Here is a 990481-nt window from a genome sequence, read left to right as displayed (position 1 = left end):
AAACTAGACAAGTTAAATAGTATAGTTTTGTTGTATAGTTCTATTATTTGTTTCTGATCTTTTATTTCCTTTAGAGCATAAAATTTATTATTATAAAGCTATGTATGCTAATCTCTTATAATTTTCTTGATTTCTTCTCCGTTGATGATCACCTTTCTTTTGTTTTAGATTCATCTTTTCCTTTTTTAAAAAAAACTAGATTTTTTAATTATTAAAATAATTTTTTCCAATTTTCAAAATAATTCCTGGGCTTACTTATCTTTTAAATCATTTAGTTATTGAAAATTATATCTAGTTGTTGATAATTTTGTCTGTTTTCTTTGCTTTTGTTCTTTTTTATAAATTTTTAAAGTACAGATCCATTTTATTTTCTTCTCTTATTGTATAAGCAATCAAGATTATGCATTCACCTCTGAATATTGTTTTGGCAACTTTCTATAGATTCTGATGTGAAGTTTCTGTGCTGATATTATCTTTGATGTAAATTGATTTGATGCTAGCTATGTCAACCTAGTCATTCCGTGAAATGGACCTTCCTCCACCACAGACTCTATACCTCTTTTTTTATATTGAATCATTTGTAGCTAGGATTAGTGAATAGAATCTTTTTCTTTTTCATGTTTGCCTAAATCTTTATTTTTGGCCCAGATCACCATGGAAAAAGAGCCTTGGTGCTCTTGCACAATGGATTCAGGCTTGGAAATTTTATAATAATTATTTCTGTATGCCCTGTGACCACACTTGGAGTTTCCTTCAAACATTCTCATTTTTAAAGATACTTCTTTAAATATCTTTAGCTCCTATTCAAGCACTCAAGGAAAGAGGACATCAGTTATGGGAAAGAGATCTAGTTTTAGAGTCAGAAGACTTGAGTTTGAATTTCAGCTATTACACAGTATGAATGAAGGGCAAAAGTCAAATTTGCTTCTTTTCCTCATAGTTATGAATCATATTGTTCTCTGGTTACAGTTCTGGTAGCTTCTGTCTTGAATCCTTTGCTTGATTCAGAAATTAATTTTTTGGGGGCTGCCAGGGACCCTTCTGTTAAATCTCACTAAAAGGTCAACACTCAGCATCTGTCTCTGTATGGTGCCATCCCTAACTCATTCTTCTCTCTAGGAAAGTGAAACTATGACTATCTTTGATTTCCTTACATTTCTTATTGGTCTCCTCTCATTCTAGCCCTCAAATGTGCTTGAAGAATATTAAATCTCTTTATGAATGCTGACAATTATCGTCATCATCCACATGAAACTCCCCTTTAAAGGCCAAGATAATGGTTTAGTATACTTGTAGGTCATTAGATCTCTAGTCATTTCACATCTTGTCAAACATGCAAGATAGATGAGGTGAATTTCAGGGGACATGTCTGAGGACTCACATAAAATCAATTTTTAAAATTTCTAGGGACAATGGGAAAAAGTATAACTTTGTTTTTCTTATTTAGTTCTTTCTAAGTATCTATTAGATCTAATTTTTTAATACTCAATTTTTATTTGCCTTTGTGATTATCTTTTATTTATATTTTTTGTTAATTTCATTTTTTGTTTATGTAATATCAAAATCTCCTAAAGAATCTATTTATTCACTTATAATTGTGAAGTTTTCTTGCCACATGATTATCAGATACACACACGTATATATACTTGATTCATACACTCTCATTTTGTAAAATGAGCATAAAACAATGTCCATAATAATCTTATACTGCCTAGTTTGCATTCAACTCACCAATTCAAGATATTAGTATTATGATTTACCATTTACATGGTAAATTTTAGATCAACTTTTATTTGATCATTTTTAGATCTTTTTGGATTTTATGTGCTCCCTATATAGTTCTCTTTTGATTTTTAATTAATTTTTAAATGAAAAATCTCTCTATTATTATGAACTCAACAGTTATTACAAAGCACACATATTTCAATGTGCAGAATTTTCATTTTACTGGGGAGTTAAACATCTTGCCATGAATTTCTAGTTGTGTGACCTTGAACAAGTCATTAGCCCTATTTATTTTGATTTCCTTATTTGTAAAATGAACTGGAGAAGAAAATGACAAACCACTCCAGAATCTTTTTCCAAGAATACTCCAAATGGGGTCACAAAGAGTTGAATTTGACTTAAAAATGACTAAATAACAAAAGGTTCTGGCCACCTAATTCAACTTCAACTTGGAAGCTTAAGAGAGCCACCAACTTCAACTTCCTCCTGAATTTGAGGAAAACTAATTTCAAACTGAGAGAAATGGTAATTTCTCTCATGTTAATTATCAATTACTGAAATAGGATCAAGATTTTTTCAGAAATCTTTAAGATTGTTCAGTCTCTAGTAATCAATAATCCAGGGATTACAATTGTATGCCACCAAATCTGATAGAAGAGTGTGTCATGCATAAATAAAATACATGGGTTTACAAACAATACCAATTATATCAAAATATAGTCATCAAAATACTAAAAAGTTCACAGAACACAGATAAATAACTCCTGAACTCATCAGTTAATGAACCGGGGATCACCCTGGAGATGGTGCTTAGGAATTAAGTTGGATTTTTTAGAAAAGATGAGGTCTTCCAAAGTGTCTCTGGATCAGTTTAGCACATCAAGTGTATCATGTAAAGGAACTTTACATTATCTCACATTTTAAAAAGTTGAGAACAAAACTGAACAAAGTTTTAAATCCCCTTCATTGTAGTACATCAAGATGTCTTCTTTCTTTGTGAGAAGGGAAAGGTTAAGGTAGTCCCATTATTTGTGACCTTTGGCAAGTTCCAACTTTCCAAATTTACATAGAATAAAACAGATTAACCTACAAATGTTGTTCTTTACCCTCCTTATTTGCCAGCTCTCTGAAGGGAACAGTGCTAAACAGACTTCTGGCTCCCCAAATTACTAAGACAGCTTTCTATTTAGAGACCCTAGTGATTGGGGGGTGTGGTTTAAGAGTAACAAAAGCTCCTTACTCCCTTAAAAATCCTGTCTCCCCAAATTTTTCCCACCTTGCTCATGATTTCCTTAACAGGGTCAAAGCTAATTATAATTTAAAATTTGTTCCCAAGTGTTAACCACTGAAAAAAAGTGTCAACATGCAAGTCAGAACCTCTGGATTCTAGTTTTGGTTGTGAAAATTTAGGAGTGTCACTTAGTTTGTCTTGTATAAAAAGTTTAAGAGACATAATTTCTGGGTTATTAATGATTTTATTAATCATGCTAACAGGTAATAAGTAAAAGGGGACAGAGGCTAAAGATCTTGAATGCCAAAGATCCCTCATGGAATTCATTTATATGACCTTGGAAAAGTGGGTATTCTTGAGAGTGGCAATTCTAATTGATTAATAAGTAATGAGAGAATGAATCATAAATTGAGAGGTGGATCTATTCTAATGAGGGGCTGGGGTGGGTACATCATTCATGGACAAAGAGAGATTATCTCTAGCCTGACCACCCCTAGCTTCGATCAATACAGCTCACTTGAACAGAACACAATGGACCTTAGTTTAACACAATTCACCTTAGTTTAAATTCTTTGTAAGGATCTAGTAGAGTGGCATCTCCCACCCAGGATTAAAAGATACTTATGCTGGGAATTTGGCCAAACTCATCCATCAATAATTTTTTTTAGAGACTGAACAATCTATAGTTTCTGGAAAAAATCCTGGTCCTAATTCAGTAATTGATAATTAATGTGAGAGAAATAAGAATTTCTCTCAGTTTGAAGCTAGTTTTCCTCAAAGTCAGGAACTTGGATTCGAGATATTGTGAAGTCTCCTCAGTTTCTAAATTCTATGAAACTATAATGCTACTGACCTGTCAATACAGCATGAACTGTAAACTTTTTCTAGTAATGATATAATGGAATGGTTGTGCCAAGTGGAATCATAATGTAGCATAATAGAAGGAAGATAGACATGAAATCTGTACAGACTTGGGTTTCAATTTTATTTCTAATATTTAATAGTTATTCAACCATAAGAAAGTCATTTATTATCTCTCATCCTTAGATTTCTCATCTCTAAAATGAGGACAATAGTATCTGAAGATCTCATAGGATTGTTGTTGTAAGAATCAATTGAGATAAGGTCTGAGATAATATATGTCTAAAAATCGAAAACTTTTCAGTGCCATATAAATGTTAATGATTATTGTCCCAATGTTCTTTCCAATGATTTCTCAAAACCAGTTATAACTATTTGCAAGATAATTGAACTAAGTTAATGATTGTTACTTTGATGGACCTGTGATCTTAGTGATTTGGATACTTCCTCCAATGCCCAAGATCATAACCCATCTATGCTCATCCAACTCATGCAACTGCTGTCCAAGTCTTCTCATTAAAATATCAAATAGGTCTCCTCTGAGTATTGAAAGTCTTCCTTTAGATTTTTTACTTTTTAATGGATAATAATATCATGAACGCTTTTGTCCATCATTTATACTTTTTTTTAAGCCAAGTTACTGACTCATCCTTTTTCTCCTGTTATATATTTCTTGGGATTGGAGACAGGAACAGGACACACATTTTTAAGTTTCTACTATGTTTCAGACACCGTGCTAAGCACCGTACAAATATTATTTCATTTGATTCTTATAACAAGATTCTAAAGTGGGGGGCTATTATAATCCTCCTTTTACAGTTGAGAACACTGATAGTCACTGTTGTGACTTGCCTTCAGTCCCATGGTTAACTAGTATCTGAGGACAGTTTTTGAACTCAGATCTTCTTGACTTCAGGCCTAGTGCTCTATTCACTCTGCCACCTACCTAATATCCTTTACACTGTTTTTTTTGCAAAGAAATGGGGTTAAGTGGCTTGCCCAAGGCCACACAGCTATGTAATTATTAAGTGTCTGAGGTTGGATTTGAAATCAGGTACTCCTGACTTCAGGGCCGGAGCTCTATCCACTTCACCACCTAGCTGCCCCCTACACTATTTTTTTCCTTTGAAATTTCTTGTTAATTTTGATTGGATTGGGGTACTTTCCATGGAGCTGGACATTTGTAGTTTAGTTTAGTGGGGAGAGACATATATGCTTTAGTTTCTTACTAAAAGGCATGCCCATCTGGAGATTCCTGATTTTATTCTTTGGTTCCTTTGATATAGGTTATATAAAACTGGAGACTTATCTAGTTAGTAGACTTTAAAAGAAGAGTCCAAAGTCTCAGGCTCTGTCACTTTGTTTCTCTTTTGAATTAGTTACTTAGAAATCTGCCAGTTGTTGCTTGAATTTTCGGATCTTGAGGATCTCTCCTCTCTGGCACTGCAGTAGTACTTATGGCAACTACCCAAATATGGTAGCTACCCTCAAATGGAAGTGAGAATATATGCATGCTAAGGCGAGACTAATACTGGATTTCAAATCCATGGTTGTTTCTTTTCTTTTGTGTTATTTTCCCTGAGCATGAGTCACCAAAAGCAACCCCTAGTAATGGATTTTTCTAGCTGTGGTGGTGATCTTGTGGGTTTGAGAGATCCAGAGTTCTTGAGTGCTGACTAGCAGCAAGAGATGCTTCCTATAATAAGGTGCTCCTCAGATGAGAGTTCAAAGAGTAGTTTGATCATCCTGGGACCCGAATGCCCAAGCCATGACCTGACTGGCTAGAAGATTTGGACCTTGAATTGTTATTCAGTGCAGACTGAAGTGAAAGTGGAATCTGTTTAGGAGTCTCCCAGATCATCTGAGAGTTTTGACAATATGTGTTTATGAGTCTTTTATTTTAAGCATTTCCTTCAACATTCAGTTCAAATCCTATTACTTCTTCTCCTGCCTACCCAATGACATTATTTCCCATTTTTACTGGGTTTATCTCGTATGTGTGTAGTTGCTTATATGTTATCTTCCGTAAAGTCATCCCTATTATATCATCAAATGAGATAATGGTAAAATGTTTAGTATAATACCTGTCATACAGTAGATGCTTAATAAATTCTTACTCCTTTCCTATTAATTAGAATGTGCCTCAATGGCAGACACTTTCCTTTCTTTATATCTTCAATATCTAGCATTGTTCTGGACAAATAGTAAGTGCTTAATAAATCCTTATTGACAGACTTCTATAGAGGAGGGAATTGATAACTTTCTCCTACTTAATTTCTACTACTATGTAAACTGAATAACTTTTATTTCTCTTCCTTTCTCCCTCTCCTCAGATATAGAGCAGCTATGAAACCACAAAAGAAATGCTTAAAAAACAAAAACCCTCATAAGTGAAGATTAACATGTACTTAAAAATATGAACCCATCTCATTATACCATATTATATTCTCCTTGGAAATTGAGATTTAAAACATAACACATTTTGTAGGACTGATGAACAGCTACCTCTGAATTGTATTTGTCTGATCAATTCACAAAATCTGGATCTCCTGTCCAAGCCATGATCTGATCTGCGGATTCTTAGCTCTTTAATCTGTAGTATACCCTGACAGAGATCATCTTCTCCTCTGAGATGTTATAGAGATCTGTTCTGTTGGACAACCAGCCTTCAGGATCTTGAACTCATGGAGTTGCATCCAAGATTGGAAAAAGCCATCTCAGAGTTGCTGTTTAGACATCCATGCTCAGGAAATCAAGCACAGAACAGAAAAGGCAACCAGGGACTTAAAATCCAATCTCAGATTTACTTAGGCAAACATATGCTATCAATGCCATGTTTGAGCATCATAGTTGCTAAGGATAGAAGGGAGAAATTTTTCCTATTATTCTCTCACACATACATTAAAATCTATGGGAGAGCTTGAAAAATCCTTATGTGATTGCAGATGGAAAGGAAAAGAAAGTTCACCATTCCTTTTAGGGGAGATATTGTACATAAGACATACCTAAAATTTATATAACAGATTTTCTCCAGCATTCCATCTTGATCAAAGGGAGTATGGGAGTATTATAATCCTTTCTCTTCAGGTTTCAGACTACCCAAGATTGAACACAATCCATATGAATCCACAGTCAAATTTCTTTTTGTGAGAAGTGACAAGTAAGATTGCTGATGTGTTACATCTTTAGGCAATCCCTCCTCATTAGATCTCTGCTATTGGACATCATTCAAAGCAGTGGTAAATAACTTTAATTAGCATTAATCTCCTTTTTATGCCTAAATTTAGATTAACAATCAGGAGTTGTTGAGAGCAGCTAGGTAGCCCAGTGGATAGAGCACCAGTCCTGGAATCAGGAGGACCTGAGTTCAAATCCATCCCCAGATACTTCATACTTAGCAAATCTGTGACCTTGGGCAAGTCACTTAACCCCATTGCCTTGCAAAAGCCAATGATACTACTACTACTACTACTACTGCTGCTGCTGCTGCTGCTGCTGCTGCTGCTACTACTACTACTACTACTACTACTACTAATGATAATAATAATTAGGGGTTGTCAAATAAGGTTTATATTTTTAAAGACTCTTATATGGTTTTGATGCCACTTCCCATCTTATCTCCTCCTTGCCATTCTGGACAAACTTCTGCCCAGGGTTCCTGCCATCTTAACTGGTAAAATCTCTCCTGGACCTCTATTTCTTTTTTCTCAAATGATAATTTATTTTATTTTTCCAATTACATGTTATGAAAGTTTTTCAACATTCATCCACATTCATATGCTTATTTTTAATTTACATGAGTTTCTTCCACCATCCCTTCCTACTCCTTGCCTCATGGGGGAGCAGTCAGGTGAATATTGTATATACACATTTCTGTTTAACATGTTTAATAATTAGTAATTTTCCAAATGAAGAATTAGGACTAAGGGATAAGAAAGAGAATCATGAGATAAGAAAGAAAAACAAAGAGAAATTTTTAAAAAGTGAATGTAGTGTTCAGTTATTTCCCAATTGATGGGCATCCCCTCAATTTTTATTTCTTTGCCAGTACAAAAAGAGGTGCTATGAATATTCTGGAATATGTGGAACTTTTCCCATTTTTTAGAAATTTCTTCTGGATATAGGCTAGTATTGGTATCATTGGGTCAAAGGGTATAGTTACATATTGCTCTCTAGAATGTTTGAATCAGTTCCCAACTCCACCAACAATGCATTAATCTGGACCACTATTTCTGGAAAGTCCTAGTCATCATACCTCACTTTGTTCTCCATTTTTAAGTTATTTTCTTGTCAACCACTTTGCCACTTTTAAAATACTACTTAAATTCAGTTCTCTCAAGAAATGTTATCATAATCATTTTTCTCTATCCTCTCTTCATTCATAGTAATTAACAATCTCCCAGGACTCTCAGTCTCTTTGAAGACTGCCCATAGACTGGCCTTTAAACTGAAAATTTAATGATTCTATTGCTTTTCAAGATACAGAAACAGTAGCCCCTGGTGGAGAGACTATTGAAAACTGATGTTGCATAAAGATAATATTACAAATTTTGTACATTGTATATTTGTATTTTGAATATTGTACATTTGTAAGTCTAGTCAGAGGCAATGGGTAGAGGAAGAGGCCTTTATTTCTCCTTCCTCTAAACCACAGCATAGAAAAAGATATTAATAACCATAGTAACATAAACCTTCATACCTATATAGAAGGTAAATTTTCCCTACCTAAATTTTCCTTATGATCTAAAAACACATTGAATTTCCCCCCTCTTCTTTGACATCTAACATTATTGTACTGTATTAAATAAATGAGCCATTTTAGTTCAAATAGAGGTTCTGGGTTGGGAGAAATAGCTTTTGAATGGTGCATATAAAGAGCTTGAAAAGTGGAAAGTTAGTGTCATTGTTATGTTTTCCACAATCATCCTGTTTGAAGCATCTGATATATTGCTGGGTTTAATGCTGCTGAAAAAGCACCTTAAGCTCAAAATCTATTTATTTAAGACTATTTGCATAAATGAAAGATAAAGAGTGAGAATAAAAAAATGAAGGGATTATAGGAGAAATATATAACTATCAGAGGAAGGAATTAAAAATCTCCCCAAAAGCAAACAATCTCTGTACTCTGCCAGAAGGTTTAGGAGGATTTGATACTCTCCCTTACAATTCCTTCTAGATCTGCTCTGCTATAGCCAGATAATATAAAGAAATTGGACAGGAATTGTTATAGCAAGCAAAATAGAAGAATGAGGGAAAAAAGCCAAGGAATTCTATCTGAATTCCATGGCACTTGAAGCAAACTATATAGTGCTTATCTAAAGGAAAACTATTTTTTCTCAGCTTGTTTATACTATCAAACAAAATATTATGCCCTAATAAGTTGTTTTGAAGAGTAGTGGTTTATTTTTTGTTTCTTTGTTTAAAATGGTTGTTTTGGTTATACTATCCAATATGGCTGGGGAAACCTTGTTATTTTGTTCGTTTCTTTGGTTGCAACTTCAGTATTATATTCAACTTGAAGACCTGATAGCTATGAGAATAATGCACTCAAAGAAAATGATTGCTTAGGACCACAGACTTTGAAGTTTGCAATCTGTGGACATTCTGGCTCTATTCTCAGGGATATTAAATTCTTTGCTTCCTTCCTTAATGCTGGTAGGAAAACATGACAATTTGTTCAAAAAGTACAATTTTTGTAATTCAGTTTACCAATGTTAACTTAGATAGTTAATGTCATCAAAAAATGAGACTGGGAAAATAGAGACATCAATCAAACCATGATCATGGTTTAGATACTATTGTTCAGACTTTAAAGGGTACTCAGAAACCTATTCATGTCCAAAGACTCAAAAGTATCCTCAAATAATAGCCTGACAGAAGGGATATCAAGCAAGCTCTGCTTGGCACATTTCTAATTACTTCACAGACACTCTAAATAATTTCAATAACTCCAGAATCTTACTGCTTTGAGATACTTGTGAGACTGAAATTCAACCACACTATTCATTCTGTGTGATTCATGCAAGTCTCTCAATATATTTACCTTAAAAAATGTACTCAATATACTCAAGATCTTCCTTTGGTCTTTTAATTATTTCAGAGATCTATTGTACTAGTCCTCCCACCTCCATTCTGGAGCACTCCTCAACTTGCAGTTGAAAGTTGGATTACCTGAGGGGTTGACTACTCTAGGTCAAAGTAATTGTGCATTCATACTCTAAAACTTCATAAACCTGCCCCTCACTATGGGTTTTTCTTCAGTGGACATCCACTTAGCCAAATTAGCCTAAAGCAAAGGTATTTCCCTAAATGGTGTATTATTCCTCATTCTATCCACTCCCTTTTCTGATTATATGTGTCTTTAATGATGTTTCTATGCTATTTGTGCCAGCCCTCACTGGCAACATGCTGCACTCTGCTAACATCTAAAATACATATTCCTATCACTTTTGAGTCAACTTTTATTCTTTTGAGAGTATAATATTACATGATTTAGTGTCATACAGCAACACATGAAGAATATTAATAAAAAAAGAGATGGAATCTGATGCTAGAAGGTACAAAGTAGTATCACTGTGTAGTTTCCCAGATATATATATATATATATATATATATATATATATATATATATATATATATATACTAGTGGAACAATTCAATCAATGCGTGTCCAACAGCATCTCATAATTTAGACTAAATGTGTGTTCCTTACACTTATCTGTGCTTTTTTCCCCTTTGTATGAATTATTATACCAGATTATTTGGAGTCAGAAGGCTGTTCCCTGTTCCAGGGACAGATGAAAAGGATAACTAAATATCAGAGGATATATAAGATGATGATTTGTTAAAAAATTAGAACTTATATATCCAATTGAACTTTTTCTCTTTCAGAGTAGTCATCATAAGAGGCTATATACTTAAGTAATGTGCACATTGAACTAAATGTTTGAAAATTCTGTGTTTGATTAGATTTTGAAGGTCATCTTGTCCTACCACTACTTCACACATGATTCCTGTCTAAAACATCCAATTTTTCTTAGACATTTTCAAAAATGGAGACCTCTCCTTCTTCTTCTTTCTCCTCCTCCTCCTCTTCCTCCTCCTTCTTCTTCTTCCTCTTCTCTTCTCTTCTCTTCTCTTCTCTTCTCTTCTCTTCTCTTCTCTTCTCTTCTCTTCTCTTCTCTTCTCTTCTCTTCTCTTCTCTTCTCTTCTCTTCTCTTCTCTCTCTCTCTCTCTCTCTCTCTCTCTCTCTCTCTCTCTCTCTCTCTCTCTCTCTCTCTGTCTTATTGAATGTCTTTTCTTCTGTCAAATCACTTCCCAAGTTATACCCCACTCCCAGAAGGAGACCCCTCCCTTGAAACAGGTAAGTACAATCAAACAAAATAAATCAAGTCTTTGACCATGTCTGAAAATATATGCTTCATTCAGGACCTATTGTTCACTACCTTTCCTGCAAAGAAGCAGGAGGCATTGTTCACTGTCAGTCCTCTGAAGTCATGATTGCTTACTGCATTGATCAGGGCACAGAAGCTTTTCAATGTTGTAGTCTATTACATTATTGTGTCACCATATAAATTGTTCTCCTAGTTCTGCTTACTTGACTCTGTCCACATTGGGCCATACAAATTTTCTCAAGCATAACATGAGACATTCTCATCTCTGAACTCTGCTTCCTGGCTCCAGGCAACCATATGGGAACTGAGGCCAGCTTCATTACTGAGGAAAAGGTTTGCAGTTGGAGATCATAAAGAGTCCTCTAAATTGTGGCAGAGTTAGAGTAACTGATGACTCAGTAGGTACACAAAAGATGTTGATTGACCCCTTTGCCCTTTTCTTCTTTTTCTGAGTATCATACAAGACTACTTTTGATCTGTATCTGAAGAATCGTATCAGGAAGGGATGATTAACTCATTACCTTACTCCAACCTCCAATGCAGCTATTATATGGTAGCTAAAATAAACCTCACCTATCTTGAGCCAGAGTTTGGGCTACCTCTTTCATATTTCCTGAATAGATGATCAAGCAGAAACCTCAGGATGGCTACATTCAAGGCATGACCTTATAAATTTGAAAGGTACACAAGCCTGCAAGTGCAGTGGCAGTAGAGTCCACTGGATAGTATTACAATTGTGGCCTTTCTTTGCTCACTGCCCTGATCATGGAAAGAATCAGACCAGGAAATTATTGATTGTGCCTGGGATGCTGCTGAGAAATGGTGAATTTCTCCACTAAACACTTCTTTTTATTCTATTGCTACCTGATGGGCATTGTTACTCTTAAGTGATTTTTGTGCTCATAAAATGCTTACTTGTTTGAGTAGCATTTTTAAATTTACTTGCTCTATATTAAAATTAAAAAATAAAATTTTGAGTGCATATCTTTGTGTATAGAAATCATGGATGGAGGAAGACAGTGATTATTGAATATACAAATTTTTATAAGTTGGAGATCCTGATTTCTGGTCTGTCAATTAGAGTTCACTCTTGTCTGAGGATTTTGAGTATTTATGATTTTTAATGAAAATATGAATTTTTAAAAATAGCCTCTAATTTTACAAGAAAAGAACCTATGTGGATTTCAGCATGAATCTGTCCTTGGGAGGGGGGTGCTAAGCAAATATAAGAAAAGCAGTTGTTTTGAATATGGGTCTGGGTAATATCTACCCTATAATAGAAGAGAAGCAGAAAGAAATGTCCAAAGACAAATACAGGAATAAAAATGGTCTAAGAGGGTTTAGTTCCAACTCCAAAAGGGATTGGGAAAATTCCTCCTCATCCTAACTACTGCACTGACTTGCTTTTTGAGCAAGTTTCACTAAATTCCTCTCGTGCCATTTTGTATGATGCTCTAATATTACACCCACACATAACAAATTTACTCAGCAGTTCTCCAATCTATAAACACTCACTTTCCTTCTAGGTCTTTACTATTACAAAACAAAATATTGTTATAAATATTTTTGCTTATATGGTACTTTTTCCTCTTTCTTTAGCCTCCTTTGGGTATATCCCCTAATAATGGTATCATTGGATCAAAGAAAATTTAGAGTTTAGTGGGTTTTTAAAAGTGTAATCCCAAATTGACTTTTAGGAAGGCAGGACCATTTAGACCTCCTTCAACAGTACCTCCTTTTTTTTAGGATTTTTGCAAGGCAATAGGGTTAAGTGGCTTGCCCAAGGCTACACAGCTAGGTAATTATTGTCTGAGGTCAGATTTGAACTAAGGTACTCCTGACTCCAGGGCTGATGCTCTATCCACTGTGCCACTTAGCCACCCCAGAGCCTTTCTTTCTACAGCTCCTTTCCTCTAATCCTTCACTTTTTCATTTTTTTGGTAATCCTTACTAATCTGAGGGATATGAGGGAATCTTATTTCCAACATACTATTCCATTTTTCAATAGTTTTGAGAATTCTTTCTTACACTCTGAAATCTGTCTCCAGGATCTTTTCCCTATTGATACTGAATTATTACTATATCTCAGGCCAAGAAGAATAAAATCTGCTTCTTCCACATGGCAAGCCTTCAAACAGTTGAAGAAAGTGATTGTAACTACTCTTAATCTCTTGTCTGAGCTAAACTAGTCCCAATTTCCTCTAATGAAGGTTTTTAGATTTCTTACTACCTTGGTTGCATTTCTCTGGATATATTGCAGCTTGGTAATGTCTCTCCTAAAATTAATTAATTAAAAAAACCTTTTTAGATGAAGTCTGGCAACAGGAGTGCTCCATATCTTATTTTCTGAACACTATTCTTTTATTGCAGTTAAGACTGAATTAAGATTTGTGTTGGCTTTTTTTTGTCTGTTGGTTTTTGGATGTCATTTCACATTATTGATAAAACTTAAGGTTTAATAAGCTTTCAGTTATTAAAGTACCCAGGACTTTTTGCCTATTGTCTTTCTGTACTTCTGCCATGGATCTTTCAGTCCTAAAGGCAGGAAGCTTGAGTTATCCTATTACATAGAGTGTCTCAAAAGTATAATAGAAAGCATAGTTTAGAGCTACATTAAATCTTTTGGGATAGTTTAGTTTTAATTCAGTTTGACTGTTTGAAGTATTTCTGTTTTTTTTAATCCTGATCTTGTTCTGTGTTGTGTTTGGTATACTTACAAATTTGGTGTCACCAGAATATTTGACAAAAATGTCATCTATGCCCTCCTTTAAGTCACAGATAAAAATCTGAAACAGAATAGGCCAAGGCAGAGCCCTATTGCACAGCACTAGAAATTTACCTCCAGGCTGGCATCAATAAATTAATCAACATTCCTTAATTGAGATCCTGATCTAAAAAAAACCTGATGTATCATTGGATCCCATGGAAGACCTACATTTGAATCATAAAATCTATACAAGAATCATAACATGATAAAAAAAAAAGAAGTTTACTTAGAAATGATAAAGAGCAGAGATTAAATAGCTGAATTCATTCTATTAGCTGGGAAAAGCCTAGGTAAAATCTTGTAAAATTACTTTAGAGACTTTGGCTTATGGAATAGAGGCTTCAAATAGCCTAATTAGGTTAGGTGTCTGAAATATGTAGATTGACTATGGACCTACAAGTCAGAGGTCACTGGGACCTCTAAGTGGTCATTAAAGACTGGAGAGGGTTCAAGCCACTCTCTGTTCAGGGTTGAGCAGGTGCTGAAAGCTTTTCAGTTGTTAACACTACAGTAAAACACTTACACATGCAAACATACAGAACCTTTTGCTTTTTTATGTATATAATCTTTTGCAAATTCCCCATCTCCTGCAGTCTTTCATTGCAATATCTCTTCATTTTATGCACAAGGATGGCATAAGAGATTTTTCTCAAATCCTTTGGTAAAAGAGAAAGATACTATATATGTCACAGTGTTTCCATATACTAATTTGATCATAATAAACTTCTGGGCTTGAGATATGCTATCAGAGTTCATAAATTATTTCCCACTCCCACCCTTTACCCCCCCCCCCCCACGTACACTATTGGATCTATTTACTAGAAACTTTTTGTATTTTATATATATATATATATATATATATATATATAATATATATATATATATACATGTAAAGAAATTGGTTCTTTTAAAGTTCAAGAAGTGGTGATGAATGTTTAACAAATAACTCTCCAAAGAACAGGTTCTATGATGCACTTCATTAATCTTCATTATTAACATTTTTCTCCAGGACTTTCTTAAGACTAGAGACAATCAGCAAAACAATAAATCAACCTGTGACTTATAGTATTCACTTATTTCTGAGGTGTGACTATTTAACAATAGGTTCTCTAGAGTGGGCTATTGATAATTATCAATGAAGAAGGCTAATATTAAAGATGGGAAAATTCTCACAAAGCTCAGAAGCATTTGTAATCCTTTCACACTGTAATTCTTTAGTGTTTGCTGGAGACTACATTTCCTAAGCTCTGCTAAGAAAGTTATCTTTCTATTATTCTTTTCAAGGTCTGAATAATAATCAGTTAAGAATCACTGGCTAGTGTTGTTGTGGAAGTAGATGCATTTCAATGAAAAACAACAGATAATGTTAGCACATGTTGGCTACTTACACTGGTAGCTAGAAAGGGAAGAAGTGACTAAGAGGCAGAAAGGTTTATTGGCCCCCTGATTGGTAGCATCTGGGTCAAATGGCAGATAAGAAGGGAAAAGTCATGTTCCATTAATGAGTATGAAGGACTCTCTCATTACTTCAGTAGTCCTAGGTCATTTGGTTTGTTCCTTTTGCTTTTACCTTCAAAAACAGACCTTGATTTGAAGTTCTCCCTTCACTTGGTCATTGTTTTATTTTAAGCTGTCTTGTCCATCAACTTATGAAGAGTCAACTCATCTTCCCCAGGCTGCCATCATCAGCTCTTTCCAACATCATAGACCAAGTTCCCTGGACTTAGAAAAAGGAATCCTACACCCAACATAATTAGGCTATTTGAACCCTCTATTCCATGAGTCAAAGACATTGGTCTCTAAAGTAATTTTTCATGATTTTACCTAGGCTTTCCCCAGCTGCTAGAATGATGAATCCATCCAGTTAATCTCTGATCTTTATCATTTCTAATGAACAGGCAAATGTCCATAGTTCTCTTGTGCCTCAGTTTTCCCTTTGAAAGATGTAGCCTGGATGGAATTACACACACATACATACATACACATTTATGGATAGTTATAATAATAATCAAGGCTTCCTCCCTCCCTTTTTGGAATCTTTGTTTGTTAGAAGTTTATATTACTGTAGCTTATGGAATCTGATTTGGCATTGATTTGTAGCAATGCAGTGGAAAAGGCTTTATCAAAGGGCCTTTGATTTCTCTGGAGAGAACAAATCAAAACCACCCCTTGGCAATATATTGCCTGGCAATTTAGAAGCAGAATTCCCTGGAAATAATTGTGTCCAAAATAGTTGGCTATTATCTCGAATACTGATACAGTTTTCATTGCTTCTCGCCCTCTTTTTGCTTTTATCATTAAAGAAACACAGCTGAAAAGCTCTTATACAATCTCTCCTGCCTAGAACTCATAAATTTAATAGCTCTCAATCAAATTTATGCAGTAAGTGGCCCTAATTTCACTTTTCAGTGAATATATCATAATTCATCTTTTTTATGAGAATTTTTCTCCAATAATTAAATGCTAATTGATTATTTGTGACTAATTGGAGTTTACAAATTGGGAACTATTTATGAAGAACTTATGATGTTGAGACTGTAGTTATAGTCTGAATCACTTTTATAAAAATGATTCAAGGTTGGGCGGGGAATGGAATATATTCAGACAAATATAGTACATGTTGTCAAATTAAATATTATAACTAACTTAATTAAATTCACAAATGCTGCTGTTTCCTCACAGAACCCTAACATTCATTGAATGGAATTGTTCTCATAGGGAAATGCTGTTAAAGCAATCAGTTTATTTCATCTACGAGTTCAATAGGGTCTTACAATTTCTGTCATTAAATGTACATTGCATGTACCAAAGCTTGCATCATACATCCTACATCATAAGGGACATAGACATGGCTAACTTTATGTCACAGAATCATAACTGTCCTATTCTTGTGTTACAGGGTCTATCTTAAGACCTTAAACAATTTGGAGTAGAGCTCAGGGTAAACTTTTCTAAAGGAAGCAAAATAAAAAGAAGCACAAGCCCAAATATACATGGTAAGTCACTTAGTTAATCAGCCTCTAGGACTGCATGTACAGTTGATACATAAAACTCTTCCTTGGCTGGCTTTCTCCCTCTCTCCTGGCAACCTGAATGATGACCATTTTAGAAGTCTGAGTTCAGAAATCTACTTAAATAGAGGACCAATAAGAAGGAAAACAGGTGATATCCATAAGAGTTACTAATAACAATCTTTACTTTTTTGCTCCAAAGCTCAATTAAATAGTCTTCCTGACTTTGGGAAACATGGCTTAGAAATACTTTTTAAGACGGAGATATGGTTAGTGTAGCACAACTTATTAATAGTTTCTCATGGTGATGAATTTCCCCCTTTGCAAGTACACATAAAGTCATCAACAAATCAAGATAATAAGCTCTTATTAAGTGTCCACTACATACAAGACTGGTCATTGGAAAGACAAAAACTGAAGCTTAAATGCTTTAGCCACATAATGAGAAGATAGGATTCATTACAAAAGATCTTGATATTGGGACAAGAAGAAGAAGAAGAAGAAGAAGAAGAAGAAGAAGAAGAAGAAGAAGAAGAAGAAGAAGAAGGGGATGGCAAAGGATGAGAGGGATAGTATCATAGAAGCAAAAATCTAACTATAAAATAAACAAGAAGGAAGTAGTTAAGGAGGTAAATAGATTGTTAGAAAACCTAGATATGATAGACTTATGGAAGAAATTGAATGGGGAAGGAATATATACTTTCTTTTCTGCAGTACATGACACTTACACAAAAATTGGTCATACACTAGGGCATAAAAACCTAATAATCAATTGCAGAAAGGCAGAAATAGTGAATACATCATTCTAAGATCATAATGCAATAAAAATCATATGCAATACTGGGCCAGGGAGTTGGAAACTGAATAACCTCATTTTAAAGAATGAGTGGATCAAACAACAAATTATAGAAAGAATTATTTTATGCTAGATAATGACATAATGAAACAACATACCAAAACTTATGGAATACACTCAAGATGGCCATCAGGGGATATATTATATCCTTAAATGTTTATATGAAAAAATTAGGGAAAGAGTAAATTGATGAACTAAATATGCAACTAAAAAAATTAGAGAAAGAACAAATTAAAAACCCCCCAATTAAATACCAAATTAGAAATTCTAAAAATTAAAGGAGAAATTAATAAAATTGAAAGCAAGAAAACCATTGAACTAATAAATAAAACCAAGAGCTGGTTTTTAAAAAACCAATAAAATTGATAATCCTCTGGTCAATTTGGTTAAAAAAAGAAGAAAAGCAAATTACTAGTATCATAAATGAAAAAAGTTGAACTCACCGCCAATGAGAAGGAAATTAAAGTAATAATTCAGAATTATTTTGCCCAACTCTATGCCAATAAATTTGACAATCTAAATGAAATGGATGAATATTAACAGAAATATAAGTTGCCAAGGTTAAATGAAGAGGAAATTAAATACCTAAATAACCCTATCTCAGAAAAATAAATTCAACAACCCATTATTGAACTCCCTAAGAAAAAATCTCCAGGGCCAGATGGATTCATAAGTTAATTCTATCAAACATTCAAGGAACAACTAGTTCCAATTCTATATAAACTCTTTGGGAAAAATAGGTGAAGATGGAACTCTGTTTAACTCTATGACACTGATATAAGAGTTAAAACAGAGAAAGAAAATGATAGGCCTATCTCCCTGATGAATATAGATATAAAAATCTCAAATAAAATCTTAGCAAAGTGACTATAACAAGTTATCAATAGGCTAATACATTATGAACAAGTAGGATTTATCCCAGGAATGCAGGGTTGGTTCAATATTAGGAAAAACTGTCAGTATAATTAAATATATCAATAAAAAACCTATCAGAAATTATATGATTATATCAATAGGTGCTGAAAAGGTTTGGACAAAATACAGCACCCATTCCTACTAAAAACATTAGAGAGCATAGGAATAAATGGATTGTTCCTTAGAATAATAAACAGCATCTATCTGAAACCATCAACAAACATTATATGCAATGGGACTAGAGGCATTCCCAATAAAATCAGGGTGAAACAAGTATGCCCACTATCACCACTACTATTCAATATTCTTTTAGAAATGTTAGCTTTAGTAATAAGAGAAGAAAAAGTAATTGAAGGGATTAGAATTGGGAAGGAAGAGACAAAACTCTCACTCTTTGCAGATGACATGGATATATATATATATATATATATATATATATATATATATATATACACACACACACACATATATATATATATATATATATATGTACCTAGAGAATCCCCAAAAAATCATCTAAAAACTACTAGAAATAATTAGCAACTTTAGCAAAGTCACAGGATATAAAATACACTCACAAATCCTCAGCATTTCTGTATGTGACTAGCAAGATGGAGCAGAACGAACTAGAAAGAGAAATCCCATTCAAAGTAACTTCAGACAATATAAAATATCTGGGAGTCTACTTGTCAAGGCAGACTCAAAAACTTCTTGAAAACAATTACAAAACACTTCTCTCACAAATAAATCAGTCTTAAATAACTGGGCAAATATCAGCTGCTCATGGATAAGCAGAGCAAATATAATAAAAATGACAATTCTACCAAAATTAAACTACTTGTTTAGTGCCCTACCAATCAAAATTCCAAAAATTACTTTAGTGAGTTAGAAAAATTGTAGGTAAATTCATATGGAGAAATAAAAAGTCAAGAATTTCCATGGATTTAATGAAAAAAAGTACAAAAGAAGGTGACAGACCTACCAGATCTAAAATTATATTATAAAGCATCAGTCATCAAAACTATCTAGTATTGGTTAAGAAAATAGAGTGGTGGATCAGTGGAATAGAGTAGGTGCAATAGCAGGAAATGATTATAGTAAATACTGTTTGATAAACCCAAAGAGTCCAGCTATTGGGATAAAAACTCTCTCTTTGATAAAAAATGTTGGGAAAATTGGAAGTTAGTATGGAAGAAACTTGGATTAGACCAACACCTTACACCCTATACCAAGATAACATCAAAATGGATGCATGATTTAGACATAAAAAATAATATTATAAGCAAACTAGGAGAACAAGGAATAGCTTACCTGTCAGATCTATGGAACAGGAAGCAATTTACGACCAAGGAAGAGATGGAGAACACTATTAGAAATAAACTAGATAATTTTGATTACATTAAAAAGCTTTTGCACAGACAAAACCACTGTAACCAAGATCAAAAGAAATTTAGTAAATTGGGAAACAATTTTTATGACTAGTGTTTCTAACAAAGGACTCATCTCTAAAATATACATTTAAAAAAAATACAAGCCATTCCCCAATTGACAAATGGTCAAAGATTTGCAAAGGCAATTGACAGATGAGGAAATCAAACTAATCCATAGTCACATGAAAAATGCTCTAAATCATTAATTATTAGAGAAATGCAAATTAAAACATCTCTGAGGTTCCACCTCACACCTCTCAGACTGGCCAACATGACCAGAAATGACAGTGATCAATGTTGAAGGGATGCAGGAAATCTGGGACACTAATGCATTGTTGGTGGAACTGTGAACTCACTCAGTCTTTCTGGAGAGTAATTTGGAATTATGCCCAAAAGGCAACAAAAATGTGCATACCCTTTGATCCAGCAATACCACTACTTAGTCTGAAGAGATCATGAAAATGGGTAAAAACATCACCTGTACAAAAATGTTCATAGCAGCTCTGTTTGCAGTGGCAAAGAAATGGAAACTGAGGGAATGTCCTTCAATTGGGAAATGGCTTAATAAGCTATAGTATATGTATGTGATGGAACACCATTGTTTTATTAGAAAGCAGGAGGAATGGTAATTCAGGAAAGCCTGGAACAATTTGCATGAACTGATGCTGAGCAAGATGAGCAGAACCAGAAGACTATTGTACACCCTAATGTTGAGTACTTTTCTGGACTCCCTCAATCTTCCCCAGGCAAGTATTGGAGGGGTGGGAGACAAGGAGACAAGTTTTCCCTATACACCAAGATCTCCATTTACTGAACCAGTAAATTACCAGTGCTTAAATATGCTTCCCCAGTCCCTTAATCCACTCCCACTCCAGTGGCACTTAGTAAAACAAGGCTCTGATGCTCAAGGACACCAGGTGAAGATAATTTACAGTGCTCCCACACACAACAATCCCTAACGACCTAACAGCAACATGGGAGTGATGATCAACCTTAATGGATTTGCTCATACCAACAGGGCAACAATCAGGCACAATTTTGGGATATCTGTGATGGAGAATGCCATCTGTATCCTGAGAAATAATTGTGGAGTTTGAACAAAGACTAAAGACTATTACCTTTAATTTAAATAAAATGTTCTCTTATTAATGTAATTCTGTTATATCTAATACTATATGTTTATTCCTTAAGGATATGATTTCTCTCATCACATTCAACCAATGCATACTATGGGAATGATGTAAGGACTAACAAACTGCCTTCTGTGGGGTTGGGAGGAGGGAAGCAAGATTGGGGAGAAAATTGTAAAACTCTAAATAAAACCTTTCTAAAATTAAAAAAAAAAGAAATATGAGCAGAAACAGACTTTGGCAGATGATGGAGGATAGAATAATCTGGTGTGCTATGGTCTAGGGGTCATGAAGAGTCAGACATGACTGAAAAATAAATATGCCAGAAAAATCTGTTAAATAATCTCATCTATAGTTTATTAGGAAGAAACACTAAGCTCAATTGCTCATTATTTTTCAATTATGTACAGCTTTTCATGAACCCATTTGAGATTTCTTTGATAAAGTTACTTTACTGCTTTGCCATTTTCTTTTCTAGCTCATTTTACTGATGATGAACTGAGACAAACAGGTCTAAGTGACTTTCCCAGGTAGATACAGCTTGTGAGTGTTTGAGGCTAGATGAATCTTCCTGACTCCAGGTCTGTGCCTCCAAGCAGTCCCTAAACACCAAATGCAGTACTTATCAAATGCAGGATTCCTTTTTTTCTAAAAACAGGGACATTTTCCAGGCTACAATTCTATAACATCTATCTTGTTCTCTATGGCTATTCAGAGATCACCAATAGATATTGTTCAGCAATCAAATTCCCTTTGGCATTGCCTTCAAGATCTCATGGCACATTCTTTTTAATATCTTATGTGGTGGCAAATTTTCATTCTTTTTAGGTAGATTTCATTATTGGGAAATGCCAAGTTATTAAAAAACCAAGCCTAGTGAATAATCTCATCGGTGTTTCATCCCCCCTCCCAAAATAAATACAAAAACACACAAAACAAAATAAAATTGGGATGTAAGTAGCTAAATTCTATTATACATGAGCTAATTCTGAAGGAAATTTTATAAAGTAGATGGAGTAAAGATAGCATCACTGGAATAAGTGTTTAACTTTCCAGGATAAACTCTTCAATAAATAGGATTCTTTTGGATGTGTGTGTTCAGCCAAGTTAGGAAAATTAGCATTATTAATTTTGAAGACTTAGTATTCTTGTTTCAACATTCTGTGCCATTAGATTAATATGAGATACTTGTCCTAGATAGAATTATTTCTCTTACAGAAACTTATTTTGGAAGATTTTAATATATGCCCCAAAATAATATATATAAATGAACTAATAAAAATAATTTGCCAAACATTTACTATATGGAAAGCAGTGCGCTGCACCCTGATAATACAGATACAATACCAGTTGATCCTAGCCTTCCACAAACTTACATTCTAATGGGGGAGAAACACATCAAGAGAATAAGTGATAAGAGATTAGATTTTTCAACTGGTTAAGTCAATAAAATGGTGAGTGGAGCAATAGGGCAATGAATTGACTGCTTTCTATGAAAACCTACATAGCTTGAAAAGTGACTAATCATTTAAATTTTTTTTCCTAAATAGTAATCTTTGTTGTTGTTTTTGCAAGGCAATAGGATTAAGTGACTTTCCCAAAGTCATACAACTAGGTAATTATTAAGTGTCTGAGATCAGATTTGAACTCAGTTCCTCCTGACTTCAGGAGGACTTCAGTGTTCTATCTATCCACGGTGTCAACTAGATGCCCCTTCCTTAATTGTGTTTTATTTTCTTCAAATTACAAGTAAAGGTAGTTTTCAACATTTACTCTTTTTCAATACTTTTTTTTTTGTTTTGGGTTTTTTTTGGCAAGGCAATGGGGTTAAGTGACTTGACCAAGGTCACACAGCTAGGTAATTATTAAGTGTCTGATCTGGATTTGAACTCAGGTCTTCCTGACTACAGGGGTGGTATTCTATCCACTGCACCCCCAGCTGCCCCTCAACACTTATTTTTATAAGATATTGAGCTCCAAATTTTTCTCTCTCCCTTCCTCCCCAAGACAGCATATATGCAATTTATTCTGTATAATTATATTATTCATATTTCCACATTACTCATGTTGCAAAAGAAAAATTGAAACAAAAAACCAAGAGGAAAAAACAAACAGTAACAAAACAATAACAAAAATGAAAATAGTATGCTTTGATCTACATTCAGATACCATAATTCTTTCTCTGTATTATGATGATGGCATTTTCCACCAATGAGTCTTTTGGAAATTTCTTGGATCATTTTATTGCTGAAAGTAACTGTGTATCATAATTGATCATTGCACAATGTTGTTGTTATTGTGTTTAATATTCTCTTATTTCTGCTCACTTCACTCAGCATCAGCTCATGCAAGTCTGTACAGTTTTTCTGAAGTCTACTTATTCATCATTTCTTTTGGAATAATAGTATTTCATTATATTCATATACCACAACTTTTTCAGCCATTCCCCAATTGATGGTCATCCCTCAATTTTGAATTCTTTGCTGCCACAAAAAGAGCCACTATAAATATTTCTTGATGTGTGGGCCATTCCCCCTTTTTTTATGATCTCTTTGTGATATAGACCTAGTAGTGCTAGCTGGATAATTTTATAGCCCTTTGGACACAGTTACAAATTGCTCTCTAGAATGTTTGGATCAATTAAAAATTCACCAACAGTGCATTAATGTTCCAATTTTTTTTACAACTTCTCCAACATTTTTCATTTTCCTTTTCTGTCATATTCACCATTATAATAGGTGTGAGGTGGTATCTCAGATTGTTTTAACTTGTACTTCTCTAATAAATAATGACTTAGAGCATTTTATATGACTATATAGCTTTAATATCTTCATCTGAAAACTGCCTGTCCATTAAACAATTGGGGAATGAATCATTCAGTTTTCTTGGTCTTCCAATTAGTAAAAATTTATTGAGCATCTACTATGTTTCCAACATTGTTTGAGGTGTTTAACAGTACACAAAATAATTTTAAGATCTATTCTTTATCATCTAGAAGAATGAAACATGGTAGAGAAGACAAGGCCAAACATACATGTGACAATTATACATCTTAAATTATTTGATATAGTATTTGATACTGTCATATCTAAGTACTTAAGAAATTCAAAGAAAGGACAGATCACTGTTGACTAGAGAAATAGACTTAAGGGAAGAGCTTGAACTGAATTTTGTCATATAATCTAAATTGTATTTCGATTGAGTATATATTTTTCTATGGATTCCACAGAGAATTTTCTCCTGTCCCTATCATAAGAAAATAAATATTAGAAAACATGTGAGATAAGGTTTAAACTGTCTTGTTGCTTATCTTATAAGCTGTCTATTTCTGTAGAAAAAGAAAGAACACACTGGACATTTGGATAGAAAATATTGTACTACTGTGTATCAGAGATGATTTCTGACGATTTTGTTGTTATTGTTGTTTCAGTCATGCCTGACTCTCTGTGATCCCATTTTGGATTTTCTTGTGAAAATCCTAGAGTGGTTTACCATTTTCTTCTCCAGTTCTTCTCCTGTTCAATGTACAGGAAACTGAGGGAAACAGGTTTAACTGACTTGTCCACGGTCACCCAGCTAATTAGTTTCTGAGGTCATATTTGAACTCAGCAGAGAATTCTGACTCCAGGTCTACCACTCAACTTGCCCTTCTAGGTGATTTATGAAGAATTAATAATATGCTGTACCTTCTCCTTTAAAGAATCATTCACACAGAAGAAAAAATTCATAAAAAATAGCTAACAACATGTATTCAACAGTCTCTCCCAGAATAAGAGCGAGAAAATGTATTTGCTCTGAGATAAAACAAGTTTAGTTTCCCAAATAAGATAAATGAATCTGTGATTTCTCTGATGCAGACACTCCTTCCCCAGAGCAAACTACAACTTTGATTCCACAGAGATTGTGATATTCTGAAATTTGCAATTATGTGGCAAGACTACATGAACATTTGTGTTGAAAATAGGAGGGCTTGTGCCATAGAGCAACTTGGGATCATTAAAATCATTTCTCAAAATTCCAAAAGCAATTCAGTCTGCTCTCTTCTCCTATTCCATTTTGGGTCCAAATCCCAAATCATTTGAGATGACTTTTTTCCAAATATATTTTTAAAAATATATTGGTTAATCAAATAGTTTCATATCACAGACCAGACAAGGGGCATTTTAAAATTCTCTTTTAAAAGGTATAGATTGTTAAAGTTATCTCCCTTTGGCTGTCATTGAAGAAGCCCTGTAATGTTTTGGTTATGTATGATCAATGTCTATGATGCAGTATGTATGATGCAATAAACTCATTATACTCTGTAATCAGGAGTATTGAGGACCTCTTGCATTTAGACCCTGTAGGAGACATTCTCTATGACAATGGTGAACATTTTTGATAAACATACATCTCCTTGTTTAACATCTCTGTTGTACCCCCTCTGAATATCTTACCCAATTTGTACTAGAGTATAGAAGTTGGAACTAAGAATCTACCCTGAGGTGTTGGTGGGGAGGGGGTGGTGGTGGTGAAAAGAAAAGTTGCTAGACACATACATGCTGATTGAGAAGATTATACAGATTTTGCTAAGTATGAAAGATACTGATGAATGAACTGATTCTCATATATATGAACCAGTACCAAAAAAATACAATTATGTGAAGTTATCTGAGAGATAGAGGTATAATTGGATTTGAAATATCAAGGATGGGACTTAATTTCAACTATATTAGGCTCTTTGACTTTTGACAAATTATTTAACCTTTCCAGACTCAGTTTCCTGATCTGTAAAGATGAATGTATTTACTCTAGAAGATCTCTAGAATTATTCCTGGTTCCAAACTCTTTTAGTCATGTGTTTGAAGAGACAAATATCTAAGACATAGATAAAAGAAAAACACTACACAAATCCTATCTTTGTGCTTAAATAAGGTTAATTTGGATTTAATAACAATTTACAAGTGCATAGATTCTCTATCTATATCTAATTGACATTTTAGAGATATCCTTGTAATACAGAAAAGCAACTTTGTAGTCTAAAAGCTAACAGGGAGTAATATAGAAACTTTAACACCTTGAAACTGTCCTAAATTTTTTGGAACACCTGCTTTATTGAGTTTTGTGCCACACTTTAGCAATACGTTTTCAGTCAGCATTCGAAATGTTATCTTAAAATACAAGACCATTGTATATATAATACTGACTGCCATTACAAGTCACTAACAATTTGACAAAATGCTTTCTCTGTTACAATTGTTAAACAAATGAAAAACTGAAAAATAATAAATTTTGGATACAAGTTAAATGCAACTAACCACTTTAGGCATTATATTTATTTTAAGTACATTTATAAATTTTGTTTTGACGCAACAGCAACTACTTCAAAATAATCCTGGACAAAATACATTTCCCTCATGAAATACCTAGTTTATCTAATGTTAAAGGAAAGGATTTGTGTTCTTTAAATTTTATGATATTTTGACTAAAGTTTTTTTAGTATTTCCATGCTGATTTTGTTTATAGTCATGTATGCTGTTCTCCATGATCTTTCATTTTTTGTTCAGCATCATTTCATGTTTCCCCATGTTTTTCTAAATTATTCATAGTAATCATTCCTTGTATCATAATAAAATACAATTAAATTCATATGCTTTTACTAGCTTTGTGATCCCAGCAAGTGCCTTTGTTTTGCCCTAAGCTTCAGTTTCTTCATCATTAAAATGGAAATAAGAATAGCACTTGGCACAGTCTGATCTCTTTTCTGGGTTTTTGTGGTACTGCTATTTCTTGTCTATCCTACCTTTCTGGTTACTCCTTCTCAGACTGATCCAGTCTCTTTTCCTTGATGATTTTCCTTGATGGGTTGCTGTGTGCTATTTCTATCCCAGTTACAAGGTGGCTATTTCAAATCCTCTCTTCTCCCCTTAAACTCCATCCTTCCCCCCAGTCCATTCTCCACTCATGAAGTTAAGGACCTCATTTCATCCTCTATGAAGCCAATAGAGACCTTAGGCTTGAATTCTCTTTTCATCACTTTTCTGTGGTTCACACATTTCCTCATCCTTTACTCCAGTGCCTCTTCTCAACAAGGCCAATATTTCTACATGTGTCTCTCATTCCTTCTCCTCAACATGTCTTCTCTAGCATCTAGTGCCCACTTTTATCCCTTCACGCTCTCTTATCCTGAATCTTCCTCTGTCTATTGGTTTTTTTCTGTGCTGCCTACAAATACATACAAGACTTTTTCATTCTTCAAAAGCTTCTTTGGTGGACAGTTAGGTGGTGTGCTGCATAGAGCACCAATCTGGAAATCAGGAGGACCTGAATTCAAATTTGACCTCAAACACTTGTGATTTGTGTGACCCTGGGCAAGTCAATTCCAATTCCCTCACCAAAGAAGCCCCTTTTTGATTCTGCCATTCCTTCAAACTATCATCCTATATGTTTTCTCCCTTTTTGTTTTGTTTTTTAAGACTAAACTCTTGACGCTACTTCCTCTCTTCTCAACTATTTGTAATCTGACTTTTGATCTCATTTCTCAACTGAAAGTATTCTTTCTAAAATTATCAAGAACTCTTAATTGGAAAATTTGATCGTCTTTTCTTAAACCTCACTCTTTTTTGACTTCTTTGCAGCACTTGGCATAGTCTGATCTCTTTTCTGGGTTTTTGTGGCATTGTTATTTCTTGGTTATCCTACCTTTCTGGTTACTCCTTCTCAGACTGATCCAGTCTCTTTCCCTTGATTACTATCCATATTTTACATATAAATGCAATGTATAGGTATAAATATACCAGCATTCTCTTTCCTAGACCTTCTCTCTTTTTCCTCCTCTTCTTCTAGTCCTTCTTTTCTCTTCTTTTTTCAGTCCTTTTCTCCTGCTTTTTCTCTCTTCTTTTTAATTCATCTCTATCTCTGTCTCTGTCTCTTCCTTTCTCTCCCTCCCCATTTATTTACCAGTTTGCATAGATTTAAGTATCATTTCCATGTAAATGCTTAGATCTATAGATGCTTTCCTGAACTCTATTCACACATTACAAACTATTAGGTATCTTGAATTGTATGTCCTGGAGATATCATATATATATATATATATATATATATATATATATATATATATATATATATATATATGTATGTATATATATATACATATATATATGTATGTATATATCCTCTTTCAAATATTCCTATTTCTTTTTACAGCAAAACTAACTTTCCAGTCACCTAAGATTACAACCTCTACTTCATTCTATATTTTTCATTCTCTCTTGACCCACATAACCTATCAGTTGCCAAATCTTGTGTCTGTTATATCATCTCTCACATTCATCCTCTTCTGTTCACTCATATAACCACTGTCCTTGTTTAGGCCCCCATAACCTTTTCCCTAGAGTTTTGTAACAATTTCTTAATTGGTCTCCTTCCCTCAAGGGGAATAAATTACTGCAAAAATGATTTTCCTAAAGCACTGTACTAAACATGTCACTCAAAAACTGTTAAATGCTTATTGATTGATATGTGACAAAGCTTGCAAAACCTCAAAATACTATATAAATGAGATATAGAGCATAAATTTTTCAGCTATTCCTCAAATGTTGGTTTCATATTTTGTTTCAAGCTTTTTTTGTTTTCACAAATTATACTACTAGGCACAGTTTTGTACATGTGGGCATTTTCTAGTTATCATTATCTTCCTTGGTAAATAAGAAAAGTAGTGGAATCTTGGGGTCAAAGGATATGAAAAATTTTGCAACTTTTCTTGCACAATTCTAGTTTGATTTATAGAGTAGTTGACAAAGTCAAATTCTACAGTAATGCATTAAAAGTATCCTCTAAAATTAATTTCTTTTAGTATCTATACTAGTACCTATATTGTTGGGTGCAAAGTGATACTTGATATTGTTTTAATTAGCATTTTTTCAACTATTAATGATTCTAACTATCTTTTCAGGTGACATGCATTTCTGATTTTGAAAACTACTGGTTCCTACCCTGTAAACTACTTGTCTATAAGAGACTGGCTCAAATTTATATGATTGTTTAAATTATCCATAAATTTACAGCTAGAAGATTGTACTTACTATTTTTAATGCAATTTTTTTCATAATATGTATTTTTCTCTTTATTCTAACTGATGTAATTTTTACTTCCATGTAACAAAAATTGTCTATTTTGCTTTTTAGGTTCCCTTCTGCAATATACCTCTTTATGAATTTTCCCTTATCCAGAACTGTGAATCTTTATAATTTTCTATCCTCCTTTCATTTGTTTATGAAATGACTTTTATATTTTATTTATTTATGCATTTGGAATGAATTAAGAAATAAGGTGTTCTGATCTATATCTATTCTTCTCTAGATTGTTTTATAGCTTTCTCAGCGCAGTTCTTGTTAAATAAAAAATTCCTTTTCCCCCAATTTGTGTTCTGAGATTTATCAAACATGGCCTTATTATATTTGCTCACTTATATATATATATATATCTTACTTTCCTAGTTTGTTCTACTGATCTCTTTTTAACAGCCAGTTCTAGATCATTTTACATGTCTATGTCTTTATAATATACATTATTACATTTGATATACTTGATTTTTTTATGTTTTTAGTCATCCCTTTTGTCATTTGATATGTATGAGAGAAATTAATTGTGTATAGTAATTTTCTTCTGCTAGTATTGCCCAAAACTCACATTGAATAGCTCTCCAATTATTTGTATTTTTGTTTCTTTATTTATTTTGTAATTATATTTATAAAAGTCCTATGTATTTTGGTAGATTAATTTCCATATATTAAATGCATTATTATATCTCTTTATATACTTGACCTTTAATTTCTTTAATTATCTCTTTGGTAATTTGATCGATGTGGTGGCAATTCTGTAGTGAGAATAGTAAAGACATTTTTTTCTATACTGGTACAACCCAGTTATGAATAGTGAATATCTCTCCAATTTTTTGATAGTCTTATTTATGAAGAATTTTATTTTGTAGTTGGAGTTACGTACAATGTGACTTGGTAGGTTAATTTCTAGATACTTAATGAATTAATCTTCTTTTCCTATCTCTCTCTGAACATTGACTGTCTCTTCAATTATTCAGGTATATTTTTAATTTAATTTAATTAGTTTTAACTTTTTATGCTTCAATAAATTTTATTTTTTAAAATGTCATTGATGAATTTTCTTTTAGCATAATAATCACTTTCTTTTTTTAGGTTTTTTTTGGCAAGGCAATGGAGTTAAGTGACTTGCCCAAGATCAGACAACTAGGTAATTATTAAGTATCTGAGGTCAGATTTGAATTCAGGTCCTCTTGAGTGCTCTGACCACTGCCTCCCATCATAACAATCCCTTTCAAATAAATCATTGCCCTTCAGAGAATCTTATTATAATCATTGTATATATTGCTCTCCTGTTTCTGTTTTCTTCACACTGTGTTAATTCATAGAAATCTTCACATTTCTGAATATAATACTGGACTGGCCAATGAGATCTTAGTTCTGAGAGCATACCCTATGGACTTGCATGGACATTTGATGAAGAAACTTTTAGTCAACAACAATGGAGATTCTGGCTACAACTTCGTGAGTTTTGAAAAGGTCAAGAAAGATATCTTTGTCCAATGACAGGAGTTAGCGAAGACCCAACCTAGTGAAGAATATAACCCCAAGTAGACTGCTTGATCCAGTACAGAATAGAATTAATGGCTGTCAAGAAATTATTTTCTCCTGAAACAAAATAATATACTAATCAGAAGAAATTTGGTCTTATCAGTCTCTAAGATTGTAAGCTCTGAAATTCTGACTTCTCTGATGTGTCAGACTTCAAGGGTGTCCTTGGTCATTTAAATGTTTGCATTCGTGATCTTACCTTTGCTCTATGCTCTTCCAATCTGGGATATGGCCTTCTCTGCCCTACCTCTTATTACAAAACCATGCCAAAGCTGAGGTGGCTTATGGTAAGAAGGGGAAACAATATGATAGATAGTAAGGAACCAATGACTATTAATAATGAGTGAATGAATACTGAAGATTGGGAAGTATAGTAATGATTTAAAGAAGTTGCTCAATAAGCTAGATCATTTCAATACTCTGATTTCAAACTGAGCACTGAATTCTTTACTTTTTGTTGAATGCATGTACCTTGTTAGTCATCGGGGCTGGATTAGTATACAAAATTCTGAAAAAAATGACATTCTCATTTTAGACAAATTCATGTAATAGTGATAGACACTATAGACATTTTCAATCTAAAAAAAGCAAGGTCATTCTGAAAAAATAAAAAAAGAACAACAAATAGAAAAATGGAAATGACTTACTAAGATGTTTATATTAAAATAAATAATTTAATTAATTAAATTTAATTTGTTAATGATTCTCTACACCTAGACTCTTAACAGTCTGAGACATGTTCATACAATTGGATTAAATAAGTTTACTTACATATATGTTGGATATTGAACAATTATGAAAGTTCTGAGGAATTAATTCACAGGGTATTTGAGGGGGGGAAGAAATAGAAAAATCCAAGATATTAATAATATTGAGAAAATATTAAATATAAACCTGAACATTTACTTTTCTATCTATATGCAATTTTCATGAAAATAATCTATACAGACATCTAGGGCATCTTTGATGAGTTCCCTTCTAACAGGATGTCACTCATGCACACATAAGAAGTAGGAAAGAACTCCATGAAAGATAGCTTAAGAAAGATGACTCTTTAGCATCCCTCTGTTCATTAATATAACAAATATAAATGGAGCTGTATGCTTATCATTTTTTTAACACTGTGTTTGAGGAATATAGTATAGAGTTCAAATTTAAGCGGGATTCCTTACAGATGGTGAGGTCTTCTAATGCTGGTCATTAAACTCTGGGCCACTAAAAAGAATCCTAAATGGAATCTGAAACCATTCAAAAGAGGAATTAATTTTTCACATAGGAAAAATCAAGCACATGAAAAATGCTTATTGTCTAGACTAGTGCTCTTCAAATATGGTATTTAAATCAACCCATTGGGGTGCATTTTTTAGGACCAAGCAATCTGAAGATCTTATCCTCTTCATGACAGTATCTTGTGGGAAATATTTCAACTATAACCCCATTCTCTCTTTATGAGGGCACTGTGATACATACGAGCAAAGGGTGTGCATAAACTGGGGTATATGGAGGGAGATTTTTCCCAATAAAATTTGATCAATTACTATTGGTATCTGGATCACAGTTATATAATTACCCCCAAGAGACCCCCTACCTTCCCTACTGCTTTTCTTCTCTATCACAAGTTACTTAAGTTTACTTATTATTCTTACCTTTCTTTCATCTTCTTATCTATGTATCTGCATATCTTACTGCCTTTAGTATGATTCAGAATCTTCCTTAATCACTTTTTCCTTACCATTTCAAATTCTTGAGTAAAAATTAATGGTATCCTTTTCCAAGAAATCTTCATTTATTTCTTCTTCTTGTTTATTTTTCTATTCTAATATCCAGTCTTTTAAACATGCAATTGAATCTGTTGAAATAAATAGAATATAAAGGAATAAGAAAGGAAAGATCCAAGATCATTGCTTTCCACTTATCCAGATAATATTTTTAATCTTAAGGATTAAATTGTTTTTCAACATTAAAAACCAAAGTAATACATTTCCATACAAAGAGAATGCAAAAATGGATTCTATTTGAAAACATGATTCACCATATCAAATCATTTTTCTTTTTTAAGCATGTTATATACTCTACACATTACTTTCAAAACTGTGAAATTTTAAATTGTGAATTTTAAAAATTATTTCAGTAATCCACTTGTTTTTATTTCTTTCTCTCCTTTTATGCCCTAACCCCTTGAATTAATCAAGAGAGAAAGAAAATTATTTTAAAAAATAGAATAGACACAAAACCAATCCTATGGAAACCTAGTTGATTATTGCATTGATCAGTTTTTAAGTCTTTAAAAAAAATTTAAAAGCAGTATTACTGGCTTTATATAGACGGTTTCTCTGGTTTATTCTGTGTCACTTCATATTACTTAGAAACTTTTGAAACTGTAGCTTTCATCGTTTATTAGGACAAAATTACATTTTATCACATCTATAAATCAGTTTGTTCAGTTATTACTTTAGAGTTCTATTTTTGACCAGTGAAAAAAATATTGTTTTTCCTTGAATGAGAAGTTGAGTTTTGGTCTTTGGATCATAATTTAAATTCTTTATCTTCTTTTCCTGACTCTTTTATCTACATTAATTTATTAGCCCTTTAAATCTTTTTGTTTCTTGATCATTGCTCTGTTCTCTTTTTGTGTTTCCATCAAGGTAAGGATTTTCTCAAACAATAGCATTGGGAGTTTATTAGTTTAGACATTTATTTTTAATTTTACTTATTAATCTTGTATTTCTTAGTGTTGCATGGCAATCCCCCCCCCTTCAACTTGTTGGACTCTTTACCACATGCCCCAAAACATATATTTCAAACTTTCTCTTCTTGTCAAACTATGAACACTTCTGCCTTTAGTAAATGACCTGACTTCATACTGAAAAATTGAGACTATTCATTAAGAGCTCCCCATTCTTGTCAATTTATCACAAATTCCCTCAAAATCACCCCCCTCTTATTCTAACCTCTTTAGTTCTTTCAGTGAGTCTTTGACAAGGTAGGACTGAAAACAGTGGATAATTATCTAATCCCTTTGAACTATTCACACTTATTTTCCACAATTAAATTTCTCTGCTCTTATTTCATTTAAAATATGCTACTCATTCTGTTTTCCCAGAAAGAATATTTAGAAGGTATAAATTAGTTTCCAATTTCATTTTCCCCTTGTAGAATTATGTTCATTTTTGCATAGTAAGTCATTCTTGGTTCAAATTCTTTTCATTTGCTTTTCCATATTCAAACAGTTCTTACTTTATATATATATTTATTTAATTTGACTCCTCTACCCAGGCTGCAGCATGGTAAACAGTATCAATAACATTGGTGCAACTCCCTCCCCACTCAGATTGTCCTTCCTTTCTTTAGGTTCTATGGTTATGAGATCCCAGATTGCCAACTAAAGAACTACAGAAGAGGTGGGGCCATGAGCCTTGACAATGGGGAAGTCTATTGAACACATGTTAAGCAAGAACTGACTAGATTATAATTTTCAGATTTTTTTTTAATTTTGTCATGAGTAGTCTTGTATGATTTTTGCTACAATTTCATTTGTATAGAATCCTTCCCCCACCCCCACCCCTTATCCACTTGAAATATTTTCTCTTTGATTTAGGAGTTCTAGAACTTCTCAATCACATTTCTGAATGAATTAAACTTCTTATGTCATCTATCATCTGTACTTTGCCCTTAGGTTCCAGGAAATTTTTATCTATGAGACCTTAAAAGGTAGTATTAATTTTTAAGTTAATTACATATTGGGAAAACATGAAAATTCTAAATTTATTTCTCTGTTCTTTGGTTTCTGGGTTAGTTATTTTGTTTTAGCTATTTCATCTGTTCTTATGCTGTCTTTTGTTCAATTTTTTTATTTTATGCCATCGAATTTTTGACTTATCTCATCCATTCTGTTTTTCAGAATGTTTACTTCTTTACCAAGCTGTTTCAGCTTCTATTCTAAGCCACAGATTCTCATTTCATATTTTTCACTGAACTTTAAATCTTATCCATTTTTTCATTAGATCTTCCATCCACTTAAACATTACTTTGTTGCTATTCAAGCCATCTATGATCTAGTTGCAATTATTGAAGAATCAATTTCTTCTGGTAAAATTCTTGATGTCTGTTCTCTTACTCTATAATATTTCTTAATTGCATTAGAAATTTTTCCTTACTTGCTTATTTTCTCAGTTTTATTGCTGAACTTTTTCTTATTGTTTTTTTTGTAAGAATTTCTCTATTTTCCTTTATAGAAGGCCTTTTCTAGACACTACCTCCCTCCCACCCCATCCCCAGCCCTAGTGTATTCTCATTCCTTCAAATAACATTGTATTTACTTTCTTTTTTTACATTCTAGAGTATTTTTCTTTTTCCTTTTTATCATTTAATAGTATTATATTTTTTCCAATTATATGTACTGATAGTTTTCATTTCAGCAATCATTTTTTGTAAGATTTCGATTTTCAAATTGTTCTCCCTTGTGCTTTCCCTCTCCCCTCCTCCAAACAGCAAGTAATCTTATTTGATTATACACAAATTTACTTTCAGTCAGTGCTAATGCTTCTAAAGTTTAATTCCACATGTTGCTTCTTCCTAATTGTTAAGGATTCAATCAGGCATGTGCAAACACTAAGAACTTAATAGCCTGTGGAAACTTTGTAAAATGCTGCTTGAAGATATGTATATTTGCTGTTTTCCTCAATACAATCTAAGTCCCTTGAGGAAGCAATGGTTTTATTTTTGTCTTTAAATTCCCAGGATCCAATGTAATGTCTGGTACATAGTAGGAACTTCATAAATGATTGCTGATTTATTGTTGCTGCATTTCTAGTTGTTTTGAGGTGAAGAGGTAAATCTCAGTTTATATATAACCTTAAAAAGGTTTGTGAACAGGAGAATGTCATAGTCAGAACTGTACATTAAGAAAGGTTAATTTGGCACCTATAGATTAGGATATTTGGATAGAGGGGAAGAGACTTTAGCCTGGGAGATCACTTAGTAGTCTATTACATTTGCATGGGTGGGTGTGAAATGAAAAGACTCTAAACCTTTTTGGTGTTAGTGTGAATTTTTTGTTCATCCTTAAATTTGGAGGAGGATCAATGACATCAATAGGGTGATATCTTGAATTTTAAGAGAAATAGATTTTAGTGAAGCAGAACTCTCTCCTACAGAGTCATCAGAGTCTGTCCAGTGGCGAGACTGGAGGTGACCCTGGATGCCCTGTTCTTTTTAAGCTAAGGTCTTTCCCAAGGTCTCAGGTGTCAATGTGAGTAGAGAAGAAGAGAAAGATATGACTAGTATTATAGAGACAGAATTATAAGACTTGTTAAATGACCAGATCAAGCTCTTTTTTAAAGGTAGCATAAAAGCAATGGGCAAAAATACCATCCTTGGAGGCAGAAAAGACCTTGGTTCAAATTCTGGATCTTCCACTTAATTGTAGCATAACCTTGGCAAATGAATTAATCAAGGTTCATCTACTACATCTACAAAATGGATGTGAATGTACTTACATCAGTTACTTCACTAGGATATTGAGAAGGAAGTTGCAGATATTAAAAGGATTAAATGTGAATTGGTATTACTATCAAAAATACACTTGGCACTTGGAGCCTGCAGAGTTTGCAAAACTCATCAGACCTTTGATTATTTTAAACCCTTTAGAAGTATTATGGCTTGCTGGATGCATTTCCTAAAGAAACTTGTTTCAAAGGACTCCTAAATTTCTCTGGCCTATATCTCTAAAGGTTAAATGTTTCAAAACAACATAAGTTCAAGACAGTTTTAGATAATAATGATGAAGAACTAAAATTTTAGTTAATTTTCCCTCAAAATAAACTATTTAAGATCTTTTAAAAATTACTAGACAGCTAAATTTAATTGGAAAAAAGGACAGTCCTGAGTTGCGATTAGCCTACCACATCTGAGGACACTGTTTCTTCTTTGTTTTTTTTAAAGTAGCATATATTTGGAGGTTATGATCTAACCTATAAAAACATTGGTGTCATTCATTAAGCATGAAGAACCTTTATAAATCTTGAAGAATTCTGTTAAACTATTTAAATCGATGTTTTCTCAGCATGTATTTCCTGTATGTTAGATTTTCTCACAAAATCTTCCATATTTGCCATATCTTTTTTTTTTGCTTGGTAGATTAGTTTCTTTCTATCACTGACCATTTGACATGGACCTAAGCTATCACTTTTCTAGTAGCAATGTATGACTATGAGAGTTGGACTATAAGGAAAGTTGAGAGCTGTAGAATTGAGACTTTCACATTGTGGGGCTAGAGAAGACTTTTGAGCAAGGACAGCAAGGAGTCAATCAATACTTTAATCAGTCAATACTTTAAAGAAATTAATTCACTGGAAGATTAAATACTAGAGCTGAAGCTGAAATACTTCGGCCAGTCAGAAGATAGGGCTCACTGAAAAAGTTGGGAAATACTGAAGGCAAAAGGAAAAGAGGATGACTGAAAATAAGCTGGATAGATAATATCATGAATAAAACAAAATTGAATATTGATCTTAAATAAATCTTAAATAAAATTTTAGCAATGAGATCTACAGCAAGTTATTACTAGGATAATACTCCATGGTCAGGTAGGATTTATTTCAAGTAAGCAGGGATGAGTCAATATTAGGAAAATACTCAACATAATTGAATATATCAACAGCAAAAACAAAGAAATCATATGATTATCTCAATAGATGCTGAAAAAAAGCCTTTGATAAAATACAACATCCATCCTTATTAAAAACCACTAAAAAAGTTTAGGAATAAATAGAGTTTTCCTTAAAATAATAAATAGTATCTATCTAAAACCATCAACAAATATTTTATGTAATGCTAATAAACTCAGAGAATTTCCAATAAAATCAGGAGTGAAACAAGGATGCCCATAATCACCATTACTAACCAATATAGTATTAGAAATGCAAGCTGTAGCAATAAGAGAAGAAAGAGAAATTGTTGGAATCAGTTTTGGTAATGAGGAAGCAAAGCTTTCACTCTGCAGATGATATAAAGGTATGTAAACTTAAAGAACCCAAGAAAATTATCTAAAAACTCCTTGAAACAATTAACAAATTCAGCAAAGTAGCAGTATATAAAATAAACCCACACAAATATTAAGCATTTATATATATATATATATATATATATATATATATATATATATGAAAAACCAAGCCCAAGAGCAAGAGATAGAAAAATTCCATTTAAAGTAACTATAGACAACATTAAATACTTGAGAATCTACCTCCCAAGACAAAACCAGAACACAATTATGAAGCACAATTATTGTATGAACACAATTATAAAGCACTTCTCACCCAAATAAAGTCAGATCTAAATAATTGGAAAAATAATTGGAAAAAATTACTCATGGTTATGTCGAGCTAATATAATTAAAATGATAATTCTACCCAAATTAAATTACTCATTCAATGCCATACCAATCAAACTACCAAATAACTATTTTACAAAGCTAGAAAAATAGTAACAAACTTCATCTGGAGCAGCAAAAGGTCAAAAATAGCAAGGCAACTGATGAAAAAAATGTAAAGGAAGGTGGCCTAACTCTACCAGATCTAAAATTATACTATTAAGCAGCAGTCATCAAAACTGCCTGGTACTGGTTAAGAAATAGAGTTCATTGGATTAGAATAGCTTCAAAAGAAGCTGCAACAAATGACTACAGCAATCCACTGTTTGACAAACCCAAAGACTTCAGCTTCTGGGATGAGAGCTCACTATTTGACAAAAATTATTGGGAAAACTGGAAAACAGTATGGCAAAAACTCGGCATAAATAGTATGGCAAAAACTTGGCATAGACCCACATCTTACTCCCTAAACCAAAGGTCAAAATGGGTATAAGATTTAGACATAAAGGGCAACACCATAAATAAATAGACCAAGAAATACTCTATCCTTCAGATCTATGGAAAAGAGATAAATTTATGATCAAACAAGAATTAGAGTACATTATAAACTGCAAAAATGAATGATTTGGGGTGGCTAGGTGGCACAGTGGATAAAGCACCGGCCCTGGAGTCAGGAGTACTTGGCTTCAAATCCAGTCTCAGACACGTAATAATTACCTAGCTGTGTGGCCTTGGGCAAGCCACTTAACCCCATTTACCTAGCAAAAACCTAAAAAAAAAGAATGATTTTAACTATATTAAGTAAAAAAACATTTTGTACTTTTAAAATCAATGCTGCCAAAATCAGAAGGAAAGCAGAAACTGGGGAACAATCTTCACAACTAAGAGTTCTGATAAAGGTCTCAGTTCTAAAATATATAAAGAATTGCATCAAATTTATAAAGTTTCAAGTCATGTTGATAAATGGTCAAAGGATATTAATGGACAGTTTTCAAATGAAGAAACTAAGGCTATATAACATATGAAAAAATGCTCCAAATCATCATTGATTACAGAAATGCAAATTAAAACAACTAGAAGGTATCAACTCACACCTATCAGATTGGCCAAGATGAGAAAAAGGGAAAATGATCAATGCTGGAGAGGTTGTGGGAGGATTGGGACATCAATGCATTGCTGGTGGAGTTGTGAATGGATTCAACCATTCTGGAACTATGCCCAAAGAGCAATAAAAATGTTCATTTCCTTTGACTCAGCAATTCTAATTCTAGACCTATAATCTAGAAGAAATAAAAAATAGGAAAAGTCCCACATATTCCAAAATATTCATAACAGCTCTTTGTGTAGTGGTAAACAATTGGAAATTGAGGGAATGCCTATCAATTGGGGAATGTCTAAATAAGTTATGGTACATGAATACTGTGGAATATTATTGTTCCTTAAGAAACCATAATGGGGGCGGCTAAGTGGCGCAGTGGATAGAGCATTGGCCTTGGAGTCAGGAGTACTTGAGTTCAAATCTGGTCCCAGACACTTAATAATTACCTAGCTGTGTGCCCTTGGGCAAGCCACTTAACCCCATTGCCTTGCAAAAAAAAAAGGCAAACCTATAAATGGTCAGACTCTAGAGAAGCATGGAATGAGTTACAGGATCTTAAGCTGAGCAAAGGAAGCAGAATCAAGAGAACAATCTACACATTAACAACAACATTGTGAGATGAACAGCCTTGATGGAAGCATCTCTTCTCAGCAGTTCAGAGCTAGGACAATTGTATTAGACCAGTTATGGACAATGTTATTTCCATCCCAAGGAAGAAAAACAAAACAAAATAACACAATCCTTCAGAATCTGATAAATGCTTTATAAAAATTATCTCTTTCCCTTAATCCTAATTCCTCATACCAAAAGTGACTAATCTATAAACATGTTTATCAAATATATGCATATACAGTGCTAACCTGACTGTTCATTGCTGAAGGGAGGGAGGGAGGTGGGAAGGGAATTTGGAAGGAAATTTTGTAACTTAAAAATATACATGTACATATGGATGAAAAAATAAAAATAAATAAAAACCCACAAGCATGAACTTGGATGGACTTCAACAGATAGTGGAGGATAAAAGGGCCTGTCCATGGGGATCCTGAAGATTTGGACACAAATGAACAACAAAAACAGTATGTTCTACCATGTACCATAGTTTTTGCTATTGTCATTTTCACCCCTGTCAGGAAGTAATGTGAATGTTGCCTAAACTAATAATTCATGATTTAGAGAATGAAGTATAAAATAAGTAACTGTAATCAGATTAAAACAATTAGCTGGGAATTGGGTCATTCACCCCTAGGGAACCCTAATCCAGCTGGAACCCTACAAATTCAGTTTCTAATGTCTTAACCAGCCAGTTCAAAAATCAAATCTCATTATATATGCATGCAAATAATGTTCTTATGATTCTAGGAGCTCCCTCTCCCACCAAGGACCCTAACTCTAGAGTTTCATATATTTGGACCTCAATGAGAGGGGATCAGAGTTATGTCCTCATCTTCAAGACTCAGGTAAAAATATCTCTCAAATAAAATTGACTAGCATTTAGAGTCTCCTCAAAAGGGATTAGCAAATTCCCTTCTACAAATAGTACTCAATGGGCAAAATAAGTATTATATATATATATATATATATATATATATATACATATACATGTATATAATATATTTCCTCCACCAGAAAAGAAATATTTAAGATGCAAAAGATTGCTTTAATAAAAGTATGGATACTTTGTAATCGATTCAGCAGTGCCACAACTCTCTCCTATCTGTTAGAAGAGAATAACAGAAATGACTAATAACTTTTGCATATTTTAAGTATCTGTTATTTATACTTTAAGTATCTATATCTTTTGTGGATTTTTTGTGTTTTCATTTCAGCTTTCATTGTCTCTATAGTTTTTTAAGGTACAGATATTCTGATCAGTCCAGGCAAGGCATGATATTTTAGGTGCCAAGATGATTTTTTTCAGGAGTCATCACCTCCTCTGAGAAGCAGCACAATTCCAGGAAGCACCTCCCACTACCAATCAGTATCCAAGAAGTCTCAAATTATCATACTCATGGGTTGGGTGCCAGGGCTGGGAAATGTGCATCTCTCAAGTTCACTTTTCAATCACTTGAACTCAGGGAAAGAAACACAAAACAGAAGAGGCAGCCAAGGATTGAGGTCTTATCTCATGCTCTTGCTACTGGGGTATTTCACTTCCATTACTGGTTTTAGAAAGGTGGAAGGGACAGAAAGATCATTTCTCTTTTTACTGGCCAAAATAGAACTCTAAAAGACTCAAATACCATGCTTAAAAGAAAAGAAGAGACAAAGAAGTGGAGAATTAGTCCTTTTAGAATACACTGCATTACTGAATGGATAACTTCTTGACTCAGTTGGCAATTTACTGTCACACCCCAATCCAAGACATGGCAACCAAGTAACCTATCAGAAGCTGCTGTCACCTATATATTTTAGAAAGTATGTGTGACTTACCAGAAAGGTCAGAAAATCAGCTCTTTTCAATATATGCTCCATGTACTGGCCACCACCACATTCTATCCTCAATTAAATGTTTGCTGACCCCAGCAAATTAACTATGGTACTTTTAGCATATTTCTCAATATTCCCACTTCTGGATAATTCTGTGTAGACCTGGAAAATTTCAAGCATTGTCTTTTTGAATGTCTCCCCCCAGTGCTGTGTACAAAAAAATAGTCTCAGAACATCCACGTGGCACTACTTTTAATCATCTTCTGATTGCTAGACAATGAATCCCAGCAGTCCATTAAGCACAGTTCTTAGACAATCCCCAAATTTACAATCTTTTGTCAGATCCCAAGCCTACCCTAGCTGGTGGATTTAGAAATTACAATTATCTCCAAATGTAGGGTTATACAAATTCAACAAGCAAGCAACATTTTACAAGGCTGTCAAAAGCTACCATCTGCCTGGCACTTGGAAATGCCTGTTCAAACCCTCCAACCCAAAGCAATTTGGAAAGAAAAAACTTAGAACTAAAGCAAACAAGACTACAAAAATTTAAAGGGAAGGAAATAAAATCAATGTTCTCCTTCAGATCAAAGACTAGTCCCAGTTGAGCTCCGAAAATAAATACTAAAATAAAGACTAAAGACTGGATAGGGGATTAGGAAGTGACTGAAGTCACATTTTCATTCTTCTAGTAAGAAACTGAACTTTGCCAGAAGACACTTTCTACCATGAATCTCTTCAACTCATAAATACTCATACCTTTCAACAATAGCTCCTTTCCAATTCATGAGACATCTAGATAGAAATCTAGACATGATTTCTTTGAGTTTGTAACTCTTTTCGACAATATATCTCTACAAAATCATAGAGCATTCCACATGAATTTCCAACCTCATCTGACAGTTAGACCAGAAGTCTAAGTAAAAAAGAAATTAAATTCAAATGAACCACAAATGTGGTTGTAGCACATGGGGTGATTTGGAATCAATCCTTCAAAACCTGGACAAACTTCCAGGATGTTACTGGCAGCTCAACAAAGTGCTCCAGATTCAAGTTGACCCAGGTCCAGTCCAGGGAGACCCTGTCCTATTAAAAAAAACTAATAAGCTTTCTTTTCCCTCATGCTCCCTGGTTCATTATGATCCTTGCAGTTCCAGGAAAAATATCTTAAGCAAAGTTTAAATATGCTCATATCTAAGGTCTCCCCTAAAAGGTTTTAACAGGGTAATTTCTTGAAAACTATAATCAGTGTACAAATATTAGGTACAGGGTAGCTATTTATCTTTCCCTTCCTTGATTTTTTCCTTCTTTTCTTCCTTTCTTCTTTTCTTCTCACCTTCTTTCCTTCCTTCCTTTTTCTTTCTTGCCTTCTTTCTTTCCCTCTCTTCCTTCTTTCTTTTCTTCCTTCTCCTTTTTTCCCCTCCCTCCTCCTCTTCTTCCTCCTCATTTCCCTGACTACAAGTGCAGCAACCACTCACAAGTCCAATCCCAATGCATATTAGCTTAGATGCTTTGATCCATTCCCTTTTTCCAATCAGGATTGGTTCACCCAGTCTGTTGGCCTTCCATTTCCTGAGGTTCACCAGGATTGTACCAGAGAATGTGGCCACTTGATTGGTGTTAGCCTCTCAGTGGCTTAGAACTCTCAAATTTCAGTGATCCACTAGCATAATTCTCTTCTACTAGGAGAGATTTCAGGCATGTGTTACCATGCCAAGCTATTTATTCCCTCTACCACAAAAGAAATGCCACAAATGACTTTATCATAAATTTAAAATATATAAAATATGGAAGACTTTATGGACATTACTTTCACCTTTGATCTGTACTGCCTGTGCAAAATATGCATCCAAGCCTATTAGTATGCAATACAAGGCTTGCATTTTAGTCTTTCCTTTGCAAAATCCATCAACTGGTGGTGTTTTTCTCCCCTGAGAAGTACTGAAGTTGTTGGAATCATCTCTGGATGGCAATTCATACACTTGATTCTGGAGCTCCTGAAATTTCAAGTTCATCATGACTGGGAAACATCCTTCTACATATTAGTGCTTAAACAGTGAGAGAGAGAGAGAGAGAGAGAGAGAGAGAGAGAGAGAGAGAGAGAGAGAGAGAGAGAAGAGAAGAGAAGAGAAGAGAAGAGAAGAGAAGAGAAGAGAAGAGAAGAGAAGAGAAGAGAAGAGAAGAGAAAGAGAGAGAGAGAGAGAGAGAGAGAGAGAGAGAGAGAGAGAGAGAGAGAGAGAGACTTTTTAAGCACTGGGAGATACAAATATAATCCATTAAGGTAGTCCCTGTCCTCAAGGAGTTTACAATCATATGGAGGAAGACAACACATAAAAGAGAACAGGAAGAAGCAGAGGTGTACCTTTGAGATGGCATGGATGCAGTTCAGAGAAAAGCAAAGATGGTTTATCAAAGCCATAGTGATTTCAAAAGAAACACAAAATAAAGAAAAAGAACAAAAACAAAAACAAACAAAACAGCCAGAGACCTTAGTCCTTAGTCTTGGGTTGACTAAAAGTCCTCATTTCCATAAATGAAATTGCCATGGCTACCCTTGGGAAAGGGAGGAAAATCCTTCCCTCCTACATACCAGAAGTCCTAGGGAAAGTTCTCATGAGTACTAAAATTAGCACAAGTTTTTTAGCTCTGAGTCCACTGATCACAAGGATGAAGGAGAAGTCTTGTATGCTTAAGCAAAGGCTAAGAACATGTGTTCTAATAGGAGGAGCCAGAACAAAAATCCACCTCCACACACATGGAGGATAGTTACTGCTGCTACTTAAGAAAAGTCTTATGTAAGTTCATTTCCATCCAGATCTCTGGAAGTTTGTCCAATTCATCCTTTCTTCCTTCTCTTATTCATTTTTGTTTTTAAGAATAAATTTTTTAGGGGCAGCTAGGTGGTACAGTGGATAGAGCACCAGCCCTGTAGTCATGAGGACCTGAGTTCAAATCCGGACTCAGACACTTAATAATTACCTAGCTGTGTGACCTTGGGCAAGCCATTTAACCCCACTTGCCTTGCAAAATCCTAAATAAAAAAAAGAATAGATTTTTTATTGCTATGTGTAACATTGTCAGGGTTTCCCATTCATTTTCCATCTCTTATTCTCTATTGGCTCTCACTTCACTGCCTACAAACATGAAGAGGTCACCTCCATCTTTTAAAAAACTCTAAAGTGACAATCTATTTTTCTTCTCCCTTTCATTGTCTAATGACTGATAAGCTATCCATTGTCTATATCTACTCACCACTTCTCAATTCCTTGAAATCTGGATTGATTCTACCACTCTACTGAAATTGTTCTCTCAAAGATTAACAAAAGTTTACTTTAATTTAGAAACTATGTGTTTCTATGTGCAAGTTTTAATCATTGATGCTATTAATTTTTTTTATTTATTTAAGGCAATGGGGTTAAGAATAACTTGCCCAAGGTCATACAGCTTGGCATTTTTAAGTGTCTGAGGTTGGATTTGAACTCAGGTCCTACTGACTCCCAGGCCAGTGCTTTAGCCACTGTGCCAACTAGCTACCTCCTGGATCTATTAACTTTTAAACACAAAGACCTTCCCTCAGTCCAAATATTCTCCGACTTCCATTTTACACATATCATTCCATCCTCCCTTGGTTTTCAAGTCGGTGCTTTTTCCTTATTTTCATGCTCTCCATATTGTCACTCTTTCTCAATATATGTTGCTGAATTCTTATCCATCTATTGTTCTCTAAACATGGGAATTACTGAAAGCCATATTCCCTTCTCTCTCCTCTATTTATTTAATTCACTCTTATAGTTTCAATTATCATCTCTACAAAGATGACTCCAATATCTATATATCTAACTTTTATCTCATTTTTTCTCCTGAATTCCAGGCCCACATGATCAAGTGCCTGCTAGTCATTTCTATCTCAATCTTCTATCAGAACCTTAAAGAAAGGTTTCAAATAAAACTCAACTTGTAAATATACCCTTCCTTAAAATTTTTATATTTCTTCCCTATGTACATCACCTTCCCAATCCCCAAGGTTAATTACCTGAGAGTAACCTTTAATTCTTCTCTTTCTCCTATACCTTTGCCTAATAAATTTCTAAACTCTATAGATCCTTCCTCCATCACATTTTTATTCCTGTCCCATCCTCTCCATTCAAATTGCCAATGCTGTAGTCTCTTTCCTGAACAATTGAAATTGCCATCTAATTGATCTTCCCTTTTGGCACTCTCTTCTTCAATCTACTGGTTATACAGATGCCAAAACAACCTTATTTAGCTATATATCTGAACTATTGATTTCCTATTATTGCCTCTAGAATAAAATCAAATTTCTTTAGTTTCTCACAAAATCACAGGAGTTTAGAGTTCTAAGAGACTTCAGTGGTCATTTAGCCCAAACTATGCCAAAAAAGGAAACCACACTACCACATACTAAACAAATAAATATAATGCCCCTGTTTTAGACCTCCAATGATGGGGAGACAACTCCCTCTCAAGACAGACCCTTCCACTTTTGAATAGCTCTAATTTTTCCCAACATCAAACCTAAATTGACCATTTTGAATTTTCCTAGAAGTCTATGAAATAATTTAACACATGATGCCCCTTCCCAATAGTTTTTATCTTTTCCAGGTTGAAAATCCCAAATCCTTTAAATTTATTCTCAGGTGATAATGATTTTAGATCATTTACTCTCTTAGTTGCCCATATTAAGATATTCTCCAAGTTTTCATTCCTATGATATGTTATATATAGATTATGGTATAGATAGAACTGACCACGGTAACTGTGCATCACAAGTTTGCATTAGTCTTTTTGACTCCCATTTCACACTATTTTTTCACATTGAGTTTGCAGTTCACTAAACTTCTCAGAGCTTTTTCAAATAAATTACTTTCTAACTATGCCTTCTCCATCTTCTCTTTCTATAGATCATATAGAGTAAGATTTTACATTTATCCTATTAAATTTCATTTATGAGGTTCCCTCTCATCTTTTAGATTAAGATCTTTCAGTACCCTGATTCTGTGTTAATTTACCGCTACCAACTTTGTGCCAGCTGCAAATTTGATAAGCATGCTATCCAGCTTATTTGCAAAATGCCTTTACTTTCATTGATAAAAATGTCGAACAAAACAGGGTCAAACACAGATTTTAGAGTACTCTTCTGGAAACCTGCCAAATTGACAGCAAACCATTCACTCTGAGTTTGACCCATTCAACTAGCTCTGAATCCATCTAATCATGTTATCATTCAGCCTATATATATGTTTTTTCTGTAAGAATAGCATTAGATACTAGGTAAATACATCTAGGTAAATTATATCTAAAAGTAGTATTTCCTTGGCATACTGGGCTAGAAACCCTGTAAAAAAAAGAAATGAGGTTAGTCTGGCATGACCTGTTCTTGATCATTGCCTCTTTTTTTAGATATTTGCCATTAGATGTTTTCTAGATTTTTTTCTAGATTATTATCTAAGAATACTTTATAGAAATCTGCATAGAATTTACATCAAACTCATTTGATTATGTTTTTTCTTTCAGCTTTTGAAAACTTGGATAACTTCATTCCTGTGATACCTCTCCTGTCCTCTGATATTTTTTAGGGTTTTTTTGCAAGGCAAACGGGGTTAAGTGGCTTGCCCAAGGCCACACAGCTAGGTAATTATTAAGTGTCTGAGACCGGATTTGAACTCAGGTACTCCTGACTTCAGGGCTGGTGCTTTATCCACTATGCCACCTAGCTGCCCTGTCTATGATCTTTTAAACACTATTGACAAAGGCTTAGTGATTATATAATTTCAATTCTGTTGTTTAAAGCTCTCCACAATCTGTTTCCAATAAGTTTCCAGTCTTTGTCTATAGTGCTCCCATTAATACAAACTATATTCTAGCCAAACTGGACCACCAGCTGTCTTCCAAAGTCCGCATTCCTTCTCTGAATCACAAACTGTGCCCCATGTCTTCCGCCCCAGCAGCTTTTCTTTTAAGAATCTTCTTTCAAAGCTCCCCTGAGATGCTATGGCCTATGTGAAGTCTTCTTTAATCCTACTGCCCCACCCCCCACTTCTGTCCACCCTTTAGGGCTCTTTCCTAAACCTCACATTTTCCTACAGCACTTTGTATGAGTTCTCCTTTGTCCTTTTCATACCCCAGCTTGTATTTATTTGAGTTTGTTTCATCTGACCACTACCTACAACATACTGTACTTCACATACAGACACTGAAATAACTGGTCTCAACTGAGATTAGTCAAATGATCTGGAAGGCTGCAATCCAGGAGTCATATTTCCCACCCTCATCTATTTGTACATTATCTCCCTCCTAAGAATGTAAACTTTTTGAAGGCAAGAACATTGTTTTCCTTAGAGCTTAATACAAGACCTGGAACATAGTAAAATCTTAATAAATACTTGGTGACTAAGTGCTCCAGGAAAGGCGTAAATTACTACAAAATAAAATAAAAGCATTTTCAGAAATTTTCATTTGTCACCAAAGCTACTTTTAAAATAAACAAATTTGTCTTGATTTACTGAGAGGTATTATTGTTTTGCTTTTTTTAAAAAATGGAGATCTATCATAAATTTGAGAGGAAGGGGAGAGAGAGGGAGAGAGAGAGAGAGAGAGAGAGAGAGAGAGAGAGAGAGAGAGAGAGAGAGAGAGAGAGAGAGAGAGAGAGAGAGTAGGAAGATGATAACAGATGATTCTTGATTTTTGGTAGTTTATCTTTTCTCAAGTTGACTGATAAAGTTGTAACTAAAAATTCTTTAACCCGAGACAAAAACAACAGAATGGTGTGATTTCTGCTCCTGGAAAGAAAGGACCATCTAAAAGAGTCTAGCCTCATCACCATCTCTCCCCTTCTTCTTCCAAGGAGGTTGAAGGGAAAGAAGAGATTGGGAGAGGGAGCCTTGGAAATGGCACATGTACAAACTGCAAATAGGAGCCTGGGGTGGCAACTGCAGAGATAAGGGTTTCAGGACCCTAAGGATTAAGCAGTTCAGTGTAGGACTATGATATAAGGAATAGAGTCAGGAAGGAACATGGAATGGAAGCATGCAACCCTGGGAAAGAAGTGTTCTTCCTCTAAAACAAGATACCTTGGAACAAAAGCCCATTCACTCTGTGGTAGTTAAGGATTAGAAGCTAGACCAAGATCATAGAATCAAAGTATTTTTACAGCAGACATCTAACTCAACAGTCTCATTTTACAAATAGAGAACTGAAGGTTGTAAGGGTCATAAGCCTGAGTTCAACCTAGGATGAACTCCAAATACATTCCCAAGAAGAGATTGTTTTTGCTCTCCACCTCTCAGCAATGTAGAAAATATGAGACTATTTCTTCGTATTTGTATTAAAAATATATACCCATCTCGATGCAGTTGCATGCTTCCTCATGCCTCTGTTGTCTTTGTTTTCTTTGACTCTAAATGTTTGACTCACAGTTATATGACAAGAATTATGATTTAGTGAATGGCACCACATAAATCCCAGATTCCATTTTTACTTCTTCACTGATTAACTATGGAACTACTTTGTAACTCAGCTTCTTCTTTTGTAGTGAGGATAATATTCCTCACAGAGACATTGTGAAGAATGTTTAGATAATGGTATATAGTTGATCAGGTCAATACAAAGTATTCTAATTGTTTTTAAAAATATTGTCCAGTCTCTGGAGATATGAAGTAGTTTATTATGAGATATGAAATAGTTTTACAGTTGTTTAAAATATAATAATACACATCAATCAATGAAACAAAATCAATTTATTTAGTACCTACTATGTGTCTATCACTATGCTAATCACTGATATGTATATGTATGTATGCATACATATGCCTAGATGGGTATAATTTCATTGTTGTAGAGAACTTTCAATGAGGAAACTTATTGTACCAATGAAGGTGGCTATCTCCTCCACAACTTACATTTTAGAGGTGTCTTGTCTTACAGTGGTCACTAAGAGGCTAAGGGCCTTGCCTAGGGTTACACAGGGTTACAGTGTGACAGGAAGAATCTAGTTCTTCCTGAGACTCAGGTCAGCTGTTTTTTTCTTTCTTTCTTTTTTCTTTTACTATTACATAATCCCACTCAGGACATGAGGATTCAAAGACAAGGAATGAAACTGTCCTTACTCTGAAGGAGCTTATATTCTCAAAGGGGAATGAATATAAAGGAAATTCTTTCATTCAGTAGTGGAGAAGAGAACCTAATAAATATTCCAATATATTCCAAAAGCATTGCAATACAGTCAGAATTATTCTTAGTCATTAAAAGGGAATAGAAAAGCATCAACATTTGCCCTTAATTTTTCAGTTTCAGGGCTGAAAGGGAATTTAAAGAGCATCCATTCCAACCCCTCATTTTTAGATAGAAGGAAATTGAAGTCCAGTGGAAGACATTGGTTTCCCAAGGTCACCCAGTAAGTTGGGGATAAGACAGGGGCCAAAATTCGTTTTGACTCTGAATCAAGGGCTCTTTCCATTATGCCAGTGACCAGTTGTCTCATTTTAAAAACTAAAACAAAAGTGCTGGAACTGCTTGATCTCCTCTCCCTACTCCCTACTTCCAGAAGTCCAGATTCCTATTAATCACCTATTAACTGAAATACTTTTTTTTAAAGCAATTAGTCATTTATTTTCTCTCTCACACACTTTCTCTATCCCCATTGGAAAAAGAAAAACAAAATCTTTGCAACAAATATACATAATTTGTCCTATTCGATGAATCCTTTGAGGGCAGGGACCTTATGCTTTTTTTTTATTTGTCCGTTTGTTTTTTTAGTTTGATTCTTTCTTTGAATCCCCATCCCTTAGCAGGGTACCTGGAAGTTGGGGAGAGTTGGATAAATGCTTGTAGACTGACAGGACTAAGTGATGCTAAAGAAAGTAAGCAGAAGTAGAATCCTTTTTACATAATCACTCCACTGTAAAAAGTAAACAGGTTTGAAAGATTTGAAAACGACAATGATTTTCACATTCCTCATTCTTCTCAGTCTCTTTTCCCCAATGCCTAGGATCTCTTTACAAGAAAACCCCCCTCACTGTCTACTGCAGCAGATTCTCTCTCTCTCTCTCTCTCTCTCTCTCTCTCTCTCTGTGTGTGTGTGTGTGTGTGTGTGTGTCTCTGTCTCTGTCTCTGTCTCTGTCTCTCTCTGTCTGTCTCTCTCTGTCTCTCTGTCTCTCTCGCACTCACACAGACACACAAACACAGACATAGACACACACACACACGCACACACAGCCTCCCATTCCCCCATTGCATATCCGAGGCAGCACACTCTGCCCGGGGGCTCCTAGGACCCCCACTGGCTCCTGAGCGTAAGCCGCTCCGGGTTCCCCACACATGCGCTGCGTCCCTCTCGTTGGCAGTTCGCTATCCCCCTCGATTCCCCCCTCTCCTCCGGGCTCCCTGTGGCATTTGGAGGCTCCCACCGCCGGCTCCAAATGTTTTCCATATTTGTTCAGCCTCCGTGATTCAAATACCGGGAGCGGCTCGGCCTGCGCCCAGCCCAGTGAGCTCCCGGGGGCCCCGCAGCCCACCCACCCACCGGCCATGGGTCAGGACGAGAAGCCATCAGCCCCCAACGCTCCCCAAGGCAAACCGAGGCAAGGGCCACCGGCGCCCACCGGGGAGCGAGGCACCGCCTCAGGGGCCCAGAGCCACCCGGGCCCGAAGAAAGGCAAAGGGGACCCCAAAGCGTGCCGAGAGGAGGAAGCCCGGACTTGCTGTGGCTGCCGTTTCCCTCTGCTGCTCGCCCTGTTGCAGCTGGCCTTAGGCATCGCTGTGACAGCTGTGGGCTTTGTTATGGCAGGCGTCAGCTCTTCCTTGCTAGTCAGAGATACTCCATTTTGGGCTGGGATCATTGTAAGCATAAAGTCTGTTTTCCCTAAGTGCGTTTGCCACCCATGAATGCAGACTTGCATGGTACATTTCAGACTAACCCAAACTTGCATGTTGCCGCTGCCCCAGCTCTGAGCTGCTCTAACTCGCATCCTGCTTGGTGATTTGGTCCTGACTGACTTTTTCGGTGGGAAGCTGCTGGGGGGCCACACTCTGCCTAGTTTCCTTAAGTGTCAACAAGATGCCTGAATAGACTGCCGGGAAGCTGGGCGTGGAACTGGCATCCAATGGGGCATATCGATTGATCACCCTGAACCTTCTCAACAGCTAAAGCAAGTTGGTTTGGGGTTCTCCTTTCCCCTCTCCATAATAGTGGCAAAGGAGGGAGATCACGGCGGCAAAAACAAGAATTCTAATAAGAACATTTAGTAGAGGAAGGTCCAGAGAAGGAATGTACTCTGATCTTCCACAGTGGGTAGCAATTCAATTTTTTTTTAAAAAGCCTCCAACTTGAGAAGTTACCTCAAGTTAGCTTGCTAAAAATCTTGTCAGTCCAAGCCAAAGTATGCTGTAGCCCAGAGGAAGAAAGTCACCTTTCATTGAGGGACCTGAGGATGAATCATGGGTGGAATTACTGACAACAATATATTTGGAACTTTGTATGTATGTTATGCATGTGTATTGAGCTAAATACTACACAGCCATTATCAGAGAATTGTCTTGCTTAAATTCACATGCCTGGCATGACTAAATTATGTCTTCATTTCTAACTTCATAGTCCTGTCTAATCACATTTTTCAATCTATTTTTTAAACCAATAGTTAAGATTAAATGGATAAATTAATTTTTTGTATGTCATAAGTCTGAAAAGTCTTAATAAACCAGATCAGGGAAACATGACTCATTTGGAGACCTAAAAGTGATCTATTAGGTACAGATTAAATATCTAGATGATTCAAATCATCACTGCTTTGAAGCTGATTTGAATTCATAAATTGCTAGTTTCTTTATTAAATAATCTACCACTGGCTGGGTGCTAATAGTTCCTACAAACAACTGTTAAAAATGAGACTTTGTATTAATATGCATGGTAGATCCAATTCATTACTTATTTAAAATACTAAGAAAAAAGGTGTTTGCTATAGGATTTTGGAAGCATATAAAAATATTATACACGAGACTGCAAATAGAGGTATGAACTCTACTTTTGGTTCTGTCACTAAATTTGTAACTTTTGGCAAGTCATCTGTCCTCTGTGGAACTCAGTTTCTTTATTTTAAAATAAGGAGTTGACATCATATGATTTCTAAGGTTCTTTTTAGGTCTCAGGTTGAGTCCCCCTTTCCCCCCTGAGCAATACCTAAGAACAAGCTCAGACCTCAAAAACTGGAAAAAAAGAATTAGAAAGGATATCTAGTATCATATTCAAGTCATACTGTTTAAAAGTTACATTAAAGCATTCTAAGATTTAGGTAATTTTCTTAAACAATATTGTCATAATTTAAAAAAAATCATTTATTTAGCTATTAATTGCATGGGATTATAATGGATGTGGTAAAATATTTTTTTTAACTTTGGTTCTTTCAAAATGTGTGTCTCTAGTGATATTCTTTAAATGGCATACTTTCAAAAGAATAAGCAGAATATTATAATCGTTATACTCATTCTCTGGTGAAGAAGGTTGTTTTAAAGGTATTTTAGCAAGAAATATAGCATGACTCTGGGATGGAATACTGTTAGTTACCTCAAAACAAATATGCTTGTAACAGACCTTGCAGCATTATCTTTTCCTTATGCTCATGCAGATACGACTCCTCAATTTCCAGGAAGGAAGAAGGTGGAAAGTTATTAGTACACTTTTCCTAGGAGTCAGGTTCTAAGAGTGAGTTATTACTAAACAAATTGTAAGTGGCATCACCTGATACCTGGTCCATGGAAGTCATTAGACTTCCTCTATTCCTAAGATTGGTCTGAATCAGAGGAAAATCTCCACCATCCCTACTTTATTTTCAAGTGAAACTTTATTTTACTATTAGCTAAAATGTGAGGGAGAATGTCAGACAGGTTATTGGTGTTGTTATTCAGTTGTTCAGTCGTGTCTGATTCTTTGGGACCCCATGTACCCCAGCACACCAGGTCCTCTACTGTTCATGGGATTTTCTTGGCAAAGATGGTGGAGTGATTTGTCATTTCCTTCTGCAGTGGATTTTACCTTTTGTCAGAACTCTCTACTATGATCTGAAGGTTTGGGTAGCTCTGAATAATTTCATTGAGCATTGCAAGCCCCTCTGTCACAAGAGAGTGAACTATTCTGGGGTGATACAGCACGAATTGAGGAGAGTCATCCAAATCATCTTTACCAACTTAGGAAAATGAGCTCACACAAATTTCTAGGAAATATAAGTATATTCCAGACCAGTGCTAGCCAAACTTAAAGAGCTAAGACAGAACTAAAATCATTCTCAAGAAATCCGTTTTTGATCTGTCAGCTTAATGCATCTCTAAGCCCCAAATTTTGGTTTCTTGTGGCTTATCTATTGGCTTCAGTGTACCCATTTTGTATTTTGCTGCCAGTAGTTTACCATGTCTCTACTGATATCCTTATATGACATTTTGATAATGGACTAGTCTCTTCAGGTGTTTGATTGTAGCTGTGTGGGAAATTAATTCCAATGGTGCAAATCAGTAATTCATTTGAACTTTGTAGTCTCTGTGCATATCTATGGTTTGAAGTGACTTGTGCTCACATAGCCAGGATGTTTCAGAAACAGAATATGAACCTAGGTCTTCCTGATTCCAATGCCAACCTTCCCTCCATTATGCCATGTTGCCTCCCACATATTGTGTATCATTCAATATTTAATTTCAGTTGATTTAAGTCATTGGAGAACTAAGTGTGCAACCATTTAAATATGTATGTCTGTGTATGTGTTTGTGTGATGACTACATCAGATCTTTGTAAGGTGAAATTAGAGATGCAAATATAGAATGGAACATGAAGGAGCATCTTGTGTATTAGTCTCTATTGACAGTTATAGAAAATGGCTATTTTTTGAATAAACAATATAGACAACTATTCCTCACTCCCAATTTATACAATCTTATCATTGAGATAAAAGAAACTATTTGACTTCACAATTTCTAAAATGTGCCTTTAAGATACCAGAACTTGGAAAAGAATAAAAGCTGTGCAGGAAAATAGAATATGCCTTTTAAAAGCTTTTGTTTGATAATCTTTATTCACTATCCATTTTGTGGGTTAAAACCTCATTCATATGGATTCTGATTCAGATCATGATGACAATGTAAATCAAAGATAAACTTGATGCAATCAGAAAATTAGAAGAAATCAAAATTTTTCTCAGTGTTTCATTCTATTAATAAATTAAGGGACTGAGTGTAACAGAATGTTCACGGAAGTTCACTCACCTCAGAATTTGTTGGATAAAATGTGAATTGTGCTCTTTTATGACAGTTTGACCCAAAGTTAAAAGAATTGGGAATTCCAAGAATTTTGAAATTTTTATTTCTCATTCTAAGTTCAATGTTTAAGGATAGACCTTTCAGGAGGCTTCTATTAGTGTTTTAAAATAGAATCATAGAACTGGAAAAGAACATAAAAGATACCATCAGTCTTCTTTAGTTATATGTCCTTATCATGTCTGTCAGGTGTGAATACTTCTGATTAGATATTTTCATCTATAAAATATTTTTTAAAACCCATTTACCTTTCATAATAACTTAAATGAAGCATTTTCTTTGGTTATCTCTACATGAAATTATTTTAAGAGCACACTTGTATTTTTTAACCCCAGGCTAAAAATGATGGTGAATTTTTAGTGCATGTCAATCTTTTGAACTAAATAGTGAACTTTGTTGAGAAAAAAAAGACATTCCTTAAGCCTAAGGTGAAATTCCTTAGGTAAATATCTTTTTCATCCTCCCAAAACCACATCATATACTATATATTTCTTCTTTATAGCATTCCTTCAGCATATCTGTCAATAAAATTTAGAAGTCTGTTATAATTTTTTTCATATAGCAACATCCTATATTTCCAGAAGATATAGCCTCCTAAAGAGAAGACCAAATATGTGAAATCTGAATTTAAGGAATCACTATTCTCTTTATTAAAAATCACCAAAGATAATTTTAAGTAGCAACCTTCCTTTAATTAAATCAATTAAAATGATTTATAAAATTAAATATTTACAGTTATACTTTTTATTCATGAAACAAGTTTCTATGCAGGCCACATGATCTGGCTAAGGCTGGGTCACGTAAATTCTAATTTTGGAGAGACTAAATCATATTTCATGATTAAGTAACTTGTTTAGGGCCAGCAAGAGTAGGAGAAACAGGAAAGGACTTCATGGGAGTTGGGGGTCGGTCCTTTGGCAAGTCAATAACCCATTCTAAAGAATCAAGACTGGCCCCCTTCTACTGAGAGAAGACCCCCAAGAAGGCCCGTGCCTTCCTGGAATAATTTTGGTGCCCTAGCCAGAATTAGGGAAGTTTCCAGAAAAGGCAGGTTTTGAGGGAAGATAATGAATGTTGCTTTGTGCATGCTAAATTTAAGATATCTGTTGTGCATCTAGGAAAAGATATGCAATAAACAGTTGTCAATGCAGTTCTGTAGTTCAGGAACTGCAGTTAAGGTTGGACATATAGAATAAGAATCATGCAAATAAAGATCATATTTGAATCCATGTAAATTGATGAGAGCTTCCTAAGGGCTCTTTCTTTTGAGTGAATATAAAAAGACAAAGAAAGAGAGTACAAAACAAAGGTCTAGAGAACACTCACATATAGAATATTGGAAATGAACAATGCACAAAGTATATTAAGAAATACTTAGGAGAGCTAGGATAATGTAAAATCATGGAAAGCAAGAGTGAGGAAAAGGCACTCGATAATATTGTACAAGGTCATGGGGGCTAACAGGTTTTTTTTTTAAAGATCATCATATTGACCAGTTAAATTGTTGGTAACCTCTGAAAAAACTGTTTCAATAGCCAGATTTCACAAAAATGAGAAGTGAGGGGTGGAAAGGAAATTAAGGCAGCAAAGGAGGATGATAGCTTGAGGAGGTAGCAGAGTCAAGTAAGGTTTTTTCCTTAATAATATGATAAAAAAAGGCAGAAGGAAAAAAAAACCTGAACTTATGAAGCAATGCAAAGATGAGAGAGAAAGGATATCTTGAAGGAAATGGGAGGGAATGGGATCAAAAACACAGGAAGATTGGTCTTGGCAAAAAAGACTTCCCTTTCTCAGTCACAGAAACAGTGGAGTAATGGGTGGTTGAATATTGAAAGGATTTTTTTAAAGAAAGGCATAGAAAAGAGAGAGTTTAAGACAGAGCTTCTATATTTTCAGTAAAGTAGGAAGGAAAAATTTCTACTGAGAGAAACTGAAATGAAGAAGGCATCAGGGGCTTGAAAAGAAAAGAGAAGGTTTGAAACAATTACTTTACAAAATGTGACAAGGTCTAGTGTGAATATGATTCTTGCTGTGCAGCAGTAAGGACCCAATTAAATTAGACAACATGAATTTTTAGTGGACCCAATAGACATGATGTTGTAACTTCCTGTAGTCATACCCAGAATCATGGGAATAGGAAAAGAGAATCAACAAGTCATTTATTTAATTGATCAATAAAGATTTTTAAATGCCTAGTAAGGGTTAAACACCAGGAATGCAAAAACAATATCCTCTCTGGGAGCTTTCAAGATAGTGTAGAGGAGAAGTTAATACAGAGTTCAGGATTGGGTAGGTATGAATGGTGATGGGATAAACAGGTAAGGATATAAGCTTGGAGCAAAGTGCATAGTTGAAATAATGAACTATAGAGTCAAGATTGGGAAGAGAAGAGATGTAAGAGCAGAAGGGCTTGATTGATTAGAATAAAGAGGAATGGAGGGGTTGAATATTATAGTAAGAGAAATGAATAGGTTTTGAAGGAGTGAGGCAGAGGGAGAAGTAGAAAGGGAGATTATCATGGTCAGAGTTAGAACTTCTAAGTTCAGAATCATAGAAGTGATATAGTTACGGGTGATAGCCAGATATAAGATATGGCTGTGCCTAGTAACTGATGTGGGGCTTGAGGGCTGAAGAACAATAATACTGAATTGACTTCTAAGATTTTTTTTTGATGGTAAACTTCTGTTTGGGCAAAATAAGAGTAAACTGAAATAGTTTATGAAAATGTGCAAAACACTTGAGAGTTGTATGGGAGGGGTTGTCAAAATGAATTACTTGAAAATATTTTTTTTCAAATGAAAATGGTCTGTTTAGAGGATTTAGACATTTTTTTCCATGTGTGGCCTCTAAAGAAATCAAGGCAGTACTTATGTAATGAGGAGATTCATTCTAATATTCTCCTTGGCCCTTTTTCATGATATTTCTCTACTAATTTTTTTTAACCGTATAAGGAAGCAGTATATGTTAGAGGACAGAGATTCAGATAAGAAGTCAGGAAAATACGGGTTCAAGTATCTATCTGACACACACACACATATACACATACACACACATATGCACACACAAACACACACACAAACAGATTGTGAGGTCCTGATAATATCATTTAACTTAGTGATTTGGACCACTTTAAAAGTCTATCACTTACAGGCAAGGCAATGGGGTTAGGTGGCTTGCCCAAGGCCAAACAGGTCATTACTAAGTGTCTGAGGTCAGTTGAACTCAGGAACTCCTGATTCCAGGGGCAGTGCTCTATCCACAGCACCACCTTGCCGCCCTCAAGTGCCACCTAGCCGCCCTAATTTTCATAAATTGAGATAATTTTATTCCTAGAAATTTTTCTTTATGAATTAAATCACAAGTTTAGTCCTTAGTCTCAATGTAGATATCTGAAATTTCAGAACTTAATTTGAGAAACTGATCTTTAAAATTTTTGAGATTTTTATGCAGAATTTTTTATTTTATATTAAAAATACTAATACACAGAATTGGGAGGTGGGTAAAATTATGCATAATGTTGTGTACCTCCAAAACATAATTGTAAACCTACTTACACATTCCAGTATTGTTTTATAGCTCCCATCAAAATGATTATGTCCTATATGATGGTTTTTTTGAGAAATAAAGTCAACTGTATCTTAAGTTAATTGAAAATGCTTTGAAACATCCCTTTTGTTGTATCTCCAATATTTTATTAACCAATTGGACATTTGATGTAAGTAATTTCCATTAATATTTAGAGAACATGATTGCATTATGTGGAGATTGTTTTCTGATTATAAAGTGGAAGACTTCCGCTAAAATTCTACTGATACATCAGTGTAACAGAGGAGAATTTTGATTCTCAAAGTTTATGTTAGTAGAGTGCAAACTCTGACAGGTCCTACCAAGCTACCAAAAAATTCAAGTGCAGGAGTTAGAATGGATTGAGATTCAAAAGACAAGTATAGCTGAGTGCAGAGGGGCTCATCACCAAAAAAATAGGCCAACAGGTGGTGAATTTCTTTTTAAAAAGTTTTTAAAGCCCTTAGCACACTGTGTGCTATACAGCAAGCACTGAATAAATGCTTGCACCCCCCTCCCCTTTTTGAAGGTCATCACAATGCATAAGCAAATAATTTTATGAGGTTGTGGAGAGTTTGCATTGAGAGTTAGTTGGTAAAAGAAATATTCACATAGATGTGCTCATAAGTGTTTTGTAGTATTGAGAATTAAACATGGGTTGTTCCCCAAAGTGACTTCAGGGAAAAAGAAAGCAAGATATTTTGAGTTTATTTGCTTTTACCCAATTAAGGTCTTCTGAGGTGCTTGTGGATTAACAACTGGGTCAAATAGGTGACAACTTTTTCTCCCTCTGCAATGACCAAAAGAAACTGCCTTTCCTTTAGTCCAGCAGTACTTGGGACTATCAGAACTGTGACTGTTTTAAATTTGGTCTCAGGAAAACAATTACATAATGTGGTGGTACTGTGGATAGAGAGTAGAACTGGAATTAGGAAGACCTGAATTCAAATCCTGTACCAGATACTTTCTTAGCCATGGGGTCCTAGTCAAGTCACTCACTACTTCTAAGTCTCCATTTCCTCCTCTGTAAATTAAAGGGGTCAGACACAGTGCCATGATTCTAGATTTAGAGTTTAGAGTTTTCTTACCCTTAGTTTTGACAGGATGCTTTCTGATAGCAGTATTTGTTATCTGGCTACTTCATATAATTTAGGGTTAGAATCAATAGTGAAGAGATCCAAATGAGAAATCAGACTCAACATTTCTACAGAAAAGAAATAGACACTAGTAATTAAACTTTAACAAGTGTCATTTCATTTTGAAACGAAGTTCATTTTTAGATGGGGTGCTTGACAAACTGAAAGAATTTTGGCCATAAGAGTTCATTGTAAACTTTTACTTCAAAATGTGTCTTAGCTTATTAATTCTCATTGGGAATAGTAACAGTTGAGAGGATTGAGTTTTGTCACATATTTAATCATCATAGAAAAGGAGATTTTCTTCAAACAAAACTTCATATCAGAAGTAGATTTGTAGCATATAAAATATCCAAGTCTGTTGCAGAGACACACCCTATTTCAGCTGGTTGGAGGAAGGTTCATTTCTCTGGGGACTGAGATTAAACTTGGCAATGGCAACTGTCAGATGCCTAAAAGAAACAGTTCAGTGGCTTGCAATGGATAATTTTAAAGTATGATATTTGCTTATAGGATTTATGTGCAAGAGTTTACCTACATTAATGGAAATATCTAATTTTTTCCTTTTGTTTGAAAGGAATGAATATGGAAAAACTTCATTTTTCCCCAAATCTTTTATCTACCATGTTTGTTAAAGTATTAGAAACTTTGGTGAGCAACATAAGCAAGCTAAAAGTCTCCTCTTCTTTAATCTAGTACTAGCTTACTCTTAAGCTGGGAAGTGGACATATTAAAGTATTGTTGTTCAATCATTTTTCTGTCATGTCTGACTCTCCATGACCTCATTTGGATTTTCTTTTTTTTTCTTTTTAGGTTTTTTTTGCAAGGCAAATGGGGTGAAGTGGCTTGCCCAAGGCCACACAGCTAGGTAATTATTAAGTGTCTGAGACCGGATTTGAACCCAGGTACTCCTGACTCCAGGGCCGGTGCTTTATCCACTGCGTGACCTAGCTGCCCCATCATTTGGATTTTCTTGACAAAGATTCTGAAGTAGTTTGCCATCTCCTTTTCTCCAACATATTTTACAGATGAGAAAACCGAAGATTAAGGGACTTGTCCAGTAGACAGATAATAAGTCTCTGAGAGTTAAACTCATAAAGGAGAGTCTTCCAGACACTTTATCCACTGTGCCACATTGTCCCATAACAAGTTATAATGGGGGGGGGGGGGCTAGGTGGCGGCTAGGTGGCGTAGTGGATAAAGCACCGGCCCTGGAGTCAGGAGTACCTGGGTTCAAATCCGGTCTCAGACACTTAATAATTACCTAGCTGTGTGGCCTTGGGCAAGCCACTTCACCCCATTTGCCTTGCAAAAAAAAAAAAAACCAAGTTATAATGGAGTGTTAAAGTTCAAAGTTAGTATCTGTAATAAAATATTGTTTATTCCATTTATAATTATAGAATGGCCAAATTTATATAATATTTACTACAGCTGATTGTTATAGCTTAAATTTTGTAAAGCACTTTAATATATTATGTTATTTGAACATTACAATTCTGTAACAGAGGTGCAATTACTATTCTTGCTATAGATAAGGAAACTGAATCTGTGAGAGGTTGTGACTTGTCTAGACTCACATAGCTCACAAGTGTGTGAGGTAGGATTCAAACTCAGGTCTGACTTCAATTCCAACACTAAAATTGCTTTGCATTAATTAGATTTTTTTAAACTGAGTCAGATACACCATAATAGTAGCTTAGGTATATTAACAAAGGCAGAAAATCTTTAAGATATCATTAGTGACTTTAAATTGTTGATCCAGTTAAAAATTGTTGATTCAGTTAAAAATTAGACTATACAAAAATGGAAAGGATAACGTTGTGTTCTCCTGCATTTTGGGTCTTTAACTAAAGGTTATATGACTATGGTTTAGGTATGTTAGAGCCCTTGGAGATCCTTTTCCAAGTGTAGATTATACTGAAGACCTTTGTAGCTTAAAAGGAATGGTTTTGCCTTGAAAGACCATCTAGAAGGTTAATCATAGTGCAATTTAGAAAGGACGTTGTGAAGCAGAATAATGATGATGACACCATTGGTATCTGGTGATGAACTTGAATGGTAATAACTATATCTCAAAGAGAGATAGTTGCTTTACCTACCTCTAGAAGGAAGGAGTTGTTCCTTGTTAGAGTTATTGTGAATAATTAAAGGTCATTTTTGTTCTGTTATGTTTGGGGAGTAGTGATCTCTGAGATCTCTTCCTCTTAGATCCTGTGAACTGTTCTCTCAGCTTCTTAGGAAAGGAGAAAGGATGGCTGAATCATAAAATCATGGAATTTTAGAGTTTGGAGGGATACAAGTATCCTTCTAGTCTTACTCACATGCAAAAATGAATCTCTATTATAGTTTATACAACATATAGTCAACTAACATCTGTCTGAAGACCACCAATGAGGAGAATACCCATTACTTCCCAAGAAAGAGAGCTCTAATTATCAGAAAGTTAGTTATGCCTAAATCCAAATTGACCTTTTTACAACCTCCGTCCACTACTCCTAGTTCTCCCATCAGAGGTCAAAAAGGACAAGGCTACCCCTAAATTTCTCATGTCAACCCTTCAAATACTTGAACACAGCTATAATGTTTCTCTCCCCCTACCCCACCCCCCAGTTTTCCAGGTTAAAAATGTCTATTTCTTTCACTTGATGCTTAAGTGACAAGGACTCAAGGATCTCTACCATTTTAGTTGCTCTCTCCTGGATAGTTTCTGGTGTAACAATTTCTTCATTAAACTATGGTGCCCAGACCAAATGAAATAGTCCAGATATGGTCTGATTGAGTACATAGGTAGCAAGGGGATATGAGAACCTGGCCTGGACTCAGATAGACTCATCTTTGTGAATTCAAATATGACTCAGATACTTACTAGCTATGTGACCCTGGGTGAGTCACTAAACCCTGTTTGCCTCAGTTCCTTATCTGTAAAATGACTTAGAGAAGGAAATGGTTAAACCATTCCATTATCTTTGCCAAGAAAATTTCCAAATGGAGTCACAAAGAGTCAATCATGACTGAAAAACAACCCAACAACAACAAAATGTCTATTATCATCTTATTTCTGTTATCTCTCAATGCAGTGGCAGTCAAAGGTTTTTGTGGTTGTCATTTCATAGTATTGACTTATATTGAGTTTGCAATCTACTAAAATCCCCAGATCTTTTTAGACAAACTGCTTTTTCCCTCGTGCCTCCACTGACTTTGAGGTTCCTTTCAAATCTAGATTTATAATTTTATGATTTCATAGTTATGGAGTTGATTTTTTTGAATTTCATAATCATCATCAGATGTATTCTATCATTCACTGTGTTAACTTCCTTTCCCGGATTTGTGTCATTTGAAAATTTGATTAATGGAACAGGTTATTTTAAGTCCTTGATAAAAATGTTAAGCAGCACATGGTCAAATAGATCTCTAGGGTATTCTATACAGACTTCCTGCTATGTTGACACCAGACCATTAGGGACCAGTCATTTTTTTGAATAAGTTTTTTGTAGAATTCTCATTAAGAAGTTGGATAATAAATTCTTTCTTTTGCGGCTTAAGACAATGTCTTGAAGAGCAGTGACCTCTTCACCCAGAGTATTTTTGAAGTTCAGGGGAATCCACTTTCTGTGATTTCTTTGTGATCCATGGTCATAATATTTTCATTTTTTGTAATGATTCTAAGTGTCAGGTTATTAGTTATACTAAGAAATGGATTTGGATAAAATCATTGAATCAACTGTTCCATGCCTGTTACATTTTCCCTCTAATTTATAACTCTCCCTAAAATTACTTAGTAACTAGTACTAAGCAGATTTTCTTCATCTACAGAATGAATCATCTAAATAGTAAGTTGGTGTCTCCTTTCTCTTTTTACCAGTTTTTGAACAAATTTGAAATACTGGAAGGTGAGGGTGAGAATTGAATAAAAAAAGAATTAAAAATAATTCCTATTCTCTGTACTAGTTAGATTCAGTTCCCCATGAATATCATGGGGGAGAACATTCTACTCTTAAAAGTAAATTGGGATGCATATATTAGGGCTACTGTAATATTTCCATGTAAGCTTTAGGACATATTTATTTAGGTTAGATATTCTCTGAGCCAAACAGTGCTAAAAACACAGGAACTGGACATCTGTCCTCCTTCTCCTAGTATAATTAGGCTAAAAAAAGGATAATATATTCTAGGACTGAGTTTCACGTAGACTGGCAAAAAGCCACTAAGATGACTAGACTCTAGACCAATGACCCAAAGATGATGTATCCTTGTTCACAAATAAACCTGCCCACTTTCTTTTGTGGAAAATCCATGGGGACTGTATCAGCCTAGAAATAAGCATTTCCTTACTTGGTTGTCAATGCAACCCTACTGAAAGAGATGGAATGCAAGACTGCCAGGATTCTTGTTTCAGTCACATCCCACTCAAATATTGCTTTTAAAGGGTTTGATTCAGCACTCATTGTAATGAATAGCTTAAAGAACTTTAAGATACTTTATTATAAAAGAAGCCTTTCTGTTATGTGAAAGATAATAATAGGCGGCAAGGAAAGAAGAAAAATGACTAATGTTCTAACTAGACCTTTACTGGTGACAGAATTTTAGTTGTATTACTAGAAAAACTATCCCACCCATCATTTTGTGATAGTCAGGTGTATTACATTAGATTCAGCAGAGAGGCTTTATCGCACAGCAAACTCTGCCAGAAAAGCTGTGTCAGGATCTCTTCCAAGGCAAAATAGTATTTTCTTCATTCTCATTTCAGTTGGGTGGGTACTTTCCTTTAGGGAAAGATCAAATTTACTTCTATAGCTCACTAGACAAGAAAAGTCCTAGCCCAGTGACATGTACTCAATGGGGCATCCATAAATACTTTGATGATGACAGTCATCAAAAGCTAAAAATCATCAAAGCTAAAAACAATTTTCTTCCCGCCCCCAATCCAAAACTTTGAATCAGAACATTATATTTTACAGATTAGGCATTCGGATATATTTTTACACATTTCTCTCATGTCCCTACTCAGCCAAGCTCTGAGGCAAAAGCAGTCTATTAGTTGAAACATACCAAACCTTCTCAAGTTGCCTTGTTCTTTTCATTAAAGTATGGGGCTGATTTTCAGGGTTTATGTGGCTTATAATTTTAAATGATATTTTGAAAAATGAAGATATGATTATAGTAATTTTGTTGTTTTATATAGCCCCACACAAATTGCTCTGTGTAAATCATTTAATTAAATTCAACAGCCATGTATTAACTGTGAAGAAGACAGTTCTATATTCTGGGTGTGACACAATGTACAAGATAAGAATTTGAATCTAGATACCAAGTCTAAAGAAGAAAATGTACCTTACCTTGTGGAACACAAATACTAGTGGGAGGTTAAATATGGAACACAAATTCTAGTGGGAGGTTATAGTTAGGAATAGATATAGGGAGCTCATGAGATGAAGAGATTCCACTTAACCAATGCAGGTTGGCATCTTCTCTGCAACTCATAGAGAAGGTTTCCTAGGACACAAAGAGGGGATGTGAAACTGGTCTAGATCTTACTACCTATATGTGTTAGAAACAGTACTTAAATTCAGTTCTTCAGAGTTCCAAGGCCAGTTATCTATCCACTATTCCTTACTGCTAAAATTAATCTGAACTGTGGTACAAATATAGTATCAAATAAAGTTTAAGTGGAGAGGGGAATGATGTAATGCTTTGTTAAAGAGGCACCATATGAATTAAACTTTAAAGTATGGGTAAGAATTCCACAAAGGAAGGGGGAAAGTATTCTTGGAATAGGGAAGATGGTGAGCAAAATTTAGGGTATATACAAGGGACTCCAGTTTGATTGAGATTTAGAGTATATAGAGCAGAATAGTAAGAGAGAAAGCTAGAAAACTAGGGTGGTTCTGGATTTTCTATCAAAGGACTCCTGACTCTACTCAAGTCCCAATTCATTATTTACTTCTCCTTCTGTACTTGTGTCCAATTACAAATATCATAAAAATCAGAATATCTAGTCCAGATTGTCATGAAAACAAGGAGTACCAGGTTATAAAGTTCCTACCTCTGGACCTTGTCCTTTTCTCTGATATTCATCCATGAGAAATCTACAGGCTCTATGTCTCCCTTCCACATTGTCTTCCCCTTCCAATATGCCAGATGGAAACATCATTTTATTGTTTTGAAATGCCCTTCATGACCTGCCTCCACATCACACTTCTTCCATTTTCTTATAATTAAGAGAAATTCTTTTATCCTAGAAAGCATTTCATTTCAGGTCACCCTTCCTGTAACTGATGTACCATCCATTATTCTCTCAGACTTAGGAAGGGTTCCCCTACCATGTGCATTCAATGATCAATCCCCCTTTAAGGTTCACTTCGTTCAGACAGATTTATTATCCTATTAGATCCTGAGGCTCTTTTCTTTCTCCTTCCTCAAAAAGTTCAAAATACTCACACTATTCCTTTCCATCCCAAACGCTTTTTTATTAGTAAACTAATTTTCAAGTGATCCCCTTCAATAACTTTGTATCCTAATTAATCAATCTCAACTCTCAAGATCTGCATTCCCCCCCCACCTCAGCCACAGACAGGGCTGATCAAAAACCTGACATCATTTATGAATGTTCCACTTCCATAGGTCATAACTATGAAACAAAAACCTCGAATTCTATCTTCATAGCCTTTTTTTTTAGTTTTTGCAAGGCAATGGGGGGTTAAGTGGCTTGCCCAAGGCCACACAGCTAGGTAATTATTAAGTGTCTGAGGTTGGATTTGAACTCAGGTACTCCTGACTCCAGGGCCGGTGCTCTATCCACTACACCAACTAACCACCCCCCTCCACAGCCTTCTTAAACCCAGTTTTCATCTTCTCCATAACTCCTAGTCACTTAATCCTTCCTGGTTTGCTTAGACTATCCTTCCTGCTTGGGATTGATTCATTTTACGCTTAAAAAATCTTGATCTCAATAGTTAACTAGTACAACTTCACATTGTCTCTACTCTTGAATTCCTTAATCCATTGTCTTATTGCCATGTATTCTTTAAAAATCTCAGCTCTAGATTATTCTTACTATCTGCAACCAGGTTGCTGAATTTTGATGGAAGAAGTTATAAAATCTTGCTGAGTCCACTCAAAGTCCTTTCTTAACCAGTACCTCATAGTTATGTGCTAGTGCTTGTATCTTCAGTGACTTTCACATTCTCTACATATTCAGCAGTTTTAAGCCTTCTTTTCTTTACTCATGCCAACTATAATACTACTCTTCCTTTTCTCACTAATAGAGAAGTTAGCCTTAACTGAAACCAAATAAAACAACTAAGATCATACCTTGAAATTTCTTTGTCTTCCTAATTCCATACTTTAAATCATTTCAGTATCAGCCCCCTTTCTCTCTTTCATTCAAGTTTTGGAGGCTAGAGTGCACTCTCTTGCCAATGCCAATGCCAATGCCAATGCTTTCTTGCCTTATCTTGTGTACTCAAGTAGTTTATCTCTTTAACAACTAATTTTGTAATCTAACTTTTTGCTTACACCTAAAAAGTTTCATAGTTATTTTGTAGTTCACCTCTCTCTCTCTCTCTCTCTCTCTCTCTCTCTCTCTCTCTCTCCAATTTTTCAATACCTCTGTGCTGTCCCCAAACCAAATGTATTTAGATTTCTGTTTTAAAAATCCTTAAATACCATACCTTAAATTATTTTCCTATATCACCTTCATTTGCTAATTTAAATTTTTTCCTAATTGCATGCAAAAGAGTTTTCAACCTTAATCATTTTGCAAGGTTTTGAATTCCACATTTTTCTACCACCTTCCCTTTCTTCCCCCCTCCCCATGGTAGTGAGCAGTCTAGTATAGGTTGCACATGTACAAACAAGAATTAGAACTAAGGGGAGGAAACCATGAGAAAGAAAAAATACATATAAGAAGATTTAAAAATCAAACATAGTATGCTTTGTTCCTGTATTCATAGTCCATAATTTTTTCTCTGTATATGGATGACATTTCTCATAATAGGTCTTTTAGGAACTGCTGAGAGGTGCTGCTTTCATCATAGTTGATCATCTCACAATGTTGTTGATAATGTGTATAATGTTCTCCTGGTTCTGCTCAGTTTATTCAGCATCAATTCATGTAAGTCTTTCCAGGTTTTTCCTGAAGTCCAGTCATTCATTATTTCTTATTTTTTGTTTTGTTTTTGTGGGGCAATGGGGTGAAGTGACTTTGCCCAAGGTCACACAACTAGTAGTTATCAAGTGTCTGAAGCCAAATTTGGTTTTTTTTTAGGGTTTTTTTGTAAGGCAAATGGGGTTAAGTGGCTTGCCCAAGGCCATGCAGCTAGGTAATTATTAAGTGTCTGAGATCAGATTTGAACCCAGGTACTCCTGACTCCAGGGCCGGTGCTTTATCCACTAAGCCACCTAGCCGCCCCCTGAAGCCAAATTTGTATAGTTACTTCTGACTCTGGGGCCAATGCTCCTTCCACTGGGCCACCTAGCTGCCCCCACTTATTTCTTATAGAACAATAGTACTCCATCACATTCATATACATTATTTGTTCAGCTATTCCACAATTGATAGGTGTTCCCTCAATTTCCAATTCTTTGCCTTTACAATAGAGATGCTATAAATATTTTTACACATATGGTTCTTTCCCCCTTGTTTATGATCTCTTTGGGAGAGTTAGTAGTAATATTGCTGGATCAAAAAGTATGCACAGTTTTATTGCCCTTTGGGTGTAGCTCCAAATTGTTCTCTGGAAAACTTTGATCAATTTACAACTCCAAAAATGCATTAGAATCCCAGTTTTCCCACATTCCCTCCATCATTGAGAGTTTTCTTTTTTTTTTTGTCATATTGGTCAATCTGATAGGCATTAGGTGATACCTCAGAATTGTTTTGATTTGCATTTCTGTAATCAATAATGATTTAGAGCATTTTTTAACTTCATCTAAGAACTGTCATGTTCTCATATTGTTCATCTCTTTTGGCCATTTATCAATTGTGCAATGACCTGTATTCTTTTTTTTAGTTTTTTGCAAGGCAAATGGGGTTAAGTGGCTTGCCCAAGGCCACACAGCTACGTAATTATTAAGTGCCTGAGGCTGAATTTGAACTCAGGTACCCCTGACTCCAGGGCTGGTGCTTTATCCACTGTGCCACCTAGACACCCCAATGACCCGTATTCTTATAAATTTGATTCAATTCTCTATATATTTTAGAAATGAGTCTTTTATCAGAAAAACTAACTATAAAAATTATTTCCCAATTTACTGCATTCCTTTTAATCTTGGTTGCATTGATTATATTTGTTTAAAATTTAATCTAATCAAAATTATCCATATTTCATTTTATAAAGTTCTCTTTTTCTTGATTGGTTTCTTGATTCTGTCTATGATATCACCATTCATGTCTAAATCCTATACCCATTTTGACCTTATTTTGATAGAGGGTGTGAAATGTTAGTCTTTGCCTAGTTTCTGTCATATTATTTTCCAGTTTTTCCAGGAGTTTTAGTTAAAGAGTAAGTTCCTATCCCAGGAGTTGCAGTATTTGGGTTTCTCAAAAAGTAGATTACTATTTCTTTTGTACCTACTCTATTCACTGATCCACCAATCTATTTCTTAGCCAGTACCAAACAGTGTTGATGATTGCTACTTTATAATATAATTTTAGATCTGGTTATGGCTAGGTTATGTACATTTGCATTTTTTGCATTAATTCTCTTGATATATTTTACTTTTTGTCCTTTCATGTGAATTTTGTTACAATTTTTTCAAACTCAATAAAATAAATGTTTGGTAGTTTAACTGGTAAGGCACTTAATTAGCAATTTAATTTAGGTGGAATTGTCATTTTTATTATATTGGCTCATCATAGTTGATCATCTCACAATATTATTTTATTTTAAATGTGTACAATATTACCTTGCTTCTGCTCACTTCATTTTGTATCATTTCATGTAAATCTTTTCAGGGTTTTCTTTTTTTCAAATTTTAACATTTTATTTGTTTTCCTATTATATAAAATAATAATATATATCCATATCCATTTTTTGCAAGGCTCTGAATTCTTCAGTTCTCCCCCCCCCCACAGAAGGCTGTCTGATGGTCTCTACATTGTTTCCATGCCATGCATTGACATAAATTGAATGTGGTTATAAGAGTAAACATAAGCAAACATAAATCCCCTACCCCCCAAGAAGATGAGAAACCTCAAGAATAGAGAGAGAAAGATAATTGTACTTCAATCTGTGATCAGATTTCAATGTCTCTGTCTCTGGGGTGAGTTGCTTTCTTTATCATAAATCCACCAGAGAAGTTGCTTCAATATTTTTTCCCACAGTTGCTGTTACTAGCTGTACCTCCACTCTATTTCTCCCCACTCTCATTTATTCTATTCTCTCTCTCTCTCCTTTCATCCTTGTCCTGTCTGAAAGTGTGTTGAATATGAGTACCCTCTCCCCTGATCTTCCCTCTCTTCTATTACCTATTCCCCCATTTCCTCCCTCCATTCCCCCTTATCCCATCCCTTTCTTCTTATTTTTCTCTAGAGAAAGATAGATTTCTATACCCTATTAAGTATGTATATTTTTCCTCTCTGAGTTATTTCTGATGAGAATGAAGGCTCACTCATTCCTCCCTTGCCTAGCCCCTTTCCACTCCATTGAAAAAAGCTTTTTCTTGACTCTTATGTGAAATTTCTTAGCTTCTTCTTCTTCATCTCCTTTTCCTTCCTCCCAGTATTTTCCTTTATCACCCACTGACTCCATTATTTTACTGTATTATACCATTATATTCTGCTCCTTCTAACAGCTCTTATAAATGAGAAAGTTCATATGAGTTATCAATATCTTCTTCCCATGCAGGAATACAAATAGTTTAACATCATTAAGTTCCTCATAGTTAGTCCTTCTCATTCACCTGTACTTGGAGATCAAACTTTCTGTTCAGTTCTCATTGTTTCAATAGGAAAGTTTGAAAGTCCCCTGTTTCATTGAAAGTCCATCTTTTCCCCTGAAAGAGGATGTTCAGTTTTTCTGGGTAGTTGATTCTTAGTTGTAGACCAAGATTTTTTGCCTTCCAGAATATCATATTCCAATCCCTATGAACCCTTAATGTAGATGCTGGCAGATACTGTGTAATCCTATGGAGCCTCAGTAGTTGAATTGTTTGTTTCTGGCAGCTTTTAGAATTTTCTCTTTGATTTGGGAATTTTGAAATTTGGCTATAATATTCCTGGAAGTTTTTCTTTTGGGATCTCTTTCAGTAGGTGATGGGTGAATTCTCTTGATTTCTATTTTACCCTTTGCTTCTAGGATCTCAGGGCAATTTTTCTGTATTATTTCTTGAAAAATGAAGTCTAGGCTCTTCTCCTGGTCATGGCTTTCAGATAGCCCAATAATTTTTAACTTATTTCTTCTGGATCTGTTTTCAAGGTCAGTTATTTTTCCAATGAGATATTTCACATTTTCTTCTAATTTTTGGCTTTTTTTGAAGAGTTCTATTTCTTCCTGTTTTCTTGCAAAGTCATCAGCTTCCTTTAGTTCCATTTTGCATTTGAAGGAGTTGTTTTCTTCAAAGAGCTTTTTTATCTCCTTTTCCAGCTGGCCAATTCTGCTTTTTAAGGCATCCTTCTCCTCATTTTCCTTTTGTTTTGCTTTTTCCATTAGGCCTAAACTGGTTTTTAACATATTATTTTCTTCAGTATTTTTTTTATATCTTTCACCAAGTTTTTGATTTGTTTTTCACGATTTTTCTGCATCGCTCTCATTTCTCCTCCCAATTTTTCCTCCATCTCCCTTAATTGCTTTTCAAAGTCTTTTTTGAGCTCATCCATAGTCTGAGCCCATTTTCTATTTCTCTTGGAGGTTTTGGATATGTAAGCTTCGATGTTTGTCATCATCTGAGTATGTGTTTTGATTTTCCATGGGACTAAAGTAATTTTCTATGGTCAGATTCTTCTTTTTCTGTTGTTTACTCATTTCCTCAGTCCAAGACAGCACTTCCAAAGCTTTGGGGTTTTTGGAGGGGGGACACCCCACTGGGACCTTTATTCCTCAAAGGTCTTATGCTCCCTTGCCTATGCTTTGATATGTAGATGCCCCACTTCCCTCTGCCCTGGATCTATAAGGAAGAATCCTGCTATCTTAGTAGGGAAGCCCAAACTGCAATATCTGAGTGTAGGCAAACAGCAAAGTTCTACCCCAGGGAGAGCAGAGAAATTTCAGCAGATTTCCCTTACTGTCTCTGGGGGGGGGGTGCAGGCTGCTTTCTCCCAATTCTTGCTGCAGGTTCTGCGACTGGTACTCCTCACTCCACACTCATTCTGCTGGAGCACAGTTCTCTTCTTACCCCTTCAAGCTGTTGCTGGTGATCTCTGGGCTGGGCTGGGCTGGGCTGGGCTGGGCTGGGCTGGGCTGGGCTGGGTTGGGTTGGGCTGGATTGGACTGTGCTGGGGCTGGGGCTTTTTTTCCAATCCTTGATCCTGGTGAAACACACCTTTCCCACAGAACTTTTAAGTTCTCTTGGACTGGGAAAATGTATCACTCAGTCTTTTTTTTTTAGGCTTTTGCAAGGCAAATGGGGTTAAGTGGCTTGCCCAGGGCCACACAGCTAGGTAATTATTAAGTGTCTGAGACCAGATTTGAACCCAGGTACTCCTGACTCCAAGGCCGGTGCTTTATCCACTACGCCACCTAGCCGCCCCTATCACTCAGTCTTTCTGTTGGTTCTGCCCCTCTAAATTTTGGCTAAAGCCATCATTTGTTGGTTTTTTGGTACTTTGGGGGAAAGGAGTTCCCAGGAAATGCTGCCTTCACAACAACATCTTGACTCTGCCCCCCTTTTCAGATTTTTCTTAAACCATCTTGCTCATCATTTCTTAGACCATATATTCTTATACCACAACTTATTTAACCATTCCCAAATGATGGGCATCTCCTCAATTTCCAATTCTTTGCCACTATAAATATTTTTCTATTTGTGGGTCTCTTCCCATCTTTAAGATCTCTTTGGAGTATCACATGCAAAACCTTAAAAGGAACAAACTTCAGTATTTACTTTTCCAACAATTCAAAACTCTAATTGCCCATTGTACAGTAACATCTGAATGTCCTATAGGTATGTCAGATTCCATCTGACATACTCTATCCAAAACTGAACTTGTTATCTTCTCTCCAGTATACAGCCTTCTTTCTAGGTTCCTTAATAATGCTGAGACCACCATTCTTTCTGTCATCTAGATTTTCAATTTACTATTTGCTCTGACTCTCCATTCTCATGTCCCACATCCAATCAGCTTTTTGTATCTACATTTACCCCACCATGCAATAACCACCATATAGATTTCAAATCGATATTCTTAAAGTATAAGCCTAACCATTTCACTTCCCTTTACAAGAAATTTTAGTGAATCCCTATAATTCTTAGTATAATTTACAAACTACTACATTTGACATTTAGAGTCCTTCACAATCTGGCTCTAGTCAACCTTTTCAGGTTAATTATACATTATTTATCTTCATGTACCCTCTAGTTTAATCAAACTGACTGTTTTGCTATTCTCTTCACATCCTTCACTTATGTTCCTTCACAAGGGTTTTTCCTTTATGATTAAAATTCTCTCCTTCATCTCTATATCTTTGGACTTCTAACTTTCTTCAGAACTCATCTTAAATGCCAACTCCTTAGAAAATCTTTCTTGATTCACCCGGTTTTGTCTTCTTATCCCCCACCCATAAAATTTCATAGTTATTTTGTAAATATCTTTTATGAACTTGCCTGTGAATATGATGTATCCTCCTAGTAGATTATTGACTCCTTGAAGATACACTGTATTTCTTTTTTTCTCTATTCCCAGTGCCCAACACATAATATTTGATTAATTGTGATAGGACTGGAAAGGTAGGATGGTGATAGGTTATAGGGGTTTGTGTATTTTTCCTCCTGGGCAAATACTTTTTTCTCTCAATGCCCAAAGACCCATAACAATGAGTATTTGTTATTTTAATTATTTTCTTTGGAGATTTGTGATTGATTGAAATTTCAACAATGATAAAATAAATTAGTAACTACTCATTACTCCATTTAGGAAATTGGTAAAATAAGGATAGAAATTAAATGATTTTCCCAATGTCAGAGAACATGTAAATCTTTTGATTTTACACTTGTCTACTAAGTTAGCCTGTCTCAGCATTAGAATGTAAGACCTATAAGACACCTTAGAGATTATCTGGTTCTGTGTTTTCCAAGTTTTCCCCCCTTTCACATCACTGTACTTCACTGAAATTTTAAGCTAGCCACCACAGTTTCTAAGAGAATCCTCCACTTCTCCTTGTATTCTGCCTTTCTTTCCTTCTCCAATATTCAAAGTGGAAGCAGAGGGGATCTCAACTGTTTGGATAGAGTTCCCATTGGAACTTTGCAACATCAATCCAGGGAGAGTGGGCAGCAATCTGAAGCTGGGTTGAGAAGCTAAGGATATGAAGAAGAGGCACAGCTAGGTGCCACAGTGTATAGAGCACTGGCCCTGGACTGAGGAGGATCTGAGTTCAATGTGGCCTCAGATACTTAATAATTACCTAGTTCTGTGACCTTGGGCAAGCCACTTAACCCCATTGCCTTAAATAAATTAAAAAAGAAGAATATTGTGTACACAAATGAGTCACTGTACAGCCTTTGTAAACCACTGTTGTAGTTTAATGCTTTCAGTGTTATAGATAAGGAAACTAAGACACAGAGATGTAAAATGATTTGCCCATGGTCACACAGTCTGTAATTCAAAATCTGGGAGTCAAACCTAGGCCTTCTAACTACAAGTCTGGGATTCTTTGTACTTTATCACCCTCTCTTGAAATATATTATCAGTGAAGACCAGTCTAGTTTTCACATTTAAGAGGTACCTTATTTCTTGGATTGATTCACACAATCTTGAAGATTTTGAGGGTAAGTTTACCAATGAATACAAGGCACTATGCAGAGAGAATGAAAAGATCTTAGTGGAAACGAACTTTCTTTTTGAATGGAATCAGGATAGTAGTTAATAATGCCACCTGATTGGTTAAAATAAATGTTATAAAATTTTATTAAAAACACTTCTATGAATTGCATTGCAGAATTTACAGTAGCTTCTCTAAAACAGTGTCACCATCAGTGTTGATCTCATCAAAGAAACACGAAATTAGATTATATTAAAATCCCAAATTGATACTGTAACTAGATTGTATCTAAATCACCCCTTTCAGAACACATAGGTTAACAGCAGGACTTTTTGTGTTAAAAACTTATACATAAATTAATGAAATGCTCAACCTCAAGATGTCAGTTTAGAATGATCTTCTGGTTATCTGAATAATTTCAGTATGTTTTTCATATTACTTAGTACAATGCTTTGTTGTCATCCCTCTTTTGGATATTCCTTTGTTTCCTATTCCATTTCTATTAAATTCTGAAAGGAACATCAGGGAAGTAATAGCAAGATTTAAGAGTTGAAGTATTCAAATATCCCTTATGCTGTTATCACTGTCTCCTAAATTTCAATTTATTTTTCTCACTGTCATCTAGATAGTGTTTCTAAATGTCTTTAAACAGTAACCTGTAAAGATGCGAGTGAGTATCTCCAAAGCACAATGTGTGCTGAGGAGCAGAATAATCCCTTAACTGGCACTTTCCTATTGCCATTTATTTCTGTGGTTTTGCAACCCATTTGGCTAAGCTACACAGCAATGCAAATTATAAAGCCACATTGAAACTGTCTTTTCAACTAGTTAATGATTTCTATTCATGATAGAAATCTAATAGTTTAAGTCACAAAAAGTGAGATGTAACTATACCAAATACCTCAGATCAGCACAGGAGGGTAGTATAAAGGTGTAAGAAAAATGTTTTGTAAACATTAAAGGCTATAAATATAATGCTATTTATTATGTCATATATAATTCATTAATATAATATGATAAATATGAATCTAACATTTTAATAACACATACAAGTTTTGTAAGAACACATATAATTAAAATTGGAAGGATCAGTAGGTGCCATCTAGTGCAACCTGCACCAACCTGAATATTTTTTCCATTATACAAATTCCTATGTTTGATTGCTTCTGGATCTTGCTTAGTTTTTTATACTAATAAACCTTTCTCTCTGTGTGAGTGTGGTTTTTTTTACCAGTAGTAAAGAGGGTTTTTTTTAATTTCTTCATTATATATGTATATATGTACAAATATGTATATGTGAAAAGAGAGATCATCATTACTACTCTCATAATTTCCCTTGAGATATCTGAAATATTTTCCAAATATATTTAGTTCTTCTTTTGCAAATCCAATGATTTACTCCTCTCTGCCCAGGAAACCTTTCCTTGCAACAAATGAATATAATAAGCAAATTGATAATTTCTGAAAATTGTCATTATTCACCTGTTGTTCACCATCTCTTGGTTGATAGACTAGAGGCAAATGTGGTTAAATGGCTTGCCCAAGGTCACACAGTTAGGTAATTATTAAGTGTCTGAGGCCGGATTTGAACTCAGGAACTCTTGACTCCAGGGTCAATGTTATATCCACTATGCCACCTAGCTGCCCCACCATCACTTCTGAAGACATTATTAGTCATTGTATTGATCAGAGTTGTGAAGTCTTACAATGTCTTTATGTATTCTGTAGTATTTTAAATGCAATGTTTTCCTTTCTTTTTCTGATGGATTTCCTTAATAAGAAACATAAAGGTTTATGATTTTGTGGGGATTTTTATGACTTGTTTTTTTTATTGAAGTTACTAATTGTTTTATTTTTCATTTGATTTTTATATAAAGCAAATCTTTATATTCCCTATACAGTAATAACATCTATAAATAGAAAAAATTACCTCATATTTGCCTATATTTATTTTCTCAATTTCTTTTTCTTGTCTTATTTCTATAGGTAGAATTCTTGGAGTAGAGATAATAGTAAAACCTGTAATTTTATTGTTATAGGGAACTCCTGGATAAGGAAATTCATTCTACCAAAGTAGGTTGTTAACCACTCTACAACTCATTGGTTTAGATGGCTATCTAGACTCAAGAGCAATAAGAGATTCAGGGACAAACTCAGGGTCAAACAACTGGGATATGTATGAGGTCTTTCTTACTCTCAGGCCCACTCTCTATCCCTATTAGGTTTCATCTTGTCAAAATTGGCCACATAGTCTAACATTGACAGTATATTTTTGTATCTTGATTCTGTCATTTGGTTTGCTAGTTCTTATTAGCTGTTATCTTTGTATTATAATTAAACATGTGCTTTATACAAGTCATTGATAAATGTGCAAAACAGCCTTCCAAGTTGACATTCCAACCAGTTTTGAGTCTATATATTCAAAGAGTTCTTTTTCTTAATTTTTGGTTTTTGCAAGACAGTGGGGTTAAGTGCTTGCCCAAGGTCACACAGTGAGGTAATTATTAAGTATCTGAGTCCAAATTTGAACTCAGGTCCTCCTGACTACAGGGCTGGTGCTCTATCCATGGTGCCACCTAACTGCCCTCAAGTAGTTCTTGTTAATAAGAGTAGAATGAGACATTTTGTCAAATATTTTGGAGAAAATTGAGTTAAACTGTCTGTCTGTCTGCCTGTCAATCTATCTATCTATCTATCTATCTATCTGTCTATCTACCTATCTGTCTACCTATCCAGCTATTCATTTCATCCCCTGATATAGCAGTCTAATAACGCTGTTAAAAATAAAATGAAGGTAACTATTCATGGCTAGTTTTTTAGAAGTCGTACTCTTTCAGTCAGCTACTCATAAAAATAAGCTCTTTTGTTACACTGAGTAACCCTATACTATAGAAGGCCATCATTTGCATCATTTGACACAGATATGTATGTGCAACTTTATAGTAATAGATATATATATATATATATATATATATATATATATATCAGTTTTTTCTATGGAGGTGGTTAACATCTTTCTTCATAGAACCTCTGTAGTTGATTTGAATATTCATATAATTCAGAACAGCTTAGTCATTCTCATTTACTCTCTGAACAATATTTCTATTAATGCATACAACATATTCATGGTTCTGCTCATTTTACTCTTCATTATTTCATATGCCTTTCCATATTTTCCTAAAATCAACCTGCTCAACATTTCTTATAGCAAAGTAATATTCTGTCACAACCATATATCAGAATTCATTTAGCCATTCCCCAATTGGTGGACATCCCCTCAATTTCCAGTTCTTTCTCACCACAAAGACACTCAAACTTTGCCATGAATTGAGGTCAAGTTCACAGGCCTCTAATTTTCAAACTCCAATCTTTTCACCTTGATGAAAATATGTATGCACTTTTTTAGTACTTTTCTCCCTCTCCAAATCTTCACCATCTTAAAAATAATTGACAGTAGTTTAGCCATAGAACTTGCCTTTTCCTTTAGTAATCTGAGATATAATATTTCTGGACCTGTTGACTTGAACCCATCAAGAATGCCCAGATACTATCGTATGATCATCTAAATGGGATATTGGAGAGATGATAGAGTTTTAACTCCCTGTGAACCATTTATGGTGTTCTTCTATTCCAAACTGAAGTAAAATAAAAGTTGAATAGTTTTGCTTTCTTTCCATTATTCATTACTATTATCTCATTCATACCAACAAACCATCTTTTTGATTCTTTGATCTTTCTCCAATATAGCTTAAAAACAGTTTTTCTTATTCTTAGACTTAGGTCATCCTCATTTTTATATCCCTGATATTGCATCACACTTACTTTAGTATCTCTAGAGTTAGAGAATCTGGATTAAAATTCTCATACAAATCACCTAACCTTTCTTGTCCTCAGTTTCCCATTCTTTAAAATGAGAATATTTAATAGTTAAACAATATGCCCTACAGGATTGTTGTGAGAATCAAATGAGAAACTGTCTGAAGTACTGTAAAGTATAACTTGTTTTCCCACATATGAATATAACCATTGTTGCTTCAAAAATCTCAAGAGTTCTAGGACTTCAAATTTGTGGATACTTCCCTCACTAAAGCAGATCAAAGTCCTTCCAGGACTTGGTAGATTGTCATTAGGAGTTGTTCTGGGGAAGAGATGATCAAATAGTGATCCATCTTTTGGTTATCAAAAGCATTTTTTAACCATTATTTGGTGCCTATGATGTATCAGGAATTAGCAAGAATATTTGATTAAGTTGAAACTCAGCACTTGAAAAATCTCTTTGATGTAATATTTAAGTAGAAAACATTAACAACAATTACTCTGATGTTCAAGTATGAAGTAGTGTTTTACTAGAAAACCATCTAAGACTTTGAATAAAGTCCATAAAGTCAATTAGAAAATGGTTTCAACACATTTCTAATTAACAATTTTAATGAGAGGGAAACACATTTGTGTTTTTATTTTCTTGACATCAATTTTTCAGCAAATGACTTGTCAAATAAAATCTTTTTAAAGAATTTTACTCCTTGATTTAATTAATTTCAGTGTCTACTATGAATGAAACATTAAGCTGAGGATACAAGCTAGTTCTTCCTTCAGACAACTTACATTGAGGGAGGGAACAGAAAATAATAAAATGTTTATAGGTGAGTAAATTTAAAGAAATTTTTAGAAGGAGAGGGCAACAATTAAAAGGATTGGTGAAGACTTTGCAGAAGAGGTTGATATATAATCTAAATCTTTAAGGAATATAGAGATTCTGAAAAACAAAGATTACAGAGAAGTGCTTTCAGAGAAGGAGATGAATTTCTGAGTTTTGGGACTGAAATTTGTAGAAAATCGGAGCAATTTGTAGAAACATTGGAGCAAAGCACCAATTTGGCAAGGCTAGAAAGACTGAACAGAATCATATTGTGGAAGATCTCAAATGAAATGATGAAAAATTTTTATTTTAATCTAACAAAACTTTTAAAGCAACTTTTGATCAGAGGAGTGACAATGTTTGAACTTTTACCCTAGGGAGATTATTTTAGCAGTTGAGAAGAAGAGTGGATAGGAAAGAGGCCAGAGATAGGCATTGTCATAGACAAATGAGATGAAGAAAACATCTGTACTAGGATGGTGTAAGTAGAGAGGAGAAGAGAGATATGAAAGATGTTATGGAAGTAGAATTGACAAGACATGATCACTAACTGAATGTGGGAGATGAGGGTGAAGATGGAATTAAGGTTGAGTTTGTGGTTGTGAATAGAGTAAGTGAAAACTACAAGTGTTAGTAGATGAAATAGGGAAGTTAAGGTTAGTTTAGGGTTTAAGATGATGAATAATATTGATCAGGAACACATTGAGATACTGATGGAACACTTAGCTTGATATGTCTAGAAAGCTGTTAAAGGACTTGAGCTCAGAAGAGATTGAACCTGAAATGGAAATTTGGTAATCATTTCTTGAACTGTGGTTCCCATCAAGGATAGAGATTAAAAAATAAAAAGAGGGGCGGCTAGGTGGTGTAGTGGATAAAGCACCGGCCTTGGAGTCAGGAGTACCTGGGTTCAAATCCGGTCTCAGACACTTAATAATTGCCTAGCTGTGTGGCCTTGGGCAAGCCACTTAACCCCGTTTGCCTTGCAAAAAAAACCCTAAAAAAATAAAATAAGAATAAAAATAAAATAAAAAGAGAAGGTGAAGAATAGAAACATTATAGACATTCTGGCAGAAATGACTAAGGTTAGTGATGCAATAATAAGACTAAAAGGAATGCATTTCTTTTCCATAGCTCTAGAGGAATTCATTAATATTTGTACTCCAAAACAATTCACGATTTTTTCTAACATTAATTTTTGGATCTGTAGAAGCAAGATGATATTTTAAACTGAGCATTAGCTTTTAAAAACTAAATTATTGTCTTTGAAATACTTCAATAACTTAAACAGAGGAACAGTGTGGCTACACAATTTGCATCTCCTAGGTAGTAAATAATAAAGTAACTTTAGAATGATTTTTTTTTTAAAGAAAAGCATTAGTGATATAATTCTTGGATTTTTTTTTAGATTTTTTTTCAAGGCAATGGGGTAAAGTGGCTTGCCCAAGGCCACACAGCTAGGTAATTATTAAGTGTCTGAGGTTGGATTTGAACCCAGGTACTCCTGACTCCAGGGCCAGTGCTCTATCCACTGCACCACCTAGCTGCCCCAATTCTTGGATTTTTTAAAAAATGTTTGTTCCAACTACTACTCTTATAGAGAAATCAGACATCTCTCCCTCAGGGTCTGAGGGTACCAGAGAGAAGTTGGGAATGCCTTTCTCTAATTTCATCAGTTTAGGTCCTCCATGGGATGCTTCTCCCTCAGATTATCAGTTGAGGATCATTAGCCAGTCTTAAGTAGGTTTTAGAAAGTATTTTTACTAAGGGACTAAAATAAGAACATTTGGTCTAAAGCAGCTTCCCCAGGGCTGTGATACACTCTTTCATGAACACATAAAGAGTTTTAGAAAATGTAGGCTTGAGCATAGAGACCACATAGGGCAAAGAGACACAGCTCCTGTTTGCCAGAAATCCTATTGCTCTATCTATGGAGTTCCCCTTAAATGTGATGAAATTGTCTGGTGACCTTGGTTACCAATGCAGACTTGACCATTACCTAATCTGGGGATGTTGCTAGAATACCAGTGGGAGGAATTCTCTGAATTCAACCTGCCAATTTGAAAAGAAGTTGGGAAATGATACTATTATTTCTTGTTCTTCTTTTCTTCTCTTTCTTTTGCTTTTCCTCCTTCTCCTTCTTCTCAATAAATAATAAACATAGACAAATACAAATTTCCTGATCTTTCAGTCAGTTCTTTGATTAAAAACATGTAGTCTACCTTAGCATATTATTCATATTTTCAACAAATGACCTTGATACATATATAGTTAGTTACAAAGATTTTGTAAGGATTAGAAAGTAGACAGAGGGTTCATTGTTCTTAATCACCTTTTTTCAGTAGTATATCATCTACAGTTTCCCCCTTCTTTTATTATCCTCCCTCCCCCTTCCATATGTGTTATAAAATTACTATGTAATGCTTTGAAGGATTGTGTTATCTCTTGTACAAATTTTCCCTCTTTTAATCTGATCCAGTCATTCCCCTTGACTCCATCTTTTGTAATACTATTTCTATTTCTTTATGAGGGATCACAATGTTGAGGTTCCATTGCCATTGATAATGAAATTTGCTATGGAAATACTGACATATCTGTACCACTTTCCTTTTATTTGTTGTCTTGGCATTTTAAGAATGTTATTATTCAAAGATGAACCATACCTTGCCTTTCTTCATTTAAAGATGAATTTAATATGGTTTCATATAAAATTATACATTTGGATTTTTAAAATTGCGTAAGTATAGGATGGAAGAGATATAGGTATACAACATTTCATGTGAAAAAGATATGTTATAGGGGACTGCTAAGCAGCACAATGAATGGGTCCTGGAGTGAATTCAAATCAAGCTGCAGACACTTGGCATTTATTAATTGGGTGACCCTAGGCAAGTCACTTAACCCTTATTACCTCACAAAGAAAAGGATCTGTTAGCTTTTATGAGGTAATAATGTGTCATGGCAGTGAAAAAATTAATGTGACCTTAGATAGCATTACTAGATATTTGGAGTCTGGAAAAATGGAGCTGATAGTTGCCCTGTACTCCATTCTAGTCATTCCACATCTGCAATATTGTTTTCAGTTCTAGGTGACACAGCACTATCCCACCTTTCAGATTAAAGTTTCCAGTACTCTGAGGGGACTAAAAATTGTATCATATCAGAGTCAATTAAAGGAACTCATGATGTTTAATTTAGTGACTTGAGGGTGGAGGATGAGATCCTTGATTTTAGCTCTTTAAAATTTATCATGTCAAGACTTCTACTTTAAGTAGAGCAGAACCAATAGGTAAAAGACATAGGAAATCAGGAAAAATGGCAGGGATTATGATGATAGTGATGTCAATTTGTACAGTACTCATACATTAGAGCACTCAAAAAATCACACATAGCTTCCAAACTATCAGTTAACTATGATGACCCTATTTATGTCTTTTTTATTAGACCTATCACTAATTGTAATAAAGGAAAATGCCCATTTTAAATGGGTGAAATTTAAACTGACAAAAAAAAGAGTAAATTTCTATTTAGTGTGGCTGTTGGAACTAAGACAGCTAATATAAGAAAATTTGGGTACAAACTACATAACTCATGTCTTTAATAGCTGAAGCAATTCTTCTGTAGGAAGATTTTTTGAGTACAGTTTAACCATCTGAACCCATCCTTTGGGCTAAACTAAGCAACATTTCAGGGTACATCCTGGCCTTTGGAGTAATACTGCATTAAAAACTATAAGACCCCATGGATATGGCAATAAGAACCCAAGAAACCTGGTTATATCACACTGTTATTTTCCCTGAATACTACCAGAATCTTGAAAATTAGATTAAATCCAGTTGTATATATATTTTGCTTTGTTTTCTTCTTGAAGTACCAATGAAATGTATTATAGCATATCTAAACTCCAAGCAAACACTATGTGCAAAATACCCTTCTCAGTGACTGCACTGCATTTAAAAAGTACAGAATATTTAATTTATCATTTGTTAGTAAAGAATACATAATTTTCCATGGAAATCCAGTTAAACAGATGAGAGTTCAGAGAAATTTTTGAAAATTATCATCCAACAAAACAGACATAGGTCTGTTCTTACTCTTGTTGGGCAGTTTGTCTTAAAGATGTAATGTGATAGTCACAAAATAAGACTATGTTTATTGAATTAAAGAATTTTGGACCTTGAACATGGGAACAAGTTATAAAACTTCCAGAAGAAAATGCACATTAGGGACATATAAATACAAAGAGTGGGAAAATAAAAGGAGAGGGGTGACATGGTGGGGAAGGAATGTTAATATTTGTCAGGAGAAGGTTGTTTTCTCCATAGAGCCCCATCAGATACTCCTCTTTACTCTCTTCCCTTCAAAAAAAGAAAAGAAAACAAATAAATTGGAGGCTGTATGTATGTAAGAGCACCAGAATATTAATGCCTACAGAATGGAAAGATGTATTTACTAAAAAAAGACATTTTTTCCAAAATGTTTGAAAGCAGGAATATCTTTACATATTGCTAAAATTAAAAGGGACAAAGTATTGAAGAAGTCAATTGTTCTGAATATTCCTAACTCAGCAAGAAGGCATTTACATTTTCTTTTGGATACTGATAGAGAGAGAGAGAGAGAGAGAGAGAGAGAGAGAGAGAGAGAGAGAGAAGCTGAGATGGACAGGTCAAAGAATAGAAATAAAGACTCACAATACAGAGAGAGTGACAGCACCAGTATAATCAGAACTAAATGTAATGTCTGGAAAAGAATGGGACAGGACTTTCTAACTAAATCTGTATTTCTCACTGAGGGAGAGAGACAGACAGACTGACAGAAACAGAGACAGAGAAGTAGAGCACAAAAAAGACAAGAAAAATATGTCTACCCATTGACAAAAAAATAGAACTTAAATATTCCTACTGTTTGTTGTACTTGCTGAGTTATGTGCAGGGAATCATAGAAACCTAGAACTATCTTAATGTCATCACAGCAATTATTCCCTTCATAATATACATAGCAACTCATCCTGTGTGATTTTTGTCAATGTCCTTCTGTAAGTTTAACACAAGGGGTCTATCCTGTATGCTAGGATCTAAGAACAACAATGGAATTGCTATCCTTGTTATGATCACATAACCAGTTCATCTTTTTGTTTTCCTTGTGAAGATTCTTTCATTATGTTCTTGAATTTTTTTGCTATATATTAAAGCTTGTTCATCACCAACTTGCATCTCTCTGGTACTCTTTGAATGTTGTTCATTTTCAGGTCTTTGGAGATTTTTATGTTAGATGACTTATAGTCATAACACACTAGAAGAACAGTAGTGTTAAAAAGTTGGGATTTTGTTTCAAAGAGGAGTTTGATGTCATAGTAAATTTACACTTTCCTTTAGGCAATCCAGCATACCTTTCTCCTATTTAATTTAGGGGTTAACACATTGTCTATTTGTGTTGTAAGGGATATGGAAAAAATCATTACTTTTACTGATACACAGGAAACTATCAGATGAAAAATCTTCCAATGAATGATATCATTCCCTTTCTCTGTAAATTATACTCTTAGATGCAAAGAGCATTGATATGTATATGTGTGTATCTCATATAACTTCTTTTCTATTCCATAGACATGCCAGTATCCAGTTTTATTCAGAATGGGCTTGAATAGCTTGGGAACAAGTAAAACAAATGTACAAATTTGACCTAAATTTATATCTTAGCTAATGTACATTATGTAGAATGCATATATAGTTATAGACATAAAAATGATTGATGAGTTCTATAAGTCTCCCATCAAACTATACATCTTAATTTGGACAAAAGACTTTCTTTATCCACTTGGCTTTCCTGGGGAGGTGATTGAACCAAAGACTTTTGAATGGTTATGGATTTCTTCCAGAAAGTTTTGCAATCATCACTTTGTCATCTGCAAATAGGTACATCTGTAGGATCTCATCATTCATAGAAAATCCTCCTTCAACTTGGATTTTTTGTTGGATCAATTCTTTCATGAAACAAAATACCCTTGGAGATTATACCTCTCCCCATTTTAATGTCTCATCTGATATTTCTGATGAGAACATTAGTGAACAAGTTTCTCTCTACTATTATATCCTTCCAGAAATTTTGAATGATTTTGATTTATTGACAGGAAACTCCTAGTTGGAAGAGAAAATTTAAGATAGAAATCTGATCTATTAAATCAAGAGTTTTTTTTAAAAAAAAAATAATCAATAGATAATAAGCACAGTAAGATTTTTTTGTATTCTCTCTTTCAGTCAATTTTCTATTAAAATGTGCTCTACTATGAAATATTGTGAAAGTCTGCATGTTGCCTGAAAATATCTTCATCTCTTAATGTGAATGTAGATGATTCTTCTCATTTTTAAAATGCATCATAAAGTAGATTTATAGGTCTTTAGAGGTTGATGGCTTCCTTTGTGGGGGAGGGGTATAAATAAATTCTGAGACTTTTTTCCCCCGCATATTTTTTCTTTGACATCTTCTTCAAAAGATTAATCCCTCAGTGTCCTAGCACTAATATCACCTGAAGTACAAATCTTCTCCTCATACACTTGACCTAATCCAGGTGCTTTCTCTACCTTTGCTGAAGTAATGAGACAGATTATGTCAGATTCCATGTGTAGTTCTATTTTCTTTGATGATGAAAAACATTTTTCTTTTGTTTATTGTCCTATCACTTTCTTCTTTAATTGCTTTCAGAATAATTTTACTTAGTTGAATCTCTTGCCAGGTTTTCCTTAAACAAGCTTTACTCATTACTGCTTCCTTTATGTTGTAACATTGCTTATAATCTTCCATCATGTTTCTCTGTAAATTGTTTACAAACAAATTTATACTTTTAACCAATATTTGACTCCCATCTTTCCAAGCTAGACTAGTGGATGAAATCTTTTCTGTCTAAGATGTTTTTTAGGTTCTTTTTAATGGTCTCCTTTTCATAGTAATTGATTTAAATCACTTAAAATTCTATATAATATAATTGACAACAATAATTTTTTTTGCAAGGCAGTGGGGTTAAGTAGCTTGCTCAAGGCCACACAGCTAGGTAATTATTAAGTGTCTGAGGCCAGATTTGAACTCAGGTACTCCTGACTCCAGGGCTGGTGCTCTATCCACTGCACCACCTAGCTGCCCCTTTATTTTTCTTTTTTTCATTACCGATTTTATTATGAATAACTTGTTTGTATAGGTTAGGATTGAACTATTTAAGTTTTATGTCCTTGTTTAAAATTTTTCTTTCAACTAACTTTATTCTAATTTTGATCTTTGCTCTAACAAGTCAGTGGAATGCAGCTGATTCATGGATAACTCCTAAATTGGTAATGTTATTTCTTATATGTAAAAATATAATAAATTTCATTTTTGTGATGCTATTTAGTACTAGTCAGGTCTGACACCTATTAATTCTTTTCTGTAAAAATCTTCATCATATAGAAGTGGGAATTTTCTGTGTAAGCTACGAGTCATTGGCCAATGTCTTTTCTTATTTCTGAACCATATTTTTGCTATTGTTTCTTGTCATTTTCACTTATTTCCCTTTGCATTGAAATCATCAAGTATCAAAATGTATAATGATTTAATTTGAAGAATCTTATTGTATTCTTCACAAATTTTCTCTACCTCTTCATAATTTGAAGCAGATTTTGGTAAATAAATGTCAATCATTTTCATGGTAGTCTTTTTTCCAATTCTTTCCATGACCACTGTCATACAAAATGAATAAATATTTCATGAAATGATGTTTCTTATTGTACACAATAAAATCAACCCCACCAAGTCCACTACTTGACTCCAAGTAGTATCTGTGAACCATTCTTTCATTTAGTTACAACTTCTTTCTTGGGATTGTATTGATGGCAAATATATTAAGATAGATCCTATTCCTTTATGGGAAATTGGGCAAGTACATGCTTTTTAGAATACTGTTTTTAGAATTAAAGAAGGAAGTGATAGGACAATAAACAAAAGAAAAATGGAAAAATGTTTTCTATCATCAAATATATGCTAAAGTTGATCGTTAGTCCATAAAAAATTGTAATTCTTTATATACTCTGCTTTTCTGAATCCTGGATGGTCCTTTGCTTCTACATTAATATTAATAGTAATAAAAACAATCTTGGATGATTCTTTGCTTCTACATTAATATTAATAGTAATAAGAACAAAGTAGCTATGGAGATCGTCTTTCATTAGATATTTTTCATTATCAATATCTTTAAATAGATCAAGATTGAATTGTTCTAATAGTATACCCTTTTTATAATTTTCATTCTTTCTTTTATACTTGTATTAATTTTGATTTTTGTTTTAAGAAGTCAGTGTAAAAACCTTTTAAATAAAAAATATTACTTGCAAAAAAGAAAAAAAGTAACTTTTTTGAAATACAAAAATAAAATTTAAAAATTTTTTTTAAAAAGTAGTGATCTGGTCATATATGACCATCATAGAAGTTTTTCTCACATTAATACCAAATCATTTCCTATTCATTAATATAACATTAATCAACTTCATAAGATAGAATGAATTTTAAATGGTGTACAAACTACTTTGTCAAAAAATTTGGAATAAATATGCCATGCCAATTTTAGAAAATCTCTAGATTCCATCAAAATGCCCAGGCAATATTTTAAGCAATTAACTCAAGTAATATATTCATTGGGGACCTGAGTTCAAATTCAGCCTCAGACACTTATCTAGCTGTGTGACCTTGGGCAAGTTACTTAACCTCATTGACTTAAATAAATAAAATTTTTAAAAATTAAAAACAATAAGTATCATTTTAATCTGAATTTCCTCTCAGTGCATGAATTCAATCATATATTTGGATGGATGAATATGTATATATATATATACATATGCACATATATATATATATATTTCAATTCTATATTTTCTAATGCAACATATTTCTTACTTAAATTCATGTCCTGGTTCCTGGTCAAATAAATGACTCCTTGTAAGCATCACATAACTCCTTTGTTCCAGTTTCAGAGGCCTCACCTCACCATATCTAAAAGGAGCACTCACCCAAACTCTAGGAATTCTGATGGAGATAGACTTGGCAGGTCTTATTGCTGATTAGAATAAGCTCTTTCCTTCCCCTACTGGGAAGTCAGAAGACCATGTCTTCCTGGCGCTCTTATGTCTTGCCAACTTGGGAAATGAGACACTTAGTCTGGCATCTGAATTCTGGTTTCCTCCCTGTGGTCAGAAAGCCATTCCCATTTCCAAATCCGTAATAATATAAATACAACTCAACTATGCTTACACTTGGGAGCAATGAAGGGTTCAATAATAAAATAGTGCTATAATATGCCATGCCAATTTTACAAAATCTCCAGATTCCATCAAAATGCCCAGGCAACAAATATTTTAAACATTTAACTCAAGAAATATATTTATTGGGGGCATCTAGGTGGTGCAGTGGATTGAGCACCATCACTGGAGTCAGGAAGACCCTGCATTCAAATCTGGCCTCAGACATTTAATAATTACCTAGTTGTGTGACTTTGGACAAGTCATGTAACCCCATTGCCTTGCAAAAACCAAAAAAAAGTTATATAGACATAGATATATAGATAGATATATAAACACTGCTATCTATGATCTATAATAAATAAACTCATCCCCTTTTACTTACTCTATTGTATCTATATTTTGTTGCTGTTGTTGTTCAGTCATTTCAATCATGTCTCTGTAGCTCATGCTTAAAACTTTTCTAGTCAATTCTATTGTCTTCCCTCTTCACTAGTAGTTTTCTATGGAATATTTACTCAGTTATGGTAAAACTTGACCTTTTTTTATAAATGCTTCTTCTATCTCCTGGCTCTAAATCAAATCAAATCTGATTTTCCCCTTTCATTGATGGTTCTGAACTCTCCAGTGAAGGTTGCTCTTTTTCCCCACTCACTCACTCAACTTGCAATAAGAGAAGTGGTTGACTTGAGCCTGATGCCCCAAATGACTCTTCTAGATCATTACTTTACCTTTAGCATTTGACAACCTCTCTTAAAAAATTTCTCATTATCTGCCTATGTTCCAATTCCCCATCCTTTTCATTGTTCAATCTTCTGACCTCAATGACAATCATACAAGTTTCTTAATAATTTCAGAACCTGGCTATTAGTTCTTTCCATTTTATCTTCTAATGTAATTCTTGATAATTTCAATATCGACCTCAATGATCTATCTAATGTCTTGTAATCCCAGGTCTCTCATGCTCTCACGTCTAGTATCTTTCAATTCTACTCTATTTGAGTCACTTAATCAGTCAGCAAGAATTTAATAAGCACTTTCTGTGTGCCAGACCTAACTCCTAATATCTCCATCTCTAGAATATCAATATCTAAAATTCTCTCTTTAGCTGCAAAGTGTATATTTTTCTACCCATACCATGCCTTCACTCAGTTAAAATTTGCTCTTTGCTTTCATTGAAATGTACAGTCACTTAGCCTCTTAAATATTCTTAACTATTAGCTTGAACTAGGGAATAAAGAGGCCATTTCAATATAGTTTCATAGTTAAGTTAAAATTCTTCTGGGGCAGCTAGGTGGCACAGTGGATAGAGCACCAGCCTTGGTATCAGGAGTACCTGAGTTCAAATCCAGCCTCAGACACTTAATAATTGACTAGAAAAGGTTTAAGGATGAGCTACAGAGACATGGCTGAAATGACTGAACAACAACAACAAAATATAGATACTTTAGAATAGGTAATAGGGGATGAGTTTATTTATGATAGATTATAGATTGTGACCTTGGGCAAGTCACTTAACTCTGTTGCCTTAAATAACAAGAATAAAAAAACTCTTCTGACTTCATTTGTCTCCTTAACTACCATAATGAACTATTTTATAATTGGCATTTTAGAATATCTCCTCCCTTTGCTCAACACCTTATCTTGGATGTATTTTGTCAACCTCTATTATCTACATTTTCTGCTTTAATTTCTAACCTGACAAGAGTTGCTAGAGAAAGTTGCAAAGCCATGCTGAAGATGGCTTCACTACATATAGTTATCATTTAATTCATCTGTTCCTTAAGTTCTGTTTAACAAAGTCTTTTTTCATCTTTTGTTGATTCTCAATCATACACGCAGTGAAAGTTTCTAGTCCTTCCTACTCTCCCTAGCTCTAGTCCCAAACCCCACACACTCAATAGATGTCTTTACTGTCTATTTTATTACAAAGATGGAGGCAATCTGAGTTAGGCTTTCTAATGTCTCTCCAACCTACCCACCCACAAACCTAAAAACTTCTTTTTACTTTACTCTTATCTTAGAAGGAAAATTCTTGCTATCACTTGACCCACCACATTGTCCTAAATGCATCCTTTCCTAAATTGCTCCATTATTTTTTCACTTTTATTATATAATTATTTCATTTGTTTTCCAATTATTATATATTAGTAGTTTCTACCTATCATTTTTTGGTAAGTTTTTGAATTTTACACTTTCTCCCCCCCCATCCTCCCTTCCCACCCCTGTCCCCCTCACAGAAGGTAATCTGATAATCTTTACATTGTTTCTATGCTATGCATTGATCAAAATTGAATGTGTTGAGAAGGAAAAGACATATCCTTGAGGAAAAAATAAAATATTAGAGATAGCAAAATTATGTAGTGCATAAGACAACATTTTTTATAACAGAAAGATTTTATTTATTTTGAATTTTACAATTTTCCCCCTAATCTTGCTTCCCTCCCCCACCACACACACACAAGGCAGTCTGTTAGTATTTACATTGTTTCCATAGTTTACAAAGATCTAAATTGAATGTGATGAGAGAGAATTCAAATCCTTGAGGAAGAAAAATAAAGTATAAAAGATAGCAAAATTACATAATAAGATAATGGTTTTTTTTAATTAAAGGTAATAGTCTTTGGTCTTTGTTCAAATTCCACAATTCTTTCTCTGGATACAGATGGTATTCTCCATCGCAGATACCCCAAAATTGTGCCTGATTGTTGCACTGATGAAATGAGCAAGTTCATTAAGGGTTGATCATCACCCCCCATGTTGCTGTTAGAATGTACAGTGTTCTTCTGGTTTTGCTCATCTCACTCAGCATCAGTTCAAGCAAATCCTTCCAGGCTTCCATGAATTCTTATTCCCTCCTAGTTTCTAATAGTGTTACATCACATACATTTGCCACAGTTTATTAAGCCATTCCCCAACTTGATGAAGATCCACTTAATTTCCAATTCTTTGCCACCAAGCAAGGCTACTATGAATAGTTTTGTACAAGTGATGTTTTTACCCTTTTTCATAATCTCTTCAGGGTATAGACCCAGTAGTGGTATTGCTGGATCAAAGGTATGTACATTGTTGATGCCTCTTGGGCATAATTTCAAATTTCTCTCCACAAAGATTGGATGAGTTCACAGCTCCACCAACAATGCATTAGTGTCCCAGATTTCCCACATCCCTTCCAACATTGATCATTGTCCTTTCTGGTCATATATTGGCCAGTCTGAGAGGTATGAGGTGGTACCTCAGAGATGCTTTAATTTTCATTTCTCTCATTAAGTAGTGATTTAGAGCAATTTTTCATATGATTATGGATTGCTTTGATTTCTTCTGTAAATTGCCATTGCATATCCTTTGACCATTTGTCATTTTGGGAATGACTTGTTTTTTTAAATTTGACTCATTTCTCTGTATATTAAATAAATGAGTCCTTTGTCAATAATACTAGTTGTAAAAATTGTTTCCCAATTTTTACATTTCTTTTAATCTTGATTAGAGTGGCTTTGTCTGTGCAAAAGCTTTTTAGTTTAATATAATCAAAATTATCTAGCTTATTTTTAATGGTGTTCTCCATCTCTTCCTTGGTAATAAACTGCTTCTCTTTCCATAGATCTGACAGGTAAACTATTCCTTGATCTCCTAGTTTGCTTATCATATTTTTATGTCTAATTCAAGGATCCATTTTGATCTTATTTTGGTATAGAGTGTGAGGTGTTGGTCTAATCCAAGTTTCTGCCACACTAACTTCCAATTTTCCCAACAGTTTTTACCAAAGAGAGAGTTTTTATCCCAATAGCTGGACTCTTTGGGTTTATCAAAGAGCAGATTACTATAATCATTTCCTGCTATTGCACCTAGTCTATTCTATTGATCCACCACTCTGTTTCTTGACCAATACCAGACAGTTTTGATGTCTGATGCTCTATAATATAATTTTAGATCTGGAAGGCCTAAGCAACCTCCTTTAGCACTTTTTTTCATTAAATCCCTGGAAATTCTTAACTTTTTATTTCTCCATATGAATTTACTTACAATTTTTTTCTAACTCATAAAAGTAATTTTTTGGAATTTTGATTGGTAGACCACTAAACAAGTAGTTTAATTTTGGTAGAATTGTCATTTTTATTATATTAGCTCAGCCTATCCATGAGAAGTTGATATTTGCTCAGTTATTTAAATCTGATTTTATTTGTGTGAAAAGTGTTTTGTAATTGTTTTCAAAAATTTTCCAAGTCTGCCTTGACAAATAGACTCCCAGTTATTTTATATTGTTTGATGTTACTTTGAATGGGATTTCTCTTTCTGGCTCTTCTTGCTGTATCTTGCTAGTTATATATATAGAAAAGTTGAGGATTTATGAGGGATTATTTTAAATCCTGCAACTTTGCTAAAGTTGCTAATTGTTTCCAGTAGTTTTTTAGATGATTTCTTGGAATTCTCTAGGTATACCATTGTGTCATCTGCAAAGAGTAAGATCTTTGTCTCTTCCTTCCCAATTCTAATTCCTTCAATTTCTTTTTCTTCTCTTATTCCTGAAGCTAATATTTAAAATACAATATTGAATAGTAGTGATGATAATGGGTATCCTTGTTTCAGCCTTGACCTTATTGGGAATGCCTCTAGCCAATCCCCATTGCATATAATGCTTGTTTCAGATAGATACTGCTTATTATTCTAAGGAATAATCCATTTATTCCTACACTCTCTAGTGTATTCAGTAGGAATGGATGCTATATTTTGTCAAAGGCTTTTTCAGCATCTATTGATATAATCATGTGATTGCTGATAGGTTTGTTATTGATTGATATAATTAATTTACACTGACAGTTTTCCTAATATTGAACCAACTCTGAATTCCTGAGACAAATCCTACTTGGTCATAATGTATTATCCTAGCAATAACTTGTAATAATTTTGTTATGATTTTATTTAAGATTTTTGCATCTATATTTATCAGGGAGATAAGTCTATAATTTTCTTTCTCTGTTTTAACTCTTCCTGGTTTAGGTATCAGCAACATATTGGTGTCATAGAAAGAGTTAGGCAGAGTTCCATGCTCACTTATTTTTTCAGAGTTTATATAGAATTGGAATCAATTGTTCCTTAAATGTTTGATAGAATTCACTTGTAAATCCATCTGGCCCTGCAGATTTTTTCTTAGGGAATTCAATAGTGGCTTGTTGAATTTCTTTTTCTGAGATAGGGTTATTTATGTATTTAATTTCTTTTTCATTTAAACTAGGAAACTTATATTTTTATAAATATTCATCCATTTCACTTCAAGCATCAAATTTATTGGCATAGAGTTGGGCAAAATAATTCCTAATTATTATTTTAATTTCCTCCTCACTGGAGGTGAGTTCACATTTTTCATTTATGATACTAGCAATTTGGTTTTCTTCTTTCTTTTTTTAAAATGAAATTAACCAGAGGTTTATCAATTTTATTGGTATCCTCATAAAACCAACTCTTGGTTTTATTTATTAGTTCAATAGGTTTCTTCATTTCACTTTTATTAATTTCTCCTTTAATTTTTAGAATTTCTAATTTGGTATTTAATTGGTGGTTTTTAATTTGTTCTTTCTCTATTTTTTAGTTGCATATTTGGTTCATTGATTTCCTCTTTCCCTAATTTATTCATATAAGCATTTAAAGATATAATATGCCCCTTGACAGCTGCCTTGAATGTATCCCATAGGTTTCAGTATGTTGTTTCATTATTGTCATTACCTAGGATAAAATAATTAATTCTTTCAATAATGTGTTGTTTGATCAATTCATTCTTTAAAATGTAGTTATTCAATTTTGAATTAGTTTTGGTTCTATATCTCCCTAGCTCAATATTGCATATGATTTTTATTGCATTATTATCTAAGAAAGATGCAGGGGTGGCTAGGTGGTGCAGTGGATAGAGCACTGGCCTTGGAGTCAGGAGTACCTGGCTTCAAATCCAACCTCAGACACTTAATAATTACCTAGCCGTGTGGCCTTGGGCAAGCCACTTAACCCCATTGCCTTGCAAAATCTAAAAAAAAAAAGATGCATTTATTTTCTGCCTTTCTGCAATTGATTATTAGGTTTTTATGCCCTAGTACATGGTCAATTTTTGTGTGAGTGCCATGTACTACAGAAAAGAAAGTATATTCCTTTCTATCCCCATTCAATTTCCACTGTAAGTCTATCATGTCTAGGTTTTAACAATTTTTTTTTACTTCCTTAACTTCCTTCTTGTTTATTTTATGGTTAGATTTATCTAAGTCTGAGAGTGGAAGGTTGAGGTCTCCCACTAGTAGAGTTTTACTGTCCTGTACTTTCTTGAACTTCTCCTCTAAGAATTTGGATACTATACCATTGGGTGCATACATATTTAGTACCGAAATTACTTTACTATCTATGGTACCTTTTAGGAGGATATCGTTTCCTTCCTTATCTCTTTTAACAATATCTATTTTTGCAGCTGCTTTGTCTGAGATATGGATTGCTACCCCTGCTTTTTTCATTTCAGCTGAAGCAAAATATATTTTGGTCCAACTTTTTATCTTTACTCAATATGTATCTCTCTCTTTCAAATGAGTTTCTTGTAAGCAGCATTTTGTAGGATTCTAGTTTTTAATCCACTCTACTAATCACTTTCATTTTAAGGGAGAGCTCATCCCATTCACATTCAACATTATAATTACTAACTCTTTATGCCCTCCATGATATTTTCCCTCTATTTGTATTTTCCCTTTTTTTTCACTTTATCCATATTCCCCAGTATTTTGTTTCTGAATGCCACCACCTTCAGTGTGTTTGTCCTCCTATATCCAACCCCCTTCCCCTTTCTTTCCCCTTTCCCTTTGCCCTTTCTTTCTTCCCTTGCTTCTTTTAGTTCCCCTTTTAATACTTGAAAGGTAAGATAAGTTTCCTAACTTGACTGAGTGTATATACGTAAGATAAGTTTCCTAACTTGACTGAGTGTATATACGTATATATATATATATATATATATATATATGTATATGTATATTATATATGTATAAAATGTTAACTTTAAGCCAAATCTGATTAAGAATTTCTGGCTAAGTATATTCTCTTCTAATAGACTTGCAATTCTCAAGAGTTATCTTTCTCCCTGGTGGGGATACAGCCAGTTTCATCTTATTGCATGCAGTTTTTTCTTTACTCCCCCCCCCCTTTTTTTAACCTTTTCATGTGTCTTTTGAGTCTCCTGTTTGATGTCCAAATTTTCTATTTAGTTCTGGTGTTTTCATTGGGAAATGTTGGAAGTCTCCCAGTTTCTTAAATGTCCATCTTTTACCCTTGGAAGAGAAGGCTCAGTTTTGCCAGATAGTGGATTTTTGGTTGCATTCCAAGCTCCCTTGATATTCAGAATATCATTCCAGGCCCTTCAATCTCTTAATGTTGATGCTGCCAGGTCCTGTGTAATCTTTACTGTGACTCTTTGGTATCTAAATTGTTTCTTTCTGGCTGTTTGCAGGATTTTCTCTTTTATTTAATAGTTCTGGAGTTTGGCCACAACAATCCTTGGTATTTTCATTTTAGGATTCCTTTCTGGAGGTGATTGATGTATCCTTTTAATAACTATTTTGTCCTCTGGTTCCATGATATCAGGGCAGTTTTCCATCACTAAATTCTTAAGTCCAGGCTTTTTTTTTTGTCAATGTTTTCAGAAATCAATAATACTTAGGTTGTCTCTCCTCAATCTATTCTCAAGGTCAGTGGTTTTACTGATGAGGTAGTTTACATTTTCCTTTTTTTTTTGGATCTTTTTATTTTGTTTAACCGAATATTGTCTCACGAAGTCATTAGTTTCCACAAATTCCATTCTTTTTTTAGAGAAGAATTTTCTTCATTTACCTTTTCCACTCCTTTTCCAATTGGTCAATTCTATTTCTGAAGTTTTCCATTTGCCCAAGTGTAGTTTTGAGAGAATTATTTCCTTTTGGCATTTGCCCAGTTGAGGATTTGAGAGAATTGTTTCCTTTTTGTATTTGTCCAATTGAGGATCTGAGAGAATTATTGTCAATTTGTATTTGTCCAATTGTATTTCCTAAGGATTTGTTTTCTTTTTTGCAAGATGTTAATTTTCTCTTACAAGGTATTAATTTTCTCTTGACTTTCTTTTCCCAATTTTTCCAATTGATTTTTAAATTCCTTCCTGATTTCTTCAAGGAAATCTTTCTGGGTTGGAGACCAATTCATATTCTCTTCAGAATTTCTAGATCTCTCTGGGTTAGGATCTGTGTATTCAAAGTGATTCTCAATGGGCCCCATTTTTCATTTGCCTTTCTTAATTTTCATGGGATCTTGTGTTGGGGGAGGGGCTTGCTCTCAGAGGTTTGCTTTTGAAAACCCTAGAGACTTTGTTCACTTGGCTTAGTAACTCCAAGTGCTCTGGCCAGTAGGGTGTGCTGGTTGTTTTCTCTGGAGTGTTTGAAGTCCTCTGCCCAGGCCTGGAGGGGGTGAGGGGTGGTAGCAAGGTCTTAATTATCCTTGAGCAATGTGGGCTGGGCCCTGAGGGAGGGTTAATCTCCCTTTCAACTGAGGGAGCTCTGCTGCCCATGCCTGAGCCTGAGGGGTTGTGGGGTAGGCTGCTACTGTTTGTTCTGGGAAGAGGGCTCCACTAAAAGTAGTAAACTCAGGCTCCCTGAGCCCAGCAGGTTGATGTCAAGCCATGCTCTGCAACTCCGTACTGAAACTCTCCCTCCAGCACAGCTGGGACTCACCAGACCTCCATTCCCTCAGTCATAGATTCCACGGCTAAAGCTGGTCCTCAGACCCACCACTCACCAAAGCCTCCACGGCTAAGGCTGGTCTGTCTGGTTCACCCATGGTCCCTTGAGACAGACCTTTTGGTAGGTGTTCTTCTAGTTTCTTTTTCTGGGTTTTGTCGATTGGATTTCTGTTAAGAGGTTTCTTTCATGTTATTTTTGAAGGAAAACCAAGAGAATTTAGCACAGTTCCTGTCTTCTTGCCACTAGAAGTCAAGACTTTTTTTTAAATAATTGAAGATTTTTGTTTAAACTCCACAGTTCTTTCTCTGGATACAGATGGTATTCTCTGTTGCAGATACCCTAAAATTGTCCCTAATTATTGCGCTTATGGAATGAGCAAGTCCATTAAGTTTGATCATCACCCCCATGTTGCTGTCAGGGTATACAATGTTCTTTTGGTTCTGCTCATCTTGCTCATCATCAGTTCATGAAAATCCTTCCAGACTTCTCTGAAATCCCGGCCCTCCTGGTTCCTAATAGAACAATAGTGTTCCATCATATACATATGCCACAATTTGTTCAGCCATTCCTCAATTGATAAGACATCCCTTTGATTTCCAATTCATCACTTTTTTTCCCCTTAACTCCCATGTCTATATTTATTTTTGTTGCTGCTCAGTTATTTTCAATAATGTCTGACTTTTTATGACTCCTATTTGGGATTTCCTTGGTTAATATACTGGCATTCCCTTTTTCTGTTTCATTTTACAGGTGAGAAAACTGTAGCAAACAGAGTTAGATGACTCCTAATATTTATCCTTAATGAGAAAAATAATTATTTCTTTTATATAGTAATAAGCAATTATTGAATTAGGATCAAGAGTTTTCCCTTTTCTACTTCCTCATTTGGAAACCAACTAGAGTGAGAAATCTTAGTCAAAGACTTACCCAAGCTTAAATCTAATCAAAGATAGTAAAGAAATTCTAAGTTTACGTAAATTGATAGATTCCTGCTTATTATTGTTTACTCAGAGAGGTCTGGGAAAACATTGATTCTTCCTTTTTTCAGATGGGTGATGTGGAAATTGATAAATGTCTTTGACCAAGATTTGGGTGTTCATTATCATGTGCTCCAAGACCATCACTGGAATAAGCCCACCTCCCATAATATTTATTCTCTTTTACTACTTATTAATCAATCAGAATCAATTGCCACCATCAGGAGCACCCTTAGCATTTGAAAGTGTCATTGACCTTCTAATTAATAAAGTGCTAGGTTGATTAATAAAATGATTAATTGCCCAGAAGCTATGTCTCTTGAAATTTTTAAATATCACTCTAACCCACATCTTTCAGTGAATTCCAGACTTTCTAGATTCCACTGAATTCAACTTTCATGAAGTTTCACCTAAATGTTTTTCTTGTGCAAAATATACTAAACAGAACCCATCATCCTTCCCCCACAGTCTTCTGCTAATAATGACTTCCCTATTTTTATTATTAGCACCACCATTCTCTCAGTCACTCGTGCTGGACACCTCATAGTCATCTTTGATTCCTCTTTTGTCATTGCTCCTCAACTTAATTCTTGGATTATCTCCTCACTATCTTTGGAACTACTTCCCTAATTTCCATGACCTCTGCAAAAATCTTATTTTAGACTCTATAATCTTATTTTAGACTCTAATTACATCTCATCTGAAGCATTGTGGTCTCCCTTTCTCCACTTTCCCTTCCAATCTATCACTATGATCTTCTTTATTTATGTTACTCCTCTACTCAAATAACTTGAATGACTCTCAACAGCAAATAAAGGTCAAATAAAGACAAAATTCTTTAGATTATACTTTACAACCCTCTTCGGTCTGACTTCAACTTACCTTTCTAGATTTCTCTCATATTACACTCTTTCACCTGGAATTCTGCCAAATCTCTCTCTCCACAAACATGTACTATTCTCTCTTACCTTCAAACATTTACTTATGACACCCTGATAGCTACAATTTTCCTCACCCTGATCGATCTACCTATTTTCAGCTAAAATGCCTCCTTCATGTCATTTTTCCTGAACCTTCCAGTCACCTGTTATTCACTTATCTCACTTCACACTATTTTGTACAGTAATTTGTTCACATTTTTATGAGCTCCAAGTAGACAGAATCATCTTTCTCTTTGATTTCATTGAGTTCTAAGTATTTGACTAATTCACAGTCCTTCATAAAAGCACCAGAGAAACATAACTAATATATATTTTTTTGCTTTTTTTTAGGTTTTTTTTTTTCAAGGCAAATGGGGTTAAGTGGCTTGCCCAAGGCCACACAACTAGGTAATTATTAAGTGTCTGAGGCTGGATTTGAACAGGTACTCCTGACTCTAGGGCTGGTGCTCTATCTACTTCGCCACCTAGCTGCCCCCTAACATAACTAATATTTGCTGAATGAATGATGCTATACAATAAATGTTTATTAAGTACCTACTAAGTATCAGCCATTGTATCAAGAGCTGAGTACACACACAAAAAAGCAAAAAATGAAATACAGTTCTTGTCCTCAAGGAGTTTACAATTTAATGGAAGAAGTCACAGAAAGAAGTCCAAAAGGTGTTTGGGGAGTGTGCAGGTTTGGTGGGGGGGGGCAGTATCTAGCATATGGGCAAAATGAAGATGATGATGTAGCTGATACCAAGTAGAGAAGCAGGTAGCAAATGAAGGGATGACTAGGATTTTGAGTCCTCTTTAAAGGGAGATTATGGGAGAATTTTTTTTGCACAATACTTCAGTTCTCTAATCATAGAGGAAGAAACAATTGAGGATTTTGATTAAGTGTGAGTAGCAAAGTTGAAGCAGACTCTATGATGATGAGTTTCCTGGTGATGAGTCTATCTGGTGATAAACTATCTTCATTATAGAATAAATCTGAGGTAGCAAGAAAAGTTACTAAAATTTCACAATTTTTGCATGAGTCAGCATGTATAAAACAATAGTATTATATTTCTATATATTTGATTTGTGTAAAATCAATTTTGAGAGAGAGAAAAACTGTCTGCCTTTACACTCAAATGCATATACAATAAAATGAGTGTGAGATGGAAGAGGCAAATTTATTATTCCCTCAGTCTCAGTTAGAATATCTCCCCACACAGTAGTGTGAGTCTAGAATCTCCTCCTCAATACATCTACAATCTATTCATTCTCTTTAAAGAACTGATTGACCTTAATTAGTGTATCTATTGATTGGTCTAATTTAGCCTTCCTAGCACTGCTGATCAGCTCATTGAACTCTGGTGTGTTAGTTGGTACAGTGGATGGAGCACTGGCCTTGGAGCCAGTTGAATGGGAGTTTGAATCTAACCTCAGACACTTGAGTCTTACTAACTGTGTGACTTTGGATAAGTCACTTAACTCTGCCTCAAATCCAGGATCATCTCCAGTCATCCTGATTCATATCTGGCCATTGTATCCAGATAGTTCAGGAGGAGAAAGTGAGGTTGGTGACTTAACACAGCACCTCTCACTCAAATCCATTTCATGTGCTTCTCATGGCATCATCTCTCTGATGTCGTGGTCTTCTTCAAAAATGAAGGACAAACATTAGTAAAGCAGGTAAAGCAAAGATTATGAGTGGCTATTATCATCACACTTAGATATGCAGTCCTTTCAAGTATATTTCCCCCCTCATCAACAGTTTCCCGGCCACCTAAGTCTTTATCTATTTTTTGCTTTCCTCTTTTTTAGTAGAAGTCCTGGTTTCCTCTTTGTTGATTAATAGCTTACATGAAATCTGAAAATAAAATTTACAGTCAATTGTTTGCAGATCTGTCTGCTCTGTGATTCAGACTTATTTTTTTAAGAGTCCCTAGTCCCTTTACAATAATTTCAGTTTAAAGATACTACATGGGGGTGGCTAGGTGGCACAGTGGATAGAGCACCAGCCCTGGAGTCAGGAGGACCTGAGTTCAAATCCAGAATCAGACACTTAATAATTACCTAGCTGTGTGGCCTTGGGCAAGCCACTTAACCCCATTGCCTTGCAAAAACCTAAAAAATAAAAATAAAAATAAAGATATTTTGTGGGTGATTCAAGAAATTTTTTCACCCTGAGTTTAGAAGGTAATCAGTGTAGGATGCATTGAACAACCATCATATCTGGAACAAAATTGAACCTACTATAGAAATTTCAAGTAAAGTTTCCTTGGAACATTGCCAAAGGCAGACATGTTCACATAAAATTTCTTTTTAGTGAAAAAAAATCAGTTATAAATATGCTATAGAAGATTACACAAGAGAAAGATTTATTCAAGTGAAGGTACAAATCAGATTGATAAGGTGCCACCAATTATACTGATTATTGAAATGTGACCTGACAAAGGCAAAATAAAAGTTTCCACTAGCAATGCATTAGCATACCAGTTTTCCTACATCCCCTCCAACATTGATCATTTTCCTTTTTAATAATATTGGTCAATCTGATAGGAGTGAATTGGTACCTCAGAGTCGTTTAATTTGAATTTCTCTAATCAAAAATGATGTAGAGGAATTTTTCGTATGGATATAGAGAGTTTTAATTTCTTTACCTGAGTCTTGCCTTTCCATATTTTTTCACCATTTATCAATTGGGGGAATGACTTTTTTTCTAATGAATTTGACTCAGTTCTCTGTATATTTTAGAAATGAATCCTTTGTCAGAAACACTAGTTGTAAAAATTGTTTCCTAACTCCTTTTAATCTTGGTTGCATTGGTTTGTTTGTGCAAAACCTTTTTAATTTAACGTAATTAAAATCATCAATTTTGTCTTTTATAATAGTCTCCATCTCTTCTTTGGTCACAATCTGCTCCTCTTTCCATAGATCTGACAGAAAAACTATTCCCTGCTCTAATTGGTTTATGATATTGCCTTTTAAGTCTAATTTCTGTACCCATTTGAAACTTTCCTTGATCTAAGGTGTGAGAAACTTGTTGGTCTATACCTAGTTTCTGCTATACTGTCTTCCAGTTTTCCCCTAGTCTTTTTTTTCCAAAGATGAGTTCAATCCTCTTTCTGAAGTTGATCATGTGCTTTAGTTGCAAAGGTTAGGGCACCCTTCAAATATTGTAATAAATGTCACATTGTAATAAAATGTCACATTGCTTGTACTTTAGGGATCTTTTTAATAGACCTGTTAACCTAATAGAAATTAAGGTTTAGGTCTGAAAAATAGTCCCAGAATAAGAAATTCTGAATATTATTAATTGAGATGCTGAATGATTTGCTAGATAACTGTAGACAATTCATCCAAAATCTTTCTTTTGGTAATGTATTTGTCACAGAAGGCAGTTCTGTTGTTTATTTTTTCCTACTATAAAACTAGCTTTCATAATCACTTTTTAGCAGGGTGGAGGGGAGTGAAATGTGGTGTAGAAGACAGAAAGTTGGCCTTAGAGTCAGGAATATCTGGGATCAACCTGAATTCAATCATTAAGACAGACATGATTCTTAATATTTCCAAAATCTCACATGGATAGATGTGCTTTCTTTATAATTTCAAAGGTCTTCAAAATGCAATGGAAAGAATTGCCAGATGTTTACAAATCATAGGATCATGCATTTGGAGTTGAAAAGGACCTCAAAGATTATTGTGTCCAACTTCTCACTTTATAAATGAGGAAACTGGGGCAATAGAAAGATTAAGGAATTTTCCTAGGGTCATACAATTAATTAATTTCTGAACAGGATTTGAACCCATAAGTTATTGACTCTAAATCCATTATAACTTCCTCTCCCTTTGAAGTTGAAGTTGAAGTCAACTGTTTCTAAATCAGTTTTCCAAAGTCAAACTGAAGGAAAACACAGTACAGATCACTAAATGAGGCAAATAGTTCAATTATAAATATACTTTAAATGAAAAACATCCAGATATATATCACGGGGAAACATGACTTAACAATGTTTCTTTTCTATGTACTTCATTGCAGGTTTGTGTAGTATCCTATCTTGGTTTGTTTATGCTCTGTGTCTCATACCAAGTTGATGAACGGACATGCATCCAGTTTGCTATGAAAGTAAGTTACAGTTATTTTTTCCCCTTCATATCATTGCTTGGAAGGAAGCACATGAGTGGTTCCTTGTGCAACAAAAATATCTGCCACAAATTGCATTTTCCAGCAGCCACTAAGCTAAAGAAATGCTTTGGGAGAGCAGAGTTACATTTAGATCTAGTCTCCAACAAGTTAAGGCTGGCTACCCAATCAATCAACATGCTCACAGCAAAAATTAACAAAGAAACACAAACTAATCTGAGATGTGATTAAAATTATTAATAATTTCCAACAACTAGGTTGATATGAAAACAACTAGTCTTACTAAAAACAGTGCTAATGTGCCTTCCTTTTTCTTCCTAGAAATAGACTGGGAAGGGAATATTGCATGCTATGTGAGAAAAGGCTAATGTGTCATCTATGTGGAACTGCTCTGAAGTTCTTTGTTAGATCACTGGATATGATGAAAGATACATTTAGAAACAAAGGTGATGCATGTTAAAACAAAAGGTTCCAATAAGAAAGGAGAGGAACATGGAAATCCACAGACTTTTTATCCCTGGTACAACATATCTGATTGTTGTACTGATCAAAGACCTTTTCTGAATTTTATATATGTGTGTTCATAGTTACATATACACACATGTATATACATGCACACACACATAGGCATGTAGCTATATACACACCCAAATACATAAATATTTAATATGCACTCTAGATTTCCACATATATGTTAAATGGAAAAAATTACACAAATCTCCTCTTATGAGAGGGCTCATAGAGATTATTTTAAAAATATATTGTGTACATCTACAGTAGCTTATTCTAAAAGGGGGATGAGGAGAGGAACATGCAAGTTTTGGCAGCCAGATGTATTTTCATCAGCTGCGGATATTTTTCTTCTGTTGTGGACAGTGCATTTGATTGGAGCCAAATCAAGTCCATGGCATTTCCATTGCATAGTAGAATCTGTTCCAAAGGGTGATGCAGACACACCCTTCAAAAGGACTTAAGGGAACAGATACACAGCACTCAAAGTAAGTAAAAATCAGATTCCAATATTTCCTCTGCTTCTTTAGCAGTGGAAAACAAAAAGGTTTTTTTTTTTGTACTGTTGTTTTTCTCCTTTCATATTGTTCATTCTTCTGCTCTCAGAAAAACAAGTATAAAAATACTGTTTGTTTTTTTAAAATCAAGAAAATATCATAAATACCTAATTTGAAAATGTTAGAATTTGAGAAAACAAAACGTACTAATATATTTAAACAAATTACAGTTGATCATGTGAGATGAAAGATGTTGAACTATCATAACTAGATTTTTAAATTTTACTTTTCCTCTATACCAGGGATCTTTTTGGTGCCGATAGATTAGATTACAAGGGATTTCTGAACTTGGATGGAAAAAAAAATCTTTATTTTTCACTAACCTCTATCTTAAATTTAGCCTTTCCTCAATTATTAAAAATGTTATGCCAAGAAATGGTCCATAAACTTCACCAGATAGCCAGAGAGGTCTATGACACTAAAAAATGTCAAGAATGTATGGGTTTATACCATGATTCCATCCCTCAAGAGTAGGAACCCAGAGCAGAGATTTTCCAGTAGCTCATAGTTTAGAAGGGGCCTGAGATATCATCTAATTCAATTCCTTCATTTTATAGATGAGGAATTGCAGGCCCATCAGAGCTAAGATTACAAACCAGGTTTGAAATCCAAGTCTTTTGACTCTCATTGCTGTAGTCTTTTCATTACAGACAATGCTGTAGCAACAGTTTTTGTTCCTTATTTTATTTTGTTTTTCTTTAGTTTTTCAGACATGTCCAACTCACTCTGATTCCATTTGTAGTTTTCTTGGCAAAGATGTTGGAGTAGTTTGCCATTTCCTTCTCCAGTTCATTTTACAGATGTGGAAACTGAAGCAAATAAGGTCAAATGACTTGCCCAGGGTCACACTGTTAGTTTTTAAAGCCAGATTTGAATTCAGAAAGAAAAAAAATCTTCCTGATTCCTGACTTGACACTCTATCCAATGCATCACCTAACTGCCCCCTTACTTTACCAGAAACGTCATGGATCCCTAGAAGAGATACACTAGAGCAGTGTTTCTCAAAATGGTGGAATCTGAAAGCAACCTATGGTTGTTGCATCTTTTTTTTTAATGAACTTTGTGTTGGTTTTTAATATTTATTAAAAATAATCATTTCAGAGAATTTGACTTTCAAAGTTTATGCCAAAGTTTTGTTTAAACTCAAGGGTTCTACTATTATGGAGTAGCTTATTGAAATGAACTGAAATCAATTTCAAAAAAAGGTCTTACCTAAGGTATCAGTCAGCCCACTCAGTAGGGAAGTCTATCAAATTACAGATACCCTCTTCCCCAAGGTGTACATGATAGACTGGTTTCACAATGGACTTCTAATGGTCTCACCATGAAAAGCAGAAACACTAGCAGAACCTAAGAAAAGCATTCTGACATTTGTGCAGTATTTGAAAGTAAGAAGTGAGGGGAGGCGGGGCAGGGAAAGTCCTCCAGTGTCAGTCAGGTGGAGAATTCCACACTAGGAAAAACTCATTAGCTAACATTTTTCATTTATGACAGGCATTGACAAATACTGAGGCTGCATTGCTCCACTCTGCAATGTGACTTTTAGTGACTCTCTACCAGTTGCCTAAAATGCACACTGTATTAACTTTAAGTTTAAAATAAAATAGGGGAAATCCCTGAGTTTGAAGAAGTCCAACCAAATCCCAGACGGCTTCTTTTATGTCTGTACTCCTATGGTATAGAGGCTTTAAGTAAAAAAGGGCATCTTTTTCCCAAGATATTTCCCATTTGTTAGTTACAGAGTAGACTGGTATTGAATAGTTTGAATACTTTTCTTCCTTTCCATTTCAAATAGTTGTTCTTTGGGTTGGGAGACTTCTTTGGGTTGGTGACTTCTTGTGGCATCCAATTAGAATTTATCATTTTCCTCTCCTCATTCCACTCTCTTCATTTTGGGGGGTTGCTTTTGTGATCTTTCTCTCAAATTTTAGGGAAAAAATCTTTTCCAGGGGGTACATTTTGGCTTCTTGGCAGCCTTTACATACCACCACCAGGTTTGTCCTTTGCCAAGCTGTCTCCAGGGCTGTCATGGGATTTGTCTGCTGATGTCAGACCTGCCTTGAGTTTCCAAGACTTATTCTTTCTGGATTCCCTCCTTGGTTTTAAGAAATACATTCATTTTCATGTGGCTTGCAGACACATTCCCAGCAAATTCCTCAGGAGGGTATTTATGAGCAAATTAGCCTGTGCCCACATTTGGGAGATATTTTAGTAGCTCTGTACTGGCTGAGGCTGAATCCTCAGTTATGCTTTGGAATAGATTGAGGAAATCCCTTTACTATCCTAGGCAGAGGGGAAGGTAATAAAATTTAAATAGTACCACCTTTATTCTGAAGTCACCCTAGTTGTACCGTTGCAGTCAGAGTCTAATTAAATTCTGGGGGAACCCTGGCTTTTAAAAAGAGATGTACATTCTAAATTTCCTTTATCACTACAGGAGGAGAGGAAGTCACCATTATTTTCTAATTCTCTAATAGGCCTTGCTTTTCTTCTATCCACATCCCCTCCCCACTTCTACCCAGTTGACATGTAAATTGAAAGATTGATGTTTCTTAACAGTTCCAAGACAAAGATATCCTGAGTTTGGATTTTTATCAAGATATATTTTCCTGCCTTCCCAAGGTCATCAGAAACACTTTTATTGATAGTTTACCCATGTTGCATAGGTAAAACAAGAAGCTTGATTTAAAATTGCAGATTCTAACCCAGCAGCTTGTTGCTGTCAGATAAGTTAAAAAGCCAAAAGATAAATGTTCAAATACCCTAGAATATAGGCCACAGGCTTATTTTGATCAACTTAATATTTTTATTTTAACAGTTTGATTTTGTGGCTCCTATGTGCATGCAAATCCTTATGTATAAGAATCAGATTCAATATATGCATGAATATAAATAAATTAGTTTTTAAGGATTTTATAGCACATTGCACATTGAGGATATTTACTACAAATTAAGCAATCAAGGATTTTATGCAACCACATTATTTCACATCATTTCTGTAAAATGAAATATGTATGGTTACTTCACAATTCATAAACACTTGAACAAAACAAAGACAGTGTGGGTTAGAAGGAAGAAAAATGATGTTGAGAACCCAGAGGTTATTTCTAAACACTGTGTGGTCTTAATCTCAACCTCTCTGAGTTAAAATGTCTTCATTTAAAAAGAAAAAAAGAAGGCCATGCCTATTTCCTTCCTAACAGAGATATATAATGGGCTGATTATAAGAAAATACTATGTGTAAAAATGCTGAATTATTTGCAGATTGGGCATTAGAGATAATTATCATTATAAATTGCTGTAGGATATGGTCCAGATGTACATTTTAAGAAATTTATATGTAAGGCAGGGGAGTGAGAGAAAAGCATAACTTTTTAAAAATTTTAGCTGCACCTAAGTGTGGAAAATGAAAATGGTTGGAAAGAGGTAATTATGGCCAGAGACCTACCTAGGAATTCTGACACCTGGGGCAAATTCAGCCTAGTTTGTTTGGCAACAGTCTAAGATGTTACTCTTGAGTTTGGGATTGTGGTAAATTGGAAATCAAGGTTGAGGGTATTGAGAAGGTAGAGATAGTAAAATTTCAGGATATTTGAAGGGGAATCAGAAGTCTATGAGGCAGTTACAGAACTAATTGGGAGTTAAAAGGGTGATCCAGGTAACAAAGACATGTTGGATTATGGAATGACCTTTAATGGAAGAGAAGTAGTTATCAAATGCTAATGGATGGGGGGGGGGGGGGTCTGACAGTGAAAGGAGGATCGAGGATTATAGGAGCTCCTCTTCCAGCCTTTCATGTTAATGAATGTGAAAGAAGGAGCAGTTAGACTGAGAAAAGTCTCTAAGAGACATATCTTCAGGAGAAATGTAGGCTTCAGTGAAGATAAGAAGATGGAAAGATCTGGGACTATATATCACGGATCATGTATTAAGACTTGAAAGAGACTTAGAGATAATCTTTTCTAATCCTTTTACTTGACAGATGAGGTTAAAGGTCACAGGCACAGTGACAGCATGTGACATTTGAACCTAGAATATCTGAATCTAAATCTATTGTACTAAAGAAAGTATAAAGTATAAATTTCAGAGAGAGAGAGAGAGAAGTGGAAATGTAAGGCTGAGAAGGATGGTGACTGGGAAAATGTTAAAGCTGAATTTACTGTTGTGAAGTGAATGGAAGCTAAAGAATCATCAGTTAACTCTTCCTTGTTGATCTTATACCCTTGGTTCTAGGAATCATGAATAGTAAAGAGTCTCCAGGCTAGGCAGGGAGCATCTTTGTAACTCCACTGGGAAGTGATTATAGATCACTGTGGGGACAGTAGCCAAGATGATCAGTCTCTGATTCCTTTTTACCACGCAAGGAAGCATATGAGGACAAGAGAAGATGATTATCTGATCTGAATCTTAATTGCTACTACTTCCATCAACACTCTTGACTTTTCAGAGAAGCATATGGGTAAAATTCATGTTCACATGTAGACAGCATAATTATTTATATTCTTGGTGTCAAGAATTCATGGGGTTAGAGCAACATGTTGTTTTCAACCTGACATCACAAAAATAATATTTTGCATTTTAGCATCTTAACATCAACCGCTTTGTATTTCTTTAATATAACTTTAAGCACTCCATAATATAAGTAAACTTTGCTCCATTTTGAACAAACAAAAAAGAATGTTTAGCAGGTTGTTTTATGAAAAAGGTGACTTGGACTGTGTGCAGATGGGAACCTCAAAATGTTTAGAAAATTAAACGTGATGGAGATAGTGATTCTGTGGTCATTAAGATGCCTCAGTTTTGATCTTAGATGAATATACAAATTCCTGTATTTTCCAGCCTCACTAAGTCCACCAAACTAGAATCTGAAAATATCATACCTTCCCCCTTTCCCCACACACTCAGGTCTGCTACCTGATTACCTTATTGGTACTGACCAATAAAGGAGATAATACAGATGTAAATACAAACCCACCAGGACAAACTAAGGAGCAATTGGGAGTGATGCACATCTCAACTCCAGTTGCATTTCAGTTTCAGTTTTCCCAGATGCTGTCTCAGGTGCATCACTTATTTAGATATTAGATATTAGAGAAATGGGACAAGTGAATAAAGTGGTAAAGTAGATGAGTCTAGCACACAAAAACAACAAAAAAAATTTGTTTTTTTGTTTATTGTTGCCACCTTTTCATAGAAGAGGAAAGTGAGACTCCAAAAGTGTACATGACTTGTTTGTATAATTAACAGGAATGGCATTTTTTATGCCTCACCATTGCTGCTGCTTACCCCCTTAAACTTCCATTATTTTCCAGTGCCAAAACTATGACCAGAGTCAAATTGTTTTATTTTGTTTTGTTTTTTTCCAAATTCAGAGCCAGCATTCTTTTCTCTAGGCTCATGGTTTTCAAATTTTTAGTGAAGAATGCTTGCTCATTTATCTTTTGCACTCCCAGATTTGAGAATTCTATTGAGATGAAACCCCAGTGGCAGAGGGCAGACATAAATTAAGCATGTTTGCTAGTAACATGTACTAAACCAAGCCTAGTAAAATTGATGTGAAACTAATGATCCTAATTACCATTACTTCTGTCTGATGTTCTGTTAGACCTGCAGAAACCACTACTGTATTTCCTGGTCTTGTTTCAACCTTAATATCTGGGGTTCCTCAGATTGGAAGGATACTTTTACCCCTGAGAGAGACAATATCTGCCGTTAAGGGTAGCCAACTTGTTTAATGCTTGCCCTTCACAACAACTGCAACATTCATAGGTGAACAGCCTTGTCACAAATTAAAACTATTCATGAAATGCATCAACCTCTATCAATGAAATACAGATGTGCTCCAGGTCACAGATAATAACTAACATTTATATGGCAGATGAAGGTCTGTAAGGACTTTACCTATGTTATTTTATTAGATCTATGCTTAGCTTTTTTGGAGCATTTTTATATTTTGAATATTATGATTTCAGAGATACTAAGGCATCATAGGATTGTAAAATTCGAAGTAGGATTAGGCTATAGAATAGTCAGACTGTCCAGTGGCTCAGTGGACAGGGCAGGAAGACTCTTCTTAATGCAGTCAAACATGACCTCAGATACTTACTAGCTGTGAGACCCTGGGCAAGTCATTTCACTCAATTTGCCTCAGTTTCCTCTTGTGTAAAATGACCTGGAAAAGGGGAATGCCAAAAAAATCTTCCATAAAGAATTGGACACAAATGGAAAAAATTGAACAGCAAATAGAATAGCCAACAAGTCCAACTCCTTCATTTTACAGATAAGGAAATGAAGTTCCTCCTCTCAGAGAACTTCTGGGAGGAGAAAGTGGGGTTCATGTTTTGTATGTAGGATGAATTGTCCTCTTTAACAGGAGCTCTTTTCCCTTTTTTCTTGCAGCTGTTCTACTTTCTGCTGAGTGCTCTAAGCTTGATCGTCTGCGTGCTGGCAGTGGCCTTTGCTGCCCATCACTACTCCCAGCTCACACAGCTGATCTGCAAAAACACCCTCGATTCCTGCCAATGCAAAATGCCCACCTCAGATCCACTCAGCAGGGCCTTTGTTTACCATGATGTCAGTGACTGTACCAGCATCACAAGCACTTTCAAAATCTTCCTACTCATCCAGATGGTCCTCAACTTGCTCTGCGCTATGGTGTGCTTGCTGGCATGTTTCATGATGTGGAAACACAGATACCAAGTCTTTTATGTGGGCGTCCGCTTGTGCTCCTTAACTGCTTCTGAAGGCCAACAGCAGAAAGTCTAATTTTTTTCATTAAAGATGGGGGGAGGGTGGAAACAACAGTTTGCCAATATTCTGGGCAACCTGAAGACCTAAGAGTTAAAAACAGCAGCAACAACATTTTTGACACTAATGTGCATAGGATGTCAATGAATATATTTTTATATATTTCAGCTATACTATTTCTAGCACAGAAAATTTTGTTATGGGGAAAATCTAGAAAATAATGGGATAATAAAAGTATAGCTCAAACGAATATCCAATAAAGCTAATTCCTGATTGTCCACACTGGAGAAGGATAATAGCAATCATGATCATTGAATTCTGAATATGGACCCTTAATGTAATTTTATTCATTAGTTTTAGACTTCTTGGGCAGCTAGATGGCAGAGTGGATAAAGGGCTAGAAATGACGTCAGGAAAGTTCATCTTCCTGAGTTCAAATCTGAACTCAGACACTTACCAGCTGTGTGACCCTGGACAAGTCACTTACCCCTGTTTGCCTCAGTTCCTCATCTGTAAAATGAACTGAAAACTACTCCAGTATCTTTGCCAAGAAAACCCTAAATGGAATTATGAAGAGCTGGCCATAAATGAAACAACTGAACAACAAGAAAATTGATATTCTGAACCTAATACTAGATATTGCAGAGATCCACTCTCCAATTCTCAGAAATACCATCAATATGCACCCTCAAGAGTGCCTTCTTTTCCTGGTTTCCCCCAAGGACCAGGAGCTGTTTGGGCAGTGCTACACTGTTCCCTACAGATACACTCATTTGATTTTCATCTCCTATCACCTAGTAGTGAAATAGATTCAAAAATGGGTCTCAGAAGGGAGGGCAGGCAATAAGAGACCTGAATAAACATTGATGACATTATAGTATTGGTGAAGACTTACTATGAATTGAAACTTAAGCAGGTATGTGCTTATTTCAAGGTGACTGGTGACTAGATCCTGGTCAATTGAAAGGGGACAACAGAACTATTTTTAACAACTAGAAGTTATTTTTAATATTTGCACTTGCCATCCATTGCACAAATATTTACGGCCTTTTTTAAAGTAAATTGTTACCTATAATTGTGTTCAGAAATCTACTTAATTAATCCTGGGTGCAATTATTGGCATTATTAGTATTCCTGTGAATTGCACTCATAAACAAAGAGGCCAGAAAGAGCTATTTTTCCTAAGAGTCAAATTTTTTAAGGGAAGATTTATAAAAAACTCAAGTTTAAAATATATATTTAAATACAAATAGGGAGGAATTACAATGAGAAATATTAGTATCATACATCAGCAAAGTACTATTTTCCTAAAGAATGAGGAATGCCAACATGTTCATAAAATACTTAATATATAATCCTATTATCCATGTACTGTGTTTCCTAAATATCTTAGTGAAGTTTTAAGCTTAACTTTAGCAGCTTTAGTAGTTTAAAACTGCACTCAATCTTTTGAGAGATCCTCTATATTCAGTCACTTCTAGGAATCTGGGCAACATTTTAAAGTCCTTACTCAAGTCCATTTATATATTAATAAGAGCTACATTTAGATTTCTGTGCTCTTGCATACTATCAGTACTGCATAAACGCATTCATTTATCCAAAAAGCATTTATTTAACACTTTCTGTTTGCAAAGTGGTATTAACATTCTGCAAGTTTCATATATAAAACCACTTTAAAAATTGGATTCCATTCACTACTACAGTGTCATCATTTTCAAGAAGGTGGTAAATGGGGAGTAAAGAGGCATAGCTATAAAAGAACAGTCCCCATTTAACACTTAAGTTTGTTAATATGAAAGCACACATTCAGGTTTTTCCTTCAGTAATCTCCACATACTTTTCCTGCTAATATTCTCAGCCAGCTATAAAATGGCAAAACTCCCACAAAATCTTTTGTGACTTGGAAGACCAAGAAATAATTCCAATATGATTGTGAAAATGAAGTTTCTTTCTATGTAATGCCAAATGTCTGGATGAAATATGAAAATTTCTTTCAATTTCCCAGATGTGTGCAAATATCTAGATTATTTTATCTGACAACACAATTACTTTTTTTTACTTTTTCATCTATATATTTTGACATTGTGTAGATAGAACTGAGATGCAAAAGTTAAATTGAAGGGTTGCTGGGAGAGAGAGAGATCAGAAAAAATGAGAAAAGTTTTCTAAAGATGGAAATTTGACAACTAAGACTATGTCTACACTATCCCAAGCTTCCCCACAATTAGCTGAAAAACAACTCACATGTATGTATGTAGCACAATGCTTTGAAAATGTTTTCTTCCCGACAATCTTGAGAGGAAAAAACAAAGTATTATTTTCTATATTTTGCTAAAGAGAAAACTGAGACCTAGCATTATTCAACAAAGACCAACCTCAATCTGAAAAACAAATCCCCTCTAAAACATGTCAAATCCAAACAGTTCTTTGTTTGAAAATCTTGAGTAGGGCAGAGGTAGGAGTCAAGACTCTTTAAGGTAGTCCTTTCCATTAGGAAAATATTTAAATGACTTCCTCCCAATTGCTTTTGAAAAACTGAAGAAACAATCCAATCTTTACAATTGATTAGTACAGACATAATAAATGGGTCAAGGGTTCCTCACTGAACCCAAAGACGCTGAATACCGAGTGGAACAGATTTTTTTTTTGTATTACAATTAATAAAATAAAACCAATTAATAGAAAGCAAACAATTAACCAGGATACAACATTAGGTAATCTGATTTCTAATTGAAGGAAAGACTAGGGATTTTCCATGGGGGGGGGGGGAGTGAACAGGTGCAGTTCAGGAAAAGGAGTGTTCCATTCCCCCTCCCATAATGTCTGTATTCAATCAGAAAAAGATGTATGGGTTACTTGAGATGCATAATTATGAGAAAGATTTTTGCATCAGTCTTTGGACCTGACTGATTTTTTTGGTCAGCATAACCTAGGGTCCTTAGTTAAGGGTCTCTGAGCACCAAGTAGGACTACTCATGCAGGACTGGATTTAAATCATGCAATAAAGTTTTCTCATAAGACAGAAATTGGACTAGACCCATAATTGAATAAAAAGGGAACTGAAGACAATCCCAAAGGACTAACGATGTAGCAAACTATGTGCCTCCAGAGAAAAAAACTGATAATGTTTGAAAAGACTAAAGCATGCTATTTCTCACTTTGTTTCATTTTTTTTCTTTTATTCAAACTTTCTTGCATAAAATTACTAATATGGAAACACTTTGCATAAAAAAGGGAATTGAGCAAGTTCTAGAACTGAGTCACAAGATGGAGTCAGAATTCATTCAATTCTCATACAACTTCCATCTATTGGTCCTATTTCTGTCCTCTTGGATCAAACTGAAGAAATTTAATCATTCTTTGATATGACAGCACTTCTAACTTGAAAGACAACTATCATGTCCCTCCTTCCCCATCTCTACCTCCCCCCCCCAATACCTACCCTCCTTAAGACTAGCTATCCCCACTTCTTTCAGGTGAGCCTCATACAGCATGAATATGAGTCCCTTTACTGTACTCTTTGTCACCCCCTGAGCACTTTCTAGCTTATCAATGTCTCCCCTAAAATGTGATACCCAGTATTGAATACAATACTGCAGATATATTGACCAGGAGAGAGCCCCAACATTATACCTCCTTTGTGAAAACTAAGATTGGAAGCTAGATATAATGTAGGTGAATATTGAGTTTGTATTCCACTAAATCCTCCCTATTTTTTTTTTCAAAGAAACTGTTGTCTAGCTGTACCTCCCCTCCTCTCCAAGCATTTTATCCTTGTGAAGTTTTTTTTGAATACAACTACATGAAACTTAATATTTATCACTATTCAATTCTATCATTATATTCTGCTTAATGTTCTAGGCCTGTCAAGATCTTTCTGAATCCTTACTCTGTTATCCATTATATTAGTTTCCCTCCCAGCTTTGGGTCATTGGCAGATTAGCTAAGTATGACATCTTTGTTATTATCTAATACCATTAAGACAATGCTAAATAGCCCCAGACCAAATCCAAATGCTCAGGGCCTCTTCTCATGCTGACAGAAAATCATCAATAACTACTCTTTGTGTCTGGCCATTCAGTTAGTTCCAAATCCACTTATATTATTTTCTAGCCCATATTTCCATCTGTTTCATGGGAATAATGTTTTGCTGCAATCTAAAGAAGCTATATCCATAGCATTCCCTTGCTTTAACAAACTAGTAATTCTCTCAGAAATGGAACAGAAATCAGTCTGGTATGACTTGAAAACCCTTAACTGACTCATCCTCTCCTTTTTAAATGTTCTCTCACCATTACTTTAAGAAGGTTAGGTACTGGTAAGGGAGTTCTTGCATGAGGAATTACCTCTACCAATACAGGTTAATGTCTTCTCTATTATTTGTCATCTTAGAGAGTTTCCTAGAGTATTAAGAGGAGGTTAAGAGACTTTCCAAGGTCAAACAGCTGGTGGTCTAGTTCTAACTTCCATGTTGCAACTTTCCCCATTGCAATTTTGACATATTACACGTTGGCATAAGAAATTAATATAGGGCTTTTGGGGGAGTTTTGTGAAAGCTGCAGATGATAACAAAGGTCAGCGGACAATAGAGAATCTATGACCAAATACTTGACCCAAATTTGACAATAAAGTACTGTAAACACCCAATAAAAGAAATGAAAAATTTCAGACTTTTTCTCTGGTGTTAAGGGAGGGCCAAAAACTTTTACATGGATTTTTCAGATCCCAGAGGCATCATGCCCTTAATGCCTGTGATGTAGAAGGGACAGTGTACTTGAACCCAAGTCTTCCAGGCCCTAAAACCTGATGCCTCTTTTTATTGATCTTTTAGAATCTTTTTTGGTGTTCCCCCATCAAGGCCCCCACTGATGTAAGTATTTGTCTCTGATGAATAAAATCAATCTGAAAACTCCAAGGTAGTGAAAGAAGAGAAATATTTCTGTGTTTGAAATCCTCTGTATATTGATAAATTTAAAAATCATGTTGTATGAGTAACAAACTGCTTTGGTCTGTCTTTGAGGTATTTTGATGTTGTGTTTTGAAAATATTGAAGTTATAATAATGGCAACAGAAAAGGAACAGATACACAGCTTATACTAAGCAAAATGTCACATTTTAAAATCTGGCAACAGGCCGAGATGGTGACTGTCTTTTCAAAGTCCTGTGATGTTAAGATTTGCACAGTCCTCCTCCTCCTCCCCTTCCACCTCCTTCAAGAGCATTAAATGAAACAAGACTCTGGAAAAAGAGGAACAGCCAGGACCTGGCACTGACTGAGATAGGAGAAATACAGCAGCCTAGATCTCCAGACTTTGTAAGTGAGCCCACTCGTTCAGACCGTGCCTTTTCACGTGATTACCATCTGTGCCTCCCCAGCTCCTTCCAACTCTGTGTAGGCAGCTACTTGGATTCATGCCTGAAAACATAGCTCTACCAGGGCCCTGGAAACTATAGTCAAATAACAGGCCTAACTTCTATTCCCACCAGTGGATTAAAAAAAAATGGAGATGATCTATTCTGAGAGAAGATTCCAGTAACAGAAATCAGAGTGCTTCTTGGACCAAGAGAAACCTTTATCAACTATTCTCCATTCTTGTACATGCCAATATTTTCCTATGTTTCCCTATAGATCATAAATTTGGAGCCTTAAGGAAACTTAAAAGTTGTTAGTTCAATCTCACTTTCAGATAGGGAAACTGAGGCTCCAGAGAGGTCAAGTGATTTACCTATGTTCATTTGACTGTGAATTTAACACAATCTTCTATATGCATTAGAGATTTTAGCAAAGGACCTGGGCAGCAAAAATTCTAGGGAAACATAGCTAAGTGGTTTTTATGGATATTCAACAAAGAGCTTAAGGCACATCTTAAGAAACTATCATTTCTATGGCAAAATATGTTCTGACTCTTCTTATGATAGTGTGATAGTCTCTTTGAATTCCATCAACACAATGCCTGAGATCATGACCACCCAGGTGTGTCATGTGAGATCCAGGAAACCTTTTGAAGAAAAGGGAAGGGGGAGGGAAGAAAAGATGTAACTCCACCGATTGTATCAGTTCACTTGAGAGATGCTCATTTGGAAGTATCCTGGTATTGCACCCATGCAATGAATACCTTAATCATTTTCTTTTGCTTTTCCAGTACCTTATTATCTCAATTGCTTAGCTCCACTTTAGTCTGCTATTTAAATATTGTAGAGGCACTTTCATGCTCTAAGTTTATACTTTTGGAATAGAAGGAATGGTTAATAGAAATTCAAGCTCTTCCTACTTGTTTAAGGGGGCTGTTTTTAAAGGAGACATGTGTAATACATATTTCCTTCGTTAATAAAACACTTTTCATATTCTTTGAAGATATCTATGTCTGAGCAAAGCTATTAAACTGTGCTTAAAGTGACTGTGCACAGGACATGAATTGATGCATATAAAACTCAAATTAATTTCTTCAAAATCTGAATCCTGAGTATACAAGAATTAATGCTCATTTCCACTCCTTTATTCTAGCTGCTATCTCTCTTTTGACACATATTTCCAAGGCTTATAAGAAGGAGTCTTCCAAAGACACCTTGAATACCAGTTTTTCATTTAAAAGTCTCTAGGTGAGTTAGAAATCTGCATAGGTGGCAATTGGGGAAAGAAGTGCATTGTATCTAAGGTACTCTATAATGGAAATAGTCCTAAATTAAAGTTGGGAGGCCTGAGTTCTAGCTTTTAGTTAGAGCTTAACCTCTCCAGGCCTCAGTTTTCTCATCTGTAGAGGGAAGGAAAGAAAGAAGAAAAGAAGGAGGGAAGGGAGGGAGGAGGGAAGGAAGGAGGGAGAGAGGGAGGAAGGAAGGAAACTAGTATTTATTAAGTTCCTACCATGTGTTAAGCACTGAGCTAAATTCTTTACTGATATTATTTTGGTTGATCCTCACAACAATCTTAGGAAGTAGTTTCCATAACTATCCCCAATTTGCAATTGAGGAAACTGAGGCAAACACAGGTTGAGTTACCTAAGGTCTCCTAGCTAGTAAGTATTTGAATCCAAATTTGAACTCATATCTTCCTTACTTCAGTTGGAAGTTGAAATAAATGATATCTATATGTCCTTGAAAGCTCTAGAATTCTCTGCTTCTCAATCATGGAGAAAAGACACCTAAAGCTGTAGACCCAAAGATGAATGTCACAATATAGAACCATATTAAAAATAAAATAAACACTTTATATGTTTATAGCACTTGGTAGTTTATACAACTCACTTTCACATGATCATTTGATTATCACACCAATTCTGTAATGAAGGTAAACCAAAGATGATGAATAGATGAGGAAAACAGTCTGAAAGAGATTAAGAAATGGAAGACAATCTTCTGATGTCTTTCTACCATGTCAACTCTTTAATGATATAGAAAAATCTTAATGACTTGGTTCTTAGTTCATTTTCATTTTACCTTCTGTGTTGAAATGCTATTATCAACATTCTTCGAAATAAATAATTTGTTATACAATTTTTTTTTCAAATTTAGCTAGAGGAAACAAGATGGAAAGTAAAGTTTTGCATAAAGGGAGAGACAAATTGAAAGGGTAAAAATTTCTGATAGAAGTCAAATTTACTTACATTGGCAAATGGGTTACCTGTCTTTCTTTGGTCAACAGGACCCATAGTCAAGTGGGTATGCTCCTTGAAACTTCTTTTCTGAAAGCCACAACTTTTATATTTAAAAGTAGTTAAATTTTGATAGTTCTTTTCTGCAATTTTTAAATCATGGCAACTCCAACAAAAATAATATATGAGAAATAATACAAAATAATCCTCAAATTAGAAACATTCCTTTTAAAATGGAGAAAGGAAAGCAGAATGGTTTGTGTAGGCATCACTTTCTGCAAATGGAAAACCAAAGACTAGAAGAACTAGAGGAAACCTTAGACATCATCTGGGCCAGGATCTTCAACCTTTTTTCTGTTTGCTTGTTTTGCAGCTCTTGGCAGTCTGGCAAAACCCATGTACCCCTTCTCAGAATAATGTGTTTTTAAAATGCATAAAAATACACAGAATTACAGAAGAAGCCAATTATATTGAAATATAATTATCAAAATATTTTTTTAAAAATCAAAGTCACAAAACACAGATTAAGAACCTCTAAATTCCAAACCATCCCCTTCATTTTTTTCAGAGAAAAAACAAACACAGAGAGGTGATCTTCCCAAGCTTGCACGGCTGGTCAGTGGCATGAGTAAGATCTTTTCCCACTATTACATAGTTCAAGAACAGTATAACTTCATTTATTCAGCTCCTGCTTTTTCAAATTTTTTTTTAATGAGTTACTTCCCTCTTCTTTGATCAGGCAACATGCCTGTCCTGTTGAAACTGCATGCGAAAACATTTCAGTAACCTAATTAACACCATGGGATGTCTCCCCTTTTGAAAGAACTTCTTTGCCCTTCTCCCAAACCAAGGAATATTCCTCAGACATCACTATGTCAGCCCGTTTATTTATTCAAATTTTCATACGTTGGAACATATTTGGCCCCAAACCAATTTTTTTTTTGTGTGTGTGTGTGTGTGTGTGTGTGTGTGTGTGTGTGCATGATTGTATATTGGGCTATAACATATCATATCTCATTCTTCTTCATGAATTCAAAACGAATTCCTTTTAAATGTTAAGTTGATTTTCAGTCTGTAAATTGAAAGTGAAAAGAAGACAAATCTCTAAATTGTGCCAATTTTAAGCATTAAAAATTAGTAAAGAATTTAACATTACTTTTATCTTTTTAAGTTTCCCCACCCATGTACCTTGGCAAATTTAAAGTTTTCATTCCATATTGAGTGACATAGAATGAAAAAAATCATTGATTTTGGTCAGAAATTACTTTTCTATTTCCAAACTTGATTTGAGGCTATAAGTCCAAAGTTTCTTCTTTTTTCCCAATCCCATAGCTCTAATTAGCTCAACATCATTCTCTATAATCTCCCTCTTTGCTATCATTTTGGAAGATGAGGTTTTCCTTTATTTTGCAACATCATTCTTCCTATTAGCATCCTGGAGCCCATCTCCTCTGATTTCCTCCTTCCTTCCTTTTCAACTCCTCTTTATTCAAAGTTCCTTTCCTCCTACTTACTTTTCCTAATCCTTAATAAAGACAACAAGAAAAAAATCTAACTTTACCATACCACTCCCTCAATATCTCTTCTTCCCTTCAAAATCAAACTTCTATAGAAATCTGGCCTCACATCGTTTTCTTGGTTAATTCTATTGGACTCTCTCTCTCTCTCTCTCTCTCTCTCTCTCTCTCTCTCTCTCTCTCAAAAAAAAAAATTGTTAAAAGAGAATTTCCTGGGTAGGAGAGGAGAGAGCTTTGAATTTGTTATGAAGAAACAAAGGTGATTCAAAAGCAAAAGACATCAACAAACTACCTTTAAAAAGACCAATATTCCCCCCAAAAGAAAAAAATCTACCTACATTTATTATCTTGATTTTCTCATTCATTTCTCAACCCCTTGAAATATGGCTTCCTTCCCACCCACCACTTAATAGAAACTATTCTTTGAAAAACCCTGAATGATCTTTTTGTTGTTAAATCCAGTAGCCTTCTTTTAATCCTCAACCTTCTCGATCATTCTTGATACTGTTGACTACATCCTTCTTCAGTGTATTCTTTACTCCCTGAATGTTCATAGTATTCTTCTGTCACTTATTTCCTTTTATCTGCTTGACCTTTCTCTATATTATTTTCAGTATCATCAATCACAACCCACCTCTATGTGTGAGTTTATGCCATGATTCTATTGGACCTTCTCTTCCAAAGATTTTGTCCAAGATCTTATCAGCTCTCAAGAGTTCAACTATGATAAAAAAAAAGTCCAATTCTGCATATCTAGATCTCACTTCTTTTTTTTCAACTTTCCTCTTGAATCTCCAATATCCTGCTGACCAGCTATCTAAACCAATATGCCAAAGTTGATTTTTCCCATTAAACCCTCTCTTCCTCTTAACTTCCTTATTTCTATAGAAGGAACTATTCTCCCAAACACCCATTTTTCAAGCTAGAAATCATCCTTGATAATTATCCATCCAATATATCCAAACAAGAATACCTCCCATATGTTCCCCTTTCTTCTACTTACATCATAAACATTGTAGGCCAGGCCTTCATTACCTCTTACTTGAACTATTACAAAAATCTCCTAACAAGTTTCTCTGCATCAAGCCTCTGTCTTTTCCAATTCACCTTCTTCATTTCACCAAATGATATTCCTAAAACACAAGTCTAACCCCTTTTACCCCTCTGCTCAATAAGTTTCGGTGTCTTTATAGAAGCAATAGCTTCTATAAATTCCTCCAGCATACCTTTCCTGATTTACTGTGCATCACTCTTCTTCCTAGACTCTATATTTAGTCAAATTTACTCTTTCTATACCTCATACATTAAATTTCATACTTTTTACCTATATGCCTGTGCATTAACTGTATTCCTGTAATATTCGTTTTCCTTGCATAAATCTCTTGAAGTTCACTTAAGAGCCACCTCCAAGAGATTTCTCTTGATTCTTCTAGGTGGTGAGTACATTCCATCACAAAACTATTTTCTATTTATTTTGCAACCTATCTTTTATCTACTTGTAAACAATAGCATATGCCTGACAGTATAGGGACAGTCTTAATTTGAGATTTTTATTCCCAATGCCTTGTCTAGTATTTGTCACTTAATAAACATGCTATTTGATAAATGAGTTGATTTAACATATTTCTACAAATTAGGAGAAAAATTATTCCTGTGATACTTTTAATCAAATGAGACATTTGTTTTAAGGTAATTTATTGCTAAGTTGTTTTGTTTTTATTTTTGTTTTTTTTTTACAGGTTATGGTAAGTAGTCACAAATTTGTCAAATGATAAGAGAACTCAGAAAATTCATACTATTAATTAGGCAAGTGACTTAGAATGATTTTATTTTTATACTATCTGATTTTAAAACATATTCTCAGAAAGGGGGAAAAAAGGGAAAACACATTTAATAAGTGGCATTAGCCACTGTGCTAAATTCTTTAGAGATTTTATTTCATTTATTCCTCACAACAACCCTGTGATTTAGGTGTTGTTATTATTATTATTATTATTATTATTATTATTATTATTATTATTATTATTCCCATTTTACAGTTGAAGAATCCAGGGCCCAGCATTACACAGCTAGGATCCACTTAGTCTGGATTTGAGTCAGGTTTTAGAGGCTTATGTAGTGAAAGAATAAGGCAATCCTTGTCTTATAGACTAGATAGAGACATTTTCTTGAGTTTAAAAAAAAGTGGTTTCCTACTTGCCTTGGACAAGGGACAGGACAACTTTACATACCTCTAAGTCCAGGCTCTTAATTCATTTGTCTCATGGTGAAAGTCCAGGATCTAATCCAGAAAAGGGGCCAAAATGGGATGTTAAACTAACTGAAACTAAATATCAGTCATACAGTTGATTCCTTTATGAGGTGTTAACAAGTCCCTTGAGTGAGTTAGAAGAAGATAGGATGAACAATGATTGGTCACACCCTCAGATGACATTTCAGATCCCTCAGATTGAATAAGACAGAAATCAGTCTTGAAGCAGAACCCAGTATGCCACTAGAGAGAAAGGGAGACTTAAAGAAAGCTATGTGAAACAGAGAATGTAATCTCTAGGAGAAGCTCTTGACCCCAAGGAAAGGGGCAGTATTCAGCAGGAGGGTACAAGGGATGTCAAGAGAGATCCTGAACTGAAACACTAGCCCAGACTATGGACCCTGAAATGATAATCCTGTATCTCCTTTCTTCCTTTATACCACCTCCTAGACCTTCCTTTAAACCACTCCTTCTGGGCCCTGTGCAAGAGTATTTACCTCTCTAATTTAAACATGTGCTTTATAAATAGTGTTTACCACAGACATTTGATACTCAGGGTGTACCTATTCAAAATTAAGTTGACTTTATACAATTGAGAGGGGAGTATTCCCAAAGAAGAGAAAGAAAAAAATTTATCATCAAGGAGTTTTACCTGAGTGATTTTTCTAGCTGAGGGTTCAGAGTTTAGATAGACAGATAGATGATAGATAGATTGATAGATAGATATAGATGAATAGATGATAGATAGATATAGATGAATAGATGATAGATATAGATGAATAGATGATAGATATAGATGATAGATAGATATAGATGAATAGATGATAGATAGATAGATAGATAGATAGATAGATAGATAGATAGATGGATGGATAGATGGATGGATGGATAGATAGATAGATAGATAGATAGTAGTAACTTCATCTAGGCAATGAATTGTAGGGTAAGGGGAAAAGGTAGGAACAGATGAACAACTCTACTCATTGCACTGTACCACCCCTTCTAGGGCAACTAGGTGGTGTAATGATAGAACCTTGGAGGATAAGAGTTTGAATCCAGCCTCAGACACTTGACTCTTTTTTTAAGGTTCTTGCAAGGCAATAGGGTTAAGTGGCTTGTGCAAGGTAGCACAGCTAGGTAATAATTAAGTGTCTGAGGCCAGACTTGAACTCAGGTACTCCTGACTCCAGGGCTGGTGCTCTATCCACTGTACCACCTAGTTGTCCCACACATTTGACTCTTAATTGCTGTGTGACCCTGGGCAAGTCATTTAACCTGACTGCCTCACATCCAGAGTCATGTCTTCCTGATTCATATCTGGTCACTGGACCCACCACTAGACCCAGATGACTCTAGAGGAGAAAGTGAGACTGGTGACTTAGCACAGCTTCCTCACTTAGCACAGTACACCCTCATTCAAATTCAATTCACATGCTTGTCATGGCAACACCTCCATGATATCATGGTATTCTTCAAAAATGGTCAAAACAAAAAACCACCTCCTTCTCCATTATCAAAAGTTATTCTACCTTCCTACCCTCAAAAACACATACCACCCAACATCTGCATATATTCTGAAATGACTCAATCTAAAGGCAGACCAAAATAGTATGAAGTTTGTTTTTGGTGAGAAGAGGAAGTTTGGTGTAATGGAAGAAATGTGAGTGTGAAACAACAGAACTGAGTTTAAATGTAGGCTCTGATATTTACTAGCAATGTGACTATGGACTTGAGACATCCCATCTCTGAGGCTCATTTTCATGATCTACAAAATTAGGGATAATAAAACTTGTACTTTATAGATTTTTGTGACTAAAATGTTAATTAAGGTTGTAGCTGTTAGTTGTTGATATTTGATTCTTCTCCATTTTCCCTTTTATTCTCTTTCTTGCTTGAACTTTCATCACTTTCCCAAGAACCACCACTTTTCTTCCTTCCTCATTCTCAATCCAATATATTCCTATTAAGCCCTGAAAAGAAATTAATCCCTGCTAAGGATCCTTGGAAACTTTATATTTTTGATTCTATGGAATTAAATTTAATTCAACTAGAAAAATATTTATTCTTTGTGTATCTGGTAAGTATAGAGCACTGTGCAAATTCAGAGAAAAATGAAAAGTTTAGAAAAAACTTAATTCCTGCCCTCATGGAGTTTACTGTACAGTAATTTAGGAGTCAGTAAGGAAGAGCAGGTGGTTTGTTAGACATGCTGTCAAGAATCTCTGAATTCAGTACTCCCTTGGATACTTTCTAGCTATGTGACTGAGTAAGTGTTTTAGTTTCTTAAAGCCTCAATGTCTTCATTTGTAAATGGGGAAAACAATAATGTTTATCTCCCAAGGATGTTAGGAGGATCAAATGTAAATCTTCAAGTGCTATGTAAATCTAAATTATTATTAGTAGGATACAACACATACAAAAACAACTAATAACATATAATGTATACCTTCTGTTGGCCCACTTCTACATCTTAAGGAACAAAAACAGTCATACTCACTTCTAAACTAACTATGGAGTTTATTAATAATATACAAACCACTGAATGAATATTTTTCTCATTACAAAAGGATTTAAGAAAACACACCTCACCACTATCATTGGGTCCTAGTCTTGGCTTGGTTCTAGCAAATGAAACTTCACCAATTAACTGTAAGTACAGGTATCTCAGAGGTCTAGGAGAGAATGGGAAAAGTATGCTCCATGGAGTTCCACAATATGATAGATGCAAAGGTTAATAGCAGTTAGACCTCAATATATGAATGAAGAGTAGTTCATATTAGGAAAAAACCATTGTGTTAGATCCAAGCCTGAGTTTCATTCTTGCCCAGTAGAACCCCATTGATTATCCCTTCCTATGGATGTGACTCCCAACTTCCTCAGAAACTCCAAAAAATGCCCGATCTCTGTATACTTGATAATGTAGTCAAAAACCTCCTACAAATTCAAGATCAACTGGATTCCCTAGCCACTATAACCTTTACAAAACAGAAGGAACTTGGCCCAACTAACTGCCAAGAAGGGAGGCCTCTGTTTGTTCCTAGATGAAGAATGCTGTTTCTATGTTGATCAGTGGCTTGGTTCAGGATGCTGCTAAAAAACTGATTGATAGGGCCTTGAGTACAAGGGAAAAATCAGCTGACACCTGGTCCAGTTGGTTTCAGTCTTCCTACATACTCCCTTTGGCTCCTTCCCATATTAACCCCACTGATCACAGTCTTTTTGGCACTGTTCTTAGGTCCTCATCTTTTTCTGGATGCTTACATCCTTTAAACAAAAAATAGTGAACACTGCAATATCTCAGATGACCAAAAATCCATGATGCTACCTACTTCTCTTCCAAGGATTCCAACAGTTCTGCCCTTTACCCTTTACTGTGCCTGATGACATCATCACCCCCACTCAGCTAGAAGCAGCTCCAAAAGAACTGGCCTCTGACCCCAAATCCCCTTAGTAAATTAAAACAAAAAAAGCTGGAATGTTGGATTCAGGTCTGAGTTTCATTCTTGCCTAGCAGAACCCCATTGATTATCCCTTCCTAAGGACATGAATGCTAATCTCCATAGAAACTCCAAACAATGTTCAATATCATCTTTGTGGACCCCCCCAAAACAAAACACATCCTCCATGGAGACCTCAATGGCTCCCAGTCCCTAAAGAAACAAAACCACCCTGCCTCCTATATCTAATATCCTATACAAAGACTTGTACTCCCCACTAACCACTGCTGCAGTCTATTTGGCCCCAGCCCACTGCACTTTCTCTTAATAAACAGTTTTGCATTCACTTCCATTTATAGTGCCATCTTCCTTTTTTCTGAGTGTTTTGACCTTTCACATTGGTTGACAGTATCCATTACATATATTTTCAGCCACTGGGGCTCCACTGATGGTCCTTCCATCAGGTTTCACATAATATACTTATTCTTACAAATAAGCCTAAACTCCAAACAAACAATCTCTCTATTATTTTTAGCAGCTATCAGAAGACCTTCAGGGAAGTCTTGATGTTAAAGCCAAGAGCCTCCTACAAATTCAAAATCAACCAGATTCCCTAGCTGCAGTAACTGTACAAAACATAAGGGACCTGGAGGTCTCATCATACTCATGAAATTCAAAATGTAAGCATAGAAAATATGCTAGAGATAACAGAGTAAAATGACTTTTTTATATACAGGAAATGTTTCCAACCAGAAGAGTCTAAAGTTGTTGTCTAGTCCAGTCATTGATATTTTTTTACTACTAATCATGACTATTAATATCTGCCACTTATGGAGAGTAGTGCTACCAAGGGAGAAAGGTTACATCCAACTGACTGGTTCAACAGGGAAGTGCCAATGGATATCCTTTCACTCAGTCGTTTGTTGATTGAACGATTGCTGTTGTTAGATTATTTGTTATTGTTGTTGTTATTTTGTACTCTGGGTTGCTCATGCTTCTTAGAATGTCTATTGAAAAAAGAAAGGCATGGTCTGGGAAGCATTTGTCCTTTCACAATCCTATAGTGAAAGTCTGCATATGGCCAAACCTTGCCTTACAGCAACAGTTACTGGTTACATAAATATTTATATGAATATATAAGAATCTGAGGGTCTTGAGGGGAAAGATTATTTTCTTTATATTCTCTTAGCACATAGTAAATGGTTAATAAATGATTGTTATTTGATTGATTTGGAAAGGAAGAACTTGATCAACGATCAACTATGACATTTCATTGGGAAAATCCATTTCTGCTTATGCTGGATGGGACTTACTCAGACCCACCTGTGGTAGCTTAGATTCAATATCAAAACAAAATGAAACATTGGAAAATAATTCAATAGTCAAGAAAAGAATAAAAATAATTTGTCCATTTTTTTACAGTAGAATAAAGTCACAATTTTATTCCCTCTTTATAGACAAATACGTTTTATACAATTTAAAGCAATGACCCCCAACTGTTCTTTTCTTGCACTTTTATTGTGTTAAGTAGTAAAAAGGAAGAAAATGGATCTGTTCTCCCCACCAGCTTCTAAGAGGAGGGCAGGGCATGGAACCAACCAAAGTTCTCATGGTGAAGCTCTGGTTAAGCCTGGTACATATAACACTACGGCTGTCACAGCTACCAGAGCTGCCAACATGGGCATCTAAGGCCAGTGTCTCTTTCTCTACCACAATGGACCATAACACCAAAACAAAAAAAGCCAGGAATAGGCTGATGAAAATGGCTGGGACAAATTGGAATATGGACAAATTATTTCCTTTTTCTTGTAGATGCTTCAGGTTGTCGTGACATTGTCTGAGCTCATTGGTGATGGATTGTTTTTCCTGCTTGATCCTTTCAAACTTCAGCTCCAGCTCTGAGAGTTGAGTCTGTGTCCTTTAATACTCTTTCTGAACATCTTTTGCTTCATTCTCAGCTTTATCGAAAAGGGTGTTCCAACTTGCAGAATCCCGAAGATGCTGCTCCTTCAAGGATCCCACTTGATTCTCCAGCTCTTTCTGGATCATTTCAAGGAATGCTTGTCCATTTTTGAAGAAGACTATGACATCAGGGAGGTGATGCCATAACAAGCATATGAATTGGATTTGAGTGAGGGGGGCTGCTAAGTCACTTTCTCCTCCAGAGCCATCTAGATTCAGTGGCCAGATATGGATCAAGATGACTGGAGACAGTCCTGGATGCGTGGCAATCAGAATTAAGTGACTTGCCCAAGGACACACAGATAATAAGTGACAAGCATCTGAAGCCAGATTCAGACACTTGTCCTCCCGAACCCAAGGCCAGTGTTCTATCCACTGTCCCACTTAGCTGCCTCTAATTAAGGAAATAAGATTTAGTAGGATAGGAATATTCAACAAGACTAGGCATTAAAGACACCTAGGGTTGATTCAATTGAGTGAATCTTCCTAGCCTGAATTAGCCATTGTTTTTCATCAAAGCATTGTCTCTGATGAGATATCTGAAAATTTTTGTGCTTTTTTTATCCTTAGGCATCGGGAAGTGTAATTCGTAACCTAAACTTTAGTTTACTGAACCACCCAAGTCTCAGAGATGATCTTAATATCTTTAAGGAAATATTAGCTTAATTTTCAAAGGAGTGAGGGTTAGGATATTGTTGATGCCATATTATTCAAAATCTTTAATGATATAATTTTTCAAGTAGACAAAGTCAAAATTAACATAAATATCAATTAATGTGAGAACATCATTTAAACCTGACTGTAGGGTCTACTAAAATCATCTCTCTATGAAGTGAAAGGGAGAGCTCCCATCCATAAACCCTGGTCTTCACCATTACAAGACTGAATGTCCAGCAAGGCATGAGCAAGAGGTGCTCTATCACAACCTCAGTCTTACTGGCAGCATCTGACAGGTTCTTAGCCTCAGGGCTGTTTTATATATTTACCAATTGGCTGGAGGTTTTTCTAAACTTGAAAAAGCATAATATGTTTCAAACAGCAAGAAACAGAAAAATCATCCTTCAAACAAGGATAAGAAAAATATGAACAAGTGAATAATACTAATAGCTTATAATAATAAAACACTGAAAGTATTAAAAATGCCTTCCACTCAGTCTTCAAAACAAAGCTATGGTGTAGGAATCATAGGCAGCATTATCTTAATTTTTTAGGAGAGGAAATAGAGGGACAGGGACATGAAATAGTTTGCCCATCATTATGTTGATAGGAAGTAGCAGTCAGAATTCAAGATTGAGTCTTCTGACTTAGAACAAAAAGTTTTTTGTCAGGCTCTTGGGGGACCTGCACATCTGGAATATTGTAGACACCCAGTAAAATGTTTGTGGAATTTGGATTACAAATGCTATTTAATGTAAGTTATTATTTTATGCAAATTCCACTGGGCCTTTATCACTACACAGGAGTTTATTCATTTCTGATGGACTCCTGTTCCTAATCCTTCTCTCCTGTTCTGGAGACTTTTTATATCTTTTCTTCAGTATCTTTTCTCTTTGCCTAGACCAATCTTTCCACTAAAGTTGATGTCTTTCCTTCTCTCCTTACTACCTCTTTTCTTCTCTATATCTTTTCTGTCTCCCTCTTCCCTTCTCTCTTTCCAAATCTCTGTCTTGTTCTCTTTCTCTGCTTCCTTTATTATTGATGATTATCTATATCTATGTCTTCCTTTGTCTCTCTCTTTGTGTCTGCCTCTATATCTGGTTCTTTGTGTCTACTTCTGTTTGCCTGTGTCAGCTCTTTCCTTGCCTGTCTCTCTGTCTCTGTCTCTCTCTGTCCCTCTGTCTCTCTGTCTCTCTCTGTCTCTCTGTCTCTCTGTCTCTCTGTCTCTCTGTCTCTCTCTCTCTGTCTCTCTCTCTCTCTCTCTGTTTCTTCTTTCTTTACACCTTTATTTTCTTTGTGTGGTAGGAGCAAGATTATAACCCCTGAGCATCATGCAAATTGGAATTGTTTTTCTTTAATTATCCTCAAAACTGATTCAGTACTCAAACTGTTGACATTACTTCCAGGTCGGTATACTCTCTGATGATTGACTGGGAGTGGTGGACCATGGTGGCCAACACAAGCAAGAGAACTTTACTCAGCTGGATTAAGTCAAGAAGTTCTCAATAGCTATCCTTGTTAATTATTCTTCTCCTATGATTAAGTAAGTCTTCTTTAGTTAACTGTTAAATGACAGTATCAAACAGTAATTACCAAGAAAATTACCTGTGTCAGCTTGAACCTAGAAAACAGTTCTCTCCCACCTCTCCCTTACTGGGACTTTTCCACTTGCTACAAAATTCTCTCATATTTTTAAGCAAAAATAAATGCTTGTTGCAAAAATCATTTAAATCCAAAATTCCAATTATATAACTGGATCTCTTAAAATACTTTTCATCCAGAAGAGAACCACTATTCAATGTGATACAGTTAAGTGACCCAAGTTGGGATCTCATTAATAGCAAAATATGAAAATTGCTATCAGGTAAACTCCTAGAAAACCTTCAGGATTGCATGTACTTGCATGTACTGTATTTTATTTTTGCTTTTGGATCAGAAGATCACAGAGATGGAAGGGAGCTTAAAAGTCACTGAACCCAACTCCTTTATTTCATATATACATATGGAAATTGAGTCACAGAAAAGTTATATGACATGTTTGGAGTGAGGTTTAAACTCAGATCTTTCTGACTTCACTATTAAGTGTTTGTAGTGAGATTTGAATTCATGTCTTTTTGGTTCCACTATTAAGTGTTTAGAGTAAGATTTGAACTCAGATCTTTCTGACCCCTGCCTATGACAAAAGAAGCAGGATATTCTTTTCTATCAGATAATATTTCTTATCAGATTGAAGTTTGGCTATTTTACTGACTTTATTCACTTCTTGTCTATAAAGGGAAGAACCCAGTCCTTTTCCAGCTCTCCCATCCACTTGACTACTACACTGTTTCAGTATATTGACATAAATTTTTACTTCCCTGGCATTATTCCTTTTTCTTTCTATGTTTCATTTGTTGCTTTAGTTGAAGGATTCAGCATCAGACAATGGTGAACTTAAGCAGGCTCCAACATGATATGAAAAAAAGAATTATGAAGGGAAAATGATTGCAATGATGTTAACAAATAAATGTATGAGTTCATCAGGTTTCTTGAGTAGGCATGAGTAAATGAATATCTTACATTCTCTACTGTTTTCTCCCGGTATCAGGAGAATGCTGGATGAACTCTTTTTGTCAATCTTATAAGAGAATATGGATAAAAATTTCATAGGATAGTCAGGCATAGATATTTTGTGGTCAACATTTTTGGAGAAAATATGCTTCAGTGACATTTCAGGTTCACTGGAACATTTTCCAATTAACTGCAACCACTAAATTCACATTCCATAGAATCATGTATGAAAAAATTAAAAATAACATAATCAAAATGCAAATAAGAAATGATTCAGATATCTTCTAATTCCCATGTAAAAAAGTTATACACAAGCTGATTGTATTTTGTAATTAAAATTCAGGTACTATAGAATCACAGTCAAGAAGACACAAGATTTAGCAGCTACCACAATATAAAATGTAGACTTGGAATATGATTGTCTAGAAGGTAAGAGATCTAGGATTGTAACTAAGAATAATCTATCTAGCAAGGCAGAATATAATCTTATGTAGGGGAAAACATGGATTTTATTGAAATAGAAGATTTTGAAGCATTCCGGATGAAAAGACCAGAGTTCAATAGAAAATTTAACATTCAAACTCAGGACTCAAGGGAAGGAAGCATAAGAAAACAAACATGAGGGAGAAATCATAATGGACTGAACAAGGTTAAATTATTTACATTATTATATGGCAAGAGGATACACATAACTTTTCAGACTACTCAACTTTTAGAGAAAGTCTAATTATACAGAGTCTGGATGTGATTCTATTATGTTGGGATGATCTTAAAATAATAATGAAAGGGTGGAAGAGATGAATATACTAAGAGAAGGGGAATAGGAAAGAATGAATGGGGAGAATTATCTCACATAAATGGGGCATGCATTGAAGAGTATATAAAATGGAGAGAGCAGTTATAAGTGGGGAAGTAGACAATACTTGGACCTCATGTTTTCATTTCACTGGTTCAAAGAAAGAATAAAACACACACACATATACACTCATACACACAGCTGACTACAGAAAGTCACATTTTTGAACAGGGAAATAGAAGGGAAAGTGTCTAAGAGAAAGGGTGGGGAGGACAGCAAGAGAAAGAGTAGATTAAAGAATTCTGTGGTCAGAAGCAAAACAGATGCAAAGAGGGAGCTGGGTAAAAAAAAGAAAGATAAGTATAAAGTAGGGAAATATATAGTAATCAAAACTGTCTTCACCATGTACAGTTGAGAGGTAGATATATTCCTTTCTATTCCTATTCAGTAATGTCCATAGATCTATCCTATCTAACTTTTCTCAGATTCTATTCATATCCTTAGTTTCATCCATAAAGCAGAAGAGGCTAGAAAGCAGAATCTGATAATATGTTCTGTTTCTTGAAACAGAAATATACACGAGTTTAAAAAAAAAAAGAACTGGAGCAGAATCTGTTATGTTTCAGCTTAAGTTTAAAAAAAGGCATGGGTGGCAAGGATGATCAGGGAAAAAAAACAAAAATAAACATAACTAAACAAAACTGATCATGTATTAGGACACTAAAAACTTCACAAATGCAAATGAACTGAAATATTAGGTATATATTTTTCTGACTATAATGCAATAAAAAATTAAATTGAATAAATGGTCTTTGAGGCATGGTCTTAAACCTTAATTGGACACTAAATAATCTAATGTTAAAGCATGAGTGGATCAAAGAATAAATCATGGAAACTATTAATAATTTCATTAAAAATAATACCAACAATGAGAAAATATAACAAAATTTATGAGGGGAACAATATATATAAAACATTATATCACTAAAAGAGAAAGAACAGTTCAACAAATTGAACAAACTATGAAAATAACTAGGACAACAAAAATTTTTGAACCCTTATTTAGATAAGAAATATAGAAATCCTTGGCTAATTAATAAAACTAAGAACTTTTTTGGAGGTGGGCTGAGAATAAAATAAATAAATCATTGACTACTTTGATTAAAGCATTGTAAATGCTTAATGTGCAAATCTTTATTAAAATATAAAAAAGGTAAATTTGCAACCAATAAAGAGAAAATAAAAGCAATAATTAGGAGCTAGTTTGCCCAACTATATGCCAATAAAACTGATAATCTAAATAAAATGGAAGAATATTTACAAAAATAAAATTATTGTATTAACAAAATAGGAAATACAATATTTTTTAAAACCCTAGGAAAAAATTGAACTAGCCATAATGAGCTTTTAAAGAAAAATGTTCAGAATCAGTTGACTTTACAAGTCAATTTTACCAAGATGTAAACAATTAATTCCAGTATTTTATAAACTGAAAAAATAGGTAAATGAGTCTTATCAATCAGTTTCCTTCTATGACAAAAAATAGTTTTGATACCTAAACCATGGTGAGAATAGAGAAAGAAAATAGAGAAAGAAAATGATAAACTAATTTCCCAAATGTATTTTGATGCAAAAAAATTTCTTTTAGGTTTTTTCCAAGGTAAATGGGGTTAAGTGGCTTGACCAGGGTCACACAGTTAGGTAATTATTAACCAGCTGAGGTCACATTTGAACTCGGGTACTCCTGACTCCAGGGCTGGTGCTCTATCCATTGTGCCACCTAGCTGCCCCGAAGCAAAATTTTTAAATAAAATACTAACTAAAAGATTATATAAACACATCATAGAGATTCAACAGTATGACCAGGTTGGATTTATACCAGAAATACAAAGTAAGTTCAATATTAGGAAAACTATGAGTATAATTGAGTTTATAAATGACAAAAACATAAAAAATCATATGATTATATCAATAGATACAGAAAAAACTTTTGACAAAATATAATACCTATTCCCTTAAAAAAGAAAAGAAAAGAAATGAAAGTTTCCTTAAAGTGATAAGTAATATAGATCTAAAACAAAAAAGTTGCATTATAGATAAAAGTCAGAAGTCTTTCCATTAAGATCAGAGGTGAAGTAAGGATGTCCATTATGACTATTCTTATTTAATACTGTACTAGAAATGCAAGCTATAAAAGAAAATTTAAAAAAAAGAAATTGAAGGAATAAGCATAGGCCACAAGCACAGATAATATGTTGCAGTTTTTCACAAATAAGATGATTTACCTAGAAAACCCTAAAGAGCCAACTAATCAAAATAATTAACTTGAATAAAGTTGCAGTATATAAAATAAATCCACACAGATCCTTAGTATTTCCATATATTACCAACAAAGCCTTAGGAGATAGAAAATTTCATTTAAAATAACTAAAGACAATATAAAACATTTAGGAATACCTGTGAAGACAGAAACAGTAACTATGTAAATGTTCTCCATATAAATAAAGACAGATTTAAATAATTGTAGAAATATTAATCATTCATAGGTCGGTTAAGTTGATATAATAAAAAATGATGATACTACTTAAATTAATTTACTTATTCAATGCTATGTCAATCAAAGTAACAAAGAATTACTTTATGGGGCTAGAAGAAAAATAACAAAATTCATCTGGAAAACCAAAAAGTCAGGAATATAATAAATTAATTTTTTAAAAAGCAAATGACAAGGACCTAGGAGTACCAGATCACATACTATGCTACAAAGCTATAATCATCTATAGAATTTCATTTTAGATAAGAAATAAAGAGTTTGATCAGTGGAACAGATTAAGTTCACAATATTTAGAAGCCAACGAGTTCAGTAGCATAGTGTTTGAAAATCTTAAGATCTTAACTATTTGGACAAGAACTCACTATGTGACAAAAACTTTTGAGAAAACTGGAAAGTATACTGGTAGAAACTAGGCACAGAACAATATCTCACAACATAGCTCAGGATAAGGTCAAAATCAGGTACACTGATATGTACATGACTTGAACATAAAGAGTGATCAGAAGCAAATTAATGGAATAAGGAAGAAAGTATCTGTCATATATAGGGTTAGGTTTTGTTGTTTGTTTGGGGTGGGGTTTGCCTTCTTACTGCATAGGAAATGAAGTATGGGAGGGAAAGATTTTAGAACTAAAAAAAATAATTAAAATGTCTCTTGGAATAAATATAAAAGTTATATAAAGATTCAGCAAGCAAAAAGGGGCCATAATAACAAAGGATAAAAGGTTACTAGTGGCATAAAGGTAATAAAGTATTGAACATGTTTAAAGGATCATGAATAATCCAATCTGGCTAAATTGGAGTGTATGAAGTAAAACTGAAACAGAAAGGGTTGTCATATTGTAAAGGGTCTTAAATGCCAGGCAAAGGGGTTTGTGCTTTACAAATTTATCAATAAAGAATCCCTAAAAACTTTTTTCCTATTGATATTTTATTTTATTTTTCCAATTACATGTTATGAATGTTTTTCAAGTCATCCATATGCATGTGCATATTTTTAGTTTCATAATTTCCTTCCCCTCCCTTCCCACTTTCCCTCCCCTCAGCAGCTAACAATCTGGTGAATATTAGACAAACACATTTGTGTTTATCATGTCTACAGATTAGTCGATTTTTGTGTAAGGAATTAGGATTAAAAGAAAAGAAAGAAAACCATGAGATAGGAAAGAAATGCATAAGAGAAAATTTTAAAAAGTAAATGTAGGGAGGCTAGGTGGCATAGTGGATAAAGCACCAGCCTTGGAGTCAGGAGTACCTGGGTTCAAACCCGGTCTCAGACACTTAATAATTACCTAGCTGTGTGGCCTTGGGCAAGCCACTTAACCCCATTTGCCTTGCAAAAAAAAAAAAACATAAAAAAAATGTAAATGTAATTTCTGTCGGATTCTTTAGGAATTCTGTAGGATTTTTTTATTTTGTTTTTCTTTCCTCTGAGTGGGTATAGCAATGTTCTTAATCAGTCTTCAAGAGTTATCCTAGCTCTCTGAACTTCTGAGAAGAATTGCATCCATCAGGGTTGATTAATTCAAAAGCTGTTGCTAACATGTAAAATGTTCTCTTGGTTCTACTCCCTTTGCTCAGTATCAGGTCCTGTAATTCGTTTCATGCTTTTCTAGAGTCTATTCATGGTTTCTTATAGAACAACAGTACTCCCTTACATTCATATACTGTAACTTGTTCAGTCATTCCCCAATTGATGAGCATCCCCTCAGTTTCCAATTCTTTGCCAATACAAAAAAAAAAAAGCTACTATGAATATTTTGGAACATGTGGGACTTTTCCCATTTTTTGGTGATTTCTTCTGGATATAGGTCTAGTGTTGGTATAACTGGATCAAAGGATATGATCAGTTTTATTGCCCTTTGGGCATAGTTCTTATTGCTCTCCAGAATGGTTGGATCAGTTCACAACTCCACCAACAATGCATTAATGTTCCAAATCTCCCACAACCTCTTCAACATCAATTGTTTTCCCTTTTTGTCATTTTAGCCAATCTGATAGGTATGAAGTGGAACCTCATAGTTATTTTAATTTGGATTTCTCTAATCAGTAATCATTTGGAGCATTAATTTCTTCATTTGAAAAATGTCTGTTCATATCCTTTGACCATTTATCAATTGAAGAATGACTTGTAATCTTATAAATTTGATGCAATTATTTATATATTTTAGAAATGAGACATTTATCAGAACCCCTAGCTGTGAAAATTGTTTCCAAATTTTCTGTTTTTCTTCTAATTTTGACAGAATTGATTTTATTAGTGTAAAACTGTTTTAACTTAATATAGTCAAAATCATCTATTTTGCAATTTATATAATGTACTCTAGTTCTTGTTTAGTCATAATTTTCTCCCTTTTCTATAGATGTGATAGAGAGAGTATTTCTTGGTCTATTAATTAATCTATGTTAATTAATCTATGTCTAAATCCTAATTCTAACCTTTTCTTGGTATAGAGAGTGAAATGTGGTTCCATACTTAGATTTTTTCCATAATATTTTCCAGTTTTCCCCACAATTTTTATCAAATAGCGAGTTCTTATCCCAGTGTCTTTAGATTACAATAGTCATTTACTACTGTTGCTTTTGAATCTATCCTAATCCACTGATCCATACACTCTATTCTTAACCAGTACCAGGAAGTTTTGATAACTGTCACTTTATAATATAGCTTTAGATTTGGTAGGCCACTTTCCTTTATATTTTTCATCAGTTCCCTTGATATTCTTGACCTTTTATTGCTCCAGATGAATTATGTTACTATTTTTTTCTTGCTCTTTAAAATAGTTATTTGGTAATTTGATTGGTATGGCACTGAATAAGTAATTTAATTTGTTTAGAATTGTCATTTTTATTATATTAGTTTGACCTATGAGCAATTGACATTTTTCCAGTAGTTTAGATCTGACTTTATTCCTGTGATAAGTGCTTTTTAATTGTGTTCTTACAGTATCTGGGTTTGTCTTGGGAAGTATATTCCTAAGTATTTAATATTGTCTGTAGATACTTTAAATGGAATTTCTCTTTCTATCTCTTGTTCTTGGGCTTTGTTGTTCATATATAGAAATGCTGATGATTTATGTGGGTTTATTTTATATCCTGATACTTTGCTGAATTTGTTAATTGTTTCAAATAGTTTTTTAAGAAGATTTTCTTGGGTTCATTAAGTATACTATCTGTATTTTTGTAAATATTCACCCATTTCACTCAGGATATTAAATTTATTGGATACAGTTAAGCAAAGTAGCTCTGAAATATCTCTTTAATTTCCTCCTCATTGGTGGTCATTTTTGATTTTAGTAATTTGTTTTCTCTTATTTCTCCTCACCAAGTTTTGCTCCCCTTTTCTCCTTTAACTTTTCTTTTAAATTTTAACTTTGTTTTCACTTATTCTTTCATCTTCCTTTTTACTGATCCCTTCTTCTCTTCCCCCATCCCTTCCCCATAGAGGATGATATATTTTCAAACTCAAGTGGAAATGTATCTTATTCCTTCTCTGGGCCAAATCTTTGGAACAGGGTTTACTTAGTGTTCATATCCTCCCTTCTTTCCTTCTACTATAATAGGTCTTTGTGCCTTACCACCTAGTATTAATTATACACTCATACCTAACCTTCTCCTTTTTATGTTTTTACTGTTTTAACCCAGTCTTGTACTTGTATTCCTTTTATCAAATTATATCCTTTTTTCTGACCTGATAGTACGGTCAATCAAGATGACATCAATCAAAGACTGATTGATTGCTTGAATGAATGATAAGCCGCATTGCCTCATAATCACTAAGTATCCTTCCCTCTTCTGTCTCATTAGAAATACATTTCTCAGGAGTTATGAAATCACATCAAATTATAATCTCTTTATACCTTATCCCTGTTTCAAGTACTGTCCATGGACACATAAACCTCATGACCAAGGCATCAGGAAAAACCAAATCATTTCAGGAACCATTTGTATCCCCCACCCATGCATACTCTCTCCCACACCCCCTCCCTTCAGCTCCCCAATCATGGTATTTAAACTCTTGTTAACTAAAGTATGGATTAATATAAGATTACTTTTTAATCTTTTATGTCCAACCCTTCTAAGTAGGTTCTCATTCTCTGCCCACAATGTACTACAAACTTTTAAATATCTAGTTAAGTAAAATCACTCTTGATTTAATTAATTGTAGAGTCTCTAAGTGTTCTAAATACTTGGACACTCTGAAGATCTCTTAAGAACTTTACAATTGAATGTAAAGTATAGGAGACACTGGCAGCTCAGGACTGCCTAGAATACAATGTCCTCATCAGAAAAAGTGCTAAACTCTAGGAGACAGAATTAAAGTAGGTCAAAGGAAACAAGACATATAAGTTTAGAGTAAACACCCCAGCTTATCATCAGGGCTATTTATCTCAAACATAGTGATATCATCTTGGTCCTTTTCATTGGAAAGACAGGAATCAATCATACCCATATCCTCTAAATCCAATCTTGTTATCTATATTTAACCCTTTAACTCTCCTAAGAGAAATACCATTCTCAAGGGTTGGCAAGTGTTATATCTTTCCTTGTTAGGCTCTATACAATTTAATGTTTTTGACTAACATTTATTTTGTTTTGTTTTCTCCTCTCCATTTATCTTTTTTTTTAAAATATTTTAATTATTTTGAGTTTTACAATTTTTCCCCTAATCTTTACTTCCTTCCCCCCATCACCCACAGAAGGCAATTTCTTAAGGAAGAAATCTAAAGTAAAAGAGATAGCAAGAAAGGAAAATGGGGCGGCTAGGTGGCGTAGTGGATAAAGCACCGACCTTGGAGTCAGGAGTACCTGGGTTCAAATCCGGTCTCAGACACTTAATAATTACCTAGCCGTGTGGCCTTGGGCAAGCCACTTAACCCCATTTGTCTTGCAAAAACCTAAAAAAAAAAAGAACAGACAATAAGAAATCAGTTTTTTTTCCCCCTAAATTAAAGGTAACTCCACAGTTCTTTCTCTGGATACAGATGGTATTCTCCATTGCAGACAGCTCAAAATTGTCCCTGATTGGTGCACTGATGGAATGAACAAGTCCATCAAGTTTGATCATCATCCCCATGTTGTTGTATGGATGTACAATGTTTTTCTGGTTCTGCTCATCTCACTCAGCATCAGTTCATGCAAATCCCTCCAGGCTTCCCTGAATTCCCATCCCTTCTGGTTTCTAATAGAATAATAGTGTCCCATGACATACATATACCACAGGTTTGCTAAGCCCTTCCCCAATTGAAGGACATTTACTTTCTTTCCAATTCTTTGCCACCACAAACAGGGCTGCTATGAATTTTTTTTTTACAAGTGATGTTTTTATCCTTTTTCTTATTCAGGGTATAGGCCCAGTGGTGGTATTGCTGGATGAAAAGGTATGCACACTTTTGTTGCCCTTTGGGCATAGTTCCAGACTATTCTCCAGAAAAGTTGGATGAGTTCACAGCTCTACCAACAATGTATTAGTGTCCCAGATTTCCCACAACCTTTCCAACAATGATCATTGTCCTTTCTGGTCATATTGGCTAGTCTGAGAGTTGTGAGGTGGTACCTCAGAGATGCTTTAATTTGCATTTCTCTAAGAAGTAATGATTTAGAGTAATTTTTCAAATGACTATGGATAGCTTTGGTTTCTTCATCTGTAAATTGCCTTTGCATATCCTTTGACCATTTGTCAATTGGGGAATGGCTTTTTTTAAAAAATCTGACTCAGTTCTCTGTATATTTTAGAAATGAGTCCTTTGTCAGAAATACTAGCTGTAAAAATTGTTTTCTAATATTACATTTCTTTTGATCTTGGTTACAGTGGTTTTGTCTATGCAAAAGCTTTTAAATTTAATGTAATCAAAATCATCTAGCTTGTTTTTAGTTTTTCTATCTCTTCCTGAGTCATAAACTGTTTCCTGTTACATAGATCTGACTGGTAAACTACTCCTTGATCTCCTAGTTTGCTTATAGTATTGTTTTTTATGTCTAAATCCTGTATCCATTTTGATCTTATCTTGGTATAGGGTGTGAGGTATTGGTCTAATCTAATTTCCAATTTTCCCAGAAGTTTTTATTGAAGATAGTTTTTATCCCAATAGCTGGACTCTTTGGGTTTATCAAACAACAAATTACTATAATCACTTCCTGCTATTGTACCTAGTCTATTTCTACTGATTCACCACTCTATTTCTTAGCCAGCACCAGACAGTTTTGATGACTGATGCTTTATAATATAATTTTAGATCTGGTATGGCTAAGCCACCTTCTTTTGCACTTTTTTTCATTGAATCTCTGGAAATTCTTGGCTTTTTATTTCTCTGTGTGAATTTACTTACCACTTTTTCTAACCCATTAAAGTAATTTTTTGGAATTTTGATTGGTGGGGCACTAAACAGGTAGTTTGGTTTTAGTAGAATTGTCATTTTTATTATATTACCTCAACCCGTCCATGAGTAGTTGATGTTGGTCCAGTTATTTAAATCAGATTTTATTTGTGTGAAAAGTGTTTTCAAAAAGTAATTGTTTTCAAAAAGTTTCTGAGTCTGCCTTGTCAAATAGACTCCCATGCATTTTATATTGTCTGAAGTTACTTTGAATGGGATTTCTCTTTCTAGCTCTTCCTGCTGAATCTTGTTAGTCATCTATAGAAGTGTTGAGGATTTATGAGGGATTATTTTATATCCTGCAAATTAGCTAAAGTTGCTAATTGTTTCCAGTAATTTTTTTAGATGATTTTTTGGGATTCTCTAGGTATACCATCATGTCATCTGCAAAGAGTGAGATCTTTATTTCTTCCTTCCCAGTTCTAATTCCTTCAATTTCTTTTTCTTCTCTTATTACTGAAGCTAACATTTATAATACCATATTGAATAGTAGTGGTGATAATAGGCATCCTTGTTTCTTACTGGGAATGCCTCTAGCCTCCCTCCATTGCATATAATGTTTTTTGATGGTTTCAGATAGGTACTTATTATTATTCTAAGGAACAGTCCATTCTTTCCAACACTCTCTAGTATTTTTAGTAGGAATAGGTGCTGTATTTTGTTAAAAGCTTTTCCAGCATCTATTGATATAATCATATAATTTCTAATAGGTTTGTTGTTGATATAATTAATTATACTAACCGTTTTCCTAATATTGAACCAACCCTGCATTCCTGGGATAAATCCTACTTGGTCATAATATAGTATCCTAGTGATAACTTGGTATAATCATTTTGCTAAGATTTTATTTATAATTTTTGCATCTATATTCACCAGGGAGATAGATCTATAGTTTTCTTTCTCTGTTTTAGCTCTTTCTGGTTTAGGTATCAGGACCAATTGGTTTCATAGAAAGAGTTAGGCAGAGTTCCGTCTTCCCCTATTTGTCCAAAGAGTTTATAGAGAATTGGAACCAACTTTACCTTAAATATTTGATAGAATTCATTTGTGAATCCACCAGGCCCTGGGGATTTTTTCTTAGGGAGTTCAATGATGGCTTGTTTAATTTATTTTACTGAGATAGGGTCGTTTAAGTACTTAAAATCCTCTTCATTTAACCTGGGCAACTTATATGTTTGTAAATATTTGTCCATTTCACTCAGATTGTCAAATTTATTGGCATAGAGTTGGGCAAAATAATTCTGAATTATTACTTTAATTTCCTCCTCTTGGTGGCGAGTTCACCTTTTTCATTTATAATACTAGCAATTTGGTTTTCTTCTTTCTTTTTTTTAACAAACTGACCAGAGGTTTATCAATTCATTGGTTTTTTCATGAAGCCTACTCTTGCTTTTATTTATTAACTCAATATTTTTTTTGCTTTTGCTTTTATTAATTTCTCATTTAATTTTTAGAACTTCTAATTTGGTATTTAATTGGGGGTTTTTAATTTGTTCTTTCTCTAATTTTTTTAGTTGCATATTTAGTTCATTGATTTCTTCTTTATCTAATTTATTCATGTAAGCACTTAAAGATATAATTTATCTCCTGACAGTCACTTTGAGTGAATCCCATAAATTTTGGTATGTTTTTTCATTATTGTCATTGTCTAGGATAAAATATTTAATTCTTTCTATAATTTGTTGTTTGATGCACTCATTCTTTAAAATAAAGTTATTCAGTTTCCAATTAGTTCTGTGTTTATATCTCCCTGGTCCAATATTGCATATGATTTTTATTGCATTATAATCTGAGAAAGATGTATTCACTATGTCTGCCTTTCTGTAATTGATTATTAGGTTTTTATGCCTAGTACATGGTCAGTTTTTGTGTGTGCCATGTACTGCAGAGAAAAAGGTATATTCCTTTCTATCCCCATTCAATTTCCTCCATAGGTCTATCATATCTAGGTTTTCTAGCAATCTATTTACCTCCTTAACTTCCATCTTGTTTATTTTATGATTCGATTTGTGTAAATCTGAGAGTGGAAGGTTGAGGTCTCCCACTAGCAGAGTTTTGCTGTCTGTGTCTTCCTGTAGTTCTTTCAGCTTCTCCTCAAAGAATTTGGATGCTATCCCATTTGGTGCATACATATTCAGTATTGAAATCACTTTATTGTCTTTGGTACCTTTTGGGAGGATGTAGTTTCCTTCCTTATCTCTTTTAAGGCTATCTATTTTTTCAACTGCTTTGTCTGAGATAAGCATTGCTACCCCTGCTCTTTTTTTACTTCAGCTGAAGCAAAATATATTTTGCCCCAACCCTTTGCCTTTACTCTATATGTATCTCTCTCCTTCAAATGAGTTTCTTGTAAGCAGCATATTCTGGTTTTTAATCCAGTCTGCTATTCGCTTATGTATTAAGGGAGAGTTCATCCCATTCACATTCAAAATTATAATTACTAACTCTTTATTGTCATCCATGCTTTCTTCCCTCTATTCCTATCCCCCCCTTTTTTCCTTTATCCATATTCCCCAGTATTTTATTTCTGAATACCGCCCCCTTCAGTGTGTTGCACTCCTATATCCACACCTTCCCCTTTCTTTCCCCTTTCCCTTTTTCACTTTTCCCTTCCCTTCCTTCTGTTAGCTCCATTTTTTCTCCCCCTCCCTGTCTCCATCCCCACTCCCCTTTTCCCCTTTTAAAACTTGAAAGGTAAGATTTTTTTTTAGGTTAACTGAGTGTGTGTGTAAGTTAATTTTAAGCCAAGTCTGATGAAAGGAAGAGTCAGATGTTTCTCATCTCCTCCCTTCTTCCCCTCTTTTACAATAGGTCTTTTATTCCTCTTAATGTAATGAGATTTACCCCATTCAATCCCCTCCCTCCTCCTATCTCCTTCCTATTCCCCTTTTTAAGGAGGAAATGTTTTCAAATCATTCTTTCTAAGTCATAGAAAATCCTGAGTAACCATCATTTCTGGTTAAGTATATTCTCTCTAATAGAGTTACAGTTCTTGAGTTATTAGAGTCTTTCTCCCAAGTAGGAATATAGCCAGTTTCATCCCATTGGGTAGCTGTCTCATGGCTAAGTATATTCTCTCTGATAGAGTTACAATTCTCAAGAGTTATAATAATCTTTTTCCCATGCTGGGATATAGCCAGTTTGATCTTATTGGATAGCAGTTTTTTTCTTCCCCTCTCTTTTTTTTTAACTTTTTTATTTGTCTCTTGAACCTCCCATTCAATATCCACATTTTCTATTTAGCTCTGGTTTTTTCATCAGGAATTGTTGGAAGTCTCCCATTTCTTTAAATATCCATCTTTTCCCCTGAAAGTAAAGGCTCAACTTCACTGGATAGTGAATTCTTGGCTGCATTCCAAGTTCCCTTGCTCTTTGGAATATCTCATTACAGGCCCTCTGATCCCTTAATGTTGATGCAGCCAGGTCCTGCAAAATACTTACTGTGGCTCCTTGTTTCTTTCTGGCTGCTTGCAGGATTTTCTCTTTTATCTGATAGTTCTGAAATTTGGCCACAACATTCCTTGGTGTTTTCATTTTAGGATCTCTTTCCAGAGGAGATCAGTGTATTCTTTCAATAACTATTTTGCCCTCTGGTTCCATGATATCAGGACAATTTTCCATCACTAAATTCTGTAGTATTAAGTCTGGGCTTTTTTTTTCTCTTCAATATTTTCAGGAAGATCTATAATTCTCAGGTTGTCCCTTCTCAATCTATTCAAGAGGTCAGTGGTTTTGCTGATGAGGTATTTTACATTTTCTTCTATTTTTTCTATTGTTTGATTTTGTTTAACAGATTCTTGCTGTCTCTTGAAGTCATTAATTTCCACAGACTCCTTTCTTTTTTTTAAGAGAAAAATTTTCTTCATTTACCTTTTGCAACTCCTTTTCCAATTGGTCAATTCTATTTTTGAAAGAGTTTTCCATTTGACCAATTGAGGTTTTGAGAGAAGTATTTTTCTTTTTGCATTTGCCCAATTGAGGATCTGAGAGAATTATTCTCATTTTGCATTTGTCCAATTGTATTTTTCCAATGATTTGTTTTCTTGTTGCAAGGTGTCAATTTTCTCTCCCAAATTTTCCAATTGATTTTTAAACTCCTTCCTTATTTCTTCAAGGAAGTCTTTCTGTGCTGGAGAGCAGGTCATATTCTCCTCAGAGGTTCTAGGTCTCTCTGAGTTAGTGTCTTTTCCTTCCAAGAATTTTTCTATAGACCCTCTTTTGCAATGGCCTTTCTTCATTATCCTAAAACCTTGTGTTGGGGAGGGGCTGGTTCACAGGGGGTTTGGTGTCAGGATCCCTAGTGAAATATTTCCAGCTGGCCAGTAGGTTGTGCTAGGGGTTTTGCTCACTGAGTGCAATATCTCCAGCTGGCCAGTAGGGTTGCTTTCTCTGGAGTGTCTGTGACCTTGATTGAGGCCCTCTCCCTTGAACTAGGAGGAGTGGTTGAAGCTGTTAAATACTTTTGCCATTGATCAATAGTGGGCTATACTCTGGGGTGAGGTGATCACTCTCCCTATTGTCAGCTAAGGTGGCTCTGTTGCTTGTCCTTAGCCTGGGGCAGAGGTAGTCTGTAATTGTGTTTGTTCTGGCGAGAGGCTTCAGCTGAAGTAGAGGTGTGGTCTCTGAGTTCCTCCTGATTAGAGGGGCTCAGGGATTGTCCCTGCAACTGTCCTACTCAGGAACTCTCCCTCCAGCCCTGCAGGCAACCTCCAGAGTGTCAGCCCCACCACTGATGCCTCTGCTCCCTAGTTGACCCTAGCCCCAGTGGTCAACCAGGCTCAAGCCCCAACACTGCTCAAACTGGTCCAGTTCTCGGGCCCTTAGGCTCCCGGGCTCCAGCCCCCTCCTCTAATCAGACTAATCCTCTGCTGACCCAGGCTCCCAAGCTCTCACTGGTCCTGTGCTCCTGGCAGAATCAGCCCTGAGTCCACCCTCTGTACCCAGACTCACCAATGATCTTGAAAGACAGATCCTGAGGTGGATGTTCTTCTCCTAGCTTTTCTTTCTGGGTTTTGTTGATTGGAGTTCTGCTAAGAGGTTTGTTTCATATTATTTATAAGGGAAGATCAGGAGATTAGTACTGTGCCTGTCTTCTCTCTGCCATCTTGTACAGAAGTCCTCCATTTATCTTTTTTATGGATCTCTTTAGTGTTATATTTGGAGATTGAATTCTCTGGTCATTTCTGGTCTTTTTATCAAGAAATTTTGGAAGTCCTCTATTTTATTGAACATCCAACTTTCCCCCTAACTGAATATGCTGAATTTTGCAGGATAGTAAATTCTTGGTTGTAATCTACAGTTCTTTGCTCTCCAATACATGGTATTTATTCCAGGTCCTCTGGTCCTTCACTGTTGAAGCTGATAAGTTCTGTATCAGTCTGATTGTGTTTCCTTTGTATTTAAATTGATTCTTTCTTGATTCTTGCAGTATATTTTTCTTTATTTTGAGAATTTTGGAATTTAGCTATAATACACTTTGGAGTTTTTATCCTGGGGGCTCTTTTTGGAAGAGTTCTGTGTATTCTTTTAAGGGCTTTTTTGTCTTCTTAGTCTGATATATTTGGACAGTTTTCCCTATTGATTTTCTGAAAGATAATTTACAGACTATTTTTTTATCTAGACTTTCTGGTAATCCAATAATTCATAAATTATTTCTCCTGGATCAATTTTCCAGGTTGTTTGGTTTTCCTAAATGATATTTTACATTTTCTTTAATTTTTTCAAGCTTTTTATTTTGTTTGATGGAATCTTGTAGTCTCATAGATTCTTTGGTTTCTATTCATCCAATTATGATTATTATAGTTTTATTTTCATTTAGCTTTTGTGTTTCCTTTCCTTTCCTTTTTTATTTATTTAAGGTAGTGAGTTTAAGTGATTTGCCCAAGATCACACAGCTAGATCCACCTAGATTAAGTGATCTTGCCAAGATCACACAATTATTAAGTGTCTGAAGTCAGATTTGAACTCAGATCCTCCTGACTCTAGGGCTGGTGCTCTATCCACTGTACCACCTAGCTACTCTATGTTTCCTTTTTTAACTGGTTAATTTTACTTTGTGCCGAGTTGTATTCCCCTTCCAGTTGGTCAATTTGAGTTTTAGATAAATTGTATTCCTTTTCCAGTCAGCCAATTTTATTTTTTGAAGTATTACATTCTTTTTCCATTTGGTTATTTTTACTTTTAAAGAAGTTGATTTCTTTGGTCAATTTTTCATAATTTTTCTGCATGAATTTCATTTTTTTATCCACATTTCTTCTTTCGTTTTTAAATTCTTTTTAAGGCTTTCTATGAGCTTTTGTATTTTAGTACAATTCATAGATTCCTTTTCAACTTCCACTGTAGGTAATTTTTCCACTGCTTTCTTCTTGTGAGGTGGCATTGTTATCATCTTTATCTTCATAGTAGCTCTCTATGGTTAGTCCTTTTTTTAGTTTTTTTGTTCATTTTGATTGTTAGAGCTCTGCTCCTGGGGTATGGGGAGTATAGACTCAAACTTTTTATGCTAAGGCTGGAGTCTGATCCTTGGCTTGTCTTTGGCCAAGGTGTTGCCTATGCATTCCAGGTATTGCCTTTGCAGAGGTTTGTTTCCTCCTTTATGTTCAGGTTCTGTGTAAGCGGTGGTTTGGTCACAACCTAGTCCTGTCTTTTGCCCCATTGCTCCCAGGGTTTAGACTTTGGGTTGGGAGCTCTTCAATTGTGAGCTCCTTGAGGGTAAGGAAAGCTTTTTGTCTTTCTTTGAATTCCTAATGGTTAGCACAATCCCTGGGAAATAGTAACCATTTAATAAATACTTATTGACTGACTATTATGCTAAACTAATTTTTCAAAGATCACCAAAAATCAAATCCATTTTGTTCTCTTTGTTCTCATCCTCAATGTCCCTATATAGCATTTGGTACTGATAAGTATTGACTTCCTGGGTAGTCCTTCCTTTCTCAGTTTTGGAGTCACCATAATCTCCTGAATTTCCCTCCTACCTCTCTAACTGTTCCCACTCTGTCATTATTGCTCCTTATCTCCTTCACAACACCTTGAGTTTGTTTCTCTTTGGGGTAATGCCCTTCTTCCTTTCTTTCTCCTCTTCTTTCTCTTTCTACCCTTCTTTTCTTACATTTTTAAGTATTTCTTTTATGCAAATGACTTCAAAATCTGTATCTCTAGCCCGGCACTTTTGAGTTCAAGATACATCTCCAATTCTCTAGCTGGATGTCCCTCTATTATATAAAACATGACAAAAGTGAACTTCCTTTCTTCCTTCTAAATTTTCTTCTTCCTTTGACTTCAATAATTCTGTTTTACCCAATGCTCCTCATTTGAATATTGGAGTTAGCTTTACCTTTCATGTCCAATAATGTACTAACTTCTATCAACTCCATCTCTGGAATATCTCTTGAATCCATCCTCTTTCTCTCTCTTCCAATGCAGTGAGAAGAGTACCAGGACAGAAGTCAGGAAGACCTAAGTTTAAATTTGGACTTAGATACTTAAAGATTGTGTGACCCTTGACAATTCAGCTAACTTGTTTGCCTCATTTCCCTCAACTGCAAAACAGGTATAATAATAGCATCTAACTTCTAGTATTGCTGTGAAGACCAGATAAGATAATAACTTTAAAGCACTTAGCCCAACATTTCGCAAATGATATTATTACTATTACTATTATTATTGCTATTACTATTATTATTGTTATTCTCAGTGCCATTGCCCTGTTACATATGTCTTCAATTCCAATCATATAGAGACTACTTGTAATAACTCTGAATAATCTTTTTGTCTCCATTATCCTTGATCCATTTTTATACCACTGACAAACTTCTCTTTGTGCTGTGACCATAGATTATTACATCACTATTTTACTTTTAAAAATTTAGGGGACTTCCCAGGATGGAGCCAAGATGGCAGCATGAAGCTAGCATGCTCTCAGAGCCTTTCCTACACAACACTAAATGAAACCTCTACACAGACATTAAAGTTACAGATCCCACCAAAAAAGAGATAACAAAACAAGTTTTAGATTGTAGACATCATGGAAGATATTCAGAGAAAGTTTGTCTCTTTGTGGGGGAAAGGGGAAGTAAAGTCCAGTTGGGGGGGGAAAGCAGAAAAGCCAGTGCAGTCTAGCACAGCTTGACAATGACAAAGGTCCTGGCAACTAGATAGCAAATCAGCAGGAGTCTATAAGCAAACAAATATGGAAAATAAAGCTATGTATCAGGTAAATATAAAGTAACCAACAGAAAACAGGCACTAAAAGTGTGAGGGAAAGGAAAACACTTCCTTAGAAGGTAGGATTTTAGTTGAAATTTGAAGGAGGAAGAGTATTCTAGGAATAGGGTAAAACCAGAGAAAATCCCAAACTGAGAGCTGCCTTGTCCTATAGATGGAAGCATATGGAATTGTTCCTTGATTAAAGAGTATGGAGTTGGGGAGGGGAGAACTTCTAACAAGAAGAATGGAAAAGTGATGTGGTGACATTATATTATAAAAGGATTTGAGGCAAAATAGAGGGTTTTCAATTTTGATCCAAGAGGTGATAGATTTAGTATGAGGGTGATATAGTCTGATCTGTATTTTAGGAAAATTACTGTGGTAATGAAGTATGGATTGGATTGGTGGCAGCAGATCTTAGTCCAGACATAAAAAATGAGGGCCTGCACAAAGAGGGTGGTAGTAAAGAAAAGGAGAAAATACAGAAGACTCCTAAAGATACACTCACAACGGTCATAGTTTCTTATACTCTTGTTAAAGACATGAAGTCCTTACTGTTCTCCACTTTCCATCTCCTAACTCTGTAACTTTTTCACTGCTGTCCTCAATGCCCAGACTACTCTTTTTCCCTCAACTACACCTCCTGGTTTCCCTAGCATCTTTCAAGTTCAAATAATACCTTTTTTGCAGGAAGCCCTAATTAGTATTCCCAAATATCAACACCTCTCCAGTGTTAGCTTTTGTTTATACTGTATAGATTTTGTTTCTGAAAAACACTGTTTACATATTGTCTTCCTAATTAGAACATAGACAGAATTTTTCACTCTTTTTTTATCCCTTTACACTAACTTCATTTTCAGAGACATAATAAAACATTAATAAATTGTTGTTGACTTGACTTACCTCAGCTTTTAGCTCTCTGGGAAGTTGACTCAAGAACCATATCTTCTAGGAATCCAGGTTATGGATTGAGCTAATTTTATCATTTTCTCTTTTGATAATTTCTTTCAGAAATCTCTTCCTGCTGGGTAACCAACCAACACTAGAACATGAAGATTCTTGAAAGCCTGTTGAATAAACTAGAAACATTAATCTCAAAATTGCTCTTTGGTTACTTCTGTTCAGGGAACCATAAAGTAAAAGAAGTATTTGAGATTCAGTCTCATGCTCACCTAGATAAATGGAAGCTTTCTCTGCCTTGTGGACAAGGCCTGCTCTCTGCTCCACAAATTAGCCTCTATTTACCCTAGAAAAATTCTAGAAAAAAATTCAAAGCAATAAAACTTTAATGGTATCATGGTAAGCAGAAGAACATTTTGAGGACAGAGCACCTCACTTTTGTATCACAAAATTATGCTGATAACCATCACCTCTATATCTAAGACTGGCTATGCCTTCAATGGGCGGCCAGGTGGCGCAGTGAATTCAGGATAGAGCCAGGAGGCAGGAAGTCCTGAGTTCAAATTCAACTTCAGACACTTACTAGCTTCTTCAGCTATAAAGTGAACTGGAAAAGGAAATAGCAAGGCATTCCACTCCAGTACTCTGCTAAGAAAACTCCAAATGGGGTCACAAGGAATAGGACACAACTGAGCTGTAATATGACTTCAACAATGGCTCAAGAATTTGTCTGATTTATTAGTTCTAGAGGTCAAAGAAAATGATTGCACTGAAAGACTTCCAAATATTGCAAAAGGAAAGGATTTCCCCCTCTGCCTCCTATTTCTACTATAACTATACACTCCCAAGGGTAGTAGGTAAAACTGGGTAGAACTAGTAATAAAAATGAACAATTCAAACAGTCCTAAAATCTCCACCAGTGCCAGGCCACTGAGATTTACTTGTGACAACTCACCAAGGATGACTAACTTCTTCTAGATCCCCAGGTCTATTCATTTTCAACTGAGTAATTTCAGACATTGAGTTCACTTCTTGTTATGATCAGATGAAGAAGTATCTACCAATAAGAAGGAAAATGGTTCACTTCAGTTTGAAAAACTCCAAAATGGTAATCTGTGTTGTTTTTTTTTTTCCTTTCACAAAACTTGTTCTTTCCCCCAGAGCCCATTATTGTGGACTTGTGGTTTTTTGTCTTTTTTTTTCTCCTTAGATTTCATAGCCTAACTTGCCTAAAGCCAAGAGACTTGGCTTGAGGCCCCCCACTGAGTCAGAGTCTGGACTGGGAAGTCTAAACCAGAAAACTCCTGGCTCTCAAGTCTTTTACTTTAACTTCCAGACCACACAGTGGCCTGTGTTCAATGCATTGGCTGAAAGTCCTCCCCCCTCCCCCCATTTGTTTGGAAAGAGACATTGTCTTGCATAACTAGACAACCTACTAAATAGTCCATTGTCTTCCATTTTGGGGAAGCTCAAAATAACTTGTTAGTGTCTTATGACTGATTACAGAGCTGTCATTTATTAGGTTCTATAGCCACAGTGCATGGAAATGTCTGGTCTGATTGGCAAAGCCAATCAATATCCATGAAAAGAATTAACAGTGTCTACTTTTTTATCCTAAGTTCAATTTGAGGTGTGGGATATACTAAGAATAATTCATCCATAGCTCACAGGCCTTTATGCAAACAGCATGACAGCTATTTGTTATTCAAATAAGAAACCAAGAGCAACCAATTATAGAACAAGTTATTTTTTTAATCAATCAGATTTTGATAAACAGCTAATGAAAATGAAAGGTGTGGTCATCAGAGGAAACATAAACATGCATGAGATCTCAGTATCTTTTATCCTCCCAAGTAGAGAATTATTGTTTTGCTCCTATGGGTGAGTCATGAAATCAGAAAAACAGTAAAAGGTACCCTGATCTCCAACAAGCCAGATGAGCAGAGATTAATAGCCAAGTCACTCTTGTCCACCTTTGTTTTCTATGAATCTCTGATGAGTTCAATTGGGAATTTAAGCTTAGCGCCTCTAAAAGAATATACATACCTCTTAGGATTCAATTAAAAACTTAAGCAACCTTGCTCAGTGTTGCCAAGGAACTCTCACACTCCGAGGCAGGCTGTGCTGCCTAGTATGAATAAAACACATTCTGTATTCAGTGACATTTCCATCTGGTTCAAGTGAAGTAGCAGCCGTGGGGAGAGAGCCAGAGGGAGAGAGGGAACAGCCTGCTCCAGCCTGCTTCCTCCTCCCTGTAGACCATGGCATCATTCAAGGGGTCCCTCAAGACCCACTGGCATTCCTTCCTGAGAAGGCTTTTTTTTCTTATCAAGACACTAACTACATGACTTAATTGGGTATGGGGCTAAATTTGGTTTGTAAAACAGAAGGCACAGGTAGACACTTTGAATGCCCCAGCAAAAAAAAAAAAAAAATAGAAACTATTCTGTGTCCCTCTGGTAATTGCAAAAGAAACATTTCCAGACAACTTGCTATTCAGAGCCTTTGGGGGAGTATATTTATAGAGAGAGAAGGAGGCACCTGGCAAATGCTATCTCTTACCTCTTTACTTCATTCATGCAGTTCGGAACAACATGACCAATTAACCTTCACCAATCTCAGTTAACTGATCCAGGGCTGGTGACTTCCTCTTGCAAATTTAAAAGATTTAGTTCAAGTGTACTTCTATTAGTTTCAAAGATGTTAGGAACTATATCAATGATTTTACCAGTAGAGGAAATTCTTAATTGAATTTCTTTTCACAAAAGCAGATCAACATCTCCTGTGCAAATTCTAAAAAGGTACCTAGGTCATGAGAAATTAAATTACTTATCCAGAGTCACATAGGCTTTAAACAGGACTGGAAGCCAGCTCTCCCTGACTCCAAGGCCAGTTTTCTATCTGCTATACTCCACTGCTTTTCAGTACAGTTCTTTAGGTCTTCAAAGAACTTTCCATACATGATCTCATTTGTCCTAACAAAAGCACTGTAAGCTACTTATTAATATCCTCATTTTACTAATGAGACACTTGTAGATCAAAGATTTATCCACAGTCATACAGTTATTGAATGCCAAATGCAGGCTTCAATCTCAGGTTTGAACAACTCCAAGATCAACCCTTTTCCCACAACACCACACACTTTCTTGAATCTATTCAATTCTAAGCCCCTTTAAAATGACCATTTTAAAAAGTCCCCCAAACAATAAACATTTTAAAAAAGACAGTGGAACATTAAAAGTGAGATTCATTAAGCTAGCAAGAGGCAATGTTGAACCTAAGATCTACTCCTTTAAAAGGATCAGTTCTCCTAATATGAAAATATGGCAGAATCTTGGAATGTTTGGTCTTAAAAGAAATAAAACTCCCTAGTAATTTCAGGGAGAAATTATAACTTCTCTGAGGGCACAGATTTCAGAATATAGTCAGTTCCATTCACTGTGTGGCTTGTTATCATGGCATATTCACATGAACAAGACCAGTGTTAATCCTAGTGGGATGGTGAACCTAGGAGTAAACCTTCTTTTATACTTTTTATATAGAAATGAAATCAGAAATAACCTGAACAACAAAATATCCTAGAGGATAGCCTGAGAGCCTGAGAAGTGTGTGTGTGTGTGTGTGTGTGTGTGTGTGTGTGTGTGTGTGTGTGTGTGTGTGTGTTAGGGGGGACAGGGTCAGTCTCAATTCACTTTGGTGCCAGATGACAGGATTTGTTTTAAAAGGATGATTGCATGCATAAAAGTTGCTGATCTTCTCCAGGGTCAAGTGAAAAAAAAAAATGTTTCATCTTCTTCTCCTTGTTGTTGCTTTCTTGAGTCATTCATTGCTCAGGGTCAGCAGTATCAAACTTTCCCAAAGCTGGAGATTTAATTTAACTAGCTTAAGGTTGCTTCTTGTCAGAACCTAATAATGCCAATTTCCTTTATATGATACTAATGTTATCTGAAAAATTCAATGTTTCAGTGCATAGAACATTGGCCCTGGAGTCAGGAGTACCTGAGTTCAAATCCGGCCTCAGACATATAATAATTACCTAGCTGTGTGGCCTTGGGAAAGCCACTTAACCCCATTGCCTTGCAAAAACAACAACAAAAAAAAGAACTCAATGTTCTGAATTTTATAGCTTTGTGTTTTCCTTTGTTTCCCCAACCTCACCACTATCACTAATTTTTAACAATTAATTAAGTAAACTTTCATTAATTGCCCAGAACCAGGCACTACACCAGCAGCTAGAAATATATATTGTAGTTGTTTTTCAATTATTTCGGTCCCCTTTGGGGGTTTTCTTGGCAAAGATATTGGAGTGGTTGTCATTTCCATCTTTGGCTCCTTTTACAGATAAGGAAACTGAGACAGTTAAGTGACTTGTCCAGGGTCACACAACAAGCAAGTTTCTGAGGCCAAGTTTGAACTCAAGATGAGTCTTCCTGACTCCAGGTCTGGTGTTCTATCCACTGTACCACCAATTGTCCACAGGAATTCAAATACAAAAAAAAAATCAAACTCTCTACTCTCAAGGCACTTACATTCTCCTGGGTAAGGCAACAAAAACATCTATAAGAATCAAGAAAAGATAAATAAGTAAATACTCAAATCTTAAATACAGAGATACTCTGAACAGGAGGGTCCTAACATTTGAGGGTGAATAGAAAAAAGGGTAGAAGATGAAGTTTAAGCTGTCTATTGAAGGAAGAGAGATTCTATGAGGCAGAGGTAATGGAGTGCTGTTGATTCATTTTTGGAGTTGTGAACTGATCCAACCATTTGGGAGAGCAATCTGGATTTATGCCCATAGAGTCATTAAATTGTCCATATGCTTTGATCCAGCATTATCACCATTATTTGGAAAAAGGAAAAGAACTGATATTTCTGAAATGTTATAGCAGCTCTTTGTGTTAATAAAGAACTGGAAATTGCGGGGATATTCATCAGTTGGGGAATGGTCGATCAAGCTGTGGTGTATCTTTGTGATAGAGCACTACTGTGCCATAAGGAATGTTGAACTCAGTGATCTTAGGAAGAACATGGAAAGAATTGCAGGTAATAATATAGAGCAAAATCAACAGAATATATACAGTAACAGCAATGTTGTTTTTAAGACTGAGAAAATAATTAATTTTGAATATTGTAAATACCTAGATTAACTATAAAGGAAATAAGAAAAAAGTTCTTTATCTGACCTTGTATCTAATGATAGCCATCAACAGATCCTCAAATGGGAAATGGAGTGTTATGTATGATGGATGGGGGTGAAACACAGTCTGGTTAAATCTCAGAGTGAAGTAGGAGGAAATGATGTCCAAAGATACTGAAAAGATAAATTGAGACCGGGTTGTTAAAAAAGACTTTAAAATCAAAGCAGAGTTTATCATTTATCCTAGAAGCAGCAGGAAGTCAGCTACTGGAGCAACAGTAACTTGTTCTAATAGGAAAGATTGTCATTGTTATAAGTACATCGCATAACCATGTTTTAATCCAGTTTGGAGTTGATTTGGACCTTTGCTTTAACAAGTCGGCCTATTTGATTATAGACAGACAATTGATTCAGAAATAACTCCTATTTTTGACTCACCAGTCATTTCTTGACTGTCATGCTCTCAATTTTAATCACATCTGAAGTTGCAAATCTATTATGTACAACTTGCTATTCCTTTTAAATATATAATATAGTTATATGACTATGTCTTTGTTTTCTTCCCTCTCCACCACCTAGAGATGACTGCCATTAGTCACAGATATATAAATGTAAAATTATTCTATACATAATTTTATTTATCAGTTCCTTCTCTTGATGTAGATAGTATCTTTCTTCATGTTTCCTTTAAAGTTAATTTGGATATTTACAATAGTCAAACTTAGTTATTCATTCAACACAATTCTTAAAAACATTATTGTAATTGTATACAACATTCTCTTGCTTTGCTCATTTTGCTCTTTATTTCCTGCAAGTCGTTCCATATTTTCTAAGATCATTGAGCTCATCATTTCTTATGGCACAGTAGAATTCCATCACAATAATACACCACAACTTGTTCAACCATTCATCAACTGATGAGTATCCCCACAATTTCCAGTTCTTTGCTACCACAGAGAGCTGCTATAAACATTTTAGAAATAAAGATTCTTTTCCTTTTTCCATAATAATCTTTGGAAATAGACCTAATAGTGGTAATGCTGGGTCAAAGCATATGATTAGTTTAATGACTTTTTGGGCATATTTCCAAATTGTTCTCCCAAATGGTTGCTTTAGTTCACAGTTCCACTAACAATGAATTAGTATTCCATCTTTTTCGCATCCCCTCCAACATTTGTTACTTTTGCCTTCAATCACTTTAGCCAACCTCACAGGCATAAGATGAAATCTTAAGGCTGTTCATTTATTCTTATCATGTGACTGGCTTGCCTCATTTTCTGATCATACCTTTGTAAATAATAGTAAGATCTTTTGTCTTCCTAAAACATGTATCTTAAGACATGATAAAGAACTCCTAAAACTTGTCTAAAAATGGATGACTTCCATCATTTTCTGGTAGATCACATAGGTACAAATGATATTGCCAGGAATCTAAAAAAAGCTTGTATAAAATGGAGGCTCCCAATCAATGATGAAGTTGCCTAAGTGAGTTACAAATGAGGATAATATTGTGCTAATAGTATTAAGTCTCAAAACATTACAGAACCTCATAAATGAGATCCTCAGACATTTGGAAGATTTCAGTCTCATTTAGCAAGCAAGAAAAATCAAGTGGATAAGGAATACCTGTATATATGATGATACATAGTCTATATAACTAGACCATCAAGACATAGATCTTGTACAGATGCTACAGCTGAAATATGAACTAGGCTCAGAATTTAATAGAGAAGGAATTTATGCAGTAATTTTTTAATGAATCCAAGATTCTCTCTAGAACAAAGGCCCACTTTTTTAAAAACACCAATATTCTTCTGGTGAGACTACATGGCTATTAATCATGGAATGCCACAGTCTCTGGAGAATGAAAGTTGTGGTAACACAAATGGCAGTGGAGAAATGCCTATTTGGCATGAATACTTTGCCATCACCAAGAAGATTTGTACATCAGAAGGCACATAAATGATGTCAACAAAGGGATACATGAACAGAAAAGAAGGCCATTATTTAGTGACCTGCACCACATCAAAAGATCTAGAGGAAGGCCCCCTCAGTATGATATGTGTACCTCCCTATGAAGGCAACAACGTGGCACAGTAGATAGATGCTGAGTCTGGAGTCAGGAAGACCTGAATTCAGAATCTGCTTCAGACACTTGCTTAACTGTGAGAACCTGGGAAAGTCACTGACTTCTTTTTGTCTCAGTTTCCTCCTCTGTAAAATAAAGATAATAGTAGCAATTATATTGCAGTGTTGTTGTGAGGAACAAAAGAGATAATAATAATTGTACAGCATTTAGCACAATGCCTAGGCATATAGTCAGTGACATATAAAATGATAGCTATTGTTTTATTATTATTTATAGGAGGAAAAGGAGAAGAGTCACATGGGATGAATGGGTATCAATTAGTGCCTGGGTCTTCCTTTTGTGAGAATAACTACATCAGTGAGATCACAGATCCATCAAAATTATTATCATAGTAATGTTAAGTGAACATTTGCAAATGTATGCAGTGGTCACTGAGCCAGCATGGTTTTGTTAAGATCAGGTTATATCTGATTAACCTCATTTCCTTTTTTGGCAAAGCAGATGCAGATCTGTCTACATATAATAGATGCATTTGACAAAAATCTCTCATGTAATTTTTGTGGCCAATATAGTGGAACCCAGACAATATACTTAGGTAATTCATTTTTAGTTAAATGATTAGACCTAAAAATAATTGTTATTGATTCAATGTCACCTTGAAAGGAGATATTTTAAGGGGTGACCCAGGAATCTGAAGAAATCATTGAGCTGCTTTGTATTCAGTTAGTTCATTTCAACAAATATTTATTGGGCTCTTATACATACCAGGAAATGGGTGAAATGCCAGGAAATTGGTGAAATTCCAGGGATGAAAGGACAAAAAGAAAACAATTCTGACCATCAAGGAGCTTACATTCTTATGAGAATTAAATAAGCAATATGTATACTGATAAGTAGATATGAAAGATATACACTGGAGTTGCAAAGTAATTTTTTTTGAAGAAGAAAGCAAAATATTTTACTTTTTTAGGGTTTTTTTTACAAGGCAAATGGGGTTAAGTGGCTTGCCCAAGGCCACATAGTTAAGTAATTGTTAAGTGTCTGAGGTCACATTTGAACTCGGGTACTCCTAACTCCAGGATTGGAGCTCTATCCACTGCGCCACCTAGCCGCCCCAACAAAAGATTTAATAAATCTTGCTGATTGATTGAAGTCTTCTAGGTGTCATAATCTAATTCGATTATGATATAAAATTTCCACAGAGACTTTTGTCATTGTCATAGACACTCTCCAGCAGAGTTTCCAAATGGAAAAATTATTTTCCTTAGAGATATATAGATCAGTTAGATGGCACAGTGAATACAACACTGACACTGGAATCAGGATGACCTGAGATCAAATCCAGGCTCAGACCCTTGACACCTACTAGCTGTATGACCTTAGGCAAGTCACTTAACCCTGACTACCTCACATCTAGGGCCATCTCCTGATTCATATCTGGTCACTGAACCCATTTGACTCAGGAGGAGAAAGTGAAGCTGTGACTTAGCATAGCAGCCCCTCACTCAAATCCAGTTCATATGCTTGTCATGGCATCACCTCACTGATATCATGTTCTTCATCAAAAACAAAGAACAGATATCATCAGCAGCAAAAGCAGCAGCATTTAATAAACAATTAATAAAGATTGATGACTGACTGAATGACAGTCTTCTGAATAGCATAAATAAAGTAGGTATAGAACTTTCATAAGTATGCCATTGCCACAGACACTCTTTAGCACAGATTCCAAATGGAAAAATTATTTCCTATATAGATATATAGATCAGAAGTTCTTAATTTAGGATCTGTGAACTTTTAAACAAATATCTTGGTAACTATTATTTTGGTAATTAGTTTCTTTTGCAATCCCACATATTTTATGAATTTAAAAAACATCATTCTAATACATAAGCTAAAGGGCCCCAAGATACAAAAAAAATTAAGAATTACTATAGATGGCAATATCCTCCAGAAGTGTGCAAGCATGCAAGAATTCAAGCATGTACTTAACCCCCTTTGCCTTGCAAAAACCTAAAAAAAAATGCAAGCGTGCACACACATGTGTGTGTGTGTGTGTGTGTGTGTATCTATATCATGGACAGACAATGAAGATTAACAATGATATTGTCCCAGAACTGAAGGAGAATAACAGGCTGGATTGTCGGGAAATTTTACAACATTTAATGATCTCATTTTGCTCCTTGAAACAAATATTCATATTTTAACACCAAATAGTATTTTGATTAGAGACAGATAGAGCACTGGACTTGCTTACTGCAGGTTTGCGTGAATTAATTCACTGATACTCAGTTATTTCATTTGTATAATGGGCACAGTATTAGTACCTACTACATGGCTATTGTGAGAATCAAATGAAATGTTTATAAAGTTACAAACTTTAAAACACTATATAAATATGGGCTATTATTATTATCATGAAAAATTACAATCTTTGATCCTATGATCCACCTCCTGGAATTTACCTATGTGCCAAAATCATCATCATCATCATCATCATCATCATCTTATATTTCCCAAGTCATAGCAATCATGGATTTAGACATAGTAGGGAACATAAGATCCTCTAGTCTAATCCTTTCATTTTAGAAATGAAAAAACTGAAATCCAGAGATAATAGAAGATTTACCAAAGTTACGCAGAATGGAGATTCTAAATTCTGAGATCCTACCACAGCACTAAGCTTTCTATAAATATAGATAGCCCAAAGACCAGGTCTAAGTAGACTGCTCCTGATGATGTTTGTCCTTTATACTTGAAGAAGACCCTGACATTGGTAGATGATGCCATAGCATGCCCATAGATTGGATTTGAGTGAGGGGATGCTGAACAGAACAACTGGAGAAGGCCCTAGATGTGAGAGGCAATGAGAGTTAAGAAACATACTCAAGGTCACTCAGCTAGTAAGGGTCAAAGAATCTGAGGCTGGATTTAAATTCAGATCTTCCTAACTCCAGGGCTAGTGCTCTATCCACTGTACCACCTAGCTGCCCCACATTACTCAGAGCATATTTTCAACAATGATACCTTTGAATGGCATAAAATACATTAAACAGGAGAATAATGGTTGAGAATTATGGTTGAGACGTGGACTGGTAAGGACTAAAAAGGACTCCTGTAATGTTAAAAAAAATAATAAAACCCAGGTGAATATCTCCTACATGGGGTATGAACTCAGAGTGTCTCTGGGTCATAGAGAAATGTATAATAGGAATTGAAATCCATAGATGGTTTGTGATCACAGGACTAACTCTTCTTAGGGAAGAGACTAGAGGTGCCTGGGATTGGTTTGTGGATGATGATGATGTTGTTTTCTGGTTCTTTCAGGTGGAAGGTTCAGTTTTTCTTCGAGAAGCAAAAAGAGAATATATGCATATGCTCAGTGCAAACTGTATTATGGTAGTCACATAGAACAAGCAGGCATGGCTAATTTGCAATTCATGCCATGGGAGAAGCCTCTGCATGATGAAATTATGAATCTATTGGAGCATTAAAATGTCTACTTTGTAGCAACAATATAAGGACAAACAACTTTGAAAGTTGTAAGACTTTTGATTTATACAATAACTTCATTGTTCCAGAAGACCAATGATGCAACATGCTATCTACTATAGAAAAGTGAAAGGGGTTAGAGTATAGAATGAATCATATAGGTTTTTGAGAACAGTCACTGGGGGAATTTGTTTGACTTGATTTTGCAAATTTGATACAGGAAATTGATTTTTTTTAATAGAGCAGGAGAGAAGGAAAAAAGATTTCTGTTCATTTTTTTTAGACATGGAAAGTTGAAAGATACTAAAGATGCAAACTGTTATGCTTACATGAGACCTTTCAGGAAGTAGAAATAATCTTTAAAATATCTGTAATGTTTAAAAAACACACATCAGAAGATGGCGACATGAAGGGATCGAGTCTTAGGAGCTCTCTGATAAAAACTCATAAACTAAGGACTCTAACTAAACTTTCGAGACACAGAACCCACAAAGGGACCCAGTGAGGCAGTTCTCCTACTCAAGGTAACCTGGAGAAGAGCAGAAGGGCTCTGCTCCCCCGGGCTGGAGGGGCGGCCCGCCAGAGGGGTGGCCCCCCAGAGCCAAAGAACTTCAGCCTCCCGGAGGCAGCCCCAGGGCGCTGGGAGCCGAGGCTCACAGCAGCAGCGGGGGAGTCTCCTGAGCTGCACCCCGGGGAGCACTGGCACAAAGTGGGGGAACAGCGGGGGACCTCTGCCAGAGTGAGCACATGGAGCCCAGCCCTCAGGGCACACAGCCAGCAGCCTGGTCTTTCTGCAGCCTAGACCGGGAAACAGAAGCACGTGGAGCCAGTAAGCAGGAGCCCCCAGGGCATGAGCACATTGAGCTGAGGGAGGGGAGTGAAGAGAAACTGCAGAGCTCTGTCCTCTGCCCCTGGAACAGGACTCTGGAGCTCTGACAACATTCAAATCCTGATCGCAGTCTAGGCCCCCACATAGAACAGCAGGGCCCCCCCCACCTCAGCCCCATGGCAGAGGGGGGCGCTTATGGTCATTCACAGACCAGGAGGGAGGACAGAACCTCACACACTGAGACCCTTGTGGGAGTGTCCCAAAAGCTCAGGAAGCACCCCCAAAAAACAGGCTTAGGCTGGGAAAATGAACAAAGAAACAAGAGGAAGACCATTGAGAAATATTTTGCAAATGAGCCCAAGAAGGATCAAAATACTCAGTCTGAAGATGAGGAAGCACAAGCTCCTGCATCTAAAGACTCCAAGAAAAACAGAAATTGGGCTCAGGCTATGATAGAGCTCAAAAAAGACTTTGAAAATCAAATGAGGGAGTTAGAAGAAAAACTGGGAAAAGAAAGGAGAGAGATGCAGGAAAAACATGAAAATGAAGTCAGCAGCCTAGTCAAGGAAATCCAAAAAAATGCTGAAGAAAATAGCATGCTAAAAAACAGCTTAGGTCAAATGGATAAAATAGTTCAAAAAAGTTATGGAGGAGAAGAATGCTTTAAAAAGCAAAATTGGCCAGATGGAAAAAGAGATAAGAAAACTCTCTGAGGAGAATAAATCCTTCAAAGAATAGAATTCAGGGAGATTGATGAATTTACCAGAAATCAGGAATCAATACTTCAAAACCAAAAAAAAAATGAAAAATTAGAAGAAAACGTGAAATATCTCATTGAAAAAACAACTGATATGGAAAACAGACTTAGGAAAGATAATTTGAAAATTATTGGAATACCTGAAAGTCATGATCAGGAAAAGAGCCTTGACATAATTTTCAAAGAATTACTACAGTAAAATTGCCTTGATATTCTAGAAGCAGAGGGCAAAATAGAAATGGAGAGAATCCACCAATCCCCCAGAGAAAGAGATCCCAAAAAACCAACCCCTAGGAATACTATAGCCAAGTTCCAGAACTCCCAAGTCAAAGAGAAAATATTACAAGCAGCCAGAAAGACACAGTTCAAATATCATGTTGCTTCAGTCAGGATCACACAGGACTTAGCAGCAACTACATTGGAAGCTCGTAGGGCTTGGAATACAATATACCGGAAGGCTAAAGAGCTTAGAATGCAGCCAAGAATGAACTACCCAGCAAGGCTGAATGTCCTCTTCCAGGGAAAAAGATGGACTTTCAATGAACCAGGGGAATTTCAGAGGTTCCTTTTGGAATGGCCAGAGCTGAACAGAAGGTTTGATCTTCAGATACAGGACTCAGGTGAAGCATGGAGATTGGAGGAGAGGGGGGAAATATGAGGGACTTAATGAGGATGAACTGCATGTATAGACAAATGATACAGATAATATTCATATGAACCATCTCAGTTAATAGAGCAGGTAGAGGGAGCTTTTATAGTTGAAGCACAGGAGAAAGCTGAATTCGAAGATAAAATATGGTGTAAAAATGGAGTCAATAAGAAAAAAAAGGAAATGGAATGGGAGAAAGAAAAAGGAGAGGGGGAATAGTCAAGCTATTTCACGTAATAAGATTTATTTTTATTACAATGAGCTATTGCAATGATATGGAAGGGGGGAGGCAAGGGGGAATGAGGGAACCTTTGCTCTCATCAGAGATGGCTAGGAGAGGAAACAGCAAATATACTCAATGGGGTATAGACAACTGGAGTAAGAAGGAGGGGGGAGCAGGGGGAAGGGGTGGGGATGTGAATAAAGCAGGAGAGGATGGACCATGGGAGGACAGTGGTCAGATATAACACATTTTCTTTTTTTACTTCTTGCAAGGGGCTGGGATTGGATGGCCTGCCCAGGACCATAGGGCCAGGTGGATTCTGGGACTAAGGGGTGGTATGGGGGCTCAGGGCTTCTTGGCCCCAGGACCAGGGATCTGTCTGCTGGGCCACTCAGCAACCCTACAGCAGAGTCAGAGTGAAAGGAGAGAGAAAATATAGTACATGGTAGTGGAGAAATAAGAAAGAAGGGAGTTGCGATCAGCAATGGCAACGTTGGAAAAATATGGAATTAACTTTTGTGATGGACTTATCATAAAGAATGTGATCCACTCACAACAGAGTTGATGGTGTTGGAACAAAGACTGAAACACATTTTTTGTTATTATTATTTGGGGGAGGGTGCAGGGCAAGTCGGGCTGGGTGGCCTGCCTGGGGCCACATAGCAGGGTGATCATTGGGTGTCTGGGGCCGGATTCGGACCCAGGTGCTCCTGGCTCAAGGGCCAATGCTCTGTCTGCCACCCAGCCACCCCTACTATTATTACTATTTTATTTTATTTTGGGTCCTTTTTTTCTTCTTTTTGGTTTTTGCAGGGCAGTGGGGATCGGGTGGCTTGCATGTCACATGGCTGGGTGATTATTGGGTTTACAAGGCTGGATATGGGCTTGGATGCTTGTGGCTCCAGGGCTGGTGCTTCATCCATTGCACCACCTGGCCATACCTACAATTATTATATTATTTTTTTTATTTTAATTTTTTTCTCCCCCCTTTACTTTTTTGCCCAAGCAAGTCTATCTATATTCATGGGGGGAGGGGTATTTTGTTTACTTGTAAACAAGTATATTTTATTAATGTAAAGAAAAACATTTGTACAAAATGAGAATAAAAAATAAATAAAAAAACACACATCAATAAAATGGGTTAGATTGAGTCAATGAAGAAGTTTGACAAAATCTTCTTACTTTTTTCCCCCAAGAAAAATAGCAAGATGGGAAGAGTAATGAAATGAAAATCAGAAACCAATTAAGGGAAGGGGAAGAGGTAGGGGACAAACACTAAAGTACTTACTATATGTCTGGCACTCTGCTAATTGCTTTACAAATGGTTTATTATTTATTCCTCAAAATAACTCTGAAAAGTAGGTGGTATTATTATTATTTCCTTTACAGATGAGGAAACTTAGGCAAACAGAAGTAAAGTGACCTGACCAGGGTCACACACTAATAAGTGTCTGGGGTGGGATATAAACTCAGGTCATCCTGACAAGTTATCAACGCTCTATTTATTATGCCATGTAGCTGCTAATCACGTGTCAAACATGCTAGGAATATAAAGACAAAGAAAGAAATGGACACTGTTCTCAAGGAGCTTCCACATTCTGTATGTATCAAATTGTGTAATTGATTTTCATCCCAGGGTCTTCATTTCCTTCTATAAAATGTGGGGTTTGGTCTAGGTGACCTGTAAGATTCCTTTTAGCTGTCAAACCCTACAAAACTTTGCACGCTCTCCCTCGTTGCTTATACATTAAATGAATGAATATATTTAGGTGATCTAAATCTAGGAGAATGCCTGATGATATTTGTCCTTTGATCTTGAAGGTCAAGCTATCAAGGAGTGATGCCATGACATGCTTGTGAATTGGATTTGTTGGGGGAGAGGGGGTGTGCTATGCTAAGTCACCAACCTCACTTTTTTCCTCCAGAGTTATCCAGGTCTGGTGACCAGATATGATCAGGACAACTGAATACAGCAATGGGTGTGTGTGGCAATCAGGGTCAAGTGACTTGCCCAAGGTCATGCAACTAGTAAGACAGACCCCTATGATCTATCTAATATGCCACTAATCTGTCCCTACCTGGAATATAGTAGGTGCAAAATAAATGCTTGTTGATTTAAAGTAATCTAATAAAATGAATGGAGGCAAAGTATAAAGATGGCAGTAGGTCTGAGCAGCATGACAACACCAATTAATGGATGTGATAACACATCAGTGGGTGAAGACCAAGCTAGATTACTGATTCATTCTTCTCTGATCAAGATAAGTAACAATAAATAAATAAATAAGCCTTTATTAAGCACCCACTTAGCCTAAAAATGTAGCAAAAATTTTATCACAACTACTATAATCTCTGATTCCTTAGATGGACAAGGGAATAGATTGCACTAGGTCTAAAAGCACTGGGAAGATCTGAGTTCAAATTTTATCTCAGATATTTACTAGCTATGCTGAACAATTCACTTAATCTCTGTTTTCTTCAGTTTCTTCATTTGTAAAGTACCCCTACCTCTTGAGATTGTTGTAAGGGTCAAACGAAATATTAATTGTAAAGAGCTTAGCACAGTGCCTAATATTTAATAAGTACTATAAGTATTATTAATAATTATTATTATCACCTAATGCTTCTCATGTAATCTTAGAGATGAATGGTTTCTGTGGAAGAGTTGTTTCCTTCTTCCAATAATGGAAGACATTTATTTTAACCCCTCATTTTTTTAGATGATAGAAATTAAGCCTAGAAAAAAAAAGGTAATTTACCTAAAATCACATAGCTTCTTCCTAGTCCCTCTCTTTCTTCTTCTTTGTCTTGTCTCCTTAATGTGATGACTGTAAACCAGTAAGAATTTTTTGTGTTCCCATTTGCTTGATAGACTAATGTGTTTACACATATTATATGATATATATCCATATTTTACTAGCTAGGATTTATATAGAATTTTCAAATTTGCAAAGTATTTTACCTCTTATTCTATTTGATCACCAAAGCAACTTATTGAGATAAGTTCATTTGGTAGTCTTCATTTTTAAGATAAACTGAAGCTAAGAGTAAAGTTATCCAGCTAGGAAATGTCCTAGGTAGGATGTGAACTCAGGTTTTCCTGAATCTAACTTCATCATTCTAGCTGCTATGTAATCTAATTGCCTATGTATGTGTGTGTCTTTCTCTGTGTGTATACATATATGTGTGTGTTTATACATAAACATACACACATACATATATGCATATGCATATATATGCATGTATACATATTTGTGTAAATGCTATTGGAATCTGGCTATTTGAGAAGACCATAAAAATTTTAACAAATGTTCTGTGATTTCAACAAGTGTGTAAAATTTTATTATAGATAACTCAAAATAAGTGGCAGACTTATTTTTCTCAATTTTGTAAAATCTTCAGACCAGCAGGAAATAAATTCCCATGCTTTCCATTTTTTTTAAATTCAAGGTTTTTTTATTAAAAATATTAATAGAACTTTCTTCTGCCCTGGGAAGGCCAGGCATCCTTCATATTCATATAGAATGATACTGACTATGCCCAGTAATTTAGAGAGAATGGCTGCTCAAGGTTTTGCCTCAGGAAGTTGGAAATTCCCTGTCAGTAGAGGCATTAAGCAGCAGGTAAGTAGAAACATGTCAAGGGAATTTACAAAAAGGATCCATGTGTTCATGTCAGAGATTGGATTTGGTGTTTTTTAACCACTGCCCTTCATCTTTAGGGTTCTATGACTCACCCTTGTGAAATTGGAATCACTAAAGTGTTGATCCTTTGTACTCTGTTGTGGCTACACAATGATGCCATTACCAGTCATGTTAAAATGAATGCTTCTTTGAGGAGCAGTTGATATTCATGTTTCCCTTCCCTTGCTTCAAATTTTTGAGCCCCTAGAAAAAGAGGAAAAGAAATTTGTCTCTTTATTTGTTCCAGAGGGTTGATCAGGATAAAGTATTATTCGTTTGAACTGAGAATGAGAAATTTCATGTCCTAAATTTAGGGCCCTGTAATGTCCACCAAGTATTACCTCCTGGCAGCGAGTATTCAAATTAGAATTATTTGTAGAAAAAATTTTCTAAAGCAACTGTGTGTCTCTCAGAGAAATCTTTGGTAGGTCTCATTTAATATCTTCTAGACTAAAAATGTTAAATGCAATTTACCATGAAAAAAATCTCACTTTCCAATTTACACATATAAGGAGGTAGTAGAGGTTGCTCATGGAACAAAATATGTCACCAGTGCAATGGATTTTTCTTCTGACAGATATATAAAGGAAGTGATGTGGAATGAAGTATGTCAAGAGCAATGACCTTGCCTCCTTAGCTTGCTTTTTGTTCTAGCTTAAATTCATTTATATACTTAAAGAAGACAGGCTCTTGAAATGTCTAATCTTATGTGCAATAATTATCTGGAAGAAAAGGATGTGACAATGGGTTGAAAAGAAAAACTGATATACAAATGTCAATGCCCAGAAGAGAATACTCACCCAACAGATATCACAAGACTATTGGAGGCCAGTGAACAGTACTCATCAAATACCAATAGTTTCAGAAGGTCAAAAGAGTAATATTCCTGATGGAGTATTTTGATGGGGAGTGTGCAGGAGGGAGGGAAGTCCAGGAAGAGCATCTCAATATCACCAAAAGATATAGATGATCTCCTTAGAATCAGAGGAATGCTTTGTTTCACTGTCTATGTGCTGGTCATGCATATTTTTTGTGTTATCCCCTATACATATTCTCTAAGCATGCCTACTCTATCCTTTTTAATAATGTTTATATTTTGGGAGAGTATACCATCAAATTTCAGTTTTCTTGTGACATTTTTGTCATGTTATTTCATTAAAAGTCTTTGCTTTGAACTAATTGTGTACTCCGGTTGACTAGAGAAAGACAGAAACACAACAGTAGGGGCTCATTTGTATTTTTGTTCAATTGTTCCAGTTGTGTCCAATTCTCCATGACACCATTTGGAATTTTCTTGGCAAAAATACTGGAATGATTTGCAATTTCCTTCTCCAACTCATTTTCAGATGAGGAAACTGAGAAAAAGGGTTAAGTGATAGGTTCAAATGGCTAAGTTTCTGAGGCCAAATTTGAATTCAAGAAGAGGAGTCTTCCTGAGTCCAGGTCCACCTAGCTAAGCTTTTGAGTGGGGATGGTTCCACAGAGTACCTTCAATTTGGAATAGTCATTCAAGGACCCCCCCCCCCGCCATGTTTGATAAGATGCCTCAGAGACCAAAAATGCACTCTATTTTCACCCACAAAACTAACCTGGCACAAGCCTACATTTCAGGGTCTTTCACCTGATTATTCTATTAACTAATACTGCAAATGCTTGCATAATTATTAGCTGTTTTTCTGTCTGCCTTCCTTTGTCCTTTCCAAGCTTGACCACCCTATCTAGGGAGGTACGGTCATGTATTATTAAGGATCTCAAGGGGAGTGAAACTATAAATATAAATAATAACTCCTATCTATATACCACTTTCAGCTTTGTATAGTACTTTCTCACAACCCTGAAAATTGTACAGTGCAAGTTGTTTTATAGCTAAGTAAATAAAAGCACAGAGAAGTAGAGTTACCTTTCCAGGGTCATACAGGTGACCTGATATTGAAGCTCAAACCACAAATTATGTCCTCTGACTTGAAGATGATTGCTCTGTTGCTCACACCTCATCATCTCTGATTTGAGGACACTCATTGGTTCTGTCCTAAGGGAAAAGGTTCTGTCCTAAGTAATGAGATGCTTCTATTCTTGATCAGAACCCTAAAGCTTCTGACACGATCATTTCATTTACTGAGATTTCACCAGATTTGTCAAGTAGCATCATATAAATTACTGAAGAAAACTATCAGTATGTTACAAGGGTATTTTTCAATTGCTTCTAATTGTCCTGACATGTAAACTTCAACAGAACTAATCTATGCTAGGAAGAAAAATGAATTCTAGGCTTTTATGACAACAATGTGTGCAGAGATATACTAAATAGAAGAATCTCTGTCTGCTTCTGCCCTCTGCTTCTGTCTTAATATTTGTCTCTTTGCCCTTTCTCTATCTCTCTCCTTTCTGTCTCTCTCTCCATTCTCTCTCAGTCTCTCTGTCTCTGCCTCTGTCTCTCAAATACACATCTCTCTCCTCTCTTTTTCTGTGTCTCAATGTCTCTCTGTCTCTGTTTTTCTTCTCTCTCTCTCTCTGCTGTTCATCTATATCCCTCTGTCTCTGTTTCCTCTTTCTCTTCTTTTTCCCTTGCCTCTCTCTCTCTTTCTCTGTCTTTGTATCTCTCCATCTATTCAAACAAAGGTGCCACATTAAAAACACAAGACCCTAAAAGAACAAACAAGCTACCCTTTCTCCCTACGCCTTCAGTTAGAGTCAAATACATGTTTGGAAACTCAAAAACCATTGGATTTTGAACCAATAGGCAAACCAGAAATAAACACCCTCATTAAGTCATAGTGCTAGAGCAGACAAAGGCATTCATAGGTTTCCTGACTTAAAAAAGCCCCCAACTTCCACTTCTCAGTTGTAGAATAAGTAACAATATTAAGGCAAGAGTGGGGAAGCTTTCCATAGTTTCCAAACCCAACTCCTCCATTCTGTGCAGGCTTTCTGGCAACATCCAAGAGGAAGCAGGGAAAGGCAAGGGTGGAGGAAAATGATAAGATAGCCTGAAACATGACACAGCTGCTGAACTTTCTTTTCATTAACTCTAAATTTTATCTATCGCTGGTCTTTTCATTGCATGGTAAGAGGAGGAAAAGAGAACACAAGGACAATCTGTCTGCTTTTCATTTGATTCCAGATTAGCAACAATGGAATCAATTTTTTCCCCAGTCCCAAAGCAAGGAAGTAGACATACCCCTGAACCCTTGCCCACTCTGCTTCCATTTCTGTCTCACTGGCCTTTCCATTCCAGCTTTCTCTGAGTTAAGTGATGGGCATTACCTGAGAGTGAGCCTGCCTTTTCTGCATTGACTTACCCATCTTTCACTAGGGTGACTCACCAGATCATAACACTCAAAACTAAATTAGGGAGGATTGGGGAGGGGAATGACTGACCTAATGTTCTTAGTCTTTTTTTTTTTTTTTTTTTTTTTTAGTTTTTACAAGGCACTTAAGTGGGACTTAAGTGGCTTACCCAAGGCCACACAGCTAGGTAATTGTTAAGTGACTGAGGCCAGATTTGAACTCAGGTACTCCTGACTCCAGGGCTGGTGCTCTATCCACTGCACCACCTAGCCACCCCCTAATGTTCTTAATCTTTCTGGCAATTTGGTTCACACTATTCTCAAAGTGCATTCAACAGAAACTACCACAGGTATTTGGTTCATTAAATTGATATTTAGCACATATCCCCAAATGGAGGTCAGTATGATTAGTAGTTAATGGAAAGTTTTAGACTTGTAGTCAGATATTAGAAACCTGTTTGCTTAAGTATCCTAGACAGTATTATAACTTTTCATCAAAACTTCCTTACATAACTCTATCTTAGAAAAAGAAATTGAACAAGTCATAAATGAACTCCCTAAGAAACAACCAGATAGATTAACAAGTGAATTCTATCAAACTGTTTAAGAAAAAAATAATCCCAATACCATAAAAACTGTTTGAAAAAATACATAAGGAGTCCTACCAAATTCCTTCTAGGACACAAATATGGGAGAGTAAAAAAAGAGAAAGAAAACTATAGACCAATTTTCCTAATGAATATCAATGCAAAAAATTTTAAATAAAAAATAGCAAGGAAATCCTAGCAAGATGTTACAAACATCAATTATTTTGACCAGGCTGAGTTCATACCAGGAATGCAGGGCCAGTTCAATACTAGAAAAACTATAACTACAAATTATCTCAATAACAAAAAACACAAAAAGCATATGATTATATCAACTACATACAGAAAAAAAGCTTTTGACACTAGAAAGACTTTTTTTTGCAAAACAATAATTAGTATCAATCTAAAATGAAGAGCAAACATTATCTGTGATGTGAATAAACTAGAAGGCCTTCTGATAATAGCAGGGGTGATACAAGAGTCTTCATTGTCACCATAATTATTTAATATTGTATTAGAAATGCTAACTATAGCAATGAGACAAGAAGAAAAAATTGAAGGAATAAGAAGTCCATGAGAAAACAAAACTATCACTCTTTGCAGATGATTTATTTAGAGAAAGCTAGAGAATCAACTAAAAACTAATCGAAAACTCAACTTGAGCAATGTAGCAGGATATAAAATTACCCAAGACAAATCATTAGCAATTCTTTGCATTACCCACAAAACCAGAAGAGTAAAAATTATTTCAGAAAATAAAAATTACTTTGAAATCTAATTGCCAAGACACACATAGGGACATGTGAACACAGTTACAAAGTTCCCTTCACATAAAGACAGATTTAAATAATTAGAGAATTATTAATTGCTAATGGGTGGGTTGAGCAATATAATAAAAATGACAACACCATCTAAATAAATTTACTTATTCAGTTGCATACCAATCAAATAGACAAAGAATAATTTTATAGAAGTAGAAAAAATAACAAGAAAATTCATCTGGAGGAACAAAACATCAAAAATACAAAGAGAATAAAAAAAATAAAGAAAATGGCCCAGTAGTGCCAAATCTCATCTATATTACAAACCAAATGGAAAAGTTTTGAATACTGTGGATAAGTTCACTTAACTTTGACAGCATACTTTCCAGGGAGGTATACATTAATAAAAAAAAGTTGATACAAGCATTGCCAGAACTAATTCAATATTTGGGAGGCCCCAAAAGAAAGCATGGGAGAAAAGAAGTATTAGACTGGTCATCAAACTGAAATGCTACAAAGCTTTTCTGCTGACCTCATTGTTGTATGCCTGTGAAAACTGGACAGTCAGGGGCGGCTAGGTGGCGCAGTGAATAGAGCACCACCCTTGGAGTCAGGAGTACCTGGGTTCAAATCCGACCTCAGACACTTAATTACCTAGCCGTGTGGCCTTGGGCAAGCCACTTAACCCCATTGCCTTGAAAAAAAAATCTAAAAAAGAAAGAAAAGAAAAAAGAAAACTGGACAGTCTATTGAAACTATGTCAGGAAACTGAATTGCTTCCATTTAAATTGTCTTAGGACAATTCCAAAGATCACCTGGTAGATTAAGATGCCAAGAACTGAGGTCCTTTCTTGAGCTAAACTACCAAGCATTCAAACATCACTACAGAGAGTGCAACTCCAATGGTCTGGTCTCATTGTTCAAATGCCAAACATATGCCTGCCAAAATGACTATTTTATGGAGATTTCACAAAGAGCAAGGGCTCACAGTGGGTTCAGAAACAAACAATACCAGGATTCTCTCAAGGTCTCTCTTAGGAACTTTGGAATTGATCATTCAATGGGAGACACACACACACACACACACACACACACACACACACACACACACATACAGATAGGACCATAGAGCATGCCTTACCCTCATCAGAGAGGTGCTGTGCTCTATGAGCAAGACAGAATTGAAATAACTCAAAAAAAAAAAAACCCATGATAGATGCTCAAGTTTAAAAAAGCCAACCCAGGTGTTCACATAGACTATTATGCCTTCTGAGCATTCTGAGTTCATATTGGTCTGATCAGCCACAGTCAAACACACTGTAACTTATCTCTAATATAGTGATTCTCTACAGTAATGAAGGACAAGACTAATAAAAAACAATCTGGTACTGACTAAGAAATAGGGTGGTGGATCAATGGAATACATTAAGTATACGATATACAGGAAAAAAATGATCATGATAACATAGTGTTTGATAAATCTAAAGATCTAAGTTTTAGGATCAGGAATTCACTACAAAACCTATGGAGATGGGGGCGGCTAGGTGGCGTAGTGGATAATGAATCGAGGGGAGATAGCCTAGGATGGTTCACATGCAAGTGAGGTCATGCTAGGTTCTACCTAAGTCATTGTCTTCAACAGAAATACACCAGCTTTCAGTTCCCAATAAATTTATATTAAAAGTATCTGTTCCAGGACAACCCTAAGAGAACAGTTAAGGGAAATTCCATTCACATCCAAAGAAAAAACTTTGGATTCTGAATGCAGAGCAAAGCATGCTATGTTCACTTTTTAAAACTTCTTTTATGTTTTTATTTTCTTTTCATGTTTTTCCCCTCAGTTTTAAATCTTCTTTCACAATATGACTAATATGGAAGTTTGTTAAACACAATTGTACATGTACAACATATCAGATTGTTTGCTGCCATGGGGAGGGGAATGGAAAGGGAGGAAAGTAGAAAAAGATTGAACTCAAAAGTTGACAAAAGGATGAATGTTGAAAATTATCTGCATGTAATTGGGGCGGAAATGTTTGGAGTGATTATAAAAGAAAAGTAAATGTTTTAAAAAAGAATCTGTTCTGTTTTATGAATCCAAGATTAGAATCCTTTGGTATCTTATTGCTTTTTAAAACTTAAAGTTTTGTACAAATGTCAGGGGAGCAGGGATGAGGAGATCTGAGGATGTGATGAGGTACTTCTTGATTAGAAAGCTCCAGGACACTAAGACATTCTGTTCCTATCTCTACCCAAAGTGTAACACATATCAGCTATTTTACTCTCAATCTTGCACTAATCTTCTGACTTGAAAAGACTTATATTTTCCTGGTCTCCTGTCCATACCACACAACCCATTATCATAAATTTGCTTTTCTGCATTTCCTGTCACAGAGAAGGAAAAATATATAAGAATCTGGGCTCCCCCCCACCCCCAACTATTTGCAAGGAACTTAGGAAACATCAAAGGAACAAACTAAGCAAGGAACTAAATTCTGATATCAAAATATTTATGCTTTTTCACTGATGTCTATCAGCATCCTGTCTGTAACTTCTAAACATAGTTACCTAGGGCACAAATGCTTATAATCACCTAGCCAGCAGGTCAAAGACAGAATTGAATCCAAGTCTCCCTTCCCTCTAGTTGACTCTTTAGACATTATGCCACACGACCATTCAAGCATTTATAAAGAGGATTAAATTTTGGTGTCATTTCAACACTTTAGATGAATATTTAAAAGGCTTGCATGGGTTTTTTTTTTAGACCTAAATTCTCTTAAATATTCGAATATAAGTAGAATAACTAGGAGAAAATAATCATCATGTGCCACAACTGAGAAGGGAAAGCAAAAGATCCCTTGCTGAATTCACATTCTATTATTCAAAGTATCACATTTAAATCTCAGAAATTACCTTATAAAAGAACTACAAGTTACTTAAAGTACAAAGCCACAACTCCCAGCAAGATCCAAACAAAAACTTCTGTGTCCATATGGTCTCTTTTTTTTTTACCAATGTACTAGAAGATTTGTATGTTATTAAAATGTCACAAAAAATAAAATTTTTCAAAAGTTAATGGTGACTGAAGGTTTTTATATGTAAAATATGAATTCAAATTATTCTTTTCCTCTGGATCTATTTGAACAGCACTATTTCAGTAAAAAGTAAGCTGCCTAAGAGTTACCTACATTTAATTCTTGTGCTTATAGCCCCACTGACTAGCATAGTGACTTAGAGTGCTTGTTGTCTTTTATTTTATCAAAGAGACTCCTTTAACTTTTTGGTAGAGTTGATTGGAATACTGAGAGGGAAAAATAACACACCACTGATTAAACAGACAGCATGTCAGCAGTGGAACTTTAACTAGGGTCTTCTTTACTCAAGGCTATCTCTCTACCCATTAGGCAATCCTATCTCTCACCTTTGTATATATTTGTTGATTTTAATTGATTTGAGAAATATGCAAAATATATATATATATTTCATTCATATAGGTACATAAAATATAAGCAAAAGAAAATATTTCACTTTAAAAATTAAAATATGAGGAATGAAGAAGATAAAACTTTATCCTAAGTTAGCTAAAATGATATATAATATATCCTCAAAGTCTTAGTGCATTAATGTTTTTTTGGACACCTGATATAGATGATTGCCTTGGTAGAAAAAATGGAAGTTTTTAGCAAGGTCTAAAAGTAATCAATACCAATAATATTCACAGAATTCCCTGGATAAAACAAAAATGCAAAAAAGAAAACAAATAGTATATATATATATATATATATATATATATATACATATTTTTTTAAAACTTACCTCTAGTTTCTATATTCATTAGCTGCAGAGAAACACATCAGGTTTGAAAAAAATGTAGACTAACAGGAATGAATAAAAACCACAAGGAATTGACTACAGTGTAAGGTGACTCTATAACACACAGGGTTGCCAAAACATACAGATAAGATACAGTTATAATTTCAAATTTTATTCTAAATATTGCCTCCAGTAAAACATGAATTTTGATAAATTCAGTGGGAAGCAATTGTGGGGGAGAAAGTGAAGAAGGAATTAAGTCTTTCCATAACAAATACTATGTGTCTGATACTGTGCTAAGTGATTTACAAATATTATTTCATTTGATCAATTTTTTAAATGTCCTCATTCTTATGAATGGTTACATTCATACTTACTGACAACTGAAATGAAAATATATTAATTGCAGAACACAAAAATAAAAAAATTAGATCAAATGAGGTAACATTGCAAAGTATTCTCTTATTCAAAGTTGTGGGAGCAGAATAAAGAATAGGGAGAGATGGTCAATATGACCAAAAATATTCTAACATTTAAAGCATTCTTTAAATAGAGTGACTGTTCTACCCTTGGCTCATGGACCACATGCGACCCTCAAAGTCCATTCATGGATAATATAGGCTACATTGTAGTCATAATAAATATTAAATTCTATTTGCGGCCCTTAACAAGTTTTTGTTGGGCGATGTGGCTCAGAAGAGCTAAAAGTATGGACACCTATGCCCCACAGGTAGTAAACTCTTATCATTAGAGTTCCTGGTAGAGGATGGATAAACATTTGATATATATATATATGTATATTCAGTTACCTGTCAGATCATTGGAGAAAGGACCCATTAATTACCAATTCATATGGAAGATATAAGTTTAGAACTTATATTTTCAAATGTGATTTAGGGACTTGCCTGAATTAGAAATAAATTTTACCTTTAGCCTACAAATTTTAGCTTTGATTGGAATCCTTGGCTTTTAATGACAAGTCTTTCTTATGAAAAGAATGAAGTAATACATACTCTTTCGGTCTAAAAGCAAGGGTCTTTTCTATAACTCTTCTAGAATAATAGCTGCTCTTGGTTTAACAATAAGATCAATATTAGTCTTAGAGGGAAAAATTGAATGGAAATTTGACCTTTATTTTCTTTACACTGAGTCTTGTCTATTTCTTTCCATTTTCAAGTAGAAAGCATTTCCTCTCTAGTAAGAGATTATATCCTAGAAATTAAGCTCATTAGGGCCCAGAGTAGCATGCTTCCAGCTACCTGATGCCTTGAATTGTGATATTTTCTTTGGTCCTTACTTCCTAGTATAGAATCTTGAGTATTTTTTAGAACTTTTGATGAACATCATTTAATTTCTGAATGCTAGACTGTTTATCCACATAAGGGATTTTACTTAATAAAATATCTTTGGGGTTTGGGGTTCCTCTCTACTATGTAGATGATTGGTTAGTTATCCCTTCCTCTCTATTATATAGATGAGTGGTTAGTTATAGTGATAGAGGGAGACATAAAAAAAGCTAAGCCCAAGGGGAAAGGTCAGTCTTCCTATACTTTTCTAGATATATTCTTGGTTCTTTTCTACATAGACATGATCAAACCAAGATTAAAAAGCATTTGAACTCATCCTTTATCTAGAAAGAAATAGATTTTTAAGACATAGTTATCTCTTCCAACCACTCCCCTCAATCTTTCATATCATATATTACGTCCAGAAAAGCAATAACTTTGACTATATATTTGTCATCAAAGTGATGTCTCTGCTTTTCAATATATTATTCACATATGCCCTAACTTTCAGTTTCTCTAAATTTCATTACTGCAATCACCATCTGAAGTAATCTTTGAGTCCAAGAATATAAAATCTGACACTACTTTCATTTCTTCTCCCTCTATTTTTGGGGAAGTAATTGGCCCAAGATCTTAGTTTGTTAAGGTTTTTTTTTTTTAATATTCAGCTTCAAATCAACTTTTACACTCTTCTCTTTCACCTCCATCAAGAAGTTTCTTAATTCTTCTTCACTTTCTGTCATCAGAATAGTACCATCTGCACATCTGAGATTATTGATATTTCTCCCAGTGATCTTAATTCTGGGTTTTGATTCAACTAGCCTAGCATTTCACATAATGTACACCACATGTAAGTTAAATAAATAATACTCTTTCCAATCTTAAAGCAATCAGTTGAACTGTGTTTGGTTTTAACTATTGCTTCTAGTTCCATATACAGGTTTCTCAGGAGACAAGATGATCTGGTAATCTCATCTCTTTTTTTTAGGACTTGTCAAATTTTGTTGCAATCCAAACAAAGGCTCTCATATAATCAATGAAGCACAAATGGATATGTTTGGGGTTTTGTTTTTTCCTAGAACTCCTTTGCTTTCTCCATAACCTAGTGAATGTTGGCAATTTGGTCTATAGTTCCTCTGCTTCATTGAAAAATAACCTACTCTCCTAGTAATTCTCGGTTCACATATTGTTAGAGCCTAGCTTGCAGAATATTAAACATTATCGTCCTGGCATGTGAAATGAATGTAACTGTTTGCTAATTTGAACATTCATTGGAATTGACCTTCTGGGACATAAACTGATCTTTTTCAATTCACTGACCACTGTTGAGTTTTCCAAATTTGCTTATGTATTGTGTGCAGAACTTCAATAACACTTTTTTTTTAGGATTTTAAACAGCTCAGCTGAAATTTCATCACCTCCACTAGCCTTATATTAGTAATGCATCCTAAAGCCTACTTACTTGGCTTCATTCTCCAAGATGAAGGGCTCTAGATAAATAATCATACCATTATGTTTATCAGGATCATTCTGTTAAATACCTACTTTTTTTTGTCTTTTATCTTGCCCAATTTTTACATGAATCATTAATATCTCCAGTTTTCCTGGTGATCTCTTGTCTTTTCCATTCTACTATTTTCTTCTATTACTTTTGCATTGCTAATTTAAGGGAGTCTTTTTCTCTCCCAGCTATCCTCTTGAATTCTGCATTGTTATCTTTCCCTTTCTCCCTTATCTTTCACTTTTCTTTCCCCCTCCCCCATCTATTTGTCAAATCTCATCAGACAGCTATTTTGCTTTCTTACCCTTCTTTTGAAAAAAAGAAATTGTGACTGCCGCCTGTAAAATATTACAAACTGCTATCCATAGTTCTTCAGACACTGTCTAGCAGATCTAATTCCTTAAATCTATTCATCACTTCTATTCCATATTCATAGGGATATTATTTAAATTATACATATATGGTCAAATGGTTATCCCTACTTTCTTCAGTTTAAGCATGAATTTTGCAATTATGATCTGAACTCATGATCTGAGCCATAATCAGCTCCAGGTTTTGTTTTAAAGCTGTTTAGAGCTTCTCCACCTTTAGCTGCTACTATTACTTCACAATAAAGAAAGCACTTTGGAAGCCAGAAAGCACTATATAAGAAAGCACTATTATCACTATTTCTTACTAATTATTAGTAGGATTGTATTATGTATATTATGTATATAATATGTATTACGTATCTTAATAATTTTTAACAATTAGTATGATAATAATAAATCAGAAAAACTCAAAAAAATCATATTTTTAAGAGTTGGGAGAAATGACCATAGTTAATAATATAACTCTCCTAAAGAGTAATCCAATTTTAAAATGAAATGCCTAGAATGAATTTCTACATTACAGTTAGATTCTATTAAAAAAGGTTTGTTGATTTGTTTTATATTTATTAGACAACTACAATTTCCCAAGTCCTAGATAGAACATAATAAAAATAAACATCTTGCTCACTAACAACTTTCCTCCCACCCAATCCAGACCTGTGATTTCATCAATATAGAGAATTCTCAGAGAAACTCCTTGTACCCAAGGTAGATTTGCAACTGCTCCCCAGTTTATAATCTTAGAATATTGCCTGGGGTCCTGAGAAGTTAAGTAGATTGTTCAGGATCATCAAAACCAGTATTCTAGTGGTAGGGCTTGAAGGAGGAAAAAGATGAAAGAAGAAATTTTCCTGCAAGCAGCTGCAGAGATGCCATTCTTATTGAAAGGACCATGAGAAGTAGTTGGGATTTTTTCACCAAGGAGAATGAGAAATGTAAATTCTGCTGAAAATCTATAGATCAAAGCAAGGAGATGAAACATTCTGGCTGTGGGAAAGCTGGTGAACTGGAACCCAGTGGAAGCCCACAGGGAGGCAACCTGTTTGTTTCATGCAAAAGGAAAATGAACAAGGGGACTCGATAATTCTGAACATAGACTTGACCCCTTCACTGAATACTTCAACCCACAAACTCATCGAAGCAAATGTCTGACAACAGAAGGATGTCCAAACCATCATCCTTCACTATGGAAGATGTGAGGGAAAAGATTCAACTTCTAGATCACTCTGAAGAAAATCAAAGAAAATTGTACTAATTCAATATGTTTTTATGCTTAATTATTTTTTTCTGATTAAATCTTTTTCTATTTCAAATCTGTTAGCAGATGATCAAACAAATACCTACAGCTGAATTAACTACCTAATTTCCCAGTTTTTCCCTTTGGGTGAAGGTAAGCAAAGCAAGATATGTAAATGACTATTAATTGTCTTCATGATTCGAACACAAATCCAAGGAGATTTACAAAAGGCACTCCATGATCTATACTATGACTTCTTTTTCATGAAGTGAAAGAAATCAAATCATGTTCCATAGCAAAGGAATAATCAGGCTAAAAAATTTTGGAAAACTAAATTCATAATGTTATTTCATTCAGTACACACTATTATTCCACACATAAAAAAAAATGCAATCCAATAATCAGGATTATAGAACCCCATAAGAGAATCAATATAAATTACCTGCCTGTAACATAAAATTCATCTGTACACAGATAAAGAAACTATGTTAGAAATTTTGTTCCACTTATTCAGTTATTTCGATCAGGTTTGGCTTTCCATGACCCCATTTGGGATTTTCTTGATAAACAACACAAACACAAAGCGTTTTGTCATTTCCCTCTCCAGCTCACTTTACAAATAAGAAAAGTGAGGCAAACAGTGTTAAGTGACTTATCCAAGGTCCCACAGCTAGTAAGTATCTGAGGTCAAATTTGAACTCAAGTCTTCCTGATTTCAGGCCTGGCACTCTATTCATTGTCCATTTATTTAGTTACCTATTATAAATAGTGTAATAAATATGTTTGTTAAATAATACTATGAATGGGGGGGGAGGATCCAGGACAACCTACAAAAGCTTTTGCACTCATTAGCTAAGTTTTGTCAGCATTAAATTCTGCAAATATGTACGTGTGTATGTCTGTATGTTTGTACACATATATGTATTTATATACTTTATTTTTCTGGGTCTTAAAGAGCAGAGTTGATAGGGAAAGGTTAAAGAAGGCCTTCTAATCAGGTCAATTTAGTAATTGTAAAGGGTGCTTTGGGTAAGCTTCCTCAATTGTAAATAGAACAAAGGCTTGCCTTATTAATCACATCAGGCTTTGTCCATACTTTGAAGGTCTTTAGCATAATGTTAAGGCACTTCTTTTACTGCGATTTCTGATGTCCTTAGTTTTCTTTAGTTCTCATACACATTCATATGGGTCCCTTTTCTTTTTTGCTTTTAATTTCTTTTGAAATCCAGACCTCATAGTGGTATTGCTAGGTCAAAGGGTATACATGGTTTTATAGCCCTTTAAATAGAGTTCCAAATTACTTTACAGAATGGTTGAATCAGTTCACAACTCTATCAACAATGCATTGATGTCTTATTTTTCCCATACCCCTCCATCATTTGGAATTTTACCTTTTCTATCAACAAATTCATTAGGTATGAGGTAATAACTCAGAATTGTTTTAATTTGCATTTCTCTAATCAATAGTGAGGTTTTTAAATATGGTTATGGATGGCTTTGTTTATTTCATCTGGAAACTATTTCTATTGGGAGATGGCTCTTATTTTTACAAATCTGACTTGGTTCTCTTCATTTGAGAAATGAGACCTTTATAAGAAAAACTTAATTCAAAATATTTTTCATAGTATTGCTATTTCCTTCCATCCTCTTTTTCCCTTTGCCCTGTCCCTCCTCCAGTGTTTTGCTCCTGATTATACCCTCCCCCAGTCTTCTTTCCCTTCCTTTCCCTTCTCCTCCTATTTTCCTGTAGGGTAAGATAGGTTTCTATACCTGATTGAGTCCATTTTGATGATAGCTGGGTTCACACTACCTCTTACACACCCCCCCCTTCTCCCTATACTGTAAAATCTTTTTCTTCCTTCTTTTTGTGAGATATTTACTCCACTTTACCTCTCCCTTTCTCTTTCTTCTAGTACATTCTTCTTTTTTACCCTTTAATTTTATTTTTAAAATATCATCCCTTCATATTCAACTCATTCCTATGCCTCTCTATTTATTTTCTTTTTTAATTTTAGAAAGGTTTCATTCATTTTTGAGTTTTACAATTTTTCCCCTAATCTGGCTTCCCTCCTCCCAACCCCCACCCCCACAGAAGGCAGTTTGCTAGTCTTTACATAATTCTCGTAGAATGGATTGATCTAAGTTGAATGTGATGAGAGAAAAATCATATTCTTAAGGAAGAAACATATAGTATGACATATAGCAGAATTACATAATAAAGACAACTTTTTTTTTTAATTAAAGGTAATAGTCTTTGGTCTTTGCTCAAACTCTTTCTAACTGCTCTAATAATGAGAAAATTCTTGTGAGTTACCAGTATCATCTTCCTATGCAGTAATGTAAACAGTTTAACTTTATTAAGTCCCTTATGATTCCTCTTTCCTGATTAATTTTCTATGTTTCTCTTGAGTCTTGTATTTGAAGATCAATTTTTCTGTTCAGTTCTGGTCTTTTGATCAGGAAAATTTGAAATTTCCCTATTTCATTGAATGCTCACCTTTTCCCCCCAAAAGAATATGCTGTTTTTCTATTTAGGTGATTCTTGTTGTAATTTCAAGCTCTTTTTGCCTTCTAGAAAATCATATTCCAAGCCCTACAAGCCTTTAATGCAGAAGTTGTTAAATCTTGTATAATCCTAACTGTGGCCTCCATAGTATTTGAGTTGTTTCCTTTTTGGCTGCATGTAATAATTTCTCCTTGATCTGGGAGTTCTAGAGTTAATTCTAGGATCTTTTTCAGGAGGTGATTGGTGGATTCTTTCAATTTCGATATTACCTATGGGTTCTAGAATATTAGGTCAGTTTTCATTGATAATTTCTTAAAAGATAATGTCAAGGCTCTTTTTTTAAAAATCATGATTTTCAGTTGGTCCAATAATTTTAAAATTATCTCTCTTGGATCTATTTGCATGCCAGTTGTTTTTCCAATTAAATATTTCACATTGTTTTCTAATTTTCATTCAATTGATTTTGTTTGATCATTTCTTGTTTTTGTTCTTTTTGCAAGGCAATTGATTAAGTGACTTGCCCAAGGCCACACAGATAAGCAATTATTAAGTGTCTGAAGCCAAATTTGACCTCAGGTTCTCCTGACTCCAGGGCCAATGATCTAAGCCATAACTGCCCCGTTTGATTGATTTTTAATTTCTTATAGTCATTAGCTTCCATTTGCTCTATTCTAATTTTTTTTTATTTTTTAGGTTTTTGCAAGGCAAATGGGGTTAAGTGGCTTGCCCAAGGCCACACAGCTAGGTAATTATTAAGTGTCTGAAGCCAGATTTGAACCCAGGTACTCCTCACTCTGAGGCTGGTGCTCTATCCACTGTGCCACCTAGCTGCCCCTCTATTCTAATTTTTAAGGAATTATTTTCTTCAATTGAGTTCTTGTATCTCCTATTCCATTTGGTCAGTACTACTTTTTAAGACAATCATCTCCTCATTAACTTTTTGTACCTCTTTCACCATTTTGTTTAGTTTGTTTTTAAGAGTGTTATTTTTTTCAGTATTTTTTGGTATGTCTCCCTTTCCAAGCTGTTAATTCGTTTTTTCATGATTTTTTTGCATCACTCTCATTTATTTTCTCATTTTTTTCCTCTACTTCTCTTAATTTGATTATCAAAATATTTTTTGAACTCTTCCATGGCCTGAATCAATTTTTGTTTTTCTTGGAGGCTTTGGAAAAAAGAGTTGTGACTTTACTATCTTCTAAGTGTGTGTTTTGATCTTTCTTATCACCATAGTAACTTTCTAGTCAGATTTTTTTTTGTTTGCTTATTTTCCCAGTCTATTACGGTTTTAAATCTTTGTTAAAATAGAGCATTTTTAGTGCAGGACACACTTTCTCAAACCTCAGGGGTACTGTGCAACTATTTTCAGAGATACTTCTAGGGACCTTTAAATTTTCAGTTCTTCCAAGGTGGAAGGTATATCTATCTACTCTACTCTTGGCTTTGCTCTGGTCCATGAGTGACCAGAGTTTTTCTGTCCTGGTACTGTGAGAAGGGTCTTTTCTCCATTACAGCAGCAAACTGTGCTGGTGTTCCTCCTCATATTGGACCTGCGATCCAGGATTGTGACCCAGATCTAACTACTTACAAAGCAGCAGTATCTTGCCCCAGTGATATCAGAGACCCCTACAGAGAAGTAGTCCTTCTGACTACTTGTTTGACTCCCTTACTGTCTGTTGGCTGAGAGCTTTGGAAGTAACTATTATTGTTGAGGATTCAGTGACTCCCATCCCTGCTCCTGATTTGCTGGGGCCTGGGCTATATTGGTGTGGCTACTAGATTGCACTCCTCTTTTCTTGCTGAACTTCTTTGGCTGGAAAATTGTTTCACTCGGTCTTTTTGTGGGGTTTTGCTGCTCTAGAATTTGTTTAGAGTCATTATTTAAAAATATTTGGAGGGGTTTGGGGGAGGGTTCAGGGAAGTTCCTGCCTTTACTGTGCCATCTTGACTCTGCATCTTAAATTTTCTTTTCTTTTCTTTTAAAAACATAAGATTTTATTTGTCCTTCTTTCAGATATAATATGCATATCATGTAAATATATATGTATATCTATGTATATTCTCTTTTGCTATACTTATATTTATTGGCCATGATTGAATTCTCTTCAGCAGGCAAATAGAAAAGTAAAGGCATGGAAAGAAGAGGAGGAGAACAATAGAAATATTTTCCTGAGGGAATTAGGACATTGTAGAAAGAGTGGGAAAGGAGGAAGAGGCTTCAAGAAGAAATCTATGTAGGGCATATTGCAAAGCATGCTCCAGGAGATTTTAGTGTCTTCTTCAAAAGGTCTGAATTCCCCCATTCTCATGAAGCCTTTGTTGTGACACAAACTAAAATTCATGTAGTGTACTCTCATTTGTGTTAAGGGGCTATACAGAGAATAGAGATACTTGCACATGTGAGCAGCCTCTCCAGGGAAAATATATTTCCTCTAGAGAGGAGATACCAGTATTAGATGAAAACACAAATCAACAAAGAGATGCAAACCAATGGAAAAGTAGAAATGTCAGAGGAGATAAGGAGATGTTTCCAGACAGAGAGGAAAATGGGAAAGGGGAAAATTATAGTAGGGATCTGTTAACATAGAGGAATAATCCAGAATAATCCTTTGATTGGTACTGTGATTCATGTGTACTTTGGGGTCTTGAGAGAAAGTGAGATTTACTGAGTTCCATTTGAACATGATCCTATATAATGAAGTATTTTAAGTCAGGAAGAATGGATTGATTTCTGAAAAATGAGGTCCACTGAAATAAGGTGTTGATGCCCAGTTCTTGACATGGAATTCTTTCTGTTAATGACAAGGGGGCACCCATGCATCCTGGAGAATTGCCCAAGTTCCTGGAAGACTTAGAAATCAACTACTTGATTTTACCTGATCTCCTCTGGAAACCATATCCTTCCACCCCTCTGCAATTCTAACCATCAGAAAGGTAATAAAAGGCAAACAAAAGCACACTCTATCATTTCCTTCCATTATTGTTCATACTTTGTTTTTGAGGACCAATGATATCATGAGGGTCATGTTTTGACCTGCACATTAATTGGATTTAAGTGAGGCAGAACTGTTCATAGTTGTCAGTTTTAGTCCCTTCTAGAGACATCAAAGTCTAATGGTGAGACAAGTATCAAAATGACTGTCAATAGTCTGGGACTCAGTGGATGACTTTGGCAGCTTTGATATTTGACCAGACTCTATGGAGCAGCTAGGTAGCGCAGTGGATAAAGCACCAGCCCTTGAGTCAGGAGTACCTCGGTTCAAATCTGGTCTCAGACATTTAATAATGACCCAGCTGTGTGACCTTGGGCAAACCACTTAACCCCATTTGCCTTGGAAAAAACCTAAAAAAAATATATAAAGATATTTGGCCAGACTCTAACCACTCCACAGTGCCTGCTTCAATCACCTTCTTGGCCATTCTTCCAGGAAAAGTCTTCATATGCTTGGGGTACATATCTACATAACTGATATCTCTTCCATTATACTATGGCTAAAAACATTCCACAGATTTGTTCAGATTCTCTATGTGACAATGGCTGCTAACTTCCTTTGATTCCCTTGTTCTGTCCTCTCTAAGATTGGAAATAACTTCCTGGTGCAACTTAGTGAAAGCATATAACATGAGACAGCAGAAGTAGCTAAGGGTTGCCCCAGTCCAAAAGGTTTACTACCAATGAAAGAAGGGGGAGAAAAGAAAGAAGAAAAAAGATCAAAAGAATGGAAAAATATTAACTAGGCTTGCTTTGCAACTCTTTCACAGCTTCTAGTAAGATACTAGAAGATATAGTGGAGTGGAGGGTAGCATGACTAGGTTGTTCCTGAAATAGTATCTAGGAGAAGCAGTCACCAACAAACTTTAGCAATTGTATTTGAGACCATAGCCACCTCACTTAAGGGTTGCTCAGCCATTTTATTTGTCTTTGACTACTGTTATCTTAAAAAAACAAACCTAAATACAAAAGATTAAAATTGGAATCGAATCACATAAAGAACTCAGACCATAAGACTGCAAACACCATTCAGTCAAATCAATAGACATTTATCTATAAAGTGCTTAATGTGTATCAGACGTGGTATTCAAAACTGAGGATGGAAAGATGGAAAAAAGTTGCAATTAACAGGGGAATAAGTATGGGATAGAGAAGTTTGGGGGCTAATAGGTGGCCTAGGAAATGGGGATTATCTGACCTAGAGTCAGCAAGACCTGAGTTTAAATCTGCTCTTACATACTTACTAGTTGTGTGACCTTGGGCAAGTCATTTAACCCTGGTTGTCTCAATTTCCTCACTTGTATATTAGCTGGAGAAGGAAATGGCAGGCATTGTAGTACCTTTGACAAGAAGCCCCAAGTAGTGTCAGAAAGAGTAAGACACAACTGAACAAAATCAAAAGGATGGGGAAAAGTGGCTAGGAATAAAGGAGAGATCTGGATAAGATTTAAGAAAGGTGGAATGAGAATCAGATAAGTGTTCAAGAAAAAGTAGCTGCCGAACTGAACCTTGTAGAAAAAACAGGTGTCTATAAAGAGGGAATGCATCAAGGGCAGGCTGAGGCAAAGGGTTGGAGGGAAAAGAGTGCAGGAGGGGAAAAAGATTAGAGAGCAATGAAGAAAAGGAACCCAAGATAAAGCTGGAAAGGCAGATTTCATGTCCTGTAGCATGTGTAGTATAAAAAGTTTGTATTTTATACTTTAAGCAAGAGGAAGTCACTGAAGATTTTTATTTTCAGAACTGAGTGTTAGATTATTTTGGTGAATGTGAAAAAGATGGATGCAACAAGAAAGAGGTTTGTTGGTAGGACACTGAGAAGACTACTTCAATAATTAAGATAAAAGGTAATAAGACTAAGCTAGAGTGGTAGAAATGGGGGTTCAGAAAATGGACTCTAGAAATGAGTTTTGGAGTGGATGTGGATTTGTCAGAATTCAGTGCCTGCAGAGATTGAGTGAGAAGGAAGAGGCAAAGACCATTTCAAGGTTTCGAGTCTAGATGACCTTAGAGATGGATGCTACCATCAACAGAAATTGGGAATAAGGAAGTTTGGGCTATGTGGGGTTGAAGTGGCTGTTTGACAATGAAGTATATATGCCCAGCAAACAGCTGGAGATAGGAGATTGGAATCTGAAGAACTGGTTGACCTAGCTCTATAGGTTTAGCTTTTCCTGTGTTGGAGCCAACTCAGACTGACTCATGAGGGTCAATTGTCAAATTTTCTATTTAAATGTTTACACTTAAGAAATTGGCAAATGTTCAAATCAGGAATTGATTTCCTGCATTGTTGATTATTTAGACTTAAGAAAGTTATGGAAACAATGTTAGTAATGGGGTTTAAGTATGTCTTAAATGTATTTTTTGTGGGGGGAGAGCACATGTCTAGAAGTTATACATATTGGGTGAAGAAACTCACTCTACTGATATAGATTAGCATCTCACTGTATTTTACAAACTTTGAGATTGGACTTGAACTCTGTTCTTTCTGACTCCAAAGACAGTCTTCTGTCCTTCTAAATCTTGGGAGTATATTCACCAAAGATTGGAGCTCATATAAGGCAGCTCCAATTATAGAAGATCAAAAGAGAAATATTTCTCCAGTTGTAGTCTTAAACTCTGACAACCAAGATTCTAATGACTTTGTCTTGTATGTGAAGTGTAAGGTCTACTATACTACTCTTGCAAATGAGAATCTGGCAAAGCTAATCTAGTCAAATGACTATGGCTTTACATTACTACCTTAGCTGTGTCTGAGTTAGACAGTAGATCCTACACAGGATGCCAGTCATAATGACATATGTCTTTTATAAACAAGAATGGATTTAGGTAATTGTCTCCTGGCTCCTTTCTTGAGGGTTGGCCATTTCCTTCTATTCTTCCCCACAGTCATTTATTGAGCTTCTTCAATGTTTTCTTTTTCTTCTTGCCTGAAAAAACTGCTGGTATCCTTTATTCACACTAATATTTAAACTACAGAGTGAAATCTGAAATTCTTGCCCCTCCCAAGGGATTTGTTTATCAAACTAGTGAGAAGATTTAAGTAATTAGAATAAAGAAAAAGCATTTGAGACTTAAACCTAGTTGTTTTTTTTCCCCTAGAGTTCTTACCTTACCAAAAAAAACTGAATTAGGGATTAGACTAGATTATTTCTGTGATCACCTATAGCACTCAAATCTGCTACCAACACAAATATCAAGCTAAGTTCACTATGTATTTTATACCATAGAAAATGCAGGTCCTTTGAAGATTTTTGAGAGATGTAAGACATTTTATCTCTCCTATCCAGGTCTCAGTTTTCTCATTTGTGCCATAAGTGGGCCAAATTAGATGATGTCAAAGTTTCCTACCAGCTCTAATATTCCACCTGAATACAAGGCCATTTACAACTAGACTTAGCCTGGTTTCCATTCAATGTTCTGTTTCACACTTACTCCTCCCAAAATTTGTCTCAGAAAGGAAAAGGGACAAAAAAATGCCTTTTCCACATATATATATATATATATATATATATATATATATATATATATATATATATATATATATATGTATATATATTTATATATATATATATATAGAGAGAGAGAGAAATATATATATATATATATATATATATATATATATATATATATATATATATATATATATATATCTCTTTCCCTTCTCCTAGTTCTTCAGTTTTGATGCTGAGAACAAATAAATACCCTATCCCCTCCTCTCTTGACAGCCTAGAACTTGGGAATATCACTTAGATCCCCAAGGTCTCAGTTTTCTCATCTATAAATGAGGTAGTTGAACTCCAATTATAGATATTTGATCTTGGGAATCTAAAAACACCCACTAACAGACCTTGTTTGCCTATTACCTATTCTTCTCAGATTCTTTGAGAACAAATTCCCATAAAATGGGTGTTCTATCCCAGAGTAAACTGAAGCCAGTCTGAGAACTGACTATTAACTCTTCAATATGAACATTTGCACCTGGGAAGTTGACAAATGCTACAAATTATGATTGATTTTTTTAATTGTCAGATTATATTTCATATTATCCTGTAATTCAGATTAAATTTGGAATGTATACTGCATATTCATTCCCCCCTTACTAGTTTACCTTTGGTATGTCTCTAAAAACTGAAGCAAATGGACAAAAAAATTTTATACCCCTATCCCGCCCACCATGAAATATAATGTTCAATGAGCATTAAGTAAGCAAGCAATCATTTCATTTCATTTAGTGCAACATGTTTCTTAGTCCCTGCCTTCCATAGGCTGAAAAATGGGAGAATAGTAGCAGAAGAGATGTTATGGTACATAGACCTAATTTTTTTTTCATAATTCCCCATGAAACAGCAAACATCCTGACACTGTTTTAAGTCAGGGAGTTTCCAGGATTGCAACTGAACTCCCTGGCTCCAAGCCACAGTTCTAAATAGCATGAGTGGGTGAGAACTGGATGCTAAGACTTATGTTGATATTTCTAAGTTTATGATATATTTATTATATTAGGGTTCAGGATTGTATCTAAGGTATTTAATATGTTTTAAAATGTCCTCATTTGCAAAATACTCTAGCCTTGACTTTTATTGTCTTTAAAATGTCTAGGTTTGGCATAATAGAAAGAAAACTGGCCTCAAAGACCTGGGTTCAAGTCTTTTTGATGCATCATGATTAGATAACCCTAGGCAAGTCATTTAACCTTTCAGTGATCTAGCTTCCATGTCATCAAACCAATTTCAAACTGAAAGTCAGGAGCCAGAGTTCAAGGTCTGATTTTGCTACTGTATGTGTGACCTGAAACAAATCTCTTCATCTCTCTGGGTCTGAACTTCTTTCTTTGCAAGAGCAGGGTGTTGAATTCAGTGACCTTCAAGGTCCTTGCCATATCTAAAATCCTAGGAGACTTTTTTGGGGGGTGTTTATTTCATTGTTATTTTCTGCTCTAATTAATACATTAGACAGACAACTGTTTTCAGCCATCCACCCACACCTGAAAGCCCTAGGTGAGGACAAACACAAGGGGAACATCTCCCCTGAACTTTGTGTTAGGAACAGTTAGTGCTGTCAGAAGTTGGCTGGAAGTTCTTTATTGTATGCAGCAAACACTCAGTCCCTGCCTGCAGCAGAAGGGAAAGAAATCAAAGACAACTTTGAAAAGCAACTCAAATGTAGACACTCCACCCTGCACTGTCTACAGCCAGCAGCAGCAACAGATGTTCCTTCCTTATTTCACTTTGCTTAGCCAAACTCAAAAGAGAAAAGAAAAGAGAAAAACAAAGAAAGTAAGAGAGAGAAAGAGAGAAAGGAGGAAGGAAGGAGAGGAAGGAGGAAGGGAGGGAGGGAGGGAAAGAGGAAGGAAGGAAGTGAGTGAAGGAGGGAGGCAAGAGAGACAGAGAGAGAGAGAGAAAGAGAGAGAGAGAGAGAGAGAGAGAGAGAGAGAGAGAGAGAGAGAGAGAGACAACTTAGATCAGGCTATTAGTCTGTGGTTCTATTTGTCTATCTTTTCCTAGTTTAGTGTATGTTTCCTGATGCTTCATTATTTTTTAAAAAAGCATAAAATAAGCCTTTGAATTGACTTCAACTAAATGTATAATGAAATACATGGAGATTCCTTCCTGAAGTTGAGAGATTTCTAAGTCTAAGATCAATTATTGTAGTAATGAGGATTTAAAATGAACATCATTCTTTTTAACCCCTTCCCCCCTCCCAATATCTTTGACACTTATATGATTATTCCTGAACTGAGAGATGGTTGGGGTCCAGATAACTGGGAGAATCTTGAGATCAGAAGGCAGAATGTGACTGGACAGAGCTGTGGATGTGTCTGTTTTACCAAGACTGCAATCAGACCCAGAAAGGTCAACTTTATCCATTGTGTGACTCTGGACAAGTCATTTCTCTTCAGGAGCATATATCATCTGCTTCCACAGATTGGTCAGTGCTTGTTGATCCTTTCATCCAATTTAGCCATTCTGAAAGATTATTTTTCTGTTTTAATTCTTTCCTTGGGGAATTTAGGGCATTTAAGGATAAAAGGAAAGAGTAAATGACTCCATCCCTCTTCTTTTCCCTAACAGATATTTGCTGCAGAGCATTCCCAAATGGGGTGGGATTCAGATAATGATGCAGATACAGACTATGACTAATTCACATTGAGTGGTTGTCCTTAATTCTGTGCCTTCTGGTGTCCAGGCTTACTCCTTACTTCATTTTCAGGCTTAGCTTTTGTGTGCTTGCTGGTATCCAAGCTTGTCTGATTTTTAGCAGCTATTAGTCTTAGTCTATCCCTGGAAAGCTTCAGCTCCTTATAACAATTCTTCTCATCTCTAAACCATGGCCCTGCTAACCGCTACTGTTTGTTAAATCAACCTTCTTCCTCACTGTCTTCCTTTTTTTACATTTTTACTTTTTTTCTTTAGAACTTTAAAATTCCCAACTAACATAAACATTTAAATTCAAAGGACAAGGAGGAGGATTGCATTTAAGAAACTCCAAACTATTGCTACCTATGTTTTCTTTTGTTTTTTAAGAAGTATACTTAGAGGGAAGGATAGAGACATAGACAATTAAATACAAAAACATAGAAATAGATGATATGGATATAAATATGTAGCAGCCCCCTGGGAATGCAAGATGAAAGGGCCATTCCAGTTGGACCATGTTGTTGCTATTGCTCAATTGTTTCCGTTGCATCTGACTCTTTGTGACCTCATTTGCGGTTTTCTTGGCAAAGATACTGGAGTGGTTTGCCATTTCTTTCTCTAAGTCATTCTACAGATAAAGACCTGAGGCAAACAATGTTTTAAGTGGTGTATTCTAGGTCACAGCTAGTAAGTATCTGAGGTCAAATTTGAACTCAGATCTTCCTGATTTCCTAGATGGACTGCATCACTTAGCAGTATTCACTGAACTGTCTATCTGCAACTCTTTAGACCCTGAGGACTCATGTAATTGTCTCCTGAGTTAGAACTCTGTGAGTGTGTGTAATGGGCAATTTCTCCCACCAACCCACCACACCATCTCTCTCTCCTCAGATCTCAACTAATGCCTTACTTGGTTCTGCCAAGCATTTCTACCATTGGATCTTCTCACTAGAGGTTCTTCTGACCTTTGAAACATGACTGCACCACTATCTCAAAACCAATTCACCAAAGAGTGAGAAATTATGAGCACTAAACAAGAAAGAAATCGAGTGACCATGTGTTCTTGGCTACAAGTACAAATTGGGTGTGATGAGTAGGCCCCTGGAGCTACTTTTCTTCCCTCTCAGAAGCTTACCTTGATCACCAACAGGAAAGAGAGATGTTCTTTCTCCATTGGATCTTTTTGTACAGTCTCAACTCTAGTTCAGCAGTTAAGATTCTGCTTTCAGATTCTTACTGGCTGTATAAACTTGGGCATGTCACTCTGGATGCCTCAATTTCCTTATCTGTAAAATGGAAATAATAATAATAATACTCTTTCCCAAGTAATTATGAGGATAAAGTGAGATATTTCTAAAGTGGTTTGCAAACCTTAAAGAACTATATAAAAGTTTCTTCTTCTTCTTCTTATTATTATTATTATTACTTCTATTCACCTTGTAGAAAGTAGGTAGAAAAGTCACAGAATAATTGAGCATTCTCTGAATCAGAGGTAGAACCCCTCAATTTTATATCCTCAAACTTTCAGAAGTAATTTCATCAAACTCTCTCTGGGGAGTTTGGCAGGTTCTGGGAATTGAATCCCCTTTGCCTAATACTTCCATTACATGTATGTTAAATTTAACACAGGAACAAAACTGTTCCATTAATTTTGTGCTCTTATTTTTCATAAGTATTTAAAAATTAACATTTTATTGATGCCCTTTTTAACAAAAAAAAATTACTACCCATCAATCTACTTTGCCCTACTCCCTTATAAGCTCTTCCTTTTAACAAATATTGGAGATCTCCTTTGTGAGCTTACACCCCTTTGGGGTCTAATTGGTTGTGAAGCTGTAGATCAGTTTATTCTCTCATCAGTGATGCCTTTCCTGGTCCATCCCAACTCACTGCAATATAGGCAATGCAGAAGGTAAAAGTGACTGTGAAACTGCCCACAGAATCAGGTCCCCAGCTGGTGTATGTATCCAGAACAAAATGATAAGAAGGTTCTTTCCCTTTCAAGCTTTTTTTTGCAAGATTCCTGTGGAATTTTCCAGCCTGATTTCTTCTTTGTCTAAAATAGGCTCTTCAATAGTTTGATGGATATGTGGGTCCACCAAAGTGCACAGGTCTTTTCCTCAGTGGAGGGTGCAACTCTTCCATGCCTTCTTTTCCTGAGTGATTCTCACAGCCCATGAAATTGGCCCAGAAATAGAAATTAAAACTTACCTTACAAAGCTTGTCCTAGAAGAAGAGAAAAGGAAATCAATCTCCCTTCTTTGAAAAGAAGGGGAATTGTGTATCTGGAAATTGCATATTTTATCAATCCAAGTTAAAGTGTTGGATATTTTTGTTGAATTGTTTCTTCCCCCCCCTTCTTTTTAAAATTTTGTTGTTGTTGCTGCTGTTGTTATAAGGTATAGATTGCCAGGGAGGGGTAAGGGGCAGGGTTATAATTGTAAAGAAAGTGATATAAAACAATGAAAAATTTTGAAAAGACCTTCTCTTTGATTCTTTCTGTTTCTTGGAAGTGATTTCTTTGGAAACGAGGAACTGGAATGTCTGGATTTGAGGTTATGACAAGAGGTCATGTGGTCTAGACCCTACCTCCTCCCAAGAATAATTTTAAAATTATGACCCCTTCTCCTCAAATGACAGATAAACAATAGTCTTTCTTTCCCTTTGGCCCTACAACTCTACTCTTTGTCTACAATTTCCAATTGGCAAAATGATTTTTTTTTAAATTGTCGGTCCTGTGTGGTCCTCCTTGGGTGGGTCCCTGGGCATATAAATCCCATGCCATGTTTCCTTGTCTGGCAAAGAACACTGGGAAAGTCCTGCTTCCCGAAGCTTAACTCAGGCCCAGTAATAGATAAGATCAGAAATGTTACAGCAGGGCCCCATTCTAACAAGGCAGAAAATACAAGGTATTCTAAACACAGGCCTCCTGTGCAAAAACCCAAGCCCAACAGCACACCCTCTCTGTTGGGTCTCTCCTCCTGCCAGGGTTTCTCCCCTTGTAAAGATTGGTATCATGGGGTGAAGAGTCATATCTCTCCAGGCAGGTCTTTCCAGCAGTAATGTTCTCTGACTTTCAATTATCCAGGCCAGCTGTAAACCTTACGTAACACAGCCATTTGCCTCCTCCTTTGGAGGAGGATATGGAATCATTTGGTGAGCTTAATCATGAGTCACCACCAGATTTAGGGAGCAGACACAGTAAACTGCTTGCAATATTTCAGCAGGAACTTCTAGTAAAGGATGCTGACGAGTGAAGCAAAGCCTCGGGAGGTGGTGAGCCAAAAACAAAAAAAAACAGTTTTGTTCAGAGGAGGGAAACCACAGAAACCTCCAAAGTAAGGATCCCAAAAAGTGCCCCCACATCCAGACGTTCAGTGGTATGTACCTCGGAGGCATAGGAAACTCAGTCAGATACCCTAAGAAGGGGTGGTCCACTGCTCCTTCCTGCTTCTCAGGGTAGGAGGCCCTCCTTCCTTCCACTCTTTAGCCCTTTCCCCTCCCCCCTCTCAGCCTGGATCCAGGATACTGTGGTGAAGACTGGAGCTGGAGAATGACTTGAATATTTTTTCTGCAAATTTCTCGAAGAATAACTTCAACCTCCTTATAGTTTAAGGAGAAAGAAAAGTGGACAAGGGGCGAGACTGGGGATTTTTTCCCATTCTGACTCATTAAGTGACTTAAGTTCACACAGCCTGTTTGCATCACAGTTGGGACTTTCACCCAGACCTTTTTCACTCTAAGGCCTGCTCTGCATGGGGTGTCCTTCAAGGTTAGAGAGACAAACAACTATAACGAATGTATGTCAAACACATGTCTTCTCTACAAATCCCTGAGGAATCCCTGAGAGCTTTGCATAAATTTTAAAATATCTACAACAAGGATAGCAAGAAAAATTCACTGACTGATTTCAGTTCTTATAAATAATCACAATTTTAATCAAGATCTCTTCCTCAGTGCCAGTAGGACTTGCTTTAATTGCTATAGAAATGAAAAAAAAATGTTAAGCTAGGAGAGACTTTTTGCTGTTGTTAGTGGTCAGTTGTGTCCGATTCTTCATAAAAACCTCTCCAGCTTTGCAACCAATTAGACCCCAAAGGGGTGTAAGCTCACAAAGGAGATCTCCAATATTTGTTACAAGGAAGAGCTTATAAGGGTTTTTCAAGGTAAAGATACCAGAGTGGTTTATCATTGCTTTCTGCATTTCATTTGATAGATAAGAAAGCTGAGGCAAATAGAGTTAAATGACTTGCCCAGGGTCACAAAGCTAGTAAGTACCAGGGGCCAGATTTGAACTCACAAAAATAAGTCTTGATTCTAGTCCAAGAACTCTATCCACTGCAATTAGTACACCAAAGTCATTTCACAGGCAATGATAATAGTTAGCATTTGTTTTTTATTGAAGGCTGGAGATATACTTTTCACATGTTAATTTATTTGATCCTTCCAACCACTCTGTGAGGTAGGTTTCATTTTACAAATGAGGAAACTGCGGCAGAGAGGCATTAGATCATGTGAAGCAGGATTCAAATTCAGGTTTCCCTGACTCCTAGTCTCACATCTATTCCTTGAACCACCTAGTTGCCTAAGTGAGGAAAGGGAGGCTTTCAGAGAGGTGATTTTGCCTAAGGTCACACAGCTAATCATTTAGCTAGTCATTTCCTAGTAGGAAAAAAAACACTATATTTTTATCCAAGAGATCTAAGTTTGAATCACAGTTTGGCTTCTTAGAAAGAATACTGAATTTGAAATCAGAAGACACGGGGTTTGAATTTTGCTATCTTTGTGACCACTTTAAAGTCACTTTAGATTTCTCTATGTCTTCATATGTAAAATAAGAGGGTTGGACTAGAGGATGAAGGAACCAAAGTCTCTTCTGCTTCTACTCATGTAGCACAGCACCTTCTCTGATGAGGAAACACCATTCTAAATTCTATGATCTGATCTAGCTCTTTTGTAATCTATTTCTGTGTCCCCTTGGGTATGACTGCCTATATGAGGTAATAGCCTAGAGCTCTGATTGGCTTTCTCTTGTCTCCTCTCTCTATAGACTTTTTCTTGAGGATCTCATCAACTCATACAGATTCATCGATGAACTCCACACAGACAACATACAAAGTATCAGATCTAGCCTTCAATTCTCTCCCAGGTTACATATCTAACTATCCTAAATTTCTTTTTGTTGAATATTTCTACTTATATAATCTATAGGCATTTTATATTCATGTCAAAAATAATATTCATTATGATCTTATGAGCTTTTCCCCTCCATTCCTCCATTCTCTCTTCTAACTTCCTTATTTTTGTTGAGGTGCCATCATTCTTTATCTTCCACGTTCAAACATGGGAATCATTCTTGTTATCACTCTCACTCACATCTCATAAATAGTCATTTGTCAATTAGCTTGTTGTTTCTGGTGTCACAACATTTCTCTCTCTTCTATCCCCTTCTCTAGACTCACATAATTACTATTCTAATTTAATCCTTTACCACAAGCCAATTATATATGCGTATAAATGCATATATATATATATATATATATATATATATATATATATATATAGAGAGAGAGAGAGAGAGAGAGAGAGAGAGAGATGTTTCATTTCCCCCCAATAGCACAATAAAACAATTAGGCTTTTCTTTTAAAGTTTTAGTTCCAAATTTTATCCCTTTTTCCTTTCTCTGAGATAGTAACAATCAGATATAGTTTAGCTATATGCAATGATGTAAAATGTGCATTAACCTTTTAATTGGCATTCCTGTAGTCTGCCTCTTCCTAATTGATATTCTTAAATCACAGATCTGATTGTGACACTCCCAATGCTCAAGAAGCTCTATGGCTCCCTATTTCCCTTAGTGTAAAATACAAACTCCCCTGTTTAGCATTTAAAATACTTCATGATCACCCTCTAACCTATCTTTTCAGACAATATTCCCATCTGCCATCATTCTGCCTATGCATAGAAAGCCTCTCCTGTCTAGAAACTTCATTCTCCTTAACTCTTCTTCTTTAAACACTTACTAATAGTAAATGGCTGACATTCATAAAGTATTTAATATGTGCTTAGCACTTTCTAGTTATTATCTTATTTGATCTTCTTAAGAACCCTGAGAGGTAAATTTTAGCCCATTTTATAGAAGAGGAAATTGAGGCAAACAGAAGTCAAATGACTTGCCTAGGATACGCAGTTAGTGTCTAAGCCTGAATTTGTACTCTATTTTATTTTTTACTACTCACTGTACCATCTAACTCCATTAATAACATCCAAGGTTCAGTTCAAATACTGTTTCTTACCAGAAGCCTTCCTTGATTTCCTCCCACTATTAATAAACTTCAAATCACTTTTTAATCTACTTCTACTTCATATACTTTGTATTTATTATCTGGAAAAAATGTTTTTTTTTTCTTCAATAGCAAGTAGGGTCCCTGAAGTTAAACATAGTTTCATTTTTGTCTAGAAATCTCCTATATGTAGCACAATACCTCACATATGGTAAATTCTGAAGTGCCTTCTTAAGTAGGTTGGTTGTTTTGTTGTCATTGGTTTTGGAAGAGAATCAAAATGATATCATATTAGAGTCAATTTACAGTATGTCTGTCTGTGACTAATCAGACATCAATATAAGCTCTACCACAGGTCCGGCACAAATAAGGCTATGTGAATATTTGGGTTGAATTCTCTAAATTTGCTCATTTTTTTTTTAGCTAATTCATTTCTGTTTTATTCATGTAGCACAGCAACTGTGATAAGGGAACACCATCCTGGGCAGTCCTGTGCCAGGGTCTCCCATGTCACACAGTCAATTCCAAAGTTCTTGAGAAACCTTGAAAGTATCCTTATAAAATAGCTTTTTTTCTGATCTCCATGTGAAGGCTTGCCCTGTATGAGTTCTCCATAAAATAGTGTTTTGGCAAATGTACATTTGGCATTTGAACAATGTGGCCAGCTCATCAGAGCTGTGATTTCTGAAGCAGAGTTTGAATACTTGGCAATTTAGATTGAGAAAGGACTACATTGTCTAGGTGTTTTATCCTGCCAGGTGATCTTCAGAATCTTTCTAAGACAATTTAAATGGAAGCAGTTTCCTAACATAATGTGTTCAATCATGTTGTCAAAAATCTTCAATGAGGATGGCATCATGGTCAGTCATTACCCTGATAGTAAATTCTTCAACTTGGAAAAGGCTATAAGCCAAGACTAAAGTGGAGGGAGTGCTGGTTCATGATTTTTTGTTTGCAGATGATTGTACAGTCAGTCAATGCAGCCCCTAAAGCTGAGATGCAGCCAAGTATGCTGCTACTTGAGTTAATTTTGGCTTAACAATTAACATAAAAAAACACAGGGTTTTTTTTTTTTTATGTTACATACAGCCACTACACTATCCATATGTGTAACCTTTGCTTTCAACAAATGGAGAAGTTTTGAAGACTGTGGATAAGTTTACTAACTTTGACAATATGCTTTCCAAGGATAATACACATTGATAATGAGCCCTACTGACAGGTGAGGAGTAAGGAAAGAGAAGGAGAAACTAAGTGATCAGAGCTAGCTTCGTGTTTGTGGGACTCCAAAGGAAGGTATGGGAAAGAAGAGGTATTAGGCTGCTTGACAAATAGAAAATCTACATTGCTCTGACTTCATTGTTTTATACCTATGAAATCTGGACAGTATACCAGCACCATGCCAGGAAGTGAAATTGCTTCCATTTGAACTGTCTTAGGAAGACTCTGAAAATACAAGTAGAAACTTAAATGCTCATTGACATTTTCATCAAGGTCAGAGCTTCTGAAGAATTTATTCTCTTCTCTCTCATCTTCTTTCACAATACACACACACACACACACACACACACACACACACACACACACACATTAATACATTAATGCCAGGAATAGTGCTTTTTTTCCCCACATGGCCCAAAGGTCTATTCTCAGCTTTGAATGCATTTTTGGAAACCCAGCTCTCATAAATCCTAGTCCAGTCCCATCTACAATTAGGCTTGCATAAGAAAAAGAAGATTGAGAGTCAAGACAATTATTTCATATAGGGAGAAAATGAATCAAATTCCTAATTTAGAAGATAAAGAAGGCTTCCAGGGCTGCTTTTATCCCCTTCACTGGGTAATTGCCTGGCTCCACATTCCCCTCAATCTGCATAGATATAAACTCAGTTTCACATCAAAAGTCAATGTAGCATCTCCCTTTGAAAGTGGATCTTTGCTATCAAACTTCATTAGGATTCCCTTCTGTAGAAGCCATCACCAGGAACATCTGGGTTATCTCTGTTAGGGTGAGAAATTTTCTAAGTTTTCTTTGAACTGGTCACTTAAGTCACTCCTTCTCTTTCTTTACTGTTCACCTATTAGTAGGGCTCAGTGGACTGAAAGGGGGAAAAGACCAGTAGCAGAGGGGCTAATTAAGAGAATATTGCAGGGTGGCTAGGTGGCACAGTGGATAGAGCACCAGTCCTGGAGTCAGGAGTACCTGAGTTCAAATCTGGCCTCAGATGCTTAATAATGACCTAGCAGTGTGGCCTTGGGCAAGCCACTTAACCCCAAAAACTTTAAAAAAAAGAGCATTGCAATAGACAATCTAAGGTGGTGGGCACAGAGAAAAGGGGGGGGAAGGAATGTTATGGCCTGAGAATCAGGAAAATTGGCATTTGATTTTTGATTAGGTATGAATGAGAATGAAGACAAAGCTAAATACCACAAGATTCTTGATTTTTTAATTGAGAATCTATAATATAGACTTTCTAGATGAGCTATCCTTAGGAAGCTCATGAAGGTTAGGCAATTATTTTGCCTTTTTGGCAAAGCCTTTGTGATTAGTCAGATCTATTGGTATAACAGATACAAAGCACTTTTTTGTTCTCCAGAAAAGAATTCAGTAAGATCTACACAGTTTGGTGGGGTTTCATTTCAAAAGGGTCTTTCCACCCCAGTCAAAAAAAAGGTTGAATGTATTCCAAAGGAGAAATTAAGCATGGAGTTGAACTTTTTGACCCTAAATCAGAGTAAGGCACTTGACAATGAAATTGCCCTCAAAGACCAGGAAGACAAATGGAAAAAAAAATATTTAAACTTGAGATACTAATGATCTGTGTCCCAAAAAAATTGACCACAGGAGTGAGGAATCTCCTTCTGTAAAGGAAATACTTCTTCCAGTCAAGGTTCATAGAAATAAACTTTCTTACTAGAGAAAACCAAAGGAGGCTTTCCCCCCTTGTCTTATGACTCAGTATGTTATTTCTACTTTTCTAAGAGAAATTTAACTTCCATGCATTAAAACTAAAAGAGCAGCAGCAGAGCCCATTCCTCCTCTTCTGAGGGAAAGATAGCACCTCACCTGAGTCTTCTAGCTGAAGCCTAATGTTAGAAGCAAAGATGTGTACAACCTTGCACCCAATAGATCCATAACTTGTAGTGATCATGAAACCAATGAAACAACGTTGAGCAGAGTAACATAAGACCAGCAAAACATGGTTGAGAGTATGTTGTGTGCACTAGAATCTACACTTAATGTCACATGTGGAAGAGATGAGATGTCTGGCTTAAAGTATGTCATATTAAAAACAGAGGAAAAAGCCCATGGGGAACAATATGATCAATCATCAGAATATATTGACTGAGTCACAACAGTAGTGATGTGAATGTTCATGTGCTCTATTCATATGTATTTCCAGCATGAAAATGCCATAGCCACACACATCTTCTACATGTGTTTCCTTCAACATACCTGCCCTGGTCATGTGTATTCCCTATGTGTCTTCCCTTTCATTTGTGTTTGCTACATACTCATTCCATTGATAGGTATGTGTGGGACAGTGTGATATATATATATATATATATATATATATATATATATATATATATTTACTTTTCTTACTATCCTATTTCATTAAATGTCCTTACTTTGAATGAACTGTGTCAAAGAAAAAAATAACATTGCTGGGGACTCATGAGCACTGGCTTTTTACAAGTATTCAGATACACAACCCCAGAGTTCCTTAAGATTTGTGTTCTGGATTAAATATGTGAGTTGGGGCATTCTTTTCATGTGCCAAGGTCATGTTGCATCAGTGACCCAGACTAAACGCCCATTCCCTACATATTCTCTGTTATTCTTGTTCTAAGACTGTCAAGCAGTTCTTAGTGCAACTAGGAGACAAGGGCAGATCTGATGGCTTAGATGGGTTTCTTTTCTTGAAACAACCTTAATTTGTCCAGTTTTGTGGCTTTTTCTATGGAACAACATTAGCTCATCCAACTCTGTGGTTTATTTGAAAATGAAATTCCGGTAAATTTTTCACACTATCTGGCAATGTAGTGATTGGCTGGGGGGAAGCCACTGCATACACAAGAAAACAAAGAAAAAATAACCCACTCAAAGCAAAAAGACTCCCTATAAGTCTACAACCTCTGCAAACTGACCAATTTCTCTTCAGGGAAGGCACTGTCTGAACAAGAACTAACCTGTTACTTCCACAGAATGCCAATTTTTCTTAAGAGCTAAAAGCACAGAGCTGTCTCTGAATCTTCCAGCCTTTCTATAGGAATAGTTTTCCAAGAGGATCTCTGATCTATTCAGATTTTTGGAGTAAAGTTTCAACCATCAGATAAAATGGGAGATCTTTGGGTAAAATGGGAAATTGGAAAATTTTGAATTCAGTGATTGAAGCAAACAGGGTCACACTAAAATGATATTGGTGAAAATATTGTTAATAGTTATTTGTATATTTTTAAATTTCTATCATTATTTTGTATAACATATTATATAATAATATTGTATGCAAGATGTATATTGTATTGTAGATCCAAAGTACAAAGAAGTCATCTGATCTAACCTTTTCATTTTATAGATGAGGAAACTGAGATCCAGAAGAGATAAATGACTTGCTTAAGGTCAAGAAGTAGTATTAAGTATTCAGACTAGTAAGCATCAGAAACAAAATCTGAACCCTGGCCTCTGACTGTAGAACCATCACTATATCATTCCTGCATTTTCAACTTATGCAGAAAAGTTCATTTGTTTTCATGATACAGATCCTAGGAAGTATGTTGCTCAGTCCTATTTGAGACATGGCCTTGAGTTTCCAAAAAATACTGGTTTTAGGCAACTGTTACATTCCCTGAAATTTGGCCTTCAAAAATATCTGGCATTAATTCACAAAATTTCTACCCAGGCCACAGTGTTGGCAGCTAGATCCCACAGTAGATAGAGGGCTGGATTTGGAGAGCAAGACTTGAATGCAAATCTTGTTTCAGACACTTACTAGCTGTGTGACCCTGAGCAATGTTTCTGTGCCTCAATTTTCTCAACTGTAAAATAGGGACAATAGCATTTACTTCATAGGGTTGGGAAAAACAAATGAGGCAATATAAGTAAACCTGTGTAAAACATAAAATACTTTATGAATGTTAACTATTATTATTATGACAAATAATAGCACATAGTTCCTTAGTTCTTTATGGTTAACTAAGACCTCTTCCTAAAAAGCTACCTGGTGAATCCAGTAGCACAAGGACTTTCATCCTACTTTTGTAGATAGAACCCCACAGTGTCTTATTCCAGTGTCTTAGTATGGTGTAGAGGGGACCAAGGTTTCTTAAAGACTATCCCAAGGTACAAGAGCTAGAAGATTCTGCCATACAGAAAAGGCTTTGACTATGATCCTGGCAACAAATAATATCTCCTGTCCAATGACTAGCTTAGTTAAGTGCAGAAAGGCTCTTCATTTGATTGGACATATGTCAATTAATTCTTGGGTCACAACAACTCATAAAATAAAGAAAAACACTAAAATCCTTATTCCTGTGTGACTAACTTCAGCTCCTGCAGTGATGGGGCAGTTTGGGAAAGGGGATAGAGGGTGCTAAGCATCATTTGGTTTTGAGCAAGACTATCAACATCAGCTTAATGGTTGTAATTGTATATGTGAGAACCTCATCTAGTGACCAAAGGGAGCAAATCATAATAATATCTACATTTTTACCACAAATAAAATCAGAAATTAGAGAGATGGTATAATTTAACCCTTCTCTTTGGCAAGGAAAGGAGCTAGAGAAACAGGTTTTTTTTTATGCTTCTTGTTCAATTCACCTTGCTTTAATTTTGAAGAATATTTGCAAAACAGTTTACCATGGAAACAATTGCAGTTTATCACCAATATCTGTTGCAAAGGACAGAAAAATAAAGAAATTCTATGAGGAACTCAGCAATAAAATCCTCCAAATAAAATTATTAATTTTAGATATATGGATAATTTTGAATATGTGATGGACGAAATATAAATAGGCAAGAATTCTGAAAAATATTCTGGAAAATTTGGCTCAGAAGTAAGAAATGAAAGAGGTCAAAGGTTCAGAGATTACAAAGAGGCTTTGTGCACACAGTACATCATGAACATTTTCTTCAAAGAAGAAACTGGAGGGATTTGGACAATGTGAACAACAAGATCACAAGAAAAGAAATACACTTCCCTCCTCCTCCCCAAAGCATCTTATTTATTTTATTATTTATTAATATCTGGCATCGTGCTTTTACATTGTCTTCATTTTTTAATATATCACTCTTTCAAAGTCATACCTTGCAACAAAGAATTTTTTAAAAAGTGAACAGGAGTCAAGCCAAACCAACAAAGTTAGTGGTGTCTGACAAACAGATGGAATATTCCATACCCACAGTCCTCCACCTCCACATTTTCTCACCTCTTCCAGGGCCAACCTTGATCATCACAACTTGGCCCTAACCTACTTCTCCAGTCTTATATGTTATTCCTCTTCCCACACTCTACAATCCCAAACTAACTTTATTGCTGTTCTTCAAACATGTAATCTCCCAACTCCATGTACTGGAGGTAAACTCTAATCCTGCAATATAGTCCCATTTCTCTGTCTCTCTTAGAATCTTTCATCAAGCAGTTCTTATACATGAAGCCTTTTCTGATTCTCATTCAGTGGCAAATCCCTCCCCACCCCCATTTATTTTGTATCTATTTTGTGTATATCTTGTATACATTTATTTACTAGTATATAGTAATTACTCATATATCTCTTCTGATTAATACATAAGATCCTTGAGGGCAGGGATGATTTCATTACTATTTTGCCTTCTAGCATTCAAACAGCACCTGACAGAACATAGTGTTTTGTTGGATGATTGACAGCTAATTATACCATACTCATTTTGGGGTTTTTTTGTCTTTTCATTTGTATATTGTAATGATTATTATTCATATTTCCATGTTCTGTTTACTACTCTTTGTATCCTCTCAGGTTTCACCAAAATCTCATAATTTTTTGCAATGTAGAAACATTCCATTATATTCATGTACCATAATTTCCTTAGCTTCTTATAAATAATGGGCATTTACTTTATTTAGATTATAGCTTAATAGACAGAAAATTCTTGATTACTAATATGAATCATTTTTAAATTACTTTTCTGTAGAGCAAAGATCAAAATTAATATGAAATGAGAACATATGATATATGATTATAACAAATCTAACCTGACTTATTTAAATAAACTGTTGATGCTGAAAAGGGGGGAAAAGAACAGACCTCATCAGACTATCACCATTTCTTCAGGACATTTATTTGATGCAGATCCATCACCACAGAAAGATCAAAAGAGCCTAGAAATAACCTTCACCAATAAACACTTGATTCCCTTTCCAAGCAGAGAGAGATGTGGCAGCCAAAGGTAATACCAGTTGAGAATATAAACTCATTTGCAAAATGTTATGGAAAAAGATGATGAAAGATTATAAGCCAATATCAGCCTCATAAACTAGATTCCCAGATGGGCCAAGTTTATAGGAAGCTTGCCCAAAGGCCAAATTAAGCCAGATAGATAATCAGATCATTTAATAGGAAATTGAAAGAAGGAAAACAAATAGATGACAAAATGGAACAGATCTGTCACAATTACCGTAATAAATTGCTTTTTTTTACTAATGATAGCAGTATATTCATATTTGAACATTAATATCACAGTACCCAATGTGCTTCATGATGATGAAAAATGGCATTAAAGAAAACAAAAAGCAGCTGAACGTACCAATTACATATAATGGAGGTTTGTATCAGAGGGGATTAATTTTCAGATTGGTGAGAGGGATCTATTGTTAAGGTATTTGAAAGGAGAGGATGCTAAATGCTTGGGGTAAAAAACACAGATGATATTTCTGTGAAAAAATTAATTAAGAAAATAATAGCAATAAATATGCCTACTTTCCCATTTCCAAAAAACTTTCTGAGAATTAATCTAAATATGTGTCATGGGTATATATGTGCTATGTGTATTTGTTGGTGTTCAGTCATTTCAGTCATGTCCAACTCCTCATGACCCCATTTGAGGTTTTCTTGAGAAAGATATCAGAATAGTTTGCCATTTCCTTCTCCAAATCATTTTGCAGAGAAGGAAATTGAGTCAAAAAAGGTTAAATGATTTGCCCAGTGTCACATAGTTATTCTCTGAGGCTGGATTTAAAATCAGGAAAATGAGTCTTCCTAACGCCAGGTCTGACATTCTATCAACTGTGCCACCTAGGTCCTCAGCATATATGTCCATATGCAAATTATATGTGCATCATGTATATATGTGTATGTGTATGAAAGAAAGAGAATTAGCAGGCTTCCACAAATGATATTCTAAGCAAATCACTTATTTACAGTGGATAGAGCACTGGCCCTGGAGTCAGGAGGACCTGAGTTCAAATCCAGCCTCTGACACTTAATAATTGCCTAACTGTGTGACCTTCAGCAAGTCATTTAACCCTATTGCTTTGCAAAAAATTTTAAAAAAGTATGACAAGAAAAAATTTAGATGAACTTAAAAGTAGAGAAACTAGTTAACTGGTTATTCTAATAGCCCCAACAAGTGGTCACAAGGGTTTCAACAAGATTGGTGGCAGGATGAGGGGAGTGAAAAGGGAACAAGGAGAAGAGAACTCATAGGTTTGGCATATGTTTGAAATTTAGATTCAGGAAGAAAGAAGATTCAAAGATGATTCTGAGGTTTTGAGGATGGGCCAGGGAGGTAAATGGTATCATTAAAAAAAGGGGAAGGGGCAGCTAGGTGGCACAGTGGATAGAGCATTGGCCCTGGAGTCAGGAGGACCTGAGTTCAATTCTGGCCTCAATCACTTAATAATTACCTAGTTGTGTGACCTTGGCAAGTCACTTAATCCCATTGTCTTGCAACCCCCCCTCAAAAAAAAAGGAATGGAGAATCTCAAAAGAGGAGCAGATATGAAGGAAAGATATGGTATTGCTTCACTGGGCCAAATGTGTTTGTTAAAGATATTCAAGTACTGAGCCTGGAGTAGGTGGAAGGAGGGGGGGGGAAAGTAGAAATTAAATCATATCAATAAATATCAGAACCATCTAAAAAGGGTGTTTAATTAAATCTATGTCTGGGAGATCATAAAGGGAGGAAATAAACCCAAGAGGATAGGGGAAAGAAAGTATAGTATATCAGTCAGAAACCAGATTGCAAGGAGCTGAGGACTGAGGTAAGGAAGTGAAAGCAGTAAGTGTAGACTACATTTTCATGGAGTTTAACAGATAGAGGACAGATCTGGGTTGATAGCTGGAAAGAATACAAACCTCAAGGAAATTCTGTTCTTGTTGATTTAAAAATGGGAGACATCTGAGCATATTTTTAAGGCACAGGAGAGTGATCTATGGATAGGAAGAAAATTAAAATGAAAGAGGGAAGAGATGAGAGAGGATGGAATGGGAATTAAGGCACAAGAAAAAGGTTTACATTGGCAAGAAGGATCATCTCATTGCCCAGGTGGAAGTAAAATAAGAAGGAAGGTTGTTTTGAGGAGAAGAGAAGAGGAAATGTGATTGGTCTAAATTTTCTTTGTAAAATAAAGTAATAAAGTAAATAAAATAATAATAAATAAAATAATAAAATAAAGTAATCTGCTGAGACACAGCAGATAGGAACAATATCGTGGGCTTGAAGAGAAGGGGGTAAGTTTTGAAATAGTTACCATAGGGGGAGAGAGACAGGGAGTCAATTTTCTTTATGAGATTTTCAATCTGGAGCCAGAGGAACTGAGTTCAAATCTCAGCTCTACCAGTTACTAATCTGCCTTAAGCAAATAATTTAACCTTTTTTAGTATAACATATATATATATATATATATATATATATATATATATATATATATATAATGAGATAGATAACCTTCAAGGATTCTTCTAGCATTACACCTGTAATTCTATGATTTTTCCATTTCTGTAAAGCAGTTAGGGCCCAGTTGCTTAAAGAATTTTCACACAGAAATGAAACTTAGCAGGCCATGAAGAATATAAGAACAAAGAAAGAAAAGATTCAAGAACAGAAAGAGGTGCTTTGTGGAACTAATAAAAGGATCGAGACTGTAAAGAAATGACCTGAGGCTAGAACAGAGTAACAGTGGTGATGAGTTGGACAGGTTCTGAAGAGAACAGTAGTGAGAGTTAGATGATAAAAATAATAGAGGGGAATTTCCACAACTGATATATTTGAAATGATGTTTTGGGTGATGGTAGTTTAGAACCATACCTGTAAGTGGCTGAAGTCAAGTAGAGATAGAAGTCATGGAAACTGAGAAAATTTGATGAAGTCAGAGTATTTGAAGGATCATGTATACCAAAGCCACCAAGGATGAAGGTAAGAGTTGAGACAAGAAAGATTTTGAGATAGCAAGTTGTTGTTAGTCCTTCATTTTTGAAAGAAACCAATAACATCATGGGAGGAAGTCTTGACTTGTTTGCATGAATTAGATTTAAAGGAGGCAGAGTTGCACAGAGCCATCAGCTCCACCCTCTCTTTCATTCATCAAAGACCAATGGCAGGACAAAATGACTGGCAATAATCCAGGATGCAGCGGATGATCTTGGCATTTTTGATACTCAACCAAACTCTAAGTATTCCACAATGATCGCTTTAGCCACCTTCATGACCATTAGAACAAATTGTTCCTATTTGCCCATTCCACCTAGGGAAGTCTTCACTTACTTAGGGTAGATATTTCCCTAATTTAAGTACTGAATATATTGAAAAAAGGAGAGAAAATGACTTAGAGGTCAGAATATGACAGCAACAAAATCTGGGCAAGCTGGTAAGTGAATGAGTGAGTGACTGACTGAGTGACTGAGTGACTGAATGAAAAGTTATTTATTAAGCTCTTACTATGTGGCTGTGACTGTATGAAGTGTTGAAAATACAAATACAAAAATAGTTCCTGCTCTTGTTTACAATCTAATAGACAAATCTAGTTTACAAATGGGAAGTGGAGATTAGGGAGAGCTGTTTTGGCCCTGGGAAGTCACAAGAATAGTGTGGTTGGAGACACAGGACAATTAATCTATATTTCCTTTCCAAGAATGGAAAGTATTGATTAGATTATGACTCAGAGAACTAGAATAAGAAAAATACAGTGGTGAACACTGAATGAAGACCATAGAAGAACTGCACAGTGGCTCTGGGTCTTGTATAAAGTTGAAGAATTCTCACCAATCAGGAATCCAGAGATATCAGGTGGAAACCAGAGTGCAAGGTTAGAGTGGAGGTTGGAGTGAGGACTAGAAAAATGATAGGAGAGCAGTGAATTGCAGAAGAGGAAAGATAATTACATGATACTGGCAAAGGGAGGGTCTGGAAATGGTAGTGGGATTGGCATGGGAGAAGATAAAGTCAAACACCAGAGAATGTAGCAAGGGATATAGTATTTTCAGGAGGAAATTATCAAACATTTATTTATATCTCTCTTACAACTTCTTCCTTCTCCTCTGCTAAAAAATATCTTGCAACAAATATTCACAATCAAGCAAATCAAATTCTTATATTGGCCATATCCAGAAATGTGTTATTTTGTATAGTCAATCAAATACCTCTCTTTAGCTTACTTCATTATGGAAGTATGGAATCCTATGTATGTATGGAATCATCATTGATCCCTGAGGCAAAGTTCTGTAAATCTTTCAAAGCTGTGTGCCTTTACATTGTTATTATAAATTATTATGTTTTTCTGGTTCTGCTCACTTTTCTCTGAATCAGTTCATACAAATCTTTCCAGATTTCTTTCAAATCATCCCTTTTAGTAAAGAGCACTAGTGTTTGTTGGGGTGGGGGTGGAGGGAGGATCTGGTAAAAAAAAAAGACCTCTAGTGTTAATTGACAATGTTAATTGCATATCAGAATTTTTTTTTTAAATGGAGACCTCAAGATTCCATTTCCCAGTTGAAACTTTTTCAATTGATTGCTGAAAAAGGCTCAGCTTATGGGACCTGAACTTCAAGGATGAGCTTAAGTACAGCCTGGATTCGGGACTCAAATTCAGTCTCTGATGATTACTAGCAGTGTGACTTCAAGAAAGTCACCCACAGACATGGGTCTTCATTTCTTCATTTGTAAAGTGAGGATGTTGGATTATATATCCTCTGGAGACCCTTCTAGCTCTAGGTTTATGATCCTATCATGGATCATGGAAGGAAGGAAGGAAGGAAGGAAGGAAGGAAGGAAGGAAGGAAGGAAGGAAGGAAAGATCAATCAACAAACATTAGTGCCTTATGCTATACAAGGTTCTGGGGACTTAATCATCTTAACACAACACCCTATAGACTCATCAAATATTGAATTTAGCTTGTGGTTTGAGTCAATTCTGGTTAATATTCAATGAACATGTATTCCCTGAGCAACTGTTGGATTTAGTAGGACCACCAGATGACCAAACACAAGGATTTATAAGGACCAAACATAGGGTTGTTTTAAAAAAGTCAGGAGATAGGAGTCCCAGTTTCTATTTCCAATTCAGCTGTTGGTACCTTCTTTGTGCATGGCCAAATCATCCAAGCCCTCTACCCTTGATCTTTTACTCTCCTCTAACTACACTCTCTTTTTCTAGTTATTCTATCAGCTTCTGGCTTCAGTCATAATCTCTCTACAGATGATTTTCAAATCTACATTTCCTTTCTCAGCACTTTAGTCTCGGGCTTCAACATCCTAATGGATATGGGTACCTGGATATCCCATTTTACACTTAACATGACCCAAACAGAATTAATTGTCTTTCCTTAATTTCTCAGCCCATTTTACAACTTCCCTATTTCTGTAGAGGTTACCACCATTTTTTCAATCACCCAGGCACAAACCTAGGTCTTCCTTCATTATTCATTATACCCTCATGCCCAGAAAATTGACAAGCCTTCCTGATTATTTTCCTTAATATCTGTACCTGGGAGTCTATTTGCCAAGGCAGACTCAGAAATTTTTTGAAAACAATTACAAAACACTTCTCACACAAATGAAATCAGATTTAAATAACTGGACAAACATCAATTGCTCATGGATAGGTCAAGTTGATATAATAAAAATGACAATTCTACTAAAACTAAACTTCCTGTTTTGTGTCCTACCAATCAAAATTCCAAAGAAAAATACTTTAATGAGTTAGAAAAAGTTGCAAGTAAATTCATATGGAGAAAAAAAGTCAAGAATTTCCAGAGATTCAATGGGAAAAAAATGCAAAAGAAGGTGGCTTAGCCCTACCAGATCTAAAATTATATTATAAAGCATCAGTCATCAAAACTGTTTGGCATTAGCTAAGAAATAGAATGGTGAACAGTGGAATAGACTAGGTGCAATAACAGGAAATGATTGTAATAATCTGCTGTTTGATAAACCCAAAGAGTCCAACTATTGGGATAAAAATTCTCTCTTCAATAATAACTGATGGGAAAATTGGAAGTTAATATGGAAGAAACTTGGATTAGACCAACACCTCACACCCTATAGCAAGATAAGATCCAAATGGATGCAGGATATAGATATAAAAAACAATATCTGGGACATTGATACATTGTTGGTGGAGCTGTGAACTCATCCAGCCTTTCTGGAGAGCAATTTGGAATTACATCCAAAGGGTAACAAAAATGTGCATACCCTTTGATCCAGCAATACCACTACTGGGTCTATACCCTGAAGAGATGATGAAAAAGGGTAAAAGCATCACTTATACAAAAATATTCATAGCAATCCTGTTTGTGGTGACAAAGAATTGGAAATCAAGTAAATGTCCTTCAATTGGGGAATGGCTTAGCAAACTGTGGTATATATATGGAACACTATTGTTCTATTAGAAACCAGGAGAGATGGGAATTCAGGGAAGCCTGGAGGGATTTTCATGAACTGATGCTGAGCGAAATGAGAAGAACAAGAAAAATATTGTACAACTTAACAGCAAAATGGGGGTAATGATCATCCTTGATGGACTTGCTCATTCCATCAGTGCAACAATCAGGGACAATTCAGGGCTATCTGTGATGGAGAATACCATCTGTATCCAGAGAAAGAGCTGTGGAGTTTGAACAAAGACCAAGGACTATTACCTTTAATTTAGGGGAAAAAACTGATATCTTATTTTGTAATCTTGCTATCTCTCATACTTTATTTTTCTTCCTTAAGTATATGATTTCTCTCTCATCACATTCAATTTGGATCAATGTATACCATGGAAACAATGTAAAGACTGGCAAAATTGCCTTCTGTGGGGGATGGGGGGAGAGAAGTAAGATTAGGGGGGAAAATTGTAAAACTCAAATAAAATCTTTAAAATGAAAAAACAATCTGTTTCCTTTTCTTCACTCACACCCCAACCACACTAGTATAAGCTCTTATCACCTTTCATCTGGGCTATTACAGTAGCTCTCTTATTGATCTCACTGCCTCTAGTCTCTTTCCTTTCCAATCTACCCTCCACACATCTGCCAAATTGATCTTCCAACTTCATGACTCTGATGTAGAAACATACCTGAAGTAGCTCCCCCTGGCCTTTAGTTTAAATTCAAACACCTCCATTTGTTATTTAAAGCCCATCATATTCTGGCTGTAGCTCAGGGGCAATGAAGATCTAGTCTGTGGGTCCTAATAAAGCCAGTGAAATTATTTGGTGTAGTGCTGGCAAGGCAACCACAGGCAGGATTCAAAATTCAATAACTCTGTGAGCTTTTCAGGGTTCGAATTTTTAAGTGGATAATTTTGTATGACCTGTTAGAGATGTTATAAATATCCAAATGGCCCTTGGCAGAAAAAAGATTTCCCCATCCCTGCTCTAGATGATTTTGTCAGTATAGTACATATTACTGCCCTTCATACTCTAAACTCCAACAAAACTGACCTACTTGATCCCCAAACATGATATTCAATCTCCTGTCACCATGTTTTTTTCACAAACCATCCGCCATACCTGGAATCCTCTCCCTCCCCACCTCTGCAGTTTGAAATCTCTAGATAATCTTCACCTTGGATGCCATATGGCTCAAGAGACTCCTCCATCAGTGTATGTATTTTGTTATTAGTGCCTCCTCCATCAGTGTTTGTATGTATCCTGTATTTACTTATAAAATAGAAGTTCCTTGAGAGTAAAGAGTATTTCAAGTATCACATTTGTATCCCCAGTACTTAGATAGAATCAGGCTTAGAGTTGGCATTTAGTATTTGTTGATTAACTTTTGTTCTAGAAGGATAAAGTTAATCTTTCCTTCCTCTCTTTTTTCCTTCCTTCCTCCCTCTCTTTCATCCTTCCTTCCTTCCTTCCTTCCTTCCTTCCTTCCTTCCTTCCTTCCTTCCTTCCTTCCTTCCTTCCTTCCTTCCTTCCTCCTTCCATTCCTCTCTTCATTCTTTCTTTCTTTTCTTCCTTCTATCTTCCTTCTTCCTTTTCTTCCTTCCTTCCTCCTTCCCTTCCTCTCTCTTCATTCTTTCCTTTTCTTCTTTTCTTTCTCTGCCCCCCCCATTTTTTATTTTTGGTTTGTATTCATGTAGGGAATCCTCCAAAATGTGGATCAACAACTCCTCTGTAATGTATAAACTCAGAGAATTGTTTGGAGACTTTGACAAGTTAAGTGAATTGCCCAGAGTCACACAGCTTGAATGTGGCATGGTAAAGTGAACTTGGACCCATATCTTCTGATTCTCTCTCTTCTCCAAGCACTGCTCCATACTGTCACTTTAAGTTACAAGGAAAACATTTCTTAAGAGACTTTTCCATTTTTGAAGACCTGATAGAACTGCGAACATAAAGGATCTCTTTGACAATCTGTTGAGTGCTGGCTTCATCACCCAGAGAAGCTTGTCAACAGTTCTTGTGGGAGTTATTCAGGAAAGTTTTTCAAGGGACTCATAACAAAACCTCTATGATACAAAATGTAACTCAGGGGAGGAGGGCATTCAGATGTTTTGCTTTCAAGCTCTTTGAGGCAATGGAAATCCAGACTTGGTAATGTTGTTGCATTACTTTGGTCAGCTTAGTCAGAATGAAAGTCCACAATTTACAAAAGGCACCATTTCTCTTAGTGCTCTGATCCTAAAAATACAAGACATAGAGTTTGAGAAAGTCTGGACCATGGCTATATGAAGATTTTTTTTTTTTCTATTGGGACCCAGAAATAACAACCACCAAAATAAGTATTTATTAAGTGTCTGCCATTTACTGAATACTGCTTTAGAACACAGATGTTTTAAATCTAAAGTTGGAAAAGACCTCAAGGGTCATTTCATACACCAGTCTTACTTTACAGATGAAACTTCAAGAGATTAAATTATGTTCTCACAACAGCAAAGAGGTAGAAGCTGGTAACAGTGGGGAGAGGGAATAGACCTTTTAAGAGAGGTGCCATAACAATGGAGCATAAGGTATATAATTTGAAAATAGGTAGGGGAGTGAAGCCCAGATGAAGAAAGGAGGGGAATAAGCATGAATTAAACACCTATTATTTTATAGTGTAAGACACTATGCTAAGTACTTTCCAGTTATTCTCTCATTTGATTCACATAACAACCCTGAGAGGTAAGTACTGTTATAGAAACTGAGGAAGTCAGAGTTTAAATATATGAGTCAGGAGTTAAATTCCAATCTTCCCAACTCCAAGTCCAGAACTGTATACACTACAATACTTGATTTCCTTAGGGATCAGTGCTTGACCCTATGCTACTGAACATTTTTACAAATGATAGATAACATGAATAGCATGTTTGTCAAATTCATGAATAACATAAAGCTAGGTTGGAAACAAAAATTACTCGTGATATAATCATGATATAGAGGTTAGAATGTTGGGCCACAGCTAATAAATGAATATTAATTTGTTTGCTCATTTGATTTTTTACTGGACTTGTGATTTTAGCAGTGGGTTGCCCATGAGCAATTTCCTCTACCAATGCAGAGAAGCACCTCTCAGACTCTTATTGCCTTTTCATCTTGAAGACTTGTCTAGGGCACTGAGATTTTAAACCATTTACACAGGCCCACACAGATGGTATGTGTCTGGGGAGGGATTTGGACCTGGTTTCTCCAACTTCAAGGTCAGTCCTATCCACTAAGCCTTGCTACTTCTGATAAAACTGAGAAGAGATAAATGTAAACTCTTTCTGTTAGTAAAAATAAGCTTCATAAATACAAGAGGAGAATGACTTAGTTAAAAAAGGCAATCTGAAAAATAGCTGGGGTTTAGCTGAGAACCCTTGCAGAGGTCAATAGTGGGATATGGCAGCAAAAAAAGCCAATACAACTTAGGTTAAGCTGCTATTGCTGTTATTGTTCTCACCTATGATTTCCTCAATTTAGGTAGGTTCTTGTACCAATGAACATCAGCAACTATCCTGAAAATTATTGACTTAGAAGGCTACCTAAATCATTAGAAGGTGAAGTGACTTGGTCAGGGTCACATGGTCATGAATCAAAGGACTAGAATCTAAGTCTCCCTGACCCCAAGACCGACTCTCCATCCATTAGAATAATTTGCCTCACTAGGTTCTATTAATAGAGGTATAAAGTCAGTCCCTCTTCTTGCCCTGATCACACACCTTGAGTATTGTGTTGAATTCTAAGGATTGCCTCTTAGAGAAAAAAGTTCACTAGCTGGCATCTAGTCAGAGAAAGTCAAGAGGATCAACAGGAGGATGAAGAGCCTTGATTTGATGCTTTTTTTTGAGGACTGGGGGAATGCTTATCACTGTATAGAGAACACTATAGCCTCTCTAAGTATTTGGAGCATTTGAAAGACTATCAAAAGGAAAGATGATTAGACTTCTTCTCTTTGGTTCTAGAGGGTAGAACCAAGAACAAGGTTGGATATTGCATTTGAGGCTTCATGTAAGGAAAATTTTTTCACAATTAGCATTATTCAAAAGTAGAATTGGTTACTTTGGGAAGGTGTGGATTCTCTGTCACTTGAGATTAATGTATCCCTTGTTTCGTCTGTTAAGGGATGAGAGGTATATGAGTGGCAGCAGGGTGGTAGTAGGAAGTGGGCAGGAGGCAGGGGTGGCAGTAGATTTAGACATAAAGTTCCTGGTTTCAAATCTGGTTCTGTACTTTGCTACCTGTAGCTCTGGGCAAGTCACAACCTCTCATAGCCTTAGTTTTCTCGTCTGCAAAATGAGGAAGCAAATGACAAGTTCTAACAACAACAATAACAAAAACACTATGATGCTATTGTTGAGATTTTGTGTGTTTGTGTGTGTGTGTATGTGTTTATTGGTGTAAATGAGTACTCAAAAGACTTTAAGAGTGGGGAACTCTATTAATTAAAGCTGCAACCAGGCTATGATTTAGTAGGGAGTTGCCTAAGGGTTAGGAAGGAGCTATTTGTCAGTGATGAGATTTGAATATAAATATACTTGACTGCAGTTCCAGTACTCTATCTACTTTTCTGGGCCATCTTATGATGAGATGAAGAAGACCTTGAAATCAGGGAGATGATACCATGACATTGACATGAATTGGATTTGAGTGAGAAGGCATTGTGTTTAGGGGCGACCAGGTGGCATAGTGGATAGAACACCAGCCCTGTAGTCAGGAGTACCTGAGTTCAAATCCAGCCTCAAACCCTTAATAATTTCCTAGCTGTGTGATGACATTGAACGAGTCACTTAATCCCATTACATTGGAGAGAGAGAGAGAGAGAGAGAGAGAGAGAGAGAGAGAGAGAGAGAAGGTATTTTGCTAAGTCAACAGCCTCATTTTCTCCCCCAAAGTCATCTGGGTCCAGTGATCAGATATGAATCAGGACAACTAGAGATGGCCTTGGATGTGAAAGGCAATTAGAGTTAAGTGACTTGCCCAAGGTCACATAGCTAGTGAGTATCAAGTGTCTCATATTCACTTACGGGATATATTTCTGTATGTCTGAATGTGAATTCAAGGGAGTGTTATTTTGGAAACTAAACTGAAACTTTCATGAATAAAGTCATCTCCTTTTAGTTTTTATCCCTCATCTCCACCAAAATGTTGGTAGCCAGTCACAAATACAAATGTATCTTCACTGGAGTCTGGGAGCATTGAGAGAGCTGAGAGATAGTCCTGGGTAGCTCCAGGCATATTCTCCTCTTTAATCCTTCTCAGGAAGGATTCATCCAGGGTAAAATTCTGGTAATTACTTGATCCAGGGGTCATTAGCAGATTTGATGTCTCCTATCCCTATCTAAGGTCAATTATCCTACCTACAAGTGGGCAGATTTTTTTTGAGAGAGGGCAAAGAGTTGAAGATAAGAAGGTCAAATACAGGAAGGTAGTATATAATGTGGGTAGAAGCATCCCTGGGAAGACTTCTGGCTGATGATGGTTCTGTTTGGAGGCTGCCTGAAAGGACAGCAGATGGAAGAAGGATGATTGCCTAGGAATCTCTGCAGGTGATGCCTAGAGCACCTGGGAATGCTGCCTACCTCCTAACACTAGCAGGAATAGATGTCAAATGATTGATACCTAGCCTTTGCCCTTCCCAGTCCCTGAAGAAGACCTATACAGAGTGTCCCAAAACTCTTAGGGCAGTTTTCTGATGCTGCTAAGGCTTAAAACTGCCCTGAGATATTGGGGATAAACAGGAAAGGAGAAGGGAATATTCATTTTTACTTTACCATGTATCTCAGTACCATTATTGTTCACAATGCCAAGCATACTGTCTCCCCCTTCTTTTGTCCTTCCAGACAATTCTGGCCTGCTCTTCATTTAGCAAGGATGGGTGAGCAGAGATCTCTAACCATATGCTGGATCTACTATCAGCCTCATGGCTCATGCAAATCTGCTTGCCTCCTCTATCACTGTCATCAGGACTAAATAGGAGAACTCAGCATGGGCAGAGGGCAGTAATATGACAGAGAAGAACAAATCTTGGGAGCCATAATACTTGTTCAAATACTATTTTAGCAATTTCCTAATAGTGTGACCTTGGGAAAGTCACCAGTTAACTTGTGCCGGTCTCAATTTTCTTACTCATAAAATGAATGGGTTTGGATTTCTCAGGGGAGGCAGTGTGATGCCCATAGAAAGTGTTGCTTTTGTACTTTTGTATTGTTACTTGTAACCTAAATGACAAAGACAGCTGATGGTTCAGTGGACAGAGTGCCTGGACTTGAAGTCATTAAGTCCTGAGTTCAAATACAGTCTTGAATACCAGCTGTGTAACCCTAAGCAAGTCATTTAACCAGTTTGTCTCAGTTTCCTCAGTGATAAACTGGGAATAGTAAGAATGCCATTCTCCTACATTGTGAAGATCAAATGAGGCAAGATTTTAAAAATACTCATAGCAGATGTTTTCGAAATGCCAGTGTACATCCTTTAGAGGTTCCCTATGTGACAAGCCATAGCACTAGATACTTGGCTATATTCTCCATGCCCTAAAACTTGATCATCTCTGATACCTTCTCCCTCTGCCTTCCTTCTACTCTGATCAAGGAAACACTCCCGAAGTTGTTTGTCCCTCTCATGTGATTTCCAGTCACATCCGTGATACTGAAACCAGTACTGTTGTCCCAAGCCTGGCCGTGCAGTCTGTTGTATCTAATTAGGCTTTACCACAGCAGGGAGGAGGAACAGCTACCCAAACCCAGCATGTGACTCACATGTGCCCTGAATGGGGAGGACTGATGATGCGCTCGTAGGACACTTTCCTGAGCAAATGAGCCCATCAAGTTGCATTTGTGGCAGTGGTGAATTCTCTCCAAACCACCCCCTCCTTCCACATGGCTCCCTTGGAAACGTGTACACTCTGTATGACCAGAATGAAACTGCAGTCAAGGAAGTGTCTACTGATTCTTTCCAAACTGTAATTGAGGGGGAAGTTCATTTGCCATCCTAGAGACTGATATAATCAATTATATCACAGAGCAATCCTCTGGAATATTTGATATCTAGCTCAGAACTGATGCTGTTCATCAACAACATTTTGCTTTTTGTCTCAAATTTCTTGTCAAAGACTAACTTCTTGTTTGGAGTGGTCAGACCCTAACAATTCATTTCTTCCCAGTGCAGCTAAATATCCTGTATTGTATCTATCTACATGGGTAAAGTCAGAGAGACTCTCTCAGTAGAGGACCATGGAAAGAGAGTAAGATATGGCAATAGAGGACCTGGGTTCAAATCTCAGTCCTACCACTTACAAATCACATTGCTTATGGGGACTCATTTAACTGCTCTGGGCCTTGGTTTCCTCATCTGAATAGAAATGAACTAAAAGCTATATTAGAGCTTATGTGAAAGGCCAGACACAGGACTAGGGAGGGTGAAATGATAAATGATCTTTACTGTAGTCTTAGCTTTATTTCTGCCTTTTCCTCCCACTCACTTATGTATACAAGAAAAGTAGAAGTGATTTGGAAAAGAGCAAACTGGGAACCAGCCCTGAGACCCAGAACTTTGTTAATTGTTAGGTTAAAAGTCCATTCTTGATGGTGTATTAGCCTTCAAAGATTATAATTGGGAGGAATGCTTATGAAAAACTAGGATGGAATCTCCAAAAAATAGTTTGTGTCCTGGACTAGAGAGTTTAGTCCAAAGAAATATTAAGCCTGAAGGAATGAGGTATCTTGCAGTAGATCACCTGGGACAAGCTTTTCCGTCAGAGGTGAAATATAACTTTTAACCAGGACTGCTGACCTCCAAGAGGTCATAGAGAGCATATTAAAAATTATAATCTTAAAAATCATAAAAGAGAAAAGTGTCCAGCAAAGATCAAAGAAGAGCCAGGACTAACTCAGAAGAATCACTAGACAAAATCAGTAACTCTACAGTATCAGAGGTATGAGTTCCCCTCTTTCTATTTATACCCTAGACACACATTTCCCCTCCATACAAGCACCCTGGCTTTATGTGCTGTGCATGTGTGTGCCTCTTCAAGTATGTTCACTATGTAGGTCTACTCTTCCCACTGAGTGTGTGTACATTTGTGGAAGGATATGTCCTAGGTTTATAGGGAAAATACTTTATTGTTACTTTTCTTACAATATTATTTCATTGACTAACTTCTCAAAGTAGTCATACTGATGAGTGCATATGAACTATGATTTAGTGAAGCTGGGGGCTTTTCCTCCAACCTGGCCAGTTGTATGAAAGGGAAAGTATTTCTAAGCCCTATGTCTGTAAAATGAAGGGATTCAGCTGGCTGGCCCTAAGGACCCTTTTAGCTCTAAGTATAAAATGATCCTCTGATCCCTATGGTTTGGAATGGCATTTTTCCTTCCCCAGAGAAGGGGTTCTCTGTACAAGCTAAGTTGGCAGCATTCAAGTTTACTTGAGGTTGGCACATAGGCCATCAGAAATCATCTGAATACCAACCTGCCAAGCTAAGGCAGTCCTGTGGTTCAGGGATTTATTGCTAACAGAAGAAAGAAAAGAGAAACTATTTCTTAACCCATAAGATGCCAGTCATAAAGGAAGCAGACATTCATCTGGAGATTCTGGGTCACTGCCCCTCCTAATCTGCTGCCTAATTCCTCCTGCTCCCTGGGACTGGGCAGCACAACCCCATCAACTATCAGGAACAGGTGCCAAATTTGGGTTTGAAATTTCCCAGTCCAGTCTTGGGGTCTAACATTGCCATGGTAGCTGCAGTAGGGAAAGGGAATAACCACTTAGTTGCAGTTTCAGTAAAGAGAGAAGGACCCGTCTTGGCCTCAACTTTCTCAGGGACTAGGCCATCCATCTCCTGGGAAATGGAGTTTTCTGCTATAGCCCTGGAGGAAAATTTTATGGTGGGTGACCCAGTGCCCCAAGCTGCTGCTGTTCTCTTGGTTGTGGGAACAGCTTGGAATCTTTCCCAAATGCTTTCTGCCCTAATCCTGTAGCTCCAAGCATGAGCTGCATTTGTAATGAATCCAATAAGTAACCAGAATGATAGGACTGGGAAAGGGCCAAGTAAGTTGCTGGATGCTGTTGTTTCCAAATGGCCATATTTGTTGAACATTGATTCCACACTCTAAGCTTGGGGAAGTATCCTGAACAGATATTCTGATGCAGAAACAGATTTTATAGCATTAATTTCGATACAAGCCATGGCCCTAAAGGCACTGGTGGACTTCAAGAAAAGGCAGGAAAGCAAGATGGTGGATTTACACCAGTTGCCATGTCCTTGGACGTCACTGTACTGTACATCATAACCCTGACTTCACTGATGATTGCAGATGCTTTTGGCTGGAGCTTGGTCATATGACTCATTCTCTCTTGCTGCCCCCATCTATTCCTTTACCTTCTCAGCTTCTTTCTATTACAGAGGATCACTGAATCTGTAATTCCTGGTCCCTTAAAAAAGAATCATTTTTTAAAATAATTTTTCAAATTTATTTATTTATTTATTTTGAATTTTACAATTTTCCCCCTAATCTCAATTCCCTTCCCCCACCCACCACAGAAGGCAGTCTGTCTTTACATTGTTTCCATGATATATATTGATCTAAGTTGAATGTGATGAGAGAAAATCATATAGTTAAGGGAAAATAAAAAGTATAAGAGATAGAAAAATTACATAAGATAATGGAATTTTTTTTAAAAAAATTAAATAGTCTTTGGTCTTTGTTCAAACTCCACAATTCTTTCTCTGGATACAGATGGTATTCTCCAAAATTGTGCCTGATTGTTGCACTGATGGAATGAGCAAGTCCATTAATGTTGATCATCACCCCCATGTTGCTGTCAGGGTGTACAATGTTCTTCTGGTTCTGCTCATCTCACTCAGTATCAGTTCATGCAAATCCTTCTAGGCTTCCCTGAATTCCCATCCCTCTTGGTTTCTAATAGAACAATAGTTTTGCATTACATACATATGCCACAGTTTATTAAGCCATTCCCCTATTGTTGGACATTCACTCATTTTCTTTGCCACCACAAACAGGGTTGATATGAATATTTTTGTACGAGTGATGTTTTTGCCCTTTTTTTATAATCTCTTCAAGGTATAGACCCAGTAGTGCTATTGTTGGATCAAAGGGTGTGCACGTTTTTGTTGCCCTTTGGATGTAATTCCAAATTGCTCTCCAGAAAGGCTGGATGAGTTCATAACTTCACCAACAATGTATTAGTGTCCCAGATATCCCACATCCCTTCCAGCATTGATCATTGTTTTTCTGCTCATATTGGCCAGACTGATAGGTGTGAGGTGGTACCTCAGAGATGCTTTAATTTGCATTTCTCTAGTAAATAGTGATTTAGAGCAACTTTTAATATGACTATGAATCTCTTTGATTTCCTAATCTGTAAATTGCCTTTGCATATCCTTTGACCATTTGTCAATTGGGGAATGGCTTGTTTATTTAAAAATTTGGCTCAGTTCTCTGTATATTTCAGAAATGAATTCTTTGTCAGAAATACTAGCTGTAAAAATTGTTTCCCAATTTATTAGATTTCTTCTGATCTTGGTTACAGTGGTTTTGTCTGTGCAAAAGCTTTTTAACTTAATGTAATCAAAATTATCTATTTGTTTTTAATGATGTTCTCCATCTCTTCCTTAGTCATAAACTGCTTCCCTTTCCATTGATCTGACAGGTAAACTATTCCTTGATCTCCTAGTTTGCTTATAATATTGTTTTTTATGTCTAAATCCTATATCCATTTGGATCTTATCTTGGTATAGGGTGTGAAGTGTTGGTCTAATCCAAGTTTCTTCCATACTAACTTCCAATTTTCCTAGCAGTTTTTATTGAAGAGAGAGTTTTTATTCCAATAGCTGGACTCTTTGGGTTTATCAAACAGTATTTACTATAATCATTTCCTTTTATTGCACTTAGTCTATTCCACTAGTCCACCACTCTATTTCTTAGCTAATACCAAACAGTTTTGATGACTGATGCTTTATAATATAATTTTAGATCTGGTAGGGCTAAGCCACCTTCCTTTGCACTTTTTTTCATTAAATCCCTGGAAATTCTTGACTTTTTGTTTCTCTCCATGAATTTACTTACAATTTTTTCTAACTCATTAAAGTAATTTGTATTTGCAGGGCAACAAATAAATAGTTTAATTTTAGTAGAATTGTCATTTTTATTATATTAACTCGGCCTAACCATGAGCAGTTGATATTCACCCAGTTATTTAAATTTGATTTTATTTGCATGAAAAGTATTTTGTAATTGTTTTCAAAAAGTTTGTATTTCATATTGTCTAAAGTTGCTTTGAATGAGATTTCACTTTCTAGCTCTTTCTGCTGCATCTTGCTAGTCATATATACAAAAGATGAGGATTTATGAGGGTTTATTTTATATCCTGCAACTTTTCTAAAGTTGCTCATTATTTCTAGTAGTTTTTAGATTATTTTTGGGGGATTCTCTAGGTATACCATCATGTCTTCTGCAAAGGGTGAGAGTTTTATCTCTTCCTTCCCAATTCTAATTCCTTCAATTTCTTTTCCTTCTCTTATTTTTTTTTTTTAGGTTTTTGTAAGGCAAACGGGGTTAAGTGGCTTGCCCAAGGCCACACAGCTAGGTAATTATTAAGTGTCTGAGACCGGATTTGAACCCAGGTACCCCTGACTTCAGGGCTGGTGCTTTATCCACTACGCCACCTAGCCACCCCAACTACACCACCTAGCCTCCCCCCTTCTCTTATTACTGAAGCCAACATTGCTAATACAATATTGAATAGTAGTGGTGATATTGGTAATCCTTCTTTCACCCTGATCTTATTGGGAATGTCTCTAGCCTATCCCTATTGCATATAATGCTTGTTGATGGTTTCAGATAGATACTGCTTTTTATTCTAAGGAATAATCCATTTCTTCCTTCACTCTCTAGTGTTTTTAGTAGGAATAGGTACTGCATTTTATCAAAAGCTTTTTCAGTATCTATTGATATAATCATATGATTTCTGATAGGTTTGTTATTGATATAATTAATTATAGTAACAGTTTTCCTAATATTGAACCAATCCTGCATTTCTGGGATAAATTCTACTTGATCATAGTGTATTATCCTAGTAATAACTTGTAATCATTTTGCTAAGACTTCATTTAAGATTTTTGCATGTATATTCATCAGGGAGATAGGTCTATAATTTTCTTTCTCTGTTTTAACTCTTCCTGGTTTAGGTATTAGCACCATATTAGTGCTATAGAAAGAGTTAGGCAGAGTTTCATCTTAACCTAAGAATCACTTTTAAAAATATTTCTTTCTCTCTCCTCTCGTTTTACCTCCCTTAACCATTAGTCCTCTTCCCCTGTCCTCTCTCCTCTCCCTCTCTGCTCCTTTTTTCTCTCTTTTCATCTCTCCTACCCTCCCTTTCTCCTCCCCTTCCTTCCTTTCTCCTCCCCTCCCCTCTTCTCCCCTCCTATTCTCCTCTCCTCCCCTCCTTTTTCCTCTCCTCTCTTCAGCATTCACAGGATAGTATCAGAAGAGAGGGCATCCCTCAGAGTTTGGATTTCATTCCCACAGTGATTGAGAGAATGATGGGGGAAGCCAGAAGACACTTTGAGGTATCACTCTGGGAAAGTTTCTCTATGCAGAGGTTTGTGAAGAACTATAAGGCAAGATACAAGCATGATGATTGCCTTGGGGGGGGAGCTTCCCCAACCCCCCCCAATAGGGAAGTGCCCTCCTCCAGATTATGTCAGTGCCCTGGGGGAAAACCTTTTTATTTCATTGCTATTTTAGCAGTGTTAGCAATCATGTATTGAACCCTGAAATAGTATTGATATAGAATGGAAAAATTGAGAAAAAACAGTATTTGAATGTGAAAATAAGATTACTCTCACAAATACTTCTGTCTTCCTGGGTGACTTTGGGGATATCATTTTCTGAGTTCTGGGAACACAAGGCATTAGGCATCTACTTAAGTCTTTACTGCCTCTGACACTGTGCTAAGCACTAAGTTTATAAATACAAGCCAAAAGAAAGACAGTCCTTGTCCTCAAGGAGCTTACATTCTAATAGGCAAAGGTCAAACTCAAAAGGGAGCTGAGAAGAGTGATGACAAAGATAAAGGTACAGGATGGGCTCTTAGTGTTAAAAGGTCTGGAAAGTCAGCACAGTTGGGATGGGAATGAAGGTTGGTCAACATGACCCCCTTTCCTAAAATGGAAGTCCCAGAAGAAATTCATCAGTAGGACAAGGGGGTTGGCAATGTTGATGGAAGCCTAGAGGTGAGGATTCCCCTGATGCTTTGGAAAGTTCTAGGATGTGGTGACAACAGAGGCAGGTGTTCAAATCCAAAAGGTATTTTCATCTATAAAATGGGAAGGTTGGAAATGCATCTAATTCAATTTTTTTTTATCTTATGGACCTTATGTTTAGAGATAAAACCAAGAGCAGATTTAGAGATTAAATATCCCAGCTCTCACCAAAGTAAAATACCCCAAGTTAAAAAGATTGAGACTACACAATTCCTTACAGCTCTCAATCTAGACTTACTTGATAGTACCAGCCTCTTGTTGATATTTACAATCTGGGCTGATGTCATAGAGAAAATAAGGAATAATTACTAGAGAGCATAGCATCTTCATGATGTCAAGAAAACAGAGAGATCACATCCTGTGAATGAACTCATGGAAGGATATAGACAGTTATTTAGGATGAGAAGGTATGGAATGGGTTGTAGGTTTCATCATGGATAGGAATACCCACGTGGATGAGATCACACCTCACCTGTTTAACAGTCATGTTCATCTCTATAGAGTCTCAGTTTTCTTATTTGTAAGAAAAAAGGGGTTGAAGAAAATCTTTGTATACCATCCACACTATTGTGATTCAATGTAGTATATACTTATATAAAGCTTGACTTCTCCACTTGATTGTGAGTTCTCTGAGCACAAGGACTCTTATCTTACATGCATTTTTATCATCCATAGTATTTCCCTAAAATTCCTTTCTCCATTTTCAGTAGTGTCTGATTTTTCATGACTCCATTTGGGGGCTTTCTTATCAAAAAATACTGGTTTGCCATTTCAAATGATCATTTAATCATTTTACACATGAGGAAACTGAGGCAAACAGGATTAAGTGGCTCATTGATGACCATACAGCTAATAAGTATCTATGAAAAAATTTGAGGTAGGCATTCTATCCATGTGCCACCTATGTACAAAAGAAATTCAAGCAAAGTAAAAAAAAATGGGGGTAATGCCCTAGATATGAGGGAAGAATAAGGCAGATCAGGAATTATTTTAAGCAAGAATCAAAAATCAATAAGCATTATTTAGTGCCTTCTATGCTATGTGCTGGGAATTCCAAATGAAACAAAAGGCAGTACTTGCTTTCAAGGGGTTCATAATCTGAGTTTTAAAGCAACTCAGGGATTCTAAAGGAAAGAGAGGAGAGAGTTCATTCACCTTAGTTGGGTGGAGCATCAATACAAAGATGGAGAAATGAGACGTGGTGATTTTTTCATGTAGGAAGAACACAAGAAGGGCAATATTTATTGTTCATTTTTTTTCAGATTTTTGCAAGGCAATGGAGTGATTTTCCCAAAGTCACACAGATAAATAAGAAGAAGGGCAATGTTGATGGAAAAGGAAAGATAAGAATTCTGTACTGAAACTCCTCCTGTCTGTTCTAGGGACTGTATAGTATCAACTTGTCTTGAATTAACCTTATTTGCAACATTCTACTGTGCTTCTCTCAGGTCATACTGAAGCTATAAGGATTTCATATCTACAAGTGCAGACAGAATGGAATATTATGTTCTGGAACAGAAGGGCCATGCTATCAAATAGTCAGTGTATTGTGAAAGTTCTGCCAAAGGAAGGAAGATAGGACACAAGTATTTATTAAATGCTTTTTGTATTGTTGTTTAGATGTGTCCAATTCTTTGTGAGTGTGTGGACTATACTATCCATGAAGTTTTCTTGGCAAGGATACTGGGGTGGTTTGCCACTTCCTTCTCTAATGAACTGAGATAAGCCGAGGTCAAATGACATGCCCAGGGTTACACAACTACTAGGTAAGTAACAACAAGGTCACATTTGAACTCAAGATTTTTTTGACTTCAGATCCAGTGCTCTATCCACTGAGACACCTAGATATTCCTATTAAGTGCATATAATATGCTAATTACTGGATTTAGCACTTTGGAGATATTATCTAATTTGATCCTCACAAAAATTTTGGGAAATGGGACTATTACAGTTGAAGAAACTGAGGTAGACAGAATAGTTAATGTCACATAGTTAGAAAGTGTCTGAAATTGGACTTGAACTCATTTTTTTAATTCACACTCAGAACACTATCCACTGTGCTAGTTAGTTGTCTCAAAAGGGTTATCTGATCTACCAACTCTGAGTTTTAGACTTTGTTATGGCAACTAAAGAACTTGGTCCTTTAGAGAAGAAACTGTCGTAGACATATCACCCCTCTTTGATGATAACAACTGTCAACCTCAGAATTTTACCTAAGAAAGTCAAACAAAATTATTTTGTATGTGTGCTTTATTTTTTTCAAGCTGGAGGATTACATACAGTTTCAGTAAGAAGTGAGCTCATTTTGGCGTTAGGCTGCAGAGTACCAAAGCAAAAACTGCAAAGCTTAGATAGGAATGACCTTGCCATGACCCAATCAGATACTGCCATCATACCTCAGGTTTTTGGATTCCTATTTCCCAGAGAAGGGGGCATCCTTCAGAAGTCATGAGACACTTTGGTACAGGGAACAAGGAAGAGGGTCTGCTTGGAAAGTACCAGAGTTCTAGTGTGGTGGGTGGATCTAGAAGGTGAAAGGACTCCCTTGTGCATTGCTCCTTGGGGCAATAGAGACCAGGTTTGACCTTAAGGCACTGTTCAGAGAAGACAAGGTTTAAAGGGGCACAGACTTATTCTTTCTCAGAGAATGAAAAGGTTAGTTCTAGTAGCCTTTGCATGTTTGGCTAGGGATCTTACAATGAGGGGATTCACTACGAGAATCATTCACTCTAGATTTCTTGTTTGTCCTTCTTTCTTGTTCTTCAGTTCTTGTTCCCAAAGAGGACCATGACAACAGGGATGTGATGCCATGACATGCAAGTAAATTGGATCTATGTATAGCAAGTTTGTGCTGGATTGGCTCCAGTGGCTAGAAATGGATCAAGATGACTGAAGATGACCCTAGATGCAGTGGGAACCTGTTTAAGTCCAAATCTTTTAACAGGTCTCAGTTTGACTAACATAACATCTATTCAGGCTAGGTAAGAAAGATATAAAGCAAAGCCAAAAAAAATTCATTCTAAGAGGGACAGACCCTCTGGTTTTCTGGTCAAAACAGAAACAATTGCTATTTACATTTACTCTGAGCCAGTCTGGGAATGGAAGAAACTCTATAGTCTAGAGTCAAAGTGTCACAGTATATTTGTATTGGACTTAGAAATCAAAGACCTGAGTTCCAATTCTGATTCTTATACTTGCTACCTATATAGCCAATCTGGTCTTAGCTTCCATATATGTGGGGTTGGACTAGATTAGGGTGGAGTACCTTTTTTCTGCCAAGGGCCATTTGGATACTTATAACATCATGTAAAATTATCAACTTAAAAATTAGCCTGTTTTATTTGGTCAAAATTTCATTAATTCACCCCTAAAAAGCTCCTAGATTTATTGAATTTCAAATTCTGCCAGCTGTTGCTTTGGCAACACCAGACCAAATGATTTTGCTAATCTTAGATACCACAGGCTGGATGTTCTGACCCCTGGAATAGATGATCTCTAAGTTCCTTTTTATTGCAAATCTGTGTTCAAATGATCCTCTTATAGGGAAGTGATTTAACTCACTTCCTGCATCTCTAAAGTGGTAATAAATAATCCTATCATACTTTTCCTATTTGTTTAACACTTTTTCCTAACAGACTGGGCTGGTGAATGTTATTAACAAAGAGAATAGAAGTTGGGGCAAGGTGGAGGTCTTTTTAAAGAAGGTTTCTGAATGTGTCAGACCTCATCTACTAAATTTATTAATGAGTCATTTTCCTAGACCAGCAGGCACTGTGGGAGAAAGTGAAAGAGGAAGTCACAAGCCAAGGTCTGGGTTGTTTTGGGTTGGGATTTTTTTTTTAATGTGTCTTGACTGTCTATGCTCCAGAGTGGAGTTCGATGAGTATGACTTTAGACAGATCTCTGATATCAGGAATTTTCTTCTGATTTCTCCCTGTTAGAGAAGTTTCTGGGAATCTGGAGTCTAAATTTCATCTTATTCAGTTTTCAGATTCTAAACTCTTAGGATCCTGTTTTATGCAGGATCTATTTTTTGCATACTTATTGAAGGTGATGCTAATTCACCTCACAGTCCCTACCCTATTTCTTGATGGCAATCACCTTCATTTCCACACTGGACCAGTTTGCAATGGTATTCCCTGGCCCTAGTTAGCAAATGCCATTGCTACATTGCCTAGATCTTATTGGCAACTGTATCTTCTTGACTATTTGTTCTCTCTTTCTCACTCTGTTTCTGGGGCTCTCTCTCTGTGTCTCTGTTTCTGGGTCTGTCTCTCTCAGAGACTCTCTCTCTCTGTCTCTGTCACACACACACACACACACAGTGTCAGGTTCCAAGACTCTCTTTTTACTCCTCTCTTTTTGTCATTAGGAGACACCCTGTTTTCCAGAGCTAAGACCCAGCAAACTGTCCTTTGAATTTGGCTTATCAACAGTCCTTTGCATTAGTACTTTCTGGATGAATTTCGCTGCCACTAAATCTGGAGCTGATGGTCCCTTAGCTCAGGCAAGCCCTAACAGGCTCAGACATGAATCCCTGCTATGAATGGACTTTTTTGTCACTAGACAACTTTACCTTACTGTGGCTGTTGTACCTCACAACTGTTGCTACATTACACTGTTTGATTCTTTGTCTATCAGAAATATATAAATCAAGGTTTAGCCTCACTGTCTTGGGGTCTCCTACTAGAGGAGACCCCAACACATGTGTCTAATTCCTCTACCCCAATAGAATAAGGAAAAAGTTTTGCTTTTACCTTTTCTGAGCTCTTTGATATTTTTTGGAGTTAAGTGGATGCAAAACCTCTGAAACTTTTGGTTATTTGTTACCAGAGTTGACAAAAGACACAAACATAACCCTTGTTCTCTTTAATCACCTAGGCTACCACCAGTTTCCTCTAATCATTCATTCAGTTAGTCAATTAGCATTTATTAAGTGCTGACTATATGACAGGCATTTTGCTAAATGTTAGACATGGTCAGAAATAAAAAAAAATACTCCTTGCCCTCAAGGAGCTTACATTCTAATAGAGGAGTCAACTTGAAATATATGCATATCTATATGAAAATAGTTAACTAAAGGGAGACTCCAGACCCAAAAAGAGAGACCCTAAAATGAAGCAGACCCTGATCAAAAATTACGAAGTATTTATTGTCTGAGAAGGAGAAAGCAAGGGAGAGAGGAAGCAGAGAAGAGAGTTCTATGCTGCTCAAAGAAGAAAGGAAAGGGGGTCAGATAATAGAGACTTTCAAGCAGGAAGCAGGGGTTAAGGGGAGGGTGATATTTGTAGACACAATAAACCAGAATGTTTAGAAAATCCCGAACAAGAAGAGGTCTTGAGGTTGCAGCTGCTGTTGCTCAAGGTTGCCCTTGAGCTGGTTGGTTTCTGGCAGCTATAGGCATCTCTGAAAAAATTGGCTAGAGTTCACTCACAAAGGATCACTGGTATGCCAAGCAGCTCCCAGTCTCAGAAATCCTTCTAATTGGCTGGTTTTTGTGTCACTCCATTATCTTACTCCCCTGTGAAAATGGGAAGTATTTAGTATGTCATTGCAGAGCCTATGTTCTCTGTCTGTGTGTGTCTCTCTCTTGTCCATTCAACTTGTCATGATGTTCTGTCAATTCCCAATTCTGCATCTTTTTTCTTTCCTAACTTACTTGGGGACAATCAGAAGAACAAAACCAAATAATAAAGATCAGGTTTACTACAAATTAAAGTTTATTCAACTTCCACTTAGCCCTAGACTTTCCTCAACGTGCTTTTATTCATTTCTCATTTTCTAACTAATCTACTACCCTTATCTATCCTCTTTTTCTAATCTCAAACCATACCCCTCACACTCTCTTTCCTTCTTCCTTCCTAATTAAATTTATTTAAAAATTAAGACCGAGAATTAGAGATAGAAAAATGAAACTACACATCCTCTCTCCCTTCAAGAAACTTATTATTTAGTAAAGGGGATCATAGAGTTATCAAACTATAATATAAGTGTATTAAATAGGTCCAGGTGATAAAAACACAACAAAAAGAGTTTGATTCAGTGAGGAGAGTACTGACTCTGAAGTTAGAAGATCTGGATTCAAATTCTACCTGTGTGACTTTGGGCTAATGACTTAACCTCCCAGAACTTCAACTTCCAGCATCTGTAAAATAAAGGAATTATATTAGTGGTTTTAAACTTTATAATCTGTGATCCTGTGACCTGTAGTTGAGAGCCATGTGGCAAGTGGGGGATTGGAATTGAGGAAGACTTTATAGAGAAAGTACCTTGAACTAACCTTGAAAAAACATGGCTAACAATGTGCATCTCCAGAGTGTCTGCCTCCTGAAATAGAAATGATCCTATCAATAATATGAGCACTAAGCTTGATAATCAATCCCAAAAGAGAATGAAAAAGAACAAACTTGATGGCCCCTGGAATGTCTGAGAAGTGCTAATTTCTACTCTATTGAACAGTAAAGTGTGTCTGATAACTCCCCAAAATCGAAGCAAAAACATCTCAAGACATCAAAACAGCTCCTGTTGATTCTCATGAACATAAGTGATATTGATACAAGGAATCCAGAAAACATTGTTGTGAATGATAAATATAGATCTGAAAGGGAACTTAGAAATCATTGAGGCCAACTTCATTGTTTGGTTATTAGAAAACTGAGGTACAAAGAGTCTAAGAGACATATTCCATGCATTCTAGCAGTTTGGGGCTTTAGAGAAGGCTCTTTGTAGCAATAAACGCTTGATATTGTTCATTTTAACTTTCATAAAGGTAGGCTCAAACACTGAAATGAGAGGCACTGGGGCAAGTATATGAAGAAATAGAGATTAAGGAATATGGCTTCAGGTTAAAGGCTATATCCAAGTCTTAATTGACAGAGGTGAGTCATGAGTTTTATGGAAAGAAAGTAGAGTTTTACTCAAGTGCATCAGATCAGATTCCTCTTTTGATGTCATAATCAGTGATATGCAAATGACTGGCAGCAAACTAAATAGGAAACACTAGCAATGGGTAAAGAAGTGTCTAGCATAGAGAACGGTAGTTTCTGGAAAGGAAGACAATAATGGCTCCAGGTTGGAAAAAGGAGGTGTGTGTGTGTGTGTGTGTGTGTGTGTGTGTGTGTGTGTGTGTCTGTGTCTGTGTGTCTGTGTGTGTAATATATATAACATATGTTGTGGATATATTATAAATGAAGATTATATAAAACACCATAAGGTAAGTCATTCCAAAAGTGATGTCAAGCTCTCAGAATAAAATTCTTAAGACAATATTCTGAAGAATAGGAAAAGGGGAAGTTGTCTATAGAAACTGGCCTCTTTGAGCCTTGGTTTCTTCATCTGTAAATGGAGGAATCTGAGCTAGATGCCCTCAAGGCCTATCTTTTAAACCTAAATCTATGATTCTTTGATCTGACCAACTCAGCTTTTTTAAAAGACATAAGCAGAAGCAGGATGTGAGGGTGGGCAACAAAGCATGACTGTGAATGAATGGTGTGGTCCTCTAAGAATAGTGTCTGGAGGGTTAAAGCTCAGAGTAATCTGAGACTGATGAAGAAAGGTAAGAATAACAGAAAGTGGTGTGTGTGTGTGTGTGTGTGTGTGTGTGTGTGTGTGTGTGTGTGTTATTTTAATTGACAAATGAGAGAAGGTAGAGCTACTCAAAATTTATTTATTTCTATTTTCTCTGCCAAGGAGAATAATCTGTGGATTGGAAAAGATAGAACAAAAATAGCTAATAGTGAATTGATTCTGAAGACAAGAAATAAACAGTAAAAGAGCATCTTGCTCACCTTGATCTTTTCAAATCAGCAGGCCCAGATAAATTATATTTCAAAATACTGAAAGAAATGGAGATATGTTTGCTCAACCACTGTCAAATGATCATGGAGAAAGGGAGAGGTAAAACAGGTTTGAAGAAAAAGCTGTCTCAACTTTTAGGAAAGAGAAGAGCTGAGCATACCAATTCTCAGTCAGTTAGCATGACATATTCCTGGAGAAATTATAGTGCAATATATGTGTGTACATATAATATTATTAAAAGAATGATTAGTGTATATCTAGAAAAGGAAATTAGTAAAAAAAAAAAAAAAGAACCTACATCAAAAATAGTTCATGGCAGATTAACTTCATCTGATTTTTTAACTAGACAAACAAGCATGTAACAAAGTCTTTAATTTACTCTTTTAGCTAGATGGACAAATGTGTGCTCAATAATAGTTGGATTAAGAACTATATACCAATAAGTTACAAAGTGTCCAGGAGAGGGTCTAAAATTGATGCCTTCAATTTATGAGTTGAAGAAATTGGGGATGTTTGATCTGGAGAAGAAAAGACTTGAAAGAACATAATAGCTTCCAGAGGAGCTATCACTTGGAAGAGAGATTAGACTCATTCTATTTGGGCTTAGAGGATAAGTTTCATGTGATAAGTATAAATTTCAGAGTAGAAAGTTTAGATTTAATAGGAAAAATTTTCACAAGAATTAAAATTATCAACATCTTTTCTCCTGCAGATTTTAGCAGAGTAGAAATTCTAGAAAAACAATTGAGGTGTCTTGGAGATCATTTGGTCCAACTCTCTCCTTTTTAGAGATGAGGAAAGTGGGATAGAGAGAAGTGAAATGATTTGTCCAAGATCACACAATTAAAAAATGAGGAAACAAATGAATCATCAAATTCCTTGAAACAAAATTTCAAGGTTCGTTTTCTGATTGCTGTACTTTTTTAAAATTTGGTCTCCCTATCTTACCCAGGTTGGAGGCAGTGACTACTCACAAGTCTGATGCTACTTCTGATCAGCAAAAAACTGTTATCTATTCCATTTCTGAACAGGTCCTGTTTGCCCCAATTTAGGCAGTCAAGTGGCACTTCTCCCTAAAGCCCTGATTTCAGGGGGTCACTATCTTGGGGCCAAATTTTCAAACAGTACAGACACCCAGAGGCTCAGTCTAAGGCATCTTGAAACTCCTGATTTCAAGGTATCTATCAGCTTCAACCTCCTCTATTAGCATGGATTATTAACCTGTGCCAATCACCTCAGATTGAAAAACGTTTTATTGATTTTTTTCAAACATCACTGTCACTTCCTAAAGACTGCTTCCCCTGGCTAAGAATCAAATTTCTAGAGTCGTCAGCTTAGATGTACTTGTTGCTTAGTCACTTTCAGTCACGTACAACTATTTGTGATCTCATTTGGGGCTTCCTTGGCAAAGATATTGGAGTGATTTGCCATTTCCTTCTCCAGTTCATTGTATAGATGAGGAATCTGAGACAAACAGCATTGAATGACTTGCCCAGAGTCACACAATTACTAAGTGACTGAAACCAAATTCGAACTCAGAAAGATGAGTCTTTCTGATTCCATGAATAGTTCTCAATCCATGTTACCCCTAACCACTTTTGTAAAAGTTACAACATTTCCATGTTGGTGGTTTTTGACAGCCAAAATTTACTACCTCTTTGTGATTCTTTGGCCATTTTCAATAAATCTTTCTGAATTCTTCATCTTTGTCATTTCTTATGGCACAATAATATTCCATTGCATTCACTGGCCATAGTTTGTTTAGCTTTGCCTCCTAGTTTTCACTACTGAAAAAAACATGTTTTTATAAACATTTTGTACACATATGGAATCTTTCCCTTTGTCTTTTAACTTTTTATATAATACTATTATATTACCATAAGATCTCAACATGTGTAGAGTTTTCATAAATCAAAAAGCATTTTTAAAATGCTGAATAGTTCCAAATTGTTTTCTGGAATGCTTGGGCCAATTCCTAGCTCCACCAACAGTCTCATATTCTCTTTTTCCCCAGGTACTCCATGCCCATATGTTCCTCTAGATACTCAGGACCCTCTGTTACAGTATTACTTCAGTAGAAATTATGTTGATTTGGATTCAGGTGAATCATTAGCAACATACAGTTGCTAATGATGATGATGATGATACCTATAATTTATAAAGGGTTTTATAGTTTGAAAAGTTATTTATAAATGTTATCTCATTTTATTTTCATAACAATCCTGAGAATTAGGAACCATTATTATCTTCATTTTACTTCTGAGGAAACCAAAACAGAAAGAGGTTAAGTGATTTGCGTAGAGAAATATAGCTTGATTTAAGTCTGAATTTGACCTCAGGTCTTCTCAACTCTTAAGTCCAGCCCTCTATCCAATGTACCTCTGTGGGTCTCAGTTTCTCCACCTGCAAAAAAAAAAAGAGTTGAACAAGATGACCTCTAAGGTCCCTTCCATTTCTAAATCTATCATCTTAGAGGCCTATGATCTATAAAGTCCCATAAAGGTCTAAGTCTTACTAATCCAACATGATGGTCAATCATAGTTTAATATGTTACTAGTCTTGGAGAGTATTTACATTTTAATAACAAAATATTCAAAGTCTTAAATCCCAAAAGAGTGTTTAACAGTAGCCTTTTAGAAATCATGGAGAATTGATCAGAATAAGATTTCTTTTTTTTTGTAGAGACTGCTGTGGGAAAGAAGGAGGAAGAGGCAGCTTTCAAATGTGCTTCATATCAACCCTGTAAAATACAGGGTCAATATACTTCCACTTAAAGAAGACCCTGAGGGGTCTCTTGTGACTTGGGGTTTACCCTGAAAGAGTGAAGGGGCCTATGTGTTTCTAATGCAACTTCTGGCAAGGACAGAAGCCAAACTCTGCTGAGATTCTTCAGAGACCAGCAAGCTTGTTTTCTAGCATTCCTTTTTTAATACTTTGATAATTAATCTAGTGTTCAGATTATCAACAAGATCATTCCTTTTCCAGGAGATAAACATTCAGCAATCACACCATTAGTCACATGAGACCTGATTCCTGGGACAATGCAGGTTTTAACTCCTCATCTTCCAACAAAAGAAGAATTAGCAGAAAACAAGAAGAATTCTGAGTGCCCTTCTTAAGAATGTAACTATACCAGAACATGTAAAAAGTGAGAAATATGCTAATCTATCATCTTTGGAAAAAAATAAATTCATTGCTCTGGAATGCCTTGTCTCAGCTCTCATTCAGTCATCTTAATTTTTAATTACCTGCCTTGTAGCTAAATTCTTGATCTGTGTTTATTGTCATGTATATTCTATCTGCATCTGACTTACTGACTGAGGGAAATTGAGGTACTATATAAATGCTAATTATTATTATTACTATATTATATATTACATATATTATCAGGATATGTAATATATTTATATATGTAATTATTTTCCTATTTACCTCAGAGATTGTTGTAAGCATCAAATGAAAGACTTTCATAAAGTATGTTGTGTTTAAAATATGTTTTTCATGCTTCACTTTCAAAAAGTATGTTTCATACAGTGCCTTATAAATGCCAATTATATTTAACAATAATAAGGGCAGTTAGGTAGCATAGTGTATAGAATACCAAGTCTGGAATCAGGAAGACTCATCTTCCTGAGTTCAAATCCAGCAGTCAGTCAGTAAAATTAAGATTAATTATGCACATGCAGATATATTGTTAATCTAGATATACATATCCATGTACTATAATCCTTTTGTAGTTAATATGTTTTTCTTCAGGCATGTTTGACTCTTTGTGGCCACATTTGGAATTTTCTTGGCAAAGTTACTAGAGTGGTTTGCCATTTCCTTTTCCAGCTCATTTTAAATGAGAAAACAGAGGCAACAGGATTGTGACTTAATCAAGACAGAAGGATTATAGTGCATGGATAGATAGATAGATAGATAGATAGATAGATAGATAGATAGATAGATTAACAATATATCTGCATGTTCATACTTTCTATGGGAGAGAGCATGATATAGAGTAGAAGTGTCACACTCATAGCCCTCCAGGAAAACCATCTACTATTTCTGAATTGGATTAAGCTGTAATTGGGAAATATTTAATAAAACAAATAAAAATACAATGTAACATAGGTAGTATTAATTGTGGTTTTCTAAGTTAATATGCAGCCCCTTTCTGTTTGAATTTTACATCACTTACATAAAAGACAAAGAATATAGTGGGTTCTTATCAATATTTGTTGGTTGATTACCTGATTATTGATCAGTGAGTCAAAAAACCCGATTTCAAGTAGTTCCTCAAACTGGGCAAGTAACAACTTCTAAAAGTTGTTACTATTATGTCTCTTTGAAAATGAAGGATGAACAACAAAACAAGCTATAGCTATGCTTTTTTTAAAAAAATACATAAGAATATGTATACAGGGGCAGCTAGGTGGTATAGTGCGTAGAACACCCGCCCTGGAGTCAGGAGGTCCTGAGGTCAAATCTGATCTCAGACACTTAATAATTGCCTAGCTGTGTGGCCTTGGGCAAACCACTTAACCCCATTGCCCCTTAAACAAAAATTCTAAGAAAAAATGTATACAGTCAGGAAGTTTTTAAATAAAAACTTGAAAATGCACTGGATATCTATCATTCAAGGGTCAGCCTATTTAAGTGTTGAAGGGCTCCTTACTGGAATGATGACGAATTAACATTTCATGATAACTGCCAAAAGGAATAGGCACACCAGTATAATCATGGATCTTTGAAAGTATTGAAGCTAAACAAGGCATGCAGGTTCTTCATCAATAAGACATCTCACAAATGTATTTATTTAGGTTATGTTCCTTGAGAAATGCAACAACTGTGATAGATTTGCTTCATGGCTTTCTCATTTGTTATTATTATCAAGCATTGCATGACACCAGAGTATATTCCTCACCAAAGGTTGGTATCACTGACTTCTGTGTTAGAGTTGTGTAATTCAGGGTACAAGATTTAAAAAAAAAAAGGATTCCCATTAGATGATAAGGGATGTCCTTCAGATCCCTTTTTTTTAAGATGCCACTGTGTTAATTACTTAAAGACTTAGAATACTGAAGAGTCTACTAAAAGAAATCTATGAGCACTTAAAAAACTTTGGCATACCTGTCTTCATAGAAAAAAACAAAACAGATGGTTAGCTATTTTATAGACCATGACATGCCATTGAATAAAAACCCTATTGTACAAATACATATACTTTTCATGACACTATATGGCTGTTGTGGTTCCCCTCAAAAGACAATAGGAAGATATATTCACCAAAAGAGGGATATAATATAACATCAACAAGATATATAACTGAAAAAGGAAGTGGGCTGGTCATTTAGTGAAAGTTAAAGATAATGAACAGTCCATGTGCCGCATTGGAACTTTGTATATCAAGATCTTAAAAGAAGAAAAGAAGCATTAATTAAGTGACTAATCTATGACATTGTGCTGAATCACTTTACAAATACTATCTTATTTGAACCTCACCTCAACTCTGGGTAGTAATATTATTCCCATTTTACAGTTAAGGAAAATGAGGCACTTAGCTGACTTGTCCAGGGTCATACAGTAGGTGTCTGAAGCTGAATTTTAACTCAGGTCTTCTTGATTGCAAGTCCAATGCTCTATCTACTGTACTATCTAGCTACCTTAGACTCTAGAAGCATTGGGTCAACCCTACTAGGAAAAAAATAAAGATAGGATATGATCAATTCTCCTAGGATAAGAAGGAATGGATAGTTTGACATGTGGAAGAAGCACTCATATTAGTATAATCAGAGATCAATCAATTAATAAGCAAACATTTATCATTGTCTGGGTTTTTTTAAATTAAATTAAATTTTTTTCAAGCTAACAAAAATCTTTAGTCCATCTCTTCTCTCCCTTCTTGGATGAAAAGAGAAAAGGAAAAATAGAACCCTTGTAACATATATATTATCAAGCAAAACAAATTCCTTCATTGATCATGTCTCAAAAAATAGATGTCTCAATCTCAATTTCAATCTCAATCTCCATCACTTTTCTATCAGGAGATAAAAAGTAGCATGCTTCAACATTTTTCCTCTGGAACTGTGAATGCTAATTGCATTATAGATTTATTTATCTTTCAAAATTGTTTGTATTTGAAATACTATTATTATTTTATAATTTTTTTTCTCCTGGTTCTACTTATTTCATTGTCAATTACAAACTTTTCCAGGTTTCACTGAAACTCTCATTATTTCTAACAGCATAAGAATATTGCATTATTTTCATAAACCACAATCTGTTCAGTCTTTCTCTAAGTCATGGGTATTCCCATAGCTTCCAATTATTCGCAATTACAGAAAGAATTGATATACATGTATGTACATATGGCATATGGATTCTTTTTCTCTTTCATTGATCTCTTTGGAGTATAGGCCTTATAGGTATTTCTGAGACAAAAGTTATGTATAGTTTAGTAAATTTGGGAACATAATTTTATGCTTTTAAAATGACTAGCAATTCCCAGATCTTACAACATTGCATATTATTGTCTGTTTTTCATCAACTCCTCTAATATTATCATTTTTTGTCAATTTAATTAATCTGATGTGAATTACAGAAATACTTTAACTTGCATTTTTGTAATTATTGGTATTTACTACTATTGATCATATGATTTCTTTTTTTTTGAAAATTGCCTTTCATATGCTATAGCCATTTGAACAGTTAGGGAATGGCTTCCATAAATTTGAGTCAGTTCCTTATTTATCTTGAAATGAAATCCCTATCATACTACAAAAAAAGTTTTCTCATTTATCTGTTTTTCTTCTAGTTTTAATTTCAGTGGTTTATTTATGCAAACATTTTTTAAACATTTTAGAGTCAAAGTTGTCCATTTTATTTTCTATAACCCTCTGTATCACTTGTTTGATATAAACTCTTCTTCAATCCACAGATCTGAAAGCTAATTCCTTCCATGAACCACTGATTTGTTTATAATACTTTATGTATAATTCATGTATCATTTTAGATTTGAACTAAAAAATAAGACATTGACTTATAAGTCATTTCTGCTGGACTGCTTTTCAGATTCTCAAATAGCAAGTTCTTAACCCAGTAGCTGGTGTCTTCAAACTTATTAAGCACTAGGTTTCTGTACTCCTTTGCTTCTCAGTGTTGTGTTTATTGTAGTAAATGACCTCTTTATTTCTTAACACTTTGATGATTATTGTTTTGTAACATATTCACGAATAATGAATATTTCACCAGCTATTTGTTCTGTCTTTATTTCTAGAGTGGGCTTTGTAGCTATCTTCATATAATTCCTTTGAGTAACTAGGAAGGAAAACATGTATTTTATTCAATCTGCTGTTATTCTAAATGAAATTTCTTTTTCTGCTGGATTTTGTTGCTAATATACAGAAATGGTGGTGATTTATATGGATTTTACATCCTATAATTCTGTAGCAATTACAATATTTTAAATTAAATTTCAGTTGGCCTTTTATGGTTTTCTAAGTAAATTTGCTAAGTAAGCAAAAAGTAATAATTTTTTTCTTTCCCTAGGATTATTCTCTCAATTTCTTTTCTTGATTTTTCTGCTATAACTACCCTTTCTAGAACTATATCAATAGAAATAGTGATAATGTACATCCTTATTTTACCTCTTATATTGGAAAGATCACTAGTTAATCTCCATTTCATGAAATATTAGCTCATAGTTTTAGATAGATGCTATTTATGTTAAGGAAAACTTCATTTATTCTGATGTTTTCTAAGTAGTTTATTTAAACATATATATGTATTGCATATTGTCAAAAAGTTTTTTAATGTATTTATTGATATTATTATTTCACTTTTGTTATTTTCATAATATGCATTACTATGTTAATAGTTTTCCTAATATTGACTAAATTTAATATTCCTGGAATAAATCCATCCTGGTTATAACATATAAAATCTGTGGCATATTGGCTAATTTGCTCTTTGAAAAGACTAACAAAACTGATAAACCTCTAACTAAATTGATTAAAAATAAGGGAGTAGAAGATTAAATAAACAGAAAACAATGAGCAAGGTGAAATCACAGAAAAACTAGAAGAAATAAAAAGAATAATCAGGACATTTATGCATGGTTTTATGATAAAAGAATGAAAAACATAAGAGAAATCAAATAATACCCTTAAAATATAAAATATCCAAATTAACAGAAGAATAGTTAAGAGAATTTCCAATAATCCAATCACAGAAAAGGAAACAGATGTAGCTATAAAGGAACCGCTAAAGGAGAAGTTCCTAATCCTGATAGTTTCACAGGAGAATTCTATCAAGAATTTTATGAATAATATTAAATAACAATTAATACCAGAATTACAATTAGTACAAATTATTCTCAAAAATTGTGAAAGCATCCTACCAAAGTCCTTTTATGAGATAAACTCCTCATACCTAATCTAGGGAAAAATAAAACACAGAAATAAAAGTATAGGTCAATATCAGTAATGAATATTGTTTAAAAATTTCTTAAACAAAATCCTGTCAAACAGTAATTCATTCAAGAAATCATTCATTGTAACCAAGTGAGGTTTTTATTAAAGATGCAAGGAGGGCTCAACATTAGAAAAACAATCAACATAATTAATCCTAATAAAAAACTAAAAGCATCCCAAATCATATGATTATCTCAATAAATGTAGAAAAAGTCTTTGAAAAAGTACACAACTCAACTATGTTTTCATTCAAGGATAGACTTAGAGGGACCTTTAAGCAAGTATAATATTCAATGACTATACACTAAAACCTTTTACAATAAATACAAATGAAGAAAGGATGTCAACTCTCCCCATTGCTATTTAGTATAGATCTGGAAATGATTGAAACAGTAATAATATGATAGAAAGCAATTAAATCCACCCCCCCCCAGATAAGCAGGAGATAAAACTGATTCTATTTTTCTGATGATGTGATGATAGAGAATCGGCAAAAATATCCATTGAAAATAGCTTCAGGAAAATTTGCAAATAAGCCCTCAAAGATCACCAGCATTTCTAGAGAATAATAAAAAAGTCTATGAAATAATAATAAAAAGGGAAAGCCTATTCTAAATAACTAAGTAATGCATAAAATATCCAGAGGTCAATCTACCAAGGCTTACAAAACACTTGTATTGATTCAATTACAAAGTGTTCTTTAAATAAAGAACAAGTCGGTGGTCATGACTAGGTCATGCCAATAAAACAAAAATTATGAAATTACCCAAATTGATTTACATTTAATGTTACTTAAATCAAATTACCAAAGGGATGTTAAAAGAATTTAATAAAATGATAATAAAATTTAATTTGAAAAGCAAAATATCTAGAATATCAAGGGAAATAATGAAAAGAAAAATAAAGCTAAAGGGAGAATAGCACTTCTAGACAGCAATCTATTTTATAATACAACAGTCATCAAAAATGATCTGGATTAGTTAAAAATTAGAGAGATAGACAAGGGAGATGAGAAACAATGGAACTCAACACTTTGATCATGTAGAAAACATCAATTACTTAGAAAAACTAATTTATTTGATAAAATATTGCTCAGGAAAATGGAAAGTAGTAGAGCAGAAATTAGGCTTAAATCAACCCATAATACTGTATTCCATAATACATTCTAAATTAACATGCAGACTTAACAGTAAAGGTCATATTATTTTTAAAAAAAACTAGAAGAGAGCCATATTATATATCTCTCACATCTATGGGTAAGAGATATATTCCTAAATAAACAAGAGATAGAGGAAATTATAGGAGAAAATTATGAGATAAAAAGAGGAAAAATTATAAAAAATAAAAAAGGAAGTGGTCAAATAAAAATATTTGCATAAAATTTTTCTGATAAAGTTTTGGCATCTAAAATATACAAATAATGAATAAATATAAGTTTAATATCCATTTCTCAATAGATTAATGGTCAAAATATATGAACAGACAAACCCCAAAGGAAAAAAATTGCACATATTTACAACCATACGAAAGGATACTTCAAAAATTACTAAAAAGAGAGAAGATTAAAACAACCCTGAGGTTTCACTTCACACCTTGAAAATTGGAAAAGATGGCAAGAAATAGCAATAGTCAATATTAGAAGGGTTGTGCAATGATAGGTACCCTAATGCCTTATACCTTCATGTGCTAGTATCCCAAATTAAGGTACTAGAGGCTAGATCTGGCATTTTATTTGTCCCAAGGTAGTTTACCACCTGGTTCTGACACCTCATAGTCATTCTCTACTCTTCTCCTCACCTTGACTCTTTTGGTTAACCAATTCTATATTAGACTGTCCTCCTAACTCCCTTATCATATCATCAATCAAGTGATTCCATATAAACAAATTTCCACCTCTTCATCATTTAATTGAATAACAATACACCATAAAGAATTAGATTCAGTAAACTTTATGAACTAGTCCAATCTGCCTGCAGTCTAAGTAACTAGTTTCTGAGTCTCTGGAAAGAACCAAATTTTCCCTTCACAGTACTATAATTTTTTAAAATTATACTTTTGAAATGCTTTGTGAATTATTAGCTGAAAGTTACATAAATGAAAAAAGGTCAGGACTCTGCCTCTCTTGATGTCTACTCTCACCAGTAACCCATGGGGAATCCCTATAAGCCAACTGTCTCTAGAATTTAATATTCATATATTTCATATACAAGATTCCAACATAATGGAATTGTAAAAAAAGGTGCTCCCTGAGAGCTGGGACATGGCATCTAGACCAAGTTCAGGAGACTGAGTGATTTTGATGATGATGATGATGATGATACTAGCTATAAGACTCTAAGGAAACCACCTGACTTTTCTATAACTTGTTGGTTCAACTGAAGAACTGGATAAAAAGAAAGGAGTTCAGTGAAGTACAAAAATGACAGGATCCGAGCTCCTTTTGTCTCATCAGTAGGACAGATCATGCCAATTACAGAATTCATCTGATGATTCAAAATCATACTAAGAATTATATTTAGATTGTTCCTTTTGAAGCCAACCTAAATATATACATATAGTAAGAAAGACTATGCTATATCTATGAGTTGAAATTTAATCAATTCTATAGTACCTTAAAGATCTTGGGGACTGATGGGGGGGGAGTGGAGAGTGTGTGTGTGTGTGTGTGTGTGTGTGTGTGTGTGTGTGTGTGTGTGTGTGTGTTTGAGAGAGAGAGAGAGAGAGAGAGAGAGAGAGAGAGAGAAGAGGGAGTCAGAACAGAGATAAATACAGACACAGAGATGGGGTGGAATGGTTTTCTTGGGAATAATACCATTTCTTATTCTTTTTGAACCCTAGTAACCACACCAGAATGATGTTTTGGAATAGGTATTTGCATAAACTATGATTGCATAATAATCCAATTGTATATTTGCCATCATTTAGGGAAGCAGCTTCTATGGAAAGGAGACCAGTTATTTCCACCAACTGTCAGCCAACTGCTCCTCACATGGGAAGTGATCCTCCCTGGCATTGCAGATTCTTTCCCTGTGGAAATGACAGGAGGCAAATGTGCCATGAAAACTGAACCACCACTTCCACCTTGACCACTATCTGCCTTCAGACTCTAATGCAGACAGCCAGGACCCAGAGAGCCAAAGTCTTTGGAAGAACAATTTTTAGTCTAATCTCTGAAAGCCATCATCCCTGAAAGCAACCCCTGTGGAGATGATGCCTGGCACTTTCTACTGCAGGTGTTACAGACATACCTACTAAAAAAAGCTCTTGTCACCCAAGTTCTTGGCATGATCAAATGGTTCAGTATCAAAAACTTTTATGATTTTTATCTGTGGCAGTGATAAAGGAAAGGTGTTTCTGCCTCTTTTACCACTGCAACCTAAATGCCTTGGGACCTTCCCATCTGCCTTAAAGCTGACACCTTTCATATGTGTTACCTGGTCCCATTAGAATGTGAGTATCTAAAGAGCAGGCAGGGATTGTCTTCCTCTTCTTTTTGTCTTTACATAAAAATGCTAGCAATAAAAAGCATTTAATAATTTCAGTTATTCATTCACTCATATGTTAATAACATGGAAAAAATAATACTTAACCATACTTACTTAAAATCATGGCTCTAGAATTGAAGAGATCATCTATTCTCACCCCTTCATTTTACAGATGAAATTGAAGCCCTTTGAAATGAAGTGATTTGTCCACAATCACTTAGAAAATGTGAGGTAGTATTTTGAACACCACCTCTCTCCTGACTAGAAACAATGTTTTTTTCCTACCATGCCACAATGCTTTCCAACAGGGCAATTGGGAGGGAAAGTTTCTTGTAATTTTTAAAATAAAATACTACATACATATATATATATATATATATATGTATATGTATATGTATATACATATATATAATTGAGTTGCTGTTGACACTAATAATCATAATGATCATAATAATAACAATAATAATAATAAAATGTTTTTGAGATATAGATTTGGGAATTATTTGCATAGAGTTAATAATGGGGTCCTTGGGAGCTGGTGAGCTTACTGATAGCATATAGAGAGAAGATGGAGACCTGTATGTTCCTTGAGAATTGGGATGATGTCTTATTTAAAGAAAGTAATATGGTGGTAAGAATAATAAACTTGGAGTCCAGAGACTTAGCTTAATAATAATCCCAAAGACATCAAGGGAAGAAAAAGGATTTTAGAGATAATAATGATATAATGCATTTTTTTTCCCAAGTAAACAACATAGTAATCCTAGGTCAAGATCCCTTAATCTTGTAAGCCCATAGTGAGCTCACATCCTGAATTAGACTATCCAATAATTAAAAGAAAAGTTTAAACTGTCCTGTGACACCAGTATAAGTTGTGTATGCCTTAGATTAGTTTTCCATTGGGTGTGCTTATAGAAGTTCTTTTGCCGCAGTTTTTAAGTTTACCAGAAAGCAGGGTATCATTTTGCTAAATAACTAGAAAATATAATATTTGTACCAGGTAGTGCAATATTCAGCCACCAGTGCAGTTGCCTCATCAAAGTCTGTCTGAGACAAGAATACATGATCTCTCCATCTCCTTTGCTGGATTAAAAAAATGCTTTGATTTTAAAAAATTAACAAAGAAAATACCTCTGTTGGCCAGATTTAAAAATGATATGATTTGGTACATGTCTTCTCTTCTACCCCAGTCCTCATCCCATTGAATACTTTGGCCTCCTAACTTCTCCTACTTTAACTCCCATGAACTTCCCTCTAGTCTCCCTCAACCGCATGACTCCAAAAATGACTAAAAGTCAGAAAATCTGTTACTAGCTAAACCCCAACCTTCACATTCATAAAGCTCAGATAAGTAACATTCTGTGACCACTTAATTTACTATGCATAAAAAGAAATGGAAAAGAAAGAAATCAGGTACTCCTGCCTGGAATATCTGTCAGACTTGTCATTTCTATCAGCTCTCATTACTACCCTCAGGTAGGAAGAGAGTTAAGGAAGGAGCTATGTATGTGAGTCCTGGACCTCAATCCTATTTAGATGTTAAGGTTTAAATAGAAAGGTAAATGCAGCAAAGCACAAGGGTGGAATTGACGGTGTGAGGGCACTTTTGTTCCCTGGGTAACATCCAAAAGCAGGTCCATTTCAACTCTACATCTACATTACTAGATCCTATGTCTTCCATCTTCTGGTACTCCATGAAATCCAGCTTTTTCCTTAAAGACAACTTTTCTTGGTGTCTTCAACCCTCTCCAAGGTTGGCTGCCACACAAAGCCAGGAAGGGAGACTAGCACACTCTTTGCTTCCCTGGTCACATCCAGGCTCTCTGTGACCTTCATTGATAGTTGTCCTTATTAATCCCTTGTTCCTGAAAAAGAACAATGGCATTAGGAGGGCGTTGTCTTGACTTGCATATGAATTGGATTTAAGTGAGATAGAGCTGGGCAAAATCATCAGCCTTTCCTTCAGAGTCATCAGAGCCCAGTGACAAGATGCAGATCAAGATGACTGGCAATGGTCCCAGATGCAGTCAGAAATCTTAGCCTTTTTAAGCTAAGGTTTTTCCCAGTCTGAGTTTGTTTGAGTTGAATCATCCTTTCAGCAATTAAAGGCTAGGTCAGAATCTTTGAATAGTAAAACTTGCACCCCTGGGGACCCAACTGACTATTTTGAGTTGGGCAATTCTATTGTTTCCTTCTCCTCTTCTTTCTCCTCCTCTCCCTCTGCAAGAGTATGACTGTGGGGGTCATAACCTTACATATGGGTACTCTGTCTAAAGAAATATAAATTTTGATTATTTTTACTTTATAAGGCACCTTGGTGTTGGGACCTAGACTTTTTTTCTTTTCTATTTACTTATTTTATTTTTTCCACCAGAAAAACTGAGACAATTCTTTTGTCTCTTGTAATTTTTATTTTAATTTCTTGAAACATAGTTCTGAAAACCTGGGTTTTATTAAAGCCCATTAGGATCCAAAAAGAACTACTTGATTATAACTTTAAACCCAAATCATTTTGGCTTTTACTGATTGAACAATATTAGGTAATAGTTCAAGTCTCACTTGCTTATTGTTTGGTCTGATGGTTCAGAATGAGTGTAAATAGCAATTGTTTTTGTTCTGGCCAGTTATTCTGAGATCCTTCCCATCCCAAATTGATTCTTTCATGAAGGAAAAGTAGAGCATTTTAATTCCAACCTAGTCTTTAATTACTGAAAGGACATTGATTGCCTCAGACAAACTGAGACCTGGTAAAGACCTTAGGTTAAAAAAGCATCCAATGCCAAGGCCAATCATCTTTCCACCGAACTTCAATGACTCTGGAGGAGAGAGTGAGGCTGATAACTTTGTCCAGTTCCGCCTCACTTAAATCCAATTCATTTGCAGGACAAGACATCATCATCCTCCTGATGTCACTGATCCTCTTGAAGAATGAAGGACAAACAACCATCATTTAGCAACCATTTTCCCTCCCTTAAACTTCACTACATCTATGGACTTTGAAGTCATTTACCCTCTTCCCTAATAAATTCAACATCTAATTCACAGTCTGCTTTCTACTCTAGCTCCCATCTTGTTGAATATCTTGGCCTCCTAGTTTCTCAATCTTCTCAATTCCCACAACTTTTACCCCCAGTCTACCTCAACCACAAGCAGGATCATACTTTAGATTCCTTCCTCCTTTCAAATTATTCTTTTTTTTTAGTGTTTTTGGCAAGGCAATGGGGTTAAGTGGCTTGCCCAAGGCCATACGGCTAGGTCATTATTAAGTATCTGAGGCTGGATTTGAACTCAGTACTCCTGACTCCAGGGCGGGTGCTCTATCCACTGTGCCATCCAGCTGTCCCCCTTTCAAATTATTCTTTCCCCTCAACTCAACTAAATTTACCTGAGGTGTCAGAATTTCTCATTACATTTTTGATAACAAGGATAAAGTTACAAGTCTAGATTTCCATGAAAAAACTTCCCTGAGCATAAACCAACTGATGGCATTAAAGTACTAATCCTTGAAAGCATGCTAGATGATAGAGAGGGAAGGAGTTTACAAAAAAAAGTAAATACAAATGACTTATTAAATTTGAGTTTTAAAGTATACAACACAGGAATAAATGAAAACAGTTGATAACTCAAGCTCCACAATATCCCTGTTAAGTAGAGTTCCAGGAGCTCTGAAGGAAAAGAAGTAATTTTATCCCCATTTTTATCTGAGAAATTAAGTGACCCATCTGTTATCAAAGAGTGCCTGTGGGAAGCAAAAAAAAAAAAAAAAAAAAGCAAAAACTATTTCCCATTCTTCTCTGAACTAACATACAAGTCATACAACCACCATATAGGATTGAGCCATAATGAATATGTTGTGGCTGCTAATATCAAGTGAATGAAAAATGGATCCTTCATCCTAGAACATGAGCTAGAGGTCAAGTTTGCTGTTTTTGGAGAAAGAAAAATTCCTTCCTGTAGGTACCTTCTGCTCTAGGAGTTTAATTCTCCAAACTTTCTAGTTTCAATTTTGGTTCAAAATAGTTAGGACCAGGGGGCGGCTAGGTGGCGCAGTGAATAGAGCACCGGCCTTGGAGTCAGGAGTACCTGGGTTCTAATCCAACCTCAGACACTTAATAATTACCTAGCCGTGTGGCCTTGGGCAAGCCACTTAACCCCACTGCCTTGAAAAATCTAAAAAAAAAATAGGACTAAGAATTTTAAAAATTCCCAAAAAAAACTAAAAAAAAAATTTTTTAAATTGGCTTAGTACCACAACCAAAATATACATTGCATGGTACTTGGACCATGTCTACTCTGGCCATATAAATCACTTGTTGCTTAACAGAAAGTAATTTATTTACTCGACATGTACATGGTCCATCTGCTTTATTTTTAAATACAGTATATCAAATAGCTTGCCACAGCTGCCCCTGCTTTTAATAGGTCAGACACATCCTATCTCAATAGCTCAATGAAAATGACATGTCAGAAAATGGAGGGCAGATGAGACGTCAGGACTGAGAGAGGAGAGAATGAATTAAGGGGAAAAAATTTGTGAGGTAGGATTCAAGAAGAAATCTAAACTTCTAGTGTCTGCAAGGGATCTTATTAGTACTTCTCAATCAGAGGACCAGAAATAAATTTCCAATGATTAGTGGAAGGAGACCTAAAACTGAATCTTTGTCTCTGAAGGGTAGGTATTCTTGGTTTTCCCTTCATTTATTTGTCCAACTCCTAGCAGTGTGGCTATAGGTCACAAAGAAGATGCTTAATATATGTTTGCTGATTTATTCCATGAAAATTTTTGCACAAGAAGAATCTGGAAAGTATTCAAGGATAACCTGTTTATGGAATAGTATGGGTGGCTTCTCAGAAGGCAACAAAGAACCAAAAACTAGGTATTCTGCTCTTATTGTTTCTCAATGTATTTTCTAGTGCCAACATTCAGAAAACAACTTTGCATTGAAAATGAAATATAATACAGTATATCCTTGTATTTGAAGATATTGTATCATATAATATAGAAGTAAGGAAACATGGATGTTAAATTCTGGAGCAGGTATAGTTTCCCCTTCCCCAGCTATCCTTATCTGATGCCCTTCTGCTTACCACCTGTCTAGCATGACAGCCAGTCTTAGGTTTTACCAGCTAAACACTTATTACATAAAGGAAGGCCAGGATCCCTGTATCTTAATTTTATTTCTATGCTTCCTAGTCATGTTGCATGGACAAGTTTCCTCATCTATTAAATGGGGATAATAAAATTTGTACCATCTATCTCATAGGATAGATAGCTTATTTATAAATATTTAAGTATTATATTAGTATGAAATATTGTTAATATTTATTATTATTATTAATCAACAGCAATTAACAGGCACCATAGCTATGATTATTATCTCCAACTATACCTTATACTTTATTGAATACTGTTAGAGACAGGCTTTCTATTCCTTCCAAGTTGGCAATTAGTTAATCTGATCTACCCATCAATACTTAAATTCTAATTATATACAGTTATGCCTTCCACATAGCAGAGTTAAGTATGTGGTCCCACTGTGAACTAGAAAATCTGCATAAAATTTTTGATCCTCCCTTTGTATCAGAGAAGTCTGAATTTTTTCTTTTTTCTTTTATGGGGTATTTACAGTACCTTATTGTAAAATTTTGGTTAAGTATTTGGCTATAGGCTCTTTGCTTTCTTCTGAGCTTTGGGTGTGTCATCTGAGACTTCCACAATACAAAACAATTCCATTTAAATTTTAATACTGCACCATGGTATATTAAAACCTCGATGGGGAAGTGGAAGGAATAATTGTAATGCTAGAGGTAGAAGCAAACAGTGAACCCAAGGATAAAAACTTTAACCCTAATCCCCCAAAGTCTTCCCATTCTTTCCATTGCTATATTTTATATATGCACAACTTACTTTTAGTTAAAAATGTATTATTTACAATTTCACCATCACTTTATTAAGTATAGACAATCAAGGAAATAAATCACGTCCTGATTTGTAGCACTTGCTACTTTCTGAAGTGCCAGTTCCTGTGAGTCAGGCCAAGTCAGCTCTGCCACACCACTGGTTTTATGTCTATTTTGCTATTATCATAAGCAGTCAGTGCTTCCGCCTAGTTGAGGGGATAACACATTCCCAAAGGAAAGACTCTGGATGGTCGTCTGGCCAGATAGAGGAGGACACTAGTACTAAATCAGGTCAGTGAATGTGATGTTTTCTGGAAAAGCCTCAATGTGCCTTTTGAATTGGTTTGTGCCGGTAGCTACTAAACTTCTGATAAATAGGGGCAGTGCTGAGTTTACACAAGGTCTGACAATAAAGCATTGAAATGTGTTCCACCCAGGGAGGCACCCTCAGGGTTTAGAGTTCAATCATAAGCATATTTTGTAGGTGTGCACATACAAGATCATGCTATATTAATAAATTAGAATCACAGAATCTCAAGAGTTATAAGAGATTTCAGGAGTCACCCAGCCCAAACCATTATAAGAATCTCTTTTAAAAATAATATTACTATTAGTTAAAATATTGATATGATATATCTATATGATATAATAAAAGTGATGATCATTTATATAAAATGCTTTGAGTTTTGCAAAACACTTAAACCTGTATTATGCCATTTCAATTATTTTGTTACTATTTCATAAAATCCTATTAGGTAGATGCTATTATTATTATTATCTATACTCATTTGACAGATGAGCAAACAGGTTGGGAGAAGTTAAGTGATTTGCCTAGGATCATACAGCTAGTCATTACCTGAGAAAGGATTCAAACTCCGTTCTTCCTGAATCCAAGGGCAGCACTCCAACCACTGTACCACTTGGCTGCCTCTACAATATTACCCAAAAAGTAATCATCCAGACTTTGCACAGCTATATGTTAGATAGATGGATAGAGCACCAGGCCAACAATTTATAAGGCCCCTACAATACACTTCAATATCTTTCTCCCCTATCCTCTTCACTCAATTCACACAGCCATGGCCAGACTCGCTCTCATCATTTCTCATCTGGATTACTCTAGTAACCTCCTATGTTCATGCAGTTTCAGTTTTACCCAGTCCCATCTAATCTACACATAACTGCCAAAATGATTTTCCAAAAGTGTGAGAATGTTGATCTTCTTTCCTCACTCCCTCAGCTTGGGAGAGTCTTAACCTAAATTTTAGATTTTAAAAGAAGACAAAGGGTTACTGGGGTCTGATTGGTTTCTACTCCCCAGACACAGTTTCCTGTGGGGGGGGGCTTAAAAAGTCCCATATATATGGAGTCTGGGTCTCTCAGATTTGTTGGGTGTCTAAGACCACATAAGTCATTATGGGCTAATATTTGTTGACTTCAAAAGCAGGAGAGGAGGCATCATATGAAGTTGCTACCTTGTGGCATGTTTTTTTTTATATTTTTTTAAATTTATTTTAAGACAATAAGCTTTAGAGTGATTTACCCAAGGTCACACAGTTAGGCAATTATTAAGTGTCTGAGATCAGGTTTGAACTCAGGTCCCCTTGACTCCAGGGCCAGTGATCTATCCACTGTGCCACCTAGTTGCCTTTTTGTGGCTACTGAGTACCTCCTTGTATTCCAGCATCAAACCTGAACAAAGAGGACCAGCATTCAAATTGTGGGTGGGTGAGTTGGGGGGGAACACAGTCTGGTTCCCCACCTCCAGAACCCTCCTAATGTTATGTGGGTATCCCTCCTTGTAGAGGCATTGAACAGGGTTCCACTAAGGCCAGTGCATTAGCTTTATGGGTACCAGAGGAGACTGTCTAGGAAAGGAAAGAAAACACCAAGGCCAGCTTTCCCTGAATGTTGTTCTGTGTATATTGGTCTGCCAGCATCATAGACTGAAAATAAATTGGGACTGCAACCTCAGCAGCCAGAGACTGATCTCTCAGGTTTCAGGGACCAAGCAACAAAAGCTGAAGGACAGCCCATCTAGTCTCAGCCTTATAATCTCTAACCCAAAAGTCCCACGTCCAGTTGAGATAGAAGAGAGCAGACCTGGAATAGAGATAGGGAATTCTTACAAAGGCTAAAAAGGCTTCACGCTAATTACAGCATAGCTCCCAGAGGAGTCGGTCTGTAGGTTGGACCTCCAAGACCACCAAAGCCTCCAAGGTGGTTTGTGAGGACTTCAAACCAAAACCAGAGAAGTCCCTGGATCAATCGCTTCTGAGGGCATGGTCTACTCCAGGTTTTCTGCTCTTTGATTTATTTCCATAGCCTAGGGAAACTCTTTAGACTAGAGTCTACTTTTACAAAGCCAACTAAATTCATTAAAAACTCCTAAAGAAGTATGCTCTTCCATTCCTTTTGAAGTTGCTAAATGGGGAATGATTTGTACCTAGCTTTATAAAGATGAATTCCCCTTGCAGTCAGTTTTCAGAGGGGGCTTTGCCAGGGAAGGAGTGAAGTTCCTAAAGGAAAGGAATTTGATGGACAGGATTCATATGCACTGTTGGGGGAAGTGGGTAATAGCCTGCCAAGATCTATGCCCAGCCTGTCTCCAGGGCAATTAGATTCCTGCCTTCTGGGAGGAGTCCCACCTAAATAGCTTCATATTTTAGCTATGGGTCTATCCAAACCACACACCCAAACAAGTGCAAGCTGCTCAATTGGTGAAATTGGAGCAGGTGGTTAGGACTGCTGTGGCTTGGGCAAATTGTACTGTCAGTGTAAATAGACACTTTGAGAATAGGAGGAGAAGCCACAGAATTGCTGTGCCCTGCTAGGTGGTCAGGGGGAGGTGATATGATCCCCAGGAGGGAATTTTAGGTGTGGTTTCTAAAACCAGGGATGATAAGAAAGTAATTGATGGTTGGTCCACAGGGTGTTAAGTGCTAGTAAAACTGAATAGGGACATTTAATACAGGACATTAGGGGCGCTTTAGCCTCAATAAAGTCTCAGATATCTGCTAAAGCTTCTGTCCCATGTGAATATTCAGGAGAGACTACAAAAGACACATTAGTATCTGAGCAGAAACTTTCAGGCTTGCTACTACTGGGGGTAGACTTAATAGAAACTATCTGAGTTACCTCAACATATTATTAACATTATACAAAATCTAGTCCTCAGGAAGGGTGAAAGAGATTCCTTCTCTGGTAAAGGAGAAGGAAGCTGGAATACCTCATTAGATCAGCTCCCTTTACAACAACCCTGTGTTACCTGGGAGGAAGGGCAATGATGCCTGGGACCTGAGCTAAGTCATAAGCCTGTCTTACAGTTGTTCTTTATCTCATCATTGCTGAGGACTAAGGTGGGTGATAAGGGACTAGTAACATTGCCAGTAGTTTTTATTTTGTTGTTTTTTTCTCCCCTCTGCTATCCTTCCCCAGGGCTATTTGAACCCTCCTTTATACTTCTACCTTATAGTAGAATGTCTTGGTCTTTTCTTTACCCTTTACAATCTGACTTCTGACTTATTCCACTGAAACTGCTCTCTCCAAAGTTACCTGTGATGACTTAGCTGCAAAATCCACTGGCCTTTTCTAACTCCTCTTCCTTGACTTCTCTGCATGCTTCCTTCAATACTGTTGACTGCACTCTTTCTGATATTCTCTTCTCTCCAGGCTTTCAGGATATTATTCTTCCTTGTTTCTCCTCCTACCTATCTGACCAATTCTTCTCAGGATTTTAACCATAGCTATCCCACAGGGTTTTGTCCTGGACCCTCTGGTCTTTTTCCTCTTTACTACTTTACCTGGTGACCTCATTAGCTCCCATGGATTTAATTACATTTCTGAGCTGATGATTTTCAATTCTATCCATCCTGTCCCAATTTCTCTACTGACCTCTATTCTCACATCTCCAATTGTCTTTCAAATATCTTGAACTTAAATGTCTTAAGGTTGACATGTGCAAAATGGAATTCATTAATCTTCCCTCTAAATCCTCTCTTCCTCCTACTTTCCCTATTATTATAGAGGGCAATGCCATCCTCTAGTCTTACAACCTGAGGGTCATTCTCACATCTTTACTAACTCTCACCCATCATATTTACTCTTTCACCAGAGCTTGTTGATGTCATTGTTTCATCATCTTTTATTTATGTTCCTTTCTCTTCTCTCACATTGCCATCACTCTGATCCAGGTCATTATTGCCTTATAACTATTGCAATAGCCTGTTGGTGGATCTCTAAGTTTTAAGTTACTTATCACTCCAATGTATTTTCTATTCAGCCACCAAAGTGATTTTTCTAAAGTAAAGGATTTAGACAATGTCACCTACCCTGCTCAATAAACTTCAGTCACTACCTATTGACTCCAGGATCAAATACAATATCCTTTGTTTGGCATTCAAAACATTTCATAATCTAGTTCCCTCCTTGTCAGTCTTCTTAGGCCTTATTTTCCTGAATTTCCCATCCAATCACACTGACCTCCTTTCTATTTCATGAGCAAGATACTCCATCTCTCAGGTCTGGTATTTTTTCTGGTTATCCCTCATGTCTGGAATGGCTTTTTTCCTCATCTCCTACTCACTCGCTTCCCTGGTCTCAAGTTCCAACTACAATCCCATCTTCTATAGAAAGTCTTCCTCAATGCCTCTTAATTCCAGAACTTTGGCTTTCTTTATAACCTGTTTATATGTAAAAATTTATTTGCTTTCTTTCTCCCCCTCCTTATATTGTCAACCTCTTGAGGGAAGGGACTGTCTTTGCCTCTTTTTATACAGTGCCTAGTACAAAGTACTTAAATATTTGTTGACTGATTTATGCAGAGAGTTAAAAGGGACTCCCTGAGGACACAATTGAATACCACTAGATTAATGGCATAATATTGACTGGGTTAGAGGAGGCCATAGGAGCAGAACCCCTAAATCAGACAGTATTCCATATGAAGGACAAGGGGTGAGAAATCAATCCTAAGAATATTCACTCTAGGCCTGTTAAACAAGTTTTGAGGAATACAGTATGGCCCTACTGGCATGGGCCACTTCATGCTCTGTGAATTGATGGGGCCTCTCTGGCCAGACAAATCATACAGCAAGACTTTTAGCTGATAAACTTGTCCCTGTACTGACTAGCCAGGTACCTCAACATGTGCCCAGTGGCCCAACTGGGAGACCTGCAGCTAGAACATGAACTAGTTTTATGTTGGCTTCCTCCCCACTGAAGTGTTGAGGTTCATGAAGACTTCATCCTACCTATCTTACTAATCTCTCTCAGTCCTTTAGTGTATAATCATCCAGCTCACGAATCTAACCATAAGTGTTCCACAGAGTTTTGTCCTGGACCCTTTTGTCTTCTTCCTTTCTACTGCCTTGAACACCTCCTTGAGTTTGAGGAGGGAGTTCTGAAGGGCTCCCACTATTTCTCCTGGACACCTGCTGGCCCTACTCCTTCTGCCTATGGAGGCATTTCCTCAAATGGAGCCAAACCCTCCTGCTGGGGGATTGGTTTGTTACCTGAAGCTATTGGCCATGTCTCAGCTCTCCTGGGACCCCAAATCCACTCCATGTTGTCTTCAGGAAAGCGGAAGAAAGGCAACATACAAAGATAAGCATGTATCATCTACTGTTAAGACAACTGGCCTCTAGGTATAATGCAAAGTCATGTGTACAAGATTGGAACTCAGTGGAATGGATATCTCATCCACACCATGAAATTCTGATTCCTGTGCTGGGTGGAAGACTGTCCACAGTGAACCCCATCTTGGAGATATTTAGGTTCTGCTACCCTTCCCCAGAGGGAAATGGTGCTGATTCACCCTGAGGGTGACAATTATACCCTGGTGCAGAAGCAGTTTCTCTCTCCATGATGACCATATTCAGCATCTAAGGTCCTTTGTCAAAGGTAGAAATACTTGTTTGAGGGGAGTGCAGTGAGGTGGGGCAGAGGTAGCAATGGGAAGTATCTTGTCCTAGGTAACTGGTATTTTCTACACATGGACACAATGATCTTGATTATTTTATTACTTTACCAGAACTTGATGCTCCACCCTCTGATAGTACCTGCAATTTGAGAGGAGTCCTCATTGTAGGAAGCCTGAGTGTTTTAGAAGAACTACCCAGCTCTGTGGTGGTTGAAACCAATCTCTAATGGATTCTGTTAGGAAAGGATGGAAGACTAGTCTCCCTTCACCCATGGTATTCTACAGATCATGTATTTGAGAGTGGTGGGAGGGGTCTAGATTCATTCCTTCCCTATTCTTGGAGTGAGCATAATTGATTTGATCAAGAAACTGAACTTTGATTACAATATTGACATAACCTATGTCCCATAGCCTCTAATGCTACACAACTACACTAGTATCTTTTGACCAGAAAAGCATCAACTTCTTGGAAGGGATGGGAACTCCTTTTCCTTGGAATCTACCGAATCACTATGGTCATCACTTCTTTGAGGCCTAGGTAATGATAGCTATTGAGTAGATTGAACTAGTATGAAATTTTCAAAATTAGGAATCTAATTTTCTTCCATCTCCTGAAATGGTGGATGTGAATTTTCTCTAAGCTTTTCCCTAAGAGAAATAGACCAGCTATTGGTCCTTTGTGCAGGAAATCAAAGATAGGGTGTATAAGGGATATCAAAAGGCAAGACCAAAAAGGAGAACATGGAAACATATTTGGGGTTGTTGGTGGATATACAGCTACCATGTAAGATAACCAATTTAGCTTCATTATTTTTTTTACTTTACTTTTCCCCTTGTCTGTTTCAGTTTATTCATCTTTCAAGTTATATTGACCTTTAGCCTTAATAATGGCAAATGCTTCAATTTGCCAAGTCACCTACAGCTTTACAGCTTTTAAATGGGATTCAGAATAGGTTACATCTCTAGATGTCAAGAAGGTTTTTCAGTAGTTTCTCCCATAGGGCCTTTATGATTCTGCAAGACGTATGTTTCTGGAGGACTCAATCAATAATGTCCTGGCTTAGTGGAGCCTTTGGAAAACACTTAGGGGTAGCCAGAATAAACCATTATTAGTTGTCTGGCACTCCAAGTTCCCAGAAGAGCCTCATGCCAAAATGATTTTGAAAAGCAATTGCTTGCCTCTTACTAGGTTCTAGTTGTTACTGATAATGATAATGACAGAGTCTGGATTCTTTGACAAGAGTTAATATTTTGGTTAGATGATATAAGATGGTTCTTTAAGATGAGTTGAGCATTGATGGCTTCTATGCTAAATGAAAAGGGTACATTAGAAATCACATTAACTATATTCCTTTGCTTTCCCTAAACAGGTGGCTCCTATGCCAGAGACTGGGGTCTTCAATACAGATTCTGGAACCTTGGATCCTCTGCTGATCCAATGGGTTCCAACCTATAAGGACTGGCTCCTAAACCATTTTGTTTGATTAACTGACAAGAGAGGCATATGTGGCTGCAATTCAACTGCCACTAATTTGGGTAGAGGAGATACCCTTGGGAGTAGAATCCCTGGCATATTATTCTAATTGGCTAAGCTCCAGAATTCATGGCTGGAATGAAAGAACCTAGAGGGGATAGAGAAGATCTTCATCTGTACTAGATCCTGGGTGATGGTCATTGGTCTAGTTAAATGGTGTGGGGCTGGAGAGAATAGAATTAGATAATCAAAAGTTTTGGGGTCAGGACCAATAGTGGAATTTTGCTTATGCCTCCCGCTGCATATGATTGCTTTGGGGGCATGCCAGCACCCATCAGAGATATTGTATGCTAAAAAACCAGGTTGAAGCTTGTTAAATGAAAACAAAAGTTGGAAATATAAATTTGGACATTTAGATGGTAATAACATGCTCAGCTGGACATGGGATCACTTGATTCACTTAAGTGCAAGACAACTATTTTAAACTAAGTGGCTGCTAAGCTGGAAAAATGATACTCTCCCATATCAGGGCAAGAGTTTTATCCCTGCTGATAAACAGTGTTTCTTTAAGCATCTGATTTTCCATTTAAGGTGTGCAGCCTTCTAAAAATCATATCTTATGACAAATCATATCCTGGAAGGGCTTCCTTATCCAGTGGTTTCTTAGATCCAATCTTACCTGAATTTTTTTGGTGGTTTTTGCAAGGCATTGGGGTTAAGTGATTGCCCAAAGTCACACAGCTAGGTAATTATTAAGTGTCTGTGGTCGAATTTGAGCTCAGGTCCTCCTAATTCCAGGGCCAGTGCTCTATTCACCATGCCACCTAACTACCCCACTGCACCACACTGCCCCCTGAATTTTTTTTACATGGCCTATTTTTAGATATAGTTTTGACTCTCTCCAGCCCTTGTTCTTTCTCAGTACAGAGTTGCCTTTGTCTTAAGGTCCTTGCCTCTTCATAAGGTTCCTTCTCTGAGATGGTTCTGGGAACTCCTTCCCAGAAAAGTTTTAACCCTGATGTTTCAAGAGTTGTTCCTATTCCTCATCACCACTTTATATCAGGAGAAAAGAAAAATCTGTGACTACATTCAAGATACCATCATCTGAACTATGGTTCTGATGTTGTTGCTGCTCTGATCATGATTCACATCCTGCATTAGGAGACATTACATGAAAAGCACAGATTTGGTATCATCTACAACATGGACCAGTAAGACTTGGTCCTTCCACAGTGAAGGAGGAAAAAGTCTAGGATTTCTAGATTGTTCTCCACCATGGTTTTTTTATTTGTTTCTGCTTCATCTTTTCCCTTAGTACTGTTCATAAAAGGAGGACTGTCCAGTAAAAGTCTTATAAACATTTAGATGATAGAAGATCCTCTAGAATAGAGTGTCACACTTCCAAATGTTGCCAAATTAAAGTATTTAATAAAATAAATAAAAACAATAAAACAAATAATATGGTTTTCTAAGTCATATATGCTTGAAGAAATCCTTACTTAAGGTTTAGTTGATTATTTTGTACTTGAGTTTGACACCATTCCTCCAGAAGTTACTCAGAACCTTGCTACCCAAAGATGGCATGTGATATGAAAAATGTTTACCTAATATTTCTATCTATCCACTCATAAACTGGGAAGACAACCTGAAAGATGACAAAACACTTCTAAGGCCTAATTGACAGTAACTTACAAAATGTAGTTTTCTTCCTTGCACTCTCCCTGTCACCCCCCATGAGATAGGCAACATGAGATAGACTCAGGAGAAAGCTATCCCTGGGAAATGATTGGTCATGGATTTTTGACACAGTTTCCTGATAAACTAATGCTTAAAAAAATCCAGTCACAAGGAGTCTGAACTTCTCAGATTTGATGGAGACCTTAAGACTTCAAGTCACTATTCTCTGATGAATAACTGATCAGTTGAAGAAAAGCAGTCTGTAAGCAGAAAAGCTACAGTATTTCCCCATGTATAAGATGCTCCCATGTATAAGACACACTTTAATTTTGGGGTCCAAAATTTGAAATAAAAAGGTATTACCTAACATTATTGAATTCAAGTTTTAGTAATCATAAAATTCATTTAACTCCTCATCTCTGTCAAAACTCTGTTCCATGAGTTTGTCCTCATCTGTGTTTGATGACGAATCACCAGAGGCTCTACTGCTCTTCTGCTTGTGCTCTGGTTGACCACAAGCTCTCCCTAGGCAAGTCTGTTGCATGGACGCATGCTTAGTCCATTCAATTTCATGAAGCTGAACCACTAATTATGTCCTCCTTTGAAATCAGTCACTTCTTTTTCATCAGCAAAACCATCTTTGTGGACACAGAAATTCTTCAGTCCACCTCTTCAATTCCCTCTCTAACTCAGGCCATTTGGCTGCCTTGCCTTTCATGGCCTTCTTCTGCAGGGGCATTTTCAGTCAGGTTTCTTCTTCCTGTAGCCTGTTTCAGATTGTTTTCTCAGGAGGATGAGAACCAAACCACAGCACGATTTCCATCCTCTTTTGTGAACTGGATCACTTTTAACTTGAATTCGGCATTGTATGAAAATCTTTTCTGAGCTATTTCTGGACATCATGTCACCTAATATACTAGTAACAAATGCAAAACAATGAGCACAAAGACAACATGCACAAAAAGTAGGAAATGCAAGAAACTGCAACAATGAGCACAAAAACAAGAGCAAAAAAAGTGGAAAATGCAAATAAAAACAATCTACAATCACTACATAAGATGTTCCCAATTTTTAGACCCCAAATTTTTTGAAAAAGGGTGCATCTTATATATGGGAAAATATAGCAAATGCCACCTTTACCTTGTTGCATATTCTTGCTGAATAGGTGGGGTAAATCTCCTTTTTAAATGTTCACTATCTTCTTAGATCAATGCCTCACATCATGTAAGTATCAAACCTGAACTAAGAGGATATTGGCATTAGTTGTACCTCTAACAATAGGTCTGATCAGGTCTCCACCCGTTACTCAATGAACTCCAGTAATTCCCTTATTTTGAGGATCAAACATCTCTTCAAAACTTGACCCCTTTATATTTTTAGTTTTATAAAGGAGTGCCTTCCATGAACTCTATACTCCAGGCATAATAACCTATTTACTCTTGCTCACACATAACTTCCCAGCATCCAATTCCTGACCACTACCTCCAAAACATGTCAACATGGAACGACCATACTAAATTCATGAGTTGAACATCAATTGTGAATTGTCTCATTTTGTCCACATTCCTTTACCAGTTCATGAAAAATGGCAAGAGGGAGAGGGAAGCAGATGAACCAAACTTTCTAAATTTTCAAGAGCTTTGGGAACTGAGCAACCAATATACCATTTGGAAACTGGAACTGAAAGAACTGTAAGGGTATCATTGGATAATAGATAATTTGTTATTTATTGTTTGTTGTTTTTATTGATTCTATGGCAAGAGTAGAGTATTATGTACAACTGTATTTTGTTGTTTTTGTAGGAACTACTTCTATCATCCCAATATCATAGTGACTTAACACAGTCACTGTGTTATTGTCTGGCTGATATGTCTAGGGCTCAGTGAAAAATGGTTAAGGGAGGAATCAGATTTTTGTAGTACAATGAACACTGGGTTAATGCAGATTAGATAAATTAATATTAGCTATATGTGCAATAATGGCATTCAGAGGTAGATCTTGGGAGCTTGATGATTTCTGTGAGTCTAGCCCTTCCTCCATACTCAGGATAGTGGGGCATCCTAACCTCCAGGCTGAGTATGAGACTTACCCAAAACCAGATCTTCTTTTTGAATAGGATCAGCAAAATGGCTAGCTTTGCCACCTACTCAGCCAGTAAGACAGACAAAACCTAGAAGTTAAAAGACATAATACAAAGAAAGCACTGATTTTTATGTATTGACCACTAGATCATAACTCATGAAGTGGAGCCAGTCTCAAAGGGCACCTAGTCTAATCCCCTAATTTTATAAATGAGGAAACTCAGGCTCTGGGAAGTCAGGTGACTTGCCTAAGGTCTTGCAGATTGTTAAGAGAAGGGGGTGGTAGTGAATTTGAACCCTAACTCCAGAGCCAGCATTCTTTCCAAACAAACAAATGATCATTTCATAAAACATCTGAAATTTGGAAAGTAACCATGATTCAGAGAAAAAATGTATTCCAAGTGCTTCATCTCCTTTCCTGGAACTTATTTGTGTTTTTCTGTACCTATTCCTATTAAGTTAATCGAATGATCTGCTTTTTTATTAAACAAGAATTGATCCAGTCTGTTGATCAGGATTTACCCCATCGGATTTTTAGAGTATCAGTTCTTTTCAATGTTTTTTTTTGGGGGGGGAGGGGTAGAGGGCCCTGGATGAAAGATTTCATCTGTAAAGGGAAATGCTCATGGAGAAGGAAACCATGGCAAACCACTCCAGTATCTTTTCAAGAAAACCCAAATGGTATCATGAAAAATTAAGACTAAACATACTCAACAACAAAGAGAATTCCCTGTACAGATATATATGGGCACATGTTCTGTAATGTTTATTTTAGAAAATTGTTTGGAGCAATAAGAAGTCATCACTAGGGTTATAGAGCCAACCAATATATGCCAGAAGTCATAAATGAAAGGGGCAGGAGGAATCTTTCTGCCTGTGTCCTATACCACAGCTACCTCTCTTATAATCTTATACTTTCTAAAGCATTCTTAAATTCACACTTGATGATTAAATGTGATTTGCAACATTTAATTCTAGTCTCTAACAACCTACTTATATTCAAGCACATACACAGGAACCATGTCAACCTCTCTTACCTCCTGATTACTTCACAGCACAAGTTCCATCCACATCTACTCCCTTACACAATTATTCTATGTCATAGGGATGTAACTCTGGGCTCTTTGCTTTAAGGCAAGAACTGCAAATCAAGGAAGTGGTACAGACTCTGATTAGTCAGCTGATAACATGGCAAGGAGGAGATCAATTACTTTTGACTTGAATAAACAATCTTTTACTAGAAACTAGATTCTGACCATCAATTGAATAGATTTTGGTGCTCTAGGGGAAAAAAAATTTCTTCATTTAAAAATATTACAAATCTTATTGGGCATGTGATTAATTTATTATAATATTATAGTCCCTCATACAATAGAAAACACTAACTCAACTAATAACATTTTAATTAAGAAATATATTTGTGTGAAGTTCTTGAGCCTTGAAATGGAGCAAAGGAATAGAAGTTAAGCAAAATAGTCAAACTGTTTATTGAAAAATTACATTCATCAATCCATGATGTTTTAAAAAACTAACATGGGTTTTAATAGTCAAATATTAGATTTTTTTAAGCTGTTAAGTTCAAAAATGCTTATTTTATTTTAACTTTACATTAATATGAAGCATATAGCTCACTCATAGACATATCAGCTGCATCAAGGTATGCTTACAAATGTAAAGCAGTTATTTACACACACACACACACCAATTATCATCTAAAACTGACATCAATATCTTGATAATTTATTTGTCTTAGAGGACCTAGGATTCCATTAGCATTTGGAGGAGGAGGAGGAAGTCATAGCTAGCAGAACTGAATATAAACATACATTGTGCAAATGATAGTCCTATTGATAGCAAGATCTCTTTTGGATGTTAAAAATTGAAACAAACACTGTGGGTAAGTGTTACCTGGTAGTAGGTGTTGGTTTTGATATCTTAGGTATTTCCAAATAGCAATCTTCCACAACATCTTTTCTCAAAAAAAGAATTGTTAAAAAGCAGGAATGGGAGGGAATGTTTAACAATTGAAAAATTAGTTGAGGGTTAGTAGTTCACATCAGTGCAAATGAATAAAGTTGTTCTTTCTTTCCATTCAGATAATACAAAGCTTCATCTTATGCAGGAATGACATTGGTTTCCTTAGTTGTATTCAAGAGAATCTGCAATGTAGCTATAGTATAGTGAGCAGAAATCACTCTGAACTTGTAGTCACAGAAACTGCGTTTGAATGTAGGCTCTGTTTTCAATTTATGGTGGACTTGGATCAAATCACAAAACTGGAATTCTCTGGAATTTGGTTTTCTCATCTAAAAGGTGAGGGACTAGGGTCATGTGATCTCTTTAAAAAACTAAAAATCTCTAAAAATCATAGTGTGATGATAATCTCACCTTTTTTTTCATCTTGTCCCACCCTCCCCCACCCAAGACTAAGTTTTCCTTCTTTAATTAAATAATTTCACAATACTTTGATTAGCAGGCATTTTTCTAATACTGTTTATTATCACCACTGGCTAGAATTACTATCCTATAAAATAATTGGGTATGGTATGATTTAAAATTTTAGTCAAGATTAAGGAGCAGTTGAATCAATAGCAATAGTGTAGTACCTCAAAGCTTGAAAAGTGAACCTCTATTCTATCAGGATAAGGAGCACTTGTCTGGAAGGGGCATATCAGAGATGTTCAGAGATTTGATTCTCTCTCTCTCTCTCTCTCTCTCTCACACACACACACACACACACACACACACACACACACACACACAATCTTGCCCAGGTGCTATCAACAGCATCTCATTGTGATCAGGAGCAAAGTTGATTTTTCATTTATTATTTTTTTCCTGTGTGAAGTGGATTTTAACTTTTATTAGAAATTAATGAGTTTTGAAATTGTCTATAACAGTGGTGTCAAACTCTTAGCAATGGATCCCAACAGTGCACTGCATATTGACTTGAAAACCACAAATTAACATTATCTATTTTGTATTTTTATTTATTCTATTAAACAATTCCCAATTACATTTTGAGTCCTCTCAGTAGTTTTGCAAGCTGAGTATAGAACTGCTGCATAGTAGTTTCATGGACATCTGAAAGAATTTGAAATTCAGTTTCTATAACTCTGTCCACTAAAGTCCTGTCTTGATATCTTATGGTAAGATGATCTTGAGTCCCTTAAGATTATATTAACAGAGCTGTACAAGGTCCTAGGAGATCTTTCCAAGAGGGCAGAGCTTTGAGTACGGACAAGCAACTGATTCTCAGCTATCAGAAGAAAAGCCTAGCTAAGTTTGGTAAGGCTCATCAAAAGTAATGATGATGACGGTGATTATTATAAAGATGAGTTACCAAATCATTCAAAAGAGTTTAGCTTATATTACCCAGACTTGAATCACCAAGCCAATGAAGAAGTTATTATTTAATATGCTATTCAGTTAGATGACCAGTAGAAGACAGTATGGTCCAGTGGAAAAACATTGGCTTTGTAGTCATTAATTTGAATCAAATTCCAGCCCTTCCACTTTACTACCCATAGAACTTGAGGTCTAGGTTCATTTCCTCATCTATAAAATTAAGGATGAGAAAACCTCTCTTCTAATCCATGGTTATGTGACCCAATGAGTTTATCTATCAGTATATATTCCTCACACAGACATTACAGATGAAGAAGGCCCTGTATTCTGAATTTAACAGGAATAGAGCAGGACAGAGTACATTTGGTAAAGTGTGCAATGCTCATGATTCCTTTTAATGGAAAAGGAAGTTTTGAAAAAGTTCATCAATATTCTTCTAATGATGCTATATATCTGTGAAACACAGGATAGAACATTCTCCCATGAATGAAAGTTATGGGTTATCAAAAGGATGGTTGAGTGTGGCCTCTGAAAGAATTCGAAATTTACTTTTTATAACTGAGCCTACTAAAGTCCTACTTTGATATCTCATGGAGATAGCAAATGGAGATATGGTGATATCTAATGAATAGTAATGGACAAAGATACAGGATGTTATGAAAAAGTATTGTGCCAAAAAAAGGCAACAAAACAGATATTATCAAAGGACTATTGGACTGGGAAAATGAAATGAGCTGATCATCCTAGTAAGAGTGAGATAAATCTGATGGATTGCCTATGTGTTTCACATATTATCAAGAGATTTAAGAATTTTTCCATATACTGGAGATTGATTCCCTTTGTGAAATATATAAAGACATGGAAAAGGTCACATAAAATGAGGTGGGTTTAAGTATTCACAATTGGAAAGGGATACTCCTATGTCAGTGGGAGTAGAGAACCATCAAAGTCATGTATTAGCTTATGTCTATGTGGCATAGAAAAGTTGGGATTTGCTTTAGTAATAGTAGGAGTAGAAGAGTTACCTATAACAATGAGATCATGAATTCTTTGACATCCTAGAGTACTCTATAATTATATTTTTATCTATATATATATATATGTATGTATGTACATATGTATCGAACCAAAATGTTAAATCATACAAGATCATCAAGCTCTCAACTCTGTAATATTGCTCTTATTTTTCTAAGGTTTTATTATCTCTATCTTGCCCTAATTTTCTAAACATGAAATTGACAAAAATGACCCTGTAGAATGAAGGAGGGCAGATGAAAAAAATTTTAGTTTTCTCATTTACCTAGTTAATTTAAATAATCTTTTATAATTTGATATGAAAATTATTTTGCTTTAGAAAGGAGTTAGACATCTTTGATATATATTCTCTCTGATTGACAGTTAAAATTTCAATTGAAACTAATATTTTATCTCATTTTCCTAAACTTCTTGGCCTCTTTTTTCAACTGAAGGATAAGCATAAATAAGACTGCTGATTTCCTTAAGTACTGCATGCACAAATCAATTTGTTTCTGCCATGTTCCAATAAAATATAATGCTACCATTATAAGTCCCTCAAAACTTACTAACATCTTTAGGTCTTTTTTCATTTTTCAATTTCAATATGAGTTTTAATAGCACATATATATTCAAAAATCTTTTTATGAGACTTACTTTGGGGTTTTTCCTCTATCTTTTAAAATTTTAGATGATAGTTAAGAAACATGTTTCAACAAAAATTTCCATTTGTAGCCACATTAATAGAAAGCATTTGAATCCCCCAAGAAAAGAAAGAAAGAACTCACTTTCCAGTTTTGTTGTCAGTGTAATGTGCATAAACTCCAAAGGATTAAATTCACTCTGCTGTAAATCCATTGTGCTTCATGTTATAAATAAGAAAATTACCTTGTGACAACTAAAATTCAGTAGCTTTAACAATTTTTCAACTCTCATTTTTTCTACACTAGTAGAAATTAACTCATAGCAACATTAATTCCTGTGTCTCCAACTTATTTATTAAAATTAACAGAGTATTACAAATGCTGTAACCATGACAGACATTCCAATATAGAGAATGAGGCAAACATGATTCCTATTAATTTCTATCTGCCTTACTTTTCATCCTTACTCTGTTCTCCCCAAACATTCTCTTCAATTGAAGATGTCTCAGGTTGCTTGAAGACTGTGTAACATGTACCCCAAAGAACTCTTTGTAGCTATTATATTTTCATTTGTGGTCTTCTCAACCATGAAAAACAGTTGTAAATTGTTCCCAGAGCAAAACCACTTAACATCTTGGCACTTGGTTGTTTTTAAGTTTGTAACAATAGGCACTGTTCACTCCCCTCCATCGCAGTTCTTTATTCTGGAATCAAGCAGGGATACTGATGAAAGGCTAGTCACGGCTTCCCCCCATGGTATCAGTGCAGTGGCATGTGATGATTCACATGGGGTGTGTTTGATCCAAGAAAGCCTAGTCTCTGCTTATTTTTCCTTTGTTCTGTCATCTGTGGTGGGAGGGGGAAGGGGAAAGGAAACAGAGGGAGAAAGAGAGATAAGCTGATTTCCTCAACCATTAACGAATACTCAAGCTATGATAGACATGGTTTAATTTTTTAATATCCATACATTGCTAGACACACACACACACACACACACACACACACACACATATATATATATATGTACACACACACACACACACACACACATATATGCTTGATTAACCTTAAGGAGTATATCTACCAAGATTCTAGCCTGAAGCTAGGAAACAGGAGACAATAATTCCTTTAATAAATAGTTATGTTATGTCTCATGAAATTATAAGAAAAATAATAGAGATGGGACCACATTGAAGATTACATTGTTCTGGGGGAACTCCCTATACCAGTAAGAATTAATATCTTTTCCAGAACTTGCAGTCTTGTAGTACTGAGAAGTTAAAAAGGACTAAGAGCTGTCATTCTCACCCATAATATATGGCATATGTATCAGTTTTTCCTAGACCTGAGGACAACTTAATGTCTTCTAAGTCTACATGCTTCACTGTAATATGGTATATTAAGAAAATAGGAATATTAAGAATAATGATAACAGTTGCTATTAGTAATATAGCTATTTAGTAATATGGGTACCATGCAAGAAGAGATTAACTTGTATGAGCAAAACATAACCAATGCTTTCTTGGCTGAGAAAATGTTATCCATTAAGACTCAAGCTGGGATATTTAGTATCACTTTTTTCCAACTTTCAAAAGTCACTCACTGAGGGTAAAGTGCTCAATATTATTGTAGAGCTGCAAGTAGTATGAAGCACCTGGGTCTAGGTCCCATCCTTGGGATGCAATTTCAACTCCAGAGAAGTGCACATCCTACCTCTCCTCTCCAACCCATCCCAGTGTCAGCAACCTGGTCTAGATCGAGGGGATCTGTGTAACTTTGGCTAAGTCACTTCAACTCTCTGAGATTCAGGTCTGTCATATGAAAAATAAGGGGATTAAATAAGATGATCTCTAAGGTCCCTTCTAGCTCTAAATCTATAATTTTCAAATCCTAGATCTCTTCTAAGCTGCTTTCCATCTTCTGATATACTCACAAAATCAAGCTTTCTTTTGAAGAAATCACATCTTCTGGTACCCTCTCTAACACTGGATGCTCCTTTCATACTCCCTAACACCCAGAGTCAGATGAAAGTTCCCCTTGCCATTTTCAGATCATTCTACTTTGATGGGATGTGGTATCAACCAATAAGATGGCAACTACCTCTTCTCTCTCTTTTTTTTTAAGATTATTCAAGGCAATGGGTTTAAGTGGATTGCCCAAGGCCACACGGCTAGGTAATTATTAAGTGTCTGAGTCGGATTTGAACCCAGGTACTCCTGACTCCAAGGCTGGTGCTCTATTCACTGCGCCACTTAGCCACCCCTACCTATTCTCTTTTAAAGCTGATGGCCTCATGTTCAAACTCACTGTTGACATTTATGGACCAGGTCACTCTTCCTCCTCTGGTGTGTACTCTTTTCCTTTACCCCAGAATATGGCCTCTAAGGTTCCAAACTATCTCAATTCCCATGACTTCTGTCTCTAGATTACCTCAGCCATGCAGAGTAGTGGTCATTCCTTGGATTACCCTTTCACCTCTTCACTATACCCCAACTCCTTGTCCTAGCTCAACTTAATTTCTTTCATGTCCTCAAATTCTCTCATGTTATTAAATTTCCTTTAAGTCCTTCATGTCCTTACAGGGCTTTGTATTTCTCTCTTAAAATATGTGATCTTCAGATGGAGTCTTGTGTTACTAATCAATGAGAAAAATCTTAATCAGATCTAATTTTGTTTCATCAATTGTACTTCAAGAAATCAAAACTTCTTTTGATAAAGTTTTCTTTGCAAGAATCTCCTGGTCTCCATGTCAGGTACATTCAATGTACTTTTGTGCACATTTACCTGTTCCTTGAGCTCAGCTAGCTGACCAGACAGCTGTTTGACCAGACTCATGGTTGATTCTAATTTCTCTTGCAGATTTCTAATTTCATTTTGCTCGCTGTCACTTTCATTGCTAACTAGAGACATGGCTCGCATCCGAGGAAACCAGTCCAAGTTCTTCTCCTAGAAACACATATTCAAAATAAAGCAAATAAGACTGTGTCAATGGGAAGAGAGCATTCGATTTTTAGAAGCAAAAAAAAAAAAGATTGACAATTTCTACTCATTGCAGTGAACCTTAAGACTAAAGTTTTCTCACAGTGTCAAAGTTGAAGTGTAAAGTATTTGGTCTGATACTGATCCTGTCATTGCCAAGCAGACAGATTGTTGGGGATTAAGTAAAGCTCCCTATAAGGTAGTTGGGGAGGAAGCAGGTGAAACATTCAGTACAATGCCACGAACCCTGAGGCTCCCTGTGAATCTTAATTGGAAGATGATGATGTAGGGTCTAGTCTGGAGGCTGAGAAAGGAGATCCAAGAGTGTGTGTGGGTACTGTATGAGTTGTTTCCTGCCCCTGGCAATGGGAATAAAGGCAGGAGCGTAGGATGGGGGAAATAAAGGAGCGGCAATACAAATATCTCAACTTTAGCCAGCCACCCACCCAATTCCACCCCCTACTGGAGTAGTTCTGTTTCTGAGCCCAGCTAGTGGAAGAGAAAAGTGGCAGGGCATGGCCTCAGGTTACTCAAACACTTGACTGCTTCATTTAGCAACATTTCATTACAGCCTGGCAAGTTTCTGAGTTCAACTTCCCCAGAACACAAGGAGACTTTTTTTGGGGGAAGTCTAATTTTTTCCAAGGTGGGGGCAGGTGGGGAGAAGCTGGTTCAGTGGTGACTCATTACCACTCCAACTTCTTCTCACTAGAACTCAGCTTATCTATTTATGGAAACGATTGACCTCGGGGATAATTTATCTATTGACTTAGCCTCTGAGGAAAAACATACTTTTCTTTCCCTCCACAGATTTCACTTCTGTTTGGATCTTACTTTCTGGTGGCAGGAAATACTGCTGCTGTGGCCAATTGTCCTTCATCTACAGGTAATTTAGAGAAATCAGAAACTTGAGCTGGCCCCACATGAAAAAGATAGGCCTAGATTCATGATTTTATTGGCAAGACTTCTGGGGAAGAAATTTTCTCTACCAGTTTAGGAAGGCACCCTCACTGCAGATCAGAATCTAGAGCCCTGCCTAAAGTCACTCTGCATAAAAGGTGCTGAACCAGCTTCTTTGTGGCCTCTAAACCATCTTTCTCTCTACTATACCATACTACTTCCTAAAATCATTCATAAACCGAGTGCAGTAAACTGCATTACTTTTATCCATGAAACTCCCCATGTTGGCTATATTAGTATAGATCCTTTTCAGCCTAGATAGTCCCCGAGACACTAACCACCACCTGAATGCCTGCCTTTGACTCTTCATCTCATCGACACTATTGCTATACCCTGACACTTCTGACCCAGTGTCAATCGTCTCTCCTCCTCCACATTCACACTGTTACTTAGTATTTTGCTCCTACCAGATCCCAAAGTCATACCTTCTTGCTGACCGCCCAGTCTCCTCCTCTGCCCCCCCCCCATCTCGTAATACTTACTCTCCTGGTCCCTGTCTCTTTGATTCTTTGGCTCTTTCAAGAATCAACTAAAATCCCACTTTCAGCATGGAACATTTCAGCTCCCATTCTCAACCTCCCCGCCCTTCCCGAACCTTCCCTCTGAGATCACCTTCCACTAATTGGGGCAGGGAGAGAGAGGGGAGCCACTCAGATAAGGGAACAAGCATTTATATGGTGCCTCAACACAATTCTATTAGATATATACTCTATAGAAATGCTACATCATCACCATTGTTCAATTAGGAAAATTTGAGATGACATCAAGTGACTTGTCCAGGGACTCAAAACTTGTCCAGGTCTAATTTGCACTTAGGTCTTCCTAAGTACAAGCCCAGTACTTTATCTCCCATATCACCAAGTATTTACCTGCCTCTCTGTCTCTGTCTCTCTTTGTCTCTCTCATATATATCTACTATCTATATCTATCTATATCTTCTATCTATCTATCTATCTATCTATCTATCTATCATCTATCTATCTATCTATTTTCTCAATTAAATAATCAGTCAATAAGCATTTATATTTTACCAGTCACTATGTACTCATAATTCCCCAGAGGTTCCCTGATGCCCACCTACCTTTTTCTATCACTCAAGGCATTTTCCATTGGCTCACCATACTGTTCCCTTCGATATAACTACTTGAGGTCTTTTTAAAATGAAACCATTGTCTGTTCTTTGAATATGCCTGTCTCTGTGCCTCTGCTTATCACCTATTATTGGAATGAATTCCTTTCCTTTCTTCATTTATTATACTTAGTATTTGTTGAACTGAACTAAATTAAAACTGCAGAAACATTCCCCTTCTTTCAGAACTGACTTTGCAAATCTGCTCTTTCTTTGGGGTAGCCTTTACTTTTTAAATCTTCTAGACACTTTATAAAAAAGAATGGGAATTCCCAAAACAGTAAGCTGCCATCAGCAAGCTTACTGGTCTGTCCAGCCAGAGTTCTTTAAGGAAAATATAAGTATTAACAACTATCCTTCTCTGATAAAAGTACTGGAGGCATGTAGTAATTAAAAAAGAAATCTGGTTTTAAAAAAAGGAGAGAACTCAGAAAAACAATAAATTAACAGTATTTAAAGAAACATGCTGTACAGAGTTTAAGGCACAGTATCCTAAAGCATACTGAATTTTCCTAGTTAAACCTTAACCTCTCTCACTTTCTAATGTTTTACTGGGGGATTTTAAATTTGTCAGGATCCCCTTCCTTCCTTCTCCCCATTCCTTTGGAAGAGAAACCTCTTACAAATTGTATATGTCCTAATCTTCATTCCCAAAAAATATATTTCACTTTCTAAGTACGAAGGAAAGATTTGAATAAAATCCATTTTGAAAATTTATAGCAAAACATGGACAAGGATGAAAAAAGCAAGAGAAACAAGCTCATGCTGTGTAAGAAGTATCTAGCCACATAGCACTTATATTTCATTCCATATGTAGCAGGTAACTACTGAGGGTTTTGAGAAGGGAAATGAATGGTCAAACCTGTTAATTAGTAAGGTTATTTTAGAAAACATGTGAAGGACTGGAGAAAAGTGAGACTGATGACAGAGAAATGAGGTAGAAGGCCATCACAATAATTCAGCTAAGAAGTGAAAAGATAGGGCAGTTGGTGGTGCAGTACATACCAATCCTAGAGTCAGGAGGACCTGAGTTCAAATTTGGCCTTAATACTTAATAATTACTTAGACTTGGACAAGTTAACCACCCTTTGATTTGCAAAAAATAAAAAATAAAGAAGCAAAAAAGAGTTGAACTAAGGTTATAGTGGTATTGGTAGAGAAAAAGGGGCCAGAAGTAGCACCTGGTGGGGAGATTTAAGAATGCATTCTTGGGGCAGCTAGGTGGCACAGTGGAAAGAGCATCAGCCCTGGAGTCAGGAGTGCTGGAATTCAAATCCGGCCTCAGACACTTAATAATTACCTAGCTGTGTGGCCTTGGGCAAGTGACTTGAATCCATTTTCCTTGAAAAAAAAACCTAAATAAAAAAGAATGGGAATACTTGCACATGTTTTAGGCAGCAGGGAAGGTAACAGTAGATAAGGAGATAACAGATTAGAGAAAGTGCAAATAATAATAATGGGTCAATTTGTTGAAGAAAATAGCATGAAATATGTATATGTGCTGGTCTTGATAAAGAGAATGGCAATTCTCTATCAGAGACTGAAGTAAAGAAGAGAATGAATGGCATCTGTTTTTCTCTGCAAAAATTCCTTTTCTCTGAAAGTCTTCAAAGGCATGTTGATGTTAGCCAATCAGTGAGACATTTTGAGGAAAGAAAAGGTTTGGAAAAGCTTCGATGGTAAATATGATAGGGAATCAATTAAGAAGAAGAGGATCCAGGTGTGATTAGATCATTATTAGGAATAATTAGAAATATTAGATAATGAATTATATAATTAGAAATAAATAGAGATAATGAACATTAGTAGTCCAGCATGGTTACTGGAATGTTATGTGGTACATTGCAATTTTTTTGTACATAGGATTTAACATTTGTTTTGGATATTTGTTTCATCTGCAGTCTTAGGTATTTAAATTTTTTTTCTTTGATATGTCAAGTTTGAATGCATTTCTTGGACACCTAAAACTCCCCTTCCTTTTAACTTCTTTATTTTTATTTTTAAAAATATATTTTAATACTTATTATTAAAACTACATGCAAAAGCAGTTCTTTTTTAGGTTTTTTTTGGAAGGCAAATGGGGTTAAGTGGCTTGGCCAAGGCCACACAGCTAGGTAATTATTAAGTGTCTGAGACCGGATTTGAACCCAGGTACTCCTGACTCCAGGGTCAGTGCTTTATCCACTGCAAAAGCAGTTTTTATCACTCATTTTTTGCAAGGTTTTGAGTTTTACATTTTTTTCCTCCCTCCCTTCCCTGGTCCCCCCCCAATAGAAAGCAATCTGTTATGGGCTCTACATTTATAACCATACCAAACATCAATCTATATTGTTCATGTTATAAGAAAAGAATCAGTTCCAAACAGAAGAAAGAAAACATTAGAGAGAAAAAAATGACAATATAGAAGACAACATTTAAAAATTAAAGATGATAAGTTTTAGTCTTCATTTAGACTTCATAGTTCCTTCTCTGGATATGGGTGGTATTTTTCATCCCAAGTTTTTTGAAACTGTTCTTGATTATTGTATTGCTGAAATGAACAACTCTTTCAAGGGTGGGTGATCATCACCCCATGTTGTTATTGTGTATAATGTTTTTCTGGTTCTGCTCAATTAACTCAGCATCAATTCCTGCACGTCTTTACTTTTGCTTTTTGTTTGGTTAGTTTTTATTTTGCAAGGCAATGGGGTTATGTGGCTTGCCTCACACAGCTAGGTAATTATTAAGTGTCTGAGGCTGGATTTGAACTTCTGACTCCAGGGCTGATGCTCTATCCATTGAACCATCTATCTGTACCCTTGCAAGTCTTTCTAGGCTTTTCTGAAATCCCATCCTTCAAGATTTCTTATAGAATAATAGTGTTCCAACACATAAACATACCACAATTTTTTTAATCATTCCTCACTTAATGGACAGCCTTTCAATTTCCATTTCTTTGCCAATACAAAAAGTGCTTCTCTAAATATTTTTGTTCATGTGAAATTTTTACCCTCTTTCATGATCTCTTCAGTATACAGACCCAGTAGCGGTATTGCTGGATCAAGGAGTATGCACAATTTTATTGCCCTTTGGGCATAATTCCAAATTGCTCTCCAGAAAGGGTGGATCAATTTACAACTCCATCAACAATGCAATAAGGGGGGCAGAGCCAAGATGGCGGCAGGAGAAGAGTCTCTCTTAGGTGCTCTCTCCAAAATATTTCAAAAACTTTAAAACCCAAAATATTTCAAAAACTTTAAAACCCACAGAAAGATCCAGTGAGGCAATTTTCTAGTCCAAGGTAGCCTGGAAAATAGTGGGAAGACTTGGTTCCACAGAGTTGGAAGGGCAGTACCATGCTTCAGTGAAGGAACTTCAGCCTCCTGGGAACAGGAGCACCTGGGAGCCTTGGTTCCCAGCAGCAGAAGCAGTTTCCTGACCTGCACACCAGGGAGCACCAAACACGAATTGGAAGATCAGCAGGGAGACCTCTGCCAGATAGAACATGAAGCCCAGGCCTCCATGCAGCCACAGAACTCAGCACAACCCAGATCCCAGGAAATGGAAGCAAGCCTGTGGAGCTGCATAGAAGGAAGTCTCCAGACAGTTGTGCACTGAATGCTCAGTCCAGGGAAGGTAAGGGAGTAGAGGGAGAGTGCCTTTATCCTCTGTTCCTGGAACAGGACTGTGGGGCTTTGACCACATTCAGACCCTGGTCACAGTCTAGAACACCCCCCCCCCACAGCCTCTGGGGCAGAGGGGCGAACTTGTGGTCATTCACAGACCAGGAGAGCAGTCAGAGCCTCACACACTGAGGTCCTTGTCAAGGGGGGTATCCCAATAATACTCTAAAGCTCAGGAAGCACCCCAAAACCAGGCACAGGCTGAGGAAAAGAGTAAATAGAAAAAAAGGAACTTGACAATAGACAATTACTTTAGTCCCATGGAAGACCAAATCACACAATCAGAAGATGAGAAAGTCCAAGCTTCTGCATCTGAAGACTCTAAGATATATAGAAGTTGGGCTCAGGCTAGAGCTCAAAAATGATTTTGAAAATCAAGTAAAGGAGACAGAAGGAAAAATTGGGAAAAGAAATGAGAGATGCAGGGAAAAAAAACATGAAAATAAAGTCAGCAGCTTAGTCAAGGAGATCCAAAAAAATTAAGGAAATATCATGTTAGAAACCAGCTTAGGTCAAATGGATAACATTTCAAATTACTGAAGAGAAGAATGCTTTAAAAAGCAGAACTGGCAAGATGGAAAAAGAGATAAGAAAGCTCTCTTAGGAAAAACAAATCCTTCAGATGTAGAATGGAGTTCAAGGAAGCTAATTACTTTGCAAGAAATCAAGACACAATAATTCAACAACAAAAGAATGAAAAATTAGAAGAAAATTAAATATCTCATTGAAATAACAACTGATCTGGGGGAAAAAAGATTCAGAAAAGAGAATTTAAAAATTATTGGGTAACCTGTAAGTCATGATCAGGAAAAGAGCCTTGACCTCATTTTTAAAGAATTCCAACAGGAAAAATTGTTCTGATATCCTAGAAGCAGAGGGCAAAATAGAAACTGAGAGAATCCACTGATCTGTCCCAGAAAGAGATCCAAAAAAAAACCTCCCAGGAATATTATAGCCAAGTTCCAGAACTTCCAAGTCAAAGAGCAAATATTACAAGTAGCCAGAAGAACACAATTCAAATATCATGGAGCTGTAGTCAGGATCATACATGACTTAGCAGTAACTACAATAAGTTTTCATAGGGCTTAGAATATAATATTCTGGAAGGCAAAAGAGCTTGGAATGCAACTGAGAATCAACTACCCAGCAAAACTGAACATCCTCTTCCAGGGGAAAAGATGGACTTCCAATGAAACAGGGGAATTTCAAATGTTCCTGTTGAAGCAACCAGAGCTGAACAGAAAGTTTGATCTTCAAGTACAGGACTCAGGTGAAGCATAGAGAGTGGAAGAGAAGGGTAAATTATGAGAGACTTAATGATGAAGAACTGCATGTATTTCTGCATGGAAAGATGATACTGATAATACTCATATGAACCTTCTCTTTTAATAGAGCAGGTAGAAGGAGCTTTTATTGGAAATCCAGTAAATGTCCTTCAATTGGGGAATGGCTTAGCAAACTGTGGTATATGTATGCCATGGAACACTATTGTTTTATTAGCAACCAGAAGGGATGGGAATTCAGGGAAACCTGAATGAAACTGATGAAATGATGAAACCTGAATGAAACCTGCATGAACTGATGCTGAGAGAGATAAGAAGAACCAGAAAAACATTGTACAACCTAACAGCAACATGGGGGCGATAAACTTGATGGACTCACTCATTCCATCAGTACAACAATCAGGGACAATCTGGGACTGTCTGCAATAGAGAATAGTATCTGTATCCACAGAAAGAACTGTGGAGTTTGAACAAAGACCAAGGACTATTACCTTTAATTTAGGAAAAAAACTGATATCTTATTGTCTGATCTTGCTATCTCTTATACTTTATGTTTCTTCCTTAAGGATATGATTTCTCTCACATCACATTCAATTTGGATCAATGTATACCATGGAAACAATGTAAAGACTGGCAAATTGCCTTATGGGGGTAGGGGGAGGGGAGTAAGATTGGAGGAAAAATTGTAAAACTCAAAATAAATAAAATCTTATAAGAAGGAGATTTTATAGATGAGGCACAGGAGAGAGCTGAATTTAAAGATATATATTGTAAAAATAGAATCAATGGGTGAAATTGATATGTCCTGGGAATAAGAGAATAGGGAGGTAGAATAGGCTAAGATATTTCATGTAAAAGATATTTCATCTAGTTTTTTGCAATGATATGGAAGGGAGAAGGCAAGGGGGGATGAGGGAGCCTTCATTCTCATTGGAAATGGCTCAGAGAGGAAACAGCAATACACATTCAATAGAGCATAGAAATCTAGAAGAAAAGGGAGAGAAGGGGGACAGGGGAGGGGATGTAGGTGATAAAGGAGAGGGTAGATCATAGGAAAGTCAGATATAATACATTTTCTTTTTTACTTTTTGTAAGGTGCAAGGATTGGGTGGTCTGTCTGGGACCACAGAACCAGGTGGTTGCTGGATCTCTGAGGTGGGATGTGGGCTTGAGGCCTCTTGGCCCCAGGGCTGGTGCTTATTGTCCACTGCACCGCTCAGTTGCTCCATAGCACATTTTAGATAAGGACAGAGTGAAAGGAGAGAGAAAATATATTAAATAGTAGTAGAGAGCAATGGATAGAGGGAATTACAATCAGCAACAGCAACTGTGGAAAAATATGGAAGTAACTTCTATGATGTACTTATGATAAAGAAAGTGATCCACACAAGACAGAATTGATGGTATCAGAACACAGATTGAAACACATTTTTTCCTCTTTCTTTTACTTTATTTCTCATGAGGTTTTATTTTTTGTGGGGGGAGGGGTATTATGTTTACACTTAAACAAGAATATTTTAGTAATGTGAAATGAATTAAAGAAAAATTTTTAAAAATCAATGCAATAATTGTCCCAGTTTTCCCACATCCCCTCCAACATTGATCATTTTCCTTTCTAGTCATATTGGTCAATCTGAGAGGTGTGAGGTGGTATCTCAGAGATATTTTAAGTTGCAATTCTCTAATCAATAATGATTTGGAGCAGTTTTTCATAGAACTATAGATAGCTTTGATTTCTTTGTCTGAGAATTATTTTTCCATATCCTTTGACTATTTATCAATTGGGAATGACTTTTTTATTTATAAATTTGACTCAGTTCTCTATATTTCTCTTGATAATACAACTAAGTACCTGATATCTTTACTTGGAACCTAAGAGTCTTTGATCCTTCATTCTCCCTTACACTAAATCAATTGCTAAGTCCTTTGGTTTCAGGCTCTTCACTGTCACCTTTCAGGCTTCCATCTGTCACCTTTGCTCTCTCCCACTGAAATCATATTTGCTCAGGTTTTTATTCCCTCCAACATAGACAATTGTAAGAACTGATCTTCCTATTTCTAATCAGTCAGTCTCTCTCTCTCTCTCTCTCTCTCTCTCTCTCTCTCTCTCTCTCCAAATTCATCCTATATGAACTCTCTCTTTTTATATGTCAAAGATACCACCATTCTTCTAGCTCCCAAGTTGATAATGTTGGCATTCCTCAGTTTCTTATCCCTTCTTACACCACTTATCTAATCATTTGCCAAAACTTTGCTGTTACTACCTCCAAAATGTCTTTTATATTCAAAATCTCTCTACTTTCACAGCTACAACTAAGACTTCAGAGTCTTATCTTCTGCATTACACAAAAAAGAGAAGTAGTGTGCCATCTATTATTATAGTTTTTGCTTTGAAAGACATCTTAAACTGTTTTGTAAAACCCCAGAATGACTCAAAAACCAGTTTGAGAAACAAAGTAGAAAAGAAAGAGTTCATACTAGGGTATTTTAGTTAAACTATTTCTGTGGAAACTAAAAGATTCAACCACAGAAGAAATTTGCCTAGTCTAAAGGACATCATTGATCATACCATGTTGATATTTAAATCTGTATGCTTATCATAAGAGTTCAGTTTGTTATCTGGCTTCTCAGTGAACACATGTGCAACATGTCTCAGGATTATGCACATGATTTTTAATGGTGAAGTATTTATTTTGGTTAGCACAAACTCATTTCCTCATTTCATGGAGGATGGAAATATCTGATTACAGGATGACTATGAAATGAAGTTTTAGAAAATTAACTATTTTGTTTAGAGTCATAACTTTGATTCCCAATAGCACTAAGAATTGGAGATTCAAAGTTCTTTAAATGCAAAAGCAAGAGATATCTTAGGCTAACTAGTCACGTCTGGGTAGAACTCCTTGACGGAACAAAAAACAATCTTGGATCTCTCACTTTAAAAGAAAAATAGAATCATCCTAATGTATTTTTATGTACATATTTATCTCCCCTGATAGAATATAATCTCATAGAGAGTAGGAATTGTTTCCCTCTTTGTATATCCAGTGCCTAGCAAAATACATTTACTGACTGATTCTAGAGAACAAAAAGACTACCACATTTTAATTGAAAAAATTTTTGAAAAAAACTTTTGAAAATGGATTTTCTATAAAATAACTAAAATTACAGTTTTCTTTGTTTTTTTTTGTTTGCTTGTTATTACAGTTTTCCAAAAGTAGGAGGGCCTGCCTTGGGAGAAAGTATATTCTGCATTAGACTGAGCAAAAGTTAAATAACCATTTTTCCAGTGTACTATAAAGGAATATTATCCAGATGTTGGTTGAATTAAGTGGTTTTAAGAGATCCCTTATAACTTTGAAATTCTGTGACTTCATTTTATATTCAACTTTAGATTTATTTAAAATCTGTTATATTTTAATAATTAAATTATATCATTTGGACTAGCACTTTAAATGAGGTTCATATACATGATTACCTGTCATATGTATCATTTAGAGAAAGCAAAAGAAATTATAAAATCCTGAGAACACAATAAAGATCTGGAGCTAGAAAAATTCAAGGGAGAAAATTCACTATCTTTTGATTCTGAGATAATACTCAATATAGACCTTCTTGAAAATGTTACCATTACAATACAATACAGAAATACATTATCTCAAATAAATAAGACTCACCCCCTTAGTTCTCAATCATTTTTACTTATAAAATTTTGAGCCTATGAATCTCATTTCTCTTTATACTTTCTGAGGTTTGTTTTGCCAATCCTTTTAGTTAGGCAGAGAAATTTACAAGAGAGATCAATTCCCCCAGAAACTAAACATTTTGCATTTTCATCTCTTTTTTTTTTGGACATTGAATCCCAGTAACCCAAGTTACAATTAGTAGATTTTGGTATAAGATTGGAAATATTATCATTATTAAATTATAATTTATTATTAATGTTATTAAATTATTAGAATATTATAACCATTAGTACTATTAAATAATGTTTACACTATCGAAGCTTACACTATTAAGCAAATAGTGTTTATACTATTAAAATATAATTTCTGAGGGACAGAGACAAGATGGCAGAGTGAAGGTAGCATTTACCAGAAACAGGGGTTAGGGAAAAAAGCTTGTGGCTCCAGCGCAGCCCAGCCCAGCCCAGCCCAGCCCAGCCTAGGGATCACTGACAGCAGCTTGAAGGAACTATGAGAAAACTCTGCTACACCAGAATGAATGTGGAGTGAGGAGCACCGGCTGCAGAACCTGCAGTGAGAATCAAGAGAAACCAGCCTGCACCTCCACAGCACACCCACAGATGGTAAGGGGGTCAGGGGAGACTGCATAAATCTCTCTGGGGCAGGACTCTGCTGTTTTCCCACACTCAGATCCAGGTTGCAGTTTGACCTTCCATACTAAGATAGAAGCACTCCCCCTCACAGCTCCAGAGTAGAGTGCCTGTGGTCGTCTGTATATCAAAGCACAGGCAAGAGAGCATAAAACCTTGGAGGAATAAAGGTCCCAATGGTGTCCCCAAAAAAACCCCTAAAGCGGGTGTCCCAATAATACTCAAAAGCTCAGGAAGCACCCCAAAACCAGGCACAGGTTGGAGAAATGAGTAAAGAGAAAAATTGAGAAAATCTTTATCTATGATCCCAAGAATCCTCCTCAATTTGAAGATGAAGAAGTACAAGCTTCTGCATCTAAAGACTCCATGAAAAATGGAAGTTAGGATCAGGCTATGACAGAACTCAAAAAAGATTTTGAAAATCAAGTAAGGGAGATAGAAGAAAAATTCAGAAAAGAAATGAGAGAGATGCAGCAAAAACATGAAAAAAGAGGTCAGCAGCTTAGTCTAAGGAGATCAAAAAAAATGCTGAAGAAAATAACATGTTAAAAACAAGCACAGGTCAAATGGATAAAACAGTTCAAAAAGTTATTGAGAAGAAGAATGCTTTAAAAAGCATAATTGGCCAGATGGAAAAGGAGATAAGAAAGCTCTCTGAGGAAAACAAATTCTTCAGATGTAGAGTGGAGCTAAAGAAAACTAATGACTTTACAAGAAGTCAAGACATAATACTTCAACAACAAAAGAATGAAAAATTCACTGAAGAAAATGTGAAACATCTCACTGAAAAAAACAACTGATCTGGAAAATAGATTCAGGAAAGATAATTTAAAAATTATTGGGATACCTGAAAGCCATGGATAGGAAAAGAGGCTTGACCTCATTATTAAAGAAATCCTACAGGAAAATTGCCCTGATATTCTAGAAGCAGAAGGCAAAATAGAAATTGAGAGAATCCACCAATCTCCCCTGGAAAGAGATCCATAAAAACAACCCCCAGGAATATTATAGCCAAGTTCCAGAACTCCCAAGTCAAAAAGAAAATATTACAAGCAGTCTGAAGGACACAATTCAAATATCGTGGAGCTACAGTCAGGATGACACAGGACTTAGTAGCAACTACATTAAGGGCTCATAGGGCTTGGAATATAATATTCTGGAAGGCAAAAGAGCCTGGAATGCAACTGAGAATTGACCACCCAGAAAAACTGAACATCCTCAACCAGGGGAATTTCAAATATTCCTGTTGAAATGATCAGAGCTGAACAGGAAGTTTGATCTTCAAATACAGGACTCAGGTGAAGCATAGAGAGCAGAGGAGAAGGGTAAAATATGAGGGACTTAATGATGATGAACTGCATGAATTCCTGCATAGAAAAATGATGCTGATGATACTTATATGAAACTTCTCATTTGACAGAGCAGGTAGAAGGAGATTTTATGGATGAAGCACAGGAGAGAGCTGAATTTGAAGATATAATATATTATAAAGATGGAGTCAATGGCTAAAAGGGAAATGCACTGGGAGTAAGGGAAAGGAGAGGTGGAATAGGCTAAGATATTTCATATAAATTTTTTTTTTTACAATGAACTTTTGCAATGATATGGAAGGGGAGGAGTCGAGGAGGAATGAGGGAACCCTCACTCTCATCAGAAATGTCTCAGAGATGAAACAGTATACATACTCAATTAGAGTACAGATATCTAGAGCAAAAAGGGGGGGAGGAAGCGGGAAGGGTGGGGATATGGGTGATAGAGAGGATAGATCATAGGAGAGAAAAGTCAGATATAACAAATTTTCTTTTTTACTTCTTGTAAAGGGATGGGATTGGGTGGCCTATCCGGAACCACGGGGCTGGATGATTGCTGCATCTCAGGGGTGGTATGTGGGCTAGGGGCCTCTTGGCCCCAGGGCCAGTGATCAGTCTGCTGTGCTGCTCAGTTACCCTACAGCATATTTTAGAAAAGGGACAAAGTTAAAGGAGAGAGAAAATATAATATATGGTAGTGGGGAGAAATGGATGGAGGGAATTACAATCAGCAACAGCAACAGTACAAAAATATGGAAGTAACTTTTATGATGGACTTATCATAAAGAATGTGATCCACCCAAGACAGAGCTGATGGTATCAGAACATAGAATGAAACACATTTTTTTCTTTCCTTTACTTTATTTCTCATGAGGGTCTATATTTTTTGGAGGGAGGAGGTACTATGTTTACTCTTAAACAAGAATATTTTAGTAGTGTAAAAAAAAATCACTTGTACAAAAATATTCATAGCAGCTCTGTTTGTGGTGGCAGAGAATTGGAAATTAATGTAAATGTCCTTCAATTGGGGAATGGCTTAACAAAATGTGGTATATGTATATCATGGAATACTATTGTTCTATTAGAAGCCAGGAGGGATGGGAATTCAGGGAAGCCCAGAAAGATTTGCATGGACTGATGCTCAGCGAAATGAACAGAACCAGAGGAACATTGTGCATTCTAGCAGCAACATGGGGGTGATGACCAACCCTGATGGACTTGCTCATTCCATTAGTGCAACAATCAGGCACAATACTTTATTTTTCTTCGTTGGTGATTTCTTTCTCATCACATTCAACTTGGATCAATGTATACCATGGAAACAATGTAAAGACTGACAAAATTGCCTTCTGTGGGGGATGGGGGGAGGGAAGTAAGATTAGGGGGAAAATTGTAAAAAATTCAAAATAAAAAATAAAATTAATACATAAAATTTTGAAAAAGATAATTTCTGCTATAATGATAATTTTATGGTATGCTAAGCAACTTATTAGAAAAAGGAAAGATACTTGTAGAAAACAGTTACTTTGATTGTCCTATGTAAATGCAGGGGAAGAAAGAGATGCCTTCCTGCACAGCATCTAAATCACAGTTTTACTTGGTGAAATTCAGAGTAAACTTTTCACTGTTTCATTAACTGTTGAGATCACGACTACAATTTAGCATGTTAAAGCAATAACCAAGGGAAGAAAAACACACCAGTGTCAGATTTAAAAGTACCTGTACCCCACTGATGTTCAACAAATATTAATTAAAGATAAGGAAGACAATGGAAGTCAGTTTTTACTTTTTAGGATATTCAGATTTAAGACTATTTTTCCGGGGGCAGCTAGGTGGCACAGTGGATAGAGCACCGGCCCTGGAGTCAGGAGTACCTGAGTTTAAATCCGGCCTCAGACACTTAATAATTACCTAACTGTGTGGCCTTGGGCAAGCCACTTAACCCCACTGCCTTGAAAAAAAAAGAAAAAGAAAAAGACTATTTTTCCTAGACAAAAGTTGTATGAACTATGAAATGTGGTCTTAGTTGAAAAAGATGAAAGGTAGAAGGTACAGGAGAAAAGATCAGGTTATATCCTTTAAAAATTAAATTTCTATTCAATTGTCAGAGTAAATCAGTTATTGGGAAATAAAAATTTTAATTATTTTTAAAATAAGTTTTTATTCCCTCTGTATACCTCCTTTTACTCCTCCAAAGAAACATCCCATATAATAATATAATATTTTAAAGACAAAAAGAAAAGAAAAAAACAACTGGTCATTTGGTTGAAAAAGTCTGTTTTATATGTAACATTTGTGGACCTCTCACCTCTGAAAAGGGGTGGGAGGTTCTACTGTTTTTTTTAGTTATATTTGTCTATTGTAATATTGCAACCATACACTTTTGATTTTTTTGTGAATTTTCCTTCCATTTACATTGATGTATTCTTTGTATTATTCTGTTGCCTCTGCTTACTTTGCATCAATTCATGTAGATCTTTCCATGCTTTCCTTTATTCATCACAGACATCATTTCTTTAACATGGTAATAATCTATTGCATGTATACACCTCAATTTGTTTCATCATTCTTGTTTCCAATTTGTTGCTATTACAAAAAGTATTGCTATAGCTATTTTTTTGTTATTGTGGTATATAGCTTCTTACCAATAGCTTCCTTGGGCAATGGATTTTAGAAAATGGGCAAAAGACAATAGTTAATCCTGCAGTAATGTCTATATCATATTGGGTCACTACATCAATCCAAAAATGCCTCAATGACTCCTCATTAATCATTAAAGTCTAAATTCCTTAGCATAGTATTCAAAACCCTCTTCTTATCCTAGGTTTCACTCCAATGTACCTTTAGCTTGTATTTCCTCCCTTTGCATATTACATGGTAGAATAAAACTGTATAGTTTTTCTATACCTCAAATATGTCCTATATTTTTTCAGCTCCATAAGTTTCATTGCCTACTGTATTTCTTCATCTCCATCTAGTTCTACTGAAATCCTATCTCTTGTTCAGGGCTCAGCTCAAATGCTATGTCTTCATTTGGTATATTAGCTGGATAGTTTTATTGAATCAGATAGTATGCAAAGGGAGGTATAGTTAACATATAGAGTGACAGATTCAAGATTAAAAATATTTTGGAACAATGGGTCAAATCTAGTAAGATTAAATGTAAGTACTGCACTTAATCTATTAACAAATATCTATTGAGTACCTATCATGTAACAGGAACTGGGATTCAAGGACAAAAGGAAAATGATCATTGCCCTCAAAAAGTTTACATTTCACCTAGAGAAATTCAACAAGCAAATATATGGGTAGATGCAAAACATATACAAGGAAGATACAGGATAATCTTGGTAGAGAAGCAACTAGTACCTGGAGAAATCAGGAAAAACATCAATTACATAAGTTCAGGATAATGTTGAAGCTAGGTGACACAGTGGATAGAGTTCTAGGCCTGAAGTCAGGACTTAAAACAATTAAACAAAAAGAATAAGGAAGAGGCATCTAGAATGCAGGTTACATAAAAACGACAGGGGTAAACAGTATGATTCAACAATGTAAAATGGCTTCTAAAACACCATGTTATTTCCATATATTTCTTTAAGTATAGTGCACAAAGCACTCAATAATAGGAATATCTATCATGGACTATAATAGTGGAAAGCATACTTGAGACACAGGTCATGAGACATATAATCTACAGTCACACAATCCTATTACTCTCATTGGATATAGTTTGTTCAAACAGATACTTAATGACCATTTGTTAGGGATGCTGTTGAGGGAATTTCTGCTTTGAAATAGCAGCTGGATTAGATGACGTCTGGGGACTCTGCCCTCTTTACAATTCTAAGATTTTGTTTTGTCCCTAACTAATATAAAATAATCTGCCCAAGTTTTCCACAACTGTTTGGAAATATCCAGGTGTCTTTGCCCTAAGTACTCTTAAAAATGGAATTTTGGTGATTTAAATTGTACTATGATTCAGATGACACAATGCAATAACTGTTTTGTGATTTAATCATAAAGAATAATTTTGCCTAGTGCAGATTCAGCTAAGCCACAATTTGATAAAATTCACCCTAAACTACAAACTAAAATAGCTTTTTCACAAATCTGGTTTGACACCTTAATATCAAGATCATGTATGATAACCAGGTATGATAACCAACCTCCATTGTGTATAAATATAAGGAAGGGAGTTAGGAAATGGGATGCATCCATGTGTAACTAGATGCATAACTCAAGAAAAATAAAAAGTTGATAGCAATTACAGATAAATATTTATGTGGAAAAGAACATTAAAATACTGCCCATGTTAGATTGAAAAATCAATATCTTTGCAGATAGTAACCACCAGAAATCTTTTTACCACAAGGCCAAGACTGGAATTGAAAGTCAGCCTTAGAACCTATATTTAATAACCACATTTATTCTATTACTGCTGCTGTTGCTGTTTGAACTTAATTGATTTGAAGGTTATAGAGTAGGGCTTGATTTACATAATATAAGAGAGAATTGGGAAAATTTATCAAAATACTATGAATTCATTGTTAAGAGTGCAGTTTTTAATTAGAAGACAAACATGAGTACTATTAATAACCACTATGCTTTAAAATGCCTATAATGCATCAGTAAAAGATAGCCTCCATTTATTATCACATAATTTTATGTTGTGATGTTATACTTTTAGTTTGTCAATTCCCTGATGAATTTTTTTTAATTCATCTGATTTTCTTACATTTTATTTAACTATCCTCTCCATTGCTTGAGATAAATCTGATCCTTCATCTTTCTCAGAATTTGTGCTGACCAAGAGGAAGATAACATGGATGACCCAAATAGTGACAGCTTATTGATTATATCATTGTTCTTCTGGTGCCTCTGGTATATATATATATATATATATATAGTCATCAAACATATATATATGTTTGATGACTATAGTTGTGAGAAGTGTTGCGTGTTAGATTAACTAATACCATTCAAATACTGTTCAAATAAGTGCTGTTATCATTATCCAATTTGGCATACAAATCACCTAGTGGGAGAATACAGATACAAACAAGGTAAATGGTTATATTTTTTTCACAAAGTTGGATTGGAAAATCCCCAAAGAAGTAGCAAAGTGAATCAGTGAGTGAATCTTTGAAATATTGTCTTTCAGGGATTCAATAGGAGGATGACCTAATAACTGTCTTCAAGTAGTTATCATTGGGAAGAGGAACAATTTTTTTTCCTACTTGATCCTGAAAGTAAAATCTCAGAGTAATGGGCAGAAGTTGCGGCAAATTTAGGTTGAATATTAGGAAAAACTTCCTAACAAACAGGATGCCTTCATTAGAGATTTCCTAGCAAAGGGCAGCTGACCATTTGTACCTGGATTGTTAGGGAAGTAATTTTCTTTTAAATATGGCTTGGACTCGATGGCCATGGAGGTGCCTTCAAATGCTAAAGTTCTGTGATCCTATGAAAATGTTACCAAAATATCTTGTTAAAGAAATATATCTATTAATATTAATTAATAGCTGCTACCTCCATTTGCTCATGATTTCCCCTTGCTAATCCATTGATTTCTGATCTCACTACTACCAAGGCACTATTCTTTGTTCACCGTTGAACTCCTTACACTTTGATTTTTATGGGAAATCCAACTAAATATATTATGAATGACTATAAAAATTCTAAAAATAATTATCAAGTAGCTAATATATAGATAACTGAAGTCTAAAAGTATTTATTCAGGAAGATATGCACAAGTCTGAATGACTTTGCCCATAGTTCAGAGTGGTAGACTAACTTTCTAAAGATTGTGGAACTTGAACATTCTATTGATTAAATTAAATTAAATAGGGGCGGCTAGGTGGCACAGTGGATAGAGCACTGGCCTTGGAGTCAGGAGTACCTGAGTTCAAATCCAGCCTCAGACACTTAATAATTACCTAGCCCTGTGGCCTTAGGCAAGCCACTTAACCCCATTGCCTTGAAAAATCTAAAAAAAACAAAAACAAAAACAAAAGTTAAATGTATATTGACTGTATTTAAGTACTATGTCCAGAGAATACTGTAGTAGATGCTGAAGCTGGGGACAATAAAAATATTAAATAAGATACCACCCTAGCATGCAGTCTCAAGAGTCTACAAATTAGGAGACAGATATAAAAATATGCAAATGGCTACATTAAAAAATACAACCTAATTATATACTAGTAGTAAACCAAAATTACTATTCAAAATTCACAGCAGGAAAGCCACCCAACTTCTAAAGCCATTTCATCAGTGTAACCTATGAACTGCCCTCAACAGTTGTCAAGATAAGGATTAATGCTGATGTGTTCTTGAACATAGTAACCCTAGCAGTTATGCTTGATGAAACATAACTCTGGTGGGCAGAACCCCAAGCAGCTGCAGTCCTGAGAGTGGAAATGGGAAAATTTCAAGAAGAGTAAACTATAGAAACTCTAAGAGACACTGAAATCTCAAGTGTTTAGACAGAGTTTTGAACTGCTGCAAATGCTACTGCAGAAGGAATGACAGCCTGATGGCCAGTGAGAAGTTGGGAGATTCTTTTTTGAAAAAAAAAATCCTCAACAATCACAAATTGAAGAGGATGAACTCCAAACATCACTAGGCTCTGTAAATAGCAATTATAGTAAAAAAAAAAAAACCTTCTTTATATGTTTTCAGTATGGAAAGGATTGCTGATAATGCAGTTTTTCATTTATATACCCATTTTTATATCACTCAGCAATGATTTACTTTTCTTTTTTTATGGCAAGTCCTTAAAATATAAGGATTTTCATTCATCACAGAAATGGAAGCAATTCTAAAAAATAAAATTCAGTATAAAATTCCAAAGAAGGTAGAAGCTTCCAGAGAGAACTCCACAGAGTGCTGTAACTGGTGGATAGAGAATTCTGTTTGGTGTTTTCATCTTGACTAAAGACCTCCACTAGCCCAATCTTATTCTACTGTGACATGGACAAGACCCTGGCTCATAACCAGTGTAGTACAGACTTTGATAAATCTTACCAAGTTGCAAAGTCTTCTTTCTATGAGGCAGCTAGATGATAGCAGCACTGGTCTGGAGTTAAAAGACAAGCCCAAATCCAGTCTTAGACATTTACTATCTGGGGGACCCTTAGGAAAATCTCTTTACCTCTGAAGTTTGCCTCAATTTCCTCATCTGCAAAATAGAGGTTTTAATAGCACCTATCTCCTAGGATTGTTATAAGGATCAAATTTCATAATAATTATAAAACGTTTAGCACAGTGACTATACATAACAAGTACTATATTAATATTTATTATTATTATTATTATTATTATTATTATTATTATTATTGATTCACCATTGGAATTCATAATCTGTTCTACTAAGATGAGCCTCACAAAGTTTGAAAGGATTCATTACCAAATTGTCCATAGGAAGCTGAATTTCTTTGGTCATAACAATTCTCAAAGACTACTTATTAAGTCAGAAGGGGTCATGAATTGTACTCGAGAAATCATAGATCCTTAAAGAAGTGAAGAAATAGCTTGTGTCAGCCCTACTCTCTAATGAGCTCAAGTCCTGCATCATTAATTGCCTTCTTGAACATCTTGAACTAAACATCCTGTAGGTATCTCAAACTTATGTCAAACTCATTTTTCCTTTCAAACCCTCCCTTCTTTTGAACTTTCCTATTACTCAACAAAGGTACCATCATCTTCCTGGTTACCCAGGTTTTCAGTGTTACCCTTGACTCCTCATTCCCTCTCACCCCTACTATATTCACTCTATTGTCAAACCTGGTCATTTCCACTATATCCTATATATTACAGTCTCTTTAATCATTTTAGAAAGCAATTTAGAATTGTGTTAACAGCATGACTAAAATGTCTATGACTTTTAACCTGGAGATTGAACTGCTGGACCAAGAAGGTAAAAGACAAAAAACAAAAAGGAATCCATACACCAAAAACATTCATAGCAGCACTTTTCATGGTAGTAAAGGTGAAGTTAGAATAGGGTTTTTATCTCCCTTTCCCTCTGCCTCTACCTTAGACCCAAAATAACAGTTCAATTTCTGCCTTGCAATCCTGAGGTACTGATTCTAAATAATTATTGATCTTGATTAGTTCACACTTTTATTTCATTTTCTTTCTCACTTTAGTGTTTGTTTAATAGACATTTTAGTCATGCTCTTTGAGATCCTGGGCAAGTCAAATCACTTCTTGGGCCTACTGTTTCCTCATCTATAAATGGAAAGGGCTGATCAAGAAAATCTCTAAAGTCTTTTTTCCATCTTAAGACCTATAAGAATGTTATTTCGTTGAACTAAAAACTAGATGGTATTCATTAGGATTGACACCCACTTGGAAAACTTCCTGTCATTTGACCAATAATTCTTTAACTGTAGGTAGCTTGTAAATGCCTAAATTAGGCAGCATTGAGTTAAGTTTGAGAGACCATGAGGTGATTAGGGAAAAAATTGGGGGTATAGAGGACTGGTGTTTAGCAACTTGACAGAGTATTCAAAGACTGACATCCATAAAACTAGTGGAAAGTCAAATAAAAAAGAGCAATTATCTTAAAAAGAAATGCCTATTCATTCCCTTCCCAACCCCATCCCACAGTCCCATAGAAACCTTGGGATTACCATGGTAGTAGTTCATACTTTACAAAGTGTGCAACTTACAAGATGTTTCCTGTAAAACAACCCTATCTGATGAGTAGAACAAGTATTTTCTTCTTGTATATTATTTGATAGATGATGAAAATGAAGTTCAAAATAGTTAAATGACTTCTGACCCTACCATTATTTTTCTTTCTGATTTGATATCTTCTCAAACTCTCACTCTCACTCTAACTTAGTTATCCACAGAGATGACCAAACTTTAAATCCTATTATCCCTCATGATCACTGTGCAACTTTCTCACTGACTATAGTCTTCAATCCTTTCCTTCTTTCACTCTACCCTACTTTCTAAACCTAGCCTTCATCATCAGTTAGGCCTTCAGTTCTCTCCATCCCTTTTTATTCTTCCAATCCATTACCATTTCTCTGACTTTGTTTTTCCCTCAACATGGTGCCTACATCTTTATTTTTTTAAGATTTTATTTATTTTGAGTTTTACAGTTTTTCTCTAATCTTGCTTCCCTCCCCCCAACCCCACGCAGGAAGCAGTCTGTTAGTCCCTACATTGTGTCCATGGTATACATTGATCCAAATTGAATGTGATGAGAGAGAAATCATATTCTTAAGGAAGAAAAATGAAGTATAAGAGATAGCAAAATTACATAATAAGATAATGTATTTTTTTTAATTAAAGGTAATAGTCTTTGGTCTTTGTTCAAACTCCACAATTCTTTCTCTGGACACAGATGGTATTGTCCATCACAAATAACCCCAAATTGTCCCTGATTGTTGCACTGATGGAATGAGTAAGTCCATTAAGGTTGATGATCATGTTGCTGTTAGGGTGTACAATGTTTTTCTAGTTCTGCTCATCTCGGTCAGCATCAGTTCATGCCAATCCTTCCAGGCTCCCCTGAATTTCCAACCCTCCTGGTTTCTAATAGAACAATAGTGTTCCATGGCATATATATACCACAGTTTGTTAAGCCATTCCACAATTGAAGGACATGCATTTAATTTCCAATTCTTTGCCACCACAAACAGGCCTGCTATGAATATTTTTGTACAAGTGATGTTTTTACCCTTTTTTCATTCTCTCTTCAGGGTATAGACCAAGTAGTGGTATTGTTGAATCAAAGGGGATGCACATTTTTTTTGCCCTTTGGGCAGAATTCCAAATTTTTCTCCAGAAAGGTTGGATGAGTTCACAGTTTGACCAACAATGTATTAATGTCCCAAATATCCCACATCCCTTCCAACATTGATCATTGTCCTTACTGGTCATATTGGTGAGTCTGATAGGTGTGAGGTGATACTTCAGAGATGCTTTAATTTGCATTTCTCTAATAAGTAGAGATTTAGAACAATTTTTCATGATTATGGATAGCTTTGGTTTCTTCATCTGTAAATTGCCTCTGCATATCCTTTGACCATTTGTCAAATGGGGAATGACTTATTTTTTTAAGAATTTGACTCAGTTCTCTGTATATTTCAGAAATGAGTCCTTTGTCAGAAATACTAGTTGTAAAATTGTCTCCCAATTTACTACATTTCTTTTGATATTGGTTACAGTGGTTCTGTCTGTGCAAAAGCTTTTTAATTTAATGTAATCAAAATTATCTAGTTTTTTTTTTAATGATGTTCTCCATCTCTTGCTTGGTCATAAACTGCTTCCCTTTCCATTGATCTGACAGGTAAACTATTCCTTGATCTCTTAGTTTGCTTATAATATTTTTTTTTATGTTTAAATCCTGTATTCATTTTGATCTTATCTTGGTATAAGATGTGAGGTGTTGGTCTTATCCAATTTTCCACCAATTTTCCCAACACTTTTTCTCGGAGAGAATTTTTATCCCAATAGCTGGACTCTTTAGGTTTATCAAGCAGCAGATTACTATAATAATTTTCTGCTATTGCACCTAGTCTATTCCACTGATCCACCACTCTATATCTTAGCTAATACCAGACAGTTTTGATGACTGATACTTTATAATATAATTTTAGATATGGTATGCTAAGCCACTTTCTTTTGCACTTTTTTCATTGAATCCCTGGAAATTCTTGACTTTTTATTTCTTATATGAATTTACTTATAATTTTTTGTAACTCATTAAAGTAATTGTTTGGAATTTTTATTGGTAGGGCACTAAACAAGTAGTTTAGTTTTGGTAAAATTGTCATTTTTATTATATTAATTCTACCTATCCATGAGGATTTAATGTTTGCCCAGTTATTTAAATCTTATTTTATTTATGTTAGAAGTGTTTTGGTTTTGTAATTGTTTTCAAAAAGTTTCTGAGTCTGCTTCCAGTTATTTTATATTGTCTGAGGTTACTTTGAATGAGATTTCTCTTTCTAGCTCTTTCTGTTGCATCTTGCTAGTCATATATATATATATATATATATATATGTATATATATACATATATATATATATATATAAACGTTGAGGATTTATGAGGGTTTATTTTATATCCTGCGACTTTGTTAAAGTTGCTAATTATTTCTAGTAGTTTTTTAGATGAATTTTTGGGATTCTCTAGGTATACCATCATCTCATCTGCAAAGAGTGAGAGTTTTGTCTGTTCCTTCCCATTTCTAATTCCTTTAGTTCCTTTAATTATATTCTTTTGCAAAAATTTTTAAAAGATTTTAAATTTTTTTAAAATTTTCAACTTTCATTTTTATAAGATTTTGAGTTACAGTTTTTTCTCCCTTCCTCCATTCCCTCCATCCCCTCCAAGATAGCAAGCAATCTGATATATTATACATGTACAATCATGTTACTATAGTTCCACATTAGTGATGTTGTGAAAGAAGAATCAGAAAAAAGTGGGGGGAAACCAAAGAAATAAAACCAAAAAACGTGAAAGTAGTATATTTCAATCTGCATTCAGACTCCATAGTTCTTTCTCTGGATATGGATAGAATTTTCCATCATGAGTTTTTTTGGAATTGTCTTGAATCATTGTTTTAATGAGAAGAGCCAAGTCAATCATAGTTAGTCGTTGCTGCTACTGTGTACAATGGTCTAGTACTGTTCACTTCAGCATCATATGGCCATCAGTTCATTTATGTCTTTCCAATTTTTCTGAAATCAAACTGCTCCTCATTTCTTAGAGCACATTTATTATATTCCTGATCCTGTTGCTAACAAATTCAATTATATACTATCCTTTCTCCTTGAATTCCTCCTCTAAATATCCCAATTTTCACTGAGGGGATGATCATCCTTCTAGTTATACAGGTTTTAAAACATAGAGAAATGTTGACCTCTTTAATTCTCATATCTTTGGTTAATCCTTGATGATTATCCTTCCACATCACCTTTCTCACATTATCAGTAGTTTTTTCCCTAATACCACTGCCACCATTCTAGTTCAGTCCTCAATCAAATCCAGAATAATTTCTCTACCTCAAATCTAACATATTGCCAAATCATTATTTTACTGCTGCCAAAACAGTCTTCCTATAGCATATCTTTGATCATGTCACTCCCCTGACATTTAATGCCCTCTACAATATTTTTAAATAAATATTTATTAAGCACCTAGTATGTTCTAGTGTTTTATGAATATCTCTTTACATTTGATCTAATCTTGGAATTGGGGTGCTATATTACCCTTATTTTACATAAGAGAGATAATAGTTAATTGACTTTTCCAAGGTCACACCACTAGAAAGTACCAAAGGCTAGATCTGAATTCAGGTCTTTTAATTCTAAGTCCAGAGCTTTATCAACTTTGCCACCTACTTGTTTCTAATCTGATTACAAACTGACTTTGCAAACTTTTTCATAAATTACAGCCCTTCTACATACCTCATCTGCCAACCAATTTAGCTCTTTGACTCTTTTCCAAACTAAAAGTTATGTCTCCTTTCCAAGTGTTTGCATAATCTGTGCATCATACCCAGAATTCACTCCCTGATTACCTATGGTCCTTAGAAGCAAAACTTCTACTCCCTTCAAAGCTCAGGTTAGTTTTCTCCTCCTAGTCAAAGAATTTCCCGATTTTCCTCCTACTTCCCACCCGTTAGTGTTCTCTATAGCCTCAAACAGTCCAGAATTTATTGATGTATTAATATTATACCCCCTCCCCCCCAGAAAAATAGAATTGAGCTTCCTGAGGAAAATGATTATTTAATTTTTGCCTTTTTTCCCCAAGGCTTTGTGTGCCTCATAGACAGTAAGTGTTTAATAATGCATATTCAGGTAAACTGAATGTGGTCTATCTAAAGATTAAATTTTAGTAAAAATACTCTGATTCTCAGGAAATATTTTTGTCCTTTAAAGCCAAAAATCAGAATGTCTCTAATAGTTAGCACTTTGCTACTTTGAACAAAGTCATATAGTGTCACAAATAGATTCAAACAAAAAAATTCTGTCTAGTCCTATTTTCTAAAAGATATAATTATTTAGTGACTCATGTATCAGCACTGTGCTAGGCTCTAGGGATTCAAATATAAAGAATTAATCCCTACCTGCAAAGACTTATATTCTAATGGAGCAGATTAACAAATAATATGAGTATGCACAGAATAAATATAAAGTAAATAATAAAAATGATTACAAAGTGGTTAAATACAAAGTGATTTGGGAAGAAAGACTCTAACAACTGAAAGAATCAAGAAAAGTTTATGTAAAAGGTGGATCTTGGGGCAGCTAGGTGGTGCAGTGGATAGAGCACTGGCCCTGGAGTCAGGAGTACCTGAGTTCAAATCTGGCCTCAGACATAATAATTACCCAACTGTGTGACCTTGGGCAAGCCACTTAACCTCATTGCCTTGCAAAAACCTAAAAAAAAAAAAAGAGATGGATCTCTCACTTGAGAAGTACTATTTGAGGGGGATCAATTAGGAAACTGTTCTAATAGTTTAGATGAGAAATCATGAGGGATTTAACTCATTTGTGAGTAGGAGAAAAAAAAGGACTGAATGAGAGAGGTGTTGTAAGAGGTAGCAATGCCAAGATTTGGTAACTGAGACTTGAGTCAAGGATAATATTGAGATTAGAACCTTTAAAAATAGAAATATAATGGTACCTTCAACAAAAACAGGAAAGTCCAGAAGAGGAAGTAAAGATGAGTTCATTTTTAGACATGTTGAGTTTCAGACTTCTAATCATCCAGTTAAAAAAGAGCTAGAAGGCAATTGGTCATGTGGGCTGAAGCTCAGAGGAAAGACTAAGGCTGGATATATAGATAACAGTAGAAGACTAAGAAAATCAGTTCTACACAGTAGGTCCTGATCTATTGCCTTAAGGTCCCACCCTTCAACTAAATAGCACAGCCAAAAATAGTTAAGCTCCTGTGACATTATGGCTTATAGCCACTGAGTTAAAATTGACCTTTAGTTTAATCTAAGTCAAAATTCCTAGTATTGCCTTGAGTTGGAATGAAATAAGCATACACTTATTGAGAACTACTTTTGGTTTGACTATGACTTTATCTTGAAAATTAGACTATAACTGGAGCCTGCACTTTGCCCCATTTTGTGTTTTCCAGATATAGCCAGTTAAATGTTCGCCTGTTTAGCTGAAAACCGACCATACTTTTTTAATGCTCAATAAACAGGATTTATTTTGATTTAAAATTCATTGCTAGGAATGGAAAACTGATGGAATTGCCAGTGTTGGTGAACAGGATTTCCAGAGCTCCTGCTAACCCAGACTCATCACTTACTCTTTAATAATAGTTTGCTATGTCTTGTAAATTCCATCCAGACAATATTAATATATTCCTTTCTGACTGCTGCAGTGAAGAATCTAGTGATGTTTTGATTGTTTCTTTGTGTAGAGTAATAAATGTTTTTTATCAGACATTTTGCTGGCTCACCCCAAAGTTTAATGCTTATTTGGAATTGCAACACATTTAGTGTTTTTATTGTCACTGATATTCTCACATTAGGGGAGCCCTTTAAATTGAGAAAATGGTTTGAAGTTATATTAGCCACCAGAATGATAATAGCATCCATGCTACATTATTTGAAGGATATGGTACTGATTTATATCTCTTGTCATATTTTATGCTTCTCATAACATTTAATAGAATTTCCTGTGATCTCTGATGCTCAGAATTTGTTACCCATGCTCCTCCTAACAACAAGTCTCTACTCAGGAAAAACTCTCTGATACTTGCAGGAAGATGGGAGTAAATTGGAATCATAGCAGCAAATTTGTTTTCATTGCTTATGTTGATTTAGAATGCTAAATGATCAATAAGTACTTGAGGTAAACCAAATATAAATGTTATAGTAAGATATAGTAAGATACAAGTATCTTTAAATGGAACTAATATATAAAAATATCCACTTTTTAAAGAATAAGTTAGCAGACAATTGCTCACTTTACCAAGGACAGAAAAGAGTCATCGTACAATCTCATTTTGGGGGAAGTCCAGACCTAACTTTATCAGTGTAGGGAGCTTTTCTGTGAGGAAAACTGCTTCAAATAATGCTTTTTCATCACTTATCCGGGAAGTTACCATAATTCCCCATGTATAAGATATACCCTCTTTCGAAAAATTTGAGGTCTAAAAACTGGAAGTCTTATACAGTGGTTGTAGATTTTACTTGCACTTCTTGCTTTTTTGTGCCTGCTGTCTTTGCACTCATTGTTTCACATTTGTTACCAGTATATTAGGTACAAGGCTGTCTATGGGAAGAAGAAACCCTACTGAAAACACCCCAGTGGAAGAAGGCCATGAGAGACAGGGCAGCAAAATGGTCTGAGAGAGAGAGAGAGAGAGAGAGAGAGAGAGAGAGAGAGAGAGAGAGAGAGAGAGAGAGAATAGAAGAGATGGATTGAAGAGCAAAGGGCAACTGGAATTCCTGTGTACACAAAGCTGGTTCAGCAGGAAGCAAGAAGAATTGCTGATGAAAAAGAAGCAACTGATAGGGGCTTCAGGTGCATGAAAGAGAATGGACTAAGCATGTGTACATGCACCTAACATCCAGAAAATGCCTGAAAGCTATGAGCAAAAGGTCCTTGAATTTCATGATGAATAAAACTTGAGTTCAATAACTTTATGTAAGATTTTTTTTTCAAATTTCGGGCCACAAAATTTAGGTGTGTTTTATACATGGGATGTTTTATATATGGGGAAATACAGTATACAGTTTTAGAGAGTTGCTTTTGGAATTAAAAAAGTTGAAAGTCACATAGCCAGTATTCATCAGAAGCAGATTCTGATCCTTAAGTCTTTTCTCTATACATTGTTATTTATCATGTTTAAAATGATATTACAAAAAGTATATTTTAATACATCTCTATACTCTTATATTTTGGTGATTAATGTTGAGTTCACTAATTCAATTCCCTCATGATGGTAACTGTGCTCTCAAAAGCTATGCCAGAACCTGCCATTTGTGAGACAGGTATTGAGTAGGGACTTGGGACAAAATGAGTTTGTACTATCCAAGCACTTGCCTAGCTAAGTGTGCAAATACTCATAATCAGAGAGTGAAGGTATTTGGCCATTGTAATACAGAAAAACTATTTACTAAGTTATATTGGAGCTTATGGTATATGTCAGATAGGAAGAGTTTGAAGAAATTGAATTATAATATCTTGAAATAATTCATAATCATCCCTAAGTTTATCAAAGTACTTTCTCCAGAATATTAATTAAGAGTTTTATGGACTCAAAGTGGACTAAAAACTGCATTTTCAAACATTACTTAATTACAAAAGAGCACTTTACTTGTTAGAACACAATGAAGCCTTATTAAGGGCTTTCTTCCAAAAGAGAATCTTTCTTTCATATATTAATATCATAGAAGAGTCCTTAATATATACAAATCCAGAAATAATTCTATTCAATAACTCCCTTCCCTTTTTTAATGTATTATTAAAACATCAACATTGAACACCAATACAACCAAGTTCAAGGTAGTAAATATGATATTTAAATTTATTTTCCTGCATAAAAAACATCATCAGAATTTTTCATTCCCCATAATGAGTCTTCTGTTCATTTATTCTCATTCATTTTTCCCTCTCACATTTCTGTAGTTATTATACACACCACTCTTTTGCTTCTGCTTTTTTGCTTTCCTGTTTTTAATTTGTATTTCCCCATATTTGTTAGTCTAAATTTTATTATGGTATTCTATTATATTAAAATAATAATTTGACTTGACTAAATGGTTTATTAAGATGTCCAACATCTGTTTGTTTTTTCTAGTAATTTGTGTTCCAATATATGAAATTCTCCACCCTGTAGTTTTGGTCATCAGATTTAACAACTGAACAATAAAATCCTTATACAACTTGCAAGCCAACAGTAGTTTCTTAGTCTACTTGTTATTGTTTTATTAAGTCAGAGATTACTATAAATATCAAAAAGAAACATGATAAAATGTATTCATGAGCTTCTGGACCTTGGAGTTCACATTTCCTATTGGTAAAGCCCTAAAATGTTGATACCTCTAGACCTACAGTTTGAATGCACTTCTTCACAAAGTTAAATCTAACTTCATTTCTGGCCAATAATGGCAGGAAGAGAATAAATTGATTCCTTTCCATCCACTGCTTCAAGACATAATTTTCTATTTACTTCCGAGAAAACTTGTAATGTAATGATTCTATGTCAAAGCAGATTCGTTTGTCAACTGAACTTGTCTTTCTTCAGATACAAGATTTTAATTTAAACATCTCTGGCAAACTAGTGACAAGACCATTCACTTTTCCATTGGATTTCATCTCTGAAATACTCATTGTGAATGTTTTTCTCCCCTTTTTATTCATTACTCTATTGTTAGATATGTAAGATGCTTCAAATTTTGCATTTAATTGTAATTTCTGCCATGAAAATTTTTGGACAGAGAACTCTTTTTCCCCCTCTCTATTTGATTATACTTTTAGAGTATATTCAATGATGTAAGTGACCCTCAAATTGCTAACCATCTCAAAGGCATAAAGGCATAAAGCTGGGAGTTATGTCATAAAAATATCAGATTTGGGAGTGCCTAGTATTACTACACCTGAATAAGGATTCCTCCTAAAAGATAAGTAACAAGTGGTCAACCAATCTTTGCTTGAAGATTTCCATTAAGGAAGAAATCAAAACCTCACAAACCAATCTATTTTACTTTTTTCTATTGAATTATAAAGATTTCATTTGAGTTTTAAATTTATCCCCTAATCTTATTTCCCTCCCCCACCCCCCACATAAGGCAATTTGTCAGTCTTTACATTGTTTCCATGGTATACATTGATCCAAATTGAATGTGGTAAGAGAGAAATCATATCCTTAAGGAAGAAACATAAAGTATAAGAGATAGCAAGATCAGACGATATTTTTTTTTTCTAAATTAAAGGTAATAGTCCTTGGTTTTTGTTCAAACTCCACAGTTCTTTCTCTGGATACAGATGGTATTCTCCATTGCAGACAGCCCCAAATTGTCCCTGAGTGTTGCACTGGTGGAATAAGCAAGTCCATCAAAGTTGATCGTCACCCCCATGTTGCTGTTAGGGTGTACAATGTTTTTCTAGTTCTGCTCATCTCACTTAGCATCAGTTCATGCAAATCCCTCCAGATTTCCCTGAATTCCCTCCTGGTTTCTAATAGAACAATAGTGAGTGTTCCATGACATACATATACCACAGTTTGCTAAGCCATCCCCCAAATGAAGGACATTTACTTGATTTCCAATTCTTTGCCACCACAAACAAGGGCTGCTATGAATATTTTTGTACAAGTGATATTTTTACTCTTTTTCATCATCTCTATTTTACTTTTAAATAGGTATAGTTGGAAAGTTTTTCTTCATGTCATATCTAATTTGCCCTGTCTATAAATTGCATATACTGCTCCTAGTTCTGATTTTTAGAACCAAGCAAGTCTTTAGTTCCTTTTCCCTGTCATAGCCCTTGAAATGAGTAACAGTTGTCATTTTCCTTCTAAGTCTTTGCCTCATTAGGGAAATTCTACCATGTTTTTAGTGATCACCAATTCCAAAAAACACACCATCAATTTACTACTGATGATACTGTATTGATTTGAAATTTTGACAATATCTGAGTTTCTAAAACTAAGATAACCCAAAGAAAACAGAAAAATAGCCAGTGGGGGCAAGTAGAACATAATGTTTTCCTCCCCCTCTCCTCCAACCCCAATAATATCCATGCTCAAGAAATAGCATAAAGGCTATTATCAAAGAAGGGTATGATCAGAAAAAGAAGTGAACTGACTATGCAAGCAAAAGCAAGGAACAACTTTAGCATTCTGATGATACCCTCACAATTTAAAAAGAGGAAAGTCTCTAGCATAGAAAATCTCTGAAAGAATTGGGACAAGAATTGTACAAGACAAGAATGCATAAATGGGTTGCTACCTGAACTGATTAAGGACACACACCTTACTGAGGTCAAAGATGCATTGAAGTATTAACCAATGTACAAGCTTATCTATTGTTTTAAAACTTTAAATTTGTTGTTCTACAACATCATGCATATAGGACAAAAAAGGCTGACTTTCTAGAAAATAAATGCTGCTTATAATATTCATGAAATATAAGTTTTCAATTAAAAAGTAGTACCTTTCCTTTTGGAAATGTTAAGGGATTCTTATATAATAATTTTGTCTAAACGCTTAAAACATTAAAATAATATGACATTCTTTATGTCTATAATGTGACAACTTCATAGTTAATGTCATTCTCCGGTAAAAAAAATAATCACATGAATAACAGTAAAAGGATTAGTAATATTGTTCCCTATATTTCATTGCTTCCTTCATTCAAGAGGTATAGCAATGCTCCTTACTATGTGCAATGTACTTAATGCTAGTCCTGTGTTTGCTGATAGATTTCATGTGTATGCAAGAAATGCTCATATTTCTCTTTGCTTCTTCATGCATTAATCCAGCCTTTTTTAATTTGCTTTTTGATACCCAATCCCATCTTGATTTAGAAAATACTTCTCTGATACCACATTGTGGCCTAGTTCTTAAAGATCTTGACAAAAGGTCATAAACTTTGCTATGTTCTTTTATTGGAATAGTTTTAAGCATGGTTATGGCAATCTAGAATTTGCAGAATGTGAGGATGGATTTTGATCTTTGCTGATGAGATTGGAATATTCACATCAATTAAATCACATATATGTTTAAGTATTCCTACCACTCCACTGTTTCTTTTTTTTTAAATCACTCCTTAATAATAAGGTACCTTTAACAAGTTTAAAGGCTAATTATATTACATGGGAAAAACACCTCAAAAAGCAGTAATTATCTATACAAAGTTTAACTAAAGTTATCACATTCTATACAGCTCTATTGGTTAACCTAAAGATGTTATAGTGATCAATGCATTATAGAAAATGTCCCCAGACTATATTTGTATTTTTCATTAGTAGATCTGTAATGATCAGCGATCAAAATGACTAAAGTGTTTTCTCTCATTTTTATTCCATGTAAAATGTGAACCTATACCAGATGTTGCTTTTTTATTCACTATTTCATGGAAAGCCCCCTACTCTATTCCTCTACCAATTATGTAGTCAGCAATCCTACTGCTTTAATAGCTTGTTAGTGGTACAAAGAATGAAAAGGGTAAGCATCTTTAATCAACAACACTGCTGATACACAGCTTTGGCAATAGAGTATTATGAGATTATAATCTGTTTGCACCAGGTGGTGGTAGTAGTATCAGAGGAGTGAAGGAGATGGATGCAAGGATTGCTATAAAGGCCCATAAAATAGATCTAGGCAACACTGGTTATGGGGTGGGGGGAGTGTGAGAGAGAGTGATGATGGAGGACGATACCTAGTTTGTAAGCCTAGGGGACTGTGAGGAGGCTGGTGCCCTTGACAGTAATAGTTTGGAAGGGTTAGAGTTAGAGTTTAGGGGGAAAGACAATGAGCTCAGTTTTGATTTGTTGAATTGTTTCAAGTCAAGAAGATCTGATTTCAAATCCTTCCTCATAAACTTATAGCATCCCTTCCAGATCTGTGATCATGATTCTATGAATCAAGGTTCTTCATAAAATTATACATTATAAACTGAAAAGGGAGCTTAGAGATCATCTTTTTCAACTTCATGTAGTATTTATGAAAACTAAAACTTAAAGAGGTGAATTGCATCCCATTGTTTGACTGAAGTTTAATGAGTTGCTCCCTTGAGCAACTCTCTCCTTTTCTAGATTGGAAAGTTTTGACCTCTGTCCAAGGTTTACCAGGAGTCAACCATCACTTAAACTCACTTTCACTACTCTTAACACTCTTCTCATATCTGTTGTTGCTCTTCAGATTCATATGTAGAAATCTACTTTCTCAGCTAATTGACCCCATTTCATCTTGGCCTTTTATTAGTCATTCTTGCTCAGGGCAGGCATATATTCACAGGTCTGGTATATACTACATCTATACTTCTGGAAATAGGTGTAGCCTACAGCCTGGGTAGCTCCTAATAGGTAATCATTCTAAGTATCTAAGGAGACCCAACTCCTTTTTTCCATTAACATTTTTTACAATTATTGTATTTATTGTTTCAGCTTACTTCATTTTTCATGTTTCTTTGTTTCTCTGTTTTTCTCATATTCATTGTTTCTTATAGCACAGTAATACCACTTTTATACCATTTTAGCTATTCCTCAAATTATGGACATCTAATTTATTTCCAGTTCTTTCTATCCCTAAAAGTATTGCTGAATCATAGCTCTTCTACAAAACTCATTAAAATAGTCCAATTTTGTTCAAAATCATTTAGTGTCATTAAAAAGTATAAGAACACAGAAAATGTTTCACCTATTCTGTTTCTCATTTAGGCAACTGTGGAGAGTACACTTTGATGAAATATTACTTCAAAGGAGAAAATATAGTTGACATTTTTCTCTAGGTTTTCTATATAATTTAAAGGTTGTCTATACAATTTAAAGAATTAAAACAATTCCATTTTGGTAAAATAGATGAAGTTGCTCTCTTTCAAAGAGTGGAAAAATATTCTAGAGACAAAAATTTGTCTGACCTTATTAAGCCAGAATTACAAATTCTCTATATTCTTCAACAAGAAAAGAGAATAGCCAAAGATAATTAAGTAATCATATGTAAATTCAAATAATTGCTATTGAACTATAGATGATTAAATACAATGAGAGCTAACTGTTACTTTTGGAGATTTTTCTTAACCCAAATTTTCCAAGTTATCCAACCATAATACAATTCCTGATCTATTGAATTTTGTGTAGTGGTTTCTATTATATATAAATTGGATGCATCCAATTTACAATATTTGAAATACATTTTTTATCTCCAAAAGCTCTTTGAGGCAATTGTGCAAAGTAGTATATCAACGATTGTTGCTAGAAATATGGCAAGATTTCATGGTGTTAAAAATACATCAATGTCATTTAAATTGAACAAAATGGTTCCTAATTTTCTATATGGCACTTTCAACCATCCTCTCAACAAATTTGCTCAATAAATACTGTATAAAACAAATATTTTGTACTTTGTCCCATAGATGCAATTTGCCAACTTGATTGATTTCTTTTTCCTGCAACTAATCTGATTTCTATATGCTCTGATTTTTTTTCTTTATTAAAGATGACATAATCTCAGTTTCTATTCTGTGTGTATATCTATCTATCTATCTATCTATCTATCTATCTATCTATCTATCTATCTATCTACCTATCTAAATATATGTACATATGTGTGATTCTCCCTAGAAAAAGTGATACAAAGTGATACAAAGGAAAAGATGAGGAAAGATAAGATTTCATGAACCAGCTTTACAACCAAATATAAAAATATGACAAAAACCCACCAAATAGAGAGGAAAGATAAATGGAGCCATTTAATAAAATAAAAAGAAATCTGTAAGCTGATTCTAGTTGGATCTGAAGAATACTTGAATTTTCTACTTCAAACAGAAATATTTAGAATAACCTGTAAAAAGTGGAATTAACATCCATGGAAAGGCTTTATTTATAGCATTTTACTTATATTACATTTATTTATATCTTACTTACATATTAACTAAATCAGTTATACTCAATTGTTTCTACCATTGTTCCTGCTTTTCTTATGCCAAAATAGAGCTATAACCAGGGGTCAATGGATCAGGTGCAGCTGAATCTAATGGGAATAAAATTGGCACAGTGGTTGTAAAAGGAGGTGCTAGCTGACCCACCATTCAGGGGAGAGTGAAAATGGGCAGAGCTCAGTAACACTCTGCTTTTTCAAAGAATGTACTCAAGGAAGCTCAGATGTTTACTCCTCCTTTACCTTGTATAGCTCCAACATCTCAGATATCCCATCCATCCCCAAGCTAGAGTGAGGGTGAGTAAATCTTAATCTTTAAACTTAAAACATAATGAACTGGGTAGGTGCACATAGGGCAATGATAATGCCACTCTATTTTCTAAGCAGAAGGCTAGGATAGGAGATAGGACCAAAACTAGGAACACCAGAAGCAAAAGGATCTGGGTCCTAAATAACCATCATAGAGAAGCCGGAGTGGGTAAGAGAGGGCATTCAATTAGCATTGGAAACCTCTCCCCTTCCGATAAACTCATTATCTTTTCCCAAAAACTCTTTCCTCTTCCAAACTTCTCTATTATTTTAGATAAAGCAATAAATACACAAATGTTCAATGAATTGTCCCCTGATTAGGTAGTTCACAGTTTTATGTCTAGAAACTGTTTTCTAACTCCTATAATTCATACTCTTTGCAAGAGGGAGAATATCAGATCATCTAGTCCTTACTAAAAGGTGACCTCATTTGAACATGATCTGAAAAAAAATGAGATATTTAAGGTGATTTTTTAAAAAAGTCTTATTAGCCATTGTTAGCCTAACCTAATCAGAGCAAGCACAACAGATTCCTTTCTGTTGGTTATAACACTTACATACTTACATACAATAAATCTAAGATCTTTCACTGTAGTTTTACTAGTAGAAATTAACTTAAAAATAGCAACACAAGAGCAAAACCTGTCATACCACAAGTTTGCAAATCTGAGTCTTGTGTGATCAAATCTTGAACTGTACTCCCATCACTTTCAACAGCTTTTGTGGATATTCTACTACTACTTCAATCTTAATATGAATATAACAAAATATTCACCTCCCCTTTACTAAACTGACTCCTAGTCATGACTTCAAAATTTTCATGACTGCAAATGGTACCACAATTATCTCTTAAACTTATGCTCCAAATTTGAGTTAACTTGCCTTATTCTTCTCCTTCTCAAGCACTATGTCCCCAATTTTTTTGAATAATGTCTCTTACATCTATCTCTTCTTTTCCATTTCCACTGCTATCACCATAGTCCAGGGCCTTATAATGTAGATTTTTATTACAGTTGCCTATTTGATCTCCTTAAATTAGATTTTTCTCCACCTAATCATGTATCTCATACATTGGCTGTCAGGTCAATATTTCTAAAATACCACATTCTTCTTCCAACTACCACACTCAAAAACATTTTCTTTACTGATTCCCTACATGGAGAGGTCTAAACTCCATAATCTGGTCATGTAATTCCAATCTGCAAGGCTGACTTTTTTTTTAGTATTCCATGTTCCTCTCTTTCAGGCTAGAAGCTATATTGAAAGTCTGCCAAACACATATAGGTATTTCAAACTGAAATCAAAATTCCAAAAACATTGTATTAAGCACTTGCTTAACTATTAAGACACTATGCTAGGTAGTAAGATTTAAAAGATAAAAAATACTGGGAGTCTTTTACATTAATTAATTCATGATCAAGTAAGAGGAAATGTACATAAATAATATTAATAAAATTTGAACTGTGATAAATGAATATAATGATCACAAAATTAGTAAAGGATGATGAGAAATGAAGGGACAAAGGGATTTTAATCTAATTGGTATTAGGGGAAATCAGTTGAGTCTTCATGGAAGATTGCGAATAAAGTATGAGTACATTCAAGACATAGAAATGTGTGTAGATGGAAAATGTGCTCCCTTTAAATCCCTCAGATTTATGTCAAAGATTGCAACCATGCACCCTTTATATACTTGTACCAAATAAGGAACTGTGAAAAATGTGTCAGATGACATGATTAGATGGACTCAATAGAAAAATTATTTTGGTAATAGTGTGAAGAATGTTTTAGAGAAGGATAGATTCAGGGAAGCTAGTTATAAGGCTTCTAAAATATTCTAGATGAGAATGAGATGCTAGTTGTAGAATGATAAAATCATATATATAATGATTTATATATAACATTAAATATAAGTTTATTTAGAAGATAGTACAGAAAAAGAAAAGAAGATTGAGGACTTACTGTTGTACTTCATCAAAGGATGATGTCTTGACTTGAGGGTGAAATAGATTTAAGTGAAGCAGTATTGTGCAAAGTCATCTACTTCACTTTCTTTTCTAGTCATTAAACTCTAATGGCAAGACAAAAGTCAAGATGACTGGAGATGGCCCAGGGTACATGAATGACCTTGGAGCCTTTGATATCTGCCCAAGCTCTAAGCACTCCACAGTGTCAGCTTCATCTGCCTTCATGACCATTGGAATAAATTGTTCTTAGCTACCCATTTCACTGGGACAAATCTTCACATATTTGGGGACAACACCTTCAGTTCACTGAGAAATTTGTGATCAATCTGATTTAACCCATTTGCTAAAATAGTTTACCAGTGTGGCTGCTGCACATGCTACAGCTTATTGGAACCACAGATGGATAACAAATATGTTAACATTCTGGTCCCAAATACAGTTTCAAAGAAGGTTGAAGAAGGAAAGGGGATCAATGACAGAAGAATGAGAGTGTTGGGAAGAGAATCAGAAAAGATCAGTATTATAAAAGTATTGGTCAATGTAGTACATATGAAGATGGGCCTAATTGCTGAGGAAAGGCAATGGTACATGAAGAATTTTTAAAAAGACCATTGGACACTAAAAGGTTGCTTAAAGAACAGTTTCAGTCAAATAGTAGGAAGAGAAGTCAGATTGGTAGGGATTAAGGAATGAGGGGAAAAAATAAGAAAATGGAAGTAGTAAAAGTACAAATTTGCTAAGATTATTCATCTCCCCACTCCTAAAAATGCTATATGAACCATCTCTTCTCATTCTGTATAGGCTACCATGTATTTATTTGTTTTCATGTCCCCCCACCATTAGATTGTAAGCTTTTGGAGGGTAGGTGCTATCTTTTTACTGCTTTTTGTATGCCCATTACTTACCCTAGTACTTGGAACAAAGTAAGTACTTAATAAATATTGACTGATTGAACTATGTCCATCTAAAACTTGATGCTTAAAGTTGTACTGTCTTTTATTATTATCCTATGTGAATGTCCTTCCATATTGCAAACATCTTTCCTATACTTCTTTATATTCCTCCCAGCACCTATTATTACCAATGAATAACTATTCATCAGATTAATTCCAATGAATAATCTTGGAACCCAAGAACAGAGAATGAAGTACATATGACTCTGAGTAAAGGAATGGAAAACTACTGATTAGGAATGCTGTATATGCAATCATATATGTCTACTTCCTAAGTTGACTCTGCTCAATAATCCTTTTTTAATACAAGATAGTTTATTGTGAGCAGAAAGTGACATATTAGGAAATAATTGTGATATACCTCCTAAAATGGCATTGCCTTAAAATTTGAGTAAATTTTGGCACAATTTAATTTCTGTACCTCTATGATGAACATTACATATACATATCCAAATATGAGCACACAAAGATACATTTATTCACTATCAATATTACTTTTAGCTTGTTCCTTACTGTTTTCTTATTACATTTTAATTTTTGTTATCAAAGATGAGTCCAGGTATTTTAATTCTTAAGCAGAAAGAAAACATAGGTGCTCTCAAAATTGATGTGATTTTCTGGCCCCAGATATAGTGATCTAATTATATATCTGTCATCACTATGTCTTTTCCATTTAAATTTATATTTTTTCTAACTGAATTGAGTGCCATTGAAACCTGCTCTACCAGCAGTTCTGGAAACAGAAATTCTCCAGAGCTTCAAAAACAGGGAGAGCCCAAAAGCAGTAGAAAATTTCCTTCCAAAATAGGGAGAGTCAAAATTTAAACTCCGTTTAGTTGAGAAAGCCAATGAGTTATAATCATATAGAAAACAAGTAGGTCAGTGAAATTTAGAAATCCTATTCAAACAAAAGTAATTTTATACAGCACATTTTGTTGAAAATGTGAAAAAATTTAAAATATGAATATTAATTTTTGTGGGTATTTTAATGAATGGGGACATCATATCTAGTAATTCATTAATTAGTATATTTACTAAAAGTAAAAATGATTATCTTATTATTTTATACTGAATTGTCCTAATATTAATAATATTCAATATATATCCATAAAAGACCAGGTAAGACTGATATTATTATCCCTATGTTACAAATGAGGAGGAAATTGAAGTTGTGTCTATGGTTATATGATTAAGTTCTGGAGGTAAGATTCGAACCCACATCTTTTTCACTCCAAATTCAGGTCTCTCTTTATTATTCCACATTATTTTCCTTTCATTTAAAAAATATTCTTACTGCAATAGTAAACTTTATACAATGAAGACATAGCATAATGGCCCTTAAATCAGAAAAACTTGATTTAACTCCTGGCTCTGCTACTTATTACCTGTGTTACCATGGGCATATGCTTTAGTTTCTCAACTACAAAATAAGGGAAATATTAGGCATGACACTAATCTTAATAAGTTGTTGTGAAATAAGTTCTTTATGTTATAAAATTTTGATAAATGCGAGCATTCTTATTATAGATATGCTTTCTGTACCTATATCATGTTGTAAACAGAATCTTGTTTAAAACAAAGAAAAAGGAATTCACCGTAAGGTGAATCAATTCCCTTTCTGGGTGTTCACAAACCAGTTATTAAAGTATATACTCTAGGATTTACCTCAACTAACATTAACTAGTGGCATGCTCTTGGGAAAATCACTTCATCAATTTCCTCATTTGTAAAAGAGTAGTGTTGAACTGTCCTGTCCTGCTCTTAATTAGAGTGAATGCAGTTTGTTTAAGTATTTATTATACTTCTTTTTCTTCTTCAATTTCACAGTAAGAACTTTTGTTTTAGACATTTTTATATCATACTTAGAACAAAAATGTTTCCCCTTCCTCAGTGGATCCAACATCATTTTGTTCAGGAAGCACCATATAATATATATATATATATATATATATATATATATATATATATATATATATATATATATATATGAATATATACATATATTTACATATTATATATACTGAATTTTCTCTCAAGAGAAATGATTATTAATAATCTGTGATTTGAGGAGATTCAGAGCTTCTCTACTTTTTCTGAAATCCTGATTTTAAAAAATTCAGTCTCTTGAAGGACATTGCTGATGACAAGATTGGACTTTCTTGTTCATAACCCAGACAGGTGTAGTGGCCATTATGTTCTGCTCAAATTTAGTAGGAGCATGAATTCTTTAAATGAATTGTTCAGGGCTGAGGGAAACAAAAATGAATGCTATAATCAAAGTTCAAGCCCAGCCTCTCGTTGTAATATTCATTATCTCATTAATTATTAACAAATCCCACCCTGGGGAAAATCTACTCTTCAAAGTGTATATAAACTGTGAACCCACCACCATCAGGGTGTTTGATCTAAAAGAGATGGCCCAAAAGAGATCATAAAAAAGGGAAAAGGACCATAGCAGCTCTTTCTGTGGGTGGCAAAGAATTGGAAATTGAGGGGATGCCCATCAATTGGGGAATGGCTAAACAAGTTATGGTATATGAATGTAATGGAACAATATTGTTCTATAAGAATTGATGAGCATGAAGATTTCAGAAAAACCTGGAAAGCCTGATGCTGAGTTGTGAGAGGAACCAAGAGAACACAAGACAACTTCAAAAGACTTGTGATGGAAAATGCTATTCATGGAGAGAAAGAACTGAATGCAGTTTGAAGTCTGGATGTAGACTAAAGCATACTCTTTTTGTGTTTATCTTTTTATTTCCTCATGTTTTTTCCCTTTTGTTCTGATTCTTTTTTTCACAAAATGACCAATGTGAAATTATGTTTAATATGATTGTACATATATAACACTTATCAGATTACCTGTTGTCTTGAGGGAGGGAGGAAAAAAGAAAAAAAATTAGAACTCAAAATCTTACAAAGATGAATGTTGAAAACTATCTTTACATGTAATTGAAAAACTAAAATACAATTGCAAAAAATAAAATAAAAATAAAAAGAGAGATGACAAAATAACTAATCTTTTATTAATAAATATGTTGGCTGTATTTGTAAAATAAAAGAAACTACATCTCTCAAACATTTTTAATTGTCAGGACTGTCACTCTAAGGAGCTGCAGGCTCATGGAGGCACTGATGAATATATGCACCAGGGTAAGTTAGAGGTAAGGACAGAACAGATCAACTTGGGAGACAGAAATGGCTGGAGAAGGACTTGGAATACTTGGCTACTCTCAAGAATGATATGTATACCAGACAGGACCCCTAAATCTCATTTGTGTGTGTATGTGTGTGTGTATATATATACATACATATATATATATATATGTATATATATACACAATATATTGTACAATATAGATTATATTATATATAAATATGCAATAAAATATAATTATATGTTGGGTGCTTTCCAGTTCCTTACTGCAGTGACTGACAGGACGGCTTTAAATCAAAACTCCAGAATTCTATCTCTTTAAACTCTTGACCTATACATCAAAAAAAAAAAAAAAAAAAAAAAAAGGTTCTGGGCTCCTGGATCTGGAAGGAGATCAGCCCAGCCCATAGGAAAAGTTATCTGTCAGGGAGTTTGAGTTTTATTCTGCTTGTTTGTATGATTGTCAGTGTTTCATTGAAACTCAGCAGTGAAGGAAATTATGTGGAATTTTCTCCTATTGGATGGGAATATAAATCAAAACAATTAAGTTGAATAAATCTATATTACATCCCAAGATTAATCACATAAACCTGACCTCTTTACTTTTCCCAATCCCCCATAAAATGGGTAAAGTATCCAAGACATAGCCAGCTCTATGAGAATCTGAGAGAGCTTAGTATTTTACCAAGGTGACCTCTAGAATTGAATGGGAACACACACACACACACACACACACACACACACACACACACACACACACACCAGAGTGAACATAGGATTGTCAGCTGGTAGTTTTCAACATTATTGGACTAAATTGTTAGTGGTTGGACAAATTTGGTTAGAGCTAAATATAATCTTAGAGATTGTTTCATGAGAAAACTGAGTCTGAGAGAGGCTGCCCAAGGTGATACAGGAGATTAAATTGCACCGTTGAAGTTTGAACCCAGGTCTTTTGATTCCATATTCATTATTCTTTCCTCTGTACCATGATGCTCCTGCAAATTTATCTTTATATTTCCAAGGAAATTAGCCTGTCAGCAGGACCTATGATCTTACTTAATAAAATATTGTTATTTCATTGTAATTATTCTTTAAACTAATTACTCATAATGAGATATGGGTTCTGTCAGTCTTTTAAAAATCATTAAATAAAAGTTATATGGCTTTACGGGATATACTACTTCTTCCCACAACTTGCATTTTGATAGCATCTGTTATCCTTTGGAAGAAAGCCAAACTTTCAGAGTAAATGTATCAGTCTTAACAATGTGAATATTATTATTCCAGAAAGCCAACTGAGATTTGAACAAGATCTTACCGTAATGATCAGAACTGGGAAACAAATTTTTCCTTATAGCAGGAGGATAAATTCTTTTTTTTATTAAGGTTATGAGAATCACAGATATGAATATCTCTTTATAAATTTAAAATAAATGTCTTAAGATGAATCTTAGCTTCTAAGAGACTACAACATACACAGCAGAAGAAATTTCATCTAGCCCAGAATATTGTGATAGGAAAGATGGATCAGAATAATCCTGTGCTACCCTATAGTGTTACATTCACATGATTCAATTTTATTTAACAATGTTGAGTTTGGAAATGACTATATCCAATATACACATACTTCCACATATGACAGATACCTGGTACCTTTCAGAGATGGTAAACTTACTGATGAGAGCAAGTTTTTTTTTCCCACTTCAGCATCCCCAGATGAGACACCATTTTTTTTCTTTATAATTACTTTCTTTGGTGGTAAAAGCTATAGGAACACAAATCTTTGACTGTGATTTGTTTTAAGATAGACAGCATGGGACAATGGAAAGAGTTATCTCTCTCTCTCTCTGGAATCAGAGAACCTAGGTATATAGGTCTCATTTCTTAAACCCCAGTTGAAGATGGGATATAGCAACTGCTTATGAAACTGAGAAGGACTCTGTCTCTCTGGAATTAGAGTTACAAAAGGATTAGGGGGGGAAAAAAAGTTCTTGACACCAAACTCCTTTGGTACAGTCAATGGTTCAAATTCAGTAACAATAAGATTTTTTTCAGTAAAAGTATTGCAAATTTGCATTATTATCTGATTTTTCACCATACCCTAAGAACCATGGAGCCTTTCAATCTGATTTTCCAGTGACACCTCATATATGTGTGGTCTTTCTCATTAGAGTATGAGCCAATCAAGAATGGGGGTTGTCATTCTTTTATATTTATATTTATATTTACAGTATATAATAAATGCTTAAAAATCTATCAATAAGGGTCTTAAATGTTGGACACATGCTAGGCTCTGGAGGATACAAATACAAAGAATGAAACAACCCCTTTTCCCAAGGAGCTTACATCTAACAGGTAGGACGGGTACATACAGAAATGCATATGGTATAAACATAAGATGAATAAATAGAAATTTAGATAACGTAGTTAAATATAAGATCATTTGGAAGGAACGACACTATGAGGGGGATCAGGAAAAGATTCCTAAAGAAGATGGCACCTAAGCTTCATCATAAAAGAAGAGCAGGACACTGTGAGGTAAGTTGAGGAGGGAATGCATCTTGGGCTTGCAGCAGAGAGGGAAGATAAAGTATTGTGAATGAGGAAACAGAGAGGAACTAGCTGAATGAATAGCCAAGTGAGGGATGGGGTGTAATATATGATGAGGTTGGAAAGATAGGTTGGAGGTATGCTTTATAGAACTTTAAAAGTTAAATAAAGGAATTTTATCCTAGAGTCAATATGAAGTCACTGGAGTTGGTTGAGGAGAGAAGTTACACGGTTAGATGTGCTTTTAAGAAAAATTGCTTTGGCAGCATTAGATAGTAAAGAGTTTAGTGGTGAAAGACTTGGGGCAGGGAAATCAATTAAGAGGCTATTGCCATAAGCTAGGCTAGATCAGAGAGATGTGAAGATAGTATTGGGAAGATTTTGGTAAATTTTGTCTATGGAGTGAAAGAAATGCTGAGATTATAAACTCAAGGCACTAGAAGTATGGTGTTTTCATACTTACAGGTTAAAGGTATGATCTTAGACAAAAACAGTGAAGTTTTAAAGAGAAAGATAATAAGCTCAGTTTTAGACTTACTGAGTTTATGATGTTAAGATATTCAGTTTTAAATGCCCCATGGAAAATTCGTGATGCTTATCAATTATTTCTTTGCTACTACCAGCATCAGTTAAACTTCTTGGACCTTAGTTTCCTCAACTGTAATTGCAAGAGATTGGAATAGATGACCTCTAATATCTCTTCCAGTTCTAGATTTATGATTATATGAGGTACTCAAGTATTCCAAGGGAGCTCTGAAAAAAAAAAAAACTTATGCAACCACAACATGCTGGAAACATGATTTTTAGCTTGAGCTTTGTTTCCTACTGTTTTTTTAATGTAAAGCAGCTGGAAAAAGTGTCTTTATATCATAGAAGAAAATATGCCTTTCAAAACCAGTATCATTCAGTAGTTTAAAAGTTCAAGTCCTTAAAAAAGATAACAAAAACAAAACTTTACTATGTTTATTTCCTTCCAAAGAATGTTTCCCTACATTTTTACCTTAATTTCTAAGGAACTATCTCATTACTAGATAGGCCTCTTCATTATAATTTACTGATTCCCTTTCTGAAATCAGGTTTAGACTTTTTCTGGAGACATTATAAAGGTTGATTTTTACTTTCTGACTCTATTTTGAAAACAGAAGGAGTATTGGACTAATTTTAATCCTTGGGAGAAAATTCATGTGCATCTCTGCCATTTAAGGAAATTTCTGTCCTTCCTGACATCCTAAGGTGATCACCTTTCTGCTTATTGAATCACCAGGAAAGCAGGAATGAACATCTTTACCTTGATTATAGAATGGGCTTTTGAAGGACCCATTCCTAAAAACACACAGTGCATACAACTTGTTGATTTTTTATTTCTATAGAACTAGCTATTTAAGGGGCAGACATGCCAGGGATTTCCTGGGTTTTAATAAATTAATCCTAATGCCTAATTGTTGGGGATAAGGAAACTAAGGCTCTTAAAGTTGCAGTGTCTTATTTAACATTAAGATTTTTGAGGGGCAGCTAGGTGGCGTAGTGGATAAAGCACTGGCCTTGGAGTCAGGAGTACTTGGGTTCAAATCCAGTCTCAGACACTGAATGATTATCTAGCTGTGTGGCCTTGGGCAAGCCACTTAACCCCATTTGCCTTGCAAAAACCTAAAAAAAATCCCCAAGATTTTTAATCTAAACTGAGGTTTTCTTGACATCTTTCAGATGGCAAACTTTATGCCATTTTTGACAGGAGAGCTAATTAACTCTTTAGTTTTCACTTCTATTTTATCTTTTCTTTGCCACATGAATTTTAAAAATATAACTTTGGAAAATCTTTTGCTCTCATACTAAAAGAAATTATAGTTTAATGGCATTATTACTAGAATAGAAGGTAGGAGACAAAGTGCTTCTCTCCCTTAATCATCATTTCTCAAACAAAAAATTATGTTAGAAAGTTGGCATGTGTTTGCATGAAACAATGTGGTAATATATACATTTAACATACATGAAAATTAGAGATAAAGGTAAAAAATTCTGGCAACAGATTAAGCAGTGAAGTCTCTAGCTAAAGGCTCAAGGATCTCCCAACATATTGGCATTCAAAATGTGGGAAGTGATAGATTGATTTCTCAATCCAACTTTAAATCAATATGTTCTTAAAATGTAAAGAAGTTTTTAAAATCTCAGGAAGTTCTTAGTTCTTTAAATTGGATTTTAGTGAAAGCTTGGGCAGTTATATAATTTTACCCAATTATATAATTAGTATAAATTATAAAATAGAATAAGAACACTTAATTTCATGATTGTGACACACAATACTGAAGAAATTATCATAGCAAATGGTGATAATCGGTGCTGCATGTGCAGTACAGATCTCTGAAGACTTTATATCTTTGATGAGCCAAAATATTTTCCTCTCCAATAGTTATGACCTGAAAATATGGTTTAAGTAAACAAAATTGCTTTGAGGTTGCAGAATGACAAAAGAACATCTGGAAAATTGTTGATTCTTTTTACTCCTTATGTAATTGAGGATAAAGGGAATAGGTAAATGGATCTCTTTTCAATTTAATTAAACCAGAAATTGCCCTCAGTATATGAGGTCCTGAATAACATTGATAATGTGGTGTTCATCCTCAAAAAGACAGTAGAGTTCAAGCTTTTCATAGTATAATTTAGAAAATGAGCTCAGGAGTAGTATGGTGACTTGCTCAGAGACAAGGAGTTAGGAATTTGGAAGGTTAGGACTTTACCACTAAGGTTCTCTAATTCCAAACCCAATTTCCTTTCCAATTTCAAGGACATTTTCTTATTCATTTGTTCATGTAACAAATGCCTAGAGAACACTCTCCTAAATGGAAAAGAAGATACAAATTAGCATAATTAAAATGGTCCCTGCACTCGGGATTGTACAATCTAGTACAGAAGATGTATGTACATAGTATATTATATACATACATAGGTGCATGATTAGACAGCTTCTTGTCTGTAAAAAGATCTGGAAATTTCATTGAACAGCAGGTTCAAGAAGAGCTAGCTGCATAGTATGATTCCCCCCAAAAGCTAACATGATCTTGGGTTGCATTAAGGGAATCATCACTTCCAGGGATAGAAAGGGTCTCACTGTACCATGCCCTAATTATATCATCTCAGTACTATGTTCAATTCTAGGTACCACCTTTTAGGAAGGACTTGGATAAACTGAGGAGTAAATAGAAAAAAGTATGCAGGATAGAAAGGAAAGGGCTTTGACTCTATATTATATAATGATTGAAAGAACTAAAATTGTTTAGCCTAGAAAAAAAGATAACATGATAGATATTCAAATGACTGTCCTGTAAAAGAGAATTAATCTTTTTTTTTTTGACCCCTGGAGGTAGAATCTAAGAGCAATGGGTAGAAATTACAGAGACATGTTTAAGCTTTTGTTAAGGAAAAGCTTCATTGCAACTAGAATCAATTTAAAGTAGCTATCTTGAAATTCAGTGGGTTCCCACACATTGAAGGCAGTTTGAAGACTAGCTTTTTATTTTTTAATTATGGGTTAGAATAGGTAGTCTCTGAGGTCCTTCACACTTGCATGGCAATAACTTAAGTAAAATGAGTCAATTAGCAGCACAAAACAATACTGTGTTGATGTCATGAAATACTAAACATAAGATTAGCTTTAATTGGAAGAAAAGTCAGATTATAAGGATTGAGGGGAGTGGAGAGTGAGAACATAGGGACATCTGCTATAGACATTGCCCAAAGAATTGTATCAGTGAGAGGAGAAAAAAAATGGGACAGGAGGTAGATGGATTAGAATTAATCAATCAATAAGGCAATTAAGTGCTTACTATGTGCCATTCCCAATGTTGATGTTGAGGATTCAAATACAAAAATGAAACAATCCCTATTCTAAGAAGCTAGTAGGGATTTTTTTTGGTGAAGCTATTATCTTGCTACAAGGCAGATGGGAAGGAGCCAGATTAAATATATTAAAATGCATAAATGAGAAAGGATGACTGTTGGAGCAAAATTCTAAAGGTAGAAGGAAGGAATGATATCAGAGTCATTAGCAATATTAGCCTAAATGAAGAAGAGTAATTCCTTTTCTCATCTCATAGGCAAGGTAAGGGAAGAAAGGATGCTACTGCATATAGGGGATTACAAAAGAAAAACTAAGGAAGCTCACATAAAATAATTTTAATCTTATTAGTAAAGGAGGCTAAGAAAAAAACCCCAAATAATTCTAAGCTTCTGTATCCCTAGTCTTAAAAGATATTCTATCTTAATTTTAGTTAATAGATCAGAGATATTTAGATATAGTGGATTTGAGATTGAAGACAAAAACAAAAAACAAAAAACTATGCTTTGAATATTTGGTTAATTTTTTAGATCCTATAGTTCAGAGTTCTCATCATTAGGACTAATGTAAAATGCATTAGTGTATTTTATCAGAAAACTCCAGTTCCTAGAGCCAAAAAATTGATATATTTTCCATGAATATTAATGTGCATGCTGGTATAAATATTCATAGTTATAGACTCATATTGTTGAGTTAGAAGGAATCCTAGAGATGAATTTATACAATCTCCTCATTTCGTAGATGAAGAAACTGAGGCACTAAGGGACTAAAAGACTTGGTCAAGATCAAACACTAAAGCAATGGCAGGATGGAGACTAAAACCCAAAATCTCCTGAATTTCTACCTTAGTTTTACAAAAGCAAAGCACTAAATTCAATCGGTTGAGGAAACAATTTGGAGAGGGGAAGGCATGGAATTCCTTGGCAAGTCCTTGCTTTTCTGACTTTTCTAATATAAGCAGTACCATTTTCTAAGAACTATTTAAGAGTTCTTGTTTTCCTTTATGTAACTCCTTGGAAGTTGTATCAGATGATCTAGTTTTAAGTTTTCATTCTTACCTCCACTTACAACAAAAGTCTACTTGTTAGCAAATTAAGGTGCGACCTTCCAAAATTAGATAGATATAGATATATAGATATAGATAAATAGATATAGATATAGATATAGGTATAGGTATAGATGATATAGATAGAGATAGAGATAGATAGATTAGATAGAGGTAGAGGCAGAGGTAGAGATAGAGATAGATAGATTAGATAGATTAGAAAGAGATAGAGATAGGGATAGAGATAGAGATGATAGATATAGATACAGATATAGATATAAGATATATAGATATATATATAATCTCCTAGACTCAAGACTCAAGCTCACTTACCTAAGACTTTCCTCTGATTTTCTACCTGTCATCTCCTTTAATAGAATGAAGAATTAATTTTCTGAAGAATTAAAAATGAGTAACACAGACAGCAATGGGAAAGCTCAGAGGCAGGCAATATCATATGAGAAATGGACAAAAGGATGTTATCGAGGAAATATATCCTGGAAACATAAGATGAATTATTCCTATGTCCAAATAAGGAAAAATCAATGGATAATACTAGGACTATATTAATAACCCTGAAATGTTGGGAGAGAGTGTGGAAGGTGCCTGGCATATTTAGTAGATCCTCTTTAGTGAACCTGGAGAGATATGAGCTACACAAAAAAAGGCAGACATGTGTAAACTATGATTTGTATCATGGAAGGAAATATCGAAATTGATGAGCCCATTCACCTCTTGGTATCTGAACAATAGTAATCACCAAGCACTTTTCAATCTTGGGAATTTATTATGCTGCTGATACAGATACTTTCTTCATTGGTACAGATAGCAACCACATTAAATGAGAGACCTATTTATTGTGAGATGTTTAAACATGTGTGTGTCTATTGATCAATCTATCTAACTATGAACTATTATTTTATAAGTATGGGAAACTTCTGGTATAGAAACTCCCTTCAACAATGGCAGCTCAGTTATAATTTATCTTCTTAGAAAATTTCCAGACAGAGGCACTTGAGAAGATCAAAAGATTTGAACAACAGCCAGATATTCAACTGTTTTAGGTCAGAATCAGGACTTGCATGGAGGTCTTTATGGTATTGGGGTAGGCCTTCTATTCATTGAATCATGTTGCCTCTTGTTTATATATATAGCATGGTATGGTACCTAATGAGCCAACATTGGAATCAGGATGACCTGGGTTTCAGACATACTCTCAGATCATTTTTCCTGGGCAACTAACTCATTTAACTTCTCAATGTTTTAGTACAACTGTCCAACTTTAATTTATCTTAAGGCAGCAATAAAATATAATAATTATTTGAGGGCCACACTCAGAATAAAAATACAATATACAACTATAATAGTTAATTTGTAGTCTAAACTTAGGTTTAGGAATCACTATGAAAAGTCATGGCACTTTTAACTTCTTAGAAAGTGGGGGAATGTACGTCATCAACACGAAAGGCAAAGGTCAAAGTACAAAAGCAAACACAAAATAACAAAGTGACAACACAATCGTATAAAGGTAGGTGCATACTGACTGGTTTGCATTGTATAGATGGAACACATCCTACAGATAAACTGAAATTTCAGCAATATATTTCATCCCTAATACTAATTAAAAACACTAAAGAAAATTAACATCAGTGAGATTATTTATTAGTGATGGAATTAAAAAATCTAATATGGGGGCAGCTAGGTGACGCAGTAGATAGAGCACCAGCCCTGGAATCAGGGGTACCTGAATTCAAATCTGGCCTTAGACACTTAATAATTACCTAGTTGTGTGGCCTTGGGCAAGCCACTTAACCCCATTGCCTTGCAAAAACCTAAAAAAGAAAAATCTAATATGCATTCCATATAAATTATTATTATTTTATTTTTTCACTCATAAAAATTAAAGACCATGGCTGGGCTGCATAAAATCTCACTGCAGCCCACATGCAGCCCATGGGCCATATTTTGGACAGCCCTGCTCTAGGAACCTCTAATATAATATACATGACAGAAGTTGCCAGTCTACACCAAGACATTTTCCTCTCTAAACCAAAGTAACTACAGACCCAGTCCCTATCCCATTACTATTGCAAATAAATATCTTTCTTTCAAGAGAATATCAGTTTCTGGAGGACAGGGACTGTTTATTTTTTTCAACTCTGTCTCCCAAGTACAAACATAGCAATATGTACTTAATAAAAACTTGTCAATTGATAAATATATAAATAACCAGTACAAGTGTTTCTTATGTATTAGCAGTCCCGATTCATGCTTTTCAGTGACCATTCCTTCCATGTTGAAGATGAGAGTAAGTAAAACCTGAAATAAGTATAAAGCAAAATAGATCTACTAATATTCAACATTAAAGTTTTGGATAACTTACTGCAATCATTTGAGCTACATAACTCTCAGGTCCAGTGTATTCAGTTGGGTCTTTAACTTTCACCAGAACAATGAAGTACAAATAATGCCACATATTGTGTTCAGACTTAATGTGCTCCTCAAATGATACAGTTTTATTATCAAATTTGTCTCTCTCGAGTCCTGAAAAATACAAAACACAAAAAATGAATAATCTGCAATTTAAGCAACATAGATCTTATAAATAAAAATTATGAAATATATATATAAATTTAATTAAAATTAAAAGCAATATAATCAGTTTGCATTCATTTAGCACTTTAAGGTTTACAGCTTTAGAGTAAGTGCTTCAAATGACCTCCAGAGGATAGAAACTTGTGAATCTTAATCGGACTTTTTCCCCCCATGGGCTTTTTTTTTGTCAGCATTTATAATTTCTACTAAGAGCAAACTATCTTCAAAAGGAGTATGCGCCTCTTGGAGGTAATTTTTAGACTATAATTATATAAAAAATGGCACACTGAAAATAAGTTTAAGATATATCAATATGAGCAAACATTGTTCTTTTTTTCTTGATTAGGAAAAGTCATGATATTATATATTTTTGGCTTAGCTGAAAATTTGTTCCTCTGGGGAATAGAAAGTAGGTATCTAAGAGGGGGAAATGTAAACTATTTGTAGATAATAATGAAATATATTACAAAGATCTGAGTTTCAACTATAAAGGGAATTAGAAATGTATCCAGCATCCTGGAATATTATTCTCTGGCATTTTCAATAAGAGTTGTATGATTTTCAGGGTACATTTATAGGTCCTAGAAGGATACTAAGATTTTTTTAAAAAGTTCAACACTGGAGAGGAGTGAAGGAAGCTAAATATATATATATATATATATATATATATATATATATATATATATATATATACATATATATATATGTGTGTGTGTGTGTGTGTGTGTATGTGTGTGTACATAAAAAGATTGAGTTTCCAAAGAAAATGGAATTTTGACATTCATTGTGATTTTCAATTTGAATACTGGGGACACATCCAAGCAAATGATTGTATTCTTCATTCTACTATTTAGTTTTCTATATAGAGAAAAATTGTTGTTTCTATGGTTTCATATGTCTTATTAGGAAAAAAAGAGACTAAAACACTTCCTAGTCATATAAAAGACTCATTAAATACTAAATGAACAGCATTATAAAGATTTAAAAAGGAAAATGATCAATGGGGATGTAGGAAAACTGGGACCCTAATGCATTTTTATGGAAGTTGTGAACTGATTTAACCTTTCTGCAGAGCAATTTGGAATTATGCCCAAAGGGCAATGAAACTGTGCAGACCCTCCATTCCAGCAATACCACTAACTTAGTCTGTACTCCAAAGAGATCATAAAAAAGGGTAAAAAATCCATACATAATGATAAAGAATTAGAAATTGATGGGAATTGATGGGATTCTCTTACTACAGTTTGATAATATTTCTAGAATCATCTAAGGGATCATCATACATTTCATTCCTCCTTTGCATAGGCTTATTCCTGGTCTCTATCCTGGGCCATCTTCTCTAACAAATGACTCTCAGATTTTTGTATTGAGTCCTAATCTTCCTAGTGAGTCCAAGTCCTGACTTTCCAATTGCCTTCTAGACACGTGCCGATGGGTATCATACTAAGTTTCTCAAACTCAATAGGCCTAATTAGATCTCTTTACCTATCTCTAAACCTGCCAATCTTCCTAATGTCTCTGTCTGTATTTAGGATACCACCATTTCTCTAATCATTACTTAGGAATCAAACTTTGCTCTTTGACAGAAAAGCTGTCACCTCTTATATACAAGCAAGTTGCCAAATCTTGAAAATTCTACCTCTTCAATATTTCTTTCTTTTGCCTCTTTTCTATCCACACAAATACCAACCTAATTAAAGCTTTTTTTAACCATTCAGCTGAACAATCATAATAACTTCTTAATTAACATCCCTGCATTCAGCCCCTCCTCTCTTCAAAGCAGCCAAATTGATATCCATAAAGCAAAGGTTTTACAAAATCATCCACCTTCTCAAAATGCTTTCATAGCTCTCTAATGTCTCATGGATAAAACAGAAAGTCTGCTGCTTCATATTCAAGACCCTTCACAATATGGATCATACCTTTCTTTTGAAGTTTATTATATATTGTTGGCCCTTAAGCATTTTAAATTCTTGTCGAACTAGTCCCCTTACTATTGCCTATGACACTCTATGTCCTATTGTAGTACCTGCAATGCCCTCATTCTTCTGCCTTCTAGAAAGAACCTTGAATTCCTTTCATGCCCTGTGCTACATGAGGTCTGCCCTGATACTTGGCATTTTTAGTCATCCCCTCCTGAAATTGCTTTATTATCCATTTTTATATTTACTTGTCTATGTCCAGGTTGTCTTCTTCCAACAAAATACAAGCATTCCTGGGGCAGGAATTGGTTCATTTTTGGCTTTTTACTCCAGGATCTATCCAATGTGCCTGCATATGGTAGGTTCTTAGTAAATGCCTCTGGAGTTGAATTGAATCCTCACACAAAAATCTGAGTGTAGATATAGTCTACATATGTGTAATGAATGCATATATAAACATATATACATAAACATACTTAGTGTACTGCATGTATCCAATATAAGTATATATAACCATACATATGTGACTGTATATGTGTTCTTGTGTGTATATATAAAATATATACTATATATATATACATATATATATGACTAAGACACTTATATTTGGACTTTTCCTTACACAGGAATCATAGGATTTTAGATCAGGATCAAAGAGATCATCTAGCTCTCTAAGAGATAAGTAAACTGAAGTTCAGATGTTAAGTGCTTAGCAGATCATCATTTGGTGACAAATGACAGGGCCAGGGTTTAATCTATGCTGTTTAAATATAAATTCAGTGTTCATTTCTTAAGATCACACTGCTTCTAAGAGATGTTCATAGATTACTGCTACAAGAGCCAGTAAATGCCATATAAATGTTACCTGCCAGGTGATAGAAGGGTTCCAAAGAAGAGTTCACAACCTAATTGAATGATTAGAGAAGAGTTTCTGAAAGATATATGTTAGAACTTAGGAACAGGTAAAATTTGGATAAACTCATAGGTTAATGGAGATAATCCTAAACTAAATTCTAAGCTGAAAGAATGGTATATGCAATGGCAAAGGAGTAACACATTGATAAATTCTGAAGCAGAATTAGTATGTGACAACAGAAGTAATTTAGAGCATAGGAAGTTATTGAGTTTATTCCCTTTATCTTCTCAATTAAAAAAAGAAAGTAAGATTGAAGAAGATATAAAAGGGTATTGGGAACTTAAAGAAAATGTTGTTGTTGTTGATTAGTTGTATTCAAGCCTTCATGACCCCATTTGGTGTTTTCTTGATAAAGATACCGGAGTGGTTCTCCAGTCCTTTCTTCAGTTCATTTTACAAATGAAGAAACTAAGGCAAACAGAGTTAAATGGCTTGCCTAGAGTTACACAGCTATTAAGTGCCAGAGTCAGATTCTAACTCAGGAAGATGATGACTCTTTCTGATTCCAATCCCAGTGCTCTATTCATTGCACCACCTAGCTGCTTTGAATAAGATAGAAAAAAGATTAAATATATTGGGGGGGAGTGGAGAATGTGATAGGGATTAAAAGAGATGAGTAAAAGAATTGTTGATATTATACAATATGAATTTTTAGTAGATTCATAGATTTAGTAGATTCATAGTTAGAGGGTTAACCTTGAAGCTAGGAAAATCTGGGTTCAAGACTTATCTCTGATGTATCCTGGCAGGGTGACCCTGAGAAAGTAAACTCTCTACTCTAGACAATCCTCTAAGACTAGATGTTGAACTGCAATAGGGCATGGAGTTCACAAAACTAATGGAATCATAGGTTCAATCCCTGTCCCAAATGCCATTGCTTCTAGCTTTCTCTAGAAATTTTTGGCATCATGAAATATGGATAATAACAACCATGACATCAAAAAATATCAAAATTTGGTAAAGAGTTCTAAAATGTTAGAGAACACAAATGAAATTTCTGTCCATAGCATCCAGAATGAGAATGGAAAGAAGTAAAACCCACAGGAGACTGATTTATAGAAAGTATAGATAGATGACAAGAAACTAATGGTCATGATGAAAGGGAAGGACAGGTTTAGTAACAGTGAGGTTGTGAAGGAGGTGAAGGTAAGGCAAGTAATGATGAGAGACTGAGAACCCTATATTTGATATCTTGAAAACCAAATGTCATTGGGGTGGGGCTTAAATCTAATTAAATGTGCACTGACTAAATGTAAAATTACTCAGGTCATTTTAACTGATATATTAATGCATTAAAACTTTTCATACTTGTCATTAATGAATTATACCCCATACATAGTCAAAGAATCACACAAATTGTACAATACAACTCTACTAATAGGGGGATGTGAGTTCATTCCTATTTATGAAAGATAAAATTTTCAGGCGTAGTTACCTAAACTCTGACAAAATATAAAGTCATTTTTTCAAATCAGCATGATAAATGATCCATTACTCAATCCAGTCTTTCCTAGTGGCTTCTTCATCTAATATTTTTGTATCTTGTAAAAACATACCACAGATGAAGCAGGTTGTCTTTAGAATTTCTTCCTTTTTCTGTTTTTCACTTCTGAGATCAGCAAATGTATCAATGATGACACCAAAAATCAAATTCAGGACAATAATGATGACAATGAAATAAAAAAGAAGGTCATAAACCACTCTAGCAGCAAACAAGGGTTCCTGAAAAAAAAGATCATATTTTCAAGGTAAGGGATTATTGGTCAAGTCAAGGTTCCAAGCTGTACATGAAATACATGGAAAATTTGGATGTACTGCTTTGTTTTATTTATATTATAAATATACATTATAAATATATAAATATATATATATATAATAAAATAAAACATTTTATTATGTGTATTTATTTTATTTGGATTTATTTTATACTCCCTAAAGATAATGGAAAATTCTTCAGATCTTTCTATATGTTATTTTTTTTTAAACTTATAGCTTTATTCATTCCAATGAAGTGATTCTCTTTTCATAGACTCAGTTAAGTCCCTGACTCCTTTAACTCCTTTAACTATGGTTGCAGCTGATGCTTACTTTTCAGAGACAGAATGGAAAGCAATTATCAGGCTCAAATGTCAGCATCAAATGAAAGAGAATTTCTCAGTATTTTAAAATAGATCTGATTCCCTGTAAATCTCTAGATCATAGACTGCTTTCTTATCCTAATATTACATGAAGGCATAACCTAACTTCAGGATTATTTCTAATAGGAGGAGAGAATTTTTCTCCATGTCCAAATGTATTCTCACCCCCAAAGCAGCATTTTATCTACTAAAAGAGACAGAGGGGGAAAAAAACAGTGATATAAAACCAACACTGAGTCTTGATAAGACTTGACTGATAATACTCTAGTTCCTAACTTCTTCAAAGAATTAGATGGAGGAATATATTTCCTCATAGTTTTTGGAGTTTAAAGTTAAATATAATTGGAAAAAATTTAATTTTATAATAACCAAATCAAATAAAGAACTATAAAATGCTAAAACTTGATCTCTCAGAGATAATACAGTTCAACCAAACCTCCCCCCCCCACACACACACACAGAGGTTTAGACAGAAGCGGTGTTGCATAGTGGACATTTGTTCTATTGAAGAACAAAAACTATCAGTCAAAACTTCCTAACTATAATATATAAATCTTACAAGGAAACCTTTCTCAAATCTTACTTTAAAATGGTCGAACGAATCTTTTAAGATTTTAGAAGATCAATTCTTTGCAGCATTTTCCAGAAAAATTTTTAAAAATTATTATATAAATTGACTTTTATTTGCCTTTCAGTTAATCACTCAAATTTATATGAAGTTTAGGGCTTACAAAATATCTTATCATAACCAATGAGGTAGGTATATCACTGGCATTTTCATTATCATCAATATTCTTTCCACTTCACAGAATAAGAATCTGAGACTCAGATCTTAAATGACTTGCAGAGCTGGCATTAGAACTGACACATTGCATTTCCTTTTGTTTAAATAAATCTAACAGTATGTCTTCATAAGGTTTTATGAGATTTAACTTTATACTAAATTAAACAATCAAATCTGACAATGAAGATCAGTCAGCTGACATACAATATTGTTTTTGTTCAACTGACTGGTTATTTTAATTAAGTAAATTAACTTGCTTATTTTGTTGGTCATGTAGGTAGACCTACTTCAAACATCTTTGATGAATTCCTCTCTATCCACTTTTTTATAGAACAATGAAAACTATTTTTCCCTTGTAAGAAGTTTCTATACATAATGTGACTGACTTCAGACAGAAAAAAAATCCCACAATAGTTAAAAAGTATTTTCTATGTATTGTAGAAATTAATATCAGCAATCATGAGGTTAACATGATTCACTATGTACTTTACCATACACCTACATCTTTAGAAGGCTTCCTCAGGACATCTCCTACACCACCACCGTTCCTCAGACCCTGGTTTAATACAGTAACAATGCACATCAGTAGGGTGTCACAGGTCCGTTCTATCCCATCTTCATCATTTTCCTCACCTACAAAAGCAAACACATTCAACACTGAAAATAAAACACTTTCAATATATCATCTACATGTTTCTAAGAACTATAATTTTTAAAATTTCAATATATCATCTACATGTTTATAAGAACTATAGTTTTTAAAATTTCAGTGGTACTGTTGCATTTTAGATCTCATGCATCCTTAATTTCAGCAATCATCACAGGCACTTTGCATCTGGACAGCCAGAGCATGCTGGTCACTTCGCAAATACACAATATTTAAAAGGTTTTCTAACCCCTCCCCTTCCAGGGGAAATTATCAGATGATAGGAAAAATTAATTGTAATAAAGTACATGATGCAAAGAGGGTAAGAATCAGGCTGTATAATTAAGTACTGACTGAGAGTGAATTCTCTAACATTACCTGCTCATTTGTATCTTCTTGTCTAATTAGCTGAATTTCTTAGCTATTTACTTTGCCAATTGGTTCTCAATTACCTGGCATTCAGTTTTGACTTATAAGTGTAATTCATTATCCTGTAGATTCTAGGTAGATAGGTGGAGGAAAGAACAATATGCACCATGACAGAAATATCACAAGGTTCCAAAATTTTAAAAATGAAAAGAAAACAATCATATTTTATACCATGATTTATATATTCATGTTTGTGATTTAGATTTACAAATGGGTATCATGTGTGAAAACTATTCTTTCCTTTTTGAAATAAAGATAAAAGCTAAGTAGTTTTTTTGAAATTATGTAGCAAGAGACCCATGAGTTTAGAACAGAACTTCTTAATTTGGGTCCAACAAAGCAATTTATAAAAATGTTTTGATTAACTATATTTCAATATTTTTAGTCTCTAATCTGAGGTATAACCTCACACCTATCAGAAAAAGAAAATGATAATGTTGGAGGAGATGTGGGAAAACTGGGACATTAGCACACTTTTGGTGGAGTTGTGAATTGATTCAAACATTCTGGAGAATAATTTGGGACTATGTCCAAATGGATCTAAAATGACATATCTTTGAATCAGTAATATCACTACTAGGTCTAAATCCCAAAAAGATCATAAAAAAGGGAAAAGATCCAACATTTACAAAAATAATTAAATCATTTAATTTTGTGGTGGCAAAGAATTTGAAACTTTAGAGGAAGCCCATCATTTGGGGAACAATTGAACAAGTTATAGTATATGAATGTGTTAGAATGTTACTGTTCTGTAAGAAATCATGAGTAAGAAGATTTCAGAAAAACTTGGAAAGATTTACATGAATTGATGATGAGGTAAGTGAGCAGAACCAGGAGAAAAGTGTACACATTAACAGCAGTATTGTATATCAACTATGTTAGACTTAGCCCCTCCCAATAATCTTTTGACCAAAGACAAATCCAAAGGATTTGTGATGTAAAATGCCATCCACATCCAGGGAAAGAACTATGGAATCTAATCAAAGCATACAATTTTCACTTTTTAAATTTTGTTTTTCTTACTCATGATTTTCCTCCCTTTGTCTGATTTTTCTTTTACAACTTGACTAATATGGAACTATGTTTAACATACTTGTACATGTATTGCCCATATCAGATTACTTGCTGTTTTAAGAAAGGCGGGAAGGAAATAAGGGAGCAAAAAATGTGGAATTCAAAATCCTACAAATCCTACAAAAAATGAATGACATGTAAACATTACATGTAATTGGAAAAAAATAAAATACAAAAAAAAATTGGTTTCTTTGTAATCCATGTGTTTTATTTTATGCTTTTAAGAATACTATCTGGGGCGGCTAGGTGGCGCAGTGGATAAAGCACTGGCTCTGGAGTCAGGAGTACCTGGGTTCAAATCCAGTCTCATACACTTAATGATTACCTAGCTGTGTGGCCTTGGGCAAGCCACTTAACCCCATTGCCTTGCAAAAAAAAAAAAAAACTAAATAAAAAAATAAAAAAGAAAGAATACTATTCTGAAACTGGATTCATAGATTACACCAACTGAGAAAGGGGTCAAGCTCTCAAAATAGGTTTTCCTGCTCCATGTAAAGCCTTCGAATCATCTGCAGTTCTCATTTTCAATTCTATTCCCATCTCATTGTTTGTGAATAGAATATGTATTGATATCCCTTTTTTCAGGGTTATGTATTCAACTGGATGTCATAATTTAGATCAGGGCTGTCCAAAATGCAGCCCTGGGTTGCATGCAACCCACAGGGTGATTTTATGTGACCTGCTTGTGGCTTTACTAAATGCTTTAGTAAAGGAAGCCGAGCTACCACAGAGCTCTCACTAAAATGGCAAATCAAAATATATTGTCCATTGTTTCAATAAAAACTTTTAAAAGTAAGGTCAGATGGCCCTGATCTAAATAATAAACATTTTTCATCTGTTTCATTTTTCATGTGTAGGGTTATGTCAAACTCTGATTAGGGTTCTCATTTAAGATATTGTGCAATATTTTGCAACTAAATACTCAGTAAAATGCCATTTTCAAAAGAAGTATTTGGAAGATTTCACCTTCTATAGGGAATCACTTCTATTTGATGAACATCCTCAATGATAACTGCAAACACCACCAGCAGACATCTCTGTTTCTCATCCTCCCCAACTGCTAGTGACCTCCTTTCCAAAGCATCTTGCATTTCTTTTGCATATATTGATAATACATATAGATTTTCTATACCCCTATTTTCTCTTCCAAAAGAATGTGAGCATTAGCAGTAGGTAATGTACCCAGTGCCTAATATAATGCTTGACACATAGTAGATGCTTAGAAAAACTTACTGATTGTTTCTATGCCTCACCAGATGTTAGTAATCAGAGGGTCATTGTAACAGTTTCCTGTCATTACATTTTAAGAGATCTCAAATGATTTTGACATATAAATATATATATTTAAACATTAATACATATATACATATATGAATGTTTAGTTGGAGAAACTTTAAAGAAATGTTTGGTTTTAGAAATTAAAAAACTTCAAAATATTTTATTGAAATATTTTATTTATATTCACCTACATTTTGACATATTATCCTCCTCTGTCTCCTATCCAGAGTAATCCCTTGCTCAAACAAACACATAAATAATTGATAATTCAGTAAAATCAGCTATGACAAGAATTATATCTACAATATATACAAAATGTCAGACTTATAAGTGTGAAAAGAAGACACGAATTGCATTTTCTCATTTATTTTCTGGGGTTAAGCTTATTAGCATTCATTGTTGCTTTTTTTGTTTTTGTTCCACTCGTGTTGTTTTAGTCATTGCATATATTGTTTTCCTAGTTCTGTCTATTTCACTCTGGATCAATTAATACGCCTTCCCATGCTTCTTTGAATTCTTCATAGTCACCATGAAAGGTACCAATATTTAACTATTCCCCAGTACATGAACATCTAGCTTGTTTACAATTCTTTGCTACCACATAAAAGTGCTGCTCTGAATATTTTTACTGTAAATGGAAAATTTCTTTCTTTTTATCATCTTGGGATGGCACTGGTATTTCTGACTCAAAGGGTAAAGGCATTTTAATCATTTAAAAATATTCCAAAATGTTTTCTAGAATGGTTGAATCAATTTAGAGCACTACTAACAGTGCATTAGTGAATAAAAGTAAACACTAAGAAAGTTAAAAACATTTATGTGGCAACAAAAAAAAAATGGAAACCTCAATGATGAATCACCTAAACAAATTGTGTTACATAAATGTTATTGCATAATTAGAAATAATGAATAAGAAAAAATCAGAATGTGGAAAAGACTTGAATTTATGCAGATTGAAATAAATAGAATCATGATAACAACATTCATGATGATAAAAAGAAAGAAAAACACTAACAGACATTAGTACATCAATGCAATCACTAGTTTTAATTATAGAACTGTTGCTTTTCTAATTCTTCATGTTTCACTCTGTATCATGTTTCTCTGAATTCTTCATATTATTCATTTCTTTCATTCCATAAAACTTTTCTTTTTTAGTAAAAAATATTGGACTACAGGTACAGAATGAGGTATTTTTAAAAGGGATTTCATGTTCTCTATAATTTTAAATCAATTATAACAAAAAATATGTGAAATGCTATAGAACTTCTGCAAAGCCTACTTAGTAGTTCCCTTTTCCTTCACAAACCTTCATCTGGTATATCTTCCTTAAGTATATAATTTCCTTTTAATTTAGCAGATATGGAAAAGTAGATCTATGGAGTCAGTAATTACTAATACTTTCTCAATTACTGGGTTTTTTTGGCAATAATTATACCTGAAATTTCAGGTCTTTGGTATTATTTACTCTTTCAGACATCCCAATAATCAATTAATTTAAAAAATCATTTACTCATTAAGCACCTTATTAAGCATTTTCACAAAAGTGAAAGTCCTAACCCTCAAGAACCTAAATGTCTAGCTGAGGCAACATAAGGAACATATGCAAAATCAATATAAGATAACTGGCAGAAGGGGTAGACTCTAGCAGCTGGAAGAGTAAGGAAAAACTTCCTGTAGGTGATTCTTAAGTTAAACTTTGAAGAAAACTAGGAATTTTAAGAGATGGAAGGGAGGAAGGAATGCATTCCAGGGATGGGAGACAGTGCAAAGAGACAAGAAGGAATATGAGAGCCCTATGAATGAAAAACAATAAGACAATTTGAATTGACCCGACTCCCCAAGAATGTACTGCTTACCCTTATTTGAATGCTCCTTAATTTATCAATGTTTTGCTCACAGCTATTTCAGATGAAGTTCATTCACCTAGCTATCACCCTGTCACTTCTTGCCTGAATTATGGCAATAACCTTCTAATTGATCTCACAGCCTCAAGTCTTTCTTTATGCCAATCTATCCTCCACACAGCTGTCACCATTTTCCTAACAGGTCTATGCCACCCCTATCAATAAACTTCAGTGGTCTTCTTGCCTAGTGGAAAATAGAATTTTTAAAAAATATTTAAGTATCTTTACAACCTAGCACATTCCTACCTTTCCAGTAGTGTCATACTCTGCTTCTCTCTGTGTTGGAGAATAATTCAGCAATTCTAGCCAATATGCTATTTCTTGCACCTGACATTACATCTCCCATCTCTATAACTTTGCCCAAGCTGTGCCCATGCCTGAAATACTTTCCCTCTTCATCTCTGATGCTTGACATACCTGGTTACTTTCAAGACTTAGCTCAAATGCTCCTTTCTGTAGAGGTCTTCTTGGGACCTCAGCCACTTGAGCCTTCTAGTTTGTATCCTTCAGGTATATGTTGTTTCACTCTCCCTTCCCCTCATCCTCCCAATCAAAAGTATGTAAGATCCTGGAGAAGAGAGACTGTTTTTGCCTTTCTTGGTATCCCTAGTGCTTGGCAGTGTCTTATACATAATAAGCATTTCATAAATGTTTGTTGATTTTTTTTGATTAATTGACTTGTTATACTCTGGATGAAAAATTAGGAACAATAGATAGAAATAACAAAGAAGTAAATGTGTGCTTCTTAACAATTACAGCTATTCAAATGAAGTAGACTACCTTAGGAGGTAACAGGTTCTCTCTCTCCAGCAGAGGTATTCATAAAAAGCCAGATGACTGTTGGATGCACTGTAGTGGCGATTCCTTTTGGAAATATCAGTTGGATCAGATGGCAGTTTATGCCCCTTCCAAATCTAAAATTCTATTATTTTGTGATTCTGTATTCCTTATTGCAATTGATTTCCACCCATCACATTTCTGGAGGGAATGTGATTATTGAAATTGATGTCTCTTTTATTCATTTCCAAAATAGTTGAACTAAAATAGCAAAAATAGTTGAACTAAATAGATCAAGCTCAAGGTGACTTTTTCCACCATATTTGCATTTTTGTTATTTCTTCTATTATAGTATTGATTTTTACCTTTGCTTTAACAAGTCAACATCTTCATCTTACTACACAAATAACTGATTCAGAAATGACTCACATATCAGCGTTCAGTTGTTTCTTATCTGCTAAAAATTAGTGATTTTCAGGCAAATTTCATTTCTAATGCTATTTAGTCTTTCCATGTCTACTTCTTCCTGACTTTTCTCCAAATATTTAGGATATATAATCGTGAGGTTTCTGTACACTCTAGAAGTCCTTTATCTCCCCCCCCTACTTCTTATTCATGTAAGGAGTAAGTTTTCCAACATGTATTTTTAGTCTTCTAACATCTGTACTTAAGTCACTGGGCACTAAATTATATCATTATTTAATTTGGAGGGACTTATCAAATATTCTGCAGAATTATTTTACCCATTAATACTCTGAAATGTATTGGCACTTAAGTGGAAATTAATTTCATGGTAGTCTTTCCATAAATATTTATCAGATAATGACATGACCAGGCTCCCCATGTAATGATTTTTCTTTTTGCCTTTATGCTTGATGAAACCAGCTACTCCAATTTCTTTATTTATGTCTCCAAGGGGAAACTGTAAATTGTAATGCCACTTAGCAGCAACATCCTTATAAATTCTCCTTTTATTTACAGTGACTATGTCAAGATTTATATAGATCTTTTTCCTGCAATATATTGTATTCTTTTGTCACTGGACAAGAACACCATATTCAGAGTCCCAATATCATGACTTTTAGTTTCCTCTGGCCTCTTTTCTGCCACTGTCACTGCAAGAAGCTAAGAGGCAGATGGGATTCAGAGAGGTTTAATTTTTTCTCTTTTGACTTTTAGGTTGCCATAGTGAAAGATTTCATCATTGAATATCCATACTGCTAATTAGCTTCTTTGAACTTTATTAAGCTGTATCCAATAAGTCTTTGTTGGGTCCATATATGATTTTGATAAGACTTATTTATACATTCCTCAAAGACATCCTTTATGAAAAGTGAGAACTGTCATTCATTTCAAAATGATACTCTTCTATTAAGACTACATTTGATAGACCAAGAACTGACTAAAAGGTAGAGAATATAAAATCTTATTGTGAAATTGTTGACTATTAATAGTTTTTATTTAATAAAACATGTCACTATAAAGGATCTCCATCATATCCCCTTTGATACAATAATTTGATAAAAGATCCTTTGATAGGGTATACAATCTTTGGTAATTCTCTAGCTATTAATATCAAGCAAGACATAAAACAAGGAACCATATTAAACATAGATAACTGTCACTCTCATGGCGAATGTCTAGTGCAGTTTCAAAAACGTAAGAAGTATATTTTAGTATTAATGAAAATCTGATGCATATTATTTGCATATGATATTGTGATGATTGATTTGAGACTGGAATACTATAAACTTCCTCAATGAGAACCAAAATCACTAAAAAGAGTTTGGTCTTACAGTGAAAGAGGAAAGAGGAAAACTTATATGAATACCTATTGTTCAAACTATGATGTACAGTTAGATAAAGAACTCATATCACTGATCCATCAATATAAATATCTTGACCAGTTATTGAAGATGAATAGTGACTGGAGTCAAAATTGAAAAGGAGGATTAATTTGAGAAGTTATGTAGCACTTTTGATGACAATGATGTCTCCCTGAAACAAACAAAATTTTCTTTTTAATGACAATATTCTTCTTGTGATGATATACATCATGGGATATTAATATTGTTAATAATATTAATATTCATGGAATACTATAATATTCAAAAAAGAAAATTGAAACATCCAAAGGGCACCACAAAGATGAGTTGTGAACTTAAATAGGCTCACATATATCAATGGAGTACTGCATAGAAGAAGCCATATAAAAGATGGTATCAGTAAACACAAGATTTGTCATATAATGATGATGATGTTTGTCTTTTGTCTGGAAGATGATCATGACATCAGAGAGGTGATGACATGACAAGCACATAAACTGGAGTTGAGTGAGAGAGTTGTTATGCTAAGTCACCAGCCTCACTTCTTCATCCTGGGTCAAGATATGATTCAGTACTGGATGCAAGGCAATCAAGGTAAAGTGATTTGCCCAAGGTCACACAATTGGTAAGTGGCAAGTATCTGAGGTTGGATTCAAATTCCTGACTCCAAGGTCAGTGCATATACAACTAGCTGCTCTTTTTTTCATGTAATATATACACAACATATATAGGACATATATCACAAATATCAAAAGACTTAAGAGGAAAGCCTCCAGAAATCCTCCTATGAAGGATTTAAAGAAGGACATGAATAAGAGTTACACAGAATGAGAAGGTATGAATGTTTTTCAAGATATTTTCTCTAAAACTACTCATTTAAATGGTAAACTAAGACAATGAGTTACATTTCAAAAGGACATCCAGTACTCAATGCCACACATATATCAAGTACAGTCACAATTGCCACCTACTAGGAGTATCCTCATAATATATGCTTCAGGTTCCCTCAAAATGTAAGTCAATCTTGCAATCCCAATATGTATTAAAATACAGGGAAGTGTGTGATTTGATAATGTAGAAGGGGTTGAAAAAGAAAGAGATCTAGCATTTTGGTAAGAGCTAGAGTCATTATTAAAAAAAACTCAGTTTGCCACATGCCATCCAATTAAGCAACTATAGAGGAAACAATTATAAATTTTCAAAAAAAATGTTCGTTCTCTCTCTCTCTCTCTCTCTCTCTCTCTCTCTCTCTCTCTCTCTCTCTCTCTCTCTCTCTCTCTCTCTGGCTCTCCCTGGAAGCCAAGAGCAAAGAGAACAGTAAGAAGGGGTTTGTAAAAATTGTTAAATTCACCAAGATGAGAACTGAGAAAAGATCCCTCTATTTGATGATTAAAAAGTCATTAATGATCTCTGAGAACATAATTTCCATGATATAGAAGGGACAGAAAAGATATTATAAGGGGGATTGAGGAGTGAGAGAATGGTGAAAAATAGGAGGCAGAAATTAAATATTCTTTTTTGTTTAAGTATAAATCTGACATCAGGGGATAACAGGGGATAATACTAATAATAGCATCTACCTCCCAGATTATTTGTGAAAGTAAAATGATTGATTTTTCAAGTATTTTGCAAAATTTAAAGCACCATATTAATGCTAGTTACTATCATCACCATCATCCTTAATAATAATAATAATAGAGCATAATTGAAAGAAAGGGAAACAGCTGACATACTTTTGGTTTTCTTTGGATTGGGGAAACTTGAATGTGTTTTTAGGCAGAGGGAAGAAGGCAGCGGAACACAGAAGAGACGGAATTTGGAAAATGATCCTGCAGATGCTGCAGCCTCCACTTCCTCAGAAAAGACCTTGGCTATTATCAATACTTTTTTCTTGGGGGGAGGGAGGGAAACAATGTTGCTAAGTGACTTGTCAAGGTCATAGAGCTAGTAAGTGTCTGGGGATGGATTTGAACTCAGATTATCCTGATCCCAGGGCCATTGATCTATCCATTTGGTCATCTAACTCTCCATTAATACATCTTTAAAAGAGAAAGAACAGAAATTTCATGAGTGACAATTTGCTGCTATCTGTAAAGAAATCATCATGAGGAGAATCTTAAGACTTTAAACTGTTACCTGAAAGATTTGAATTGTTAAACTGTATTTTAGAGGAATCTAACTAATTCTTTTTAAAAGAGACTTGCACAGTTAGCTATCATTGAAGAATAAGTTTGTCAGAGACTACTGAAAATTATTGTGGCTTTTAAGATAATCTAGAGATACAACATGGGAGAACAGTTTAATTCTTATTTTGTGTGTAGAAGATAGTCTTGAGCCTTTAAATTGTTATCCTGAAAGACATGAATTGTTAAACTGTGTTTCAGAGGAGTCTACCACTAAAGTTCATTGTTTGTTGTGATTCTGGTTGTGGATTTTCTCACAACTGATGTTGAAATATTAATTTCTATTTGTGTGTTCTTTATTACTATCAATAAATTATACAGCTAGTAAAATTGATGTTTGTTTAAGCATATGGAGCTATCCTGAGATTGTTGTATCCAGCTTGTGATCTTGTGCCATTTATGCTTTGGAATGAACCCTAGACTACCAATACTGGGGTAGATGATCCCTGGCAGAAGCCCAACTGCTGAACTGGCTACCAAAATACATGAACTTGGAGGGATAAATCTGAACAGTGCAGAGATAAGGTAAAAATGAGATGCTGTTTTCAACAGTTTCCAGAAATGTTTCCTATTATGATGTCTTAAATATTAAGATCTTAGAAAAATGTTCTAAGTTATAAGACACATTCCTGCTTGTTTAAGTATTTGTTAAATGTGACTTTGTTACATCCTTGTGTTAAATATTTCTTTGGTGTCAAAGAAATAAACAGATTTCCTATACCTGATTTATATTACACATTGAATAATTTTTCACTCCCTTTTGGGGAGGTCTAAGACATGAAATAATACTAACTTTAAGATAATTTCCCCACATTCAACCCCAGGATAGAAGTGTAATTGAATCCTTTAAGACAGACAGAATTAAGATAAGTCAAAAAGCAAGCTAACAGGGGCAGCTAGATGGTACAGTGGATAGAGTCAGGACAACCTGAGTTCAAACCCAGCCTCAGACAATAATAATTACCTAGCTGTGTGACCTTAGGCAAATCACTTAACTCCATCACCTTGCAAAAAGCAATATATATATATATATATATATATATATATATATATATATATATATATATATATATATATATGAGAACACTCAGCAGATGGGGAGGAGGTTAGATGTATTTTTGAAAATGATGGTGGGGGTAAGATCCTGAGTTCAAATCTTACCACAGACACTTACCTAGCTGTGTGACCTTGGGCAAGTCACTTAATCCCTGCTTTGCAAAAAAAACAAACAAAAAAGAAAAGATAAAATGATTGTGATTGTGATCTGATAACCAAAAGATAAAGATAATAAAGTGTAGGGTATATTCAGGGGATAGAAAGTGTACACAGAGAAGTAACAGATTGTAAATAAAAGAGTGAGCAGTAATAGAGAAACAAAAAAAGCATCAATGAAATATATATTTTAATGTATAGAAAAAAGTAGGAGACCTAGCTATTTTGTAACCACCTTGTCAAACTTTTCTCAAAAAAAAAAAACCCAATACCCAAGACAGAAGTTCAGTTTCTTTTATATAATTTTCTTTCTTTATAAGATCACTGATTTAGGGTAGAAAGGACCATAGAAACCATTAATTAAACTCCCTAAATTTATATATGAGAAACTAGCACCAAAGAGTTTAATTTGTTTGTCTAGAGTATACAGCTATTAAGCAACAGAGGCAGAATTTGGATTCAGAACTTCCTGTCTCCAATTACAGCACTCTGCCCACTAGATCAAGATGAAATTGCTAAACTCATCACCACACTGCTTGATTGTCACTACCTACCTTAGTCTCCTCTCCCCTCTGTTTGATGGGCTGGAGGCAAAAGGAACAAACTCTTTTTGGTGCCTTCCTTTGTAGAGAGGGCAGAAACTGGACTCTCTAATCATGCTATTTTACATCTGCTGCCATGCCTGGGTTCAACTTCACAGAACATGATGCCTTATACCAAGTATTCCCTGGTGTCCCATCCTTCTACCCCTTACCTGCATCCTTTTGTATGCTCTCTCGCCCCCTTTAGACTATAAGTTCCTTAAGAGCAGGGGGGCATCTTTCTTTTATTAAATGTATCCACAGTGCTGAGTGAAGTGCAAAGTGTACATAGCAGGTATTTAATAAATGTTTATTGGAAATTGGAATGGAAATGTTTAAATACATTGATGATTGTTGTTACAATAATTTTTTTCTTTAAAATGTATATTTTAGGACAATGCAGTAAGTTTTAAAAATAATTTTGCTTTTCTTATTTTAATAAATTCTTTTTAACCATAAAAACAGTAAATACTTTATTGTTGCCAGATTCAGTACTACTTTTAATGAAGAGGCTTATTACATATCTTTTAATTCACACATTAATACATGTAATTTTTTCTAATTTATAATAACAGAAATTTAGAGAGCTTTCAGTATTGTAAAATACATTATAAAAATTATCTTGTTTTTATCTTCCACCAGCCCTATTATCTCATTTTTTTTACAAGAAACTGAAGCACTGAGAAATTAAGTGACTTGATCATTGATTGACAACTTCTAAGTTCCAGGGGAAGGTTTTGAACCTGGCTATGACTACAAACTCAAGCATTCTTTCCATGTTTCCTCTCTATGATAAACTATAATAATAAGTAGGAATAAGATGTATCATGCAAGGCAGGAATAAATAATAAAATGTAGCAACTATGGAATTTTTTTTTCTAACTTAAGACTTCTAGGAGGGGCGGCTAGGTGGCTTAGTGGAAAAAACACTGGCCCTGGAGTCAGGAGTACCTGGGTTCAAATCCAGTCTCAGACACTTAATAATTACCTAGCCATGTGGCCTTGGGCAAGCCACTTAACCTCATTTGCCTTGCAAAAAAAAAACAACTAAAAAAAAAAAGACTTCTAGGAAACTTAAACATTGACCACCAAAAATAATAGCATTTAATAAAAAACCAATTCCATGAGTATGTGATTAGCTAACATAGTCAGATTTTAAAGAAGCCCAGAAAACAATTGTCATTAACATACTATAACAGCATGAATGGAATTGTAAATTCCATCTTTGGTAGTCTGAAACTTTCGCTAGAAGCAATTCATTATAGAATTGATTCAAATCATTTATAACCACAAGAAAAGGAAATCACTGGACACCTGGTAGGAAATCAAAATGAATAATGGTGTTAATCTTAGATGATTTTTTGTATTTTTTCAATCTTTTCTATCAAAGCAAAACACTAAAACATTAATGCATTTTTGTGTTCCCTTCTTCTTTATACTCAATTTGTTTTCAAGCTGAAAATTATCTTGATGATGGCCAATTCTTCCACAGCTTTGAAAACTTCCTCAGAAGTAGACTTTGTTCTTTTTCCAAGAAAAAAAAATATTTTTCTTTTGTAGGCCAAGAAGAAAGAATGAACAATAGCAAAAGACATAAAATTCATGTTTTACTTCACAGATGTTTATTGATTACAGTGCAAATTTTCTGACTATAAATTTAACTTTAACCCACAGAAATCATCCTTAGAAGCTGATGGTTCAGTCTCTATATCAATACAAGTTTGTGCCTTTCTTCAAAAATTCTGAATATTTATATTTGTGTGTGTGTGTGTGTGTGTGAAGTGATTTTATGATATGCCTCCATGTCTACAAACTAACAAACTAGGGCCTTCACAGTAGTTCACAAGGTTTCACAAATTAAATTTTAATTTATATATCTTATATATATAATATAAAGATATTTTATATCTCATATAAGATACATGTGTATATATAATATAAAGATATCTTATATCTTATATAAAGACACTTCTGAGGCAGAGTGAAATATTTTACAAAAGATTTTAGCTTTCATTGTGCTTTTAAACCAATGACAGAAACTATAGATGGCAAAAACCTAACAAATTGGGTCCTTCTATTTATGAGTTTTCATTAAAGTGAATTTTATTGATACTATATCAAATACCAAAATGAACACTAGAGAAAAAGTGATTTTCCAAACAACAAGCCACTCAAGTTCTCCAATCCCCCCCCCCCAGCTGTTTGAAATATCATAGCTACCCACGAAAGTCATTGTCCTCATGCTGCTGTTTCTCTTGCCAGGGAATCTGTCCCTTTGAAGACACGGGATTACTTACCTTGGAAGTAAGATGTAAGTGCTTTCATCACTAAGATATAAAGTGACCCAGAGTAGGGGAAAGGAATCTGTTGCTACTGCTCCTATTATTTGTATTACATTTGACAGAGAAAAATGAGCAATTAGGTTCTATAAGGCTTTTGAGTACTATATTTTATGGGTATTATGTGTTAAATAGACTTTCCTGGCCTGACCTAAGAACACAGTATTCATTTTAACAGTCCATTATACATCATGTAATTTATCCCAGAGATAAGAAAACTGCAACTTAGAAGGATTAAATGATGTATCTAAAATCACACATCTGTTTTCCAAGAGAGGACTGGCTGGGTGTTTGTGATACATGAGACACAAGGGAATAGCAAGCTATATTGCCTGTTGCTCCTGCTGTTGACCCATGCCAGCAACAAAATTATTCATTTCAATCCATTCTATATCAGCTAAAATTATGAGAATGAATAAATACGAACAGGAATGCATTCTACTTTTAGTGAAGGAGTACTGAGAATCAACTAAACTGTTCTGCCAGCTATATACATATAACTATTGGTAAAGCTGTAGTTTCCAATGCTGTTCCTGTGTGTGTGATCCCATTGCTTGTTTCTGATACCTATAGACCTGTTCTCTGCATATTTCTAATTATTAGAGGAAGAAGGTATTTGAAACTCTATTAAATAAATAATGATCTAGGATCTTATAGTTTACAAAGCAGACTCAAGTAAATCACCTAATTTGCACATCACAGTATGTAAGCAGAGTAGGCATTATACACCTCTTATAGATTAATTCATTGAGCCTGAAGGATAATAAATTCCTTGATGGTTATCTAGCTAGTAAATGGTTAAACAGACTGGATTGTAAATATCTAAACAGTGATAGAAAAATGGTTGGCTAAATGTCTGAATCCTCACCTTTACTCTAAATCTTGCCATGAAATGCCCAAAGTCACTCATCTTTTTATTTTCTTAGTTGTTGAAGTACCCTTTGTATACCTAAACATTTATTAGTATCTACTTAATAAAACTGAAAATATGTCTCAGGTAAATTATTGGTTAAATCAACTTTTGTAAGTTAACCAATAACCATCATTTGTTCAGCTCCTACATTTAAAAAACTGCTACTTTTTCCCCTGGGGCCAAGAGGAAAGAGTCAAACGTTTCTCCTTTCTGAGAGCCTTTCATTTGCTGGAAAATGTTTAAAATGTACTGACTTATACTTCTCCCCACTTCCTCCACTTTAAAACATCATAAAATGACTATAATATCACTCTATAAGAGTTAATAATATTCATCATGTGAATACAAATTCAGAGATACCAAGTTCTTTTTTTGTAACAATGCTCCCTTTTACTACTAACCTGTATTTGAAATTGGTATTGTGGGTGAGCAGTTCTCCTTAGCACACGCGCCCATGATCGAAGTTAGGGTCATTGTAGGAACTTCAGTACTACCTGTCAAAAGAGAAACAGAAAATGGTATAGAGACAAAAGTGACAAATGATATCTAACTCATATATGGATACTGGTGTATATCTAGAACAGATATCATCTCTCCCTCAAAACTTATCACTGTTCTGAACCTCAGTATTATTTCTATCTTCAAATATCTTTCCCTTAGTCCTCTTTTCTCCAATCATCCCCCCCCATACAAGACAGGCATTCATTACCTCTCATTTGGACTAAGTAAAAACTTTCTAATTGTTGTCCTTGCTTCAAGCCTCTCCCCATTCCAATCCATTTTCAAATATACTTGATCAAGTAATTTTCCAAATGTAGAGGTCTAATGATTCAATTAGACAAAAAACACTTTGCTTAGAACATTAAACTCTAGTGGCTTCCTATTATCTCCATGATCAAATAGAAAGTGCTTTCTTTAGTTTAAGTTCTTCATACCATGGCCTCTTCCTACTTTTCCAATCTCCTTATACTTTTCTTCACATACTCAACCATCAAACTAAACTGGCTAGTTTATCACTCCTTCTACAAGAGGCTCCATTGTCCATATTCCTCTCATTGTTTCAGCTGTCTTCCATACCTAGAATGCTCTCTCCCCTCCCCTCTGCCTCTCAGAATCTTGCATTTCCTTCAGAACAAAACCAATGCCACCTTCTGCAGGAAGTCTCTCTGAGACCACCTAACTGATAAGCTTACCTTCCATTAACTTGGCATGTGGATATGTATGCACGTATATACATATCTATGTGATATATAAAATCTATACATAGAAAATTCTCAGTAAATCAGAATGGTTTTTGTCTCTTATTTATGCTCATGCTTCTAATATATTTCACTAATCTCATTTTATCACTTTTCATTTTGAAAATTATCAAACAATAGTATGAAAGGGGAAGGAGAGATTCTTACTCTACTGTATTTAAAAGTAAAGTTTTTACTATTTTCTCACTGCAAATCATGCTAGCTATGGGTATTACAAACAAACACACACACATACACACATATACATGCACACATATTTATACATTGACATAAAATAATCTCTCTCTATATATGTGTATATGTGTATATGATATATCTATATCTATACATACACCTATTCCTTTATATGCTGTCTTTTCCCATTAGAATGTAGGATCCTTGAGGGAAGAGGTTGTTTTTACTTCTTTTGCTCTACCCTCAGTGCTGAGTATGTCTGGCACAATGTAAATGCTTGATATTAATAAATATTAATTGAATGGTTAGTACAACTTAAGAGCACAAAACATTGACCAAGGCTGTTTATTTCTTGAAGTTTAATTTAAAACAAAAGATATGTATATATAAATATATATATATATATATATATATTTGACAGATTAAATAAACAAACAAATCTAACGAAAAATGAAATAATTTCACATATAATCTTAGAGGTAATAAAGACTTAGAAGTCACTGACTGTCATTGAATTCCATTTATAAGATCTTTAACTTGCAGCATTTATTTTAAATGCTTCCAATGAGAGGGAATCAAAAATCTCATGAAGTAGCTGAAGTAGTTGTTTTTATGATGTCCTTCCATACATTAATGATTACTGTTATATATCATAATTTTATTTCTGAAAGTACTACTCTCCATTCCCATATTTCCCCACTATTTCCCTTAGTATTCTAAACTTTTTAGTTTCTCTAAATGAATTTTGTTAGTTTTTCTAATTCTATAAAACTTGCCAATGATGATCTGAGAAGAATATAACTCTATAACTTAATTTAGGCAATATTGTAATTTTCATGTCCTTCCACAAATATTGACTATCCAACCAATTATTTAACTTTATTTTTTAAAAGAGTGTTTTATAATTGCTGTTGTTGAGTTATTTCAGTCATATCCATCTCTTCATGATCTGAGGTTTTCTTGGCAAAGATTCTAGAGTAGTTTGCCATTTCCTTTTACCACTCATTTTATAGATGAGAAAACTGAGACAAACAGGGTAAAGTGACTTACCCAGGGTCACACAGTTTGTAAGTTTTAGGGGCCAGATTTGAAGTCTGGAAGATGAGTCTTCTTGGCTTCAGACTTGGCACCCAATTGCCTTGCTAAAAATAGCATTAATTATTCTTTAAAAGTTTGATGGGATTCATCTCTAAATCTATGTTATGTTTTCTTACACTGATCCAAAATCCTTATAATTTTCACATATTGTTCTTAATTCTACTTTTTTAGAGCTACCTAGAAAAATCTATGCAATTACCCACATGAAACCCATTTCTTCAAATATTTAAAGATTTTTCATATCCCTTTTAAATCCCTTATTCTCCAGGTTAACCACTTAAATCATTTTTTTTACATAATAACAGTTCTAAAATTCCTGATCACTTCTCTAAGCTCCAATTTGTCAAAGTTTCTTTTAAACTGAAATTAGAACTAAGTAAAATAGTTCAGATACACTCTGATCATTAAAAAGTACAACTGGACAGTTTTTTCTCCTCTAAAACATAAGTGTAATGATGCAGCTTAAGATCTAATTATCATTGTTTTGTTAATCATGTTGAATCATAATAAGTTTGAAAGCAACTTGTTCTATTAAATCTTTTTCTCAGATAAGTTACTGTCAAACCAAGGTTTTTCCCCCATCTATATGTAAGTGATAGCATTTGTGTGCCCAGAATAATAGACAGGAAAGAAGAGAGGAGGGCAAGGGTTTCAAAGCAGAAATCCACTTTCAATCTCATTCAAGAATTATTTTTTTTGTGTCTTCCTTGGGCAAGGTACAGTGCCATACAATGGGGATATTACGACTAAATAAAAAAAAACACTATACACACATACACAACAATTGGAGAAAATAGATGGTCTAACTAGAGGGATAAGGAAAAGCTACCCATATCAAGAGCTGAAGGCAGAAACAAACTTCAAAAAAGCTTGAAGAAGCTAGTGAGGAAGATGTGCTTGGAATTCATTTATCATAGCAAGAAGAGATACCTTACTTGAAAAGAAAATACAGGAAAAGGTTAATACAGGGAAAAAATATGTATTTATATATGAGATATCTAAAGATAGATGAACCTATGATTTATATAATATATATCTAAATCTATAAAATTTGACCATAAATTTTTGAATCACCATCAATATTAATTTTTCACCAATTTTTCACCCAGATTTATAACAGCCTCTTGTTCTACAACCCTTAATCAATGCTTACCATTATTTTAAAAAGAGTGGGCAAATCAACAGCCTTACTATTATACATATAGTATTAGAATATAAACTTCTTGAGGATGGGATAGTATCTGTATTTTGTATTTGCATCTGCAGTTTTAGGTACCAAATAGATGGGGGGGTTTCCCATTCAATCAGTCATCCTGTCGTAGTGGTGAACACCTTTGGCAAATATAACTCTTCCAAGCTTCACCTGACACAATAGATAAAACTTTTTAAAAAATCACTTAAAAATATCAGGAATATAAAATTGATGTTGACTTTCTTCAACTGACAAGGCAAAACAAAAATGGAACAATTCATTAAGTTAGAAATAAAATTCTTGGTGTTTAAAAGATAAATTATGGAGTTATCTGATATTGAGGCAATAAAACCTACTTCTCAGTATAAAAACATACTGGGAAAAAACTCTGAAGACTTATCTTACTGAAATTGCTGAGGGACAAAAGTAATATTATTAATAGCCTTCACTGAGTCATAAATTTGGTAGACCTCAAAGAACCCTTCTAATTCTAAAATTCTGTGATTCTAAGTGTCTCAGTTATTTCTCAATAGTTTAGACATTGGCCAGACATGAACTTATATCAGACCAAGTTCTTGACCTACTATCCTAGCTGGAGGTTCAATGTAGAAGATGACCTGAAGTACAAAAAAATCATCCTAAGGAACCCCCTTCACTTTGAATCTTGCATGTTTTCCATGTGGCCAGCCAAGAGTGAGCAGCAGAGAGATCTTATCTTCTGCAGTAGAGAGCAGGAACAGGTGCCAATTGGAAGCTGTTGCTCACCACCTGGTACTGAATCATAGATCCTGAAGAGACAGAGGAGGGGGACTTGCACTTAAGGGTGGTTTTCAAAGGTAATCAGCCATTGGAAGCCTTAGGATATGTACTGAACAAGGAGAAAGTACAGAAGTCCACAGCAGCTGTTTGCTCTAACCAACAGAGTGGGGGGGAGAAGAGGGAGAAGAAGGGGTATCTGCCAATATCAGCCCTCAGGCCAGTCTCAAGCCTGCAGTAGAACAATCAAGTCAGAAATTCCAGACCAAGGGGAATCCCACAATCTTTTCATTCTGACCCCTGAAAGTTTTTCAGGTGACTAGTTTCATCAGTAGACTACTGAATTTTTTCCTCTTGCATAATTTCTGATTCTGTCCCCTCTGTTTGTGTTTTTGAGTGCTGGATTTCAAGGCATCATCTTTTCCTTCTATACTGGACAATTCAGGTTTCACCACCCAAAGTCTCTGACCCAAGTAATTTTTAGGTAGACAGAACTGACCCCAGCTGGCTGTAGAGCTCTTCTCCTCTTAGTGGAAAGTTGCATGCTATATCCCCACCCCCCAACCCACCCAGGACTGTCTACTGCCGGTGGAGCTACAGACCCCCAATGTGCTTTTTTTTTTTTTTTTTTAGCAAAGCAAATGGGGTTAAGTGGCTTGCCCAAGGCCACACAGCTAGATAATTATTAAGTGTCTGTCTGAGACCGGATTTGAACCCAGGTACTCCTGACTCCAAGGCCGGTGCTTTATCCACTACGCCACCTAGCCGCCCCTAATGTGCTTTTGCTCTTAAAGGGCTGAAGGGGCATTGACTATCTCAGAGCAAATTTCTTCAGTTCAGAGTTAGGTGACTGGCAACGAGAAAGGGGCAGGGTTGGTGCAAGCCCTCAGATCCTTGAGTATACTAAACAACCTCAATACAGGAAGCAACAGCATGGGAGGTAGGGGGGAGGAGGGGAGAGAGTTTGGGGTCAGTGAGTTTTCATTTATGAATTTTTTTGTTTTATTTTTTAACTTCTTTTATATACTTTGAATCCTAGACCATGAAGATAGTCAAAGTCGCTTTATTTTTGGTGTATAATTTATATTTTGGAGAGGAATGGAGAAACTGTCTAGTCTTCCACTTTGTTATTCATGTAACAAAAAAGTATTTTTCTTCCTTTCTAACTAGACCTTTATCCTTCATTTTCTGTCCAGTTATTTGAAACACACTAAATTATGCATGATAGTATTCAATATTCTAAATAAAATATCTATGCTTCCTTGTTCTATTGCTGTGTATTTCCAAACTGGATTATTCACATCATCTGTATTCTCTGTTCCCATGAACAAAATGCAGAATAGAGCTGCAGGAATTTTATAATCATGTTCATTGGTAACGTTACAAATCAATATCATCTGACCTCAACTATGCCTTCATTGTTGCAAGGCATTCCATTTTTCTCTAATTGATTCACTACTTCATTCCCCACCTTCCAAACTTTCTCTTCCTTCTTCAGTCCCCCACATTCCTGTTCACTTTTAATGACCACCTCCCTTCCTAGCTAGAGTCTTTGCCTCTTATTTTACTAAGAAAATTGAGCTCATTAAACATGAGATCCTCCTTCTCATATTCTTTATCTCAAAACCCCATGATATCTACAACTCAATGTCCCTTATTTGATTCAGCCCTTCTACATGTCTACCTGATCCCTCCCTTACCTCTTTACCTTCTCCAAAAGAATTCACTCAATATTCCACTTTCTTAAATCTTCAGTCTTTCCCTATCCATTTTAAATATTTTGTCTTTTAAAAAACCTACTTTACTAGATCCTACCATACCTGAAAATTATCATCTTCGATCTCTCCTATCTTTCTCAGACAAATTATTTGAAAAAGCTATATACATTGATAGCCTTCTCCTCTTCCTCCTCAACCCTTTGCAATCTGGCTTCTGACTTAATTACTCAACTGAAATTACTCTCTCCAAAGTTAATAATGAATGATTCTTTAATTTCCATTGAGTTTGGTAATTGTTGTTGTTTTCCTGCAAGTTTCATCCTTCTCTACCTAAATACTACATTATAACACTGTTGACCATGATCATCTAGATAGGCATTCCTTTCTGGTTTTTCATGACACTACTGTCTTCTAGTACTCTTCTAAATATCTTACTGCTACTTCCCAGTCTCTTTTGTTGACTCTTTATCCATGTCATGACTCCTAAAAATGGAAGTTTCTCAAGGATTTTTCCTAGACACTCTTGTCTTCTCTTTCTATGATGACTCTTAGTAATCTAAACCATTACTTAACAGTATAATTATTTCTATGTGAATGATTCACAAATCTATATATTCATCCTCAGTCTTGGACCAGAGTTTCAGTTCCACATTATAATTGCCTTTTAGATGTGTTCAAATTAGATGGCCCAGAAATACTTTAAACTCACATCCAAAACTAAAATAGCTTTTCTAAATCTCTCGCTTCCAAACATCCCTATTTCTGGTTAAGATACCATCACCCTTCCAGAATCCCAGATTCTGGCATTACCATTGGTTCCTCACTTTCCTTCAGCCCACATATCCAATTAGTTGCCAAATCTATTTCTACTTCCACAAATTCTCTTAAATCTAATTCCTTCTGTATACTCACACAGCATATAACTACCACATTATTTAAGGTAGCCCTCTAACAATTCTTGCTGTCTGTCTCTCCCTACTCCAGTCCTTCCTACACAGCTTCTCATTTTCTTTTTCTTAAGAATAGTTCCAACCATGTCACTCCTCTACTCAATCAACTCTTTCCAAACTCATTTGACACTATAATGATGTTTTCTACCTCATCTCACCCCCACACATAACCTTGTCTCCACATATTAATATAAGCTCCTTGCACACAGGAATTACTTCATTATTTTTGTAGCTTACCACAGTGCCTAAATGTAAGTGCTTTATTTATTGAATAATTAAAGTCTGAAAATTATTATATACATTCTGAGTTAATACTTTTAATATGTCTAAGCTGAACTATTGTTATAAATCAATATCATCTTGGTCTCACATATGCTTTGGTACAAATTTTCTCATTTCATTTAATAATAATGGCTTAGCTATTCAAGCTATTTGCATCTATTTTTCATTACCACCACTCAGTAAAAATTCATAAGTGATTTTGTAAACAAACTTGATTTTTTTCTTTCAATTGTATCATTTCATACCATACAATTACTAGATGATATTTTTATTCCTATAAAATTGTTCATATTCATAATCCATGCAAATACTTAAGTGGAGATGAGATGTCATTGATGTGAATACTCTACAAAGTTGCATATCAATCAACCATCTTGTCCTATGTGACTCTTGTACTTCCATTCAGTTCAGTATATTAGGAGAGGTTCCATTCAACATGCCAAGAAGCTTCTCCATTTCCTATTGATATCATGAGGGTATCTTGGCAACTTGTTTCTTTCTTTTTCTTCCTTCCTTTTCTCCATCTTTCTCTCCTCTTCTTTCTTTCCCTTCTTCCCTTTCTTCTTCACCTCCCTATGTCCTTCCTTCCTTTTTTTCCTTCTTTCTTCTTTTCCAATTATGTAAGGGTCCAGAGAAATTCTTGGTCCAGGCTACCAAAGAGGTTCATGAAACAAAAATGGTTTAAAAAACCCTTGGTCTAATTGTATGTCATATTCCTGACAATAAGCATTTTCCACTTAGTTATTTGTATATGTATGGTTAAACCAAATTCTTTTGATTGATTCTGGATCTTTTCCAGGAAATTCTGCAAAGTTCCAGGGCTTGATACAATCAACAAGATGTTGTGTCATCCACAAACTAAAAACACTAGGAGGGCCTCATCAACTATAAGCAATCCTTCCTCTATTTCAATTCTACACTGTCTCTCCTACATAATAGCAGTAAATAGCTTTGGCAAGCATATACCTCACCTGATATTAATGATCATGAAACAAGGCTATTTCCTTTCTAGAACAGAAGAATGAAGTCTGTTTAAAAATCCTGTCACATTCACACAAAAAGCATAGACATTTTAAATGTACCCTATCTGTATTTCTCAACCTCCTCCCACCTGAACTACTATAACTACTTATTCTGACAAGCAAGTGTTCCTCTTATCTGGCCCAGAGTCAGGCTTCCACATTCCTTCTGAGTCATTTCCAAACCATGCTACCATACTCATCCTCCCACATCCCCAACCTTCCTTATGCTTTATCTGCCTCCATTAGAATGTAACATTATTGGGAGTAAAGAGTACCATTAAATTCTTAATAAATGGTTTATCTATCACTCACTTATTCATTCATTCATTCATTCATTCATTCATTCAGCAGACCCTACATTGAATATGTAGACTTGATTAAGCTATAAATCTAAGAAGTTATTTGCATTTCCATTATTCTAGAGACCTTTAAGTAAATTTTAATTCATTGTTAGATTTAAAAAATACCATTTCTTCAGATCTAAACCATTGGAAAAATGTCACTTGCTCATGGTTAGGAGGAGCTTATATAATAAAAATGACAATTCTACTCAAATTAAATTATTTATTCACTGTCATACCTATTAAACTACCAAATAATTATTTTACCAAGCTAGAAAAAGGAGTAAAAAATTTCATCTGAAACAAATAAAAGGTCAAGGGAAAGGATGGGAAAAAAACATAGGAAGTTGGCCTAGCTCTACCAGATCTAAAACTATTCTATAAAGTAGAGTCATCAAAACTGCCTGGTAGTGGTTAAGAAATAAGAGTAATGGACCTCTGGATTAGGATAGGTTCAAAAGAAATAGTAGTAAATGACTAAGTAATCTACTGTTTGACAAACCCAAAGACATCCGTTTATGAGAGAAGAACTCACTATTTATAAACATTGTTGGGAAAACTGGAAAATAGTATGGCAAAAACTAGACAAAGACCCACATCTCACACCCTATACCAAATTAAGATCAAAATGGGTACAGGATTTAGACATAAAGTGTCACATCATAGATAAATTAATAGACTAAGAAATACTCTATCAGATCTATGGAAAGGGAAGAAATTTATGACAAAGCAAGGAATACAATATAAATTGCAAAATGGATGATTTTTGCTAAATTAAATTTAAAATTTTTTGCAATAATAAAATCAATGATACCAAAATTAGGAGGAAAAACAGAAAGCTGGGAAACAATTTTCACAGTTAGGGATTCTGATAAAGGTATCATTTACAAAATATATAGAGAATTGCATCAAATTAATAAGGTTACAACTCATTCCCCAATTGATAAATGGTAAAAGAATATGAAGACACAGTTTTCAAATGAAGAGATTAAAACTATATATAATCATATAAAAAATGCTCCAAATCATTATTGATGCAAACTAAAAACATCTATGACATATCACCTCACATCTATCAGATTGGCTAAAATGACAAAAAGAGAAAATGATCAATGTTGGAGAGGTGTGGGAGGATTCGAACACTAATGTATTGCTAGTGGAGTTGTGAAGTGATCCTGGAGAGAAATATAGAACTATACCCAAAGAACAATAAAACTGATCATACCCTTTGACCCAGCAATTCCAATACTAGACCCATATCCAGAAGAAATCATAAAAAATGAGAAAAGTCCTACATGTCCTAAAATATTCATAATAGCTCTCATTGTAGTGATAAAGAATTAGAAATTGAGGGGATGTTCATCCACTGTGGAATGGTTGAAGAAGTTATGGTATATGAATATTATGGAATACTATTGTTCTATAAGAAACCATACATAAATGGTCAGACTAGAGAAGTGTGGAAGGAATTACAGGATCTGATGTTAAAGGAAGGGAGTAGAACCAAGAAAACAATGATGGATGCAGCTTCTCTCAGCAGTTCTAAGAGCTAGGACAACCCTATTAGACCAACCATGGATAATGTTATCCCCATTCAGAGGAAGAAAAACAAAACAAAACCAAAAAGGAAAAAATCCTTTAGAATCCAATGAACAGTACACTCGCTTTTTTAAAAAATTTCTCTTATTTATTTCTTTTCCGTAATCCTAATTCCTCTTTTCAAAAAAATGACTAATCTGTAAACATTTATAATTTTACAAATGCATATGTACAATATTCACTTGCTTGTTTGTCTCTGAGAGTCGGGGGTGGGAAGGAAGGGCAGAAGGAAATTATATAACTTAAAAAATGCAAATGCATATGGATGAATGTTGAAAAACTTTTATAACATGCATCTGGAAATATAAAATATCAATTAAAAAAGTCTTTTAGGTCAATTTTTTTCTTCAAATAAATGCAGGAGATTTGGAAGGCAATAGTCAACCAGTCATTAATTTAATAAACATTTATTATTGTGTATGTGTTAGGCCCTATGCCAGGTACAAGGGATACAGAGACAAAAATAACAACAAAAATTACCTCATTCCTCCTTCTTAGGATCTTTTATTGGTTCTTATCCACATTAAGCTCACCAACCAGAAATGTTCCAAAAGTCTCTGATTCCGCTTCTTCATTACTATTTTACTTGGTGATTTCCCATGCATAAACTTATTATCTTTATTTAGATGATTCCCTAATCCTTATACTGAATTCAAATCTAGTATCTCCAACTGCCTATTTAGACATCTTCCTCCTCTTCCTCATCATCATAATTAACTTTAAGGTTTGCAGAAAACTTTACATATATTAACCTACCTGAGCCCCACAACAACCCAATGAGGTAGTTGATATATCCATCTTTTGCAGATGAGGAAAATCAAGTCATAAAGAGATTAATTGGCTGCCCAGGGTCACATAGCTAACAAATAACTAAGACACTTACTAGATAAACTCACTCTGTCCAAAATAAAACTAATCATCCTTTCTCCCAAACCTTCTTCTCTTCCCTACTTCCTTATTGAGGATACCACCATTCTCCCAGTCACTGAGATACAACTCTCAATGTCATCCTTGACATCTCTCTCACACTCATTTCTCACACTAATAAAATACTCAGTTGTATTGTCAAGTTTTTCTACTTTCACAATATTAGGTTCTCACATTTGGCCTACAGCAATAACCTTCCCTATCTCATCCCTCCCCACTCCAAACCCACTCTCTACTGAGTTGCCAATGTAATTTTCCCTATATGTAAGTCTGACCACATCACCAATGGTTCCTTTCCTATTACTTTCAGTTAACAATATGAAATGCTTTGCTTGACATTAAAATCCCTTCACAACATTGCCTCTTCCTGCTTTTCTAATCTTCTTATACATCATTCTCTTGGTTGAAGATGATTCAGCAACACTAGCTTTGGTACTATTCCTTGAATATGACCCTTACTCAAAACTTCTGAAGCTGAGGCAGCTTTACTTCTTCTGGACTCAAAGTCTAGGACCCCAGCCTCAGTGTCCTCTACCTACATCTGCCTTCTCTCCATTTCTCTCATTTTCCCTGTCTCTCTGACTCTCTCGGTTTCTCCCTCACTTTTTTCCACCTTCTTTCTCTCTCTGTCTTTCACTTTCCTCCTCTCTCTCATTATGTTCATACAGAGAGGCAGAGTCTCTCATGTCAGCAGTCTTTTAGCAGTGAATAGATCCATGTTTCCAGAGAAATAAAAAACAAAAATTTGCCCATTAGCTTTTACTACAGAGGAGTAATATTCTTCCATCAAAACAGTGATTTAGTGGTAAAAGAAATACCTGTAATAGGTGTTCTGTTTTTCAGCCTATCCACCTCCATAATAAAGTCATCTTTCAAAAACAGGAATCCAATAATGGAGAACAAGTAGACGAGGATGAGAGCGAGGACTGCAGTCAGAATAATGGAGCGACCATTTCGGGTGACACTCTTTATAACATTGAGTAAAGTCTCCTCTCTGTACACCAAATCAAAAAGCTAAAAATGTAGTAGAATAAGAGAGGAATAAATAAACATGAGAACAGCAAACAAATAGTAGGTGGAAATCATCCTAGTTAATCAAAGAAAAAATATTGATCCAAAATATCTTATATATGAAAGAGTATAAGAAATTTTAATATTTCCCTTAAGAATAAATCTAATAAAACTCAAGATAATATACTATATTGTCTGATAAACAATCTAGTAAACTGAGAAAGAACATACAAACTCTAATAATCCCAATTTTGAATTTAATTAAATAATACCTAAGCAAAAGATTATTCTTAAATGTTATTATGTATACTTATGTTTTATAAAGGAGAGAGTGCATGCCAGAGTATATAGAAATTAAAGATAATTAGCAAGTTCATTCATTATGATTTTGTAAATTTTCTACCAGTTTTTAAAATGATATCTTCATGGTTATTCAAAAACTTTAGACAAAGATTCAAGTTAGTTTGTAAAATACAAATAATCTTCCTTTCAAAGTTCTATATCTTTTGTTCTATCATAGAATTCCTTTAAATGAAAAAGAGAATATGAATTTGGCATTAAATTCAATTCAAACAATTATTTAGCACATACTGTAAATCACTGTGCTAATGCAATTGAATACAAAGACAAATCACGCATCAGATAAATTCAGCACAGAAAGATAAACTACTTTATTGCTTTTTAGAATAGTTGCAATTTATACAGAAGAAAAAGACCTTATTGATAATAAGAGTTCCTATTTTTGTTCTATAAGTTTCCATTATTTGGATGAACTGATAGACCCCTTCAAGAAAATAGAAAAAGAAATTGATAACTATATGTACATGAAATATATATATATATATATATATATATATATATATATATATGGAGATAGGCATGCTTCTATATACATCTATATCATATGCACAAATATAAGAAAGAGAGAGTATTACTGTCTTTTTTTTTACAGAGCTACTCACCAAGAAACTGTAGAAAAACTCATGAACAAAAAGTCCCAGCATGCAGACCAAAACATATGCTACATGGTAGAGAAAGGCCATGTCCATGATAACTGCTCGGTACCCACGAGTGAATGTTCCACGATTTCCAACAAAACTCACCAGAAATACTATTTTATTACAAAGCTAAAAGGGAGAAAAAAAGTAAGATCCATTGCATTCTAATACAACTTCACATAAATAGAAGGATATTGCCAAAAGTAATTCATCATTTAATTATGCTATCATTTTATTTTCTTATTTCTCATCATATGACTTCTTAAACAATGCTTACAACATAACTCTATTGACACATACTATATATTTGTATATTGGGCTTGCAATAAACTCCAAGGAATTGCCTAATTTTTTATTCTAGAATTTTATTATACTGAAAGTTGTTTTCAATAAATAAGTACAATAGTACATTATTTGGAACTTTAAAAATCCATGTACTTGTATACCAGAGGTATTAAATAAAGGTTCATTGACAGACAGTTCTAGTGCCCTACAAAACAGTAAAATACCTATTCATTGAATGATTACAGAATAAATACAGAATATTAGTGAAATTTATGGAAAAGATTGTCTTCTCCTTGAAAACTTCTTTGATCCTTTCAGATAGAAATCATTTCTCCCTCCTTGTGTTTGATTTAGCTCTTTCTTTAAATACATATCCTTTTATTAACATATACATCTCCAACTCCCTCCCACCCCTATTATATGCCAAGCTACTTAGAAGAAAGAAGTGTATTGGTTTTCATCTTTGAATAATAAAAAATAGCATTTCTAGAATAATTTATCATTTTTGAATCACCTTATAGATATTATCTCATTCTATCTTCACAACAATTCTGGGAGGTAGGTGCTGTTATTATCTCCATTGAAATGAGAAAATTGTGGCGGAAGATAGCAGTAAAGTAACTTGCTCAACATACTTGCCAAGAAGTACCTGGAGACGAGATCCAATGCTATCCATTGCCTAAATCTTTTGTTACCAATCAACAAACATGGGACAAGCACTGTACTAAGTAATAGGGATGCAAAGATAGAAAGGAAATTGCCCCATGCTCCAGGAGTTTATGTTCTAACAGGGGAAACAACATATAAAGATTCAGTTAAACATCATTTAACCCAATTCAATTTAACATTCATTAAATACCTACCATGTGCAATGAGAGAGGCAGAGTGAATAGAAGACAAGGCTTTGGAGTCAGAAAAGCTTTTCTTGGCTTCTGTGTCTGACACTCACTAGCTTAAATTCTAAGGAACTCAAACAGTCTTCTGAGATTATTAATTACAGATGAGTTATCAATCTTTATTAGTTGAGAAAGTTTCCAAACTGAATGTTTCACATATATAAATCAAAGTTCTGAACCCCCACTTCTCTAACTCCCAAGTCCCACAGAAAAATAGACAAGGTGGAGTGACTAATACTTTCTAGAAGTGGTTAAATTTTGAATACTTTTGTTAACAGTAATATGTAGTTGATCTTTGTGATCCTATGCCATTTCCTCCCTCAGTGGATTAAAGCAAACAGAGGTTAAGTGACTTGCTCAGGGTCATATAGCTAGTAAGTGTCTGAATCCACATTTGAACTCAGGTCTTCCTGACCCCTGGCCTAGAACTCTATTCAATAAGCTACTAGCTGCTCTGTTAACACTATATTGCTATATAATTATTGGTATCACCAGCACTACTATTATTGATATTAAGTGTAATACCTATTATTCATTTCCCAGTGCCCATTTCTCAGGAATCATTTGCAATAGGAAGGCCAAAATATTTTTAGAACAGCAATAATAGTCATTTCTACAAACTGACATGATAGTTCACAAACATCTCTTCCATGACCAGGGCAAAGAAGTATAACTCCCTCTTTTCCTACCTCTCTTATACAACTATTCCTTCAAGATTTCTTTTGGTATTTTGTTGGGGTTTTTTTGCAAGGAAATGGGGTTAAGTGATTTGCCCAAGGTCACACAGCTAAGAAAGTATTAAGAGTCTGAGGCCAGATTTGAACTCAGGGCTCATGGGCTGGTACTCTATCCACTGTGCCACCTAGCTGCCCCCATTTTGGTATTTTTGTCACAAGCATGAACTAAGGAGAGAAAGTCAAGGTGAAACAAAATTTTTATAAAATTCCAAAAACTCTTCTAAATCAAGGGACAAAAATTGCTAATTAAATTTTCTTATAATCAATAAATTAGTTTTATTGGATTAATTATATATTTGAGATAAGTTTTATTATTTTGAAGTCCTTTGCAAGGTGTTTAGTACATTTTTTTGTCAATTTATAGGATTCATAAAAGAAATAGTAGTGGAAATAATAATGAAATGAGAATGAGGAGATTTAGTTTCTAATTCCAGCTTTGTTTCTCGGGTATATGTTTCTTTTAATAAGTTGATTGAGTTTCCTGAGCCTTTTTACTGTTCTCTACAAAATAATGAGGACTATAATTTTTAAGGTTTCTAACAGGGTCTAAATTCATCTTTTTTTCTATGGCATGTTCAGCAATGGCAGGAAATTTTGAAGTTTCTTAAGGGTATAATGCTATTTTCTCAGTAGACATTCTTTGAGCAATCTGTATTAAGAGTAAGAACCTAAATTAATGAGTATATCTGTATAAGGAGGAATCACTGAAGTATTTCTTTTCACTATTCAGTACGTTGAGATTTAGACAAATATTCAGAGAGAAATCACAAAATATGTATTAATTCCTCAACCAAGTTTATACAAACAACAAAAGCTGGAGAAAATAAAAGCTCTGTATATAACTTGTGAAATATGAGATCCTACAAAAGATGAAGAATAGTTGTTTTTAATCAGCAATGCAAGTAAATCAGTATATGAGTCTTTGAACAAATAACTACATGCATTACTCTAATCCTCTCCTAGGGTCCTCCAGTGTCCTTGTGGCCTGGAGGTTAGCCCTATATACAATTCACAAATAAAGCAACAGTGAAGACCTCAGCTTTCTAGACATCTACTGTAACTTTCTTTGTGAAAAGCTAACAAAGATCTGACAATACTTTTATGTCATTTTAGTCTTTAAACAGTGAGAGAAACTACCAATCTGGACCAGAATTTAAATAATATTAAGGACAAATCTACTGGGATAGAAATGATCATACCATCTTAAAACCTGTGATAAAGAAGTGAGGAGGAAAACTGGTATAATATGACATTTGCTCTGAATTCAAGGAAAGTGTTCAAATAATTAAAAGAAAAGATAGATAGGACTCAAAAGGCCTAAAATTATACAATGGAGCCTTCCTCAAGTTGCCTAGTTATATTTACAAAAACAAAATTCTGAACACATAAATAATTTAATCTTTGGAAAAAGAACAAGTTGTGGCAAAAAAATTTTTAAATAAAAAACACACGAAAGATGGAGGTATGGACAGATAACTGATGATGATTAAAAAAAGAATGTCATGGTCCTGATAAGATTAATGTAAGAATGATAAAGCCTACAATGAGCTAAAATTGGTGATGAATACAAAAGATAACAAAAAAGGAGGCTTTTAAAACATGTTAAGGATTTAATTATGTGAGAATGTCTTCTAGTTTCATATGGACCTAAAATAAAGCTATTTTCTTCATAAATTTTTGCATTTAAATCAATGGATATTATTTAGTCAAGTCTCTTGAAATTACTCATATAAAATTTTAGAATTTTTTTAAAAGGAAGAGAATTTCTAATTATAAGTCTTATGGGAGGTAGGGTCAAGGGGGGAATAATATTTCAGAAGGTTAACATGAAAATAAAAAATAATAATTTGGGCAGCTAGGTGATGCAGTGGATAGACCACCAGTCCTGGAGTCAGTAGGACCTGAGTTCAAAACCAACTTCAGACACTTAATAATTGCCTAGCTGTGTAACCTTGGGCAAATCATTTAACCCCATTGCCTTAAAATAAAATTTTAAAAAAATTTAAAAAAGAAAATTAAAGGTAATAATAAAACATCAATGCAGCAATAAAACTAAAAAAACTGACTTGCAGAGTAAGAAATAAAAAGAATTTCATGGTTGACCATTTTAAACCACTATATACCTCTTGGATTCCACATTCAATGATAATAGTATGTAAGTCAACCATTTAACTTTCAGAAGTCTGTAAAGAAGATAGCAATAAAAGAAGCATCAGAAGAGAAGCAATTGCTGATAGGGCTAGTTTAGAGATGGGACCAACTAAACAACTTCAAATGCCAAAAATTATAGCCTTGGTATGCTTTATTTACCTTCTCTTCAGCTCCTTTTCTAAAAAAAAAAATGTGACTGTATGGATTTTGTTTGACACTATGGCTATTTCAGGGCTTTATTAATTCAATCATATTAGGCTCATAAAATTCGATTGTTCTCTTTATTATAAAATTAATAATTTTATTTTATATCTATGTAACAATTCACAATTTTTCCAAGTATTCTGATATCTCACCTTCTTAATCTTTACAACAGCTCATTATATAGGCAGGGCAAATATTATTATCCCCAATTTGTAGATAAGGGAACTAAATTTTCTTATTTCAAGAAAGGAGAAATGATTTACCTAATGTCAATTAGTAAGTTTGCAGGCAATAGAGATCAGATATTATAATTGCCTGTTCAATGTTTTTTTCCAATTACAATATATTATGATATTTCTAGTCTGCTATTGAAAACTTCTCACATTTATTCTTCTTTTCATAAACTAGCAAAAATTATACAATGATGTTAAACTCTTAAAATTTATTAGCCTATAGTTTCATTTACAAGAAATAATAGCAAATTTTTAATTTATACTTTTATATATCATATATCAATAAAATAATTTTATGACTAAATTACAGCTTTAAGGCTATAAGAGAACTAAAAAAATATAAGCATTATACATACAATTTTCCTAAAATTTCACATTTTCCCTGCCTCCCCATGGAAAAGTATTTTCCATGACTAGAAAGTTGTCAGTAATATAACATTTTTTAATTTAACAAGGTCTTACTCTAACTGTTTAATAGTTAATGTTAGGGGCGGCTAGGTGGCGCAGTGGATAAAGCACCAGCCCTGGAGTCAGGAGTACCTGGGTTCAAATCTGATCTCAGACACTTAATAATTACCTAGCTGTGTGGCCTTGGGCAAGCCACTTAACCCCATTTGCCTTGCAAAAAAAAAAAACAACTAAAAAAATAGTTAATGTTAGAAATCTGAAAATTATCTTTAACACTTGCCTTTCCCCTGTTTGTAGTATTTAGTGACCAATCCCTGTATATCCTGTCTCTCCCTTATTGCCCTTCTATCTATTTCCATCAACACTGACCATCCAAGGGGACCTCAGTCTGCAGCAATTTTAATAATCAGGATTTCATTCTTTATTTCTCCTCTATCCACTTCTGTCTTTTAAATGGCTGCTAGAGCAACTTCCTCATGCAGTTATCTTATCATACCACATCACTACTCAAAATTAAGTTATTCTCTATCAAATAAAATTGAAATTTCTTTTGTCAATGCTCAATGCCTTCCAGAACATGCTATTCTTCTAGCCTTACCTTATTAATTTTCTGGATCACTCTTCAGTCCTATGGAACTGAACCACCTTTGACTTTCTAAACAGGTTCTCCTACCTTTGTGCATTTGCTTAGCTTCTAATGTGTTAATTCCTCATTTTTGCATACAAAGTTATTATGAATTCTTCAAAGCCCAACTCATATACTATAGCTCTTCATAAATCTTCCATGATCCCTTTGTTTGATAAAGACCATGTCCTATCAGACCACATGTAGTATTTTGTCCTCAAAATTTCCAATGCATTTATTATATAATATTGAATATCACAATTATCTAATTTTGTCTTATGTTTATATATGATGAACAAAGGTAAAAGTCATTTTTTCATCTAAAATTCAAATCTTCCCCAGAATCTAAAACAGTTTTAGACTTCCTGGATATTTTTAAATGTATGAAAAATAGTAGTAGAGTGAAACCTGAAAAGAATCACCATTAATTATTATTTCCCTTTTCCTAAGTGGGAAAATGTATTTCTAATTTTGAAAAGCAAATGAACAAGCAAACTAAATCATAAAGTAAAATACCTATTAGAGCTTTAAACATGTGCTAAGACTTTTGGGTCATCCTATACATTAATATTCATTAAACTCATCCTTTAAATTAGTGTAACTTATAAAAAGTGATAATAGTCCAGTAATGACCATGATCAACCTTGATGACTGATATCAAAAACCCCAAGCTAGTTTCAGAAATAATTTACTCCTACTTAGTTCTAAAAAATGCTACTCAGGATAAGATCTCTATGTTGTAAAAGTCTAGATGACAAAATGAAAAGCTCTTCCAAAAGGCTAGCAGTGGAATGAGATCAAAGATGGATTATGTTGTACCAAAGGATGGGTCACATAGCATGAATGATAGATAACAGCTAAAATGAGACCTCATGGAAACACAAACTACTGGGGATGCCAAAAGTTTGGTCCAGTTCTTCACGTAGAGATAGTTAGCATGGGATTATTGGTGGTATAGTAGATAAAGCAGTAAATCTAGAGTTTCAGATACTTACTAGCAAGTGTGACTTTGGGCTAGTCACTTAATCTCTAATTTGCCTTGATTTCCTTAAGTGCAAAATGAGGATAATAACAGCACTTATCTCATGCAGTTGTTGTGAACAATTGAGCTACTATTTGTAAAAAGTCTTAGAAAAGTGCCTGTCAAATGTAGGTGCCATAATGTGTTTATTCCCTTAATCCTCTCTTCTGTTATTAGGTAATTTTATGCTTGAATAATACTGAATTACACTAACCTAAGTGAATGATGATATATTAATTAATACTGTATAAAGTCTTTATCACTAAGAAATGGAGAATAAATTATTCTGATGATGGATTAAATGTTCTCGTTAAGTATGAGATATACCATACAAGATACATTATGTCTGTGCTTATAGACCAAAAATTAATAGAGAATTGGGAACCACTTTATAGAGTTAGGACCATGGGTCATTCAGTCCAGGCCTTGGTAACCAAAAATAACCACAAAGGACTTGTTTTGAGAATACAAGGGAATTTCTCTTAGATATTTTAGATACGAATGCCAATACTCTGGAAGAGTTCCAGAAGTTTGTTTCCCATTATGCAAAGCAGTTAGAAATTCATCTTCTCAAATTTCATCTTCAGTTTTCCTAGAGAATTCTAAACCACATAATTTGTAAATTAATTTATAATTAGTTAAATTATAACCTTTTCTTACCATACAGTAAAATATAATAATATCAAACCCTAAAACTAGAATGCAAATAATTGAATGTTTTTTTTAAAACTTTTTCTTTCCAGTTCTATGGGTTACAGATGAATAGAAGTTCATCCTATGTATACATACCAAAGCATATGTTTGCATTTTTACAACAATACTTGCTTAATTTAGAACATTGTAAGTTTAAGTACTTACATTAGCAGCCCCAAGAAGTATCAACGTAGGCCCAAGTCCTATGGTATATATAGATCTGAGCATTATGGACACAAGAAATGGTCTAATACCAAAAGGTTTGGGGAAGAAAAAGAGCGTAGAGGTACAAACTGCAACTGCTATCCAGAGGAGGATGGAGAACAAGGGAGAAAGTGTACCTGTAGGATAGAAAATGCTTCTTTAAACAAAGAAACAAGATGATACTATTTCATTTACTGTCCCATTTTTAATAAATCAGGTTGAATCAAACCCTAGAACACTTTCATAATAATTTCAATCAATATTCTATATTAAAAAATAAACTTTTTAAAGAACAATTCCCATTCTTAAATTTATAAGAAAACATAATTAATTCCATGCTGCTAACATTCATTGGTTAATGAAGTTTCTCTTAGGTCTAAGAATTGCTCAAATGAGACATTTTGATTCTCTATAAGAATGATTTGCTAAATCTTCCTGCTAGGAGTATCTCATTAGAAGGTTTAATTTCAATCTCATGATTGTATGTAATCCATCTGATATGTGCTATTATGATCATATCTTTTTTCTCTAACTATGAAACATAATTACAGGTGGCAAAGGAGGACCCACAGGACAGAATCTGTGAGGAGGATCTAATATTGGTGAATACACCTGATCCAATTTAAGCCCTGACAGAACAATGAGATATTTTACCAAGAAGACTAAAAGACTCAGCTAATTTAAAAAAAAAATGCCACAAACTAATTTTATATTGTTAGTGTCTTTCCTAAATAGTATTTGGTATATATTTTTCCTTTGAAATCAGTGTAATCAGTTTAAAAAAGTTTGAGTATATGAAATACATTGATGTATTAATGCAAGAGAACTCCCTCTGATTGCAGAAATCCATTAAGGAACAACATTTATACTTCAGATGTATGACTATAAGTTGCGAAAATCAATTGAAAACAAGAAATTTGAATCCTTGTGCTTGTTTTTTTCCCTTTGGCAAAGGTCTTATCACCATTCTAATCTCTCTTGGCTATGCCTCTGCTTAGGTTTTAAAATCCTTGTTTCTACAAAGCTAAGTGCTGTAAACGTTTGTACTGTCATTGAAATCTCGGCATTATCAGGGTTTCTGACACCAATTTGGAAGTGAATTTTGACACTTCCAGGTGGTAAGAAGAACTTTGTTGATTATAAAATAATACAATGAATTAACAGCAGCAGTTTTGATTTTTAAAGTTATGTTTTAAATTATTTTAGTTATGTAAGGAAACAGAATAACTTCCTGGGACTTGAATCTCTCTAATGCATTCCACAGAACAGATGCAAGATGGGACGAGGGAGCTGTCTTTCCCAAAAAACTATAATGTGATATGATTCCTGGCGGTTTGGAGTGGGGGGTTGGTATCATAACTATGTTTAATCCCCTGCCACTCTGATAATATGAAAGGTGCCAATTCATGTTAATTATGAATTTTTAGTTTCTTTATATGTACATTTAAAGTAAGTTATAAACTGTGATCAGCAATTCAAATTAACATTCATTGAGTTTATTGAGTATCCAGACTTTTACTACTGTGAGCTGCCTCAGGAGGTTATGAGGTTTTTGTCACTAGAGGTCCTCAAGCACAGATTGGATGACACTTAAACCCCAGGAATGTTATGGGTCTTTATGACAAAGATGGATTAGATTAGATGACCAAGCAATTTCATTGGTAGAATGGCAATTCAGTATCATAAAGATCAGAATGATTATGATACATTTTTGTCAAAGAAAAACTACTACAAGGTCTTTGGGTTCTAGTCAGCTGACTGCCTCAGTTTACAGACATGAATCTGGGGTGTGTTTGCTGTCTCTGTTTGTGTTTCTGCAATTTCAGGCAGTGCTAACATCTAAATCTTAGATACCCTTGATTCTAGTCTTCCCAATATTTGCTGTGGGGAGACGGAAAAATCAACTTCTAAACTCTTGAATTAAGTAGTTTTCTCTACCTTCCCCTGAGCAGGTGAGTTTAACAGTGTAACCTGAACGTTTAGTTGTTCAAGTTCCAGAATCCTCCCCATCAAATGTTGTGGAGGAATTTTTATAAAGTGTGGGTTGAACCAGAAGACCTCTGAGGTTTCTTCCAAATCTGAGATTTTGTGACTTTGAGTTTAAGACGAGGTGATCTGGTCTTTCAGTAACAAACCCTTAAAAAGTCTAGTTTCTCTCTCAAGAAGCTTTAATTTGGCACCATTTTTGACTCTTTTGAATCTTTTAAAATAATTGTAATTCAAAAGACATAACTACTTATTCCATAATTTGGCATTATTGTTATATACATACATAAATATATATCTTCTCCAAAACATTCCAATTAAAAATTATACTTAAGAACTATAGAAGAGATGCCCCTTTGAAGAAACTGTTTTTACTAGAATTTTAAAAATTGAGAGCAAAATAAATTTTCTGTTTTCCCAAAAATTTTAAAATTTTAAAATAATATAATAGTTTGGAATACTTGTTTTCCCCAGGCCTAGATTATATTTGTGTGATCATACTAGCACCCCATTATTTCATCCTTACTGACATGTAGCAACATCTAGCAACTAAAAACGCATACATACACTCTTTTGCATATGTACTACAGATAGATCAGGCAGAACTTGTATAATATGCACTATTACACAGGGATATTCTTAAAGTGCAGGTCCAATCACCTCTTTCTCTCTCTCTTTCCCTTCCCCCCCTCAAACACACAGACACATAGACACACACACACACACACACACACACACACACACACACACACACACGTCCCACCCCCCATTAAATAAACTTCAGTGGTTTACTATTGCCTCTTGGATCAAAAACAAAATGCTCTGTCATTCAAAGCCCTTCATAACCTAGCCCCCTCCTTCCTTTCTAGTTTTCTTATACCTTATTCCCCAAAATATATTCAGCAATCCAGTGATACAGGCTTCCTGATTGTTCTGTAAATAATACACTATGTTTCTCAACTACAGATATTTTCTCTGACTGTCCTCTCCCTCTTTTGTTCCATCTACTGTTCTCCCTGACTTTCTTTAAGTCCTAACTAAAATCCCATCTTTTATAGGAAGCCTTCCCCAAGCCCTCTTAATCCTAGAGTCTATAGTTCCTCTTTATCCTGTGTGGTTTGCTTTGAGTAAGTTTATTGGTAGGTTGTCTCCACATTAGACTGGAAATTCCTTGAAGATAGTCACTTTCTGTCTCCCCAGAGAAAGCTTAACTCAGCATCTGCAATATAATAGGAATTTAACAAATCTACTGATTGATGTTTCCAAAGGTGACTTCTGTAACTGCACTCTGCCTGGCCTAGTAACAATTACTGCTTCAGTGGCTTCCATACTATCAGTTCTGCCTCATTACTTTCTCCATTCACTATCTTCCATCTTTGAGTAACACATCAATCTCATTCAGCCTTCTACCTCTTCATCTCCCGAGACTTCTCTGCTTTATGTCTCTTAGCTCCTAGGGTTCCCACCTTCTCTAGAAGCATTTGCTAGGTTAGTTGGTACTTCAGTCAAAGAATCCTTTCATAACTTTCCTATTTATACAAACACCCACTGTTTTCATTTCTCCTTCCATTCTATGCAAAGAAATAGAATAAAGAAAGATAGATTCAACCCAAAGAAATTGTGGTGGACAGGTAAGTGGTAGGTTTGAGAAAGGGGGCATATATATCTATCTGGTATTTATTGTGCCTAAGCATTTGTGTTTCCTTTTAGGAACTAACACACACATACACATACATACACACACACAATGATGTATATATGTATGGAATATTAAATTTCAATCAATAAACAACAAAAATGTTAACAACTTTTTTCAGAGTTGAAAAACATTTACTATTTAAAGAAATATAAATACGTGCCTTCATCTCCATCATCTCCAAATGGGTAGAACAGAGCAACTGCTAGATTGATAAATACAGCCAAATTGAATGAAATACTTCCCCAGAGAGATATGTGTCTAGAGAACCAGAACAGCGCATGATTATCTAGAAGAAGAAAAATTATTGTTACAAAAGAAATCTGCTACTTGGGTGGAGAGTGAGCTGGGAGAAACATGGGAGATAGTAATAGTGGTATAAAGAAAAATAGAAAACGCTGTCAATCAAACATAAAAAAAATTCACACATTGACAATTAGAGGGAAGATCAAAAGGCTACATAGACACCAACAAGCAGTGAATTTCAATACTATTCATGTTAAATTTAATTTATACTTTATATAATAGAAGCTCTTAGTTTCACAAATAATCTTCTTTTATGATTTTTGTATTTTGAAATATTTCCTATTAAATTTCCTATTAAAAATAAAATTCAAATGAAAAAAGAAAGGTAGCATGTATACATGTTACCTACCACAATCTTCTCTATCATCATTATTCTCATGTTCACTGAAATTTAGATAGTCATAGTCCTAAGGACAAGTCACTATCTAACCATTCTTTTTTATGTTTAATGCCTACAAACTATTACACATAGAAAAGAATGAGTTTTAATTGGTCATAAGTATTGTTTTAGAAATTCTTCTTCTATCATGGAAACAATGTAAAGACTGACAAAGACTGTGGGGGAGGGGAGAGGGAAGTAAGATTAGTGGGAAAATTGTAAAACTCAAGTTAATAAAATCTTTAATTAAGAAATTCTTCTGTAGATAAGTCACTAAAACATCTTCAGGACAAACACTACTAGCAAACAGAAAAATGGCAATAAATTTGTACTTCAATCTTGTGTGATTTTGATTCCTTCTCATAGCTTTGTTTCTGAGGGCTTTTAATTTTATATAGATACAGAATTAGGAAGACACAAGTTTAACCCAGTCTCAGACACTTACTAGCCATGTGATCCTGAACAAGATAAACGTGTTTATCACAGTTTCTTCAATTATAAAATGCCAATAACAATATTACTTACCTCATAGGGTTTTGTGAAAATAAAATGAGAACCTATTTAAAGCAACTAACCCCTATATATTACCAATTATAATATAAATATTTGGAATTAAATGTTAAAATTTAACAGATTTGACAAAAATTTGTATAATACAGATAAAACATAGGGCCCATAACACTAAGGAAACTATAGAAAAGTGAACAGTTGCATGCCTAGAGGAAAAGAAGAGGAATTCATAAACATTCTGATAGTACCAAGGGGAAGGGAGTAAGCATTTATTAAGCTCCTACAGATGCTGGGCACTGCACTGGGAACTTTACAAAATTTCATTTTATCCTCACAATAACCCTATGAAGGAGGTAATATAATTATTCACATTTTACAGTTGAGGGAACTGTGCAAAATTGGTGAGGTGACCTGCTCAGGATCACTCAGTTAGTAGATATCTGAAGCTGCATTTGAACTCACATCTTCCCAACTCCAGGTCCAGCATCACTCTATGAAGTTGCCTAATTTTAACAAGCCAAAGACCTGGAATAATTTTGGAATAAATTTACATCGCTGAGCAATAATAAAGACTTATGATAAATTCAAGCCATTGTATTTGTCAAATGTTACTTCCCTCTAGATAAAGTCTTTGAGAGCACGAAGGTCTAACAAGAGGATAGAGAGATTCTCTGGGAGTGACATCCATCACATAAATTTAGGCCCCAACACATTGACAAAGAAGAATGGAATAAATGTCTGAGTTATGCAGATTTGTTTGTGGGAATGAAGGGTTTTATAGTGGCAATTCTACAAGTCATTGCTGTTAGGTGCTACAGAAGTTATCCTTAAAGCTCTCAGACTTAGTGATCAAATAAAACTGTGAGAGAAAAAGCTAGAGATAGTGCAATGAATCACAGCAGGCTGTGCATATTTATTGCCTTCTATATTTGAATACCTAGCAAAACATTATCTAGTGATTCAAATTTTACAGCAAAGCTTACTCTCTTTCATAGACAAGTCACCTTTTAGACCTCAAAAATAATATGAATAATTCAATTATTTAAACTTTAAGAATGTTATCACAAAGTTTATTGGTACCCATTGTCATCCAGAAAAATATTAATTCATTAGAATTAGAAAATTAGAAAACAATGTTTTAAATAAATATTACCATCCCTTAGTACTCATAATCCCCAATCTACATGAAACAAAAACTTTTCAAATGACAGGTCAACAACATTTATTAAATTCCTATTGTCAGGCACTATGCTAAATATTGAAGATATACAGAAAGACAAAAAAGCAAAACAAAACAAAATGAAAATACCAGTCCCTGTTTTCATGAAATGCACAGTCTACTGGAGGGGAAAAGGGGGAGGTTTTTCATGCAAACAATTATGCACAAACACATGATTTAAGATCAACTGAAAATAATCTCTGAGGGAAGGGACTAGGATTAAAAAGGACTGGTAAAGACTTCTGGAAGAATGTGAGACCATAGCTGAGACTTGAAGGAAGCCAAGAAAGCTAGGAGTTGAAGGATGAGGAAGGAAAGAGTTCCAAGAATGAGAGTACAAATTATAGAGTCATAACTGAGGATATAAAAATAATGTGGTAATTGGCTAAAATGCATATCCCACTTGTTTTCTTGTCTGTTACTAGAGTTGTGATAAGATAGCTTGCAGGGAACCCACACAGAATGAGCTCATTACATCCGAAAACTTAAAAAAAATTAAAAACAGTATTTTTAAACCATTTGTGTTAATTATTTTAAAAAATGATTGAAAGATATACACACACATATTTATATAGGAGTTCTATATCACGATTATTTTTATCTGAAACCCATCAAAACAATGAGAACCAGGTAATAATGATAATAATAGCCTTGGATGTGATTTATGAAATAACTAAGATCCAAAAGTGGAACAAAAAGATCATTACCAACATATGGATGAACTCAGGCAACAATTTGTCGATAAACATTGAATAATACTATGGATGAGTCATATGACCATGTTTACAAAAATTGAATGGGTTTATTATTCTGATGTAAGACAAGTCTTAAATACCTGAAATTATAGAAAAAGCCTAAACTTATTGACCAGGGAGATATTTTTAATGAAATGATATTGTACTATATATTTCTGAAGGCTAAAAAATCTACTACATACTCAGCATCTAGAAAAATCAAATGAATCAATCAGAATGATACATAAGAATTATACTTCATAGACTAAAAATGATGATCAGCAATTTGATAAAATACAAACTCTATGGTATCCCTGAAAAATTATCAAACTATACCAGAATCAGAATATCAGCACAGACAAAACTGTTACCTTCAATTGATTTCACATAAAACTGATCCATCAAAATTTTAAAATTAATTTTAGCAGTGTCCAGCACATATTAGATGCTTAACAAAAGCTTCCCTTTCTCTTCCTTTTAGTCTTATACAATAAAGATGTCTGTGAATCTTTTTTTCTTTTTGTTTTTCTAGAGTTTCCTTAGTGCTGTGGATCTTGTTTTGTTAATAATGTAAAAGTTTTTGCCAAGTCTCTTAAAGCTTACATGAGTCAATGCACTGCATGTAGTAGATACATAATAAATATTTGATTCATTCATTCAACAAAAATTTATTCAGCTCTTATCATCTGCAGAGCATTGTGTTCAATAAACAAAGGAAGATAAAACATTTAGATAAGACATTATTCTTGCCCTCAAGGAGTTTACAATCTAAAAAAAAAAGAAACAAATACTCCAATCTTCCCAAAAATACTGCTAAGAAATAAATAAGAAAATTTATATATTATGTTGTGAATCTCTAAGAAATGTTACATTATATATAAGTTTCATTATTTAAAGTAAGTACATAATGTTCTAATCTTTGTAAAACATAAACTAAGGCAGTGATATATACTATGACCTCATTAATCTTGACCTTCCTAATTTGGAGTCTATTAATTCAGGCAGGGACTGAGCTAAAGCTCTTAGAATGTACATGTGCTATGCAGATAATTGGTGAAATGATTTAAAATGATTGATGAAAACAAAATTTCAGGGTCATTTTTCATACTCCTAAAGATAGAGGAGTTCTTCAGAAATGACAGAGGAACTTTTGGTGAACTAAAAGCAACAATTTGACAGTGATAAATAGTCACACATTTAACTTCAAAAAACAATTATGCAAGAATAAGACTGGAGATAATTGATTTGGCATCAAATTCATGTGAAAAAACTTCAGAGTTTTAGGTGACCATAAACTCTGTATTTGCTAAAAAACATCATAATCAGTCTGCATCAACAAAACTCTACTGAGTGATTTCACAAAAAATAATGAATCTACTATACCTAAGACATCTGAAATTATGAGATTTCTTCATCATAAGATATTAACAAACTAGATGACATAAGGAGGTAAGTGACCAGAATGAGGGAGAAGTCTCAAAATCATATCATATGAATAATGCTTGAAGGAGTGAAGTTGTTTAGCATGAAACATGATAAAGGGGAAAGATATTAAAAATCTTCCAATACTTAAGGGTTAATGAGAGTTGACATTTTATATAAAGTTTTGGCTAACAAATATAGGACCAATGGAGGACAATTTCAGAGAGGCAAGTTTCTCTCCAGTATAAATAAATTTCTAATAACTATAGCAGTCCAAAAATGAAATGCTGCAAGTAGGGAATTCCTTATCACTAGAAGCATTCAAGCAGTATTTGGACAAAAGTGTCAGGGATTGCTGTACTGAGTTGCAGGTTGGAATTCTAAGGTGTCTTATAAGTCAAAAAGTTAAATTTAGATTCTTAGATTCTATTATCTGTAGTCAAAAAAGTGATGTGATAATTGCTTTTTCAATAAATTCACTATAGAAGGTCTATATTCATCTCTAGAATGTAAGCAATATTTTCAAACAAACAAGTCACATTTGTGTCCAAGGAAACCATTTTTTAGAATTTTTAATATAGCATTTAATTGGTTCAAAATAATTATCCTTCAGATAGGCTATACAAAGATATAAACATTAATTAAGTTGAGAAAGTATTATACATTGAACAAGATGATCCCTTGTATCCTAACTCTGAGAGTGTGTGTGTGTGTGAATCTTTGCATTTTGGGTATGACATAAAGCCAACTGGACACTATTTTTATGAAGATAAAAACTTTCTCTTTTTGCAATATCAGATGAAAACAATTTTCATTAACTGGAGCTTGGAATGCAAAAAAAAACCTATATTTTTCTGAATCATGAACTTTTTCAATGAAGATACATCCCAAATTCTAACTTTCTTGCCATGGGATGACAGGCAAGCTATGCCTCTTTTCCTGGAACTTTGCTAGCAAAGCATAAATGATCCCAAGTATGACCAAAGAAAATGGCAATAATGTATAAATAGAATTAATAAACGTTCCTTTTTTCATCTTTTTGAGTCCACTTGTGAAAAAAGCACTGCATTGGGACACAGAAGTCTTGGTTGTCACATAACTGAGTTAGATTTAATGATCTCTTAATACATTCCACTTCTCAGTCTACCAATTTATCATGCCTGGTATCACATACATAAAATAACCAGTGAAATTAATAAGTGTCAGGATAAAAATTAAGAATAATAAATATCTGTTGCTATCTTCACTTTTGTCTGATTAGCTTTGCTAACTGATGTCACAATGATATGTTTCTCACAGCATATCTTATATCTGTCTATATTCACTCTATGTCTTTGTTACTTCTACCTTTAAATGTCTGCCAACATGAAGGTGGAAAAGGATGGAGTTGATATTGGATGTTGGAAAATGGAAATAGTTCAGTTATTCCAAGTTAAATTGTCTCAAAATATTGTTTCTTTCATTCTGCATATTTACTAGTAAAATTCTCAAATTCTTAATTTAATAAGCTTCTTTCACTACTTGATTAATGTTTTCATTAATTATAATGCCTCCCTTAAATATAATTGCCCTGCCATTGTTTTCTTGGAAAACTTTTCTAGTTGATAAAATTAAGAGTTAGGAAAAAAATAAAATCCTCAATTATTAAAAGTATATATTATTATAAACCATATATATATATATAGATCAATCTCACAGAATTTTCTAGTTTATGCATAAGCTAAATCATTTAATACTGTTAGTACCCTAGAAATATTTGAGGATGGTCTAAAATTGAAAATAAAATTGTTTCTATTAGAGTTATCCTCAGTCAAGAAACAATAATACATTACTTCAATTTGTGCTGTATGATTAGCATAATATTTCAAAGCTTCATCTCCTTCTTCGGGATCAGATCCAGGTTTAAGCATCTGCTGTAATGCTTTATTATGACGAGCCAGCTAAGAAAAATGAAAAAAAATTAAGTTTATTTCTTCAGACATAGTGGTAATTGTTGAAGTATATATTTTTTTAAAATTGTTGTCTGTTGTTATGTCATGACAATCTCTATAAATCCACCTCTCCCTACAAAAGATAAACAAATTTCAAAACAACTACACTTAAACACTTAATGTGATCATGAAATATATGGATATTTCATTAACTGTTTTCCATTACCATCACTGAGATTTTCAGTTACTAATGTAAGCAATCTTTTCTTTCATGATTCATTTTTATTACCATCATTGTGTTCACTCTTCTCTCGGTTTTGCTATTTCACTTTGCTTCATTGAAACTTTCCCAAATTTTTTAAATTTTTCTTCCTCTAATTTTACTAAAAAAGTAATATTCTATTACATCCATATGCCACAATTCATTCATTCAGCCATTTTTGTATTGTTGGACATTCAACTCTTTACAGATCTTTTTTATTAATATTTTGGTAGATACTTAATTGGGTCCGTATTCCTGTCATAGATCTCCTTGATATATATTCCCAGGAAGGGGATCATAGGATAATGAAGCACAACTTTAAGGTTATATTTTATTTTTTAATTTAATTTTTTCCCAATTACATGCAAAGGTAGTTTTTAACTTTCTTCCTTTTGCAAGCTTTTGAGTTCTGCCTTTTACTATAATTCTCCCTTCCCTCCCTCCTCATAGTAGTAAAACAATCTGATAATGGTTATACATGTACAATCTTGTTTAACATATTTCTATTATAACTCATGTTGCAAAAGAAGGGGGAGAAACCATGAGAAACAAAGAAAAAACAAAAAAGAAATTTTAAATAGTGAAATATACTTTGCTCTGCATTCAGATCCCATAGTTTTGTTGTGGGTTTGGTTTTTTATCCTGGATGTGATCGGCATTTTCTATAGCAGGCCCCTTAAGATTGTCCTTGATCACTTAAACTGCTAAGATCATGGTTGATCATTTCAGAACACTGCTATTAATGTGTATAATGTTCTCCTGTTTCTGCTCACTTCACTCAGCATCATTCATGCAAGTCTTTCCAGATTTTTCTAAAGGCTTATCACACATGATTTCTTACAGAACAATAATTATTCTATCATATTCATATACCATAACTTGTTCAACCATTCCCCAAATAATAGACATCCATTCAATTTCCAATTCTTTTCCACTGCAAAAAGAGCTGCTATAAATATTTGTGTACATGTGGATGTTTTTCCCTTTTTTATGACCTTTTTGAAATACAGGCCAAGTAGTGGTACTACTGCTGGATCAAAGGGTATGCAGATTGTCCTTTGGGTATAGTTCCAGATTACTCTCCATGATGATTGGACCACCAACAGTGTATTAGTGTCCCAGTTTTCCCACATCCCCTCCAACATTGATCCTTTTTTGTCATTTTAGCTAATTTAATAGGTGTGAGGTAGAAACTCAGCATAGTTTTAATCTGCATTTCTCTAATCAATAATGATTTGGAGCACTTTTTCATATGACTTTAGAGAATTTAAATTTCTTCACCTGAAAACTATCTTAATATCTTTAGATCATTTATCAATTGGAAAATGACTTGTATTCTTACAAATTTGACTCAATTCTCTGTATATTTTAGGAATGAGTCCTATATCGGAAACACTGGCTAGGAAAATTGTTTCCCAGCTTTCTGTCTTCTTTCTAATCTTGATTGTATTTGTTTTGTTTGTGTAAAAACTTTTTAATTTAATGTGGAAATTTTTAATTTTGCAATTTCTAATGCTCTCTATCCCTTGTTTGGTCATAAACTTCTCCCCACTTCAATAGATATGATAAATTATTCCTTGTTCTCCTAATTGGCTTATGGTATCACACTTTATGTCCATATCCCATATCCATTTCAAACTTATTTTGGTATATAACATGAGAGATATTGGTCTATGTCTAGTTTTTGCCATTCTATTTTTCAGTTTTCCCCAGCAATTTTTGTCAAGTAGTGACATTTTATCCCAGAAGCTAGTCTTTGTACCTAATATATTTCATTTATCTACTTCTCTATTTCCTAGCCAGTACCTGATAGTTTTGATGATTGCTGTTTTATGATATATAGCTTTACATTTGATATAACTAGGCTACTTTCCTTCGTATTTTTTTTTTCATTAATTCCCTTGGTATTCTTGACCTTTTGTTGCTCCAGATGAATTTTGTTAGTATTTTTCCTAGCTTGGTAAAATAGTTTTAGGTAGTTTTGTATGGTGCCAAATAAGCAATTTAATTTAGGTAGAATTATCATTTTTATTTTATTACTCAGTCTTTCCATGAGCAATTGACATTTTTCTAAATGTTTAGCTCTAACTTTGTTTATGTGAAAAGTATTTTGTAATTGTGTTCATAGAATTCCTGGATTTATCTTGGGAGGTAGATTCCAGAGTATTTTAGTCGTGTACAGTTATTTTAAACGGATTTTCTCTTTCTACCTCTTACTGCTATGCTTTCATGGTAATATATAGAAATGCTTATGATTTATCTGGGTTTATTTTAATATCCTGTTACTCTGCTGAAATTGTTTAAAGAAATTTTTTAGTTGATTTTCTAGGGTTCTCTAAGTTTACCATCATATCATCTGCTAAGAATGAAAGTTTTTGTTTCCTCATTGCCTATTCTAATCCCTTCAATTTCTTTTTCTTTTCTTATTGCCAAAGCTAACATTTCTAGTACAATACTGAATAGTAGTGGTAATAATGGACATCCTTGTCTTACCCCTGATTTTATTAGGAATGCTTCTAGTTTATCCCATTACATATAATGTTTGTTTCTAGATTTAAATAGATATTGCTTATCATTTTAAGGAAAACTCCATTTATGCCTATGTTTTCTGGTATTTTTGTAATAGGAAAAGGTGCTGTATTTTGTCAAAGACTTTTTTAGCATCAAATGAAATAATACTATGATTTCTGTTACTTTTATTATTGATATGGCCAATTATGCACATTGTTTCTCTAATACTGAACCATCCCTGCATTCCTGGTATAAATCCTACCCGATCAAAGTGTAAATTGCTGAAATCTCTTTGCTAAAATTTTATTTTAAAATTTTGCATCAATACTCATTAGGGAAATTGGTCTATAATTTTCTTTCTCTGTTTTGACTATTCCTGATTTAGTTATCAACACTATATTGATGTCATAAAAGGAATTGGGCAGGACTCCTTCACCTATTTTTTCAAATAGCTTATAAAGAATTAGATTAATTGTTCTTTAAATATTTGGTAGAATTCACTTGTAAATCCATTGGGTCCTGGAGATTTTCTCTTAGGGAATTTATTGATGGTTTATTCAATTTCTTGTTCTGAGTTTAAATTTAAAATTTAGTTATTTTATTTCCTCTTCTGTTAATCTGAACAGTTTCTATTTATATAGATAAACATCCATTTGACTTAGCTTGTCAGATTTTTTTGGCATACAGTTCGGCAAAATAGCTCCCAATTATTACTTCAATTTTTTCTTCATTGGTGGTGAGTTCATTCTTTCCATTTTTGCTTCTAAAAATTTAGGTTTTCTTCTTTCTTTTTTTAATCAGATTAATCAAATGTTTATTTTATTGAGAGTTTTTTCCCACATAAAACCAATGCTAAGTTTTATTTTCAGTTCAATAGTTTTCCTACTTTCAATTTTATTAATTTCTACATTCAGATTTTTCAGAATTTCTAATCTGGCATTTAATTGGGAACATTTAATGTGGTTTTTCCCCTAGTCTTTTAAGTTGCATGCTCAATTCACTGATCTCTCCTTTCTCTATTTTATTCATGAAAGTATTTATAGATATAAAATTTCACCTAATAACTGCTCTGACTGCATCCCATAAGTTTTGGGATGATGTCTCATCAGTGCATTGTCTTAAATGAAATGGTTGATTATTTCTATGATTTGTTATTTTATCAATTCAGTCTTTAAAACTGGGTTATATAGTGTCCATTAATTTTTTTAATTTATCTTTCTATGTTCCTTTATTATATCTAATTTTCACTGGATTGTGATCTAAAAAAAATAGATTTAAAATTTCAGCTTTTCTGCATTTGATTATGAGGTCAATTTTTTTATATAGGAGCCATGTGTCACAGAGAAAAAAAGTATTCTCCTTTCTACTCTCATTCAATTTTCTCTAGAGGTCTATCATATCTAACTTTTCTAAAATTCTATTCACCTTAACTTCTATCTTGTTTATTTTGTGGTTAGATTTACCTAATTCTGAGAGAGGGAAGTTGAAGTCTCCCATTCATAGCATCTTCTCTAAGTTTGGAAGCTGCACCACTTGGTGAACATATGTTCAGTATTGATATTACTTTATTACCTATAATTCATTAAATCATATTTAATTCCTCATAATTAAATCCATTGTAATTAAATCTAGTTTTGTAATTAAATTTTCCTTGTAATTAAATCTATTTATGCATTTGCTTTGAATAAGATCAAGATTGATACCCCTGCTTTTTTTTTTACTTAAGCTGGAGAATAATATATTCTGCTAGTTTTTGCCTTTACCCTGTATGTATCTCCCTGCTTCAAATGTGTTTCTTGTAAACAAGATAGTGTAGTATTGCCGTTTTTAATTCACTCTGCTATCTGCTTCCATTTTATAGGAGAGTTCATCCCAGTCACATTCACCAGACTATATTTTCAAATTAACTTTCCAACTTGTACATGTATCCACATAGTTCTGGGGCTTAATATCATTTAATTATGGTTCTAATAAATTTATCATATAATATTTGTGGGGCTTTTTGCTGGGGCAACTAGGTGGTATAGTGGATAGAGAGTACCAGGCCTAGAGTCAGGAAGACTTCCTGAGATCAAAACTGGCCTCAAATACTTTGTGATCCTAGGCAGTTCCTCATGTATAAAATGTACCAGAGAAGAAAATGGCAAACCACTCCATTATCTTTGCCAAGAAAACTCCAAATTGTTCACAAGAGTCAGACATGACTTAAAAATGATTGAATAAAAAAATTATAGTTATAACAAACTCATCATGCTTTTTTTGGTAGAACAAAAATATACTTCTGAAACATGCAAATAATGAGATCTTAATAACTATATAGTTTAAATAAATGAATCTTCCATCCATGGAAACATGCTTCTACTCACCAGAAGAAGAAAAAATGTAAGGATATTTATTTCTTTTGTTGGTGTAATGAAAAAAAAAGCAAAGGAAGGTGGCCTAGTACCAGATCTAAAACTATATTATAAAGTGGCAGTCATTAAAACTCTGATACTGGCTAAGAAATATAGAAGTGGATCAGTAGATCAGTGGAAAAGATTAGGTGCAAAGAAACAGTAGTAAATAATTATAGTAATCTGCTGTTTGATAAACTCAAAGATGAGGGTAAATTTGAGTTAGCCTTTCAGACAAAAGATCCTTGTTACCCATGCTAATTTGGGCCAAACTCTTTAATGAGATGATTTCTTCTAAGTATTACAAGCTCCTAAGATTATAAACCACTTTAACTATCCACAGATAAATAGAAATAGAATCCCCTACTAAGCATCCTTTTTCTTTCAAGAAGCATAAGGATAAGGCACTAAGACTCATATAAAATCAAATGGTTGAATTTGAAAAAGACTCATCTTCATGCAAACAAATTATGGAGAAGACTTCTCAAAATGGAATGAGGAAGTCTCTGGTTCTGTTGCAAGCAGTTTGGTTTAGTGTTTTGATTATCATGCTTAAAGTCAAGGAAACTTGAGTTTGAATCATGCCTCAAACATTTACTAAGCTGTATGACTCTGAATAAGTTATCTCTGCTTCAATTTTCTTATGTGTAAAATGGAAATTGTTGAGGGCCAGCTCCTGGGAGTGATTTACATATATCCTTGGTGACCTTTCCATCAGAGATATGTATGTATTCTTGCTCATTATATGAATTTGTTGGCTCTCTAGTGAACCCTCACCTGGGACAATCTGTGGTTCTGGAGGTGGTTGTAAAAGGCTTTTCTGATAAAGAAGTATGCACATTGCTAAGAACAAATATTGTAAATTTACCCAGGAAATTATGAAACTGGGTCTCCTTTAACCAGTCATTCCTAAGGTAAGTTTTTCTTATAAAAAGTCTGAGTTTCCAAAAATAAAACTAGTAGATTTTTGTATCATGATTTGTGTGTGTGCGTTTCTACTCGATCTGACTCTCATAAGTCAATGCCCAAATACACACCAGAGCTATTGCAAGCGGTAGGAAATAAAAGCTCTTCATGGGGCTGTTGTGAGGACCAAATGAGATAACAACATGAAAGTGCTTTGGAAACCTTAAGCACCAAATGTTACCTAATAGCTATCTGTGGAACCCAATAACATTTCCCAATTATAACTTGCTATAAGTGATCAAAGCAAGTAGCCAGTTTAGATCAATAGTATTAAGCTATGCTAACTATTTATCTATATAGTCTATTTAGCATTGAAGAAGATAGGAAATTACAAATATATGTATATATGTAAATATTTCATATATACATATACATATGTAATTGACCATTATTCATGGCATATTCTACAAAAGTATGTGAATTGTTCATCCAGCAATTAATTTCAGTCCATCTGTTAAATACGTATTTACCTCTCATCCAGGATGTCCACTTGTATATTTACAAATACTTAATTATCATTTAATTATCATTTATTTTAAAAATTAATGTCAATAATATTAATTCATATTTAATTATATATTAATATTATTATTTTATAATTCAATACATGTTATGTGTTGCAATGGACATACTAAATGCATCCATCTGACTGATGATCTTAAGTGGGACTTATTTTGGGGGTAGAATTTACATTATAAACATCATAATACATCTTATTTTCAGGGATATTTCACACATATACACATACACATGTACACATGCATCAAGAGAGGCCTTCTTGGGGGGGGGGCAGGCAGCTAGATGACAAAGTGGATAGAGCACCAGCCTTGGAGTCAGGAGGACCTGAGTTCAGATATGAGCTCAGACATAATAATTACCTAGCTGTGTGACCTTGGGCAAGTCACTTAGCCCCATTGCCTTGTAAAAACCAAAGAGAGAGAGAGAGAGAGAGAGAGAGAGAGAGAGAGAGAGAGAGAGACCTTCTCAAAATAATGTCTTTAAGTGCATAAAATACAGAAAATTACAAAGGAAGTATATCGTTTTGAAATATACTATGAGGACTTCTGGTCAAGATGGGTGGAGAGAAGACAGGCACTGTGCTAAGGTCTCCTGGTTTCTCTCAAAAACAACATGAAAGAAACCTCTTAACAGAAATTCGACCAACAAAACCCAGAAAGAGAAGCTAGGAAAAGAACGCCTACCAAAAGGTCTGTCTCAAGGGATCATGGGTGAACTGAGATCAGAGAGCTAGTGCAGGGACAGTAGTGGGGTGAAGCCAGAGGACCAGCCTTAGGCACAGAGGCTTGCTGAGTGGCAGATCCAAGGATCAACGTTAGCTGTGGAATCTCTGGCTGGGGGAGCAGAGGTCTGGGGAGTCCCAGCCAGCCTGGAGGATGAGTTCCAGCACAGAGAGTTAGAGATCATGACTGAACATTGAGTCACTGGGCTCAGGGCCCTGAGCTCCATACTTTTAGTGGAGCACTCCTCCCAAACAGTAACTGTCCCTCTACCCTCTCAGGCTCAGGTGTGGGCAGCAGAGCACACTCAGCTGAAAGGGAGATTACCTCTCCCCTGTTAACTCCCTCCAGGCCTAGGGAGAGAGCCTCAAACACTGCAAAGAAAGCAACCAGCACACCCTACAGGCTGGCCCACTTGGAGTTACTAAGCCAAGTGAACAAAGTTTCTAGGGTTTTCAAAAGCAAACCACTGAGAACCATCCACTCCCCCAACACAAGAACCTAGGGAAATGAAGAAAGGCCAGCAAAAGGGGGGGGGTCATTGAGAAATATCTAGAAGTAACAGATCCTAACCCAGAGAGATCTAGAACTTCCGAGGAGAATATGAATTGGTCTCCAGTTCAGAAAGACTTCCTTGATAAAATCAGGAAGGAGTTTAAAAATCAACTGGAAAAAGTGGGGAAAGAAACTCAAGAGAAAATTAACGTCTCGAAATAAGAAAACAAATGCTTGGAAAATACAATTGGACAAATACAAAATGAAAACAACTCTCTCAGATCCTCAAGTGGGCGAATACAAAATAGAAAATAATTCTCTCAAAACTACACTAGGGGGAAATGGAAAACTCCTTCAGAACTAGAACTGACTGATTGGAAAAGGAGTTGCAAAAGGTAAATGAAAATTCTTCTCTAAAAAATAGAACAGAATCTGTGGAAACTAATGATTTAATGAGACAACAAGATTCTGTTAAACAATACCAAAAGATCGAAAAAGTAAAAGAAAATATAAAATACCTCTTCAGCAAGACCACTAACCTCAAGAATAGATCAAGAAGAGATAACTTAAGAATTATTAGTCTTCCTGAAAACAGTGAAGAGTAAAAGAACCTAGACTTAAGGATTTAGTGATGGAAAACTGCCCTGATATCATGGAACCAGAGGGTAAAAACAGTTTTGTTTTGTTTTTTAGGTTTTTTTGCAAGGCAATGGGGTTAAGTGGCTTGCCCAAGGTCTCACAGCTAGGTAATTAGTAAGTGTCTGAGGCCAGATTTGAACTCGGGTACTTCCGAGTCCAGGGACTGTTCTCTATCTACTGCACCTAGCTGCCCAGGTAAAATAGTTCTTGAAAGAATACATGGATCACCTCCAGAAAGGGATCCTAAAATGAAAACACCAAGGAATGTTGTGTCCAAATTCCAGAATTATCAAATAAAAGAGAAAATCCTGCAAGCAGCCAGAAAGAAACAATTTAGATATCAAGGAGCCATAGGAAGGATTACACAGGACCTGGCTACATCAACATTAAAGGATTGAGGGCCTGGAATGAGATATTCTGAAAAGCAAGGGAGCTTGGAATACAGCCAAAAATCCACTATTCAGAAAAACTGAGCCTTCTCTTCCAGTGGAAAAGATGGTCATTTAACAAAATGGGAGACTTCCAACATTTCCTGATGAAAAGACCAAAGCTAAATAGAAAATCTGGACATCAAACAGGACACTCAAGAGACACATAAAAAGGGTTAAGGGGGAAAAAAAACCTACTACTATCCAATAAGATGAAACTGGTTCTATCCCCACCTGGAAGAAAGATTATCATAACTCTTGAGAATTGTAACTCTATTAGAGAGAATATACTTAGCCAGAAGAGATGGACACTCATGACTTATTTGTGAAACTGCTATCCAATAAGATAAAACTGGCCATATCACTACCTGGGAGAAAGACTCTAATAAATGTCAAGCATTGTAACTCTATAGAAAATATACTTAGCTAGAAGTGATGGACACTCATGACTTTTCTGTGACTCAGATAGAATGACATAAAAACAATAACTCCTTTAAAAGGGGGGCAGTAAGGGGCGGCTAGGTGGCACAGTGGATAGAGCTCTGGCCCTGGAGTCAGGAGCACCTGAGTTCAATCCAGCCTCAGACATTTAATAATTACCTAGCTGTGTGGCCTTAGACAAGCCACTTAACCCACTGCCTTGCAAAAAACAAAAAATGGGGGGGGGTAGTAAGGAAACAGGAGGGTGAAGGAGATTGAATGAGATAAATCTCATTACATTAAGAGGTACAAAGGTCCTATTGCAATAGAGGGGAAGAAGGGAAGAAGTGAGAACAGACGGAAACTTATTCTCATCAGATTTGGCTTAAAGTTAACATATAAACATTCAGTTAACTTAAGAAACTTATCTTACCTTTCAAGTTTTAAAAGGGGAAATGGGAAAGGGGTAGGAAAAGTGGAACTAACAGAAGCAAGGGAGGGAAGAAGGGGCAAAGGGAAAGGGGAGAGAAAGGGGAGGGGGGTTGGATATAGGAGGGCAAACACAGATGATGGTATTCAGAAACAAAATACTGGGGAATATAGATACAGTGGAAAAAGGGGAAAAATACAAACAGAGAGAAGATAGCATAGGGGTGATAAAGAGTTATTAATTATAAGAATGTGAATGGGATGAACTCTCCCTTAAAATGTAAGTGAACAGCAGAATAGATTAAAAACAAGAATCCTACAATGTGCTACTTACAAGGAACTGGTTAGAAGCAGAACAATACATACTGAGTAAAGGTAAAAGGTTGGAGCAAAATATTTTTTGGTTCAGCAGAAGTGAAAAAAGCAGGGGTAGCAATCCTTATCTCAGACAAAGCAGGTGCAAGAATAGATATCCTTAAAAGAAATAAGGAAGGAAAATATATCCTAAAATGTACCATAAACAGGAGTTACAGGAATAGATAGACAGCAAAACTCTACTAGTGGGATCTCAACCTCCTGCTCTCAGATTTCGATAAATCTAACCACAAAATAAACAAGAAGGAAGTAAAGGAGGTAAATAAATTGTTAGAAAACCTGAACATGACAGACTTATGGAAGAAATTGAATGGGGACAGAAAGGATATTCTTTCTTTTCTGCAGTTCATGGCATTTACACAAAAATTGACCATTTACTAGGGTATAAAAACTAATAATCAATTGCAGAAAGGCAGAAATAGTGAATACATCTTTCTCAGATCATAATGCAATAAAAATCACATGCAATACTGAGCTGCCAGATATAGACCCAAAACTAACTGGAAACTAAATTACCTCAATTTAAAGAATGAATGGATTAAACAAAAATTATAGAAAGAATTAATTATTTCATCCTAGATAATGACAATAATGAAACAACATACCAAAACCTATGGGATATACTCAAGGTGGAGGTCAGAAGATATATCTTTAAAGGTTTCCATGAATAAATTAGATCAAGAGGAAATCAATGAACGAAGTATGCAACTAAAAAAATTAAAGAACAATAAAAAGCCCAATCAAATAATGAATTAGAAATTCTAAAAATTAAAGGAGAAATTAATAAAATCAAAAGCAAGGAAACTATTGATCAGTAACCAAGAGTTGGTTTTATGAAAAAAAAACAATAAAATTGATAAACCTCTAGTCAATTTGATTTTTAAAAAAAGAGAGCAGAAAACCAAATTGCTAGTATCATAAATGAAAAAGGTGAACTCACCACCAATGAGGAGGAAATTAAAGTAATAACTCAGAATTATTTTGCCCAACTCTATACCAATAAATTTGACAATCTAAGTGAAATGGGTGAATATTTACAAAAATATAAGTAGTCCAGATTAAAAGAGGAGATTACGAATCTAAATAACCCTATCTCATAAAAAGAAATTCACCAAGCCATTATTGAACTCCCTAGGGAAAAAATCTCCAGGGCCAGATGGATTCACAAGTAAATTCCATCAAACATTTAAGGAATAATTGGTTCCAATTCTATATATTTTCTTCAGCATTTTTTTGGATTTCCTTGACTAAGCTGCTGACTTCATTTTCATGTTTTTCCTGCATCTCTCTCCTTTCTTTTCCCAGTTTTTCTTCCAACTCCCTCATTTGATTTTCAAAGTCTTTTTTGAGCTCTATCATAGCCTGAGCCCAATTTCTGTTTTTTCTTGGAGTCTTTAGATGCAGGAGCTTGTGCTTCCTCATCTTCAGACTGAGTATTTTGATCCTTCTTGGGCTCATTTGCAAAATATTTCTCAATGGTCTTCCTCTTATTTCTTTGCTTGTTCATTTTCCCAGCCTAAGCCTGTTTTTTGGGGGTGCGTCCCGAGCTTTTGGGACACTCCCACAAGGGTCTCAGTGTGTGAGGTTCTGTCCTCCCTCCTGATCTGTGAATGAACATAAGCGCCCCCCTCTGCCATGGGGCCGAGGTGGGGGGGCCCTGTTGTTCTATGGGGGGGCCTAGACTGGGATCAGGATCTGAATGTGGTCAGAGCCCCAAAGTCCTGTTCCTGGGGCAGAGGACAGAGCTGAGCAGTCTCTCTCTCTCTTCACTCCCCTCCCTCAGCTCAATGGGCTCATGCCCTGGGGGCTCCTGCTTACCTGCTCTGCCTGCTTCTGTTTCTGGATCTGGGCTGCCTAAAGACCAAGCTGCTGGCTGTGTGCCCTGAGGGCTGGGCTCCACGTGCTCGCTCTGGCAGAGGTCCCCCGCTGTTCCCCCACTTTGTGCCAGTGCTCCCCGGGGTGCATTCAGGAGACGCTGCTGTGAGCCTTGGCTCCCAGCGCCCTGGGGCTGCCTCTGGGAGACTGAAGTTCTTTGGCTCTGGTGGGCCACCCCTCTGGTGGGCCACCCCTCCAACCCAGGGAGCAGAGCCTTTCTGCTCTTTTCTAGGTTACCTTGAGTAGGAGAACTGCCTCACTGGGTCCCTCTGTGGTTTCTGTCTCTCGAAAGCTTAGTTAGAGTCCTTAGGTTATGAGTTTTATCAGAGAGCTCCTAAGACTCGATCCCTTTATGTCGCCATCTTGGCTCCGCCCCCCTCCAATTCTATATAAATTCTTTGGAAAAATAGGTGAAGATGGAACTCAGCCTAAATCTTTCTATGACACCAATATGGTGCTGATACCTAAACCATGAAGAGTTAAAACAGAAATAAAATCATAGAACTCTCTCCCCAATGAATACAGATGTAAAAATCTTAAATAAAATCTTAACAAACAATTACAAGTGATCACTAGGATAATACATTATGACTAAGTAGGATTTATTCCAGGAATTCAGGGTTGGTTCAATATTAGGAAAAATATTGGCATAATTAATTATATAAATAACAAACCTATCAGAAATCATATGACTATAGCAATAGATGCTGAAAAAGCTTTTGACAAAATACAGCACCCAACACTAGAGAGAATAGGAATAAATGGATTGTTCCTTTGAATAATAAGCAGTACCTATCTGAAACCATCAACAAGCATTATATGCAATGGGGATAGGCTAGAGGTATTTCCAATAAGATCAGGGGTGAAAAAAGGATGCCCATTAACACCACTATTATCCAATATTGTATTAGAAATGTTAGCTTCAACAATATGAGAAGAAAAAGAAATGAAAGGAAGTAGAATTGGGAAAGAAGAGAAAAAACTCTCACTCTTCACAGATGACATGATGGCATACTTAGAGAATCCCAAAAAATCATCTAAAAAAACTACTAGAAATAATTAGCAACTTTAGCAACATTGCAGGATATAAAATAAACCCTCATGAATCCTCAGTATTCCTATATATTAATAGCAGGATGCAGCAGAAAGAGCTAGAAAGAGAAATTCCATTCAAAGTAACTTCAGACAGTATAAAATACCTTGGAGTCTACCTGCCAAGGCAGACTAAGAAACTTTTTGAAAACAATTATAAAACACTTCTCACACAAATAAATTCATATTTAAATAACTGGGAAACTATCAACTGCTCACAGATAGGATGAATTAATATAATAATAATGACAATTCCACCAAAATTAAACTACTTATTTAGTGCCCTACCAATCAAAATTCCAAAAAAATTACTTTAATGAGTTAGAAAAAATTGTAAGTAAATTTATATGGAGAAATAAAAAGTTGAGAATTTTCAGGCATTAAATGAAAAAAAGTACACAAGAAGGTGACTTGGCCCTGCCAGATCTAAAATTATATTATAAAGCGTCGGTCATCAAAACTGTCTGGTATTCGCTAAGAAATAGAGTGGTGGATCAGTGGAATAGACTAGGTACAATAGGAGGAAATGATTACAGTAACCTGCTATTTGATAAACCCAAAGAGTCCAGCTTTGGGGATAAAACCTCTGTCTTTGATAAAAAAAAAACTGTTGAGAAAATTAGAAGTTAGTATGGCAGAAATTTGGATTAGACCAACTCCTCACACCCTATAGCAAGAAAAGATCAAAATGGATATAGGATTTTGACATAAAAAACAATATTATAAGCAAACTACATCAAGAAATAGTTTTCCTGTCAGATCTATGGAAAGGGAAGCAGTTTATGACCAAGGAAGAGATGGAGAACATCATTAAAATAAACTAGACAATTTTGATTACATTAAATTAAAAAGCTTTTGCACAGCCAAAACCACTGTAACCAAGATCAAAAGAAATGTGTAAATTGGGAAACAATTTTTACAACTAGTATTTCTGACAAAGGACTCATTTCTAAAATATACAGAGAACTGAGTCAAATTAAAAAAAAAACCAAGACATTCCCCAATTGACAAATGGTCTAAGGATATGCAAAGGCAATTTACAGATGAGGAAATCAAAGCAACACATAGTCATATGAAAAACTGCTCTAAATAACTACTTATTAGATAAATGCAAATTAAAATAGCTCTGAGGTACCACCTCACACCTCTCAAAGTTGCCAATATGACCAGAAAGGACAATGATCAATGTTGAAAGGGATGCAGGAAATCTGGGACACTAATACATTGTTAGTGGAGCTGTGAACTCATCCAGCCTTTCTAGAGAGCAATATGTTGCCTAAAGGGCAAGAAAAATGTGCATACCCTATGATCCAGCAATACTATTACTGGGTCCATACCCTGAAGAGATTATGAAAAAAGGTAAAAACATCACTTGTACAAAAACATTCATAGCAGTCCTGTTTGTGGTGGCAAAGAATTGGAAATTAAGTGAATGTCCTTCAATTAGGGAATGGCTTAACAAACTGTGGTATGTGTATGTGATGGAACATTATTGTGCTATTAGAAACCAGGAGGGATGGGAATTCAGGGAAGCCTGGAAGGATTTGCATGAACTGATACTGAGAGAGATGAGAAGAACCAGAAGAACGCTGTACACCCTAACAGCAACATGAGGGTGATGATGAACCCTAATGGACTTGCTCATCCCATCAGTGCAATAATCAGGCATAATTTTGGAGCAACTGTGATGGAGAATACCATCTGTATCCAGAGAAAGAATTGTGGAGTTCGAACAAAGACCAAAGACTATTACCTTTAATTTTTAAAAAGATCCATTACCTTATTATGCCATTATCTCTAGTGTCTTTTAAGGTTCAGGTGCCATATACTTTCACTTCCCAACCGATTTGGAAAATGCTCTCTTCCTCCTCCAATATTATATATTACATATTCTAATCCTGCATCAAAACATTGACTCCTTGGATGAAGAGGACTGTTTTCCATTTTGCTTTTCTATCCCCAGTACCTAGAACCATGCTTTGCAAATAAGACACTCCCAACAGAAGCACTACTGAAGACATTCAAAAGAATGAGCACATGGTTTTATTTTAAGTGTTATTGATGACTTTGTGTTTTTTACACCACAGATACTTCCCAATTATTCACCACCCCCTCCCCCAGAACATTTTCTTATGTAAACATAAGTTATGTAAAACCAATTAACAACAGATTGCATCTGACAGCATATATGACACTCCGTACCCACAAGTCTGCCACCTCTTTAGCAAGAGGAGGGAAGGGTGTTTCCTCATATGTCCTTTATAAAAAGTGCTGGCCATTGTATTTAGCCTAAGTTCAGTGCCTTTTAGTGTTTTGATTTTTGTTTTGCAATTATCTTCTTTGCTGTTTTCTTGGTTCTGTTCTCTTCACTCAAGCAAATAGTGCTTAAAATAATTTCAAAAGATGTATTTCAAAATGAATGTAATTGGAATATGGATTAGTTTGTTGTGGTGATATGTGATTTCATCAACACAGAGAACTGCCAATGAAGAAACCATCTACCAATGCTGATTAGCCATTATTCTGTAACATGGTCTTAATTTTTTAAGTTCTGAGAAGTTAAGGGAATTGCTCATGGTAAGAGAGCTAGTATGTGTCATGATGAACACAAGTATTCTTGTTTCAGAAGCTGTCAATTCATTAGTCCATGCTGTCACTCAAAATATACACATAGTCTCTCATGTCTGAAGTTTTTCATTTATTATTATTCCATACTATCTCAAAATATACTCATGGTCTTCTAAATGTAAAAAAAAGATCACATTAATCTGAATACTGTCTTGTATTTTTTTAGAAAATAAGATTAATTATCTTATAGCAATGTACTATGTCAGTAAAAATCATGCAATGTTGATATTTGGGCTGCTTATAATTTGCTTTATTTAGGGTATAAGTGAGTTTAATCAAGTCATTTAATCTGGATACTTTTCTGTCTTTTCAGTTCTTTGAAGAGAGAAAAACCAGATAAGTGTGGTTTAAATATAAGGTAATTGAAATAATCCAGCTATCACTGAAAAATTAAACATCTCTCACAACTTTGCAAGGCAAGGTATAAATAATATTGGTGTTTTATACATGAAGCACAAAACAACTTGCTCCTTGGGAATCTGGAAATCAAGGTGATTGAGTATCAAACTAATTGTTCCATGTTCTAACTAGTCTTGTACATTCCTATACAGATAGCTCTAATTTTCAAGTATGCATGTTAGATAGCATATAATATTTAAAACTTCAAAGAGTAATTGTCCACATAGAATATTTCAGTTAAAATGACTTAGTCATTTTATATTAAAGGAAAACATGCAGTTTCTTAGGAAGAAATCTTTGATATTCACACTTTTCATCTGTAAATTCTCATATGTCTTTCCTTATACTACCCTATGCAATAAATAAACAAATAAACAAACAAACAAACAAATAAATAAATAAGTGACAATAATACTTAAGAAAATAGTAGCAAAAAAAAAAAGAAAGAAAGAAGTAGTAATAGGATTAGTCTACTCTTTGGAATTCAAAGTTGAAACCATTTGGCAAGTTAAAGTAATGCAGAAATCACAATGTCAGGGAGAAAGTCCAGAGTGAGAAATCCAATTTAAACCCTAATTAAAAACTGACAAGCAGCTAATGAAGATACTCAATGATAGGCATCCTATGAAACCTAACCCTATTACTTAAAATGACCCTAATAACTGTACTTGGAATTAATGGCATGCACTTCAAGACATGGTCTGAAGACTAACCAAGAAAAAGTTTCAAAAATCAATTTTAGCAGTAATGAGGGACTGAACTAAGAACACAATCCCATATGATAAAAATAAGAAATGGAAAAATTTTAAATCTTAGAAAATCTCAACATCTCTACTCATATCATCATTATAATCTGTATTATAAAAAAGTAAAATCAAGTCAATAAACATTTAATGAAACCTTATTATATGCCAAACACTGTGTAAAAGTCAGGAGATACAAAGAAAGATAAAAACAATTCCTACCTAAAAGGAAAGGACTTAAATTTGAATAAGGGAGGCAACATGGAAATGAACCTTGCATGCACGTGTGATTGCATGAATGCATGATTGCATGCATGACAAGATAAATTGAAGGCAATCTCAGAGGGGAGACTCCAAGTCAAGACTTCTTGGAGAAGGTAAAATTTTAGCTAAGACTTGAAAGTAGTCAGGAAAGCCAGGAGAAAAAGATAAAAGGAAAACATTCCAAGAAATGAAAAGCTTCCTATAAAAATTGTGAATCACATGGAAGATAATAGTAAATACAGATGGGAGTAAAATTATAAAAGTGCAGGTGGAAGGGGGATAGGTTTTAATATCTGATCCTGGAGGTAAGGGGGATTCATTGAAATATGTGGAATAAAGGAGTGACATGATCAGTTATCCATTTTTGGATGATTACAATGACAGTTGAGAGAAAGAAAACTGGAGTGATGAGAAACTTGAGACAGAACAAGCAGAAAGCTATTACAACAAAGAAAGTATGAAATGATGAGGACCATCACTAGGGTGATGGTCATTTCAGAGAGGAGGTGTGTATATATATATATATATATATATATATGTATATATATATATGTACATACATACATATATATATAATATGTATATGGGATTTTACAATGGTAGAATTGACAAGACTTGGCAACAAATTGAATATAGTTGGATAAGAGTGAGCAATTTAGAATGACATCTAAATTTCAAGCTAGGAACCTTGGGGGTATGGAAATGCCCTTGGTAATAAAATAAAATGTAAGTTATGAAAAGGGAAGGTTAAGGGGAATAGATAATTGTATTTTGAACATGAAGAATTTAATATGTCTATTGCATATCCAGTTTTTGATGTAAAATAGGCATATAAAATATAAGAATGGAGGTCAGGGTAGAGATTAGAGCTAGATAAATAGATCTGAGAGCCATCTACAAAGAGATTAAGATTGAATAAAGACAACTAGGTATTACAGTGGATATAGTGCTGGGGCTAGAGTCAGAAAGAACTGAGTTCAAATTCAACTGAAGTTGCTTCCTGTTTGTTTAACTGTGGGTAAGATATTTTACCCTTTTCTGCCACAGTTTCCTTAATTGTAAAATGGAGATCATAATAGCACCTACCTCACAGGGTTGTTGTGAAAATCAAATAAGATAATATTAGCAAAGCTCTTAGCATAGTGCCTGGCAAGAAGTCGGAACTTATAAATATTTTTTCTCTATCCCCTTCTTTTAATCCATGGAAGATAATGAGATCACCAAGCAAGATAGCAAAGATAGAAAAAGGAATAGTGCCCAGGACAGAACTTTGGAAGACAGCTATAGTTAAATGGTATAATCTGGGTGAAGAATCACAAAGGGGACTGAAAAAAAGTGTTCAGATAAGGAGGAGAACTGGGAGAAAGCAATGCTAGTATAACCTAGAAATATATATTAATAATAACATTTAGGGGCAGCTAGGTGGCGCAGTGGATAGACCACCGGCCCTGGAGTCAGGAGGACCTGAGTTCAAATCCAGCCTCAGACACTTAATAATTACCTAGCTGTGTGGCCTTGGGAAAGCCACTTAACCACATTGCCTTGCAAAAATCTTAAAAAAATAATAACATTTATATTTTACATTAAGATTTTCAAAGAGTTCTGTGTATGTTAACTCATTTTTAATAACTTATTATACATATTTTACAGATGAGGAAACTTAAGCACTGAGCAGTTAATTGACTTACCTAGAATCACAGAGCTAAGTGAGTATCTGAGGCAGGACTACATTTAATAGATTCTAATTCTATTCACTGAGAGGAAAGTATTACCCTCATATCAATTCAATAGCTCATATGCAAAAAGCCTGCTACATGAAAGGCATCATGCTAGGCAATTAGTTTATACAGACAAAAAATTAAATATACCTTGTTCTCAAAGGCATTAAATTTTATTGATTTTTACATATCTTTTACATATTTGCACAAAGGCAGCATAGTAGTTAAAGATCTGGCCACAGATTCACAAAGAACTGGGGCAAAGTAATGACATATTATCTGTGTGACCCTGGGTAAATCACTTAATTGCTCAGTATCCCAGGCAAATCTTTAAGATTTTTATTTTCTTTTCAACACAATACATTTTATCAATATAGTGTTCTTCCATCATCAAAATTTCTCCCAATATGCTGTCTTTAAACATTAATTGAAAGAATTGGACCATATTAATATTTATGTCATTATAAATGAAACCAGAAGACATAAAGAAGTTCCAAGTAAATGAAATAATGCCTTTTTTTGAAGAGGCAAATAAGGGAATTAAAAAAGTTATGCCTAAAGGTAATAAGCCAAGAGAATTTCCAGGTTAGAGTGCAAACTAATTTCTTTTTAAAAATTTTTTTTTTATTTATTTATGGCTAATGGGATTTGAGTGAATTGCATAGGGTCACACAGTTACGCAATTATTAAGTATCTGAGGCTGGATTTGAACTCTGGTCCTCTGACTCTAGGGCAGGTGCTCTATCAATTGTGCTACCTAACTGCCCTTAAAAATTAATTTCTTAAACATTATGAAGGAATAAAATCAAATCACAATCAGACAGTAGAGAGGGAAATGAAATGAAGAAAGCATATTGTGAGGTCAAATTATTCTAAATCATCCCAAGTACCTTTTCAATAGATGAAACTGGAAGAAAGATAACAGATAACTGAAAATTAAAATTCTTATTAAGCAAAACAAATTGCATAATCACTGGCTTTAGGTCTAATATTATATGGATTCTAATATCTCATTTGCTAAAGCTTCTCTATGAAGGAACAAAAGAAAAGTATTAAATTAATAGGAAGCTAAGTTACAAGTATTAAATCAATAAAAAGCTAAGTAACAAGAAGAAATCCATGCTAGAAGTGACACAATTTTGAAAGCATTGATAAGGTTCATGATATTTCAAGGAGGATAAATACCAAATAATAGGAGAAAATTCCAGATATATCAAAAATAAGATTAAGAGGACATCAATGACAGATGTTTTGTAATACAATATAAGTAATGTTAATTTGTGACTTTAAAAGTCAATATGCAGCCCACAGGGATCCATTTCTATTTGAGTTTAACACCACTCATACAGTGTATATAAATCTGGCTCACTGACCCTGGAGAAGCCTCAATGTTCTAGGCCTGTGGCTTCAAACTCAAATATTTAATAGAAAACTGCTAATTATTACTATGTTAATTGAACTTTTATTTGTTTTGTTAAACATTCTTCAATTACCTTTTAATCTTATTCCAGGAGCACTAGGGAGTTTTTGTAGCCCCAGTCAGTCTCCAGTTTGTAACCTTTGCTCTAGGCAACTCCTTAAGATTATAAATTAAAGAGAAAATGCCAACCTGCATAGATAGAGGAAATTCCTTACCTTGAGCTCCCTATATCAATGAAAGCATATCTTTAACCTTTCAATGGATCCAACAATCACAAGCTGCTCTTGAACAGAAAACAATATATTTTAAACAACCACTTTTTCAGAGTAATGGTGCAAAACTATGAATCATGGCAGCATCTCAAACTCTGAAGAATTAAATTTGTGATTGACCCAAAGGGTTATATTGGTGATCTAAGAAATATTTTCTGGAATAAGTAGGCATATTACCTCTATATCAGTATTAAAAAATTGTTTGAGAAATATATCATATTAAAAAAGAGGTGGACTTGTTACATAATGAGAGAAAATGCCCACAAAATTGTCCAAGTGCTAAAGAAAATCTTTCAGTAAGCATTCTGGATAGATCTTCTATGGAGGATTTATCAGATGTGAACAAAAAGGGTAAATGGTGAAATGATACAGGTGGTTTCAATTTGGGTCATTGGAGCAAATACCCTACCTGATGAGATGAGTGATATATTTGGTATAACGTAAGAGTATAATCAATGCCTTTTGAATCAAATAAAGTAAAAAGAATTTCTTTCATTTTGCACTAGGCTGCACTCCAGAGTTCCTCTATTATTCCTTAGCTCTCCATCCTCAAGTCTCATTTTAGCCCTGGAATTCACATACTAGAAGTAGCCTCCACTCCTGCAGCCTTTTCCTCTGATTGGAAAGGAAAGAAAGGGGAAATTGTACCTACTATGTTCCAGATATTGGTCTAAGGGAATATTTTATCACTTGATCTTTACAACAACTCTATAATACAGGTGGTGTTATGATCCTCATTTTATAGCTAAGGAAACTGAGGCAGACCAAGGTTAAATGACTTGCCTAGGACCACATATCACTTAAGCATCTGAGGTCAGGTTTGAACTCAGGTCTTCCTAATTTCAGGTCCAACACTCTCCACTGCAACACTTTACTCTTCCTAAGACTTCTATTTAAAGAAATCTCCCAGACTGTATCTCATTCCTCTTTAGGCTGCACTCAGTACGTCCTCTTCCTCTATCAAAGTCTCTCAATTTCTCAATTCGCTCTCCCCTCCCCTCCCCTCCCCTCTTCTCTCTCATCTTTCCCCTTTTCAGCTTCCTTGTGTATATTGTCTTCTACCATTAGAATTAGTTGGCATTGTGTATATTTATACATATATGTATAAACATATATACAAAAATATGTGAATATATATGTATTCATACATACATGAAAATACTAACTATATCATTGATACACATTCATGTTAAACAGATAAATATTTCTAAATGCTGTACATGATACATGTATAATATGCAAACAAAGAGATTTCACAGTCTTGGAACCTCCCAGTGTGAAACTTTCCCTAGCCATATAAATCCCCCAAATCCCCCAAGTACTCTGTAACTTATAGTCTTAAAGAGTTGCCTGGACTACTAGAAGGTTAAGTAACTATCCAGAGTCATTTTATATATATATGTATGTATGTATATAGCAGTGATGAAATTTGAAATATCACATCTTTCTAACTCTTTATCTGCTTCCTCACTCTGCCTCTTTAAGTGGGCATCTCTAATCTATGTCAATCTGCATCTAAGCAGATGGGATGGTGGGAAGAGACTTAAATCCAATAGTCAGAAAGACATAGGTTCAAATTCTATCTGTGGCATATATTGACTCTGTGATACTGTAAAACCCCTCAATGTCTAGGGCAATTCTCTGAGATTCAGAACTGATGTCAACTTTCTTTGCAGAGGGATAAACTTGAATAGAGAACTTATCCTGGAGTCAAGAACACCTGAGTTCAAATATGTTCTACGTCAATTAATAGTTGTGAGATCTTGGAAAAGTTCCCCTACTCTTGCTACCCTTAGAAGAGAGAATATGTTACCACTTCCAGATCATCAAGAATACCTTCCTTCTTCCATTTTTGTTCCCCTTACAATTCCTCCTCTGTTTGTCAAAATAATCTATTTTATTCATAGATCCGATTATACTTCTCTCATGCTTAAAACAGAAACAAGTATATTTACATTTGTTCAGCCAATCAGGACCAAAACAATGATCAAGTAAGGCCTGGCCTGGGACCAAGCCAGAGTGATTCTGTTTTGGTAAGAAATCATGAGGGTCTTTCCCCTCTCCGATTGATTTTTTTTTTGATGAGGTTAAAGAGGTCATTCTCTAACTCATTTCTTTCTTACCTAGCCTTAATCACTGAATGAACTTTGCTTCAGTTAAACTGATAGCTGCAAAACCTTAGTTTAAAAAGATCAACCTCTCACTGTATCCAGAGCTATCCCTAGTTCATCCTGATCAAATCTAGCTACTGGACTCAGATGGCTCTGCAGGGGAAAGTGAGGGTAGTGATTTCACACAACTCTCCCTCACTTTCAAGAGCAAAGGACACACAGCAACAACAAGCTTCTGCTCAAAATTATTCATTAGTTCTCCATTGTCTATTTAGTAAACTCTTTTCTTAGCATTCAAGATTACTCACAATTTGGTAATATTCCGTATTTTTAATTATATTCCAAACTAGTCTTTCCCAGGTTTTCTATGCTCCAGATAAATTTAATTACTCACTGACCTCAAATACTTTCCTGCTTCCATGCCTTTTCTAATGTTGTTCCCAAATGACCTCTAAGCTCCGGAATTCTTCCTTGCTCATAGACTACCTCTTTTATCGTATCTTCACCTGATTCTCACCCTAATCTTCCAGTTGTCAATGACTATACCCCAAAATATCATATTTTAATACAATTTTGTGAATTATTTTCATATTATAGTTACTTGTGAATGGGAAAGGAATAAGAATTTCTATAGAACCTAATATGGGCCAGGCACTTTGCTAAGATTTCATTTAATCTACACAAAAACTCTGGGAGGTAGGTGCTGTTTATTGACCCATTTTACAATTCAGAAAACCAAGGCAAATAGAATTTAAGTCACTTGCTCAGAGTCATAGAGCTAGTTAAGAGTCTGAGGGCATATTTGAACTGAGGTTTTCCTGACTTTAGGTCCAAAACTCTAATGTGTCATCTAACTGCTCTCTCCCTACTAAATTCAAGTTTCATGAGGTCAGGGATCCTGTCTTATCATACTTTGGAAGTTCTGTATCTAGTACAGTGTTCTGAAATCAATAAAGACTTAAATATTTATAAACCTGACTTCTACTTTCAGGTTACCAGTCCTCATATCACTAGGGATGGCATGAAAATGTTAGAAGTAGGGGATGCAACCTAGAACCTAAGCAAGCTCAGGTACAGCTTTTTTTTTTTAGGCTTTTTTTTTGCAAGGCAAATGGGGTTAAGTGGCTTGCCCAAGGCCACACAGCTAGGTAATTATTAAGTGTCTGAGACTGGATTTGAACCCAGGTACTCCTGACTCCAGGGCTGGTGCTTTATCCACTGCGCCACCTAGCTGCCCCTCAAGTACAGACTTCTAAAGTAGATTCCAATGACTCAAAACTCTAATGAATCCTACCTTAGAAGTGATACATTTTCAGGGAAAAGATTACCTGTGAAGTAGTCAAGTGTATGAACTGAAATGAATCTTAGAATCCCTCTGAAGGAATCTTGAACAGACTAGTTGTCACTAGAGAAAATTGAGAACAAACCACAGGAGCTCGTTTCAGAGAGAAAATAAAAATACTTATAAACCAGTGGATTTGTATGAATGAATAAGTATCTGCAAAGTGCTTTCCATGTGTCAGACACTGTCTTGTGAGTTGGGGATACAAATGCAAAAGTGAAGTCCATTCCCTCAAAGGGCTCACATGGCAGGATGCTACATTAGAAGAAGCAGGTCAGAAAATTAATGCTATATTAATTCAGATTTTCTGATTAAATATTTTCTCAATATCAGTTTGTTAACTTAAATGTTCTACTCCCCTGTCTATCCCAATGACTAACTCATTGGACATTATTCATTTGGCATTTCTTTAAGACTTGTTTAGAATTATAGAGCTTATTTCTCTTAACATTTCCAAGATGGACATCCTGCCAAGATGGTAGCAGGAGAACAGCCTTTCTTAGGAGCTCTCGCCAAAATATTTCCAAAATCTTAAATTATGACTCTTAACTAAATTTTTGAAAGAACCCACAGAAAGATCCAGTAAGGCAATTCTCCAGTCCAAGGTAACCTGGAAGATCATGGGAAGGCTCTATTCCACAGGGTTGGAGGGGGTGGCAGTGTGCTGGAGCGAAGGAGCTTCACCCTTCCAGGAACAGTCCCAGGGCACCTAGGTCCCTGGGAGCCTCAGATCCTGGCAGCAGAAGCAGTTTCCTAGCCTGCCACACCAGGGACCACCAAGTACAACTTGGAAGATCAGCAGGAAGAACTCTGCCAGAGTGAGCATGAAGCCCAGGCCAGCATGGCCCTCCTCAGCACAGCTGTGACCCTCAGCACAGCCCAGATCCAAGGAAATGGAAGCAGGCCCACAGAACCTTCCAGTAGGAGCTGCCCAGCAACTTTGAGTCCTCAACCCATGGAAGGTAAGAGAGTGGAGGAAGATTGTCAATGTCTCTCCTTTGTCCCTGGGATAGGACTCTGAGACTTTGACCATATTCATACCCTGGTCGCAGTCTGGGACCCCCATATAGCAGGGACCTTCCTCACACCCCATGACAGGGGGGTGAGCTTGTGGTCACTCACAGACCAGGAGAGCAGTCAGAGGCTCCCATAAGACCTTGAAGAAACTGAGGTCCTTGCAGGGGTATCCCAATAATACTCAAAAGTTCTGGAAGCACCCCAAAACCAGGCACAGGATAAGGAAATGAGTAAATAGAAAAAAAAAGAATCTAACCATAGACAATTACTTTGGTCCCATGGAGGACCAAAACACAATCAGAAGATGAGAAAGTCAAAGCTTCTGCATCTAAAGACTTCAAAAAATATATATAAGTTGGGCTCAGACTACAACAGCAAAAAATATTTTGAAAAAGTAAGAAAGGTAGAAGGAAAAATTGGGAAGAAAAATGAGAGAATGCAGGAAAAACATGAAAATGAGGTCAGTAGCTTAGTCAGGGTGATCCAAAAAAAATGCTGAAGAAAATAGCATATTAAAAATCAGTTTAGGTCAAATTGATAAGACAAGTCAAAAAGTTAAAGAGGAGAAGAATGCTTTATAAAGCAGAATTGGCCAGATGGAAAAGGTGATAAGAAAACTCTCTGAGGAAAACAAATCCTTCAAATATAAATGGAGCTAAAGGAAGCTGAGGAATTTTATGAGAAATTAAGACACAATTCAACACCAAAAGAATGAAAAACTAGAAGAAAATGTGAAATATCTCATTGAAAAAACAATTGATCTGGAAAACAGATCCAGGAAAGATAATTTAAAAATTATTGGGCTACTTGAAAGTCATGATCAGGAAAAGAGCCTTGACCTCATTTTTAACGAATTCCTACAGGAAAATTGCCCTGATATCCTAGAAGCAGAGGGTAAAATAGAAATTGAGAGAATCTACCAATCTCCCCAGGAAAGATATCCAAAAAAAAGCAACCCCCAGGAATAATATAGCCAAGTTCCAGAAGTCTCAAGTCAAAGAGAAAAATATTACAAGCAGCCAGAAGGACACAATTCAAATATCATGGAGCTACAATCAGGATTACACAGGATTTAGCAGCATCTATATTAAGGGTTTGTAGGGCTTGGAATATAATATTCCAGAAGGCAAAAAAGTTTGGAATGAAACTGAGAATCAACTACCCAGAAAAACTGAACATCCTCTTTCAAGGGAAAAAAGGAGAATTTCAAATGTTCCTGTTGAAACGACCAGAGCTGAACAGAAAGGTTAATCTTCAAGTTACAGGACTCAGATAAAGCACAGAGAGGGTGGATAAGAAGGGTAAACTGTGAAGGACTTAATGATGATGAACAGTGTGTATTCCTGTATGGAAAGATGATAATGATAATACTTATATGAACCTTCTCATTTAATAGAGCAGGCAGAAGGAACCTTTATAGATGAGGCTCAGGAGAGAGCCAAATTTAAAGATATAATATATTATAAAAATGGAGTCAATAGATGAAAGGTAAATGTAAGAAATTTCATGTAAAAGAGTCAAGAAATAGCTTCTGCAATGGTATGGAAGGGGGAAGGTGAAGGGGAATGAAGGAGCCTTCATTCTCATTGGAAATGGCTCAGAGAGGAAACAGCATACACACTCAATAGAGTATATAAATCTAGAAGAAAAAGGAGAGAAGAGGGAGGGGATGTAGGGGGCATGTAGGTGCTAGATAGAGGAGAGGGTAGATAATAGGAGAAGATAGTCACATATGATACATTTTCTTTTTTAGTTTTTGCAAGATGGTGGGATTTGGGTGGTCCAGGACCACCCAAAACACGGGGCCAGTTGGTTGCTGGGTCTCTGGGGTGTGATGTAGAATTGGGGCCCCTTGGCCTCAGGGCCAGTACTCTGTCTCCTCCGCCACTTGGCTTCCCCACAGCAGATTTTAGAATAAGGACAGAGTGAAAAGAGAAAGAAAATATAATAGATGGTAGTGGGGAGGAATGGATGAAGGGAATCACAATCAGCAACAGCAACTGTAGAAAAATATGGAAGTAACTTTTATGATGGACTTATGATAAAGAATGTGATCCACCCAAGACAGAGCTGATGGTATCAGAACACAGACTGAAACATTTTTTTCTCTTTCTTTCACTTTATTTTTCATGAGGTTTTATATCTTTGTGGAATGATGGGGCATTATGTTTACTCTTGCAACAATAATATTTTAGTAATGTATAAATAAATTAAAGAAAAATTTAAAAAACAAATAAATACTTTAAAAAAAGAATTTATTTCAAATACCACCTCATAGGTTCTAATGTAATGTAGTCTTGTAGTAAACACAACAAATAATTTTCCTGGCCACTAATAGTATTTGAATAACGAGAATGTTAAACGCTCTTCTGTCTTTCCTAGACCAGGTTAAATAAGAAGGAATAGCATACATGAGAACCTTCTGGCTGTTCCATTAGTCAGATGACAAACAAATGTTCTGGTAAGCAACTTCTCTTCACCAGAAAAGAATGCAGTAGTTTGAAGAGAACAGTTTTTTAAAATGCTTCCGGAAATAGCAGCAAACTGGTTCTGGCCTGTGGCACTGCAGTCAACAATCATTTGCAGTCATTCATTCCTTGCCAACCATTTATTTGCCCCAGCATCTGGCTGTCACAGCAGTAGGCCTCTTGTAAATGAAAAACAAAATGAAATGTAGAAGCTCAGAGTTGAAAAGAGACCTCAGAGGTCATCAGGGCCAATGCAAAGCATGAATCCTGTCCTAAAACAACATTCCTAACAAGTATTCATCCAGTTTCTGTTTGAAAACATCCAGTGATAGAGCAGATCATTGACACACAATTGTAATTACTATAGTTTTTCCTTACTTTGAGCAGCAAAGTGCCATTACTGACTTATACTGTACTAGATTGTAGAATTGAATAATAGCTAGAAAGCCAATGATCTTAGTTTCAAAACTAAGAAGAATACATATAATTATCCTTCCAGATGACAGAGCTCCAAATATTTCAGGATAACTATCACAATTCCCCTTACCAATCCCTATGTGCATCCTTATCTAGTTTCATTACAATTGGTTTATTCAAAAGGATGGAAAGATCTGCTTGCTCCTGACTAGTCAATTTGAAAAAAACTTCATGTCCCTTTTCCCTTCTATGTACAATGTTGCATCAAATCCTGGAGCCATTTGGGAATCTGATAGTCCTATTAGGTAGGATTGATTTGGTTTTGCTTTGACCTGCAGATACCACATGAAGCTCCTCAGTTTCAGCAACTAAAACTTAGGTGCAGAGGATGATGAGTACATGAAAGCCTTCAGTCTTTTTATTGGGCATATTACCAATGGTTTGTAAATTAAAAGTAAACACTATAGTTAAATTTAAGAAGCATGAGGTGGTGTCTGTTCCTTCCTGGGGACTTAGAACCAGACTAACCATGTGTGCAGCATTTCCTTAGCTATCAGGCTAGTTACATTATCAAAAAAAAAAAAAAAAGAAAGAAAGAAAAAGAAATGAGGATAGGCTGGCCTGACCTGTTCTTAAGTGAAATCATTCTAGCTCATAGGGATGACCTCTTATTGAACATACATAAATAGTCCATATTCTGGATTGGTATTAGCTGAGATGCCCTCTGAGGTCCCTTAGTAATTTTTAGCTTCTATGATTTCTTTTGTTTTACATTTTACAAAAAGTCCCTTGCTATCACAACTATCACCTTGCCAGTACAGTATTTCCTTATGCCCTTGTTGAGAGAGATCTTCCTCCATTGGACTTCACATAATACTTTGTTTTGTCATTCACTAATACACTTACATAACATTTTATAACTATCTATCTTATCCTATTAAAACCTTGAAAGCAAGGATCTTGTATTATCTAAACTTTGTCCTCATCCTGGTACCAGAAAATGCAAATAATTTGTATTATTATTTATATTGATGCTACTGAAGTCAAATAATCAGAAGGTTTTGGAATTCACTAGTCACTATTTTGGGATTTGGGATTATGTGACTTCTGTAGGGAATGGAGATCTTAACTAAGACTCTTAGCAGTTATTTTTGGATTTCTCATTTACCTTCAATGAAAGATGGATTTTACTTAATATTTTTCAGTATTTTTCAGTATCTGCAAAAATATAATTACCATTAACAATGAAAATGCAAAGAGAAAAGTTCCTAAAATAACTTGAGATCTTGAACTGGAAAAAAACTGATTCAAGGATGAAGTATTGATGGTTTTCCATTGGACTATATTTTCATATACAATATTAATATGCTTCATTTATTTTTATTTTGCTCATATTCCTAAATAAATTATAAAGAGGACAAAATGTTTGGAATTATACTGATTATTTCATAACTTTGTTAACTTCATGTATTGTCACTGTACTAGAAAATTCAATATGAAATACATAGATGACTGAAATTTTTTAAAAAAGGAATAGAGGTGAGACGAAAGCACTGTGATGATTTTCAAGAACTTTAAGATCCACTATTTGAAAGCATTTTTAATTTCAGGCTTCTATTTTTGGAAATAGTAGCCTGGAAGCAACAAGTTTTGGGGGCTTTATCTGTAACAATTTAATTAATAGCTTCAATAAAGAAAAAAGAAAAATAATTTTGTAAATTTTTTTAGTTTGTTAATTTTTTAAATTCCCAACCAAAGAAAATAACTCATAAAAATTTCAGTCTTTCACAGAAAAATCTAATGAAAAAGGAAATAAAAGGACAAAGCAAATTTTATCACTTCCTAAGTCAGGTCCTTGATCATATATAAAAAATAATTTTAGTTTAACCAAACTGAAAAGGAGACAGTGAGTTCTGTGCAGGAAACTTTTATTACTTGGTTTTCTGAAGCCAGGTATAAAGAGAGGAACTATCACTATTTTCCTCAAAGCATAGTAATTTAAAGACTGTGCATAAATAGATATATGGATAGAGGACTGGCCTTGGTGTCAGAAAGACCTAGGTTTGAGTCTTGCCTACAGCAAGACCTGGCAAGGGTTTTAACAAAGATGACCATGCCTCATACTGTGTCCCCAACATTGTAGGTACTCAATAAATATTTACAGAATCCCCTTAGGAAACCCATAATCATTTTCAGGCACCATACACAATAAGATTCCTTTTACATTCCAGATTTTGTATCATCATTATCTATTGCAAGACACAGAGGTGTTATCAATAGAACCAAGTATATATATGGAAGTACTAGAACAAGGCATATGGGGAATAAGATAGAAACTGGATAGGAGGAAGAATACTTCCATTAGAAACTTATCAGGAGGGGCAGCTGTGGATAGAACACCAACCCTGGAATCAAAAGGACCTGAGCTCAAATCCAGACTCAGACACTTCATAATTACCTAGTTGTGTGACCTTGGGCAATCACTTAATCCCATTATCTTGCAAAAACCAAACCAAACAAACAAAAGAAACATCAGTAAATTTCAAGTATAAGCAAACATTTACATTTACTATTTTTATAGTTTATTCATGGGACCACATAACATTCTCTGGTAATGCAGTATCTAAACAATGATGATACCTGAGGCTGAAGTAACATTTCAATCTAATAAGTATAAGAAGGGAACTATGACCTTTGCCAATCTGAGGAAAAAAGATTCCACAGCAACTTCTGAACCCAATGAGGCATTGTTCCTGTGATCTTTATATGTATATATATACATATACATATGTGTGTGAGTATGTGTGTGTGTGTGTGTGTGTGTGTGTGTGAGAGAGATTTAAGGCAATGGGGTTAAGTGGCTTGCCCAAGGCCACACGGCTAGGTAATTATGAAGTGTCTGCAGCTGCATTTGAACTCAGGTCCTCCTGACTCCAGGGCCCGTATTCTATCCACTGCGCCACCTAGCTGCCCCTTTTTGATATATTTTAAAAGAATGATAATCATTTAAAAATAAAGAATTTTAAGTTCTACAAAAATCACCAGTCTATCAGATAAAAGACCTAAGTTTTCTTAAGAGCTTAGACCCTCAGATTGCTCTGTAGAGTATAGTAGAGAATGTGGTAGACTTGGAGACAACAAGCCCTTCTCTCAGGTTCATTTTCTTCACTTGAAAAATTTAAATAATATGTAAAATGTTTTTTAAATCTTAAAGTTTCTATAAATGATAGCTATTGGGGCGGCTAGGTAGCACAGTGAATAGAGCACCAGCCTTGGAGTCAGGAGTACCTGGGTTCAAATCCGACCTCAGACACTTCATAATTACCTAGCCGTGTGGCCTTGGGCAAGCCACTTAACCCCATTGCCTTGAAAAATCTAAATAAATGAATGAATGAATGAATGAATGAATGAATGATAGCTATTACTATAAATGTTATAGGGCTAAGAGGACAACAGCTGCTCTGAACAACTCTGCCCAATGTTAGATAATTTAAAGACTCTGCATAAATTGCATAAAGGATTGGCATAAGTAGAGTAAGACAATAGTGACTCCAAGTCTCAATGGGAATGAGAGAATCAGGAATGTGTGCTAGAAAGAGAGAGAGATGTCATGGAAACTTGGAGATCTGGAAATAGAAGCAGAAGAGAGATAGAGTGCCAAGAGGACTGAGATTGGTGTAGATCAAGTCTCAAAAGAATAATAGGGAAAGGCTAAATTTTTTTTTTAGTTTTTTTGCAAGGCAAATGGGGTTAAGTGGCTTGCCCAAGGCCACACGGCTAGGTAATTATGAAGTGTCTGAAACCGGATTTGAACCCAGGTACTCCTGACTCCAAGGCCCGGTGCTTTATCCACTACATCACCTAGCTGCCCCAAGGCTAAATATTTTTAAGGAGGATGATACAATCAGATGTATATAAAAATAAAGAAGACCATATTGGCAGTGATGTGAAGGATCATTTGGAAAAGAAAGACACTGGAAACCACAGAATTATAATTGATGAGGAATACCAGTACTATAGCTCAGGGTATAAAAAAATTAGTGTTGACAATCCTTACTATCCTTCATAGCTTCAGCAGAAGGACTAGAGTTTAGCCCTTACTTAGTTAAAATGGAAAGTTAACAGATGACTATCTGGCCCAGTCCAGTTCCCACTTTCTGGATTCCATGCCCTCCGATGACATGGTTCTTAGCACTTTATCATATTCTGTGCTACTTGCCACAATGCAAAAACTGTCAGTTATGCTTATGGGAGGCAAGGAAATCAATCATTCATCACAAGAATCCATTAAAATGATAAAGAGAAGCTGAAGTGGTGACATGACAAAATGAGTCAAGAGGAGGAAGTAAATACAAGAAGATACTGTAGAAAATGAAATGGATATTATTTTGAAAACTCATAGGGTCAGAATGAGGAGGGGAGTGGTGAGGTAAAAGGTAGAATCAAAAATGAAACTTTAATCCTGGGTGGGATTACAGGAAGGTTACTAGAAGGTTACATAGAGAAAAGAAAGTTGGAAAAAATGACAAGTTTTGAAGGGTTTTAGTAGTCATTCTTTGGACCAAAGAAGCATCATGGTCTGGAATCAAGGGACTTTGTCTTAAATGGTGCAATAGAAAGTGCACTGGATCTGAAGTCAAAAGACACTGGCTCAAATCCTTCCTCTATCAAAATCTCCACTTTTTATGTTTGAGGAAGCTAAAGCTCAGAGAAGTGGATTTAGGGTTCCCTCAACCACAAAAAGAGAAGGTTATACTTTATACAATTGGTACCTATTGGTACCATAGAAATTGTTTGAATTAATATTCAAAATGATAGCTTGAGTCCTGACAAGGGACTTGTCAAATGGACTTCTTCCATGAGGCATAGGTATATTATCACATGCTTTCAATAGGAGAAGGGCTTTTATTTTGTTTTTCATTGTCAGATTTTAGATTAACTTGAGGTCTAACTTGAGTTCAGTAGTTTGTCCTCAAGCAACTATTGTCTCACAGTGTTTGTCTCACTTATATTAACTATATTTTTTAATATTTCTATAAGTAATTTTGAAACTAATGTTCTGCACATATAGTAGGTGCTTAATCCATGTTTGATGAATTGAACTGAAACTCGAGTATCCAGTATGCTTTGTTCATTATCATAGATAGATATAATGAGATGCCAAAAAGAATGGCACAGGCAATAAGGGGTACCATGGGAATAGGAATAGCAATGTTATCTGGAAATTGAAGTAGTAGGATTTAAATAAGCAGAGATGGGGGAAAAGGAAATCCTTTCCCTCTCCTGCCCTTACCAGCAACTTTTAGAGGCATGAGATTTGAAGATAGAGAAACTGGGTTCAAATCTTGACTGTGACATTACCTGAGTGCCCTTAGCCAAGTCACTTAATTTGTATAGATGTTAGTCAGTTCTCTAAAATGAGGAATTTGAACTAGATGATTTCTGAAGTCTCTTCCAATTCTAAATTTATCCAGCCCCTAGTACAATGCTTGCATATTGTATGCTAAATAATTGTTTAATAAAAGCATATTGAATGCCAGTCTGGCATTCTGAAGACAAGAAAAGCAAAGCAATCTTATTTATCTTGTACCTTATTATATACATTTTCCATAATGCTTGCACTCATTTTCCCAGTCATTAAATCAGGAAAGACTATTTCCATCCATCACCTTAACATTCTCCCTTGGATCTATTGAATAAAAAATATTAGTTGAATCCTTGTGCATACCACTACAAATCATATGTTTATACTCTATGAATACAAATAAAGTGTCAGTTATATGGGTGACCTTTGCTCATTTAGAATTGAGCTGGAAAACAAGTTATTCAAACAGCACTCCAGGTATACATATGCAGACCCAAATACAAAATGTAGTCCTGAGGTGCTCTGGCTGTTTTGATATAAAAATTATATGCTGACTTTTTTCCCCTCTAGGCTTATCTTTTATTTTATCATATGTTTGCTTAAACTGATTTATGTTTATCTAATTCCTTAATTATTACCAAGATTTCAAATGAATATAAAGGCAATTATAAAGAAATTCTTCTAACTTTATAATAGTGTACATAGTGAAAAGAACTGATGTGACAGGACCTTGGTTTCATTCCTAATGTGTTTAAAACCCAATGGGTCATTTCCTCGTCCTTAAAATGTTGGATTTGGGCTAGATTATCTGTACCATCACTTGTAATTATAAAACCTATATTCAATATCCAGGCAGCTCTTGGGAGAAGACTAGAATATTGATTGTATTTTCAACTGGCTACTATGCTATTGGTGTAATTGTGTTTACCAATTTTTCTTACATCAATTTATAGCTGACAATAATATATTAAGGTTTAAAAACAAACTGGAAATCTTTTGTTTTTGTAAGGCATTAGGGTTAAGTGACTTGCCCAAGGATACACAGCAGGTAATTATTAAGTGTCTGAAGCTGGATTTGAACACAGATCCTGCTGGCTCCAGGACTGGTGCTCTATCCACTGCACCACCCAGCTGCCCCAAATTGAAGATGTTTACACAATCGAAATTCCATAATTATCTAGCAAGTTGTCTCCTGGAATTCATAACAATAAATGATTCAATATAATATACATCTAAAATAGTTACCCTACAAGCTGGGCTCCTCACTGTCCTTTCAACCAATATTAGTCATTCCTCCCTTTTTTGCTTTTGTTTTGGCTGTTCCTCCAAAAAAATTCAATTGAAATATCATTTATTTAGTACTTGTTATATCAGGGATACTGAGCTAAAATAGATATGATATATATGAAAATGGTTCAGTTTTAAAGGAGTTTGAATCTAATGTAAGGAAGACCAGATAGATAAACAACCATCATAGTCAGAAGAATAACACAGGATTTCCCCAAATTCTTGAGAAACGTAAAGTACAAAGGATCCATTTGGGAAACTATTATGAGATAATAATAGACTGGCATTTAATATACTTTTATCAAACAATTATTTAACATACAATATACAAGCATTGTACTAGGGGCTGGATAAATTTAGAACTGGAAGAGACTTCAAAAGTCATCTAGTTCAAATTCTTCATTTTAGAGAATTGACTAACATTTATACAGATTAAGTGACTTGGCTAAGGGCACTCAGGTAATGTCACAGTCAAGATTTGAACCCAGTTTCTCTATCTTCAAATCTCATGCCTCTAAAAATTGTTGGTAAGGGCAGGAGAGAGAAAGGATTTTCTTTTTCTCCCTCTCTGCCTATTTAAATCTTACTACTTCAATTTCCAGATAACATTGCTATTCCTATTCCCATGGTACCCCTTATTGCCTGTGCCATTCTTTTTTTGGCATCTCATTATATCCATCTATGATAATGAACAAAGCATACTGGATTTTAAATGAAAGAATTAGGGTATGGATCCTATCTCTGATACTTCCTATCCAAGTGTCCTTGGGCAAATAATTTAACCTCTTGAGATTTTAATTCTCTCATTTATATGTAACAGCATGATAGGGAGAAATCATGTTCATACTGAGGAGTCCTCTAATCAGCTTGATTAGGCTATAAGAATTTGTGGAAAGGGACATCCCTATAGAATCCCCACTGAATTAATTGGAGGCTTCTTGCATTAATAGCACCTTGCTGTTACAACAGAAGGAAACTCTGACTGATCTCTAATGACTGTGGTTGCCTTGAAGATGACTGATGACTAAGGAAGGGAGAGGGAATAGAATCTGTAGTCTTTAAGAGAAAGGTATGAAAATATAATTTTAAGAGACTTTCGGTTCTAGCTGCCTTATTTTTTCTGTTTCCTTTTCTGAGTACAGTTCAATGACTGGTGATCCTGAGAAATGGATATTTCTAGCCTTAGGAGTTACTTCTTTACTTGAATAATTAATTTGAGAGTTCCTGAATGAAGTCCTAGCCACATAAAGGGAAAAGATTTCCTAAATAACAGACTTTTCAGAAGAGAAGGAGACTACCAGCAAGGTCATCCTATAGGTAAAGGACATGGTGTATCATGTTTGGCCAGGAGTTCTGGACCTTTTCAACTCTTCATTGTAATTGCTGTGAGTTGTTCTGACAACTCAAGTCTAAGGTAAAATTTAAATATTTATTTATCAGTAACATATAGAGTATTTAATCCCAAGGAAGAAAAAAAATTTGCAATGTAATGGACAATGTGAGTAGTTTATATTTCCCATATTTGTCAATTAGTGATGGAAATCCTTTGCATTTTATTCAGTTTCTGAGGAGAAAATAAAACAATATCTAAGACTTGAAAGCCATAGTAAACATTGAATACCTTTGTAGGAGAGAGCCCTATTATATTTGAGTAGAACAAAACCATAAGCTTTACCTTAACTTTCTTTAATACTTGCCTGGAATTTTATTCTGTTGTTACGGCCTTAAAGTCAACCAGACAAGAAGAACATGACTTTTAGAAGTCAGGCCTCTATTACTAAATCTGATTCATGTGAGTCTTTTTTTTTAAGGGATTTTTACTTGCAAGGCAATGGGATTAAGTGGCTTGCCCAAGGACAAACAGCTAGGTAATTATTAAGTGTCTGAGGCCAGATTTGAACTCAGGCATTCCTGACTCCAGGGCCAGTGCTCTATGTGAGTCTTTAAAGTTCCTTGTATGAAGTTCTTGGGCTCATAATTTAAAAGGAAGGGTCAAGCTATATAGATTCTGAGATTTCTTTCAGTTGTAAATTCATGAGTCATATGATTCATTTTTATAATTTTGTGAATTGGAGTTTCAGGGTTTAACATATAGTGTCTGGCTCACAGCACTTAAAAGGGTAAGAAAAGTAATTAGGAGTATAATCCCCAAAATGACAGAATGATATCTGTTAGCATCCAAGGCAAACTGTTCAACCTCATAGTACAAATACAAATACAAATATATAATAATACAATAATACAAAAAGGCAAAAGTTGTTCAATCCTATGAAGATCTACAATATCTTGAAAAAAGAAAGCCCAAAATTTCACATTCATTATAAGAGTTTGGAATACTATAAGAGAAAATCAAAAGATAATTGAAATAACAAACAAATTTGGCCTTGGAGTACAAAATAAAGCAGGGCAGAGACTAGTTGAGTTTTCTTAAGAAAACTCACTGGTCAAAAATGCTAAGACCTAAAAGGTGACTCTACTAATGGACATCACTAGATATTCAACATTGGAATAAGTTAAATTATATACTCTGTAACCAAAAGTGGAAAAGTTCTATAGAGCCAGTTAAAACAGGAGCCAGTGTTAACTGTGGTTCAGATCAGGAGCAGCTTAATACAAAATTTATACAAACTGAAAAAAGTAGGAAAACTCATCAGACTACATAGGTTTGATCTAAATAATATCCCTTCTGAATATGAAGTAGAAGTGATGAAAAGTTTTAAGAGATCAGATCAGGTAGATAGAGTGCATGAAAAATTATGGACAGAAGTTTGCTATATCGTCCAACTGGACAGAGGCAACAACAAAAAACATCCCAAAGAAAAATAAGAGCAAGAAAGCAAAATGCCTATCTGATGAGGCTTTACAAATAACTGAAGAAAGAAGGAAAGGAAAGGGGAAAATATGTCTAACTAACTGGAATAGAAAGGAGAGATAAGTAGATTTTCTTAAAGGAATAATACAAAGAAATAGAGTAGGGGTTTAGAGAATATCATTTAAAATCCCTGATTCAAGAATTTCATATACAAAGTGAAATTACTAGCCACTTCAGAGTGTCATTGTTGCATTTGGGTTTCTGACTTTATTACTCAAATGAAACTTCTCTCACAAAAGTTAATAAGAATATATTAACTGAAAAATATGACATTCTCCCCTGCCTCAGTCCTTAATCTTTTCAAGCTATTTGCTGTATCACATACAAGCTCTCCTTCTACAAACTTCCTACACTCTGAGCTTTCATGACACTGCTGTCTCCTGGTTCTTCTCCTGCCTGTCTTATTACCTTTGTGGATTCATCATCTACAATGAGATGTTGCTCAAGGCTATATCCTGGATACTTTTCTTTTTCTCACCCCGTAGTCTCTTACTTGATGACCTCATCAGCTCCAATCTTAATTACTATCTTCTTGCAGGTAACATACAGAACTATATATATGGAATATATATATATGTATATATATATATATATATATATATATATATATATATATATATATATATATATACTTATGTATGTATATATTGTCTCAGTTACTCCCCTGATCTTTAGTTCTATGTCATCAAATGCCTATTGGACATTTTGAACCAGATGTCCTTGAGACATATCAAACCTAATAGGTCCAAAAGGAAGAAAGTTCACAAAGCAATCAGTGCATATATCATAAATCTGATCTCAATAATTGAGAAGTAAATTCTTCTACCAAAATAATTTATGAGGGAGATATGATCCCGATACCTAAATTTTTACCCACTGCTCTTGTTTTGCTTCCAAACCATTGCCATGCTTATTATTTCCATACCTTTTTCTCACATTAATGCTGTGCGATAAATTTATTCTTCTTATATATCACTCCTCCCCCTTTTAATATGATATAATTCCTCTTAACAATATATTATATAGTTCAGCAATATTCATGAGGTTTCCTATATGAATTAAGGGAAAAAATGATCTTTCCTTTCTTCTATATTCATACAGTATTATACACTCACTAAATATTATATAGTATTACTATTGAAGAGGCAACTGGTAGTGCAATAAAGATCTAGGCCTGGGAGCAGCTAGGTGGCATAGTAGATAAAGCACCGGCCTTGGAGTCAGGAGTACCTGAGTTCAAATCCGGCCTCAGACACTTAATAATTACTTAGCTGTGTGGCCTTGGGCAAGCCACTTAACCCCATTTGCCTTGCAAAAACCTAAAAAAAAAAAGATCTAGGCCTAGAGTCAAAAAGACCTGAATTCAAATCTAATCCTGATCTAGCTGTATGACCCTGGGCAAATCACTTAACCTCTATTTGCCTGTTTTCCTCAACTGTAAAATGGAAATCATAATAGCACCTACCTCTCAGGGCTTTTGTGAAAAATCAAGAAATATTTGCAAAATTTCAGTGCCTGGGACTTATAAATCCTTCCTTCCTTTCTTCCTTTTTTTCTTCCATTGAGTGATAAAGTAAGGAGTCAGATTGCAAAAACTTGAAAACAGAACTTCTAATTTAAATTTTGGTTTTGTTCAAGAAATAAATTACAAGAGTAACAATGATTTTTTAAACTAATAGCCAGTCTTTCACTTCCTGGTAGTTTGTTTGTATGTGTATTTCCAAGTGATATAATAATGTTGACTTTTAATGCTTGCATTGTTGTTTCCTCTGACTTTTCCTTATTTCCTTCCCAAACTTAACTCTAGGACAAGGGTCTTCCATTTAGAAAATTATGGCTTTAGACAGTCCTACTTTATGCAACTACCAATAATCTTTCTCAAAAGATAAAGCAGGGGGGAACAGTAGCAGTGAAACTAGTAGTAACTTTATCATTAATGAAGAACTTTATCATTAATGAAGTTTCACAGATTCACTGATTATTGAAGAGAATTTTTTTCTGAGATGCAATCATATTATATTTATCTTAAAAGGCATGGTTATGAATCACTGTAAACAAATACCTAGTTTTTCCTTTATGTTGAAATAAAGCAATAAAGTTGTTGTCTGATTATTGCTCAGTTGTTTTCAGTCAAATCTTGCTCTTTGTGACCTATTTGGAGTTTTCTTAGCAAAAAAGTACCATTTCCTTCTCTGGCTCAATTTACAGATGAGGATACTAAGTCAAACAGAGTTAAATAACTTGCCCAGTAAGTTTTTAGGCCTGATTTGAACTCAGGAAGTTGAGTCTTTCTGACTCCAAGTCCAGCGCTCTATCCACCACATCACCTATCAACCCTAATACAATAAAGTAATAATCTCAAACTATTTAAAATATTTTCATTAGAAACATATTCTGTGCTTCACTTCTTTAGGGATTCTATTGTGCTAATTTGCTGAAATCAGTACTGCTTCATTTACTTCATTTGTAAAAGCAACAAGATGGGTTTGTAATTATCTGTAAATGAGTTATGATTACTTTATAGTATCTTTATTACTGCTCATACTATAAGAAACAGGAAATATAACTGAACTTTTCATGTGTTAAGAGATATTTTTGGTACTTTTGGGAGATAGCATACTGAGTATCATAAGTCTTGGGCAGTATTCTACGACCTGCATCCTTGTTTTCTGAGTTCTATCAGTCCATCAATGAACATTATTAAACAACTATTATAGGCCTGGCACTGTACTAATTCAAATTTGAGGAATTCAAATTTTTAAAAAAGTCCTCAAGAAGTTTACAATCGAAAGTAGGGAAACTATGTAGAAGGAAGCTGAAAAATCTAGGTGAAAGGGTAGGAATTGAGAAAGGAAGTGAAGGTACATGGGTAGACTCCTGGGAAATGAGGAGAGGGAGTTTTACATTTTCACTTCACACGATTTTTAAAATGGGGTCATTCAGGGGTGGCTAGGTGGCGCAGTGGATAGAGCACCGGCCCTGGAGTCAGGAGTACCTGAGTTCAAATCTGACCTCAGACACTTAATAATTACCTAGCTGTGTGGCCTTCGGCAAGCCACTTCAACCCATTGCCTTGCAAAAAAACCTAAAAAAAGATGGGGTCATTCAATACTGGAGGAAGTAAAATATTTAAATACCCAGCTAATGCAGCAGTGAGTGGTTCAAACTCTCTGACTAGATATTTGTAATTTTTCCAAAACAAGACTAATCTATAACTTATTCATACTCTGTGACAAAGCAATCATACTACTGGACATAAAATCTAATAAGATCAAAAACAAGAAAATGCACACACACACACACACACACACACACACACACACACACAAACACACATATATAATCATAACACCACTATGGAGGAAAAGGACTATTGCAACCAAAATTAGTATAGGTTTTCAGAATGAGTGATCAAAAATTTTTGCATAAATTTTTGTGATGAAAAATGATTCAATTTCGAGGTGGAAGAAAGGAAACTATACTTAAAATTGACTATGACATAAAAATAAATGGTCTCAATCAAGCTTATTTTTTACAAATAAAATTAATTAATCTGACTCAAAAACCAAAGTGCTCTAATCATAGAATCTATATTTTATTAAGTCACATTAAGTTGTCAATAAGCAGAGTTTCAAGAGAAAAAATAGCTTTATTCACAAAAAATACTACATGACTATCTGTAAAAATAAAGTGAGAGATAAAAAAAGAGACAGAAGTTCTATGTGAAAGAAAATGAAGAAAAATAAATAGCTTTAGAAACTACCCCCCCAAAAAAATGAACTCCCTGAAACCCAGAATAGGACAAATAGAAATCAATGACTCTATGACATAGTAAGAAACACTGGAGCAAAATCAACAAACTATAAAAACAGATGAAAATGTAAAATATCAAAAACAACTAAGTAGAAGATGTCTTATGAAACATGATTTAATAATCTTTAGACTTCCTGATAACATAATTAAAAACAATAACTTGAGACAATCTTTGAAGAAATCATGAATGAAAACTCCCTAGCTCTATCAATGTAACAGAGGGCAAAAATAAAGATTGAAAGAATATAGCAATCACCTCCTAAAGGGAACCCCCAAAGGAAAATATCATTGTATTTCATAAGCCAAAATCCAGCACTACTACATCAAATTAAAAAATGCTACAGGCATCCAAAAGAAGCAGTACCAACTAAATATAGTCAGGCTCATATAAGATCTGATAGTGAATGACAAAGTATATGAGAGGAGATCCTCAAATACAATATTCCAAAAGGAAAAAGAGATAGGCTTATAACCAAAAATTACTTGTCTTGAGAAGGTAAGTGCAATCTTACAGGGAGGGGAAATGGACCATTGATGGCTTCCATTTATTTCTGATGCAAAGATCAGAACTTTTGAAACATTAACATGAGTCAGGAGAAAGTATAAAAGGCAAATTTATATGAGTAACTGGAAGATTTAAGAAGATGTAGTACTAATAGGGAAAGAGGAAATAAGTATCACTTCAGCATACAAATGCTATAAAAGTATTGAGGGAGCAAAATAAGGAAAAAGCACAGGAGAGTAAAAGGAATACACTAGTGAAGGAAAAGGGAGGTAGAACTTGCTATTTCTCCTAGTTGGGGTCCATGAGAAAAAGATTATACACATATGGGTGAAGAGGTAGGAGAAATGAACCATATTTATTTGACAAAGGGGGGTCAAAAACATATATATGCACTTATATACTTTGATATAGAAATATATTAAATGACAGGGAAACAAATGGGAATGGTAAAGTTAGTGGTAAGAAAGATAATTATAATGGGGAGGGGAAGCTATAAGCAAAATAGTTTCTGAAAAGGAATTAAGGCTCAAAAGAAGGAGCTATAATCTAAAAAGATGTCTTAGGTAGCTAGGTTTTACAATTGAGTGCTGAACCTAAAGTTAGAAAGACCTCGATTGAAATCTGGTCTCAGACACTTAATAGTTGTGTAACCTTGGGCAAGTCACTCAATGTCTATTTGCCTGTTTCCTCAATTGTATAAAAAAAAAAAAGGAAACAATAATAATAGCAAAGTTGTGAATATTAAATGAGATATTTGTATAAGTATTTAGCACAGGGTCTCCCAAATAATAGATGTCATATAAATAATTAATTTTCTTCTTTCTCTCCTTTAGATTATCCTTTACACAACTGTGAAATAGCTGAAAAATAGAAGAATATTACTGTGCCATAAGAAATGATGAAAGAGACTATTTCAGAGAATACTGAGTAGAATGAACTGAAGCAGAGGCAAATGAGTATACAAAGACAATGAGATTGAAAGACTTATGAACCCTGATTAATGACCAACTATATCCCCAAAAGATCTATCATGAAGCATGTTACCAATTCCTGACAAAGAGATGAAGGACAAAAAGTGCAAAAAAAAATTTTTTGAACAAAGTCACAAACCTGATGTTGCTAATTTGTTATATGGATTTGTTTTTCCTTCTTTGGGCTTTTAAATTCAGGGAAGCAGATTCAGGAGGCTTTGCAACAGAAAAGGAGGGCCACTGTATATTTTTAAATGCACCAAAAAAAGATCAGAATTCAGTTCAGAATGAAGAATAGATAAGCATCAACAGTTTTGAAAGTAATATATAGAATTTATTATATACTTCTTGAAGCAAATTATATTAAGTGGAGACTTATGATTTCAGAGATCTCTCTTTTTTTTCTTCTGTGTATGAAAATGTCATTTTTGTGTGTGTTTAAGTTAAAATAAAAAAAAAGATTGTTGAAAAATCATGGGCACAAGGATGTAGCATAGTATGCAGAACTTTGAAGCAGAAAGATGTAGATTTAAATCTAATACTTATTGGTTATATAACCATAGGCAAATAATTTAACTGCAATTTTCTCAGCTGAAAACTGAATTAAGATATTTGTAGTGCTCTCCTTATTTGTACACATAGATTTGTCATGAGGCTTAAATAGTATAATTCTTTAAAAGCACTTTGCAAATATTAAAACAAATAATAATAATAAAAATAATAACAAATGTGTCACTGCAAAGATATCTCCAATAAGTAGCCTCCTTTCATACTTTCTATAAAGGATATCTTTGATAAGGGCAGTTAGGTGACTCAATAGATAGAGCACTGGTTTTAGAGTCAGGAGAATGGGAGCTTGAATACAACCTCACACACTTGCCACTTATTAGTTGTGTGACCTTGGGCAAATGACTTAAACCTGATTGCTTCGAATCCAAGGTCATCTCTAATCCCCCTGATTCATTTCTGGTCATTAAACCCAGATGGTTCTGAAGGAGAAAGGGAGGCTTGCAACTTAGCTCAGCTACCCCTCACTCAAATCCAGTTCAAGTGCTTGTCATGGTACCACCTCCCTGATGTCATGGTCTTTTATGAGAATGAAGGATTCTGATTGTTCTGATTGTTGTGAAGATTTTTCTCATAAAGTCTGTGTAACAATAACTTTAAGATCAGAAGAACAAAACTTCATATTTACTGAACACTCCTAGATTAGAAGAAAAAAATCTTTACTGAAAGGACAAGAAGGAAGATAGAAGAGATAGAGAAAAAAGTTGAATTGATGAAGTAAAGGTAAGAAGGGGAAGAAAAAAAAGGAAAGGTAGAAAAAAAGACAATAAGGCATAAAAAAGCAAGAGGATATATATAACATCCTATGTTTTGAGGAATTTCTCTAGCTCACATTGCAATAGCAGTACTTTAAACTTCCCTTGTGGCTCACTAATAGTCTTAGACACATTGAACCAGACACTTATAAGAAGCATTATTTGTTTCTGGTAAGATCACTCACAGGAAGAGTAGAAAAGGATGTAGTGGTAGAAAAATGCAGAACTCTCTCACTGTCATTTAAAAAGTAACAACAAAAATCGAAAGCCTTAGTATACCAGAATAAACTGTCTGTAAAAAGTTCATTTTTTCTTAAAGAGAGGAAGTTAAATCTAGATTTTGGAATTAGTGAACTGTGCAAGGCCAAGAGCTATGTGATCAACTGCAAGTCAGGATGGAAAAGGTTCAATACACATTCTATATATAATGAACCTTCTCTTCACTATATTAATATTTCTACCCATAATGATTTCAGACCATTCAATAAAGCATATAACCACAATTCATTGCTTCCATCCTGTAGAGTTAAAGTCCTTAAATAAAAGTAACAATAAAAGAACTAGGCAGTGATGAACCTGCTCCACCCAACAAAGAGAAATGAAAAAGTCAAATTAAAATAGCACAAAATGATAAATTTTCATGAAATTCATCCCATAAAAATGAAGTCTTCCTTAAAATAATAAGCAGTATATATCTAAAATGATAAAAATATATATAATGAGGATAAACTAGGAGTGTTTCCAGTAAAATCAGGGGTGAAATAAGGATGCCCATTACTATTCAATATAGTATTAGAAATGTTAACTTTAGCAATAAGAGAAGAAAAAGAAATTAAAGAATCAGAATTGACAATGAGGAAGCAAAGCTTTCACTCTTTGCAGATGATATGATGGCATACTTAGAGAACCAGAGGAAATCATCTGAAAAAACATTTGAAACAATTAAATTCAGTAAAGTAGCAGGACATAAAATAAACCCACATAAATCATCAGCATTTCTACATATGAACAACAAAGTCCAAGAGAAAGAGATAGAGAAATTCCATTTAGAGTAACTACAGACAATATTAAATATATGGGAATCTACCTCCTAAAATAAACCCAGAAACTGTATGAACACAATTACAAAGCACTCTGCACACAAATAAAGTCAGATCTAAATAATTGAAAAAATGTCAATTGCCCATGGTTAGGTCAAACTAAAATAATAAAAATGACAATTCCATCCAAATTAAATTACTATTTTGGTGCCATACCAATCAAACTACCATATAACCATTTTACCGAACCAAAAGAAAAAAGTAACAAAATTAATCCGGAGCAACAAAAGATCAAGAATATAAAGAAAACTGAGGAAAAAATATAAAGGAAGGTGGCCTAGCTCTCCCAGGTCTAAAACTATACTATAAAGTAGCAGTCATCAAAATGGCCTGGTACTGGTTAAAAAACAGAGCAACTGATCAGTGGATTAGGAAAGGTTCAAAACAAACAGTAGTAAATGACTACAGTCATCTACTATTTGACAAACTCAAAGACATTAGTTTCTGGGATAAGAACTCACTACTTGACAAAAATTGTTGGGAAAACTGTAAAATAGTATGGCAAACACTAGACATAGACCCACATCTCACATCCTATACCAAATAAAGTCAAAATGAGTACAGAATTTAGACATAAAGTGCAATATCATAGAGCATTTAATAAACCAAGAAAGACTCTGTCAGATCTATAGAAAGGGGGAGAAATTTATGACCGAGCAAGAATATATTATAAATTGCAAAATAGATGATGATTTTAACTATATTAAATCAAAAAAGTTTTGTACTAATAAAACCAATGCTGCCAAAATTAGGAGGAAAATAGCTGAGAAACAATTTTCACAGCTAAGGATTCTGATAAAGGTCTCATTTATAAATTATACAGAGAATTGCAAGTCATTCCTCAATTGATAAATGATTAAAGGAAATGAAAAGTTTTCAAACAAAGAAATTAAAGCTACATATAATCATAAGAAAAAATGTTCCAAGTCATTACTAATTAGAGAAATGCAAATTAAAACAAATATGAGATTCTACCTCACACCTTACAGAGTGGCTAAGATGACTGTTGACAAGGTTGTGGGAGAATTGGAACATGAATGCATTGTCAGAGCTGTGAACTGATCCAACCATTCTGGAGAGCAATATGGAACTATGTTCAAAGAGCAATAAAACTGTTCATGCCCTTTGACTTAACAATATCAACACTAGGCCTATATTGAAAAGAAATCATATAAAATGGGAAAAGTTACACATCTTTTAAAATATTCATAGCAGCTCTTCGTGTAGTGGCAAAGAATTGGAAATTGAAGGAATGCCCATTAATTGGGGAATGACTGAACAAGTTATGCTTAAATGAATATCATGGAGTACTATTTTTCTATAAGAAACCACACATAAATGGTCAGATTCTAGAGAAGCATGGAATGAATTACAGGATCTAAGCAGAGGAAGTAGAACCACGAGCACATTCTACTCATTAGCAACAACATCATGAGTTGATCAGCCTTGATGGATGCAGCTTCTCTCAGCAGTTCAGAGAGCTTGGACAACCCTAGGAGACCTGCTATGGGCAATGTATCCACATCCAGAGGAAGAAAAAAATAAAACAACAAAAAAGTCTGTAGTGTCTAAATGAACACTACATTCACTTTTTAAAATTTTCTCTGTTCTACCAAAACTGCTGTCCCCAAGTTTTTCTTTCCTGTCTCATATGTTTTCTCTTATGTTTTTCTTTCTCTTCCCTTAACCCAAATTCCTCATATAGAAAATGACTAATTTGTAAAATGTTAAACACAAATGTGTATGTACAATATTGACCAGAGCTGTCATTGCTGAGGGGAGGGGAGGGGGCTGAGAAGGAAGGGTGGAAGGAAATTATATAACTTAAAAACTTGCATATGCATATGGATGAGTTGAAAAACTAATAATATATAATTTTAAAAATGAAATCTTAGTTACAAAATTAAATTAAATTTTTAAAAATCAAAAAGGACAGTCACTTTTCATTTTCTTTCTTGTTCACTACATCATCTATCATGTTTCTGGTAAGTATTTTATTCTCTTTAAAATAATTCTTCTTTAATTGTTTAAAGTAGTAATTCTTTTATTGTCTCTCATTCAATATTCTCACATCCTATCTATCAACAATATTGCTTTATCTGCCCCATTCTTTGTAATTTTCCATTCAATAATACTAGCAACCAAAAATTATCTTTTAATATTTATTTTGCCCCTTTTTAAATATACACACATATATCTTTTAAATGACTGTTTAAAATTATCTATGTAATTTGAAAAAATAAAATGTTATTTTAAACAATAAATTAAAATAAAGCAGTTGTAATAATTTCTAAGGTCCCAAATATTAAATAAATCAAACATTAATTATTGAGTATCTATCTGTGTCATCATAAAGCAAGTAAAATCCAAACAGTCGCTCAAAGAACTTATAAATTATTAACTCAAAAGCAAAGGCCAGAGCTTGAACATTTTAAAGTAAATCACAAAAAATGAATATATAATTATCATTTCGCTAATTACACCCTGCCAAGTCGCAGCCTTAGATCACTTTTGTCAACCCATCATATTTGCTCCTACACACATACTGCTGAATGAAGATGGGAAAAAAAACCAAGAAATCATTTTTATTAGGTCTATTATAAATTTATGTTACACAACCATGACCAGGCTCTCACTGCTGCTAGGTAATCCTTTTATACCTCCTTTATCAACTCACTACTCCACTCTCCCCAGTGGCTCTTCTAAAACTTTTCATCCCTCCTCAAACTTCTTGGGACTTCTCTACTCCCCAACCTCTCAGCTGAGAAACTTGCCTCATATTTTTCAGAAAAAATTGAAGCCATTCACCATGAAATCCCTCTTCTTCAATTCATATCACTCATTTGTCTTCTGGTACTATCTCTTCCTTCACTTCTCTCACATGATATGGGTGATCTTACTCTTTACCAAGGATAATCCCTACACCTACTCAAATAATCCTATTTTATCCTGTCTCCTCCAACAGATTGTCCCCGATCATCCCTACTCTTTCATTTCTATTCAAACTCTTTCTACTGGTTCATTCACTACTGCCTGCTAACATGTCCATGTCTCTTCAATTCTCAAAAATCTTTCACTTGTTCCTTCTGTCCCTGATAATTCTTATCCTTTATCTCTTCTGCCATTTGTAGCTAATTTCCTTAAAAAGGTCATCTACAATATAGATTCTTCCATTTTCTCTCCCCTTATTCTCTTCATAAATCTTTGCAATCCAGTTTCTGACCTCACTGTTCTATCAAAACTGTTGTCCCCAAGTTACCAATGATCTTTTAGTCACTAAATCCAATGTCTTTTTCTCAATCCTCATTCTCTTTGACCTCTCTGTAGCCTTTGAACCTACTGATCATTCTCTTCTTGATGCTCTCTAGGTTTTTAGAATATTGCTCTCTCCTAGTTCTCCTTCCACCTACCTACCTGCTCCTTCTTAGTATCCTTTGATGGATCCTATCTAGATCACAATCTCTAATCAAAGGTGTTTCACAAAATTTTGTCCTAGGCCCTCTTTTCTTCTCCCTCTATAGTACTTCACTTGGTGATCTCATCATCTTCCAGGGATTTGACTACTTTCTCTATGTTGATGATTCTTAAATCAATCAATTTTGCATTGGTGCATCTTCAGTTGCCTTTTAGATATCTCAAACTATATATCTAGTAGACATTTTAAACTCAACATCTTCAAAGTTGAGCTTAATCTTTCCCCCTAAACCCTTCTTACCCACTTTCCCTATTATGGAGGACAACACCAATTTCCCAGTCCTTCAAGTTCCCAACCCTGGTGACATTCTTGTCTTCTTGCTATCACCCTCCAAATTCAATTTGCTGCTAAGGCTTGTCATTTTCATTTTTGAAACATATTTTGAATACTCTTTTTTTTTTATTTTTTGCAAGACAATGAGGTTAAGTGGCTTGCCCAAGGCCACACACTAGGTAATTATTAAGTGTCTGAGGTCGGATTTGAACTCAGGTACTCCTGACTCCAGGGCCAGTGCTCTATCCACTATACCACCTAGCCACCCCATACTCCCTTCTTCTATTGATTTTTATTGACTATAAAGAAATCCCAGAAAAAATAGTTACCTGATGAGCCAGAATATATATATTATGTCCAACATCTTTTGGTGAAATGCCATCATCTCCACGATCATCTTCGTGGTTATATTCTACACTCTGGTTATAGGCATTCTTCATAACATCCACCTTTCAAGGAAATCAATATTGTGAATAAATATAGTGGAAAGTACTGTAAAATTTATTTTAAATTGCTTACAAGGAGAAATCCAAATTAAAACGCAGAAAGTTTGAGGTTCAAAAAAATAAAAAGAATCTAATATGAAAATTTATCATTCAGACAACATTTGTTTAAATAATGTACCTTATCATACAGTTTTCCTTCTTTTTTATTTAAAAATTTTCCCTGACTTTGGGTTTCAATAGTAGACAAAATTCCAAAAACAAAACCAAAAGCACAAATAAAGAGAATTTGAAGCCTAATTTCTATTCTTCTCCAGGGTCCATTCTTGACTCTCTAGACTTTTTCTATGTTATAGAATCCTCCTCATCCTTAAGTTTACTCTACCTCTGGATTTCTTACAATGGAAGTTCTAGTGGCTTCTTTGTCTGATTCACTACTTCCTCCTCAAGTCTCTTTTTAGGCAAACATTCAAGTCAGCCATGTCTTCATTCTTCTCCAAGTTCTCCTCTAGACTGTGGACTTTCTTTACCTAGTCTCACACAGTAGAGGAAGATCCCTTCTATCCTCTCTTCTTTCAGCTTCTTTTTTTTTTGTATCATCTTCTACCATTAGAATATAAGTTCCTTGAGAACAGGAACTATCTTTAATGCTTATAATAGTCCAAAGTGCTTAATAAATGTTGGTTGGCTTGACTTGAGTGACATAGAAACAAGCCCCAACTCTATCTGCTCACATAAGTCACTAAAACTATTTTTAAACTGTAGGGAAGGAATCAATATAGAAGGAAACAGTGGCTATTGCTCAAATCGTCTCGTTAGTGAAAGGTTCTTTTTGACTATAAATGGGTTCAAATTTCTTAAGAGGGAAAGGAAAGGAATAGTATTAATATATTACCTATCTATAGGCGCCTATCTATAGATGCCACCCACTGTGGTAAGTACTTTTTTTTTAACAGATATTATATCATTTGATGCTCACAACACCCCAGTAAAGTAGGTTATTTCATTATTTCTTTTTCCATTGAGCTAACTGTGACAAACAGTGACTTGCTCAAGGTCACATAGTTAGTAAGTAGGTTAAGTTAGGTTTGAACTCCAGTCTTTCTAAATCCAGGCTTAGCCTGGAGACCGAGTATGATACCCAGTGGCACTTAAGATAGTTGGTACCACTAAATTCTAATGACTTCAATAACATTTTTCATGCAGGAAGTCCATTTAATATATCATTTAGAAATATTCTCTTTTAATAATTCAGAGGAGAGATCCTCTTTCAACAATTAAAAAAAAACCCCAAGACCATTTGACCTGTATAATTGTTCAAGGATACCTGTAATTAGTTAAGTTCCATTCAACAAATACTTATTAAATATCTACATGTATAAAACATTGTTCTAGAAATTAGAAATACAAGAAGAAATAAGACAATTTTCCCTCAAGGAGTATATAATCTAGGAGGAAAAGATAATCTGTACACATATGTTTCTAATACCTTTTCAAAAGATATAGTATAGATACCTGCAACTCCCTAATTACAGATTGTTACTTTTCCATTGTTTTAGTAAAAAGTTTTGGATTAAATTCTCTTAGATTGTTCCCCAAAGACAAAACACAATCATTGGATGTTTTCTAGAATGGTAATATATACCAGGATTTGAGATAGGTTGGAATAAATTATGAGAATTAGGCTGCCCAAATGATGCACTTTAATTCTTCTTTTAGTCAAGAATTTCATAATACTTAACTATTGAAATGGATCTTCTTTTTTCATTTTTTCACAAAGATGATGTAAATATATGAGTACAAACATTTCTGATACTCTCAAAAACATTGCTACAAAAACAGATGCAAATTTTTTTCTGACAAAAAAGAATTAGAAGGTAAGCAGCATGTGATAATTTAGTTAGAAAACTATTATAGAAAAATACATAAAATGAATAAAAATAATGAAGTCATAAAGGCTGATGTCATGATGTGTGCCTTTAAAGTGCTTTGCATGACTTAGTAGTCTCTTGTCATTATAGCACTGAACCCCAACAGCATCATTAAACTAAGTAAGCAATCCTTCCAAAACCTTTTATTTGTTTGTTTTTAAAGTCACCCCAGTCAAGATTATCATAGACTTGCAAAAATTTTCTTACCAGTTCCCTTGGTCTCATATTAAAAAGAATTCTTTCAGCATTCTCACTGTCATGTCTGCTTTCCATAATCGCCAGCAAAAGCTTAGAGGCATTGTTCTAGAGATACAGACCAAGTGAATGCAAATTTTAAAATTATTTCATGGATTGATGATTCTTTGCAATTGTTTTAAATGAGAATTTTTTTTATCTAAAAGAATGTTAAAATGCCCATTCTTTTGTCTTGCTAGTATTTTTAAAAATATGTGACATTTGATGTTTCAGTTCAGACCTCCTAATAGACACTATTATTTAAGTCAGATCACACACACTCTGCTGATATGCTTTCTTTTGTCCTTGATTTGAACAAACTAGGAAGTTTACACATATTTATTTAGAAAAGACCAAACTCAGTCAAGACCTTTTTTGGGGAGATCCATCTTTCACACTATAATTATATGTACTTATAACATATGTTTTGCATATAATATATATTGTATATTCCTTAGTCTTTTAAGTCATCCTGAATTCATGGAGTAGAAAATAAAACAAATCGTGATTGTTAACATTATGCTTATCTCCAGGAGTTGTCATAGATACTACAAAAATCATTTTGGCGCTTCAGTTAAAATAGTTAAACAATGAGTTTGCTTAATAAGACACTGAGATAGCATTTATATTTCTTTTTATTTTATATGGATATCTTGTGAATCAAATATTCTGGAAATTTCAGAAAAGGAAATCATAGCTCCCTGAAAAATAACTGGGAAAAATAAAACATTGGGAAATTAGGGGAAATAGCAAAAATGTATGAGCATGCATTTCCCTAAATCTCCAAATTTCCTTTTTTCCCTCATTTTGTATGCCAGTCTTTCCATGCTGCCAGGAAGTCATGGATGGTCACTTTTTGTTCACTATTTACTGCCCACTGTTGCATATCCCGAGTAGGAAATATCCAAAAACAAGACAGAACAGATCCTGGAAAACTGTATTGTCTGGGAAGCAGTGCAGAACTCACATTTCCAAAACGAGACAGGTCACAGTTTTCAGTGATGCAAAAGAAACCAGACCACTGGTGGCAGTAAGACTTCAGCTGATAGTGACACCAGCTGAAAGACCAATCCAAACCACCTGAGGCTTTTCCTCTTCTTCCCTGATTGTTTATAGAGTTGCTGCTGCTTAGTAAACCCAGGATTCTTCCTCCTAATCGTTTACTCACCCAGGAAAAGTTGTTGGGAAGGAGTGATTTGGCAAAGAAATCTCTTAAGTTTAGTTATGCAAGAATTTAAATTTATTTTTCTGTGCTTTTTAATAAATCCTGTATCCATTAAGAAGTCAGTCACCTATGTCTCACAAATGAGACAAGTCTAAGAAGAGTAAGAGATTTCCCAAGTGTGGGGAGGGAGCAGAACAAAAGAGAAAGTCAAACAGAAATATTTCTTAATTCTCATATTTCAGACTAACATTTCATTTCTTTTTCCCCTAAAGTTTTAAGTCCAATAACAAAGGGAATTAAACTGACCAAGCTGTATTTGTAGGAGGAAAGGGCATAGCTAGGACTTGCAGAGAGCACCCTCTGGTGAGCTATGGGAGAAAAGCAGACTTTGGGAAAACATGGACATGCACACATTAAGATAGTCTCAGATAAAACTTGACTGATGATATATATGCAGTGCCTCCAGGTGGACAAATTAAATATTATATTCCCTTACCAATTAATTGATGGCCTATTCTGCAGCAGCAGAAAACAAGGCTACAAGTGAAAGCTGATAATGTAACACCTCAAGTGCCAGCTGGGACATCTCCCACAAAGTGCACAAATAAGTAGTTCACATCACTGTGATCAAAAAGCTCAGAATTATAAATAGATATTATAACTATATATATATATATATATATAATTATCTGTTATTCCATTTATTGCATATATAGAATTATATATTGTGCAATATTTATGTATATATGTATATATTATGCAATAAGGAGAGGCTAAATATTTTAATATTTCAGGCAGGGAAACTTTTCAAGAAAACTAACTATTTTTATACAATATTAAAATTGTAAATGAAGACAAGTTAGGAAAATATTTCTATGAAAGATTTATAAGTGATGTAAATGTTCCTTCCTATGTACAATCTTGATTGGAAGTTGAGGGAAATGAGTTTAAATTGCCTTTAAACTATCTGTATAAAAATACTAAAACCATTTTAAAGATGAAAATAATTTTCAGTCCATTTTATACAATACAAATTTACTTTCTACTAGCCATTCCCATATCCCTGAAATAAAGATTTTTTTTACTTAAAACTGTTTCATTTTTAACATACTACATTTACAATTTATAAAACACAATTTTTTACATAAGCAACATTTGAAAAGTCTTTTAAAGTTATACATTTTATATTTGCCAAGATGAAAGAGATGTGAGGTAAAAAGTGTTTAATACATGATTGGTATTTACAAATGTTTATTGTTTCACAAGCAATCATTTTATAATACCCTTAAATAGTAGCAATGCTATATGTTGTTAAGATGACCCAAAATTTTTGCCTATTATTACTTGAGGTTCTTAATCAATACTACCTATTTTTAATATAAGCACAAATCTAAGAGGGATTGAAGTATATTATATTTTCTCTTTGCTTTATGATAATTAAAATATTTAAAGGCATGGAGTAATTGAATTATAGATTATGATAGGGAATTATAAAACCAGTGTCTTTGATTTTTTAATATACTTAATTTTAAAGTAAAATGTAAAGCTTCTACTAGGAAGCTAAATTGAGTTGCATGTTACAAAGTTAAACACTGTCATTTAATTAAATCAAGGTGCTAATCAAGTCAAGGATTTGAATTCAGTCGTTGTATGAGTCATCTTCAACCCATTCCCTAATCACAGGAAAAAAAAATTTAATCTAAACACTTCATTAGTCACAAAACAAAATTAAGGCTAAGAAAGGTTAAATGCTTTTCTCAAATTCTAAGAACTTGAATTCAAGTCCAAATCTAACTGCAAATTCATTATTCTTTATACAATATATACTCTACTTACTTACAGAGGATGGTCAGTTATTAGAGTTTAAAGGTATATTAAAATTTCTTAATTTTACAGATGCAGAAGTAAAGTGAAGGAACTTTCCAAAATAAGAACAAGTTAGTGGCCTCAACATGATCTCAGATGTATATTCAAACTGAGCCTTCCCTGGTACTCTTTCAACCATGTCTTAGTTAAATTATAAAAGTGTGTGTTTTTGTTGTTCAGTCATTTTCAGTTGTTCTTCATGATCCCATTTTGAGGTTTCCTTGGCAAAGATACTGCAATGGTTTCTCCAACTCATTTTACAGATGAGGAAACTATGGCAAATAGGGTTAAATGACTTGTCCAATGTCCCTCATCTAGTAAGTGGCAGAGGCCAAGTCTCCTGTCTCCAGGCCTAACACTTTACCTTATTATAAATTCATCCCTCTTATTAAAAGGAAAAAATTCCTTCCTACACTAGTGTTAGTAAAATTTTTATATATGAAAAATTATACATGTGGGTCATTTGAGGATTTATTCTGTTTTATGTAAGCTCCCACATATGAGTACAAGGCTTCTTGTGCATATTCATTTATATAATTCCAACAATAAGACAAAGAAAAATATTATTTGCTCTTCTGCTTGAATCATGATAGATCCTACTGCTGACAAGTGTTTTAATGGTTTGCTTTAAAGACATCATTGAAAAGTTAATATGTAAAATTACAAATGGTATTTGGGAAGAATGTGATCTAAAACTGAAAGACAGTAACTTGTTAGGAAGTAGAGAGTGATTAAAATAAAGTACTTTTATAACTTCTAATTAGTGATGATGTTGATATTAGACTTGACAGAAGTGAAAAGGTTAAAGGATCAGTTAATGTTGGGACAGTTTCCCATTCTTTACTACAAAAAAATTAGTTATATCTGGTATCAGTGATAAAGGAAATATATTTCTGTATCTCATCTCCTGAAAGTATAAACTAATAAGGGAATCTTACAGCTCTACCAATACTTTAGTGTAATTGTGTGCCATCATTCTTTATTATATAGATATTTATATCTTTTATCTTTGCCAATGTGCTAGAGGAGGTACAAGTTCAGAGATATTCTAACTTGCAGTTCTCTTATTATTTGTGATTTGTAATAATTTTTTTCATATGTAATGTTTTGTAATCTTTCTTTTGAAAATTGATTGTTAATTTATTTTAACCATTCATCTATTAAAAATGGTTTTTTCCCCTCAACCTTTCATGATAATTTATACTTAGAATTCTTTTTTCTTTACTTAAGAAGATTTTAGGGGTGACTAGGAGGTGCAGTGGATAGTGCACTGGCCCTGGAGTCAGGAGTACCTGAGTCCAAATCCGGCCTCAGACACTTAATAATTACCTAGCTGTGTGGCCTTGGGCAAACCACTTAATACCATTGCCTTGCAAAAAAACAAAAAAATAAAAAAAAATAAAAATTAACAAGAATACATACCTTTAGCTGAAGCACTAAATCCATGCGATATTTACCAAGAGGGTTTATGTCATTCAGTATCAGTGCAATGATGATATCAATGCCATTAGACTCATGGGTAGCTATACAAGTCTAGGAAAAAAAATGTTTAAGAAAAAAAAACATTTACTTTTCAATATAATGATACTATACTAAGCATTGTATAATACAGAATCTCGACAGAGGCAGTATGGTATAGTGGATTAAAAAACTAGCTTTTGAGCCAGGAAGATCTGGCACATACTCTGTGCAAGTCACTTTACTTTGCAAACTTTTAGGCAAATCTTTTAAGATTATGAATACCAGAAAAGATACTTACCTTCTTTGGTATAGAAAATTTGTGAGTTTTCTACATCACTGAAATTGCAGGTACAGTTCCTATGAAATCTAAAAACTGGTTTACTCCATGTTCTATGAATACCATTTCTTTAGTAAACTAAAGTAATTTCAAAGTTGAAGAGTTAAGTTATTCATTCAATGAATATTTTAAGTTACTATATTAAGGTTATATGGACTTAATTTTATTCCCCAGAACTTGTGGAAAGTTAGACATAAGGAGTACTCAGTTAAAAGAGAAGTATGACAGATATTTTAGTTCTGCTATGTTTGACATTTTCTATTGAAAGAAAAAGAACTATCTAAATAGGCACACGGTCTGATCCACCATACAACTAACCAATGATATTATGCATATTTTCACACTGTAATTTTTTGTGAAATTTAAAATATATAGTATTCTTCAATTCTTTGCTTTTGGGTTTAATTTTGGGTTTGGGGTCGGGTTTTTTTATTTGTTTTTTGTTATTAGTATCAGAACATTAAACTTAGAGAAATACCAGGCAAAGTTCCCAGCCTTCTTTTGTAGTTGTATATACACATCATAGATAAAGATTTACCCAGAATATGTATGTATGTATGTGTATATACGTATATATGTATATATACAACAGTGATTGATATATTAAAGTTCTTTGTATTTATTCATCTATTTCAAGTATTAAAGTTTGCTCTTATAAGTTCCTCTTGTAATTTTGGTTCATTGTTATTGTAACTCTCAAGTACTTAAGTATATCTTGAAATCTCTGGGTATATGCCCAGTGTCATGAGATCATTCTATCCCCTTTTCTTTCCTTCCTCTGACTATACCTTCTGTACTCTCACAGTGAATCCTTGATCTCTGACTAGAGAGCTGAATCAGGGCTAGTCATTTTGGAAGAAAGACTAAAGTTTGCCTTGGAGGAACACTGTAGGATACTTGAAGTGTCTAATTCAAAGAGTCAAAAATATCCTGTTCCAAATGTTTGAAAAAGAATTTTTCAAAGTCAAATTTTAATAATAATATGGTAAAGCATTTATTTGTCTATGATTCAGTATTTTTAAGTTTAAATAAGAAAGGAACAAGGGAAAGAAAAATCACTTTTGAATGCACACAAATAATTGATTCATCTCAGAAACTTACTTCTTTAGTTCCTAGTCAATCATAAATTCTTTTAATCTTAGGGCTATGTTTTATAGTTACCTGATTTTCATGGCATGGTCCTTGGCAATATTCAGTTAAACTCTCCAGGGTCTGGTTGACTAGAGCTACATTCCTCTCATTGATATACAATCCCAACAGACCCAGACCTCCAGTTGTACTTCCACAAATACAGTCTAAGAACTGAAGAGTCTCACAGACAAGGTTATAATTTGTTTTGTTATTTTGATTCCTCAAGAAGTTCTGAAATCAAAGTAATACAAATAAGTAAAAAGAATCATTGTCACATTTAGTTTCATTTCTCCATATTCTATTTGTCTCAAAAAAGCAACAACATAGGAGAGTTGTATCAAATGGCTAATAATTCAGGAATGTCCAAATATATTGGATTTCTATAAAGTCTTGCCTCAAATGTTGTTTGATTTTATTACTACTCCTAGAATAAACATTTCTAAATGTCACTATTTCCAAAATTTACAAAGAACATGATTTGAAAGAGTCAGAATTTCTCAATGTTCTGCCTGATTTTTCTATGAGAAAAATGTTAGCAATATTTTTCTCTCTAAAATATTAAATAAAAATTATCTATTAAAAGATATATCTATTACATAGCATTTACTGGTACAAAACAGGTTTAGTTTCATCTATTTTGCTCTTAAATTTCCTTGGCCCCCTCTTTATATTAGAAGATATTAAATACCTCCAGATTTCCTTCAGCTTGAATTTTAAGGGTTCTACCAAAATATTTGAAATTCTTAAATATTCTATGGTCAAATTAGTTCTGACCTAGGTTAAAGAAAAGGAAGTACACTATAGATAACTGTTTTTACTAATTCATTAAAAAATTCTTATTTTTAGATCCCTTCTCTTGATCCCCAACTAAAGGAACACCACTCACACTGGCTTAAGAAAACTCTCTTGTCTCAACAAGCAAGATGAGGTTCTTTGAACATTTAGATCATTTTCCGTTTTTAACTCACATTAAATTACTAAAAAACTGTATATTCTAGTCTAAGATTTTAAAAGAAAAAAAATCCATTTATTGGTTCAGATCATGGGATATCTAACCTGTAGTTCTCGGTTGTGATTTTCACAAAGTAATTGAAGAAATCTCAGGATCGGTTGCATGATTGCAATAGTGGGGGTCATTGTTACTTCATCAGCAGACTTTTCATCTGAATTTCCAGCATCTGTTCCTGTGCACATGAGATCTATTTCTGGATCCATTTCTCTTCGATATACACAGTATGCTTTGGATGTTGCTGAAGATGCTTCTGTTAACTGCCCTTTCATTCCTTCTTTTAAATGCAAAGATGGGTCTCTTACTGAAAACAAAATAATTCTCTTATTCTTACTGGGATAATTTCATCTTCCATATTGGAAACAGAAAAAATGTTAAAAACAAAGAAATTATCATGGCACCCAAGTCTTCTTTTAAAATAAAAATCAATTGAAATTCAAATGGAATACAAAATATAATCATAAATTATAGATTATTCAAGTTGAAAAAGGCTCAATAATTATTCCTACACATGTCATATGTGTTAGTAGATACACATACACTTACATACACACACACACACACACACAAATTAATGGAAAAATAAAATGTACAAACGTCAAAACAGGAATTGTTTTTGTTTTTTTTTTTTTTTGCTTTTGTTTTTGTTTTTGTAAGGCAATGGGGTTAAGTGGCTTACCCAAGGCCACACAGCTAGGTAATTATTAAGTGTCTGAGACTGAATTTGAACTCAGGTACTCCTGACTACAGGGCTGGTGCTGTATCCACTGCGCCACCTAGCCGCCCCCATTTTTGTTTTTAATATCATTTCTTTCTTCCATGTCACCTCAAATAGCAAAAAGTTTTTAGCAGTGTAGAAATTATAATCAGTTTCCAAAAAGCAGAAATTCTGACTTTCACAACCAACTTTATTAATAGGATATACAAATTTGAGTTGATTAAAAATGATTATTTATAATGTCATACATTATTTATATTTCAATATGTTACATAATGTTCCCATTACTGGTATCTATAAATGATGGCTCCTTTTCTCAAATTTAGGCCCATAGAACTAATTAAAATAGGTATTTCAGGAGTATAATGATTGTGGAAATGTTTTGCAAGATATGGCCAATGAGTAGGTAGTTTAAAAGCTCATACTGTCTTTCCTCTCTTAGATTCAATTACTCCCTTCTCTTGTTACACACACACAAACACAAACACAAACACACACACACACACACACAAACAAACATAGACATAGGCATACACACACTCTATATTGAAACCTGTCTTTACCTCTCATTCTTGGACTAGATGTTATTAGATCACTATCATCATCCTTCTTCTTGCTGCCTAAGTCTATAGTATTCACTGTCACAGTAGAACGTATCTCTTTCTGGGCAGCCTTCATGCGGTCATATAAGACTTTAAAGAACTTTTCAGATTTTTTTTGTTCATGTAATTGCTGGTATGAAGAATACTGCCAGGAAAAAAAAAGACTTTAGGAGAAATACTTAGTGTTTCATACCTATAACAAAAGAGAAAACTATATATAAGATACATATCAATGACTATATTACAAAGTGGCATGCTGTTGCCTGTGTAAATACTATTAATATCTTATACTTATTTGCTAATTATGTTGCTAATCATGTATTATATTACATTATATTGCTATCTAATTTCTATCCAATTATATTACTAGTAGTTATATTATTACTAATAATATAGTTTTCCTTTTATTTTTATTTATAGTCATAAATTTATATTTAAAAAATATCAAGGTTATCATTCTAAATCAAACACAATAAACATGATTCACATCCTATAAAATGCAGCATTATGTTTTCCTCATTATCTTAACCAAAAAGAACATAATTATTTATTATACACTTAAGTCTTATTATCATGCCAAACCTAGGATTTAAGTATAAATAATTCCTCTTTCTGAAAAGGTTCTTTCAAAGTTCTGGTGTTAAGAGAGATACAAATTTTTGATACAATATGGTACAAGAAAAGAGCAAAGAAAATTATGAGAGCATTAAATATACATGGCAAAAGTACAGTATGTCTGAGGGGAAATACAGTGCCCACAGAGTGGTATCTGAATACCAATACATACTTAAATGCAAGTCATTAAACACTTTGCATGAAACTTACACTGGAGATATGAAAACAAACAAAAAGAACAATAGTCTTTGACCTTGAAGAGTTTACATTCTAATGGGGGATGACTATGGGGAAGGGGAGTGGGGGGTGAAGAGTGAAGGTCCATGGCAAGGACATAGTTTTGATGTCTAGAAGCCAGGGATAGTACTGAGAAGGGAATGAATGCCAACTTGGGCTCCTCCACAAAACAGAGACTTTAGGAGGAATTTACCAAAGGGAAGAGGCATGTTTGTAGTGGAGTGCTTCCAGAGAAATCTTCTAAATGGAAAGGCTGTAGGAGTCATCAATTGTTACAGGGAAAGGAGGGCTCAAATTCTGAAGAAATTTCCAGGAAGAGACAAGACCCAGAGTGTAGAAACTGATGAACTTCCAACTTTGCTTTTTGGTGAATGTCATAGATTCTAATTAATCTCTTTATAAGTCATATAAATTTTGGAAATAGAAGATAGATAGATAGATAGATAGATAGATAGATAGATAGATAGATAGATAGATAAATAGATGATAGATAGAAAGAAAGAAGAAATTCAAGAACATCTACTTCAAAATTTCCCTGATTGATTTCCCTAAATAATGTTTCCTGGAACCTTTTAACATTTGGCAAAAGATGGGAGGAAAAGAAATGTTTTTGCTCAGCCTATGCTATTCTATGCTATTGAAGTAGCTATTATTAAAAAAGGAAATTAGCTAAAGGACTTGAAGCAGCTATTATAAAAAAGGAAATCAGCTAAAGAACTTGAATTCTGAAGAAGTAAGATGAATTCTAGACAAATCACGGACTTGAATTCTGAAGAAGTGAGATGACTTCTAGACAAATCACTTCTATTGCAGTCCATGATACACAGAAGTTAGTAATGAGATTCATTTAGGCTTTTTTTTCTCTCCTTCACTTCGAGACACTGAAAAGACCTAAGAGGTGGGAGTCAGAAAGGGGGAAAGAATGATAAGAACCCCATGACATGCACCCTACATGACCTTGGGCAAATGACAAACTCAGTTTCTTTATCTATAAAATGAGGGTTGAATTCAGTGATCGCTAGGTGTCCCTTCCAATTAACTCTGTAATCCTAGGAAAGCGTATGGGAAAGAAGTTTTTCTGGTTTATAAGTAAGGGCAGAACCTTAGAATTAATGAATGAATGAATGAATTTAAGTCATAGCACATTTTTAGTCATTTATAAGGAAAAAGTAGAATAAACCCCCTTAACTTCTAACTCAATGTAAAAGAATTATTATGGTAATGAGTCAAGTAGCAGGCTGTAGGTATATTTGTTGGGTGTATTTGTCACTGAGACAATGTAAGGTATTACTCTCACTTTGTCTCACACCAGCTTTTATATGCTCATCCATGAGATTACTTCAGATGGGAAATTATTCCCATTAAATAGTGTGGAATCTCATACCTGTTTCATATGAAATATGGCATAAGACTTTATATATATATATATACATATATGTATGTATATATATATATATATATATATATATATATATATTAATAGGAATAAGGAAAAGTCATCTTTTGGGGGCGGGAATGGTTAAGGTTATTTTTTCCTATGTCATTAGTATTTTCTTCTCTTTTGGATACCTTGAGAATTAATCCTTCAATATCCTCACATATAGCATAGACCTCCATTCTATCCAATTGTTCTATTTTAGCTGATTTTCCCAATTCTTCATTTCTTCCCCAATTCTACCATTTCTATCTTCTCTATAAACATATCTAGAACTGTGACATTACTGTACTTGGTGATGAAAAATCTTGCAACTCTTTTGTCCTTTTTTTAAATCTTCTCTTGGTTTCTTCTTTAAATACTCTCAGGATGACTTTGCAGAGTTGGGTTCTTGCCAAGTTATCTTTAAACTGGTTTTATCCTTGGCTGCTTCCCTTTGTTTTTATGAGACCAATACTACTTATAATCCTCCATAATCTTTCTCTATGAGATTTCATAGATAATTTTATGTTTGAAATCAACATTCTCCTGACTTTCATATCTCTCTACTTGGTAGGAAAGTTAAATGTATGCTTACTAGAACAGTTTTTAAATTCTTTGGTTTCCTAATTATAGCAACTGATTTATATCATGTGAAATTCTTATAATTGGTGTTTCTACTCTTTTTATTCAACTATATCATATTTTTGTCATAAGTAACTCAATAAGTTGGATTTGTTTTTAATTGCATTCCATATCTTTTCCTCATTTCAAACCTTCTAGCTTGTTATGAACTTTTATCTTTGCTCTAATAAATTGGTGGTATAATTGCATATAGATAGCTAGTTAAATAATAACTGATTTCCTGATAATTAAAATGTTTTATTTTAGTACTTATCATGTTCAAAACTTCCTGTTGGTTTTTTTTTCCTTGAAGAAAGTATTCATGACTCCCGTGGATAAGGCTATGTATACTATTAAATCTTTGGATTCTCTAATTCTTTATTCCTGATTCATGTTTTCTAGTTTATTTTCACTGTCCTTACTTCTTCCCACCATCATATTGAAGTAACCAGGTATTAAAGTGTATGTTGAGTTAATTTTTTAGTCAGTTTTATCAACTTCTTCAAAGGATTTCTCTACTTCTTCTTCCTCTCCAAAGAATGTGAGGCACACAAACTGCAATTATCACAACTGCATTATGAGATGAGCAAACATCCCATGAAATGATTTTTCTTTTCACCTTTGGATAAAAATCACTGTATAAGTTCCTTTATTTTTTCCTTTAAGTAAAACCTACAAGATATCATTTCACTTAGCCACTATTTCCTTCAGCCTTTGAGGCACATTTAAGAACATTTCAAGATTGATATAACTCAGTTCCTCTAGTATGGTTCCATTTGTTGGTCACTGACTAAGGAGATCACATTTAGAATATTAACAGTAAAGTTAATATTCATTGATAATCTTAAAGCTGTCCTCTGCCTTTTCTGATCATTCTGAAACTATCACAAAAACATAGGATTGATATCATCAGAGGTAGGGAGAAGGATCAGTTTCACAAGTTATCATAACCAAAGAATTTTAACTCAAGTTAAAGGCTGAACTTTGAAGCATATGATATTTTGGGCTGTGCCATCCAGTGCCTTTTATTTTGGATTATGTCATTATATTCTATTCTCTAATTTATTATGACTATAGAGAAGTTGCTTTAAAATTTAAATGTCAAGGGTCCAAGGCCAGATTTGAGCCCAGGGCTTCCTAACTCCAGGGCTGGTGCTCTATCTACTATACCATCCAGGTGCCTCTTAGACACTTAACCCTGATTCTCTGGCATCCTGGGCCATCTCCAGTTAACTTGTTTCATATTTGGTATTGGACCCAGATGACTGTGGAAGAAAAAGTGAGGCTGGTGACGTAACACAAACCCCCTCTCACTGAAACTGAATTCATGTGCTTGTCATGGCATCACCTCACTGTTACTATAAGTCTTCTTATAGAAGCAAGAACAAACATCATCATTATCATAACTAAAATACTTTCTCTTTTCTCCTGTATGGCTACAAAATTCATTGTTTGGCATTGAAAAGCTGAAATTTAATCGATAAATGCCTTGGAGTTTTGAAAGACAGAGACAGAGACAGAGACAGAGACAGAGACAGAGAGAGAGAGAGAGAGAGAGAGAGAGACAAAGAGAAACAGAGAGAGAGACAGGAGAGAGAGAGAGACAGAGAGACCGAGAGACAGAGACACAGAGACAGAGAGACAAAGAGAAACAGAGAGAGAGAGAGAGACAGGAGAGAGAGAGAGAGAGAATATGTGTTTGTGTGTGTGTGTGTGTGTGTGTGTGTGTGTGTGTGTGTGTGTGTGTGTTTCCTGGCAGCACCCTATGAATTCAATAAAACAATATTTCATTCTTTAATTAAAAAGTTCTGAAAAATTTTCTTCTATTTATTTCTTTTTCTTTCTTCTATTTCATTCTAAGTTTCTTTCTACTTGATGAATTCAGGTTTTAAATCTGCCAGGTTTTTTCTTGGAGGTCTACAATACTCAAGTTCATTAATCAATACTTCAAGGTAAACCTGGATGTCCCTATTAAGTTGTTTTGTTTTGCTTTGTCAAATTTTCAAACACTTGCATATTTTTGAGTTCCAAATCTGTCACTATATTTACTACTTTGCAGAGAATCATCATCATAGATATATGTGATATCCTCATTGGTTCTGCTTTGTCCTAATTTCCATCCTACTTTTAAGTTTTATTTATATTTTGAAGTAATTTGTAGTTGTTCTATGATTTCAGAGGAATCTACAGATTTATCTTTTTCATTAGGAAATTTGGCTCAGACTAATTGAATAATGAATGGACTGAGGTCTTTAAAATTTTTTTATTAATTTTTTCTTTTGTTTTTATGAGAGTCTCTTCTCTCTCTCTCTCTCTCTCTCTCTCTCTCTCTCTCTCTCTCTCTCTCTCTCTCTCTCTCTCTCTCTGACTTAATCTGTTTGGGGAATTCTTTTTTTTCCTTAGGTTTTTGCAAGGCAAATGGGGTTAAGTGGCTTGCCCAAGGACACACAGCTAAGTAATTATTAAGTTCGAGAAACCGCATTTGAACCCAGGTACTCCTGACTCCAGGGCCGGTGCTCTATCCAGTGTGCCACCTAGCTGCCCCTGTTTGGGGAATTCTTAAAGAGCTACCTATATCATTGAAGATGAGGAACCATTCTATAATTTATAGTCATAGAGAGTAGTAAGGGGCAGTGCGAAATTAAATGAATTTCCCAAGGTTATAAAGTCAATTAAGAGGTAGGACTTGAATCCAATTCAAACATATGGCAAAATTAGCTCTCTACCCACTCTACTACAACACTGGCTAGCTTAAGGAATGTTTAATCTTTTAGTGTCAGTTTCTCTCCATTTTTTTTATATTTTGTTTTATATCCCTTTGGCAGTTTGGTGAATCCTATGAACCTCTTGGAATAAAACTTTAAATGCATTAAATAAACATAATTACAAAAGAAATAAATTTTATTGAATTAAAGATGCATTTTTTCCCATGCAAGTTCACAAATTCTACATAATCTATGAAGAGTTCCCTTGTGGGTCCATTTACCCCAGAGGAAGAACTTTTCGTTTTTGGACTTTTGTCTTTTCAGTCTTTTTTGAATATCCCCATTAAATTGTTCAGCCTTTTCTCTTTAATCTACTATCATATCATACTCTTTTTCTCCTGTAGAGATACCCAAGGTAGGGTATCCTCAGTCTCTACAAGTAGTTGAAAGTAGAACTTGATTTGTTTTCTTCATAGAGTAAAGTCCATTAGGAAGATTGATGTCTGCCACATTTCTGGTTCCATTAAGAGCAACCTATGTTCATACAGTAGGTCCCTAGTAGAATGTAATTTTCTTAAGGGAAGGAACCAAATAGTCCAATAAGCTGCACATTGTTAAAAACTAAACAAATGTTTAATTAACTACTGAAAATGAACCTCTTCATACTTAATTAAGCTAATCCTTAGAAAATAGGCAGGCTATTTTCCAAACCATTCTATTCTAACTTTAAAAAATGTTTTTTATCATGTTGTAGTTTTTCATTTTAAAAATATTATACTATATACCGTAATTTGAAATATAACAGGGGCATCCTGTCATAAGATTTTATACAGTTGAGTTAGAGTTGAGAGGAACCCTAAAGATCATTTAGTATATCTTCATTTTATAGAAAAGGAAATTGAAGCCCAAAGAGGTTAGGTGACTTGCCCAGTGTCACACAGTTAAAGAGTGTCCTAGCCATAAGTTGAAATAAGGTCTTCTAATTAAAAATCCAATGTGTTTTCCTGTAAAGTGCCCTGCTCCCTCTGTGGACACTTTCATACCATATATTTAATCAGTTACCAAATCTTGTCAATTCTACTTGTACATTATCTTTCACATTGGCCTCAATTCACATTATCACTACTCCAGTTGAGACTCCTAGACTATTTTCATGGTGTTTCAATGGATCTTCTTGTTTCCAGTCTCTCCTCTCCATTACCAACACTACCAAAACCATCTTCCTAAAGTACAGATCTAATGTCACTTTATTATTCTAAAGACGTCAGTGGCTACCTCAAAAAGTATAAAAGGCAAATTCCTTCAACTTCTCCCCAATCTGACATTTTTATCAATTGCACTGCACATCATTCCTCCTGCCTCCTTCATATATTCTATATACCAGACAAGCTTGCTGGCCCCTTTGTGTATAGCCTGTCTAGAAATGCATCTCTCATCATCACTACTTCTCAGAAACTTTCTCATCATTCAAGACTCAATTCAAATAGCAATTTCTATATAAAATCTTTCAGAATCATCTCATTATATCTCGTCCTCAAATTACTTTGTGTTGATTGTCTCAAATTACCTAAGAGCAACCTATGTTCATACAGTAGGTCCCTAGTGGAATGTAATTTTCTTAAGGGAAGGAACCAAATAGTCCAATATGCTGCACATTGTTAAAAACTAAATAAATGTTTACTTAAATTATCAAAAAGGTATCATAGAAAAATGTAAATGGGACTAGAACTTGGTATTGATAATTCTAAGCAAAGTAAATTAAGCTCTTTCAAAGGTACACACAAATTTTCCAAATAATTTCTAGACTTCAGGTGATATTATTTGTTTTCAGATTACAAACATTTACAAATTTTTTGAAAAATTTTAAAAAAATCTCACTTTGTGAGAGGTCTTTTGTCACAAAGTAGTTAAGTAAAACTAATAATACAGTGTTCTTATCTGGAAGGGAATGAAACTGTTTCTTTAAATTAACAGAAATCTCTTTCTTTCCCTCCCATCCCATCTTCATTGAAAGAAAAAGAAAATCAAACTTCTTATAACAAATATGTATAGTCAATCAAAACAGATTCTCTCATTAGCAATATAAAAGTAGATATATATATATATATATATATATACACACACACATATATATATATATATATGTATATGTCTCATTCTATCACCCCTCTATAATAAATAGGATGTTTCATCATTAGTACTTTGAGATCAAGAATGGTCATTGTATTAATCAAAGTTCCTACACTTTTCAAAAGGTGTTTTTTTTTAACAGAATAACTTATTATATATTATTATATAAGTTGTTCTGGTTCTGTTCATTTAATTCTATACATGTAAAATTCCTCAAAGTTACTCATTTTTATAATATTACTCTTATAGAATAAATCATTCTTCTGATTCTCCTTCCTTCTCCCTGATTTAGTTCATACAAATGTTTCTGTGACTTTTCAAAAACATCTATTTTTTCATTTCAATTTTTATCCATCATATTCACTTGCCACAATTAATTCAGTCACGATATAAAACCCTGCAAGGTAAGTGCTTTTATCATTCCCAGTTTAGATTTGATGAAACTGAGGCAAAAAGGACCAAGTGACTTGCCTAGGATTACCCAATTAGTGTGTCTGAGATTATATTTGAAGTCACATCTTCCAATTTCTACGTCTAATATTCTATTTATTGCAACACTGAGGAACTGTTGGGTCTCATTTTTTGTTTCTATTTCTTTTCATTAGTTCTCCTGAGATTCTTGACATTTTGTTCCCCATATAAATGTTATTATTTTTCTACTTTTATAAATTGAATGTTTGTTACTTAATTGGTTTGGCAGTACCTAAATTAATTTAGGTAAATCTAGTCATTTTTATTATATCTACTCATTCTTACTATAAGCAGTTAATATTTTACAATTACTTAGTTATGCATTTATTTCTGTAAACAACTGTTCATGGATATATTTATTTAGTTCTTGTGTGTACCTTGGAATGTAGACTCGCAAGTATGCATACACTCTGTAGTTAATTTTAAGTGGAATTTCTCTATTTCTTCCTACTCAGTTTATAGGTTATTTTATGGAAATGCTGGTGATTTTGTAGATTTATTTTATATTCCACAATTTTCTGAAATTGTTATTAAATTATTTTCTTAGCTCTTTGGGACTGAATATGTACATCATGTCACCAGCAAAAATGTCACTTTTCTTTCTTCTTTACCTGTGGTTATTTCCTTATTTCTTTTTCTTGTCCAATTACAATAGCCAGAATTTCTAACACTAGGTCAAATAGAAGTGATGGCAAAGACATCCTTATTCCCCGCCCCGAAATTTATTGGGGGGGGGGGGAAGCTAAGTGGTGCACTGGATAGAGCACCCCCCAGGAGTCAGAGGGTCTGAGGAGGACCTCAGACACTAGGTGTGTGACCTTAGGCAAGTTACTTAATCCCATTGTCTTAAATTAAAAAAAAAAGAAATTTATTGCAAAGGATTTCAGTTTATTTCTTTTATAAATAATGGCAGTTTTGGTTTTAGATACATACTATTTTATATTACAAGGAAAGGGCCATTTCTTCCTGTGTTTTCTAGTATTTTAACAGAAATTGGAGTTATATTTTACCAAAAGCTTTTTTAAATAAAATTCAAAATCAATTGTCTCCAGTTACATCTCTAAACACAATTAAAAGAAGCACCAAAGAGAAATACTTCTATTTAGGACTAATCAGAGCTCTTTTTGCCCCTGAAAAAAATGTCCAACTTGTGCTTAGACAATGCCTTTGGAAAGAATCAGGCTGAATATCTAAAGACAGAAAGTTGGTAGCTGAACTAATTTAAATTAACAGAAATCTTTTTCTTTCCCTCTCATCCTAACTACATTGAAAGAAAAGGAAAAGAAAATCAAATTTGGATAATAAAGGACTTGGTGAATAACCCACCCACTTTCACAGCACAAACTTTACTTGGTGGACTCTTTTGCTTCTACACCAATTATTTGAAAATATTGTTTTTTAATTAGAAAGCAGTGACAGGGGTGACTAGGTGGCGTAGTGGATAAAGAACTGGCCTTGGAGTTAGGAGTACCTGGGTTCAAATCCAGTCTCAGACACTTAATAATTACCTAGCTGAGTGGCCTTGGGCAAGCCACTTAACCCCATTTGTCTTGCAAAAACCTAAAAAAAAAAAAGCAGTGATAGTTTGCCTTTTATATTCTCCAAGGCAATGACCAGATGTAGTATTGCTGAATAACTGTAATAAAAGTTAGCTCTCTCCATAATAATTCTTCATCATGGTAAGAATGAAAGATTTGGAATAAGAGGATTTGTATTCAAAACTAAGATTCTGCTGCCTACTCTCTGTGTGACCTTTGGCAAGTAATTTGACCTCTATGGACTTTTAATCATCTGTAAAATGAGAAGCTTAGATCAGATGGTCTCTATGTTCCCTTGTAGGTCTAAATCCATATTTAATGACACAATAGAGACTCTGAAGAGCAATGGAAGAAAGAAACCTTGAATATTATGATTCAGAGACAGAATTAGGATCTGAGGTTCTTAGATTTATAGATGAAAGAGATTTAAGAGGTCATCTGGTTCACTCTACCCATTTTACAGATGAGTAAACTGAGCTTTAGAAAAGTTAGATAATTTGACCACAGCTACACAGACACAAAACATCAGCAAGAGTTGAACAAATTCTTTACCTCCTAACACATCATTCTTTCTACTGCCTCAAGCTGCATTTTACTAGTTTGATAAAAATAAATTCAAGGCAACAAATTCCTTAACCATATCCACAATATGACCTTCAAACTAAAGCTATCATGAATGATGCGAGACAGCTTAACGTAGTCCACCAAGTACCAGATTTGGAGGTATTCATGATGGATTGGAATCCTGACGCTGCAACATGGGGCTCAGTACCACTTGTTCTCAACAGCCTGGAGCAAGAAGTGAAACTTGTTTGAAATTTACTTTTCATATATAAAATGCAAGAATTGGATTAGATGACTTTCAAAGTCCCTTCCAATTCTATATATATATTATGATTCTATGAAGGAAAGAACTATTGTAGAACTTTCTTGATTCTCCTGAAGGTACAAGTCAAATACAAGCAAATCAACAACAATTTAGTTCAACAAAAATTTTATAAGTACCTAATTAATGCCATGTGCAAAGCATTTTATATAACACTAAAGATACCAAGATGGGTCCTAGGAAGAGAGGAAACAGAGAGGAAAAGTGGCAATATTCTGTGTACATTAATAAACAAAAAAAAAAACATGGCTGGAAGGCAGGGGAGGGTTAGGCAAAATATTCTAGGAAAATTTAAAGAAGAGATTATTTTCAGCTGGAGAGACTAAGAAAAGATTCATAATACCTTTTTGTGCCTTGAGAAAAAAGGAAGTTTCAAGAGGCAAGGAATTGTAGAAAGTACATCTCCCTATATAGGACAACTGGTATTAATATATAGAATAAAATTAGGAAAAAACTAGCGAGTCTGGTTGGTTAAAATGAAGAGTATTTGAAAATGAATAATATAAAATAAGAATCTTAGTCAATTGCTGAAATTACCAAGTTCCACTTTTCAGCACATCTAACTGAATGTGAATATCATTGTTCTTAAAATATTTTTAATATATTGTTGCTTTTTAAATATATTGTTAAATATATGTTTCAGAGGAAGAGATTCTATAATGGCCATGTGTCTGCCAACCTGAATAAAATGCTCTAATGGGGTGTGGTGGGAAGGGGGTGAGGAAAAGAAAGAGTCAAACATCATCCTGGGCAGGATTTGTGTGTTTAGAAAGAAGCCTCGGTTGTTTTCCCAGAAGCCACCTGGATCCCTGAAATGGAAAGTACAGTTTCTGGAATCAAATCAGCAGATTCCTCTGTTAGAGATGGGCAAAAGCCAAGCTGCAGTGGGGAATCTGGCAGGAGGATGGAAGATTACTGAACTTTTTTATGGCACTGAAACAACCTCCTTTGCTTAAGAGTCAATCAAGCTGATGTTATTTTCCAAAATTACAGTTCCACAAGTGGAAAATTATAAAACATAGCAACATAAATAATAATAATAAAAATATCCTTATTTCTAGGCAGAGAACCTAAATAAATCCATTCTTTAACTTAATACAATTTAATTTTAATAATAAAGTATTTAAGTTGCATATCAAATTACTCAATCCATTTTTAACATAAAGATAACATTTTTTAGGGTTGGAATGAACTTGAGAGTCCATCTAGTTCAACCCCCTAATTTAACAGATGAAGAAACTGAGCAGGAGAATGATCTGTCTAAGGTCACATAGATAAGTGTGAAAGATGGGATTTGAACTCTTTCCATTGACCTGAAGGCAGTCATTGATCTGCAAAGATATCAAAATAACTATAAAATTGAACTCATTGATTTTTGGGGTGCTTACAGAAATTATTGTTTCATACATGAGATTAAATTTAACTGAGCGTGAAAGAAAAAAAGACAAATTTGTATTATTTTATAAGAAATCTAGCCATGTTCCAAAATGATGAATTAATAGTGGTCCAATATTTAGAAAGAAAATATCTAAATCTTTAATGAATGATGTATATAACATTATGAAAGTAAATCAAGCACACTAAGAATAAAAATAACAAGTTATTTACCTAGAAGAAAATAATAGAACTGAAAGAAAAATGACAATATATCTTTTTACCATAACCATTAGATTAGAAATGCAAATACAATAATGGAAATGAGGAGTACCTGTGTTTGAGTATTTCCTCCTTCAAGCAATGCAATGCCAAGCAAAATTCCTTCAGAAAAAATCTTGTCATTTTTGGTGTTCACTATAACATCTATGACAAGTTCAGATGCACCTTCTGAATCCAGAAGACACTGAATATCATATACTGATATTCCCATCTTTTCTGAATCTTGTCCAGAAAAGTTTCCTGTGTGCAGATCAAATGCAGATTTCAGAAGCCAGTAATTGTAACTCTCCAAAATCTTTTTAAAAAAACTATGAATTTTTAACATTTAGAAAATAGAAAATCAGGCTAAAATCAAATTTCAAAAATAAAACTTTATATTCATGACCTAAATCCAATAACTAAAAGTAGTTTCACAGAGAAAAATTATTCATCATAAAAATCCTTCTGAATAATAATGAAACTGGTAGTTTTCATTTTACAGATTAAGAAATTTTGGCATGGAGAATTAAGCTCCTTCATTGCTCAAGGGCATAAAGTATTTGAGTTAAAATCATATTTAATCCCTGATCATTCAAACTGTTACATGTAGAATAATTAGAGAAGTAAAATTTAACTTCCTTAAAACTAATCATAATATTGCATTTCTAAAAAATACTAAAAGTAATAAAAATTCATCAATCTGTATGAGCAGTTCTGATTACTTAATTAATACACAATTCAACAGGATTTTTTTTGGTTGTTGACACTCTGTATATATTCCTTGTGGTATTTGCTTTGATAAAAATAATCAATGATAATATTCTAGAATAGCAATAACATTAAGATACACCTCAAAGTTTCTGAAAGGAGAAATTTAAGAAATTCTTGAATTATCTCTTAGTTCTAATTTTTTTTTTATTTTACCTTGCCCAGTTTTGCTGTAGGTCCCTGACAGGTGTCCATTCACACCAGTCCCATAATCACCTTTAAAATAACGATTTAACAGTATTTTCCTTAAGGTGTTCCCCTAAAAAAGAGACAGAAAGATATTATATTTATTGATTTCTTTTAAATAATAAAAGTAAGAAATGTAAGCATATTAATTCTTTAAACAATAGGAGAAAGAAAAATCTGATTTTCAGTTTTATTTCTGAAATTTATTTACTGTATGGGCAAGTCACTTAAGCCCTCAGTACCCTAGACAGTTCCTTTTAAAATTATACATTATAAAGTAATCTTATGTGTGTGTGACATGCAAATGTGTTATTTGTACACATGTAAATATATAACAATTTAGATAGACAAATAGGTGCATATGAGGAGAAGAAAGGAGGGAAGAGTGAGGCAAGGAGGAGAAAGAAGAGGAGAGAAGGTCTAGGTATATTAATTTTATGTAGCAGGTTCTATGAATACAAATTCTACAGCTGCTTTTCTATAAATCAGAAAATTATTCTATTCTCCCCAAGATAAAGTTTATATTATTTAAAGTTCATATTATTGATTCTGAAAAAAGTTAAATAATATGAGATTTAAAACATCATGTTCTCTGTCAATATAAGATGTAGTACAAGAAATGAGCACTGGCCATAGTGATAGCTCTTAGAGATGGTAGCATCTGTAAAGGAAAATTGAAAGTTATTAGTGCAATAAGAATTGTGTAGTAGTAAGCCTAGTTAATAGTGCTGTATTAGGCAACAGAAGCACAGAATCATAGATTTAAAGCTGGAAGAGACTTTTGAGGCCATCTAAATAAACACCCATTTTACAGAGGCAAGATCACATAGATAGTAAGCAGAAGAGTTAATATCCAACCTGACTTCCTATAACTTTAAATCTAGTATTATTTTCACTGTTCCATGTATACCCAGTAAAAAACTCTTCAACTGGTTGATTATGAGACGTATGACAGTCCTTTCTTTCTATTCTTTTTGATGATGTTATGCCCAAGAAGGAGTCTGATTCCATTGCCTGAGGCTGAGCACAGTAAAGAAAGAGGTAGGATACCAGAAAGTCACACTGTGGAAGCTTCAGCAAAGAGAGAATTAAGATGGTGAGCAGATCCAAGGGTGGTCAGATAGAACAAAGATGAGAAGCAAGGACAGAACTGAAATAAACCAGCAGTTGCTGTGTGTAATCTTATTAGCTGGTGAGATTATAGCAGAGTCAGATCCCCACAATCAGCATTTTCCCATTCTTTCTCTATTACATGCAAAGTCAGTCCTAAAGAATTCCTAACATGCAATTAATTCCTTCTCCTGATCTTTCGTACTTCTTCAGATAGAAAAGGAATAGAGTAATGGGTAACATTTGACTTTTTAAGTATGTTTTAATAAATTATATGACCATAAAAGTCAAATATCAGAGTCTTGGAAATAAGACTGGGAAATGGCAAATTTCCCTTTTACCAGTGATAAGGACTCTAGATCTGTATAGGATACTCTTTCTTTTTCGTTGAAATGATATTTCACCTCCATTCCCCTAGATCACTGGCAGTCTGGAGCTAGTGATATAAAGACAGATGTAACTTCAAGAAGGTAAAAGAGGGGAGAACTTTGTGGTGTGAGTTCTCTCTAGTAGGGAGTGAACTTTTGATCTAGGCACACATTTACACAAAATCACTTTACTTCAGTGTAAATCTTTCCTCATTGATAATGAAGACATTTATCATTATCATCATAGTCATCTTCTTCATCATCATGATCAAAAAGAAAAGTGGGGGCAGCTAGGTGGCAGGGGCAGCTAGGTGGCGTAGTGGATAAAGTACTGGCCCTGGAGTCAGGAGTACCTGAGTCCAAATCTGGTCTCAGACACTTAATAATTACCTAGCTGTGTGGCCTTGGGCAAGCCACTTAACCCCATTTGCCTTGCAAAATCCTAAAAAAAAAAGTGATGGTAATATATACCTTTCATAAAAAAGGTTATGAGTTGATCTAGCCATTCTGACAACCATAAAACTCTGGAACTATGCCAAGAATCTCCACACTCTTTGACTCAGCATTACCACTACTAATTTTATACCCCAAGGAAATCAAAGAAAGAAAAAAAGGATCTCTATAAACAAAAATATTTGTAGAAAGTCTTAGAATCAGCTAAACAAAATTGTAATAAAATCGTGAAATGGAATACCTTTGCAACATAAGAAATTATGAAATGAGCAATATCAGAAAAAACTGGTAAGACCCTTAAAACTGATGCAAAGTAAATTGAGAACTAGGAGAACAATTTTTACAATGATCATAACATTATAAAAAATAATTTTGAAAGACTTTAAAACTCTGTCAATACAAAGTTTATCCACAAATTCAAAAACACAACAATGAAACATATTCAACTCCTTGAAGAGGGATAAACTCAAAATTCAGGGAAAAAAAATCCTCATTTTCAGATAGAATGAGGTTAGGGATTCTAAGAAGAAGAGGGTTAGTAGTTAGATGGTATAATAGGGCACTGGACTTTAATGTGGGCATTTGTTTTGCTAAACTTATTTAGATTTGCATTGAGGAATTTTTTAACATTTGATCAGTTTGAGGGGAGGTAGTGGAATGAAAAGATTCCTTTTCAAAAATTTTTGTTATTTGAAAAACAATTTTAAAGTAAACGTAAATCCTTTGTAAAACAAAAGAGAAAGAAAAAAAACATTTAAGAGGCAATGCCAACAAACTAATCACAAATAACATTCTTCAAATGGTCCCAAGTGATATAATACCATCCTGGTCATATTAACTGGCATCTTTTTTCAGTCATCATCACTAAAGAAACAATACCAATTGCTTGACATTTTAAGGTTTCTACCTCTATTACTTATTAATTTAGTAGAGTGGGAAGTAAATGGTTCACAGCTGCCTAATGCTTATCACAACCAGAATGGATTTTGAAGAAACAATGATGCATAGCAAAATTACTGTGACCAACGAGTACCATTAGACTTTGCCTTAAAAATTCTTCCGGGGGGGGGGGGGGGTGGGGGTGGGGGGCTAGGTGGAACAGTAGATAAAGCACCAGCCCTGGAGTCAGGAGTACCTGAGTTCAAATCTGGCCTCAGACACTTAATAATTACCTAGCTGTGTGGCCTTGAGCAAACCACTTAACCCCATTGCCTTGCAAAACCCTAAAAAAAAAAAAATTCTTCCAAGGACATAAAGAGGGAGGACAAAAGGAAGTAAAAACAGATTTTTGAGTTTTCTTAAAAGAAACTAGTCTGAAAGGTCAAAGCATTGATCTTTCCAAAAATTAAAACATATATTCAGAGTCAAGTAAACACAAATTTCACTGTTAATTTCATTTATAGAAGATTATATTACAACAAACATAAAGTATAGAGTTGATTATTTGTCTGACAAAGCACAATTTAAAAGATCAAAATACTTTTTTGTTGTATTAATAATAATTTGCTACTTACTAAGTATATCATAACCATATATAAGTGGGGAAAAGCAGGCCATATAGAATTTAAATCCACATAAATGTTATTAAATAAGATTAATTCCATTAAAGGTTTACCATAGCCACATTATACTATATGCTAAGGAAATAATGGCAAAATGAAATAATTCCTACTCCTCAAGAAATATATATTCTGCTAATACAGGTTTGCTGACAAATAAAAATAATTTTAAGCAATAGGGAAGCACTAACAACTGAAAGAATCAAGATTGCTTTTTTTTAGGTTTTTGCAAGGCAATGGGGTTAAGTGGCTTGCCCAAGGCCACACAGCTAATTATTAAGTGTCTGAGACCAGATTTGAAACCAGGTACTCCTGACTCCAGGGCCGGTGTTTTATCCACTGAGCCACCTAGCCGACCCCAAAATTGCTTCTTAAAAGAGATATCACTTAGGCTGAGTTTTGCTCCAATGGAGTTAGGGATTCTAAGAGGGAGAGGGTTAGTAGTTAGAGGATATAATAGGCACTGGACTTTAAATCATGAAGGACTGAATTCAAATTGCAACTCAGTTTAATTAGTCAAATGACCTTGGGTAAGTTATTTTATCTCTATGCCACATAGTTTCCTTATCATTAAAATGAGGTGGATTGAACTGGACAAAAGGCACCTTCCAAATCTCAGTCTATGATTCTGGGAACAATCAAGGAATAGAGGACAGTCTATACAAAGGCATAGAAGTAAGCATGTCATCTACAAGAAACAAGTAGACCACTAGTTGAATCATAGATTGTATTAGGAGAAATAAATTATGCAAAATAATTCTAAAAGAATATGTCTAAATCAGACGCTGAAGGATTTTTAAGTAATTTAATAGAGTAATCACTGAGGCATTTTGAAAAGGGAAGTAATATGGTAAGTTAGTAATATGATATCCATTTGTTGGCAGTGTGAAGGATTGATTAAAGAAGAGAGAAATTGGAAGCAAGGAGACAAATCAGGAGGCTATTGCAATAGTCCAAGAGAGAGGGAATGAGAGTCTAATTTGGAGCGGTGGGCCATGGTGACTGGAGAGAAGAATAAGATGTAAGAAACACTATAGAAATAGATTCAACAAGGCTTGGCAATTGATTGAAAATGAAGGCTGAAGTATAGTCAAAAATAATTTTTTTAGGCTTTTTTTTTGCAAGGCAATGGGGTTAAGTGGCTTGCCCAAGGCCACACAGCCAGGTAATTATTAAGAGGCCAGAATTGAACTCAGGTACTCCTGATTCCAGGGCCGGTGCTCTATCCACTGCACCACCTAGCCGCCCCTAAAAATAATTTTAATGTTAAAAACTTGGCTGACCAAACTAAAAATTTCAAAAGAAATAATTAGAAAATTCTATCTATATATTTGGTCCAGAAAGATGATTTCAGTGGTATAAGGAATTCCACATCAGAAGACTTCCTTTCCAATTCAACTGTTCTATAACTTAAAGCTTTACACTTGCCTGAGGTACTAAAAAAATTAAGTGACTTAATCTGGGTCATGTTATCAGTGTGTGAGAGGGAGAATGTTAAGTTCCTGCTGGCTAGCTTATCCCTAACCCAAGTGATCACTGAAGAGGCGGGAGACAAGGATGAAAAGTTCTCCAAGTTCTCCGTTTATTTTCTAGAATACAAGTGCCTAAATATCCTCCCCACTCCCTTGTCCACCCTCACTCCTGTGGCACTCTCCAATCAACCAGTAAAGCAACACTCTGGTGTCAGAGGATACCAGGTGATAAAAGTTTACAGTACTCCCACACACAGGAGAACAGCTAGCTCTCAATAGATCCATCTCTAGACCTTTATTTTCTGTTTTTTATTAAATATTCCCCCATAGATTCATGTTCATCAGTAACTAAATTCTTATGATAGATCCTGACTCATTGTCTGAAAAGAGGTATAATTTCATTGACAAAGTGGTCATATATAAAAAAATTACTTCTGAATGTACTGGGAGAAAAGGAAAGGAAAGGTAGAATGGACTAAGATATCTCATGTAAAAGAAGCAAGAAAAAAGCTTTTGCAATGGAGTAGAAGGGGGGATGGGGGGGTGAGTAAACTTTCATTCTCATCAGAAGTGACTCAGAGAGGAAATAACAAACATTCAATAGGGTATAGAAATCTGTCTTACCCTAGAGGAAAAAAAGGAAAGGAAAGGGATGGGAAAATTGGGAAAGGAGGAGGGGAAGAGGGTATAGACGATAAAGGAGAGGGAAGATCATGGGACAGAGCAGTCAGATACAACATACTTTTGAGAAGACACAGGGTGAAAGGAGAGAGAGAACAGAATAAATGGGGGTGGGGAGAAATAGAATGGAGGGAAATACATTAGCAATAGCAACTGTGGGGAAAAAATATTGACGTAACTTCTCTGATGGACTTATGATAAAGAAAACAATTCATCCCAGAGACAGAGCTGATGATATCTGAACACAGACTGAAGTATATTTTCTCTCTATTTTCTTGAGGTTTTTCTATCTTTGTGGGGGGGAGGGACAATTATGTTTACTATTACAACAAAACTAGTAATAAAAAATGAATTAAATAATTTTTAAAATAAAATTTAAAACAGAAATGAACAGAAGAAAATGAAGACAAAACAACAAGAAAATAACCTTTCTTCTATCATGGGGCCTAAGTGTAGAAAAGAATATTTTTTACAAGATATAAGTTGTCCAAGGACAACTATGAAATTAAATTTTAAGTTTGAACTCTAACCCCATGATTACTATATGATATAGATCTTGGAAGAAGAAATTTGATAAGAAACTCATAACCTGGGACAACTAGGTAGCACAGTGGATAGAGCACCAGCCCTGGAGTCAAGAGGACCTGAGTTCAAATCCGGCCTTAATAATTGCCTAGCTGTGTGATCTTGGGCAAGTCACTTAACCCTACTGCCCCTTAAATAAAAAAAAAATAATAATAAGAAACTCTTAACCTATATAAGTATGGGAGACTATTTTCTATTTACAAGGAAAACCAAAGATTCAGCTTCAGGTTAACACATTTATTAATGTTTAAAGTGATGGGGATCAGCAGCAGGCCTGAAGCTAGAGTCCCCATATATATGTCTGGTAGAATGCCAGCAAAACTGGAAATCCCCTGGGGTTCCTCAGCAAGTTACAGTCTTTCTTACTTGAAATATAAACCAATCAGAGACCCTAAAATTTCTTCCCAATAAATTTTCCTTCAAATATGTAAATTTTATGCAAGGATTGTTTTTTATTTTGTGATATGGTCAATGACTGTCCACAAAAGGTATTCATTTGAAAAGCATTTGTTGCTACAAGTAAAATCCCTGAAAGCAAGTATTATCTAAATCTTTTATTTGTATTCCCAAGGCTTGTTATGGTGCTTTGTCCACAGTAAGCATTTAATAAATGCTTTATTCATTCATTCTTCATAATGTTTTATAGAATGGAGCCAAGAGTCACTCTTTCTAGATCTTCAGCACTGATGTACAGATGAACTAATTAGCCATGATAAATTGTCATTCTTTTGATATTAAAGGTAATCAGAAGCAATTTTTAAAAAAAAATTTAGAAAAGTCCTTTGGTGCTCAAACTATCAAACTACACATTCTTTTGCCCCTATGTTCAAAACTTTTTATTGCCTTAAAGATTCCACAAAATTACACAATTCAACAATGCCCTAAAAATCTCATGCTACATGTTTTAGAATACGAGCCAGAAGCACAGTTAATTGGCACAGTAGACAGAGCACTGAGTTCAAATTCAACCTCAAAAACTTACTAACTACACAAGCAAGTCATTAAATCCCAATTGCCTCTAAAAAAATAGAATAACAGCCAAATTTGGGGGGTTGGCAGGGGAAGAAAGGCCATACTAATGGAGATGACATAGGAATCAATATATAAGAAGAATCAACAAAAATGGAAAAAGTAACCTAGAAAACATTTTTTTATCTCTTTTAGGAAGCATGGATAGTGAAAATTACCATTTAAAATTTTTTTAAATCTTTGAATGTCTTATGGAAGTTCAACTCTGAAGGCATGTCACTTCATCTGAATTTTTTTCTGCTAAACGATTACTTTTGATACACAATTCTTGCACTTATTTTGTGAGTATGGGAAACACGTATTATGATGGCAAATGTTTTGAATGTTACATCTGTTAGTAAAATATAGAGAGGCCCAAACTGCTAATTAAGTATGATATTGTATGTGTCTAATAGGAACCAGTTCCTTCTTAAAACTGCCTGATTTTCAAAGCACAATAAATTGAGTTGGTTTCTGGGAATAGTTGTGTCCTGACCTGTGTGGGAAGGCAAACCATTGCACATTGCACTGAATATAGACCAAACAGTTTCCATGGATACCTCACACTACTTGAGGTGTATAAACTAAATATCATAAACAACTTCATGGAAATTAGAGTACAAGTTTCATAAACATGTTTTAAAAAATAATTATCATCCTAGAGAAAGATATTGCAATTTGCTTTTTCATATGTGAATGGTATTTTGAGGAATGAAATAAAAAGTTTAAAAGTTTCTATAAAGAGAGTTTCAAAGTATCATCAACAAACTCCTTCTTGAATCTCTTATGATTTAAGTTGATTGACATGTGCAAGCACTAATGGCATTAAATTAACCAAACCAAATTTCATTATCTTGGTCATGGCACTTTCTATTTTTCCTAAATGAATGTTCAGTGTGATGAAAGATACATCACCCTGTTCCATTATTTTCATTCTTCATTCATAGGAAAATACAGCTTCCAGATGAAGTTTAAAATCCAGTTTTATTACTATATTGGATTACACTAAATAAAGCTTCATGATGCCACTCCAAATCTTCCTAAAGTCAGGGGACAACCATACTTCCAATATACAAGCATTTCATTTGAATCAAGTGAGATTATTGATAGAAAAGTAGGAAGAATCACAAGTCTTTTCAATCATCATATCTTTTGTTTGCTAAGGGAAAAATTATTGCCAGTATTGATTCTGAGGATAATTGTCGACTATCAAACTACACCTGAGTCAGTTTATTCATAGGTTATATGTAATATCATGAGAAATAGAGAATTGCACTGATCATTTCAAATAAAGCTATAATGAATCAAAGGTAAATTATAACCAAAGTTAGCTTTTTTTTACACTCCTGTCATGAATCCTTGTATCAACTATCTTTTTTGCCAAAGATAGCATACTGTAGCAAAAATTTTATTAACCTTGAAGTCAGAAAAGCCCAAGTTATTGGGTTCTCCTTTTGATGACTATGAATGCAGGCATGTTCTGAGCCTGTTCTTCCATCTAGAAGTAGCAGTGGACAGAGATAAAAGCAATGGATTTGGTGTCAAAAACCTGGCTCCAGATGTTGGCTCTGTCTCTTATGTTGGAGTTAAGATATAACCTTGGTCGGGTCATTTAACCCTACTTGGAGTCTATTCCCTTATCTGTAAAATGACAGGACTGGCTAGATGCCTCTAAAATCCCTTCAAGCTTTAAATCTATGATCCTAGGATCTTTAAATCTATGATCCTAGGATCCATCTGAAAGGGGTTAATCATACTTGTACTTCCTGCCTAGGTTATGAAAATCAAAGGGTAATATGGAGGTTTAGTGGGAACTGGAGGGGTGGAGAGAAGTGGTGAGTTTCGTCCTATGATTTCAGTGGTATAGGGAACTCCTGAGTGAGGAACCTCTAGCTACCAAAGAGGATTAGCAACTGTTCCATAATCTTAGATAGTAGTCAACTGATAGGAGCGGTTATATAATTTTTCCATGGCCACAAACATGGGAAATATGTAAGATGTAGAGTTTGAAAGTCCACCTCCCAAACTTTGAGACTGGCTCTCTCTACCCACTAAGTCCACTAATTAACATAAAATGTACTAAGGACATCATGGAGGTGAGCTGGGTGACAAGTAGTGGATAGTGTCAGATCTAGAATCAGGAAGACTTATCTTTCTGAGTTCAAATCTGACCTCAGACACTTACTAGCTGAGCCTCAACAAATCACTTAACTTTGCCTGCTTTGCCTCAACTGTAAAATGAACTGGAGAGAGAATTATATATAAATCAAACACTTGGGTTATGGACCCATGAAGCATGGGTTCATGTTCATGAGGCCTGGTGTGAAATTGAACTACCATTCATTTTTTGAAATAGGATATTATTTCATTTGTTTTTCTTTCTATATTTATTGAAGTAATCCTTTATGTCCACCATTACCATTTTAAAAATAAGGCAAATAAAGCCAAGTAGGATTAAGTGGTTTGTCTAAAGCTACACCAACAGCATCTAGAATAACAATTATCAAAACTCTGAAAGAATAATTATCAAATTCTGAAAGTACTCAAATATTCCTAAATTGAAAGTACTTGTAGGCATGTTTTATTTCTTACTTTTGGTATTAAGATGCAAGGTTTTTTCCTTCCAGTGTGTGCACATGTCAAGCAAAAAATATGAGCCAAATTCCTAAATTTCATCAGTTGATGCCACAAGTTTTCCATTAACTGCAATATTCAAAGGTTTACATTTAATTAAACCTAGTCTTGAATTGGATTTCTTGCTTCTTTAAAGAGACACATTAAAGGACTAAATAGTTAATACTGGTCTTTCTAATAAAATCAAGCCCAATAATTTATAAGATTTCTCAGAGCAGTACTTATGTTCCTGGACTTTTAAAAATATGCCTCAAGAATTGGAAACTGAGGGGATGCCCATAAATTAGGGAATGGATAAACAAGTTATGAGATAAGAATATAATGAAGTACTATTGTTCTATAAGAAACCATGAATGGTTGGGATGCTGCAGAAGCATGGAGCTAATTACATTAACTGGTGCTGAGTGAAGGGAGAAGAACTAAGAGAACCTTGTACACATTAACAACAATATTGTAAGTTGATCAACCTTGCTGTATGCAGCTCCTCTCAGCAATTCAGAGAACCAGGACAACCCTGTTAGATTGGGTATGGACAATACTATTCATATCCAGGAGAAGGAAAAACAAGACAAAGCAAAACAAAAAGACCTACGGAATCTGAATGAACACTATATTCACTTTTTAAAAATTTCTTTCATATTTTTTTTTTCCTATCTCATGGTTTTCTTTCTTTTCCCTTTGTCCTAATTCATCATATAGAAAATATAATTTGTAAACTTGTTAAACACAAATGTATATGTGCAATATTAACCAGAAGGTTCACTGCTGAGAGGAAGGGCGTGGGAAGGGAGGGATGGAAGGAAATTATGTAACTTAAAAATATGCATTTGCATGTGGATGAATGTTGAAAAACTTTCATAACACGTAGCTGAAAAAAGAAAATATCAATTGGGAAAAAATAAAGAGTCAGTAGATATAAAAATGAAATAAAATAAAAATATGCCTCTGAGAATTGTATCAGTTTGCAGTCTTGGTAGAAATGTAAACAATTATCAAAGGATAAATTGTTAAAATTTCATTGGACTGTCTATTGTCCTGACACATACTTTCACAAGCATGACTGGAAAGAATACCACATCAAACCATTTTGGGCATCTTATATAACAAGTTACAGTAATTTGAAACCTGTCGGCTCCAGTGACTTGCTACTGTTATGTGCAGTTCTATACCCAGAATATAGACTTCAATTTATTTTTTTCAACCTGCTGCCAGGAATGGTTTTAAAGAGAAAATTAATTTTGGAGCTTCATTTTTATATCAATTTTTAAAACTATCTCAACAGTAATCAAAATAAAAGTGAGATTGAAATAAGGACTTATGTTAAAGTGTCTCATGTGAATATTATTTTCCAGTTAAAACATGGATAAAAGTTATGCTGAAATCTAAGCAAAACTTCATGATATTTTCTCCTTGGATTTTCAGCAAAAGATTTTCAAAGGAGTTATCTATCTTTTTTCATTAGTTTTAAATAAGAGATTGTTAATTAAATGTAAAACTATACATATATATATTATATCAGGCCAAGAATGATATTATGATATTCAAATTAATTTCTGCCTCAGTAATCATTTGTATATTTTCCATTGTCAAAAGGAAATTGATAACTATTAGGAAAAAGAAACACACTAACAAGATAACTTATTATGTAATTTTGCTATCTCTTATACTTTATTTTTTCCTTAAAGATATGATTTCTCTCTCAACACATTCAATTTTGATCAATGTATAGCATGGAAACAATGTAAAGACTATCAGACTGCCTTCTGTGGGGATGGGGGAGGGAAGCAGGATTGGGGGAAAAATTATAAAATTCAAAAAAACAATAAAGAAACACACTAACAGTAAAATATTCCTCATACTACATGTTACAGAGAAAAGTAAAAAGATAGATCTACTGTTTGAGATGCAAAGCACTAAAAGGCGAAAAACGATAATTGTTACTCAAGAGATTTCTCCTCTAACTGAAATCACACCAATATAAAGCTGCAAAGTTAAAACATCAAAGAGCAAGGGAATGGAGAAAGAGCTTCTCTCACACTTTCTGCATTCATCAAATGGAAATTATTTTTTAAAATTCTACATACTATTTTTAAAAGTTGTCTAATGAATTATGTAATTTTGCTATCTCTAATTTTTTCTTTCTTCCTTTTGGATTTGATTCTTCTCTCATAACACATTCAATTTTGATCAATGCATATCTTAGATGCAAATGTAAAGACTATGTCAATTACCTTCTGTTGGGGGAAGAGGAAGGGACGGAGGGACAAAAAAATGTAAAACTCAAAACCTAGGGGAAAAAATGATTGGTAGAAACTACTATTGTTTGTAATTGGAAAACAAATAAAATATTTATATAATAATTTTTAAAAATCCATATACTTCAGCCACATTTAAGGGCAATTTGATGTAGAGGATAGAGCTCTGTACTTGGAGTCACAAATATCTGAGTTCAAATTCCACCTTAGATATTGGGCATATCACTAACTCTCTGGTCCTATTTCCTCATCTGCAAAATGAAAAAGTTAGATTCAATGTATTCTGAGACCTATTCTAGTTCTCAATCTACATCTCCTATAAACTACTTTATTCAGATGTTAATCATGATTCAGAAAATCAGTCATAGTCTAATGCTTCATGCAAATGTGTATGATATATAATGCATTTTCCTACCTTTTTAAAAGCATAGAATTATCTTCATTTCTATTTAAAAAAACATTCATGAGTGTGTGGATCTAGAAAAATAACAATATCAGCAATAATACTTATTCATTTAGTGACTTAAGGCTGACAAAATGCATGCCTCCAAATAATCTTATGAATATATAGAACAAGTACTATGCCAATCTTCTAGGAGAAAGAATTGAGGCATACAGTAAGTTAATGTCTGAAGCAGAAATCAAATCTAGGTTTCTTAGACTCCAAGGCCAGTATACTCTTTGCTATTCCATTTTGCTTCTTTATTCATTAGTATCTTGGAGAATCATAAGATATGGAGCCCTTTCTCTGATTGATGTTTGTGGTCCAGATTACCATTTCATGAGGTTCCCAGGCACTGTGCACTTCATTTTTGATTCCATTCCTCATTCATTGAACTTTTCTACCTCCATACAGTAGTTCTCTCACCATGGAGATACCTTTGCCCTTTGGTCCTCTCTTTTGATTGGTGAGTCCCTGACTCAGATCACCATTCCATGAGAGGTCATGTTTAATTTACTCCCACATTCTCTAGACTTCTCTGCTATATCACCAGAAGCCTTACCTAGACAGATATCTTCTCTTTTTCTTCCTCCCAACTTTCCTTTAATGCGCTATCTTCCTCTATTAGAATGTAAGTTTTTTTGGGGTAGTGATTATCAGCTTTTTACTTGTATTTATTTTCACAAAACGTATAAATGCATTGCACCTGTCACATAGTAAGCCTTATGCTCTATCTAAAATTTTTTCACAAAATTATAATTTTACAACTTTTAGTTAATTTTGTGATAAAAATTATAAAACAATAATGTCACTTTACAGTAAAATGTACTTAAGTGGATTATATTTAAAGTGATTAAATTTTGTGATACAAATCCTAAAAAATAACTTCCCATAAGAAGTTATACCTGTAAAATGTTGATCTCATATATTACAAAATATAAGAAGGCATTTTGAGGGGCTGCCAAATTTTCAACACTGATATTCAAGTCTGATATGAATCTGAAGTTTATTTCCAAGGAGTAATGTAAACTTAATAATATTAAGAAAACAGTAAAACATCACATCCTGGTGGCAAGGATGATTTTTTTTATTTTTCCTTTATGTATAACAATTAAACAACTCATCATCTACTACTTCTTAATGGATAATACAAATGGTATAATTTGAGTATAAAAACCATATTATATACAGTCATCATACTGTGACTGCTAAACCAATAGTATGTATTTTAAAAGCACAAACTTTTCAGAGTTGCTATTATTAAACCTGCAACTGTCAAAATTTCTCACATAGATTATATATCTTTAGCATTTTCATATTCAATGCTGTGCACATCAGTGTGAGATGCCTATAGCTTTATAAAGCCATTGTTAGTCATATGAGTCAGGAGAGATTTTGAAAATAAAAAAAAAAACAATTTCAGAAGATGTCCAGAGGATCCATCACAGTGATAGGTCATACATCATCATTCAAAGATGTAGACAGGAAAAGAACTGAACTCAAGTACTGAAAATAGGGAATGAGCTAATTCTTCCCCTTCCCATTTTTCAGCAGTCGGTAATTCAATTAATGAGTTATTCTTCTCTCACCAATTCATTAAATCAATTCTGAATGTACTCATTAACAAAGTTAATTTATCTCACATCAAATTTATCTCACATCTTCCAATGCCATTTTAAAAAATCTTATTCTGATTATATTATTTTGACTACTAGACAATAAAGCTTCATACCCAAAGTGTTTTAATCTAATGAAGTTATTTCACAATAAATACTAGGGGGGGAAAAATCACTGGACTTGGAGTCATAAAATAGAATTTCAAATTCCACCTAAGCTGCCTAATACATATGTGATATTCATTGTATCATTTAATCTCTCTGAACCTCAGTTTCCTTATCTATAAAATAAGCAAGTTTAGACAAGATGGCTTCTAAAGGTCATTTTCAGATCTAAATCTATCTTCTTACCATTTAATGAACAGAGAATATACCAATTACAAAAGCAATATTTCACTATACTACAATAAAGTCATATATAAAATAAATAAAAGTTTATTACTCCTGACACAAGCATTATAGATTTAGAACTGAAAGTTTTTGTAAAGAAATCTGATTGAACTCCCACATTTTAGAAATGATTAAACTGAGGTTAAGTGACATGGCAATCATGACACAAGCAATATCAGAGGTAGAGATAACCTAGAAATAGAAGTAAAACTATGGGTATATATGTGTCTGTTGTAGTACATGGATTCAGCTTAAAAGAAAGCAATTCAAAAGTCTGGCATTTTGATATTAGTAAATAACTAAAATGGTACAAATAAAGGCTTAGCTAAATAAACCCTGTAAATCACTATATAATGACTTTATTAAATTGAATATAATATAATATATAGTTATATTTAGAAAATAGCAAGTTTTTGGAAAATAATAAAAAGAACAGTTGAAAAAGAAGTGTGGAGTTTGAATACCAGCTCTGTCACCCACTATCTGTGTGACCTTGGCCAAATCACTCATCCTTTCTAGGCCTCTATTTCTTTAACACTAAAGTAAGAGTCTGGATGACCTCTAAGGCTCCTTCCAGTTGCAGTTCTATGATCTCATGATCCTATGAAAGCTTTCTATAAGAAGAAAAAATAACTGCAGTTCTGCTATACTACAGGATGGCTTTACCGCAAATCCTAAATGAAATACATGTATTATTTCTCTTTATACACAAAAATAGAAGCACACTATTTAACATTTCAGTTCTCTCAGTATCCTCAGTACTTAGGCAGCTCTATTACTTTTTCAAAAGGTCAGAAAAGGAACATCAACTTCTCTCCAGGGCTCCTTGTTGAAATCTCCAGTCCCATTTGGAAGAGGCTGAGAGGGAAAGCAAAATGCCTAGCATCGATCTTGGTCACATCCCAGCTGTTCTTCAAGTTTGTATTAGTAAAATAAGGCCTTGTCTTCTTTCCTGAGATTCATTTTTTAAGATAGTATTTACCCCTTTTATCTTTTCCATTTTAAAAATATTTGTTATTTTAAGCTATTAACTTCTAATAAAAGCTACTAATTATTTTAAACCACTAAATATCATCTAAAACAGAAAATAATTTTTAAAAATATCAATAAGACATCTACATATACAATTTTAATTCCTCTATACTAATGCTCATTATAAAAATGATCAACATAATGATTTCTTTATTTTCAATTATGAGCCAGGCCATGACAAGAACATTTTCTCAGTCTGCAAAAAAGCTATTAAAATATTGTGTTAAAATACAGTAAGACTGAAATCTTATTGCTGTGGGAAACAAAATGTTTTATTCTCCAGCTCTGAGATTTTTTTTTTTACCCCTCATTGGGCCAAGTTACATAATGCTTAATTTTAGCTCTTTAGTGCCACAATGATATATAAGCAATGCAAATATTCATGTTGGAATTACAACAGCAATTTATCAATTCATGTACTACTAATCAACCCATTTGCTTTCTAGTGTATAACAGTAAAAACTTATCTCATGCAGACTCACGCATCATTCAAATCAATCTAATTGAATTTCAAGGCCAAGAGCATTGCACAACACGTGATGTGTCTCCACTGGAGCACAGTGCCAGACACTGCAGGCATTACATAATCACACGCTGTTGTTGGCTGGGAAGGACGGCACTCTCTGCCGCCTCATCGACTTGGCAGTTGGTGTCTACTCCAATCATGCCCTGCAGCTTTAATCTGCACACAATACTCACATGTACAGTCACATGTTTTGAGACCTTCACAGTAGCAGATGAGACTGGAACTACTTTGCTATTAGTAAAAACTGTTCCTTAAAATCACTCATTAGGCAAAGAAAATTTTATCATATTAAAGCATATATATGATGTTAAAGTTTTTAAAAAAGCATATACAAAAATGTACATAGTTAATATTCTTTCCTTTAAAACTATTGCTATACAAAATCATGATTTTCCTTTAAAGTTTGACTTTAGAATCACAAATAAGGGGTCAATTTGGGATGCAATAATATATTTTCTAATATTATACTTGTGCCCCTTTGGTTCTAACTTTGGCTGGTTATTGTTTAATATTGGACAGAAGGAACATTGTCAATCTTTTACTTTAAGATATAATGTTTATTTAACTGGTCAGTTAGGAAAAATATAATTAGTAAATATCAACTACACAGTCCCCAAGGTTTTCTTTCTTTCTAAAACTGAACATGGATACATATATACATGTTAATATTTAAATACATATAGATAGATCTTTTTCCATCTCTCATACATAGCCCAAAACATAAATTTTACAAACTATAACTTATTAGTTAAGAAGAGGCAAAGAAAAACATATGAATATTTTTTAAGATTCTATCTTGATTCCATTTTTGCTTTCAGTCAGTTTATTTTTAAAATTGCAAAGTACAGGGTTCTAGATCCCAGATCAGGTTAATATCCATAACTTTGATCAAGGACACAAATAGTTCAACCTACATAGTACTATTCTTAGTGGATAAATTTCTGAATCTAATATTAATAAAGAAAGAGTTTTTTTAAAATATTAAATAAGTTCATTAAAATTTTGGTAAGTTTTCCCCCTCCAAACTAAAATCAAGTTTGGATAATTTATATTGATAATCAAAAGACAAATTCACTTTCAAGTGGTACTTCGAAGCCTTTCTACCATGTTTCAATGATTGTTTTATTCAGTCATGGAATTTTTGATCTGACTATATTTCAAAATATAAACTCTGCCACAATCAGCTGACCTACCAAGTTTCCAAACTGCCAAGAGAGAAATGTAACTCTCAGTACTAGGTGGCACCAAAAAATTTTATTCTGCCCAATGGGAAGAATAGAAAAATGTTTTCTTGCTGGTAAGCAATTACCTCTCTGATGTATAATGAACAATATTAATTCTATGCATTTTAGATTACTTCACAATGCCAGAATAGGGACAAATGTCCATGATTCAAAATAAAGGGAATTAGGATGGAAAAGTATACTGCAGGTTCAATAGGTATACATTTCTTTGAACTACATAAATGAGTAAAATATTACAGTAAAACTTTCCAAAGTTGTGAATTTAAAGCAAAAGACCACTATCTAATAGAAGTAAAGAAAAAAAACCTTTCATTTACACATAGGAGTTCTTATTAGGTTGTACACTATTATAATATTAAAAAATATATATTTTATTTCAATATATAGCTGCCAAATACTAATCCTGTGCTATATTAAGGCATAATAGGAATGAACTACTGTAAGAAAATGAAATTCTACCTCATATTATTTCTTTACAACCTTTACAAAAAAGGAGAAATACATAGGAAAAAAAAACAAGGTAGACGACTTTAAAATGCATTGTTTATAGAATCTGTTTCCTTGTTTTTTTTTAAGGAGATCAAAATGTAAAGAGGCAGAATTGCTAAATTTGTAGAAAAGGATCATGGGAGATCTATGGATTACTGAAAAGATTTTTTTCTCACATTCTCTATTTCCAGATTCATAGATCAGGTTCATAACACCTCCTCCTGAAATTTTAGAAACTCTCCTAACTGATCTTCCTATATCTAATTTATCATATATACTATTACCAAATAAATCTATGTAAAAACACTTTAACCCTCATTAGAACCTTCAACAGTTATTCCATAGTATATTTAAATTAAAGCCTCCCCAATTTGGCCACATTCTGCATCTCCAATTTCTCTCTTCTTGCGAGATACACTTAAAGGCTCTGTTCAAGTCAAACTGGTATATGCTTTGTCCTATTTATGTAATAATCTACTAAGACAGTATTATCATCTCTAGGCTTTCAGTCATGATATTTCACTTTGTTAAATTCCCTACCACCACCACCACCACCCTTCTCTCTGTTTATTTAAGTCCTACCCTTCATTTGAAGCCTAAGTTAAGTCTCACTTCACAATATAATATAATCATGCAAATTTGGAACTAGAAAAGACCTCAGAGCTCCATCGTTCATAATATGTCCTTGAAAAAGAATTCCACTACAACATTCCAGATAAGTAATCATCCAGGCTGTGCTTAGAGAATTCCAATAAGGCCTCTATGAATGATATAACATTTTGTTAGCTCTAATTATTCAGGAAGTTTCAAATGACACCAAGTCTAAATTTCTCCCTTTGCAACTCCCAACATTTACTCCACATTCTACTTTCTAGGGACAAAAATGATGTCTTCCATAAGATAGGCCTTTAAAGTTATCATGTCAACCCCTGACCCTTTTCTTCTTTGAGTTAAACATACTCATTTCTTTCAATATATAGAAAAATTCTCAATGTTTTATCATTTTGGTTACCATCTTTTAAATACTCTCCAGCTTATCAAAGTTCTTCCCAAACTATGGCATCCAGATCTGAACACAATATTCCAGATATTCTCTAACCAGTTCTCCTAGCACAATGCTATGATCATATATTTATTCCTTCCTTAATGAAACTCAAAATCACACCAATTTTTTGGCTATCATTTTATTGATTCGTATTTTGCTTGTAGTTCACTAAAGCCTTCAGAACTTTTTCAAACTACTGTCTAACTACATGTCTTCCATCTTGCCCTGTTGAACAGCAATTTATTTATTCCTATTCAACTCTTATCTTAACATAAACATCCCAGTGTTTCCAATAGATGACCCTATCATTTAGTGTGCTAGCTTTCCCTCTCAAATTTGTGTCATTTGCAAAGTTTATAATCACATTCTCTATATCTTTATCCAAGTCACTGATTAAAAAAAAATATCTTAATACAGCATCAAACCCATATCACTGGGTTACACCAATAGAGGCCTTCTGCCAAGCTGATACTAAATAATTAATGAGTACTTTTTGAGAATAAAGACATAAATTTGATTTAATTAACTCCAAATCCATTTAATTGTGTTTTAATAATAATAGTTAACATTCATATAGAGTGTTTTAAAGTTTGTGAAATATTTTGCATGTTAAAAGGAGAAGGATGAGGAGAACTATACAAAAATGAGTAGCACCTAGATTTGGTTAGCAAACCATAGCTTGCTAACCCTTTAAACTGAAAGCCGAAATTCTTAAGGAACAAAGAAAAAAATGATGAAGAAAAATCAAAGTTGTCTGATGAGACCAACTATTTTTAAACAAATCTTATTTTAAAAATATAAAAATCATTCTTAGCACACTGATCACAAAAAATAGACAGACTGCAAACACAGGTTGTAGTTTGCTAGCCCCTGATTTAGTCCAAGGATGTCTACCTATCATTCCTCTAAGCTCTTTGAAATCTGTTCTCCACAAATGTAGAGTGCATGTCAAATCTATCTATATCTCTTCTTAGCTATTACAACTTCTAAAAGACACTGATCACTTTTCTCCTAAGGTTCCTGTCATTTATACCTCAAAAATCATTTTCTTCCTTTTAGTAAGACTCAGGTTCAGTCAGAATTTCACCTTCTTGGTTCCTCCAACATTTTAAGAGTGACAATAACATTAAGATAAGTCAAGATATTATTATCTGAGCGGCTAGGTGGTACAGTGAATTAGAGCACCAGCCCTGGAGTCAGGAGGACCTGAGTCCAAATCTGGCTTCAGACACTTAATAATTACCTAGCTGCCTTGGGCAATCCCATTGTCTTGCAAAAAAAAAACCTAAAAAATATTATTATTATTATTATTATTATTATTATTATTATCTTCCCTCTGCTTGTGACAGGGCTCCATCAAAGTTTACTAAAACTGAAGCCCCATGTTACAGTTATAATAATGATTCTTTATGCTCTGCTCAAATTTCTCATCTATACTCAGATGACAAAATTATTTATGCATCTTCCTCCACCAAAAATCACTCAAAAGTTCTCTAGCATGCCTCCTTTTTCTGGATATTTTATTTGATTGCATAAGTGTATCTTTTTTAATAAGCATCAATATCTCACCCCTTGTCCTCTATTTTTTTAAAAATAAGTTAAACTTCTAGAGAAACATTCAAGAATTTCATTACATCAAATCTCTCAGATATCTGTAATGTCAAAATTGATTCCTTCCATTAGAATTTCTGGATTATCTTATTCTTTGTCAAATTGCCATCCCTAAATACATACCAGTCTAATTATCTTTCTCAACTATATCTTCATTTATTACCTGTTTTAATTGTTTGGTACTCAAACTATATAGACTTATATTGCATTGTGCATATGGCCTATCTGTCCAAATGAACTGGAAGCTTAATGAAAGCAAGGGAAAAAGTTTAATGTCTTTATTCTCCTACCTCATAACTCAGTGCCTTTCTTGCTCCTGATAACAAGAGTGCTTGGAAAGCAATAGAACTTTATCAAGTTCTGAAAATACTACATTAACAATCAAGAGGCAAAAAAGTTTCTGATATTACACAACAGCCTACATATCTAGAATCTGGTATGCATCTTCATATCATTCAATTTAGTCTATTATTCTCTTATCACTAATTTAATTGAAGTCATTGGGAACACAGGATTCACAATATAGAAATTTGCTTCACATTTAATTTTCACAAGATTCTAGCTAACATTACTAACTTTCTAAAAAATTAATTTAATGTATATCATAAAAAGGTAGATTTCTCTAAATTGACTTACAATGGTGCCAAAATACTACTGACTGAGGGAGGTACTAATCTATCATATCTTTATAACAAATCAATGTCAGTTCTAGCAGAATATTATTTAATTATTAAGAGAGCACAAAATTCTGAGAAACAACACAAGAATTATAATATTAAAAACTTTGGGATTGAAGCCTAGCCCTGTATAAATTTTCCCATCCGAAAGGAATGTTTTTTCACATTAACTTAAAAAGTAATTGTTCCTATTCAAGAACATGCAAGATACATGACTATAATATTGTTTCCTCCCCTAGTGGTTCTATGGCTGCCTGTCTAATATATACTAAAAAGGAAGAGAACTGGATTCATATGCATGATTAGCGGCGGCTGATAGAACACTGAACCTAGAATCAAACTTTACTAGCTATGTTACTCTAGGCAAGTCACATAATCTGTTCACTTTCACTTCCTTCACTAAAAAATGAGAATAATAATGAAAGATGTCTTTGTTGCTTACATCTGACATGTAATTGGTGATAAATAAATGCTTATTCCTTTCCCTTCCCTTTATATTGGACTCAACCTTTTTTTAAATTTTCCCACTGCTAGAATGAATTCTGTTTCTCTTAATTCATAGAATCATATATCTAAGAGAAGTAAATATGATAGATTGTCTGACCATATTTGTCTTGAGGAAGGTAAGGTATCATAATCCTCTTTTTTTACAGATGAGAAAATTAAGCCAAAAAAGTTAAAAAAAAAAGTTTGATTAAAGCCATATTAACTAGAAAATATTAGAACCAAGTTCTATCTCTGTGTTATCTTTTATCTTTGTATTATTGGCTCCTGACACAATGTTGGTTAAAACTAAATGAGATTTTGAGTGCTCTTTATTGTTGGCCTCATCAGCTTTCATGGATTCAACTATAATTACTATGTTAAGGACTCCCAGGTTTAAATTTCATTAACTAGTCTCTCTTCTGAATTTCAGTCCTGTATCACTGACTACCTATTGGACATTTACAAATGGATGTCTTGCAGACTGCTCAAATATAATACAACCAAATCAGAACTTTTTGTCTTTCTCCTCAATCCTTCTCTCCTTCCTAACTTTTGAATTTTTATTAAGAATATCATTCTTCCATATATCCTGGTTGGCAGTGGTGAAGTTATCCTCCTACCACTGAAATACAATCAGACACCAAGTATTTTTTATTTTAGTTCCAAAATATATTTTTTATTTATTAACTTCTGTCTACTCACACAGTGATGATTCTAGTTTTTAGTCCTTTTTCCTTCTTTCCTAAAGAAAGCATCGTAATAGCCCTAATTTGACACCATACTCTAAAGTCTCTCCCCTTTCCAGCCCAATCTCTCTATATATAGTTAACAGATTGATATTCATAAAGCACTAGTCTAACCACATCATTGTCCTGCTCAAAAAACCCCAGTGATTGTTTCTCTCTCTCTTACCTCTAAGATAGAATTTAGACTCCTCTTTGGATTTTACAGCCTTTATAAGCTGTTGCACATCTCTTGCCTTCATGACTTCTGTGTACTCACTCAACTGGTCTTCTGAATATTTCTATCTAGAATATCCAATTTCCCAACTCCAGTAACTACACAGAATGTCCCTTATATCATGAATGCCCACCCTCCTTTATGTCTTCTGGTTCATTCAAAGCTTATTTAAATGGTCATTTGAGACTTAAAACATATCCTGGCATGTTACCCACACCTAGCTGCGAGTATCCTCATCAGAAATTAATTAGTAGAGAGTTTATATTTAATTTCCTATAACTATTTCTAGAAATAGAATATAGAGACCTTGAGAGACCTTTTGTCTTTGTGTTCCCAGTACCTAACACAGTATCAGGTACTTATTAAGTATGTAATAAATACACACATGTTTTATTAAATTGAATTGAATCACTAATTCTGCTGTCTAAAGCATGACATCAGAGAAAAAAGAATTGATAGTCAAAGGCAAAAACAAATCTTTTCAGATTGAAATTTTCCCTGATCAAGTCTATAATTTAACTGTTAAGTTATAAACATTTTAAAGTTCAGATAAAACTGTTGAGTCTTATTTTTTATAAAATACAACAATTAGAATGAATTGTTTCTATTTTAAATTTCATTAAAATAATGGTAAAAGATAATAGTTTTAATTGTGCCAAGTTAGTTTTATTTCTGCTTGTAACTTCCTTGGACTACAATAAATATTAATTGGTCTTTGCTAATATAACTCATTATATTCTGCAAACAACTATCTGATGCAACTATGAAATACAAACATAGCATATTAAATTTGTAAATGATATTTTAATAAATGTCCTTAAAGTAATGATAGTCAAGAATAAAATTTTCTGGGCTGGGGGAAAAGAGTCTATTTTCAACCCTCTCTGTGCCATATAGACATCCATCCACTGTCATACATATATACATATGTCAAATTCAGGGTAAAAAAAAAAGGTAACCTAAATAAACCAGGACTAGAAAAAGCTCCTACAGCTAAGAAAATTCTTATTTGTTTCATTTCTCAAATTTTTCATCATAATTTTAACATTGTTATTATAATTATTCTTTTACTGAAAAACAAATGGAATTTGTTTTGTTTGACTATGCCTATATTACACAAAAATAAAATGTTTTTTCTCTTTTCTTTTTTTTGATTATGGAGGTGAGATAAAAGAAAGATAAATGGTGAAAAATAAATTTTAATTTACAAAAAAGTACAAGATTAAATATGAATTTACAAAGTAAAGAAAAAAGTTAAACAGGCTCTGGACAAGCAGTTCAAACTATCTACATTGCTATTCTAATAGGTATGATTTCTAACGTATATCTATAATTTTCCATAATTATTTTTTATAGTTGAAAATGTTTGGTTCTGATCTGTCTTTGACTCTTTCTAAATATATACAACTTAGAATCATGCACCTTTACATAAACACAGAAACAGTTCTAGAATTTATCAAATCTCATATATGCATATATACATACACACACACACACACACACACACACACACACACAAACATTATCTTTTCCTATCTAAGCTACTCGAGGAGTGCCTTTTTTTAACGTTTGTCTCTACAGATGTAGCAGTGTTTGGCACATAATAAGCACTTAGTAAATGTCTTTTCTTTCCTATTTTCATTTATTAAACTACCCTAAGGAAAGAAAGTATCCTATGGAAAAAATAAATAAATGAATGAATGAATGAATGAATATGAAATAAATTTTAAAAAAAAAGAAAAAATCCTATGGGACAGCTCTTTCTATAAATGAAGGGATGAATGAAACATTAATTAGTGCTTAATATGTACCAAAAATTGTATTGTTCTGAGTTTACAACAAAAAGTGAGCTCTCAAGGAGCTCACACTATAAATGGAGGAGATAACACATAATTGAAAATTCAACTAGCTGCAGGTTAGACAGAAAGGTCAAGAAGCCCTAAGGTGCAACACAATCTGGATGGCAAGACTGAAGGTTCTAAAGCTACATCAGAAAGTCAGATGCCAATGTTGAGGGTCTGCAGTGTATAGAAGCAGGGAAGATGCTAAAGTCTAGTGGTCTTCAAACTCACTAGAAGGAATTGGCTTACTTCCATAACCATCCAAGGTGTGTGAGAAGTCAAGCAGGACACATTGGTTCTAGGAAGGTTTAAGCCAAGAGTGAGAGAGAAAAGGAAAGGCCAGGGGGTCAGGAACCGCTGGCAATGGCAACTCTTGTGATCAGCCTATCCTAGATGCATTCTGGGATAGCCCAGGGTCTGGAGAAGGGGAGATGATAGCAGCTCATAGGATTACCTCCAAATTTCTGTTTAAAATTTAAAGCCCTTCACAACTTTACACTCCACCCCACTTTCCTTCTTTCCTTGAAACACACATACACACACACACACACGACACAAACAATCTAAGGCAGCATGATATAACATAGACAAGCAGAGTGGTCTATCTGTACTAGATGTATACATTGATATTAGAAAAAGTTTCCATTTTGAGAATTCTTTACGCAGTTGAATGGTACAGTGGATTGAGCTCTGGACCCGGAGTCAGGAAGACAAATTCAAATCTAGCCTCAGACACTCCAAAGCTTTGTGACTCTGAGACAGATAGACAGATACTTGAACTCTGCTTATGTCCCTTTCCTCAATTGAAAAATGAGGATAATATTCATACCTCTTCACAAGGTCGTTATGAGGATCAAATGAAACAATATTTGCAAAGCCCTCAGCACAGTACCTGGTTCAGTTGTTTCGCTTCTGTTGACTCTTAATGATTCCATTTGGGGTTTTCTTGGCAAAAATATTGGAGTGGTTTGCCATTTCCTAATCCAGCTCATTTTACAGATGAGGAAACTGAGGCAAACAGAGTTAAGTGATTTGTCTGGGATCACACAGTTAATAGGTGTCTGAGGCTGGATTTGAATTCTTCATGTCTTCCTAACTTCAGGTCCTGGCCTTCCTCGCTACCTAGCTACCTTGGTAGGTGAACAATACAGGCTTGGTTTTTCCCTCCTTTTTCTTCCCTTCCCATCCTTGCAGAGTTAAATCATAGGCTTAGACTGATAAACAATAATAATACTTATGTGAGACTGATAAATAATAATAATAATTATGATTTTAAACACATAATTTTATAGTTACAGAATGTTTTTAATCAAACAAAATCAATCAATATTTTTCTAAATGATTATTACCCTTAGACTGTGCTAAAGATATCAGAAATCAGAATATATAAAATAAATACAGAGCAGAGGGAAATAGTCTTAAAATGGAAGGTATTAGCAATTGGGGAATTGACAAAGGCCTCCTTCAGGAGGTGTAACTTGAACTGAGTGTTAAAAAAGCCAGAGGTGCTAAAAGACAGAAATGAGGCAAGACAGAATCCTAGCAATCAGGGACAGTTAATGTAAAGGTAAGGAAAATGGAAAATGGATCAATGTGTGTGTGTGTGAAGACCAGCAAGAAAGACAGTATAGCTGGAACACAGACTTTGTGGAAGAGTTGAGGTGACAATTCTAGAAACTACAGTGCTGGCTACGTGAGTAGAAAAAAGTACATATTTGAGAAATGTTGTAGTAAAATAATTTGCAATATAGATGTTTGGAAAGTAGGAATAAAGAGAAGGTGAGGAACGCACCAATTTTGGGAACATGATAAACAAAATTGGCTGACGAAAAGCCCTAAATCTTTTTGCTGTACGTCAATCAAAACCAAATTATATTTTGATCAGATTTAGTTTGATTCATGAGAGACAATAATTTCATTGCCAAGAATGTAAATGAGCATTTTTCCTATTCTTTCAATGTCATTTTAATACTTACAATAGAACAGTTAGGCAATGAAACAAGGAACTTTTAGAAAATAAAGAACAAAACTAGACTATATATTTGGTAAAAGGTAAAAATGAAATCATTAATCAAATGCAATGTAGGGGGAAAAAGCAGCTTGAAGAGGTTTAGATCTTGAAGCAGGATGAACAGGTATTCTATCTATAAGAAGTGGTAAGATACTGCATTCCAAACCAAAGACAAATACAAAAAAAATAACTTAAAGAATTTTGTTGAGGGGACATAAAAGCACATAACTTTCTGATATTTGGTTCATTATTCACAGAGAAAGAAATGCTTTTCGGTCACTGCAAAAAAAAAAAGAAATAAAACAAAAAATGATGCCAAAATACTACTGATTATCATGTGCATTAGTAGAATAAATTGGGTTGATATTATATATGCTTGATATTCATTGTGTGTGATATTTGAGACTAAACAACATCCCAAATAAAGAGAACTGATGTGCATCTATGTGTGTGTGTGTGTGTGTGTGTGTGTGTGTGTGTGTGTTAAAGATGATATTTATGGTTCTTAAGAGACAATGGAAATCTAGAGATTTTTTTCCATCTTTAAAAGACAAACCTTGAAAGACAATGTGAATGCTGCATTTCCTGTGAGACTTTGATATGTGCATTGTATTTCCTTCAGATTCTTTCCAATTACTCTCTCAAAAGAAAATGGTGAATTTAAAGTAGAAATGGCATCTGACAAGAACAAAATATTGTAAGTATCTTTTGGTGATCTGTACCCCAAATCTCCTCAATAACTGACCACCACTTAAGTTGTCTAGACTCATACAAATTAGTAGCTATCTTGGGGGTTGATCCAAAAAGGTCATTTCCTCAGAAGTTAAAATGGAAAATTTCTAAACATAGCTAATAATTTAGTACATGAGTCATAATTTTTTTTCTCTTCTCAATTCCTCATACTAGGGAACTTTAATACATATTGACTCTCCCTCAAACATGCTAACCACTCATTTCCTCAACCAATTCATTTACAATGAACTAATCCTCCACCCTACCCAGTTCCACACAAAGATGGCCATAACTTTAATCTTGACATCATCTTAATACAAAAGTACCACCTCCATATTCTGGAATTCCTAAATCCCCTTACACAACCATAATTTATTGATTTTCCATCTCTCCTTCAATCTTCCCCCTACCAAACTCAAGTCTTTTTCCACAATATGACATCTAGCTCCTTGACCCTTCAATTGTTTCCCAGGCCATCTAGCTCTCTTGCCCTAGCCATTCTCTCCTCTTCTTTCCATCATGACACTCAGGTGAATCAATTCCACTATATAATGTACTCATTTCTTGAGTCACTCATCCCTTTATGATTTTGCCCATTCTGCTCTTTCAAGCCTTATTTTTAATTTACTTCCACCATCTACCATCTTTTCTCCTACACACAAACCACTTAAGTTCTTAGCTATCTTTAGAGAAACCCATCTATTATCTTCTCAACAAGGGGTCAATTACTATATCTATACAGGAAATGGAATGCTCTCAAAATGCTGATCACTCCTCCTAGACAAATACAGACATACATAAATACATCATACACACACACACACACCAGTGGTAAACTACTTCATACCTCAGACATTAAATCAGTTCTTCTAAATGAAGTGGTCAGAGTTATCTAGGCTAGATCTGGGCTTTTAAGTAGATGGATAAGACTGAATCTAAGTAGGGAAGACACAACTAGGCAAATTTTGTACAAGCATTTCCTCCCAGGTATTTACCCAGCAGAATGATATGAATAAGAATTTTAAAATGAATTATTCAGATGAAAAAGAAAAGTCTTTGTTTTCAAATTAAAATTCTTAGAATACTTTTAACCTGAAATTTTCACGCACTTTACTATTTTCCAGTTTCATCATCACACACTGCCTTCAGGATGGTACAATGTGTACAAGAAAAAGGAATGAAATTCCAAAAGAACAACTCATGTATCTGTCAGTCAAGATTCAGAGCTTCATATTTATGAAAACAATTGGCAAACAACTTTACATGTTCCAAGAAAGAAAAATGTTGGAGCAGATGTCTTGTCAATAGGCTACAGACTGCACACTTTCATCCATATGTTTTATCAGCCTTGAGAAAGATATGTTCAATCATTTTTCCTTTAAATCCTCAAAAATGCAAAATGTGCACATGTCAACAGTGTAGTGAGAGGAATTATTTTTAATGCAATGGTGAACTGGGATTAAGGGTATCATTTACAAAAGGGTAACATCTTTAAATATAACTCGTGTGTGTGTGTGTATGTGTGTGTGTGTGTGTATGTGTGTGTAAAACTCCCAAATGCCCTTTTATATATATATATATATTAATGAAATTGAATTTTATACCTCCATAAAAAAAGGCATGGTGAAGGAAGGTGAAGCAAATGAGGAACTGATAGAATATGTAAAAAACTGGAAATCCATCTTATTTCCTAACTTTTGAATGACAACAATATAGAACAGAACCCAAATTCTACCAGTCTTTTAAGTATAGAGTTCCAGTATAAAAAACAGAACCATTTCTACCTTAATGAAGTTAGACAGGTTAGTATCAATTCTCCTATGCTAGTATATCACTATTATATATCAAGATAGAGAATATTGAAGTCAAGACTCACAAATGCCAGAACACTTATTAAAGGGGAAAAGGAAGTGTTTAATAAATATGTACTAAGGGACAGATAGTGTGATAAAGTCATTCTAAACATCATCCTAGAGGTGATAAACTCATTACAAATATCATCCTAGAGGTGGAGAATATACAGGGACTCCCCAGATCTCTCCTAAATTCACCTTCACAGACACTTAATAATTACCTAGCTGTGTAGCCTTGGGCAAGCCAATTAACCCCATTTGCCTTGCAAAAAATAAAACTAAATTCAACTTCAAATAATGAAATAATGCCTCAAAATGAAATCTGGAGTGGCAGAACCCACAAAAAAGTGGGGGGGGTTGATTTTTCTAGTCCAAGTCAATCTAGCTAGTTATCAGGAAAGGCCTGCTGCACTACAGGGTGAGGATAAGCCATAAGCCAGCAAGAGGCCTTGGACATGATGTAATGTTCAGCAACTTTGATTTTTGGAGTGTTAGTCTGTCACAGTTGGTAAGGACAACTAGTCAGGGGTCCCTCTACCGGCACTGGGTACAGGACTGAATCCTCCATATGTGATTTCAAGTTGCAGTCCTTATGTGCAGCAAGGAACACTAACACAAGAGAGCTTTTGGGAGCAGGGGAGTAGGGAACCTGGTCATAGTTCCAAAGTAAAAGAGTACTTCTGGCTACTCATGGACCAGACCACACCTCTCTTTAGATCATACTACATTGGAAGAACTGAAAATTTACAGACCCTCAGAGCTAGATCTGAAAAAAACCTGCACAAAAAATCTGAAATTGGGACAGTGCCTACTCCATCCTATGAATAGAACCCAACTTTAACATAAAGTTAAAAGTCAAGAAACGGCCTGGAAAAATGAGAAAGAATAAAAAAAAAATCTGACCATAGAAAGTGACTGTAATGACAAGGAAAATCAAAACACAAACTCAGAAGACAACAAAGTGAAAACTCTCCATCCAAAGCCTCAAATGAAAATGTGAATTGGTCTCAGACCCCCCCCCAAAAAAAAGAATTCCTGTAATAAAAGAATTGGAAAAATAAGAGAAATATAGTAATAAATGACCATAATAATCTACTATTGATAAACCCAGATAAGAACTCACTTTTTTGACAAAAACTGCTGGGAGAACTTGAAAATACAATGACAGAAATTAGGCATAGCCCATAATCTCAAACCTTATACCAAAATAAGATCAAAGTGGGTACATGATTAAGACATAAATAAATAAATAAGCAAATCAAGAGAGCAAAAAATAATTTACCTGTCAGATCTATAGAAAAGGGAAGAATTTATGAAAAAACAAGAGAGAGAATATTATGAAAGGTAAAATGGATAATTTTGATTATATTAATTTAAAAAATTTTGTACAAATAAAACCAATGCAACCAAGATTAGTAGGAAAGTAGAAAGCTGGGAAACAATTTTTATAGCCTCATTTCTAAACTATTTAGAATCAAATTTATAAAAATAAAAATAATTTCTCCATTGATAAATGGTCAAAGAATATGAACAGGCAGTTTTCAGATGAAGGAATTAAAGCTATCTATAGTCATATGGAAAAATATTCTAAATCACAATTGATTAGAGAAATTCAAATTAAAAACAACTTTGAAGTACCCCCTCACAACACTAATGCCCTGTTGTGAAGTTGTCAATTGATCCAACCATTCTGGAGAACAATTTAGAACTATGACCAAAGGACAGTAAAACTGCATACTATTTCATCCAATAATATCACTACTAGGTCTATGTCTCGAAGAAATCATAAAAAAAGGAAAAACCCACATGTACAAGACTATTCAAAACAGCTCCTTTTGTGGTGGCAAAGAATTGGACATTGAAGTGTTGCCTACCAATTAGGGAATGGCTGAACAACTTGTGGTATATGAATGTAAGAAATATTATTGGTCTATAAGAAATGCTGAGCAGGCAGATTTCAGAAAAACCTGGGAAGACTTACATGAATTGATACTGAATGAAGTAAGCAAAATCAGGAGAACATTGTATATAGCACCAGTAATATTGTACAATGATCAACTACAATAGTCAATTATTTTCAGCAATACAATGATCAAAGAAAATTCTAAAAGACTTGTGATGGAAATGAATAGAGAAAGAACTATGGAATCTGAATGCAGAACAAAACATACTCTTTTCACTTTTAAATTGCTTTTTGCTTTTTTTTCTCATGGTTTTTCCCTTTTGTTTTGATTCTTCTTTCACAGCATGACTAATATAGAAATATATGTATCATGATTGTACAAGTAAAACCTATATGAGATTGCTTGCTTTTTTAAGGTGGGGGGAGGGAAAGCTGGGAGGGGAAAACTTTACAAAATGAATGTTGAAAATTACTTTTACAGGGTGGCTAGGTGGCGTAGTGGATAAAGCACCAGCCCTGGAGTCAGCAGTACCTGGGTTCAAATCCGGTCTCAGACACTTAATAATTACCTAGCTGTGTGGCCTTAGGCAAGCCACTTAACCCCATTTGCCTTACAAAAACCTAAAAAAAAAATTATTATTACATATAATTTGAAAAAATAAATAAATTGGAATAAAAAAAATATGGTAAAAGTGTTCACATTTCCATATGTAAAGATGGTACCTGTAATTTCTAAAACTTTTATCATTATTAGGGTAGTTAGAAGGAATATACATAGACAAAGGTCGTGGATGTGAGTTGAAAATGATGGAATGATATCTTAAAAATAAAATTAAGAATTGAGAAAAAGGGAATGTACTAAAAGAAAGGGGAAATGAGAGGTAGAATGAGGTAATTATCTTACATCAAAAGGTGCAAGAGAAATTTTACAGTGGAGGGGAATATTGGGGGAGGTATTGTGGGAAGTACTTGAGACCTACTCTTTTTGAAATTGGCTCAAAAAGGAAATAACATACATATTCAGTTGGGTATAGAAATCTATCTTATCCTATAGAAAAGTAGGAGAGGAAAGGGTATGAGGGAAGGACAGGAGAGGTGATAGAAAGGAGGACAAATTAGGAAAGGGCGTATTCAGAAGCAAAATATTTTTGAGGATAGACAGAATGAAAGGAGAGAGCAGGATAAATGAGGAGGGCAAATAGAATAGAGGGAAATAAAAGTAATCCTAACTGTGAAAAGATGTTTACAAAACATCTTTCTGGTAAAGGCTTCATTTCCCAAATATATAGAGACCCAAGTCAAATTCATAGGAATATAATCATTCCCAAATTGAAAAATTATCAAAGTATATGAATAGTCAGTTTTTATAAGAAGTAATGGAAGCTATTTATAGTAATATAGTCTAACATTATTGATTAGAAAAAAGCATAAATTAAAAGAACTCTGAGATACCCCTTACCTATTAAATTAACTAATATGACATTAATGTACTATATGTGGAGCTGTGAATTTGTTCAACCATTCTGGAAAGCAATTTGGAATTATGCCCAAAGAGCTACAAAACTATGTACACATGCCCTTTGACCCAGAAATACCACTATTGGGCCTGTAACCCAAAGAGATAAAAAAAATAAAAAGGAAAAGAACTTGTATAAACAAAAATATTATGAAGCTTTTATTGCTGCTATAAGAAGCTCTTTTTGTTGGGGCAGCTGGGTGGTGCAGTGGATAGAGCACCAGCCCTGGAGTCAGGAGTACCTGAGTTCAAATCCGACCTCAGACACTTAATAATTACCTAGCTGTGTGGCCTTGGGCAAGCTGCTTAACTCCATTGCCCTGCAAAAACCTTTAAAAAAAAAAAAGAAGCTCTTCTTGTTGTGGTGGCCAAAAATTTAAAACTGAAGGATACCCTTCAATTGGGGAAATGGCTAAACAAAATGTGGTACATAATTGTAATGTAATATTGTATTATAAGAAATGAAGAGCAGGTTGCTCTCAAAAAAATGTTGGAATAAAGAGAGAACGAGGAGAACATTGTACACAGTTACAGAGATATTATACAATGATCAACTGTGAATGACTTAGCTATTCTCAGCAATACAAGGATTCAAGGCAATTCCAAAGGACTTATGATGAAAAATGCCTCCAGAGAAAGAAGTGGTGGAATCTTAATGCGGATCAAAACATAGTTCTTTTGACTTTATTTTTCATGTGTTTTTTTTATAGCATGAATAATATGAAAATCTTTTGTATGACTATACATTTATAACCTGTATCAGATTTCTTGCCTTCTAAGTGAAGCGGGATGAGTGAAGAGAGAATTTGGAATTCAAATTTTTTTAATTTTATTTACTTATTTAAGGCAATGGGTTAAGTTATTTACCCAAGGTCACATAGTTAGGCAATTATTAAGTGTTCTGAGGTTGGTTTTGAATCCAGGCCCTCCTGACTTTAGGACCAGTGCTCTATCTACTATACCACCTAGCTGCTCTGGAGCTCAAATTTTTAAAAAACAAATGCTAAATTGCTTTTATATATTTTCCATGTGAAGGAATAATATGTTGAATAAATAAATATAAATAGATATCATTCAGTTTGAGAATCACCCAACTCAGGGAAGTAGGTGTCATTATTATCCCTGTTGAGACAGCTGAGGAAAAAAGAAGCTAAGTGATTTGTCTAAGGTCACTGGGCTAGTACGTGTCTGAGGCTGGTTATGAACACAGTGCCTCCTTAGAACAAAATTTCTAATGTTAACCTCACTTTCAAAGACTTTGGGAACATATTCCTTGGCAATTAACAAAATTCAAGGTGTTTTATTTTGTCCTTTTTTTTTTGTTTGTTTGTTTTGCAAGGCAGTGGGGTTAAGTGGTTTGCCCAAGGCCACACAGCTAGGTAATTATTGTCTGAGGTCAGATCTGAACTCAGGTCCTCCTAACCCCAGGGCCAGTGCTCTATCTACTGTGCCACCTAAGTGCCCCTGTTTTGTCCTTTTAAAAGGAAAAAATTTTCTTTCATGTCTCCTAATTGTTGAACAATTTTTAAAGCAATAAATTAAGTTATAATTGCAAAAAAAAATGTACAGTCTAATATAAGCATACATTGGAAGTGGATGGCATAAAGCCTAAAATCATGCATAACAATATAATTAGACATGATATTATGATACAATTAAATAACACATACCTCTGGCAAATCACTGTCTAGATTCTAAAAAACAAATGTAAATTATTTAGATTTTTGGTTTCAGATTTCAGGTTTCAAGGGTACAGGTCCAATAAACATCACCCCATTTATCTGTTATTTGTCATGAGCTCTTCAATGTATCTGAATTGTGATTAAGTTGTCATATGATTGTTTCACCTAAATGTCCATGTTATTTTTATTTATAAATCATAAAGCATGTATTATTCTTGTTGTTATGCAATCCATGAGTGCAAAAAGACCAAAAAATTAAGTACTAAGGAATAAAGACTGAGTGATCTATATAAAATTCAAAATGAATATATGATGGAGTTTTTTTAAATTAGTAAAAATACTCATCTATGAAGAAACTACTAGTAATGACAATAAAGATTCATTAAATGGTTAACAGTAAAAATAAAAAATTAAACAAAAAGAAAAATATCTCCTGTTTATGATTCAAAAGGCATACTGAGTATTTAAGACAAGAGAAAAGTCACTTTGACTATTATTTCTGAGGCTCTTAAACATACCCCTAAAGTAAAAGGTGCCCTTTCAATTCTTTTTTATTGATTTCACAGATTACTCTCTACCTGGATCATCATAGAATCACAGATTTGTACTTCCATTGAATCGACCACAACTCTGAAGGATGAGAAGGCTATATTCTAAACATAGCCACAAAGTGAGATGCCTGGGGGAAGAGGAAATGGACACCCCACAACCTGCTCAATCTCCACTTCCTCCATTGGCCATCATCCTAGTGGGTCAACACACAGATGAACACACATACACACAAACCACTCTTGAAAACCAAGACTCAGTAACTTACAAACTACACCTTTCCTCATTTGCTGTAGTCTTGCCTGAAGCAATTCATTTTTTATTTATAAATTAAATCTGAATGAAGCTTATATAATAGCAATTATTACATCCAATTGTAGGATCATAGGATATTACAAATTATCTTGTTGAACCAACCCTATCTCCCTGATGAATATTGATGCAAAACTCTTAAATAAAATCTTAGCAAAACGATTACAGCAAGTTATCACTGGGGTAATATATTATGACCAAGTGGGATTTATACCAGGAATGCAGGGTTGGTTCAATATTAGGAAAACTGTTAGTATAATAAATTATATCAACAAAAAAACCTATCAGAAATTTTATGATCATATCAATAGATTCTGAAAAATCTTTTGACAAAATAGAGCACTCATTCCTACTAAAAACACTAGAGAGTGTAGGAATAAATGGACTATTCCTTAGAAAAATAAGCAGTATCTAACTGAAACCATCAACAAGCATTATATTCAAAGGGGAGAGGCTTGAGGCATTCCCAATAAAATCAGGGGTGAAACAGGGATGCCCATTATCACCACTACTATTCAATATTGTATTAGAAATGTTAGCTTCAGCGATTAAAGAAGAAAAAGAAATTGAAGGAATCAGAATTGGAAAGTAAGAGACAAAACTCTCACTCTATGCAGATGACATGATGGTATACCTAGAGAATTCCAAGAAATCATCCAAAAAACTACTGGAAACAATTAGCAATTTTAGCAAAGTTCCAGGATATAAAATAAACCCTCATTAATCCTCAACTTTTCTATATATGCCTTACAAGATACAGCAGGAAGAGCTAGAAAGGGAAATCCCATTCAAAGTAACTTCAGGTAATACGAAATACTTGGGAGTCTATTTACCAAGGCAGACTCAGAAACTTTTTGAAAACAATTATAAAACACTTCTCACACCAATTAAATTAGATTTAAATAACTGGGCAAATATCAATTACTCATGGATAGGTAGAGCTAATATAATAAAAATGACAATTCTACCAAAACTAAACTACATGTTTAATGCCCTACCAATCAAAATTCCAAAAAAATACTTTAATGAGTTGGGAAAAATTGTAAGTAAATTTATATGCAGAAATGAAAAGTCAAGAATTTCCAGGGATTTAATGAAAAAAAGTGCAAAAGAAGGGAGCTTAGTCCTACCAGATCTAAAATTATATTATAAAGCATCAGTCATCAAAACTATCTGGTATTTGCTAAGAAACAGTGTTGGAACAGTGGAATAGACTAGGTGCAACAGCAGGAAACAATTATAGTAATCTGCTGTTTGATAAACCCAAAGAATCCAGCTATGGGGAAAAAAACTCTCTCTGATAAAAACTCCTGAGAAAATTGGAAGTTATTATGGAAGAAACTTAGATTAGACCAACACCTCACAACCTTTACCAATATAAGATCGAAATGGATACAGGATTTAGACATAAAACAACAATACTAGAAGCAAATTAGAAGATCAAGGACTAGTTTACCTGTCAGATCTATGGAAAGGGGAGCAGTTTATGACTAAGGAAGAGATGGAGAACATCACTAAAAACAAACTAGATGATTTTGATTACATTAAATTAAAAAGCCTTTGCACAAATAAAACCACTGTAACCAAGATCAAAAGAAATGTAGTAAACTGGGAAATAATCTTTACAACCAATGTTTCAGACAAAGGACTCATTTCTGAAATTTACAGGGAACTGAGTCATATTTAAAAAAAAAGCCATTCCCCAGTTGACAAATGGTCAAAGGATATGGAAAGGCAACTTACAGATGAGATCAAAGCAATCCATACTCATATGAAAAATTGCTCTAAATCATTACCTATTAGAGAAATGCAAATTAAAGCTTCTCTGAGGTACCACCTCACACCTCTCAGACTGGCCAATATGGCCAGAAAGGATAATGATTATTGTTGGAAGGGTTGTGAGAAACCTGGGACACTATTACACTGTTGGTGAACTCATCCAACCTTTCTGGAGAGCAATTTGGAACTACGCCCAAAGGACAACAAAAATGTGCATACCCTTTGATCCAGCAATAGCACTGCTGGAGCTATACCCTGAAGAGATGATGAAAATGGGTAAAAACATCACTTGTACAAAAATATTCATAGCAGCCCTGTTTGTGGCGGCAAAGAATTGGAAATCAAGTAAATGTCCTTCAGTTGCAGAATGGCTTAGCAAACTGTGGTATATGTATGCATTGGAACACTATTGTTCTATTACAAACCAGGAGGGACGGGAATTCAGGGAAGCCTGGAGGGATTTCCATGAACTGATGCTGAGTGAGATGAACAGAACCAGAAAAACACTGTACGCCCTAACAGCAACATGTGGGCAATGATCACCCTTGATGGACTTGCTCATTCCATCAGTGCAGCAGAGACATTTTTGGGCTGTCTGCAATGGAGAATATCATCTGTATACAAATAAAGAACCATGGAGTTTGAACAAAGTTCAAGGACTATTCCCTTTAATTTAGAAAAAAAAAACTGATATCTTATTTTCTGATCTTATTATCCCATATATTTTATGTTTCTTCCTTAAGGATATGATTTCTCTCTCATCACATTCAATTTGTATTAATGTACAACATGGAAACAATGTAAAGACTGACAAATTGCTTTCTGTGAGGGGGTGGGGGGAGGGAAGTAAGATTGGGGGAAAATTGTAAAACTCAAATAAAATCTTTAATTAAAAAAAAGAATATGAGGCTGTTTTATTTCTTTGTCCCATCACTTAATAAGTGCCTAAAAATACTGGTTGATAATGATGATATCACCAGAAATGATAAGCTTTTTCTATTCTCTTTAGTGTCTAAGCAAAACACTTCCTTTATATTTTGGAACTGCAGACAATTACTCTCAAGGAAATTTTTGTTACTAATCAATCTTACTTGGTTCTTCCAGATTTCTCTGGTTATTATACTAATAGTATCAATATCTTTAAAATCCCAATCCCCCCTTACTTCAAACTCAATCTTACCCATTCAGGAAAATGGCCAAGGTCTCTGATAAAATCTCCTAACCAATCCAGAATAATGAAAATTATCTATTAATTTCTAACTATGGTTCTATGAACTACATCCATCCCAATATATCAAATTAATAACACTCCCCTGGTGAAAAAATATGCTCAGCTCAGTTTTTCTTTCTTCAGGATTCAATTTTTCCTGGCTTGGATGCAACTAGCATTAGTGCAAATCATAACCCATCTAAAAGTTAACAGATGGATAAAACTAAATGTAAAACACTAGTCAAGTCAGGACCTGAGCCACTCTGACTCTACCAAGATGATGCTTTAACAACAGACATATATTTCACCAGGCCTATGCTCAAAAATTTTCCCTCTATTATTCATTATTTAATCAAGCATTTAATAAATAACTTGTATTGCAAAACACTGTGCTAGGGCTACAAATGCAAAATAAAAAGGACATCCTGTCCTCAAGGAGATGAAATTTAAACTCATAAATAAATATAATAGAATTTGAGGAGAGTGTTATATGATGAAAAATCTTTACAGAAGAACCAAAGAACAGAAGGAAGGGAGTAGAGCACATATCTAAATATGAAACAAAGCTCTACCACATACCATGCTGTCCCCCATTCCAAGGTCTAAAAAGAGCCAAACTATAGAAATCAACTCCATGGTTTCAGCATGGTGGATCCATGAGTATCCAGTGTTGGGCCATTGAACTGAAGAACTGAAGGAGGAAGATAAGGCATGAGGACAGAGAATTAATAAATGTATAAGCCTGAAGAAAAGAGTTCAAAATTTAATTGCAGCAGGTTGTGTCCACCCCAAAAGTCACTTGTGACAGAAATTGAGGCTGTTGAACCCTGAATTGCCAGTGTCAGAGGAGTCTGACTCACTGAGATTCAGCCCTCAAAGAAACCACTATCAGAGGAGACAGAAGAAAATTCAATAGGGTTCAATTCACAAAAAACAAAAAAACCCTGAAATTACCAAAGATGATGGTAGAAGAAAATTCAAAAACCTTGAATATAAACAGATAGATAACCAGGTAAAATATTAACAACAGAAGAAAATCAATCCTCTAGATCTAAGAAATTAGTTCAGATATCTAAAAATAAAAACTGCAAAACAAAGTAAAGTGACCCAATACTTGATGAGTCTGTGGAATTTTAAGAGCACATGGAACTACAATACATTGGTCCTGAGTGGTTTAAAAGAGAAATGATAATTGTGAGAGCAGAATTTATGACCTGCATAACAAAAATAATTGGTAGAATAGAAAAACTGGAATCTTTGATAGCAAGTGTCACTTAAGAAACAATAGAGATTAATAATAAATGGGGATGGAGCAGCTAGAAGGCACAGTTGATAGAGCACTGGCCCTGAAGTCAGGAGGACCCGAGTTCAAATCCAGCCTCAAACCCAATAATTACCTAGTTTTGTGACCTTGCAAAAAAACAAAAACAAAAAAATTAATAATAGATGGAGAATGCAAAAACAAAGGACAATCTAGAAGAAAAGCAAAAACCAATAACAAGGAAAAGATACTGATCTTGAAGACATGATTACTAGAGATAACATAAGGATCAGAGATCTTCCAGAAGAACACAAGACAAAGAAAAAGTACCAAAATGCTGGAAATAATACAAGAACACTACACAGAATTTCTAGATAGAAATTTTTTAAATATTTGAAAGAATTGATGGTCTCCAGAAAGTAGAGGATACAAAAATCTACATACACCTGTATTCTGGGAGCCTGAAAATACCCTACTCATCTTTCCTACAACCTGAATGCATAGATCTAAACCCTTGTTCTCCAGCTCCTTCTTTATAAATGTGAATATGATACTTACCTTTCTATCCAGATGATCATTGAACTAGACTATCAGATCTTTTAATTTGGTCAGATCAGCGAGAACCAAACTCCTTGCCAACCAATACTTTATAATTCACTTAAAATTTTATTTATATTTCAAGCAAAAGAGGTAGTTAGGTGGTACAGTGGATATAGTACCAACCCTGGAGTAGGGAGGATGTGGGAATAATTATGTAGTTATGTGACTGTGGGGAAATCACTTAACCTCATTGCCTTGCCAAATGTGCGCGCGCACACACACACACACACACACACACACACACAATTGGTATTTGCAAAATACCAATCCAATGAATCAGACCTCAAAGATATTGAAATGCATTGATACTTATAATTAATTTTTTTAAAAAATTCTGACATTGAGACTACTGTTTCCTGTTTATGAATTGAATCTAAATTAAAGAAATTTACTCATTCTGCCTCTGAAAATTTCTCTGAAAATTGGGAAAATTACTTAATCTTGCTGGGCCTCCTTTTTTCTTCTCTACAACACTAGAGATTAAAACTTGAAAGCCGGGGCAGCTAGGTGGCATAGTGGATAAAGCACCGGCCCTGGAGTCAGGAGTACCTGGGTTCAAATCTGGCTTCAGACACTTAATAATTACCTAGCTGTGTGGCCTTGGGCAAGCCACTTAACCCCGTTTGCCTTGCAAAAAAAAAAACAAAACTTGAAAGCCTCTGATATCCTTTCTACATCTAGATCTATGATATTATGGAATGATTACAAATTTCAGAGAAGCATTTTGGTGGAGTCAGGGCTCTGCTAAATTTCTTACTATATCCCTCCTTCCTTCCACCCATTGTCATGTGGAGGATACAACCTATTAAAGAGGCTGACAGCAACAAGATCAATAAATTCCACAGAAATAAACAAGGTTAAATAGGGCCAAGTGAGAAGAGGTATATAATGCTATGAACAACTAAAATTGAATCTACATTGTTTGGCAGGATGAGTAAAATTAATGTACTGATGTTCAGGAAAAATCAAGCTAGAGTAAAAAAGGTATGAGGATACACCCAACATCATCTCATGTATGGAACTCAGAAGCTGGGCAAGAGACCTGGTTATCTAAAAGTGAAAGCAGTTCACAAGGCAGGTCAGAGAAGAACAGTGCCTAGAAATGTTCTCCTTAGATATGTAAAAGGTTTGGAAACCAAAGATCATGATTATCTGCTGCAAGGACACCAGCACTTTAAGAGACAAAGCTATCCTCTCCTACAAATGAGGATTAGATGGTCATCTGTATGTTAGAAACATTGAGTATGCAAAGGTAGTTTTAATTCAATAAAGCTGATGCCCAAAGAACTGGCACCATGGAATATGTACAGAAACAAGAAAAGTGCTCTATGTAGTGAAGATGTTAATATTGAACTCATTAGCAAGGGGTTCATTCTACATGAATTAAAAAAACTTCCTTGGGAAGTAACCAAGTAAATTGAAACAACACAGGGTATTTTTCTGCACTGAAAAAATGGATGTTTTGGTATACAATGCATCACATAATTGTATTCAATTCATTCTAGGAACAATATTTGAGGGGGAAAATGCTTTTATGGCCTAAGACTCTGTGGATTCTAGGATAATAGATTTAAAACTGGGACCTTAGAAATTATCAAGGCCATTTTGAAGATGAGGAAACTGAGGTCCTAAAAAGGGAACGTTTTGGCAAGATCGCAAAAGGTGTATGAAAGTTAGTCAGAATTTGAATCCAGGACCTCAAATCTCAGATCCAGAGCTCTTTTCCATTATGTCTTGTAAGATGTATGGACTCAGTAGTGAGGACTGTCCAAAACTGTGCTATATCAGTGATCCTCAAGTTCACTAAGGAAATCACTGGAGTCGAGAGTGTAGGCACATTTGTTCTGTTATTAACTGGATATCTATCTTTTAAAGTACTGACATTGTTTGGAATGGACTTCAACATTTTCAAGGTTTAACCAAATACTGCAAGCAGTAATCTGGGACTCAATATCTAAAGACTGGCTATGTATCCTTTTATAGAAATTTATACAACAATTGGAGCAAGAGAACAATCCAAGAATAGGGTTCTTTCAATTTAGGAGGAGATTTTTAAAAGTCTGATTTAGCTGACTCTCCAAAGTCTGAAAAATAGAGGGGCAGAAAAAGGATACCTGGAAGGTAGATGTGTTCTCATTGTACATGTAGAATATGGGGTGTATCTAAAGAACAAACTATAAAATGCACTCATTCACTTGCTACCTGTTCAATAGCAACCTCAGAAAACTGCCCTTTACATTGAGAAAAATCTCAAAAACCATCAGAAAGGACTATTGGTTATCATCCCAGAGTCTAGGAGTCTTTAAAAGTCACTATTAGACTGTGATCTCCTTAAGAGCAGGTATAATATTTTGCCTCTCTTTATATCTACAGTGCATAGCCCAGTCACTGGCAAAGTATGTATATTGACTGTTAACTGACTGGTACAGGTAAAGAAGGCAAAGATCTAGACATGAATGGGTTAAAGAATTAGAACTAAAGAATTAAGTACAACATGCCAAAGAACCAGTATAACATGACAAAAGTATATGTCAGAATTGTTTGCTAGGCAGCTTATGAACTTCCGGTATTATTGGATATATATATATATATATATATATATGTATATATATGCATATATGTATACACATGCACACATATATTAACACACATATATATATATATATATACACACACAAATGGCAAAGACAAAGAGCAGAGAGTCATCTATCCAACATAAAGTTATCAGATTCCAAAGACAAAGAAAGTAGTCTTTACGCAACATAAAGTATCAGATTCCAAAGGCAAAGAAAGACAAAGAGCAGACTCTTCATCTATCCAACATCATTCTACCACTCTGAGACTATGCCAAAAGACATCTTAGGAGAAAGTTACCCTTTCAAAATCTTATGGTTGGAGACATGACCTAGGCTGTGAGATCCTTGAGAGCTGGGACTATCCCCAGTGCTAAGCATATCCTCATCACTACTAGAAGTTATTAACTTTTTAACTGACTGACTGGATATGTTAATATAGCTAGATAATCTCATTGCTTTTAGGAAGACTTTGGAAGTACATGAAGAAGACTAATAACAATGTTGAATTTATTGGAAAAATTGGTCTGAAGCTTATGAATATAGGTAAGGTAAAGTCTTTTGTGCAATACAGATACAGTCTGTATAGTAGGAACAACAAAATACTTTAGAGACAATAATATCATAGAGACACTTGGTTCTATAATGCTGAGAGCTGCTTGAGAAGTCTGGAAAAGGTCAGCTATGACTAAATTCTGGCCTTATGTCACCCTCAGGCAAAAGGCTTTCTATAGAACTCTGCTGTGTTAACATAACTGCATCAATGCATGACTTCATTTATGTGATAGGCCTTGTACCCAGATTTTCTGAACAAGATTACATTCTGTGCAAGTTTGAGAAACGTCATTTACTTGTTTTTTTCTTGTATGCTACTGTTGTGGTTTTCTGCTATTAAAAAACTGTCTGATACTGTGAATGAATGGCTCTGCTAGTTGTCCTTCTAGCAACCCCACCTGTGTGTTCCCATCTCATTTCTCTCCTGAGCCGAATTAATACCCCCTGCTGGTCAGGAGGTTCTAATATTATAGCAGGGGCAGGGAACATCTGGCCTGTGGACTGTGTAAGGTCCATGAAATCATTTGGTCTCATGCTACCACAACAACCACAGGAAAGACTCAAAAATACAATAAATCTAGGAGCTTTTGAGGGGTGAATTAATTAAATGCTTGACTAAATATAGCAAGCTAATTTTTAAACTGATAATTTTGCATGGCCTCCTTAATAATATAAAGATCCCAAATGGCCTTGTCAGAAAAAAGTTTTGCCACCCCTTTTCAATAGGAACCAAAATTAAAAAGGTCCATAAGAAGACTGATTGTCAAGAGTTGCCACTGGATCTCAAAGTATAAAGTCACATTAACACTGTTCATCTGATTTACATATTGAATGATCAAACAAATGTCATTATAATGGGATTACAGAAAAGTATGACTGACACATGTTATTAGTAATACAATTGAGAAGCAGCATTGATCAAGATGCTTATTTTTAAATATGGCTCAGAAGTGATTACATCAGCTTGGGCAACTTCTGGGGTTGAAATTCCTTCCTTCTATAAATGCAGATCAGTGAATCATAAATAATTTATATTCTCAGAGAACTGGCTAGGGCACAGACAATTTCAGTTACTAGTCCATGATTTGAGAGCAATTATGTGTCAGAGGTAGAGCTTGAATACAGGTCTCTTTGACTCTAAGAATTACCTTTTATCTGCTATATTATATTGTCTCTGTATTTTTAATCCTACTCATCAAATTCTTCTGTTACAAAATAATATTCTGAACTACTATCAAAATATATATTCAAAAGAAAATATCACAAGGTACAAAAAATGTAAATACCAAATAAGAACCATTCCCCAAATGTCTTAGAACTGAGGTTAAGATCTAACACTATATCCAAGATTTTCATAGATTACAAAACATAATACATGCTAAGTCAGAGAACTGAACATCCATGCTGTATTTTTAATGTACAAAAAAACATCATGATGCGTAGTAGTTGGTGGGGGGGGGGGGGTCATTCAAAGCTTATATTGTTTTTAAATTCAAATTAGGGCCAACTAATTTATGAATAACATAAGAATTAGTATTCAAAATATCTGGTCTGAAAAAAACTAATTATTACATAATTGGCTAATGGTAATTCAAGGGTTGTCACTTTATTTTTCATTACTAAGAAGGTAGGCATACCTCTTCCACAAAGCTGTCTTTCTTCTCTAACATTTCTCGTAATGTCTGAAGAATTTTAATGCAGAGTTTTTCTTCTTTCTCCATAAGCTTCTTTGTATGATTGATCAACCTTAAAAGTAAAATAATAATAACTTTTAAATTAGACTATATTCTTTCTAACTTCATAAAAATATCAAAGAACAAATTACAGTCATATTAATACTTGAGAAAAAAATCTACTATTTTTAAAAGTTGTGAAACTACCCTCCAGGTAACTCAAATTTCTAACATTTAGGTAATAAACTGTATTTTTATCCTAAAACATACTATTTCACCATTAGTTCATACTCCTCAATTTCAAATTTAGTATTTATGATGGGATGTTTCTTTTCTATTTTGACTTTGCAAAATTAATCTTTAAAATTATCTTCCCATTTTTATGGGTAGAAAAACTGACCTGTAATGCAACAAGGTGATTTACTGAAAATGATTTGACTATACACACCTTCAAGCTGCAATATTAAAACAAAATTACCTTACACCAATGGTGAAAGTGATTCAATCAAAGAACATGATATTTTACACCCTTGGATGTCAATCAAAGAACATGATATTTTACATCCTTGGACCCTTTATAGTACTTTGTTTTGCAGCTCTCCCCTTTTGTAACTCTCACCCCTATAAGTACAAGGTCAGGGATTGTCATATAAACTTTGTATCCACCATAACCCCCTCTGAAAGAGCTCTGCATAAATCAAGTATCATATAAATTTTTTAAAGTTATTTTCCTTCATATCATTAAAAATGTAAAATTTTAGAGTAAAATACATAGACAACATATAAGTATATCCTGAAATTCATAATAAAATGAACAAATGCATAAAGCTATGGATAATAGGTTAATAACATGCAATATGACTTTAAATAAGGAAAATTTTAAAGGCCAAATGACATGATCACAGTGGAATTAATCAAGATAGTCACTTTGCATACTTCAATTCAGCTTCAGAACAAACATTTATGATGTACATTCCAGTAAATTTTAGTTTAAAAAGCATTTCTACCTGATCTTTTCCTCACAATTTAGTTTCATACTCACCTAATTAATAATTTGGAAGTAAAAGTTAAAGTAGTGTGGTATAGTTGATAGAGAATCAGCCTCAAGTCATGAAGACTTGGAATTAATTCAAGGCTCTGACACACCCTGGCTATGTAGCTCTGGTTAAGTCATTTAAACTCTCCATGCTTCAGGAAATTCTCTAAGTCTTTAAGTTTCAGAGCAAGCATCAAAGTACACAATGGAAGAAGTTTTTACATGGGGACTTCTTTATAACAATAAATCAGAGGACTTGTCTAAGGAAAAAAGTTATAATATAAAAATTTTTAAGTATGTTAAACATTTTTAATCTTACTCATTATATGAAATACAAAGTAAAAATAGAAACCTGGGAAATATTTTTCCAAATAATAATATTCAACCTAAAAAAAACAGACCAAATAATAATATTCAAAGCTTAGAATGCAGTAAATATATTAACAAAATCCCAGATCTCTTCACTTACTTGGACATGAAAGCACCACATCTTATTCTTGCATCACTTCCCTCAGGAAACAGACGTTCTGGTCTATAGAGCACATCAACCAACACTGAGAATTCAGCCTGCATCATTGGGCTAAACTGCTGCTCTAAAGATCCCACTACATCCTAAGGAATGAAGAAGAAGAAAACGTGGTGAAACTTCAGGTTTCCTTTCCATTCATTGAGATATAGAATATATATTGGAAATGGGCAGTCCCAAAAGCAGGTATCAGTATCACACACACTGTGGTCAAGAATTATATTCAGATTTTTATCATTTAAATCACTTTATGAATTTAAGTTTTGTTTCCCCATCTAGAAAATAAGCTCACTGAGAAGAGGTTATCAAGACTGTTCCATAACACTAGGTTACTGAACTTAAGTGCATCTGACTCTTCTGCTCCTGATAATTATTTTGCTATTTTTTAACTAATATCAAATACCATAGTTTTCATTACTACTGCTTCATACTTGCAGTTTAATGTCTGGAAATACTTCTCTTTCTTTCTTATTACTTTTTAGTGTTCCCTTCAGATTCTAGACATTTTTATGCTTCATAAGAATTCATTTTTTTCTACGTACACATGTGTTTGTGTGTAAAACAATCTCTTGGAAATTATATTGGTATAGCAATAGCAATAAATCTATAAATAATCTAAGTGGTATCATATTGACATAATATCAGACATGATAAAGTCCTTAAATTATTTGTCTTTCAAAAAAGTAGAACTTCTTAAAAATTAAACTTTTATAAATCCTGAATGTGACTTTAAAGAATGATTCCCAGATATTTAACATATTTTATGGTTATTTTGAATGGGGTTTCTTTTTCTATGATTTAATTCTAGTTTTGTTATAGCTATATGGAAATGTTAGTTATTTTAGGGGATTCATGTTGTATCCTGCTATTTTGCTGGAGCTATTAATCTGTTATTACCCTTGATTATGATATGAATAATTTCTGAATAGCATTATAAATATTGATAATTTCATCTGCTCTTTTCTCAGGTTTAAGCCTTTAGCTTTTTTCTTATTGCCATAGCTAGCATTCCTAAAACTATGTAAAATCAATAGTAGATATCACCCATTATAAATAATGATACCTTTTGGTTCAAATATACAACTTTTATCGTATCACATATAGTCTTTCAAGGTTTATGCTAAATTTTAGTGTTTTTAGCACAAAAGGGGATAAGCACCAATTTTGCCTCAAGAGAAATTTTTAAAAACCAATAATGAGGAGGAATACTGTTCCAAATTTCAAACTGAATCTTCAAACAAATCTTCCAAATGATTTGGTATTAGTTTAAACGAAGAAATAAAGAAAAGTTGATCAATGAAGGAAACTAGACATCAAAAACATCACCAAAGTATTCAATGAATAATGATGTTCATGAACTTATGGTAACCTATTGCCCTTCTCACAGCATCATATTCTATTTCTTGCTGCTCCCCACCACCATCACCATTGCCATCACCACTGCCACCACCACCACACTCTACATGCTGGCTGCTTATATATTAAACACATAATAAAAGCCTGCTGACTGAGTGATGTAGGAAAAAAAACAGGTAAATGTTTGCAATGTGATGCTAAAAACATTTTAAGTATTATATTTGATGTTTCATATTGATATTTTTAAGGATTTAGAGCTGCATACTGTATTGGACAGTTTGCTGGGAACAAAGCAAGGAAGATCTGGGTTTATATTCCACTTCAGACACAAACAAGAAGCTTTAGCAGGTCACCAAACCACTTTGTGCCACTTCCCACTTCCCTAGGGCTAATTTATTATGTTATAAATAGATTGAAATCTGCCATCTACATCAATTCAAGGACACAAGAAAAAATTATTTGGGTATTCATATATTCTTGAACAGCATGTCTGTAGTTTTCTTTTTCAGGCTTATCTTCAGTCTAAAGATAAATATTTTACACATAGAAGAAATTGTATAATATATCATCTATATATCATTAAATAGTTGATATAGTATGTTGCTTTTTAAAATAATTATATGGCTTTTCAATTTCTCTTTGAAAGTTTTGTAGTTTGATTTCATCTTTTGTCAAATACCAAGGCCACTCCCATCTGTTGAGATTTGGTACTATAATAAATTTTGAATTACTCTTTCAGTTTCAATCAAATTAAATTTTTCTAGGTTAAATATCTTCTCATGTAAACTTAATTTAAATTCATATTATAATTATTTATTTTAAAATTTAGGCAATTCATTTACATATAACATTCTTAATATTAGAATTTCCATTCTTCAAACATTCTATTTGCAGTCTTGTTCTTATTTCTCATGTTAATGTAAAAAAGAGTATCCTAAGTAAAATTAATGACATATTAATAACTAAATGGACTTTTTTAATCTGGACTTCATAATTTTGATTTGCTATTTTTTTTTGCTATAACTTTGATTTGCTATTTTTTTCTTCCTCAAAACCCCTCTCATTTTTATTTCTTTTTTTCTGTTTTTCTAAAACATTCTGCTGAATCTCTTGGTGATTTAGATAATACAGTACTCTGAAGATTCTCTTTTATTGCTAATAACCCTTATCTTAACTTGAGATAATGGAATTATTTGAAATATTTATCTTTCTTGACTGTAAGGCTTATTATTGTTCAAAGAATTTCATTAGTAATGGAGTTTAACTGAGTTAAAGAAAGATGAATTTCAGTTTTTCTTCCTTGTTTAGATACTATGGCTTCTTCCAATTTGCATTGTTGGGTTTTTTTAATCATTCCTGAAAGTCTTCTTTAATAAGTATCCTTGAACATATTATGTAGACTCTTATTTTTCAAAATTTTCTTGGATCTCTATCATCCTAAGATGGCTGCACCATTAGTTTGTTGCTTAAATCTATTTTTTTCTCCTTATTCTTCAAATAATTTAGAGATTTCTGGGACTTTTTCCTACTAATTAGTGTTTTATACATATTATTTCACATTATAGAATGTCTGTTGTTGGTTGTTTTTAATTTCTTTGAGTTTTTCTATTACATCTTTCATATTGGTCATTCTAAAAGTGTGAAAACAGGTAGGAGGACTTAAAAAAACAGTGTCCATGAAAACCTAGAGAAAAGAGAAAATTCAAAAGAAAAAGATTAGAAAAAAGTTTTAATGTTGTATGGAATTCAATAAAGATGAGGACTGTATCACTTCCCTGCTAAAAGTTTTCAGCAGTCTACACTGCTTAACAATAAGCTCATTTTATGCACCCTTGCATACCATGATACCAAGCATCAAGGGAGGATGTTATCTCACTGCAAAATATAAATTTTGAAATATTTACCTGCAACTTTTCAATTATGTTCCTATAATCCCATGCAGGCCCTCCAAGTACTTCTTTGAAGCGTGGTCCACTACGAGCTGACATTCTCCATCCCATGGCTGCTCTCTGTACCATATTAGAATGGCTCTTCATGAACAGAGTATTGACTTGGCTGTCCAAATCCACTGGAATTGCAATGCCACGATTCTTTGCTAAAGAAGGAAAAAATATGAGTCCTTTCTCTCTTAATCAGTGGAAGGTTTTTTTTTAATACATTATCAAAACAAACCAATAACCTTATGCTAGCAAAAAAGGAAAAAATGCCAAAAAAAAGCAAATAAAAGTCAATTTTAAAATGCATTCCAAAAAAAAGCACAAAAACAGCATAGAGCTGTTGGATAATTCATTTTTTTGTCCATTAAAATATGCATTTCAACATTTCCTCTAAATTCATTCTAGTAAACAAAAAAACAGTATTGAATAATCCTGTGAAGTACTTGGAACTAACAACTGTGTTGTTGTTTAAATAGTAGGTCTCAATTATAACTTATTAAAAATGTTCAATTAATTAAAACTACCACCTGATAAAAAATAAAATAGAATCACTCTTCTGTTCAAATCTTGTTTGATTCCTTTACAGTTTGAAAGATTTTAATGTCTCATGTCATACTCATTAATGTAAAATTAGAAAACATATGTAAATATTTTTAAACTGAACATCAAATTGTCAGCATAAATATTTACTTTTTACTCAGTTGGGATCAATATGTGAAAATACTGTATAAGGTATGAATTTCTTTCTACAATACTAAATCATGACATTTAATTTGGCAAATTCCATCCTCCAAAAACCATTAATTTGCAAACTATGTTAAAATATTTTAAGATGAGGAAGTCACCAAATTTAAATTTTTAATCCCCTGTAGGTAAATTGCTCCATAAAATTGGCAAATGTTTTTAGCCTGAGAGTACCTTGAGTTTTCAAGACTAAAGTCTAATCATCAAAAATTCAAAAAAGTATTTGGTGACTTGATGTTCCATGTTTTAAAAGCCCTTCACAGTGCATCAATATAAAAACACTTAGAAAACCAACCAAATTATCAACAAACATTCAGTTTAAAAAAAATACGTTAACTTTTATGAAACACTTATCAACTGCATCTTTCTTAGAAAGCTTTATTTTACTTTCTCATAAAAATCTAACTTTGTGGGGAAATACGTTTATTTGATTATAGTCACATAGTATCTCAAAAAAGGAAAGAACCCAGAGGTCATTTAGTCTTAACCCTATCTGTAATAAAATTTTAGTATGCAATCAAATAACTGACAAGTTATCTTTCTAACTATATTTGAAGATTCCAATTCACTTCTGCATAATTCTAATACAAAAATTCTCATTATATTGCATTACATTATATCCCTTTGCTTTCTCTACCCATTTGTCAATCCTTTTAGTCCCTTCAGATATAGTTCATCTGGGTCAAGTGATCTGAGCTCATCAGGTGCAGGTAGGTATATTTCTATATCCTGACTCAAGTATCAACTGCCTAATGACCAATTTTATTCTATTCTATCTCGTCATAGAAGGAAGATTAGAGGTAAACAACATTACTTTCTCTATGTTCAACGATACAAGGATGAATAAGATGTTTCATGGAAACCAGAGAAGAAAAGTAGGAATGGATGCAAAATGAAGTGAACAGTATCAAAAGGAAAATGTATACAAATAAGTAATCACAATTCAAGAGGATGACTCATAATGAAGTATGCTATCCACTCCAGACAGAAAGGAGAAGCACTCACAGGGCAAGTAGAAACATATCTTTTTTGGTTTTTCTTCTGTTTGTTCTTTACATGACCAAAATAGAAATCTTTTTGTCTTTAATATGTTTGTAACAGATTTTGTTTTTCATGTTTTCTTAGAGGAGGGGGAGTAGGAAAAAGATTATTTGAAACCTGAATTGAAAAAAAGAAATTAGATTAAAAAATTCTTCTCACTCACATAAGCTGGGCTAATATTTTTTTGTTTTACTGTGTTTTATTAACATTATACTATATTAAAATATGTTTGCAGCTTACTTGATAAATCTCTACCCAGCGAGTCTAATTATGTTTATTCTAGTCTACAGCTGGCAGTTCTGAAGACAAGACTTGGGGATAGGGTGCAGAGAAAGGGGGAACAGAGTCTAAGATACTGATAGCATTACATGTAGGGATCTTTGGTTTGAGCTTATTCCAAGTATCATAACCTCCCTGTAATACCCCATTCTGAAAGTCATGTTACTTATAGACTGTATCAATATCCATTTTTTATTTAGTTGTCCAAAATTCATAGGAATGAATAGGTCAATTAAGATTTTCCCTCAACAAATTGGAAAAGTTAATGTTGTTGGGGCAGTTATAGAAAGACAGGCAAATTAATGCATCGTTGAGGGAGGTATGAATTAGTACAGCTGAAAAACAATTTGGAATTATGTAAATAAAGGAAACATGCATTTCAAAATGGCAATACTCTTTAATTCCACTGCTAATCATATAGTGCAAGATAGTAATTGACCAAAAGAAAGGTTCTATAAAAACCAAAATATTTATAGTACCACAATATACAGGGGCAGCTAGGTGGCATGGTTGGATAGAGCACTGGCCCTGGAGTCAGGAGGACCTGAGTTCAAATGTGACCTCAGATACTTTATAATTGCCTAGCTGTGTGACCTTGGGCAAGTCACTTAATTCCATTGTCTTAAATTTAAAAAAAAGAAAACAACATACACATAACAAATGAAAATGAAAATTTCAAGATTACAAAGAACAAGATAGACTCAAAAAAGAGATGTGAGAACAGACCTACATCTACTCCTTTGCAGAGGTTGGGGGCAGGAGTGAGAAGATATTCAAAGGTGTGAAACTGCATAAAATGCCAGGTGTTTTTATTAATTAATCACTTTTGCTGAATAATTTCCCCTTTTTCATTATTTAAAAATCTATTTCTTATAAAGAATGGCTTTCTTGAAAGGGGGAAGAAAAATCATATGGGAAAACTTAGGAAATGTTAAAACAAAAGATGTCTTAAAAATACAGTGGTTCAAAAAAATAAAAAAATAAAAAAAATTCAATGGTTCACAAGAATTCAAAAGGCTAATGATAAAAAAAAATGTTATCTACCTCCTGAGAGAGAATTTATGAACTCTGAGTGGAGACTGAGGTATATAGTTTTTCAAGATATTTTTCTTTCTTTTCTTACCTTTTTTTTTGCAACATGGCGAATATGGAAATGTGTTTTGCATGTCTTCATATATATATATAATGAATATCATATTGCTTGCCTTCTCAATGGATGAGGAGGGGTTAGAAGAAAGGAGAGAATTTAGACCTCAAAATTTTAAATATTAATATTAAAAATAAATAAACATAATTTAAAAGAAAAAAAGAATGAGTCAATGTTTATGCCCCACATAAGCTCTGAGAGGAAAATCCTCTATTGGATTACATAGTGACATCAGGAAAAGAGAAGATAATTCTAGAGCTGAATGGCTCTGTGTGCAGCTGCTCTACTTAGATGTAGTATCATTCTTTTAGCATATGTTTAAGCATCTACCATGTACAAAGTGTACATAGGCACTAGGGATGCAAATTTTTTTTTAAGTCCTATAGTGCCTCTCCTTTAAAGCCCTTACAATCTGGTTCCAACCTGCCTTTCTAGGCTTATGCATTACTTCTTTTTACAGTCAGTACAGACAATCTAGCCTATTTGCTGCTTCTCATCCATTAAATCCATTTCTTGGGTCCTCACCTTGGGATAGAAAGTCCCCTGAATGAAATCTCTCCTCTTGTCTACCTCTTAAAATTCAAGTATGAATTCAAAGGTCACCTCTAACAAGATCTCTTTCTCAATGCCTCCTTCATCCCACAAAATTATCTTGAATTTACTTCGTATGATTTTTTTATGTTTTCTAATCTGTGAACAATGCTTCTTACACTAAAGAATCTGTGTTCCCTGATAGAAGATACTATTTCATTCTTTACTTTGTATTCCCAGGGTCATTTACATAGCCTGGAACTCAGACAGTGATTAAGAAATATGATTGTGTTTACTGACATCAATTATATATTTGTTAAGTATTTTAAAAAAACTTTTTCCACCACATTAACCTCTCCTGATTAATCATAAATTTGTGTTCAATAGAGAACATTTGTAACTTGATAATAAGAAACATGCTGCACTAACAGTCCTGCATTTAAACCCCCAAAGACATGCTATTCCATGATGTAAGACATGATTTTACCATACAATGTGAATGCACTACTAAAGCCAGGGATCTCAAGTATGATTCAGTGTTCTTCATTTCCCACTTTTTAAGGACTGCTGATGATCAGCATGTACTCCATGTAGTGTTTAAGACCATATGGTGGATTTATTTCCACCACTGAATTCAGCTCATTAAGGGCTAAAAAAAAAAAAAAAAAAAAAAAAGATACGGTGTACTATCATTAAAGTGTAAAATACAAGGTTCCATTTGCCAGGTAATCTGTTTGTATTTCTAGAACTATCTATGGATTAAATACCATTATAACTTGACAATTTATACTATAATTCAGAGCTGCTTTTTAAAAAAAATACTTAAATTGGTTTAAAGAAAAAACAGTTTGTGGCAAACAGCACATTGATTTCAAACTCAACTAGTTTCTAGTATGATATCAAGGTTAATTATTTTGCCATGTCATTAGCTTAAGTGTTGGCAGCCTGAAACATGAGTGTGGAAGATGTCAGATTTAATATTTTAAGTATCACATGAACAGGTTGCTGTTTTGCTGCCACATCTCTTCTCCTACTTTTTTAGAAGTACTGCCACCAGCTTTGAAAGTTTGCAATCCTGTCCCCTTTGTAAGTCAGGAGAAATAGCCTGACTCTTAATCAACAATTTCTTTTCAGTTCTTTCCAGTTAGTGAAGAACTAAAAGAAGAAGCAAAAAATACAAAAAAAAAAAAAAACTGACTGGCTTCATCCAAGAATAGGTCATGCTGGACTAATCTTGTTTCCCTTTTTGACGGGGTTATTATTACTAAAACAAATGCTGAAGATAGAGTTTGCCTAGATTTCAAGAAAGTGTTTGATAAAATATTTCTGGCTATTTGTGTAGAAAAATATAAATGAATGTGGGCTAGATGATAGAACATTTTAATGAATTTGAATAGGATTGGGTAGCTAAATTCAGAGAAGAAATTATTAGTCTAATGACAATTTGGAAGGAAGTTGCAAGTGAAGATTCTCAGAGATCTGGTATTGGTCCTGTACTGTCTAGTGTTTTTATCAATTTCTTGGATAAGGGTTTAGATGGCTATAACAATTTAGATGGATTATAACAATAATGTCACCAGGTCTAGAGGGATAGCTAACACATAGAATGACAGAGTACAGAACTAAAAAACCCAAAAAGCAACAAGATAAAATTTAAATAAGAATAAACGTAAAGTCTCACACTTAGATTAAAGAAATGCATTAGTAAAAGTTAGGAAAGACATGGTACACAAAAGTTCGTTTGAAAAAATCTATAGGTATTAATGGACTGCAAATTGAATATCACTAAATAAATTCAACAGAAGCTAACAAAGTCATAAGACAAAAGTCAGGATGACTGGTGATGACCTAGGATGCAGTGGAAGACCTTGGCAAATGTCTGACCAATCTTTAAACACTATGGCACCTTCTTCAGCTGTCTTTCATGAGCATTGAACAAATTGTTCTCATCTGCCCAGGGGAAATCTTCACGTGCTTGTGGTAGATATACCCCTCATCCACCAACAAGTTTGAAACCTGTTGTCTACTCTCAACCTGGTTAATCCATCTGCTGAGACTGTTTACATGAGTGTGGCCACTTGCCCACTATACCTTCTAGGAGCCACATGTGAGAATTTGGTCCTTAAAACACCTCAGCAAATCCTCATACCAGAGGTTCTAGCCCTCTCTGAATACCCCATACACCCCAAGACATAGAACTAGTTTAAGGAAGTAATAATGTTTATCCTGTGGAAGAAAAGATTCACGAGAGACTTGATAGATAACTTCAAGCATATTAAGGGTTGTCATGTGCATAAGGAATTAATTTGTTGCAGAACTGAAAATTTAGATTTGATGTAAGGAAAAATTTCCTTCTAGTTTTCCTTCTTTAACTCTTGAGTTATTCAAAATTGTAATGAGTATCTTTAGGAGGAAATGAGTCAAATTCAGTGGAAGAGAAGACTAGATTACCATTTATCAAATAGCCTGAATTGATGGCTCTTTGTTGGATGCAGGATGGACTAGAAGGTTGCTGAGGTCCCATTCAACTAAAAATCTATGATATAAGGAACATCTATCATAGGATAAGAGCATTTCAGGTTTTGAAGTAGAAAGAAATTTATAGGCTAATTAATCCAATCCCTTGTTTTACAAAGAAGGGAATTATCCTAATATCCCACCCAGAGCATAATTTTGGGTTGATAAATCCCTGGAACAGAACCTAAGATCCTCAAGGTCAGGAAGCCTACCTTCCACATCTAACTCATCAATTTCCTAGCATGCATAAGACTCTCAATAAATGTTACTCATTAGAAACAAAATACAAAAACTAAAAAAATTTTTAAAAGTCTACTGAAAGATAGAAGTTTAATTAGGTAAATTTGCCCAATAGAAAAAACAATTCCTTTGCAAATTTTAAGAAAAAAGCCAAGCTATTCTCCATAAAAGCTTAATGAGATATTTTGGATTAAGGTGATAAAAGAGAGAATTACAATTAATATTAAATCTCAATGTACAAAAAAAAGAGCAATATTCTCCTCCTGACCCAAAGAGGGTTTTTTTAACTATAATTCATTTTCATAAAGCTAAAGCTACTAGCAAAAAAAAAAAGCTACAAAGTGGAAAAGCTGTTTTTGCTGCCCATTAGCTCCAACTAGAGCCACCTTAAATATATAGATAGATAGATAGATAGATAGATAGATAGATAGATAGATAGATAGATAGATAGATATGTAAGAATAAGAAAAACTTGATACTTTAACATACCCACTTCAGCCAGTGTTTTGATACATGACTCCACAGAGGCTTTCTGTACCGGGTTTAACCAGGTACAGTTGTAAATTCTAAAGGCAGACTGAAGCAGTTGAATAAAAACTGGTTGATGAGTCTAAAATAGAAGGCAAAATGCATAAAAATGTAAATGAACCTTTCAAATATTAGGCATAGTAGCTTAAATTTTTGAAACCTTCATCAAAATGTAATTAATTCTTAACTTTGTGCTATTACCATAAATTAAAAATAGGAAATATATCATTTTCCTTAAAATTAGATATACAGACTGAAAAAATAGGATGTGTGTGTATATTTGTATATGCACACATATATAAACTTGACAGAAATCTCAAAATATCTGTTATAAGTACAAATTATTTTCTTTATGAATAGAAATGTTTTTCACATAATGGGAAAGCAGAAAAGATAGAATGGAAGTTTTACTTAATAAATTACCTCTAAAAACAAATTTTAAATGATACATGCATGATTGTGCCTGTTGATTTATAGGATATCATTAATATTATCTTTTAGCAAACAGACTAAATATGAACCCTTAATTTAAACAAAAGCCTTGCAAGGACTTCTGCTTGACTTACCTGAAGGCTTGTGCTGTTGTCTGAGAAGGGAGAATTAAAGAAACCACTAACAATATTCATGATTGGCTCTGTTACACACTTTTCTAAGAAAATGTCTGCATGTTTCCTATCTGTAGTTGTATTGCAAACCTACACAGGAAAATAAAAACAATCCATGTTTGCACAAAATACTTTAAGAACAAATAAACATTTTATAATACAAAACATATGCCATTAAAATATGTTAACTATAAATATTTTTGTTATGACATTTAATATTGATATTTTACTTTAAGATTCCAACCTCCCAGACCTTTCCTTTTTCTGCATTGTCTTTAAACAATTAGCATTTGAAATAAATCTCTTATACACCATTGAGCTATTCCTTTCTCACCAATATCTTTCAGCTTGTTTAATTCTTACTCACCCTGCACCCCACTAATTAAATTTGTATTTCTAGAAACATCTTTTTCCTTCTACATTTCAATGTTTCAAATTTGCCTCTACTAACATAGATCACAATTCTTCTAGACTCGAGTCAACCTTTTTTTGAGTTCTTTTGATAGGAAAATTCACTTTCTTGCAGTCAAGCTGACACTAAGTCTCCCCAAACATAGAAGAGACAGACTGGTCCTCTAACACCAGATTCATACTCAAAAACTTTCCAGAGTGTGCTCTGCTAGCATGGTCTTCTCCCTCCACTTCTAATCCCCTCTGTATGTTGTCTCCTAGTATTAGAATGAAAGCTCCTTGAGGACAAGGATATTTTGCAAGTTTATATCTATATCCACAGTACTTAGCACAGTGTCTGGCACATAGTAAGTACTTAATAAATGTGTTTTCACTCTTTTTTTCATTCAAGGCTGCCTTCATATGAATAATAAGATATAAAGGATTTACCACCAGAAATGAGGACATACCAAAATAACTATGAATAAAATGATACAAGAATAAAAAAGATGTAAAAAAGACAGTATAATGAAATTAAATATGATTAATCCCTACTTTAAATTGTCTTCAAGTTCAGCAAAAACATCTAGACTATAGTAATAAAAGAAAGGATTCAATTAACCAAGGAAGAGACTATTAGAGATTTTTTTTAATTCTGAATTTTCACTCAAAATAAATTTAGTAGTACCTACTATTTATAAAATATTATTCTAATGGGCTAAGATATTTCACGCAAAAGAGTCAAGAAAAAGCTTGTGCAATGGAATGGAAGATGGGGAAGATGAGCCTTCATTCTCATCAGAAGTGGCCCAGAGAGGAAATAACAAACATACTCAATAGAGTACAGAACTCTATATTTTACCCTAGAGGAAAAAGGAAAGGAAAGGGATGGGAGAAAGGGGAAGAAGGGATGGGAAGGGGGTATGTGACAGATGAGAGGGAAGTTTATGGGACAGAGTAGTGAGATACAACTTTTGAGGAGGGACAAAGTAAAAGGGGAGAGAGAATTGAATAAATGGGAGTGCGGATAAATAGAATGGAAGGAAATACAGTGAGCAATAGCAACTGTGGGGGGAAAAATATTGCAACAACTGACTTATCCCAGGGACAAAGTTAATGGTATTTGAATACAGCCTGAAACACATTTTTCCCTTTTTTTCCTTTTTCTCTCACTTTATTTTTCCTAAGGTTTACCTATCTTTAAGGGTGAAGGATGATTATGGTTTCTTTTACAACAGGACTATTGTAGTAATATGAAAATAAATAAATATATTTTTTAAAAAGAATATTATTCTAAGCTCCAGGGTAGAAGTGAAAAGGGACTGATAGAGATTTAAACATAAATAAGAAATGATCCCTGTGCTCTGAACTAGTATGTCCTATGAGTCTAGTATGATGCATACAACACAAATGTTGAACTGAGCAAAGGTAGGGAAGCAGGAAAGCATAGTATTGTTCAGAGAAGAGAAAACTGAGACCCAGTTCACAGTACTGAGAATAGGAAGAGCTTGAAAACCATGAGACAAATTTGTACTGTGGAAGAGAGTAAAAGAAAGTGATGATCATGTTTCTGTATAATGAAAGATTTTGTCTTAACTATTAAAAACACTAGAGAGTGTATGAATAAATGGACTGTTCCTTAAAATAATTAGCAGTATCTATCTGAAACCATCAATAAACATTATATTCAATGGGGAGAGGCTAGAGGCATTCCCAATAAGATCAGGGGTGAAACAAGGGTGCCCATTATCACCACTACTATTCAATATTGTATTAGAAATGTTAGCATCAGCAATTATAGAAGAAAAAGAAATTGAAGGAATTAGAATTGGGAAGGAAGAGACAAAACTCTCACTCTTTGCAGATGACATGATGGTCTACCTAGAGGATCCCAAGAAATCATCCAAAAAACTACTGGAAACAATTAGCAAATTTAGCAAAGTTGCAGGTTATAAAATAAACCCTCACAAATCCTCAACTTTTCTTTATATGTCGTCTAGCAAGATACAGCAGGAAGAGCTAGAAAGAGAAATCCCATTCAAAGTAACCTCAGACAATATAAAATACTTGGAAGTCTATTTGCCAAGACAGACTCAGAAACTTTTTGAAAACAATTATAAAACACTTCTCACACAAATTAAATCAGATTTAAATAACTGGGCAAATATCAACTGCTTATGGGTAGGTACAGCTAATATAATAAAAATGACAATTCTACCAAAACTAAACTATCTGTTTAGTGCCCTACCAATCAAAATTCCAAAAAATTACTTTAATGAGTTAGAAAAATTGTAAGTAAATTCATATGGAGAAATAAAAAAGTCAAGAATGGCCAGGAGCTTAATGAAAAAAAGTAAAAGAAGGTGGCTTAGCCCTACCTGATCTAAAATTATATTATAAAGCATCAGTCATCAAAACTGTTTGGTATTGGCTAAGAAATAGAGTGGTGAACCAGTGGAATAGACTAGGCATAAAAGCAGGAGATGATTACAGTAATCTGCTGTTTGATAAACCCAAAGAGTCCAGCCATTGGGATAAAAACTCCCTCTTTGATAAAAACGGCTGGGATAATTGGAAGTTAGTATGGAAGAAACTTAGATTACACCAACACCTCACACCCTTTACCAAGATAAGATTCAAATGGTTACAGGACATAGACATAAAAAACAATACTATAAGCAAATTAGAAGATCAAGGATTAGTTTACTTGTCATATCTATGGAAAGGGGAGCAGTTTATGACTAAGGAAGAGTTGGAGAACCTCACCAAAACCAATTAGATGATTTTGATTACATTAAATTAAAAAGCTTTTGCACAGATAAAATCAATGTAACCAAGATCAAAAGAAATGTAGTAAACTGGGAAACAATCTTTACAACTAATGATTCTGACAAAGGACTCATTTCTAAAATATACAGAGAACTGAGTCATGTTTTTAAAACAAAAAGCCATTCCCCAATTGACAAATGGTCAAAGGATATGCAAAGACAATTTACAGATGAGGAGATCAAAGCAATCCATAGCCATCTGAAAAAATGCTCTAAATTATTAATTATTAGAGAAATGCAAATTAAAGCTTCTCTGAGGTACCACCTCACACCACTCAGATTGACCAATATGACCAGGAAGGATAATGATCATTGTTGGAAGGGTTGTGGGAAATCTGAGACACTATTACACTGTTGGTGGAGCTGTGAACTCATCCAACCCTTCTGTTGCCCAAAGGGCAACAAAAATGTGCATACCCTTTGACCCAGCAATACCACTACTGGGTCTATACCCTGAAGAGATGAGGAAAAAGGGTAAAAACATTACTTGTACAAAAATATTCATAGCAGCCCTGTTTGTGGTGGCAAAGAATTGGAAATCAAGTAAATGTCCTTCAATTGGGGAATGGCTTAGCAAATTGTGGTATATGTATGTCATGGAATACTATTATTCTATTAGAAACCAGGAGGGATGGGATTTCAGGAAAGCCTGGAGGGATTTTCATGAACTGATGCTGAGTGAGATGAGCAGAACCAGAAAAACACTGTACACCCTAACAGCAACATGGGAGTGATGTTCAACCTTGAAGGACTCGCTCATTGCATCAGTGCAACAATCAGGAACAATTTTGGGCTGTCTGCAAAGGAGAGTGCCAGCTCTATCCAGATAAGGAGCTGTGGAGTTTGAACAAAGTTCAAGTACTATTCCCTTTAATTTAGAAAAAAAAACAGATATCTTATTGTCTGATCTTGTCACCTCTTAGACTTCTCTTATCTTCTTTATTGTAAAACTCAAATAATATCTTTAATAAAAATAAATTAATAAAAAGAATACTGCCCATAGTGTATTGATGTGCTGTAATAATAAAGCTCACAGCACCAGACTTATCTACAACCACAATTATAACAGCCCAAAGGAATTCATTTCCCACCCTCAAAACACTTTTTAGGTATACAGAAACATTGAAGATCAAAAGGTACTGTGCAAATGATCTGGAAGTTACTTAACATCTTTTTAGGGACTCATATAAATATAGTAAATTATCTAAATTTGAACTATCAAATAAATAATTCACTAGCAAGCATGGTGGGAAGCAGGGGGAAGAAAATGATAAAAAAAGGGAAACAGAGGCTAGTATATAAAAAAGACAGAAAGACAGAGAGAGAGACAGAGACAGAGACAGAGACAGAGACAGAGACAGAGATGCTAGGAGCTTATAAACAAAATGAGTATGCTTTTTCTAAACTTCTGTCATCAGTGCCTAACACAGTGTTATATACGCAGTATATAAGATTATAGTTATATAGCTGGAAAAGATTTCAGAGGCCAATACTTTAATTTTTATAGCCAAGGAAACTGAGATCCAAGGTGAAATAATTTTCCCAAGAGTACATGATATCTTGCTGACTAAATGCTTGTTATTATTGATCCTGAGTTTGGCTTTAGAATGGGTAAAATTCAACATTTAATTATATTTTTAGCAAGCCTATATGTTTTCATGTAAAGATTATCAGACTGCCTTCTGTAGGGGTGGAGGGATTGTAAAATTCAAAACCTTACAAAAAATGCACAAAAACAAATAGAATATTTTTAAGAAATAAAAAAATAAATTTTAAAAAAGACTATATATATATATATATATATATATATATATATATATATATAGTTTTCCAAATCTTCATTTAGACCTAGATTCAGAAAGCATGAGGCATTTAACAGGCTATATAACTCTGGGCAAACTTTCTGAATCACTTTCCTCATCTGTAAAATGGGGGAGGAGTGATAATGACAATATTCCTTAGGTGGTTGTGAGAATAAAATTAGATATTTATAAAATATTTCACAAATTTTAAAGCATGATCTTTGACAAGTCCCTTCCCCTCTTGCTGCTACACCTATGATATGAGAATATTGGGCTACAGTTGTCTTCTAACTCTAAAATCATGTGGATCTATGACTCACATATACATAATATAAACAAATATACTACATCAACACATATAGATAATACACACACACACACACACACACACACAATATAGGCATTTATATGCACTTTGTGTAGAAAAAAAACAAAGACAGTTAAGTTCTTCAAGCCTAAAGATGTTGCTATCAACAGTGTATTATCCATGTGGTATTGTCACTGAAAAGACCCAAAGTCCTTTTCACATTTACTCCATATTGAGATTCTTCTCATGTTTATGGCTGTGGAGAGTCCCACTGTTTACAAGGACTATTAGCTATTTACAGCTCTGCTGACTGAACAACTAGGACCACAATGTTGATTAATAGCTCTGTGCTAAGAAGAGTACCAAAAGTTTCTGCCCTTGATTCTGTCCTGTTTTAACATTTTTATCAATTTCTGAAGGAACAAAGCTGGAAGAGATAAATATTCAATGTAATAAAACAGAGATTCAAAGAGATCTCAATAGACTGAAACACTGGCCTAAAATCAAGATGATGAAATTTAATAGAAATAAGAACTCAGTACAGAAATATTAAATGAGTGTTGTGGTGTTGACCTGAAAACAATTCATGTGAAAAAAAAAAACTGCACTTTCACAATATCTCAGCACAAGAAGGGATCTCAGAGTCATTCAGAAATGACACTAACTGCACACAAATCTGCTCTACAACACTTAAAATATTCATTCAGACTTTGAAGTAAAGGAATATCTACTATCTTCTAAGGCAACTCATAACACTTTGGAAAACCTCTAATTCTTAAGAAAATGTCTTTACAGAAAGTCTAATTTTCTTCTTTATAATTTCTACCCCTTATTCCTACTTTTTTTCCACTTGAGGTATAAGGAACAGCTGTCTTCTATATGACAGTCTTTTGAAGACAGCAACTATATTCTTTCCAGACTAATGACCTTCTTTCAATGACCTTCCTACAGCAAAAACATAAAAGCCTTTACCATTCTGGTTTCCTTATTCTGGATTCTTTATAGATCATCACTGCTTATCCATGTACTCTGTAGGTATTTTGTATATACCTCTTTATTTACATGTTGTCTCTCCACATAGAATGTAAGCTTCTTGAGGGCAAAAGCATTTATTTTTCTTTAATTCCTAGAACTTAGGACAGCAGACATATAAAAATCACTTAAATACTTGATGCCTGAATGTCTTCCTAAAATATGACCTACAAAGAACTGATCACAATTCTCCAGATGTAGTTTGACTAAAGTATAGTAAGACTATCACTTCTATCATCCTTTATACTAGACCTCACTCTTAAAACATCCTGGCTTGGATTTTCATAGTTTGACTCATACTAAACCATAATATGAGGTCTGACTCAAACTTGGTATAAGCCAACAATCAAATTTCTTGCCTTCTCAATGAAAGGAAAGGGGAGGAAAGGAGAGAATTTGGAACACAAAATGTAAAAAAAATGTTTAAAATTATTTTATACATAATTAATGAAAATAAAATATTAAAAATTATTTAGCCTTTAAAAAATAGGAAAATTAAAATAAAACAGACTATATTGTAGAAGGCAATAATCCCAATATATTTTGACCATATTATCCTTTGCCCAATACAAATTCTTCTCCCAGAACCCATCTCTGCTGCTGGACTACTCTCATATCTTAAATATCACATGTCCTGCCTAACTGTCCTTCAGATCTCTGGCACTATCATCTGATCTGAGGTAACTCAAGGCATCCTACACTTCACATTCCTTTAGTACTCATAGACCTTGGAATCAGCCCTACAGCTCTTCTTTTGAATGTTGTCTCCATCAGTTCAGATGTTGACTTCAGTAAGGACAGAGACTGTCTCAACTTATCCCTATCTCTAGCATTTAGCACTAAGAGATATGAATCCTTAACTAGTGCTTTCGTATAGTAAGTGCTTAATAAATGCTTTTGATCCATTCATTCCTGCAATTGTTAGCACATGCAAGTTTTCAACCTCATTTTGTGAACCATGAGACTGCTTCCTTTTCATCTACGAGAATTCCATTGCTATCACAATTGTTTTCAATTGAATTTAATTCTTCATGGCCCCATTTGGGTACCCCATTCTTGGCAAAGATAGATAGAAGAGTTTCCCATTTCCTTTTCAATTTCATTTCGCAATGCAGCAAACAAAGTTAAGTGACTCCTTGTTCAAGGTTATTCAGCTACTAAGGATTTGAGGCTGAATTTGAGTTCAGGTTTCCCAGACTCCAGAATATGCTAGTCATCATGTTAAGCAATAGGAATACAAAGAAAGGTAAATGAGATATATCCTTTATCAAAATGATGAATATCTCTTCTGATTGCTGCAAGTCACAATAGCTTACTAATAGATCATTCTAGTATTCTATAACTCTTGTCACAAGTGAAATCAATAGATCTTACAGGAACATATTTAACTCACTCATTGATGGGTTGTTTCATTTGAGCATTACTTTATTGCTGCTAGCCTAAGTGTTAATTCAGACCATGCAATCAGACTGTAAGGTACAGTGACAGGGTCTGTCTGTCTCAGATCCAGGAAGACTTGATTTAAGTCCTTGCTATGACACAGTGATTGTGTGCCCACAAGTAAATTGCTGAAGCTCTCAGTGCTCTGGGAACTTTCTGTGACTGTTTTAGATGATGATGATCTGCAATGATAGAGTGAGTATGATAGATGATATGATAGATGACTAACCCAATTTAATAAGCTTTCAACTTTCTACAGAGTTTAAGTTACAGTAATGAATATATCTATCTTCCAGCTTTCATATGGAGGCTTTTATATACAAAGATTTTAAAAATCTGCATACTGTCATTTATTTAAACTGTTTATTCAATAATATATATATGTGTGTGTGTGTGTGTGTGTGTGTGTGTGTGTGTGTGTGTGTGTGTGAAAATTTGAGTTATACTCTTCAAGAGAACTTTTTCAGGGTCTCTGATTAAAGTCAAACATTAAGGAGACACTATAATAAATTGAGATTGCTTTTCTTTCTCTACCACAGAAGAGAGGAAGTGAAAATTTTGTCTGTATCCTCATGCTGCCAATTCAAACTCCATTAATTTCTACTTTTGAAACTCTATCAGTGGTGAATTCACTATTCTCAAAATGTCATAATATAAGACATCAGATAATACATTTTATTAAGTTAAACAATAATTACATTTTTAGTTTATCAAAATAACTAAAATGAAGATGCCTTAAATATTTATCAGAACAAGACAAAGAATGGTAATTTGGAACAATAAGTGGCAAATATCAAATAGAAGATTCCAAGAAAAATCTTTAGTTGTGTGTCCTATTTTCTGAGTAGAAATCTTTTTACAATTTATTTTCCAATTCATACCAATGACTCACTCTGCAAATCACTCTGTAATCTGTTTAATATCTTCTTGCAAATCAAGAGCACAGTCATTAGGATGTATCAGTTCCATATTTCTGCCTCAAGGGTCTTTTAGGATTTTTATAGTTAGTTAAATAGAAACACCTCTATGAAGGCAATGAAGTGTTTTGGGGGCTACATATTGGATTCGTTTCTATTTATTTTACTTTATATAATGGGAGTCAATATTCCTCAGGACAATTAAAAGTTACTTCATTATTAAACAAAATAGATTGAATAAAACTCCAATTTTTTAAGTATTTTATGGAACTCACATACTAATAACAAAACTATAAATAATGGTAAAAATCTAAGTGGAATGGCATTATTGACACTCAATTAAATTCTGCAAATCTTTTTAAGTACTTACTATGGGAAAGACATTGCATTAAGCACAGGGAATGACATGAAAATAACTGGGATTAACAACATAATTCACATTTAACAGTGAGTTATAGTGCACATGAATAAATAAGATGCTAAGGAAGATATAAAAAGTTTAAGACAAAAATCTTAGTAAAGTTATATGGAAAATCTGAAGAAAGAGAATTACATCCTGGGAAGGAAGAAAAGGTAAATGATTTCTTGAAGGAAACAATATCTAAGTTAGGTCCTGAAAAGAAAATATTCAACAGAAATTCTAGACATGAAAATAAGCAAAAGTACAGAAATAAGACAAGGTCAGAAAAAATGGGCAATAAAGGCTATGCAAAAAAGAATAAGAAATTTTTTTGAATTATGCCCCAAAATATATTAAAGACTTTGAGAGTGGACAGCTAGGGGGCACAGTGGATAAAGCACTGGTCTTGAAATTAGGAAAGTTCTTTCCTGAGTTCAAATGTGGCCTCAGACACTTAATAGCTATGTGACCCTGGGAAAGTCATTTAAACATTGGCATCAGTTTTCTCATCTATCAAATGAACTGGAGAAGGAAATGGCAAACCACTCCAGTATCTTTGCCAAGAAAAATCTCAGATGAGATCCCAAAGAGATGGACATGACTGAAATGACCAAACACAATACCCTTTGACAGAGTAATAATGCTACTAGGGTATGTCTGTATTTGAAAAGATATCAAAAAAATGAAAATAACAAATATGTAAAAAAAAATTTATAGCATCTCTATCTGTGTTGGTAAAGAATTGGAAATTGATAAGATAGTCATCAATTAAGGCACAGTTGAACAAGGTAACATATATTAATGTGATAGAATATTATTGTGTTGAAAGAAATTATAAAGGGGATGATTTCAGAGAAACCTTTAAATACTTTTATGAACTGATGCAAAGTGAAGTGAGCAAAAGCAGAAAAAAATATATAATAATAATCAACATTTTAAAGACAAACAACTTTGAAAGATTTTGGAACTCTGATCAACATAATGACCCACCACAATTCCAGAAGATTCATGATGAAACACTCCATCCACCTCCAGATAGAGAGATAGATTCAAAGTGCAATTTGGACATTGCTGTTGTTACACATGACCAATGAAGGAATTTCTTTTGTTTTACTGAAATTTGTTTTTCTTGCTTTCTCAATGGAGGAAATAGGAAAGACTATGGGAAAGAAAGAAAGTGTACTTTCATTTTTTAAAAATACAATTTTTTTTTAATGACTGAGAACAAGATCAGGGATAATTGGTAGGATGGTCATGTCATGTATAGAGTAGGAAAAGCTATGATGAGGGTTAAGTTTTATAAAGATTAAACTTAGCAAAGTAGAAAAAGTTAATAAGAAAGTTCAAATAAGGATTCTTCCATCTATACAATAAAGTAAGAGGCTAATTTAAGAAATATGCCAAAAGTGACAGAAGAGTGGTGGAACTGAATGAAACAGAAGTAGCTTCTACTGAGAGAAAATAGTTTCAAAATTCACAATATTAGTGGTAGAATAGTAAAAACCACCAAGTGATAATAAAGCTTCCAAAGTGAAAAGTCTCTCAGATGACTGAAATGTAGTGAAGGTAGAAGTCAAAGGAATTGGGAGGATAAACAAAATATGAACTACTGATACCACTCCTTAGGAAAGGATAAAATGATCTGAATATGCTAGGGAGAAATCTTTCCATGTTTAGCATTGATCAGATCTAGTCTTAACTATGGAATTTTTAAAAAGAGAAACAAAGAAAGAAGTGCCAGTCTGCACTATTATAAGAAGTTTGTTCATCCATTAATTTCTCTTTATCAATGAAATCACAGGTCTAGTTCCTATCCCTACAAATAGATTGAATAAAAATCATTGTAAATTAGAAAAAGAATATGTCCATTAGACCTTTTCTCCAATATATCTTAAATGATCATAAATACTATATATAAAAAATATCAAACATCCACATGAGAAATGGAAAATGTAAATAATCAACCAGATAATTTGCTGTAGTCTATTTTACAAATAGAATTGATTATACTTATCATTTTAAATTCAGATGATTAATGTTTTGTAGACATAATTTTAAATTATAAAAGAATAAAAAATAACCATAACAATTATTAATTATTTTCATTTGTTCTTGGTGAAGCATAATTAAATGCTAATGCTTTTTAAAGATGGTTCAAATTCTATTGCTAGTTCAATTATCTTAATTAAATTTCAAAAATTTGTCAGAATACTTACCCTTGCCATATCAACAAGAAAATTCTCAAATAATTTCCAAATGTGGTTACTAGTATAGATTTCTTTCATTTCCACTTCAGTATCCACATAACAGTGATTAACAAAATTCACATATGCGATCTTAACCTGTAGATGTATCAAATAAACACAGTCAATAAGTTGTCCTTTTCTTACTCATAGTCAAAAAAATAATGTAACAGAAGGGCAATTAAATGTTCTTACATATTCAGTAATTGTTTCTCAAACATATTTCAACAATTGTTTCTCAGAAGAAATACATTTTGAAAAAAGGGGGTTGTTTTTATTATTTGAAAAGATAACAAATGCGACAAATACATTTAAGCTATTGTCAAAAAGCATCAGAGGCATGAGTCTAAAAGTGTTTTCAACATATCTCAAGTCTTTATGGAATAGAAGGCAGTATTTCAAGCCCTCAGTGTCTACTCAACTTTTACAGTGATAATGTTATATTTTTCAAGGTATCTACACAAGAGAATTGAGAAACAAAGTCTCTTCTCTAGAGGGGATTAGGCTACTGAAATCATTATACTTTTTTTCCACATACACTTTTTAAATTGCATGACCATGTTCTGAATCAACCTATTCTGGCCCACCAGCTGGCTTACTACATGACTAACACAGACAGCAACTATACTTTTTCCAGGAATCGAATAAATACTTTAAAGTTCATTCCTACACAAGGCTGCTAAAATTGCTACTAGTAATTTTGAATTATCAAAATTGGAAAAAATTTAGTTTTATGTTGTAGATACTATATAAGATGGTAATTTGCTTACCACATATTTGCTATGATAGTAGTATATTAAAATGCCTAAATCAATTTTTGGTCTCATATATGCAGACCTTCCTTTTTAAAAGTCCAAATTACAACCCAGTTATACCTGCCCAATTCTCTGTGAATCTTTTCCATGCTTCACTTTAAGAAATCCACAGAAAGTTCTGAATGATTTCCTGGCTCTTCCTCCTGAAACCAAGAAGGGTAGCACTGTAGTGCCCTCAGGCTATCCATAGCTTATGTCACTTTGGCATTTCTTTGATTTTTCTATAGTTTTTATTCATGGTTCCTTATTTATTATATGTTATAACCTGAATTAACTATAATCTTTCATTAATCCACTTCTGCAAATGATAGGAGTCTATTCTAATATTATAAAAATGATCTTATTTTAAAATAGTCCTATATTTCTATCTGACAAGTATGGTAGATGACTTTAGTGGTTATAAGGATTTTTTTGTTCTCCTTAGTTTACTAATTGATCACAGGATTACTGTGCTTAGAAATATTTAAAAAAAGGAAATGATTTCAATATATACTTTGGAAACTTTCAGATTAATGCCACTGGTCTAGCAAATGAGCAGCTTTGATGAACACATAATGAAGTCATTGTCTATCTACACTGTCATTAGTCAAATCAAAATTATAGAGTATTGACAATAAAACTCTAAGAGAAGATAAAAATAGTTGGATAGCAACTAATTATTCCATATTTTTAGAGATATATCAGTGCCATAAAACAAAATATGATGATAATAGTGAGCATATATTACATATATATGTATATATATGTATATATATATGTATATATGTATATATATATGTGTACTTTGCTATGTGATTCTACTATAATATGATGTTATTAGGTATTTATTGAGTAACTGCTATGTTCTCAGAACTCCAAGAAAAGGAAAATAAAACTGTCAGAGATGGAAGTTCATTTATAAGATACGTGGGAAACTAATATTTAAATTCAAGGAATAATTATCAGCAAATACTCATAAAATATAAATTTCCCTTAGGAAATTAGTCTACCTGCAGGTTAAAAAAAAAGAAATTCTTTTTTTTTCCTTTTCCCATGATGATAAACTTTTTTTGTTTCCATCACTAGTTTAATCTTGAAGTTCTCAATAATGTGTCCACTTATTCCTAGCTTTCATTCTCTTTCCTCCTTTTTAATCTCATGAACAACCAGTGGGAAAAAAAATACTCATAATGGGATCAACACTGAGTTTGTCATTCTAAGGAAATGGAAAAATGACATGGTACTATCTCATAAGGAGTTATCTTGTTGGGAAAATGACTATTATAAAATTATCAAAGACTATATAATAGTCTATAATGATAAACTAAATTATGTGTAATAGATTATATATGTTATATTTCAGAGAATATCAATTAAGACTAGAATTTTATGGAAGAGATAGAGTTGAGCTGAGACTTAAAATATATAGAAGATATTCTAATCAGTATTAGATTAAAAAAAAGCCAAAACTTAAAATTTAAAAGTTGACTTCAGAAAAAAACAAAAAAATCTGTTTGTCACTTTAATTACCACAAGGTTGGACATGGGGGTGATAATTTTTTTTTGTCCACAACTCAAAACACTATACTAATGAGTGGAAGGATAAAGATCTCTATTAGCAGAAGGAATGACCTCACTGATTTAAATCACAACTTTTCTAATATATGGTCCTTAAAGTTAAAGTTACATAACCCATATATACATATATATATATGAACAAAGATAAAAATATTCAAAAGAATAGCACAAATTCATTCTGCTTGTAGAATAATTTTTGAAATCTATTTACACAGTTTAAAACTCTCTAAGACTTTTAAACTCGGATGCCATATCATAAATATTGGATTTTTTTATATGATGACAAGAAATGACATGCACATAATAGCATCTATTTTGTGTTTCTTAAGTTTTAATTCTACAAAAAAAATGTGGGTTTAATAAGTGCAGAATTTCTGCCCATGTTGTATTAAATAACCTTTAAAAATGAATAGACTTAATAGCATAATGTTTAAAAGTATAGTCACTATTACACATATCCATCATGACTAACTATAGTACTGAATAGAAACTTTTTGAAATGATCTTTAATCATGTCACTATAGAAAAAGCACAATATAGTTAAGAACCAATGTCCTGAGTGACTTTATTCTTCTAAAAATATTCATATATCTTCTAAAAGTATTATTTTATTAATAATAATTCATAAATATTCTTCATAATAATGCTTACCTCAGGAATGCAGTCATCATGGGCTACTACTCTCACTATATCATCCAGAGGCAAAAGAGAATTGCACTTGATTTCAGTATATACATTTTTTCCCTCAGTACAGGCTGCCAACAATTCCACAAGTGTTACATGGTAGGCCAAGGGTCCACTATCATCTCCTCGGTCTCTCTCAGAACACATCATTTGAAGAAGGATGGGAAATGATGCTCTATCATTGTAAAATATCAGTACATCTTCACCTCCATTTATTAGCTGAAATAAAAAGAAAGTCCACTTAGCTGCATATGCATTCAATCATGTATTTACTTTTTTAATAACTTGATATTCTCTGAAGTAGGCAAAACTATTTGAAGCAAACATAGGTACCATCATATAAGTTTTAATGAACTAGAAAACAAATATAAAGACAAATGTTATGAAAAAATACATTCTCATGCAAAATAATAATGCAAATTCAATTGAAAACAAGAAAATCATTAACCAATAAATAAAACTAGGAATTGATTTTATTTTAAAAAGCAATAAGATAAACTATTGGTTAATTTTATTTTTAAAAAAGAAAGAGGAAAACCAAATTATCAGGATCAAAAATGAAAAGGATGACTTCACCACCAATGAAGTGGAAAGTAAAGTAATAAAGGAGCTATTTTGCCCAATTGAATGCCAATATAAGTCTGACACTAAGTGAAATGGATGAAATTTTCAAAGATATAAATTTCCTAAATTAACAGAAGAGGAAATAGAATACAAAATAACTGCATCTTAAAAAAAGAAATTGAACTCCCTAAGGAAAAAATCACCTGGGAATTCTACCAACATTTAAAGAATAATTCACTCCAACATATAAACCATTTGGGAAAATAGGCAAAGAAGGGATTTCTATCAAATTCCTTTTATGACACAAATAATGGTGCTAATACCTATAGAAGGAAGAGCCAAAACAGAGAAAATTATAGACCAATTTCCTAATGAATATGATGTAAAAAATTTTAAAATAAAATATTAGCAAGGAGAGTATAGCAATATATCACAAGGATCATGCTCTATGACCAGAAGAGATTTATACCAGGAATGTAGGGTTGGTTCAATATCAGGAAAACTATCAGCATAATTGACCATATAAATATAAAAACCAATAGACATCATATGATTTTCTCAATAGATGCAAAAAAGCTTTTAACAAAATATAATACCCATTCCGATTTAAAAAAAACTAGAAAACATAAGAAGAAATGGAACTTTCCTTAAAATAAGAAGTATTATCTATCTAAAAATATCAGCAAGCATTATCTGTAATAGGAATAAACTAGAAGTGCCCAATAAGATCAGGGGTAAAGTAAGGAAATTCATTATCACTACCATTATTTAATATTGTACTAGAAATATTAGCTATAGATATAGCAAAAAGAAAAGGAAATTGAAGAAATTAGAATACACAATAAGGAAAGATCTTTGAAATCTGAAAAATGCTCCACAATCACTCTTAATTAGAGAAATGTAAATGAAAACATCTCTGATATACCACCTCAAACCTTTTAGATTAGATAATATGACAGAAAAGGAAAATAAATACTGAAGGAGATGGAGAAAGTTGAGACATTAATGCACTATTGGTAGAATTGTGAACTGATCAACTATTTTGGAGAGCAATTTGGAACTATGACCAGAGGGCTATCAAAGCAAGCATATCCTTTGATCCAAAAATACCACAATTAGGTCTGTATCCCAAAGAGATTTTTTTAAGAAAGAGAAAAGGATTTATTTGTATAAAAATTTTTATATCAGCTCTTTTTATAGAGGCGAAAAATTAGAAATTAAGGGAATGATCAATAATTAAGGAATAGCTGAATAAAGTATAGTATATGATTGCAATGGAATATTACTATGCTACAAAAAATGATGAGCAGGTGGACTTATATGAACTTATGCAAAGTGAAGAAAGCAGAACCAGGAGAAATTTGAACAAAGTAACATGATGATCCACTGTGAATGACTTGGCTATTCGAGCAATATCCAAGATAATTCCAAAGAACTCAAGTTGAAAAATGTTATCTACCTCCAAAGAACTGATGGCATCTGAATGCAGATTGAAGCATATTAGTTTTCACTTGCATATTTCTTTGTGTGTGTGTTATCCCTATGGGTCTGTGTCTTCTTTCACAACATAACCAATATGGCAATATGTTTTGTATGACTGAAAGTGTATAATCTATATCAAATTACTTACATTCTCAGGGATTAGGGTGGGGAGGAGAGAGAAAATTTGAAACTCAAAAGTTAGTATTAAATATTTTTAAAAATCTTATATGTAACTTGGGGGGGAGGGGAATATTTTTTTAAAAGTTGACTACTGAGAGGCAGCTAGGTGACACAGCCCTGGAATCAGGAGGACCTGAGTTCAAATTTGATCTCACATTACCTCACTGTGTGACCTTGGGCAAGTCACTTAACCCCATTGTCTTGCAGAAAAACAAAAAGTTGACTACTGATTAAAGTGTCTCACTTGTCAGCCCTGGAATGCAGCTTGAATCTGGCTCAGTGTATAGTACAGGCCAAAAATTTTTTTAGTATAGATGAAAAGGAAAAATTTCAGTGAATAATTATCATTTATCACAGTTTAACCCTTGATTTTAACAAGTATCTTTGAAGAGCATGAAGAAAAAAAACTAGTATATAACTCTTAAATTATTGATGGCATTTAATTTGCCTGATTCATATTTTTTTAAATTATATCTTTTTACAACCAACACTAAACAAAAACTATTTTTTCCAAGGGAAGAATTATAATACTTGAAAAATTAGGGAAAAAAACAGTTCAAAGTATGATACTGTTTTTATTGCCATCAATGAAAAAACTACACTAAAGAAATTGTTTGGACTTCTAATCTAGCCCCCTAAAGATTTACAGTGTTTTACAATATAAAAAATGTAATGAACAAAGAACAATCACTTTCATAGAATGTAGAAAACCAATCTAAAACATATTATCCTACATGGTTGTTGCTGTTTATTTTTTTTGTTTTGGAAGCAGATCATGACATCCTATATTAAATTTTTTTGTTTGTTTGTTTTTTGTTTTGTTTTTTAGGTTTTTGCAAGGCAAATGGGGTTAAGTGGCTTGCCCAAGGCCACACAGCTAGGTAATTAGTAAGTTTCTGAGACCGGATTTGAACCCAGGTACTCCTGACTCCAAGGCCGGTGCTTTATCCACTATGTCACCTAGCTGCCCCAATCCTACATTAAATTAATGGCAAATACATATCATAATGTATTTGCCATTTTGAGATAATTCTATTTTATGTCAATGGAACAATATTTTCCTGTGTTATCAAATTCAACACATTAAAGATTGTATAAAGCTGACTAACTATAAATAGTGAAACATACCTCAGTCATTACCATATCCTGGCATTTTTTTACATATTTGCCATCTGCTTTTACAATCGTTTGCAAAAACCTTAGGTATTCGACATGACGACCATGTGTCTCAATAGAATGTACAAAGTGCTGCACAACTCTCTCACTAATCTCATTGCACAGATGGTAATTGTTCATGAAGATGTGTCGCATTGTTTCTGCTTCAAGAAGCTAAAAGGCAAGAAAAAAGGACTAGTAATTCTGACATGATGATAAACATAACATGCATTTATATGGTGCTAGACTTCCATCATCTCATTGAATCCTCATGATCATTCCCATTTTATATATAAGCTCTTTTGATGAGCTGAAATTCAAGTTCACAGAACCTTTTGAAGTGACAGAGCTAGCACTCAAAATTATTTCATTTAACAGTGGGATCCTTCTACTATACTGCTTCTCAGTCTTCATTTCTAAACTTACTCCTTTCCCTCTTTATGTGACCAATCTTTGTTACTTAATTGGACGGACTTGTGATCTCATCAATATGAATACTTTCTCCAACAGTCCAGTTCACTATTCATGCTCCTCCTACGCCAGGTTTCTACCTAAAGTTCTGAGGTCTTTCTTTTTTGCTGAAATTATACTGTATTGGTTCTGTTTAGCATACAGGCTAGACATTTATTAGCCTCTTCTCTCATCCTATGACTGGCCCACTTATTTCTCAGGTCATATATCAACTTAATGATCTCTTCTTCATTATGTCCACCAGGCCTATTTCCATTGTACTTTGAATAATCCATAATCATTTTTTTTAAATTGTGGCATCCCATGATTTGTAAAGGAACAACATTAGAGTTCAAAAGATGAGTTTTTGTCTTGGGGAAAAACTTGAGGTCATTAAACATGCTGATCAGTTTCTCAAATACTATTCAGTTCATCTCTTATTTCTATTTAATTCTCTATTCATTAACTGCCTACAGTTTCTATCACAGACACACACACACACACACACACACACACACACACACACACACACGTATATATGAATATATGTGTGTATATACACATTCACATTCCCAGACTAATTCTAAAAGTTATCCACTCACATATTTATCATAGTTTGAACAATAGGACCTCATCGATTTTTTGTTTTTCTCATATGAGTAGTTAGGTCAAGCTATTTTGACTAATTTTAAGTTTTACTTAGGTGAATCTAAGCCTTGAAACAATCAGCAAAATGTCTTCCATAAACAAGAGCATCTGGAGTACCTCACCATCTATATGGAGCCCCTCCTTCTAAACAGTGGTAAACACCTTTGGTGAGCATATCTCTTTGTTTTATGGTTGCTTGTTCTTTATACAAAATTACACTAATTTTCCAGGCAGGTCTGTACAATTCAACAAGATTGCTAGCCATAAAAGACTTGAATACATAAAGTAATTTGGAGGAAATAGCACTGCCTGACAGAAACAGCTGGTTTAACAACATAAAACTTGCAAGCTGACTACTCTATTATTGAGATTCATTTAGCTTCCTATATTACAAATTTAGTTTCTGTTTTCCTAATGGTCAGTGAACATACTTACAGATTAAATAAATCTGATATTACTTGTACCTCTTCTATATCAATTTTATTTATAGCAATCTGGGGCAAATTTTTTATTATGGCATAACCTTTTATAGAAGCAACAAATTCCGTACATATGAATGAGATTGCACATGGACAGGTAAAATTCATGCTATTTTTCTAATCTTTTACATTATCTCTTGCAACAATATGAATGGAGCTCACATTTAAAGTTGAGGGTTTACAGAAGACCTACAAAGTTAAGTCCAAATTGAGAGATGATAAAATTAATAGATTTAAAATAAAGGCAGGTAATGTTTTTTCTCTTATTCCTCTATGATTTTTTCCTTGAATGGTATTAAGTATTTCAGTGCTATTTCAAGAAGTATATTTTACTAATTCAAGTTGGACTTGAAATGAGGGAACTGAATTAAAACTGTGAATAAATACTAAATGATCTGAAATTATGATTCCAAATATATTAAGATTACATTATTTTGGGGCAGTTGGGTGGAGCACTGGATAGAGTACCAGCCCTAGAAATCACTTAACCCCATTGCCTTGCAAAAAAAAATTATATTATTTTACTACCTGAGATCAAATGACTAACCTTTTCTAGGTCTCATTAGTTTTTTGAGTCTAGACCAGTCTCAAACATATAGTTCTATATTCTGAAGGCTTTATAATCTTGAATATAGTGTAGCATGGTACAACAGAAAACAGATTGGAATTTTGATTCTGATTACTTACAGTCAGATATTGGTTCTGGAATTCACTATAATGCTAGCATGGTTATTTTATCTTTCCAGGTTTCAGTTTTTTCATATGTAAAATGAAGGGACTAGACTAGATGACCTCTAAAGTCCTCTGTGACTCTAAAGCCAATATCCTGAAAACACACTGTTACCTTCACTAGTTGTTAAACTACTTACACCAGGAGTTAAAAACAAATTGAGATGTTTGTGGAGAAGAACTTGATTCTGAGGATTTCCCCGACAGAAATTCTGAAGAAATGTATGGGCTAAATTCATCACTTCATTCATTTTTTCATCAGACTGTAGATTAAAAGGTTGAAATATAAGGAAATAAATAGTATTAATATATAAGGAATCAAATAAGGAAATATAATAAAGAAAGCAGTATTTAATTATATTTATAAACTATTCAATAATTAATCAAGCAATTAATCAACAATTATTTATTAAGTCCCCCAACTAAGTGCTATGGCTATAAATACAAAGAAAAGAAATAATCCCCTCTTGCATTGAGCTTATATTCTAATAGGGGAGGTAACAAGTACCTATAAAAATATAAATTGCATATTTATAAAGTTAGTAAGTACAAATATATGCAAAATAGTTAAAAGCAAGGAAGTTCATGGGATGAAGGCAACGCTGGAAGATCAGGGAAGGCTTCACGCAGATGATGCCTAAGCTACATCTTAAATTCCAGTGACTCCCTATCACATCTAGGATAAAATATGGAATCATCATGTGGCATTTAAAGCCCCATGAATTTCCCCCTACCTTTCTACTGTTCTTATACTTTATACCCACCCTCCCTATCCCATTCCCACACATAAACTTTTCAATCCAGAAACACTGGCCTCCTTGTTATTCCTCATACAAAACCCTCTATCTTCTGATTCTGGGCATTTTCACTGACTATCCCTCATAAACTGTCCTTCTTTATCCATACCTCCTAACTACCTGTGCTGTTATTGTTCAGTCATTTTTCAGTTGTGTCCAACTCTTTGAGACACCATTGGGGGTTATCTTAGCAAAGTTACCAGAGTGGTTCATCATTTCCTTCTCCAGTTCAATTTACAGATGAGGAAATTGAAGCAAGTAGGGCAAAGTGATTTGCCCAAGGTCACACAGCTGTATGTGTTAGACCCTAAATTTGAATTCACAAAGAGGAGTCTTCCTGACTCCAGGACTGGTACTATAATCTACTGCATCATCTAAGCTATGAAAATTCATAGCTTAGTAGAAGGCGTTCTTCTACTAAGCTATGAAAATTCATGGAAACTGAAAAATAGGAAGTTAACTGACATTAAATGATTCACCCAAGGTGACAAAGCTATTAAGTTCCAGAGGTGGGAATTTAATTCATGTCTTCCTAACTCCAAACCTTGCAGCTATACACTACTCTGTCTCAAATTAATCTAAAAATCAATAAGCAGGGGCAACTAGGTGACAGTGTATGGAGCACCGGCCCTGGAGTTAGGAGTACCTGAGTTCAAGTCCAGCCTCAATCACTTAATAATTACCTAGCTGTGTGGAGTTGGGCAAGCCACTTAACCCCATTTGCCTGGCAAAAAAAAAAAATCAATAAGTAGGGGTGGCTAGGTGGCACATTGCCTTGCAAAAAAAAAACCTAAAAAATCAATAAGTAACAACAATTCAACAGTAGAAACTAAGAAAATTTTAAAGCAAAAGGCATTAGAGGAGTGAGAAATACTATAGTTGACATTATAAGAGATTGTTTCATATGTCAATCCTTTTACATTACTTTATTCAGACTTAAAATGGCATCCAGGATAAACATGGGCTAATTTTTTTATTTTCTTTTAGAAATGTTTTCACCATAATGTTTTAGCTTAATTATCATGTGATCCCTTTGGGAGTAAGACATACAAACATGCTCATACATGTTGCTATAAATAACTAAAAACTAACCTTTTCATAGGGTATCTGTAGAAGGTCCAGCACCACTGAATGAGCCCCCATATTTTTAAGCAAACGTTGATGCTGATTCCGACACTTTTTATTCTGCACACAGAGTTTACTTAATCTGATTAAAATCTAGGACAAAAGAAAACAATAAATAAAATGAAAATCAAAAATACAAATGAGAACTGTGAGCTCTTACCAAAATGTGATAACCAATGTGGAAAATACTTCATATCTACAAACCTCCTTTACAATCTTGTAATTGTTGCTCTTATTACTGTCAATCTGAGGTTTCTTGGTCCCATCTTGCACTGGACTTAAAATATTTGATTCCTAGAATAAACAAAAAATAAATATTTTTCAACGAAATGTTCAAGATTCATGATAACTTGTGCTTCTCTTTTACTTCATTCAGCGCATACACACACACACACTGCTCTGGCTTAATCAAATTAGCACGCTTGAGTTCCCAAAAAAATTATAAAATTTCTACTGAGGAATAAAAAGAAAATATTATTCAAAGCATTATTAGCAAACTTCTTTATGCTACTGATAAGTGCATAATTGTTTTTCAAACTATGAATGAATTAAGATCTACCAAAATTTTTAAGCCAATTAAAAATGTTGAGGTGGGTTTCAAATTTTTTCTTAATCTGATGCAAAACAAAATAGAAACAGAGTAAAGAAGCACGTAGAAATAATTCAAAAAGTCCAAGAAAGGAGAAAACTACAACTTAACCTAAGGATTCTGTCATGTTGCCATGACACCCTAAAGTATCATGACTTCCAAAGAAATAGCAACAACATTTATAGAACATCAAAAATATAGAAGAATATTTTTAAATGCTATAGGCTTAAAAATATAGAAATCTTCAAATTTTAATTATTTAAAAATACTAAAAATTAAATGAATAATTAAAAAAGTAATGATAGACACAAAAAATAAGAGCATCATACCTATTTCAAATGTCAAAAGGTTTACTTTAAAACAATTAAGAAAGAATATAAACCCAGAACTAGAAGTCTTAGGCTTTTAGTGTCATCTCTGCTGCTAACCACATGACCTTGAACAAGTCACAATCCTGCATTTCACATGAGTTGGGCATTACCTCTGGCCCTTTGTAAAAGGAATTCATGACCCAGCACCACCTTTGAATAACAAAGCATTATGGATTTAAAGAATACTGTATATTAAAAAAAACTAAATAAAAGAATGTATGACAGACCAAAATGTACTAAGCAGGACCTTTAAAACGTTTTGAGTCCATGACTAGAGATTCAGTTAAATTAATCTACTAAAGATTTGACTCAGATATTGTCTGTCAAAATTTTTTTCATCTAGAATTAGATACTCCTTCCCATCCCTTATCCTATACAAGAGTGGCATCAGGTTCAAATAGAAATGGGGCCAACTAATCTCCAACATAAGAATCCCCTCCCCCATTTCCCCATTGCCACATATTGATTTATTTTTAAATATAACACAACCTCTATTTTATTGCATTTTTAAGTTGTTAACCATTTTCCAATTACATTTTAATCTGGTTCTGGCCAGTGTTTCACAATTCTATTCTATATCATCGCTTTCGGCCCTTCTCTAGTATTGAAAACTTATTATTAGATAATTATACATTCTCCAAAACTCATTCTACGGTCTAGAAGAGATCAATGAAAATAGTTCTCCTTGGAAATCAAAAGATCATTGTTCTGGAGTCATAAATAAGGGACCTCAAAGGCCATCATGCCAAACCTCCACATTTTAAAGATAACAAACTGAGATATAGGCTGGACAAGGAATTTGACAAAGATCAAGTTAGAAAAACAAGAATTTCTGGCTTCCAAATCCAGCACTCTTTCTACTGTACTATGCTGGTTCCCTGTGGCTTCATGTTTATAAGAAACTAATTAAAACCATACATTTTCTCGAAACATTTCTCTGAGGCAATATAGTTCTTATTCCCCTCCTCCCACGTTTCCAGTCTAATAACACCTTACATTGTTTCTGCCCTACTCCCAACCCTCCACTACTCTATAATCCAAGTGACACTGGCAATGCTTGCTGATCTTCAAGCAAGACACTCCATCTCCCAGTTCCTAGCATTTTCCCCAATCCTATGAATATAAGGTTTTCCCTTCTCATCTCTGTCTCCTGACTTCTTTGCCTTCCTTCATGTTCCAGCTAAAATCCCACCTCCCACAAGAAGCCTTTCTTGAGCACCTCTAGCATTAGCTAATGGTACCTTCTATCTGTTGATTATCTCCAGTTTATCCCACATATGGCATATTTGTGTGCATAATTGTGTGCATGTTGTCCTCTATATCAGGCTGTGAGGGGGAATTTAGGGAATTTATTAATAAATATAACTATTGTTTTTTATATAAAAACTTTAACCCAAGTATTTCTTTCTCTAAGTATTATACATATTTGGAATTCCTAGAAAGGAATAAAGGATAAAGAAGAAAATAGTCATTTTTAATAATGAGTATTTTGACTCTTTACTAAGGACACTGAAAAATACTAAGCATTATACTCAGTCACAAGAGATTATGTAAAAAAAAAATCAAGAGTTTAAAAAACAGATGGGCAGAGCCAAGATGGGGACAAGAACAGGATGTGTCTTAGGCACTCTCATAAAACTTATAAGCTAAGGACTCTAACTAAATTTTCAAGAGACAGAACCCACAGAAGGACCCAGTGAAGCAGTTCTCCTACTACAGGTAACCTGGAAAAGAGCAAAAAGGCTCTGCTACCCGGGGTCAGAGGGGCAGCCCGCCAGAGCAAAAGAACTTCAGCATCCCGGAGGCAGCCCCAGGGCGCTGGGAGCAGGGGCTCACAGCAGCGGAAGAGTCTCCTGAGCTACGCCCCAGGGAGCACCGGGCACAAAGTGGGGGAACAGCAGGGGACCTCTGCCAGAGCAAGCACATGAAGTCCAGCCCTCAGGGCACACAGCTAGCAGCAAGGCCAGCCAAGTTCCAGGAAACAGAAGCAGGTGGAGCCAGTAAGCAGGATCCCCCAGGGCATGAGCCCATTGAACCTAGGGAAGGGAGTGAAAAGAGAGAGACTGCCAAGCTCTGTCCTCTGCCCCTGGAACAGGCCTCTGGGAATCTGACCACATTCAGATCCTAATCACAGTCTAGGCCCCCCCATAGAACAGAAGCCCCCCCCCACCTCAGCCCTGTGGCAGAGGTGGGGTGCTTATGGTCATTTACAGACCAGGAAGGAGGACAGAGCCTCACACACTGAGACTCTTGTGGGAGTGTCCCAAAAGCTCAGGAAGCACCCCAAAACCAGACTCAGGCTGGGAAAATGAGCAAGCAGAGAAACAAGAGGAAGACCATTGAGAAATATTTTGCAAATGAGCCCAAGAAGGATCAAAACACTCAGTCTGAAGATGAGGAAGCACAAGCTCCTGCATCTAAAGACTCCAAGAAAAAACAGAAATTGGGCTCAGGCTATGACAGAGCTCAAAAAAGACTTTGAAAATCAAATGAGGGAGTTGGAAGAAAAACTGGGAAAAGAAAGGAGAGAGATGCGGAAAAACATGAAAATGAGGTCAGCAGCCTAGTCAAGGAAATCCAAAAAAATGCTGAAGAAAATAGCATGCTAAAAACCAGCTTAGGTCAAAAGGATAAAACAGTTCAAAAAGTTATTGAGGAGAAGAATGCTTTAAAAAGCAAAATTGGCCAGATGGAAAAAGAGATAAGAAAACTCTCTGAAAAGAACAAATCCTTCAGACAAAGAATAGATCTCAGGGAGATTGATAAATTAACGAGAAACCAGGAAACTTCAAAGACTTCAAAACCAAAAAAAATGAAAAAATGAAAAATTAGAAGAAAATGTGAAACATCTCATTGAAAAAACAACTGATATGGAAAATAGACTTAGGAAAGATAATTCGAAAATTATTGGAATACCTGAAAGTCATGATCAGGAAAAGAGCCTTGACATCATTTTCAAAGAATTACTACAGGAAAATTGCCCTGATATTCTAGAAGCAGGGGGCAAAAGAGAAATGGAGAGAATCCACAGATTCCCCCCCCCCCGAGAAAGAGATCCCAAAAAACCAACCCCTAAGAATATTATAGCCAAATTCCAGAACTCCCAAGTCAAAGAGAAAATATTACAAGCAGCCAGAAGGACACAATTCAAATACCGTGGAGCTGCAATCAGGATCTCACAGGACTTAGCAGCAACTACATTAAAAGCTCATAGGGCTTGGAATATAATATACTGGAAGGCAAAAGAGCTTAGAATGCAGGCAAGAATCAACTACCCAGCAAGGCTGAATGTCCTCTTCCAGGGAAAAAGATGGACTTTCAATGAACCAGGGGAATTTCAAATGTTCCTGTTGGAATGACCAGAACTGAACAGAAGGTTTGATCTTCAGATACAGGACTCAGGTGAAGCATGGAGATTGGAGGAGAAGGGGAAAATATGAGAGACTTGATGATGATGAACTGCATGTATTCCTGCATAAAAAAATGACACTGATAATACTCATATGAACCTTCTCAGTTAATAGAGCAGGTAGAGGGAGCTTTTATAGTTGAAGCACAGGAGAAAGCTGAATTTGAAAATAAAATATGGTATAATAATGGAGTCAATAGAAAAAAAGGGGGATGTAATGGGAGAAAGAAAAAGGAGAGGGTAAATAGGCCAAGATATTTTATATAATAAGATTTTTCTTTATTACAATGAGCTATTGCAATGATATTGAAGGGGGAATGATGGAATCTTCGCTCTCATCAGAGGTGGTTAGGAGAGGAAACAGCATATAAGCTCAATGGGGTACAGACATCTGGAGTAAGAAGGGGGGGCAGGGGAAGGGGGATGATGTGAGTGATGGAGGAGAGGATGGGCCATGGGGGGAGAGTGGTCAGATATAATACATTTTAGAATAGAATAAAAGAAAGCACTTCAGGAAATTTGCCTAATCCTCCTACTTATCCAGTTCAAATAAGCTCCACCTAGAAGGATAACCTTAAATGGTGATGAGAGTTATATTTTTCTGGCACTGTAATTAAAGTCAAAAGGAACATTTGGCAAGAGATAAATAGGCAAGGTCAATATAAACTCTTCACTGTGTAGACAAGTAGAGAAAAAAAAAGATTTCAAGAATCTTTTTTTGGAAAAATTTGTCTGACTTAATTTTCTTCTTACTCTGTTAATTCATAGATGACAACCAATGAAGTAAATAAGCAGTCAGTTTAAAAGTATTTATTAAGCATTTCCTTATGCTGGGGGGGGGCAATAAGCACTGGGAACAAAAAAAAAGGTAAAAATGGCACTTATAATAGATAGAAGGTAAACTGAAAGGAGAAGATACTTGCAGCTGGAGGGAAATCTTCCTTTAGAATGTCAGTATTCTTGTCCTACTGCCAGTCTCAAAGAACTATCAGGTCAATAAATCCAATAAATCCAACTCCCTCTTATAAATAAGGACACTGAAGTCTGCAAATGGTAAATGACTTTCCCAAAGTCACACAGGTAGAAGCAACAGTGAAAAGAACTGAATCTGACCTAAAGCCCTGCCTCCAGATGAAGGGATCTTTCCATTGCTCTACTCAAGAAAGAGTAAGAGTAGGTGACTTCTGTTGGCTACAGCGATTTGAATAAAGCCAGTCTATTTTTCCTTTTTAAAATTATGCTGAATGAATAGATTTGGACCATAATGACAAGTCAGTATAACAAGATTTCTGGAGTTACTCTCGCCTTTTTCCATTAAGAAGTTGACAAGTATTCCAACTTGATGAATTAGTAATTGTCCTCTGTGCTACTGATACAATATCCACTTGTCATATGCTGGCCTTTGAGTTTTAAATCTCTTAACACTGGTATAATTTCATGATGCCTTGAAAGATCAGTTTAATAAAGAGAAATGCTATAAATATAACAGGTAATATAAAAGCTGGGGCTACTGAAAACCTTTTAACAAGCAACTCCTTTTTCCTTATAGACAGAGGGTAAATCAAGTTCAACATGAGGAAGATGTGATCTCTGGTTTTAAACTAGTTTCTGGGATCTAAAGGTATCAATCAATAAATGTACTTTCACCCTTACTTTTATTTCCCACCCTAGACTGACCACTGAGAACAAATCAGTTTTTATATTATTGGAAGCATTTTCCTTAGGGCTAAAATAAGGAATTACATTAATTCTTTCTGTAGCCCTTTGGTTTCTAGTCAAGCACAAAGCTTGACCATTATGTTTAAAAACAATATCAACAGTGTTGGGGGGTATGGTGTATTTGCAATGGTTTGTTAACAAAACAAAGGATTGTTATTTTGTAGATCTGTTAGTATGCAAGATGTCTGCTTCTTTTTGTTTCTATCCATGTCAGATATTTTTGTCCTTTTGGCAAAAGATACTGTTTGCTACTGGATCATTAGTCAATAAATATTATTTTATCACAACTTAAAATGTTGGAGTCACCATAGGTTCTTCCCTAAAATTCATTTGCTATAAACATTACTAAATAACATTTTCCTAACTATCTCTCTTTTCTAATCTAGTCCCAAAATATCACTTTTATCATATCATCCCACTCATTCAAGAATCTATACATCCTTTCTATTGCCTATCATACCAATTACCTATCCATTTTTATTTCTTTTCATTGGTGACATTTGAGAGTTTTTTGGTACCATAATTATTTCCAGATATCGATCTCTCTCAACTTCCAATGAAAGAAAAAAATCCCAGTCAATTTGGTGAGAGTGTAGTGAAAACTTCAAGGCTGTTTATATAGATGTTTCCCTAAGCCAACTTAGGAATGTACCTTTCCAAAGGAATTAAACTCTTTAAAAACAAAGAACAAGCTATTTTTGACTTTGTGTTACAAGGACCTAGTATGGTATAGATGCTTCATATACTTTGGCACGGTATAGATGTGTAATTAGTGTCTGTTTTGAGAGGTCATTCATGATTATATAATACCTCAAAGGTATGCAAAGTGCTCTTACAAGTATCATCTTGGGGCGGCTAGGTGGCACAGTGGATAAAGCACCAGTCTTGGAGTCAGGAGTACCTGGGTTCAAATCCAGTCTCAGACACTTAATAATTACCTAGGTGTGTGGCCTTAGGCAAGCCACTTAGCCCCGTTTGCCTTACAAAAAAAAAAAGTATCATCTTGTTCATAGCAATATAAAGCAATCATTTATTTGGGGGTATCTACCTACTATGGAGGTACATGGGGGTACAATGCTAGACATTGTGGTAGATACAAAGGAACATTAAAACATGCTTTCGGGGGGCGGCTAGGTGGCGTAGTGGATAAAGCACCAGCCTTGGAGTCAGGAGTACCTGGGTTCAAATCTGGTCTCAGACACTTAATAATTACCTAGCTGTGTGGCCTTGGGCAAGCCACTTAACCCCATTGCCTTGCAAAAAAAAACCCAAAAAAACAAAAAAAAAACATGCTTTCATAGGGGTGGCTATGGATAGAGCACTGGCCCTGGAGTCAGGAGGATTTGAGTTCAAATCCAGACTCAGACACTTAATAATTACCTAGCTGTGTGGCCTTGGGCAAGCCACTTAATCCCATTGCCTTGCAAAAAAAAATGCTTTCATAGTTTAATTCCTTTAGAAGGATACATACCTATGTTGGCTAAGGGAGAAAACAAAGTAAACTAGGAAAATCTGGAAACACCTGGATACATAGCATATACCCCCATTTCAGATATTGTCTATACATACTGAAGACAGAGAACTGTGCTATTTACTGAATAACAGCTATCTTGTTACGTAGCACAAACTTCTTCAAAAGAAAGACTGAATTTTTCTTATGGTTCAGGGATGTTCTATATTTAGTGAGGATTGAAACTTTTTCAGAAACAAGATCAATTATTATCACTTTAAACTTATAAAATATGTCTTATAAGTAGGTTTCTGAAATAAAATCTATTGACAATCCAATAAGCAATATAAATAACAGATCACCACACAACTCTAACATCATATAAGGTCATAACAACAATCAGATTCTTTTAGTCGGATCTGTAATTTTTTTACTGATATTTTATTGCAATTTCTGAAGCGAAAAAAAATTTTCCCCCCACCCATGCAGGCCAGCAACTTATAGTCTCAGAGTTATCTGAATTCTGAGAGATCAAATGACTTAGCCAAGTTCACCAAGCTAACATTTGTTTGAAGTGGAATTTGACTAGACTCCCTTGTAGTAAAGAGGATCTTCCTATATTCATTGTATTACTTTATTCACAAAGAAATGGCTGCCTTTCCATTAGAATAGTACATATAGATATATTTAGCTCCTCAAAGATTGGACATAAAGCAAATTTCACATTTTGAATTCTACCACTAATCCCTGCTTGAAAAGAGAGCGAGTTGATATCATCTTCATTTTCCCACACCTACAGCACAGTGTCTTGTGTCTAAAAAATGATAACAAAATTATATTTCTGTGAAATAATAAATTATGTTTTTATTAGACTGCCAGTTCACTGAGAACAGGGATTGTATCATATTTCTTTATATCTTCCTTATCTTATATCTTTTGTGAGTATTCTTGATTGAACTAATTGAATATTATTCTCCTATAAATTTCCATTTTAAAACCAAAAATGCATTTATTACAACAGAAAAAAATTTCATTGATTAATTAAACTGAAAATTTGTTTAGAGATTATCTGGTGCTCAAACCTATAACAGACCATAAAATTTATTACACCAGTAGTATAACATTTTTAAAACCTTTGTTGTGTTTTTCCTTATTTTGTAACTGTTATTAACTTTCTAAGAACAACACATGGGGTGGCTAGGTGGCACAGTGGATAAAGCACTGGCCCTGGAGTCAGGAGTACCTGGGTTCAAATCCAGTCTCAGACACTTAATAATTACCTAGCTGTGTGGCCTTGGGCAAGCCAGTTAACCCCATTTGCCTTGCAAAAAAAAAAAAAAGAACCTAAAAAAAAAGAACAACACATGGTTTTATTTGATTTTGTGAAATATATGGCAATCTTATGATTTTATGTTACATGACTTAGAACTTTGCTTTTTAAAATCTGGGTTCTAAAATAGTTAATACAGTTGGCTTACAATATCTCTCTTTGTCCATTAACTCTGAAAGATGCAATGTACACATGTTCTTGTAACAAAATAAGTTCAAAGTTTGAAATTATATAAGTTTGCTTCCTAGACAATCAATAGGTATTATTACATAGAGACCATCAGGCCAAACCACCCATTTTACAAAGTAAACTAGAGGGCTAAAGAGGACATGCTCAAGGTCACAAAGATACTAAGGATGTAAACTTATGTCTTCAGACTCCAATACCAGTTCCCTCAAACTTGCTGATCTTCTCACTTGCAAAATGGAGATAAATATCTTACTGAATGATATTGTGAGGATCAAATGAGTTACTATATTTAAAGCACTTAAACTTTATTTAAAGTGATATAAAACTGTGTAATAATATTTAAATTCTAACTATGAAATATTAAACTAAACTAAAACTAATAAATTCTCTCCTTATCCTGTACATAGTTTGCTATATACATATGTTTGTTTGCATGTTGTCTCCTCCACCAGATTGTAAGCTTCTTGAGTAGCATTGCCTCTATTTTTTGAATCTCCAAAACTTGGCACAGTGTCTGCTGCATAATAGGCACTTAATGTCTATTGATTGATTGATTGATTAGTGTCCAGACCTCTGGCTCCTGCCTGTGCAGGATAGTGATAGGTAAATGAAGAAAAGCAAAATAAAGAAGACAAGTTAAAAGATTTAGCAGCAATCGTGAGTGTCAGGTCTCCCCCATCCCCAGACAAGTCTTTCTTAGAAAGCTCCAACTCTTCCTCATGTTATATGCCACTGAATGCTCTCAATAAGAGATTTTAATTACAATCACAAGGTAATAAAAATATACACATAAATACCAAGGAATCATTATCTTAAATTCACTTTAATCGAATGTCAATGGGAAAAAAATAAAGAAAATTATTTTTTCACAGATAGGTTTTGAAATCAGAGAAACCAAGTTTTGCTGCACCAAAATGTATTAACCGGGTTGCTATTAAGAATTGGTTAAGCTTTAAAATAGCTTCATATGCCACATGAGAGCTTGGGCCATCATTCTATTGAGAAGCTATTCCTTGAAGGCATTTTTTACATTTTCCTTATTAGTAATAAAAAATTTATATGAAAACAAGATCACATTAGGCCTTAGGTAAATATCTGTTCCTAATGCACATCCATTATTTGAAATTACAATTTTCTTTAAATTCTCATAACAATAATTTTAGGTGAAGAAACAATAGCTATGACAATCAAACTCTAATACAACAAATTCCTTTCTTTCAGATATTATGATGATGATAGCTAGCATTTATATATTGCTTTAATGTTGCAAGTCACTTTATAAATATCTCATGTTATTCTTACAATAAACCTGGGAGATAAGTAGAATTATTAACCCTATTTTATAGAAGAGAAAACTGAGGTAGATTTGTTAAGAAACTTGACTAGCCACACAGTTAGTAAGTGCCTTAAGGGACAGAAAAAATATTTAAAAGCACAAGGGAAAACATAATAAAAAACATAAATGATACATGAGATAAATTAGCTCTCAAAAGGAATTTCAAAAAATTTTCTTTTTTGCTTTAACTGGGAACTTGAATTTGAGATAGTTATCCATTCATGAATTCTGAAATACTTCTTTTTTTATTCTTAGGTTTTTTGCAAGGCAGTGGGGTTAAGTGGCTTGCCCAATGCTACACAGCTAAGTAATTATTAAGTGTCTGAGGCCAAATTTGAACTCAGGTACTCCTGACTCCAGGGCCGGTGCTCTATCCACTGCACCACCTAGCCACCCCCCAGTGCACCACCTAGCCACCCCCAGTGCACCACCTAGCCTCCACTGATATACTTCTTAAAGAGTAAAAAAATTTTAACATTACTACAATGAAGACTTAAAATAATACCCAATTAATCCAGTAGTCAATGGAAAAAACATAAATGTATATCATTTATTAAATACTTAAAATATAACATAAGTTCTTCAATCATTAGGAAGAAGATATGTGTGAATTTTAGGTACATTAATTGAACACCATATTGTTTTTTATACTTAAAAAACTGTTCGAGTCACACACCTTAAACTGTGAAGACAGTTGACAGGTAGGCATGAAACAATTAACTTGCCTACTTAACTGGGTCCCAGGAACTTCTACATTATTAGCCTTCCATACACCATGGCCTAATTTCATTCTATTCATCAACAACTTAGGTGAAAAGAGCCAATAGGACAAAAAAATGGGATTCAAGATCTGTCTGTTCTATCTTAAAGGAAACAAGCTTAATTATTGCTTAATCCTATATCCCTTTCATTTCCAAGAACATTAACCTAAGAATTGTGCACAGTGTCAAGGGGAGAGAAAGAGGAAATAGATTAAGAAGAATATCAAAATCTCTACCTTTTTTAAAGGCAAAGAGGTCAAGTGGCTTGCCCAAGGCCACACAGCTAGGTAATCATTAAGTGTCTGAGGCCGCATTTGAACTCAGGCACTCTTGACTCCAGGGCAGGTGCTCTATCCACTGTGCCACCTAGCTGCCCCAAAATCTCTACTTTTGAGAGAGTTCAAATATCATGTCAACTGAGGCATAAAAGGTTATATATATATTATGTAAAACATTCTCAAAAAGTAGTCATACAGACATGGGAAATTCAGAAAATAGCTCATTCAACATTTGTACACTTCTAACTGTTTACATTGAACCTTTCCCTCCATCATATTTGTGGATTTAGTATAAGCAAATACTTTCATAATTTATTGCAGTGATTCACAAAATGCTTTTGAGATTGAGAAGTATTTCCTGAATACGTAAGCTGGTGCAGGGATTTGGGAATATGTCATAACAAGACTTAGCAACAAATAGAATGTGGGTGATGAGAAAGAGTGAGGAGTCAAGGAAGACTCCCAGATTTCAAGTCTGGGTGACTGAGAGGATGTAGTACCCTCAACAACAACAGAGAAACTAAGAATGCTCTCTGTAGCAGCAGAATAATAGTCAGAGAGATTGAAGATAAGTGAGGGAGGATAGAAGGGATATTCTTCTGGAGAAAATGGGATAAAATGGGATCACTTGTGCATGTATAGAGGGTTCTTGCCCCAGTGAGAGGAAGAGTTACCTCTTCGTGTTAGACTGGAGTGAAGGAGGAAATCCTGGGAGAAGCCATCTGAATGATTTTGGATAAGGCTCTCATCACATAGAAGCCCTCAGCAAATAGCCTCAGTTTTTTTCAGTGAAATATGAAACAAGGTTTTCAACTGAGGCAATGGGAAAGGGGTACTATAGAGACAGGCAGACACACACACACACACACACACACACACACACACACACACGTTTCCTGAAAGGTCTCTTTTTGATTTCAGCAATGTGAGCCAATTTGAGGGAATAGACTACATTTCCTATCTAAAAACAATTCCCATTTTCCTGTGGCTAGAGAAATTGTCCACTGAAATTCCTAAGGCTACATACAGCATATCTTAAAATCCCAAAATATTTTTTCATGGGAATAAAATGAAAATTCTGAAAATGGGATAAAATAAAAAGAAGAATCTAATAAAACCATGTGTTTGAACCTCAAAATAGCACCTTCTAGGAGCCTAGTCATCTCAGAGTGTTTCTGAGAACTATAAAGCAATGAAATAAGTGTCTGCTAATATATAATGTATAATAAATAATAATATAATGTAATATAATAAATATATGTTATATATAATACATAATATAAATATATAAATAAATATATAATATTTGTGTGAATATATAAATATGAATGATATAAATATATAATAAATAATAAATAAGTGAGCTGCTAAGATTATGAATTTGATTTGGAGCAGCCTGATGTGTGGAATGAGATCTTCCGAGAAGGGATTCCTGATTTACCAGAGAGGATACCACTTTCCTGCTGTCTATCAAAATCATATAGGACAAAACAAAGAAAAACTACTCCTGCTATGATTGAAAAAGTCAAATGGAAAACATTGGAAGAATGAATTTTCCTCTTCTTTAGCCTGGGTATTTTTCAGGATCTTTGCAATGCCTTTCTCACCATGGAATGAGGGTTTTATGGAAATTTGCTTTTCTACCATTATTACTCAGGGGATGTGATTCTGATCCCCAAAGAGATGTTTGATATTGTTTCACAATTTCTTTACCAATCGAATTAATCTCAATTTAAACTTTATTTTTGAATTGTGTACTGATATACCAAAAAAGGAGCTATGACTAAGCTCAGAATATCTTAGAAGTTCTCTCTGTATCTAGGATAAAGTTTCAAGCCAATTAAAGAAGAAATTTTATCCAAATTACCTCTAATGGAATTTTTGGGAATTCTAGAATGAGTGAAAAAAAGAGCACATAATGCTTTCCATACTATTATGAAACTTTCTCATTACTCTAAAATAAATATTATCAACAAACTAAAATTTTAAAACAAACCTCATTTGGTTCTTCTCCACCTTTTACTTGATTTTCACTGATTTCACCACTTTCATATGTGCTGCTCTTCTCAACCCACAGCTCAGATTTTTCTACAGTCAGTCGTAGTTGGTCTAGGTCAGCTTTGATTTGTTTGTAGTTGTCTACATCTTGATTAGAAACCAATAATTGTACCTAAAAAATAAAATAATTTTATTTAATTTTTTTGTGTGTATTTTTTCCCAAGAAGTACCTTGAGAACAAGGGCTGTCTTTCAATTTTAATATGTAGTCCCAGTAAGTGTTTGGTGCATGAACAAGTGTCTAATAAATGCTTTCTGTTGATTCATTCGTTTATTGTTTGGAAATATCTGGAAGCTAACAAAGTTTCCAGATCTCTTTATTTCTTTATTTGTAATATTCCTGATTCATTTACCAGAATCTTTGAGCATATTTATAAACCAAACAACAAAAGCAACAACTTATCTGACTGACATAGTCCTCAAGAAACACCTTCATACAGCATAATGCTTCAAAGTATTTTTTGAATAGAAAATTTTTCAATACTCAAATATGAGCATTCTTTCATAAGTCCTTTTTTTATTGGACTGAAATCTATGATTTTATTGGCATAAGAAATTCCCTATGGGGGCGGCTAGGTGGCGCAGTGAATAGAGCATCGGCCTTGGAGTCAGGAGTACCTGGGTTCAAATCTGACCTCAGACACTTAATAATTACCTAGCCGTGTGGCCTTGGGCAAGCCACTTAAACCCATTGCCTTGAAAAATCTAAAAGAAAAAAAATAAAAAAGAAAGAATTCCCTATGAGGAAACTCCCCATGAACACAGACTAGAACCTACTCCTAAACTTATTTCCTTAGTGAATTTTCTGAGGTAGCAAAGTTTAAATGAGTTGTCCAGAGTGAACGTGATGGTATATGTAAAAGGGTAAAACTTTAACTAGATCTTCTTGACACCACGTCAAGAAACACCAGGCAACACTGTCATAAGAAGAAAATATTCCTTCAAACTCTAGGAACTATATTAAATGCCCTTAACTTGTATTTAAAATATCAATTAAAATTAACTTGTGAAACACATTTATTCACTATATGCTACATCTTGAAGCTAAGTAAAACTACATCATTGGTCCTTAAAGGGCAGAATGAGATCCTAGAAAAGGCAAATACGTCCTTACTAAGACTGCCAACAAGTTAGGGCAATAGACCTGGAGTCAGGAAAATCTAGACTAAAATTGTACAATAGGAACTTACTTCTGTGACCTTGTACAAGTCTTTTATCCCTCTGTGTCTTAGTTTCCTGATACATAAAATGAAGAAGTTGGTCTCAAAGGTTTCAATGGTCCCTTCTAAGAATTAAATGTATGTTACAGTGGGATATATTATATCCCACTACATACTGTGGTGGGAATCTCCCAGTGGATTCAGTGGTATTTACTTAAGCTTACCTGTTTAAAAGCCTGTAAAACTTCTGCTCTTTGACTGAAGTGCTTAAATAGCAACTGCAGGGCTCCTGATAGCAATGGAGGGTAATCATGCATGATCAGATGAATAAGAACTCGTAAAAATGTCCTTCCTCCTTCGTCATCAAGTTGCACTGGATTTTTTTCTTTTCTATAACATAGAACATAATTTTTAGGATCTTTATACTTACATAAAACTATTTCTAAGGAGCTTTAATCACTTCAAATATCTCATTCAACACCGCTATTACTTAGCTTAGAAGGTGAACATCTATGTTTCCGTACATTTTACAGATGAGAAAATTAAGGTGTGAAGAGAAGCTTTGTTTCTTGCATAAGTTAATACTAATGTGAGTATGTTAATCAGTGAAAAGATATTGATTGTGCAACTATTATGCATAAGGTACTATGGCAGGAACTAATATTCTAATATTAAGATTATATGAACTTCCAATGAATAAGGAAATTCTTTAATGTAAATTAAGTCCCAAGCCATACCATAAAATCAAACAGAGTCAAGTGTTTGTTTAAAATCAAATCTTTAACACTGGAAATGCAAACATCAAATAATATTTTCCCTCTAATAGCCAAATATTTTCTCCAGAAAACAGAGAACAGTGAAACTAAGAAGATCTCAAATCAAAATCTATAGGAAAATATATTTAATAAATACATTAATCCAATTTTCAAATATACTGTGTTTTTTTTTAACTACTTTTAGGATATTAGTTCCAAAAAAAAAAATGTCCTTCATTCTCAAAGAAGATCATGACATCACAGAGGTAATGCCATGACAAGCACTATGAATTGAATTTGAGTGAGGGGGAGGTGTGCTAAGTCACCAGCCTCATTTTCTCCTCTCAAGTCATTTGGGTCTAGTGGCCAGATAAGAATCAGGAGGAGGCAATCAGGGTTAAGTGACTTAGCCAAGGTCACACAGCTAGTAAGTATCAAGTATCTGAAGCTGAATTCAAACTCGAGCACTCCTGACTCTAAGGCCTGTATTCTATCCATTACAGCTAATAGGATGAGCTGGAGGTATTATACTTCAACCTATGTAATACAAATAACAGAAAACAGATTAATCTCTCATGTATCAAAACAGAGATAAAAGTACAAGAAACTATTTTCTTTCTTTTTCTTTTTTAAATTTTTCCACTTACATGTTATGAAAGTTTTTCAACAATCATCTACTTACATCCTTTCCCACCCCCTCCCCTTAGCACTGAATAGTCTGGTATGTGTACATTTGTGCTTAACATGTTTACACATTAGTATTTTTGTGTATTAAGAATTGGGATTAATTAGGATAGAAAGGAAAACTATAAGAGAAATTGTTTAAAAGTGAACATGGTATTCATTCAGATTCTGTGATTTTTTTATTTTGTTTTGTTTTGTTTTTTCAAAAAATGATTTTCTAACTTAAAATTTTAAAGATATAAAAAATAACATTTTCTGAGTAGGGTAAATTTTGCACCAAGGGAACTTAGGAGTTAATGTCTTATATTGTAGTTTTTTGAGAAAATATAGGAAAAGCATTTGGGGAAAAGTACAATTCATCTATTTCATGTAATCTTTTTTCACTTGACAAAAAAAGGTAACTGCATTGCTCTTTATATGAAAGTTGTAGCCTCTTTTCTAAATGAAATTGCATTGTGTGACTATAACAGATGGTCTAGAAAGAAGGAAGAAAGGAAATAAATGAAAATAAACAGACCAGTATAAAGTATCACTATCAATCTAAATAAAAAGATCTCACTATTAAATAGTAAAAAATAAAAATAAATGGTAATCTTACCTCCCAGCAAACATAGTCTCTGCCTGAGCTGCAATTTCATCTATATCTGGAACAATAGCTGCAAAGATGAATGGTAGAAAATTTTTTCTAACCAGGAGTCATAATTTGTTTGAAGCATTATTAAGTTGTCCATTAACATTTCCATTTTTTTTAATTTTCCCTATTCCAACCAATTAAACTATATGTAAAAGAGGGGAAAGAACATGATTAAATATTTCAAACACATAAAATTTTTAAACTTAATTTTAATTTTTACTGATTTGTCAAATACCTACTCGAAAATATAGCAGTGCTGATTATTAATGTGAACAAAATTTAAAATATTGCAAGTGTACAAAAAGATGGAATTTTTATTTTTTTAAAAAAGCATAGTATTATTTTATACTCTACCTACAAAATCTCTTGACAAAACTTAATTTTTTACAATCTCCTTACTCATTACTTTTTTAAAATAAGCCAATCCAAAAAAAAAGAACATTGGTAAAAAAATATATATACATATATGTATGTAAACATATTCATATATGATAAGTCTAATTATACCAATTTTCCTTAACTTCAAACTATGGATTCCTCAGACTTAAAGAGAAAAAAAGAAGAAAGAATAAAGCAAATAATGTATTCCATAGAAATTAATACTATTTTGACAAAAGAAATAGAGAAATCCACTTTCCTAGAGGTAAGAAAGCAAACCTATCTACAGAAGTTCAGAGTCTGGAATTCAACAATAACTATATTAATGTTATTGCAACTTGTCAGTCAGCTTCAGGTGTTGCCATGTTATTCTTGGTGATTTTGTTTCTTTATACTTCAATGCTTTAAGAAAATATAAGAACAAATTCCATTGGAAATAAGTCCTGCCAAAAAAATGACTTTTAGCTTAGGCAAGATTAGCACAGTAAGAGTGGGATTTGCTTTAATATTTATTCCAGTCACTAGTTTGGCTCTCACTTCTCTTTATTGAATACCTAAATTTCATTCTACTCCTTTCCTACTCCACCTTCTCCTCCTTGAATTCTCGACTTCACTTTGGAAGAGACCAAGGTTCAAGATGTGATTGTGGTTAAAAGATGGAAGCTGGAGTCAAATAAAAACCACAAGCTTCAATCCCTGCATAGGAGATAATTATTTCTTTATTTATTTATTCATTAGCTGACAGCTGATAATGTCAATTTAATTGCAACCTGTTATCTATAACTGCCATATTTTCCCACAAGCAAAAAAAAGCAGGATTCTGATATTTCTTTGTATTTATGCAATTCTCTATATTTGTAGAAAAACTTACAATTATTTATGGGCCCCTATTTTTTGTTCCTTCTCACATTATCCTGAAGAAATAGATGAATATTCCCTCTTCTACCTTTTCAATGTGAAAATTGAAACATGGAAATAAATACTAAATGATTTGTCCTGGTTCTCATAGAAAATAATCTTTTTTAAAGCTAAGGTTCAATTGCACATATTCTTGGAACTCTTTGCCATTTTTAATAAGTCAGGAGTTTTAAGTGCCTTCTTAAAAATGAAAGATTATGAATAATCTTTATAAAAAATAATACCTGATGAAAGAGGTGTATCAAGGGGGGTAGTAGTGGAGTTTTCAGAATTTTCAATGTTGTCTCCAAATTCTTTCTTGTAGATAGACAGCATATATGATATTCTATAGTCGAGTCTAACACTCAGGATAAACTATAAGATATAGATTGAAAACAATAGTTTTCCAAAAACTTTATTTCTTTATTTAATGATACACATGATTATTCAGTTCACTTCAAAAGCCTAAGAACAACATAAAAGTATCAGAATGCTAAAAGAACTAATTTGAGAACATAATTTTAAATATTACAAGTCTAATTCAGTAAATGGTTATCATTAATATCAAGATTAGAGTCAATAAAAATTAAATGCACTTTCTGGAAAACAAGTATTTGTATTATACAACTTTCCAATTATCTTCTACTGTAGTATCAAGGTACACCTATTTGATGAACTTTTCCAGTGAAGATACTGAGCTAATCTGTTTGAAGTAGTAGTGATGTCACAGTATCACCAAATAACTGGTAAATTTCTCCTTGAGGAACGATAATGGAATCAAGTCCCTTGTTCATGGACAAAAAAAAAGGATATCTTTCATCTATAAGAGTTATGAAAGATCTGTATGTCTTCCCAGGTATTTATGTCAGATAGATCCATAATTCAACCTAGGAGTCAGAAACTAGGTTAATAGTTCAAAGGGAGCAGTTTGTAGTCCAGGACATATCAAATACCACTAAAAGTGTCCAAGATAAGAACCGGATTTGATGAATATAAGTAAAATTGTTTTCATCTATCTACTTCAGTGTTATGCAAAAGCTCTGTTTTTTAACTGACCCACTGACTATAGACATAAATCAACAAATATACATATATATATGTATATATATATATATGTATACACATATGTGTGTGTGTGTGTGGATATATATATATATACACACACTTATTACGGATATATATTAAGGATTATCAGTTTAGAGCTGGAAAGGGCCTTTGAGGACATTTTACAAATGAAGAAACTGAGGACCAACCAGAAAAATAATTAAAATATCTGTCCAAGATTACATACATATGATAGAGACAGGATTCAAACCCAGGTCAAGAAACACAGATAAAAGCAACTCAAAGAAAAAAACAGTGCCATGAGTACAAGTGCTTAAGAAAAGATATACTGAAATTTGAAGTTGATAGAAGGGTTGGTTGCAAGGTATTATTGTTCATTAGTTCACATTTAAATGATTGTTTTCAATGTATTAAAAGATATACTTGCTTGTATCACTTAATATTTGTGTGAGCAAGTCACTCAACCTCTTAGTTTCCTCATCTATAAAATGAGAAAGTTGATCTAGATGGCAGCTTTATATCTATGAGCTACAAATTAGAAATCAAAGAACTATTTGAGGCCTAAGAGAAAGTTGTATGTCTGTGCCCTATCTGATAGAATCATGGATTTGAGGTTTCATTAGGGTTGGAAAACTAAGGAGTGTAGTAGTCACAATATGACCTGAGTTGATAAATCAGTAGCTATCATCAAGTAATTGTGGCAGGCATTATTCTAGTCAATACAAGTACAAAGAAAGTAAAAACCCTTTCTCTAACAGACATTATATTCTATTAAAGTATACACAAAGAACTTATTTAAACAAAAATTGTCAGAAGTCCAACTGCCACCCAGACCAACCAGTGGTCATCATCCCAAAAAGTGAATGATGCTTCTTATAGGTGCTGAAGCCACAGCCTCCTCAAAAAGTCTCTAATGTAAAGAAAGTCTTTTATACCAAAATCAGTAGCATTGTCCAATGGTTAAAGGTCAGAAATAAATGTGATTTTTATCAGTGGAAATGACTGTCTGCTTTACAGCATTACTGTCTGCTTTGCTGCTGCCCCCTAAGGGCCATTGTAATTTTTCCATTTGACTTGCTGCAGAAACCTCCCATATGTGATATGTCTTCTATTAAAATGTAAACTGATAATTAAGAGCAGATACAATCAACCCTTCTACTTGTACAAAGTAAAATTTTAATAAATTAATATTTACTCAACAAAAATCCAAAACAGATAAATCAAATATAAACAAAGTAATTAAATGCAATAGAGCTTAAATAGGAAAGGCTTAAAGCAAAAGATGGTGTTTGAGCAGAGTCATAAAGAATGGGCTTCTCTGAAGCAGAACCCAACATAAAGGAATGAAATCAGGAGAAAGAATTTCATGTGTAAGGACAAACAGAAAAGGTCAGTTAGTTATATTGCAGAATTCAGGAGGGGTAAAGAAGTTTGAAAGCGCAAGCTTCCCCTCCCAGTTTTGCATTATCTATGTCAGTAAATAAAATCAAATATGTAAGACCTCAATTGCTTGTTTGCTTGGTTTTTTTTTAGGTTTTTGCAAGGCAAACCGGGTTAAGTGGCTTGCCCAAGGCCACACAGATAGGTAATTATTAAGTGTCTGAGACCGGATTTGAACCCAAGTACTCCTGACTCCAGGGCCGGTGCTTTATCCACTAAGCCACCTAGCCACCCCTTTCAATTGCTTATATTAAAAACTGGTAGTTGTCATGGTCTTTCCTTGATATCCACTACTTTTTGAATTAAAAAAAGGACATCATATCTTAAATAAAAGGGAATTGATATAATATTGAATAAAAGTTAATGGCATTGAGACATATCAAACTAGTCTAAAAAATATGTGCATTCTTTACATGAGTTTACATGTAGCAGCTGGCAAGTTTAGGGCAAATGTGGGGAAGAAAGCTGAAAGGATCGTGAGAACAGCTCTTATGTAATGTCTACAAATAGTATTTAAGAGTTAACAATGGTTTTGTCTATGTTATATGAACAGACTAACCTAAGTTGAGTTAGGCATTTGTCACAATGTATTTATCGATCCTTTACCTGTAAAATTTCAATTATTTTTAATTTTGTGTCCATAACAGTTATGTCTTCATTATCAATAGGACTTGCTTGCTTGATAGGGTGGGTGCTAGGTTGTATATCAGGGACAGACATGGGAAAGATAGATCCTCTACTGAGTACCATTTGGGTCATCATCTCTCCAACACCATGGATAGTTCGCATAACATTGTTTCCTAGAAGAAGAAAAGCACATAAACATAGTACACAGTTATAATATCATTCAGGTAAATATACTTTTAAGAGTATGAGGAGAAAATTAAATGTCACTAAAAAAACATATTTTTATGTAGTATGTACATGGGCAAACACACACACACACAAACATGCTGACAAAAGTGGATATTCCAATTATAACCCAAAAGTCCAGGGAAATATTTTATTGGCAAATGTTCATTTTTTTCAAGTATTTTACATAGAAACCTAAAGCTGTTATAGTAACTCTGATGACATGCAAATGAGACCTTAATGAAATAAAATAAGTTTTACCCATAGTTCAAGATTAATAAAAAATTATAATTCTTGATCTTTTCCTCAGGCAAAGTCCTAATCTGCTTTCTCTTTGAAAAAAGAAACTTGGCTCATTTCAGTGACTTGATTTAAAGAAAAATATTTTTGAATTGAAAAGTACTATTCAAAACACAAAGCAATCATGCTCAAAGTAAATACTGGAACAAATTAGTGACAAATATGATAATATTCAATGAAGGTTCACTTCCCATCTATTTCTTTTCCTGTACATGACTTCACACTGATATATTTGTTGGTAAAATGACAAAAATCCCAACACTGAGTGCTAACAATTCATTCAATTTTTACAATTCACAAGTACTTCTGTATTCTCTGGGTTCTTGAGATCATCGAGTTTAACTCAAATAAGTGATTGTCTTTTTTCTTTGTAGTAATCTTAAATATTTGCCTCAAGGAACCCGATCCTGGGCAAAGACACACGGGATTCCTGCCTGCTTTGGCAAATTATTCTTTTGCCTAAGTAACTCAGGAATAAACAAAGAGGAAAATGAAAATATTGCAGGAAGCACTTCTCTGAAGCAGAACCAGCCAACATAAAGGCATGAAATCAGGAGAATTTCATGTGTAAGTGAAAAAAAAGAAAAGGTCAGTTACATTGCAGAACTCAGGAGGGGGTAATGAAATTTGAAACGTGCAAGCATTCTTTTCAAAGCAATAAAAAAAAGTGGAAATATTCGAAAGACGGAAAAATGCCAAGAGAATGAAAAAAAAAATAATTTGCCAGAAGGATTTAGGGAATTTTGATGGTTCCTTCCAGACTATTGATCATAGATTTCAAAACTCTGAAAACTTGATGGCATCATGCTATAGCATTTTTAAAAAGAGTCTATTCTACTACATAAAGACTGAGTTCCAAAAAGCATGTCACAGAATATATATGTGTGTATGTGTGTGTGTATGTATATATATATACATATGTGTATGTATATATATATACATATATATGTATGTATATATATATATATATATACATATATATATAAAAACAAGCTTGGGTGAACGTTTTGACGGCCCTGGGACAACTGGAATCAGGCTAAAGCACAACTGGAGGGTTTGAGGAGATTGTAGAGCAGGCAAGTGAAAACCCAGAGAATGTCTCCCTCCACTCCCCATCCCGGCTTGTTTCACCTGAGTAAAAGAAGAATGAGGGGGAGGGGAGGGGGAGAGGGAGAAAAGATGAATCGCCAGCTCCCAAGAGAGCAACAGAAACAACGGAGACAGCGAGAGAAAATCCCAGGAGCGGGAAGGGCAGGGACGCGCGCAGGCGAGAGAGGAGAGAGAAGCGGTGGGTGTCACTAGAGTAAAGGGCCCGAAGGGGAAAGGAACGTGAGGAGGGGTGGGGGCGGGGGAGAAAGAAAGAGGGACGGACAGACGGACAGAGACAGAGACGGTGTCTCGGGGAAGACGGTACAAGAAGGTAGTTAGAGGAAGCTCCAGAGCCTGGATAAGAAGAGGCAGGAAGAGAAACGAGGGTGGAGCTGTGCCTAGGAGGGGCGAAGCCTTCCCACCCCTTCCCTTTCCGCACATGCGCACCGGGCACATTAGGCGGGCGCAGAACTTGATGACGACAAAGGAGACGCGCCGCCCTGCTTCACCCAGCTCATCCGCGCAGGCGCGGAAGGCGGACGAGCCCTGAGGACGCCGGAAGCGGGCGGGGTTGTTTTCTCCCCGGCCCTTCCCGGGATTACGAGCACCGAAGCGCGCCAGATTGACTAAGAGCAAGCGCTCCGTAGGGATCCGGCTTTATCCTGCGCATCAGCGCACTCAGGAGGCAGGCGAGTACTGGAATCCGGGGGTTTGCTTGGATCCCGGCTTGTTTTTTCCTACAAGCGCGCGCTCGTAGGCGCGCAGGCGCGCACGACCCCGCGCACGGCTCGTCTCGCGAGACTTGGTTCGCGCCTGGGATCCGGGTGTTTGTGTTGGCTCCGGGACCGCGCTTCCGCTTCCCCTCCCCGCTCCCCGCTCCCCTCCGCGTTCTCCGCCGCTGCTGCCGCCGCCGCCGCCCCGCGTTGCATCACCATGGGCTTCCTAAAACTGATCGAAATCGAGAATTTCAAGTCCTACAAGGGTAAGCAGATCATCGGGCCCTTTCAGCGGTTCACCGCCATCATCGGGCCTAACGGCTCGGGGAAGTCCAATCTGATGGACGCCATCAGTTTCGTCTTGGGAGAAAAGACGAGCAATTTGCGGGTAAAGACTTTGCGAGACCTGATCCACGGGGCTCCCGTGGGCAAACCAGCCGCCAATCGGGCAGCCGTGAGCATGGTGTATTCGGAGGATAGCGGGGAGGACCGGACCTTCGCCCGCATCATAGTGGGGGGCTCCTCCGAGTACAAAATCAATAACAAGGTGGTCCAGCTCCTGGAGTACAGCCAAGAGCTGGAGAAGCTGGGCATCCTCATCAAAGCTCGGAACTTCCTGGTGTTCCAGGGGGCCGTGGAGTCCATTGCCATGAAGAACCCCAAGGAGCGCACAGCCTTGTTTGAGGAGATCAGCCGCTCCGGGGAGCTGGCCCAGGAGTACGACAAGCGGAAGAAGGAGATGGTGAAGGCTGAGGAGGACACCCAATTCAATTACCACCGCAAGAAGAACATTGCAGCCGAGCGCAAAGAAGCCAAGCAAGAGAAAGAGGAGGCTGACCGCTACCAGAGGCTGAAAGACGAGGTGGTCCGTGCCCAGGTGCAGCTGCAGCTGTTCAAACTGTATCACAATGAGATGGAGATTGAGAAACTCAACAAGGAACTCACCTCCAAGAACAAGGAGATTGACAAAGAAAAGAAGCGAATGGACAAGGTGGAAGAAGAGCTAAAGGACAAGAAGAAAGAGCTGGGCAAAATGATGCGGGAGCAGCAGCAGATTGAGAAGGAGATAAAGGAGAAAGACTCAGAGCTTAATCAGAAGCGGCCTCAGTACATCAAGGCAAAGGAGAATACTTCCCATAAGATCAAAAAGCTGGAAGCTGCCAAAAAGTCCTTGCAGAATGCCCAGAAACAGTACAAGAAGCGAAAGGGAGATATGGATGAACTTGAAAAAGAGATGGTGTCCGTGGAGAAGGCAAGGCAAGAGTTTGAGGACCGTATGGAGGAAGAAAGCCAGAGCCAGGGACGGGACCTGACGCTGGAGGAGAACCAAGTAAAGAAGTACCACAGACTGAAAGAGGAGGCCAGCAAAAGAGCAGCCACCCTGGCGCAGGAGCTCGAGAAGTTCAACCGGGACCAGAAGGCCGACCAGGACCGGTTGGACTTAGAGGAGCGAAAGAAAGTTGAGACAGAGGCTAAGATCAAACAGAAGCTTCGGGAAATTGAAGAGAATCAGAAGCGCATTGAGAAGCTGGAAGAATATATCACCACCAGCAAGCAGTCTCTGGAGGAACAGAAAAAACTAGAGGGTGAACTCACTGAAGAAGTTAAGCTTGCTAAACAGCGCATTGATGAGATTAACAAGGAGCTGAATCAGGTAATGGAGCAGCTTGGTGATGCCCGCATAGACAGACAAGAAAGCAGTCGCCAACAACGCAAGGCAGAGATCATGGAGAGCATCAAACGCCTCTATCCTGGTTCTGTGTATGGGCGTCTGATTGACCTATGCCAGCCAACACAAAAGAAGTACCAGATTGCTGTAACCAAGGTGTTAGGCAAAAATATGGATGCCATCATTGTGGACTCTGAGAAAACTGGCCGGGACTGTATCCAGTATATCAAGGAACAGCGTGGTGAGCCTGAGACCTTCTTACCACTTGACTACCTAGAAGTGAAACCAACAGATGAGAAGCTGCGGGAACTGAAGGGGGCCAAGCTGGTGATTGATGTGATTCGTTATGAACCACCACACATCAAGAAGGCCCTTCAGTATGCCTGTGGCAATGCTCTAGTCTGTGACAATGTTGAAGATGCCCGGCGCATTGCCTTTGGTGGCCACCAGAGGCACAAGACGGTGGCATTAGATGGGACACTTTTCCAGAAGTCTGGTGTCATCTCTGGAGGAGCAAGTGACCTCAAGGCCAAGGCCCGCCGCTGGGATGAGAAAGCAGTTGACAAACTGAAGGAGAAAAAAGAGCGCCTGACAGAGGAGCTGAAGGAACAGATGAAGGCTAAGCGGAAGGAGGCTGAGCTGAGGCAGGTGCAGTCCCAGGCTCATGGCTTGCAGATGAGGCTCAAGTACTCCCAGAGTGACCTGGAACAGACAAAGACTCGGCACCTTGCACTCAACCTACAGGAAAAGTCCAAGCTGGAGAGTGAACTTGCTAACTTTGGGCCACGTATCAATGACATCAAGAGGATCATTCAGGGCCGAGAACGAGAGATGAAAGACCTAAAGGAGAAGATGAACCAGGTAGAGGATGAGGTGTTTGAGGAATTCTGCCGAGAGATTGGAGTTCGCAACATTCGTGAATTTGAGGAAGAGAAAGTGAAGCGGCAGAATGAAATAGCCAAGAAACGGCTTGAGTTTGAGAACCAAAAGACTCGCCTGGGTATCCAGTTAGATTTTGAGAAGAACCAACTGAAGGAAGACCAAGACAAGGTTCACATGTGGGAGCAGACGGTGAAGAAAGATGAGAATGAAATTGAAAAGCTCAAAAAGGAGGAGCAGAGACACATGAAGATAATTGATGAAACCATGGCCCAGTTACAGGACCTCAAGAACCAGCATCTGGCAAAGAAGTCAGAGGTGAATGACAAGAACCATGAGATGGAGGAGATCCGTAAAAAATTGGGTGGGGCCAACAAAGAAATGACCCATCTCCAAAAAGAGGTAACAGCCATAGAAACAAAATTAGAGCAGAAACGGAGTGACCGTCACAACCTGTTGCAGGCTTGCAAGATGCAGGACATCAAGCTGCCATTGGCCAAGGGCACCATGGATGATATCAGCCAAGAAGAAGGGAGCTCCCAGGGGGATGAGTCTGTGAGTGGCTCCCAGAGAACATCCAGCATCTATGCCCGAGAGGCCCTCATTGAAATAGACTATAGTGACCTCTGCGAGGACCTGAAAGATGCTCAGGCTGAAGAGGAAATTAAGCAAGAAATGAATACCCTGCAGCAGAAGCTGACTGAGCAGCAGAGCGTGCTGCAGCGCATTGCAGCTCCCAACATGAAAGCCATGGAGAAGCTGGAGAGTGTGCGTGACAAGTTCCAGGAGACATCAGACGAGTTTGAGGCTGCTCGCAAACGGGCCAAGAAAGCTAAACATGCCTTTGAGCAGATTAAAAAGGAGCGCTTTGACCGCTTCAATGCCTGCTTCGAGTCCGTGGCCACCAACATTGATGAGATCTACAAAGCCCTGTCCCGCAATAGCAGTGCTCAGGCCTTCTTGGGTCCAGAAAACCCAGAGGAGCCCTACTTGGATGGAATCAACTACAACTGCGTCGCCCCTGGCAAGCGGTTCCGGCCCATGGACAATCTGTCTGGTGGGGAAAAGACTGTAGCAGCCCTTGCTTTGCTTTTTGCCATCCACAGCTACAAACCAGCCCCCTTCTTTGTCCTAGACGAGATTGATGCAGCTTTAGATAACACCAACATTGGCAAGGTTGCCAACTACATAAAAGAACAGTCAACTTGCAACTTTCAAGCCATTGTCATTTCTCTGAAGGAAGAATTTTATACAAAGGCTGAGAGTCTGATTGGTGTCTATCCTGAACAAGGGGACTGTGTTATCAGCAAGGTACTGACATTTGACCTTACCAAATACCCAGATGCCAACCCCAACCCCAATGAGCAGTAGTACAACCTAGGGAAGTGGGGAGGTGGGACCTCTGAGCTGTAGGCTAACGTTAGTTGCCTTAACTATCCAGTTTGGTAGAGAATCATGTTGCAGGCCTGCAAGATGCAGGACATCTATCCTATTATTGAGAATCATAGTCTTTATGCCATTTAAGGAAGCATCAAGAAGGAGCAGGATGGGGGAAGGTGAGCCTGGTTACTTCTCCCTAGTTCCAGCTCCAAGACCTCTTTAAGAATTATGTTGGAAATCTTTCTATTAGAATAGTGGTTCTTAATCTGGTATCTGTGAATTTGTGTGTTTTTAAAATATTTTGATAAATATTTCAATATGATTGGCTTTCTTTGTATTTTATTTCTGCGTATTTTACACTTTTAAAAACATTTGTTTGGGAAGGGGTCCACAGGCTTCACCAGCCTGACAAAAGGGTCCCTGATACAAAGAAGGTTTAGATCCCCAGTTTTAAAAAGAAGGAAAATTTTCAGTGCTTCCTCGATTTAGGACCATTGGCAGTATTTATGACCCTCAATTTTCAATCCATTAATCTGACTGTTTTGATTTAAGTATATTACTTACTGCCTTGAGATAATTTTCATCATTAACACATAATAAGCCTTTTATTATTCTTAATACAATAAATGTATATACTTAATACAAATCCTTATTGATCAATGCTTGTATCTTATTTAGATTTTGGTGTAATATAATTACTTAACAAAATTATATTCTTCAAAAAATTATGCCAAACAACTCATTGTCCCCAAAAAAATAGGTCCTGTCACTAAGAGATTAAATAAAATCCAGAGACCAGAACTAAAATATGTTCTTAGAATTAAAGGGTTCATTATTCTAGTGAAAAGGCCTTCAGCTGTTGGTGATGAAAAGCAATGTGGTATGTAATAGATGGAGCACTGAGATATAAGTTCTAAATTTTCTTGTAGGTAAAATGGGGATAATGTATAGGATGTCTCAAAATTTCCCAGTGCAGTTTTAAGCTAATCAAGCTCAAAACTTCACCAAGGCTTGCGTTTCCGTGTGTGTGTGTGTGTGTGTGTGTGTGTGTGTGTGTGTGTGTACATATATATACATATATATATGTCATGAGGCTGTTCTTAAAATATAGAAATTTGTAAATAATAAACCCTGTATGATTATGAGTTGTTTAAGAAGTAAACTATTACAACCAAAAAAAAAAAAAAAACCATGAATCATGTGTATTACAGGCTTAACAACCTACCATTGGTTCTTTTCCATTCCTAGTGGTTTTCATTTCTCCTTAATAAATGTCCTAAATGCTACAAAAAGGTGGGATTTCATTAGATTTCTTTTCAATTGTACAGAATAAAGTAACCTTAAACTTCAGATGAAAGAGCCATCCTACTTCAACAGCAGTTACAGATAAAACAGAAAGGCTATAATCATAAGAAATATTTTGATGTATTTACTGCTAACTTGGCAGCAAACTTAAATTTAAAAGAATAAGTTTAACTCAGATAAATACAGGAGGAAAAAGTCAAGCAATGGCTGTGAACAACAGAACAATACAATATAAGCAGATCAGAATTTGGTATAGGGATACTTGGGTTATTAATACTACTACCCAGAATCCATAGAATATTTGGCAAGTTCCTTAACTTCTCTGGGACTGTTTCCTAAGTATATAAGGGATCCTTTCCAGTTCTAAGTCTATGAGCACAAGGGAAAGTTTAGAAATTAAAGATCCCCAAAATTTCATGGTTATTTCACAAAAAAATAGAAATCAGTACAATTTTTAGAAAATAGAAAATACACAAAATACCAGGGTATCAATCTACTAAATACTCCTTAGATTTGACACTGAAAAAAATGAAAAATAATAAAATTCATTTGAAAGAGCAAAAGATGTAGAATCCGAAATAATTGGAAAAGTAGAAATGAAGGATGAATAGCACCTCCAGACCTTATATTACAAAGCAATAATAGATCTGTGAAATAAGACTTTTATAAGGAAGAATCAGAAATAATCCAACTGATAACCTAATATTGAATAAATCTGATACCATAAATTGTGAAACAACTTCTAATTTGACAAAAACTGCTGTAAAAATTGGAAGGCAGTTTTGCAGAAATTACTTTTTGATGTAGATAATGTAGCATAATAAACTCAAAAATAGATTAACAAACTTGAATGTAAAAAAATGCCTAGAAAAAAGATGAGATCAAGTATTCCTCACATTTGCTATTTAAAGAAAATATACAAGTGACTCTAAAGATAAAATAAATAATTTCATTTACATTAATTTAAAAAGCTTATGCATGACCCATCTAGGAAAAGAGAAAGCACTGATTAGGAAAAAATATTTACATCAAATAGTTCTTATAAGTTTGTGATCCCAGTATATGTTGTGAATTATCAAAACTAAGATAATGAATAAGTGGTCAAAGGATAGAAAAAAATTTCAAATGGATACCTACAATGTGTATAGTATACTATTAACCATATGAAAAATTGCTCTAGTTCCCTAATATTGAGATAAATGCAAATCAAACATTTCACCTTACATCCAATAAATTGACAGATAACTAAGGAAATAACCTGCATCAGTGGAGCTAGTAGAGATGTGAAGTGATCCAACCATTTTGGAAAATAATTTGTTATTATACTAAAAAAAAGACTTAAAACATTCACATCCTTTAGCCCAGAAATTATACTATTTGGTATATGCCAAGAAAGCCAAAAAAGTAAAGATCTAAGATCTAAACAACTAAGATCTAGAAGCAAAACAGCTATAGTAATAAATATGGGTTATTTACTATTCAATAAGATGATGAATATGAAGAATTGGGAAAAATATATTTTTGTGCACTGACACAGAGTGAAGTTAAAAGGGGGAGATGTACCCAGAAACTATAATAAAATGAAAGAACTAAGAACAAAAAATAACCCTCAAAAAAAAATGCTGCAGAGTTTTATAAGAAGCAAGTCTCACCTCAAAAAGAACTAAGAAAATGTACTTCCCTGCTTTGCAGAAGTATGGGATGACAGGTTGCAAAATTATGTACAGTGACAGACAAAATTGATTTCCTGGTTGATTTCCTTTTTTAAGTAATTAATAAAGTAATTTTTTTTAAAGATAAAGGGAAATTAAGTTGCTTTCCATTACTGAACAAGTAGATATCTTTATTAGTCCTAATTTTCTCCAATCAAGAAAAATGTCTATAAAAATCAATATCCTGTACTTCCTTTAGGGTACATCAAGAAATTTCAATCTCCAGCCACACTATGACCCAAACCTATTTTAAATGTAAGTGGGAAATGTTTAACAAAATACATTAAAATACAACAAACTAGATAATACCGATTTGTTTTTCTGAGTCAATAGGCTACCTACAGTTTGATTTTGATGGCAGTGATGTAGATATTCTCTCCACAGATGCAGCTTACAATCCCAACATGTCTCAAGAGACTATTTTATTATGGTTACAGTGAACCAAAATTTTGTCATCTGGCAATAAGCTTGATATTGTAAACTTTTATTTAACCATAATAAAGATTGATTTGCATATTTTGATTAGTTAAATTATTCCAGTAGGAAGAAAGGTGAACCAAAAGTAGCAGAATTTCAGATAGAAACAGGACAAAAACATTTTTTAAAATATTTGTTGTTAATTCACTTGGTTCTACATTGTGTAATTGCTTAATGTAATGTTTCAGTCCTTACTCAGCAGATGTGTTTTATCATTTTTGTTAATAGTAATTATGTTTACAATAAAAAAGTTTAAAAGCAATATCAACTGTACTTTTGTAAAAAATAAATTTAGTATCAAGATGTTTAGAAAATATTCAGTCATTTGAGATTTATAGTCATTAGGCTCCAAGTCAAAAATAAATTTTCTCTAGCATCATTAGATTCTAGATTTATGATCCTAGGATTTTGTGATTTTATTTTAATGATTTAATATTTAGGAGATATCTTTGTGCAAGTCCTTTGGCAATTGTCATCTTTATTTGTACAACTGTAGCGAACCGTAAGGTACACTAGTAGAAAGGAAACTGAAACCTTAAATCTTCCCCTCTCTACCACACTTCCCTATTTCTGTCAAAGCTTTTCCCATTTGTCCAGTGTCTCAGACTCAGTCTCAGCCTTATTATCCTTGTCTCTTCAAACTCCCTCAATTGGAATACCAGTCAGTTGCCAAATCTTGTGTTTTCTACATTCACAACAGCTCTCACAATTATTTTCTCCATAGTCATACTCTAGCTTCCACCTTCATCCAGGTCTTTACCACAACTCCTTTAAATCTATCCTCTGTGCTACTGCCACCTTACCTTTCCAACTTCATTGAACCTTATCTCCCCACTACCACCACCCCCATATACTTCAGCTCGGCTATATAGGCCTTTCTGTTTCCTCATTCACAATGTTCTATTTCTTGCCTCTTTGTTTTTGGATTGTCCATCCTCTATTCCTGGAATGTATTCTCTCTTCACCTTCACTTTAGACTCTTAAGATCTGGGACAAGTACCATCTCCTTCATGAAACCTCCCTCCTAGGTTACTTTGTGTTTTCTTTATAAACATACCTTGTAAAAATGTTTTGTACCTACTTAACTTTTGATGCTGTATTATTTCTCACATTAAAATTTCATTCATTTAATGAATGATTTCATTGAGACTGAGTTTTTTCATTCTTATATCCCCAACATTTAGTACAGAAATAGGAAATAATAAATACTTATCGACTGATAGAAGTCATCTAAGGTCAGAGTCATAATGGACTTTTAAGATCAACTACTCCAGACATCTCATTTTACAGAAGAAAAAGTAGCTAAAAACCAGAGAATTTAAATACATTTACCAAGTAATCTTGGGCAGCTAGGCGGCAGTGAATAGGGCACCAGGCCTGGAGTCAAGAAGCCCTGTATTCAAATCTAGATTCAGACACTTTACAACTGTATGACCCTGGACAGGTCACAATCCTGTTTGCTTCAATGGCAAAGCAGTCCATTATCTTTGCCAAGAAAACCCAGTGGAGGAACCTCAAAGGTCACTTGCTCAATCCTCTCACTTTACATACAAGCTAATTGTAATCCAGACAGAAGTAAGTTACATACATAGTGCCAGAGCTAAAATTTGAACCTGTATCCTCCAAATCTTAAGTATTTTCTATTGCATCAGACTATCATAATACTTGGGTTTGTAACCCAAATCTGCTAACTTATTTTGGTAACTTTAGAAACTGTGTAAGTTACTTTGGTAACTATGTAAGCAATTTATTTACTTCTGAGGTGCTATTACCTCACTGGTCAAATGAGGGAATTAAACCCAATCACCTCTGAGGTTTCCAGCATCCTGACGTTCTCTCTTTCTCTCTTCCTCTCCTTCCCTCTCCATCCCCCCTACATACATACACACGCACACACACGCACACACACACACACACACACACACACACATTCACCTCTTGACTTGCTAGAAACAGCACTTTCTTTTAAATTAGAACAAACTTCCCATTCAAACCTTCTACTGTACAGTTTCTCTTCCAGCAAATAATTGTTGCCACTACAAAAGGTTTTATCTGCATGCAGTGAACAGAGAAGTAGATATAAACAGAGCTACAATTAAACTGTCAAGTTATATCTGAAATACCCCCAAGTAGAGTCTGAGTAACTGCCAAATGTCAAACTCCAAAACAAGATTTGCTCCTGATGAATCAGATCCAATTATATGCTCCCAGATGGTTACTGATAAAAATCTTAGCAGTTTTTTGCATTAAAAGATTTTTACTAACATCCTCATTTCAGAAATAAGATAATTAAGATCCAGAGAGATTGTGACCTGTCCAAGGTCCTACACCTTATTAGTGACAAAGTCTGAGTCAAAGCTTAGGCTTCCAGAGTCCATTCTTCCCTCTTTATATTTTTTTCACATCATCCATATTCCCCAGTATTTTGTTTCTTGATATCACCACCTTTGGTGTGTTTACCCCCTTATAACTAACCCCCTCCCCTTTCTTTCCCCTTTCACTTTGCCCCTTATTCCTTCTGTTAGTTCCTCTTTTCCTCCCCTTCCCCCTTTCCCCTTTTAATACTTGAAAGGTAAGATAAGTTTCTCAACTTAACTGAGTGTGCATATGTTAACTTTATGCCTAATATGATGAGAGTAAGATTCAGGCAGTTCTCACCTCCTCCTTTCTTCCCCTCTATTGCAATATGTCCTTTGTACCTCTTTAATGTGATTCACCCCATTCAATCTCCATCCTGTCTCTTTACTGCCCCCCCCTTTTAAGGAGATATTTTTAAATCATTCTATTAGTCATAGATAAGTCATGAGTGTCCATCACTTCTGGCTAAGTGTATATTCTCTTCAATAGAATTACAGTTCTTGAGGGTTATGAGAATCTTTCTCCAGAGTCCATTCTAACATTTCTCATTATACCATGCTGCTCTCTTCAACATCCCCTGGTGTTCATTTCACCAAAATATAGTCACCTGTTGAATTTAGCAGTTCTTTGTTTTCCCTTCACAGTGCAATGAGAATCAGCCATATTTAAAAGTTAACTTAGTGTTTTAGGAAGCAAGAAGTCAAAAATGAGTTTTGATTTTGCCCCTAGTTTTGTTTTTCATTCATTAATCCTGTATTAAACAGAAAAGAGTTTAGAAAATATGCTTTCAGGGGCAGCTAGGTGGCGCAGTGGATAAAGAACTGGCCCTGGAGTCAGGAGTACCTGGGTTCAAATCCAGTCTCAGACACTTAATAATTACCTAGCTGTGTGGCCTTGGGCAAGCCATTTAACCCCTTTGCCTTGCAAAAACTAAAAAATATATATATATATGCTTTCTTCCACCTTAGAGCTTGAGGAGTTTGAATATGATTTTATTCATATATATATATATATATATACACATATATATATATATATGTGTATATGTAAACATACAAGGTTGCTGTGTTTATTCTTGGAAATAATATATGAAAACAAGGCATCAATAAAAATGAGAATTTTTTGAAAAGGTAATGATATCCTCCCTCCCCACCCCAAAGAAAACAGTTTTTCCCACATATTTTCCACACATACATTATTATTTCTGCTTTGAAACAGCTACTACATGCTTCTCTAGACAGAACGTATTTTGTCTACCACAGCAGACAAACTAAATTAAAGAAATTGACTGGCTGCTTGCCGCTGGCTAGGGTCATGGGAGAGCAGAGTCAGTCAGCACTCACTGCTTTAGCCTAACACTGCTGCCTCTTTTTTCCCTTCCTCCTTATCTCTCTGTCTCTTTGCTCATCTAGTCTGAGCAGCTATGAGTCATATGGACATCTCCAAGGCTATGTGGGAACACAAGTACAATCTGAGGCCACAGTAGCTACCTAGTTCTTTTTCCCCTTAGACCAAAGTTGCTTGAACCCCCAAAACCAAAAGAGAAATCCTGATATAGACATGTTAATAAGATATGGGTCAAATCCTAATTTCATTCTGTATTATTCATTAATCATTCCAGAGGCAGAATTTTCTTTTATCATTCCCTAATTTTGGGAAATAAAAATCTTATTTTGAAAACAGTGCAATGTAGAGGAATGAATGAGCTCTAGGCTTAAAGTGAGGAGATCTGACTGTGACAAGCCCTCATCCTTTTTTTCTCATCTACATCTCAAGAGAACTATAAAGGTGGTACTAAAACAAGGACTTTGTATACATGATATAAATAGAAGTTATACCTCATAACCAAACACAATAGCACTATGTTCCCTGAATAAGCCTTCTCACTCTTCCTCTTTTGAACAGCTAAATAGTGAGGTGTTGACTGAGTAAGGGAAACTATAGTTCAAGTCCTGCCTCAAGACACTCATTGTGCAATTGTCAGTAGTCCACTTAAACCTTTCTCAGCTACAGTTTCTGCTTCTGTAAAATGATGGTAATAATGACCTTACAAGTGAGGATCAGATTAAATAATATGTAAAACTGAGGTGTCAAATTCACTATCCCAAAACTCACCAGTACAGCCCAAACAAGATTAAAATGTATGGGTGGGGGGGGGGACACAACTAGTTGTCACAGTGGATAGATAGGCCCTGAAGTCAGGAGAATCTGAGTTCAACTCTAGCCTTATCTAGCTATGTGACCTTGGGCAAGTCACTTACCCCCACTGCCTTGCAAAAGCTAAAAAAATTTACAAAATAAAATACAATAAAATATAGGAAGATTAATTTGTTTTCTGAGTCAAGGTTCCTGTTTCTGTTTGAGTTTGACAGCATTAATGTAAAGCATTTTGGCAAAACTTATAATATTCTATAGATGCTAGCAATTATTAGCCTTAGAGTAGAAATCATTTCACCATCACTATTTGTTTTCTTTTATGGAGTCACAATACACAGGAGTTATACCTTCTACATAGCCCATAATCTCATTCTTGCTTGGATTCACATTTGAGCGATTTTACCTTGCCTAAATTTTTTTATGTAAAATGTTACTCATTTATGAAAGATTAAGGCTAGCACTCAAAAACATACATTTTACTTAAATTCTTTATTGCTTGACACTCTTTGTAAGGAACATAAACTTCCTGTAAGTCTTGGGAGTTTTTATAGTCTTCTTGCAGAATTTTTCATAAAATATATAGAATAGAATGTACCATAAATAAATGATTTCTCTATTTGCTTTATTAAAATAAGCACATTTCTCTGCTAAGCAGCACCATTAATTCCATAATATTCTCAATCAAAAGAAAAAAGCATAAAGGCCTAAAGAAAAAGACAGATGACTGAAGGAAAGAAATTACTGTCCAAACAATGTTTTATAACCAGGAAAAAATTGGTTAGATATCCTGAAGCATGTCATCCTCAAGTAATAATCTCCCCAAAGGTCTAGGCCAGTCTGTAAATGAAATTGTTGACATCATCTCTCCAAAGACAATTAGAAACTATTTTGCCTAGATATACACGTGCAAAATCAACAACTTAAAGGAAATAAATACTTAAAAAATATAAAATATCCAAATTAATAGAAATAGATAATTTAAACAACCTAATTACAGAGGAAGAAATTGAACAAAAAATAAAGTTCAAAGGGGGGGAGAAAAAAATTCCATGACCGGAAAAATTGAATGAAATGAATTCTATCAAGTACTCAAAGAACAATTCCAATATTACATAAATTGTTTTCAAAAATATCCAAAGAAAGGATCCTACCAAATTCTTCTGTGACACAGATATAGTCCTAACATGTAAGCCAGGGAGAAACAAAACAGCAAATGACCAATATTCATAATAAATATAGTTTTAAAATGTAAACAAAATATTATCAAGCAGGTTTAACACAACATAAAAATTATAGATGATTCTGTGAAGTGATAGGATGAAGTAAGCAGAACAATTTATACTATAACATCAATATTATAAAAATGAACAATTTTGAAGACTTATAAACTGATGAAATGAGCAGTCAGAAGAACAATTTATGCAATAAGAACAAAACTATAAAAAACAACATTGAAAGCTGTGAGAATTATGATCAGTATAGTGCCCACCATGCATTTAATTATGTCCTTGACCTAATAGTAAATCACCACCACTGAAAAAATAAATAAAGCAACCCCTACCATTTTATGTACTTAAAGTGACTGGATGCTTAATTTAGTAATCATTCGTGACAAATAAAGAACATAGGAAAAAGTCAGTGTCTGAAAAAGCACATTTCATTGTAGTCCCTGAGTGAAGAATCACAAAAATGATCAAAAGTTTAACTAGAGAATTTTTAAGAACCTAAACACTAAGATAAGAACAACAAAATCAATTCTCTTCTGATCCTCTGCTATACTCATAGCCTTCTTTGATACCCTAAGTTTCTCCATATTTATAAGATGAGGGAAACAGTTTAAAGATACTGGCCTCTGCCCCTCAGAACAAAGAAGAGAAAGAGAGAATTTCTTTGTTAAGAGAAGTTTATCTCTCTTCCCAATAGTGACATTAGACAGTTAGGACACCTGGGACCAAAAGATTCTTAAAGTCAGTGTTTCTCAGCTACCATGATCCTTCAGTCTAACAATTTAGTTTGTTAATCCTGAAAATGAAAAGAATATTTAGAGGCCCCAGTCCCATTTCTCCTCTAATCTTTCAAAAAGCAGGTTGAGCAATGAGACTGAAAGGGTAATTTATTCAACAAAGAGCTTTTTTTTTGAGTGACTGAAGTGAACAAGTTGATAAGAGCTGTGGAAGAACAAGTTTCTTTGTATAAGAAAGCCAACTCTCAAGACATAATCCAACAGGAAAAATCAGACCAAATACCTAAAAAAATAAAGGCCAGAAAAGGCATTACAAGTGATACAAAGAATATAAATGAAAGTTCACTTCTAGTTGATAGGAACTAGAGGAGGTGGCATTTTAGCTAAATCTTGATAGATATGTAGGATTTTATTATTACTAACAATAATAATAATAATAGCTAGCATTTAGACAGCTCACTAAAGTTTACAAAGCACTTTATATATTATTAACTCGTTTGAACCTCACAGTCCAGTAAAAGTGCTCTCATTAACCCTATTTTACCAATGAGGAAACAAGCATAGATAAACACAACTAGGGAGTGTATCAGGTCTTTTGGACTTCAAGTCCTGCACCTTCACTGACTAGCTGCCTATTTTGATCAGTAGAAAGAAAAAGAAAAAGGCATTCTGAATAAAAGGAATAGCATGAGTAAAGATACAAAAAATATATAACTAGACTATTTGGCCTTTGGTAGAAAGTAGGGGAAGAAATGGGAAGACAAAGGCCTAAATAGGTTGGCCAAGGAAAAGCCATCTCCAAGGATCTCAGATATGCCTCAGGTACCATCCCTGTCTCATGGATCTGGTCGCTGCCTTTGCCAAGAATGAAGACAAGAATCACGAAATGATGGAAAGTTTTTCCCTCTTTTTGATTCTCATGAATCAGGAGTTATGATTCCCCAAGCTAGAATTTGGTGTTCGAGTATAATATATCTATGAGACAAGCAAATAGTAATAAGCAGGGCTGCATAATTTTTTTAAAAGCATTAACATATTTTCAACTCGTGCCAAGAATTCTATTCTGGTGAAACTTAAGGTCAAACATCAATTAAACTTTGACATGAGAACCAGGAACGAAGGCTATCCATTTAGCCTGAAGGAAACTAGATTCTGAAATCTAGGTTTAACATAGATCAGGTTACACATTAGACTTAGGTAGGTGGGATTTACTCTGTCTTCCTTGAGTTGTGCCTTATTTCTTTCTGATCTCAGAAAAGAGACCCCCTCCCACAATAGTAGCATCCTGAAGTGCCCTCTCCCTGAGTGTTATGTTATCAATGTAACAAATTCTTCAAAGTTGTACAAAAAGTTGCTATTTATTGATTTTTACAAAAGGGATGTTTGCAAAGCATCATTCAGTCACAACATTCATTCTATCTGCTGGTGTCTGCATTTGCTTTCAACTTTTATCAGTAACCAAGAGATCCCCAAGAGATCAGTTACAAGGGAAGATGCCTATGCATTTTAAATCTGCTGCAGGAACAAATGATAGGTATTAGGAAAAGCAAATTGACTCAACAACATAGCATGCTGTGAGTAAGGAAACTTATTTAGAAAAACAATATTTTTATTCCCAAATGAGAATTATAGCCAACGAGAGGTGCTCACTTTATATTTGCACAGATTAGGATCTTCTGTTTTCCTGCAGAACAGGCACAGGCAGTGCTCACTCCCTGTGTTCCTCTATTACTGTGCTTCAATAGTTTTCTGAATGGACCACCTCTAGGGAGCAAACAATAGATCAGGCTCAGAGCCCAGTAGTTTCTGTGGAGACTGCCAATTAGTAATAACTGTGATAGTGAATAGTCATATACTAGGAATTAGACTGAGACCACCAACCAGTATGTTCAGATAATGGCAACTTCCACCCATACTTGTGGGGTATGGGCTGAATTAACCAATGACCAAGAAGAGAAAGAAGAAAACTTCTATAATTGCCAGTTTCCTGAGCTATTCATTCTCTATTGCAACAAACACTAATTACTGACATTTAAACCTACTACAATGGCCATAAAAACCTCTTGAATACTGTCTGTGCACATCCTATTTAAAGTCACCACCTTTGAGGTTCAAACAAAGCAGAGCACTGGGAAATGCAACCCTTTTCCTTCCAATCATTCCTCTTCTTCCAACCCACTGCATCTGTCCTGCTATTTCATCAAGGAGGGAGGGAAAGAATTTATCTCTAAAAGCTGTACCCCTACTGTTTTGGAATAGAATTAGTATGAGGAAAGTTTGTGAGACAATTAAAAGGAAAAAAGCTAGTTAGAAACAAAATAAGAATCATAAACAACAGCAAAGAGGTTTTTTTTGGTGGACCAAACCCAGGACAGGTGAAACCAAGAGATCAGATCAACAAATCATGAGCAGACTAAACAATCAATAGAAGTTCAAGAAGTGGACACTGGGAAGAAGTTTCTTTGTGTATAAGAACATCAAGAAAGTATGTAAAATATCAAAAAAGTATCAAGAAAGGTAACAGTTAAAAGTCCAGGCATCAGGAATGGTAAACAGAAGGGACCAAGTAGGCATTCCAGCAGACAAATAGAGCATCATCTCAGACTGATCTGGAAATATGCAATAGGAACTCAAACAAAAGGAACCATGATTGGAGATCAGGGCTCATTTCAGAGTCTTGTGAGACATCCATAATTAATGGACAGTAGATAATAAGATGAGATAGGAAATGAGAACTGAGAAGAAGCAACCAGCTAAGGAGGAAATGAAAGAACAATATTTTGGAAGCCATTAAAGTTGAAGCGCTGCAAAAAAAGGCAATTTTAGCAATTTAAAAATTACTTGGCAACCTGGTAGGAAACTTTTCAGTGGTAGGGTAACAAGTCAGATTGAAAGGGATTGACTAAGGGGCGGCTAGGTGGCACAGTGGATAAAGCACCAGCCCTGGAGTCAGGAGTACCTGGGTTCAAATCAGGTCTCAGACACTTAATAATACCTAGCTGTGTAGCCTTGGGCAAGCCACCTAACTCCATTTGCCTTGCAAAAACCTTAAAAAAAAGATTGGCTAATAAAAGAATAGAAAGTAAAAGAACATTAAGGCAGTGAGGGTACAATGACCTCAAGGAGCTGACTGAGAAAGGAAGAAGAGATATACAAGAGAATTTGGACTGCCATTGAATGTTATGGAAAGTGAAATATCGAAGAGATGGTTAAATCATATTTATCAGATCTCTCTAAAAGAAATTTGTCCATTATACTGCCAATAAGCAGGTTCAGTGAGCAGGGCAAGAAACTTGTTCTTTAACTATCAAGGCTCTTTAGATCCTAATGGCTTACTCAGTGGCCAATTGCTGATTACCAATTTGATACTACACCCAGGGTTCATTTTCTAATATCTTTAGAGGCTAAAGGTTTTCTACAAGAGTCCATTCCTGTAGCCTCAAGCAAGTACTCAGACATCTAGGCAAGACTAACACAGGTTAGAACTGTAGGATTCTGAGAAATGGGAAGTGATCACTGATTCCAAAATGATTTTGAGTCCCTACTCTACCACTTTCTTGCCCTGTGACCTCAGATACATTTAACAATTCTGAGCTTCAGTACCTTCTGCAAAATACAAATACTAAAATTCATGGTAGTCCTCATAAGAATACTGTGAGAAAAGTGGCTTTAAATTATAAAGTATTGTATAAATACCATATTCATATCCACAAAATATAATCACACCTTACAAGATTTTAATCATTCATGTCCAAGGAGCCAACAAGAAAAATAACTAAGAATCATCAATTTTTTTTATCATACTCATTGTTTTCCCAAATTTCTCACCTCCATCTTGAAATCTGCTTAATCTTTCAAAGTATGATGACATGGGTCCCTGTACAATATCCAGAATAGCCAGAAGTGTTCTTGTCAGTCTTAGCAACTCACTGAAACTATAAAATCCAAAGTAAATAAGATTTCGAGCCAGATGCACCACCTTTAAAAGAGGAAAGGAAAAGAAAAACAGAATGAACATGATAAATATGGAAATACTGTACATATTCATTATTTTAAAATTTTTCTCAATTGATAAAAAAATTCCATAGTAAAGATAAAATGCAGATTCTAATATTCCAAATCTGGATTTGCCAGAATGAAATCAATTTACTGTTAAAGTTAGAAAAATAGATAAGAATTTGTGAGGCAAATTCAGGTTATTAGATAAATTTAATAGGTAATTATTGCATTTTGGGAGTACATTACCCATCAGAACCCAAGTATTTTCACTGAAAAGAAATATGGCTTATTATTTTTGGCCAGAAAATGTTATGTCCTATGCTACTTTTTCTTCAAGCAGATAAAACATGATAAAGCAAAGATCCAGTGATCTTTAAACTTTCTAATGTTGTCATGTAATATGGCAAAGCATGAATAAATTCTTATTCACTGTGAAAAAAAGCTATTGCTACTACTATGTAGAAAATTGTTAGGTCACAGTGATTTGTATGCACAAATAACTTTTCCCATCAATATAAGAATGCCTTATGAAGATGAATCATGAAAATGTTACTAAGCAATTAATAGTTCATAATGGAATAAAAAATAAAAGAATTAATTTAAATATGAATTTTAATCCAAATTATATAGAAGACTCAAATCATCATATTTTTAATTATCTCACCTAACAAACTACTCTCCAAAAGACCACTTACTGCTTTCTTTTTTAATATGAAGAAGTGTAAAGTACCTCAAATGTAAGCTTGTTTTTCTCTTTATCCCCAAAAGGAAATGGTTGGTTTACAACCTCTTTCAAGTATTCTTCAACAAATTCCATTGTTAGTGCAAATTTCCTCTTCATATCATTTCTTGAAGAGTCTGTGATAGAATCATATCTGCAAAGATCAACAAAGGGAATCAGAATGAAATTGTTGCAAATATTGATTGTAGACAGATTTTTAAGTACACAAACAGCTTTGTCTGTTGTTTTAGCTGTTAAAGAATAAGTGAGAAAACTGAACTTTATATAGTTTCCACTTCAAATAAAGCTGAATTTTTCAATTTTTATTAGTCTCCTCCATTTCTTTTCCTTCTAACTCCCCCTTTTAATGACAGTGCTTATTAAAAGCAAACTTTATCAATGATTATAGAATTGTCCATATTTATTCTGACCCTAATATTCTAGTTGTAAGTATATCCCAAGGTGGTCAATGACAAAATGAAATATTTGATATACACTAAAATATTTATAATAGCATTTTTTGTAGTATCAAAGAACTGAAACAAAGCATATAGGTTTGGTTAAACATGTTATGGTATATGAATGTAAAAAATATATTATTGTGCTTCAGAAACTTTGAATACAGAGAAACATGAAAAGACTTGTGAACTGCTACAAAGTGAGGTAAGTCAAATCAGAACATACATAATGACTATAACAATTCAAGTAGGAAAAACATCAAAATAGAATGTTAGGAGATTATAATGACCAAACTTGGCCCCAAAGAAGAGTTATAAAAAGACCTCAATCCCTGCTTGGAGGCTATTATTGTGGAATATTTTAAACTATAAGTTTTTTTGATAATTGGTTAGGTTTGCTAAAATGACTTTTTTTTGCCCTGATTTTATGCTTTAATATAAGATTGTTCTCTGGGAGAAGGAAGGGAGAATGGATTCATTGAGAAATATAGATATGTAAAAAAATATAACAATACAAAAATTTATAATGATCTTGACCCCCCAAAATAGACATGTTTGAATGTGTAATGTTAATAATCTGAATCAGAAAAAAGAAATTGCAATTCTCATTAGAGTTGAAGGTATTGAAACTCAGGTGAACTTTATTAGACTTACTCATATATTGTGATCTTGGTAGGTATTTCTGTCCAAAGTCTCGCATAGCGAACAGGTACTACTGATTCTTGAGGATCTCTGTCCACATGCATGTGAAGCATAAGGCGACAAAAAGAGGCTCGCAAATCAAATGGCAGGCTTTCATCTGACATACAGCGTAAGATCAAATCTACTGAAAGTTGGGTAGAAATCTGGTTTATGGCTAGATATTGACGATCCAAGCACATCCTTGCAAAGAGGTTCAGTTGATACCTTTAAAATATTAACCATATTTTTTGATGTCATATGAGAGTTTCTTAAATAAATTGCATATGTTAGCATTTCTCCTGAGTTCCAGTCCCATATTAACCAACTGCTAATTAGATAATTCCAAGCGGATATTTCATTAAGTACTTTAAAACCAGTGACTTTTCCTCAAACATCTACCCCATTTTCTAATTTGCCTATTTCTGTCCAATCCCCTACCTAAATTGTGAATCTCCTCTATATAATTTTCAAGTAAAACTCATAAGGGAATCAAATTCTTTCAATAGTAAATGAACTGTGAAAATTAATTCAACAATTCAAACAACTATGTATAGAGCATCTTAATGCAAATCTATAAGTATAAACATGAAATTGTAAATTCAAGATAATTTGAGAGGATTATGAGAGAGAAAAATTCTGGGGACAGGGGGAGAGAGAAGAATGCAGCTAACAGAGAATCAGTCTGTAGGGGTTTATGAGCTGAGCTTTGAAATAAGGTAACAAGTCAGAAAGGTAGAATTGAAAAGAGATTGAATTCCAGAGAAACAGTAAGATAAAGTAGAAAGAGGCCTGGAATTATACTACAAAAGATCTAGGTGTGGGCATAGATTATCCCTGTTAGTTTAGCTGCTACATACCAAGATTATCCATCTCTCTTCTACCACACATACACACACACACGCACACATGCACACATACTTTGTATATATTCTGCATTCATTTATTTTTGTACTTTTTTCCCCTCTAATAAAATGTAAACTCTAGGATTTGTACAATTTAGACTTTGTATCCCCAGTACCTAGGATAGCAAATCATAGATGCTTAATAGATTTTTGTGGACTGAATGAAAAAAACCAATATTCTCATCTATAAGATGGGGAAAATAATATCCATAGTATCTACCTCACTCACAGATTTGTTACAAGGCTCAAGTGGAATTAGATAGATAGATAGATAGATAGATAGATAGATAGATAGATAGATAGATAGATAGATATAATAATGATAAATTTATTTTTGCAATGCCTTAAGGCTTTCAAAGAATTTGAAAACCTTAAGGCATTGCAAAAAATTCAGTTTATTATTGTCATTATTATTACTATTGTTGTTATTCCAGGCAAAAGGAATGGTATGTGGATGAAGGTAGATAAGAGATAAAATGTTGAAGCCCTTCAAATACTACTTCAAGTATCATAGATTGTTAATGGGGAGTAAAGTAAAATAAAACAGGAAAGGTTATTCCTGTAAATTTTTTTATTTTATGTTCCCTTCTTTATTACTTCAACATTTCTGGCACTAGAAATACCTAGATAAGTTCCTGGTATCTTTAAACCGTAAAGCAATCTATAATTACATTAAAAAAAAACAAACTTGTTTATGTTTTGTTTTAAAATTTTTTAAATATTGCATGTAACTCTACATTCTTTCAGAACTTTTTTCTTAAATATTTTAAATCCTTAATTCTTAAATAATGAAATATTTTAATTTTTAATCCATGAATCTGATCAAATTATTAATAAGCATTTGAGATCATGAATTACAATTCTTTTTAATACTTAACCGATAATAGGTGAGGACTTCTAAATCAGCTTTTGTGCCTTCTTTAGCCTCTTGTGCAAGATGCCGGATAGCTTTGCCATGAGGTTCCTTATTGCTGTCAATCCAGTAAAGCCAGACTTCTTCATCATCAATATCATCTGAGATGATGGTACACTCCAAAGGACTGTCAATTTGCATGGAAACCAGTCTTCAAATAATAACACATAATAAAACTATTAATAAACTCGAGTAATAACTTTGATAAAGACTATTATGGAGTTAATTAATAAGCTAGGAAAAAGTCTATTATAAATGCTTACTTGGTTTGAATGAGAATATCAGCATTTCCTGGACTCAGCATAAATTTGCAGATGAGTTCTTGAGTTACTGGTATGGCAGTGGTATTAGACACACACAAGTCTGATAAATAATCCAAAAATCTGACCAAAGAAGCAGATAATGTTGAACAGAAAACAAGGAATTGTGTTAATGAAATATGAATTACAACAAATTATTTTTATATCTGCATGCTTTTGTAATATTTTTAGGTTAACATACTTTGCTACTGTAATTGGGCCCTACACTATCTACTATATTATAATGAGGGCACAGAAGTGACCCTAGGTTCTCAAAGGCTGTGCTCCCAGATTATAAGTTTTATGAGGATGGGTCATTCTAGAAAGGTTTTAAGCATGGTCCCCAGAAAATAGATAGATTTCTGAGTAACCATTCTTTCAGCTACAGAGATGTTAACTTCCTGTAGTTTAGCCAAAGAGTGATGAACTTTTTGGCATACCAGAACCAAGAAACAAGGGTAAAGTGCTTCTTAACTCTTTGCATCTTGTGCTTCTTTAGGAATGATGGTAAAATGGTAGAAAGTAAGACAAAGGATTCTGAGAATCACACAGGTTTGGATGAGGTTTTTATTTTTATTTTTGCTGTTTACTATAAATATGATAAGTGAGTAGACATACTGATTCGCTCTACAAATGAAACCAAATTAAATCAATATATTGTCTAATATTTAGTAACTTCAACCCAAAGGTGGGAAAAAGTGAGGGTGGCAAGAAATGTTTGGAAAAGCATGATTTAGGTAAAGGGAATGAGAGAAGCCAATACTTTATATCAAGAATACATACTTCAAGAAAAGAATTGGTAATCATTAAACATGGTAAGTAGCAAATAACATTACAGAAAAGTGGGATAAATTATATATTAAAAGACTTGTAACAATCATGGGAGTTATCCCCAAATTAAATGCCTGTGTTTAGTGATATTACCAGTTTATCAGGTTAAAAACGTTATAATTAATATAAAGCAAAAGAAAAGAATAATGAGAAAAATATATGATATATTTAACTATATACAGATATACATATATTATATATGTGTATATATATACATATATATATATATAAAACTTCAAACAAAAAATTAGCAATAAGAAATGGGAAATGGACATCAGAAATTGCATAATGACTATATGCCAGGGGTGGCTAGGTGGTGCAGTGGATAGAGCATTGGCCTTGGAGTCAGGAGTACCTGGGTTCAAATCCAACCTCAGACACTTAATAATTACCTAGCCGTGTGGCCTTGAGCAAGCCACTTAACCCCATTGTCTTGCAAAAACCTAAAAAAATTTAAAAAAAGACTATATGCCAAAACCCAAAGACTAAAAGATCAGAAAATATTTTAGTTAGCTGACATAATCTGTCTTACTTGTGAAGCAAAGAAAGAAAGAATACAAAGAACACTGGTTTAAAATATAAACTTGTTAACAAGAATTAGGAATATAAAAAAGGTAAAAACATGGTCCTTGCCCTCAAGGAACTCATATTCCAAAGCAAGAGACAGCATGAAAAATAACTATAGATATAGGATATATATTCAGTCTAAATGGAAGTCTCTGAAGGCAAATACTAGGATAATTATGAGCAGTGAGGGATAAAATAAGATTAAAAAAAGATGGCAAGAGAACTAATCATGTAATATACCACAACAAAGACAAAATGAAGAGATGATAACAAATAGAAGATAGATGGAAAAGATCTATAAAGATTGGAATAACTTTATACCATCAAGTACATAGGACTACTGTAGTCAGATCCTAAAATTACTGGATGTCTTACAGGGAAGGTAAAAATGACCATATTGGGAACAAATATGGGAAAAGCATCCAGATGAAACCAAATGTTGGTAGAGAAGGTCTATGCTCTATCACCATTTTGAGAATACTAAGGGATTGATATACAAGCCATCTTAAAGAGGGGAATACATTAAAGGTTGGAAAAGATCATAGACCTAATTAACAGTCAGTCAACATCAACCAATTATTATCATGAAATAAAGCTACCAGTTACAGTCACCCTACCCTCAAACTGGACCTCCAGAAAACATGCCTGTGAAGAGCTAAGTCACTCTATTTAGCACTGGGGCCATGGAGACCTGTTTTTCCCTGGCTATTTTTCCACCCTGCTGCCTATGATCGCTCTGCCTTCTCAACAAGATCTACCCTGATCATCTAAAATCACTATCCTGCTTCTCCTGTCTTATCACTACTTCTTGGTCTCTTTGGCTAGACCTTAATCTAAATCAGACCCACTAACTGGGTGTTCCCTCCCATCCTTCCAAGGCTCTCTCCTAATCCCTCTTCCCATTTCTCTCAGAAAATTTCACATGTGATCTCAAGTATTCAAATATCACCACACAGATGATCCTTACATCTATTCATCCAGTCAATCTCTCCTGACTTTCAGGTTCATATCTCCAACTGCCTCTAATTGGATGTGTTGAAACCATCTTAAAATCAATATATCCAAGACCAAACTCATTGTGACTTCTCCCAAAATCATCTCATTCTTTCAAACTTCCATGCTACTGTTAAAGCCATTACCATCCTCCCAGACATTCAATGTCACAATTTTGGTGCCATCCTTTACACCTCATTCTCTCACTTCCCATATACTATCAATTGGCAAGCTTTGTCAATTCTACCTTTGTATCGTTGCCCACTTCTTCCTGACACAGCCACTGCCTTCAACACCTCATTTCCAAACTGCTGTAGCCTTCTGAGTAGTCTCCCTGATTCAAGTCTCTCCCCACCCCAATCCATCCTGAACTTAGTTGATCTTTTTAAATTGCATTTCTGACCATCTCAACCTTACCTATTCAATAAACTCTAATCATACCCCATTACTTTCAGGATCAAAAATTCTTTGGTTTTTAAAGAATTTTTTCATAATCTGGCCCCTTCCTATGTTTCCAATCGTCTTATACTTTAATAACTCCCACATAAATTGTAACCAATGACACTAGGCTCCTTACTGTTCCTCACACAAGACTCTTCTTAATCTACCAATTCCAGGAATTTTTACTGGCTATCTCCCTGCCTGGATTTCTTTCCCTCTTTATATCTGTCTGATGGGTTTTTTTTAATCCATTGATGTCCAAACTAAAATTCTACTTCCTACAAGAATCCTTTCCCACTTTCCTTTATTCTGATGCCCTATAAGATTATCCCTATGTACCCTTTATGTATCTTATATAAAGTTGCTTGCATGTTATTACAGGGTCTATATAGTAGGCGCTTAATAAATGTTTAATAAAATTTTTTTAAATGTTTAATGATTTTATTTGTTCTGAGAACTATCATCAAATCAATGCTATGATTGCCTCTGTACTCTCCATAAGTCTTCTCCATTATGATGAAGGACATCCAATGCAGAAGCCAAATTAAGGAGAATTTCTCTATGGATAGTGAAGTTTTCCAAAATGCTCCTAAGGATGGCATTGCTCTAGTTGCATCAAACCCTGAAATATTTCAGAACCTCCTGAAAGGATCTACAAAGGGCCTGACCCAACCTCCTACATTGGAAAAGTCAAGAGGATAAATGATCTCTATTGCCCAGATTATGTAATGCATTTGAGTAGAAAGCCTATACAGTTTATCAAATCTGCATATGTGTCTAGAATAAACAGTATTTATGAACAGTCAGCTAAGAGGAACTAGATTGCTCTTAGAAACATTCAGAGTTCCTATAATGAAAACAAGATTTCCATGGGGAGGAAAAAGAGCCCTTTTTAAAATTTCGGAATTCTACCAAGTGTTACCATCTATCTATGAAACATAGAATACAACAGTTTTCAAAGATTTAAAAATTAATAACACAAAGAGGGCATTGGAGAGGCACATGATACATAGGAGCATGTTGCAACAAGATACTGATGATAAACCTCAAAGATTTACAGTACTAAAAAATGCCCACCAAAGAAAACATAGTAGAAAGAGAAGATGGGACGATCATGTGATGAGGATAAAGATCAACAGGTAAACACTCAAACTGTTCCACAAGCACCCTCTTAATATCAGAAGAAAATGAGAAACTTCTCCACATACTGGGTAGATTTACTTTGGCAAACTTATTGGGAAACAATGAGAAAATAACAGGTATAAAAGAGTTATGCCCTTTAGCACCAAAAGCCTATAAGATAATATGACTATTTTGAGAATTTGAGCATACTTTCATAATTTTATCTCTGACCAATTTTATCTCAGTTATATTGATCTTTTCAGAATAAGGGAGCACCTTATTGCACTAAATATCACTTGAATATGAAGAATAAGAATATTAATTTCTTACATTTATGTAGTATTATTCTCTTTTCTATATTATGACTACCTCTGATTAGGATATACTTTACCTACTCTAAAATGATCTTACTCCTGGACTGTAAGATGAAGAGCATGGGTCAAGGCTGCTTAAACTACACCATACAAAAAAAAATATTTGTATTCATCTCAGGTGAGGAATATTGGCCTTACAGAGTCATAAAAGATATAGTCTCACTTTCTATAATTGATTTTCTAGCAATATAGTAATTTTAAGCAATTCAATTAACTTTTCCACAAGTCACTTATCCCATATGTTAAAAGTGTTTAATGATTAAATATCATACTCTTGAAAGATCAACTGACTTTGAGATAGAACAGGTCATTTTATTAGGGTCTACTTCTTCCTCATTATAAGACCAGGAGCAAGTCATTGAATTTCTTTCAGCCTCAGTTTACTCATCTGTAAAATAAAGATAATAGCATCTATCCTGCTTTTTTACTCACAGGATTATGTGAATTAAGTAGGATAATGTCTAGAAAAGCAGTATAAAATCTGAAGTAGATTCATTTCTTCATCTAGTATTAGTGTCCTCAAAGACACAATGAGGAACTGACATATATCTTTGTAATGGACTTTAATCCCCCTATGATGAGCCACTTTTTAATAAGATATAGATGGATATATATTTCATTAGTGAAAGAACACGATAAAGAATTTCTTCTAACAGTGCAGATCTGTATCTTTTCTGCAACTTAATGAGTCTTGGAAGTCTGACTGCAGAACTGAGAGGGTAAGTAAATTGACAAAGTTTATATAGAGGTAGAGTATGCATTCTTTGGTATTGGTATCAGTGATGAAATTATTATAAACTCAGCATTCTTTTATCCCCCAAAACAGGAAAGAGAAATAGGTTGACAGTACAGGAAAACTCTAAATAACACAAGTTCTAGTATAAAACTAAAAGCCACTCTATGTAAGAAAATAATATATAATATGGACTGTTGCAAACCTTGGCTCACGATTCCTCCGAAGTAAATTAACAAATGTTTCAATTTCTTTTGCTGTGATATGTTTTTCTAGTAGTTTTCTGTTGTTGTGCAACAAAGCTGTGATGGTATCCTCTGCCAAAATATCATAGCCAATCTGGGATTGCATGACACAGAAGTTCTTAGCAATATATTCCTGCCAAAAAAAAGAAAAGACCCAGGGTAATCTGTTAATGCAATTCAATTCAACAAAAAAATTTATTAAACACCTACTAGGAGCATGCTTGGAACTAAGGTTAGGTGATAAAAAAATGGAGCCAAGATATAATTCATAATTATCACAGGTTAATTTATTTAAATTACATTAAAATTATCTTAAAATGATTGTAAAGAGAGCAGCTTTGAAAAACTAAGTAATGGAAGGCAGCTAGGTGGCACAGTGGCTAGAGCACTGGCCTTGGAGTCAGGAGGATCTGAGTTCAAATGTGACCTGAGACATTTAATAATTGCCTAGCTGTGTGACCTTGGACAACTCAACTAACCCCATTACCTTAAATAAAAAATTTTTAAAATAAAGAAAAACTAAATAGTTTATTAGAGAAAGCAAAAAAAAATTAATATAGAGATGAAATCAAATTATAAAGGAAAATCTAATAAAATATAATGCTTAAATTTCATATTATTACTAAATGCTCTTCAGGGGAAAACGATCTAATTATAATTAAATATTTAGTATAATGAGGCACTTCAAGAATTTATTGACATGAAATGCTGGTTCAATTTACTGTTATTTGTTATTTATTCCATTATATATCAGAGGAGATGCTAAGGTTAATCTTTTTAGCTTTCCCCCTAAATATTACAGTATTGCTATGACTTATAGATCAATCATTTTGCATAATGAGAGGGGTGAAAATGGTTAATGAGTACAAAGGGTGTTTATTTATAATCTTTAGGGATGACTATATAAACTATGAGATGTCACACAAGATCTCAGATGGATTTGGATATTTAGGTTTTGGTTTAGTTTTGTTTTCAGTAGATGTGGCAATGAAATGCTATAAAAGGCACAATCAGCTAGGAAGGGAGCAGCAGGATATGACATCTTCAAGTTTTTAAAAGTTATTTTGAGTAAAATTATATTATGTTTAATTATTAATCAGATGTCCTTTAGACATAATCTTTGTTACTTCTTCATACATATACTCCCACTTAACTCCTCTCTAGCTTCGAGTTCAAGTAAGCAAACTGTATCCAATTCAACAATTCTTATTTCTTAAGTTCTACTAATAACTGAGATATCATTCACTGTCTTGCTCTGAAAATGCACAGGCATTATTTTTATAAGTAAATTCAAACAAAATATTTGTAAAACAACAGATTTCATAAAGTAGGAAGTTATTATATTTCATGTTTCATAAGCTGAAGTTACAAATTTTAAAAAGTTTTAAGGAATATGAGTTAGAAGTCAATGGAAGTGACATATAGTGCTTAGCACAATAAATATAGCTATGTTTATTTATTAGATGCATTCCTAAAAAATTACATGCAAATTAATTTTTTTATAAATCAACCCCTGTTTTAAATACACTACTTTAAGGGGAATTATTTAGTGAATTTTTCTTTAAAGCAAAGAATTTTTTGGCAGTATGAAACATAACCCCTTATTTATACATTTAGGAATTTGGAATTGTTCACAAGAGATGGTCTTAAAGAGAGATATATATCTGTATCCAGATAAAAGAGAAAAAAAAACCTGGTAAATACTGGTCCAAAGAGAGAAATCAATTTTGGTATATTTAGCATGGTGGTATAACTATTGATATTACAGAATTTAGAGACAGAAGAGTATTAGATGTCATTTAGGTGATCTCTTTTTTCTTTTAACAGATGAAACCCAGGGCTGGCTAGGTGGCACAGTGGATAGAGCACAGGCCCTAGAGTCAGAAGTGCCTGGGTTCAAATCCAGTCTCAGATACTTAATAATCACCTAGCTGTGTGGCCTTGAGCAAGCCACTTAACCCCATTGCCTTGCAAAAAACAAACAAAAAAAAAAAAACAGGTGAAACCTGACTTACTCAAATCACAAAAGTATTAAATTGGTAGGATTTGAACCCATGTTCTTTGACTTCAAATACCAAGAATACCTCTGAGATATTTGGATTTGTTTGACATATTTAAATTCAAATGTTACATTCCTATTTCTGATTAGTTTATATGTCATATAACAGAGGCAAAAGACATTTTATATTTCATTTAGAAAGCAAAACTTCATCAAGAAATTATCTAGGACTCTAACCTGATTTTTCCGATAGTCCTGCTGAGAATGTCTAAGAACTCGATAACAGAGCCTCAACATGTACTTGTAGGGAGCATATCTCTGGTCCCCCAGATCTTCAAGTCTCAGCATTGATCCTTCTCCCCCTTTGTCCTTAAAGGGGGCTTTAAGAATCCCAAACACCTATCAGGAATAAAAATTAGCAATTTGAAAAAGTGAAAACATTTTCTTGGTCGGCTAACTGTTGTCACACTAAATTTCATCAGAATTTTCTTATAGCATAGGTTGAGTTTATCATATTGCTAACCATTGAAATTCTACTGCTCTTAAAAAATATTCATCATTATAATAGATACCTTATATGCATTTTGTTCCAAGTGAGCATGTAAGAAAATGGCCTTTTCACAAAACACAAACAAAAATGTATGTGATCCTGTTTTACTATAATACACAAAGATATATAAAACTAGGAATATTTTTCACCTCACAAGTTATTTAAAAAACATTATTTGTATTTTTTCTCTATTAAGTAAATAAAAGAAGTCAGACTTATGTTAATCTGACATCTGCAAATACCCACACATTTTTATGGAAGACTATATTTCTTTGTCATATACAAGTATAATATGAAAGAAAACAATCCCTATTTTATAGGTATGTACTGAGAATAACAGTTTCCACATATTGTCACTTGAAAATGGTCCTTTGACTTATAGCTCTAACTACTCTTTACATTATGAAAGCATTCATGAAGACTATGTAAAATCACTGACTAGAGCTTGGAAAAAATATTAAGAAACAAACCCAAAGTGTTTGTCAAGGAGTCAGTAATGATAATTTAATAGAGTGATGTACTTCTAGCAACACTGAGTCAGTCAGATTCTCAGCAGGTAAAGAACTTGGTGACTCTGAAAGATTTGTCTTAGCTCTTTTAGGAGAACTCATTGACATGAGCAACACATGCTTCACCAATGAGAAAAGACTTTGAAAACAAAATTTTATATTAGCTGAAGAGTTATATTCCTGATGGCAAAAAGAAACAAATGCATAATGCATGAATATTATATACTAAAGGCTATTGGTTTTATTTATACCTAAAAGGTAAAATAAGATGCATTAAATACGTTAACAGGCAGTTTAGGTAGCAAAGAGTATAAAGCCCAGGGCTTGGAATCAGGAATACTACTCTTTGTGAGTCAAACTTCAGCATCCAACACTTGGAGCTGTGTGACCATGGGCAAATCACTTAACCCTGTTTGCCTCAGTTTCCTCATCTATAAAAATGAGTTGAAGAAGGAAATGGCAAACTACCCTAGTATCTTTGTCAAAAAACAGCAACACCAAATGAGGTCAAAAGAATTGGACATGACTAAAAAAGACTGAACAACATCAAATATGTTAACAAATGTTAAAAAGCCATATAAGTCCTCAAAATCAATTTTATTAAAATAATAGGAGAGCGAATGGAAAAGATAATTTTTCTCCCAACTGATTTTGCAATAGCACTTCCCATTTTTAATTGTATTCACTAAATAAATCTGACATCTATAAGAGCCTACTAGAAAATATTTTTACATAATAGCAATATATAAACTTTCTTCTTTTCCAAATCAAGCAAAATTGCATGAACTTGTAACTAACTTTCTTTACTTTTATATACCTTCTTTAAATTCATATACATGGATCATAACAAAAGAACATATTTCATTAGTGAACAGCTTTTAGGTAAGAAAAAAATGAATAAAATGTTTGTTTCTTTGGCATATATTTTTATTTAGATATCAAGCTGAAGAAATACAAGTTGATACAAGTTGAAGAAATGAGGTGTATGAGTTAGGAATATAAAAGTGTCCTCATGCACTTGAAAATTGTCTAGTAGCCTACCTAAAAATTAGGCCAGTCAGCATAATGGAGAAGATTTGACCTTGATGTTTAATCAAAAAGATAAAATGTTCTTGCATATAAAACTACTCACTTGTGCCAATATGTTCTGCTCCCTCATTAATTTTTGCCTTTCCCTATTTGGCTTAGTAACTACTACGTCCAGAACTTCTTGTCCATTATTAGGTACATCAGCAACAAAGAAAATGAGGTCCTCCAACAACTTTGTTACAAATCTATAGGAAAAAAAATAGAGAAATATTATTGTATGGCAAGCTTAACTTAGGGAAATAATTTTATAAAGGAAATGCCTGATACAATACAAGGATAAAAATTCTTGAGTCAGCAAAAGTGGAAACTTTATATAGGTATAATTAAAAAGAAATATAGCAACAATTAAAGTTTCATGGTTACTCTTCCCCAACTGAAAATAAGAATACCACACACACACACACACACAGACAAACAATTAAAATACAAAATTTCCTCCAAGCCTATTACCAGTTGCCAAAGTAACTAACACCAGCAAAATGTTTTGTGTGACATGCATCTACAACTTTGCTTAGAGGAGCACAGTTTTGTTTTGTTTTTTCCAGAAACTTTGAGATTAAATCCAAACTGAGGCATGGCAGTATCTCTTCAGCCTTTCCATAGTGCAGGTTCTTCAACTTCCAGAATAGGGAAATGAAAAATGACTTACATTTACTGTAAACAATTGATCAATATTTCTGAACTACTTGTAAGTCTAAGATAATGAAACAGAATGTTGCAATGGCTTTCAAAGAATGCTCAATTTAAAGATGCTCAGTAAAAGTGGAAGGAATGTTATCTCATGAAAAGAAAAAATCTCTACAGGATAGCTTAAGTAGCTGGAAGGGACCTCAGAGGCAGATGAGGAATCTGAGGCCCAGAAAAGTTGAGTTGTCTCAGTCACCCAGATAGTGAGCATCAGAGATGGGACCTAGTTCCTCCGGATTCTTTACATTCCACCCTGACTTCTTATAAATCTATGCATTAAAAACAAATATAGGTCACAGATCATAGGACCAGAGACTTAAAGCTAGAAGGAACCTCAGAAGTCTTATCAGTTTTTAGAGATGAGAGAAACAGAGATCCTGGAAGGAGCTGGGAGATGAAGAAAGCTCACAGTCTAATGAGGAGACAACTATGTACAAACAAGAGGAAAACTGGGGATAATCTCAGAGGAAAGGCAGCATTAAGAAAGACTAGAAGAGACGACATGCATGAAAATGCCACAGAAAGCAGAGATGAGAAAGAAGAGAGTTCCAGGGATAAGGAAATGGAGAAAAGTCAATATGTAATCCAGCAATGGCATGTTGTGATGTAGTTTATATAAGACTCACTGACCTTCTTTCATTCTGAGTTATTGCTCCATTCTCCATTTTTTTAACTGTGGATGCCAAGACTTTGTTTGCATCATTGGCAAAATCTAAATCCCGAACTTCTGACAGAGGGACCGACACAATGGCAAAAGCTTCCTTATCTTCCTTTGTTTGGCAAGTTCCAATCTGTAAATGTGTGTTGTCATTGTTAAGGTCAGTTTCTTTTAGTTAATACAATTTTCTCTGAATTAAAGTTAAAGTTCATTTTTATTTTTATTTTTACAGCCAAAAAATTTAGCAATGGATAGTCCTAGTACAAGTCACCCACAATAAACAGCCAAGGGGCAATACCCTCTTTTCTTTTTTTGTTAGCTTATGCAAGGCAGTAGGGTTAATTGACTTGCCCAAGGTCACACAGCTAGGTCATTATTAAGTGTCTGAGGCCACATTTGAACTCAGATTCTCCTGACTCAGGGCCAGTGCTCTATCCACTGAGCCACCAAGCTATCCAGATACCCTCTTTTTGTAGCCACTCTTCCTGTCCTTTCACCAATCAGGGTTTAGGACAATATCCCCTCTACACATCCTTCTGCTGATTTTCAGTAGAGTTGTAGATATACTTCTATGGTAGTCATCTGTGTGAACCTCAGTTTTCCTCATCAGTAAAATGACGCTGTTAGGTTTCTACTCACATTATTATTATGAGGATCAAATGAGATCATGTATATGAGAGTAATATAAAAAATGTCAAGTACTATAAAAATATTACTTTTAATTATTCCTATTATCTCTTCTCCCTTATAGAAAGAAAGCTAAAGCTTCAAGAAGTTTACTCAATATCACCTTTTTTTTCTATTCCATTTTGGCAAAAATATACAGATCTTTTAGGACCAGTGCTAGGAATTTTGGTTTGAGGACCTACCTTTAGACTAGCATTAGACTATTTATCTCAATCCTTTTAAGAGAGAATGAATGCTTAATTTTGTATTTTAGTTTCAGTAATCCTTAATAATATACAAGATGAATTATAATGAACAAACAGGCCATCCTTTGATCCAGTTCACCCATCTTGTGGCTGAAAATGAAAAAAATTCCATTTACCTTCAGCATCACAGGTCTCTCTTCATCTGTGTCTATAGGGATACTGGTACTGGTTACCCAAGTATTAGTGCATAAATGTCTCAAACGAACATAGGAATTCCTAAAATCAAAAGAATATAAATCATCATTGTTGGTGGAGCTTTGAGCTGATCCAGTCTTTCTGAAGAGCAATTCGGGAACCATCCCAAAAGTGTAATAAAACCATGCATATATTTTGATTTAGTAATACCACTACAAGGTTTGTCTACCAAAGAGATCATTAAAAAGGGGGAAAGATCAACATTTCAAAATTATTTATAGCAACTCTTTTTATAAAGAATTGGAAATTGAGGAGATGGCCATCAATTGGGGGATGGCTGAAGAAATTGTGGTATATGAAAATGAAGGAGTACTATTGTTCTGTAAGGAATCATGAGGGGTGGAACTTCAGAAAGACCTTCAGAAAGGAAGGATTTGCATGAACTGATATTGAGTGAGATGAGCAGAACTAGAAGAAAATTGTACACATTAACAGCAGCACTGTGTGATGATCAACTGTGATGGATTTGTTCGTCTCAGCAGTACAATATTGGATCAAAGACAATTCTGAAGGATTTGTGATGGAAAATATCATCCACATCCAAGGAAGGAAGTATGGAGTCTACATGTAAACCAAAGCATATTATTTTCAGTTTTTAAATTTTTTTTATATATGTTTTTCCCTTTTGCTCTGATTCTTCTTTTACAACATGATTAATATGGAATAACTATTAACATAGTTATACATTTATAACCTATATTAGATTATTCACTGTCAAGGGGAAGGGGAGGGAAGGAGGGAAAAAATGAGGAACTCAAATCCTTCAAAAAATAAATGTTGAAAACTTTTGCATGTAGTGGAAAAATAAATAAATTTATCTTAAAAAATATAAAGCATCATGTCCAATAAAACTTTTAAATTATTCCCATATTTCAACTAATATAGCTAAACAGTAATTACAAGCAATTTACACTGTATACAGACAGAGTATCCCAAAATTCTTGGGACAGTTTAAATCTTTAATGATTTAGAACTATATTAAAATCTCTGGGACACCCTGTGTATTCTAATAAAATCTCAGCAACTCATTTTAATTGGAATTTGGATGATCCAGTATCTTCAAAAATAAAATCTTAATTATAGTACAACTTAAACAAAAGCAATTTCTATAACCTTATAATAAGGTTAGAAAAAAAGAGCTGAACTTGGATATCATAGACAACTCCCAAGTAAGGACATTTTACCAATGATATCTTCTCTGCTACTTGAAATCTTACAGTTGTCCAGAACAAAGATATTTTAAATGATTTGCCCAGGGTCACCCAGCTAGTATATATGTCACAGGAGAAACTTAAACTCAAGTTTTCATAACTTCTAGACTGACTATCCGCTATGACAATACCAAACATAGTCATTTGCTCTCTTTACCTTAAAATACATAGAATAAATTTAAGTTAACATAATGTTGAATGGAGATTCTTAATTATAATAGCTGATATCAATATATCTCCAAGGTTTAAAAAAAGGCCTTTTATTGCAATAACACCACTTTGACTATTGAATGGTTTATAGTCAGTATTCCAGTTGGTTAGAGGAAAATAGACTTCTAAAGGGTTTAAGGGTCCATGAAAAAAAATTTTCTTTTGTTCCCCATAGTATCAGCATTGACCATTTTTTTAAAAAGGGAAGTTTTGCCTTCAACAGAGAAAAGTATTTGCAATTATTTACATCTCCATCTGGCATTGAGGCTATGCTGGAGCTGGGCTTTGAAGGACATGGGAAGGAGCATGGAGCAGGGAAAGTTAAAGCCCTGTGGACCAGCGGGGCTGCTGCCTGCATCCCACAGTCAGGCTAGTTTTCAGAGTAGGAGATTTTTTTTTTCCTCTCTTCTATAATTCTCCATCCTCTTCAGTACAGGAGGCTCTCATTGTTAACCTGAGAAGGTTCACACCTAGAAGAGTGATGGTATTGAAATCAGACAAAGAGTTGACAGGAAGGTAAGCTAGAGTCAACAGGTACCTCTGCCCCATAAAACACCATTCAGTTGCTTGCAATTAGTAGTGTTTCCTTTCACTCTGGGTGACCCTGGAAGGGAAAGGGCTAGCACAACAATGTGAAGTAAAAGCATTGTGAAGCTTTAATTGGAAAGCAGTCTTTCTATCCTTCAAATCTTAAGTATGTCTTGATTCATTTTAAAAGTTAATTAATTTGTTTATAATAGCAAGAGCAATGTTTTATATACTGTTTGCTCACTTATAATTGCTTCCTAATTTTAATGCAATAAAACTTTTTATTTGGTTTCTTTACTCAATGGTACACTGGCTTTAAAGAAACCTCTTTATTCTTCCCCTCCTTTTTTTCTTTTACCTTGGCACTAGGCAATCAGCTCTCTGAAGAGTAGTAGCATCTAATTCAAAAAGTGATGCAATGTCATTTCCATGTGGCACAGAGACCAAAGTATACATAATCTTCTCCCCTGTTTGGCGTTTCTTCTTTGAAGTAGGAAGGTCACCATCTCTCTGTTGATAAGGCATAAGGGTTATTTGCTTTTATCAGGCTCCATTGTAAACTCTCCAATTAACTTGGAAGGAAGCAAGGGATCTGCAGATTATTTCACATAAGACTACAAAGGTGCCTGTTGCAGAATAATGCTCTCATATCATCCCAAAAAAATTGTTCTTAGGCCCTGACATTACTGCCTTTGAGACAATTATTATCAACAGTAGGCCATAAGCTCCTGAGAGGTGGTTTGATCCAGGTCCATTACTAAGAGGACAGTATTCACAATAATATGCTATAATTGGGGTCACTTCCCTTCCATTAGATATAATTCCATGGTAATCTTGATCATTCTGTAGATTTTTTAATATATAAATTGGCAAGTATCTTAGATTTTCAAAAAATGAAAGAGCAAGCAGAGATACTTTTCAAGAGTTTATACCAATCCCCCAGGACTGGCCATCTTCATTAAAAGGAGGGAGCATCAGTAGCTCTACTACATTTGGACCAGTAAGAAGCAAAAATTGGAGCTTTGGTGGAAAAATAATTTAAGTGCTATTAAAGTTCTAAAGTAGGCATACTTAAATCCATTAGTTCCTTGGAACATAATTGTAGGAAGGATGCTTGAGGGAAGAGGATGACATTAAAGAGGCAAATGCAAGGGAAAAAAGAGAAAAATCTGACATTTATAATGTGATTACTCCAGTTTACACAGCTATTAAAAATTAGATTCAGGCTCATATAAAAGCTAGGTCTTTATTTTCTATATATCCTGTACAGGCTAATTATTACTCATTTTAACTACCAATAGTTGAACCTGAAGAGTCAAAATTTCTAGAATTAAAAACAATATAAAGTAGTAGAAATTTGAAAATAAATCAAGCAACATTGCTGTATCACTAAAGAAGACAAACATAAGGATTATCATTCAATCAACCAACAAGTAGCCATTAAGAGATTACTATGGAACTAGGATGCATTAACAACTACAATTGTGAGCACTATTTAACATCTGAAGGTTTTCAGAATGATTTACAAATATTAACTAATTTTATGCTCACAAAAATTCTGGTAGATATATTATTCAAGTTTCACTTATGAGAAAACTGAAGCAGATTAGGTTAAATGATTTGTTCAGAGTCACATAGTTATCAAATGTCTAAGGCAAGATTAGAATCAGATTTTCTTGATTCTAGGTCCAATGGTCTATCCACAGCATCACCAAGCTGACTCCATTCTAATACTCTCAACTGCTTTATTTTCTCAGGTTATTTTTGGCTTTTCCATTGAACCAAGGAAGATTTTGATATTAAAGTCTTGGAGCTTTTTGGAATTAGAGAAGCAAACTGAGAGCCTATGTGATGAACAGGAAGAAACAGTGATGACTCTTGGAACCAAGCTATAGTCTGCTAGATATTGTGAGATGATGGTGAGGTGATGATGATGATGATGATGATGATGTTTTATTCTTCATTCTCAAAGAAGACCATGACATCAGGGAAGTAATGCCATAACAAGCAAGTAAATTGGATTTGAGTGAGGGGAGCTATGCTAAGTCACCAGCTTCATTTTTATCTCTGATGCCATCTGGGTTCAATGGCCAGATATGAATTAGGATGATCAGGAGATGGCCCTACATAAGAGGCAATCAAGGTTAAGTAACTTGCTAAAGGTCATTCAGCTAGTGAGTGTTAAGTGTCTGAGGCCAAATTTGAATTCAGGTCCTCCTGACTTCAGGCTGGTGTTCTATTCACTGTATCACCTATCTAGAGTAGAACAAGCTAATAATATTTATTCTCTTTGAAATATTTATCTAACAAAAAGGCCAAATGAATTATAGACTCAACTACCAAATACCACATCGATCTAAACATCAAGCTCACTAAATGCTTTAATCGTCAAATTATTTGTTTTCAATTCATAAATAAGGAAATTGGTGATTCTAGAGGGAGATCAATGAGGTTTATCACTAATTTAAAAATGCTAAACATTCAAAGTAACCTAAGACAGTGTAAAATACTTGGGAGTATATTTGCCAAGACAGACGCAGAATCTTTTTGAAAACAATTATAAAACACTTCTCACACAAATTAAATCAGATTTAAATAACTGGGCAAATATCAACAGCTCACGGACGGGAGAGCTAATATGATAAAAATGACAATTCTACCAAAACTAAACTATCTGTTTAGTGCCCTACCAATCATAATTCCAAAAAATTACTTTAATGAATTAGAAAAAATTGTAAGTAAATTCATATGGAGAAATAAAAAGTCAAGAATTGCCAGGAGCTTAATGAAAAAAATGCAAACGAAGGTGGCTTAGCACTACCCAATCTAAAATTATATTATAAAGCATCAGTCCTCAAAACTGTTTGGTATTGGCTAAGAAATAGAGTGGTGGACCAGTGGAATAGACTAGGTGTAAAAGCAGGAGATGATTATAGTAATCTGCTGTTTGATAAACCCAAAGAGTCAGGCCACCCTCTTTGATAAAAACTACTGGGATAATTGGAAGTTAGTATGGAAGAAACTTAGATTAGACCAACACCTCACACCCTTTACCAAGATAAGATCCAAATGGTTACAGGACATAGACATAAAAAACAATACTATAAGCAAATTAGAAGATCAAGGACCTCTACCTGTCAGATCTATGGAAAGGGGAAGAGTTTATGACTAAGGAAGAGTTGGAGAACATCACTAAAAACCAATTAGATGATTTCCATTACATTAAATTAAAAGGCTTTTGCACAGATAAAACCAATGTAATCAAGATCAAAAGAAAAGTAGTAAATTGGGAAACAATCTTTACAACTAATGATTCTTACAAAGGACTCATTTCTAAAATATACAGAGAACTGAGTCATATTTTTAAAACAAAAAGCCATTCCCCAATTGACAAATGGTCAAAGGATATGCAAAGGCAATTTACAGATGAGGAGATCAAAGCAATCCATAGCCATATGAAAAAATGCTCCAAATCACTAATTATTAGAGAAATGCAAATTAAAGCTTCACTGAGGTACCACCTCACACCTCTCAGATTGGCCAGTATGACCAGGAAGGATAATGATCATTGTTGGAAGGGATGTGGGAAATCTGGGACACTATTACACTGTTGGTGGAGCTGTGAACTCATCCAACCCTTCTGGAGAGCTATTTGGAACTATGCCCAAAGGGCAACAAAAATGTGCATACCCTTTGACCCAGCAATACCACTACTGGGTCTATACCCTGAAGAGATGAGGAAAAAGGGTAAAAACATTACTTGTACAAAAAATATTTATAGCAGCCCTGTTTGTGGTGGCAAAGAATTGGAAATCCAGTAAATGTCCTTCAGTTGGGGAATGGTTTAGCAAACTGTGGTATATGTATGTCATGGAACACTATTGTTCTATTAGAAACCAGGAGGGACGGGATTTCAGGGAAACCTGGAGGGATTTGCATGAACTGATGCTGAGTGAGATGAGCAGAACCAGAAAAACACTGTACACCCTAACAGCAACATGGAAGTGATGTTCAACCTTGAAGGACTTGCTCATTCCATCAGCGCAACAATTGGGAACAATTTTTGGCTGTCTGCAAAGGAGAGTACTATCTGTATCCAGATAAGGAGCTGTGGAGTTTGAACAAAGTACAAGGACTATTCCCTTTAATTTGGAAAAAAAAACCCAAATGTCTTATTGTTTGATCTGGTTACCTCTGAGAATTCTGTTCTCTTTAAGGATATGATTTCTCTCTCATCACACCCAATTTGGATCAAGGTACAACATGGAAACAAAGTAAAGACTGACGGAGTGCTATCTGTGGGTTGGGGTGGGGGGAGGGAAGCAATATTGGGGGAAATTGTAAAACTCAAATAATATCTTTAATAAAAATTTAAAAAAATAAAAATGCTAAACAAAATCTCATATTTTGTTCTTGACAGGACAGTTTTTCATAATAAAGGCAAGAATTTGAAACAAAAGATTTAAAGGGGAGGTAAGTAGCTCCTCTAAATTCATCTAAATCAAAGGTACTTAACCCGAAATGCATTATTATATCCATTTTATTCATTTGACGCATGTATAAATGCCTAATATATATCTATATGCAGACATAGATACATTTACTGTACATATATAAAGTACATAAGTATTTCAATATAATTAGTTTCCTTAGTGTAATTCTATGTATTTTGTTTTATATACTTAATAACAAGACACTAAAGTGGCTTTATCCATCTGCAAAAATCTTAAGTTTTCTTGCTCCCAAGGTTGATGTGTATGGCAATAGAGAATTTTATTATACATTTCTTGGTAGTTTTGTTGGGTACAATCACTTAAATTGTCTTTTCAAAGGATATAATTGCTGAAAACTGGGGATCTAAAAACATGTTAACAGAAACTCTCTAACCCAAAGTTAGATAGTTGATGGATGCCAGAAATATTAACAATCACCATTTTAAAGAAACAGTCCAAAAAAAAAAAAGCCAAGCTTAATAGCAGCCTAAAGATTTCTGGATTTTGCAGACTGCTTAAGAGCTCTAAGAGCTCTTAAATGCTCTAGAGCTATGTGAGCTAAAACAGCTTAACCCTTCTTTGCAAGAGAGGCTTACCCAGCACTATATACCCCAGCAAAGGGCAGCAGAGAGCAGCAGATATTGATAGCCGAATAGTTAAAAAACAAACAGATAGTTGGGGAGAACAGTTCAATGAACAAATCAGATCCTAAGATGGAGAACAGAGTCAGAACACCCAGCAGCAGAATACCTTACAGTGAGCAACAGAATACTATCAGAGTCAGACTTAGAACTTTCAGTTGCTCCAACAATACATGTGCTCTCACCACACACATTTCCTACAGATGTGCCATATTCCTTTTCCCTAGTCATTCATCTTTCCTCTGAACATATACTTGTCTCTAGTAGTTTGGTAACCTGAGAATGTATCCCTGTGGGTCAGGGGGGGAAATCTTTTTGTGTTTCTTAATTTATTACACTGTATGATTAAATATTGTGTGCTCTGAACAAAGATGTCTTTTTTTCAGTTATTTAGTAAAAGTAAAAACATTATTAACTATATGATTTTAAGTGAAGCAAAGAGTACCTCAAAATTAGGATAACCCTCTAGGGGTCCATGGGTGAGAGGGAGCTATATTACGAAAAAGAAAGAAGGAAATCATGTTTTTCAACAAACACCATTTCCTTATAGTATAAAGCCCTGAAAAAAAGCACAGAAAGTATGAAGGCAATAATCCAATTATTTAAATTTTCACAATAATCATAGCTAATATTACATTACACTTCAAGATTTGCAAAGTACATTATATATATATTATCTTTCAAGAGTTATGATTTTTATATTGATTAGTATGATATGTGTAATGAATTTAATAATAATAATAATAATAATAATTTAGTTTCTAGAGGACCTATTCATAGACAGGCTCTGGACCTGGGAAATACTGAAAATAAAGTAGCAATTTGTTTTAATCTTGACAGGTCTTGCCCCAAACTGTGCTTGCCTGTGTTAAGTAAAGTGAAGCAGTATTAACTCTACTGTACTGTTCTTCACTCCCCAAAACTATGCAATCAACTTGGACATTCCCACAGGACTCCTGTTGAGTTCCTTTCTGAACTCACTTATCCTTACCCAGGCAAACAATGAAGGGGCAGGAGACAAAGGAAGACAAGTTCTACAAGATCTCCTAGATCTCCCTTTATTAAACCAAATACAAGTGCTTAAATATCCTCCCCAGTCCCTGGTCCACTCCCACTCCTGTGGCACTCTACAATCAACCAGTAAATAATGCTCTGGTGCTAGAGGGCACAAGTTTTACAGTATTCCCACACAAAACAGTCCCTTACAGACTCCTATTTAGATTATCACAAATTATATGATTGTATTACTCTGCATGGTGGCCTTGTCTTGAGAATATCACTCAAGCCCCCAAAATGCATGTATATATTCTCTGTCCAAATGCCAGCAAAATGGAGCTCCAAAGAATGGAGCAATCCCATGATTTGAAAATAGGTTCCTTACAAAGAAAGTAATTTATAAACTGTTACCTGGTAACTACCACTTTGTCTCTGATCTGCTCTGTCATGCCCAGGTTAGAAACTGCTCATTAAAAGTTCAATTAATATATCTTATTTGAGCCTTACACCAATTCTGTAAGAGATGCTATTGGGGCGGCTAGGTGGCGCAGTGGATAAAGCACCGGCCCTGGAGTCAGGAGTACCTGGGTTCAAATCTGGTCTCAAACACTTAATAATTACCTAGCTATGTGGCCTTGGGCAAGCCACTTAACCCCATTTGCCTTGCAAAAACCTAGAGAGAGAGAGAGAGAGAGAGAGAGAGGTAGGCTATTAATCCTCATCTTACAGTTGAGGAAACTGATACAGATAGATTTTTTTAAAGTGACTTGCCCAAGGTCATACCACTAGTGAATTTTTGAGTCTGGATTTAAACTCACATCTTCTTGATTTCAGACCCAACACTCTAGGCACTTTGTTACCTAGCTCTATTTGATAGTTAATTCAGAGGTCATTATCAATCTTGAACAAAAGAGATCCAATAGAGTGGTGATGATAGAAACCAGATTACAGTGGAGTAATGAGTCAGTAGATTGTCAGAAGTGCAGGCTGGGATACATTTTCAAGGAGTTAAAGACTCAAAAGCAGTGAGTGTAGACTTTATTCAGGAAAAAGAGAAAGAATATAACACATCTTTGAGAAAGGAGCAGGGCAGCCAGGTAACACAATCGACAGAGCACCAGCCTGACTCCAGAACTGGGAAGATTTGAGTTCAAATTTGACTTAAGAAACTTGGTATCTGTGTGACCTTGGGCAAGTCACTTCATCTCTGTCAATCTCATTTTTCTCATCTGTAAAATGAAGATAATAGTAACACCTGCCTCCTAGCATTGTAGTAAGCATCAAATGAGATAATTGTAAAGCATTTAGCACAGAACCAGGGAAATAATAAACAGTAAAATATAAATGTTAGCCATTATCATTATTTTTATCATTTTCATCATTATTATCAATTGATTTGTATTCTTCTTTTCAAAGATAGGAGAGATCCAAGCATAATTGTCATGAAAGAGAAAAAACTGAAGATGGAGAAGCAGGGAAAAGTGAAGTAAGAGGCAAAAGACAAGAAAATAAAAATTTTCTTATTTTTGTTGTTTTAATCTGTTCCTCAGTTCTCTCTTATCCAGGTCATCTATTTCCTTCCATAACTCTTCTTTCTATCCCACAATCTCAAATATGCTCATATCCTTTATGCTCTTTTCTTTAAGTAGGAAAGAGAGGAACCACATCAGATCATTCAAAACCAAGTCTATTGGTCAAAATTCAAATCAGTTCTGTTTGGTAGTGTGCCAGATCAATTAATACTATTACAGCATTGCTACAATTTCATTTCTTATTTAAACTTAAAATGATAAATTTTACTTTTTGAAACAAAAGAAATTTGGTGTTCCTTTCAACCCTGACCTAACTGGAAAAAGAAAAGGGGGAAATCAGTTCCTTGTAACAAATACGGCTAGTGGACCAAAGCAAACTTTTACATATATGTGCATACATATAAAAATCATTCTGCATCATAAACTAGTCACCTCTCTCTCTGTGCTGGATAATATGTTTCTCATCAGTCTTCCGGAATCATCATCAGAATCATCAGAATCATGCTGATCACAATACTTAAAATTTTTTTGTATTTGTATATTTTCATAGCGTTGATCTGGTATAAATTGTCTTCTGCTTATTTCATTATTTACTAGTTTATTCCCATAGACAGAATCTTCCTTAAGTAATGAAGAAATTTTAGAGGGAGTCATAGAAACTGTTCAAAAAACTTGTTAAGTAGCCCAGTAGTTTACCATCAAACTCAAAATTAGTTCTTCTGAAAGAAGTTCATTAACCAATTTTGAGACAGAAGTGACAGCCAAGCTAACTGAAATTAATGAGCCACAGTATGTAAATGCTGAGAAAAGGCTGTAATCATCTGACCCTCTGAAGGCAGACATGAGCTCATGATCATGAACTTTCCCTAAGGCAGGTAAGGCTAAGAAGATTTAGACACAACTGTAACTCAGTACTTTGTATCCATCACCTACAACTCAGAAATTAATTTAAGAACTGACCTGGCTGGCCTTGAGGACAGAACAGAATACTTAAGCGTGATCAAAACTCTTTTTCTGGTAAAGAAAACTAGTATCTTATGAGTAATGGTGTTACTTATGGGTTATGAGTTTAGGGGTATGTAAAAGACCTATTACCCCCAAAGTAACTCCCTCATCAACCTCTAATACTAAAATTTGACTAATACTGATTCATTCCTTTTAATGAATGGATCTGAAAGGTTTGGGGTTTGAGTCTGGAAGGCTTTTAGGTTTTCAAGATTTCCTTAAGAAAGTGAAAACAGTCCTAGGAAGTGAAATTTTTTATCTATTACTAATCAATACCTGATGGTGGAATGATTTTATTAGATGAAAAGCATTTTCCCTAGTGCTAAGTTACAAAAACAAGATGGAAATTGATCACCAAACTTCAGGAAATTTACAATCTAGGCCCACCATTTTATATCACAAACAGACTGAGATCAGAGAAAAGGACCATACAAACCACACCTCTAATTGCAATTGGGGAGAAAGGTCTTAATAGGGGATGCTAGAAGATAGCCACTTACTTCTATAATTATACCAAGGGTTACCAGTCATCTCAGAAATCAACCTTTTACCCAGCATTCAAGGCTCTCAAAATTATGGCACCTCCCATAGCTCATATCACACCCTGCTATATATACTATACTCAATCATGTATATTTCTCCATCATCCCCAATATACTATGCTCTCTTCCACCCTTTCCCTTCTCTTTTGCTCATTCTCTATGCTATATTTGGCATGGCCTTCTTCACTACTGAATTCTTATTTAACCCTTTAAAGATCATTTCAAAAACCAACTCCTCCCTGAAGCCTCCTCTGTTTTCTAACACTAACAACTTTCTTTCTCTGACTTAAGTCTTTGATTTACAACTTTCTATTCCATTTTCTTTTCCAAGACAAGATTCATTGGAAAAGACCCTGATGCTGGGAAAGATTGAAAGCAAAAGGAAAAGTGGATGGCAAAGGATGAGATAAACAGATAGTGTCATGAAAACCAAGAATATGAACTTGGACAGATTTCAGGAGATGGTGAAGCACAGAAGGACTTAGCAATCCATTTACCATGTAATAATGAATATAATATTTCTTATTTTCTTAATCTTCTTTAAGACAGTAAACTTCATAAGGGCCATAACTCTATAAACTATACTTTTACATCTTTTTTAGCACTTAACTTCATTCCTATGGGCCCCTTCTCCCACTATTAAGTTCTTCATGTAACCTCCATTGGGATTGGGGGAAAGGACTAGATTAGCTATCTTTGACACTCTTGACCTTAACCTCATTCTTTAGTTGCCCTCAAATTCCAATCCTTCCCAGTCTTTTCCTCATTGGGACATTCTTCCCAGTACCTCCCAAATAAATACTTGCTGACTGACAACAGATGTGATGTATCCTGGCCAATGAAGATCCCTTCCCCTCAGAGACATAAGGAATACATAGTAAATCTGTCAGTGTAGACCCAAAGACCTAAGGAACTTAATCAGTCTTTACGGTCTCTTTCTCAATCTTACTCATGACCTAAATAGAATTCAAAAGATGACCAGAATTTACTTTTAACCTAAGACTGTCACACAGGAAGAGGTCCTTTTGCCCACCAGAGTGTAAGAGTTAATGCTAACCTCTGTAGCCAATCAAAGTCAACCCGTCATTCTTGGCAGGACACTCTCCTCAAATAACCAGAGAGCTAGAATTTGACTGGCTAATAAAACTGATTAGCATATGCATCCTTTTTTGTGGGTGCTACAATGATTTGCATATTATCAGTGAAACTAGCTATTTGTATACGATGTAGAGCTGTGTCTATTCCTTGAGGTGAACTCACATAAATCAAAGAGCTTAATATGTTTGTTGAATGAATAAATGAAACCCTACCATCCATGTAAAAGATGAACTTTACTGACATCTTCCTTTATCTGAACTCCATTTCCTGTGTGCATTACTCTTCACACAAAGGAAATCAATTTTGAGATGATATCAATAGCAAACAAAACTGTTAAAATAAGATGCCAATGTTAAAAGGTTTATCCTAAGGGCTCTGGGATCTGTGATTTTCATAGATTATGTTGTCTACATTATTGTATTTAGATTTCATTAACTGAGAATATATATATATATATATATATATATATATATATATATATATAAGCACATATATAGTACTGTGTTAATGGGGTGGTAGTGGTAATTATGGAAGAAAAAGAGAAAAAAGAATAACCTTCTAGGGGCATATAAAATCAAGGAAATTATGACATAGAAAGTTGCAATTACAGTACAATTCTATAAAACATATGTAATTGAATATAAATTCAATTTAAATTTAAATATAATTCAATATTTTTAGAACAAAAAGGGTTTTTCAATACAAATTTTTTCAAATATAGTCCAAAAACTCATTAATTTGTACTAATTACATATGATCTATCAGAATCCATAGAAACCTGAATTGTTGAATTTTAAATAATAGTAAAATATTGCTACAAAGTATATAGAATGATAACTGCTCTCAGATAACAATATATCTAGTAAAATTCCTCGGGAAAACTGATATCATACATAATTTATATATAAATTGCTTATATGCCAAATTATGAAGGGATGCTTGAAAATAATGTTATCTTAAACTATCCTTATAATTCTGATTATATTGTAAATTTCCTCAATCAGTTCTTCTTTAATAGTTTTTTTTTTAATTTCACATTATTCTACTCCAGGTAGTAGACATTCCACTATCCTGCTAGCTGATTTCTGAATTTGACAAGCTATCTTTCATCTCTGTGTCCAGTGCCTAAAATTCTTCTTATGATAGAACAATAAGAAATAAATTTGATTTCAGCTGGAGCTTTAAAAAAAAGACATGCTTAACTATGGTAGATAGAAATACAGGCAGAACTTTTGCATGTTAACCTGTTTTAGTGGATTCTTAAAAGATCTGTATTTTTATCTAGCTCCAATGGACTCAACTTCACAGATTATATAATTGAAAATCCTATATGAAAAGTCAGAAGAGTGAATTCATGACTATCTTTGTTTCTGCATATCACAGAAGGGCACTAAGCAACACACCAGTTATCATTCCATAATACCTTCCCCATTTGACTCACTTCTGAGTCATTGCATTTTTAGCAGAGACATCACATTGCAATTCTGTTGTTAGAAGCCAGAGAGACATTCTGTAAGAAACAATGCATGTGTTCTCAGAGCTGATTCAGACTTGTGTGCAGGAGCAGAATAATAATGGAACAGCATCTGTCTCAGTCACTATAAAGCCTCCTCCCCAGAGGTCTAACTGCTGACTTTATATAACCAGAGACACTTGTATTTTAAACAAACACTCAAATGAGCTGTTTCTCATGCCATGCTTGATTTTTAATTAAATAGTTATTGTTGAGGTATTCCTAATCCAGCCCTTTTCCTTCCTTTTCATTGGGACAATTTAGACATACATGGCTAAATTTTTAACTAAGGAAAATTTCAACTTGGATTTTGTTTTGTCTAATTTCATTATCTGCTACCTAAAAAGTAAACAGGGTAGAATGGAATTTTCAATTATGTTTCTGCATGGCAGCTGTCTCTATTTGTATAATTTTGGATTAAATTCCCAATTAGAGATATATATATACCTCAAAAAAAATCATCAACTTAATAATACTCAGGACTTAAGAGGACACAGGGCACATTTTGAAGAGATAATCAATTTTATTAATATCTATTATATAATTAATAATAATAATAGCTATCATTTTATATATTTCTTTTAAGGTCTGCAAAGCACTTTCCAAATATTATCTCATTTTATCCTCACAACAACCCTGGGAAGGCAATACTTTTATTATCTACATTTTATCAGTGATGAAAATGAAGCAGGCAGAGTTTAAGTGGCTGGTCTAGAATCACACAGTTGTGTCTGAGGCTGAATTTGACCTCGTCTTCCTATCTCTAGGTCCAGTATTCTATCCAATGTGCAACTGAGCTACTTCATCCTAAAAGGATGAGTCTTTTGAGAAGGAATTAATGAATTTCAGGTTCCCAGCTGTGCTTGACATTGTTCCAATGTTTAGAGGGTCCCTGTGGATACTGTACATTTTTGGAATTGGAAATAATAGACTCCTTTTCAACACAAATATACCAATTTGGAGTTAATAGGGTTCTGATATACAGTGCTGCATATTTGATGCATTACACATTAATCTTTGAATTTTCAAAAATGGAATGAAGCTTTTTGGTCAAGGTTTCAGATTTACAGGAAAGCCTTAGATGAGTTTTGGAGGGACATCAGAGGGGAAATTACATAAGAAGATATTTACATTTTCACAGTGAACTCAATGTTACTGGAACGAAGACCTGAGATTTATACATCCTCAGTTAGGAAATTGTATTCATGTTTTACTGACTGACAAAATTTTGTCAACTCGCCATTGCTCCTTTTTATCACTAGACAATTATTGATAGGTGGCAAATGCCCTATAACATAAAAGCTCATAATGTTAGTTTTATGGTTTCCCATTCCAAGACCTGCTTACATTTAAGCTAGGGATTTTGGAGAAGGGAAATCAACAGTGCCCAGCTGTGCCTTTGTCTGTGATGAGAGCCAGAAGGCAATAATAGCAGCATTTGAAGCTACGGTAACAGAAGGAGTCAACACTGTGGTGCATCTCTGAACTATCGGCATATTGCCACAGACATCTCCTTTCCCTCTATTTTTCTTTCTCAGATATTAAAAGTGAATGACAGAAATACAAACATACAAAGACTACAACAATGAAAATGGAAAGAACATCAAAAATAAAAACTAACTCCTGTATAATTATAGTGACCAACCCTGAATCCAAAGATTATACATGAGAATGTGCCTTCTTTGTGGAGTTGGGGGGGGGGGGAGATACAGATATTTAATTGTTCATTAAAACGTTAAGTGTAAGATATTGGGGCTACTTAAAGGCACTTTTGCCTCTTTTTATATTAAGCATTTAGAACAGTGTCCAGCAAACAGTAGATTAATATCTATTGTGTCATACTACATAGTAGTATGAAAGTTGATTAGCATGATATCTATTAAGCACATAGTAAGTGCTTAACAAAGGTTTGTTGACTAATAAATGCCTTACTGAGTTTTGCTGAACAGCTTCCCCCACACACACACACTGGGAAAAAAAAACCTTTCATTTATAAAGGTTGGCTGGGAGGGCATGGCAGAGAGATACTGAGAATTAAAAGTGCTATAAAAATAAAATATATAAATAATAATTTTTGAAGTGAATAAAAAAGTTAATTCTTTTTTAAAAACTATCATCCTTCACTGAAAGGCCAGATGAACAAAAAGGAATGAGCTTTCATCATAGTCTTTATTTTACTCTTAGCTGTATATAGAATCCATCTTTATATAAACCCCTGAATTCTCTGGACCAAACCACCAGTAGTATCACTTATTGGAATTAAAACAGAAGAATAAGAGAGGAAGAATTAGTGTAAAAGAAAAATTACAAGACAGAACCAAGATGATACAACAACAAAACTATTACTATTACCGCTACTGTTACTACTTCTACCACTACTATATTACTACTGCTATTACTACCACTACTGTTGCATTTCTACTACTACTATTATAATTGCTGATACTGACACTACTACTACTTCTGCTACTACTCTACTATTATCATTGCTACTATTACTATTGCTATTACTACTGCTACTACCATTATTCCTTCTACTGCTATTATTATTATTATTATTACTGTTATTGCTTCTACTCCTGTTTCGACTATTAACTGATGCAACAGCAGCTAATATTTTTAAGCTCCTTGAGGCAGGAACCGGTTTTGTCTCATTTTTGTTTCCTAGCACATAACATCTGACACAAGAAGCACTTAATAATCTTTGACTGATGGAAAACTTTTTAGTTTGTAAACTGCTTCACATATATTATCTCACTCAATTCTGTTATCTGGATTAATAATATAGTTCTAGTATGTATTATCTATGTAAATTTAGCCAAAGCACTTAACCTCACCAAATTTCAATTTCCTCTTCTAAAAAATGGCAACAATATTTGAAGCCATGAGATAGTTTTTTCCTTTGTAAAGTGCTTTAGAAAAGTAAACTATAACTTTTGCTGACAAAAGAAAGATGCAAAGTACTAAAACTTAGATATTATGACATTAATGTAATATCTCAAATTTGCAAATGACATTTAACTTTTTGAAATGTGTTTTCTATGATCTCATATTATCCTCAAAATGGCAGGAGTTAAGTAGAATGAACCTCATCAACCTCCATTTAGAAATAAGGAAACTGAAATCCAGGGAAGCATGTGACTTTTCTGAAATGATTAGAGTTGATGGCAGTTCTGGGGACAAAATTCAAATATCAAATAATGATTCCCTGCTAATGATAGAAATGGAATGATGAGTAAATCTAAAAACAATAATCATGAATTACCCACCAAAGGCTTATCTATCTTACTCTCTACTTTCTTTTTAAGCTACATTCCTTCAATAAGCAGAGTAAACTAATATACTTGTATATAATGTAATATATTATGTATGATATACATACATCATACATAATATATAATGCAAGCTGAGATCCCCCCCACCCCTCAATCTTGGGGCTTTACAAAGAACACTACATAAATGAGATTTGGACAAATAAGATCAAATAGGCAAATAAAAACTTTAATCCTAACCTGTTAGCTTATCCTATTTATACAGGGTCATTATGATACAAATCAAAACTTTCCATGAATATCATAAATATATCATTTAGATTTATTTCTATCTTAGACTTTAAACTTCTTGAGCTGAAGGTCTGTTTTATATAAACTCTAGTCCCCCTATTACCAAGGACTTGACACACAGTTGTTGTTCAGTTTTTTCAGTTGTAGTTGACTCTTCATGACCCCATTTGAGGGTTTTTGGTGGGGCAGAGATACAAAATGATATGTCACTTCCTTTTCCAACTCATTTTACAGATGAGGAGTTGAGGCAAGCAAGATTAAGTGACTTGGGCTGGGTCACACAGCTAGATCAGATATTTCAGGTCTTCTTTATTGCAGACTAAGTCCTCTATCCACTAGATTGTCTATCTACACCCAGTAGTCACTTTAAAAATATTTGAATTTAATTAAATTGGAAAAAAATACAGATCAGGATTGACTTATAAAAGATGTTAGGCCTATATCAACGTAACCATGAATTATTCAAACTTTTATTCATTAAATATTTATTAAGAACTTACTGTGCTAGGTGCTTTTTTGGAACTCACAGATATCAAACTGTATTCCATAACTTAGTAATAAGTTTTTTAATGTGAAATTCTAATTCTTTGTATTAAAGGAGAGAATTTCATTTGGGAGTTTCATAGCAGTCCTTGCCATTTCAAACTTTTTTTTATTCATTAATTCAACATGTAAGCACCTATTTTGTATTGCTAAGTATAAAAGTGAACTCTAAGTTGTCAAAATAGGTCAATTGAGTCAGAAATCTAATTAGTCATCCAAGGATTTTATCTTCATGACATGAACGAAACTACTTGAATGGCTTGAGCAAATTTGACAGATATTTTGGAATCATTAATTAGGTAGGTGGTACACTGGATAAATTTTGGGGACTAAACTCTGAAAGACTTATCTACCAGATTTGAAATCTGGTCTCAAACACTCACAAGCTATGTGACTCTGAGCAATTTATTTAACTGTTTGTCTCAGTTCTTCATCTGCAAAATGAGCTGGAGAAGGAAATAACAAGCCACTCTAGTATCTTTGCCAATAAAACCCCAAATGGGGTCATGAAGAATCAGACACAACAGAAAAATGACTGAACAACCTCAAAAAATTGTGAAATCATAGGTTAAAAAACTTTCTTTTCTTTAGAAATACTAAGAAATAATATTTCTCTAAGATCTAAAAAGTCCCTTTCCAGATTTTTCCCTTTAGGAAATTAAGCAGGACAAAAGACCTTTCATAGGGAATTGGATTAAGGATGGCAACCAAATCATGGAACAAAGAATAAGTCTAATTTCATTTAGATCAGCTGCCTTTTCTACCCACCAGAATTGATTGGTCCCATCTAAAAGCAGTATCCTCTATGCTTTTCCCCTGAAGCATTTGGCTCAAAGACTCACCCTTTTTCTTAGGGAAAGGATTAAGATATTGAAGACTCAGAGGAGGTCCCTTTGTTTATTCTAGGAGAATATGCAAAAGCATTGTTCAACTAAAGAACAGAGAAGTAATTATTGTTTTACAATGTTAGCCAACTTGAGGGAAGAGATATGAAAGAGGACATGAGAAATATATGTCACTTTAGTCATCTCCTCTAAACCAGAAATAGCTTGGTGACTAAATTAATTTTAAATTAAATAAAAATTTTTCTATGCAATATAGTATTAATAGTTTTTCTTTAACACTAATAAGCTAGTCTGCAGTATCAGTCCATGATATACTTACTAATGGACTAACTTTTTAGGCTGTATTTTTCAACTATGTAACACACATGACTGAAATTCAACTTTACTTCAACAAGCATTCTTCTATCATTTTTTCCTATATGAATGGTGAAACTGAACTTGTGAGAAATTGTGGGTACCACTGATAATTCACAAATTTAAAGTTGAAAGGAATCTCAGAGGTTATCTAGTCTGAGTCTCTCATTTCATAGATGAGGACATTGAGGCAGATAGAGGTGAAGGGACTTGCTATTATGATACTGCTGACTGATCCAGGAATTGAGACCAGATCCTCCATTTCAAATCTAGGCCTTTTTTTTTAATCACTCTCCATGATGTTCTAAGGCTTCATGAAATCAGCACAAGATCATCCACAATTATGATTATCTCAACAACTTCACTTTCTGTCTCAGATTTCTCTATGATAGCAGCACTTACTATTAGTGAGCCTAACTCTCCACTTTCATGTTCTACATATTAATCAAAGGAAAACTAGACAGTTTTATTTGTTGCTGCATCTATCAAAGAATCTTATGATCTTAAAAAATGTATAGAAAACATCATGATGAAGGAGAACCTTCAAGCTACATTTCACTCTGTTGTATAAAACATTTTTTTATAATCAACAAATAATATGCATAGTAAATAAGCACCTTTTAAGTCAATTACATAATTATATTAAGATGTAGTCTTCTATCAAATATTGTTTGTGAAAGTCTGCCTACTTGTTTTTTATAATTTCCCTAAGGAAAATCTTAAAACCTGTGCAAATTATTCTCAGAAATTTTGCAGAGATGGGAAAGGAAGCATATAGGTCAGAGGGGAGTGAAATTTTTTGATTTTTTCCCAGTAGCTGTGATTTTTTTTCCCAAATGTTCAGAATCTTCAGACTTCTAGAAAATCAACCCCTCAATGTTCTCCATTTTTTTTAACCTTCACTATGGACCTCCTCTATGTAGATTTAATCTCATTCAGTAACTCTAGATTTGATTTTTTTAGATCCTTATATATTTTTTAGATTGTGTATTATAGATTTTAGTGTCTACAAACATCACTTTATCTTCCCTGTCCTCAAAAAGAACCCTACTGGATCAATCAGTCCATCCTTGATAGGTTTTGGATCTCTCCTCTATTCTGCAGCTAAACTCCCAAGGTTACTTCCTTAATTTTTTGAAGTGTGATTTCCCTCCTAATCATTCACATATACTCCCTTAATTGCTAAATCTCATCCCTTAATCTTCTCAATCTCTCTGCAACCTCTGAAACTGTCAATTTTCTCCTTTCAAACTTTTTTCTTCTTTTCAAACTTTCTTCTCTCAAAATTTCATGACACTACTCTCTCCTGTTTCACCCCCCCATCCCCCACCCCCACTTATCTGACCTCTCCTTCTCTTGAAGATTACAAAGAATCTATGATAAGAAGAATCCTTCTGGAGAAAATGGAAATGGGATGAGGTCAAGTGTTTATATAGAGGGATTTACTTTACCTTAGTAAGAGAGACCATATCTTCATGAAAGACAAGGATGAAGGCAGTGATGCGAGAGATGTTATGAGATGAGAAGGAAGAAAAAGAGCTCTTATTAAATGGTTTTAAACTTTCAATGAAGTATAAGCCAAGATCCTCAGCTGAGATGGTGGGGAAAGTGATGTCATGGGGAAATCTGAGCAAGGATAACAAGGTTTAGAATCATCACTGTGTAGAGGCAAATGGTTTAGGGAACTGTAAAAAAGAATTCGCTATAGTTAGGGTCCAGGTGGGATTTATAGGGTACCCATAATTTCCTGCATCTCCAATTTGTGGTTCAGGAGTTGGAATGCAAGTGGAAGACCATAGGAATAATCCCAGGTTGGAGTTGGTCAAGTACAATTGTCAAAAAGGTAAGGAGGCAAGGTCTTTGAGTGTAGGTAATTCTATGGAGTAAAATAATTTACCAAGGGTAGAAGTAGGGAAAGGAAAGGAGGAGAGCTTAGAAGGTATAGATTAATGCCCTGAAAAAAGAACTGAAGGATAGAGAGACTAGATCTAGATCATGTTGAGGATGAAGGGGAAAAGATATAATGATAAAAGGTTACAATCAGATAAAAATTGCAATATTACGTAGTCTGTAATTATGATAAATGCTAAGAGAATATGCTCTCAAAGAACGCTTCTAATACAGATGACTGATTACACCCTGACACTGTCACATCAATGATCAGTCTTTTCCTATCTGTTAGAAAAGAATGTTTTATTTTTTGTGATTTTATTCAATACTCATCATGTTTATTACCTCCTAACTCTCTCTCTTTGATTATAAAGGCTTCTTCACAGATTACTGCCTTTGAGCCTGTTTTCTATGTTGATACAGAATCCTAGTTACCATTCTTCCCTATGCCCATACTTTACTGAAATCATAGAGGGTTTTTTGGTTTGGGTTTTTTTTTTCAAGGCAACAGTGTTAAGTAACTTGTCCAAGGTCACACAGCTAGGTAATTATTAAGTGTCTGCATCTGGATTTGAACTCAAGTCCTCCTGACTCCAGGGCCAGTGCTCTATCCACTGTGCCATGTAGCCACCCCTCCATTCATTTTCAATAGCTTTCCCAAGACTGGAATTTTCTCCATCATTTTCATCTCCTGACTTCCTTCAGATCCCAGCTAAAATTCTTATCTCTTGCAAGAAAACCTTTTGCAATCCCCCTTTATGTTAGTATCTTCCCTCTGAGTTCACCTCCAATTTATCTAGAGTAACTGTTATGTATATAGTTATTTGCCTATTATTTCACCCCATTATTAAGGGAACTTCTTGAGATCAAAGACAGCATTTGTTACTTTCTTTATATCTCTGGCACTTAGAATAGTGTCTTGCATATAATAGACATTTAAAAAATGCTTGTTGAAACTAAAAACTACCTTGAGGTACAACTTCACCACCTATCAGATTAGCCAACATGATAAAAAAGGAAAATGATCAATGTTGGAGAGATTGTGGGAAAACTGGGACACTAATTTATTGCTGGGAAAGTTGTGAACTGATCCAACCATTCTTGAGAGTAATTTGGAACTATACACAAAGGGCACTAAAATTATGCATACCCTTTGATTCACTACCAGGTTTATATCCCAAAGAGATCACAATAAAGAAGAAACATCCACCATACAAAAATTTTTATAGCATCTCTTTTCATAGTGGCAAAGAATTGGAAATTGAAAGTCCATCAGTTGGGAAATGACTAAACAAATTATAGTAAATAAGTGTGATGAGTATGATATATGTGATGAGTATAGTATATGTGATAAGTATAGTATATGAGTGAACAGTTGTTCTATATAAAATCATGAGCAGTTGGACTTCAGAAAAGCCTAAAAAAACTTTCATGAACTAATGTTGAGTGAAGTGAGCAGAACCAGAAGAACATTGTACACATTAATAGCAACACTGTGAGATGAGCTCCTTTCAGTGATCATGGACAATCCTAAAGAACTTGCGATGGAAAATGTCATTCACATCCAGAGAAAAAACTATGGAATCTGAATGCCCAGCAAAGCATTTTATGTTCACTTTTAAAAACTTCTTTTATGTTTTTTTCCTTTCTTTTTCATGGTTTTTTTATTCTAATTCTTTCACAACATGATGACTAGTGGAAATTTGATTAAAAAAAGAAATGCTTCTTGACATTGACTTGATAAAAGTCCATTCAATATGAGTGTCATCAATTTTTCTTCATAGCATTTTTCTGCTGCAATTATTTTCACTGTGGTCTTTTTTTTTTGCTGTTGATTTGGTTTCTTTCACATTGCTCTCCTTCATAAACTTTACATTCCAGGAACACAGGATGAACTTTTTCTTAATATTGTTCTGTGCCCTCCCACAGAACAATTCAATTTTATCATATTTTTCAATTCTGAATTCTTTTCATTATTCTTCCCTTTCCCTACCCAATGAAAAGTCAAAAAATAAGAAAAATAAAAACCATTACAAATATGTACAGTTATGCAAAACAAATTCCTGCATTAACCATGTCTCCTTTCTCCCACCAAAAAAAAAAAAAAGAAGAAGAAGAAGAAAAGGAAATATGCTTCAGTTTGCATTCCCTTCTATCTGGAGTCAGATAGCATATTTTACCAAGAGTCTTTTTTGGAATTGTGGAATTGTAGTTTATAGTGTTTTTCAGAGAGGAAGGAGAATGAGAAGGTGGATCTTGACTGATAAAAATAATATCTATATCTATCTATCTATATATATATATATATATATATATATATATATATATACAGAGAGAGAGAGAGAGAGAGAGAGAGAGAAAGAAAATTTTTAAAAAACTTAAAAAGGAAAAGAAAGGAAAAAGAAAACTTGGAATTCTGCTTAACAGAATGACCAGCAACAAATTCCTGAGGACTTATGATTAAACACTATCCACCTCCTGAAAGAAAGGTGGTTCACTCAGAGCACAAACTGAGACTTATTTTTTTTAGATATGAATAATGAGAAATTATGTTTTATTTAACTATAAATGCTTATAACTATAATTTTGTTTTTCTTGCTTTCTCAATGGCAAGGGTGGGGAGTAGTGGGAGGGAGAAAAGACTGATCCTTGTTTGAAAATAAAAATTAAAAAATTAAATTTAAATTAAAAATTTTTTTAATTAAATTAAAAATTAAATAAAACATTTTTAAAAGAATATATCAGGTATGAGCACTAAAATATGAGGTAGCTGGGTATTCCATAACATGATCTTTCTTATTGCCTTTGGAAGTATAAGACCAACTTTGTCAATAATTTTGTTTCTTGAAGCACCATTTTCTGTAAGAAATCTTTCATCTATCAAAACAGTGCCCTCTTCTATCTTGTATTTAAGTATATTGCACATGTGTGAATAAATGTGTATATATATATATATATATATATATATATATATATATGTGTGTGAATGTAAACATATACATATAACCATACTCTGTGGATATTTTATATGTACCTGTTGTCTATTCAATTAAAATGTTAGTCAATGTACCTGTATTAACTGCCTGCTATGCCTGAAGTACTATACTAATTACCGAGGATACCAATACTGTAAAAAGAATTCTCTTCCCTCTAGGAATTAACAAAGGAAAGACAATACACAAAAGAGAGGTGAGAAATAAGGAGTTTTGTCTCCCAAGCCCATACCAAGTGTGTGACTAGAGCCTCCAATTAGAAGAGCAGAGGGTTATGATAAGGGATGAGTACCAAAAGTGATTGGATCTTTCTAGATGATCAATTCAATGATAAGATTCCTGGGGCATAGTGGATGAGTCAGAGAATCCCAAAGGAGTACAGAAAGGTAAGAAATGTGAGTTCAGTGAAAGTCAGGATTGCTTCATATTTTGTCCTTGGGCTAAACATAGTGAGCCTAGCATATAGTAGATGGTTAAAAAAATGCTTGTTAAAAGACTGATATTTTCATTAATGTGAAACTTCTTTTTACTTTCTGGATTAATTTATAACAAGGATGTCAATATTTGCATGATCAAGTTACAGCAATATTCCCATTCTAGTCATTCACTGGAAAAGGATTTCATCTTTAGACTATCAAGTTAATTTAGCACCAATGATTGGTCTAAATTTGTGGTCCTCAGTACCCTTTGCCTCCATTTTCTTCCACATTTCCATTGTTGTTATAGTTATTTTGTTCTTTTTTCTTCATTGTTATATTTCCGTGCCCAAATAATTCATTCTATAGTGCTCACATTTCTGATGATGTGCCTCTCTGTGTTTAGCTAGGTTGTCTCACAGAAAGGGGATACAGTTTGCTGCCAGGACTATATTTAAAACCTCTCTAGTATATTAGAATCTGCCAGAGGTTGGGTTCTGCTGTCATAATCTATACCATGTTGAGACTTCAGAGTAGGATAATTATTTTACCTTGAACACATTAGTGACTTAATAAATTTTTGTCGGATGTTGACTACTCAATGAATGTCTTCCAAATCAGAAATTATTCATTTATCCTTTAAGCCTCTGGAAAATCTCAAAGTTGTGGAAAATGACAGCCATCGATAACTCAGTTTCACAGCACAGAGAAAAAGTACTGAAGCCAATTGACTACCCAAGCATCTGACTTTCCTCCTATACTAAAAACATATCATGCCACATGACCATAAGTCTTTTCTCCTCTCTCCCAATCCCTATATAATCCTGGGGAAAAGCCCTTGAATCAAGCCAACATCAATTGCCTCCAGCACTCTGTTATAGCTATTCATAAACCAAAATGAGCTCCTAACTGCCAGAATTTTCTGTTTCTGAAAATCTTCCCATAGACCTGCATCATATCCTAATCCTTTCCAACCACAGAATCTTACCTTAGTCCTGTTCTGCCAACTAGCCAGATTTCAATGTTTCTGCTTAATGTTTAAAGACTAATATTTGCAAATGTAAAAAAATGAACCATATGCTTTCTTTATTTTAAAAAAGTTGACTTACCACCACTTTTCCTTCATTATTGGCATCTCGATAATCAGGATTTAGCTGCAAAAAAAAAAAAAGACCAAAAAAACTTATTCACATTTTAAATTAATTTTAAAGTCATTCATCAGATTTACTCTGTCCAGAGTCCAAACAATGATTTCTCTAGTGATAGGAAAGTCTCCAAATGCTCCTATTTTCTGATAAAGCTATTTTAATCTCAAAGAACTACAAAATACTCCAAAACAAAAATTCTTATATAAAATCCACAGAAATTCAAAATAGATTCAACTAACCACTCTCATAGGAGAAGCAAAAACAAAGACATAAACATGGATAGTAGAGAACTGGCCTTAGAATCAAGAAGAGAGGTGCAAGTTCTGACCTAGTATGAGAACTCTAACATATACCAGCTGAGTAATCCTGGGAAATTTAGCCAACAAGAAATTTTGATTTAAAAATCCAAATGTCCCACAAGGATTGATATAAATCATCATACTACTGAATATCCTTGAAATCAATAATATACTAATAACTAAGCTAGTTGCTTAGGGTCCATCTACTTGCCTAGGGCAAAAGAATTCCCTTGCTCATAAAAGTCAAGGAAATTATTTACTTTCCTTCAATTATTTTAACAGCAAAAGGCAAAATGAGGGGGTTGGACTCTAGGTCTTAAAATCTATTTGAGACCTAAAACCAAGAAATCAATCAGAAAAAAGAAAAGTCAGTTTTTTAAGGTAATCATATCTTAATTACCCCCCCTTTTAAGTAAATGCAATGCTATTGAGGATCAGATGAAGTCTGATGCCTATGTTATATTTTCCTTCAAATGTCAGCATAGCCCAATACTTCCCTGATAGATGGCTCTAATTTGAAAAGCGATATTATAAATTGAACAAGATGAACAAAATTTATCCTGTTGGGGATGACTTTTAACTGTATTGTGTTATTTACATCAACATTATTTCTATCCTTTTGAACACTTCAGGGTCCCCTGAAGAGTAATAGGTAAAAGAGTGAATACAGAGTGGTTTTGCATAGAATCATAATGGGTCATAAACAAGTTCTAATCATTATTGCATCTGGAGTTAAAAACAGAAGAAACTTATTCCACATTACATCTGGGGATGAGGTAACTTAACAGTTCGTGTCTGGATGAGAGACAGGAGACTCCTGAGTAAAAAACACTTCTTAGACTGATCTATTTGTTATAAGAAAGTGGATTTTTCCAAACTTTAAAAAGATAGTAGGGCGGCTAGATGGCGTAGTAGATAAAGCATCGGCCTTGGAGTCAGGAGTACCTGGGTTCAAATCCGGTCTCAGACATTTAATAATTACCTAGCTGTGTGGCCTTGAGCAAGCCACTTAACCCCATTTGCCTTGCAAAAAAAAAAAAAAGATAGTAAGAAGCATTGTGATGTAGTGGCCAGGGAGCTGAACTTTAAGGCAGTAATACTTGGGTTCAAGACCAACATACCAACTCCAAAACCCAGAGGATGTCATTTAACTTCTTACTAGATAAGGAAAATTCTGTAAGTCTGTAAATTGTAGAGAAGGTGCTGATCAGCATTGATAGTGGGAGTTTCCTCTTCCTAGGGTACCCCACATCAATGAAATTTCTGTTCTAGTGCCTCTCCCTATAAATATAAAATATTCCCTAAGAAAATGAACTTAAAGTATATATTTTCTAGATACATTTTATACACCTACATTTTAAAACAGCTTTGAAATAAAATTGTTGAATATAATTTTTAACAGTGCTTATTTTGAAATAGCAATCTTTCGGTTACAGTTCAGACAGTTGTTTTTCTTTTTAAACCAGCTTAAGAGAAAAATTCGTCATTTTTTAAAAGATCAAGCCAGTTCCTGTTGGAAGCACATGCTAATGCTAAGAGCTATAAATTAAGAGTGCTTATAAAATCCTTGACTACTCTATTTATACACTATGACTTTAAGTCCCTTCTTACTAAATTCAAAGAAATAATAATCAGGAATTCCAATTTCCTTCTTCTTTTATCCTCCTCAGTCACCACCTCTTGAACCAGAAACACCAATCTTCTTGTTTCATAGTGACCAATTCCTCATGAACCCAGGGGGTTCTCTTGTCAGAGAAACTGGAATGGTTTGCCATTTTACTCATGAGGAAAATGAGGCAAACAGGATAAAGTAACTTGCTTAGGGTCACATAGCTTAGTAAGTATCTAAGGTTTGAATTCAAGAAGATGAGCCTTCCTGACCCCAGACCCAGCATTCTAAACCATCTAACTCCCCCTCAGAGACTGTGATAACTTAGGCAAAGACCTGGTGCTGTCATAACTAGGGTCTTAGACACCAAAAACTGAGAGTCAATTGTTTGCTTTATAAAAAGCAAAGAAATTTTTTGCTTTGTAAAAACTTCTGAATTTATCTCATGATTCATTCCATTCTATCCTGGGATGTGATTACTAACATGGTACCATGTGAGAATGTTGTCCCATCCTTGGGGCCCCAGACATCTGGTTTGAACTACTATCCCCCTCCTACTTCCACCACTTCTGTTATTCCACTTTGTGGACTTGGAAGCCTAAGGGAAAGACAGTGGGGTGAAGGTGGAAGTAAACCACCCTGATAGATAAATAAATATATGACTCACAATATCTAGCTGGCCTTGGCATACTTCAAATTCTACTCTAGTAAAGAAAATCAAATCCTTCCATTGCTTTTGAAAAGGATGTGGTGACCAAATCTCCTAACTCTCTAAACTCCATACTCATTACTTCAACATCACCACCTCCTTCCCAATCCACTACATTAAATTTGTGTCTGGCTCTAGGAGGAGGGGCACAACATGGAGACAAAGAATGGCCATAAAAACAGTGTTTTAATTTCAAAGATTGTCTCACTTTTATACTTTTATCTTAAAGCAATTAGCACAATTCTTTAGTAAACAAGTAAATGCTCTTTCATTCTTTGCCTTAAATTGGTAGCAGCAGTAAAAATATCACCTGTGTTCCCATGGTTTTGACATTATATGAATGAAATAACAGAGAGGGAAAACAAATGAAGTAATAGAGTTAGTTGCCTATGTTTACATGGCTAGTAAGTCCAATACCCAAGACTTGATCCTAGAAGAGAAGGGAAAAGTAAGCATTTCATCTTTCAGTTTAGCATAAAGGAGGAAGGAGAGGTAAAAAGTTATAATATGGAATATACGCTAGATTTTAGAAGAACATATGAGTTTAAAAAAATTATAGCTAGGATTTTGTTACACTAAACACCTCTAAAAGTCATCCCAGAAGAAATAAGATAGTCTTTAAAAAATTCGAATGAGGGAACAAAGAGAATTAACTAAAGATACTGGAGTAGATGCACTAGAAAACCATTGACATATGAGATTTTTAAAAGACATTTAAAAAAGATGAAGCAGGGGTAGGCAAGAAGATGAATATAAAAAGCACAATAAGATACAGTAATAAATGTCAGAAATGCTAAAACTCAGGGTGAACTGAGACTAGCCAGGAAAGAGATGAGGACAGAAAGAGATAAGGACAGCAAAAAGATGGTGCAGTTTTTGGACACATTGAGGGAAAGAGGAAAATCAAACAAGGGAGAGAAGGAAGGACCACTGAGCAGGCTAGATGAAGCTGACAAATGACAAGGAGAAGGTTAGAGATGTTCAGTTCTCATTTTGCTTCTTTTTTCTCTGACAAGAAGAATATTTTTGGATGGGAAAGGACAGCACAGAAATACCAAGGTAAGTAGGAAGATAATGAGAGAGCAACTGACAACATATGATGATTTTAAGTCACAGTGCATCCCAGGGTTCTAAAAGAATTCAATTGAATTCAACAAGTATTTGATTAAATGACTGCTCTGAGAAAGACACTCAGCTAGGAATGCATAGACAAAATAAACAAAACAGAAAAAAAGTTCACGCCTTTCAGCAGCTTACAACCTACTTGCTATAACATTTACATCACTACCTAAATAAAAATTAATTTGAGGAGGTGGCAGAGAAAGTTAACAGCCAAGAGGCATCAGGAAAGGCTTCCAAAGGCAACTCCAAAAACAATTCCTTGAAGAAAGTAAAGGATTTTAAGGGATGAGGAGGGAATGCATTATACAGGCAAGAAACAGAAACCCTGTGAAAATACAGACACAATAGGGAACTGTAGATGGAAAACTGCAAAAAGAGAGTTTGGTTGGAATGTAGATTGTGTGAAGGGGAATAAGATGAAATAAGTTTGGAACAAGCTAGTGCTAGACTGTGATGGACTTTAAATGCTAAAGTAAAGAGACTGATACTAGATGCAATAAGGAATCACTGAAAATTTATTAGCAGGGAATTATGGTGGTCAAATCTGTGCTTGAGAAATATATCTATATCTATATCTATATCTATATCTATATATATATATAGAGAGAGAGAGAGAGAGAGAAAGACACATAACCTGAATATATGTGTATGTATGTATATATATATATATACATACAAACCTTATATCACTACAGATGACAGTAAGTAATAATGATGATATATTAAATATATCCAGTAAAATGATGATCTTAATATATAAGAAAGAGAAAGGATAATTAAAGGAACAGGGTCCCAGAGAAGATGGTGGAAGATAGAATTCATGATTTAGGCCTTAGAATTTAGAAAAGGAATAGGGTCACCTTTTCCAATATAGCCTTTTCTCTCTTTTCTCTTACTATTCTTTCTACTAGGTCAATTATTCCTAAGTTTTAGTTAGTATATCTAAGTGACTCCCAAAATTTGAGCCCCAGCCTTGCTTTTCATCCTGAATTTCATTTTCATATATCTAGCTGCTTACCAGACATCTCTATTTGGATAACAGACCAGCAAGCTCAACACATTCAGAGCCACATATTCCACAAATACCATATTTCTTTCAGTCAATGACATCACCATTCTCCCATCTGAAATCTTAAGAGGCATTTCTTGTGCTTTCACCACATTTATTCATTTGCCAAATCCTATTGATTCTATGATCATTGGGTTCTCTTGGCTCTATTCCATTCCTTTGTTTCATTCATAATGCTATTACCCTATAGAAATTTTCTAATTGATCTCCCTTATTTCAGTTTCTCCCCATTCCAACCCATTCTATATAATCTTTTTTAATCTCAATAGATACCACCTGATCAGTTGTGTTCTACTGTTTAAGGTATTTCAAAAAATTCTTATTGCCTACCAAAATAAATCCAAAGTTTTAGTGTTTCATGCAGTCATTTACATTCTAGTTTAAGCCTACATTTCTACCCTTTTATCACATTCTACTCAATTTCACATATTCTAGTCAATCCATAAATATTTGCTAAGCACCTATTATATGTCAGACACTGTACTATGTACCAAGGAGCTCTCAGTCTAATGTGGTAGTGACATGTAAACAGCTATGTATGAACAGGATAAATTGAAGATACTTAACAGTAATTCCAGAAGCTACCTCTTTCACCTACTGCCTTAACTTCTCTGTGTTCCCGATGATTCTCTAAGACTGTAAGTTTCATTGAAGACTCCAATCTGCATAAGCAGAAGGCATTCCCTCATTGGTAGTTATCTCCAAAAGTGAAACCACAGATCTACTCTCATCTATTGCTTCAGGTAGACAGGACTTACATGTTATTTCCCAAACATCCCATTCTTCTCCTATCATTTCCTATTACTGGAATGTATTTCTTTACTTTTTCCTCTCTATCTATTAAAATTTTCTACCCATCCTTCAAGGCTTAACTCAAATGTTACCTCCTCCTTTACATCTTTCCTGATTCTCCAAGTTAGAAAGAATCTATCATTCAGCCAATCAACCAGTAAACATTTATAAAGTGCCTAGTATGTACAAGACACTATCCTAAATACTTGGAATGCTTCTGTATACTTTTCATATTCTAGTATGCATTTGTAAAGTTTTGTTAACATGTTTTATCTCTCTGAAATTATAAATTTCTTAAGAACACAGAGCAGGTTTTTATATTCTTCAAGGCCTAGTATAATAGCATTCGCAAAGTTGATGATTAATGTGTTTAGTGAATTAAATAGAAAATAGGAGGCAAGGATGAGAGAATAGCTAAGTGCAGAGATAGAGATATTTGGAGGTAAGAAAAAGGAAGGTTGTCAGCTCAGGATTTATGGCTTCTATTATCTTGTTAACCAAGGAGGCATTAAGAACTGAGAGTTAGAAGGGAGGGAAGAAGTTCTGAAATTATCATTGTCATAATTGTGAGGGACTGTGCACCACAGAACAGAAGGGTAAAGTACCTGGCCAACTGGTAGTTCAGACACAAGTGAAATGAATCTGTCATGGGCCAAGTCATACATTTTGGATGATGATAACTAAATGCAACATGTATATGCTCCATCATGGCAGGAATTGATGGGTTAGATGAAAAGAATTTCACTTGTGTTTAACTTCAAACCAACAAATCCAAAGACAAATGTCGTTCATTAAAAAGTTGAACTTGAGCTAAATGCAGATCAATGCATACTATTTTCACTTTTTAAAACTGGTTTTAAGTTTTTTTTTCTTTCTTATGGTTTTTTCCCTTTTATCCTGATTCTTCTTTCATAATATGATTAAAATGGAAATGTAATAAACATGATAGTACATATATAACCTATATCAGATTACTCAATATCAGGGGGCTGGAAAAGGGAAAGGAGGGAAACAAAAAATATGAAACTCAAAATCTTACAAAAATCAATGTTAAATGTAATTGAGGAAATTTTTTTAAATTAAAAAATAAAAAATAAATTAAAAAATAAAGTATTTTCAAATCAGAAAAAAAAAGTTGCACTTGAGTTGCATGAATGTAATTTTTATTTTGTCTTTAGCAAGAAGAGATGCAAAGTGAGGAATATACATAGAAATAATAGACAGATTTCTCTAAGGTTGCTAAATCTAGATGTACTTTATGTTATGGATACAAGAATCCTAACCAAGAATAGAAAGGTATGCCAAAAAAAAAAAACAATAACAACATTTAGCAAGTAGGGTTGCAAGTCAATTTAGCCTGTTAATCTGTTCATTTGCAAGTGACTCAGTGTATTTTATACAGTATTAGATTCCCTACCATCAGGGTCACTTTTGTAGATGATGCAACCAACTGAGTAGATTATCACCAACTTTTCATTTCCATATTCAGAAGAGCTAAGATGCCAGAGGTTTTTCCCTCCATCAAGTTTCAGGTAGCTACCATAGGAAAGGACTTCAAACAGTTGACAGGGAGAATAAAGGAACAAGAAGAAATGTTTTAAAATCTCTAATGTCGGTGACAAACTCTGCTAGTGCTGAGGTTACACTTCTTTGACTTCCAATTTGACAAATGCTAATGATTCAGTAGCCCCTTCAGGGCCCACCAAAGCTCCCAGTACTTTTCCCACAGTAAAATGTCAGTTGCCAACCATATTAAGGTTCTCTCAGCTTGAGCTCAATTCTCCCTTTTTGCATATGCAGCTCCAGAAACTTCCTACACAGGTAGCATCTTTCTTAAGTAACAAACATACTGTGTTAAACACCTAAAAATTATCATTCCCTCAAAGATTTCTCTGCAGTCCATCACCTGAGAGTACACCATTTGATCCTGCAATTTCCAATGAATTTTTAACAATTATAAATGGAAAACAACTGCAATATCCTATCTAATATTATAGAATCAGGTCAAAACAGAATAAATAGATCTGAGGTTTTAATCTCATCATATTTTTTCATTTTCCTTATAGAAATAACACTGCCTTTTCCTTGATGAATTGTTTTAATTGTTTTTTAGTTCCATGTAGTCACACAAAATAACCTAATATGTTTTTAAATTTGTATTTGTTCCCTCAAAGGGGACAAAATTCTAGATACTACTCCTTTTGATCTTGAAAGCATTCAGTAATAATGAAAAGATCACTGATTCTGGAGTCAGAAGTACTGGGTTCAAATCTTACATATGGAGATTACATAATGTCAAGACATTTAACCCTTTTAAGATTCAGTTTCTTTATATGTAAATTGAGACCCAAGAAGTACCAATGACAACAATAACAATATTGGCCTAAATAGTCTCTGTGGTTCCATCTTGCTCTAGTGGTATAATTGTATTATTAGATATATAAGGCAGGATGGAGTTAAGGGACCTTTGGAATCAAGAGACTCATTTTTTTTTTAATCCTAGCTCTGTTCCTTACTTATTATCTGTGTTGCCTTAGGCAAATCACTTCCACTCTCAACTCCAGTTTCCATACCTTTGAAATGACTTAATAAGACATAGGTAACCCAAAAGATCCTTTACAGTCCCAAATCTGGAACCATAACATAACACTATTTTGTTTCTTAATAAGGTAACTGAAAACAGTTGTCTCATAAGATGACTTTGAATTAATATAGGGGTACTTGAGTACCATTATAGAGTGTAATTTTAAAGAAATTAATTATTTTCCAAAAACCAACAAGTGAGTGTTTACTGCCATCTTGTGGTTATTATATCTATTTACAAATAAACAAAGGTTTTTTAAAGATTCACCTGCAGAGAACAGAGCAAGCAGCACAGTAACATAATGATTTTGTATTATCTATTGCATTATATTTAGGGGGGGTCATCAATGAGAACAATTATGATATATCAGTGCTCTGATTTTTTGTCCTTTAGTGCATAAGAATTAATGACTCTTTAAATGTTAATATTTTATTTCCTTAAATCAGATCATTAATTACAAATTTTTCTTGATTTGTGATTTTATTCTAAGAAGCTACTAAAGATGAATTCCATCTCCTTCCAAAAACTCTCCTGACAAGAGTCTTAGATCAAGTTGCTTGAGACCTTCTGAACCATTAATCAACTAGTCAAGGGTCACACAGGCAAAGGATAGATTTAAACTCAGATATTCTAGACTCCAATGCCACAGTGCTTCTCTAGATATTTATGGAGTACTATAAGTTTTTAACCCATTAAGTTTTACAGTTTATGTGACTTGCCCATGATGCACATCAAGTAATGCCAAAGGTGGGATTATAAACTAACATCTTTCTCATTACAAATATAGCACTTTGAACCCACACTTCCTTTCCATTAAAATATCAAATTCTTTAAACTGAGTGAAAGGAAAATTCATAAATTTGTGTTCATTTTTGATTACTGAGCAAGGGGACAGAATTTTAACAAAATAGTATCCTGGCGGCTAGGCGGCACAGTGGATAGAGTACTGGCTTTGGAGTCAGAAGTACCTGAGTTCAAATCCGACCTCAGACACTTAATAATTGCCTAGCCCTGTGGCCTTGGGCAAGCCACTTAACTCCACTGCCTTAGAAAATCTAAAAAAAAAAAGTTTCCTTATCCTATAATCAGTACCTCCCAAAATATCCCTGAGCACTATTCATATTTTGTGAAATGGCCCTTAAGCAGAAATACATTCTCTGAAGAGCTAGATATAAAAATAGGTATCTCATAAAGGAGAGTGGGGAGGAGAGAGAAAGTGAATGAAAGAATGATTAACCTTGTAACTGTGTGTAGTGGTAATACTGAAGTATTTCCTCCCTTCCTTTATAAGATCACAGCTGTACACATATACTTAAATAAAGTGTTTGATGTTATTTGAATGTATTCTGGGAGGGGTGGCTAGGTGGAGTAGTGGATAAAGCACTGGCCTTGGAGTCAGGAGTACCTGGGTTCAAATCCAGTCTCAGACACTTAATAATTACCTAGCTATGTGGCCTTGGGCAAGCCACTTAACCCCATTTGCCTTGCAAAAAAAAAACCCTAAAAAAAAAAAAGAATGTATTCTGAGAATTATCAATAAATCTTCTGGTATGTACATTGTAACAGTTCATGCTGAAAAATATTCAGGAATAGTTTCTTTGTTAGCCTATAAGTATATTCCATAGAAAAAACTTCAATATATGATTTTTTGTATAGTATATATATATATAGATAGATATCTATATATATATATATATATATATATATATATATATATATATATATATATATATATATATAGTATCAAAGAGAAATTCCCCCAAATCTCCTAAGCTTCTTATTTTACAATTCATAGATCAGGCAGAGCATGTGATCTAGGTGCCTAAGCTTCAGTGATTTATATGATGGACTAGATAACACCTTTTGTGATTGAGATAACTCTTAATCAACTGCATAAAGCTTACTGAGTGCTTATCTATTGATACTGGTTTTTCAATTTAAACAGATTATCTACACCCTGGATTATGAAAAAGAAAATTCTACATACCTTGTTTATCTTTTCTAAGTCCCTTTCATAAAATTTGATAAATTTGATAAAATTTTCAGGAACATATGTGAGAATGTTTTGGGGGCGGCTAGATGGCACAGTGGATAGCGCACCAGCCCTGGAGTCAGGAGTACCTGAGTTCAAATCCGACCTCAGACACTTAGTAATTACCTAGCTGTGTGGCCTTGGGCAAGCCTTGCAAAAACTAAAAAAAAAAAGAATGCTTTGGATAGCAAATTTTGTTATTGTCTAAAGGTAAATATTGAGTTTAAGTTAAGCTATAGCATTGTGATTTAATGTTATTATTCTTATGTTTTACTATATAACTATTTTAGAGTTTTAAATATTGAGCTTGGGCACATCAATTAATCTCCAGACCTCACTTTTTTCATTATAAAAATGAAGATGTTCTTCTAAATGATTACTAATGTTTGAGCTTTTAAGTCCTGTGATTTATAAGCATTGCAGATAATCTCAAAACTCTAGCCATCTAGGTGAAAGATATCTTATTTTAGGTGAAGAACATGAGCCACAGGTGAAGTCATTTTTAAGATTCCATTTTAAGCCATTATGAGTTGGGACATACATCATATCCTTCTCTGAAACTATTTTCAATCTACATTATACTTATCAGAAAACCAGAATAGGATGTGAATCATGGTTCCCAAGTCATTTAAGTTGACTCTAAGTAGTCATGTTGTAATTACAAATATGCCCCTACAAGTTTGATAAATCTTACCTTAAATTAAAAAAAACTAACTCCCCAAAGCTAAATCTAGATGAGAAAAACTAATGAAAAATCTTATAGCTGCCATATTGTTTGGTTTCTTTATATTACATTTCAATATTGAAAAATTCTGTATTCAGGGTCCTGAAAAGCAGATAATGATCATAAACAGCTAACAATGATATGATCTCAAAAGGTTTTTAAAATCCTTTATAACAGTCATCTGATTTGATCTTACCTGTATGGCAATAAAATACTTTTTAAATTTAAGAAGTTTAACATTTAAGAAGTTAACAAGTGAAAGAATAAAATATATACATATTAAGATATAAGAATAACATCAATGTACTAGAAGTACAAAATGGTGTTTCTCTTGCCCCTATTCAAATCCTTTTTTTTTTTTTATAAAATTCAGTTTGTGTGCTCTAAACAGCTGGGAATCATAGTATTATGAAATGTTTTATGTAAGTTAAAAAAAGCATAGCAGTCAAATGTCTCAATGATGGGGCTCCTCTTCCAAACTGCTGAGCAGCATTTGTGACTGAGCAGATTGGAGTCCAATAAGAGGAATGTTCTGCTTAAATGAATCATTACTTTCAAAACTATTTGTCTTCACATGAACTGATGCTGAGTGAAATGAGAAGAACCAGAGGAACATAGTACATACCAACAACACTGAGTGATGATCAACTATGATGGACCTGTTCATTTCAGCAGTGCCATAATAAAGACAATTCTAAAAGGCTTGTGATAGAAAAATGCCATCCATATTCATAGAAGGAACTATGAGTTTGGGTGCAGACCAAGGCTTACCTTTTTGAAAGTTCTCTTATGTATTATGTTGGATTTATTCCCATTTCAATTTGATTCTTCTTTCATAATATGATTAATATGGTTATATATTTAACATAGTTATATGCTCACACAGGTTATTTGTGGCAAAGTCATAAATTTCACTCCCCTAACTCTGATTTTATTACAAAGTAACTGAATTCACTCTTACATATATAACAAATATTAATTATATTATAGTAATATAACAATCATATTAATAAACATTTTGTTATATAATTTGTATTAATCATGTTATACTGGTATATATACTATATCCCTGTCCATATTTATTGATGCTGTTATTTGTCTTATTAGTGTTTACAGAAATGATTAAGGTGAATTATGCTCACATCAAAATTGATCTAAAGTTTTAGTGTTTGTGTTTTATCTACTTTTTCGAGGAATAAAGCTTTAATCATTATTGGTAGTATTATGATCACTATGCAAAACAGTTGGACTTTTAGAATTCAGTTTTACAAGAGAATTTACAAAGTTTTTAGAATGAACAGGTAATCAAATGGATATTTTAAAGAGAATTGGGGCTAAAAACAATTTCTTTTATACTCAGACAGAAGAACTCTCAGAATTCAATTTAATTTAATGAAGAAGAAGGAAAAGGAAAAGGAGAAGGAGGAGAAGGAGGAGAAGGAAGAAGGAAGAAGAAGAAGCCATATGCTAAGCTCTATCCTAGTTGCTAGAGAAGTATTCACAGGATCATATTTTCCTGTTTGGTTATATCTACCTTTTGTAATATTACATTATTATTCACTTGAAATTTCCTTCCCCTCTCCCCTCCAAAAAAATCCACCTTATTTTGCTAAAAACAGGTAGGATATTGATCAGACTGTTTCCCAAAATTGCAACACCCCAATGTCTTTTGGTGTGTATGTATGTATATCAGTTTACAAATCTGTTTCATCAGTCACTTTCCCACTTAAATATCCATAGTGACTTCCTATTCAGATCAAGCTAAATCCCCATGCTAGCTATTCCTCAAAACCCTCATCAAAAGGACTCCCCATCTATTTACAACTTTATCTCTTGGTATTTCTAACTATATCAGCTCCCTTCAAGACTCTTCCCTTACTTTTCTCTCCAAAGATTAAAAAATTATATGCATATTTACACACATATACATATCTTCCTTAATTTATAGATTTAGAACTGGAAGAAACTATAGATCTAGTCCAATGCTCTCCTTTTATATGTGACCCCTGGTGGCCTTGAAAAGCTAAGTGATTTTCCCAAGGTCACACAGGTATTAAGCAGAAAAAAAAAAAAGTTAGGGTTTGGACACAGGAACTCTGTCTCCAAATCCTATAGTCTTTTCATGAGATCGCATAATCTCTTGTTTCTCTACCTTTCCTGTGTTGTTATTACCTGAAATACCCTGCCAATTCTTCTCTGAATATTTGTGTTCATTAACTAAACCAAAAAGCGTTCCTTGACTAATTTTAGCTTTACATTCCTCAACACTACAACTAAAGTATAGTTTATATTACATAACCTTTTACTTGTTGAATTTTTCTAATTGTTTCTTACATTTTTACATTGTCTTCTAAACTAAAGGATAACTGTGGACAGATTGTGTTTATCAGTTGGGAAGTGAGTTCTTATTTCTTCCATGTGACAAATTTTGTTTTGACACATCCTTCAAAAGCCCATCTGATTATAAATGAATCTCCCACAATGTGCAACGTGGAAAAAATATTCAGAGAGAAGCAAATTTATACTTCAGTAGTTTTCTTCTTGTTAAAGCAAAGGATTAATGTGTGCTTTTAAAGTTGGGAAAATATGCTCTACTTCCTTGCTCAGAATTGATCATACAATATTAGAACTGTCAGGGACAGTTCATCCAATTCATCATCCAACAAGTAAGTCCTTGCTGGATGATGAATTTAAGTTTGAAAATATTATCATTTTTTATGAATTATTATATAACTAATATTTTAAAACTTTAACTTCAGTAAATATTTATTTTATGAAGGCCTGTGAGAGGCAGTATGGTACAGAAGAAAGAGTCGAGTGGTCTTGTAATCAGGTAGTCCTGGATTCAAGTCCCTATCTCATGTACAAGAGTACAAATCACAGAACCTCTCAGAATTCCAGGCCATAAGACTGTGAATTGCAGGGGGAAACGTTGTTCAACATTGATTGAGTGAGTTTTTTGTATCAATGAAATAATAAAGAAGAAAAAAGGAGGAGGAAGACAATTGGGGGGAGGAAGAGGAGGAGGAAGAGAAAGAATGGAAGGGATGAAGTGGGGGGGAGAGAGAAAGAGAGAGAGAGACAGAGGGGGGGGGGAAGAGGAAAGAAAGAGAGGGAGAAAGGGAGAAGGAGGAAAGAGAGATAAGGGAGGAAGGGAGAGAAAGAAAGCATGGAAGGAAGGAAGAAAGGAAACAGGAAGGAAAAGATTCCGTTAATAATAAATTTGTCAAAATCCTAGATTTATGTTGTTGGATCATTTTTTTTCAGCACCTTTGTACATCTTTAATTATTTCAAGGAATTTAGAGAAATTCTCTGAAAAGGAAACATTTTAACTTTGGGGGCAGAAAGTTAGAATCTAATCCAACAGAATTAAGATATCTCCATCTGTCCTATAAACCATATGACATGAGAAAAACTTTCACAAGTGAAGGAGAAAATCCATTCAAAACAATATCATGGCAACACAATTATCATCTCTAGGACTGTGTTAAATTATATCAGATTTCTATCAGATTTCTGGTTTAGAGTTCCACTGTCTGCTACGTCAGTGTCAAGAGCTTCAGAGATATTATTAGTCTATGATGCCTTTTAATTCTGTCTGATCCACAAAAACTTTTATATCATACTTTCATTAAAATTTCAAAGATGTAAGTTATTAATTTTGTAGTTTTTTACATCAAAATTTAGTAGAAGAATCAACTACTCTTTTTATCTGAGCAAGATAGAAAAGAAAATCCCAATTAGGTTTCTTTCAGCAATTATATTTGTGTACAGTACTAGTCATGTTTCATTCACACACACACACACACACACACACACACACACACACATACACACAAAATATTCTTACATAAAATATCATAGGTCAGTACAAAAAGATCATCACCATCCACTAAACTCTTGAGAAAGTTCCACCCCAAATGAACTGTTTACATTTAAAAGTAAACCTATGATACTGACTTCCCAGGACTTTCTTTTTCATGGAAATTTTTCTCAGTAGCCAAAATTTAGGCTTTATATGTATTTGTATTATTTATCCATGTTATTAATATTACAAATAAGTACTCAGTTATTAATATATGTCAGTATTAATAATGTATATCTCATTTGTGTTAAACAAATTAATATAACACTTTATTCTGAATAATCTCTTTAAGAAAGGGTCTCAGATAATCTCTTTTTATCATGTAACTGATGTCATCAAATTATATGAACTGCTTTCTACAGTCTTATTAGTGAACAAAGTTGTTAAAACCTCTCTTCTTCCACTGCTTCAGCCAGGCCTCTTTTCTTACATTCATAATGCACCAAAAAAATTACAAAGCCAAGAATTTAAAAAAACTTTAGTGCTTATTCTTTTGCTGTTTGGGGGACATCTAACTGAAGCAATCAAATGTCAGAGCATCAAATATGAAATCAGGAAAACCTGAGTTCAAATTTAGTTTTATACACTTCCTAGCTGTATAAACCTGGGTAAGTCATTCTCAGTTTCCCCAAATGGAAAATGGGCAAAATAATAGTACTTGCTTCCCAGAGTTGTTGTAAGGATCAAATGAAATCAAATGAAAGGGATCCCTCCAGATTTCTGTTTAAAAGTAAGTGTCCATTATTAATGAACACCAATTTTAACTTAATCAGTTTTACTATTTCTTTGGAGTTGTTTTCAACTCATCTCTTCATAGCCTTTTAATGGAGAGAAAAAAGACTTTATTGACAGTTTGGGGGAAGTTCAGTGTCTCAGGAAACAAACCCTTTCCTCTCCAATGACTCAGAAAATAAAAACCACCCACTTAGTGCAAGACTGGCAATGAAGATAAACTTGAAGAGATCAGGGGCTTTCTATGTTAAAAAATGAGCTAAATGCATCCCATGTCAGAAAGGTGCTATTAAAAAGAGGTGTTTTTTGTAATAGCAAAGAACTGAAAGTAATATAGATATTGTTCAACTGGAGAATGACTTAACAGTTGCGGTGTATGAATGTATTGAAAAATTATTGCACTTTGAGAAACAATGAACATGAAGAAGGCATGAGAAAGCTAACATGAATGGATGCAAAGGGAATTCAACAGTATACACACTGTTGTTTGCATATTGCCTCCCCATTAGACTGTGAAATCTACTTTATTTGTATCCCCAAAGGTAAGCACAATATCTAATATATACTAAGTGCTTAAATATTAGATAACAAAACTAGAAAACAGTATGTCCAATAATAATAATAATGTAAATAGAGGAAAAACAAAAAAGAATAAAACAACACCATAAAATGATAATAATCATGTTGTCTTTAAAAAAGAGTTATGAGAATACCGTATAAAGATGGGGATTTGGGATATAACATACAACAAATACCGTTGAACTTGTTTGAAGTATTGGTTAGTTTCAATGAATTGTTGTTTTCATTCTTTGTTACAGGGATGACTCTCTGGGTAGGGGGTAAGGATGATTGTGTTGGGAAATGAAATGATAAAGAAAAAAAGAATTTTTTTTTTAAATTGTGATACTAAATAAGATTTTATAGGGCATATCATAACCAAATTAATTACCCAATTCCATTTGCACTGACAGAAAACAAATTAAATCATATGATGAAGTCTTATAGTGAAAGTTAAGGTTAACATTATTTTACTTTTTTGAAAAAGTAAAGATTGTGTTTTTACCTATATCAGAAACCATATGTTTAGCACTCCTTTTTTGATAGCAATTTCACTGCATCAATAGGAAACTATCATATTCAACTAATAACTGTCTACTCACACACATAATGATGCAAAGAATCCAACTCACTTTGGAACTGTACTCACTGTTTTAATTTGTACCCATAGAAACAACCAAAGTTTTTCTGAGGCAAATATTCTTACCTCTGCAGCTAAATAATTTCCAGTTGCCAGATGTTTGAATCTGAATAAACTATTCCACTGTCCTGCTCCCCCACGGCATGGATCATGATGCACCACCTATAGATCAAGATAATGACAACCACAGCTAAATGATTTTAATATTCCTGGTGAATTATTGACAATAGAACAATTGTTATAATACATTTTAAGCTATACATACATACATAATAGTGTGGTTAGAGTGCAGGGCTTGGAGACAAGAAGACCTGAGTTCAAATCCAGTCTCAGACATTAATTAGCCATATAACTATGAGTAAGTCATTTATCCCTGTTTGCCTCAATTTCCTCATCTGTAAATGAGATGGAGAAGGAAATGACAAACCACTCCAGTATCTTGGCCAAAGAAAACCCCAAATGAGGTCATGAAGAGTTAAATGCTTTTTTAAAAAATTTTATTTATTTAAGTCAATGGAGTTAATTGACTTGCCCAAGGTCACACAACTAAGTGATTATTAAGTGCCTGAAGCCATATTTGAACTCAGGTACTCCTGACTCCAGGGCCTGTGCTCTATACACTGCCTCACCTAACTGCCCCCAACAATAAACTTTTTTTTTTTAGGTTTTTGCAAGGCAAATGGAGTTAAGTGGCTTGCCCAAGGCCACACAGCTAGGTAATTATTAAGTGTCTGAGAGCGGATTTGAACCCAGGTACTCCTGACTCCAGGGTCAGTGTTTTATCCACTGCACCACCTAGCCATCCCCCAACAATAAATTCTTAATAACAAAATAGAAAATTAATGAATTGAAAAAGTGCTCTGTAATTGAGAAGCATATCATAAAAAATATTTGACAAACCATGTTTCATAACACATTCATAATTTATATTTGAAAACAAAGCCTTTTAGTCTAGAACGAGCTCCTAAGAGTTGATTATTATATTTTCAGTGGGAAAATTTAAACCTTGGAAATCAGTAAATGCCACAAATCAAAGCTTGATTTATTGTTTTGCTGATTGTCTAAACTTGAGGAAATGATGGAATAAATGTTAATAGTGATGATTGAATTTTAAAATGTAGCATGCATACATTTTTCTTCTGGAGAGTCAGCTATTAAACCGGGACATGACCTTTTACCAAAAGATGAATTTCTCAGGATCAAAAATCTAATACTGGAAACATGGTGTGGTTTCTTCCCAATTGCCATACCCTTCAGAACTTGTTCAAACTCCTTTTTAGTTTCTGGGCCTTTTCTTCTTTCCAGGTTTCCTCAGATTAGGAATAGAACCTAAATTTAGCAATACCCAGGATACCCACCCTTCGAGTTGATAAACAATGTACTGAATATTTCCCAAGTCAGAAATTCCACAGAACCATGATTGCTGTTGTTTAGTTGTTTCAGTGGTGTCCAAATCTTTTTTTTTTTTGGCAAAGCAATGGGGTTAAGTGACTTTCCCAAGGTCACACAGTTAGGTAATTATTAAGGGTCTGAGGCTGGATTTGAATTCAGGTCTTCCTGACTCCACTGCACCACCTGGCTGTCTTGCATCCAACTCTTAATGATCCCACTTAGGGTTCTCTTTGTAAAGATACTGGGAGTAGTTTGCCAATTCCTTTTCCAGTTCATTTTACAGATGAAGAAACTGAGGCAAACAAAATAAAGTGACTTGCCCAGGGTTATACAGCTGCCAAATGTCTGAGGTCAGATTTGAACCACCTATCTGCCCTAGGTTTAGGTAATAGATCTGCACTGTATGTACATAGCTGTTTGTATGTTGTCTCCCTCATTAGAATGTGAAAGCCTTGAGGGCACAGACTATGTTTATGCTTTTTTTTGCATCCCTAATATTTATTACAGTGCATGGAATAGTGCTTATTAAATGTCTGTTGAAATATCATTTGACCATTCATAAACAATGTATGTAACAAAATATCTGGTTTATGGTACTTGTCTTTTCTTTGTAAATTAGTTAGAAGGGAAATAAACTTATATACCTCAATTTCCCAGAGTGCTTTAGAACTTGTGGCAGACGTAGCTGATTGACGCAAAGTTGTACGAAGAAAAATATGCTGTATTTTCTCATATTCATCACAGGTCAGAAATTTCTCTTGTTCTGCATGAAACAATCTAACAACATCACCCTAGAAAAATAAATGAGTGAAATTCTTATTTCCAAACAAAAGATTAAACAGATTGCTCTCATATTACAAAGAATGTCAGTGAAAAGAAAGCTTATAAATTTTTTTGATTGGAGATTATGACAAAACTAACCATTTCTCATGACTATTCTGTAGGGACTACAATACTTTCCCTCATTCATCTCAAGGGGCTGTGGTAAGGAGTAACTGGAATATTTGACAATGTATTCTATACTTCAGAAACCACACTGAAAGTTCAAGAATGGATTCAAGGAGTTTTACAAGTTGTTTGTTACCCAGAAGCAAAGAAGAAGAATCTCAGGAAAGAATAGAATGTTTAATACAAATGGAATAATACATTCTTATGACAGTGGAAGAAACTAGGTGCTGATGCTTTCTTTGTTCCCTTCAGGCACCCCTTCCATTCTTCCAGGAGTAGGTTCAGTTCAATCAATTTTCTTCCTCAATTTTTGCTCTGACTCTACCCAAATTCACTCAAGAGAGACATTAAAATAAAATTAAATGAATAAATATATATATATATATAAAAAGATCATCTCTGTTATATTTATTTCAAATGACTAAATAACATCATCACCATTATAAAATGATTATCATTATATATACCCCACATTTGCATGACATGATAAAAGATTTCAATCTTCAGAAGGTATTATAAATATTATTCTCAAAGAGATTGAACCTTAGAGGTATAATATAACTGGCCCATAACTAATAAAGATTGCCTAGGTCAAAAAAAAAGCAAAACTTAAAATTAGTAGTATATAAATTAAATTATTTTAATCAAAAATGATTAGAATGCATATAACTAATTCAATAAAAAACTCTTCATTTTCCCAAACTACATACCCCTTTGAGAACATCTTCACGATAGCAACTGTATTTCATGAACAAAGTGATTTTCCAGCTAGTGTTGCAATTAACAGCATTAACCTATAAAAGTAAAAATGTATAACTATTTGATTATGTACAGTAATATAGTATTATGTTTTATTTAAATGAAATCAAGGAAATTAAAAGAGACTTTGTCAATGGAGTATGTCTCAGTACAATAGTTTACAATCATGGTCTCTCACTTTTTTTTAATCTATGTTTCTGTTTGGTTTAAATTCCATGAAACATCATGCTCCTAGGCTGGATACCTCCTGGTATCTCTCCCTTTTTAGCTTCCTTTTGCATATTTTCTTCCCCATTAGTTTGTAGGCTCCTTGAAACCAGGAATTGTTTTTCTTTTTCTATTTTCCCCATTCCCTAGCACAATATCTGGCTCATGATTAGCATTTTAAAACAATATTTATTGAATTAAATTCCATAAGGCAATTACAAAAATTGCAATTTCAGCTCTAGCTTTGCAGGCTCACCCTTCATTTTATCCTAGCTTCTTCTCAGATCTGCATTCTAGAGAACAAAAATAGGGATCTGCTGGGAATTCAGTAATTGTTGTGACATGAAGACTTTTTAAAAAATCAACTGCTGAGAAATACCCTATCAAATTACAAGAAACAATATCACATAAGTATCAGACACCTGGGTCAGGAATTTATGCAAAGGCAATGAGGAGGCAAAAATTCTGTGGAAAGGAAATCCTCTCCATATTCCTTCTCTCTTACCCTTTCATGGATATCTGTGGAGCTCAAGGCTAGTAACTGCCACAGAAAGGTTATCTGGTCAAGATAGACCCTATTCTCCCCCAGATCCAAAAGTGACTGTATATTTGCAACCAGAGTTCATGGGATCCTAACTGAAATAGATGTTGGTGACATGATTTTTTTTTCTTTTCTCCTTGAAACATTAACTATAGGGAGCAGGTAGAGGTTCTCTAACAAAAAAGCATTTGGTATCTCCCAGTTACAAGTTTTGAAAACAAAGTATGCAAGAAAGAAAGGGATTTAGTTCCCTTGGGAAAAGTAAAGTTGTGAACATTTTTTCTTAATTAATGGGATATCTGCTACTGTTGGGAATTTACCTTAGCTACAGTTTCTTGATCTTCCATTATTGTGTCTTTAAATTCCAATATTTTGATATCAAAATAGGCTAATCTAAATATAATATGGTTGCAGATTTCCTTTTGGGTCATGAAAAGTGGGAATAGAGATGAGAATCTTAATGGGAAATGAGACCCAATCTATATTTTTTTGGGAGATTTTCCCAGAGTCTTGGGTGGAAATAAAATGAGCTAATTTGTGATAAATTTGTGAAATACTTAACGTGAATGGTTTTAAACCATAGACTGACCCTGGAAAAATAAGTACCAAGAGAGGAAACACAGGTGTTTGTATAGTTTAGAAGTTATTTCAGGTCCTTTTGAATCCAGGGCTGGGCTCTATCTACTGCACCACCTAGCTTCACAGGAAAATTATTTCAAATGTGTATTCTCCATGAGAATAATTAACTGATCCCCCTACTCTAGGGTGGGGGATTAGGCTACCCCTCAAGTACTCAGTATACCCTATCCTGAATTATATAACAGTATCAGGAGTTTCATAGCCATATGAAACTGGATAGTTTTTCATAAAACAGCAACTGAAGAAATAAGGTGCATAAAAAAATTATACTGAACAAATATTCACATTCAGTTTCTCTTCCATGAACTTACCTCTTTACATCCTGGATTGTCTAGAAGTTCTATGTTACTTGCATGTAGTGGCTGTCCTGCATTGACTGGCATCAGTACAACTTTATCTCCTACAACAATCTAGGGATCAAAAATAAATGGAACTTGAAACAGACTAGATTATAGTGTTCTTTAGAGTTGTCTAGGAGTTAAAAAAGTTTCAAGATAGAGTTGGTGATTAAACCAGGCACCAAGCTACTTTCTAGTTCAATGTGGTTTCCACTCCCTATTATATTTTTAATGTCTTTGAATACATGTCATATAACTGTTTCATTTTGGATAGTCATCTGTATTCAGATACCTAACAAAAAACCTTTTAATTTCTAATTGATTGTAGCAATCACAGCTTACACTTCCAAAGCACTTTCATGTATAATATCCCATTTGAGCCTTACAACAATCTTATGAGGCAGGTAGTAGCTTAGTGGATAGAGTCAAGAAGATCTGACTGAATCAAGAAATCCTGTCCTGACATTAGCTCTCTGATCCTGGACAAGTGTCACAATCTCTCTCAGTCTTAGTTAGTTCACCTATAAAATGAGAATGAAAATGGAATCAAACTCAAAGAACTGTTATAAGGATCAAATAAGATAAAATTGTATAAGTAATGTCCTTTGTAAACCTTAAAGCATGATATAATGATAACTACTAGTATGGCAAATATAATTAGGTTCCTTTTAAGGATGAGAAAAGCAAGGATCAGAGTCCAAATGACATGCCCATTTATAATCTACTAAATGACTGAGACAGGATTTGATCCAAGGGTTTTCTTACTCAAGTTCAATATTCTTTCATGCTACTTTCTTGTAAACAAACAAAAAAAGGAGCTCTCAGTCCCTCTATTCTAATTCTGATACTCTGAAATTAAATGGATTTTTCAGACAATAGTAACCTTAACATAATTTTCAGTACTTATGAAACATATATGTATAAGCTATTTCATATTTAAATGGGTTTAAAAGAACAAAAATTAAAAGTTACAAAATGAATAAAATGAGTAATAAAGTGGTTCTTCCTTATCTAAGAAACTTCATACACACACACACACACACACACACACATATACAGAGAGAGAGAGAGAGAGAGAGAGAGAGAGAGAGAGAGAGAGAGAGAGAGAGCGAGCAGTGGAGTTAAGTCACTTGCCCAAAGTTGCACAGCTAAGTAATTATTAAAGTATCTGAGGCTGGATTTGAACTCAGGTCCTCCTGAGTTAAGAATGAAATGGCAAGTATATCCTAGACCAAAGATTCTCAAAGTAAGATCTAGTGACTAGACTTTATCAGGGGACCATGAAGTCAAACTGTTTTCATAAGAATACTAAGATATTTTCATTTCTAACTTGGTAAATACCAATTGATATAACTCACATCAACAAAAGTTCCCTGAAGCTGCAGCAATTTTTTTAATTGCAAAGTGGCTCTGAGAACAAAAAAGTTTGAAAACTGTTCCCCTAAAAAAATTTTTAGTTTGACATTCAAGAGCAATTCAAAAGTTTTAATATGATTTTTAAGATACTTTTGGGAAACCCTTGTAATGAGGAAATATGTTTATAGCTTGGTCCTTGGGTATTTGAGTTCATTTTTATCTGATATTCTCCCAGAAGATCTGATTCCCAGGATAATTTTCAATTTTAAAATACATAGAATCATGGTATATACTGGAGCTTGTTTTGTATTGACTCATGAAAGATAATTGTTAAATTTTTCAGCATAAACCTTTATATCTGGGAAATCAGAAAATGCTATAAAACTGGTTTATTATTTTGTTGATTATCTAGACTTAAGAAAGGGATTGATAAAATGTTAATAATGTTGATTAAATTTTAAAATGTGTTGTGCTTACATCCCCCCCCCCCCCCCCCCAGAGAACAGGTTGCTAAAATACCAGCACCTCTCTGCTTGGAATTCAAATTGCTTATTGGAAAGCTGCATTGAAGCATTAAGCCCAAGATGATCTAGTATTGCTAAACTTGTTGAAATTGTCTATTATTTCTACAATTCATTTTCAGGAATTACAGCAATGAGAACTAAAAAGTATGTTTCCCAAGCCATGAATGACTGTTTTACCTGTTCTCTCTAATAGATGCACACTACTCCTCATTTGTCTATTTCTTTATCTAGCCCTGCTCCTCTGGGACTCTAACTTGAATCACAGTAGCTTCATTCCAGCAGCAACTAAAGAGAAAAAAGAAAACCCTGCTCTTTTCATAGACAGCTAGATGGAGCAATGGATAGAATATCAGGTCTGGAGAACTCATCATCTTCATGAGTTCAAATCTGGCTTTCAGATACTTTCTAGATCCTGGGCAAATGACTTCACTCAGTTTCTTCAACTGTAAAATAAGTTAGAAAAGGAAATGGCAATCCACTCCAAGAAAACTTGCTAAGAAACCCCAAATGAAGTCACAGAAGAGTCTGAAATATCTCAATAACAACAACTGGTCTTGACCAGTTCCATGAATCCTTACCAATAATTTGGATTTCATAGTTTTGATCATATCACATACACCTATTCCCCAACTCTAAAACTTTCAATAAAATCCCATGGCCTATTCAGTGAAGTACAAATACCTTAAGTTGGCATTTAAAGTCTTCCACAATCTGTCTCTGATCTAATTTTCAGCTTTATCTCATACTCCCCCCCCCCCATATTCTCTACAATACAGCCAAACAATAATATTACCTACTCACCAAATTTGGTTTAAGCTATCCTACTTCCATAACCTTTCCCCACCTGAGTTCTATTTTTTTTAATTATATACATTCTTTTAGACTCAGTTTAAATGTCACTTTCTCAGTGAAGCCTCTCCTGATTTTTCTATGCTAGAAGTAGTTTCACCCTCTTAAAAAACCTCAAAAAGTTTTAACTAATAGATTTGCAGGTTCATATGAAAACATTTTTTTAATTATACTCTTAGGGAGTTACTTGTTTTGTTTGGTAAAATAAATTTTAAAAAACCGAAATTTAACACCTTGATAGTACTTCTCACATATTTGCATCCTGTTGTATTCTGGTAATTTTTAGTAAATATACTTTAATACCTTACAAGAGGACTGTCCAACCTTACTTTTAAAAAGTTTTTATTGAAACAACAGACAATATATTTTGATTTACCATTTTAATGAGTGCTCTGTGGTTTCATTTCCTAAAGTATTTAGTAAACACACAGGGGACCATATACAATCACATTGCAGGGTACATGCAGCCAGTCCTGCCCCTACTAGATTTTAAATTCCTTAAGAAGAAGAACCTTATCTCATTTATCTTCTCAAGTGCCATAAGCTTAGTGGATCTTAATAAATGTATTCTGAATCAATGAATAAACCTTAACTAGACAACAATGGATGATGAATCTTGGTCATCTCCAAATTCCTTAGATCCTACTAACCAAAGGCCATGGGATGATTTTTTCAAGAATTTCTCAATCAATTTAAGTCCTACTAGAGCAGAGCTCCATGGCCTAGATTCAAATCAAGCTTTATAGCCAAACTCCCATACTTCCTTCAATATAATCAGCACTTGGTATTCATTTCAGAACAAATTATTAAGTGAACAAATGAATGAATGTTTTTGCTAGTAGCTACTGCTAGAGCTGTTGTTCTCTGTAGAGGCAAATAAAGAATGGTGATTGAGAAGACTGTTCTGGTTTTGGGACAGTTAACTGAAGTTTGCAGGACTTGTGCAAGTTTATCGTCTTATATTTTCAGCTAAGTAGCAATTGTGTCATTTTGTAACTCTAAATGAACCCAGTGGCTACAAGGTTGGTTTATTGGTTATTATGATTTCCCAAAATACATATCTATATTTCACTAAAAATATTTTTAATATATCCTTAAAGTATGTCCTTTTAGACTGCCAAGTTATACTTAACATACTTTACTATAAATATGGTAACTAAATGGGCTTCCATCAATATTGTGCCCATCTGATTGAAGCATCACTTCAGTTGCATTCTAGGAAGCTTATTTTGCTTTTCACTGTTAACTTGAAACTTAGGATAATAAAGAATTGCAAAAAATCCTCAATGTGATATATTTGACAGGTGTAGGTTTCAAAGCCACATAGAAGATGGATTATTTCAATCACTCTAAAAATCATTGATTTGTTAGAGAACTTAATACCAATCTACCCTATTTGCCAACCTCCCAAAAAGATGCCTCATTAATTACTTTTCTATTTTCTTTTCTGTAGGCATTGCCAAATAACCTTATATGAGGTGTAACTGAACTGATTGATAACTTGGAGTTATGTATTACCAATGATAATCATAAGCTACGCTGATGTAATATCTTTCACCTAAGTCCTTTTCTCTCCTCTGACACTGCCACCACCTTGATACAGGACCCTATTCCCCCATTCCTGGACTACAGACACAAGCTTTTTTCTCACTCCAATTCATCTTCCACTCAGCAGTCAAATGTTCTTCGTAAAGTATAGTATATCTATCTCATTGCCCTGCTCCGTCAACTTTGATGGCCTCCTATCACTTCTAGGATCAAATAGAAAATCCTTTCTCATTCAAAATTCTTCATGACCAAGCCTCTCCCTACTTTCCCAGTCTTCTTACACTTTCCCCTCCATATACTCTGTGATCCAGTAACACTGGCCTTACTTTCTGTTCCTCAAAAAAGACACTCCATTTCCTAACTCTGCTCATTTTCAGTGACTGTCCCCCATGTCTGGAATGTTCTCCCTCCTCATCTCTACCTTCTGGTTTCCCTGACTTCCTTCAAATCCCACCTAAAACCTTACTTTCTATAAGAAGCCTTTCCTAATCCCTCTTAATTCTCATACTTTTCTTCTGCTAACTATTTCCCATTTATCCCATTTTTAGCTTGTCTGTACACAGTGGTTTCTCCAGTAGACTGTAAGCTCCTCACTAACAGGGATTGCCTATCTTTGTATAAAAGAGCTTAGTTCAGTACCTGAATAAATGTTTATAGACTAATAGGCTTTTACGAGTAAATTCCAATACCTGTAAAAGGAACATCTTCAGGCTCATGGTTAGTTTATAATGCTGTACTTACTTTGTAAAGCTATTCAACTATGTATTGTGTATCTTCAGGAATCATCTACAAAAGCTCTTTGGTAATTGCTAAAAGGAATTCTTAGGGGTGGCTAGGTGGCGCAGTGGATAAAGCACCGGCCCTGGAGTCAGGAGTACCTGGGTTCAAATCTGGTCTCAGACACTTAATAATTACCTAGCTGTGTGGCCTTGGGCAAGCCACTTAACCCCATTTGCCTTGCAAAAACCTAAAAAAAAAAAACTAAAAGGAATTCTGGCAATCAAAATTCATTGTATCTATAATTTCCCAGAATTTCAAAACTCAACAAATATTTAAGCACTTAATAATCTATGTGACTAGTCACTGTGCTAAGCATTAGAAATGCAAATACAAAAGTAAGAGAATTCTTACTGGACCTCACACTCAACATGCCATCTCCCACTACATTTGCCCTTTATTCCCATAATGCATCTCTCCTCCCAATACATTACCCCTATCAATTCTGCCCTTCAGACATGTCCTTCAAGGATTTTCTCAGATGCCATCTAACTCTAAGAAACATTGCGGGATTTCCCCTCTGTTCATTAGCATTAGCTCACTTCTGAAATTACTTTGTATTGACTTAAAGTTACAATATCATTTCCTGTAGGGCAGGAATTGAAACATTCTTACTTTTGTATCTTCAGTGCCTAATACAATGCCCAGCATATAACTGACATAAAAAAAAAATTCATGTCATTAACCACAGCTGGATGAAATCAATATATTGCTTACAACTGGATCTGATATGAAAAGATAAGGAACAGTTGGACAAGATACTGACAAGCAAATAGATATATCAGTAAATATTTGTTGAGCCCTTACTGCATGCAAGGTGACAGATGCTAAGAGGGAGGAAGAATATAAATGAAAAATTCAGTCCATGACAATAGGAAACTTGCAAGTCAATTTGGGGGCAGCTAGATGACGCAATATTCGGTTTGAGGTCAGGAAGATTCATCTTTCTGAGTTCATATATATCCTCAGATCCCAGCTCTGGGACACTGGGCTAGTCACTTAATCGTATTTGCCTCAGTTTCCTAATCTGTAAAATGAACTGGAAAAGGAAATGACAAACCACTTCAGTATCTTTGCCAAGAAGACTCCAACAGAGGTCACAAAAAGTCAGGTACAGCTGAAAAATGACTAAGTAGCAACAAAAAAAATTTTTTTTAGAAAACTATTTAATTCGACCGACTTCACTGAAAAATCTAACTTGCTTATTAACCACCAGAGATTGGTTTACTAGATGTATCAGGTGCTTTTTCAAAGGAAAATTATAGTGACTTTGTATAGTCTCTGCATTCATATCTCCAACACAAAACATTTACACACTTTTCTGAATCTAAAACATTCCTGGAGAAGCTATGTGATCTGAAGGTTTCATGGTAAAGTCTAGCAGGCAAAGAATGATTGCCATACTCCTATTTCATGCCTCTCTTCTTGAAGTTCTGGCATGATGTTGTGAAAATAGATCCAGTCTATGAATGAGGAGTCTTAGAATTTAGCCCGGTCTCTGTCATTAACTTCAGAATATCAGGCAAGATAATTATTTTCTCAAGGGCTGTTTCCACATCTGTAAAATTATAGGGATCTCTGATGTCCAATGCACCTTTAAAATATTATAATTCTAAGTTGGACATTACAGTGGTGAGCTGTCTAATAATGTTTCCTTGGTTCTTACTGGAATACCAATCAATTTTCCTAAATGAAAAGGCCTACAGGAACAAAGATGTAGGGCTGGGAGTAGCTTCAGAAAATACTGAAATGCAATCCCCTCAGTTCCATGATACAGGATACAGAGATACAGAAAAGATAAAGTGATTTGATCAAGGTTACAATGCAAATTGTACAATGCAAGGTTACAGGATAGCAAATATCAGAGATGGGATCTGATTCTACAAACCACAACATAGAAACTTTCCCCTAATAGGTTTTATGATCCAGCATTTCTGTTGTTTCCATTCAATGAGAATCAAAGGGCCATCAAAACTCATTATGTGTAACCCATCATCAAGGAAATAAAATGTGTGTTTTGGGGGACCAATTCAGTGTAAAATATAAAACAATAACAAAAATAAATTAATCCAGATGAGTAACTGTGTTTTGTCAAAATTAAGTAGGTCAAATACTATAATTTTTCATGTGGGTCCTCAATAGCTTTTACAATAACTGTAATTAAAGGTTTTTCTAACATGTTGAAAATTGTAAAATAATAGTTTTCTGACCCTATGAGACTGCTTTTTCAAGTGGAAATCACTAGCCCATAAATCTTATTGGCATATTCAGTCTCTGCTATTGTTAGCAGCTATTGTTAATAGCCCCCAAGAGTTCCTGCTAATTTTAGGAGAATGGATTCAATCTACCCATTCACTTTACTTGGGTCATGACGAATTCATTGGATGATTATCAACAACCTGATTGCCACTTGAAATAGTGACTGAAAAAATAATCCACACTACCACCATTTTCAAGTATTTTCCCCTTGAATTCCCATTCTCATTTATTCTTTTTTTCTTGACATTAGCACAAATTGAGCAGTTGTTGAATCACAAATTATGAAATTCCATTTATTAAAAATATCTTCAAATTATAAAAGAATGGAAAACACACCTAGAGAGAAATAAATATAACAATGCTGATTAATAATATGACAGATATGACTAGGATGTGCTTTTTATTTTCACACATAATTAATTATACATACAAAAGCTAAACACACTCGTGACTAGCACAAAAAAAAGTGAGATGTTTATAGCTACAAGCAGTGTGGAAAGTTTTCTCAGCCATGCCTTTGGAGTACAACTATATGAAGATGACTTCTTTGCTATTGCATCTCACACACATTAATTTTAACCTGGGCTTTATCTTTTTTCAATAAAAATATGTATTTCAAATAGTTCATTACATTCAACTCTCTAATAACTCTTTAGATGTTCAGGAGACAATAAAGCAGAAGGAACAGAATGGGAAAAATGAAATTTGTAAACACAAAGCAAAAACCCCAAATCTCAATTTTAGCCAGATTTCAAACTATTTTCCCAAAGTCTTCAGAATTTTAATTCTTCATGTTTTGTTGACTTGTAGATAGAAGCCGTATTTAATAGTTAAGTGGACAAAAGAAATTAGTTAAGGATATGGATTGCCAAACCTAGATAATCAGTCCCTGAATATTTGAGAGTTGATTGTAATCAACAACACAATATCAAACTCAAATTACACATAAAATACAGACTGGGTGCAAAAAATATAAATAAATAAAGGGGGCTTTAAGATTTTTTTTTTAAAGAACTTGAGAAAATAAAATTTAAAGTGCATTACATTCTTGCATGCCATGCTTCACTCAACCTTACCTAGAGAGGTTTTAACATCAGATAATTGGTTAACCAAATTTAACCATCAAGCTTGCGTCCTGTGGGATTGAATTAGTACTTCAAAATTCACTGAAAGTATAGTTCAACTAGAAAAAATATGTAAGTTACCAAAATCTTTAAATAAAAATTACTTATCAAAGAATGAAACAATTCAAAAAGCAATAATCTTCCCCTCTTTTTCCATTGATCCACTGACACACGCTTAGCTTGTAACCTATCCTGAAAGTTTTCTATTCATCACCAAACTCACTAATTTTTCAAATCCATGACTATACTATCAAACCATTCATGTCATTTATTCATAGTCACCAAACCTATTCTTTCTTTTTAAAATCTCACAGTGAATTATTTTCATACAATATATATAAAACAAATGTTTCTAAACAATTGTTTTACATGAAGTTGCCATCTAGGAGCAGATACTCATCTATATTTTCCTCAAACATCATGTCTTTTTAAAAATGGTATTTTATTTTTTCTCCAATTACATGTAAAAATGATTTTTAATGTTCAGGTTTTTTTAAGTTTCCATGTCTTTTTTAAAATCATATTTTATTTTTACCCCAATTATATGTATAAACAATTTTTAACATTCAGGGTTTTTTAAGTTTTTAAGTTGCAAATTTTGCTCTCTCCCCTTCTGAAATGGTAAGCAATCTGATATAGGCTATACATGCCATATGTTATGTCTTAAGAAATCTATTCTTCTCAAATGTCAGGACATATACTCATTTAAAATAATAAATTCATAATTCTCTTAACTCTCCTTGCTAATTCAGTAAGAGAGGAAGTAAATATTTCTCTAAGTTTTATATCTCACTTGACTTTTCTAAGTTTTATATCTCACTCGACTTTGTTCTTTCCTAAACCTAAAAAGAAGTTCTAAACTTTTTTCTGAGCATCAACTTATTTAATAGAAACTTACCATATACTCCCTCATCAAACCTAGCTGGAAGCTGACTTTACTTATATTTACTATAAAGTCTTTTTAATGCATGTAAAAAGAATAGGTAAAAGTTCCCAAGTTATCTATTCCTAACATTACACTTAATCATTCTTTTGATTATAAAGTCATTCTCTTTGCAAATCCAACTTTTTCCATTTTAGATTATATTTACATACATTGTCACCTTCACTCCTCAGTTTCCAAAAGGGATGAATATAAAACCAAGACCCTTCATTTCCTGCAGCATCCAAGGATACCCGCATAGCATTCTTCTCCAGTAAGGCAGGCAAGCGCTTATTGACTGTTAGGTATTTGTTGCTTTTTATGTGCAGTAACTGTCAGGAAAACAAATAATTTCAGTTTCTTGCATATCCATTTGATAAAGTTTTATATTTGCATCACACGAATATCCACAAGTGCTTGAATAAGTGTGAAAGGAAGAAATCCTCTCACACCCACATCTAGTTTAATTTAAAAAACATTTTTAAACAGCTACTCTGTGTAAGGCACTGCACTAGGTCCTTTGGATTCAAAAACAAAATACAATTTTTTGTCCATTACTTCAGTTGATCTATCTTTTTCAAGTACATCTTTCTCAAAAGGACCTCACAAATTTTTTTCTTAAAAAAGGGAAATCAGAAATATTTTTATCCACCCAAAGCAGCAAAATTAAATTCCATGAAATTGGAATTAAATCATTTTAGCCTTCCTCAAACACTGGCTATAAAAATAGAATTCCAGTTTTAAAAAATACCTAAATAATATTTTCCTATTTTTTATTATAAACCAAGGAACACATTAAAAGTTCTAATAAAATGTGAAAAGATTACATAATTGGGTTCAGTTATATAATGTGTACACAGAACAACTAATAATAAAATTAGGCCTGCTTTTCAAATTATGAGAAGAGTATCATGTACCTTATTTGAAAATTGACATCTTTCTATCACTTTATAGGAAGATGGAATAGATTTCATCTTCAAGCTAAAAAGGATGAAGGACTACTATTTTCATTTATTTTGCATAATAGAGACTAGGCATTTTTCAACTTTTCAATAAAGTTGTTTCACTATAAACTCTAAAATTACATAAATTATATAAGGGTCTGTCTACATGAACCTGTACATATAAATATCCACAAGTGCTTGAATTATGTGTGTGCTGGACCTAGTTTATATGGGCTTGAGAAAGACATTAAATTTTCAGTGTGAGCATTTATATCTCATAAACATTTTTAAACAGCTACTCTGTGTAAGGCACTGCACTATGTCCTTTGGATACAAAAATAAAATAAAACTATGATAAACATTAACTAAAAACATCAAAACACTGCCATAATAATTTAGGCCTGAGGACATCATTTTAAATGCTTCAACATTATAACGTTCTGTTAATTTATATTTAGGGGGCAGCTAGGTGGCACAGTGGATAAAGCACTGGCCCTGGAGTCAGGAGTACCTGGGTTCAAATCTGGTCTCAGACATTTAATAATTACCTAGTTGTGTGACCTTGGGCAAGCCACTTAACCCCATTGCCTAGCAAAAACCTAAAAAAAAAAAGAATTTATATTTAGAACAGCTAAGTGGTGTAGTGGATAGAGCACCAGACATTTTCCAGGGGACAAATCTGACCTCAGATACTCTCTAGCTGTATGACCTTAGGCAAGTCATTTAACCCCAATGGCCTCAATTTTCTCATCTGTAAAAAAAAAACCTAGAGAAGGAAATAGTAAATTACTCCAGCATCTCTGCCAAGAAAATCCCATATGGGGTCATAAAGAGTTGGACATGACTAAAATCTACTGAACAACAATATTTATATTTAAGGAAAACTTATCACTTCTCTCACCAATATACCATGAAAATTTTAATTTTTAAGAGAAAAATCAATAAAATAGGAACTTACTTGTATGACATTACTATATTTAACAATTTCTCCCAACAGTTTCCTGTTCTCTGATTCATTCTGCTTTTGTTCCAGCTCTGCAGCATGCTGTAAAATAATTATCAGATCATCAATAAGAAAAAAGAATATCAAGGATATACAGTACTTGACAAGAAAGCTATTTGATGTGAAAATTGGTGATGTGAAATGATATTTGTGGCTTCCATAATCCTCTAAAAACCTCTAGGACCTGGAATCCTTCTTAGAAAGTTCTGGTCATCTTCAACCTTTTAAAATTCAAGAACAGGGGTGGCTAGGTGGCGTAGTGAATAAAGCACTGGGTTCAAATCCGGTCTCAGACACTTAATAATTACCTAGCCGTGAGGCCTTGGGCAAGCCACTTAACCGTTTGCCTTACAAAAAAAAACCCTAAAAAATAAAATAAAATTCAAGAATAACTTGAAGGTTCCCTAATTTTAATTTCCTCATGTGAAAATAGGAGGATGGGAGCAGCTAGGTGGTGCAGTAGATAGAGCACTGGCCTTGGAGTCAGGAGTACCTGAGTTCAAATCCAGCCTCAGACACTTAATGATTCCCTAGCTGTGTGGCCCTGGGCAAGCCACTTAACCCCATTGCCTTGCAAAAAAAAAAAAGAAAAAAGAAAAAGAAAAGAAAAAGAAAAAAGAAAAGAAAACAGGAGGATGGGGATGGGGGAGAAAGTATTAATAGCAAGATTGTTGTGAAGATCAAATGAAATAAATTGTAAAATGTTTTACAAAACTTAAAATATTATGTGGATACTTTTATTACCACTATTATTATAAGTCTTATAGGTTGAAATATTGATTTTTGAGGTAAAACTTACTAGTTATCAGAGGAAAATTTTAACCTGAAGCCCCAGACCTATCTGCACCCATAGGAAATCCAGTTCCTAAGATCCAAGGTCCAGAAATCCTTCTGAGTGAGTCCCTTGGGTCTCTTTGTCTTGCCTTATCAGATTTCTAGAAAAGTACATGGTTGGTAGGAAAAGGGGGAAGGAGAACATCTTCCTTTTTGGGAAAAATTTCCAAAAAGTGAATTCTGGATTTGGCACTTTTACCATCAAACTTTGATTATAGTGTTTCCCAACTTCTAAGGTATAAATACAATTTCTTCTCTATGACCTCAACAAGTAACTTAATCTCTCTGAGATACACAGTTTGGACTGGATGATCTCTAAAAGTCTTAAAAATTGTTTTTAGGGAGGTGATCTCCAAGATCCCTTATGGTTCTTACACATCCTTAAGACGATGAGTAGTCTACCAAGTTTTCTGAACAAGAGATGGATAAGATCCAAGTCAGATCTGGTCCTCAATTTTCTTAACTATAAAATAAAGGGGTTGAAATAGATGAACTCTAAGATCCCTTCTAATCTACAATTTCCATGATCCTATCTCACCAGGTAAGCCAACCAAAAATCAACCATGAATGTCAATGAAATCATCTCAGCTGAGTCCTCTGCATATTTTATGCATTACCAGAAGTAAAGATTCAGAGTAGAGCTATGTCAATAAATGTTTAACAACCAACTTTCCAAAAATGTAGGACACACAAGATTAATCTGTATTATTAGCACTTTCTCATCACTTTCTTCAGTCTAGACAATTAACAAAACAATTTGCCAGTTTATGAGATATAAATGCTCACACTGAAAATTTAATGTCTTTCTCAAGCCCATATAAACTAGGTCCAGCACACACATAATTCAAGAATTATCTAATGAAAGGATGACATGTTCATAATTAGTTATGTGAAAACTCTATAAAAAAATAGAAACAGGGACAACTAGGTAACTCAGGGGATAGAGCACCAGTTTTGTATTTAAAAGAATCTGAGTTCAAATCTGGGCTCAGATATATGATACTTAAATGACCTTGGGCAAGTCACTTAATCCTATAACCCTACAAAAAAGCAAAAGAGAGAGAGAGAGAGAGAGAGAGAGAGAGAGAGAGAGAGAGAGAGCCAGAGAGAGAGAGAGAGAGAGAGAGAGAGAGAGAGAGAAACAAAATTATTTCGGGGTGGGGTGAATGAGCCTAGTGACCTGAGAGATAAAGATAAATCACAGATAGAAACTACACTATGTATCAGAAATTTTATTTGATATAGTTTTAGACTATTTAAATAATGAGACAGTATAAAATGCCTAAGTTTACCTATCAAAACAGACACAGAAACTATATAAATATAAACATATTTATTGTTCATAGGTAGATATGGTCAGTATTTAAAAATGACAATTTTACCTAACTAATCTATTTTAATGCCATCCCAGTTAAATTTTTTTTGTTTGTTTTTTTTTAGGGTTTTTTGCAAGGTAATTTCTTGCCCAAGGCCACACAGCTAGGTAATTATTAAGTGTCTGAGATCAGATTTGAACTCAGGTACTCCTGACTCCAGGGCTGGTACTCTATCCACTATGCCACCTAGCCACCCCTTAATTAAATTATTAAAAAATTATTTTACTGGGTCACAAAAAATAATAATGAAGATCACTTGGAAGAACAAAAGATAAAGAATTTCAAAGAAACCAGGGGAGAAATAAATAAAACCTATATAGTCCAAGATAGAAGGAATAAAGAAAATTGGAGAAAACTTTCAGATAGTCTCTCAGAGAGAATATGATTGGGTTGGAATATAGTTGTGGTATAAGAAATGATGAGCTGGGGAAGCTAGGTGGAGCAGTGGACAGAGCACCAGCCCTGGAGTCAGGAGGACCTTAGTTCAATACTGGCCTCAAACACTTAATAATTGCCTAGCTGTGTGACTTTCAACAAGTCACTTAACCCCATTGCCTTAAATAAATAAAATAATAAACATAAACATAAAAAAAGAAATGATGAGCTGATTGATTTGGAAAAAGACCTAGACTTATGAAGGAAGATGCTATCTACTTTCAGAGAAACAGATGACAAGTGGAAATAAGCATAGTACATGGTGTATTTATATATATATATATATATATATATATGTATATATATAATGTATATAAATTCATAGAGCTCTGTATATGTATATATATTATATATCATACATATGTTTATATATACACTTAATTGTAGCCTTCTTTAGCATGTGGTAGAGAGGCAGGGAGGAGGAAAAATACAGTAAAAAGAGCACAGCAGAGAACAAGGGAAAACCTACATGGAAGCAAAGAAAAATTGGGCAGCATTAAAAACAATGTAGAGTATTTATGATACAGATTTTCTTGAAATGGAAATGTATTATTTTATATTGAATACTCTCTTTCATGCATATGGTGATGTTTTTTTTCTTTTCTTGTTTTGAATTTAAGTTTAAATTTGTAATTTTTTTAAAAAAGAGATGACTAATAACTGTGGAGACAGCAATTTATATTGAGTACTGAGATTGAAAGTCAAACTACAGAGTTAAGAGAGCAAGAAAAAGAGATATAGAGGAGCTTATTGTAAATAGAAAAGCTGGGCAAGCATGTAGACTGGTTCTTGAACGTCACACCTTGGCCATGAGGAACCACCCATTCAAAGGTATGGAGATAAAAGATGAATTAATGAGTATACGAAACAGCTATCAGGTCATAGTTAGAATAGAGAATGGGAAGAAAAATAACATGAAGTAAAGTTAGAAAGTTACATTGGAACAAGATTGTGGAGGGCTTTAAATGCCACTAAGCCTAAGGATTCTTTATTTTAATTCAGAGGCAAAAGGGACATACTCCAGCTAGGATTAAATTGATCATTCCTTTCTCCAAGATCCAAATGTTCTCCAGTTGGGAGCAGAGTCTCTCTTTAGTGGGTTTTGGCGAAATTTTCATCTCAAAACTCTCCACCTCTCTCTCAACCCCTTGCATGCCAGGAAATATTAATTGAGCACACCTCATGACTTTAAAATCTTATCCAGTTTATTTTTTCTTGTTATCATTTCACATATTTATGAATTGGTTAAAAGTTAGAGTAATATAAACCAATAGAGATGATTTCTATTCTTTTTATGTCCTTCTGAATTTTATTTTATTTTTTTATTAGAAAGATTTTATTTATTTTGAATTTTACAATTTTTCCCCCATTCTTGCTTCCCTCCCCCCACCCCCCACAGAAGGCAATCTCTTAGTCTTTACATTGTTTCCATGGTATATATTGATCTCAGTTGAATGTGATGACAGAGAAATCATATCCTTGAGGAAGAAAAATAAAGTATGAGATAGTAAAATTACATAATAAGATAACGGTTTTTTTCCCCTAATTTGAAGGTAATAGTCTTTGGTCTTTGTTCAAAGTCCATAATTCTTTCTCTGGATATAGATGGTATACTCCATTGCAGATAGCCCAAAATTGTCCCTGGTTGTTGCACTGTTGGAATGAGCAAGTCCTTCAAGGTTGATCATCCCCGCCCCCCACCGCCATGTTGCTGTTAGAGTATACAATGTTTTTCTGGTTCTGCTCATCTTGCAATTTCTGTTCTTAAACTAACTTTAACCTATGGACTCACAAATAATAACCTATAATAGGCCTTACCTGTAATTTCTTAAGCAATGCTGCTTCTGTATGGTTTCCTTGTTTAGCTTGCTTGGCTTTCCAGTATTGTTTCTGTGCAGAATAGCGGTTCATAGGGCACACTTTAAAAAGGCAATCTGTAACAAAAAATTTTAAGAATAAGCAATGCAAAATAATTTTCTCAATTCCTATCAGAACATTTACTATAGTGTTGCAATTTTTAAAAATGCAGTATGTCCACAGTATTCAGCTTAGAGATCATCCTGCCCAATTTCCTCATTACTCAATCTTTTTTTTAAGCTTTTTGCAAGGCAATGGGGTTAAGTGACTTGCCTAAGGTCACACAGCTAAGGTAATTATTATGTGCCTGAGGCCAGATTTAAACTCAGGTCCTCCTGACTCCAGGGTCAGTGCTCTAACCAGTGTACCACCTAGCTGTCCCCCAGTCATGTGATATTTATTAATGCCTTTGAGTAAGTTGACATTTACACTTTATCACATCATGTCATTTGTAAATATTTTGAAAAGAAAAAAACAAACTGTTTCCTAGAAAACTACACTAGAGATCTCCCTTCAAGATGACTTTGATTTATTAATAATAATTTTTTGAATACAGTTCCTCAAATAACTACAATATCATTTAATTCTATTTCCCACTAGTACATTGCTTTTGAGGGTTTTTTTAGACTTTTCCAGGAAATTCATTCATTAGGAAATCTCATTGTCCTGATCGAATCAGTCTAGGTAGTAACATCTCAGCAATACCCACTGCCCCTCCCTTTGGATGCTCTCAAGGACAGAACCATGAGCTCCAAAATCTCCTTTAAGGAGGGAGCCCAACATATTCATCTCTCCATATTTTCCACTAGCCTTACTGCTTTTGGAATTCCTCTTCATGCCTCTCACTACTCTTTTCATCTTCCTTTTATATGTTCTCTTCCTCATTAGTTTGTAAACTCCTAGAGGCAGGTACTAGTTTTCTTTTTATTTGCATGTATATTCCCATCACTTAGCACCTTGCCTTGCCTTTGGTGTTTAATCAATGTTCATTGAGGGACTTACTTGTTCACATCTCCTAACGTGTCTACAGGGATAGCATGAAAGCATGCATATCTATAGCATTTCTTAGGTTTATCAGTCTAGTAGACCTAGAAATGAAAGTCATCTGACAAGAACTAATTTGTGGATTATTTTTTCTTAAAAGAAAAAGGGATAAGATATGATTGATTTCTGCTATAAGGATCCAGTGGTATTGGAAACCACAATGTGAGGAAACTCTGTCTTCTAATCCAGGTCAGCACTTCTTTGCAATTTGAAATCTTAGAGAATCACCTACAATATTGAGAGATTAAATTGTTTGCACAGGTTCACAAAGTCCACCATGTATCAGAAGAAGACCTTGAAACCAGGTCTACCTGACTTCAAAACCAACTTTCTCTCCAATACAAAATGCTACCTTTTCAGAAGAAAAGAAGAACAAAATAGAAACAAATGACAATGTAAATAATGCTCTAACATGTACAAAGGATGTTCTTCACAATAACCTTAAGTATTACAAGATTATTATCCCTATTTGCATATGAAGAAACTGAGGCTCATAGAGTTAAGGAACTTGAAAGTAGGGGTCGGAGGCAAGAATGAAACTCAAGTCTTTCTCATTCCAAGTCCAACCCTCTTTCCATTATACAACTAAGTATTTCATTTCATTCACATTCCACAAACCTTTCATTCACCTGGCTCACAATTTAGATGTCATCCTTAACTATCTCACTCTCTGTGGTCACAATTTATGGTCATGTCCTTTCATTTATATCTTCCTAACATAGATAGATAGAGCTATATACAATGTACATATATGTGTATATATGCATATATGTACACACATATTTTTATATAGCATCTTTCTCTCTTCTGCCACTGGAACCACCCTGTTACATGGCTTCATCACAGTACACCTGGTCTGATTGGTATTCCTGCCTCAAGTCTCTTTCCCCCCCAATCCATCCTCTGATCAGTTATTAAACTGATCTTTCTAAAACAGATTTGACCATATCAATCTCAATCCACACATACATACTGAAAACAATAATGATTCCCTATTTGATCTTCAGAGGATCAAATATAAAATGCTCAGTTTGGCTTTCAAAGCCCTGCAGATTCTGGCTCTTTCCTACTCCCCTCCATAAGACTCTATAATCCAGTGATATTGATCTCCATCCTGTCCCTCATATAGGATACTCTATGCAGCATTCTAAATGACTGCTGGCTCCATGTCTGGAATTCTCCATCTCATTTCCACCAACTAATTTCCTTCAAGTCTCACTAAGTCCCACTTTGTTCTAGAAGCTTTTCTTCTCTAACCTTAGCATCCCCCCCCCCCCAGATTATCTCCTGTTTGTTATGTAGATATCTTCTTTGTACAGAGTTGGCTGTATGTTGTCTCTCCCCATCCCTGCCATTAGACTGTGAGTTCCTTAAGAGCAGGGACCTTTTTTGGCCTTTATTTTGCTGTTCCTTTCTGTTAAGAGGAATGCTTCTTTTTTTTATTTTTAGTGAAAAAATAGTTTCAAATCTAGAAAGATCTGAATTCAAATATTGCCTCTAGAAAGTACTGATTATGAAATAGTAGATAGGTCTCAATATCCTAGGAAACCCTCTAAAGACTATAAGATGCAATGAAGGCCCCAACCATTATCACTTGAGAGTCTCCTATAAAAGGAAACTCACAGGTCCCAACTCTCTCTTTGTTCTTCTTCCTGTACTCCTCTAGAGCAGTCATGTCAAACTCAAATAGAATCAAAGTCACTAAATCACACTAAAGGATACCGGTAATTAGAAAACCACAGTTTATTTATTATTATTATTAATACATAATTGCATCAAAATCAGATCAGAACTGTATCTTAATCTGATTTGAGCCCTATTCGGGAGTATTGTGGGCCTTCTGTTTGACACATTTCTTATTCAACTTTCAAACCATATAGGCAGGAGGTTTTTTTTTTTTCACTCTCCTTCAATTTCAACTTAAAACCTTTTGATCAGAGTTGCAAGCTTTTCCCAAAAATGTTTCACCAGCCCCTGTGAGCTGCACTTCATCTTCATTAATAGCTTATCATGCTTATATTTTAACCTCTACCCCCCCAAAAAATTAACTTCTTAGCTAACTGCTCACTTTTTAAAACTCTCTTCCGAATCTTTTTCTTTTAATCAAGTAGAGTGATTTTTTTAAATGCTTCCTGTGTACTCAAGATATTTCTCAGTAATAATATACCAACCACTACACAACATGTCCCTTCTTCCTCTGATCTTTACCATTATCAAATAGCAGTTGTGAATAATACTCACATTCAATGGATTAACCCCCCCCCCCAAAAAAAAAGGTGGCCTAACTCCTTACTTGGGAGGGAAAGTCTCATACTGATTGGTTTCCTACTCAGATCCATAGTTGAGTGGCTCCTTCCTTACTTTCTCTTTTTCACATTATTCTGCTTCCCACTAACCAATTAGCTTGATTGTTTATTTTTTTTTAAGTACTTTCCCTAGTGTTTCAAATAATACTTCCTTTCCTTATAACCCTCAGGGAAGAGACAAATATTCCACCACTATCACTTTCAGTCCTCCCACAGGACAGAGACCTTTAAGCAATACTAAGGTATAGCAAGCTACAGTAACAACCCCTCTAAGTGGCTCCATAGAAAGTTTTGCCTTGGCCTCCCAATAGTTGGAAAAAAAGAGTATAAAGGTCCTTTGATGTTTTTTTTCCTGGGACCTCTCTTGGCTATGTTTGTGGTCACTGCCCTAGCATACTGCCAGTTTTCTATAACTTTAATCATTTTTGAATGGCACTGGGAATTCAAGAACCAAGTTTGAGTCATTTATGGTAGGTTTCCTACCTTTTGTTTTACTACAACAGCACAATTTTCTCCCCTGCCTTCTGGGTGCAGCAATAGATATATATATATATATATATAATATCCCCACTTTTCACTTCCTTTTATATATTGTCTCTTTCCATTAAATTGTAAGTTCTTTGAAGACAGAACTGTCTTTCTTACTTCTATACCCTAAAACATAGAGGGCACTTTAAAAGTGTGTATCATAATTATGTTGTGGCATACTGCATTGGATTCTATTGTATTGTATACAGAAAATAATTAAACAGAAACCCGTTAATAAAGAGAAAACCTATCATAAAAATAGAGATGCAGCTATCAGTGTGATTCATTTTGTATTTCTAACACATAGTAGAATGCCTTATTCTGCATGAAATAGGTACTGAGTAAATGTCTGTCAAATTGATCTATTACTATAATAAGCAAGCTACCAATAAGATGCTATCTCTGAGATAGTGCCATAAAGGACCTGGCTTGTGATCACGCAGGTCCTGTAGACAAGAGACCTAGGTTCAAATGCTTTCTATTGCTTACAAGCTATGTGATCATGGGGAGTCACTCAAGCTCTGTCCAGCTCAGTTTCCTCATCTGTAAAATGTGGGTAATAATTGCAGCTACTTCCTAAATTATTCTGAGGATAAACTGAGATATTGACAACATTCTTTTCAAACCTTAAAAGATTACATAAAGGTTAGCTATTATTATTATTATTATTATTATTATTATTGTTATTATTAAATAAGATAATGTTCCTTTGCCAAGAAAACCCCAATTGGAATCACATATCCTACTCTTTGTGATTCCAATTGGGGTTTTCTTGGCAAAGATATTGGAATGATTTGCCATTTCCTTCTTTAGTTCACTTTACAGATGAGGAAACTGAGATAAATAGAATTATATGTCTTGCCTGGGGTCACACAGTAAAGCCAGATTTGAACTCAGGAAGACTAGCCTTCCTGACTCCAGGGCCAGCTCTCTATCCATTGCACCACCTAGCTACTGGAAATACTTAGAAAACTCTAAATACTTCAAAGCATTGGTGATCTCAATAATTTAATATTTTTATTCCTACAAGGAAAACCAATTCATTACTACCTTTTCATCCTTTGTGTTTCATATTCATATTTTTCCAAAGACCCTCCTGAGAGGTTCCTCTAGGTCCAGGATTCTGAACCTTCTTTGTGACATGTATCCCTTCTCAAAATAATTCCTCCTTGTCAAAATATTTTTTAAAAAATTCATGTACTCTAGGTTAAGAATACCTGCCTTACATCCTTTTCTTCAGTATTTTTCATCATATCTTTATAGTAAGTTGCAGTTGTTATAGTTATTATTAATATGATAATGATGTCATATGAGATAAAGGTGAAAAGAAGGTAATTACTGCCTGGAAGGATTTAAGAGTAAGACTTTCTTCATGAAAGAAGTGCCAGCTAAAGCAAGTTTTCAAGAATGAAAAGAATTTCAACAAGTGAAGAAGTTGGTGGCATTCTTGAGATCAGGAACAGTGGTGGTTCAATGTATATTTGAGGAAGGATGAGTAGTTCATTTTCTCTATAATACCAAGTACTTGGAGGGAAGAGCAATTTTAAAATAAGTTTGAAAAGTGAGGTGGCACCAGATCATAGGTTGACTCAAATGCTCAGAGTTGAGCTTTACTCAATAAGAAAGAGAAAGTTATAAAACAGTTTTGAGCAGAATAACATTAGTTAGATAAAGCATTTATTGTTCAGTGATTCAATTGTATTTGGTTCTTCATGATCCCTTGGATCATGGCACACTAGGCCCTTCTAACCTTCACTATCTTTCTAACTTTCACTATCTAACTAATCTTCACTAATTTTTGCCCAAGTTACCTAGCATGAGCATTCAAAAAATGAGAGGGAAGAAAAAGAGAAGAAGCAGGAAATTCTAAGTCTTGAGGTTATAGCAACTGTCTAGGAGGGTTGTACCTGCATCAGAAAGACCTGAGTTCAAATACCACCTCAGATATTTGACACTTTCTAGCTATGTGGCCCTAGGCAAACCTGACTGGCTCACATCCAGGGCCATCTCCCGTAGACTTGACTTATATCTGACCTCAGGACCTAGATGGCTCTGAAGGAGAAAGTGAGGCTGATGACTTAACACAACACTCCCTCACACAAATCCAATTCACTTGCTTATCATGGCATCATTTCTGTGATGTCATGATCTTCTTTGAGAATGAAGAACAACCATCACCATCATTTATGGTGATGGGAAAAAAATAAAAGGGGAGAGACACAAAGACAATTTAAAAGTGGAATCAACTGCATAAACAGTACAATCTGCTTTCCCCCCCCCTCTCCTCCACATTTTTGCCTACTACTTGGATGGTAGTTTTTCTGTCTCCTGCCTTCAATGGCCTTTCTTAAATAAATACAAAAAATATGAGTGAAAACCAACTGGAGAGAGAGGGAAAAAATGGCATAAGAGGATACATCATATTTCCTTAGGGACTAGATATCTGCTCATAAAAAACCATATTTTTATTCAACAAACTAGAGAATCTAAAATTTAACCAAATTTATTTTTACAATAAGAAACTAAACTTTAAAAGACAAACAAAAACATTCACAATTTCCTGGACACACCCTACATTCAGGCCCATGGAAAGGATTTTTCAAATTCTGGTATTTAGCAGAGTTTTTTTTAAAATGTATTCAACTCGAATATCCATTTCACCTCTATGTCTAAAAATTATATAACATACTTAAGTATCATCACTCTACAAAAAAGGAACCAGAAATATGTTTTTTTCAAATTAAACCTTATTGTGGTAATAAGCAATCTCCAATTTTACAGAAGTGATCAAAAAAGTTAGTTGTACATAACTTTTAAGGTCTCAAGGAATTTTTTTTCAATTTTTTGAAAGAACAATAATTAACATGATTTCTTTTATGGTTTGTAACCATGAACACAGAGAAAATATTTATCTATCTCCTAAGAGCCTATAAGACTATTATTACTTTATTGATTTCTGAATTTTAAATTACTCACATGGAAGAGGAAATATCCTCTAAATAACTGTAAACACCACTCTAACATTTCTAGGTTCAGTTATTACTTAATAAAAGCCTACTTAGAAAGTAATAAGTACTGCATACATGTGAACCAGGGCAGTATTCCCTGCTTCTTTGCCTGATGGGAAACCAGAGAATTAAACTAGTGATTTACCTGTATGAGGTAAATTAGCTTCAAAATTTCTTATTTGCTACATAACAGTAACTGGGAAGAAATTATTTCAACTTTCCCAAAGTTCAAGAGGATTCAAAGTAGCACTAACCACTAAAAATCTACTTCCTGTTTTGTCTGTGCTGCATCAACTAACAGTTGTCAAACTCTGCTTTGAATATAATTCAGTTCCCCAAAGAACAATTTCAGATAAAATGAAGCCGTTGTAACCACTATGTAATGCTAATTTGCTACATCTGCAAAAAAGACAAGTTGAGTTCATTTAATTCCACCACTGCAAACCTAGGAATGGAGCTTCTTTGGGGATTGATGGAGTTCAAATCCCACAAGACATTTTATCTCAGTTTCTTCATTTGTAAAAATGAAGATATTGGATACATGATGATGAGATTCTGCCAGCTCTACATCTATGCTCCCTATGATCCAACGTATAAACTTTATCCATTCCAACTCATGAACCACCAAAAGCTACATATTTGACATTGTAGTTCCAACAGACAACAACATCATTTGTTTCCATTTTCATCCCCTTCAGGAAGCAAATATTGCTATCTATCTTCTTCAACCTACCTCACTCTTGCTGGCAGCAGAGCTAGTAAGGAAACAAGTTTAGAACACATTCAAAAATGACTTTGCTCCGTAAACTGGTTTTTGTTGTTGTTGATAGTAAAACAATCAATAAATCCCCCAGTGCCTTTCCCTTCAAAGTGCATCTAGTACAATGTCTTTGATCTACAATCCTTCAAGCAATAACTTTATACACTGGGCAAAGAGATGACTCTAAGACACTCAGCTCCCTAAGGTTTACTTACAGCTTCTAGCAGCAAGGGGCAAAGACTTGAAGTTCTCTGGATATATATAGTATTTTTACATAGGTGTGAGGCTACCACCCAAGAGCACCATCATTTTGGGGGAGGTAAGTAGTCAAAACAGCCTACATCAAAGCCTGATGTGTTGCTCTCTTAATAAGCATATCTATAAATTAAATAAGTAAAAATACTTCTTTAAAACATTAACCAAAATAAAGGAACATTCTCTATATCCATATGTGATATGAATAAAATATCAAAATGTGATCTCCTATGCCTCCAAGGGAGTAAATATTGAGTTCCCCTTAAATCCCAAGAACTCTCTTTTAAAGAGAAAGACCACAGTTAGGGGTGTGAATGTAAAGTATATGTGGCAGTCAGTTTCCTGAAACTTTTTCCTTGGGTCAAGCTGAAAATCAATTACAGTCCTTTTCTTGTCTCTGTTGTCATCTTTATGATCCAGATAAGCAATTCACTATATTATGACTGCCAGCTCTAGAGTTGCTGTCTACCAATCTCTTCTCTTCTAACAATACTCAGGACTCTCTCAGTTATACTTTTGAACAGACAAGAACACTGCACTATCTAATAAGATGAAACTAAATCAGAGAAAGCAGATCCAGTGCTTAGCATGGTGCTTGGAACATATTAGGCACTTAACAAATGTTTATGGACTCAAATGTAAGACAGAGGTGGTATGTATAGCAGTTCATTTGACACTATCCAAAGGTTTCTGTGAACCACAGCCTCAAAATAAGGGTAACCAAGCGTCTCCTTCAGAGAGATTAGAAACTTACTGTCTCTTGAAAAACAGAGAAGCTAGAAGTTAACAGTTTGGAGATGGGCCAAGTTTAAACTTGATTCTATGAGATAAACTACAAAGAAGTCAGAGAGAAAGAAAATGAAGCAGATCTTTTTTGGCAGAATTATCTAAACTATTCTTTTATGAAGACATATAAAGGGAATTTTATGAACATCAAAAGGAAAGGTGGAATGAGACTCAGTGCTGGCTTAAGAGATCATTTTCTTGTCATGGACAGAGATAAACTGGAAAAGGTAGAAAGAATTTTTCCTCTTTCCTTATGAAAGAATTAAAACCTTCATTTCACAAAGAAGATAAAGAGGAGTCTTCAGAAGAGATACTATTTATCATCTTGAGTGGGACTGCATTCTCTGAAGACATAAATATAGTGAGCATTTGGAATGGCTCTATTAGCTTTCTCTGAGCAAAAATATTATAAGTAATTCTTTGTTTTTATTTCATCATCAATGAATTATATATTTAATATCTTTGATATTTGTTGATCCTAAGAGATTAGAGAATTTACTGAAATAAGAATAGCTATAGAGATAAACCTAAAAGAGGTTTCTATAGTTTATTAAGGAGATTATATTTGATTAACTGGGGTAGGGGCTCTAAGCTGATTGAGAAAAATAAGGAAATTTTACTGATTAACGCATCATTTTGGATTACCCTAAATTTTGTGCTAGAGAGATTAAATATGGGAACAAGTAAAGCAGTTGAGCTACAAATGATGGGTTGATTCCGAACCCTAAAACCCTGATACATTAGCAGACAACACAATTTAGTAGCCAACAAAGTTATTGTGAGAAGCACAGAGTTCAAGGATGTAAGGAGATAGTGGCCATTATACTGTCTTCAGAGAATGCAGTCACAATTGAATTACAGTGTTCAAGTTCTATGTACTTTATTTTTAAAAAAGAATATTGGTAGATTGAAGAGCATTCAAACCAGGGTAAACAGAAGGGAAGGGGCTTTTAGGTCATGTCATAAAAGGAATGGTTGAAAAAAATTGTAGATGTTTAACACAGAAAAAAGAGTACATAGAACTCTCTAGAAACCTGTGGTAGTACAGTGCACTGAGCTCAATTCTGGAAGAGTTGAGTTCAAATCTGACTTCAGATACATACTGTGTGACCCTAAGCAAGTCACTTTATCTCTGGTTGCTTCCAGTTCCTCAACTGTAAAATGGGAATAATAACAATATCTACCTCACAATATTGCTGTGAGGATCAAATGAGACAATATTTGTGTCTTTAAAAAAACTCCTGGCAGAGTGCCTAGCCCAGAATAATGCTTTTTTTAACCCCCTTTCTCTTCAATTATTTGAAGGCTGTCACATGGAGGAAAAATTAAATGTGTACTATTTGGCTCCAGAAGGAAGAACTAGAATCACTGAGTATAAGTTACACAGATAAAAATTTAAGATAAATATAAAGAAAAACTTCCTAAAAATTAGAGCCACACAAATGAGGAATAGATTATCCAATAGTATAATTGGTTCCCCTTTCTTGGAGATCTTATGACAAATAAGATGAACACTTATTCAGTATATTGTTGAGAGTTCTTTTTTTTAAAATGGATTAAATTAGACGACTTTAAAGTTTCCTCCAATTCCCAAATTCTTTGATCCTTTTACTTACTATCTCCTCCAGAATCCAGCATCATTCCTCTAAATATTCATTCTGCTCCCCTCCTCATCAGTTCCTTACCTTCTGCCTGTTAACATATTCAGATTTCCTCTACACTACACCTTTAAGAATGTAGCAACCTTCTCACTCCATCTGCTCTCCCTCTACCTACTCCAAGACAAATTTTATTGGGGGTAATAAGGAGTAAGAAGGGATACAAAAGTGGCTGGGGCAGTTCTATGAAGATCAAGTTTCTAGAGGACCTGGGGCAATAGCACCATGGCTCTTCCTCAGGGTTGGCTGTTCAGTCACAGAATCACAGAATTTGTGAGTTGGTGGTGATCTCATTTATCATCTGGCCCAGTTCACATAGGAAAGGATTTCATCCAAGAAGGAGGCACTCAGTCCTTTGGAGGTATCCTGTTCTACTTTGGGACAACTCAAATCATTAGGGAGTTTTTCATGACATCAAGGTTAAACCTTCCCCTTGGCAGCTTTTCTCCACTGTTTTTGGTTCTTAGGATCTAATCCTTCTTTCACTTGAAAGTCCTTCATAAGCTTGAAGACAACTATTATATCTCTCTCTATAAGTTCTCTTCTCCAGGTTAAATATCCCTTTATTATCTATGAAGGGATAGTCAAGAACAGAAATAACAGAGATCTACTGCCAGGTTTATGTTACCAGGGATCTAATTGTTTCACAATTTTGTTCACAAATTTTCAATAGTTCTCTAGGGCCTAGCAGTTAGAGTCTATACTTGTTACTTTAGTTTGGCATTCAAGGATTCTAACCTGCCTTTCCAGCCTTATCCCTTTAGCTGCTTTCATGAGTATTATGCTAAAACCAACAAAACTATTCCCTCTGTCCAAAATGTTTCCTGAACTTGAAAGATTCTCCCCCACACACCTCTGTCAGATGAAATCCTACCTATTCTTCTTATGACCCAGACCAAATTCAACCTCTTAAAGCTTTCCCAATATTCTCAGCTGTTTTTTCCTTTCAGTATCCTTGAAATGCCTTTTGTACCTTCTCCATTCCTCCCTCCCTTTTTTTCCCTTTTAATTTTAACACTCTACTTTGTTACTAAATTCTAACCTTTACAGCATTTATTCATCTTTGTATCCCTCACCCAAACACTTAGGTAGGAAGCATTTAGCATGTCTTCAATTAATATTTGATGAATAAACTCCCTCCCTGTAACAAAACGTTGTTCATTTAGAATAATCTCATTTCTGAAGTTTAAAAAAAGAAGTCTGTTGGCTAAGAGGGAATAATGATAATTCATCAACCACAGCTTGCCTGTTTCTGCACCAAGTTTAGGAATCACAGTCCCTTCCTTCAAGGAACATGTTTTTGCAAAGCCAAGACTTGCAAAAATATTATGTGTCTTCCTTCCCACAAACCTCAGGCTCTTCCCAATACAAAAGACCATTCATTCAAAAGAGCACTAATTAACTATCAGAGAATTATGCTGTTTAAAATGGAAAGGAACTTGGAAATTATCTATCTGTAGCCCTCTTCATTTTAAAGATGAAGCCCAGGAAAGTGAAGGACTTTATTCAAGGTCATATTGCTATTCAAGTGACAGGAAACTGGAAAAGAACATATCTTCTAACTTCCATTATGATGTTATTACCATTAAAGTATCCTACCCCTTGAGTGGTTATTGGAGTTTTGTTTTGTGTTTTTATTAAGGAGTAGTTAATCTCATTCCTATTCTTGAAATATATAGCACCTTTAAAAACAACACTGAAATCTTCAATTATCTAGAGACTTTTTCCTCAACTTTGGGCAACTTTTCCTCAACTTCCTCCTTTTTCTTCTAGTGGCCATTCATTAGCACCTTCTTTAGCAGTCTGGAAAGCAGGGAGAAGAATAATCATAAGAAAAATACTGGCTAAATCTAACATTCTAGATTCTATAAATTACACTTAATACAATAGTTTTACAAAATCAAAGTATACTATATTTAAGAAAAATTACATGTCTTTTTTTTTAAGTGGGAGGAGCGGAATCTGAATTAACTAGCAAACATAGGAGGGACAGATTTGTTAGCTACTAACATAAAAGTCTGATTGTACCTAGAGAGAGAAGATACATTTCTCTCCTGCAAAAAAGTAGGAGAAAAGAACATTTCCAAAATGAATGGGCTGTTAAACACTAAAAACCACGTAAGCTTGTTTTCCACCCACAACTACACAGTTGTTGAGAAAGCAAAATACAAATACAAGAATTTTCCCTCATTGCATTCTGTCATTTCATTGACATAATGACATTAAATTCTTATTTTAAGTAAGAGTCAATTTGAGTACAATGTGATAGAAAAAATCTTGGGACCCATGTCTCTTGATGAACAGACAAGATTTCCAAAATGCAAGACTTAGCAAAAAGAGAATCAGTACATCAAAATTTCCTCAGCATGAAGACAGACCCCTTCCTCAAACCATTACACTGAAGAGGTCATGTTATACCAGCATTGGTAAGTGATTCTAAAATCCTAGCATAAACTTGCATATGCCTTGTAAGAAATAGGTCATTAGATTTCTCCTTCAACTTTCTTTTTCTTATTACCAAAGAGGTGCAACATTGAAGGTTAAGATACAACAGACAATATTGTCACTCTTCACTCTATGAATTAAAGTTATGAAAGATAATAGCAAAAAATACAATGTATAATTGTGCTTTCTGATTTATATAAATATATATATATATAGTTTATTATGAAGTAATATTAACTGTCAGAAAATAAAAGTTTTGTCTTCATGTCAATTCCCAAAATAACTCCCAGGTTACCTTCACTTGGAGGATCTCAAAAGTAAACAGATTATTGATGTGGAATTGATTTATAATATTTCCCTCATTCCTAGATAGGTATTTTATATAAAACATACTCATTTTTCTTCCCTTCTGTGTTATGAAAGTTCAGAGAGGGGAAAAAAGTGATATAATGCTAATACCACTTCCTGTCTCCAATTAGGGTATAATTCAACTGGAGGACTAACCTGAATATATTTAATATCTACAGACTCTGGATAACTCATATTCAAAAAGTACTATTAAATGGGACAAAGAACAAATAGACTCTGTCTTGAGATCAGATTTCATCATCTGGGTTTACTAGTAATGTTCTTCAAGACTTTAATCAAGGGGTGGCTAGGTGGTGCAGTGGATGGAGCACTGGCCCTGGAGTCAGGAGTACCTGAGTTCAAATCTGACCTCAGACACTTAATAATTAGCTAACTGTGTGACCTTGGGCAAGCCACTTAACCCGACTACCTTGCAAAAAAAAAAAAACCTTAAAAAAAACAGATTTTATAATCAAGGGGACTTCAGACATTGACCACCTAGACCTAGGGCAACTTCCCAGGAGTCCTTGTCTTAGCTGATGTCCCTAGATTTCACTTAAGGTTTCCCATCTTTAATATTTGCCAGATCCATCCTATATAGGTACTCTATTCTATGACCCCTTCTACCTATCACTGTCCCATTGTCAACCACACCTGAATGAGAAATAGCAGTTATATCTAAGTAGATAATTAAGGTAGAAGATAGACTTCTTTCTCTAAGAATTAAAAATCCTTTATCTAGGCAAAGGAGATCTAGCCAGGTAAGGGGTTATCATCTGCAAAGTTTGACAGTTGGTCATGGGAACCCAGCACTGATGATTGGGATGTAGAGACAAGAGCTGATAAAGACATGAATCCAAAAACACTAGAGTAAAGAACCAAAGAAAGAACTCAAACACTGACAGTAAGGAAAGGGAGTCAATACCTACAAGTAAAGCCTATCATAGAAACTTTATTAGAATTGTTGTTGAATTATTTCAGTTGTATCTGATTCTTCATGACCCTGCTTGGGGTTTTCTTGGCAAAGATTCTAGAGGGTTTTGCCATCTCCTTCTCAAACTCATTTTACAGAAGAGGAAACTGAGGTAAATAAGGTTAAGTGACTTGCTCAAGGTCACACTTCTAGTAAGTGTCTTTGGCTGGTCTTCTTGACTCAAGACCTGGTGCTCTCTTCACAACCTAGCTGACTTATTATTAAAATACTTGGGTTCAAATCATTTACATTTTATAAATCATATTCTTAATGATTTTTATAGGGTTTTTCTTCCTGATTTCAATTAACAAGCATTTATTAAATGTTATATACCAGGTGTTTTTGCTGTACTTTAGCTAAAATGCAACTCAGTGTCTATTAAGATAAGGAAATTCACCCAATGTTAGCAATTAGAAGAGGAACTTTGGGTGCAAATGGGAAAGCTATTTTCAAAATTTTGATCAAAGTATCTAAAGGTCATTAAAAGTTAGGAAGTAGGGACAGACAGCTAAGTGTTGTAGTGGATAGAACACTGGTCCTGGAGTCAGGAGGTCCTAAGTTCAAATCTGACCTCAGACACTTAATAATTGCCTTGGGCAGTGTCATTTAACCCCATCACCTTGCAAAAAAAAAAAAAGTTGGGAAACTATAGTCAACTATAAACAAGAAGCTAGTTCAGAAATGATTTTCATGCTGGTAACTAGTCATTGACCATAAGAATATAATCAAACAGGATGGGCAGGAATGAATGTTGTACTGTTGTCACAGATCAATTTGAGTATCATTTATTAGGTTTCTGTTTTAGCAGTCAAATCATATTGATGGTTCATATAACATTGTGGTCAACCAAAATCCCTAGATTTTTGTTTACATGAACAAACCAAGGATTAGTTTGGCTGGATTGGCTCCCTGCCTTTAACAGTTGTTTCAACAGCTGTGGCTACTTAACAACCACCTTCACACATTGGTTCAATTTAAACACAAGACAGGAAAAATAAGAGATTCCAATGGTTCAGAAATTCATCTTCAAGGTTGACTTAATGATGGTCTATTCTGATGTTTTATCTTGGTTCTGTTTACATAATTTTGTAATATTTTTCAATACATACAATGACCAGCACCTTTCAGCTCTTTTCCTGAAGAAAAAGTTCATTATATATAGGCATAATTGTCTATAAGTCTGATTAACACTTCCCAACATATTTCTCAACATCCTGTCTTATGACCACCTTTTTATCAATCTTAAAATATAGGTTGGTTTAATTAGTCAGTAGTATCTAGAATTTCTTTTACAGCATAAGATTTGATGCATAGGTTGCAATTATTTTCACAGTGATGATTTTGCAAGTACTAGAGAGTTAGGTGGTAACAATTGATTGAGTATTGGCCTTAAGAAGATCTTCATTCAAATCCTGTCTCAAATACTTACTAGTTATATAATCCTAAATAAACCACTTAATCTCTTGTTGCTTCAATTTCCTCATTGGTAAAATGGAAAAAGTAATAAAACCTAACTTCTAGGGTTGTTGTCAAGATCAAACAAGATAACATGTAAAGTACTTGGAAAACTTATGATATTATATAAAAATAAGATATTATGATAATTATCCCATGAAGTCTCTTTATTCCCTTAGATACATGATAAAAATAAACTTCATCAATTTCCTTTATTTGCCTCTCCAAGAAACCTTGTAAGTTTAATTTGAATGAGAATGTTAAAATTGATGATTCAGGAATTTTGTTTTAAAAAATATATTCTAGAAGTGAGGGTGAAGGTTGAAATCAGCAACCTTTAAATTTCCTTTCCCCTCTAAGATTCTAGGTCTTTACTCTTGGCCTGATTGTAAAAAAACATATATTTTGGCAAAAGAGGACAAGGAAAAAAAAAACAATAGAGTTCATGACCTCATTATTTAATGCAAGTTGGAAAAGAATTCAATCCTGTCCAAGTTGTATTTTCCCAACAATATTTTAATTGAGCTTTACTCTAAACAATATACAAGGGTAGAAAGGTTTTTAGGTTGTTTTTTTTTTGCTTTATCATTGTCCTCTGAATTCAGAAAATGTTGATCAATCCACTGTTCTAAACACCTAATAATTAAGATTTTTAAAAATACAATTCTGATATTTAACTGCTTTTTGGTGGCAAAAGGAACCTACCAAAACTTCTTCCCCCAGTAGTGCCATCAATGAGATAGCATTCCCAGAAATGGTAAAACAGTTACTTGGCACAATGTTATAATGAGGTTGGTTAATCAGACAAAGGAAGAAAAGGAGATGCTGTGACACTACTGTCCTTTTATCCTACCACCTAAGCTCCTTTAATCTTCAACCAAATGCTCTCTTATCATGCTTCCTACAACTGGCTCCTGAATTTCTTCACATGAATTTACAGTCTTAAGATTCTACCCATCTTATTGGGCCTCCTCTATTTTTTAAACTAACTTGTACTCTTCTGTGGACACAATCCAGTCCCAGATTCCATCCAACTGAGCCTCAGTGATACCATTAAGGTCAGACTTGCTTCCTTTGATTGTTACCTAAACTGTGTTGATGATAGACATAAAATATCTCTTACTCTAGAATAAAACTAATTATTTTGTGGGATTGTGCTTTAAGACTATATTAAGTTCAAGACCAAAAGATCCCAACAGAACTTATTCCAGTAGACTTTGGAGGTGAATTAACAAGAGGGGCAGTTTTTCTCTCTTCGAGCAGCATTAATACAAGAATTTATTGTAATGATTAATCATTCTTCCATTTCACATTTTAATACTGGACTCAAATAAAGAATGAGTCCAGTATTAAAATAAAGATGGTATCTATGATGACTGCCCCTGCTATTAATATCATAAACATTAAGAATTATACATTAAGAAAAGACTTGCTTAATAACTACCTTCATTCTTCTAGTCTAAACATGATCATGATCATAGCACTCTTCTATTCATTGACTCTAAAAAATTGCACCAAATTATTAAACCATTACAAAAATGTAACAGCAAGTCTCCCAGAGGAAGAAAGCTTTCTCATGAGAAATAGACATCTACAGAAGAGTACATCATACATGAGGCATTGACTGTCTCTGGGGCTAAGGTGGTATCTTCTTCTCATGCTGGAATATTCCAAATAAACTTAGTTGATTTTTTTAAATCTTTAGTTGAGCAATGAAACAACATAGGAAAGTGGTATAATTAGAGAAGTTTTGAAATGTGGACAGAACCAAAGGGAGAGTGAAGAATCCATAATCACTTCACAGAAAAAGTATTTAATGAATACCTATTTTGACTTTTCTAAGCCTTAATAAACCTGGAGTCTTTTACACAAATTGATCCAAGTAGGAAGTACTGGCCTATTTCACACAGTCCTGTATAATATGCTCTCCATGTGTCTGGTCTAACAAGGAGGGAGAATCAAAAAAGGTCCATTAAATGTTGTGTTGTCACAGAAAACTAAGAATGGAAATTTTTCTGAGGTTCCAGGAAGATATCAATATATAAGTACATTTTTAAAAACCCACAAATTTAATTTAGAGCATACTTCAATCTATCTTCTATGAAAATGTGACATCCTTAATTATGTTGGTTCAAATTATTCAAGTCAAAATACTTCAGGAGAGAACTTACACCATATTCCATTCTGACCCCCCAGACCCTTGGTCTCTCTTCTCTTTGAAAATACCTGTGCAGGGGGCAGCTAGGTGGTGCAGTGGATAGGGCACTGGCCCTGGAGTCAGGAGTACCTGAGTTCAAATCCAGCCTCAGACATTTAATAATTACCTAGCTGTGTGGCCTTAGGCAAGCCACTTAACCCCAATGCCTTGCAAAAAAAAAAAAAGAAAAAGAAAAAGAAAAGGAAAAAAAATTTAAAAAAAACCTGTGCAAAAGAACTCCCTAAGTATCAGTTGTTATGTTTTCATAATGTATTGCTATTCATACAGTATTGAATACAAGAAAGCATTAGAAAAATGTTTGGTAGACAATGGATAGCATGAGTTCTCTACAAGGAATCATGCAATCAAAAGAATATTGAAGGTGGTAGGTGGTATTTATGGTACATCGGTGGTGAAGAGAGATGAGAGTTACACAAGACAGAAGGGCATGAATGGGTTCCATTCTACATTGTTGGACAGAGGACTGACACCTATCACAGATCAATCAATCAAGAACATTTATTAATCATCTGCATGTGCCAAGCATATTCCCAAAAAAAATACCAAAAATATACTAAAGAATTGCAACATGTTCATAGATATAAATATAAAGGGATTTTCCCAGAGATTTGGGTAGACAAGCAATAGAATTAAGAAAGAATTCCTAGAGGTGGTGGTACTAGACCTGTCTTAGAGGGAGCTCAGGTTTCTAACAAGTACAGTTGGAGAGAGAAAGAATTTCAAGCATAAGTCACAGTTGGTAAATGTTAATTAATCACCAGTTATGTATCAGGCACTTCAGAAAGCATTGTCAATAACTTATGCATAGACATAAAGCAAGGAATAGAAGTTTGCATATAGGAAACCACAACCAGTCAGTTTGTTTAAAGCATACAGAATGTGGGGAAGGGACTAAGGAAAAGTCAGCCTAGAAAATTTGGTTGGAGTCAAGGTTTGAAATGACAAGAGAGTTTATACCTTATCTTAAAGGCAGTAAAGATCATTAGACTTGAGCTTTAGAAATATTAACTTGACAGCTGTAGAATTAGAGGAGAGAAATTGGATACAGAAAGACCAATAAGAAAGCTATTAAACTGGGGCAGTTAAGTGGTGCAGTGGATAGAGCACCAGCCTTGGAGTCAGGAGGACTTGAGTTTAAATTTGACCTCAGACACTTAAAAATTACCTAGCGGTATGACCTTGGGCAAGTCACTTAATCCCATTGCCTTGCCAAAAAAAAAACACTATTAAATTATTGAGGTAAGAGATGATGAGAGCCTGAATTAGAATAATTGTAGTTAAAAGGGAGAAAGGTAGAAATTTCACAAAAGTAGAAGAGATTAAGAAGCGGAAGCAAGAATACACAAAAAAAGAAATACAAGAAAGATCTTCATTGTTGGAAGGGTTGTGGGAAATCTGGGACACTAATACATTGTTGGTGGAGCTGTGAACTCATCCAACCTTTCTGGAAAGAAATTTGGAATTATGCCCAAAGAGCAACAAAAATGTGCATACCCTTTGATAATAGACCCTGAGCCTTTCTTTCTTTTATTCCTAGGGGAAAAAAAATAGAAAACAGAAAGACTATGAGATACCACTAATATCAACTGGTCTAACTGATGTACAGATTTAATCTCATTTCTAATTAATTCTAATGATCATTTCTATTCTGTGTCTTGAATTCATCTAAAAGATGTAAAGCAATTCTTTTACATTACAAAGAAGTTAATTTGGAGCATAAATTCATGCATTCTTTGATAACCTGAAAATGGAACAGAATTATTCTCCTATATCTCAATCTTCAAAGCTGAGGCCTTCCTTATCAGAGTATTCATAACCAAGAAATTTGATTAAAGACTTTTGTAAAAAGAGAATCTTGAAGACTGTGAGATATAGAAAGGGGTTTATGGACCAGAGGGTACAGGGGTACTGCCAAATCTTCCCCAAGATGTGTTCAAAATGGCATAAAGGAAACTGAGATATAATGTTGTTTCTCACAGAGTCTAAAAACTGACCTGAGTCTAGAGAACAAGTTGAAAACAATCATGTGTGCTAAGAGCCTGGAAATTAATGAGTTGGTATAGACTGGAAGGTATGATTCAATGGTTGTACAGGTGTACCCTTTGGATGAGATTTGAAAATGGATCTTAGGAAAAATGAATTGTGAGTAAGGCATGAATTAAACATTGAATATGTTCAAGATCTGCTAGACAGAGATCAAATGAGATGAAGAGTAGAATAAAAATGAACAAGGAATACTCCAAGAATGGCTGTATGCATGAAGGCAGGAAAGAGGCGAGGGTGCTGGTGCCCCCCACATACACAAAGCATGAATATTAGCAGGGATATCTGTGATGAATTTGTCTCACATGTTACAATATCTCTTAATTTGTCTCTCAAAAATTGTCATGGGGTGGCTGGGTGGCATAGTGGATAAAGCACCAGCCTTGGAGTCAGGAGTACCTGGGTTCAAATCCAGTCTCAGACACTTAATAATTACCTAGTTGTGTGGCTTTGGGCAAGCCACTTAACCCCATTTGCCTTGCAAAAAAAAAAAAAACACCTAAAAAAAATTGTCATATAAGTCTTTAGGTCTAGGGAATAAATGAGAGTACCATAGTGTTGATTCAAAGCATGAGTTCATTACCCAAACCCTGCTTAAATGAATGGCATTTGCATAATAAATGCTCTACCAAATAAAAATGAATTCCACACTAAAAAATTCTACATTAAAAGTTCCTCTTCTACAAATATATTTTATGACAGAAACAGGTAGAACCTACTAAGAGTAATAATTATCTTATATACATCTAGTATCTAAACATTCATTCTTAAGCATTAATAGTTATAAATGAGTGTTTATTTGGTTGAATTTTTTCAAGAAAATTTTAATTTAAAAAATTTAAATTTTAAAGAAATATATTATTTGAATAATAATAATAGGTTATTGGATTTATAAAGTGCTTCTAATACATTATCTCATTTGATGCTCAAAATAGCCCTGTTTAACATTTGGTAAATTGTCATATTTCATTTTTTATTTGTTTGTTTTTTTTATTTTTGCAAGGCAATGGAACTAAGTGACTTGCTCAAGGTCACATAGCTGGGTAATTATTAAGCATCTGAGGTCAAATTTGAACTCAGGTCCTCCTGATTCCAGGGCCAGTGCTCTATCCACTGTGTCACCTAGCTGCCCCCAATCATATTTCATTTTTATCTAAAATTTGCCCCAAATTTTCCCACTGCTATCTTGACCACATCTCCTTCTTTAGTTCTTTTTTTTTTATTACAGTGAGTTCAAGAGATTGAATGTATCCTTATTAAATGGTTCCTCATTGCTTCATTACACTGAAAAATTGAAAATACCTTAAAGATCATCCACCCCAACCCCTTCATTTTATGGAATAAACTGAGGCCCAGAGAAGTTAAGTGATTTGTCTAAGGTCAGACAGGTGGTAACAAAGCTGACATTTAAACCTTTATCTTCTAACTCCAAATCACATGCTCTTTTTCTAACTACTATATTCTCTTTCTAGATTTTGCTAAATCTATCCAATTGGTCATTCTAGCCAGTTGACATCATTTTTCATTATAATTCTACCATTCAATACAAAAGTTACATCTCCAGCTTTATGCCATCCTAAACTTGATAAGCATGCAAACTATGTCCTCATCCAAGGCAGATAAAAATACTAACCAGAATAGGACCAAGCACTGTACCCTAAAACAGCACGCAATATAATACAGTAGAAGGAGCTGGGGATGGGAGTTAGAGACTTGAAATTTCCCTCCACTCCTTCCCTGCACCCTCAGATCTACCACTTATTTTTTGGGTGACCTTTGACAAGTGACTTCAACTCTAGGGGTTTCAATTTCCCTTATCTAAAAAAATATAGGGGTATGACTAGACTTAATGTCCTTTCCATTTTTTAATCTATAGTCTGAATCAGATCAACATCAATCCACTGATCAACACTGTTAGATTCAATCATTCAAGAAGCATCCAAGTTAATTTTACTAAACTATCATCTGACCCATATCTCTCCATTTTAGGACTTTATCAAATGCTTTTCTGAACTATAGGGATAATGTGTCTGCCACATTTCCCTAACCCATTAGTCTATTAACTATGCCTAGTAACCATGTCAAAAAGGAAATAAAAGGAATTAAGAATGAATTGTAAAAAGAAGAAACACAAATTATTGATAATCACTTGAAAAAATTCTCAATCTTACTAATAAGCAGAGAAACACAAAGAAACATCTTTGAGATACCATCTCATAATCATCAAATTGCCAAATCTGACATGAAAAGCAATATAACTCCTTGATGGCAAGGTTGTAAAGAAATAAATATACTCATTGCTAGCAAAAGTGAAAATTTATGGAATCTTTTTGGAGAAGAATCTAGCAATACACAGTAAAATTTACTTATATAATCATACTTTTTTGATCCAACAATTCCAAAGTTGGATTATATCTGTAGAATAGTACCAAAAAAAAAAAAACCTATCCATTCAATGACTTTCATGATAGAATTATTTAACATTAAGGGGGAAAAAAGAAGCAAGGTTCACCAATAGGGACATGACTAAATAAACTGTAATATTCATATAATGAAATATCCAAATATAAATAAGATAGACAAGAATGAAAAACAGAAAGAAATTCAGACTTTTTAAAATAGTGCAAAATGAAAAAAAATGTGGTTATAAGAATGAAATACAGCTAGGGAAACATAAGAGGAAACGTCATTAAGAAAGAATAGAAAGGAACAACTAAGGTGGTACAGTGGTTAGAGATTGGCTCTGGAGTCAGGAGGACCTGAGTTCAAATCCATCCTCAGACACTTAATAATTACCTAACCGTGTGACCTTAGGCAAGTCACTTAACCCCTTTGCCTTACCCCCCCAAAATAAAAATTTTAAAAATTTTAAAAAATAAAAGAGGAACTATGCTAATGGGTAGGCACCAGTTTCCTGCCCAAAACCCTTTGTTCTTCTTACCATTCAGTTGTCCCTCTATTGACCAAGGGATCTCTATATAGAAACTTGGTGAAATTTTTTTAATCAAAAGGTATATATCACTCTCCTCCTCTATCTTAATGTGGCACCATGTGATATTAGGAATAGAATCAGACAATACTTTTTGAAATCAGACCTGTCCTCTGAAATATCCCACCTTAGGTGGTATTGGACCATATTCTTCCCTACCTCCAAGGACCTTTGTGGGACATCTCATTTTCCCCCAGTACCTCATATTCCTGGGACCCTGGGTCCTATGTTATTCTCACTCTATAATGCATCCATAGAGTAGTAATGAATTTGAGTAATCTACAGAGGATCTTCTGACAGCATGCCCTTACCAAAACCATAACTCCTACAGACCTTCTGGACAAAACTACAAAGATAATGGGTATCTATCACCTCCATTTCATGTACTGATAGCCATGACAGTGAACACCAAGCAAAAGGCAAATCTCAGGCAAGACAGGAGCTGGTCATAATAGGTATAAGTGGGAGTGGAAGTTCTTTTAGAGTTCACAGAGGTGATATTGACTTTTCTGCTACATTTCCTACCACCTGATGAGTATTCTTATAAGAAACAGTTTTAACAATGTAAAGACTAACAGACTGCCTTCTGTGGAGAGTGGGGGTAGGGAGGCGAAATTATGGGGAAAATTGTGAAATTCTAAATAAATAAATAAATAAATAAATAGATGGTTTTTTTTTTTTAAAGAAATAGTTTCAAAACTCTGTAAAGCAAACTCTGCCACCCTCTAGAAATGTTTATAGAGGTTGAAATATTGACCCAAAGAACCACATACTATTAACTAAAGCACACAATGTCTTTTGACAATACTAACCCACTAAATCAACACCTGAAAAGCAAAGACAGTTTGTCTTGCACTTACAAGTAGAATATTTGTACAAATAAGTCTTAAATCTAAAAGCACAAATGTTAAATAAACATGAATAAACAAGGTAGGTCTTCAGAACACAGGCATTCAAATTTAATTTTGTATAGAATACCAAAGATTTTGCTAACTGATTTCTCAGGAAAGATTAAAGGATGAAAGTTGCAAGTCAACAGATAGAAAAATCAAAAAACACTACATCTAAGCACTCATTTCATCTTTTTTTGCTTAAGATTTTTAAGTTTGGAAAAAATCAGTTTATTGTTTCTATCAACCTAGAGGAATGACACATTATAATATTAAAGCCATCTTAACTTCAACTTTCGTTGCAGAGTTGAGGGATTATAGTTATAGAACACCCCATATAATATTATACTTTTTCTAATTGTTCATTAGTTTTGCTGAACTTTTTTCTCTTTTTTTATTTTTTCCTATAAGGGATTATGATTCTATGAGTGTGAGAAGAGAACTACTCTGAGAAATGTAGGAGATACAAAAACTAAAGATATCAGTTACTTCTGTTTTGAAAAAGATTAGATGCATCTGGAGGTGATTCACCTTTAAACAACTATTTAATTCCATGTAGGATTTTGAAATAGAGTACATTTTCAATTGTTTGAGTCCAATTCTTCAAATAGATAGTTTCTGCTTTCCCTAAAGTACATTCCTAAAAACCGTTCTATAAAGATCTATGTATAGGAGATTCAAGGAAAAAGTTTAAAGCTTCTAAAATCATGGTTTATAAATTTATCAAGGAAAGAAAAAAAATTCTACCTACCTAAATCCATCAAACTAGATACCATATCAAGCAGTTATGATATAGGAAAAAAGGAAAGTCTTACTAACTTAGAAATTCACCACAGATAAAAATTAAAAAGGAACTAATAATTAAACACATAATCTAGAGAACAGGCAAGATGAAGGTGCCTTCAATAGTAAGCAAGTAGTAAGGCAGAGGGGAGAATTTGGTGGGGGAAATGAGTTCAGTTAGGGACATGTTAAGTTTAGGATGTCTCCTGGACATCCAGTTCAAGTTGCCCAATAGGAAAAAAAATGGAAACTTTGGCAGTGGTTTCACAAGGAACTTATTAACTGAACTATATTTTTTCAAAGGCATGTGTAAAAAATGGAAACAAAAGCAGTTGACAAAAGCTAACTGATTTTTTTATGGCACTTTTGAGTTTATAATCTTATACTCATTATATTTCATTCTCTCCTCACAGAAACCCTATAAATACTACAGGTAATATTATTTCAATTTTTACATATAAGAAAACTGATGCTCATTGAGATAAAGTGACTTAGCTCCTGAGTACCAGAAATGGAACTGGTACCCATGTCCTCCTATCTCCAATTCCATTGTTCTTTCTACCACACCAGAATGGATGTGAAAATATGTCTGAACTGTCTAAAATAGTGATTGTCATAAAAGTCAAAACTCAGAAGGAGTTGAGATTGCTGAGGAAATAAGAAAAACATTCAGGTTTTTTGGTTGCTATTTTGTTCCAGGGGAAAAAGAATAACCAAAAACTGGATTAAACTGCTGTTTAGCATTGATGAGACAGATGATCCACAATGAGAGAAGGAAAAGTTATTCAACTCATTATGTTTCTGTCTTCTTTACCAAAAAGATCCTTGAAATGAAAAAAAAAACAGAACAAGAATGGTTAATACGGGATTAAAACCTAAATTAAGTAGAGAGGTCTCAAGAAAGCTCCTATCTGAGTTTGATGAGTTTAAGAGACCAGACTCAAGTGTGCTATATATCTCAGTATTTAAGGTTATGAAAAAGGGGAAACTGAGTCAGCTGAACTATTTTGGCAAATGAAAGAGTCCCACAATACTAAAGAAGAGTAAGTGCTGTCCTGATTTTTCCATTTTAAAAAGGAAAAGGAAAAGAATGCAATCTACAAAGTATAATGGGTGTAGAACATCCTATATAATATTAGACTTTTTCTATAATTTTTTCCCCTCTTTTAAAATTTTTTTCCTATAAGAGATTATTCTATGGGTATAGGATGAGAGCAATTTGCCATTTCCTTATTCAACTGATTTTACAGATTAAGAAATTGAGACAAACTGGGTTAAGGGACTTCCCCAAAGTCACAGAACTGATAAGAGTCTGAGGTCTGATTTCAACCCAGAAAGAGGAATAATCCCCCCAGCACTCTATCCACCTAGCGGGCCCAGTAGGTAAGTAGGTAGATAGGTAGATAGGTGGGTAGGTAGGTAGGTAGGTAGGTAGATAGATAGATGATAGATACATACATACAGAGATACATAGATAGATAGATAGATAGATAGATAGATAGATAGATAGATAGATAGATAGATAGAGTTAAGTGGATTCTGGTAAATAAATGATCTAACTGAAAGTTGAAAAGAAAATTCAGTGCAATTTCCTAAACTGTCTGTGGGTAGCAGCAAACCCCAAAATGCTATGATCTGAAAACATTCATTTAACAAAATACAATAAGAACTTTTCATCTTCTGTTACTCCTAGCTTGACTTTTATATATTTATCGTAATATGATATTCTTAGGTCCAACAGTTCTAAATGCAAATTCATCTGTGTCAAAAATGCATTAACAGGTCTGAACATGCTCAAGTTGAAGAATGTTCATAGATGACAGAGAAAAAAACCATACTTGGCTCCTTTTTTGTTGCTTTCTTCTGTACAAAGAGGAATAAACTTCAAAATGCAAGTGTAAGAATAAATGTGATTATGAGGAAGCTGAATTCCAAGAACTAAATTACTTCAAGCCTACCAGCACAGATAAATTATATCACAGGTTATTAAGAGAACTTGAAAAGAAAAGGCTGTAAAACTAACATTAAAATTCTTTGGGAAAGGAAACAGAAAGCAATAAACCAAAAAAAAATCATTTACTATTGCCTGACACTTGGTTATGAAATTTTAATAAATATTATCTCATTTGATCCTCACAACAACTCTATGAAATAAGTACTGTTATTATCCCCAATTTACAGCTGAGGAAACTCAGGCAAATGGAGGTTGAATGATTTGTCTAGGGGTCACAGCTAAGTGTCTGAGGTCAGATTTGAATTCAGTCTTCCTGATTCCAGGCCCAGTGATCTAGCTACTATATCACCAGTAATTTGGAAGCAACTTAAAAATAAATATATACATACCCATATATATACATATATATATATATTTGCACATTAAATATATATTTGATGCATCAGTCAAATGTCCAAATTTTTTGTATGATTTTAAAATATGTATAGAGCATATTTTTAGAATAAAGCCTTTAAAGTGATGTTGTGCTCTACCAAAGCAAATGATTTTTAAAAAGGGAATAACACAATAGAATTTTATATTCTCTCCACATGTCTATATTCTACCTATAACAATATGATATAAAGTTGCAATATTCTAGAAAAAATAATTTTCCAAGTCCTGCCTTGTGCCTTCACAAAATTTAATCAAGACTGTCTTCAAAGTATATGTAAATTATTCTCTTAAAGATTATATGGAGATGGACAAGTATGCATTAGTATAAATATTTTCCTAAAAATCTTTTTCTTTGAGAATAATTATATTGAACATTTTTTCAAACTTTCTTCCAAATCAAAACCTCTTTCAAATTTCTGGAGAATTAAGGTTGGAACACTCAAAATTGTATCACCTATTACATTAACCTCCTCTGTGCATATGCTAGCTTTAATTTGTTTGCTGTTGTTTTTTAATACATTTGTACTTCCTTGCCAGCAATCAGATACTATGATGTTAAGGTCTAAACATGGCAGCCTCACTGTTGTCCATGAAGAAAATAATTTGTTATAAAAATCTTTGAAGATCTTTTCCATTTTTTTCGTTGCCCTTCCAGTTTTATTCTTGAATACCATTGACTTAGTTGAATCTATTGCTCTATTTTCTATAAATTGTTCTTCCCTATTGATACTTTAATATTATCAATACTACCATTGCATTTCTATGTGAAAAGTACTTCAGGTTTGGGGTTTGTTGTTTTATTATGACTATTTACTATAAATCTTTTTTCCTTTCTTTTTTTGCCACCTAAAAATGTTTCCTCTAAAATTCTCACAAGAAGTCTTTTTTCAGTCAACCTAATTACAGACTCTATTTTAGGTAATTTTAACCAAAATGACTAAGAATCTAAAACACATTCAAAAGTCTTCCCTTTACTTTTGTATTTTTTTTTTTTTAGGTTTTTGCAAGGCAAATGGGGTGAAGTGGCTTGCCCAAGTCCACACAGCTAGGTAATTCTTAAGTGTCTGAGGCTGGACTTGAACTAAGGTACTCCTGACTCCAGGGCCAGTGTTCTATCCATTGTGCCACCTAGCTGCCCCCTTCCCTTTACTTTTCAAAAGTTAAAGCTATAATCATCCAATCTAGAAGAGTTTCAGACTTCATCATCAAAAATTGACATGAAAAACTAAAGAAATTTAGCATGAAGTTTTTAAAGTTAATGCAAGAGAGAACAGTTATGAACTAGGTAATTTAAAGCATAAAATCCTGGGTCTGTAGTCACAAACATCTAAGTTCAAATACAGCCTCAGACACTTATTAGCTGGATAATTCTGGACAAATCACTTAACCTCTTTCTGCCTCAATTGTCTCTGCTCTAAAATGGGGATAATGATGGCACCTACTTTACATAAAGGGTAGGTAATTTCAAATTAAAAATACATGTTTAATTTGAAGACCCTATCACTGATATTTTTGCATAAGTACTATTTTAAATTTTTCTTTCTTCCTCTGTTTCACAGAACAAAGGGAAGGCTAGACAATATCAGTTGAGGGACTGCAAGCTAGGTTGGACAAAGGTTTGAAATTTCCAGCCTGAACCATCACAGATTTTTATCAAAAATAAAAGAAAACTTCCAATATCATTTGGAAGTCTATTTCAGTATTTTATCTATGATGGTTGAGAAGACATCTCTGCTATGATTTAGTCAAAGTAAGATTTTCTCTTCTTAGATAAGGATATTTTCCCCAAAAAAATCTTCTAGGGCTGAGGTTTTCTCCTATTCATATTGTGGTTTATTAAATAGAAAATGTTTTAAAATGTACATTTCTATCATACAACATTTGGATTGTTTGAATAAACTGGAAGTGAAGATATAAGCTGACAGCAAAAATGGAAGGAGTGAAGAAAAAAGTCTGAGTCAAAAAAATTCTAAGGGAAAAAATGGATACGAATTTGAATGGAAATAAAATTCAGAGAAAAAAAACAAGAACTTAAAGAGGAAGAGAGATAGTAATGGGAAGATATATATAATAAGAAGTAAGTAATAGAACATTTTTTTTAAGTTTTAGTTTTTGCAGGGCAATGAGGTTGGATTTGAACTCAGGTACTCCTGACTCCAGGGCCAGTGCTCTATCCACTGTGCCACCTAGCCACCCCAAGAAGTATGTAATAGGAAGGGTGAATTTTTATTTCTTCATCAATGATGCCATATTACAAAGTACTTTAAAGTTTACAAAGTAATTTCTTCATCAACTCTAGGAGTATGTGTTGGCCACTCTACAAAGAATGAAAATGAGGCTAAGAAAGGAAAAATATATCACCCAGAATCACACCTACAATATGTCAGAGGCAAGACTTAAATTCAGGTCTTCTTGCCTCAAAGGTCAACCCTCTTTCAACTATGCCATCGTTCCTCACACCAAAACAAAATGTTTCCAAATTTGTGCTGTACAAACTACAGGCAGTATGGGGTAGTGAAAAGGACCCTGAATTTTCACACTGGAGCTCTCAGTGATCCAGTCAATATGGCTAACAAGTGCAGAATGATTTCTTATTTGTAGTAGAAGAGATAATTTTATCTACACATTCTCTATATCAATGAAATAATAGATCCAGTGCCAGACCCCCTCCAAAAAAAGCTGGATCAGACAAGAGTACATATATTTTTTTAAAAAATAAAGCTTTTAGAAAATAATTTATTATAGTTACATATTCCTTCATATTATATATATCCAAGAATCATTCAGTATACAATAAGGGTATTTTGTCCATTTTAGATATTTTACAGATTTTGAGGTACAAAGTAGAGGAAACTCTAAAATTCTGAAACAAAGAAACAATCTATTTTGGATTAGTCTGTACCAGGATGAGGAACCTTTTTACTGCCAAGGGCCATTTGGATATTTATAACATCATTTTCCTGCTAGATTTAGTCAAACAATTAATTCACTCCTAAAAAGCTACTAGATTTATTGAATTTCAAGTCTTGTTTGCCACAGCAACATCAGACCAAATGATTTCACAGGCCTTACATGCCCAGGGGACAGATATTCCCACCCCTGTTCTATATTAACACAAAGATGTCTTTTACTTACCTCTGAATTTCTTGGGAGGGTTGGCAAGATCACCTGCTTCTGGATGCACCACACATCTATCATCCACTAGCCTACCAAGAAAAAAATATTTACACTATTAGTATGTTGTGTCTATGAACTAGAAAGATATTCAGATTAAAAGGAAAATGACAAATTCTGTAGGAGCTAGAGAGAAATAGGCATATTTAGGCACTGTTGGTGGAGCTGTGAACTGGTCTAGCTATCCTTGGAAAGAATTTTAAACTATGCCCCAAAAGTTACTAAACTAAATATATTCTTTAAGCCAGTCATCTTCTAGGTCTACAATAGTTAGCACTTAGAGGAGATAACATGTTCACAGCTAAAAGGGACCTCAATGGCTATCTCATCTAAATCTCTCATTTCATAGATGAGGAATCTAAGACCCAGAGAGATATAATATTTGTTATTGATGTTGTTCAGTCATTTTTCAATCATGTCCAATTATTTGTGAACCCATTTGATGTTTTCCTGGCAAAAAACACTGAAGTGATTTGCCATTTTCTTCAGTAGTTCATTTTATAGATAAGGAAACTGAGGCAAACAGGGTTAAATGACTTGCTCAACATCTAAAAACTAATAAATATCTAAGTTTCAATTTGAGCTCCAGAAGATGAGTTTTCTTGACTCCAAACATGGCAGTCTATTCACTGCATCTAACAATTAGCATCTGTGGGCATTTAGAGAAGCCTCATGAACAAGTAAACTCTTGAGCTGAACTTTGAAGGAAACCAGGATATTGTAACACACAGATAATACCAGAGTTATACACACATTGAAACTTTTGCTCTGAAACAGAATTTGGAATCTAGAAATACCAATCTGTGGCACTGAGTAATTTCTAATTTATACAAAATAGCCCTTTGATGTGGCCTTGGGCAAGCCACTTAACCCCATTGCCTTGCAAAAAAATAATAATAAACCTAAAAAAATTTTTTAAAAATAGCCCTTTGAAAACTAGTGTAACTGACCAAAATTAAATGAAAATCGTAGCTTCAGATTGATTTGGTCACCTTAGGCAAACATTTCCTAAGTGTCACCACATCTGCATGATCTAAGTTCCTCAAAAATAAATGCTTTTTTTGGTCCAGTACAATGGTTCTTCTTGGTTTTTAGACATACTTCGTAACAGGTCTGATGTATTCACATTGGTTTACTAAAATGTGGTTTTTGTAAGAGTTTCCAGACATGCAAGAAATTCCTTTTAGAGTTCTTAGAAGTTATTTTCTATAAAACAGGAAGTCACATTGGGCCAAGAGAAAGTATGATCAACCTATAATTACAAATTCAGCCTAAATCTCAACAACCAAAAGGCTAAAGTATCTCCTAAGTATGTAATGGTATAAACCTAAGTAAAAGAGCTAAAAGTCAAAGGTAAATTGGTCTTTTCATTCAATGATAATAGCAATAACTGATCAAGAGATGTCAAGAAAACATAACACATAATGTTTTGCAAAGTAAATACTATTTTCATAGCTGTTTTTGGTACTATCCTTCCCCTGCCCCACCAACATACACATACACACATACAAACATACACAAATTCAACCATTATTCCTTCCCTCTTCCTTCAGAAATCCTAGTTGTCATTGTTTAAATGAAATGGAGGAAAATAGAAAGAGGCTTAGGAAACACTGAGAGGAAGGATGGAACAATGGAGAGAACCTGTGTCGAAAAAGTTAAGATCACTTAGACTCAAATCCCAGATTAGTCAAGTCTCAGGTTAGTCACCTATCTGTGTGTCTTTTGGCAAGTTATTTACCCTCTGGAGTCTCTTTCCTCATCTATAGAGCAGAGATGATAACAATAATGATAATTACCCAGATCCCAGGAGTCTATGAATAAAGTGCTTTGTAAACTCGAAAAGACCTTCTATATGTGTGTCCTTATAATGATTATCACCACAAAACCATGTAACAAAGGACTGACATGAAATATTACCCCCCCACTGATCCCATTACAATGAAAACCATTACAGTGGAAATGATCAATGAAAAATCACTTGTTAAGCAGTGAGTAGTCAAAAGTTTCTGACAGCTGGCTAACTATAAATGATGGAACTAGGACATTACAAATAATACATGATGGCTTGGGTCTTTTGGTCTCATTCATTGCCAAAAGAAAATCCCAGAAGTAAAAAGACTTAGGATTGCTCTTTGCTTCTATATTTGTTGCCTGTGTGATTCTAAGCATTTTCACTTAATTTCTGAAATTTGTAAGATGGAAATAGTACTGATAGAGGATCCTCATTATCCATGTCCTCAGAGTTACCAGTTATAAGAGCAGATTTTGCTTTTATTGGGACCTGCATTTTCTTTGGTATAGGAAATTCTTGGTAAGGAAATTCCTTCTGGAGATGTAGTTCTGCTCTGACAACTTTTCTTTTTTAATATAATATTTTATTTTTCCCCAATTACATGTTAGGACAATTTAAAAACATTTTTTTAAAGTTTTGAATTCTAAATTTTATCTCTTTCCCTCCCCTTCCCCCACCAATGGTAAGTAATCCAATATTGTTTAAACTTGTGTAATTGCATAAAACATTTCCATATTTGTCATTTTGTACAAGAAGACTCAAAAAGAAACAGAGAAGGAAGGAAGGAAGGAAGGAAGGAAGGAAGGAAGGAAGGAAGGAAGGAAGGAAGGAAGGAAGGAAGAGAAAAAATAGCATGCTTCAGTCTGTATTCAGATAGTTTCAATTCTTTCTCTGGAGACAATCCTTTGGGATTGTCTTGCATCATTGTATAACTGAACCCAGGGTCTGTCCTGTTTGATTGCATTCATATTCCTGGCACTTAACAGTGCCTGGGACATAGTAGACATCTAATAAATGTTTTTTATTCATGAATTTATTTACCCTATTTCCTTTCTTTTTGCCAAAAAAGATCAGTAGTTCAAGAAAAAAAAGGGAATATAGTGGCCATTTAATCCAACATTTTCAGTATACAAATGAGGAAACTGAGATCCTGAAAGGTCAAAAGTCATAGCTTGTAAGTTATAAAGGCATAGAGTTATGTCTAAAGTTAGTGCTCCTTCCAAATTCTGTGATGTCTCACTTTAAGAACTTAACTATAAATTATGTATTCATCTTAATAGTTAAGAAATGTAATTCATTCTTAAATCTTTGAAGCCATTTAAAGACAATTCTTTACATAATGTATACAAAGTTCCAAATTCTCAACATTGACCAAACTTGTCAGAATAGTTTTTTAAAAATGTGTAAATCTTGTCTTCATAGAAAACAGTCAAATCAGGGCCTATAATTGAAGTCCCCCTAGGATTTGTTTTTCTACAAGCACAAGATATTGTGATTGCTTGCTCATTACTGTATATACTAGTCACAGTTAGAAAATATATCATTTTTTAACACCTCACACCTCTCAGACTGGCCAATATGACCAGAAAGGACAATGATCAATGTTGGAAAGGATGTGGGAAATCTAGGACACTAATACATTGTTGGTGGAGCTGTGAACTCATCCAACCTTTCCAGAGAGAAATTTGGAATTATGCCCAAAGGGCAACAAAAATGTGCATACCCTTTGATCCAGCAATACCACTACTGGGTCTGTACCCTGAAGAGATTATAAAAAGGGGTAAAAACATCACTTGTACAAAAAATATTCATAGCAGCCCTGTTTGTGGTGGCAAAGAATTGGAAATTGAGTAAATATCCTTCAATTGGGGAATGGTTTAGCAAACTGTGTTATATGTATGTCATGGAACACTATTGTTCTATTAGAAACTAGGAGGGATGGGAATTCAGGGAAGCCTGGAGGGATTTGCATGAACTGATGCTGACTGAGATGAGCAAAACTAGAAAAACACTGTACAGCCTAACAGCAACATGGGGGTGATGATCAACCTTGATGGACTTGCTCATTCCATCAGTGCAACAATCAGGCACAATTTGGGGCTGTCTGCAATGGAGAATACCATCTGTATCCAGAGAAAGAACTGTGGAGTTTGAACAAAGACCAAAGACCTTTAATTTAGAGAAAAAGCCATTATCTTATTATGTAATTATGCTCTTATACTTTATTTTTCTTCCTTAAGGATATGATTTCTCTCTCATCGCATTCAACTTAGATCAATGTATACCATGGAAACAATGTAAAGACTAACAGACTGCCTTCTTGGGGGGGGGGAGGAAGATTGGGGGAAAATTGTAAAACTCAAAATAAATAAAATCTTAAAGAAAAAAAGAAAATATATCATTTTTCTTTAAACTCTTTTATGAGAACCACTGTTTCAGAAAATCTATTTTCTATTTCACCTGGAACCCTGAAATAACTGCATATAGTGCAAGAAGAAGTAGAATCCTAGGAATTAAAAGATGAATAATAAAAACAATCAGCATTTTTTTAAACTCAATAAAAAGAAACTTGTTGCAATGGATATTAGTCATTCTTCTTTATCTAATATGAAAGAGAAAAGCTCAAAGCTCAACATCATATATTTAAGATGTTAGACATTTTTTCATTTAGGAGTGATATTATTTATTACTTATCACATTACAACATAAAGATTTCGCTTATAAATAATATACTTTCCTCATGGCACCACAAATAGGATCTTGTTTTCCTTTCAAAAAAATCCATTTAAATGCATTTTGAAGGAAATTGTAATTCAGAGCATCACAGATGATCAAATCAAAATATAAACATTTCTCTGTGACCACTTGACAAATCGGAGATTTTAAAAAATTTCTATACCACTAAAATTCTCAAAATTCCTAGTGGGTATATTAACTTCTTAAGATAACATGATTTTTATTTTCCAGCTTTTAGTCATTGACCTAAATGAAATTCTTAAAATTTAAAAGATTTTACATCTGAAAATAACTGGCATTAAAGAAGTATAGCAGCAGTCAATCACTTTTGGGTCATTCTGTCATTACCTTCAATTTCCCCAAGATACTTCAATGGTATTCTTACTCCCAAACCAAACCATCATGTTCCTAAGTATCTCAAACAAATATCTCTCATTAAACACTGATATTGATAACTTTGCATATATATTTAAGAGAATACATAAGGTTTTACCCTCCCCTGAAAGTAAAGAGAAAACATTTTTCCAAAGTAGATTTCAAATGACAGAAATAGAGTTTGTAAGGCAGGCAAAATTCTTCTTGTATTCTTTTGTTTTATTTTGGAACTCAAAAATCACAACAATCATAGGGTACTTCTCATCCAAAACTTCCAAAGTCCTTCAGTCAACTAACTTAGGAATGATGTATGAACTCTAATTTTATAAACCAAACAGATGCTCAAAGTAAATAATTTTCAAATCATTCACATGAAAATAAATGCAATGATTAACCAAAGTTCAGTCTCAAGATGCAATCATTTGTAATCTGCAAAAAAAAGTATACTAGCATGTTGTAAAGAATTCAATTGATTTTTAAAACTTCTCTTATGTTTTTCCTTCCTATTCCATGGTTTTTGTTCTTTTCCTTAGTCTTAATTTCTCATACACAAAATGACTAATATATAAACATTTTTTAAATTTATTTAAGGCAATGGGGTTAAGTGACTTGCCCAAGGTCATACAGCTAGGCAATTATTAAGTGTCTGAGTTCAAATCTGAACTCCTGACTCCCTGACTCCAGGGCCAGTGCTCTATCCACTGTGCCCCCTAGCTACCCCTCCATTGCAAATATGGTAAACACAAATGTACATGTACAATTTTACCATACTATTCCCCACTGAGGGGAAGGGGATAGGAAAGGAGGGTAGTAGAAATATGTATAACATAAATATGCACATGGAGGAATGCTCTAAAATTTTCATAACATGTAATTGGAAACACAAAATAAAATACCAATCCAAAAAAAAAAAAAAGAATTTAATTGAAATTGTAAAAATCTGTTTTGGATGTGTTGCTAAAGAATCTTTGACAATATTAAGATAAGTTTTATAAACTATTCCTTTAAGACCATGTCATACTTCACTTTACTATTTTTTGTGTGGTACATTAACAATATAACTTGGACACAAAATAATATGTTGCTTTGTTATTTTATACAGATTTCCAATTGAAAACAAACTACTGGGGGCAGCTAGATGGCGAAGTAGATAGGGCACCAGCCCTGGAATCAGGAGTACCTGAATTCAAATCTGGCCTCAGACACTTAATAATTACCTAGCTGTGTGGCCTTGGGCAAGCCACTTAACTCCATTTGCCTTGCAAACCCCCCCCCAAAAAAAAGAAAACTACTCTCTGTCCATCTGCCTTCTCATTGTTCTTAATTTCTTCAACTGTCACAGAAATGCCAAAAAAGTAAGATAACAAATTCACAACTTCCTTTTCTCCCATGCTTGAAGATATAAGTTCTATAAAACCAATTTGTTTGCTAAAATACAATTATGATAAATTAAAAATCTTATGACATGATTTAAGGTGTAGTTATAAATAACAAATTTATGATCTAAAGGAATTAAGTTCTTAAAATGCAACTTTTTTTTTTGCAAGACTTTTTGTCCACAAATTCTAACCCAAATTTAACTTAAGGTTGATCAAATAATACACAAAATAGGTTCGGCCAAGTCTATACATGGTATAAAAAAGCAGGGTTGAGGGCAGGGAAAACTCACCAGTAGCCTGGCCACAAAAGAGATAAATTCAAAGGTCAGAAAAACCTATGAAACATTTTTTTAATGGCCCTCAGTCTGCCTTGAGAGGTCTTTCTCTGCTTCTGTGATAGGGTAGCAAAGGATTAGTTAGTACTTTAAATGTGAGTTCTTTGTCCATTGACAAATGACTTGACATATTGTTCAAAGAAATGGACCAGAGAAAGTCATAAGGTAAGGAAAAGCATGGGACACAGCTTCTCCTTGGAGATGCTATCAAAAGAATCAGCACAGTTGAATTCAAAGAATGCCCAAAGATAAAAAAAGAAACCATTTCCTGGGATACTTGGTCTTCTAATCTTTAACCCATGATTAGGATAAGCAAAAGTATTATCCTGAAAATAACTGCAGTTTGCGAGTCAACATCCATTGCAGACAAGAAAAACAGAATTGTAAAGTAGAGAATCAGAAATTGTAAAGTTGGCTGGAATCCTGGTCTTGCCACTTAATAGCTATGTGACCTTGGGCACTCTTGGTCTTGGATCCCTCACAGAAAAAATAAAGTATCTCTCAATTTCCTCCCAACTAAATGTTTGACCCACCCCCAACAAGGTAGAGACACACAATGACCTTGATAAACAAGCCAATGATTGATATTCAATGATTTCAGTACAGGAAGATGGGGGGGTAGGGGGGAGAGGAGGAGGAGAAGGGAGAAAGGGAAGGGAAAAGGGGGGAAAGAGTGGGAAGGAAAGAAGGCTGGTCAATAGTACATGCTGGCAGAAAGCATGAAAAGAAATAGGATTCAGGTTTGAGAATAAGAGTTGTAGGTTACCCAGAAATGGAATTCCTCTCTACTAAAAACATTTTCTTCAAGGAAAAAGTTGAAAGAAACAGATCATAGTGAGAATAACAAGACAAAAAATGAAATTGATTCTTTGAAGAGACAGGAAATGACTGGTTAAAGTATAGGAGTCATATCAAAATCAGCTGTTTCTATGAGAACAGATTATTGACTCCTTAGAGCAAAGGTCAAAATCAACATAAAATTAGAAGAAAGAATAAAAATGAGAAAACCTTAAACATAGAATTATACATCTATCTATTAAATCATATCTCCACTTAAATATCTGAATATTTTCATTATTTTCAACCAGAAGCATTACAAATTGATACTAAATCCTAAAATCTTCTTACACATTTGAGTTACTTTTTAAAGATATATTTTTGTTTTGTTTTCATCATTATCTTGGGGGGAAAAAAGAGTGTTTTTTGAGCAGTGACCTAGGACTCTCCCAATAAATATAAACCATATTAAATCCTGGGCCCTGACTGAAGAAGATCATTTTCTCTCTTTTGGCTTATTATGCCGTTACTTGGAGCTCATTACAGTGAATTTCTAAATACAGCTAAGGTATAGCTCATGTCTAGCTTTCAAAACATATATAAATATATATATATATGTATATATATACATATATATATATATATATGGAGAGAGAGAGAGATAAAATAGGTCCCCAGATCCAGCAAAAGCATTCAAGGTTACACTATGATTACCTACTAAAGGACAATCTCTATTTCCCTGAACTCATAGGCGTTCATAAATTGAAAACAAATATATACAAAACACTTAAATAGGCCATAAGTGCTTCTCAAAATGAGACTTCTCAACAAGCAGTAGAAATTGCTAACTGGAATATTAATGGGTTGGCAAAGTCTAGACTGATTTTATCCCCAAGTTCTGGGTTTCTTTCAGTGCTTCTCCAAGCCAGAAGAGTAACACTGGCAACCTTCTCCCTTCTCCAAGAAGCACAATATTCAATATCCCCTTCCTTCTTTCTAAAAAAAAAAATCAGAATTTGGAACTCTTAAATTAAGGTTGCCCATAGATCCTTTTTTGCCCCCAAGATTGGAAATGTGAAGGAAATTTCAATTCTCTATTACATTAGATTACAGTATCATGTTTCCTGGGGAATTAAAAAAGCATCTTCTCTAAACAGAAGGTTGATGACATACAAGAGCATCATCCACTCCTTGGGCCAAGTAGGAAAGCACAGTCTGCTTCTGCCATATGCTTCTTCATGAACTCTATCATTCCTTGCCTTCTCTGATGCCACTCTTTGGCCTAGAAATGTCAACTTTAAAATCTCTGTTCTCTAAAATGTGCTCAGGAAGTTGTGGGTAAGCACATTTAACTTCCATGAACTTCTGCCCTAAGATACCCATTACCAGTTCCTGGGGAGAGAATGTACATGGATAGACTGTGCCCTACCACTATCCAACACAATACTGTTCTGCTCTGCTCTGTCCTGTCTGAGGAGAAAAAAGGGAAGAAGAGAATGCACCTCCTTCCCCCTTTCTGAGGAAGGCTCACACCTTACAAATCAGACAGTCAAAAAATATTTATTAATTGTGTGAAAAGAATAGTTTAATCAGAGAGCTTATTAAGGACTCCCTTGTGAACCATCTGTTATATTCATACTAATTTAAATTAATTTTTCTATTATAGCACAATAGGGTTCATCTCAGGCAGCACGGTAAAATGCTGTGGTTCCCAACATTTTGGGTTCCTCAAATTCCTTTCAGTGTATTATGAAAAATATATTGTGAACTCCCTGAGTAATTCAATATATTGCTCTAATATGCTTTCAGATGTATTCATTAAGTATTTATGATAGAAAATACAAAATTTAGCCTAAGGAACCCTGTTCCAGACAATCTGCTCTTCTAGCAAGAGATGTACCAACCTAACACTAGATTATGCAACCCATTTCCATTTTAAAAAAAATCCTCCCCTTACTTTCTTCCTTGGAGTGGTATAAATGCTGTCAAATACCTTTTCAATATATAGCCTCAGGGGAAATTTTCCACTCCTGTGTCAAAGATCACCAAAAGGCCAGTGTCCACAGCCCTTATTATGGCTCTTTTGCAATATGAAGTATTTATGGGATGAATTTGTGAAGTATTCAGGGATGCATGGAAAGACATATGAAATAAAGGGAAATAAACAGAGCTAGGTAAAATGTAGAAACAATGACTGTAACAATGCAAATGGAGCAAAAAATGAAATCACCACTGGATATTTATTGTGACTAAACAAGCTCACATGCAATCGGTATGATGGCTAGCTATGCTTAAGTGCTTTTTTCCCTCCTTTTTTGCAACAAGGGATCACTTATTGCGAAGTAAAAGGAAAGGAATATATTTATAAATGAAAATGATGTATGAACAAAGAAAAGCAAAAAAATTTTAAGCAATTTTTTTCTGAAAATAGGCTTTAAAAAAGAAAGAGTAACTCATACCAGAGTAACTTCCCTTCCTATTTTTTTTGAGAAGGATATACCAAAAGGCACATCATGTTGTGTCTCAGCAAGATATTTGACAAAATCTTTTACAATTTCCTAGAATGTGTGAGGGAGAGATATGGTCTTTCTAAGAAAAAAAGATATGTCAATATCGATGTGTTTGGTTTTCTGCACCCAAAGAGTTCATGGGTCTATGTCAAACTGAAAACCCTCAAGAGGAGTGTCCCAGAGCTCTAACCTTGACCTAATTCTGTGCAATATTTTTATCAAGAGTTGGATGAAGAAAAAGTACCCTTACTGAATGTGTGGTTAAAATAAAATTCATAGGGATAGCTAATGTTTCTTAGGAAAGAACTGAAATCCCCAAACATCTTTAGATATGTCAAAGCTATATGTTGAGTTATCATGAGAATATATGTAAAGTCTGACAGATTTTTTAAAAATTACACAAGTTCAGAATGAGGAAAACATAGCAAAATATGATACAAATGTGCATAAAAACTAGACAATTATACTGTTTTCTATTTTTTGCACCATATTTTTTTGATGAGAAGACTAAAAATTATTCCACCTAAGAGAAAGCTGAAAGATCTAGTGATATTTATTTTAACGAAAAAATAGATTTTCTGGTGAGGAAAGCAGTAACTTTTTTAATTTATTATCATCTTAGTGAGTTGTTAGAAATATTGATTTACATTAACAGAGGGAATTTCCTATCCAAGTTTTCCCTATATCCAGGAAATCAAAGGTCTTGAACAAAAAAAAAAGATAAATTCTTAGTTATGTCCCATGTTGTAGAGTTTTCTCAGCTACCACTCTAGGGTTGATAAACGTTTGTAAAGAAAGGCATGTAATTTCTGTTCATGTATTCCATAGTAAATTCATGTTATCTAATCTCATGTGTTACTCACCAGTTCATTTATTCATCTCATGTTTACTCCTTCCCTATTGTGTTCCTAATAGTACTTGCCCAAACCTAATCCCCCAACTACATTCCTGCCCCCCTTCATATTGCTAGCAAATTGAAACCAAATTCTCTTAATTTCCCTGATGTCTACTTCATAATTTCTCTTCATATTCATCTATGTCATTTATTTCCTGTCTCAGAGGAATGTGTCCATCAGTTTCTAGTCCACTCTTTCCAGACCCTGTTCCTTTCTATCTCCTCCTCCTACTATGCCCATCATTTCCTCTCTTTGGCATTTTCAGTAACTTTTAAGCTCCTTCTCATCTGCCTACTAACACATTCAAGTTAGCACTACCCTAAATTAGAATCTTTCTTTGACTCTTCAACACCACCCTTCAACAACACCCTATACTATTTCATTTCCCTCTTCTTTCTTTCGCTGCCAAATTTGTCACCACTCTTCTTGAACTAGTACTCATCTTCAGACCTTGTATTCTAACTTACGTCCTTACAGTCTGGTGATCTGGTCTCTCATTGGCCGTAATTATCAAATCAAAACATATATTTTTCTATCTTCATGTTCCTTGACCTTTCTATTGCTATAAGTGATAGTTAGCCACCCTATTTCCCAAATCATCTATGTCAGAGAAAATCTCAATAAACTATAGTCTCCAGCCCCAGTCTATACTATATTACTCATTTGTGATCACCTGCACTGATTGGTACCACTGAAAACCACTATCTGTGTAACCTTGGGGAAGTTGGACCACTTTTATGTGAGTTAGGTACCTTAAACTATATGATCTCTAAGGCCCCTTTCATGTGAGAATAACTGTCATACTCAGAATCAGAGAAGATTCAGCTCTAAATTTTATGAATCTATGACTAACTTACCCCCTTTAACAAAAAAGATTTCCATCTTCAATCTGACAACTTCTTTGTGCTGTTCGACACTGGGTAATGATCAGCTTTAATGAACTTGTGTACTTCAGGTACAATAAGGAAAGACAATTCTAAAAAACTTGTGATGGAAAATATTATCCATATCCAATGAAAATGTGGAGTTTAAATGCAGACCATAGCTTACGATCATCAATTTTTAAAAGTTGTCTTATGTATTATGTTTTTCCAATTTGATTCGATTTTTCTTTACATGTATAGCCTATATTAGATTAAGTTCTGTCAAGGGAAAGGGGAAGGAAAAGAAGAGATAGAGGAAAAAAAGTAAAACTCAAAATCTTGCAAAAAATGACCATTGAAAACTACTGTTGCACATAGTTAGAAAAAATAAATAAATAAACAGAATATTTAAAAAAAAAAGTTGTGTTGTTCCAGGGCCACAAAAAGAAACTCAGAATGCATATTCCCTTAAAAAACAATAATAAAAATTATATGCAGTGTTCTCGGGTAGTCCATGAATGTAACTGAACTATAGTGCTACTACTACTATGACGAGCCTGATTTGACTATGTACTGAACTGGAAATGAGCAAGAGATGGTAGTAAGAAAATGGAGGGGCAAGAACAGTTATCAAGGGAGCTGGAGTGCCTGGTCTTAGATGATAGTAGCTACATGTGAAGTGCTCTTTAATTATGACTTCAGGATCCCAGACCTAAAAAGGATTTAAGCTCCACAGATGATAAAGGTGTGAGCTCTATTCCAGATGACATGGAGGTTGGTGAGAAAGTGCCCAAGGATTAAAATGCCCTATAGTACTCTACTTTTCACTAGGGTAAGTAAATTTGGTGATTGCATAATGTTTCATGATCCAAATTTCCTTACTCTAAAGCCAAAGCTCCTTCCTTCTCCTGAATTTATTTAGCTATGTTCCAAAAGAATAGCAACTAATTGAACAGAATGATTCAATCTATTCTGATTCTCACTATACTAACAATCCAGCCCACATCTCTCCATTATTCAAGAGATGTATTGGTGTTACACAAGAAAGTAACTTCATAACCCTCCATTACTTTGACATTACCAAATGACTTTTTGAAATGCAGATATTAGTAGATTTGCATCATTCCCCCTGAACTATTGGTACTAAAAACACTATGAAAACATGAAATGGCATTAGTATGACATGATCTGTTCTTGATGAACTCATGATTTTTTTCTTCTAGTGATCACAGCTTCCCATCTAAGAGTTCTTCACAAATCATTCCTTAAAAAATTCATTGTATAATTTTATACAAAACCACTAAAGTTCAATATACTTGGCCTTTAGATTAAAGAATCAGATTGTTTCTTTTTAAAAAAATAAATTTATAAAAAAGATGTCATTCCCATATCCAGTCCTATGGATACTTCAAGGAATCCAAAACACTAGAGAACAAAGACCAAAGGAGACTCAGATTCATCTAATAAGTATTATAGATCTGCATTAAGGAGCTTCTAGAAGACCTTCCATTTTCCTTTTAAAAAACAGAACTTCCAAAGATGCAGAGATTTGGATCCCAATGCTAGCTCAATAGTTAGAATATATTCTGCGTACTTATTCACTACCATCTTGAGAAAATGCAAAACAGTCATCAGTCATTTATTGACCAAGACACTAAGAATGAAATCCTTATTACCTACTTCTCCGGCTTTCCTATGTTTTTACTGATCAGTCATGAAAGCTAATACCATTATCCTTAAATAATGAAGTACTCAGTTATCATAGGATACAGGAGGTCACAATCAATTGTTTCTTTCTTCATTCCATAAAAGGCAATTACTCTCTTTCTCCTTGTGATATCTTCCCCAAACTCTCTTTCTCTTTACTTTCCTCCCTAATCATTGCCCATATCCCTCTCTTCCCTGCCATTCCAGGATACCTCTTGGAACCGTCAGTTTTCATTCTTAAATGAGATAATATGTTATCTTTGCAAACTTTAAAGTATATTAATGCTATTATTGTTACCATCTTACTAATCTTCATCTGTAAACACTCTTTCCAAATTCTTTTCAAAGAATAACCTGCCAATTATCAAAATGTAACTTAAGTTTGAACATCATAGATTTGTGATGTGAAGGTAGTAGGGCAAGTAGAACTTTCTTTGAGAATTACTGAGTATTGATTGATGCTACTGAATGGAAAATATTACCATGTTAAGGAAATGCTAAATATGCTACCACAGAAAGAAATAAAATGTATTCATTTGAATCAAGTTATTACATCCAAACTCAAATTGAAGTGTTAAATATTTATATCTTAAATTAGGGTAGCATCTCTCCCTGGAATCAAATACTGTACCTTTCAATTCAACTCAAAGAATTATATGAGAATCTTATCTTACAAGAAACTGTGCTTAGAGCCTATATAGTATAAATTAACTCTTCTTAATGCCACGGTTTAGTTTATAAATGCATACTTATCAATTATACTTCAGCTTGGCAAATCTAATAAAAGTTTCATTTTTTGATCATTGAACAGTGTGTATGTGTGTCTAAATACATGTATAAATATTTACATACATATATATTTGCCAGTAGCTATTTTGGAATACTTTTAACCACAGAGAAAAATATGGATTTCATTTTATGAACTTATCTCTGAAGGTGACTCAGATTTACAGAATCCTTTTGTTTTTTATTATTAAACAATGGCACTAACAGAGGTATGAACTCTACCTTCCTACTAGACCCCTTCTCTACTCACTAATTAAATGCCAAGAATATTAAATACAAGTGACTAAGAAACAAACATTCTATGGGAACCACAAAACCTCTGTTTTCCCAACCACTGTTTCTATGCTTATCCCCTCTATGCATTGTTGGCAGGATGTTCATGTTCATTAAGTAGTTGAAGTTTTTTCCTGAAGGAAAAAGCAAACTACTTTTCTCTCACCTCCTGAGCCGAACTCGTTCTGTCAAAGGAATTCTATGATATCTGAGGCTCCATGTCCTTAATGCAAGATTAACAGTTTCTAATTCATACAATTTCTATAATAATTCCTCAGTAACAAATATTAAGGTCCTGACCAATAGCACAGCTGTAAGAGGAGCTGTAATATGCCAAAAGAGAACTGCCATTCTTTCAAAGTCTTTATACTGACACTGTATCATTGAGTCTCCATGTCATCACACGCTTGCAAAAACTACCAAGAAAACCACAAGATAACTATTGTTTTACAAGGTTCTCTTGGAAGTCAGTCAACATCTTCTCTCTTCTTTCCATTCCTACCCTTCCTTTTGGCTGCTGAAGTAGAAGCCTTTAATCCACTAATGCCCAATCTTTTTAGACAATAGCTTAGGAAATTTTCCTATATTATATGAGGAATATATTTTAATGGTGCCCTTAATTCTTCAAAATATATTAATAATAATTCATAATACAGCGGAAAGCTTTGGAATCAGAGAACAATAGTTCAAATTCTGGCTCTGAGACTAAACATCTAATATTGGAGATAATGAAATTTGTTTTCTATTTTAATAATAATAGATCTAGAGTTGGAAGGGAACTTAAATTCCATCTAGTTGAACTAATTTTACAGCTGAGGAAACTAAGACCCAAAACAATGTGCTGAAGATACACACACACACACACACACACACACACACACACACACATATGTATATATCATAACTACAGATTGTCAATTACAGGAAATAATATTGAAAGAGAGATGGAATCACAAGCTCATAAAATCCTAGTTTTAAAGGATCTTTAAGATTAACTAATTCAACTTCCCACAACATAAATATTTCCTTGAGTTCAGCTAACCCCTGCATGAATATTTCCAGTAGCAAAGAAACACTAGTTTCCAAAACTTATCATTTCCCAGTTTGACATCTCTAAGAAACTTATAGAAGAACTTAGAAAGTTCTTCCTTACATTCAGGTGAAATTCACCTCCCTAACTCCCAGCTTCTGATGCTGTTTGTGCTGTATGATGCAACACAAAACAACACTTTCACATGACAGTCCTATAAATGTTTGAAGGGAAATAGAAACTTTTATCCTAGGCCTTCTCTTTTGTAGGGCTAAACTCCCTTCCTAATATAATCTAGTTCCTAGAAACTCTTCACTATCCTGTTTGACCTCCACTCTACACAATCTAGTTTTTAGGGTCCCCGCTTTAAAGTGCTATCAAAACCAAACACTGTGCTCTAAGTAAGCCCTGCTCAGCATTAAATGAGGTGGGGGCCACAAACTCTGTTGATCTTATTCCACAGCTATATAAGCTGCCTAGGAAAGCATTGATGCTCTTAGCAGCTACATTACACTCAAATTGAATTCTGTTAAATTTAAAAAAAAAACAGACTTTTTCAATAAATACATTGATGTCCATCTTTTTGTCATTCTCCTATAGACTTGATTTTTTTTAACATTTATCCCTGAGACCAACAAGGACAAGAATTTAGATAATTACCAGAAAAATATTCTCTTCCACTCATTACAAAAGTTAAAAGGGCCATTCATTACATAAAGTGGAAAAGAATGGGAAATAAATTACAAAAGCACCACTTTTAGAGTAAAGGGTCTTGAGACAGAGATGGAACGAATCAATAGCAATCACAAAACAGTCTCAATCTCATTTTGTTTGTCCTAACTCCAACTACATAATAAGAAAAAGTATACTAGACTCAGAAAGATGAGAACAAACTCAATAATTTGATTCTAGACAGAATGATACTAATGTCATTCATATCTGCTCTTTTCTTTTACAATTCTAGAAAAAGTTGCTAATGGTGATTCACTCTGTAGCCACCAGGACCTGCCTTGGTAGGTTGGTTGCTTCAAGAGTTCTACCTCCTCTAAGAAATAGCAGTTTAAGAATTCAACTACCACTTCCTGGCAAATCACACATTAAAGAGAAGCCGTACCTAAGAGGAAGCAGTTGGCAACAGAAGTTGCCTGGCCAGAAAAACCTCTGACAACTATAGATCAGTTCCCACAATCATTAAAGGACATAAAAACCTGCCCCTATTCTCAGAGAGCTGGAGGGTAGAGAAGTTACATTGTTTTTCAAGCACATGTGACTACCTTTACTTTTTAGCCAACATGATATTATGGGATTTAAAAGGCACCAGAAAAGTATGACTAATTAATATAAATAACTAATCAATGACTTTATATTTTCAGGTAATTGAGGGTCAGTGTTATTCTTCCAACATTTAATTGACTCTTAATAATTTGAACAGCCTATTAATAAGTCCTAGAGAAAGGTGGAAGATCTAAGAAACAATAAGACCAAGAATTGCCCTACATAAATATCCTGATGAAAGGGAGGACCCACACATGTAATATCACTGTTTTTTTAAGCAGTTATGAAAAATGTTAAGGAATTAATTACAAGGCCAAGAAACAAAAATTAAGATTACCATACATTACAAACAAAAAGAGAAATTTGTTTTAATTAAAATTTAGCTAAACTTTAAAAATTAATAGAAAAATTTAAAATTAAATTAAAATGGATAAATCAAATTTTAAGAAAATACCAAATAAAATAACTTCAGAGGTTTAGTCAAGCCCACAACATGTTGGTAAATATATTCATTGGCTTTTATTCCTATCCTCTTTTCCAGTGTTTGAATGAATCCAAGTCAGTCAAGTAGCATTTATTAAGTGCCTATATTTGTCAAGAAATAGGGAGATAAAGACAAAAAACAATCTCTGACCTCAAGTAGTTAACAGTAGAATGAGGAGACAACATGTATAAATAAATAAATGATAGTTACAGGATAAACTAGAGGTAGTCTCAGAGAGAAGACACAAAGATTAAGAACTAAGGAAGCTTTCCTAAAAAAAAATAGGATTTTTAGCTGAGGCTTGGAGCATGACTAGGAAAAGGGGAAGAGAGCATTCCAGGCATGGGGGGTGATAGAGATAATGGAGTTGGGAGTTAGTGTCTTGGGTGAAGAAGAGATATGTAAGAAAGAGCAATATGTAAGAAAACTGAAAAGAGAGGAAGGAGTCAGCTTACAAAGGGCTTTAGAAGGCAGAGATATTTGATACTGGAGGCAGAAGGGAACCACTGGAGTTGACTAAATGAAGGGATGATATTGTTAGATCTGAACTTTAAGAAAAATCATTTTGACAGTTGAGGGATGGGGAGAAATTTAAGGAAGGAAAACTAATCAGCAGATATTGAAATAGTCCAGTCGGGAAGTAATGAAGGGACTAAATCAGGATGGTTACAGTGTCAGAGGGGAGAACCAGGGATATGTTAAACATGTTGTAAACATTTGTGGAAGATGTGTGGTATAAGGGTTTTCCAAGCCTCTTTCGGGGCTGCTCATATAACTTCAGTGTTAACCTGGCACTTAATTCTCACCTATGGCTCAAAGAAATTGTAGCACGTGCAATGGCCACATTCTGAATAAACCATGTTAACAGATTGGCTAAATCAGACTGGGGGGTAACCAACAGGTTTTAAATCTATTGGTAAATTGGAGGGATGTCTATTTCCTAGAAGAATGGAAAGATAAGAATAATGTAAGCCCTCTGAGACCACCTCTAATTTATCCTGTAACTACATTATTTATACATTGCTGTTTGTATGTTGAATCCCCATTTTACTGTTAACTACTTGAGTTCAGAGACTGTTTTTTGTCTTTATCTCCCTAGTACTTGGCAAATGTAAGCACTTAATAAATGCTACTTGACTAACTTGGATTCAAACACTGGAAAAGAGGATTGGAATAAAAACCTATGAATATATTCACTAACATATTATGTGAAATAGCTTGACTGAATCTCAAGAGACTTAGAGTTTAGACATCAAAGAGGCCAAGGTCATCCACTGAATCCTGACTAAGTTATCTTAATTTTTGTCTTTCCCATGGACTTCAGTGACTCGAAGAAAGTAAGGTTGATGACTTTGTACCACTATACCTCATTTAAATCCAATTCATTCAAAAGTCAAAACATCACTAATCACATCATGATGTCAGTGATCTATCCTCTTCAAAAACAAAGGATGAACAACAACAAAGGTAGAAATAACAGGACTTGACAACTGATTGGATATTGAGGCTAATAGACAGTGAGGAGCTGAATGATATTTGAGTTATGAGGATAGTGATTAGTAACAGAAAAGTTAGAAAGAAGGTAGGGTTTAGGGAAGTCCTATCAGATAACCACAACTAGATCTTTTAAATACAAATAACCAGTGTAAGAAAGGATGTAGTTATGAATTGATCTAGACATTCTAGAAAACAATTTGGAACTATACTAAAAAAGTCACAAATGGGTATATTTTCTTTAACTTAGTAGGACCACTATTAGGAACAAACCCATGACAATTCAAGATAGGTCCCATTTAAAATATTTTGTGGCAGCAAAGAACTGGAAGGAAAGTAGAATAATATAATTTAGGTAACAGATGAACAAATTATGTATATGAACATATTAAAATATAATTGCATCATAAGAAATAATGAATTCAAGGAAACTTAGGAAAGCTTGAAGAAACTCAGATAGCCCAAAGTAAGCAGAACCAAATAAATGATTTAATGTAGCTATTATCAAACCCTAAAGATAAAGACCAAAGAGTTGAAGAGGTCATGCAACTACAGTTAACCAAAGAGCTCAGAGAGGTAACACCCCCTTACTATTAACTCTGAACAATCAAATAAAATAAAAATAAAACAAAACTAAAATAAAAAAGCTAACAGTGGCTATTAGCCTCCCCCTCCACCTAAAAAAAAACTTTCTTTATCCCATTGGAGGAAGAACCTATACATTGGGTCTCCTGTAAGAAGACTCTTATCTGATGTCATCAATTTTAGAAAATGAAAAATTGAAATGCATTTTGTATTTTTAAATTTTATTTTTTTAAACATTTCCCAATTACATTTTCATCTCCAAAATTCTGCCATTACTGCAGTAAAGGCCTAAATGTGAAGAATCATAAACTTAAGAACTAGAAGAAACCTTAGTGATCATCTGGTCAAACTCTTGATTATACTGATAAGACAACTGAGGCACAGAGTTGAGTGAGTTGTCCTGAGTCACAGAGATAATGTATCTTAGTTGAATCTGAATCCAGGGCTTGCTGACTCTCTATTCCACCATATTACTTCCCATCCATTGCTAAGAGTAGGGGAATAAAAGTATAGAATAAGACATTATATTGTCAAATATGAACATCTGTTTTGCTTAACTACACTTTAAATGATACAATGAATAGACTGTTGGGCCTGGAGTCAGGAAGATTCATTTTCCTGAGTCCAAATACAGCTTCAGAAGCTTGCTAACTATGGGACTGTGAGCAAGTTACTTAATTCTGTCTACCTCAGTTTCCTCATCTATAAAATGAGCTAGAGATGGAAATAGCAAACCACTCTAGTATCTTTGCTAAGAAAACATAAGTGGGGTCAACAGAGAGTCAGACATGACTGAAATGATTCAATAACAATGAAAACTTTCTCTTTAAAGGAAAATTCTATTGAAAGGAGGGGAAGTCACTTGAAATTACAGTAATATTTTACAAGAAAATCAATAATACTTGTTTTAAAATTTTTTAAATTTTGAAATTTTCAAAATTTTTTTTCCTACATCTATGTCCATCTCTTCATTCACATTAACCACCATCTGTTTCAAGACTTCATCACCTTTTGCCTGCACTGATATAAAAAACTCCTAACTTCTCTCTAATCCATCCTTCCATTAGGAAATGGGTTCTGAGAAATAGGGCCAACTGGGGTCTGGGAGATTAGGTGTTAAAATTATTTCCATTTTGCTGATGAGGAAACTGGGGCACAGAGAGGTTAAGTGATTTGCCTAAGATCACACAATTAGTGTCTAAGGAAGGATTCAAAGAACTTATATAAAATTAGGCTGGCTGGAGGGTTAAATGGAAGCTAAATGACAAGCCTTGAATGCTGAGAAGTTTAGACAGGATTCAATAGGCTACTGAAACCTTCCTAATGCGCAGATTTGACCAGGTCAGTTCACTGCTGAAAAAAAATCTTAATTGGCTCCCTCCTGACTCTAAGATAAAATACAAACTTCTTAGTTCAGAACTAAGTTTCTTCAAAGTCTGATATGGACGAACCATTCTAACTTGATTTCACCTTATTCCTCTTAATATACATTCTATAGTCCAGCCAAGTCAAAATTTTAGCAATTCAATCTTGTTCAATGATTTCCTATTCTGTATATATCTCTTAATGTATACCATGAAGTATCTTTGAAATGCCCTCTCAACTCATCTGGACCTACTAAAATCCTTCTTTTGCTTCAAAGTTCAAAGCAGATGTCACTTCTTCCATGAAACTGTCCCTAATCCTCAGAATTAAAAATATTTTGTCTCTCCTCAAATTTATCTCTTCTCAATATAAACTCTTATCCTGTATTTTTTCTGTATTTTCAGATTTCCCAATAACAGTTAACATACATGTATATATATATATATATATATATATATATATATATATATATATATATATAACTTACAAATTTTATTTCACCAGTTCTTAGGAGAAAAAAAAGTGATTTGTGAACTTTAAAATGAGTCATACAATATCTGTGGTCTCTATGTATGTACACAAACATACATACATGCATGTGTATGTGTATATTATGTTTATTGTACAGATACATATATACATAACATACATGTGTAATTTTAAGGAAGCAAGAGATCTTGCAGAAGATTAAGACTTTACAAAGCACTTTATATGTTCTCTCAGTAAGAGGTTCCTTTCAGCTCTTGATCTGTGATCTTATTTGATCTTTATTTTGGGAAGCACTCAGAGTTAAGTAACTTGCTCAGGGTAGCACAGCTAACAAATATCTGAGTTTGGATTTGAACTCAGTTCCTCTTTTCTCCAGGGTTGGTACTCTATCTATTGAGCCATTTAGCTTCTCCTCATTTAATGTTCACAGACCTTCAATGAGGAAAGTCCTATAGATATTTTTGCAGATTAGGAAATCAAGGGTCAGAGAGATAATTAACTTATCTATGGTCAAAAACCATTCTATACAAGTCATATAAAAATTTGAAACAAGGACTTTCTGACTATAAAGTAGAATATTCTATCCATCATGTCACATTGATTTTTCCTAATAAAACAAATCTTTGAGGACAGATCATTTTTTAAAATTGTATCAATGTCTAACACGGTGCCTTCTTCATAGTAATAATGATGATAACCATGATAATAACAGCATTCATAGGGTGCTTTAAAGTTTACAATACTCTGTAAATGTATCTATCATTTGATTCACACAACTGGGATCTGGGAGATAGATGTTAAAATTATCTAATGAGGAAACTGAGGCACAGAGAGGTTAAATGATTTACCCAGGATCACACAGTTAATCATCTAATGCAGGATTTGATTTCATGATTTGTGAACAAATGTAAAGCAAATGAAAAGAACTTAAAATTAGGCTGGACAGTTAAATGGATGCTAGACTGTGATGAGCCTTAAATGTTAAGAAATTTAGGGGCGGTTAGGTGGCGCAGTGGATAGAGCACCAGTCCTGGAGTCAGGAGTACCTAAGTTCAAATCCAGCCTCAGACACTTAATAATTACATAGCTGTGTGGCCTTGAGCAAGCCACTTAACCCCATTTGCCTTGCAAAAAAAAAAAACCTAAAAATAAAAATTTAAAGAAGCTTCAGTAGGCTACTGAAAGTTTTTGAGCTATTCAAGTCTTTTGAACCAAAAGATTACATGATTAGAAATCTTCAAGTAGTGAATGCTGGGTAGGATAGAATGGGAGCAGGCTTTTACAAAAATTGAGACAAAGACAAAGGTAACCCTGGCTAAAGAGGTAGAAATGGCAATTAAAAGTTTGATAAGGGGTGGCTAGGTGGCAAAGTGAATAGAGCACTGGCCTTGGAGTCAGGAGTACCTGAGTTCAAACCCAGCCTCAGACAATAATTACCTAGCTGTGTGGCCTTGGGCAAGCCACTTAACCCCATTGCCTTAGAAAATCTAAAAATTAAATAAATAAATAAATAAATAAATAAATAAAATACAAATTTGATAAGTAGCCAAAGTAAAATATAATTGAAAGGAAGGCAGGACTAGGCTAGATCAGGGTCTAAAAGCCATGACTAGGACAGACTGAGTAGGCTTTCATTCAATGGCATAGATAGAATGTGAACTTTATCTGCAGCATCAAAACGAAGTTTAACACAAAATTAACAGTAATAATAAGTTTAAGTAGGAAATTACCTAGTGTTTTAAGGAAGTTATGGGCAACTAGGAGACCCAGCAGATAGAGTGCTGAACCTGGAGTCAGGAAGGCTCCTCATTGTGAGTTCAAATGTGGCCTGCTTTTTTAACCGTGCAAGTCACTTACCCTGTTTGCCTCAGGTCCTCATTTATACAGCGAGCTGGAAAAGGAAATGGTAAATCATGCCAGGATCTTTGCCAAGAGAGCCCCAAATAGCGTGGCAAAGTTAAGCACTACTAAAGTGATTAACAATAACAAGGAAGTTATCTGGTAGCTTATGCTTCTTCTATGTCATGGCCAACATATCAAAAGAGACTTCTCCAAAATCTAACCCTCCTTTCTCCTTTCAGTTTCCTGGTAACGTTTCCTACTCCCCATGGGATATTGTCATTGAATCCCTCTACAACCCATTGGATTGCCCAGAATGCTAAGATTGCAAGTTTGGGTCCTCTTAGAATGCCAACTCTGAGATTTGCTTGCTATGGGACTAAGACCAAGTCAATGAACCTCTCTCAACCTATTTTCTCATCTGTAAAAAAGGGCATAACACTTGTATAGCCTACTTCACCAAGTTCTTGCAAAAAAATTGTTTCATAAACTTTTAATGAGAAATTATATATCTATAGATAACATTCATATATAATATTAAGGAAGCAAAAGATTTGGAAGAAGGTTGATGGGAATTTGCAGCTGATCCTGGAAACTAACATTTCTATGGTGTTTTAAGTCTTATGAAGTACTTTACAGATTTTATCTTAGGGCAGCATAAATTATATATACACACACATATAATTTTAAGGAAGCAAAATATATTGCAGAAGGTTGACTTTACCACTGCTGAAGGAAATTAATAGCTAACACTTATGTAGTATTTAAAGTCTTACAAAGTATTTTACATATGTTATTTTATATAACAGCTTAGATTTATATAGTGCTTTAGGGTTTAAAAAGCACTTTGCAAATATTATTTCACTTTCCCTCACAATGAAAGGAAGATGCAATTATTATTCCTAATTTACTGATAAGAAAGCTGAGACAGATAGAAGTTATGACTTGCCCAGGGTCTCACACCTAGAAAAAAATTTGGATTTGAACTGAAGTGTTTCTGACACTCCACTACCTACCTGTAATAAATGCCAGACCAGTTTTACTTTTTGTTTTTATTTTACAATGGCAAGTTCAAAGTTAATTTTACATAGTTTAAAACAAAGTAACAAAAAGGCCTCTCTTTTGAAACATTTTTTTCACACAGAGAGATCTTGCAAACCAACATGGACATGACTGTTGATTTCCAGTATTAACCAAGTTTTAGAGATACCTCTTTAATTTCCCAACTTTAGGCTAACATGGAAACAAAGTCAGCTAATTAAGTCACCCTCTCTGACCAAACCAAATGGAAAATTCAAAGAATTGTCAACCTAGTTTTCAGCTTAGGACTCTGACATGCCATTCATAACTGCAAATTACAGGCAATAAATATATCAGAAGACTCCGACAATTCTTTTATGATACAGTTCTTCAGGCTTATACACCATCAACTTTATCATAGAGATGACACAACTATTTAGGGAAAAGTGTGGCACCTTCTGCAAGAATTAACTTCCTAAGGGCAGCTAGGTGGTGCAGTGGACCCTGTACCGACCCTGGAATCAGGAGCAACTGAGTTCAAATCTAGCCTCAGACACTTAATAATTACCTAGCTGTGTGGCCTTGGGCAAGTTAATTTAACCCCATTTGCCTTTGCAAAAACCTAAAAAAAAAAAAAAAAAAGAATTAACTTCCTGAATCAAAGTGATCCATAGTCATATGAAAAATTGCTCTAAATCACTACTTATTAAAGAAATGCAAATTAAAGTATCTCTGAAGTACCACCTCACACTGAGACTGGCCAATATGACCAAAAAGGACAATGATCAATGTTGGAAGGGATGTGGGAAATCTGGGACACTAATACACTGTTGGTGGAGCTGTGAACTCATCCAGCCTTTATGAAGAAAAATTTGGAATTACGCCCAAAGGGCAACAAAAATGTTCATACCCTTTGATTCAGCAATACCACTACTGGATCTATACCCTGAAGAGATTATGAAAAAGGGGGTAAAAATATTCATAGCAGCCCTGTTTGTGGTGGCAAAGAATGGGAAATGAAGTGAATGTCCTTCAATTGGGGAATGACAACAAATTGTGGTATATGTATGTCATGGAACACTATTGTTCTATTAGAAACCAGGAGGGGGGGCAGCTAGGTGGGGTAGTGGATAAAGCACTGGCCCTGGAGTCAGGAGTACCTGGGTTCAAATCCAATCTCCGACACTTAATAATTACCTAGCCGTGTGGCCTTGGGCAAGCTACTTAGCCCCATTTGCCTTGCAAAAACCTAAAAAAAAAAAAATAAATAAATAAATAAAAAAAGAACCAGGAGGGATGGGAATTCAGGGAAGCCTGGAACTGATGAACTGATGCTGAGCAAGATGAGCAGAACCAGAAGAACATTGTACACCCTAACAGCAACATGGGGATAATGACAAACCTTGATGGACAGTGCAACAATCTGGGACAATTTGGAGCTATCTGTGATGGGGAATACCATCTGTATCCAGAGAAAGAATTGTGGAGTTTGAACAAAGACCGAAGTCTATTACCTTTAATTTAAAAAAAAATCATTATCTTATTAGTTAATTTTACTCTTATACTTTATTTTTCTTCCTTAAGGATATGACTTCTCTCTTATCACATTCAACTTAGATCAATGTATACCATGGAAACAATGTAAAGACTAACACTGCCATCCATGGGGAATGGGGGAAGGGAAGTAAGATTAAGGGGAAAAACTGTCAAATTCAAAATTAAAAAAAATCTTTCTAAAAAGAAAAAAAGAATTGACTTCCTGACACATACACAGGGTACCCTAAATAATAAGTTTATTTTTAGGGTTTTAATAAATGTTTACTGATAATCTGCCCTTGGTCTTATTTAAGTCTTATCTGAAGAATCTGTGGGAAATAAAAGAATGAAAAACATCTGGGTGTTCCTAACATCCTGTTCTCTCTTTGATTCTCTTATTTAGTAGAGTCACTTTTGGTCCACTTTCATAGAACTAAGTAATGCTTTTTCTTTTTAATATTAGAATCATAGATCTAAGCTGGAAGTACCTTCAGAATCCAGCTAGTGAAAACTCTTCTCTTTAAAGAAAATTAAATCTAAGATAGTAAGGTAAGTTTCAGAGGTAGCCATTTGGACATGGGTTCATTGATTCCAAATTATTTCCTGCAGAATTTTCAAGGAAAAATGTTCATATCATTGCTGTACTTTTATGAATCTTTATATTTTCTTGGGCCTCTCTAGCGATAAAAATTAGGCTGAAATAGGGGACATATGATTGAATTATACTGTATACTTATCACAATGGTCAAGTCTTAAGTCAGAGTCTGCCTATATCTTTCTCCCATCCCCCCTTTCCTCTTTCTGCCTTATTCCTCCAAATTTGCAAAAAATCTCATCCCTAAAGTTCCAAAATTTAAGAGTAACCATTTGGCAGAACAACAGGTTGTCACTAGGCCAACCTCCTAGCTTTCTTAGTGTCTCCTAAAGAATTACTAATCAGCAAAATTCTTCTCAAACAAACTTGGAACTGCAAGGGGGGAAAAAAAGAGATGAGATTGGAGAAGTTCTATTTCTACTTATTTAATAAAACATTTCCTGTCATTTAGTATGTTATTATGTAAAAAGTCTTGCTCAAATTTATGCCTTCCAAATTTTACTAAATGTAAGTAGACAAATAGGAATTCTTTGACCAAATCAGAAATTTGCACAAATACATGACCTACTTTCCATGCCCTACCCATTTTCTAAAAAATTCCAACTAATTAAAAAAAGAGTACTTCCTGCTACAGCATAGAAATGTGAAACTCATCTATAATAAAGTCAATCACCTTTCTGATACCAATTGAACATTAGGCAATAAGCTTTATTCAAATCTTTCCCTTACTCACACATGAAAGGAGCTTACAACATTTAAATATATCAAATATGTAGGTGGCATAGTGGATAGATCACTGGACCTAAAGTCAGAAAGGCCTGAGTTCAAATTCAGCCTCAGACACTTGCTAGTTTTGTGACCCTGGGCAGGTCACACCTCCCAGAGTTGTTGTGAGGATAAAATAATATTTATAAAACACTTAACAAAACATAAAGCACTATATAAATGCTAGCTATTGTTCTTTTCCTGTTCATAGGACCCTGGGCAATTAGCCCAACTGAGGTCATAACAAAAATAAGATTTAAAACCCACTGGCAAATGTGTTTCATTAACAATTTTCAAATTACCAGTGCCAAAATGCCAATTGATTCAGTGTTCACAAATCATCCTCTTTTTTTTCAGTCATTGTGGTGAAATGGAAAGAATACTGCCTTTAACCTGAAGACCTGGTTTTCAGTTCAGCCTTGGCCACATACTTGGTTACATTTAACTTCTCTTCTTCATCTATAAAATGGAGAAAAATAATACTATTTCATAGACTATATGTGGGATAGTGAAAGAAAAGCAGAATTATTTAAAGTGTCTCATAAACTTCTCTAGTTCAGAATTTATTGTATGTCAGGTCAACATTTGCTTTGGAAAGGCTTAGAGGGATCTAGGTGGTACAGTGGATAGAGGGCTGGACAAGAGGCAAGAAAGACCTCACTTCAAATCCAATTCAGGTATTCATTGCATGACCTGAGGCAAGTCACTTAACTGCTGTCTGCCTCAGTTTCTGCAACTATAAAATGACAATAATACTAGCACCTATCTCCTAGGGTTTTCATGAGGAGCAAATGTGTCAACATCTTGTGCTCAGCACAGGAACTGCCATTATTAAGCTTAATAAATTCATACTACCTTCCTTTCTTTGAGTTTATCCTGTCCCCATCAGCTGACTATATTGACAAAGAAGAGAAATCATTCTTCACTGGAGAAAAATCCCATGGGATCATTTCACTGAGGAATAAATTAAATAAGAAAGAGTAAGATTGGAAAGGGACAATAGAAAAGGATAGTGACCTAGAATCAAGAAGACTCATCTTTCTGAGTTCAAATCCAGTTTCAGAAATTTAATAGGGGGTGACCCTTTTTACCTCAATTTCCTAATCTTTAAAATGAGCTAGAAAACAAAACAGCAAATTACTCCATTTTCTTTTCTAAGAAAATCCCAAATGAGGATTTCTGAAAAAATGACTGAACAATACCAAAAAGCACAGAAAAGGAAGAAAAGAGATGCTACATGAAAAAGGGAAGTAAAAAATGAGATTAAAGAAATGATAAGATACAGCAGAGAGATGACAAGACTCAGAATCCAGGAAGTCCTGATGTATTCTTGAGGAGCCAGAATCAGAAGACTGTAATCTCTTTACAGAGGCTGCCAAAGGGACCAGTGACAGAAAACCAACTTGAAAGGTAAGTTGCAGGCTATAGGCAAAGCAGGGAGTTGGGAGGAAGTCCCAGTGGAATCTTCAAGACTCTAGAGTAATGAATCAAACCAATCAGCAAGATTTTGTTTTGCTTTCAATTATTTCAGACACTGTCTAAGAGGTTGAGGATACAAAAACAAAAATGAAATGGCTACTGCCTGAAAGGAAATTATATTCCATCACAGAAGATAATGTATGGGTGGTGTGTGTGTGTGTGTGTGTGTGTATTATGTTGCTGTTAGTCATTTGAGTCATGTCTAACTGTGACCCTGTTTGGAGTTTTCTTGATAAAGATAATAGAGCAGTTTGCAATTTTCTACTTTAGCTCATTTTACAGATGAGGAAATTGAGGCAGATAGGGTTAAGTGTCTTATCCAGGATCACATAATTAGTAAATGTCTGAGACTAGATATGAACTCAGGGTGATAGGTCTTCCTGACTCCAGGACCACTGCACTGTAGCACCTAACTGCCCTCTCCTTTTCATATATATTTCTTTTATCCTATCTCTGCTACCCAAATTATTGGAAACTACTTGACTGCCTTGTCTTCTATACCAGCTCCTTGATCTTTGTCTGGGGTCATATCTGAACTCAAAAAGATGAGCCTTTCTGACTCTAGACCTAACACTCTATCTAATGACCCTATGTATATAGGTGTATGTTCATATGTAAATGCATATGTGTGTATGTATAAAACCCTAATCCTTTGTTCCTCTCCCCTATTGTCATTTTTTTATATTATATTTTTGTTTATAAACACATATATGTTATTGTTGTATACATAATCAAAAGCATACAAAATATATAAATAGAAGACAATTGGGTGAAAGTATCACTAGAAGGAGGAAGGATCAAGAAAGTATTCATATAAAGACAAACTTTGTGGCATCAGGAAATTCTTTCTTACCCTAATCAATTAGCATCTATATTTGCTGGCCACTAAAAATATGCTGGGATGGGACAGAGGGTCAGATAGGTCTTACTTGCCTGCTCAAACACTAAACAAATTTTCCTACCACCTCATACTCCTCAAACTTAGGAAGTTTGTAACCTATCCCCTACCTAGGAAGATGTTATATATGGGGGCAACACTACTTGATTCCCCTCATAGTTGTTTACAATATTTCTCCATCTTAATTGAATATAGTTTCTGTTGTATTGGTTGGTGGCTTTGTTATGAGCTAGTAATAGAGAGTTATACTACGCTAGAGTTATATACTAGAGAGTATAACTACAGTCATATATTAGATAGGGGATCAGTTATGCTTTACATAAATCATGATTCAAAACAGCCACAATATTCCTGGAGAAAATAGCAAGAGATTCTCAAGCTGAAATGCCAGGATACTCATATTATATAAGCTAATGATCTGAAACTACTTTATTCAGAAGATAGAAACATTAAACTTGCCATTTTGCTTAGCATCAGAGCTCATAGGAGCATGGAATTTTGTTTTAGGAAGAAGCTTAGCCTCATTAAAGGTACTGCATGAATTCCCAAAGACAGTGCAATCCATTTTCTTCCTTCTCTTTAATTCTAGACCATGTTTATTATGTACTTATAGTGTCTGTCCAAGATTAGTATAGGAATGAACAAGATCTATAAATTGTCTGTCATAGTCTGGACAAGAAAGGACTAGCTTAGGTTTTCCTGTGTAGAGAGTTAGGTTAAACTCTTTTGAGTGGTCATGGATCACATTTAGATGGTTCTTCAGTGTTTTTGAATCATCATGGATCACATTTGGATGGTTCTTCAGTGTTCTAGAGCAGGGGTTCTAGAGTGTAGTGCAAACAGGAGCCACTGGGGAATGTCATTTTCTATAAAAAACATTCTCCCATTTGAGCATTGTGCTGCAGAATCCTCCATGTCAACAGCAAATACCATGGCAAATATAGGTCTCTCTTATGATTCATTTGATATTTATAATTAAAGATTTATCATGCATACATGTCTTTCATTGCATCTTTCAAGGAATCTTGAAATATTTTGACATGTATACAATGAGAAGATATATAAACCTGAAACAAATTAAAGTAAATATAATCAAGAAAAAATATACACATCTATAACAACAAATTAATCAAATCTGAATGCTATGAAATTATCACAGTTTACCTAAAGAAAATAAATGAGAAGGTATCTCCCATTTACATGAGTGAGAAATACTACATAGACTTTTTCAATATATTGATGTTTTATTGAACTGCTTTTTCTTTTGTATTTTCTGTTTTAAAGGATGAAATTCTGGAAGGAAAGAGGGGAAGGATAACTGAGAAATGTGGAGGATACAGGAACAAAAGTTATGATTAGAATTTTTTTTTAAAATATGCTACAACACCTTTTTTCGAGGAAAGGTTTCAAGGAAATATTTTGCTTTTTCTAATCAATATTTTTAATATTTCAACAACAATAAACAGTAAAAGCTCTTCTTCATTACACCTCTAAGTCAATTGTATAAGTGTAAAGATGTAATCTACTGGGCAGCTAGGTGGTGCAGTGGATAGAGCACTGGCCCTGGAGTCAGGAGTACCTGAGTTCAAATCCAGCCTCAGACATTTAATAATTACCTAGCTGTGTAGCCTTGGGCAAGCCACTTAACCCCAAAGCTTCCTCATTCCCTTCTCATTATTGCTTCATCAAACCCTCAATATTTTGAGAAATTACTATCATAAATCATAAAGATTTTGGAGACATGAAAAATAGACATATCTATAAATAATTAATGATATTTTATTGATAACCTTCACTTAGTAGTAATTATTCAAATAGATCCATAATCACATTGAGGCAGGCATTCCCACTTATGATTCAGGTAACAATCTATCCATCCCCTTATATACCATAGGACTCTTGTTCACAACTTCCCATAAATTAGCCACTGAGAATCCATTCAATATGCAGGCAACCACCTTTGCTTTCTGATGTTGGGAAGATACCAGGCTGTTCACCAGTTTATCTCCCACTCTCACAAGACGAGTCCATCTAGCACAGCGCCTGGCACCAAGTAACATTTGAATGCTTAAATAAATACATTTCTTCCAAGCATTTAGTATCCTCTCCTCAAGCAGATAATATCAAGAATTTTTTCTCCACTCCTTCAAAATTCTATTACCTTCAGCATAGTCCTTCTCTGGTGTAGGACAAGTAAAGCTCTAAAAATTTCAAGGGGGTTACCTATAGCTAATCCTAATCAAAGTATGAATCTTTTCTCTAGCTTCCCTAACAAGATCATACTCTACCTGAACTGTTTTCAAACAGTTCTTTCTTGAACAGTCCTGGGCCCTATATGTCCCAAACCATTTTTTGAAGTCCATTCCTCCAGAGCCATACAGAATAAATCTAATCTCTATGGTAGGGCATTTTAAGCAGTTGAGAAGAGTTTTCTTTTTACAAATTACTCCTGAGAGAGTCATATGATTTAAACCATGTGGTTATCTCAAATGACAGAAGTATTATTTTGTTAATATTTTAACACAAAGCTATATGAAGATCCATGGACATTCCCAATCAAAAAGACATCTTAGAGAGAGGGCAAAAGTATTAGCAGTTCATGAAAACTTTTTTAAAATATATTTTTCTAAAATCCCCAGACAAATATTTACTTCCAGAAAGAAGTAAATATTAACTGAAGCTATATTTGAGCTTATTGATACACACAGATTCTTGATGGATACTAGGAATTTTGATGTTGCACTAAAATTGATGTAGTGAAAATGTTTTCATTATAGCAGAATAATAGCAAACATCAAACCAATTGCATAAATACCAAACATTGAATAACTATTAATTTAGAAACTTGAATTATCAAAGTGAGGCTTAAACAAACAAGTAAAGACCATACTAAAAAAGCAAACAGATAAGAGATAAGAAGATTTTAACTATGACTACACATACTATTAAACAAATAACAAATTAAAAGTTGTTTTAAGCTTATTACACCCCAGCATTTATATAGTAAAACAACACTTTGCATACCATATAGAATTATTTTTCCAAATTTCAAAAGAATTCATATTGGGTTTTTTCCAATTCCAAAAAAAAAGTAATATTTATGCACAACTTTTATCTCTAACAGAGGCAATGCATAATGAAACTCATTTCAAGGAATATCTTTTTTTATCTTAGACATTTATCTGTTCTTTGGTTTTCCTTATACTTTGTGGGTTATCATCTCTTCAGATTTCCTCCTTTTAAATATTATTTTGGAAGGATTTCAACAATTTTATGAGTGTTACTATTACTAAATTCAACCAGAAAGCGAGTAATTTGAAATTAACTGAAACAACTGATACCTGCAGCAAAGTTTCAGGATGTAAAATAAGTCTACAAAAATCATCAGTATTTCTATATATTACTAACAAAATGAAGCAATACTTGGAAATCTTATCTACCACTGCAAACACAGGAACAATGTGAATAAAGCTACAAAATATTTTTATGGAAATAAAGACAGACCTAAGTATTTGGCAAAACATGAATTACCTATGATAAAAATTACAATACAATGTAATTTATTTATTCATTGCCAAACCAATCAAGTCACCAAAGGAGAGCCTTAGGGAACTAGAAAAAAATAATAATGAACTTTAGCTGTAAAAACGAAAGATCAAAAAATCTCAAGGAAAATAATGCCCAAAAACTTGGAAGAAAAAAATCTAGCAGTATTAGAGCTCAAAATATACTACAAAGCATGAATAATCTAAGTTATTTGGTGCTGATGGAGAAATAAAAGGTCAGATTAAAAAATACAATATACAGAAGCAAATAAACACAATCATAATATTTGAAAGGCTACAGCTACTTAGATAACTCATTTAGCTTCAAGTTTCTCATGTAAAAAATTAAGCAGATTGACTAGATAATTAGGCAGTTCTAAAATCTATGATACAACCTTCCACTTTATGAAGAATTTTGAAATACAAATTTTAAGGCTGGAAAAAAATGTGTATTTCTTTTTTTCCTTTCAGAGATTATACCTCATGAGACAAAATAATTTATTAATCCATCCTTTCAAGGTAGGTATGTGAAAATGTAAAATATGGACAAATACTAACCCCCTCCATTACCACTCCCCAACCTCCAAATTCTTCTGGTCAATCTTTTCATTTGTGTTGATTTAAAACAGAGTTGCAAATTTTTTAACTTTTTCAAGATCATCAGTGAACAACTTTCTTTCACAAAACTCAATGCCTTTTCCTTAGTCTCCATCTCCTCAACTTCTTAGAAACATTTGACAACTCCTGAATACTCTTCCTCTTTAAACACAGACACAATAGTCCCTTGGTTCTTCTTAAAGTGTTATTTCTTAGTTACTTCACTAGTTCCTTGACTCCTCTTTTTTCTAAATGCACAGATCCTTTAAGTTTCTGTCCTCCATCAGTTTCTCTTCTCTTTCTACATTTTCTCTCTCAGAACTCTCATTCTTTTGAATATCATTTCTATGAAAACAACACTCCATTTTTTGTCTTTGCCCAGTTTCTTCAGCATGAGCCCCCTAACTCACATTTCCAACTATCCTCTAACCTGGGTATCCCATCAGCACATGAAAATTAGTAAATCAAAACTGTACTCATTTCTTTCCCAGAAATCACACAGCCTACTTTATGGAGAAAAATAAAGGCCATTTGTCATGAACTCCCTCTGCTCATCTATTCCAAACCACAAAACTTTACATCATGCCCTGTTCTCTCCTCCTTTGTTCCAGTCTCTGATGACTAGGTGGCTCTTCTTGCCAAGGCCAACTCCTCTAATTGTACCTTTTATCTCATCCCATCCCATCTCTTCATTCACACAGCTACCACCATAGTCCAAGCCTTCATCAGCACCTTTCACCTAGATTATTACAACAGCCTTTTAATTGGTCTCCCAGTCTCAAACACCAACCCTTTTTACACACAGCAGCCAAAGTAGTTTTCCTTAAGGCAGATCTGACCATGTGACTCCCCTAGTCAACTTCAGTGGCTTCCTATTGCCTCTAGGATAGAATATAAACTCTTCTATTTAGTTTTTAAAGTCATTCACAATCTAGTCTCAACCTATCTTTCCAGCCTCATGGATAATACTACTCCCCCCCCCCATACTCTCAGATCCAGACAAACTGGCCTTTTCTCTCTTCTTTCCACACAATACTTGATAAATCTTCTCTGGGTCTTTGCATATGTCCATATATCCGGACATTCTTACAGAACATCTTTACATATCCTCTTAAATAAATTTTATTTCATTCTTATATCCCCTTAAATTAACCTAGATCTCACCTCCCTACTCCAATCAAATTTAGGGGAATGGGGAATGGGAAGGGAAAGAAGTTTCTGCATTGATAGCTTTTACTTCTGTTTTCTCAATCTCAAAATTATCTAACTCTAGGATTTGACTGGAATTGTTTTCTCTAAGGTTACCAATGATCTCTGAATTGTTCAATTCAATGTTCATTTCTCAGTCTTTTCCCTGATGAACCTATAGGAGCCTTTTACACAGGCTAAACACACCTCTTTTTTCCCCCCTGAATATTCTATCATCTCTGAGTTTTCATGACACAGCTCAGCTCTCTCCTGCTTCTCCTTTTACCTGTCCTGGTTGCTCCTCACATCCTATCACCCAACCTTAGATGTTCCTCCTCCCAGAGTTCAATTCAAAACCTACTTCTTTTGTTTCCTCTTTCTTTCAATCAAGCAACAAACATTTATTAAGCATCTACTGTATGCCAATCAGGCATCTAAGTGATGCAGCGGAAAGACAGCTGAACCTATTTATTGGTGACCCCCAGCAAATTACTTAACCCTGTTTGCCTCAGTTTTCTCATCTGTAAAATGAGTTGGAGAAGGAAATGGCAAAAACATTCCAGAAAATCCCAAATGGGATCATGAATAGTGAGCACAATTAAACAACAAAAACAAAACCAAAGTGTCAGGCACTATGTTAACATACTGGGGATACAAAAAGAAGCAAAAGACAATTTCAGTATTCAAGGAGCTTGAAATCTAATGGAGGAGACAATACACAAATGTTAACAGACAAGCAGGACAAATAAGAAACAATTAGCAGAGGGATGGCAATAGAATTAAGAGGGAATGGGAAAGGCTTTTAGTAAAAGAGACTTAAAAGGAACCAAAGTCAATAGGAGAGTATTCCAGACTTGGAGGACAGCTGGAGAAAAAGCTGGGATCCAAGAGATGAAATATCCTGTTTGTCAAACAATCATACCACTGTCACTGGATTGAAGAGGATATGGAAGGGATTAAAGTGTTAGAAGATTGAAAAGATAGGAGGGAGCTAGGTTAAGAAGGACTTTGATTATATTTGATACATTGTTTCCCAGATAAAGGTCCCATATTTAAAACATATAATCAATTTTGTCAAATATATAAGAATGCAAATCATTCCCCAATTGATAAATGGGCAAAGGATATGAAAAGGCAGTTGTCCAATAAAGAGATCCAAACACTTCATAGTTAAATTAAAAATGCTCTAAATCATTGATTAGAGAAATGCAGATTGAAACAACTTTGAGATATCATTTTATATCAGATTAGCTATTATAGAAAGGGAAAGTGACAAATGTTGGAGAGGACCTGGAAAAATTGGAATATTACTTCATTGTTGGTAGAATTGTAGAATGATCCAACCATTCTAGAAAGCAATCTGGAATTTTGCCCAAAAAGTTATCAAACTACCTATACCCTATGACCCAACAATACCACTAACAGATCTATTTTCAAAGATGATTAAGGAAAAAGAAAAAAACTTATATGTTTATAGCAGCTCTCTTTATGGTAGCAAAGAACTAGGAACTGCAGGGATGTCCAACAGTTAGGTAATGGCTGAACAAGTTATGGTATATATGATGGAATACTACTGTGCTATAAGAAATGATGAGCTCAATGAAGTTAGAAAAACATGGGAAGATTTGCACAAAATAATAAAGAGTAAAATAAGTAGAACCAAGAGAACATTGTATACAATGTGAATAAGTTATTTTTTCTATTATAAATACTTAAATTAAGTATAAAGGACATATGAAGATACTATCTGCATCCAATGAAAGAATTGATAAATAGAAATACATATGCACATACAAGCGTGTGTGTGTGTGTGTGTGTGTTTGTCTAGTGGTAGCCACCTTTAGAGTAGGGGAGTGGGAAGAGAAGAAAAAAAAGAAATTTAAATAATTTTATTTTCTATTTGAAAGAGTAGCAAGTTGTTCATAGTAATTTAAAGTTTTGTGTACAATCGTCTTTTTATTATATCATGTTATGAAAATGCTTGTTTTTTCCACAATTTTTTAAAAATTTATTTCAGTTAATATTTAATTTTAATTTAACTAATAAAATTTTAATTTAAGTAATAGAAAAAAGGAAGAATGTCAAAGAGAGCATTTTGTACTTGATCCTGAAGACTATGGGAAGCAACTGGATTTTATTGAGTATATGAGTGCCATGATTGGACCTTTGATTTAGGAAACCACTTCGATAACTGAATGAATGATAGATTGGAGCAGGGAGACATTTGAGGTACACAGAAAGTTATTATAGCTGTCCAAGCATGAGGTGATGAGGTTCTACACTAAAATAGTGAATATGGGAAAAGAGGATGCTCTCTGAGTTCTTGTCATCTCTACACAGAGGATTTCAAAATCTATGAATCTACTCTTAATTTCTCTGTTGAGCTCCAGTCCCAGTTAATCACCTGCTCAACAATTCAACAGATAATTCAAACTCAACATCTGTATGAATGTAGGCTTCCTGAGGGCAGGGATTATTTCATGTTTGCTTGAATATTCCCAATACCTGTGTCCTTGGCACAAGGTACACATTCAAAAAATGTTTATTGATCAATTGATTGATGCCCAAAACAGAATTACTGCAACTAACCTTTGCCCTAAACCTGACCCTTCTCCAAACTTCCCTGTTTCTATTGAATACAAACCCCATCCTTCTTATATAATCAGACTTACAACTTTGAAGTCATCCTTCCCTCTTCTTTCTGCCTGTTTTTTATATGCAATGAGGCAACATCCTCTTAAATGGTTTCCCTTCTCCCATTCTCTCTCCCTTTCTATTCTATTCTCCATCTAGCTGCCAAAACAGTCATTCTTAAACATACAGCTGATTCTGCTCAAGAATGTTCTATGGTTTCCTCTAATTTTCAGTATTAAAAACATACTCCTTATTATGGCATATAATGCCCTTCGCAATCTGACTCCAGCTGATTTTCTCTCTAGTCCCTTCATATACCTTACCTTCCTATCACATTGGTCAACTTGCTGCCTCTCAGACTCAGTACTTTATCTCTTATCTCTTTACTTTTGCATAGATCTCAAGCTTGGAATGTCCTCCTTCCTCACCTTCATTTCATCTCCTTCAAAGTTCAGCTCACTGGCTACTGTCTTAAAAAAAAAACCCTTCTTAATCCCCTTAGTTGCTAATGTTCTCTCCCTCCTCAGATTATATTTTATTTACTTATCCAGGGACTTGCTGTTTTGACATGTAAAAAGTTCAAGAGAGTTTCTGGATAATTATTCATTTTATTAATAATTCTAACATATTACCAATAAAATGGGTTGGTGACATTCTTGAATACCAAAGACAGTCAAGGTGGTGGACTCATAGCTTATATGTTAGAAGAGTTGGGTATTCCTTCCTGAGCTAGAAATCACCTCTGGTTGGTTAACAAGTAAAGAGAGAAAATGAATATTACAATGAATTTTGAGCCTATTCTAATGAAGGACTGGAGTAACTTTGATTATGTCATTTACTTCTAAATTGCCCAATCTTGATCAATCTAATCAAAGAATTTATTCCCACCCAAACCTATATAGAGCACAATGGATTTCTCCGCTTGGGTGGGTCTAAACAAGATTGAGGAGAAAATTTAGTTAAACCTCATTATCAGCAATGTACTTTAGAGACTGCAAAATCTATAGGCTTTTGAAAAAATCCTGGTCCTAATTCAATAATTGATTATTAATATAAAAGAAAAGCAATCACTGTATCCAACTAATAGAAGGTTAAGCTCCTTGATTATTTTTATCTCTGTATCCTCATGCCCAGCACAGAGGCTACAAAGTACAAAGCAGGGGCTATTTAAATGTTATTAAATTGAACTGAAAACTAGGTTAATGCCAATTTTCTGCAAATTTCCAAGTCATCATTAATTTTTTCCTTTTCCTTCCATCAATAAAGTTCTAACTAGGGATACTCTAATGAAGTTTTTATACTAGGACAATCAAATTTAAAGGGTGCAAAAATTTCAAATTAAATTATTAGATAATTTTAAAATCTGCTACATTTACAATCTGTCAGCAATTTCAGCAAAGAAACAATTTATTTTTTCACCTAGTTAGCAAAACTATAACAGGAAGCAACTCTTGCAATAGAGCTGCAACCTTTCCTGAACCAGTCATCCAGAAGTGACCTCTCCCCCACTGAACTTCATTTCAATAGCTGATGAGACAGCATGATGGGGTTTTTAAAGGGTTAGTGGGAGACAACAGACTGGAAGCGAGGAAACCTAAAACCTCAAGATCCAGCTCTGCCCCCCCACTAATGTCAGTGTTTTTTCCTCCCTCTAACATCTGTTAAAAAGATAACAATGGGGGCAGCTAGATGGCACAGTGGATAGAGCACTGGCCCTGGAGTCAGGAGGACCTGAGTTCAAATCCAACCTCAGACACTTAATAATTACCTAGCTGAGTGACATTGGGCAAGTCACTTAACCCTATTGCCTTTTATACTACCTATGTCACAAGGTTGTTGTGAGATAGAAAAAGCACTTGTAAAATCATAAAGTATCATGTAAACAAGAGAAAGTGGTAGTATATCTCCCTTATAAATTTGTACCATTTTACCTAATTAAAACTTCAAATAATGCAAATTATAACTTAAAATTATGCAAATCTATAAAAGACAATACAAAGGTTTATCATTCACACTAATCAAGATCTAACCTTGCTTTTGGTTTATTCAATATTGCATAAATATATGTATATATATATATATATATATATATATATATATATATATATATATACACACACAATATGCATTATACAATAGGACCTGATGCCATGACAAGCAAGTGAATTGCTTGGGGGGGGGTGGATGAGGGGATGCTGTGCTAAATCACCAGCTTTACTTTCCCCTCCAAAGGCATCTGGGCACAGTAGCCAGATAAAGATCAGAATGCCTGGAGATGGTCTGGGATTCCAAGTAATCAGGGTTAAGTGACTTGTCCAAGGTCACACAGCTAGTAAGTATGGAGTGTCTGGAGCCAGTTTTGAATTTAGCCCCACCTGACCTGACTCTAATCTAGCTGTCAGGTATTCTAACATCCAAGTATTCTGAGATCCAATGCCATTTTCCTTCTTGCTATTCAAGGAACATGACATTCCCAACTCCAGATATTTTCCCCACAATGTATTCCATGCCTAGAATCCTCTCCCTCCTCTTCCTCTTCTGGGTTTCAGAAGTATTTCTCTGGCTTATTTCACAGCTTGGGTCTTTAGTTCTACCTTCTGTAAGATTTTCTGGGGGGAGAGCAGAGCCAAGATAGCTGCATGAAGGCATGAATTTCTGGAAATTCATTCCCCCCGAAATTGCAAAAGCTGTCAAATTATGACTCTAGTCAAAATTTAGAGGGGCAGAACCCACAGGAAGACTGAGTGATACAACTTCTTGAGTAAACACAATCCCCTTCCCAACATCTTCTTGTGGGGGAGGGGAGGTTATGTTTACTCTCATAACAAGATTATTGTAACAATATAAAATAAATTTTTAAAATGCTCAGGAAAAAAAAATATTTTCCAGAGGCAGTGGTGAGATGGATACAACACTGGTCCTGGAATGAGGAGAAACTGGGGTCAAATCTGATCACACACACTTAGTAGCTGTGTGACCCTGGGCAAGTCACTTGACCTCAATTCAAGTTCAAATCCAACCTCAGACACTAACTAGATATGTGACCCTCAGCAAGTCACTTGACTTGCCTCTAAAGAAGCTTTTCCAGATCATCCTTAATGCTGAGATTATTTCCAATTTAGTCTGTGGGTAGTTTACTTGTATATAATTGTCTACATGTTGTCTCCCCCTTAGACTATAAGCTTATTGAAAGCTGCAACTGTGTTTTGCCTTTCTTTGCAGCTCCCGTTATTAACATAATGCCTGAAATATAGTAGGTGCTTACTTAATAAATAACTTGTTCACTTGTATTATTGACTTGATATATACATGAGTCACACAGGAAGAGAATGCATGAATGGGTTGAAATCTACAACTTTAGAAAGATATGAGATCACAGAAAGTTTTAAAATAATTATTTTGTAGAAAACAATGCATGAATCATAATTATATCTACATTGTCAAAATAATTTTTTATTTTCAAAACATATTAACTAAGGGGGAAGGGAAACTGTATCTGGGATTAAAATAACAAAGGGATCTTCTTATAATCTCCTTCTACCAATCCAATTGACCCCTACCTTTCAACCTAAATTTAGAAATTACCTGATACTGGAAGTTAAATGACTTGTGTTGGAATAAGGACTTAGATACAGGTCATAGTTCCAAGATCAACTTTCTATTCATTTTGCTACACTGATTTGCTTCCTTAAAAAAAATTAGCTTTAATTTTAGTTTATTTAAATAATTTAAATTTTATCAGAATCAAAAAAATTTTCCATAAGAAATTATATCACTTGATAGACTTTTAAGGGTCAAACTGAAACCCTGAATCTGCCAAGACTTTAAAAGAACTTTTTTTCCTTTAACAGTTAAGAATGACCTCATTTTCACTTATCAGTAAAAGTAGACACTGTTCTCATGAGTTTGAAGAGAGAAAATAACTTTTACATAATGGCAAACAAAAGAAAAGTTGTTAAGGTAACTTTATGGTTTTGTTCCATGTTAAAGATATGATTTCATATTGTAAAGGCATTTTCATTCTATAATGTTTGTCTTATAGTTTCACTTTCTTATAATGAAAACAAAAATTTGACCTATGAGGATATAATAAAATTCCTTTCCCTAATTTCTTAATCAAGTTATAATAAATTAGAACAATATTTATTTCTTTTGAAGTCATTAGTGCAGCAAAAAATATACCAAGAGGCAAATATTTAAGTGGCCATGCCCCTGTGATATTGGCTCTGACCTTGAACACAGCAGCCAAACAGAAGTCACTGTTCTTTGAATCATTAACTTTTTACTCTAGATACATAATGTAGCTAAGTTTGGTGATTACGGGTATCAACAATTTTCAAGTCACCACCTTCAAATGATAACTTATGGTTAACATAGAATCATGTGGACATATTAATAATTTGAAAAACTTTAACATTAAGCATCTTTTGCCTGAAATAAGAATTGTAACTGCTATGTTATTTCAGATTTAGATTTATATTTAAGCTATTAAAACTCAATAGAACACTAAGTCTTTCAATAGATCATTTCCTCAGTCCCCTTATTGTTGAGGATGGTTAGAACACAATAATAATATCTTTAATATTGTATGTGCATCTTGTTTTTTTACTATATTTCTTAGTTCCGTTATACTTCGAGATATATCAATTTATTCTCTATTTTTTCAATGATTGCTACCATTTTACAGCTTCTAAAAGATTTTAAATTCTTAAAGCTGCAAAAGCTTTCAATTCTTAAAGCAGATACTAAGCAAAATGAGTTTCATTTTTTGAATATGTTTAAGAGACAACAAACTGTCCCTACAAGTCTATTCTATTAAGGGAGAGTTAACTCTACATTTCAGAGGAGAATTACACCAAGCTCAAATGCTAATAAGTTTTACTAAGCTAGAAAGTCAGTTAACAAACCTTTTAACAGATTGTATGTCTCAGGGCAGCTAGGTGGGCAAGCCACTTAACCCCATTTGCCTTGCAAAAATAAAACAAACAAAAACAGATTGTATGTCTCAATTAAAGACCAACCTAGGTAAATTCAGAGGGAATTATCAGCAGATGGTTGGCCACAACAACTCATGGACACCATCTATGTGGAAGGATTGTGATCTCAGTGGAGGGTAGTAGCCATACTAAAAGAGTCATTCTGGGGACACCTAGGTGATGCAGTGGATAGATCACTGGTCCCTGAGTGAAGAGGACCCGAGTTCAAATCCAACCTCGGATACTTAATAATTACCTAGCTATGTGACCCTGGGCAAATCACTCAATCCTATTGCCTTAATTTTTTTAAAGTCACCTACCTTTTGAAGTACTGAAGAAGTCAAAAGATACTCTTCAATCAATATAAATCACAATATCACACATTAATCAAAAATAAAAATATTAAATGTATAAATGCCCCAATTTTGAAAAATAAAAACTACATTGAATTGCAATTCAATCTATTTTTAAAGAATTTTGCTAGTGTCCTAACCACTCTCTATGTTTTACTTTAATATAGTTTAATTTCTGCACGATAAATAGAAATCTGTCAGTATCTGCCAATGGTGGAAGGATGTCTTTTCTTTGCTCCAGATTCTTTCCTTCCCCAAGGCCAACTCTTTTCCTTGTATTATTCTGTTCAATCACATCTCTTTCATAATTTTTTTCCCTCAAACATACCATCTCTTTGAACTATCTCAATCTATTTGGCTCCTCCCTTTTTTTTACATTTTTTGCAAGGCAAATGGGATTAAGTGGCTTGCCCAAGGCCACACAGCTAGGTAATTATTAAGTGTCTGACATCTGGATTTGAACCCAGGTACTCCTGACTCCAGGGCTGGTGCTTTATCCACTGCGCCAGCTAGCTGCCCCAGGCTCCTCCCTTATTGACCATGAAAAATGCTGAGGTGTCTCCCATCCTTAAAAAAAAATTGCACTTGATCTTTCTATCCTCCCAAACTATTTAATTATTTTGTTTCCTTTCATAGCTCAACTCCTAGATATATTCCAGAACTCTTGCCACCTGACTTTTGACCCTATCCTATTGAAACTGCCCTCTCGTTAGCAATAATCTCTTAATTGATAAATGTAGTGGCTTTTTCTTTTCACAGGGCCCATCCTTTCTTACTTCTATGAAGCATTTGACAATGTTGACTATTCTACTTTCAGGGAACTATATGATTCCTGAAATTTCAGGATAGTTCTCGGATCATCCCTTAGCTGATTTACCATTTGCAATTTGCCTCCTATGCATGAACTCCCTAGAGCTCAGTTTTGGGTCCTTTTACTTACTCTCTACACCTTTCTCTAGATGATGGCATCCATTCGCTTAGGTTCCCTTATCACTCTAGTTACCCAGGGGGTTCACAAATTTAAAATCATTCCCAGTTCCTCACTTTCCTTCACCACTGAAACTGAAAAAAGTTTCCTACTCTTTCTGTCCTGTCTGCGCCATGTCTCTCTGGTCATTTTTTTTCCCCATTTATACTACAGCCACTCTAGTCAGACACAGTTTATCTCTCCCTTGAACTAGCCTTCTAGTGGCTTTCCTGCCTCAGGTCTTTCCCTTCTCCAATCCTACTTCCACTCAACCACCAAATTAACATTCCTATAGATAGATTTGAAAATGTTACTGTGGCTCTAGAGAACCCTTAACAATTCGAAATTGCCAAGGGAATTTTAAGGTAGGGTCTTTAACAAGTCTCAGTTTGACAAAGGCCAATGTCCCTCTTCAGTGATTAAGGCTAGATAAGAAAGATAGCCACAACAAGCAAATGAATTGGATTGGGGGGGGGGGGGTGCTGTGAAAGTCACAAGCCTTACTTTCTCCTCCAAAGTCATCTGGGTCCTGGCTCTGGCCATAAGGCAGTTAATTGATTTGTCCAAGGTCACACAGCTATTAAGTCTCAAGTATGTGAGGCTAAATTTGTGAGTCCTCCTGACTCCAGGGCAAGTGCTCTATCCCCGTACCACCTAACTTTTCCTAGAAATGAAGAATGGTCTCTTTAACCTAATTTTAAAAAAAAAATCAATCAGGAGGGGAAGAACTCCTTGGGTTTTCTGGCCTAAGTAGAAACAATTTTTATTTACATTCACTCTGAGTCAATCAGGACTCAAACAATGACCAGATGGGACCTGACCTATTGTTGGTCAGTTGTTGGCCAATCAGTGAGAGCCAGAATAACTGGAGATCTGTAAACCTCCAAGATGCCTAGCCAGGTGTCAGCAATCAAAATTTACAATCCTTTGGGCCCGAAGTTGAGTATTAAAGACTTGAGCTTTAAAAAAGGTCTCCTATTCCATCTAGGATCTGTATCTGGCTACTGGACTCAGATGGCTCCAGAGGAGAAACTGAGGCTGATGACTTTGCCTAGCACCCTTCTGCCCCCCACTTGCATGTCATGGCATCACCTCCCTGAAGTCATGATCCTCCTCGAGAGAAGAACAAACAACATTGCCATGAGGATAAAGTACAAATTCTTGTATTTGTCACCTATGGCTCTTTATAGTCTGGTTTTGCCCTCTTTCATGTCACTCCCCATCACCTACTCTACATTCCAGTCAGTTGGCCTGTTTTCTGTGGCCCCTACACTACATTCAGTTTTCTGCCTTAGCAAGCTGTTACCCAAGTCTGAAATTCCCTCTCTTCTCACCTCCACATTTTAAACTCCCAAGTTTTCTTTAAGGTTGGTTACCTTCTATACAGAGTCTTTGCTGATCTTCCTCCCAAGGTTTTAAAGCCTTTTCCATTCTCCAAAAGTACTCCAAATTTATATTGACTCATCTGTGGACATGTTTCCCTATTGGCAGTAACTACTTGTGTTTTTGTATCTCTAATACCTACACGGTAACCAACAGATGTTAATCCCTTAATAAATGTTTTTTGAAAGAGTGAATGATAAATATCTATTTCTAGTTTCCTCTATTCCTTATCTCCATTCAGTGCTAACAATAGAATAGATCTTAGTTCCAAATCAGAATTACAAAACACTTAAATTTAGTCTTCTTCAATATCAAAATAAACAATCTTTTTCTAATTCTAATTCCTCCATGTATTTTCAGTTCATATTATCCTGGTTTAGATTATAGCTTATGTTTTGTAATATAAGATATTGCATTGGGTGTGTACAGAAATATGACTCACTTTTCTCAGAATAAAAAATGTTTAAATGATGAAGTCACAAGTCTTCACTGACTTTTTTATGTATTTTATTTTTTTATTTTATTTAAGGCAATAAGGTTAAGTGACTTGCCCAAGGTCACACAGCTAGGCAATTATTATGTATCTAAAGTCACATTTGAACTCAGATCCTCCCAACTCCAGGGCTGGTGCTCTATCAAGCATGCCTCCCAGCTGCCCCTCTTCACTCTCTTTCTCTCTATTTTTTTTAAGGTTTTTGCAAGGCAATGGGTTAAGTGGCTTGCCCAAGGCCACACAGCTAGGTAATTATCAAGAGTCTGAGACAGGAGTTAAACCCAGGTTGACTTCAGGGCCAGTGCTTCATCCACTGCACCACCTAGCCACTCCCCCTCTTCACTAACTCTTGAAGCAGGTATCACACTGCCAAAGTGATCTGAATTATTTTGAAGGAAGAAAAACTCAAGAAAATTACAGGTAGTTTTCCATTGCACTTAGGGAAGTACTCCTTATCCTTTCTAATTCTTATAAGGAAGTGATGAATATGGATAATAAGAAAATAAATCATTTAAAAATAAAATGGAAAAGGAGGGAGTTATTGTTTTAATGGTTTACTTCTGAATAATAAAGTAAGTAAGCCACAAGGCATTGTGCCATGATTCTGCAATTAAGAGATCTAAATATATTGAAGTGGCAGGTTTTTCAAATTAGTGTATTTTATAAGTAACAGTCATTATGGCCACTGAACAATTTAGCTCTAGTGAATAATAAATTCCCTATATATCTGTTTCTTCAAGTTTTGCATTCTTAGTAAGAGGTATTAAATTATTGGCATTGATTGAGATAGAGATTTGCATATGGCCAATGCAGGAATTTGTTTTGCTTGACTATGGATATTTGGCATGAAGGTTTGTTTTTCTTTTTCAGTTAGGGTAGGAAGTAGGAAGAATCTACAGTAGGTTTTTATTCACATTGAACATATTAAATTTTAAAAAAATCATTTGCCACTTCTAACAATAAGCAATTATGACTTAAAACATTGGAGAATATGAAAAAAAGGCATATGCAGCCTGAAATAAATTAGTAAATTCATTAATCATTTAAAGTTCACTATGAATATTCATGAGAATGATTTAAAAATTATTGAAATCAGACTCTTAGTAAAAATTAGTTGCAAAAAATAAACCCCTAGAGGGCAAGGCATTTTTAAAATAATGTGCTCAATGAAAATGGGGTTTTGTTTTTCTTTACACTTTTCTTTCAATTTATTAATGTTATAAGGCATAGAAAACACCCTCAAACCACAACATTGCTAGTGCCTTTGCTTTCAGTGATCATAAATCTAATATGGTTGCTCGGTTCTAAGGATAAAGTAATTACCTAAATCAAATGTCAATATGCCAATTATATATAATGCATGCCTGGGCTGTATCGAGTTAGAACACTTTAAATACCAATAATTTATTGGCATAATACTGAAAGACAGCAACCAAGCATCAAAATCAAATTTATTTGTTCTTTATTTTTTCAAGTATGAAAAATTCTGGTTACTATGTCCAATTCCAGTCCTCCTTCTATAGGTTCCTATTTTCAAACTTCAAGGGAAAAATTTCCAGGTAACCCCGGGGAAAATTCTAAGGTGATCACAGATAATGGAGTTGAAATAGCCCTAATAACTTTTGCATGTGCACAAACTAAATAGGTTTTCAATAATTATGTCCTAATTAATTGATGTCTCTAAAGGAACTGTGAGAATGGGGTAGGCAATTCTCCTTATCCTGAGCCTTGTTGGGTAGTCCCTCTCTTCCTTTGACCTTCCTTTGAGGGATGCTAAAATGACAAAAAAAAAAGTTGATCTGTGGAGCCTCAAATAATCTCAGTATTTTTGTTTATATGTGTGAAGTATTTGTATGTTCTTGTGAGAGAAAGGAAAGAAAAGGAAAGGGGATGGAAAATTACAAGATAAAAATATTTGAGAACTTTTCTAGGTGAAGGAGTATCCACAAATCCACATTACCAAAAGCTTCCTTTAAAGTTTCATAGCCCACACAGCTGCAATTATGTAAATAATTCTGGAAGGAACAACAAGGGATGGGAAGAGGGGGAAAGAATTTGAATCTGAAATATTCATTGCATAAGTTCACTAGATAATTGCTTTTTTTTCTAATTGAACCTTGCAAAGTTTTGCAGGCCTGTCCTATCTCATTTATCAATAATCACACCAAAGATGATAAGTGAATTAAAAAGGAAGTTCAGAAAAATGACAACCAAGTTAAAGCTGCCTGCTTGGTGGTAAAGAAAAAAGTTAATAATAAATCCTTTGGGAATTCCTTGGATAGCTTAATTTTCTAGGGAAAACAAGAAACTGAATTACTTTTAGTATCCACAACTGTTTTTAATAATCTTTTAGTCCAAGAATCTCAGAGGAAAAGGAGAAAATGAGGGGAGTAAATAAGGGAGAGGGGAAGGAAGGAAAGAGAGGAAGGGAGGGAGAGACAGAGAAGGGAGAGTGTGCATATATTTGGATAAAGTGATTGAATATCACAAGATCCCAGGTATTTTATCACTATTTCTCAGTGCTATAATGAAAGGAATTAAAATTTCAGTAATTCTAAAAGAATTTAGCTGAAATAAATTGCAGTTATCATTTTATCTCTTCTATTAGATTGAAAATTCTTTGAGATCAAGGATTGATTGTGCCTTATACATCTTTTGTCTCCTCCACAGCTCCTTCTACTGTAGGAGTTCCTGTTTTTTTTAACTGTGTTTTTTACATAATAAGCACTCAACAAATATTTAATGAATGAATATTACAGTTAAAGTTCCACAGTAATTTAATGTCCTAAGGGACTATTCAATGTAAACTGAAATATTAGAATACATGCACTTCCTAATGGTGGCATAACTACCTTTCTACAACCTGACAGTAATTTCATTATTCACATCACAAGAGAAACAAGGGGATCAACCTTTGTTCTGATTTATACTGATTTATACAGGCCCACTCACAACGAAGTAGATATGTTTTTCAGGATAATGTCTAAACTAATCCAATTGTATCACTAAGAGGTGGATCTTCCGAAATCCCTTTTCACAAGATTTAGAACCAAAAGGGACCCAGAAGAGGTTAAGCTGCTTGCTTAAGTGACCAAGCCCAAGCTCTCTAGGCTCCCACTATGCCAGCTGTCTCCAATAGATGAGCTGGGAGTTTTATTTGGTCATCTGAAAAGCATGACACCTCATCTAGAGGACTAATGACATCTCCTGGGAGACCAAAGAAACTCCCCATTCAACCTGATGAGCTTACAGGGCAGTGAGCCTTTAGCCACTATCCTTACTTTTTCTTATATATAGTGACAAAGAAAAGTAAAGGAGAAAAGGGTTCATGAAAATGATTTTACTGTGTAGCCTAAATCCATAATTGTTCAGCATCACTGGTCAAGCTTACATTTTTCCATAATGAAGCAAAATTGCTGAAAATAATAATTAAGATTAAAGTTCTATAGTTTGTTTTTATAGCAAACTACTATGTATTCTATTAACATGAAGTTTTTTATGTTTTGTTTCTTCTCTGCCAGACATGACCAGTTTAGTATTTTTAGAAGCACCTGGAAAAGCACAGGGGCTTAATGCTTTTTTAAAGAAATTCTTACTGACTGATGATAATAGAACAAAAGCCTATTTATGCAAGTAATTTTCTAAAAGTGTACACTGAAAACTGTCATATGTAAACTTTAATAATTACAAAGACTAAATTCCAAGGAGGGGAAGTTAGGTCACAGCAGATAGAATGTTAGCTCTGGAGTCAAGAAAACTCCTAAGTTCAAATCTGGACTCAGACATTTAGTAGTTCTGTGACCCAGGGTAAATCACTTGGTTTGCCTCTATTTCCTCATCTGTAAAAGAAGCCCCAAAACTAAATACTTCAGTATTTTTTTCCAAGAAAATTCAAATGGGGTCTTGAAGGGTCAGACATAACTGAAAAATGACTGAAGACTAACAAAAATCTCCAGAATTTTCAACTATACAAGTTGAAAGATAATGATAACTTGCAGCCCAGGAAAGACTGCTAGGAAAGACTGTACAGTCTTTCCCAAGCTCCACAAGTACATTCTGATATGATAAATTGGGAAAATAGGAACTACTAACATTATAACTTTCATAAGAAGAACCACTACCATTTTATATCCATTTATAGTTGAGATGGAGTGGAGATACAGTCATGGAAATTAAGTAGATTTAAGAACAGGGAAGGTAGGGTGTTTGAAAGAATTTATGTTGAAGCTCTTTATTTTATATCTATGTGTAAAGCCACGACTCTATTTCTAGAATGGGTTAAAATTACAAATCTGTGGTTCCTCATCTAATCCTGTAAAGTACTTGTCTAAACATTCTCTTGACTGTAAGAGCATCAAAGGGAAAATATGAACATCAAATATGCTTTTTAGGCAAAAAGCCACTTTAAACTCCAGATAGCAGCCTATAAATTCTATTCTCCCATCAAAGTTTAGGAATGAAATCTGTTTATATAATAGAGCTCTGTGCCAGAGAGGGAATTTTATAATAAATAGTTTTTTCAAAATATTATCATTAAAGCAATAATTTTTCCTAAACTTTGTAAAAAGAAAATCACTTCCAATAAAATAAATTCAAATGAATTCACATGAATTCAGTAATTTGAACCCAGATCCTCTTATTTCAGAGCCAGGCTTCATTATCTTGCACCACACAGACTCAAACAATCCAACAATTCAGCAATCATTTAAGTGCTTACTTTGTGCACTTAACCTAGAGCACTAGGCTAAGCTCTTGAGTAAACACAAAGTTTAAAATCACAGGAGCTGACCTGATGGAGACTGAAGTAAGAGGAGAGGATGGGGCAAGGAAATTGAAATAAAACATATACATATGACCATAGCACCATTTTGCTCCAAAAGTACATATAGGTGCATAACTCCATAAGGGCAATAGATACTCAATCCATATGTCATCTGCTTCAGAGGCTTTTCAACTAGCCCTGCTTCATCCCAGGACCCAAGCCACCAGTTTCTGATCTTTTTTACCTAAAGGCATTCCCAGGGACCTGGATCAGGGTCATCTGTCCAGGTTAGATCATTCATCCATACATTCCTCTGCTCCTCCTTGTTCTGAGGTAGACTTCCTGAGTCTCATAGAGCTAACCTCACTACCTACCACATGGGATCTGAAGGGAGTTGTCTGTTTTGAACAGTTTAAGCACCCTCCTCACTCAAGGAATCTTTCTCCAGCTACCAATACTCTGCCTGGACCTTTCCTCGGTAAGCACATTCCCACCCCATCCCCTATCCCCTGACTACTTCACACTCCACTCAACTCTACCCCTAAATGTTCTTCTTCATATATCCATGTCTCATCCACTGTACTCTCTGAAATTATTATTTCATATCACAGTTTGACAAACCTAGTCCTATCTTAAACCTCTTTCTTTCTCAATCTCTCCACACTTGGACTCTCCGTGGGACCTGGCTCTCTCCCAATGGTACAGCATCAAAAGGTCAGCTTTTCCAATATTGGCGACACTCTCATTCATATCTTCTCTCCATGCTCCACAACCCTGGTTGTGATGGGGGAATCAGAATCTTTGCTTCACTACTATCAGACTCTTCCTCTTACCACCATCACTCAGGAACTTCTCATCTGAGTCTCATTCAATCCAAATTTATCACACAATCAGGGTTCTGGTAACTGTCATCTGCCAACCCCCAAATCTGAAGCAGATGACATATAACTGAGTGCCTACTGCCCTTGGAGAATTGTTATACACTTATATGGACTTATATCTGCTTTCTTCTTCGCTGAGGTCAATGCTTCTTTCTCCAATCCCAACTCCTGCCTTCATACTAAGGGGCTTCAACAAAAATTCCTTCAAACACCCTAATTTCCCAGTTCTTAAATCTACTCAGTTTCCATGACCTGTTTCTCCACTCTACCTCAGCTATAAACAAAAGTCTCATATCCTTGATTGTGCCAATCTTGATGAAGCTAGGTGGTGCAGTGATAGAATGCTGGGTCTAGACTCTGGAAGACAGTTCAAATCCGACCTCAATACTTACTAGTCATTTGATCCTGGATTAATTATTTAAGCACTTTTTGCCTGTTTCCCCTACTATTGACTGGAGATCTTAATAGAACCTATCTCCCAGGGTTGTTGTGAGGATCAAATGAGAAAATATTTGTAAAAGTGCTCAACACAATGCCTGAATAGGTATTATATAAATGCTTACTCCCTTCCCAGACACTACTGGTCCATTGCCATGTTCATAAACTCCAAATTTTTTTCTTTTATCATTCCATCTTTCTCTCTGCCTTACAATCCCCAGACTTGTTATTTATCTTCAGGATGACCTTCGATCTTTCCATCCCTCAGTTTTTTCCCAGGCTATTACCCTTGCACTGGCTGGTCTTTCTTCCCTCCCCCATCTTGAACCCTTGGCAAACCAGTTCAATTTTACATTATCCTTTACAACTAAGTCCCTTGTGCCCTTATCACATCGTTGATCACCCCTCAATAAACCAAATTATTTGCATTCCTATTCACCTGATGTTGATCAGAGCTTGAGAAAATGATGAGATTGTGCAATTTTTTTTAACACTCTCAATAAGCCCTCACTTTAACAAGAAAGTGTTTTTATACTCTCTAGTCACCAAAACAGCTCTTCTAAACCTTTTTATCTCTGCTCAAGCCTTCCATGTAAACCCTCCTTGTTGAAGTCCTTCAATTCACTTAAAAAAAAAAAAAATTGAGGCCCTTTCCCAAGATTTTACTTTTATCCTCCCCTCTTCATTTTCTATCACTCAAGTGACTTCCCCCACTAACTCCTCTCTCATCTGTCTCACACCAGAGGCAAATCCTTTCATTGGCACAATTCATCCTACTCCACCCTGTCCTGTCTAGCATTTAACTCCCCCATTAAACCCACTCTCTCTCACATTAATTTTCATTGTCTCTCTCCTGATAGCTAAAAATATGCCATGACTTTTCCATTCTCAAAAAATCCCAACTTGTTGTAACCAACCTCACTAGCTAACTCTACTCTCTTTCATGGCTAACCTTCTTGAGAAAGCCACCTAAAATTAGTCCTAAAATTAGGACTTCCACTTCCTCTCCACTGTCTTCTCTTCTAAATCCTATTCAGTCTTCCTTCCAACCTCATAAGTATACTGAAACCACTCTCCCCAAAGTTACTTCTGATTGCTCAATTGTCAAATCTAATGGCTATTTCTCAGTCTCCATCCCTCTTGACTTCTCTGCAAACTTTGACACTACCAATCAATTTCTGGATACTCTCTCCTCTTTAGGTTTTTGTGACTCTGCCCTCATGTTCTCTTCCTACTACTATATAACTTCTCCTACTCAATCAATTTTGATTGATCTCTTGCTGTGTCACACCCACTAAGCCTGGGTGTCTTCTAAGAATCTTTCTTAAGCCTTCTCTCTCTCTAAATGAAGGATTTTTTTTAGTCCAGTTCCATAGAATCCTTCAAGTTCATAAATAGATTTCAGGGGATCTGTGAATTTAGATTCTTTAAAAAAATTAATAACTATTTCAATATAATTTGGTTTCTTTTACAATCTTGTGCTTTAGTTTTTGTGGTTCAAGTATTCAAGTATTATTTCTATACACATAATTCCTAGGTCTATAGATCCAGCTCTTCCCTCTCTTGTGAACTCCAACCTTATGTCACCATCACAACTATCTTGAACTGAATCAAGACATGTCATACCCAATGTGTTCAAAATAACTCACTTTCTTTTCCAAAAAAAACTGCCCTCTTTCAAACTTCTCTATTTCTGTCAAAAGTACCATCATCCTTTCAGTAACTCATTCCTTGCAACCTCTGTGTCATCTTTGACTTTTCATCTTTGACTGACTCCACAGCCCCCAATGTTGCCAAATCTTATTTCTACTGTCACAGCAGCTCTCCCGTTCCTTCACTCACATAGCCACCACTCTGATACAAGCCCCTTCATCACCTAATGTCTGTACTCCAGCAATTATCTTCTGGTCTTCCTGCCTAAAATCTTTCCCCATTTCAATCCTACTAACTGATAAAGTGATATTCCTAAAGCATAGGTCTGATCATGTCTTTCCCCCTATTCAATAGACTCCAGTGGCTATTACCTCCAGGATCAAATATTAAATCCTCTGTTTGACTTTTAAGATCCTTTCCAATTTTTTGAGTCTTTAATTTCTTTCTATATACAGTAAAATCCAGTAATACTGACCTTCATCTTGTCTTCATAAAGGATATTCCATCTCCTGACTTTATGCCTTTCCACTGGCTATATTCCATGACATGAATGTTCTTTCCTCATCTCTAATCTTCTCTAACTTCCTTCAAAATTTAGTATAAATCCCCTCTTCTCCAAGAGTTTTCCCCTTTCACACTTTCCCCCTAACAAAATCCACCTCCAGCCTGGTCAACTGATAGTACTTTCCATTCACACTCTTTATATCATGTACCTACAATTTCTTGTATGTTGTCTCTTCCATTAGAATATGAGCTCCTTTCAGGGAGGGAAATATGATTTTGCCTTTCTTTGCATCCTGATCACCTGGGGCAAAGTAAATGTTAAATGAATGCTTTTTGACTAACTAACCAGCTAGTAAAGGCCAGGCAAAGAAAGGACATTACTAACTGGGTTTCAGAGCTCCACAGTATAGTTAACATTTGGGTTACATTTTAAAAGATGGATTTGGATTGCCAAATGCTGGAGAGGAGAAGGAAAAAAAACAATCTAGATCTAGGGAGTTCTCCAAAGAAAAAGAAACATGAAACTTAGGGCATATCCAGGAGCAATGGGTAATTCAGTCTGGTTGGAGGATAAAATACTTGGAAAGGAACAGTACTAGATTGTGGATAGCCTCTAATGTCAACCAAAGAAGTTTAAGTTTTGAATAAGAACTTCTATAAATAGACAATAAGGACCTATTGAAGGGTTTTCAGCAGCATAAATATATGGATAAGTGGCATCAAGGTGAATGATAAGGATGAAAGGTAATAGAAGCAGTAAGATAGGTGATCGGGGTTTGAAATAAGAAGAACTTTTTATTAGTATAAGTAATGGGAACAGAGAGGAAGGGACAGATAAAAGAGAGATTGTAGAGATAGACCAGGTAGAACTTTGTAATTGGTTGAAAAGTGATATGTGAGAGAGTGAAAAATCAAAGGCACTCATTCAGTCATCCAGATTTATGATTTTGAAATCATCCTGAGTTTTTTTATTTGAATGAACTTCCAAAACTTGCTAACTCTAAATACACATCTCACATTTGTGCTCTTTTCTCTACTAACACAAGGACCACTCCAGTTGAGGCCTCTAGTTGTCACCTCTTGCATGGACTATTACAAATGTCTCTTAATTACTCTCCCTCTCTCAAGTGTATATTCTCTCCAATCTATCTTCTGCCCAAATGCTGAAGTGAAATTACTACTGGTCTTTCTCCAGCAATCCCTGTCGTCTATTGGATAAAATACAAACTCTTTCATTTCACATTTCAAGATCTTCACAATTTAGTTTCTAAGCCTACCTGGTTTATTTCACATTAAGCTTTACTTCCCTCCCTCACTACTCTAAGTTCTGGCCCCAAGATATGAAACACTCTAGCAACACTCCCAAGTGCATCACAAATCAGAATAAAATAATCCCTAGCTATTAGGGGCCCACCCAATTATTTGTATTTCCTTTATATTTGATATTTACTTATATGTGCACCTGCCTCCCCATTAGTTTATAAGTTCCTCAAGGACAGAGGACTGTTTTCGTTTTATCTTTATATTATCTTTATATTATATCTTTACTATATTATATATACTATACTATATATATATAATTATATTTATATTATCTTTATATTTCCAGTGATTAATACAGTAAGCACTTACAGATTGACTAGCTGATTGATTATTTGGTTAGTTGGTAGCACTGACAGAAATAGTGAACCCACAAGAAAAACCTGGTTTTGAGAGAAAGGTCATAGGCTCAGACAGATATTTAAACCTAACTCCTTATGTAATGCCTAAATAACAAGCAAAAATAATCTCATAGTCTCTCTCCTTCTGAAATGCTACTTGGATACCATTTTGTACATGAAACCTTTCCTGACTTTCCCAATGGCCAGTGCCCTCCCTCTCAAAGTACTCTGTATTTAACTACTTTGTGTGTGAATATATTTATATTTATTAACATTAAACTTATGATATATTGTATATTATATCATATTATATATTATTGCACTTGTAATCTCCCTATTAGAATATAAGTTCCTAAAAGTGAAAAAACAGAAACAAAAATCCTCTTAATGAGGATTAAGGACTCCTTGGAAGGTGGGATCCTTTAATTCTTTGTCCTTGCATCCTCAGAACCTAACACATAATAGATGCTCCTGATTCAGTTGTGTCTGACTCTTCATGACCCCATTTGAGGTTTTCTTGGCAGAGATCCTGGAGTGGCTTACCATTTCCTTCTCCAGCTCATTTTACATATGAGAAAAACTGAAGCAAAGAGTATTAAATGAAACATCCATGGTCACACAGTAAGTGTCTGAGCCTGAATTTGAATTCTGATCTTTCTGCCTCCAGGTCTGGTGCTCTATTCACTGAACCACCCAGTTATTAAGTAGATGCTTATTGTTTGTTGATGGACTGATTGATTGACATCAACACCATTCTTCCTAAATCCTATTTTCTGACTACCTAAACTCACCAAATACTTAGGGATGAAATGAAACTTTTCCAGTATTTAGTATCATAAAATAATATATTTGGAGCTAGAAAGGGAAAAATAAAGGGAATAAGCATTTATAGAGAAGTAATTTGTATAATATATATGGACTTTTATAATTATTAACACAAAAACTCTGAGAAGTGAATATTATGATTCCCATGTTGAAGAAGCCCACAATATCAGGGATATGATGCCATTACAAGCACATGAATCGGATTTCAACTAGGTGGTACTGTGTTAAATCACCAGCCTCACTTTTTCCTCTGGAGCCATTTGGGTCCAGTGTTCAGATATGAATCAGGAGACTGGAGATGGTCCTTGATTTGAGTCAGTCACATCACTTAAGTGACTTGCCCAAGGTCACATAGCTAGTAGAATATTTGAAGAAGGATTCTAATTCAGGTCCTGATTCCAGAACTGGTGTTCTATCCACTGAGCCACCTAACTGCCCCCTAAAATGTTTCCCATCTTACATTGAGAAACATTCGAACTCAAATCCGGCCTCAGACACTTAATAATTACCTAGCTGTGTGACCTTGGGCAAGCCACTTAACCCCATTGCCTTGCAAAAAAAAATAATAAAAAAAAATTTTTTTTTAAATGACACCCATTTTACAGTTGAGGAAACTGGAGCAGATTGAGGCAAAGTGACTTCCCCACAGTTTGTCTCTGAAACTGGTTTTGAATTCAGGTCTTCCTAAGTCCAGACCCAGTACTCTATTCAATTTATCACTGGCTGCCTGTTAGACTAGATGATCTTGAAAGTCAATTATGTAATCCAATCATCTCATTTTACAGGTAAAAAACCAAGAGCCGAAAAGGTTAAGTGTCCACTCATAGTCACACAAATAATAAATATTTGGACTAGAATTCAAATCCTCTAATTCAGACAGTAAGAACTCTTCCAATGACAGCAACTAAGACCTATCTGTTCTGCTTGGCCCCAGAGAGCAGAACTAGAACTGGTTCTAAGTAATACATACACACATAAACACACAGAGTCTTTCTATGTATCTGTCTCTCTCCCTCTTCCTCCCCCTCCTCCTCCCCTTCCCTCCCCTCCCTGACCCTGCACACACACACACACACACACACACCACACCACACAAACTTTCTCACTGCTCCTCCCCAAAATCTCTCTTTCTCTATCTATCCCCCCTTTTCCAAATAGGAGATACATCAAGAGTCAGGAAAAACTCAATTGAAATCTACTTCTGGCACTTATTAGCTATACCCAGACCATTTCAATCAACCTCAGTTTTCTTTTTTTGTGTGAGGTAGGGATAATCAAGGATTCTTGTGAAAATTAAATGAGATAATATAAGTGCTTTACAAACCTTAGATGATTCATAAATATATATAGTAACATAATTAATAATAAGTGATAATAACTATTCTTGCCTACCTGACTTTCTGACAATGAAAGAAAGGAGCCTATTTGACAAAAGTCTTCCTTATATTTCAAATGGCCCAGTAACTCTATCTATTATTGATAATCATTGATTAAACATAATCTGAAGTCATCAAGCATCAGAAATTGTTATAAAGGAGGAAGGAGGCCTTGGATCAACAAGTAATTTGTTGGGAAGACATAATCTGAATTCAGATCTGGTCTCAGATACTTCCTAGTTGGGTGTCCAAGGTCACTTAACCCTGTGCCTCAGTTGCCTTATCTATAAAATGAGCTGGAAGAAAAGATGCCAAACCATTTTAGCATCTTTGCCAAGAAAACCCCAAATTTTGGATCATGGAACAACTGAGCAATGATATCATAATACTGTAATAACTAAAATTTATACAATGCTTTAAAATTTTCAAAGGGCTTTAATGGTTTTTGATTGATACTACATCTTAAAAGCTAAGGATGTTGAGAATCAGAAAAGTCACAAAGCTATTAAATTCTAGATGAAGAATAAGACTCCAAAGCTTCTGAACTTCAGGTCTAGAGTTCTCCCAACTAGTTCACTACTTCAACATAATGCTAGGAGGAAGAAAATTAGAGAGGAAGAAAGGGAGGATGAAATCTTCCTAAAAGCAAAATCTATTTATTGATTTATTTATTAACATTTGTGCAGTGCCTCAATCTGAAAGGATTTAAAATAGCTTTCTATTATTTAATATAAGATTTCCCAGGAATAGTCTTTTGGATCATTTAAAATTCAGCTGGACAAAAAGATTAGAAAAGAGAATACTACATTAAGACCCTTTGGGGAAAAAAGAAAAAAAAAGACCCTTGGGAAAATAGGAAGAAATCATATTTCTCAGTTTATTACAACTACAATTCAAAAATCCTGCATAATACCTGTTAAAGAATAACAGCAAAGGAAAGTTATATGTAGATTTTTATAAACAGGACATTCAAAACTAGGTAAAATTGGGTAAGTGAAATTCAGTAGATCTAAGCAAAACTACTGCCAACCCTCAAGATGGATAAAAGAGGGGCTGCTAGGTGGTGCAGTGGATAGAGTACTGACCCAGGAGTCAGGAGGACCTGAATTCAAATCCGACCTCAGACACTTAATAATTGCCTGGCTGTGTGACCTTGGGCAAGTCACTTAACCCCATTGCCCTAAATAAGTTAAATTAAATTTCAAAAAAAAAAAAAAGATGGATAAAAGAGAACAAAGAGTCAGACTGAAAAAATATGAGGAAAATTTTTCCAAACCAATACCAACTGGAATGGTGCAGTTTTATTATTTGAGATATTTACATAATTATATTTATCATAATCAAATAATTAATACACATAAACACAAATATTTGTCCAGAACCTTAAAACAAAGTCAACTTTCATGTATTTTGACTATAAGCTTATTATGAAAAAGCAGACTAGTCAAATGCATAGAGAACAGGAATAGAGCTAGAGCTCTATTTCTAGCTCATTCATTAGCTTTCCTTTGAAACTGAACCAATTCATTTAAATCTTACTATTCATGATTCCTTTGATTCATCTTAAACTATTCAGAAACATAATAACAATTCTTAGGACAATAAACTATTGAAAACTGTTGCTCAATTTCCACCAATCTCAAACAACTCCAAAAAAGTATAATTATGCACTAGATATAAATAAAAAAATAATTGAGTTTAAAGGACAAAAAAGAAGAACCCTGACAAAGTAAAATCACTAAAATAGGGAAAATTTAATCTCTGAAGCACTCACTCATTCCTTCTACCAACTCTCCCTTAGGAGGGAAATAGCAGGGATAGACAAACTGACCAGTGAACTTGTTCCTTGAATCCATATTTGGAATTACCTACTACTATTACAAAGATGTTGAGATGACTCAATAGAGAGAGGAGTGGGTCTGGAGTCCGACCTTAGTTCAAATACAACTTCAGATACTTATTAGCTGTGTGACCCTGGAAAAGTCACTTATCCCTGTTGATCTCAGTTTCTTTATCTGTCAAATGAGCTGGAGAAGGAAATGGCAAACTAGTATCTTTGCCAAGAAAATCCCAAATGGAGTCACAAAAAGTCTGAAGACTCGGACAACAGAGACTTTTCTAATATAACTCACTTTGCCCTCCCCCTCATCATACAACAATCAGCAGATTGATTCTGACTAATCTTGTAAGAAGAGTTGAGGGAGGGTGGAAAATGTTCTGCCTTTTTGACTAAGGAGTTTTCTAGGTTAATAACCCTAACAACTTCCCCACCTTCTTTTAAGCCTTCAAATAATAGCAGTACAACCAGAGAAGGAAAGAATGGCCAATGCTAAAACTGGATTAGAGAGCCAGTATGAGTGACTGCACTCAACCTCTGAAGGAAAGGGGACTGAAACTCATCTAGATGGAGTCAGTCCCATATCCCCAGAAGCACTGAGGGCAAGAACCAACTCAGTTAAAACTTAAATCCCCCAACAAAGAAGGAAGCTGAAGTAACTTAGACTGTCTTCACCAGGAAAGACAGAGGAGTCAGAAAGTGGGGGGGGGGGGGGAAGAGAAGTATGTACATATATGTGTGTGTGTGTATACATACATACAAACACCCATAAAAGGCTGAAACTCCAAAGAATTCAAGGGGAAAAAAATTCATAAAAACCTAGAATACAAACATAAACCTACAGAGAAGACTCTAAAATTAGAAGGAAGAATAAGTAATAAGCCCTAAAAAAAGATTACAAAGCTCTGAAATATGACCAAACAACAGAAAGAAAACCATGCCTAATGAAACACAGACTCCTGTGGAATCCTGAAAGAGCATGGACCAACAAGAAAATGAAGAATGGTCCAAAAGAGATAGGAAATCCATAAAAGAAAAAAATAGGAATACATACATCAGAATATAGCTCTTATAGCAAAAATAAAGAATTCAATTAGCCCATGAGTAAAAATTGGATCCATGATAAAGAATGTCACCAAAGAAGCAAGAAATTGGACAGGCTTAGAACAAAAAATATAAACATTCAATGAAAAAGAGGCATTTGAAGCATTTCTGACAAAATAAAAGATATAAGAATATTAGACTTACATAAACCCCAAACAACAGAAACAAATAATGAAATAAACTACTTCATGTTTAGCATTTTTAAATGGAAAAGAAAAAGATTGAACAGCACAGTAGAAAGGAAAGGGGAGAAGGAAGACAGAATCAAGAGGGATCATCATGAGATTTTTTTTTAAAAAGCTCACAAAGGATAAAGCAGAATTTAAAGGAATAAAAGGGATGATGGAGTTCAACACACAGATCCTCACAACCCCATTATAGATTAATCAATGTGTCTTTTAGGGATAAAACTGTAAAATTGAAGGGGGCATAAATGGATAGAAAGGAGGTGGAGAAGGGAAGGAGCTGTATATTTAATAAGACTACTGATGAATAGGAAATGGATGCTATCTGCTCCCATTTCTCAGAAAGAAGAGATATTACCTGCAAAAGAGTGGAAGAAATGGCAGAAGGTAAGGACTGAAACTGGGGAAATGAAAGGAGTTTTCCAACCCAATGGGGGAGAGAGTCAAACTGAATGAAAAACACTTCCTGGGAAAAGAGGAAGTAGATGCCTGTGATGGGAAATGGGAGTCTCGTGATGGGTTTAATTTAGGGAGCATTGATACATTGAGAAACACATTCTCTAAGAGAGCATTGTGCCTCCAAAGACAACATCCTGCCAAAGGAGAATGGATATGTGAACTCCTAGAGGAAGATTACTCCCTAAAAATGGAGGGTGGGGGGAGAATGTTGCCCTGAGAAGAAAATCTCATAATCATTGAGAAATGATCGTGATAGAATTGGGCTTCTTTATTAAGTACAAAAGTAATTTATACCAGGAAATCTTGCTTCTTGCATATATACATATATATATATATATATGTATATATATATAATTTCCCTAATAAATTGATACTTCCAGGAGTAAGGGGGCAAAAGGCAAGATCTATAAAATCAGAAATATTAAAATTGGTTAGAGTGCATTCACATCCAAAACCTCAGAATCTTTAAATTCCCAAGAAATTCAAAGAGATTAGAGAAGGGAAAAGTAAATATATTTAATAAGTGAATGAAATTAGAGAATAAATAGGAAGAGAAAAAATTTAATGAAAGGGGTAAAGCAAAGAAGTTCTTAGAAAAAACTAAGCTAAGAAGTTGAAAAGAAGTGGGGTAATTTTTAAGCAAACATTTAATCTCCAGGAGAAACAGGAGCAGCTAGGTGGCGCAGTGGATAAAGCACAGGCCCTGGAGTCAGGAGTACCTGGGTTCAAATCCAGTCTCAGACACTTAATAATTACCCAGCTGTGTGGCCTTGGGCAAGCCACTTAACCCCATTTGCCTTACAAAAACCTAAAAACAACAACAACAACAACAACAACAACAGGAGAAACAGAGGAAGAAAGAGATAACTAAATAAAAGGAAAAAAGAAATCAGTACTTTAAGTAAAATCTGAAAACTAGGGAAAGGGTTGACAAATGGGGGAGGAGAGGGAGAGAGAGAGAAGGGCGAGGGGAAGAAGACAGCCTGTGGGAATAGGATCTCATCAAAGTAGTCTTGTCAAGACAAATCACAGGGACAAAGTATTGACAAAGAAAAAAAAGGATAAAAACAGTTTTTAACTGAGACACAAATATATTTAGATATTGATTCTAAAATTTTAAATAAAATTCTAGCAGGAAGATTACAGCAATTTATCAAAAATGATTCACTATGATCAATTTGTATTGGTACCAGAAATGCAAGGATGGTTCAACATTATGAAAAAAATAGCATAATTAAATAAACACATTAAAAGTTGATTATATCAACAACTAGAGGAAAAAGTCTTTGACAAGTTATAATAGTTATGTTAAAAAAAACCCTTACAAAGCATAGGCATAGAGCAATCTTTTTATATGATAAAATGCATCTATAAAAACATCAAAAACTAGCACTATAAGTGATGAGGAAATTGGCACTTTCCAGTAAACAAAGATGTTCCCTTTCCCTGTTGCTTTTTACAATACTTACAATAGTAGTAAGACAGGAGAAAGATTCACAAAGAAGAAACAAAAATTATCCCTCTATGCTGATAACATGATGGCTCTTAAAAAATCCTAGGAAATCAGCAAAGAAATTAATGTGGACAACTTAAGTAAAGTTGCAATCTCAAAATAAACTGACTTTAAAAATTAACAGCATTTCTGTATATTAATAACAAAATTCAAAAACCATAAAAGAAAAATCTGACTCCAAATTAACACAAAATAGCTTGGGGTCAATTTACCAAAGCAAATTCAATACCTTTCTAAAAGTTATAAAATGCTCCTTAAAGAAATTAAAGAACAATTTAAGTAATTGAAGGAACAGTGAGTGTTCATGGCAATAAAATGTAAAATACTGAAGTTAATTTACAGATTTGGTGCTATACCAATCAAACTATCAAACAGATTAAGACGAGATCATATCAAAATTCATTTAGAGGACAATACAAAAAAAATCATTTGAAGACATAGAAATGAAAAGCAAATAAATAACATTTTTAATCCTCAAACTATATTATAGAACCCACTAAGTTGTTTAAAAATAGAAAAATAGATCAATGGAAGAGACTAAAAAAAAGGAAAAATCAGAAATAATTGAATTCAATAACTTAGTATTCAATGAACCAAAAACATAACCAACCTAGGAAAGGATTCTTTGTATAGCAAGAATTTCATGAAAAACTAGAAATTAGTCTAGTATGGAAACTGGGTTTAGACCATCACACACCATGTACTAAATACATTTTAAAATTAATATGGGAAGTAAATGTCAAAAATCATCATAAAAACATTAGAAAAAGCAAATATATCTTTCAAAGTTATGGTTGGAGATTGAATTTTAAGATAAATTTTATTGATATCTATTGTTTTTCTACATCCTCAAAATTTCTCCTAGTATCTTCTCTTTTTCTCTACTCAGAGCCATATTATATAGCAAATATTTTTAAATGAGAAAAAAATTAGCAAAATTGATCAATACATCTAAAAAATCTTAAATTAGGCTCGGTGTACCTTACCTATAAAACTATCAGTGCTTTCTCATTGCTTTTCTCTAGGGACATTATCATTCTTTGGAATTTTGCCATAGGGAATGGATTCTTAACCCCCAAAAAAAAGGATAGAGGTAATGGCAGAAAATAAAATAGATTGTTTTAATTACATGAAATTGAAAGACTTTTTCATGAACAAAGTTAATGTAACTAGGATTAGAATGTAAAAGGTCAATTGGGAAAAATTTTTGTAACAAAAATTGCTGATCTTAGTTTGATGTTCAAGTATACAGACAATTAACAGAAATATATAAGAACTAAAGAAATTCCCTAAAACATTAGTAATCAAATATGAATGCAAACTATTAAAATCCATATAAAAGAATGTTCCAAATCACTAATAGGAAGAGAAATACAAATAAAAAACCCTAAGATTTCACTTCAGAACTAACAACAGGAAATAGATGATAAAGTATGGCAATAGTCAATTTTGGAAGGGTTATGAAAAGATAAGTACACATACTTTGTTGGTGGTATTGTGACTTGGTCAAACCACTGTGAAAAGAAATGTTTTTAGTTCTTTGAATAATTCCAAATCACTTTCCTGCAATTGCAGGAATTGCACATGTAAATTGCAATTGTAAGTTGCAAATGTAAAATAAAATATTTGTGCTGACTTTTTATGGTATCAAAGAACTGAAAACAAAGTAGGTTCCCATGAACTAGAAAAATGACTAAACAAATATTAGTATGTGAATTTAATGTAGTAATACTGTGCTGTAAGAAAAATGTATATTCATGATGACTTCATCATGAGAAGAATGGGAACACTTATATGAACTGACACAAAGGAAAAATAAGCAAAAGTAAAAAAAAAGTACAATAATGTAAAAGGGGAAAGCAGCAATAAAACAACTGAAACTGAGTACTAAAAAAGTATGAATTGAGAATACATCTCACTTCTCTTCTTTGTAAAGTTAGTGGATCATAGTGGGTGGAGGGAGGAAAGATAATGCATATAGTATTAGACTCTTTCAATATTTTGGTTAATTTTGTCAATTTTTTAATTCTTTATTTTAATGACTGGCTCTTGGAGGAGAATAGAAAAGGAATGTAGATGATGTAAAATAAAAGTTATCAATAAAATATATTTTAAAAATAAACATAAAGAGAAGTTGATTTTCCATAGCATCCTTCTTACTAAGGGGTAGCTAAATGTATAAAATGTTAATTTTGAAAGGAACTTTTAAATTCATTTACTATAGCCCCTTATTTTATAGAAAAACTTGAAACTAAGAGAGGCTAAGTAACTCTCTCAAGGTTACATAGTCCTGGAATAGCTAGAACAAGTCAATTCTCAATAATACATCATGATTGAATTCATCTTCCCATTATGCTTATTAAGGGAGAAATGAGGGAAAGCAGAAATGTCTATCTTCTCCATTCTTTAAAACACAAGTCCAAACAAAGAAAGTAGATTGTCTGCCTCATATAGCACTTATTTAATTTATAAGAAATTCATACCAATTTGTTAGATTGTAATCACTTTGAGGGCATAGTTTTGTTTGTTTGTTTTTGGTTCTCTTTTCACATATTCATCAACATTAAACAGTCCTTTGCACTTTTCATGTCCTGAATAAATGCTTGTTGGTTTCAAATGGGCAGTTTAAAAAAATAATGGAAAAGCATGAAAAATCAACAGGATTTTTTTTTTAATCAACTAAGTTTGAAGAGGGGAAAAAACAATGAATGGCTGAACAAACTGTGGTACCAAGGATGTAATGTAATATCATTGTGCAGTAAGAAATGATGAATACTAATTCAGAGAAAGGAGAATATTATAAATCAATGCAAAATGAAGGAAGTAGAACTAAGGGAACAATTTACTTGTGCTACAATAACGAAAAGAAAAAAAACAGTAAAAGACTTCAGAACTCTGATTTTTCTACAAGGGATCATAAATAACTTCAGAAGATTGATGGTGAATCTTGCCTCCCACCACTTGGCTTTGGAAAGGTACTAGAAACAGAAAATGAGGCATTCATTTTTAGATCGCTACAAAGTAGAAAACCTACTAAATGTTTCCATGATTCTTTATTTTTTTTTAATTTCTGCTATATCCAATAGATATATTAAGGAAACAATGCTAAAAAGTTATTAATAGCATTTACTAGGGTTTGTATTATAATTTTTTAATTGCTCCATATTTCTGAGGACAAATTGTAAAACAGCAACAGCAGAGCCCTAAGCAGGAAAGGTTCAAGATAACAAAATTTCCCTGATCTATTTCCAGCTAGGCCATCCACAAAACTGTATATCTTAAACGATTAGAAGTTAGTAAATATTTAACAATGGGAGTTCTCTAGGAGAAACATGTACATGACATACTTTTTAAAAGTTTAATCTGCATTATTAACACATTCTGAAGGCTAGACAATCAACAAAATAAAAAAAATCAAGTATTTGTGCCATTTGTAAATTTTCGAGGTGTGAATGCTCATGACAAAAAATTAATAATGGCTCTCCCTAGCCTGATCAGCTGGCTCCCACAGACTCCTGCAAAAAAATTTGTTCTGAGTACCCCTGTCATCAAATGAGATTAATCTTAGCTGTGACTCATTTTGCAGGAAGAAGAATAAATAAAATAATTATGTTTACAAATCAAGTTCAATTTTTCTAAAGAAGAGTGCTATGATAAAATATATAGAGATAGATAGATATAGATATAGTGCCACCTGTATTAGGAGTCAATTTATTCAAGTGAGTTTTTAAAAATATTTTAAATTTTATTTCTTGAAACTGAAAACTCCATATTAAAAAGTAAGCCAGAGAAGTTGTTTAAATGACAGTTTCAAACCTTACTAAGAAGTTATGTAATATATAAGGGATCTTTCAACTGATTCAACATAAAAATAAAAATAATGGTAGAAGCATTGAACATTTAAATATATATCCTAATTTGAATCTCAGAACACCATTAAGTAGGTAACAGATATTATAATGCACCTTGTACAGATAAGGCAGATAGATGGCACTGTGGATAGAACACTGGACTGAAAGACCCAAGTTCAAATCTAGTCTCAGGTTCTTATGAACTTTGTGACTCTGTACAAGTCATTTTACCTCTGTCCACCTCAATGTTCAAAACTATAGAATCCACTTCATTGTGTTTTTGCAAGGATCACTGTGCTTAATATGAACTTGCTCCCTTCCCTACAGTTCAAAAAATTAAAGCATTTATCCAAGAACATTCCACTAATAAAAGTCAGAGTAATATTCTAATTCAAGTTTCTTTCTGACTCTACTTCTAGAGTTCTTTTATGTGAGCCAGTTATGACAGCATATACTATATTGATATGAATCTTACTCACTATGATACAATAAAAATTTAAAAAGTAAAATACTCAAACTCCTAAACTAGGACAATGATAGAGAAACAAAAGATTAGAAACACCTCTAATAATCAGGGAAAAGAAAACTGGAGTCCTGGAGTTGAGATAGAATAATCACCAGGCCTCTTCTTTCACAAACACAAAGTTTCCCCTATAGTTGTTAGTAAAGATTTCTAAAAGACCTCATTAATTATTCAGCATTTAAGAGAGGAAGAAAATGTGATATGTCTCCTTTTCCCTTTGGAATATATTTTATTAAAGTGGTTACAAGGAATGGGTTGTTTTAAAAGAGACTTTTACATTTTCTGAGTTCATCATTGTACATTTTTACAAAATTATGTACATATGTAATATTTAGCAGAATTTGGAAAATATTAATTTAAAAATAATTAATTACTGTTTTCAATAAGGTTTAGAGAATACCAGATAAAAAGAACAATAGTTAAGTTTGATTATTCTTGTTGGTAGCCCCATTTTATTCTGGCCTTCTTAACAGAAGAGAACTGTTTTAGGATTAAGTAAGGCTGACACAGTACCATTTAGTGAAGACCAAAGATTATTAACAGAACAGCACCATTATCATTTATTAAGACTCAATTAAATCTCTACATGATTATATTTAAGGCAGATTTTACAGGAGATATAGTAAATCCTGGAACTCCATTAGTACATATAAATGCTAAGAATGTTGGCTGAACTACAAGTGGTCCATCTCAAGGCGAGAACATCTAATCAATGAAAGTTAAACTCCAGCCACTATAAGCAATTTTAATGGCCTTCCTTGCCACAGAAGTCAGCTACATAAAGATACCATCACATTATGTATTGTAAGGCTCAGTTCATGAACAAGAAAATAAGACATTGCTCAAACATACTCTGAGGATAACACAATTTCAAAATACAAAAAGCAAACAATATTAAATATTATGTAAGTTTTCAAAGAAATCTGTTTTAGAGCATAACAAACAAGCTGGAGAAAGTCAAATACTCCTAAGGTGACTGATTACATAGAAATACAGACTGCTTAGTTGATATACTTAATTTGTTTATAAACAATAGGAGTAAAATATTTTCTTGATAAATTTCAATTCAAAACTCTTATTAAACTTTTCTACTTCTACTGAGGATACCACCTATCTTCCTGTCACTCAGTTTTGTTGAAATCAGATCCTCCTGATACAGGGTGGTACTCTATCTACAGTACCACCCAGTTGCCCCTTGCTATGTAATATCTTTCTCATCTATCCCCTTCTCTCCACTCACACAATTATTGCTCTGTTTCTTACCTTTATCATCTTTTGCCTACACAATTTTACTAGTCATTAATGGGTCTCACTATTCTCCCCCATTCTCATCTGTCCTATGCATTTGTCACGAAAAAAACTTACCAAAAGCAAAGGACTAAGTCACTCTTCCATGCTCAAGAATTTTCAGTAGCTCCCTATTGCCTCTAGATTAAAATATAAACTCCTGAACTTGGTATTTAAAGTACTTTACAATCTTCTTCCAGGCTGTCTTTCCAGAATTATTTCATACTACAGTACTTCCCTTCATGCAACCTGAATTCCAGTCAAATTTGTCTCTTTAAAATTCCCTGAATTTGCCATTTTATCACCTATCTCTGTACTTTTGTGCTAACTGTTCCTCATGAATGACACCTCACCTGCTATAAGAATCTGCAATTTTTAAAAGGGTTTAACCTCAGTGTCATCTTCTACAAAAAGCCTTTCCTGTTCCCCCTGGTTGCTAGTCCTTTCTCTCATTAAGTTGTCTTGTATCTTCTTATCTATTAAGATATAGTATCCCCCAATAGAATTTAAGCTTCTCAAGTAAGTTTAGGAGATGATTTTCATCTTTTTGTCTTTGTGGTTTTAGTACCACACACCTTGTAGGTTAGGTGTTTAAGAAATGTTTGTTCAATTGAATCAAACTATTAACAAGATCCTACAACAATCTGTCTTTTCCTTGAACAGAATTTTAGTCTGTTCACTGGCCACAGATATAACAGCTACAGATCATAAAGTCTCCTTAGATGGAACCCATCTAAGGAATGTAATAGTTATCACGTGATGGATATCTGGAGTTTATGGGGAGGTGGAAGGTATAGCAGGGAAGGAAGGTCACTTGGAAACGTTGGGACCCAGAATTTAAATTGTCTTCACTATTTCTGCCAAAACTTATTGTATCTCACCAAATAAAAATATGTAAACCAAAGTTCTTGACATTCACCATTTCTTTTCTGCCACACTACAATTTAGTAGGCATGGAATATTGCTTGTACAGATACCTATTATGGGGGAGGGGTTGCAATGGGACCTATACAAGTACTATGGCAATTAATCAGATTCTAAATACTGAGAACAGTAGCACTATATTTATATTCAAATATCTTGGATGTTAAATAATGTAACCATGGACACAACAACTACATATAGTAACATCCTAAAAAAGTTCCACAGCATTAATAATTCTTATTTTATTACATAAGTGCTAAGAGAAGCATACAGATATTTCCTTTTGCACCATATCAAAGTTTAGCCCATAAATAAATTAAACATTAAGTTATTGGTCAAAATTAAGGAAGCAGCAATCTCTGCCAGCATTATTTGAAGTTTAAAGGACTTCTGACATGAGATTTCATTTTAATAGCACCTTATTTTTTTCATTCATAAATCAATGGGGGATCTCAAGAACTTTGAATTTGGTTTAAAACAAAATTCTTATTAAATTTTTTAAACAAAGTCCAGAAACTGAAAAGTTCTATACTTGTTCTGAGTTCCAGAAGCAGCAGAGCAAATGTAACTGCTTCATTATTGCTAGAAGAGACCTAAGAAGTCATCTAGTACAAACATCTAATTTTTATAGATGCTGAAGCTGAGGGTCAGAAAGGTAGTGGGATTTGCCTAAAATCATATGGTAGGTAATAATTTAAACCCAAGTTCTCTGGCTCCAGGGTCTTTGATCTTTTCATTGCACCACCCTACCTCCCTTGGAAAGCTTGAACATAGAAAAGAATCTTGGAACTATTGGGAGCCCTTTATAAAATCCTCAGTTTGATGTTCAAAATCATTCATCATCTCATAGTTCCCTATCTTTCACGACTTTCCAACAGTTTACACCCCAACACATAGATAACTGGCCATCCAATGACACTGACTTCTTGCTCTTCCTCGAACAAAACAATTCATTCCTGAATTTCAGGTATTTCTCTGGCTGTCTCCAGGTTGGTAAAACTCTCCCTCCATCTCCGCCTCGTGGCTACTCTACTTCCTTCATGTCCCCAGCTAAAATCCTAACTTCTACAAAGATGCCTTCCTTGATGTACCTTAATTCCATGCCTTCCCTCTGTTGAGTATTTCCACTATATCCTGGACATAGTTTGTTTGTACCTAACTGTTTACATAGTCTCCCGAATTAGACTCCTCGAGAGCAGGGGCTGTCTTTTGCCTTTGATGCCCAATGCTTAGAGTAGTAGATATGGTATAGTAATATATGCCGGCATATTGTACGTGCTTTGGGGTTTTGTTTTGTTTTTTTGACAGATTGTCAGATCCCTTTGAGAATTTCAACATAGGATCGTCTAGTCTAATCCCAAAGGCTGCGGAGTTTGACCCAATGGCAGGAGCAAAAGGAACTGAGCCGGGAGACAGGGGTAAAGTCAAGGTGAGGACTCTGAGTGTCCTGGATACTTTCTATGCATCCCGCGGTCACCTGAGAATCAAGGGTAATTGAGAGCTACTCCAAGCGCGGAATAGATTGGGGTGGGGAAGGAGGCGGGGTTGGGAAGCAAAGATGGGAGGAGGATTTTTTTCTTTTCATCAAAAGTCAACGTTTTCTACAAAAACAACCTTAGGAGAAGAAGCCAATAAAGAAGGTGAACTTCTTCCCCAGGCCTGTTTAAGGCTTCTGAATCACTTCCTCCTTTGATCTGTCTCTCCACATGAGATTGTGGAGTTGCAAGAGAAACAGTTCTCCCCAAGCAGCTTCCTGTGCGCGGGGGCAAAGCTCTCCTCGGTCCCCCGCTTGTCAGATCCGGGGGTTCCTCAAGTCTGGGGGGAGGGGGTGTCGTGGAGGGCGGGGCGGTGCAGATAGTCTGCAGAAGTTTCCCCCCAACCCACCCACCCTGGGAAAGCCCAAAGAAAAGGAAGGAGGAAAAAAAGAGAGAAAAGAGACTGAGGCTGCGCTCCCCAGTCCGAGCCCCTCTCCTTACCCCAGGGTGCTGATGAAGCCATTGACCGAGCCCTCCGCATACAGGGACACGATGTCCCCTATGTAGAGAAAACTGGACATTTTGTCAGACATGCTGTCTCATTTTCTACAGCGGGTGCCGCTCTCCGAATGCTTCTGGGGAGGATCCCCCCGACGCCCTTCGACACCCTCTTTCCAACCCAAGAGCCGTGCGCGGCGTGGCGGAGAGGGACCAGCGAAGAGTGGGGAGGGGGCAGGCGTCCCGGCTAAGGCGGCCGGCCCTCGGCTAAGGCGGCCGGCCCTCGGCTAACGCGCCCGGGATGGCCAAAGTGCCCCTGGGCGCGGACCTCGGCCCCCCGGGGAGGCGGGCATGAGCCGAGCCTGGCGCCCGCCCCGCCGCGGTTGCCGCTGCCCCAAGACGAGCGAAACCCGCGCTGGGCGCACAGGCAGAGCCCGCTGCCGCAGTCTCCCGGGCAGGTTTCCTCTTCTTTCACAAGTTGTGAGTTTTCTCTCTTCCAGCACCTTTGCTCCTCCTCCTCCTTTCTCTCCTCCCTTCTCAGACTCCCCTCCTTCCCTTCCCTGGACCCTTCGCCTGGCCTCTGCCAGTACCCGAGGTGTGCGTGTGCCTGGCTCTAGTGTGGGTTGTGTGTGCGTGTGTGTGTGTGTGCGCCCGCGTGTGTCGCTTTGCCTGGGGCGAAAATTTTGACCAGGTTGGTGGTGTCCATTCGACCCAAAGGAGGAGGGGACTCGCGGCCAATCAGAGAGCGGGGGGCCGAAAGAGGACTTGGGTTGAGAGATGGGGGGAGGGCTGGGAAGGGGCGGAGACCCATCTGCCCGGGGGCTGGCCTTGGGGCGGAGTGAGGCAGGGGACAGGGATGGTTCTTGGTGGTGCCCCACCCCTACTCCGCCCCTTGGAAACTGGGGAGAACCTCCCCCCATCCCCACTCCCAGCCCCGGCGGCTGCGGACCGGCCCTCTAGATTTCACGGAAATTTCAGCCTGGAGAAGACGGGGAGTGGCCACCCCCAGAGAGGCCAGCCCGGAGGAAGGCTTCCTTTTCCCCTCCCACCCCCGAATCGCCCCACTGCGGCCTCCTCCCCTCCCACTGGCTCAGCCTCCTCTCTCTGCCCTGGCTGGCTCCTAGGACTGGGTGGCCCTACTAGCTGTCCGAGCTTCTGAGCTTCCTCCTGGCGCTCGGGGAGGAGGAGAAAGGCCCACTTGAGATGGAAAGGCGTTTTGAGGAGGCTAACAAAGGAAGAGCAGAGATGACGATGAGGGAAAGATAAGATTGAGGTGAAGAAATGCGAGAGAGACATAAGCATTTGTGGGCCTCATTTCCTATTCAGGGTGAGGCACCAACCAATGAAACTTTATAGTCCAGCTCTCCACACCAGCAAATGCGAGCGGGGACAAAACCCCTGCTTTTGCTTGCGCAGCGCTGTGGAGTCACTGTGACTGGAATGCTCAATGCTCACCCCCCCCCCCCCCCCCCCCCCCCGTGAAGATGTCACTTTTCCCTCCGCTAGCTAGTTAGTCCCTGCAGCAAGGAACGATGACAAGAAATTGGTTTCGGTCAAGTTTGAATTCTGACTCTGAGGCCATAGCTTAACCTCCCTCTGCCTCAGTTTCCTTATCTATAATAAGAGAGCAGTTATAAGAAGTCTCTCACAGCTCTATTTTTGTGTGTCATGGTCTCCACAAAATGTTTTTAAATGGGAAAATTATCAAGGAAACCAATTCTATTGAAATTTATCAACTTTTTTTTAATTCAGAGGACTCAAGTAACTCTTGGCTAACTGATAATCCCAAATCCTGAGACAAGTCTTTGTGCCTACCTCCTTAATGCTAAATCCCAGTTAATTCAACAATCCCAAAGTCTTCTTCCAAAATTTGCTTTTGTTTACATTTAAAAGTGTTGACTATTATAGTTGCCATTGTTATAAAATAAACTTGAGTCAGCTAAAGAAAAGAAATGGGAAGCTTGACAAGTTTCCCCACCTTTGTTGGTACTGGACTCTTTACATTATATCATTTATTTTGAAATGTACCTAGCCCTGTAGCCTTGGGCAAGCCACTTAACCCCATTGCCTTGAAAAAAATTTTTAAAAAAAGTGTTTCCCTCAGTCATGCTAAATCCACTGATGATGGAACTGTAAATTGTTCCAATGTTTCTGAAAGACATCTTGGAATTACAAGAGAAAATTCACCAAACTGTTCATACCTTTCAAACCAGTGGTCTTACTATGGGGCATATGCCCAAGTTGGTCAAAAAAACAGGAAGAGCCAATACATATGTACTAAAATACTCATAACAAGACTGTTTATAGTAGGAAAGATGATAGTTGTCTCAAAGTTTAAATTAACTGTCAGGTGGCCTTGGAATACGGCAGTATTTGGACACATCCTGGTATGGATTTGTTGCTTTAGATTATCTAGGGCAACCCAGGATCCAGAAATTTAAATATCCAAATATCACAATCCAAATTCTATGAATATATGTATGAGTTCTCCAGACCCAGATCTTTATACCTGTTTTTCTTTTGACCTCCAATTCTTTTACATAGCACTGTTTCATGAAAAACAGGTGATGGCAGACAACCTTACTTCCTTTTTTGATAAAGTTGCTAAAGTGGTGGTTCAAGGGAATGTCTAGATTTTATCAAAGTATTTGATAAAGCATCGCATAGCTATTCTTGTGGAAAAGATAAATCATAGGCTCATAGATGTAAAATTTGACCCCTAGAGGGGTCCTCTTCATTTTACAGTTGAGGAAACTGAGGCATAGAGAGGTAAAGGGACCTGCTCAGAGTTCACACAACTTGTCAATGCCTGAAGTAGGAGTTGAATTCAGATCTTCTTGGGGCCAACTCCAAATAAAATGAGATGCATTCAGAAGAAGACTCAAAGAATAATTAATGCTTTAGTGTCAGTTTAAGGTCATAGAAAAAAGGGAGCAAACATTTATTAAACACCTAGTATTTGCCGGGCATAGTTCAGTGCTTTATAAATGTTATCTCAGTAGAAGGTCTCCAAAGAAGTGCCTCAAGGAACTATGGCTGACAGTGCACCATTTTATATTTTTAACAAAAGCCTGATAAGACAAATGGCATGCTTAACAAATTTGCAGTTTGCACAAGATGGCAGAGAAAGCTAACACACTGGATAACAGATGGCATTATGCATCTTTTAAATTTTTTCTATTCCAATAAACTTCCTTCTAAAGTCAACAATCATTTATCAAATGTGTACTATATTCCTGACACTGTGCTATATACCACTATACCACCACATACCAAACAAATGGTCAGCTATTGTTGACTTCTGTTATTTCAAATTGTCTTTTAGAATTTTTGGACCAATTCTCAGCTCTACCAACAGGAAAACTGAGTAGAATTAGGTCTAGATTTCCTCCCATTAATAGTGTTCCTTTCACATATACATAATATGATTTTCTCGAATAACATTGCATGTAGCAACAGAGGTTTCACAAACTCCAGAGGAGTGATTCTGACCTCCATTGCCATTAGAGTAGGGTGTATGAGTTCAAAGACGACTAACACCTCTGATTCGGGGGGTTGCCAAGCCCTTTTCAAGGCTACTCATCCACTTTTGGTGTCTACTAAGCCACTCATCTCTCACCTGTGGCTCCAAGAAACTTTAACATGCATAGCCACACCCCGTTAAACCTTCTCAGCCAACCGGCTAAACCAGGTTGAGGGTAACAGGAAAGTTTCAAACCCTTTGGTGAGTTAGGGGATCTCTACTCCAAGCACATGAAGACTTCTGCATGAAATGGACAAACAAGAACAATTTCAACAGTCATAGAAGAGGCTGAAGCAGGCACTGTGGACAGCTAAGAGCTGAGACATTGAAAGTACTAAAAGGCATCCACTGCATCTTGGAGCCACAGCCAATCATCCTGATTTTTTATCTTGAACTTTGATGACTCTAGAAGAGAGAGAGTGCAGTGGATGTTTTTGTGCAACTGTGTGTCACTTAAATCCAATTCACAGACTAGTCAAGACATTCTTCTATGATGTCATTAGTACTCTTGGAAAAAATGAAGAACAATACCATTAGAGTGGAGTATCAGGAAAGGGGGGATGAGGAGCTTTTTAAATCTTAGTATTCATCTTTTTTATCCATATCCTTAGCTTTATATGAAGATAAATTGTAAAGTCTTACAGAAGTACAGTAGGGTACCTCTACAAGTAGAAAATGGGGGAAGAGTAGGAAAGGGCAAGGTTAAACAATCATTTATCTGGAAAAGATCTGGAGGTTTTAGTGAACTGCAAGAGCCAAATGAGCCCTCAATGTAATGTCATTTCCAAAAATGTTAATGAAATCTTAAGAGAAGCATAGTTTCTAGGAATAAACACTTGCTAGAAATGCTTTGATCATTCTATTCATTAATAAATCCTTTCTTGGGTGGTTAGGTGTGGAAGTGGACAGAACACCTGCCCTGGAGTCAGGAGTACCTGAGTTCAAATCTGACCTCAGACACTTAATAATTACCTAACTGTGTGGCCTTAGGCAAGCCACTTAACCCCATTTGCCTTGCAAAAACCTAAAAATAAACAAACAAACAAATAAATAAATCCTTTCTATAGGAGTTTTTACTTTTCTCATTTGGGAGCTATGAGAACTTAAATAGAAATTCAGGATATCAGGTGATGAAAAGTTTTGCCCATCACATTTTTATTCCATCTCATTTATATACAATAATTCATCATTTCACAATTGATGGGCACCCTCTCAAATGTGCAATCCCACTGCAAAAAAGAGTACTATAGATATTTTTGTACATGTGAGTCTTTCTCCCTTTTTTATGATTGCTTTGAGATAGACCTAGTGTGGGATTGGTGGATAAAAGGGAATACACAGTTTTATTGCCCTATGGGCCAAGTTCCAAATTGCTCTCCAAAGTGGAATGTCATTTTAGCCAAGATGATATAGATACCTCAGAGTTGATTTAATTTGAATTTCTCTAATAATGATTTGGAGCATTTTTTCATATGACTATAGATAACTTTAATTTCTTCATCTGAAAACTGCTTGGTCATATTCTTTGACCATTTATCAATCAAAGAATGGCTTATATTCTTATAAATTTGACTCAGTTCTCTGTATATTTTAGAAACAAGTTCTATATCAGAAAATCGTTTCTGTGAAAATTGTTTCCCAGCTTTATGCATACTGTCTAATATTGGTTATATTGGTTTAATTGTACAAAAACTTTTAAATTTAATGTAGTAGGAATTATCCATTTATCTATTTGATCATAAACTTCTCCTCTTTCCATAGATCTGACAGATAGACTATTCTTTGTTCTCCTAATTGACTTTTGGTATTACCCTTTATATCTAAATCCTGTATCCATTTCATCCTTATCTTGGTATAGGGTGTGAAATGCTGGTCTTTCCTAATTTTTGCCATATTATTTTCGAGTTTAAAAACAATTTTTTGTCAAATAGTTAATGTCTTTGAACCTAATCCATTCCATTGACTCACTTCTCTATTTCTTTACTTGGAAGCTTTGATTGCTTAAGGTCTCTTAGAGAACAAATCTTTCAGACCATAAGTTGCAGAGAAGGGGATGATTTGCATTAGTAAAGGGTATTTTTCTCACCCATTTTCTCACCTATATGAATGAAATCAGAACTCCTATCCCTATCCCAGTTCCCTTTATATAAGAAAGAAACGGGGGTGGGGGGGGAGTTTAAAATAGAAGAGAAAAGGGAGAATCATCATGATATAATGGGTATATATGGGTAAAAATAAAAAAAGCAGTAACAATCATATAGCACCCATAATGGGCCAAGAACTTTATAATTATCTCATTTGATTCTCACAGCAAGGTAGGCACTATTATTATCCTCAATTTAAAGAAGAGGGAAACAGAAGTAAAGTGAAATCCAGTCATACAGCTATTAAGATTTGAAATTCAGATTTTTCTTAACTCAAAATAGTGCGGTATCCTCTGTACCTCCTATCTGCCCCTTTTATAAAAAGACCAGGATACAATCTTGCTTCACACACCAAATGGATAACCTTGGACAAGTCATCAACTTCTCTGTACCTCATTTTCCTCAACTGGAAAATGCCAAATGCCACAAGTTTAAAACAAGATTTTCCTTCCATCTTTTTCTTTAAGAGGGCTCAATTAATATGCCTCTATAAATACCAAGAGTCGAAGAGCTCCCCATCTCCCTCCTAGATAAACCACTCAAATAATAAAAGAATTCATCCCCTAAAGTTTGGCCTCTGCTATCACATGCAATGCTATTTTTGTCCCTGAAAAATCACATCACAATTACATAAAAGGAACTCTATGAATGGGAGTAAGTCCAGCCCCAGGCAAACTTAGACAGTACTAATTGTTCCCCCACCCCACTCCAACCCAAAGCTCGGGACAGACCCTGCCCCTAATATGTTATCCTCCTCTTTTTCACTATCTCCTCCTCCAAGTCTCCCTAGCTGCCTTTACATTATATCAGTTCGCTAAGCTCTGTCCTACAGGAAAAGCACCCCATTCTTCAGACATAATTCCTCCATCCAACAAAATTTGCCCGTACTTTGTTCTATTCTCTCAAAGCTTTGCTAGAATACTTGGAAAACCTCATTCAATGACCAAATTTTTATGCTCCCAAATAATTCTTTTTCTTTTTAAAGGTTTTTGCAAGGCAAATGGGGTTAAGTAGCTCGCCCAAGGCCCCACAGCTAGGTAACTATTAATTGTCTGAGGCTGGATTTGAATTTAGGTACTCCTGACTCCAGGGCCGGTGCTCTATCCACTGCACCACCTAGCTGCCCCTCAAATAACATTCTAATAGGAACCCTTAACACTTTAACCCAAAGAATGGCTACTGAGGGAACTTCAAAGATCAAAAGAGAAGTATGAAAAAGTTTTGGGCAATGGAGCTTTTAGCTTTCACCTTCAAACCACAAATCCTTCTAAAGTCAATTACTTTAAATATAAACATGATTAACTCTGACTAGGAGAACATTTGATCAAATGTACTGCTACTGTTCTAAACAGTTGGGACAGAAGTCAGTTGTCCAGTTGTTTTTCTGTAGTAGATACATTTGGGGTTTTCTTGACTGGAGTGGTTAACCATTTCCTTCTCTATCTCATTTGACAGATGAGGAAAGTGAACAAGCAGGGTTAAGTGACTTGCCCAGGGTCACACAGCTAGTAAGTGTCTGTAATCAGATTTGAATTTAGGAAGATGAATCTTCCTGATTCCAGACCTGACATTCTATCCACTGTGCCACCTAGCTACCCAGAGTCAGAAGGCATGGGCACAATTTTATACTGAGCTGCTCTAGTTTCATTCAACAAATATGTTTCTCTCAGAATGCTTAGAATGGTTTCTATCTTCTATAAGCTAATTTTAAGTCCTACCAGGTAGGGAAAACTTTTTTTAAAAAAGTGAAGATAGGGGCGGCTAGGTGGTGCAGTGGATAAAGCACCGGCCCTGAAGTCAGGAGTACCTGGGTTCAAATCCGGTCTCAGACACTTAATAATTACCTAGCTGTGTGGCATTGGGCAGGCCACTTAACCCCATTTGCCTTGCAAAAACCTTAAAAAAAAAGTGAAGATAAATTCAGGTACAAGATATATATATATATATATATATATATATATATATATATATATATATATATAAACTTATAATTCATTTTTGTGCTTTAATAAAATCTTAAACCAGTACATACTTTATAATTATGTTAACATGAATGTTTTATGTTTTGAAGAAAAGTATAATAGGGGACAGCACATGGTTCACTAGCCCTGGAGTCAGAAGACCTGAATTCAAATGTGAACTCAGACACTTGATACTTAGTAGCTGTGTGGCAACTGGCTTAACCCCAAGGCCCCTCAAAAAAAACAAAATAAAGCATGAAATGTATAAGCCACAATTTAGGGGAAATTCTATATTTAATACCAAAATAAAATATTGAAACACTTTAGGAGGCCTTCTACTCTACCTATATTTAAGATAGAACCAAAATGTTCCTTCAGATACTCCTTCAGAACATCCAGTGCAGTAAATTGTTCTCTTTCTAGACACAAAATAAAAACTCTTGTGATTTCAGTTTCATTTTTATTGATTTTTTTTTTGTTCTGCATCATTTCCCAATGTATCTATCTCTCTTCCTTCTTCCAGGGAGCCACATTTGATAATAAAGAATTAAAAAAATTTTTTTAAAAAAAGAGCAAAACAAATTCAGGAAAATTCACTGCCACAACAACTAAGTCTCGCATTATATGCAGAATTACATAATCATCATTTCTTTGCCTCTGTAAAGAAGAAAGGTGGTGTGCAATCTTATCTCTTCATCTTTAGGACAGGGCTTGGTCAGTCTAATTTCATAGCATTCAGTTTCAATTTTGTTGTTACTGCTGTCCTTTACATGTACATTCTCTTCTTATTATATATTTTCCCTCTCAAGGTCTGTTTATTTTATTTTGAATCAGTTTAAATCAATCTTCCTATGCTCCTTCATGCTTTTCACAATTTTCATCATTTCAAGGACAGGAATATTTTATTTTATTCACATATCACAGTTTGTTTCATCATTATTTAATAAGTGGGTATCTTATTATTGAATTTTTACTTCTAGCAAAAATGCTGCCATGAATAATACAGGACCTTTCTTTTTAATCATTGACCTTCTAGAGGGTATCCACTGTTTATTAAGAGTTATCAAATAGGGACAGCTAGGCAGTCCACCAGCCCTGGAGTCAGGAGGACCTGAGTTCAATCTGATCTCAGACACTTAATAATAGCTTTAATTTCTTCATCTGAAAAAAGCCTGGTCATATCCTTTGACCATTTATCAATTGGAGAATAACTTGTATCCTTATAAATTTGACTCATTTCTCTGTATATTTTATAATTCAGTCCTATATCAGAAACACTAGCTGTGAAAATTGTTTCCTAGCTTTATGTATACCATCTAATATTGGTTGCATTGGTTTTATTTATGCAAAAACTTTTTAACTTAATGTAGTTGAAATTATCCATTTCTCTATCTCTTCTTTGATCATAAATTCTCCTCATTTCATAGATCTGACAGATAGACTGTTCCTTGTCCATCTTGCTTTTGGTATCCCCCTTTATATCTAAATCCTGTATCCATTTCATTTTTATCTAGGGTGTGAGATTTTGGTCTTTGCCTAGTTTTTGTCATACTATTTTCCAGTTTTTATCAACAGTTTTTCAATGTCTTTGTACCTAATCTATTCCATTGATTCACTTCTTTATTTCTGTACTAGGAAATTTTCATTGCTTTAAGGTCTCTTAGAGGCAATTCTTTCAGACCATAAGTTGCAGAGAAGGTGATGACTTGCATTAGTATAGGTTATTTTTCTCACCTATTTTCTCATCTATATGAATGAAATTAGAACTCCCATCCCTATTCCAGTCCCCTTTATATAAAAAAAAAGATCAGAGGGGGAAAAATTTACAAAAGAAGAGGAAAAAGGAGAATTATCATGATATAATAGAGAGAATGGTAGGCATGGAGTCAGAAAATAATAAAAAAGCAGCTAACATTTATATAGCACCTACTATGGGCCAAGCACTTTATGATTATCTCCTTTGATTCTCACAGCAAGGCGGGCACTATTATTATTCTCAATTTAAAGATGAGGAAATGAAGAGAAGCAGAAGTGAAGTGATGTCCAGTCAAACAGCTATTAAGATTTGAAACCTCAGATCTTCCTGAATCAAGATATTTCTGTATCCTCTGCATCTCCTACCTGCCCCTTTTATAAAAAGTCCAGGGTATAATCTTGCTTCACATACCAAATGGATAATCTTGTTCAAGTCATCAACCTCACTCTACCTCAGTTTCCTCAACTGGAAAAATGTCAAATGCCACAAGTTTAAAACAAGATCTTTCTTTCAAGTAATTTTGTTTTGCAAGGCAAACAGGGTTAAGTGGCTTGCCCAAGGCCACACAGCTAGGTCATTAGTAAGTGTCTGAGACCAGATTTGAACCCAGGTACTCCTGACTCCAGGATGTGTACTTTATCTACTTCTCCACCTAGCTGCCCTAAACAAGATCTTTCTTCCAAATTTTTCTTTGAGGACTCAATTAATATGCTTACATATTAACCAAGAGTTGAAGAGTTCCCTATCTCCCTCCTAGATAGACCATTCCAATGGTGATAACAATAAGAAATCATCCTTTAAAGTTTTCTTGGTCTCTGCTATCACATTTTTATTTTATTGAAAAATTTTATCACAGAAGTTTTATCTCTGAAAAATCACATCATAATTACGTAAAAAGAACTCTACAAATGGAAATAAGTCCAGACCTAGGTAAAATTAAGAAGTAAGTTCTATTTGTTACTCCAGCCCAATTCTCAAGGCAAACCCTAACCCCAATATGTTACCCTCCTCCTTTTCACTATCTCCTCCCCCCAAGGCTCCCTAGCTGCCTTCACATTATATCAATTCACTAGGCTCTGTCCTGCAAGAAAAACACCCCACTCTTCAGACACGATTCCTCCATCCAACAAAATTTGCATGTACTTTGTTCTATTCTCTCAAAGTTTTGTTAGAAACTTGAAAAACCTCATTCAATGACCAAGTTTTTTTTATGCTCCCAAAAAAACATTCTAATAGGAACCCTTAACACTTTAACCCAAAGAAATGGCTAATGAGAATATTTCAAAGATTAACAGAGTAGTATGAAAAAGTTTTAGTTAAGGGAGCTTTTCTATAACCTTCAATCTCTGCCATGTAGGTGAAGCTACAAATCCTTTCAAAGTCAATGACTTTACATATAAGTATGATTAATTCTGACTGGGAGAACATTTGATCGATCATACTTACTGTTTTTGATCTAAAGAGCTTGGGACAGAAGTCAGTTGCCAATTGTTTTTCAGTAGTAGTCACTTTTGGGGTTTTCTTGACTGGAGTGGTTAGCCATTTCTTTCTTTGTCTCATCTGACAGATGAGGAAACTGAGGAAACTGAGCAAACAGGGTTAAGTGACTTGCCCAGAGTCATACAGTTAGTAAGAGTCTGAAATCAAATTTGAACTCAAGATGAGTCTTCCTGACTCCAGGCCTGGCACACTATCCACTGTACCTCCTAGCTATCAGTGTCAGAAGGCATGGGCACAATGAAAGGATTAAGAGTAGGGAAAAGTTCAAAAAAAAATATATATATATAGATAGATAGATAGATAGATAGATATAGATAAATTGAGGGACAACAGATACATATAGTTACAATTCTTTTTGTGCTTTCATAAAATCTTAAACTATCACATACTTAATATGAATGTTTTATGTTCCCAAGAAAAGTATAATGGGTGCAGCAAGAGTACAGTAGATGGACCACTGATCCCGGAGTCAGAAGACCTGAATTCAAATATCACCTCAGATACTTGACTTAACCTTATTGCCCATCAAAAAAAAAAAACAACCATGAAACGTATGTCACAACTTAGGGGAAATTCTATATTTAACACCAAAACAAAATGTTGAAACACTTTAGGAGGCCTTTTACCCTACTTATATTAAAGGGAAGACAAGATGTTTCTTCAAATACTTTTTCAGAACATCCAATGAAGTAACTTAATGTTCTTTTTCTAGGCACAAAATAAAAATTCAGTGATTTTTGTTTTCATTTTTATTGATATTTTTTGCATCATTTCCTAATGAATCTATCTCTCTTCCTTCTTCCAGGGAGCCACATCTGATAATAAAGAATTTTTTTTTAAAAAGAGCAAAATATGTTCAGGGAAATTCACCAACAGAACAATCAAGTCCCACATTATATGCAGTGTTTCATAATCATAGTCCCCTGTCTAAGCAAAAAAGAGAGGTAGTGTGCAATCTTATCTCTTCATCTTTAGGACAGAGCTTGGTCAGTCTAATTTCATAGCATTCAGTTTCAATTTTGTTGTTACTGTTGTTCTTTAAATGTACATTCTCTTCTTATTATAAATATTTTCCCCTCAGAATCTGTTTATTTTACTTTGAATCAGTTCAAACAAGTCTTCCTATGATCCTTCATATTTCACAATTCTCATCATTTGAAGGGAAGGAATATTCTATTGTATTCATGTCACATTTTGTTTAGTCTTATTTAAAAAGTGACCATCTTATCTTTGGATTTTTATTACTAACAAAAATACTGTCACAAATAATATAGGACCTTTCTTTTTTAACCATTGAATTCCTAGAGGACATCCATTGTTTATTAAAAGTTATCAAATGAGAGATTATGGGGAAGAGAGAAAGGAACTTAAATGGAACAACCTCCAAAACCAAAAGTGTCATTGGTTTGAAGCTTGAAAAAACAATTCATGGTGTGAAACAACTGTTTTCTACTATAATTGTGCCCTGAAGTAAATTCTAGCAACATGAAATTTTCCTGATCTACTTTTTTTTTTTTTTTTAGGTTTTTACAAGGCAATGGGGTTAAGTAACTTGCCCAAGGCCACACAGCTAGGTAATTATTAAGTGTCTGAGGAGATTTGAACTCAGGTACTCTTAACTACAGGGTCAGTGCTCTATCCACTGTGCCACCTAGCCACCCATGGTCTACTTTTTTTTAAAAAAGCAGTCTGCCCCTTGGCAATCCTGGGGACAAATGGGCTTTAGTTCCTGTATCAAAAGCAATATTATTTGCCCACCATCAGTAGCAGGTAAACAGTTCAGAACAGCAAATTTTCTAGGAATAATGATATATTACTCTGAATTAGTCCCATTATTTTCTGCATTGACTATTATAATTCTCTTTGTGTAGTTAAATTCCCAACATGGATAAAAAATTACATATTTTTACAACAATAACTATAGAACAATAAATAAACATAGATTTACAAAGCACCTTTTATGGCACCAGCACCTTACTGGGTAGCATTATAGATAGGAAAAAAAAGTATAGTACTTTTCCCTCAAAAATTTTACAGTTATTTAGTTGAGAACAAAATAATAACAAACAGGGAAAATACTAGGAAATAATTTAGGACTAAACTATATGAAACTAAATTAAAACTCAGAGAAGATCAGTTAAAGAAGAAACTAATAAGAAAAGCTGGAAACCAATTCTATTGTAGACAATAGCTGTGACACATGAGTAAATCTCCCAACAAAATAAGGAAATTACTAGCTGTAGTACCTACTTCAAAGTATTTCTTAAACCTTAAATATGAATTTCTATTATTATTCCATTATATAAGCTTTCATCATGTATTGGAAAGACCAACATCAGCACAAAGGGTTTTCTAACTAAGATTTAAGAATATGGAGGCAGCTTGGTGGCACAGTAGATAGAGTACCTATCCTGGAGTCAGGCGGACCTAAGTTCAAATCCAACCTCCGACACTTAATAATTGCCTAGCTCTATGATCTTGGGCAAATCACTTAACCCCATTGCCTTAAATAAATAAAACTTTAAAAAAAGATTATGAGCTACACAGAAACAGAATATCTCTATTGTTTGTATAGAGGACAATAAAAACACTAGCCTTATTAGAGTGTTATGTGTTTAATAATCCAATCAATTTTTATTTTTAAAGTTAAAGTTTAAGAAGTGGTTGGAAATATGGTTGGACAGATAGGAATGGGATGATAGAGATCTTTGAAAATCAGGCAAAGAAGTTTGGATTTGAAACTGAAAACATTAGAGAGTGATTCTATATATTCTTCAGTTGGAGAATGATATGATGAGTTCTTTGTACTAGAAAGATTAATTTAGAGAATATAAGATGGATTGGTTGGAAATAGAAAAGCATGTTAAAGTAACCTATAGGTGGGAAGATGAGGGTTTTTATTAGAGAAGAGTATGAATGAAGTCAAAAAGAGCAAAACTGAGATGGTTTAAAATAAGAAATAGTTCATTAAGTTGGTTCTAGAAGAAGAGAGAGAAAAAAAAAGTCAAAGATGGCTCTATAGTTTCCAGTCAAGAAGATTATAACCAACTAGCTTAGCTAACTCCCACCAAGTTACCCCAGAGGATGTTTCCCAGATATACCAGCTCACAAAAACCACTTTAGTATAGTTGTAATCTGAATCACTGAAAGGAATCATACCCAAGAAAATAATGATATTTAATGTCCTGAATTGAGGAAGCTAGTTGGCATAGTAGTTAGAGCTCCCAGGTCTGGAACTGGGAAGATTCAAGTTTCAATATAGCCTCAGACACTGATTGTATGTGAACTGTCACTTAACCCTGTTTGCCTCATTTCCTCATCTGTAAAATGAGATGAAGCAGGAAATGGCAAACCTGTCCAGTATCTTTTCCAAGAAAACCCCATGGATAGTATTAAAATATTATGGTCCATAGAGTCACAAAGAATCAGTCATGACTAAACAACAACAATATTCTGAAATAAAAGGGAAAGAAAAATGGCTCATATATAGAAAACTATATAGCTTTGTGAGGTAATTCAAGTATCTTTCCCCATTAGTCAAAAGATGAAACTGAGGTTTAACAAACCAACATGAATTGCTCATACTCACATGGCTAGTAAGTGCAAGAGTTTAGATTCAAACCTACTCTCCTTTGGTGAGGCACTTAGCCTCAATTTCCTCATCTGACAAAAAATAACTGAACCATGATAGATAAGTTACTTCCTTTATACAACACAGACCCACATTGTGCTGATATAATGGCAATATGAAGATTTTAATTCAGATCTTCAGACTCTATTTTTAGAAGACCAATTTTGAAAAAGCAGAAACTTAGTAAATGCCTACTGATTGCTTTCTCTCCTTCCTCCAGGAAAAATGCAATTGCCAGGATACTTGTCCTAAAACCCTGTCTCCATTGTCTTTAGTTATACATATGTGTTTTTCTAAGGTTTTCTCAATATAGAGATTTTGATTGACTTCTCTGTCATTTGTTCCTTTAAGACCAGAAAGATAGTTTATCTTACCTATTTTTAATGAACACTGATCAATCCCCCCTTTCCATCCCTATGGATGGACAACCTTAATGAATTTCAGAAACTGAGGGATGTGGGAAATCTGGGACACTAATACATTGTTGGTGGAGCTGTGAACTCATCCAACCTTTCTGGAGAGAAATTTGGAACTATGCCCAAAGGGCAATGAAAACATGCATACCCTTTGATCCAGCAATACCACTACTGGGTCTATACCCTGAAGAGATGATTAAAAAGGGTAAAAACATCACTTGTACAAAAATATTCATAGCAGCCCTGTTTGTGGTGGCAAAGAATTGAAAATCAAGTAAATGTCCTTCAACTGGGGAATGGCTTAACAAACTGTGGTAGATATATGTCATGGAATACTATTGTTCTATTAGAAACCAGGAGGGATGGGAATTCAGGGAAGCCTGGAGGGATTTGCATGAACTGATGCTGAGTGAGATGAACAGAGCCAGAAAAACATTGTCCACCCTAACAGCAACATGAAAGTGATGATCAACCTTGAAGGACTTGCTCATTCCATCAGTGCAACAACAATCAGGGACAATTTGGGGCTGTCTGCAATGGAGAAAACCATTTGTATCCAGAGAAAGAATTGTAGGGTTTGAACAAAGACCAAGGACTATTACCTTTAATTTAGGGGAAAAAAAAACCCTGATATCTTATTATGTAATCTTGCTATCTCTTTTTTATACTTTATTTTTCCTCCTAAAGGATATGATTTCTCTCTGATCACATTCAATTTGGATCAATGTATACCATGGAAACAATGTAAAGATTGGCAAATTACCTTCTGTGGGGGGGTGGGAGAGGGAATCAAGATTAGGGGAAAAATTGTAAAACTCAAAATAAATAAAATCTTTATGTCCATCAAAAAAAAACTCTGGGAAAAAAAAAAAGGTTATCCATCCATGTATGACCCTGCTTCCTAGTCCTGTTCCTAACATCAAGGCATCAAGATGAAACCTCTTATTTTCCATGAAAAATCTTATCTAAAAGAGTTGTTATGAGGTTCAAAATGAACTAAGTAATAACTGTGCCACAGTGTCTGGCACAAAGGAAGCATTGGTTCTGTGTTTGCTGTTCATATTATTATTATTATTCCCTCCCCCCACAGACTCTTCCTCAGATTAGTTGACTCATCCCAGGGCCATCATTTATAGATGGTACCCAGGACAACTAAATCTCATTCCTCTCCAGGTTGTACTTTAGACTTCCTCCTCCATTCTTGTTCTTTCCTGCCCCCAGCCAAGTACCTTTGCCCATCCCTCCCCTTCTAAGCTTCCTTTTATGTCATCTTCTCCCATTCTACTTGTATTTGTATTTCTAGCAATTAGCACAGTCCCTGGTATGTATAAGAGCTTTATAAATGATTGTTGATTTGACTTGATGAATAGAACAAGTTGTCAAAAAAGACCTAAGCTAAAAACATATTAATATAGGCTTCCTAGTGCTATCTAAAATCTCCCTAGTCTTGAAAATTTAGATTCAATAATGTCTCTTGCTAGATTTTTGCCTACCAACCCACTATCATATAAGTATTTCCAAAAAAACCCCAAAACATATTGAGTATACAAAATTAAAATGTAAATTGATTAGTTTCAAGAAATATTAGCTTAAAAGTAATATTCAAATCATTTGTCATAGAAAATGGGAACTTAAATTAACTATTTTAATTCATTTAATACATTATTATCTACAAGGAAATGTGCCAGGTGCAGAGGATTTGAAGAGGAAACAAGAGGCTGTTTTAATGGACTAATTTAGTAAATTACAGTTTAATAAAGGAGAGAAGTTAACAACAGGACAAGGCAGAGTGGGATAGAGAAGTACAAATTTAATTCAATACAATTCATGTCTTGAGCACCTATCATACCTTAAACCCAGTCTTAGGTACCAGAGACACAAGACAAAACTAAAACAATTTCTGCCCTTATGGAACTTACATTCTACTAGACTCCTAGTCAGAGAATTTGGAAAAGACTTATATGAAATGAGTCACAGTAAAAGAAGTAAAACAACAGCACAATTGCAAAGAAAAACAAATGAAAGATTTTAGCACTCTACTCAACAAAATAACCAAATATGAATCAAGAAGAGCCATGAACTCATGCCAATACGAGAGTTGGTGGAAGGCTTTGCAAATACTTAGCCTGGAGTAGGAACAGAGGGGACAAGATAAGCATATTCAAACGAAGAAGGGCTGTCTTGTGGAAAGAGGATTTGATTTGTTCTTTTTGACCCCAAGGAGCGCAACCAGCAGTAGTGGAAGTTGGAAAATAGGCAAATTTAGCCTTGATGTCACAAAAAATCTTTCTGACATTTAGACATCTCTAAAAGCAGAAGGAGCTGTTTTGGAACATGATGAGGTTCTTCAAACAGAAACTAATTTCTACTTGTTGAATATTTTAAAGTGGGGATTTCTTGTCTTTCATGAATTGAACTAAATAACCACTGAAGTACCTTCCAGTCTAAAATACTTTGATTATGGATTCAATAATGGGAGATATATGATCAAGTTTAGTTGGAATATCAAAAGTATAAAAGGTTTTATTTTTATTCTTAGTTCTTGAAGAGGACCAAAGTCATCACTCATGTGAATTGGATAAGAGTAGGGCAAAGCTGTGCAAAGCTGTCCGCCTCACTGTCTCCTCCAGAGTCATTGTCATTTGATTGATATAAAAGATTATGTAATGTATAATAAGTTTGGAAAAGTCAAAGAGAGCCAGATTATGAAGGCCCTTGAATGTCATTATAAGGAACTTCATTAGCCAATGGGGAGCTACTGTAATCTTTTTCCATAAAGAGGTGACTTTATCTGAACATTGCATTGGAAAGTACTCATACGGTGAGTGAAAAATAAATTTGAAAGAACAAAGAATGAATAAATGAAAAAAATAATTAATTAAGGATACGTCAAGTGCTGTGATTATAAAAGCAAAAGCAAAGACACTCCCTATCCTTTAGAGGCTTAAATGTGGAGCAGCCTTCCTAGGTGACTTTGGTGCCTTGAAGGACAAGTCTAAGATACTCTAGAGGTAAGTGAGGGAGGTGAGACTCTTCATTGGTGGAAGAGAAAAGATGGGAGAGAGAGGAGAAAGAGGGATCAGACTTTAAATGTCTGATGGGATGCCCCAAAATCATAGTCAAGTGATGAGGAGCCAGTACCCCAACATACCCATAGAATTCCCAGGACTAGTACCCTAGAGACTGCTAAGAGGGTGTAAGATCATTATCTCATTCTGGTGTTGCAGAGCATGATGTTTTATATTCTATATCCTAATACTTATGTATGCCCTAATTACTGTTTTACTACTTGCTTTGACAAATATTTGCTGTCTATCCTTGATTATAACCAATGAGATAATTTTAGGGAACCAGTGGAGATGAAGCTATTACCTTCATAGTCTAGGCAAGACTACTTCAATTTCCCCTTTCTTGAAATAAAGAGAAAAAATCATTTTTATTCTGATATCCCTAAAATATCTGATTTGTGATAGAACAATTCTAGCTCAGTAGTCCTCTTGAAGATCAGAGAGCAAAAAGAAAGGTCACATAGTCACAACTATCTTCCACAAAAAATGGAAATCCATCTCTCCAGAGAAGTGGGAAAGAAAAAGTCTAGATAAAATTTATCTATAAATACTACCAATGCTACAATTCTTTACTACACATTCCAATAGGGAAATGCAAAAAAGGAAACAGTGGCCAAGGAGGGGCACTTTGGTCTGGAAAGATACAGGGGTAGTCAGTGGGCCCATAGGGGAGAACATTAAGACACTCCAATTATGGATAGAAAAAAAATTGATTTTATTGTGAATTGTAAACAGGAGGGTTGGAAGAAAAAGATTAAGCAGAGAGGAGTCAATTGAAGAAGAGACTATGAAAGCGGTATCAGGAAAGGAGAGAGATAGGAGGAAGAAAGATACAAAAGAAAGAATACTGGAACCCTAGTTCTGGTAAATACTATGTGTTTGACTTTTATCAAGTTATTTTACCTTTGTGGGACCCAGTTTCCTAATTTGTAAAATAACAGGGTTAGGCTAGATAATTACTAAGATTCTTTAAATTTTAATATTTAATATTTAAAATAATTTATTAAAAAGAAAGAAAAAGTGTGAGAAATATTTCAGTGGTATAGTCAATAGAACTTGACAAATAATTGGATCACCTGTGAACAAAATGTTGCACATCAACCTCTCCTGCCACTTTGCTCTAGGTTTCTTACCATTTCAAATTAAGTAGTTTTCAGTGTGGTAGCTGACCTTGGTTCCATTTATAACCTCAAAATGAAAAACATCATGCTAAAAAACACAGAAGCCAGCACAGAGTCCAGCTTCACAGTACTGGTGACTGGGAAAGCATGAGAACATAATCCTTCATCCAGAACCCATGCAAACATACCACCATGAAACATTATAATACTGATGAATTCTGAGCAACCAAATTTCACCATAATTTTCCACAAACTAAGAAGCACTAGAGTCTGAATCAATTCTTTACTATTTGTGCTAATTTTGACCTAACAATTAACACCAGAAAAACAATGGTTCTCCACCAGCCCCATTGCCCAATCTATAAGAGGAGCCATCAGTTTCAACAAATGGAGAAATTTTGAATGCTCTGATGTCTACATAGAAGTTAAGATTGATGCATGCATTGACAGTGTTTGGGAGGCTCTAAAATAAAGTGTAGGAGAGAAGTATTAGACTACAGAGATGTTGTGCTGACCTCATTATTGTATGCCTGTGAAACCTGGACAGTCTACTAACTTCATGCCAGAAAATTGAACTGCTTCCATTTGAATTGTCTTAGGAAGACTCTGAAGATCACCTGACAAGATAAGGTACCAGACACTGAGGTTCTCTTATCATGCTGAACTGCCAAGCATTCAAACTCTACTAGAGGGAATGCAATTCTGATGGACTGGTCATATAATCTGAATGCCAAATGCATGCTTACCTAAAAGATGTTTTTATGGAGAACTCACATAAGGCAAGCACTCACACAGAGATCAAAATGGTACAAGGACTCTCAAGGTTTCTCTGAAAAACTTTAGTATCAATAGAGAGACATGGGAGGTACTAGTACAGGACTGTCCACCATGGCATACTCAAATCAAAGAAAATACTACGCTTTATGAACAAAGCAGAATTGAAGTAGCACAAAGGAAACATGAAATGCAATACCATAAATGTTTATATGGACTATTTGTGTCCAACCTCTGGTAAAGCCTTCTGAGCTTGTATTGTACTAATCAGCCAATGTACCTTGATACCAAAATCATGATGTTATTGGTTCTCTTCGAGTGGGGAGTAATTAGACATAGAGATTGGTTGGTTGGTTCTTGTCCTTCATTATTGAAAAAGACCAAAACGACATCACTATGTTTGAGATAAATTACAGCACATCCAACTGTGTCTGATCAGACCAATACAAGCTCGAAATGCTCTACCACAGGTTGGGCACAAATAGTCCATGTGAACACCTGGGGTAGGGACTCTAAACTTACAAATTTCATGTTTCCTTTGAACTGCTTCAGTACCCTCACTGATGAGGGCACACCATGCTGGCCAGTGTCTCCCACACTGTACAGTCAATTCTAAAGTTCGTCAATGGGACCTTCAAGATGTCTCAGTATCACTTTTTCTGACTCCCTTGTGAGCACTTGCCCTGTGTGAGTTCTCCATAAAATAGTTTTTTTGGCAAGTGTACATGTGGCATTCTAATGTGTCCAGCCCAACGTAATTGCACTTTCTGTAGTAATGTTGGAATGTTTGGCAGTTTAGCTCAAGAAAGGACCTGAGTACCTGGTATCTTCTGCCAGGTGATCTTCAGAATCTTCCTAAGATAATTAACATGGAAGCAATTCCATAAATATACTGGGAACTACAGTAAAAAATCCCAGCATCGAGTCACACAACCCAGATGTACACATAGAATGAGAGTAGATAAGGCTTTAAGAAGAAATTCTGTTGTCTCTCTTTCTCTCTCTCTCTTTCACACACACACACACACACACACACACACACACACAGAAATGTTTATTGGATACTAAGAATAAAGTTCACCTCTCCCTCCTCAAAAACTGAGAGCACATTCGTGAAAGGATAGAGTAGCTAAAGGGAACTACTTCCCTGCTCAATGCTTGAATCTCCATTAAGTTGATAGAGGATTTCTTTTCCCTTAAGAAAAATTTGGGTTTAGGAGGGGGAAAAGCTGACTGCCTACAAGTTGATTCCTGTTATTATGTTCAGTTATTTCAGTTGTGTCTGATTCTCCATGGTCACATTTGGAATTCTTTTGGCAAAGAGAAGTACTTTGCCATTTTCTTCTCCAGTTCATTTGACAGATGAGGAAACTGAGGCAAACAAGGTTAATTGACTTGCTCAGGATCACACAGTTACTAAGTGTCTAGGGCTTGATTTGAACTTGTCTTTCTGACTACAGGCCTGGTGCTCTATCCACTGCATATCTACCTGCTCTCTCATAAGTAGATATTTAAATTTTAGGCCTTTTGTATCTTTTCCAAGACTTTCTGAAACAAATGATTAATTATTTAATTAAGTCATACTGTGAAGGGGTGATAGAGATACCTAGTTTACCAGATGCTGATCTATAAAATATAATCCTATTTTTGAAAGTTTCTGTGATTTATAAAATTTTTTTTAGGGTAACACCCTCTCTAGACTAATTTACTACCCACCTCAACTCCCACTCACTTTGGCAGGTTGGGTCCCCAGAAGAATGCTATTATTCTCCACATGGTTTTAGAATTAATTCTAAGGAGACAGGATTTCTAGTACTGTCGCCTTCAAGCCCTTATCAACAACCAGTCATATGCCAACCAGCTTTTAAAAGGAGTTACTAAATTGTAGACTATAAACAATCCCTATAACATATCATCTCCCCAAACTAGGGGCACAATTTCCCTTTGTCCCTGGGAAGAATGGGTTCAAACTTGACTCTTGGCCCTAGAATTTCTTTTCTCCTTTTGTAGAGTCCTTGTGAAGTTCCTTTTAGGTGTTATTCCCTGTTGGTCAGGCAGTCAAATTGGGCCCCAAGCAACAGTGCCACTGATGAGTCCAATGCCGGCATTTCTTTCTGCCACAAGAAGTATCAACCCCTGGAGTTGTAATATACCTTAGGCAATTGTCTTTCCACATTTATATAATGGGTTTCCTATGTCACTACAGGGGCCACAATGCTAATTGTCTCAAATTGTCAATGGGATCCCTGATGGGATCAGGATTTTTTGAACTCTTCAAGTCACTTGGGCACTCCCATCTCAAAATACTAGAAGAAAATAAAAAGAGGTAGCATGTGCTCAGGATACATGGCAGTTGGGTAGAGGGATGCTGATAGCTACCCCTTTCCCTTAGATAGTTAAAGCATCAAGGAAAGAAATCTAAGCAATAGATGACCTACCTCTTTTGTATACATTTCAATTCAGCTGTTCTGAATTAGTTTTTTTTCCAGTTGTTTTTAGCATCTCCAAGTCACTCATTCTACAAAATTAGCTTCTCAAAATTTCAACCTTATTGAAATATAAGTAGGCAGAAAATATCTATGCATGCTTCAAGAACTTTTGGCCAGTAGGCCAGGCTACACATGCTGCATAAATCATGGATAATTCTTAATATAAGAATACTTATTCATACAGTTAGAAGTAGCTACATGACGCAGTGGATTGATTGTCAGACCTGGGTCAGGAAGACTCATCTTCCAGAGGTCAGATTCAGCCTCAGACCTTGAGTAAGTCATTAAACTCTGCTTGCCTCAGTTTTTTCTTCTGTGAAATGAGCTGGAAAAGTAAATGCAAACTGCAGTATCTTTACCAAGAAAACTCTAAGGATTTTTATGGAGTCTATGGAGTCATAAAGAGTCAGATGTGACTGAAAATGACTGAACCACAAATTCATACACTTATTTTTGTGACTAGTTATGACAAGTAGACATCCAAGATGGTGAAAGAAAGCAAAAAAGACCTTCAGCACTGAGAGGACTGCCTATAATGAACTTTTGTAAGAACATGGACAAGAATGAGATGAGAATGATAGGAAGACAAGAAAGGTTTGGGATCTGCATGACTTGAGAAGCTACTGAATGAATTATACCACAAATCATTTGATTTTTTTGAATAGAGTATGTCTCCATGCCATAACAATGGAGTCTCATATATTTTATTCTTTTTTTCAGTTAACTAGTGGTATGATCAAGCAAGTTGGGAAGAGAGTCTAATGAAATAAAAAAGAGTAGTAGTACTAATTGACTAAAGAGAAAAAAAATAAGTTGAACTTTAAAAAAATGTTGTAATGTATAACCTATACCACATAGCTTGTTTTCTCAATGAGGGGAAATGCAGGGGGTAGGGGAGAGAATTTGGAACTCAAAGTTTTAAAAACATGAATCTTAAAAAATTGTTTTTACATTGTAACCAGGGAAAATAAAATACTAAAGGGAAAAAAATGCTGCCTCTTTTCCATTTCTTTTTATTACATATAAATAACCATTGGGTTTCAATTGTGTGATTAAATGTAGGCCCTTTAAAATAATCAATTCAGTATCCTTAGAATTCAATACTATGCTGATTAATGTTTAGCAATCAGCTAGGGGGAGGTGGGAGAGAAGTCCCCCCAACAAGCTTTTAAATTTGATCTTCACTATTTATATTTCCTTAAGCCTATGCAATCAACAAAACAGTGTGTCAAACCCTTTGCTCATTTCTGATGTATAAATGCTCCCATTGAAATGATTGGCCCTCAGAGCCATTGAGCTCACAGCCTTGCTGACACAACCCGCTTCTCCCTTCTTTAATCCCCAAAAGCAGTTTGCCAGCAAAAGCTAACAAAGTCCAGAAGTTATTTCTGAAATATCTCACTGTATTTTCCCTTAATTTGGTTTCCTCTTTTTTATGAATATCATTTGAATGCCATTATCACAGATTCTACTTTGTTCTCTAGTTGCCTCATATGCATGTTGTGCCTCCCAATTAGATTAAATGGTCAGAGAGTAGACTCTGTGCCTTATACTTCATTTCATCTTTAATAATAACAAGTACAGTCAAGAGCATACATTGTATATCCATAAACATCTTTTGTTTTGCTGTTATTACAGTGAGCACCATAATTATCTTGCCATTTATGTCCTTTATGTGACAGAGTGAGAGTCATTTTTCTTTATGGTGGCAAAAGAATCTGGAAATTATGGGGTGCCTATTAATTGGGGAATGGCTGAACAAATTGTGAGTATGAACAAATATGAATACAGTGGAACAAATTCATGCCAAAAGAAATAATAAATGACAAGGTTTCAGAGAAACCTGTAAAGACTTGTTGGAATTGATGCAGAATGAAGTGAACAGAATGAGGAAAGCAATTCATACTATGGTAACATTATAAAAATGAATAAGTTTTTAAAAGATACAAACTCTGATCACTTAGGATTAGGGTCAGGGTCAGGGTTAGGTTTAGGGTTAGATTCCAAAGGAGCAATAAGGAAGAGTACTACCCATCCAGATAGAGAATGATGGACTTGAATTTTCAGCTCCCAAGCAAGGAATAAGATTAACAAAACAATGAATATATGACAGGATATATTTAACTCATACCTGAGCCCAGAAATGGTCAAAGTAATTTCCCTTTCTTCTCTTGTGAACCTCTGTCTGGGTTCTGCCAAATCTTTCAGTCTTATAGTGATCCCCTAGTTTTGTGCTATACCCAAAAGCAGGAAATGAAATATAGGTTGCTAGAAAAAAGCCCCACCTGATGATGAAGTCTCCAAGACTGAGCCCAGTGTATGTGAACTTAAAACTTTGGTATGGCTTAAATGTTGGATACTCTCTAGAATTATTGACTTTGGAACCTGAACATTTTATACTAACAGTAATTATAAGTTTATACTGACCTTTGCAATCAAGTAAGGTATGAAGGACAGTATATACAATTGTATGTTGGGGTGAGTGACCACCAATACTTATGAATTATTGAAGACTCACTGATGGGTATGAATCCTAACAAAAGATTTTATTTGAGAAGAGTTCCTACAGACTATAACAAGACATAGCTGTGTACTCTTTAGACAACTGTAATATAACATGAGCACCTCAGGGATAAGAAAAATACATTATGGCAATTAACATTTCATAAGTTGCACTGAACCTCTAGGAATACAATGATGACTCAGAGAAGTGGAAAAAAGGACTTTGATCTGAAAAGTATGATGGTAGTTATTCCAAGAAGAGCAATTATTGTAATTCAGCGTGATGACATTCTGCACCAGAACATTCAGGAAAGGGAGAGACACTACTTGCAGGTGCTTTGAATGGGAACTCCATCCAAGGAAGTATGATAGTTTAAGCTCTCTATCTCTACTGCATCTATCTCTTCAAATCCTTGAGATAAGGGTTATAGCTGGATTGAACTAGAGCTGAACTCATAAACTAGAATCAAGAAGGTTTAACTCACTCTTCCTTCTCTGCTAGAGTCAACAGGCATTTTCCACACAATGTTCTTTTTCATTGTTATTCTTAATTCCCTGTTTTTTATATAAAATTACAACCAGCCATAAAGATCATGTGATTTCTTGATAATTCTTAATTGTAAACAAAGGACTGAAACAGAGGGAGCCAGTAAATGGCTGGGATTTGGTACAGAAAAAAGGAAAATAGTGATCTAAGCCTCTATCTCAAATAGCCAGGATTTTGGTTTTGCTACTATTCGAGCTTGGGGGCTCTGAGCTGTAACTAATGAAAGAATATTATGGTTTTGATTTTTTTTTTTTACTAACAACTTCTGATAAAATTTCCAAGAGTGGATTTTCAATTGAAACTGAGTCTTCTGCCCTTTAGGTTAAATCCATGAGTCAAATAGCCAGGGTACTCTGGTAAGAGAGAAGAAAGAATGTGTGCCCCATCTTTCTTCTTCACCATCCCCCAAAGTTTTTGTTCTAGAGTTTGTTTTGTAGAACAATAGGACTATGATTTTGTACCTCAGCCTGGTGAGAGGAGGAAGGTGTAATTAGGGAAAAAGATGACTATGCTCCCAAATTCCAAAATAGAGGATTCCAAAGGGTAAGTATTTCTTACTTTCTGTTTCCTTGTATCTTTGCCAGATAGCAATATTTGCTGGTCACATTAATATTTTGAGTAAGATATTCAAGAAGCAAGACACGGGAAACACTTGTTTGGAGGATTTTAGGAGTCTCTGCAGAGGGAGGTCCAGAAGGAAGGTATCAGATCAGGATGCCCAAAGGTACTCTGGAGTAATTTGTAGGCACTGCAAATTTTTAATGGAGAGAAAAGTAGGGAACATGCACAAAATATACCCCCTCGAAGAGCCCTCAGTCCTCTCCTTTCTCCTGAGCGAGGTGTAAATTCACAGGAAGAGGTCAACTGTTTGATAAGACATTAATTCTTACCTTGTTCTGGTTCACCAACACTACATTGATAATTGAGTTCACATAGTTCATATGCCTGATGATGTTTTGTTCTTCATTCTTTTTTTTTTTAGGGTTTTTTTAAGGTTTTTTTGCAAGGCAAATGGGGTTAAATGGCTTGCCCAAGGCCACACAGCTAGGTGATTATTAAGTGTCTGAGACCGGATTTGAACCCAGTTACTCCTGACTCCAGGGCCAGTGCTTTAGCCACTACGCCACCTAGCCACCCCTTGTCCTTCATTCTTTTGCTGATCATGACTTTCAGGTATTCCAATAATTTTCAAATTATCTTTCCTAAGTCTGTTTTCCATATCAGTTGTTTTTTCAATGAGATATTTCACATTTTTTTCTAATTTTTCATTTTTTTGGTTTTGAAGTATTGATTCCTGATTTCAGGTAAATTTATCAATCTCCCTGAATTCTATTCTTTGTCTGAAGGATTTGTTCTCCTCAGAGAGTTTTCTTATCTCTCTTTCCATCTGGCTAATTTTGCTTTTTAAGCATTCTTTTCCTCAATAACTTTTTGAACTATTTTATCCATTTGACCTAAGCTGGTTTTTAGCATGCTATTTTCTTCAGCATTTTTTTGGATTTCCTTGACTAGGCTGCTGACTTCATTTTCATGTTTTTCCTGCATCTCTCTCCTTTCTTTTCCCAGTTTTTCTTCCAACTCCCTCATTTGATTTTCAAAGTCTTTTTTGAGCTCTGTCATAGCCTGAGCCCAATTTCTGTTTTTCTTGGAGTCTTTAGATGCAGGAGCTTGTGCTTCCTCATCTTCAGACTGATTATTTTGATCCTTCTTGGGCTCATTTGCAAAATATTTCTCAATGGTCTTCCTCTTGTTTCTTTGCTTGTTCATTTTCCCAGCCGAAACCTGTTTTTTGGGGGTGCTTCCTGAGCTTTTGGGACACTCCCACGAGGGTCTCAGTGTGTGAGGCTCTGTCCTCCTTCCTGGTCTGTGAATGACCATAAGCGCCCCCCTCTGCCACGGGGCCGAGGTGGGGGGGCCCTGTTGTTCTATGGGGGGGCCTAGACTGGGATCAGGATCTGAATGTGTTCAGAGCCCCAGAGTCCTGTTCCAGGGGCAGAGGACAGAGCTTGGCAGTCTCTCTCTCTTCACTCCCCTCCCTCAGCTCAATGGGCTCATGCCCTGGGGGCTCCTGCTTACTGGCTCTGCCTGCTTCTGTTTCTGGATCTGGGCTGCCTAAAGACCAAGCTGCTGGCTGTGTGCCCTGAAGGCTGGGCTCCACATGCTCACTCTGGCAGAGGTCCCCCGCTGTTCCCCCACTTTGTGCCCAGTGCTCCCCAGGGTGCAGCTCAGGAGACTCCCCCACTGCTGTGAGCTGCGGCTCCCAGTGCTCTGGGGCTGTCTCCCGGAGACTGAAGTTCTTTGGCTCTGGCAGGCTGCTCCTCTGACCCCGACCCGGGGAGCAGAGCCTTTCTGCTCTTTTCCAGGTTACCTTGAGTAGGCGAACTGCCTCACTAGGTCCCTTTGTGGCTTCTGTCTCTCGAAAGTTTAGTTAGAGTCCTTAGTTTATGAGTTTTTATCAGAGAGCTCCTAAGACTTGATCCCTTCATGTTGCCATCTTGGCTCCACCCCCCCCCCCCTTCATTCTTAAAGAAGACCATGACATCAGGGAGGTGATGCCATGACAAGCACATGAATTGGATTTGAGTAAGAGGGATGCTGTAAATAACCAGCCTCACTTTCTCCTCCAGAGTCATCTGGGACCAGTGGTCAGATCTGAATTAGGATGACTGAAGACAAGTCTGGTCACATAGCTAGTAAGTGGCAAGTATCTGAAATTGGATACGAACTCCAGTCCTCCTGACTCCAATACCAGTGTTCTAACCACGTGCAGCCCAGATGCCTCTCATATGCCTAAGCTTCACTAATGAATCTGGTCTTTAAAACAGAGTCCAAAGATTAGAGATTTGGTAAGATAGAGGCAAGACACAGTAGAAGGAAATTGGTCTGTATAGTCAACAATTATGTACGGTACAGGACTAGGAAGAGAGTTATCTCTCGAGCAAATCTGGTTTCTTTAACTGATGTGAGGAAGGCACCCAAGGTGGTACTATAAATCTAGAGCAGTGACTTGGAACCCTGAGTAAGGAGAACATTAAAGAAGTGGATTGCATGTCCCCCTAGCAATCCAAGTGTTTTTCCACACTGAGAGTTCAGAATAAGAGAATCGTCTTTTGGGAGGAAAAGTAAACCAGAACAGTTGGTTGCTTGACTGCTTAGCAATCTGAATTTCTCCTCCCAAGTGAAGTTAATTCAAGAGGGTAGTTTTAGGTCTCTATTAAAAGCACTTGTCAATTTAGATAAAACCAATATATTCACTGTGTGGGCATTGGAGCCAAGAGTCTTTTTTTTTCCATTTTGGGGCAGAGATCTAGACACAAGCTAACTTCTGATGATCCTAGAGGAAATTCTGACTGGGAGCAAAAGTCAAAGATTTGATTGATAACAGAAACTCTCTCAGGATTGAACACAATCCTAGTGAGCTCAAAACTTTAGTAAACGAGCAAAGATTACACACAACTGCCTCCTAATGATATTTTTCTATTATTGGACAACTCTGATTGTTAACAAATTTTTTAGTCTATCTAGTCACATGTGCACCCTTGTAACTTCTATCCACTGGTCCTAGTTATCTCTGCTGAGACCTAGCAAATAAATCTAATGTCCTAGGTCAGTCAGAAAATAACTTTTGTACCAACTATGTGCCAGTCACTAAAGTCCCGTCATAAGTTTTGAGGGAGACTAAGAAAGTATCCATATTTTCTCAACCAAAATAACAGGACATAAGGCATGACAAAATATTTTTTTATCTTTTAATCATAACTTCTGAAATATTTACATGTGGTTTATAGCTACAGTAAATTAGATGATACTATTTAGGTGTATGAAAAATCTGTAATTTCATTAATATGTATGATGCCAATCTATCACTGGCCCAGTATCACACACATACGTATGTCAGAGGTAGACTTCGAACCCAGGAATTGTTTCTCAGTACCACTCATTATTCATTATACCACACTATTTCCTTTGGAATTAATATTATAAAGTAAATAGGTTTTGAAGATTATCCTAATAATTCTCTTTTATATTTGTAGGGGGAAAGTAGAAATAATAGAGGAGAGAAACTATTCCTTTGTGGAATAAACCAACATTTTAGAATATTTTATTTGGAGTATTTGTGAATGGGGGGAAAAGATGGTGGGAAGTGACATATCTCAGGAGAGGACCTAAAAAATATAAAGACACAAGGATCATTTGCTTTTCCAAATATCCTTAATGTGAAGTTATGAGAATGAATTTTCTCAGAAAGACTACAGAGCCATAAAATTTGGAAAAGTCAGAATTAACTGTTAAGAAGACTTGATAACCTCTCTCTTGATTCCAGAATTTATAGTAGTCCCTTCCCTGCCATGCCCAAAGCAAATGTTCACTTTACTCCAGAAAAATAAAAAGAAAATCATTTAAAGGAAATTTTAAAGTATTTTAGTAATTTACTAGTGGCTCTTTACAGAAGATTTAAAATTTAAAAGCCTCAATAACCTTAAAAAATCAGAATATACCTACTCTGCTAAGCGCAAAACAAAGATTAGAGTGTTGTTTTTTTCCTATGACAATCTTATTAGTGTCTGGGGTCTGCAAAAGTTTTTGTACCTTGCTTGTACATTTCAAAACCATCTTGCTAACAAATTCAAGGTACAGTTCGTACCTAGTCTTAGACCTTAGACTAGGCAAGAGTTTGTCTATGTTAAGTCATTTCAAAGCTTTCAACAAAATTTAGTCTGTGCCATATTAAACTATGATATAAATGTCACAGAAATGCTAGCTATAAGATCACAGATTTAGAGAATGAGATCTGAAACAAAAAGAGACTTAAGAGATGCAACTGTCTCATTCCACATATTGGAAGACTGAAGTCCAGAGAGGGTGAATGATTTAGGGTCATCGATTTAGAGCCTGAAGAGACCTTAAATGTTATTTATTCCATTAACAGATGAGAAAACTGAAGCCCAGAGTGGGTAAGTTGCTCAGTTTCTCATAGAAAATTTATGGCTTAGTGGGATTCAAATTAGGATCCTTTGATTCCAAAGTCAATATTTATTTCACCTCAGTCAGTCAACAAACATTTATGAAGCTTATTATTTGCCAGGAACTGTGCTAAACACTAGAGATACAGAGAAAAACAAAAGACACTCTCTTCTTTCATGGACTTCTAATGGAGGTCTAATGGAAGAAACAGCATAAAAATAACTATGTATCAACAAGACATATAAAGCATAAATTGGAGATAATCAATGGAAGGAAGGCACTAGCATTAAGATCTTGGGAAGGCAAGAAGAACAGATAAGGAGGGAGAACATTCCAGCTACTGGAGACAATTAATAAAACGTCTTAGTATCAGAAGAGGAATTTTCTTATGCAAGGAACAGAAAAGAATTCAGTGTCACTGGCTTGCAGTATGTAAGAGTGAGTAAGGCATAGGAGGACTGGAAAGGTAAGAAAGGACTTTGAATATCAAACACAGGATTCCATATTTGATCTTGAAGGTGATAGGCAGACGAGTTTATCAAGAAAAGAGATGATACTGTTGGATTTATACTTTGGTAAAACAATTGAACTTTGATAAAATAATTTGAACAATTGAGTAAAGGATAATGAAGAGAAAAATCTTCAAACTCTCTGTAGCCAATAGAAATAGTCACCTAAGTAAAAAGACCTAAAATAGGCACAACAAAATTTCCTAAAAACAGCTTTCCTTCATCCTAGACTTAAGGGCTTCCAAAAAAAAGTTATGAGAACATTTCTGAAAGACCCAGTTCTCAAGTTACAGAATTTCTGCAATTATATAAACAGTTATTGGTTTACCTAAGGGAAGGCAGGTGGAGAGAATGAAACTGATGTGTATGTTTGTATATGACTATTTTATCACATGTTGGCACACTAAAGCCCCAGCCACACTGTTACTAAAGAGGCATGAAATCAAGCTTTCAATTCTAAAGACTCCATTTCCCAACTGAGAAATGATCAAAGGTAGTTCTCAATGGAGAAGATCCAAGTTATCAATAACTATATGGGAAAAAATGCTCCAAATCACTAAAAATTAAGTAAATTAAAATTAAACAACTCTAAGGTTCCATCTCACACTCAACAAATTGGAAAAGTGGACAAAAAATGGCATGTTTGAAAGGTTGTGGGAATTCAGATACCTTAGTAGATGGCAATTAGAGTTGTGATTTATTCAAGACATTGTCAAGCAATTTGGAACTATGATCCCAAAGTCACTACACTGTGTATACCTTTGACCAAGCCATAGAACTCTACTACACCTATGACCTAAAGGAATCAAAGAAAGAATAAAATGAAAATGTATGAACAAAAAAAAATTGTAGCAACTCTTTTTATAATGGAAAAGAACTAAAACTAAGGGAATGCTTCAAGTGAGTAAAGGTGAATAAATTTCAATAAAATGTATTGTATGTATTTATCTCTTCATTATCCTCCACTCAATTGTCCAAGAAATTTTTACCAAAGTATAAATCTAAGAATGCATACATTACATACTGTGTATATTTTAAATGACATGAGAAATGACAAAAGGGATAGATTCAGAGAAATCTAGGAAGGCTTGTGAACTGATACAGAATGAAATGAACAGAACTGGGAGAAAAATTTATACATCAATATTGTAAACACAAACTGCCTCCTTGAAAGATTTACCTACCTCCTGTCAGAGAAATGGTGGATTCAAGATTCCAAACAATTTGAAGCATAAACAAAGTGGGAACTAGTTTTGTTTCACTATACAAATTTTTACAAGGATTTTTTTCAAAATTAATGATTGCTAATTGAAAAATAAAATAAATCAACCCCAAGAGGCCACTTGATAAGGAAGCACCTTAAATACTACCCATCTCACAGATGGTTGTTAGGTAAGTGTTTTGTAATTATCAAAATGTTCTAAAAATTTGTTACCAATATTCATAATAGTGAAAATTAGTTCTTGAAATGTAAAAGATCTACAAGAAATAGAGACTTCTGATTCATTAACTTAGGAAGATAATAGATAAGGAAACTTCACCTACCAAGGCTTGTTGGCACCTTCTCTACAACTTACTGCCTTGGATAGCTGTCAAAAAGACAAGTTAAATTACTTCCCTATGTTTACACAACCAATAACATGTGAAAAGTGGTTGGACCCAAATCTTCATGGTTCCAAGATCAGTTGCTCTATCCAGTACACCATGGGAGCCTGAAAGAGAAGCATTCTGAGACTTTAATCCAGTGTTTTGCCCACTCTTGCATGAACCCATACTATTTTTCAATGATTTGATCTATCACAGCTGTTTTTCACAGGCCTTCATTTCTCCAAAAGGATAGACACCTGCTGCAGAGTTCACTTCCTGCCCACAAAGTTTGTATATAAAATAAGGTTACACAAAACCAAGTTTTGAATACTTTTTCTCACTTCCTTGTAGGCTACATAAGAGTAGGACTTTGTATACTAGAATTCCTATGGAAATGTACAAATGATCCAACAGAATGAAGTTATGGAGGGGGAAAAAACAATACTTTGCTAAGATGCTACAAAAGTCTTCAGTGGCTAAGAAGTCATTGCCTCTATGGGAGTTCTGACAGAGAATAAGTGTTCCATTAGATTTGTTCACAACTCCCACCCAAGGCCAACCTGATGCATATCAGTTTTAATTTTTTCCAGTCTGAGTCTTATTGTATTCTCTTCAACCATGACTGGGTCAACATGTGCCTGATTAGGTACAATAAACCATAATTGTGTTGGCAACTACATGACCTTTTTTTTTTTAAGATTTCTTGCTGCACTGCTGTCACAAGGAACAAAAATGACATATACAGCTGTTTCTAATTCTCCAAAATTTTTGTTACTCTATTTTAAGGCACAGGATGACATGGCATAAATATTCTTTTAGTAACGTAAATGTTTTATTGTTATCGAAACTATCATTATGTTTTAGCAAAGTCTAAAACTATTTAGATTTTTTCCCAGGGAAGAGCACAAACACAGTCCTCAACTACCACGAATTATGCAGTTGAGTTTCCCCACTTTGGGGGGAATTGCAGTGGTCAGTCCATCTGGAGTGCAATGGATAAATCCTACCTTTGTGATCATGGAACCACTCCTACCAGATAAATATTGGATTTTAAGGAAAATAATAAATAGTTTCAGTCAGTGTTTCTGAAAAAGGTCTCATTCTGAGTCAAATTTATAAGATTATAAATGGTCAAAGATATGAACAGACATTTTTCAGATAAAGAAATTAAAACTTTCTTTAGCCATATAAAAAAATGCTCTAAATCACTATTGATTAGAGAAATGTAAATTGAAACAATTCTAAGGTACCACCTCACACCTATCAGATTGACTAATGACAGAAAGGAAAATGATAAATATTGAAGAAGATGAGGGAAAACTAGAACACTACTGCATTCATGGTGGGATTGTAAACTGATATGACCATTCTGGAGAGCAATTTGAGACTATGCACAAAAGACTATAAAACTTTGTATGGGGCGGCTAGGTGGCGTAGTGGCTAAAGCACTGGCCCTGGAGTCAGGAGTACCTGGGTTCAAATCCAGTCTCAGACACTTAATAATGACCTAGCTGTGTGGCCTTGGGCAAGCCACTTAACCCTGTTTGCCTTGCAGAAACCTTAAAAAAAAAACAACTTTGTATACTCTTTGATTCAACGATATCACACTAGGTCTAAATCCCAAAGAGATCATAAAAAAAAAAAAAGAAAAGGACCCACATGTACAAAAATATTATAGTAACTCTTTTGGTGTTGACAACAAATCAGAAATTGAGGGAATGTCTGTCATTTGGAGAATGGCTGAACAAGTTGTGTGGTATATAAAATTGGATTCTAAGAAATGATGAGCAGGCAATTTTCAGAAAAAACCTGAAAACAAGATCTGATGCGAAGTGAAATGAACAGAACCAGGAAACATTGTATACAACAACTATGAATGATTTAACCCTTTTCAGCAATTCAATGATCCAAGACAATTCCAAATGATGCAAATGATGGGAAAATACTATCCATATCCAGAGAAAATATTATGGAGTCTGAAAGCAGATCAAAGAATACTATTTTCATTTTTTTTCTGTTTTTATTTTTTTCTTTCTCATGGTTTTTCCTTTTGTTCTGCTTCTTTCACAACAACTAATGTGGAAATACATTTAACATGACTGTACATGTTAACTTATATCAGATTTCTGCTTTCTTGGGGAAAGAGAGAGAGGAAAAATTTAGAACTCAAAATTTTATAAAAATGAATATTGAAAACTATCTTTACATGGAAATAGAAAAAATACTGTTGGAGAGGATATGTCTTCATTTTTCAGAAAGTGAATCTGTTAGAAAAATGCTCCTATGAATACATTCATATACTCAAATCTATAATCTCACTGAAGTGGATGTTCCCTCCTATGATACAGATTATAATTCATTCTTGCTTGAATAGCCTATGATTTCTGCATATTCTCCAAGAAGCTTGCTGGGAGGTATCCACCCAATTGGAATTTCCTGTCCTTGAGAAAAATTAATGTCATGGAGAATTTAATACTAAAACTCTGTGATAGCTTACTGTGTACTATGAGTGCTGAGGGAAGTAACCTGAGATTATGAAATATACCCAAAGGAGTCAGGGTATGAACCAATATAGAAACTGTATTTTTAAATTTTTATTATTTAATTCCATCTCTTAGACTAGATTAAATCTGACCAGTCAGGAGTTATTAAAAAGAAAATAATAAAGTCACTTCCCATCAAGTTTGGATTTGTTTTTTACTAAGGTTGGGGGAGCACCCCAGTTATTCTCAAACTTGAATACCCTCTGGTGGCCAGTGGAAATACTTCAGGCTAAATTCAAGTGTCTCTTCCAAGTGAGTGTGTCTTGAGAGATTAGAGACCCTGACTGATGGTTCAAGTATGACATTAGCTGATATCTAATTCAAAGCTAAACCAAACTCATGGCTAGATAATTAACCCAATGACAGTTTTCTTCCTGAATAGATAAGGAAAACAGTGCAGAGTATATGTCACATTCATTTGACCTAATTCAGCTGCTTTTAAAGACTACTTTCTTTAATAATATTACTATCTCCTCTCTCTCTCTCTCTCTCTCTCTCTCTGCTCATAAATTTTTTTAATGGAAATCTTTGCAGATTTTTTCTATATTTCTCCTGTTTGTTGTCCTTCCAATGTCATCCTTAAGTCATCTTAGGATGACTTTGCTTAGTTGAGTTTCTGATTCATTTTTTTTTAATTTTTGTTTAAGGCATTGGGGTTAAGTAACTTGCCCAAGGTCACTCATGTGGGTAATTATTAAGTGTCTGAGGTTGGATTTGAATTCAGATCCTCCAGACTCCAAGGCCAGTACTCTATCCACTGTATACCCAGCTGTCCCTCCAATTTTTTTTAAACTAATTTTGTCCTCTATTGTTTCTGTCAGTGGTGGGGTGAGGCAATAATACTCATAATGCTACATCATCATTTTCTATAATGTTTTAAGAACAAGTTTATATTCTAAATGTCGTTTTATCTGGCTAACATATTTTTTCTGTTGGCAATTAAGGCAAGTGATGGCAGACTAGAGCACTATTTTTGGTCTCCTTTTCATGAAACATTGCTTTTGTGAAACAATTTAACAGGTGATTTCTAATTAAAATTATTATTGTCCATGACTATGCCCTTTTTTCTGTCCATATCCAATTTTTCATCATCAATAGATGAAAATAATGTTTTCATTTCATGCCATATCTTTTTCTCATGTTTAAGTTTTGTACTTTTTTTTAATTTTTATTCTAAGTCTGTGATTCACTGTCAGTTGATTTAGGAATGATTCTCAAATTGGTAACAAGTCATTCATTTCCTGTCTCTTAAAAATATAATCTTTCAATTTTTGTAATATTCTTAAGTTCTCAGTTTAGTCAATTTCTTCAGATTATTTTCTTGAAGAAAATATTTGTAATACATGAGCATGAGGCTTCTGTGTAATTTATTTGTTAATTATTGTTCTTTATTCTTGTGCCATGTTAGAGGCAACCAAGCTGCTGAATAGACAGCTGAACCTGGAGTCAGGCAGATCTAAGTTCAAATCTTACTAGTTCTGTAACCTTGGGCAAGTCACTTAATCTCTTCCTGCCTCAGTTTTTTCATCTATAAAATGGGAGTGATAATGGCAACCACCTCTCAAGGTAGTTGTTGAGTACAAAAATGATATAATATTTGTAAAGCTCTTTGTAAAACCTGAAACATTATTTAAATGTAGTTATTATTTTATATTTTTCAACATAATTTTTGACTTTCCCAATATTATGTTGAAATTGCTGGCATCAAGGAATACATTGATTTGATCTTAGTATGTCATTGAATTCCTTTTAGGTTCTCTACCACATCATTCTCCACAATAAATGTTGGTATATAATTTATAATTATTTTCATGGTGGTCTTTTGGCTAATATTTATTATAAGTACTGCAATATGTCTCATGAAATTATTTTTCTTGTTTTTGAACACATAACAAAACCAACTGTCAATTTATAAAATTTACTCTTCTAAGGAGAACTTGTGAATCATTCTTTCATTTAGGTGCAATTTCCTTCTTTTGGACCCATTTAGAGTGAAAATATCAAGATTTATATTCTTGGATTCCTCCAATAATGCTAGTCATTTGACATGGAACTTAGTAAGATCTATAACCAATAAGGAATTCTATCATCTCTGTATTTATTATACTCACAGGTACTGAGATATAAAACTTGTTCCCAATGTTTATCTTAAATAACAATATATCCATATTGTTATTTTGCTGAGTAATGTATGATGGTAATTGTCCTTTACTCCTGAAGAGGACCAAAATGACTTCAAAATGTTGGAGTCAAGCTGCAGGGTGTCCAACTGTGACTGATCAGACAAATACAAGCTCAAAATGCTTGTAATGTCAGTCCACATGAACATTTGGAGTGGAATTATCTCTAAATTTGTGCATCTCACATTTCTTTTGTCTACTGACATCTGAGCACAGCACCTTCTTTGATATGGACATGCCATGCTGGATGGTCTTTTGCCAGTATCTCCCAAGTCATACATTGATTCTAAAGTTCTTCAGAGAGACCTTGAAAGTATCCTTATGTTGCTTCTTCTGAACTTGATGTGAGCATTCAATGTATGAGTTCTCCATAAAATAATCTTTTAGGCAAACATATGTTTGGCATTCAGTCTATGTGACCAACCCATTAGAATTAGAGTCTGTTTGAATACTTGTCAGTTCAGCTCAGAAAAAGATTGCAGTGTTCAGTACCTTGCTTTGCCAGGTGATCTTTAGAATCTGGCTTAAGACAATTCAAATGGAAGTGATTCAATTTTCTGGCATGACGTGGTATACTGTCCAGATTTTATAGGCATGTAACAATGAGGTCAGCCCAACATCTTCAGTTTGGTAGGCAACATAATACCTCTTCTATCCTGCACTTTGGAACCTTCTAGACACTGAGCTAGCTCTAATAATGCATGTATCAATTTTATCACCTATGTGGACATCCTTGGAAAGTTTATATACTGCCAAGGTAAGTGAACTTATCCACACTATGCAAAATTTCTCCATTCGCTGTAACTGATGGTTCCACAGACAGATGATGTAGTATTGGCTATGATTTCTCAGCGTTAATTGTTAGACCAAAATTAGCACAAACTGCAGAGAATCAATCCATACTTTGTCACATATCAACCTTAACAACTGCATTGAGTACACAGCCTGCAAAAAAAATCATGCAACAACTCTCCATCTTGGGTAGAAGAATGTAGAATTTTGAAGTTAAATAATGCATCCTCAGTGCAATAGTTGGCCTTGATGCTGTTTTCATCCTTATTGAAGGCATCTGCTAACATTGCTGAAAACCTGCTAAGAAGACTGGGAGCAGTCTTTCTTTCATGCCATTGATAACTAGGAAAACATCTAGGATAACTAGGAGCATCATCCACTATCCAGAACATATGCAAGCAAGCCATCATGAAAATGGCATATGTTGATGAACTTCCACAGATAAAAAAATTTTGAAATGATTTTCCAAAAGTCCTCACAACTGATAGTATCAAGGGAATAGTCAGAACTTAAAGTGTTGTCTATAAACCTCTGTTCTGCTCCTGACTATTTTCCTAAAATAGTTGGAATAAACACCATATCGACCATTCCTTGGTCTTTTCTGAAGCCAAATTGGCTCTCAGATAGATGACCATCTTCTAGGTGAAGCATCAGAATATTAAGGAAGACTCTGGAAACAATCTTGCAGCAATGATTTAGAGAGAGACTCTGCAATCGTCACAGAACAATCTATTTCCTTTACCTTTATACAGGTAGACAATGGAGGCAGCCTTGAACTCTTGGAGCATGACTTCTTCATGCCATATGACCTGGAAAATTTCGGTCAACCTTTGTATGAGCAATGGACACCCCCCCACCCCCCCCACCCCCCACCCCCGTAAAGCTCAGCTGGAATTGAATCAGCACCAGGTGCTTTTCCTGACTTGACTAACTTAATGGCTTTCAAAGTTTTTTCTTCATTTAGAAATCCAGCTAGAGAGGGATTGTGTACTTTTTCCCTTCTTTTTTTCTGTTAATGTTTAAGATTGTCAATTTCATTGGCATGCAATAAAAATACTAGAGCCTTATAAAAGTGGAATATACCACCTGAGTTTTCTCCCACAGGAGATCTTCTAGCAGAGACTGAATGAACACCTGTTCATTCAGGTGAAGGCAAGGAGCAAGGAGCATATTGTTTGAGTATAAACAATTCTGTTAAGGTAAAAGTTGTATTTATATAATCTGTATTTCCCTTCCAACTTTAAAAACCATTTCAATGAATAAGCATCCTTTTTTAAAATGTTCATTGATGCTCTTTATTTTTTTTAAGCAACACTATCACTGCCCAATTATTCCTCCATTGAATGGATCTTCCCTTGTAATACTTAGTTAAGCAAAAATAAATAAATAAATATATAAATAAACACAAAAATGTTTGCCTCATTCCATATCAATTGTCCATGACCTCACCACTAAAATCTAAGAGAAATGAATAAACATTTCCTAAGGAGTTGCTAGTAACTCTAAGGAAGACAATAAAAAAATCAATTCACATTTGTATAGCACTTTCCTCTAAGAAAAAAAGCTGGTTCAGGAAGCATAATGATCATTGTTGGAAGGGATGTGGGAAATCTGGGACACTATTACACTGTTGGTGGAGCTGTGAACTCATCCAACCCTTCTGGAGAGCTATTTGGAACTATGCCCAAAGGGCAACAAAAATGTGCATACCCTTTGACACAGCAATACCACTACTGGGTCTATACCCTGAAGAGATGAGGAAAAAGGGTAAAAACATTACTTGTACAAAAATATTTATAGCAGCCCTGTTTGTGGTGGCAAAGAATTGGAAATCCAGTAAATGTCCTTCAGTTGGGGAATGGCTTAGCAAACTGTGGTATATGTATGTCATGGAACAACACTATTGTTGTATTAGAAACCAGGAGGGACGGGATTTCAGGGAAACCTGGAGGGATTTGTATGAACTGATGCTGAGTGAGATGAGCAGAACCAAAAAAATACTGTACACCCTAACCGCAACATGGGGGTGATGTTCAAGCTTGAAGGACTTGCTCATTCCATCAGTGCAACAATCAGGAACAATATTGGGCTGTCTGCAAAGGAGAGTGCCATCTGTATCCAGATAAGGAGCTGTGGAGTTTGAACAAAGTACAAGGACTATTCCCTTTAATTGAGGAAAAAAAACCAGATAGCTTATTGTCTGATCTTGTTACCTCTTGGACTTCTCTTTAAGGATATGATTTCTCTCTCATCACACCCAATTTGGATCAAGGTACAACATGGAAACAAAGTAAAGACTAACAGAGTGCATTCTGTGGGGGGAGGGGGGAGGGAAGCAAGATTGGGGGGAAAATGTAAAACTCAAATAATATCTTTAATAAAAAAATAAATTTAAATTTAAAAAAAAAGAAAAAAGCTGATTGTCATAATCACCATTTTGTGAGGTAGATAGTACAGGAATCTCATTTTACGGATAGGAACAATGAGATTTAGAGAGATTATACGGCTCTCATGGAGAATTCAGCTGGTAAGTGGCAGAGCCAACACTCTAACCCAGCTCTTCTGGGCTTTTGAATTGTCTTTTCCATTAAATTATTTACTTTTTTCTTTCCTTAATTCTTTTTTCTTAACCTGATTTTCTTTTTCTTCTTCTTTATATCTTTCCACAACCCAGTAGCAATGTCAGTTTGTATGAGAAGAGCATGGCAACAAAAGACTAAGTGAAATTGTATCCTTTATTGGAATCTCTTGCTTTTCTGTTTTTTTTTGTTTTTTTTTTATGAACACAGGTCAGCAATTAGTGATACTGAGGAAAGGATGCTCTCAGCTTGTGAGTTTAAGAGTTCCTCAGTTGAGATGTTGATCCACTCATGTAGACTTTGTGAACTGCTTGAACAATACATGACTGAGGTGAATGTGAAATACCAGTTTAACAATCCCATAAAGGATTTTTACTTTCTGGAGGACTATAATGAATTTGAAGAGTCTGTTGAGTGATTTCTACTTTCTGTGTTTGTTCATGTATGCTTCTGCATTCTTTGCATCTTTTGCAACTGCTTTTTTCTCATTATGAAGGAAATCACAGTTATCCTATACCTCATCCCCACATTGCACAAGAAGCATTCTTTCTAGATGAGATCCTAATACCCCTATTTGAGTATAGATTTTAAGCACATCATATTTCAACTTTGTTTTAGAGATGCCACTGAAATTTACAATAGAGTAAAAACAGAATAAAAAAAAACTTGACTTCCTTGGAGTCAGACCTTGAAGATGACCCTGGTCTAGAGATTCTTGTTGAGATATACAAAGACATAAATGAAATAGCCCCTGACCTCAATAAGTTTACATTCTATTTGGGAGGAGGGGTGGGACAGAAGTGCATATGAAAAGACATATAAAATAAATACAATAAAACTTCCAAGTTTATTTTGGTGGAGAGGCACTAAAAAGAGAGGGAATCAAGGGAAGTCCTCATCCACTACTGTACACCTGTTATACTGTTGTACACCTCATATTGGAGTCTAAGAGGAAGCAATGAGAAAGGAATGCATTTCAGGCATAGATGATGGCAAAGTCTCAGAGTTGGTTGACAGAAGACATAGATAGAAGAAACATCAAGAAAACCAGTTAGGCTGAATCAGACTATGGGAAAGTGAAAAATGTACAGTGTAAATGAGGGAGTTTGTGACTCCCTCCCCTTCCAAATGAATGGATGTTCTCAGAGAATTTAGTTATAGATGATGAGGTTTTAATGAGATAACATTGTCAAGTGTAGCCAAGACAAATGATTCCTTTACAAACCAAGAGCACCTCTGTGAATTAGAAGGGTATAATTGCTGAGCAAACAAATTAACCACATCCCTAGGCACTTTAAATACCTAAATCCTAGGGGGTCAGAAGAAGTGAGGCTCAGAGCAATTTGTGGAAGGGGGGCGCTAGGGAAGACAGGATATTTGACCATGATTGCTAGTAATGACTTGTCCTATGGAAGACACTCCTTTCAGCAACTAGAGAATTTCTAAGGTGAAGAGAATTTGAGAAAAAAAAATTGAAGGAGTGGAGACACACTCTCCAATGTGAATAAAATCATTTGAGGAGTAGAGTCCTGGCAGCAAAGAATAAAGCTAGATATAGCTTCAAGACCTTGACCTTTGAAAGCAGAACTGTGAAGAAGAGCAGACCCTGGGAACCCAGCTTAACAACCCACCTAGCTGGGATGCTATATTCAAGGGAAGCTGCATGAAGACTACAAGAGAGAAAGAGCTTTCTGGCACTGGCATTTACCATACATGTATCCTAACTGTTTATCTCACCACCTTTGTACTCTAACTTTGAGTCCACTCTCGGCAAGAATGCTGTGGAGAGGGTTGGCTAGGTGGCGCAGTGGATAGAGCACCGGCCTTGGAGTCAGGAGTACCTGGGTTCAAATCCGACCTCAGACACTTAATAATTACCTAGCCATGTGGCCTTGGGCAAGCCACTTAACCCCATTGCCTTGAAAAAATCTAAAAAAAAAAATGCCATGGAGAGTCTGATCTTGTTACCTCTTAGACTTCTTGTCTCTTCTTTAAGAATATGATTTCTCTCTCATCACACCCAATTTGGATCAAGGTACAATATGGAAACAAAGTAAAAACTTGCAGATTGTTTTCCATTGGGGGTGGGGGGAGGGAAGTAAGATTGGGGGAAAATTGTAAAACTCAAATAATATCTTTAATAAAAATAAACTAAAAATTAAAAAAAAAGAATGCTGTAGAGAAATATGGCTTAGATTTAAGAGGGGAATGTTTTATAACAATTGTTTTAACTATGTCATCCTAGCAAATGTCTTTGCTAAGAACTAATTTAGTCTCCTGGTTGACTGTTAACATAAAGCATACTCATGAACTACAATAATAGGAGTAGTCATCCATAAAGTGCCCCTATAACTTCAAGATAGCAGGTACCCAGGGTAGTTAGGTGGCACAGTGGATAGTGCACCAGTCCTGGAATCAGGAGGACCTGAGTTCAAATCTGAGGTCAAACACTTAATTACCTAGCTGTGTGACCTTGGGCAAGTAATTTAATCCCACTGCTTTGTAAAAACAAACAAAAAAAAAAAGATAGCAGCCACATAAAGAGTGCCACCCAACCTACAAGTATGAGTACAAATTATGGGAGTAACCAAGATGGAGAGGTACTGTAAAAAAGGTTGGAAAGGTAGATGGTGGGGAGGGCCTTTTAAGGGGCTTTAAATTCCAAGTGTGGGTAGCAGAGAAAGCCAACTCCATTTTGTTTGTAGTTCCTCTATCTTGCCCCTGATCCTGTTTTTATTGTATCCCCTTTCCTGTCTGGCATTCCTTATTGCTGAAACAACAAGGATTGTCCATATTAGAGATAGTTAACCTGAGGAAGACCCTTTTCTGTTACTAGCTAAGCAAGCAGGCTTATCTAATCACCTGATATAACATCCCCGATTCCTACCCTGTAAACCACTAGTTTCAGCTCTTTCCAGTCCAAAAATTCCCCAATCCCAATTCACCTCCTGCAAACTGAAGGACAGGTAGAGCAGTAGATAAGCAGAGTGATGGGTCTGAAGTCAGGAAGATTCATCTTTTTTTTTAGGTTTTTGCAAGGCAAATGGGGTTAAGTGGCTTGCCCAAGGCCACACAGCTAGGTAATTATCAAGTGTCTGAGACTGTCTGAGACTGGATTTGAACCCAGGTACTCCTGACCCCCAGGGCCGGTGCTTTATCCACTGTGCCACCTAGCCTCCCCTGATTCATCTTCTTGAGTTTAAATCTGACCTGTGATCCTGGACAAGTCACTGAATTCTGTTTGTCTCAGCTTCTTCATTCATAAAATAATCTGGAGAAGGAAATGACAAACCACTACAGTATCTCATGACCCGAATGGGGCATGAAGAGTCAGACACGACTAAAACAATTGAACAACAATGTAGGTTTAGTTCTTTTGTTCCTAGGAACAAGAGTTTTCTGGCAAACTCAATAAACTCTCATTGATTCCTAAATTTATGGCAAAGAGTTTGGTATTAGATTTGGTTTTGGTTCTGGGTTCTGTTTTTTTTTGTGGCACTGACAATTTTTACCTACACAAAAGAAGCAGAGAACTGAGATATTCCTCAAACCAACACACCGTTGTTTAAAATATAACTATACATGTTGAATCAGCAACTTTCAGTTTACTACCTATTAATTTGAACAAACTCTATAAAAGATGTGATTGAAAAAAATTCCATGCTTCATCCCCTATACCCTCAGTTATCATGTCCCTACATGTAATGGAGGTTGGATGTCAAAGCATTAAAATTTAATCATGAACTTTGGTAACATTTTCCTAAACTTGATTTAACTACAGGATGTCGATCTTGTCATTGAACCACCTTTCCATACAACTCTAGAAATTGAAATTTTTATCTCCCTCAATTTTTGAGACTAAATCTTATTGAAGTCAGTATATCTTTAACGGAGAGAATGGTAAACAACAGGAAGAGAGATGTAAAAGGGGGGGGAGAAGGAAAGAAAAATTAATAATGGCACTCATCTCAAAAATTAAACTTTGTTATTATTGTTAGTTATTTTCTTTTCAATCTTTTTTAGAAGATAATCAAATTTCATCTCTTCTTTTTATGAACACTTTCATGTCCCCTTCTTATATTTTTTCTCTACTAATGAAGTTTGTCCTTTGTTCTGGGAGAAGACCACGACATCAGGGAGATAATGCCATGACAAGGAAGTGAATTAAATTTGAGTGAGAGGGTACTGTACTAAATTACCAGCCTTACTTTCTCCTTTGGACTCATCTGGTTCCAGTAGCCAGATATGAATGAGAATGACAGGAGATAGCCCTGGAGGTGAGGCAACAGGATTAAGTGACTTGCTAGAGGTGATACAGTTTTGAACTCAGCTCCTCTTGACTTCAGAGCTAGTGCTCTATCCGCTGAGCCACCTAGCTCCCTATCTTTCCTTCCAGAGAAGGATGTGCAATTTGTCCATCTTTGAGAGTTGTAGTCTCTGTTATTTGAGTTGTTTGAAGAATTTATAAAGTATGATCTCACTTTAGGAAATTCATCACTTCTCTGCCCCCAGCAAGTCCCAAAGTCATATTATTATATTTTCATTTAATCAGAAGAAGAAAATCACATATATTGAGATACTGGAACAAAACTTTTTTTTCCTCCTGTTGGATTTTATGAGCTATTGCCATGAACCTTAGAAATCAAAATTATTTCGTGCCATCTCATTAACCAAGGTAAACTAGACAAACAAGAAATTCCTCATTCATCAGTTTTGTTTTGTTTTGTTTTTAGCATAACTCATGCTCCAAGATCTATCAGAAGGACAAAGGGTGTGACAGAGATCATTAAAAGAACTAAACTCTTAGCTTTGAATTACTCAATCCTTTTTGAGAAATAAATCAAGAAACCTTAAGCCTTCTCAATCTCCCCAAGATAAGAATGCCTTATTGTTTTTGTTCACAAGATCTTTATCTTTTACCTATTCATTTACTAGAAATGCCACACATTTTTATAGCACTTAATAGTTAAGAAATTTTAAAATATAGACAAATATTTCCACAGAGTCTATCCATGAAAGGAGCATGGAAAATACAAATGATTTGCTGCTAATGGTGGCTGTTCATATCAAAGATGGAGTCTCCGCTTAGCCCTGCCTCAGTTACCATTTAACTAATGATGAATTTTTACTTCTTGACTCCACTCTCTGTACCCTTGTCAGGGATGACTATAACACAGGGACTCCACTGTGGAGAAATTTTGCTGCATTTCATAAAAGTGTCCAGGGTACAGAGGGGTACAAAGGAACATGGCTAGAGCTATACACCAGGTATAAACCCTGGGGTTTTTGGAACAGAAGATAATTAACCTAAATTCTCATTGCATTTGAATCAAGTGTGCAATTGTCAGACTGGTCCATCTTTTCTGAGACAGTGCATTATGTGGAAGAGAATGAATAAGAAAGCCGCAGAGGCTTTATTTTTCTATCATAGTCTGGAATTGTCTTCTCATTTCCTTCAGTTTTTCCCCTATGCATATCACATTTCCTGCTAAAACATCTAAGGGAGTTGTCCACATATGGCTCCCAGCTTTTACAGACCTAGGACACAAACTGGATGAGATTCAAGAGATGTGCTTGGGTCTTGAAGTTAAGTATGTTGTCTATGTTAGCTAAATGACTAACCTACTATATAAGGTGCTGTATTGCTGCTGCTGCAGTTGTTTGTCCTTCATTTCAAAGAGGACAAATGATATCACAGGGTGATGATGTCTTGACTTGCACATCAATTGTATTTAAGTGAGGCAGAGCTGCACAAAATCAGCATTAGAAAATTCCTTATTCAATTCTTTCAATTAAGGGCTTATGTGCTGTATATATATCAGGAAAGTACTAAGGATGAAAAGATGAAAAATGATGCATTTTTCTGTCCTGGAGGAGTTTATAGTCTAAACAAGGTTTAAGACCAAGTGATCTACCTCCTCTATATATATAGGACTATGAAATTCCTCTATTTGACCATAATCTCCTATGAAGTAATAGATAGAACCCTGGGCCTAGCATCAGGAAGATCTGAGTTCAAATTCAGTCTCAAATCCTTGCTAACTGGTTGACTCTAGGGACTCCATTTACCTCAGTTTCCTCAACTCTTAAATGGAGATAATATTAACACCTATTTACCAGGGTTGTGATGAGGATCAAATGAGATAATGTTTATAAATTAGCACTTAGCACAATGTTTGAAAAATAATCAGGTTCATTCCCTTCCTTTCCCCTTCGAGCTCTTCCTGGATCTTATTATCTCCTAAGTCTATTTTTCATCTTTACCACAATGTCTAGTTACTCCATCCCCTCCCTGATTTTCAAATCCATCAACCTTGCTTCAAAATTTGGATATTATCATTAACAAGTTCAACTTTCCATCACCTTCTAACCTTCTAACCTACCACAGATTACCATCCCTTTCCAAAGCCAAGCTCCAGATATCCCAGAATCTCATCCCTAACATTTGCTTTCTCTGATCATTCTCTTGTGCCAGTCTTCTCTCAGTTGCCAGTGATCTCTTGAAAGCACAGATCTGACCATGTCACCCTCTAACCCAGTAAACTGTAGTGGCTCCCTATTATCTCAAGGGTCAAGCATCATCTCTTTGTCTTTTAAAACGCTTCATCTCTTCCTGTTTTTCTATTCTTCAGGTGGCACAGTGGAAAGAGCATTGGTCTTGGAGTTTGGTAGACCTAAGTTCAAATTTTACATTACTAACTATGTGACCTTGAGCAAAGTCACTTAACCAGATTGCCTTGCATCTAGGGCCATCTCCAGTCATCCTGATTCATATCTAGCCACTTAACCCAAACAACTCTGGAGGAGAAAGTAAGACTGGTGACTTAGCACAGCGCCCCCCCACTCAAATCCAATTCATGTGCTCGTCATGGCATCACCTCCCTGATGTCATGGTCTTCTTCAAAAATGAAGGACAAGGGGTGGCAAGGTGGTGAAGTGGAAGTGGATAGAGCACCGGCCTTGGAGTCAGGAGTACCTGGGTTCAAATCCGGTCTCAGACACTTAATAATTACCTAGCTGTGTGGCCTTGGGCAAGCCACTTAACCCCATTGCCTTGAAAAATCTAAAAAAAAAAAAATAATGAAGGACAAGCATCATAATTAAAATTATCACACTTTACTACAAACCACATACTCTGCTAATCAGCAACACTGCCTTTCCTGTTGTCCTTCTTGGTCCTCCCCATCCCAACCACCCCCCTCCACCTCAGCCTTCCTTTGGATATAGCCTTCCATTTGCACTATGTGGAGAGAGAGAGAGAGAGAGAGAGAGAGAGAGAGAGAGAGAGAGAGAGAGAGAGAGAGAGAGAGAGAGACAGTCAGGGACAGAGGACAGACACTTAGACACTCAGACAGATACAGATCAGAGACAGAGATAAAGGGGGAAATGTGCATTCTTGAATCCCTTCTTTTAGTGCAGTTTTAAGCTTAAATAGCTTTGTATTGGTCTCTTAATAGCTTAAAATAGCACCAAGACTTTGGGGGCCCTGTTCTAACTCTTTAGGGTTTCGAATCCTTAAAATAACCTGTGAAGTAGGCAGCCATATCCCTATTGCAAATGAGGAAACTGACCTAGTAACTCAAGTATTTACAATCCAGTAGAGGAAATGAGGAATGGAACCACGTAACAACTATAATGGATTAACTGAAAGTCAGTTTGTGATAAACACCATGAATGGTGAAGATAAGAAGTGATACCAAACTTGAGTTTGTCTCAATCATTTTTCAAAAAAAAAACCCCAAAAAATCATTTTTCTTATAACAGTTACAGAGACTTCCTTAATAAGAGAAATTAAAAAACCAAAGTAGAGGCTACACATTTTTAATTTAAAAAAATCTGCATAGCTTCCGTATTTTCTAGTAACCATTGTTTTGTTTTCTTTGCTTTTTTTTTGTTTGCTTTTTTTAGGTTTTTGCTAGGCAATGGGGTTAAGTGGCTTGCCCAAGGCCACACAGCTAGGTAATTACTAAGTGTCTGAGACAGGATTTGAACCCAGGTACTCCTGACTCCAGGGACGGTGCTCTATCCATTGCGCCACCTAGCCACCCCTCCTTTGCTTTCTCATAGCTTCTGCCTGTTGATTCAGTAGAAATTATTCAGAGATCAGTCCTGATTTGGCCACTATTCATTATCATTGCAAACATCTTTGCTTGTCTCTTTGTTTCAAGATTTCTCCAGTGTGTTATGTAGTGGAGTGGATAAGGGACTAGCCATAGTATTCTGAAGACCTAAATACAAATCCCACCTTGGACACTTGTTAGCTGTGTGATCCTAGGCAAGTCATTTACCTACTCTATGCATTAGTCTTCTCATCAGTAAAATAAAGGAATTGAACTTGATGGATTCTGAGGTCCCTTCCAATTCTAAATCTTTGATCCAATGAACCTTTCAGGAATTTCATAAACCAGAAACCACAATCCACATATCTAAGAACTAGAAATTTTGTCTCCAGAATTTGAAGCTATTACTGCCTATCTACTTGTGAAAAAAAATTATTGACAAATTCATCCAAGTTAGTAAATTGACCGTTTGATCAAAACCAACATTTGCTTTGTGTCTTATTAAAACTTTGCTTCCCAAAGCAATCAAACTCTGCATACCCTTTGATCCAGCAATAACACCACTAGGTCTATATCCCAAAGAGATCATAAAAAGAGGAAAGAGGTTGTTACATGCACAAAAATATTTATAGCAGCTCTTTTTGTGGAATTGGAAATTGAGGAGATGCTCATCAATTGGGGAATGACTGAACAACTAGAGGTATAGAACTATAATAGGATATTCTTGCGCTATAAGAAATAAGCATGGCTAGGTGGCATTATGGATAAAGCACCGGCCTTGGAGTCAGGAGTACCTGGGTTCAAATCCTGTCTCAGACACTTAGTAATTACCTAGCTGTGTGGCCTTGGGCAAGCCACTTAACCCCATTTGCCTTGCCAAAAAAACCTAAAAAAAAAAAAAAAAAGAAAGAAGCATGGTTTCAGAAAAACCTGAAAAGACTTACATGCAAAGTGAAGTAAGCAGAACCAGGAGAACATTATATACAGTAGAAGCAGCACTGTGCAATGATAGACTATAATTGACTTAGTTTTTCTCAGCAATACAATGATACAAGACAATTCCAAAGGACTTATGATGGAAAATGCTATACATATTCAGAAACAGAACTAATGGAGTCTGAATACAGATTAAAGCATACTGTTTTCATTTTATTTTTTCATGCTTTTTTCCCTTCTGTTCAGATTCTTCTTTCACAATATGACTAATAGAGAAATGATGTTTGTCTGTCATTCTTGAAGAAGACCATGACATCAGGAAGGTGATGCTATAACAAGAAGATGAATTGGATTTGAGTGAGGAAGTGCTGTGCAAAGTCACCAGACTCACTTCTACTCCAGAGCCATCTGAATCCTGTGGTCAGTTATGAATCAGGATGACTGCAGATGGCCCTGGATGTGAGGCAGTCAGGGTGAAGTGACTTGCCCAAAGTTACACATCTAGTAATAATCTAGTGACTGAATCCAGATTCAAACTTCTGTCTTCCTGACTTCAAGACCAGTGCTTAACTACTGTGCTCCCTATAGGTTTTACATGAATGCACATATATAATCTAAATCAAATTGTTTGCTAACTTAGGGAGGGAAAGAAGAAAAAGGAGGTGCAAAATTTTATTTTAAAAATTAAATGTTATGTAGAGCCTGTTTTTAGATTGCTTTCTGTCAGGGGGAGAGGGGAAGGAGAAAAATGTAAAACTCAAAATCTTGCAAAAAAATTATTGATGAAAACTATGATTGCATGTTGTTGAAAAAACAAATAAATAAAAAATATTTAAATTTTTAAAAAATGAATATTAAAAGTTGTCTTTCCATGTAATAGGAAAAAAATATCATTTAAAAAGAAAAAAAACCTTTTTTGCCAGGCAGTGAGAATTTTTTTCTGTAATTCTATTTTCAGTCTATCAACCAACTACCATTTATTAAGTGTTCACTAAGTGCCAGACATTGGGAGGATATAAAAAGGCAGAAAATAATCCTTGCTCTCAAAGATTGTTCAGTCATTTCAGACATGTCTGACTCTGTTATTCTACTTGGGGTTTTCATAACAAGATACTGGAGTGATTTACTATTTCCTTCTCTATGATGAGGAAACTGAGGTAAACAAATTAAATGGTTTGCCTAGGATTATATAACTAACTAGTCAGGATCTGAGGTCAGATTTGAACTTAGAGGGATGAAAATTCCTGATTCCAGGCAGCACTCTATTTACTGAGCAATATGGTTCTCAATGAGTTTCATACTGAAAGAGGGGAGACAATGTGTAAAAACTGTGTACAAATGAGATATAGACAGTATGACTAGGAGGAGGTACTCTGGGGGGGGGGGGGCATTAAGACTAAAGAAGCCAGCCTAGGAAGGACTCTATAGAAAGTGGAATTTTAGCTGAGACTTGAAGAAAGTCAAGGAAATCAGGAGGCAGAGATGAAGGAGAGAATTCCAGGAAAATGCTCAAAGTCAAAAGAAAGTATCTCTGGCTTATCATTTAAGGAGAGGGAGCAAAGTGTGGGAAGCTACTAAGTTGTGAAGGCCTTTCAATGACAAAGGACTTTCTGATCCTAAAGAATGTAGAAAAACATTGGACTTCAGAGAATAGGGATGATATAGTCATATTTATGTTTTAGGAAGATCACTGACAGATGAGTAGAGGATGGGGGAGACTTGTGGCAGGCAGACTTACAAACAGGCTATATATATATGATAGGAAAGTAAGGTTAGGTGCTATTAATATCTTCATTTTACATTTAAGGAAACTTAGTAAAACAAAGGTTAAGTGACTTTCTCAGGGTCACACAAATGTCTGAAGCATTTTGAATTCAAGTTTTCCTAATTCCATGCCAACAATGCTTCATAACAAAGACCTGTAGTTAAAACTGAGACATTAAGAAAATGATATGAAATAAAGATGTTAAGAAAAACATACAGTATAAATCATCAGAATACACCCTTCAACCCTGAAATTGTTAGACCTTGTGTTGTGATTCTGTAACTAGTAGCAACTGACAGCAGCGACAAAAACAATTAGGGAAAAAATAATCAGCAGGAATACTGCTCATTGTCAACTTAAGCAAAATCATTTCCTTTCTTCAGAATTCATCTGGAAATGTTATCAGGGCAGAAAGATTGCTGTAGAGTATTACAAGGTTCAATCATTTAGTATAGGACAAACAGAGGAAGCTATTTCATCATAGATCTGTCAGTCATGGAAACAGACTTTTTCTATTCATTCTTAAACAAGCAAGGTTAGATTATTGTTCAACTGCTGGGTAAACTAGCATAATAGTTTAGTTTCCAATTAATGCCAAAAGTTTGCCTATTTAAAAAATTATTCATATTATTTTATTTTTTGAAGCCTTTCTGGGATTATAGATGCTGACAGTGAAATATCCATTGTAGGGACTACATTAGAGTGTTTCCAGTATTCCTCTGAAATGCAATACAGGAACTCCAAATATAACCATTTTTTTCAAGGCAATGGGGTTAAGTGGCTTGCCCAAGGCCACATGGCTAGGTAATTATTAAGTGTCTGAGGTCAGATTTGAACCCAGGTACTCCTGACTCCAAGGCCAGTGCTCTATCCATTGCGCCACCTAGCCACTCCAAATATAACCATTTTTCTCAATAATCATCAATGTTCAATTGCCCTCATCAATGGAGGGAAAACAATAACAGATAATTTATAATGATACATAATATTCATTATTTTGTTTGATTTAGGAATGCAAGAAATTTAATTTACTTGTCTAGCCTAGTTCTATATCATTTCAGTCAGTTTGTGTGTGTGTGTGTGTGTGTGTGTGTGTGTGTCTGTGTATCTTTGTGTCTGTGTGTATGTGTAAGAGACAGAGAGACATTGATAGACAGAAAGACAAAGACAAAAAGAGAAATAGAAAGACAGAGAGAAACACACAGAGAGACAGAAAGGCAGAGAGAGATAGAAAGACAGACAGACAGAGACACCCACTGAGACACTCTGATCTAACAGGGTGAGGTGGACCCTTTGCACCATTTCTAAGTCTTTCATCCATATCTTTGCTACCACTACCTCCTGGCTTCTCCATGATCTTGCTCCATTTACTTGACTGTCTCTACTTTCTGATGTCTTAATGCTCATGTTTGCTACTTATTTCTTCCCCTCAGCCTACAAACTCATTCCAGTTTTCTAAAATATCTTCTTTTGTCCCATCTGACTGCTTAAACCCAGTCTCAAATGTCTCCTCAACTTTCCTGACAAACTTATGGAAAGCAGACTTTAGAATCACTCTTTTCATTTCATCACTCACACCTCTCAACCTCCAGTAACCTGGGTTCCATCTCTAATCTTTAAAAGATCATTAATCAAATCCGACTTCAGACACTTAATTACCTAGCCGTGTGGTCTTGGGCAAGCCACTTAACCCCATTGCCTTGCAAAAAAAAAAGATCATTAATGATCCTTTAATTACCTAATCAATTGGGTTTTTTTCCCTCTATCTTCACCTTCTTGGAACTGTCTGCAGTATTTAAGATTCCTTTTTCAAAAATTCTCTTCTACTTTGGTTTTCTATAACCCTACTTTTTAGCCTTGTTTCTCTTTCTTCCTCTCATAACTCCTTTGTAGCTTCCCTTACTAGTTTTCCTCCCTTCTCCTGCTTTATACATGTACATTTCTATATTTATTCATGTTCTCCTCTCTCTTTGTAAATTCTATCCTTTAGCAATATCATCCACCCATCAATTTTATGATTGCACCTGTGTAGATGAGCTCTAAATTTAGAGCTCCATCCTGAGGTCCAAGCCCAGATTTCTAATTGTCACACAGATACCCTGCCAGCACTTCCAATTCAACATTTTAAAAATTATCTCATCTTCCCCAATCAATCTGCCTTACCTCATAATTATTCCATCATTGTTGACAGCTCCACTATCTTTAGTCATTCAGACACAAACCTTAGCATCACTGCTTACTCTGTCCTCTCCCTTACCCTTCACAGACAATAAGATGCCAAAGGTCTGTTGATTCTATTTCCACAACAGTCCTTACATCTCTTGCCTCCTTTTCACTTCCACTACCTTAGACTCTCATTACCTTTTACCTGAAATATTGTAATGACTTTCTAACACATTTCCATGTCTAGTTCCTCTCCATTCCAGTCCAACTCTTATACTTCTGCAAAAAGCAGGTCCACTTACATCAATTTCTTGCTAAAATATTTGCAATAGCTCCTAATTCTAATGGAATGAAATATAAGTTCTTTATTTTAGCCCTCAAGATTCATCACAATCTGACTGCAATTTACTTTTCCATTCTCCTTGTTGTACTTGATTTTCCAGGGAAAATGGACAGCTAATAATAATAACTATCATTTTTATAGTGCTTCACTTTTATTTATGATTACTGTCCCCATTTTCCATTTGAGGAAATTGAGTCAGACAAACATTAAATGACTTGCCCTGGATAAGTGTCTGTAACTAGATTTAAACTCTTGCCTTCCTAACCGCAGGTCCAAAGCTCTATCTACTATGCTATCTACTTGGTTTGTGCTTAGCATATCATGAATGTTCCAATGACAACAGGTTTATTTTAGTCATGAAAGAGTCAACTATATAAACAGAAGAACATGAAAAACATACTTTCCCTATACATTAGGCTGAATTCCAGATGAGCAACACCCTCAGAAGTAAAGTAGAAAGAAATTTTAATTAAAATATATTTTAAAAGAAATTGAGGGATTTATAGGCAAGATGTCTGTAAAAAAATAGTACCCACCTTCAATGGTTATTGTGAGGATAAAATTAGATAATATGTGAATCACTTAGCATATTTCCTGCAAATGTAGATATTTAATAAAATTTGTTTCCTTCCTTCTTTCCTACAAGAATCTGTTTTGGGGAATTATATCTAAACCAAGATGATCTCACTCCATGTCAATGTTAAAATTCATAGTTTTTTTCCCTAAAAGTCAAATCCTTCACTTCAAAAAACAAATAAAATGTGACTTAAAAAAAAAAACCCTTACCAAACATAGAACAAGTAAATGTTCTCTGAACCTCTAGCATTTCCATTTGGTAATGAAATGACTACTTTTTGTTAACTTAAACCCTTCCTTCTTAGGATTTAAAAAAAAAATTGGAAGCCTCTCAGGGCAATGGTTTCCTTCTCTTTAAAAAAGAAAAATAAAGTATTTTTTACCAGATGATTCCCAAGAGCCCTTTCAGCTCCTGATCTATGAACTGCATATGGAGATTAACAGTAATAATAATGACATTGTTCTTTAGTGTTTACAAAAGGTTTTCCTAACAACTTTGTGAGATAAGTAATGCAAATATCATTAGTTCTCATTTCCCAAGTGATGAAATTGAACCTCATCACATAAGTGAATTATTTGCCCACACTCACAGGGTTGGTAAGTGGCATGACACTAATTTAGACCCTAGTCTTCTCCCCCCAGATCCAGTGTCCATTCTACAGACCATTCTGCATTTCAGTAATACAGTCTTCCTTACAGAAATTACTTATTTCAAAAAGTTTGTCCTTCATTTTTTTTTTTTAGATTTTTGCAAGGCAATGGGGTTAAGTGGCTTGCCCAAGGCCACACAGCCAGGTAATTATTAAGTGTCTGAGGTCGGATTTGAACCCAGGTATTCCTGACTCCAGGGCTGGTGCTCTGCCCTTCATTTTCGAAGAAGACCAAGACATCAGGGAGGTGATGCCATGACAAGCATGTGAACTGGATTTGATTGGGGGTGGGGGGGCTATTCTAAGTCACCAGACTCACTTTCTCCTCTGGAGCCATCTGCATTCAGCAAGTCAGATAGGAATCAGGATGACAGGAGATGGCCAACTAGGTGGCACAGTGAATAGAGCACTAGACATGGATTCAGGAGGATAACAGTTCGAATTCAACCTCTGATACTTGCCACTTACTAGCTGTGTGATACTGGGCAAGTCACTTAACCCTGATTGCCTCACATCTGGCCACTGGATCCAGATGGCTCCAGAGGAAAAGATGAGACTGGTGACTTATCACAGCACCCCTTCACTCCAATCCAATTAATGTGCTTGTCATGGCATCACCTCCCTGATGTCATGGTCTTCTTTGAAAATGAAGTACAAACATTATTATTTCAATAGTAATGTCAGTTACAAATAGCCTACCACTTGCTAAGGCAGTTTTAGTGATTGATTTTGCAAGAAATTTTGATATTTTCCTACACTGTGTTTCTCCTTCATGTATCAACTTGGCTTTTTCTCACTCCCTTTCAACCTCACCCTTTCTTGTTTTAGAAGCCATTGTCTGTTTAACATGAAAAATGTTCTTTAGTAAGCACAGTTACCAATTACTCAAAGAGGGGAGGTGAAGGGGGAACTAAATGTCATGTAATGAACAAGTAAAATTTTACTTAAAGCTGTTCCACATTCTGCAGTTTCTTGGCAACTGAACAAACATTAATTCAATTCCATTCAAATTCAACAAACATCAAGTAAGCACCTCAAGCTGAATAACAGGAATACAAAAAAGCAAAAGCAAAATATTAGCTGCCCTCAAGGTGCTTATATCCTACTTGAAGGAATGTGAACTAGCCTTAACTACTGAATGGGCATTGCCTCAGGAAAACTGAGTTCCTGTTAAAGACCTTAGCTTAAAAAAAGTCAAGCTCTCCCTCTGCATCCAGAGTCGGCTCCATTCATCCTGATCTATATCTAGCCACCAGACCCAGATGACTCCAGAGAGGAAAGTGAGGTTTGCACAGTCCTCCCTCCCTTAAGTCCAAATCACTTGCATGTGAAATATCACATCCCTGAAGTCATGGTCTACTTCAAGAAAGAAAGACAAATAACAAGAGCAACCTGACATGTGCATCAATAAGAATAACACAAAATCATTTGAGAAGAATGGATGATCAGGGAAATTTCCAAGTAGGAGTTGGGACCTAGATTAGTCTTTAAAGACAAATAAAGGTTAAGAAGACAGAGGTAAAGAAAAAGTTAATAGAGATGGTGTTAGAGAAACAGAGAAACACAGAAATAATTAGAAATAGAGATATACACAGATGAAAAATTTCCATAGCTTGTTCATTTGACTATATGCTATAAGAGTTATAGATACAGATCTAATAAAAAAAACAACTACATAGCAACAAGTCTGTCCTGAAAGCTCTAAATTATGTTGTTTTGCTTGAAATAACTAGAATATCTTAATCTAATTGAAAGGTTCAAATATTGCTCCTGGAGCCCTAGTAATCTATGTGGAAACTACAGAGACAAGAGCATTGCATGAAGTCTACTTCAGGAAATCCAATATGAGTTGGTTTGCTACAAAAGGTCTAGAATCAAATAAACATAGATGATATGAATAGATATTGTTGTATTTAGCTACAACCAGTTTGTGTTGATTGCTCTAAATAGTCTAAATGTTTTAAATATAAGCAAAGGAATCAAATATTTCCACTAGTACCTATCAATATGAGACTATGTGTGTATGGATGCATATATATATATATATACACATATGCATGTGCATATGAATATTTATATGTATATGTATGCTTAAATCCAACTAGATTACAATAAATCCATATATATCACTCCATCGTGTTTTTGTTTGCTCCCTCTAGAAGCTAATTCTAGCTGAAAGAATAAACTGTGATTACTAAGAAACAAAGAATATGATGATGATGATGATGATGTTTGTCCTTCCTTCTCAAAGAGCATGACATCCAGGAGACAATGCCTTGATAAGTACATGAATGGGATTTAAGTGAGGGGCTACTGTGGTAAGTTAGAAGCTTCACTTCCTATTCCAGAATCATCAAGATCCAATGGTCAGCTATGAATCAGGACGACTGATTGGAGATGACAGTTGAGGACATATAGAAAAGAGAAGGAGAAGAGTGTAAGAATTTATATAACATAATGCCCTGAGTTTTTCTTTCCTTTTTTTTCCTTTCTTTTTTTTTTATTTTTTTTGCAAGGCAATGGGGTTAAGTGGCTTGCCCAAGGCCACACAACTAGGTAATTATTAAGTGTCTGAAGCTGGATTTGAACTCAGGTACTCCTGACTCCAGGGCTGGTGCTCTATCCACTGTGTCACCTAGCTGCCCCAAATTTTGCTTTTCTTTACAAGTTTCTTTACAAGTATTAACTCATTTGATTCTCACAATAATTTTGTAAATTAGATGCTTTTATTAACATTGTTTTAAAGTTGAAGAAACTGAGGCTAACAGCAATTAAGTGACTTGCCCTGGATTACATAGTAAACATCTGAAACTGAATTTAAACTCATATCTTCCTAACTACAGGTTCAGGTCATAGAGCTAGTAAGTATCTGGTTGAACTCAGGTCTTCCTGACCCTAAATCCAATCCTCTGTCTACTGTGATATCTGATCCCTCTAGAAAAGCCTAGTTGCTCTAAAATTAGAGATAGATATTGGTTTTATAAGTATTATCATTTCTATTAACATTAATTTATAAGTATTTAGTGTAGGAAAGTGCTAAGGTATATTGACTTGTCACAAATACAGAGAAATCTAGAAATCTAGCTGAAGCAATAAAATATCTCCATTAGGAATGTGGAGATCAAAGGAGAAAACCTACATAATAACTACTTAGCAAAAAAATTTTAAATCAATATTAAAAATTGTCCTTGCATGTAACTGGGGGAAAATAAAATATTATTTAAAAAAAGAAAGTCCCAATTTGAGTTGAATATGTTAAATATTCTAAAATACAACCCCTGGAGCCTAATGTATTTGTATTAGAATGTTCTAAAATTTAGTTGAAGAAGTCAATATTACAGCTAAACCTAACCTAAAAATCCAAGCTAAAAAAAAAACATACTCAAATATATTGTAATAGATCTCCTTAGACTTCTCCAACTTGTTTTACACTGCTATAAATAGAAAAGTAATTCAGAATTGAGATTAGGAAGGGGATGAGGGCATATAGGGCAAAGGGTCAAGAGACTCAAAAATAGAGCACAGGGTAAAACTGAACTTGTTAACTAGAGTCAAGATGTGGAAGGGAGGAACATGAGACCAAAAGACAATGATAACCTGGGAAAGCAAGAAGGGGTAGAATGACTGGAGGATGTAGTAAAATGTAGTAAGGATGAAGAGTATCTTTAAGATAAGTAAGACGCAGATGAAGATGGAAGGAGAGTAGTCAAGGAATTTTAGTCATAGATTGTGGGAGATGATATGTTCAAGGATATGACAATACCCAAGTGTGGCTAAAATGGAGTGACTTGATGACCTGAAAAGCAAGGGCATTAGGATGGTTATCAGTATATAATTGAGTCTTCACATGTAAACGTAAGGATTGTAGTAAAAAGGAAGACATTGATACAGGTATTGAACTGCTTGAGGAAGGAGAAAAAATAATCCAAGAGTTGATAGGACCAATCACAAGAATCTAGAGAGTGATTAGCTAGCTAGCTAGATAGATAGCCAGCTAGCTATCTCTCTAAGTGGTGGGAATTTCCAAGTTCAAGAGGTTGCTGAATGATGATGGTAGGGTAAGAATCTGAAAGTGGAAGTAAAGAGAAAGATATTCAGGGGCAGCTAGGTGGTGCAGTGAATAGAGCACTGGCCCTGTAGTCAGAAGGACCTGAGTTTGAATCTGAATTCAGACACTTAACTACCTAGCTGTGAGACTCTAGGCAAGACTTAACCCCATTGCCTTGCAAAAACTAAAAAAAAAATATTCACTTACTCCTGCTACAAGCACAGGGCAAGGTAGGAAGGGTGACCAAGGGATATGAGAAGGGAGTGGAACAAAAGAAAGTACATCCAGTACCGGAGAAGATGGCAAGGCATGCATGCTTTCTGGGGGTAGTCTGTTTTCTGATTTCAAGAAGTTGGAGGAACAAGAGCAAAGAGTGTAAAAGGAAAGACAGTTTTTAACAAGAAAATAGGTATTCCCTAGGGCACAACAGAATGGGAGAGTACATTAGGATGTGGATGTAGGCAGGTTAGAACAGATGTGGATTGGTATGAGGAAAGAGGACATAAAAGTAAGAGAAAGGAGTCTCATCCTAGTCAGCCTGTGTCTCAATCACAGAAATTCTAAGTGGAGCCATAAAACAGCAGATTACCACCCATCCCAATAGCAATTATAGTGTAGGCTTGCTATCATTTTCTATACAGGAGATGGAAGAGGGGGAGGGGAACAGAGTGTATAACAAGTCTCAGATCTTGCCTGATGATCAAAGGTTGGAGTCAAGAAAAAGTCACAGTGAGTCATTTTTCCAGACCAGAACAGCTTAGGAAAACAAATAGAGGTCTTGTGACATTGAGGTGAGGGCTGGACAGGAACCCCAGTGGCAGTGGTAATGGAGAGCATCACAGCACCAAAGGATAGAAAAGGAACCAAGCCATAGCACTAGGGCAGGAAGCACAAGGCAGAAAAAAGATACCAGATAATCCCTGACCATTCCAAGAGAATCATCTGGCAGCCATGTAGCCCATTATCCAGTTGCAGGTCACAGAACCAGGGTGAAGAAAAACAAACAATAAAGAATAGGTTCCAAAAACCATGAACAGAGCAGTGACATTGCTTTAACCATTAGATCAGCACATACACTTGAAATGGAATAACCAGGGCAGGAATGTCCTAGATCAGAGGAGAACTGCTTTTAAACTGCTGAACCTTTCAGCAGATTGACTCTGATAGGGTCTAGCAGCACTCTACTGAAACTCAATCATTCACCAGACATCAGACTAAAACCTAGGCTCAAACTAGGAGTTGGGGTACATATCTTTCCTCTAATCATACTACTTTGGAAACACCTAACACTTAAAGACTCCCAGGTAGAACTGTGAAAGAAGCAGGGGGACATAAGAGCATAGCAAAAGTAAGCAGAGCCTAACTTTAACATAAAGTTCAAAGTTAAGAAGTAGGCTGGAAGAATGAGCAAACAAAAAAAAGAACCTGACCATAAAGAGTTACTATGGTGATAGAGAAGCTCAAAACACAAACTCAGAAGGCATTGAGTTGAAAACATTCACAAGCAAAGGCACAAAGAAAATGCAGATTGAGCATAAGCAACAAGAAGTCTTAGAAGAATAAAAGAGATTTCAGAAAGAGCAAAAATTAATTTAAAAAACAAATAAGAGCAATAAAGAAAAAATTACAAGAGAAAGATGAGAATCATACAAGATAGATATGAAAAGAGAATTAATAGCTTAATAAAAGATGTTTAAAAACCTTACTAAAGAAAATACCTTTGGAAAATCAGAATTGGACAAATGGAAGCTAAAGACTCCATGAGACATCAAGAAATAATAAAACAAAATCAAAAGACTGAAAAAAAAATGTGAAATATCCCATAGGGAAAAATCAACTGACCTGGAAAATAGGTTGAGAAGAAACAATTTAAGAATAATTAGACTACCTGAAATCCATGCAATAAAAAAGAATAAATATATATCATATTTCAAGAAATTATAATCAAAACTACCTAGATATCTTAGAACCAGAGAACAAAGGGAACAGTTTAGTAATAATTCCCAAAGTAAATTCATTTTAGAAGGTTCTCAGAATACTCCACACAAGACCTCCCTAATGACTCATTGTAGCTCCAGGTGACCTGGGTTCTTGAAGCCTGTGCCAACAAGATGCAAGTTCTGACAGATCCTACTAAGCTGGAGACTTCTCAAGTATGGGCCTGGCATTGCATTGTGAGGTTATTATCCAAGGATCAGACAAGTAAAGTACAGAGAAATTCATAGGAGTTGGACACAAACCAGCTGCAGCAACTTATAAATACTATTAAGGATGAACTATGTCTGGTGAAGATAGTACCCAGTTTAATTAAATCATAGATCCTTGAAGTTTCAGCATATAAATTATCAGAAAATCAATAACTATCTTTAGCTTTAGAATAACTAGGCTCTGCCCAGAAAAAAAAGACGAGTCATACATTGCCCCCTCTTTGTTAACACTGCACACCTGCCCAGCTGTAACAGTGGGAATGCTCCCTTTCCTACTATATATCTGCAGAGAAACAGGATCTCAGATTGAGATCACCATGCCTCATTTACTAACACCCTGTTACCAAGGGTGACTATACTTCATTTGAGACTATTTTAAAACTTGCTTTGCAAATTCAGTGATAGAGATCTGTTCTACAAGAAAATCTCAAGAACTAAAAAGATCTAAGATGATACTGATTTATAAGGCTTCTAGTTACAGTTGCATTTTCATTTAATGTCTATTGAAAAATGGCTATCTTCATTGACTATCAATAGTCATCTTTTTGTAAACTTTTCTGCTCCACATTTTTCCACTTCCCTCCTTTTCCTCCCTGCTCCCCATAACATCTGAATCTGGTATTGGTTATATATATGTACACATCAATGACTATCAAACTAGATTCAAGATTGTTATTCATTGGTCTGTTGGGAGGGAGAATGGCTATGTCATTTGGAAGAGCTGGTGAATTATTTTGCTTTGGGGAATTCATCTTGTATTTAGAAGAAAATTGTTCCAAGAAAACTAATTAGAACTGAATTCAGGATTCTGTGTTTTCCCTAGTTTCTTTAAGGCCAGTCCTATATTGAAGAGGACAAAATAGTTATTATCAACTTTTCCTAAGTAACCACTGCATGTAGAGCATCAGAAATGACAAAAAAAATTTAAGACTGCTCTTAAGAAGTTTTCCATTAAATAATATAGAATCTGCCTTGAATTGGCTTCTATTAGGATTATATATATATTTAGGTGTCAGAGGAGACCTATTTCCAACCTCCTTATTTTTTAAATAAGGAACCAAAAACCTAGATAGATGAAGAGACTTATTTAATGTCTTCTCTAGATGAAGGAAATCACTATCCTCTTAGAAGAACCCACACTGCTGGGGTCCCTATTAGAGAGAACCCAGAGCCTCCAAGTAGATCAATCTAGCAACTAAGGGCAGGATTCTGGAGGAAAATTTTTTACTTCTTTTAAAAAATTTTCTGATACTCATTTTTTTACCTGGTGTAGAGAGTGATTATAGATTATAGATCTGCACAATAAATCATTCAAGTACTGGAATTGCCTTTTTATCTTCAGAGAATTACTTTTATGTAGATACTGTGCTTTGCATTCTTTGTGAACATAGGATTCCCCTTTTCTCAGTATGAATAATCAGAGGGGAATGAAGAAAGCTGTCTTTGGTCTTAAAGTCTTTCAAGGAATCTCATCTAACTTGACAGACTTGGGAGAAATATGACTTGATGTGCGCCTATAATGTGGAGTTTCATTTAGCTAAATCAAATGCTTTTTTGATCAACAAGCAACAGATATAGAGGAATCTTAGATCTTTTCTACCTTTCAGTCATTTATTTGACTATAAAGTGGTTTGCTTTAGAGTTGGGAAAGCCTGGCTATTACCTTCTCAAGTTTCCTGCAAAGCTTGAGAAAATCCTGAGCAAATTGTGGTATATGTATGTTATGGAACACTATTGTTCTATTAGAAACCAGGAGGGGTGGGGATTCAGAGAAGCCTGGAAGGATTTGCATGAACTAACTGATGCTGAGCAAGAGAAGAGAATCAGAAGAACATTGTAGATCCTAACAGCAACATGGGGTTGAAAATCAATCTTAATGGGCTTGCTCATTTTATCAGTGCAACAATCAGGGACAATTTTAGGGCATCTGCGATGGAGAATGCCATCTATATCAAAGGAAAGAATTGTGGAGTTTAAACAAAGATCAAAGAATATTAATTTAATTTTAAAAAAGTATCTTATGTAATTTTGCTATCTCATATTTTACTTTTTTCTTAAGGACATGATTTCTCTCTCAACACATTCAATTTTGATCAATGGAAACCATGTAAAGACTATCAGACTGCCTTCTCTTGGGCGGGGATGGAAGTGAGATTGGGGGGGAGAATTGTAAAATTACACAATGCCTTGAAAGCACTTTAAAGATCCCTTGCTAGGGGCAGCTAGGTGAGGCAGTGGATAGAGCACCTGCACTGGAGTCAGGAGTACCTGAATTCAAATCCAGCCTCAGACACTTAATAATTACCTAGCTGTGTGGCCTTGGGCAAGCCACTTAACCCCATTGCCTTGCAAAAAAATATATTGTGGTTTATATGCTAACATCAATTGTGTAAATTGAAGAGGTAGAGAAATTCTGTGAAGAAATTGATGCTCCATGTTAATATATACATTGGGGGAAGCTTGCTAGCACTGCAGTCAAGAGGACCCGAGTTCAAATAAATCCAGCCTCAGACACTTAATAATTACCTAGCTGTGTGGCCTTGGGCAAGCCACTTAATTCCACTCTCTTGCAAAAAACAAACTACACACACACACACACACACACACACACAAACACACACAAACATTGATACCCAGTAACTTCAAAGCAAAAGGAGGCATAGATGAGAATAAAATATATATGTTGAGAAATGTGATTCAAGAGTAAGAAGTAAGAAAGTTCTAAATTTGTAGTTGACACAAAAGCCTCAAATCAAAGATATCCATATTTTCTTCAAAAGAAAATCAGTCAATTTTTTGGATAAATTGAATAAAGTCACAAAAAATAAAAAAAATTATATTATTAGAATGGTTTGAAAGTGAATTGCTTCTTATCTGGGAGTTATTACTGTATATAATCATATTGTTAGAAAAATAAAAATGCAAAGCTAAAAGAAAAATTTTATTCTTATTTTTATATGAGAAAAAAATTATAACATTCAATTAAAAAAACTCCAACATGAGGTATTTAAATAAATTGTTGATGCTAAGAAAAAAATAGGAACTAGATGAAAGGAAGAACACTAAAATTAATCATAGCAATTTCAAATAGAAGTTTAACTAATGGAATTAATAAGGTCAAATTGAACCTAAAAACCATCTTATCAAAAACCTAACAAATGTCAAAGAAAGAGCTGTGACAGCCAAGGGCAGAAACAGTTTAGAATATAAGCTCCTTAATAAAATCTTAGAAAAATGAATGGTGAAAGATTATGAATTACATTTTCTCATAAATAGTAAGAATTAGAGGAAGAACCCTGGTAAGAAAGTTAACTAAGCAAAGTCATCCTAAGGGAATGTAAGAATGAAACAGTAAAGAAAACAAAAAGACCTAAAGATGGAAAAGGTATGTATTTTTAAAATCACAGTTCTCTTCATTATCAAGGTTAATTGTGAACTTTAACATTACCATTTAGAAGCACTCAAAAAGTGAAAATGCTACTGAAGAAAACAAAGATTGGAAAATAATTTTATCAGTTCAAGTGTACACAGAGGAGGTCTGTGCTGGAAGCAAAACAATTTTGAGGACAATGAGAATTTGATTCTCAAGGCATTTCAAGGTAGGAAAGATACTTTATTCATGGAAAAGTTTTTTTTTTTTTTTTGGTAATATAGCCTCTTTACAAAATGGACAAAAGTAGAAAATGTCCTTGTGTGGTCCCCTTCTGCAGTGATGGTGACAAGTGACAGAGTAGTAGAAAGGAGACAGAGGGTAATCACATGGGACTATCTATTGGCAAAATCAGGTATCTACCAAAATGCCTAAATACTTAGTAGTCCCCATTCAGATCTGGTAATTAGAAATCTGCCCACTGTCAGATCTGCTTTCTAGTGCAGCGTAGAAATGAAGGAGATGGGTAAGGTGAACTTCTATTTATTTATCTTCCCAATCTTTCTCAACCAGCATACTGCTCTAAGTATCTTTAGACTTGGGTCCATTGTAATATCCTGATACAATCAAGTATTTTATTTAGTAAACTTAACTAAAGCACTCACTGAAATGGTGGCCTTAGAACAAACTTCAGGTTTAAACTAAGGGGGTCCAATGGAAATTTTTGCCCAGACTGTATAGAAGCAATGTTGTTGTTGTTGTTGGGTCTTTTCACTCTGATTTTTCACGACCCCACTTAGGATTTTCTTGGCAAAGATACTGGAGTGGTTTACGATTTCCTTCTCCAGCTCATTTTATAGATGAGGAAACTGAGGAGGTTAAAATGGCTTGCCCAAGGTCACACTATTAAGTGTCTAAGGCTGAATTTGAACCCAGTCTTCCTGACCCCAAACCTGGCTCTCTCTACACTGTGCCACCTATAACACATAAAAGGAAACTGACAGGTAAGGGGGCTGGAGATGAAGAGAAGACAAAAGTATCTGTACCTGGGGAGGCTGGCTGGCCTCTTGATGTGACTTTATATCAAGGGGACAGAATGGACAACTGAGTGGGTGACCAACAAAGTTTCTGAGCAATACATCTATTCTTGTATCTTGTGTGCTTTGTTTCATAAATTTAGTAGATGAAATGATATGAATCTGTATTACTGTTCAATGGTATATAAAACCAGATTAATTTAAGCAATATTCCCTTATCAATAATCCAGAATGGAGCAAAGAATCAGAAAGTCAGAGGTAGCTTCCATAACGTTCAGGGGGTTGAAGATAGCATCTAGATGAGATGTGAATATATTTACATTTTTGTTCAGACAATGGGTGATTACATTATTCCCTAGAATAATCTTTATTTCATCTAGACAACTGCCTTAGTTTACAATTAATCTAATCTTCATGTCCTAGGCTGTATAAGGAAACATATACCTTTTCTCCGCTTTACTTGAAAGAGCAGCTGATGCAAACTTACGTTACATCCATGGGATTTTTCTGCACTCCTTTTATAACCTTTATAAACATGTAGCAACAAGTACCATAATAAGCATTTATTAATTCCTATGTGCTAGGACTTGTGCCAAGCACTTTACAAATATCATTTCATTTGATTTTCACAACCCTGAGATTGGAATAACATTCCCATTTTACAGATAAAGAAACATACAGGATGAGGGACTTGTCCAGGGTCACACAAGTGTGAGTCTTTCTGACTTCAAGTCCAGGGCTCCTTCCCCTGCAACCCTTAGTTGTCCCATGTCAAATAAATTGCTAGATTTGCTCTCATTTAACAGGATTTACATATTTTTTGTAAAAAGCTTTTGCTTTCTAATTGTCCTCATTACTTCTGACTCCAAATAGCACTAATATCATTCAATGGTGCCTTATGAAAGATACTTGAGAGAAAATGAAGATTATGTGCATAGCTGAACTAGCAGTACTATTTCAAGTCATATAAGCTTATTTTAGAAATATATTTATAATATATAGCATAATTCCTGAAGGTAGTAAAGTTTTTAAAAATCCATAAATTTACTTATTCAATTAATGAGTTTTCCAGGACAAGTTTTTCTTCTTTCAGAACAGGCTATTAGAATAGTGGCTATGTTTTGGAGTTTGTAAGACTTTTGTTCACATGCCCTATTTCTGAAGTACACTAGCAATGTATTTCTGATATACACATACGTATATGAATATGTACATATATATCAGGTGAATGAATATACTTCATCACAATTAAGAAAACATAAAAGCCTAAATTAAGAATCTGGATGGGCAGTCACAGATTAAACAGAAGTATCTACTTAGAAGCTACTCTGGAATGGGACAGAAAATGAAATCTGGCTATTTTTAAATTTAGAAAGTTATTTATATTGATCATATTTTCATGAAAACACCTAAGCCTAGAGAGCTTTAAGCATGGATTGCCTCTATATTGAAAGGCAGAAAACAGACAAGTTTCATAGCATGGGTGAGGATGAAACCTGAAGTTCAAATGAAAAATATTTTCATTTTTTTCTTTAAAGACATGAAAAATCTTAAAATTGGATTGGTAATCAAGCCATAGAGAAACTGCCTCTTTCCACTGAAATTATTATTTATCAATATCCATCTTCTAGATGAATAATGTTTAAGAAAACAAGAATCCCAAGAAAATATAGAATAGGGAACTCCCTAACTGTATAGTTAAGAATGTTCATTGACAGTACTTTCTGAGAGCTTTGAGATCTGCTCAGATTCCATCCTAGAATGCTTATATCACAACCTTGAAAAAAGATAAATCTTCTAATTAAAGACAGAAAATACAATGGCATTTTCAGTATTGATTTTAAAAAATTAGCCAACATTACTAAAAACTATTTTCCAGAACAATTTTAAAATTAAGAGCAAATGAGAAAAGCTTTGTTTTAAAATAGATTTTCTTGAAAACATCAAACATTAAGACAAAAATCTGTCATGCTGGCAAAAGAAATGAAACATAGCATAATACCTTGCATAGTAATAAATGTTTGCAGAGTAGTCTTGTTGAATGCTCAATGTTTAACAAGCCAGATTAAAATTATGGTTATATATTAACTCTTATAATCTTAGAATATTTCAGAACATTTCTAAAATAATTCTAAAACCAGCTTTGGCTAAAGAAGCATAGCAATATTTTTAAATTTTAAAAATTCTCCAATATTTTATTTAAAGATATTTTTAACAATTTTATTTGGCAAAGAGAAGTACAAGATCATCTTTAACATTTCCAGAAGGAATGCTCTTTACATAAAAAGCATTTATGATTTGTAAGACAAATCCCATCTGTGAATACTTCACTCATCATGTGCCGATTCTACATTTTGTACAAAAAAGATCAAATTAGAGGAAATTTATAAAACTGTAAAAACCAGTCCAGGCAACGTAATATACAATCTTGCTGAAAAAGTACTAGTATCAAATCTAGCATAAAACAGTTTATGCCATATACTAAGGTTTAGTTCAAGTCATTGCTCATTGCCGGCTTGCTTTTCCATTTTCTGTTGTCTCCATCCTGAAAAAAGAGAAGAACAAAGATGTTGGTAGAAGAAAACATGTAATAAATAGTCTCAATCCACTAGTCTTCAGGTTTTGGTTTTTGTTTTTTTGCAAGGCAAATGGGGTTAAGTGGCTTGCCCAAGGCCACACAGAGGTAATTATTGTCTGAGACTGGATTTGAACCCAGGTACTCCTGACTCCAAGGCCGGTGCTTTATCCACTACACCACCTAGCTGTCCCTTCACTAGTCTTCAAATGATCTTAATCTTTCAAAAAAAGCTCTAAAATTGAAATGATGAAAAGTTAAATTTAAAAGGTATTCAAATGAACAAAGCAATATCCTACAAGGAATTTCCCCTTCTTTCTTATCAGTAAACTTTCAACTGCAATTTAAAAAAAAAACACATTTACCAAATGTCTGCTAGTGGAAGGTACAAATATTCTACTACAAGAACAAAACATGTACATAGATAAATACAAGATAAGTAAATACAAAGGAATTTCAAGAGCAAGAGGACACTAATGTTTAAGGTTGGAGTGAGGGGAGAATCAGCAAAGGCCAGGAGTAGGAGTTAACACCTGAGCAAGATGAAAGGTGCTATATAGGGAACAATAAGCAGGCTGGTTTGATTAGAGAAGAGTGTATGAAGAGGATAAATGGGACTGGAAAGGTCGATGGGAGACATATTATGGAAGGCTTGAAAAGAAATTTATCTTCAAAAATAGTTGAGAAACCAAAAAAAAAGCCTGAATCTTATCTGAATTTAAACCCAATCTTCCCAGTAAGAGCTACTGTGTTAAAAAGAATATTTCACTTAGTTTCTTTCTAAGCTGAGGCATATTACTGAATCTCCTATATAATTTCACAATGAGCTCTGAGCATTTTAAAAAGTCATCCTCTAATGACAGCAAATATAAAAACTTTTCCATTTGCTAGTTTTAATAATTTTAATATATTAATAAAAGATTAAATTTATAAATCATCACTGATCTCTTAGCAGAATTTCACACTACTTAACCACACTGTTTCTTGGGATTCCTGATGCTATTCTCTCCTGGTTCTTATCTCATTTCCTTAGTTTCCTCTGCTAGTGTCTTATCCCATGTACTCCCCCCCGCCCCCAATATAGGTAATGGCTCTGAACTAGTTTCTCTTTCCTGTTTTCAACATAGTCTCTGTTGATCTCATCAGTTCCCATGGATTCAACTATTACTTCTCTACAAGGTACTTCCAAATCTACTTATCCAGCTCTCCTCTCTCTTCCCAGTATCAGTCTTAAATCTCCAACCGCTTGCTAAGACATTTCCCACTTTTGATATCCCAATGGTATCTCATAATTCAAAATAGTCAAAACAAAGTTCATCACCTTTCTGATACAGCTTCTCCTCTTCCTAACCTCATGGTTTCTGACAAGGGATCTATCCTACTTTCAGTCCCTCAACTCCCTAAACTAGAAGTAATCCTGACTCTACTCTCACTCACTAATCAGCTGCCAACTCCTGTCACTTCTGCCTCCACAACTTTGGTATCAGTGCTCTTCTTTCCACCAACACAACCATCACTCTATTTCAGCTGCTCTTCTCCTTTGGTTAGGACTACCATCCTAGTAGTCCCTAATTGATTCTCCTTATATTAGACTTAACAGGGTCCTAATTGGTCTTCTTAAATTTAGCCTTCCCACTTTCTAACCCAACCTCCTATTCCTAAAGAACAGGTACCCTTCACAGTCTTGTTAAGAAGTTTCAGTGGCTCCTTATTGCCAATAATAAACATAGAGATAACTCTGGTAATTAAAATGTTTGTTGAGTTAGATTTCTGAAGGGAAAAGAAGATTTTGTGACAGGTAGTATATTCAGTAATACAAACCCATTTTCTTCTTTAAGATGTTGATATAATTCAGCTCTATTGTTGACAGAATTCAAACGACCAACAAATTCCTGGTGTTTTCTGGAATTGGCAGTATTAATCCTATTACTCCACAAAGACAGCAAGGACATTGGTCCTAATATTATGTTTGAAAAGAGAGAAGGAAAAAAAGGTATGGAAATTATTTAATCAACTCAATTTTAGACTTGTCAAGCTTGTGGCAATATTATCTTATTTCACAGAATTCAAAGAAAAGATTTAATTACTCTTAAAATCATTTAGTAAGGAATGTCTTATGGCAATTAAGTAAAATGGTTTTTTCTAAAAAGAAAAAAAACATAAGCTATCTCTTTCCTACCTATCAAATTATCTTCCATGCATTCAAAATAATTTATCCCTTCTAGTTAGGAAAAAGTATTAGCACTATTTCCAAGTAATTGCTTAAATCAATACTTTCCATGGAGGATTAAAATTTGACAATAAGGCATATATCTTCATCTCTACTAATAAAAATATATATGATTTGAGTGAAGAGAAAAAATAAGATAACTTAAAAATGCAACTATATCAAATATATAGATTCAAAAGAATAACACATATAGAAAAAATATATATAGACAAGTAATGGCCAGGATGACTACTGGATTTGGAATTAGACTTGTTTCAATTTTGTAGCTACCTAGTTTCACTTGATCTCTCTCAAACACAATTTGCTCATCTGTAAAAACTATTCTTCACAGAGATTGTTGTGAGGAAATTGCCTTATAATCCTAAAAGTTTATATTAAGGTGAGCTATTATTACAAGAAGTTAAGCTCTACCTAAAGATTTTGTTGTCTACAGAAATACTCTCACAGTATTTTGCTAAAAGCCTAAGGAGAAAGGAAAGTTACTGCACAGAGTAGAGCATACAACTAGGGTATCATGAATAATTTTCTTCCCTACTCTAAAGCACCAGAATGTGTTTTGACAAAGCGAAGTTTTCTTTCTCTTTACTGTCAGGATAAAGCTTATTCACCTTAGAACAAGTAAGCTATCTAGAGTGCTCTTCTACCTCAACTGTGGCATTCTGGGCACTTAAGAAATGGTGGTACAAAATACTAAAAGACCAAATATGTTGATTATCATATAATCTATGTTATATGTCAAACAATCTACAAAAGAGCCATTAAATGATGTAAAATCACTCTGACCTTAAAGTATTCAATTCAAAATATAATTTCATTTCCTCCCAGCAACGGACTTGAGACATTACAATTTATAATATAAATTTATTTACAAATGCCAGAAAATACCACAATTAAGTTCTATAGTAATACTGTACTTTCCAGCACTAAATGCTTACTGATTGACTGATAACAGGAAGGAATAGGGATGTTTTTCAGTTTATCATACAAGATCTAAACTATATTTACATGTTTAAAATTGTTTAAATTGTATTCCAGTGTTGATGAAGATAGAAAATGTATGAATCCAGAAATTTTAGAGAGTAGATGATAAAAAGGGAAGATAAGGAAGAGACAAGAAAGAAAGGCAAAGAAAGGATCACTGGACCACAGGCAGAGAGCTGGAAGGATCTTTGGGGGCTCTCAGGTACAAGTCTAATTAGATGGATGAGAAAACTGTGGCTAGGATGCTGAGGTACTTAGCTCAAGACTGAACAATTAATAAGCCCCAGAAGTGCTGCATGACCATAGGCCAGTTTTAAGGAAGGGCAAACTCAAGAATCCAGAAACCAAGAATAAGCAACATGGGCTTCTCCTAACTCCCCAAATTAAAAAACAAAAAATAAGAAAAAACAAGACCCCAGCAATGACAGCATGGCCTCGTTGATTCTGCTCCTAAATCAAGGCTAGATTTTGCTAAGGAGTAAGCCAGCTCAGCAGAAAAATAGACAGATTAGGGAAACAGGGAGATCATCAGCTGAATTTCCTTCTGAAACTTACTAGTGATAGGTTGATTGGCAACATGGCCCCACAGTGCCTCTATTTCCTTCTTTGCAAAAAGACAAAAAAAAAAGGAGCACTACTAAGAGAGCTTGTGGTGAAGCTCCAATAAGATGACATAAGTGAAAATACCCTGCAGATCTCAAAGTTAGCTATAGAAATGGCAATTCTTTTGATTCTTTATAAATCATATCACAGGTTTTGAATTGTAGGGATTAGACAAATGCTTAAATAATTTTTCTGCTCCTCTCCTTTGTATAACAAGCCCCACCAAAAAACAAAACACTGAAACAAAATAGCAGTCACTTTTAATGCAGAGGCATTTCTCAAAAAAACTTACCTTCTCACCTGCTTGCTGATGCCAATAATTCCTTATCAGAGACAGACAGCTTATTTCATAATTAGAATTAAAAATTTTTAAATGCAAATATTTTAAAATGCAACAAGTAAAGGATAAATTGCTTAAAATTCATTCACATTAAAATATTCAATACAAATGTTCTTTTGTTTTTTAAATAGGAGTTATGGAATAGTTAACTAGTAAGAAGAGGGTTTGAAGTAATCAGAGTGACTAATACTTGGGGTTGGAGAAAAATATAGAATGGAACAAAGAAAACCAACAGAAAAACGTGTTTCTGTAAGCCAGTCAGTCCTGTTTACCTTCAACAAAAAGAGAATTGGGTGCAGAGTATTTTTGTCACATATAGCTGAAAATGCATACAGTTCTACTACCTTGAATAATTTGTAAAGACAAAGTTTTGTTTTTATTTTAAATTGGACTTCATTACAATACTTTATTCTCACAGGAAATTAATGGGGCTATCACTGTAATTTTCATTTTCAGTGTTTTTCCAGGCAGTGAATAGAGACTTCAAATTCAAAGGTGCAGCAGAGAGATTTTTTTGGTTGCTTCAGACAACCAATATTCATTTAGATGATGTTATTTGGATTCTAAGAACCTCTCACAACAGTTTGACCCAGCTCCTCTTACCTTTGGACTTTTCTACAGGAGGAGTTTCATCCATTTCAACAAGAGGCTTCTTGTTTGGAGGTTCTGGCGAATCAGGAGAATCCTTAATAACCTCTGCTTCAGCTAATTCTTCTTTTCCACGTTCTAAAATTCCTTTTAACCTTTGGGAAATTCAAATAGTGAATTTTAAGGCATATTTTTAAACCTAATTCTTAAATCAGTGAGTCTTTTAAAATAAATGTTTCTCTATATAGTATAATTTTAATACAAAAAGACAACCACCCCCAAATCTTTGCACCTCTAAACATACACATACCTATAAAATGCATAAAGTGTTCAGAAACAAAAATCCTCAATCTAAACTCAGGCAAAATAATTAAAAGAGTAGGATGAAATGTGGCTATGAAGCTTTCAATATACCACTACTTATGAACTCATATAAAGCAGGACAAGGAAAAGGAAAAAATTTTGAAAGACTTCAAAACTGGGACCACCACAGTGACAGATGAGAAAGTGTCCTTCCTACCTCTTGGAAAAAAGATGACGGCCCAGAGGTACAGGAGACCTGGTCAAAGTGCAGATTTGTTTGGTTTGACTATAGTTTTTTGTGATGAGAGGGCTTAGAGATAGGGAAAGGGAAGTTACTGAGTAGTAATAGTGATGTATAAAAATAGGAAAAGAATATCAGCAAAATAATCTAAAATAAAAGAAGCAAACAAAAAAGGAGTTCAGAAAGGGAAACAAAATAGGATAGCCTTCTTACTACTTTATGAAACTTAATATACTTTTTAAAAAAGTGAACCATGTAGCAATTCAGTGTCTGATCTAAGATTCTTTTTTTCTTCACAAATTGACATCTTTTAAAGTTTTATTTTTGTTTTTAAGTCATAACTGAAAAAATAAAATTTCACTAAATAAAAAAAAATTTAGCTTTAAAAGGCTCGAAAAACTCAAGAGTCTCTTAAGGTTTCAAAAAGTTAGCAACCAAGACTTCTCTCCTCAGAGACAGTTAAGAGGGTAAAAGCATTTCTAGGACACATTTCTAGGATGCAAAGGATATGAAAAGAAGACATTTTCTTTGTTAACAAGGTAGACCTATTTTTATATGCTACTGATCTCAGGTCCCTCAAGTAGAAAGAAGGAAGCCCCAAATTAAAAACAAAATACACCCTAATTTAAAAGTCCTTCACTATACTGTTATTTACTCAGAGTCTCATCTCTGGTAGGGTAGGAAAATGATGCACATGCAAACAAATAGCCAGTTGATCAGTTAGAATATTTATAATTATAGATTACTTTTTTTGCTCAATTTATCAAAATTTATCTTTACTTCAATGACTAGTGAAAGAACTGAATATACCGTTAAGGGGATTACACGATGTAATAGCAAAAATGATCATCTTATATAAACTTCAACTTTGAAAAATATGATGAGCTATCCTTACTTTCTCCCCAAACTAAAGTGAAAATAAACCTATATGTTAAAGAAATCTCTCTCTCTCTCTCTCTCTCTCTCTCTCTCTCTCTCTCTCTCTAAATAGGAAAAAGATCTACATTACTGTGGTGCAGAGGAAAGGACCATATTTGGAGTTAAAGGCTGTGTATGGGTGGCTAGGTGGCGCAGTGGATAGAGCACTGGCCCTGGAGTCAGGAGTACCTGGGTTCAAATCCGGCCTCAGACACTTAATAATTACCTAGTGTTGTGGCCTTGGGCAAGCCACTCAACCCCATTTGCCTTGCAAAAATCTAAAAAAAAAAATAAAATAAAGGATGTGTGCTTCAATCAGTCACTCAAGTGAAGCCCAGTCTTGCACTCCCCACTTAATGCCAGGATGACTGTGTGAACTTGGACTAGATTTGTCTAAGGTCCCTTCTAGGTCTAAATCTGATTATAATGTTTAAAGCCAACATGGCTTAATAAATGCTGAATGAAGTAAAAACAAAATTTGATAAACTGAGCAAAAAAGTAATCCATAATTATGAATATTCTACACAATGATAAAAAAACAAAAGACTGAAATAAACTAAAATGTGTGGTAGGTAGAATATGTCACATGCCCAATATCCTATATGATTCATTAATTGACTTTTAAAAGTTACCTCTCTGAATCTTGCCAAGACTTCTCTTGCTCATAATCTTTCACTGCTTTCTCTGATTTGTCTTCTTTATCCTCTCTCTTCCTTCCTCGTTTCTTCCTCTCTTCTTCTTCTGGGGGTTTGCTCCTACATGCCATAAGACATTCTAAGACTCGTTGATGTTTTTCAGAGTTGTTAATATGAGCTCTGACAAGGGTTTCCAATTCATTCCACATTATACGATACTGTTCATCTCTATAGTAAAGAAAAACAAAACATTATTTTCATAGAAAATAGGACACACCAGAATTAAAATGCCATAAAGTTAACCAACACCGAAAAAAAAGGAAAGGAAATGACAAATATGGTATTCATTTTCTATTATGTGAAACTTACTGTGCATCCACTTATACTATTTAATAACCAAAAAAATTTGCTGTATTATAATGTTAAACCTTTATAATTTAATTGAAAAGGATTAAAAAAACTGATTACCTTTTGGGGCCCTTTCCTCTTGTACCAACTGTGGAAATAGGCAGAGGATCATTTTTCCTCTCCATATCAACTAAGTTGTATATTGTTTTCTGACAGTTTAACACATCTTCATCTGTTAAGGATTCTTTGACAATAACGCTGGCTAGTGGAACTACCTATTGATTAAAAAAAAATCTCAAATTTCTTGAACAATCAAAGCACCTACAGTCAATGTGAAATATTTCATATGATTTTAAATATTTCAAGAGTTGAAGTCTAACCTTCATGCAAAACTACAAACAGTTCATTAAAAAGTTATTGCCTAGTCAAAGGGGGCCGGGTGCAGTCATGTTCTCTACATTAACACATCTTTTAGTTGAGATTCTTGAACACAAAAATGAATCAGAAGACTTGAGATACACTCTCCAATTTGCTATCAACTGGATAAATCACAACCTCTTTAGGAATCAGTTTCCTTGGTTGTAAAATGAGGGGAAGACTATAGGTTAAGGTCCTAACACTAAACTCCTATAATTCTATATAACTGTAGAATTACTTATTTCATAGAACCAGAAAGGTAGAGATTTTCAAATCTAATCTAATCTCTCAAACTGAGGCCCAGATATTTCCACTAACTTGCCTGAAGGAGAGAATCAATGATGAGCCAGGACCAGAACCCAAAACTGATTCCCTGACTTTCAGTTTGGTATTCTTTCTACCACAGGCTTGCCTTCTATTGTATATATTCCACAAATGGCATCTTTTATATTGATAGGGCATAGTTCAATTGTTCCATGAAAAGTTAAATATTTATTGTAGTTGGCAAAACTGTTATCCAAAAAAGAAAATTGAAACTGTATAACAATTTAAAATTACTTACTGCTTGCATGTTGAAGATGGTGGTTTGTGAAATAATCATAGGCCAATAACGAGTATGTTTTTCTAACTGATCTTTTGCTCGTTCCAAAGGGATCTCAACACTTCCATCGATTTTATATCTGGGGTCTAGAAAAGGAGTTAATCTGTTTTCCCTCATAAATTCACCAAAATCCTAATGATAACCAAACAAGATAAAATTAGAAACTATATTTTCTAAATTACACAGTATGGATTAAATGTAATAACCTCTCTTAAAAGTTTATGTTCTATGACATGCAATGAAGAAACACAGTATACTATCTTTTGTTTGTTTTGTGTGGTGTATGTCCAGAAACATTTCTGAAAAATCTAGATAGATATACTGAAGAATATGTATGTATGAAATACATGTTTACATGTTTTGAAGGCTAAAACTTCTAAGTTCAGTCCCTTTAAAGGTCAGAAAACGAAGCAATATAAAATTCTAAGCTAAGACTGTTGACAGATTTTTTTTTTGTATCTTACCAAAGTTAAAGTAATTACAATGATGAATATACAGTTATCATTAAATATTTAAATCAAACTTCTTGGCAAAAATACTTCACAAAATTAAAGAAGCAGAAACAGAATCAAACAAAATTAAACCACCTTACTCAGAAAAGTCCCTTTAACAGCCTGGTAAATTCAAAACATGGAAGTAGTATTCATAGACATTAGAGCCTTACTGTAATGCGGTAATCTGTAACTCTCCCACCACACCCTTCACTAATTGAAGGAGGATCTTCTAGAATGGATCGAGAACTGCTCAAGACGTGCAAAAAAATCTCTCCTCCATGGCTACTAAGCATATGACTAATGACTTTGGAACCTGATTTTCGTGGCTGTTCCAGCAGAACAGATCGACCTGTCAAGAGCAAGATCAGCAAATTAATTCAAATTCAAATTTTTCCCTCTTTAAACATATTTCTGGATGATTCATTTCCTCTACCCAATACAGATTTTTATCAAGCTGGTCTTTTCCCTTCCAATTCTAATTTTTGAAGTTTATATAAAGGAAGCTATCAAAATGTCTGGTAAAATATCTTGTTATACCTGTTAGCATCATAAGTCATTTGGATACTAAAAAGAAAAATGAGAAGATTTCTGGTCAGTCTCTAGAAGAGCAGCAGTAAAAAGGGAAGTTCCACTTTTGTTTCATAATGCCTCAGTGTTACCACAATACTTAAAAGTTTTGCATTCTTGCAGTTGATAAGGCTTTTGTGAATAAAGTTTATGTTTCCATCCTGTTCAAAGTACCATCATCATTTCCAAAAGGAAATTCTTTTGGAGATTTCTACAGTAAAATAGTAGTTCTGAGCAGCTGCTAATCTAGAAATATTCAATACTTAATTCTAATACTTCATTAAAATTTGAATTTTGTGTAGCCATTCTATCCTCCAAGTGTATAACGTAAAAGTGAAATTAAATTTACTATGAGGGTACATTGTTATGCTGAGTTACTTATAAAAAAATGATTAGATATAATGCTATAAATTAAAATCCTTCAAGAGAAATAGAGTGACATTGGACAGAAATACATCTTTGGAGTTATGATTTAGGTTCATAATCTTCCTCTAATATATACCAACTGTGAGATTACTGGCAACTGATTTAACATCTCAGTGTCTCCAGTACTCATAAAACTAAAAATTACAACTTTTCATTGGAAGAATAAGTTTCTAGGTCAAGAATTCCCTATGCTGATCAAATCAGGATAAAAAAAGGCTTTGTGCTATAAAGAACCAAATTCATAACAATTTTATAGTTTACATAAAGTTCTGAGGAAGATCAGAAACACAAGCCATTTTTTTAAATGTTTAAATTTTAGAAAATTAGGGCAAAAAAAAAGAATAAAAGGATATAAAGGGAAACAGTTTCCAGACCTGGATCAGAGTTACAAAACAAGCCAGCAATTAAGTATGGTCAGCACATCTATTTCAAAGTATTCTCCACTTATAAAACTGAACATGTAATTGTATCAACGGAAACAAAGGAGAAAGTTACCATTCAGAAGAAAGTTAGTAAGGCAGGAAGAAGGTCTACTGTTCACGTCTACAGGTGAAATTCTATATGCTCCTGTGCAATAATGTAATTCTGAAACACAAGTAAATACCAATGTGAACAAGCATCACTTTCATTGGAGAAGGGAGAAGTTACCTCCTTCATCTTTATAATGATTAAAGATAAAATCAAATGAACAAGTAGGAAAAACCTACTTATCATTTTTTAAAATTTCCTAAGTACCTTATAATTTACTTTCATACCTTAATTTTGCTTAATTCTTTTAAATGCTTACCAACATTATTTGTCCTTGGTGTGCACCATTTCAATGTCACTGTTTCTTTAAATGAGCCTTCTCCTCTACTGCCACCCAAGTGGAGATCACCTTTAACATAGTCAAAGAAAAAAATGTAGATCAAAGTACAACCTAATCTATCAGTTTTTATCTAAGATCCAGATTTAATTAACTTCAGCAAACATTGATTAAGAGGATTCAATGCTCCAATGTACCAGATTTGAGAAAAATTAAAAGCAAGAGCCTTCATCACACAGGGCACACCACATCCACCCAAGAGAAACAAAAAAGAGAGATGAACTCATTTCAGAGGGTGGGGGAGGCTACAAAGGGGCAATCAGGAAAGCACTGTGGTAAGAAAGAGACAGCTCTGGAGCTGAGCACTAAAGAATTGAGTTAGAAGTTACCAAAGTCAGATTGGGGGGGGGGGGTGTAGAACCTTCCTACCAGTCTTGGGGGCAAAGGTATAGAAGCAAAGACAGACTGTCATGTAGAGGGAAGAGAGTGTGAACCAGTCCAATGAGAAGGTGAAGAACATCAGTCTAAGGAGAAGTAAGGTTAAAGTGTGAAGCAATAGCAAACAAAGGAGTTTATTCTGGCTGAGAGGTGAGAGGGAGTCATGGACCTCCCTGAAGAAGGAAACAAGGAAGGCCAATGAATGGAAGCTGGAAGAGGATTTTTTACTCCTGCTGGATCATGGAACCCTGAGTGGGAAGCCCATAGAAGCCTAGTGAATTCTCCTCAGAATGCTTTTACAAGCATAAAATAAAACCACAGCTAACAAAATAAACCAATTATCCTGAAATGCGGTTGTCAACGTATTTCACAAAGCCCTTGAAATCTATCCACAGTTGGGATCTCTCTAATGAGAGCAGAGAGGCTTCAGAAGCTGTTACGAGTCTAAGCAGGAGATGATGAGGTCCTGGCAGTTTCTGGAGCACTAGCAGAGAATCCTAACTAAGTTCTTGACCTGGACTGCACCCAAGTGATCAGACACTTTCCCAAAGGCAATCAAGGAATTAAAGAGGCAGACTGACTCTCGCTCCTCCCATTCTTGATCAACTCCAATCTCTAATATCCTTACAAGATATTATACCCCCATTACTATGCTTTGGCCCAGGCTATCTTCTAGTCAGAGATGCAAATCCCCTATGGGACGATGGAATTGATGTCAAGCTAGCCTCAGACTTAGAATGATCTGGGTTCAAGTCTCCCTCTGACACATACTAACTACATGAGCCTGGATAAATTAACCTTCTGAGATCTCCTGGCAACTAATAAATTTTAAAAAGCTTGCAGATCTGCATTGCTGAAAGGAATTTCCTTATCAGGAATTCCCAACAGCTAATAATAGCATGGGTCCAATCTGTCTCTCCACATATATGTGAGTATATTTATTGCGTGTGTGTATATATGTGTATACACATACACATAAACATGTATGTGCGTAGACTCAATTCAATAAGCATATACTGAACACCTATTCTGTCATATACTGTTTTAAGCATTGAAACACAAGACAAAAATGAGAAAAGAAAGCACCAGGCATGGATTCAGGCAGACCTGAGATCAAATTCAGCCTCAGATACTACTCATGTGACACTGAGAAGTCAGTTAATTTGCCTGTCTCAGTTTCTTCAACTGTAAAACAGGGATAACAGCAACCACCTTGCAGGGTTGTTGTGCTGAGAGGCACTTGGCTCAGACCTGAAACTAGGAGGCGCTATACAAAGGCTAGCTTTTATCATTAGACATCACACATGCAGATATATAAATGAAACTTCAAAACACACTTTAGAGAGATATGGTCCAAACTCATAGTTGGGTTTGTGCTAATACAATTTAAAAAAGACAATACTATCTAAATTTATTTTTAAATTTCATGATGAAGCAGACTACTAAGAAATTACTTTACATAGTTAAATAAAAATAGTAACATTTTGGGGATCAAAAGATCTAGATTCTAAAGGGAAATAATAAGAATACAAAAAAAGGGTATATAGCACTACTAGATTTTAAATTATATTAGCATAAACAAACTCAATGAAGATAAAATTAGAAGAATAACTATAGACTGGGAAAATAGTTGCATAAAATATTATTGCTAAAGATCTGATATCCAAATTATAGAGTAAATTGGTACAATAAAAACAAGAATTGGTACCATATCCCATTCCTAAGTAAAAAACAGAAATGAAGTCCATGTATATATGCATCTATGTATGTATATATGTATGTATCTATGGATGTATATGTATATATTTTTCAAAATATACCTAGTACTCTGCAGTAACAGAGAATTAGAAACTATGTTTCTATCAAGCGGGGAATGGTAGAAGAGAACTTAAAGTAACTAGTACTGTGTATTAATAAATAATGATAATAACAGTGATAATAATAGCTAACATTTGCATAGTACCAAGTACTTAGCTGTCACAGCACAAGAAGACAGACAAGGGTCTTGGGATGCTACCTGCTAGGACTAGAAATGATTCCTAGCAAATTTGTCTCATCTGGGTATGTGCTATAAGGAAGCTGGAGTCACTCTGGTTCAGAGAACTTCGTGGTGGTTTACAAAGAAACTGGTATTTAAGAAGTCTGAGTAGCTATTTGAAGCCCAGCTCTCAGCCTTCTTTCTTAGTGTCCATGGAAGACAAGAGTTTTCTATGGACAAGAGAATTCCTGCAATTTACATTAGGAGGTTGAGTTTGGAGAAACAGCAGCAATTACTCAAAATTTAAGTTGGATTTTTTTTTGTACTCCAAACTGAAATGCATTTTTGAATTTCCATTTGAATATTGGTCCAGGAAAATGCAATTACTCACTTCTAAAATTAAGAAATTGAGTAATTGCATTTTCCTGGACCGATATTCAAATGGAAATTCAAAAATGCATTTCAGTTCTGAACATTTAAAGATTTAAGAGTTCATTCAAATATTCAAATTGTCATATTTTAGACCTAACTATACAAATGTGGACAAGTAACATAAATTCTTTAAGCCTGTTACCTCAATGGTGCTTTTAAAAAAAGAAAGGAAAAAGGTAATAATACAGTACTTGCCTCAGAGGACTACTGTGAGGTTCAAATGAGATAATGCATATATTATCTGTGCAAACTTTAACATGCTATATGAGTATTATCTATTATTAATTATAACCGAACTATGGACTGTTATTTTTAATTGAAATGGCCTAAATTACCAAAGAATTAGGCCATACAAAACATTTGTGGATGGTCCTAGAAACCAATGACAATGGGGAAATCACAAAGAGAATTTAGAACTATGAAAAAATATATATATATATGTATATACAGAGCACTTTGAGGTTTTCAGAAAACTGGTTAAGTTTTTAAAAGTTTGCTGAATAATTTTATAGATTAGCTCCTAAGATTAAGAAATGTACAACTGGTATTAACATAGGTGACAATTTTAATTGTTAATACAGTTTATTTTAAAAATTCATTATAATTTACTTACCACTTTTTAAGAAATCTACATGGGCTTCTTTATGATGAAGTAATTCCACATCATAATTGGCAGATGTATTTGCATGTTGTTCTTCCTTTAATTGGAAATATTTAAAAATCAGTTCCTTCACATTAAGCAATTAATAATTTTGACTTTTGCTTGAAGGTAATAAATGGCCAAATAAATTAGAAAGGGGTAAGTTCTAACTTTGCAGTAGCGTGCTCAATGACATATTTAAAGATGCAAGTATTTTTCCCCCAATATGGAATCTAATCAAGAAAAATAATCTCATGGTTGTCATTTCAGAACTAAAAGAAGTTCCTGCCTTTGGAAGAACTGAAGTGAAAGTGTCAAGACCACATTTGGCCTACAACACTTCCAAAGTCTAGCAAAACTAGATTAAAATTTGACTGGAACAAAATAAATAAAAAGACAATAAAAAATTTATGTTACTTTTCTAAGTCAATCTACACCTACTGGGATCCTTCTATGAGGTTTAATGGTTCCCTATTCTATTTGAGTTTGACACCACTGGCTAAGAGTATTACTTTTTGCTTTTAATCACTCTTAACTAATATTGCTTCTTGGATATTGTTTAATGTTAAAAGGTTCTATACAAGAGAAGTGTTAGGTTTACCATTATCAAAACATCTTATGTTTCTAAAAGTAGTTACAAAATACTTCTAAAAATATCACCTAATTTGAGACTTGTAACAGCCCTCTGCACTAGACAGATCAGGTATAAAATACCTCCCCTTTTTTTTTTTAATATGAGGTCATGTAAGCTCAGATAAAGTATCCTAAGTTACATAACTAATAATATGTATTTAGCCTTATAATTTTAACCTAATTCTAATTCCCAGTCCAAGTTTTTCAAATATTCTCCAATACTAACCATTTTGCAAAAAAAAAAGAAAAGAAAAAAACCCCTAAGTTGATTTCAAGAAGAGTTGGACATGACTGAAACAACTGTTCATTTACTCAAAATTGAAAATAAATTTTTGACTAAAGATAGCATCTTTAAATAGCTGTAACAGATGAGCAGGCACCATAATACATCAATTAGCAAATACAGAATCATCACCATCTTAGGAATGTGTGTTCATAAAATAGTGAACACAGACTCCAGGACACTGTATTCTAAAAGGTTCAAAATAGAAGAAAAGTGTCACATCAACAGCACACAAATCCTATCAATACGGTACAAGCAAACTATCTGACAACTTAAAATTATATTTTTTGGTTATAATGAATACTGAAATTATATTTAAGCTATTAATTAAAATCATATCCAGTATTTGCTAACTGCTATGTTCAAAGATCTATTGAGGAAGCACACATTTTCCATTGAAAGTCTAGTCAATATAATTCAAAAAGTATACATTTTTCCTTTTCAATATTGTTTTAAGGAAAAGAATAGTTAAAAAGACCCTGTCACTTTTCATTTACACTACTGTTCTAAGTGATAGCAATTAAAGCACAACTTAATGATAGAATAACTGGCATTGGTATATCGTATAATGGATACAAAGAGCCTCAAAAGTACTAAGAAAATTCACCTCCAGTCTTTCATGGGGGGGGGGGGGGTAGAATTGAAAGCAGAGACTACTTTTTTTTGTCTAAGCATTCCAGAATCTCACTTAAGAAAAGTTTGTTGAACTGAATAATAAATGTACACAAATTCAATTCTTCCTAACATTAGAAAGCAATAAGCCAATTGGCCTATTATTTTGTGATCAGTATCTATTAGTTATTAACATCTTTATGTTAAATTGTTAAGAAAATTACAGAGGAAAGAAAAGCTTCACTAGAATGCACAAAATCAGGAAAATCTAGTAACACAAGCTATAAGAAAAAGAATCACAGACACAGCAATAATATGGGATGGACAGATTAGATTTTATACAAAATAACATAAACAAAAAAATTATATAGCCTAATCTTAATGGGTGAAATAATAATAATAATAATAATAATATGGCATTTTGTTCTGTGATCCTTCAAGGCATAGATCAATAGTTACTAACCTGGTCACATACAGTGAATGTGGGCTAGCAAAAAAAAGAAAATATGATATGGAGAGAAAAAAAATGCAAAGATCCAATTAAAATAAACAGTAAACTTCAAAATAAATATTTTTAAAAATAGGAATACAGTCCCTCCAGGCTGAGAAAAATTTTCATCTTACCTTCATTGGTATATTGGTAATAGTGGTAGAAGCCAAATCAAAGTGTTGCTGTACTAAAATGTTCAATTTAGTAGCAAGATGCCTTCCTGCTCGAACACTATGTACTTCACTGGTTAAAACTGGAGACAACTACAAATAATAAATAGTATAGAATGTTATTGAATTTGAATTTGTCATTAAATAATTTTTTTTTAAACACTTTTCTAAGTGTTCAGTTCTTTACAGAACTAAAAAAAAGTGAGTTCAAATTTGGCCTCAGACACTTAATTACCCTGTGTTACCATGGGCAAAACACTTAACCCCATTGCCTTGCAAAAAACAAACAAAAAAACCCCAAAACATCACCACTTATATTGTTTCTAAGTTTTTTGGGCCTTAAGCATAAATAGAATTAAAAAAAAAAAAAGAATATAAATGGAAAATAAAACATGATAAAAGAAAGTAGTATAATTACTAAAATATTTATAGCAATATTTCTGTTGAACTGGAAATAAAATGCTGAGAATAAGGTTAAAGAGATCAACAAGAATTTTTTAAATGTCTCTGTGCCAGGCACTGTATACTCTGAGAGAGAGAGGAGAGAGAGAGAGAGAGAGAGAGAGAGAGAGAGAGAGAGAGAGAGAGAGAGAGTGTGAGTGTGTGTGCGTGTCTCTGTGTGTTTGTGATGTGTCCCTATAATCAAGGAGCTCAATTCTCTGACAGAATATTGAGCAATAAATAAAAATGAGGGATTCTGATAAACCTGAACTTATGCACAGATGTATGGTTAAGTTTAACAGAACCACAACATGCAAAATTTTACTACACAATAATGTAAATTAAAAGACCTTGACAAGAAGATGATTGCTGAGCAACTATAAGGAAGTTTTTCTTAGTTCAGGAGAGCAGAAGAGAAGCCAGAGACTAAAGGTACAGAAGGCTACAATCAGTGTCAAGTATGTTTAGAGCACCGTTATTTTTCCCAAAATAGTTTTCTTTCTTACAAAGGATAGACTAAGGCTGGGAGAACAGGGGAAGTTGCTTTATCTGGAAATTTACTGAGATGCAAAAACAAAAAATCCTCAATAAGATTTAAAAACACAAACAACAAAAAATTGTGTTGTCTACAATAACTTCTTCAAACTATCTATTCTGGTACAGAGGGCTACAATCTGCACTAATGGAATAAAGAATCTACAACCTGAAACCTATAACCAGTCTCTCACAAAATCTATTTCCTAATTAGAAAGAGAAACCAAGAACAAAAGTCAAATAATATTTGAATTATTAACTCTGTTTTACTTTCCCTGAAAGAGGGTAGAGTGGCTACCATGATGGACCAGGAAGGCCTAAACTAGAGTCATGCCTCAGATACTTCTACCTTTGTGAAATCAGTTCAACTCTGTGAGTTTTCAGTTTCCTTAGCTGTAAAAAGGGGATAATTATAAGACGTACTTCACAGGACTGATGTGAGGATCAAATGAGAGGATATAAAGTGATTTGCTTAAAACATTATATAAATATTAGCTATTATAATTATTACTATATTTCTGTCAGTTTTAGACAGTAATATATTTTATAAATCAAGAACTCTAGGCCAAAGATGTCTTAAAATAATTCTGTTTAAGGGGCGGCTAGGTGGTGCAGTGGATAGAGCACCGGCCCTGGAGTCAGGAGTACCTGAGTTCAAATCCGACCTCAGACACTTTGTAATTACCCAGCTGTATGGCCTTGGGCAATCCACTTAACCCCGTTTGCCTTGCAAAAAAAACAAAAACAAAACCTAGAAAAAAAAATTCTGTTTAAAAACATGATGCTGCATAGGTGTCACTTAAATTTATAGTCTTCCTTGTATTTTGCATATTAAATCACAGATCTACTCTAGATCTATGAAATCATAGATGTGTGTATGCCCTCCAGCAATGCAGATTACTACCCATAGATGTCTGCCCAGCCTGCCCAAACCTAGTCCATGGGTCCCTACTAAGCATGCCCCAGATGGTCCATTGGGGCTTCTTTACAGCACAAAATACCCAAATCATTATTTTACCAATCTATCTTTTTTGCACATATATTTCTTTGATGACATTTGCAATCATTTTAGGCAAAAATACATGTTGTTTTATGCCTTGCTTAATATCAATAAAGCATCAAAGTTATCTTTATTATTACATCATTTAAAGACTCTTTAAGGATCTGTACAGTAATCAGGAAAAAAAAAGACTTTATTAGAGGGTAGTCTTTAAGGTGACCTTTAAGTACAGTGTAATTTTACACTGTTTGAACTTTTCAGCTAATCATATGAATACAAAGATATGGCCTGTTTTAAAAATTATTTGTGATCTGCCTTTATCAGAGAAATTTTATTTTCACAATTAAACCAACATGATATCATGTGAACATATAGAGTAATATAAACAAAAAGTGTAAGAGATTAACAGGCTTAAAATAATTTTTTCATTTAAGAGAGATTTCTGAGGAATAATTTCAGAAATAGAGGTAAATGTTTAATGCAAACTTCACACTCACTGTGTAATGTAAATAATACATAATCTTTCTTTTAAATGATTTACTTAAGACCTTACCTCCTTTTTAGGACGATCTGACACAAGACTATCTTCACCAACTGGGTAAGTATGGATCAAAACTAATTCACACTTTTGGATCTGCATGAGACTTAAGAGATAAATTTTTTACTTAGAATATCAGATTATAATATGCATTTTCTTCATGTTAAAAAAACTTAATTTATCCCATTTTGTATATATATACTACCACGGAACTTGCAAAGTATTAAAAAGTACCAGAGCAGATATTGTGGTTATTGTAAAAGTTAAATATTTAAGAAACATGCAAGTTCAAATAAGTTCACTGATTAAGCTTAACTAAGAAAAATCTGACAGCATAAAACTGAGGAACGATTTGTTTTGTGTTGAAAGGGAAATCAGAGAATAATCTAAAATTTCCTCCATGTTTACTACAGATGCTTCTACAGAAAAAAATAAAGTATTACCATGCTAAAAGATAGAGAACAAGTTTTGATTAATAAACCCTGTCCTAATGATTCACTGGAAATAATCAGACAAGATTTCTTGTGCTTTACTTCTACAATAACTCCTAAGAATATAGGCATTTGGATTCCAAGTGCATAAAACTGAAAAGCATTGCTAGCAATTTGCTGGTCTCCTGTAAGCAATAGTACTCTAAGGTCAAGGAAAGTCTTTATAATAGAAAAGAGTGTTGAAGATTTTACAAATCTTTGAACTCCCCTCCCCTCTTTAAAAAGGAAACAGTTACAAAACCAGTATTGAAGGTTAAAAAAAAATATTAGGGGAAATGAAAGGAAAAGGGCAATTCAAACAAGGTAAATGAGAAATATGTTCAATTAGTGAGGACTTTGTTGTTTCTAACTATTGTCTTTGAAATATATAATTGTTATTTCCCAAGATCTGTTAAACACACACTTGTGCTCTTTGTGATTTATACTCACTGATCTGAATTAGCAGCAAGTTTATTATGCTCATGAATGGTTTCCTGAACACAGTCCTCAAGCATTCGTACATGACTATCACTATGGATTAAAAAGACAAAGATGACCATAAGACCCACTTTAAGAAATTTAGATTTAGGAAAAATCCATTCCATTATACATATATTTCACTTAGGACATAAAACTTTTATTGGTAGAACTTAGAATATTTCAACAAAATATAGCTTAAAAACAAACAGCTTAATACTAGTAAATGCAGCTAGTTCCCCCCCCCCAAAAATAGAACAATAACTGTATTTTAAAAAGTAATTTCTACTTTTAAAAATCTCCTTTAAAAAGATCAATAGTTATTTTGGCATTAAAGACACTTCTGTAATTTAAAAAAACCATTTCAACTTAATTTTTAAGTTATTTCTGCAGTATTTCATCAAAAATGCAAATAAGCAGGGCCACTAGGTGGCACAGTGGATAGAGCACTGGTCCTGGAGTCAGGAGTACCTGAGTTCAAATCTAGCCTCAGACACTTAATAATTACCTAGCTGTGTGGCCTTGGGCAAGCCACTTAACCCCACTGCCTTGCCAAAAAAAAAAAAACCCAAACAAACCCTAACAAAAATGCAAATAAGAAAATTATTATATATTTTTGAAAATTCTGCACCTTTTTGCATTAGTAATACAGATTATTCGTCCTCTATTTCCAACACGTTCTGCATTCTCCATCAGCATAGTTCGAGCTTCATGTTGATATTCAGTAATTTTGCAAAGGGTTTCCACTGCTGCAACTAGACCATGCAAAATACTGCAGCATTCTGGATCTGCACGAGGATTTGGTGGTCCAACAGCAGCTAATGCTGCCATTAACTAATTAAGAGAAAGGGAGAAAACTGGTGACAAGTGTGGAATCAGGACTTTAGAACCATCTATCTTATTATTTGGTTGTGCTTCTAGAGAACTTGATATTACACAACAGGTTATGAGTAGTCTAAAAATAGCAATTATTCTTCCTGTGGGGAAATCTGGCTGTCTCTAGGGGATACAATGGAAAACACTCACTCAATATGCTATAGTCAAAAATAATCCATTAACATTTTATCATTCTCAGAATATTCCATATCTCTAACTTGGTCATTGAGTCTTTCCCAGAATTATATATCTTTATCAAACCTTTGTACTTCCCTTTCCCAGCTAATTTTATACCAACCTCATCTCATTTTTTTCAAATATCACAAATCATTTACCAAGAGTGAATTACAATGGGGAACAAGGTTATGAAATGTTTGTATGTTCATGATCCAGTTCTTCTCTCACACAACTAATAAAAAATTCTTTTGGCTAAACCAGAAAAATGCAGAGTACTGAATCATCTCTTTAACACAAGTATACCTTCATTTTGAAAAGATTACTAGATTGAACAAAAAAGAAAACTACAGATAAGACCTTAAGTGATCTGCACATCACACATATAGTGAATCACTGACTCCAAATTTAGTGTTCTTCCCAAAGTACCATGCTGCCTCCCAAATTTGCTGAACTGAATTGAACACTTCAAACCAAGTCAGCATATACCTTGATACTTGGTGATTTCAACAAAAAGTTGGGCAGAAGGCCAAACAATTAAAATTAGAGTTCAAGATTAAGAAATTAAGAGTTCAAAAGGCTTTCAACAGCATTATTCAATGAAAAGAGTTCTGCAACAACCTATAACAAATTGTTTGCTGCAATGGGGAGGGTTGTAGAAAGGGAGGGTAGCGGGAAAATGTGGAACTCAAATGTTTAAATGTTGTAAATTATTTCTGCATGTAACTTGAAAACAAACAAACAAATAAATAGGGAGGGGGGAAAAATGAAAAGAGCACTGAATATGGAACCATATAGGAACTGAGTTCATGTCACTTTTGATTATAAGCTAGTCACAAATTTCCTAAGCTTCAAAAATCAATAGTTTGGGCTAAATTGGGGTCTCCCTTATCTTTTTTAACTCTAAATCTGTGATCCTAGGATCCAGAAACCTCATACCAGAAGGGAAGTCAAGATAGGTGCTAGACTTGGCAAACACCTGACTCTGTAAATAATTAAACTAAGTATATCTAAGTAAACAGAAAGAAATTGGTTACTGACATAGGAGCAATCTCATAATCAGTAGCCCATGTGCACCAGATCATGAAGGAGAAGTAAAGCAGAGGTCATGTAAATAAATGGAGACAGGGAATAGATATAAGATGTTGTAGAAGTAGGATTGACAAGATTCATCAAGTCATTAAATATGATGACTAAAAGTGAGGAATTGAAAATGACTCTGGGGCTGAAACCCTGGATAAATGGAAGAATCGGATGATTAGGAAACACCCAGCTGGAGATGCCCAGTAGAAAGTTAGGTGCGACTGGATTATGGAAGATAAGATCACTGAGCAGGTATAAAGAAAGGGGTCAGGAAAGATCACAGATAATGATCTAAGAAAAGAGAATGAGCAGTGTTCCCAAAACAAGGAAAGAGTATCCAAGAGAAGGAGACAACCAACAGTGCCAAATGCTCTAGAGAGGTCAAGAAAGATGAAAATAGGAAAAAAAAGTTGCAGATTTGGTAATTAAAGAAGCAAACCTAAAATAGAGTACTTTTCCACGGTCAGTGTTATAATGCTATATAATTATAATGTTAATGTTCCATGGACAGTGAATTTCAGAAGTTAAAGCTTCTCTTACATGCAACAAAATCTGAATAACATTTAAAATATATATTGAATTTACTCACATAGAAACACAACCTTAGTATATATTCAAAGACAACTGCATCCAAAATAAATGTTAAATACACCTATCTGTGTGTGTGTTGAGGGAGTGGGGGGAAGAAATTTCTTACAAATTTCTTAATTATCTTGAAATCTCAGAAGTAACAATATAATGAAAGATGAGAAGTAAAGAGAGTTTAAGGTTCAAGGTCTCTGAGCCTCAATTACTTCACCTGTAAAGTGATGTTTTGTTTTTTTGTTTGCTTTTTTGTCCTTTATTCTCAAAGAGGACCATGACAAGCACATGAATTGGATTTGAGTGAGAGGGGGCTGTGCTAAGTTCACCAGCTCTACTTTCTCCTCCCGAGCCATCCAGATCCAATGGTTCAATATGAATCAAGGTGACTGGAGTTGGCCCTGGATTCGAGGCAATCAGAGTTAAGTGACTTTGCCCAAGGTCACACAGTTAGTATGTGTCAAATGTCTGAGAATGGATTCAAATTCTGTCCTTGTGACTCTAATCCAGGGCCATTTCCAGTCTATCTGATTCACCTGTAGAGATAAAATCATTATGTTTTAACCCTGGGCTTATCGTAAGGAAAATGCTTTATAAATGCTTTGTTTGTATAAATTAACCATTATTATCTTTAAAATTCCTTACAACTTTACATTCCATGACTCAATATTGTACAAACTCTGTTTGACCCTATGGCTTCCATTAGAGCAAGGATCTGGATTCCTGATTTACAGAAAACTGATACCTGGGAAAGTAGGGCAAGTATGAACTTTAATAGCATGCAGTTCAGCAAAAAGGCAAAAAATGAAAGCAATGCACAAGTACAATCAGGCAGTACAGTGGTCTCACAGTGCCAAGGTCTCTCAAGTGTGGGAGATGTATAAGATGGCAATCTCTCAGGAGTATTCACTGGAGAGTGGGACAGAAGTGGAGGTAGGGGTAGAGTAGATTGGAAGCCTCAACCAATCAGGAGTCAAAGTTACTCACAGTATCAGAATGAATAAGGACAGTCAAAAAGTACAAGCTATCTGTTACTGTTTACATGCTTTTGATCATTAGTCTAAGTGATTCTATATTGGAGTTATTTTACTTGTAACTACAATATTAAATATGTTATCATTTTCTCATAACACATAATCTTTGATGGTTGCTCTTTGTAATTAAAAGAAAAACCTGGAGATTTCAGGATTCTAGTTTTTCATTACATTACCTAAATATTGTTTTCTTTTCAAATTATCATATTTCAGAAACTAAACATACCTCCTGCAAATTCTGATCTTCTTGAGTCCAAGAATTTAAAACATGAGGTCCAGAGTCACTAACAATGAAATTCACCTGAAAGGTTACAAAGTTGTATTTAAAGATTACATTCAATTTACAAAAAATTTTTTTTATGTTGCCAAGTTACCAAGCAATTACATGGCAGCTACATAAAAAAGCCTTTCAATTTAAATATAAAGAAAAAAATATATAATTACAGTTATCCTTTCCACAGAATGAGGTAGTGTCCCCAAAATCTGATAAATCTACAGAAATTTTTGGCCCTCCTAACCAGAGAAGTTGAAATTTTTTTCATAGGGTGTTTATTATACCTTACTTTAAGATTTGCATTGATATTAATACAATATTGTACACATATTTTATGCATTTCTGAGTTTCTTAATTTTTTTCTAAGTTGTCTGCTGGATTTCAAGTATCAACTAAGGCTTCCACAAAACTCCCCCCAAATTCCCATTTGATTTCTTATACCAACTCATGATCTATGGAAATCAAGATGGGCAAAGTCAAAATGTAGAAGGGATAACTGTATTTACTACATATGTGTGTAAAAAGACAGACAAATATATGGATACAGGCATGTACAAACACATAACCAAATAGCTACAAACAGGCCATGAAATCAGAAAGAGCGGTTTTCAAATTACTCCTCGGACACATACAAGTTTCAAGTCACTATCCTCTAAATAACCTAATCTACTTTTTTTTATTTTGAAGCAGTTAATTCCATATTAAGTTATATCATATGCTATGCATATTTGTCTACACTTTCCTTTTTCTTGTGCATGCTTTCATTTTTTTTGAATTATAAAGATTTTATTTATTGAGTTTTACAGTTTTTCCCCTAATCTTACTCCCCCCCCACAGAAGGCAATTTGCCAGTCTTTACAACCTAATCCACTTCTTAAAGATTAATTGCTAAGAAGATACACTGATGAGGCAAATTTCCACATAAATAAAATCAGAAGTCAAGACCATAAAACAAAAAGTACAGATGTAGATATGCATATATTTAATACGTACTTACATAACTGGAAAGAAAGAGAATGATTAGGAAACAAGGCAGGAAATGTAACTTCACAATTCAAGAACAGTTCAATTTTGCAAGTATCATCTATGTCTAATTTCCCATTCCTTAGACTGTGATCTATATTCTGTATTTTATTTTAATTGGTCATGGGAACCTTTCTTAAACCAGTTTGTTCCCTCAAGGTCTCTCTGACACTAGCATATTTGCATTAGGAATGTAATCTATTTCCTGAGCAACTTAGAAGATACTTAGGGCCGGCTAGGTGGCGTAGTGGATAAAGCACCAGCCCTGGAGTCAGGAGTACCTGGGTTCAAATCCGGTCTCAGACACTTAATAATTACCTAGCTGTGTGGCCTTGGGCAAGCCACTTAACCCTGTCTGCCTTGCTAAAAACCTTAAAAAAAAAAGATACTTAGCCTGACTTCCTTGACTCCAAACAATATTTCTTATGATTGGTACCCTTTCTTGTGGCCTATCCCATGATAACAGGATGATGGCCAATGAGATTTTCACTGCACTGTGTAAACTCAAGCAGTTCCTCACAAGCTGGAGAAGCTTCAAGTTGAGTTCCAGCAACAGACAGTATGTCTGTTCATAGAAGAGCAGCTTAACTAAGCACAGAAAAGCTCAATACCAGAAGACTATTCATCAGATGATGAATTTTTTTCCTACCACAGCAAAGTCACCAATAATGTCTACTAAATATTGTGACTCACATTAGTCAAAGGGCAAAAAAAAACTATTGTATTTACTGTTATTCCTACAGGTCATGGAATCACCCTTGACCAGAACTTTGCAAAGTTTATCCTTTGGGCCTAGAATATTTTTCCTTCTCAAACCCAATTCCTGGAAGATCTTTCTAAGTACAGCTCAGTTGTTACCTCCTAAAAAAAGACCTTCTTGAATCCTCCAACTGTTAGGGCTCTCCACCTCTAAAATTATTCCACTTGTAAAATTTACCTCTAAAATTTATTTCATCTATGTTTTGTGTATATCATGTGGACATGTTACTTTTTTTTGCTTCTTGAGTACAAATATGGTTTCATTTTTTTCTTTGAAACTCATCTAACAGAATGCCTAGTAATGGAGTAGGCACTCAATAAATACTTAAGTATCTAAACTGGCAAAATTATAAGTCATTGAAATATGAAAGTATTGGTATTCTTTAGAATATAATTTTCCTAATACTGCCAAATTATTCTGGTTCAATTGTTCATCACCTTATATTAATCTCAGAGATAACTTATACTAAATGTAATATAAGAAGTACCATGACCTTTTAAGTCTAAAACAATACTAATATAATTAAATATAATAGATGCAATTACAGTATACCTCAAATTCTGAAACACTGATTACTCACCAACTTTTTGAAAGGAAATATATCATACATAATCCTGCAGTATTCCATGGAGGATTCTACTGAACAAGTCCATAATGATTTAGATATGGGTGCCAGTGGTATGATTCCTTGGGTCCTATTTTTCACCAACATGTCAAATTCCACATGCTGTCGGCATGATTCTGCCATGTAGGGACAATGATCCACAACAAATACTGTTTTATGAGACTCAGAAAAAATTTTCATTTTTTTTAATCTGCAGAGAAATAAACATGAAAACCTTTTTTAAAAATGTAAACAAATCTTGATTAGTACTTAATTTCTCTTTAATGAAGACTTGGTAAGGGACTTGACTAATAATTACATTATAATACAATTTGACAAGTTCTCAACTCTATTCAAAATGTCTCTCAGTTTTTTGTCTAAGCCATGTTATATTGTTATATTGCATTATACAGTTATAATATTAGCTTTTTGGCTAAAATTGTCATTGGTCATAATATTTTGGTGCATGTTTTAATCATTCAAAATACATTCAGTGTTAACAATTTCATATAGTCAGCTCTCTAGTTAGCCATGAAAAGTACAATGGTCTAATAGTTAAGAATTGAGTTCTGCTTCTGGGCAAATCATTTATCTACTTTGGGCCATCTCTTCTGTAAAATAAGCATAATGCTCATACTACCTACCTAGTGCATTCAAGTGTTTACAATTTACTTTTTTTTTTTAGTTTTTGTCAGGCAATGGGGTTAAGCTGCCCCCTTTTTCTTTTTTTTTTATAAGAAATCTGCAAGGGAGATAAGTTTTATACTTTTTTTAAACTTCACCTGTTATTTCATGAGTTTAAGAATCACTCAATGAGGGGTGGCTAGGTGGCACAGTGGATAAAGCACCAGCTCTGGAGTCAGGAGTACCTGGGTTCAAATCCGGTCTCAGACACTTAATAATGACTTAGCTGTATGGCCTTGGGCAAGCCACTTAACCCCATTGCCTGGCAAAAACTTAAAAAAAAAAAGAATCACTCAATGTGAAACTCCTTCTAACAATGCTGATTAGCTCTTGCTCAGAAATTCAAGTCTTTCAGATTTACCAAAAAATAACTTGCTCAGGATCACACAATCAAATGATTCTGGACTGAAATGAAGGTTTTTATTTCTTTGAGACTTTTTATTCAATGGACTAAGAGATAGGCAAAACAAGTTTAATTATCTCTATTTTACAGTTGGAGAATCTGAAACTCAGAGAAGGTAAATTACTTGTTTGGGGTCTAGTAAGGATGTGAATTGAAGTCCATATCTTTCAGTTTTTATGAGGAAAATGTTTTATAAATTTAAAGTACTACACTGATATTATCTACCTCAAATAATAATAAAAAATGAACTTAAAGTCAGTATTATAAATCATGAGAAATTATTTGAACTTTGAATTAATATAAAAATTAAGCTATATAGCTTTTAACAGTACCCTTGACCCTTAGCATAGTGCTTGATCACAGTAAGTACAAAATAAAAGTTTCATTCATTCAAAAAAAATTAAGCTATATGGCTTTTTTTTCTTTGTAACTTTTGATGACCAACAAAATGAATAAAAAATCTGGTAACAGGGTAGCACCGGGCCTGGAGTCAGACACTTAACAATGGCCTAGCTGTGTGGCCCTGGGCAAGCCACTTAACCCCATTGCCTGGCAAAAACTAAAAAAAAAAAATCTGGTAACAAGAAAGGTGACAATATAAAGTCTGGAAGAGATCAACTTCTAAAAAACTAAAAGATGGATGACTCTCCAAAGCCAAATATACACAAAGAGATGTAACTTTGAAAAAAAGAATAACTTTTAGAAGTGGAGTAGGTATTGCTTATAGTTCAACTATAAAAATAGGTTTACTTGTTTAGATTTTTCCCCCCCACTAAAAAAAAACTGTATATTTGAAACATTAAACAGACCACCTTAAAAAAAAGCATATGGCAAAGAAACTTTAGTGTCCTTCTTCAAAAAGAAGCTTTCTACTTGATAGGATTTGTTTCCAGAAGATATTTTCATTTCCTCCTTTCAAGGATTTCTGGTTCATACAGGACACAGCTTCATGGAGGCTCTTTTATAGAAAGCGCCAGACCTGAAGTGTCCAGGAGAAGCAGCAGAGGGAGAAAGCGCCAAGCGGGTGGATGAGGATACAAACTTCAGGACGGGAGATCCGCTTACTTTTATGCCTGGTCCAGCCGTGGAAACGAGCCAAAGGCTAGGAGCCGCGGCTCCTCTGGGACAGGCTGCTGGGGGTCGGCTGCTACCGGCGAGAGGAGGGCATCGCACCTTCATTCATCTTCTCGCCCCCGGGTCCCTTTCCCAGTTCACACATAGACAGACACCACGCAAAAACACAAACACATTCGCGCGGCGCGCGTGCGCAGCTCGCCGGTCCCCGCCCCCCACGTCGACTCCCCTTAGCCCCGCCCCTCCGGGGGCCCGTCGAGCACCCCTCCCCCTCAGCGGGCAGGAAGCCCGAAAGGGGCGGAGACAGGGAGGAAAAAAAAAAGTCTCGGCCTTTTAGGGCTTTCTCCCCGATCGAGACCCCTAGTCACCCCTTGGAGTGGACGGCCTGGGTGGTCGGGGCGCCCTCGCTAGCCTTGCAGCACGAACCGCAGCACCGACCACAACGCATCCGGCCCCCGGATCGCGGAGGGGCCCCCCCTCGCCTGTTCTCTCTCCGCCCTGCTTGGGTTCCACTGGCAACGCTCGCGAGACTCACCGAGAGCTCGAGAAAAGCGAGAGGGAGGGAGGAAGTAGAGAAAAAAAAGAGGGGGGGGGGCGTCCTGCGCCTCTCGCGGGAGCAGTCCGAGAGTGTCACCGGTCAACTCTCCGCGCCGCGACCCAGAAGGGGAAAGGGGCACCGGTAAATAAGTCTCGCGAGGCTGGAGGTGTTCTCGCCCCTCTGGTCCCGCCTCCCCCCTCCCCCACTCCTGGCGTTGGAGGTTGTGAGAGCGGCCCGCCCTCCCCAGTCCGTGATGGGGGCTGGATCCGGCCGCTTCCCTTCGCCGCCGGCTCCTCTCCGCTCTGCTGTCACCCGCTGAGGGGACCCGGCTCGGCGCTGCGGCCCCGGAGGGAGGAGTGAAGCCCGGCCCTCCTGGGGAGCCGGGGCCCCGCCGGCGGCACCCGCCCACAGCCAGAGGCGGCGGCGGAAGACAGAGAGAGAAGAGAGTAAGTACCGGCCCCAGGGAAGGGGGAGAGGGCCGGCGGCAGCTCTGACACCTGGCCGCCCCCGGGCGCGCGGGGAAGACGAGTCAGCGCCTCCCTCCTTCTCCAGCGCCGTTCCGGCTCTTAGCCGCTCCTGGGCCCGGGGAGGGGAGAGGAGGCCCGGGGGTCCCCGCCTGAGCTCCTGGGGCCGAGGTCACGGCTCTTCTCCAGTCTCCCCCAGGGAGAGGCCTATTGGCGGCCGATGTAAGATCCCGAAAGAAAGACAAAGGTTATGTAACTAGCTTTGAACCGCTGTCGTCGTGAAAGGATACGCCAATCCGGAATGGCCCGGAGTGCGCTTCGGGCCGGGTCCAGCGCCGAGCCCCGTCTCTGGCTCGCAGCTTCCCAGCTTGCTAGAGAAATATCGGCCCAGGCCAGCTCCGCTCCTTTCCCCCCCAAGTAGGTCTAGCACATCCTGGGACTCTGACCTGCCCAGGCCAACTCGGCTCTTCTTGGAACACCTGGCAAATAAATGGGTGGCTTCTTAAGTGGATTGCCGAGAGTCCACTTGGATACAATGTAGATGTTGTTACTCGTCGGCTTCTCTTGTGAATTAAAAGCTCCGTACCTGATACATAGTAGCCACTTGACAAAGGACTTGTTAACTTGTCAACATTTGATACATTTTCTGAATTAGCACAGTGCCAGGCACTCGACAATTCAGTAAACATATGTGCTGTGCTCAACTCTGCTTAGCGCTGGGGATACAGAAAGAGGAGCTTACAGGTGGAGATGACATGCAAGCAAATATGTACAAAGCAAGTCATATGATTAATGTATAGGAAATTATTAAAAGAAGGAAGGTACTGGAATTAAAGGGCTGTTAGAGAAGGCTTCTTGTGTAGGGTGGGATTTTAATTGCAGCTTAAAGGAAGTCAGAGAGATCAGTAGTTGTATCAGGAAAATTAAAACCATTCCAGGAATGAGGGGATGGGAGTTTTTTGAGTGGGAGGGCGACATGATCAGATCTACATTTCAGGAAAACCACTTCAGTAACTGAATGGAGGATGGTTTGGAGTGGGGAGATACTTGAGTAAGCCCACCCATCAGTAAGCTGTTGCAGACACTTAATAAATAGTTGTTGAATTTAATGTGATTGTAAAGAGGACTGTATTGTGAGAATCTGAGCATCTTTTATCAAGTCAAGCATTTATTAAGGGCCCCCTGAGCACTGTGCTGTTTGAAATGCTTGGAATACAAAAAAGGGCAAAAAACCCCAACCCCCTCTTTCTAGAAACTTGGATCATGATGAGGAAGACAATGTACAAACAATTATATAGAACAGTATATATATGTATATATATATATATATATATATATATATATATATATATATATATACAGAATAAATTGGAGGTAATCTCATAGGGAAGGTACAAAGAGAACTGGGAATGTCTTTTTGCAAAAGGAGGGCTTTTGAAGAAAGCTAGGAAGCTGAGATGAGGAGGGGAGAGCATTCCAGGCATGGGGTCAGAAGGCTTCAAGCAGGACAGAGGGAGTTTCTTGTATCAGGAGCATCACAGCAGCAATGTCATTGAATCAGACAGAGGAGTAAGTTTTAGTTTGGAAAAGTAGGAAAAAGCCAAGTTAAGAAGAGCTTTAAAAAGCTTTTTTTTGCGTCCTTACTATCTCTGTAGATAGTAGCTTATCTTCTTTAAATTTCAATTTTCTCATATGAAAAATGAGAGCCAGGGTGGCTAGGTGGTGCAGTAGATAGAGCACTGGTCCTGGAGTCAGGAGGACCTGAGTTCAAATTTGACCTCAGGCACTTAATAATTACTGAGCTGTGTGACCTTGGGCAACATCACTGCCATGCAAAAAAAAAGAAAAATGAGACTCTAAACTGTATGATCTCTTAAGATCCTTTTTGGTGACTATTCATATTTTTGTAGCAGTTTAAGCACCTTTGTCACAATATCCTTGTGAAGTGAGTACTGTAAGCTACTATCTTCATTTTATAAATGAGAAAACAGGATCTGAGCATTTAAAAGTCACTTGCTCAATCACACAACTAGTAATGTATACACTGGAATTTGAACCTATGTCTTACTGAACTTACAGTTCAGCACCTTTTCCACTATACCACCACATGAAGTCCTACTATTAAATTTAAGGGCATTTCACTCTACTCTGTGTGGCACATTCCATCAATATCTTTGAGAGGAACAAGAATCACATAGATGAGAGAGAATTTGGGGACAAGGACCTCTTAGAGTTAAAATAGGATTTAGGACAAGAAAGAACCTTAGCGATCTTGTAATACAAATCTTTCATTTCACAGACAAAGAAGAAAGATCCTAGGATCAGTTCATACATCATAGACACACAGAATCATATTCCTCCTTCAGATAATCAGATGTTGATTGTAAATTGTTCTGATATTTCTCCTTCCTGGGCTTTCTCCTTCCTGGGCTTTTTATGCACTGGGGAAGAAGTTCAGTGGTTAAATTCATTGAACAAAAATTAAGTGCCTGCCATTTGCAAGGTGATATGCTAGATTTTAAGAGAGATTAAAAAGTTAAATAAGAAGGGCACAATTCTCTAGAAGTTTATGATTTCTGATTTTCTTTAGAGAATTTTTAAATAACATACTGAAGAGTTTTAAATCTTAACTAGTTGCTGATACATTACTTCTAAACAGACCAATATTTACTGTTTTTCTCTCTAATGAACAGTGGATTCAATAAAGAAATGATGACTTCTCTTCAGATTCTTAATCAAATAGGAAAACTAAGCAGCTAGCAACTACTACTGAGGGTGGGCGGTGTGTTCTTTTATCAGAAACAGAATGTACTGACGCCTCTGCCAAAAATGTCTTTGTGCATATCTTTAAACTTTAAGGTAGATGAGAGACAATGTGGCTCATACAAAAAAAGGAAAAACTTTTTATCTTTTTTCTGTATAAAAAATTTTTAATTCATACACTTTATTTTTTTAAAATTTTTATTAAAGATATTATTTGAGTTTTACAGTTTTCCCCCTATCTTGCTTCCCTCCCCCCACCCCCACCCCACAGATAGCACTCCGTCAGTCTTTACTTTGGTTCCATGTTGTACCTTGATTCAAATTGGATGTGATGAGAGAGAAATCATATCCTTAAAGAGAACAGAATTCTCAGAGGTAACCAGATCAAACCATAAGACATCTGGGGTTTTTTTTTTTTCCCGAATTAAAGGGAATAGTCCTTGTACTTTGTTCAAACTCCACAGCTCCTTATCTGGATACAGATGGTACTCTCCTTTGCAGACAGCCAAAAATTGTTCCCAGTTGTTACGCTGATGGAATGAGCAAGTCCTTCAAGGTTGAACATCACTCCCATGTTGCTGTTAGGGTGTATAGTGTTTTTCTGGTTCTGCTCATCTCACTCAGCATCAGTTCATGCAAATCCCTCCAGGTTTCCCTGAAATCCCGTCCCTCCTGGTTTCTAATAGAACAATAGTGTTCCATGACATACATATACCACAGTTTGCTAAACCATTCCCCAACTGAAGGACATTTACTGGATTTCCAATTCTTTGCCACCACAAACAGGGCTGCTATAAATATTTTTTGTACAAGTAATGTTTTTACCCTTTTTCCTCATCTCTTCAGGGTATAGACCCAGTAGTGGTATTGCTGTGTCAAAGGGTATGCACATTTTTGTTGCCCTTTGGGCATAGTTCCAAATAGCTCTCCAGAAGGGTTGGATGAGTTCACAGCTCCACCAACAGTGTAATAGTGTCCCAGATTTCCCACATCCCTTCCAGACAATGATCATTATCCAATTCATACATTTTAGAGAGAGGTCTAGAACTAGATTCCCAATAATTAGTTAAGATAAACAGTTAAATTGAGACAATTATAACTTTAAATTGGGGGACAAATAGAGGCTTGTGAGTTTATGAAAGTCTTTTCCCCCTAATGATTTGTTTTGAAATAATATTGTTTAATTCTAAGCAAGGCAAATATATTTTATTTTTTAAAAAGAGACAGTGTAAAGGTGAAACTAGAGACCAACCTTGGAGTATAAAAGCTTTAGCTTCAAACCCAGCTTCTGACTAGTTATATCTGTGACTCTTTTTTTAGTCATTTCACTTCTCAGTGTCCCAGTTAACTCTGTAAGATTATAAATTTCAGACTAGTTGCTGATTTATATTGGTGGAAGGAGTAACTTATATTGATGAAAAAACAACATACAGTACTTTAATGTTTTGTGGTTTCATTTACAGGAAGTGAATATGCAAGTGGTATGTACCTCTCTAAGCATTTTTTTCTGAAGCATTAAATTACTCAGATAAAGTTATTAAATACTCTAGTTCTCTTCCCTAAGAACTTCCCTAAGTTCAAACCCTAAGAAAAGGGGTTTGAAATTTTTATTATTTTGTAGTATACAGTACCACAAATCCCCTTCTTTCTGTGTTGGCATTTGTTGTTATATAAATTTCAAAGGAAGAACAGTTATCTAAAATTTTATTCTGGGTTTTGATTGTGGCATTTTATATGTAAACTTTGAAGGGGAACTCTTGAAACAAGCAAGAGGGGGTGGGGGGAGGGAAGCAAGATTGGGGAAAATTGTAAAACTCAAATAAAACCTAAAATTAAAAGAATGAACTCAAAAAAAATAATTGCCAACAAATTTAGTAGATTATATAATTATTAGACATAAAGACATTCATTCAAAAAATTCATCAACATTTCCTTTTTTAACTAAAATTTTCTATTTATTGAATCAATAAATATTTAAATATAGAAATTTAAAAAGATATATAAAATAAAACTTCTATTATATAATTTATTTTAGGAAGATATTAAATTTAATATCCCCTTTTCCTTTTGTTCACCTTCCTATAATACTGCTTGCTTTCTTTGGCTGCTTTAAAAACATAATAAAAAAAATTATGGTTGATCAGATGAGAAAATGTTCACAAAACTCTTTGCCAACTTTAAAGCAGCTGTATACATGTCAGACACTAGTATAGGGTTTTAGTGAAAAAACTATTGGGCAAATACCTTAGGGAAAGATGGTCTTGAAAATTTTACTTTGCTTTTCCTTTTTACTGGGGAGAGCTAGCCTGATCTAATACAGAGGTTAAGGGACTAAAGTAGTAAACCCTATTTAGAAAATTACAAGCAGTTAGGTGACATAGTGGATAGGGTATCTGGTCTGGAGCCAAGAAACTCTTCTTCATGAGTTCAAATCTGCTCTCAGTCACTTAATATCTGTGTGACCCTGGGCATGTAGCTTAACCCTGTTTGCTTTAGTTTCATTATAAATTGAGCTGGAGAAGGAATTGGCAAGCTATTCTAGTATCTTTGCCACAAAAATCCCAAATAGGGTCACAGAGTGTCTGATCTGACTAAAATTAGCTAGTCTCGCTCTTGGGGTTTAAGAGTTTTTATAGGGTATACTGAGAACCCATTAAATTTAGACAGAAAAGTCATTCTCAGAAATCTCCAAGTAGTAAACATTTGGCTTGAAATGTTTTTCTTAATTTTTCTAAAACTGCCCACCTAAAGCCAGTTTTCGAAATTTAGTATATTGTAATCTACAGTTCCTTTTAGTATTAGCATGGTTTTTTTTTATCAGATACATTTTATTACTCACCACTCAACATAATATTGGCCAGAGAAGTGTGTTTATGATGACTATTTGTTGATTAATTTAAGTCACAGTAAATTTTCCTATCCAAAATCCATTCATCAAATATCTATTGGATATCTAATATGTACAGAATACTGCTAACTTTCTTATAAACTTCAAAAAAATAAATAAACCATGTTCCCTATCCTTGAGATTAGAGTCTAGATTGGAAAATAATACAACTATAATATAAGCAATATATTATAAGAGCAATAAAAAACCATATCCACTTGACTTCTAAAATAAATGCAAAGTTCCTGCAGGAGGGGGGGGCAGCTAGGTGGCACAGTAGATAGAGCACCAGCCCTGGAAATCTATTATTGTTGTTGTTGTTGTTATTACTATATTATAACTTTCTAACTAAACAGAGCTAAAAATTGGCCAGTGGTTTCACTTGCTAGTCATTGGAGTACCAAAAACCTATAGGAATTGCAGCCTCTCTCCGATGCTTGACTGGTAGGACCTCTATGGGTAACTCAGAAGTAAGGAGATCTACATTCCTAGGGTACCTGCTAGAGTCAAGCCCAATCTTTAGTTTTTTGCAAGGCAATGGGGTTAAGTGGCTTGCCCAAGGCCACACAACTAGGTAATTATTAAGTGGCTGAGGCCGGATTTGAACTCAGGTACTCCTGATTCCAGGGCCAGTGTTCTATCCATTGTGCCACCTAGCTGCCCCAAGCCCAATCTTTTTAACTAGACCCATCAATAAACTGTTATAGGGAAGTCCCAACAAGAAAATTTCTCCTCCTAATGCAAACTGCAACTGCTCTGCAATTTAGAGAGCTACTTGGAGGCTTTGAGAGGTTGATTTGCAACATCTTATGCTTGATGCTGCTTGTGTCAGAATCCTGACTGCAGCTTACAGTAAAGATTTCAGAGACTATTCTAACTAATCTTATGTTTCTCTAGTCTTCAACCCTTATCAACATTTACAATACAGCTTTTAGCATCTAATTGCATATTGTCTTTCCTTGGATTTACCTATACAACTAGTTATAACTCAAATACTTATTGAGTACTTTATATACAAGACATTGAGATTTAAGAAATACTAAAGAAACAGTCTCTGTCTTAAAAGGCTTAAGGGGAAGATGGTGACAAGAGTGGATCCTGTCCTAGGCACTCTCTCATAAATCTTTGAAACTAAGGACTCTAACTAAACTTTCGAGAGACAGAACCCACAGAGGGACCCAATGAGGCAGTTCTCCTACTCAAGGGAGCAGAAAGGCTCTGCTCCCCGGGGTTAGAGGGGTGGCCCACCAAAAGCGAAAGAACTTCAGCCTCCCAGAGGCAGCCCCAGGGTGCTGGGAGCCGCAGCTCACAGCAGCGGGGGCAGTTTCCTGACCTACGCCCCAGGGAGCACTGGGCACAGATTGGGGGAACAGCCGTGGTACCTCTTCCAGAGCGAGCATGTGAACCTCAGCCCTCAGAGCACACACAGAGAGCAGCTTGGCCACAGCATTCCAGATCCAGGAAACAGAAGCAGGCAGAGCCGGTAAGCCGGAACCCCCAGGGCATGAGTCCATTGAACCTAGGGAGGGGAGTGAAGAGAGAGAGACTGCCAAGCTCTGTCCTCTGCCCCTGGAACAGGACTCTAGGGCTCTGACCACATTCAGATCCTGATCGCAGTCCAGGACCCCCCATAGAACAGCAGGGCCACCCCCGACCTGAGCCCCGTGGCAGAGGGGTTGACCCTAACCCTCACACACTGAGACCCTTGTGGGAGTGTCCCAAAAGCTCAGGAAGCACCCCCAAAACAGGCTTAGGCTGGGAAAATGAGCAAGCAGAGAAACAAGAGAAACACCATTGAGAAATACATTATCTATGATCCCAAGAAGGATCAATATACTCAATCTGAAGATGAGGAAGCACAAGCTCCTGCATCTAAAGACTCCAGTAAAAAATAGAAATTGGGCTTAGGCTATGACAGAGCTCAAAAAAGACTTTGAAAATCAAATGAGAGAGTTAGAAGAAAAACTGGGAAAAGAAAGGAGAGAGAGATGCAGGAGAAACATGAAAATGAAGTCAGCAGCCTAGTCAAGGAAATCCAAAAAAATGCTGAAGAAAATAGCATGCTAAAAACTAGCTTAGGTCAAATGGATAAAACAGTTCAAAAAAGTTATTGAGGAGAAGAATGCTTTAAAAAGCAAAATTGGCCAGATGGAAAAAAGAGATAAGAAAACTCTCTGAGGAGAACAAATCCTTCAGACAAAGAATAGAATTCAGGGAGATTGATGAATTTACCAGAAATCAGGAATCAATACTTCAAAACAAAAAAAAATGAAAAATTAGAAGAAAATGTGAAATATCTCATTGAAAAAAACAACTGATATGGAAAACAGACTTAGGAAAGATAATTTAAAAATTATTGGAATACTTGAAAGTCATGATCAGGAAAAGAACCTTGACATCATTTTCAAACAATTACTACAGGAAAATTGCCCTGATATCCTAGAAGCAGAGGGCAAAATAGAAATGGAGAGAATCCACTGATTCCCCCTGAGAAAGAGATCCCAAAAAACCAACCCCTAGGAATATTATAGCCAAGTTCCAGAACTCCCAAGTCAAAGAGAAAATATTACAAGTGGCCAGATGGACACAGTTCAAATGTCATGGAGCTGCAGTCAGGATCACACAGGACTTAGCAGCAACTACATTGGAAGCTCATAGGGCTTGGAATATAATATACCAGAAGGCAAAAGAGCTTAGAATGCAACCGAGAATCAACTACCCAGCAAAAATGAATGTCCTCTTCCAGGGGAAAAAGATGGACTTTCAATGAACCAGGGGAATTTCAAATGTTCCTGTTGGAATGGCCAGAACTGAAGAGAAGGTTTGATCTTCAGATACAGGACTCAGGTGAAGCATAGGGAGTGGAGGAGAAGGGGAAAATAATGAGGGACTTAATGATGATGAACTGCATGTATTCCTGCATAGAAAAATGACACTGATAATACTCATATGAACCTTCTCAGTGAATAGAGCAGGTAGAGGGAGCTTATATAGTTGAAGCACAGGAGAAAGCTGAATTCAGAAATAAAATATGGAGTAAAAATTAAGTCAATAGAAAAAAGGGAAATGTAATGGGAGAAAGAAAAAGGAGAGGGGGAATAGGCCAAGATATTTCATATAATAAGATTTTTCTTTATTATAATAAATATTGTAATAAATGAGCTACTGCAATGATATGGAAGGGGGGGAAGGCAAGGGGGAATGAGGGAATCTTTGCTCTCATCAGAGGTGGCTAGGAGAGGAAACAGCATATATACTCAATAGGGTATAGACACCTGGAGTAAGAAGGAGAAGTGGGGGACGGGGGAAGGGGGGGACGTGAGTGATGGAGGAGAGGATGGACCACAGGGGGGGAGAGTGGTCAGATATAACACATTTTCTTTTTTACTTCTTGCAAGGGGCTGGGATTAGATGGCCTGTCTGGGACCATGGGGCCAGGTGGATGCTGGGCCTAATGGGTGGTATTGGGGTTCAGGGCCTCTGGGCCCCGGGGCCAGGGATCTGTCTGCTGCTCCACTCAGCTACCCTACAGCAGAGTCAGAGTGAAAGGAGAGAGAAAAATATAGTACATGGTAGTGGAGAAATAAGAAAGGAGGGAGTTGTGATCAGCAATGGCAACAGTGGAAAAATATGGAAGTAATGTTTGCAATGGACTTATAAAGAATATGACCCACTCATGACAGAGTTGTTGGTGTTGGAAGAAAGACTCAAGCACATTTTTTATTATTATTATTTTGGTGGGGGGTGCAGGGCAAATGGGGCTGGGTGGCCCACCTGGGGCCACATAGCAGGGTGATCGTTGGGTGTCTGAGGCCAGATTTGGATCCCGGTGCTCCTGGCTCAGGGGCCGGTGCTCTGTCCACCACCTAGCCACCCCTACTATTATTACTATTTTATTTTGGTTTCTTTTTCTTTTTTTAGTTTTTTCAGGGCAGTGGGGTTCGGGTGGCTTGCATGTCACACAGCTGGGTGATTGTTGGGTGTACGGGGCTGGATGTGGGTTTGGGTACTTAGGACTCCAGGGCTGGTGCTCCGTCCACTGCGCCACCTGGTCATACCTACAATTATTACTATTATTTTTTTAATTTTAATTTTTTTTCCTCTCCCCTTTATCGCTCAAGTGAGTCTATATTTTTGGGGGGGAGGGGTATTTTCTTTACTCTTAAACAAGAATATTTTATTAATGTATAAAAAAAATTTGTACAAAATGAGAATAAATAAATATTAAATATTTTTAAAAAGGCTTAAGGGGAAGTAGAGGGCTGGAGGAGTTTGAGGGGCAGTCCCTGAATAAAAATATAGTATTTACACAAGTAAGTAAATAAAAAATAAATTTTAGTGGGAGAGCACAAATATTGGGGGGTGGAGGATAAATCAAGACTACAAGAAACAAGTAGCACTTGAGATGAGAATTGAAGTATCTAAAGATTTTAAAAGACAGGTGAATAGAATAAACTGGGAGTCATTTGTCCTTATTTAGACCTTTCTGGTTGTTCGTTCATATTTTTCCTTTTTGTATTTCTCTTCAATCATATTCCTGTTCTTCAAAATTTCTACACACACACACACACACACACACATAAATACACATATCAAACGTGTGTGTATATATATCTTCAATTGTTTAAAATACAATAAGAAAAATCATAAATCACATGGAGATGACTTTTTTCCTATAGAATGAACTATGCTGATATAGTATTTTAGACCCTGTAACTGAATGTCAACAAAAAAATGGAAATAAACTTCATGTTACTGTATGTAAGGTAGTATAGCAACTTTTGAACACAAGCTTAATTTTTTTTTTTTTACTGTTATTCCCAATCCTACAGAAATGAGCTGCACAATTGAAAAAGCTCTTGCAGATGCTAAGGCACTTGTTGAACGTTTAAGAGACCATGACAATGCAGCAGAATCTCTGATTGAACAAACTACTGCTCTCAACAAGCGAGTAGAAGCAATGAAACAGGTTTGTATATCTTTTTATTTCTATGTAATAAAAGTAAACATTTATTTTAGATGTGTCTTGAGCTTTTTTTGTGTTTAGATAGTACCTATTTGCACCAGTAATTCTCTAGATGTATGAATGGGCAAACTATTATTACTACTACTAGAGAATCATCTCCAGGGCCTGTGGACTAAGAATGGCTTTTACATTTTTAAACACAATAAAACTTTATTGTAAATGTAAAAATCATTCTTAGCAGTCCTAGAACTTAAAAGTAATTTGACATTTTAAATTAAGATCAACTTTAAACATTGGCACATGTAGTTTATAGCATTTAATGTTTATGTTTACTTTTAACATATTTGAGTACAAATAGTCTCATCTTTTTTTTCTTATAATAATATTTTTCTGCCAAATGAAGTTCATAGGGTCAAATAGCTAAAGCTGCTAAGTGACCTTCAAAGCTATCTAATTCAAACCCCTCATTTTACAGAAGAGGAAGCTGAAGTGGAGTGAGGTTAAGTGACTTCCCTTCCCCAGGTTTACACAGGTAGTCATCTTCATAGACACAGTATGTGAACTAAAATCCTCTGCCTCCAAAGGTCTTTCTACTAGGTCTCCTGCTATATTACCTCTTATTATAACCACATGCTTTTATAATTTGAAGAGCTAATACATTTTTGTTTGTTTTTCTTTTGGGGTTTTTTTTTTTTTTTTTAGTTTTTGCAAGGCAAATGGGGTTAAGTGGCTTGCCCAAGGCCACACAGCTAGGTAATTATTAAGTGTCTGAGACCAGATTTGAACCCAGGTACTCCTGACTCCAGGGCCAGTGCTTTTTCCACTATGCTACCTTGCCGCCCCCGAGAACTAATACATTTTGTCCCTACTGGAATGCCTTTAAAAAAGTATAAGAAATGGGTATTGCTTATGACAAAGTGACCAGATAATTCATTTTATTAATAGTTTTGCATAGAAGTACATTTCTGTAATAAATAAAAATGCACTATTAGAAAAAAGAACTGCTATAATTTTTCATTGTGATAGTCCTCTCTAGGTAAGACATGAATTCTTTAGGACCATTAGCATTAAAACAGAATGTAGTCAAAATGTTAATATATATACACATTTTGTCATGTTTTAAATAAGATATTTACAGGGGGTGGCTTGGTAGCACAGTGGATAAATAAGATATTTACAACTAGCCAACTAGCAATGTGCTCGGATTATAATATTTCCAGTGCTAGAAAGTTTTCAGGTACATACTCCAGGGTCAGTATTCTAATATGTTTCCTAGTAGTTATTCTTTTGTCCTGAGTGAAGTTCTTTACCTTCTCTGTATATCCATATAGATAAAAGACAGTCTTATACAACAGGTTCATTTGTAAATTATAAGGAGTATATTTTCCCATGGAAACATTGTAGTTGGGTTCCCAGGCCAATCCATGAAAACCTGCTTAAAATCTATGGAATTCCAGCCTCAAATACCAGAGACATATCACCCCCCCATGTTAATACATACTCTTCCTTGGCAGTTTGAGGTGGGAAGGAGCCCCAGTAAGAATTGAGAATATGGTTGATAATGGAGTGGTTTACATTGGTAGGAGATGCCTAGCTTAGCCTTGACTATGAAACTCCGAAATATAGGTCAAAACCTCCATATCCTTTTTCTTCTGAGGGCCCCTGAATACTGTTTAATGTACTTTCAGTATTCTTAATCTTAAGCAGCTCCAGTTCACAGAATTCCAAAGTTATAGAATGTTCTTTCTTTTTTAAATTTTATTTTTATTTTTCCTTTCTCTGCCCCTCCCATTAAGAGGCAAAAAGGTTTTTATTGTTGTTCAGCTATGTCTTGACTCTTCATGACCTCTTTTAGCATGTTTTCTTGGCAAAGATAATGGAGTGGTTTGTCATTTTCTTCTTCAGCTCATTTTACATGTAAGAAAACTGAAACAAGCTACTTGCCTAGTTTCACATAGCAATTAAATGTCTACGGCCAGATTTGAACTCAGGTTTTCCTGACTTCAGACTTGGCACTCTATCCACTGACCCATCTAGCTGCCCCCAAAATATCCTTTATATATATATATATGAAGTCATCGAAAACATTTTCACGCATTAGCCATGTTTGGGGGGTATGGAGTGAGAATTAAAGCAAGAAAAATATAAATGAGAAAAAAATACGTTTCAGTTTGCACTCTTGCATCTACTAGTTCTCTATAAGTGGAATATTTTTCATCCTGAGTTCTCTAGAATTGCATTGCTCAGAGTTGTTAAGTCTTTCATAATTGATTATCTTTTCAGTCTTACTGTTTCTTTGTAAATTTTTTTCTGGTTCCACTTATTTTCTTCTGCATTAAATTAGAAATTTAATAAGTCTTCCCAAGTTTTTCTGATCTTATCTCCTTCAATTTTGCAACACAATAATATTCCTTCACATCTGCATACCATAATTTGTTCAGCCATTAAGCAGTTGATGCATATTCCCCTCAGTTTCCAATTCTTTGCCATCATAAAAGAAGCAGTTTTTATATTTTTGTACATATGGGTCCTTTTCCTTTTCCTTTGATCTCTTTGTGTATAGATCTAGTTGTAGTTTTGCTGGATTAAAGGGTATGCACAGTTTATATCTCTTCAGGCATAGTTTGAAATTGTTCTCCAGAGTGCTTGGCACCACTCCACCAACAGTGTTTGAGTATACCTTTTATACCATCTCTCCTGCTGCATTTGTCATTTTCCTTTTTCTATCATCTTAGCCAGTCTGATGGGTATGAGATGGTATCTCAGTTGTACTAAATTGATTTTCTTTGATTATTAGTGATTTAGAGCATTTTTATAGTTTTAATTTCTTCCTCTGTACACTGCTTATTTGTATTCTTTGATTGTCATTTGAGAAATAGCTCTTTTTTAAAAATTTTACTCAATTTCCTGGTGATAGAATTATAAAAGAAGTAAATCCTCACTTTACAAATTCTCAAGCTTCCAAGATTGAGATTTTCAGATTTTAATACCATGTAAAGTCAAACTGTATACTGCGAACGTGAAATTTTGCAGCCCAGCTTTGCTAATAGTATCTTACCAAATCAAAGTTCCAGGAGCAGTTTCTAGAAATTGGGACCATTAGACTTGGAAATTTTTTCTTTGTAGTAATAGACATAGATGTCATAGTTGAAAAAGTGCTGCAAAATATACAAGTAGCAAACTTCCTAATATACTTATGGGTCAAAAGTTTTAATTTCAAAGCTATGGAGACTGTTTTCTTCAGGAATGTCATTCTGATTTCCTAAGGCAAGTCAATAATAAAATACAACTTACTTTTCAGAAATTTACCATACATACACAGCTAGCTTTTCAAGAATATATAGAATCAGATAAGTATAACAAACTGGAATTTTTGGAACAGATGAATGTTTACAATTTGTTACTGTAATTATCTGAAACAGTTAATACATTTCCCTACCTACTCAACTTAATGCTAGTTAGTGATATAAGTTCTATACTACAAACAGTTCAGTGAACTGAAGGTAAAAATGACTGATTAATTTTTCAGATTATTAATACAAATTATATAAAAATAAAACTGAGCTTATGTTGCCTCATTTTCATGTATTATAGGAATATTCACAGAGACGCTGTGCCATAGTAGAAAGAAGGCTAATGTTTACCTCTCATAGACCTGAGTTCTATCTAGTCTTGCTTTCAAAAACATATTATAGTCTTAGGACAGTGGGCAAGGGAATTAACCTCTCAGCACACCAGGCAGCTTTCTATAAATTATGAATAAATTGTTAAATTACGTTAATGGAGAGAAGGGAAATTCCATAGGAGTTCCCCATGTCAGTAAAGAACTAGTAACTGACACAAAAAATTGTTCCAATTATTTAAAATAGAATGAATATTTTTATGAGATTATTTTCTTTTTCAATCTTTACAATTAGTATCAAGAAGAAATTCAAGAACTTAATGAGGTTGCAAGACACCGACCACGATCTACATTAGTTATGGGAATTCAGCAAGAAAACAGACAAATCAGAGAACTGCAACAAGAAAATAAAGGTAATTTAAAATGCTTTAATTATGATAAATTAAGAGTGAAGTCTTTTCAGCGGCTGTGAGAATGGATTGTATTTTGACTTTAAAATAAATCAGGGGGGGTGGCTAAGTGGTGTAATAGATAAAGCACCGGCCCTGGAGTCAGGAGTACCTGGGTTCAAATCTGGTCTCAGACACTTAATAATTACCCTGCTATGTGGCCCTGGGCAAGCCACTTAACCCCATTTGCCTTGCAAAAACCAAAAAATAATAATAATAATAAAATAAAATAAACCAGGGGCACCTTGGTGGCACAGTGGATAGAGCACTGCCTCAGAAGGACCTGCATTTAAATCCAGCATATCAGTAAATTTTTGAAGTGATTTATTATAAGTCAAAATTTATATAAAGACATTAATTTCCATACATTACATGTCATGATATTTTTGTCACTCTTAAGTCTACATCAAGATTCTTTGTCCATTTGTTACCCTTCATTTCCCCCTTATGGTTATAGAATAGAGTATATTCTGCTTTGCATCATTTTACAGTATCATATAATTTTAGAGTTAGAAGGGAATTTAGTGGCCATGTTGTTCAATCTGTCTGAATAAGAATCTCATCTCTTACATACTTCCTCTCTCAATCATTTTTCCCTCCTCTCCTTTCCCCTTCCCTTGTGAAAGCAGGAATTAAAATACCTATTTTGTATATATATGAAGTTTATACACAATGCATTTCCACATTATTCATGTTCTGTAAGAAAAAAGGCAATGAAAGAGAAAAAAATATACTTCATTCTGCACTGTGAGTCCATCATTTCTGTATCTGGAATGGATAGCATTTTTTCAACAAGAGTTCTTTGAAATTGTGGTGAATCATTGATTATTTTTATAAGTTTGCTTTTTCTATATAAATTTTTCTGCCAGTTCTGTTCACTTAATTTGTATCAGTTCATATGGATTTTCCCAGGTTTTTCTGAAATGATTTTTTTCATCATTTCTTATAATACAAAAGAATTCCATCACATTCATGTAGTGTAACTTTTCAGACCCTTACAGTTTGACTTCTGACCCCATCACTCAGCTAAAATTGTTTTCTCCAAAGGTAAAAAAGTTATATTGTTATTGCCAAAATCTGATGGCCTTTCTTTAGTCCTCATCATCCTTCTTGACCTCTCTATAACATTTGACACTGTTCACCATATTGTCCTCCTAGATAGCCTTTCCTCTGGCTTTTCATAAAACTAGTTATTCTTGGTTCTCTTCCTACCTATCTGACACTTCCTCATTCTACTTTGCTGGATATCATTCCTAATCTCATCTTGAAAATGAGTGTACCACAAGATATGACTTGGTCTTCCTTCTCTCCTCTCTATATTCTTTCTTTTTTTTTTTAAGTTTTTGCAAGGCAATAGGGTTAAGTGGCTTGCCCAAGGCCAAACAGCTAGGTCATTATTAAGTGTTTGAGGTTTGGATTTGAACTCAGGTACTTCTGACTCCACTGCGCCACCTTGCCACCCCTCCTCTTTATATTCTCTTGGTGATCTCATCAGTTTCCATGAGTTAAGTTATCCTCTCTGAGCAAATGATTTCCAGATCTGCCTTTCTGGCCCTGGTCTCTTCTCCTGAGCTCCAATTCCACAATATCTGGATATTTTGAACTGAATGTACTGTAGGCATCTCAAACTCAGCATATCCAAAACAGAACTTATTATCTTTCTCCCAAAACCTGTCTCCTTCCAAATATCTCTATTTTGAATAAGGAAACTACTGTTCTTCCAGGCATTCAGATTCACAACCTCAGAGTCATCCTTTACTCCTCATTCTCCTTCACCAGATATATCCTTTCATTGATTTACTTCCACAACATCACTTGCATCCACTTACTCTTGTTTAGGCCTTCATCAGTTCTTCCCTAGAACATAAAAGAAAAACCTTCTACTTGATCTTTCTATCTCAAGTCACTCCCTCCCTCTAGGTAATCTAAGTCACTCATGCTAAAGGGGTATTGTTGAAGCACACTTCTGAGCATATCACTCTCATACTTTCATAACTTAGTCATCAGTGACATAGAAGGGTATTAAGAGAGTGGTCAGTACCAGATGTAAAAGAGATTTGCAGGGTAGAAGAGTCAAAGATGACTCCAAGACTATTAGACCAAGATGATGACATTTCCCTTAAAAGAGAAGTTAGAAGAGGGTTCATGTTTGGGGGGAGGGGGGAAGATTGTGAATTTGATTTTAGACATAATAAGTATGAGGTCCTAACATCAGGTTGAAAATGTAGAACTTTTTTAACTCTGGGGGAAATATTAGAGATTTGGAACTGTTGCATAGAGTTCATATTTGAAGCTATGAGATCCCAAAGGGATGGTGTATAGAGAAGCTAGTATAGGACCCTGAACAGAATCCTAGGTAACCCCTACACTTGAAGGGTGAGAAAAGAATATGGAATCAGCAAAGCCTCGGTCAGAAAAGGAGAAGGAAAATTATCAAAGTTAATATAGATACCCAGAGGAGAATAAATCAGATGTCTTTGAGAGATCAAGGAAACTAAAAAGTAGCATTAGCACTTGATTTGGGAGTCAAAGGACCCACTGTTTCCTTTCTTTGTGACTGTCACTGCATTTTCTTTATCTGAAAATAAGGGTTTCTGACTCACTTTTTTTCCAATTACCTATAAAGATAGGCTTCATCATTTTTTTTTGTTGTTAAAATTTTGAGTTCTATGTTTTTCTCTCTTCTTTCTTCCTCCCCAGGACAGCAAGTATTCAGATATAGGTTATAGATATACAATTATGTTAAACATACCACATCAATCAAACTGGAAGAAGAATCAGAACAAAAGGATGAAAACAAACAAAAAACAAATTGTAAAAAGTAAACATAGTCTGCTTTGGTCTGCATTCAGACCAAAAGTTGTTTCTCTAGATATGGATGGCATTTTCCATCACATGACTACAGGACTTTCAAGGTGCCCCCACAGTTCTAAATCTTATGAAATCCACACTATTAGCAGTATGAAAACAGTCATAGCCTTCTTTGTGTTGCCAAAGAACTGGAAACAGCTGTAGGTTTCCATTAAGAAAGGATTGGTGGAGAAGTATCCTAGAAAGACTCAATATAAGAAACTCAAAGAAACAGGAGATCTGATTGAATCAATGCAAAGTGAAGTGATGAATTAATAACAAAAAAATTTATTAAGTGCTTACTTAATGCCACTCATTTTGATAAGAACTAGTTCAATAGCCCCTGTTCCCAAAAGAACACAGAGTAGATAAGTAGATGAGCAGAATATTAAAAACACTTCAGTTCTAGGACAGATTGAAAGGCCTGGCAGTGTTAAGGATCTGCAGCACTCCAGATGACAATGTTAGGGGTTAGCAAAGCATGTGGTAAGTCTTGGAGGACTTTATGTGGTGGTTGCAGGCGGGGTGGTGAGGGGTGATGGTGGAGTAGAGTCAGCAGCCACTACAGTTCCTTCTAAGTTGTATGGGTAGCAGTACACTGGGGTCTGGGTATCTCAGTTCAAGAAAATATATTAGGAGAGAGAAGAAGGGAAGTGCTGGGGATTGGAGAGGGGGAGTGGTCTTCAGTGCCAGGCTATCCTGGAGGGGCTCTGGGATGGTCCTGGAAGCTGGGAGAGGTGGCATGGAACAAAGAGGAGAACCTAAATCACTACAAGGAAAATGACAAGATTGCTAAAAAAGGGAGTTGAAGCCTTGGTAATTGAAAAACAATGAAAATTCCTGAAGAACAGATTGACATTCTTTTCCTTTAAAGTGAGAGAGACAGAGGACTTAACAGGGCAGAATATTGTATACATTGTCAGATTAAGTTAACTGTACTGGATATTTTTGCTTGTCACAGGGTAGGATTCAGTCTAAAGAAATACTTGAAATGACTAAAATGAAAAGAAAAAAGATATAGGTGAAATTTGCATTTTTGTAAAAACCAAAAAATTTGCCAACAATGTCATTAATGACCTTGGAGAAAGCTATTTTAGTAAAATGATGGGGATACATATAAAATTGCAAGGGTTTGAGGACCATACTTTTTTTCCTCCTTTAGTATCATCTGAACTTCTACTTTCACCTGCAAGTTTATCTTCAAAGCACAACAGGTTTCATGCCCACAATGCTACTCTACTTTCTACAAATTAGCAGAGGCAGCAAAGAAGTAACCCTTCTGCCCAGTCCCTTTGTCCTTTTCCTGTGTATCTGCACTTCATCTTTATTACACCCTGTTAATGGTCAGCATCATTGGTCAATCCCCATCTCCCTGTCCTGAAAGACATTGCAGATAATGCTGGGCTCTCAGGTGTGCATTGTATCCAGCTCCTGCTTAGAATCCACCACAGCAGATCTGGGGACACTGGCCATTATACTTGTATTGAGGATATATGCTCCTTTTGAGAGTTTTGCAGCTTCTCAGGTCATTCATTCATTCGATAAACATTTTATTAAATGTCAGCTATATGCAGACTACTGTGCAAGGTCCTTAGGGAGATGCAAAGATATGAATTCAGACTTCACTGAAGCATACATTGTAGTAGGGAGGGGATAGTGCATATGAATGAGCTAGCATAAAGCATGGTAGATGCAAAAAAAGATACAGAGAAAGTGTTCTGTGTAGTCCAAAAAAGGAAGAGACCATTATTGACCTGGAGGAGGAATATAAATGGTATTTGAGCTGTGCTTTAGGGTAAGGAGAATTGTTCCTGAGAGCCATGGAATTTAGGTATTCCAAGAACAGAAAGTTATAGAAATAAAGACATGGAGACAGACAGAATGTAACAGATGCTAATTTATAGAATCAATAGAATCTGAGTTCAGAGAGATCATTAGAGTTAATTGGTCTAATTTCTTACCAAAGTCATGCTTGTAATAGATTGCTTCCATTTCTTAGTATTTTGAAGTACTTCCTTCTTTTCCAGTTAGAGGTAAATTCCCTGTCCTCAATATCTCAGTCCTTTCTGGTTTAACACTTTTTCCCCACATTTTTTTTCACATTTCAACTTATTTAAAGTCATTTGTATATGTATTTAATATTTGTTTAATCGAATTAAATCCCATTTAAGGATTCCTGGTACATGATATCCAAACTCAACTTGAAGACTTCCAATGTGAGGAATTCACTGAGTTAGCCCATGCATGCAGTGTTTAATGACTGGTTAAGATCATCCTCTTCCCATTGACAATAGTTCTGCCCATTTGTGCCAAGGCAAAAATAAAACTACTTCTAGCATATGATAACTCTTTAAATATATAAAGACAGATTACATTTATCTAAGCCATCTCATCTCTAAATTAGATCAGTACAGAAATTGCAGATAGTCCAATTGGATAGGAAATGAAAGATCAGACTATAGGTGGTTTCCCAAGGTCAAAACTTGAATTTGAAAGCCAGATAACTATACATTAGTAGGGAGTAATAGGGTCGACCATTTGTTGACCCTGATGGATGATCATTCTCCCACATATGTGTATGTATACACAACCTTAATGAGAAATGTGGTCCTGCCTAGGGATGTACAGGGGAAGTATTAGTGACCAGGACACATGTCAAGAGCGGCTGGTCATGCCTCTGATGTTGTAGCATTGCATTGCAGGTATCTTTTAATGATGTTGTTATATTGCTTTCTGCTGACAATCACATTTCTCCTACCAATCTTTAAGATCCTTTAATGTCATCCATTAACTATACTGTGCTTTAGTAAGCTGCTTCCCTGCAGGGAGAAGATGCTGTTCAATCAGCCAGTTTTTTCAGCCATCTCTACCTTCTTTTTCTGGAGTAAAATAATCATTTGATGAGTAATCTTTTTTTTTTTGTTTGTATTTTCTTCAAGTTTTAACATAAGACATCTTGATTTTTAGAAAATTATTTAGTTTTTGTACCAAAAGAATTACTTTGCCTTTTTACTTCAGAATGTGAATAAAATGTATTTGATTTTTGATAGAATTACGCACATCTCTTGAAGAACACCAATCTGCTTTGGAACTCATAATGAGCAAGTACCGAGAGCAAATGTTTAGGTTGTTAATGGCCAGCAAAAAGGATGACCCAGGTATTATAATGAAATTAAAGGAACAACATTCCAAGGTAATTTTTTTTTTGTCTAAACTTTTTAAAATGAAAAGGGGACCTATGGGTTAATTTTACTTTGTTTTGTATAAATTTTTAAAAACTCATGAATAATAGCCTCATTTAAACATGTTGTCTTTTCAACTATGATTTCTTCCATTTCTATTCTTTATCTGCAAATTTTCAAATTGTTTCTCATGTTTGATCTCCTACCATAAATTCTGATGTTTACTTTATCCTTTGTGTGATGTATTAAAACATAGGAGTCTAATTAGAGAAATACAGATTAAGTCTTTATTCTAAATTTGGGTTTTTTTTAAGTTGTGTGTATTTAAAGAATATTTTAGGTGCTTTTGTATAGATCAAAATGACTTCTAGAAAATGAAAACTCTAGGGGGAACCTCAAAACAACAGAATGGTGACTTACACAGTTGCCTTTTAAAGCCTTAAGGCAATTTATTACTTATCTTTAAGTATCGAGACAACTTACTACTTTTTCTAGAGGAACTTTATTTACTCTTGGAATTTAGCAATTTAAAATTCAGAACAAGAATAAAAGTCTTTGGGTCCAAAATTCTTTTAATAATAATCTTCATCTAGATCACCAAGAAGAGAATAGGATTGTCAATTTACCTCACTTTCTAGAAGGTGAAAATGTAGGAAACACAGAAATTAGTGTGTACTTTTGCTAAGAAAAGACTGGCAAAGTAGCCTGGCTACTAACTTACATTCTGAGGAGACTGCTATGAAGAATAATCATAATTAATATTCTTTTCTCAGAGCTGAACACATGAACAGCAAGTAAAAGTAAAAGGGAACCAAACTATTTGAAAATTTAGAAGTAAAAGACTTATGATGCTTTCTGAATGAGACTACTAAAGAATATACAGATTTCTGAGTTCCAAGTAGCACTTTTATAAAATTAGATCAGGTATTAGGGCACAAATTGCAAACGAATGTAAAAGCACAAAAATATTAAATGTCCATTGTTGCCCTTAATGAAATCAAATTAAAACATATAAAGCACAAGCAAAAAATATACCCTAGAGAGATTTAATAATGAAATTCTAAACAATGAGTGGTTCAAGGAACAAATAGAGAAATAATAATGTAAATGCCAATGATAATGATAAACAACAAATAATTGCTACATGAGACACTGATAATAATAAGATGTCTTAGCAAGATTTCTGAGATGAAGCTATTCTTTCTTAAGTTTTTGCAAGGTAATGGGGTTAAGTGGCTTGCCCAAGTCCACACAGCTAGATAATTATTAAGGGTCTGAGACTGGATTTGAACTCAGGTACTCCTGACTCCAGAAGCTATTCTTAAAAGAAAAATTACATACCTAAAAACCTACATTAAGAAAATTTTAAAAGAGATGGCTAATAAACTGAATGTACAGTTTTAATAGTTAGAAAACAAAGAAACAAAATAAGCATAAAAGAAATATGTCATTGTTATTCAGTTAAAACATATTTAGGGGGAAATAAAAAAGGTAAACTTTTAGTTAACTTGATTAAAAAGAAGACAAGCAAATCAGATTAACAAAAATGAACAAGTAAAATCACATCACAAAAGAAATAAATTACCAGACAAAACTTGAAATTCGATGTAATAGTTACAAAAATATAAAATAAGAGCCCTAAGTAGTGATTTGAAGTAATATAATTTCATAAAAGGAAATTGAACTAGCAGCATTAAGGAACCCCTGATCCAGATAGATAACTACATGGTTAATTGGATTAAAATGAATAGGCTGTTCTCAAGAATTGAGAAACCATTTTACCAAACTCCTTTTGAGAAAAATATACTCATAATATTTAAATCTTTTAATTTTCAGTTGATTGTTAGTCCCTGAAGGCCAAAAACTTGTTTTTTTTATCTTTGGAACTCCACTCCCAACCCTCCTATTCCCCCTCTTAATACAGTGCTTAGCACATAATAGGTATTTAATCAGTATTTGTTGACTGACTAAAGTGGGAAAGCATAAAGCAAAGAAAGGAACTATAGACCAATATCACTAATGGCTATTTATTTTTAAATGTAAATTAAATCCTGACCAAAGGATTATTCCCATTTATCTAGCATCATTCACTATGATCAGATTGGATTTTTAACATAAAGACGCTTGTCATTCAGCATTAGGAAAATTAACAATCATCTTATTTAAATTCCAAGTCACATAATTATTTTAATACATGCATAAAAAGCCTTTGGAAAAAGTAACACTCATTTATGCTATGGGGGGAAAAAACCTTTAATGTATAGGCATAGAAGGATCTAAAAACCAAAAGTCAACATACCCAATAAATACAGAAGTAAAGCAATCCTTTTCCTGCTATTATTGATATAGTTCAGAAAATACTTGCAATAACACTAAGACAAGAAAGTATAGATGTAAAGATAGACAAAAAGAAGAAACTTTCCTTGACCTGTTGGAAGAGGGTAAAATCATTTACTGAGAAAATCTAAGGAAGTCAGCAGAGAAACTAATTTTAGCATCAATAAAGTAATAGGTTACAAAATAAATTTACAATCAAGAGCATTTCTATTTAGTAATAACAAAAGCCAGGAGGAAATTATAGGGGTTTCCCATTTATATAACACACAATGTATAAAATAACCTGGTAGTCAATCTACTAAAGTGCATTCAATTCCTATATTGTTGCTATTACAAAAGCAATACTTCAAGAAATAAAAAGCAGCTTAAGTAATTGCCAGATTATTCAGTATCCTTGATTGCTCTTGCCAATATATGCAGAATGGCAGTGATATTAAGGTAAAATCATGGCTTTAGTACTATATCAGTGAGATTACCCCCCAAGGGACACTTTACAGAGCTAGACAGAATAACAAAATTAAGGAGAAATAAAAACTGTAAAATATCAAGCAAAATTATTTAAAAAGGTAGGAAAGAAAGAGAATAGCACTTACCAACTCCAGTTGGACCATATTATAAAACAGCCATCAAAACCATTTGGAACTAAAAAATTATAAAAGTAGATCAATGAAATAGACTAGACAAAGAAGGATGAGAAATAATGAAACTTATTAATTCATTGTAAAACTGGAAAGCAGTCTGGCAGAAATGAGGTTTAGACCAGTATTTTATACCATAATCCTACAGTAAGTTCAAAATAGTTATGTGACCCAAGTATTAAAGTTTATATCATAAAAAATAAAAATTAATGAAGCTGGATCAAAGGGTATACATAGTTTTATTGCTTTTTTGACATAGTTCCAAATTGCTCTCCAGAAAGTTTGAATAAGTTCACAATTTCACTACCAGTGCAGTAGTGTCCCAGTTTTCCCACATTCCTCTCCAACATTGATCATTTTCCATTTTTGTCATATTGACCAATATGATGGGTGAGATAGTACCTCAGAGTTGTTTTAATTTGTATTTCTCTAATCAGTAATGATTTAGAGCATTTTTTTCATATGACTATAGGGAACTTTAATTTCTTTAACTGGAAATTTTGACTATTTTACAATGGGGAATGACTTATATTCTTATAAATTTTATTCAACTCCCCATATATTTTAGAATTGAGTTCTTTAATCAGAAACACTAGCTCTGAAAATTGGTTTCCAGCTTTCTACATTCCTTCTAATCCTTGATTGTATGGTTTTATTTTTGCAAAACCTTTTTATTTGATGTAATCAAAAGTACATAATTTTGTATTTTATAATGTTCTCTATCTCTTGTTTGGTCATAAACTTGTCCTCCATAGATCTGACAGAAACTATTCCTTGTTTTCCTAATTATGGTAATCACCCTTTATGTAGTGACTAATTTATTAATGAAAGGGTGAATTGAGAAATTAACAAAAATAAAATAAATAATTTGAGTTATGTGTAGAGATTTTACATGAATAAAATTAATTCATAAGGGAGATGTTTGACTGTACATCAAATATTTTATAAAAATTTGTAGACATCCAGCAATTTTATAAAACCAAAAGCCATTTCCTAATAAATAAGTTGTCAAAAGATATGAACAGTTCTTAAAAGAATTGTAAATCTACAATTATATGGAAGAATCCACCAAATTGTAATGGTAAAAGTACAGATGAAAAAAAATCTCTTGAATTTCACTTCACACCAGCAGATCAACACAGATAACAACAGATAGAAGTAGTCAATATTATAGAAGTAGTGGAAAGACTGAAACATTGATGCATTGTTGCTGGCTCAGTAAATTGACTGAGCCATTCTAGAAAGCAAGCTGAAATTGTGCAAAGAAAATGAATAACATGTCCATTTTCTTTGAATTATAGATTCACCTGCTCGGTAATATATTGCAGGAAGACCAGTGGCAAAAAGAAAGGTCCTGCAGTCACCAAACTATTTATAGCAACACTTTTTGTCTTAGCAATAACCTGGAAACAGCTTGTTAGAGAATGATTCAACAAATTGTGATGATACATGATTATAATGAAATGTTACTATGCTGTAGAAAACAATAGACATGATTAATACAGAAAAGCATGAAAATATACACAGAAGTAAAGTTAGGTAAGCAGAACCAGGAAAACCATACACAGACATGACAACACATTCATGGGAAATTAAAGGTTATGAAATTATAATGGCTAAGCCTGGCACAAAGAAGAAATGAAATACATCATCACCAGGAAGGAAAGACAATGTCCTCAGACTTTTTCAATATTTGGTTAATTTTACTGGCCTGTCTTTCTTCTTCTTCCATTTTTATTCATTTTTTGTAAGGGATCAATTCTTAGAGTCAGGGGAGTACAGCAGAAAAGTAAGTAACAAAGCATGTCAATTAAAATATTTTTTAAAAAGAAGAAATTTATTCTTGTATATAACTTAAGTCAAATTAATCCTAATTGAACTGCTATCTAAACATTGAAACAATTGACTGAATCAGAGTCATTTTTTATACTTTTTAAAGTATTTGAAGTATAAATATTGACTATTAGAATTACTTTTTAATCTATCTGAATTACTAAACTATAGAGTTAAAAGGCATTAATTTAAAATATTTCTTTTTATTTGAAAATAACTTTATGCACTTAGGGTAAGAATTGCTTATTACCAAATGGTTAGTCATAAGGTAGATTTTTTGACCGCAGTAGCTCTTGGAAAAAAGTCTGTGAAAGTCCTTTGTGTCACTGAAAGAAGTTCTCAAATGATGAAATTGTTGGGTTTTGTTGTTTGTGTTTTTTGCATTATGAGACTGAGGATTAGAAAAATGAAAACTTAAAAGTCTTAATAATTTTAAAATTCCAGTTTCTTTGATAATTTGTATCTCAGGAATAACTAATCAGTAGCCCTTATTTAATTAAGTAGAACAATAAATTGAATAAATTTACAAAACTTGGAATGGTATGGTGCAGAATTCTTTCTAAATGTAATCCTTGGAAATTCAAGTGGCATTCTCATTGGACTTTAAAAATTCAGCTGCTGCAGAATAAGGTGATGCTAAAAGCATATAATATTTATATTAGAATGGATATGAAATTATTGATAAGAAAAATGTAATTCCTATGAAGTCCCAAATCATCTTACATTTTAGAATTGACAATTCTTTTGACATATTTCTACCCTAGGATTGTAAAATTTAATCTGTATGAGAGCAGGGAAGGGGGGGGTGAAAAACAATCCTGCCCAAGATTCTTTGCTAGAATCCTCTGAGGTGCTGGACTTTCTAGATAGTGACTATAAAAGAAAATGTATCACTTACACTGATCTCTTTTTGAACAATTAGGCATTAGTTTTTAGTACTTTTAAACTCATCTTTGACTATGCAGAATTATTCATCTAAAATCCTGGTATTAGATTAATGAAATAATTAATGACTGTTTTCTTTCTTGTTATTAATTCTAACTAATAAATATTGGTGTTTTATTATATTGATTTTTATCCAAAAGGAAATTTTTTTTTAATAGCATTTTGGAACAAGCAATCTCTCCTTTGTGGCTACACTCTGCTATAAATATATGTGCCCACAATTAAATTTTTGAGCACATATTTTAATATAAGTGGGAAATTGGGACAGGCTGATTTTTGCCCAAATAATGACTAATTTTTAATCCTTTTTTTAAACTATTTTTGGAACTCTTAAAAATTTTTTTTTCAAGTAATAAAGCAATTGGCTAACACGCATGAACTAACTCATTCAATTTTTAAATTACGGATCATATCCGTATTAATATTATAATGACTCTGTACTACAGATTGACATGGTATACCGTCACAGCTCTGAAGGAATCTTCCTTGGTGCACCTCGACGAATCCTTGAAGCAACTCAACATGGACTGGAGAGAAGGCACTTGGAAGCAAATCTGAATGTACACTAATAAAACAATTGACTTTGTGGGATTGGTTGGAGGGGGGTTCCAGTGTTTGATATTTTAAATTTTAACATTGGGTTTTAAATTAATGAAATTGCCAATTTACTAAAAATTAATAAAAATGTGCTTGTGAATGCCAAACAGAAGCATGAAAGTGCAGAGTATAGCCCTCCACTCACATTTAATCTCATGATATAATGTATACCATGTATTGCAGGACACATGGCATATTAAAAATTTTTAAGCTTATATATCATAAGATAGAATGAGCCTTCCATTTCTTTGTTGACTGTTGCTGTATAAAGTTTTAGTTTTTTTTTTTTAAGAATTATTCATTAGAACCCTATTTTTGTACTTGGGGACATCACAGGAATCTTTTTCTTGACAATAATTTAAGTTGATTTATCAAATAATTTTGTGAATCAAATAATTTTTATATTGAGATAATTATCGAGAAATTAAAATCATTTTGAGATTCTCTTAAAGTCACAATTAGATTGTGTTTCTTCCATTGAGTCTTAATTCCCTTGCTTCAAGGTCAGGTGTATCATGCATTTTTAAATGAAGTAGAAGTCCTACATCATAGAGATTATAAGGGATTAATGTAAAAAAATTAAGGGATACATTATATTGAAGGGACTACTATAACTTTCCCTCATATTTAAAATCAATATTAAAAGCAGAGGCACTGCCTTTCATGTCTATTAAAATGTCTGTGGCACTTTCTTTAAAGATTTAAGTATTTATTTGTAGACCATAAGTTTGAACTGTTATCTTGAATTTCTCTGGTTTCTAGCCTCTAGTTCTTAACTCCTGTCATTTTTAAGGTGGAATGAAGTCTTGATACCTTTCTATGAAAATTCAGTGTTATTAAGAGCTTGAGTTATATAAGTTATATATAATTGTATATAAGTTTATATAATTCAGTTTTGACTGGGATTTGGAAATACTCTACATAAATTTTCCTTGTATGGAATTTGCTGCAGCAGAATTTGGAATGTAGAACATTATCTTTCTTGCTTCCATTTGGAAGCTAAAGTATTTATTTCCCCACACGTGGACTCCCCTTTATATTCTACTAGCTACGTTTGATGAAACAGAACTAAAAGTTAGTTACATAAATGTTGGTTTCATTGTTTCTCTTAGTTTTCTGCCTCTTCTCACTTCCTTCTGAGTGTTATTTCATTTTATCATAAAAGTACTTCTAGTTGTCTTTGTAAAAAAATATTGAATCCTTGGACAAGTTTGTCATAAAGTAATAATCCAAACCGTCAATATGCAGTTTTTTTAATAGATAGCTTTTCCTCCCAAATTAATGGATAAATTTAATCTACATTTTCAGTTGGCCAGAAGAATTATATGGTTGGAATTCTATATGATAGATGTCTTCTGTCAGTTATTATAGTGGCCAACATTTATATGGTACTTATTTATATGGTTACAAAATATTTATTAAAAACATTGTTTCATTTGAACCTCACAGCTCTGGGATATGGTAATAAAAATATTCTCATTTTATAGAAGAGGGAAAATTGAAACTCAGGTTGATAATAGCTTACATGTATACAGCTTTGTTAAGATTTGCAAAACGTTTAATGTACTTTATGTGTACATAAAGTATTTGAATGTAAGATACTCATTTGAATCTCCTAAAAATTCAACTATCTTATGTAATATCTTCATTTTGTAAATGAGGATTTAAAGCAGAGAGGTTAAATTATTTATCCCTCCCCCAATTATACAACTAATAAACTTGAAAATGAAGACTTAAACAAGGCCTTATTATTCCAAGACCAGTATTCTTTCTACTCTATCACATTGTCTTTTGTATAGATATATGGTTCTTTGGAACCCTAGCTTAAATTTGCTTAAATGTGATTATGACAACACAAATAAATTTACAAGTTCTGAATAATGAGAAAAATCATACTCAGTAAAATAATGGTAAAAACGCAGAATCTATTTCAAATATTTCTTAGTTTTTCAATGAAATTAGTCTTTGTGTAATATTAGAAAAAAAACAGATTTGGTCTTTTATGGAAACAACAATGTAAAGAGTATAAAGAGAATGAAAACGATTCTTTAGCTACTTTTTTTAACCTGTTACATATAAATTAAATGAGTTTTGTTGCTGTTTGTCTTCCATTAAAGTATATGCTTTTTAAGTTGACAGCTCCATGAATAGGTATACTTGGTATCTTTTAGAATATAAATTTTATATAGCAATACAAAGTAGAGGGATGCTCTGGAAATGTTTTACATTAACTGAAGAAGTAATATTCTGATCTAATATTCTTTCTCCCTGTTCCTTTTTTTATCTTTAAGGAATTACAAGTACATGTGGACCAGATAACTGAAATGGCAGCAGTAATGAGGAAAGCTATTGAAATTGATGAGCAGCAGGGTTGCAAAGAGCAAGAACGAATTTTTCAACTTGAAGTAAGTTTTAAATTCCAAGTATAACTTGAAATAGCCAGTGTTAAAAAAAAATGCAATCTAGCATAACATTTTTTTGTTTGTCTTTTGAAAAATGGGAACCATGTTTCAGCTAGTAATGAAACCCAGTTGATGTTGAGGGATAAAGAGCTTTTTTTTTTAATCTGAATTTTAAGGGTGTACTTCTGCCAATTGTTTAGAAATATATTTTTTTACTCAGGTATAGTCATACATTCTTCTCACAGTGGTGGCATACATTAAATGCCTTTAAATCCTCCTCACTATAAAAGAAACTCATAAAGACCTGTTACTGGCTTGGATCAATAATCCTTTGACAGACAACAGAAATTAGTATAGCTGACTTAAAAATTTTTAAGTTTAAAACTCCTGGGGCAGTGAGGTGGTACCAGTGGACAGAGTGCTGTCCCTGAAATCAGGAAGACCTGAGTTCAAATATGACCTCAGACACTTAATAATTATTTAGCTATGTGACCTTGGGCAAGTCACCTAACCCCAATGCCTTTCTAAAATCAAAAAAATAATAATTTAAAAAACCCACTCATGTTTAATTTTACCAACTTGTATTTCAGTCACTTAAGTTAATATTTTCTATGTAGGCATGACATTCTTTCTAAATCTAACTGCATTCATTGGTGGGATAGAAACGTTTTAGGTACTTCATTTGTAGCTGCAGAAACATGAGCCATTGTTCTCAAATTCAGTGGAATAAATGTCTCATAGGAAAAAATCATTTTGAAACTGTGTAGTATTTAGTGACAGCCAACATAGTAGCTATGTTCTTTTTGCCACTAAAGCAAGCAACAAATTTAACAAATGGTTTAAGTCAGTCAATGAAATATTAAAATATAACTCCTTTGAAAACAATCATGACTTGAAAGTTGAAATTAAAAGCTCCTCACTGGGGGCAGCTAGGTGGCGCAGTGGATCAAGCACAGGCCCTGTAGTCAGGAGTACCTGGGTTCAAATCCAGTCTCAGACACTTAATAGTTACCTAGCTGTGTGGTCTTGGGCAAGCCACTTAACCCCATTTGCCTTACAAAAAAAAAAAACCCTAAAAAAAAAAAAGCTAATCACCAACATTCCTTTTAGTAAAATCACAAACTACTCAGCATCCCTTCTATTTGAGTATTTGTGAAGAAACATGAGAGGCAAAAAGAATGGTTTCTTATTACTATACAGTATACAGTGTAAAGAAAAAAGATTGGGAGTTCTAAAACATATTCTAGGTCCAGGATAGGGGCTTTTGTGACTTACTTTAAACTTGGAATTTTTCTCTATAAAATATAATCGTAAGTTCTTTTTTGGATCAAAAACTAACATCCTTAAGGAATATAGCTCATGGAAAAGGAAGTAGAAGTTATGGTAGGCAGGTCACATTCTCTTACCCAAGAAAAATACATTCTCCTGATGTAGGCTGACTTTTATGAGATAATTTGGCACAATTTATAGAGATTCCATTTTACTCAGGTATCAGAAGAACTGGATTTATTCACATAAAATCATGGGAGATGGAACTTTGAAGGCATCTAGTCCAGCTCCATGATCTTGCATTTAAGGAAACTAAAGGAAACTAAATCCAAAACACGTTTAGACATATTTTGACTTAACATCACTTAACATCTCAGAGCTGAGGGCAGCTCTCAAAAATTGTAAGTTATAGGCATATTTATTACCTTACTGCATTGGTGGAGGACGTTTACATACCAGTAATCCTCTACTAATAAAATCATAATTCTAGACCAAAAGTGTATATATTATTTTTGCAGTTGTGAAATGATTTTGATTGGTTACTTCTGCATCATAATTTCCTTTTCTCCCCCCAAGAAAGTTTATCTATTTTAATATGCACCTTGATGTATGTATGTATAGGGATTTTGTTATTTATTTTCTTACAGCAAGAAAATAAGGGCTTGAGAGAAATCCTTCAAATAACTCGAGAATCATTCCTGAACCTCAAGAAAGATGATGCATCAGAGAGCACATCTTTATCGGCATTGGTAACCAGCAGTGATTTGAGTCTGAGGAAGAGCTAAAGAACTTGGAAAAATCACTGAGCTTCTATTGCACAGCTCCTAATAAGGAACCAGGGTTTACTTAAAAAGTTGTTAGTGAATTGAATACCAGAAAAATCACAATCTTAAATCAACCCTTCATTTCATTCTTTTTATATTATGTACACCGGCAAATGACGTTTTAAAAAGATCAATATTTGGTTGTCATTGACTTTATTCCTATTAAAATTTTTAATAGGAAAGTGAAAACTTTAAGCCATTGTTATAAGGTAAACAAAAGTTCTTATAGATAGAAACTACTGATCGTTTTAGGCCCCTGCCATGCTGTTATTTTTCTTAACTTTTTTTAATCCAAATATTAAATATATGTAAAGTTCTATGTAGAATTTGTGCAGTTATACAATTTTTAAAAATTCACATTTCTTAGTGTGGACTTAGAAAAAACGGAAATGAGTCCATTCCTAAATTTGATCTCTATTTGATATGAAGGCTAACAAAGTTACTATATTTTACATGTACCTTTACATTTCTTAAGAAATGCCTTTCAAAGATGTAAGGATTATCCAAAAATTCTTTGAAATTTAGTAATAATCTTTTGGTTTTGTGGTATAGACCATAAATTTGATATATGTTTGTTCTTCAAGCCTAGATCCTAAGTGGTGCTTTTGTTTTAGCCAGCATCATACCGTAGTTGATAGACATTTTGGGTAATAACTGACCATAACTTACTGAAGGTGAAGATATGTAGAAACTATCTTTTCAGTAATGAAAAAGAAAGCTAAACTACTTTCTGAGAAAGAAAACCATATAGAAGACAAGATTATTCAGTAGGTTGAACTACTACTTTGGGGGGGGGGGGTTCGTGAATTAAAATTAATTTGGTCAGGTTTGTTTTCTGGTTGATTTTAGGAATATTAACCTATCCATTACCCAACTGTCATAGTTGGGAGGACTGATAAAGCAAGCCAGGGATAGAGAGATCTGAAGTGGACAAAAAAACAAAACAAAACAATGTATTTATTTTAGCCTTGTTAATAGTAAACATCAACTTTTCAACTGGTTTGTAAAAAGAAACTTTTATTCCTAAAGTCTTGTTTTTTCTTATTAGATGCCAACATAAACAAAGAAACTATAATTGTAGTTCTCTGAATCTGCCCCTCAGCTCATCTGTTCCTACTTTTTTTTTTAATGGCCATCATACTGAAACAGATATTTGGGAATAGTACATTTTCTTGGATTTTATAAAAACTGTAAGTTGATTATTACCACCAAATGAATTTTCAAAACCAACAACCAAGAAAAAGTAATTTAAGTTTGTGCCATTATTTAAATAGACGATACTAAACTTCCTCAATTTAGCAGATTGCAAATTTCATTTACATTATCTGTTAAAAGAAATATTATCCTTATATTAGTGTGCAAAGACTCACATATTGCTAAGAGTAAAAGCAACAACTGTTTACTCAAAACATACCTTCCCAAACATTGGGTGATTTTATTTAAAATAAAACTATTCAAGAGGCCTTAAGATTTTCAATAAAAAAAATTTTTCCTTCAAAATTGTTTGGTAACTGCCTTCTGTTTTACTTTAATAAGAAGCAGTACTTGATGGCAGAATTTGTTTTATCCCACTTACCCCAATTTATCCCAACTTAAGGAAATAGAATAAGCTGCACTGTTAAGATTTAGTATGTGGCAATCTTGAGGCAGCTAATGTTAAAAAAATGCTTGATGAGTATTTTTGTAAATAAAGTTGTGATTTAATTTATCTCTTCTTGACCGTCTTTAATGTGTTTTTTGAGGTTTAATTTTGGAGTTTTGCAGTTTCATTTTGTGTAATACGTTTTCATCACATTACGCATTATTTTGGTAATCCAGAAGCTTGAAATGTGTATTTGGAATATGTACTGTATAATTTTATCAATAAATATGATTGATAAAATTAGTATTATTATTTTTTCCATTAATTTTAAAAGACATAATTTTTCTTGATCCCAAAGGCTTGTCAGTCAACACTTTTATCAAAAACACGTATTGTATCACCCTACAGTTGAAGGCTTTCCTCACAACAAACTTGTGGAGATGATCCTGAGGTTGGGTGCTCACAGCTAAACACACTTTGTAGTTGAACTAATTCCAAATCCACTGCTCCAGCAATGAACCAAGTTTAAAACATCCATTATGTCCCAGTCATCAGGAACACAAGTATAGATGCTGAAACAGTCCCTACCATGATGAAGTTGACATTCTCAAGATGGAGACAAGTACCTAGATAGCATAGTGGATAGAAATGACAAAAAGACCAGGCAGATGGTTCAGTGGGAGGTCCTAGCAACCATGGCCATCAGGAAAGTAGTGCCTGAGCCCCATCTGAGAAGAGAGGGGAAGGAAGGAGAGCCTCCCAGAGAGAGAGTCTGATCGCAGCCATGACATGGGAGCTCTCGTGAGAAACAGGGAGCAAAGTTGGACAGGACTTTGAGACACTAAAGAGGAATTTCATTTCTAAAATCAATAGAGCCCTCATTTTAAAGAATGAGTGGATCAAACAAAATAATGAGACAACATACCAAAACTTAATGGGATACAGCCAAGGCAGTTATTAGGGGATATATCTTTAACTGCTTATGTGAATAAAATAAAGAGGAAATAGATGAACTAAGCATGCAGCTAAACTAGAGAAGAAAAAAAATCAAAACCCCCCACAATACCAAGTTAGAAATTCTAAAAATTAAAGGAGAAATAAAATCAAAAGCAAGAAAAATATTGAACTAATAAATAAAACCAAGAGTTGGTTTTATGGGGAAAAAAAATGGATAAACCTTTGGTTAATTTGCTTTAAAAAAGAAAACTAAATTACTAGTATAAAAAAAGGTGAACTTGCCACAAGCAGACTCAAACTGAAAACTATAAAACATTTTTCACACAAAAATAACTTCTCATGGATAGGTCAAGCTAATATAATTTAAAATGATGATTCTACCTAAATTAATCTATTTAGGGCCTTACCAATCAAGCTTCCAAAAAATTACTTAATGAGCTAGAAAAAAATTGTAACTAAATACATATGAAGAAACAAAAAGAATCAGGGATTTAATGGAAAAAAAGTACAAAAGAAAGTGGTTTAGCCTTACCAGATCTAAAATTATACTATAAAGCATCAGTCATCAAAATTGTCTGGTATTGGTTAAGAAATAGAGTGATGGATCAGTGGAATAGATAGGGGCAAAAGAGACGACAGGAAACAATTATAGTAATCTGCTGTTCGATAGATACAAAGAGTCACGCTTCTGGGATAAGAACTCTGATAAAAACTGTTAGGAAAACTGAAGTTAGTATGGCAGAAATTTGGATTACACAAATTTCTCATACCCCATACCAAGATAAGATCAAAATGGGTACAAGATTTAGACATAAAGGAAAATATTAGCAACTAGGAGATCAAGGAACAGTTTACTGGTCAGATCTATGGAAAGGGAAGCAGTTTATGACTAAGGAAGAGATGGAGAACATCATTAAAAACAAACTAGATAGTTTAGATTACTTTAAAGTAAAACGCTTTTGTGCAGACAAAACCACTAACCAAGATCAAAAGAAATGTAAATTGGGAAACAATTTTTACAACTAGTAATTCTGGCAAAGAACTAATTTCTAAAATATATAGAGAACTGAATCAAATTTACAAGTTACAAATAGTCAAGGGATACACAGAGGCAATTTACAGATGAGGAAATCAAAGCTATCCAGTCACATAAAAAAATTGATCTAAATCATTACTGATTAGAGAAATGCAAATTAAAGCAGCTCTGAAGTACCATCTCGCACCTCTCACACTGGCCAATGTGACCAGAAAGGGCAATGATCAATGTTGGAAGGGACCTGGGGAAATCTGGGACGCTAATGCATTGTTGGGGGAGCTGTGAACTCATCCAGCCTTTCTGGAGAGCAATTTGGAATTACATCCAAAGGGTAATAAAAATGTGCATACCCTTTGATCCAGCAATACCACTACTGGGTCTATACCCTGAAGAGATCATGAAAAAGGGTAAAAACATCCCTTGTACAAAAATATTCATAGCAGCCCTGTTTGTGGTGGCAAAGAATTGGAAATTGAGGGGATGTCCATCAATTGGGGTGCGGCTGAACAAATCGTGGTATATGTATGTTATGGAACACTTGTTCTATTAGAAACCAGGAAGGATGGGGATTCTGGAGAGAAGCCTGGAAGGATTTGCATGAACTGATGTAGAGTGAGATGAGCAGAACCAGAACAACACTGTACACCCTAACAGCAACATGTGGTTCAAACTTAATGGATTTGCTCATTTCAACAATGCAATTTTAGAGTACCTGGGATGGAGAATATCATCTGTATTCAAAGAACTGTGGAGTTTAAAAAAAAAGACCAAAGTCTATTACCTTTTTTTTTTTTTTTAGATTTTTCAAGGCAATGGGGTTAAGTGGCTTGCCCAAGGCCACACGGCTAGGTAATTATTAAGTGTCTGAGGTCGGATTTGAACCCAGGTACTCCTGACTCCAAGGCCGGTGCTCTAGTCACTGCGCCACCTAGCCGCCCCATTACCTCTTTTTTTTAAAGTGTCTTATGTGCTACATAATTTTGCTATCTCTAATATTTTTTTCATCTCCTCAAGGATATGATTTCTCTCCCAACACATTCAATTTCAATCAATGTATAGCATGGAAACAATGTAAAGACTAACAGACTCCGGATGGCTAGGTGGCAGCAATTGATAAGAGCACCAACCCTGGTGTTTGGAGTATCTGAGTTCAAATTCGGCCTCAGACACTTAAAAATTACCTAGCCGTGTGGCCTTGGGCAAGCCACTTAACCCCATTTGCCTTGCAAAAACCTAAAAACAAACCAATAAATAAGTAAATAAATAGATAAATAAAGACTAACAGACTTCCTTCTGTGGGAGAATGGAGGGAGGGAAGGGAGGGTGGAGGTAAAATTCAAAACCTTACAGAAAATGATAGGAAAACAAATAAAATATTAATAAAAATAAATTAAAATTAGTATCAACAGAGCACGAGAGTCCAACAGTTTCTGGGATTATGCTTCCCATAGCTGAACCAGCCCCTAACCTAGACTATCTTGAGGGAAAAACTGCCCAATAAAATAGGTTTACTAATACTAAAAACCAGGGTCACACTGACAAGCAGTAATGATATGAAAAAAGGAGGAAAGCCTTCCTGCTAAAAAGAAACCAAAAATTCCTAATTCTAGTTTACCTAGATTTTACAGTTGATCTCTTTCAACTCCAAACCAGAACATGCTCCAACTCTGCAACAACAGAGCAGCTGGTTCCTTCTGAAAGTAGGTGTTTATTGATTGTTTTTAGCACCCTCCCCCAAAACACATTTTAACCTATTGCCCCTAAGCTGAATTACATTAATAGTGTCAGATGGTCAAACAGACTCTATTTTAAAATAATTCCAAACTTGACATTATTTCCGAGAGCAAAATTATGCCACCTAAAGGCATACACTGTAAAAAATGTACCTGGGGAGCAGCTAGGTGGCAAAGTGGATAGGGCAGTGGCCCTGGAGTCAGGAGGACCTAGGTTCAAATCCGGCTTCAGACAATAATTACCTAGCTGTGTGACCTTGGGCAAGTAACTTAACCCCATTGCCTTGCAAAAGAAAAAATAATGTACTTGGCCTACAATAGTTTTTCCTTTCCCTGTTCATCACTCAATGATAGCAAAGATTTACTATTTATCAAAAAAATCTAAATTCATATATGATAGGACAGAAACCAATTTTTACTCTATAGTTGAGGTGACAAAAAGTCTTTACTAATTTACTTAGAAAACCTTTAAGTGCTATTTGCATAAATTGGAATAAAGAACTCTACAGACCTCCATTAGAGCATAAAAAAAGTTACTACCTACAGTACAATATGTACTTAAAATTTAAATACACATTCACATTTTCCATGACTCTTTTATTGATATGAAGGTATCAAATTTCACAGTTAAATAAAGTATGTGCTTTATTCTAATATTTTTCTTCCAAAAATGGAAACACAGATAAGGTAAATAGCCTGGACAAAAATTTATAAAAAGATACACAAATTTCTGCTTTTGAATAATCATAAAATTTGAAAAGTTAAACAAATTGCATTTTCTTCCTTGAGTGCCCAAATCTTACAATCCCCAGCTAGCAAAAAACCTTGACTTTACAAATAAATATAAGTGGAAATGCATCCCAAAGGCACAGGCCCCATGCTTATTGTAAAAGAGGGCAGAGAAGAAGAGAGATTTTCCAAATGTAAAGTGTTATTAGGGTATATAAAAGATTTCAGAATTCTATATTTGAATAAGGTTCACTTATGCCACAAAGCCCATAGGAATAGGGGTAAGAGGTGTGAAAGAGAAGGATAACAATGGGCAACAAAGGCAATTAGTACCAAAAACTCATCTATGGTTTCTTTAAATTCCAAGACTATTTCTAAAGGTAAAAATTAAAAACTATCCAATAATAAACAAATTTCAAATATCATAAGGATGATACTAAGAAAACTGCTGAAAGCTACACTGCTTCAAGCATCAGTGGTTAACCCATATTCATACATATGTATGTATATTTCTTGTGCAAGAAATTCATACTGGTAAGCCAGTCTCCTGACCATTATTATGGCAGAATTGGGATAAGAGGCTTGTGGAGATTGACAGTCCAGGGCACAGGACCTTCTTGTAGTGGAAAAAATAGCTCTCAGATTACAAAGGAATAAAATTGAAAGTTGGTTGCATCCCAGTGCCAATGACCTTCAGTAAAAATCAGCCACATCTTTAGAGTGCCATTGAATTTTATCCTCCCCTTCATTAATTCACTTTCACCCAGGTAACAAGAACCTTGAGGAAGAGACTATCAGGCTAGTTTTTTATATTCATGTCAACACCAGATAAGAGTCTTGTACAATATAAAAAAGATTTAAATTTTTCTGATTTTGTTTTAAAAAAAAGAGGGATGAAAGCTAATGAACATAAATTATTCTCTTAAAAAAAACCCACAACCCATCTATTCCCAAAATATCTGGTAAAAGTGTTTAGTGTTATATTGAATATGCCAATAAAAAGCAAGAGTGGCCATTTTTAGATTTTGAAAACGAAGTCACCAAGCTTCATTATCTATACATTTTTACCTCTTTTCAATCAGTTGAAATATCAGAGATGATCATTCTAATTTATGTCAAAAATAAAAGTTGTCCTTTCCAAATTTTATCTGATGGGAAAGAGTATCAAGTAGTACTTAGATCTAATAAGAAAGAGAGAATGGCAAATATCACTCTTCATGACTGGTCAGCTTCTAAAATTCTAAGTATACTCAGTAAACTTTAGGTATATGGACAGTGTATAAACTATCAGGTCCCTGAACATCCAAGCAATGACTAATATTCAGTCTAAGGTTTTTGTAAACAACCACCATAATTAGACAAATTAAAAGAAACATTTTAAGGGATTGGGAGAAATAAGAGATTTTAAAAATGAAATGACAATGGGTCTTAGCATGCCTTTCTCCACTCCCTGTACGCTCCATTAGAGCCCATGTACTTTTCCTCCCTAATTATCTATATTTAATGGATTAATTTGAACATTAAACTGAAAGCTCTCTTTTTAGATAATTTTAAATGAGAATGCTTCCTTACCATCAACAGACATTTCCTGCCATCTCACTCACTCCACACCCTCCTGCCTCCACAACAAATGTCTAGATAAAAATGCAACTGTCTCTAAATGAGGCTCAATCATGAGACCCTCCTGAAGGTAGGTCAAACCCAAGAAGACCAATACATACTAACACAGATCTCAGGCAGCATATGCTGCCTGACCTTCAGACACTACGGATTTCCTAAGTGATCAAGGCAGAGCACCACAGTTGTCAGGCCTTGCTTCAATGTTGGTGCTGATTTGGTCCTTTGAATAAAGGGGAAGCAATGAGGGGAAATCTCCATCACAGTAGCAGAGGCGTTCTTTCTCCTGCTGCCTCCTCCTCTTGAAACAGCTGCTTAAACTGTATTAATTTGCTATAGAGTCTCTCTCTTAGTGGACGGACGTGGTAACTGGGATCCAGAATGTTGGTGACTCTGCGTTCCCTTTCTCGCTTCCACATTTTATATGGGTGAGGAGGAAAAAATGGCCGTCCCCTCTCTCTCCGGATCTGTAATGTAATTCCACTCACTGCCAACATTCCCCAGATAGCCAGAATAACAAAGTCTACAAAATAAGAAAGAGATACAGTTAAAATTCATATTTTAGGGGCAACTAGGTAGCACAGTCAATAGAGTCAGGAGTAACTGAGTTCAAATCCGGTCTCAGACACTTAATAAATTACCTCACTGTGTGACCTTGGGCAAATCACTTAACCCCATTGCCTTGCCAAAAAAAATTTTTCTTAATCCAAGACACTTCAATTGCATTTTCTCATCGCAAAATGAGAATAATAGCACTTCTTCAGGTTAAAAAGAATAAAATGAGATAATTGTAAAGCTATATAAATGTCCATTATTATTATTATTATTATTATTATTATTATTATTATTATATTATTACATAATGCATTAATCCAATCATCTTTTGATATCTGGCTACCACAATGCTCAGTCACAAGGACATAGTTCTTGGGAGTCATTTTGCATATATTGAAGGTGTTGACACCCTTTATAGGTCACTGCTGCTGATAGCAATGGGTCTTTCTCAACCCTTTTGAGTAGGGAAAAGGAAATTCCTAAAGGATTCACTTTAATATCTTTTGTTTGTTATAATTTCCTGTAATCTGAAATGAATGGATTACATGGAAGTGGGGCCAGAATGGGACGTGGGGGTGGAAGGAAAGATTTCCAATATGGATATTGTTTCAAAAACTATTTATGGAACATCTATTAAAGTCTCTGTTCAATTCTCTTTCATTGTCAAATCTCCCCATTCCAATTCTCAGGCCCTTCCACAGGCAAGTCAGGGAAGAGGGAGAACCAGAAAAAGAAGTCACTGCTGAAAGATTCTAACTATGCCTCTAATCTTTAACAGAGAGAGGAACCACTTGGGGGAAATAGTGAATAACTATCATTTATATTGCGCTTTAAGGTTGGCAAAGTACTTTACAAATATTACCTCATTTAAACTTCACAACAACTCTGAGAGATAGTAGTGTGAACTCTGAGAGATAGTAGTGTGATTCCCATTTTTACAGATGAGGAAAGTGAGGCAAACAGGATTAAATGATGTGCTCAGGGGTGGCTAGGTGGCCCAGTGGATAAAGTACTGGCCCTGGAGCCAGGTACCTCATGAGGAAGAGTCTCCAGGTCTAATTCTCTGACTACTCCACTATCTAGCTTCCCCTAATCTATACTACCCAGTATGCCATCTATCTAACTCCTGAGATCTAATAGGAATAAATCAAGGGAACCCACAGAAAAACAAGTCAGGCAGTTCCTATGCTTGCAAACACCATGGTTAATTTAACAAAAATGTTCTAAGCATCTGCTATGTATAATACTATGTGGAGCTGCTTTTATCTCTTCCTAAAGTTAATTAGATCTTAATTCTGTGGCAGAGGCAGAGCACAAAAATTCATTCACCATTATGAAATTTTATTCAAACTGGAACGCACCACATGAATCTGAACCCTTTTCTCCCCAATGCCAAAAGTTACTGTTAATAATAAACTTTATGGTCAAGTGTTTTGCATTTGTGAACTGTTATTACAAACAGGCCGAAAGTGAGGGACTTTCACCTCAATGAGCGTTTTCTTACAGCTAGCTGTTCTTTTTGACTTTTTAAATTTTTTTCAATTACATATAAAGTTAGTTTTCAACATTTATTTTTTATAAGAGGTTAAGTTTCACATTTTTCTCTCTCCCTCCCTTCCCCATGATAGTGAGTAATTTGACATAGGCTATGTTAAACATATTAGTCATGTTGTGAAAGAAAAATTAGAACAAAAGGGGAAAAAAGCATACAACAAATTGTAAAAAATTGAAAATAGTATGCTTTGGTCTGTATTCAGGCTTCATAAGTTCTTTCTCTGGATGTGGATGGCATTTTCCATCACAAGTCTTTTAGAATTGTCTTTGATTCCTGTATTCCTGTATTTGAGCTAACTGGAAACAGATACAGCAAGTTAAAATTACACTAATACTTTGGGGGCAAGGATAGGTGCATGGGTACTCTCAAAACTGGTCACACTATTAGACCCTTGGTTTCAATACTTACCATTAGTCTGAAAAGGCACACTGGTGTAAGCTCTGTTGAAATTGGTGTTGACGGCTCTCTTAAGTACATTCAGAGTAATATATGAAAGGCTGGTATAAAAATAGCTGTCAATGGCTAAGACCACGGAGTAGGAGCCAGTAATTCCACAAGCCAGTATGTTCAGCTACGAGAAATGATGTAAAAAGTAAGAGTTTTAGACCCCAATCTCCAAAAGAACATTGATCTCAATTAAGTATCATTGTGAGCTAAACAATCTGTCTAACCAATCAAGGGTCAAGGTAGGAAACTCTTGAGATTTCAGGAAGGGTCATTATCACCAAGACAAATTGAGCTCAAATGTTTAAACCACTCTACAAATTGCCTGCATTCTCATATGATATTCATACTTACTTGGGCATATATAAGCGTCAATTCATTCAAGAAGTATTTATTCTGAATAAATCTTATTCGAAGAGAATATTAACCCTGAAGAAAGATTGCAATTTTGAGATGATTCCTATGTGGTATATCAACTCTTAACCCCTTTTACTAATGTTATGTAACTTAAGTTACAAAGCACTTTCAGGTTTAAAAGACTGTGAGGTGGGTCATAAAGCATATATCCATTTTATAGAGAAGGAAACAGATCAAAATGAATTGGCCGTGATCATACATCAAGTGCCTTCCCCTCCAACAAACTGACAAAAGTCAAGTTCTTTTTATTATGTTACTAAGTCACAGAATCTCATAGAATTAGAAAATCCTCAAGAGACCACACCTCACCAAAAATTGTTGTTCACTCATGTCTGAGTCTTCATGAGAGTTTTCTAGGCAAAGATACTGAAATGGATCACCATTTCCTTCTCCAACTCATTTTGCAGATGAGGAAACGTAGCAAACAGGATTAAGCCCATGGTCATACAACTAGTAAGTGTCTGAGGCCATAGAACTCAGAAAGATGAGTCTTCCTTCCCCCAGGCCCAGAATGCTATGTATTCCTTGAACCATTTAACTGCCCCCAAAATTACTTCTACAAAAATACTTAACAAGACAAACCCATCTAGAAAACTTTAGTGAAGGGAATTCTACAATAACCCAAGGTAACCCTTCCAATGTGGGACATGGATGGAGACACACACACACACACAGAGTCAATTAGTCTCTACAATCACAATAGTCTCTTCAGGTTCCTCTTTTCTTCCTCATCAGAATTATTTCCTTTTGTATTTTCAAAGTACCCCACCTTCCTTTTTTAAACAAGTATTTATTATTTTAGAACTCAGAATGTCTACGACCACAAAATGAATAAAAATTCATTGCAACATACTTACAATTCTTAAGCAACCTATGAAAATTACTGGAACTGAAATGACCATACAAGAAAAAGCCACCCAGAATACAGCATCATTGTGAAAAATCTTCAAGTCTCCTGGAAAAGAAAACAAAAAAATTATTAGACACAAACAGTCCATATGAAATCTAATTTCCTCAACATAAAGGAAACAAATGTATCTTAGCTCCTTATATATTGTTGCAACTGGACTTAGGGACATCAGATTTACAGGATTTGGAAAAGTTTAAAAAATTAAAAAGATGATAAAAGATTTTTTATCTAAAAGGTTTAAATATACATGATTATATCTATATCTATATCTATATATATATATATACATAAATATGTAACACTAAGTGATGCTACTGAGTAATTGGTATTGTAGTTAGCTCTCAACTCTCACTAAAATGGAACTCATGTACAACATTAACAGATTCAAAGAATATCCTACAGTGAAAACTGTGTTCAAATGAAATTCCTATTCATCTGTGGAATGTGTCTACAAAATACCTAATTCTCAAGACACTTTCTTCCAAACTACTAAATGATATAGTATTAGAAATATTAGCTATAGCAATAAGAGAAGAAAAAGAACTGAAGGAATCAGAATTGGCAATGAGCTTTCACTCTCTGCAGATGATATGAGGGTATACTTAAGGAACCCTAGAAAATCATCTAAAAAGCTACTTGAAGCAATTATCAAATTCAGCAAAGTAGATTATCATCACCAGCATTTCCAAGTTACTAAACGTCTCAAGAAATGTGTATTTTTTACAGGAAGGAGAAGCAGCAGCCAGAGAGCAAGTCATCAATGAAGAAAACAACAAGCCAATGCCTTTGGCATTGGCAGGAAAAAAGGACAATAGTATTAAATATTCCTCTTCAGTTTAGTACATAAAAAATAATCCATCCCTTAAATTGTCACTTGAAATGTCTTTCTTCCAGGGAGTCATCCTTAATTCCTCACCCCATCCTCTAACTTCTCAACATAGTAATACACATTATAAAAATGTTATCTATATGTATATGTTCTGCCCTCATTAGGCTATAAAAGTTTAGCATGGAAGCCGCTGGCCTGGGCACATGATCGGTGGCTTGGCCTGCCCGCCTGCCCGTCCTTCCGTGGGTGTCATCATGGCGGAGGCAGCCAGTCAGGTGCTGCTGGGCTCTGGCCTTACCATCCTCTTGCAGCCGCTCATGTACGTGAAGGTGCTCGTGCAACTATGGGAAGAAATACTTTTGGATGGCAAGTCTATCAACTCCCTGGCCTTTTTTGTTATGCTCAATATATTATGAGTATTGATGGAAAAAAGCGGACTTTTTAAGGGCTTAACTACCAGACTGTGTTCTGGAGCCATTGGAACTGTGATCCATAGTAAAGTTTTGCAGGGATACCAGGATTATGACAAGGCTGAGGAGTTAAAACAAGGACTTGAACCTTCACAAAAAGATGGTCCATCTAGTTTTGACAAGGTTGTCAAGGAAACTACTCAGGAGATGTTGGCTCATTCTGCTGCTACCCTTGTCACGCATCCCTTCCATGTGATCACTCTGAGGTCTATGGTACAATTCATTGGCAGAGAGACCAAATATTGTGGACTATGTGACTCCATAGTAACCATTTATCGAGAGGAGGGCTTCCTAGGATTCTTTGCAGGTCTTATTCCTCGTCTCCTGGGGGAATATCATTTCCTTGTGGCTTTGTAACTCATTGGCCTACCTCGTCAATACCTATGCACTGGAGAGTGGGGTTTCCACTATGAATGAAATGAAGAGTTATTCCCAGGCTGTCACTGGATTCTTTGCCAGTATGCTGACCTATCCCTTTGTATTAATCTCCAACCTGATGGCTGTCAACAACTGTGGGCTTACTGGTGGATGCCCTCCTTATGCCCCAATTTATTCTTCCTGGTTAGACTGTTGGTGCATGATACAAAAAGAGGGAAACATGAGCCACGGAAATAGCTTGTTTTTTCAGAAGGTCCCCTTTGGGAAGACTTACTGTTGTGACCTGAGGATGTTAATTTGAAGATATGGGGCAGGGACAGCGACATTTCTGTAGTCCCAGATGCACAGAATTATGGGAGAGAATGTTGATTTCTATACAGTGTGGTGTGCTTTTTTTTTTAATAATCATTTTGATCTTGGGAAAATGGAGGTGTTTGGTGTCTGCCTTTTTTGTTCATTTCCCAATGCAAACTGCTTTACTGCTGAGATTCCCCAATGATTCTTTTTCCTGAAGTGGGCAGTTTTTGCTTTGGGTTTAGATATGATTTATATAAAGCAAAATTGCACTTTTTCTGGAGAAATGGGCAGGTTATTATGGAGTTAAGGCCTCAGTTTTAAACTTTTTAAGAATGAAGAATCATAAAATTCCAAACAGGAATAGAAACAACTTGTGAAACGTCAGAAAAAATTACTAAAGCAACTTTCTAGGAGATAAATAATTATCCTCTTCTTGTGGACTCTAAGGAGATAGTAGGATCCCCACAGAGCCTGCTTCCTGATATAAGGCTTTGAAAATAACTAAGTTTCTCTGACCCCATCCCTCATTTTGCACAACTCAGTGGAAGTAGAATGAGTTTTAAGAGTGAGATGTTAACAATAACAAAGATTATTTTTAAATTCCTTTAACCAAAACGAAGTGCAAAAAAGGTGACTTGGTAATGACTTCAACCCTCCTTCCCTATAAGCTCCACAACAAACCTTGTAAAGTAGAAAACAAATTAGAAAAATATTATGGCACTGTCTTTGGTCCTCTCTATGAGCTGAGTTCTTGCCATACCCAACAGGGTATGATTTTAATTGTACATGATGTTTTTATTTTTCTTCTCCTCTCCCCTTCCCCATTTTGTTTAAAGGAGGGTGGGAGTCATTTAGTTTTAATTTCTAATGACACTCTAAAATAGGATTTTTGTAATGCTGGGTCTGATAATGTAGATTTCATTCTCCACTACCAAGATTTTCTTAGCCAGAGCATCAATAGCCTGGCACAATGTGACCCACGACTAAATGTGTTACAGAGATTTACAGAACAAAGAACATTTTAGAAGGAAATGGAAAAATAAAATTCTAAAAACCTTAAAAAAAAAAGCTTAGCATGGTAGATACTTTGTGTCTGCTGAACTGAAGGCAGTCCACATAAGTTTTGGATTTTTTTTCCCCCCAAACACTACCAGTAAGTACTGATATAGAGCTCCTATTCTGTTCAGAACAGCTGGTAGAAATACTACAAAAGGGGTGGCTAGGTAGCACAGTGGATAGAGCACTGGCCTTGGAGTCAGGAATACCTGAGTTCAAATCCAGTCTCAGACACTTAACACTTAATAATCACCTAGCCATGTGGCCTTGGGCAAGCCACTTAACCCCATGGCCTTGAAAAATCTAAAAAGAAAAAGGGGTGGCTAGGTGGCACAGTGGATAGAGCACTGGCCCTGGAGTCAGGAGTACCTGAGTTCAAATCCGGCCTCAGACACTTAATAATTATCTAGCTGTGTGGCCTTGGGCAAGCCACTTAACCCCATTTGCCTTGCAAAAAAAAAACCCTAAAAAAAATACTACAAAAAATAATACATGATCCTTACTTTCAAGAAGCTTAACAATATAAAGCCATCTCTGCATTCCAAAGAAGTCAAAGAAAAGGGGAAAGAAAAGAACTTATCTGAACAAAAATATTCATAGCACTTCTTTTTGTAATGGCAATTGGAAAGGCAATGGAAATCAAGGTATGTCCATCATGGCTGAATAAGTTTTGGCATATGATTGCGATGGAATATTACTCTTTGAGAAATGACGAGCAAGATAAATTCAGAAAAACCTGGGAAACCTTATAAGAACTGATGCAAAGTAAACAGAATGAGAACACTTTATGCAGTAACAGCAATTTTGTAAGGATAATCTATAACTGTGAAAGGCATAGCTACTCTGATCAAGATAAAATCCCAAGATTATTCTCTAAAAGACCCAAAATAAAAAATGCTATCCACTTCTAGAGAACAGATGGATTTTTTCTTCTTTTTTCAAATTTTATTTTATAGGGGTAGCTAGGTGGGGAAGTAGATAGAGCATTGGCCCCGGAGTCAGGAGGACCTGAGTTCAAATCTGATCCCAGATACTTAATAATTACTTAGTTGTGTGACCTTGGGCAAGTCACTTAACCCTAATGCCTTGCATAAACAATAAATAAATTTTATTTTATTTTTCCTCTTGTCTCATGCAAAAACAAGTTTCAACATTAACTTTCAAAGCCTTAAACTCCAAATTCTCTCCCTTTCTTCTACCTCACTCCTTTTCATTGAGAAAGCAAGCTATTTGATATGGATTAAAAATGTGTAGTCAAGAAAAACCATTATTAAAATAGTCAATGTAGTAAGAGCAACATAACACCCCCCCTCCAAAAAAAGAGAAAAAAAAGTCTGCTATGTCTATAGTCTGTAGTCAGACACCATCAGTTCTGTCTTTTGGATGATAGCATTCTTTATCTTAAGTCCTTCAGAATATCCTTGGCTCACACAGTAATGCTGAGAAAAGGTAGGTCCATTCACAGCTGATCATCCTGCAATATTGCCATTACTTTGTATAAGGTACATTTCCCATTACATCTACTCCTGTAAGTTTTTTTCCGAGAGCATCCTGTTTATCATTTCCCATAACAGAACAGCATTTCATCTCAATCACATAACACAATTTGTTCAGCCATTCCCCAAGCACTGGGCATCCCCCTCAATCTTCAGCTCCTGCCAGCATTAAAGAGGTGCTATAAATATCTCTGCACATATAGGTTCTTTTCTTTCCATATTTCATCCCTTCTGGAATACAGACTTAGCAGTGGTACCACTAGACCACAGAGTAGGTGTGGTTTTATCCACCTTTGGGCATGAACAGATGAATTCTAAATGAAGTTTTTTTGTGTTTTCTTTTGCAACATGGTTATTATGGAAATATGTGTTGTATTACATGTACAATCAAAACCAAATTGCCTGCCTACTCAAGGAAGAGAGAGGGAAAGAATTTGGAAATCAAAATTTTTAAAAAATGATGTTAAAAACTTTTTTACATGCAATTGGGAAATATTTAACAAAATAAATAAATTAAAAACCCAACAATAAAAAGCTATCACCAAGCAATCATTATGCATCTAACTATACCAGGCATTTTGGGTAAACAATGATAAAAAAAAAAAGCATCTCTGTCCTCTAAAGGAGCTTGCATTGTATTGAGAGAGAAAACATGTACATTTATATAAAATACAAATGTTAAAAAAATAGAATTAATACCCATGAAATATCAGTGGACAAAGTATTAAGCAGTGAGGCAGCTTAGCAGTTCAAAGGAGAAGGAAAACTATGAAGGGGGATTAAAGGATGAATTGAATGTAAATAAAAGTCTTTTCCAGATGGAGGAACATTAGAAATAAGGCACAAAAGCTGGACTGAACATGCTACAATATGTTGGAAGGAGGCAGAACACAGAAGAGAGATCTGACTGACTGGATCAGTTCATTCTGCTAATTAGTGGTGAGGAACAGCAGGTAGGGCTTTTTGGAGACTGTGGTAGAGACTACAGAAACTGATATTCTTTGCTTTTTTTTAAAAAAACACTGTACAATAGGAGTTGACTCCTATTTTTGTACAATTTAAGTATAGTTTTTCAATTATTAAATACAATTTTAGTGAATTTAATTTTTAATTTAATTTTAAATTTAATTCTTTGCAAAGGGCCTAAACAAAAAAGTCACAGAATCTCTTACCTAGCGGAGTAAAGAAAGCCACTGATGAGAGGAGGAATCCCAGTACTAGTCCAACATAAAGCATGCAAATCAAGACCAGCCCAAATCTCCACCAAACCAATACTAAGAGAATTCCTCCAAGGCCTCCAGCAACTGCAGTCAAAATCAGACGATCTATATATACACAGAGAGGGGAAAAGGAAATCATTTAACTCACATTTCCATACCCTACCTGCAGTCATAACTTGAAGCAAACACTCAGTCTTAACCTCGAGGGCAAACTAGGATTTAAAGTCACTCTTTGATGGCCCACAAAAACATGTCAGCCCAGTTCATGGAGGAATTCTCTAAGATTCCTGCCTCTGGGTATGCTAATCATAACTCTGAGTGTAACATAGGTTCACAAAATCTTCTGACAGGGGCAGCTAGATGGCACAGTGGATAGAGCACTAGCCCTGGAGTCAGGAGGATCTGAATTCAGATCCTTCAGATCCTCAGACACTTAATAATTACCTAGCTATGTGACCTTGGGCAAGTCACTTAACCCCACTGCCTTGCCAAAACAAAAACAAAACGAAAGCAAAACAAATAAAGAAATGTTATTATCTTTACACGTAATTGGGGGGAAATATTTTTAAAAAAGTTTCAGGGGCAGCTTAGGTGGCATAGTGGATAGAGCACCAGCCCTGGACTCAGGAGGACCTAAGTTCAAATCCCTCCTCAGACACTTAAAAATTGCTTAGCTGTGTGACCTTGGGCAAATCACTCTTAACCCCATTGACTTAAATAAATAAAATTTTTAAAAACAGTTTCTGTGGAAGTAGTGGCCTATAGACAGTAGCTAATCAATATTATAACCATGACGCTAACCGTGACTCTGACACTATCAGTGGTAATGGTTTTCTATTTTATTTTCACAGTGAATCACAAAAAGGAGTATATGAAAATGCAAAACTCTGGTTTATACAGCTTTGCTTTGTTTTTTTAATTATAGAAGTTCAACTTGTTAGCTTTTCGAGCTGTCTTGTTCATCCCTAGCATTATTCTTGAAGGCTTGGAGATCATCATACAACATTTACATCTATGGTGGTCTAGACCTGTGATTTCACTGGCATAAGGAATTCCTTCTATCAGTGCAGATCAGTTAACTATCTGCAATTTCAAACCTTAAAGTGCTAAGTGATTTGTCCACAGATATATAAATCATGTGTTAAATGCTGTCTCCCTGACTTAGAGGGCAGCTCTCTATCTATTGTGCCAGTCATGCAGTGTCATCAAGGAGACAAGAGAAAATTGGAGAATTAAGTCAATGTTTGGGGCGGCTAGGTGGCGTAGTGGATAAAGCACCGGCCCTGGAGTCAGGAGTACCTGGGTTCAAGTCCGGTCTCAGACACTTAATAATTACCTAGCTGTGTGGCCTTGGGCAAGCCACTTAACCCCATTTGCCTTGCAAAAAAAAAAACCCCCTAAGTCAATGCTTCCCCTCTTGACTAAGCAAAGAGCTTATTTTTACTCACCATCATATTGAAGAAGAGTTAATCTTGTAATCATTATATAAAAAAGGAATCCCACGAAGATAAAACCTATGAAGAATAGTTCTAAAAATAAACCACAAAGAGAAAACCACTGTTCAATACTCTGTATTTAAACACACTGATGAATTTTAAAGGTAATATTTCCTTATCAATATCAATATGGGGCAGCTAAGTGGTACAGTGGATACAGCATTGGCCCTGGAGTCCAGAGTACCGGAGATCAAATCCAGCCTCAGACACTTAATAATAACCTAGCTGTATGACCTTAGGCAAGTCACTTAACCCCGATGCCTTGCAAAAAACAAAAAAAATATCAATATGCCCTTGAGTGCCCAGGTCCTACACTTTTGAATACTTGACAAAGGAACAAGAAAGTATGATGTGGCAGAACAGAAATGAGAAGAATCATCAACCATTCAATACTATTAATCTTGAAATATGCCTGCAATAATGACAGCAGGGCACAAGTCTAATACACACAAATCATCTTTCAATTATCCAATATGTGAATGAGGCAGATTTGCTATCAGCTAAGGCAAACACAAACAACTCCAACTTTGATCCTAGTCAAGAATTACAAGCTAAATTCTAGTATTAACCTATATAAAATTAGAGTTGATTGATATGTTGATTACTTTTGCTTATCTTTTTTCTTTTTTCAATATTTTATTCTAAGGAATGACTAAGTAGGAAAAATATTACGAGTTTACAATCTACATTTGGCAATGAGATATTATAAAAGATATCAATTGATATCAAAAGATATCAATTAAAAAATTGTTTTAAAATAAAAGAACCCTGTACCTTTTTGGGTACCCAAAGCAATCCAAACCCAAAGACATGATATCTGAATGATACCATTCCCACTTTGAACACGAATAACCAAAAAACTGCGAAACTTTAATATCAAATTTACTTAATAATATCAGGAGATTCCAAGGGCTTAGCAATAATTGTCTGCACATAAGAAAAGGTCTTAATTTGTCACATAATAAATTCATCATATTGTTCTTCTTTCCCAGTTATACATGACAGGAATATATGACTGAAACAGCAATTAAGAAAATACTAATATTTGTAATATAACTTGCGTTCTATCAGTTCACTCTGATTCTCTGGTTGAAAACATAACAGTGACTTTTTTTTTTCCCCAAAGCCCTCATAACCTTAGGTATCCAAGTTCCAGTCAATTTCATCAGAATTCAAAATGAGCTCATTGTTTACTCCAACCACCACATCTGTTACTGCAGACTTTGAAGTTCTAACTTGCTCTTCACAGATCAGTAGTCTACATTTTTACAGGCAGAGACCATGACAAATCAAACACTTTTTAGACACTGCGATGGATGTCTTGTTTATACAACATAAAATGTAATTATTAGTGCCCCCCTAAAAAAATTCACATTAGCCTAGTAAACCTTGTATTTTTAAAAAATTCCACCAAAAGAACATTGTAAGGTCACACAAACACTTGGGACCAAAACCAGGCCTCACACACTTGGTTTAGTAGTGTTTAGGACACTACTAAAATTTAAAAGAGTACAAAAATGTATTAAAAAGGTAGAGAATACCTGTTTTCCAGAATCTGTGTCCAAAGAAACAAATGAAGAGACCAAGAATAGCAAAAATCGTGAAAAAGACTTTGGTTGAAAGCCTTCCTAGAAATAATTAAAATAAAATGAGTCATATTTTGTGATCATCTGACAACTACAAGAATATCAAATAACACAAAAATTTGCTTTTCAATAAAAATCTTCTTCCTCCCAACTCATTTTCTTTTCTATAGAAATTCTTAAAAAAAAATGACTTATACCAGGGTGGCTAGGTGGCACAGAAGATAGAGCACTGGCCTTCGAGTCAGGAGTACCTAAGTTCAAATCCGGCCTCATACACTTAATAATTACCTAGCTGTGTGGCCTTGGGCAAGCCACTTAACTCCATTGCCTTGCAGGGAAAAAAAAAAAGAAGAAAAGAAAAACCTAAAAAAAATGCCTTATACCAACTGAAAAAGTTTAATGCACTTTGAGATCTTCTTAAACTCTGGTCCTTCTAGTGTCTATATAGATCAAAAGGTGACAGGAAATAAATATGGACTGATCATGTTAAATAACTACTATGTCCACTTTTAGCACAAGATCCCAGAACTGGAAGATATTGTGGAGGTCAGGTCCAATCCACAAATGAACAAGAATTCCCTATATAGTCTGTAGCATTCCCAAGTGGACAGCCAGCCTATCTGAAGACTTCCACTACATCCTGAGGCAGTACATTTCATTTGGACTTGGTTCTCTTTGTTACAAAGTTTTTTAAGCCTCTCTCCATTTCCTGCCTCCCCACTGCTCCTAATTCTGTCCACTAAGTCAGAGCAAACTTAATCCTTTTTATCCTTGGGCCAGCTGTGAGAGTAAGCCTAATGCAGCACCCTGTTAGTTCAGGTTAAATGTTGGAATAAAATAAGGCACTTGAAAGTCAGTGAAGAGTTCATACAAAGAGGTTTGATTTGCCCATACAAAACAAAGAGATTCAACAAAGATACTGTAGGATTTAGCTTATCTGGATGCTGTCCCTCTCATCTCTACCCAGAACCACTTTGTCAGTAAGGCAAAATATGTACCACTAAATCAGAAGGGTCTTACTTGCCAGCTTATCCATACCCTCTCTAAAATATAATAGTGAACACAATACTACAGAGGAAGTCTGGCCAGGGTGAAGAATATTGCAATTACTGATGGCTTTCCATGTCCTGGACACTGTCTTTAAATGCAGCCTAAGTCTGTATTAGAGTTTGGGGCCACATCTCACATTGTCACACAAAACTTACAGTCCACTATACTAAATCTTTCTCACATGAACTGCTGCCAAACTATCTTACACCTTGGTTAAAAAAAAAATCAGCTTCATAAGCAAAGAATTTATATGGATCTTTATTAAAGTTCATCCTATTTGATCTGAACCAATACGATAGCTTTTATGCCATCTTACAGGCCTGCAAAATAATAACTTATTATATTTATTAACTTGATGAAATCATTATTTCAAAGTATAAATCTATTAATACACTGGAAGCACTAAAAATTAAAACTCACTTTGCTAACTGCACAAGTTGTGGTGAGGGTATTTTTTATGATTTAATTAATAATGAAGTATGGTAATTAAAAATTTCCTAGTGTCAATGAAAACCTGATCCCATGACTCAGTCTCAAATTTACAGTCTAAATCAGCTTCTCAGAGATAAAACTGCTTCCTAAATTTGCCTTTGATATATTTTTAAAACAAGGTCACCTATATTTCTCAAGTGTCACATTTCACACTTTACATAAGAAAAAAAAAATTTTCCCCCAGAGGTCTGTTTCTCAAGAATTATTACCAGCCTGACTGTTTAGAAGCTTTCCTATTTTGTCATGATGCCAGTTATCAACCTTACCAGCATGGGAGGAGGAGGTAGTTTTGAAGTTACCTGCTCAGTAATCACACTTATTTAGGAAGCAGTTTTATCTCTGAAAAGTTGAATGAGATTATAAATATGGAAAGGAAAAGAGAGTGAGGGGTATTGGAAAATAGCAACATCCACACAATGTTGGTGAATCTGGGAATTGGTTCTGTCATTCTGGAAAGCAATTTTGAACTATGCCCAAAACTTAATAAAATTCTACTTACCCTTCGATCCAATGATACCAATAAAACAAAAAAAGGAAAATGACACATACATAGAAAAACATTATAGGAACTCTCTTTGCTATGATAAAAGAAAAAGTGTAAATAGGAATAGGAGGGAAGGGAAGGGGAATTTAACTGGACTGAACAAATGATGGTATATCAATGTGATGGAATACCATTGGGTTGTAAGAAATGATGAAGGGGATGGTTTCAGGGAAAACAAAAAAGACTTACATAAATTGAAATGGAGCAAAGAAAGCAGCAGAACCAGGTAATTTATACCATAGCAATAACTTTGCAAAGATACACAACTTTGAAAGATTTAAGAACACTGAAAAAGGGAATGACTAACCATGAAAGTGGATTTCTATTCATTGAAAAAATATAAATTGAATTGTTTTAAAAATAAAGATGAACATAATGATTTAGAAAATGTCAATCAATAATGCACTTCTTCCATTTGCAGATACCTATCTTATTGAGTTAACTTTTTCAGCTAGCTACTAAAATCAAATATTGAAATTAGCTTAATCATGTGAACATATATGAAATATATTTATATATTTATATATATATTTTTAAAAATAAAGAGGGAAAGATATAAATTTGGAAATGAAGGTGATTTAAAAAAACAAGAGATAAATTTGTGGAGATTTTGCTTAAGAGAAATTTCTTTTTTCTCCAAGGTCCAGGAATTCTCTAGGACATATGGGATATTAACAAAAAATATAGAAGATAAATAATATGTATTCATAGTAAAGACCATGGAAAATGGGGGGAGGGGGAGGCAAGTTTTATTAAAGAAAAGTGTCAAAGAATAGTAATGGGTAAAGAAACACTAGCTGGAGGAACAATACAGACAACAAAAATTTTTAAAAAGATTATAAATTTTAGCTCTCTGGGGCTAAAAATGCAAAATGAAAGCAGGAACACTGATAATTATATTGAAATTCCTTATTTTCTGAGAACACTCTTCAGAGTCAAAGGATTTTTTCTTGATTTATATGAATAGATTAATGCACTCACCAAGAGAAGAACAATTGTCTAGAATCGTATTGAAGTGACAGGCATATGTGTGAGCAGGAACATAAGTAGCTGATGTATTTAAGAATGGGTCCCGTACAATAACATTATAAATTACACCCTGTCCTGGGACAGATGAGAAGTAAACAATGGTCTTATCACTGGATTTTAGGGTAGCAACCTGAAATTAAAAAAATGACAGCTTGATTATTTTGTGCCCAAAATTAAACAAAAACTCTACTCAATTTATCACAAGCTCAACATGCCAAGAGTAATAAGATTTAAATGACAACTCAATAAAATGGATTTCTAGAGTAGAGCCCAGTCCTTCAGAAGATAGAGCTTTTGTACTCCATCATGATCAAGACTTAACATTGCATCTTCATGAAATTCTACAATAGCTTTTAAACTTTCATAACTTAGGCTATGGAAATGACAGAAACAAAATTCACAAATGGCATTTGAAGACAAACTGAATTGTCTTCGAGTTCAAATGGTCTTCCATTTTTGCAATTGGGCAATTTACCCCTCAAGTCCAAGTTTCCATTTTTCTTTTATACCTGGAGCAAAATGAAGTTGTTCACCACTAAATAATATGGGTCAATATTATACAACAAGGTACAATGCACTGTCCTATACTCTGATTGCAATGACAATCATGAATTATTGTTTCTATCACAGACAACCTAATTTTCAAAAAAATCACAAACTCCTTAGGGTGGTCTTATACAGCACCACAATATTGTATAGTTTAATTACTGGCCTTCTAGATGATTTCAAAGTTTTAAATAAGGACCTCCTATTTTTAGACACTTAATGAAGACATCTGCCTATCAATCAGTCCATTAACATATAATTATTAAAAGCCTACTATGTGGGGCGGCTAGGTGTTGTAGTGGATAAAGCACTGGCCCTGGAGTCAGGAGTACCTGGGTTCAAATCTGGTCTCAGACACTTAATAATTACCTAGCTGTGTGGCCACGGACAAGCCACTTAACCCCGTTTGCCTTGCAAAAACCTAAAAAAAAGCCTACTATGTCCTAGGAACCATGTCCATAGATAAGAGTATAATCACTCTGAGTGTTAGGACTCCATCAATAAAAGTTTCTGCTTGTTCAATAAAGCAAACATTAATCTTGCCTACAAAACTGAGATTATTCAGGTTGAAAAAGCAGTTCCCTATTCCCTCTACAGGCAGAAATAAAAATTTCACATTTTTGAACACATGATATTTCTCAAACTCAAGTAAAGATTTTTTGTGGGACTATTATGATGGTAGATACATAATGTCTGTGCATATCTTCTCTGCATCACCCCATCAGGTCGTATCTATTCTCAAGCAATATTTACATTTTTAAACAGCCAATCTGCAATATGAAAAACATCCTGAAATAGAGTTAGTAAGAACTCTCAAAATGATAGTTCACTCTTTCAAGGAGTTGGAGTTTTGTAGGCAAATTGTAATGAGCTCTCAGAGATTACTTGGGTTGGACTTCAGACAAGAGATCAATAGTCCTTTGTTCAAAGCCTTTCCAAACTAATAAGAAGATCCCAAATCCTGTCCTCTGCCAATATGGCCTTTTGGAACCCATTATGACCTCCACAGCACAACAAGGAAGAGAGTGAGCCTTTCATGGAGTAGCTTCCCAAGATTAGATAACAAATAGAACAAATTCATAACCTTAAAAGAGCTAACTTTAGCTTGGTGGCATCTGAGAAGCTTCTCCCTCTCCTTGTCTCCTGTTCCCCCCTTCCCCCTTCCTTTCCCCTTCCCCCTCTCTTCCCCTCTCTTCCTCTCTCTCTCTCTCTCTCACTCTCTCTCTCTCTCTCTCTCTCTCTCTCTCTCTCTCTCTCTCTCACACACACACACACACACACACAAACACACACACCATGCCACAAACTGGGCATCAGATTCCAAAGAGAAAAATCCAGCTTGATTTCACTTGATTTCCCTGAACAGCAACGTTGTTTTCTTGGTTCTGGTCAATTCACTCTGCATCAATTCATACAATTCTCCTCAGTTTTCTCTAAAAACTCCCCTTCATCAATTCTTACAGCTCAAAATTAATAGTCCATAATCTATAATCCATTATATTTATATATCAAAATCTCTTCAGCCTTTCCTTAATTGATGAAACCCCCTTAAAGTTAGAATCAATGGATCAAAGGGAATGCTGTTAAGTGATCTTTAGATCACAGGACCAAATTCTGCACTTACTTTGAAACCACTGGCTTCTACCTGAGAGACCATAGACATCTTCTGAATGTGTCTTAGTAACACTTCTTCAGTAAGGTTGTTCTCAGGCAAAAAATACTGATAGACATCATACTCTAATCTCCACCTGGAGTCCAGGCCAGTTCCCAGATCACAGGGTAGAGGATCTGTGCCTCTGAAATAAAACACAATTATGTAGAAGCAAAAACATTTTCCCCTTATAATTTAAATCTCAAATATAAGCAAAGCCAGAAAATTATCACTTAAAACATCTTTACAGACTTTAAGCTTAAAATTACATTTAAATTATAAAAAATTCACAGCCCTTCTTTTTCCATTGAGAAATAGTAAATTCCATTTCTCTGTTTAATGATTCTTTCAACCCAACCCAGTAAGCATTTATTATACACCGATATGCAGGAAAGCACTGCACTAGGCAGAGGATGCAAAGATAAAGCGAAAACCAGAAATATAGGGCCTTTCTTCCTGTCAATAACCTCCTTTGGGGAATTAATCTAAAAGTCAAATAGCTGTATCAAGAAACAAAGTTTGTAATTGGCTTTTCAAAATAGTCAGCTCAATTAACAGCTTCACCGGCAATGAATTACTGTCCAAGTTTGCTTTTTAAATTGTGCTTATCTAATCTATTCCACTTATTTTTTTAAAACTAGCAGACTTTGGATAATTACTATTTCATAACAGAAATTTGAAAGCTGTTTATATTACTACTTAACTGCTTTTTTTTTCCTATTTAGTTTCTCTTTATATTCCTAATCTTTTGTTCCTTCAGTAAAATTTTATTATTTTGTCTAATTCTATAAAACATTTTCTTGTTATTTTCATTGGTATAGTGCTTGTTGAGTTTTATAATATTGACTATATTGTCATATCATAGTCAGAAAAACTAATACTTCTATTAGATCTTTTATTTCTATAAAAACTGCTTAGCAGTTGTATTTAAGTCCTTTATGTGTGAATATTTAAAGGAAATTTACCTTTTTATCCATTTTACTGCTGAGTGAGATTAAAACTTATTTATACTCACTGGATAAAAATGCTGGTTAGTTCTATGGAATTTTCTGTCCTGCTACTTGGCTGAAGCCCTATTTCCTTAATTTTTGTTGATTCTTCAATGTGGTCTAAAAACTATGATGCTATTCACAAATGAAACTTTCTCTTCTTTCCCAATTCTTGGTCCCTTAATTTCTTTCTCTCATTATATTGTTTGTTGTTTTCCCATTATATTTATGTTTTCTATCTAGACCATTCAGATCCTCAAAGAATCAACTGGTTTAGCTATGTCTGTCATGTCAGTATCTTTCTGCCTTTCAGCAATTCTTTAAAAATGTCTATTTTAATATATGCCAGAGGACACTGTAGATCTAGTTTTGCTTAGGGGCATCTAGTTCATTTTGCACATCAAAGAAACCAAGACAAACAGGGTTAAAGTGACTTGCCCAGGTGAAAATCAGGTCTTCTTGACTCCAGGGTCCATTACTCCTATACTATGCCACCTAACTGCCCAATATAGTTTGTCTTTAGAATCTCAGAAATTAGCAGAGTTCCTGAAATATATAATGGCCAAATAAAAAAATGCTTATTAACTAAATGTATAAAGTTCAAATAAGGTTTAAGAATATCCCCTTTTTATGCTTTAACTATAATAATAATAGTTGTCATTTATAGATCCCTTTAAAGTTTGCAATGTGCTTTATATATATATTAACTCATTTAATCTTTAATCTTATTCAAATCTACTTTCAGACAAGAGTCTATCTAGTTAGCAAACCACTCTAGTTTCTTTGCCAAAAACATCCAAATGGAGGGGCAGCTAGGTGGCTCAGTGGATAGAGCACTGGCCCTGAAGTCAGAAGTACCTGAGTTCAAATCCAACCTCAGCTGCTTAATAATTACCTAGCTGTATAACCTTGAGCAAGCCACTTAACCCCATTGCCTTGCAACAAATATAAAAAAAAAACTAAGAAAATCCAAATGGGATCATAAAGAGTTGGAGATGTCTAAAATGGACTGAATAACTAACAACTCTGCCAGACAGGTGGCATTATCACTTCCATTTTAAAAATCAGGAAACTGAGGAACAGAGAAGTTAAGTGACTTGTCCTAGGTCACAAGACCAAGTGTCTTAGGAAGGATTCCAACTCAAGTCTTCCTAAATCCAAGCCCTTCACTCTACCCATTGAACAACCTTTACATACAGCTTTGCAATATAAAAGGTTTAAATCTAAAGCATTTTGAAGAGCTATACATACCTGGTATATCCTAGATTTGCTGGGGCAAATTTGATAATTGTTTCATATAAATTATATTCCAAGTAAATGTTAGGATCCACATCTAAATCAAACTCCAGATTACAGCCTCCTGGGATAGGATCTAGAAGTGAAATAAACAGTTTAGTTACCAGAGATCATGTCCCTCAAATCCTTCACCTTTTTTACAGCCCTGCAATCCCCCTTTCTGAAGGTCAGTGTCCTTCAGATTGAAGGGATGTCTTATACCAGTCACTGAGAGGAACATCTAGTCTGAAAACTTCAAAGATGGAAAGACAGCTCTGCAAGGGACAAGAGAGAAAGCTATGTCACCTAATTTACAGTTTCTTTTTTTTAATTAAATTGTATTTATTTAAGGTAATGGGGTTAAGTGACTTGCCCAAGGCCACATAACTAGGTAACTGTTAAGTGTCTGAGGCCAAATTTGAACTCAGGTCCTCCTGACCCCAAGACCAGTGCTCTATCCATGATGCCACTTGGCTGCCCTCTAATTTACAGTATCCCAGGCAAGAACACAACTGTAGAGCAGACTGCTCACTAGGGGTTGTTGGTGATTGGTTAGAAGTGGATTAAGATTGGGGTCATTTATTAAATCTCACAAGGCTGATAATCAGATCTTTGCCTACAGAAAACCATACAGGTGACCTGAGGGAATCCCCTTTAGGTTCAAGGCACTAACAGAACTGGCTTGCTGGAGGAGACAATAAAGCTCAAATCAAGAATTACCTTTTTCTGAATAAGAAAGTGGAATGGCCACACTCCAAACATTATCAGCCTCTGAAGCCTCCACATACCAAGTACAAACACTCTGATCTGGCCTAAGAAGGGAAACTAGGCCTTTGTCTACACCTGTCCCTGAAGCATCTGGAGGAGGATTCTGGAAACGAAAGGGGAAAAAAAAGTCACTGAACAGCACCACCACCACCACCACAGACATATTGAATTAGGCAAGGTTGACAACATGATCACTCTTATTGGACATTTCCCATATGTTGTCATACTACAGCACTTTTTTTTCCCCAGAGGTTATATAATACACAGCCTTTTCTAAATCCAGCTATGCAAAACTTTTGAACACAACTAAATGAAATTAAACTGTAATTGGCAATATTTAATAAATAAAAATAAAGTATCAGAGATAGTTAACTTGTGATTTTTTGAGTCAACATGTGCCTACTGAGAACTATTTTAGTTTGGCACTGTTGATCTAATCCAAGCGATAGCTGAATAGGAATTTCCTCTCTAACATCCCAGAAAAGTGGTGCTCATCCAGCTGCCCTTTACTGGAAGACTCCATTCTGCCTTTGGAAAATTCTAATTGCTGGGAATTCTGTCCTTGAGATCTAGTTAAAATATGCCTCTGCAATTTCTATGCATTCATTGTTTCTAGTTCTATGTTATTATTTCCCCACTGTCTTCTTAAAGTTCAGCAATCAAAATTTTTTTAATTAGTTGTCATATGATATACCAAGGCACTTTTCATCAAGTTAGGGGTTAGATAACAACTGGAAACCTTGTGTAATGCATCTCAGACAGAGGCTACTATTGGAAGTATGAGGCAAGGGGCCAAGTCAAGAAGGAAACTAATTATGAAAAGCATTTTTTATAATAATAGATTCCCCAAACATTCTTCAAGGCTCCCATCAATATTAACCAACCAACCAACCAATATTTATTAAATTCCTACTACCAGATGTTGTGCTAAGCACTGGTAATACAAAAAGAAGCAAACAAGTTCCTGCCCTTAAGGGGGTTACAATCTAATTGATTATCTAATGGATATTCTAATTTATCTACACAATTCACTCACTATGGCTCAATCCTGATTTTTAAAATGCTAATTCAAAATTTGAAAAGATTTCATCATTTGGAAGAGATTTAGTTCTATAGCATACATAAAATGTTTTCTAATAAGAGTCAAAGACGAAAATGAATTGAAACTGGGGAAACTCCTCATACAGACCTTGTAAAATGAGACTGTTACATTCTTGTACTGAGAATGTACTTGGAAAATTATAAATGTGATGTTGCTTGCAATATGACGCAATACAGCTTCTTCTGGAAAGGGCTTGCCGAGTGTGAAGTATCTAAATTTCCCCAAAGAAAATTCAAGAAGACCTGAAATGGAAAGATTTGTTTTTAATTTTTTATTTAGGCAATGGGGTTAAGTGACTTGCCCAAGGTCACACAGCTAAGCAATTATTAAGTGTCAGATCCTCCTGACTCCAGGGCCGGTGCTCTATCCATTGTGCCACCTAGCTGCCCCTATGGAAAGATTTTAAACATTATTGTTTTTGTAAAACATTATTATATTTGTACTTCTGATACCAGATGATAAAAGCATCATTTAGGTATATCACTACAAACATATACATTCACCTTTACAAGAGAAACAAATTAACCCAGTCCCTCCAAAAGGGAAGAGATACTGGAGAAAGCATGGTGAAAGTCAAGTCTTCTACCTCTAGATAATGCTCTCTCTAACTTCATTCCTCTGTTTCAAAGTCACTGGACCCTGAAACATAGACAAACAAATATACCTACTATAATTGTGAGCTTAGAGAACCTCTATGTCTCTCTCACCTCAGTTTCTATTCCCCTTTTTCCTACTGCGGCCAATCTTTCCTTCCCCTCTTCTACCTTTACTAGACAAAATACAGACTTAGAGCATATAATATTTATTCAGTTAAAATATTAATCTCTCCATTCATTAAACATTAGCTTTGAAAATTGATTTCTGGTCCTCTATCTCCCCAAGAGGAATGAACATTTAAAAAAAAAACAAAATTTTTGAGAAAAAAATTGGGTGTTTTTTAAAAGGGAAAAGACAAGAAAGAAAAATTTGTACCTGACTTTCTCTAGGCCTTCTCTAAAAATATACAGCACAATTTTATACAATATATTCTAATCCTAAATCACTTGATAGCTATAAAATATACATTTCAAAGTACTATGCATATTCTGATTTTCTCAAGGAAGTTGAATCTACAAAGGTGAAAAGATCTTATAATTTCAGCAAATTTGAATTTGATAAAATAAGTTAAAAAAAGCTTTTAGCCTAAAAGATAATGCCTTCATTATCCATCCCAGGAAAATTATGAATAGTTATGATGAATAATATAAAAAATACAAGGAAGGAAAGATAAGGGAAAACTGTATATCCCTTTTCTTTCTTTTTGGATAAGCACCTCTTCTTCTAAAAGCCTGGCCATAGTTCTTTGGTCACCCTCCATAATGGTGGTTGATACAATCTGTAATACCATTGATGGGTCAGAGTCAGGAGAAGCATAACATGCAATAAGGCTATAAAAGCAGGTTGTGGTCAGATTGTAGAATGCCATAGATGCCAGGCTGATTTTTGATTCATCCTTGGGCAACAAGGACCCACTTGAGCAGGGAGTTGACAGATAGAGACTTCTGCCTTAGTAAAATGGGAATGGACTGAAGAAGGTACAGCTATTAAGTTGTCCAGACTAAGGGTAATGGGGGCCTCAACTAGGCTAGGCTGTGTGGAAAAAGGAAGGAGACAAGGCCAAAGGTGTATGGGAAGAAAATACAATCAGCAATAGAAATACCAAAGTCAAGAGTAGAAACAAGTTTGTGGGAGATTACAAATTCACTTTTTATAATATTGATACTGGAATTGATACAAAAGAGACAAAAATAACTGCCTTTGTGACCTGGGGCAAGTGCCTTAACTTCCATACAGATATCAGTTTCCTTAACTATAAAAGAATAGGTATTGGATAAGAGGTCTCTGGCAGCTCAGATCTAGGATCCAAGCAGTCCGTCTTCAGAGGGTTTACACCAGGACAGCCAACCTACAAAAAAAATCTAATTGTCTCAGGAGAGACTATTAAAGCAAATATTTCATAAATAATTCAAAGCAATTTTTAAGGGAAGGCATAAACAGATAAGGAAGATGAGAATTAGCACAAGCCTAATCTAGGAGAGGATGGCTTTCCAGCAGAATTGTGAGGGAAACTGAAGTTCATAAAGTAGGCAGTGAGTGAAAAGGAGTGCATTCCAGCCTTGCCTAGAGATGGGACACAACGTTGGTGCTGTACTGTGCTTTTTTAAATTAAACTGAGGATACTGATACTAAGTGAGATGAGCAGAAGCAGAAGAACATTTTACATCCTAACAGCAATATAGGGGTAATGATCAATCTTGATGGACTTGCTCATTCCAATCAGTACAACAATAAGGGACAATTTGGGGATATCCGAGATAGAGAATACCATCTGTATCCAGAGAAAGAATTGTGGAGTTTGAACAAAGACCAAAGACAATTACCTTTAATTTAAAAAAAATGTTATCTCATTATGTAATTTTTGCTATCTCTTATACTTTATTTTTCTTCCTTTAAGGATATGATTTTTCTCTCATCACTTTCAACTTAGATCAATGTATATCATGGAAACAATATAAAGACTAACAGACTGCCTTCTGTGGGGAGGGGGGAGTGAGATTAGGGGGGAAAAATTGTAAAATTCAAAATAAATAGAAATAATAATGGAAAATTTAAAAAAAAGAAAATTTTTAAATCAAAAATATGTTCATAGAAAAGAGTGGTCAAGTAAAAATAAAAATTCTAATAAAAATAGTAAGCATAAATTGAAAATGTTCCCAAAGTTTCAAGGAAGTAAAAACGGTTCTCTCCAGACTGACTTTTGCACATATTTGTTGAGAGGACTCATTTGAGGAGATACTTTGACACTTAATTATGATTTTGTCCCTGAATGGTTAAATTGAAACCAAGGCAGAGTGTTCTTGTCAAGTTATTTAGACTTAACAACATAGAAGGCAATGAGCTAAAATAATAAACAAACTTCTTTTTAAGAGGTTTAAGAGGAAAAAAAAATCCTTTATCTGACCTCTCAGGAAACATGTCAGTCTGACGGTTGGGATCTATACACCACTTCCCTTCTTCTATTTACTTATTTCTTGAAGGTAGACCAAAAAAGGGCCTTGACAAGAACCAAGCAAAATAATTACACTTTGGGAAGCTGCTGCCCAAACAGGGAAAGAATAAAGATCTATCAAGAAGAAAGGCTACTTATATTAGATTGCTTTCTATCAGGGGAAGAGCGGATGGAAGGGATGGAGAGAGGAAAAACTCAAAACCTTGCAAAAAATGGTTATTGAAAACTTACCACCATATATAGTTGAAAAAATATTTTTTAGAAATTAAAAAAAGAAAAACTACTCAATGAATTTTACTTTTTTCCCCTTATAATTCTTGATCTCTCTTGTTTTTGTTTTTTTTTTTTAGGTTTTTGCAAGGCAAATGGCATTAAGTGGCTTGCCCAAGGCCACACAGCAAGGTAATTATTAAGTGTCTGAGACCGGATTTGAACCCAGGTACTCCTGACTTCAGGGATGGTGTTTTATCCACTTCACCACCTAGCCACCCCACTGCTTTGGTTTTCATGGAAATGACTCCAGGAAGTTAAGCCACTTCCCACTGTCATGGAGCACCAAGATCTAAAGTCTCATGAATGATTATGTATTTCACAACCATCAAACTGTCAGTACTTTTGATGGTGTGGCATACTGACAGGAAGACCCAGAAAACTTGCTACCAAAGTCCTGGCGCTGTCAAATGACTCAAGATCAGAAATCAATATGATTTTATCCGTGGAATTGCCCTTTCAAAAGAGGCACTGCCATCTGTTTTACTTTGCTCCAAGGATCAGGGGCCTTTCCATGTGACTGGCAGCTGAAAGTTCCCATACGTGGTCTCCTCTTTAGAATGGGAACTGCTTGGGAGTAGGGGCTGTCCTAACTTTCTATCAGTATCTCCAATGTTTATTTAGTAAGGACTGTTGAACAGAGCAATTGCTTAACAAAAAATTGGAATTATAATGTGGAAATTACAAAAAAATGGAAATACAAAAAACTTGGATCTCTATGAAATAATATCACATTATTAATTTCTAGTGACAGGCCTAGCAAAGGCAGACAAGTGCCCTAATTGACAGCACAGAGCAAGTAAAAATAGGACTAAGCCTCACACCTCTGAACATATCTCAAAAAGCTCACATGAGAAAGATTTCATGAGGTTTAATTAGGTCTCATGACTTTTGGGAGTAGGAGGCAGGGAAAGAGGCAGAAGGCAGATCAAAAGGATTTACAGAACAACTGTCTTGAGATTGAGTCCTGAGAACAGACAGTCTGAATCTTGCCTGTGATCAAGCTAAAACTCTTAAAAAGTTTTTTAGCAAGTCTTCACAGGAATCTGATTCAGCAGCAGGAGGCTCTTTTCATTTCAACATCTAAGTTTAAGTTTAATCATCACTCATGGCTAATTTTTCTTTCCTCTAGTCCACAAATAAACCATGAGAACTAATCTACCTTTTTTCTATCCCAATCATTCTCTAATTAGAACTAAGACATTTCCAGACCCAGGTTATTATTTAATATTTACTTATTCCATCCATTTCTACTTCATTTTTCTTGATTTAAAAAAAAATCCTCTACCACTTGAAAGTTATCCAGATATTCTCGAGACAATGTGGTGTAATAAGAAGAGATCTATATGGTCTCCAAATCAAGAATAGCTGGAAGGCTGAGTCTAGCCTCTAAAACTACATGGGTATATTATGTATGAGGTGTGTGTGTGTGTGTGTGTGTGTGTGTGTGTGTGTGTGTGTGTGTATGTGTGAAAGAGACAGACAGAACAGAGAGATGGCACAAGAACAGTCACAACCTCTGTGGGCCCCCTGGAAATTCCATTTATAAACTGAAAAACACTGCTGTTCTACACTGATAGAAGTTCTCTCCCAGAGAGTTCTTTACATCAATGAAATAACAGTTCTTAAAAAAAAACAAGAAAAACTAATCTCAAAAGATTAATGAAGAGTACAGATTAAGACAAAGAATTTAGAATCAACAAAGACAGGAAAATTGTCAATTAAAAAAATTGTCAGTCACCCACTTAGAAGGAGGAAGAGAGGAGGAAAATACTTTTAGTTTATAATCTAAGGCAGATAAAAATCACAAAGCAAAAAAAAGGTTTCCCCCCCAAAAAAAAATTTTAAGAAATTGAAGAGGAAGAGATTCTTTTCAATAAGGGGAAAGGAGGCAATCCAGAAAGACTTCATGGAAGAAGTGGTACCTGAGATAACAGGAATAAGGAAATAAACATTCATTAAGCACTACTATTATCTGTCCAAAGTGTTTTACAAATATTTTCTCATTTGATCACTGAAACAATTCTGGAGACAGGTGCTATTATTGTCCCCATTGGACAGTTGAAGAAACTGAAAGGCACACAGAGGTTAAGTGACTTGTCCAGGGTCACCTAGTTACTAAATGTCTGTAGCTCCATTTGAACTCAGGACTTCCTGCCTCCTTGGTTCTATCCACTCTGCCCCCTAGCAGCCTCTTAGGTGAAATGAATCATCCAGTTATACAAATAATACTTAGGAAAACAGTTGGGATATGAACTTAGAGGGAAGGGTAAAGATGGGAGCAAGAAAAAGTGAATACATTCATTTTAGCAGAAATACCGAGTGCTTAAGGTAAACAGATTGAAGAAAACTGGAAATGTAGGTTGGAGTCTGATCACAGAAATCCTTAAATATCAAGTTAGTTTATAAATTTCATCCTATCCTATCAAGTCCTTGGAATTAACATTGTATATATTATATCATGGACCGCTTCAACCATCTGGGGAAGCCTATTTATTTGACATCTACATGCAAAAAGTTAAAGGCTAGAGAGAATAGGTAATTTTTTTTTACCCAAGTTCATGTACTGAAATCTCGATGATGCCCTCAATGGACCATGGACCCCAGGTTTAAAAAGACTAAAGAGCTGGTAAAGATTTTTGAAAAAGAATGTCCTGACCAACCGCATCCTTCCCACAAACTCCTAAAAAAAAAAACCCTCGGAACTACTAGAACCACAGCTACTCAGGATGCAGTTAGGCTCTGTGTTCTTGTTCCCACTTGTTAAATTCATTTTAAAAAATTCTTTCCTCCCCTAGAGGTTTATACTCCTCTATAAAACTGGTACCTCAATCCTGTGGAGAGGCAGAAAAGCTTCACAAAGAAGGGTCAGATATCATGTCAATTATTATTTCAAATGAGATAACATGTAAAGTGTTTTATAAACCTTAAAATGTTTAAATCTTATCTATTATTACTCTTCCCTCTCCTTTCCCCCCCAATGAGTTCTCCTTAAAGGTAACACCAAAATAGAAGTGCCACCAAAACAGGGTCACTGTCTTGGATGTGTCCTTCTCCAAAGTCGCTTGCTGGCCCTGGGGTGGAGAACTCAATTTTTAGAATATCTTTATCACAATTAACAATTACTTTCTGCAGAATCACACAACTTAACTAGCAGAAGGACCAAATATGATATTGATACATATATATATATATATATACATATACACACACACACACACATATATATACATATATATATATATATATGTATATATTTGGGTTCTAACTATTCACACTAGAGCTGACATTCAAATGCAAAGACACCTGGAAGAAAGGCCAAAAATAACTGAAGCACCTTCACCAGTAATACGGACAAGAGACAGAAGGCTCTGGCCTACGGAGAACCAATGACTCAATTTCTGAAGCTTTCCTGTGTGGGGTCTGCTCTGGTCAGTCCCTCTAACTCCCATCCCTCAGTTTTAAGGCTTTTAGAATTTTTTTCTATTTTAATTGAGATACTTAAGCAAAAATACCTTTGATTAAAACAAGATTAGAGTTTTCTGGAAAACCACAGATGATAAAGGGTTTCAGGGAAGAAGAGATGGTCCAATGCTAAACAAATATCAGGGGCAGTTGGGTGGGCAATGGATAGAGTCAGGAGGACTTGAGTTCAAATTTTCCACCCTTCCAGTCTCCATTTTTCTAAGTGAATATATATTTGAAGACTCTGGGAAGTGGAAATTAGGGCCTGGAATAGATGACCATTCAGCTACCCTTCTTTTCTTGGTTTTATTTTTTTTAGATTACATTTTAAGTTTTGAACTGTCTCTTTCCACTCCTTGCTAGAGAAGGCCACCATTAGACACAGGTTTGTGTGTTTGTGTGTGTGTGTGTGTGTGTGTGTGTGTATCTAAGTCCACTTTTGCTCACTTCTAGTTATTAATTCTTTCTCTGGAGGTGGACAGCATTCCCTTCATAGGTCCTGTGTAGTTGATCTGAGTATTTAAAATACTTGGTCTTTCACTGTTAATTCTTCTAACAATATCACTATTATTATATACAAGGTTCTCTTCATTCTCCTCTTAAAGTTCAAAGGAGCCTTATGTTATTGTTCAGTTATGTCCAGCTCCACATTGCCCTAGGTTTTCTTGATAACCATCTTGGAGTAGTTTGCCAGTTTCTTCTCTAATGTGTTCTGATTAGACAGAGGAAGAACTAAGGTAAATAAGTGCTAGGTGACCAGCCCAGGGACACACTGCTAGTAAGTGTCTGAGACTGGACCTGAACCCAGATCTTCCTGACCCTAGGTCTGTTCTGCCTACTCCACCACCTAGCTGCCCTGAAAGGAACCTGAGGCAGAGGTTGTGACTTACTCTGGGACAGGATTCAATTTCTAGGTCCTTCCGCTCCACTCACTTTGCCCCTTTAGCAGCACTTGAAGCTAAGGGGGACAGAAACCTGGAGAAGACATGACTCTCAAAGCAGGTAAGTAGAAAGGTAGCTAATTGTTGAATATTTCTGTGCTATAAGAAATTATGAGCAGGTTGATTTAGAAAAACATAGAAACACATCTGAGTAAAATGGGTGGCCTTCTCTAGTGAGGAATGGGAAGGGTGGGAAGGAGAAAATTTGAAACTTAAAATGTAACCCCCCCCAAAAAAATAAAGAAGTAGTCATCTGCTCCAGGCCCTAATTTCCACCCCCAAAAGCTCCAGATATGTATGTACCAAGAAGAATGGAGACAGGAAGGGTGGTGGGTTATCTTTCCTACCACAGGCTATTCAAACGGAAATGAATAAAACAGTTTTTTTTACAAATTTAAGTATATAAATGTATTTTCATCTTCCTCTCAATCTCCCACCTCCCCCACATTAAAACCAGGCTAAGGCATTTGTACACGTTAAACAAGGTTTTAAAATTATAACCCACTTCTCCCTGCTTCCCATTTAAGAATTGAATCTCTGTTCTATTTGTCCACTAGAAACTAAACTTTTATCATAATATATACAATTCTGACTTCTCAAGAAATAAATACCTGTAAGTCAAGAGTAGAATTTTCTTGCTTCAACTAAAAACCAAACAATAATTCTTGCTCACCTTGCACCTTCTACCTAGATGGCTACACATTTCCCTTTTGAGCCCTATCTTAATCAGTTCATAATCTGCCTATCCAGTTACAAAAAAAAAAAATCATGTTTTTTCCTTTTCTTTTCTCCTTTTTGTACACTTTAAAAGAACTATAGAATTTGCCCTCAGAACGTACTGTATACCATATTCTAGATGAATTACTAACAGGTGCATCATTAAATAGAGAGCATTCATTGGCAGGGACAGAGGGGATCATTCAGATTTAGAGCTGAGCAAAACCTTTGAGGTCATCTAGACCAGTGGGGTCAAATTCAAAGAGAAACAAGGGCCACAAAACCACACATTAGGATCCCTTTGGACCACATGTTGATGTAGAAAAACCACAGATATTTAGTTATTTACTTTTTAATTATATATCAACACAATAAAATCAGATAGAAACTATAATTTAATCTAGTTTGGACCACACTCAAGAGTATTATGGTTCACATATGGCCATATATGAGTGACCCCGAATCCAATTAAACCTCAATTTACAGATAATGAAATTGAGGCCCAAAAAGTTTAAGTAACTGACCCTTGATCATGATAGATAATCTCTATAAAATTATTTGCCTTCTCATTTGTGGGGAAAGGGAAAAGAGTAAAGGTATGAAGGAAGAGAATTTGGAACCTCTCCCAAAATTTTTAATGTTAAAATTTTTTTATAAATAATTGGGGGGGATAAAATGTAAAGCTGATTTTTTTTAAAAGCTGATTTTTTTTTTTTAGTTTTTGCAAGGCAATGGGGTTATGTTACTTGTCCAAGGCCACACAGCTAGGTAATTATTAAGTGGTTGAGGCCAGAATTGAACCCAGGTACTCCTGACTCCAGGGCCGGTGCTCTATCCACTGCGTACCTAGCCTCCCCAAAGTTGATTTTTTTTAAAGAAAAAAAATTAGGGTCTCAGAACCAGGATTCTGACCCAGTTCCTCAACCCCAAAATCTTTGACATTTTGACATTATCTTTGACATTTTTAAAAATTTTATTGAGATGTTTTTATATCACTTTCATTTTCAAAAATTGGAAAGGAGTAGATAGGGGAGCAAACATTCTCTACCCAGAGAACCAGAGCCATCTCTTGTCACAAAGAATTTTCTCTAACTTAAAAAAAAAAAAAGTTCAGCAAAACCAACTCAATCCATTAATTGATCCTGATTGATGCCAGTCACTCTCCTATTAAAAAAAGGGCTGTATATTTTGCCTTCTTTGGGCATCAAATGTCTTTGATTACAATTCAGAAATACACTAATCTGGGTGTCCCAAAACTCTTAATGCAGACCTAAGCTGCTACAAACTTAAAACTGCCCTCTTCACATACAGGTGTCCAAAAATAGCTCAGCGCATATCTAAGTTTCACTAACTTAAAACTGCACTAGGGGCAGCTAGGTGGCATGGTGGATAGAGCACCGGCCATGGAGTCAGGAGTACCTGGGTTCAAATCCGGTCTCAGACACTTAATAATTACCTAGCTGTGTGGCCTTGGGCAAGCCACTTAACCCCATTTGCCTTGTGAAAACCTAAAAAAAAAAAACAAACAAACCCTGCACTCAGATTTCTGGTACACTTTGTATATTTTTGACATCAGATATTTTCCCAGGCCCTCTTCTGTCAGCAGCAGGTCCAACAGATAAGGAAGAAGGCAACAGATACCCTAGAGAAACAGGCACTTGAACCTCAATCCAATGAAACAAAGATCTGTTTATCAGGCAATACATGCAAGTCCAAGAGTCAGCATGAGTAGTATCTAGAGTTAGCCTCCTAAGTAGGAAGAACTTCACCCAGGCAGTTCTTGAAGAGTAAAAGATGCAGAACAAGAATAAATGTGCTCTGATAGTTTCCTAATTCTCTAGACCAAAGAAATCACACAAGTCTAATAAAATTTTTAAAATTGGATGGTGTAGGCACAAAAATGAAATAAGATGCAACCCTAAACTCTCTTGACCTTCTTAGCTTATTGCCATGTAGGAGATGGGAGAAGATACTGGACCCCACCATGAAAAAAATCCAATTTTTCAATTGTGCCAACATATAATGGATATAGCTTAGGGATAGGCCAGGTCTTCACTGGGAAGACATTTTAGCAGGATCACAGATGTGAGCACAATTCACTCTTATCAATACAGACTGTGGAGTTCTTTCAAATGACCTGCCATAAATCACATTGGATGGATCCTCTCTGATGACTTTTACTGGACCCTGTAGTCAAGAGTTACAAAGAATGAAAAAGCATGCATATATATAGATTAGGATCTATACCAGTGGGGAGAGAGAATATTCACATCTCATCTCTGCCTACAGTATCAAAAAAATCTTAGATTTAGAGCTGGATGTGAAGTTTAAAGACCAATTATTCCAACTCTTTCATTTTACAGATGAGAAAACTGAGGCCCTTAGAGGGACCCAGTGACTTGTCCAGGGTCACAGAATTGGTTAAATGACCTTACCAAGAGTTGAATTTAGATGTTATGATTCCAAATCTACTGTTCTTTCCACTGAATTAGGCTGCAGTAGTGTTTTAAGAGAGCAATTTTTATAATAGCACACTGAGAATTTGAAGGACATCAATGCTAATACATTTATGCAAAATAAATACCTCAATAGAAAAATTCTCAATATAAAAATGCTCAGTTTGAGAACTAGAAGTTTGGAGATTCACAATCTAGAATTATAAAAATTTAACTATAAACAAAATAGGGAAGCATAGACCCTTTACAATAGGGAAAATGCTTTCCTTGATAATTAGTATCTATACCCAAGTGCTAGGTGAATGGGAACTGCTATTATCATCATACAGGAGAAAGAGATTAGGCTCAATAGAAGGGATTATTACAAAGCTACTTTTTAACCAATAAAAACTCTGGAGAGGGTAGATTATTAGACTGATGAAATTTTGGAATCTGTGGGTTTTTAATTTTTAATTAATTGTAGACTCCAGCCTAATTACTGCAAATCACCTACTCTATTAATGCTTTCCCCCACTCAAAGTTATCATGAACATAATTTGACCACCTTTTCCAAGATGTCTTTCTCAGCTCCCCCTATTCTCCCCCCCCCCGTTTTGTTTTTGCAAGGCAATGGGGTTAAGTGACTTGCCCAAGGTCAAACAGCTAGGTGATTACTAAGTGTCTGAGGCCGAATTTGAACTCAAATCCTCCTAACTTCAGGGTCAGTGTTCTATCCATTGTGCTACCTAGCTGCTCCCAGCTCTCCCTATTCTTAATGGCTTCTCTCTGGTGTTGTTCAATTTTTTTTTTAGTTGTGTGCAGATTTTTCTTGACAAGGATAGTGGAGTGGTTTGCTATTTACTTCTCCAGCTCATTTTACAGATAAGGAAACTGAGACAACTAGAGTTAAGTGACTTGCCTAAGATCACAAAACTTGTGTCTGATCCCAGATGTTTTCCTGACTCTAGTCCCTGAACTCTCTCCACCTGCCCTTTCTTTTCTCCTTATGATACTAGCCCCAAGTTATCTGTATCTATTTTGTTTGTACAGAGCTTTTTTTGCATATTATCTCCCTCATTAGACCATGAGCTGCTTGAGAGCAGACCACTCTACCATGTCCCAGGAAGCTCTTTATTGGGCCAACCCCTTGATCCTCTAAGATGTTGGTTCTCCACTGAATGACTATCTTGTCTGATTGGACAGTGGGGACGTGAACCCCAACTCCATCTCAGACATCTCATTTCTCACCTGGCTGGATGACTTTGGAACTTCTCTGAGAGACTTCCACACCATACTCCTAGTCCAGTACTTCCTCATGGCAACACTAGCAGCCTTCTTTGGTGTGGCATCTTCCCCTAGTAGTCAGTTTTTTTGGTGAGCAATGGACCCACCTTGTAGATCTCAGCTGGAATAGAATCAGCACCAGGTGCTTTGTCACTTCAAAGGAGCCTAATGGCATTAAAAACCTTTTCTTCAGTTGGAACTTCAGCTAGGGACTGATTGGCTTCAACTTGAGGTAAAGGGTCAATAGCTTCTGCATTGATTGATGAAGGTCTGTTAAGAACACTATGGAGGAGTGGCTAGGTGGAACAGTGGATAGTACCTGAGTTCAAATACAGCGTCAGACACTTCATAATTACCTAGTTGTATGGCCTTGGGAAAGTCACTTAACCCCATTTGCCTTGCAAAAATCGTTAAAAAAAAACCCACCATGGAAGGGTTTAGCACCTAGATTATATCCCTATCATTAATCAATGTGGATCCAACAGCAATGGGCAGTTGAGATGTACCATTTTTTCCCAGGTTATATGGCATGAAAAGGTTATCCCCCAAAAAATAAGGATGCCTCCATCATCCATCTTTATAAAGGTGAAGGGAATAGATTGTCCTTTGATAAATACAGGGGTATTTCTCTTTTAGTCAGTGCTGGTAGGATTCTTGCCAAAGTCCTTCTCAGTAGGCTGATCCTTCACCTAGAAGATGGTTACCTTCCTGAGAGCCATTGTGGCTTCAGAAAGGGTCGGGGTATAGCCAGTATGGTATATGCTGCCCAACTCAAGGAAAAATGCCAGGAACAGAACAGAGGTTTGTATTCAAATTTGTAGATCTGAACAAAGCCTTTGATACCATCAGTCATGAGGGTTTTATGGAAAATTATGTCAAAATTTGGTTGCCCAGAGAAGTTCATCAGTATTGTACATCAATTTCATGATGGTGTTCATGCCCAGGTTCTGCATAGTGGATGATGTTCTTGAGATTTTCCCAATCACTAATGAAGTGAAACAAGGATGTGTCCTTACTCCCATATTTTTAGCATAATGTTTCCATCCAGTTTTTATGAAACGCTTTCACTGAGGATGAACATGGTCTCAAGGTTAGCTATGGCACTGACGACAAATTCTTCCACTTGAAAAAGCTACAAGTCAAGACCAAAGTGGAGGGAGTATCAGTGCATGATCTTGTTTGCAGATGATTTGCCGTCAGTGCAGCCTCTGAAGCTGAGATGTAACAAAGTATGGATCAATTCTCTGCTGCTTGTGCTCATTTTGGTCTAGTAATTAATACCAAGAAAACAAAGGTGCTCCATCAGCCAGCACTGCACTATCCATATATGGAACCATTGATTATAGCAAATGGAGAAGGTTTGAGTACTGTGGGTAAGTTCACTTACCTTGGGTGTCCTTTCTGAGGAGGTTCACATTGACACTGAGGTTAGCACTTGAATTGCCAGAGCTAGTTTAATATTTGGGAGGCTCCAAAAGAAAGTCTGGGAGAAAGGAGGTATCAGATTGACAACTGAAGGTCTAAGAGTCATTGTGCTGACCTCACTGCTATATGCTTGTGAAATCTGGACAGTCAATCAGCCCCATGTCAGGAAATGGAATTGCTTCTATTCAAACTGTCTTAGGAAGATTCTGAAGATTATCTGATAGAAGATACCAGATGCTCAGGTCCTTTCTTGAGCTAAATTGCCAAGCATTCCAACATTACTACGGAGAGCGCAACTAAAATAAGCTGGACACATTAGAATGCCAGACATAGGCTTGCCAGAAAAAATATTTTATGGAAAAGACACACACACACACAGGGCAAGTGCTCACAAGGGGGTCAGAAGAAGCAATACCGAGACACCCTGAAGGTCTCATTGAAGAACTTTAGAACTGATTGTACACTGTGGGAGACACTGGCACAGGACCTGTGCCCTCATCAGTGAGGGTGCTATACTCTAAAAGTAAGGCAGAATTGAAACAGCTCAAAAGAAAGGTGACATTCATAAATTTAGAATACCCACCCCAGGTGTTCATATGGACTATTTGTGCCCAACCTGTGGTGGAGCATTCTGAGCTTGTATTGGTCTGATCAACCACAGTCAGACAGTCATTTGTCTCAAACATCATTTTGGTGATCTTTGATAATGAAGGACAAGAACTAACCAATCCTCTAATAGATTATAAACTCCCTTAGGGCAGGAACTATCTCTTTTTTCCTTTTTGGACCCTCAGTACTTAGCATAGTGTCTAATACATAGTAAACTCTTAATATAAATATAAACTATATATATAAATATATAAATATAAAATACAAATTTTTTTTTTAGGTTTTTGCAAGGCAAATGGAGTAAAGTGGCCGTGTGCCCAAGGCCACACAGCTAGGTAATTATTAAGTGTCTGAGGCCAGATAAGAACTCAGGTTCTCCTGACTCCAGGGCCAGTACTCTATCCACCACACCACCTAGTCACTCCCATTAAATGTTTTTCGACTGTTTTTTGCTTTTCTATTTCTGAAGCTTACCACAGTGACTGGCAATTAATGATAGGTCAGTGACTCCCTGACCAGCTAATGGCCTATATGTCACCCTGTCCTGAGGATGGAGAACTGAAGTTTAATTACAGTTCAGATATTTGTGTGACCTTGGAAAGTTACTTAAATGCCTTCCTTTGATTTCCTCATCTACAAAGCAGGACTAATAAAGACCTTCAATACCTTCAGCAGAGGGTTCTGAGGCACTAATGAAATAATCTATGTGAAGCACCTTCCAAAAGTTAAAGCACTATTCAAATCCAGGTATCAGTCTGCCCAACTAAACAAGTCAGTCACCAATTTTAAACTCAATCCCACTTCTCTAAGATGCACAGCCCTTTTCTCATACCTGCCTCTCTTCAAGCAGCAATAACATTGTTAGGAAGGCATTCTGAGAGTCAAGGGTTATGGACTTGGCATTTCCACCCCAAACTCTGGTTTTACGCCGAGGTACAAAAATCTTGATTTTTTGGGGAAATGAAGGTCTTTCTTAATTTTCTTTATTCATCTTTAGCTCTCATACAATGTCAAAACAAGTCTGGTTATTTAATGGTAGGAAGAGTTAAGTTTCCTCCAGAGGAAATGCAAGAAGACTAAGCGATGCCACATGGAAACAAGATGAAGAGATAAGCAGGAAAACACCAGAAAGCTTCAGCAATGCTCAAATGTCATGGGGTTGTGAAGGGACCTGTGACTTTAAAGATTTCTCTTTTGTGTAGATCTTCCTCCAATCAGCAAATTGGTTTTAGTCAGCAAGGTCCAGCAGTAAAAAGTGAAGGACAGATCATGGTCAAAGGTGAGGGATGTGTCAAAAGGGAGACTTAAACCCTGGTTCCTTGAAGTCTCTTGTATCAACCATTAATTTACAACTTTTTTGATTTAGTTCTTGAGCAAACTCTTCCAGAATAAAAATAATTAAATTCCAAATTAAAAATAATGCTGTGTCTGCCCCCCCAAAATGCTAAATGCTTATGATTAGCTGTTCCTATGCTTTAAATTTTTTTGACAGGTGTGTGTAATATTTTGATACTGACATAATAGAAAGAACACTGAGTTAGGGGCTCAGCTCTGCCCAAACATCTGACAGATGAGTAACTATGAACAAGCAAGTTTTTAACATGCGAGCTTAGGATAAAATACCACCACCGGCACTGCCAACTGTGCAGGGGCATCAAAGATTTCAAGTGAGGCTACCTCTAAGACTCTGAAGGTCCTGCCAGCCACATCTTTATAAGCTGCTTTGTACAGTAAACATAACCTCATCTTCTGGAGACAGAGCAATGCATAAAAAGCATTAGCATTCCCAGGGGCACAATTCACAGTTTTGCAAAAACGGCATTTCTCTTTGAATCGCTTGTATTCAAGCTGCTCTATCAGGCCCCCCCAAAACAAGCTACTAGCGTTTAAAGGCGTGTGATCTCTCCCAAATAGTTAGGAAGGAAAACACAAGAACAACCCAGGCTGGTCAGGGGCCCGGCACGTGACATACAATGGACAGAGCAATTCCCGGGGCAGCGTCCGGCTCGGGCTGGGCCCGGGTCTCTGCCACCCACGGCCCCTGGCTCGGGCTCGGGGTGCACGTGGGCAGGTCGGCCACGAGCCCGGGCGATGCTGACAGGCAGGCCGCGCGCCCCCGGCGCCCCGCCGCGGCGCGCCCCCGGGCAGCGGGAGGAGCGGGGCGGACACAATCCCTGCGAGGACGCGCGGCCCCGGCGCTCCCCACGCCCCTCGCCTCTTACCCGAGCTGGAGTTCCCCGGGGTCTCGGCCGCCCCGAGCAGCCCCGGGAGGGCCGCGGCCAGGACGCCCAGGAGAGCCAGGGGCCCGAGCGGCGCCATGGCGGCTCAGCGGCCCGGCCCCCGCCGCCCCGGCGGGCCCTCCTCGCCGCCCGGCCCCCGCCGCCCCGCAAGCCTTCCTCTTCCGGCGCTGCCCGGGTCCCCGCGGCGCGCGGCTCCGCCTCCCGCGGGGGGCGAGGGGCGTTCCCCGAGGCGCGGAGGGGCGTTCCCCGAGGCGCGGAGGGGCGTTCCCCGAGGCGCGGAGGGGCGTTCCCCGAGGCGCGGAGGGGCGTTCCCCGAGGCGGCGCGGGGGCCGCCTCCTATAGGCCCGCCGCGGGGGGCGGGGCCGGCCCGGCGGAGCCGAGGCCCCGGGCGCTGCAGGCCGCGGGGCGCCCCGGGCCGAGCCCTGCCGAGCGCGCAGGCCGGGCCCCCGCGGGGGCGCGAGGCCTCTGCGGACGGAGGAGCCCTCCGGGGACGCTCACGTGCCCCGGGGGCAGGACGAGGGCAGGTGTGGGGTCAGGGCTAGAGGGCAGGTGTGGGGTCAGGACTAGGGCAGGTGTGGGGTCAGGGCTAGGGCAGGTGTGGGGTCAGGGCTAGGGCAGGTGTGGGGTCAGGGCTAGGGCAGGTGTGGGGTCAGGGCTAGGGCAGGTGTGGGGTCAGGACTAGGGCAGGTGTGGGGTCAGGACTAGAGGGCAGGTGTGGGGTCAGGACTAGGGCAGGTGTGGGGTCAGGACTAGAGGGCAGGTGTGGGGTCAGGGCTAGGGCAGGTGTGGGGTCAGGGCTAGAGGGCAGGTGTGGGGTCAGGACTAGAGGGCAGGTGTGGGGTCAGGGCTAGAGGGCAGGTCTGGGGTCAGGTCTCAGGGTAACTAGACATGCTGTGGACAGCCACTGGATCTATGAACAGAAGTTCAAATCCAGCATCAAGTCCCATCATCCCTATTAAATCCAAAAAAAAAAAAATGAAAAACAAAGAGAAGAGGGGCAGCTAGGTGGTGCAGTGGATAGAGCATGGCCCTGGAGTCAGGAGTACCTGAGTTCAAAAATCAGCCTCAGACACTTTATGACATAGCTGTGTGGCCTTGGGCAAGCCACTTAACTCCATTTGCCTTGCAAAAACATAAAAAAAGAGAAGAATTCAAGTCTATCCTGATTCCCATTCCCTGTCTACCTCCTAGATTAGATTTAGGTTTGTTAATTGAGAGATTGGTTGAACCAACCCACTGATTTCTTATATACTGAATGGGAACTCTGTTAATCTTATTACCAAATTAAATTTCTGCTAAAATCCAGAGGAACAATTCCTCCTATAGAATTCAGTGTTTACAAAATCAAACAGAAACTTTGGAATACAGGATTTGCTAAAAATTTTGTCAAACTGGTATTCAGTGGCAGGAAGCTTACATCATAATGGTCCCTCCATACGTTATCAGTTTTCTTAAGCAACCTACCAACCTCCTTTTTGCCTTCAGCTTGTCATACCCTCTGGGCCTCAACTTCCTTAACTATAAAAAGAAAAGGGTGAACTAGAAGGGTGAACTAGAGCCCCCAAGGCCCTTTTCAGTTCTAATGTTCACCATTTGCCCACTTCCCCCATTAGGCCCTAAAGTTCAATTGACTTGAAGGCAATCTATTCTCTGGAAATAAATCAACAATTCACTATTCACTATGGTGTATGTTTATTTATTTATTTATTTATTTATTATTTTTTGGCTTTTGCAGGGCATTGGAGTTAAGTGACTTCCCCAAGGTCACACAGCTTCATTGTATGTTTATACAGATGGTAAAAGAATATAAATGCTAGATGGCATAGTGGATAAAGCACCAGCCTTGGAGTCAAGAGTTCCTGGGTTCAAATACAGTCTCAGACACTTAATAATGACCTAGCTGTGTGGCCTTGGGCAAGCCACTTAACCCTGTTTGCCTTACAAAAAAACCTTAAAAAAGAATATAAAATTTTACTTATTTTGGCCATTCTTGCATTTATTTCATTGAATTTAATAAACTTATATTTGAAGTATAAATTGTTTTTTGGTTTTGGTCATATTTCTTCTCAGGGTTCTAGGCAACTCTGCAGGTAGCTAGGAGGTAGAGTAGATACAGTACCAATCCTAGAGTCAGGAAGACTCATGTTCCTGAGTTCAAATCCAGCCTCAAACACTTCCTAGCTATGTGACTCTGGGTAAACTGCTTAACCCTATTTGCCTCAGTTTCCTCATCTATAAAATATTCTGGAGAAGGAAATGGTGAACTACTCTAGTACCTCTGCCAAGAAAACCCCAAATATAGTCATGAAGAGTCAAACAGGTCTGACCAACATCTAAGTAATTCTTAGTTGACCCACATCCCTATCCTTATCAGCTTCTATAAATTGAAACTTATACAGCACTTTAGGATTTTTTTTTTCAGGTTTTTGCAAGGCAGTGGGGTTAAGTGACTTGTCCAAGGTCATGCAACTAGGTAACTATTAAGCGTCAGAGGCTGGATTTGAACTCAGGTCTTCCTGACTCCAGGACCGGTGCTCTATCCTCTGTGACACCTAGCTGCCCCCACTTTAGGATTTTCAAAGGGCTTTATATATAGATATAGATATATATACAAAAATGTATATATGTGTTTTGTGTGTGTGTATATATATATATATATATATACATATATATTAGCTCATTTGAGCCTTACTACAGCCCTGTAAGTGACTACTACAGGGATAATGTTATCCTTATTTGGCAGGTGAAAAAATAGAGTTGTAAAGACTTCTCACAAAACTTAAGAAGCATTAAAAACAGAATTCACTGCACTTCTTCCAGATTTGCAAATGTGTCATTCTTTCCATTCCTTCATGTGGCCTCCTTTAGATTAACACTTATTCCTAGGTGGTTCGTTTTGCTTGCTTAAACTGACTTCAGTCCCTTCTCCTAGATCCTCCTCTGGACCCTTGTTACTTTACCTCAGTTCAAATTTCTTGTGGTTACTTTTTTTTAAATATTCCCTTTCCTAGCCCAGATGGCTGCCCCTAAACCATCTAAAACAAATATAAAAGTACTTCTGACAAGAAATCTGAGGGAGAGGCAGCTGAGTCCTCAGAAGCCCGTTAAGAATCATTTTCCATGAGAGTATTTTATCCAAAGAAAATCTGTAACTACCCTCCTCCTCCTAACCCTGAAGTCCTAACTAACCCTGAAGTTTTCAGTTTTCTTTTTTTCTTCCCCCTCAATAGATTACATATTCCTTGAAAGCAAGGTCTGTCTGTCTTTTTCATATTTGTATTACCAATGTTCAGTATAGTACCTGATATATAGTAGTCAGCTAATGTTTATTGACTCTTTATAGACTGTTGACCATTTATTGATTGCCAAACTTCTTGAACAAATTGTCTTTACCCAATGCCTCTACTTCTCTACCACAATGCCCTTTCTTCAGTCTCCTGAAGACAGTTGTCTAACCATGACTCTCCCATTCTATGTGGGTAAGGTTGATTTTTTGAAGTCAAAAAGAATTACATTTATTCCAATTAAATTTTCTTTTCTTAGATTCAGCCCAATTATTTTTAACTTATCAAGATCTCCACAACTGAGGGATTTGAAAACTGATCCAATAATTCCAGAAGATAATTTGAAATTTAGGATTTACAAAATTTAAAGGACAAAAAAAGGGCATATCTAACACCCCATGTAGCAACCCAGATACTATTGTGGCATATATATGCTTTCCATTCCATAGCAAGTCATTGATAAAAATGTTAAATACACAGACCATATACAGTCGAGAACAAATGAACACTCAAAAGGAAGTACAGAAAATCAGGGTAGGTTTAAAAATAATATATAGTATTTATTACCATAGTTGAGATTTTCTTAAGAAAACTGTGAAATGGAGATTCATTGAGTCCTCCTTTTGTGTTGTGCTGTGTACAAGGAAATTATTTTTATCTTCTTGTATTCAAGTTCAAAATGAATAAAAAATTTTAAAATTAATCAAATACACAGAAGAAGGATAGATCCCTGGAATAGTCTATTGCAGATCTATCAAGTTAAAATTGAGCCATTAAACTACTCTTTGAGGGGTAGCTAGTTGGCACAGTGGATAGAGCACCGGCCCTGGAGTCAGGAGTACCTGAGTTCAAATCCAGCTTCAGACACTTAATAATTACATAGCTGTGTGGCCTTGGCCAAGCCACTTTAACCCCATTGCCTAGCAAAAAAACTAAAAAAAAAAATAATAAAGTACTCTTTGAGTTTAGCCATCTATCCAGTTTTGAATAGGAGTTAGGTTCAGAAGGGAGCTTAAAGATCAACAAGTTCAACAAACTCATCTAACAGATAAGGAAAGTGGGGGGGGGAACAAAATTCATCTGGCTAAAAGGGAAAGGACTGGAAAAGAAAAACCAAGCTGGGACATATGAGAGAGAAAATCCCAAAGAGAAAAGAAGTTCTTTGAAGATTACTGTGTAGGACCTCCAGAAGCTATTCAAAACTAAATTACTTATTAATAAAAAAATTTAATTTAAAAAACTAAATTACTTGACTGGGTCTCCAATAAAGTGATTCTTTTCTAATTTTTATCAATAATAATAATAATATTAGCTAATTTTATATATATTTTTAATTTATTAAACAAACACCTTATTTCATTTGATCTCAAAATAATCTTTTGGGATGGACATTATTATTCTTTCCATTTTATAGATGAGAAAACTGAAGCTGAGACATTATGATTTCACTCTTATCACACCTGGTAAGTATCTGACATAGGATCTGAATTCTCATCCTTCTGACTACAATTCAGTGCTCAACCAAGTAACTCATTATTAACTATCTTGGACAGTAGAAATCTATTTCCTTTTTTTTGGCAATAGTTTCAGTGAATGTTATTTACAATTCCCCAGTAATGGTGATGATTATCAAAATCGCAGAGACTCAGGGCCTGAAAAAAATTGATTCAGGCTAAATTAGGTAGATTTCATGTAAGAGAAAAAATATTGTTCTTCTTGCTTATTATAATCACTTTATTGACACAGGGAAGAGAGGCCTAATCTCAGATTGTTGTAGATTAGTAATTTTTTTTATTTTAAATCTTCATAGACTTGCTTGGATAAATGATTACCCAGTCACCCAAAATGTTTACAAAAAAGTCCTAGAGGATGTAACAGGCTGGATGTCACTGGGAAGGGTAAATGCTAGTGACAGAGGTATGATTTATTAAAAGGAAACCTCATAGTTTAGACCCCCCCAAATTCCCATTTTCTGAGGACCAATCTTCCCCAAATCACTGGCTCTGGGCAGAGCCCTACTGCTGCCAAAGGATAGGATGCTACCAAACTGAAGACACCTGCAAATAGATGCTTAAAGAGGAGACATTATAAGGGAAAGAGAAGTATCAGGTTATACAATCATTTTCAATTGAGTTTGACTCTCTTGGCAAAGATACTTGGCAAAAAAAACTGGAGTGATTTGCCATTTCTGTCTTCTTCCTTCATTTTAATCAAGGTGAAAAGGATGAAGTGATTTGCCCAGGGTCTTATAGCTGGTAAATGTCTGAAGCCAGAATTGAACTTCTTGAGGAAGTAGGCTCACCCAGAATCAGAGAAATGACTACTGAGTGGGTGGGGAGGTGGGGAAGCAGGGCAGAAGAGCATAAGGATTGTGAATGGGGTTGAGGGATGAAGGAGGAGCAGTTGGGTAGGAGAATTTCCTTCTAGTGGACATTAATATGAAGAGAATAGAGTTTGATAACCTAAGTCAAAGAGGTATTATATGAATGTTCTCTCAAGCTCAAGGGTGCAGCAGTAAAGGAGAGTGGAGGCAAGGTACATTCTCTGCCTGCCCCCCCCAAAAAAAAACACCAATAAAGAAAGAAGATAACTCAGTCTTTGGGATAATTTCTGGATATAGACCCCAGTGAAGTAAGGTGCAGTTTCTTTGCATCTCAAAATGGCAGAGTATGATGCATTGGTGTCTGAACATCCAGTTGCCAAGGACATTGTTGCTTTTCTTTGATATTTCCGGGAAGCAAGGCACATAGGATCTCCTCCCAGATTCAGTGATGGAGAAAGAAAGAGTAAAGAATAGCCAGGAGCCTTGGCTTTAATGGAGATCCCTACCTAGGCTTGAAGAACAGTGAAGAATAGACTCAGCTTGTAAAGCAAGGCAGTATGTGTTCAGGCAGTAGAAATTTTCAAACAAACTCCCTGGGAGAGGTGGAGCTGTAAGTCTCTTGGTATCACTGGCCAGTCTCCTCAGTTCCTAACAGGTGTTCTCTGTTGTCACCCCTCCTGCAGCTATGGGAACTCCTCGCTCCCATTGGCTTCAATAGTCTTTTTTTTTCTCTTCATAGGAAGAGAATCTTCCAGGTCTGTCTGCATAATACAGAGGGGAGATAATGTTCTGAGGTTTGGCTTCTTCTTGTCATCAGCCCAAATGAATCACCAGTTTCAAAAGCCTTTGTTGACTCTAGGCTCACTAAAGTTTCTCCAGGAATCTGAAACATAATCTCACTCCTTTCATCTTGGTACAGGAATCTGTTACACTGGATAAGGAAAAAGTGAATTCACAATCTGAAATAATCTGTTAGGTATTTCCCATGTGGTCTATTTTATGACCCATGTTAACTTCTCCTGGAAGTCAAGAAATTTACCAAAATATTCCAATTTCCCATCTTCCCCAGGCCCCTTCCCTTAATCCCTTCAAGTTTCAGAAAATACCTTTGAGGTCAATCAAGATGGGATTAACTCAAATTGCTGGAAATTGTTTCTGGTGCAAGTACCTCCCTTATTACCGGACACCAGTTGAGGGCATGAGAAAAATTGAACTTGAATTCCAACGGACCCTAGTGGTTATCTAGTTCATCCACCTCATTTTCCACAATAGGGAACTGAGATCCAGATCTTCCCAAAAGTTATACAGGTAATAAATATCTCAATCTGCTATGGCAGAGCTAACCTAAAACTTAGAGTAAGGAAAACCTGGATTCAGATTTTGTCTCAGATATTTAGTTACAAATAGTTTAACTTTTCTGGGCCATGACTTTCTCATCTATGAAATAGGCATGATACAGAGTTATAGAGAAGAATAAATGTAAAATATTTTGCAAACCTTAAAACTCAATATAAATTGTGTTATTTCTAGGGGATAATTTTGTGAGATTCATGTTGCTTGCAGCAGGATCTGACTGGACTGAATATGTTTAGGTTTCAAATCTGGGAATTGATCCTTGGGAGAAGATGAGGTCTTAGCTCCTTGTTTATACTTTTCAGGATTTAGGTCCTACCATAGTTTCAGTTCTCACCTGTTGCCAACTTTCTTGATTGGTAAATATCAAGTGTATCCATTAAGTAATCCTTCTTGTATTCTAGCTGTTATGGAGATGTCCATGGGAATAGAATGAAGCCAGAAGTAAGCATTGTTGGTGAGGAAAGGCAAGGAGAGATAGGCTTAAGGCAATTTGACTAGGTTGAAGAGCCAATTTGCTGTGAAGATGGATGGTTATTGGGTTTTTTTTTTTTCCAAATCTCCATTGGTCTCCTTTAAGGAAATGTCTTTCTACAAGAAACAACTGGTGGAAGCCTGAAATAAATATATGGAGGAGTGCAAATAATTTCTTTCTCTTCCCCTTCCCTGTCTCATAATCTCTAGGTAAAACAGGGTAGCAATAGGGAATACAACAGGGAGAGCTGAACCAGTCACTGAGAGATTTGGAAAGGATATCTAGGTAACCACAATAGGCAAGTTAAGTGAAGTCATAAGACCACAATAATACATAGGTAGGGTTAACTAACCTGAGGTCCATGAACTTTTTTTTAAATGTTGACAACTAAATTTCAATATAATTGACTTCCTTTGTAATCCTATATATTTTTCTGTATTTTAAAATGTCCTGAGAAGAATCTATAGGATTCATCTGCCTGCCAGAGATCCATGAAACAGACAAAAAAATATCAGCAAGTTTTCCTTTAAGACTTTATGGTTTACAAAGGTTTTCAAATGCAGGATCATTTCACCCCCATTTCAACCTTATTAGTTGGATAGAGAAAATATTATTATCCCTAATTTTAAAATGAGGGCACAGTCTGAGTTTTAGTGTGTCAAAATACTCAAATAATAAATAACAACACAGGTTAGATTCTAGAATTCCCTGACTTTTTAGTCAGTGCTCCCCCCCATTTTTTTCTTTTTTTTTTTAAGATTTTATTTGAGTTTTACAATTTTCCCCCCAATCTTCCTTCCCTCCTCTCCCCCATACAAGGCATTCTGTTAGTCTTTACAATGGTATACATTGACCTAAATTTAATGTGATGAGAGAGAAATAATATCCTTAAGGAAGAAAAATATAGTATAAGAGATAGCAGAATTACATAATAAGATAATGTTTTCCCTCTCATTTCAATAAAAAGAGGAAACTAGTAGTTGGTGATTCCCTGTTCAAGACTGAGGTACTTGCTTATAGACCTGAATAAAGACCATGGAAAGGCCTATTGTCTTGCCAGGGCTTGTATCAAAAAAACAACAAACATTTCATAAACTTCTACTTAGTGCTAGGATTAAAAATCTCTTACATTCAAGGAGCTTATCATCTAACTGGGCAGTCAACCCAAGCACATGAGTATATATATATATATATATATATATATATATATATATATATATATGGAACCTTGGAGGAGGCATTTACTTGGGGAACTAGGAAAGACCCTTATAAACAAGGTGGTGCTCCAGTTGCATTATGAAAGAAACCAGGGGTTCCAAGAGCTGGAGCTGAAGAGATTGAGCCTTCTAGACATAGGGGGACAACCAATGCGAAGGTATAGAGATGGGAGATTATATGTGAAGAATGCAAGAACTTTGGGATCAAAGCAAATAGTAGGTAGAGGGTTGAGGTAATAAGGATGGAAAACTAAGATAGGGCCATATTGTGAAGAGTGTGAGATTCCAAGCAGAGTTTATATTTGATGCTAGAAGCAATAGGGAACAACTGGTGTTTATTAAGTAAAAAGGTGATTTGATCAGATTTGTGCTTTAGGGACCAACCAAGTCTACTGCAATATTTCAAGTGAGGATCTGAACCAGATTGGTGGCTGAGTGGGTGGAGAAAAGTATTTCTTTGAGAGATGTGGTGGATAATGTCCCAAGGGGGACAATCAGAATGCACATCATATGGAAAAGGGCATTTTTAGCCTGGAGAGGAGAAAACTCAGAAGTAACTTGATAACTGTATTCAGCAATTTTGTGGAGTAGGGAAAAGTTAGTTCTGTTTCAGCTTGTCAAAAAGAAAAGCTTCCTAACAACTTGGATAGGTAGCTGCAAGAGGGGATAGGTTCTTTCTCTCCTGAGGTCTTCAAGCAGAGAACCTTCCAGTTCTCAAATTCTGTGGTCCTATGCAAAAGACCATTACTCCTATTTTTGGAGAGAGGAGTAATTTCTTATAGTTTTTATTATGATTGATTTCCTAATTATTTTGGTAAATTTTTGTATCCTAGTTACAATATTTTACTTAAAATTTTACCATTGGTATTAAGGTCCAGACAGTATTAAGGCCAGACAGTATTAGCCTTTTTTCTAGTTTAGACATGAAAACCATATTTACCTCATAAAAGGAATTGAGTAGTATACTACCTCTATATTTGTAAAGTATAGGTAGGATAGGGATGCCTAACCTGAGGTCTATGAACTTTTTTTTAATGTTGATAAGTGAATTTCAGCCTAATTGGGATTGCTTGTTTTTTGAAAGGTTAGAAAATTTCATTTGTGAATCTGGTCCTCATTAAAGATTTGATGTTTCATTCTGTGACTAGCAAATTTAGGTTATTCATTTCTTGTTTTTTTCATAGAGTATTTAATATTTTTGTCTAAAGACATTTACATGCCTCCCCTCTGGGGGAATCATTCCTTAAAATAAGGAATAAGAGGGGGAAAAAATCTGCAAAATCAAAGCATCCATTTTCATGGTTTTGTTTTTTGTATTTACGTGGTCATTTTGCATGTTGTTCTCTCTTTCTCTCTCTCTCTCCATTGACACTGAGCTCTTTAGGAGCAGGGAACCTATGTTTTAGCCTTTTTTAAAAACCTTTGAAATGCCTAGCAAATACCAACATAAATGGTAATTGTTGTTTGCTTTTTTAATTTTTGTTTTTATTATAACTACCACTGCAACATTCCATATTCCACATCAAGTCAACAAGCATTTAAAAAGAATGGCAGGGGGTGGCTAGGTGGCAGTGAATAGAGCACCAGCCCTGGAGTCAGGAGGACCTGAGTTCAAATCTTGCCTCAGACACTTAATAATTACCTAGCTGTGTGGCCTTGGGCAAGTCACTTAACCCCATTGCCTTGCAAAAACCTAAAAAAAAAAGAATAGCAAAATAGACAAAAACCAGTTGCAAAACTTAAGGACAGCCTTAAAGAAACAGCTGATCCACTTATTTTCAGTGATTAGATGATGCATATATGTATGTCTAGGCATTTAAAGTTACTCAACAGAGAATAGCCTCCAACAGACTTCTATAAATGCCAGGATTTCGGGAGGAGCAACACTAATAAAACACCGGAGACATGTTGCAGCTACTTACTGTCTGGACCCGGTTTGTCAAGGTTAAAGTGGCCATGCCTTTGTTGGTGGAGCTGTGAACTGATCCAACCTTTCTGCAGAGCAATTTGGAATTATGCCCAAACCAAATCCTTTGATCCAGCAATCCATTACTGGGTCAGCATCTTGAAAAGATTATGGGGGAGCAAATATCCCCATGAATGCAAAATATTAATCAGCAGCTCTGTTTATGTTAGCAAAGAATGGGACATTGAGGGGATGTCCATCACCTGGGGAACGGCTGAACAAATTGTGGCTTATGTTCATGATGGAGCCCTGTAGTTCTATTAGAAACAGGAAGGTTAGGGGTGATGCTGAGTCAAGTGAGCAGAACCAGAAGAACGTGGTACACATTAACAGCAACATGGGCTGATGATCAACCATGATGGGTAAGCTCATTTCAGCAGTGCAGTAATCTAACACAATTTTAAAAGACTTGTGATGGAGAATACCATCCATATCCAGAGAAGGAACTGTGGAGTTTAAAATGAAGATCAGAGTTTATTATCTTCAGTTTTTATTAGTTGTTTTATGCCTTATGGCATTTTTTCTGTTTTCTTTCTTTCGTTTGGATTTGATTCTTCTCTCACAATGAGTAGCTGCAATGATGTATCCAGTGTTTTATTAGTTTATAGAAGTCTGTTGGAGGCTGTTCTCTGTTGAATAACTTTTTTCTTTTCTTTTTTTTGTTTTTTGTTGTTTTCTTTTTGTTAAAGATATTATTTGAGTTTTACAATTTTCTCCCAATCTTGTTTCCCTCCCCCTATCCCCCCACGGAAAGCACTCTGTCAGTCTTTACTTTGTTTCCATGTTGTACCTTGATCCAAATTGGGTGTGACGAGAGAGAAATCATATCCCTAAAGAGAAGAGAAGTCTAAGAGTTAACAAGATCAGACAATAAGATATCAGTTTTTTTCTAAATTAAAGGGAATAGTCCTTGCACTTTGTTCAAACTCCACAGCTCCTTATCTGTATACAGATGGCACTCCTTTGCAGACAGCCCATAATTGTTCCTGATTGTTGCGCTGATGGAATGAGCAAGTCCTGTTGAATAATGGCTAGCCATACATAGCTGATCTATGTGGATCTGCCGTTTGGCAAGGTGATAAATGTAGAGCCTATAGTAGAGGGAGAAAAAAAAAACCTTGCAGAAAATGATTGGCTAAAAACTATCGTTGCTTGTAACTGGAATGACAAAGAAAAATACTTAAACAAAAGGTGGTCGTGTGCAGTGGGAAAGGTCGGAAGCCACATTCCAGGCTGCAGGAGCTAGGCTTCGACGCTGACTTGGCTGCTTAAGCCCCTGGATGGACTCGGCGAGGATCCTGGGTCTGAAAAGATGCCATTGTCTCTTATCCCAAGGGCTCGTAGCCCTAGTCTGGAACAGGGAAGGTTGCGGCAGAGGCGACAATGCAAAGAAAAGCAGAAACAGACGAGGTTCGCAGGACTCGCCACGAGGGGGCGGCGACGGAGCCCCGGGCCTGGCCTCCGGCCGCGCCAAATCACTGAACCCAATCTGCCTCAGTTTCCCCAAAGTAAAGCGGTAACAGCGCTCCAGTAATGCTGCTAAGAAAATCCCAAAAGGAAAAAAAGGGAAAAAAAAGAAAATCCCAAAAGGAAAAAAGGGAACAAAAAAAGAAAATCCCAAAAGGAAAAAAGGAAAAAAAAAAGAAAATCCCAAAAGGTGTCACGAAGGTACCGCAAGGTGCGCTCCACCACCGCCTCCCGGCCCCTTCCCGGGGAGCCGCCGCGCGATTGGTCACCCCGCCGTCCAATCGGGAGGGAGCGGCTTATAGGAAGGGCGGCGACGTCGGCGTCTGCGCGGGCAACATGGCGGACCGTCTCACCCAGCTTCAGGACGCTGTCAACTCGGTGAGGCAATGGCGCCGGGGTCGCCGCCGCGTGCATTCTCTGCCTTCCTCCTCCCCCCCCGGGGGAATGGGGGTGTCGGGGTTTGGGAGTTTTCCTCGGCCGGTCCGGGCGGAGGTGATGAGGGGGAGACGCGGGGTGGGGGGGGGGGAGCGAGGGGGCGGGGCCGGAGACGTCACCACCACGCCCTCCCGGCGACTCTAATCCCCCCCCCCCCCCCCGCGCGGCTTGGCTGCCCCGGAGCCACACCCCTTAGGCTGGGGGAGGGGAGGGAGCGTGCGCGGCGCCCGCCGCCTGCCCCTCCCCCAAGGCCGCCCCCCCATAGAGGAAGAAGCCCATGGCGGGCCCCAACCGGTCACCTGCATTTATTAAGGGGCTACCAGAGGCAGGTAAACATTAAGTGCCTGGATGCGCATCGGTTGCTGTGCAGGGCGCCTCCAGGGATTAAAGGTCAACTCCAAGCGCCTTCTCCTGGGCTCAGCATTCTGCACATGTTTTGTTTTGGTTTTTTTTTTTTTAGTTTTTGCAAGGCAATGGGGTTAAGTGACTTGCCCAAGGCCACGCAGCTAAGGTGATTATTAAGTATCTGAGGCCGGATTTGAACTCGGGCACTCCTGACTCCAGGGCCGGTGCTCTATCCACTGCACCACCTAGCCGCCCCCAAAGTTTTTTAAAGATAATTTTATGTGTTAAACATATAAGAAATAAAATGTACAAAAATATATAGGGGTGGCTAGGTGACACAGTGGATAGAGCACAGGCCCTAGAGTCAGGAGTACCCGGGTTCAAATCCGGCCCCAGACACTTAATAATTACCTAGCTGTGTGACCTTGGGCAAAGTCACACATTGGCCTTGCAAAAACCAAGATTTCATATATATATATATATATCAGCTCTGTTTTGTAATGGCAAAGAATTGGAAATGGAGAGGATGTCTATCAGTTGGGGAATGATGGAACAAACATATATGAATATAATGGAACATTATTGTACTATGAGAAATCATGAGGAACAGGCCTTTAGAATAGTTTGGAAAGACTTGAAAGAACTGATGCTGAGTGAAGTGAGCAGAACCAGAAAAAAATATATATATATATATATGACTTTGTTCATTTCAGCAGTATAATAATCAGTGATAATTCTAAAGACTTGTGGGGGCGACTAGGTGGCACAGTGGGTAGAGCACCGGCCCTGGAGTCAGGAGTACCCGAGTTCAAATGTGACCTCAGACGCTTAATATATTACCTAGCTGTGTGGCTTTGGTCAAGCCACTTAATCCCATTGCCTTGCAAAAAAAAAAAACACTAAAAAAAATGTTTCTAAAAGACTTGTGATGGAAGTAACACCCACATCCAGAGAAGGATCTGTGCAGTTTAAATGCAGACCAAAGCTTACTTTCTTCCAATTTTTGTCTTATGTATTATTGTTTTTTTCTATTGTTTTTCTCCATTTTGATTCAATTTTTCTCTCACAATATAACTAACAAGGATGTATGATTAGCATGATTATACCTGTATGGTCTCTGTTGGATTAATTTCTGTTAGGGGAGAGGGGAGGAAAAGGAGGGATGGAGAAAAATGTAAAAATGATTATTGAAAACTACCATTCCATGTAGTTGGAAAAATAAATAAATATTTAGTTTTTTGAAAAATATATAGGAAGTATTATTGATTAATCTTAGCACTTGTTGAAATTGAGTTATGAAATTGGGAGAACAATTTCATTCCTTTATAGATAATGAGTGTATATTGTATGCACAGCCCTACTAAGATCTGCAAGATACAGTTCTTTCCCTCAAAGAAATTTAATTGGGACAAAACATTTATACCTTTAAAAAATAACAATTCAAAAAAATAAATTGATTAAAAGCCAGCATGAATGCTGCTTAGATAAGTTCTGTGGTTTGGAAAAAGTAGAGAGTTGATTACTCAAGAAATACAGGAAGAGTTTACAGAACCTAAATGAATCAGAGGATATATTTTGGGAAGTAATGGAAATATTGGATAGGGGAGAGATTATTAAGAGCTTTGAAAGCTTATCTAATGTATGTGAATTTTATCCCGTGGATGATAGGACACTACTGAAAGATTCTGAACAGTGTTAACATAATAGAAGCAGTGTTTTTAAAATATTAAATGCCACTGGTATACTGAATAGATTGAAGGAAAATAAGATTGCAGACATTATGAATCTGTTGCAGTAATGCATGAGTGAGCAAATGATTAGGTAGTGGGAATGGAAAATAAAGGCAGATATGAGATAATTTGAAGGACAAATTAATAGTACTTGTTAACTATAAAAGAGGAGAGTCATAGGATCATAGAGGTAGATTCCGGCTCAGAGGCTGTTGCAAGCTTAAGTATGAATCAACAGTAATAGGACAACCAAAAACTCTAAAGTGATCTTAGACTTCATTAACAGAATTCACTTTAGAGCTGAAGAGAACATTGAAGGTCATTTACTCTAACCAGCTCACCATAGAGATTAAATGATTTACTTAATGTTTAACAATTAATAAGTACAAGCATAACATCTAGAAAAAAGAGGAGATAAGTTATCTTGTGGTCAGCTAGGTGGCACAGTGGGTAAAATACCTGGCTTGGAGTCAAGAAGATTCATCTTCTTGGGGTTGAATCTGGCCCCAGACACTTACTTGCTGTGTGACCCTGGACAATCACTTCACCCTTTTTGCCTCAATTTCTTCATCTGTACAATGAACTGGAGAAGAAAATGTAAATTACTTTGGTATCTTTGCCAAGAAAACCCCAAATGGGATTGGGAATGACTGCAATGACAACAAAAACAAGTTGTGTTGTATTATATTCTGGTGGCAACACACCTGGAAATTTGTATTCACTTTCACTTTGTCATAAAGACATTGAAAAATTTGAGAATGACCAAGATCATGAAGAGACTAGGACTAGGTGGCATAGTCAAGAGAACACTGCCCCTGGAGTCAGGGGGGACCTGGATTCAAATCTGGCCTCAGATACTTAATAATTACCTAGCTGTGTGACCTTGAGCAAGTCACTTAACCCCATTGCCTTGCAAAAACCCCCCAAATATGTCAATGATTAGAATTGGAATGAGGTGCCTTAGGAGATAATGAGTTCCTCTTTACTGGAGGCTTTCAAGTGGAAGCTGAATGATCATTTGCTAATATTGTAGTAGAGATTGGTCTAGATGGTCCCTGAATTCCCCAGATCCTTTCTATATAGAACCTTTGACTCTTTAACATGACCCTTAGGTGTTAGAACTTGATGGCTATTTGAAGAATGCTATTAATGATACCATTTGATAGACACAGGAAAGTCAGGGGAGGCACTTTCATGTGGGAAGCTGGTTTGGACATATGCTGAATTTAGATGATGAAATATCTCCTTTGAAACTTCTAGGAGGCAGTTGGAAATAGAGGCTAGGTTGAGAGGTAAGGACTGGAAGAAAGTTAGGAGTCATGAGCCTGGAGATGACAGAGAACAATTGGGCAATTATGTTACCCTGATGTTGTCTAAATAAGTCCAAGAGAATCAAGAATAGTCTAAGAACAATATATTTATAGGTACCTGAGTGAGAACTCAGATGATTCCTTCCCTCTACCATTTTATTTTTTATTTTTTAGTTGTTTTATCTGCTCTAGGCCCTGAAATAAAACTGCTTAGATGAAACAATAGAAGGCCTCTTCTGTTTAATTGGGCTGTTAAAAGGTGTTTGCTTAAAGATTGTAAGATTCTAAACATAGAATTGCCATAAGAAGTGTTAGAGAAACAGGGTTATTTTAGAGGAAAAGAGTTTGATTTGGGAAGTCTTAAGAGTTCTGAAACCTGAGTTTGATCTCTGGTTCTGACATTTAATTAGTTAGATAATACAGGGCAATCATTTAAATCTCAGTTTCCTCATCTTTAAAATGGGGTTAATGGTCACTTTGAACTGTAAAACTGTAGAAATGTGAATTAGTAGTAGTAAATATCCTTTTTTGACCTTATAGCTAATAGCCATATTGGTATTCATCTTAGTTAAGGATTTAGTGCTTTCATAAAGAAGGTATATTTTTAAATCATTCTTTCAAATTATTGTGTATAATTCTTTATGTGTGTAACATTTTTACATAGATAAAATACTGCCAATTAAATTAATCTGATTTATTTTATTCAAAATTACTTTTTAAAAGCTTGTCCATACTTAGGATGTTTTATCCAGAGACTATCACTAAAAAAAAAAAAAATTGTTGTCAATATCCTTAATCTTTCCAAACTAACCCTGAATCCCTAATCTTTTGGTAATCTGTTTCAAGCTTGCAGATCAGTTTTGTAATGCTATTGGAGTATTGCAGCAATGTGGTCCTCCTGCTTCTTTCAACAATATTCAAACAGCAATCAACAAAGATCAACCAGCAAATCCCACAGAAGGTAGATTCTTTATGTGTTTTAGTTTAACTTAAACTTCTTTAGTAAGGAATTTAATTATGTACATTTGATCAGAACGAAATATATTTTCTTAAACTATGTAAACACATCTTGTGATACAAGCTCTCCTTTTACACTATTAGAACATTGCTGATCTACTGACAGGTGAGCAGGTGTTTTTAACTGATCCCAGTAATGGTAATGGATTTGTGCTTCCCCATATATTCTGTGCACCTGGGTATGCATTTTAGGAACAGTAGCTCTGGTAAAAGGTGCAGCCTGTAGCTGTGAATAAAAGTGATACCAAAGCCATTGAGATCATGTTAGTACCATGTTAGTACAATCAACTGAGCTAACCAATCTTGTGACGTAGATTATTTTTATTCCCATTTCATCTACTTGAGGGAGATATAGATGTTCTGATTCATATAATGGATCAGATACTTGCTATCAGGTTGTAATTTAATGCTTAGTCTTGTGATTCACAACTGGGAGAATGGTAAGAGGGAAGGACTTATAAATTTGGTGAAATCTAGGGTTTGGATCTACAAGCTATTTCCATTTATTTGAAAATTTTTAAAGTTTTTTTTAAATTTTTTTTTATATCCCATTTGTTTCAAGGCTATCCTTACCTTGGAAACCTTCCTTCATAACAAAGAATAAAAAGAGGGAGGGAAAGTAGTGAGTAAAACTAACCAACACTGACCATGTCTCATATTGTACATGTCTACATCAATGGCTTCCCCAACCCTTTGCAATTAAAGGAAGGTTTCTTTCTGTTTTAATGAGTATTTGTGTTTTCCTCAAACAAGCATCAGAAATTTTGATCAGAAATTGAAATGATCTAGTTCTGATAAAAGTATGAGTTTACTTATTAGATTAGCTGAATATGTCAAGTAACCCTGTTAATTATATTTCCTGGAAAATATAATAGTGAAGTGCTCCTGTGCCGAAAATTGCAACCCCTCCATGCTTTCTCCTGTGTGACTTCTCCATGTTTTCCCTTAAATCCTCTACAGAAGCCTCATCTAATATACTGGTCACCTTCTTGTAGCTCCTGTCATATTATTTGGGTACCTGATTGGTATTTGCATGTCCATTTATTTCTCATTTTTGATACATGGCTGGCCTATTTCTTGTTTGGTCAGACAGATTTTTTTTTTAGGTTTTTTTGCAAGGCAAATGGGGTTAAGTGGCTTGCCCAAGGCCACACAGCTAGGTAATTATTAAGTGTCTGAGACCAGATTTGAACCCAGGTACTCCTGACTCCAGGGCCGGTGCTTTATCCACTGTGCCACCTAGCCACCCCAGACAGATTTTTTTTTTATCTCTTTTGACCTGAATGTTGCATGTAGTTTATATTTGATACTATATTTAAGTCTATTTACATCTAGCATAATATGTGATTTTCTTTTACCTTTTGTTTTTGTGACCTATTTTGCTTTCTTGAAGATTATGAATTTTCATCGTTTTCATTGATATGTTAAATCAGAAGATTTTAATGTTAATTAGATCTGTACAACAGTAACTTATTTTGGACACAGCTTGTGTTAGATTTGTCCTTAACTCTCAGGTTAATTAATAGCAATTAATAGTGGGAAATACAAATTTTAGTTAATATAGGTTTAGTAGGATTTGGATATTAAAATTAAGTTTTAAGGGTTGAGAATCTTGTATAAAAAGGCAATGATTTAGACATTCTAGTTTATTAACTTAAAATGCCTTTGGGTTCTGAGAGCTTCAGATATAATCTAATTTTCTAATTGAGTTAAATTTTTTTTTATAGAATATGCCCAACTTTTTGCAGCATTAATTGCACGAACAGCAAAGGACATAGATGTTTTGATAGATTCATTACCTAGTGAAGAATCCACAGCTGCTTTGCAGGTAAGGTTCCCTCTCTCCCCCACCCCCCAGTTAAGAAGTAATTGCTTAACAACAGAAAATTTCTAAGCAAGACATAATTAATATTTAAAGCCTAGCATATGAGAATAGACCTGGATTCTTCACTTGAGGGCAGACCTCAGTATACTGGGTATCTCTTTCCTAGTTTCTAAACAAACCTTCCTTTTTGTTAACTTTCTCAGCAGATAGGAAATCTGGGTTCGCATACTGTCTCAAATACTAAAACATCTGCTAGCTCCCTGATCATAGCACGAATTTTGTCTTTCTCACCCTAGATATCATCAGTCTTAAAATAAGGTTAATATTAGCATTATCTGTTTCATTGGCTTGTTGTGAAGAAAATCCTTTGAAAATCTTAAAGCCTTATTGGGTTATTTCCTTCTAATTAAACGTGGAGTTGGTAAAAATCTGGATATAGTATTATAATAACATTTAAAAATGATGAGCAGGGAAGTCATCAATAGGTAAACCATATTTGCTTTCAGAAGTACCTAGTTATTGAAAATCTACATGGCCAGGTTTACTCAGTATATAAAATATTGGCTAATTTTGCTTTTCCCTCAAGTTTATGAACTTCATTGTATGGAAAGCCATCTAGATATCAACTTGATGCTGATATCTTTACTTTTAACCTTCATTAATCACCACAGTTTCTTCCCTCACCCTTCTTTTCATTCTAAAGGCATTTTTTCTTTTTTTTTTTTAAGGCTGCAAGCTTATGTAAACTGGAAGAGGAAAACCATGAGGCTGCTACCTGTCTTGAAGATGTTGTTTCCAGAGGAGACTTGCTTTTAGAAAAAATACAGAGTGCACTTGCAGACATTGCTCAGTCGCAGTTGAAGACAAGAAATGGTGCTCACAGCCAGTCTCTTCCAGACTCCTAGCACATAGTCCACACAGCACATAGCTGGAAAATTGAACTGTTTTACTACAACCTAAGTTGTAGTGCTGCATCAAATTTAGATGTCAATTGTACCAACCTTGCAAAAAAACATAAAGCACTGTGAGATGACTTATCTCTTTAGTAAATCTGAACAATCTGACCTTGTCATTTGATGTAGAATAAGCCCTCTAAAATGCTCAGTTGTGGTAAATTTGTGAATTGAATCAGCCTTAAATTATTTTGTTGTCATTGTTTCCATTGTTATCTGTATAAAGTGAAATTCCCTTTTGTTTAGGGAGGATAATTTTGCTTTCAAGATCTTAATATAGTTAACTAGGGTCAGCTATAAAAAATCCTGTGCTGAAACAATTTGTTGTTCACTTAATTGTTTCTACTGTAAATCTAGGGAAGGGGGAGGGAAAGTATTTATTAAATGCCTACTGTGGGCCAGGCCTTGTGTGAAGGGCTTTACAAACAGTATCTCATTTAAGTAAAACATGAGGACTGGGTACTACCTTTTGTATCTTCTAGGACTCTAACATAGTATTCTTCACATAATAGGAACTTAATTGTTTGTGGAGTTAAATATATTACATTGTTTCTGCTCAGTTTTAAAACCAAAATTCTTTTATAAAATAGAATTTTATTGATCTTTTTGTCTTTGTACTACATAGTTTTCCCATTTCGCTTTACCTCCTTCCTCTCAGTCATACCTTAATTTAAAAGAAAAAAAAAGGGGGGGAGCTCAGCAAACTTGCTTATGACCTTGAAAAAAATAACTCATGTTTACTGTCTCATATCTGTAGAAACTCCCCTCCCTCATCTTTCTAGTTTTTCAACCACTTTTCGCCTCTCGTAAAATCATTTCTTCCCTCCTCTGAGTTTTCATTTGTCGATAGCATTTGCCATTCCTATCGTCTTGTTCCCTTCATATCCACACACCTTCCTTCCACCATATCCCTACACCTGTCTATCCTTCTGCTGTGCCTGTTGGCATTTCTGTTCTGGTCTCCTTCTTGCAATCATTTCTTACTATATCACCTTGCCTAATTGAACAATTACAAAGTGCTACAAGATAAATGCTACAAGTGATGTGCCTTAGGAGTTCTTAAAAGGGAGAGAACTTTTCCAGCTGGGTCAGGGGTCTGAGACATAGGGAGAAGAGTGAAAAAGAATAGTAGTAAAACATAGCTTTCATTGTTTGGTTACTACACAGGTTAATATAGGAAACTTGGGGGCACTGAGCCTAGAAAGATAGTTTGTATTCAGGTTATAGCTATCCTGAAATGCCTGGCTGAACACTTCTCATCTGAAAGTTATATTACCTATTGTGTCACAAGTTGCTTAGGGGACATTTTTAGTTTTTGCAAGACAGTGGCGGTTAAATGACTTGCCCAAGGTCACACACTGAGGCTGGATTTAAACTCAGTTCCTCCTGACTTCAGGGCCAGTGATCTATCCACTATGCCACCTAGCTGTACCTACTTGGGGGATATTATTAACTGAGTATCCCATAGGATTTCCAAATTCAACATGTATATAATAGAACTTAATCTTTCTTTCAAAACATGACCTTCTTCCAGACTTCCTCATTTTCAACAAGGACACCCCCATGCTTTATAACTTATAATATCCTCCACTGCTTACTTTTTTATTTCCACTCCTCTTCCCCCCATAGTGACCAAGGCTTCTCATTTCTACCTCCATAACATCTATCTTTGTCTTTCTCTTCACCCACATCACAAACACCCTAGTTTAGGCCCTCATGAGTCCTCAGCTCCTCAAATGCAATAACTTAATTGACTTCTTGGACACTTGCTTTCACCTTACCTTGCCAGGAACCAGACCTCCCCTTGCTCTGGCCATTTCCAAATGCTTAGCACCCATATGTTGCCTCTCCACTAAGAATGTATACTTCTTGAAGACACAGACCATCATCCTTTCTTGTATTTGATTCTAACACTTATTATAGATTGGTCCATAGTCAGCTACTTAATAAATGCTTTATTGTATGTATGTCATGTCTAGCCACTCATCTAGTCTAAATCAATAATCTAATTGTTCTTCCTGGTTCAAATCCATTCCCTTTCTAGTATTTCTTGGCAAAGGAGTATTTCTAAAATGGGACTCATTCCTCTGCTCAGTAAACTACAGTAGTTAACTATTGCTTCTAGGAGCATTTTAATACAGACTTACCCTGGCATTTCAGCCTGGTTTCAACCTATCTTTCCAGACTTGTTAGCACATTATTCCCTTTCCTTTAATTTACTGACTAGCCAAACTTCCCTCTTTTTCCTCACACAAAACATTTCATCTTCCCATGGTATAAAGGTTCAAATCAAGCTTCTACACGCAACCTTTTCTGATACCCTTGAGTTGTTAATGCTTCTTCTCAGAGGGTAGTTGAGGGAACAATGTCTCCCATTTTGGTCTGTATCCCTAGCATCACAGTGCTGTAGAGTTGCTACTTTATGAATACTTGATAACTAATCAATGATCAAAACAGTACTTGAAAATATAATCTGGTTAATTTGGAAAATAACCTATAAACTTTAAGTAAACGTTATGGAATGTAATAGTATTACATTACATGAATTCAAAGAAATGTGGGATTTTATGAACTAATGAAAAGATAAAAGCAGAACCAAAAAAAAAAAATATATATATATATATATATATATATATATATATATATATAGTGTGTGTGTGTGTATATATATATATATGTATATGTATAATGTGTCTGAAAAGATCAAAGAAAGCTGAGCCCTGAGTAAAAAAAAGTCCTGTAGAACAGATAATGAAAAACATACCTCCTATATTAAAAAAAAAAGTGACTCCTAGAATGGTGTATATACATTGTAAGACAAATGACTTTATCAGTTCCAAATTGATATCCAGAATATGTAGAATGACTAACTGTTCAAACAAGAATAGTTTTTCTTCTCCAACATTGACACTATTTTCTGTCAATTTGAATTGGTGAAGGTGAGACCTCATAATTGTTTTGTTTTTTTCCCAGTAAGGAGGCTATTGCCAGTAATATAGATATTAAGGGAAGGACCTAAATTCAGATGGTATCAGTAGGAATGGAAAGACATGAGTTGTGAGCTTCTTAAGAAAGAATATCTGGTGGTGATGTGGCAGATTGAGTCAGGTGATAGAGAGTTGTTAAATATGTTTAAAAGTTTCTAACTTCTTAGGAAAAGTTGGTATATTGAACAGGGAATTCAGGAGGAGGAACCAACAAGTTCATTTTAAGTTGATTTTTGATATGATTGGTGAACAGGAAATGGATAGTTGGAACAGCCTGGAGTCATGAAGGAGACTGGGTTCTAGTCTCAATACTGCCTCTGATTTTCTCTAGAAACTTGAGCAAGTAACTTAACCCACATAGATAGATAGACTGGTAGGTATACTGACAGGTAGAATGCACATTAAGAACTTACTTGGCATTGTGTATTTAGTTTTCTTATCTGAAAATGAAGTTGTTGTGAGCTTACTGATCTCATAGGTCTCTTCTAGCTCTAAGTCCTGTGATCTGATCAGTCACTGTTGCTATGTTGGTTTGGCTTATCTCTTTTTCTTTGTTATAAGAGGATTTTGATGATTATAGGTGGGGAGGAGGTTAAATTAAAAAAATCAGTAAAAATACATGAAAAAGATGCTCTGGAATCTGATAGTGACCAGATTGTTTGCTTTTTCACTTGGTGTTATTGTTCTTGTAATTTATAAACTAAATTTAAAAGTAGAATGCACAGAAAAACTCCTAAAGATAAGAAAACCAATACAGTGGGTTTGTAATAACAGCATTTAGCGCAACTATTTTATAAATAAAGTTCATATTTCTAACATTTGTAGATTTAGAGCAGGCAGGGAACTTAGAGACCTTTTAGTCCAGCTCCCTCATTTAATACATGAGGTAATAGATGCTGTTGCACATAAAGTAACTTGCCCAGCTCCACACAGATGGTACATTTTCTTTAATTCCATGAAAATTTCGTTGAATCATCCATATTAAATTTCATTGATTCATCCATCTTAAACCACAGTTTTACTTTGACTTTTTTGTCTATCAATGAGGCAAATAAACTGAAAGCTTAATATATTAGTAGCTCCTGATGGCTATATAAAAACAATGAATTATTTTGAAAATTGCCTCATCTTGTGTCTACAAATTTTGTCTACTCATAGGTATGGTGCAGGAAGAAATTTACTTGAGTTAATAATACCAGTGTTTTCTTATTTCAACCTGAAAAGCATTATGGTCTTAAATATATAAATATTTTCAGGCTATTCAATAACTTCAGCTTCTGTCCACTCTAATGGAATCATCTCAATAAAACTTATCAGTCAACCTTTTTAACTATTCATGAAATATAAGTAGAATTGCCTGACCGGGAAACGAACCAATATTTACTAGTAATTGTCAATATTTAAGGAACTCATTCCACATCATATTCTTCCACCAAAGATGAAGATCAAAATGTAGGAATTAGAAAAAATCCTAGAATTTTAGGGGTGGAAAGGGCTAATTTTATAAATAAAGAAATCAAGACCAAGAGAGGCCAAGAGACTTGTTCATACTGGGTGGTAGAGCTAAGATTAACTCTTAATTCAGTTGTTTTATTCTTTTGGTTCTGCCTGTTTGTCTTCCATACCTTTTTCCACTATGACAAATCCCCCTCTTGTTTAAAATGTTAAAAAAAAGATAATTTGAAAAAGATATATATATATATATGTATATATATATCTTGCCTCTACAATAGAAATCTTCATCAAAGATTAGGCCTACAGGACAATAAATCAATATAGATTAAAAAAATCTATTTCATCAAATCACAACCCCCAGCCTACCCCACCCCACCCCCATTTACTTTACCTTACCCAGAGGCATCTAGCATATCATACTACAATCTGCTGGCCTTCAAGTCAGTCTTCCTGCTTGCTTAATTTAGAACATGGCTTGAATTTTAGAACTAGAAAAGTCCCATCTCAGTGGCCATCTCATCCAGCCAATACTAGAAAAACAGTCCCTACCACAACACAAAGAAATGATCATTCCTTGCTCTCAGCAGTAATAAGGGCAGCAATAAGAAAAAAGCAGAGTCTGGGACCTTATATCCTTAAGTTGCTTTTTTTTTTCCACATTTAATACTTTAATAGAAATAAATTTCATTTGAATAGTAGAATAAGTTAATTATTCACAACTGTTCAGTATAACAGAGGCAAGAGAATCTCAGACCTAAGTGTTGAGGAGAGTTCTCAGAAATCATGTCACCTTGAATGACAGGGCTTGGTTCACATCTTCATCTTATGCTACCCCACCCAAAGCCCAGGACTTGACTTGCTGGATTTTCTCTCATCTTTGATCTTTTGTTGTTTTAATGATATTTTTTTCCTCCATCCCTGCCCTCCCTTCTTCTGAAAATTGTAGTCAGTTTGATATAGTTTATACATGTATTATCATGCAAAACATGTTATTAGTCTCAGTTGTAGAAGAAAGAGATCAAAAGGAAAAAATAACTATGAGAAAGAATAAAAGAATTGAAAAAAATATGCTTCCATGTTCATTCAGAGCCCATCCATTCTTTTATCTAGATAGTATTTTCCTTATCTAGATAGCATTTTCCTTCATGAGTCCTTTATACTTGTCTTGGATCATTGTGTTGCTGAGAAGAGCTGGGACATTTCACAGTTGATCACCATACAATGTTGACTTTGTGTACATTGTTTTCCTGGTTCTTCTGATTTCACTTTGCATCAGTTCATATAAGCAGGACAATGTCTTTTATATCATTTCTTTTTTTTATGTTTCTTTTGGCAGTCATTTGTTCCTTCATGAACCACCCAGAAGTAGATTGTAGTCATGTCTTGATAAGTCTTGGGAGGTTCTCTAGGAATTCCTTACCTAATCAAACAACAGACATCTCTGTTGTTATTAGGTTGGCAGATAGTAGCTCTGACCTCTGACCTGATGGTTGCTTGAACTCAACACTACTATTAATTGGAGGATAAGCCCTGCCTTCCTCCTCAGAACATCCATCTTCCTCTCCGGGAAGATTCTTAAATTTTATTGTTAGAGATGTACAATAATGCCTTTCTTTTTCTTCCTCTTTTTCTTCTCTCTCTAACCTGACCAGGTTTGTTTCCTCTATGGGACTTCAGAGTGTTTATTTCCCTATTAAAGAATTGAGTATTCATTGTCCTCTCCAACCTGTCCTGAATTAGACCACCCTACACTTGAAAACATTGAAGGAAGTCACTTGACTTTGACTAAAGTAATATTATTGTACTGTCGATGTAAATTACTGCAGAATTACCCCTGCTTTCCATTTTGATGTTAATTCTCAACTTTTTTTGGGACAATTAATGAGTATTTATATCTCCTAAGCACCTTGTAAGATCTTTTCAGCCTTTTAGTAACTTGGCAGTCATACCTACTTATTTTACTTTTTCAGACTAGTCTTTTATCAGTTTTTTATAATATATTATGATATACTATTATATAATATATATATATATATATATATATTTATATATATACTTCATCAGCCTCCTTTCATGGAATCTGGAAGTAGAAAGTATACTTGGAAAATGCACTTTATTTTTTTCTCAGTTTCTCCCAAACTTCTAATTAGACTCAATTCCTCTCTTCTGATCCTCCTGCAGAAGTTAGAAGTGGGAATTAGATAAACTGATGACTTTGAACATTCTGGGTCACCCTTCATCATCCTGCTTAGCTCTTATCTTTACTTTTCCCTTCTCTACCCCCAAACACCCAGAGTTATAGATGGTTCTACTTGAAATCTAACCATTACCCACAACTGCTTTCTCTGATTCTGAACTCTGAAATTCTCTCTGATCAGTTTTCTATCCTTCCATCTTTACTTAGCCTCATTCCCAGGTCTCTCTTTTATTCTCATTTTAATTTCCACTTGTTCTTCTACTCTGTTCTTCCGGCTCATTGTCCCTCTCATTTATTCCATTCACAATCTTGACTGTAATAACCTATTCAGTTATACAGAGTATAACTCCTTTCCTTGGATTCTGGAAGCCTTTTAAATGCTTCACCCTGCCATCTCAAGTTATTTAGTAGCTTTCCTCCATTTCACTGCCAAACTGATAGAAAAAGTGCTCTACATTCATTGTCTCCTCTTCTCAATTCCTCAGTCAATTTGCAGTCTTGCTCCTGACTCCCCTTTTTTTGGATTACAAAAGATCTCTTGCTAAATATATTTTTTTCCCTCAGTTCTCATCCTTCATGAGGACAGTGTTTTTACAATGTCATCTGCTCATTCTTTCTGAATATTCTTTTCCTTTCTTCCCTTGTGTGGTGTTACTTTCTCTTGGTTATTTTCCTTCTGTATCTGACTGCCCCTGAGTTTTGTTTGTTTGAATTCCATCCGTGTCCCATTCCCTAAGAATGAATGTCCTCCTAGGGCTCCTGTGCCTTCTTTCCCCAAAATCTTGTCCCTTAATGATATCATTACTCCCATGGATTAAATTATCATTTCAACACAGATGATGCCAAAGTCTGTCTGTCTGTCTCTCTATATGTGTGTGTGTATGTATGTATGTATAGGTATACATATACATATGTGTGTATAGTCCTAATTTTTCTCCTGAACTCCAGTTGCTTATTGGCAGTAGCTACCTGCTACTATATCCACCTAAATGTCCTATCAGTGTCTCAAATTTAATGTGTCCAAAATGGAACTCATTCTCCTACTCCAAAACTCCTCTCTGTTCAGAGACCAGTGATTTTTCCACTCACACAAGTCTGGAATCATTTGATTCTTTCTTCTCCCTCACTCCCATATCTAATTAGTTATTGATGATTCTACCTCCATAATATCTCTCAAATCCTGTGTTTTCTCCAGTTTTATATCTGTTACTATAATTCAAGACCTTTTTACTTGGATTATTATTATTGGTTTTATTATAATTTAATTTTAGAAAACAAGTTTAATTTATTATTATATCATATATCTGATATATATGTAACAGAGTGATGATATATGTGATATAATAATTGTTTATCATATAATTATTTATTATAACTATTCTTAATATTTCCAGGCTCTTTCCAGGCTCCCCTCAGCAATCTATTTTTTGTACAACTTCCAAAATACTTTTCCTAAGTCACAGGTCTGACCATGTTGTTCCTTTGTCTAGAATTCTTCAGTGGCTCCCTACAATTTTTTAGACAAAATAAAAACTCCTTAGGCTGACATTTATGTCCTTCTTTAATATGTCATTCTGCTTTTCCAGACTTATTTTATAGTCACTACATTCAACATTCCACCCAAATTGGCCTACTAGCTTTTCTCAGAACCCAACATTCTATCTTTGTCTCTGATCCTTGGCACAAGAATGCCTGGAATGCATTCCCCCTTTCATCTTTGCTTCTTAGAAGCCTTAGCTTCTCTTTGTGTAGCTCAGAAGCCTTTCCTGCTCTCCTAGTTAGTACCTTCTTTTTCCTCAAATTTGTGTTTAATTCTATTTGAGTGTACTTTGATTTCTCCCAGTTGAATGTAAAAGCCTTGAGAGTAAGGACCATAAGGAAGTCTTTGTCTTGATACTATGCTTTGAACATAGCACCTACATAATAATTGTTTACTGGATTGAAATTAATTCCTTTGCCTTAGAAAGACCATTTTCTGCAATGTTTCACAAACATATTAGGATTTATTCCCAGCTCCAAGGCTTTACATATGATGTTCCACACTGCTGCTGTAAGACACATATCATTTCTCTCAGAATTTCTTTCAAACTTCTGGTTCAACTCTAGCCCTGTTTCTCCAAAACTATTCTCAAATCACTTCTGTTCACTTTGATGTCCCCTCTTCTTGAACCTCCCTGTCCCTGAGCCTTACATTGTTACTTCAATTGCTCAATCAATAAGAATTTATTAAGCTCCTGTGTGGCTTGAAGGATTCTATCTCATCCCTCCAACAAAACTGTAAGGACAGGAAGGGAGCATTCCATTTCCATCTCAGGGCAGTGCAGTTAATAGGATTCACTTAGCATCATTCTGGGGTGGGTTGCTGTCAGGCATTAGGCTATTGATGAGCTCTAAGACTTCCACCCTGTGTCCTGCAACATTGTGAACAGGCCCAGGCAAAAGAGCACTGCCCCTCTGGCCCCTGGGGCAGGGGCATAGGTGATTTGGGCTCCAGGAGATTTACAGGCACAGTTCTGCTTTGATGAGTTTCCAGGCCTGGAGGAACTGGACCCCAGGTGTGCCCATTGAGTGAATGCTTGGCCAATTTTGAGTTTGATTGAAAGCTGCCCCTCTTCATCTCCCTGTGGAATACTTTTTCATACTCTCTGGTGAATTTTTTTTTCTGGCTGCATTTTTCAAAGAACTTAAGAGAATTATGAGTGCAGTGAGTTTACTAGTCTTCCTCAAAGATACACTGTGAGAGTAAATCTGATTTGAATCATTCTGTTGGGTCTTTAATTTTCATTAAATTCTTAGGGAAGGGAGAATTTTCAGATACACAGAGCCTGGCGTTAATAAATGCTTGTGGATTGGTGCTCTTTGGGAAGTGGGATCTGTAGGAGACTTGATGATTCTGGTTGACTGTGTACCTGGAAAATAAAGGAGAAAGCTGACTATTGCAAACTAGTAAAAAATGGAGTCTGAGATAAATTCTTCCCTATCTATCTGAGCTCCCGCTAGGGGGCAAGCTAGACACACTCTACCTCCCACCCCCAGTAATGTCTCCCTCTCTCTCAAAGTAAATTTAGCTCCAGTAGTAAATATTAATTCACAGTGACTGCCTAGTACTAGAGGCTAGAAAGGACCCAAAGTATATCAAGTTTTTGTTATACTTTCTCAGTCATTTTTGGTTGTATTCAATTCTTCCTGATACCATTTGGGGCTTTCTTGGCAAAGATACTGGAGTCGGTTGCCATTTCTTTCTCCACCTCATTTGACAGATGAGGAAACTAAGACAAACAAGGGAAAGAAAAAGAGAGACAGAGAGAGACAGAGACAGAGAGATGGGCAAATGATTTGTTCACAGTTACACAGCTAATAAGTATCTGAGGCCACATTCAAACTCAGGTTTTCCTGACTACACTCTATCCACTGCAACATTTAGTTGCTTTGAATGTTACCTAAAAAGCTTGTACCTTATTTATAGTAGAAGTTCAATAAGTGTTGGAATGAATAACTATTTAATTGGTACAACTAAGGTGGGACATCTACGTGATGAAGTGGATAGAGAACTGGACCTAGAATCACAGATTTATCTTCCTGAGTTCAAATCTAACCGCAGTTTTAAGCTTTAATAACTTTAGACATAGAAATGCTACAAATTTACAAAAAACACTTTTTGAAAGTTCAATGTTTTATGCTTATATCTTTTTTGTGAATTTTGAATAATTAGTATGTTTTAAATCTTAATTCAAATTTCTGGATAACACTTTCTCAAACTAGTAGACATGAAAAGAAATCTTTCTTGGCCTCCTCAGTCCCTTGATCAGTTACAACTTGATCATTTTTTTTTCCTGTGGTCATCTCAAAAATGTTTTGTGTGGGGGTGGCTAGGTGGTACAGTGGATAGAGCACCGGCCCTGGGGTCAGGAGTACCTGAGTTCAGATCCGGCCTCAGACACTGAATAATTACCTAGCTGTGTGGCCTTGGGCAAGCCACTTAAACCCATTGCCTAGCAAAAAAAAAAAAAAGAAAACCAAAAAAACCCCTAAAACTAAAAATGTTTTGTGTACATCAAAATTTCATTTTTTTGCATGATTTTAAGACTAGTATTACAGAGGAATCCTTTTATAGATTCTGAAAGTTTGTTATGAATTTAAAAAATTGATCAGAGTATTATAATATGAAGAGGGGTGATGGTTCTATTGAACTTTATTAAGAAATATGAATATTTAAAATTGTAAATAATCTTTCAAATATTATTTTGTTATAAGTTTTTAATATAACTCCTGACTTGAAGGGTCATTTGTATGAGATTCTCTTTTCACTGGTAGAAACTGATTATTCCCCCCCCCCAAAAAAAGGGGGCAGCTAGGTGGCCCAGTGGATAGAGCACTGGCCCTGGAGTCAGGAGTACCTGGGTTCAAATCCAACCTCAGACACTTAATAATGACCTAGCTGTGTGGCCTTGGGCAAGCCACTTAACACCATTTGCCTTGCAAAATCCTAAAAAAAAAAAAAACAAACCAAACTGATTACTCAAGTCCTTTTTTTATGTGTGGGCCAGGAGAACTTGGCAAGAATTGGAAATGAGAGATCCTGGCAGCCTTCTGTCTTCTAACTTTTAGAAAGAAGATGCACAATGCCAACCTTCCTTTAGGTCACTGCAGGGAAAGAAAGACTGGGAGTAAGTTGTCAAGAGAGGAGCTGGTTGTCTCTATCATATCCTTCTTCCTAGATTTTTTTGGAGGGAATTTCCCTTTGCAAAAGGCCTGAAATTCTGTCTCTGTCTGCCTCTGTCTCTCGGACAGTCTCTATGTCTCTCTGTCTCTGTCACTCTGTTTCTATCTCTGTCTCCCTCTATCTCTTTCATCACTCTGTCTCTCTGTTTCTCTGTCTCCATCTCCATCTCTGTGTCTGTGTCTCTAGTTTTTGATCCTAATAGGAGAGTCCCTTCAGTCTGTATTGTTTAGTAAAGAGATTTCAAGCACACAGCTCATATATATCACATCCAGTTTACCTGGTCAGGCTTGAATATAATTAAAATGTTACTGAGAAATATTTAGCAAAATAAACACAAATTTAATTAAAAATACAATGAAAAGTAGAAAATGTATTTTAAAACTAAGTTAATATGTTGCTTCCTTATGTACTGATGAGTGGTCCCTATTTTTATTTGAGTTTGACGCCATTGGTGTGGGAGACAGACACAGAGACACTGAGAGTTTTAGGCCTTTTGCAAAGGGAAAGGTACACACACACACACACACACACACACACACACACGTATATTTATATATACACATACATTATAAACATGCATATATATGTTTTTTTCTGATTTGTTTTTCTTGGATAAATGGTTTCCTAGCTGTGTGCTATGACTGTTCATTTTTGGAACTGTTATTTGATGGGAAGGGGGTCAAGCTTTATATATAGAGCTTAGGGTCTACTTTTTATATAAAGAAATAGTGATTAGGAGTTTAAACTTAAAGAATATATTCCCTATATTAATTTTTTTTTAGGTTTTTGCAAGGTAAATGGGGTTAAGTGGCTTGCCCAAGGCCACACAACTAGGTAATTATTAAGTGTCTGAGGCCGGATTTGAACTCCAGTGCTCTATCCACTGTGCCACCTAGCTGCCCCCCTATGTTAATTTTTAAGGAAGCAGATATAGAATTTTAACTTGGTACTTCTCTCTCTGTGGAGAGCAGAGTGACCAGAGACTGATCCTAACTTCTTGCTTTCCTTCTTGGAAGAAATCAGTCTCCCTTAGAGAAAGTTTCGGGGAAGACTCCTCTCTGTGAGTCCAGTCAGATGGACATATGTGGATAATCCACATGGATGGCCAGTAAGCCATGAGTTCAAATATGACCTCAGGTACTTACTAGCTGTATGACTCTGGGTGAAGTCATTTAACCTCAATTTGCTCCAGTTTCCTCATCTGTAAAATGGGAAAAATAATAATAACACCTATCTCACAGGGTTGTAGTGAGGATCAAATGGGAAAACAATTTATAAAGTTCTTGAAGTAATTCCTGCCTTAAAAATAATACTACATAGTATGTATTATATAAATGTTAGCTATTTTTATTATAGTAAACATCTGCTAATAGTACTGTGGCCTCCAGGTACGTGTTCAGTGAAGAAGAAGGCAGAGCTGCTGGGAAGAAAAAAGATAAGCCACAAATAGGATAATCAGGTCTTCCTGGAGTTTTGGTGCTAATTTGGAATGTAGAACTATCTAGTAAACTGTGCTAGCTTGCTGTGTTGAGAGCCCCTTACCCAGTTAGTCAGTCAGTTACAAGTGAAGGCTCATGGCATGACAGACATGGACTAAGAGCTGGGGATGTAAAGAGAGAGGCAGAATTAGTCCCTCATCTCAAGAAACTCACATTCTGATGGGGAAAACAACATGGAAATAATTAGGTACATATAAGTTAAATAGAGAGCAGATGGAAAGTGATCTCTGAGGGGAGGCTTTTCCTAGTCTTCTCCCAGCTCCTGTAGATTTGAGGGTGTGACCCTAGCAGCAACATGGGGGTGATGTTCAACCTTGATGGACTCACTCATTCCATCAGTGCAACAATCAGGGACATTTTTGGGCTGTCTGCAATGGAGTGCCATCTGTATCCAGATAAAGAACCATGGAGTTTGAACAAAGTTCAAGGACTATTCCCTTTAGTTTAGGGGAAAAAACCCAGATATTGTCTGATCTTGTTATCCCTTAGACTTTTTGTTTCTTCCTTAAGGATATGATTTCTCTCTCATCACACTCAATTTGGATCAATGTATAACATGGAAACAAAGTAAAGACTGACAGATTTCTTTCCATGGTGGGGGGAGGAGGAAAGTAAGATTAGGGGAAAAATTGTAAAACTCAAATAAAATCTTTAATTAAAAAAAGATTAAAACAAAAAGATTTGAGGGTGTGATCTGAATTGAATCTTAAAGGAAGCCAGGGAAACTAAGAGGTCTAGATGAGGAGGTAAAGAATCCCAAGTATAGAGGACAGCAAAGAAAGAGGGAGACAAGATGGTATGTACTTTGTAAAGATATGCAATTCGGCCAGTAGGGTGAATTTAGGGAAGGAAACTATAAGAAAAGTAGGAAGAAGGTACCTGGTTATAAAGAGCTTTAAATGCCAAATTGAGGATCTTATTTGTTTTTTTTTTAAGGATTCTTAATTTCACTATTTATTTATTGATTTTCCCAATTATATATAGCGATAATTTTCAACATTCTTTTTAGTAAAGTATTCTCCCTCCTACTCTTCCCACTCCCCCCCCACCCCCAAGGAAACAAGTAATCAGATATAGGTTAAAAATGTACAGTTGTGTTACGCATATTTCCATATTGGTCAATCTGTGAAAGAAGAATCAGACCTAAAAGGGAAAAACCATGAAAAGGGAAAGTGAAAATAGTGTGCTTTGATCTGTATTCAGATTCCACAATTCTTTCTCTGGATGTGGATGGCATTTTCTATCACAGGGCTTTTTTTTTTAAGGTTTTTTTGCACAGCAAATGGGATTAGGTGGCTTACCCAAGTCCACACAACTAGGTAATTATTAAGTGTCTGAGGTTGGATTTGAACTCAGGTACTCCTGACTCCAGGGTGGGTGCTCTAGCCACCCCTATCACAGGGTTTTTAAGAATTGTCTTTGATCCATGTATTGCTGAGAAAAGCTAAATCTCTCATAGTTGCTCATCCCACAGTGTTGCTGTAAAGGTATATAATGTTCTCCTGGCTCTGCTCACTTCACTCAGCACAAGTTCATGTAAGTCTTTCCAGGTTTTTCTGATATCTGTCTGCTCATTGTTTCTCCTAGAATAATAATATTCTGGAGGCTGAGCCAAGATGGCAACAAGAAAGGATCTAGTCTTAGCTGCTCTCTGGTAAAACTTCAAAACTAAGGACTCTAACTAAACTTTCTAGAGACAGAACCCACAGAGGGACCCAATGAGGCAATTCTCTTACTCAAGGTAACCTGGAAAAGAGCAGAAAGGCTCTGCTCCCTGGGTTGGAGGGGCGGCCACCAGAGTGAAAGAACTTCAGCCTCCCAGGAGGCAGCCCCAGGGCACTGGGAGCCGCGGCTCACAGCAGCGGGGGAGTCTCCTGAGCTGCACCCCAGGGAGCACCAGGCACAAAGTGGGGGAACAGCCAGGGGAACCTCTGCCAGAGTGAGCATGTGGAGCCCAGCCCTCAGGGCACACAGCCAGAAACCTGGTCTTTCTGCAGCCCAGATCTGGAAACAGAAGCAGGCAGAGCCAGTAAGCAGGAGCCTCCAGGGCATGAGCCCATTGAGCTGAGGGAGGGGAGTGAAGAGAAAGAGACTGCAGAGCTCTGTCCTCTGCCCCTGGAACAGGACTCTGGGGCTCTGACCACATTCAGATCCTGATCGCAGTCTAGGCCCCCCCATAGAACAGTAGCCCCCCACCCACCTCAGCCCTGTGGCAGAGGGGGGGCACATATGGTCATTCACAGACCAGGAGGGAGGACAGAGCCTCACACACTAAGATCCTTGTGGGAGTGTCCCAAAAGCTCAGGAAGCACCCCAAAACCAGGCTCAGGCTGGGAAAATGAGCAAGCAGAGAAACAAGAGGAAGACCATTGAGAAATATTTTGCATATGAGCCCAAGAAGAATCAAAATACTCAGTCTGAAGATGAGGAAGCACAAGCTCCTGCATCTAAAGACTCCAAGAAAAACAGAAATTGGGCTCAGGCTATGACAGAGCTCAAAAAAGACTCTGAAAATCAAATGAGGGAGTTAGAAGAAAAACTGGGAAAAGAAAGGAGAGAGATGCAGGAAAAACATGAAAATGAAGTCAGCAGCCTAGTCAAGGAAATCCAAAAAATGCTGAAGAAAATAGCATGCTAAAAACCAGCTTAGGTCAAATGGATAAAACAGTTCAAAAAGTTATTGAGGAGAAGAATGCTTTAAAAAGCAAAATTGGCCAGATGGAAAAAGAGATAAGAAAACTCTCTGAGGAGAACAAATCCTTCAGACAAAAAATAGAATTCAGGGAGATTGATGAATTTACCAGAAATCAGGAATCAATACTTCAAAACCAAAAAAAATGAAAAATTAGAAGAAAATGTGAAATATCTCATTGAAAAAATAACTGATATGGAAAACAGACTTAGGTTAGATAATTTAAAAATTATTGGAATACCTGAAAGTCATGATCAGGAAAAGAGCCTTGACATCATTTTCAAAGAATTACTACAGGAAAATTGCCCTGATATTCTAGAAGCAGAGGGCAAAATAGAAATGGAGAGAATCCAGCCATCCCCCTGAGAAAGAGATCCCAAAAAACCAACCCCTAGGAATATTATAGCCAGGTTCCAGAACTCCCAAGTCAAAGAGAAAATATCACAAGCAGCCAGAAGGACACAGTTCAAATGTCATGGAGCTGCAGTCAGGATCACACAGGACTTAGCAGCAACTACATTGGAAACTTGTAGGGCTTGGAAAATAATATACCAGAAGGCAAAAGAGCTTAGAATGCAGGCAAGAATCAACTACCCAGCAAGGCTGAATGTCCTCTTCCAGGGAAAAAGATGGACTTTCAATGAACCAGGGGAATTTCAAATGTTCCTGTTGGAATGGCCAGGGCTGAACAGAAGGTTTGATCTTCAGATACAGGACTCAGGTGAAGCATGGAGATTGGAGGAGAGGGGAGAAATATGAGGGACTTAATGATGATGAACTGCATGTAATCCTGCATAGAAAAATGATACTGATAATACTCATATGAACTTTCTCAGTTACTAGAGCAGGTAGAGGGAGCTTTTATAGTTGAAGCAGAGGAGAAAGCTGAATTCGAAGATAAAATATGGTATAAAAATGGAGTCAATAGAAAAAAAAGGGAAATGTAATGGGAGAAAGAAAAAGGAGAGGGGGAATAGGCCAAGATATTTCATATAATAAGATTTTTCTTTATTACAATGAGCTATTGCAATGATATGAAAGGGGAGAGGCAAGGGGGAATGAGGGAACCTTTGCTCTCATTAGAGATGGCTAGGAGAGGAAACAGCATATATACTCAATGGGGTATAGACATCTGGAGTAAGAAGGAGTGGGGAGCAGGGGGAAGGGGTGGGGATGTGAATAAAGGAGGAGAGGATGGACCATGGTGGGAGAGTGGTCAGATATAACACATTTTCTTTTTTACTTCTTGCAAGGGGCTGGGTTTGGATGGCCTGTCCGGGACCATAGGGTCAGGTGGATTCTGGGCCTAAGGGGTGGTATGGGGGCTCAGGGCCTCTTGGCCCCAGGACCAGGGATCTGTCTGCTGCGCCACTCAGCAACCCTACAGCAGAGTCAGAGTGAAATGAGAGAGAAAATAGAGTACATGGTAGTGGAGAAATAAGAAAGGAGGGAGTTGCAATCAGCAATGGCAATGGTGGAAAAATATGGAAGTAACTTTTGCGATGGACTTATCATAAAGAATGCGATCTACCCATGACAGAGTTGTTGGTGTTGGAACAAAGACTGAAGCACATTTTTTATTATTATTATTTGGGGGAGGGTGCAGGGCAAATGGGGCTGGGTGGCCTGCCTGGGGCCACATAGCAGGGTGATCTTTGGATGTCTGAGGCTGGATTTGGACCCGGGTGCTCCTGGCTCAAGGGCCAATGCTCTGTCCACCACCCAGCCACCCCTACTATTATTACTATTTTATTTTATTTTGGGTCTTTTTTTTTTTCTTCTTTTTGGTTTTTGCAGGGCATTGGGGATCAGGTGGCTTGCATGTCACACGGTTGGGTGATTGTTGGGTCTACGGGGCTGGATGTGGGCTCAGGTGCTCGTGGCTCCAGGGCTGGTGCTTCATCCATTGCGCCACCTGGCCATACCTACAATTGTTACTATTATTTTTTTATTTTAATTTTTTTCTTTCCCCTTTACTTTATCACTCAAGCCAGTCTATATTCATGGGGGGAGGGGGTATTTCGCTTATTCTTAAGCAAGAATATTTTATTAATGTAAAAAAAAATTTGTACAAAATGAGAATAAAAAATAAAAGAAAAATAAAGAAAAAAATAATATTCCACTTTATTCATATGCCACAACTTGTTCAGCCATCCTCAATTGAGAGGAATCCCCTCAATTTCCAGTTCTTTGCCACTACAAAAAAGAGCTGCTGTGAATATTTTTTGAACATGTAGATTTTGCCCCCCCCCCCTTTTTGTGATCTCTTTGGGATACAGACTAGTAGTAGTATTGCTAAGGTTTGTAGTTTTATTCCCCTTCAGGAATAGTTCCAAATTATTCTCAGATTGGTTGGATCAGTATGAAATGAGCAACTTATATCTGATCCAATAGATATTTGGGAGTCATTGGAGTTTATTAAATGGGGATGAGGTCATATCTACACTTCAGGAAAATCATTTTGGTAATTGAGTTGGAGGATAGATCAGCTTGAGGAACTGAGACCAATTATAAGGCTATTGTGAGTAGGCAGGAGACTGTGTGAGTGGAGAGAGTATGACAAAGACAAAGATAACTTTTAAAAAATTAACATTGAGTATTTTTCTATCTGAAGTTTGTATTAATATTTTCTTATTCTTCAGTCATTATTTTCAGCTGTGTCTGACTTTTGGTGACTCTAGTTAGGGTTTCTTTCTTTCTTTTTTTTTTAAGGTTTTTGGGGGTTTTTTTGCAAGGCAAATGGGGTTAAGTGGCTTGCCAAAGGCCACACAGCTAGGTAATTATTAAGCGTCTGAGACTGGATTTGAACCCAGGTACTCCTGACTCCAAGGCTGGTGCTTTATCCACTATGCCACCTAGCCGCCTCCCAGTTAGGGTTTTCTTGAGAGAGATACTGGTGTGATTTGACATTTCCTTCTCCAGCTTATTTTACAGATGAGGAAATGGGTAAAACAGGGGTTAAGTGATTATCCTTGATCAAGAGCTAGTAAGTGTCTGAGGCCAGATTTGAACCCAGGAAGATGAGTTTTCCTGACTCTAGACCTAGCAGGTCTAGCCACTTTGTTACCTAACCATCCCAATCATAAATGTATTTGTGATTAAAAACAAACCACCACTTGAGACATCTCACCAAACCTTGGCCATAGAATAGACCAATATGGTATGAGAGCACAGTGCTATCTATTGTTGAACTTTAGCATTCCTCAAATGCCTAATACAATGCCTATTTACAGTGTTACCAGAGTTCTGAAATGAGAGAATTATTCATTAGAATTACATTCCAAGAACTACAGAGAAGCTTTGTTGTTATCCTTTTGAGAATACTTGGAACAGAATTTAATGAACTTCTGGGATGGATCTTTGATGATTTTTTTTATGTGGACACTCCTTCCAATGATACATTATTCTTTATATCATAATTTTGTAATGAAGTACAGTAAAATTTAGATTCTTCTGACTGTGCAATTTCATGATTTCCAACTGTATTTCATAAAAGAGAGAAAATTGGGTATTCAATTCTCTGTAGCAAGGAACAATTTGGAATTATTAATAGTGTTCCAGAATTTCCCACCTGTAATACAGACTGATTTTCTCCTTTTGTTCAACTCTGGGTCCAGTTCACTGTCCAACTGACTCAAGCTAACCCAGTAGTGAATCATAACTGGGCAATAGGCATTCTTTATTCACTTGGCTTTCCATATGAGATTGCTTAGCTGAATCTCCTATATGTTGTCTTAGAGGTTTTGAAAAGTTCTGGGAAGTTGAAGCAATCAAAGTAATGTAATTAATAAATGGGAGCCTATGAAGCAAATCAACATTGATAGATAATGGACTTTGTTTGAGAGCTCCCCCATCATAGTTATGAGCACATGAGAGGCAACTGGTGATGCAGTGGATAGAGGGACCTGAGTTGGAAGACTGTAATTCAAATGTAGTCTCAAACACTGATCCTGGTCAAGTCTCTTAAAAAACCTTGACCTCGGGGCAGCTAGGTGGCACAGTGGATAAAGCACTGGCCCTGGAGTCAGGAGTACCTGGATTCAAATCTGACCTCAGACACTTAATAGTTACCTAGCTGTGTGGCCTTGGGCAAGCCACTTAACCCCATTTGCCTTGCAAACCTAAAAAAAAAATGAAAAAACCTTGACCTCAGTTTCCTCAATTCTAAGTTGGGGATGATAACACTCCTTTTGTGGATTATCATGAAAATCAAATAGATAATATGTTCCCTTCCCCATATCTCTTGTTTTATTTCTTGTTTCATATAATGATCAGAGGGTTGTCAAACAAGGTTCTCTGTTATGTCTTTCAAGGAATCTTGCAAAATCTGATATATTATGTTGGGAGGTGGAGGGAAGAGAATGAGTGTTTAGGGAAGAAAGTTAAGAGTAGTTAATCAAATACCTTTTAATAAACAACAAACAATAAACATAGTGGTGGGTATTCTCTACATCTTTTATGTAATGTAGATGTGGATAGTAATGTAGACTATCCTTTGAAAAAACTTTCCAGGTGTGGCTAGGTGGCTCAGTGGATAGAGCAACAGCCCTGGAGTCAGGAGTGCCTGAGTTCAAATCTGGCCTCAGACATAATTATCTAGCTGTGTGGCCTTGGGCAAGTCACTTAACCCCATTTGCTTTACAAAAACCTAAAAAAAAAGACAATAGAAAAAACTTGCTAGTCTCTACTAATACCCTCGTCAAGTATGTTTGCAATGCATTTATAGATAATTCTTTTTTTCATATAGACAATTCTTATAAAAATTCTTATAAAAAGTTATATATAGTTCAGAAAGTAAACATATAAGTTGTTAGTTGCTAATGTTCTCTCTTTCATCCTGTTTTCCTAAATAAAAATAAAAACTTTCTCCCCCAAGCCTTTGTTATCTTCCCTTTATTTGTCTACCCTGCAAATTTATCCCTTGAAGTCCTCACTATTGTGATTTTATCAGCATGGATCTCTTTTATTTACATTTTTTCTACCCCAACTATCTTTTCAATTTTTTCCTTAGTTCCATTTCTACCTTTGCTCTGTTCTTTTTTTAAATTTTTTATTAAAGATTTTATTTATTTTGAGTTTTACAATTTTTCCCCTAATCTTACTTCCCTCCCCCCTACCCCCCACAGAGAGCAATTTGTCAGTCTTTACATTGCTTCCATGTTGTACATTGATCCAAATGAGTGTGATGAGAAAGAAATCATATCCTTAAGGAAGAAACATAAAGTATAAGAGATAACAAGATCAGACAAAAAGATATCAGGTTTTTTTTTTAAATTAAAGGAAATAGTCCTTGGACTTTGTTCAAACTCCATGGTTCTTTCTCTGGATACAGATGTATTCTCCATTGTAGACAGCCCCAAATTGTCCCTGATTGTTGCACTGATGGAATGAGCAAGTCCATCAAGGTTGATCATCGCCCCCATGTTGCTGTTAGGTTGTATAAGGTTTTTCTGGTTCTGCTCATCTCATTCAGCATCAGTTCATGCAAATCCCTCCAGGCTTCCCTGGATTCTCACCCCTCTGGTTTCTAATAGAACAATAGTGTTCCATGACATACATATACCACAGTTTGCTAAACCATTCCCCAACTGAAGGATATTTACTTAATTGCCACCACAAACAGGGCTGCTATGAATATTTTTGTACAAGTGATGTTTTTACCCTTTTTCATCATTTCTTCAGGGTGTAGCCCCAGTAGTGGTATAGCTGGATCAAAGGGTATGCACATTTTTGTTGCCCTTTGAGCATAGTTCCAGATTTCTCTCCAGAAAGGTTGGATGAGTTCACAGCTCCACCAACAATGTATTAGTGTCCCAGATTTCCCACAACCCTTCCAACATTGATCATTTTCCTTTCTGGTCATATTGGCTAGTCTGAGAGTATGAGGTGGTACCTCAGAGAAGCTTTAATTTGCATTTCTCTAATAAGTAATTATTTAGAGCAATTTTTCATATGACTATGGATTGCTTTGATCTCCTCATCTGTAAATTGCCTTTGCATATCCTTTGACCATTTGTCAGTTGGAGAATGGCCATTTTTAAAATATGAGTCAGTTCTCTGTATATTTTAGACATGAGTCCTTTGTCCTTTGCCCTGTTCTGATGATGAAAATAATCCTCTAAAAAAAAATCTTTTCAGATCTTTTGCATTCTAATTCAGCGTGTTATTCTCCTTAAAATTTTACCTTTAAATATCACTAGGAGGACTTAGTTTACATGAAGCTGGGAGGTGATTGAATTAAATCAATCACTTCCACTCCAGCGAAGTAACTAACAGAATGCTATGGACTGATACCGTTATTAGATGAGAATATCCCAATTTAGGCAGAGGAAGTGGGAAGGAAGCTTAGGCATCTCCACTGACCAGTTAGTCTGAGGACATTTTAACCAGATGCAGCAGGAAGTCTGTTGGAATTAGTTGAGAGAACTTGTAGATTGTGTATAAAAGCAACACATTAGTTTGCTTTCCAAATGATTTGAATGTCTTTGCAGTGGAGTGGAGCCAGTCCTCAGAAAGGGAATAACTGGGGAGGGGAGGGGACGAAATGATTGCTCTTCTGTTCACTTCTCTGTCGCACCCCCTCCCCCCCAGGACTTTGTAAACTTAATAGAACCAGAGGATTTGTAATTTTTCATGAGCATTTTATTGTCAGTACTCTTTATTAGGACAAAGTAGACTATGAGGAAAGGTGACTATTATTCTACAAGGATTGCACTTCCTTGTATGGGGAGGGGAGATGGGAACCCCTTGGGGGTCTTGGCCTCCAAAGCGGGTCCTCAGGTGGCTCTAGGGCATCTAGAGCCCGAGCATCTCTGCCCATCTCCACAGCCAGCCTGGAACCTCTGATAGGCAGCTGCCTAGTGTCACCTGAAGCCATTGCCAGGTGAGTCTGTGTTGTGCCTGGCAAGGCTGGTGACCCCCACCCCTCGCTGCCTTTTCTCGTGGGGAACCTGCGGAGCACCGGGAGCTGGACCTGCCCCCACTGCCCAAGGGGCATCGGGAGGGAGCCTGCCCATCCCTCCCTCCCTCCCTCCCTTCCTTCCTTCCTTCCTTCCTTCCTTCCTTCCTTCCTTCCTCCCTCCCTCCCTCCCTCCCTTCCTTCTGTGCAGGATAAAAATCCACTCTTAAAAAAATAGACTCCTCTGAGCAAAAAAAAAAAAAAAAGTTTATTTGGCTTTTTTCCAGAAAAGGGTACACTCCAAGACTCACAAAGGTAGTGAAGATCAAGGAGCTGCCCTGAATTGACAGTCAAGCAAGATTATATGGCCTAGCATGATTCCCTTCTCCTTTGTCTCATTGGTTAGTCTTCAGAGTTACATTCTACTTGTGGAACTCTATCCCAGCAACAAAGAAAAGAATGAAAGGTTTTCATAAAATATTACCTCACCATCCAAATGGTGAGAATAACCTTCAGGATTATAACTATCTTATTGAAGTAATGTAACTTGTCTTTGAACACAAGGTCTAGGAACAGTTTACTTATCATCAAACAAGAGGAGTCTTATGAGCTTCTTTGAATGCAAGGTTTTTCTCATGGGAAAAGTTAGGAGAGTGAGCCACCTGTTTGGAATACAAGGAGCCTTCATTTAGAAATTATTATTAAGAATAATAGTTTGTTCTTTCTTTAATATTTCTTTTCTTTCTTTTTTTTTTTTTTAAGGTTTTTGCAAGGCAAATGGCTTGTGCCGGGTTTTTATTTACAACGCCGGCTTCTTTATGCTAGTCCGTCCTCTTACTCACCAGTCCAACGCGTGATGAGTCTTCGGGGTACCTCCGGCCCCCACTCTTTGATGGGGGAAGAACCAGACAGAGCGCCTGAGGTGGGTAATGAGTCTTTATTCTTCTGTGATCACATTCCCGCCCCCCCCCCCACCTCTCAGCAGACACTTTTATCCCCTCTGTCCTCCCTCCCATGAACTCTTACTCAATGAGGGGCCGAGTTCTGTAACATTCCCTTATAAGGTGATTATGTTTCCCCCTCTAAGCGACCGCCAAGCCTCTTCCCCCCGCCCCCAACATCTCCCCCTTTCTGTTTTACAAGGTTATCACTTGGTGTGACCTTAAGCGGTGCTGAGGTTAGCCTTAAGCGGTGTCATTTCTACTGGCCTCTGATAGCCGGGGGCGAGGAACCCTGTCTTAGGTCATCTCCTTCAACCCAGGACCTTGCCCGTCCTAGGCGCCCGACACCCTCAGGGCCTGTCTTAGGTGGCTGGGTCAGGAGAAGTTGCCCGTCTTGGGGTTTACCTCGTCTTACCCCTAGGTGTCACATGTCATGCATGGCGGCTAGCCAGACTTGGGGATCCGCCGGGGGCGAGGAACCCTGTCTTAGGTCATCTCCTTCAACCCAGGACCTTGCCCGTCTTAGGTGGCTGGGTCAGGAGAAGTTGCCCGTCTTGGGGTTTACCTCGTCTTACCCCTAGGTGTCACATGTCATGCATGGCGGCTAGCCAGACTTGGGGATCCTCCCCCGTCTCCATGGCCATGAAGACTTTCTGAGTAAGAAGCATATAGCCCCTCTGTCGCCTAGCTAGGCGGCAGAAACAGACAACAAGTAGGGTGATTCCCAGAATCAGCGTCCTTGTTCACCCTCAAGGGGGTATCCTCCCGCCATCTGGCAATCCCTCCATGGTATGGGATCCTCGATGTCTTCCCCTGTGGCCACACATGAGGGGCCCCACCGAGGCAGAAGGGAGCCCCATCGATGTATTGGTCACTAGCAGGCGAGGGTAGATCGGGGAGTTCCGTGCTACCGGAAGGGGAGAGGGAATAACTCGGAGTATTCCCCATGTCAGATTTCCTTCAGATGGAGCACCTCCAAGGATCCCTACGATGATCAGAAGGCCTGAAAAAGAAAGAAATTCCTCTCACCCCGTAGGGTTGGGCATTAATCAAGGTCTCTTATCTTGTAAACAGGGAGCCATCTTTCTGGCTCTTCTATCTTATCCTCGGGATGAAATGACAGGTGGCCCTGTCTTCTGTTCTTTACCGTTACAGGGCCATGCCAACCTCCCTCTTCATCTCTCCACATGACTTTAGAGCCTGGTAGGGCCTTGGTGGGAGAGGGCAGGAGCGTTGGTTCTTTCTTAGCATGTCCTTTTAGGGAGAAAAATCTCTGGGCGGCTGTAGTGCCGTCATCCCTGACTTGTAGGAAATTCATGGTAAATAGTACCTGAGACAGGTCTGAATGGGTCAGTGACCTGCCAACTCCCCCTTTCTGTTTAAAAAGCGTAGTTTTGAGTGTGTGATTTGCTCTTTCTACCAAAGCTTGGCCAGTGGGATTGTAAGGGATCCCGGTGGAATGGGAAATGGAAAATTCTTTGCAAAAGGAAGCAAAGGCTCTCGAGATGTAGGCAGGCCCATTATCGGTTTTGATAGCCGAGGGGACGCCTAAGACAGCCATCTGGGCATATAGATGTGAGAGAACGTGTTTAACCGCTTCTCCTGGCTGTAGAGAGGCGAAGGTGAAGGAGGAGAAGGTGTCCACCGAGACATGGATGTACTTACGACCCAGGTGAGTAATGTCCATCTGCCAAAGAGCATTGGGGCCGTCCCCACGTGGGTTAGACCCCTCTGCGGGGAGGGCTTGTCTAAAGGGAGCACAAGAAGTGCAGGAGCGCACAATTTGGCGAGCCTCCTTCCGGGGAATGCTGTATAGGCGCCGGAGCGACCTGGATGACAAGTGATACTTACCATGTGCCAGCTGGGCAGGTGTGGACAGGTTTAACAAGAGAGCCCTATCTGCCTCCGCATTGCCCTGGAATATGGGGCCGGTGGAAGAAACGTGAGAGCGCACGTGAAGAACAAACAGGGGGTGGTTTCTATCACGGAGGGAGGATTGCAGCTGTGTAAGGAGTGGGCTAATGGAAGAAGTCGAGGAAATGAAGGCATCTTCTAAACGAGGGATTAGCATGGCACAATACATACTGTCAGTAATAAGATTAAAAGGGGTGTCTCTGTAGAGACGGAAAGCCTGAAGTATAGCATATAGTTCATTCTTCTGAGTGGAGTCAAAGGGGGTATCAAAAATCCAGGTGGCGGGTCTAGCAGGGTCATGGACCACAGCACGGCCCAACCTGGTAGCGTCAGTGAAGACATTAGGGCCGGTCACTGGTTCTGGGGACACTAGAGGGCGCGGGCGGGAAAGGTGCAGTTCAGCGAACACTCTAACCACGGGAGGTGGCGTGAGTCTGGTCTGAGAGAGGGTAGTCAGGACAGTGGCCCAAGCGATAGATCTATCAACTAGCGAGTGGGTCACCTCCTCTGGGAGGGTAAAGTTGAGGACAGGCAAGAGGCCAAAGAGACGCTGGCATTGCTCTGAGGCCTGAAGGCAAAATAAGGCCAGGGCCTCCCACCGGTCCCGGATGATGCTCTTAGTGGTCCGGGGGTATAGCCATTCAAGGCATCCATGTCTCTGGAATAAACATCCCCAGCCCAGGGAACTGTCCCCCAGTGTGTGGAAGAGGACAGGCGACTCCGGGTCGTATTGAACCAAGAAGGAAGAGGTTCTGCGGAAAATTTCCGAGAGCGCCTGTCTTGCCTGGGGGGTCCAACTTCTAGGGGATGACAGATGGGAGTCGCCTTTAAGGACATCATATAGAGGTTGCATTAAGGAGGATGGGAGGGGCATAGCGGGACGCAGCCACTGTATGGCGCCAACAAGCCTCTGAAAATCATTAAGAGTAGTATATCCCTCGATGTTGATCGGAGGAAGTGCCCTACTAATCTTTCCTGGAAAAATCCTATGCCCCAAGTAATCATAGGGGAAATCCATCTGTACCTTTTCCGGGGCTATGTGAAGCCCCTTCTCGCGGAGGACATGGGTGGTGCGTTGCAAGCAAGCCCGAGCCCCCGTCACAGAAGGTGCTGTAATCAAGATATCATCCATGTAATGTATGAGCATGCAATTCGGGAATTCTTTTCTGATAGGATGTAGCAGAGTATCCATGTAAAGCTGGCACAGGGTGGGGCTATTGGCCATTCCCTGCGGTAGGACGGTGAACTGATAACGTTTACTGGGGGCTTGGAAATTGATCGCGGGGAGGGAAAAGGCAAATTTTTCTTTGTCCTCCGGGTGGAGGGGAATGCTATAGAAGCAGTCTTTAACATCAATCACTATAATAGTCCACCCTTGCGGGACTGCAGTGGGCATAGGGAGACCAGGTTGGAGGGTCCCCATGGGTACCATGTTGGCATTTACTGCCCGAAGATCAATCAACATTCTCCAACTCCCCCCTTTCTTTTTTATGACAAAGACGGGGGAGTTATATGGGCTAAGGGACGGTTCCACTTTGTTCTCGTGCAGGAGGGTCATTACTATGTCTGTGAGGGCGATGAGCTTTTCTTTTGTCAGGGGCCACTGCTCAACCCAAATAGGTTTCTTATTAATCCATGTTATTCTGGGGGAAAAGCTCATCTCTAGAGTGGCCCCAATTAATTTCCCCGCAGGCTATCAGGGGTGGCAAGTGTCAGGTTAAGCTGGCTCAAGATATCTCTACCCCATAATGCATAAGGGAGGTCGGGTAGGCACAGTGGGGTGAAGAGTCCAGATTCTTCCAAAGCTGACCACCGTAAGGCGTGTGCTGCTTTCATGGCAGATCTATTGCCCCCCACCCCCCGTCACTGCTTGAGGGCTCTGTAGGAGTGGCCACTCGCGCCTCCACTGTCCCCTATTTATGACAGAGCAATCGGCTCCAGTGTCAATTATCCCTTCGAGCTTCTGATTTTCCACCGTGACAGTTAACAGTGGTCGCCCAGAGCTGACCGGGTGGACCCAGTTCACATGAGCGGGAGGGGTCCGCAAGGGCAGCACCTTTCCTACCTCTTGGCCCTGTTTTACCAAGGTGGGAAAGGGGTGGGGGTTTGTGACCCTTACGGATGTGGGACTTCCGGGACCAAAAATGACCTGGGTATGGGTGACTAAGTCCACACATCTCTCAGCCCCTGTGATGAGCGCTGGGAAAATATTTAGCTCAATGGGAATCATCGAGGTTTCCCAAGGCCCGATCTCTCTCTGCTGTGTCCCTTCTCTATAGTCAACCCTCACGGGGATAGTCACAGTAATGGGGCCGCTGTCTTCGAGCACGGGGGGGGGCCCCGCGGCCGGGCCCCTCCCTTTCCCTTTTCCCGACTTCCCTTTGGATCGGCAGAACCTGGCTATGTGACCTGGCTTTCCACAGGAATAACAGGTCGGAACTGAAGTGGAGGGGGGCCGCTGCCTGCACTGTGCTTTGAGGTGCCCTGGCTTTCCGCACCCAAAACAGGTGGGTCTCACCTGCATACCGTGAAGGGCGGTCAGGAGGCTATCCTCCCGGTTCTCCATGGCAGTCACTAAGGCTTGAATTGAATCCTCGCTGGGCATGTCCAGCAATTTGTCAACAATTCCTTCTAATGAAGCGTCGGGGGGAAGGCTGCTAATGGCTGCGATCCCTTTGGGGCGAAGACCCTCTTTAATCAATTGTCTCATAAGTAGATCAGATCCCGGGGTGTCTCCCATTATACGAGTCACTGTCTCTTTAACCTCGTTCACAAATGAGAGGGGTGTCTGATCTGCTCTCTGCTTCAGCCCAACCAACTTCTGTGTGGCTCTCCCCCCTTTCATGGCTCCAATCTTATCCCAAGCTGCAACATGTGTTTCTTTAACAGTCTCTAGCTCAAACTGGCCATACTGGGCCTGAACAGCAGGGTCAGTATAGGCTCCAGTTCCACACAGGAGGTCAATGGCTAAATCCAGGGGAGTATAACCCCGGGATTTTGCCAGCTTAGAGGCCTCTCTGCGGGCCTGAGCCTTAAAAGCTAAATATAAGGAGGCATCTAGGCACGCGGCTGCAATTTCGTCAAAGTCAGCAGGGGTCCAAGGGTGCGTAGCAAAGAGGTTTTGCATCAGTCTTTTTACATAAGGGGAGCTTGGGCCGTATTTAGTCACGGCCTCCTTAAGTTCCTTAAGCATCTTAAAAGGGACAGGGCGGTAGTCTCGGGCTCCGGTAAGGGGGTCCGTAAATACCGGGTAGAGGCCCCAGTCATCCCAGTCCACCTCCTCCCCTTTCTCTATTGCTATGGAGGCACTGGTGGCAAGTAGGCCGGATGGGCGGAGCCCTTGAGGGGATCTCTGAAGGGCGGACAAGGAACATGGGGGATTTTTTGCCTCTGTTTCCTGGCTGGGCCGCCAAGCCTGGGGCGCGGCTGCTGTCCAATCAGCGCGGACTTCTCCCTCCTCGTCAGCAGCCTCCCGGTCCCACCTACTCACGCTCCTCTTCCTGCCACCCCTGAGGACTGTTTGCACCCCTCCCTTCCCGTGCTCGGAAACTTCCGGCCCTGAATCTCTAAGTGTGCCACATTCATCGCCCTCCCCCTTTTCATTCTGTCTCGGTAAGGAGGGGCATGCGGCATTTTCTTCTCCCTGGGGGCCCCTTGTTCCCCCATTGTTTCTTCTAAGTTCCTCCCACGGATACAGGGGAGGGGGTGGCCTTCCCTCTTCCTCTGAGCTCTCTGAATCCGATCCCGCCAACGAGCTACCCACCTGAGTGCTGATTGGTCGTGCCAAAGTCACCTTCTGGGGATGCAGGGCTGCATCCACTATCTTATACACTGTAAAATCCTTGGGGGTCAGTTTTCCCGGGCAGGTGTCATTATAGGAGGCCATCTGCTGCCCTACCACCTTCCATTTATCTGGTTGGATCCCACTATGTTGCACCCAAGGGCAGATGTTCCAGATATTCTCAACAAAAGCACGGCACGTCTTGATAGGTAATTTACGGCCATGCTTAGCGCACAGTTTATAAAGCTGCACTGCAACGGCCTCTTTTTCCTCCGGCTCAAAGGCGGGAATACTATTCCGGCCCCCCATGCTGTCTACTAGCCGAGGCTGCAATCCTAACAGGTGGCAGAACTGGAAAGTTCCCGTTCGGCAAAAGAGAAGGAGGCAGCAGGGCACAATCAGACAGGCCAGCACGGCAAGGAGCGTGATTAGAGTAGAAGGAGAAAGGGGAGAGAAAGAAAGCATAGTCAACACAATAGGGATATGTCCCTCAGGCAATATCTGAGAGTAAACGCCCTCTCCTTCCTCCCGGTCAGAAACGACCGAGGCTGTCTGGAGAATCCGACCAGCAGATTCAGACGTTCCCTAGCAAAATCAGGTCCCGGGTTTCGGCACCACTTGCCGGGTTTTTATTTACAACGCCGGCTTCTTTATGCTAGTCCGTCCTCTTACTCACCAGTCCAACGCGTGATGAGTCTTCGGGGTACCCCCGGCCCCCACTCTTTGATGGGGGAAGAACCAGACAGAGCGCCTGAGGTGGGTAATGAGTCTTTATTCTTCTGTGATCACATTCCCGCCCCCCCCCCCCTGACCTCTCAGCAGACACTTTTATCCCCTCTGTCCTCCCTCCCATGAACTCTTACCCAATGAGGGGCCGAGTTCTGTAACATTCCCTTATAAGGTGATTATGTTTCCCCCTCTAAGCGACCGCCAAGCCTCTTCCCCCCGCCCCCAACAGCTTGTCCAAGGCCACACAGCTAGGTCATTATTAAGTGTCTGAGACCAAATTTGAACCCAGGTACTCCTGATTCCAGGGCTGGTGCTTTATCCACTACACCACCTAGCCGCTGCATTCTTTAATATTTCTTAACCCTGAGAGGACTTCACTAGGAATATTAACCCAGAAATTGTTTTATTAGGAATATTCCACTCACTTCCTTCCTCCCTCCCTCCCTTCCTTCCTCCTTCCCTTCCCTTCCCTTCCCTTCCCTTCCCTTCCCTTCCCTTCCCTTTCCTTCCTTCCTTCCTTCCTTCCTTCCTTCCTTCCTTCCTTCCTTCCTTCCTTCCTTCCTTCCTTCCTTCCTTCCTTCCTTCCTTTCTATCCAGCCTCAACATTTACTGGCTGTGTGACCTTGGGTAAATCACTTAACCCTGATTGCCTCACTGCCAGGGCCATCTCCAGTCATCTTCATATCTGGTCCCTGGACCCAGATGACTTTGGAGGAGAAAGTGAGGCTGGTGACTTAGCACAGCATCCCTCTCTAAAATCCAATTCATGTGCTTGTCATGACATTATCTCCCTGACCTTATGGTCATCTCCATCTCCTCCTCTTCCTTCTTCTTCTTCAGGTACTCCTGACTCCAGGGTTCTATCCACTGAGCCACCTAGTTGCCCCTTCTTCTTTAATATGTATTTTTAACATTTCAAATTCCAAATTATCGCCCTCCTTCCAATCACTCCCCCACTCTTTGAGAAGACAAGTAATATCTCGTTAAAGATTTTTCCATGTTAATTATGTGGAAAAAATTTCTAAAAGGCAAGAAAAATAAAGTGAAGAAAGTCTGCTTATAGTTTATCACTTCTCTCTCTGGAGGAGGATAGCATTTCTCATCATAGATCCTTTGGAATTGTTAGGACAACTTTTTTTTTAAGAAAGATTTTATTTATTTTGAATTTTACAATTTTTCCCCCATTCTTGCTTCCCTCCCCCATCCCCTACAGAAAGCATTGGTTCCATGTTATACAGTGATCTTAGTTGAATGTGATCAGAGAGAAATCATTTCCTTAAGGAAGGAAAATAAAGCATAAGATAGTAAAATTACTTAATAATATAACTTTCCCCCCCTAATTTGATGGTAACAGTCTTTAGTCTTTGTTCAAAGTCCATAATTCTTTCTCTGGATACAGATGGTATTCTCCATTGCAGATAGCCCAAAATTGTCCCTGGTTGTTGCACTGAAGGGATGAGCAAGTCCATCAAGGTTGATCATCACCCCCATGTTGCTGTTAGGGTGTATGATGTTCTGGTTCTGCTCATCTCACTCAACATCAGTTCATGCAAATCCTTCCAGGCTTCCCTGAATTCCCATCCCTTCAGGACAACTTTTCAACAAGCACTGTGCAGGTTTTCTTTTCCTACTTCTGTTGTTGAGTTCTATCCAACTCTCTGTGACCATGGATCATGGGATTTTCCTGGAAAGTGTTGTCCCATTTTTAAAAATGAGGAACTGAGGCAAATAGGGGTTAAGTAACTTGATAGCTAGTAAATGTCTCAGGTCAAATTTGAACTCTAGTCTTCCTGACTCCAGGCTGGGTGCTTTATTTAATTGCATCACCTAGCTGCCCTGGGCTACAAGTCAAATCACTGCTGATATAAGACACTGAGGCAGAGGCAAAGAAATTCCAGTCCTAAATGAAGAGGAAGTTCAGATGGGTCTTTGAGACTGAGCTAAATGATTACATCCTGGTGGGTGCTTCCACCTTGAAGTGACCTGCCAGTTCTGAGATCAGGAGCAAATGGCTCTCTTTCCTAAGTGGTCAATCATCTTAGATTCCAAGGTCCTTTTTTTGTTTGTTTTATTTTGGGCTGTGCAAGGCAGAGCCCTATAATCTCAAGTTAGTTCATGGGTTTGGAAAAGACTGCCTCAGTCTTATTCTTTTATTTTTATTATTATTATTATTATTATTATTATTATTATTATTATTATTATTATTACTACCACTGGGGCCTCTTCACCAATCCCCTATTTTGCTGATCTGAATGAATTTCACCAAATTGAATTGTTATGTAAGATTCCCAAAGAAGCTGTCTTCTGACAATTTAATTCCTCCTTAAAAGGGCAGAGAAATTGAACTTGAAGAGAGAGCCAACACGTTTTCCTTAGAGAACAGTCTGTCTTGAGATAGTTAAAAAGAAATCAAAAACTACAAACTCTGTCTCAAATGAGTCAATATTTGTAAAGCACTTAGCATATAGTAGTGCTTAATAAAAGCTTGTTCCTTCCCACCTATCCCGGTTTAGTATTTAATTTGATTTTCCCTAGATATCTTGTGAAGCCAGGGAGTAGTGGTGACAGGCAGATTACTGAGCCCACTAAATCTGAATGTTGTTTGATGTTTAGAAATGGGATGTCTCTAAAAGAATCCCAGATGTTTGTGAGGGGTAAAAGACAGCTTGTTTTCACTCTGGATCAGATTATCTAATTCCATTGAGCCTAGGATAGTAACTGTGAGAGTCTACCCAGAGCGGTAGACTTGGAATGATCACCTTCATCATTGCCTGGTGCAATCATAGGGCAGTCTTTTTAAACTTTCTGGAACATGAGCAGAAACCACATGCCAGATGAGGTTCTCTAGAACTACCCAGTGAAGATTGTTCTCCTGATGGTTTCTGGAGCTGCTATAATTCAACAACAAGAAGTTAAGCTCCCCTCAGTAGTTTTCATGTTTTTAGGAAATTTTGTGGTCCATGTTGAGATCTCTTGGTAGATTCCAACTTTACCTAAAGTCCCTGGGTCATGCTCCCTCCATTTATTTCCTATAACTGTCAATCTTTCTGATTAACTAAAAGCATTCTTATAGAGTGGAGTTCAAAGGCTGTGCCAATAACTTGAACTGCCCATCTTTTTATATTATTTGACAGCAACTCTTGGCTGCAATTTTTTTCTAGTACATTTTGTTGTCTCAATTTTTGAATGAGAATCCTGCTTTTTTTAGTTCCTATTGTTTCCTTGAAGATTCCTTTATAAGAGGGTGAGAAATTAAATATTTTCCTTAAAAATTAAAAAAGGAAAGAGGAACTTTACAATAGAATCCTTCAGAAAAGTTATCCCATGCCTCATGGGCTCTTCACAAAGGACATTACTTACTGTCAAAGAACCAGACTGAGATCAGTCACATAAATCAAAAGAGAATTTACTTGTTAAACAAAAGAAAACAGGGCCAAATTGCTGGGAGTCCTGTTCTCATTATATTCATGCACAGCTGCACACTTTTATAAGTTTCTGGTAGGGATTTCCGTTAAGTGGGAGAAGTCTATTAAATAACAATGGGAAAAAAAATTCAAGGTTCTTAAGGCTTTCTGTGACATCTGAGTTTACATTCTAAGCAGTTTGTCTCATGAGTGTCCTTGTGCTTTTTGTCACAGTATACTTGCCACAATGGTTCCTTATTCAAAGTTTTTCACTGCTCCAAGATAAAGTAATTATTCTTCCTTTTCTTTTGTTCTGCTCCCAATTTTGTCCAATACAAGAGAATCTCTTGTCCCTTGGACAAGGACTGTTGTCTCACTGTATCTGAAGAGTTATCTGATAGGGGGAAGGAGAACCCAAGGATCATTACAACTGGGAGCACATGACCTGTAAAAAGTGGGTCCTTCAGTCACATGAAGGAGTCCTCAAATCGGAAAAACATGATTTGAAAGTTTCTTTGGAACTACTAAAGCAGTAATTCTTTTCCACAGAAAGGTCTCAATCCATTTTACAGAATACAAGGCAATGGGCCTTCTGGAGGGGGTTCAGTATCTTGTCCCACCTTTATTGATCTCTATTACACATCTGTGTAAGATTCTCAGATAAAATCTTGATTCTCCTGTTAAATATTAAAAGCTCTCCATAATCCAGCCCCCTTTTAGATTTTCAGTCCTCTTATACCTTATTTTCTCTCCCTACTTTCTCCATGATCTAGAGTATGCAATGACCTAATTCCTATTCCTTGCACACACACATACACATTGATTTCTTTGCTGTTCATCACCACCTTTTGTACTATCTAGTATTTTTCTACCATTCTCATCAGTGTTTCTGGTTCAGGATAAATACTGGAATACCCTGATTGAACAAAGGTGTTCTAAGGGACCTCAGGATAGATAGCAGAACTTCTCAATTAATATAAAAATGTCTATGAAAATCACAGTTGAAACAATATATATATATATGTATATATATACATATATATATATATATATAGTAGGATTTTCAGTCCTACAATCCTCCATCTTTATGAATTCAGGGATGCATGATAATAGCAACAGTAAGACCCATCAAAAACATTTATGGTCAGAGAAATTTTCTTTGAAAAGAGAAGCACATGGTTATAAGAATATCAAAACTGTTGTCAGTCTTAGGTTTAAAAGAAATCACACACTGGAGCTATCATAGCTATAGGGGAACAAAAATCCCTCAACTCTATTTAATTACAGGGAAATGTCAAAATATCTTTTGGATTAGCACATTCTTGTATCAGAATTTCACATATTCAAGGGAACTCATAGCCAGGTCCTTGATCTAGGAGTGGGTCAACTTTCCTGCTTAAAGAAGAATTAGGGAGTCAAGAGTATCCTGACATCTTTGTAAGTGATCCTTTCAGCTTTCTCAGTACTTATACTCATCTGTAAGGATGTGCTAGCAAATGTTTAATAAGCAGCTTTGGGGGGCGGGGGGGGGGAATGGAAACAGGACACACTTTTAATTTGCATTATTTACATTTTTTTGTAATTTACATTATTATCACTTTCTTTTTTTACTTAAATCTAGACTATCCACACAACAATTATTGAAGATCTGTATTGTAGCATTTGCCAAATTCCAAAGTGTATATACTCACACTGAAAATTTAACAACCTGTCCTGGAGAGCTGGGTTTGAGCTGGTTCTCACATACCTTTGTAGTTGCATTGGCAGATGTGTGAGCAGTTGTTGGCATTTTCCTTTGAAAGGTAGGCCACTGACTTAATAATTGTTTAGACAATTTTACTTGAATCCAGACTAAGGAAAAACCAAGCTTACAGCCCAAGAGGTCCTACTTCCCAAGTTTCACGCTTTATAATTTTGAGTTAAGGTTTAGTTGTGTATGAAGTATTGCTGTAAGTTCACATTAAATATCAGTTATATGCTTTGTACTTATTGAATGTTTAGAAGGTCTTTTGAAAAACTTCTAGTTTTTTCTCTCTTCCTAGTTGAACACATGTAAAAGATAATCTTTAGAAATTAATAAAATAATTATATTCTGGAAATTTATTCAGAAAGTAAATCTTAGAAAATCATTCAGAATCAAAAAGGCACTGGCTAAATTTAGTCCAAATAGCTTAATACAGGCCTTTTTTTCAAAACAGAGGTATGTGGATGCAAGGTTAGGCAGAAAGGTTTATAGTTTGGATTCTCGAGAGATAGTCCCTGTCCTCAAGGAGCAACCATTCTAATGGTGGAAGATAACACATAGAAAGAAGAGAGCTGAAAACTGGTTGGAAGGAGTTTAAAGGGGTTGCGAGTTAGGAGTGCAATCTGGAGAGAAATGAAGACAAGATCTGGACCTTCTTAAAATGAAGACATTCAACCAACAAATCAGAGGGAGCAGCCAGATGGACTGAGGATATTTCCAGTATAACAAGTAATTTGGGAACGGTGTGAACTCATATGACATGAAAAAGTCCTATGGAGGGTCAGAAGCAAAGCCTTTGTTTTTCTTTTCTGGCATTTGATTTATAAAAACCAAACTTTGATAAGAAATTATTGTAATTGATATCTAAATTCCTTCATCTATCTACTTTCCATTTTTGGTCATAAAAGATTTTTTAAAAAAGGAGGAATTGAGGCTTTTTAAATGCATGCCACCCCCCCCCCCCCCCCCCATTTTTGTTCCTTCTCTGTTTTAAGTTCAATATTAAAGTCAGTGGTCACAGACAGCTGATTCAGAAATTACTTCATTGGTGATGAATCATGTCCCATTTATTAGAGTGCAATCCATTTCATTTTTTTGTGATGCTATTTAATTCTTACCATATTTGGTCCATTCTAATTCTTTTGTTAGATAAAAAAAAGTGTGAGACTTCTGTTTAGTCTATGTAGCTCTGACCTCATCCTTTATTTGTGAGCTCTATTTGCCTATATACTTTTCACCATCTTCACATACTTTTGTGTTAAAGTCTCAATGTCAAAGAATATGTCATTTGAACTTAAAGTGATCAAGAAGCTTCAGCACTTCCTTATTACCTTGAAGATGAAATGCAAATTCTTTTATTTGACATCTCAAAGCCCTTTATGACACAGCTCAGTTTATCTTTTCAGGCTAATTTCATTCCTTCTTCTCTGGTGCCCTACCCCCCCCCCCCCCCCATTCTGGTCCACCTGACCAAATAGTTTCTTTCTTATTTGACAACTTTTTGCACAACAATTGACAACTTTTGCACAGTAAAAAGTAAATTAATTAAAAGTACGTTAAAGTTTAAAAAAATCCCCGATACCTGGAATATTCTTCTAATCTCCTCTACCTGTTAGAACTGTTAGAACACTTGGTTCTATTCAAAACTCAGCTCAAGTGATATTTCCTACTGTAAGAGACTTTTCATTTTATCAATGGACCTTCAATTTATTCTGTATTTACTGCCATTATTGTTCGACCTTGTCACCTCGCTGATGTCATAGTCCTCAAAGACAAACAACAATAACTCTCTCCTTTACTAGGTGATTTCTCCTGCTGACCTCATTGGGAATTCAATACCTTCTTGGTTTCTCTCTTTTAAAACCCATTTTTAGAAAAAAGACTGGAAATACTTCAATACTAAAAATGTAAGATGGATGTCAACCTAATTGTCACCTCTCCACTGGGGCATTTACATTTATAAAGGAATTCAGGTTAAAGGGATGAAATTCTAGTGATCAGGAAGTCATCATAAGCATAGATGGAGAAGGTATTGGGGGGAGTTGAAGGTAATAGAAAGGGAACTTCCTAGGACCTGGGAAATTTCAAGACTGTCTATGCACAATGGCATCTCCCGCTTATTCCTTTCGGGAAAAGGTGAGCTGTGCCCAGAACTGATCTGGGGATTAGCCAAGTATGCTAATGACCAGGATATAAAAGATCAACAATCCTGGGGAAATAAAACTGGGTGTGATTCAAAGCCAGCAAAAGGAAATTGATACATCATAATAAAGGAGCAATCACAGTTCAAAGTTCAAAGACTGGAGAAGTTCGACCTGAGATCCTGCGGCAGGGTTGGAAAACCCAAGACTGGGTTTATAAATAGAATCATACAAAAGATCGACATCATTTTTTTAAATGTTGCTCTCACCCCTACTCATGTACAGTCAGAGCAGATGAGGGCTGATAATTTGAAACTACAAGGCTGCCAATAGCAAAACCTGGGGCAAACTCCTGAACTACCAGAAAAAATAGTGGTGATTGATGTTCTCTCTGTCTCTGTCTCTGTCTCTCTTTTTTTTGGGGGGGGGGCTGTTAATAATAAGCCCTGAGCTTTTCATGTGCCTCAGTTATCTCGGTGTATCAAGACTGAATTTTTTGAACAAAATATTGTAAAGATTGTCAGACAAAGAAGCAAGGTCAAAAAGGTGTGTCTCTGTAAACAGAGGCTTTTAATGGCAAACCATAGCATGCTCATGATATAAAACACTGATGGTCACATAAATTGCTGATATCTGGAAAGCAACCACCCATCATCTTACAATACAAAGCTGTGGAAATAAAATGAGGAAAGGCAAGCAAAAGAGGTAATAGTATAGGGAATTGTGATGGGAGAGAGTAATTTTAAAGTTGATAAATGATAATAGCTAGAATTTTTATAGCAGTTTTAGGTTTGCCAATCATTTTATGGGTGTATCTCATTTGCTTCTCAGTACATTGTTTATTATTTACTCCATTTTGCTGATGTGTAAACTGAGGCTCAAAAAGGTGACAGAAATATTTTAATATCAAATGTAATATTAGCAGATACTATCCCTTAACCACCCTAACAGTATCTTGAATTTGTAATATCTTTACATTTCAATATTTACTCTTGTTTAGATTGAGCTTAACCACTCCTTAAGTCTCACCATCTGAAAATTTTACCTTGTAAAGGAATTTAGCTTAAGCAAGATCTTAGCTTCTAATGTCCTTGCTCCCTTCCATTAGGATTCGAGGCAAAGAGGTTAAAATGGATAGAATGAAGGGGGTTTTCCTTGCCTGGATTGTCAACTACTACTGGTTTCTCAAGATCAAGCCTTTATTGCATCATACTCCCTCCTCCTAACTTCCCTCCTAAAGTATAACAAACCTTTCTTGAGTCTCTAGGTTGGGAAATCCATTGTGCACTGTACTCATGGGACTTCCTCCAGGGTGGCAGTTTGCTACCATGTTATCTCAATTAAAGATACTATTTCTCAATCCATGGTTGTGATTTATTTCAGAACTTGATAGAGCTTAACAGACTTGTCAGGTATAAGCATCTGTCCTGACTCCAAGTTTGACTCTATAGACCATGCCACCTAACTGCCTCAAGGAAGAAAAATTCATATGATAGTTATAAGGCCATTCCTTCACATGGTTGAGGTAGAGTGGAAGTGGAGGCTACAGAAACTGAGCCAGCAATCCTCAAGTGATCTCTGAGTAGAGAAGTAGGTCTCAGAAGGAGAAAGATGGCAGTCCTGGTTTATTCTGTTTGGGTCAGCCCCATCTGTAGTACTATGTTCATTTTCTGATGCTACTAGGACTAGTGGGTAGATGCTATCAAGACACAAATAGATTTTCTACTTAGTATAAAGAAATATTTTATAATCATTAGAAGAACACTAAAATGGAATGGGTCATCTCAGGATCTATTCCAATCATCTCTTTATTACTAGAATTCTTCAAATAGAGGCTGGGTAATCACTTGTCAGGGTATCATGTTTATGATGATTCAGAGGGGTTAGACTAATTGACATCTAAGTTCTCTTCCCATCCAGGACTCTCTAATTCTAGAGTAGATAGAAAAAGTAGCAGGCTTACTGACAGGATTCAATTTCAGACCCCTTAAGAAAAGTCTGCTCCAAACTCATTTTCCCTATATTCAATTATTACTGTTCAGTTGTTTGTTTGTTTGCTTTTTTAGGTTTTTGCAAGGCAAACAGGGTTAAGTGGCTTGCCCAAGGCCACACGGCTAGGTAATTATTAAGTGTCTGAGACCGGATTTGAACCTAGGTACTCCTGACTCCATGGCCAGTGCTTTATCCACTACGCCACCTAGCCGCCCCTGTTCAGTTGTTTCTGATTCTTTGTGATCCTATTTGGGGTTTTCTTGGCAGAGATATTAGAGTGGTTTGCCATTTCCTCCTCCAGCTTATTTTTACAGATGAGGAAACTGAGTGATACAGGGTTACACAGCTTACCCAGGCAGTACGTGTCTGAGACCAAATTTGAACTCAAGAGTATGAGTCTTCTGGTCTCCAGGTCTGGTTCTCTATCCACTGGACCACCTAGTTGCCACTTGATTTCTCCATATAGATGACTACCTCAAGAGTTTCCACAATTACTTTGGCTTGTGGCTGTCATTTGTTAAAATGCAACTAAATTGGGGAGTCAGAAAATGTTGACTTGTCTATAATTTATACATTCATGCAAGTTTATCTCCATTTTTGGGAAATGATTTTTATCATGGGAAAAAAGAAGATGATATTAAAAAACTGGATACATGAAGGTAGAAATAGCTGTCCTATGAGGGAGAAATGACTTAGAAAGTGAAGGTACTAGAGAAGGTAGTTAGCAAATTTATTTTCTTTACAATTTTGCATAGGGATAACTCTGGACTTGCCACTATTGTCTATGTTTAGCATCAAAATGAACATCTTTTGCAATCCAAACCACATTAACTGTCTCTGGCTTTTTTCCTTCCTCTAAATTTCTCTACTTATTTTGCTCTTTACCACAGAAAACTATAAATCCTCTGCTATACATCTCCATCAAAGTATACTCTTTACTTATTGTTCCTTTCATTTCTCCATGTTTCCCCATCATGTTTTGGCTGCTCCTTCTGTATATGCCTCTCCCATTTTCTTCCCTTTCTTTTTCTTTTCATCTCATTTCCAAAGTTAAAGAGTCTTTCTTGGTTAAGTGTGACTCTTGTATCAGAAACTTTTTCAGGACATCCAAAAGGCCTGAGTCACCTCAGTTCCCTCTGCCTTGTATGCCCTAAATGCAAAGCTATCTCTATATCTCTATAAATCTTTATCTCTATCTCATCATTATATCTTTATATGAAACAATAAGCAAAGGGTGTGCTTTGATGGAGTTGTATATCAGAGGATTTATAATTTTCTGTGGTAAGGATGTAAAAATTGCCCCCCCCCACATATATACACATAGAGATAGAGAACTCTCTACTCAAGAATGGTCATCTATATTGGATGTTGTTGTTTGCTTATTACAGTTATGTCTGACTGTGTCAGTGTCTTTGCTACCCTATCTGGGGTTTTCTTGGCAGAGGTATTAGAGTAGTTTGTCATTTTCTTCTCCAGCTCATTTTACAGATGAGGAAACTGAGGCAAACAGGTTCAGTGACTTGCCCAAGGTCATGCAGTGTCTGAGACTGGATGTGAAACCAGATCTTCCTGATGAAAGGCTAGGCACACTATCTTGCTACCTTAGTTGCCACCTAGGTGTTTTATATAACCTACTCATTTCTTATCTTTCAAGTGTTTCCAGTGCCAAAAAATGAACAACAAAATGCTAAACCCCTAGCAATTTTTCTTCAGGTCCAGATTTTGGAAGGAGTAAAAGTATTGGAGAAAGGATGATGGAAGAAGAGTCTCCATTTAAGTCTTCTTATTCTGCTGTTGCAAATCTTATAACATTCAAATAGTCAGTTTGCTCATTTGAGCATTCAAATGCTCAGTATTTTCTGCTACTTCCTCCCCTCTTGATAGGATGGGGCCTATCCCTAGAAGGTCACTCATCTGACTTTCTGGTAGATGATGAAGAAAAGAAGTAGGAAGAACTACTTGAGTATGATTCTTCAATGATCAAATTAAATATTGTAATATATTATTCAAATATACATGTAGTAGGTACTAAATGAAGGCTTGTTTGAATTAAATTGAATGAATTTGCTGCTATAAAGCAATATAGGCCCAAGAACATAAATTGGTCTAACTCTTATTTTATTATTCAGCTCTCTTTGAAAAAAAAAACTTGATTAATTATAGCAGATTTAGAATTGTGTGTACTTTATTAGTATGGGATAGTTTTAAGTTTAGAAAAAGTTAGGAAGAAGAAAAAAATGAAAATAAAAAGAGAGCAATTAGGGAATTTTGGAATGGAAATTCATACTTCTAATGCAATTAATGTGTCATTGAGTATGTATGTATGTGTTAGATAGTGTACTTTTCTTTTTTATAAAAGAAAGATTTAATTCGGGACAGCTAGGTGGCGTAGTGGATAAAGCACCAGCCTTGGAGTCAGGAGTACCTGGGTTCAAATCCGATCTCAGACACTTAATAATTACCTAGCTGTGTGGCCTTGGGCAAGCCACTTAACCCCATTTGCCTTGCAAAAACCTAAAAAAAGGATTTATTTTGAATTTTACAATTTTCTCCCTAATCTTGCTTCCCTCCCCCACCTCCCTCCACAGAAAGCAGTCTGTAATTGACAGTGTACTTTTAAAGTCATAATTTTATTCATTCCTTTATTATTGATGTAGACTTTATATTTTCATCAGAAGCCAAGATTGCTTTTGGCAGTGGCACACATTGACAGCAATGGCACATGACTTTGCCTATGGACTGCAGTATTGCTTTAACAAGTTCAGGGCCAGCTAGGTGGTGCAGTGTATAGAGCAACAACCCTAGAGTCAGGACCTAAGTTCAAATGTGACCTCAGGCAGGGTGACCTTGGACAAGTCACTGAAATCATCCCATTGCCTTGCAAAGAAAAACCCAAGTTCATCAGTCATTTTCCTGTCCCTGCTCCATTTCTCTTTTCCTCCCTAGTCCTAGGACTGTGACATTTTAGTCCAGGTTACACTAAACAGCAGCTGAAGGAAACTGCAAGAATGTCAGGTAGCCAGTCTATGGTTAGCTGGAGAGCTTCACCATCTCTCTGACCATGTTATGATGGAGCATCTGCTATCAAGGTCATTACCATAGAAGTTTGTGACTCTCCTGGTTGAGAACTAGACAGCAATCTTAGCATAGCAAGAGAAGAGAGAATGAGATATATAGTTCTGTATTAAAAGGTGGTTTGAAATGATCAACTATGATAGATGCAACTCCTCCCAGCAGTTCAGTGATCAAGGACAATCCTGAGAGACCTGTTAAAGAAAATGCCACCCACTCCAGAGAAAAACACTATGGATTCTGAATGTAGAGCAAAGCATACTATATTCGCTTTTTAAAACTTCTTTTATGTTTTTTCCCCCTTAAATCTAGTTCTTCTTTCACAATGGGACTAATATAGAAATACATTAATCATGATTTTACATGAACAGCCTCTGTCAGATTGTTGCTACCATCTGGAAAGTATTGGGAAGGGAGGGTGGTGGAAAAATTTAAACTCAAATGCTTGCAAAAGAACGAATGTTAAAAACTATCTTTGTGGGGTGGCTAGGTGGCGGGCAGTGGATAGAGCACCAGCCCTGGGGTCAAGAGAACCTGAGTTCCAGTCTGGCCTCAGACAAGTAATAATTACCTAGCTGTGTGGCCTTGGCCAAGTCATTTTAACCCCATATGCCTTGCAAAAAAAATATATAAAAAAACCCCAAACTATCTTTGCATGTATATGGAGGGAAATAAAAAAGTGAACCGACAGGAAATGTTTTGACCTAGAAGGGCCTCAAGAATATGCAAAACTGGGACAGCTAGGTGACTCAAGTCATTTAACCTTGATAGCTCCCCACCAAAAAAAAGAATAAGCAAAATGAAGGTATGAAAGAACTAACATTGCTGGTAGAAGAACCTTTATAATGGGTCAGTCTCTCTTCTTCCATCATCCTTTCTCCAATACTTTTATTCCTTCCAAAATCTGGAGGACCTGAAGAAAAATTGCTAGGGGCTTAGCATTTTGTTGTTCATTTTTTGGCACTGGAAGCATTGAATGTTATTTTTATGAATTCATGAACAAAAGGACTAAGTACAGATGGTCCCTCAGGGTCTCAACAGGCTGTCCTGACAATGGAATTTTCTCTAAAGAAGACTTACATGGAGACTTGAAATTCTAGATTGAGCTGGGATTTTGGATCCATCTTAGTGTATCAGTCACAGATTCCTTTTCTTTTTTTTTTAGGTTTTTTTCCCCAAGGCAATGGGGTTAAGTGGCTTGCCCAAGGCCACACAGCTAGGTAATTATTAAGTGTCTGAGGTCATATTTGAACTCAGGTCCTCCTGACTCCAGGGCTGGTGCTCTATCCACTGCCCACCTAGCCACCCCCCACAGATTCTTTTTCAACTTGATTTTACAATAAAAGGAAATCAAATTAATTTATAGCCTAGAGGCAGCCTCATCTTCCTTGAAAACAGTGGGTTTTTTGACCCTGATCACATCATACAATCTTCCAGGGTCCACAGATGATTATCTAAGGATATTTATTGCAAATAGATGCCAATCTGCATTGAAAGAGGGAGTTTCCTACATGGGAGTAACCAGCACCAATGAACTCCAAAACAATATGATCAATTCAGATTGCCATAAAGAAAAATTTCCTCTGAATGATAAAACAAAATCTCTTCTCAAATATCTTATTTTTATTAACCAGTTACCAAGAAAGTTACATATTCTCTTGCTCTGAATGACTACAAGAACTTATTAGACCAGCATTTATATGGATAGGTGGTATCAGTGTAGCTGCTGATTTGTTTCTTGGGTTCAGTTCTGTCCCTCAACAAATCGTAACTCAGACTCGGGAATGTGAAGGTTTTGGAAAGAAGATAGAGATTTATTAAAGGAAGTTACAGCATATTTAAAAAGTAATAGAAAAGTTAAAAAGAGTTTAAAGAAAAGCTCACCTGGATTACTGATTGAATTGGCCAGACCAGCTGGCCAGGGTTCAGCAAGAGGATGGAAGGTAAAAGAGAGCTCCTTCCTTGAGCTCCTTCTTCAATCTCCTTAAATTATTTCTCAGAGTGACCCAAGTCCCTCATTGGAGATTTTGCCTTTTGTTGAGGGGTCTCTTTTGGGTGGTCTTCCAAGGCCTGTGCCCCTGACTTCTCCACCAAAAAACAATGCAATCCAAATCAGGTTAAAGGTCAGGCCCTCAGGTGTGAAAGGACAAGGAAGATTCCCTTTACAATGCAAACAAAAGATTTACACAGTTTGTCTCCAACTGATCTCTTCACTCGCATGCCCAGGTTTCTCTACATCATCGGGGTATATCTTCCAAGACTCCTTCTAGCTTTAGAAAAACTAGCACATAGTGTCTGACACATAAGTATACAATAAATGTTTGCTTATGTGTTTATTTGTATTTATTTATATTGAGTAAACTCTATAATAGCTAATTTATCAGTAGCACTATAAAAGATAATTTTGTAACATTTCCCCTGGACAAAGCCCCAACTTTTACTCCTAAGGTGATTACCCAGAAAGATCTACCCAGAAGGAAGCTGAGTCTTTCTGATTCTATACAAGATATTATCTCCCGGGGCTGCTTAGCTGCCCCCTTTGTACACAAATATAATAGTGTCCACATTGTCTCATTCCATCTTCAAAACAACCTTGAAATGTAGACGCTGTTATTATTTACATTTTACAGTTGGGGAAACTGAGGCAGAGGGATGGCAAATGACTTACCCAAGAGTCACACATGTAAGAGTCTGAGGCCAGATTTAAACCTAGAATTCTATCAACTGTATTACTTAGTTACCTTATTTCAAAGGCAATTTACAACTCCTAGTACTTCAGGGTCTGGAAACCCTTTCCTTGTGGGACTTCTGTACAGTATCTTTGCTAGGTTGGGGGCTCAGCTAGGCTCCTAGATTCACCTCTCTATAGCTTAACTTTCAAATTAAGAGGCTGTTGAAGTTGCCTTCCCCAGTATGAGTCTGTACAGAGTGTCTTGATGCAGTGTCTCTATGCCAGCAATACCCTTTTCATAGTTATATGTCTTATGAGAAAGGGGAAGACAGAAATACTTGTCAGCCGGCCACATTTGAGGATTATCAAGATCTGAAGACAGTTCTGGGGTTTTCAGCTGTTACTGGAGACTTATGGTTATACCACTATTGTGAATCTTCAAAAACTTCATTTATAGTTTTGAAAACCATAACCAGAAGAATAGGCTGGGACAAATCAACCTGATGGCATCTTTTGAAGGTTTTGGGGACAGGAAGTGTAAGCAAATTTTTAAGGATTTGGTTTACTTCTTTCACAGTCACCAGCATTAGCTTAAGTTTAGTTTGATCATCCTAAAGTCTTGTGTCAGTAAATGCTGATTGTTACAAGTGTGTTGCATCGAATAGCAAAAGATTCAAGAACATTAATCCAAGAAATACCTTGTGGAGCTTTAGATATCTTCTTGGACCTGATTTTCAATGAATGATTGTCAGTGAATTCAGCTTTAGAATAAAATGATATGTGTTATTTATTATTTTGGATTTTTTTTTGCAAGGCAGTGGGGTTAAATGACTTGCCCAAGGTCACATGGCTAGGTAATTATTAAGTGTCTGAGGTTAGATTTGAACTCAGGTCCTCCTGATTCCAGAGTCAGTGCTCTATCCACTATGCCACCTACCTGCCCCTTATTTTATTTTTTTAAACTTTTTTTAATTTAAGGCAATGGGGTTAAGTGATTTGCCCAAGGTCACATAGCTAGGCAATTATTATGTGTCTGAGGCTGGATTTGAACTTATTTTTTTGAAGAGTGTATGAGTAAGGGAAGCTAAGTGGTGCAGTGAATAGAACATCGACACTGAAGTCAGGAGAATCTGAGTTCAAATTTGGCCTCAGACGTTTAAAAAAAATTACCTACCTGTGTGACTGTGGGCAAGTCATTTAGTCCCACTGTCTACCAAAAAGGAAAAAAAAGAAAAAAGAAATGAGGTTAGAATTCTGCCCTATAGCATTGGGATATAATGAATCCTACACAGTGCATTAAAATGTAGCTAGTGCAGCCCAAAGCCTTCTGCTCCATGGTGACAAAAATATTCCATGATGACATTTTACCTTTGGACCAAGAGAAAATTCCCCTGTGGATGAGGTTCTACTGGCCTTACCAGCAGATATATCCAAAAAGCGTGAGACCTATTCAATTGTGCAAAGGAAACAGCTTACCTGGAGAGTGTAAGCAGCCATGAGATTTTAGAGATTACAGGGATAAGCTTCTTGTTTTGGACAGAGGATAAATACATTAGAGGCAACATACTCTTGTATCACCTCTGCCTGCACAGATTGGGTGGTTAGTTCCCTGAAGGACTTCGTGCTGAATCGCCATATTATTAAGAGGATATTGTTTTTTCTTCTTTCTTTCTTGAAGAAGTCCATAACATCAGGAAGATGATGCATGACTTGAAAATGAATTTGATTAAAGTAAGGGAGGGTTGTGCAAAGTTACCAGTCTTACTTTGCCATCTGGGTCCAATGGCAAGACATAGATGAGCACAACTGGAGATGACTCTAGATGCAATAGGAGATATTGACCTTTTTAAGCTCTTTTCCAGTTCTCATTTAGACTGAGGCAATGCCCTTTCAGTGAATAAGGCTAAGTGAGAAATAAAGCAAAAAATGGCCTCTTTTGCTCAGTTAAAAAAATCAATCTTGGAGGGGAAGACTCTTAGGTTTTCTAACCAAAACAAAAATAATTGCCATTTATGTTCACTATGAGTAAAGGGAATATGCTACTCATTGCCTGAGAGACCTCTAAGCCTCTGAGTGGTACATGAGGAAAGGTGTGATTTCAGATGGTTTAAGGATTTTGACAGAGGCAGTCTAAAAAGACAAGGAGGACTTTTGAATGCTCCCTTTGAAGGTGAGGAAACAGAGCCTCATCTGTCCCTGATTTTCTGAGCATGGCTCTCTTGAACACCTCTCTAAAAGTCCCTGAAGTCACCCTTCCCTCATGTACCCCTTATGCACAGTTTCACAGGGCTCCATGGATTCTCAATCTTCTAGATATTGACAAAGTTCTTATATGTAATTATGTGTAATCCTAGCTACCAGGAACTAGAAAGTTTGCATGGTACCAAAAGTATTTCTGAAGATTTATTTCTTTATTACTCCTCTGTCAAGATTCTTTTGATCAGGGTCAATATTTTGAGAACAAGCTACTCAAGAATGTGCTGACCTGGCCATAACTCAATAATAAATAAGGTACAGGGACATTTGGAACCTAGCCATCAGTATGATCTTATAATTTTTTCCATCTTTAGGCTATTTTTTCACTAGAATCCTCCTCAAGTCACTGTATAAGCACTGTATGGTCCCAGGAATTTTCTCTGTAATGATAGCACATATCAAAAAGCATCTGCAAAAGAGCTTTTTGCAATTGCCATGAACTTTCAGTTTTTTGTTTTGATCTTTTTTGGGGGGTATTTCTTTTCCCATTACATGTAAAGACAAATTTTAACATTTTGAAGAAAAATTTTGAGTTTTAAATTCTCTCCCTCCCTTATTTACTTTCCCAATCCCTAAAACTGTAAACAATTTAATGTAGGTTAGATATGTGCAATCATGCAAAACATTTCCATATTAGTCATTCTATTTGGGTCTAATAACTTTCAGATTTGAGACTGGTAACAATTTGGTGGATTCTTTTGTTGAGCTTTAAATCTTGAAGAATAATATGTTCATTAACATAATAATAGGACATATGTAAAAAAAGGGAAGCCAAATTTCCATGTTACAACCTTTGTCTTTGGGGATTTCAGAGATATGAGATTGCTGTTAATCTGAATTTATCTTCCTTGGTTCTTTTCATTGGTCCATACTTACAGACAGAGAGTCATGAAATTTTGGGGTTCTTAATATTTCAGATTCCTGAAAATGTATAATGTATCCCAGGAATATGATAAAAGCAATTTTTAAAAACTCAATAGACCAATTTACTGACTTTCCAAGATTGTCTATGAGCCTCTCTCTTTGGTTTCTTTGTCTTTTGACTTTTCATGTCTCCTTAGCATCCATCTCTAGTAGAGGGTAGGTAAAGGGGGCTGGGGGTGGAAAGAAAATTTCTAAACAAAAAGATTTTATGGGATATGAGGATAAAGTAAGAGCTCTTTAATTTGATCATCCTTTCAAACTTTGTGCCTTCTCATCCTTTAGTATAGATTCTTAACCTGAGGTATATGAACTAATTATTTTTAATTGTTACCTGTATTTGATTATAATTGATTTCCTTTGTATTTTAATTTAATTCACTAAAAAATTTTACTGAGAAGGGGTTCATTGGCTTCACCCTATTTTTCCACTAAATGCTCCCATACATTCATCCTACAGTTTTGAAGTAACTCCCCACCCAAGCTCTCTGAGAGAACTAACTTTTCAGTCTGTAAAGCCAGTTCCAGAATCAACCAACAAGTCTCATTTAAATACTGGAATGGAATTTTCCAGCATGATCTGGCTAGTTCTTCTAAGTCAACAGTGTTAAGTGGGTGATCTCAGAACACTACTATTTACATCCTT

At 35.3% G+C, this 990481-nt stretch overlaps 7 protein-coding genes and 1 pseudogene across 9 annotated transcripts; 5 read left to right on the top strand and 3 right to left on the bottom strand.

The window, feature by feature from the left end:
* The first annotated feature begins 51338 nt into the window (after nucleotides 1-51338).
* On the top strand, nucleotides 51339-158382 carry SSPN (sarcospan). Of its 2 annotated transcripts, none has more exons than XM_074194202.1 (3): nucleotides 51339-51729; nucleotides 103359-103445; nucleotides 150187-158382. In XM_074194202.1, the coding sequence occupies exons 1-3, from the start codon at nucleotides 51418-51420 to the stop codon at nucleotides 150205-150207; spliced, it is 420 nt and encodes a 139-aa protein (XP_074050303.1). In that variant the 5' UTR covers nucleotides 51339-51417; the 3' UTR covers nucleotides 150208-158382. The 2 variants fall into 2 exon arrangements, with proteins under 2 accessions (XP_074050303.1, XP_074050302.1); XM_074194201.1 differs by lacking the exon at nucleotides 150187-158382 and adding an exon at nucleotides 110930-120523 and having other exon boundaries at nucleotides 51403-51729.
* Nucleotides 158383-264324: 105942 nt separating this feature from the next.
* On the bottom strand, nucleotides 264325-747070 carry ITPR2 (inositol 1,4,5-trisphosphate receptor type 2). Its single transcript, XM_074195308.1, has 56 exons — nucleotides 746792-747070; nucleotides 675572-675642; nucleotides 645520-645635; nucleotides 641012-641098; nucleotides 639283-639441; nucleotides 629724-629822; nucleotides 627977-628060; nucleotides 626963-627109; nucleotides 624993-625088; nucleotides 608152-608196; nucleotides 584977-585128; nucleotides 582591-582690; nucleotides 581515-581675; nucleotides 580241-580382; nucleotides 578287-578448; nucleotides 576011-576183; nucleotides 570709-570828; nucleotides 570411-570596; nucleotides 568604-568855; nucleotides 567501-567645; nucleotides 566600-566750; nucleotides 546521-546714; nucleotides 543655-543784; nucleotides 542099-542156; nucleotides 540286-540451; nucleotides 538841-539014; nucleotides 525617-525706; nucleotides 525380-525505; nucleotides 523631-523753; nucleotides 521158-521358; nucleotides 517771-518022; nucleotides 514721-514846; nucleotides 503350-503478; nucleotides 502745-502865; nucleotides 495724-495914; nucleotides 492407-492549; nucleotides 490866-490974; nucleotides 446179-446281; nucleotides 445328-445515; nucleotides 432961-433144; nucleotides 431727-431983; nucleotides 430701-430901; nucleotides 429164-429274; nucleotides 424684-424779; nucleotides 422432-422551; nucleotides 372982-373206; nucleotides 366860-367022; nucleotides 362976-363151; nucleotides 355522-355686; nucleotides 354367-354562; nucleotides 342632-342724; nucleotides 327568-327698; nucleotides 325700-325865; nucleotides 321094-321254; nucleotides 269421-269582; nucleotides 264325-267482 (listed from the first exon to the last, which is right to left on the bottom strand). Exons 1-56 carry the CDS (start codon nucleotides 746881-746883, stop codon nucleotides 267396-267398), a joined length of 8058 nt encoding a protein of 2685 aa, XP_074051409.1. The 5' UTR covers nucleotides 746884-747070; the 3' UTR covers nucleotides 264325-267395.
* Nucleotides 548685-553988, top strand: SMC1A (structural maintenance of chromosomes 1A). The gene has a single exon (XM_074194200.1). It carries the CDS (start codon nucleotides 549089-549091, stop codon nucleotides 552788-552790), a length of 3702 nt encoding a protein of 1233 aa, XP_074050301.1. The 5' UTR covers nucleotides 548685-549088; the 3' UTR covers nucleotides 552791-553988.
* A 67626-nt stretch (nucleotides 747071-814696) lies between the features above and the next one.
* INTS13 (integrator complex subunit 13) lies at nucleotides 814697-843536 on the bottom strand. Its single transcript, XM_074194196.1, has 17 exons — nucleotides 843301-843536; nucleotides 841125-841359; nucleotides 838714-838788; nucleotides 835370-835572; nucleotides 834712-834792; nucleotides 833807-833897; nucleotides 831243-831371; nucleotides 829064-829148; nucleotides 825585-825674; nucleotides 825293-825382; nucleotides 823975-824153; nucleotides 823272-823442; nucleotides 822413-822567; nucleotides 821942-822172; nucleotides 819863-820002; nucleotides 816927-817062; nucleotides 814697-815075 (listed from the first exon to the last, which is right to left on the bottom strand). The coding sequence occupies exons 2-17, from the start codon at nucleotides 841347-841349 to the stop codon at nucleotides 815036-815038; spliced, it is 2121 nt and encodes a 706-aa protein (XP_074050297.1). The 5' UTR covers nucleotides 841350-841359; nucleotides 843301-843536; the 3' UTR covers nucleotides 814697-815035.
* Nucleotides 843537-843923: 387 nt separating this feature from the next.
* FGFR1OP2 (FGFR1 oncogene partner 2) lies at nucleotides 843924-877746 on the top strand. Of its 2 annotated transcripts, XM_074194198.1 has the most exons (7): nucleotides 843924-844293; nucleotides 854794-854930; nucleotides 858845-858962; nucleotides 864899-865041; nucleotides 871230-871343; nucleotides 873672-873785; nucleotides 875699-877746. In XM_074194198.1, the coding sequence occupies exons 2-7, from the start codon at nucleotides 854796-854798 to the stop codon at nucleotides 875834-875836; spliced, it is 762 nt and encodes a 253-aa protein (XP_074050299.1). In that variant the 5' UTR covers nucleotides 843924-844293; nucleotides 854794-854795; the 3' UTR covers nucleotides 875837-877746. The 2 variants fall into 2 exon arrangements, with proteins under 2 accessions (XP_074050299.1, XP_074050300.1); XM_074194199.1 differs by lacking the exon at nucleotides 871230-871343 and having other exon boundaries at nucleotides 843933-844293; nucleotides 875699-877745.
* Nucleotides 877747-881786: 4040 nt separating this feature from the next.
* TM7SF3 (transmembrane 7 superfamily member 3) lies at nucleotides 881787-922235 on the bottom strand. The gene is made up of 12 exons (XM_074194197.1): nucleotides 922102-922235; nucleotides 905772-905926; nucleotides 904535-904685; nucleotides 903791-903911; nucleotides 901524-901695; nucleotides 899306-899483; nucleotides 896194-896280; nucleotides 894605-894685; nucleotides 893109-893261; nucleotides 887358-887455; nucleotides 886048-886210; nucleotides 881787-884052 (listed from the first exon to the last, which is right to left on the bottom strand). Exons 1-12 carry the CDS (start codon nucleotides 922196-922198, stop codon nucleotides 883790-883792), a joined length of 1719 nt encoding a protein of 572 aa, XP_074050298.1. The 5' UTR covers nucleotides 922199-922235; the 3' UTR covers nucleotides 881787-883789.
* On the top strand, nucleotides 888479-890482 carry LOC141493207 (mitochondrial carrier homolog 2-like; annotated as a pseudogene).
* Nucleotides 922236-934501: 12266 nt separating the features above from the next.
* Nucleotides 934502-942139, top strand: MED21 (mediator complex subunit 21). The gene is made up of 4 exons (XM_074194195.1): nucleotides 934502-934582; nucleotides 938871-938985; nucleotides 940769-940869; nucleotides 941595-942139. The coding sequence occupies exons 1-4, from the start codon at nucleotides 934541-934543 to the stop codon at nucleotides 941769-941771; spliced, it is 435 nt and encodes a 144-aa protein (XP_074050296.1). The 5' UTR covers nucleotides 934502-934540; the 3' UTR covers nucleotides 941772-942139.
* Nucleotides 942140-990481: the final 48342 nt, after the last annotated feature.

This window comes from Macrotis lagotis, chromosome 7, assembly GCF_037893015.1.
Source record: "Macrotis lagotis isolate mMagLag1 chromosome 7, bilby.v1.9.chrom.fasta, whole genome shotgun sequence".
In the NCBI taxonomy this organism is placed as follows: Eukaryota; Metazoa; Chordata; class Mammalia; order Peramelemorphia; family Peramelidae; genus Macrotis; species Macrotis lagotis.
The sequence above is the reverse complement of the archived record's forward strand: the minus strand, read 5'-3'. Positions and strand labels throughout refer to the sequence as shown.

Bases quoted from the DNA above. Each gene is read 5' to 3' on its own strand.
- SSPN (XM_074194201.1), top strand. From the start codon at position 51,418: ATGGGTCAGGACGAGAAGCCATCAGCCCCCAACGCTCCCCAAGGCAAA. The intron at 51,730-103,358 runs GTAAGCATAAAG...ACTTCATTGCAG, and splicing joins CATTTTGGGCTGGGATCATT to GTTTGTGTAGTATCCTATCT. The intron at 103,446-110,929 runs GTAAGTTACAGT...TTTTTCTTGCAG, and splicing joins GCATCCAGTTTGCTATGAAA to CTGTTCTACTTTCTGCTGAG.
- SMC1A (XM_074194200.1), top strand. From the start codon at position 549,089: ATGGGCTTCCTAAAACTGATCGAAATCGAGAATTTCAAGTCCTACAAG.
- ITPR2 (XM_074195308.1), bottom strand. From the start codon at position 746,883: ATGTCTGACAAAATGTCCAGTTTTCTCTACATAGGGGACATCGTGTCC. The intron at 578,449-580,240 runs GTGAGTAGTTTT...TATTCCTGATAG, and splicing joins AGCAGAACATATTGGCACAA to GTGTTTGGGATTCTTAAAGC. The intron at 518,023-521,157 runs GTATGTTTCACT...TTTTTATTTCAG, and splicing joins AGGATATGGTAATGACTGAG to CTAATAAATGGAGGTGAAGA.
- INTS13 (XM_074194196.1), bottom strand. From the start codon at position 841,349: ATGAAAATTTTTTCTGAGTCTCATAAAACAGTATTTGTTGTGGATCAT. The intron at 829,149-831,242 runs GTAAGATGAAAA...TTCCAATTAAAG, and splicing joins TTACCAATATACCAATGAAG to GAAGAACAACATGCAAATAC. The intron at 815,076-816,926 runs GTTTGTATTACT...CTCTTTTTTCAG, and splicing joins CATCTTAAAGAAGAAAATGG to GATGGAGACAACAGAAAATG.
- FGFR1OP2 (XM_074194198.1), top strand. From the start codon at position 854,796: ATGAGCTGCACAATTGAAAAAGCTCTTGCAGATGCTAAGGCACTTGTT. The intron at 871,344-873,671 runs GTACACTAATAA...TTTATCTTTAAG, and splicing joins ACTTGGAAGCAAATCTGAAT to GAATTACAAGTACATGTGGA. The intron at 873,786-875,698 runs GTAAGTTTTAAA...ATTTTCTTACAG, and splicing joins AACGAATTTTTCAACTTGAA to CAAGAAAATAAGGGCTTGAG.
- TM7SF3 (XM_074194197.1), bottom strand. From the start codon at position 922,198: ATGGCGCCGCTCGGGCCCCTGGCTCTCCTGGGCGTCCTGGCCGCGGCC. The intron at 887,456-893,108 runs GTAAGAGATTCT...TTTCTTTTCCAG, and splicing joins GGCTTTCTTTACTCCGCTAG to GAGACTTGAAGATTTTTCAC. The intron at 884,053-886,047 runs GTAAGTATTGAA...CTTATTTTGTAG, and splicing joins TGTGCCTTTTCAGACTAATG to ACTTTGTTATTCTGGCTATC.
- MED21 (XM_074194195.1), top strand. From the start codon at position 934,541: ATGGCGGACCGTCTCACCCAGCTTCAGGACGCTGTCAACTCG. The intron at 934,583-938,870 runs GTGAGGCAATGG...ATCTGTTTCAAG, and splicing joins TTCAGGACGCTGTCAACTCG to CTTGCAGATCAGTTTTGTAA. The intron at 940,870-941,594 runs GTAAGGTTCCCT...TTTTTTTTTAAG, and splicing joins AATCCACAGCTGCTTTGCAG to GCTGCAAGCTTATGTAAACT.